This window comes from Delphinus delphis, chromosome 5 (genome assembly GCF_949987515.2).
Source record: "Delphinus delphis chromosome 5, mDelDel1.2, whole genome shotgun sequence".
Taxonomy (NCBI): domain Eukaryota; kingdom Metazoa; phylum Chordata; class Mammalia; order Artiodactyla; family Delphinidae; genus Delphinus; species Delphinus delphis.
Genome location: NC_082687.1, coordinates 72,215,023 through 73,368,455, shown reverse-complemented (window position 1 = coordinate 73,368,455; position 1,153,433 = coordinate 72,215,023). Strand labels below are relative to the sequence as shown.

Sequence of the window (1,153,433 nt, the reverse complement as noted above, 5' to 3'; positions counted from 1 at the left end):
CCCTGATGATTAGTGATGTTGAGCACTTTTTCATGTTCCCTGTTGACCATTTGTATGTCTTCTTTGGAAAAATGTCTATTTAGATCCTCTGCTCATTTTTTATCAAGATTTTTTTCTTTTGCTACTGAATTGTATGTGTTCTTTATATATATTCTGGATATAAACCCCTCATCAGATACGTGATTTGCAAATATTTCTCCCATTTGCTAGGTTGCCTTTCCATTTTGTTCATGGTTTCCTTTGTTATGCAGAAGACTTTTAGTTCGATGTAGTCTCACTTGCTTATTTTTGCTTTTGTTGTCTTTGCTTTTGGTGTCAAATCCAAAACAATCATTGCCAAGACTGAAGTCAAGGAGCTTACTGCCTATGTTTTCTTCTAGGAGATTTATGGTTTACTTACTTAATTTTTTGAAATTCGTCTGTGGTCCACTACATTCAGCTGAATTCCTCTTGAAGATTTACATTCCTAAAACTTAACTGTAGAATTAATTTTCTCCTTAATAAAGATAGTCATCACTGACTATTCTATCAGAAAAGAGCTTCCTTATCTTTATTAGTTATTTTCATTGGCATTGTAAATTCTCTTGTCTCTTCATAGGATCAGCTAGAGCTGTGTTTCTCAAATTTTAACCTGTACACAAATCACCTGGGATCTTGTTAAAATGCAGATTTTTTGATTCGGTAGGTATCAATTAATTCTAAAGTAATTAATGCTAAAGCTGCTGGCCCACGGACCACACTTTGACTATCAAAGGCTAAGATTATTTTCAGATGTTGTATATTAAGCCTGCTGGCACAGTAATATCTCATCTTTTACAATAAATGTATCTCTAAAGACATTTGATAGTTACTGTGGTTGTAAAATTGAAACACTTTTTAAAGGGAGAGCACTATGAATTCTCATAAAGAATGCATTCTTACATAATTAATTATTGGGAGTAAATCCTGAATTGTATCCAAAGTATGATCATAAAATAATGTCAACAGTATTTTTAATAAACATTAAAGCTCAACTATGTGTTCCTTTAAAAATAATCCCTTGTGTAAGCTATTGCCTTAGTCTAACAATGCTGCCATCTTTAGGATATGTTTGGAACACCTGCTTGGGAGCTAACTATAGTATTTGTAACTCATTTGTAAAAATAGGCCTGATGAAGTGATGGATATCTTCATCTTTTGAGGATAAATGGAATGTTTTGGGAAGCAGTCAAAGCTAGCTGGATCCAAGACTGATGAACATGGTGGATGGGTATATGCTGGTTATTATTATTTTGGGTTAAAAATAAGGAACACTGTAGTGAAATCTATTTTGTGTTTGCAGTTTATCATTTCATTCTGTAGGAGGAGCCCTAGAAACAACATGAATATTGTTTTAATGAGTTCATGTCCTTTCAAGGCAATTACTAATTTGAAGAATAATACATATCTGAGCATATAAATTCTGGTTTCTTTGTTAAAGAAATCAGTCTCATTATCAGAGTTTCAAAATATGTGAGGCAAAACTGATAGAACTGAGAGAGAAATAGATAAATCCACACAACGCCCCTCTCACAATAAAAGTAGACTGGAAAATCAGTAAGCATACAGAAGATGTGGACGACACTATCAACTAACTTGACCTATTTGATATTTATAGTACATTCCATATCAAAACAGAAACGAACATTCTTTTGAAGGTCACTTGGAATATTTACCAATAAAGACCATGTGCTTCGCCATAAAACATGTGTCAATAAAGTTAAAAGGATTTAAATCATACAAAGCATGTTCTTTGACCAAAATGGAATTGAGTTTAAAAACCCATAAAATACAGAATTAAAATATATGACAGCAATAGCGCAAAGGAAGTGCATTGTTGTAAGTTTCTTACACTGTTAATGAAGTGGTATGTCTTTATTTCAAGGCAGCCTGCGATGTTAAAGATGTATATTGTTAAGTCATGGAGCAACCGCTAAAACACACGCGCGCGCGCGCGCGCACACACACACACACACACACACCCCCACACACACACACAAAGAGGTATAGCTAATAAGCCAACAGTGGAGATAAAATGGAAACATAATAAATAATAAATCCAAACAAGTCAAGTAACAAAGAAAAGATGAGTCAAATAGAAAACAAATAGCAAGATGTTAGCTTCAATTCTTATGGTAACTCAAAGAGGCAGATATTTTACAGATAAGGAAACTGAGACCTGGAGAGATTTAAGTAATTTATGTATTGGGGCTGGGATTTCAATTCAGGTCCCCTGTCTTCCAAGGTCTCTGTACTCTATCTAATGCGAAGGTACTGTAGTAGTGCGTGTGTGTATGCATTCTAGCTACCTGTGTGTAGAATAATTTGGAGAACTAAACCCCTATGTCTTCTAAGAGCTGTGAATATGATTGACATTTACATTTCCGCGTGCCTGTATAACTAAAATAAATTCTTGCTTTTCGAATTACAGTGAAGCTATATGGAATTATTTCTTGAGGGTTTTCCCATCTGTCTTCACTCTCCATCACAGGTCAGGATGTGCACAGATTCTCTGCAGTTGAGGGAGTGGGATGAAATGGTGCCGGTGCTGCCACAGTGAGGACAACCTAAGTCATTTCCCACAATCCTCTTCAGATCTTTTAAAAGCTTCTTGCTGTGTTCATTATCTATGTATATACGCATACATGAGCACAGTACACTAACATGTTAAAATATTTTGACACTCCATACAATATGCCAGGTTCTGTGGTAGGCAAAAGATATAAAAAGGTGAAAGAATTAATTATGTCCCCTGATATCATAGAGTTAAAAGTCTCATGAGGCATACAAACGTTATACAAAGAATCATACAAATATATATAATACTGTCATAAGTGCTATGAGAGCAGCAGGATACCATGACAGTTTAACAGGATGACCTATTTGCAGGTCCTCAATGGAAAAAGTCATTTTCTTTTTTTTTTTAACATCTTTATTGGAGTATAATTGCTTTACGGTCATTTTCTTCTTATACAAACATATTAAAGACTTTGAAACTATTACAAAGCCACCAAGCTAGACGTTGACTGTAAGTAACGTAAGTTAGTAATAAAACAATTCTTTCAACTTTAGCATGCTTGCAGCCACGTGATATATTTCTAACAGAGTCTCTTCAGTATGAAGGGCTGTCACCGGCAATTATTTTGAAAGTTATTCATCCTTTTCTTTCCAATTTGCGAAAAGAATGATTTTTTAAAAAATATGATTTATTTATTTGGCTGCGCTGGGTCTTAGTTGCGGCATGTGAACTCCTAGTTGCAGCATGTGGGATCTTAGTTCCCCGACCAGGGATTGAACCCGGGCCCTCCGAGAGTGAAAGCCTGGAATTCTAACCACTGTAGTCCATAATATTTTTGTTAGATGAGAATAAAGATACACATCTTAAAGCTGTATTTCAAAACCATGTTTTAACCTCATTTATTAAAATTGGACAATGCGTAAATACAAGGTCCACAAGATATGCTATTTTGATGTAACTCATCCCACCTTATCTATCTATCATCTCTCTATCTATCTCTCCATTCATTCATAGAAGCAAGCATATTTCTTAAACATCAGGATCAATGAATACAGAGGACTACTGACAGGCATTGAGACTGTGTCTCTACGGATCTTTAGGACTGAATCAGAACCAAGACTCACCTGGGACCCAGAAACTGCACCAATATTAATCTGGGAATTTTTTCAGGATTTTGAGCATCACTCTTCTCGGGCCACATTGAGAAATGAATTATAGTTGGATCAGCCAAAGCTGGGTAGACTTAAGAAGTAGTTAGTATTTTATCAGCCTCATTGTTGCAACTTTTTCCCTCAGCCTTGCAAATCTTCAAAGATCAGTTTTATTGGAGTCAGTGAAACACGGGCTTCTCACCTGGAATGGGCCGCCTGGATCAGCACCTGGCCTTTAGCGCTTCACCACCACTAACTAGCTCTGTGACCTTGGGCACATGTCTCTAAGCATCAGTTTACTCATCTGCAGAGTGGGGATAATATTAGAGTTTACCTCGTAGGCTGTAAGAAGATTCACTGCGATAACGATAGTAAAGCATTCAACTACTGACTTAAAAAATGTTAACTATTCAAATTATTAAAAATTAAAAGGTCATTTATGTAAAGATGTCGACTCTCAAGATTTCAGTGAAGGGGAACCAAAGAGATCTTTGAACTAACTTAACTCATCCCCACGATCAATTGTGATTCACTTCTTCCCTTTACTGTGCCTCCGCCTTGCTCTACGTCCCAGGGGGCTGACCTGTGTGGACATCAAGGTGCTCTCCTGCCCTCTGGTTTCCAGTTGCTCGCAGCTAGAGGGGAGCATCGTGAGGAGACAGAAGTGAGTTGAGAAGTAAGGGTACTGATTCTCCTGGCTCCCTCCCTGCAGGCTCTGCAGAGTCTAACCATGTTTCCTCGCGGGGAGATCACATTTCCCAGCAGGGAGCCCTCATTCCAGTACACCCACAGGCTCACCTCACCTCTTCAGGCCGATGACAGTGCCCTGCCAGTGCAAGGTCTGGACACGACACTCCTCATTGTAGTTTCAGGCTACCCTGCTCACACCTTTGGACTAAGTGTTTCTATCCAGCTCTTCTCAAATCAACCGTGCCATCTGTTTCCTGACACACCGGTTGAAACATCAGGTGTGTATCACTAGGATGGTGTCTATGTGAGGCCTGAGCAACGGCTTTAAGGGGAGGGGGGAAAAAGGAAAAGAGAAAATAGAATGATTCAACCAGGATTTGGGAGCACACCAAATTATGTATGAATAATTCTTTCCCTGAATTGCCATGTACTTTGGCTGATATGGTCAAATTGAACTATTTTGGTATGATAGAGACAGACTCCGTGACCTTTATTTTCTCTCATTCTATTGCCTGATTCAGCTTTGTAAATACAGCTTTATTGGGGGAACAAGTTGCCTACTGGAACTTGGGATTTTCTCATAATTCATAATAGGTCTCGGTCATTTTTCTCCAACTCTTCAGCCGCTGGCTGTATTTATTTGGTTCTTGGGACACGGTACCTGATACAGGCAAGCACCTCAGGCTCTCAGTAAATATACTGCATGAATGTGTAATCAACTTTAAAGGGTCCATCCATGTTGCAGTATGTATTAGTATTTCATTCCTTTTTTATGACTGAACAACACTCCATTGTGTGGATATACCACATTTTGTTTGTCCATTCATCAAATAACGGACATTTGGATTGATTCCACTTTTTGGTATCATAGGGCTCCTGTGAACATTTGTGTACAAGTTTTTGTGTAGACATGTCTCCAATTCTCTGGGGTATATACCCATGAGTGGAATTGCTGGGTCAAAGGATAACCTATATTTAACTTTTTTTTTTTTTTTTTTTTTTGCGGTATGTGGGCCTCTCACTGTTGTGGCCTCTCCCGTTGCGGAGCACAGGCTCCGGACGCGCAGGCTCAGCGGCCATGGCTCACGGGCCCAGCCACTCCACGGCATGTGGGATCTTCCCGGACCGGAGCACGAACCTGTGTCCCCTGCACCGGCAGGCGGACTCTCAACCACTGCGCCACCAGGGAAGCCCTATATTTAACTTTTTAAGGAGTTGCCAAACTGTTTTTCAAAGTGACTGCACCATTTTACATTCCTTCCAGCAATGTATGAAGGTTTCAATCTGTCCATATCCTAGCTAGTATTTGTTACTGTGTATCTTTTTCATTGGTATTTCACTGTGGTTTAATCTGCATTTCCCTAATAACTGGTGATGTTGAGCATCTTTTCATGTGCCTATTGGCCATTTGTATCTTCCTTGGAGAATGTATATTCAGAACCCTCGCCCACTTTTAATTAGGCTATTTGTGTTTATTGTTGAATTGTAAGAGATCTATATACTCTGGCTACAAGTTTCTTATCAGATATATAATCTGCAAATATTTTCTCCCATTCTGTGGGTTATCGTTTTGTTCTTCATGTTGTTCTTGGAAGCACAAAAGTTTTTCATTTTGAAGTACAATTTATCTTTTCTTTTTGTTGTCACTTATGCTTTCCGGTGTCATATTGAAAAAAACATGGCTTAACCCAAGAAGATTCACTCCTGTGTTTTCTTCTAAGAGTTTTATAATTTTAGCTCTTCCATTTAGGTCTATGATCTATTTTCAATTATTTTTTGCACATGGTATAAAAGTAGGGGTCCAATTTCATTCTTTTGGATGTGGATATCCTGTTGTCTCAGGATCATTTGTTGAAATGACTATTCTTTCCCCAATAAGTTATCTTGGCACCCTTGTTAAAAATCAACTGACTGCAAATGTAAGGATTTTTGTTGGCTATCTGGATTCCTTGCAGTTCCATCAGAACTTTAGGGTAAGCTTGTCAATTTCTGCAGAGAAGTCACCTGAGATTTGGGTAGAAATTGCAATGGACCAGTAGATCAATTTGGGGAGTATTGCCATCTTAACAGTATCGATTCTTCCACTCCATTATCATGGGATGTCTTCCCGCTATTTAGATCTTTTAAAATTTCTTCCAATAATGTGTTGTAGTTTGCAGTGTACAAGTCTGGCATTTGTTTTTTAAAATTTATTCCTAAGTATTTTGTTCTTTCTGATGTTATTGAAAATAAAACTTTTCTAAGTTTCATTTTCAGAGTGTTTATTGTTAGTGTATAGAAATACAGTTGATTTTCCTATATCGATCTTGTATCCTGCAACCTTGCTGAATCTGTTCCTATACTTTTTTGATCTGTAGCTTTTACTCTGTGTGACCTGCTACAAAATATTAAAAAACCGAAGTTACTTAATAATCCTCTTTTAATGCTTTAGAATAATAAAATAATTTAAATTTCATTTTAATTGATATCCCAATTCAAACTCAAATTATTTGGACTAAATTATTATTTTTTCATCCAAAACTACTGTTCAGAACATTGCATCTTGTAGTGCAAAAATAAAACATCTCTTTTCCCTAAAATGAAAAATGTGTTTTGTCTTAGTTTTTACTTATGAATGACACTTAATTCAGTTTCGCTGTTCAGTAATGGTTGATACATCAGATTTATATTTTACGTAATAACTAAAAGTGGGAAGCCACCACTATGCCACCTTATTTAGCCATAGCTACTTTGCTTTTGTAGTCAGGTCACTGTTCAAAAACCATAAACAAGCAGCGTCTGTTTATTGTTAAAGGTCAAGAGTAGCAGCTGTGGGGTTTCCTCCTCTCCCTGATAGAATGGAACTATAGAAGCATGTATGTTTAAAATGTGAATGTACAAAATACTGTACAGAAATCTTGGATTACATGTCCCTGGATCATCGTTGGTTGTCCCATTCATTCACTAGATCAAATGAAATTTTGGGTGAGTTCTGGTCAGTTCCCTGACATAACCATCTTTTCTGTTTAAAAACAAACAAACGAACAAACCAAGCAGAAAAGCGTCTGGTTGAATTGGAGAAAGATGCAAAAAGCAAGTTAAAACACTTAACAGAGACTTGACATTTATTGTGCAATTTCATCTCCAACAGAACATGTGGCATTCTAGAGGTATATGAGGTAATAAAATCAATACTCCAGTTAGAACACCTGAAATAATTGGCTCTAGTAACAAATGTTTCTTATAATTAAAAATATTGAATGTTTAGAAAACTCTTATAACATTTTAAGTTCCTAAAAGGAAAGTGCTAACACTTAAAAAACAACTTACTCTTCTATATAAATTGTTCACAGAAAATCTTGCTATTCTATATTACACTATGCATTTATAGTTTTATTAACATACCTCTGGTGGGTTTTAACTCTACACAGTACAATCAAATAGAAATTATTCATAGAGAATCAACAAGACTTCAACAATAAAAATATTAGGATCAATGGATTTGTCACAGTTTCTCCACAAGTGTTCATCATAGAAAATAGAGTAAAGGCAAGTTGGCCCCAGTGTTAGGCTGCTACATGAAGTTCCAGAGAGGAGAGACACACAAGGGCAATGCTTAAATGGGGCAGGGTCGGACTAGACCAGGGACCTTGAAGGTTTCAGGACCCCTCTCATGGACTGGCATGCCCTATTCCTTAGAAGCCAGGCCCTGGTGGCCACAGCAAGCTCTTGAACTTAAACACAGCCAGAGATGTTAAAGCCACAACTACAGGAAAGAACAGATTGTTGTATTTTCCTACAAAAACTTCACGACAGTTCTCACAGTGACATCATAGATTGAAACCCTCCCTTCCAAACCAGACTCATCAATTCTAAGGCTATGAATACAACAAACGTGAAAAGTGAATGGACATTGGCTCTGATGTCCAGTGCCATTTCTACCATCTAGCCGTTCCCAAAGACCATCACGTCACTGAGTTCAAAGTTTTGCTTTTATATCCCTGCGTTTTTGTACTGGGAACCTATGACAGAAATGTGAACAAATTTTAATTTATTCATTACCTCAATTAAACAACAAATCCATTCCAAAGTTTTTAAGGGGTTTGAGAACCTTAACTACTAGGGAAAACTGAACTAGTCATTCTGCTTACTAAACCCAAAGATTTCCTCTTATTAGCTGAGTACCTTGGGCAGTGTCCTTATCAATAAAATGGGGTGGTAACAATAACACCCTAGAGGGTGGTTGTGAGGATTAATATGAGAGGATGCATTAAAGTGCTTACCAAAGTACCTGGCGCACAAGGGCTCAACGTATATAAGCTATAGCTATTGTTATTGTTGGGGGTTTTGAATGGGCCAATGTGCACAAGACCCATCTGGCTACTTGTAGTGGGGCAATTATTCTGAGAATGAACAGGCTTTTGAATAAGTCATCTTAGCAGATGAATTTTCACTGTAATTTGGGGAATTGTGATTCAGTGAAAACCTAGCCTGTATATTAGCCAGCTATGGATGGTCAGGAGGAAATTTAATCTGGTTATTTTTACCACAAAGATTTGGTAATTTAGTGCTTTCAAGAGCCAAGCTTACCGAGCTGGTCATTAGATGAGTGAAGTCCAGACCTCTCAATGTTTCTTGCAACTGAATACACTGTGGAGGGTAAAAGTGGTCTCTAACGTGTAAACATATCCGTTATAGTTTTGAATGTTAATTAGGAGGCAAGTTTTGGTGAGTTATTATTTTTGCACTCCATGCTGTCTGGTATCAATTCTTCACTCTCCTCTAAATAATAACACAAATAGAAGTGATGCCACTGGCTCATAAAATGTAAGTAACTGCGGAGGGCCATCAACTGGGTGACATTTTTCTACATTATTCAAGTGAAGTGGTTATTTTTATCCAGTACTTACACGACTGAAAGAAGCCATCACTATGTTTACAAAAATATATCATAATGATACATACTGCTGTTTAGACACATTTACACTAGAGTTCTGACTCAAGCATCCTATTTGACATGTTTTGCCAAGCAGTTTTGGCAAGTGTCACCACATTAAACACGCACCAGCAAGGCTTGCACCATATGTGCAAAATCACTTTCTATTACATTTCTAAAAACTGGTATATAAGAGCTGTCAAAAATTACAAACAGCTGTACTGTGAAATGAGACAAGTTTAAATCTTTTTTAAAACGAAGTTATCCAAGAATGAGACTTTTTAAAATGATAGAAATGGAAGAAAAACTAAGGAGGTAGTCAGTGGGTATCAGGTTTAGGTTCTAGAGTACACACTGAATGACAGAATTCACATGAGGGCAACGTACGTTTGCTTTCCGGAAAACTGCATGCTTCATCCTACTTCATGCTCCATCCGTTTTCTGATAGCAACAGGAGGTCAAGCCATTAAAGGTGGCGGGAAAATGTAGACATCACGAACTTGTAGATTCCCAAGTTTGTATTATTGTCTAGATTTTTGGAAAACATCTGATATTACAAGAATATACTGGACTTAACCATTCTTTCGATATCTGACACACGGAGGAGCTGGATCAAATAAGATATTGAGTAATTTATATCGCCTTATAATCCTGGTGAACAATTCTCTTGGGTCAATGTGTTTATGACTGATGAAGGGCTAAGGAAGATCCAGGATATAAAATGACCCACTTGCCCTACAGCTATGAAGTAGCCACATGTATAACATATCTTCCAATTCCCCTACCAAAGGAGATGATGGCTATTTCCAGCAAATGCTCTAATACTATCCTCTCCGTTCCTAGTGAAGCCTTATGAAACATAAATGGTGACAGTAGCCTCAGTGCTCTGGTGGAAATTCTCAACCAAGAGAGTGGAGCCTGGGTTCAGGGCTGAATATTTTCAATTGACAGTTTTTCTCCAAAGCATTTAATACTGAGGTTAAACCATGAGATTGTGAATGGTGGACCTTCAAAAGAGACCGTGAGAAGTGGGAGCTTAGTAACTGCTCGCAGAATATGACGCAACCCCCCACCCCAACTCCCGGTTCCTGGCCTACATCCCCCAAACAGATCACTGAAGGGTTATGCTGGGCCAAGCGGAACTGCACTTGGCGTTCCATTCACTGGGAAAGCAGGCATGCTCTTGGTGATATGACTTTAATTTGGGAAACCTCAGGACACATCAAGACACTGTCACTGAGAGTAGGTATGGTTCCCTTGATAGATGGGATTATGAACCATGCCCAGTCACTGACAAAATACCAAATTTGGTCTGTGGTGTCAGGCCAGACCTATGACCTTTTCTCTCACCAACGAGGTGGAGCAAAGCGGCATCCTGAGCTGTTTTAATTCAATCTATGTTATTCCAGTGCTAAAATGACTCAGGGAAGCTGCTAAAAGCTGACATGAGTATGAATGTCTCCTCAAGAGAGCAATTTGTCCAACTGCCAGACAAAGATGTAGAAGATCAAATCAAGAAAACATACAGGTCTCCAGGTCTCCAAAGAGATCAACGGAAAGGCTGACAGAGCAGTGACAGCATCCAATCTTCTCACTGGTGAGCTTTTAACCTTGCTACAGAGGCTGCGATGGCCTTACCAAAAAAATAAGTGAATGATCCTTGCAAACCCTGATGTGAAAATCAGGTGACCATGCAGGCAACCACCACAAGCCAGGTAATACACCAGTCTTAAAGGGGAAGTGCAAATAGCAGCATGTGACATGGACTAAGGAGAGGACAAAGCAGAACAGCCGAGCAGATACTGTGTCACAGCCCAAGGGCCATTGGTGCCCGGGTCAGGCGGTGGGTTCGGCTAAAGGAATACAGCAACGACATCAACGGTGAAGAGTGGAATGGAACGTCTGACTGGGGACAGGGGATCGTAGGTCCTAGACCCAGGAGAGGCGTTAGAACTGGCCGTGTGATGCTAAGTCAGTCATCTTTCTGGGCCTGGATCGCTCACGTGCGTAAGAGATGACCAGTGTGCAGCTCTGAACATTTTAGAATTTGTGAAGTATTGGAAAACAGCTGATAGAGAGATAATTCACCTGAAAATAGGGGTGGGAGGGAGAGACCAGGTGTACCTTCGAGCAAAGGCTGGTGCGACCACGGGCCTTGAGGGGCAGAGCCTCCTGACCCCAGGAGCCTTCTCAGGGGATGATAACAGGAGTGCAGCAAGCACTTGTCTTAAGGATGCCGACCTGTAAGGCTATGGAGACTGAATGCAGAAATGCTCCGTCACCAGCTTCCGTGAAGATCAGCCCAACACTCGGCTCCATGATGACGCGTAGATGTGAACATGTGTGGAATTTGCAAGCTTTCAGGGAAACGATAAGAATTGGAAGTTCTTTTGTTTTTTTTTAAGGCAGTGGTCAAATATTGCTGCTATAGAACAAAAAAGGACAGTGAACTCAGCAGTAAGGATAACTAAAGTCCAATGCAAAGAAAGGAAAAGTAAGATGGAAAGACAGGTGAGATTATGGTGGTATTTTTCTCCTGGCAAAGATTTCATGTCACCAAAGATTCTTATAAGATATTGACTTCTAGACCTTGAAAACGCCTCAGGGAGTATCTTTCTTCCTCGGATAGCCAAAGATACTAGTCTCATCGTTCCCAGAAGCACCGCATTTGCCCTTATCTTTTCCTTTACCTGCAAATTTTAGCTAAGTTGCTCCAAAACAGGATTGAAATATTAGTTCTCCCCATACCATTTAACAGATCTGACAAATGACCATCTCTATAAACAAGCTTTTCAGTGGGCGAAACTAATAATCGTAACAAAAGCTAAACAAGGACCTATTGCTAGGGTCATGCACAGAGTTGATGCTAATTATAGAAGATAAAGGGTAATTTATTATTTTACTTTGTCAAAAGGTGGCAAAAAACCCTCTTTATGCATGGATGCTCATAAACTTGAAATGAATTTCCAACCCATTCTCAAAACCCTTAGTCATGTTTGTAGATGACATTAGCAGCCTTCACTAACAGCTGCCCATTTAGCCCTCGACTCTAGAAAGAATGCAGACATCTGGATTAGGCTGATAAAGGAAGCCTCCCCTCCCACCCAAACCCGAAGCACTCAGAAAGATTCTAGCATCTCTAGAGCATCTGCGGATAAGAAATGGTTCCAAAGACATTACTACTAACTTCGCAGATGATGCTCAACATATTAAACCGGGGAAAGTGGGTGGGAGTGGTCACCGCTAACTCAGCCAGAGCCAGTAGTTCAGGGGGATACTGGCGGGAAGGAGGCACACAGCAGTTGGGATGAAACATTTCCATCGGTGACAACAAGAAACAAGATTTATACAAATTCTGAAGATCAACTCAGCACAAAAAGACCCTCAAATTTCTGAGAAATTACAGACAAGCCCATTGCATAGTTGTCAGAATGGCCTTGAAGCTGTGTGTATACAATTCCAGAACATCTGGTCAATTCAGTGAATCCCATCAGTCACATCACTTTGTCTGGTCCTCAGTGCACCAAACAACTAGCTGACTGAGATGCTCATTGTTCAACCCAGCGCTTTGGCATCGTGTCAACAAAGCCCGATTTAAGGCTATGGAAACTGTGAACTTACAAAATCGAGCATCTGAAAATGGTTTTGAATCTTTGGATGTTTCTTGACTGATACGGTGAAAACTATTACTGTTTGTTAACTTCAGAGATCATATAGTGCCTTCCTGATCAACACAGGAGAAATTCTTTTGTGTGGTAAACATAACAGCTGACTTCCAATTAATCACTGTCTAGAGGTGGCTTCTGATCTCTGGTTTCTTTTTAGTAACAGGCTCTGTCAATGTTAGACACAGCATGCAATGTCACCTATCTTATGTCTTTGCTGAGAAGTATAAATTCAAGTCTTTGGAAAACATAAAGACAACTTATTTGAATTAAATAAAGAGAATGCTTGTTCCTTGTCCCTTAGGATAACGCCATGTCTCTACCTTCCCCCATGGGCAGGGACACTAACCCAATCTCTGTGGGGACCAGCTCTGCTCAGGAAACAGAGCTCACTTGAAGATTTCGGACAGGTGACCAGGAGCTCACCTCTCTTTTTTCACCCTCACCGTCTAACTAGTCATCATTTAAAATCAATTGTCATTTTTTTCTTTGTATAATGTAATACTGTGAAAATCTCTGTAGGCTCCATAGACTTCCCAAACAACCCTAAAATGGGTTTGTACTAGGAACTGTGGCAGTAGGTCAAGAGTTAAGGTTCAGGATGTGTAAACCTTTAACTCCGTTAGGATGTGACAGAGTGACATGCTCTGGATTCTAAAGTGATGGTAACAGAACATTCACAACTGGAACTCTCAAGAGGACCGGCTGCTAGTGTGGAAACATTCTGTCCACTAATCACCAGACCCGTCCTGGGAATTTTTACTGAAGACTTCATCCTGGGAAGCCTGGTGATCGATCCCTTCATAAAAGGAGCCTCCGTTGTGCAGGAAAGTCCCCACTGCCCGCCCCTGCCGAGCGTGACCCACAGCGTCACTGAACACTTTGTTTATCTGCTCCTCCGAGGGCATCCACCAGTCGGGGTTGGAGGTACAGTGCATCCTAATGAATTCTGTAGGAATACACACAACAGTAAAAAAAAAAAAAGAGAGAAAAACAGCTGGTTTTTGCAGCGAATGATAGGAAGGCTGCTTAAACTTTAACAGAAGCTCTATAAGAAAAGCTTTATGGGACATCCGATGTAATGCCATGATGATGTCACTTATTAGACCCAACTTACGCCATACATATTTTCTACTCAGGTGCAAAAGTAAAAATTACATAAGTGAGAGTGATCCCTTTAAGGCACAATTGCTATGAAAGGTAAATTTGATTTGCGAGGCGTGGTATGCACCATGCTTGGTAAAAAAAAAGTTAAGAGTACATTTCAAAACCCTGTTGTTAACATGCTCGCATTTTTAGAATGTTAACTATCTCCAGAAGCACAGCAAATATCATCAGATGGTGTTCTTTAACCAGCTACTGATTTGTAGATTAAGTGCAAAAAAATAAAATCTCAATGAGTAAGAAATTGCCTAAGTTTTGGTTCAGGTTTTCACATTCTTAAAATGTTACTACAGGCTATACTTTATTTCTCTAATTGTGATGTCTATAAGTGTACTGACAAATATTTTTTAGATGACTTTTCCTCTAAATATTTAATATCACCAGAAAGCAATTAGCATGCCTGGAAGAAAGAATATACAAAAAGTAGCTCAGACTCCAATGAAACAAACTTGGCCTCCCTTGGGTTGAGCTCACATTAACCCTTCCTCTATTTTCTCAGGGAGTCAGGGGACATGGATAGTTCCTACACAGCTATTTTAATATGGACATCTGTAAACTGAAATGGAAAAAGTTCGACTGAAATGAGCATTCTGGGAAAAGTTCTAAGTCAAACTGTGCTTTTTTTCACAGCTGACTGAAAGTTCAAGGTGATTGCCATTTACACACCATTTCTTCGCCAGCACTGCTCCCTCTACAAGACAATGGTTCTGGTTCTGGGACTGGATTTGTCTGAAATTTATTTGTGAAATCCCGACCCTATATGCCCATGGAAGCTGATGCTTTTAAGTACCTGGACCCGAAAAATCCCATGAACTGAACTGTGCCCATCTTAGCAGAGACGCAGGGGCATCCCCTTCAACTCCATGCCTGAGGTGAGAGACTCGTTCACCTCGCCTAAGTCCCAGCCCTAGCGGCCCTCCTGGGGGACACAACTGTGTTTATTCAGCTCCTCGCCCTGCAAAACTGTCAGGAACCAGATGGCCTATGCTGGGCTACAGGCCTAGGAAACACCGAAGGATGCTTTTCAAACCTAGGTCGTGGTCATTATAATGCTGAGCAGAGAGAAAGGAGGTATTCTGGGACCACGAGTGCTCAAATATCTAGTCCTCTCCCTATTATTTTCCTTGCATTCAGGTCTATTCATTATGTCCTCAAATCATCTCCAGCCAGGCTATCAACTCCAGAATTCAGGCATTCTGTTTTCTCTTCCTCTGTCTTCCTCAGGTTCCCTACCTCATGTGTTCAGGAAGTATTCAATAACTGTTTAAGCAGTTTCTCTCTCTCCAGATTCCCCACTCTCATATGAACACAGAGAAATGAAAGATTCCAAGTATCCACGAGAGGAAGTCAAGGCTAACTGCTGAGGATCCTGCAGCCCCGCCCCTCTAAGAACTGCTGCTCTGTGACACCTCCCTCCCCCTCCCCCTCCTCAGTGCCCGCTGCTGCAACAGGACTTCCCCTAACGTTGTGCCAGACTACTACCGGCTAAAAGCAGAGCTCATTCTGTTACCCGGATAGGAAGCGTCCTCACATCCCTGACCCCCCCCTTCCTTCCGGGGTCAAACCACCCTGGGGACAGGCCAGCCTAGAATTTGATTTCATTCCCCGAAGCACCCTGCGTTCCATCCCTCAAGTGTCCAACTGTCTGAGGCTTCCTTGGCCATTCTAATCTTGCGGACCACAAGGGTGTCCACCCTGGGAGTCAGCAAGCATAAACCTGCAGGAGGGGAATCCCATTTAGGTCACAGGAAGGCCCCAGGATTTCAGCCTCTGGGACAGACATAAACGCTCTAACCGGCCGCCCCTGACACAATCAGCAGTTCTTGCCTATGCATTCTCCACCCATGGGCGGGTGGAAGCCTGTGGGTCCTGCCCAGCTCTCCCTGCTGGAGAGTGCATATTCTGGTCAGGCAGCCTGGGCTGCATCTGTGTCACAGTGGGTCCCGCAGCACTGACACTAGTGCTTTGAGACGTATATTAATCCCTCAGTTTCACTGACTTGCTTGTTAAAATATAAATCGTTTAACAAGGATTTCTGGAAAGGGATACCTTAGTGGGGCCCCTTATCCTGATTCCCTTGTAAGCCTCAGGGCAACTTCCAGAGTACTCGCGGAGCGGGCTCTCAGGACAGCCCCCACGCTCACCGCTGCCTCTGCTGCCTCCGTCTGCTCTGACGATGCTGGGGAATAAGGGAAACTATGGCTAGTTTGCTAAGACAGCCCCTGGAAATTTCCATTACCCAGTCACTCTGAGTAAGTAGAATTTTCAGACTGGCCAACAGGGGGTGCTCCAGCATACCTGTGCTGAGTTAATGCTGGTGTTTTCATTCTAGGTGGTTTTCTCAAGTCTAGGCCACCAGCCTCAATCACCTGGGGTGGTCGTGAGGTGCAGTAACGCGTGCCTCCCCTGTCTTCACGCCAGACCCGCTGAATCAGAAGTTCAGGGTGGGTCTGGGGATCTCCGCTACTAACAAATACTACACAGGCACCTTAGGCACGCTGACAGTCACTGTGGGCAGGCCCAGAGGGGTGCAGGAGTGAGTGTCCCTTCTGATGACTAAGGCCTTATCAGTGATAAGGTTTTTCAGTGTGATTTCTTCACCAGGAAATATTTTGATCCCTGTCCAGAGTAAATCTTTATTGTCTTTCCAACCAATAAGATCGCTCTTGAACTGTATAGGTTAACATTTGAGCTATTTGATATGGGTTTTTCAGGTGTGAATGCGCTTTTGTTGCCACTATAATGTTTCCACTTGTCTGTGTTTATTTATTTGCACCCACTGAATCAACCGTATACACCTCCTTACCCTCTGCCTGGCCTATCCGTAGTGTGGATCAGCTGCAAAGTAATCGGCTGTTAATGCTGAGGAAATGGTATTATCTGAGTAGTATTTTTTAATACAGAAACTTTAAAAAAACCGAACAGAATAAAATCTGAGTGGGCGAGAAATACTTTAGGCCTAAGGAAAACTGATTCTAAATAAATTTAAGGAGTTGGGCCAAGTATTCTTGAGAAGGTAGCTAGATTGGGGGAGGGCGTCATGGGCCGCAAATGAAATTGGGATAATTTTTGAGGTTCCTCGGCTTCCTTTCCTCTGTGCTTTCCCCAGTGCTCCAGCTTTGCTGGAGGTCGCCTTCCCGGGCGGCAAAGAAAATCTGAACTTAAAGCGTGAAACATGAAGTGCTATGCAGTGCTATGTGCCATTAAGTGCTAAAGCAAACGAAGAACTTTTAAAGGACTTCTTGATACCAAGGAGATGGGCCACATGAAGCCTATAACGTCTCAGCGGAAAGAAACCAAAATACAGTAAAGGCTGAACACTTGCACGGGGGAGCCACAGCCAATGCGGTGAAATGAGATCACAGATGGACACTGAGTGGAAGGATGCAGTACCTCGGAGGCATGTTACTTTAACTGGATCCAGAGGGCGTCTTTCAGGACCTGTCTCTCCTGACTGCACTGACCTTTTCCTTTTCCCAAGGCCGCATGAGTACTTAAGCTCATCGGTTGTGAAAACAAATCTGATGAGGTATCGAAGGAGCCGCCTCCCGTCCTTCTTTGAAGAATTTACAGCCTCGTCCCACTGTTTGCTCGTTATGTAGACAGGATAGTTGTTCAACAGCTGCTTGCTTCCCTGGAAAAGCGAAATATTTTCTCATTACCTACCTGGCCGGCCAGCCAGCCAGCAGCCCAGGCGATCTCCATTTCAAAGGCAAACATGCTTTTTAACCAAGTGGCTATACTGACAATGAACCAGGTACTGAAGAGCACAAGTAATTGCTCACACTCAGAACAGGGCACTTTTCAAATTACATTTGCATTTTCTATAACAAGAGCCAATGAGGTATAATGAACACCTTTGAAAGAGGAGCTATTTATAACTTGCATTTTAACAGGTAGGTTAAAATGTGTCAAGATCCAATGACAGGGAACACTGTTTAAATATAACCTGTAACTTTCCTTTTCAATCTATTAAAATATGCAAAAATGACTTTGAAGAGTGTGATCAAACAGGTCTCTTCATCCTTTGGTTGGCGGTTAGGTACTTTTAGAAATGATGCTGGTGGGCTACTTCCATAAGGTATTTTTTTGTGTTTCATGCACCTAATATCTGATAGCCATTGTATTTCAGTGGAAACATTAAACAGTGAATTTTAAAGAGGGGGCATTGTGGAAACAAACAAAAATCACTAATAATAATGCAAAACAAGTTTTCTCAAATTATAGCTTCTGCAAATGCCACTATGTCAACTCAAAATTTTTCTTACTTTGCACCTTCATAATTTATGTCTGCTATAAAATTCCCAGGCTAAATAGTTGCACTGGGACTAATTACAGGAATTTCTGTAACATTTATAAGCCATGTTTAAGTCAATTGCACCTACACGACCATTATTTTAGCTCTGGTTGTCCATAAAATTCTACAGTCCAGGGCAAATTAATTAACCCATGATCTCAGCTTTAATGTACTTCTTCCCCAGTAATTAAGGTGTACAAAATAAAGAAGGGAAACTCACTCAGTTTTACAACTCTGCAAATTTACTACAGGTTATAAATTTGGCACTATTTGGAACTGATAGGTTTTAATTTAAAAAAGTGCTCTGTTCAGTTAAGCTCTGAGAAGGGCAAATGGTTTAGGAGCCAACAGGAAAGAAAGAGGCAGCAGGTATGGCCATGAAACTGTGACTGAATTATACCCGTGGAAACTCATCACCGCAGCATTCATACTCCCTTGAAATAGCAGGAGTGTGACTTTGTGTCCTTTTTAAGGGAAGCAGCTGAGGGAGGTGGTTTGTGGTTTGAATTTAGAGTCAGCCTGGGTTTGAACTAAATCTCGGTTCTGGGTTTTATTTGTTGTTTCTTGAGCAAATTACTTTAACTTGTTGGACCAAAGTTTCCCCATCTATAACACGGGAAGAACTAAATTATCATGGGTTTAAAATACGAGTACTTGGGAGCGTAAACCAACCCTTGGCTCTGTGTACTACGTGTGATCAAAAGATGGGCAGGAGCCCAGAGGTTCCGAAGGGTCCTTCAGCCCAGGCTGCTGTTTCACGGCAGGAGGGGAGAGATGGAGGGACGACTGGAGTGACGGGCCGTGCCGATGGAGAAGTGAGGATGAGAGATGTAAAACCAAGGTGGTCAGGCAACCAATCCACTGAGCCAGGGTACGGGGGACTGAGGAGTGAAGATGATTCCCAGGTGCAACGGGGTTGTCCTCCACAAAGATAAGGAACAGAAGGTTATGGCTGGGGGGAGGAGGAGGCAGATAGCAAGGAAGAACAGTGCCTGACATATACTAGGTGCAATGAACATCCATCGGGTGGGTGACTGATGCAGTAAATACTACCGCGGCTGGCACGGAGCAGACACTCAACACCGGTGGCTACAATGAAGAGCTCTTAATTTTCTTTTTTTGCGGTATGCGGGCCTCCCACTGTTGTGGCCTCTCCCGTTGCAGAGCACAGGCTCCGGACGCGCAGCCTCAGCGGCCATGGCTCACAGGCCCAGTCGCTCTGCGGCATGCGGGATCTCCCCGGACCGGGGCACGAACCCGCATCCCCTGAATCGGCAGGCGGACTCTCAACCACTGCGTCACCAGGGAAGCCCCGCTGTATGTTTTAAAAACAGCTTTCCCTCGGGTGTGTGAGCTCATCTGGCAAGCCAGAATGCCCGCGGCTGTTTGGCCAAGAAGGTTAAATCCTCTCCCAAAGTCTCACAAGTCAAAAGGCACAGCTGGGAACCCTGTCCCCAAATTCAGAGTTGCCCCTAAAACCAGAGCTGAGGCTATTTCAAGATGGGAGGTGCTTGAGATGAGAGAGCTGGCAATCCAGGGAAGGTGCCCTCTCCAAGCTTGAAAGCATCCACTCCTGCAGAAGAGCTCAACAGCCCTTCCAAAATGTAGAAATACCATTTGGAGGCCATTTTCAAGAAATAAAGAAAGGGAAGGAGGCAGAGAGGAAGGAAGGGAGGAAGGAAGAAGGAGAAAGAGAGAAAGTCATTTATAGCCCCAAACAACTCAGACTGCTCTGTGCTGTGGATGAGGTTACCCATGCTGTTTCAGCACAGCTAAGAGAAATCAAATATGATTAAATAATACTACTGAGAAGATGCTCATTTGCCTGAAATGACAATAAAAATAATATAGTAATAACGATGATGATGGGTAATAAAGTTTTAAATAGTCCTATCTGGAGGAAATGTAGATATTTCCCTTATTTTTATATTTTTATAGAATTCTCTTCATATTAGCCACCAAAAGGGTATTGGTGACCTATACCAACTGACCTATTGTCAAGTCACTCTGAACAAACCAATTTAAACAGCACTTATTTAATGTCTTCATAGAGTCATATCCAGATGGAAGACGGAGGTGTATATTAACTTTTAAGTAAGTTCTGATTTAGTCTCATGAACAATGTGCTCTCTGAGCACAGAGGAGTGTGGCAATCAGGAAGAGCTTCTGGAAGAAGTGGGCTTTTCAGATGTGCTTTTTGTATAATAGAAATGTCAAGTTAAAAAATGTGGACCCGGGACTTCCCTGGTGGTGCAGTGGGTAGGACTCCAAGCTCCCAATGCAGGGGGCCTGGGTTTGATCCCTGGTCAGGGAACTAGATCCCACATGCATGCTGCAGCTAAGGAGCCCAAAAGCTACAACTAAGGAGCCCACCTGCTGCAGCTAAGACCCGGCACAACCAAATAAAATAAATAAATTAAAAAAAAAAAAAAAAGGAAAGAAAATGATTGGAAGGACTTTGGGTTTAAAAGAGGGGTCAGTTAAAAAAAAATAAAATGTGGACCCTATTTTAGGGAGCAAAGGATTTTAAGCATGTGACATTTATTTTGGATCTGTATTTTAGAAAAATAACTTTCCAGTGTGGAGCACGGAGAAGAAAGAATCTACTGCGACAGCCCAGGTGACATGTGACTGAGAATGAACTAGAGACAAGAGGCTGTTCAACGTGACCGTCAGGAATGAGGAAGAGGAAGAGTCTGTGATGCCTCGAAAGTTTCTGCCCAGGGTTGGTGCTGCTTTTATTGAAGAAGAAACAGGAGTAACGATGGGTATTCAGAGGAGGCGTCGTGAGTTCCACTGGTCAGGCAGTAGGACACAATGGTCTGGAGTCGAGTCCTGGGGACTGGGGTCTAGATCTAAATTTGGGACTCGTAAGTCCACACACGGTTGATGTTCAGAGAGAGCGTAACTGAGCAGAGAAAGGTAGTGGAGAGATGAAAGGTCAAAGTCCAGAGAACGGTGGTTGGAAAACTCCTTAAAGCTTAGTAAGAAATGGACGGGGAACCACAAGAGAGTCCTGACACAAAGCCCCAGAGAAAGGGAGCAGCTGGAGGAGGGGTGAGGCCCTGCGGATGACGAGGGCTGGAAAATGGGCCCCTGGACAGGACAACTGGGAGAGTAGCAGGCTGGGGGGGCTCTCGCAGACCATTCGCTGCGTCGTGGAGGTGGAGCCGGATTACGGAGGCAGGGGAGGGCAAAGGAGAACTGAGAGTGGAGCAATGAATATACACCAGTCTTTCAAGTGTTTAATTACGGAGAAGAATGAGGTCCCCACTCAGCAAATGCCTTCGATGACACGCACTGGGGATGCCAATGGGGACGAGACCTGGGCCCAACCTTCAAGGAGCGGGATGTGTCGTGGTGTAGGATGAAGGTGCCGATAGGATGCTTCGGGTGATGGAAGGAGAAAGAAAAGATAATCACTGAGGGATGGAGGGAGAATCAAAGGAGGGCTGATTTTCAGGGTGGGAAGACTTGGAACAAACACTGGCTCTGCCTGAGGGAACGACAGGTGGGTTCTCTGTGCCAAAAGAATGGGGGGAGACTTGCCCGCAGGATTTAAACTATTTCTTTTTCTCCCCCTCAGAGTACAGAGCTGAATCTTCACGATGCATGATCTTTCTCCACAGGATATATACTCACCCATAAACCTCAGAGTCAAACATATATTTTGCTAGCCAATCTGTTCTGGTATATATCTACATGGGTAAACCACCAGGGTGCTTCATCTTAAGGAAATTCCACACGGAATGAGACCTACCTCGGCCGGCTGGTCGGCTGGCTGTGGGATCACAAGCTGGTTGTAGTGCTGAAGCAACGTCTTCAGGTAGTCTAAAACCGTCTGGCAGGGCACTGGGTAGAAGAGATTGCAACAATTGCACTTTAGCTATTTTGTGCTGGGAAAATAAAAAGCTTTAAGGTTTAAAAAGATTTTTGATGCAAACTTCTAAAAAAAAAGACTCATTTTCTAAAGGAAATAGAATCTTCTCTCATTTGACATCTGTAGTTATTTCAGTTTGTAAATATAGAACAGATGCTATGATTCGGGGAGAATTTTTAGGCTCAGCACAGCTCACTGAAAACTTTTAAGTCAAACCTACTCTAAGATGAATTTGGGTTAATAATAATGATATCACACGGAACAACTCACAGAAGAGACGTGTCTTCTTTGACTCAAGTTGGAACATTAGCACCCGACGGTACTTTTTAAAATTAAAGTACTGAAAACTAATGTTTCACTGGTTTTGGATCAATGATATAATGTTCATTTGTAGTGCCATTCGTTCCTAGTTCTTCAGTAAAGCAGTAAGCCATGCACTTTAGACCTGCTTCCTGACACAGACACATGTAGTTTTTCTGGTAAGTGTCTCACTCCTCCCCTCTCCAGAAACTCACCTGATCTGGTCCAATTCAGATTCGGTTATTATGTATTTCATTAACTGTTGCACTATATTTTGTGAGGCACAGTCTTACAGAATCACTGAATAATCACAATAAAACAGAACAGATGTTAACCCAACACAGAGTCTGACATTTTTTTTGTACCATTGCATAAATAATTCTTATATTTTAAGATTTATATTAGAGCCCTTTCCAGAGTATTAACTGATTGCTTTTAAAGGTCTTGGTAACTTAGTAAATAACCTAACGGATACGAATTATTGCCATCATCTGTCTTGGCTGTGTGTTTTCTTAAGATGTTTTTGTCACATTGAAGAAAATAATAAATATTTAACCTAAACCCTAATTTTAAAGTATCACCACTGAGCCTTCTTCACTTCATTTTTCTCAGCACTTTTTTGAGAGCAAACTGAAATTATCTTTATCTCCTGCTAACAGCTCTGGGTTTTTCAGGTGACATCACATTGCAACATAAATCAAAAACTACATCACCATCCTTTTGAAGAATTTGAATGATAAGAAGTAGAAGTAGGTTAGGAAATTTTTCTTCTTGCCAAAAAATATTTTCTTAAATAACATCCTTATAGACTTGTGTCTTACAGACCTGTGTCATAGGTCACTCTTGTATAGTCATTTGAATATATTCTTCAAATTAAAGAAGCAGTTTCAGGACAACCGCAAGATTGTGCCTTCAACAAAAAGAAGGCACGTGTGTATCAGTTTGAAGTAGGACTTTTATTAAACCAAAGTTTAATAAAACCTGTCAAGTACCTCTAATTTCATCATCCTATTAAAAGACTAACCCACTTTAGAGCTCACCCTGATGTAACTAAACCCTTTGTTTTATTTATAATTCGGCCAGACCTTGCCCAAGTTCCTTTTAAGGGGCGCACTTACTGGCCAACAGTTCTATGTTCTGACAGACACTTTCACCCTGGGTATGGCTGAGTAGAGACTCTGAGTCACTGAGAGCTAGAAAATCCACTTTCTAAACCACACCACTTCTGCTAGGGTATGCAGTGTTCACCAAAAAGTCTGGGCAAGTTAACTGAATGACAAACAAGAATTTCCCACATTACTAGAGTTCCACAAACAAACAGTCTAACCCACTTTGCTCTCAGTGAGTGAGAATGTATCTTCTGGCAATGGGCACGGATTACAGGAAAAAAGCAGAAGCCGTGAGAAGCTAACGGAGACAGGAAACAAGTTTGCTGTTGAGTTCTGGCTTTTCATTAACTGTGTGGCCTCTGGGACTCCATTTAACTTCTGTGCGTGAGTCCCTTCTACACATTGCTGAAAAGAAGGATCTCGGTAGCAGCAATGCAACTGTGTATACGTCACTGCTTTTCCAAGTGACACGTGAGAGGTATTACTCTGAATTTAGTTTGGAAGTTTTAGTAAAATTTGTAAATACTCACTGACTAAGATTTGAACGAAACTTCTTCTGATACTTTATCCATACTTTACATTTGTTTAGGGAAAAAGTGTTTAAGTGAAGCACAAAAACGCTTACAAAACTGAATATTCAGTGTGACCTCAACCATGTTAAAAATAATTATGTGCGCAGAGAAGAGATTGGAAAGAAATAAACCAAAGTGTTAATAATTTAAAATGATTATATTTTGGTAACAGAATTAGGGCAGTTATTATTACCTTTATCCTTTATCATCCTTGTAAAAACCAGTTTAAAAAAAGTTCTACAGTGGGCATGGATTATAACTACTTAGAAGTTGTTTGAAGAATGTCTACATGACTGTTATCTCCCCTTCCTTTGCTATATATGACCTTCAGTGTTGCCTGTGTAGCCCTGGAAGGGCTTGGAGGACGACTCTCCCATCTCTACACCCCCAGTATTTAGGCAGCAGTGCTCAGCCCTGAGCGAGGCCGGCTGATGCACATGCGCTGGAAGAAAGTGGAATTTCATGTGACTTTACTGGCTGTAAGCCTCTCCTGAAGGCAAGTGGGTCCTGTGGGTGGTATCTGGGCACAAGGCCGAAGGCCAGGAAGACTTAGCTACTCAATTGACTCTGCACAGTTGGCGGCTGTACTGTCTGGGAGACTCTTAAGTAAGGGCCTTCCAAGGAGAACTGCTCTGATTCTGTTTTTACCTCTATTAAGGGTGCTTGGGTCTCGAGCACCTAGTTTTCCTGGCAGATCATTGCATTAACATCTTGATCAGTTTCTCTTCTTGTTCCTCAAGCATTATTTAATCTACTTTGTTATATAATTTTTTTTTTAAGATGATGTTGGGGGTAGGAGTTTATTAATTAATTTATTTTTGCTGTGTTGGGTCTTCGTTTCTGTGTGAGGGCTTTCTCTAGTTGTGGCAAGTGGGGGCCACTCTTCATCGCGGTGCGCGGGCCTCTCACTATTGCGGCGTCTCTTGTTGCGGGGCACAGGCTCCAGACGCGCAGGCTCAGCAGTTGTGGCTCACGGGCCTAGTTGCTCCGCGGCATGTGGGATCTTCCCAGACCAGGGCTCGAACCCTTGTCCCTTGCATTAGTAGGCAGATTCTCAACCACTGCGCCACCAGGGAAGCCCTATAATTGTTTTTTAAAGACTCAAAACATTTACCTCCAAGTATACCACATACAATTTTATAGGGAGACTGAAATTGTTTACTGTCCTCTGACGACCATGCCATCTGTGTGCTTATTTCAAGTGTCCTATTCATATCGTCCCCGTAAAGTATAAGTTCCGCAATTGTAAATGTCTAGAAATAAACAATGAGCTTTAAGTGTTACTCAGCCTACAGACGCATGGTAATTCTCTTGATTATCACAATGTCCTGTCTCTGTTTAATTTAATTGACGTGTGTAGCTGCTACAACAGAACGTGCCTGACACTGGGCTGGGAATCGGGGTTATGAGGATGACTGTGACTTAGTCTCTATCCTCAAGGACCTTACACAGCCTGCCTCTCCTCGTGTCAAGACCCCAGAAGAGACAGACACACAGAGAGTAAAAACTGGCCCTGATACAGACTCCAACAGAAGCAAGCACGATGTACGACAGCAAGTGGTTAATTCTGCCGGGAAACTGGGGGAGGGGCTTGTTATGGACGGGTGTCGCCTGACCTGGGTACTGATGGCTGAGGAGGAGTTTCTCAAGCGGGGAAAAGGAGGGTATGTTGGAAGGACAGCAGGAGTTAAGGGAAGACCAGAAGCAAGGGCACAGCGGCTCAGGAATCACAAATTGTCCAGAGGGGTTGGAACCCTCGGTGTATGGTGGGAACTGAGGGGTGAGTCTCCAAAAGTGAACAGGAAGACTCAGGCAGTGAAGGATGTCACGTGCCACACCGAGGGGGCTGGAATTTACTCCATGGGCCAACAGAGGCTTTTCAGCAGTGGGTGACGTGGGCCTTTTCAGTTGGCAGAGCCTGGCGTCTGGGGGAGTTGAGTGGCTATCGCAAGAGTCCATATGGTGAAACAGGCCTGGATGAAAGCAATGGGGAGAGCGGGGAGGACCCCATAACGGTGGGTGTGTACGAGGTGGAATCCAGAGGAGAGGAGGCTGACATCAAGGAGGGAGAGAGATGGTTATGGATGGAACTGCGGCTCCCAACCTGGGTAACTAACTGAATGCTGACCTTTTTACAAGGTAAGACTACCATCAACAATCTGAGAAAACCACTTAAGATTTCTGTATGATCAGGCACAGGACCATGTCCCTGTTTCTTTTTTTTTTTTTGCGGTACGCGGGCCTCTCACTGTTGTGACCTCTCCTGTCGCAGAGCGCAGACTCCGGACACGCAGGCTCAGTGGCCATGGCTCACGGGCCCAGCCGCTCCGTGGCATGTGGGATCTTCCTGGACCGGGGCACGAACCCGTGTCCCCTGCATCGGCAGGTGGACTCTCAACCACTGCGCCACCAGGGAAGCCCCCTGCCTCTCTGTTTCTTAAGGTTGCTCTCTGTTGAGTGCTTCCTGGAACACCTAGCAGGCACTCGGTTGCTACTTAATGAACTTAATACTTCCAGCATTCCAGTATTATTAACCTCACCTTACAGAAGGGGGAAACCGAGGCTCAGAATGGTTAAGTAAGTTGCCTAAAACCACAGATAGCAAGTGGCAGGAGCAGAAATCCAAACCCAGGTTTGACTCCAGGGCCATTTTCTTCAGCCCATGCTGTTCTGTGTCCCTCAGTCTCACAGCTACGCCAATAGTCGTGCTGACTTCTACCAAATTCTGAGTAAAAGAACTCAATCCTTTATTGCTCTCTGTTCCTGTCACTCGCTTTAGTTTTTTACTCAGAACATTCATTCTCCTTAGAACGCGCACGTTAAGCATGATCAATGTGTTTCTCGGGACCAGAAGTCGACCTGAGCCTTCTCCCACAGGCACTTCTGGGCACGTGGGCTGGAGGGTGGCACGAGCACGGGAGAGCACTGGCACTGCGACACCACTTACTCCAAGGGCTTTTTGTTCTTACAAAACTAGTTATCCAAAAACAGACACCGATTTATCTTTTTAAAATCTTCGTACGTAGAATATCCTTACCTAGGACCAGCACTTTGTACGTAATGCAAGGTTAATTCTCTAGTTTGTAGCCTCCTGAGTTAGTACAGTTGATCCTCATTATTTGCAGGTTCTGGACCTGCAAATTTGTCTACTCGCTAAAATGTATTTGTAACGGTCAAATCTGTATTTGGGGTGCTCTTGCGGTCACTGCGGACTTTGGCTGGTCACTGAGAATCTGAATTTCTGGAATCACACACCCCCAGCTGAGGTTGAACAAGGTAACACTTGGCTTGCTCGTTTCAGCCCTCATACGATAACAAGGGTTCTTTTCATGTTCTTGTTTAGTGCCATGGTTTTTGCATTTTTGTGCCTTTTCTGCTTGGTGATTTCGCTGTTTAAAAGGAGCCCCAAACGGAGAGTTGAAGTGGTGTCTAAGTGTTCCTGAGCGCAAGGCTGTGATGTGCTTCAAGGGGAAAATGCGTGTTAGATAAGCTTTGTTCAGGCTTGAGTCACAGCGTTGCTGGCTGTGAATTCAGTGTTAACCAACTAATACTATATATTAAATAAGGGCTCGTTAAACAAAAACATACTTAAAACGACGTTTTGTGATTAGCTGACGAAAATGTTGCAACCAGAGGCTCTCGGGAACCGAGGTCTGTATTTCCCCTCAGAGTAATGCCTTGCTGATTCAGTGCTCACAGCTTACAGAATAGAACGACTGTGAATAATGACAATCGACTACATTTTGAGGGTGGAAGAGGGTAATAAACTAGCTCTGGAGTCAAGAGGCTTCGATTCTAATTTGAGGTCTGCCACAGACTTTACCTGTCCAGGTTGCAACCTCTTTGTCTGTAAAATGGGAATATTAATTTTTGTTTGGAGTTATGAAGATAAATTGAGATGATCATAAATGTACTTTTTAGAAAGTAGAAAGTTCTTTACTAATATCAACAATAAGTGTATCTTCTCTATATTTGGCACTTAGAAAATTTCAAGGTTTTTTTTTTTTTTTTTTTTGCGATACGCGGGCCTCTCACTGTTGTGGCCTCTCCCGTTGCGGAGCACAGGCTCCGGATGCGCAGGCTCAGCGGCCATGGCTCACGGGCCTAGCTGCTCTGTGGCATGTGGGATCTTCCTGGATCGGGGCACGAACCCGTGTCCCCTGCATCAGCAGGCGGACTCTCAACCACTGTGCCACCAGGGAAGCCCAAGGTATTTTTAATGTGTCATAATTATTTTACTTTGGAAGTTATTATTTTTTAAATTTTATTGAAGTATAGTTGATTTACAATGTTGTCTTAGTTTCAGGTGTACAGCACAGTGATTCAGTTTACATATATATATATATATATATATATATACACACATATATATTCTTTTTCAGATTCTTTTCCCTTATAGCTTATTACAAAATACTGAGTACAGTTCCCTGTGCTATACAGTAGGTCCTCGCTGATTATCTATTTTGTATATAGTAGTGTGGAAGTGATTTTTTTTTTTTTGCGGTACATGGGCCTCTCACTGTTGTGGCCTCTCCCGTTGCGGAGCACAGGCTCCGGACACGCAGGCTTAGTGGCCATGGGCTCACAGGCCCAGCCGCTCTGCGGCATGTGCGATCTTCCCGGACCGGGGCACGAACCCATATTCCCTGCATCGGCAGGCGGACTCTCAACCACTGCGCCACCAGGGGAGCCCTGGAAGTGATTTTTTAATTACCATACAGTATTTTATATTTCTAACACCCACATTTTATCATATTTTTAAATCTCTGAACTTGGTGTTCAAAGATAATTATAATGTGCAATTACGATTTGCAGTGTTTTTTCTTCTTCCTTAGTGGAACATAAAGTATTGGTGTGTCTTACATTCAATGGGGGCTTAAATTAGATGAAATATGGTATTTTATACCCACCCTCCCTTATGAGTTCTCTTCACCCAGTGCTGACTGTAAGCTTTCTGAATAAATGTGACTACTCTAACCTGACATCTTCTCCATAGAGAAGTTTGCCCATCACCATTCTTCTTCTTCTTCTTTTTTTTTTTTTAATGGTATGCAGGCCTCTCACTGCTGTGGCCTCTCCCATTGCGGAGCACAGGCTCCAGACGCGCAGGCTCAGCGGCCATGGCTCACGGGGCCCAGCCGCTCCGCGGCATGTGGGATCTTCCCGGACCGGGGCACGAACCCATGTCCCCTGCATCGGCAGGCGGACTCTCAACCACTGCGCCACCAGGGAAGCCCTACCATTCTTCTTTTAATAACCTCTCAGCTCTTTGTATTCCTGATCCAAATGTCTTCCTTTTGTGACTTTTTCTTCTTTTAACCTATTTTCACTTTCTTTTAAAAAATTTAAACTTTTAAACAGACTTTCTATTTTCTAGTGTGATAATCTAATGCAAAAGAAAATGTGCTAATGCTATTTCCTGGGATAAAATATTTAATTGCCTATATCTGCAGATAACTCTGGAAAGTAAGTTAGACAGCACTTTCTAGAAGCCCCTTGTTTGCCTGTAGTTGATAATCAGTAAGACTTTGTTGAATGTTTCACAAATAATACAATAAACAAAGGCCCTCTCGGGTGGTGCCAGAAAGAATACCCCTCCCCGGTCCCTCCTTTCAGTGAGGGCTGTCACCTTCCTTTCCCCCTTTTACAGCTACCCAAGTGAAAGCATTTTTTCCTGTAGACTAATAGGCTCATTTCTTTTGAACTCTCAGTTCAAGAACTGCTCCCAGATATAAATGCTTTATTTAAGCGGGGGGGGGGGGGGGGGGGAAAGAAAGAAACTGGAATCTCAGAGTTGCTCAACAGCCTGACTCTGGAGAGAGAGGGAAGCGCCTGAGGAACACTGCCCCTGAACTGACCCACTGCAGGTGCTCCCATCATCTTGCTCACCTTATTTCCTCCGCTAACTGCTGCGCGCTCCTCTCCCCTTTGTACTCATCCACCCTGCTCGGCTGTAAGAAGAGTGATCGTACAACATACGGGCAGATTCTACAGGAAGAAAGCCCCAGGTCCTTCCAAGGAAATGTACGGCCTCTAGGATAACAGAGGCCTACTGGGATCATTGGGAAGCACGGATACTGCTTAGGGAAAATCGATCCCAAATCTCACAGGAAAGTTACGGCTTGCAAAATAATCCTGTTACGTACAAAACCAGAGTATTATTGCTGTACTTTTCTTCATATGGATAAAAGTAACAGATTCCGCCTCGGCCCTGCCCACACCAAAGGCACAGCTCGTAGAATGCCAGAGTGGATTCCTGGGTGATCACCCACAGGCTGGTTTGCTGTTTAGCCAAAGATGGAGGTTGGGAGGTGAGGAGGGCAAGAGGGCAGTTATGTCTCTCTTTGATTCAAGTCTTTCATCTCGAGGGGCACTTTCAACCTGACGCCCAATACTAAGGTATCCCTAGATAATGAACCCAGGAGTTAAGTAATCACAAATGGCTAATCTTTCCTGCATTTCACACTATTTTTTTTCTATTCATAATTGACAAACTGAGTCTCCTCTATATCGTTGAATTTCAGTATGGATTATTTAAAGCAATCATGGCTCTCCACATAGAACTGGTTCAAGTTCATGGAGGGAACTCTTTACAGTAACAGTGGTGGAATGTTTACAGTAACAGTGGTGATCATTAGCCTAATTTCAACAACTGTCATTCAATGTCTGACCATCAAGAGGACTCAAGAAATTGCAGCATTTTCGTCTTTCTGGGAAGCAGAGAAGGACAATGATTAGTGGCAGGCCAGCAATGAGTTATCCCTGAAACAGACATTTCATCTGTACGGATTTAGGAAACAAGAGGTAGAGTGAACCCCAAATTTGCTTGGTAAGTTTACCAAGGACAGACGGCTCACCAAATATTTACGGTTGGGAATTAGGCAATAACACTCTGGACATTTGTGTCACCTGTCCTTGCACTCTGAAACTCTTCCCCACAGCTCTGAATGGCTGATGCAAGGACCTGCAGCTGGCTGATCTCCAGGACACTATCTTCTCCCCTAACGAAAGAGGAGTGGGCAGTAAGATGCAACATACCCTTCTGGCGGTAAAACCAATAGTTCACATAATTTATGAAACTGTGCAAGTTGTAAAATCCCAGCGTGTCAGCTGCACCCGTATCTCTTTGACTCGGAGAAACCAGTAGCGCTCTGGTTCCACCGCATTCTTCTGGGTCCTGCCAGTCAGTCTCTCTGCTGCAGTCAGATCCGGCCTGGCAGGGACAACGCCAAGACTCTGCATCTAACCCCAGGGCTCAAATGTAACAACAGAGAATGGATTTCCTTCACCTCTTGCTTCTCTCCCACAACTGCACTCAATCTAATTCCAAAACGTTCTGAGCCAAACCTCAGCTCTATTTGGGCAATTCTCTTAAATGAAAGGACAGAAGGAAAATAAATTTCTGATTTGGCAATTCTAATAAGCAAATGGGTAACTTTCTTCAACACTTCCTTCTTTTTACCTCAGCCGCCAAACTGGGTGGTGCAAAGACACCGAGTTAGGAAAAGAACGTAATTTCTATTTCTATTTATGGATCAGCCTTAAAACTTTTAAATCTGTTATGTATGCTTTATTTTGAACATATTAGTATGCAAGTATATGTATGTAAATAACCAATGAATGTGTACATTGGTAGATACACGCTCAAAAATTTTTATCAATGGGCTGCATGATTAAAAAGGTCTTAATGTCTTTTATAAGCCACAGACATGCAGGAATGACCTCAAAGATATAGGCAAAATCAGGAGCTCTCCAAATAGGGAAAAAAATGGCTTTGCAACCCAGAGAAGATCTTGCCATAAAGATGACTTTACTACTCTGCAGATCTAGTGTCTCTGCGAGGCGGTACAATGCCTCGCGTTTAGCCAGGAGCACAACTAGTTTGCGACCAGCTTCATAACTGGTCTGTCTTTGAGATATTCCTTTTAGTTTACAGTTGCATATTAACTTTAAGGGGGAGTTTGCACGCTAAAAAGAGACCATGCCTATTGAAACTTAACAAGAAAGGGGAGAAGTTAGTGGAATAGAAGAGACCATTTGTCCTCTGAGCTCTGCCTCTGTAGTTATCATTTCATTTTAATTTCTCCCATGGACTAATAAAACACATATATCAAAGTCTTTAAAATACAAAAGCCATTTTAAAGGAACAGGGTCACTTTTTGAAGAAAATTCAAGCTCACAGAACCTGGCCTATTTCAATCTCATTGCACTACATCTGGGAATCACTTTTGTATCAGTGGAGACATCTTTTAATTGGACCATAGTCTTCAGGCCTACACCCCAGAAGACTGTGGCTTAAACACAGGACAAGGCTAGTGGCTCATCTTGAAATTTCCATTTGGCACTGGTAGGCTAAAACTGTGCATGCCGGTTTTTCTAACTCTTCTACATCGCCGGCCCAAACAACAACAAAAAGCCACACATACACGCACACGCGCATACATACATGCGGATGGGACACTGGAAAGGAATGAGCTGCAGGTGGCTTGCAAGGAACAGGGCAGGGTACCTGGGATGCTCTCTAACTTTCTTCTGAGCTCTTCATTTTCTTGTTGCAGTGACACCACCTCCTGCTCCAGCTCTTGGCACCGAGGACAGTAGCCCTCCTCTTCCTCCTCCTCTTCTTCCTCAGGCAGCGTAGAAGAGGATGGGTGACCGTGGGATTCGGATGTCGCTGGGGAGGTCCAGCCACCTAATGTGTGCACGGGGGACGTTGCTAGAGGATCTACGTCCGCCAGGTGGCCATACTCACTGACCGAGGAGGTGTTTGCAGTCGGAAAGCTCCCGGAGAGCAGGTAATTTTGTAGGGAGTCAGTGAAAACCCTCAAGAAGGCAGAAGTCTGTTGTTTCCTTTGCATATATTGCATCTCTATGTCTACACTGTCTGAGGTCTGACTGTGGACCCCTTTGCCAACAGGGCACTGCTCCTGTCTTTCAGTGTAACTTGAGCCTTCCTGCTTTACGCAAGAAATCAGGGACTGAGAATGGCTGGAGTCCAGAAGCTTTCCTCCACAATTTAAGAGGCTAAGGACTCGGCTGCATTGTTGAGCAAAGGCGTCCAAGATCATACGACTCTCTGAAATACAAGAGAAGACACGTCAGAGACTGCCAGCCAAGACAAGGGACAAGTAAGGTCCTCGATCTAGAGTTTAACATTAAAAAATGTCAAAAACGTGGACTTCTACTCCCTGCTACACACACAGGTGACATGGTGCATCCACTCCTAATAGGATGCATAGCTTCCGGCTGCTCTGTGACTGGTGGGGTGCCTGATGAGCCACCCCTAACTTGACTCTGGGAAATGGCTGGACTGCGAGACGGGGGCACCGGATAGACACTCCCTCTGCGTGGTTATTAACCGGCCTGCACAGGTCTGAACTCACACCTTTGGCTTCATTAATATCCTTACTCTAATGAATCGAGCCAGCCCTGCAGACTCAACTCCTCATTGACAGGAGGGCTTACAGCAATCATTACGTCTATTTCTGGAGTGCCCTCATGCCCTTGCTATTAATCAGCTGATACAATCCCTGCTGAGAGTACGTTGCTCCCAGATGCAAAATGGAGAAGAACGATGAGTCTTTCTGAAGAGCTCACTAAACGTCTAAGGTAAAATAAAGAGTGGGCCTACAAGGCAAATAGTGAGGAGCCCCGAAGCAAGCCTGTGTCATCCAACATCTGTGCTCACCATTCTTTTACTTTATCTGCTAACTTAGATTTCTTGTCAAGGCCAGCGTTTAGCTTGATCTATAGCAGCAGCATCTGAAAAGCAATAGTGCCTCTTCTCAGGGCTTCTCCCACCAAATCTCTTAAATGGTATGTGCTGAGGGTGCCAGTTAGTTTCCACAAGTGTATTCTAAAGCATATTAACTGTTAATCAGTGGAAAGCAAAAAGCGAACAGAAAACAATCAGTTCACTTCAAAAAGAAAGAAAGAAAAACCCAATGTCCTGAAAATGTGATTTAATGTTGCCAGTCTAAGGGGCTTGAAAATTCACCCTAAATGTAACCGTCACAAGAACACTGTCTTCTTTCTGGACCACCACCCAGAACGCGCTATTTATATCAATAAATACCCACAGAGAGACAGATAACTTTTTTAGGGCTTATATAGAGCTATCAGGGTACCTCTCATTTCCTCTCCCACCCTACGCGGAATAATGGTAACAAACAAAATATTGTAGGTTCTAGATGCCGAGATCCGTTGTTTATGATAGAAATGTAACGAGTCACTTGCTGTCTCTGGAAATGTTGACTAGCTGTATTTTTTTCTGAGGGGAAAAAAATAACCTTGAAAAGTGAAAAGTGGTGAGATGCTTGAGGGCTTCTATGGGGACAACAAACTAAATAGCTGTGATTAAGAAATTGATTTCTCTAGAAAACCCAGGACAATGACCAGCAAACCAACCTTCAGAAACCTCCAGGTGGTACTTCAGCCTCTACTTTGTTTTTTCTTACTATTCTTCCTGAAGTAACTAAGATATCAGGGGAAGGGGGTACAAGTCTCCTATTTCACTTATTTAATAAGAATATACATAAAGCCCAGAGCATAGAGCAAGCACCTCTCATATCTCCCAAATCCATAAAATGCTCCCATTCCTAAATCTCTCAGGAAAAATGACAAGTCAGAACACAGAGGCCAGTTCTTCTCAGTTCAGGAGAGATTTATAGACTGTATATTCCATGAGTGGACTGGGGTTTGAGGGCCAGCACAGAATCTCTAGAAATATTTACTGAATACATGTGGGGACTCTTATAAATAAATAGAGTATCTTAGTTTACAGCATTTGTACCCTACCCTGAATCTCACATATATTAGGCACAGGCCTATTTTTTACACGATTATTTTGAGTACTAAAGAAAGAACTAGATGCCAGGTATAGTTTTAGGCTAGAGCTGATAGATGGGCTGGGAACTTGGCTGAAGTAGCGGCCAAGATAAAGTCGGCTTGCTGCCTTGGAGAAAAAGGGATGTGGATATGGGAAGGGTATTTCGCACACCGAACACTGGAAGTGATGATGACTCTGCCCCCAGCCAGGTGGAAAGGAATAACTAAGCTCATGATTTGAACCAAAACTTAATGGAGAAAGACTTCAAAGAGCTGGGTGTTATATCTTACAATGACCAAAACCGAATAAACGAGAAAGTAAACAGTTGAACCATACAAGTGGGGAGGTTTAAGATGCTGCATTCTCATTTCTTCACTCCTGGCTTTTTGTTCTTTTATTAGTAAAATCAAAGGACAATATTGATTGGCGACTCTCAATTCTAGCACACCAGCAGTTTTCACTCATTTAATCCTATAATCCCATTCTAGATCTAAAGTTGTATTTACTGTTTGCATTTTCATCAGAATAGTCCCAAGTGATTTACAGCCTATACACCTATAACATAACCTTGATGAAAGGAACAAAATATGAAAGGAAAGGCTAAAACAGAATTGCCTAGAAAGAACTGCTCGAATGTATCTGTCCACTGTCCTAAGGAGCTCAGTTGTTTTAATCATGTTGATAAAACACGTTAGGGTATAGATTTTAAGGGAAAAAAAAAAATCTGATGTAGAGACAAGCATGATTTGTTTTCTTAACTGAAGGATAAACTCGTAATATGCTGAGAAAAAAATCATTATGTAATATACTACATTATGAAGATAATGTATTAAAGTGCACTCAGAATATCAGAGAATAGTTACAATCATAAAACGGTTCTTGCCTGCAGTTTTTTCAAATGCTTCATTCTGAATTTGTTCTCAGAACGAATATATGTAAAAATGCCAACTGTAGCCCTAAAGCTGTATTCTCTTCTTTTCACTACCTTATATTTGAATAGTATTTTATGTCAATACATTGAAGAGTATGATGAAAAATACTACTATTATACTTGGTGGGAAATGGCAAATCTTTACACTTAACACACATTGCAGCCAGCAGTGCTTCAGCTTTCCATACAGAATATAATTAGAACACAAGTACTGTGCGATGCCCATTATTGCTAAGAAATGGAGAAAAGTTCTGTTTTCATATGAACACGATTGAATGGCCACTGATCCACGATTCTTAACTGAGCAAAGTGTGAACATGTATTTTGAAATTTTAAACTCTTTTCCCCCACTAGGCACAGAATGTTCCAGTCAAGTGATGGCAAGGAAGTACAAAGTCAACAGTTTATAGAGAGGCTTTAAAACAACCTAGTTGATCCCTAACTTCTTTAAAATTAAACACCGTAAAATGTTAATAAATCACAATCACAAAGCACTCTAAAATGACCACATCTCTCTCATTTATTTTGCTTTATTGTGCAATGTGTCGGGATCTAATATCATGTTGCAAATTGTGCCCAGTCTGATTCCAGAATCCGAACCCGTGTTATTTTTGTAATTAAAAACTTCATTTCTAGAATTTCTTCAGAATTTAAGTGGTTTAATCCATCCTAAATCTGATAAGTGAAGAAGAGGGATGGGAATTCAGCAATGAAACACAGGCTCCCTACTTTAACATCCTTCTTTGTAAGTAAAGCCTTGAATGGAATTTGCCCATCACAGCAGATCCCCAAGAGTATTCTGTTTCTATGAAGGAGATCACAGTAGTCAAGATTAGTGGTAATTTTTTGATTTTAGCCCACAAAGGGTGAAATATATTAATACTAAAAATGCAGAGGCAGAAAAAAAATTTTTGTGACCTATACGATCCTGTATCCATATATTACATCTATCAAAAGGATTTGCAACTAGTTCAAAATAGATAATTTCCTTAAAACATTAATATAACTTCTTTTTATGAGAGGACTTCGTGGCACAGAAAACAGAAGTTAGAAAATGAAAGCATCTTTGGAAGCATCACCCCTGTCTTAAATCAATGAACTACTGTATGTCTTTCAAAAAAAATGCCATCCAATTTTTTTTCCCTAATGGCAAATATCAACACAGCAAAACAGGATGCAATTTTTCTAAATAAATAAATCAATGATGTGTCAAAAATTAACAGATGAGTTAATATACTCAGTGCTATCAAAACCAGATGGTGCTTCCTAATATCCATCCTGCTCAGTCAATCCCTGAATATTTTCTGGACCATCGGTATATAAAATAGGATGCTGCTATTCGTGATGGCAAACAAAAGCAATCATGCCTGCCAAGCACATACTATAACAGGCAGCATTTCAGCTCTGCTAGACAGAAAGTAATTAGAATGCTTTTAATGTCCAAAAGAATGATGCTGATAGGCTGCCGCAGATGTGTAGATTTATGAATATTTATATGGTGGTTTATAGCTGACACTTTTATCAGTTGAAGAAGATAAAATATCTGCCTGCCTCAAAAGCTTGACAGTCAGGTTAATAAAATCTCATTAAAGAGAATGACCTATGCAATTATATAGGATTTATTGTAATTCATTTTTGATTGTACTCTGCTTAAAGATGCAATTTCCCATTTCCTGATGCCAAATTTAGGCTGCATATCAAGATCTACGTGGGTTTTAACTCTAAGCCTCCCACAGAGGAAAAATAGGCTTTTAGAACCACGGCATATTACCGCTTTTAAGGAAAATTATACTCTTCAGGAGATTTTACAAGAATGTTGAAAAATCTATTTTAATCATGTATTTCTCCTCTCAATGGTTTATGGCCCTTAATGGCAAATAAGGTTCACTTCAACCCTTTCATCTTTTCACTGCATTTTCTCTGGACACTCAGTTAGTTATCTCTCTTCCATCCTTGACTCATTTCATCTCATCGACATTTTGACTATTTTCAGTTTACGAGGTAGCCTGAGACCCTGCAGTACCACTGTTGTGAGGGTGCAACAAGCAAATCACCACCCCTACCCCCACCCCACCCAGTGTGCTAGGATGGCTGTCTGTACACACATGCTTATTGGTTCAAAGTGGAACCACTAGTTCCTCAAAGAGCCAATCAGCTCTTCAGGTGACTGTCCCTCTGATGGCCACTCACATCACTGTGCCTGTTAAGAGATGGCTTTGTCCCCCAATGATTAATAGTATGACCACAATTCATGATGTCTAGTACTATGGTCTTTTTTTTTTTTTTTTTGCCCCTGACCATTTTCCTCACTGCATGGCAGAAAACTACCATTCAATTCCCATCTTTCCAACAAGTACATGGCATCCTGTCTTGGGGCTATCTAGCCTACCTCTCTATGACCTCTCTTAAAAAAAAAAAAGGCAGCAGCAGCACTGAAAATAAAAGGAAATAAGAAACACAGGGAGTTGGAGGGACATCAAAAAGCCCCTTTCCACTCCTTTAGATTCAGTGATATGATTTCCACCTGCGGACAGAGACAAACTAAACAGGACGTTAGAAGAAACACTGAAAAAGAGGACATTCAGAACAAGGTAAGAAGGAAACAACAACAGCAAAAACTCCTTATGGATAAAAGAGTGGGGCAACTGCCAGAGTAGAAGGCACCATGGAAAGGATAGCAAGTGACTGGCGCAGAAAAAAGAAATATAGGAAAAATAGCAGGGAAAGGCAAGGTTAAAACTATGGATGAAAATGGAAATGAGAAGGGGCAGATTTATACTGTATGAAAAAAAGTAGAAGACAGAAAGAAAGACAGTCCGCAAAGACTGAAAGGAGAAAGCAGGATGAGATTAAAGACTGAACTGGGCAGATAAAGAGGGGGGAAAACCCCAATGAACATGGTGGCACTGAGGTGTGCAAAGGAGTAAGCAAAATATAGAATGTGGAAAAAAGGACCCAAACTTCTGAACAATGTAAAGAGAAAGGAAGATAAAGCAGAGCCGGGAAATAAACAAGGAGTGAACAAGAAGTAGTATATAAGAAAACCAGACCCCAAGCCCAGAGAGCACACAAACCTCACTAAGAAGGGGGGAAAACAGAAGAAAAATGAGGAAAGTGAAAGTAGGCTAGCCTCACAGTGAACATAGAAGCACAGCGGAATTAAAATACAGGGAAAAAAACCACACCTCACAAACAATAAGGACATCCACATAAAAACCTCGCCAACATCTCCCAGCCAGTGAGGGATGTGACAGAGCAAGTCTTCACTATAACCTGTAATTAGGTTTTCTTTCTCAAAACCAATCCTTCCTGTGTCAAAATACTGACAAACAGCAGAACATGAGCTTAGGCATCTATAACGCATTTCAAGACAATGCTCCTATTTTCATTAGGAAAAAAGGAAGCCGTGGATTCACTGATATGCAGGATTTGGGGGTCTCCAAAGTGCCGTAAAAGGCCTGAGCAGGAACTTTTCGTTCTGAGCGGCGGGATACACGGGGCTGCGAGTCCAAGGGGAGCAGAGAGCACACTCGGGCGCAGGCCCCAGGCTGTGACCTCTCCACCAGCCCGTCGCCCTCCCTGCCGCTGGGCTGGAGAGCCGGCTTTTCTCAGGAGTCGCGTACCCTGGGGTGGATGCTCCCCGAAAGGCAGTCATTTCTAAGGGGCCTGGGACCCCACGGTGCAGCAGCGCCCACCCGGCGGGGCCCAGAGCGCCCGGGGTTCCCGGGGCTGGGGGGGAGGGGCGGGAGGTCTCCGTCCCTAAAGTCGCGGCCGCCGGGGCGAGCGCCAGTTCCAACCGCGCGGCTGCTGCAGAGGAGCCTCGCGTCCTGCACACACCGGCGGGGACTCTGGGGTGGCCGGGTAAAGGGGGCCAGGGAGAGGCAGAGACAGCGCGCGCTCGCCAGGAAAAAGCAGGAAAGCAGCCCTAGGGCCAGCCGCGTGACCGCGACAGAGTGAGCGAGAAAAAGAGAACCAGAGGGCAAATGAGAAGGGAAAAAGAGAAGGAAGAACAAATGGAGGAGAGAGGCAGATAAAGGGAAGAAGCAGAAGGAGAAAGTGAAGCAGCGGAGGGGAAAGGGAGGGCGTCCCCGAGAACCGCCAGAGTAACGCCCGCTTCTCCCCGCGCCGCCGCCGCTGTCACCCCACGGTGTCCCGCCCCCACTCCCCGCCTGCGCGCCGCCCCCGCCCCGCCGATCGCCCCTGCCCGGGCGCCGAGCGGGACGCTAGCGGCGGAGCCACCTGTTAAGAGGCGCGCGCGCCATCGGAAGCCCCGGACGCGGCGGCGGTGAACCTCCAGAAGTTGCTGCCGGCGCGTAGAGGCCTTGGGGGTGCGCTCGGACGCCCCGACGCTCCCTCAGCCGGCTCTGGGAGCCTCCCGCTCTCCCCTCCCACCCCCCACCCACCCCGCTGGGCAAGGCGCGCGGGAGGCTGTCCTCGGTCCCCGCTTTCTCTTTCCCGGGTCCTACACCTCCCCCAACCCGTGGCGGGACGGAAAGTTGCTCCCGAGAGTTGGTACCTGCGCTGAGCTCCAGGCTGGCGCCGTTGCCGCCCGCGCTGCTGCTGCCCGCGGCGGCTGCCGCCGGGCCCGAGCCGTACCTGACGACGGCGGCGAAAGATGAGGACGACGACGCGGCGGGGGCCGCGGGCGGCGGCGCTGGGGTCCTCAGGTGGCCCTGGGACGTGGCGGGCGTGCAGGACGGAGACGACGACGAGGCGGCGGCGGCGGCCCGGCCGGGCCCGGGTGGGTAAGAGCTCTGCGCCTGGAACTGCTGCGGTGGCGGCGGCGGCTCGCTGCTGCTGATGGAGACCGCGGCTTGCGGCGCGAAGGCCGGCGGGGGCGGCCGCACGTGCGGCAGCTCCACCAGGGTGGGTCGCTCGTACCGCTTGGCCAGCGTCGGTCTCTTGCTGGGGAATGTCTTGAGGACGCTGTAGGGGCTGCGCTGCTTGTAGATTTTGGGGACGCTGGGCCCCTCTTCCGCCGGCTGCATCTCCTCCTCCATTCTGCGCCTCTGGGCAGGTCCCGGGTCGCACGCCCCCTCCGCGCCCGTCGCCTGGCTCCGAGGGTGCCTCTGCCGCCCGCCCAACGGCTCTGCCCGAGTGCGCGCGCGTGGAAGGGTGGCTGTCTGTGCCGTGGCCGCCGTCGTCGCCGCCGCCGCCACCACTGCCGCCTGTCGCGAAGGCTGGCATCGCCGAGCCCCTGCGCGGGGGGCTGCCGCCCGAGCGCTGATTGACAGGCTGCCTCACCAATGCCTGGAGGGAGAAAGGAGGTAAAGAGCAAGTGTTTAGGGTTATATCTGCTAATGATAATGGGGGCGGGGGCGGGGCCTGGCGCCGCCGCTGCCGCCCGCGTGGTCGCCCAGCCGGGAGTGCGCCTCCGACGGGGGAAGGGAAGGAATGAGCCGGGACCAGGAGGGTCCCCTGGTAACAGCGCGAGGTTCCGGCCGGGACGAGACTTCGGAGCCCCAGACTTGCACTTGAGGCTCCTGCTGCTGTGGGCGGGGTTCAGTTTTAGGAAAGAGCTCTTGGCGCCGCCTGCTTGACCCCGAACTCTCGGGGTTGCCCTGAGGGGCTGGTAGTAGTAGGGGTGGGGCGGTAGCTAGAGTGCATGTGCGCCTTGGGAAGATATTACAACCCGTTCTTCTGCTGATGGGGAATTGCTCCCCCAGCCTTCTGAAAGGAACATCTTCAGAAGGTCTTGACCTAGGTCGCTGCGAGTTGTTTGCGCGCCCGGGGGTTTCTGTCTATACCCAGCTCCTGGCCTTCGAGCTTATGTTGTCCTAAGAGCACACAAAGCATCGGGCTTTCACGTTATTTCAGTTAGTTCCCTACAGGGCCCCTGAGAGGGCGTAACAGAATTGGTGTCCCCATTCCACAGATGAGAAAACCGAGGCTCTTGGAGGAAATTACCCAAAGTCAGACACTCAAGAGTGTGTGGCTGAGTTGCACAGATGTACTCAGATATTCAAATTCACATTTCTCGTATTACGTAGACTCTGTGCAATTGAGGGAAAAAACTATGACCTGATACCTCCTTTTGGGACGGTGACTAGATACTCGCAACAATGTCATTTGGTATATATTTATTTGTAAGTGCTTGTAGCATCAAGATGTGCCGAAAGCTCTTGCTCCCTGCGTTGCCCAGGCAGCTCCTCACTGCACCTGGGGTCACACGGCCAGGGTTTCTGGAGGACACACAATTTCAGTAGTTGTTTGAATGAGGGAAGAGCCTCTGTGGTTTGGAGGAGGATCCCATGAGCTAGAGATGTCTTCAGATCTAGAGGACTGTCGTCGCTTCTCCCAGGCACTTTTGGGAGCAAATCACCCCTCCCTAGGTCAGCTCCAATACCAGCATACCCCCTTCCCTGGTTTGCTTTTCAGCCTTCAATCTTCGCTCTCCAGGTTAGAATTCTGGGTACATCTCCTCCTGGATGTGTGACCGTCATCTCTCCACTCTGAAGTTAGGTTCCTTTTCAGAGCTTTCCTTTTAGACTTGGGAAGGTGACCTATTTTCTTCTTCTGAGGGTTCAGGACCTTGGCCTCTCATTTGCCAGACCTCCCTTCCTTTGGAAGCCATCTCTCTCTTTGCAGGATCAGCTTCTGTGTTTCTCCACCCTAGATAGTCTCCCTCTCTGCAGCCTCCTCAGATCATGCTGTGGTTTCTGCCCCCCCTCCATTTATTAGAGATGAAATAAATAATGCCATAAATAAAAGTATTTGGGAGTCCAGGAACTGTCAGGGCTGATTAGGGCATAGAGGACATTTTCTTTCTCATTATGCAAAAACATTTCATGGGGAAATAAAAGAGGTTTCATTGTAACTCATGCATGTCATATTTCAAGGAATTCAAGATATTAATCATATTTAACATTATTTGCAACGTTTCTCCCTGGCTTCTGAAAACTGCTAAATGAGGACACGTGGATCACTAAGAAAAAGGGAGACAAGCATGAGAGGGACAGTTAAGAAATAATGAAATGCTGGTGAGAGACAGGGAGAAAGAATGAGATGCCAGGGAGATGTTTCTTAGGCACATGAGTGAGAAATGGAGAAGCTTCTTCTGAGACGTGAGACAGCTGAAATTGAATGATATACTGGAGGAAACAAATGATAACAAACCTCCCCAAGCTTTTCTTTCTATAAAGCAGTTCTGAATTTTGCATTGAAATGTTTCCCTCCCACTTTACTCCCAGATAATTTGTCAATAAGTCCTGGCTTTTGAAAAGAAATTGGGTGGTGGCAGTGTGTGTGTGTGGTGAGGGGGAAGGGGTTAGAGGGGACAAATTCTTCAGTCCTTCTACTGAAGAAGTAATTTCCTATACCTGGGAGCTTTCTCTTCTGCTTATGTATTTTTCATTTGTATCATCCTCACCACTTAAGCACCTTAAGAGACTGGGAACAGTACTTCTGTTGTTATATTTTACCAATGAAAAGGACCTGGCCATCCTGTATGCCAAAAATGGATGTTTCTATAAAACAGAATGGTAAAATTAGTGATTTGGCTAAAAAAATAAAAAGAGGTCCTAGAGGAAAAATATTAGAATTTTTAAAATGACCAGCTTTTAGATCCTCAAGCTAGCAGTCACCTATGTCTGGGTCCATAGCAAAATGAAGTGCTTAATATTCACTCTTTAGAAAATAAAATGGGCATTTACTCCAAGTGTGGAATTGGACTCAATTTTAAAATTGTAACTGACCACTATACCCTGGCTGGGGTTGTACTTAGTTGAGTATCGTACATGAATGTAATGTATTGAAGTGTTTATAAAATCCTTGGCAGTACTTTGTAAGCATCTTGCTGTAAATAATACTCCAAATTACCAGATGATATTCTCTTTAGGGTCTCATAGGGGCTGACAGGATCGTAATTACACCCGTGCTTTAAATCTTTTTAGGTATTTACTCTTATTTCAAAAAAAAAAGATAGTGAACTTTTAAAAGCCAAGTGACTATTTATGGATAGGGTGATTTTTTGATTGGCAGCATGTCAATTCCTTGAAGCCATCCAGAATATAGCTTTTAAATAATAAGTCAGCCATGGGAAATGCTTTTTATTGCACCAATTTCAGTGATATTTAATGAGCTTCTGATTGACTGTTTGATCTCCCAATGTTTTGTGCTACTTTTAATTCATTTCGTATAATAGAAAAAAAAAAAAGTAATTGGAATAAAATTTTGTGACAAGATAATGACCTTCCACTTTGAAATTAAATGTCTGATTAGCTTCAACATTTTAATGCTGAGATGATATTGCAGCAGGAACAGGGGTGTGCATACTATCATTCGGTGGAAAATGACTGAGGAATACTCCTTTGCTTTTTCCATTTGCATAGCAGAAAGGGCATGGTGGCCACGGAATCATAAGCTCATAGTCCTAGAAAGGACCAAAATGGTCTTTTATTCTTGTGACTGAGCATACGCCCATGGCTTTTCTATGACCCTGTCAAGCGGTTGTACAAACCATGCTTAAATACCTCCAGTGGTGGGAACTTCACTACTTCTGCGAGCATCATTCACCCAGGGATTTCCTCAACAAATATATATTGAGTGCCTACTATGTCTGCTAGGGACCTTTCTAAGCACTGAGGATACAGCAGAGCCAAATTTCAAGATCCTACTATTATAGAATTGGGGTGGGCAGATAAATAAACTAGTAGCTAACTGAACAGTATTAATATATTTATATAATAAATATATTGGGAGATTGGGATTGACATATACACACTACTATATATAAAATAGGTAACTAATAAGGACCTACTGTATAGCACAGGGTATTCTACTCAATACTCTGTAATGGCCTATATGGGAAAAGAATCTAAAAAAAGAGTGGATATATGTCTATGTATAACTGATTCACTTTGCTGTACACCTGAAACTAACACAACATTGTAAATGAACTATACTCCCATGAACATTAAAAATAAAAAAAAAAGGGCTTCCCTGGTGGCGCAGTGGTTGAGAGTCCGCCTGCTGATGCAGGGGACACAGGTTCGTGCCCCGGTCTGGGAAGATCCCACATGCTGCAGAGCGGCTGGGCCCGTGAGCCATGGCCGCTGAGCCTGCGCGTCCGTAGTCTGTGCTCTGCAACGGGAGAGGCCACAACAGTGAGAGGCCCGCGTACCGCAAAAAAAAAAAATATATATATCTATATATATATATAATAAATACATTATGCTTATGTAATAATATTTAAAATATGTTAAATAATATATAATGCACAATAACACTGTTATTATTATATCAGATAGAAATAATTATGATGAAAAAACTAGGATGGGTATGTTACTTTTGAGAGAGTGCTTGAGAAGATCTCTCTGAGGGTGGAACAACTGAGCTGACAGTTTACCCTTAAAAAGAGCCATCCATGAGAAGAGCAGTCCAGGCCGAGGGACAACGGGTGTACGAGCCATAAGGTAGGAACAGACTTGATATTCTCAGGGAGTTGAAAGAAGGGCCAGTAGTCGGAGTGTCCTGGCAAGGGGCAGAGTGAGGAGATGAGGCCTGAGAGGCAGGCTGGGTCCTGGCTGGGCAGGGCCTTGTCCATCTGGGGAAATGTTTGGGATTCATTCTAAATGCAGTGGGAAGCTAGGAAGCAGTTAAGCTGGGGAGTGACGTCACCAGATTTATGTTCTTGAGAGAGAGTTTTCAGAAAAGGTAAAGTCACGACTCCCATACATAAAAATGAACAGATGTTAAAGATTGTATTTAACTTGCTCAATGCCCTCATAGTAGTCAAAGGACAATTTGATGTGGAATAAAGGAAGGTTGAATTGAATGTGTAAATGGTTTTTTCGTGTGTAAGCTGGTTTTCCCATGAGGAATATGGGTGAGGGCTGCAAGGGAACCTCTACCAGGCAGGACGGTTTGCACATCTCTCAGTTATCTAACCTTTCAAAGTTGTAAAAATAGTTCAAAGACAATGAAAGAGTAGAATCAGGCAACTGGGGACGGTGTGCTGTATGTAGACAATGCAGTTTTCCGATGAAACACAATTTCTTTACTACAGCGCTTTAAAAAATAAAACCTTTTAATTTTGACATAATTACAGATTCTAAACTTATTATTTTGAAATAATTACAGACTCACAGGAAGTTGCAAAGATAGTGCACAGAGGTGCCAGGTACCCTTCATCCATTTCCCCCAATGGGTACATTTTATGTACCTTTAGTTATGTAAGTGGAATAAGGCAATGCATGATCTTTTGAGAGTTTCCACCTACTTTAGTGCCCTTGAGATCCATCCACATTGTTTTATCAATAGCTTGATCCTTTTCATTGCTGAGTGGTATTCTACAGTGGTTATCCCACACTTTGTTTAACCATTCACCTGTTGTAGGATATTTTCGTTGCTTTCAGTTTGGGACTATTGCAGATAAAGCTGCTCTGAATAATGAGGTACAGGTTTTTGTGTGGATGTAAGTTTTATTTCTCTGGGAGTAAATGTCCAGGAGTGGATTGTTGGTCTTTCTACAGTATTTTAAAAGGTTCATTCTGCTTTGTGGACAATGGACTGTAGAGGATCAGACTGGCAGCTGGGTAACTATTTATTTTTCTAAAAAGTAACTGAGTAAACTTTTCAAAATATCATGTTTCTCCACCGCCCTCCATTATCCTCCTCCTCTGTAGAGTAAAATCCAAAGACATGCAATTGCCTACTGAAGGCCCCTCAGGATCTACAACCATCCCTTGCCTCTCAGGCCCCATTCCTTCGGTCGCCTCCCTCCCTCACTCCATTCCAGCCTCGATGGTCTTGAACAGGCTCCAAATGTCTTGTGTCAGGATTCTTACAATTTTTTTTTTTTTTTTTTTTGCGGTACACGGGCCTGTCACTGTTGTGGCCTCTCTCGTTGAGGAGCACAGGCTCCGGACGTGCAGGCTCAGCGGCCACGGCTCACGGGCCCAGCCGCTCCGCGGCATGTGGGATCCTCCCGGACCAGGGCATGAACCCGTGTCCCCTGCATCGGCAGGCGGACTCTCAACCACTGCGCCACCAGGGAAGCCCAGGATTCTTACTCTTAATGTTCCTTCTGCTTAAAATGTTCTTTCCCCAGATGTCTGCGTAACTTCCTACCTTATCTCCTTCCAGTCTTTGCTGTAGTGTCTTTCTCAGTGAGCCCTTCACTAATCACTGTATTCACAATTGCACCCCAGCTTCCCCTCCCCCATACTCCCCATCTCCCTATCCAGCACCTATCACCATCTGTCATGCTATACAGACTACATGCTATACAATGTCTTGTACATTGTACAGTCAGCCCTGCATATCCTTGGGTTGTGCATCTGTGGTTTCAACCAACCATGGATTGAATTTCAAAATTCGACCTGCTGATACCTAGGGCTGACTGTACCACTGCCATTTTATGTAGGGGACTTGAGCAGCCATTTTATGTAAGGACTTGAGTAGCCATTTTATGTAGGGTCTTGAGCAGCCATTTTGTGTAGGGACTTGAGCAGCCATTTTGTGTAGGGTCTTGAGCAGCCATTTTGTGTAGGGACTTGAGCAGCCATTTTGTATAGGGACTTGAGCAGCCATTTTACATAGGGTCATTAACAGCCATTTTATGTGAGGACTTGAGCAGCCATTTTGTGTAGGGACCTGAGCAGCCATTTTATATAGGGACCTGAGCAGCCATTTTATGTAGGGACTTGAGCAACCATTTTGCATAAGGGACTTGAGAGTCCGATGAGCTTGGTCTCTGCAGGGCGTCCTGGAACCAATGCTGAGAAATGACTCACTTATTTACTGTTTGCTTCTGGGGAGTAGAATGCAAACTCCTTGAGGGCAGGGATTTTTTTGTCTGTTCTGTTCCTTGAGTCTGCAGCTTCTAGAATAGCACCTAGCACAGAGTAGAGGCTCAGGAAACATTTGGTGGATGAATGGGTGACTTTAGGAGGCTCTGGCAGTAGTCCAGATCAAAGCTAAGACTGCTTGGACCAGTGCAGTGGTAGTTCCAATGGAAGGAAGTAGATAAATGCAGAATATATTCAAGAGGCAGTCTGCTCCATTTTATACAGCTTCAAACAGCAGAAAGTGTATCCTTATGTCAAGCCCAAATTTGCTTCTTCCAACTGTTGGCCCTTGGGGCTCTTCAGAAGAAGTGAATCCTCTCCTTAACCTGGCTTTAGAGTGAAATCTACAACATTTTTTCTTTCCTTCCTATGACGGTTTCTAGGACCTTTTTGAAATGGCTCCATCCTTTTAAACAGCAGAATAGGACAGTCATCTTTGCTCTAATTACTGTTTTTCTCACTAATAAGATTCTGTGTTCGTTAGAACTCTTTCAGTAGCGAGTGACAGAAACCCAACACAAATGGATTAAGCATAAAGAGCTTATAGCTGACATATCCCTGAAGACTAGAGGTAGGGCTGGTGTAGAGCAGGCATGGATGCTTATATGGTATTATTAGGAATCTACCTCCCTCCATTTCTCACCTGCAGTTTTCCTTCTGTTGATCCATTTTCTGGCAGGTTCTTCCTTTGTGGTGTTCATCTGGCCACCAGCAGTTGTCACTTGTGTGAAAAGAGGACACCTCTTTCCCATCAGCACCAGGAAAATAACAGAATTAACTATCATTGTTTAATTGTGTCTTGATAATGGATTAGTTTGTTTGTTTGTTGACCCTTCCAATATTGTGATGTTGAGGCTGTTTCTCTTAAGGTGAAGAGAACTAGAGAACAAGGAATTGAAGGAATTTCCCCAAAGTCACAAAGCAAGTCATTGAAGAATTTAACACAAGTCAAGATTCTTCTGTTTAATCAAAGTAGCACATATAACTTGTCAAGCTTAGTAAATTTAATCTTTTATTCTCTATTCCTCACTTCCCTCCAATTTCTGAAAGAACATTCCTCCCAAAGAGCTAAAATCACCCTGGACAGAAGTATGAACTTGAGAAATATAGGAGAATCAAGCTGGATATTAAAGCTGGGAGGGCAAAAGGAGGAGCAAGTCATTAAGAGAAAGTTGAGGAGATGTAGTAACAGCAAGTTGAACTGTGGGTGATTCATTTTCTAAAAAGAGTTTGCAGTCTCCACCAGCAACATCAATTTCCTTTCTACCCTCTCTTCATTTCTTTATATGAGTATGGTATTGCAACAGGACACGATCAGTTCCTAATGTTAATTAGTATTTAAGCCAGAATTTTACTCCATAGTACCACAGGAGGACCAACTTCCACGGAGAAGGTTCTGAAATGAGCCAGTGAAATACAATCTTAAGCACTGGCAGTTAAATGTTGAGGTTTTGTAACATCACACATGATACGCTTTATTGGAATTTTTACAAATTAATCCATACCATATGTCCCCAACCAAGAGAGCGACTGGATTTGTCTGCTGTCCTGGTTGCTTGGAGTATTTCATGGTTTGCTAACAGAGCTTCTTTATTTATTCTTAAAATTTTATTGACGTACAGCTGATTTACAAAGTTGTGTTCGTTTCTGGTGTACAGCAAAGTGATTCAGTTGTACATATATGTAAGAGTTTGCATTTGCTAAGCCCAAACTTCTAATCCATCCCTCCCTCCCCCTCCTCCCCCTTGGCAGCCACAGGTCTGTTCTCTATGTCTGTGAGTCTGTTTCTGTTTTGTAGATAAGTTCATTTGTGTCATATTTTAGATTCCACACATAAGTGATATCATAGGGTATTTGTCTTTCTCTTTCTGACTTACTTCACTTAATATGATAATCTCTAGGTCCATCCATGTTGCTGCAAGTGGCATTATTTCATTCTTTTTTATGGCTGAGTAGTACTCCATTGTATATATGTACCACATCTTCTTTATCCATTCATGTGTTGATGGACAATTTAGGTTACTTCCATGTCTTGGCTATTGTAAATAGTGCTGCTATGAACATAGGGGTGCATGTATCTTTTTTGAATTAGAGTTTTGTGTGGATATATGCCCAGGAGTGGGACTGCTGGATCATATAGTAATTCTATTTTTAGTTTTCTTTTTTTTTTTTTTTTGCGGTACACGGGCCTCTCACTGTTGTGGCCTCTCCCATTGTGGAGCACAGGCTCCGGACGCGCAGGCTCAGCAGCCATGGCTCACGGTCCCAGCCGCTCCACGGCACGTGGGATCTTCCCGGACCGGGGCACGAACCCGTGTCCCCTGCATCGGCAGGCGGACTCTCAGCCACTGCGCCACCAGGGAAGCCCTATTTTTAGTTGTTTTGAGGAAACTCCATACTGTTTTTCATATTGGCTGCACAAGTTCACATTCCTACCAACAGTGTAGGAGGGTTCCCTTTTCTCCACACCCTCTCCAGCATTTGTTATTTGTAGACTTTTTGATGATGGCCATTCTGACCATTGTGAGTTGGTACCTCATTGTAGTTTTGATTTGCATTTCTCTAATAATTAGCGATGTTGAGCATCTTTTCATATGCCTATTTGTCATCTGTATGTCTTCTTTGGAGAAATGCATACTTAAGTCTTCTGCCCATTTTTTTTTTTTCTGCCCATTTTTTGATTGAGTTGTTTGTTTTTTTCTCTTATTGAGTTGTATGAGCTGTTTGTATATTTTGGAAATTAAGCCCTTAGCAAAGCTTATTTAAGCACTCATTTTTGAAAACCAGTAGAAATATGTTTTTGCTGCAGAAACTGTGATAATTTTCTAGCTGACTTCTGTAATGTGCAGGCACCTGGGCTTTTTGCGGTACGCGGGCCTCTCACTGTCGTGGCCTCTCCTGTTGCGGAGCACAGGCTCCGGACGCGCAGGATCAGCGGCCATGGCTCACGGGCCCAGCCGCTCCGTGGCACGTGGGATCTTCCCGGACTGGGGCACGAACCCATGTACCCTGCATCGGCAGGCGGACTCTCAACCACTGCGCCACCAGGGAAGCCTGGGCTTTTTGTATCTGTTTTCTAGGCTAGGAAACAGGAAAGTTTAATTTTTTCCCCCCTCTTCTTTTGTCTTCAAAAAGCAGCTGGTAATAAACATTATGTGTTGTATGAAGATCAACAATAACCCTTTAACTTATTGTTTTCAGGTTAGTCAGACTTCTAGGTCTCCCCTCTCCCCAACAGCTTCAAAGGTGAATGATTACAGAATCATAGACTTTGCTTTTCTGTAAGGGACTATTTTAGTTTCCTAGGGCTGTCGTAACAAAGTAGCACAAATTAAGTGGCTTTAACCACAGAAATTCATTGTCTCACAATTTTGGAGAAGTCTGAGATCAAGCCAGATTGGTTTCCTTCTGAGGGCAGTGAGGAAGAATCTGGTCCATACTCTCACCTAACTTCTGGTGGTTGGCTTGCTGGCAATCTCTGGTGTTCCTTGGCTTGTAGAAACATCACCTCCATCTCTGCCTCCATCTTCCCATGGCATTCTCCCTGTGTGCCTGTCTCTGTGTTCAAATTTCTGTTTGTGGTACTTTCTTACCTCAACCCTAGCAAACTAATACATATACCACATAGGTAGATTATATGATAGTCTCTAGTAACAGAAATGAATTATGGCAGAAAGGTCAAATGTTTGATTTTTTTAAAAACAAGTCTACCAGAACTTGTATGATTTAATATACATTGATAGAAGACTGATTTGCACACAATAGATATGCACACTTGGGCACAAACAGTGGCTTCCCATGAGGTTGCAAATCACAGGGCCAATGTGTAAGTGACGTTCAGAGCAGGGACCTTTGATCATTCCTATCATGCTCTTTGAATTCAATGAATTCAAGCACAACCCCGGAAATGCTGAAGGAGAGTTACGCAGGGCTAATGCCTCCATGCCTTCTCCAACCCAACTCCCAAAAGTATGGTCAGAAAACAAGTTTAATTAAACATAAAAACTATTAAAAGCATGTATAAATATATTTTTAGTCAGCCGGTCTTAATGTTGGCTGACTAAACTTTGCTGGGAGAATTTTCAGATATACTGTTGCCCAGATCCTTCCCCAGACCAAATAAAACAGAACCTTGGTGGTTTAAGAATCTCTTTGGATGATTTGAATATACAGCTATACTGAGACCGACTGACTGAAGCAATGGCAGTGTCCCTAGAATAAACACATCATGGTATCAAGGTAGCCATGTGGAAGACCAGTATACATTGGGATGCTTGAGCATTTTGCTGTTAATGAGAAAACAGGGTATCTCCCTGTCTCCCCCAGCATAGATAAGTGGCTACAGTTAGAGAGCAATCCCATTGGCCTGGAGTTCGGGCTAAGCAGGGATTAAAAAAGGGAAGAGGGCTTCCCTGGTGGCTTGGTGGTTGGGAGTCCGCCTGCCAGTGCAGGGGACACGGGTTTGAGCCCTGGTTCGGGAGGATCCCACGTGCCGCGGAGCGGCTGAGCCCGTGCACCACAACTACTGAGCCTGCGCTCTAGAGCCCGCAAGCCACAACTGCCGAGCCCATGTGCCACAGCTGCTGGGGCTTGTGCGCCTGGAGCCCGTGCTCCGCAGCGGGGGAGGCCACAGCGGTGAGAGGCCTGCGCACGGCGGCGAAGGGTGGCCCCCCCTCGCTGCAACTGGAGAGGGCCCGCACAGCGGCGGGGACCCAATGCAGCTAAAAGTAAATAAAATAAATTTTTAAAAAAGGGAAGAAATGGATTGAGTGCAGAAGAGGATTGAGATTAGCAAGACAACAGGTTTATTGGGTATGAAAGAAACTCAGCCCTTTGTAAGAGGGGAAAATACATTCAGCTCAGACAGGCACCTTCTGTGAGAGGTCAAGGCGGCGATTTAAACTTTTAGTCTTTTATATTATGACTCTTTTGGTTGCAAGAGACAGAAATCCAACTCAAATCAGATTAAGCACAAAGGGAAGTTTGCTGGCTCATTCAACTCAAAAGCATGCTAAAATATCTTACAGGAAAGGTGAAAAGGACTGCAGGAATTAGAGTCTTTGAGATTAGAAAAAGGGGCTCACTGATTCTCGAATTTTCTCTCTCCATCTGACTCTTATCTCTCCATGTTGCATGATAGGTGGCCTCCAGCAGACACAAAGTGTCGTCATCTTCTCAGCTTAAAATCCACAACAGAAAGACAGCTGGTACATGCCGTCCTTGGACCCGTCTTCACTGTTTGGGAGAGAGGGTTCCAGTATGGGCTAGGCTTGGGTACTGCATGTGGGGAAGTGGTTCCCTGAGGAAGGGATGCAGGTAGACAAAAGCAACTGCTCTCTACTGCATCTTTGAGAGTGAATTAATAGCTCCTCTTTCAACCTTTCATAAAAGCCATTTCTGTGGGATAAGAATGCTCCCTAAATCAAGGAAAGAGCCTTCTTTGGAAATCCAAGGGAAAAATGAAATGACAAGGGAAGAAAATCATGAATGTCAAAAGGGAGAGTCAAATGGTTTTATGCCTAGCTGTCTCTCTTTTCTAGTTCGTGAAATTTAGGAGGATTGATCTGGACTTGTTTGTTCACGGACAGATACACCTGTGCAAACAATGACTTGGCTGGCTGTCGGCACACTCTGCTCTGTAAAGGAGGTAATGCATTTTCTGTAACATGCATGACAACAGCTGTTACTTAGGTTACTTTCTCTTTAAAGAAAGAACCTAGTGGTTTTGTTTTGCTTTTCTCTTTCATTGGGACCCCAGGCTTCCCAAGAAAGGTCATCCATGAATTTGGAAGATAAGAAACAGACCCATGGGTGTGACCCCCATCTCCATCTTGAACCTGGGGGGCATGTGTTTCAGCCTATTGAAACTATCATAGGTGTTTCAGATTTCCAAGAACACCGATATGGTTTCAAGTATATAGATTTGTTTTTCTATGGAATAACATTGAAAGAGATCCTATTTTTTTTCTAGAAACTTGTAAGCTTCTCCATGCCCCAGGTGTCTCATTTTTGCTAGTAGAAGGGTAGCATGAGTGTTGTTCTGAGTAAAAGTTTGGGTGGTACAATGCAGAATTTCAAAGTTGTGGGCTGTGCTAACCATCTATTATCTGTGTGTCTGAGAAGTAGAGAGCATAGAATAGAAGTTAGGGGTATGATGAGCTCTGGAGCCAGTGCCTTGGGTTTTATGTTGGCTCTTCCACTACCAGCTGTGAGTTCTTGCACCAGTTACTTAACCCTCAGTGCCTTGGTTTGTCCATCTATAAAATGGGGATAATAATAGTGCCCGCTTGGCAGCATTGTTCTGAGGATGAAAGGAATGAATATGTGGCACATAAACAGAGCCTGGCACACAGAAAACACTCGGTAAAGATTAGCTCTTACCATTGTCTGTATCATCGCTGGATATAGTCAAGTGAAGTCTTTTGGGTGTATCTTAATCCCAAAGGAACAACTGCCCCGGAGAGGGAGCTGTGAAGCTTACGCTCCTCTGCTGGCCTCTCCCCAAGCCCCGTGAAGAGCACAGACCTTGGAACCAGCAGCCCTGAACTCAAACTTAGGCTCCACCACTTACTGGCTCTGAGACATGGATAAGTTGTGTGACTGTGGGCAGATTTGGCATGTCTGTGGGTCCCATTGTCCTGGGTGGCGAAACCAGGACAGTCACACTACACTCACTGCTCTGCTGGGTGGGCAGGTCAGGGAGATGGTGTTTGCCAGCTGCCCCAGGCCTGAGGTCAGCAGTGGTGAGTGGCCAGCGGCTCAGATGCATCCGTTCTCTCCTCTTCTCCCCACCGGTAATGTTTCAGTAAACGGAAGCCACCTACAATGCACTGTGACTTGTTTTTAACAGTCTCCCGTTTTGTCTCTGTCTTGCTCTCAAGATTTTGCTATTCCGGATTTCAGAAAATAGTTCAGTTGCCAAAATTGGTTGAATGAGCTACTTTTAAAATTAGTCAAGTGATACGAAGTATCGCTTTGCAGAGTGGTTCTAGCAGTTTCCCTTCACAGAACCATCCTATTAGAGAGTGTTTTGACAAAAGGGGAGGCTTTACAAAATTCACTTTATGAGCATGCCTCTGACCGTCCACACCCGGGAAAGTTCGTGTTGTAGAAATCTCTTCCCTTCCCTAACCAGAGCATCACAGGAAATCAAGACATGGGTCATCTTCAAGTAATCTTAGTTAAATTTATTATCATTATTCACTTCAACGGTGAGGTCGTGCTTGGAATACTCGTTTGCTCCTATCTGGACAGCCTCAGGTTTCAACCTCAGCTATTTAATTTCAACTCAGTTCAGGAGCTCATGTTTATGGATAAATGAGCAAAACAGTAAAGATCAAAAGCAAAAAATAAAATTACTGTGGAATTCAATATTTCAGAAGCTAGAGCCGGGTAAATGTTAGTGAAGTGTGGCGTTCAGAACGAGAGGCCTGCACTTAGGATAATATGCCTAACAAGGAAATGAGATTGACACAGCAATTCTCTGTTTTTGTCGTCCCCTGAGGTTAGAGATTATGCAGTGCATGTTTCTGTTTTTAGCTTCTTTGGTAATTCCTATGGTGAGAGGCAACTCTCTGCGTATTTGTCAAGGTTGCACTCCTGCAAGGTGATGGGTCTTTGAGGTAGTGCAGGAAACACTGTTCTTATCTGAGCCTTGAATTCTATCCCTCCCCACCCTGGTTCCCCCGTGATCCAGGGCCCCCTTCCCATGGCTGATTTCTTTATTTATGCTCAGTTGCCAGGGAATTCCACAGAGGAAACATAAGTCTATCTTAACCACATTGTTACTGTGAGAAATGTTGAAATGGGTGTCCGGAAGACAACATGTTTATGTTCTTTATTTGATATCTCATTGTAATCCTGAGGCCTTTTAATACCAATTGAAGGTAGCCTAAGAACAGGAAGCTATGGAACATCAGCATGGATTTGAATGAAAAATAAACTAGTTAGGTTTCTTTCATGACAAAGAAACGTGGGTTTGGATCCAGTGCCTCTTTTTTTTTTTTTTGCTGTATGCGGGCCTCTCACCGCTGTGGCCTCCCCCGCTGCAGAGCACAGGCTCCGGACGCGCAGGCTCAGCGGCCATGGCTCACGGGCCCAGCCGCTCCCGGACCGGGGCACGAACCCATGTCCCCTGCATCGGCAGGCGGACCCCCAACCACTGCGCCACCAGGGAAGCCCCCAGTGCCTCTTTGATAATAGTTATTGTAGCTGAGTCCTTGGGTTGAAGTGGCATCAATAAATTCAACTCAGGCCAGCTGAAGGAGCGAAGGGCTGTATCAACTGACATAGCTGGTAAGGTTGCGGGGGTAACAGGTTCAATGCAGCAGTCAGGGCTGTAGTCACTGGCACCAAAGTGTCGGTGCTGGCAGAACTCCCTCCTCATCCACTCCTCAGCCCTGCTTGTCTTGGCTTCTTTGTGAGTCGCCCTTACTCTCTCCTACTGAAGATCTATCCTGTCCACATGTCAGAGCACACAGCCACCCTCAGCCTCAGCTTAGTACCCAGGCAAAGGGAGCTCCTTTCATCCAGTGCTTGTATGTAAATCCCAGGCAAGGAAGCAGATTCCCTCTACTTTGGGACATAGGCCCAGCCCTAGACCAGCCAATCTCTGTGGATGGATATTATGATTGGTTGACCTGGGTCTGTTGCTTACTACTGTAGCCAGGGCAGAGGGTGAGTTCCCAGGAGAAGACGGATGCAGTAGTTGTTGTTGGAGTCCAGGACAGTCCATCCCTTGGCTGTCTGACATGCATTTCTTACAATCACGAGAATGTATTCATTTATCATAACTACCCATGTTCAACCAAAGCACACTCACATACTCTCCTGAGAGAAACAACCTCTTGTCACACCCAGTTATTACATCTACCTCCAAGGGTAGCATTTCTGGGCAATGCCTTTTCCTCTAGGTCAAGTTCAAGCGTGGCTCTTTATGGTCTGGCCGCCTGTGACTAACCGTCTCCAAATATTCAGCGGAGGTAAAAGAAGATAAATGCAGTTAAAACTCCTGGTTAGAAAAAAGGGGAAAATGGAGAGCAAAATGCAGCAATCACTGGTCCTTAGCCTTTTCCATATCCTGCTAGGTTGACAAGGATAGCAAGCAGTCCTTTCCCTAGCAGCGAAGCCTCTCCAGAGATCCAGTCACTTGAACTGAAGTGGTTTTACTGGCAAGCTTGTAGTCAAACAATAGGATGGGTATGGTACATTAGCTCAGGGCGATGCCGAAAACATACTCTGATTCCCAACATCCATGCCATCCTCAAACCGCTCTGTTTATGGGTTGGGTGATGGGCTGGTCGCATATTCCAAAACCCGAACCGAGCTTCCTGGCCTGCGATTCAGGATTTGGATGACAAAACATTAGCTTTTCAGGTACTTTCTTTTTCACGTGAACCATCTGTATTGGAACCTCTCTACAATATAAAATATACTTCTCTGCCTCTTAAAAAAAAATACGAGCAATCTGTATTCATTGTGAAAAAGGAAAAAATACAGATGAACAACAGAAGTATCACCTGTAATCCCACTATCCGGAGAGCGACTGTAAACACTTGACTTACATTCTTCCAGATGGTCTTTGTTAGTACGTGCGTGGTGCTTGTGTGTATGCTTAGCAAAAATGGAAGCATGTCAGACAACTTGGCTAAAAGCCTGCTTTTCTCCTCCTGCTTTGCTAAAAGGTGATAGAATGACTCAGGAGAGAGGGAAGAGAATTGGTTTTTTTAAGTGCCTGGGTATATGCACATTATCTCATTTAATCAGGACTGTGAACCCAGGAACATAGGAATGTATAGTGGTCCCAGCCCAGGACTCAACCACTGTGCCCTGCCTGGACCTCCCTCTGTCCCCTTTTCCTCATCACTCCTGAGGGTTAGTTCTGCTTGGAAGAATCTCTCTTCCTCCAGCCTTCCCTTCTCTTTCTTCTCTCTGTGACAGAGACCCTTGATGCTTTCTGTTTGCAGCTTTGTGGGAAGCTCTTCAGGAACATTTTAATGATTTGTGGAGCCAGTGGGATACAATATGTGGAACCATGACTGTCCTGGAATTTCTAGGACCAAAGGTAACGCTCAAACATCAGAATAAGTGCTTAGGTCCTGGTAGATAGGGCATACTTCAGTCTGGGGCCGTAATCCCTGGTTCTTTCATCAAGACTGAATTTTAGGATTTGGGTCAGGTGCAGTCTTTTTGTTTTTTTTTCCTTTCTTCTCCCCTCAGGTTCCCCTTGGTCACTGTACCCCCAAACACTTGCCTGGACCAAAACTGAGTTCTGAGTATGGGCCAGAGGCTGTAGACTCAGACACATGTAGAACCTGACTTCCTGTGGAGACGCAACTCTATACTCCTTCCCGTACTACCCTGTGCTTCTCTGTAGTATGTTTAAAAAGACAGAATGGCTGTTTTCTGCATCTTTGCAAAATGGCCTCTCAACCCAGTTTCGAACATCTCAGTGGGAATGTTGAAGTTGAATTGGTGGACAGGTCGGACCTCTGGAAGTTTATCTTCATCTTTTTTTGGGAACTTCAGGTCAAATATACCCAGTGCCTGTACTGCTGCCGCCAGAGGGATGTTTTTTAAAGGGAAGTCGGGTCACATCACCGCTCTGCTCAGATCCAGAGTGGTTTCCTCTCTCACTCAGGCCAAAGCCCACACCATGCCTGCCAAGGCCCTTATTATCTACCCGTCTTGTGCCTCTTGTTCCCCTTCTCTGTCCCCACCCTCCTGTGCTCACCGCACTCCATCCACACCAGCCTTGCTGTTTCTGGGGCACTTGAGGAGCTGCCCCAGTCCAGCGCTGGCTGTTCCCTCTGCCAGCATTCTCTTCCCCGCACATCCACACGGCTTGCTTCTTCAGCTTTTTAAAGTCTTTGATCAAATTCTCCATGTGATGCCGCGGAGCGAATGGGCCCGTGAGCCATGGCCGCTGAGCCTGCGCATCCGGAGCCTGTGCTCCGCAACGGGAGAGGAGGCCACAACAGTGAGAGGCCCGCGTACCGCCAAAAAAAAAAAAAAAAAAAAAAAATTCTCCATGTGAGTAAGCGGGCCCCGAGTGAGAGCAAAACCTCACTTCTCACTGAGACCATCCCCACCCTGCCCGCGCACTCGCTGACCTTCTGCCTGCTTCCTCTCCAGACTTTATAACTACTTTTTTCTGTTTGCTACCTTCGTTTGTGGTGTACCTCCCCTCACTAGAAAGGAAGCTCTATGGAGACAGAGAGTGTTGTTCATTGCGGTATCTCCAGCACCTAGAACACTGCCTGGCTCGATAAATATTGGTTTGAATGAACGAATTGAAGGCAGCTTCCTCAGAGCCTAAATGATCATCACCTAGAAACCCTTCCCCCACTTTTAAAACTAAATACAGATGTCCACTCATTAATGGAATAGATATCTTTTTGTAAGTTGGCTATAAAATCAAATCTGCTTGCCTCTTGATTTTCGTTATGAATTTAAAGATGCATTTCTCTGAAAAAAAAAAATCTCCCTGGAGATTAAACAAGGATTAGGAAAGCTTCCAAGCCTATGACATTCTGGGCATCATTGTCATGCTGTGTTTACTTGCTGCCTTGGCATTCACCAATCCGTTCCTTCCACTTGCAGCCCATAGTGGCAATTCTAATTAATGCTGCCTCTCTCTCTCCAAGGAGGGTTTTTTTTTTTTTTTAATGCTAGGCTCTCCTCACTCTGTGTCAGACAATGTTCTGAGCCTTCCTTTCGTTTCCTTCTCCTAAAGCCTAATGTATAACGGTATTATCCAAGGTTATCAAGCATTCCATCTTACAGTTACAAATGAACAGTAGCACCAGCTTAGATTCCCTGTTCTTACCTTCACTTGCGCTGCAGAGACCACCTCACCTAACCGATATTTCTTGGAGTCCTCAAAGGGGAGCCCCACAACTTGAATGTCAGCTATAGACACCATTTGGTGTCCACCATATTCTTTTTCTCTTGCTTTGGCTCTTCTGAGTTGATATGCAATGCCAAAGACATCTCTTGGAGGACTCTCGGCATTATCATCAGTGCAGGTGGTGTCCACTGGGGGCTGCTGCTTCCTGATGCTCCCAAGGCTGCCAGGCCTCTAGAGTTCTCACCGCTGAGAAGTGGAGGAACGACCTGGTGCCAAAGGTATTGCTGCATTTGGTCCTCTGGGCATTGAAAAGCACTGCTTGGGTTTTTCTTTTTGGTTGCTGTTTGTTTATTGTCTGCTTGAAGCTTTGGAGTGATGGTTGACTTGACTTCTACCATTCCTACAAATGTTTCAGAAATCTTAAGGTCAACTTTTAATCAGAACTCAAGCCCAAGATTCCATGGGCTTCTTGATGCTGTGGGTGCTTGGAAGGATTTGAACTATCCCACTGGGGAGGTTTTGGGAATGAGAGCCTTGAGAAAATGATGCCCATCTTGCTCTAAGGATTGCTACTTTTTTCTTGTGTAGCAGAACATGTTACCCCAATGAAGCTGACTGTTGCAAATATCCATGGTAGTGTCAGCACATAGCTCACATTGTGTTCCATTCATTCCTTTATTCACCAGATCCACTGAGCACTTACTCCATGCTAGATGTTGGGGAGACAACAGTGATACAAACATGGCTCCTGCCCACCTGGAGCTCACCTGTGGTCCAGTGAGGGAGGCAGATAGATAGTACACGGGTAAGTGCACATTGATTACAGATGAGTTAAGACCATTACAGGAAAAGCCCAGGTTAACTGAGATTGTATGGGGAGGAGTTAGTGGGACAGCCTCCTGGGTTGTGGGAAAGGGGTTCTGGGACAGCCCCCCGAGGACTGACAGAGAGGGAATCTGAGACCTGAAACATGGGTCAGAGTTACATAGGAGTAAAGAGGAGAACAATTTTCCAGGCTGAGAAAACAAACAAACAAACAAAAAATTTCTTAAGATCAAGTTTTCAGGAATCTATAAAATATGTAAAACATTAAATCATCACTAGCAAAGTGGCTGACTGCAGCATATTAGCTTCAATTTAAACATGGGTTGTAGCAATGTCCAAAATAACCCATCTTATTCCCAGTGACTCGGGACACATTTTCTTTGCACCTGCTTCCTGCTCTGGCAAAACCTGTGTTAAGTAAATATTAATAAGAATTCCAGGACTCTTTGGTTGAGCAATTTTTTGGTCTAGTTTTGTTTATTTAAATCATTTCCGGGGAATTCCCTGGCAGTCCAGTGGTTAGGACTCTCACTGCCGAGGGCCCGAGTTCAATCCCTGGTCGGGGAAATAAAATCCCACAAGCTGTGCTGCACGCATTCCCCAGCCCCCCAGAGAAAATCATTTCCAGAATCTAGTCCTTTGCTTAAGCCATGGAATTCTGTGGTATGTTTCTTAAAGTGGTCATCAGCTTTGTGCTTTGGTTGGCTGGATCAGCCCATGGAAAGTCCCTAAATGTACATATAAGGGAATCTCTGGATCTGACACACAAATGAAGAAAAAAAAGATGTTGCATAAGGAAGGTGCAGCAAGAATTTCAGTATGGACACCTTGGATATCAGACCGCGGTGATGCGACTTGATGATAAGCACATTTAATGCTCTGTACACGGGTATAAACTGTTTCTGGGAACTGATATGGCCTTTTTGGAAGAGAGTGAGGTAGAAGCAAGAAGCCAGGGATCCCCCTTTGTGTGGAGCCTTTGGACCTGGTGGGTTTTTTATGAATCATGGACCACAACCTTGGTGGATGCCAGGAAGAAACATTCAGCAGTAGCCTTTGCTTTTTTAAATTTATTTTGCTTTATTTTTTTTATTTTTGGTTGCACTGGGTCTTCGCTGCTGCACGCAGCTTTCTCTAGTTGTGGCAAGCGGGGGCCACTCTTCGTTGTGGTGCGCGGGCTTCTCATTGTGGTGGCTTCTCTTGTTGCAGAGCACGGGCTCTAGGTACGCAGGCTTCAGTAGTTGTGGCACATGGGCTCTAGAGCGCAGGCTCAGTAGTTGTGGCACACGGGCTTACTTGGTCCGTGGCATGTGGGATCTTCCCAGACCAGGGCTCGAACCCTTGTCCCCTGCATTGGCAGGCGGATTCTTAACCACTGCGTCACCAGGGAAGCCCCAGCCTTTGCTTTTTGATAGTTTCTGAGGCTTGTGAGTAAAAAACAATAATCTGCATTCGTGAGATTCATTTCCACCATTCACAAGCCCATCTCTGTTTCTTCGGAATCTAAGCCTAAGACACAAAATATGGATGTCTAAGCAACTTGTACTCTTGGGTGTTATGTAAGTGATACCTTCAGTGTCGCTTTTTTATGCCAGTTTTGACAAAGTTCCCATATTTGTCTATAGAATAGTATTGACTTACACATCCCAGTTTAAAACTACCTCATGAACCATGCATAGGTGTCTCATTCATTCATTTAATCAGCACATGTTTATTGAGCACCTCCTATGTGTCAGGTGCTGTTTTATATGCTGGTGGTGAACAAAACAAATTTTTTATCCTGATGAGCTCACATTTAATTGAGAGGTGCAGTCATTGAATAAATATATACATAAATAGAGAAATATGTCAATCATATAAGTGCTAAGAAGAAAAAATGATAGGGGATAGAGAGTGACGGGGGCAGAGGTGTACTGCTTGGTACAGGGCAGCCAAGGAGATCTCTCTGAGACGATAACGTTTTAGCAGAGGCCTGAAAGAAATAAGGGAAGAAACCACGTGGTTTTGTGGGGGAAGAGCATTTTGCACAGAGGGAACAGCAAATGCAAAGGAGCTGAGGAACGAGTATGTTTCACCTGTTCAAGGAATAGTAAGCACAGTAGTGGGAGCGGAATGGGACACCAAGGCGGTGGTGGGTGGGAGGGAAGATGTGTTAGGACATAAAAGTCTGAGAGGTAGTCAGAGGTCAGAACAAATTGGGTGAGGTAAGGACTTCAGGTTTTAACCTCTGTGTGATGGGCAGCCGTTGGAGGGTCTTGAGCAAGGTCTGACATGATCCCACTTAGGTTCCATTCAAGGAATCCTGGGGGTGGCAGGCTGTCGGGCTGGGAGTGGTTGTTCCTAGAAGTGCTCCAGGTCACCCACCTCTCTCTAACCAGGGCAACCTCACTTTGATCTATTTCACGTATTTGGCTTCTGGGTAGATTTTTTTTTTTTTTTTTTAAAGAAAGGTTCTCATTGTTTCAAAAACTTCCAAAAATTATTGTTTTATATTGCTGGTGATATTTATAAAAATGGGTGGCAAGTAGAAAAATTAAAGTAGTAGGAAATGAGTATCTCATAAATTTTACTCTATTGAGAAGACAAAGATGGAACCTACTATGAAGACAGGGGTGGTCAATCTGAACCTCAGCTGGACCATCTACATTTAAAGCAGTTGAATTGTTCCTTTGTGTTAACTACAAAGGAAGAGAGCAAAATTAAAAGTGAGGATTATATAGGGTATTTATAATACTTTTTAGTAGGGTGGGAATAGAAGTCTGTTCAAAACGAGTGGCTTCTTCACATCCATCTTTAAGAACACATGTGTAGTCAAGACAGGTATCCCCTGTGCAGTGCAAAACTGAAGTTTAAAAACACGTACTGTCGGGCTTCCCTGGTGGCGCAGTGGTTGAGAGTCCGCCTGCCGATGCAGGGGACATGGGTTCGTGCCCCAGTCCGGGAGGATCCCACATGCCGCGGAGCGGCTGGGCCCGTGAGCCATGGCCGCTGACCCTGCGCGTCTGGAGCCTGTGCTCCGCAGCAGGAGAGGCCACAACAGTGAGAGGCCCGCGTACCACAACAAACAAACAAACCAACAACAAAAAACACATGCTGTATATTTACAACATTTTAAATAGAACTTGTCATTTTTGCTTCTTTCCCTTTGTATTACACTGATGAATGGAAAAAATCTAATGTTTGAATTTTTAAGAATTGATATTTTAAATTGATATTTATTTTCATGAATTTTAAAATTCATTATCTCAGAGAGGTGTTATTAAGTTGTTGCCTGACATTTATTGAGTGACAACAGTATGATAGGGTCCGTGTTTTTAACGCGATTGATTTAAAAAGACATACATTCTTTAAAACTCAAAACCTCAGTAAAAGTACATCATTATTTAAAGGAAGCCTGCTCTCTGCTAGCCTCTGTGTTGAACATTTTGCATGCATTAAATGTTTTAATCCCGATAACCACCCAGAACAGGGCATTATTTTACCCACTCCACAGATAAGGAAACTGAATCACAGAAAGTAAAGCGATTGACCCCGAGTCACGAAGCAAAGGGGTGGTACAGCTGAGCTTGGGAGGTGGATCTGTCAGCCTCACGGCCGGCCCTTCTGCTGCTGCAGGGAACCATTCTCCCAGGAAGGGAAAGGTGGTTTGTCTGGAATACTCTAGATGGGGTCTAGATGTAGGTGGCAGAGAAATTTCACATCCTCCGTGCCTTTGCAAAAACGTACCTTTACTTGAGCCCATGGTCCAGTGACCACATAAATGCTGTTTCTAATGCTCTGGGTTATGGAACCTTAACATATCAGCATTTTGGGGTTCTTTTGGGGATGGAAAATGAAATTTGAAATAGATTTTTTTTAAGTACATAATAAAACCTCAGAACTTCGATATCCATAAAATAATGCTAATGGTTCTTGCCAGCAAAGTGTGTCGCTGGATGTGAATCCCTGATATTGAGATACGTTTGTCAAAATCTTTCTCCTCAAGGAATCAAGACATGTAGGAATATCAGTCCTTAGGATGTTCATTGCTCTAATAAAGTTATTCCATGGTCCTGCAAACATAAATGCCTAGTCTACAGTCTTTGGATTTTAATGTGTAATAAAAATGGAAATAGATTAAAAGTTAGATATTAACACTAAAGGGGAAGGAACAGACATAATTGTATGAATGCACTTAGGTCACAATGTGTTCATTAAATGTTGATGGAAGCTGACCTTCTTCAGATGGAGGAATCAGTCTGAGAAGGGACTAACATAGCCCCAGGGTCAGTTGTCTTCAGTGTCCGCTCTCTGCCTTCTCTGTCTCTGCTGTCTCTCTGTCTCTTTCTCTCTCTCTTTGTGGCTTTCCCTTCATCTTAAAGAAAAAGAGTACTAGGGTAACCAACAAAATTACAAGAAGTAGGATAAAAAGTGGGGACTTAGCCCAGTAATTTGAAAACATATTATAAGGTTACAAATAATAAAACAGTGCTTGGCCAGGAATTAGGCAGCAGATAACACATCAAACTAGAAGGTCAAGAATCAGATTTACTTCCAGGTGGGTAAAGGGAATCAGAATCAATCAGGAAGTGACTGGATGGATTTTTCAAAAAATAATTTTTTCTATCATTTTCTAATTCCTTAGGGAAAAAAAGTGACAAAGTATTTTCTCATTGCTTACATCAAAATAAATTCCATTTGGAGGAGATTTTAATGTAAAAACAAAACTCCATAAAATATTAGAAAGAAAATAAATATCCTAAGCTGGTAAAGGGCTTTTAAAGCCTAACTCTGAAGTAGAAACAGGAACAGGTTGATCGATTTTATTAAATTTTAATTAAGAACTTGTATATGATTAAAAATATAATACCCAATTGAAAGACATGTAGACTTGGACCAAAATATGCAATTGTATAAAAGTTAGTATCTTTATTATATAGGGAGGCCTTATAAGTAGAAAAGATCATTACCCCAATATCATAGTTTAACAGAATGATGAACATAATGAACAGAAATTACTCTGAAAAAACAACTGTTTAGTAAGTGCTTAAGAAAATATTTTAATGTCACAAGTAATCAAATAGATGCATGTTGAAGATTTTTTTTTTTTTTTTTTGCTTATCAGACTCTCAGAGATTACAAAGCATAATATTTAGTCTTTTCTGGGGTATAGGAAAATTGACACCATGGATAAGAGCATTATATAATATTTCTGGTGAAAAATTTGGCAGTGTGCATCAAAAACTTTTAAAATGTTTATAGCTTTCAACCCATTAATTTCACTCAAAGTATTTATCCTAAGGAAATAATTAGAAATGTGGACAAAAATTTGTACAAAATATTTATTATGGCATTAAAGATCATAAATATTGAATGCTATAAGAAATTGCTCATGACAAAATTATATGTAAAAAAAGATGATCTCAATTTGATTAATTTTCTCCACAGGGATACTGGAAGAAAATATATCAAATTGTTAATAGTGATTATCTCTGGCATTTTAGGTGACTTTTGTTTCTATCTTTAAACTTTTGTGAGTTCTCTGACATGTCTACAATACTCATGTATTTTCTCCACACTTAAAGGAGAAAAGATTAAATGTTAAAAAAAAAAAGTTCCTTCTCTTTGGCTTCAGACAGATTTTGAGCACATCCTCCTTGGATGGCTACCAGTTAAATTATCAGTCTTTCGTGTTGCAGTGTGAATTAATTTAGGTATCTTTTCCTTTGTAGCTAAGAGAAGCGTCCTTGACAAAGTAGTCAGAGAGGGGAGGCAGACTTAGGCAGGCTGCTTTATCCCCTAAGTGCTTTTGCTTTTATGGACCACTTCTTCCATAAAAAAAATCAAAAATTGTATTTTAGAATTGGGTTGATACGTAGGGGAATATAATCCAGGGTAGATTATATTCATTTTTTTCTTCTGATTTTAAAAGATATTAAAACAATTTTGTGGGCTCCTGAAAGCATCATGGCCCTAAGTACTGTGCTAACTGGGCTTTAACAGAGGAGTCGGCCCTGGGCCCCGGTGTGAGGCTCAGGGGTGCAGGAGCCGGGGGTGGGGAGGGGTGCACAGAGGATTCTAAAAGGCACATTCTACTCCACTGAGTGGCCTTGAGCATTTCCAATTTACTTGTTGTCTTTGTGAGAAGAATCCAAATTTCAGGCTCCCAGGGAATGCTTTCTAAGCCCTGTAGTGAATTGTGCATGACATTTTCAAGGCCTTTAATGGGAAGGCGTGCTAGACTTCTATGTGAATTTCTGATTGGGGGGTGGGAGTGGTTCACAAAAGGCAGGACGACTCCCAGACTTCTGACCAGGACACCTGGCTCCGTGGTGGTGCCACTCTTCAGTGTAGAGGTCATGAAGGAGGAAGATTTCTATTTGGATATGTTGAATTTTAGGTGACTTGGGACACAAGAAAGAGGTGCAAAGTACAGTCGTTGGGATGTCCTAGAACTCAGAGGGGAGAGGTGTGCTGGATTCGTGGGCTTGAGACACCAAGGGACAGGGGGTGGATGATGACACGAGCATGGGTGAGTGACTGGGAGAGCAGTGAGAAGAGAGGTGACATAAGAACAGAGTTCCCAGAATGCTTCCAGAGGATTCGGTGGAGGGCACCTGGGGGCAGGAAAGAGGAAAAGCTCAGGCTAGTGATGCTGACACTGAGAAGGGATACAGTTCCCAAAGGAGGATGTGATTCACAGGTTTAAAAGCCACAAAGAGGTTTAGCAAGATAAGGATTAAAAAGTAAGACATTTAAAGGTTAGGCAGTGGTTGGCGACCTTCGCTCAAAACATTTGGTGCCAGGCCAGATTCAAGTGGGCTTAGGAATATACGGATGGAGAAATAGAAAGATGACTCTCTTGAGAAGCTGGCTGTGAAAGGGAAGAAAGAATTCAGGTCATAGTAGGGTTATTATTGTTCTTAAGCTTTATTTATAAGAAAGGAGATAGTAGAGCATGCTTATACTGAGGGAGTAGGAGAACGTTATGGGTTGAGTTGTTTTGCCTGAAATTCATATGTTGAAGTCCTAACCTCTAGTACATTAGAATGTGACTTATTTGGGTAAAGCGTCTTTGAAGATGTAATTAGTTCATATGAGGTTATACTGGTGTAGGATGGGCCCCTAATCCAATATGACTGGTGTCCTTATATGAAAGGAAAACTCAGACACAGGTCTGCAAACAGGGAGAACTCCATGTGAACACAAAGGCAGAGATTGGGGTGATGTGTCTACAGGCCTAGGACCACCAATGATTGTCGGCAAACCACCAGAAGTGAGGGGAGGGGCCTGGAACAGGTCTTTCTCTAGCGCTTTCAGTGGGACCATGGCCCTGGCAACAATTTGATTTCCAACTTCTAGCCTCCAAATCTGTGAGACCATAAATTTCTGTTGTTTCAACTAATCTGTTCATGGTACTTTGTTTTGGAAGCCCTGGGAAAGAGAGAGAGAAAAGAGGAGGAGAGGGGAGGGAAGGGGAGAGGAGACCTAAATAAATCCTAACTTGAATGCTCTGGCTAGGTGGTATTGTCAGAGCAGCATTCTGCTTAGGGACCACCATAGGAAATATGTCAAAGAATACGTGGAAATGCCTCCGAACCAACTAAGCGACACGAAGAGGGCTACATCCGGTGTTTTGGTTGTATCTCTTCAGTCAAATGACCTAGAAGTCATTTCTACACACTGTTGCTGGAGACAAAAATCCTTGTGAGTGTTTTTTCTAATTGATCATTTCTCTATTATATAAGTTCAATAAAATCTAACATCACAAAGCATAATTCATAGTGCTCTTAGAGATAATAGTTACAGGAACTTGGCAGTATAAATCTTGGTAGTATTGACAAAAAGTGTTTATGTAGATATTTCCAAATACCTCAACTTGAGCAGAAAAGTGGGAGTGAATAAGTAACAAATTGCACTCAAATTTTAACAAATTGATTTCCACTAAAATCAAAATGAAAAAAGATTTATATCTTGGCTGAATATTAATTCTTATGCTCTTTATAGAGGGCCAAATTAATCTTTAGGGTAAAATTCATAATTCAACCAAATAAGAATTACATACATCAAGAAAAAGAGCTAGAAATTTATTCAATGAAATGCAGCTGTTTCTCAACTCTAACTTGATCTTCATTTATTTACTTTTGGGGAACAAATGCATTATCAGACATTTGCTACCTTATTTACTTTGTAAATGACTTTTGATAATGTTGTTTGTGCTAAAAGGATATGAATACTATGTTGAGCAGGAGAAAGGCTGTTTCATGTTTATGGATTGCCCAGGAAAAGCTGCGTCTGAGAAGAGGGCATGTTCCATGCTGGAGTATGAGGTGAAGAGGGAGAGAAAGGAGCAGTAAACAGACACGGTACAACTTGCTAAGCTTTGTGGCCTTGGGCAAGTCACTTCACTTCTCTGGGCCTCGGTTTCCTTACCTCTAACACAGAGTTAATCAGACCTACTTCACTATTGTATGGGAAACATCTAGAGTGTCTGAGGCAGAATAAAAGTGCAGTTGATGTTAGTAGCATCTCTTTTATACCAGGATCTGTAATGGGAGACAGTGTGGTATTGTGGGAAACAGGTGAGTTTTGGAATAGGCTGGTCTAGATACAAATTTTAGCTCAGCTTCTTACTAGTGTGTGGTTGACTGTTACCAAGTTACCGAACTTCTCTGAGTCTCTTTTTCTTCATCTTACCACTCTTATTTTGTAAAGTTGTGTATTGATTAAATGAGACAACATAAAAGAAAGCATTTGGCATAGTGACTCTCAGGGTCACTGCTGGCCTGTATGACATCTTTATGTGAACTGCAAAAATCAACCCCTTCCCCAAGTGATTTGACTTCTGCCTATTAGAAAGTCTTCCTAATATACTGATAATTAGAACAAAACACTTTACGGCTTACAGTAATTTTCTAGAGCCGTAGCAGAATACCACAAGCTGGGTGACTTAAACAACAGAGGTTTATTTCTCACAGTTCTGGAGCCTGGAAGGTCACGATCAAGGTGCCGACAGGGTTGGTTTCTCCTGAGACCTCTCTTCTTGGCTTGCAGACTGCCGCCTTCTCACTCTGTCCTCACATGGCCTCTCTGTGTGCTCACATCATTGCTGTCTCTTCCTCCTCTTATAAGGACACTGGTCCTATTGCATCAGGGTTCCATCCTTATGACTTTATTTTACTTTAATTACCTTGCTAAAGGCCCTATCTCCAGATACAGTTACATCGGGGGGGTTAGGTCTTCAATATATGCATTTGCAGGGGACACAGTTCATGCCATAACACTATGGTCTAGCAGAAAATTGTCAGAATAAATATGCAAATCTATGGTATCTACACTTTGAATGTGGTGCCTTTGTGCAGAGTGCAACTTGGGGAGCGTCCCACAAGGCTGGCACACAGGTGCTGATTTAACGCATATTTCCTCTTCTTCCCTCTGTCTCCTGTCTCGGTCTTCCTTTCTTCCTCCCAGGCATCTGCAGATCTTGCAGCCTTACCTGAGTAGTTGTCATCCTGAATGGGGTTGTACGACCCCCTAACGAGGAGTCTCCGTTGGGAGCAAATGTCACTTGAGTTTTCCTGCCTCCGCACATACCCAGAGTCAGGGTTGATACTTCTGCCCTATGTTTCTCTTTATCCCACTGCCTCCTCATCTCCTCAAGCCAATCTGTGAGCGTGAAACTTGAGGAAATCAAAAAGGAGCCCCTTAGCAGGAAAAAGCAGGTGAGCTCTGGGGAGCAGTAGCTAAACAAGGAAGCAATGGGTGAAGAGGAAGTGATGCTGGACAGGTGCTAAAGAGTCTGCCCTTTCAGCTTAGTTCCACCATTCCTACTCACTCCTTGAAGACTTTTGTCCAACGGTCTTTCTAGTCACCCCTATGCTTGTCAGCACTGATGACTTCCACTTCTAAGAGTTGATCCATCCAACACCTGAGCCAGTGACTTTCATCTCCATTCCATTGCAGCTACCAGCCCAGAAACCTGGGAGTCATTCTTGATTTTTCTGTCTCCCTTACCTTCCATATCTAATCCATCACTAAGATTTTGGGCTTTATCTCCAAAGTATCTTTCCAGTTAGTCAACATCTCTCCATTTCTACTACCATCAGCTAAGTGCAACCACTTAGCTGCACCTGGACCACTGCTCTTAACCTATCTTCCCAATTATATTCTTGCAGCTCTCCAAACCACTTCCCACCCAGCAGCCACAGTGGATGTTACACAATGTGAATTTCATCCTTCCATTTCTCTGAGGAAGACTATTTAGAGACTTTCTGTTGCTTTTGGAATAAAAGCTGAATGCCATTCCATGTCCACACAAGCCTTCCCTGCATGGTTTAGCTCCTGCCATATTTATCACCCTCACTTCATGCCCCCTTTCCCCTCACTCACGTCACCTTTCACTTTTCTTCAACATGCGTCCTTTCTTTCTGAACCAGGAAGCAGGCTCTCACCTGCAGACACTGAATCTGCCAGTGCTTTGATCTTAGACTCCCCAGCCTCCAGCACCGTGAGAGAGAAATTTCTGTTGTTTATAAGCCACTGTGTTTATATGTTTCTGTTGTTTATAAACCATGATGGCATTCTGTTATAGCAACCCAAACAGACTAAGACAGAAATTGGTGCTGAGAGAGAGGTTGCTGTTGTAACAGAGGCCTAAAAGTGTGGAAGAAGCTTTGGAAGTGGGTAATGGAAAGAGGCTGGAAGAGTGTGGAGATGCACGCTAGAAATACATCTGATTCTGATGAGGATTCAGAAAGAAAAGAGGAGAGCTGTAGAGAAAGCATCAGTCCTCCTAGAGAATACCTAAGTAGTCATGAACAGAATGTTGATAGAAATATGGACAATAAAGGCCTTTTTGATGAGGCCTCAGATGGAAATGAGGAACATGTTATTGGAAACTGGAGGAAAGGCAATCCTTGTTGTAAAGTGGCAAAGAACTTGGCAGAATTGTGTTCCTGTTCTAGTGTTTTGTGGAAGGCTGAACTTGAAAGTGATGAAATTGGATATTTAGCTGAAGCAGTTTCTAAGCAATGTGTTGAAGGTGTGGCTCGACCCCTCCTGACTGCTGATAGTAAATGCCAGGAGAGAGAAATGAGTGGAAGATGGAATTGTTAAGCAAAAATGAACTAGACTTACAGATTTGGAAAATTCTCAGCCTCTCCATATCACAAGAAGTGAGAAAGCGTGTTCAGGAAAGAACACTGTGCGGCCAAGTGACCACCGGATTAGTAAGTGTTGGAACCACGGACCTAATCAGCCTTCTTGATAGAAGCCAGGTGTTATTCTTCAAGACGAGGGGGAAATGACCCCAAAGGCGACTAAGAGATCATTAGGACTGCTTCCTTGGTCTCAAAAGGGGGGACCATTGCCTTGCTTTCAACAGGCCAGGTGACCTCTTCCCAAAGCTATGGGGGCAGGGCCATCCTGAACCTGGGAGGCCCAACCCCTGCCTGACAAAGTTTCAGGGACAGGATCACTACTCCAGTGGGTCCAGGAAGTGGGACTCCTGCCCCAGTGGGTTTGAAAGGCGACACTTCTGTGCCAGTGGGCCTGGAGCACAGAGAACTGAGCTAAAGGGGATTATTCTTGAGCTCTAAGATCTCATGGAGTTTGCCTTGTAGTTTGGACGTATTTGGGACTCATTAACCCTTTCTTCTTTCCTATTTCACCCTTTTGGAATGAAAAGGTCTGTCCTATGCCTGTCCCACCATTATATGGTGGAAGCACACAACTTGCTTGGTTTCACAGGTTGGCACATGAAGAGTCATCTGCCTCAGGATGAGTCATACCTCCAATCTCACCCATATCTGACTTAGATGATATTTAGATTGAGACTTTGAACTTTAGACTTTAGAGGTGTTGCTGGAACGAGTTAAGACTTTTGGGGCTGTTGAGATGTAATGCATGTATTTTCATGTGAGAAGAACAAGAATTTTGGGGGGGCCAGAGGTGAACTGCTATAGTCTGAATATTTGTGTCCCTCCAAGTTCATATGTTGAAACTCTAACCCCCCACGGTGATGGTACTAGGAGATGGGGCCTTTGGGAGGTGATGAGGTCATGAGATTAAAACGGACCCTCGAGAGCTCCCTCACCCTTTCTGCCATGCGAGGACACAGGGAGAAGACAGTCATCTGTGAGCCAGGAAGCAGGCTCGCACTAGACACCAAACCTGTCAGTACCTTGCTCCTGGACTTCGGTCTCCAGAACTGTGAGAAATAAATTTCTGTTGTTTATAAGCTACCCAGATATGGTATTCTGTAATAACAGGCGGAATGGACGAAGACACCTTCCTTGGGGCTTTGATACATCCTGTTCCTCCGTCTGGAATTATCTTCCCTTCAATCTTTGTTAGGCTGATGCCTTCCCAACTTCGAAGTCTCTTCGTACATGTCCACCTGCTGGTGGGCAAGAAGGTCTTCTCCACTCTTTGTCAAGCGTGCCTCCACCTCTCTTACTCTCTCTCACAGCGAGCTCCTCTTTGCCTTCACAGCATTGATCATGATGGTAATTTCATATTTACGTCTTTGTTCTTGTCTATGTCTGGCTCTCCCACTAGACTGTCAGCCCTGTGAAGGCAGGAACCGTGTGGGGTCGTCCTCCATAGTGAGCCCAACACTTAGCATAATGCTTAGCACCTAGGAGACACATTTGTTGAAGTTTTGAATGAATCAGCCGTTAGATTTTGGTTAAGTCAGTTATCAGTTCTGAACTTAAGCTTCTTCACCTGCATTCCCTAAAGTATCACCCTAAGATTTATAAAATGATTATGAGAAACTTTATGAGTCATTATGTTTTTAAAACGACATGTTTCCATTTTAATTAGTACCTATTAATTCCCTTCTAGGAAAGGTGAGGAAATCAGCACTCCCACTTCTTTCCACTTTCCTCACCCACCTCCCGTTTTTGTTAGTTATATTATTTTATTATATATTGGCAAAGTTTGTAACATTTGCACCTGCTTTGTATCTCGAATTCCCTCAGTTACTTAATCTTAGCTTTCTATTTAAATGGATTAACTGCTCACCATCTGCATCAATTTACATTCTTGGTTTCAAACAACAAAGACCAACTTTTGTTAATTTAAGCCGAAAAGGAATTGATCAGAAGGATGTTGGGTGACTCACGGGTGGGAAGGCTGGGGAATCCTGCTCAGAGCTGGGCAGGAACTAAGGGAGGCTGAGCAGTGAGCAGACTCGGCTGAGGTCCTGCCATGTGAGCATCGGGTTAGGATGCACCGCAGAACCCCCTCCCTCACTGGACCATCCCTCCCTTCCTTCTTTCTTCCCTCTTCCTTCCTCCTTTTCTCCCTTCGTCCCTCGCATTTCTCCCTCCTCCTTTGCTGTAACGTGCGTCGAAGCTTTCTTGTCATCTCTTTTCATTTTACTTATGATTAATCTGAGAAGCTTTTCCAACCGGTATCTGCTCTCGTGTCATGTGGATGAATTCCCCTGGACCCTTCCCTTCTACTGTGTCTGAAACCTTATCATTTCCCATTCTGTGTTGTTTGAAGGCTGGGTGTTTTTCTTTCTTTCCACCTTTTTTTTTTTTTTTTTTTAAGCCTTGGGAGTGGACAAAAAAAAAAGAGGGCAGATGGGCTGAAGATGTGGGAAATCTCCACCAGAAAACCCATGCTTTGTTTTGTATTCTAATTTTGTCAAGTGTACTTTATGAGAATTCACCCCAACTAGTTGGGGTAGATCACATTCTCATGTGCTGTGGTCCCTGAGCTCCAGATTATTCCACCCGCACAGGTCCTAGATCCACTGAGTGGTCCTAAAGCCTTCATTTCTGGCAGAGAAAATGGCCCCTGGGTGTCTCTTCCTATTTCATTCATCCATCTATTTTCTATTCTCTCCCATTTCTATTGGGAGACATTTCTATTCCCTCCCGATAAGAAGAGGGAAGATATGAAGGTGTACCCTCAATTCACTTCTCTCCTGATTGAGAATAAAGGAGTTGCAGTTTACGATTTTTTTGATTCCCTGTTACTGCATCTGGTGGGCCAGGGGTGGGTGATGGTATGGCTGGAGGGGTTGGGGGCCAAAGGTCATATTTGGGAGCTATGCTAGGTCAGAAACTTCTGCTTCATTCATTAGCTGCCCTCCCCTTGTTTGGTTGATATCGGTGAAATTTCTGCTAATTGTTTGACTTTAAGGATTGAAGGGGGAAAGTCTGTCCATCTTCATTGGTTCCAGCACCCTGATAATATACCCCCTATTCGCTTAATCTGATTCCAGTTGGATTTCTGTCACTTGTGAGCCAAATTCTACTAACACATGGAGTGCCGTAGACGCAGGAGGCAGCCTTCTGGTCAACAATGGGAGACCCAACTTGTATCTTATCAACTCTCTACCCTTTTCTGCTCAGAGGTGGGTCATAGGGAGCCTATGACCAGGAGCATCTCTTTCTCCAGGGGCAACATTGGGTTCTTTGCTTAAATACCCAGTATGCAATCACATAAAACTATAATGTTAAGCATTAACAGACCCAGTTTAGACTGGATCATTTTAAGAGTAGCTTGACTGTTAATTTTATGTGTCAACTTGCTTAGGCCATGATAGCCCAATATTTGGTGAAGTTATCAGTCTTGATGTCTCTTTGAAGGTATTTTAGAAATGTGATTAAGATTTAAATCAGTAGGCTTTGAGTAAAGCAAATCCTCCTCCTTGATGTAGGTGGGCCTTATCTAATCAGTTGAAGGCCTTAAGAGAAAAAAGACTGAGGTCCCATGGGAAAGAGAGGACTCTGCCTCCAGACAGTCTTCAGACTCAAGCTTCAACATCAGCCATCCCCTATGTCTCCAGCCTGCTGTCCTGTCCTACAGATTTCACAGTTTTGGGTTTGCCAGTCCCCACTATTGCTTAAACCAATTTCTTAAAATTCCCCATATATATGTGTACACACACACACACACACACACACACACACACCCTAATTCAAGTAGCAATTACTGAACACCTCAGTCACCACAGATTTTCAATGTATCTCCTAAGGGGCAACTAATTTTGCCTGTTGCTGACTCCTGTAGGATTTGCCAAGATGAGTTTGCTGCAAAGGGAACAGGCAGGCTCTGGATTCAGACCACTTCAGGCAGGTTTCAGTCCCCAGACCCACCACTTACCTTGCTGTGTGACTTGACAGCTTCTGCACTCTCCCTGTGCCTCAATTTTCTCATCTGTAAAATGGGACAGATGTTTGGATGTACCTTGCAAGGTTCTGTGAGGATTAACTGAGATAATAGATGCAAAGCATTTATAACAGGTTCTGATACGTTGCAACTTCTTAATAAGTTTTGGCAATTATTACAGGTCCACTGTAGTCCCATATCTGAAGCCTACAGAATGTATACTGTGTGTTCCATAACACCACCAGCAGGGGCTGGGTGGCCCCTCATAATCAAATTCTCTCATATTTCTGCAGTGAAATCCACTAAGAGGAGTAAATAAAGACCACAACCTATTAGTTCAGGTCAGTTTTTGCCACCGTATGAGTTCAGGAAAAACTTGGTTTTCAGAGCTCTTTAGATTTTGGAATTGTGGCTAAGGAATTGCAGACCCACATCACACGATAATGTTTTCAAGATTCCCCCAAAACAAGTTGGCTGGCTGGGTGAGCTTGTTTAATATTTTCCACTTGAACACTGGAGCATGTCTATCATAAAAATAATTTTTGTTTAGGCATAATTGATAAAGAGCTATTTTTTTGGACTCAGCGCTGATATGAGTTGCTTCTGGAGACTGCTCCTGGTTTGCCAGATGAAAGCTATGCCCTCAGGGTAGAGAGGATGCTTGTCTCCATGCTGTGCTGTTTGTCACAGGGTGGAGGGTGTCCTTCCACTTCACACGGAGTCCTCCCTGTTCCTTACACAAGCCGCTAGACTGAGGGACCAGACCTGCCACGTGCTGGGAGGAAGCCAGGCTCTTGGCGGGATGTGGGAGAATTAGAATCATACTCCTTTATCCATTCAACATATATATTTTTGAGCACTTGCTCTGTGCCAAATATTAGAAGCTGTGTCTATATAGCATTTTATTATTGATCAAGCGCTTTCACATTCATTGCCTCTTTTAGTAATCTGATGAGGAAGATACAGTCAGTGGGGTTATCCTTGTTTTATTGGTGAAGAAGCAGAGTCTTAGAATGTTTGTGTCACTTTAAGGCACAGATGTAGCTGACCTGAGACATAAAACCCGGTTCTTCACTTTCTTCTTGCACTTTGTGAAAATAGGGGTGAATATCTATTTTTGAACCCATAAAGAGTAAAATGTCTGTCAGCCGTTGGTGCCCACAGTCAAAATAGGATTTGAAGAGCTTTGGCAAAACGTCTCATGGAACGTGTTTCAGCTTAAGGTGGATAATCAGGTATTTCATGTTATATGGGGTTACCTTGTGCTTTGGATGGTGTGCTGCAACACCCAGATCCCCTCTTCAGGACGGAAGGGCTTAGTCCCTTAGCTACTGGGAAGGTTGTTGGCTAATGTCTCTCTCTGGGAATTGCCATCAGGTGGGGAGAGAGCCCCATTCCCGCTTTGGGGGCAACCTGCATCCCATGATGCTGATATAAAAGCCCCGTCCCCTTCCCCTGACTGGGGACAGCTCTGAAGGGCCATTCCTGCTCTAGATTTCCTGTGGGGTTGGCTGAAACCTTGCTGTGAAAGGTCCTTATTGTATGAGAAAATACCCACTTCTGAGATTTCCTGTCTTTGTTCATTAAAAGCAAAAGCAAAAAAAAATGACCCCTCTTGAAAGTTACCAGGTCTTTTGGTTGAACTAGACACTGCCCTTTGTTGTCTCTTTTTATGTATGAACATTCACTCTAGTTTTAATTTAACTCAAAATACAAATAGCCAAGCCAACCTGAACCAATTTCACCACAGAAATTTTTGCAGAAGAGAGAATTACAAGAGGAACTTAAAGGACAAGGCATTAGTTGGAACAGGAAACACAGAACATAATAGCAGACTGGAATACTTTTGGTGATGATGCATGGGGTTGAAATGATGTGAAAGGGAAATCATTTAACCATGGAAATTGAACAAAGGAGAATTCCATGATCATGATTCCAGGCCTCAGTTTTCAGGAAAAGAAAATGGTAGGCATCAGAATAAGGTCACCCTGGCACATGTGGCATTTTGGATCCATTAGTCCATGTGCGTTTGGCAATCTGGTTTATTCTCTGCCAGAGCATGAGTTAGTTTTTATCTCAACAGTTCTTCTGCTCCTTTGAGGATAAAACACAGGCCCATTTTATAATATACTGCAAGATACCTCCGGGTAAGAGCTACCTTAGGGAAGGAGCATTTTCACAGACAAACTGGCGACTCAGTCTGAACTGGAGTTTCCAGGTTAAAACAGTTGCATTCGCTGGAGAAAAGGAAGAGGAGGCAGGGCTGTTCTTGTGACTGTTTTTTCTAATATTTCCTACCAAGCCACTGCTTTGGGATAATAACAAAATGATTTCACTATGGAAAAATGCAGAGAAAAGAAACTGGGGCTGTTTGATTGGCTAATAATGAACCTAAAGGACTTCATGCTTGTTGAATGGCAGATTGAAATCCAGTGTGTATTCATGCAGATCTTATGGGGGTGGTATTGGATTAGACCACAAATTAGTGCTGGCATTAATGAGATGAAAGCTATAAAATACCGAGAGTTCCACTAACCATGATCTCTGATAGGGCCCAAGTGAAAGCACCCAGACCTTTCAGACAAGTCTTGTGTGAAAGCAGAGACACCAACAACAAAGACACCTTCAAAACGGGGGAAAACTGGGGATTATATAACGGACTGAAGTGGTGTTAGAAATCTTGGTTAAAAGAACAGAGCACAGCTGAATGACAAACATAGCCTTGCCTAGAATAATGATTTTTAGAAACAGACCCTGTTTAGATGCTACTCAAATGATCAGGGAGAAAGATTAAGCCCCTTCCTTGTAGAGAAGTTAGTCTAAACAGGAACCTCTCTGTGATAATACCACTATTGCTACTGCTACTACCTATACACCTTATATGTGATATGTATTGTGATTTAGTGTTTAGTGCACCCTGTGTAATCCTCACGATATTTTCACATTGATAGTTGAATCCATGTCTGTGCACCCAGTTAGCGTTTGAATTCCACGACTGCAGAAACTGGGTCTTATTCATTTTATGAAAATTCTCCTCTTTCCGTTTAATTTTTCACGTCTAGGTAATTTGTTTCAAAGAACATGGCCAGGTGGAAAATCTCTCTTTCCCAGAATTTTTGGGATTACCTGGCATATAGAACAAACACTGTTATGACAAAATTATGTCATATGATTAAATTAAGTTGACAAATGAGCAGAAAATACCATGTCACATAAACACGGGTGGATTGAATTTGCACACGGAATTCCTGGATGACCTCAGTCTGCAAAACTCATCCACAGCAACTGTCACTGTATTCCCTTTCTCAGGTACTCTAGCAAGGTCTTGGTGAACATGTGTGCATCTCTGTTCAACCTCCTGGTGTCCTAGAACTCCATCAGTAAGTTTTCAGGAATTCTTCTCAGTTTTGTCTCAGGTGAACCAGATGGGACCTCTCCTGTTGGTGCTACCCATGCCTATTTGTTGCCCATCATCCAATGTTTTATATCCTGTCGCTCTAGGGAAGCCCTGGGTCATGAAGTAGCTATTGCCTGTCCAGCATGCTTTTTGTTCAAGGAACACATAGTGGTTGCTGTGTTGCTATGGGGGACAGGATTGGGTGGGAGAATTTATTTCATTTCCCTGATGGTCACCATCTTGGCTGCGTCCTTCCACATCATTTTCCCATATAGCTTGAGAGTTATTTCAGTGCCTGTAAGTCCTTCGAGGTCTTAACACCATCCTTTACCCTGCTTTTTGTAGTCTGTCCTTTCTACTAAAGTTTGATGTATTTGTGCCCAGCACAGGGCCTGACATACAATATATGTTTATTTAGTAAATGTTGAAATGAATGCAACTACTACCCTGTGAGAGAGAGGCCCTTCCATATTCATTGTACATATGAGGGACAATTAAACCAAGAGAAGTTATATCAACAATCTTAGATAAAAATTTACAGCTGGGAAAACCCTTAGAAATGAACCAAGCCTCCCAATCTCATCTCCACTGTTTGCGTTGGTAAGAAAATTAAATTAAGAGGGAGTTGACTTTCCCAGTATCCAGTAGTTAGGGGGTGGTTTAGTAAAGTCTAGAACCCTGAGCCATGATCACTGTCCGTCTCCCTACATGTCTTTCTCAAGGGTAAAGACAGGAGACGTAGAGATGCTTCTGTGCACATCATGTCAATCTTATTTCAACATCTTTCTGCCAAGTATGGCATGACGATGGATTTTTATTTACGCTCCTTGATGACTGCCTGTCTTTCCATACAGAGAACTTAAGAAATGCCAAGGAAGCAGAGGCTGGAAGGCTTCCTGAACTGGCTGGTACAGAATCATAGAATCTAAAGGTCAGAAGAGGCTTTACGTGTTCCTCAGGCCAGTCATGCTATGAAGTTTGAATCTCCATTTATGACTTTCTGCCAACTGGTGAGCCACATTCTGTTGGCGTATTCATGGCCTCTCTCTTTGGGCAGAGCTGACTCTTAAGATCTGACTGAAATTCATCTGCCTGGAGCCTTCACTTGAGGTGCAAGTCTACCCCCCTGGGGACACTCAGAACAACTGAATTTTTGGCCCCCAGGGCTGCTCTTCTGACCTGGTGTATCCGTGATGTGTCTCCTATATGAGCGACGCTTTTCTACCAATGTTTCCTAGGCTTTTGAATTCCAAGGCAGATGTCGAAAATGATATTTGCATGACACCCTGGGGTGAACCCGAAGCAAATTAGGGATGTCTGTCTGGGGATTAATGAAAAATTCATTACATTTTCTTTATAGCAGTACATAATTATGATACGAAAATAAAATATTAGGGAGGATGTTAAATATTGAATTTGTACCTAGCTTCCAAATAAAATCTTTTTGAAGGTTTGACAGCAAAACTTAGCTTAATTCCATGAATGCAACCTTCAATATCACGTTTTACGTTTGAAATGGCTACAGGTAATTCCTGATCAAGACTTTTTAATGACGGTTTCTTCAAATTTTTGGTAGTCATGATGGACAAGAAGCTGTGATTTAAAATTTAATACCCTTTTTACAACCTTCAAAAGTGTGTAATAGTTGAAGTTATAGTTAAAGACTCTCATAGCTTTTCCTTTACTTTCGTTGACAAATATAATGTTGAAGTTTCTAATGCTGGTGAGGAAGGACTTCTAATCGAATCGAACTTTTTAAGTATTTCAAAATACGCTGAAGCTCTGCTTTGCAGAATGCAGGCGCACTGTTAGAGCACCCAGCCAGCGCTACGGATGTCTCCTTCAGGGGTACTTAAGCTACCCAGGGAGGGAAGAAGTTGTTGTATGTGAAGAGAGGCTCTGAACAGCACCAGAACCACATCCACAGGGCCCCTGCCAGCCTCCCTCCCCCGCCTCCAGCTGGCAGCACCTAGGGTCACACACTGTGCTCTTTGGGCATCTGGAGTATGAACTACTTCAGCAGGAGGTCCTTGGTCCCTCTTTCAGGATGGGCAATAATGTGCTCTGCCTCTGTCTGCCGAGGTAGATGTCTCAGGTGGTACAGCACCTTCTTGTCTATGCTCAGTATATCCAGGCTGAGAGCCAGTGCCAAGAGTCACTTTTTGTGCTTTCCCCTGGGGGACCGTGAAAGGCATCCTCAGGCCCACTGTGCTTGAACAATACAGAGCCCTTACCAGGGCCGTCTTGACCACAGCTGGCTGGCATGGGGTTTTTTGCTGTCCCAAGTCCCGCTCAAGGGCTGAGTGATTCGTGTCCAGGTACAGCTTTAAACGATTCGGAGCACACTGGGATGCCAAGGCACGTGGATTGGGAAGATAGCCTTTCAGCCATTGATTCCATGATGCAGATTCAAGTTCTTTCGTCATCATGGCCTCTCTCTGATGGTTATGTCAGGCTGATTTCCATCCTTTTCACAGCATGATGCCCAGACCTGAGCTCCAGGTGCAGTCTAATCCACAAAGGAGACCCCCAGGAACCTTCACCTCTCTAGACAGAGATACTATTAAGGCAACACATCTGGTGTCTTCATCATGCCATTGACTCCTATGAAGCTTCTTGTAGCCTTTAAATGAAACCTAAGCTTATTTTAGCCTTTAAGTGGCTTAACTTGTTTCGAACAAAGCCTGCTCTCCTGGCTACAAACAACTGGGCCAGTGATTATTGTGTGAGTCAAAGGCAGAAACCATGGTTGAATACAGGGAGAGCAGCTGTTTCTGAGATGACAAAATTCTGCCACATGAATGGTAGCATCTGTCTCCTTACCTTGAGGGAGGGCACTGAGTACGAATGCTAGTTAGATGGAGAGAAGGCATGTTACTCCTTGCAAACTTAAAGGACCTTCTGATATTCCATGCTAAGGAGCTTAAACTTGATTCTATGGGCAATGGGGACCATTACAAGTGTTTGAGAAGGCAAGCAACGCAATCCAGTTGTGCACTTTTATTTCGCTTTGGGTTAAGATTCTTTCTTGCAGATTCTCTTCTTTCTCAATGAACCATTTATATTTGGAGTATGTATAAATAAAAGTGCACCGATAATAAATGTACACCTCAATGAATTATTACAAAATGAACATACAAGTCAATAAATAGACCATTACCAGGAATCTAGAAGATTTTTTTTTTTTTTTTTTTTTTTTTTTTTGCCGTACGCGGGCCTCTCACTGCTGTGGCCTCTCCCGTTGCGGAGCACAGGCTCCGGACGCGCAGGCTCAGCGGCCATGGCTCACGGGCCCAGCCGCTCCGCGGCATGTGGGATCTTCCCGGATCGGGGCACGAACCCGTGTCCCCTGCATCGGCAGGCAGACTCCCAACCACTGCACCACCAGGGAAGCCCTAGATTTCTTACTTCTCTTTCCCAATCACTTCCTCCTTCTTCCTGTCCAGAGGTAAACCACTCTCCTGACTTCTAATGCATAGATTAGTTTTGCCTCTTCTAGATTTATAAATGGAATCATATAATATATGATTGACCCTGACAATATATTAAAACTTTTAGAGCAACTCCAGATATTCCAAATTGGTTGCTCAGTGTTGACGATCCAGTTGAAGGATATAGTATCAGCATCCAGAAGCACAAAATGAGTTAAACTAATAAAACCACAGAGCTGGGCTTCCTTGGTGGCGCAGTGGTTGAGAGTCCGCCTGCCAATGCAGGGGACACGGGTTCGTGCCCCGGTCCGGGAAGATCCCACATGCCGCGGAGCGGCTGGGCCCGTGAGCCGTGGCCGCTGAGCCTGCGCGTCCAGAGCCTGTGCTCCGCAACGGGAGAGGCCACAACAGTGAGAGGCCCGCGTACCGCAAAAAACAAAACAAACAAAAAACCACATAGCTAATGCTAATTTAATTTTCTATTGGCCAGGCAATTCTATGTTTTTACGTTTAGTAATTCATCTAATCCTAATAACAATCTTGTAAGGTGTTATCATTTCCATTTTCAGGTGAGGAAATTAAGTCTCCAACAGGTTAAGTAACTTACCTAAAGTTAACCAACTAGAAGGGCAAAACCAGGATGGGAACCCCGGCAGCCTGGTTGCAGAGCTTGTATTAGAACCATTGCTTTACACTGTTTCTGCTGAGAAATTCAGCAGAGAAAGAAATACCTGTTGGTTATTTTCAGTGGGGATTATTCCCACCTTGTGTCCTGTTAAGGAAAATTTCCTAGGTAAATAGTTCTCTGGGTAAGTCCACACATATTCCTAATGGAAGCCTTGCATAGTAGTTGGGTGCAGAATCCTAACCCACGGTGGAGAGGTTGAGAGCATGGGTTCTGGAGCCAGAGGCCATGGATTTGAAGCCTTGCTCTGCATCTTATTTCTTGCAACTTTAACAAGTTACATAACATCTCTGAGCCCTGGTTTCCTTCTCTGTAAATTAGGGATAGTCATTTTTACTTTTACAACATTTTGAAAGTGAAAAAATGTAGAGCACAGGGAGATCAGCTCGGTGCTCTGTGACCACCTAGAGGGGTGGGATAGGGAGGGTGGGAGGGAGGGAGACGCAAGAGGGAAGAGATATGGGGATATATGTATATGTATAGCTGATTCACTTTGTTATACAGGAGAAACTAACACACCATTGTAAAGTAATTATACTCCAATAAAGATGTTACAAAACGTATATAAAATACTTAGCGTGGAAAAATAATAAATACTCAATAACTGGTAGTCATAGCAGTAGTGCTACTAGTGGTAGTATTAGCTGTGGCACCATGAAGTATCTTCTCTCTTTAGATATATTTCTTTTTTGAAAAACCGTTCATCTCTCGCCCTCTACAATCAGAACTTTTTCTCTTTTGAGCAGTCTTGAGAGAAAACAGACTCCTTTTTCTCCAATACGTACTTTTTTTTTATTATAGTAAAATGTACGAAACATAAAATTTACCATTTTAATCATTTTAAAGTCTACAGTTCACTGGCACTATATACATTCACACTGTTATGGAACTATCACCACCATCCATCTCCAGAACATTTTTCATCTTCCCAAACAGGAACTCTGTACCTATTAGACAATATCTCCCCAGTCCTCTTTGCTCCTGTTCCTGGCAACCACCGTTCTGCTTTCCGTTGTTATGAATTTGACTACTGTAGGTATCTTATATAATTGAAATCATACAATATTTGTCCTTTTGTGACTGACTTATTAGCATGATGCTTTCAAAATCTGTTCATGTAGTAGCATGTGTCAGAATTTTCTTCCTTTTTAAGGTTGAATAATATTCCATGGTGCGTATATACTACGTTGTGTGTACCCATTCATCCATCAATGGGTTGCTCCCACCTTTTAGCTGTTGTGAATAACGCTTGCTAAGAACATGAGTGTAAAGATATCTGTTCAAGTGCTTGCTTTCAGTTATTTTGGTATATACCCAGAGTGGAATTCTTGAATCACGTGTTAATCCTGTGTTTAATTTTTTTGAGGAACCACATACTGTTTTTCACAGTGGCCACACCCTTTTATATTCCCACCAGTTATGCACAAGGATTACCAATTTCTCCACACCGTTGTCAACACTTTTTAGTTTCTGGGTTTTTTTGTGTGTTGTTGTTGTGATTGTTTTTAAATAACAGTCATCCTAATGGGTGTGAAGTGGTATCTCACTGTGGTTTTGATTTCAGTTTCCCTAATTGTTGGTGACATTAAGCATCATTTCATATGCTTTTTAGCCATTTGTTCTCTAATACCCATTTTTTTATTATTTATGAAAAGCACATGCTCCTACTCAACTCTAACATTTCATAAATTCATACTAGGCAAGTCATAATATAATACACCAGTAATTTCCTTTATATTTTCATGATACGTCCGTATCTTCCTAATCAGCACATTTCTGGACTTGTTACCTGTGAGTTACGTGTGATAGATGTCCAATCTCAAATACTAGATGTTGATCTTTTCTACCTTCAGTTTCAGAGGGTGCTTTTTCTTCCATCATGTTGCCGTAGTCTGATGAGCAAGAAAGCTTTTGGTAGGGATTACAGTGTGAAAGTGGAACCCACGTGTTGAATGAACTCATGATGCCTTCTCAAAAGCAATTTAATGAGTATACCTCGAGCAGCCCTTGACAATGTTGACCACTTTGTTCTTTTTTTTTAAAAAAATATTTATTTATTTGGCTGCATAGGGTCTCAGTTGCAGCACACAGGATCTTAGTTGCAGCACGTGGGATCTTAGTTGTGGCGCATGGACTTCTCTCTAGTTGTGGCGTGAGGGCTCTAGAGTGCGCGGGCTTAGTTGTCCCATGGCACGTGGGATCTTAGTTCCCTGACCAGAGATCGAATCCCCTGCATTGGAAGGCGGATTCTTAACCACTGGACCACCAGGGAAGTCCTGACCACTTTGTCCTTTTTAAACCTTTCTTCTCCTTTGGCTGTCCTGACACCATTCTCCCTAGCTCTCATCCTACCTCTCCAACACACTTTCTGAGTCTCATTCTTTCCTCATCCTTTGTCCATCCATTACAAATGGTGTTTTCCATTTCTGCTCTGGTGCTCTTTTCATCTGCATCATCTTTCTCCCACACCCATCATTTTTTTTTTATTTTTTTATTTTTTATTTTTGATAAAAAATGTTGATCCTGTCTCCTGTATATCCTTCAGCTCTCCCCTCTGGTCTTGCCCTCTGTCTCTGAATTCAGTACGATAAGGCTTGCAGTGTGTTGGCTCCATTCCTGGCCGTCTGTAGCATGTCATACACGGTAGCTATTCCTGTTGGTAGGAGTTGCTTCAAACCCTTGTTACCATTTATGTGGACTGTGGCAATCATCTCCTGTTCTCTCGCATCCAGTCTGGTTCCCATCAAATCCATTCCTTAAATACTTTCAATCAGTATGGATTTTTCTCACAGCACGATCTTATCATCTCACTCCTCTGCCCAAAACACCTTAGTGGCTCCCTATTGCCCATTGATTACGTTTCTAAGCTCAGCACACAAGGTCCTCCAGGATCTGGCTCCTGGCTCAGTTGAATCCATCTTTGGCTGCTTCCTCACTGAGCCCCATGTTCCAGAGCAAATGCCTTTTTTTTTTTTTTTTTTTTTTTTTTTTTGCGGTACGCGGGCCTCTCACTGTTGTGGCCTCTCCCGCTGCGGAGCACAGGCTCCGGACGCACAGGCCCAGCGGCCATGGCTCACGCGCCCAGCCGCTGCGCGGCATGTGGAATCTTCCCAAACCGGGGCACGAACCCACGTCCCCTGCATCGGCAGGCGGACTCTCAACCACCGCACCACCAGGGAAGCCCAGAGCAAATGCCTTTGCTCCTCTGAACATACCACCCAGGTGCATGAGTCTGTGGCTTTGCACACACTCCTCCCTATATATAAAACATGTTCTTACCCCTTGTCTTATGACCACAGTCCATCCTTTGAGACTCACCAGGTGACTTCTACCTGTTGCCTTCCCTGACCTCAGGTTTTCCAGAATGGCTGATCATCCTCTCATTTGTGCTACTGTAACTTGCACATTATCACAGGCAATTCAGGTCTCCAATCAATAAGATAGTAACTGCTGACAGCATTTTAGATGGTCATTTTTCCAGCATTGAAAATAACATAAAATTGTAAGGTCCAGTCCTTACCGGCAATTCTGTCACAGTACCATTTTTTTTCCAGATTGCTTTATAATTATCTTTTTAAATGTCTGCCTCCTGACTAACGTGAAATATGGGGAAAGGCCTGGGTCAGAGTCTTCTCTGCCTTTGCAGTGCCTGGCATGGCACCTGATAGCAGGTATTTATTGAACACCATCTGTATGCCAAGCACTGCTCTAGGGGCTGGGGGTATCATAAGGAACAAAATTCCTGCCCTCCTTGAGGGGAGCCTGCACATTGCCCATCATTTTCCAGTCTCTTTCCTACCCAAAAGGTGATGCTATTCCCTGAGTTTTCTGTGATTAGTCATATAAAGGGGGAAAAAAATCACTCAGAGAGAAAATATGAACTGTCAGATGAGAATGAAATTATAAGTGGTAAGAGGAGAATTAAATTAAGAGCAGTAAACATCATGGATTTATAAAAACAAGTCATGTCAGACAAATTTAATTGCTTTTCCTGATGGAATTGCCAAATTAGGGGATGGCGGTGTGCAATATCCCGAGAGCAGTTTCCTTCAACGACCAGGTAATGAATATTATTTTTGAAGTTAGCAGAGCCCTTTGAAATAGTCTCTGTTGAAATTGTACAAAATGAATTCAAACTGACTTTGATGTGAGTCTGGTTCTCTGACTTGATGGCAGAGTAAAGAGGAGAAGAGCTAAGGCAACTACAAGCGATATAGCACTAAGCTTAAAGGTATCGCCTAGCAGGAGCTTGGGGGCCTTTATGCAGATGTGTTTATCATGATCATTGTCAGGGTCAAAGTATGATTTTATGGCATTTAAAAGACAACAAGAGAAAATGACAATACTTCGGGGAAACCTTCGCGTGAAGCACAGAAATGAGATGGTTCTATGTCATCATTATAATGGTATGGCCCTTGCAGTGATTATACCCAATATTTGGCGTAGTGCTTCAAAACCTTGCTACTCAAAGTGTGGTGTGCAGACAACAGGAGCCCGGGGAGCATCTGGGAGCTTGTGAGAAATGTAGAATCTCAGTCTCCACCCCAGTGAGTCTGAACCTGCATTTTAACAAAATCCCCACGTGATTCGTATGCACGTTAAGGTTTGAGAAGCGCTGCTGGGTTTATTTCATGTTATACTACATCTATGACTTGACTTTTAGACCCTTCTCAGAGGTACAAGACGTTAGGTTGTCCCCTTAACCAGGATTAAGCCCAAGTCTCAGTAATTCCACTATTTGCCCCTTTTAATTTCCTTACGATCAAGCACATGAAGCTGACGAAGTTGCACCCTCAGGGAAGTTATTTCAGCCTAGTGGGCCACCCTGTCAGAGGGACTGACAACCGCTCCCTCCTCATATAGCATTTTTATGTGCCACACATGCTCCTCTTCTGAGAAATATATTGCTGTTCCCATTTCATAGATGGGGACATTAATGTTTGGAATGTTAATGTAGTTGGCGTAAATTCATAGTTTTACTAAGTGGCAGAGCCGGGATTTAAACCTAGGTTCTGTGTGACTCCCCGAGCTATTTCATATCTAGATGTGACGAGGGCTCTAATACAATATGTGAAAGGAATTTCAGAAGCTGGGACCAAGAAGGGGATTCAGTTAAAAAATTTTTATTGAGCACCTATGATGTTTTAGGAACTACAGAGACTATTCATTAGGCAATAAAATAGACCTGAGACCTGCCTTTGTGAGGTTTATAGCAGGGATGGGAAAGCATGTGTGTGTGTGTGTGTGTATGTGTGTGTGTATGTGTGTTTTGAAGCGGGCAGAGTATGGGGACATTGCTGTGTGTGTGTGTTTGTTGAAGTGGGGAGAGTATGGAGACATTGCTTACAAACTTGTACCATTGGGATAATGCAGATATCAAAGATGTTGGAAAATTGCTCTAAATCTGAGGTCAACTGGATGACCGGAAGACATGAGAGTATGGAAACATATATTAAGATATGTAATATACTATTGAGCTATTAATGATAAACTTTTAGCCAAACGTTTTGCCTCTTTAGAATTTATTCCAACCTTGTAAAGAACCTGACTGGGCCCTTAAAGAATTCTGTTATTCAGTGTATGTCGATGAGAGCTTTGGAAAGGAAAGGTGAAAGAGGAGATTAAAATGCCGTCTCTGTTATCACTGACCTTGGCCTAGTGTCTAGGTCCCACTCTCTTTTGGTATTTGACACTGAACTAAGAGAAAGATACTTGTTTTCAGTGTGAATCTGGTCTCCAGAAAAATGCTGGGTGACAAGTATTACAGAAATCCAGAGCCCAAGGGTCCTTAGTGGGGAGATGGTACACTGAGAAATGTGGGATCAAGCATTCCTCACATGTTTTTCTCCTATGAACTCTCCTTCATTCCTCAAGTTTCCTTCCTCAGTCAGGAAAGGCTTTTCTGTTCCTGCAGTCCAGGTCAGGGGGATGGTGTCCGCCAAATGGTCCTGCACAGCTTTTCAGTTTTCCTTCAAAGTCCTCATCAAATTGTAATTTTTAAAAATATTCATCTCTCCCCACTAGCTCTCAGCTCCATGGGCACGGAGCATGTGTCTCTCACAGTAAATACCGTACCCCCAGGACCTAGCAGAGTACAAGGCATAGAGTAGGTGTTAAATCAATGATTCAATAGTTAGTTCTATTAGAATTTTGAAATATGATATTTTTAAAAGTTCTTTTTACTTTAAAAATGTGGCTCAATAAGTATCTTTTATTATTTTTTGTGGTAAAATACACATACCATAAAATATACCATCTTAACCATTTTAAGCGTACAGATCAGTGACATTAAGTACATTCACAGTCTTGTCCTACCACATGAAATCCATCCACAGAACTCCTATCTTGCAAAACTGAATCTCTGTACCTATTAAACAGTAACTCCTCATTTTCTCCTCCTCCCAGCTCCTGGCATCCACCATTGTACTTTTTGCCTCGAGGAATACAAGCTACTCTAGGTACCTCATACAAGTGGACTCTTCCAAGTATTTGTCCTTTGAAGACCTTTTTACTTTTATCATCCTGAGTTAGCAAAAGGGACACAAACTACGTGGTGGTGTTTGTGGGAGTGAGTCGTTTTCCATCTAATTTAAAGAGAAATATGCTTCTTCTTGGCCTGCTTATATTGCTAGAGTCAGAGAATAATAGAGAGGAAGAGCCTTCTTCAGGCTCCTGGCTTTGAAACCTCAGGCATAAGGTTTGTTGCTGGACTAAAATTCAAGTGGTGCAGGAATAGACCAAGTATTTCCTCCCTGAATGTCAACCTACTGAATGTGAAAATCCAAGGCAGTGTAATTAAAACAGTGTTTCCCCTACACTGCTTATTTTCACATCTTACTCAGACGTCCAGCATAATATTGGAGGGAGAGCACAGAGTCAGCCTAAGAAATGCAAATAAGAAATAAAGACAGGGGCTTCCCTGGTGGCGCAGCGGTTGAGAGTCCGCCTGCCGATGCAGGGGACACGGGTTCGTGCCCCGGTCCGGGAAGATCCCACATGCCGCGGAGTGGCTGGGCCCGTGAGCCATGGCCACTGAGCCTGCGCGTCTGGAGCCTGTGCTCCGCAATGGGAGAGGCCACAACGGTGAGAGGTCCGCGTACCGCAAAAAAAAAAAAAAGAAATAAAGACAGAATGAATGTGGCAGAGATCCTTGGGCGGTTGTTTAATACCTGAATCTGGGGGACAGTGAAGGTACGGGCTCTAGTCTCTTTGCTTGAACAAGGCTGGGCAAATTACACGATTCCAGTTTATGCTTTGACTGGAATATACTTACCGAAAAAATCTTGACGGTTTGGAGATGGCAGAAAGGGTTTGCCGAAGGTCAGATCTACACATGCAACATCTCTTGACAGGACAGTGAATTGAGACCCATGTTTAGGTTAGCTGTCTGTATTACTCAAATTGCCCTTTCTGTGGTGCTGGGAGGAGTGGGGGAGAGGGAGTGGTTGGTGGTCTCAGTGCTCCATGGGCTGGGGCTGGAAACAGGAGTCTCCTCTGCAGCCTTGAACATCATGAGATTCTCGGGGACACATGGAACAAAGAGCTGAGTAAGACACCAAAGTCCAGTAAGCCGGTTTAGGAGGTCTGAAGGGTTGCAAAATGCGAAGGGGGTCAGAGATCATTGTCAGAAGCAAGAACTTGAAAGGTGAGGGTTTATAAGCAACAGTTAAAGCACAAGTGAGCTGAGGTCTGGGGCAACATTGAGGGTGGGGTGATTCCTGTGACCATGGCCCATGATGAGGGTAATCCAGGCCAGCGTAAAGGGCTAGGAAAAGTACAGGCATATAAGTGCCCAAATTGCTAAACAGGTTGCGTTTATTTTACTTGTTATTTATTTGATTATTGTCCAAGGTGCCACGTCACCGTGTCCTTTCCCTGAAACCTGCCTCCTCCACATCTGAAACCTTAGCCACGGTTTTGCGGCCAGCCTCACACCCCTGTTATGGATCAACCACCTGGATGCCAAACAGTGTATTAGTTTAATGGGGGAGGGGTGTTCTAGCAAGATAGGTTCTCTACCTGCCACGATTCTGCCTGGAATTATAAATGTTTATCCCACTTTGAGAGCCCTGCAGTTGTCTGAGAAGCTTTGGGTCTTACACAAAACCATCTTCATGGGCTTCCCTGGTGGCGCAGTGGCTGAGAGTTCGCCTGTCGATGCAGAGGACGCGGGTTCGTGCCCTGGTCCGGGAAGATCCCACGTGCCGCGGAGCAGCTGGGCCCGTGAGCCATGGCCGCTGAGCCTGCGCGTCCGGAGCCTGTGCTCCGCAACGGGAGAGGCCACGGCAGTGAGAGGCCCGCGTACCACAAAAAACAAAAACAAAAACAAAACCGTCTTCATGTCTTTAACACACACGTTTAGCTCTTACTTGTGCAGAAGTGATGATGGGCTTCCATTTATTCTTTCAACTTCCTTTGACTATTGAAAGAAGTAGTTACAGAGTTTGCTGAGAATCTTTGCAGCCCAAGTGCAAGTAAAAATACCTATATCGTGAATAATATATATATATATATATATATATATATATTACATTTATGTTATCCATGATAAGATGGCTTCAGAAATCAGCAGACAAATGTATCTTATCTTTTGCAACCTCAGGTCCTACTTCTGGACCAGGCGATGCTTTTCTTCTTGGGTCATATGATATGTGCTTCAGTCTGAATAACATTAAAAATATTTCTCTTAGCAGGATGTGGTGGGTTGTTTTCTTTTTTAATTTCAAATAACACCACTCCTTGAACTGGGAACAAACAATTCACTTGCAGCTCAGCTCTGCATTTATTTGTAATTTTCACATAAATCAACTTATATGAAAATGTATTCATAATTTGAGCTTTCTCTATAGCCATAAAATGTTTCTGCTTCTGTGGTAGAAAATAGCTTATTATGCAAACAACATTGCCACTCTTACATTATGCATGGGATTTACCTGGAGAACATCACAAAAGCTTCAAAAACAAAAAAAAAGAAAAGAAAGACCAGGGAGGGTGAAGGATGCTTCATTTATGCACCATTTACCTATAATATTAGCTACAAATGAGCTAATATCTGTATTTAGCAACTTATTTAATATTGCTTTGGTTAATTCAGTGAAACAATGGAAGGAAAAGAAAAAAATACAAGGGAGGTCTCCTGACAAATGGTGCCTTTCAGGATGTCAGCCCAATGAAAAATGAGATCTGGTGGTCTCAAACTTAGGCCAGTGGTGGAGAGTAATTAATGGCCAACTCATTTGAACCTGGGTGCTTGATCTAATTTGGGATATTGCGAGTTCACACTGATTTGCCTTTAAAAGAATGTCACTGTCAAATAAGGTGATTGTATAAGATTGATATGGAGAGCTCTGACTTGGATGTATAGCACATTTTATATTTAGAAAGGCAGCAGCAAACAGTATTCTTCCTAACTGTGTGTGCAGTGGGACTACCATTTCTGGAGGGAAAGCTGGTGTCCTTTCTATGTAGGATCCAAGCAGGGATCACTCCGGGTATAAATGGTGTATGGAATTTATTTTTTCAATCACATAACAAACATATTTTGAATGTCTTTTCACTGTGTTCAGGCCTGTGGATAAAGCAATAATACAATATGGCCTCTTCTCTTATCTTACCTCCATTGTAATTGGGTAAGGCAGTGGGTAGGGAAAGAACTAGTAGCACAAATAAATAAAATAATTGCAATAAGAGTGATAAATGCTATGAAGGAAACATACAAAGAGCGTGATTTAAGGAGTATGGGGTGTTCCATCACCTTTAAGATATAGAGTATAATCTTTGACAAATGATTAACCTCTTTAAACTTACTCTTTGTAAATTATTGAAGAAGATGTGTACATGAATTATCATTACTTTACATAGTTATATACAACCCTACACAGTTACCCCTCATGGATCTGCCATCTTGAATCACTGTTCACGTGGTCCATTTGCTCCATCTGGATGATCCCATTTCAAAGGACCAAACACCAAGGAGATCATTCTGTGGTTGTGGCTTCCCAGCAATTCATAGCTCTTGTTTGTAAGGCTTGTGACTGTTCCATTGAGTGTTCTCCAAAGGGTGACTTTCTTTTGTTGGTCCTGCTGTAGGATTTCTGCTCTCTTTTGTTTAGGTCAGGATTTCAGGCTCATCCCTTGAGAGATGATGTGGTACATGGTAGACCAAGGTCCAGGCCTGGAATCAGAAGACTGGTGTTCCATTCCCAGCTTCGTACCATAATAGTTACTTGACTTTAGTCAACCTGTATACTTTTCTGAACATCTACTCCTTGCCATGTTTAAAAGTTGTATAACAATAATACCCTCCCTCCAAAAAGCAAACAAACAAAAAATACCCTCTATCATAATATCTAACAATACCTTTCTTAGTTTATAAAGTAAAATTATGAAGTAAAATGAAAATTCCTATGGTATTTAAATAATTTCAGGCCATAGGAAAAAAATGGGCAGTTCCTGAATTCATTTTATAAACTAATGTAATCTGATAATTATATATTGATTTCACTTATAAATATGGATGCAAAAAGTCTAACTAAAACATTGGTTTACCAAATCTAGCCCTGTATAAAATGAATAACACACCATGACTAAGTAGGGTTTATTTCTGTAATGTAAAGGTGTTTTAGTATCAGAAAATCTACCTGAAAGTTCTTTAAATCAACAAATTAAAAGAGGAAAAAAATCATAGGATTAAATCATTAGATACTATAATATAATTTTATAAAAGTAAATAATTATTCTTGACAAAACTATAAGCAACATGGGAATATAAGGATATTTACTTAAACATGAAAAAACTATCAAATCATTTTAGCAAATATAATAAGCAGTCCAATGTTGCAGTTATTTTGTTTCAAATCAGGAACAAAATAGGGCTCCCCTCTATGAACACAATTATTGACATCGATTTGGAGGTACTAGCTAATGTAATAAGATGAGAAAAGTAAATAATGGATACAAATATTAGGAGAGATAAAATTGTTGTATTTGGGGGTGATATGATTGGTTAACAAACCCAGGAAACTAAAAAAATACTAGATTTGATAAGAGCTTTTGATAAGGTGTTTGGATATTTGATAAATATACAAACTCTGTAATTTTTCTTTTTACTAGTGTCAGTCAGCCAGAAACAGACTTTGAAAAAAAACCCATTTATAAGAGCAACAAAATATAAAATACATATGGGTAATTTTATAAGATTTGGACCCTCCATTAAAAAAACCTAAAACAACTATTTAAATAAATGGAGGGATGTACAGTCATCCATATGGAATACTTAACGCTGTACAATTTTCTGTTCTTTCAAATTCAGTAAACATATATTTGCAATTTCATTCAGAACTTTAATGGGTTTTTTTGAATAAAATAATTTAACTTCAAATGGAAGAATAGGTATCTTAAAGTACAAAATGCAAAAGAATAGTAGGGCATACTTACCTCACTAGATATTCAAACTAACTTTAGAGCCGTTGTAATCAAAATGGCTTGTTATTGGCATCAAATCAGATAAATTGATTAGTGAAACAGAGTAGAAATTCCAGAAAAAGATCCAGGTGTTTATGAGAACTTCCCATATGTCAAAAGTGGCATTGCAACCTATGAAAAGGGTGGTTTATTTAATAAATGATGCTGGCAAAATTGGCTAAACATGTGGCAGAAAGCAGAATTTGTAATCCCTACCTCCTCATACAAAAGGTAAAATCCAGATAGATTAAAGAAAGTAATAAGTCAATATCTATTAAAATGAGTAATGTACCTAAGCTCTGACCTTGCAGAGTGAGTGGGATTCTAGCCAATAGAATTAAAGCACCAGTATGTAAGGACATGTGTACTAATATTTATTATAGCAGTGCTTTTATTGGCAAACAAACGAAAAACTGGAAACAACCTCACTTTCCATCACCAGAACTATTGAATAAGAAAATCCATACATTGGATTTTGACACAGTCATTTAAAAGAATGAGTTCCACTTCTAACTGTTGGCTTGGAGGGATGTCTACAATGTAATTAAAGGAGAAAAGCAAACTGCAAAATTATGTGAAGGGTATGATTCAATTTTTGTATCTATATATTATATACATACAAAAAGGTTTAAAAGTATATAGCTGGCTGTTAATATTGGTTTTCTCTAGGAAGAGAGTGAGAATGGAGGAGAATGTAAAGAGATGCATAATTTTTTCTTTATACATTGTTAGATTGTACCATTTGTTACAATGAGCACATGTTCATTTCAAAATTTAAAAACTGATTTAAAGTATTTAAATGACCAAATGAGATAGTGGATGCAAAGTGCCCTGTCTGACTGGCATTATTTCTTGCCTCTGCCTAATTTTTTTCCCCCAAGAATAGAAAATCAACCTATTGAGAGTGGGCCAATTCTCCTCTAATTAGGTTATATTTTTCCAAACACACTCTATGAAGTAAGACTTCCCAAAGAGTCCTAAAATCTCAGATCCTCAAATCCCGATTACTTCCCTTCAGACTCAAATTACTAATGTTAAAAAAAAGTACACTGGACAATAAGAACAATTTATAAAAGGTTTAAAAGCCCTTTGGTTGGAAAATGTTGTGGGGTCAGTCTCCAAAGGGATGAATCCTAGGGCCTGCGGAGTTCTGAAAGGACGCTGGTGTCCCAGGCCGTAATGCTGGCCCCCCTCACGCCTGACTTAGAATATGGTGTTCTTTCCACAGCTCCACGCTGCCTCTCAGTCTGCACAAAGGGCACCAAACCTATTCCAAATGGAAATGTTTTTATCTCCCACCAATTTGAGAAGACCTTTGAACCATAAGTATCACACAGCTCTGAGAAGGGTCAGCTTTTTTGAACTCTTTGGTTTTTGAGACACTGAGTAAACAGAAATTTTCACAGGCTGGCCCTGACCATTTCCTTCCAGACCTGGCATGACAGCTACAGTCAAATCGATGCCCACTTCTGCCTGTCTTGTTCGTTTTACTGCCGACCCAGGGAAGGTTAGAGACGGTTTGCAACCTGGTGAGAAGTGGGAGGCTCTTGGTCCAACACCACAATTCCCTAGGTTTCTGACGTGGGCCAAGTTAGCTAGGAGAGGCAAGCTGGTGGAATGGATGAAACACATGCCCGGGAATTAGAGAGCACGGCAGCCCAGGCTTGTGTGTGTGTGTGTGTGTGTGTGTGTGTGTGTGTGTGTGTGTGTGTGTTTGTGTGTTTGCAAGGCTTAGAATTGCGTCGATAATGATTACAAGCACTTCCTGATGTTTGCAACCTGTGGACAGATGCCAACAATTGACTGACTGGCTGGGCTAGATGAGTGTCCCAGAGGATGGGCCACTGGCAGCTGTTCTTGGTGTACCTTCCAGCATAGTTACTTGTGAGGAAAGAAATAAAATTGGATCAAGAGAACAGCTTGGCTTCGTTCCTTTAGCGGTGGGAAGGGGTTCTGACTCAAACTCATCTGCCTGTATCCTGATGTTAAGAGTAGCTCAGATGTAAATTTCAAATTAAATAAGAAAGTCTGAGAGAATGCCTTATGAGCTCAGTGCTCAATGAACAAAATAGAAAAACTCCCTTGGCCAAGGGAATTAATTTTATTCTGGGGATGAGTTTCTATTTCTCCTCTTTAAGCAGGCTTGGAATTCAGTCCTGAGGGTCAAATATTGGCATTTACAAGATGACTTCTTGTATTACGCAGCATTGGGAATGAATAACTGTAAGTACAGTCATCCCTCCGTATCCATGGGGGATTGGTTCCAGGAGCCCCCTGCCCTCGCCCCAGCTACATGCAATATTATGAACAAATCGCACAAACATAATGTCAGCCACAAGAAGCCAGACACAAACGAGTACACGCTATGATTCCATTTAAATAAAATTCAAAAACAGGCAAAACTCATCAGTGGTGTTGGAAGTCAGGAATGTGACTGTCCCTGGGGGCAGGAATGACAGGAAGGGGTGTGAGGGGCGTGCTGGTCCCAGTTTCTCGATAGGAGTGTGTTCAGTTTCTGAAAATTTCATCGACCTGTATACTTCTGATGAGTATATTTTTCTTATATGTATGTCAGTAAAGAGTAAAAAGAAAAATCAATCTCATGTGCCTTTCTTACCTGCCCTTCCTTTAGTTGGCCTACTTAGCGTCCTTGGTAGATGGCAACTGTTCTTTCCCCATGACGCCCCCATCCTATGGGTAAATCTTTAATAAGGGCTACGATTGACTAGTATTATGGTCGGCCTTCTGTATCCTCTGCATCCGAGGAGTCAACCAACGTCGGAGTAAATACATTTGGGAAAAAAATTCCAGGAAGTTCCAAAAAGCAAAACTTGAATTTGCCCCATACCAGCAACTATTTACATAGTATTTATATAATCAGCTATTTACATAGCATTTACATTGCAGTAGGTATTATAAGTAATCTAGAGATGATTTAAAGTATTCGGGGTTCGGGGGGACTTCCCTGGTGGCGCAGTGGTTAAGAATCCACCTGCCAATGCAGGGGACACGGGTTCCATCCCTGGTCCGGGAAGATCCCACATGCCGCGGAGCAGCTAAGCCTGTGCGCCACAACTACTGAGCCTGCACTCTAGAGCCCGTGAGCTACGGCTACTGAGCCCGCATGCCACAACTACTGAAGCCCGCTCACCTAGAGCCTGTGCTCCACAACAAGAGAAGCCACTTCAATGAGAAAACCGCGCACCGCAAGGAAGAGTAGCCTCTGCTCACCGCAACTAGAGAAAGCCTGCGAGCAGCAACGAAGACCCAACACAGCCAAAACATAAAATTAATTAATTAATTAAAAAAATAAAGTGTTCGGGATGTGCACAGGTTCTATGCAAATTCTACACCATTTTATGTACCAGGACTTGAGCATCCTTGGCTTTTGGTATCCGTAGGAGTCCTGGAACCAATCCCCTGCGGATACCGAGGGATGACTTATAAACTGTTTTGAGTCGTTGACTAAGAATGAGTTCATTTATTACAATCTTTTCCACCTTATATTTTACTGAGGGGGCAGCCTAATAATAGAGAGAACAGGTGCAGACAGCTTGAAATAAATGTTAGGCATGAGGAAAATAAGACCCATTAGCTTCACACAGTGAGGGGTGCTGGAATTGTAGGCAGAAAGGCAGCTTTCATCCTGTTCACAAATTGCCTAGGGCCTGGTCACCTAACGAAGCTCTTAATCTTTGCTCTGGGTAGTTTGTTCATTTATTCTCTGTAGAGGCACGGCATTGACTGGGAACCCTCTGAAGATCTTTTCTGCTTTTTCTTTCAGATAATTAGTCTATCAGGGGCAATAATCATGAATGGTAAAGCTGTAGAATCTTTCAAGCAAGGTCAGGAGGTGAGGATAACCCTCTCATAAAAGTAAGACCTCCAGGGCTTCCCTGGTGGCGCAGTGGTTGAAAGTCCGCCTGCCGATGCAGGGGACACGGGTTCGTGCCCCGGTCTGGTAAGATTCCACATGCCGCGGAGCGGCTGGGCCCCTGAGCCATGGCCGCTGAGCCTGTGCGTCCGGAGCCTGTGCTCCGCAACGGGAGAGGCCACAGCAGTGAGAGGCCCGCGAACTGCAAAAAAAAAAAAAAAAAAAAAAAGTAAGACCTCCAGTATCCCAGGGCCGTGAGTGGACCGCTTCTGCTGTGGGTGGTCCCAGGCAGGAACCACATAGGAGTGAATGAAGGCGGTGATGAAATCTGGTTGGCTGCTAGGTCAGGACATCTTGCCTTCAGCTCATAGCGTCGCTTCAGCGCCTACCCAAGCCCTTTCCTCCTGAGTCCACCCAAGCTGCCATGGCCACACTCGCCTTTGGTTTGTTTGCAGATCTTATTTAACCCCTACTTCTGTTGAGATCTCCTGGTACTCATTCTGCACGAATCCATCTCTCACCACTGAATTGTGTCCCAGGCATCATTTTGAGTGGCTCCTGTCTGTGAGGGATGGCCATCCACTTAGCACTTGACTTGCCTAACTTATGCTCACCTCTTTTCTCCAAGAGGACTCCACCCCAGCTTACCTTGGAATGTTTCTTCACTGGGGCTTGTACTGTCCCTTCCTCATCTATCAATGATCCTTAGCTGGCACTAAACAGACAAAAAGGAGAAGGAGGAGGGGGTGAGAAGAAGAAGGAGAAACTGATAAAGGGTGCTACTCTGTCTTGAGGGTGCTTTAGTTCAAATGTTACTTTCTTATTGAAACATTCTCTAACCTCCCTTTCTAAAGTGACACCATCATTTTCTATTATATTACTCTCTTCTGTTTTCTTTGTTACTACCAAAATTATCTTGTTCATTTGTTTACTTGTTTGCTGTCTAATTCTCTACTTCCCCATGACTGTGATCTCTGTAAAGAGATACTTACCTTTCTTATTCACTGTGATATTCTAATGTGAACAGGTAGGACGTAACTAATATTTTGGAATGAATAGATGAATCACCAAAAACACTCTAAAACATGAAGAAAGTTCTCACTTTGAGTATAATATATAAAAATTTAAATAGCCTCGATCAGTGAGGTAGTCAGTGATTTTGTCTTGCAATATCCAACTGGCCAAAGACTGTAGAACACTCACTTGGGTTAGTTACACTATGATGCTGATGTAGGATTTCTTGGGATAAATTGTAGATTATTGGAGAGGTTGCTTCTGACTTTGGAGAAGAGTATGGCTTTTAGTTACTGAGTTGGGAAGGCGTGCAAGGTGAATTCTGAGTTAACTTCAGGATTTGACTCCCTAGGGAGACCTAGAAATGGCTAAGGTCTTACATTCATATGTAACCAAAATTTAAACTCGTTATTTCAGCAAGAAGGAATAGTAAATAATGCATTGCTTCATGAAGATTTGCTTAGTTTATTTACTTACATTATTTATAGGTTATGTTGGGAACAGACTTGGCCTGCTCTGCTTCGCTCACAGTCATATTCCATAAATATAACAGCAAGCAATAAAACAGCATTGATTCAGAAGTGAGCTCATAACTTCGTACAACATCAAACATAAAAGTTGTGTTACAGTGATAAATACTAAATCTTTAAACTATCTTTAAATTATCATTGGCTTTTGACTGCCGTTACTTATGCAGAGTGTATTTCAGATTTCCATATTCAGTATTGTATATGAAATGTACAATGCTATGAGTTATATCCTGAGCTTTTGGTGCAGCGTGTACAAATTAGGCATTTTGAAATTGTGGATGGGTGGCAGAAGAACTTGATTCAGCTTCAAAAGGCCATCCTAAATCGTCCAGGAAAATCTCAGGAAGAGAACAAATGGCAAACAATATATTGGCTTTTTTTCCCCCTATGAGCGTGAAGTTTAGATTCAGGCAAAAAAAAGCGAGACTTAACAGAAGTCTTTCACTCTTCCTGTGGTAGGAGATGTCCTTGTTTTCCTATCTGGTGTCTCCTTGAGTTTTCTCAATATTCTGGAGTCTCTGCATGGGCTCATGTTGGTCTGAGGTAAGCCAAGATGGTGCTTTGCAGACCATGGGGGATGGAATTGTAGTAGTGCTAAGATCTGGACCTTGCAGTCAGGTAGATCTGGTGCTGGCTCTGCTATTAACAAGCTGTGTGTTCTTGGGCAAATGACCACGTGAGCCTCAATTTTCTTGCCTGTGAAATAGAGATAATACCATATTCCTAATAACGAGATTATCCAATAAGGTAATGTTTGTAGAGCACAGTGCCTGACACATAGTGAGGGTCTGTAAATACGGCACTGCCTTGCAGATGTGCTCCTGGAGAGGAGATGAAGGTATTGTGGCTGTGTAACCAAACTAGAATTTGCGAATTACCTGGTATTTATGACAGAAATGAATTATATGAAATGGTCATAATTATACACTGAAACCTCACCTTAACACTGTTTGACATAAGGCATGTCTGCCTTGGACCCTTTTTAAGGAAATTTTTAAAAACTGGTATAACAAAACGGCCTGTCATGCAGTGGATTTATGCATGTCTATTTCCGTGGCAAAGGCCTGAGGGCAGTGTGAATATATTTTAAAAACACAATCTGGGGGCTTCCCTGGTGGCGCGGTGGTTGAGAGTCCGCCTGCAGATGCAGGGGACACGGGTTCGTGCCCCGGTCCAGGAATATCCCACATGCCGCGGAGTGGCTGGGCCCGTGAGCCATGGCCGCTGAGCCTGCGCGTCCGGAGCCTGTGCTTCGCAACGGGAGAGAGGCCACAACAGTGAGAGGCCCGAGTACCGCAAAGGAAACGAAAAGGAAAAAACAAACAAAAAACCCCACAATCTGTGATATAGCTGAATCTGAGTGTTGCATAACATAATTTTGTGATTTTTTTCAAAGCCCTTATGAAGGTGCAGCTGTGTTTTTGATATAGTGAAAGACTGAAATAGGGATGGAGATGGAGTGGATCAAGCCCATGGAGGGACGAAAGGTGAGGAGGGCTGACAAATGGACCCCAAATGGAACCATTCAGAGCAAGCCTCAATATTTATGGGGCACCCCTTTCTACCCTGCAGTCGGATAGCTCTGTTTTTGACTTGCAGATCGGAGAACAGTGGCTCCGGTGGTTAGATCCCCTTGTGAGGTGATCTGAATTATAGCTTCCGTACACTGAGACACGGGGAATTTGTTACAAAATTATCTTCTGTCTCTTATGGAATCCTCAAGATTTACTTCATCCCCTCTCAAAGTTTGAAGAATACATACGAATTATTATATCTTGTTGGGAATATCTTTGTAAAAAAATTTCACCTTTTAATTTGCAAAGTTTCATCTACTGCAAAGTTCAGGAGTGATGCAGTGAACTGCCACATGTCTTCACCTGGGTCAACCTGTTGTTATTATTGTCCCACATTTGCTCTGTCTGTGCATATCTATATGATATATGATATGTAATTTATTTTATATATTTGTTTCTTGCTGAACCCTTTGAGAGTAATTTGCAGAGGTCATGATTGTGGCAGTGAATGTTTCCTAAGAACATTAAGTGCGTCAGTATTATGAACCCATCATCTAGGGGATTTCACATTGATCCACAGCTATTATCTATTACACTGTCCATATTCACATTTTTCTACATGTCCTAAAAGTGTCCTTTCTAGCAACTGTTTTTCTGCTCCAGGGTCACACATTTCATTTAGGCATCATGTTTTTTTAGCCTCTGTTAATGTGCAACTTTCCTTGGACTTTCTTTTTTATTTCCTGACATGGACATTTTTTTAAGTGTACTGGCTCCTCATTTTGTAAAATGTCCCCCAATGTGGGTTTGTCTGATTGTTTCTTTTTTTTAAAAAATATTTATTTATTTATTTGGTTGCGCTGGGTCTTAGTTGCGGCAGGCGGACTCCTTAGTTGTGGCTCATGGGCTCCTTCGTTGTGGCTCACCGGCTCCTTAGTTGTGGCATGCAAACTCTTAGTTGTGGCATGCATGTGGGATCTAGTTCCCTGACCAGGGATCAAAGCCGGGCCCCTTGCATAGGGAGCGCAGAGCCTTAACCACTGGAGCACCAGGGAAGTCCCCGTCTGATTGTTTCTATATGATCTGTTTCATTTTTGTCAGGAATACCCCTGAAGGGAGGCTGTGTCCTTGTCAGTGCCTCATCACAGGGGCTATGCAGTGTCAGTTTGAAAATTTTCATTGGCATTAAAAAATATTTTTAATAGTTTTACTTCTTATTCGTTCAAATGAAGACTCCGGAGTATTTCTTAGTTGGAAAAATCTCCTTGAAAATCTTAATACGTGAAACATTAGAGCCATAAGACTTGCCACCGTTTCTTGGAAAAATGGTTGTAGATTCATCCTTCTGGTCTTTATCACTAGAAATAATGCTGACGCGTTTGAATGCTTAAATATCTTAGGGACTTGGCCAAGATGCCTTGTTATCAGGAGAATTTCATTGTGCTGGAAGTCTGAGGGTGCTAATTAATCCCCCTCCCCCTCCTACAGGTCCTTAACACAAGGAGTAAAATGCTGATGAGCTTTTTTACTAGTAAAGCTGGAGGATACCTCCCTCTCCAAAGCAGAGTCTTTGATACTATCCCAGCCCTGAGCTATTCATACTCAGCTCATATTGGAAAGGTTGAGACCTGGCTAGGCTCAAGGTGTCCGCCGACTAGTTGGGAGAGGAAGGAGCTGCCCATCTTGCTGAGCACGTGCAGGTCTGAGAGGCCGAGTGCAAGTGAGAAGGGGAGGCCAAGGCTAGCCCCACTCCCGGGAATGGCCCCGGCTCCTGGACAGTGTGGCCCATGAGCGTTCTGAGGAGTCAGTAACAGAGGAGAGAATGATGAGATGTGCCTCAGTTCACACTGATGGGGCAGGAGGTCATGACTGGACTCCCTTTGGTAGGTCTGTGCCCTCTGCGTGCTGGGCAGTGCTGGGCAGCTGGGAGCCTGCCTCTTCCAACCCTGCTGCTGAAGCCCCGGTCGAGGTGCTGCCGTGCACTTACCTCCTCGACTTGGAGAGATACACCTCGATCGGGTGTGGGAGGGGATTGATTGGGGACTGAGGCCAGTCTCTGAGAGGAGAGGCTGGGGTCTCCAGGAAGGTGGGTACTTTAACAGGAATGTGCAAACCTGAGGGTGCGGGTCCCGGGAAGGACTTAACTCATCATATAATCCTCTGGAGGTGGCACCTGAAACCCCTTAGCTGCCTTTTGTGCAACCCTTCTTGCTTCAAGTCAGAAGAGAGAGTATCAACATGAAAACTCTTTTTCTTAAGAAGAGATGCCACGGATCACGGTGTATGCGCTTGTATTAAGGAAGAATAAATGACATAAGTGGATTTGTTATTAGGAATTCTCCTCTCTTGATGCCTCTTAATATCATTAGCGAAAGACTTATTCCTTTGTTTAAGATCTAATGGGATTTTACGTGGCCAAGCTTTGTCATGGGCAGAAGCCTAATGGGATTAGTCCTTGGGGAAAGAATGGTTCCCTGTGGGCCTCTCAGGTTTTGTATCAGGAGAGGTTGGGGGGTGGGAGGAAGAGAGAGAGAGACAGAGGGAGAGGGAGGAAGAGAGAGAGGGAGAGAGAGAGAGGGAGAGAGGGAGAGGGAGAAAGAGAGAGAGGGAGAGAGGGAGAAAGAGAGAGGCAGGGGGAGAGAGAGAGAGAGGGAGAGGGAGAAAGAGAGGGAGAGAGGGAGAGAGGGAGAAAGGGAGAGAGAGACGGGGAGAGAGAGGGGGAGAGAGGGAGAGAGAGAGGGGAGAGAGGGGGAGAGAGGGAGAGGGAGAAAGAGGGAGAGAGAGGGGGGAGAGAGGGGGAGAGAGGGAGAGGGAGAGAGGGAGAAAGAGAGAGAGGGAGAGGGAGAAAGAGAGAAGTAGAGGGAGAAAGACAGAGGGAGAGGGAGAAAGAGAGAGAGGGAGAGAGAGAGGGAGAGGGAGAAAGAGAGAAGTAGAGGGAGAAAGACAGAGGGAGAGGGAGAAAGAGAGAGAGAGGGAGACGGAGAAAGGGAGAGAGAGAGAGGGAGAGAGAGAGGGGGAGATTGGGAAAAGGAGAGGCAGTGGTAGATGTTAACAGCCTATTTTTTTATTGGAGTATACTTGATGTACAATATTATGTAAGTTACAGGTGTACAATAGAGTGACTCATAATTTTTAAGGGTTAGAGTTGTTATATAATATCGGCTCTATCCCCTCTGTTGTGGAACAGCCTTTTTAAGAAGGGGAGATACATTTTAATGTCTTCTTTGTGACATTTCACATATATGATCTTATTTATTCCTAATGACAATCTTATGATGTCAGCAGTATGATTGTTTCTTTTCTATAGAGAGATAAACAAATTAACCAAGAGAATAAGTAAATCTCCAAAGTCACATAGCTGGGCAGTTGTGGAAACAGTCCCCTGCCTTTAGTCTTGTACCTCCCAAGTCCGTTCTTCCTACTGCTAGAGAGAATTAGAATGGAAGGTTGCTGGGAACTCACTTGTGACATGGAGGAGTTCTCCTTTTCTTCCCATTTGTCTTGGCGTTTCTCTGACACAGAAGACTCTGTTCTGAATGAGCTACCGGTGAGAAGGAAGGATTGATGGGGCCACTGAGCCCAAAAGGGGTGGGAGGAAAGGAGTTGGTTCATTTGTGTTTCACGCTCTCATATGGTGAACACAAAATCTGTCTTGGTTTAAGAAAAAAATCTTCCTTAGGAAATAAGAGAGAGTGAGTTCGTGTGAAAAATATCTTCCTAACCTAATAATGTCAACAATGATTAGAAAGCAATATGGATAATGCAGGGGTGGGTAATCAAGAGTGAATATTGCACAAGTCAGTGTAATGATCATCATTTCTTTTTTTAAAATAAATTTATTTTTATTTGTTTATTTTTTGGCTGCGTTGGGTCTTCGTTGCTGAACGCAGACTTTCTCTAGTTGCAGCGAGCGGGGGCTACTCTTTGTTGCGGTGTGTGGGCTTCTCGCTGCGGTGGCTTCTCTTGTGGAGCACGGGCTCTAGGTGTGCGGGCTTCAGTAGCTGTGGCACATGGGCTCAGTAGTTGTGGCTCGCGGGCTTAGTTACTCTGTGGCATGTGGGATCTTCCCGGACCAGGGCTTGAACCCGTGTCCCCTGCATTGGCAGGCAGATTCTTAACCGCTGTGCCACCAGGGAAGCCTTGATCATCATTTCTGGAATTTCAAGGACAGAGTACTTTCTTAGAAAACATGGGAATATTGGCTCAAAGGGTTCTCCTTACTGCATGCTGTTTTTACACAGAGAATACCCTCTGTGTAAAGGAAATTTGGGGTTGGGGCAGGAGAGGACTAGGCTAACCCAAGATCTTTCTTTATTACTGGGTAAAAATAGGAAAGAGAGCATGAGAGGAATAATTGTTGACAGAAAAGTTTGTTCAGGAAGAAACACGAAGCCACCCCTAGCTCTATCTGGACCATATCATGCTGAAGATGTTTAACCTTCAGACTGACAGGACATGGGGCCAGACAAGCTAGCCCGTGTATAATAACACTCTTGTCCCATGCTCAATCACATTTTGAGGTCTTTGAGGTTTAGAGAAGATTCCACTGCCCTGGTAACAAACTAAAACAGCACTATACTTACTAGTAGACTTCACTAATGCCTACCGATATTTCCAGTTTCCTCCCCTCCTTGGACATAGGGAAGACTATGTTTCCCTGCCCCTCCATAAGCTGGGTGGAACGGTGTGACTAGTTCTAGCCAATAGGCTAGGAATAAAAATGACGTTTGTCCCTTCTGGGAAAAGCATTAAACCCTCATGTGTTATTTTCCATCTTCCTTCTCCTAGCATGGTGAACCAGGAAGCATCATGTGGAGATGGAGGTGCCCAAGATTGAAGTCTGAAAGGGTGAGCCACTACGTGGAGGACAAATGTGCTGAAGAGACACCTGGGTCTGCAGTGGATTTAGTGTGAACCAGAAGTAAACTTTTGTTTTGTTAATGCCTGGAGATTTGGGGTGATGCTTGTTACCACAGCCAAACCTAGCCTATCCTGACTAACATACACACACACAGAAGTCAAGAAGAATAAAATACACCATCGGTTCTGTGTCTAATTATATCTTCTAATTCATACAGATTGCACAGATGATGGGGTTTCAGGTGTGAATTCTCTCCTCTGCCTTTTGCTATCCACTACTCAGCTGGGCTACCTGTAACCTCAGCTCTTAGGGCCACCTCCTGTGCTTACTTCTCAGGTGATCATTGCTTGCACCCAAACCCTTTGTTCTAACTCTCCTCACCCAAGGTCTGGCAACTTCTCCTTCTCGCTGCTGGTGTGCATTTCAGTCATTCCATTTTGTCCTGAGGATAAAACAGAAGGTACTTAGGACTCTTGTGTAAGGACCATCTTTTTTTTTTTTTTAATAAATTTATTTATTTATTAATTATTTATTTTTGGCTGCATTGGGTCTTTGTTGCTGTGCACGGGCTTTCTCTAGTTGTGGAGAGGGGGCTACTCTTCGTTGTGGTGTGCGGGCTTCTCATTGCAGTGCCTTCTCTTGTTGAGGAGCACGGGCTGTAGGTGCACAGGCTTCAGGAGTTGTGGCACGCGGGATCAGTAGTTGTGGCTCGTGGGCTCAGTAGTTGTGGCTCATGGGTCTAGAGCACAGGCTTAGTAGTTGTGGTGCAGGGGCTTAGTTGCTCCACGGCATGTGGGATCTTCACGGACCGTGTACCCTGCATTGGCAGGTGGATTCTTAACCACTGCACCACCAGGGAAGCCCAGGATCATCTTTAGCACAGTCAGAATTTTCCCATCAGGATGTCGCCTCTTAGCAGGGATTCTAAGAGTTCTGAGGCTGAAAGAATCCAGTATCTGGATAGTCTGTACGTTGGTCTGTACTGTGTCTCAGGAAGAGGTGTTTATGTGTGTGAGGAGAGATGGCAAGAGCAGGGAAACAGACCACCTTTCCTGCCATGCTGAGAGACAAGAAAATGAGGCTCATCTCTGCTACGATTCTATGGACGCCCAGAAAGTGCTGATAATGATGACACCCGGCTTTTCATATATAAATGATTTTCATTCATTTTCTCTCTTTGTTTCTGCCCTAACCTGAATGTGGTGTCAAGGGAACTATTAATGACTGCTCTTCAGGGACATGTGACTTGGTATTTATATATTACCTGCCCACTTCATCAAGTGCTAATGAATGTTTGCAAAGCTCTTTGAAATCCTCTGGTGAAAGGTGCAATGTTAAGTGAAAAATATTATTATTATTAGAAGGTAATAGACAGCTTTGAATGATTGGTCATAAGAATAATTGACATAGCATTAGAAGAAGCGCCAGAAATCATCCAGACCGTTTCAGCTCCTCCAGCCCCATCAGCCTCCACATTACATATATTACACTGTTTCCCTGACACCCATCCTAATAACCATATAATTCACACATTAAATCACCACTTCCAGTGAAAGGTTGAGCTCACTCATAGCTCTATTGATAGTGACACTGAGAGGGTATTAAGTGCTGAAAGGTCTAAAATGGAGAAGTGCTTCTCAGATGGAGAGGCCAGATCTAGCCACTGAATGGCTACCGCATTTAAGAAGAGATGAGAACGGAATGAGTCAGAAATACCTTGGAAATGGAGAGGAAACTTTAAAATAGGTGTGAGATTGGAAAGCCATGAAAGCAATAAAAATCTAAAGTAAGATTGCCTATTCACAGCAATATTCTTTATTGTATGCCCTCTCTGGTTTGAAAAATACTGGCAGCACAAGCTGATTTTGGTTTTCTAATTTCTTTAACTTGGAGTTATTTAGAATTCCTGTCTTCTGAATAAAATGCGGTCTTGGTCAGAGTTGGCGAGTTGGGTCCAACTTACTTGCTAGCTCTGGTTGGATGGCAGTAGCTGCCTGAAGTACAGTGTTGAGAAGAATGATGGGGGTGCATGGCTGGAAAGCATGCTATGATCCATTAGCAATGTCTGCCACTGGAGAGGGAGGAGGTGGGGTGGCACATATGTGGGCCAGGCATGACCAGGTGTGAGGATGGCTAAAAAGGACAGCTTGGATGTAGTTCAAGGTTGCTTTTATTATGACCTTTAACCAAAGGTATTAAAGAGCAGTCTACCTGCGCGTCCGGAGCCTGTGCTCCGCAGCGGGAGAGGCCGCAACGGTGAGAAGCCCGCGTACCGCAAAAAAAAATAAAAAAATAAAAAGCAGTCTAAAGGCTTTACTCTTGGTCAGGGTATAAGTGGGAGGAAATGGCTTCTCTCTGCCACCCTTGTCTTTCTCACAGAGCACTACTTCAGTTTGGTGGCCTTGGCAGCCATGTGGAGGAAGACAACCCCAGGTCACTCAGAATAACCCGTTGTCTTTTATGCGCAGAAACAATTTATGCTGCCTCCTAAGGCTGTAATTCTGCCAGTCAGCAAGCTCGTCTCCCAGGCCTGGTGTCTGGGTTCTGGGGCCTCGGCTTGCAGGGTCTGGGCATTTTCCACTTACATCCACGACCTGTGGGGGGCAGGCTTGGCTGTGCCCCCCCCACCACCACTGTGCGCCACAGAGTGTCTGTGTCACAGAGTGGCTTCCAGCGTAGCCTCCGGGAGATCTGCGAGCCTCCTTTGGATGACAACCTGCTTCTTGAGGACTTATTATTCATCATGAAGGGGTTTATAGTGCAAACAACTTTGTTTTTAGAAGATTAGAATTCTCTGATTTCCATTTGATTTAGAAAAATGGATGGCTGCAACCATGTTTCATCAGTGGAGAAAGGAGCAGGGGAGCAGGTAGCCTTTGGGGATCATTTGCTCAATAACCTTTATAATAATAGTAACAGTTAACATTTATTGAGCACCTGACTGTGCATGAAGCATCATTTTTCTAAATTTTTGTTCTTATTACCTCACTTAATCCTCTCAACGGCCGGACTGTCCATTTTACAGACAGGAGCACTGAGGCTTGGACTTTCTCAAGCTGCATAAGCGGGGAGTTAAGGTTGGTTTTGAACTCAGGTCAAGTGAACTGTCACTCACTGCAGTGCACCCCTCCCGTGTGCTGACCTGAATCCTGTTGCAGCAGATAAGGCTACCTCCTTTGACCCACCCCCAGTGGTTATTAAACAGTCTCCATAGAGAATTAAAATAAACTATTTTAGTTGTCTGTTCTCTTCCTTTGAAAACTTCAGTCTCACATGTAACCTTCGGATAATGTGACCTACTGAAAATGTCACATTTACGGCTCGTCCCAAAGGGCTTTGGTTTAAAACAGTGGATAACATTTCCCTCTGTTTTCCATTATTTGGCTTAGAAAAAATCATAACAAGACAAAAACAAATTGGTAACCTCTATCATCAATAAACTTTTACTTGATGCCAGGCATCTCTTTTATTTAAGTTAATACGTAGAAGCAGTATAGATGTTAATTCTCTTCCTTCTTCAGGTGACATATTGCCATTTAAACCAGCATGTACTTCCATATCCTTTCTTATTAGCATTTGAGATTCTTGTCAACCAACTTGGTTGCTTCAGTGAGCAGACTCTGGGTTTGGGGGTTTTATAGCTAGAAAAGCACTGAGTACTTTTATAGTTTTACTATGCATTCTCCTCAAGGCAAAACTGTTATGCCTATATTGACATGCACTGACTGTGGGACATATCATTAAAAATCACTAGTCACAGAGGAGCTGAATCTCAGAATAGAGTTGCTAATTTATTAAGATTCTAGTGAGGATCATGGAATTGCCTTGAGGGATTTCGTAGGTGGGTTATGGATGCCTTTTGACTGTGCAAGGTTAAAATGTTGAAATGTTTTTTCTTTAATTTTATTTATTTTAGGCTGCATTGGGTCTTCGTTGCTGCACGCAGGCTTTCTCTAGTTGCGGCGAGCATGGGCTACTCTTCGTTGCAGTGTGCGGGCTTCTCAATGTGGTGGCTTCTCTTGTTGAGGAGCACGGGCTCTAGGCACGCGGGCTTCAGTAGTTGTGACACACGGGCTTAGTTGCTCCGCGGCACGTGGGATCTTCCCAGACCAGGGATCAAACCCATGTCCCCTGCATTGGCAGGCAGATTCGTAACCCCTGTGCCACCAGGGAAGTCCCAAAATGGTTGAAATTTGATAGCATGAAAAGTCATTGGCTGACTGAAAATAGGCCTTTTCTTGGATTCTCTCAGGTTCCCTTGAGCCAATTCCACTAGAAAATCATTAGCATGTTTACATGAATAATTTCAAACCGCCAGCAGGTAATGTGGAGATCTCAATCCAGTTTTTTTTTTTTTTTAAGTGGAACTTAAAATGTATGTCTAGATACATTCTTCTCTTATTTTCTCCCATCCTGATGCCTGCCCTGTTTGTCTCTACCGGACAGATAGCAGGAAGAGAAACAAAGACGGAGGAAAAGAAAGGGAGCCAGTTCGTTCTTAAAAACCTTGCGGGGCTGCAAAGAAGCTGTAAGTCACAACGCACAGAATATAGCTGGAAAGACTCTTTAACTGTCGTTACTGAAATCTGTGTGGCATTAAATAATTTAGAGCAGGAAGTGATCTTAGAATTCTAGAAAGATTCAAGTGATTAGACAGTTGGAGAGTGAGGGTTCACGCTGGACCATTCACTTCAGGTGAGGTCCGGGGAGTCACTTAAGTCCCTGCCAAGAGCTTTAACCGTCTCGTTTGGGCTCCTTGAAGACAGGAACCAGGTCCTAATCTTTTCTGCATCTACAGCGAATCGAGTACTACAGTAGTAGGTGCTTCATAAACATCTGTTGGATGATTGAACTGTTGGCTCCTAATGTCACCAAAGGATGGGCGTCACTGTTCCCACACAGCTGTGGTGCCCCTGGAATCAGTGATATCAGTTCAATTATTCAGTTCACTCTAAACCTGGAGCAGTTCAATTATTCAGTTCACTCTAAACCTGGCTCATTGGATGCTCTCAACTCTGTATTTGGAACCTCCTTTTCCTGTTCAGTAGTGTCTCCCATAGGACTTCTCGGCCTGATTCCATAACTTATGAGCCACGTTTGGTTACTAGAATAGTTCCTATTGTTTTATTCAAGACTCAGGGCTCTTCGTTTAAAAAGTCAGGCTCGCGTGTGATTCAGATCTTATGCCCTCCCCTCTCTCCAGCATAGCCTAGAGCTCTGGCTAGTGACTTGGAGTATAGGTAAGGGTGGACGTGTGCACGACTGTGTAAACTTGTGTAAGTTTGTATAAGTGTGTGAGTGTGTAAAGGCTTGGACATCTCTTCATCCAAGAACTCACTTCTCCAAGGTGCTGGGGGCAAGGGAAGGAAAAGGCCAAACATCTTCCTGCCATCCTGGGCAAGTTTCATCCTCTACTGACCACGGGCTCACTCCCAAGCCGTTCCCTAAGAATTAGCAAATCCTTTCAAGACACAGCTGCATCTTACAGCAGACCCCTGGCTCGTGGCATTCCATTGCATTTCCCCCATGTCTGCACCTCATTATCCTTCATGCTGTGACAGTCCCCAGGCTCTGCTACCAGAGCTAGAGCTCTTTAGCAGTGCAAGTTCTACCCTCTGTACCTTTCTCCTCCAGGGTCTCAAGGGGGTGGTCCTGGCTTCCTCTCTCCTGGCAGTCTCATGCCTTCCTCTCCCTCCCTGCCATGTGGCATTTCCATAATTCTCTTTCTCATGGTCACAAGCACTGGGGTCAAATCACAAGTCCCCTAGCTAAGCAGTCATCTAACTAGGAAATGAAAGCTTGGTCTCCGCTTCCTTCAGGAGCCCTTTTCTCGGCCAGTGAGTCTCTTGAGGCCCCTGTTAGGACGAATGGGGGGAACAGTGTCAAATACTTCCCTCTCCCTACTGCCACCTCCTCACTCTTAAAATCCTCCCTTTATATGGACTAGGGTGATGTGAAGGGAGGCAGTCGGGGGTGGAGCCAGTCTGAAGATACTTCTTGGCGATTCTTGTAAGCCCTGAAGAGAGGAGACCATCCCTAAATAACGGCATATGGACAATGTGGTGTATTGGGCCTTAGCTCCAGTTCTAGGACAGTTAAGAAAAGTTCTAGTGAATTTTTTTTTAATTAGTTAATTAATTAATTTTTGGCTGTGTTGGGTTTTTGTTGCGGTGCACGGGCTTCTCATTGAGGTGGCTTCTCTTGCTGTGGAGCATGGGCTCTAGGTGCGTGGGCTTCTGTAGTTGTAGCACGTGGGCTCAGTAGTTGTGTCTCGCGGGCTCTAGAGTGCAGGCTCAGTAGTTGTGGTGCACGGGCTTAGTTGCTCTGCGGCATGTGGGATATTCCCGGACCAGGGCTTGAACCCATGTCCCTTGCATTGGCTGGCAGATTCTTAACCACTGTGCCACCAGGGAAGCCCAAGAAAAGTTCTAGTGTATTTTTGCATAGGCTTCAGATGAGCATTCTAACTCTTTATTTACAGCCAAACTACACTTACCTTTAAACTTAACAAAGAGTACAAGCTAAGAACTAAAATAAGAGGCAAAAGGTAAATAAATAAAATGAAACAAATTCAAAGTATAAAGCAAAATGTTTAGTACAAATATAACTTTTTTTTTTTTTGCGGTACACGGGCCTCTCACTGTTGTGGCCTCTCCCGTTGCAGAGCACAGGCTCCAGACGCACAGGCTCAGAGCCCATGGCTCACGGGCCTAGCTGCTCCGCAGTATGTGGGATCTTCCTGGACCGGGGCACAAACCCGTGTCCCCTGCATCGGCAGGCAGACTCTCAACCACTGCGCCACCAGGGAAGCCCTATAACTTTTTAAAATCATCATCATCATCATCATCATGATAATGGCTTACTATGTGTCAAGCACTGTTCTAAATTGACATGTATCATCTCATTTAACCCTTGCAACAATGCTATAAGTTCTTTTATTATTAGCATTTTATAGATAAGAAAATGGAGGCACGGAGAGATGATCTGTACTTGGACACAAGTGAGTGCACCAGCAGCAAGTGTATTAAAAAGATATTGAGCTGGGGACTTCCCTGGTGGTGCAGTGGTTAAGACATCGCATTCCCAATGCAGGGGGCCCAGGTTTGATCCCTGGTCACGGAACTAGATCCCACATGCATGCCTCAACTAAGAGTTCGCATGCCATAACTAAGGAGCTGGCGAGCCACAACTAACGAGCCCGTGGGCTGCAACTAAGACCTGGTGCAACCAAATAAATAAATAATTAACTTAAAAAAAGATACTGAGCTGATTTTTGTAATTAGCGTTCTATGTGTGCCAATTACAAAAACAGTTTTTAGGGCACTGTCGCAAAATCTAGAAATTTAAGGTGTTTAGCATCATATCCTCCCAAGAGCAGCACACGTGTAGTGGTTAAGCACACAGATTCTAGAACCAGATTATATAAGTTCAAATCTTGGCTGTCCTTTTTACTAACTGGGTGGCCATTTACAGCTGGGGTCCCTGTGTCTCAGTTTCCAGTAAGTGGTATTTAGCCTAAAAGGTTACTGGCAGAGTTAAGAGAGTTGGTATGTCTACAGCAGCACTGTCACATAGAATAACATGTGAGCCATCTATTTAATTTAAAATTTTTTAGTAGCCTCATTAAAAAGGGGGGAGAAGGAACAGGTGAAGTTAACTGGAATAATATATTTTACTTAACCCGATATGTCCCAAACGTTATCATTTCAATGTGTAATTAAAATTATTAATGAGATATTTTACATTTGTTATTTTTTGTTCAGAGTCTTTGGAATCTGGTGTATATTTCACACCTGTAGCACGTTCAGTTTGGACCAGCCTCATTCCACGTGCTTAATGCCCACGCGTGACCAGTGGCTCTCGGAAGGGACAGTGCAGCTGCAGAGCACTTAGAACAGTGCCAGGCACATAGTAAGTGTTACTCAAAGGTTACTGATTATTTTACCTTCCAAGTATTTTTCAAGTCACTCACTTCTCTCCTTCTCCACTGACATGCCTTAGACCAACTTATCATCATCATCTTTGCCAAAAAAGGTGGATGAGCTTCCTAACCTGGCCTCCCCGTATTCACTAGCCACAGCCCTCGGCCGTCTATTCTTCATACTGAAGACCAAGAAATCCTTTCAAAATATGTATCTGATCATTTCCTCGCTCCATTGCCCCTGAGCCTTCCCTGTACCGTATTCCTGCCTCTCTGTGCTTCAGCCACTAACCTTTGTTCTGTTCCTTGGACTGGCCAGATACTTGCTGAGCCCTTCCCTCCGGAACCCCCATTGGTACTTCCTCTGGCATCCCTGTTTGTACTTCCTCCCTCTTTATATCTTCCTCAGGAAGCCTTTTCTGGTGGCTTCCAGTCTCTGTCAGATGAGTTTGTTAAAATGCCGTCATAGAATCATGTTGCTTTTTTTTTTTTTTCCAAAGCTCTTATCTCTGTAATTTTGCTTTCATAGTGCAATAAATTAATTAACCTGTCTACTGTCCCAACTAGACTTTAAATTCTTTCAGGGCAGACACTGCCTTTGTTTTTGTTCACCATTTTGTCCCCTATACCTAGCCCAATGCCTAGCACCTTGCTGACCGTCATGAAATATTTTTTAATAAATAACTGAAGTAAGTAAATATGCAGTTATTGTACGAGACCCTAAAGAATCAGAATGAAGGGAATTTAAAACCAGGAAGAAAGTGCCACAAGGCCAGCTTTTAGTTTAATTTAAATTCTTTTTTTTAAATGTCTTTATTGGAGTATAATTGCTTTACAATGGTGTGTTAGTTGCTGCTGTATAACAAAGTGAATCAGCTATACATATACGTATATCCCCATATATCCTCCCTCTTGCATCTCCCTCCCACCCTCCCTATCCCACCCCTCTAAGTGGACACAAAGCACCGAGCTGATCTCCCTGTGCTATGCAGCTGCTTCCCACTAGCTATCTGTTTCACATTTGGTAGTGTATATATGTCCATGCCACTCTCTCACTTCATCCCAGCTTACCCTTCCTCCTCCCCATGTCCTCAAGTCCATTCTCTACATCTGTGTCTTTATTCCTGCCCTGCCCTTAGGTTCTTCAGAACCACTTTTTTTTTTTTTTAGATTCCATATATATGTGTTAGCATACGGTATTTGTTTTTCTCTTTCTGACTTACTTCACTCTGTATGACAGTCTCCAGGTCCATCCACCTCACTACAAATAACTCAATTTTGTTTCTTTTTATGGCTGAGTAATATTCCATTGTATATATGTGCCACATCTTCTTTACCCATTCATCTGTCAGTGGACACTTAGGTTGCTTCCATGTCCTGGCTATTGTAAATAGTGCTGCAATAAACATTGTGGGACATGACTCTTTTTGAATTATGGTTTTCTCAGGTTATGTGCCCAGTAGTGGGATTGCTGGGTCGTATGGTAGTTCTATTTTTAGTTTTTTAAGGAACCTCCATACTGTTCTCCATAGTGGCTGTATCAATTTACATTCCCACCAACAGTGCAAGAGCGTTCCCTTTTCTCCACTAAATTCTTAAAGAATAAGAGCAGAGGAATTCTAGAGTAACTCCCCATGTAATAAGATTCAGAAAATTTCACAAATATGGAAATAACAACATTTAGACTGACATGAGACAAAGACAAGCATGGATTGTGCCCTTAACCACCCCAAGCATGGAAAACCAGCCTGAAAAACTGAAAAAAGGAGATGAGGAACAGGAAGGAGTATTGTGAGCCACGTTCTACTTCTCATGTGCCTGAAAAATTAAGTATGAGTTGAGCATGGGGAAGCATTGGTGGTAAAGGAGGCCTGGGAGCCAGCTTTTATGCTATGGTCCTGTACTATTTTCTTGCAAATAGTTGAAGTATCATGGAAATTCTACTATCTCAGCAAATAGCAATTAAATGAAGTTGGTCGATGAATCAACAAGTATTTGTCTTCCATATTATATGTGATGAGAATACAGAGGAAAACAAGGCAGCTGTGGTCTCTGTATTATAGATTTAGGGATGCCGTCAGTTCTTTCTTCCTTCCCTCTCAGTCTTATGTCAACTGAGCCCAGACCCGAGAACTAGATTAGGATTAAAGTACAGTGTCAGGACATGTAAAATAAGTGACAGTAATGGTGGTTCAGTGACTCTCACGAATAGGGTAGGTAACTCATTCTTCCCACTCACCTTCTAGGAGATGGTGGAGAAACCGAGTTGAAGAGTTCTCCAGCACTGCTCCCTCCTGGAGTGTACAGTGCATGACTCCTCCTCTCTAAGAAAACGTGAGAAATAGATGAGCATATCTACTCATTGCTAACACTGAGTTTCTAGCCTTATCAGTTGAGTGGAGAGAGAACGCTAGAAAGAGGAACATGTTGGAAATGGGAGGAGGAAGAGAGATCAGATGACTTCCATTCGGGATGAGCTAAGTTATTCTCCGATAATAAATTAGTCACAAAATTCTCAGCGGCTCACCTCAGCAAAGTTTTAGTTTGTGCTCACACCGTGTCTGCTGTGCATTTGGCAGCCTGCTAGAGCGACTCCCCTCCAAGCACTGAAAGAAAGCCGCTCTGTGGTCTCCCCATGACTTCCAGATTTCCAGGTGATTTCTAGATTGCAGGGGAAGACAGAGCAGGCGTTCACTGCCTCACCCCAGAAGTAACATTCACGTGTGTTCACAGTCCATTGTGCAGAGATAGTCACATGACTTTCCCTAACTGCAAAGAGGGCTGTAAGATGTTGTCTTCTATGTGCCCAGGAAGGAGGACAACTAAACGTTCACATACGTTAAGAATGTCCAGGGCTTCCCTGGTGGCGCAGTGGTTGAGAGTCCGCCTGCCGATGCAAGGGACACGCGTTCGTGCCCCGGTCCGGAAAGGTCCCACGTGCCGCGGAATGGTTGGGCCCATGAACCATGACCGCTGAGCCTGCGCGTCCGGAGCCTGTGCTCCACAACGGGAGAGGCCACAACAGTGAGAAGCCCGCGTACCGCAAAAAAAAAAAAAAAAAAAAGATATAAATGAACTTATTTACAAAACAGAAACAGACTCACAGATTTTGAAAACAAACTTATGGTTACCAAAGGGGAAGCATGAGAGTGAGGGATAAATTAGGAGCTTCTTTCAATTTTAATTTCTAACTTAATGCATATCTTCCTCACTGGACTGTAAGCATCTAGCAGCGGCCCCTCTGTCCTATTTCCTGCGGAACCCTCAGCTGGCAGGGAGCGAACATTCCATAATGTTTTCTGAACAGAAGCATCAGTCAGACCATAAGACGGCAGGAGAGGGCACAGGTAGAAGGAGCACTGTGGTGACTCGGGAAACTGTGCCCAGGTGGGCTCTGATTGTGTCTGGCCACGGCTGTGGGGGAGCTGTGTGGATGCTCCGTGTCTCTCGATGTAGCTAGAACTCACCCAAACAGCGTTAACGTGAAAGCCCGTGTAATTGTAGCTGCTGGGCAAAGTTGATTGCAGTATAAGGTGATAACAATATTGAGCATTTCTTATATAATCAAGCAGAGTTATTTTGTCTGTAGTTTAAAGTTGTTTGAGGTTCAAGATTACTTAATTAAAAATTCTGGTTTGTTTCCAGAGGAGTACAGGGACTAGAAAAAAGGAGCTGTTTCATGAGACTATTCGAAAGAATATAACTCCCTGAGGAAGCATCAGAATCCACATGTAAGTTTTTGTACCTAAATTGGTAAAGATAAACTGCTTATAGCAACACATCTGTTATTTCTGCAGCTTTCATCCAGCAGTGTGCCTCCACAGCCCCACCCCTTTTATCTAGTTGCAGGGTGGTTGGGACGTGGGATGCTGGGGCATCATTATATAACCCAGGGATTTGCAAATTTTATTTATAAATACTTAATGTTTTGTGGGCTATACAGTCTCTGTCGTAACTACTCAACTCCACTGCTGTAGCCCCAAAGCAGCCATGGACAATACTTAAAACATGAGCATGGCTGTGGCATTGCTTTTATTGCTGTGTAATAAATTACCACAAGCTTAGTGGCTTAAAGCGGTAGACATTTATTATCTTACAGTTTCCATAGGTCAGGATTCAGCTTAGCTGGGTCCTGTGCTCAGGGTCTCACAAGGTTACAATCAAGGTGTTGGTAAGGACTGCAGTCTCATCTGAGGCTTGGGATCCTCTTCCAAGTTCAAGTGTTTGTTGGCAGAATTCATTTACTTGCAGCTGTCTAATTCATGGCAGCTTACTGATGATAGACAAGCTATCTATCTCATCTAACTCATCTCAGCAGGAGGCTTAGGAAAGGCCTATACCATCTTTTAAGTGTTCACCTGATTAGGACAGGCCCACCCAGAGTGGTCTTTCCTTGGTTACCTTGAAATCAGCTGATTAAAGGCCTTAGTTACATCTGCAAAATCCTTTTATCTTTGCTATCTAAGGTAATATAATCATAGGAATGATACCTCATCATATCCACAGGTCCCACCCACACTTGAGGGGAGGAGAGATTTCTACAAGGCATGTATATGATAGGGGGTTGGGAATATTGGGGGCCATCCTAGAATTCTGTCTACCACATCTGTGGTCAAATAAAACAGCCTATGGGGGCTTCCCCGGTGGGGCAGTTGTTGGGAGTCCGCCTGCCAATGCAGGGGACGCGGGTTCATGCCCCGGTCTGGGAGGATCCCACGTGCCGCGGAGCGGCTGGGCCCGGGAGCCATGGCCGCAGAGGCTGCGCGTCAGGAGCCTGTGCTCCGCGGCGGGAGAGGCTACAGCAGTGAGAGGCCCGTGTACCGCAAACCAACAAACAAACAAACAAAAATAATGTAAAACAGCCTATGGACACTGAAATGTGCATATCAGAAAATAATATTTCTGATATTCTGTCACAAAAATAATATTTTTGATTATTTTTTTCGACCCTTAAAAACAGTAAAACCATTTTTGTGGGCTAGAAAAAATAAAAGCCAAGAAACAGGTAGCTGGCTGGATTTGGCCTGTGGGCTATAGTTGGCCATCCTCTGATATTAATCTGTAAAATGGAGTAAGATAGACCTGGTAGCTTGGTTAAGAAATGGTTTCTAGAACCAGATGCTGGATCTAGAGGGTATGGCTTTGCAATGTGTGGGAGCAGTGCTGGAGTTTAAGGGTGACCTGCTGGGTTATAAAATGCTAGATTCCTTCTCTCAGAGGTTGTTCTTCCTGTGACTTGGAAAGATCTACGCCTGAACAGACCAAAGACCAGAGCCACTGCCCTAAGTGCACATCCCATATGAGGACAGGGGGAAACCTGAGAAGCTGGGCTACCAAACAGCCCGAAGCCCCATATCGCCCAGTTGCCTTATGAAGGTGTCTCCTTTGTGCTTATCCATGCAAACTATAGCTTCTTTGCCTTTTTCTGTTCAAGTGCCCGATCGAATCCTCTGTGGGGCTACTACAGCTTCACACAGTCAATCAAAGAGCAGCACGCTTTTTAGTGTTACTGAAAATGTAATTCTGCTGAAATGGAATTTATGGCATAGGAAACAATCATTTGCTCTTCACATCACAAGGCACAATGATACTTTCAGATAGTTGGGTTGTACATCTAGGCTAATTTTCATATTGTTCAAATCTAAATTTTCGTCTGCACAAACCAAAAGATTAAGGATGTGAAAAACATTCTTGCTGCAGAAGCTCAAGAAAACTATAATAGTACTGTGGGAAACATTACATCTTAGAATCATGGTATCCTGGTGTAACCACAAATGTGCTTATCAAATGTTTATATGGTGCTTACTGTGTGCCAGGTGCTGTTCTAAGCATGGTACAGATATTACTTTATTTAACCCTCACACTAACCCTTTGAAGACAGTATTATTATTGTCATTATCCTTGATAAGGAAAGAGAGGCACAGAGCACAGTTAAGTAGTAACTTGACCAATATCTCCTGCTTAGTAAGTGGCTGCCCTGGGATTTGAACCCCAGCAATTTCATTCCAGAGTCTGTTCTCTCAACTACTATCCTGTGCTACTTCTCCAGCATATAATAATAATTTTAAAATGTTTCTGGAATATGCTGATGTAATTCGTGGCATACAAATAATTAATAAGATATTTTAATGAAAATACTGAAATTAGTGTGAAAGGTCTTGAAGGTGACATCCTGCCAGGTGACTGAAGTGGCCAATTAAATGACCATCTTCCCTCTTGTCTAAGCTTCAGCAGGCTTGTTGATTAGCTTGTCAGCATGTCATCCAATATTTCTAACGCCAGCTTTGAGATGCTTTTCCAATAATGCCAATATCAGAATCTCAATAAGGATCAGTTACATGGCACACATTTGCCATAATTGTATTAATAATTCATCAGATTTTTTCAATTGATGTAGAAGTTTTTATTGTAAAATTATTCAAAATTTGTTACATTTCTATAATACGAGTGAAGATACTGAAATAACCATGTGATTTTATCAAAGACAAATTTGGTTCTATTCAAACATAAGATTTCTGATAGAGATGCCTGTTCTCAGAAGAATACTAATAATGTTTCAACTACCAGAGGCTTAGTTTTTATCAGTTGAAAGAGTTCCATTGTCAAGACATTTTCCAAAGACCCTAAATCAAAACAATGCCATTGCAATTTTCCGTGACACTTTTTTCAAAATGAAGAGGCAGAATATTTCTCCATGTGAAGTTTTGCATTTTAATCAGAACTGAAGAGAAAGATAAAAAGTGAATGGTTGGGCTTCCCTGGTGGCGCAGTGGTTGAGAGTCCGCCTGCCGATGCAGGGGACACGGGTTCGTGCCCCGGTCCGGGAAGATCCCACATGCTGTGGAGCGGCTGGGCCCGTGAGCCATGGCCCCTGAGCCTGCACGTCCGGAGCCTGTACTCCACAACAGGAGAGGCCACAACGGTGAGAGGCCTGTGTACCACAAAAAAAAAAAAAAGTGAATGGTTTAATTCTAAAAATAAAAGAATTTTATAAGAAAATTACTAGTAATGTTAAATAATCATCGTGATGTGGATTTAGTGAGACTGATAAGGGAATAGGAATTAAATTACCTACCTTTAGAGGAGATATATTGAAAAGCCTTTAACAATTTTGTTTTATTTGGAGAAAACAACAAAAACTTGTAAAAAGAATGATCTGAAGAAAGCACGGAATAATTTCTAGAATATTTTATTTTCTATTATTATGAAGACTTTTCAAAATGAGATCCTTATCTTAAATTATTGCTTGAATACTTGTTTGCTGAGTAGAAGTAGAAGAAAACAAAATTCCTCAGAAATATTTTCATAGATAAACATATTAATACTTCAGGATTTCACACTACCTGGTATGACTCCAGTTCATCAGATCATTTTTGCTAACAACTTTTGGGAATTACTAAAGTAATTGATATAAAAATCTCTCTTGATAATCCAAGTGAATTACTCAGACTTTCCAAGAGATGTTTGAAAAGGTAAAGAATAAATTCTAACTTCACAAGTTGAATTCTACAAATGAGCGTAAAAATGGAAAACTCTGTCAATCAGCTTCAGCAGGGATGATGAAAATGACAAAAATTGTATTAACCCAACTGTAATTTTTGGCAGAATTTTGTATTCATTCTCATTTACTCTTGTCAGTAAAAGGTGACTGGTTAAATATATAGCTTACAAAATTTAATTTTTCTAATTTTTGAGACTTTCTAAAAATAAATTCACAAATAAAAAGCATGATTTGTCAGAACATGAATTCAAACTTGGGGCTTGTTGTAAATATGGTCACCATATGAGTGTTCTGGACCAGAAAGAATGAGGCCAAGAGGGAGTCACAGTGAATGGAAATGAAAGAAAAATGAAGTGTGGGTGATTTGAAGATTAATCGGGCCTTTTTTCTGTCCAGAAGAAAAACATTGCAGACATAAGACGATTCTTGATAAGGTAATAATCACTTACTATAATCAAACTCTATGTACTTCAGCTAGAAACTACTGAGCACTAGGAAAGAGCCATTAGGCATTGTTAAAGCAATTGATCACTTCCATCATTGTTTGTATGGCTGGAACTTCACAATCAGAACGTATCATACTGCATAATGAGGCCTGCTGAACTTCACAAATTTGGAAGGACAAATTGGCTGGATGTTTACAAAACTGTAAGGCTGACATTTCCGAATTGAATGTCGACAGAGAGTAAAAAAAATCATAATGTACGTACATTATCTAGGCCCCCCGTGTTGGGATAACGCATATAAATCTGACATTAGGCATGAAGAAAAGAAGCAAATAGTCTAAAAGATCTGGTAGTTAGTGTTTTGGAACAAGCAAAGGTTTCTGGCTGGAGCGGTGGAAAACACTCCTATTTCCTGAATAGAAAGTTATGAAATGGTTCATTCATTTGTCCAACAAATATTTATTGAGTGTGTGTATGTGCCAGGCACCATTCCAGGCGTGAGAAATATACTAGTGAAAAAGATGAATCATAGGGCTAAGGGTCCAGCAAAGCCACAGAGAGTGAGATAAAAATATCGTTGTGTGAAAGCTGGATTGACTTTGTAAAAAAACAACACAGACTTTATTTACCCTTTGTATTGCCACTGTTAAGTACTACTGGATGTCATGTAAATACAGTCAAACTTCTAATTAAAATTTCTTTTTCATGGAAGTTATATTTGACTAATACAGGTTATGCCACGGAATTGCACGTGCTTCTTTTAAAAAATGTAATATTTAACTATCACACAATCCCAGAATTCTGTTCATCTAGTTTTTCAAGAGAATTGTAGGCTGTTATACATGATCAACCAAATTAAAACTGATCTGCAAAAAAGCAGATTTAGCATATATGACCTAGGAAAATTCCAACTTTGAAGAAAACGCAAACTCCATACAGCTCCACTTTATACTTTCCTATAGTTAAAAGTGTTTCCAAGGAATCCACACATTTGAAAAATATTTCTAATGTACTAAGTTTAAGATGTTTGCATTATTTCTCACATGTACCAGGAAAATATTCTGATAGTTTTCTATAGACTAGTCCTGAAAAGCAAATAAAAATTTCCAAGTATTTCACACAGTGCTTGGCACATAATAAGAACTCATTTAATACTTATAGACAAGAGCAAGCAAATTGGGTATGACAAGTTAGCATCACAATAATTAAGTAGTGGTCAGATCCAGTTTTATGGAATCTGAAGCTTATCTAATTAGGGGGTCCCTCTTTAAAAGAAAGAATACAAAATCATACATATAAAATTAGCCATGAGAGTGAATGTCTATTTAGAATAAGAAAATAAATTACCTCAAATTATAATATTTAAAATGATAGACGATGACAATGAATTTCTAAAATATGTTTTTGGCTCCCACCAGAATGTTTCATTTCATCATATTTATCAATAATCTACGAAATATAAAAAATGAATCTGAAATGAAGGCACACAAAACCGGAACACAAATGCATTTTTTAGAAGGCTGCTATGTTTTTTGGGGTTTTTTTTGCGGTACACGGGCCTCTCATTGTTGTGGCCTCTCCCGTTGCGGAGCACAGGCTCCGGATGCGCAGGCTCAGCAGCCATGGCTCACGGGCCTAGCCGCTCCGCGGCATGTGGGATCTTCCCGGACCGGGGCACGAACCCGTGTCCCCTGCATCGGCAGGCGGACTCTCAACCACTGCGCCACCAGGGAAGCCCTGCTATGTTGTTTTGAGCTACATAATTGTGTGACCAAATTATTCTTATTACATGTAGTAATTTAAGAATTTTGTCACTGGAACACTTGTTCTGCCGTTTTGCTGTGCTAGAGGCAGATTTGTGTGCCACTTCATATGGAGCTGCCAGACCTCATGGGGACAGGATGTATCAGGTATGGTAAGATCTGATCCGGTAGACACTGGGGTACGTACAACATGTGACTTCACACACAGGTGTACTCACTGCTTATCGTACCACTATAAGCTTGTACCCTACGAACACGGGAATTCTATTAACTTCTGTTTAATGAGATCCCATCAAAAGATAGAACTATGTATGTTGTGTTTATAATTGCATATACTGCATTATTGAGCATATGTCTAACAGAATGGGACTCCCATTTTGACTAGGCACTGTTGAGAACTGAATGCCCCGCTTAAATTAGACATGTCTGACAATTAGAAAGCTTTTCCACAGACGAGCTATATTTTAAATCTTGTTTTTCCTGCACTAGCCACAATCTACCAGGTCTGGATGCTCTAGGACAGGTTTTTCTCTCTCTCTCTTTTTTTAATATTTATTTATTTATTTGGCTGTGCTGGATCTTAGTTGCCACACGCGGGCTCCTTAGTTGTGGCTCACAGGCTCCTTAGCTGTGGCATGTGAACTCTTCATTGCGGCATGCATGTGGGACCTAGTTCCCTGACCAGGGATCGAACCTGGGCCCCTGCACTGGGAGCACGGAGTCTTAACCACTGTGCCACCAGGGAAGTCCCGGACAGGTTTCTCTTAAAATTCTACCCCTGAACCTGGACTTTGTGTCTGACACTAAGTGAGCCAGCACAGTGCAGGTAGAGTTGGAAAAGGGTCAAGTGGCCTTCTAATTTTAGATGGACCTCTTTATCCATTTGTTTCCAGACTTGGGGCCAAGTACCAATGTTTGGGTTTCACAGCATTCACCTGGCTGCTTGTGAATGGTACCAACTGCTGTTAAGACTAGCTCCCTTCCCCAGACCTGCTCACTGGCCAAGAGAACTTTACCAATGGGTTGGCACCTAACGTTGACACCGATTTGCACAATGGTGCAGTAAAAGGCATCCTTCAAGTCCCTTTTCTTTGTAGCTTATCAATAAAGGGGAATCAGAGCTTGTGGCAACTTGGAGATGGAGACAGCCTATCAACAGGGATTGTACCTGGGACCTTGATGCAGACTCATGCAAGAGAGGGAAGCTGTCAGGAGGGCTCTCATGCTGAATCACCTCCCACCCCTGGTACTACTGTTATGCCCTGAACCCTTTGGCCCAGACCTGCCAATTCTCTCCCTGTCAGGGCTGGATCCTACTAACCATCTTCCAGTCCCTGACTGGGGTCCTGTTCCCTCCTGAATGCACAGCCTGGACTTTAGAAAACTATCACCCTCTTGTGCGGCAACTCTTTTAGCTCACCCTAACCTCCAGATCCTTCCAGAACAGATGGAGCCGAGAAGCAGTGTGATTCTTTCGGATCCTTGCTTCTTCTCCTGACAATGAGCAACAGGTGCCACTCACTTGAAACTTTCCCTATCACTCTGCCTGGATTCCAGGGGGAAAAGCGTGTCCTCATACTGCATACTAGCTTTCTCTCCTGTGTCTTTCTCCTCTGCCTGGGGTACGCTTTGTCCCCTTCTTCATCTAGCTAATTCTTCATCCTTCAAAATACTCCCCATCTATCACCTCTTCAAGAAAGCCTCTTCTGACACCCCTGAAGTCTGGATTTGGTCCCAGCCTGCATGCTTCTATGACAGCCCTGCCTACCTCTGCCGTGACGCTCAACCCACTGCCTTTCTAGGCTGACTGCCCACCCATCTGAGTTCCCAATAACTACGACATCTTGAAAAGAGGAATTACATCTTTTATCTTTATATTTCGATGCCTAGTGTCCAGTAAATATGCAGTAGGTGTTTGTTGAATGAATGAATGAGATTTATTGACTTTGGGGGGCATCAAACCATTCCAGACCCTAGTGATCTCAAATCCATCATATTCTGCAGAAACTGATTGAATATCGATCCCTTGCCATTGCTTCATATTTTAAGGAAAGGTCTTTTGAAAATATGATATGCAGCTGTAAAACAACAAAACTGATTCTACAAGCCACACATAAATATCAGTCTCATTATTTTATAATCATCCTTTGTAAGTGACTAAGAAAATTTGAAATGATTGAGTTGCACTCAGATTTGAACACATGCTTCAAGAATCATAACTTTGCTTAGTATAAAACTTAATAGTTTTAATTACAATTGTTGGGAAGAATCAGGCTGGCAGAGATTTTCAAATAGGATTTAATTTCATTTCTATCATAACTTTACCTGGTTTATTCCTATGTCCTAGCTTTCAAATTCTGTTTCTCAGTGAAATCTACACCCGTGTCCTTGGAGACTCTCGTCATTGACATAAACCTGCTGCACAGAGAAGACGCTATGCAACTTACTCAGTTCCACAAAGTGTATTGAATACTTGCTACTCACACTGTGCCATTACTGCGATAAGATCACAGAGACCGGATATTTGTATACAATATTTTTTGTTTTTGAAGCCTTCATTTCTCAATTCCACAAACATTGTCACACTTTCACATGAGTTCATCAGACACTGCTGTAAATGCCATGGTGATAGGGACAGGGGAGATCAATATGTTCCTGATTTCAGAAAAATTCCAGTTTAGCTTGGGAGATAAAATACACAGATGTAACATGTTTAACATCAACACTGAAGTTTAATAGCAACACGAACTGATAACATAACAAACATCCTACGATTAAGTCCCATCCCTCCTGGCTCTCCCTGGCTTTCGGGGTTCACCCTCACAGCAAGCCAGGCTGTGCTAGAGAGACAGGGGTTTCAGACGTAAGCTGGTGTTCGAAAACAGGGGCAAGTTACTGCCTTCAGTTGCTTCACTTGTATCTAGTGTGCATAGAATTATTGGGAAGAGTAAACGTGGAAAAGCAGGTAGAAGTGGTGGTAGAAAACTCTCAATTCCTGTTCTCTTTCTTCTTCTAGTTTCTAGACGAACTAAGTACAGCCTGTGCTAAAGCAAGTTCCCAACGATCCAGGTGCCTGCCACGCCTTCCCCAGGGTTACAGGTGACACCAGCGCCAGCCCCGACACAGTCAGCCGAAGGCAGCACTGGTTGGGGGTGAGAGAAAGAGTGGCCAGATTCTTCAGTCTATAGAGAGTGGTGTTGGCGACAAGAAGATTTCCTCTCTTCTCTGTGGAAGAAGGAAGAGGGGGCCTTCGCCCACCCCTAAGCCTAATTGGAGGGCAGGGGGCTTTGAGAAACTCTTGTTTAGATTGGGGGTGTCAGCACCACAGGTAGGAAGGCAACTCGCTGCCCAGCTGAGCTGTCATTGCCTGCCCTGGAGCTACTACTGGGGCAGAATGGGGTGTTTGGAGGATTCCTCAGGGGAACCTGAAGGTGAGGGATGTATTCAAACATGGAAATTAGTGCCACTCTCTTCACGAAGTAGGAAGAGTTGCGAGTAAACCTGGGAGGGAAAGGATGAATGCAAGCCCACTCGCATTCCCAGGGGCCTCTAGAGGGTTTGGAGGAGATGGAACAGGACCACGCTGTTGCCCACGGCCCCCAGGAAGGGGCGGGAAGTAGAGGAGGGGCGCTGGTGGCTTCTGGGGCCAGCCAGTCAGTGCCTTTACTTAGAGAACTGGCTGAAGGCATGGATTCCTGGTTGGGCCAGGTCACGACTGCCTCTTTGAGATAGTCCTGGGGACAGAGGAGCTGGGGTGAAACTGAGCAGCACCCCAAGAAATCTACTTCCATCGTCTATAAGGAAACCACCGTATAAAATCAAACCAAATCAGAATGAGGTCTGAGAGCCGCCCTACAGTGGTACCACTCTCCCATCAGAGAAGACAGCTTTGAGGGAGAGGAGGCTGGAAATGTTTCAGAATGACACCAGGCCAGCACGCTGATGCTCTCCCCCTGCCAGCGCTGGAAGAAAGGGCAAGAAGTGGGATTTAAAGCACCTTTCTGATAAGCCCGAAACTGAGCTGGGCTTTTATAATCAAAAAGGATTGCAAGTTATAAAAATCTGCCCAGGATGTCACTGGCAGAAGAAAAAGGAAGGTGATTTGACATAGCACAGCTGGAGTAATGATGGGAAGAAATGAAATGGGTTCATGTTTATCCCACTACTAAGAGTCCTTAACAAGCTCCAGGCCCACGCTGGGACACACACGAGCAGAGATGCTCGTCCCCAGGGAGTTAGACAGGAAGCTCATCTTCAGGGACGTGCTGGTGGCCTCCCTTCCCTCACCCCCTTTCCACGTCTGCTCAGAATATGACTTCCTACACCTCAAGCAGGAGGAACAGGAACCTCCAGCTTAGCAGGATGAGGGCTTAGATCAAATTAGATTGAGTTAAAAAGGGCTGCCTGCGTAGTGTCTGGAGCCAGAATCCTGTGTCCTCTTGGTTAATTTTTTCAACCTCAGCTTCTCCACCTATAAAACGAGGATGAATGAGAAACCTGCCTTTGAAGGTTGTTTGGGGTTCTTTTGAAAAGAAAATGAGTTTATGATTATAAGGCACTTAAAACAGTGTCCTGCATGTAGTAAGCATTAAATATATGGATATATATTTGGGGGATGTTTCTTGCCTGTGCAAATTTATGAAGTAAAAATTATGCCTCCAACTTCCAGTTTCCTGCTTGGCATGGAGGAGCTTAGAAGTTACCACTCCATCCTAACAAGTAAAAAACTAAACAAACTGGAAATTAACAACTCTTCTTAGGGCTGTCAGAGAAGTGAGGTCACAGGGCAAGCCACAGTCCCCAAAATTGGAGAGATAGGCAGATGCGGAGAATCACAACTTACCAGAGCAGGAACCCACAAACAGAAACTTCTGCAGGAAATTAAATAACATGAATTTAGTAAGCAGCACAGGTTCATTTTGAACCCAGACTATCTCTCCGCATAGCATGCTTTTTTCACGCAATGAACATTTATTATGTGCATAAGTGCCAAGCTCTGATACAAAACAGGTTAAGATGGTTATGCTCTTACCTTACCTGTGTGGTTGGTGACCTTGATGTCTATCTGGGGAGATCCTAGAGACGCTCTGTTTAGGAAGACAAATTCCCTGGAGAAACAAGAAAAGCAACTGGAGATACTGGCCATGTGCTCCCACTACTCTTACAGGTGAAATCTGTCTGATTCCCAGGGCTGCAAGTACACAAGCTGATGTCCTTGTATGAGAGGCTTCCTCCTTCCACTTGTGTCACCTAACCTAAAAGCATGGCTATAGTGGAGAAAATGAGCATCTGCTCTGAAGGACCTGAGATAACCTTGAAGGGAATAAATGATCGTGCATATCGATGGACCAATTTGAGTACTTATTGATTCCTGGTAGCTTGGATTCTTAGCTCATATAATAGGTGGGAAGGGTTACTTATAATTAAGGCTACAGAATACTTTTTTTCTAAACCCAATAAACCCTTGGGGGATCTTTTGATTTTTGTTTATAAATACTCAATTGATGGAGGATGCAGCGTGGCCTGTGGCTTTGTGGTTATTGATTTACAGGCCTAATTAACAGAGCCTCAAAACCGATAGGTGGCTACAGAGGCAATCCTGAGCAGAGAGCAAACATGATTCCCTTTTGGGAAATTGATAATGCAGAAAGGAATTCTCCTAATGGGAGTGCCTATTGGAAAGGAACCCTGTTGATTTTTTCTTCCTGAAGGAGGGGGATTCTTCCTGGAAGAATCTACCTCACTCTAAACTGGATCAAGTGCAAAAACCAGGATCAAGAGTGAATGTGATATGTCTGGGATTCTGCTTCTCTTTCTACTCAGTCACACACAATTGTTAAGTCACTTGCATTTACTTAATGTCTGGCACTCTCAAAATAGCCTTCCAAGATCTTCCTTCTTTTTTTTCCATCACCATCATGCCATGAGGCAGACAGAAAAATCATATTCTTGACTATGTAAGAGAGCAGAATGAGGCTGAGAGTCCCTCGATGGATTCCAAGGGAATGGACACTTAGTAATATTGCAGTTGGAACATCCATTTATCTGTCTGTCCATCCATCCATTCATCTATGCATCCATTATACATTTACCAGACATTGTGTTTATATCTGGAGATACATAGATAAACAAAACACAAAGCCCTGGCTTGGGAGCTCACACTCTCGTAGGGAAGAAGGGAAGACAACTGTGCAAGCAAATGTAGACATCCTCCTTATCCAAATTTAATTTTTTTAAAAAGTGTTGGATTGCATATTTTCACGTAAGGTATATTTCAATATATGCTATTGTTTTATGTTGGAAAAATGACGTGTCCCCATCCCATTGAAAAACCCCAATTAGGGCTTCCCTGGTGGCGCAGTGGTTGAGAGTCCGCCTGCCGATGCAGGGGACACGGGTTCGTGCCCCGATCTAGGAAGATCTCACATGCTGCGGAGTGGCTGGGCCCGTGAGCCATGGCTGCTGAGCCTGCGTGTCCGGAGCCTATGCTCCGCAACGGGAGAGGCCACAACAGTGAGAGGCCCGCGTACCGCAAAAAAAACAATTAATTTCTCCAAAAATCTCTTAAAACACTTGCAAACACCTATACAACTATCCACTAAAGATTTCTGGTTTAATATAAAACATCTAAACACCAATCATCTAATTTTTTAGTACTTAATGAACTCCCTATGGTTTTGTGTAGTATACAGTGACATGGAAGAGCACTGGGTATGAATCATGTTTTACTTCTATTGCAAAGGACAGATCCTCAGTGCATCCCATTCAGATTGTGGCCATCAGGCCATTGTATGTGGTCTTTCTCTAGATTTAAAAGAATCTTGCCATGTCCAGTGAAGCATTCCAGAAACAACAACACTTGCAAAATTTTTCTGCACTGGTCGGGATTATGATGGTGGAGTAGAAAGATTCTGAGCTCCCCTCTTCGCATGGACACACCAAAACTACAACTACATACAGAACAACTATCTGTGAGAACAACCTGAAGACTCGCAGAACAAATCTTCTGCAACTAAGGATATAAAGAAAAGGCCACACTGAGATGGGTAGGAGGGGCTGAGACTCAGTCTCATCAGAACCCACATTCCCAGTGCAGTGACCCATAAGCAGGAGGGCTATCACAACCTCGGAGGTGCCCCCGAGGTGTGAGTTGTCTGAGCCCCACGTTGGGGTCCCCATCCTGGGGGACCTGCACTGGGAAGATGAACCCCCATTATGTCTGGCTTTATAAAACCAGTAGGGCTTATATCTGGGAGAGCCGAGGGCTGTGGGCAACTGAGATTCTGCTCTTGAAGGACTCACACACAAACTCACTCACTCCAAGTCCCATCACAGAGGCAGTAGCTTGAAAAGTACCTGGGTCGTACAAAAAGGAAATTCATTAGTTAATCTTAGTGCATGTGCTGGAGGGGCAGGGATCTGGTGGAATTTTCTCCAGGGATAGAAGTGCTGGCAGTCACCATTTTCTTTTCACTCTCCTTCCACCTACTTGTCCTGGTGCTGGTGAATGCCATTTCTAACACTCTCCATCAACCTAGATAACACTGTGTGCCCCATCCCAGTGTCCCCCTGAGGACCCACCCTCTCCAACCTGCCCACCCTAGCTGGCCCCTACAAACACTCCTGCCCTACTCCACATGGTGGGCTGCCCTGGCTGACAATGTTGCCCCTCCAAAGTGGGCACTCTGGGAGCCTAGCCCCACATATGAGCACACCCACAACAGTTGCAGCTGGGCCTTGTAATTAGTCATGTTGAGGGCCAGTCCTGCACATCCACACACCTGCAGCAGTTGCAGCCCAACCACAACAGGAGGGTACACATAGCCCACACATAGCCCCCAGAGCACCTGGCTCTGGTGACCAGGGGGATTGTACCCTTGGGCCCCATGTGATGCCTCTACATAAGACCAGTTTTTCAAACCAAAGACATCACTGATATACCTAATACATAGAAACAAACCCAGAGGGGCAAAATGAGGAGACAAAGGAATACTTTCCAAACAAAACAACCAGACAAAACCTCAGGAAGAAAAGTAAATGAAATAGAGATAAGTAATGTACCAGATAAAGAGTTCAAAGTAATAGTCATAAAGATGCTAACTGAACTTGGGAGAAGAATGGATGAACTCAGTGAGAACTTCAACAAAAAGACAGAAAACATACAAAAGAACCAACCAGAAATGAAGAAACAATAACTGAAATGAAAAATACACTAGAGGGAATCAACAGCAGATTAGAGGATGCAGAAGAATGGATCAGTGATCTGGAAGTCAGGGTAGTAGAAATCACTTAACTGGAACAACAAAAAGAAGAATTTTAAAAAATGAGGATAGTTTAAGGGACCTCTGAGACAACATCAGGTGCTCTAATATTCATGTTATAGGGGTCCCAGAAGGAGAAGAGAAAGAGAAAGGGACGGAAAACCTATTTGAAGAAATAATGGCTGAAAACTTCCCTAACTTTGACCAAGGAAACAGATATTCAAGTCCAGGAAGCACAGAGAGTCCCAAACAAGATGAGCCCAAAGAGACCCACACCAACACACATTGTAATTAAAGTGTCAAAAGTTAAAGAGAAAACCTTAAAAGCAGTAAGAGAAAAACAACTATTTATGACAAGGGAATCCCCATAAGACTATCAGCTTATTTTTCAGCAGAAACTTTACAGACTGGAAGGGACTGGCATGATATATTCAAACTGCTGAAAAAGAAGAACTTACAGCCAAGAATATTCTACCTGGCAAGGTTAACATTCAGAATTGAAGGAGAGAGAAAGAGTTTAATAGATGAGCAAAAGTTAAAGGAGTCCATCATCACTAAACTGGCCTTACAAGAAATGTTAAAGGGACTTCTTTAAATGGAAAAGAAGAAGCCATCACTAGAAACAAGAAAATTATGAAAGAAAACATTCTCACTTTGTAAAGGCAAATATATAGTAAAGGTAGAGGACCAGCTGAGGTCAGGAAAATCCTGGGCTGAAAATCAGGGGACCCCACTTCAAGACCAGTCTGGCTTTGGGACTATAAGGGAATAGAGGCTGTAGGATCATGATACCCCTAAAGACTCCACCAAAAAACTATTAGAACTAATAAATGAATTCAGTAAAGTTACAGGATACAAAATCAACATACAGAAATCTTTGGCATTTCTGTATGCTAATAACAAACTACCAGAAAGAGAAGTTAAGAAAACAATCTCATTTACAGTTGTATCAACAGGAATAAAATAACTAGGCATAAATTTAACCAAGTAAGGAAAAGACCTATCCTCTGAAAACTATCAGATATTGATGAAAGAAATTGAAGACTACACAAATAAATGGAAAGATAGGCTGTGACCATGGATTGGAAAAATTAATATTGTTTAAATGTCCATACTACCCAAAGTAATCTACAGATTCAGTGCAATCCTTATCAAAATAACAATGGCACTTTTCACAGAACTGGAACAAATAATCTTAAAATTTGTATGGAACCACAAAAGACCCCATATAGCCAAAGCTTACGCAAATCTTAAGAAAGAGGAACAAACCTGGAGGTATCATGCACACTTATTTTAAACTATACTACAAAGCTATTGTAATCAAAACTGTATGGTACTGGCACAAATACAGACACATAGATCAGTGGAACAGAATAGAGAACACAGAAATAAACCCATGCTTATATGTTCAATTAATTTATGACAAAGGAGCCAAAAGTATACAGTGGAAAAAAGACAGTCTCTTCAATAAATTGTGTTGGGAAAACTGGACAACTACATGCAAAAGAATGAAACTGGACCACTTTCTTACACCATATACAAAAACAAGCTCAAAATAGGTTAAAGACTTAAATGTAAGACCTGAAACTATAAAACTTCTAGAAGAAAACATAGGCAGTATGCTCTTTGACATTGGTCTTAGGAATATTTTGGTGGGATCTGTCTCCTCAGGCCAGGGGAAAAAAAACCAAAAATAAATACATGGGACAACATAAAGATAAAAGCTTTGGCACAGTGAAGGAAACCATCAACAAAATGAAAAGGCCTCCTACCAAATGGGAGAAGATATTTGCAAATAATATGTGCAATAAGGGGTTAATATCCAAAATATATAAAGAACTAACAACAACAAAAAAGAACTCACACAAGTCAATATAAAAAGAATCTGATTAAAAAATGGGCAGAGGACATGAATAGACATTTTTCCAAAGAAGACATACAGATGGCCTACAGACACGTGAAAAGATGCTCAACATTACTCATCATCAGGGAAATGCAAATCAAAACCACAATGAGATATCACCTCACACCTGTCCGAATGGCTATTGTCAAAAAAACAACAAATAACAAGTGTTGGTGAGGATGTGGAATAAAGGGAACATTTGTGCACTGTTGATGAAAAAGTAAATTAGTGCAGTTACTATAGAAAATAGTATAGAGGTTCCTAAAAACATAAAAAATAGAATTGCCATAAGATCCAGCAATTCCACCTCTGGGTATGTGTCTGAAGAAAATGAAAACACTAATTGGAAAAGATATATGCACTGCTATGTTCACCACAACATTACTTACAATAGCTAACACATGGAAGCATTCTACATTTTCATCTATAGATAAATGGATAAAGAAGATGTTGTATATGTAGACAATGGAATATTACTCAGCCATAAAAAAAGAAATCTTGACATTTGCAACAACACAGATGGACCAAGAGGGTATTATGCTAAGTGAAATAAGTCAGAGAAAAACACAAATACCATATGGTTTCTGTCATATGTGGAATCTAAAAACAAAAAAAAAACCCAAGCAAACAAACAAGAAAACTAAAAACAAACAAACAAAATCCGAGCAAACAAAACAGAAACAGACTCATAAATACATACAAGCAGGTAGTTGCCAGAGGGGAGAAGGGTGAGGGGATTGGATGAAATAGGTGATGAGATGAAGATGTAAAAAATTCCAGCTATAGAATAAATAAGTCACCACGGGGATATAATGTACAGCATAAAGAATATAGTCAGTAATATTGTAATATCTTTGTGTGATATCATTGCACATCAAGTATACTTCAATAAAAAAATAAAAGGGAAAATTTTTTTCTGTATTTTTCATGCATAGAAAAAATAGTATGCATAGTAGATGGGGATGTATTCATGGCCAAACCTGGGTCCTCTGTGTGTTTACCCTCTCTCAATGTTCTTTGTCACTTCTAACGTATGGACTTTTCCAGACATCTTACATTTATCTACTCTCTCTGATACGTCTTTGGTGGCATTTTCACTTAAGGTTGGGGGATACCTGAGAACAACAATGCATAGTACAGAGCAATGGAAGGTCGTGATAAGGTTGTTTTGGGAGAACAGTGGACCTATGACCACAGGGCACTGTGTTCCCTTTTGCCTGCATTTCCATGCAAGCTAAATATGCAGATTTATTGTGATGGGTTTCTGATTTGGGTAGAGACCTATGGGTGAACATTTTTGCAAGTCGTTACAGCAAATGTGCATATGATGAGTCCTCAGATAACAAGGGATACCTGTAATTTCAAGAGGGGTGAGTATAAGGTAACATGGTCACATAGAGGAGAGTGATGGGCTCTGCCTGGGAGGGTCAGGGAGGGCTGCTCCAAAGGGAAACAGGGCCAAGGAAGAGCTGCAGGATGGCTGTTCAGCACACAGGCCAGGTGGAGAGGTCCAGTGCAAGGCATTTTAGACAGAGAGGAAGACATGAACAAAGTCAGAAAGGATAAAAAAAAAAAACCAAACCCCAAACCCATCATACTGTGTTCAGGGAACTGAAAATATTTCCATATTGCTGAAGGGTAAGGTAAAAGGAAAATGAGACTGGAAAAAGTGGCATCAATCTGAATGAAAAGGGCTTTGTTTGGACTTTATTCTGGAAGACACGGACCATAACTGAAGGCCTTTAAGCAAGAGAGTGTTGGCATCACTTTTGAAGTTTAGAAAAATACTCTAGAAACAAAACAGAAACAGAATCTGAGGACCGAGACCTGTAGCTAGAGATGACAAGGATCTGAGCAAGGGTCATTGCAGAGACGATGATAAAGAGGATGGGGTGGACCGCTGAGGAGGCCGGAGAGGCGGGGTTGATAGGAATTAGTGATCTCTGTGATGGAGAGGACAGCTCTTTTTATCTCAGTGTCATAGATTAAGAAATTAAGATCAGGGGGTTGTGTCTTTTACATTAAGTATCTCCCAAACCTAACACAGTTCCTGGCAGATACCCAATACATGGTAAATGGATAAATTCCATTGTTTAAACAACACATCCTCAGCAAGGTACTGAGAGGATGAGTCAAATAATGCATCAGTGAGTGAGTTACTAAATGAAAGTCTGCTTTCTTGGTAAGGTCTGATGGTCTCCCATAGCATTCTGGCTTCTCTTTTTAATTTCGATCACCATTCCCGTCACATGGGAGAACAGGAGTCTCAGTGGAATGTTGCAATATCCTCCTACAGACTCTATTCCCTTACACTCCCAAAGCCAGACTGGTCTTGAAGTGGGGTCCCCTGATTTTCAGCCCAGGATTTTCCTGACCTCAGGTGGTCCTCCCCCACTCAACTTTTTTCCTCATTTCTCTCTCCCTGATGGAAATAATGATCCTTATTCATCCATCTCAAACAAATATTGGACAGATTGATTAGTTAACGCGCAAAAATTGCTTTGAGGATGAAAAGTGCCGATTATTATTATGTTGTCTAAGAGAAATTCTCTGCCTTTTAAAGGGAGCTGCAGAATGGTCACTGACGTTTCATTTGAATGCTCTGCATCTCACATGTGGAATATTTATTTATCAATAGAGAAAAATATATCCACATAGAATAGCTCCCTGAAGCTTGTTCATCTGTTTTTAAAAGATGCGACCAAATTGCCATTGTGGAATGGAATTGGGGCGACTTGGTTAAGGTCAACGTCCAAGCTGTTGTCAGCAAGGGGTTTGCCATCTTATCCAGAGGCACTGATGCTTTGCCTTTTGTCAGCTACCTGCCACCTCAAATGCTACTGACATCAACCTAAATCATATATAGGGTCTCAGAGATGTATATATAATTTTTCTCCCTTCCAGAACACTTTGAACTTACAACCTTTCACCTTGGCCAGGAGTGAATAGTGGTTTCTCAGGGACATCTTTTTTCTTTTCTTTTTAAAAATTTTATTACATTTTATTTTTATTTACTTTATGTTTAAGAGCTATCATGTAAAAAACAAAGAGCTATCATGTGATAGTTTAGTTAGATGTAGAGGTGACTGTTTACAAATACTGAGATGATGAAAACAGAAATTGCAAACTTGAGTTTTAAAATTTTTTACCTCTCAAAGATAACATTATTTCTATGGACCACTAATTAATTAGCACTTTAAGGTTATATCCTTCTACTATATTTAACTTCTAATGCAGTTCTCATCTTGGTTACTTATTCTTTAAATTCTCACCAAACCACAAAACCAGTTAGATAAGAATCTCTGGGGTGGAACTCAGGCATCAGTATTTTTTAAACCTCCCTAGGTTACTACAGGACACTGGTTGAGAACCAGTGTTCTAATTCATTTTTCCATTTATCTCTATTCTGAGGTGATTTTTATGCATATACCTCAGAAAGTCCAGTATTGGATAACAGCAAAAAGAACAACAACAAAAAACAAGTGAATATGTTGTTTCCTTTTTTTTTTTTTTTTAAAGTTTGGGGCTTGATATAAAGTCAGGGAAAGTTTTAAGAAAACTTTAAATTATATTTAAACAACAGGGAAACAACCTTTAATTTGAGGTGTGTGAATATAGAATTGATAACTGATGCTGGTGGCTTGATATTCCAAGCTTGATTTGCTGCTACTTTTCTTCAGCAACTTGGGCTTTTAGCATGATTTATGCCTAAATTTTAAGAGTAAAATTTATGAACTGCATTAAGTGCTAAGGAAAAAACATAAAAATCAGTAATTTGAGAGTCCAGAGAAGTAGAATACTGTGTACAAATAAGCTAAATGGAAATAATAGGCTAATAGAGGCATCAGAGAAAAACCAATGGCTTTCTGACATCAAGGAACCAGAGTTTGGGGAAATTCTTTAATTACCATCTAATTGGCTGGATGAGATAGTGTGGCCAAAGGTACATGAAATCAAAGAGCTCTCATTTAAAAATGAAACAAGATTGGGTAGGGAAACTGTGAAATGTATGGCAGAGTTTCGTGAAGGTGGTCAATTGGACCAGAGTAGAATATCAGAGAATCCCCATCTTAGGACTCTGCCCAGCAGGTGGCAGAAGTGAGACTTCAGGACCAGGTGTGTGTGCTGCTGGGCCAGGATCTGTCTTCTGAACGTTGTCCCTGTGGCTGCAGATGCATTATCCAGGCGGTGGGGTCTGGCTGAGCAAGCCTCTGGAGCCATCTTCCTAAGATAATGAATGTCATGTCTCAGGCTGGAACAGCTCTTATCGGACCTGGTCATTCTGCACCTTTGTTCTTGCCTTTTCCCAAATGTGAGCCACGTTCCTCTTTCTCCCACTGTTCCATTTCCCAAGATTCCTCTGCCAGCCATGTGGTCCCCTGGGCATATCTATGTAGTTTCCCTCCAGCCTTTTCTCTTTACTGGAGAGCAGTTGCTCTGGACACTCGGACCTCTATTCTCTTTGCTGTCCAAAAGTGCTAATAGAATGAGCAGAGGATGGGGGAGTTAGCGTGTCCGGTGCTGAGCTAGGAGTTTCATGTCCACCCTTCTCACAACCCTATGTGATAGATCCCATTTTCCCTTTTGACTGATGAAACTGCGGCTCGGAGAGAATAAGGAGCTTGCCTATGGTCCGCAGAAAGTTTTGAAGCTGTAACGTGTTTTTTTTCCTCTCAATGTTTCTTGATCCTTACACCAATTCCTGCGGCACCTAGATTCCCCGGCATCATGAACATTCATGATCTCGGGAAAGGGTTTTACAGGAATTGCACAGGGTCTCAGAGCATCGAAAAACTTGATGACTCAGGGCAAGGTGAAACCCTTGCGCCAGTCCTCTCAGGCTACGTAGAGATTCTCTGGGTATATTAGCCAAGGTTGTCCAGAGAAACAGGATAGATAGATGATAGATAGATAGATAGGGATTGGGTGGTGCCCACCCATCCTCGTGAGGCTGATCTTCTTTACTCAGTCTACTGATTCAAATGCTAGTCTCTTTAGGAGACACTCGCAGACACACCCAGAAATAATGCTTCACTAGTTTTCTGGGCATCCCCTAGCCCAATCAGAGGGGCGGGGTCCAAGTGCAGAGCGATCTGCGTTTCCCTTTCCAGATAGGGGTGAGACCCCCAGGAGCATGGCTGTGGTGTGCCTTGGCATCTGGGCCTGGGGCAGCCTCGCTGGATTCCTCAGCAGCGGTGACCTCCCGGGCTCAGGACAGGCATGGGTCCTGCAGGGGAGGACCAGACAGGAAGGAGTCTCCGAGAACAGAGAGGATGTTCAGCAGTGACTGTGTAGTGATGCAACTGAACACTGGACGGGAAGGGGAAGGCTCAGTGGATGTGCCAGAGGGCAGAGGTATCGATCAAGACCAGCCACCAGCTTGCCATGCTGTGACACCACACAATCCCCTTTCCATCCCCATCAGGTGCCAACGTGGAGGAGCTGTAATTTACTCAGATCACGTTTCTGCCCCCTGGTGGAACAGGAGCTCATTACAGAAATTAAGCTAAATTAGAGCAACTAAAAAGTTCGTTTCCTGTTTGTGGACTGGGATCTGTACCCTCAAGCAGCATCGAACCCAGGGTTTTCTGGCTCCGAGAACGGGTCATTTCAAGCAGGAAGCAGCATTGACAGATCCAGGATTTGACATAATCAGAACCAACTGCTATCTCTGAATTATCTAGATGCCTAACATTATTTTTTAAATATTCCACAGTTCAAACTAAGTCAATCCAAGGTTCATTTTCCCCACATCATTTCCATTCAACTTAATTTTTGTTTATTTGCTTATTAATTTTTGGCCACACCGTGGGGCAAGTGGGATTTTATTTCCCCGACCAGGGATTGAACCCACATCCCTGGCAATGGAAGCTCAGAGTCTTAACCACTGGACTGCCAGGGAAGTCCACATTTCCATTCAACTTAATGAGATTTTACTCAGTATTTTATAGAGGCAAATCACCAGGAATCTCTCTTAAAATATTTTTAGTGTGTTATACAAAAATTATATACTTATAATTATATAATTTATAATTATATAATTATAATTTATATATATTTTATATATAATTTATATAATTTTTATATATTATATATAATTTATATATATTATATATATATAATTTATATAATTATATATATTATATAATTATATAATTTATATAATATATATTTATTTATATATTATTATTTATATATATTTAAAATATATATATATTAAAATATATATATTAAAATATATACATAAATATATATAAAATATATATATTAAAATATATATAAATAAAAAAATATATTTTATATTATTTTTATATATATATTTTATATAAATATATATTTATTTATTATTATTATTGTATATTATTATATTATTATATATTATTATTTATATATAATATATATAATTTTTATAATATATATTATAATTATATAATTATATAATTATAATTTATATATAATTTATATATAATTTATATAATTTATAATTATATAGTGTGTTATACAAAAATTATATACTCTCTATGAGTAAAAAATATTTTTTTTCCATGAAGACATGAATAACTTCAAGATAACACAGTTTCCAATCACACCATACATCAGGGCTTCTCACATAAGAATGATTCATCTATTTGAAGTGAATTTTCACACTTTAGTGTCATTCAATTGTTCTCAAAATTCAACATCATATTCAAGCGCAAGGAAGAGTTCAAAAGTCATTCATAACAGGATTTTATTGGCTTATGCCCCCCAACCCCCAAGCTGCTGGTGCAACATTTCCAGGATATCCTCAGCCTTCATTTTAAAAAGTTACCTGATTTGCCCAGGGTCCTGCGGGTTGCTGGTGGCATTGATCCTAAATGGCATTGATTGGTCCTCTGCCATGGTTTGTGCAACCTCGGAGTAAGGGGAGTGAGGTGGTCTTGTGGGGGTTACAGAGATTCACCTATTGGGCAATAATGGTTCTTACCAACACGGAAGTGAGGACCAGCCACACCGTGGGTTTGCAAGGCTTTTTCCTGGTTGAATTCCTCCGCAGGGGCTGAGCTGTACTCTGCTCTGGGGTCGTCCCAGGAGAGAGAAGCATCTTCACAATGGTTATTAATGCTCATTAAACTTCATACAGACCAGGTCTTACTATGATCAGCTGTACTGGATTCAGCTTTGAATTACAAAAAAAAAAAAAAAAAAAAAGAAGCCGAAAATGGACCTAAACTTTGCACACATATCCTGAGAAATTGATGCTCTCCGGAAATTAGGCCGGACAAGAGCGGCTCTAATGTACCCAGTTCTCCTGTGTGTAGCGGCAATGGAGACAAACTTCCTCTAGAGGGCACTCACAGCTTCTCCATGAATCGAGAGCTCTCGAAATCGCAGTTTTACAGAACGGGCACAGACTGCAAAACGAGATTCATATAAACAGATGAATGTGGTTGTGCAGATTTTTTTTTTTTTGATTAGCAAATAATACCTCTTTGTCTTTTTCAGATCGGCATCCGTGAAAATCATGCACGTGTGGGAATGTAAAATACGGACACTTTCTTTTGGTTTCCTTTGTGAAAGAATACCGAATCCTCACCTCTAAGGGAGTTTGCTGTAGTTCACTGCTGTGTCATATTTATAATTATCAGGAGAGGGAGGGAAATTGAAAGATTCAACTGCTTAACTCTTCAGCAGTTGAGCTGTCAGCCCTGGGGACACGCGGGGAACTTCAAGTTCTGGCAGAGCTCTGTGGAAAGCCTCAGGAATTGCCCTTTGACCTCTCCCTTGGCCACCTGAGGAAATCAGCTTTGGTTAGATTAGATGGACCGTAATTGGCTTTTGAGTTGTTGAAGCACATTCTGGGTGCGCATTTCTCCGTGTTTTGAAAGGCGTGTGTTTTCCTTGGATCAGATCAGTGTCGAGGGGAGTCAGTCACTGCTTGGGCGGGTGGATGGACAAGAATGTTGTTTCCCGAGACCTGCTCTGCCTCTCAGCTTCCCCAGGGATAGGGTGCCTGCTCAGCTCCTCCATCCCCTCTGCCCCCTGCCCTTCAGGGTCAGGGAGAGGGGTGAGTCACTGCGGGTCTGCAGTATAATTTGCAAGGGAAGTTTTGGTCTGGATGGTTTTGAAGGGTTCTTTTCAACCCTTAAGGTCTATGGCTCCATGAATTTGCAGACTCTGAACTGAGGAGAACATACAAATGCGTCAGGGTGACTTCAACATTATGAATGGTATGACTATTTTCCTAGCCTCTGGTCATGCCCCTCCCAAAACCATTCTCCAGCAACCAGGATGAGCCTTTAAAAATGTGTGCGGATCGTGCTTTTCTTTTCTGCCTAAAATTCTTCAGTGGCTCCATACTGCCTTCATGAAAAAGCCCAAACTCCCTAGCACACACCATTGTCAAGAATCTTCATGATCTACAACCTCAGCCCTTCCTCTCGAATGACGGGCAGCTCTCCAGTTCACTGTTCTCTCTCTCTCTTCCGGGTCCGTGCAGTCCCTTCCACCTGGAACTTAACCCTCCAGCCCCACAGCGCCCCCCCCCAACCACATACACGCTCCTTAGCTTGGCCGATGTTTTCCATGCTTTAGGTCTCAGCTTGGGTGCTTCTTCCTCTAAGAAGCCTTACTGTTGCAGGAAGGGGGACCCCTTCCAGGGTCCAAGAGTGGGCTCTTATCTAACACTCAGAAATGGATTGTCCAAGGAGACACACATACTGACAAAGCAAGAGACTTTATTGGGAAGGGGTACCCGGGCAGAGAGCAGCAGGGTAAGGGAACCCAGGAGACCTGCTCTGCCTCGAGGCTCGCAGTCTCAGGTTTTATGGTAATGGGGTTAGTTTCCGGATTGTCTCTGGCCAGTCATCTTGCTTGGCCCGTATTTGGTCTGACTCAGGGTCCTTCCTGGTGGCACGCACATCTCTCAGCCAAGATGGATTTCAGCATGAAGCATTCTGGGAGGTTGGCAGGACATATTATGGGCTGGCATATCCTTTCTCCTTTTGGTCCCTCCCGAATTCTCCCGGTTAGTTTTCAGTAGCAGCACCATCTTCCTTATCGGGACCTCCTGTTGTGAGACAACTCATGCAAGTGGCTATCATTGTGTCTGGCCAAGGCGGGCAGTTTTGGTCAACGGTTCCCTAACATTACTGACTCTCGAAGACTGGGTTGGATACCCCTTCCTTTGTTTATCTTTGCGTTCTGTTCTATCCTTAACCCTGTGGATATAGGGTTTGCCCTCAGAAGCTGAAAGGGCTTCTTCGAGGATGCCTCTTAATGCTCTCTGAATATTCAAACCCATCCAGAGCAAAGTTCAGACAGTCTTCTTAGCTACCTCCGAACCAAAGCTCTCTACCCCTGCACTCAGCCTGGACTCTGAGAACTGGAGCCACTCTTTCCTATCTCCATGAACCTGACTTTGTACTACTCCTCTGCCTTTCTTAGCATGACTTTATTTTTCCAGGAGTCTCCTGTCCAGGCAAATATATTGATTGTTCACCACAGGAACTTCCCCGAAAGGTCTTCCAACTCTTCAGTGGAAAACATCAACAGACAGGTAGTGCCCTGAGAGTCTTTGAATCCCTTGCCTCAAAACTCTTGCCTTGCTATTTCCACCAATTCTGGACTGTTGTGTCGTGATCCTTATCCAATCCTAACAAGCTCCCTGCTTTGGGAGACCCGCCTCCCAGTTCTACTTCTCAATAAATGATCACCGCGCCTTCCTCCCTCAGAAATACTGTCAAACGGTCGCAAGATGACATTCTCCCTTCGTGTGGAGATGACAAACTCAGCTCTGTCTTATTGACAGGTTGTGTTAGTAATGTCTGGGGAGCCAGCTTTGGGCAAACCTCTGTAATCGGGAGGGTTGGGCGCTTACCCCTTAAGAAAGGATAACGAGCCCTATTGAGCTTCTGAAAAGCAGTTTGGCTGGATTTGGGCATTTGAGTTCTGAACCTAGAGCTCCCAAGGGATGGCTCAGGAAATAACAATCTGGTAAAGCCAAGGGTGTATGGTCTCTGTCACCTTCAGAAGCGTGTTCTCTACTTACTCACTAGCTTACTATACCTGTAATTTTTTAAATGTTCCAGTTAGAGATCTTAGTAAGGGGCAATAATTCATCCACATAGGTTTATGGAAAGTATGGGGTAGGGGAACCTCTTGCAAACCAAGGACAGCCAACCTTCATGGACCTGGAAAGTTACGAAAGAGCCGTGCCAGCCATGTGTCACCCACCAGGAGCACGTGGTCTTTGGGCTTTGCTTTTCTTGCGGCATGTGTTCCATTCCTTCTTCACTTCCTGTGGTTCTGGGGCAAGTGCCTGAAGTTGCATCTTGCTAGGATGCTGACATTGGACCTGACTCTACCCGACGTCTGGGGACCAGTATCTACTGTGGTCTGGCTCTCATCTCCATGTCTTTGGTTCATATTCATGAGAAACTTTGATTAGTCAGTGACCAGCCAGTAGAAGCTGGCTGGAAAGGGATTTGGTCCAATCCTATCTTTCAGGGGTTTAGGGTCACCTGACCTTTACCCTCCCAGCAATGGTTGCAGAAGACAGCAGAATGTGAAGGTTTTATGACTTGAATAGTCAAATTTGCTGACATAACAGGGATTCTACTTGTTAGAATATATGAATGTCTTGTTTCCTCTTCACCCCCTTGAATAGGCCTTCCCCTGTATTTGGCCAGAAGCACCCTAGCGGAATCTACATATAAAGAAGGAATCAGTGTTCAGCTTTGACTTTAAAACAAGATCTTGAATTCCATAATCAAACAATAGTCTTGAAAGGCAGGCTTTGTTGAGAGAAAAAAGGGATTTGTCAATTACAAAAGCTTCTTTTACATATCAAGAGTAGAAAAGGGGATGCATTCGAACTGGTGATCTGAACAGAGAGTTTTATTTTATTTTTATTTATTTATTTTTCCAGTTCGCGGGCCTCTCACTGTTGTGGCCTCTCCCGTTGCGGAGCACAGGCTCCGGACGCGCAGGCTCAGCGGCCATGGCTCACGGGCCCAGCCGCTCCGCGGCATGTGGGATCTTCCCGGACCGGGGCACGAACCCGCGTCCCCCCTGCATCGGCAGGCGGACTCTCAACCACTGCACCACCAGGGAAGCCCCGGGATTGAGTTATTTTTAATTTGCAAGTTTCTTTTCTACAATCAATAGGAAAGGGGCTCAAGATCACGATATGAACAGTAAAAGAGACAAAACAGATTATTTTTCTCACTGAGTCACCCTGTAAACTTTGCTTTTATTAGTGTTGGGTATACTAAACCCAAATCCTTCTACCCATCATTATTTAAATATATATACTGGGATAGGCAAGGAGTGTGTACTCTGACTTCTTTTTTCAATCAATCTTTGTTGAACAAGTACTATGTGCTGCCTGTAGGAGCATAGCATGGAATGAGACAGGTGACAACTGAAAAAAAAAGTACAGTGTGAGAGCTGTGAGTTCAGTTTTATTTGGGGCTCACTGACTATAGCCCAGGAGACAGCCTCTCAGATAGCTCTGAGGAATTGCTCCAAAGAGATGGTCGGGGGTGGGGGGGGGGGGGTAGGTCAGTATATACGAAACCTTTACTTTGTAAAGGGACAAAGTAGGTGATTAAATAGTTAACCCCACTAGGGGATTGTAAGTAGGGAAAAACTATGGGAGACTCCTGTAAATTAATGATTACTCAAGAAAGCAGGCTTGCTTAACAACAAAACCAAGCAACAGAAGCATGAGACATGCCCCCAAAACAATAAAACAATGGTGGAATGAGACCCACATCCTGCCCAGTGAGGTCAGTAAGTTAATAATTCCTAGGACATGCTCCTCTGTGCACATTAAAAACAAAAACATAGAGAAGAGATGACATTATACTGAAACCTGAGATGATTTACCATTTTTTAGTGTATATTACCACCCTTCTGCTGATTTTAAGAGTGCCATGACAGTCCTAGTTTGACCCTATAGGGACAAGAAAACTCCCCTGCCTGACGATGTGGAGGAGGAACTGATAACGGAAGCTTGATGTCTACTCAAGAACGAGGAAGAAGGTGGTCTTCTCTCCCTCCCCACTTTTCCTTTGATTATAAAACTATAGCCCACTAAGTTCTTGGGGTGGTGGCACTCCCTTGCCCACCTGTTTGCATCTCTCGCAAGCATCCTATACTAGTAAACTCTTTCCTTACCTGTCACTCTGCCTCTCGCTGAATTCTTTCTGCACCCAGACAGAAGAACCTATGCTTTACTAAGTCCTGAGATGCGTTCCGCAATTTCAGAAGGCTACTGCTAGTCACAAGGAACAGATGTCTCTGTTAATGATTTTAACGCTTTTCTAGGTATGAGAATATGCAAGAATTTGGGCTCATAAAACTTTCTCCTGAAAATATCTAACTATCTGAAGGCCCATTCTGCCAATTTTTCCCCAGAGCACAGAGAGCCTCATTCCTGATCTTCCCCTTGAACTCCTTTCAGGGTGCATTGAAGATCGGTGACTGCAGTGGCTAATGACTTCATGCTTGTAGAACCAGATGGCGAGTGACATTCTTTCGTTGGCACAGGGATAGTCCTTTCCCTGAGTAACTGGTTTGGAATGGAGGGTGGGGCAGGTCATGCTTCTACCTGGGTAAAGATTTGTCATTGTCCTTTGCACACTGAGGCCACTTGGAGGTATTTTCTGACCACACTATATTAGAAAGTAGTACAATTTATATATTGGGCAATGTGGGAAGGCAGAGTTAAAACTCCAGTTTAAAATTCATTCCAACACGAATTTGTTGGAATTCATGCTTTCTGAATCATTCCAACATGTATTTGTTGATTGATCATTACTTGCCCAGCAAATATTTGTTCTGCTCCACTTTATAGGTGCTCAGTTGCCAGAGATACAGCTGTAGATGAGGCCCTTTCCACCTTCAGTCTTTGACTGTCTATTGGGGGACATGAATAAATCAATAAACATGGAAATGGGAATGCAGCTAACCCTGCCTGAGTTGTGTGGTGGGGAGAAGGCAGGTCTGCCATTTATGTTGTGCAGGATGTGCACTGCACAAGGGTGCCAAGCCAGGGGGACAGAAAGTCAGTCCGAGGACCCTGGTACGGGACTGCATACACCCAGCTAAGGGTTGTTTTTTTGTTTTGTTTTTTTTGTTTTGCTGTATGCGGGCCTCTCACTGTTGTGGCCTCTCCCGTTGTGGAGCACAGGCTCCGGACGCGCAGGCTCAGCGGCCATGGCTCACGGGCCCAGCCGCTCCGCGGCATGTGGGACCTTCCTGGACCGGGGCACGAACCCGTGTCCCCTGCATCGGCAGGCGGACTCTCAACCCCTGCGCCACCAGGGAAGCCCTAACGGTTGTATTTTTATGCAAACAAGGGGCTGCATACACCCAGAGGAAGTAACTCCTTTCTAATTTGCACAATCATGATTTCCACGCAATTCTGAGAGAAGAAAGGACGTTTGAACTGAGTTTAAAAGATTGAATAGAGTCACAGATGTAGAAAACAAACTTATGGTTACCAAGGGGGAAGGGGGGGAGGGATAAAGTGGGAGATTGGGATTGACATATACACACTACTATATATAAAACAGATAACTAATAAGGACATACTGTATAGAGCAGGGAGCTCTACTCAATATTCTGTAATGACCTATATGGGAAAAGAATCTGAAAAAGAGTAGATATATGTATATGTATAACTGTTTCACTTTGCTGTACACCTGAAACTAACACAACATTGTAAATCAACTATATTCCAATAAAGAAAATTTACCTTGAAAAAAAAAGATTGGATAGATATTGGCCAGAAGACAGATGTGCAGGAGACTTTTCCAGGCAGAGGGAGCAGTGAGTGCAGATGTAGTGGGGATGGAGAGAAGACGGTGTATCGGAGGAACAACAAACAGTTGGGAGAATTCTGGGACACTAGACCACAGGATGGACAGAGGCTCTCTCCAAAACTCTGGCTGGGCAGGGAGGAAGCAGAGGGCTAGATCATTCTATTGCTATCACGAAGGGGTGGGTGTGCTGAGGAGTTTGGCATTTGTCCTGCAGCTTTGGGGGCCTTTGGAGGATTTTAAATATCACCCCCAAGTCAATATATTCAGTGTGGCTTAATGCTTCCTCACCAGTCAGCCCCTCTCTCCCACCGGCTTCTCTGTTTCTCTGACCTGTCCATTTCTTCCCTGCCTTGGCCACATGCTTTGGGATTTAATTACAGTCTGCCTTGTTCACCATCTATCCGCTTCCTGTGAAATCTTCCTCTCCTTTTATCTCTCAGCAGATGGAAAGCTTTGTGACTGTGAGGGCTGTGCCTTGTACTCCTAAGGAGTACCTCCTTAGGTACTTAGGTACACCTCTCTTTTAGCAGCCTGTCTCCAAGTATGCTGTATGTCCCATCGCTGGTAAGTGCAGCGAGTTTAAGCAGGACGCTAACAAAGATTTTTCTTTTAATATATGTATTTTATGGTATAATGTTTTACAAATATTTTTATTTTAATGTCTAAGAAGAAAAAAAAATACCACAGGCACTCCACATCCGTGATTTCACTGTTTAGAATGAGGCTGAAACAAAGTTGAAGTTAAAGAATTAATGGATTTAAAGAAAAAAAAAATACTGATGATTCAGACATAGGAAAAATTGTAAAAATGGTGTGCAAATGACTGATATTTGAGATCCAGCTCAGCGTTGCCCCTGCCAAACAGCTGTTGGAAAATTGACTTGATTTTAGTTCGTTTAGTACTGCGTATTCAGGATGTGTGCGCCTAAAAGGTAACAGTCAGTATAAGAACTTGGAAAGAAGGAAGGAGAGAGGGAAAGAGAAGGAGGAACAGGATGGGAGAGAACAAGGGCTAGCAGGGGGCCTCACGGCCTGGAGGAGATTTGGGTCCCCACTGCTAGGCTCAGGGCTAGTGAGAAGGGCTCAGAGTCCTGGGGGTTTAGGGGGTCCCAGGTGGCCAGGAAGAGGTGGAGTTGCATTCCTCACGGGTGAGAAGGTTACCCAGGGCAGGGGGCAGAGTTGTGCTTGTCTTCCCCTCGTGCAGCTCTGCTTTGCTGTCTCTTTCATCCTCAGAGGTGATGCTGTTTCCTCTTCTCCCCTAACCGCCCCCCGACACACACACCCCTCCTTCTCAACGTCTCAGGGTGTAAGGGAGCTGACCCTCCGAGTCTGACCCCACCCGAAACCAAACTGGGATCATTTCAACAGGTTTCCTCTGTTTTTAATGTCTGATCACCTCATCGAACACTCTCTCTTTGGTGAAAGTAACTTCGGGTAATATCTCAGAGGTGGCAGAGAGTGTGGGTTTTAGGAGCGGACCTCACCCTTGGCTTTGAAATCATAGCTCATGTAAGATGACGACGGGGTAAATGCACTTTGGTAGGTCTAGGATGCCCAGCTACGGTGTCACACAGCCCTCTGATCCTCTCCCTTGGTTTCCGTGTCCACAAATGCAGGGGGTCCTAAACCCATTTTCACAAACCTCTTGTATTAGTCAGGATCAACAGGGGACACATGGCACACTCAGAAGGTCTAGTTAAGGAGGGTTTAGTGAAGGGGCTACTTACTGAGGTTACTTAAGGGAACCCACATGGATGGTGACGCTCCCCAGACCTGGCAATGGTGGGACCCATTACCGTCCCCAGGCTTGAAGAAGCTGGGGTGGGATGATGTTACTGAGCCCATGATACAGGAACTGTGGCCATAATGGAATGCAGTCACTGCCAAAACTCTGGCTGGGCAGGGAGGAAGCAGAGGGCTAGATCATTCTATTGCTTTTTCTTCCCATCCTTTGGGCAAACCCAACTGGAAGCCAGAGACCGGGGAGGCTGGGTGACACATCCATACAGGTCAACCTCCCGGGGCCCAGAGATGGTGAGGGGAAGAGCGGGGTGGGGAATGGATCTGATGGCAGAGAGAATAGCTGGCATCCCCCGGCCTGACTGGTTCTTAGAGACTCCCAGCCTCACCCACAGCTTGAAAATCATGATGCTCTGCAGGAGTAGATTTGCAGGATTAGGGGGGAAAAAGGAAGAAAGGAAATAGAGGACACCTTTATCTTTTCCGCCTTACAGAGCTCAGTGATTTTTTTGCACCTTTTGTTTATCTCACAACAACTTTGTAAAGTACATATTACAGAAGTTGATAAGTATTTCTTGCTCAAATCTTATGTACTGGAATCCGGCCTTGATTTGACCTTCTGTCTCTAAACTCTTCTCTTTGCTTTGGGCCAGTGTCTTTCAAGCTGTGGGTCTCAAGGCATTGGTGAGCCTTAAACCCATTCAGTGGGTTATGACCTGCATTGGAAAAATAACGAAATAGGATGGAAGAGAATAGATTAGAAGATTTCAGAGTTTATTACCTGTAATAGGGGTAGATATTGTTTCTTGAAACTCATTTCAGTTGTGTACACACACACACACACACACCCCTATATGCTTATGTGTACTAGGTTGTGATATCACATATGTTTCTTCCTGAGGTGTCTGTTTGAAGAAGTCTGAAAACACTGCACTGGACCATCCTACCGCTCTTCCCACTCTGTGATAAGTTTGTTTTTTCCTTTATTTACTTGTTAATTCAGTCCCGTTTATTAAACACCTTTTATGTGCCGGATTCTGAACTCTCTGTCACCCTCAGGTGCGCATCTCTTTCAGTGCAAATTCCGTCTCCATTCTCTCCTTACTCTTCCTTCTTCACTACTTTCACTTCCCTGAACAATCCACAGTCTTTCTTCTTAGGGGTCTTTGCCAAACTTCACTCATCCCTCTCTCCTCTCTCTTTGAGGGAAAGACTCCTGCTTCTGTCCTCAAAGACTGGCTTTGGTTCTTGAAGCAATTTTAAAAGAAGGCTACAAATTCTTTGATACTTGCTCCATAGAAGGGATGAGACGATGTCACCTCCCCTTGAGTCTGGGTGCGCTGGTGACTGATTCAGACAATAGAATAGGGTGCAAGTGACTTCTAAAGCTAGGTCATAAAAGGTGATGTAACTTCCACCATATTTGCTGGAAACACTCGCTTTTGGAGCCCTGAGCTGCCATGTGAGAAATCCAAGTATCCAAGGCCACCATGCTGGAGAGGTAACATGTGAGTGCTTCAGTGGACAGTTTCAGCAGCACCCAGCCTTCTGGCCATCTTTGCCAAGGGGCCAGGCATGTGACTGGACTGTCTTGTACCCTCCAGAGGAGCCCACCCACCAAATGTATACCAGTGAGTGGCCTCCACTGACGCCATGATGAACAGAATCACGCAACTGAGTGCATTTGTGACCACAAAACCATGAGCTATAATAAAACAGTGGTTGTTTTAATGCACTATGTTTAGGGGTGGTTTGTTACGTAGCAGTAGATAGCTGCAACAATTCTCTCTCTCTATGCTTCCACAGCCTTCTATCTTATCCCCGCTCTGGAGCTTACCGTACTGTAGCTTAATTTCCCAGTAGCTACCTACCTGTCTTTCCTAGTAGAAAATATGAGGCCAGAAATGATGTTTTGCTATTATATTTCTTTTTTTTAAACTATAAATTTTATTTACTTATTTTAACATCTTTATTGGAGTATAATTCCTTTACAATGTGTGTTAGTTTCTGCTTTATAACAAAGTGAATCAGCTGTACATATACATATATCCCCATATCTCCTCCCTCTAACATCTCCCTCCCACCCTCCCTATCCCAGCCCTCTAGGTGGTCACAGAGCACCGAGCTGATCTCCCTGTGCTATGCGACTGCTTCCCACTAGCTATCGATTTTACGTTTGGTAGTGTATATATGTCCATGCCAGTCTGCTATTATATTTCTAATATCTAGCATCATTCTGCAAAAAAATGGACTTAATAATTATTTTTAAACTTTAGGATGAGTTGAATTAAATAGAATGGACCAGCGCTGATTATAGGGAGGGTGTCCATATATCCATTTTGCCTGGAACCTATTGATATCTTGTAAATATCAATAAAGTCGTCGCTCACTCTCAAACTTAAAGTATAAATTATAGGGCGCCCTAATTAGAGGGATCTTTATGGGGTCAGGGCAGGGTCCCAAGCAGTACCCATTGGGTTTATTAGAGTTTGGGGCTGGCTCTAGTTGGAGAAGAATGTTGGATTTTTAGGTGAAAAACTTTGAAGAGTGACTTATTACTCCTGTTGCCATTATATTTTGATTCTGTGCTCTATGATTAAATGTTCAAAATACTAATGCATATGAATATGTAATTGATTTGATTACCCATCCTGACTACACTTTGATCACTTTTGATAAATATATTGATTCCTATTTTATTGACTTCACAGAATTCTTTGTATAACCATGCTTTGATAATATCTGATTACATCTTAATATGTGATGGCTTTGAGTAGCTCTTGTTTTAACCATTGGGAAGTTGGATCATATTAGCTATGATATATCTGACTAGTGGTTATGAGCATACATTCTGCAGTAAAACGTGCCTGGGGCTGATATTCCCTGCTACTTACCACTGTGTGACATTTGGTAAGTCACTTAACCTCTCTGACCTCATCTGTGAAGTGGAGATAATAATAAAATATACTCATAAGTGGATTAAATAAGATAACATATATTAATAGGGTAAACTGGCTGGGCCCTGGCATTCTAGATAATTCCAGTGTGTAAGTGATATTCCCTACTCCCGTCCAAATGTCTATTGGCGTGAGCTGATATGCATTGAAGCTTTTGTTGTTCATGTTGCTCAATGAGGGGGCTCAGAGAGAGGGGAGGGGTAGTTTAGGGTAGGGTGCTGGTGAGGGGAAGAAGGGAGAGGAGAAGAATGAAGTGGTTGGTGGCATGGACACCATCTTCCTATTCGGGCCACAAGGCACAGGTGTTCTCTGTAAAGTGGGCCTGGCTAAAGGGGCAGGTGGGGTGGAAATCCACGCCCTGACACAGGGCTGTGGCAGTTTTGGGAGGGGTGTCTTGTCTAATTCACACAGAGGGGCGCTGACAGCTGCTTGGGGGAGCCATATGAGAGAGGCCTCGTGCCACCGGCTTGAGATCCAGTAGCAAGAGATAGCAAATGGCTGAAGGACCTGAGTAAGTGAAAGATGGTGCAACTCTAGGCACAAGGGGGGCTGTTTTAAGGCCCCCGTCCCACCCCCCTTCTGCTGTGGCATTCTGCCCTGGATCCCGGCGTCCCCGATGGAAGAGGGCTGTGCCTGGAGATCAGCATTCTCAGGAAGTTTCAAGACCTGGGAGTGTGTGTGTTGGGGGGCGGGACATGGAGTGAGTGAGTGTTGTGGGGTGGAGGCTGTGCGTCCAGCTACTGTAACAGCTGGACATCACAGGCCCCCTCACTCTGCCGACACTTTACACACATGCTCACGTTTAGTGGTCACAGCAAGCCTGTGACAACAACCACTGGCACTTTTATCATCCGTGTTTTGCAGGTGGGAAACAGAGGCAAAGACGGATGAAACAACTTCCTCCAGTGCCACAGAGAGTAACTGTCAGGGCCAGTACAGAACTCCCCCGCATTTTGAAAGTGTGCTTTCAGCCAGGGGTCCCCAAGCCCCGGGTCACAGACCGTTGGTGGGCTGCAGCCTGTTAGGAATGGGGCGGCACAGCGGGAGGCGAGCGACGGGGAGAGCGAGCAAAGCTGCATCTGCTGCTCCCCATCGCTCCCCATCGCTCCCCACTGCTCCCCACCGCTCCCCATCGCTCCCCACTGCTCCCCATCGCTCCCCACCGCTCCCCATCGCTCCCCACCGCTCCCCATTGCTCCCCATTGCTCGCATCACCGCCTGAGCCATCCTCCCCGCCACCCGCCCCCTCCCTGGTCCATGGAAAAATTGTCTTCCACAAAACCAGTCCCTGGTGCCAGACACCTTGGGGATCGCTGCTTTACACCACTTTGCTTTCACCAAAAACCTACATCAGTACCCGTTTTCACTAACCGAAAGAAATCTGAAGAGGATTTTCGTTTATAAGAAAAAAGGCAAACAGTGAAAATAGCATCCAGTGCTTATTTTGCACTGAGCAGTTACAGAGACGGCAGGCACCCCCAGCGCTGTCAGCCGCCAGCCTCCTTCTCCGGGGAACTGCGCTCAGCATCTCAGCATCAGGCCACCATCGCTTTGGACTGTGTCTGTGAGCATCTGTGCTTTACCTTGATTGATTTTGTGCATCCATTAGCAAGACGTGTCCTAAGGTAACTGCTTCTTCGCTTTACACCATTTCAGCTGAAGAAAGAATTCATAGGAATGCTCTGCTTTCGGAGAGCAGGGGAAACCCGTATCTGAATCCAGGCCGTCAGATGCCAGAGTCGCTGCTCTTAGCTCTTACCCCAGATTGCCTCTTCATCAGGGAAACTGGCTCAGTTCCTGAGCCCTGGTGAGGGTCCCACCCCTACCCCTGGGGAGCCCTGGAGTGGGGAGGAGGTAAATTCCTGCATGAGCCGGTGATCAGGAAAATCGTTGAAATCTGGCCATCTGTGTTAAGGTGACCCCATCTCTTCCCTCAGCCTAGGGACCCTTTGTGTTTTTGGATTTACTGTACATTTGCCTGGGACCTGGCCCACACTTACAACTCAGGAGAGGGGTCTCTTTTCAGTGTTATGGGTGACTGGTGAGAACATGGAAACGCTCTTAACTAAACCAGTGCCCTCTGTGGCCTCTCGTTGAGGCTGTCCTCTCCTGTGACCTGGTTTGAGCTCCACAGGGCACTGGAAGGAGACCAGGGAGTGAGTAATTGTCCCCTGGCATCAGGCCATCAGAGAAGGCCGTTGACTGCCTATCGGCTGGGGTCTCTGGCTGCCTTCCAGAAGATCCCAAGGCCCTGGGAACATGTAAAGCAATGACCAGATACCGCCCATGTGCATGGAGCCCCAGAACCACCATCCTGAGCCTTAAAGGACAGTTTTACAGAATCCCGTAGGAATAACCACAAATTAGCGAGTACCTTGTATTCCTTCCTTCCCAGAAAACCATTTAACCCATGTCCCTGACACTGAGATGCTCTCTCTCTTTTCCGTTACTCTATTTTATAACTTTTTGAGTGTATACAGTATTATTTTTAATATGTTTGGGATTATCAAAATTAAAATGACATTTCTCCTTTATATATGATGTTAAAATGTTTTTTGTCACGCATGGATTAAAAAACACTTGGAGAAAATCATAGTAAAGTGCTAACAAGTCTGTGGGTGACGCGATTATGGGTTATTTTAATTTTCTTTTCTATTCTCAGTAAGCATGTTCTACTCTTGTAATATGAAAGGAAGAGGAATTGGTTTGTACGTGTGGGTGTTTTTTTAAATTTTAAAATTTTGAGATCCGTTGTCTCCTTCAGTAGGGTACGGACAACTTTTATTTCGAGTAGGTATGATGTTTTTGTTTGTACTTCATTTTACTCCTGGGAGAATTCCTCCATGGCAGATTTGTCCAGCTGGGATGGAGGTAGATTAATGACCAAAAGTACAGACCCAGCCAGCTTCTCATCTGAGAGTTGAATGGAAAGAGCTTTGGACTGGGAGTCTCAAGGGTGAGTTCAAGTTCTGATGCCACCAAACCCTGAGGCCTCAGCCTCCTTGTGTACAAGTAGTCTACTACCCCTTCCAGGACTAAGCTTCAGTGAATCTTTGGTGCCTTATGGGAGCCAATGGGGAAATAGAGCAACCATTAGCCTACAGCTGACTTTGTTAGCTTATAGCGATTGAATTACCTGGGAATTTGGTGGTTCAAATTAAGTATGAGAGTAGCTCTTCTTACTGCTGAGTAAAGGAAGTAAACTCCGGTGGTGGCCCTCTGGCAGGGTTTCCTGGAATTGGTATTTGAAGTGATATTTTTAAGGTCGTGAGCGACATGGATGGATATGGACGAGGGAGGACAGCCTAGGACTTGTGGGTAAAAGTGTAGTGGTGGCATCAAGCCCATCACGTGTGGATGAAGGATGGGAGACAGAAAGGCAAAACCCCAAGGAGGAAGCCTGAAATGTCGCTAGCTGGAGGGAAGCCCAAGGATTTGGGGGTCCATCTTCTCATTCATGGTGCCCTGTGGTAGCCACCCAATGGCAGTCTCCATATATCCTGTGACAGTTACCTAATAAATTCTGTTTTTCTTTAATTTAGCTGTAAGTTTAAAGTAAATATTGATATTTTCTAAGATATAAAACCAGTCACTCGTCACAATGCATTTCAACAAAACTAAACAGTTTGGTGCCCTAGACTTACAGAGGTTTCTCTAATTGGATAAAAAGATGAGGTCTGTGCTTTTTCATTTGTCTGATTAATTACTGCTCTGAAACCCTTGAAAACAGACATGGTCTGTAAGTGGTATCTGTTATTTAATCGAGGACAGATGTTTTCAGAAACCTTTTAAATAGGCCTGGAGAGTTACCGACTCTTAAGCGAAGTGAATCATTGAACTGTATGTTTTAAGACTGTAACATGCCAGCAAAAAGCAATTTTTACTAATTGTTCAAGTTATGGTCACTCTAACTGTGGTTTGTCCTAAATCCAACAGCATCAAGAAGCAGCACAAAGATAATGATAGAAAATGGCATCACCACCCACCCAGGGGTCTAGGCTAAAAATCTAGCCATTGCCCACAACTTTCTCCTACCTGCACTTCCCTCCCTGTCCCTGCTGTGTCCAAGTTCTCTTGTCAAGTTCATCCCCTAAGCATCTCTCCAGGGATTTCCTTTAGTCTATTCCTACCACTACTACCTAAGTTAAGGCAACAGTATCAATTGGGTTTGATAGGAAAATAAGCTCACCTCATATGGTCTGAATAAAGACTTTAATGGGGAGACCATCTCTGGGTGTGTGGTCAGGGCTAAGGACACAAACGAGGGAGAGAGGTACCGGGGAGCAGGAATGTTGGATGCCATTACCACTCTTAGGCCAAGGGGCCATGGGAGGACGCTGTGTTCCCAAAGCCCGGGGAGAGCCCCGAGGGAGCTGCTGTGGTTGAGGAGTGGGATAGCTGAGGTGATGCGGCACCGGACCCGGGGAGGCCGTAGATACACCCACCCTTTTCTCTTCCTCTTCTCCTGTCTCCTCTTGGCACCTCCTACTGGCCAAACCCAACTGCAACCCTGTGCTGAGGGAGCCCCTGAGATACAGTTTTCAGGGTCAGCCTCCTTGAGCACAAAATCAAGGCTAGGAATGCTTTTGCCAGTGATTCGCTCAAATTTTTTTTCTGAGTTTTACAGATAAACACGAACAAACAGAAAACAAAGAAGTGGCAGGGAAACCCATTTTTGTCATAGAAAGATGAGATACAGGAATGAATTTTCTTGATTGACTAAATGAAAGAAGACTGTTGAAGATATGGTCAGGAAGACCAACTAAGATTTTATTCTGTACGTATTTCCCCATGCATAGTTTTAGGGATGTAAGCAATTCAAGATTTGGACCAAAGTATATATTTAATAAAACAATTTATAGCAAATATCTTGGTGGCAGTGTATTGAAATGGATATGTTAATTTCCCCAAATCTTTCTAAGTGTGTCAGATTAAACAAGGTGTCCTTCATTGAAAGCATTTGTACGTTTAGTATAATTTGTATAATTAGTGGTTAACATGTAAGTCCTAAGAAAGTCTTTTTAGAGTACGTCATAACCACTGAGAAAGTGAACGACTAATGTTGGGGTCCAATCTTTATGCAAATCTGATGGTTTGTAATTCTTTGCATTTAAGAAAATTATAATAGAGTTTAATTGGGTTTTCAATTGATAGAACTTTTACATTTAGCTTTGATAGTGGCTTACTCTGTAAGCCATTAGCATTTACTTCAGAAGAAGTTCAAAGAATTGAATGACATGGGTCTAACCAAATTCCTTCCATTCACATTAATGTACATTTCAGGGCACCATTTCTCAGCACATATATCTGTTATAAACAAAGAAGAAAATAAAATGAATAAAATTGAGAAAAAACATTATGAATTTTTAAAAATGTATTTTATTCTAGTCCACCCATGTGTCAAAATTCATTTAGGACATCTTCTCTGTATCTGTCTGTCTCTCTCCATAGTTGCTGTCAATTTGGACATATCAGGCTGCGTGTGGGGCCGTGTCCTTAAGTTTTTTAGGAACCTGATTGTCCAGCCAAAAGGATCTCATCCTAGACCAGGGCTACTCAGAGATGCAGCATCAGCACCATCTGCAGCCTGTCCAAAATACAAGTTCTGTCTTTTTTTTTTTTTTTTTTTTTTTTTTTTTGCGGTACGCGGGCCTCTCACTGTTGTGGCCTCTCCCGTTGCGGAGCACAGGCTCCGGACGCGCAGGCTCAGCGGCCATGGCTCACGGGCCCAGCCGCTCCGCGGCATGTGGGATCCTCCCGGACGGGGACACGAACCCGCGTCCCCTGCATCGGCAGGCGGACTCTCAACCACTGCGCCACCAGGGAAGCCCCAGAATACAAGTTCTTAAGCTCCTCCCCAGATCTACTGACTCAGAGTCTCCGGCGGGGCGGGGGGGGCGGGGGGTGCCCAGGTGTCCGTGTTAACAGGCCTTCTAGGTGACTCTGGAGCCTGCTGAAGTTTGTGCGCACTCTACCATGTAAGGATGCCAGCTTCTTTCTTTTAGAGTTTGGTCATTACCCTGAGGACGTGCCTTAACTGGCAGTGCCCAGGATTGGTTTGTGTTTCCCAGATGTATCTTGATGACCCTATCCTTTTTTTTTTTAATTTAATTTTATTTCTTTTTTTATACAGCAGGTTCTTATTAGTCATCCATGTTATACACATCAGTGTATACATGTCAATCCCAATCGCCCAATTCATCCCACCACTCACCACCACCCCCTGCCGCTTTCCCCCCTTAGCGTCCATACGTTTGTTCTCTACATCTGTGTTGACGACCATATCCTCGACTTGATCTTTGTTTCCAGGCTGTATGGTACTTGAGAATCTTTAACTGGCTGGAAAGTCTGGCAATGAAAAACAGTTTTATTTTCCACCCAGGTAATTCTGAGCTCTCGACAAGCCCTCTAACTTCCGCTTGCAAGCTCACCAGTTCTTCTCTGAGCAGTACCGTGTCATATAGAGCTGAAAGCAACCAACTACTGGTTGTCATCTTCTGCCTGGCAGTCTCCTTGCTCAAGTCTCAAGTTCATTAGATACAATTTCTAAGTTAACTTAGGTGACAGTTTTACCAGATGTTTTGTCATTGCATAATATAGGTGACACTTTTCTAGCCTTTATAACTGTTTCCTTGCTATTTTTTTCAGCCTCTGTCTGTCTTCTAAGCCCAGAGCTAATACCATGTATTTTAGGATTTTACTGAGGCACCAGTGTCTGCAAGGGTTTGATATTACTGCATACCAAACCACTCCAAACTTAGTGCTAAAACAATAATATTTATTATTGCTCACATGTCCGTGGGTTGACTGGGCTTCAGCTGATAGGCTCGGCTCCACGTGTCTTACATCTTCCTTGGACCATTGACCCCTGGTCCCCGTTCTTTTCATCAAAATGATAGATGTGCAAGAAGGCAAGTGGGAATATGCGACACTTCTTAAGTCCTAGGCTCAGAACTAGCACACCATCACTTCTGCCCACCTGCTGACCAAAGCAGCAGGTCAAGCATGGTCAAGCATGGTCAAGCCTGAAGCCAAGGGACACCCATGATGAAACCATGACAAGAGTCTGGATACAGGGAGGGGTAAAGAATTAAGGACTTCCATCTGGCATTGCTTCCAGCATAAAAATAGGAATCTCTCCTATGTGCTGGCAAAACTCTTAAAATTTTCCTCCCAGAGCATTTGTCATTGTTTTCTGTTTCTTTCTCTCACCAATTAGACTGAATTTCAGAAGAGCAGGGTCACGTCACCATTGTGCCTCCAGAGCCCAGACAGTGCCGGCACACAGTAGATGCTCAATAAATATTTATGGACCAAGCAAACGGCTAGATACAGGAATGAGTGCTTTCTTAAAGGGCGGCTTGCCAAGCTAGAGCTATAGAGACTAGGAATTAAGTCCTGATTTGGAACATTGTCTAGACAGTTAATTTGAACCTTCGAGATTTTCATCGGTATGTCTTCTTAGGAAAATAAAAGCTTACCTTTGCATTTGGACTTCATAGGAGCAAAGTGATGCTTAGCCTTTGGAAGACACCATAAACTGAAAAAGAGTAATAAAAGAAAAAAAAATGGAACCAAAGAGAAATTGTTGAAAGGGAAGAGCTGATGAAATACCTGTGTGGATTTTCATGCTACTTTCTCCCTTTTTCTCAAACGTTTTCTTTCAAAAAGGATGAGTGAGGGAGTTCTAAGGAGCTGTCTTAGGGGTGCCCAGCCTGTCACTGCTTGTGTTTTGTAACCTGAGCCAAGAATCCATCGGGGAGGGGGATAGTGGTGTAGTAAAACCTTCCTGTGAAATCTTGTTGGCAAGCTGTGTAACAGCGTCGGTGGGCCACGTGGGACAGCGTGATGTCTGCCAAACCTGTCCACACCACCCTTCCCTCTGCGCTCACAGCTTGGCTGTCACCGCCAATAACAGCGGCAATATTTCTCCCCTTCGTAGCCCACTCTTGTCTGTTCTTCTCTTTCAGAATTGTATTGTTACAAACATATTGCAGCGCTTGGGGCTGAAAGGAGAGAGAAATATTTAAATTCCACTTGACTCTAAGATCCATGGAAATCAGATGACTCCTGCTAGCTGGACAGTCTTAAGCCTTCTCTGCTTTTCAATACAAGCCCTTTCCTTCGGTTAAGTGTCATGATTTTGCTCCTGCTGTGCCTGGCCTTTCCTCCGACGTTCAACAGAACTCACCCCATCCAGCCTTCACGTGGGGAAACATCACACAGAGCACAGGTGAAGGGATGGTCCTGGCGTGGATTCAGATGCCAGCTCTGCTGTTTACCAGCTGTGTTACTTGAGGAGAGTTATTTAACCTCTCTGAGCTCCATTTTTTTCACTTGCAAATGAGAAAAGCAGAGGATTGTTGTGGGCGTTAGATATCACATAATATCTAGCACAGAACGCGCTCAGTGAGCAACTTTTTTAAAAAGGGACTCGTTCAAGGGCTCTGTCTTCTCCTTCCTCAGACTCCTCAGGCAGAATTTGCCATCTTCGGAGACTTCCCTGGTGGTGCAGTGGTTAAGAATCCACCTGCCAATGTAGGGGACAGGGGTTTGAGCCCTGGTCCGGGAAGATCCCACATGCTGCGGAGCAACTAAGCCCGTGCGCCACAACTACTGAGCCTGCGCTCTAGAGCCCGTGAGCCACAACTACTGAGCCCATGAGCCACAACTACTGAAGCCCATGTGCTGCAACTACTGAAGCCTGAGTGCCTAGAGCCCGTGCTCTGCAACAAGAGAAGCCACTGCACCGCAACGAAGAGTAGCCCCCGCTCGCCGCAACTAGAGAAAGCCTGCGCGCAGCAACGAAGACCCAATGCAGCCAAAAATAAATAAATTAATAAAAAATAAATAAAAATGAAAAGAAGCCCTTGAGTGTGCTGTTGGTGGGGATGTGAAATTGTGCAAGCACTGTGGAGACCAGTACAGTGGTTCCTCCAAAATTAAACGTAGAATTGCCATATGGGGACTTCCCCGGCGGTCCAGGGGTTAAGACTCTGCGATTCCAATGCAGGGGGCGCAGGTTCAATCCCCGTTCTGGGAACTAAGATCCCACATGCCCTGCGGCGTGACCAAAAAAGAAATAAATTAAGTAAGTAAATAAATAAATAAATAAAAATAGCTGCAATATAAAAATCTACATTAAAAAAAAAGAAGAATTGCCATATGCTCCAGCAATTCCACTTCTGGATATACACCCAGAAGAATGGAAAGCAGGGACTCTAACAGATATTTGTACACTCATGTTCATAGCAGCATTATCCACAACAGCCAAAAGGCGGAAACAACCCACATATCTATCAGCCACTGAGTGGGTAAACATTATATGTTATGTACATACAATGGAATATTATTCAGCCTAAAAAAAATGAAATTCTGACACATGCTACAACATGGATGAACCCTGAGGATATTACGCTAAGTGAAATAAGCCAGTGACCAAAAGACAAACATCGTACGCTTCCACTTATAGGAGGTACTTAGAGCAGTTAAACTTGTGGAGACTGAAAGTAGGCTAGAGGTTGCCAGGGGCTGGGAGGAGGGGAAATATAGAGGGTTATTATTTAATGCCCAGAATTTCAGCTGCAGAAGATGAAAAGAGTTCTGGAGATGGAAGTGGTGGCTGTACAACAATATGAAGGTACTTAATGCCACAGAGCTGTCCACATAAAAATGGTTACAATGCTACATTATGTGCTATGTGTATTTGGCCACGTTTAACAACAACCAGAAAGAAAAGGAGAGCCCTGGGAGACGTCCCTTTAGACCTAGGGGTTACGGGTTAGTCCACCCTCCTCTTTCCCTGTCCTCAGAGGGCTGCTCACAGGGCAGGGATGAGCCTGGGGTCACACCTGAGAAGATTCAGTTAGTGCCCTCGTGGTTGGTGTGCTTGGTGTCAAACTCGGCCTCGGGGCCTAGGCTCATCCACAAGCAGGAATGGTTCTCTCTTCCGTCCGGATCTCAGTGCACGTGGAACCAGTACAGGACCTGCAGACGCCAGGTTCCACAGTGGAGTCAAGAGGGCTGGGGTGGGAGGGGGATGAGAAGCTGTTAATCCGAGGCAGTGACCTTTCCCTGCGCGAGTGTGGAAATGCTCACTTTCTACCCAAACGTGGAAGCAGAGCTCTCCCCCAGGTCGTCAGGACCCTGCTCTGGAGAAGGTCTGTCAGCGAGAAAACAGCAGATGTGCTGAGGAAGGAGGCCAGGCTCCTGGAGAAGGTTGGACCCTCACTCAGCCTTCCTAGGGGCTGCACGCGGGGGCCCAGAACCTACTGCATTTCTCAGGTGGGCCCTGAAACCAGGGCTTCAAAGGCTGCCGGGCTTTGAGTCTCCTCAATTTTCCCTCAAGATAAGATGGGTTTTGTGGGGCTTAGCATGAGCGGGTGCTTGGGGTGAACTGACCCCTTGGAAGAGACCAGCAGGGCTGAGATTTGCATCCACTGCTTGGTCCACAGCGAAGGTGGGCTTCACCTGGGCTGCATTTCAGGAGGCCTGAGAAAGTTGGCATACAGCCTCTGCTTCTGTGGGCGCCAAGTTCTAGACTTTCCCTTTAGGACTCTCTAGGACCAAAGAGAGTTCTTGACAATAGATTGACAGACTCTGGGAGGAAAAGATACACTGCTGCAGTGGCTTGCCCCGGGTTCATGCATATTTTATTTAACCAGCCCTTCCCTGGCACTCCCCAAGTGCTTTATGAATGTTAACTTTTATAATCCTCTTAACAACCTTATGACGGATCTGTCCCATTGTACAGGTGAGGAAGCTGAGGCACAGAGAGGTTAAGTAACTTGTTGAAGGTGACCCAGCTTGTAAGAAGTGTTGCCAGGAAAACCTGATGTCAAATTTATTCTCCTAGCCACCGTGCTCTACTGCCCTTCCCTTTGGACAACCAGCTATAATACGGGGGGAGGAAGACTTGGAAAGTCCGGCAGAAGTCCTTCTGTGGCTCTGTCTTTAAGAGCTGCAACATTTGGTTCCCTCTGACACGTCCACTGGGCTTTACAAAAGCAGCCACAGCTTCAGCACCGAAGGCTTACTTTTCTGAGGCTCGACACACTCTGAGTCCTCCTTCTGAGAAAAACGGAGCCAGCACATTCTGCTTTGGTCAGCCTCCGGTGGAGCCAACAGCCAAGCCTCTTGGGGATGGAGGACTGTATGGGGTTGAATGGTGCGGAGGCTAGCGCAAGCCTGACCCTCAACCCCCAGGTGGCAAATACCTGATTAATGCTCATTAGAGAGACTGACTGCTAAAGGGAGACTTCAGTTTCTTGCAGGAGCCGAATGATGTGATAAGAAGAACAAAGTTTGGAGATAGAGGCCCAGCTGTGTGACCTTGAGTAAGTCACCCTATCTCGGTAAGCCTTGTTTTCTTGTCACAGAATGGAGTCAGTAGGTGTGTCTGAACAGACTGAATGAGGTAATATACGGCTGATCTGCCAACAGATCTGCGACAGCCAACCGGGAGAGGTAATGTTCCCAGAGGATGTACCATAAGAAGACTGGGAATCTGGAGATGCGCTCTGGGACGGGAACGTTCCCTTAAGAGCAGAAGCTGAGTTCGCGGGCTGGGTGGTGCAGTTGAAGGAGAGAGGAGAGACCTGGGAGCCAGCCACTTCTGGGTTCAACTCCTAGCTCTCTGCTACTTGCTAACTGTGTGACCTTGGAAAAATTTCTAAACTTTCTAAATTCAGTTTTCTCATTAATAAAATTGGCATGTTAATACACACCTCTCAGGGCTGTCAACTTTTATGAAATAATGAATGTAGAGGGTGTTAAAAATGCTGATTTTCTCAGACCCTATGGTCTATAGCTTCATGTAAAATAACTAATAATATCATCTCTGAACGTTTAGAGCAGAAAAGCACCTATCCCAGTGTTCATTGTACCTATCGTGGCTATGACTTTTAGCCATAAACCTTGTTGAACCCCTTATAATTGCAGAAGGAGGGAGGGGCATCACACACAGTGACTGGACCTCATCAGAGGCCACTCTAGCAACCAAACATTGGGGGAATTTTTCCAGTTTCCCTCTTCTCAGAGTCATTCCTATGTGTTGATGGCATATGCTTAACCTTTGTATAAGGACTGGGAGACCCAGGTTTTGGGAAGGACAGAGGCAGGCATGTCTCTCTTTCCTTCTCTCCTATCTTTTCCTCTATAAAATCACTTCTTGACAACAAAGTGGGGCACTTCTGTTCCAATAATACAAGAATCTCTAGTGGGTCCATGAATGGGCTTGAAACGGGGTGCATGGACCCCTGAAACTGGTTTACATTTCTCCAGTTAGAGGATCCACAGCATTTGTGAGGCTCCATGACACCCCTTCCCTGACAAAGGCTAAAAACACTGTTCTGAAGGAAGACGGATGCAGAAATGCTACCCTATTTGGGACCTAAACACAATTTATTTCTGCAAATGGATGGGAGGCAGATTTCACTGGAACATTTCCCACTCCCTTTAACACAGAAGTTGTAGCAGTAAAAAAGATCTAAATCTTTTGTGCAGTTTCTTTCCCCCCTAGTATTTATTTTTGCCCTCAGGGGAGGAAGTCCTGTGTCTCTGGCCCAGAGTACCCCCATCTCAGGACCGGCCCACAGGCCAGGTAAACTTGCCTGTTCTAGGAGATCTTTGTCCTTGTAACCCTTAACTCAGGGATGAATGTTGTCATTAAAAGTCCACAGCCAAGGGCTTCCCTGGTGGCGCAGTGGTTGGGAGTCCGCCTGCCGATGCAGGGGACGTGGGTTCGTGCCCCGGTCCGGGAGGATCTCACGTGCCGTGGAGCGGCTGGGCCCGTGAGCCATGGCCGCTGAGCCTGCGCATCCGGAGCCTGTGCTCCGCAGCCGGAGAGGCCACAACGGTGAGAGGCCCGCGTACCGCAAAAAAAAAAAAAAAAAAAAAAAAAAAAAAATGTCCACAGCCGAGCAGAAGCCCTCCTGGACTCTGAGTTATTGAGTCTTTCTGCCTCTGTCAGATGGTTACTGGTTAGGTGGCTCTGGGCGACTCTGTGAACTTCTCGTACTACCGCAAACAGCCTTGCCCAACAACGCGTGAGCTCCAGATGCCAGAAATCTAGTTACATCATTTAAAGAGATTTCATCTTATTCAGCTTCCAAAGGGTCCTAATTTGTGGCTTTTTAAAGCAATTGGGTCCCGAACAAGCACTGCAGACTGATTGGCTCTCTTTGGCATTTGTTTCCCATAAATCCAGCCCAGCTTAGGTGAACCTCAACGTGGACTGGAAAGAGAAGTTGTTTAGTTATGCTGGGTTGTAGGCACTACATTGGGCCATATTGTCACTTTTCTTTGGTAATGTAAACAAGCCCAAAGACTGCTCAGCTTTTGTCGGTGACTGTAATCGGTCAAGTGTGCTTGCTGAGCTGTAACTCAGAAGGAAAAAGCCCGATAACTTAGTCAGAGCTTCACCTTTCATGAGCCATCAGTTCATACATCACCCATGACATAAAAAGGGCCTCATTCCCACGGAGTTAGCCCCAGAAGGTTTTGCCTGGTGTTAAGTTCTTAAAAATAGCATCTGTGCTTAGGACATTATTCTCCAAAATTTTACACAAGCGCCAATGATGCTACTAAATCAGCCTTGCAGGGTAATTCCTCAGGACTCCTTCTGTTTATTTAGGCCAGAGTGAATATTCAGGGAAGTAATATTTTGCAGGTCCATATTTTATTGTTCCATCCAGCCTACAATATGTACTACACCTTGAACACCAGTCAACAGGGGCTCTGAGGGTATAGGTTTGTCTGCCTGTCTTTTAGAACATTAGTCATTCAACACGTATTTATTGAACATCTACTCTGTGCCAGGCACAGTACCAGACCCTGTGCTAAGGCAGAGACAAGGGTGGGCAGGCTCTTGGTCTTGTATTTGTATGGAGAGGATGGACCAAGTAAACCAAACAATTATGGATAGGTAGTAGAACTATGGAGGAACCAACTAGGGTGATGTAATAAGGAATAGTGAAGATGGGGAACGTCAAGGAAAGTTTCTCTGTCACAAGACATCTCAGCTCACCCTGAAGGATGAGAAGGGGCCAGCTGCGGCAGAGGGGAGAAGTCAGCCAGTCAGGGACCCTTTCCTCTTCTTAGTATTCCTAGATAGTGATCACTCATGGTTTCTTTGTCCCCTGGATTATTGGAAACCTGAATTTTTGTCTCGCTTAAAATACTGCTTGAAACTTGCTAGTTGTGATATTTGGAGACTCAAAGCGTTATCCTGAGTAACTGAGCAGTTTTAGAGAAGAATCCCCTTCTGCAGACCCCCTGCTGGAGGCTGGCGGGTGCTCTGCCCCCAGGAAGGGTGCACCTAGGTCACCCCCTGCCTAGTTCACGGCAGCCCAGGGAGAACACCAAAAACGAACTTTGTTGATCCACAGGCTCCCGGTGGAGAGATTACTTCCTGGTTGTAAACTAGTCACCAGGGGGAGTTGGTTTTCCTTCCAGAGGTCAGGCTTGCTGTTGAGTACGGAGATTCCCAACTTGTGGAGATCTGGGACGTCCTAATGTCATTTGTTAGAGTTCACGGTTACCTCATGCTCTGCAAGTGCTCTGAGGCTTGTGCTTGTTTTAAATATTTAACTGGATATAAAATTCACTTCACTTTGAGGATTTTTGAGAAACTGATGAAACCCCAATTGTTGCAAAACCATTTCTAAGAACTGAATAATGCAATGATTCATTCGGGACCTTAAAAGCCAGAAAGAATAACTAGTTTCCTAAGATGCTTATGTATCTCAGGGAGGGAGGCAATCTAATTATCTGCAATAAGGGAAACTGAAGCAAAAAGAAATCTGAGGCTTACATTTGGATACAATATTTGGGTAAAGCGGTGGGGGATTTGCCTTACCTTTGAGAAGTACAGACAGTTCCTGGGTTTATCAACGCTACACATGGATAATTCCCAGAGCTGCTGTTCACAGCTGAAGACAATGGTGACACTGGGGCCCCCATTTCCCCTTCCATGGACCTAGAGATGCTGAGACTTCTCCCACTCCTTCGTGAAGCCAATCACAAGATTTCCCGGGAGAGGCTCAGTGAGTTTTTCACTTACTCACTGTTGTGGGTTGAACTGTGCCCCTTAAAAAAGATATTGAATTTCTAAGCCCCATTACCTGTGAACGTGACCTTATTTGGAAATTGGATCTTTGCAAATGATCAAGTTAAGATGACGTCATGGGCTTCCCTGGTGGCGCAGTGGTTGAGAGTCCGCCTGCCGATGCAGGGAACACGGGTTCGTGCCCCGGTCCGGGAAGATCCCACGTGCCACGGAGCGGCTGGGCCCGTGAGCCATGGCCGCTGAGCCTGCGTGTCCGGAGCCTGTGCTCCGCAACGGGAGAGGCCACAACACTGAGAGGCCCGCATACCGCAAAAAAAAAAAAAAAAAAAAGATGACGTCATTAAGTTAGGCCCTAATCCAATGTCTTTATAAAAAGGGGAAATTTGGGCAGAGGGACAGCCACGCATAGAGGGATGACAATGTGAAGTTACAGGGAGTCTACACGCCAAGCCATCTACAAGCCAAGGAACACCTGAGGCTACCAGAAGCTAAGAAAGAGGCATGAAACAGATTCTCCCTCACAGCCCTCAGAAGAATCAACCCTGCTGACACCTTAACTTTGGACTTGCAGCCTCCAGAACTCTGAAACAATAAATTGCTGTTGTTTAAGCCACCCAGTACTGTGTTACGGCAGTCCTAGGAAACTGACACACTTACCAAGCATTTTCTCAATAAATATAATGTAAACACATACTTGGGACAAGAAACTTCTTAGACCTGCCTTTACCTTAGGTTCAGAGGGTCCTAGAACTCAGAAGTCTTTGTCATCCCTGTCATCATAGTCATTATCACTATTTACTCTGTGCCAAGCTCTGCATTGAGTGCTTTACTTCTATTATTTCATTTATTTCTGAAAAGGTAGATAACAATATATCCGTTTTGCAAGATAGTAAACTGAGATCACCCATCTGATTAGTGATGGGACTTGAGTTTTAACTACTATACTAAGGGGGCCAGGACCTTGGCTTCTGGACCTCTGAAGGATTGAGAGCCATTTGTCATATTCCGTATGGTAAAGGAGGCTTAGGGGGTTGGTCCAAGAATCTATCCACCAAAAATAAGATCAGATGTTTGGGAAAGTATATTCTGAGTTTCATATAACTAATGAATCTTTAAAACATGTTCATTTGTTCATTGTGTTTTTTTTATAGGTTGCCTGACTCACTAAGTTGAAATGTCGCATTACCTATAACAATTATTCAGAATTCTGAAAGATATGCAAACGTATGCTCTATGTTTTTGCTAAATAATGGCAGAAGATTTAAAATAGATTTTTTTCTCCCTACTGGATGAAGCAAAGTGATAATGGGATTATCTGATTACAAATTAGCAGGATGGGAACTAAATTGAAGGGTGCAAGGTTTTAGTTCATACAGCACTGACATTTACAAATTAAAAATAGGAGCGGCAAGAAAGACTGTTCCCACGAAATCAAATAACCACACTTTTTGGATCGGTGAAGATGGCCCTCTTCACTCCCTTTTCTCCCCATAAACATTTTATACAGAATAAGAAGTATAATCATCATTAATTAATGTACAGAATATGTTTTTTTCTAAAAACTTAAGAAACCCCATAATGAGAATTACCTAAGAAAAATTTAATCATAAAGTTGGTATATACATTGATTAGTTATAAAAGATACCTGATAGGGCTTCCCTGGTGGCGCAGTGGTTGAGAGTCCGCCTGCCGATGCAGGGGACACGGGTTCGTGCCCCGGTCTTGGAAGATCCCACATGCCGCGGAGCGGCTAGGCCCGTGAGCCATGGCCGCTGAGCCTGCGCGTCCAGAGCCTGTGCTCTGCAACGGGAGAGGCCACAACAGTGAGAGGCCCGCGTACCGCCAAAAAAAAAAAAGAAGATACCTGATAGATAGTTAAGAAATGATTTGCTAATTTTCTTGGTCAACACATTTTGGGAGATACTGTATTAATCAGATCTTAATGGTATGCAAGTCTAAGAAGTTTAAGTCAAACTAACTTAAAAAAATGTGCATGGGGAGGAAGGAAGTGGGATTAATCAAGTTACCTAATTGAAAATTCTAGTGTAATCTCTGTTACTTAATAAAGACAGACATATGAACCTCCTAAATAACCAGTCTCACCTGTTGCTAATAAAAATGTGGTGTGAATGTAAACCTAAATTTCATAGTTCTCTGTACACTATCTTTGGATTTTATGAGTTTGAAACCACCCAATGTCAGTGGAAGAATGGCAGCTTAAAGATAGACTGTCAATTTCATGTAATTTTTTAATTACCATAAATATGTTGGTTGCTTTTGAATGCCTAGAGAGGCATTTTTAATTTTGAAAAAATTTAAATTTGATGGTAAGTGTTATTTTATCTTTAAATGTTAGGAAGAATGGGAAATGGGTATCAAGTTAACTGAATAACTCTAGCACTTCCAAATAAAATATCCAGTATATCCCCAGATAGTACTTGACCTTCATCATGTGCCTGAAAGTGTCCAGCTTTTAAGAGAATGCCTCTTCTCTGTCTTACCTTTAATGTCCCATTAATGTGATATGAGTTTTATACGCATATTCCTACATGCTGGGGCAAGACCTAACTTCCATGCTGTAGATTGAAAAATGGGGAGGCGTGAGTTAATAGGTAGATCTTGCTGTGTGAGGGGGGAAGAAATGCCTTTCTCAAGTAAAGATATTTTCTTTTTTTAGAATCATGGAACTTTAAAAAAAGCCACATTCTAAAGACTCCATTTTGCAAATATTTTGCTCAGAGTTGATAAAAACTTTACTAGTTAGTGGGAGACAGTGGCATGACATGGAAGAAGTGCAGGAATGGGAGCCAGGAAACACAACAGTCTTGGTTCTAATCTCCATTCTTCCATCACCTTGGAGGCTTTTTTAGAAGGATGGTGATGCCATTCACCAGGGCAGAAAGCATAGGAGGAGGTGCAAGAGGGAATCATGCAATTCCACATCCACAGCAGAGCTGCCCAAGGTTCCATCTCATCTCTGCTTGTGTTTGCTTGATCATCACGGCACTGAGGTGATTCGGCAGTCCTGTTAAGGGTAGTAGTGACAAGACTCTCTCACTCCTGTGTTACACTCAGCCAATGGGTAACCAGAGGAAAGCTGCCATTGTCGAAAGTCTGACCAGTCTTTCAAAAATTACACACCCACAGATAATCACTCCAGGGCAGATGCCCATGCCTGGGTGGCTGTTGTGGATTTCAGTATAGGCTATTCAGAGGCCTCCACTCACCTAGGCTTTGGTGGGAACTCTGACATTCTGAGTGAGGCTTTCTGAATAGAAACCACATGGTATCTTCCAATGGTCTGGTCTCGGTAGGGCTGAGACCAGTCTATTGCTTTGCATCTTCCTGGTAACAAGGACAGGGATTCAGAGTTTAAATTCCTTTTCTCCAGGAAGTTCAACCACGCTTAGGAAATCTGTGTAGGCACGTACATATATATTAAAAAATAATGTCACTCATCCTCATTCACCATCAAACATCTAAGTTCCCAGTGAAAAGGGTAAAGTTGTGAGAGGTGATTCCCAAATCCACCATTGGGGCCACCATTGGCCTAAAGTCCAGCAAAACTATCCTCTTACATTTGTCTTCTGCCTCAGAAATTCTTCACATTTGGCAAGTGTGATGCTGATGAGGAGGGAAATTAGACTCTTTCAGGAGAAATGGCACATTTCACTGCAATGTGGTTACTCCAGTTTTCTAATCTAGCTGCATACACACAGGCTCTGGCTTAAGCAAATCCTACAGCATTTTTTTTTTAAGATCTTGAGGGTGGGAGTTTATTAATTAATATATTTTTATTTTTTGCTGTGTTGGGTCTTCGTTTCTGTGTGAGGGCTTTCTCTAGTTGCGGCAAGTGGGGGCTGCTCTTCATCGCGGTGTGCGGGCCTCTCACTATCGTGGCCTCTCCCGTTGCAGAGCACAGGCTCCAGACGTGCAGGCTCAGTAGTTGTGGCTCATGGGCCTAGTTGCTCCGCAGCATGTGGGATCTTCCCAGACCAGGGCTCAAACCCGTGTCCCCTGCATTAGCAGGCAGATTCTCAACCACTGTGCCACCAGGGAAGCCCCTCCTACAGCATTTTTTAGAGTTAATAATGACCGTAACGTAAAAGCTCAAGCTGGATTGACAGAGCAAAGAAAGAAATGTCAAGGTCTTCAACAGGACACAGGGTAGATGATTACTCTCATGATAATCATGTAACGAGAGGCATATGCAAAGACCAAGAATGTAACTGCTCATTGAAAAGATTACACAACTCTCTCTTATTTCTTCTCTCCAGACCGTTGAATAAGATGGTGACCACAGCTGTATCTCGTGTGTGTGGGTTTTTTTGTGTGTTTTTCATTTTCCTTTTCTTGTTCGATGATCCTGTTCCATTTCTATAGAATTCTGAGGAAACAAAGTAGCAGGAGGAGATTATAGTTGGAATCACGTCCACAGGCAGAAGCCAGGAGTTTGAACACAGACTACCGCTCGTTAGCTGTGTGACTTTGAGCAAGTTATTTATCCCTGCAAAATGAGGATGATGGTATCAAACACCCCATGTGGTGGTTGTGAGTATCAAATGAGATTGTGTGTGAGAAAGTGCCGTGTCAAACAGAAAGCAGTGAGCAAATACTACCTGCTACTCCTGGTCAACTTGCAATGGAATATGATTCTATGCACTTAACTCCCACGGGCTTTCTCGGTCCCTCCTTTAGGATCACTATCTTCTAGTAGCCACTGACAGGTGTGCCCAAGCATAGACATTATCTTATCATCACCTACCATAGAAATGGTAGGGAAGCACCCAGGCTCTCAAGAACACATTTGTAGTAACTTTTCTGGGCTTCCTATCAAGGTGAGAACTCACATCAAAGACCTATGCTTGACAAAACTGTTTTTTCTCACTCTTTTCCAGTACCTAAAAAGGATCATATAGTCCTAATTAGGCCTAGAGAGGCCCACAAAAGAAACGTGTTTCCAAGAGCTTTGGATTTATGAACTGAAAACTGTAGCTACTGTGTATTTTAATATATTCAGAGAGACAATTAAGATAACTTTAGTTATGATTTTGGAAAACAGTCCGGGCAGCATTCAATGGAACATATAGCCTTTCTCTGTCAAAAACCAAACTGAAATGACATATCTGGAATCAACTCATTCTGTTAAAAGCAACCAACCATCTGAAAACACTCAATGAATTGGAATAAAGATGTACAAAGTTTTGTGATCCTCCAGAGAGGAACAAAAATTTGGAAGTAAGTTTAGCTGCCAAACTTCAGGAACAGACAATTCACAAAGAAGGGAGTTAAATGGCCTGCAGCATGTGAAAAAAATGTTCAACTTCACTGAAGAAAAAAATGCCAGTTAAAGCAACAAAAATGCCATTGACAGAGATAAACACAATTTCCAGTAGCCAGAGTCAGCCAGGTTGTATAAAAAACAGGCACTGGTACCCTATGGTTGGGAATGTAAATTAGTACAATCTCTTTGGATTATAATTCGGCAAGATCTAAAGTGAAACTTTAACTTCACAATTCTGCTTCAAGAACTTTGTTCTAAGGAATTTATCATAGATTTCTTAAAAATTATGAATAAAGGAGTTCACTGCAATCTTATTCATAATGAGGAAAACTGGAAAAACCTGAATGTTCAATAATAGGAGAACAGTTACATATGCTGGGGTATAGACATCTGCTATGACCTGCATGTTCGTGTCTCTCCATTCTTGTGTTGAAACCCTAACCCCCAGTAGGATGGTATTGGGAGGTGGGGCCTTTGGGAGGTAATTAGGTCATGAGGGTGGCGCCTCCATGATATTAGTGCCCTTACAAGGAGAGGTAGAGGGTTAGCTCTTGCCTTTCCACCATGTGAGGATGCAGGAGAAGACAGCAATCTGTGAACCAGGAGGGACTTCACCAGAACCCAACCATACCAGTATAGGTATCCTCTGCTTCTCAAAAGTTCACTTTAGGTCACTTCACTTTTACAAAAGACCTACATTAGTACCTGGTTTTTGTTAACCAAAAGAAATCCTAACAGGCTTTTCACTTTTATGAAAAATATGAAAAAAGGTGATTGCTTCTTCGCTTTACGCCATTTTGGCTTATGAAAAGTTTTCATAGGAATGGTCTACTTTCTGACAGAGGGGGGACCTATATCCTGACCTTGGACTTCCAGCCTCCAGAACTGTGAGAAATAAGTTTGTTGTTTCAGCCATTCAGTCTGTGGTATTCTATTACAGCAGCCCAAATGAACTAAAACACCATCCATATATCACGTGTTATTTTATTATTTTGAATTTTATTATTTTGAAAATATTTTAAATTTTATTATTTTGAAATTTGCTTAATGATGTGGGGAATATTGTTCTATAATGTTAATTATAATAAAGGAGGATGCAAAACTGCACCCAGTGTGTAATGCCTATCTGGGAAATCTGTGTATAGAAAAAAAGTGAAAGACAATATAAGAAAATGTTAACAATAGTTACCCCTGTTAGGTAAGGATATACAAGGCTTCTATTTTCTTTTCTTTTTTTCCTTTTTTAAATTTTTTTAATTTTTATTTTTTCGGCTTCTATTTTCTTTTAAAAATATTTTTGTACTTTCCAAAATATAAGTAAGTAATATATAGTAATATTTTAACAATAAATAAAAATGTAGTATTAAAAAGAGTAAATATTCGGTATCCTCTCAAAACTTACAGCTGAGACAGCTTGAGTTGACAGTGGAGCCTCCACCTGCCCAACAAGGAGGGTCAGCCTGACCTCTGGTCTTCCTGAGAAGGATTCCTGGAGCAGGAGATGTGTCATCAAAGGGAACACACGGGCCTTTTAGTTCCGTCAACCATCAAAATCCTATTGAGTAAGTACGACAAGAATTAAAGAGGAAGAGGGTGAAAAAAAATCCCCTGGTAATATTTCTGTTATTTTTCTGTTTTTTTCCTTTCCCTTCAGTATAAATTCTGTGAAGTTTTATTGTTACATTCTGCTCAACAGATAATCTGAAAATGGAAATAAAGGAACTGAGACGTTGGGAATTTTCCTGACAAGGTTAATTAAAGTGGCCTGGGAAAGGTATGACTGAGATTTCATTTAGGTTTGAGATGAGGTGGTATGTTTCTAGGGTATAGTGGCACACTTGTGAGTCTAGTTGTTTCTAGTTTTGCAGATTGAGAAAGAGGCTTTCTCCTTTAGACCAAGAAGAAAATGACTCAAACTTGTCTAGTACATCTGAGAAATAGGCTCCAAATCACAAAGCACAATCAAGAAGAAAAAAGCTAGTTGTTGGCTTCTGTGCTGGATGTCTTCCATGTGTCCCTCCAGACATTCTTCGCATCTCTCAGCACACTCCCCGTCTGAGAGGACTACCATGCAGGACTGCATCGATGGTCCGCACCCTCTGAATTCCACCTAGGTTTGGCCAATGGGAGTCAGAGGCAAGAGAAGGACAAAGGTCTTAAAGAACTTGCTCCCCTGGGGCAGCAGCTGCATCCCCCGCCCCCCACCTTCCCTTTCCCTACCCCTGGGACAGCTTATTCCAACAGCTACAGCTCTCTCTGGGTTCCAGTGGCTGATTGCTCACTCCTTCAAGAAGTAGGTAGTATCAACTTCCTGCTGGTGCTAGCCCCTGGGTGTGGTACCATCTTTGCTGGTTTCCCTTAAACCTGCCCAAGTCTTTTAAACAGTGTCTTCATCAAACTCTTTTAAATCTCCCTTTTTGAATTTGCCATCTCTTTCCTGCCAGGACCCTGAGCTTTAAAACATCTTAGGGGGGCTTCCCGGGTGGCGCAGTGGTTGAGAGTCCGCCTGCCAATGCAAGGGACACAGGTTCGTGCCCTGGTCTGGGAAGATCCCACATGCCGTGGAGCAGCTAGTCCCATGAGCCGTGGCCGCTGAGCCTGCGCGTCCAGAGCCTGTGCTCCGCAACGGGAGAGGCCACAACAGTGAGAGGCCCGCGTACCGCCAAAACAAAAACAAAAACAAACAAACAAACAAAAAACAAAAAACATCTTAGGGGACAGTGCAACTTCATTCTGTGTCATGACTATACATGAGAATATTCTGATGGTACACTGGACAGAGCCCACTTTTCATAATTACTATGATTTGTAGAAGAGTTTGCAAACATCTCACACTGTGACAGTGGTCAGCCTTAAGCCCTCAGGACCTATAATAATGGCCCTTAGCAACTGGGTTTCACAAAATTCTGGTGCGCCAAAACAGATGTATCCTGGAGTAATGTGTTAGTAATAATGAATAACTGAGTTTTGTGCATTAAAAATTAATGAGTGGATGCATTATTTTCATCATTATGCCATTTTATTCATAACATTCCAGTATGCTTTTTTGAGACACAGGGAAAGGAGATAGAGAGTTCCAGCAAATGTATCTGAAATGGCCTGTAATCTGCATGTATCCTTAACTGCATGCCAGTCCATAGGAATGACCCTGGGAATATGTCCCACATGTGATATCACTCAGCTTATGTGTAGTGGTAGAAAAAAAGGGGAGGCGGACTATTCTTGGGTCACATAGCCATTTATTATGGGAATTCCTTTGACCTAGCAGCTCTATTCCTTGTCCTATGATTTTTCTCATCAGTCTGCAGTATAAAAATTACTAATATTTTAATTAATATTTCACTAATAAGTATCGTAGATCTATTATCTTACTTAATCCTCATAACAATTCACATTTTGCCAACTAAAAATTCACCAGTAGGCTGAAAGTGAGCCAGGCTTTGGAGCCCATTGCATATATTCATCAAAGAGCTCTCTCTTGGGTCTCATGGTACAAATGAGAGCTGAGTTATACTCATAGCACTGTTTCCTGCTGAGACTGTAACTAATAGATCTCAAACAGTGAACAGAAAAAATCAGTTAAAATCTCTTCCTCTGGTCAATTTAATTCAATTCAATTGTTAGATCTTGGGGATACTGAGATGAATGAAACACAGTTCTGTCCTCCAGGAATCTAAAGCCTAGTTGGTAGACAGGAGTATAAATAAATAATGAAAGAATTGTAGTAAAATGTGATTAAAATGATAATAGAAGCATGTTTAAAATTTATTGGGGAAACAAATGAGGGAGCAATTACATCTTTGAGAGGTGGAGGGGTGTCATGAAAAATTATGTACCAAAGGTGATGGTTAAACTTGACCTTGAAAGGTGTTTAGGAGTTCAACATTTAAACTCATGGAGAAAGAGGTGTTACAGCAAAGGGCCCAGCAGGGGTCTTTCTTCTCATTCCTGCCAAGGCTTAGATTCTCCAGTTGCTTTTTCAACATTGCACTTCCTATGACCTGTCTAGATTTCTCACTTAGTCCTCTTTGGGTCTAAGTGATTAAAGTACCTTTGGAAGAGAGGCACTGGGAGAGAGGAGAACTGGCTGGCCTAGAGTAAAATTGTAAAATCCAACCATTGATCTCGGTCTCAGCAGGAGCATGTACCAACTACTTGAGAAAACAGCTAGAGACCCCTGAGTCTGAAATCTGACAAAAATGTCCAGTCTGAGATGCGTACCACGATTCATGGGGCCTAACTCTGACCTGCTTTTACAGATAGCCCTGGAGACAACGATCTATCAGAGATTCCTCTGGCCACATGGAGTTTGGATTATGAAAGTATTAGGGAAATATTAAGAAAGGAGAATTTATAGTAGGCATTTATCTACTCAATACTATTACTCATAAGTATACTGTATTATATCAGACCAAGAAGAGGAAAGAGGATTTAGAAGACTGTCTAAGACGTCACAAAGATTGATAGAGTTTACCTGACTGAGTAAAACAGACCAGTTAAATCCAATTTAAGATTTTTAAATATGTGCGAGTCCTGAAACTTCTTATCTTTGCCCCCAGACAGATGTGAATTCTTTCTTGCTAAGACCTGAAGACCTTATTCACCACTGTCTTATGTCGTCTTGTCTTAAACCTTAGACCTACTATTGTTTCTTATTCTCCCAACATGGTCGATAGAGAGACCCTAAAGTCATGAGACTAGGGAAAGGGAAAACAAAATGGGGGTGGAAAAGAATATATTATCCTTATTTAGAACCCAAGATCAAGTGCCTGGATCAGCTTGACTTCAAAAAGTAATGGGATGTAGCAACAAAAAAGATATAACACTTAGGAATAAACTAAGAATAAATGTGCAGATTTTATATGGAAAAAACCTTTAAAGCACTCTTGAAAGACATAAAAGTAGACTTGGACAAATGGGAAGAAATCCCTGTTCTTGGATAGGATGGTTCAGTATCACAAGTATCACAGAGGTATAAGCTCTTCTTAAGTTAATGTGATTCCCAACAAAAACACCAATAAGCTTTTTTTCTGGAACTAGGCAAGTTGATACTAAAGTCCATAAAGAAAAACAAAACAAGGTATGCAGGAATAATTGCGAAGAACACTGGGGGGAAGAGCTCTCTACCAGATATAATCACACACTACAAAGCCTCTGATTAAACCAGTGTGATGTCGGCACTTGGATAGACAGTCATACCAATGGAGTAGGATAGAAAGTCAAGAAATAGACCCAAATATATGTGGAAATTTAGTACTTTATAAAGATGGTACCTTGAACTTTTTAATAACTGTTGGGAGGGCCACTGGATAGCCATATACAAGAATAAACTCCAGATGGATCAAGAATTAATACCACCAGTGTTAGGGGAAAATGTGGGTAACTTTCTCTATAACGTAGGTGTGAGGAGATGCTTTGTAAATACAACTCAAAATCCAGATGTAACAACAAAAAGGACTGATAATTAGAACTCCTTAAAAATAAAATATATTTGCATGGGAAATAAAAAAAATCATGACAAAGTCCTAAGACAACTGGGAGAAAACATTTGAAACATATATCACAGTTAAGGAGCCAATCTTCCTAATACATGAAAAGTAACTGGATGTGGGAGGTGAGGATGCTTCTCAGGCTTTTCCCTGGCTTATCCTTCCGTCTTCACCCTAAGTTTTCTACAGAGGCCACAGAACTTAGCTTGCTATTGGGTTGGTCTGATTTAACATTTCATGTCCACTTTGTTGTTATTTTTTGCTAACTTGTACTTTCACTCCCTGGGACCTCTTTGATTTATAAGTGTTTTCCCAGATCACATTCTGTGCTGGACTCTGCACCTGGTGTTTTCCCTGGGCCAGCAGCGATGACTGGTTTGCTGGGCTCTCATTTCGCTGAGGGTTCCTAGTGAGATCTGCTCCTTTGTGGGGTGGGAAGAGGCTCAGGGAAGGGAGTGGATTGAGGGTATTCTTTATCAGAGATTTAATACATCCCAAAATACACTTAGTGTACCATCTTGGGGATTTTCAGGTGTTATAGACACAGAGGGTCCTTTATGCTATCCCAACAGGAATGGATTCATTTTCAAAGGAGGGGGGTAAAATAAATAAGTTTTAGGTTATGGATATCTAAACTTGGTCTTCATTTTCATCTTTGTTACTTGAGGAATCATAGTTGAATGCGCACAGACTAAATCTCATTGTCATCTAATACATTAAAGTGTCATGAATGGACAAGAAAAAGATAATGATGCTTTGGAATGTGAGAATGTTCTGGAAAATTAAAGGAATGATGCCCAAACTGCCCCACCTCCACCCCCTCGTGATGCTGGGGAGCAGCCTTAACCAGAAATTCATGTTCACATCAGGACAGACGAATGACTTTCCTAGAAGCGTATTTTTGGAGATCATTGGTCTGGGTTTTGAGCTAGATTGACCCACAATTGACGTGCTAATACCACTACAGCAGCACTTTGCTTTCTGCTTTTTGAAAGCATGTATTTCACATCATTGACCTCATTTGCTGTCCACACAGCCCTGTGAAACAGGCAGGGGCAGATATTACTGTCCTCATCTGCAGGTGAGATAACTGGGGCTGAGGAAAGCTAAGAGATGTGGGGAGAGCCAGTGGAGGAGGGCTCTGGATAAGGAATTAGGGCACCTGGGATAGATTCCCATCTGGCCATTTACCACATGTGGTGTCTTGAGTAAGTCAGTTATACAAAGGTCTCTGAGCCTCCACTCCAGCTTTAATTAAGAGAGGTTTGCACAAGATGGTCCTTGAGGGCCCTCCCAGGGTGAATGTTCCAGGATTTTATCACTTGCCAGACTTCACCAGGAATTAGTCAGTGGATGAGAAACAGTATACAAGCCCCCTGAGATGCAAAATTCTCCTCCTCCTTCTACCCCACACAGTGGAGAACCGAGGACTCACTTGGGATAGGGGGGAGAATTTTTCCTTCTGCAGACTACAGATGGATTTCCTGCCTAAATAGAGGAAGTTTTTTAAGTTTAGTTTATTTTCTTGTAATTTTTTCTATTTCTCCTATGTCTTCTTCTATTAACATTTTCCAGCTTTACTGAAGTTTACTTTGCATACCATAAAATTCACCCATTGCAAGTGTATAATTCATTGCTTTTTAGTAAATTTATAGAGTTTAGAACTTCTAATCCAGGATCACAATCCAGGTTTAGAACTTCTCCTTCACCTTAAAAAATTCCTTTGTGCCCACCTGCTTCAGTCTCCACTCTCCCCTGCAGCCCCAAGCAACCACTGCTTTCTGTCTCTATAAATTTGCCTTTTCTGGACATTTCCTGTAAAGAGAATCATATAGTATGTAGTATTTTCCATATGGCTTGTTTAACTTACCATAATGTTTTCCAGGTTCATCTACGTTGCATTATGTATGAGTACTTCATTCCTTTTTAGGGCCAAATAATATTCCATTGTATGGGTTTACCACATTTTGTTTCTCTGTTCATCTGCTGATGGATATTTGGGTTGTTTCCACATTTTAGCTACTATGAGCAATGTTGCTATGAGCATTCATGTACAAGTCTCCATGTAGACATATATTCTTTATTTCTTTTGTGTAAATTCCTGGGAGTAGAAATGCAGGGTTGTTTTCTTTAGTTTTTATATAGTATTTGAATCTCTACTTTTAACCTTTATATCTGAATAAAAGATTCATAGAAAATGTGTGGGAGAGTTAATGGGTAACTTGTTTTAATAAGCTTTCTTAATACCCGGTAACTTGTCTTGAAGTAATGTAATTATACAGAGTAGTGGTTTTTATGGACTGAATTGTGTCTTCCCAAAATACATGTGTTGAAGTCCTAACCCCCAATACTTCAGAATGTGACTGTATATGGATATAGGGCCTTTAAAGAGGTGATTAATGTTTAATGAGGTCATAAGAGTGTGGCCCTAATCGAATATGATTGGCGTCCTTATAAGAAGAGGAAGAGACACCAGGGGTGCCCGCACACAGAGAAAAGACTACCTGAGGGCACAGCAAGAAGGTGGCCAACTGCAAGGCAAAGAGAGAAGCCTCAGGAGAAACCAAGTCTGCCCACACCTTGATCTTGGACTTCCAGCCTCCAGAATTGTGAGAAAAGGAATTTCTGTTGTTTAAGCCACCCAGTCTGTAGTATTTTGTTATGGCAGCAACAAATGAATACATGGGTCTATATTTTAAGAAATTTGCTTTTCAATGACACTGGAAGAGTGTTTCTCTCATATTAATTGCCTTCACACATTGTATTCTCTGTTGCCCTTCATGTACCCTGTCACAGCAGGTCTCTCTTCTGTTCCTCCACGTGGTGGGCTCTTCCTTGCATCACTCCACTTCACGGTCACATCTCCAGTCACTCCCCATGGCAGCCCAAAAGCCACCTCCTCCATGAACACTTCCTCCCACGAGGAAGCAATTCTCTAAATCCCCCATCTATTTCTCTCTGCATCTCTTATGGCACAGGCTGTATCTACACTGTATGCTGGCTAGTGGGTATGTTTTCTCTCTCATGCTAGACTAAGAGCTCCCTGTGGACAGGGAAAGTGGTGTTTGCATTTATTGTCCCTCTAACCTAACCTCTGGCTCAATGTCTGACACAAAGTGGGAACTATTTTAATTAATTAAAACTGACAACTCCAGCTACCAAAATATTTATGAAGTTTCAGAACTTTGTGAAGACTCATAAAACACTGGTTAGTGAAGTGTGAGTAGAAAAAGGATGGCTACGAATTTGGGAATAGCTAAGTGCATATGTTGGAAAGTCACTGCTGGTGACCTCCAGCCAACTCACTTCCCTGCTTCAAACCTCAGCTTCTTTATCCCCGAAAGTGTTGATCTAGCAAAGGTCTGCTCAATGGTGAACATTTTACCTCCCTAAAGCTCTTGGTGAGTTCTGCAGGATTCCTCTTTTTGAAGTGCCTCCTTAGTTACGTGGCTGGCTGAGGAAGTTCAAGGTCTAAATTACACTGCAACTCAATTAAAATGAACTTAACATGCATTTTGAGTTTCTGTTTTCCGTGGAGAGCTTTTCCAAATACGTAGAATTTAGAAGTGCTAGTCACTGCCTTCTGGGGGCCTAAATCCCTAAGAGGAGGTGAAGGCATAGGAACCTACATCACCATCCTTTTGACAATGAACAATTTTAAAGAAATGCACACACACACAGCCAGCTTGGAACCATAGAGCATCATGTTCAAATCAGACCTCACTAGGAGAATGGTTTGTGTGGGAATTACACCATAAAATAAAACAAAACACAAAATTCCCCAAATGATAAGAAAAAAGAGCCTGTGTGGTAAACAGCCCCAGAAGGGGCTGTTGTACTTCTGTACAAGTGGCCTCTGACTTTCTTGGCCCAACTTTTCACTTCACCCTTGGATTTCTTTAACGTTTTCCTCCACTCTTCCTACCAGTCTCCAAGGATTTGTAGACCTTTATTTCTTTAGGCAGAGGCACAGACAAAAATTCTTTTTTCCTTCCTTCACTCAGCAAATTAAGAAAACAAACAGCTAAGAGAAATCAAGAGAGAGAAGGGAGGGCAGAGGAAGGAAGTACCACTGGGCTGAGAATGCAGTGTATGGGTCTCTGATCCCGGGGGGGTTAAATCCCTACCCCAAGCTGGCAGGCACTGCTGGCGAGGCCATAGACCCATGATCCTTTTCTCCCTACTCCCGTCAGCCGCTGTTCTACACTGCCATCTCCCTGCTTAAAATGAATCCACTTAATAAACCTGAACCATCCATAGCAAAGTAAGACCAGTTATATGACCTTTAGGAAGTTCCCTAGGCCTCAGGGACCTCGCACCAAATTATTTTTTAGCTTCTATTTATAGCTCTTGTTTCATTGGCTGAGCATTCATAATTGATGCCATTAAAATCCCATCCCTTTCAGTTTTTTCTCAGTTCCACACAACAGTTTAGATGTTCTGGTTTGCAAAAGGTGGGAAAGAGCAGATTTCCAGCCATGATCCTACGGCAAGACTTGACTTCCTTTTCCCCTTACCTATCTCGGATGGGAAGGCTCTCTTTGGTAAAGAGTCTGGGACATTGTTCGTAAAATAATGTCTTGAGGTTAAAATAAATAGATGCTCAATATTTGGAGAAAAAAAAAAAACGTTTGTCTTGCTTAGAAGAAAATGTTAGTAGTTTTTCAAGTTCCCCAAGTGTGTTCCCCAAACCAGCAGCTTTAGCGTCACCTGGGAGCTTGTTAGAAATGCAAATTCTCAGGATCCTCCTCAGGCCTTCTAAATCAGAAACTCCAGGGATACAATGGTCTGTATTTTAATAAGCCATCCAGATGATTCCGACACTTGCTCTGAGACACTGGGTTAGACAATATCCATTCTCTTCTTTTTTCCCCCATAATAATAGAACAATCAGGGCAGCAGTGTGTTCAGCTAAAAGGTAACATTCCTTATCATCCTTGCTGTTAAGGTCGCTCCATGTAATGTAAGCAGAAGTCCTTAGATGAGGCTTCTTGGAAATCTCATTAAAGGGGGCTGCCTCCATGGGCAGAAATAACCTCGCTGTTTTTGCTTCCTTCCTTCTACTTTCTGCCCGGAACTAGAAGTCCAGCAGCTGTCTTGGACGATGTGGTGACTTTGAAGATGGAAGTGACAAACTAAGGGAAGTGGAGAAGAGAGATTGAAGGACGCTGGCCCCTGATAAAGAGATGCTACCATATCAGCCTGAACTGCCTTCCTTCAACGTCTTTAGAAGAGAGAGAGAGAAATCTCTGTCTTGTTTAAGCCATGTGGTTTTCTGCTGTATGCAGTTGAATCCAATCCTGATACATTTTATATTACAGTTGACCTTTGAACAATGCAGAGGTTTAGGGGTACAGACACTCAGTAATCCAAAATCCGCATTTAATTTTCGTTGGCCCTCCTTCTCTGGGTTTCCTCATCCACACGTTCAAACCACCTCAGACCATGTAGTCCTGTAATACCTATTTATTGAAAGACATCCGCATGTACGCGGACTCATGCAATTCAAACCTGTGTTCAAGGATCAGCTGTATTTTGAATTCCTTTGGTAGTACTACCCTGAAAAATATTAAGAGCTAAAAGCCTTCTCCAGCAACACATGGTGAAGATGAGATGTTATTCTCTAGGGTGAGGCACAGACCTGGAGGAACGGATGAGGAGAAAAGATGGAAAGGACGGTGGGGGGATAAAGGAAGGTAAGACCAGAGAAACGGTCATTCTCAGATGCCCACCCAACAGGGGCTCTTCATGGACTGGAAGTTGACTTCATAAGTAAAAGGATTATTTCTCACCATCCTCTGGACTTTATATATGTCAGCTGTTGCCTTGAAACAAATCAGCTGCCAGAAACTTCTCCAGCAGAGATGGGTTTATTTGGGATAAGCAGATAGATGCAAGTTGGGGTCCTTTAATGATTTTTAATTTAAAAAGAGGAAGATAAAGGATGAACAGAAAATTGGAGGTGAGGAGAGAAGGCGGGAAAGAATAGTTGGAAACAGGAATATAGCTTCTTAGAAGAAATCACAAAGCACAGCCCTTTGAAGGAGACTCAAAGTTACAAATCTTTATCTTATTATTTTATTTTCTTAAAGCTAAGAAAATTAAGCAATTAAAATATTCATATTAAAAATCCAAAGTAAATCACAATCATGAGCTCTTAATCTATTGTTTTGTTTTGTCTTGTTTTTCTTCCCTCCACACGTAGAATTACGTTTCATGTCAACTTCCATTGAAATCCCAGCAACAAAATTGTTCTCCATGGAAGGGAGGCTGGGAGGGGGTCTTTTCATATAATGTCCCCTCAGACAGAGTCCTGAGAAGACCGTGTATGGGGCAGTCTGATTATTCACATGGGCATAAGTGTAGAGAGGAGTTTTCAAATGAAATACAACAATAGAAGAAAAGAAAAGCTATCAGGAAAAGGGTATCTCTTTACTCTGACCCGGGCAAGATGTCAATCATGTGGTATGTTGATTCTGTAAACAAACAGCAGGGTCTTCATTGGAGATTGTAATGAGGTAAGCTCAGGTTGCCAGAGCAGATGGGAGGCCCGAGCAGGGGAGGGGAGGATTTCACCAATGGTCAGGAGGAAAGGAGAATAGGGCTTTCTTCTCCAGTAATCCTCTCCCAGCTATTCATCAACCAGATGCATGTATAGGAAAGAAATTGCCACAGTCAGTTTCCACTGTGGTTGCAGACATTAGATGGTGGGGCTCAGGAAGGAGCAGTGTGATCAGGGTGAGAATCAGGGCTTCCCCAAGTCCTGTTTTATGTACCTTTTGCACCAGCAATAAACTGGAGTCTGTCTTGCCATCAGAGTCCAGTCACCCAGTACATTTGAAGACCACCTTGACAATTTCCAAATGCCCTTGAATCAAGCCAAATTCTCAAGAAGCTGCCAACGTAGACTTCATTGTCCTCCACTGTTTTAATTAAAGTGTTCTAATTAAATTTCTCACCACCTTAGAGCATGTGGTGTGGGAGTCAGATTTAATTTGATTTATTAAAGTAATGTGCTGCTGAGTGAAATTTATTTCTGTCTCTAGATTTGTGTGTAGATGGTTCACTCTGAAGCCTGACCAGGAGAGGGCTTTTCCCTCCAGTCTTTCCTCAGAAGCACAGGCTATGTAGCTCCCTGCTCCAGCTCCCTCAGGGAAACCAGAATGGAAGCCAAAGTAAGAACTGAAGCAGCAGCCATAACAGCAAAAGGCCAGGGATGCAGGAGGAGAGCCCCCAAATCCCAAGGGACTATGGAGAAGGGAGGCCAGAGGGAAACCAGAGAGGAGACACAAGGTTAGACTCAAGGGGAAGAGTTGAGAACTCTTCCACCATCTTCTGGATTTTGTGTTTAGCCTGAGTATCTCACAGTAAGATCTACTGTCTGCTAATGGACTAGATCTCCCCAGCCTTACAGCCATTAGGGTGACACCAGGTCACATGCCCACCCCTAGAGCCGGGCGAGTGGTCTATTGTCAGGCCAATTCATCGCTTCCTTCTACGGGTTGACCTTCTTCTCTCCTCCTTCATTTGGTCCTTTTAGCTCAGCACCTCCAGTGGGAGGAAACGTTACTCTTTTAATGCCCGTTTTACAGTCCCAGGAAAGCATTCTGTTTGGCATTCTTTGGGTAATCCAGCAACAATAGCTACCAAAGTTCGCTGACCAGTGAGGACAACAGCACTGTACAGCATGGTAATTATAGTTAACAAGACTGTATTACATACTTCCAAGTTGCTAAGCGAGTAGATCTTAAATGTTCTCACCCCAAAAAAGAAGTGGGCATTATGTGAGGGGATGGAGGTGCCAGCTAATACTGTGGTGGTAATCATTTCACAATATATAATTGTATCAAATCAACATGTTGTACACCTAAAACTTACACAGGTTATAGGTCAGTTATATCTCAATATAGGTGGGGGGAAAAGAGGTTTGGCAAGTTTCCACCCACCGTCCTGAAACGTCCATCCCTTGCCACCGGTAGAGCATGCCCCAGGTACCCGTTACTACTTCAGTCCCGTCAAAGAGTGAACAGCAGACCTCAGCCCAAAGTCCAGCCCAGTCCAGCTAAGCCCAGGGGAGATCAGCTGAGCTGCAACTCATTGGCAGACCTCTAATTATGAAATAAATGCTTGTAAGCTGCTGAAATTTGAGGATGTTTCTTACATCGATTATTACAGAAGAGATCTGACTAATGTTCAAAGGGTAGGGCAGAGAATTACAGCTTGAATGACTGGGAGAATGAGGGGCTGATTGTAAATAGAGACTTGGAAAAGAGAAACGGAGCAGATCTGGGTGACAGGAAGAGCAGCATGATTTTTGTTGTGTTTTGATTTGATTTATAAGTAATTGATAGTGTCCTTACCTGAAGTTCTACTGAACGATCATGTCTTGGAGAACAGAAGTGGTATTTTGATCGTCCCTGTGCTTCAGGGCCTAGCATCGTACTTGGCACATCACAGACACATGACATATATTGGTTAAACAAAGGAATAAGTGAAAAGTGGGATGATAACAGGATATCCAAGAGGAAATTCTCTAAACAGAAACGTGAATCAAAACTCAGCTGAGAGGACTGAATTTAATATAACGAATCAATTAGTGTAGAGGTGATAGTTAAGCTGTAAGAGGCTGCACATCCCGAGGAAGAAGTGTAGGGACAGAGAAGCAAACAGATAGTGACAGGTTCCTGGGGGCCCAGTATTAGAGGATGGGGGGGCTTAGTGGGGGTCTGTGATGAAGACAGAGAAAGAATGATTAAAGAGGGTGGAGGAGGGTGAGGGCCTTGTGGGGTCACTCACACCAAAGGAGGGAAGGGTTTCAAGGGTCAATCATATCTATCCCAGGAGAGAGGTCAAAAAGAATGAGACTGGGGAAGAAACGTAGAATTTCTCTGACCAATGACTGACCAAGGCAGTCATCGGTCAACTTAGAGAGAGATGCTTTCTATCGTGTGTGAAATTTCTATTAACGTCCAACAGAAAAGATATAAAGATAGCTGAAATCATATAGATATCAATAAACTGTAGAGGCAGAGGTCTATTGATTTAAGGCACAAAACATAACTGAGAGCAACTTTGGCTTCTAGGGTCATTATCAAGAAAATGTCGTATGAAACTAGATGCACAAAAATCATTTTAAAAATAGAAAATCAGACACCGTCACCTCCCTCAAATACACTGTATTTTTTCTTTTTTCATTCTTTTTCCCTTGGAAACGAAGAAAGCGGCTACAGAGAATTCCTGCAGAGAAAACATATATTTTCATCTAAGTCAAGTATTTGGAAAGCAGAGGACAGCTAGGCTCCGTTAACAATGTATTAATTCACGACAGCAACAGGCTTCATAAATAATAGCTAGATGTCAACGGGCCCCTGCCATGAACTAGAACTGAGACGAAAAGCTGAGAGTGCAGTGTGAAGCTCGTTAGTGAAAATGAACTTGGGGTTCCACTTTAAATGGGGATGACTTACTTGGTTAAATGTAGTAATTAACCAAAGCGTGATTATGGGGTCTAAGGGATCCGTTTATTGGGTAGAGAGTAAGTAGCCAATTTCACTGAGCTTTGTGATGGATGCTACAGAAGCATAAGGATGTCCAATGCCTGCAGGCAAACTGATACCAGACTTTCTTGTGAGCAGTTAACTTCAGATAGACTGCCAGGAGGCTCTGAAGAAATACTCTGTTGAAACAACAGTAAGAAACCCTACAGCCTAATAAATACCGTAGGGAGAAAGGAGTTAGAAATAATGATAGTTTAAAGATCAATTATAATGAAATTATTAGTAAGTTAATAGTAATAGAGAAGGAAAGAAAACAGTAACTCCTTAAAAAGGATTGACCAAAATATCCCAGAAGAGCAATATAACATGCTCATTTGTTTTTTGGTTTCTTATCGTTATAAATGATGGACTATCTCAGCAACAGCAAACCCATTAATCAAGACTGTAAACAATTAAAATCTCTTTCCAGATCCGGGAAAGCATCAGAATGATCAAGACAGTGCCAAAAAAAGGAACATAAATTTCAGCCAGCTCTTTGGATCTGGGAAGTGTTTAGGCTACCCAGCCAAAAAGTCAGAGAGCAAAAAGTCTAAACTAAGCTGATAACAACCGATCATTAATTAGAACTGAAGCCAACTATCTCAGTCTACAGAAATGTCTTGGCTACTCAGCTAAGAGCCAGAAAGCCAAAGGTCCAACTTGGTTCATGATGATTAATCACAGGCAAATCCACTGTCCAGAAAAGCCCCTATTAATGAAGGGCCTTTGAGAAGAAGCAGCCCCAAGAGAAGCTGGCAGGGACCCCGCCCCCAGGGAAAGGGAAGAAAAGATAGGGGATATTGTCCACTCTGCTTAGGAGCTCAAAGTAAGGCTGAAGCCCTGGAATTAATAATCATGTATAGCGAATTCCAGCATTAAAAAGCAAACTGAGCATTTGATAACTCATATTTACTGCAAGGATTTTTTTAAAAAATGAGATTCTGGTCTTTGAATACCATCGAAATAGGAGGAAGGTACAGGTAGGAGAGCAAGGGAGCAATAATGGTTATTTAAATAAAAAGTGTCCAAAAGGAAATTAACCACTGATGGCACCAAAAGTCAGATACCAAATGGAAATATGTAAAAATGACAGGATGTGACGGTGGGAAGTGACTTTGTAGCGGTAATTTAGAGGGGATTTAAGAATTGGATGTCATTTATCAGCTCATGCATACTGACATTTAACTTCATTTTGGCATCTATAAAAAAGCATTTCTCTATCTAATCAGAGAAGGCACAAGGACCTTCTTATGCACACATCCATTTTCCTTCTAATAGTTTCGTATTTCATGGATTCTAGGCTGCACATTATTTTTACACTTATTATCTCTGAAGTCAGTGCATATCTTACAATCATGACATGTCACGATTTAATTGGAGGTGTTTTTACTTTCTCATTGGTACCCAGACAGTGGCATTTCTTACAATTGATGCCATTTAGATATGATGTAGTCCAGATGGGTGATACGGCTACACAAACACCATTTGGTGCTGCAAAAGAGAACCCCAACCCTTGTCCCGTGAGGTCTGAAATATGGAAAGCTGGAGGCATATCTGAGGGCCACGGATGCATGCAGAGCTAAGCAGTCCAGAGAAGAGTTTGCCTGAGTGTAATATAGAGAGAACAGGGGTGTTCCAACTGTGCCCTGAGATCTTTGCATGCAGTGAGATCTTTGAGCTTGCCAGGTCGTCCTGTACAGAGCACAGGTTCTTCTTGGAAACACGGGGGAGGTGACGGGCTACAGTTGGATCCTTCCCTCACACTATGGGCTCAGGACTTATTCATGCCTCATAACAACGCAGTACATTTGGCACTAGAGTATCCTCCGCATTTCATAGATGAGGAAACCGAGGCTCAAACAAACACGGTGAATAATCTGCCAAGGGTCACACTGCTAATGAGTGTGGAGGTCAGTAACTAAGCATAGGTCCATGTGACCTCAGAGCCCACGCGCTTAACCATTACATCACCCTGACTCTACCAAGACAGTCTTTTGGACAATTCCTACTGTTGGTGATTCACAGGACTTAGTAGGAGAGGAGGAGATAGAAGAGAATGGAGAAAATTAATTTTAAGTAAGAGGAGAAAGTAAAGGTAAGGAAAATACTCACCCTCAAGTTTTTTGTTTTGTTTTGTTTTGTTTTGTTTTGCGATACGCGGGCTTCTCACTGTTGCGGCCTCTCCCGTTGCGGAGCACAGGCTCCGGATGCGCAGGCTCAGCGGCCATGGCTCACGGGCCCAGCCGCTCAGCGGCATGTGGGATCTTCCCGGACCGGGGCACGAACCCGTGTCCCCTGCATTGGCAGGCGGACTCTCAACCACTGCACCACCAGGGAAGCCCCACCCTCAAGTTTTGATACCATCTATAATTGTGGGGTTTTATTGCATGAAGGTGGCTTTGTGAATGGTAGCGCTGCTGACTCTGAGCACACGGCTTCTATATCCTTGTAGAAGGGTCACAGGAACCCGAAAGAGTAAGCTATTTAGTCCTGGGATTCAAGTGATATGTGATAAAACCTGTACCGCTTTTCTACCACCAAAAGATGCAAGTTTTATGCTTGGAAAAGTTGATTAAAATTCTCAGTGTCTTAATTATCCAAAGAAGGAACCAGAAAAACATTATATTCAAATCTGAACTCTGACCTGTGTGTGTGTGTGTGTGTGTGTGTGTGTGTGTGTTCGTTCAGAGATATATGCCATTTTAAAAGCTGTAAGACATAATTACTTGGGCAAGCACTGAACATGTGTGATATTTCAGAAATATCACTCTGATATATCTAGGTTATGTTTACACATTTTAAGACATATTAGGGTAATTTCCATGGGAAAAATGTGTGTTTTGCCCCAAATTCTATGTAAATGGTAATTTTGAATACATAAGTACATTTTTGGTTAAAGAGAACATCAGTGTCACTTAATATATTACTGGAGATATACACAGATGTTTATGTTTGCATTTTATGTAAATTGCCTTTCAGTGGAGAAGAAATGTATACATAAGATTTCAACTTGTTATGTTTTACATATTTAGTGTGTGTAGTTTATATTTCACAGAAAGCAAATATAAGAAAGCAATAGAAACCAGCACATTGCATCAAGCTTTCTGATAGTTTTAGTGCCCTGCATTTGTTAACCTTTACAAATGCCGAGGAATTATGAGACACTACAGGAAGGCTGTGTCTTCACTGTACTCCATGGACAGCAGTTTCAGCTGTCAACTGGTCTTTTCACTGTTCCCTGACAGCAGTCATTCCAACCATTATTTCTTTGCTCATGATATCTCTTCAGAACCTATTTCCATCTCACCATGTGCTTCCTGGGGTCTTGTCAAATCTAACCCATATTAGTGTCCTGAAGCTGCTGTGACAAATTACTACAAACATGGTGGCTCAAAACGACAGAAATTTATTCTCTCGAAGTTCTGGAGGCCAGAAATCTGAAATCAGTTTCTTTAGGCTGAATCAAGATGTCAGCACGGCTATGCTCCCTTGGGAGACTCTAGGGGAGAATTCATTCCTTGCTTTTTCAGCTTCTGGGAGCTGCTGGTCGCTTTTTTAAAAAACTTTTTATTGGAGTATAGTTGATTTACAATGTCGTGTTAATTTCTGCTGTACAGCAAAACGAATCAGTTATACATACACACATAGCCACTCTTTTTTAGATTCTTTTCCCATATAGGTCATTACAGAGTACTGAGAAGAGTTCCCTGTGCTACACAGTAAGTCCTTATTAGTTATCTATAGTTGTGTGTGTATGTCAATCCCAATCTCCCAATTTATCTCTCCCCTGCTGGCCATTCTCGACGTGTGGCCATGTCAGTCCCACCTCTGCCCCATGGTCATATTGCCTCTCTTCTGTGTGTTTCATCTCCTTCTGCCTTTCTCTTATAAGGACGCTTGTGAATGGATTCGGGCCTTTTTCCTCAGGTTGACCTTAAAAATAAAATAGCCAGTTTTATTACCAGTTATTTGACCAGCAAAATGGGTTTATTTGGGACTAGCAGAGAATTGCAGTTCCGGACAAGCATGCTATAGCAAAGACTATAGGCGAGTCTGGAGGAATAAAGGAGAGCAACCATTGGGAGGGGCTGTTATAAACAAAGTCCACTGGAAAAAACTGGGAGTTCAAAGCATAGTGGCTTTCCATTGGCTGAGTTGTGACAGTCTCTCATTGGCTGGGCTATTGCTGGGTGAGCAAATCATCTTCCTTCCTCCTGCTCAGGTAGTAAAGTAGGAACCTTCCTGCTGGGAATGACAGGTACCTCTCTTCCTGTTGGGGTCTGTAACTGACATTGAGAGGTAGTCTGTGAGAGCTCCCCTTCTGGCCTCCCAACTCCATTTTATTTTATTTATTTATGTTTTTTGCGGTACGCGGGCCTCTCACTGTTGTGGCCTCTCCGGCCGCGGAGCACAGGCTCCGGACGCGCAGGCCCAGCGGCCATGGCTCACGGGCCCAGCCGCTCCACGGCATGTGGGATCTTCCCGGACCGGGGCACGAACCCGCGTCCCCTGCATCGGCAGGCAGACTCCCAACCACTGCGCCACCAGGGAAGTCCCCAACTCCATTTTAAATGAGGTTTCCTTTATTCAGTTTTACGGTTATGACGTTTACAGGTTCCAGGGATTAGGACCTGATATCTTTGGGTGGCCATTATCCTGCCTACTGCACTACCCATTCTTCTAACTCATCTCAAATCCCACCTTTTCCATGAAGTAGGAAAGTGGAAAGAGCTCTGAACTGGGAACCAGAAGAGCTAGACTCTAATTTTGACTTAGAACTAACTTGCTGTGTTACCTTGGACACCTCACTTCTTTGGGCCTCAACATGCTTGATTGTAAAAATAGATGAGTTAGATGCAATTTTGTCAATAGGAATGCCTTGGCATTTGGGGTGGGATAATTCTTTGTTCCGAAGGACTTTAATATCCTGGCCCTAATGCCAATACGGATCCCAGTCAATGTGACAATCCCCACCCACATTTCCCAGAGTCCTAGGGTGGGGTGAGGGAACAATATTGTCCCAGTTGAGAGCCATTGTAATAGGATGTCCCTTTTAAAAAGAATAATATATTTATTGATCATATTTCTCCCTGATTTAGAAATCGTGTATGCCATGCCAATTTTTAAAAATACTTAAAAAAGAGTTTTAAGTATCAACAAGAAATAATTGCTATAAGCATTTCGACATTGTCCATCCAGTCTAATGTGCCCCTCCTCCCCAGGGACTGCCGCTTACTGCCCCTCACCGAGTTGGGAGTTGGTAGAGTTCTCTGCATATAGCTGCCAGCAATTCATCAATTGCAGTCCCAGTTTTCCTACCTTGGCCCTGGTTTCCATGGTGGTTTCCACTCCTGAGTCTCTGCTCCACTAAGCTGTGACTGACTCCCTGTATTCACCTGTTGGTCTTTCCAGTCTTGGGGACAGTGTTTTACCCTGGGTGCTCCCCTCTCTTATGGGTCCAAGAGGAGTTGTTGATTTTTAGTCTGTTCAGCTTTTTACTTGTTATGACACAATGGCAACTTCTAAGCTCCTTACATGTGGAACCAGAAATCTCCAGAGCAACGAAGGAAACATTTCAGGCTCTGCCCTCAAGGAGCTTGAGGGAAGCCCAGATAATAACCAAACCTAGGCTAGGCTCTCAGGTAGTGACGGCTATTGGGAAGAAAAATAAAGTGGCAGGAAGAGGACCAAGTGGGTTGGGGGTGAGGGATGCAGGAGGGTGGCTACTTGGGTAGGATGGCCAGGGGACAGGTGAGCAGAGCCTGGAATGACAGAGTAAGCCGCACAAACAGCAGAGGCAGAGAGTCCCAGGCTCTTGGAACCTCATATGAGCTTGACGTGATCAGGAAAGCCACTGGGACTGGAAAGTGATGGGCTAGGGGCAGAGGGGCCAGAGGTGAGATTGGAGACGGATTCAGGAGCTAGATCACACAGGACCTGAATATATTGTTAAAAGAGTGACAGGGAGACAGTGATGGATTTTGAATCAGGAAGAGATTATTTGATTTTCATTTTATACCTTCATTATAGTGCCATGTGGAGGATGGCTTGTAGGAGGACAAGGGTAGTAGAAGCTGGGAGACATTAGGAACGACTGCACTGGTCTAGGAGAGAGATGACATGGCTTGACTGGGGCCCAATGGAAGGAGTGAAAAATGGTCAGATTCTGAATATAATTTAGAAGTAGAATTGATGAACTGACTGCGGCAGTGTGAGAGAAAAAGAGAAATCAAAGATTTCCCCTGTCAGGGGTAGGTACAAGTGGGGAGGGATGCCAAAACAAAGTCAAATATTATATTTGGTTTGCCTGTTAGATATCTAAGTAAAATGTTGAATAAGCATTTGGACAGGGGAGAGTTCCATGCTGGAGATCTAATTTGGGGCACGTAGATGTGATTTAAATCCATAAAACAAATATCGTATCTAGAGCTGTGCTTTCCAGTATGCTAGCTACTAGTAGCCACAGTGGCAATTGAGCACTTAGAATGTAGCTAGGGAACCAAGGAACTGAATTTTTTTTTTGGCAGTACGCAGGCCTCTCACTGTTGTGGCCTCTCCCGTTGCGGAGCACAGGCTCCGGACGCGCAGGCTCAGCGGCCATGGCTCACGGGCCCAGCCGCTCTGCGGCACGTGGGATCTTCCCGGACCGGGGCATGAACCCGTGTCCCCTGCATCGGTAGGCGGACTCTCAACCACTGCACCACCAGGGAAGCCCAAGGAACTGAATTTTATTTAGTATTAATTAATTTAAATGTAAATGTAAAAATAAACACTTGATTCAGTTATTGGAAAACTTTTAAGTATGTTCAGAAAAACTTAGCAATAATTTTTAACTGTAAATTTTATAAAATCGGGCATTTCCTATGAAGTGGAGACCAGACATTTTTTATGAAAGTGTAGCATCTGAATTAAGATGTACTATAAATGTAAAATACATACCATATTTCAAAGACTTGGTACAAAAATATAAAATAACTGAACAGTTTTAATATTGATTACATGCTGAAATGATAATACTTTGATATACTGACATAATAAATGTCATGAAAATTAATTTCACCTGTTTCTTTTTGCATTTTTAACAATGTGGCTACTAGAAAATTAAAAATTACATATGTGCCTTGCATTTGCTTTCTATTGACTAGGAGAGAGTGTAATAAAAAAGAAATGTCCGGGGATTGAACCCTTGGAAATAGTTGATGACTTAGAGGTTCTGGAGAGAGGGATAATCCTTTGAAAAAGCCTCAAAAAGAAGTAGCCTCAAAGGGAGACCAACCAGGAGAGTGAAGTGTTCTACAAACCAAGTGAAAAAAAATGTGTTAGGAAAGAGAGAGCAAGCGACTGTATGAGAGGCTGCTGAGAGGTTGTTAGGTACAATGTAGACTGAGAATTGGCAGTTGGATTTAGCAACATGGAGACTGTTAGTGAACTTGATGGTTTCTGTGTGTGTGTGTGCGTGTGCGTGTGCGTGTGCGTGTGTGTGTGTGTGTGTGTGGGTGGGTGGGTGTAGGGGGGCACAAAAAGCTGACTGGAGTAGATTATTTAAAAATCAACTATAGACTACTCCTTCAAGAAATTTTGATTTGCAGAGAAGCAAAATAATTGAGATGTTGGGGAATGGGGGCTCAAGGAAGGATTTTTTTAATTTAATGGGAAATATATTTTTATAACAGCTATTTGTTTTTTATTCTCTATTGAGCTTTTGACCTAAATAAATCATCTTGTAAATATCTATTAGCTAGCAGGATAATTCTAATTTTATTTAATCAGAGTTGAGGAATGCTAAAAATTTTAAATGAGTACCTGTGTTTTGCTCGACCCACAGAATCATTGTGAACAAAAAGGTCTAGGGGTTACCAAAATCTGTGTTTAGGGTTACTAAAATGACTAACATAATGGACTGTACACAGTTCCCTAAAATATAATACGTGACATCATCTGTGTTGCAGTAGAAGTGTGTGGAATTCTCTAACTTTGGAATAGAACACAAATGCCGAACTTGTATTAAATTTTGGTCATCATGTCTTATCTTAATTTCCATAGTACTTAGTGTAGGTTCTGGCTCATAGTAAGTGTTAGTATAACTGAATGAATGAGTAAAGATAATCTCAATATCCTGAAATAGTAAAGGGACCAGCAATACCCGAGAATTCACCAACAGATGGCCCCATGCTGTTTCCTATATGAGTTTATGTAGAGACAGTGTTAATACGACATTCAATTCTTAATCTCAAGTGCTGGTTAAGGGGGAAAAATGAAGTCCCTGGGGAATGTATTTTGCTCTTTCAAATTTTATAATTGAATTATTAAAACATGTTCATATGTATTTATTTATTACAAATGTCTATGTTCCTACTCTAACTTAGACACTTTCCTTAGGTCAGACCTTGAAAGAAAAGGAAATAAGATTGATTTGTAGATAAGAGAAAGAAAACATCCACAGGTTATCACTATTAAAATGTTTGTGAATGCTAAGAAGTCAAGCTGCTAATTTATTCCCCCTCAGAGATGAATATCCTTCAATGGCAGTGAAACCCAGGATGTTTTGTAGACTTTGGGAGCACTGGCATGATGCTTCAGAGAGCAGATGTTGCATTTTGCAGTCCCAGTGTGTTCAGACTGAAAGTGACAAGGACTAAACACACAGTGTGCTTTAAAAACAAAACAAAATGAAACAACTCCTAACCCCATACGGTCTGCACATCCAAAGTGTAAAATATTCATCTGAGTGCCATATGGAAACAGCGCTCCCATCATGACCCACAATTATTTTGATTTTCTGTAGAATTGCTTGTAATTTTCATAATTCCCTATGCCTATTACTTCGCCTGCAGATCTGAGAAGTGAATGGATGTGTCCTAAGACAATAGTGTTGTGAAAAGCCAAGCCTGGAAGCTTGGAGTCCTGCTCACACACAAGACAGATGGGACAGCAGCACAGCACGGATGATCTCACAGTGTTAAGTCACTTGCTTAAAATTTGAGAAGAGTGACTACTTCCACAATTACTTTTTCGTCAAGAAATCTCTATCTCAGATGTGCATACATCCTTGCAGATAGATGCGATGGGTCAAAGGTAAGAAAGTGGGTACTTTCAGAGTGACTGGGTTCTGCTGTAAGTGGAGCAGGACAGCAGATGCCCGCAATGCCCAGCGCCGCCAGCCCCCTCTCCCCCGGGAGCCTGCTGGCTGAGGTTTCAGGAAGGGCCAAGCAGGGCTAGTCTGGGCCTCCCTGGAATATCAGTAAGAACCACCCAGGTGCTGGTATGTCTAAAATGGCCAATACTTTCCCAGGAGGGTTATCACTGTGTTTCTCGATAATAGCACCACTATGAACTTAAAAATATATGCAACATGATGGGCTTCCCTGGTGGTGCAGTGGTTGGGAGTCCGCCTGCCAATGCAGGGGACACGGGTTCGTGCCCCGGTCCGGGAAGATCCCACATGCCGCGGAGCGGCTGGGCCCGTGAGCCATGGCCGCTGAGCCTGCGCGTCTGAAGCCTGTGCTCCGCAACGGGAGAGGCCACAGCAGTGAGAGGCCGCTTACTGCAAAAAAAAAAAAAAAAAAAAAAAAAAAAAGAACATGAGTTATGTAAGTTATGAAGCGTAATTATAAAATACATATTCATGAAGCTTAACTTAGGAATTAACACATTAACCAATAGTGTTGCATCTGTGTAGGACTTCACGGTCCCAACTTCTTGACTCCTTCTTATAGCATATTCATTTCCTATTGCTGCCGTAACAAATTACCACAAATTTAGTAGCTCAAAACAACTTAAAAAAAGTCTTGCAGTTGTGAAGATCAGAAGTGTAAAATGGATCAGCAGGGCTGCATTCCTTTTGGGGGCTCTAGGGGGAAAGCTGTTCCCTTGCCTTTTCCAGCTTCCAGAGGCTGCCTGCATTCCTCGTCTCATTGCCCCTTCTTGCATCGGCAAAGCCAGCAGGGCAACACCTTCAAATCTTTCTCTCTCTCCCTTCTATATGGTGTCTGAGATCACACAAAGGATCAGATTCTCAAATCAGACTCATATGAATCCGAAATCTCATCCACTGTTAAGCTTTACTGATAATTTAAAGGATACAGGTAACTTTGAAGCATAGGTGAAGCAGCGGGAGGCCTGAGACCATTAACATCGTTCTTCACATCCTTTCTTACCACATTGGATGCACCCTGGGCCCAGATTAATATAAGAAGTCTCTAAGCAGTGTGTGAGATTCACATCACTCATACAGGGGGAGGTCATTTTGAAAATAAAATGCCTCCATCTATGCCCCACCAATCCACAGATCTCAAGTTTCTTTACCATGATCAATTCTAGACAACAGATATATCCTGCTAAAAAGCAGGATAAGGACCTTTCCATTCACAAATTCCATTAATTCATTTGCCAAGGTGTCTGTCATGAGTATGTTTACAAGGAGATTTAGACCCTGTTCCTTTTTTCCTGGAGTCATTTCTCCTCATTCCCCAACTGGAGAGACTGAATTACAGACCTGCTGCATAACCATTTATTTCCTGGTGTCTTTGATTAATACGTATGGTGTGAGGTAAAAAATCCAATGTAATTTTTTTCCTATATGGATAATCAGTTGTCCCAGTAACATTTATTGAATTTCATGAAAAAATTTTTATAGACTATAGTCTATATAATATTCAGTCTTTGAAATATGTAATGTTCGAAGATGAGTTTTGAATTAGTAGGTGGTCGAGTTTTGAAATATTTTATATGTATTGAGGAAGATGGTGTAATTTTTTTTTAATATTGTGTTTTCTTTAACTGTTAAAGATAGGTTTTTTTTAACTGCCTAGTAAATCAAACTGATCGTATATTTTTCAAGTTGTCACTTTCCAGATTTTCACAAAGATTTATTATATTTTTGACTTCTGAATAATTGAGATAGATGTGTTGAAATCTAATATGTTATATGTCAATATTCGTCTGTGGTCCTATTGATTTTTTTTCTAGGTACATGAAGGTTTCATTATTGAGTGCATACAAGTTTAGAATTATTCTATATCCTTGGTGAATTTATCAAAATAGAGTGACCATCCCATTCCCTATTAATGCCTTCATCTCTAAGTTTACTTTGTCTGCTATTACTATAACCTTACCAGCTTTATAAAGTTAATATTTGCCTCGCCTTTAAAAAAAAATCTTTTTACTTTCAACATTTGTAAGTCCTTGTTTTAAGTGCATCTCTTGTAAAGAGACTATAATTAGTTGTCTTTTCTTCCAGTCAAAAAAATCTTCAGTTGTTTTATTTAATTTACATTTATTGTGATTACTGACATATAGGAACTCATTTCTATCATTAATTTTTTTCTCCTTTTCTTTTAAAAGTTGATTGTGTTTGTGTTTATCATTGTTTCTTATTTCCTTTCTTCCACCTACTGGATTGAATGTATGGATGCTATTCCTATTCTTCCATCAGTACATTTGAAACATCATTATTCATATTTTAAAAGTATGAATAAGTAAGTAAGTTCATGTCTTGGACCCACCTCCTGAACAAAAAATTACTTTAGAACATTTTAATTTCAGTCACTCAATTTTTCTTTTTCTGGAGATGTTATTTTCCTCAGTTCTTGAAATATAGTTTGTTGGCTATACAACTTTAGACTGATAGTCATTTCTCTCAGTGTCTTTGAGATTTTATGTTACTGTCTTTTGACTTCTATTATTGCTATGAGATGTTGGCTATATTCTAATTGTCATTTCTTTGTAGGTAATTTGTCTTTTCTCACTGCCTGCTTTTAAGCTCATCTCTTTTTCTTTGGTGTTCTGCGGCACTATGACTATGTGAGTAGGTGTGAATTTCTTTTTATTATTCTGCTTGGTACAGGTTGTGCTTTCAATATATGTGGACTTGCATCTTTCATCATCTTTCTGGAAAATTCTCAGCCTTTATATCTTTAAATATTGCCTCTCCTTCATTATTTCTAGGTTTTTTTTTAATTCCAGAACTCAAAATAGGTGCATGTGAGACCTCTTGTTCTATTTTTAATATCTCTTAATCCTTTGTTCATATTATCATTTCATATCCCTCTTCTGCTGCATTCTGGAAAATGTTTTAAAATATATCTTCCAGTTTACCAGTTCTCTCTCTCCTTACCTGTGTCTAATCTATTGTTTCACCCATCTATTATGTTTTATATTATAATAATTTTTACTTTGAAAAAATTATATTTGGTTATTTAAGTTTACCTGTTAATTTTAATATGCTTGTCTCTTCTTGACTGCTTATTTTTAATTCCACCTTTCTTTTTTAAAATCCAACATATACATTTAAAAAATATTCTGTATCAGATAATTCCAAGTTCTGAAGTATTAGGGGGTCTAAATCTATATTTTGTTGTATCTGCTGACTCTCACTTACGGCATTTTCCCTCCTAAGTGTGTTTTTTGTCTTTATGGTGAGGTCATATTTGCTTGAAGATACATTTTTTTTTCTGAGAGGATATTCATTTGCCAGGGGATCTAAAATACCTGTGGCAATTTTAGCCTCCATCTAGTTTTTCCCAGCCTAATGTGAGGGCTTGCAGTTCAGCTCTCTAGCCTTGCTACTAGTCCAAGGCTTGGACTCACCAAGACAGGACTTGATGGCAAGATTTGCATGTGTTCCTGCTACAGTTTTCTTTCTTTTTTTCTCTCAAAATTTTTCCCTCATCTTGAGATCCCAGTAATGCTTTGAAAATTATGTTTTATGCATGATCTTCTTGGTTTATAGTGGAGACCTGCCAGAGCATCTAGACATGGACTTGTATTTGCTTTTTAGTGGAAATGCCACTAAAATAGACCTGGCTGTTACCCTAAATATACTTTCAAACATATCTCCCTCAGTTTTTCCAGGTCTGGCCTGAGTAATTTCTCTTGGATTACTCAGAACCTCCCACCCAGTCTCTGTTTCTCCAACTCCATACCTTCTACTGTAGCCCCTACAGAATCACTAGATTTAGTGCCTAGAGTGACCTGTTAAAAATGTGAATCTCATAGACGCCTTTTCCCTGATAAACATCATTTAATGGCTTCCCAGCATGTTCTGAATAAAATGAAAATTCCTTATCCTTGTACACCTGTCTCCATCTCTCTCTCCAGCTTCTCAGATGCCCCTTTACCCCTTGCTCCTCCATGACCAAGCTCATGGCCTTTCCACAGAATGTTCTCTGCCCTCTTTTGGGGAAAAATCATCTCTAGCTAGACATAAGTGATCAGATCCTTTTATTTGGAAGTCTATTTCTTCTTCTTCCTACATAACAACTCTCCTCTAGAGGCCAATAATTTTTCAACCCACAACATTTAGTGAGAGTTGAATATTACACAAGTGTGAATGAAAGAAGAAATTCCCAAAGTCAACTTTAATATACTATATAACCAATCTATTACTGAAAAAAAATTGTTTTTAACTGCAGAAAGAAATATCCAAGGATGAAAACTTAATTCAGTTCTGATCCTTGAAATCTGAGCTTTTTAATTAAAAAATGAAACTATGGAAAGACACCTCCTCCAACACTAATACGTTTTAGACTGTCAGCCAACCTAAGGTATGCATAATGTTCAGTGTGAAGGGGCTGTTTGACAAGTCTAATTTCTTAGCTTTCTGCAAATTTGCCCTGTGACTTAAGAACTATGCGGGGGCCTGGGTTCCCCAAGTAGAAGCTAATCAATATATTAACTCTCAAACTATGTTGGGTGAATTGAGTAAAAACAAAAGAGATATTCTATTTATTGGAAGAAAGGAATCAACTTGAATTTTTGTATCCCATAAATAGAACAGCCAATTAATTAAATTATTCCCTATTCTCATTGCAGCAGACTCATAGTGAGTAGACCACCCAGAGGATGAATTTAGACTCTGGAGTAGGTGAGAACATGGCACATTGGGCAACTTACTTAAATTCTGAATCTTCTCATAGGGTTGATGTGACCATTAAACAAGGTAGCACATGGCAAACAGGTACCACAGTACCTAACACAAAATAGGAACTTAAGCGTTATTCAGAAAGACCCTCCACACCAAAGAGTGTATTATAAAATTAACTGTCACTTTGTGACCTTTATATTCAAGGGAATTTTAAAAAATCTACAGCAAAAGCTTAATGCAAATAAGTTAATGTTTCATTGACAAAAAGGTGATCACAAAGTTACCCTGAGTGAATCAAAAACCCCAAATTCACTAGTTATCATCAATTTTATATAATCTCCTAAACAGAGCGTTTCTTGTGTGAATATTTTTCCTTATTTCTTTTCTTATTCCTTTTCTTATTTTTCCTTCTTATAATGAAGCCTCTGAGGTCTAGCTATGCCATCAAGATGTTCGAATATTTTCATTCAATTAAATTATGTAATGTGAAAATGAATGATGGCCAGGAGGCTGATGGCCAGTGTAATTCTGGTGAGGAATTATGTTTCACGCATTGGTTTATTTAGTTAGAATTTTCTTTGGGTAATAAAAATAGTGTTATATAAAAATTAGTTGTATCTAACCTCACACACACTGCCATAAATGACTCTGGCAAATCCTACACTCTGAGAGACAGTGACAAGTCTCCCAGAAGGCGATTTTACAGTAAAGTAGGGCTATCCCAGACCTGCTCAGGATGACTTCTTTTGGACAGCTGAATATTCCAGACAGCTGATTTAAAATAACAAAACAGTGAACATTTCAACTATTTGGATGTGAACATTTCAACTATTTGGATTGGAACATTTTTTAATTGTGTCATACACTTACTTTTTTTCTTAAACAGGTTGCATAAGGATTATGATACAAACTTTTCTTCATGACACATTGTGACGTGGATGTTAAGGAATCAGATCCAGATCTTGGCATTTGAATGATTCCTTCCATGTTACTCCTGGATTCACTTTTCTTCTTATGAATTGGCCAAAAGCACAAGATATAATAATTCCAGGGATTTCCCTAGTGGTGCAGTGGTTAAGAATCTGCCTGCTAAGGCAGGGGACGTGGGTTCAAGCCCAGGTCCGGGAAGATCCCACATGCCGTGGAGCAACTAAGCCCGTGCGCCACAACTACTGAGCCTGTGCTCTAGAGCCCGCATGACACAACTACTGAGCCTGTGTGCCACAACTACTGAAGCCCGCGTGCCTAGAGCCCCTGCTCCACAACAAGAGAAGCCACTGCTATGAGAAACCCGTGCACCGCAACAGAGAGTAGTCCCCGCTCCCGCAACTAGAGAAAAGCCCAGGCAGTAACGAAGACCCAATGCAGCCAAAAATAAATAAATAAATTAATTAATTAATTAAAAAAAATTCCAATGACCAGCCACAGGGACATTGTTTTTGGCAGGGATACTCTCCAGGTCAGCAAAGATGAAGTTCTCAGCAGACTCATCTTGCACACCTTCGCCTCTTGCAGTTTTGCAGAGTCCTCTGTGATCTGGCCTCTGTCATTCAGTGTGCAACCAGGAAAGGAACTCAGGGGACCCGTGAGGAGGCACTGAGAACCATGGCCCTTGTCTTTAGCAGTTTCTGTGGGTCAGTTGACTGTAGTTTGCAAATCCAGAAGGATGTCCCTCAAAATGTCCAGGTCACAAACTCATTGTTAGCGAAGGTGTGTGATAGCATTTCTCCTCTACATGCCAAAAGGTAAGGAGGGAGTGGTAAAGTTAGTAAAACTGGCCTTGGTTGTTGCCATTGCTGCATTAACTTGCATCCTAAATGGGAGGAGAGGTGAAATGAAAAAATCTAAATTTAAAAAGGGGATCTAAGGCAGGGGCTGGCAAACTATGGCTTGGAGGCCAAATCCAGCCTGCTACCTGTTGTATGTAACCCACAATTAAAGAATGATTTTTACGTTTTTCACGGTTGAAAAAAAGTCAAAAGAAGAATATTTTATAACAATTGAAAATTGCATGAAATTCAAATTCCAGTGTCCATAAATAAAGTTTTATTGGAACACAGCCATGTCCACTCAGTTACGTTCGTCTATGGCTGTTTTTCTGCTACAACATCAGAGTTGAATCGTTACGACAGAGACCATATGGCCCACAAAGCCTAAAATATTTACTATCAGGCATTTTTTACAGAAAAAGTTTGCTGACCACTGGTCTAGAAGAATAAATTTTCTTTGTCTTCTGCCTAGAAATTTCTTTTATTGGACAGAGAAGTAGGGCTATTTCCATACTCATAAAAGCCCACCCACTCTTGTAAATAATGATGAAGAATTATCCCAAAATCTCAGTGGGGAAATACCAAGAATGTATATGTGTGTTTATGTGTACAGAAACTAAGTATTTAAAATACCTACATGTATTTCAAGCTGACCACCACATGTGATGATAATTATGAACATAAATTGTTCTTGTAAAAGGATAATATTTATTAAATTATGTCAGTAATTTAAACAACATATCTCAATTTTTGTAGCCTTTCCTCTAACCAGACAAGGGCATCCATTTTCCTCAGGGTATTCAGAGTTTGTTAAAACAGGAAAAAAAGAGAAAGCAAAGGTCAATGTCCTGGTTTAGACTACCAATATGGCATTTTTCTTTTTAAGTCCATAGAGAGACAATGGTCTTGAGAATCCTGAGGATTTTAAAAATTCCTTAAGCTCTCCTTTACTCATTAAGAGCTATGTCTGTGTGACTTCAGGCTTATGGTAAGTCATTGGTAGAAATAACTCAGTAAATCATGTAAGGAAAGACCTTGACCCATGGGAAAAAGAGAAAGCATCCCCCATCGGGCCCCAGTGGAGTATGGGTAAGAGCAGGGTACACATTTAAGAAGCAACTGGTGAGACAGGTGTGTTCTGGTTGCTCCTTTCCAAACCCAAGTCCCAGAGAAAACGGAGAGATGGGAAGGTGTCAGAAAATTCAGAGTAAAGTCAAGAGCAGAGTAGGGTTTGCCCCTTTCTCTGTTTGGGACTCTTGGGAGAGACAGCCATGATGTGTGGTTTTGCTCCAATGGGAGGAAGCCAGTTAAAATGGCAGTGAGGGTGAACAGGCAAAGAGAGAGATTGCGCCAGCATCCCGGAAACTCTCTTGGGTGCCTGTGTATTGTGGAGGGATCTAAAAGGTCCCTCATACTGAATGGAGCAACATGGAAAACGGTTGATGATGCTGGCTGGCGGGCTTTCTGTGTTGAGGGTGATTTACCCTGTAGCCAAGGGCCAGGGGTGCACCACGGCCCAAGACAAGCTAGACCTGAGGCAGGGGGTAGCAGGGGTGGGGGCAGGGTGGGGATATTCATAGCCCCGGTGAGAGCCAAGGCCAGGAAAGGGAGAATACCTCATGCGCTTGCCAACTACACACTTCTTCAGTGGACCAGCGCCCCGGCGAAAGGTAACAGTGAAGATCTGGAGAACTATGTGCATTCCAGACTCTCTCTCCTGTCCTGGAGAGCTGAGGCAAGCTGCTTCTCTCCTCCACCCCTTACAGTAAGGGGGAGGACCAGGGGCCAAAACAACCCTGAGAAAGAGATGAACTGCAACTGAATAAATAACTCAGAGGAAGCAGTCTTAAACTGGAAGAGCCTGATACCTTTACTTAACTGCTTTAAATCCGTGCATGACTCCTACCCATCCTCCCCCCGCATGCATACCTAGGAAGGTCAGGACTGAAGGAGCAGTTATGGAAAATGGGCAGCCACCTTTACTTAGAACACAGGAATAATAATGTGCTAAATATTTTGATTCTTCTGTTTTATTCAGCGTTGTGATGCAGTTTTGTTCTAAGTGGTGACTTTCAAATGTTTTGATCATATCCCTCTGTGAAAAAAAAATTTATATCCCTGTCTAGAACATATATACTTACACAGATGCCTGAAATAAAATGGTGGGAAATCAAACTTACCTTTACTATGGTGACATACTCTCTACTTTGTATTCTATTCTGTCTTTTATTTATTTATTTATTTTTTTGCGGTACGCAGGCCTCTCACTGTTGTGGCCTCTCCCGTTGCGGAACACATGCTCCGGGTGCGCAGGCTCAGCGGCCATGGCTCACGGGCCCAGCCGCTCCACGGCATGTGGGATCTTCCCGGACGGGGGCACGAACCCATGTTCGCTGCATCCGCAGGCGGACTCTCAACCACTGCGCCACTAGGGAAGCCCCGTAAATTTTTATGTCTTCTTAGGAAGACAAGACTGCTGTGTAACAGGGTGGGAGCAGTGAAGATTATTTCCTGGATTTCCCCTGTCTTCAAGAGGGCTGAGGTTGCCAAATAGCTAAGTTCTAGATAGAAGACGCAGAATGGCACATAAACTAAAGAAATACTGAACCTTAGTTTTTTAAATACTAAACTGGAATAACCATGCAGACTGCTACAAATGTCGTCTCTACTTCAAGCCCAGTTCATGTGGAGAAGCCAAAAAAAGATGCCAAGGATGAGTTTTCTTCTTGTCCTTGATTACAAAAAATATGTTAAAGAAATATAAAGTGGAGGGATTGTACAGAATGAATGGTTGCATAAAATCAGATGGCGGGACAGACAAAGCAGAAAGAATTCCAAAGCACAGTTCTGAGGATAAGATGAAGGGCACATTACAGAGATGACACTGTTGACCCATTTGCTGTAGGAGCGTGTAACACTGAGTTCATTTCCCCTGCTGCATATGGATTGTGTCTGTTACATCCAATTTCTTTGGCTGGTGCCCTCAAACAACTCACAGCAGGTGTTTGCCAGCCAAGGTCAAGTGTGCATTCTGTATTCCTGAGACAGTGGAAACCTAGTTGACCCACAGGGGTGGAAATTAGGACCTTTGCCTCATTGACCCTTATGTTGCCCACAGAGCTAACAAACTACAGGCTATTTAAATAAAGGAGAAAACTTAAAAGATACCTTTGACAGCCATTGTATAGCAGCTCTCAAAAGAATTCCGTATGATTTACAAACTTTAAGGGTGACAAAATTTTTCAAAACATTCTGTGTGGCTGGTAAGGATAAGAAGAGGCGTAAGAAAAGAAGACAAGCACCCTCTGTGTTTTCTTTCTCCTCTGTAAACCTTCCCCCCACCCAAAGAACACATGGCTGCCAAGCAGCAACTCACCATTTTTTCCAGGATCAGTTCGCTTTCCGTGCTGCTTTAAACGCTGCTGAAAGCCAGCTCCTTGGGGAGCCCCAGGAATTGGGGCTAGCCTCTCTTCAGTCTGCAAGCACTGGGAAGGAAACGCCCCTTGCTGAGAAAGGGGTCGCGTTGGTGGGGGGAGGAATCCATTCACTGTCAAGTAAGTTTCGGTTAAATACGGACGCCAATTAATTTAATTTATATTTCTGCATGAAAAATATCATTCTATTATACATGCACTGAAAGGATGCCAGGAGCCCAGGTTAATAAATTACATCTCTACTGACATAATATAGAATCACAGACTAATCGGAGACTTATTAAATGCCCACCTGTGCTTGGGGCTACACCTTGTAGAAATCTAGCTGCAATAAGGTCTGTCCAGCAGGGCCTGTCCCTACCCTGTGATCATCTGACACCACCCTTATTCCCTCTTCTCCTAGCTTTAGTGCGTGTCTCAGGAGAACGACTCCAAAAATGAATAATCAATATTCAATTGCCGGTGGTTATGAATGGGCACATTGAATGAATAAGGGAATGGATGATGGAGAACTGTAAATTACCCACTCAAATTAATCAGGGCAGAGGCCTATACTCGTTAGCAGGAAACGTGCCATGATTATTTCACTATAGATTCAAACCAGCTGGTAGTAGGTAATATCTACTGGTTCTGAAGCCCTTACTCTGAGCCAGACTTGCTATATGTTTTATTTTGAATCCTTACAAAAATCCTGCAAGGTAGGGGTTACTCCCTCCCACTCCCCTCATTTTAGAGACAGGGAAGCTGAGGTTTCAGCAGTGGAAATGACCCTGCTGAAGGTCAGGTGATCAAAAAGAGGCACACGCAAGCCCAGACTTGTCTGACTCAAAACTGGAATGTTCTTTCTACTGTGCTGGCTGATTTTCTCTACATCACAGTTCTAGTCTCTTTGGACAAGTGTCACCACTGTCTCCATGAGGGACTGGCTGGCGACTGCCCTATTCTAGGCAGTGCTGATACTCTGGACCGTTCTTGATGAGCTATGTTTACAGTTAAATCACCAGGAGTTCACTCTACGAATATCCCCTGCCCTGGAAATTCACCCTGCTCGCCACTGACCCAGCTCCGAGATATTCAACTTGCTGCAGCTTTATACGGTAGTGAGGCGGGTGTCTCGATTGTCACAAGTCCTCAGCCAGTTGTCTATTGTCTACAGTCAGTTACACTCAACATTTACTGAGCACTCACCATGTATCAGGTGTTCCGCTAGGTCCCAGGATACAAGAATGAAAAAGGAGAAGGAGAAACCAATGGAGAAGAAGATAGATGCCCTATCACAGAATTACCATGAGGTATGGTAAGTGCTTAGAATTATTGAAGGAAATTAGTCATTTCATCATTTATGCAACCATTCACTATTCCCTTTATGACTATTTATTTTCTGAGTCCCTGGGATGTGCCAGGCAACGGGTCCACTCTCTCATGCGTGAGCCAGGGCTCTGGTGGAGGCCACCAGCCTGAATCTGCCCACCCCCTCCTTCATCCCATCCCAGACTCCATCTTGCACTGCAGGGGCCTCTCATGTCCATGTCTGGACATCCTAGCCTGCCTTTACAAGTTTTTAACCATCTCCCCCTAGAACCACTTATGACCTGGAACAAGCTTTTGTGAACCCTAGAAGCCAGCTTGGGTCTGTTTGGGTAGGGAGTGCTGGGGTCTTAAGGCCCAGAGAGTGGTAAAGAAAGGGAGGAAACGGGCTTTGGGTGGGCCAGTCCCGTTGGCTGTATTCATTCATTCCCCTGTGGGTAAGGGCAAGGGCAGAGAAGGCCCAGAGGGGTACAGAGGATGGGCCTCAGACCAGCAGCCTCTGCATCACCTGGAAACATGTTGGAAATGCAGAATCTCAGGCCCCTCCCCAGACGCTGGGAATCAAAATCTGCATCTTAACACGCCAGGTGATCCTTGCGCACTTGTGGTTTGAGAAACACTGCTCTAAGGGCCCTATGTCTAATCCCCTCTTCACAAACGAAGAGTCTGGGGCTAAGGAACAGGGCGGAGGGAGGGGCACAGCTTGGGGCTGGGCTGCTGGGGTCTGAGAGTACACATCTGGGCACCTTGTATTCTCTAGTGGTGAATAAGTGCCAACGCAAATTTGAGAAAAAATACCTTTTCAGTAACTCCGATTGACAGGTTCCTGGATTAAGAGATTTCTAGTGAGTGATCCAAGCAAGAGGATTCTATTACGTCACAGGCGAAGTAATTAAAGGAAGGTTAGTGATAATACTTCACTCCAGGAAGAAACTGGAGGGAGGGCTGAGAAACTTTTGTTTTCTATTTTATTTCTGGATCCAGTGCACTTAAGCTGGAGGAGATTTCCATAGCCAAAGTTAATTGTCCTTTTTTTACTTATTTATTCCCTACTGCATTCCATCGGCCTTTTCTCCCCCTTTCCCTAGGGCATTTTAGTTCCCCACCCTTTCTGATGCATCCATTTGGTCCTGTTTTTCTTTACTTCTCTGCATTTGCTTTTCTTAAGTCTTTCACTCTACTCCAAACAACGTAAAACAAAGAGAAGTGAATGGGACAAGGTTGAGAAATATGGTCCGGTGCCAGTTTTATCCTGCTACCGATTCCCATCTACTAAAAATGTTTTTAAAAATGTAATTTTTATTCCTGTATAAAAACAGAAAGAATTGCATTTCCATTTTGCCAGTACCCTTCACCCAGTGACAATTATCAACATATTGTCAGTTGTGCTTCAGATTCTCTATCCTATCTTCACATCTCCATTTCTCCCCTCCCTCCCTCCCTCTCTTTCTTCCTCCCTCCACTCTCCTTCTCTCTCTTTTCTTCTCCATATCCTCCTTCCCCCTCCTTCTTTCTCTCGCCCTCTCCCCTCCCCCCACTCTCTCTCTTTTTCTGGTGTTTATTAAAGCAAATCCCAGACATCATATCATTTAACTCATTTCCTATAGCATTTCCCGGAGGCCGTGAGGGCCACAAGAGAATGTAAGCTGAGGAAATGATCTCTTATGATTGCGTTCTTCACCAAAATATGGAATTTGTGTTACTGAGATAAGGGAAGATATAGAATTTCTTAAAACCTCGGCATAATACCCCAGATGGTGCAGATTGTATTTTCCATCTCCATGTCCTCTCCCTAGAGTCTTTGAGGGGGGTCTATAAGGACTTTTTAATCTTCCTTTACTATGAAAGTAGTAACACAGTAACAGCAACCTTGGATGTTTATAAACCTAAAAAGAAGGGTATGTTCTCTTCCTGTTTGCAAACAGCATTCTGAGAGCATCACTTTTGCAGTATAAATCTGTCAGTGTAGAACTTGAGGAGATCTTCTATGACAATGAACCAAACACACTCCCCGCCCCAACCCCGTGCAAGCCCCCAGAGCTGATTGTTGTGATGGTATAAAGTTGCTTCAGATCAGGACCTAGATAAGAAAGCACGGCGTACAGTTGCTTTAATGTTCCCACACATCAGATCTAAGGAGTATCAAGTACTTTGGAGGTTTGGTTATTTTCCATTAGTAAATATCCAACTAAATTTGAGTAAAATGTCTTCTAAATGAGTCAAACAGACAGGACTTTGAATGAGGGAATTAATTATAGCTCGTGTCCTAAGGAAAAGAATCCCACTGTGGCAGAGAGAATGTAATTAATGGGAGGTAAGGGCCAACAAATCATTCCCTAAAATATTAATGCTATCAAAGAACAGCTGGATAATGAGAGAAACTTGACCCTTGGGGGACTAGCAGAGGTTGCTGTAGAACTTTAGGTAGTTGTGATGTCATGGAATTCCTCTAAATTTAACAAGAATAATATTAAGAGGTGTGGTTCTGGGAAAGTTATTAGCAGTAAACATGTTTTTGTAGTTTTATCATCTTATTACGATCACTATATCTCATTGTTTCTGTGGCTCTGCATGACTTTCCTCCTTAATTGCTCAGGGTTTATACAATCCAAACAGCACTCCTTAAAAAAAAAAAACAAGAAAAACACACAAAAAAAACCCCTTTACGGTGCTTTGTGACCACCTAGAGGGGTGGGATGGGGAGGGTGGGAGGGAGACGCAAGAGGGAGGAGATATGGGGATATATGTGTATGTATAGCTGATTCACTTTGGTATAAAGCAGAAACTAACACACCGTTGTAAGACAATTATACTCCAATAAAGATGTTAAAAAAAAACCCAACAGCTTTTAGGGCTGGCAAGGATTTTTTTTTTTGTACGTAAAAACAGAGTACCTAAGAAATTTCTGCAAAAACAATTTCCCATATGCTTAAGTTCTTTAAGTCAAGAAAAACTGTCTCATTGTGGATAAAAGTCTGAACTTAATTTGGTTTTACTTAATAACATATTATTGTCCCAAGAAATATCTAAGGAAGCAATAAAATATTTACACAGTGCTATTTAACATCTGAAATGTTGGGCATTATTTTTGCATTCTCATAAATAAATGCTAATCCCAATATTTAAAATCAGAAATCAGAAGTGATTATTTACTTGGAATATCCTGGAGCATACATTTTAAAACAGAAACCGTTTCATTCAGAGTTAAAAAAAGAAAAAGAAATATGCTTCTGTGAACGAACTCGGACCCTCGGGAAGCCGCGGGCTTGGTGAACGCTTTTGACCGCACACTTTTATGGCTGGTGCGCGGCAGACTTTGTCTTCTTTCACTCAACTTGCCAACAGCTAAATCAGTGACACGGGCATTCAGCGTGTTTGACAAATAGGTGGAGATACGCGGGACATATTCACACGTACGAATAAACGATGACAGGAAGTTCAGGATGCCGTAAAAATAAATTCTTGAGTTGAGCCCAGGTTTCACATAACGCCAGTTTCATAAGGCACTTACGCCGCCAAAGGAGCAGTGCCCCTGAAAATAGCACACGGGGGACACATCATTTAAATAAATGTGTTTCTTTGCCCGAACAGAAGTTCAGATCTGCTCAATTATCATTAATTTTGTTCTTTTATTTCTTTTGCGGGCGCGAATGGAGAAGTCGTGCTCTTTGAGGTTTTGCGAGCTGCCCTCGGCAGGCGGAGGTGACCGGCGATTCTTCGCCCGGTGGCGTTCGGGTTAGGGGGGCGGGGGAGAGTGCGAGTGTGTGTACATTTGTGAAAATGTGCCGTCCCTTCTGGAAAAAGTGGAAACTTAGGTGGAAAACTCAGCGCAGATGTGGGCGGGCCCTAGAAAGTATGCTATCCGCCCAGAACCCTCAGAACAGGTGTCCCAGGAACGAGGCCAGATCTGTGCAACAGACGACAGAAGATTGTACAAACCCCAGTTACCGAGTTCGTTTTTGATTACATCCCTAAAAAGCAAAGCCCTGGTCTCCACCCGCGCGCTAACGCGCGTGGATAGATGCAGAGACCCGGCGGCCCTGGCCCTCTGCGGAGTTTGCTGGGCTGTGCGAGAGCTGGAAGGTGTGCGTGGAGAGGGCCTGATGCCCCAGGTTTAGGGTAGAGTCCTGGGGGAGCGTGCTGGGCGGGGGTGCCCCGGAAAGGCGGAGGGGGGCGCGCGAACCAGAGGGCGCACAGGACCGGCGGTCGCGCCGCGCCCGCTGTGATTAGCCCCGGCGGCGCGCCCCGGAGGCGGACTCTTTCTTAACCCTCGCTCTCTCCCCCTCCCTCTTCCTTTTTAAAGGACGCCGTGGAGGCAGAGCTGTCAGCAACCGGGAGGCCGTTTGTACTTGGCCGCGGCCAGGCGGACTCCAGCTCCCGTGACAGACAGGGGCGGGGGGCAGGGGGGGCCGCCTGTCCCGGGGCTCCGCACGAGGGCATCTCCCATCCTCCTGCCTTCGGGCTCCGCTCTGGACCCGGCAACGGACGCAAGTCGGGGTACTGCGCGGCCCGGGAGTTGCCAGACCCGGGCGCGATGGCTCCTTTGAGGAGTGGGGCGGTAGGTGGCCGAGGGCTGGGCGCGCCCCTCGCGCCGGGAGCGTTATGAGCCGGGCAAAGGGCCGCTGCAGCAGCCCCAGCCTCAGCCTCGGCCGGCGCCTTCCGCCGGCCCTTGCCCACTCGCCCCCGCGCACCATGCCGACCCCCGGCCTGTGGAGCCCGCCGTGCAGCCCCTTCCTTCTCTCTGGCCCCCGCTAAACCTCGCGGGAGTGGCCTTGGCCGCCGGGGCAGCTGCCCAGGCCGCGCCCCGGGGGGAGGCGGAACCGCGGGGCGCCCGGAGCCCCGGCTCAGCCCTTCGCTCTCCAGCCGCGTGCCCCTCTCGGCCGCCCAGCGCGTCCGCGGCGATGGGGGCGCTGCTGGCGCTCTGTCTCCTCTTGGGCTGGCTGCGCGGCGGTCCGGCGGACGCCCAGCAGTCCGGAGAGTACTGCCACGGCTGGGTGGACGTGCAGGGCAACTACCACGAGGGCTTCCAGTGCCCGGAGGATTTCGACACGCTGGACGCCACCATCTGCTGCGGATCGTGCGCGCTGCGCTACTGCTGCGCCGCGGCCGACGCCAGGCTGGAGCAGGGCGGCTGCACCAATGACCGCGGCGAGCTGGAGCACCCCGGCATCACGGCGCGTGAGTGCGGGCCCACGGGGGGCAGACCCCGCCCGGCCGCCCGGGCTGCCGTGTGTGCCGGCCGGTGTGCGCGCGGACAGGCGCGCCAGGCTTTCCCGGGTCTGAGCAAAGGGGAGGCTAGAGGTGGGAGGATCAAGGGAGGAGTGGGTGGTCGCGTTTCAGGTCGGGCCCTATTCCTTTGCAGTCCCGATTCCCGCCACAAGCGGTTTCCGCGGGTCTGCCCAAGAGAAAAATTTCAAGGGACAGTGAGGACCGCGGAGCTTGCATCCGGTGACCCCGGGGAAGAGAGCGGGAGCCTCGGGCGCTCGCGACATTGCAGACAAGGGCTGTAGGGGCAGCGCAAGGCTGGACTTGGGTTTTAAAGGACGATGAGGGTGCCTCAGCGCGCGCCCTGGGCGCTCCGGGAGCTTTGAGAAGTGGCCATGGCGCAGGGAACGCAACTCTTGGGGCGCGCTTATCTGTAGCCTCACGGGCGTAAGGAACTTCAGACACTTTTTTTTGGTGGCCTTTTGGTAGCGTTTCTAAGCCGCTGCCCTATTCTCCCGACTTCCTTTCATTTCTCTGCATCGAATTACCCTCTCCGGCCCACCCCCTATTGTCACGCTTTTCAGAAATGCCCAGGTCCTCCAGCTGGAGATTTAGAAACCGGGGTCGCAGGGGTTTCCCCGCCCCCTATTCTCACATCGGAAAACGCGGGTCAAATTTCCACTAACTTCAGAGCGGAATAAATCACGATCCCAGCAGAGGGATTTTACACCTTAAAAAAAAAAAAAGAAAAAAGTTTTCCACCTGAATCGGAACTTCAGGGCAACCCTTTAGAGCTAGGCGATGGTTTTATGGCCGGGAAACCGGAGGAGCGGGCGGAGCTAAGGGCCGCGACACCCCAGAACTCCGGAGCGGAGGTCTGAGGCCGGCAAAAGACGGTCCCTGGGAAAGACGGGGAGAGGCTGGAGAGGTAATTGATGGCGCTGGAGCCCCCGTCCCCCTGAGACTGACAACCCAGAGGAAAGGGGGGCCTGCCCTTCCTTAGAACCCCATTAGACTTCCAAGGAATTTAACTTTGGAGGGCAAAATACCAATCTGCAGGATTGGGGAAGAGGCTTCTGGGAAAAAGATGTTCAGTGGAAAGGAGAGAACTCTAGGCCGGCCTGGCCTGTTAGGAAAATACAAACTCTTTCCGTGGCTTTACTCCACTCACCCTGGGGGGCCCGGTTGCTCTCTGCAGAGCAATCGTGAGTGCCCGGCCTCCAGCAGGGACTCCATCCCGGCCTCCTCGGGCGAGCTCTGCAGCAGATGAGGCAGTCTCCTCTCTCACCAAGGCTGGGTGGGATCTGAGGAAGTCTCAGGACCCGTGGCTCTCTTGCTCGCCAGCTTGTAACCTTGGGCAAGTTACATAACTTCTCTGGGCCTCTTCTCAACTCTAAAATGGGCATATAGCTCTCAGAGGAGTTAGGTTGCGCATTAAAGGAGTGCATGAATGCTTAGCAAGGTGCTGAGTAAGTAGTTCGTCACTTTAGACTTGCCTTCCACAGGGCGCTGGGAAATGGGGCAGAGTGGGTGAGCTTACACCCAGGAGCCCACAGATCTCGGGGTGGATAGTTACCTGTCGCTCATTGCCTGGGTGTCTTTGGGAAAGTCAACAACTCTCCAATGTGCTTCCACATCTGGAAAACAGAGAGTATCACGCCCACCTCACCGGGTCTCCGTGAATCCGACAATAAATACGAAAGAGCCAGGCACACAGTAGGGCCTGTCAGTGCAGGCTTGCTGTCATCTACCTCTAAGCCAGAGGTTTGCATCCAAGTGTGGCTCTATCAGGCAGGGGACACACCTGGAGGATGGCCCCGGGGGTGCCTCCGGGGTAGGAAATTTTATGTCTGCCTTATGTAGAGAAGGAAACTGGGGTTAACTCTGACGGGTGCTCTCCCGGAAAGTCTGGGCCACTAACACCAAGAACTGCATCACGATCTATCCAAGGTTCGGCCTGACCTTCCCAGAATTGGGGTGGGAATTGGGAGGCAGAAGCATGGCAGCTGGAGGAGGCATCCCAAATTGTTTCTGGAAAGAAGTATCCAGAGGTGACAACTTGTGATGCAGTAGGAGACACAGTTAATTGGGGCCCACTCTGGATTTCTTTATCCTGTGCTTTCTGTAGTCTTGTACATTCCCGGGGGTTTCATTTCACAGGCCCAGCTCTCTTTGCTTAGATTGGAGATTCTTGGATAGGATTTTCAGCCTTAGAGCCCTTAAGAGCCCCACCGTGATAAAACTACTAAAACCCAGATTGAAAACCAGTGTTATAGTAACCCCCCAAACTCATCCTTTCCCTCTCTCCAGTGCGTGAACAGGAGGATAGAGTCTGTTCCGACTTCCAGATGTGCAGTGTGATGGCTAATTGCTAACAGAGTCTACAGTATCAGTTTGCTTCCTCCCTGCTAGGAACAAGAATATTCCATCATCACAGTTTGCACTTCAGACGTTGCCAGTCACAGGCTCTGAGAAGCTGGGCTGACAAGGGTGGTGATGTGGACCTCCCACCTCCCACCCCCAAGCAGCCCAGAGTTTGGGAGACTCTAGTCCCAGCATCTGTGCCTGTTTTTGCCTTTTAGAGCCTGTGTACGTTCCCTTCCTGATCGTTGGCTCCATCTTCATCGCCTTCATCGTTCTGGGCTCTTTAGTGGCTGTTTATTGCTGCACCTGCTTGAGACCCAAGGAGCCCTCGCAGCAGCCAATCCGCTTCTCGCTCCGCACCTATCAGACGGAGACCCTTCCCATGATCCTGACCTCCACGAACCTCAGGGCACCTTCCAGGCAGTCCAGCACAGCCACCAGCTCCAGCTCCACAGGGGGCTCCATCCGAAGGTTCTCCTTTGCCAGGGCAGAGCCAGGCTGCCTGGTGCCCTCACCACCCCCGCCTTATACCACAGGCCACCCAATCCACCTGACCCAACCGTCCGGTTTCCTGGTGTCACCCCAGTACTTTGCTTACCCACTCCAGCAGGAACCACCACTGCCTGGGAAGAGCTGTCCAGACTTCAGTTCCAGTTGACAGGCCATGCATGGCTACAGATCCACCGCGTAGTGCAACGGCAGACCCACGGACGCTGCTGCCACGGCCACCAGGATTTCTGAGGAAATTTCCCTTGAACCCAGCAATGTCATGGAGAAAAGCGCAAGGAAAATACAGCACCTTCTAATCTTGAGGTTCCTGGCTCCAGTCGCAGAATGGCTGTTAGAGAATCGCTTTCTGTCTTTGAAAACATGGTGACTATTACATTTCAATTTATGGTACTTTTATTCAAAATAGGCAGCAGTCCGACTTTAAAGTTACAAATTGGCTGAAGATGTTTTATTGGACAACTCAGCTATCCTGCTTAGAAAAGGCCTACGTTGTTCTTTTTTCATTATAAGTTGTGTAGTGAGTGATAATACAAATATATATATAAATAAACCAAGAAATATACCTGATTGTAATTATTGAAGGTTCACTTAAAAATTAATTGCTAAGTAAACTGAGGGGACAGTGAACAACCTATTTATAATTTGGGGAGCAACTTAACTGTGAATAATATTAGCATCATGGGAACAGTTACATTTTAAATTAATAGCTAAATTTTGTTTAAAATATAAGAGCGTCTTGAGAATACAAGATTTCAATAACCACGTGAGAAGTTTAACATTTTACATATTTACTTAGATATTCATTGTAACAGAGATCTTTTGTAAAAGCATTTCCCCCACCCACCCGAGGGAGTATTTATTGCAGACTTTTTGTTCAGCAACATTTAGTTTTTAAATGAAAGTTGGACAGTTGGTTCTTAAAACATTTATTTGTAAAATGACTTATGTACAAATGTAAAGATTTGTAATTTAATGTATTTACCACATTGACGGTACTAATTAGTAGTCGCACTGTAATTTTTTATGTTAATAATAAGTGTGGAGTTCAAAGTCCAGCTTTGGCTATAATCATCTGATATTATGTATCTTACGTGCCACTGAATTCCATGTCTGATGACTAAATATTTGGGCATATATCCTGCTGGATTAGAATAAATAAAATCTTTTATGTTTTCGTGAAATCTCTTTGAAAGTTTAGATCAAAGTGCTTCATTTTATCGTCTTAATGATACTCTTTGCTATTCAATAAAAGGAAATGTCTTTGCCTAACACTTCGTAACTTGAAATGAAAAAAATCCTACACTGATTTTGAATTACGTTAGAAAGCTATTTTCTGCAGCAGGACTCCTGAAAGCAGCCAAGGAAGTGAATTTTTATGGAGGTATCAGCCTGTGGGCTTCAGCCCTCGGATGTGTTATTTGCATAGATTTAAAACTTGGGACATTTCTCATAAGAATCTGAGTTTTGGCTTCTCGTGGCAGGAAAAGGTGCGGCACCAAGGGTCCTGCTCTGGCAGGGGGTCAGGAGGTCCTTTTCAGAGAGGACAGTTGCCCTTTGCCAGCCTCCTGCCCGGTCTCCCCGACCTGGCTCATCTCCTTCAGTTTTGTTGCCTCCTGTCCCTTACGGATGTCCTTTGAAAACCCAGGTTTATATGAATTCATACTATCATATGACATCCTCAACAGCTCTTGTCAAATACAGCTACTTAGAGGTGGAAGTCTGACCTAGGGAAAGTCATCTGGCCTTGCCCTTTGCTTTCTAGTTGAGGAAACAAGTTGGAAGATACTATGCCTTTGCCCACTCTGATGGCAGAGGAGCTCTGACTTCTAGTCCCCTGCTTTCAATTAACAGTGGCCTGACTTCCAGGTATCCCAGGATAGCCCCAATAATCCAGGAATAAAGGGAAGGCAGGAAGGGAGAGCGGGAGGGAGGGAGGGAGGAAGGAGGGAAGGAGGGAGGGAGGGAGTAAAGGCTGAATGTGAAAGGATAAACATTTGTGAGAAGTTCTGGAACTCACTCCTGTGTTATTAGGCTGGCTTTATTTATGTTTGTTACATTCTGCTCCTTTGATATTTGAAAGTTAATCTTTACTGGGCTTTTATGACCCAAACACTATTCTAAATATTTACATGTACTAACTCATTTTATCTGTAAGCAATGCAACAGGGAGGTATTATAATTCCTATTTTTATAGATTTGGAAACCGAGGCATGCAGGAGTGCAGTAACTAGCCCAAGGTCCCGCAGCTAGTCAGTCCTGGAGCTGTATGCATAACCATATTCAAACAGCAAGGGAACAGGTTTGCTACACTGGCAACTCACACCCCAGAGGCGCTCTGCTGTTAATGTGATGTTTTTTCCAAATGAAGCAAAGTTTGGTCTTCTTTTGATTTGCACGGTTGTTTCATATCTGGAAAATTCAGTGTATGTTAAGGCAGTGGGGAAAACACTCTTTCAGTACGATGGGATTAGGTTTTTCCACCGAAAGGAATGGAGGGACATTTCAAAGTCATGCCCCCTGGACGTCAAATCTTTGTTGGGTGGACTGTCCCATGCATTGTAGGATCTCTGAAAAACAGAAGTTCCATATTTTGAAAAGTAGTTATGCAAATAATGGGTAACATTTATTAAGAACCATGTGTGTGCTGTATGACGTGTATCGCTTAATCTTCACAAACCATAAGTCGGGACTATTATCACACCTATTTTGCAGCTAAAGAAAGCAAAGCAGAAAGGTTGAACACGGTGCCCAAGGTCAACAATAACAGAGCCAGGATCTGAACCCAGGCAGTCTGCTTTGAAACTCTACATTAACTTTATGGCATGTACCTAGAAGGCCTAATTTTCTCAGGAAAAAATTATCCAACCTACTTTTCAGAAAATCTATTTGGGGAGGAGTGATTGACTGTAATATGGTACATACCCTGCAGATAGAGGGGATTGTAACCATCAATAGGATTGGTGCTACATTATAAGAACATAGACTAATACAGAGCACAAGTAGAAACACTAGAGGACAAACATTTCTCCCTTTATACCTGAGACACTTGAGAGAGCAGAGGGTGATTTAGATGGATTTTGGAGTCAGAGTGTCTGGGTTAGTTTCCTGGGTCTGTTTCCCATAAGCTGAGTGACTTTGGGCAACTGACTTTACATCACTGTGTCTCAGTTTTCTCATTTGTGAAATGAAGATGTTGATGGTACCCTATTGCTGAGGGTTGTCTTGACGAATCAGAAGTCAGAAGCACTCTCAAATCACTTGCAATCTAGAGGGTAGGGAGCTGTGTAGTAAGTCCACGATACACAGTAGAAAGCAGATGAAATATCCCAGCATATAAATGCAGGACTGAGTTCTGTGGGAGGGCAGATCCAACGCTGATTGGAGTGCAGGGGACAGAGAAAATGGCCCGACGGTTTGATAGAGTTAGTCCCTGGTAATCCATGGGCTCCTTTGATACCTGGCCAACTTCTCCTTATTAACTGCGACGGAGCACCCTCCCACCCTGCACTCATGGCCTGTGGATTTATTTTATCATCTGCTTTAGAAAAATGTATTTAATAAATTTGCTTTAAAATGGTTATTCACTCCAAACCCAACACATTGTATTTTTAGTTGTCCAAATGCATAGGTGTTCCCTCTTATTTTCCCACCTGTTTCTTTTTCATTGATGTTATTCTTAGCTATTCCTCATGGTGGAGAATTTGCCAGATTGACTTAAATCTATAGGAAATTTTCTCTCTAAAACCAGATAACCAAAAAGTTTCCTGAAAATATATACAATCACAATTAGGAGTATGATACATTTCACTGGGTCCAGATCAGTTTACCTGTGCATAACCTAAAAAGCTTATTTAGGATATGTTCAGGAAAAATAAGGATTTACTTACTTAACTATTAAGGGAACAAACTGTCCCATATTTTTATGTATAACACTTTCAAAATTGCAATTAAACAGTTATTAATGAAATTATTCGGACAGAGAATTTTTTATTTGAATTGCTGGTTATATAGTTTGTACTTGAAATAAAGACTGAACAGTAAAAAAGATTTCATTCATCAAGAAATGATCCAGGTTCGGAAGATCTTTCTTCACTAAAATGAGTGGCTCTGTATTACTGAAATGGAAGGTTTAGGTCTGAGATGCCATAAGCACATAAAAACAAACTTTAAATGGGGATGACGCATTGAATTTATGGGAATGTATTTCAAGTTTGCTGTTTCCTTATGGTGGTATTAGATGACAGTGCTTATTTTAAGGGGGATGGAGTTGAATGTGAAAATATTTGACATAATTCACAGGTAACTTTTCTGAACACTGTTTTGCTGTGGTTTTGCATGGGGGGGGGGACCCACACTCAATCGTTGCCCTTGGAAAGGCGGTGGGAAAGGAAGTCGGGCCCCAGACAGCAAAGCACACACTGCCCCTCGCTCTTATGAAACCAGAGGCTGCTCACATTGCTTGCCCAGCGCTTGCCTGTGAACTAATCCTGTTCTAGCAGTTTTCCAAATTGCATTTCAGTTCCTTTTACCAAACAATGGTTATTTTTGATTAAGCTCTTGTCCACGTTTCCAATGTTTCCTGTATTTTTGTCTCACGTGGCAATTTTAGTATCTTCTGGTTTTACTTCCTTCAAATTTTATTAGCTAAATGCGGCCACTTTCTCATATACTTAAAAAATTTCGGTGGGTTTAGAAAACTGAAGACATTCATGCTATGTGAAAGGAAGGAGCCGTGAATTAGCTGTTGACTTAGAGGCCGATTTAAATCTGTAATGAGGACAATCCTGGGAGGCTTTTCTGACTGAAGAATCAAAATTAAAATAAAATTTTATTTTAAAAATTGTTTTTTTGATACTTAATTATCAACACTACCAGCTCATACAAAACTAGAGCTAATATACCCCACTTTATGTTGGGTTGAATGGGATTACAATGCAGGGATATTCTGTATATCACTGGGGTTGTAAACAAAACGTTAATATTGTTATTAAACAGATACACCTTCTCAGACTATAGTTAGAGCAGATTTGAGGGTTTTATAAAGCAATATAGTTTCTAAAACTAGCAATTAAATCTTGAACAATTTTCTTTATGTAATGGTAAAGTTTATTTCATTTTTAACAACAATCAGAGAACAAAATGTTTAAAATTTGCCGTTTAAAACATGCACATTCACAAAAGGCCAATGACACATAACACTGCATAGAATTGAATATTACTCGACTTTAATAACTATTTATAAAACAGTGCATTGAACATCGAGATAAACACACCTGAGAAAACTACTATAATCACAGATTCAATACTCTCCACTCATGCAGCTTCACAATTTCTACAGCAGTTTCAGCAGGAATGGTTTTTCATGGAGTTGAAAATACTATTTTATCTTTAATGCAAACTGCAATTTTCCATAGTAGCTGCCTTCCAAGGCTGCTTTTTTTAACCTAATAAACTTGAAAATGTGAAAAATGAAGCTTGAAGTAGTAAGACAAACAACAAACAGTAGTTACTGCATTTATGGCTTCTAGTCTAGAACCATGAAACATAAAAATATATACTTTTAAATATTCTGCTCACATCTTTGCAAGAGCAGATTTACCTATGGAAAGTTGCTGTTAATTCAAAGTAAGCAAGTATGAAATCTAGCTTTTTTTTTTTTTCCTACTTAAGGGAGATTTATTTGCTGAGAAGTTTTGTGAGCTTTATTAAGAAAAGTTCTTAGAGGCAAGCTAAACAAAAGTCTCAATTAAATTAGTTCAAATTTGTTTGTAAAATAATTTACTTATTAAAAAAAAGTTGTGTGGAGGACCAATTAATTTGTCCACTGAATATGAAATTCCAGGTAGGCCATGAGAGACTTTTATAAGGCAGAAATAAACATCAAGATTTACAGCAATAGCCATGCACTGGCCTAGGCCACTTTACATATTAATTCATGCAAACCATAAACCTATCAAAAACACAGCTGCTCTCATATAGAAAATAAATCAAGACGAAAAATGGAAAACATTTATTTCCTTTCCTTCAAAATTTAACTTACATTCCATTTTAATAGCTGTTGAAGGCTAATTAAAATGCAGCAAAGTAAAACAGTTTCACAAGTGACTTCAATTATTTTAACGTGAGAAAAATCAGACTATGGTCTCTTTAAGAGGCATTATAGAAATGCTGATCATTAAAAAGCATTTATTAGGCACCGAACTGCATGGTGTTACATTAAATAATTTACAAAAAAGAATTCCATAGGTCTGGTTCATATGATGTGAATAGGGTGGGAATTTTCTCAATGAATTTTGTACATAATTATAGACTTATTTGGTAATATAAGTTTTAGAACCAGGGAACATCAAAGGGCAAACTGCACAAAAATAAACACCAATGATTATTTAGCTTTGTAATAACGATGACATTTTTAGAAATAAAAAATTGTGAATATGCAATCTAGCACTTTCAGAATGGCATTCGTTTCCTGAAAGAATATTTAAATGACAGATTACAAGTGCTGTACCGTGCACAAAATGCAGAACTATCACGTGACTTTCATACGGGATATTTAGAATGCAGAATTGCAAAACTAAAATATAAAATGTTATGACCAGAATAAGTGTTGATTTCTTGAATTCATTTTTTCCCCTGGAAATTAAGAGGAATCGCTGAGTCCATTCAATGACCATACAATTCATGGAAATGGCTAAGACTGAATAGAATACACGTTCACCTGACTTCATTAGAAAAAGCTTTCAATTAACTTTGCCACGTTGCTGAAGCAGGCTCACGTCAGACAGAGTGGCGTGTGGGAGGGTAGGCAGCACATATGTCATTTAAAATTTACTACATTCCTGAGAGACACCATTTTCCTGCTAATAATTTCTACCATATAGCATCTTTCTGGGTGGGAGATACCAATATATTTTTATATGAGTATGTAAAACATTTAGAAAGTTCATGCTCAATATCACTGTGTACTAGTTAACACTAAAGAAGCAACCTCTAGCTTTTCAGGGGGAAATGAATGAGGATTTTCTGCAGTAAGTAGTATTTTCCGAATTGTAAACACTGTAAAGCAACGGTGTTAGCATTTGCCGGAGTTCCAACAAGGGACTTTTCAATCGAAGAGTGTCCCTTATTTCAGAAAATACATGTTAAAAGTCACCTTAACTGTTTATTTTAATCCTGGTAAAACTCTGTTACTTCCCCCACCCAAGGTTAAAGAATCAGAGGGCTTTTCTCTAATTAACACTACAAAGTCACTGCAATTGCAATGTTATCTTTTAAGTTGTACCAAGGTGGTCACTCAGTGCTGCCTCCTCCCAACTCCCACCCAAGAAGCTAAGAGACTGACTTAATGTTGATAATTCAAAAATAGATCCATGGGACCAAAAGGCATAAATTAGTCATGTTTCAGATCACGATCTTCCACATGATTAACCATGAGTCTTGCACTCATGTTGAAGGGCTCCACAGAAACGACCCATGTTTCAGGATAAAAATAAAGCGTTTCGTTTAAGTCATAAAATTCAGTTCTATGACACTCATCACATTTTGATATTAAAGTTTTGGGGAAGGATGTCACCTATGAGGTTAGGGGAAATGGAAGCAGCCCTTTTCTGGAACTGCTATGAAGTGTTCCTCCAGGGGGATGTACCTCATTCTGCTTCTTTTTAAAAAATCCTTATTCGTTGTACTTGATTTTTGTTTTTCATTTTTTGTGGTTTGACCTCAACTCTCATCATGGAGGCCCAGAAAAGCTGCTCCGAATAGTCATTCAGTAGACAAAGACTGTGAAATCTGAATTTTGAACATGATCTTAGACCCTTACGCCTGTGGTCTTGTTAGATGTTTGAATTTATGATTTTCTTAATCTGATCCCCAAATGGGAAGGGTCTGGGGAGTGAAGTATGTCAACTCCTTGTCCCCTTTAAGTTCAAATTATGTATGTTATAACCTCTCTTTTGTGTAGAAAATGTGGGAGGCATACAGGTAACTAAATAGCTAAAAATACAGAGAAGGAAATAATATATAGCTGAATTTTAAATCTAGATTGAGAAAAAGGACGAAAAAGATGGGAATTATTAAACTCAAGGAGTGATTTGAAAATCTCCTGTCTTCTCACTTGTAGTCGACTTATTTTTTTTTAAGAGGAAGTTGTACCAATTTTGCTGGTAAGTCCACTTAAAGGCAAACAGGCTTTTGAATACAAGGCAAAAAGTTTGCTTCAATCTCTGAGGTGTATCTGAAAGCTAGAATTCTTTTTATTTCCACATGAAAGCATTATGTTAAAAATAGTGTAGAAAACTGGTTGTGGTTTTTAAACAGCCCCTTCACCATTGATTGTTGGTGGCAAAATAGGCCTTTTCAGATGTCTTGGAAATGCTGAAAATAATTAAGCTGAACACACATTTTAAAGCATATTAACAAAAATCTACTTTTCTTTGTAAAGTTATAGGCTTGAGGACAATAGATGTGTTTAAAATGGGTAAAAGGTACTACTTATTTGTCCCAATTAGCAGTGTGTGACTAATTTTGGGAGCTGCTTGACTAGTGAACTGTGAAGTCATTCTCAGTCTTATGTACGGGGCAGTCACCATAACACTGGGCGTGCCATTGAGGACAGCAGGCATCTCGAGTGGGCAGTAATAGGGAAAACCAAAACACAGGACACAAGCTGAGTCTACGGACATTACAAAGGCCCATGCATTTATCCAACATGGTATTCCAAACACCTGGACAGAAGCATTGGGAATCTCACATAAATATGTAAGCGCATTTTTCTTAAAAGAGAAAACTCGAAGACAAAATGACATCAGTCTACAGCAGAAGCCAGGTTGTTAGAAAAATCTAAATGACAATGAAACCTCATTAGAAAGGATGGAGACATAAATACAGTTTTAAAAATCAGTATCATAAAGACAGTCACATACCACGTGTGCACTGCGACTTGAACAAATAGACAAGACGAACGAGAAAGAAGCATTTGTAAGGCTAAAGGTGCAACATCACAGATTTTAGTAGCAAATGCCTTGAAATACTCGTTTTTGCAAATCACTCTTAGATTTGTAAAGTCAGGCATGCAGATCTTACAGCAGAACTAGAGGTAAACCTTCTCTTAAATTTCTGGGCAAATGACTACTGAATGACAAAGACATTTATTAAACTTCTTTGGCAAACATTTATAGTGACAATTTTTGACACAAACACATTATTATTAATGTCTTGTTTAGAAATTTTGCTCAGTGAGTTGCTTCCTTAAGAAGGCTGGTTTTTCTCAGCATATTCTGAAATCTAAAATGGATATCAAGGAGTCCCTTTAACTTACTACCATTTTAGAGATTTGTAAAGGTCGGTCGCTTTGTGGTATATCCAAGACACTGATAGTTAGTGGCAGCCCCAGAGTAACAGCATAAGAATGCTGACCTATTCTCAGTTTAAGAAAACACTCTGGCAAGATACAAGGTCATTTTCCATTTCTGTTTACAAAGACTTAGTAAATACTTCAGAAAATCTGAAAGAGATGGTGTTACAGTGTAGTTGCACAGTGCTTATGTCTATAATATACATGAATCTGAATGTCAGTCAATGAGATGAGTTCAGATCCATTTCCCCTCCTTGGACCAGGCTGGAATTGGTCAGCAGATTCTGGTGAAGACCTGGGAGCTCCCCTTCGAGATGTGTCAGAGCTGGCCTCTCATCCCTCCCCCCGTCACCACTCATCGGGTCTCTGCTTTGTGGTATCATACGCTCTAATCACTTCAGACTGTGAGACGATTCCATTTTCATCTTGAGAGAAAGCATACCCGTCTGTAAGTTAAAGATAATATAGAAATGGTCATCTTGAAGTCGTTGGAAATCTCTGTTATTCTGAGTGTTGAGCGCTCATTTCCTAACTTGGGGAACTAATGCATCCCTCCCACCTTTAAAAGCATGAAGACACTAGTTTTTAATGTCTGTAAAAGGTATAGACTCAACTGCAAAATGAAGAGTGAGATGATGGTAGCTTAGATTCTAGGAGCTGTGTTCCCTAGACGAACAGATGCTCTCGGCCCCCCTCAATTCTCCCTTCAGCATCTCAAGTCCAGCCCCTCTAATGTCTGCTTCCTGACTAGCAGAGGGGTGGGGAGTGCAGTCAAGTGGGTGCGTGTATTCCATATAGATCAGGCGGATGAGAGGGAAGGAAGAATAAAAGCAAGGGCGAGGAGGAGATAAACACACACAACTTCGAATAGTGGAAGCGTGCTCTCCTTCCCACAGAAGACATTATTCTGGGCGTTCAGCATCTACAAATAAACTCACTCATGCCCCAGCCTGGTCCAAGGGGGCTTGGGGATAAGAAATGACCTCCAAGGGAATCACATCTTTAGAAAAGGCCTCTTGAAGTATAAAGAGCAAAAGCATTAAACATGAGCATATATAAATGAAAATAAATTACATGTGGAAATAACATGAAACAAATGATATATTACTAACACACATACATTTACCACAGGGCTTTATATATTATATTCTTTTTTAGATCCTTGAAATGTTAAGAGGGTGCGATACCTAATAATTTCTTACAACTCTAAATATTCATAAATATTTTTGAAGGGGAAAATACATGTTTCAATTGTGCGATGTTTCACATACATGTCATTGCGTATGAAAGCTGAAAAGGCTCTTGCAAAGTTATTCAAGTAGGAAAGATAACAATACAGAGTGAGCTTTTAAGAGTTAAGATTTATTTCACTGGTTCTTTTTAAGACTTAAGGAAACAAGGGGCATGCCGGAATATTTTTCTTGAAGTGAAAGCAGCAAGATTTTCAAATGCTCTATCTCTTTTGCTGAAAGTGAGATGGCTGTGGTCAAAGGATTCTTTAAACATTTGCTATTTACATAACATGTTGCAAATGTGCAAAACTTGTTTTAGGTGTTAACTGTAAATAGTTAAATATCTCTAAAGTTAAAATACTGCTCTCAGATCCTATGAGGTAATGGCAGAGGATGTGTTTAAAAAATAGAACTCAAATACTTACGGAGCAGGTTTTGTTGCAATGATTCTGATGGGTACAAGTTTACGTGGTTCTTCTTAAAGACATTCTTGAGCAGTTGCGCCCTCTCCGTGAGGCTGCAGAACAGGTGCAAACGTGTGAAATGAATTATCAACTCGGTGGAGAACCCAGAGAGCCCACAGGACCACCAGAGAGAGTCAGACTGACACAAAAGATTGCTTGAGAAATCCGGAGTCTAGTGATTATTTCAACCCCATTTTCTCAGACAGCAAATGAGGTTTCAAGTACTGGATACTTTTGAGGCCATTTTTTCCCCCCCTGACAGCTAAGGAGAGTTTTGTCCCCAGTAGTCCAGTCAAAAGATTTCCCCACCCCCAGTTATATTTAAGTCAAATACAGACACAGAACCTGCACAATATAATTAATAAAAAATACAAACTCTACCAGTTGTGTTAGTGGCTTCTAAAATCTTGGAATTTAGACTTACTACATATAGCAAGCATGGCATTTTAGAATTAAAAAAATCAACCATTACTATACCTTTTTCCTACTTTGCACATATTCTGGTGTAAAATAATTTTTTTTAGTTATACAGAGAAATCTGAAAAATTATGCAAAGAAGAAATTTCACAGACTTTTTAATTAGAAAAATTCCATTACCACTCTAATATGGTATGAAATGTGTTCCTTAATTTCATTTTAAAATAAAAAAGCTGTTTTCAGAAAATAATTTACTAGGTAAAGTGACAAGAAAAAACACATTTTCCAATAAACGTTTAGAAGAATCTTCTCTGCAGAAACAAACCCGTGTAATTATGTAACTTCTAAAAGCAGAATGTAAGAAATAATGCATCTGTTTTTCTCCCCTGCACACAGAACAGTGTTTCACCCAGTAGGGAGTCAAATACTTGTCGGATAGATGAATTTGAGTAATAATTCCAAAGTGCACTTTTAAACATCATCAATCCTCCCAATCATGCCGTTTCTCCATTGGCTGATTTATAAAACTTTGCTTTGATATCAAACACATAACAAGCATGAAGAGCTAATAAATAATCCACATGTGTTGCAGCAAATGTTTATGCAATTTTGTTTTAATCACTGGAATTGACGCAGTGGACAAACTTCCATCTTTTAGTTTCCCCACTTTAAAGCTTTAGTTAAACTGCTGTAAGTTATGTTAGTTCTGTATTTTGCCAATTTTTTTAGACCCCGAAAGGGAACAATGTTTATCATATGCAAAAAAAAGGATCATCTGCAAAATGAACTCATTGTAATTACACAGACATTTAGGCTTTTGCTGAAATAAAATATTTAGAAATGTTGACATCTGTAGTAGTCTTACACACATTTTTAAAAGTCTAGGGGTGTTAACTGCTATTTATTAGACATATTTTATTGTCACTGGGAATTAAGGCAAGAAAGCTAATTAATCTTAAAACTCCAGTGGTTTTGCAACAATTTGTAAAGCTTGTTTTTGCTAGTGAAATAAACAGATATGGGGAATGAGAAGGAGCCATTTTTACAGAGTGACTTTTCTTACTCTGCTCTTAAAATGATCTACCGTTACAGACCCGGGGACTCACAGGGACACTAAAATATGTAACCGCTTTGAGGAAGTCGGCAGCTTTAGCAGCAGGTGGTCTGATGTTGTTAGCAGAGCATCGTGGATGGGGTGCTTGGCAAGTCTCTGGTGTTTAAAACTGAAATGACTACAGAAGCCTAGAGGACGGCAATGTATCATGCTAGAGCTTCTTCTTCCCAAAATACGTTTTCCAGGTTTCGGGCTGGCCTTCCTGAATGCATGATACTTTAATACTACAACATGATACTTTAATATTACAATTATGGAAGCGATAAGAAGGCAGATGTGAGAATTGCCCCTTTCATATTATGGCAACCTAAATATATGAGATAATGTAATTTTGTTTTGTAACGGTTCATATAAGGCTAGTTTATCACTCAGCTGTTACATCAAGTTAATGTCTAGTGTTAAAAAAAAAAGTAGAAAAGTCTCTTTCTGGGGAAAGAAGTACACTACTGTGGAAAGAGCCTGGGCTTTGCAGTCTTACTTTGGTTTAATTCTGAGTCTGTTACTTATTAGCTGGGTCACCTTAGGCAACCTTTCTTGGACATCTCATGGAGAACAGGACAATTCCTAACCTCAGGCTGACAGGAGGATTCAGGGAGTTGTATAGCTTCAACCACAGTTACTGGTACTCAGGAACCACTCAACACTTAGAAGCACTAGTTCTTCCCACCCTTACCATCCCCCAGATCCCACGGAATTTATTATTTAAAAAACCCCAACTAGAACAGAGATCATCACGAAACAAAATATACTCTGTGAGGCTCATTTCTGATGCCTTGGTTTATATTCAACATTACCTCAACAAGAAGTCTATTGCTGAACATGAGTTTTAACTTATAATGCCCCTCACTCCACTTCCTTAGTAAAACTACTAGGTTTTTTTTGTGTGTGTTTTGCTTTTTGCCTTGGCTACGCTGGACCTCTTGATAGAACAAAAACTCCCTCCTCAGAATATAAATGCCGTTCATGGGAGGGTGCTTAATAAATAATAACTGATGATGATTTGTATCTCTCTAGTCCTATCCCACTTTTGGAGAACTACTCATCATTTCAAAGTTATGCAGTTTCTGTACCATCAATGTTTATGGGTACTGATATCACTATCAAGCCACATTATAAAATATACTGGTAACATGTTAACATTAATAGACATGTTAAAAGTTTAGTTTTTGTTGAACAGTTTAACACAGTGTGAGGAGAAAAAAAGACTCTAGGATGCCTTCTAACTAAAACCACATCTTATTCACAACTCTCGTTCAGTAGTTTTACTCAGTTTGTAGGGTCTTTCATGTACATACCAAGCTATGTAAATTTTTGATTTATTTAATGCAATCACACAATTACCACTTACGTTATTTCCAAGCCTGTTAAAACGCTGCAACTTAGATATTTGGTGAGGTGAGGTGGAAATATACCACGTTTTAAAATAAAATTTCATTTAGAAATACTAAAAAAAAAAAATGTAAAAACTCATTTACTGTCCTGGAACATGTTGTCTTAAGGTATTTTCAGTTACCTTTGAAGAGTGGTCAATTTGCATTTGTTGTTTTATTGGGTGGCCAGGCTGTTTTCATTCATTCATGAAATGTTTTAGTGCATAGCATACGACAGCTGTCCTGTAGTAGGTAGTGGTGGTGGGGAGATGAACGATGAATATAAGAAGCCTAAGTAATCTCTGCTCTGGAGGAGGTATTTCATCGTTCTGTCACGTTTCTTTACAAATGTTGGATGGAACCCTTATCACAGGGATGAGAGTAGGCTGGGGGAAAACATTTGATATGTTCTCCTATCCTAATCACCTCCCCCGCCACCCCGCGCCTCCGCCCCAGCCTCAAAGAAATTTATGTAATCCTGATATAAAACCCAGGTGAAAACTGAAAAATATAGTTTCTTTTCTATTAGTTCTGGGGCAATGTTAAAATTGCTTTTCATTAAGGTAAACAATACAGAAAAAAGCTGGGAGAGAACACCATCACCACCCCCATGACCAAATGATCTGACTGACATCCATACTTCCCTACTGTCTTTTTTAAAGCTAAGGCTGTGGGCCACACAGTGGTGATGGACAAATTAATAAGGACTGACCTGAAGATCCTGGGCTAAAATTCTATTTAGTAACGGCTGATGATGATATGCTGGCTAATGTCTAAAGTTAGATACAAAAAATTATGAGACTCATTATTCATACTGCCTTACCATAAGATGCATTGCTTCACACACACGTGAAAGGTATCCAGTAATAACTGCCCTGTCTCTAATGAGCCCATTGTCCACAACCCCTTACTTTAAATCTTTGGGATTCTGAATTCACATTTTGTTTTGTTTTGTTTTAGAAAAGGTAATATGTTACACACAATGTGTAGATGTAATACTCCCAAGTGGCATCTTAGAGGCCCATATTCCAAAAATTAATATTCCTGCTATAAAATACAGGAATATTACATTGTAGAAAAATAAACACGATCAATGTCCTTATATTTATAGTACAAATTGTTTTGGTTTTTCCAGCAAATTTTGCTAGAAACCTATGGAAAAAATTGAATTTCAAAGCTTTTTGGACTTTGGGAATGAAGATGCTTCAGCTCCCTAGTGTTGGAGCATGTCCACATAAAGTAAAAGCAAAGAACAGGATTTCACAGCTTAAAGTCATTTTCTTAACACACAAAAATAAGCCATGGCTACACAGTATTAGGAATAAGGTTTGGCTTTATTCTCCCAATTTTTTAGACTTAAACTGATTTCTACCATAACCCATGGCTCAAAAGCAATATACTTAAATGATGAAACATACCTTTTTCCTCAAAATTTCGATGTAAAATTAAAATATATCTAATTTGCTGGAAATTATGATAAGTGGCATACTATTTCTATAAAAAGGACTAATTCTTTTAACCAAGGTGTTCCAATTTTTGAAAATGAGTAGAGATGAGAAATAAATTCTTATAAATACTAATCTGGATACGGTGCTTACAAGCAAGTTATAGTTTCTCTGACACTCGTTCATTTTACATCTAGGTTGACTTCATAGTAGTGCTTAGCGAAGATTAAAAAAATTGGGATGATCAACCCGCCAGAACTTTCTTAAGAATTGCATCATTCTATGACAAAAAAAGTAAACAATCATTAACGCTAGGCGTTACTAGTTTGGGAAGTGTAACCTATATACTTCTATGTTCTTGTTATCACATTTTAATTTAATTACCCACAGGTCAACCCCACTACTCAACTATCCTTTCACCCACCCTTTCATTCGTTCGTTCATTCATTCCTTAGTTAACTCTCTTGGCCATACATTCATCCACTCAACAAATATTGACTGAGTGTTACTATGTTCCTGGCTCTGTGGCCGGTTCTGGGTTGCAGTTAAGACCAGGACAGAGGCCTCTCCTACAAGGAGCTCCATCTAGTAGGGGAGACGAACAAGCATAGGGCGAACAAATACACTATATCATAATGCAATAAACGTAAAAACAGAAGAACAAACAAGATACAGAGATAGCAGAATAAGAATTGATTTTTTCTGTGAAAAGCTGAGGGGATTGCATTTGGACTGGGTTTTGAAAGCTAGGAATTGGATTACCCAGTCTGTAAGGGGTATCAGCTCTAGACAAGGAACAGCATGTGTGGAGACCGGGAGGCGTAAAATAATGTGGTGTTTTGGCACTCAGGGAAGCCTGGTATCACTAGAATACACAGAAATCACTATTTCTTCCTCTTTGAAAAATGCAGATGAAATTAGCTAGTTTTTTGAAATTTGACATGAGTCTTATTCTCCAAGGTTTCTGAAAGAGTTCTATCAATAAAATCTATCTGACAATTTCTAAACTGCCTTAGAATGTAGTTTGGTGTTAAGACTTTTCCAACCAGTTGCTACTTTTCCCCTTTCACAGATCTTTTTCTCCCCCTTCCTCTAGCTACCGTTTAGCAGGGAGACACCATGCCGCACTGACCATCGCCATCCTTCTCTTCACCGATTGGCAGCAAAGGCAACACAGGGTCCCTACTGTACTAGGGGTTTTTGTCTGGGGTATTCAGCTAACATCTAACTTAGTCCTGAGTCCTTAAGAAAAGCTGAACAGCTGTTTTAGGCAAATGAGCTGAGCAGCAGCAGGAAATTTATCAGATGCATTTTCTTGGAGAAGCTGGTTGTCAGTTACGGCAGAATTCACTTCTTTCCTTCTAGGTTCTCTGACTTATTTAATGTAAGGGACTACACACATCACAGACTCAGGTCTTTAGGACCCAGAGGTCAGAGGTCATCACATGGAACCCTCAGCCTGACTTATGAATTGTTGAAGTCACCGATATACTACAAACGATGGAAAACCAGTATCACATGGAGGGGCTTAACGTAGGTTTTATTAACATACAAATAGGAGAAATTTACTAAGGGTAGTAACAATGTTATCAGTAGACTTTCCCTAATAATTGTGAATAAATATTTTGGTTCACAATTTTGTGAGCTAGAACTCTCACCACATCCTTTTTACAGCTAGAGTGAAAGAGGGAAAAAACATTTACTGAGGAACTAGTTATGAAAGGCAATAGAATAGATGTTGACTTGGAGGTGAAGGGAAGAGATGAGGAGAAGGTGGAGGGAGGAGTAGCTACACCTGTAACCGCAAAGGTAGCAGCCCATCAGGTACACAGGGACACCGACTCGGAGAGGCTACGAACTGTCCTGTTAGCGGCAGGCTAGTTTTGCTGCCATCCTACGTTCTTGAAAAGCAGCAGCAGGAGGCAGAATAGTGCATGGTTAGCAACAGGGTTTCTAGAATCAACTGACATGGGCTCAAGGCCCAGCGTGGTCACTTCTGACCTTGAGAACCTGGTCTGTCTAAGCCCCGGTTTCCTCATCTGGAAAAACTGGGGATGATGGATTTGTACAGGGTCGTTGCAGGAGTGTAACGCAATAGTACCTGTGAAGTGAGGAGTGCAGCACCCAGCACGTGGTGCACGCCGCACAGATGCCAGTGCTGTTATTTTTAAGAGAGGCACAGACTGGCATGTGACGTGCTCCTTCGGCCTAATGAGAGCACGAGAGGGCTGGAAGCCAAGGTCTCAGCCTGAGTTCCCAGTCTGACACTCCACTGTGTCAAACTGACTAACAACAGTGAACCACGATGAAGGTGACACAGACCAGGGCAAAACGTTTCCTACGGTTGAGACAAAACCTTGGCTCACTTTAGTGTGATGAAAGACAGAAAGAATAAATTCCTCGTATTTTCTTCATAATTGTGGTATATCACAGAGTGCTTTCATATAAGTTTAAATTCTTTTCTATAATGTTTTGTGAAATTTAGTCAATTCAGTTAGCTTTCTAACCTTGCTTTTTTGCGGGGCGGGGGGTGGTAAGGAGGACTTGGAAGACATAACTGACTTCATATATGACAGACATATGCCCAGGTCAGTTCCTAACAATGTACTGAACCACAAAGGTAACTGTGGGAGAGCTGACTTTATGTCAAGCTCTGATTTTGACTATATTCTACTGTGTTATTTTTTTTCTTTTTCAGTTTAATAATAAACACTATTTGTACCTACCATTTATTGAGTGCTCATTAAGCACCAGATGGCAAGCCACCTGCTTTATCCACAGTATTTTATCCAATTCTCACAACTGGCCATGAGGGAGGTATTATCACTCCCATTGTATAGATGAGAAAATTGAGGCTCAGCAGCACTAAGCAACTTGGCTAAGGTCACCTGCAGCTTAGCGAAGAAAGATGTGATCTGAATCTGCATCTCTCTGACTGCAAAATTTGTCAGTGACACTGCTAGCTCCATGTTAACAGATAAACACGTTTAACTGCTTATTTCCAACCACTAGCAAAAGACATTTAAAGTTCACTTGGAAAAGAACATATTCAGGGCATATTTTACCTTTTCCCAAGCACAACTGCTCCTGGGTCTTGAGATTTTGCCTCCAGCTCCTGAACTTCATCCACTAATGTTTTAAAAGCAGTCCTCTTGATACTGCAAAAAAAAAAAAAAGGGTAGAAGTATTCGTGTGAAGATTTAAGACTTTATGAAACTAGTTTTGATCATGCTGCTGCTAAGTACAACAGTAACCAGTGTACAAGCAATTTTTCCATAGAATCTAAAAAACTACAGTAGGGACTTCCCTGGTGGCGCAGTGGTTAAGGATCTGCCTGCCAATGCAGGGGACATGGGTTCGAGCCCTGGTCTGGGAAGATCCCACTTGCCGCGGAGCAACTAAGCCCGTGTGCCACAACTGAGCCTGCACACTAGAGCCCGTGAGCCACAACTACTGAGCCCGTGTGCCACAACTACTGAAGCCCGCGAACCTAAAGGCTGTGCTCCACAATAAGAGAAGCCAATGCAATGAGAAGCCTGCGCACTGCAACGAAGAGTAGCCCCCGCTCGCTGCAACTAGAGAAAGCCCGCGCGCAGCAACAAAGACCCAACACAGCCAAAAATAAATAAATAAATTTATTAAAAAAAAAAAAGACTACAGTAATTCTGGGCATTAATATAATTATAGAAACAATAGTCATAAAATAAATGGTTTACGTTTACAATATTAAAACTCTCAGTTATTAAATAAGCATCACATTAACTAACTTTAATGATATCTTTTTTGTGGGAAGAGAGGACACTTTAAAACTTATAATCCTTGAGAAAGATTAGTAAAGTTGTAGTTTCTTCTATTCTGTTTTATACATGTTTAGAATAAGACAAGCAAAAATTCCCTTTCACAACTACTGTTCACTAAAAATTTATATATATATGTATTTGGAGGTAAAAGAATTTTTTCTTCTACCTTGAACGGGTTTTTCAGGCTGATTAACAAAAATGTTAATTGAAGCTACCTGCTTTACTTCTGTTCGCTCTTTTAAACTAACTTAGTTTTCTAATTCTTCAATCACTCCTTTCTTCTTTATGTAGAATTAATATTACTAATTCCTATTCTGTAAGCTCTACACTAGAGTTAATGTTACAACGAGAGAAATCTGACGATTAATATGCATCTGTGTTGTTAATGACATAACTGAGCATTATACTTACACTTTGTACACCACGTCAAGAAGCAAAGAGGCCACAGGGATAAATAACAGGCCTGTCCAAAAGACTCCGGAACTGAACAACATGGCTGCCTGAGTAAAAGCATCAGAAACAGTATTACTTTAAAAACCAAGAAACACATCATTCATGTTTCGTTTTTATATGATTTCAAGTAAAATAATTTTAAGAATCTCATTCTGCAAGAGAGTATACAATAACTCTGAATTCACACTTGTGAAATATTTGGAATTAAAAGCCAAACATATTAAAACATGCATTTTCTACATTTCTTTTTTTCCTTCAAGTAGCCAATACAACAAAGTTTTATCATGTACCAAATCTTTTCATAGTTTTATGTGAAATTTTTATTACTGTGATCAAAACAGTGGAGTAATAAACTTTGACCTTCTTTTATAACTTAGAATATAAAAATTTATCTTTTTGAGCAAACTTCAAACATACACTGGATTAAATTCTCTTATAATACAACATGGAAAATCAATCCTAATTAAAAGCTACATTTACTATTGCTGGCACATAAAAATTTGCTTTTCTAAAATATTGCATGATACTAAAAGATCATCCAGATAGATCATGAATACAGTATAAACAAATTAATTAAGGAATCTATGAAAAATAACAATTTGATATTAGATAGGAATAATATTAATTTTTGTTCAAAGATTTACGTAACTTGTTTCGGTGTATCCTGTTATTGCTAAAGTCAAGCCAAATGTTTAGTATGTAAAACCCAAATAAAAATGTATTAAAATAACTTTAAGCATTCCTTTGTATTAAATCCCAAATTGCTATATCAGAGTCTTTGGGGTTGCAAAGAAAATGATTCTATAATAAAAATCAACAAATTCTATTAGTTATTTGCGATTATAATAAAAAAAATCCCTTTATAATGTAATTAGATTACTAGAGCTTAAAAGGGATAGTGTCATATAATAAAACCAAAAGGGATATTTTGCTTCACTTCGAGTCTATTTATCAAGAATAAATTTGCAGTACCTATTTAAATCCATAGACGTATTGTTATAACTCCATTCTGAAGTAGCCAACCAACGCACACACATTTACATCCCATTAAAACTCACGCAAGAAATTTTTTTCTTTAACCGGGTCAGGAATTAAAAATGATTCAGAGTTTAATTCGTATAGGCAGGTTCACAATTACACATAAACAGTCCTAATCAATCAATCCTTATCAAATACAAAGATTACAAATTTTAAGTTGTGTTTCAGATTACCTATTCATTTTGACTCTCAACTGGAGACCAGGAGCTGCTGTTTAAAATTTTTTCTACATGAACACAAGCTTATTGATACGGACTCTTGGTACAAGGATACTCAGGTTTCCCTCTATCTAGGCTGACACAGCTCTGAACACAACGTTAAAATAAGAACATGCTATTACCCAAAATTTCAGAAAGTAAATGTTGCCACGTGGATTCAATGGAATAGCACCCACATTGTAGATACCACCAAGACGAAAGATATTCACATAAAAGTCATTTTATTTTATAAGCAAAACATGATCTTCGACATGCTTGCTGACATCCTCAATAGTGAAAACCAACAATAACTGTGTAATAGGAAATGTCCATCAAGTCAGTGGGTTTTGTTTAGTTGGAAGGAAGCTTTTGAGTTAGGTAATGACTGCAAAACGGCACATTTCTTTTTCCTTCTACGGGAAAAAGGTAAGATGAGATTCTAAGTCATGTAACTGAAAATACCTCTTTTACTTGGCTTAATTTTATAATCTCTTTTAATTTGGGGGCAAGAGAAGAAAGATTTATTCTCGCCTTTGCCACCCCGTATTAAATGTCCACTGGTGGTGAAGGAGGCCGCTAATTCTGACCATTGTAATGTTAACTATGACGGGGAGACTGGCGCCCACTATTCAGTCCACCAGCCTTTGGCTTTGCAAATGAACGCCATGCATTGAAGGGAAAGAAGTTTTTCTGCGTCATATCTGAAAGCCTGTCAGATTTTTTTTTCTTTTGCAGAGTTAATCCAAACCTAAAAGATTTAAAGCCGACATTCGCATTAAAGACAGAGAGCCTCTTTGTATTTTTTGGATGAAGGGGGGGGGGAATAAAATCCCACAGAGGTATTTCCTTCCTTTCTGTACAAGAAAGCTCCCCCTCACTCTGTAGAGACCATTTTTGTCTCTAACTTTTCACATCTCTCCACTCGCAGGCAGGTCGGCTGGGAAAAGACGCCCGATCCCGCAGACAATGGGGGTGGGGGGTCAGGAGCAGCCTGTCCGGGGCCGGGCTCGCGCTCCCTCCGCCAGCGGCTGGCAAGTCGCTCCTAACATGGGAGATTGGGGGGCCACGCCAAGCAGCCCCGACGCCCCTCCTCGAGGCCCTTTGAAACCAAATGGAATCTGCCACAAAAGTGCCTCCCGGGGGACTTGAGAAAGGATCAGCCCAGGGAGCTGCAAAGCCAGTACACTTGAGGGCACAGGTCCTGCTCCGGGAACAAACAATTGCTTGTCTGCAGAGCGATGCTGTCTCAGCATCGGGCCACGCGGGCTTCAAAAATGAACCATCACTGCCTGAAAACGCAAGCTGCGGCAGAGGAATGAGGAATTGTTTTGAAATTTCCCTGTGAACTTGCAGAGAAAGAACGTTTGAGAAAATCCTAGCTCACGTGCAGTTAGCTAAGCCGAGGGGCCTGAGCAGATAAGAGGGCTTACCTTCTGACCCACAGTGAGGTGACCCCTTGGTACCCACGTTCCCACACAGAGAGGAACACTTACTTTTTCACCTGCAGTGTCTCCCATGTTCAGTCTTGGAGGAGAGAATTTCGATGTGCTACCTGCCTACAAACTTTCAGCAGTGCACTTTTTAAGTCTGTCCCTCCTTTTACCCTATAAATGTCCAAGTGGGGAACTAGGATGCTGATTCTTCGCTTAAGTACAGACACTATCTAAATAAGAAGGCTCCCTGGGGAGTCCTAAAACTATATCCGCGGACCCCAACTAGAGCAGGGCTGGTGATAAACAGCCCTGGAAGTGGTGGTGGCTCTGCCTGTCCCAGCTCTCAGAGATGGAGGGAGTAACTTCGGGGTCTCTGCTTCCTCAGCTGTAAAGTGGATTGTAAGAATTAAACCAATAATGTTTATAAAGTGGCTGCTTTTATTACTACCACTGATTATTAACAAACGTTCCTTTCTTCATTTTAATTTTCAAATTCCTTTAAACACTCGAGTCTTGTGTTCTTTTCAGTAATCTCTCCCATGAGCTTCAAGGAAGGACATTTTTATCACAACATCAAATTAAGTGTAAGTTTATAAATGTCATGGTTTTCATCACATTAACATCACAGTATATACTCATCTCAAGACTGAAACTGGCCGAGTAACTGAACCCTAATAAATTGCCATTCATCTCAATTTGCTAATGTAGGAAATGGAGATAAAATTGTTTTCATAAAAATTATTAAAGATTGCATGGGCACAATATATTAATTTGGAAGGGAAAATTCAGAAAACAGTGCCGTAAAACTTGGTTAGTTTCTTCTGTCAGGGGCGGGGAGGGCAGCAAGATAAATTAATATAAATAATATAAGTACCAGAGGAGTTACGAGTTAATGTTAATAACAACAACAAAAAAACAAGCAGTGATTATTAAGTGTCTAGATAAAACTTTATAAAAGGGCTTTCTAAGCTTAAAAACAGTGGGAAAAGAGCTATAAAAAGAAATGCTTTAAAGAACTGACCCATGAAAATGGAGAAGTTCCACGTGTTCAAAAAGAACTAAAAAATAAATGATACATAAGAACTTGGGAAAATGGCTGCCATAAGTATATGAAATTCTGCACTAAAACCTGATTATAAAAATAGACCACTTATCTTCATAAGAATAGCTAAGATTCCAACAGATAGGCAAAAGACCTGAGAAGGTATTCACAAAAGCAGCAGCAAGTAATCAACAACATGGAAAAATGCTGGGCCTCTCTGTAGTCACAGAAACATTACCAAATTAGATCAGATTTAAACAATTCATGATCACACTTGGGGGAGTGGGGAGGTATGGTGAAACAGGTATGTGGAGTAATTTACATTCCCATCAGCAATGTACTTGCCTTTGGGAAAGGTAATTGACATGTGCATCAAGAACACACACATGCATTCCTGTTAATTTGATAATTCAACTTCTGGGACTATGTGTTGAAATCTGGTACAGCTTTTACATACAGGTTAATATCCTATGAAACTGTTCTGTGGTCACTAGTCCTGAAAGCGCTCCCTCCAAAAGCCTGTCATGGCCCAAGGCTTAGTAAAGGTATAAACAAACGACAGCATACCCCTCCTGGAGAGTCACAGGGCAGAGTAGCGTGTTTAAGGCTTTGAGAAATCACAGTAAAGAACCTACTGAAGAGTTTTCAAAATCAAGGTTTCCAAAATACATTTATCGACCATGGAACACTTTTTCCTATATACTGCTTTCTAACATCCCAAGGAACTAATTTTGCGGAATGCAAATATTCATTGTGCGTTTTTTTTAAAAATAGTAAAACATCAGTGAAAACTAACAGGAAAAACTACGTGGCTGGTTAAGTAAATGTACGTCTATATGAGATAATACTGTCCAAGCTATTAAAGATGCTGTTCGAAGAGTGTAATTGTTAGGAAGCTGATTGTTTGGACAAGTCCTGAATAAAGGGAAAGGTAGACTATCCTGGCATTCTCTCAGGAGCCTTCTGTTATCATATACACACACTCCCTGGGAAGGTTGGAAGTTTCTATTATCTACATGGGGATCAGTCACGGTCTCTCCCTGTGGCTTAGATCTCTTGCCTGTGCTTCAAACACAGACCAGCCAGCTCTGAACTTGAATGTCAAAGAGGCACTTCAAACTTAATACATTCCCCAACTGAACACACACTGTCTTCCTCCCAGACCTGCTCTTTCTTCGTGCAATCTCTTCAGGGAATAGCTTCATCACCACCTGCCTGAGACGGAAGCTGGGCTCTATTCTTGAACTGCCTCTTGATACTATATCTGCTTTATCACCAGGTTCTGTTGTGCTTTAGTATCTTGAGACCCATCTACTTCTCGCTCACCCTGCTGCCATTACTCCAGTCCAAAACTTGCCTGTCCTCCTAATAGCCTCATGCGTGGACTTGGTGACTCCCGTCCTGCTCTGCTTCTAGCCAGTCCCCCCACTACAGCCAGAGCCACAGTGCAAATTAGCTTTGAGCAGTTCTTGGATTAAACCCTTTCAGTGGCTTTATACCACCCTCAGGATGGAGTACAAAAATCCGTAATATGATTTCATGACCTTTCCTACCTGACTTCTGATTACGTCCCCTACAACATCTCTCAAGCCAGCCCCCATCTCTAGCTTCACAAAGTGTTTCAGATTTTGGAATCTGCCCAAGCTTACTCTCGTCCTTGGACCCTGTATCTGTGACTCCTGCTTGCTCTTTAGTTTTCACATCAGATGTCACTGCTTTCCTTAGACTTGGGTTAGCTGACCCTACTTTGTGCTTCCACTTTGGTGGTAACTATTACCCATTTTCTAGTTACAGACTATAATCCCTGTAAGAGGAAGAAATATATCTTGATGAATTCTTACAGCCCAAGTGCTTAACCACCAGCCAGGTGTTCAATAAATAATTGTTGAATAAATAAGTTCTTACAACCTAGTGTTTAGAGCGATTAAAGGTCAAAAAACACCAGAGCCTTGGGACTATATTCCTGAGATGTTGTTTGGCTTTCTTGTGCTCTGGCATGGAGTTATTCTGGGAGCAGTTATAACTAGATATTTATGTGATTTGGGGAGAGAGGAGAAGGGCTTGATTCAGCTCCCTAACCATCCTTTTCCAATAGAGGTCATTTTATCTGTTACAAAGGCTGAGTGACATGCATTAAAAGCTAAGTATGTTAAATTACCTTCCCCATCTCCCTTTTGAATCAACAGAAATATTTTGGCAAATCCAGGGAAAGTATGATAACTAAAAGTAACAATTTTTTTGTGGGGGGGGGGCAAGGAAGGGATGTAGAATGGGCAGGAAGAGAAGGAAGGTCTCATACCGGCATTAATGAAGACTTTTCTTAACTACACAACGTGACTATTTTGCTACGTTAAATAAAAAGAATATAAAACCCCAGTCTTCCCTGTCTCGGCAAATATAAACTTTATCCTTCCAGCTGCTCTGGCCAAAAAACTTGCTTTTCCTCCTTTTTTCTCTCAGACCACACTTCCAATCCATTGGTAAATCTGATCTGCTCTATTTAAAAAAAAAATCCACATATCAATGTTTATAGCAGTATTATTCACAATAACCAAAAGGTGGAAACATCAACAGATGAATGGATAAACAAAATGTGGCTTATAAATATCATGTGCTGTCATTCAGCCTTAAAAAGGAATGAGGTTCTGGCGCAGGCTACAAATAGATGAACCCTGAAGACATTTCGCTAAGTGAAATAAGCCAGATACTAAAGGACAAATATTACAGGATTCCACTTACAAGGGGTACCTAGGGTAATCAAGTTCAGAGACAGAAAGTAGAATAGTGGCTGCCAGGGGTTGGGCGGAAGCAGTAACGGGGAGTTATTGTTTGATGGGTCTAGAGTATCAGGTGGGGAAGATGAAAAAGTTCTGGACGTGGATGGTGGTGACAGCTGCACAACACTGTGAATGAGCTTAATACCACTGAACAGTACCCCTGAAAATGGTTAAAATGATAAATAGTAAGTCATATATATTGTATCAAATAAATTTAAAAATTAAAGAGATTCTGGGGCTTCCCTGGTGGCGCAGTGGTTGAGAGTCTGCCTGCCGATGCAGGGGACACGGGTTAGTGCCCGGGTTTGGGAGGATCCCACATGCCGCGGAGCGGCTGGGCCCGTGAGCCATGGTCGCTGAGCCTGCGCGTCCGGAGCCTGTGCTCCGCAACGGGAGAGGCCACAACAGTGAGAGGCCCGCGTACCGCAAAAAATGCAAAAAAAAAAAAAAAAAAAAAAAAAAAAAAAAAATTAAAGAGATTCTAAGGGCAAAACTCCCTTCTCCTTAAATCCAGAGTCTACCCACTTCACAGCCCCTCCCCCGTGCCTCATGCTCCGCCACCTCTCTCCTCTGGATTACCCCCCCAACGGCCTTTTCATGTGTGCCTTTCCTTCTGTTCCCATAGCAATCTATCCTCAGCACAGCACCCAGAGCAATCATTTAATAAGCCAGACTGTGACTGCGCTCAACCCTCCAGGGACTCGCTCAACCCTCCAGGGACTCGGGAGTCTAAGCGCATCTTTACAATTGTCTCTTGGCCAGGGATGCTCTGCCCCATCCCTCTAGCTCCTTTACTACTCGCTCCCTCCTGCCCTCGTTCTGCTTCCGCACTCTGGCCTCCTCAGTGTCTCAGCACTTGGCCATCTCTCCTGCCTGCAATTCTTTCTGCAGGCGGCCTCAGGGCTTCCTCACCCCACTTCCGGTCTCTGCTCGAAGGTCATCTTTGCAGTGATCTCCCACGGCCACTGCACCTAAAGCAGCACCACACCGCCACGGCAGTAATTTCTAGCTTTTTTCCTGCACTACAGTGCTCCACAGCACTTACCATCCGCACGCTCTAGAATGTACTTTTGTTTCTCTCTTTATTCTCAAGAATATACGCTCCCGAGGGCAGGCCTTTTCTCTTTTGTTCACTGCTGTATCTCCAGAACCTAGACTAGTCCTTTGATATATATTTGTCAAAAGAATAAATTATCTAATCAAAGATAAGTACACAAATTAAGGATAGAAAAAGACTGGACTCATATGTTTACAGGGATTACCTCTGGGTTGTGAAGCTGTTGTTTTTTTCCTTCTTTTTTCAGAAGTTTATTTAATGACTGTAAGCTAACCATATAATTGAAAACTTTTTATTATGAATTTTATTTAAAAAGCAAAAACATTGGGGCTTCCCTGGTGGTGCAGTGGTTGGGAGTCCGCCTGACGATGCAGGGGACACGGATTTGTGCCCCGGTCCCGGAGGATCCCACATGCCGCAGAGCGGCTAGACCCGTGAGCCATGGCCGCTGAGCCTGCGTGTCCGGAGCCTGTGCTCCGCAGCGGGAGAGGCCACAGCAGTGAGAGGTCTGCGTACCGCAAAAAAAAAAAAAAAAAAAAAAAAAGCAAAAACATCAATTTTTACTGATTTGGGAGGTATTCAGAGGAAGAGGCCAAGGCTTCAGCTAGCCAGGTGAGGGAGGGTGCATTGTCTATGACCTGTTTCCTACTCCCGGTTCACCAGCTGATCAGAAAGTGAAGAATAAGAATTTAGGGAAATACTGTGTGGACACATTTGTCACCATGGACATTGCAGAGTCAGGAGGCATCTGAGGGGACATACACTCAATGGTATCTGTCTAAACGGTACAACTAAACAAGTTATAATAAAGCTGCCCTTTTCAGTCACACTCTAACCTTTTTCTGCACTTAGAATTATTTTCCTAGGTTAGATCACAATCACAAGGAGAAGATGTATTTTTTTTCTTTTCCCCCAAACAGTTCTCTAATGGAAAGAAGTGATGATTTAATAGTGATCCTCTTATTCAGAGACATGGTATGTTTATTTATTCAACTCGTTTAAAAAATATTCTCTCATTTTTGTCAAATTTTCCAGTTTTTTTTCCCATTAACCATACACACATCTGGCTAAAGTCTCTCCTTGCTGTTGTGAATGAGACCTTTCAAATTTTTGGGGTAGGAGGGCTATTTATCTTTGAGATTTAGGGCTTTTCCAAGGGAGTTAGCAAGTTTTGAAGAAAACTCCAAAAGCTTATATTACATATAGCTTGTATATCCTGTTATGTGCTTCTTAGGATTTGGTTGGGTGTGGTGTCCAAGAGTTTAATTGAATCTGAGTTTAATTGTTCTTTCTGGCTCTGGCTTCTTTGAAACATCCTGGTAGAGCAACTCTTCAGAGATGATCTGTACTGTGATGTGGTTTTGTGACCCTCAGAACCCACAACTCCCACTTTTCTTTTGTTTCAGAGCCATCTACCAAGTTATGAGATCATTTAACTTCTCTTGCTTCCTCCTATGTTTCAGTTAACCCTTCTGGTCTCCTCTGGAACCATCTTCTTCATGAAATCATTTTCATCAAAAGAAAAAAAAAAATCAGTGCTCAACTTCAGGTTATGCAGGTATTGTTTCTTTTCATACAAACTTTCTGGACCTTTCCCACCAAGTTGTGGCTCTTCCCTCCTTACTGCTCCTCAATGCTTCGTCTCTGCTGTTATCAGCTGAATGTTTCTTTGGAAAAGGTAGATTCTCTTGCTGTATTTCACTTTCAGTCCCATCTCATCCCACCGCAGTTACCCACATGGTATCTCCTCCTCCAGCTCCCTTTCTCAGGGGACTGGGGAGGCTGACTCACTGAGCCTGAGATACAGTGATACTCTTTAGTACCCTGAAAGCTGAAACCCACAAGGTTAACATCTATATTTTAATGGCAAAATATCAATGTTATATACACAGAATGCTTTTTTTTTTTTTTTTTTTTTTTTTGCGGTAAGCGGGCCTCTCACTTCTGTGGCCTCTTCCGTTGCGGAGCACAGGCTCCGGACGCGCAGGCTCATCGGCCATGGCTCACAGGCCCAGCCGCTGCGCGGCATGTGGCATCTTCCCGGACCGGGGCATGAACCCGTGTCCCCTGCATCAGCAGGCGGACTCTCAACCACTGCACCACCAGGGAATCCCCACAGAATGCTTTTAACTGCATCGAAATTGTGCCTTCTCCTGGCAACACTGCCACTGATGTATGGAAACGACATCAGATGATCAAAATCAACTCTGCTTTCAGATATTATTGTGTTATTTGAATGTAAACTTGCAAAGGTTTCTTAAAGCGTCTTTGTGACCAAAGCCTGGGAAACACCATGGCGTGACAGAGATTTCCAAGTTGTGGGAGCCTTTCTCAGAAATTTAACCCTTTCTGTCTGAATTCGTTATAGTACCTGGGCATGGAGTTGAACTGAGAGGTACATAAGCATAACTGGGTCAACACTAAGTGGTGAACTCTGCACTTTAACCAGAGAGAAATTTCAAGCTCATGCGAACTTTGGCTTGAAGAGGTGAACTTCCACTGAAAGTCTTCAGTGGCTACACATCTTGGGTGGTGAGGCTCAAAACATCCCTCGGATAAAACCCAAAGACAGAGGAATACCCATGCCAAGTTCTATGGTCTGGAGCTTATCGCTGAGAAAGGTCTTTGATGTCTTATTTTAGCTCAACAGAATTCTTGCAAATTTTCAATTATATTATGTGATACATATTCAGGCCAAAATATAAAAAATGTTCTTCATCACTCACTAGCTTATTACTAGCATTTATATAGCACGTCCTCTGACCTGAATCTGTGTTCTATGGCCTCAGGTACCTTCTGGAATACTATGTATTTCATAAGGAATTGCAATCTGCCACAGCTTACTGTAATGATGTAAATACATTCGGGTAACTTTCTGTGATCTGGTCTTGGCTACACTTCTCAGTTCCAGCTCCCTCAGGAACCCCAACTTCCCTCTTTGCTTGGGCTGCTCTCTAGCTGGAAGGCCCTTCTTTCTCTTGGCTTCCTGCACAGTGTGGGGAACAGCAGTACCAAGAAACCTTTCTAAACTCTCCGAACTGTAGCCTGGGGGGTTGACTGCCCTCTCCTCTGCTAGCCCCTGCGAATCCTGATCAAAATAACTAGCGTCTTACATTCTAATGATCTGTTGATCTGTTGGTTTGCTCATGACTCAAGCTCCTCAGGACTCTCTTTTTTCAACTTTTGATCCACTGACACCCAGTATAGGTCCTGACACAAGGCACTCCATAAATCTCAGTTGAATTGAGCTAAATTGGACTCTTATATGGGATGAATTATTACTTTCTCCATAAAAGTAGATAGAGCAGAACACCCAGAAAATAACTAAGGAGAAGGGTGTTTTGGATAAACCCCAATATGTTTGCAATTATACCAGAAGCTCTTGATTACTCAGAGACAAAGAAAACCCTTGGTTTGGATTATCCCAAACAAACAAACAAAAGTCTTAGAAAATATGCAAATTGTTCCAAACAAAGAAAATCTTAGAAAATATGCAAATCAGATGCCAGTTCACAGCGTTTATGTGCTCTTTTTCCCCTTGGACATTCCTGGGTGGTGGTGAGGAAATGAAGAAGGCGTGATCACCCTGCGGGACTAAGAACCAATATTCAATCTAGTTGAATGATGCAAAAAACAACATTTGCATCTCCACCCTCCGGAAATAAATGATTAAAAGAGATGTTCAGAGGAAAAGGAGGAAGAGCTAGTTGGGACCTAGATCAATCAGAAGCTAACTTTTTTTTTTAAAGTAAAATTTGACTGTGTATCAATATATACTGAGAATTGAACATGCAAAAATAGCCCTTCTAAAAAGGAATCAAGAGCACTAGAAAATGTATGGCTCTGAAACTTTATTTTCTAGGGATATAGTTCCCAGAATAGTAAAAGTAATTAAGAACAGAATTTGTTTTGCTTTGTTTTATTTTAATCTTCTTTATTGTGCTGTTTAAAAAACTTAAAAGTACCAGAAAAATGAGGACAAAATTAGTAACAAAATATTCTTTTTTATTATGAGAATTATAATTTTAAAATGTTCTGATGTTACTGGAGAAGTTGTATAAGATAGGGCACCTTATCTCAATGCTCAGTATGTTTACTTGTTATATCATTCTTAAAAGGTTTTATAATTTTGTGATGGCTCTGTATTTTATCTTCTTAAAAACCATCTCATAAAGCATCAATTCTCTGATTACTAGTAATTCAATCTGTGAAACATAATGGCCTATATTTCAGATTGTAGGAAGTTTTTTCTTTAAAAAATTTATTTTCCTGCTTTATTGAGATATAATTGACGTATAACATTACGTAAGTTTAAGGTGTGCAGTGTGTTGATTTGATATATTTATACATTGCAAAATGATTACCACCGTAATATTAACTAACACCTCCATTCCGTCATCTAATTACCATCTGTTTTAGGAAATTATATTTTAAAAACTCGAAACTTCAAAAACCATTTACCTATGGGCATATGAAAGCTAATATATGGCTGAGTAATATTCCATTGTATATATGTGCCACATAGAGCTGATTCACTTCGTTGTACGGCAGAAACTAACACAACATTGTAAAGGAATTATACTCCAATAAAGATGTTAAAAAAAACAAACTAACATATGGCTTATGTTGAAAATTTATTGACTTTCATGGCAGAGACTTCTAGTTGCCTCCCAGTATATCTCCTCTCCCCTTCTTAGATGCAACCACTTGAATCCTGGCTGAACACCTTCTCCTCTCGTTCAGACTATGTTCCTCTGGCTCTCTTACTGCAGCTAGGTATGGCCATGTGACTAGCTTTTGGCTAATGAGAGCTAAGAGGAAATGTGGTGGGCAATGTCTAGGAAAGAACTTCAGAGAGAAAGGGTTAATCCTTCTTTCCTTTCTTGTTGGCTGGAATGTTGATAAAATGGCTAGAGCTTAAGCAGCCATTCTGGACTACGAAGAAGGACACGAAAGTTGACAGTGCAGCAAGACAGAAGAAATCTGGTCCTGGATGACTGTGCAGCTGCCACACCAGTCTGGAACTACCTGACACCACTGGACATTTTTTCACATGAGAGAGAAATGTTTCTATCTTGTTTAATCCACAGTTACTTCTTTTTTTAACGTAAAAAAATATGCCATAAAATAACTTGCTTTGCATGATACATGCTAGGGAGCCTTAGTGATAACTTGGAACCAAGCAGCTTTTGACCTCATTGATGATCTCTTTTCCTTACCATCTCATGGAATGCAAGAATTGTGTCCAGTTGTGAGCTTTATTGAAGTAGATGGCACAGTGACATTCATGGTTTCTTTTATGAGCATTTTTGATTGCTCCCTGGCACACAACTCAAAAACAAGCTGTACTGGTCTTATGAGCCAGAGTGCTGCGCTTATAGGGGTGATATGCTTTCTGCCCATCTCACTGGCTCCATCTCATAGCACTCTTTCCCACTCTCTCTGCTCCAGCTACACTGACATTTTAGTCTTTGAATCTACCAGGCTCATTCCTGCCTCCGAGCTTGGGCACGGGCTGTTCCTTCAGCCCTAAAATACTCTTCTTCACATGGAGGCATCTCCACATCATTGGAATTTCCGCTTAATCATCTGTTCTCGAAAAACACCTTCCTGGAGCAGCCATTACATTCCTGTCCCTTACTATATCATCCTGTTTTCTTCCTATCACTTTGTGAAATTATCTTTAGTCGTTCAACATTTAGTCATTTGTTAACAGACTCAGTGACTGTTTCTCCCTCTCCTTGCTTCTCTCAACCTGAACGCTAATGGGTATCTTGTCTAATTAACCCATTACCTTGACATGGTGCCTAGAGCCGATTAAGCACTCGATAAATAATTACGGAATGAACGAACGCGAGAATGCACTGACTCTAGAGAACAGCCAAAGTTCTGCCGTACTAAGAGCAGCTTTGCTCAGCTTTCCACGCCTTGTTCACTGCCATGGCACTTGGGGTGCACCACATCATCCCTCACATTTATGACGTCAACAGCTCATCAATAAAAAAATGAGACCCTTAAGGGAAGTGACCAATTCTGTTCACCCTCTGCATCCTCCACTGCCTAACAAAGAGCCCGTAACACACATACACTAGAGACTCAATATATATTTGCTCTGTATGGTAGGAAAGGGTGCTGTGTCTACAAAAAGCAATGCCAGCTCTCACAGTGACTCTAAAGAGAGCTTTAACTTTAAAATGTGTGCCAATGTCCTGACTGGCCATTGCATTTGTCACATCCATGTCTCTCTTTGCTTCTCAGTGTTTCTACAAGGCTTCTCTTTACAAAATGGGCTTGGAAGTGGCCATGCAGCCAGCTTCTTTAAGACCCGTGATGGTGTGCCTGTCTCATTCACTGTCAGGGCCCTGACCAATGGCATGTTTTACTGGATGGAATCCCAACTGTTGGCTCATTGAAGAGCATCTGACAGAGTTTAGGGTTCTTGTTCCCTCCAGGCTACTTGGCTAAACCCAGTAATCTTGCATGAAACTCCTTCATATCGTAACACTGCTCCACCCTATCCGCAAGGCCTGGTCTTGTGACCAATAAATTATTACATGCTATCTAGGTAATTAAAAGCTGAGAGATGAATAAGGACTATTTTAAACCAGGAAATTCCTCATATGCAAAGTAATTCATTATGCTGGTAAAATGGGCAACAGCACAACTTAGGAAAATCGTATCACTAACGTGGTTTATTAATACCTTTCCTACAGGGGTGACACTAAAAGGGTTCAACAAAGATTTTTATTGTTTTTCAGAGAGACTTTACTAACCTCAATCAAGAGATCTGAAATTCTGTAAAACACATGCTCGTTCCCTAACTTCAATTTCCTTCAGTAGTTTTATAGATCCCTCAGGCCAGGGAGAGCAGAACCAGATGCGCTTGGGAAGACTTTACAGCGTGTGTCTGCAATGCCGCGATACATTGAAAAGCTCTGCCGATACTAAGCTTCTGGTATAAATCGTGATATGAAATGATCCTTGATGTAGCGTACTTTTTACTTTGTAATCTGGTCTACTAATCATAGTGCCTAAAATATTTTCTTCTGGAAATTCGAAAAATACCCAGTAACATCATCTAGACAAGTTGAAAAAGCAGGCCTGCATATGTTTATATAACATAGCACTTCTCCCCAGGGCCTACCTTGCCCCATAAATTGTGGTACTGGTGTGAAAAAATACAAGTCAGGTCTGAAGAAAAAAAAAAAAAAGGCCTCCTCTTAAATCACAACCATATTTGTGAGAGGAAAGGAAGACAGAGACAAATTTAAAGTTGCAGTCAAGCTTGCCACGCTATTTTCTTTTTATTTTCCTTTCCTAAATAATTTCTTATTGTCGCATTTTCCACCTTTGTAGAATCCACTCTCCCCCTACCCTGATGTCATAATTCTTTTTTAATTGTTAAATATTTCAGTCATTTGTGGTACTGGGATACTTGTTAATCACTATCATTTGAATCATTATTAGGGGCAGAGATGTAGAATTACTGTAGTGGAAACAACACTGTAGGAAGGAATGTTTCCCAAGTGGCAACACCCTGCCCACCAACTGAGAACAGCCCTCCCTAGCTGCGTCTGGAGAGACTGCAGTCTGCCCTAAACGCTCAGGTATCTGGGGGATGGATTTCTGGTAACTTCAGGCATGCAGAATGTGCTGAAGGAAGGGGGAAAGAAACGATGCCTGATCAGTGATACAGGCAGCTGGGCAGAGCTGAAGATGGAAATATTACATGCAGATAACGGATGGCTTAGTTTACCAACCAGATGGAAGTAAGTACTTAGATTGGGGCACTGACACTAAAAGGAATTTATACCTTCGAAGTTGATAAGGCTGGGAGAAAAATGCAGAGGAATGAAAAGGTGAGAGAAGAAATGTAAAAGCGACAGAGAACAGGGTGTATGGTGGTTAAGGGAAAAGACTGGCTGGGTTCCAACAGCAGCTCAGATACTTACAAGCTGACCTTGGGAAAATTATTTAACCACTCTGTGTCAGTGAAATGCGTAATAGGAACTACCTCACAGTGTTGTGTTAAATGCTCAATGTTAAACGACTGAAGACATGAAAAGTACTTATGACAGTGACTGACTCTCAGTAAATGGGGCCCTGCTACCATCTGAGTGGCAACTGTACATTCTCTGATGATGTGGTTTTCAATTTCATATATATATATATATATGTATATATATAGTCATCATCGCCAGATTTAAAATGAGATGTTAATTGTTCGATCCAATTTTCCTTCCCGGATAAGTTTTTCTTTCCTATCTCTGTCGGTTTTGAAAACATAATACCAGAAGAGGAGGGGCCCAATTCCAAACAGAGCTCTTAAAAGTGAGGAGCTCTCAGGAGTGGGTCTGAAATTTGGGATAGATATTTTCTCATCCTGCATAGGTCCAATGAGTCAAGGCAGAATCTTCAATGACCCCATGACAGCTGGGGTCATTGTACTGAAGCAGGTTCTCCCGTTTAAGCCGGGATCTTACGGCCAGCCACTTGGCTTGTGCCTTCCGGGTTTCCAGATATATATATATACATTTTTTTTTTTTCCGGACGCGCAGGCTCAGCGGCCGTGGCTCACGGGCCTAGATGCTCCGCGGCATGTGGGATCTTCCCGGACTGGGGGACGAACCCGTGTCCCCTGCATCGGCAGGCAGACTCTCAACCACTGCGCCACCAGGGAAGCCCTATATACACATTTAAAAAAAAAAAATGAGCTGGGTATTACATATGCTGATTTTGCTATTAAGAGGACATGAGAGGCCAGGATACAAAGTGAGGCAGAATTTCTATACGTGTGTTGAGGGAGTTAGGTGGGTGTTGAGAAGAGAGAATTAAAAATCTTGGCACTTTTAAAAAGAGACAGGAATGCTTTTATATCTGGCTAACTGAGGGAAATTGATCATGGCCCTGGGTATCCTGGGAAACAGCAGATAAATCAGGGAAATCAATGGAATGCAAGGAAAATGGCTGCAAGGAGAAAAGAAAGCATTCCCATCTGAGAGAAAGGAATAGGAATGGGCCCTGAAGAGAAGGTAGTTACTCAAGATCTGAGAGTAACCAATGGGATTTGAGGAGAAAACCTGGGATGAATTCTCTGGGTCACCTGCTATTGCTCTGCTTATCACAAAGGTTTGTGATATGGATTTAAAAGAAACAAAGAATGCCTGGTGCACAATAAATATTGGTTCCCTTCCCTCCCCCTCGTGGTGAGCAAGGATATTCTTTCAACATATTGAGAGAAATGGCTCTGTCTTCAGATGGGGGCTACAAAGACAAATCAAGGACATAAATTGGAAATGATTGTAAAATCCTGATCTACGTATGAATATGCGTCCAAGCTGAATATAGAAGCATGAGATCCGTACCTGTAAGTTGCCTAACTTGTGTATAATTTGCACTCTGAGTTCCAGTTGACATTAACTAGAGCAGAATAGTCTGTGCCCTTCAACATTTTAGATACTCCTCTGGAGAGAACACAGTGAAGAGAAGTCCACAGAAAATCTGAATCCTAGGAGTTGGAAGCAACTTCGCAGGTGCAGGTGAGCAAGGCTCCGCTGAGTAGCACTACTGTCCGATACTGGGGCTGGTTACATGAGACCAGCATTCTGTTCTGCTGCTGGAAAGCGCCACGTTGGGGAAATCTCTGGATGTTAGCAAGATGTTCTTATCTGAGCTGAACTCTGTCTCTATGTCACCTCTACTCTATCATTTCTCACGTGTTTGTGCAAAACAAGACGCAGACGTAGAGAATGGACTTGAGGACACGGGGAAGGGGAAGCTGGGATGAAGTGAGAGAGTGGCATGGACATATATACACTACCACATGTAAAATCCATAGCTAGTGGGAAGCAGCTGCAGAGCACAGGGAGATCAGCTCGGTGCTTTGTGACCACCTAGAGGGGTGGGATAGGGAGGGTGGGAGGGAGGGAGACGCAAGCGGGAAGAGGTATGGGGATATATGTATAGGTATAGCTGATTCACTTTGCTATACAGCAGAAACTAACACACCATTGTAAAGCAATTATACTCCAATAAAGATGTTAAAAAAAACCCCAATAACAACAAGCAAGGAAAACAAACTTACTTCACGATCCTTTACTTAACATTTATGGGGCACTAGGAGCCTGAGGCCATTATGTCAGAGCAACCAGTAAAGACACGAAGGGGCAGTGGACACGTGAGGAGGAGGGTGATCATTCTGGCACAGCGGCTAGGGTGTAGAGGATGGAGGGAGGAAGACCGGGACGACCGACATGTCCACACATGTGAGGGGGAAGAGGCGTGGGGGAACCAGTGCTGTCAGGAAAAAGAAAACAGAGATTCCCTCGTCCACACAAATCCTTGAAATACCTGCCACGAGGGGCAGTCCCTTCAGACTTCTAATTTCCAGATTATACACCGCAGAATCCTTTGAATAACTATGATCAGAGAAGCAGCACCGGGCAGTGTATAAGGTAGCTGACCCTGGGACCACACAGCTAAGTCAAAGCGTACCTCTGTCACTTAGTACCAGTGGGGTATCAGATGAGGTACTTAACTTCTCTACGCCTCTGTTTTCTCACCTGTAAAACAGGTATGGTAACAAGTTTGCTGGGAGGATCCAGTGAGCTGAGGACAAGCACGTCCTGAAGGTCACGGCCAAAACGACGGCATCCACCTTGACTTCTTTTCCTCTCACTCCTCACGTCCAATCTGTCAGCAAATCCTATTAACGCTACTTCAAACTAGATTCAGACTCTGACCACTTTCACCACTGCCACCCTCCTGGCCCAAGCCACCATTACCTCTGGCCTGGGTTACTGCAATGATCTCCTAAGTAGTTCATAACACAGCAGTCATAGTCCTGCTCTGAGAACATAAGTCAGATCATGACACGCCTCTCTCAAGCCCCTCCAATGGCTCTTTATTTGACCGTGAATAAAAGCCACAAGGCGCTATGGGAAGCAATGGAAATCATGGTTCTCGGTTTCTCTTGCCGGCTGTGTTCTCTACAGCACCTACATCGGTCTATATATTTCACTTAATTATTTCATTTGCCTGTCTCCTTTCAGTAGAAAGTTGAGGAGGTCATGGATTTTTGTTTATTTATTCACTAATGAATCCACAGCGCCTGACCCACAGAAGAATCTCAACAAATAATTGTTAAATCGATTGAATGAGTGCACATCAAGTACTTAAAGTGTTCAATATACCTTAGGTATTTTTGGTGTTACTTTTTCCCAGATCTTGGTTGTCTTTTTGAAGAACTTCTCTATTGTGTGAATGCTTTTTAAAACCACACAGTACCTCATCCTCCAAAATATCACCTGAACCAGGATGGGGGGAATGGGGCTGCTATTTTCGGTCTTGCCTACCCATCTCTATTAATGCTGTACTAAGCTGGGCGCCCTTATTACGCCTTTAGACAACCCAAACATACGGACATATTTAATTATTTAGTTTTGGAAGGAACTGATGCCAAACCAATACAGGGAAAAACTGGAGTCCTAGGGGTACGGTCCTTGGATTAGACACTCAGGGCCCTGGTGGTGGTGACAGAAAGTTGCCTTCCCCACACCAGGAATGCTTTGCGATAGCGTTATGTTCTGGGGGATACCTTGTGCTGTGTTTCATTACACGGATTACATAAAGCATGTCAGGTCCGGAAATGCTAATATTTGTACTTATCCTGGTGTTATTTACAACACTATATTACTACATGTAATATATAATAATATATATGTAAAATATATTATAATAGTATATTGCTATGAAAGTTAACAATTGAATAGGTAAGTTTTATTCAGGATGGTTGGCCAATTATATACGTACATATATATATACACACACACAAACAGATATAACTCTTGGCACATAAATGAATGTTTCACATATATGTATTTGGCTATATTCTTGACTGAAACATAGAATTTTAAGATTAAAAACTGTAAATCTAAGGGTAGTTACTCCTTTCTGAAATTAACTGGATTGTAATAGACCTAGTGACTATGCACAATAAAAATGTTCAAAAATTGAGTACTGACACAACATTTTTGGGTCCTAAAACCCTGGTGCCTAGGAAACAGTAAACGTAGGCTATCACTCCTTGGGAATGTGAGTGGCGTTCTTGTTGTCTTCCTTTTTTGCAGTTGTTGTGAGGCTCATTTACACACACATGCATACCAAGATGCTCTGCAAACAGTAAGTACTAAATAAATTTAAATTATTATTCTTTTCTTTAAATCCATTAAACAGATTTACATTTTGGACAACCAGCCAAGCCTACAGCTGAATTAATCCATTCTCCCTACTTCCGATGGAGCACCAGCTATTTAAACATTATATTCAAAGTATCAGTAGCAATAAAACAACAAGAAAAAGCAGCCCTGTTAGCACTTTGCACTGTATATGAAGTGAACAGAAATGTGATGGGGTACTGACATCCATTTCACTTTGAATTAAACACAGCATCACCGCAAATCTCAAGAGATGATATTAAGTTTTGTGTTTGGGTAATACCAGGAATTCTACAGGCAAGGGTAGAATTATATTTGGTTGGCTAAAAGCCAGTCAAACTTCACACTTGTCCTAGAAGTAGGTGGTCAAAAACTCTGTTCTTGTCTTCAAAGCGATTGGCTACAGCTGCTCAAACTATCTCGATTTCAAAATCTTTTGTGTCACTCATTTTGAAAATAAAATATTCGGACATGAGGTAAAATGAGGTCTATTGAAAAAGATATTAAGTTAGAATTGACCTTGGGGGAAAAGCAGGTCGAATCGGACAGTGCACATCAAATAAAAACAAAGAATAGAATTGGAATTTCCAAGTGGCATCAGCAGACATACACAGTCTTTGATTTTATGTCTTCAGGAGAAAAGGACTCAAACCAAGGGAAGGAGGTGATGCATTCACAGCTTTCTCTCTGTTCTCCTCAAAATACATGCTGTAAATTTTCTCAAGTTCACAGTACACGTTTCAGAAGAAGCCTTCCCTTTGGGTGGAAGGAAGTACATGCTCCTTGATGTGTCTGGTTTTGCTGTAATAGTATGTAATACCTCTCTCTAATAAATTTAACCACAAAATTGTTTTTTTAATGTGCCTGCATTCTGCTAATTTATAAAAAGCAGGATGCTGTCAGATAAAATTTCATGAACATGATCTATAAACCAGACTGTCAAGAGTGAAAGGTACTCAGGCAGTACTTAGGGAAACAAATAATGGAAACCCCTGGAAAGGTTTCCTGTGACTGCAGGAAAACAATGTACTGTAACGGAGCTCACATTACCTTGATTTGCAAGTTACTGTGAGGTCACAGGAAATCCTGAAATGTTTTCCACATTTTCTTTTATACATTTTATGTCAAATTTCCTGCAATTGAAATCATACACCCTCCTACTGCTGGAATCTCTTCTGAACGAAAGGCGATCTTGTGACACTCCCCCACGAACACCTAATAACTCAGTTCCTACCAGTGTAACAAGAAAGTGACAGATGGAATTGAGAGTGGACCATGATAAGGCTGAAATGTCAGCTATCCTAACTCTTTCAAAATGAAAACCGAACTGATGTCATTAAGACAACTCTAAAAGTGCATTTAATCTAGTGACAGTAGCCTTTTCTTTAGAATAAGAGATAACAAAAAAAAAAAGACAGACTGTCCCAAGACATAAGCTCACCATTTCTCCAAATCTCTTGTTCAAAAAGTATGCATGGATTGATGGTCTAATTTTAAAATGGCATCCTCTATATGGATATTCTTTTTTTGCGGTATGCGGGCCTCTCACTGCTGTGGCCTCTCCCGTTGCGGAGCACAGGCTCCGGACGCGCAGGCTCAGCGGCCATGGCTCACAGGCCCAGCCGCTCCGCGGCATGTGGGATCTTCCCGGACCGGGGCACGAACCCATATCCCCTACATCGGCAGTGGACTCCCAACCACTGTGCCACCAGGGAAGCCCTATATGGATATTCTTAACATGATTCAAGCTCCCGACAACCACATTGTATTAACTCAGCTATGCTTACGAAAGGGTAAGTCACATATAAGTAAAACGTCCAAGTTTAAAATATTCTCTCAATTTTTATACTCACAGCTGTGGAGTTTAAAAATAGCTTTTAAAATGGACGAATACTACTTTAATATAAACCCAAGCCAAGTAATTATGGCTCATTAATGAATACCAATTTCTAGGGTTTGTTAGATCATGAGTGATTAGGATACATTACCTCTCCTGACATATCAGGGGCCATGGGGACAGCAGGCCACAGAGATGAGTAGATTCCAAAAAACACCACCCAGAGTGCGATGCTGCCCCAGATCGCTATGTGGCTGAACTGTGAAGGAAGAGAATCTGAGTTAAAGGACTATCAGGTAGATGGAGGACTCCCACACTGATGACGCTTTCACAAATTTCCTTATTAATTTTTTTACTACATCCATAAGATATTACCCATGGCAATTATTAACTAAATAACTGCATGTTTTAATTGGATCTTTCATTAAACACTCATCTCTTCCACATCGGTTATAACGCTGGTGGTACTGGCATGTAGAACCGTTCCTTCTCTACCCCTTTGGCGGGTCTCACCTTTCACCCTTACCTTTTTTATCCGCTACCATCTTTAAGCCCCCTTAGTTTTTGCTCCAAATGCTCTTACTGAAAGATGCTAAGACACTTGTATGAATATTAATCTCTGTGTTGATGACTGTCAAATCCAAATGTCTTGTGCCCATCTTTCCCTTGAGCATCTAACTTTCTTTTTATTTATTGGGTCTCTCTACCTGGATGTGAATATACTTCGGTACTAACATATCTAAAATGGAACTTGTTTTATTCAGACTGGATATCTACAAATGTCTGAGGACAAATCTTTCTCTGATAGTTTTGGTCTTCAGAATCATTTTCCAATGAGTTTTCTGCCAGTCTTGGGATACGCTCTACTAAGAAAAGATTCCTAGTCAGTAAGTTTGAAGGCTTCCTCCCGTCCAGGGATATTTACAATGTACAGCAATATATTAAGGGCTCTTGAGAAGTCTTGTGGTAAATAAACTTATTTAAGTTTTACTAAGTGTTTCCACACTAGAGTCTCCAGTTGCCGCTAGTCCATTCCTGACTGCTCCCCCCCACTACAATTAACAACCTGTGGAACCAGGGTAAAGGGACACATGCAGTTAGAACGAAAAACAACAGCAAAAATTAGTGATGACACATAAGTAAATGGGATATTCCTTGGTTGTGACTACAGAGTCTCTTACCCAGGTCCAATACGATGTCTCCAATCCAGCTTTCAAACACACAGTTATCACCACAAACTAAAGCAGAAGGGAAATGTTATTTTATTTCATAAATATGATAGTTCATCAAATTGGACTGGTAGATTACTCACAGCTTGACTTGTACGTCCAACAAGCAAAGAAACAAGTGAGTTAGCTGGGTGGCTGAACATCATGACCACGACCGGCTGGAACTGCCATTTACAGCATCACGTTCCCGACTCCCTTCCCTGCCTTCCCCTCACCCTCAATGGCTGACAGTCCAGCCATGAGCTTCTGAGCATGGGCCTGGCTACTTCGTGTACAATTCAGGAACAGTGATGGAGAATCATCTATAGTAATCTTGGGTTTCCAAGCCTGCTTTAATTTTATTTTTTATCAACGGTAGTACTTAAAGCCTCCATTTTCTAAATTTTAAAGATAAATTGTAAAAGTAATATAACTGGATATTTAGAAATCTGAACACTTACTCTGTAACTTTACTTACCTGAAACCCTGCAGAGTAGAATGTAAGAGCCTGTTACATCTCCATGCTGTACACACCCACTGTCACTGGTGCCCATGCTACTAATTCTAAAGCAGGGGGACCCGGGTTTAACGAACTGCGCTGTGTTTTCCATAGGATAGCATAATGGCTAAATGGAGTCAGACTGTATTGCCCTGGAGTCAGACTATTTGTGCTCAAGACTCCATCATTTATTAACTGTTCTGATAAGGCACAAGGCAAATTACTTGACCTCTCTGTGTCTCAGCTCCTTCATCTGTAAACTGGGACTGATAAAGCTCACCTACTCTATAGGTAAAACACCAAGAACAGTGCTTAGCACTGCAGCATTATCTATTATTATCTATTTATAATCAAAAATATTAAATACTGTTAGTAGCCAAAGGAATTTGGGGCACTTTCAGTAGTTTGCCGGGATGGAAGTGTGACGCTTGCCTAGCACTGGTGATCAGTGGTGAGAGCTTCAAGGGCGCAGTCCTACTTTTGGGCACTGTTAAGGGTTTGTACACAGTATTAGATGCTTTCCAGTGGCGTCATAAAGTCAGGACAAAGTGAAGCATTTGAGCTTTCTCAGCGGGATATCTAATAGCAATTTAGGATAAATATCTGTAGAAATAAAACTCTTGTTAAAATTTAAGTGTTTAATTTAAGCTATATAAAAAATTCTAAAACAAGAGAGAGATTTTGACAGAAAGTTAAAGAAACACTCTCTCTTAAGCCTTGGATACTTTAAAGTCCCTCAGAGACATCTGTGACATCTACTTTATTTCTAAACTTAGTCCATCAAGTATTATTTCTGTTTTTTACTCGTGTTGTATGAGAACAAACCACTAGCCCTCAAAATGTGTTTTCCCTTTTTTTTTTTTTTTTTTTTTACTACTTCATTGAGGTCAATGGAAAGGAGAGCCTCGATTTGCCAAAACCTTAATCCCTCTGTTACTTAATGGTCTTAACTTCCTATTATTCAGTTATTTAAACATTGTATTATAGTTTTTCCACCGAGTCAGCCGTACCAATGGCCACTTAGTATTTAGGACAGCACACTGCCCCCACTTGGGGGCCATGGAGAGGAAAGGACACTGGCTGGAGAATTCAGAGTTCAAGGTTGGAGTAAACTTTCATTAGAGACTAATTGTGTGACCTTGAGCATTTGCATCCAAGTGGAGCTTTTGACCTTAGAGGGAAAAATGGTTTTAAAACCTTTTTTGGTTCTTTAATGGCAGGGTGCAGCTCACACTCAACTGTGCATCCTCCTTAAGTGTTTGACATAGTGACTTAACACAGCGGGGTCCATGCCTCGTGTGGGTTAAATGTCCCAAAAGAGTGGAGATTTCTCTCCCAACTTTCTTTTCATTAAGTTCTAGAATAATTATTGGTTAAACACCCAAGTAGAATGGTACTACTTGCCATAAATTTAGGAAAGCAAAAAAAATACGAACAAGGGCAGTAAAATAAAACTGAGGAAGAAGGGACAAGGAAGAGAAAAAGGGAAAGTGAGGCAATAAGTGTAAAGAAGGAATATTGAAAATAAGAGCAACCAAAGGCCTATAAAGTCAGTGAACCTAAATGACATTTTTATACCCTAATATAAAATAATCTCTTACTAGTCGAAACATCTCATTTCATTTTTAAGAGGAAGTGTAAACAACCCCTAAATCCAGAAATGCACACATTTAAATGTGAAAATGAGCTCGTATGAAAATTCAATTTTATATGCAAACGAGGCAAACGTTCCACACTCACAGTGTAAACGAAGTTTCCCAACAGCAGGTAATCAGAGGTCTTCCCATTTCCAAATACAGTACCTGCATGAAAAGAAGAGAGACTTGTTAGAACTGAAAATAACTGAGGTCCTTTCAGAATCCTTTCAAAGACAAGTCAATTTAGGAGTGCTGAACAAAAGAAGGGCAACCAAGAGCCACACAATGGAGCCAGAAATGAGGCTAATTTAACAAAACACTGTATGAAGTCTCATAAAGTTGCTTAACATGGGTCACAAATGAAAATCAAATTTCCAACAGTCAACATGAAGAAGGAAACTGTTAACCAATTCTCAGGGTTCGTGAGATTAAAAAAAAAAAAAATCATTCAAGTGGAGCTTAATGCTATGGGCAGTAAGACAGAAGGCATTCTGAACCCTTAGAAAAGAACTCTGTTAACAGTATAGATGAGGGCTTTAGGGAGCCTTCTTACTATCTCTCACAGTTGTTGGCATTGGACCGAAAGAGCAACTTACAGAGGGCTGGGGAGCACCAATATAACTCCAGGCACATGGCTCTTTGAGGATCTGGCTGAATTCAGGGGTACATCTAAAGGTATTCTGTTTTTCTAGCAATGACTAATAAACATGCCTTTAGATGAAGGGAGTGGTACTGACAAACCAAAATCACTATTACTGATTAAAAAAATCAAATAAAAAATTAAAAAAATAACAATAATTTAATCATTGGTACCATTGAAAAATGTAAAGCCCATGGTATGTGTCATACAGTAGTTTACTTATGCACATATTTGACAATAGCTATTCAAAGCCTAATATGGAAGTACAAAATATGTTAGAGTAAACTGAGAGGAGACACGGAGCATGGTGCTGGTATGAAGAAACAAGGAGAGCCAGGTGAGCTTTGGACATACAGACCAGGCGGGGTTCTGTTACAAGTTGTGTCATCTTGGTTTATTTATAATCAATCTCCACTGAATTCAGTTTCTTCACTTAAAAGACTGAGTGAAACTCCCTACTTTGGAGGAGCTTTGAGATTACAATAAGTTAAATATATAAAGCACCCAGCCATGCTCCACAGTGTGACCCCGCCTCCCCTCTAAGGTTTTCAGATAAAAGTAGCCACGAAGCGCTGCTTAAGGGGCAGCCCCGAAACCTAGGAGACTACCTTTCTCTATGGAGTATCCCATGATGAAGGACACAGGATCTGACACGCTAACATGTCCTGTGGTATGTGGTGGACAGAGATAAAGGCCTGCCATTAATCTGTGAACTTTCATAGAACCAAATTAACAAACTCAAATCTACAAAATAACTGAAAGCATCTTGTGATTACTTCTGGACTTCCATACTTCTGCTATGTGGCACGTTGGTTAGGTCCCTTAATCAATATAAGCAAGTTATCAAAAATAATCGTAGTTGGGTCCAACTAAACCTTCTAGTCATCACTGGTTTGTCATAAGCTGGAGATTCATTTCAAAATCGAATCGAGGAAAAAAGTTAAAAGCCTGTTGTTGCGTTTATCAGGTTTGGCATTTGGATGATTTAGGTAAATTATTCGTGCTAAAACTTTCCGGTCTCTGGACCCCTTTACACTCTTAAAAATTATTAAGAATCCCTCAAAGCTTTTGTTTATGTGGTTTATATCTACCAATATTTACCAAATTAGAAATTAAGAGAGAAATTAAAAAATTTGTATTGATTTACCTAACAGTAATATACCCTATATATGTAACATAAAAACAGATTTTATGAAACATATTTATTCTCCCAAACAAAAAAATTAGTGAGAAAATTGGCACTGTTTTACATTTTTACAATTTCTTTAATGTCTGGGTTAATAGAGCTGGATTCTCATATTGTTTTGGTTGCCATATATGAGGGAAATCCAAATTCACAGAGAGATGGCGTTATAAAGGAGAGAAGTATTTTAGTAATCTTTTCTAATAATTGTGGTTATTCCTTGATACTACTTTAAAACTCAAGAAGTTTCTTACAGTGGCGGAGATAGTTTCCTAAAGGCTAGTAGCAGTGTAGAATCTGAAACTGTTTTGGTGGGAAGCATGCTGTCGTGCATACTGAAGTAGAGATATACTGTTGTACACACAAAACTTACATAATGCTATAAACCCATGTTACAATAAAAAAAAAATACACCTAACCTTAAAAAAAATCCATTGGTCCATTTTGCATTTTGAATGGATCTTTTACTTATGCACGATTCTGTAACCTCATGGAAGTAGCTGGCTCAGCTCACAACTCAAACAAGCCCCAAGACACTCTACCTTGATAAAGCTGCTGCATGGTGGGTATGCAGCCGAAGTGCTTTACGCATACTTCCCATTTTGTCACACAGAATATTCCTAAGATGTGTATCGAGTTTCAGGATTTAATAAAAGTATTAGGTTTACAGCTTCTTCAAGGGCATTCTTAAGTGAAATAGCTTTTCGGGGTTGTTTTTTTAACGTGGGTGCATGGCAGTGAAGAATGACTCCTAATACAATTGTACCCCTGTTTGTGTCAAGGTACCAGCAATTTTACCCACTATTGCTCTTGCGTCAGCAATGAAAAAGACAAATAATGTCTTGATAATATAAAAAGTTTGAAACTATTTTCAATTTTGAAATTGAACTAATTTCAATTTCAAATTTTGACCTCATTCATGGACCTGAAAAGGTCTTGAGTCTTCTCAGGTGACCATATTTTGAGAAACGCTGAAGCAAGTCGATGAATGAATACTTAGCCATACATTACATAGTTATTTCTATTTCTTCTGTACCCCATTCTTTCAAACGCTAAAGAAAACAAAAAATCCTTATGTAAAAATAAAAAGAAGACCAAAAAAAGCAGAATGTTAAAACACAATTTGTGCTATATGTTATTATCTCTTAAGAAGAGAAAGCACATGTTCTCTGGACTTGGCTGGGTTTGGGTTCCTCAGACAGCACCCCTTGTGAACTGGTTCTGCTGAGGCTGGCTGGCTTTGGCAGTTCCCCAGACAAATGCAAAGGGAGACTCTTCTGGGGCTGGTCTTCTGGGGCTGGAATTACTTAGGAATTCCTTTCAAACCCTGTCATTGCTAAAGTGTTTTGGATTGGTAAGGTGATGTGGAGGCGGCTTGGTTTGAGCTACTTTTGATATTAAGTTTCTTTTTTTTCTGATTTAGAACACTGAAATAGCAGTTTCATAGATGGACATGCCTAGTTTTTCATACCTACATTGATTTTGTGTTATGAAAATAAACTACCTGGAGAACTTGTCTAAAGTCCTTTATCGTACCCTAGATTTCAACACCCTATGTCTCCCCTAAGTGAAAGCAATCCAAATGTCCATCAGCTGAGGAATGGATAAACAAAATGTGGTCTATATGTACAATGAAATATTATTCACCCATAAAAAGGAATGAAGTACTGATTCATGCTGCAACAATGATGAACTAAGGTCACGTATTATGATTCCATTTATAGGCAATGTCCAGAATAGGCAAACCACAGAGATAAAACTCAGTGGTTGCCAGGGGCTGGGGGAGGGGGAGGGGAAATGAGGAGTGACTGCTCATGGGAATGGGGTGATGAAAATGTTCTGGCATCAGAAAGTGGTGACATTGGCACAATTCTGTGAATATACTAGAAACCACTGAATTGTACAATTTAAAAGGGTGAATTTTATGGTATGTAAATTTTATCTAAAAAAAAAAAATGCCACTGTGATTCTCCTGGCCCACTGGGTCAATATTTTATATTTAATTAGATTTTCTTACCACACTTATTTCTATGGCCTAGAACATGAGAAGTATTCACTGTTGGACTGTCAGAGTAGTTAATAAAGGAATGAGATGAAAATCTCCGACTAGGACATGAAAGTACTGCCTTCTCTGCGACACTCACACCCTCCCACTCATGCTCTCATGAACTTCTCCACAACGGACTGGGTGCCGACGGTGAGCCTGGCGCTGTTCTAGGCACTACGAAAACAACAGTGAACTAAATGGACAGTTCCCTGCCCTTCTGGAGCTTTGATTCTAACAGAGGAGAATGATAGTTATAAAAAAAAAAAAAAAAAAAAGCAAATATATCACACCCGATAGGCAAGCACCATGAAGAGGATACAGGAGGATGGGGAGAGGGGGGCAGCAGGGGGGCGGGTTGGTGGGTCTCTGAGGCAGGGCGATCCGGGAGGGCCTCTCTGAGCACAGACCCGAGGGCGGGAGGAAGAGAGCAGCTGGAACATCTGGTGAAGATGAGGAAGAACACAACGGCCTGCGGTCTGGAGCACAGGGACAGGGAGAGCGGGCTGGGGAAGAAGGAAAGTCGGGTGTGGTTAGCCAAGGCTGGGGCTGTGGATTTCTTTCTAAATGTGATAGAGCCTGTGGGGTTTTGCGGAGGGAGGCACCTGGTCTGATTTACGTTTTACAAGGATCCCTCCGTAGGTGGGATAGAACATCTGGCACTGCATTTCATGGGCCAGCGTTAACTCACAGGCTGAGAGGACGGCCAGTACCTCTAAAGGACGCACAGATCCTTGGGTGGAGGTGTCATGTTTGAAGTACTGTAGTTTGAGAGCTGAATGGTCAGCCATCTTCCTCAGGATCTCAGGGCAAGTTCTGCTCCGGACACAGTAGCACCAGCTTAAGCATCCCAGCCACTTTTCTAAAGTGGCTACTTAATCATTTTTATGTGTAGAGGAAATTCACCATAAGCCTATCTCTCAAAACTGACAAAATAACATCACCCCCTCAAAGCAAGCAGAGAAAAGTTTACACCCCAAGATGAACTTAAAAACATATTAAAAATCTCATTTAAAGCTCCGGCTCAAGTACTTGAAAGTACTAGCATGTCTGATTAGGTTCAGTATAAAGAGTTGATACAAGCCTCACAGGTATAATAAATAGATCACATAAAATATTAGCACTATCGTCTTCAAACTGTACATCAACAGAGGAAAAGAAAGAGCCCTAAAATTTAACTCTCTGCAAGATTGGAAAACATGAGAAGTAGAGAAGAAAGGCTTTGCATATATTAAATCACTTTGCTCCCAAAGGAACAGTAAAAATCTTTAAAGTGTGTACAACGTTTAGATGCATGTATTTTAGGTTAAGGAAAAATACCATAACACGAAACACTGCTATAATTTTTAACGTATATTGACAATGAATTATTTTTCGAAACAAGTAAAAAGTCATCTCTTAGCATGCATGTCCTTTCTACTTACCATACTGAAGGGCTTTTAGTGGAAACCAAAACAGAATAACTGAGTGGAAGAGGCCATTTAAACAATGAACCCAGAAAACCTGAGGGAAAACAAAAATCCATGAGAACCATTTGCGATAAACTAGCTCTGTGAACTCTGACCTTTCTTTTTATCTGTGAGCTAGATTCACAAAACGTGTTTCTCTCGGGCCACCACTGTGAATTAATAGAACTGACAGACACTTTCTGCCTCTTAGACCTTCATGGGTCATTTATTTATTTTTATGTTTCTCAAAATGTTTTTTCAGCTTCACTGAAATTTTTTCTACTTCTTAAAAACCAAGTATTAAAAGTTTAAATTTCTGCCTGAAAAAGAAAATAAAATTTCAAATAACTGCAGACCTTGAAATTCTTTAAGTGGGACTATTTTCATAATTCCACTAGAATAGACTTTTGAAAAGATTGTAATTTAGTGAAATCCCTACTTTCTCTTTTCCATGTGCAATAAAAGTGTAAACTTTTTAATGGTAAGGATATAGTGCATTCTCTCTCTCTCCCCCTCCACACACACACACACACACACACACACACACACACACTAAATATAGCAAGTATAACACTTAAATTGTATAATTCCTTAAAGCAAAGCATTTTCACTAGGACCTAAGTAATAAAAGACTTTCATAATTTTTAAACACCTGTCAACATTAAACTTCATACAATTATAACGTAGTTTAACTGTTATTGCTTTCTCATCTATTGTATTTTAAGAACAAGAAAGCAAGTATCACTGATCTTTTCTTTGTAACATGGATGTGAAAGATTAAGTTATAGAAAAACTGTTTAGAACTCTTATGGCCCTTTGAATGGTTGCAGTTTTGTCATTCAAAATTGCTTCTTGCAAACAAAACTTATGCTAAATAAAATTGGCATGCATTAACAGTTTTAAGCTGTTCAAACAACAGAAATTAAGTTGCCTGCCTCCCAAAATTTTCCACTGTGATCTCAACCTCCTTTGTTAGTTCACCCAGCCACACCGGGTTGTATGATCCAATTTACGCTCCAATACATTACACATTTGAACTTGTGTTACTCATTAACCTTTGTCTCTTCTCCTCACTATGTCATTACTGCAAGTTTTTATTTGACAGAAAGCACAGGTGGGTGCAAGAAAAATTAGTTCTACTTTTCCATTTTCCTGACTGATACTTATTGTCACATGTTAATCCTTTAACCCCTGTCATGACCTCAGAACCTCCGACCCTTTTTACCATAACAAACGTAATCATCATCATTCAGGGCAACAATGCTTCTACACTGGGGACCCGCAGCACTAGCTGTGTATACACATATGCATTTTGTAACCATGTGTCCCTGAATTTTAAAATGTTCATATGGGATTTATTCAAATAATTTTCACTGAAATCATTAGAAAAAACCATAAACCCTATAAAAATTGTTGGCATCTTGTGTATCTATAAATATTTAAATGGATACTGGAGCTGTAGAATCTATTTGGGTTGATCTGGTGACTTTTCTAAACGCGTGGGCTTTGCAGACAGTGAAGTACTTTGTATACAACAAAAGAATAGCAAAAAGTACAAGGAAGGATGCTCACACATTAAAACTATATATGACCTGCTACACTTTTTCACTGGCCGCAAGGCTGTTTCCAAGTTGCCACATGCAAAGGGCATGAAAGGATGTGACTTTCTAGCAGAGTTTTTTTTTTTTTTTTTTTTTTTACTGAATTTATTTATTTATTTTTGGCTGCATTGGGTCTTCATTGCTGCACGCGGGCTTTCTCTAGTTGTGGTGAGCAGGGGCTACTCTTTGTTGCAGTGTGTGGGCTTCTCATTGTGGTGGCTTCTCTTGTTGCAGAGCACGGGCTCTAGGCACACAGGCTTCAGCAGTTGCAGCATGTGGACTCAGTAGATGTGGCTCGCAGGCTCTAGAGCACAGGCTCAGTAGTTGTGGTGCACAGGGCTTAGTTGCTCCGTGGCATGTGGGATCTTCCCAGACCAGGGCTCGAACCCGCGTCCCCTGCATTGGCAGGTGGATTCTTAACCACTGTGCTACCAGGGAAGTCCCTCTAGGGGTGGTTTTGGGTAATCCTGTGAGGATCAGTTTATGTTTATAAGCAACAGTACCATGGCCAAGGTAGTGGCTGGGAAGTTAACTCTCGAGAGAGCACCGTGAAGCCTGAGCTACGGGAGATGTGGAAGTGTGACTGAGGTTGATGTAACTGCCTGGGTCGGTGAGGATTACTGTTAGCATGCCAGTAGGCCTGGAACCTTCCTAGCTCTCAGATTACATTTCCAAGGAAACAAGAGCTCATGGTCCATTGTATCTGCCCTGATATGGCTTTCCGTCACTTGAAAATACTCACCGTAAGTAATGAAAAACATTACAGCAAGGCAGTGGAATTTAATACAAACTGGACATGAAAATTAAATTTTAAAGAATCAAAAAATAAAACATTTAAAAATAAAAGCATAGACCTTGCATATTATAAATAGTAAAGGTTTTAAAAGACCACTAAAAATACTTTTTAGAACAAATGGTGTAAGTCAAAGAATGCTTTAGTTTTTTTCTTTTTTTTAATTTAACCAAATTCAGTTGTTTAAAACCATGCCCTCAAATTGTATGCATCTGCACACCTGGACACACTGTGCACAGTGCATTCTTGAAGACCTCATCTCAGAAGACGAATAACATCCTGGTGGTAAACTTAACATTATCATTTACTGTATGAGGTTAGAGGCACTGACACACCTGTTTCACTCTATTCCCTTGATATACTGAGAACAAATGTCATTTGAGAATTTTATGAAATAATAAATATTTTAAAAATCCTACATTAATTTCCTAAATTCAAAACACTGAATTTAGCTTACAGGTAATTATTAGTAACATAACATGCATAACATAAAAAACATGCACTATATCGACTGGGAAAAAATTCTGTGAAGGTGTATTTGATACTTTTATTATCGTTTCAAAACGGCATCCACCTTGACTGTTATAAAATTAAAAAAATTTTTTCCTCCCTCACACTGGATAGAAACACGAATTACTAACATACTACTGGAAACATTTTAGAATAAATAATTGCAGGAAAAGTAAACTCTTCAGGAAATTAGATATTTTTGTTGCTGAGATGAAGAAATACCATGGATCACAAAGATGACAGGAGCCCATGGCTTGTTATGTAGGACATAAACCCGGAATATGATATTAGATAAAGTGTTGGTTATTTAATCTTGTATTAAATTTTATGTCTTGGAAATACTGAGTATTATGGCCGAGTTATCTACCAGAGACTATATTTTCAATGCCCAATACAAACAACCTAATATTCCAATAAGGACAAGGTTATTCCACAAAACAGAAAATTAGAAAAGAATGATATATTACCTCTCACCACTTTATATGTGTAAGGACAGTCCTTGTCAGTCCTGCAGTACTGACCCCTGTGAGGAGTGACCATTGCCCCAGAACACTGCAAAGACAGAAAGTCAGAGGGCCAAAGGGGCACCTCTTCTGCCTGCTAGACCCAGTTTACTGCTGCCTGGCAAACCCCAGTGAATTGTGGCTACAGTTTAAATTTATAGCAAAACAAAACAAAACAAAACAACTTCTCAGTCCATATCAGAACCCTAAGCAAATCTGACCTGCCATGGTCAGGACCCGGGAGTTGTTTCCTTGGCTTTAGAAGATCCAATGCCCCAAGCGATTGGAGCAGTAAAGCAAGTCCCACCAGGGCACTGGTTCCTACCTTGGTGTTGAAGTCCAGGGCATTCTGAGATGTTTTGTACAATTCAGGATACTTCAACATATTCTCTTTTCTGCATGATCTCTCAAATATTCCCAGAGTTAAGGGCGGCATTGCTGTAAACATCTAAAGTGCACAAACTCGTCATTATACCAGGCAGCCAAACTCAGGGTGAACGTCTATCTCAAAGCATTCAATAGAACAGGAATAATAAAAAGTCCTAAACTTACCACGTTATAAAGACCTATGCACCATCTCTCAAAGAGGATCTGTCCAGAAAAGCCATTAACAAAGGCAAACCAGATCTAGGAAGAAAACAATCCCAAACCCCCCAAATTAGAACACAAAAACCATAAATTCGTTGCTTAGAATCTGCTGTATACTCAACCACTGCATAAAAGCCTCACTGACATAGTATTTTCACGACTCTCTTGAAAATGGCATTTTTTTGGTTTGCTTTTTAATTCGAAGGGATTCTTTCGTAAGGTCTTTGCTATTTAAGTCAGAACTGGTTCCACTTGTTGAATCAAAAAAGAACTATATCAATGGGCAGTCACAGACTATAAAAAAAATTAGATATAACCTTGTTTCCTAAAAGGCACTTACGAGAATATATTTTATGCAATTAAAATTTTAGAGCTTTAATTCCCTTTTAAAATATCTACCTTCTGATAGCTATTTAAAGATTATTGTTGTTTTCATTATAATTAAAAATTTGTTTATTTAGAAAATAAAATAGTTTCCTATAATAATATCATCACCATTTATTTTCTTCCACTTTGGTTGTATTCATGTAGTAGCTCATTTATATATATTCATAGATTTATCTTACTGGGAAGCTGTATGTAGTGTCATGTCCTGCTCCTCTCCTTAACATTATATAATACACATTTTTCTTAAGTTGTTACATGTCCTTTTTTTTTAATTTTTTAATTTTTTTAACGTCTTTATTGGAGTATAATTGCTTTACAATGGTGTGTTAGTTTCTGCTTTATAACAAAGTGAATCAGTTATACATATACATATGTTCCCGTATCTCTTCCCTCTTGCGTCTCCCTCCCTCCCACCCTTACATGTCCTTTAAAATGATGTTAATGGACATATATCCCCTACAGTGTGGCTATAACTATTTCTGGATATTTAGCTTGCTTCCGGTTTTTGCTATTATACATAATTCTGAACTGAATATTCTTGTACAGAAATCTAAACATCTCTATTTCTTAGGATGAATTATTTTTTAATAAAAATAGCTTTACTGAGGCATAATTGACATACAAAAATGACACACATTTAATGTATACAATTTGGTGAGTTTGGACATATGCATGCATGCATGAAACCATCACCTAATCAAGGTAACAGACATATCTATTACCTCTAAAATTTCCTCATGTCCTTTTTTCTTTTTCCTTTTAGGATGAATTCTTAGAAGTAGAATTAATGGGTCAAAGAACATAACTTTTTCTTTTTTATGGTTCTTGATAATTATAGCCATCAGAATGCAAAATTTGAATACATTAAAATATATTTTTTAATATAATAAATGTGCTTCTTTATATAAAAATACTTTGTAGCTTAAATTTATGCTTTGATTAAAAACAAATCTTTAATAGAGCAACACGTTCTTATACATTTTGCAGTTCTCTTAAAAACTGAAAGCTTAACTTTGGCTACAAAATTAAGGGGCAATATAGGGAAACTTTCTCCAGCATGTTTAAGACAAATGGAAAATTAAAGTGAATATCAGTAAATCAATAATCCCTGAATTATTTTTTTTAAAAGCAGACATAAAATGTAATTAAAAATCACATTAATCTGGAAGAGTAAAATGTCTGGTCCAACAATGAGATTATATAAACACAAACACAAAGCCAAAACATAACAACCACCACCGAAAACCAGTTAGGGGACAGCAGTCTGGACATGCCGGTCAAGTGAATTTTTGAATTGGAGTTGCAGGGACTTTGCTACACTTCACGTTTCATTTAACCTCATTATGGAAGCATGAATTGCTACAAATTCACCATTTATCAATATGTACCCAGGCTGGCCTCCCTATGAACAGTTTCTGTACCCACATTGATCTTTTTCCTTTTTATAGCGGAAAGGAATGACTGAGCGTATATAAAAACCAATGTGGGCTTCATGAGATGGAAAAGAGAACAAAGTAGCAATAGCACATGAAAAATAAGTCCAAATTGTGTTAGGCTTGTAACACACATTAACAACAAAAAGAACAAAAGCACAGAAATCAGAGGTAAATCTGAAATTCTTACTTGCTTTGCTACATATATTTACAGAAAACATTTGAACATGTGCCCTCTGCTAGGAGCCAGATCATTCACTGCTACATGCAAACTTTAAAAGAACCTAGCATCCTCACATAAGTTAAACTTATTCCTTGGGGTGCTGCTGAGTTTTAAACTTTTTTTTTTTTTTTTAAAGCATTAAGTAGACACCAATGGACAAGACAGACTTCAACGCTATCTATTGTGTTTTCACACTTGGCCTTTTTGAGATGTGGATTATGTAAATACATATTTGTGATGCTCTGGGTGATGGTAATGTTCTCCCTGAAGGCGACTGTGATCTATTGTGGCATTCAGATTTCTTAGGGTATGATGGTAATATAAAGAATTTTTAAACACAAACTTTCAGTTATGGCCTTAGTAGTCTAAGAAGATACAGTCTAATCTTCATTGGTCTGAAGAAAGCCAAAGCTGCATGCATACCAAATTCCTCTAATGGGCATGATTTGGCTCAAAGCTTATAGTTATAAATGCATTGGTAATCATCAATACTGCATAATAGGAGAAATTTATGTTAATAAATGTGTGTGTTAATAAACATTTGTAAATGTGAATGGTCTCCTGGCCTCTTTGTACGTAACTTTTGGTGTTGATTAAAACACCACTATGAGCTTGAAATTCAGGAATCTCCCTCAAATCAATGGATATTTACATGAGATTTCCAGTTCAAAATAACTTGCAAATAAACCAGCATGCTCGCAGTCCAAGTTTATTTTAAAATGCACCACTTGAAGGTTTTATGAGAGAAATGCACACATTGTTAAGTGGAAAGCTATCAACACATTTTTACCATTTCATTTTTCCTACTGAAAGGTATGTGAACATGTTTCTAGAAATACTCTTCCTGCACTTTAGAAAGCTAATATTCTAATTTCTTTTTTTGAAAAAGGAGAAATGACTAGATAGGAATTGATCCTTCCAATATAGTACACATCTTCATACAAATATTTTGGCATTGAAGTTTACAAATCTTAAAGGAAAAGAGGTTTTTTTAACAGTGAAGAAGTCTACCAGAAGGCTGATTTCAAGTTAGTCTGAGATTTGTAGTTAAAAGATATATTAGAAACGCAGCCCATACTTAATAAAACAACACCTAAATTACTATAAACACATAAAAGTCCCTCCTTTGACTCAACAAAATCATGGATGCAAAAAGAAAACATCAGCCCCTCTGGGGAGGTATCTAAATTATTTAAAGTCACAGGAAATCCATATCCCAGCACAACTTGCTGGGAAAGTATCACCTCATTGACTTTAATCAAAGCTTCTGGAAATTAGAAACGCTACACTGCTTTGGGATCTTCCTGGAAAACCTGGATGTGACTGATTATTTGAAAGCAAAGGTCTTATTTTGCTAGGAAGGAGTCAGATGTTTCAGAGAAATTGAAAAAAACATCTCTTTAGAAAATGTCAGTAATTTCAATGAACACCTAGGGTTGCTGCTGGGCAGCCACCATAAGCAAGTGCTTTATACTGCCACCTGCCAAATCCGTATTTATTTGTTTGACTGTAATTTATGGCAATGGAGTAGCTAGATAGTGACATTCCCGGCAGTATGGCAATGGCAAAAGCAGTTTTTGCAGATAATCTATAAAACCCATAGCATTCCGTACCATTCCTTTCTTAGCAAGGAAACTTCAGACCTTCCTGTCCTGGTATTATTTTCTAACTTCCATGTCCTAGTAGAGGCGTGGCAGTTAAAACTTCACAGACATTTCCCCGATGGAGCATTTCTGCATATTAAACAGCAGCTTACAAATAGTCAGTGAGTATTCTGCTCCCACGCCTGAACAGCACAAAAAACTGAAAGGGGAGATTCGAGACTGGCAGTTGTCCTCACTAGAGACATTCAATGATGTGTTTTCTGTCTATTCATTCACAGTATTGACGTGAGCCATTAACATCTGCAGAACTTGTTTTAGCTGGCAAAAGTTGGGTATCTGGGAATTGATTTAAGAGGTCAATTCATTTCCAAGATAGTTGAATTATATTCAAAATACATTTCCATAAACTGTTAAAAGAAAAATAACTTAAGAATGAGATTTCCAGTAAAGTTTAGGACTCGCTTCCCTTTCAACATGTATAGAATCTGATCAGTGTTAAATATCTCTCAAAGAGGCTTTAAATTCAAAGCCTAGTAAAATTTAGGGCCAATCAACCACAAATCACATAACTCTGGACTTGAAACAGAGCATGCAGATTTAGTTTTTCATTTGAGTTTAATATATTTTATTTCTCCCATTAGACATAATTTTGACCACTTCATTGTTGATTGTCAAATAGATTTAAGAAGTGGCAAGTTGAGTACTCTTATTTCTTTTCACAAAATTAATACTTTGTAAGCAGATTTGTTGCTGCCAGTGGCTTTAAACTCCTCGTACCTTCAAGAGTATACGTAAATAAACTATAAATGGATATTCTTTTGAAGGTCAGTGTCTTGGGATGAGAAGAAAATATAACTAGAAAAGTTAGGACTGGGAATTACAAATAATTATATTAGAAAATAATCACAAATTTATATAAACAAAAAGAATATTTTGTATGATCTCATAAGCTATTTTGGAAGTGCAGTTTGCTTCAAAACACAGACTATTCCAGACCAAATTCAGCAGTAATGAACAATAAGTAAATTCATAGATTATCTTATTTATGTTTCCAAGTATTTAAAGTGTCTATTTTATCTAATGGGTTGCAACCTAATTATAGATTTTTAGTGACCAATAAATAAAACTGCCTGTACACTTCAAAACTAAGTTTTATTTTTATTAGTCTGACTCATAATAAGAACTATGCTCAATCAACATTTTGCTAAGGAGATAAACATTCAGACAGAGGCATAAAGAACAGCTGAAGCAAATATACAGCAGTTCCCAACTAATGTATCAATAAGGGAAATGTGGAGTCTACTGATTGTTTTGTTTATGGTATTACTTCTGTGGTGTGAAGTATGGGATATTATTTCCACATGGCATATGGTTAGGTTGTGTCTCTTCTGATAGATGTGTAGAAACAGTCAACAGAGTAGAGGGCAAGGTGGCATAAACAAACATCTGTAAGGGACCCCAGGGCAGATTTATGAGGGTGTAGGCAGTTCCTCTGACAGGACTGGAAGATGGAGGGTTTTCTTAACAAGCTATGGAGAGCTCATTGTCATGCTTTGTGAAGCTGCAAGAGGAGAAAGAAACTGGTAACACCTAGAGTTTAAGTATTACAAATATAGCTTCTGATGATAAAATGGTCATATGTTAAAAAAAAAAAAGATAAATAACTTATTTATCACATCCTGAGTGTTCAGTTTACTTATTCATCTGCTGGTGCTGTGCTATCCAGGGGGGTAGCCACTGGCCATACGGCTCTTGAACACTGGAAATGTGATTAGTCCAAACTGAGATATACTGCATGTGTAAAATACACAACAGATTGTGAACACTTAGTATGAAGAAAAGAATGTGAAATATTGCATTAATAATTTTTATAGTGATTCCATGTTGAAATAATACTATGGAGTATATCGAGTTAAATGAAATATAATTTAAAATTAATTTGGGCTTTAATTTTTACTTGTGGTTAATGTGGTTCCCAGAAAATGTAAAATTACACATGTGGCTTGTTCTACATTTCTATTGGCAAGCTTCTGGAGGATAGGGACCTTGCTTGATTTACTTTGTACTTGGTGAACTAAGCCTGGTGCCTGGCATCCAGTAGGTACTGCAAACATGTTTGCAGAACAAAATGCATCCTTTTAAAAGTGATATTCCTGACCCAGGTTAACTTTTCATGTTAAAAAATGATGTTATGTGTGTACATGAAGAGGAATATAGAAATTCCTTTGACACAGGAACTGAATTATTCTGATAATTTTTAGACAAATTCCTCATTATCTAGACTCTTGTTACCTACCAAACTCAGAAACCAAAACAGGCCCGAACAGCAAGAATACTTGTATATAATTATGTAAGTCTGAGACATAATAAGAACTACAAGATGACCAATATTAGCAAAACTACTTGTGTCTTTTTCCTGATTAGACCCCTTAGTAGAACTGATAGCCTGTTTTATGTCCACTATTCCCTTCCTTTTCTTTTTAAACACAGTTTTGCTTGTGTACATCCCTAAACAGTGTACTGTCTTCTCTTGTATGTTTTTGAACTTTATAAAAAAAAAATGCTACATAGTTTGTAGTCTTTTAAAAGCCAAACACATTACTTCATTAGCAATTATAATTCATCATTTCTTACCAAAGCAGTATGTTTTTAGCCACAATTTCAACATAATTTTCCATGGCTGATGAACTTTTTGTTTTAACATATTTAGAAGTTATAAAAAGTGGGCAAATGAAGGATTAATTAAAATGATAAGGAAATGCCTTCACACAAAAAAGTTTCAAATATATATGCAAATGACAAGGATTTTTAAACTGAACTTGGGATTACCTCAATAATATAGAGGACTATATTCTTGTAGAAGCAGTACAAAATGCACTTGGAGACTCTGTTATAGTTCCAGGCACCATGAACCATCAACAAATTCTTCAAATATTTGAACTAAAATAAGAATGGAAAAAAATTAGTATTTTCCTCTTCATAGTGTCAGTTGACAGAGACAAACAATGTGTTTTACAGAAATGGTGCTTTACTTGAGCTATGGAGTAGTCAGAAGAATTAGCTGCCTGAAGGCCTTCATTGCCACTTATTCCAACTCCAACATGTGCCGTCTGTATCATGCTGACGTCATTTGCTCCATCACCAATGGCAAGTGTTATGACTTTAACTTGTTTCTTAACCATCTCAACAACTTCAGATTTTTGAAGAGGAGAAACCCTTAAATTAGAACAAATTATTAATCAATTTTGTTTTTTGAAAAAAGGAATTTTAAGGTGTCATTGTCTTGAAGCATAAAAGCAGCAGAAGAGACAAATGAATAGGTCTCTAAAAAATCATCATGGGGGCCTCCCTGGTGGCGCAGTGGTGGAGAGTCCGCCTGCCGATGCAGGGGGACACAGGTTCGTGCCCCGGTCCGGGAGGATCCCACATGCCGCGGAGCGGCTGGGCCCGTGAGCCATGGCCGCTGGGCCTGCGCGTCCGGAGCCTGTGCTCCTCAATGGGAGAGGCCACAACAGTGAGAGGCCCGCGTACCGCAAAAAAAAAAAAAAAGAAAAAAAAAAAATCATCACGGATAAGTCTTAGGTTTACAAATGTTTAGTTCTCTGTGAGCCTGGTTTGCCACTTTAAAGGAAAAATAAAGGCTTGGAAGCAAAACTCTAGGTGACAGATAGACGCTACAATGCCTTGTTAAGTACTAGTTTACCAGAATGTGTGAATAAATTTGTTTTAAAAAACGACATTTGAGTTCAGAAATTCCATTACTTCCTAACAAATAATATCAGAACTTCTAATTCTTCACTTTTGAATGAAAAAGAAGGCCAGAAAGGCTGTTGAATGGTAGTCCAAACACTAACTCTTCTCCTATACCTTGAAAATAAAAGTTTTGAGCCTCCATAAGCTGATCTTAGATGATATACTATACATTTAAAACAACTTAAATTAACAGTAGGGAATTAGCTAACTTCTCAACTTGTTCTCAGCCACCGTGGTGAATCAACCAAAGTAAATACCAAGCGCTTGATTACACAGCTCACGTGCCTCAATTTTCTTCCGAAGCTACTAACCATGGCCAAGTAGAATCAAGTAACCTTTTATACAAAGGTGGACCAGGAACAGAGAACACCAGCATCCATACCAAAATCCTATTTGGTATTAACTTTGGAGCAACTTATCACAGACTTTTAAACGCAATTTGAGAAACAGTCACCATGACACTCACAGAAGAGTTCAATGACAGAATATGCATTGGCGTGATTAACTTAATCTAGTATCCATGCTACCTTGGCGATTAGAGAGAAAGAAAGAAAAACTGAACAGTGATCTGGCTCAGTAAACTATTAAGATAGTAATGAACTACTGAGAAACAACTAATATACACAATGTTAGTGGACAAGAGCAATAACCCAGAGCTAAATTCTTTATCAAGGTTAAGTACAGTAAGTATCCGCTGGAACATCTGGTAAATCATTTATTATTCAACTTAGAAATGAAGATCATGACTCTGGAAGACTCAATCCATCTTTGCACATTTCCCTGATTATCTCCTTAGGGAAAATTCCTAGCAGTGGATGTTCTGCACAAATATGTGCCTTTAGGAGGTCCAGCTGCCCTTCTCAAAGCCTTCAGCCAAGAACAGATCTGGTCTGAGTTTGAGAATCATTGTGTTAGACTGTGAGTTGCTTGCAGGCTGAACCAGGCTCCTCATCTTTGTATTCTTAGCGCTGATCCAGAGTAGGTACTCAATAAATGGCTGCTATATGAAAGAATCATTTTTAATTCTTCCCTTGGAAGAACAGCAACAGCACAAAATGACAACAGTACAAAATGACACAACTGTGAATACAGCAAAAAATGGATGAGTATCAGGCCATTAATGGGCTTTTTCACTGTCAGCCCTCATTTTTCTTCAAAGCAATTTTCATTTCATTTTCACATTTTATTTAATTTTTCTTAACAGGCTAATATAAATTGGTTAGCCCACTGGCTCTAGGCCAATGTTTTAAACATGGACTATAGCTGACATTTAGTAAATGTCAAAAAAGAATTCTCACCAAGAAATGATCTAAAAAGCAAATGGGAAATGGGCATGAAAAGAGAGAAGCATTTGAAAACATTTATCCAATTCCCTTTACAACTTAACAGGCTCACAATGTAAGTACACTGTGAAGTCAAACCGTGGGATCATGGGAAACACTGGTATTTATTTTGGTTTTTTTTCATAAGCTGAATGTGTAATAAAGGATAAAATCTCTGCACGGTGAGCTAATATTAATGATTTAAAGAAGCATCAGAAAAAAGCTGGATTAAATTTTGTTTTCTTTTTTCATGGCTATTACAACCAACTACTGCTTTCTCTGCTTGACACTGCAATTTTCAATGCCCCCAAATTAAAACTGGCTGAGGATTTTTACCAACTCTATGGATGTGGCTAACTCAGGTGTTAAAAGCAGAGCATGAATTCTCTAGGCGAGAACAATGCTTGCTTTTTTTTTTTTTAAAAAGACGATGATGTAGTGAGAAACTTCCCAAAATTACATTGCAACTGCCACGAGCAAGGGTTATCTGCTTCCATTATCAAGATACAAGTAGACAACTGGGTTGGAAGAAGATTCAAGAAACAGTAGAAGACTTGGTATCTGATGGGTTTGAAATAGTAGTTGGTTGCTAAACAAAGATGTCAGATTTAAGTGAGAATTCATAAAATATACGTACTTAAAACATTTAACTCAAAATATAAATGTATAAGCTTGTGATGTAGGGCAAAGAACCATATGTTGCAAAGGGGTTTGTGTTTGAAATTCTGCATATTTTTCTTACAGAAACCTCACTCACGAGGCACAATCCATGGTTTGTTTCAGTTAGTGGAAACTACAATATAATGATGCCCTCCACCCAGTTTACTGTTATCTTATCCCTAGATTCAACAGCAATTTTTTCAGCAACTCAAGAAGTCTTTCTATAGCATTATATCTGGTTCTCCTAGCAACAATTTTGGTTAGATTATTTTTTGGTGGCTTATGAAACATTTAATTCAGTGATGACTACTTTAAGAAGTACAACAGGAATAAACAGATTAAGGAACAAACACCCCCAGATTCCCAGTAAGCACCAAGTCGACTCGTTGAAGCAAAAGTGCAGGCATGCACTAAAGAATGTCCTTCCAGCCCAGTTTACTTTCTTGACTTTTGTAAACTTGCTTCTATATCTGTACAATTTCCAGAATAGTCTAGAACAACCTTACCACACAAGTTAATTCTTTCAAATGCCTATCAAGAACCACACATCCATGGTTGAGAGTGTCTAAAACCTAAATTTTTACAAATATCAATAGTGATCCAACGCATAACTCAGGGACATCATAAAAGTGCTCTGTTTTCTACCCTAGATTATTATTTTTTTTTAACCACCCATGGGTCTGCATCAGGACTTAAATTATTCACGGTTCTCTTCTCTTCCACTGTTGCTCTTTCTTCTTTGGAAGAAGTCAGAGCCTCTGCGGAAAAGGACTAAACATCCAGCATTTGCTATAAAGTCGTTTTCTTCCCTGTGGCTCCACAAACAGAGGGTGGTCCTTTGTGATACAACCTAGCGGCACACTGAGTGCAATATGCTTTTCAGATATTATCTTGGCTGCAGTTTCTGCACGTGTTATTCATTATTTTTCTTATTTGCTATGTAGTAACTCTCACTGCCCTGTGAACATTAGGTTGGAGTACTGGAAATTTTTACCATTTAAACTGGAAAGTATATAGGGTGGCCCATCTTATATGAGCCTCATTTTGCACCCTTTTAATGGGATTAGCTAAATGAATCACCTTTTTGAATGGAATATGGATAAGGATTATTTGTGTGTGTATATACACAGTCACATAATAAAGAATATTTTAAGGGACTTTTTATAGGTAGCTAAAAGAAGTACAATAATTTATCTTACTGTATTGTGTTTTTAGGTTAATAACCTAGAAAAATCTCACACATATATTAAAAATGAGGCTGATAATATGTTAACTTAAAAACATATTGCAAACTTAAAAGTTACTATAAAGTTGCTTTTGGAAAGTAAATCTAGAAAAAAAATTAAGAACATAGAAGAACACAGTATTTCTTAATTATCCTGAAGTGCTTTGTATAATGACCCTGTATTTACAGAGCCCCTGTATTTACGAAGCTTGAGGACTGCTCCTGCTAACTCTCTAGAGGTCAGGATCATTAGTGGGGCATCTGCTTTACTTTCCTTTGCAACAAACTTCCCAAGTTTTCTCTTTGTGAATACCAGTCTATTCCCCATTGAGTCATATTCTGCTGACTAATAAAGAAATTACAAAAAGAGAGAAAAACCTAAGAGAAAAATTTATGAGATCTTACTTAACTCTTTGAACTAAAATTTGTAGGCTCATTTATAAAGTTTTGAATTGAGGAGGAGTTAAATATAGCAAAAAAATCTGTGTTACATGCACCAAAATTTATGCAAATATTGTAACACTTCCAGAAACTCACCATCAATTTACTACTGGAATGAAAACAGCCACTTAAATAGCAAATCCTAAAAATGATTCTTAGCATAGGGTACATAATGAAACATTCACCCACTTCTAGGTAAGAGAGTTGTGTTATTCAAATGACTGATGAGTGAGTGCTTTCCTAGTCTCCAAAAGCAACATCTGTTGACACACTGTGAAGTCAGAGGCATCAAGGGGAATTTATAATACAGGGAAATTGAGTCTACAGAAACAAAATACAGATAGCCTTGCCACAGGGCAAAAAAAAGAAAGTATCTTTAAAAAAGATTTCCTTTTGCAATGCATTTTAGATGCAAAACTTCTCTTTTGTGGAATTTATGTTGTTATAGGTAAACTTCCGTTTCAATGGTTTAGATAATATTTTAAATAATGACTGATCACATTGACAGCGTATGTTGGAATATGCACGTATGTGTGTGTGCAAAGGCATCCTGAACTATTAATTGGCAAACAGACCTTTAGTGCGTTTAAGGCACTAAAAAGAAAACTCCTAGAAGAAATCTTTATTATAGTATTCACACCATAGAACAGTTTGCCACAGCGGTACTGTTCATTAAAAAAAAAAAAAATCCATCTACCCATCTATCCATCCATCTAATTATCTGGGACCCAGCACTGTACTCAACACATAGCAGACTACTCTAAGCAATAGGAACTAAAAAAGAATATAGTAGCAGTGCCTTAAAAATATTAATTTGGACTGTTCAAAAGATATATACCTACCTCAATTAAAAATACTTTATTGCTAAAAAATGCTAACCATCATTTGACAACACAGGGTTGTCACAAACCTTCAATTTGAGAAAGCCTGAAGAATCCAATAATCCTTTACATAGTTCCTCTATACTGTAGGTACACAGCAGACTGCCTTCTAACAGTGAACTGTCAAACATGAATAAGAGTTGTAATCTTAGCATCATGGATAATTAGATGAATTTCTCTTTCCTGCAAAATTTCCATTTATTCAATTCCTTTACTATGTGATGAAATTTCTATGGAAGAATATAAGGAGAAGAAAGGAAAAAAGAGTAGAAGATCTCAGAACCCTCCTTCTGCCCCTAAGAGTTATTACTTAAGGACTTTTATTGAGCCGCTGTCTCAGAAAATATTAAGAGCCTATATAACAGGGGTTTCTCTATGGACTCTCGCTTTAAGAAGACAGGAGTGGTAGAGAGAGACAGAAGTTTCTCCAACATGGGACAAGGCCCAGCCACCTCTTTTTGTCTAGGGAGCCTCACTTGATAGGACTGGTGGGCTTCCAACTAGGAAGCACATCCACTCAAGAAGGCTGAGTGCTTCTCCCTTTAAGCTCTGCCCTATGGTGACATGGCTCTCAGAGTGGTAAGACCTATGGCCACCATCTCTTCCCATTCACCATATCTGTTCGGGGACCATATGGGCACTGATTTTCTTCCCCTTTCCCATGACTCTGGGTAGGTAACGAAAGGCTGGAGCTTCTTTAGGCTTAAATAAAATCAACTTGCCCTTCTTTCCTTCCATCCTCCATCCCCCACTTGCCTTTTTTTTGAATTCTCTCCTACGTGGATAGGTTTCTCCAAGGAACCTTCTCTCAGAAATACCTAGTAGAAGATGGAAAAAGTGGCAGCACAGACTATTGACAGAAATTGGAATAAAACCCTGAAGATGTCATGAGTTGAAAAAGGAGTTCACTAGATTTCAGGGTCACAATTATCAGTTAACACAAAATCTGTGATAAACCTTTGGGGAAACAGGAAATGATGGATGACTATTAGAAGGTAAATGGCATAGAGAGAAAGAGTGGTGTGCCAGAGCCCATAGATGAACAATCAGGTGGGAGAAGCTTTCCAGCTGTACTTTTTGCTCTCCATGGTACCCTGTGCAACCCCAGGCTGACCAGTGTGAGGGGGCTGAGACCAGGCTGGATGGAGCGAAGGGGCTCCTCTCTCATTGCAACTGCGAACTTTGGCTTAGGCCTGGAACCTGTCGAAACTCAAAGTCCACAAAATAATGTGCTTGAAAAACAAAACACACCAATTCCAGGATTATCCTCAATGTCCTAAAGCTTAAAACCTCAGGAAAATTCTCACCTCATGCCTTGGAAGAGGAAAGTCAGAGCTTTCTGGTACACCTCAGGGCATGAAGCCAGGCAGGGACAGGTGCCAATAATATGGGTGTGCTGGGAACCCTTGAATGTTACCTCACTCAGGCAATTCGATCACAATGTGGCTGCCTCTAGCAAGAGCAGTGCTTGGCTAAAGGAACTGGGGGAAAACAGGGATTCACTAAGCTCAGACTGAACCCTGTCTCCAAATTTGCCTCAAGTTAGGACCCAGCTTTCACCTTTCCCCTAAAAGGAACATTACTGCCCACTAGAGCAAATGGGGAAAAATAGTCTCACAGGGAATATTTATAAGACAGAAGATCATGAGCACAAAAGAAATACAGTAACTTATAAGAAAGAAGAACTTGTAAAACCAGATATAACAAGAATTTAAAACAAGTATGGGAAAAAAAACCCTGGAAAGATATGGAAAGATACTGGAAACATGAAACCGGAACAAGCAGTTATAATGAAGAACCAATCAAAAATAAGTTATATAAAAAAAAACTACTAAAATAAAGAAGCCAATAGTAAACTGAGTAGTAAAAATGATAGAACCCGATAGTGCGAACAAAAAATTTTCCCAAAAGAAATCAGGAGATTAAAGGACAGATTATGAGAAAAATGAAATGAAGGAATAAAGTTGACTACACATATATATAATGGGAGTCCAAGAAGAGAATAAAAAAGAATAAAATGAAAAAGAATAGTTAATAATTTTCCAGAATTAAAGAAATATATCCTTAGATTGAAAGGGCTGTATTAATACACCACCAAAAAGAAATGTAAGAAAGAGGTATCTACCACTAGAAACTTTATGGTTAAACTAAGATTAAGAAACATTTCTGAAAGCTTCTAGAGAGAAAAAGCAGATCACTTACAAAGAAAGTAACCTGACTGCTCCTGAATGCATGCACAAAATTACTTTAATACATTCAGTACCTGTCTCTTTATGGGGGAGGGGGAGGGAAGGGAAGACATACTAATACATATAGACAATAAGCACAAATATGGTTATCAAAAATTAGAAATAATCAGACACAGCACAGTTATAGATTGTAAAGCTTTCAAATCAGATGAAGAAAATCTGATTCAGACAATGGAAGGAGGGGGAGAAAAAAGAAACAAAAAGCATAATAAATGGAAAACACAAAATAAGATTGAAGACATGAGGCCAAACATGGCAATAATAATAAATATAAATGGGTTAAATTCATTGATTAAAAGACACAGATTCTCACATTACTAAAACAAAAAGATCCAGCAATATGGTGTCTAAAAGAGACACACGGGCTTCCCTGGTGGCTCAGTGGTTGAGAGTCCGCCTGCTGATGCAGGGGACACTGGCTCGTGCCCCAGTCTGGGAGGATCCCACATGCCGTGGAGCGGCTGGGCCCGTGAGCCATGGCCGCTGAGCCTGCGTGTCCGGAGCCTGTGCTCCGCAACGGGACAGGCCACAACAGTGAGAGAGGCCCGTGTACAGCAAAAAAAAAAAAAAAAAAAAAAAAAAAAAATTAAAAGAGACACACTTCATAATAACAGCTAATATAACACTTATTTGTTCACTATGTTCTGAGCACTTTACTTGTTTTATTTCGTTCAATTCTCAGAAGAGCCCTATATGAGATAGATTACTAGTATTGCCATTTTATAAATGAGGACACTGAGGCACAGAAAAATTACATAACTTAAAGTAAAGCAGCAAGTAAGTGGTGAAGACAGAATTCAACACTAAGCAGTGTGGATTTAGAGACAGGACAGCATTCTTAGAGGCTATGTTATACAGAAGGATTGAACATAAGGGTTTAGTGGAGAAAAAAAAGACAAGGCCCGTACGAAACAAAGGAAAGCCAGGTTAGCAATTTTAATACCAGACAGAATAGAATTTAGGTCACAGAAAAGGCCACAGTGGTCAAAAAGAAATCTTTATAGTATTCCTCTCATCAGAAATGTTCAATTAGCTATATAAAAGAAAATTTGATAGCATTTCTAAGAGAAGCATAATTTAAATAATGCACTGAGTACATATATTAATCCATTTATTCCTCACAATTCCAGGAGGACAATTATTTTTATCTCTATTTCAAAGATGAAGAAAACTGAAGCTGGAGAAGTTAAGCAATGTGCTACTCAGCTAATAAGAGGTGGAGCCTGGACTTAGACTCTGGAAAGTCTGGCTCTGGAGCTTGAGTTCTGGATCATCTGGCATTACAAACAGAAGAAAAGGGTGGACTGTTTAATAAGCAGTGTTGGGAGAATTTGCTCACTATGTAAAAACGAATAACACTGGATCCCTTCTCATTCACAATACAGATATAAAAAAATAAGCTTAAAGACCTATCCAAAAAACAAAACGCCATAAAGTTAACAGTAGGAAATGTTGGAGAATACCTTTGTGAGTGAGAAGTTCTTACTATCTCCAAAGCACAAACCATAAAGGGAAAAATTAATGGAATTTGACTATCTCAAGGTCAATGACTTCTGTTCAAGGAAGAATACCACAGGCAGAATTAAGAAGGGAATCAGATGAGAAGATATCTGCCATGTCTATACTCAACAAAGAATTGATATCCAAAACACACAAAGAATTCTAGTACATAGGCAGAAAGAAATACAGGAAACACAAGAGAAAGCTCTGTATCCCTATCCTTTTTCAATGTGCTACTTTTCTTCATAGCAAGTGTTACCACTGACTTTATATGTCTGTCTGATATATAATAAATTGTTACTATCCACAGACACACAGCACTTATTGCCTTTTGAATATGCGTATGTGTATTTATTTTACTGAATAATAGCTACAATGTGAAGGCAGGGAGTATTTTTTTCTATTGTTCACTGCTCTATTTATAGCACATATACAGGTGCCTGGCACATAACGGGTTCTTGAAAAACACTGGAAGGAAGGGAGGGAGGGAGGGAGGGAGGGATGGAGGGAGGGAGGGAGGGGGAGGGAGGGAGGGAGGGAGGAAGGAAGGAAAGAAGGAAGGAAGGAAGAAAGAAAGAAAGGACTTCAAGAGCAGAAATCCAGAGAGGTAAATTGTTAAATAAAGAACTACTCAATCTCCCTAGTAATCACAGAAACAAAAATCAAAACAAGGTGCTACTTTTCAAACATCAAACTGGCAAAGTTATAAAATAAGGAATAAGGTGTTCAGGGAAACAGCAACCTTCCTACATGGATATGGGAGTACACACTAGTGCAGCTATTTTGGAGCAATGAGACAATTCTGACTGAACTGAAATATATATATATATTTCCCACAGCCAAGCACTCCCATTCCTAAGTATATATCCTAGAAGAACACTTGTGTGGGTGCATACATTGGATATTCATTTCAGCACTTTCTGTGGTAGTAAAGATTTAGGGTCAACTCATGTGGCTATCACTATAAGAGATAAATAAAATGGTGTATATTCATCAGGAAAATAGTAAGCGGTGGTGAGAAGAAATGAACTTGTCCTACATATGGTAACATGAAAAGGTCTCAGAAACATGCAGAAAAATAAACAAGTCAAAAAATTTATGATGGAATGTCATTATAAATACGTGTTTATTCCTCAAATCGAATCACATATAACAATATTATATATTTTTCATAGCTACACAGATATACAAATAAAGTATTGCAGATGGATGGGAACATATTAAATACTTGAGACTGTTTGTCTAAAGAGGAGTGAAAAGTGACTGGTGATGAAGGGCAAACACTAAAATAATATATAAAAATCCAAGAAGAATTTCCTTTAGTTCAAGATTCCACGATGCTTCCAGCTTAGGGAGAAGGTGAGCTGGCATATCTTCCACCTTGATTCCTTGGCTGCCCTTGTCTTCTAGCACCTTGCTGGCACCTCCCCCTAGAGGGAAGGCACTGGGGTGACAGAGCAGGATCCATGTTTGTGGTCCTGGGTTCCTCATATATCTCTTGCTATTGACACTTCATTTTAAAACAAATTGACTTCAGGAAATATCCACATTTTAAGGAATTTTCTTGAATCCAAGGGCACAGAAAGATTGAATGGAGATGCCAGACTGTGCAGCTGTCACCACAGAAAGAATATCAGTCATTTTTGAGGAATCATGAGGAATCATGGAGGAAGGGAAACATGCCAGGTGAGGAGAGATGGGCAAATGTCTCAGTTTTCAAGAAAATAAAAGAAAGAGCCTATAAATTACAGACTAGGGAGTCTGGGGTGAACTCCATCAATATTACAGAAAAGATGTGTCAAAATCGACTCCCTTTACTGTTCATTCATGAGCAATCGACATTCCATAATGGGTTGGCTAACTATGGCCTGAGGGTCAAATCCAGGCAGCATCCTATTTTTACATAAAGTCTTATGAGATCATAGCCACACCCATTCACTTACATATCGTCTAGAGCTGCTTTCAAACCACACTGTCAGAGTTAAGTAGTTGTGACAGAGACTGTATGGCTTGCAAAGCCTGAAATACTTACTATCTGGCTCTTTACAGAAAAAGTTTGCCCACCCTTGCTCCATTTTAATGTTCCCTCTTGGAAAATGCTACGTGGAATCATCTCTTCTTTCGTGCCTCAATATAAAGCCCATCAGGAGGAGCTTCAAGATGGCGGAAGAGTAAGATGCGGAGATTGCCTTCCTCCCCACAAATACATCAGAAATACATCTACATGTGGAACAACTCCTACAGAACACCTACTGAACGCTGGCAGAAGACCTCAGCCCTCCCAAAAGGCAAGAAAATCCCCACGTACCTGGGTAAGGCAAAAGAAAAAAGAACAAACAGAGACAAAAGAATAGGGATGGGACCTGCACCAGTGGGAGGGAGCTGTGAAGGAGGCAAGGTTTCCCCACACTAGGAAGCCCCTTCGCGGGCGGAGACTGTGGGTTGTGGAGGGGGTAAGCTTCGGAGACACGGCGGAGAGCGCAGCAACAGGGGTGCGGAGGGCAAAGCAGAGAGATTCCTGCACAGAGGATCGGTGCCGACCAGCACTCACCAGCCCGAGAGGCTTGTCTGCTCGGCTGGGAGCTGAGGCTCGGGCTTTGGTCGGATCCCAGGGAGAGGACTGGGGTTGGCGGCGTGAACATAGCCTGAAGGGGTTAGTGCGCCACAGCTAGCCGGGAGGGAGTCCGGGAAAAAATCTGGTGCTGCCGAAGAGACAAGAGACTTTTTCTTGCCTCTGTTTCCTGGTGCACGAGGAGAGGGGATGAAGAGCGCTGCTTAAAGGAGCTCCAGAAACGGGCGCAAGCCGCGGCTATCAGCGCGGACCCCAGAGACGGGTATGAGACGCTAAGGCTGCTGCTGCCGCCACCAAGAAGCCTGGAGCACAGGTCACTCTCCACACCTCCCTTCCTTCCGGGGAGCCTGTGCAGCCCACCACTGCCAGGGTCCCAGGATCCAGGGACAACCTCCCCGGGAGAATGCATGGCGTGCCTCTCAGGCTGGTGCAATGTCACGCCGGCCTCTGCCGCCGCAGGCTCGCCCCGCATCCGGACCCTTCCCTCCCCCTGGCCTGAGTGAGCCAGAGCCCCCAAATCAGCTGCTCCTTTAACCCCATCCTGTCTGAGCGAAGAACAGACGCCCTCTGGCGACCTACACGCAGAGGCGGGGCCAAATCCAAAGCTGAGCCCCGGGAGCTGTGAGAACAAAGAAGAGAAAGGGAAATCTCTCCCAGCAGCCTCAGAAGCAGTGGATTAAATCTCCTCAATCAACTTGATGTACCCTGCATCTGTGGAATACCTGAAGAGACAAAGAATCATCCCAAATTGAGAAGATGGACTTTGGGAGCAATTATATATATATATTTTTTCCCTTTTTCTCTTTTTGTGAGTATGTATGTGTATGCTTCTGTGTGTGATTTTCTCTGTATAGCTTTGCTTTCACCATTTGTCCTAGGGTTCTGTCTGTACATTTTTATTATTACATAAAAATTTTTTTAATACTTATTTTTTATTTTAATAAATTGATTTTTATTTTACTTTATTTTCTTTTCTTTCTTTTCTTTCTTTCTTTCTTTCTTTCTTTCTTTCTTTCTTTCTTTCTTTCTTTCTTTCCGTCTTTTTTTCTCCCTTTTATTCTAAGCCATATGGAGAACAGGCTCCTGGTGCTCCAGACAGGTGTCATGGCTGTGCCACTGATGTGGGAGAGCCAACTTCAGGACACTGGTCCACAAGAGACCTCCCAGCTCCACGTAACATCAAACGGTGAAAATCTCCCAAAGATCTCCATCTCAACACCAACACCCAGCTCCACTCAACGACCAGCAAGCTACAGTGCTGGACACCCTATGCCAAACAACTAGCAAGACAGGAACACAACCCCATCCATTAGCACAGAGGCTGCCTAAAATCATAATAAGGCCACAGACACCTCAAAACAAACCACCAGACATGGACCTGCCCACCAGAAAGACAAGATCCAGCCTCATACACCAGAACACAGGCACTAGTCCCCTCAACCAGGAAGCCTATACAACCCACTGAACCAACCTTAGCCACTGGGGACAGACACCAAAAACAACGGAAACTATGAACCTGCAGCCTGCGAAAACGGGACCCCAAACAGTAAGTTAAGCAAAATGAGAAGACAGAGAAACACACAACAGATGAAGGAGCAAGGCAAAAACCCACCAGACCTAACAAATGAAGAGGAAATAGGCAGTCTACCTGAAAAAGAATTCAGAATAACGATAGTAAAGATGATCCAAAATCTTGGAAACAGAATGGAGAAAATACAAGAAACGTTTAACAAGGACCTAGAAGAACTAAAGAGCAAACAAACGGAGATGAACAACACAATAAATGAAATTAAAAATTCTCTAGAAGGGATCAATAGCAGAATGACGGAGGCAGAAGAACAGATAAGTGACCTGGAAGATAAAATAGTGGAAATAAGTACTGCAGAGCAGAATAAAGAAAAAAGAATGAAAAGAATTGAGGACAGTCTCAGAGACCTCTGTGACAACATTAAATGCACCAATATTCGAATTATAGGAATCCCAGAAGGAGAGAAAAAGAAAGGGACTGGGAAAAAATTTGAAGAGATCATAGTTGAAAACTTCCCTAATACGGGAAAGGAAATAGTTAATCAAGTCCAGGAAGCACAGAGAGTCCCATACAGGAAAAATCCAAGGAGAAACACGCCAAGACACACATTAATCAAACTATCAAAAATGAAGTACAAAGAACAAATATTAAAAGCAGCAAGGGAAAAACAAGTAACACATAAGGGAATCCCCATAAGGTTAACAGCTGATCTTTCAGCAGAAACTCTGCAAGCCAGAAGGGAGTGGCAGGACATATTTAAAGTGATGAAAGACAAAAACCTACAACCAAGATTACTCTACCCAGCAAGGATCTCATTCAGATTTGACGGAGAAATTAAAAGCTTTACAGACAAGCAAAAGTAAGAGAATTCAGCACCACCAAGCCAGCTCTACAACAAATGCTAAAGGAACTTCTCTAGGCAGGAAACACAAGAGAAGGAAAAGACCTACAATAATAAACCCAAAACAATTAAGAAAATGGCAATAGGAACACACAATTTGATAATTACCTTAAAAGTAAATGGATTAAATGCTCCAACCAAAAGAGATAGACTGGCTGAATGGATACAAAAACAAGACCCATATATATGCTGTCTACAAAAGACCCATTTCAGACTTAGGGACACATACAGACTGAAAGTGAGGGGATGGAAAAAGATATTCCATGCAAATGGAAATCAAAAGAAAGCTGGAGTAGCAATTCTCATAACAGATGAAATAGACTTTAAAACAAAGGCTATTACAAGAGACCAAGAAGGATACTACATAATGATCAAGGGATCAATCCAAGAAGAAGATATAACAATTGCAAATATTTATGCAAACGACATAGGAGCACCTCAATAAATAAGGCAAATACTAATAGCCATAAAAGGGGAAATCGACAGTAACACAATCATAGTAGGGGACTTTAACACCCCACTTTCACCAATAGACAGATCATCAAAAATAAAAATAAATAAGGAAACACAAGCTTTAAATGTTACATTAAACAAGATGGACTTAATTGATATTTATAGGACATTCCATCCAAAAACAACAGAATACACATTTTTCTCAAGTGCTCATGGAACATTCTCCCAGATAGATCATATCTTGGGTCACAAATCAAGCCTTGGTAAATTTAAGAAAGTTGAAATCGTATCAAGTATCTTTTCTGACCAAAACGCTATGAGACTAGATATCAATTATAGGAGAAATCTGTAAGAAATACAAACACATGGAGGCTAAACAATACACTACTTAATAGTAAAGAGATCACTGAAGAAATCAAAAAATACCTATAAACAAATGACAATGAAAACACGACGACCCAAAATCTATGGTATGCAGCAAAAGCAGTTCTAAAAGGGAAATTCATAGCTATACAAGCCTACCTCAAGAAACAAGAAACATCTCAAATAAACAACCTAACCTAACACCTAAAGCAATGAGAGAAAGAAGAACAAAAAACCCCAAAGTTAGCAGAAGGAAAGAAATCATAGAGAACAGGTCAGAAATTAAATGAAGGAAACGATAGCAAAGATCAATAAAACTAAAAGCTGGTTCTTTGAGAAGATAAAATTGATAAACCATTAGCCAGACTCCTCAAGAAAAAAAGGGAGAAGACTCAAATCAATAGAATTAGAAATGAAAAAGGAGAAGTAACAACTGACACTGCAGAAATACAAAGGATCATGACAGATTACTACAAGCAACTATATGCCAATAAAATGGGCAACCAGGAAAAAATGGACAAATTCTTAGAAATGCATAACCTTCCGAGACTGAACCAGAAAGAAATAGAAAATATGAACAGATTAATCACAAGCACTGAAATTGAAACTGTGATTAAAAATCTTCCAACAAAAGCCCAGGACCAGATGGCTTCACAGGCGAATTCTATCAAACATTTAGAGAAGAGCTAACACCTATCCTCAAACTCTTCCAAAATATAGCAGAGGAGGAACACTCCCAAACTCATTCTGCGAGGCCACCATCACTCTGACACCGAAACAAAGATGTCACAAAGAGAGAAAACTACAGGCCAATATCACTGATGAACAGAGATGCAAAAATCCTCAACAAAATACTGGCAAACAGAATCCAACAGCACATTAAAAGGATCATACACTATGATCAAGTGGGGTTTATCCCAGGAATGCAAGGATTCTTCAGTATACGCAAATCAGTCAATGTGATAAACCATATTAACAAATTGAAGGAGAAAAACCATAGGATCATCTCAATAGATGCAGAGAAAGCTTTCGACAAAATTCAACACCCATTTATGATAAAAACCCTGTAGAAAGTAGGCATAGAGGGAACTTACCTCAACATAATAAAGGCCATATATGACAAACCCACAGCCAACATCATCCTCAATGGTGAAAAACTGAAACCATTTCCACTAAGATCAGGAACAAGACAAGGTTGCCCACTCTCACCACTAGTATTCAACATAGTTTTGGAAGTTTTAGCCACAGCAATCAGAGAAGAAAAAGAAATAAAAGGAATCCAAATCGGAAAAGAAGAAGTAAAGCTGTCACTGTTTGCAGATGACATGATACTATACATAGAGAATCCTAAAGATTGCTACCAGAAAACTACTAGAGCTAATCAATGAATTTGGTAAAGTAGTAGGATGCAAAATTAATGTACAGAAATCTCTTGCATTCCTATACACTAATGATGAAAAATCTGAAAGTGAAATTAAGAAAACACTCCCATTTACCATTGCAACAGAAAGAATAAAATATCTAGGAATAAACCTACCTAAGGAGACAAAAGACCTGTATGCAGAAAATTATAAGACACTGATGAAAGAAATTAAAGATGATACAAATAGATGGAGAGATATACCATGTTCTTGGATTGGAAGAATCAACATTGTGAAAATGACTCTACTACCCAAGGCAATCTACAGATTCAATGCAATCCCTATCAAATGACCACTGGCATTTTTCACAGAACGAGAACAAAAAATTTCACAATTTGTATGGAAACACAAAAGACCCCGAATAGCCAAAGCAATATTGAGAAAGAAAAACGGAGCTGGAGGAATCAGGCTCCCTGACTTCAGACTGTACTACAAAGCTACAGTAATCAAGACAGTATGGTACTGGCACAAAAACAGAAATGTAGATCAATGGAACAGGACAGAAAGCCCAGAGATAAACCCACACACATATGGTCACCTTATCTTTGATAAAGGAGGCAAGAATATACAGTGCAGAAAAGACATCCTCTTCAATAAGTGGTTCTGGGAACACTGGACAGCTATATGTAAAAGAATGAAATTAGAACACTCCCTAACACCATACACAAAAATAAACTCAAAATGGATTAAAGACCTAAATGTAAGGCCAGACACCATCAAACTCTTAGAGGAAAACATAGGCAGAACACTCTATGACATAAATCACAGCAAGATCCTTTTTGACCCATGTCCTAGACAAATGGAAATAAAAACAAAAATAAACAAGTGGGACCTAATGAAACTTAAAAGCTTTTGCACAGCAAAGGAGACCATAAACAAGATGAAAAGACAACCCTCAGAATGGGAGAAAATATTTGTAAATGAAGCAACTGACAAAGGATTAATCTCCAAAACATACAAGCAACTCATGCAGCTCAATATCAAAAAAACAAAGAACCCAATCCAAAAATGGGCAGAAGACCTAAATAGACATTTCTCCAAAGAAGATATATAGATTCCCAACAAACACATGAAAGAATGCTCAACATCATTAATCATTAGAGTAATGCAAATCAAAACTACAATGAGATACCATCTCACACCAGTCAGAATGGCCATCATCAAAAAATCTACAAACAATAAATGCTGAAGAGGGTGTGGAGAAAAGGGAACTCTCTTGCACTGTTGGTGGGAATGTAAATTGATACAGCCATTATGGAGAACAGTATGGAGGTTCCTTAAAAAACTAAAAATAGAATTACCATAGGACACAGCAATCCCACTACTGGGCATATACCCTGAGAAAACCTGGACATATATACACTACCAATAATTCAAAAAGAGTCATGTACCAAAATGTTCATTGCAGCTCTGTTTACAATAGCCAGGACATGGAAGCAACCTAAGTGTCTATCTACAGATGAATGGATAAAGATGATGTGGCACATATATACAATGGAATATTACTCAGTCATAAAAAGGAATGAAACTGAGTTATTTGTAGTGAGGTGGATGGCCTAGAGACTGTCATACAGTGAAGTAAGTCAGAAAGAGAAAAACAAATACCATATGCTAACACATATATATGGAATGTAAAAAAAAAAAAAAAAAAAAAGAGAAAATGGTCAGAAGAACCTAGGGGCAAGACAGGAATAAAGATGCAGACCTACTAGAGAATGGACTTGAGGATACAGGGAGAAGGAAGGGTAAGCTGGGACAAAGTGCGAGAGTGGCATGGACATATATACACTACCAAACGTAAAATAGATAGCTAGTGGGAAGCAGCCGCATAGCACAGGGAGATCAGCTCAGTGCTTTGTGACCACCAGAGGGGTGGGATAGGGAGGGTGGGAGGGAGAGAGATGCAAGAGGGAAGAGATATGTATATGTATAACTGATTCACCTTGTTATAAAGCAGAAACTGACACACCATTGTAAAGCAATTATACTCTAATAAAGATGTTAAAAAATTACATTAAAAAAATAAAGCCCATCATATTACATGCATTTGTTGTTTCTCTCACTGCTCTCTTGGCAATATGCCTTTTGTTTTCCAAGGATCATTTCTGCTAGGATTTTGTCTCTCTTTTCTCCACTCCATGTCACACAGCTTCTAGACAGCCATGACTTACTATTCTACATAATCTCAACTCCTGGAACTCTAGTCTGGATCAAGACACTAAGCCTTTAATTTTCCCTAAGTGGGGATCGCTCAGATAGGTTTATTAACAAGAAGATAATCAATAGAAACTATGAAGGGTTCAAGGAGAACCAGTTATACCAAACTAACTCTGCTTCCCTTTCCCACATGGTGCGATCAGTAGTTTGACAGATCAGATAATGCCGTGGATTCTATATACCATGTCTTTAGCAAATTGGAAAATTAAGTCCTTTCATTCTATCACTGTAGAACTGAAGGAGAAGTTTAAGTTATCTCTTAGGTGGATCTGTATTTGACTGAAGAACATATTAGAGTAGTACCGATTTACTGATTGATGTAAAGCTTTAGGGAGGCCTTTAGTGTGAGGCTGCAGAGCTCTGTACTTAAAACTGCTGAACAGAAAAGAATCATAAAGAATTTGAATGTAGCTATGGAAGACACATGTTTACTTCAAATGAGCAAGATACAAAACAGAAAAAGACTGAAATGAACAAGATATAACTTAAGAAAGATGGTGATGGAAATCAAGTTAGCAGTTATCCTTGGGAAGATAATAAAATACAGGAAGCATGAGGGGGCATCTGCGGTGCTGGTCACGTTTGGGTGATTGATACGGGAGTGTGTTCACTTTGTAAAAATTCACTGAGCTTTACACTTATGCTTGATGTACTTTCCAGTACAGTCTAACTCTGTTTTATCAGAATTATACAATCTGTGGTTCTAATTAGTGTGTGTCTGTGTGTTAGTGATGGTGGTTTATGTAAATTGAGTCACATCTAAAACTATATAACGAATTACAGTGGGATTCTATAGCATTTAGATTTCTCGTAAGTTTTTAGATATTTTACTGTCCAATACGGACTTCCCTGATGATGTACATCATCATAATTGGCTACCAGCCTATAATATGGCCATGTATTTCCTTTAACATTACTCAGTGGAGGTAGAAAAGCAAATGAGATGAACAGGGCTGAGCAACTTATTATTATGTTAACACAAAATATGGGCATTTTATGAAGTTATAAGATTTATTCAGTGTGTCCTCTTTTAGCCATACATGTATGAAAGAAATATTCTCTCAACATTGCCAACATTTATTCATATTTTCTTGGAAGCAAATATACGGTTGACATTCATTAAGCGTTTGTAAGTCTTCTCAAAGCCAAACATCTGCTTGGCATCCAACGTGTTCACAAACTTCTTTCTTTAAAGGAATGTCTGTTGAGCATTTATTAGCTTCATTTGTGCTTTATGACTACCCTTTAAGTAGAACATTTATTTAGACAAATCCTTAAAGTTTAAGACAATCCCAAAAGATTCAAGAAGCGGATCTGTCTTGACCCTTTACTTAACATTCTCAGGCTATGACAGAAAGTATTCAAGGTGTCCCTTTAGACTCCTTCTTGGAGGGCCCCTCGATCGGACTCAGGTGAAAGGTTTTGCCTGGAATGCCACTCCCGAGTGAGGACACTCACTGAAGTCAAGTGTTTTCTTATGCACTATGGGGAAAAGGGCCTAAAAGGGGGTTAAACTTTGATTAGAGATGTTGCAAGTAGGGAAAAATGCTTACTTCAATTTCACTTCTGCTTTTCAGAAGACATGAGTACATAAATTATGTAGAAGAACGGTGATTACTAGACAGTCTAAAAGCTTGGAGGCTCTAGGCCAATTTTCAACCAACTGTCACAGAACATAAGTTTCAAAATATGTTTAAGCTAAACTGACAACTACAGAAAAAATGTAAGATTCTTTGAAAGGCTGGCTTATGTGAACTGACGAGGATCTCTGAAACCACATGCTATTTAACACACAGCGATACTCCACTGCAACGTTCCCACTCTCTTCTGGAGGGAATATTAAAAGAGGTAGAACAGATGCTTCCCTGAATTAAGCAGATCCAAGCAGTAGACAGACTCTTCCCACAGAGTGGCCAAAAGAAGTAGGGTTCATCCAAAAACTGAAAGGGCTAGGAGAGGTCCCCTGGCCTAGTAGCTCTCAAGCTGGAAGAAGCTAACCCAGGAAGGGTGCCTGTGTGCATGGGTTTCCCACCTTTCTATGCCAGAGAAGCTCCAATCTTAACTGCTGTAGACATCCATTCTCCCTGGAATATCTGAATCACTGCTACATGCTAAGCTCTTCATTTTACAGGTCACAAAACCAAGGCCAGAGTGATTCCATTAGGTATCCAAAGTGCCAGGGCAGCAAAGCTAGAACAAGCATTCCATAAATCCCCGGCTAAGGTGCCCTTCTATCAGTTATACAACCTGTAAGACCTTAGGGCATAAAATATTGGCAGCTGAGATGAGAAAGTATTTATCTGGTACAGTTAGTTTGTAGAATAGCTCTTGATCTTAGCTGTGTGATCAAATCTCCATGAGTCCTGGAGCAAGCCTTTTCCCCCTCTACCTGTCCAAGGAGTTCCAGGGAGTCTGTGAAATCCCTGAAGCGGTACATTCAATTTAACATGTCTGTGTAAAATTCGTCCATAGCTTTCATTTGTTCTTCAAAAGTATCTGTGATCACACCAAATGGTAAAAATCAGTGTACCTGAAGAAGGGACTAGGAAAACTTGCCAGAAAGTCCTTTAACATAACATGCATGTTTACTATTAAAACTACTCAGGTTATACAGGTAAATTCACACAGTGGTGAAAACAAAACCTGCACAGTACCTATGAAAATACAGTACTTGGTAGACTGATAAAAACAGATTTTATTTTACTTCTTGGATTTTACATAATTGAAAAAATTATTTGATGTATAACATGCAACCTTCACTCTGTAAACCAAAACCAGCACTCCAAAGCCCTGAATAATTTGGGGGCTAGGGGATTATTTCTGTCTCTGAGTATTCCCTTTAGAAACTGATGGTGAGTAAGAGATGTCATGACAACTGACAGAGAACAACTGTTTCTTTCAATTCGACTGTAGACTCTTCAGGGAAAGCGCTCATCTTTATAACTCTGTCAATTAGGCAAACACTAAAAACTGCCTCCTGCCCTTCATGCTGATAATGTCAGGGAAGACAAGTGGCTGATGTAATCCTGAAGATGGAGCTAATGTCCAGAGCCTCATTATCCATTAAGGGAGGCTTTCCCCCTACTTCCACTCTAGCAAAGGAAGAGCAAGATGCTGAATTATCTTCATGTGTGGACTGACAAGAAATAAACTGTAAAGTCGTTTTGAGGGAAAAACCTAGAAAACCAGCATGAACATAAACTAATTTGAGAAACAGTGCCCTACTGTATTTTGAAATAATATTCAGTATTTATCCAGAGGGTTTCTTATAATGGAGTAAAATAGAGAATTTCCTGAGGCTAGGAGATTACAATCATCTGAGAAACCAGGAGTAAGAATGCGTGCATTTAACTGCAAAGAAGGATATGCAGAACTGCCCACCTATTCCTCACAGTGAGGACTCATCATGGAAATTATGCTTCAAGGTCAGTAAGCTAAATGACAAGAAGATGGTCTGTGCCAATAATTTAAATGTCAAGCGGCACCGGGCCAAGAAGGTGCACAGATATAAATCGGGCAGTGGCACTGATGTAATTATGGGCTTAGACGAATTCTCAAAGCCAGACCGGAAGCTGAACCACAGTCTTTGGGGAAAAGAGAGAATATGAGGGTAATTAGAGGAAAAAAGCAGAGGAAAGTTTTTTACTTCTTAAAAAAACCCCTAAAACTCTAAATAAAACTCAATGTCTGCAGAGGGACCTTCATGGTCCTCAAACATGCATAAAACAGGATGGAGGGAGGAAGGGGCCACCCACATCTTTATAAGCTCAGTGTCAGAGCAGAGCTGCACGTGCACGGCAGTGTGTGTCCCTCCCAGGGGCCTGGGACCTGGAGGGGCGCTGAGGTCCATGTGACTTGTGAGCATCCAGAACGAGGATCTCAGGAGGGAATTTCACAAGCACAGAACGTATTTTTTTCTCCCTGGACTCTGCTTTCTAGTTTTTCTCTCCCTCTGCTATTGTTTAATTTTGTGGTTCGACTTTTTGAAGAATGGTGGGAGGTACCATGTTAAGCAATGCTCTAGGAATGAGGCTCAGCGGCGATGAAATCGGCCTCCCACGTCTTTCAAAACAACTGTGAGTCTGCTTAAAACACAAGGCAGACACAAATACGAAGGAGAGCAGGCAGGACGTCCTGTTCATCCTTGTATGTGCAGCATCTCTCCCCAGCACACAGTCGGCACAGAACGGATGCAGGCTCAAGGGAACCCGTCATTTTATCTAAACAGCTCTGTGGTCCGTTCTGTTTCTGAATAGGAGCCAACAGCCATATCACTTAATGTGCTTTTGAGCAATCTTTTGTTGATCCTTGTGCCTCCGTTAATGAAAGTGATTAAACAACCAAGTCTGGCACAAAATTATCCTGATGGGAGAGCATCAGAGTTGAACATGGTCAAGAGATTTACAAAGGAGCCAAGAAACATCACTGGAAAAGCAGATATTAAAAAATCATGAGTATCCTCATGCTTTTAATTTTTATTTATTTATTTTTAACATCTTTGTTGGAGTATAATTGCTTTACAATGTTGTGTTAGTTTCTGCTGTATAACAAAGTGAATCAGCTATATGCGTACGTATATCCCCATATCCCCTCCCTCTTCTCATGCTTTTTAAAGAAGACAGTCAAGAAAATAATTTCCAATTTTTCTTCATGGTTAAGCAGAGTCTGATTATTACTAATACTAAATATCTGTACACTGTATTGCCTAAAAGCTTTATAGTAATAGTATTTATTAATACATGCCACAGAGAAGAAAAATTAAATGAAATAATTAGATTCCTAGGAATAATAAGCAACTCTTAATGCCCTGAGTATAATTTTATAGGCTGAAATGACACTTATCAAGGATATTTATTAAGTATGGTTTAAACTATATTTCACAAAAACAACCCACTGAAATTTAGGAAATACCTATAAGGCATGGCGTATAAGTTTGGAGACAATATCATATACAGGATATTTAAGTAAATAAAGCCTGGACCAAAAAAAGTTTTAAAAAGCAGAAGATTCTTTTATTCATAAATATATTTTAAGAGAAAAAATAAAGTTTTACAAATAAAGTTTGTAAAACAAATAAAGTTTGCCAATAGTACAGTTTTAAAGATAATGTTAAAAGCACAGATTCTGAGAAATTCTCCAGAAGCCCTGCTAGTATTTCATCTTGCATGAAGAGAAAGCAATTTGAGAACTGCTATCCAACGCCTAGTCTGACCAGCTGGTAAGATTCAGTAAGTGGGTGGCAAAGAGGAAAATCCTTGCATTTCATGGTGACCAGAGGGGAAGAGACTGGGCATAGTCATAAATATACTTTAAATTTTAGGAAGACTTTTTTAAAACAATTTAGTCAAAGACATGAGGAAGATTCTTTGACAAGAAGTTCAGGAAGGATTGGAGCTAAATAGTTCACAAAAATACAATTCTATGGAGTAGGGCTTGATACCTCAAAACAGATTTTAATTTAGGATATAGGCAATATTATAAATTAGAGGGCAGAAAATTATATGGTCAATAAACAGCCTTCAGAAAAATGCTCAGCTATTTGGAAAATGATTCAGTTAGTGTCTCCCATCATGCATTCCCCCAAATAAGTCCAAGCAACAGAATCAAAGATTTAAGTGTAGAAAACAGAACCTTTAGAGAAGCAACCCTGGATGGAAATGCAGGTAAATAAACACAGAATGGCAAGAAACCTGCCAATTCAAATTATGAACAATAATCATTAATGATTGTCAGGACTCACTTTCAAAACTCTGCTAATAAATGCTATCCCAGTTTGTGAACCCTGAGTGAATGAATTAATAAATAAATAACCTGACATTTATGGATTCTGGATAAAATAACTTCAAGGAACTTTAAAAATCAAGAACTTAGGATCCAGTTGCTCATTACTGAAATCTGACAATACCATGGAGAACTTACCTGCAGCAAATAACAGCTTTGCACGACAAAGCTAAGTCCAGAAAATACTGCCGTACTCCAAAAGTTAAGGCATACTTGAGAGTTTTCCCATCAATTATAAGAGCAAAGTCATTCTCCTTCCGAAGAGCATCACCAAGGGTAGTGCAGTGACGACTGAGAGTTTCCCTTGTTCCCTGTAAAATTAAACGAAAGATGCCCTCAGCATTTACTCCCATTTGTTCTACCAAGGTTGCTCAGCAACTACTTTTAGTTATTTTTAGTGCTTTTTATGTTTCAAATTGCTTTCACATACCTCTACTCATCTGATTCTCACGAAAGCCCCTCAGAGAAGACTGGACAAACATTGTCAGAAAAAGTGAGCGACTCCCTTAAAGCCATACCCTGTTCCTAGCACGGCTGGGACTTGACTACACATCACCCATTCCCCTGCCATGTTTGCTCATTATTCCAACCACACGGTCGCAATCTTCTTAAAATATTTTCAGTACATTATCTTGTTAAAGCATAACAACGCTGAACTAGTCAAAATTGCTTAGCTATGAATCAAGGGGAAAAGTTGGGGAACGTAATTTAAATAATTTATGGGTATTCTTTCAGAAGTTGTCAATGCGACTGAAACTTAATTCTCAAGAGGAGGAAATGTAGTATCTGTAATCTCTTGCCACTTCATGAATTGGCGTCTATAACTTTAATTGCGATTTCATGATGCGGTATTTCAGCTGGGGATGGTGACATGTGGCCTAGTAATCTTGACGGATTGAATAAAAGAACCCCTTCCATCAATGAAGAGTTCATTTTCAGGCACAATAAAAACCTTTAGTGTCAAGAAACGCTTTGTTCACCTCAGCTATATAGAGAGGTTGTATTTGTTTCCCTCTGTTAAGAACTATTGCTTTCCCAGCTCTTCAAAGGGAAAAAATTTCAAGATACTTAATTTTTCTCCCTAGATCCTGTAGACTTTTCCTATAACCTGACAGGGACAGCTTCTTATTTCAACGCAGCCCTAACATTATGAAGACACAGAACACGGGCTCTGCACAAGGAAATGTAAGGAACAATTACTTTCCTATTAGAGTTTTGTTCTGAGTGCTAGTATCTGAGCCCGCAGTTATTTATATAATAAATTTAACAAATCTATGTTTATATAATAAAATATATCTATAGTAAAAAATAATACATAATTTTTGTTATATTCAAAGGAGATATAATTATTGTTCCAATTTAAGACTGTGGTACAGTTATTTGAGTTATCTTCACAAAGAGGGAAGCAAAGACAGAGGTAATTAAAATTTTATATTGGGGATTTTTGAAGGTGTTTCTACATTCGTATTTCAAATGTGGTTCACGCTACGTTCTGGAATTTCAGGATCTGTTTATCGAAATAACAGAACAGTGTTGTACCGTAAAGTAAGCATGCCCAACCCTCCGAACGCTGGAACTTCATTTAACACTTCCCCTGTTCCTTGTTCCACACAGTGACATGAAGGACCGCCATATAGCAGCATTCTTTGCAAAATTTTCTGTTCACACTTTACGTCGGGGGGAAAGAGCTGTTTTAATTAACAGGCCTCACGCTCCTATGTCCTACTGGAAATTTTTGGCCCAAGAGAATTTTAAGAAAAGGAGGTAAAAAGTGTCAGCAAGACTCTGCAAGCAAATTTATCAATGACTATCCATAGCAGATTACCCTGGATTGTCTTAAAAGCAAATTCCCATAGATGAAATGAACAAGCAGATTAATACACAGATAAAAAATGAAAATAAAATAAAACAATATTTAGCATGTACCACACACCAGTCATGGTTCTAAGGGCTACACACACAGATACAGTACTTCAGTTAACACTTACTACAACCCTGTGCAGGAGGCACAACTATTGTCCCCATTCTGCAGATGATAAGCATGAGACTTAGAGTTTAATTTCCTTGCCCCCAAACACATGGCTACTAAGTAAAGAAACCAAACTCAGAATTAAATTTCTGTACTAGCTAGTCATTCTCTACATTATCCAGCAAAAACAAAACCAACAGTACCAGGCATAGCAAATCGTAAGTGAAATCCTCATACCATTTCCCCTGTTGTTTCCCTAGAGCCCTCATCATCTGTCTCTCATCTTGTCTTTACCACCAACAGAGCCTTCTCTTTACAAAACAAACTTGAAACACAAATGAGTCTCTTCTTGATCTAAAATTTTTCAATGGCTTCTACTGCTTACATGATAAAATCTAAAATCCAAGTCCAGCTAACTTTCGTTCGCTTTTCTCTTCGCAACCTTGACTCCTTTATTCCCTCTCTCTGGACCACCCTTTCCTCCTGACATATTCCACTATCTTTGAAACCAAGCTGTCCTCCCAAGCCCTCCCAGACTCACTCCATGCTATCATGTGTAATTCACTCTATGCTAGCAAGACCCTCAGTTCCTTGAGGGGAGAGACAATGTTTAATGTGGTTCCCAGCCACAAACAGTGCCTGTAATTACAGACGCTCGGGAAAGACATATTTATGGAATGAGAGCACTGATAAATTTTGATTTCACCCCACTGGAAGCACTCCATTTCCCCTCTATTATCACTTCTGATTTGAGAGAGAGACAGACAGACAGTCAGTCTTCTCCTTCGTGCTCTTTAATTTTCTAGAGAATAATAGGGATTATTACTTCAACAGTCTTTCAAACCAAGGCACTGTCCACTGAAATGCATGTGTGTGTACCTGTGTATTTATTTGCTTGCCTGCCTATCTACCTATCTACTTACCTACCCATCCATCCATCCATCCACCCATCCATCCATCCATCCATCCATCCATCCATCCATCCATCCATCCATCCATCCGCTACTCTGTTTTTTTAAGTTTTGCCCAAGTCACTCCTGATCTGAAAACCTAAATGAAACCTGAGATGTACCTCAAGAGGACTTCAAATTTCTTTATAGATCAGCTGCAAAGCAAGACTCAAAGTCAAGTAAACCCCTGGCTGTGCAAGCCCCTCGTGATCCAGCCTGTTTGACACAGTCCTGTGCGCCCCACTCTCCCTTCTTCTGAGGGCGTTCTCTAACATCTTAAAATGTACTGAGAACTTATTTGTGGCGTCAGCATCCCTGGGTTTCCTGGGTGATTATCACAGATCTGCAGCAAATCAAACAGTGTCAGGAGATGTAACAGAGATCACATTTCAGAAGGTGAGTCAAAATCTTCGCACAGTGAATTCTCCAGTCAGCCTACCTAGGGCGCAAGGTAACAGCAACAGAAAAGCTGCGAACACTTTCTTATTTTCGTTTACAGTTTTATTTTGTAAGCAGCTCTGTTGTTGGCTGTGTGCTGCCAGTTACATGTTATATTTCACCCTTATTTATACTGCCAGGAGTATTTTAAAATTCTTTTATTTATGAAAGTTTATTGCTTCTCCTGTAAGCCTGGGAGCCATACTTTATGGCCATATTGCATTGAAGCTTATCTCCTGTAGCTAGAAATAAATTTATTACTACATTAGCTGTTGCTTTGTTTTCTTTTTGGTTACAGAAGGGGGAAATGTTTAAACGTTTAAACTTAGTGACATGTGAAAGTGTAAATATATAAATGAGAAGCTAACTCAGAAAAAGGATAAAAGACCATAGAGTACAACAACATAAAAGTTCTGTATCTCCTTATGCTACAAAGTCTTATTTGTGGGCTGAAAGAAAAGGAGCATTTGTTGCTATAATCAGGGAGAGTCAGAAGTAAAGGCAGTTTGGGGAGACAGACAGGCATTCAGGCGTCTCACCGGGCGGGGACCCAGGTATGGGAAGGAGCCGCAGGGAAAGCGGGATTTGCCTGCACCTCTCACAGCCTGCATCCCATGTGGACACGACAGTTGAGCATTCAGCTCTCCTCTCCCTGTCCCTGGGCTGCACCTAGCCAAGTGCTCATCAGGGGCCCTTATGAGCTCCTCCAAGCTTTCCTGCTTTGCCAAGTCACAATTCAGTCTACAGCCAACACTTCTCTGTTCTTAGTCCTGACACAACAGGGACTAGAAAGGGAATAAAATCACCTCCCTCTGAGGACAGGCTCTACTCCAGCTCTCCTCTCTTATATGGGTGCTCATTACTGCTGATCTATACTTTCACCCAGGCCTAGCCAATTCCAATGTTCCCAGAGGTTACTCCAGACCTTTTCTTCCCTTCTTCAGACTCCAAATTTGGCTCCTGTTAGTGCAGCAAACATCTCCCTGCTTTACTGAGAACATTCGTAAATTATTCTCTCAACTTTCCTCTCTTAATCTCAAAACTTCCCTTTACCTAATCCTCCCTAATTCCTGAGCTGGGAGGAAGACCTGCCTTCTTTTCTCACCTCTGTTCCTCCCTCTTCTCCCCTGCATCTTTATTCTCCCCCACTGTCACTCTTTCTTTCCCTTAAGACTACATATGGAAAGCAATGAACAATAAATAAACCAAGAAACGTCCCCAACTCTATTTTTCCTGAGTCCTCCAGGTGACATGAATACCTCCACCTTCTGGATTCTCCAAATATGTGTTTATACTTACACAATGTAGCGTGATGTATAATTGCTTATCTGTTTATATCTCTACTTCCCTGCAGGACTGAGGTCCTTGATAAAGAGATGAAATAAAATCAATACAAGCTTGGTAATAAAAGAATAACCAAATTATTAATGATTGGAGAATACCTTGTGGGAAGTTACAATGATTTTGTTGTGTGACCATTGTTTTTTACTGCCTGTAAAACTCCTGTGTAATCTTGGACACTTTTAATTAGAGCAATAAATAAAATGTTAGTGTGCTTATTTTATTGCAGAGGAAATGGAGAACAAAGTGGTGGTTATGATCTAACATCTCCTTCTATCTCATATAACAGAAATTGTCTAATGAATAACGGAATCAACACCTAGACTAGCTACTTAGTGATCAAGCAGGTTATATAATAGTGGATTTATGAGAAGAAAACAATGTGTATTTGGTTTATAAGAAACACGCTTGGAAAAGAAAAAAGAAAGAAAGATGCTTGGCAGATAATGAGGTCAAGTACAATTCCTCACAAAGATTAACTCAGACCAAAGGGCCTTAATAAAGTTCTATTTGCATCTTTGTATTGCCTGGCAAAACAGATAACATGTTCATACAATACCTGTCGGGGAGGGGGAAATTTCCCACCCTCTGCTTCTTGAGTTTTTTTGGCTGGCCTAATAATTAAATTGGCACAAGACAGATTAACAGGAGGGAAAAAACCCCAAATTTAATTAGTACACATGGAGGTCTCATAGAAATGGGACCTAAGAAGTGACCAAAGCAGGCAGTTTTTATAATTTTTAGACAAAGAAACAACAAATTTGTAAAGAATTGACAAGACAGAGACGTTTAAGCTTGGGGTAGTAAATTAGTGAGGCAGTAACAAATTTTGTTTAAACAGCCTTCTTGGCCTGGAATTTCCTATCTCTAGTGATAAGGATGTCTATCTACCTCCTGGTGCAGGGCGGGTACTTTTCAAATGGGAGATTTATTTCTTGCTTTCTAAAGACAAAGGAGGGTCAGAATGTTCTTCTTGGATTGGCTGTTTCTTAAGTAAATTTAATTCAAAATATTCAATATGCCAGTCTGGCATATTTTAGGGTGGCCTGCCCTGACCCCCACCATACCCTCCAATAAAATAAAATAACAACAATTTTTAAGAAATCAAAGACTGGCAGCTTTATGATAATCTTTTTTTTTTTGCGGTACGCGGGCCTCTCACTGTTGTGGCCTCTCCTGTTGCGGAGCACAGGCTCCGGACGCGCAGGCTCAGCGGCCATGGCTCACGGGCCCAGCCGCTCTGCGGCATGTGGGATCTTTCCGGACCGGGGCACGAACCCGTGTCCCCTGTATTGGCAGGCGGACTCTCAACCACTGCGCCACCAGGGAAGCCCTATGATAATCTTTTAAAATTACTTTTACATGACGTTTGCCGAGGAAATCTTTGATAAAAATCACAGAGGGCACCCTAGACAATGAACACACTTTTATAGTGAAATAAATTGAAAGCCCTGACTTGTTTGGAAAGTATCATAGCGTGCAAGATGTCGTTTGCATTTTGGCAAAAACTCTGCTTGGAACACTCTAAAGAATCCAGGGGCCAGATGTGCAAAGAACATGTTAGGCCACCTAAGAACTATGATTTTGATGGCCCCAAATGTAATGTTGCAGAAAGCACTTGCATAAAAATGGCCCTTTTCAGCCTCTGGCCTTTGGTTTTTCTTCCTGATTCCTTTCAGGGGTTTACAGAACAGAGAGTCTTACTTAGGAACATATCCAGGAAACACCCCAGTAGAGAATGTGGAAATATCCCTAAGGAGAGGTAAATAAACGCCTCTTGCCTTTGACTAGAAGACTAGTCTATTCCAGTCTAACCAGCAGAAATGATGTGAAGGTTACAGACAGTGTAAAATGTTAACACCTAAATGTCGTGGTGTGGGTGTCGTATGGGTGTCGTAACACCCACATCCTGCTCCAGGGCCACAGTTACTTATAGTGACAGAAGAAGATGTGTGATAACTCATCTTATCCCAGAAGGAGTCATCAGCAAGGCTAAGCCCAAGAGCAAAAGTTAAAGGAAAAAAGTATACATATAATACTTATTTAGTTCAAACTATATGTTGGTATTTGGGTCAGAATACAAATAAGCCTTCAGCACCTGGATTTATTCCTGGGAATCTCTTAAATGTGTGCAGGTCAAATGATAAATTTATGTTTATCGTAAGTTTATCATGAGTTCACCACCAGTTAAGTGAAATAAGCATAGAATTTTGGCTAATGCTGAATCACTTTTGGAAGACACACAACTTTCACCCTTGTCAGAATGGACTTAAGTTTATGAAGCCTGTGCTTCTCACTTCAGTAGCAGCACAGCGGGTTTCTGTTTTCACTTACTTTCCACCAAAAGGACAAAATGCAACATAACGTTACAGGAGAACATCTTGTGGAACAAAGACGGTGACTGATGAAATAAGACAACTTGCTGGAGGTTGGGTCACTGTAAAATAACTCTTCAGAACTCATCAGCTGATGTGCACAAGTTACCAATCAGTGTAGAGAAGGCAGCCATCAACATATAACAAATATGTAACCATAAAAAAGAGGGGCTTTTTTAGTTAGAAAGCCGAGGATGGCCATGAGGGTTCACATGATGCTTCTGGGCACCAATAACATCTGAAGCAAAACGATGACGCCACATGGTAAAGGACTTAAGTTCCAGAAGCTGAAACATACCCCATGGCTCAGAACACAAGGCTTTCCTCACCTTTAGGTGGTTGTAGAATATAAGGTGAAAACAAGCTAATCAAGCATTTTTCACCTTTCTTGGAAAGGAAATATTAGGTGTTTTATTTTGAAAAAAAGTTCCTTATGAAAAAACTAAATGAGAAATAAGGAATGGCTTCAACCACTAACTTAAGACACCAAGAACCCCAAAATACTTTTGGATCAGGTGGCTACCTAGGCTCAGCGTTCTACAAAGGATTATATCCCACATCATAGGTGTCACAGGTAAGTTTACTTCATGGCCTATCGATAAACTTCTTCACCAGGAGTACATATGTATTCCAATCTACCTCGTCCTTATTTATTTTTTCACTTGACTAACTAGCAGTAATATGGTATCAGAATGACTTGGTTTGAATCGTTGTTCTCCCACTTCATGGCTGTCTTTCTTCAGGCAGGTTACTTAATTTCTCTCAATGAAATTTTTCTCATTCATAAGATTGGGTTAATATCTCTTTTGTAGGGTTATTGTGGTGACAAGATGTGCTAACTCAGGTGTCCTGCCCAGTGCTTGGCTCAGAGGTGATTTCCGGGAAAGACTAATTCTTTTCCTTCCTCTGACATCAGGTCTAAGAGAGATGTCAACACCCAAAGAAGAATGAATGTTCTGCAACCTGTCAATCACTGCACAACATCAGTGCAATCCAAGTGGTATATTACTGAGATGATTTTCAGTTTCCTTTTGAAATCTCCTAATGGCAATTTTATTTCAATCTACTTTTTCATTGCTAACACCCAACTCTACTAGCTACTACTTCTTCTACATAAAAACTATCTGGAAACCTGTCTTCCCTCAATTACAGAAAAGATGGCATTATCTCTTCTCATACGGCATGTAGCTCTTGCTAGGTGGTAGGAGGACAAATATTTATAAAGTTAACCTAGACTGTTTTTCTTTATCTCTTAATTTCTGTCTCTAACCTGATACAACTCTTCTTTAAAAAACTAAATTTATTTATTTATTTATTTTCAGCTGCACTGGGTGTTCGTTGCTGCTCTAGCTGCGGCGAGCGGGGGCTACTCTTCATTGCGGTGCGCGGGCTTCTCATTGCGGTGGCTCCTCTTGTTGTGGAGCATGGGCTCTAGGCGCGTGGGCTTCAGTAGTTGTGGCTCGCGGGCTCTAGAGCGCAGGCTCACGCAGTTGTGGCGCACGGGCTTAGTTGCTCCGCGGCATGTGGGATCTTCCTGGACGAGGGCTTGAACCCATGTCCCCTGCGTTGGCAGGTGGATTCTTAACCACTGCGCCACCAGGGAGGCCCTGATACAACTCTTGAGCAGAAAATAACTTGAAAGTTACAAAGTGATTTGGCATTTCTCTCATACTATGTTTTTTGCAGATGACCACATCAATATGTTAGACTTTAAGCTCCCATAAAAATATATATATATATATATATATATATGCAGTTACATAAAATAGCATTATATGCAAATGAGAGCTTCACAAATAGTAGGTTGAAAATAACTAATGATAAACAAAACACAGAGGACTTATTTCGCTGGCATGTTCTTCAGCTCTAACACCATCAACTTAACTTCTTAGGTATTGATGATTTTTAAAAGCAGATAAATAAATACTCTGTGTGTGTGTGTGTGTGTGTGTGTGTGTGTGTGAAAAAACCTTAGTTTACCTACTTGGTTTTAAAACCTACTATCAGTTAAGTTAAAATGTCAAATAAGAAAATATATATAAAAATCTTAAACTAACACCTATTTTATTAGCTGTTTTGGTGGTTTGTGGCCCCACCTCATCATCATTTAAGACATGAGGTATTTACAAATTTATGGCCAAATAATGTTTCATTCTTTCTCTATTTTTGCACTCTCCAAATGTTCATACCCTAAAATTACAAATCAATGGAACATTCCAATGACATTCTTAATAATACATTCTGATCATATCAAGTATGGACAATGTTAGCACGTTCTTAAAGAGTGAGTTATGATTTCCATGACAGCAACGTCGGTAAACCATTGGGTATTATCTTTTGACACTGTATTATTGATTCAGTGGAACACTGGTCATTCCATATAACCCTATGCAACACATATATCAACTACTTCTTTAGCTACTGCAGGCGGTAGTACGTGGTAAAGAACATATACCTGAGAATAAAGAGAAATTACGTTTATATACAATTGGTCCATTTAGTATTCATCCCCGTCAGGATCACTCTCTCTCTTGGACAGTTTCTGACCAGAAAAACTGTTGTTTCTAAACTCCTAGGCTATATTAGAACATAACCTTTAAAAACATACTTGTATAGAACCAAACCAACATAAAGTCATTTTTCTAAAATGGGTAAAGGCAGACAGAAGGGGAAGTCATCAAAAACATATGGCCAAAGAGGTCTTCTAAAACAGCTTAGTGGAAGGCAGCCAAGCAAATGCACTTAATCAATACATATTGCTAAATATAATGAAGAGGGAAACAGAGAAAAAAAATTTTTTCATGCTTTGCTGATACACGATATGAGCTTTCCAGGGCAGGCGTAGATATGAAACACTGTAATTGAGGAAATGGCCCAATCTCCCAGTAGGGTCATGCCATCTGAAACAGGTCAAAGAATGGAAGAAGCTAAGAAAAGGAAGTTGCAGCGCTGGGTAAATTGCTCTTGGCCCCTGGGCAGAGGTTTGGGATTTGGGGTTATGATAGGTTCCATCAGGCAAATAATTCGTTGTGAGGCATCTATTCTCGTTTTGGGTACCCTAGAGAGAAAGGCAGAAAGTGTCCAATCTGGGTCTAAGTCTATCTTTCAGTGTTGGGACGGCGGCACAGAGCAAAGACAGACAAATCCCGGGAAAGGAAGGAAGAGTGAGGTAGGGGATATAATTATATAATTTAAATAGTTTTGTGGATAAAGGCTTTTACCAAAGCTCTCATAGTAATTATTTGAAACCACCACTGAAAGTCTCCTAAACACTTATTTTGAGCTTGGCATTAAATATTCTCCAGCGGCGGCGGTGACTCAAGGGCAGGGGGAAGTGTCCTGGAGGAACTGGATGGGCAGACATCCAGTCTCTCGTATGGCCTTCAATTCAGCCAGAAGAGGCTGCGCAGAATATACAACCGGCTTTTTGAAAATAAGCAAATTACCAAATCAACGGTTTGGAGACAGTAACAACTGGGGTCTGTGAGAAATTCTTACCCAGAACCACAAAGAAAGCTGACGTTGGGCCCATTTCCCTAATGATTTGAATTAATTAATGTAGGAATACTGAAGAATCATTATCTGCTGTGTTTTCTCACTGCACATTCCAAATGCACACCATTTCCATTATTTCCCACATCCATTCAAATAAATCTATGTACAACTGTCCCAGTAAAACGAAATATAGGGTCGTTCCTGAATTTCGTAAATACAAGATGCCCAAATGCCACCATCTCCCAGAAGAGCATTCCTCTTTCAGCTGCTCTGCAGTCCTGGTGGTGAGCGGGAGAGGAGGAAGGGACAAGCTGGCAAACGTGGGGCGTGCCTTCCAGAATGCTTTTTTCTGAGACTGAGTCCCCTTTACCTCTGGAGAAGGAAGGGTTATTTAAGAACAAAAAGAAAAACAGTTTTGGACTTAGAGCAATCTAGGTCAAGATTCAGGATCCCACAGGCGTTAGCTTTGTGAACTCAAAGTCTCCATCTGTATTTGAGACAGACACCGTCATCCGTATAGGAGCAGAGGCTAACGCATGCAGATTTACCTGACACGTAGGTTTCCTGTAAACTGTCGATTTTATGGCTATGCTGATTCATCAAAAGATACACAAAAAAGAGATGCAAAAAAAGTCACAAGGCATGGTCTGCTCACCTCAAAAATGCCATCAAGCTGTTGGGAGGTGGCAAGAGGGCAGACTGATTAGAAGGCATTTAACGGTAATTCTAGGTCTCAGAGAGTCTTAGAAGAGCTCAGATGTTTAGCCAAAAAAAAAAGATAAAGAATATTCAGGCTTAGGGGGAGGAAGAATTTCTCAGAACAGCAACACTATGAATCTGTGAACAACTTCACTTAGGGATCTGAACACAACCCAAGATTACAGAATTTTGTTTGAGCAAAGGGGACACGTTTTGTTTTTATGAGACCAAACAATGGGTTTGATGGAACTTTTTCAACCACAGTCTTTGGCTTGTGGCAGACACCGTCTTAAATCAGAGGAACAGAGAACAGATTATTTGTTCTTCTGTTATTTTCTTTTTTTGTAATGTTTATATATAGTTTTTACTAACCCGTTTCTCTCAAACGGAACAAAGTTGGCTTTCTTCACTGAGAGCTACTTGAAGGAAGCCGTGTGCCAGACAGTATTTGAACAATCATCCTGCAATGGGACATTATAAAAACATATCTTTGCTTTTGATAGGGATACATTAACACCTTAAAAGTTAAACTGAGATCTTACACATTTTCAGGCCAAAAAAGCTGAAACAGCTTTGCTAATGGCAAAAGAGAATTCACAATACTAAAGTTCCCGAGCTGGCAGTGGAGGAAAACTCAGTGTGGTTTAAAACCTGCCTGAACTATTTTTCAAAGCAATACAAAACGTATTGCATTAGACTCATGGGACATATCAAGACAAAACTTGAAGTAGCCTCAATTCTCTCTTTTCCCCTCCTTTTCCGGAGTCAAGTCAATAACTTGCTTATTCTGGACTTCTTTCAGAAGCTGTTCCACAGTGACTGGTTCCCCAAGCAGTAAGGTTTGTCTGCATAATACATATAAGTCGAGCTTAAAAGGGTGCAGATGACAACTTCACCATTTAAGTCATGAATGCCTGTAAGTTACATTTGAAGCTTACATGGTGTTAGAAAATCAAATTCAGCTAGGAAAAAAAATGTGCAATCCCATAAAGGGCTTTCTTTTCCCGTGGTGTTGAAAAATATATATTATTATCCTTGTTAATATGAAATGTGGTTAACAATTCATTTTCTGTAAAATATATGAGGGAGGGAAAAGACTGGTATCCATAATCAAACCTAGGTTGGCTTAAGTTCATATTTGCAAATTAAGTAGAGAAATTTAAGTAGTGAGGAGGGCAGCTGTTTAAAATCACCTCTTACAGCAGCTGGCAAAACGCAACTCCCCCTACCCCCAGGAGTAATGATGCTAAAACAAATGATCACGATCAAGGTCCATACTTCTTAAGTGCTTACTAAATGCCAGACCTTGTACTTAAAAGGTACTGTTTTGTTTAATCCTCACAACAACATCCTAGAGATGGATATTATTATTATTATTTTATAAGAGTCACTGGCAGCTGAGGCCCAGAAAACTCTTATTTTCTTAGACTCTGGAATCCAGTGACTTAGATACATCCTCCAGGGCTGTTTAGCACTAGAGGGCAAGTTAACCTTTCAAGATTGGGCATAATAGTATCTGCCTACTAATGTTTTCAGGAGTAAATGTGATTGTCCTTGTAAAATCCTTAGTCCGGTACTTAGTACAAAATATAAGCACTTATAAACATAAGCTAGTGTTTTTCTTATGACTGTAATAGCCACGCATAGAACCCTGCAGGGGTAAGCAGTTCCCTTTTCACACAGTCAAAAAGCTGCATTTTCCCTTGGGATCCATACTCTGCTTCCTTATATTGGGTGCTGACTCCTAATCAGGCTAACTGTAAATGTCAACAGAAGCAGAAACTGAAAAAACTGTGCCCAGATGATCAGCAGGAGAGGTGGGCAGGGCTTCTCAGGAGTTCAACTTGGGAAAACTGGAAGCCTTTTGACTCTGAGTGGAAGAAATTTATTTCTCCAAGTTCCTCACATACATAGTTAATCATCATTTCTGTTGATTCAATAAATATATAGTAAGTAATTTTCCTCTCTGCCCCTTTTTGTTTCCTAGGGAAGCCAGACAGCAGAAAAGAGGAGAAAAAACAACAAGAACAAATTTAAGATCCAGCCCTACCTCTCAGGACAGATCCCACAACTCTCCACATAAAAAAGATGCTAAAAGGAGGAGAGGCCAAGGTTACAGGTATATCATGTGAGACTCAAGAAAGATGATTTGGGTACCTACAGAGTTAATGGCTTAAGAAATTATGGTTCCTCCCACCTACCCAGACTTGACAAATGAGGGTAGTGAAATCCTGAGCTATCTCAATGAATCAGTCTTCAATTTCTTTCTACCTTTTAGAAAAAGTTAGATCATATCCATCAAAAAAGATATTCTGGGTCACCTGAAAGTATTTCCAGAGATTCACAGAGTTAGTATGCTATGGGGGATGTGAATACTATAATAATCACACTCCTTAATATAACATCAACTCAGTCCTTCCAGAATTGTTTTACTACATTTTGAAAGATGCTGTAATCAGACACTGGGAGCTAAAGATAGGTCACATAGGAGGTTCCCTAGTTCTTAGCTCACATTTTCAGATGTTTCCAGTTTTAACAGACAGGATCTAGGTCATTAAGTGGAAGGGGTTTCTGTGAATTTAATGGGATACTTCCTGGGCATTTCTGTAGAGTTAGGGAAGAAGTACAAAATATCCTTCAAGTCAGTAGTTTAAAATTTGTGCTTTTGCAGACCCTTAAGAAAATGTCTCATACCAAGATCATAATCAGAACCCAAAACAAAGTGGTTCAAAGTCACATGATAGAAAATTCTGTTACCTAACAAATATCTAATAGATTCTGATCTACTTTAGATTATTAAAGGTGCTCCTCCATGAAATTCTTACTTTCTAAATTAAAACAAGTATGATCAAGCTTTTTAAGAAACTCTTTTGCTGACACTGTCAGGTAACTGGGTGAGAACACCTAGCTTTGCTCTCAGGCGTCATACTAGCTGGGCGTGCTGCTTTTGCTGGGAAAGGAACCGGGAATGTGCAGAGGCAGAAAAGCCCATCAGATTTCCATACTAGGTCTGTAGAGCAAGCCTTCAACATAGACTATTTTTCTACACAATTTTGTAACATATCCTTTTTATACGTGCCATGCCTTGTGCTAACCAGACCAATCCAAGGGTAACATTATCCTCACCTGACAGGCAGCACAAGTGGCTCAGAGAAGTTATCTAATTTCACTTTGCCCAGGGTGCCCCACTCAGGTGGGGCAGAACTGTACCTTAACCACTGTGCTACTGCACAGAATGATCTGAGTACATTAAAATTGTCACTTGACAAAACTCTGAACACCCACAATTTATTTCCTATTATATTAATATTATTTCCTAAGATGGCATGTTCCTAAGTTTATCACCTAAATGTTAATTATTCTTTGTGCTGATGGAGTGGTAACCCTATCTCTTACTATTATCAGTACAATTTGAACACATAGGATGCTTTTCTTTTCCATGGCAATGAAAAATAAATAATGATTTACCTAGACTCATTCTAATGACCTGCCTGAAATCTCAGCCATGGGTTGTATGACACAAGATCTGAAGGAGCTATGATGCAAAGTGCTGTTTCCTTTCCTGCTGAGAAGCGAATGAGTTTGCCACAGCAGGTCTCACCCCAGACAGCCAGATTTGTAAAGTCACCACTTAACTCCCTGGGAGAAAAACCTTCTCCAGACAGCAGTGCGAGAACCCAAGGTAGTCTGGAGCTGGATGCGTCTGTCAGTTCTTTCAGCCATAGTGTTTGCCTGTGATCTTCCACACTTAACTGGCATTTGAATTGCTAAGGACATTTCTAAACACTTGCTCTCTAAGTATCAGATATGATCGATTACTACCAAACTTAAAACTGATACACAACCTTTTTCTGTTTTTAAAGGAAGCCCTTAATTAAACCTTATTCAGTGACTCACTTCTCAAATATTTATGGAGTACGAACTATGGGCTAGGCAACTTGCTGGGGAATGAGAGAGAATGGCAAACCAAAACAAACAGAGGGGTGTCCCTGCTCTCACTGAAATTGAGTATTCCCCTGAGGCTCTATGTTTGGTCCTGCAGCAATAGGTAGTGCAAGTACCTTTGAGGTGTTTATTACTTTTCTTTAAAAAAAAAATTATTTATTTATTTGGCCCCATCAGGTCTTCGTTGAGGCATGCGGGCTCAGTAGCTGCAGCACTCAGGCTCTCTAGTTGTGGCACATGGGCTCCAGAGTGCGCAGGCTCAATAGTTGTGGCGCATGGGCTTAGTTGCCCCATGGCACGTGGGATCTCAGTTCCCTGACCAGGGATTGAACCTGCATCTCCTGCATTGGAAGGCGGATTGTTAGCCACTGGACCACCAGAGAAGTCCCAATGAGGTGTTTATTACTTTTGAGTTGCCATCTTGGAAACTTCAAAATGGAAATAAATAAACCTGTCTTAACAATACATGATTCAGTACATTGAATATTTTTGGTATTTCAGTTTTCTCTTTTTTTTTCTTGAGATTGCTATTTACATCACTTGATACTTAAAACACTTCAAGACTGTGTTTGTCTAAGAGTTGGAGAAAAATGATGAAACAGATGAAAACAAAAGAAGCAATGCTAGCACACTCTACATAAAGTGAAAGCCTAAATCCAGACAAGAAGGATGTCAAATCAAGCATGGTCATGCTTTTGCTTTGACCTCACAGGTCCCACTTCTGACTTCCTTCAAGTGTCAGAAAACCTGGGTACCACGTGTAACCCATGATGCTGACAAAGGCCTAATGGTCTACAGGGATTATGGGGATGTTTACACTGAGGGTCTTGTAATGTTGTGAACAACTGCAACCCAGTTCTGGAACCACCTTCGATGGCTCCTTCTCAGGGACCCCATGGGATAAGTTTCCCTGAATTTCACACCACATTGCTGGCTTTGGTGCCCCTATTTCCTCCTCCCTAACTCTTATCCTGGTCCCTTACCTGCACCCCATGCCTCCCACCCTTCCAATTTGCCTATGTAGAACTGCTTCTACACATCACACCTCTTTTAAGAGGCTGATGTAATTGCTTCCCTCGCCTATGAAGGCAAATTCTCAGAGCTGGCCCAGCTTTCCACAGCTGACCCGAGACTAGCTCTCCAGTTTTAACCCCCCCCTGTCATTTCTTTATGGCTGTCTTATAAATACTGTGCCACCATTAAAATGAATTAGGTAGCTTCACACAGACCATTATAAAATAATTGTTCAGATATATTAAGTGAGAAAAGCAAAGTGCAGTATCAAGCAGTGTGGACAGCGTGCTGCAATTTGTGTTTAACAACAAAGGATGCGTCCACAGACATGCACATCTGGGACATGCATATCCCTTAGGTAAGTCAGAACATCTCTGGACAAACACACAAGACTGGAACTAGTGACCGTCCCTAGGGAGGTAAACGAGTAGGCTGGGTGTAAAGGTGGACGATTCATTTTTTGCCACCTAGACTTTCCCTTTTTGTAACTTTTAAATTTTACATTCTGTGCCTACATTTATTCAAACAAAACATACTTAAAAAATTATAACCTTGTGCTCAAGTTTAATGTTCCTCTTTCATGCCCCAAATATGCCTTGAACTTGCTTCCAGTAACTTTCAGCTTTTTCTGCTTTTGTCCCCCCTACTCAGGTACTCACTTCTATGTAACTAAATGCCACTTACTTTGTAAATAGTTCCTTAAACCTCGTGATATTTTCACAGCAAGCTATCTACCTTATTTACATATCTGTTACTTGAATGCACTTTACCTCCCTTATTATTTATAAGCTTCTGGAGGGCTGGCTTTTTTTTTTTGCCTGTGTGTGTGTGTGTGTGTGTGTGTGTGTGTGTTTAGGATTAAAGCTTCATTCACAAAAAGCACTTCCCCAATAATGAAAGGCATAAACAACTCTCATAATTGCAAAATCATATATTATTCTTCAGGCTACAAGGTGCTTAAAGATTTCACAAGAAAGGGAAGAGTATCACAAGGATTGTTTTAAGGACAAATAATAAAGAGGTCATCATTTCAGTTTAAAAATCAGAAGCTAAATACTTCTTACATGTAATTTGTTTTATATCCAACTTCAAAACATCTGCCTCTTCATCATCCCTTCTACAGAGCTGGTCTCGGCTTCTCCAACATCCCTAATTATCAGGTTTGCTCTGCTCTGCTCTTTGCATCACAATGACTGTTTCAAGCGGTTGTATAATCACCTCTCCTGTTCTGTCTTCCACCTTAAATTGCAATCACCTTTCCTTTAAAATATTTACAGGTCATTTGACCTACTTTCTTTTTTTTTTTTTTTTTGTTAACTTTTATTTTACACTATATTCCTAAAAAATCTTTCCTTCTTTTCCAAATATAACTTCATGTGAACACAGCCATGAAAAAAGACATCCTAGGAATTCATATTTCAGCCCAGAAGTTAGGACATTAAAAAAAAAACTTGAGGGGCTTCCCTGGTGGCACAGTGGTTAAGAATCCGTCTGCCAATGCAGGGGACACGGGTTCCAGCTGTGGTCTGGGAAGATCCCACATGCCACAGAGCAACTAAGCCCGAGCACCACAACTACTGAAATCCGTGCGCCACAACTATTGAAACCCGTGCCTAGAGCCCGTGCTCTGCAACAAGTGAAGCCACCGCAATGAGAAGCCTGTACACTGCAATGAAGAGTAGCCCCCGCTCGCCGCAACTAGAGAAAGCCCTCGTGCAGCAACGAAGACCCAACGCAGCCAAAAAAATAAATGATAAAAAACAAAAAACAACTTGACTATTGGTTATTTGGTGTTGTTCAATAGCTTTCACATTTTTTTAAAAGAAGCAAAATATCAACACTGGAAGCTAAAGCAGACATTAAATGCTTAATATACAAAATACCCAGGCAGATACAAATAAGTTGCAGTCACTCAGCAACCTCCTGACATAATGCTTTTGTAAAGCAGCTTTCTTGTCTCACAACATTAAGCAAATCATTTAGCAATTTCTTTTAGCTGTCATAGATACAAAGCTAGCATCTTTTTACATCAATGGTTCAAAACAGTGTACGTTTGTTCTAGCAGAACAATAGTAGTAAGGTATCTTTTAACCTCAGGAAAATAAAATATTTCCACAGCTAGCTGAATATAAAATAAAATGCTACAAGATAGTTAAGTTATTAAAGGTTTTTTTTTAAAAAGATAATCTTACTTACATCAAGAGAGCCTTCATTTATAACAATCATTCCCATGTTCTTCCTCAAAAGTTTGCAGGAGTGTCCTATGTCCAAACAGAGTAAATAGATTGATATAATTAATTTCTCTAGAGAGAAGAGGTGAAGACGTTAACACGATAATACTACAAAATTCTAAATTTTATCTATTTTATTTGATAAAATTAAAATTTTGTCTATTTTAATAGCAGTGATGGCTGTTTTCTAGGTTTGCAGGAAGTTTAAAAAAGAAATGCTCTTGCTTGCTGTAAGAGGGATAAGATACAAGGACATTACCTGGAGTGTTAAGGCTGTCTTGATAAACAAATATGGAAGAGATTACAGTAAGGATTCTCAACGTCCTGAAAACTGATAAATGTGTATGAAATATCCTTCACGATGACCAACACGAAGAGCAGACGATGGGCCAGTGGTTGTTTTGGGAGAAGGGTTCAGGAGGGTTGTCTGGCTCTCTCTTTGACCATTGATCCCATCACAATCTTCCTGCCCTTGGATTGCATCACATCCTCTACTCTCCTGCCCTCTCTTGCTTTGCTATACTTGCTGCAGGGCAAAATCACCTGCTGATTAAACCAACTCGGCTCACTCTGCACCTGTCTGCCTACAGCTGAACGTGGCTGGAGAAAAATGGGCAACCTTGGTGGCGGGCCTCACATTTAAAACAATACCATCTACGCTCACTCCCTTTGTGATCTCATTCCTTCCCAAGGTTTTAAACACCATCTAAACGTTGACCACTCTAGAACTCATAAATCCCCTTCAGACCTCTTTCCTGAACTCTAGACTCTCACATGCCAGTGCCTACTTAATAGCAGACATTTAGGTGTAAAATAGGCATCTCAAACTGAACGTATCCAAAAACCAGGCTCTTAACCTCCCCCCAGAAAACCCGTTTCTCCTTGAGTCTTCCTCATTTGATTAATGGCAACTCCATCCTTCAGTTGCTGCGGCTAAAAGACCTTGAATTTACCCGATTCCTTTCTTTCTTCCATACCCTACATCTAATCTATCAATCAATCCTGTTGGCTCTACCTTCAAAATCCATCCAGAACCCACCCATTTCTCACCACCTCTACTGTTATTACCTGGGTCCAAGCCACCACCATATCTCATCTGGATTAATTCAATACCCTCTGGCCTTCCTGCTTCAACACTTGCTTTCCTTTGAGTCTACTCTGTCTAGCAGCCAGACAGAGATTATATATATATATATATAGTTTTGTTTTTTTTTTTTTACAGGCAAGTCAGATCAAGTGTTTCCTCTGCTCAGTTCAGTACCATCCAATGGTTTCCCATCTCACTCAGTATAAAAGCCAAGTCTGGACAACGGTCTGGGAGGCCCATCCAACCTGGGCTCTGCTACACTGCTCACCTCTTCTCCTCCTCTCACACTTTGCATTTCTGTTCTTTCTCTAGAACAGAAGACAGCTCTCCCGAATCATCCAAGTGACATCTTTTCCCCTCTTAGGTCATTCCTGAGATGTCGCCTTCTCAAGAATTCTTCTTGACTTCCTGATTTAAAACTGAATCCCTCTGTGCAATGCCCTATTCTCCCTTCCTTGTTTTATTTTTCTTTAGAGCAATTATTGCCATCGAATATACTACGTGTCCTCATTTACTTTATTGTCTGTTTCCCTGACTAGGATTTGAGCTCTGAGGGCAGAGACTCTGATACGTTTTGTTCCCTGTTCTTAACGGATGCCTGGCACCATAGGCACTATCATCATTTGCTGAATGAATGAATCTTACCTTCCCTTTTCTAGGAACAAGTATGGCCTAAGATTCTAAAGGTTAAATGTTGCTAGAAACCACCACCATACTCTCCTTTCCAGAGGAGCTTTCATAATGGCTACAAATCTGGAACCATCTTGAGGATTGCTTATTTTGCCCACATATTACTCTTTACCCACCATGCATTTTTCCGCTATCTGTAGTCATGTTGCTTTATCATATCTGTGTGTTCCAGGTCTCCTGATTCTAAAGCATTCTGTATTCTCACACATCTTCTTTCCGTTTTGTCTCTAACACCAGTGATAATTTTTATAATCAAAATTAACAACTTGTTTGGCCTGTAGGTTTAAACTTCTACTGCTCAGTTTTCTTTTAAAAGTTAAGTTTCCTCTATTAACAACATCAATTTACTATAAATTTATAGCATTTATACTATTTAATATAAATACTACATTTATAAATACAGTATTTATCACAGAATACTGTCATTACTCACACTTCTAAAAGGAGTATTAGTTATATGTTTTTAGATACATGATACTTGATGACTTTCTAAAAATGGTTTCATCTTGTGAATACCGCTGAAATGCTTTCTTTAGTTTTGGGAGAGTTTTACACGTAATTCATAAAATCAATATCATCCAGAGGTTACTGTCAGGGTTCACAGTGTTCAGGCAACAAACTATTACTGAATTGGGGGAAAAAAGCAGTATTTTTCTTGCATATTGTTGGTACTATAGGCCTCTAACAGCGAATATTAGCTTTCTCCTCTGTTACAGACTGAATTGTGTCCCCACCTCCCCATTCATATGTTGAAGCCCTAAATGCCACTGTGAATGCATTTGGAGGTAGGGTCTTTAAGGAGCTACCTACAGTTAACTAAGGTCATAAGGGTGATCCCTAATCCAACAGGACTAGTGTCCTTATAAGAAGAGGAAGAAACACCAGATGCTCTGTGAGAATCCAGAGAGGAAAGGCCAGGCGAGGACACAGAGAGAAGGCGGCCATCTGCAAGCCAGGAGGAGAGGTCTCAGGAGATACCGACCTGCTGCCATTTTGATTTGGACTTCCAGCCTCCACGACTGTGAGAAGATAACCTTCTGTTGCTTAAATCATCTAACCTGTGGTATTCTGTTATGGCAGCCTGAGCTGCCTAATACAACCTCCTTCTGCAAAATTGGAATTAACTGTAGGATGAGTGAAAACTAGCAAGAACCTTACTTCCTATCTCAGAAATAACCTTTGGTCACAGAAACAAGTGTCGGTATACAAGCCTGCCATAATCCCCACCTTCAGACTTTGGCAGACAGCAGCAGAATGGTTACCTACATGTGTCCATTATGGATGGGAGGTGGGGCTAGGCAGGGATACAAAGTTGAGAGAGGGTGTTACATAGTTGCAAGAGCTGAAGTTTGGCTGTACATACAATCATTGCAAATTTAAAGGGGCACTGGGGCCATAAGTAAATAGACAAGCCCAATGATATTAACAAATATGGAAATCTGAAAATACCAAATCTTTCAAATCTTGAAATATCTCAAATCTATCTTCTAAAATATATCAGAACATGTTAAAAAGCACCATGAATTAAAGTTTAAATTAGGTGAATTACCAATGTTAATGGCAGTTTCCTGCTTGTCTCCTGTAAGGATCCAGATTTTGATGTCTGCTTTCATTAGCGTTTCTATGGTTTCAGGCACTTGATCTTGTAATTTATCCTCGATGGCTGTGGCTCCAAGTAGCTGAAGATTCTGGAGAAAGAGAGTGGCAACATTTTTTAAGATTAAAAAAAAAAAGTTTAGATTCTTTAAGAATGAAACATTGAAGTGTATACATGTTTTAAAATCAGAGACTAAATGATAATTCACGAATTTGTTGTAAATTCCAAATACCCCATTGAGTTTTCTCTCTCAAGGATCCCTAACTTTCATCCAGTACTTTTGCAGGAGACTTAGGCTCCCTGAAGCTACCTGTCTTACCTTACTCCTCCCTAAGGTAAGGAACTGATTCTAAAAACACACACACAAATGTAGAAGGGGGGAATCAAAAACAGTTAAAAAGGAGCAGGCAGCTATTAAGAAAAAATAAAAACAAAAACTATGGAAGATCACCAGTGAAGAAGTAATCCAACTGATCTGTTTGAAAAAGAGTAAGGTTACAGGCGAACACTATTAAATTGTAATTTGATGCAGTGTCAGGAAATGTAGACACAAAATACAATGAGAAAGGATGAAGAAAGGAGCAATAAACAAAGTGATAGCATTAGTCTCTTAAAGAAAGAACAGGGCTGAGTGTTTTTCACATGGTTCCATGTTTGCATAGTGGAAGGTCAGAGACCATTAAAGATCTCTTGCTCCTTAGATGGTATCTTTCATACAAGACTGAACACAACCAAAACACTGTGGAAAGCTGTTCTCATCTCTGACAAAGAAGAAGAATGGTTGCTTCTCTCATCTTCCTAAATGGAGGGAAAAGTGAGAACAATCTCCTGGCTGTTAGGGAAAACCGGCCTGCTAAATGGAAACAGATAATGGTGTTCTCGGTCATAAATACATAGGAGAGGGCAATAATGGATTAAGATTTAAATCTTTCTTTCCATCATGTGACCAGGCATTGTCACTAGTTGGGTACCCTTCCCAACGGTGTTCTGCAAGCCACAACCGATTCTCAGTCTTACCCATTTTCCCCATAACCTAACCTCCAGAATGAACTACTTCAGCATTTATCTTTCTTCTTCAACTATTTTCTCCCTTCTTGACTTCACTTTTTAATTTACAGTATCAGAGAAGGACAGACTAGATATAAGGGAGATTACTGCAAAGGATAGTGTCTGGGTTGATAATAATAAAGAAAGCATTCCACTTTCTATTTTTCCCTTTAAGTCCTATTTACTTTGCATCACAATTCAAGTCTAAAAATAACCCCAAGTCTTGGTAGGCATGGAAAATAAAGTTAAATATATATACAAACACATAAGAGTGAGTGTGTGTAGTTGATGAGTATATTGCTTAGGAATGTTTTTGGCTATAAATAATAGAAAAAAATCTGACTGAAAGTGGCTTAAATAAAGACTTCTAACATCACTAGTACTGAAGTGGGTAGCTATGGGTATAAGTCGTTGGCTTGACTATATTTCCACGCATTCTCCAGATCTCTCTCAGTGTCTCAAGGTGGCTGTCGCAGCTATAATTATAACAGCCACACTGAAGACAAGAAAAAGGTGGTAAAACCAACGGTATCCAGCTCTTATTTGAAAAGCAAAAGGGTTTCTAAAAGTCCTCGGTGTATTTCCAAATACAGCAACTGGCCCGATGGTGCTCCATGGCCCTCCTGAACTGTTAGTATTTAGCTCTTCCAGCCTCAGTGGAGGGGCAAGGCAGAAGGGCAGTAGGAATAGCTGTTAAATTCGCTGGCCTGCAGTCTCTGCCACAGGGCTTAAATACAGATGGGCGAGCCTATGCATCAGTGTTAGCATATATACACATGCACGTGTTTACGTGCGTAGGTATGTGTACAGACACACACACATCCACCACGGCCCCGCGTGGTGAAACGTGGCTCATCCTGGAAGTCCAAAAGAAGTTTTCCTTTACTTCTTAAAACAAGTTTTCCCCTCTGCTGTGCTCTGATAGAACTTTGCTCATCTTTACATACTTAATTTATCATATTAAGATTACCTGCTTAAACGTACGACTCTGGTAGTTTTGTTCAAAATTAGGGGTCATGCCTCCAAGCTCCTTGTTTCTTCACAAATGAGGAGACGGGAGCCCAGAGGGGGGCAATGATTTGTCACAGTGACATAACTTGATAGATTACGGAAGGGCAGGCCTTGAACCAAGACCCTCTGTATTGCCCATCGCGTTCTTGTCCCTTTGTGTCTAGGATGGTGCCCAAGATAGTGGTCAACTCCCAGTCTCTGCCCCATAAATGTTGGCTGAAGTAAATTAAGTAGGCATCAGTCTGTGAGGGGCTAGCGTTGATTTCTTTAAGTTCTTTTCTACGTAAGTAATATTAGGTAGAGGAACAAATGCAGCTCCTCCTCTGGTTGTAGGCTGATGTCCCTATTCGGCATGAGGGAGTGAAGGGCCCTTAACCTGGGCATATTCCTCGTAAGAATGCTGGCCTGAGCACTAAGTGCTGACTCAAAGAAGGCCCTGTGAGCCCAGACGTACCACATCAGGTTCCGAGGAGATGCTGAAGAAGAGCTCTGGGGAGTCTTTGGTCCCTGGCTACCTATAAAAAGTGCAATTTTAAGTTGAAAAAAGGAAAAGTAGGGACCAGGTTCTGTTCACCTTTATACTGTATCTCCAGAACACTGATAGTCAGCATTTGGTATATTTGTAGATTGAGTGAATGACAAAACAAACAAACAAAAAACAAAAACAAAAAAAACCCCAATCCAAATGTTCTAAAGTATTGTTGCAATCTAGACTATTTTCTCTTCAATATATTCCAAATAACTTATGCAGCTATTAGATTCACTTGATGCATGACTTCCTAGTATATAATATATAAGACAGGAAGGCAAATTTCCTTCTTTAAAAAGATATCATTATTTTATTATCTTTAATGGGAAGCAGATTTGAAATCTATCAAAACCTGATGAATAATCATCATCAAGAAGTTCAAGAATGAAAAGGAAGACCAGTTCAGCATCAACTATGCCAACATCACAACTGCTGTAATTTCAACATTGAGACAATGATTCCATCAGTTCTTTCAGCTACTTTTAGGAAATCAGTAGCTAAATCATTCTGGCCCACATGCCAGGGAAGATCAGGATACAGTTGTGTTCAAATGTTAGATATTCCACAGAGAGCATGATAAGATTTTAAACCATCATGAAGATAGTTTAGTAATATAAGCTCTCAAAAATTTTAAACCAAAAAAGTATTTTTTTTTGTAGTATGTTTCACAAAACCCTGGGGTAACTAGATAATGTGAGAGCCAAGATGTGAATACACTAATTAGAAATATATAAACAAGTTTATTTGCCTATTTTCTAGTTCTACTTTAAGGGGATATATGAGCTCAGGAAGTACATGGGTATACACTACTCTGCACAAACCTGATAAAAATAAAATGACTGCATGGGGGAGATCACACTGAAAGCATATTTGAAAGAAGGAAAGCAGCTGGTTTTGCACAGGTAAAAAGGAAACATTTTCCAAACCAGGCAAAGATAATATAAAGTACCAAAAAGGTAGGGCCAGCAATAAATATGCTGAGAAGTGTTACAAGTAGGTTAACTTGGAGCATGTTGGTGGCTATGATAACAAGAATTTCTGATGAAACATTTCTGAATATTTAGCAAAATTGCAGTGGGTCTACTTTGATGCCTACGAAAGAAAAACTACATTTGAAAGCCTGTTAATTTTCCCTTTATCCTCAGGTACAGCATTTACTAATTTTAGTGGAAGGCTCTGCAGGCTCCTTTCCTTTGGCCCTGGTGTCATTTATTGTGAGATTAGATCTTGAGTGATAGGCTGTTCGGCCTCTGGAAATGAATATCTTTAGCTACACAATGATCATTAGGAAAAAAGATTTGAACTTTGCGTGCTTTTCCTGATCATAACACAAGAGCGTTTAGGCCATAATCAATTTCATCCCAAACATGTATTACCTTACACAGATGGCCACTAATGGTCACGATGGGAATTACATATTCAGCAAGTGTTGAAATGTGATAAAATTCCCATGGCATTTATGGAATTAAAAAAAAAACCTCCAAAGACTAATTTTACTTTCAAAATGTCACTGTGCCAAAAGTTATAAAGGTTTCAGTTGATGCCTCTTTGATATAATATAGATTTAGTTATCACTGAAAAATCATGAAATAATACTTATTTACCTAGAAAAGTCATCGATAATCTTATCTTCTCTTTTAGATGTTCATAATGTAATGCTTTTAAAAAGGGATATAAGTATAAAATTTCTACCCTAGTGAAGATACAAACGTCATGTAGAGTATTTTAAAACTATGGTAAAATGCATTATGACAGATTTGGAAACTGTGTTTTTTCCCCAATACATTTATATTACATATATTGGGAAATAACGGAACCTTAAAATGACCTATTTCCATATAAGCAAATATTGTGTCAGGGCTTAGATTATTTCGTATTTTTTAAAAGTTTAAGATATGTTCCTAAATGAGGAAAAGCATAGTTATCAAACTCATATCAACTTGGGCTTCAGACGATAACATGGACTATCGGGCAGAAGTTTCTTTGAAGACAAATAAAAGGAATAATACTGGTAAATAAAGTTTTATCACTGGAGTAAATATGAATAAAGAGTAGTAACATTTGGGAACCTTTGTTACAACATAAAATAAGATTGTGACTAGGCAGATGAAGAAACATTTCCTTAGCACAGAAATACCAGATACTGCTACGTGCTTTACACTGATTCATTCAGTTAATAGCTTCGGGGAGGTTGAATAAATTATGTCAGGTCAAACTGGGGTACAGCTGAGCTACGATGGTAGAAACAACACACCAAGAATCAATACACACCCCAAGGCAGCGAATGGAAAGTAAAACTGAGATTAAATGAAAGTTAGAATTTTATGTAAATCATCAGGTTTTTAAACATTTGTCTCTGTTGTTCAGTTTTTGGTAATACTCTGTTTCTGTGAATGGGTTTCAGCCTCAGTCCTGAGGCATTCCTGCCAGGGGTACCTGTTTCCTGTTTCCACCTGCAGGCCCCAGACTCACATTTTGGGACTGGTTTCCTTCCACACACACACGTGTGTCTGCATTCATTCCCTCACACACACACCGAGCAGGTAGTTCTGGGCAAGATGGTGGGACACAACCACAGTCCCTTCCTTCCTCGAATCTGTACTTCAGAATCCATTCTTTGGATTCTCCCTTCCTTGTTTTCTGACTGTACCCCCTTGCCTTGCGTTGGTACCTGTTTCTCCTAGACCCTGCTGCCTGGCTGCCATCAAGCCCCAAGTAATTAGCCACAGGAGCAGAAATGGAGAGCAGCGGTCTTCAGATTTACCGGAGGGGCTTATTACACACAGATCAGTGGGCCCTACCCGCAGAATTTCTCACTGAGTAGGTCTGAGATGAGGCCTGGAAATGTACATTGGTGACAATGCTGCTGGTTTGAGGACCTAATTGCTTGTCTCCAGCAAGGTTGACAAACTTTTTCTGTAAAGAGACAGATGGTAAATATTTTAGGGTTTGAGGGTCGTACATTCTGTGCTGCAACGACTCAATGCTGTCACCGTAGTGTGAAAATGGCCAAAGACAATTTGTAAACAAATGGATGGAGCTGTGTTCCAATAAAACTTTATTTACAAAAATAGGCAGTGGGTGAATGTGGTTCTTGAGCTGGAGTTTGCAGACCCTTGATGCATAATACTGGTGAGCAGCGCATCTCTGCACCGGCCTCCATCCTGACTGATTGCTCTTGATACTTCCTGGGTCAGCTCTGACCCTTCTTTCTTAGCCTGGCCTTAGGTCCTCTGGTCCCAGTTCTCTCTCCTCTCCTTGCAATCCCAAACTATAGACAGAGCCTCTCAACTGTAATATACGATTACCATCAGAGAAAAACAGTACTCTCCCTAAATAATCAATTTACTATATGCTATATACTACCTTAGAAGTAAACACAAAATGTTCTGTGAGTACAAACGATAAAAACAGGAAATAAGTATTTTCTTAGTTGGGGTGGCTCAAAAAAACCATCCAACACGAGTTAACATTTGACCTAAAATCCTAAACGAAGAATTAAGAATTAGCCAGGCACTTGGGAGAGGTGGGGAGGGATGCGGGAAGAAATCCCAAACAGAAGAAATCACATGATGCAAAGACAGAGGTATGCAAATGCACATTGTGTTTGAGAAGCTGCCATTTAGTCAATATGGAACCGATAAATGAAGCGAGGTGGGTGATTTAAATAATGCTAATTTAATAGGGTTGTTCTGAGGATGAAATTGGATCAGTCATCTCAAACTCTGAGTAGTAAGTTAGGAAAACGATAAGCCTGAAAAACCGGCAGGAATGGAAATCAAAGGGGCTATTTTTTATGTTTGGGATTCCAAAGGCAAAGGGCATCTGGGGAAGAACTGTAGAAGGGGAGGGACAGGATCAGATTTACACTCAGAGAGTTCACCGGTGGCCAACTGGGGATGGATGGGGAAGAATGGAGGTTGCCAGACCAGTTGGAAGACTGTGGCAGTCACCATACTCTTTAGCTTTAAGATACGGTACCTCTGGAATACAGAGGCCCTGGTGGCCATGGGATTCTCAGAACCATTCTACAACGCTGGCTCTCAAAGATCACCGGCTTCTCTCTGGTCTGCATTCCACTGGGCATCATTCACTCTTGTGCTTCTCTTCTCAACATCTCTTTGCACACAACAAAGGGGTTTTATTTAACAGAAGAGACTCTCATACCTCTGTCCTTTCAGTTTAAGCTGAGCTAGAGTACACTAAGACTAACAGCGTTAAATCATTGGCATGGCTCATTAGCCTGCTTCTGGAGAAATCAGGCAACCAAGGCCAAGAAGGAGGTTTTAACTTGGTGCTTTTTGAACCACAGAAATCATATTTGAATTGTCACAGAGCCAAGGCCTTGCCAAATAAGGTCAGAATTCACACACCCAGCTGAAAAGAATCAGGATTTGAGAGGCGACTGGGTGTAGCCTGCAAAAACAACACATCCATCTTATCGGAGTGAGAAGAGAGCAAAACCCAGTGTGGAAAGTCTACCTCAAAGCGTTCATAATTAGGGATCGATCAGCCAGAAAGGAGAAGCGTGAGATCAGAGATCTAAGGGAACATTAAGTACTTTCACTAAGAAGACTCTAAAGATGAGTTGAGGGAAAATCATGAAAAACATATTCCCACCTTCATTTTTTTTTTTTTTTTTTTTTTTCGGTATGCGGGCCTCTCACTGTTGTGGCCTCTCCCGCTGCGGAGCACAGGCTCCGGTCGCGCAGGCTCAGCGGCCATGGCTCACGGGCGCAGCCGCTCCGCGGCATGGGGGATCTTCCCAGACCGGGGCACGAACCTGCGTCCCCAGCATCGGCAGGCGGACTCCCAACCACTGCGCCACCAGGGAAGCCCCCCACCTTCATTTTTAAGGAGGATAGAGTACATTACATTACACAGAGTGCACACAGCCTGCCTCATTTCCTACGCAGACGGGTCCTGAATACCATGCCTCCCCACCCCAAGGGCTGATCTCATGATGACTCAACTACACACGTGGTTACATTTTACTTTTCAAGTCACCAACATTTTACATACATTCTTGCTTTCTTTTAAACCGTCCTGGCAGAATAACATACGGATTAGGAACTTGAGATCTGGAATTAAGACAGAACTGGGATTTGAATCCCTGCTCTGCCAACTACTGGCTATGTGTCCTTCAGCAAATAACTTAAGAATTTCTACATCAGCAAGATAAGGCTAATAATATGGCTGTACTAGAGTTGTTTTGAGGATGAAAACAGATTGTTTACCTTAACCTTTTTTTTTTTTTGAGTACAGGTAGGAAAAGATGTTGAGTACTTACCTAAGATATATATATACCTATATATATATATATACCTAAGATATATATATCTTATATATAAAGATATATATATATCTTTTGTATATCCGATTTGCTTTGTTAATGTTAATAAATTATATACATTGCAAAATGCAACAACAAATTGTAAAAAAAAAAGATGAGTAAAACATAAATAGAAACAGAAGTTATAACATTTTCTTGCTTACCCCAGTGGTTCATTTTGTGTACCCCACGTTAGAGGCCCCTGGAACTAACTAATCAAGTTAAGGAGCAGAGGACTTGAAGCTTAGTAGAGGCTCAAAAACTGGCAGGTCTTCTTAGTAGATAAGCTGACAGACTGCAAATGTTCTTAAGCAAACAGTAAAACAGGAAACTACTGGAATTTGAAACCACAAAATCACCAGTACATCATGTAAATTTTCATCTAGTACGTTTCAGTTTTTAGTACAAATGAAAGTGATATTGGCAGCTACTAAGAATAGAAACGGGTGGTTTTATCTGAAAAAGTATTCAGTTCAATACAGAAATGACTGTGAATTTGGCAGTCATAAATGTTCAGGAAAAGTTCTGTTTTTCATTAAGTTTTCTATTTCTCTAGGAATCCTCTACACCACTCCCCACCATATGTTGGGAAGGGTGCTGGACTGCTGTTAGTTACCCCCGAGTGTAGTGGTCAATCTGTATTATGCCACATCAAGGCAGTCTTCTCAAAAATCCCAGAAATGTCAACCATATTTTGGGGAGGAACCAAGGAGATAATATATAAAAAAAGATCACTAACTACCTCACTGTCCTATCTCGGTGCCTATCGCGGAGCCCAGGGTGCTAAGCCCTGTCTGCAATGACATTTTCCAGTGTTTAAGTTTACTGCCTATCTCCCTGCACTGAAATGAAGACAGGGATTTTTCCATCCTTTCCCCCTTCTGTGCCCCCAGAGTCCACAACAGAGCCTGACAAGTGCTGAGGCATTTGTTGTTGAATCTTTGCGACCAAGTGTCCCACATTCATCTGTTAAATAAGTAGGAAGACAGGTTTTTAAAAAAATGACTGAGTCTAAATTTCTAACGAATGCATCCTTTAAAATCCTTAGCTACCTTTTCTAACACATCCCTAAAGTATCCTTAGTGACAACGCATTTGAAACCAACATCCTCAAATGTGCAGAAAGCATGAACTATGTGGGTAACAGAAGGCAGGCTTTCGTTAAGCAAGCACTTACTAAGTAAATTTAGCCTTTGAATTAATTAGTTAATTGACTCATTCATTTATTCATAAAATACTTATTCAGTGATTAATACAGGCCAGACAGGCAGTTCCTGGAGACACAGAGATGAGTTCGATAAAAACGATCCCTGCTCTCATGAAGCTTCAGTCTAGTGGAAGATATATATTAACTATGAATTATAAAAATTTGTGCATATAAGACACAACACAGCTATCTGATTCAAAGGGGTGCTAAATGCTGCCAAAATTGTAGCTTTTTGATTACTCTTGAGCTCAAAAATGATCCTCTCTGACCCATAATTAATCTAAAAAACATTAACAGATAAAAGTATGGGGTAAGTTTTGATTTTTCAAAAAGCATATTTTGTAATTTATGCCTCATAATAAGAGAAGAAGACAAGAACAATTTTATCACCGGGGAAATACTAGACAAGTATTATATCTCACTGTTTTCTGTAATGCTCAAGATAAATAATTTGCTTTCTCAAACATCAGAAGTGATTAGAAGGTAATTTATGCAATTGCATTTCCCTATTGAAGCAAATAAATATAAAAATTTTTCAAAAACTCTATTTACCATGAAGGAGTACCTTCATATTTCGACCAATGGTTTAATTATAAAATATTCCCCAATAAGTAAGATCAAAGCCCTCTGTACCACTAATTTTCAAAGGAATCCAGCAGCATACTATAAGTATGAGGCAAATAAATTTGTGTCTTAGAAATAAATATAAAGTAGCAGATCAAAGAGGAAGGTGAGAAATTAGAGAAACCACTGCTAATGAAGTATAAGACTTGATAATTATTCTGTTATTTATTTGCAATTCTTTCCCGACCAAATAACAAATAAATTCTTAATTTAAAAAATAATCTAGGGCTTCCCTGGTGGCGCAGTGGTTGAGAGTCCGCCTGCCGATGCAGGGGACACGGGTTCGTGCCCCGGTCCGTGAAGATCCCACATGCCATGGAGCGGCTGGGCCCGTGAGCCACGGCCGCTGAGCCTGCGCGTCCGGAGCCTGTGCTCCGCAGCGGGAGAGGCCACAACAGTGAGAGGCCCGCGTACTGCAAAAAAAAAAAAAATCTAATACTTAAAAACATAGACCAACACTATAAGTGGTTTCATAATCTAAATTACAAGTCCAAATACATTGTCTTTCAAAAGAAATAGGCTAAAGAAGGTAAAACAGGTCAAGTGTGCTGTCTGAAAGAATGAGACAATTGTAAATTCTTTCAAGTGGTGATGAACAGAGACGAAAAGGTGTTTTCTGTCCACAAAACCCAAGTGATGCTACAATTCTCCTCAAACTGGGTAAAGACACCTCAATATCTGATGTGATTCTCATAATCCCTTTGGCATTTTAACTATGTGAGCCTTCTTGCTCCTGAATGTCTTGGGTTTCCTAGTAATAAATGTCACCTTCCTGACCTTTATTTAGTAAAAGAAAAAAGATGTTTCAGGAACATCCTGAAACAACTCATAGCATCAGAGAAATGATTTCTTTTTAATCCTGAAAAGTCTACCATCTGAATGCAAGTGTTGGAGACCAAACTGTACAACTGTGTAGCAGAGATGTTGATGATATTTAATAGATGGATGTAAAAGTCCTAAATCCTCTAAAAATGACTGTTACTAGGGAAAACCCTATCCAGAGAACTTTTTCAAACCTTTCACATCCTCTCTCCCTTACTGTGCCCTGAAGGTGAAGGGGGGCATTCTAGTGCTCAGATGAGCTGGGTAGAAAAGTGACAAAGCATTGCACCAGGGGACACATGGCATTATCTTCTTGGATGTTCTTGGCTTATTTTGATACATGTTTTTGGAATTATGCTAGGAGTTATAGCCCCCAAGGGAATAAGGCTTTTAACTAAATTTTGAAAACTGAATTACTTGTTTGAACAAACACTGGAGGGATAAGACAGACAGCAGGGTTTAAAAGTACAACCTTAACCATATTATAACATTTCCACTTATTTTGTAACTTATTAAAAATACATTCTTGATTTCAGGAAAAGCTCTACAAATCTTCCACATTTTAAATGCCTTTAATGTAATGCTACCATTAATGTGTCAATGGCATTTTGCATCATTAATTCAAATATGGCCAGAAACGTCTTGTGTATGACCACAAGGATGTTCTGATCTTTTGTTGAAAAGCGAGGGAAAATATCTATAGAAATTTTGAGAAGCACATTTCCTAAAAATTTCACACACATACGGAATATTATCTGGTTTCCAAACTGTGCTCCGTGGAGCCCCAGAGTCCTGAAAAGCCACTCGTGGACCATGATGAGGGCAAGGGTCTGAAGGGAGAGACAGTTAGGGGCTTCTCCCCACCTCTCCACTTGTTAACCAGAGAAGCTCTGCTTCTGTATATTACATATACACTGAAAATATATAAATATATTCAGGCAATATTTAGTTTGGAAAATGGGTCCTGCTCTTAGAAAAAAAGAGAGATTTGAAAACCACTCTCAGCTTAAAAGTCATTATCTTACAAGTCCAATATTATGGTCTATATAAAAAACAGATCCCAAGCATATGAAAAATAGATTACAATAAATGAGTCTCATTTAAAGTAGCCAAGGAAGAAGCCAAAACGGATGAGCCTAGGACTATGACAGCTAAATTTAAGTTAGAGTGACACACCAACAGAACCTGCGCTGACACACTGAAACCTGCCTCACTACGATGTGTGGTAACAGTCCCCCACAACTCCTCCTGAATACCAATCCCAGCTGATTTTAACAAAGAATGGAAGCTCAGACCAAGAGAGACCCGCTCTCACCCTACAGTCCCCAAACGATCAGGGGGGAGAATCATTTTTCAGAAAAGCAGCTTTTAGTTGCAGGAACCCCTCTGTGTCATTGTGCCTATTCTTTTTCTTTTAAGAAGACCTCTGCTCTCCTTTAACTGGTAAAATAATCTTTTGAGGCTCATTTCAAAAGTTACCACCTCTCTGAAAGCTTGCTATGGCCCAAGTTTGTGGGTCACTCCTCTGGCTTTCCTGAAGGAACTGGTTCAGACCATGACACTCAGAGGGCCACACTGAGTGTTCCTTAATTGGTTGTGCATCCCTGATACGTAGCAACTATTAACCGCTTAATGAAAGTTACTTAAGTTAATTACTGAAAGAAACGATGGTTTCAGGGGATACAGAAAATCAGTCCTTATATGGAACAAGCTGGCTGACCATGGGAACCAATCTCTTCACCTTTCTGATTTTTCAATAAAAGAGAGCATGGCTTATCATGAAGTAAAGAGGAATTAGCTATAAATTCCCTTTTTCATTTATTTTAGGTAAGAGACAGTCATAAGGGAGGCTTCTGTATCTGTAAACTAAAAATATATAAATACATGTAATGGAGTTCCCCAGGCAACTGAAATTTCAATGTGACTCGCGATCGCCATCTGCTGGAAGAAAGGCTGAACATCTGTTTTAGTTAAAAGAGCGAAGTCAAAATTTAATGACATATTAAACACACACACACACACAACTGTTAAACCTATAAAATCGAATCTATAAACTCTAGGATATTCACAGTAAAAATGTTAGGCACATTAAACATTGAACTCCAGAATCTGCTACAGTGCACTTCAAGTAGAAACAAAATTTAATGGTTAGAATCCACTTAAAATATTTTTATTCAGTTATTATATGTTAATTCTACCATTGCCACAGGGGAAAAGGCTACATTATATTCAGGCTGTGTAGGAAAGGAGACAGGAGAAAAAGAATCATTTCCAAACAGTTTTGTTTTTTTTTTTTAACTTCTCAAAAGAGTAAGAAAAGCCAAAGATTAAGAATCAATACCGTTAGTACTTTAAGACAATATGGGACTTTGGTTGGAGATATTGAAAGAGATTATAGTCATGGTCTCATAAATAAAAAATTACTTTATTTCACTAATATTCCAAACACATAACCATATATAAGGATATTAGAAAAAAAAGGGAGAGAGAAATTCAATAAATTAATAACAAGTCTCCTGCTGTGTGTGCACATCTAAAATTGGTGGCGGTGGTGGGATTTATCGAGTTGGAGGGTTCCATACATGCTATCACAAGCCTTCTGAGAAATAAGGAGGATACAAAATAGGTTCAAATATAAGGGAGAGATGAGACACAAACTAGCTTCTAAAGTGATCTCAATCCACTGAGAAGACAGGGGAACAGTATCTAGAGTCACAAGTGGCAACCGCATACCGGAGAAAACCACCTCCAGCTGTACCATGCCACTGCCGGTATTACACAGAGTGGGCGGCATGCGGGGAGAGGAAGGAGGGAAGGGTCCAGGGAGACATGCATGGTGCTGGCTACCATCCAAGACAGGAAGTACATTGAGAGAGACGAAGAAAAAACATGTCAGTCGTGACTCATCTGAAGGCAAGATCAACTTGAAGCAAGCTTGAGTCTATGCCTTATAAACATGAGTATAGTTGAAGGAATTATGTCATTAGGAAGTCAGAATGAAGATACTCGAGTGGCTAAGAGTATGAACTCTGGAGCCAGAGTCAGAATTCTGGTTCACCCTCTATGAGCCGAGTAATCTGTAAAATTACTTAACCTCTCTGTTACCCTGATTTCTTCATCTGCACAGTTGGGATAATTAACACTACCTACCTCAAAGGGATGCTATGAAGATTAAATAATTTAATACAGCGGTCCCCAACCCTCGGGCCATGGACCACTATAGGTCCGTGGCCTGTTAGGAACCTGGCCCACAGCAAGAGGTGAGCAGCGGGAGAGCGAGCGAAGCTTCATCTGTATTTACAGCCGCTCCCCATCAATCGCGTTACCGCCTGAGCTCCGCCTCCTGGCAGCATTATGGTGAGTCGTATAATTATTTCATTATATATCACAATGCAATAATAATAGAAATAAAGTGTACAATAAATGTAATGTGCTTGAATCATCCCGAAACCATCCTCCCTCCCTGGTCTGTGGAAAAATTGTCTTCTATGAAACTGGTCCCCGGTGCCAAAAAGGTTGGGGACCGCTGGGTTAATAGATTTAAGTGCTACAAACAGCACGTGGCACACGGTAAGTACAACATAAAAATGTCTGGGGCTTCCCTGGTGGCGCAGTGGTTGGGAGTCCGCCTGCCGATGCAGGGTACACGCGTTCGTGCCCCGGTCTGGGAGGATTCCACATGCCGCGGAGCGGCTGGGCCCGTGAGCCATGGCTGCTGAGCCTGCGCGTCCGGAGCCTGTGCTCCGCGGCGGGAGAGGCCACAACAGTGAGAGGCCCGCGTACAGCAAAAAAAAAAAAAAAAAAAAAAAAAATGTCTGCTATTTTTAATTTAGGAAGCAAGATTTCTTGCTATTTATGCAGCATCAATCATAGCGTATCCATCACTTTTTTGGCTGAAGAGCCTTGGTTTCTTTGTCGGTAAAATGAGGATATTTATAGTTGTGGCAGAAATGATGGATGTATCTAAGTGAACAATGACAGGTCAGGTATAAGCACTGGGTTGTTCACTTATACATTCTATATGATTGGCTATGGAGTCACACAAGCTGTATATTTATTATATTACTTTGTATTACACATTATATGCCTTCATTAACTATATACACACATGCATGTGTGTGCATGTCTGTGTGTGAGCAGGAGGCATGCACACCTTCAGCAATGCTGACGCAATGGAAGATTTTGGCAAAGGTATTGCTAGATGAGGCTAAATTTGATCCAAAATTGTGAAAAGAGCCCAGATCTATATAAAGCAATTCCAGAGACTTTTCAGCAAAAACTTTAAGAGCTGTCAGTGCTTAGACCGGAGGAGATTCAACAGTTTAGTGGTGTGTCAAGATATTTTGATTTTAATTTTATTGGCCCCTTGAATTAAGACAAGTTTTCTGGAAACCAAACTTGCCTTACGGGCAAAACAGTCTTCCACGTACCTTTTCAATTAACTCGTAGCTCTCTTCCAGTTTGAGCAGCCTGTTCTGCACGGACGTGGACGCCCGGTGATAGACCGTTCGCCACTCCTGAAAGTCGCTCTCTGAAATCTCAGCCACGGCAAAACACAAAGTTCTTAACCCTGAAAAAAGGGAGCATACACCCCCAACCACAACATCAAATAAGATTTTGTTCAGAAGTCTGACACTTCCTTATTTTTTTTTCCCCATAGCACAGTGATATTTATCTGGTGCTCAGGAAATTTATAGTTAGGTAGAATGATGCTGCAGCCACTCTGCAAAGCAGTTTGGTACTTTCTAGAAATGTTAAACATAAATATATGACCCAGCAATTTCACTCCCAGCTATCTACCTAAGAGAAATGAAATCATACATCCACACAAGGACTTGCAGGTAAATGTTCATTAGCAGCACCATTCATACCAGCCCCCAAAAGGAAACAGTCCAAATGTCCATCAACTGGTGAACAGATAAACAAAAACTGGTGTATCCATACAACAGAATACTCTTGGACAATGAAAAGGAATGGAGTAGTGATGCACACTGCAGCATAGACGACCTCCAAAACCATTATGTTAAGTGGAAGAAGCCAGACACAGAAGATCACATGTTGTAGAATTTCATTAAAAGAGAAGTCCAGAAAAGGTAAATTTATAGTGACAAATAGTAGGTTAATTTTCCTGGGGGGTTGGAGTGTGGGTAAGGGGTGTCTGCAAACAGCATGAAGTTTCATTTTGGGGTGAAAGAAGTGGTTTAAATTTGGATTGACACTTCCATTTTTATTTAACGAAGTCTCATTTCGAAAACACTGATTCAGTTCAAACAATATGTTGAAATCTGATTCAAGTTCAATGGAACCTTAGTGTCCAATTCCCCAGCTCTTTCAATCCACCCTCCATGCCTCGAGTAACTTTTCTAAAATCTGAATGAATCTCATCAGGTTATTCCTTTGCTTGAAGTCTTTTAATCGTTCCCCAGGATGAAGTCCAAACCTCAGAGTCTGGCTCAGTCACCACATATCAATTGCCTTCCACCTCATTCTCTGCCATTCACTTCCCATGGTAGGGTCTTTGCACAAACTGGTCATTTTTTTCTCCATTCCCCCCTCTCTCAATCCCCCTCTGCTGCCTGCCTTGCATCTACTTTAAGACTCAGTTCTTAAAACCATCTCTTTGAAGCATCCTCCTCTCACCCAGACCCCAAAGGCAGAAATCCCCAACACTCCTGTGGTATGAATGGCAATGTTTCATATTGTTTTTCTTGTGATCTCCTACATTAGCTTGAAGCTCCTGAAGGGCAGGGTCCCGGAGTTCTTCATACCTGTAACTCCAGTGCTGAACACAGTGGCTTCACAGACGCTTATGAAGTAAGGAAGAGAGGGACCCCAGTGGGGTCTACTGGGAGAGCCACCTTCCTCTAGCTGGGATATATGGTTGTATTTACTACTGCTCTTTTACCACTGTGAATCTGTAGTATAAAGAGTCTAAAAAACTGAGGGACAGTGACTCTCTCCCGTTGCGGAGCACAGGCTCCGGACGCGCAGGCTCAGCGGCCATGGCTCACGGGCCCAGCCACTCCGCGGCATGTGGGATCTTCCCAGACCGGGGCACGAACCCGTGTCGCCTGCATCGGCAGGCGAACTCTCAACCACTGCGCCACCAGGGAAGCCCCCCAGCTGATGTTTGAAGTGACCTACTTCTAGTGCTCAATGCCTGTCAATTTTATAATTCACTTGGAGGCTACCCTCAGCCAGAAAAAAGTTGATGAGCTGGAACAAGGAAGAGGGAGAAGCATTTGCCAGCCAAGATAAATGCAGTTAACTAGGTTCCCAAGAAGACAATGTCCTCGCTCAAGGTCATTTAGCTCTCAGACAATTAGGTGCTAGTGATCTCAAGTCAAAGAAAATATGGCTGGGACCATGTCAGAAAAAGAAGCAAAGAAGGGGGGCTTCCCTGGTGGCACAGTGGTTAAGAATCTGCCTGCCATCAAAAAGAGTCATGTACCACAATGTTCACTGCAGCTCTATTTACAATAGCCAGGACATGGAAGCAACCTAAGTGTCCATCGACAGATGAATGGATAAAGAAGATGTGGCACGTATATACAACGGAATATTACTCAGCCATAAAAAGAAACGAAATTGAGTTATTTGTAGTGAGGTGGATGGACCTAGACTCTGTCATACAGAGTGAAGTAAGTCAGAAAGAGAAAAACAAATATTGTATGCTAACACATATATATGGAATCTAAAAAAAAAAAATTGTTCTGAAGAACCTAGGGGCAGGACAGGAATAAAGACGCAGACAAAGAAAATGGACTTGAGGACATGGGGAGGGGGAAGGGTAAGCTTGGACGAAGTGAGAGAGTGGCATGGACATATATACACTACCAAATGTAAAATAGATAGCTAGTGGGAAGCAGCTGCATAGCACAGGAAGATCAGCTCAGTGCTTTGTGACCACCTAGAGGGGTGGGATAGGGAGGGTGGGAGGGAGATGCAAGAGGGAGGAGATATGGGGATATATGTATATGTATAGCTGATTCACTTTGTTATAAAACAGAAACTAACACACCATTGTAAAGCAGTTATACTCCAATAAAAGATGTTAAAAAAAAAATCCACCTGCCAATGCAGGGGACACGGGTTCGAGCCCTGGTCTGGGAGGATCCCACATGCCGTGGAGCAGCTGGGCCCATGTGCCACAACTACTGAGCTTGTGCTCTAGAGCCCGTGTGCCACAACTACTGAAGCCCGCATGCCTAGAGCCCGTGCTTGGCAACAAGAGAACCCACCACAATGAGAAGCCTGCTCACCGCAGTGAAGGGTGGCCCCTGCTCACCAGAACTAGAGAGGGCCACGCATAGCAGTGAAGACCCAACACAGCCAAAAAAAAAAAAAAGAAGCAAAGAAGATAGGACATAAAGTGGCCAGAGGACACCATCTTCCAAGAAAGGAGTAGGCTTGTCCACTGCCAGATCATTTCGAGTAGAACTTAAATCTTTGGGCCATATTAGGACATGTTTTTCTCTTCTGGAAACCTGGCTGGAAACTTACTCTGGGGTAGCCATGGTGCACAAGTGCTGCTCACCTAGGGCCAGAGACAAAGGGGTGGAGGTGGAGGCCAAGCCAATTGGAATGTGTCTAGGAGCTGGAATATCTTTAACATCACAACCAGAGAGGAGAAAGATGCTCCCCTAACCCTCCTCAAAAAAGGAACCTGTGCTGTGTGCTGGGTAGGTTGTACCTGCCAAGCCCCTCTGAAGCTGCGCCTCATGGAATCTGAACTCTACAGACTTGTGGGTCTTCATGCTCTTCCATCTTTGGAGGAGAAATAGGAGAAGGTTCTTCATGTTCCTGCTTTTCAAAGCCTAGTGCTTTTAAAAACATTCCTATCTTTCTGTAGCTTGGATTAAGAGGAAAAGGATTGGATCAGAGGTCAGGCTCGGTGCCACTGGCAACAGTTCCAGCAGACGCAGACAAGAGTGAAAACTTTGATGGGAGATTCAGATACGGCGCTGGCCACTTTTGTTAAGTTTAGAGATAAGATTCTATAAATTCCTGTAGGAACTGACCCTAATGTGTACCAACTCTCACTTCCTTTCATCTCATCTAGATCATCTCCCTAGACTACATTTCAGTAGAACAGAGACAGAACTAAGCATGTTTGCCACGGATTCTCAGGTCTCACACAGAGCCTGGCAGGTGGTAGGGGCTTAATAAGTTCTGAGTTGACCCTAAGTTGAATAACTATTTTAAGAGTTACAGAGATTTATTTATTTCTTCTCCTCTTTCTTAGATTAGAATACCCAGTTCTTCGACTCTTGTTTCTTTCCTTCTGCATTGCTTGAGCTATAAAGCATTTAAACTGTAAACAGAGAGAGGTCTGGTCATTGGCTTTGGGGTATCACATGACCAGTGACCCACACTCTCTAGCTGCCCAGGGCTGCCATGTTGGGAGTGTCTCCTTGCTTCCTTCTCTGCCCAGGTCCAAGGCTGTGGGTGACACAGGCCAGACCAGGGAGCAGCCTGGCATCTCCTGAGTGGTGACCCAGTAGCCCGCTTCCATCTTTTCCTCAGAACCTGCTCCTCTTTCTTGCCACCGAGGCAGGGCCCAACTTCCTCTACAGTAACTTAGTTTCTGTGCACTTTTTTTTTTTTTTTTTTTTTGCGGTACACGGGCCTCTCACTGTTGTGGCCTCTCTCATTGCGGAGCACGGGCTCCGGACGCGCAGGCTCAGTGGCCATGGCTCACGGGCCCAGCCGCTCCGCAGCATGTGGGATCTTCCCAGACCGGGGCACGAACCCGTGTCCCCGCATCGGCAGGCGGACTCTCAACCACTGTGCCACCAGGGAAGCCCTCTGCGCACTTTTAACTGATCTCAGAGGTGCCTGTGAGGTGTAGAGTAGGAAGGGACAGAGCTGCTGAGGGAGTAGGGCTGAGAAGTCCCTCACACCCTCCAGCATGGCCTTTGAGCCAGGCATTAGGGACCATGTCTGTCACTTGTGGGTGCCCTTTGTTACCATTTGTGTGTTTGAAGAAAGTCTGAAATGCTGGAAAAAAAAAAACCTGTAAACAGTATTTATTCTAAAAAGCAAACAGATTTATAGGCCCTACATCCCCTAAAACGTGGGGGCAAAGTCTCTCAAAATTTTAATAAATACAGGAGAGCAAAATAAAAATAATGGGTGGGAACAGCATAGAGTATAATCTACATTATCAACATTTATTTTCATCTTACTTTAGGAATCTCTAAGTAAAATAATAAGAATGATACTGTAATATATTGGTAGTATAGGATTTCATTTTATTTTAATCATGCTTTATTGCCATATTACACTCACCTTCTGTAGCAAACTGCTCTAAATGTTTTAGGGTAATTTCTTTGTATTTTGAAGTCTCTGCTAGTCGGTCATAAATTACAGTGTCCTGGAAAACGAACAGAAGGTATACACACTTAAACTAAGAATTCTGAGTTTAATAAAGTTGATGTTGGCAACATTATTAGCAGCAAATGAGTATTAAAAAAATCGCTTTTAGCATTAGTGTTGAAGTACAAAATATTTTTCCCTAATAACACTGTTTCCCTTATGACACTAAGAAATAAGGTTCTGGTCCTGTATTTTCATCTTTCTCCTTTCTGAATAAATCCATAATTACTGCAATGTTCAAAACCTCATATTCTATCAATACTTCGCCTACCTGTGATGTGCTGCAATATCTCCCCCAACTCCTGAAGATTTTGCAGAACAATGCAGTGTTCACAGGTGCTATAAGGAAGAATGGTCCAGGACTCAAAGAGTTTGGGAAATGCTGGACTAAACAAAGCGAAAGAGCTTGCCCTGCGGCAATACTTCTTAGAGCCTTTAAAACGCTAATGCGCATGGTGGTTCCAAGGGGGCGGTATGGTATATGCCCCAAACTTACTACTGAACCTCTTAGAGGTTAGGGCATCTTCATGGGATTGGTGCTCACAAAAGAACAAACTCTGAGAACCACAGGTCTAAATTCATGGAGTGGGCTGGTGGGTAGAGCAGGGAGGATCTTGGACAAGCCTAGCATTACCTTACAGATGAATATTTCTCATTGTGTTACTTTAGCTTTAAGGCTCAATTTATTTAGTCTGTAAAATTAAATTACCGGATTATCTTTAAAGTCCCTTTCAGCTTTAACTTTAAGCATCAGTACGCTTCTCTAATTCTTGTCCCTTTATAAATTGCCTATTGTTCCTTTAGTTGTTCTTCAGCTTGGGTTTAATGTTTTAGGAATTTTAGTATTTGGCCTTCATGGTTTTATTAGACCAGGAAAAAATAAATCATTTACCTGCAATTACTTTCTCAGTGGCATTACTCATTTTGGGGTCTCCAGTCTCAGGGCTGAGATTTGGAAGCAGACTAATGGAGTATGATTTAGAACCCTTGAGAGAAACAGAACTTAGTGACCTCAGAACAGATGGAATATTCCAGGCTCCGATTATGAATTTCTCTTCATTTTTCAGTGGTGGAATGGGAAGAGGGGCAAAGCAAAAGGAAATGATAATTTCCCCTCATGGCTCCTTTCTGAGAACGAAAGGTATAACTTACAAACTATTTTTTTGAGAGGCTAATGAAATTTTCCATGAAATTAAAATAGGCCATTTTTAAATTAAGAAAATCTTAAAAAAAATTAAAGTCACGAAAACAAAAGTGATACGTAAGAAAGCTAGGGAGATTAAATTCTGCAATGTAGTTAAGCATTCTAGTGGAAGAAACTGATGATCACCCTAAATGGATTTACGTATCTGGTGTCTTAGCCCTTGGCAAGGTAGAAGTGGAAAATCATGGTGGGGTGATGCTGCTGGAGTGGTATGCACTGTCAGATTACAGTCACTTATGTGAAGGGCCTAGGCTTCACGGCCAAGAATTTGTCTTCGGTAAATTTTCATACAAAGCGTTGTTTTCCTGTTCATCTTTTAGTCTGAAGTTCCAGTGCTGCTCTGTCTCTCACCTACAGTGCCTTGCACACGCCAAGTATTCAAAAAATATGTGTGAAATGAACAAAGCACTGATGTAATTCTCAGTTATCCCCAAATTTCAGTTATATGGAATACCACATTATACAGTAAAGCCAAATAAAGGAGAGCTACACAACGAAATTTAAGCATCAATAATAATAAAGTATCAAGTAGGAAAAAAAAAGGTCTTATATAATTACTTAGCTAAGCACTGTAATTTATACTGATGTCATGCAGATAATCTTGCTATAAATTAGCCAGTTACTAATCATCAAGGAATCTGCCCTTGTTGTCCAGCTAAACACCAAGTTGAGATTGATCTGCTGCATGAAGCTGGGGCTGGAATATTTGCTAAAGACATTATACACATCTATATTTAAATACAGACAAACATTTACTGTGTTTATGTGTGCCTTTCAGAATTATCTGCACTTTGCCTCTGCCGTGGTGGTGAATGGCTAGAAATAACTAATTTCAGATGTGGTCTTTTTTGCATATGGCACAGAATTTTATTTCGGGGGCACTTAATTTGAAAATTTGCACTCACTTTAAGGTCCCTAAAGCATTAAGTGTATTACTCAAGTTTCTAATTTCTCTCTTGAATATAAATATTGGAGTAGGATTATTTTCTTGAATAAATTAAATTTTTATTTGTGTAAATGTAACTTTCCCTAAATTGGCTACTACTGCAGACACAACTTGTGTATTGTGTACTTTTCCTTCTTTTTCACTTAAAAATTAACAAAGCAAGACAACCCAATTACTGAAAATCTGGAAAAAAGCAAGAAAAATAAGTCATCCACACACACACACACACACACACACACACACACCCCATTTCTTTGTGTGATATTTTAAATGAACTCTTCAAATACTATCTTCCAATTCACTAACTCCATCCTCACCCCTCCAACTCTATCTAGAGCTTATTTCATTTGTTGATGTTTTTTTCTTAAATTTATGATTTCTAATTTATCTTACATGTAACCTATTCTCCCCTCTCTCCCAAATTTCTTTTTGATTAAAAATAACTGTAATTTCTTTATCATGTTGAGCTCTAAACATCCTCTGTCAGAACAGTTTACACAAATGATTTCATCTGGGGTGAGTTTATGATCCAGTTGTTTACATGTTTGTTCTCTCTTCGACATGAGATTTCCTCATGTGTCTCCAAGTTTTGCTCTTGCTCTTTCCTTCTTCACGTGCATTTCAATCTAGTGGTTTTCTGTACTCTCCAGTAGGGGCTTGAATGAGCTTTCCTCAGCTCTTCTCCTGGTTAGGAAGTTTACCAGCATCTTAGGTTTTAAAGAGGGGAGGCTGGCTCCTATCTGCATTTTACAGAAAGTACTATTTGTGCCCATTGTCCCACAGAAACCAAACTCTAGACATTGCTCCCTGATTCCCAACCCAGGGCCTGGGACTCCTACCCATCTCAGCTCAAGACTTCAGTTCAGTGTACCACCTTGATTTTCTATACCTATTTTGGTCTACCTCTGTTTTCTCTTTATACTATATCCATCACTGCTATGATTTTGGAATAAAGGAGGTGCATCAAACTATGAACAGATAATACCATGTTGACTGGAAAATATTCTTGAAGACTTCTTTTTTTAAATTTTTATTTATTTATATTTATTTTTGGCTGTGCTGGGTCTTCATTTCTGTGCGAGGGCTTTCTCTAGTTGCGGCGAGCAGGGGCCACTCTTCATCGTGGTGTGCAGGGCTCTCACTGTCGCGGCCTCTCTTGTTGTGGAGCACAAGCTCCAGACGCGCAGGCTCAGTAGTTGTGGCTCGCGGGCCTAGTTGCTCCGCGGCATGTGGGATCTTCCCAGACCAGGGCTCGAACCCGTGTCCCCTGCATTGGCAGGCAGATTCTCAACCACTGCGCCACCAGGGAGGCCCTTGAAGACTTCTTAATTGCCTTTCATTACTAAGGTATTCTGTTGCACTTGTCACTGTTGATTATTCACTCTGCCAAGGAATCAACGGACTCCTCAGGCTTTCCTCCAAATTTCAATGTCCTTCCTGAATCCTCTACTTTTCACATTTAGCCCTCCTCTCTTTTCATGCATTATTTTCTCCATATGAGATCTCATCAATCCCCTGCTTTTAGTTTCCAGCTACACTTTTAACTCCTATATCAGCACCCCATATATCTTCCCCTGTGAAATGCAGGTATCTTTGCTCTTATGGCCCAGATGTAGCTCCCAACTCTTTATCTTAGTAAGTGGTATCACTTAGTCTATTTAGTTAGCTAAACAGAAATCTGATAATCCTAGATCATCTTTTCCCTCATCACCCACATGTAATCAATTACTAAGTCCTAACTCTCTGTCCTCTTAATCCTCTCTGCAATTGTCTGTTATAAGGTTTTGATCCTTATCAACTTTTTCTTGGACTGTAGTCAACAGCTTCAACTGCTAACTCTCTATACATCTCTTTTCTGCTTTAAGTCACCTTCTAAATGGCATCAGAATGATCCAGAAAGAAAGGACAAGTTCTCGAGCATGAAAAACCCATGCTCACCTTTCTAACCTCACATTCTGCTATTCCCTGCCAAACTGCACATAGTTCTCAAATGCACCTTGCTGTTTTACATGTTTATGCTTTTTTAGTATTCAACCACATATCATAACTAATTTGGGAGCGGCAATAAGCAAGTTAATGTATGCAAACTATCTTCATGATTATTCAAAAAAGAAGTCCAATGTTTGTATTTTTTATTCAGCGCTTTAATGCCCCAAACAAAGTTTCTAGCTGGATTACTCAAAACTAAGAAAAGAGGATGTGGACTGGGTGTAGTTAAACTGGACACATACAAACCGTTTAAAGTGGGAGGTCTTAAGGGCTCTCTTTATTACTTTATCACTTAATGTATTACCACTGGGAGGTGGAAGATCTTTACAATATATTTCAATATTGTATCCTAATCTTCTCTTTATATATATTTCCCTGAGTAGTCTTAAGCTCCTGACAAGTTTTGAGTCTTATCTTCCTAACCCCCAAATCCAGCTGAAAGTCTAGTAGATAAAATGCACGCAGCAAACAAATGTTAGATGTTTGAATCAACAACCAAAGGAATTCTAAAACTACATTCACGAGACACCACGAAATAATTCTACCAAAATTCTTTAAAACCAAGGCATTCAAAAATTACATTTCAATGCTTTAAAACCAAGGCACTGAAAAACATTCTCAACAGGAATTCAAATAATAAGCTTGGGTTTCTTGGTAAGTTCAGTTTCCAAGTTCTATGTAATAAAGCAAGATTGGTGATTATAGTTGAAATTGGAAAGTTCCAAGTTGGTAAGTTACCTGACTACTCCAACTATACTAGGTACCTGGAAAGGATAATTCAAAAGGGAAATATTAACTAATTTTAAGAATTAGAAAGAAAAGGCCCTGGGCAGTAGATTTCTTATATTTCCATGAGTGTAGACATATTTCAACTAGAAAAATTCAGTTAGAATAACTATTTTGTCAATATAACCTACCGCTATACCATAGCCAACCAATAGTTAGAAATTCTGTTATAATTAAACCAATGCAAATACAATACAAGTAGTAATCTCCACATGAAGAAATTATAGCAGTAATTGTGATCCATTTTTCCCCCATTTCTACGGCCTTTAAAAAATTAAATTCAAACTGGTATAGGTCACTACATCTCTAATTCAATTTTAAAATATTTTCCGTATTTAACTGGCTTCTAACATATTTCTAAACAACAAACCTCAAATATTATGTACCAAACATTGAATTATATAAATAACCCAGGCCAAACTTTTTCAAAGCACCAAATTTACCCAGAAGGAATTCCATATTTCACCAGAAGAGGCTGAACACTATTACTATAAAACACTACCCAAAGTGGACGTCAGCAGCTTCAGGCTAAACATCTGTGTTACATTTCCGTAGCAGAATGCTTAACGTATCCATTATAAACCATCGTAAATCAAAACTGTAAAGGACAAAAATAAAAACTTACGGCTCCTTTGCAGTAAAGTCGTAACTTCCCGGATGGAGTGCGAACAATCACTGACATTCTTTTTCTAGCACTGAAAGAAAGAGGTTTTCCACAATGTGTCAGCGTAGTGAGAAGATACACCTATTTGTTTGTCACGTCTCACATATTTTAATACTCCCAGTGAAAAACTAAATTTGACCAAATTATGAGGCCGATCTTTCCACATACACAAACTATCCCCTGGGTGTATAGCTGAGTCCTTTGAAAGTTACATTATGTTTTTTAAGGCACCAGGGTACCATCTGCTTCCCTAGAGGAATAATTTACAAAATAGCTCCCTAGAAACCTGCAAGAGTTAGTATCCACCAGGATAAAGGAGAGCTCTAGTTCAATGTTTTCAGATTTAAAAAATATTTAAGCCAGTATCTTTTTCGATGAATTATTAAAAAGAGAAATGATAATCAATTTTTTTGATATTCAAACATGGCTGATTTACCGTACTTCAAAGAAATTATCTTTTTTTGTCTATATGAACTTTTATAACTTTCACACACACACTGTATTTTATTTTTACAAGAGATAAATAAACTGAGACCAAGCATTATAAGTGGATGACCACAACAAAAGCAACAATGATTGCAATTACCAAACACGAAACACTCTCATACTATGTCATAATATTGACATTCAGTCCAGGAATCCTCCACTGTAACAGCTCCTTTACTTTGCAATGAAAATTGATTTGTGTATTTTTTGCCTCTGAGTCCTTGTGGGATTTTTTTGTTTTATTCAAACAGAAAGTCAATTTTAAGTACACATCCAATCACACATAAAGGCAAACACTAGAACTTTAAAAACCCACTTAAGCCTTCATGACTATCATTTTTCAATGATTACTAGCAAACCACTGGCATCATGTAAAAAACCTAATTTATCTTGCAAATTCTAGTTAATGAGCACAAACAATTTAACATTACGTTGGCAGTACAGACAGATAAAAATTGTTAGTCAAACACACAACATCTTTTAATGCATTAGCAAAGAGATTGCAAGTAACAGTGAACAGAGTAAACAGGTATGGCATTGCACAGGATAAGCCTCACTTGGAACTAATTGTGTATAAGCATATTCTCTCCAGAAACCAGGGGTAAAAAAGACTTCTCAAGTGTCTGCGTCTACTTGTGTTACCTTATAACGTTCTGTGGCTAAAAAACTGAGATGAGTGCAATATAGCAGTTAGATTTGGTGTCAGCATACAGCTGGAGTTTCCTTCGGAAATGTCTAGGAGTATTTAGTTCTCTCTTTCTCCATCTCTAATCCCCACTGTATTAATATCTCTGATCTTCATTCCTGTGCTTTAGGACTACCTTTAATTGGGCCCCTTTTTGTAATCACATCCAGGTATTCTATCTCAGCCCTTCATGATTCATGTCTCTCTTAATGCAGCTTTGATGGCATGGTCCCAAACTCATCAACTTTCTTGCTCTTTTCTTCTCCTGGCAAAACTCCCAAATCTTGGGTGAATAGGAACCCTTTCTGTGGTCCATCAGGGTAAGTGGACATTGCTGGAGCAAAGTCACCCAGCCAGAGATTAGTAAACACATGGTCCCAACGTCACTGGGTGCTCCATGCTGCCTCGTCATCTACATTTCTCTAATAAGCTTGCTTGCTCTCTGTCTCCCCACAGGACTATAAGCACCTCTCCATTCCTCAAGTCTCCAATGTGCCCTTGTCATTCCTGCCCCTCAGAATTTTTGCAGTCACCTTGACGGAAGCCTCCAACAAGAAATCCCTATTCTTTCTGCCATTAAAACCTGCACATTTATCCACTGTGGACCATCCTCTGTCTTGTTTCTTGTTACCATGGAAGGAACACTTCCTTTCATATCAGAGACCTTCCTTTCACATGCGCTGTGAATCTTCTCTCACCCTGCGTTCCTGGTCATCTCACTCCTAAAGCTGTGCTGCTCTCCCCTGAACTTGCATCTTCTCCTCCTGCAATGGATCCTTCTCATCAGTACTGAAACAGTTCTAGTCTCTCTCCTGAGAAACTCATCCCAAACAACCCTCCCCGCTGAGCCACACACATCCCTTTTCAACGCTCTACTCCCCTTCACAGCTCAACTTCTCAAAACAGTTGCCATCCACAGTTCCCACTCATTCCCCAGTCACTCCCATCTTGCTTCTCTTTCCAGCAGCTGTTGAACCTCTAAGTCCAACAACTACTTTCAGCTTTGTCTTACCTAACCTTGCAGCAGTCTCTGACACAGATGACCACACCCTCCTGGAAATTATCCTCTTCCCTTGGCTTTATGTTCTTACACTCTCTTTCTCTAATCACAGAGCAGTCTCTTTTGCTAATTCCTCTTTGCTAATCAACCCTTAGAGTTACTCGTAGTTCAGTCTTCAGCCTTTTTTGTTTCCCTTACTCTATTATTATTTTATATCCAGGAGATCCAACTCACGTTCATGGCCTTTAAATACCATTTACAGGCCAATGACTACCAAATTTATATTTCAGCCATAGGTTTCTATGTGTCAGGCCTCTATAACCAGTTGCCTACCTGACATCTCTATGTATATATATATATCACTGGCATCTAAAACTTAACGATTCAAACATCTCAGCCTCAGCATCTATCCTGTATCCACCATTTGTGTAAACAGTACCTCCATCTACCCAGTCACTCATGCCAGGAACCCTAGCCCCTCCCCCTCTTTTCTCCTGCCGCATCCAATTCATACCAATGGCCCCCTGACATCCCTGCAAAAGGGTATCTGCATTCTATCAACTCCACTTTATTTTCTCTACCATCATCCTAGTGTAAACCACTCATGTCTTTCAGAGATTATTTTAATACCCTTAAGCCTCCCCCATCACAGCATCCTGAAAGAGCTGCTAACTTTGCTTTATTTTTCTTCACACACTTACCACTTACATAGTGTTTCTAAGTGTGTGTTCGTAAACAAACATATCCAAATGCTAATTGATACACTGTTTATAATATATTACAGACATAATACAAGTAGGCTTAGGAAAAACAGTCACTTTGATGTGGAAAAAAAAAAGATGGGGGATACACTTTGAGAATATTCTATGACAGTTAATCATCCAACTTCTTCTTATGCATTTTCCTTTGAGCCTTTCAGTGCATACAAGTGAAAAAAACCACAATGTTTAAATAATAAATTAGATCCCATTACTTTTGATATTAACCACTGGCATGTGGTCACTCCTAACCAAGACAGCAACAAATGTTGGCACGGAAAAGAAAATGCCTCTTAGTGTACAGACTTGCCTTATGTAGGAAAAAGTTCAAGAAAAAAAGTGGACACTTATTTCCTTGAACAGCAGCATTACGTCCTGAAGATATTTTTAAGTGTCCCCTGAATGATGACACAATCTTTATAAAGACCCTCTTGTCTGTAGCTGAGGTCATTTTGCCCCAAGAATGTAGGTTAGTTGGGAAACTACATAGTCACGTGGGAATAAAGAGCCCAAAACTCATAGAGATATCACTGACCATAATGGAAGGCCTCTCTTATTTGACCTTAGGAAATAAAGTAAGTAAAATAATCCTTTTGCTTTCTGCCCTTGCCTACTACATGGGAACTGGTTTTATACCTAACAGAGAGATGGGTATCCAATTAGATGTTATAATGAACACTTAATTAGAATGGTGGGTTCCTGACTCTGATTCATTTTCATGCTAAATAAATCTTGGCACCTCTAAGTATAACGATATTTCCAGATCACTGTCTTGGTCCTATACCCCCTACAGTTGTAATGCAGACAGTTATGTTCAAAAATATTTTTATATTGCCTCTAGGAGTAATGCCTTACAAGACTCTGAAGAGTGCTGTTTATGATTTACTTACAGATATGACAATTAAAAATTGCATTGAAGATTTTAATTTAATATTTGGTATAAATAAATGTAGTTAAATAAAAATGGAAGGAAATTTATGTCATACATACAAACCACAGAGCAGATGTTTTACCTGGTGAACTCCAAGACATTGAGCAATTCGTATCTTTCTTCCTGCCCCAGCTATGAAGAAAAGGAAAACTTGATTACATAGAGTTGGCATCTTTGGCTTCTTGGAAATAAACCCTAGTCATGAAATTTTAATGTAAAAAATGTCAACACAAACAAATTGTCCCTTCTGAAATACATCATCTTTAATTGAACTTACTAACTTTTCAAGTTAAGATGGAAGATTGAACATACACATTTAATTTTCATCCTTCCCAAAGCCCCATCAAAACTACAGGAAAAACAAACAAAAAACACTTCAGAAAGAAACTTGCAATGGCAGGAAAATAAGAGAAGAGAAAATTGCACGAAAAATATGGAAACCAGAAAAGAGATCAGTGAGAAACGCATCCTTAGCAGATACAAGAAGTTTCAAAGCCTGCAGTAGCCATGGAAAAAGCTGAGAACCAACCCGATTTGTACCACATAATCCCTAAGAGGCTGAAGGAAGTGGAATAGCAGGTAGCTCTAGAACTGGGAGGAAAGAGAGGGGCCTAAAATGGGAGGACTGGGAAAGAGCTACTAGAAAAGCAGCTCTGGGCACTGGCTCTTCCTGCATACTGGCAGAAGACCGACGCTTTGCTCTATAGAGGGTAGAACAGAGGCTCTTTCATCTAGAAGTCGACTGGCACACTTGAAGATACAGCACTGTTATCACATTTGTACTAGAGGCTAGGCCCCAGTGACCCCAACCCACTTGGCCCCCTACCTTCTGGCAGTCAGACCTTTCCAGGTGGAAATCAGAAAATGAATCTCTGGGGAATTCACAAGACCAAGAGAAGCCCTAAAGGTCCAGACAACCACGACTTCCCAAAGGAATCCCACCAGACCACCCCACAGTGAAGCCCAATGTTGACAAACACCCTCATGCTCAGAACGGCCATACCAGCTTTCAAGGTCTTCACTCTTAACCATGAGAAAACCAAAGATTAATAGATATTCAAGGACAGCTATTAACATGGATCATAGATACCCAAAACAAACAGAGCAATTTGGAGGAAAGAGAATTCAAAAAGAAAACATCCATGTCGGCCTGTGGAGTGTCAGGCTCTGGGTTTCTTGATGGACATGAGGGGCTGGTGGACAGGTCCTGGATGCCTCTTCCCTCCATTTCAACACCAGCATGAAGTGGTGTGTCATATGCTTTCTATGGGCATTTTCTGTTGTCTCATTGGAACTGGATTACTGTGGCTTCCTGGTGGCATAAAACTTTTTGCAGTGTTTTATACCTTTGCCAATATTGCTGTACTCTCCAGTATATGCTTTTTAATGGCATTCATGAAGCAAATGAAGAAAATGTTTGAAACAAAAAGATGGCTTGTACAATTGTTATGTGTTTGTGATTATTATTTAGGTCCTGTATACTGCTCTTTGGTGGCATAGGAGGAGACTGGCCTTATGATTCTGCATTTTGAAGCTCTTGTCAAAGATCTGGCATAGTCTATTATACATCCCATATGCAAGTGTTGCAGTAATTAAATGCTGTTCTTTTCTCCTTAGTGGAGAATGGGAAACTCTGGAAAAGAACATTGAAAGTTGATATTTAATTTTTGGTGAAGTATCATTTTCCCATTGCAATAATCAAAACAACTATAATGACAGCTTAAGACCACTTTATATTCCAGTAAAAACCATGTGCTTATTTAAACTGTTAAATGCTTATAATTGTTTAAAAAAGAAAACGTCAAAAAACTATCATTATTCCTCCCAGAGAAGAAACATAAGTACAACACCTGTGAAACAAGAACAGGGTACTATTAAAAAAAAAGAAATATTGAAAAAACAATAAAAGCTTCTAGAAACTCAAAACATGATAGCAGAAATGAAAAGAAAATCAACAGAAGTCTGAGAAGATAACACGGAGGAAAACTTCCAAAAAGTAGAACAAAAAGGCAAAGACATGAAGAGCAGGACAGAAAAGTTAAAAGATGCGTTCAAGAATTCTAAAAAGAGAGAGAAGAGGAAAAAGAGGGAAGGAAAATGAATAGAATCACTCAAGAAAATTTTCCATAATGGAAGGATATTGATTTCCAAATGGAAAAGTGTCCCCTCAGTGCCCAGTACAATGGGTTAAAATATTCTCACTAAGGACACTGTCATGAAATTTCAGAACTTTTGGGACAAGGAACATCCCACAACCTTCCAGAGAGAGAGGGGTGGGCAAGTCACAAAGACTGGAGCCACAGTGGCTTATGACTTCTCAATTAGGTGTACTGGAAGCCAGGAGACAGAAGAACAGTCAAAATTCTTCAGGAAACTGATTTTCCACCCTGGAGTTCTACATTCAGCCAGACTACCAATTAAGTAGAAAAATAGGATAAAAAATGTTTAGACTTGAAAGAACTAAACAAAACAAAACAAAAAACCAAATAACTTTCCATGCACCTTTTCTCAAGAAGCCAATAAAGAATGTGTTCCACAATAACAAGAGTAAGCCAAGAACAAAGAAAATATGGGATCCAGGAAACAGAAAATCTAACACAGAAGAGAGGTGAAGAAAGTCCCCAGGGAGACAGGAGAGCAATTCCTCCTGACAACCACGAGTAAGACTGAACTGTCCACCAGGGCAGCTTGGAGCCCTGAGTCAGGAGCTAAGTTTACTGAAGGCTGTCACTACTGTGACTTCCGCTTCTCTAATAACACCTTTTCAATAGGATGAAATTGACAGAAAATGTGTTCTATCAACACCAGCGAGTTTACTAAGAAAGAAGTTTTGACTTACAGGAAATAGAAAGTCCAAAACAGGAGACAATCAAAAGGAATTCCAAGTGCCAGAGAAGCAGGCAAAACGGGCCCAGACCAAGGAGAATGGAGGACTTCTGGAGGGATGTCTCAGGGAAACAACTACCCACTGGCAGATTATCTGGTGTAATTGTACCCATAAAAGTGCACTAAGAAGGTATGGAACAATTAGTAGTAGGTAGAAAATCAAGCAGTTGGAAAAAAGACAAGAGATTCATGTTTAGAAAATAAAGAAAAAAATTTATTTTCAGGAGATAATTTTGTATCTGGAAATACAATATTAAAAAAAAGAAAATAGGGACTTCCCTGGTGGTGCAGTGGTTAAGAAATCGCCTGCCAATGTAGGGGACACGGGTTTGAGCCCTGGTTCAGGAGGATCCCACATGCCGCGGAGCAACTAAGCCCGTGCACCACAACTACTGAGCCTGCGCTCTAGAGCCCATGAGCCACAACTACTGAGCCTATGTGCCACAACTACTGAAGCCCACTGGCCACAACTACTGAAGCCCAGGTGCCTAGAGCTCATGCTCCACAAGAGAAGTCACCGCAATGGGAAGCCCGCGCACCACAACAAAGAGCAGCCCCCGCTCGCCGCAACTAGAGAAAGCCTGCACGCAACAACGAAGACCTGACGCAACCAAAAATTAAAAAAAAGTATGCATTCCTCTGTGTCTGATTTTTTTTCCCCAGTATAATGTTTCTGAGATTTATTAAGGCTCTTGATGAACAGATATTTTACTCTTTTCTATTGTTTAGCTATTCCATTGTATATTACAATTTGTTCATCCATTCGCCTAGTAATGGAGATTTGATTTGTTTCTAGTTTTTGGCTACTCTAAATACAGCTACTATGAACATTCCATGACACATCTCTCTGTGGACATATGCTTTCACTTCTCCTGGTTAAGTATGAGTAAAACTGCTGGGCTGGGTACATGTTTGCCTGTGTTGGAAAACTCTAAAAGGATTTCCAAAGGGATTGTACCATCTTACACGTCTACTAGCAAAAACAGGTGATCTACTTGCTCTGCGTTTTCGTTCACATTCGGTGCTGCCAATGTTTTTAATTTTACCTTTTGTGTGGGTATGCAGTAGTATCTCATTGAGACTTTAATTTGCATTTCCCTGATGACTGATGATGTGTTCTCACGTGCTTGGCCATCTGTATATCTTCTTTCGTGAGATGTTTGTTCAAGTCTTTTGACCATTTAAAAATCTGGGTCCAAATACTTGTTTAACCAAATACTGTAATATAATTATAATACTATTGGGAAGGGATGGTGAGTCAAGAGAAATAACTCCTCATTTAATATAACTGAATAGAAAGTCAGTAGATATGTCTAAAATTGAAGAATCAACACATATATCATTAATCAAACATTAAAAATTATATATAAGATGTGTAAATGTCCGAAGAAATAGCTAAAAGAATAGAAAGTTTTTGCTTCTGGGGAGGAGAACTAGAGTTGGGAACCTCTATTCTATTTTGAGCTTCTTTGGTATTATTTTATCTTTGAAGCTAAGCATATGTATTACTTTGATAAAAAACAGACTTAAAAATAAATAACTTACTGAATCTATAATCACTGAGTCAGGTGTTCTTCCAGTGAAAACAAAATTCAGTTGCTTGGCTGCCCTGACCAAGGCTCCTTCATCTGTTTTAGGAAAACAGGACAAAGCAAATATACAGTGAAAAAAAAATTACCCCCAATACGAGAGAAAGACACTATTGCAATCCAATTTTCTGCTTAATTTTAAAAAGAATTAAAATTCTTTTTATTCTGGCTCCTTTTACTGAAATCCACTTCTTTTAAAATTATATGACAATGCCAAAGGAATGAGTAGAATGATCTTAAGAATCTGAGACACATATAGACCCCAGAGTCATATTTCTGAAGATTAAGTTTCACTGTTAGCCAAACATACCTAAGAAGGATAATTAAATATACCCCTTGGTCCAGCATATTCTCTGGAAAACTTTTCTCAAAATGAATGATGCATAAAAAAATGAGGAAATCCTACATTTGCCAACAACATGGATAGACATGAAGGCATCATGCTAAGTGAAGCAAGCCAGACAGAGAGAGAAAAATACTGTATGATCTCACTTATATGTAAGATCTAAAGGGAAAAAAAAGAAAACAAACCCCAAACTCATAGAAAAAGAGATCAGATGTGGTTAGCAGAGGTGGAGGGTGGGAGAAGGGGCAACTGGAGAAAGGTGATCAAAATGTACAAATTTCCAGTTATAAGATAAGTAAGTACTAGAGATACAGTGATATATGTAAATTATTTCTTAATAAAACTGGAAAAAATGAATGGCATGAAATTGCCTTAAGTTTTATCCTTTTCTTCCTAAAATGTTTAATGTAGAAAAACTAATACTATTAATGTTGAGGGGTCAATTTAAATGGATATAAATGAACTGATGCTTTGTTGTATTATATATTATTTACTTACATCACCCTGTTACATCAGACCTTCTTGTTTCTTAGGGAAGGGTGTGGGATAAAACATTCACATAGTTTCTATCTTAATGATATGAGATGTATCTTTTGGTTTTTAGGAATTTGGTACATTCTACAAGGGAGCAGGTGCTGGTTGATAATACAGTTTAAAACACTTATTAAAAAAGTTCCCCAAAGTGTCTTCATTCTTTCCTGAAATCTTACAATCATCAAATTGACTATTTACCCAATTTTTCATTGAAAATAAGCCTAAGTATTAAATAATGATAACTGTGCTAATACATATTTTATGGAATCCCTTCAAATGTGTAAAACTTTTCTCATCCAAATAAATACACAACGAACTCCCTGATTATCATTTCCAAGAGAAGACAGCAAAATTGGTATTCTAAAGTGCGCACTATTTAAGCAAACAGATCTTCCTTTTCCTGTCTGCTTATGTGCAAAAACAGTTTATGACTAACAGTTTATTCTTAGTTATTTATAAAGAAGGGAGAATTTACTATGTGTATATATAAAGTACCATTTTTTTTACTTGTATGAATTTTGTTATTCAAATTTACATGTAATTTATGCCATATAACAAATGTTACACAAAGTTATATATTTTAAAATATATATATTTAATTTTGAAAGCCAAGGTTTATCTAATTAGTAAATAAAATTTGTAATCTGAAAAACATAACTTGTTTATTTTACTTCCTCAAATTAAATTTTTCTGAACAATCTCAAATTTCAGAACAATTTTCCAGCAAGCAATACCTCACAATTGCTTCATTTGTACCTGGAGATGCTGCCTGGTAAATAATCTTATCACCTTCCCGCTCTGGTACTGCTGTGTGACAAACTGCCATCATTGTAAGAAATTCACATATTATAGGTGCAGTTGGCTGTAAGAAATAAACACATAATTTAGCCACTTTCGTTTAAACATTTGACACTAATGATAGTAATACTACTTCATGCATATTTACTAAGAGTGCAGCTGTTAAATATTGAAGGTGTGGAAGTCAAGAAGCCAACAACTATTATGAAGAAAAAATATTTTTAACTAAAATCATTCATTCGTGCACCCTCTCATTCCTTTTCTAAACATTTATATAAGACCACTTTTTCTTGTTAAATAGAAACCGTATAGCGAAAAAGGCAGATATGGTTGAATCTTGTTATTAAGGACGGGAGAGAAATTCTAAAATGTTCATTTACCCGGTTCTAATTCCTGATCAGATCTAAATTTTAGGCATCTACTCTTACTGTGGTTCCACTACTTTGGGTTGAGGTGACGATGGCAGGGGATTCCTCTGTAAGGTTTGTCCTCTCTTTTTGCAAAAATGGCAACCTTAACCTGATACACGTTTTACTAAATAAAAAAGGATTGATTGAGAAGTCCTTTATACAATGGACTCTCATGGCCTGAGGAAGACAAGATCCTTTCTGCAAGAAAGCAGTCAGATTTTTAAAATTAAACATCTTCTTGTCTGGTACCTGATGAAGAAAAATGTCATTCGAATTAATAAAGGAAAAATATTCCTCTAGGCTCTTGGACCAAAAAAGTGAAATGACTGGAAAGGTAAATCAGAACATTATTTGAAAAAAAACTGTGTTAAGCCTCGAAGAGCAGACAAAACAGACAAGGTCCCTGATATGTGAAGCTTTGACTAGTGGGGAAAACAGAACATAAATAGTATGCAAGCATTATTTATTTATAGTGTGAAAAGAGTTTCAAAGGATAAATGTGCAAATATCATATAATATGATATAGGCCAGTCTGTGGTTGTTCTCATGACAATGTGATTTTTAAGCTGCTGAAGTTTTAGCCTCATGAAGAACTAAGCACAGTTTTCCAACAAGCAGGAATCACACATGACTGAAAAGGTCCTAAAGGAAGAAAGAATGAAGTGTGTTTGAGAAAATAAAAGAAAGCCAGTGTAGCCTGAGGAGAAAGAAAGGAAGGGTAGCTCCACGTGAGGCCGGAGACTTAGGCAGGGGCTGGACCATGTAACTTTGTAAGTTGAGAGGGAAGCCCTCTGGCATGGTTTTAAACAGGAGAGTGATGGGACTTGATTTACATTTGCATCATTCCAGCTGCCACGTGCAACAAGAACTGGAGGGGGTAAAAAACGGAAACAAGGAGAATGGTTAGGAGGCTGCTGTAATCCACCTGGAGGATACCAGTAGTCTGGACTGGGGTAGAGAAAGTGAGAATGAAGTGAAGAAGACATTTAGGATATATTACAGAAAGTCATATTGACAAGGGCTTAGTGACTCATTACAGATCTGGAGATGGAGGGGAAGGAGGTATCAAAAGCAACCCTAAGTTCCTAGAATGAGTAATAAGACAGTTAGTTGATGGTGCAATTTACTGAACCTGAGAACACAAGAGGGAAGAGGTGGGCCTAGGTCTAGATTTTGTGCATCTGGAAGCTCATGCTTTGTTGAAGGCAAAAATAACCACATGAACACATTGCTAGGGCCCTGCCCAGGGGCAGAGGTGGTAAGTCCATCAGTGCTAGGAAGGGACTAGGTTTTGGGGTGATGAGCATGAGTTCAAGTTCTGACACATTGAGCTTGAAGCGACTGTGAGAAAAAATTGAGGGTTTAAACTTAGGAGACCATATCATTTGATTGGATGGAATTTTAGTTAAGTATCAGTAACTTTCATAAGTGGAATGTTCACATTGGGTGGCAGATGTCCGAAGTTCTTATTGTATAGATTTAGCACTGGCCAGTAATTCTGAGCAGGAAATTCATTTCTATAGATGTTTTGAAATTGTTAACAATGAGTTGTTTCATACAAATAGAGTTCTAGAATACACAATATTTTTAAAAAACAGAATGTTGATTAATGACTATTGTTAAAACTAAATTTCTAACAACCATGAATTCATGTTGGCCAAGTAAAGAGAATTTAGAGATAATAGATTTTGCTAATTATTAGAAATGATCATGAAACTAAAAAAAGTATTTAAACATGGAAGATAATTCAGAGAAACACTCATTAGTTTTCATTTATTAATGAAAAGATAATAGTATTATGTTGCTTACATGATTATTTTGGAGGTTTTCCAGCAATGATGAATCACTAAATGTTTTTTCATCTCCAAACTGTGAGCTCTGCCTAAAGGGGAAAAAAATTGGAGCAAACTTGGTTCATTTATACAAGCCCACTGATCTGTTTGTAAGTTACTTTTTTAAAAAAAAATTTGAATTTTATTTTATTTATTTTTTTATACAGCAGGTTCTTATTAGTCATCCATTTTATACACATCAGTGTATACATGTCAATCCCAATCTCCCAATTCATTCCACCCCTACCCCCACCAGCCGCTTCCCCGCTTGGTGTCCATGTAAGTTACTTTTAAAATAAATCATTATGCCTGCAAACTCTTAATAGATTAAATATAATTTAGTCTGCACTTCTAAATAAGACATCACAGACTTCATGACTGAATCATAAAATATTTTCAAACATTCTAAAATGTGAAAGTTTTTGCAGTGTAATGAGTCTTTTACAGTTCATTTTCCTGGGGTAAAATTATGTTGTAGTCACATGAAATTTAAAAAAATTAATTTAAAAAAAGTAACAAAACTGCTGAAATACCTGGAATTGAAATTTTCTACTTCCAAAATTTTTCCAAGTTTAAAAATTTTTGAGAATGGAGGTATTATAAAAAATAATATCCTTTTACTTTAGCCATGAGAAATTATTTGAAGTGACTAATACCACATGATTATCATATGAAACTAACATATGAATAAACTGTTTACATATTTCATCAACATCTATCTATCACTAACAAATACCTGATATATTTATGTACATATCACATTTACTCTGTATATAAGGAGAACAAACCATAAAAGTGCATGGGATTTTGTGTTGTGGTTGTCTTCAGATCAGCAAACATGGACTCCATATGAAACAAATCAAATCAGAATTGCCTCTATAACCTAGCTATTACTAGTCTCATAGCCATGCGATTGAATATCAAAATGCTGAGATTCGAAGGAAGGACAAGAAACATTTACGTGAAAGTGTCAAACCCCAAGGGTATACTTTTCAATGTTCAGTGAAAATATATAGATCTAAAGCTTTTGTGCACAGATGGAAATATCAGAAATCGCTGAGGAAAAAATAACATGTTCAATACTAAATAATTGTAATCCAGAAAGCTTTTAATCACAGTTTTTACAGGTTACAAAGAGTATTATCAGTGTCAGTGTCCCAAATATCAAGAGTTTCATATTTTAAAGCCAGCTGCTTGAAAGGAAGGAGAAATCATTAAAAAAAAAAGAGTGTGAAATCATTGAACATAAACCATATTGTCAATATATGTATTTTACCCATAAACCAAAGAAGGAAGTTAGAGTGTTTATAGTAAAATATGTCTTTATTTACATGTAATAGTCTGGTCTATTAATTCTCAAAATTGTAATATAATTCAGCTTTATTAGCATGTAGTAGATCAGAATTTTCAAAAACATCAGTGGGAGACAGAATAAACACATTATGTTTTATTATTATTACTACTACTATTATTTCTCCTCCTCCTCTAGTTTTAAAGATGAAAGGAAAAAAATCCAAGAACTTTTAAACAACTTATCAATGGGTGGACAGAAAAAAATTAACATACATTTCTCCTCCAAGTAATTCTCATTACTTAAAAATAGTTAATTATTCAAGTCTCTATAAAATTTCCCTATTATTTATAAAATGTATTATTAATAGTTCTTAGCTATACTTCCCCACTTTTTATTAGATAATAATTATTGAAATGTCAAGGAATATTCACAGTAACAACTTTCATGTGGAATCTATTTTCCCTCTAAAGAATTCCAGGCTAAAAGCCTTTATAAATCTGAAGATATGTCTTATTAATCTCACCAGTAATTCTTTCATTTCATAAATCACAGTTAACACAATTGATAAAACTTTCAAATGTTTTATAACAAATAACACTAGATATGCAATTGAAATATTTATTAATACATGGACACATCCTGCCCTCTATTCATCAGTGAAGGCTTCTGACAAGGATAATGCTAAATAACTCTTCTCCCAGGAAGCAGCTTCCTTTCCAGGATCATAAAAACCACCAGCAATTCATCTGCTAATCACATAGCCTGGGTTGGATACCTCAGGCATGGAGCTCTCACTACCCCTCTCCAAAATCTCACAAAATGTTCACTTTTAGTAAAAGTAAACAGATAAAATTAGGAAGCTCAAGTCATTGCAAAATAAGGACCAACTGCATTAAATGTAAAATAGTTTTAACTGTTAGTTGACAAAGCTATATGAATCTGGAAACTGCTCACAAATAAAAGTGCAAGGCAACACCTACATTTTGTTAAAATTTTCCATAGAAGTTTTCAGGTGACACTTTGCCTCAAAAGGAGACAAAGAAATTATGGTGTTTTGCAAAAAGTAATAAGGCAGGGGTTGTAACGTTAAGGTAAAGAGAAAACTGAGCAGTTAACCCACAATGTCATATAATTTGCAGCTTCTTGTAGGCTGATTTAAAAGCTGTGATACATTGTAAATAATTATTTCCTGATCATCCTAATATGAAGAATCTATTTTTTATAGCAATAAAAATTGAGAAGATTCAGAATTTTATGAATAAATATAAATTAGAATAAATATGGCCTAATCAGCATTAGTTAATTTCTTTTTTTTTTTTTTTTCCTTTGGCTGTGCTGAGGGGAATGTGGGATCTTAGTTGCCTGACCAGGGACTGAACCCTTGCCCACTGCATTGAAGTGCGGAGTCTTAACCACTGGACCGCCAGGGAAGTCCAGTATTAGTTAATTTCATACACGACAGTGTGGACTATGAAATCATGTCAACAAGAGAGTCATCAGAAAAAAAGGAAAAAAGTTCAAGCCATACCTTTTACCTTAAACCAATGGGTGAATGACTTAATAAAAGTACTAAAGTGAAAAATAATTATTTTTAACTAAGTTAAAAAATAACTTAGGAGTAGAAAAGGCCTAAGTATTATACATGATTCAGAAAACAAAACAAATAAAAAAATCTGACTGTATAAAGCTAAAACATTTCTGCATAGCAAAAACTATTGCAAGCAAAGTCAAAAGTCAAATGACAAACTGGGAAAAAAAAATATTTCCAACACATATAATGAAGGTTATTTCACTTAAAATAAAAAGGATTTGTAGAAACCAATAATAAAACAATCAACGATGCAGTAGAACAATGAGCAGAGGATATAAACACACAGTTCACAAAGAAGGAAATCCAAGTGGCTTTAAATGTACATGCAATTTTACCTCATAATGAGAGAAATGAGATTTAAATTTATGAATTTGGCAGAAATAAAGTTTGACAGCTCTACTGCTATGATTATGGGAAAACAGTTAAACCATCTATCATTGGTGAGAATGAAAATTGGTGCAATTTCTAAAAAGGGATATTGGCAATTTCTATCAAAATTTAAAATGCATGTAATCCTTTGATCCAGAAATTCCAGTTCTAAGAATTTACACTACCTGGTGCAAAATGCTGTACGACCAAATTCATTCTTTGCAGCGCATTTTTAATAGCAAAAGATTAGAACTAACCCAAAGTTTATTAGGATTGTTGCTTAAAAACACTGTGGTACATCCACATAACAGAACGCTATACAAAAAATGGGAAGCTCTCCATGGACTATGGACAAATCTCGAAGATGCACTATCAAAGGAAAAGCTGGTACAAAACAGTATGTATAGTATGCTTCACTTTCTATAAAAATATGAGAGAAAAAAATACATGCATGTATATGAGTAGAGTAGATGTGGAAGGATACACCTGAAATTGGTTACATTGGCTGCCTTCAGGAGGGGAAATGGAGGTTAGAAGACAGGTAAGGGAGGGAAACCTTTCCCTCTTTACATCCTTTGAACTTGTAACATGTTAATGCATTACGAACTTAAAAAAAAATCAAATTTAAATTAAAAATAAAAAACCACAACAAAATCCATGTCAGAACAAAATCCAATCCTGTCAGCTGAAATATATACACATCCTACATACAAACTAAATGTATACCTTATATACATATACACGCTACACACATGCACACATGGGAAGACAAAGGCAGTCTGACTGCAAAGCACTGTTTTTTGAAAGGATCTACACCTTCTGCTTTTGAATGGTGCTACTGTTCCAAGTCAAAATTCCTTAGAGGGAGATTTTCAGAAATGAATTTGTTATTCAGTATCAGGTCCAGTCAAGTCCAAGAATATGAACAAGCGATTGAATTCAATTATAATATTTTTGTTAGACACCGGTTTTGACCAAAGTAATGAGATCTGCTTTTCTGTGTGGTTCAAAGTATTTCTGAAGACAATTATAAAAGAGGAGTTCCAAAAACGTTTTGTGAAATGGTTGCTTCATTGGAATAAATAAATTACCTGTCAAAGTGACTACTTTGAAGACCAACACTAATTTGGATGTGTCAGATCTCATTATTATACAGTCACACCTGGAAGAATGTTTTAGTGAGCCTAACGATTGCAGCAGAATAAATAAATACCACTCATTCCATACATAATTACAGACCAAAACGAAATGAGAAAATAAGACCAGAAAATGGTACTATCCACTGATACCGTGATAATACTAAAAACCACAGTGAAATGACTAAGCACAGAACACTTTAAGGTAATCCTCCTGGAGAATCACCCTCGCTAGCACTTACTTAAGGAAAAACAACAACTATCAGAAAGAATAATGAGAAACCATACCAAATAGTTAAGAGAAAGTGAAATAATATGTTATTTGGGATTTGCCTCAAAGTAATAGTGAGGGGAAATATAGACGAATTGAAATTGGATTTGAGTACGTATTATTGAAGCGAGTGAATGAGTACATCTGTCTCCTTCTGTTTATGCTTGATATTTTCCACCAAAAAATTAGAAAAAGAAAAAAATGTAATGAAATATACAGTTTTGGAAAATAAGCGCATCTTAGGGCTGCATGGATGTTGATAATAAGCAGATGTTTTTGTGCATTCCTCTAAATATTGATACTATCTGTCTAGAGAATGGTAGTTTTTTAATAGAAATGAACTAATCTATAAGGTCATATGTTAGCTGATGGTACTTGGCAATAATAAGAAACCCATACCAATTCTGGAGTAAGTGGCTACTGGCTGGGAAATGATTTCATCTCTGTAAACTATTTATACTAATAGATTTAAGTGAGTAGAGCTACAGCCATCATCCAATTATTTTTAATGTCAAGAAAGTGTTTTTGAAACATTATAGATTTGCCTTCAAATTTGACTAAATGTAAATATGTTAAATAATCTACACACACTTAAGTGTTAACTGTTATGTGTTTTTTGTTTTTTGTTTTTTTTTTTTCTTGCGGCACGCGAGCCTCTCACTGTTGTGGCCTCTCCCACTGCGGAGCACAGGCTCTGGATGCGCAGGCTCAGCGGCCATGGCTCACGGGCCCAGCCGCTCCGCGGCATGTGGGATCCTCCCGGACCGGGGCACGAACCCGTGTCCCCTGCATTGGCAGGCGGACTCTCAACCACTGCGCCACCAGGGAAGCCCTGTTATGTGTTTTTTAACTTGGTATTTTTGTGGCAAATATGGTTCACGTAGGGTAGTAAAATATATAGTACAGGCCGCAGGTTTTATATGTGGAATCAATGAACTTCACATTGAAAGGGGAAGCTGCTGACTGTCAGACAAAAATAAACTTTCAAATTTTGGATTAATATAGTCAGCTACACTCTCCAGTTTATCCCTGAAGACGAGCAGCATGAAGATATGGCCAGGTACCTGGAGCGTAGGATTCAACCAGGATAACACTTTCAATCTTGGTTTCACTGGCAACATGAAACCAAGTGTATCAGATTAGGCAGATGCCAGATTTAGGATTGTGCAAAGTTGTGTCCCCCCATGCTAACTTTTCTCAAGTCGGTCAGTTAAACTTTACTTGCTCTTGCTACCTTAACAAAACAAGAAAGAAAGAAAAAATAAAATAACAAATAGTAAGGATATCTTTTGCTCTAAAAGCAGATATTTTTGAAGCCTGTCGGATGTAATATAACCAGCACGTACTTCATAACCAGGCTGAGAGAGGTTTTAATTCTTTCTCCCATGTTTACTGGTTGTATACTTTGGGGCAAGTTACTTAGTAGCTTCTTTGCCTAAATTTCACCAACTTTAGAATGGTCATGTCAATTTTAACTCCTCAAATATGTCTTGAAGATTGAGCGAGAGACACCAGAGCTAACACTTTCTGTGAGCTTACTATGTCCAGACACTATTCTAAGCACTTTAAAAACGTAATTCACTTAATCTTCACAGCCTCCTTATGATGTCTACATTCTACCAGATGAGGAATCACAGGCATAGAGGTTTGGTAATTGGTTCAAGGGCACCAGTAGGATCAGGATGTGAACTCTGGTAGTCAAAATCCGAAGTCTGTATCCTTGACAACGGTATAGGACCAAGGACACAACTAAAGTTCAAGTAGTATCTATTCCTTCATCTTTGCTGCCTACAGGTAACTACTGGATAGATCAGGAATCCAAGAATATATTTAAAATAAAGCTTACTTTATTAGAAAGTTGGCAAAGCCTTCCCTTTTATTTTAAAAAAGTATCATGAATATCTAAGTTTATATGTAACTGCAAGTGGAATGGTACAAAAATTTATGAAAGAGCTGGCATTTTTTAATTTGGAGTTACCTAGTTTAGAATATCAAATTTCCCAAAAGGGGGGGGGGTGTTTTACAAAAAGAACTTGTTAAACAGATAAAATAACATCTTCTCTTTCCAATAGTGATAAAATCATGAAACAACCTCTATTGAAAGTAGGATATTTTAAATGACCTGAATAAACAACAATTTTTAACATTTCCATCCAATCTTAAGAAAAATATGATGAAGGTAATTTCCTTCTCTTAATATGTGAGTTACCTTAGAAAAATATATATTAATCCTACACTCATGAACAGTGTTTAAAATTAATAGACTTATGCTAATTCTACAGAAAAGCAACAAGATATAGTCAAAATTTTAACTACGTTCTCAAAAGATTAAATAAAAGGGAATATCTACATCATTAAACTTGAGTTACCCACCAACAGTAAGATGCTTTGGCACATTTAAAAAATACTAAAAATTATTTGGTTGTGGGTAGGTGTCAAAATGTATGATACTCCAAGCAATGAGCTTAAATATAATGATTCATCAGTTATCACATGAACCAAACAGCTGCCTCTGTCATTAACCCTAGGTAGTATGAGGTTTACTGCAAATTGTTACTAAATTTCCACTTTACTGAAATAAAATCCAAGTTGAAAAATACGGCTTAATCATAAAATACATGTGTAATCTGAAAATAGAAATGTAGCCACATATAAAGCCATGTTTTCTAGAGTTACCAGCATTAAAGGAACCTGTTTTCTGAAATTTCACTTGCCACCAAATCATGATGAATTATCAAAATAAACTTACACCATTCTAAATAAAAATGTAAATCCATGGGGGGATTTTAAGGTAAGACCAAAAAAACCCAATACATACTGAAATTAACGCTATAAAATGCTGTATTTAACAATTCTAAAAGTAATTCTATTCCCGTTAACTCTAGTCCTTGGCAGCATGGTTTTCCAACATTTGTTCCAGACATTTAATTTTAAAAAATGTTTATTTTCCAGCCTCTAAACAGCTTTAGTAAATTAACAAAAATAAATGTAAAGGAAATTTTCCACTCTGTGGGTATGTTTCAGTAGCAGCTTTTTGTAGCTCTGTAGAGTATGTAAATAGTGGCAGAAGGTGGCAGTGCTGAGCTAAAAAGAAAAAGAAAATTTCTCGAGCTGTAGCTGAATCTTAGGTAGTCCACAGCCCAGGGACTCTGCGTTGATCATCACATATTTTATTACAGATACATAGCTCTATAAAACTCTAGCAAGCCTAAACTTTGAAAGAAATGTTTATAAAATGACTAAAGGTTATTTGATAGGAAATCAGGGATATTCAACAGATTTTAAGGAATACTTTACAACGTTGTCACCCTGCCTGGTCAGTAATTTTTTCAAAAGTAGTGAAATGTGTCTAACAAAACAATAAAATGCAAACCTTTTAAGGGGATCTATGAGACAGAAAGGTCCATGCAGCTTACCATTCATCAGGAGAGCAGCCATAATCCTCAGGTTCAGGGACATGGCTTCAGAAAGCAAGAGGAGGGACAGAAAGAAAGGACAAAATAATCACAGAAAGGCTGGAAACATAAAAGCATGAATAAGGGAAGCACTGAGAGACAGATCTTGAAAAACTTAAGAAAATAAACTTTTAGTTAATTTTGAAAGAATGGCAATTAGTACAGTAAGTATGATTTATGGTAACTAAGCAGATTTACAAAGTTATTCTTTAACTGGATAGTCAACTTGCTCCTTCACCATGAAATTTCTTGATTTTATGCAGAGAATTCAGTATTCAGTAGGAAATATTGAACTTAATAGTTTAAATATATGCTAAAGCCAATGGAAAATTAATCACATATTGCATAATCAGAATAAATGGTTTAATGAAACAAACATGTTAATACCTAAGAACACAAACTATCACACTGATAAAATCTGCCAAGTATTGAAAACATTTCAGAAGTAAATCTGACTACCATGAGGGGATGGTTCTTTTTTTTTTTTTTTGGCGGTACGTGGGCCTCTCACTGTTGTGGCCTCTCCCGTTGCGGAGCACAGGCTCCGGACGCGCAGGCCCAGCGGCTATGGTTCACGGGCCCAGCCGTTCCGCGGCATGTGGGATCTTCCCGGACCAGGGCACGAACCCACGTTTCCTGCATCGGCAGGCGAACTCTCAACCACTGCGCCACCAGGGAAGCCCGAGGGTATGGTTCTTTAAAGAGTTATATTAAAGTAAAAATCAACTGTATTGCTATAACTAAAGGGGACCAAGCAAAAACACTGTGTCAAAGTTCTGCCAAGTCGTACTGCTGTTGTACAGCAGCCCTGGATCTCATATCTGGAGAGGGGCTTGTACTACTCAACTCAGGCAGCTTTTTTTTTTTTTTTTTTTTTTTTTTTTTCAGGCAGCTTTTAAAAAGCCTCAGAGCTCAAGGGTTAGGTTCGCTCTCCCTGGGTGTGGTCCAGCCCTGGCAGATGCTGAGAGCTATTCAGAATGTGATGAGGTGAGCAGCAGGCGACCCACATACCTGTTACTTATTCTGTCTGCATGAGTTTCCCCAAGATCATTGCTCCAGCGGCTCTGGTGTGTATGTTCTGTCTGGTTATCTGCCTTTGTGGGTCAGTGCTGTTATATCTGCTTGGTAAGTCCTTTACTTAAGCCAACTCATTCTTGATCTCAGCCTTAAGCATCACAGTCCCTGATCTCCCTGATTAGATCACCCTCCTCCCTCACTCCCAATCACAGGCTTACACAGACCTTTGTACTGTGCTATGATTTTATATTTGTCTGTATGATTTCTTAACTATATCCATTAACCTCCAAATAGACTATAAACTTTAGGAGGGCAGAAGCCATGTCAACTTTTGCTGATCATTAAATCTCCATCAGCTAGCAAAGTGCTACATACATCTAAAGCACTTTGTTGAGGCATGTGAATGAACAAATGGTGTTTACCCAACTTTACCCACCAGTCATGGTGAGCAGTAAGATACATTTACTGGTTATAATATAGACCTTGGGACTATTTTGATAATTGTGAGGTTTCTCATGGTGAACCTCCTCTCAGTGTTAAAGAAGTTGCTGATTCTTTCAGTAAACATTGCTAAACAAAATACTGTGAAATGAAACTACTCACATACTGTTTTCATACATAAATAAAGATTGCTTTTAGGAACATTTGGTTTTTACTTAAAGGGAAAATGTCAATGAAATGTTTTTAATACTGATTAAAATGACTTGCCCATACAAAAAATATTGTTTAGTTTGCTTCACAGAATCTTTTTTTTTTAACCTTAGAGATTGTACTCAGTTCATCAGCTCATTCTAATAGTAAGATCTAAATCATCAACAAAGATAGTACTTAGGATTGTAGTCTAGAACAGTCACTGTATTGCAAATTCTAGCCACTAAACATAAAAGCCTCCTTACCTTTTCTGGCATTCAAGTAACTGTGATAAAACGGAATTATTCCCTATAGGAGGCAATTTGCTGAAATGATGCCTTAATAAATGTTTAACAGCAGAATTTCTAGTTTGTAATAAGTTAAATTACAAATATGACACCACTATTTACATTTAACTAAAAAAATCTAATGAAAAATTCTAATAAGTTTAAGCATGGTGGCATTTCTGACAAAGTTGATCTCTACAAAATAATCATCATTGCTAAATATGTACAAATCTAATGTTATTGCCCATCATGAATCCAATTTAGGGCCAAGGTTATATGAAATGAGAGAAAACTTACTAAGACTAAATTTTGGAGCATTGTTTTACGTGTTAAATATTTTCTTCCTACAAGCCTATGGAATACACTGAACTAGGCAAAGACTGTACTGTCAAGAGGCTTCAAGTCTTGCCCTTCAGACTGCTAAAAGCCAACAGAAATCATCTTTGACTCTATCGGGTAAAAGGAGGCTTTATTTTCTTAAAAAATGCTTAAGAAGCATCAGCTCTGAAATCATTACCCCAAAGGCATTTGTTAATACATGAAAGTTTCTGTTATTTTCCTTTGTTTTGCTGTACTCTGAGGAGATAACCACCATACTTTCTTCTGCTGGAGCTGGAAGTGTACGCATGTAATATCTCCCCATGTTAAACAAGTGTTAAACACTCCTACAGGGCAGGCTGCACAGTATAACCATGTTATGGTTCCTATAACCAAAGAGTGCCCAGAGGAAATGCCAACAGAAAGGTAAGTTTTCAGTAATCACTTTTTCCTGTGGAGTTTGGCGGAATTAAGTAACAGCCACATGTCTCTCCTACTGTAACCACCTGAGTAGTCTGATGTCTCACCGTTTCTCCAAAGCTTTCATATATCAACAACTCTCTACAATGCTGACATTCCAGTTGTCCATTGGGAATGTTTAGGGGAGGGGATGTTGATAAAAACTCGGTCGGGGTTAAGGATCCTAAGAGCACATACACAACTTACTGGAAGTAGTTTAACAACTGGCTTCACTCAACAAGGCTCTTGGTATTCTTGAAAACATGACACATTATCCAAAGAAGAAACGTATTTCTGTTTTCACAGTTAAAAATTGCAAATAAAGGAATTCCTATTTTTAAATTTCTAAACATGTTAGAATTTTATACCTGAAAAAGAATCTTGGAGATCATCTGGTCTCACCACCCTCATTTTAAAGTGTTTGGAATATTTGAAAAGAATTGTCTAGGGTCACATGGTGAATTAATGACAAAGCTAGGACTATGACTCATGTCTTACAACTGCACATCAGTGTTAAGAGATGTGATTTTCCCAGGAGAGGAAATTTGTTTCGGTGCAAACTTAATCTAAATGATGACAATATTCAACTCTGAATACTACTTTAACATTTGCCAGTCTCAAACCCACCCTATCATAATACATAATACATAACTGTTAATGACCATATCACCAACAGATACAGGAAGAACAATATTCTTTTACGGTAGTTATTCTTTACAACTACTGCTTGAAAGTGTTTAAGGACTTGTTCCAAGAGTAAGAAAAAATCTTATAAAATGCAAAAGAAAAGAACACCTAGATATCATCCTAGTTTTCTGTTCTGATAAGTTCACAATCAATAATTACTAATTTGAAGAACTTGCTTATTCAACTGGACATTTGACAAATTAAAAAAGGATGTCAATTACCAAACAGAACCCTCTAAAAGTAATATTTATGAATGAATGCAGAATTTGTGTAAAAACAAACATCACCATAAATCTGTTAGCAAGTATAATACAACAAACTCTAGAATCACAGTAGGCCTTTCCTTCTCTCAGCTGGGATAACTGTGGGTCGAACATATAAATGCAAAATGTCAAAGATTATGGTTGAACCTCTCCTGCCCCGGCAGCAAAACGAAGAGGCCTGTAGCAACTGGGAGGAGGAGAGAAGAAGGCCTCTTTTGTCTAAGGGAACTGGGAGATCTTCAGATAAAAAAGGGAAGATGCAAAATGGCATTCAGCCCTGGAAATAGTAAACAGGCTTCTTAAGTTAGCAGCCTGCCCTTACAGCGTAAAAAAGCCATTACGTCAAATGCCTTTTTAGCTTCATTTACCCACATAGTTTGAAGTCAATTTTGGTCATACTCTCTACTGACCCAAAGAACATCTGTCTCCATCTATTTCTCTTTGTAGACCCTGCATATGGGAGTAATCACATGCTTTTAGAATTTTTTACCAAGTGGTCGTTTATTTGGTTTTAAATAAAGGCATTTTCATAATTCAATACCCTATTTTTATACTGGCTTACTGCTTAGAGACAGAGCATGAGTGGGGAAGGGGTGGGCACAAGCCAGAAAACCCAAAAGCAAGTGCCCTTGCTTGCATGGTTAAGACACCAACATTTACCAGTCTTACTTGTAGATAAAGATAGTTGGAAAACCTGATAGTAGGCCAAGGTCAGTCAGCCAGGATGATATTTCATCTTTTGAGCATGCCTTTTTAGGAAATGTAGAAATTAATTTTCTCACATTACCCTATAAAGTGTTTCAAAAAGAAGGCTTTTGAGCAGTTTAGGCAAGAATACCTGGAAGTAAGAAAAAAAATGGGTGCTCAACAAGCACATTCTAAAGGAGCCTGATAAGAGTATTTGATGATATTTATTATCTTCCGGATTTAAGAGTTTTGTGTCCCTACCTCCTTCCCGTCATGAGAAATTTAGATTGCTCTGTGACTGCAAAGAGGAGAGATGATAAAAAGAAATCAAAGGGCTAACTATCAGAGAAACAACAATATTTTAACTTGAAAACTTCCCAAGGACAGAATGAACGTTTTAACACATGCAGGCTGTACTCTGACTTCACGACATTGGAGAGGGAAGTGTATTTGTACCTTACTACCAGAGCCAGATAGAGACCTTCAGCAGCTCTAAACACTGAAATATTACTGGGCAGAGCCCCTGCCTCATAGGTAATTCCAAATGAAAAACAATACCAAACTATAAAACACAAAACGTACATGCATGCTAAAATTAAAATAGCTGCCTTCTAGATTAAAAAAACTCCCCTAATAAGAACTCCCCAAATTATACCAAAATGTTAGCATTAATTAAATCTGTATACCATACTCTAATTAAAGGGAAAAAACTCACCCATAAGCAACTCCAGCTATGGTGCACTTCTTAAACTGCATTACATTGCATGTCAAAGTACCAGTTTTGTCAGAAAATATGTATTTTACCTAAAAAAAAGTTTAAAAATTCTCATTAAAATTTCAGAGGTCTTTTTAAGCCAGGTTTTAATGAAGGGAAAAAGCCTTACATTATTCTTTCTATCAATTTTGTTACATTGTAGGGGCACAATGAATGCTATTAACTGACTACTTTCTGCACATCATTAAGGAATATTTTCAACTATTTCTTTTCGTATTTTAGCAATGAATCATATATGAAAGCTAGTCTCTCAAGCTAGCAGAAAAACTACAGTCATATAGAAATCTGTCTTAGTATGCTTAATATGGTCTGAATTTCCACTAGTAAGTGCCTCCATAGCTACTTAACATGTATAGAGCACTAAAACATCGGCATTTCTCAACATAACAAACAATTATGGGATTGGCGATGGGTTGCAATTAAAATGAACTTCATAGAACATCTGAATTGGTAAGAAAAAGGATAATTCTGGCTTAAATGCTATTTGAAGAGTAGGAGTTAGCAAATGGCAATGGTACAAAAAAGAAGAATCCTTTCTTAACTAATACGTATAAATGAATTACAAATATACACATATATGTGAATATAGTATGAACTATAAATCTCAAATTCCTGCTTGACTTATACAACTTCATTGATAAACTAACTTTTCCTTCCTTTCTGGTCAAAAACTATACACAATTTTAATACTGGGAGTTTATAACTCAAAAGCACTCAATACTTTACATACTAATCAGATTATATACTGAAGGACATCTTTCTGTGTAATATCTTATCCTGAGAACAGAATATGCATTAAACAATCTTCTTTCACTAAAAATGAAAATTGAAAGTTAGGTACTAACATGTATTTATGCCAATCATTCAAAAAATGAAAAATTAGGAGCTGTCAATTCATCTGAAGTTGCGCATATGGCAGAAATTACACCAAATCTGACTTCCAATTCAACATATCAATAAGAAATTTAGTTTACCTGGCCAAGTTCCTCATTCAGATTAGATGTTCGAGCCATAGCAGCAGTGTCTGTGGGTTCATAGTGCATGTCAAGATCCTTTTTAAAAAAAAAAAAAAAAAAAAAGAAATCCTTGAATACAACTCATAATAAGAGGTCTAGTACAATTTTATTTAACTGGTGAGCAATGTATGTAACACTCTCATCTCTTGTCATCACTAACCATTTCAGTTGATTTCCTAAAAAATACTCAATACAGAATACCATATTTCACAGTAAGGGCAGAACAGTATGGTAGGTAGAGCATGTCTCTGGAAGCAGGCAATCCTGGTTTACTATCATTCCACCATTTCCTAGGTATGTGACCTACTACAATATAAGGATTAAATAAGATAATGCATGTGAAGTGATTCCTACTGTGTCTGGCACAATGCTTTACGTGAGCTAAAATAACAGCAACGAAACATTGCTCAAATAATTTAGACTTTAAATCCCTGGAAACATTACTTAAGGGATTCCATCTTGTACTTCTTGGTCAAGTTTCTTACACTGTATATACTTGAAAGTAAAGAACATTTTATGGACAAGCCAGGGTTTACTGATTTTCACATGTCAAATGAAAAGGCCAGATCTGATCTCTCCTACATCTGTATTTCAGACTGATCAATATCGGTTCTGGAACAGGTACCTTGTTTTAAGAGGGATAGTAAACAAATGGGCAATGTTTAGGCAGTAGTAATTGCAATAGGGATTAAGTTGGAAATCATGTCAAATGAAGAACGGAAGGAGATGGAGGATACTTAGTCAGGGGGCGGGGATGACAGAAGAATAGGCATGATAGCCAAGTTCAAATATTTTGCAAGGCTGTCATTTGGAAACAAGATTAGACATGTTCATAAAGATCTATTGGGAAGAACTAGAAGAAAAGGAAGGCAGTTACTAATTTCATTTCCACACAAGGAAGAAACTGCCTGGTAGGGGAAGACCTGTCAGGAATGTTGGAAAATCTCTGCATATTAGAAAGGCAGTTGAAAAGCATAAGCCTGCTGGGTTCATCCAATACTAAAATTATATAATTATTTGAAGCAAATATTACTTTTGAAAATCCAAATGAAAAATAAAGTGATTGACTAGTTATTTGATTTTCATAATGAGCTACCTTATTATTTCTTTAAGTGGAAAACCTTCAGTAAGTTTTAATTGTACTTATACAAATTTTATTACACCATTTTTTAAGCAACAAATCTCCTGCATGAAATTAGCTATGCCTGCAACTCATTTCAGATTTCTAAATTACACTGATCTTTCAGCAATGAATTTAGAGATTAAGCGTTGAAGTGGATCACTTACTATGGAAAGATAATGAACAGTTGCGAAAGTAGCATATTTTAAAAAATCCTAATATTGTTCATATTGAAAGACTTTCAAGTGATTTAAAAAAATCAAAAGATAATAAAAAAATCAAAATAAAAGAGAAAATTAAACTTTCTGGCAGATTAGGTTTAAAGACTTAATTTACATAAATTCATTACTTTTAACTTTGGTAAAAATTACTGAAATTTAATTGAAGAAGAGTAAAATTTTATAAACAAAACATTTAGGAAACAGATGTCTAGTACACTTTTCTAAGATTAAAAAAAAATTGAGAAAATTAAAAATAAAAATTCAAGCCCAGCTAAAATTGTTTACAGTGTGGAAAAATAAACTACAAAGATTTATAAAACATGATAGAAAGCCTGGTTGCTACAAGTAGCGAATACGGTATTATTTCTATAGTGCTCAACTGTCTATGAAGTTGTTTGCTGTGTCGCAAGCGTCCTTTGATCTATATAACCGCTGTGAGATGCAGGTAAAGCATGTTTTATTTATTCCCGTGGGATTGGCCAAGAAGATAAGTCTCAAAAAAGTCAAGTGGCTGGCAAAGTTCACACAGCTAGTAATTAGAACCAAAATCCATTATTTTAACTCTAAACCCTATGATTCTCGTTTTCCCCAAGACCACTATGTAACCAAAAACAGGCTTCCTCAACTACAGACCTATTTTCCCCAGCGTGTCTGGTCTGTAAACTTGTGTGATTCTGAGATGAGAGACTTTGGTACGATTTTCACATGTCAAATGAATTTATTATTATTATATTATATTAGGCTCAAAAATATTTTGAAATGTTGTCTTATAGTCAAAAAAAAAAGTAAGGCATAATTAAGATTTTTTTCCTGAAAGATCGAAAGACACTATCAGGAAAAAGGACAAAATGTATGTTTCATGTAATAAAAAACAATAATAATTCATATTTACCCAATTTATGAAGTATGCCTGGGTAAATTTCACCACTTCTAATGTAACCAACAAGCTGATAGGAATGAGATTATTGAAAAGGATGATGAAGGTCAGGAAATTCAGTCCAAAATTATTAGCACCACCATCTGTTGGGGGAGGTAGGAAAAAAGTCATTTACAGTTTTATATTTTATTTGCATTAACCAGAATTTTAGCATAACAAGAATTTTCTGTATTATATAGTATATCTAAAAGTGTGGGAGGAACACTGTGCTGATAACATGTTCTTATTCTCAAACACGGTCTTCAAGATAGAATGGCATTATTTGTGTTCAAGATGTTGTGAACCCTTTTAAGAACTGCATAATGGTACTAAAAAGAGAAAGTACTACCACGTATTTCAAACCCATTCCAAACATGAAGTTTAGAGATATTAGGGATAGGACTGAGGTAGAATCTCAACCAGGTAGAATCACTTTCACATGATTTTTTTTTTTTTTTTTTTTTTTTTAGCGGTACGCGGGCCTCTCACTGCCGTGGCCCCTCCCGTTGCGGAGCACAGGCTCCGGACGCGCAGGCCCAGTGGCCATGGCTCACGGGCCCAGCCACTCCGCAGCATGTGGGATCTTCCCGGACCGGGGCACGAACCCGTGTCTCCTGCATCGGCAGGCGGACTCTCAACCACTGCGCCACCAGGGAAGCCCTCACGTGAATTTTTAAAAAGCATTTCCAGTTTGAAGGATGTCTTAAAAGCAAACAAACAACTGCAGCAAAACCAACCCAGGTAGCTAAAACAATGTAGGGCTGAACCCTAGGTAAGTTCAGCTCTAGGTAAATTATATTCTTCCTCTTCAATAATGTAAGTAGAACAGTTATCCCAGATAATCTGTAAAGTATATGAAGAAACAAAATGATGGTAGTCTTAACAATTCTAATGTTGAAATAGCAAACCAACAACTGTTAAAAAAATAAGAACCTTGGAATAGCTACAAAGCTAAATCAGTATAATAAGAAACAACTGAGAAAATCAGTTGTGATATAAAGTTTTACTAGAACTTGTTTTCACACACTTGGAAATTAAGTATTTATTGGTTAAGTGCTCATCAAAAGGAAATGTAAACTTACTTCCCAGAAATACTCAGTAAAAAGATAAATGATCCAAAAAGGAAATTACTTAATAGTACTTTCCCTCAGAAAAGATGACTATTGAAACAGAATTCACTGCAATCATGAGTTGAAATGAAAGTACATTCAATTTAAACACTTTAAAAACATGTAAAATATTTTTTGGTGCTTTAAATATACTCAATCTGCTTTCTTTACCAGATAGCTATGTAACCACTTGTGTTAAAATATTTAAAAGAATAAATTAATAAAATTAAAATAAAATTAATAAAATAACATTTTATACTATTTTAGAGTACTCACTATATTTTTAAGGATCCTGAAATTTTAGAGATTGTAACATTTTACTTACTTTTACTGGAAATTGCATTGAAAAATAAGGATTAAATGCCCGGTTATCTTGGCAACAAGGTTTTCTTTTTAGAAATTGGAAATTCCAAGATCAGTTGTGAAACAAATACATGTTTTATTGAAAGAAAAAATAAGTACAATAAGTACTTTAATGCTCACAGTTTAGATTGAGATACCAGTCCTTTCCAGAATGCCTTCGATTCCAAATGGCTGAGCCCACAGAACAGACAAGAGACATGGCAATCAAGATACAAAATAAAATCAAAATTTGTACATTTGTAATCCGTTCTACATTTGAGAGTTTAAGTGGTGGACTTGTTGAATTCTGTAAAAAGAAACAGAAGATGAGTAATAAGAAATGTGTACAAATGATCTAGTAATGTGTATCTAGTATTTTGGTGAGGATGATAACGTCAGTCACAATTCAAAATCTACACGTGGTTCAACACATGAGAATTATATGGAAAACAATCAGATGTAATAAGCTGTCAAAGGTTAACCACCTCTTTTCCTTCACTGTATCCTTTTTATCCAATCCTTTTTCTACAATGTAAAGTAGTAAGAAAGAAGGAAATAACATTCCTTTTGTAGACATGGCTTTTGCATTGTGGCAGGTGAGATGAATAATGCATTACCTGACTACCTAAGCAAACAGGGTCGACTAAGGCATCTAGCATCTCAGCTCCTGAAGAGAGGCAGAGAAGGTGACCTATGTACCCATAGAGCCAGAGACCTGGAAATTCCAGACTATGAAGACAACATTTAAAGGATCTCTGGTTTCCAGATTTTTTGGTGGCATTTAGTAATTGTTTTACTAAACACAGCAGCAATCTAAGTAGTGCTATCAAGAATAACAGAGGCAAGTTTCCTGAGCTGTATTTAATGATAAAAAATGATCTGTGCTAACCACGGCATCCACATGACAGAAACTTAAATGTCAAAAATCAACATAAAATGATGATTTATAGAATTTATAGAATAGTTAGGGGTGGAATCATTAACAGCAGTCCTGCTTGCCTGATGATAACACCTTTGTGCCTTTACAATGTACAAAGTTATCAGCCCTCAAAGCAGATTTTCATTTAGTACCTTAAAACTGAGTTTTCCACACCTACCTCACCACTGAACACTCGTGATATTATAATGTAGAGAAGGAGCAGCCAAAGGCATGTGTAAATGTTGCAAGTGGTAGGATTAAAGCTGATTAAAAATGGCTCAACATAAAAATGCTGTGAAAAACAGTCAACATAATAGTTGACTATTAACAAACAGTTACAAGTTTTTCTTTCAATTTTATAAAAAATAAAAACAAGTTCTAGAATGTGATCCTTGTAATAAAATAAAATTATAAGATAAATAATGCAGAGCACTCATCGTTACACAGACAACTTTTGTCAATCATTGCAATAGTCAGTAAATGCTGCCAATGGACTGGTATGCAAAATCACTGGGTGTTCACGCTTTGGTGATCTCTGGTGGAACGTTCTAGTGTTCTTGCATGGAGTGAGCCATGTCACAGCCCCACGCACTGAAGAATGAGATCTGGATACAGAGTGTGGGGCTCAGGTATCTATGACAGATGATCTGCTAGGTTTAGGACTACAGCACCGAGACCTACAAATAGCATATTTTCAAAAGACTTGGATCCAAAAGGTTTTCATAGATAAAAATCCCACCTGCATCAGCTTGGTGTCATGTCCAGTGTAGACAACTATTCCATGAACCCACTGTGTATTTCTCAATTGAGCGCCTCGAAGAAGAATCTGATCTGCTCCCAGGGGAACAGTGCTATGACAGATTATGTTGACATTAGAAACAACATTTTCCAAAATGCTTAAGAATTCTACAGCCACTATATAGTTCCAAGAAAGGTCCTGTTATGAAAATAACCCTTCTTACATTTTACTTTATTTCTAGAAAAGAAGTAATTTTCCTACCAATAAGAATAATCTTCTTACGCAAGGACAGCTGGAGGGAAGCATTTCAGTTGCTTCTTCTTACCACCAAAGCAGCCATTTCCTACAACTTCATTATCCAAGACAGTAGGCAACAGTATGGAATTCAGAGGCTCATTCTCAAACCTGTTGAAGACTTTTCCTGATTTAGCAAGTCCACTTAGGTTTCTGAGATATTTGAAAGTAGTGAGATTAGGGGATCTGTTCCCCCTCCTCCACCTTCCTTTAAATTAAAAATAGCTTTGTGCACAATGAAGGTTCAAAAAAACACACAAGGTAAGATAAATACACAGATCTCATCATATACTTGCACTGCCATCCCTGCCCTCCAGAGATTACGTCTCTGTATTAAAATCTCTAGGACATTCATTTACTGTATTTGAAGATCAGTCTTCCAAGAACTGTGAATAAAATCGTAAGCATCTAAAAGTCTTAAACACTCCTCTGAAATGACAGCAAATTGAGGCTCTCCATTCCATATGATTTAAACTACATCTTTCATGAATAAGGGTCAAGCGGGGTTTTTGGGGGTTTTTTGCAAGGCTACCCACTATGGTAGGCTGTGGGTTGATACAACCTCTCATAGAGCTATCAGAAGGCTACAAGCTATCGCAAATATAGTGGGATTCTTAATGGAAACGTACTACATAAAATCTAATGGCTCAAAGATTCCTATCACTACTGCTTCGTTTTACTGATTAAAAAAAGCAAAAAAAAAAAAAAAAGTCAAATATAAATAAAAATTCATAAAATAAAAATTCCAGAAAAAGGAAGAGGCAATTCCCCCAAGAAAACTCTCCAGAAACACAGAATTTATTTGTCAGAGGACACAAATAGAGACTGAAGCTTTCATTTCTGGTGGATTTTTATAATCCAGTAAGTGTCTAAGGCTAGTAGTAGCTTGGGCCTGGGACCTTCTTTTAGGAACGACACAAATGTCACTGGCTCAGATGAAATCAATCGAGATAGATGGGTAATGACAGCACCTGAAGCCTTCTACTTAAGTAAGTAAATTCTTAGGAATTAGTGTATTCCAATTTAGTCAAAGAACACAGCAACTATACCTCTCATTCTTCATGTACAACAACATGCCTTTCAGACCCATCTTAAGATCTGGGGTGCACTTCAGGGGTGGGAGGAGTCCTCAGGCCTAAAGCAGGTTTCCAAGAAGTTCTTGGGAAGCTGCTGGATTATGCTCTGGGGCACATATGTGCCAACTGTTTCTCACATATCCGATGGGGTATAACATGGCAACTGGCACCTCGGCACTTGTGGTGTGCATTGATCGGAATTAGCTACAAACTCTTCAAAAGAAAAAAAAAATGCTTTTCAATTACAAGGACTCAACAAGAATGAGTTATTAATTTTTCATCAGAGCTGGAATTCCAAAGTCTCTGGCATTAGACAATGACCCTCATCCTTAATGGCATCAAACTACATTAATTCTAAACTAAGCGGCTCTAAGACCGCTGGGTAATCACTGTAGAAGTCAAATGTGCTACAGGCACAAAGATACTGAAAATCTGTTTCCACCTTTCATGTAAATTGAAGCATATTATATAAATGCTATCTGTACCCCAAATCTTGGCACCATCATACAAAGTTTCTCCTTCACTGTGTGGATTTGCTTGGCATCGATCTGCTGGGGAACTGATAAGAAATGGAAGCTGGCCAGTTAGGAACGTCAGGCTACAGAAACACATTACTTGTATAAATGTCCAAATCTATCATTAGTCTATGTTCATGGAAAGATCACGCTGTGAAAAATTTAGAACAATATATAATTACTTCAAAAATTACAGGAAAACTTTTGGTGGATCTGAATGAGGATGACAGTTCAGGGTACTCAAGTGTCCTTTAGAATTCAAATACTGTAATAATGGAATTACAAAATACTGAAAGCACCGATAATCTCTCAAGCTGGTGGCGTGAGCTAGTAAGCTTAGTTGCATTTAGTTGGCCACTACAAATGCCTAGTAGGAAAGGAGAAGGGAAGCAGAGGAGACCCCACCCTTCCTGCCAAGTTCTGCCCCATTTCTCTGCTCCCCTTTGTAACAGAACTCCTTGAAAAAGTTGTCTATTTTTCAACTCTTCTTCTGTTATCTCAAACCCACTCTCATGAGGCTCTGCCTGTCCTAATAGAGTTCAAGGATCTCCACTTGCTAGATCCAACTGTTAATTCTCAGACTCACTGTATTTGACTTCATGGTACTTGACCATAAGCAACATGTGACCCACTTTAGTCACTCCCTCTGCCTTGGTACGGTTTCTTCACTCTCTCGGTTTCCATGCTACCAACTTGATCTCAGTCTGTTTTGCTGGTAACTCCTCTCTTCCCAACCTTAATGCTGGCGAGTCTTAGGACAGCCCTTTCCACTTTTCTAACTATACCCTTTCACCCTTGGTGATGGCTTTAAATATCTATACCAACTACTTCCAAATTTATCTCATGAACCCGGACCTCTAGCACAAATTCCAGGCTTATATGTTTAACTGCCTCCTGACGTCTCTGTTTGGACGTCACAAACTTATTAAGTCCCAAACTGAACCGCTGACATTGCCCCTTGAAACACTTCAGTGGATCCCCATTTCACTCAGAATAACACCCTTACAATGGCCTACAAAGCCTTGCATGGTCTGGCCCACTATTCTCTCTTAGCCCTTCTTCTACTACCCTCTTCCTTGGTCATTCCACTCCACACACACTGGCAACTCTGCTGTTCCATAAATACTCCAGGCACTTCCCCACTTTCAGATGATGTAACCATACAGCTAATAATTTGCACTGTCTATTCCTTCTGTCTAGAATCTTCTCCCTCCAGATATTCAAATGGCTGACTTCCTCATCTCCTACTCACCTTTGCTCAAATATTACCTTCTCAATGAAGCAACATTTACCTTCTGCAACCTCACTAACTAAAAGTGATTCCCTCCCAAGAACTCCCAATCTATTTTATCCTGGGCCATTTTTTCCAAAGCATTTATCACTTTCTAACATGGTATAAAATTTTTTATTTGTCATTTTATTGTTTGTCTGTTTGCCCTTCCCTTACTGCAAGAAAGTTAGCTCTCAAGGTCAGGCAGATTTGTCTGCTTTGTCCATTGCTGTCTCCTTAACATCTGCAACTGGCCTGGCCTGCTGGGTACAGGTTGAATGGATGACGGAAGAGGCAGGAAACAGGCGGGGAGGGGAGGGGAGGGAAGGGAGAGGGGTAGGAAGCAGGTATAAAAGATGACTACAGATAACATGGCCTAGAAAAGAGCATATGCAATTACACAGAGAAGACAAGAAATTATCCAGCAAATTAACCCCTGTGGGTAGAGTCTGAACTCCTTGAGGCATCTAGAGATTACAAGAAAGCACCTGGGCCATGGAGACCGACAGTTAAGCCCATAAGGTAAGTATTCTGGCCAAAGAGGAAACCACTAAACAACGCGCCAGAAGCTTGGCATATCCGTGAAAATTTCCAGCTCCTAGGCTGGCAGGAACCCTGGGGAAGTCTTCAGCTATACCATGTGTACAGGGTTAAGAGCATTTTCACAAAAGAACTCTGGGTAGAATACAGAAATGCTTAAGAAAAAGGGTTTGGGTTATCAAACTTAGAGTACAAGAAAATGTGTACCTAGGTCAACAATACCCTGCAACACAGTGACTTCTGTGTTTTTATGAAAACCGATTTTACATACCTGTGTCCATCGAGCCTTATGTTTCCAACAAAATCGTAGAGATGTCTGTTTGGACTTTCACACTCAATTCTGCCAGAAATTCTCATCAAACTGTCAATGTCTTTTATATCTGATGTTGCTGGTAAGCCCTGTTTAGAAATTTTTAAATAAGCAAAGAAAATATTAAATAAGTTGTATGTGGGAGGGAGCAAGGAATTCTGAATTCATCCACACCTTAAGATCTAAGAGAGCCCACGGTTTTATGAGCAATTATCCCCCCCACCACTTTGTCAAATCGAAATTAGGGGATAACCTCCTCTCTACTTGAACATATATGTTTTTAGCAGAACAGGGCAGCTTTTGTGAAAACTCTAAAATATCTTAAAGAGATTATAAACTAGCCTCCGAAGATATTTTGAAATAAGTCCTCAAAGAACTGTTTGCTTCCAAAAATAAAACTAATATTTAGCATTATACAGTCTAAATCTGTCTGCTGAAGCTCCAAAAGGGAATGCAAAATAACTAGACTCTATACCCAAAGACAGTAGTTATGTTTTTGTTCTTTTAGTTCACTGAGAAGGAAAACTCCAAAACAGTTCCTCCCTCTGGCCACCTACAACTGGCTGGAATTGAGCAGCCCTCACTTCCTGTGGCAGGTTGAGTTCAGGTGCTGTGAGGACGACCTGCTTCTACCACAACCCAACCTTCCCACACGTCATTTTCACTATTTGTCTAGAACCCAAGAGAATACATTTTTTTTAGTGTCCCTTTTAAAACTTTAAAAACCGTACAGTGACTTTCTATTAGGAGTGGTATGAGAAATAAATAGAGAAATCTAACCGATTCCCTGAGATTAGTGAGAATTTTAGAACAGCAATGGAAACTGTGTCTTTTCCATATGTCAAAGCCAAATAATATGGGCCAGGAGAACAGAAAAATAAATAAGCTAACACACATGAAAGCACTTAGAGCTACTAATGCTACCATCAGAGTGTTGGCTATAACAGAAAGTGTTAAAAATATTACAGAATAGTATCTATATGATGGACCACATTTAATTAGGCAAGTAAAACTGAATTTTCCATAATATTTAACTATTTCAGTTTATAAAACCACTTCATTGTGGCTCAATGAGGAAATATTTGCAAGTAGACAGAACTGCCTCAACTCAAGACAATAATACTAAGAAATAAAGCTATAGGGGTTCAGAAGGAGCCTCCTCAAAATGTGTCACTTTTGGAGCTTCCCTGGTGGTGCAGTGGTTGAGAATCTGCCTGCTAATGCAGGGGACACGGGTTCGAGCCCTGGTCTGGGAGGATCCCACATGCCGCGGAGCAACTAGGCCCGTGAGCCACAACTACTGGGCCTGCGCGCCTGGAGCCTGTGCTCCGCAACAAGAGAGGCCGCGACAGTGAGAGGCCCGCGCGCCGCGATGAAGAGTGGCCCCCGCTTGCCACAACTGGAGAAAGGCCTCGCACAGAAACGAAGACCCAACATAGCCAAAAATAAATTAATAAATTACTAAACTCCTACCCCCAACATCTTAAAAAAAAAAAAAGTGTCACTTTTGCATGAGGATTATTTTGAGCTACAGGCAATGGAGATCCTGAGGGTTCAAGAGAAACTACTGTCCTTCCCTTAACTACCTAGAAGAATTTAAATTGGGGATTTTTCCCAGAGAAAAGTTATTACCAGAGATAAATTTTATTTAAGTGGACCCATCCATCTGGCAGGGCAAACACCTAATTACCAAACATCTGCTCTTCTTATCATCCTATGAATGACCCTCCTGTCCTTGGAAGCCCCAGGACGCTTATCCCATTCCTTACCTCAGAATGGCATGTATACCTCATTCTACCTTTCTGTTTCTGAGCCTCTCATGCATGTGGGGTTCCTATACGTATGAAATTAAATTTGATTTTCTCCTGTTAATATGTCTCATGTCAATTTAATTCTTAGACCAGCCAGAAGAATGTAGAAGGGTAGAGGGAAGTTTTCTTCCTCCCCAGCAAAGCTCTCAATTCCATGTTAAGAGAACAGCAATAATTATATAAACCTATATTAGATCTTACCTGTCTAATTTTCAAGTTTGTTTCACCATCTAAGTTGGACGTTTCAATGTAGCACATGGCCTGCGGCTCACTGTTTTTTAAAATTGAAAAGCACAAAGATTTAGTGGGGGAAAGAAAGCATACTAATAACTTACTTAAATGCTCAGACTCACTGAAGCCTTTCATTCTAAACAAAGGTTTAGTCGCCTAGTTTCTTGATATCTTTCATTCTAACCACAAAATGCTGTGAGGCAGACCCCATGCATGAAAACTCATGGATCAGATGTGCAGCCAGCAGGACCCCAAAGCAACTTCCTGACAATTAGTACTGATCTTTAAGATAATGTAAATAATTAGATTTGTCACATTTTACTTAAATTGCTCATCATATAGACACAACACAGCCTGTATCTGAAACGTAGAGCAGTTTTGTGTCCATATATATCTTTAGCTCAAAAATATCAAGTGAGATTTCATGCTCATAGCCCACATGTAAATTGATTAAGTGGTGGATTAGAAAATTCCAGATTATTGCTTCTATAAACTTGCATTTACATGTTCAGATTGTATTGTACTGCATCTTTAGAAACGATGAACAGGATCATATGAACCATAATATTTACATTTCAAGGCTACTTTAAAAAAACTGTATGAACAGATTTTACAATGAAAGTGGATATACACTTTCTTCCCCCTATTTTTTCTGTTTTATTTCTTAAAGTTGCTTCAGAGATTTGCATGGCAGCTAAAAGCTGAAACTAAAATTAGCCAACTTGGCTATGTTGCTCCTTGACCTGAAACTAGGAGATACATTCTATGGGTCCCCACCAGAGTGTTTTAGTCAAGTTTGGTACACAATGACTGGTATAAGGGGCCCGTGCTCTCCAGTTTTATCACAGGTACACACCCGTGACTGTCGTATAACCTGACCACCCTTCACGTGCTGACTTTGCTTGCTCAGCAATTACAGACAGGTGAGTTTGCAGCCCAACTGTATAACTGATCCTCAGCTATAAGGAAAAGCATTTTGAAGTTAAATTAATCTTATCAGCACTTGCTTATATAAAAAGCCCAATTAATTAACATCCTATAAGTAATTATGAATGTAATTTCTGATAAGCATGGGTACTCACAGTTAGAGATTTCTAAGTCACTAACACCTGGAATTTTCTAATCAACTTCCAATTTGTACATGTGTAAAGCAGACGATTCTGAGTTTCAGAAATGAGCACACAGCTTAGTTTTATGGCTTGAAGACTTGTGAAAAGTACTGAAACACATGGTCATTAATCAAATATTTTACAGATTCATTTTAAAGTAACTTTGTAAGTTCTTTAATTTTTTTCTGTGGGCTTTTTTTTTTTCCTTCCATAAAGGCTGATACTTTTTCCCAACCAAGTTTTGGGAAAACAAGTTTTTCAGTATTTATATCTTCACTCTATCAATTAAATAAGGTTTAATTTTTTATTACTGTCATGATAGTAATTTGGTTTTGGCAATTGCTCCCAATTTGTAATTTACTTACATATACATTTGAAATAAAAATGGTTTATAAAACCATTATAAAACACATCTGATAATACAGAAGCATGATGACAAACAAATGTTAAATGAACAATGCCAATTCCATATTTTGACAGTGAAATGCATTAAATTTCTACTGCTCAATATAACCAAGGCCATTCTCATATCAAAATAAGACTAACGTTCTAATTATCTTTTTTTCCCCCACAAAATTAAGGTCCTTTTCTAGGACCTTAAATGGCTAGGAAGTTAGAAAGTTAAATAGCTGGCTTCTATTTGAAGTGGTGCAAATAAAATATACATCCAAATTCAGAACTTTCTTAATCTCTTAAGACAACTGTTAACTGAATAAGTTCTTGACAATACCATGAAAAGGCAGCAAGAAGTCTCAGACAAGGAATCATGCCAGATAATAATTATTTCAGCAAATTATGACATTCAAAACACAAACTAAAGAAGGGCAAAGCAGGCGTTTTGATTAGTACGTGGAAAAATGAAACAAGATGCATATCACAATACAGACACTAGTAGACAGCTGAAATATATCGAGTAACGTGCATTTTGTCACTAGTTACAAGTGGGATAAAAACTGATCCCAAAGCATGCGGTACCAAATGTACAACATCCAGCTTTGTGCAGGGGGTCCTCTGTAAACCCTATACAAGCCCAAATTATAGCATAACTGCTGAAGGGATTCTATTGAACTTAGAGAAAATTTCAAATTTAAGACATGTTTAAAATGGTAAAAAATTCTCGATAACTGTCTTTCATGTAAATCTTAACATTGTGCAAAACAATATCCTGGAGAGGTAATAAATTAAGCCTTGGCATTTAGCCAAGTTGTTAAATATGAATATAGCGTAATGATGCACAGGCAATTACAATCTATCTTTACTGGCGCGCCTCAAGGACTCTGACTCCTATTGATAACAACAGGAGCTGCATTTGCCCACTTGAGGGAGGAACGTCAATCAACAATGTATTCAAAAAAGGCCTTTGAAACATCTGTGAAACATCCATCACCAAGAAGTGTAAAATGTTTGTGTTTTAACGGAAGAGATACAGAGCTCAACCACCTCTGGGTGCAAACTGTTTTCTGGTGTAGGGTGAGGATCCACATACACACATCCTGTACAACTCAGTATTTCTAACCTTGAGGACAAGCTGATGAGATCTGCTGGGAGGTGTTCCCCATTGGTCACTTTCACTATTTCCCCTACTGCCACCTACAGGTCCCAGTTCAAAATAATTAAAACGGAAAAAAATGAATAACAGAGAAAAACAAACAAACAAATGGACAAAAGAGACAGAAGGTTTGAAATTATTATAGAAAATAATACATGTTAATAACAATGTCTAATGCCAATTTTTTCAAAACTCATTTTGATCAGGTCTAAAGGCACAAGAAAACAGAATATTTAAGGATCATTTATTTGCTTTTAAGCCCAATTTTCAATTTTTAATGCAGAAGCTTTTGAGTTCTAAAGTTTTACTCACAAGCATATCTTAGCAAATTAAATAAAAACATATTTTTTTACAGAGAGCTACTTTATCTTATAGATTTTCCTTTCTCCAATTCCTCACTCTCTTGCCATCTCTTACGTGTCCACTCCTACCCAAGAAGAAAAGAAATAATGGTGGAAACTATTCTTAGGCTTTTGAGAAACAAAGTATACTATATTATTTCTCCCCCTACACCCACTCTAAAAAAAAACTTTGTTAAAGTTTCCTGATTCCAAAACATTTTCAAAGTTAACTGCATAAATATCTTAATAAATTTAATGTAAAGCTGCAAGGGCATGGATCTTGGGAAGTTAGAAGTTATAATTGCAGCCTTTTGAATTATTTAATAATAAAGTCTTGGTAATGAATTGTCTTGGGAGGGTAAGCCTTTGAATTCAGTAGAAAATTTTCAGAGAAGGTATGAAACAGACATGCCAGGAACCTGTTTGGAATTGAATTAGTAGCTTGAGTTATTTTACTGTATTTTATACTTTCTAAACCCATATATGTATTTTTTGTTATATGGTAAAATTTCAGTTTCTTCATTTCAAAATGAAAATCAATGAAACACAGTAACTTTCAACCATGTTCATGCTTCAATTTCAAACTACTTCAAAGAACAAGCAATATTAGCAATTAATAATTTTTTAAAAATCAGAAATTAAAATATCATAAATTGTTGTTTATGCTTTTTGCATTTAGCATGGTGCTCACTTGCCGGTGAAAATCACCATGTCATTATTTTGATAGTGGACAGTGTAGTATACTGAAGATACTAGATTAGTATCTAGTTGGAATTAGTATCTAGTTGGAATTCCAATTAGTTGGAAGTTAGGTATTCCAACCCTGACCTAGTCACTGGCTAAAGTGAAATGACCGAAAATAAGAAAAGTCAAAATTCCTCTTTCTGTTAAATGATGGCAAAAGCTTCTACCTACTTCTTAAGGCTAATGTAAGTTCAAAAGGGCCAAGTAATGCAAAAGCCTTTTGAGAAAAAAAAATTTTTAAAAAACCAACAAAAAACCCCCTGAAAGGTGGTATTTTTGCCACTTGGATAGAACTATTTAACAGCACAAGCTTCATACTTTACTTTGATTCTATTATAACAAAAAACAATGAATCAGATAATATTTTTAATTTTTAAATGATTATTTGAATCATCTTTGAAGAAGTTAATCATGGTGGATGCTATATTAAGATACAGAAACTATTCTCATCTACCATTATTGATAGTCACCACTAAATGTTTTTAATGCTGAGAAAATAAATCCTGTAAAAATGTTTTAGAGTTTAAGAAATACAAGCACAGAGCTTATTGGGAGTCTGGATTGGATAGAGGCAGACAAAAAATATTTTGAAAACTTTCAACTTAGAATTAAATATCAAGTCAAGGCAGTATAGTCAATTATCTTCATATTTTTGAGCATAAAAAATGAAAATTATAATTAATGTTTCAGCATATGATGGTCTTTATGGTAAGTTATGTCTCTATGAAAAGTTTAATCAGAAAAATATCAATAGTTTCTGAAATTGCTGGAATGCTTTACTATCCTTTTGAACTTTGTTATATGACATTCAGATGGTCCATCATCCATTAAATTTATCAAACTTTTACTTAGTATCACCAAGTGTACATCGTTCTGTTGGTTAGCCATTCTTAAAACTTAAATGAAAGATTATCAATTTAAAGAGAAAGGAGAATCAGGGAGTTACTTCAACTACCTGTAGACTTACTTCTATAAACATCTGGCGAACTCTTACTTGCTCAATTAAGTTTCACTAACTTGTCATAAATTCAATCAGTTTAAATAATGACCTGATTAAACAGATTTTGAAAAAAGGACACGTTCATATTTATATGTGGATTTTACAAATAAAACTGTCCAAGGAAATGGTGATAAACAACCTCTAAAATAGTAAAAACATTTTTCTTAATTTATATTAGGACTAGTTTTACAGTTTTTAAACCTAAAACCATTTGAAAGTCACATTCTTTAGAGTGTAACAGTGCCATATGTTCTGAATACTAATTCATGACTATCTTAAATATCAGCAAAACAAAAATTATCTAAATTCAGTAATGGAAAGAACTTAAAAGAAAGAGCAAAGTGCTTTAATTTTTTGGTTGGAAGAGTATAATATTTCAAAAGATATGATGATAAAAAAGAAATCATTTATCCATTTTCTTGTACCAATGCACCATAAAGATTGAGAAACGTGGAGGGATACACGAATGCATCATAAAGGAATTTATCATGAACAAGGATTACAAGATAAAATCAACAGAACCCAATTCATGTATTATATAAAATAAATGATAGGAAATCTTACAAGAGTTAGTAGTCTACACAAACAGATATGGATACATCCATAGGGAGAGTAGACTATTAACTGTAATTATAATTTCTGAATTATAAAGTATAGTACCTATCACTCATTCTATATGGCAAACATGAAAGAGTCCTTTAAATCCAATCAATTTTTAACATTTAATTCAAAATCATTAGAGAGGTTTAAAATTCTTCGTTTATTCCTTATTTCCTTGGATAAATCACAAGGTCAATGCAGGGTAGAGAAACCATCCTCTACACTGTTTGAGCATCAGTAGGTATCTCTACCTTGATGAGAGAAGTACAGTGTCAGCAGGTATATACTCTTTGCCTTTTATTATAACTATATCTCCAACATTTACCTGAAAGAAAACTGGGAATCGGTTAATTATCTGCATTGAAAATAGTTACAAATATACAACCCATTGTATTTAAGCATAGAATACAGTAAAAATGGTTATTGGTAAACAAGAACCACTTATCTTCACAAAATGGCATAAAATTATTTAGGAGTGAGGCCAAGGATGGGGCAATCCTTTAAAAAACAAACATTGTATCTTTATTGTACCGGCTATATAACCTAGCTTAATAGAAATAAATTTTATCCATTCTGTCCACTTAATTGGCATCTCATCTTCTCATTATTCTCTCCCTATGACATAAAAATAAAAAGGAGGAATTTACCAAATGAAATCTTCACTCTGTTTAAGGAAATCTCAAAACTACTGGAAAGACTATCATATGTATATATATGATACTACTCCTCAGATGACCTTAGTTATAATTCATAATTTAGAGAGGAAGAAAATGACTCTTCGATTCTAAGTTATTTCCCAAGATCACAGAGGACGAGCTTAGACTCAAACCCACATCTGTCTGCAAAGCCTGATTTTGCATAAGCAAATATAATGAAACAATCACTGTATTTTAAATTAAAAAAAAAAAACAGCTTAGTCTCTTTCTCATTTTACTACCTGTTAGCATTTTTGTGAGCATGGTCTGAAGACAAATTAAAGATAAACTATGTCCAGAAACTTAGAAGTAATTTAAGGGATAGGTTTGTCACAGAGCTTTTGGCAAACTAATTAACAAGTTGGCTTGCTGACCAAATTCAGCAAGTTACACTGATGGCCACACTCCCATTATATTATGAAAGCTGCCCTCACTTTTAGTAGCCAAATGATCCTAAAAGCACGTTTTAATAATTAATCAGGAAAAGAAAAGCCCTTTTTTTGGGGGGGGGGAGCTTAAAGCCTTTTTGTTCTCTCCCCTCCCTAATTTTCCTTGAACCCCCAAATAACACTTTACTTGGAGGGGAGGGGTGGGAGAGAATGATGTCTTCAGTGGGAATCACAGTATGAGACAGCCCCCTGTGGTTTACTTATATACTGGGGGAGGAACAGGTTAGGCAAGGTTGGAGCGGACTGTCTCATCTATGGTATGTATGCTGGTTATCCAGGTAGGGAAACTCTGAATGCCTTGATTTGAAAGAGGTTTATTTCAGATGAAATCTGGATTATCTCAAATTGACAAATTGTCAGGGATCTTGGAATCGAACACCCCCTTCCTCAAAAAAGGGCAAACTGGGAAAATAAAAAAACAGCGAGTATAGGTATAAACTAGCCCTTAAAATAATGTGTTGTGATAGTATTCTGATAGCACCCACTGAAAGCAAGATAAAAAGAACAAAGTTCTCTGCAGCCAGAGCACTTAGAGAGAATGCTACCCAGGTTACCATTTAATTGCTCCTTAATCACCTTCTGTGTATTAAGGTTTGCTCCCCAATCAGACTGTATGCTTATAAAATCAGGATATTTGTCTATATTACAGTGTTAGGGATTTTCATAAGTCAGTTAGAGTCTAATTGTACAGTTTTCCAACACTTTATTCACTGTAAGACAAAAGAAAGCCTTACGGTTATTAAACTGAAGACTAAAAGAAAATATTAGCCTCTTATATGGTCTAACGGGTTCCCCCAGTGGCTTCAGAAAACCAAGGGCTCACTGAATGCTAAAGTCGTTCTCACGGCACTGTGAGGAGAGCAGGGAACTTACCGCCTCCTTCTGATGCCTATGTTTTAGCTCACTTTCTCAAACACCTCTTTCTTTTTGGGTTCTAAGCTCCTAATGTGGCATTCATTCCCATTTCCAGCCCGGTGTGTGCATGGGAACTGACAAGAGAAAGTCAAGACGGCAAAAATTCTTTGACCACGTGTTCTAGTTGGAGGAACATCATATGACAAAGCAGTTTTAGTCCCCAAAATACTGAAGTTAAAAAAACATTTAGGGCTTCAGGTCACTACCTTGAGCTTTCTGAAGTCATTGACATTAGTAATTACAATTGAGGATTATGAAAAAGGGTAAGCTTATTAAACTGTAACAGACTGACTGAAAATCTGATTTGTCCAATTGCAGGCCCCAGCATATTTATTTATATTTTACTGAGGAATTTTTGTAGATGTGAATTCTTAATCCAGAGAAATATATTTCATGGTGGAAACTTCATGCATTAAAGCAGCTATATAGAGTGACTTTTACACATGCAGGAAGCCCACCACTCCATGTTTTTCTACAGAACCAGAAAAACGTGTCGATTCTAAGATTCTTCACCTAAATTCTATCCTAAGCAACTATCTCAAAAACATATGAACAGTCTCAGCTGCATCTCAAGCTTAAGAACTGATCTTTGTGGTAATGAAGATAGCTGTTTACTTTCAAGAGTGGAGATGCAATGCCTTTTTTTTTCATTTTTATTGGAGTAGAGTTGATTTACAATATTGTGTTAGTTTCAGGTGTACAGCAAAGTGAATCAGTTATCCATATACATATATCCACTCTTTCTTAGATTCTTTTCCCATATAGGCCATTACAGAGTATTAAGTAGTTTCCTGTGCTATACAGTAGGTCCTTCTTAGTTATCTATTTTATATATAGGGCTTTGTAATTGTAACACTTTCTCAGAAAACCAGATACTGGCAACTTAATCTCATGCAACAGATCAGTAACTGGAGGGATGAACTGTTAGTGTCTGGGAGCTGAAGTCTGCCCATCTGTGAATGGCTGGATGGACACTGCAAATTTGTAGGTCCTCTGAGAAACATTAAAAAGCAACCTCAGTAGCCACACACTCAGAAAGACCAAGAAAGAAAGAACCCTGAACTAAAGCCCATTTGCACTAAGGTTTACCATATTACATTGGCATGTGAATCAGACTGTTGGTTTTGGTTTATTGATTTTATTTTTAAATGCACAAAATATTACATAAGCTAAAGAAAAGACTTGCCTTATAATCTGGCTAACACAACAAGCCAGCCTGCTTTCACACCTGTCCACATAGTGTTCAATAAACCATTTCTACATAGCCAGCATCTTAGGGTACACCGTCCCGTTCTTTTCACCTCTGATTATTCTATGACACAGGAATCCTCATATGTCCTGCTTGCTATTGTGAGCTCACTGCTTGGCACATACACTCAATAAGTATTTGTTGAATGATGGTATAAAATTTTTCTGTGTTGCTACAGTATTTGAAATGACAGCTTTTACTTGTCACAATGTAGAATGTCATTATTTATAAATGCTCTTTCTATTGTTGGATATCCTCATATTCTAACTTTTCACTGTTACAAATAATGTTAATTGATAATTATTATACATGTACAGGTATCTCCCTACTTTATGATTATTTTCTTGGGATAAATTCCCAGAATCTTCTTCTTTTTTTTTTTTTTTTGGTGGTTGTCAATATGAAGACCTAAATTGCTAATCCACAATAGTATGTGAATAAAATACTTCATAAAAATTCTGAAATACAAGTTTTTTTCCTTGACTAGATAGCAAACGAGGCCTCAATAACGTTTAAATTTGCAACTTTTATTATTAGGTTGAATATTATACTGAGTCTGGTTGCTTATTATATTTCTTCTTACTTTTTGCCAGCTTATATTTCCTATCTAGATAACGATTTCAATCTTTTGTCACATTTGGTGCAAATATTTCTATATTCTCTCTGCTTATTTGCGTGATGTGTACTAGTTTTAAATTTTATATAATCAAATTCCATAGATTCTTGAGATTTTGATCTTGTTCTCCTCCAAATATTTATTAAGGTCTTTATTCTATTTGTATGTTTTTCAAAAACAATGTTTCAACATTTTCTTCTAGCCAGTTGAAATTTATTTTAGCACAGGCTGTGTCTTAGATACGAAACTGTATTATTCCTGAAACTGCTAATCTGTGGTCCCAACATGATTTACTAAATAATCCTTTAATCCATGATTTTTGCCTCCTTTATCAAATATTAAATAGGCTTTATTTCAGGGCATCCTATTCTATTTTATGCTTTTCATCAATGTATATTTTTGCAACAGATTCACGCATTTTAATAAATTTTGCTTACCATTTTACTTATATTTAATCCTCACACTGTTAATTTTCCAAAACATTCTTCTATTTTCTCAACTGTTTATTTTTGAAATTACAATGAATAATTTAGTCAACTCTTGAGGAAAAAAAAAAAGATAATTTCCCTGATTATACTACATCATTACTTTTGAACAAGTGGTACTGTTTTTCTAGGAATATTACACATTTGTCTTTTTGTGAAACTTTAACACCTAAATATTTTATGTTTTCTTTGCAATGGTCATATATATATTTCAAGTTTACCTGTAAGCATCCCACATGCCACCAGGAATGAGATCTCTTTTTCACTGTGTTTTTCTAAATTGCTATTGCTGAAAAGAGTGAAGTCAATTTCTGAATATTTATCTTGAATTCATCACTGAACCAACTTTTATTAATTCTAAGTAATTAAGTATCTACCTCTAGTTATTAAGTAACATCAGCTCATTTTGGCTGGATGATTTTTGGCAACACCTTAAATTCTACCCCTCTGTATTTCGAAGTGGGATGCTCAGCGAAAATGTGGCACTCATCTCCAAGACAACTGAGAATGCCACCTCTATGGAAAATCATGGGCTGGTAATTTAATTTTTTTCTCTGTGGAAAATTGCAAAAGTAAGTTAAAATAATCCAATCAATCTTGGAATAATGATTATCTATTAGGAAAATAAAACATCTTAACAGGTTAATTTTAGGGGGAACTAGTAGATGGTTATCTCCTGACTTTACAACTGTTTATTTTCTAAGCAAGCACTCTAGGTAAGAAGAAACTGATATCAATTTATTAGGATATGCACTTATGTTAATTACCCTGACAAACCTAGTAAATGAAACACATTTATAATAAAATTCAATTTATCATACTTGATTATACTCTACTTGTCTTGGCTCTAAAGTGTTTAAATCCACAAGTACTATACAAGAACATAAAAGAAACTTCTTTTGAAACAGTCAATTGAGCTTTTTTGTTATTTTTATCTTGCTCTGAAAAAGAGGTGACTATCACAGAAATAAGGAAAGCACAAAGTATTTTCCTCTATGTTACTTTCATGTCAAAGACCAGAGGGAGAGACTAGTGAGTTTTCAAATATCCAGAAAAGGAGATGTCAATCTCTATTCTGGCTACTGATTTAAAATAAACAAAGATGTAATTAATTCAGGATGAATCCTGTTCCCTGTGGGAATACAAGGTGACTATGAACATCACAAGGTAGAATCAGGGCATGGCCTTTACCTGGGAAATACTGGAGTGCAAATAAACTGAGTGTGGGTTACACCTCCATTGTACTAGAAATCTCAGAAAACAAAGTCCCCTGGGTAGAATGGCCTTGCCTCCAAAAGTCTCTCACCAAGTTACTAAGGTTATTCACTTGTGGATGACTGGCGATTAAATTGTCTTCCAGAACTAAGGGAGAACTAACAATCATTGCTTACCTTTTGAAATTGAGGTCTGAAAGAATGCTTGGATAACACTTGCTAAATTATGACTCAACTCACTAACTACCATGTTAGAGCTCCTATAAGCAAATTAATTTCTCGATGGAACTGATTTCCAGCTCATTAGAAGATGATATTTAGTTAGTAAGACATTAAAAAAAAATGAATTAGTAGTGTGTAAATGCGATTAGTCATGATATATGAATGTGAAGTAAAGTATACAAATGTGAACTCTCAGAATCTAATTTTTGTTTTACTTGGACAGTAGATGATTAAAGCAAAAAATTACAAGACAAAACAGTCCATGGATAAGTGAAATCTATGAAAACAGTACTCAAAATATACTATGAAAGGAACAAAAAGTTCTAAATATTACTTTAAGGTAATAGTCTTTCTAATATATTGCAAATTATTAAATGGAAGTGACTAACTGAAGATTCCATGTATGTTTACAACATTAATTACTAAATAGCTTTCGTATCAGTGGAATCCTTGACATTTGCTTATATTATATACAAAAATTACATCTACTAGAGTTACCTCTATGCATTTCTTCTCCTGTAACAAAATAAAAATCAATGCATACCTTTTCCCAGTGCACAATTTCCCAAGCACCACTTCTCAAAACTGGAAAGAGAAAAGGTGACAGTTTTAAGAATATTTCTACTACTTATCAAAAGCCAACCTCTGATGAAATGATCATTTTAAATGAATAGCTTCAAATAAATTAACTGGTAACAATTTTTATAGGTTTAAAAACCAATTATGACAGCAAAGATACATAAAATTACACAAAGAAACAACGAATGAACATCTTAGATCTCAAAATAAAATACTATTCTATCTCACTGCCATTGCCAAGGGCTTTCATCAGCACACAAAGGAATTACAGGGGTTGGCTGGAAGTGAAAGCCATAAAAATGCTTGGCAAAGGGAGTGACAAGCTTAAAATTTCAGAAGCCATAACAGTAGCAATGTTAAAAAAGAAAAAAAAAAAGATTTACAAGCATAGCAGGAATGGATTTCAAACTCGGTAGTAAAAATTTAATACATAAACCAGTAGATTAAAAAAATCTGTACCTTTAGCTTTAAAATAATGCAAAATAGCAAATGTTTCTATATTTGGTTTACTGCCAAGAAATAAAAGAAGAGCTACAATTAAATTATGATTGAGGGGTTGATATTTCTCAGTGTTTTATTACTGCTTTGCAACAGTAAAGTTACTCAGTATACCTTTCTTTTATTCCTGCAGTGTGTCTGTGGCATAATACTGAATATGCCAATAGACACTAGCAGATAAAACAAAACAAAAAAGAATAATGTGAAGTAGATAGCACAGCACGTAGTACTTAAAAGGATTAAGTCAAGGTCGGTCAACAAATTATCCTCACAGTAAATTCCATGAGGGCAAGCTAATATTTACTTTGTTTAACACAATATTCTCTGGAAACAGTACAGTACCTGGCACAAAGCAGCTATTGGGTAATATTTGCAAGATGAATAATTTACAGGCACAAAAACATTAGATTCAGTTTCTTTTGATGTTAGAAGAGATGAAGGCTGAACCCTCTTAAGTAAATCACGATGATGATAATCCCCAAAATGTGCAATAGCAAATCTAACACTAATTACATACCAACAGGTCTGGAAACCAGTGTTACAATATAAATTATTTTAATCTAAATATAATCTCTTTGTGTTCCAAAATTCCCTGAAGCCAGGGGCTGTGTCTTATTCATTTCTTTATCTTTAGCACTTCACAGCACTCCTGGCCCATAAGACGCTCCAGCACTAGTTAAACAGATGAATAAATGCAATAAGGAATATCTTGCAGTGAATTTTGGTGAATCAACCTCATTAATTTAAATAATAATTCCAAGACGAAGAGCTAACACTAAAGTATTTCCAGTAACTATATGACTAAGTTAAAATTCCAATTTTGACAGTATTCATACAGTTAGGGGTGAAGGATCTGAGCACCAGGCATCTAAAACTGATCCCTATATTCTAATACACAAAACTCTAATGCCTGTAGAGTTCACCCAAACTGATGCCAGGAGTAAAACTGCTTGTGGATGTTGCTCCGGGAGTACAAGGGGTTCAGAGCGTCACACTTAAGAGTAAAAAAGCCCTTGGGGAAGTGACTTCCCTGGTGGCGCAATGGTTAAGAATACACTTGCCGGGGCTTCCCTGGTGGCGCAGTGGTTGAGAGTCTGCCTGCCGATGCAGGGGACACAGGTTCGAGCCCTGGTCTGGGAGGATCCCACATGCCGCAGAGCAACTGGGCCCGTGAGCCACAACTACTGAGCCTGTGCGCCTGGAACCTGTGCTCCACAACGAGAGGCCGTGATAGTGAGAGGCCCGCACACAGCGATGAAGAGTGGACCCCGCTTGCCGCAACTGGAGAAAGCCCTCACACAGAAACGAAGACCCAACACAGCCAAAAATCAATCAATCAATCAATAAATTTAAAGAATATGCTTGCCGATGCTGGGGACACAGGTTTGAGCCTTGGTGCAGGAAGATCTCACATGCCCCAGGGCAATTAAGCCCGTGCGCCACAACTACTGAGCCCGTGTGCCACAACTACTGAAGCCCGCATGCCACAACTATGGAAGCCTGTGTGCCACAACTACTGAAGCCCGCGTGCCTAGAGCCCATGCTCCTCAACAAGAAAAGCCACTGCAATGAGAAACCCGTGCACCGCAACGAAGAGTAGCCCCCGCTCGCCGCAACTAGAGAAAGCCCGCGTGCAGCAACGAAGACCCAACTCGGCCAAAAATTAAAAAAAAAAGAACAAATGAGAGCACTTTGCCCTTTAATCACTTAACCCAGTGACTGCGATATTAAGTACTCAGCAAGGAGTGTTGGCAAAGTGCTGTTCAAATCTGTATAACTGACTGACTGGGGCTAAAATCTGCATAAATTTAAATTAGAAAAAAAATCCTGTTTAATAGTATCTGGAGCTCTTCATTGCCGTTTATTTTCTTCTAATTCCACCTCATACAAGTAAACATTCCCACATTGCAATACTTGGGTTTTTAAAAATCAGTTTCCAATATTTGTAAAATCAAGAGGTTTGACATGAAAATGAAGACTTCAGGCTTATCAGCGGAGCTCAGTCAGTTACCGCACTGTGACGTGCGGCATGGACAGCAGTGGCCACCTCTTTCGATGGTGCTCACCACTCCATCGCCATGCTTGTTTGTGGTTTCCTGCTGCTTTATAGGCAGCCTACTTCCCTGTCCTGTATGTAGGACACCTGCCTGGCTCACACTCATGAGGTTTTCCTTTATTAATTGAAGTATAACTTACAACAAAGTGTATAGACCTTACGTATTCCGTTCAATGAGTTTTTTAAAAACTGTAAACACCTGTGAATTCACCACTCAGGACAAGATGCAGAACTCCAAAAAGACTCCTCATACCACTTTACAGTCCATTATCCCATCCCCAGATATAAATTATTTACCGTAAGTTAGTTTTGCATGTCATATGCACTGAATCATATAGTATTTTTGCATTAAGGTTTCAATCAACATATCTGAGATTCTGTTTAAAAAAATCTTTCTTTCCCCGGTTAAACTGACATGGTACTATGGTGGATCAATTTCTGGACTCTGTATTTATTCCACTGATCAATTTACACATTTTCACACCAATACATACCACCTTGATCATTTTAACTTTATGTTAAGCCTTGAACTTAGGTAGTCTTCCCACATTGTTCTCTTTCAGTACTGTTTGGGCTATTTTGAATTCTTTGCATTTCCATATAAATTTTAGAATTGAACTGTCAATTCTAAAAAAACTCCAAACCCTCCTGGGACTTTGATTTGCGGCTCAAGTGTTTCAAGTTATGGACAAGCTACACCTTTCCATTTATTTATGTCTTCATAAATTTTCTCCAATAGGTTTTGGAGTTTACGATGTATGGGTCTTTCATTAGATTTATTTCTTGACATTTGATGACTTTTTTCTTATATTATAAATTGTATTTTTTACTCCATTTTCCAATTAGTCACCGGTAGTATATAGAAATGCGTTAAACTTTCGTACACTGACCTTGTCATCATGTAATTTTGTAAAATTCACTTAGTAGTTCCAGTAGGGTTTTTTTTGGGGGGGGTAGCAATACTTTCTAAGAAACAATTTTGGCTTGTTAACAATGCTGTATTACGGTTTTTGGCAGTTTTATTATGCTCATATGCCTCACTGTTTATCTCTCTATTTTTAAGCTCTTCTGCAAAAAAAAAAAAGAAATCTTTGGAAATCATGAATAATTTTTACTACTAAAAATATCCTGTTGATTTTGTGCTCTAAACATATCCAATTACACCTTGTTTTATCTCTTCCACCATGACCAACACTGGCATCCCTACTTCAAGCAACCGTCATCTCCCAACTGGAGGTCTGAATTAGCCTCACCACTAGCTTCCTACATTCACTCTTGATCTCTTTCAAATTTAGTTTCTACAGTATAGCTATAATGACAAAGTACAATGATTTTACATACAATTATGGATTATTATGTATCAATTCATATATCCTTATACACATACATACATATACAACATTAAGTGACTCCTTGCTTAAAACTCTTCGACTGGCTCCCCTTGGCTCATAAAATAAGTCCAAACACCTTGAAGCCCTCTGATGAAGCAGCACCTGCCTAATCTCCATCACCACTTCTGACCACTCCCTCTGCCCCTTCCCCAGGCCCATCGTGCTGAAAGCAACACTCTTTTTCCTGCCTCAAACCCTTTGCACATGTTTCCATGACTGCAACACACTTTCCCTCCGTCCTCACCTAGATCTCAGCTTTAACACTACTTTCTCAGGGGACATTTTTTTGACACCTACACCTTTACCACTACCCTCAAGTCTAAATCAGCTTCCTGCACTTCTCCTTCAGAGCACTTATGACAGTTTTACTATATACTTAGTTGAGAGAGGATTTATGTAAGGCTTTCTCCTTCCCCAGACTCCAAAATCTTTGACCACAGGAATATTCTCTATTCTGTTCTCTGCTGTATTTCCAGTGTTTCCGTGCAGCAACACGAAGATGCTCAGTCAATACTTGCTGGACGGAAAGTGAATCCACTGATGTTCCCATGTGTTTGGGCCCATATGAAGCCATAGTAGTAGTTACACAGATTTACTAAAGATACAACCCTGTTCCTTAATAGATCTCATGCGAAAAACAATATATACGCAATGTTTAAAAAATAGCTATACAGGAAAACACTCTGGCATTTCCTCAAAAAGTTAAGCACAGAACTATCATGGTACAGAAATTCCACACCTAAGTATATTTCCAAGGGAACTGAAAACATAATGTTCACACAAAAACCTGTGCACAAATGTTCACTGTATCATTGTTCATAATAGGCAGAAAGTGGAAACAACCCAAATGTCCATCCACCAATGAATGGTTAAACAATACGGGTAAAGCCATACAAAGAAAATATTACTCAGTCATAAAAAAGGAATGAAATGCTGATACATGTGACAACATGGATGACTCTTGAAGTTAATCCAGTCACAAAAGGCTCATGTTGTATGATCTCCTTTATATAAAATGCCCAGAACAGACAAATCCATAGAAATAGAATGTAGATTAGTGGTCATCAGGGGCTCATGAAAGAGGGCAATGGGGATTGACTGCTTATACGTCTGGGGTTTCTCGTGGGGGTGATGAAAGGATTCTAGAATCAGATAGTTGTGTTGGGTGCATAACGCTGTGAATATCCTAAAAAACACTGAACTGTATACTTGAAAATAATGAGTTTTATGGTTTGTGAATTGTAACTCCAAAAAAAAAAAAAAACCAGCTACATAAAATGATGCCAATGAACTATTTAAACATTTGCTTAAAATAGCCTTCTCAGTTTCATAAGTTCCTGAAATGTTTCCAATGTGAGCAGCTGGAAATGGTTACACAACCATTAGATACACTAATGTTCCTGTGTGTTTGGGACATGAATGTCCTCCGATGTCAGCTCTGGGCCACCCCTTCCAGCTCTGTAATCCAAACTAGCCCTCCTTGAAATGCTGCCACTTGGAAGAGACTGGTCAGTTCACATCTGAAAATAGCCCTGAACCACTCTACTGGGTTCCCCTTACAGGATGGAAGTGTCACAGCAGGCTTCCCAAACTCAGCTGACCAGACCATACCAGGGTGTCTGCTCCACCAGGGAGGTTGGAAGCCTGGCCACTTTCACTGAAACCTGGAAAACCATCTGAATCTGCTTCACTTGTCCATCCTCCCCACCTGCTCATTCCCCTCGCTCGGATGGTTTCTCCATGCACATTTGAACCTACCTACGTCCCTCCCCTACCTGACCCTTCTGCACCACCCTCCCTCTGTAAACTAGCCTGTCCTCCTACCATCTCTTAGGGGATGCCTGCCTCCACCCAAACAGTACATCCTCCTACTCTCTTCTCCCCTACGCTCCATCCAAAGGTTTCCTCCATTCATCCCTGAAGACACGTACTGGAAACTACGGCTTACTGCAAAAACTGATATGCCTAAGAAACTTTTAAATACATTTTCAGTCAACAATGTTTTCTAACAAACTGCAGAATCAATGTATTATTGGCCAAGTCAACTGGAGTTATATAAAGGAAGAGCTGAGATTCTTTCCTCCTCTCATGCCACTTTCTCAAGGTAAGGAATGCTGATGCATCCTCACATACTTTTCTCTAGACAAGCATGCACATATGCATGTTTGTTCTCTTTCTTTTTAAAAATTTATTTCTCTGCAACTTGGTTTTCCACTTAACATGTACTTTCAGGACAAAGCACAGAGACAACCCATTTTTTGAGAAGTAACCCCTTGTATGGAGGTATCCATTACAAATGGGTCAGATAACTGAACAGACTCACAAGACTCCACAGGGTGTATTCAAGAAAAGTTTTAATCAAGCTAGAGGATATGGTACAGAGGGAAAATGAAAGCCCAGGCAAGCATCAGGGGCCTGAGAAACTCCTAGGCACAGCCCTCCAGGGTCCCTTCTCGTTCACCTCTGACATGGATTTTGAACCTCCATGATATGTATGATAAATCTTAATTTCAGGAAAGCCTGGGAAAATGTTTCCAGGGGATCTTTTATACCCCCCAGTCAATTAGACAAGCCAGATTATGTTACAAATTAAACCAGGTAAGCCATCAATCTATATACATCCTTAAACTAAGCAGAGGAAATTTTGGGTGCTTCAGGGGAGTTTCAAACCCTGCAGAGAGCATTAATTCAACAGCTAGTCCATCTCGTCCTTCTTTTTTTTTTTTTTTGCGGTACACAGGCCTCTCACTGCCGTGGCCTCTCCCGTTGCGGAGCACAGGCTCCGGATGCGCAGGCTCAGCGGCCATGGCTCAAGGGCCCAGCCGCTCCGCGGCATGTGGGATCTTCCCGGACCGGGGCGCGAACCCGTGTCCCCTGCATCGGCAGGCGGACTCTCAACCACTGCGCCACCAGGGAAGCCCCAAGCCACTTCTTGAAATAGGTTAACAAAAGGCAAATTATCCAAAAGCATAATGGGCACTACCCTTGTCACAGGACACAGAGAAACCACAGCAAAGGCAGCATGCTGCAACCCCTAAGTGGCAGGAAGCACTGAAGAGGCACTTTAGTGCATTGAGAAGGCTAAGAGAACCGCTGAGACTACAGTTCTGAACCGGGCAGAGAAGGAAAACCAGCATACCCATATTAAAGCATCAATTCATTCACCATGGAGACCCTTACAAAGACAACCCGAAGGCAAAAAACCTCTTGTGGTACAAACTGACACTGCACAAAAGTCTCCTTCGTGAGCTTGCCTATGAAGGTCAAATTAAGCAACAATCTGCTTGGGATCTGACACAAAAGACCAAGGGAACCTCCTGAGTTCCACTCTCGTCCGTATTCTCTACAGAGATTTGTCAATGAATTGATACCACTTCTTCCAGCTTTAAAACTTTTAACAAGGGTCCTCACTAGCAGCATCAGCATCACTGAGAACTTCTTTAGAATGAAATTCTGGGGTCCCCTCCGAGGCCTACAGAAACTCTAGGGGTGAGTTTCAGCAAGCTGTTTGAGAACCAGTGACTTATCTTAAAAAAATATGGGTGAGATGATGTGATCAGTGCACAAGGGGCAGGAACCTCCTTCGCTCAGAATGTTCCCCCCCGCCCAATGCTGCACAGAGTCATGAATCATTTGCTTTTTCCTTTATGTAACTGAGAAATTCCTTGAAAGAAAAATCTCCTTGCATCGCCTCACCAGTCATTCCACCCTTCCTTGCAGCTAGGCTTCAGTTCTTCCAGCCCCACATCCGCTCTCCAGTTTAGAACTGGAACTCCAGTTAAGAACTGTGACTTTTTTTTTTTAATTGAAGATGTGATTTACAATATTGCATTAGTTTCAGGTGTACAGCATAGTGATTCAGATTTTTTGCAGATTTTATTCCATTACACATTATTACAAGATACTGACTATAATTCCCTGTGCTATACGCTAAATTCTTGTTGTTTATCTGTTTTATGACTTCTTAAATGCTGGATTTAGTGGGTGTCACAGCCTCGGTCCTCTATTAATTCAGCATTTGGTGTTTGATGGGTTTTCCCCTCCTTTGCCAAGTCCAGTTGGATCTGTCCACTGTGTATTTTCCTTTGCCTTCTCATTGCTACCACCCTATTCCCCTTCCCTAATTAATCAAAAGTCAGTCTCCCTTTGTGCCTCACCCCACCCCTCCCCATACAGCTGTCACATTCCTTGTTAAAAAGTATGACTGGGAACCTAGCCACACCCTTCAGTAATTCTCTCCAAGTTCTTCACCTTGGTTTTCAAAGCCTCCAAATTATGACCCTAACTTGCCTTCCCGTCCCTGTCCCCACTGCTCTCTGCCACGTACCCTGTGCTGTAGCCAAAACGGACTGCATTCAGCCCTCTGTATCCACGGGTTCTGCAGCCACCACTCATATGCCATTTTGTATAAAGGAATCAGATTTTGGTATCGGTGGGGGTCCTGGAACCAATTCCCCATGGATACCAAGGGACACCTGTATTTGCTCTTCCCAGAATATACCTCACGCCTTCCCATTTCCTCCTGGATCATCCCTGCACCCACCCCGACAGCTCTGCTTACTCAAAGTCCACTCGTTTTTGTGATCCTCGCATGTGACATCTCTGAATCCCCACCCCTCTCATTTGGTCTTTATTAGTCTTTCTATCTTGTATCATAGTATCTGTGAGCATCTTATTTTCCCTACCAGATTCTAATTTCCTACAGGGCAAGCATGAAGCCTGGTTTCTTTCTGCATTTTCTGCATTGGGTCTTACACAAGGCAGATGTTCAGCAAGACTTACTGAAGTGAAACAATAAACGTTCTAACTTGGAGTCACACCTGTTTTTCTCCTTTCACTTTATCTATGGCCCTCAATTTCCTCAGTGCATTTTGTTTCTTGGTGTGCTTTTATTTATGGGACAAATGAAAGATCATCTGCAGTTGTACTTCCCCACAAATAAATACTTCCTCTTCATCCAGAGCTGTTGCTAAAAATATCTAACCAGTTCAGTTCATAAAATTGTACGATTTTAAAATTTTAATTTGAAGATATTAACAATCTTAGAGGTGTCTGAAAACATTCTTTAGCACATATGTGCTCAATTTTCAATTGCTCATGGAAACAATACTTTCTAAGAACTATTTATAGGTAACTGATGTACACGTGGCAGAGTACAGGTCCAGGCTTATGGATGGATCAGATGTGCCACATACCTCCAGGGAAACAAAAAAGCTGCACACTGGCTTTTTCAGTAAGCCACGAAAGTGGTGCTATTCTAAGTCCCTTAGCATGAAATGAACTCAACCAGATGGATTCAGCCTTGTTAGTAGGTCATTTCAGGCTTAACAACCTAAAACAAATTCAACCCACACCAACTCAACATCTTTTTCATAAAGGACTTTAAAGGTGAAATGGCTTGCAGTCAGAGATAAGCAACTATGTGCCCTGCAGGGAAGTAGCCTTGTCAGGGGTTATCAGTGGCCACCAACTCAACTCCACTTCTGAAATGGCTGATGTAGCTCCGGGAAAAGACGAATCAGGTGGAGATGAGATCTATTATTTTCAGCTATGTGCCTAGTTAAAAAGAAGTTCATGTTATCTTTTTCTAAATTAAATTAAAACAGAGCAAAACTGCTTTATTAAAGACTTATTCTACTGCTTTATTAAAGACTTATTCTAATCTAATACCTACTAACAAAACAAGGTATGAAACAATCTAATGTCAGGTGACTGATGGGCTGCCAGATGTCACAGGTGTCTCCCAGACATTCTCACCTGCAGAATGTATGGACACCATCCTTCAGGGAATATATCCAAACCTGGGATTTTAAAACAGCAAATCTACTTCATTAAGAGGCATCTTTAATTTTAATTTTTTAGATCTGAAATATCTTTCTTAGTCTGCACCTGAACCCCATCCTTCCCCAGGCCTCCATATTGTGATTTTATCTGAAACTATCATTCCACTTGAAATACTAGCCATAGCAGTTTTCCACAAAAAGTAAAAGCACAAGTTGACAATTTAAAAAGAGAACTAGCTCAATCACAACAAATTCTTATGGGGACTGGCTTCAATATACATATTATAATGATAATTACAAATGCATAATTAACAAATTTCTGCAGAGCTAAGTTTGGCCAAGAAAACCCAATTTAGGACACAGAGTGAGAGACTGCCTCCTGTGTGTATGTAGACACGTGGAGGGAGGGTATGTCAGATATTGTGAGCTCAAATATTGAGGAAGAAATCAGAGAAAATAAGGTAAATTTCGATGCCAGGAAAACCTGGGGGTCCTGAATACGGCAGTGCTCTGGGCTTTTGGGCAGTGGAAGTGATAAGTGGACACAGTGCTGTGTTCACAGGATGCAGAGCAGAGTAAAATGATGATATGATGACTTCAACAGAGACAGTAAAGAGGAGGCAAGAACTTCTACCATGTTAGTTTTTTTTTTTTTTTTTTTTTTTTTATCTTATCAGCGCCTGTGAAACAGTCTGGGACACAGTGTTTTGGAAATACTGCTTTTCATCTTGCTCACACCCTAGATAATGAATTTTCAAGGAGGCTCCTTTCATTTCTAGTCTCTTCCTGCTTCCTATCTGTACTGAAGTATCTATACAGAGAGTGGTTCCTTCACTCACATAGAGCACCTGCTGAGGACGGTCCCCTGGGCTAGAGCTGTGAGGACACAAAGATGAGGAAGACTTGCCCTCTGCAGAATGCAGAATTTAACCCCTGATCAAGTTCATTAATTGGTGAAAATGAGGCATCAGACAGGTACCAGTCCACTGAAAATGTTGTAAGTGAAATCATGAATTTGTATTTCTGAAGTCACTAGGGAATGACAGAGAAGAAAGTCACTCTTTAGTGCCTCAATGCAAAATAAGGAGAGAAAATATTCATTTTTCTAAGAATATAGAAGGATTAATATTTGAATCTGAGGGAAAGACATCCTCATATATTACATGGTCTTGATAAACATTTAGAAAATGAAATTTAAGTAAAATACTAAAAATATCTGTCATGATTAATTGCCTGTCAAAAATAACAACCCCCTTCCCACTCCTACACCACTTCCTCCCTCAACTCAGGAAAGCAAATTGAATTTCAGTCTGGCCTATGGACAGATGGCTTTCATTTAAAGTATCAGTAATTCGAGTTATCTGACAGCAAATAGTATCCTACTCAAACATTTGTTATCACCTATCAACTGGAAAATCAAAAAGATGACCAAATACTCAAACTAGGCAAAGAAAAAAAAAAGAACGATTCGATTCTCTTAGAAAACAATCAAGTAGCAAACTAAAGACCATAATTTCTTGAACATGGGCTTTCCAACTATTCTGACTTAAAATGATTTTTATATGTAAGCCTTAATATTTTATTTTTGACATGAGTTTTCTATACTATAGAAGACTTTCCTCTCACTTTTTAACCACAGAGCTAATCCTGTTAATCCAGAATGAATTGGTGAACCAAGAATGATAACCAAGAAAGAACCTTTTCTCTGAATAGTGGGCAAAAAGGGAGTATTTTTGGAAGTAGGCAAGTACCTGGAAAATCAGAGAACCCACCCATACAGGGTGTGGTAGCTTAAATCAACACGGCTATGACGGCTACTCTTCAACTATACAATGTTGACTTCTTGTGCCAAGGCTTGAAAATAAGTAACTGCTAGTCCCTGAGGATAGGAGCCCTCTGCCAGAAGACACATTATGTACTGGAAAAAACAGTTACATATTTTTGGTTCAAAAGCTCTTACTGAACATTCTGAGCAACATGGCAACAAATGCAAAAACTGCACCACTTGCCAAAAATGCCAGTACCTGAAACATTTTTGCTTTTTTTCCCCCCCCTTTCAATACCTATGGCTGTCCCTTCCTACCTAAACCCCTAGAGTAGCTTAGTCCTCAAGCTTCTATGAGCCCCCTATTCCGTGTCACTCTGCTCTCCGACTTTAATCTGCATATGTACCTTATCTCTTTTTGGCTTGTAAACCTTCAACAGCTACTCAGCATACGTAAGAAAAGTTGGAATCTCCTGGCTTGGCATTCAAGGCCCTGTAAAATTTGACCCCGGCCTACCGTTCTGATCATGTCTTTGCTTCCCTTTGCCAGGAATCTCCTTTCCCCATCTGGCACTCTAGTGGTTCCACAAAGCAATCCAACAGCCGTCTTCATCTCTGCTCAGGAAAAGCTCTCTTCACCCTTCCTCACTTGGCACACAGGCAATGTCTTGCCCAGGTGCCTCTGCTCATCCGAACTTTTCCCGAAATTCAAGATCTAGCTCAAGTTACGCCACAATTCTCTCTCCTGCTTTTGAATCCGTAAAGCATTTGACACAGGAACCAGCATTTGCCACAAAAATCTAGAGGCACTGAGATCACGTAATCCAAATCCTTCATTTTCCACACAAGATCATTTTTCACCTTTATAGAGTTCCCATCTTATACTTTTTCATATGTCCCGTAATAAGTATAATCTCAGTAAATATTTAATTTATTAGGTGATACTTTAATAAATGTACCTTTTTCAAATGCATCAAAGATCAGCAGATAATCCCTTTGGTAGAAGGTGGTAAGAAGAGAAGCCCTAGGGCATTCTGACAGAGTCCCATAAAAGTCAGAGCCTTTAATTAAAAAATACTGTTTTTAATTACCAGCTAATTTTGGCAGACATGGCTGAGCCTCGTCACATCAGGGAACTTCAGAGAGATGAGATTCTCAGAGTGGGAAAGCTCACGGATGGGGTAAGATGTCTGTTTCACGTGTTCCTGGGTACTTTTTTTTTAAATTGAGAGCACAACAGTCTATTTGCTTGTGTTGAAGGTCATCTGGGTTTCAACTCCATCAAAATGAGACCCACAACAAAAGAGCCACATCAACATGCCATGTGCTTTCCAGAAGCTGGCCTGGTTTTAACCGTTTTATTTATTTATGGAGTATATAGCTTCTGCAAGTACAGGATAATTCAAAGTGCTTCCAATATGCCTTTTACTCAAGTAACATCACATCTGATTATTTTCTATAAATCATACCTAGAGTACATCTATAGATCATACACACACACCCAAAGACATTTTGTAGCACTTAACACTGTCAAAACAACTGCAGATTTTATGGACAGTACTTGTGAGTATATTGCTATGAGGCACTTAAAATGTATTAAAAATGTTACTTTTCAAAACTATCAATATTACCCCTGTAAATCACTCTAATGTGAATTTAGTGTCATGTTAATAAATGCTACAAAGGAAGAATCTATCCTGGAACAAAAACTTAAGAGATACACAGCGTTCTCAGTTGAATTATATTTAATTGAAGTGATTTGTATATATTACTATGAGTGTATTTGACAGATACGAGAAACAAAATGTATAATTCTTACCTTGGGTCTGTTTCTTGTTCACTGCATTATCAGCTTTATGTCGTTTCTAAAATTTAAAAGCAAAAACAAAAACTGTGAAAAAGTGGATGAGATTAACAAAACACGATAGCACCTATTACAAAAGAGAGATTTTTAAAACTTATGTTTCTCAAAGCTTCCGTCCTTTCACACCCATATCAATTATTTTTGTGTGTGTGGCATGCGGGCCTCTCACCACTGTGGCCTCTCCCGTCGCAGAGCACAGGCTCCAGATGGGCCGCTCTGCGGCATGTGGGACCCTCCTGGACCAGGGCACGAACCCGCATCCCCTGCATCGGCAGGCGGACCCTCAACCACTGTGCCACCAGGGAAGCCCCTACCCATATCAATTTTATAAGTACGCCCAGGGTGTGGTAATGGGAATAATCAGGGTATGCAGGAATTTTAAAATTGAAAGTGCAATCCATAGCATCTTTATATGCTACTCCTGTTCTGGGAGTACAGGGGCGTGGTCCTCAGAGGGATCTTACATTATTATACAGGTACGATTAAAATTTTAATGTACTAGAAAAGATGGAGCTGAAAGGCTGATTTAGACTTTTGTTTAAATAACTTACTTAAAAAAGAAGATCGCCCATGAGAATTACCTATAATAACTACCATTTAAATAATGGTACTGAAATATTTTCAGTTTCTTATGAAATTCATTATCTAATTAGCTGAGTACCTCCTCTATAATTTAATGACGCGCCGATGTCTGTCAATGACGGGAACCAAATATGTCTACCGTTTGCACAAAGCTGCTTCTCCCCACTGTTCCCCTACAGCCCCCTCTCCCACTACCACAAGTCACTGAGTCTCATTTTCCCTCCTCCCAAAGCAAAATTAAACGGTAAACGAATGAGTTAGTCTAAGTCTAGGTGGGTGAGTTTGAAAAGCTACAGAAGCCAAGATTTTATAGCAGTAAGAAAGAGAAAGGGAACGTCAGAGGAAAGGTGAGAATTTGAGTGGCCAGGGGAGGCTATCTTCTCTACGGTTCAACTAGAGGTTTTCCACGGCTTCTGTCTAATCTTACAGCATCGAGCATAACACATCAGCCTCTGCTGACGCTGAAGAAACGTGTTGAGTGCAACTGACTCTGAGCTCAAAGATTCTATCATATAAAGCCCAGGGTCAGGTTTAGCTGCGTATACCTGACCACAAGGTGGGTTGGCATGAGTGTAGTAAAATGAGTTCCTAAGTTCCCCGTTTGAGAAGAAACATGGTTTTTAGAATCACAGGCACAAATGAAAACACTTTTCCAGAGAAAAGCCTGGGCTTGTAGATGAGCACTCCAAGACACAGCAGCACTGACGAGCAGTGGCATAATAGCTGGCACTGGGAGCTCAGTTCATCCAAACAATCAGTCACTGAACTGCACAAAATGCAAATAAGGCATTCAGAAAGCCTCTGTGGAAGGCTTGTTGAAAATGATTCCTGCCACGCCCATAGGCAGGAACACACCACAATTCTTTCTCAATAAAACACTCACTAATAAAAATGTAACAATGCAGACTTTTAATAGTCAAATTATTGCTTCCAAAAGTAAGCACACGATTTGCCAGCAAATGTTCTTAAATAAATTTTTAAAGTTCTGTTAAATTTGTAGCATCAGTGGAGAATATTTTATGATGGATAAAACTCTAAAATACTTACTCTTTCTTTGTTGTGAATAAAGATCTTAAGAAAATTAGGAAGTAACCCAAAATAAATTTTGGTCCAAAATAAACTTGGTCCAAGGCAAATTTAGATATCTGAAGGCAGTGCAAATATTTCCGAAACAACGCACATCTATGACAGACAATGGTTGGACTTCCAACTGAAGGAGACAAATAAAAGCTAATTAATGAAACCCTCCACTTAAACTGGAAATTTAATCTTAGTGAAACTTAAGGAGATCCTGAACATTTCTTTCCATCTGCAGAAAATTCTTATATAGGAGTCTCTCCTTCCTCAACCTTCCCACCACAGAATAAATTAGGTTACTTGTCAAGAAACAATTTTCTGAATATACATGAGGATCCAACCCAGATAGGTACATTCTAATCTTATCATTACATTGTATCTGAAAGAGATCCTATTTCTTCTAAAACTAATAGTTCAGAAGAAATTAATATAGCTATTCTCTGAGTTCAAACACTTCTACTGTCCTGTAATCAGAGTTCACTTAATATCACTGAGAGCTAGTGAATTATTTAATATTATCAATAGTTGATTGACAGTGGTCCAATAAGCTCTACTGTATAAATAGTGCCATGAACTTTATGGTTCTTAAGCATGTGGTACTGACCACCCCTTCCTTCTGGAAACCCTTCCCTCCCTAGACATATCTTAAGACTTCATTACCCAGGTGTTCTACCTGCACCATGGCCCCTTCTTTAGCTCTCTGAGATGGATTTCCTCAAGGCTTACTCCCTGCCCTCTCCACTTCTTACTCTCCACTCTCTTAGTTCATTCATAACTGTAATTTCAATGATAACTATTATCTTAATATATACCAGCCAAGACTCTCATCTGAGCTCCAGACTATTATATCCAGTTGCCTCCCTGACAGCTCCCTCTGGCAGTCTCAAAGGCATCTTACACTATGTCCAAAAGGCAATCTCTGACTTTAACCCCCAAGACTAAGTACTTGTCTCAGAATGGAACCATATACCATCCACTTGCACAAACCAGCAACTTGAGAGTCGTAAGTACCTTCTTTCCCTTTCACTCCCACCCAGTGTATTTCTTCATTCAATAAATGTTAACAAAATACTGTGTCAGGCCCTGTTACTACTGCTGATACAGCAATGAACAAGAGACAAAAACTCTTCCTCTCATGGAACTTACATTCTAGTTGTTAGAGATAAAACATTAATAAAATGAGTAGGATATACAGCATTTCAGATGGTGATAAGTCTTGTCAATTTTACTCCTAAATATATATCGAATTCATTTTTCCATATTTCTTTATCTTTACAATACCACTTAGTTTAAGACATCTTTATGTTTTCATACCAACTATTACCAAAATCCTCTCTTCTTTCCTTGCAATCCATTTTCTATATTTTAGTCAAAAAAGATCTTTGAATGATGACCACACAGTTAACATTTATTCAGCACTAATTATATACTAAGCACCACTCTAAGGACTTTAGTGCATCATTTAATTCTCATAATAGCTGGTGTGGTTACCCGAGTAACGTCTGTCCCCTGTACTAGACTGCAAGCTAGATCATAACTACTTTCGCTCACTGGCGTATTCCCAGGATTTGGTCTCTGAACACTGTAGACTTTAAATAAGTATTTGTTTTATAATGAATAAAGTTTATCAGTGTTTAACTGAACAAGTGTATAGCAAAGAAGGCATGTTTTTAAAGATGAATATTAACAATTTAACAAACAACCTTGACTCTTACCATAAGAATTAACATTTGACATTATGCAGCTTTTTTTAAAACTAAGAGTTCTCCAATGATTCTATATTTTCAAGTAAGTGTATATGTAATTTGTTACTTACACACAAAAATAGGAAATCATATTATGTTAAGGTGTCCAAAGCATTGAGAGTTAAAATGTAAACTCGGTAGTTGAGTCTTAGGTAATTCTTACTGTTTATTGTAAAAATTTTTTTAAAAAGGTTGTTTAACAGAACATAAAGGAAAGCTTACTAGAATGCAAGCTTTGTTTCATTCACTGATGTAAGAGTGGTAGATTCACCAATATCTAATTCTCCTCTACTGCTATGGACACTGAGATTATAGCTCCCTTTTGTCATGTCACTAGTTCTAATATTGTGCTGTAAGCAGATGTGATATGCACCATTTCTATGTACCTCCATTCTCTCCCTTCCTCTGTTCTGGTGACCACTGACATCCCACACAGCAGAGCCCTGATTCAGCTGTATCCCTGAATGACTACATGAACAATGGTGCCTCCTGCCCTCCCTTCCTCCTGGACAAAAACCTGCAGCGTCTCTGAGTACGTGAAAAATCAACTTATGTTTAAGCCCCTGACATTTGGGACTTGATTACTGCAGCAAAAGTTTAACACATCCTAAAACATACCCTAATGAATGCTGGGTACCTAAGTACTGCTTCACATATCTTTGTTCAATGAATGAAAAGTTATATGTACTAATTATAATTACTGATAAAGATACTCTCTGTCCAACTATCTAAACGATTATCTGATTGTTTTTCCTTTTCTAGGGAGTAACATTTCAAACTTTCTATCACCTTACACATTGACATAAACTTCTTATTAAACCATTCTTACAGAACATTTTTAGTCAACTTCTTAACAGTGTTTTTCTTTATTGGAAAACTACTTCACATGATATCTTATTACCCACAATACTATTACTACATCCTTCAGGAACTGCCTGATTAGCTGCTTTCCAATAGTATCCAGTTATTACATATGCCAATAAGAGTTCTGTTAAAAACAAGCAAACTTCTTGGATACTATTTTATTTACCATGTATTTTCATAGAGAGAGATACTAGAAACCACAGCTAGAGAGTTTATAGTTTTGCTAGGGAAAAGGGAAAAAAAAAGAAAGGCAGTTTCGAGCAGTGATTATAAGGCAGAGGCTCTGGAACCAAACAGCCTTATTTGAATTCTGACAGCCCCAGTTATTAGCTCTGTGACCTTGGGCAAGTTAACTTACCCCTCTATGCCTCCTCTCCCTCATTTTTAAAATGGGGATAATATCAATAATCTTTAAAGTTGTTATAAGATTTAATAAATTAAAAGGACATAGAGCAAGTACATGGAACCCAGAAGCTCTATAAATGTTATTAATATTATCATTGGTAACTCGCTACAATAATACAGAGGAAGAACACTGGATGGGATGGAATTCTGATTCCACTGATTTCTTGCACAAGTTACACAACCTCTCTAAGCCTCAGCGTTCTTACCTTTAAAATGAGGCTAAAAATCTAACTTGCCAAGTCACTGAATGAATTAAATTTTTAAAAATTTGCAAAAATGACAGCACAATGTCTAGCAAATAAGAGATGTTCAATGAAAATTAGGTTAAACAAAGAAAGAAAGGGGAATATACATAAGGCAAAGAAAGAGACAAAACTGTAGTAAAGACCAATCCTTAAGGACTGCCAAGTGCAAGTACAATTTAAAGGATGGTAACTCTGTGTGGAGTGATACAGGTGAGAAGAGAGTCCCTTAAATTTTCATCTAGCGGTCCCCGGCAAGTATGCCATTTCCAGCTAGAGGACTATGATGTTTTACACACACACACACACACACACACACACACCCTCTGTTTGTACCCCTAGACACTTGGATGTTTTTGAGGCTGATGATCTAAATGGTCAGTTGACCCATTTCTAATATGCCTAGTGATGTTACAGCTCATGTTTCTTCATGAGATCCCAATTTGATTCTTTACAAAAATAATATCAATGTTTGTACAACTTTAAATTGGAGCTTTCTAAAGAATGTCTCAGCCTTTCCTTGTCTTACCATCTGACTTGCCTAAGGCTTGACAGATGATCATTTCAGACAGGCAATGTATTTAAAGGGCACAGAAAAAAAAATATTAGCTTCCTCAACTAAAGTTGTGGTTTCTCAACCACTGCACCACCAGGGAACCCCGGGAGCATATTTTATGTTTAAATTTTTATTGAAGTATAGTTAGTTTACAATGTGTTAGTCTCAAGTGTACATCAAAGTGATTCAGTTATACATATATATCTATTTTTTTTTTATTTAACATCTTTATTGGAGTATAATTGCTTTACAGTGGCGTGTTCTAACACATATATATGGAATCTAAGAAAAAAAAAAAGGTCATGAAGAACCTAGGGGTAAGACGGGAATAAAGACACAGACCTACTAGAGGAAGGACTTGAGGATACGGGGGGGGGAAGGGTAAGCTGTGACAAAGTGAGAGAGTGGCATGGACATATATACACTACCAAACGTAGAATAGATAGCTAGTGGGAAGCAGCCACATAGCACAGGGAAATCAGCTAGGTGGTTTGTGACCACCTAGAGGGGTGGGATAGGGAGGGTGGGAGGGAAGAGATATGCGAACATATGTATATGTATAACTGATTCACTTTGTTATAAAGCAGAAACTAACACGCCATTGGGAGCATATTTTAAATACTTTTAAGTTGAATGGGGATTTTAAACAGTCTGTGTCCAGAATTAAACAACTTAGGAAGAAACTAATTTTTTAAAATATGTATATAAAAATAACAGAGTTACATTTATTTATGAAAAAACAAATACTTACAATATCTTCTATTATCTCTTTGACAGCTGCCACAGCTAAAATAAATAAGAGAGGAACCAGTGTTGTGTAGCGACCTGTTGGTGATACATCAGGTATTTGCTATCGGAAGAGAAAAAAAGGATGAGAAATTCAGTAAGAACTAAAAGGTTTATAATAGATTTAAAAACAACAAAGGCTTGGAGCTTCTTAAAATATGCTTCATTGATTTTACCATCTTGGTAGACTAAACACTACATGAGGTAATTTGCTTGTACCTAGTATGTAGCTGGGAGAGAGGGTTAATTAGCTTCACAGCAAGCAGTTGTGTGTAGGACTAACACCTACAAAGGGGGATTGGTTAACTAAATTACAGCATGTCCATACACTAAAATTTCACACAACCATTAAGGACGTTATTTTAGAAACACAATGAATCACACGGGAAAATATCCACACATTATTATATGGATAAAGCAGATGATAAGACATATATACTCTAAGATCCCCTTTTTGTAAAGTAAGTCAATTAACAATGCTTGGGATGAAAAAAAAAAAAAAAGACCAGAAGGATAAACACCCAAATTTTAAGACAGTAATTTCCTCTTGGTGGTGGTAGAATAGTAAGAGTTATAAAATTTTTTCTTTGTTGTGTTTTCTTATTCTTTTTGCATGAACATAGACTACTTTTTAATAAAATGAAACTTTTTTCCTAATTACAAATAACCCAAATACAAAATGAAAGAATTTTTAAATGGTAACTTACATTCTAAGGTTCAGAATTGACAAGGTTACTGTTACTAAAATCACTTACTAGTTTAAGAAAAAGTCCCATCCCCCTTTACCACCCAAAATGAATAGTCCCCGCCACATTAAATTTACAGAATGTTTAAAAGAAGTTGATAAAAATGAATCAAAAAAAAATGAATCAAAAGGCTTGATAAGGTAGCAGCAGTATTCTAACTCGGCTTGCAGCAGGAGCTGGAAATGCCCACCAAACCAGCTTATCTCTGTGCTTAGATAAGCTTCAGAAGATTGGTCATGGGCTTAAGAAAAACATTTATTAATATCTGAACACATGATTTTGAGCTAAGGTTTTACAACATGACTTTACCTGAAGCAGTGCAATAAAGAGAAAAAATGAATTAGCGGCTCTTCTGAACTGAGAGTAGAGAAATCTTGGAAGGAATGTGATTACGTTATATTTTGCAGTGCTAGAAAACAAAAATGAAAAGCAGCATAAAAGTCAATTACTCCACAATTAGCACCCATGTTTACAAAATTCTATCATCACCATATAAAAAATTAAATGAACAAATGTCCTCTGTTCTAAATTGGGTGAATACTGCAAATGGTCATTAACCTCAAAGAAAAGGAGTGAAAGGAACTGTCTAAATAGTAAGAGTTTAATTTTCTGCACAATATCTTTTGTTATCTTTGGCCGATCATCCTGTTATCATTACTAGCAACGGCTTACAAAGAAGAGCACCTTTAGTTAAGATAGTGTATAATATGTTAATAGAAAATAAAATCTTGCAAAAAGAAAAATCAGCAATTTGAGCAAGACCAGAAACATCAAATAGAGGGACTTCCCTGGATAACGTCAGAGAAATGGGGAGTTTTGGGGGGTTCTGTCTGAATTTTCTTCATGGCTCCTCTAGAAACTTGGCTAGGACTCCACACCAAACATCAGATATGTCCACAATCAGGAAGATATCACCATTTAGGTCTCAGAAATATCCAACCTTCCTCTTGTTAATTAAATAGAAAGGAGATTAAAGGGACACATGCCACACTCCTTAAGCTCAGAAAAGTTACTGTATAATTTGAAGGTGTAAATATTAATTTTAAACGGTCATTTCACAAATCTAGGAGTTTTGTCACCAGAAAACTACTGGGCTGACGTGTGGCGGGAAGGGGCTGGTGTTCACTTGGTTCCGGAGGCCACTTAGTGAATAGTGCTTATAACAGCAATAGTTTTACATTATTGTTGGAATGAAAATAGAACAGTGAAGTAATTCTCACACCTTCCATTCCTCGACACCATACGAAATTTTGCAAGTATCGAAAGCCAATATTTAAAGACTATTTAACAAAAAGGAGTTCTAAGTGAAGAACTGCAAAGACTTCTTTTAAAAGGTGAAAACTTGTTAATCAAAAACAACGGTTCATGCATCTATTAACAGGTTTAAGACAAAGGCACATACCCATGAACAGTTTTCATTATTCAGATACTGAAACTAGAATTGGTAGCATACATATGGCTGCTTAGCCCTTCTCCTTCCTGCTTCTAGATTCTTTTGTTTGTTTTTTTGCGGTACGCGGGCCTCTCACTGTTGTGGCCTCTCCCGTTGCGGAGCACAGGCTCTGGACGCGCAGGCTCAGTGGCCATGGCTCACGGGCCCAGCCGCTCCGTAGTATGTGGGATCTTCCCGGACTGGGGCACAAACCCATGTCCCCTGCATCAGCAGGCAGACCCTCAACCAGTGCGCCACCAGGGAAGCCCTCTAGATTCTTATTAACATCTCCTTCTTGGCTAGAAGATGGAGAAACGGCTGATACACACTGCCTCCAGTAAGCTCTTAAATATTAAACTGATTTCACTGAAAACTCCTTGCAAGCATTTTCATTTTGGTCCGGCAGGGGAGATGTCCTCCCAAGTTCTGCTGTAATAGCTAGTCCCAAGCATTCTTTGGTTTCTTACCTGACATGGTTATTGCAGAATTTTGTCAGCTGGGGCTGGTTGATGAATATAGTCCTTACTTCCTCCTGGTCAGCCAGTGAAGTCTTCTCCGAAACATCATCAGTCTTCTCATAACCTTAAAGAGAGAGAGTCTTATTTGATAAGAAATGTTTCATTTTATTATCCAGACCAAAAACACATTTCATAACTATCCTAGAGCCTAAAATCTGTTAAAAGCTATCTACTTCCCTGTTATTGGTGTTGCTTCTATTCTAATAAAAGGAAAAATCCCCACATTTAACGTTTCTACTAAATTTGAAAGGCAGCACTTAACAGTCATGTGAAAGCTGACCCATTTCAAAAAGAGTAACATCAGTTTTTAATTTGTACCCATCTTTTCCCCAGAAATGTTCAACTTATTTCCTTTCATTACACAAAGATATGTCCAAAAGTAACACAAAATTGTAAAATGGTTTACACTTTTAGATAAGACTAACAAGACAGAGGTAATGACAATACATTCTGAAATTTTAAGCATACACATTTAATGCTTTTCTGGTTTTGCTCTTTCTTTGTGAATAAAAACAGAGAAAAAGATCAACATAAAGGTTTAAATAGGCAACCACCACAATGATCTAACTCACTATGATCATCTTAATCTTTCCAGTAATTAGAATTTATGTTTATGAATGATCTTAAGTTTCTTAAGATCAAGTCACCTCACCATCACTGAAACAACGTAAACAGATACGGGCAATTTCTGCTGGGTAACACCTTGCTGCAATGTTGACAACACTTTAAAAAATACATGCAGCTTCTAGAAGAACAGAAAAAATTTTAAACTGCTTATTTTACTTTCCAGTGAGAATTAAATGAGACTGAATTAAATCAGTCCCTTACCCCTTTCCTCGAGTCACCAACAGTACTTTATCTCAAATACCCACTTTTCTTCTCTTTTCTGCCTAGTCAGTGCCAACTCCTCCCAAAAGACCTGCCGACAGCGGTCTCTTCTGAAGTATTCTCTGGTGCTAAAGTCAGTGCATCTTCACTATGTTCCCACAGGCCTCTGTACCTCCCCTGTCCCTTGAGTCTGTCCCCTACCAGAATGGAATTCCCTGGGGCCATAGCTGGGGTGCTACTTATCTTCCAATACCAGTACTAACAAACAGCAAGTACTCAATAAATGTTTGCCAAATAAATAAAAACTAAATGACAAAGGACTTGTTAAGTGCCCATTTCTTTGAGAGCAAGCAAGTGATTCTCCACCCACTGATAAAGAAACTGATGACAGCCATGTGCTGGTAACAAACTGTACAATAAAAGCTTGCCTGTGGGGTTCCGTTACCCTATGAAACCAGAAAATCATAGGAGCTTCCTACAAAGGTGGGGAACATGAGCATAGGGACCCGGAAGGTGAGAAACAGTGTAACCGTGTGCAGGGCAGTGCAAACAGGACAAGACTGCTGAAGAATACACAAAAGGCAAGGTAAAGACAGGTGAGATACCGTGCTGAAAAAGCACACAGGCCAGGTTTAAAAGGACCTCTCACGCTTGTGAAGAAGTCTGGGTCACATCCTCTCGTTGGTAGTGAGCCAACGAAAGCTTGCCAAGGAGAGAGGCACAGGGTGAGAGCCACACTTTATACTCATCACGTTGGAGGTCACAGGGATCCAAACTAGGTACTGTCACACTCATTTTGCAGTCTTAGACACATCAGCAGCTTTGCCCATGGTCACATGGTTAATAATTATCTGTCACTCCACCATGTTTTAGACGCAACACAAACTTTCCTCCCTACTGTATACAATCAAAATTCCATATAGGGATTGCTAAAGACTGAATGTTTATGTCTCCTCCAAAATCCATGTGTTGAAATCCTAACCCTGGATGTGATGGTATTAGGAGGAGAAATTTTTTCGAGGTGATTAGGTCATGATGGTGGAATCCTCATAAGAGGGATTAGTGCCCCTTTTAAAAGAGGTCCCAGAGAGATCCCTCCCCACCCCCACCATGTGAGGACACAGCAAGAAGACGGTCTTCTATGAACCAGAAGGCAGGCCCTCACCAGACACCTAATCTGCCAGGGCCTTGATCTTGGACTTCCCAGGCTCCAGAATTGTGAGAAGTAAATTTGTTATTCATAAACCGGCCAGTCTATAGTATTTTATTAAAGCAGCCTGAACAGACTAAGTCATGGATTATCAGAGGCACAGCAATATTAAAATTCTTAGAAATCTTTTATTAGATTTTCCCTGATGACAGCACAAAGACCGTAGTGTACTGTTTACAGTACCTTAACTGGACAAAGTGCCTCAAGAAAACCAGCTCTCCACTCGGCTTTGAACTGATATCCTCAAGTTGTACTTACTTTACGTAACGTTCTCAGTTGAGGTGTTAGGTATCACTCCTTACCTGACACATCCATTTATACTGGGGTTTCAAATGCTGCCAGGTAAACTTGGACATCACCTCTCCCCATCACGTATGAATCTGTATTCAAAAATTTCTTGGGGCAAAGGACCCTCCTAGGAAAAAGGGATTGGAATCACCTCTTTCCTTAAATTTTGGTCTCATACTTCTGGGTTACAGGTGAACACATCCCCTATAACCGATCAATATGCACCAGACAACTCTGTTTTTATGTTTTTTTTTCTTTTAAAAATGTTCTCTGCAGGAGATTGGTTCAAGGTGGCGGAGTAGAAGGACGTGCTCTCGCTCCCCCTTGCAAGAGCACCAGAATCACAACTAACTGCTGAACAATGATTGACAAGAAGATGCTGGAACTCACCAAAAAAGATACCCCACATACAAAGACAAAGGAGAAGCCACAATGAGATGGGAGGAGGGGCGCAATCACAATAAAATCAAATCGCATAACTGCTGGGTGGGTGACTCACAAACTGGAGAACACTTAATACCACACAAGTCCACCCACTGGAGTGAAGGTTCTGAGCCCCACGTCAGGCTTCCCAACCTGGGGTTCCGGCAATGGGAAGAGGAATTCCTAGAGAATCAGACTTTGAAGGCTAGCGGGATTTGATTACAAGACTTCGACAGGACTGGGGGAAACAGAGACTCCACTCTGGGAGGGCACATACAAAGTAGTGTGTGCACGGGGACCCAGGGTAAGGAGCAGTGACCCCACAGGAGACTGATCCAGACCTACCTGCTAGTGTTGGAGGGTCTCCTGCAGAGGTGGGGGGTGGCTGTGTCTCACCTTGGGACAAGAACACTGGCAGCAGAAGTTCTGGGAAGTACTCCTTGGCGTGAGCCCTCCCAGAGTCCGCCATGAGCCCCACCAAAGGGCCCAGGTAGGCTACAGTGTTGGGTCACCTCAGGCCAAATAACCAACAGGGAGGGAACCCAGCCCCACCCATCAGCAGACAAGCGGATTAAAGTTCTACTGAACTCTGCCGACCAGAGCAACAGCCAGCTCTACCCACCACCAGTCCCTCCCATCAGGAAACTTGCACGAGCCTCTTAGATAGCCTCATCCACCAGAGGGCAGACAGCAGAAGCAAGGAGAACTACAATCCTGCAGCCTGTGGAGCAAAAACCACATTCACAGAAAGATAGACAAGATGAAAAGACAGAGGGCTATGTACCAGATGAAGGAACAAGATAAAACCCCAGAAAAACAACTAAATGAAGTGGAGATAGGCAACCTTCCAGAAAAGGAAATCAGAATAACAATAGTGAGGATTATCCAGGACCTCAGAAAAAGCATGGAGGCAAAGATGGAGAAGATGCAAGAAAAGTTTATAAAGACCTAGAAAAATTAAAGAACAAACAAACAGAGATGAACAATACAATAGCTGAAATGAAAAATACACTACAAGGAATCAATAGCAGAATAACTGAGGCATAAGTGACCTGGAAGACAGAATGGTGGAGTTCACTGTTGTGGAACAGAATAAAGAAAAAGAATGAAAAGAAATGAAGACAGACTAAGAGACCTCTGGGACAACATTAAACGCAACAACATTCGCATTATAGGGGTCCCAGAAGGAGAAGAGAGAGAGAAAGGACCAGAGAAAATATTTCAAGAGATTATAGTCGAAAACTTCCCTAACATGGAAAAGGAAATAGCTACCCAAGTCCAGGAAGCGCAGAGAGTCCCATATAGGATAAACCCAAGGAGAAACATGCTGAGACACATAGTAATCAAATTGGCAAAAAATAAAGACAAAGAAAAATTATTGAAAGCAACAAGGGAAAAAAGACAAATAACATACAAAGGAACTCCCATAAGGTTAACAGCTGATTTCTCAGCAGAAATTCTACAAGCCAGAAAGGAGTGGCATGACATATTTAAAGTGATGAAAGGGAAGAACCTACAGCCAAGATTACTCTACCCGGCAAGGATCTCATTCAGATTCGAAGGAGAAATGAAAAGGTTTACAGACAAGCAAAAGCTAAGAGAATTCAGCACCACCAAACCAGCTCTACAACAAATGCTAAAGGAACTTCTCTAAGTGGGACACACAAGAGAAGTAAAGGACCTACAAAAACAAACCTAAAACAATCAAGAAAATAGTAATAGGAACATACATATCGATAATTACCTTAGACGTGAATGGACTAAATGCTCCAACCAAAAGACACAGGCTCGCTGAATGGATAAAAACAAGACCCATATATATGCTGTCTACAAGAGACCCACTTCAGACCTAGGGACACATACAGACTGAAAGTGAGGGTATGGAAAAAGATATTCCATGCAAATGGAAATCAAAAGAAAGCCGGAGTAGCAATACTCATATCAGATAAAATAGACTTTAAAATAAAGAATGTTACAAGAGACAAGGAAGGACACTACATAATGATCAAGGGATCAATCCAAGAAGAAGATATAACAATTATAAATATATGTGCACCCAACATAGGAGCACCTCAATACAAAAGGCAACTGCTAACAGCTATAAAAGAGGAAACTGACAGGAACACAATAATAGTGGGGGACTTTAACACCTCACTTACACCAATGGACAGATCATCCAAAACGAAAATACATAAGGAAACAGAGGCTTTAAACGAAACAATAGACCAGATAGATTTAATTGATATTTATAGGACATTCCATCCAAAAACAGCAGATTACACTTTCTTCTCAAGTGTGCATGGAACATTCTCCAGGACTGATCACACCTTGGGTCACAAATCAAGCCTCAGCAAATTTAAATCATACCAAGCATCTTTTCTGACCACAACGCTATGAGATTAGAAAACAGTTACAGGGAAAAAAATGTAAAAACACAAACACATGGAGGCTAAAGAATACTTTACTAAATAACCAAGAGATCACTGAAGAAATCACAGAGGAAATCAAAAAATACCTAGAGACAAATGATAATGAAAACATGATGATGCAAAACCTAAGGGATGCAGCAAAAGCAGTTCTAAGGGGGAAGTTCATAGCAATACAATCCTACCTCAAGAAACAACATCTCAAATAAACAACCTAATCTTACACCTAAAAGAACTAGAGAAAGAAGAGCAAACAAAACCGAAAGTTAGTAGAAGAAAAGAAATCATAAGGATCAGAGCAGAAATAAGTGAAACAGAAACAAAGAAAACAATAGCAAAGATCAATAAAACTAAAAGATGGTTCTTTGAGAAGATAAACAAAATTGATAAACCATTAATGAGACTCATCAGGAAAAAGAGAGGACTCAAATCATTAAAATTAGAAATGAAAAGGGGAAGTTACAACAGACACCGCAGCAATACAAAGCATCCTAAGAAACTACTACAAGCAACTCTATGGCAATAAAATGGACAACCAGGAAAAAATGGACGAATTCTTAGAAAGGTATAACCTTCCAAGACTGAACCAGGAAGAAACAGAAAATATGAACAGACCAATCACAAGTAATGAAATTGAAATTGGGATTAAAAATCTTCCAACAAACAAAAGTCCACCACCAGATGGCTTCACAGGTGAATTCTATCAAACATTTAGAGAAGAGCAAAAACCCATCCTTCTCAAATTCTTCCAAAAATTGCAGAGGAAGGAACAGTCCCAAACTCATTCTATGAGGCCACCATCACCCTGATACCAAAACCAGACAAACATACGACAAAAAAAAGAAAATTACAGACCAATATCACTCATGAATATAGATGCAAAAATCCTCAACAAAATACTACTAAACAGAATCCAACAACACATTAAAAGGATCATACACCATGATCGAGTGGGATTTATCCCAGGAATGCAAGGATTCTTCAATATATGCAAATCAATCAATGTGATTCACCATATTAAAAAACTGAAGAAGAAAAACCATATGATCATCTCAATAGATGCAGAAAAAGCTTTTGACAAAATTCAACACCCATTTATGATAAAAACTCTCCAGAAAGTGGGCATAGAGGGAACCTACCTCAAAATAATAAAGGCCATATATGACAAACCCACAGCAAACATCATTCTCAATGGTGAAAAACTGAAAGCATTTCCTCTAAGATTAGAAACAAGACAAGGATGTCCATTCTCACCACTATTATTCAACACAGTTTTGGAATCCCAGTCATGGCAATCAGAGAACAAAACGAAATAAAAGGAATACAAATTGGAAAAGAAGAAGTAAAACTGTCACTGTTAGCAGATGATGTGATACTACACCTACAGAATCCTAAAGATGCCACCAGAAAACTACTAGAGCTAATCAATGAATTTGGTAAAGTTGCAGTATACAAAATTAATGCAGAGAAATCTCTTTCATTCCTATATACTAATGATGAAAAATCTGAAAGTGAAATTAAGGAAACACTCCCATTTATCATTGCAACAAAAAGAATAAAATACCTAGGAATAAACCTACCTAGGGAGACAAAAGACCTGTATGCCAAAAACTATACGACACTGATGAAAGAAATTAAAGATGATACAAATAGATGGAGAGATGTACCATGTTCTTGGATTGGAAGAATCAAGATTGTGAAAATGACTATACTACCCAAGGCAATCTACAGATTCAATGCAATCCCTAACAAATTACCAATGGTATTTTTTACAGATCTACAACCAAAAATCTTGACATTTGTATGGAGATACAAAAGGCCCCGAAGATCCAAAGCAGTCTTGAGGGAAAAAAACGGAGCTGGAGGAATCAGACTCCCTGACTTCAGACTATACTACAGAGCTACAGTAATCGAGACAATATGGTACTGGCACAAAAACAGAAATATAGATCAATGGAACAGGATAGAAAGCCCAGAAATAAACCCATGCACCTAGGGTCAACTCATCTATGACAAAGGAGGCAAGGATATACAATGGAGAAAAGACAGTCTATTCAGTAAGTGGTGCTGGGAGAACTGGACAGCTACATGTAGAAGAATGAAATTAGAACATTCCTTAACACCATACACAAAAATAAACTCAAAATGGATTAGAGACCTAAATATAAGACTGGACACTATAAAGCCCTTAGAGGAAAACATAGGAAGAACACTGTTTGACATAAATCACAGCAAGATATTTTTTGACCCACCTCCTAGAGTAATGGAAATGAAAACAAAAATAAGCAAATGGGACCTAATGAAACTTAAAAGCTTTTAGAAAGCAAAGAAAACTACAACAAGAGGAACAGACAACCCTCAGGATTGGAGAAAATATTTGCAAACGAATCAACGGACAAAGGATTAATCTCCAAAATATATAAACAGCTCATGCAGCTCAATATTAAAAAAACAAACAACCCAATTCAAAAATGGGCAGAAGACCTAAATAGACATTTCTCCAAAGAAGACATACAGATGGCCAAGAAGCACATGAAATCTGCTCAACATCACTAATTATTAGAGAAATGCAAATCAAAACTATCACCTCACACCAGTTAGAATGGACATCATCAGAAAATCTACAAATAACAAATGCTGGAGAGGGTGTGGAGAAAAGGGAACCCTCTTGCACTGTTGGTGGGAATGTAAATTGATACAGCCACTATGAAGATCAGTATGGAGGTTCCTTAAAAAACTAACAATAGAATTACCATATGACCCAGCAATCCCACTACCGGGCATATACCCAGAGAAAACCAGAATTCAAAAAGACACATGCACCCCAATGTTCATTGCAGCACTATTTACAATAGCCAGGTCATGGAAGCAACCCAAATGCCCATTGACAGATGAATGGAATAAGAAGATGTGGTACATATATACAATGGAATATTACTCAGCCATAAAAAGGAACGAAATTGGGTCATTTGTAGAGACGTGGATGTATCTAGAGACTGTCATACAGAGTGAAGTAAGTCAGAAAGAGAAAAACAAATATTGTATATTAACGCATATATGTGGAACCTAGAAAAATGGTACGGCTGAACTGGTTTGCAGTGCAGAAATTGAGACACAGATGTAGAGAACAAATGTATGGACACCAAGGGGGGAAAGTGGCAGGGGGAGGGGTGGTGGTGTGATGAACTGGGAGATTGGGATTGACATATATACACCAATATGTATAAAATGGATAACTAATAAGAACCTGCTGTATAAAAAAATAAAATTCAAAAATAAATAAATAAAATCCCCCCCCCCCAAAAAAATGTTCTCTGCAAACTGCCCCCTTCGACAGTTATGATGACCAGATGAAGACCTCTGTGTTCACACCTGGGCAATGCCTTCAGTGAGAGATTGATGTACAGTGGTGGCGAAGGTAACCGAAGGAAGGATCCCCCCCACCGACTCTGCCCCAAAGCGGGTAAAACTTAGATGGTACCCTTGTTATTCCTTCCCATACTTGGTCTGCCTTTTGTTTTAAGGAGGGAGGCTGTGTCCCTCGGGATTTGTTTAGTAATTTAGAGGCTTTGGTTACGTAAGTCATTAAAATTCACTAGTAGCTTTTAATCCACTTGTCCTGCCTTCTAAGGTCTACTGAGAACCAAGCCAGCTCATGTGTCATCCCCTCACGGAACGCAGTGGAGGAGAGTGAGGCCATGTATCCATTAACAGGTCTCATGGAGTATTCCCTGAAGGTCAGGTGAGGCTTCTTTGTCCTGAAGTCATGCAAAAGGTGAAGAGTGCCAACAGAAAGAAACAGATCTTAATCAGGCTCTTGACCATCTCTCGCAGCTTTTCTTAGCACAAGAGTTGCACAAAGAAGGCACAGGATACTCCCACATTTAATGGAAATGGACTTCAAGGGGTCTGGGTGACTGCTTCTGGGATCCCCTCAGGGACCCATCCTCCCTGGGTTAGTACTGAGATGGTCCAGAGTGAACTCTGATGCCCATCTTGGAACACGTTCAAACCCCTTATCAAGTATAGTCAAACGGACAGCATCTGGCAAACAGCAAAGCCAAGAATAAAACGTGACTTTAAGTAGTTACTTACTCTCATTAGGCTTCAGTTTCCCAGTCTATAAAATTTTATAGAAATTTTATATGGAATAGTTGCTATTACATGGAAGAATTTATGCAAAGTACTTAACAAAATGACTAATATTTGTTAGGTACATAACAATCTATTATACCTAAATAGTTAATAGAAGTAAATAATGATAAATTGGTATGTGGAAGCTTACAGAAATGGGAGGCTGGCACGCTGCCTCCAAAGTAATGTCCAGAGTGGTCATTCCCTACCTTGTAATTGTTAATTAATCTGCTTCCCCTGTTACCCTGAGAGTTATCTGAATAGTGCACCTCTGGCTCACAGTAAGCACTCAGTGTCTAATGAATTAACAAATGAGCGAAAACATATTTAACAATATATCAAGAACAGATCCTTCTCTTAGAAGTAGACACAGGTTATCCAAGCCTGTAAGACTGATGCATAAATCCAAAATGACAGTTAGTAAGTTTATTACTAGAGAAATAATTGCCACAGGAACTAGAGTAACTGAGGTCCCATAATTAATTGAATTCTCCCCTGGTGGCCTATGTAGAAAGTCCAGAGACCAAGTGATGGTGTCTGGTGAGCACTGAGGTAACCCACTAGTCGTTACATGATATGAGTCTAACGGCATCGGGCCAGCACAGCCTGATGCACCCAATTCCACAACAGGGGTTGAGGCACTGTCAGACCAAAAAATCCAAAGTCTGTTGGAATACCCTGGCAATGGGGCCATGATACCAGATCTGTCCACCAACACTTCTCTTCCCCTCCACAGAGCTGAGAAGAGTGCTGCCAATGTTGACCTCCCGGACTCACCCTTTTCCAGAACATTTCCATCTCGAAATTCAAATTGACATTTTATCTGCCAGTGGGATTACAATCAAAACCTGCAGGCCTAGGAACAAATTTGCCCCTCATGCAGGTGGCTCTGGTCCTATCATGTGTTGACCTTACACAGAAGTAAAAAGGTAAACTCATTTTCCCCCTTTCCAAGTTCTTGGGGGCATCTCAACATTGCCCCCAAGTACAGACACACAAGCTCATGATGATCATGCTACCAGATATACAGTCTTTCCCCATGTTCTGGATTCTCCAGGAGAATCACTCAGGCATTCACCCCAGTGTCCTCAGTGCTCAGTCAGGTATTTGACATCCACTAAAGAATCATTACTCTTCTGACACTAACAGTTCTACAGAGGAAACCTCTGCAGCCACCTTCACACAGCCATTCCTTTAAGGATTAGAAATGAGCAAGGGCTCAACAGTGCCTTCTGAAATACCTTAGCTTCTTCTGATGTTATACTCTCCAAGTTCTATAATGTCTTTTTTTAAAATAAATTTATTTATTTATTTTTGGCTGCGTTGGGTCTTTGTTGCTGTGCACGGGCTTTCTCTAGTTGTGGTGAGTGGGGGCTACTCTTTGTTGCGGTGCGCAGGCTTCTCATTGCGGTGGCTTCTCGTTGCGGAGCACGGGCTTCAGTAGTTGTGGCATGTGGACTTCAGTAGTTGTGGCTTGTAGGCTCTAGAGTGCAGGCTCGGTAGTTGTGGCGCATGGGCTTAGTTGCTCCACGGCATGTGGGATCTTCCTGGACCAGGAATCGAACCTATGTCCCCTGCATTGGCAGGCAGACTCTCAACCACTGCACCACCAGGGAAGTCCCTATAAGGTCTTTTTTTTTTTTTTTTTTTTAGTTTTACCTGTTTCCTTTTACCATTTAAAAAATTTTTTATTTTATATTGGAGCATAGTTGATGAAGAATGTTGTGTTAGTTTCAGCTGTACAGCAAAATGATTCAGTTACACATATACATGTATCTATTCTTTTTCAAATTCTTTTCCCATTTAAGACCAGCCAGAATCAAACCAGTCTCCCAAAATAAACTACTCTGGACTAGCTTTTATTGAAATAAATAAGGAAAAGGCCAAATAGTATAGACAATGATTCTGTAATTCAGAATTCCAGGTATACTGAAAATTCTGTATTTTGTGTTTGTAATATCCCACTTGACTATTATTTCCCCCAGCAGAAAAGCAGTTGTTTTCTGAATTGTGGTTTGTTTTAATTAATGATGAAATTACTTAGTATTTCCTAAGCACACACCAACCTGGGGATTTTACCAGACCAAATTCTGCATTCTTGGTTATAAAATGACCAAATGCTACTTCTAGACTTCTGAAGGATCAGTGATTTCAGTATAGGGAAATAAAGAGTCACACATCGCTTTTAGCTACTGAATGTACTACAAGATATTACTTTGTATTACTAAATAAGGATATAGAAGCACCATCCTCCTGCTGTGCATTTCAACTTCCAACAATAATTTTCACTATCAAGAAAGCATAAGATGCTGATGGGACAGCACCTCGATCATGGCCCTGAAGTGAACACTTGGTTCATCCTCCCCTAACAGCATCTGATTATTAAACCCACTTAGTGGTTGTGAGGCGAGCTCTGGTTCTTCCACTAATTACTTATGTGATCCTGTGCACATAATCCCTGGGAGTTATTCCCTTCCCTTGTAAAATGGGAAAGGTAGGCGAATACGTAATCTGAAATTCTCTTTCAGCTTTAAAATCCTGTGAAATTAGTATCCACTGGGCACCTGGATGAAAACAGTCAATACCTTATTTGTTCAGAAGAACAGGGAAATTAAAAAAGAAATTTCCTTACTTGAGCCAGATGTTTCAGAGTAACAGCTGCTTTACCTAATCAGCAGCCAGACACAGGCACAAAGTCAAATGGTGCTTTGTGCTCATGGCTGAATCTCCATATGTGAAAAGATAAGTAGTGACTATAATCTGTTGCCAGCAACCACCTGGCACCCACCCACTGACCAGTGTCTACTGGGTTACCGAGTATGTTGACACCTAGTTTTCCTTTCTTCCTCTGTCCAGATTCAGTCACGTGCTTAAATGCACACAGTATAATGCAGTAGAGAAGAAAAATGCTCAATAGCTAAGGCGAAAGGCTTTGTGCCCTCTCCTACAATTATAGCAGAAGCATCATCTCAGAAATTTTCCATTTCTCGTCATAATTTATCACGACCCAATCAGTAAGACCTGTTGTTCATTAGCTCATTCATTTGTTCATTCATTCATTCAACATATTTAAGTGCCTACTATGTGCCAGGCTTTTTTTTTTTTTAAAGCTGCAGAAACAGCTTAAAATAAGATAAGGTTCCCTTCTCTCGGGAACTTATTTTCCAGAAGAAAGCAAGATAATTACAGATCATGGTGAGTATGATGACGTAAAACAGGTGATTGATAAAATGATTGGCAGAATTCTCTGTGCCTCAGTTTCAGCATCTATATAATGGAGTCGATAATAATACCTACCTCAAAGGGGGCTTGTGAAGGACCTGGTAGTTAATACATGTAGAGAGCAATGGCTGGCATTCAGTAAGAGCTCAGTAAATGTCAGCTGTTCTCACTGTTGTTGCTGTTATCATTACTGCTATTGCAGCTTTCTATTGAGTGGTAAGAGAGGTACTGAGAAGCTGAGCTGAGCCCTCAATGAGAAGAGATAAAGGACAGTGTAAACACAACCGGGGAACAGCAGGAGCAAAGCCAAGGTGGCAGGAATGAGCTTGGCATTTCCAGGAACATGAAGACCCGTGACAGTGAACAGGGGACGCCATCAAACAAGAAGGGGCATGGCCAGATTGGCAGAGACAAAAAGAAACCCGAATTTATATCCTTCATGTGGTAGGAATCCACGGAAAACTTTTAGGCAGGAAGATCATTTTGCGGCTACTGTGACAATTCAGGTAAAAGACAACGGGGCCTGGGTGAGACAGTGGTGACAGAGATGAAGTAGATGATACAGGATATTTTTTTGGAGGTGGAGCTGGTCTGACCCTCATAGCCTCTCCATGTCTCTCATCATTTCATCCTGTATGATGCCACATATACCCACTGTCTGATGCTACTCCAACCAAAGCCCAAGACTTGAAAGAAATCTAGGACTTTAAATAATGATTAATGACTTCACAGAATTCTCTTTACAACCAAACAACCCTAGCCTTAGATATCACACAGCTTTTTCTCATTATAACATGGTAATCAATAATATTGAAAACACAGGGTCTAATCAAGGAAGGCACTACAGAATCGTGACTGGTGGTACAGACCATGGAGTGAGAGAGAGAAAGTTTAGGTCCCTTAGTTGTGAGGTATGGTTATCTTAGATTACTTAACTCTAGCTGCTTACCTTCTTTCACAGGATTGTGTACAGACTAAATGAGATAATGCACGTGTAAAAAGCACTCAGGACACCGCCTGGCTCTTCATGCACACACAAACATTCTAGTTACTATTTTTATTGCTGAAATCAAAAAGGTAGACTGTGGGGAGAAGGAACATGTTTTGTAGTCAGATCTGTGTTCTAATTCAGATTATGACACTTCTACATAACACTGGGCAAATTGTTTTATGTCTGAGCCTCAGCTTCCTCACGTAAAATAGGGTTCATAGGAGGATTAAATGATTATGTTAGCAATGTAGCACAATACTATCACTCAAACGGTTCCTGTCAGTGTATCCTCTATCCAGAGATTATATAAAGTTAATCTTTCCTTCAAAACACTTGAGATGGGTAAAACAAAAGTCTTAGGGATACACTGAGGTAGGTACTAACATTTAAAAAATTTTTGGCATAATATTTAAAGTTGTGACCAGTGAATACATCTAGAGAGTAAAATAAATTTTACCCTACAATTTTATAAATTAATATTTAGCAAGTACATGTTTTCCTAAAATTGTCATCTGTATGGGGTTATGTAACAGAAGCAGGGGTGGGTAGGTAGGAGGGAGAAGAGAACAAGACACAAAATCATTCTGTTGCATGGTAATATGGTTTTGAACCATTATGCTTTTGCAGACTCGACTTTATCACGATTATAAGTAAGGCTGTAATTGGAATCATAATATCTACATTATATCCTAAACATATTCAGGAGAATCCAACTATATATCCTTTTACTCAACGGCTTCTAATATTAGACACTAAAGAGACCATATTAATTGCTCGCATTTCTTGAGCTAGAATGAAGTCTTTAGACAACAGTGTAATGAAAGAATATTAACTGGAAAACTAGCCAGAGACTTCAGGGGTACAACTGCAGAACTTAGGTGTGATTAAAGTTAGGTGCTAGTTAGTAGGAAATTATGAGCATTACCCATGATCTTTTCCAAGGTTTAATAGGTTTTAATTTTGTTCCCTGCAAAAAATAATAATAAATTAAAAGTCCTCAACTTACATATATATTTTTTTGGTTCAAGTTTCTGGAGCAAAGCAATCTTTGGCTGAATAATTTAGACATTTGTATTTTATTTATTTTGCTTTTAGTGGTTACCATATATATTGTTTATTTAATTAGAAATACAGAAGCAGATACTAGAGCTACAAAAGAGATTTGAAATCCCATGTTCTGCATTGTTGGAGCAGAACGGTCATTTCAAACGTTCAGTTGTGAGCCTGACAGCAGCTGTTCAGACAGAGAGGGAACAAAAGGAAGGAACCACCACTCTGGAAACAATGAACTCGGTCCTTTAAAGGTTAAGACTTACATACTACAGTTTCAAATATGGCACTGAAGAAATAAACACCTTTAAAAGCACGGAAATTAAATAGAAACTATTCAGCAATGCATCTCAAATTTCTAGACCATGACTGCAATAGCCAGAGGGGAAATGAAATTTTCAATTGCATCAATACACCTTCCCTGTACCGAATATTGATTCAAGCTCTACGCAGTGAACATCTGTTGTTCATTCCAGCTCAGTGTCTGCCTCTCCTGAAAAGAGTCTTTGGTTTTCCTTGGAGAACTCCCCTCCCTCAACCGTAGGCAGTCTTGAGGGACTGGTCCATAAAAATACCATTCCCCTTTTTTTTTTTTTTTTGCAGTATGCGGGCCCCTCACTGCTGCGGCCTCTCTCATTGCGGAGCATAGGCCCCGGATGCGCAGGCTCAGCGGCCATGGTTCACGGGCCCAGCTGCTCCGCGGCACGTGGGATCTTCCCGGACCGGGGCACAAACCCATGTCCCCTGCATCAGCAGGCGGACTCTCAACCACCGCACCACCAGGGAAGCCCCCATTCCCCTTTTTGATTTAAAGGTGGGCACATGAGCCATGCTAAGCTAATCACAGACAACTTCCAGTCTAGACATATGAAAAGGCTAACAAGCATAGATAAGACAGATTCTGTGGCATCCGAAAGTAACTGTCCGTTAGTCCAGCTGCCGTGCATGCTCCTTGACCTTCCTGTAAAAGCTTTTCATTTGATTCTGGGAACTACTCTACCTACTTATAAAGATTATGCTCAGCTTCCATAGTGTGGAATTTAAGCAGAGGCATTTCAGTCCTCTGCTGAAAGCCAAGTCCTGTCCCACCACGCATCTAACGTAGGTAGGCATTGACACTGGACCCGGACCGGGCCTTTCTTCTTCTTCAAGGAGCCGAATCCTGTTCTCTGTCCCCCAGTCACTAGCTGGCTTTTCTGCTCTGCATGGAACAATGACCTGGAACCACCTGGAATGCAATTACCCTGCCCCCCAAAAATATCATGAGGCTGCCTGGAACCCTCCCCAACAGGCCCTACTTGCTAAGATCTCCTCTGATGTTAACAGCTGCCTTATCCAAGCCCTGAGTCCAGCATGTTCTGGGATATCTAGGGGTCTCCATCCTAAGGAACTTGTACAACAGCCAAAAAGCTTCCCACATTCCCAGCTTCTTCTCCTTTACCTTCTTGTTTACGCAACTGTGACGCCAGCTCATTACCCTCAAGCCCATTTAAGTTATAACAAAAAATATCCACTTACCCTGATGATGTAAAACATGGTTATCTGCTTCAAAAAAAATTGTTCTTCATCTTACAAAAGAGTTCACTCCACCCCACCCCAGGAATTCTTCTCAAAATGATGAAGATGAGGAAACTTGCTTCTCGTGTGGAGAACTGCTGATGGTCAAAGGGCCAGTGAGTACCAGCGCCAGGATAATATTTGGAAATCGATAAAGTCTAACTCAGTTCTAAAGCTTTAACACTACTGGATGCATTTATTCATTCAACAGCTAAGCTTGACCTGGCCTCTCCCTCTGACCCCATTTCTCCTCTACTGGCCCTATTCCACCTCAATGCAGTTTTTCCAGCCACGACTTTCCCCTACTTCATGGCATTGTAGATGCTATTACATGTCTAAGCAGTCTCCCTGACCATTCATTCTTGCGGTGTCACCTACAAAAGTTTTGAATATACAGTGGTCTTTTGAACACTCCAATATTAATCTTCTGATCTATATACTTAGGTATATAGCAACTGACTTATGCACAGAGAACAGGACAGGCATAAGGGCACATGTGTGTATCTATCAGGTACTATTCTAATATGGAGGAGTAACATAAATAACACTTCAGGGAAGTCCCTTGAATGCAATAAATGTTTACTAAATTTTCTACTTTAATATAAGGTATCCAAAAATTCCTAGAACTTTACAATCTTGTCCCAATCCTGATACCCACTAATATATCTTCCTATCAGGACCTGTCTAATATTACCATACATGGTAAGTGATATTTTTCTGTGTCTTTGTGGGAACCGATCTAAAAATAAACAAGTGTAAAAACATATCACCATTATTCCTTGTCTAAAAGAGGAAAAAAAATAATGGCTTAACACTTCCTGCACTCATGCTGAACTGCAACAAGCTCCAAAAGTAGCACTACAAATTCTAAGTGGTAGAAACTGAAAAAAGTATTCCTGACATTCAGAGGAAAGGCTAGCCTTAAGCAGTATTACATGGAAACCTATGCATGCCTAGTGTTGGGCCTCACACACAGTAAGCACTCAATTTCTTCTGCTGCCAGCTTTGGATACTAACCTAGAAAAATAATCATCTCGGGCATGCTGAGTTACTGCAAATAATAAAGAAAACACTTATGAATGCCAAATCATGCTTAACAGGAAAAGGAAGCAGAACAATGAAAGATAAAAGGAATCTAATGATATCCCCTTGGGGATAACCCATAGATTCTTTAGTCAGTCAGCAGAAGTAAGTGGTATGTTCCCAATATAGATAAAACATTGGCATAGAAACAGACTGCACTAGCAGCGAGGGGTTTCGACCACCAGACATCCATCAGGCATCTCCTAGAAGGCTCAATTAGCTAAAAGCATCATTTACTTGTCTTGGCAGCAAATTCATCTCTTGAGAAGGTACAGGAAACAAGATGAGGAATTGCTAACTATGGACTGGATTCTAATCAACGCAGAAGTGATAAAGCTAGTAGAAAACATAACTGTACCAAAGAGCTTTTGGCAGTCAAAGAGGGAAATACCAGGCTAAGCCAGACATGTGTTCTAGATTTCAAGAGGATGTATTTCAAGTTAGCATCAAGACCCAAAAGGGGCAGAAAGAAGTCCGGAAGGCTGTCTGAAGTAACATGGTGACTAATCGTGAAAGGTCCTGTCTAGGGGGAAAACGGAAGTGTGGTCAAAGAGACCATTGTTGCAGCACAAGAAGTCCTTGAACAAGGAAAAGCAGATAAAAAGATCATGGGAAGGAAAGGTTGGAAATAGGCTTACATGTTTAATAGCCAATAATAACAGATGTACAGACATCTGAAAATGGAGGAAAGGTGTTTTAAAAAATGTTAGAGATTACAGAGGTGTTTTCTTCCTTCCATTTGGAATACAAGGAATTGATGGGGTAAGTCTGCTGCCTGCAATAGATGGTGTAATGTTAACGGACAATAAAAAGCAGAACTCCTCAACCCCTACTTCTCCGGCTTCACTTCATTCTCCATCAAGGATAATCATCCTAAAACTAGGAAGGTTGGAACAAATGGCTGGAGGAACTAAAGCAAAAGAGAAGGTAGGGAATTATTTTAAAAAGAAAAAAGACAAGGTAGCACCTAGATGTTCTCAATAGATTCATATCTTGTAGCATGTGTGTGTATACACACATGTATAGCATTTAAAAATCTATAGAACCATGAGAACTTGCAGAAGAATTAAGTGAACTGTCACTAACCACAGAAGAACCATGGTGAATGAGAAAGGTCCCAATGTTCTAAAAAGGAAAGTAGATGGATCCTGTACATTATAAACTACTGTTCATGAAAAGGGCAGTCTAGAGACATGCTTTCAGAGTTCACATATTTATATAATGAGATCTACAGCTTCTAAAGGATTTAAGGTTAATTTCTGAAAATAATTCAAAAGTTAAAAGAAACATTTCCCTTTTGTGTTGAGAATTCAGTTAACATTGAGTAGGGGTTCGTTGTTTTTAAAGTGGTGTTTCTCATACCCAAGAGAGTAAAAGGAATTTTTCCCCTATAAAAAAGGTCCTTTACATTAACCTAAACCTGAACAATAAATGTTATTGGCCAAATCCTTAGCATTCTGAGCTTCAACAAGGTTAGACTCACCCTGTTCTTAAAAACCTGAGACACTGGATCCCATGATTAGGTAACAGTGTGGATTCACAACTGGTTGGCAAACATCCACGAGGGGACGCATACTGGAGCTTTCCTTTGGTTCCCCCTTCCCACAAGCCCTTCTGAAGCAGTCTAGTCTGGGTCACCCCTGGCTCCTGCCCCTCCTCCCCTCTCCTGGCCTAGTCCCCTGGCCCTGGGAGTCATGATCAACAGGTGCACCTGACCAGCAGGGCCAACTGGACTTCTTTCTGAGAAAGTGGACTTGTGGTCCAGGGACGCAAGCAGGCAGACTCGGCACTGAGCAGGGACCAGACTGAGCCTGGAGAGTTCGGCTGGAGGCAGGTCGCAGCACCCCCCAATGAAGCCACGTGTATGGTGAAGGTATGAAGAGAATGGAGTAGATATACAGAGAACAAACCAGGGTAATACCAGGCAGAGTGAGAGACTCCGGAGACTGAGTCTCATGAGGCTCTGTTATGATCCAAGGGACCCCTGGATAGTTAAAGTAGGCGCATAACTTCCTGAGCCATCTGGAGCCAGACGGCCTGGGTCCCAATGATAGAATAAGATAAGGACATACATGGCACGATTGATAAATGTGCAGATGACATAAACGAATCAATTCAGGAAGGTTTTGAGAGGTTCAATAAATTGAAGATCCTATACTAAGACCTATAAAAATCAACTGTGCAAATATAATATGGGGACATTTGGCACAGCAAGATGTGTAGAAAACAAATGATTTTATCACCTTTATTGCTTTCTTTCTTTCTTTCTTTTTTTTTGCGGTACGCGGGCCTCTCACTGTTGTGGCCTCTCCCGTCGCGGAGCGCAGGCTCCGCGGCCATGGCTCACGGGCCCAGCCGCTCCGCGGCATGTGGGATCTTCCCAGACCGGGGCACGAACCCATGTCCCCTGCATCGGCAGGCGGACTCTCAACCACTGACGCCACCAGGGAAGCCCCCACCTTTATTGCTTTCTTAGCAAGAAAGAACTTGCTAAGAATTAGATCCGTGTGAGAATGGAAAGGTCTGTTTTACAAGGGGGCGGGATTCCCGTCACAGAGTTCGATCAGGAGCTGGATAACCAATTGGAGAGGGCTGTACCGGGGACTGCGTACACAGTTCCCTCCAAGTCTAGAGTTCCATGATGCCATCTTCCTAAAAAGACTTTTTTTTAAAGACAGTTATGAGGTCATCAGAGAACCACTAATATAGTGCCAAGGCACAAGCAAGCTTTAGTCACTTTGTATATGGAAAGAAAAGAATTATTGAATTAGCGGATAAAAATGCGTGCAGGGTAGGTAACTCCATTAAGTTTACTAGCAACGCATTCATAGGAAGATATAACTGAATTATAGTTCTGAATAAGCCACCTCTTGAAACATACTGGAAAAAAAAATAATAAACAACTGTGCCGTTACCTGAATTATTACAACTTTTATTTTTAGAGCTATTGATGCATTTTATAACGTAAAAATGACTGGTTCCAAGGCAAGTCCTCCTTTTCTCAAAAGAAGCAGAAGCATCCAAGTAAAATCATTTTGCTGCTGTATTGTTCTCAGAATGAGTCAGTGGAGTTTGATGGGCCACCTGCTTATCTCCATGGTGATTTTGCGAGAGAGAAAAAAAAAAATTCACGTTTTTAAAACCGTTGTCTCAAGTGTCAAAAACACTCAGGGAAGAAACTAAAGCCTACCTGCTAGCTTGTGGTTTTGGAGAAGCCAGTGCAGCACACACAGCAACATGAATCACTCAGGAGCCAGCAAGAACAGCTTTTTACTCTATAGAACCAGACACTACCCAGGATCAGGAAAGAGGTGACACTTTCCTCTGCCTACTGATGACAAGCAGTGTCACAATCTGGCATGTGAAGTAGCCAACAAGTCCAGGAACCCGGCTAGAAAAATAGGACACCCCTAAAGGAGCACTGGAGAACTCCACCATGCCCCAACATGACCCTGAGAGCAGGCATGGCTCTGGGATGGCTCGTGTGTCATAAGCACCGTGGGGCAGTATTAAAGAATCCACCAAGACGGGTTAGGCAAGACAGGCTCAGAGAAACAGGAGTCACCGGCACAAAAGCAAGGAAGGCACAGCTACCTTCAGTTTGTCAGGATGTGGCTCAAAAAGGAGACCGAAGCCTCCACTCAGCAGATTATACCAGGATGTGTGAATGACAGCGGGTGGGCTGCAAAGACTTCAAAGACCCAGCACAGCGCTGGCTGACATTAAAGCAATGACACCTACACATGCGTGCAACTGCCATCAGCCCTACCCAATTCACAGGTAGAACAAGAACGATGAGAGGACGGATTGCACAGCTGCTTCAAGAACCTTCTGACACCATAAATAAAAACCACCCAGTGCAGGAAGAGCCTCGCAATGCAATGCTTGTGCCACCACATGCTACCACCACTAACCACAAACATGAAATCAGACCCTTAGATCTGCTGGGGTATCTGTGGCCACTGCTGAGCAACGTGCAATGGGCCTGGACATGATAATAAGAAAACTCCAGAGATTTCAAGACCACGCCAGCATGTTAAAAGCTCAGCTTCCAAAATCTGAACAGCTTGATCTTATTCCCAGTCACACACCAGATGCAAATTCAAGTAACATTTTCTTAGCATCTACTTTAGAGCAAGTGCTTTAATTTTCCCCTCTGAAAGATGTCCCTGCAGTGTGGAGCACCTCAAGAGTCAAAAGAACACAATGATGACATAAAGACTGTTATCATCAACTCTGATTATGGAGTGAAAAGTCCCAGCAATAGAATGATCAATCCCAAACTTTAATCCATACAGTTCTTAGCTGTCTAAAACCCATAGAAATGAGGAACAGGTTAAGACACTAATAGTTATGTTTACTGAATTTCTAAAGAATACTAAGAGAAAAGAAGATGGAAGAAGTAGATGGAATTTAGGATAAACTCCTAATACTCTTTCCAAAAGAATAAAAAAAGTGTACGCAAACCTACATATTTTGACACATATGGATCTGCTCACTCTTTTCTAAGATGCAAGGAGGTTTTCAGTCCTTTGTCCCAGAGTTCCCTATCTTAGTAAATGGTGCCATTGTTTTGGGCTCAGGGCCCAAAACTTTAGTCATTCTCCACTTCTTTAACACTCCACATCCTATCCATCAGTAAATCTATTAGATCTACCTTCAAACTACTGATATATCCTGAATCTGACCACATCTAATCACCTCCATTGATACCCAGTAGTCCAAGTCACTATCATCTTTCTTTGTTTCAACTTCTACCCCCAAGATGAAATCAGAATCTCTAGGGGCGGAACCCAAGGATCAGCTAGTTTAAAGCCCCTCAGAAGATTCCAGGCTTGGTCTACTCTCTAGTCAACAGGCAGATGATTTATGGGTAGATATTACTACTATTTTGGAAAAGAAAAACAGGAGTCTTAGAGAGGTTATGTGACTTGCCGAAGGCCACACAGCTCAGAAGACCCAAAAGTCAGGTATCACTCCAGGCCTATTGGTAGTCCCAAGTGCCTTATTTCATTTTCTCTCTGGTCAATTATTTACAGAGCAGTAGCTTAAGATACTGAGGAAAGTGGGACAGCATTAAGTGAGTTATAGTCTCAAGTTTTGTTACTGTGTCACACAACAAATGGACTCTACTCTTTAAGTGGCTACTATATCATGTAGTCTGGTACCAAATAGACTAAAGACACATGAAGTATAAACAGTAAAGATGGTGATTCTATTAGCTTGTGTCAGTAGAATTTAAAAAGAAAGACAATTCCAGCTGAGTATATGGAAGCATGTCTGAAATCTTACAAAGAAAACTATTAATTCAGACTGAAGACCTTGGTACATATTCAGACTTAGTTAAAATTAAACCATAGAAAAATAGTTCACTCATCAACCATAAGGATAAATTCCACAGAGAAAGTCACTTAATAAGATCAAGGGGGATTCAGCTGGGTACCTGGGGCCTTCTTCCTTCTTTGCTAATTATATTCACTTGGAAGTCAACAAAAGGCCAATTCATGTAATGATTCTTTCATTGAACTTTAAACAAAAACACACGAATAAGCCGCCATCTGGGGCTAAACTAAGCCAGTGATTCAGAACTCCAACGCCCTCCCCCCAATCAAATCCTGGCTTTCTAAAACAGATGTCCATCTGTAGAGTACAAGTAACATTGTCACCTAAAAAAGTAAAGTCTAAATGCAGAAATGATAAAGATAGAAAAGAATATAAAATAAACAATCCCACAAAGTTTGGACACAATACACTTGATCTAAAGGACCGTGGAGCTTGTTTTCTACTCCTCAAAGTTTGAAATAATCATCACAACCTGAAGCAGACCCAGCACCTATCCATGAGGACACAGAGAAATCACACTGGCTGATTTGGGGCTCATGGTAAGTTTTTGTTTTCTGTACATTAACCTGTAAAAGACCTATCAACATCATGATGAGATAAATTAATAATTGTAAACTAAAGAAAATAAACCCCTTGAAAATAACATAGCCACTTTTTTTTTTTCAGAGACTTTTACCAAGTTGTTAAGGTATTTCTTCCAGGTGCAAATAACTATACATATGTAGATTACAAACATAGGATGTGTAAAGAGATTAATTACAAAAGTAAGTAGGTTAGCAAAAACTAGAAAAGACACTGCAGAGAGGCTCATATTCATCAAACTCCCAGAGTAGATATAGCACCAGCTAAAATTAAACTCAATGTGTTTACTCTTCATTTGGTTGTACTGAACTGAATGTTTAATTCAGAATTTTAAAGTCTTCAAAACTGAATAACTGAGTGTCAACGTATGAACTTTATCATTTCTGAGGGGAAATTTAGAGAAGTGTAATTAGACCCATTAAGTAACTGGGCAATAGACAAAAAATCTACCAAAAAAATATCCATACGCTCTTGGTTTCTTGGCTGGCAATCTACATGACTTTATACAATCTATTCCTCCTCCTCTCTGCAAACAAGGAAATTCAAGGATCTACACCAGTGTTTTTCCACACTACTGCACATCAGAATTACCTGGAAGATACAATATCAGTGCTTGGTCCATATGCCCAATGGACCAGACTGACTGATTCCATTGTTCTGGGATGGGTCCAGGCATCAGTACTGTTTAGACAATTCTCATTTGATTCACTGTGTAGCCAGGGTTGAACACCACTGATGTACACATGACTATAAAACTATCCACATCACACAAGCCTTCCACTGCCCTGACCACAGTGGACATACTCTGCATTAAAGATGGCAGAGTCATTCTTCCTCACGTCATTTCTCTAACCCTGACTCACAAAGGTAGGGGAAAAAAGTTATGAAAGTCGAGTGAGTCCACTTGAGAACATTCATCACACCATTCTGGCATTAATGGTGGACTGAATCCCACTTAAGCTTAAGGTATAAAACGGCACATCAAATTTGGGTAAAATCTGTAGAGAGAGATCTGTTTCATTTCTTTGGTCAGGGATAGGAGGACATGGTCTGATTTTAAAAGTAGAGTGAGATAGACGAGAAGGGGCTGGAAAGGGTCAACTAGTCACAGCCATCAGGATGACAATATGGCAGCAGAGCAAGGGATCCAGGAAAATGGTCATGGAATCAGAACCAAAGAACTCCAACATGGGGCAACGAGCGTGTCCAGAGGAGCTGGCCAAGGGCAACAACGGGGAAAGTGAAAGCAAATGATATTCAGAGCCCTCGGCAGCCTGGTTTGGCAGTGAAACTCCTCACAAGTGCAGAGCCCTGGAGTCCAAGCTAGCATCAGGGACCCGGGTCTCTTCTCTCAGAGCAAGGCAGGGCCCCCAGTTCCGGAGCTCTAAGTTGCTATAACAAGCATTCAGAGTCACGGAAATGGTGACAGGGTGGTTCAAGTCACAATCCTTAAACTGCTAAGTCATAGTTCCTTAAGGGTCTCCTACTGCTAAGGTTTTCAGGGCTGGGGCAGGGCTACCTCTACATGGGGGTGAGGGAGGGAAAAGGGGAAAAGATGGGCTGCAGATGCTAGAAGGAGATTTCCTCTAAACCAAGTTAGCTTTACTTTAAGACCAGAGTTAGCCACAGTGACCTACACCAATTACAGAAGCTCAACTATTCTAAACTGGTATCAGAACAAACGATCTTTCTGATTCACCCCTGCAAACCAGTTTGCTTGCTTTACTCATGAAGGCCAATATTGTATTATAATTAGGTCTGACCCACTGAACTGCTTTCCTGGTCCAGAGCCTAGATTGCCTTTGGCTTTCTTAGCAACAGTCTCCGCCTAAATTGTCACCTGACTAACCCAGTCCCATGAAGTACAACCTCAAATGGATCAAGATAAGTCATTTTCAAAGATGGCTTAAGCAAAACAACAGAGGCTCAATTCAAAACAACTACTTCCCTTTGCTCATTCAATGTGTCAATGACCCATGAAGCCAAGTTCTTCAGTCCTCTTAGATTAACAAGATTGATGGCAATGATGTATATAAAAGCATAGTACCCGAAGTTACTATCCTATGTACACACATCTTATGTTAACATTTAAATGAAAACTAATAGGAAGGTAGGGCAGAATGGTTTTATCAAATCTATTTAAAAAGAATTGGACCAAAACAACAGGCTTCAAAAGATGCCACAATGAACTTACATAAAACCTCTAAATTGCCATGAGGGCTGGGTCAAAAGCAGTATTATCTAAACACTAACACATTTTGTGCGGTTTTATGAGGACACTGGAGAAGGTCTTCTGTTGGAAAGAAGTAAGTTAAAGGCTTAAATCTCTACTTAAGAGAGAAGTATATCTACACATGTACTTTTAATAAGGTTACTTTGAGCCTCATTTCCATTATAAAATGTTATATTCTAAAAAACTCTAGTAAATCCTTACATGTAAGCCCAAGCTAGAAGTATAACCTACAGCTGTGCTGTCCAGTAAGCAGCCGCTAGCCACATGTGTCAAGTGAGCATGTGAAATGGGACTAGTGTAAAGTGAGATGTATTGTAAATATAAAATATACAGCAGATTTAGAAAACAGTACAAAAAGAGAAGAATGCAAACTATTTCATTATTAATTTTTATATCAGTAACATGATGAAATTGTATTCTGGATATATGAAGTTAAAGAAAATATATTATTAAAATTAATTTCACCTATTTATTTTTACAACGTAGCTAGAGAATATTTAAAAGTACATATGTGTCTAGTGCTTATGGCTCACATTTTATTTCTCTCAGTGCTGATCTAAGACATGAATACCAATTTGATAAGAAGTAGATTTTACAGAACAATTCATTAATCCCAGCTGGTCTAAATTCTGACCCCTAACCCTAGCAAAAAGGATAAAAAAAGAGCAATATCTTGACTATTATGTAAGGGCTACGTGAAACCTTAGAAGTAGTAAGTTGGAACCCGAGTCCACAAAACTTCAGCACATAAAAATAAACAAACCTCGCTGAAAAAAGTAGTGTAACCAAAATATACCTGGTAAGTCTAATTAATTGAAAATCTTGTTTAAAAATACTTTGCTTTATGATATATAATTTTAAAACCTACAGAGATGAAAATTAACTGAAAAACTATTTAAAATAAAAGAATTCAGACTGATGGTCAGTTTCAAAATCAACAGCTTCTACCTTACATGTGCTAACAGTCACAAGTAAGAACATATAATTTTAGAAAGGACCCCATTCACAATATCTTCATAAAATATAAATCATCTAGGAATAAATCATTAAAATGCACAGGATTTATTTTAAAAAACTCTCCCCAGCACATAAAAGAAAAACCAATAAATGGAGAAAAAAACTAAGCTTAAACAAGTTAGTATACGAAAGATGTCAATTCTCTCAATATAAATTTATAAAATTAATGTGATACCAATAAATATCCCAACACATTTACTTTATTCAATGATGCACTCATTGGTTTAAATGGAAAAATAAGCATGAAAATAGCCCCCCAAAATTAGAGGAAAGAGCAGTGATAGGACAGTTATGAGGACAATTTTTATTAATTGCAATAAAGGAATTTGATACTAGGGGCCAAAACAGACCAAAATAGAGAGGAAAGGTAAAGAAAAGGGGAGGGAGTTACTGACTCCAGTCCAGAGACTGACTCAACTATATATGTAAATTTAGCACATAAAAGAAACACCTCAAACCAGTGAGGGGCGAACAGATTATAAAATATATGGTTATCATGTCAGATAATTGAGAAAAAATAAAATTAGACCCCTACCTTACATCCATAACAAGATAAATCCCACAGGAATTACACATGTAACTGTTTAAAGTGAAACCTAAAAGTACTAGAAGAAGAAAATATAAGTGAAAAATTATCATTATCTTGACACGAGAAATATGACACTAAACCAGAAATTTTAAGAAAGAAACTGAAAGACTATACTTTATAAAAAGTAACTATGGGGCTTCCCTAGTGTGCAGTGGTTGAGAGTCCGCCTGCCGATGCAGGGGACACGGGTTCGTGCCCCGGTCTGGGAAGATCCCATAAGCCGCGGAGCGGCTGGGCCCATGAGCCATGGCCGCTGAGCCTGCGCGTCCGGAGCCTGTGCTCCGCAACGGGAGAGGCCACAACAGTGAGAGGCCCGCGTACCACAAAAAAAAAAAAAAAAAAAAAGTAACTATATACATGAGAAAATACCAAAAAAAAGTTAAAAGATAAACTATGAACAGTGAAAAGTGTTAATGTCTTTAACATATGATAAGCTCTTAAAATTCAATACAAGATAATCTTCATAAAGGAATGTACAATGAATAAACATTCAGAAAAAAATAGAAATAATTATTAAACTAATCAAAATGCATTCAACCTTATAAGTACAGCAATGTAAACTTAAAGAGTTTTTTTTTTTCTTTTTTTTTGCATTGCATATTCATAAGGATAAAGAAGACTATCCGGTGGTGGAGAAGGGGTAAAGGAATAGGCACTCTTGTTCATTTTTAGTGAGGCTGTAAACTTGAATAATCTTTCTTGCATTTTTTTTGCCCTCATTATAAAAAAAAGGTACATACTTTTGCCCCAGAAATCCCTTTTCTCAAAGATTTTCACAAAGAAATAATCAGAAAAGTGTACAACGATGTATAAAGGTGCTTATTCAAGAGTGTTTTTTTTTTAAAACAACTTTAAAGGACCTAAATACCCACCCACAGAGGATTCCTTAGTAAATTATTATACAATAACATGTATAATGCTAAGCTGCCATAAAATTCATGATCCATGCATTCAACAAATAACTACTGAGGCCCTACTAAGTGCCAGGCAGTGCTCTAGGCACTGAGGCTATGAGTAGTGACGGTAGACAAAAAAATTCCTTCCCATGGAGAAGGTGGTCAAAAGTACAATACAAACTTCCAGTTATAAGATAAATAAGTTCTGAAGATGTAATGCACAGCATGGTGACTACAGTTAACAAGACTGTATTATATATTTGAAGTTGCTAAGAGAGTAGATTTTAAAAGTTCTTATCACTAGGAAAGACAGCTGTAACTATGTGAGGTGATGAATATTAACTAATCTTATTGTGGTAATCATTTTGAAATACTATATATACAAATATCAAATCATGTTGTACACCTTAAACTAATATGATTATGTATCAATTATATCTCAATAAAATTAGAAAAAATAAAATTAAAAATCCCATCCTTTGTGGAGTTTACATAAACTATATTTGACAGGCAAGGATGTGGGGAAAAAGTTTAAAAGTAATGTGGAGTCTGATCTGATTTTTCTTAACAAATAAATATATTTCTCCTCTCCTGGAAAATAGTTGGAATGGATTAAATGTTAACATATATATTAAATGACTGTATTTGGATGGCATAGTTTGGGGTGATTTTCACTGTCCTCTTGACACCTTTTTGCCACATGAGTTTTCTTCAATGAGCAGGTGTTACTTCTACAATCAAGAGAACAAATTTAAGCTCTTCTATTAAAAACAAAGAGTTACCTGTTCATCTGACAAACATGGAGGGCGACTATATGGCAAGCAAAGCCTTAAGTGCAGAGAATACAGCAGTGAACAGATCACAAGAAAATCGCTCCCTTTGTGGTACTCAGGTTCCGGTAGGAAGATATCAAGTAGGTCTGATTATAACGCATCTGTAGGACATCTCATCTCTAGGTCATAAAATTCATTTAAGTCAACCAATATCTGAGCTCCTACTATGCCCCAGGCAATGTCCTCAGTATATCAGTAAACAAAACAGACAAAAATCTCTGCCTTTAGGGAGCTTACTACCCAGAGGATAAGAGAACTGAAAGATGTGGGTTCCAGTGAGGAGTAAAGAATGAAACTGTTGGGCTTCCCTGGTGGCGCAGTGGTTGAGAGTCCGCCTGCCGATGCAGGGGATGCTGGTTCGTGCCCGGTCTGGGAAGATCCCACATACCGCAGAGCGGCTGGGCCCGTGAGCCATGGCCGCTGAGCCTGCGCGCCTGGAGCCTGTGCTCCGCAACAAGAGAGGCCGCGACAGTGAGAGGCTCGCGTACCGCAAAGAAGAAAAATGAAACTGTTGCCTTTACTCACATTCTAGTGAAACTATGTGAATAGAGACCTAGGTGGCAAATATTTCATGAACTTCAAAAGTACGCTCTGATCTCTGCAAACTTTCCTATGGCTGTAAGGTACGCAAATGATTCAGTTCTCACTGTTTTTGAAATGATATAATGAAAAAAAAAAGAATGATGCACTATAGACTAGAAAACCTAAAATAATTTAGTTCTGCCACACTTATTATCTCCAGGATTACACTAAGCAAAATTACATGTATTGGGAATTCTCAAATATTGATCACATGAAGCATCACTATGTTCACACACCCTCTCTGGGAAAGAGTGTCATGTCAGTTGTAAATCTTTTAACTCATTTCCATGGTTACTTTGGGGCATCCTTCATTTACCACACCTTTTTGTCCCACCGTTCAATTAGCTGGCACGCAGCAGATGCATAATACGTGCTTGCTAAAGGAACAAAGGATCTTAGTCATCTTTTACTTGGACAAGTGAAACAGCCTTCTAAAGGTTTCCTTTTAACAATTCTTGCAGAAATCATCTCCATGCTCCTTTTGTTATCTTTTAAGTAAAGGAAATGTAGTATTCTTTATAATTACAAACATTTTAAAGGTGCCGTTTACACAGACCAGGCTAGGAAAACAGTCCCTAGGACGATTCCTAGATTTATCACTTAGCACATGTTTTACATAATCAAATGAATGTCTTACATTTTAGCATAATATTCAACAGAAGAAAATGCAAACCATTGGATAGGTATGTGTTTTTTTTGTGTGCATTTCCTTAGTTTCAAATAATGGTCCTAATTTTGTAAATTATGAGCTGTAGAACACCTCTTTTATTCAAGCAAGAGCCTTTGACAATCTGATGGTGACGGTACCTGTCAGTTGCCAACCCAATAACCATTTTCCCTTTTTCTTTTAGGAATAAAACACTGAGTAATGTGCCAGATAGAAAACTCCATTTCCCAGCTTCCCTTGCAGAAGGGAGCCAATGCAAAATAAGCATTAGCCTTTGTGCGGTACCTTGAAGAAAACCCTTTGGTCTCACACCCTTCCTTTCTCTTCCTTCCTGGGACTCCTACACAATGGCTGGAACCCGGTAACCAGGTTATGACTTTATGGAAGTTATATACTCAGGATGATGAGGCAGAAAGACGTAAGGAGCCCATGTCCCTTATGACTTTATGTAGTAGACATAGCTCACCTGGACTGCCTTCATGTTAGTTTTACAAGACTGAGAAAAATTCTGTTTTGCGTAAACTGTTATTTCAGTCCCTGTTTCTAGGATTCCTAATGCTGAATTCAGAGACTTAGTTGATTTAGCTGGAGTAGAAAGTGAAGAGACCTGTAATTCTTAGCCTTCTGCTTTATCTAGTCTTGCGTTCTGGCAAATTTATCTACTATCAGGGTTTCAATGATTATCTCTGAACTTGAGATTCCCATTTGATTTTACCCATATCTAACCTCTGAATTTCAAAGTATCCTCAAAACATGTCCATTTGGATGTCCCCCAATCACTTCAAAATTTGAATGTATATCTTCTCGTACTGTACTGACCCTCTTTCTCAATTTCCTTATCTTTTAATAGATCTTCCCAATCAATCAGGTTCAAGACTATAAAGCACAGTTCCTGAAAATGTTTCACCTGCACCAGAATATTCTGGGCAGCTCATTAAGAATGCAGTCCCATGGCAGATCTACTCAACAGAATCGTCATGAGGCAGCCCAAGAAACCGCAGTTTTTTTTTTTGTTTTTTTTTTTTGCGGTACGCGGAGCACTGGCTCCGAACGCACAGGCTCAGCGGTCACGGCCCACGGGGCCAGCCGCTCCGCGGCATGTGGGATCCTCCCGGACCGGGGCACGAACCCACGTTCCCTGCATCGGGAGGCAGACTCCCAACCACTACGCCACCAGGGAAGCCCCAGAAACCGCAGTTTTAATGGGATACCTGGGATCTTGTAAACATTAAAATTTGAAATTACTGCTTCAGAATCTCCTGCGGTATATTCACTATATCACTATGTCCTATGATGTGACCTTTGTCACCTCATTTCCTACTCTTCTCCCCCTCCCTGTTCCTTTAACACTCCTCTCTCCTGTCTTGGGGTCTGTCTGGAACATTCTTTCCCCAGATTCCCACCAAGCTTCTTTCACCTCCTCCACCTCAACTTTTCAATGAAGGCTAGCCTAACCAACCTATTTAAACTTGCAATTCATCCACCAACCTTATGTATCTTACCTTTTCTTTATTTTTCCCACAGCACTTACCACATAACAAAATCTATAATTTGCTAATTTTTTGTGTTTTCTTTGTCTCTTGCCTCACTAGAATGATAGCACTTCCAGGGCAGGGCTTTTTCTATTGTTCGTTCACTGATGTATCTCAAGTACCTGGAACGGTACTTGCAGGAGTTCAACAGATATCTGTTGAACACGTTAATGATTTACTGAGAAATATCTCTAATTCCTCCCTTCCCAGTGTCACTGCTCCACTCCAATACTAATCCTGGCCTTTGTCATTTTTAGACTTTTTTTTAAAAAACAACAGAGTGTATTTACAGTGTCATTTCCTCCAAACCATCCAACATACTTCCAGGCTTATCTCTCTAAGACACTGTTTGGGGATGTCACTCCCCTATAATGATTTGGCTCCTAACTGGCCCTGTTAGAAGTATTATACATTGGCCTCATGCTTGCATGAGAATTGAATTAGATGAACTCTAAGATCCTTTTCAGATACTTGATTCAAAATCCGAATGACTCATATTGGCATTTAAAATGCTCTGTAATCTAGAAGTATTTACTTATCCAAATTTACATCCTATTCCTTCCAAGTTTTCCTTTGTTCCTGGCCAGTTTCTTTAAGAACTCTCAAATAAGCCACGGTCATGTTCACTTGCTTTTTCAATTGGTTACTCTCTACCCTCAATGCCCTCCTGACTACTGAAATAGATGGCATTATCTTGGAAGCTTGGTACTCAGACTGTGACCTGCAGGCCAGCAACACCCAGCGTTACCCGTGAGCTTGTCAGAAATGCAACTCCAGCCCTACCCATTTAGAAGCTGCATCTAACAAGATCCCCAGGTGATTTGTGGGCATCTTAAAGTTTGAAAAGCACTGCGTGAGCACTCATTTCAAATCATTTCTCAATGGAATGTTTGCTCGGCAGACCTCGTGTTCTTATGTCTGATCTGCCACAGCTCTTTGTTACCCACAGCAGGCACGCTGTTTAATTAATAACATCCCCTGTTAGACTATTTATTTCTTTTTTTAAAAAAATAAATGTATTTATTTATTTATTTTTGGCTGCATTGGGTCTTCGTTGCTGTGCACAGGCTTTCTCTAGTTGTGGTGAGTGGGGGCTACTCTTCATTGTGGTGCGCGGGCTTCTCATTGCGGTGGCTTCTCTCATTGTGGAGCACAGGCTCTACAGTGCAGGTTCAGTAGTTGTGGCGCACAGGCTCAGTAGTTGTGGTGCACGGGCTTAGTTGCTCCACAGCATGTGGGATCTTCCCGGACCAGGGCTCAAACCCATGTCCCCTGCATTGGCAGGCAGATTCTTAATCACTGCACCACCAGGGAAGTCCCAGACTGTTTATTTCTTATTTCATGGAAGTTCTTTCCCCTCAATTTGGTTATAAATAGCTTGCACACAGAACAGCCATGCATCTGGCCAATCTGAATGCAGGGAACAGAAGCCCATTCAAGTCACTTCAAGGAAAAAAAAGAGCCTGTTCTAAGGCTACTTGGGAACTGGGACTAAAAGAGTCAGGAGGGAGGTGCTCCAGGGACTGGCCACCCTCTCTCAGCATGTGTCTCTCTGCCTCATTCTCTCCATCCAGTTCATTTTCTCTCCTATCTTCCTCTCTTCACGCAGTTTCTGTTTCCTCATACTAGCAGCATTCGCACAACCTATTACAGCCAGCCATTCTCTCCTCTACCAGCCTATTCTCCTCTGCCCCTTTCTGCTTCAACCTTCACTCTAAGCCTCTAAGCTTAACTCTTCCCGTGGGAGAGCTGATCACCACAAAGCATCTTTCTGAGCCAAAACACAAGCTTACAAGTGTTTGAGCCACCTATGGATTCTCTGCACTTGGGTCAGGAGCCTGCCGCGGTCCAACCAACTGAAGCCAAGGACGCTGCTGTTCAGAACAAGGCCTTTAGGCAGCAGGAGCTGTCAAAAGAGACTATTCCTTAGGAAAGAAAAGTGTGGGCAAGGCAGGCAATGAGCCACATCGCCAGCCCACAGGGTCATTATTGATTCTGTCCTCACCACAGTCCAGAGCAAAATGCTGGGCACATAATAAACTGAACCAACCAACACGGGGGGTAAGGGTCATTCACTAAGTGCCACTATGCCCCTGACACTGTCCTGGATGCACAGGGAATACAAAGATTAAATAAGAACCAGTCACTGTTTTCCAACGCTGTTAATTCAAATGTGTCACTGAACTAGCTACTTGACCTTTGACATGTACCTCAACCACTTGGGCCACAGTTTCCTCAACTATCAGATGGGATCATCTTCACCAATCTCCAGGAGCACTTTAAGGTCCTATAAGGTAATCTTTGTAAAAATGCTTTGAAAAATATACATGCCAATCAAAAACAATACTGTAGCCTCTCGGTACTTAATGAAATCCTCTCATACGGCATAGGTTTTACATTATTTTCTGGTCCTTTCTCTTTTCCCATTTCCCATGATATAGAATCCATCAACTGCTATTATTTGAAAGAACAATCCCAGTATTACCACTATACTTTCATTACCTGAATGGCTCACTCAAATGATGATTAAGAAAATTCATTCACGATTGTCAAAAAGACAACAAACAACAAGTGCTAGTGAGGATGCAGAGAAAAGGGAACCCTCATGAATTGCTGGTGGAAATGTAAATTGGTGCAGCCACTATGATAAACAGTGTGGAGGTTCCTCAAAAAATTAAATATAGAGCTATCATATGATCCAGCAATTTCACTCCTGGGTATTTATCCAAAGAAAACAAAAACACTAATTAGAAAAATATATGTATCACTATGTTCATTGCAGCATTATTTATAATAGCCAAGATTAGGAAGCAACCTAAATGCCATCAGTAGATGAATGAATAAAGAAGATGCAGTGTGTGTGTGTATGTATACATATAATGGAATATTACTCAGCCATAAAAAAGAATGAAATCTTGCCATTTGCGACAACATGGATGGACCTAGACAGTATTATGCCAAGTGAAATAAGTCAGAAAAAGACAAATGATGAATGATTTCATTTCCATGTGGAATCTATAAAACAAGTGAACAAACATAACAGAAACAGCATCATAAATACACAGAACAAACAGGTGGTTGCCAGTGGGAATTGGAGTAGGGGGTAGAGACACAGGTGAGGAAGATTAAAAGGTACAAACTTTCAGGTGCAAAATATGAGTCATGCTTATGAGATGTACAGTGTGGGGAATATAGTCAATAATTATGCAATATCTTTGCATGGTGACAGATGGTAACTAGACATTGTGGTGATCATCTTGAAATGCATAGAAATATCGAATCACTATGTTGTGTAACATAAATTAACATACTATTGTAGGTCAATTATACTTCAAAAACAAACAAACCAACCAACTCAGAAAAAGAGATCAGATTGGGGGTTATCAGAGGTGGGGTATGGGGGGAGGGGAAATCAGAGGAAGGCAGTCAAAAGGTACAAACTTCCAGTTATAAGATAAATAAGTACTAGGGATGTAATGTACAACATGATAAATATAATTCTTTATACATGAAAGTTGTATGTTATATATAAAATTTGTTAAGAAAGTAAATCCCAAGAGTTCTCATCACAAGGAAATTTTTTTCTGTTTCTTTAATTTTGTATCTATATGAGTTGATGAATGTTCACTAAATTCATCGTGGTAATCATTTCATGATGTATGTAAGTCAAATCATTATGCTGTACACCTTAAACTTATACAGTGCCATATGTCAAATATAGCTCCATAAAACTGGAAGAAATAAATAAGAAAAAAAAGAAAATGCACTTCACTCAGAAGTGTAAAAAAACGAATGTACACATTTTTACTGTGTACATTTAAAGACAGCACTATCATTTATTCAATGTGCATCTATAAGGTGCCCTGTATATTTTTTCATTATATTACAAATGACAATAAGAATGTACTAAATCCCTAAGTAGGACACAGGTTAGTTTTGACTCTTGTGTGGCCTTCTCCCCAGAGCAGTTTCACTGAGTACTTCCTAAGTGCTGTAATCCGAAAATCATAGCTACTAGAGCTCAGAGCCCCCATTTTTAACATGGGGGCTCTGAAGAGGAAAAATAATAAAATGGCCTGTCTCAAACCCCTATAATCCAATTCTCTAAAATCTGTATCTTTTTTCCTAACATCACTTTACCACTTGCCAAACATTAAAGGGGGGAGGGGGCGGGGGTAAAGGATGGACACCAGTGAGTGATGTTGTGAGAACATGAGCCACCCTTTATAGGATTCAAGTATGGGTTTATGTGACACAAAAACAAAACAAAGCTCCAGATATGCACTGTTTTGGCTTCGCTATGAACAAAATGAAAACATATTTACCAACTGACTGCCACATGCTAGGCCGGATGCTGAGGGCTCATCAGAGGATGAAGACAGCGTAGGCCCTCCAAAAGCTTACTGGCCTTTACCCTCGGGCATCTGTTGCTCATTGCTCACAAGTGTAGCCATTCAACATCTGGCCCCGGGTGGAGCAAAGAAAACAGCTTCCACCTTGCTAAAAAGTCCGCTCAGCTGGCCAAAAGGCAGGTATCAGGTAAAGGGAAAAACAAAACCTCAGACGGGAGCTGGGTGAGACTCCGCTGCAGGAGGCGGAACTGCAGAGACTGTAATGCACAGCACCGGCTGAGCGCCCAAGCCCAATTAAGGCTCCTCCCGCTCGGAGAGGCGAGGGGCTGTGGATCAAAGGATCCTGCAACCTGGGAAAGGCAGATTCAGTTCCCGGGAAGCCGTGATATGGGGGCTGCAAAAAGGTGGGCGGCTGGCTGGCGCTGTGCTCCCTAGAATGGAGAAGCAGACTGGAGACAGAGTGGTTTGTGCACTAGTGGGGAGGGAGGTGGGCAGGGCGAGAGCGCAGAGACCCAACAGTCACGCTGCAGTGTAAAGCGAGCCTTGGGGATCCCTCCGAGGACACCAATTTCGGGGCTCTGCAGCTGGAAAGGGGTCTGCACTGATGGCGGCGCAGGGAGAAGGGTTCGCAAGCACACACACACACTCACACTCTCTCTCTCACACCGCCTGACCCTCGGCTGGCCCCGAGCCGCCCCCGCGCGCGCTCCGCACCCAGCTTCGTGCTGCGGCAGCTACTCACCCTCCGCGCGGGAGCGGATCTCCGACACGGTCCTCCGCATGGTGGACATCGCGGCGGCCGCCGCAGGTGGCTCTTCGGACCAGACTCTGCACCTGTCACGGCGCCGCGCAGGCGGAGGATCTGGCTTCCCCGCGCCGAGCGCTCAGCAGCCGCGCGGGCCCAGCCGCCCACCCAGGGCAGTGCCGCTGCCGGGCGAGGCCCTCGCACACCGGCGGGAGAAGGAGGAGGTAATGAAGGCAGCGGCGTCCGCAGAGCTGAGCGAGCTCTGCCTGCAGCCACGGAGGGAGCGGCGAGGCAAGGGGCGGAGCTTCGGCGTCTGCGTCCGGGCAGGGATCCTCAGGACGCCCACTCACTCGCACAACCGCAGCGCTGCGGGGAAGGCGGGAGAGGGGCGGGGAGAGACTCCGGAGAGCCTCCTGCGCCCCGCCCTGCTTTGGACCGTACCATCCCTGAGTGGGGAGAGGCAGATGCCGGCCTCTTCCACCACAGGCGCCCTCGTCCCTCCCCGTGGCTTCGGCTCTTCCTGTCTTTTCTCAATGCTTTTCTGCTTCTTCCAAGGCTTGGCCAGAGAGGAAGGGGTACTGTGGCTCCTGCATTCTTGCAAATCCTCTCCCGCCACCCTCTAGTTTTAATAACAATGGAGTCGCCCGTGGCGCGGAAGTGGGGTTGGGTCTGAGTGGGCTGGAGAGCGGCGAAAGGGCCTGGGGCGTCAAGGGCTAGGAGCTGTGGAAGGGCACTGCGTGTTGGCCACCCCCGGATGCAATTCTAGGCTCCATGCACCGCCAACAGCCCTCGCGACCTGAGTCGCACCTGCTCACTCGCCTGGTCCACGAGCAACAGGTTCTGAGGCCGGGGTCCTCGGGCGCTGGTGGCTCCTCCTGCCCCTGGTGCTCATGTGCGTCTGGGGCCGGCCTGCGAGTGGCCGGGTGCATCCAGCTAGTGCGTGTTCTGCAGACTGACAAACCTCTGGACTTGCAGTAAAGTCAACTGTTGGGCCAGGTGCTTCAAATTTTGCTTTTAGTCAAACATGCAGGAAGTTGGGAGCAGTAGTTTTACCTGAAAAGGGGAGAGGGAGCCTAGTATAAAGTCCGTAAATACATTAAATTTTCGTTTGCCCCATATCCTACAAATAAGGGTAACTTCGTTACCTTTTATTTTGTATAAGGAGATCTATGCTAACAAGTTGTCAGAACAAGTACGGTAGTTTTTATTTATCGTTGATTTCATCTTTAAGTTAGGCTGTAAGGTTTTATATATTGAATAGATCGTGGCGAGCCGCTGAAATGGCGAGAAAGGAATAAATTGAGTTGGAAACAATTTGCTGCTTCTCTCATCTTGTGCTCTTCCTCCAGCACTCGGTGGAAGAGGGCTTTACGTGGAGGCGTTTATTGTGAACTTCTTTCAGGTCCTGAAGGGAGAGATCTGGAAAGGTTTGAACAGAGAGATAAGTGATTATTCCCAAGCCTCATGAAAAAATAAAACCTGCTGATAGCATCTTATCTCCATTTGTGGTGTTTCCTCTGTCTCCTGCAGGTAGCGTTTGCTAATCAGAGCCCTGCCCTACATTAATTCTGAGTCAGGTGCTCAGTACATATTTATGAAGAACCCACTCTACTTGGCTCTGATTCGGAGGCTGGGATTAGAACAAAGAAAATGTATTTCCAGCATTCATGAAACATTGCAGGGTAGAGCAGGACTCAAAGGTGTTTATTGCAGTGATGGTCTTGATTTACAAGTATGGTCTTCTAAAAGTAAGAAATGAACACACAGCCTTTTCAGGACAGTCCTCACTGGCCCTTTTTATTCCTTTCCAGGTCCAGGATCTCCTTGTATAAAGCAGACTCCCTCTGGCTTGATGAACATGCATCTGAAAAAAATTAAAAGGGTAAGTACAACAAGGAAATAGTTTTTAAAAATCAGCTCTAAAAGTGAGTGAACAGAAACCAGAGAAAAATGCAGTGCTTTTGTGATTAACATTTTAGATAGAATTTTATATAAAGCCAGAACCAGCTTCTATTCAAAATCAGTGCACAGCAGCATACCAGTATTTGATTAATGAGCAATCACCTTTGTAATTCCTATGGACCCTGAAATGAAGGTCAGTTCTGCTTATTTACAGATAGTAATTAACTGGAGTTCCAGAGATTACCTCTGTTTTCTATAGACCAATCTATTTTATATATGTCTGTGTGTTTCCCATTAACAACCCATCGGCAAAGTTGACAACATACATCATTCATACAGGAAATGAGAAGAGTCTTTCATACAGAGAAGAACATTTCATGATATAGTCCATAGCTCACTGTGTGTCCTTTCCCAAGTTATGCTGTCACTTTATCCATAATGGCAAGAGTATCCTACCTAACTCATTTCTGTTTTGTTTGTTTGTTTTGTTTTCCCCAGTTTTATTTTTTAACATCTTTATTGGAGTATAAGTACTTTACAATGTTGTGTTAGTTTCTGCTGTATAACAAAGTGAATCAGCTATACGTATACATATATCCCCATAATCCCTCCCTCTTGCATCTCCCTCCCACCCTCCCTATCTCACGCCCCCCAACTCATTTCTGAAAAACCATTCATTTCTGATTGTTAGAAAGCACACATGTTTTTATTGGTTCAGAACCCTGATTGAAGTTGAATGTTGTACTAATCTGCATGTGCTTGATTTCAAAGTCCTCTCAGATCTCCTCATCTTCCATTGCACAGTGCGCTAGCCCCTGGCAGGGAGCTCTGGTGCCAGCAACATGACCTTGTCACAGAACCTGTAATACAACTCAAATGTCAGCAAGATCTTTTAAAAACATTCAGGTCCTGCGACTGCACTGTTGATGGACTTAGAAGGAAGCGGGTTATTCAAGAATAACTTTTCCAAGGGCCAGGTTTTATCCTCCACAAAGTATCCATTGAATGCATAACATGTGTGAAGTGCCCAGCCAGAATGCTAAGTTACAAAGACAATGCATTTGTTAAAGTAACCAGCAGTGTAACAAGATGGCTGACACTTAATGCCAAATAGGCCAGCAGCAACACTAGAAGCATTGAGAGAAGGGGAGATTCCAAGAGCTGAGTGATCAACATACTTGAGCTAGGTTTTGAAGTAGGGGTTAAGTCGGTAGAAGTGAAAAGGAAACATCATTCCAGGTAGGAATGCTTAGCATATAGTTAAGTGCTCAATTATGATTTTTTAATGAATGGTTAAGGAAATGGAATGATAGAAGACTATATATGGTTGGGGAGAACCAAGAGACCAATTGGACTACAGGGATCTCACTGAGAATCTGTACACTTTATTTTTATTTTTTATAATTTTATTGAAGTATATTTGATTTACAATGTTGTGTTAATTTCTGCTGTACAACAAAGTGACTCAGTTATACATATATATATTTTTCATATTCTTTTCCATTATGGTTTATCACAGGGTATTGAATATAGTTCCCTGTGCTATACAGTAGGACTTCGCTGTTTATCCATTCTATATATAATAGCTTACATCTGCTAACCCTAAACTCCCAATCCATCTCTCCCCCTGACCCCCTCCCACTTGGCAACCACACCTCTGTCTGTTCTCTATATCTGTGAGTACGTTTCGTAGATCTGTTCATCTGTACACTTAAAATGTGGGAATTGTATGTTATGTGAATTATATCTTAATAAAGCTGTTTAAAAAATTGTCTCTAGAGGTGTGAGCCACAAAAATTATCAAGTCCAGCAAGTCAAAGAGATGTTGAGCATATTCCTGTCTTGGTGGTTTTTCACTTACTAATTACATGATGATGCCTTGAGTTTGTTGTTGTTGTTGGGGACACCGAGAATTAAGAATTGGTCCTTTTTGGGAGGAGCTCATAGTTAACTAGGTGACAGAGGCATGCTCACTAATTTACTAATTTATGATATACCCAGGAGTGCTTTGGGAACTTACATCCTGAAGGTAGTTGGAGATGTACTTGAGAACCCTGCTTCTGATTGAGAAGGAGGAATGCAAAGTTGAATACTATATGACTATAGAATACAGATGCTGGATAATGCTGGCAACTGCATTCTAAATTCTTTTGCAAAAGCACAAAATAATGGGGTAAATTAATCTTAAAGTTTAGATAATTATATCTTTTAGTTTAAAATTGAGGTTAAGATATAACATAAATTCTATCTAGTCGCAAAGCTACCTGGTTATTGTAAGAAAAGATGCTTATTACCTTTGGTGTGTGGTTGGTATATTGATTCAATGGATGGTGAAGATACTGTTATGGTTAAGAGATTATTATGACATCATTATGGTATGGTTAAGATATTATTATGCTGTTGGGCTTGTAAGGCATTTTCCCCAAGTCTTCCCATCTTGATTGCTCTTTTTCTATCACCATCATTTACATGCACACCGCTCCGGTGCACCAGCAAGTTCTTTAGGCTCAGTTTTAAAAATATGTCTTACTTCTATCCACATTTCATCTCCACCTCTACCTTGTACAGGCCCCCATCATCGTTCACCTGCAGTAGCCTCCTAACTGATCTCCCTGCTTTTACTTTTGTCGCCCATTCATGGTTATTATTATTTAAAAACACAAATGAGTTTATTATTTTAGGATGAGTCAATGTCATTATTATTATTTTAAAAAACAAATGAATTTTAATTTCTTTAAAACACAAATGAGTTTATGTCATTTCTTAGGACTTCAGTGGCTTCCGGCGGCACCTGGATTGAAGCCCAAACCCTTTCTGATCTTGCCCTTGCCTGCCTCTCAGGCTCATCTCCTTTTACCCCTTATTTGGTCATTGGGCTCAGATTAGCCCAGCCCACCCCAGCTGATATTGACCCACTTCCCCAATGCTAGCCACCACCACATTGCCTTAGTCTGTTTTTCTCATAGGACTTATCTCTGAAGTTTTCTTGTTTGTTGGTTTACCTGTTTATGATAAATAGGTCTTGGTCTGTTGTCTTACTTATTACAATTTGTCTAACGTTAAGAACAGTGTGTGTCAAATGGCACAGGATCAATAAATATTTGTTGAATGAATGAATGAACTGGAAAATGAGTGTACTGTGAATGATCTGGTTCCTTAAGATTGGAGACTGGAAATAAGTCAAAGAATAGATAGTATTTTATTTGAATAGATAATAAGTTTTACCCTTCATAAGCATGTATACTGGAATATATTACTTTGTCATGAAATAATAGAACATATTTGCTGTGAAGTACTTGATACCAGAAGAAGCTTCTGAATACCATATTGGCTTTTGTTAAAATCAAATGATCGAATTTTTAAAACAATAGACTGATTGGAGTAGCTTGTTCTTGCTGGACTAACTGTAACAAAACCCATATAACACAGAGATGTGTGTGCAAAGATATTCACTGAAGCATTGTGTAGGGGCAAAAAGAATGTAGTCATCACCATGTGCTGATATGGAAAGAGTATCAAAATATATTAAGTTAAAAAATGCCTGTAATAAAACAGGGTGTATAATATGATTCACTTTGGTAAATAAATGAATTATATATATATATATAATTTTATAGAAAAGCATAAAACAGTAATTTACCTTTGGGTGGAAGGACTGGGGTAGTGAGGTTCCTATTTTTCCTATTTTATACTTTTCTGCATTGTTTGCATTTTCTAACTATAAGATTTTTTTTTTTTAAGTGTCAATAGGGGTTATTTGGATTTTGCTTTTTTTTGTGTGTATCAATAAGTGTCATGTCTTTAAAGCACTCATGTTTTTAAAAGTGCACTCAGAAACCATCAGAATATTCAAGAGAATTTAATCAGAATAAGAAATGCCAGATGAAAAAACAAAACAAAACAAAAGAAAAACTGATTTCAACCAAAAGCTCTAAATCCACTGTCACTGAATAATCCAGTCACTTATTCTTACTCATAATGTTAAAATCAATACTTTTCTTTCATGCCTGTGATTCATTTCTCATGAGTTTACCATTCTCTTTCCAAACACGTTAGCAAAGTTCTAAGTCAAAGTTATAATGTCTTTAAACATTATTATCTTCTTCATATAGTGGGAATTTCCAACAAAAAATAGTACAATGATTTTTTTCTTCACTATAATTGAAAATATTTTGCTCCTGTTTAAATGAAATGAGATTTAAAATGTTGATTTGTTTTATATGAAAAGACTCAATGGAAAAAAATTTTAAAATATACTCCAGTACATTTAAAATAGTGTTTGATTCACACACAAGTTTTCAGAAAAAATATTTACTGAATTTTTTACTCAAAAAGTAAATGAACGTTCAAGGCAAATTAATCCTGGTATTGAGATCTTGAATTCAGACTTATCATTTCAAACTGATAAGAGACTAACTAAATGGCATGATTTTTACTTTAAAAACTTCCATTCTACCAGAGCCAGGAAGTGAAAATTAATTCTTAATTTAAAAGTGCTGTTTCTTTTCCAAAACTTAACAAAACAACATTCCAGTAATGCTGAGTCTCTGTAAAATATTATTGTAAAATATACTTCATGGATAATACATTTACTGTAGTATTTTCATGAATTCTGATATTTTAAAAAGCAGCTTTATCGAGGTATAATTGACACACAATAAACTTAATATGTTTAAAGTGTAGAAGTTAATAAGTTTGGACATACATATAAACACCTACGAAGCCATCACCACATTCAAGATAATAAACATATCCATCATTTCCAGAAATTTCCTCTTGCCCCTTGGTATGGTTGTTATGTATAACTAAAGATGCTTTTTCTTCACGCATTCAGTGCAATTTATTAAGTGCCCACCACGTTCTAGATACTGAGCTGAGTATTTAAGATTGAATGGTCAGCTAAACCAATAGGTTCTGGACCAAAGAAAAATTATGATCAGATGATTATGTAAGTAAATAAATATAAAATCACAACTGTATATTATATTCTAATGGAAAGATAGTCTACATCTGTATATATTGATTGTACTTCAAAGTATTTCTGGGCTTTCACACTTATATCTGGAACTCTTCAAAAATGTGTATATGTACCTTTATAATATATCTGAAAATAGACATTAACATTTTATTTCTACTGGATGTTATGGCATTTATCTTGAAAATGGTGTCATGTTTCTTATATGAAAAGGATAACCAGCAAAGACAAGAAATTTTATTATAATTTATTTCTTTGATGTTTACCAGAAAGCCAATATTGGAAATAAAAAAACTCCTAAGAAAATTTCACTTCTTTTTCTTGCCATGTCATATTAGGTGTTATTTCAAAGGAGGAGAGGTGATAATAATGAGGTAAAAGTATTGAAAGAAAGGAATGTTTATTAAAAATTGAATATAGTGGTAAATGACATAAATATGATTATGAAATACAATTTTGTAGTTCCATCACTTTTAATTTGGAAAGAATGCCAGACTTAAGATGGTTTCTTGATGAATTGAAATAAGCCATAGCTATCAAAAGTGAAATATTTGCCGATTGCTTTTGTGCCTCTTGGATGATATATCCACTGCTCAGGTTCATAACTCACTGCAGTGTTTAGCAGATATATTGGAAAATCACAATGTTGTTTTTTTCCCTCTGACCCCAGAAATTCTCAGGAACAACATTTGCTGGAAAGAGGAATCATTTATCACTGTAGATTCTTTCCAACTTTGAACTCTGAGGAAATCTACCAAATGGAGAAAGAGAATCAATACTTAACTCAGGATTACATTTTAGTATTCACTCTAAAGAAAGAAGCCAGGGGGAAAACACTATAAAGAAAAGGCGTAAAGAAGGTAAACCAGCTATAGATTCAGGGCTTGTGGAAGCTGGATATTCCGGAGGCAAGAGTGAAGTGAGCTAGTGCCAAGGACGGGAGCAGAGGCTTGGACCTCTTGGATAGATCTGCTTCTGGACCTAGGCCTGAAATGTCAGCTCCTCTTCCCTGCCTGTGTTCTCTTGTCTGTTTTTCATTTAGTCTAACCTCTTAAAAGCTGACCTTTGCCTGTTAAATTGGAACCTCTTTCCTCCTGTTCCTGAATCCATGCTATTCTGATTCCAGCTTGCCTCCCAGGCTTTCAGCAGCCATATAGCCTCTAATTGAAGTGGGTGCAGTCTGTTGCCTGCATAGCCCCTCAAGGTTTCCAGTGCCCCTTGGTTTGATCCTGTGCCTAGTGTTGGCCCCCATTGGCTTCTTCTGACTTCCTCTTTTGTGTGTGTGTGTGCGTGTGTGTGTGCGTGTGTGTATGTTAATTTCTGTTGTACAGCAAAGTGATTCACATACATATATATGCTTTTTTAAATATTCTTTTCCATTATGGTTTATCACAGGATATTGAATATAGTTCTCTGTGCTATACAGTAGGACCTTGTTGTTTATCCATTCTATATATAATAGCTTACATCTGCTAACCCCGACCTCTCACTCCATCCCTCCCGCAACCCCCTCCCCCTTGGCAACCACTAATCTGTTCTCTGTGTCTGTGAGTCTCCTGACTTGCTCTTGATCTAAAATGACAGTGAAGGAGGAAAAGGGAGACCTGTAGGTTGAGAAATACTGAGAAGATTTGAATAAGTACATGGGAACCAAATTATGGAGGACCATGCAAATCAACAGAGGTGTTAGAATGAATGCACAAGGTGAAAGGGAGTTACAGTAGGCCCTAGGTAGCACAGGATAAAATTGTGTTTTAAAAAGATTTTTGTGGTGGTAACAATACGGAGCATGAATTACAGTAGAAGTAAAGACATCAAGATGGAGACGTCAAAGATCTGTTCAATTAACAGAGGAAGTGATGATTTTTAAAAAATTAAGCTTGAATGTAACATGAGGCATTTTTCATAATACTTATGGGACTATGGAGAGTAAAGGACAATAGTCTGTTTATCTGAAAAGAAAAGATAATCTTCTCTGTGTAGTTACAGATATAAGTATAGATATAGATATGATTATGTTTGAACTTTTTACATGTTGGGTCGATTTTTTATTGAACCAGAAGTTCTGACATTCACGGAGGGGAGATTACCTTCATTACTTTCTTTGAAAGGTGCTAAGTGTATGTTATATTTTAGCATATGCTTAATTGACAGAAGTGTTTTGTTTATCTTTTAATGTTACCATAGCTTTCAGTAGTCTGAAAAAAATGTATGATTAATCTAAAAACCTCATTGGTATCAATCCTGACTTAATGAAAAGAACTGGAATCAGAAGACCGGTTTGCACCTCAGTTCTGGTTCTTTCTAGTGGTTGGATTTTGAGAATATCATTAAAAAACCTTTCAGAACCTCAGATTGGCTAATGGGTTAACATACAGGCTTTACAATCAAACAACTAGATTCATATATAGGTTCTACCACTTACCAGTAGTATGACTTTGGCCAAGTTACCTAACTTCTCTGTGCCTCAGTTTCTTCATACGTAAATGGGGACTAATTATAATACCTATTTTATCAGAATATTGTGAGAAGTACATGAGATAATTTATTATAATGTACTGTACAAATTTTAGCTATTATCATCTGGTGCATCCAAACTGTTTTTATACTCTGAGTGACGTAAAATTAAATGATTTTAGGTACTAGAGGCATTTCCCTCAATATTGCCTTTCTTTGTATAGTCAAATAACATACGTTTACTTAATCTGTCATTTGTATGACAGATGGCAGGAATGTTGAATATGTAATTTTAATGCAGGATTCTATTTATGGGTTTCAAGAGACTTGCTGCAAGAATGTTGATTAGTAATATTTATTAAAATGTTAAAACAAATATGTCTTCTTATGTCATTTAGAATAAGATTCAACTGTATATAATAGAAAACCCAAAATAACGGTGATCTATATGAAGTGGGAGTTTATTTCTCTGTCATATAAAAGAAGTCTGAAGATAGACTCCACACTGGCATCAAAGAATCAGGGTCTTCCCTTTCTGCTCTGCATGCTAACATATGGCTTCCATCCTCAAGGTCACCTCATGGTCCTAGCTGTCTTCTGGTATGCCAGCTATAACATCCGCATTGGAAGATGGGAAAAGGAATAAAGATAAAAAGAGATCCCAGCAGGCTTAGATAGATCTCTTTAAGCATCCATTCCTGAAGTCTCCAAAGAAATTATGCTTAAATCTTATTAGCCAGAACTTAGTCTCATGGCCACACCTAGCTGAAAGGGAGGCTGGTAAATTTAGTTTCTTATTCAGCTGGCAGTGTACCTAGATAAAATTTGAGGTTCTGATACCAATGAGGAAGGAGAGGATGCCTTTGAGGGTAGGCAGCCAGCATTCTCTGGCTTCCTCATAAATCTCAGAAATCATTCTCAGGGTTGCATTATTAAAATCTTGGAGTTCTTCATGGACATCATAATGAAACTATGTTTTATTCAAATTGTGTTTTTAAATATTTATAAGAAAAAAGGAAAAGAGTTTGCTTTATTTTAGAAACAGTCTTGATGAAGTAGGTTTTAAATTGATGGAGTTTAGCAAATAATTTATTAAATGCTAATTGAATATAATATTGAATTGAGTACAGTAGAAAATGGATAAATTGTTGATAAGTTATTAGTTATTAAGGTGACTTCCTGTTTTAAAGACAAATAAAATTTAAACATTTATACACCAACAAATTGGACAACCTAGAAGAAATGGATAAATTCCTAGAAACATACAACTTACTAAGACTGAATCATGATGAAATAGAAAATCTGAACAGACAGATTACTAGCAAGGAGATTGAATCAGTAATCAAAAACCTTTCAACCAACAAAAGTCCAGGACCAAACAGCTTCATGGTAAGTTCTACCGAACATTCAATGAAGAATTGTTACTAATTCTTCTCAAACTCTTCCAAAAAATAGAAGAGGGGGAACTCTTACACACACATTTTATGAGGCCAAATTTACCCTGATACCAAAACCAGACAAGGATACCACAAAAAGGAAAATAATAGGCCAATATCCTTGATGAACATCGATGCAGAAATCCTCAACAAAATGTTAGCACACAGAATTCAACAATACATTAAAAGGATCATACATCATGATCAAATGGAATTTATTCCATTCATTTAAATGGTTCAGCGTCTGCAAATCAATCAGTGTGATACACCATATTAACAAAATGAAGGATAAAAATCATATGATCATCTCATAGGTGCAGAAAAAACATTCGACAGAATTTAACATCCATTTATGATAAAAACTTTAAACAAACTGGGTATAGAGGGAACATACCTCAACATAATAAAAACCATGTATGACAATCCCACAGCTAACGTCATACTCAACAGTGAAAAGCTGAAACCTTTTCCCTTAAGATCTGGAACAAGACAATGCTGTCCACTCTTACCACTTTTATTCAAGATAGTATAGGAAGTCTTAGCCAGAACAATTAGACAAGAAAAAGAAATAAAAGGCATCCAAATTGAAAGGAAGAAGTAAAACTGTCAACATTTGCAGGTGACATGATATTATATGTAGAAAACCATGAAGACTCCATCAAAAAGTGTTAGAACTAATACATGAATTCAATAGTTGTGGGATGCAAAGTAAATACACAAAAATCGATTGCATTTTACACTAATAACAATGTATTAGGAAGAGAAATTAAGAAAATAATTCCATTTACAATTGCACCAAAGAGAATAAAATACCTAGGAATAAATTTCACCAAGGAGGTAAATGACCTGTGTATTGAAAACTACAGGATATTAATGAAAGAAATTGAAGAAGACACAAATAAATGGAAAGACATTGCATGCTCATGGATTGGAAGAATTAATATTGTTAAATTGTCCATACTACCCAAAGTAAAATATGGATTTTACTGCAGTCTCTATCAAAATTCCAATTGCATTTTTCACAGAAATAGAACAAATGATCCTAACAATTGTATGGGACCACAAAAGAGCCTGCATAGCCAAAGCAATCTTGAGAAAGAAGAGCAAAGCTGGAGGCATCACATTCCCTGATTTCAAACTAAACTATACTAATTAAAACAGTATGGTACTGGCATAAAAACAGACACGTAGATCAATAGAACAAGATAGAGAATCCAGAAATAAACCCACACATATATGGTCAATTAATTTATGACAAATGAGCCAAGAATATACATGGGGAAAGGACAGTGTCTTCAATAAATGATGTTGGGAAAATTGGATAGCCACTTGTGAAAGAATGAAATCAAATTACTATCTTACATCATACACAAAAATTAACTCAAGATGAATTAAAGATTTGAGCATAAGACCTGAAACCATAAAACTCATAGAAGAAAACATAGGCAGTAAGCTCCTTGACATAGGTCTTGGTGCTGATTTTTTGAATCTGACACCAAAAGCAAAAGAAATAAAAGCAAAAATAAACAAGTAAGACTATATCAAACTACAGAGCTTCTGTACAGCAAAGGAAACCATCAACAAAATGAAAAGGTAACCTATTGAATGGGAGAAAATAATTGCAAATCATATATCTGATAAGGGGCTGATATCCAAAATATAAAAAGAATTCATACAACTCAATAGCAAGAAAACAAACAACCCAGTTAAAGATAGGCAGAGGATCTGAATAGACATTTTTCCAAAAAAATACAACAGGTACATGAAAAGATGCTCAACATCATTAATCATCAGGGAAATGCGAGTCAAAACCACAATGAGATAACGACCTCACAGCTGTTAGAATGGCTATTATAAAAAAAGACAAGAAATAAGTTTTGCGAGGATGTGGAGAAAGAGGAACCCTCATAAACTGTTGGTGAGAATGTAAATTGGTGCAACCACTATGGGAAACAATATGGAGGTTCCTCAAAAAATTAAAAATAGAACTGCCATATGATCCAGCAATTCTGCTTCTGGGTATTTATCTGAAGAAAACAAAAACACTAATTTGAAGATATATATGCACTCCTATGGTCATTGTAACATTATTAGCAATAGCTAAGATACGGAAACAATCTTAAGTGTCCATCAATGGATGAATGTATAAAGAAATTGCATATATATAGAGAGAGACATAATGGAATATTATTTAGCCATAAAAATAATGAAATCTTGCCATGTGTGACAACACAAATGGAATTCCAGGGCATTATGCTAAGTGAAATAAGTCAGAGAAAGACAAATATCATTTGATCTCTCTTATATGTGGAATCTAAAAATAAACAAATGAACAAAAAATAAAAACACAATAAGCTCATAGATACAGAGATCAGACTGGTGGCTGCAAGAGACAAGGGTTGTTGGGGGGTGGGAAAAATGGGTGAACTTTTTTTTAAAATTTAAACAAATTTAATAAAAATTAAAAAAGAAAAAATCTTAGGGGTGAAAACAAGACTCACAAAAGCAATGGATGAAATAAACACATAGAAAGGTCTTCTATTTCCATTTTGTCTCTCTTTAAAATCAGAAAAGGGAAAAATTAAAGAATTAGAGGTCTCTGAAGAGAGATGGTACTTAATAGCATTATGGAAGCATCAGTCTTTGAGTTGTGTACAGACTGCACTGTGAGGGAAGGGTGGCATACCATATTACGAAGCTGCTGTGGCCGTCTTGTCGATGTTAGTTTTCCGTGTTCTTGAGGACGGCTTTTGGATCCCGAAAAAGTTATCCAAAGCAAACTTTATTTTTAAAATTTAATATTAAATGTATTAAATTTATATATTAAAAACATAGTTCTTTCTTAAGCTTTGAAATTCAACTTAATCATTTTATTCTACTTAAAAATGTAGCAAATTTTAAGAATTTCTTTAAGGAGGTGTTAATGTTTGATTCTTTTCATAAACGAAAACTCCCTTAAATGTTTTAAACTACACTTAATAAGTCGGTACATTTTGTTTTCTTTTCAAGTCCTTTACTCACCTGAAAGAGCCTTCCAAGTACTTAAGTAACCATTAAAATAGGATAAATTTAACTTATAAAAATAAGTCTTAGGCTTTCTTGAATTTTCTAATACTGGTGGATCTCAAAATAATTTCTTTGACTAAATCAATTATTCAGTCCTGTCAGTTTAGTTTGGAATCACAAGGATGAACCATTTTTGTAATAGGTAGAATTCTCTTAAATACATTGATTATTTCTAAACTTTACTAAAAAATATTAGTACTATAAGTTTGATTTACTTAACCATATGAATGCATCATTCTCCAGGTTTAAAGCTAATAATTCTCTTGAAAACAATTATGTCATCCACACAATTTTAGGGTTAGCATTCCAAGCACTTTTGGAGATTACACTCTCAGTTGGCTGAGGTTGAATATTAACCAGAGATGTCATTTAGGACATCTGAGCTCTAGAACTACAGATACCCTTGAAATTTTTCTAGCATCTGTGTCTGTCAACAGGGCTCATTCTCTAGATTCAAGTAATCCAAATACTTCTCTCCATGTACAGAAGTCCATATTTGGTCCATTTGATTCATTTCAACTAATCCATTACTGTGTTGTTCTATTTTACATTCTCTTCATATTTTTTCCTGTCCACATTAATGTGTACAGTTCTTTCAATGACATTGGATTGGAGTTTGTTTATTTTCCAGGGCTTTTTCTAATTGGTTACTTTTAGTTTTAAGATCTAGGTACCCTGAATGATGATGGTGAATTGAATAGAAACAAACAAATGGAGAAATGGAGAGTTGTCCTGAAGGGAGCATAGAGAGTAGATGTTAGGGTTGGTGATGGATTCTTAGAAAAGGAAACACTGAGTAAAGACCTCAGAGAGAAGGTGGAGCCCTCAATCCCATTACTCCCCCATCTCTTCAATCCCCAGAACACAGCTGTCAAAACTACGTGAAAAGTACTTTGTTGAGAGTTTTGGAGTTACTGAAAGGGATTATATAAAATGGAAAATTAGAGGATGTTTCTTTTTAAATTTATGGCACTTAAGAGAGACTTTTATGCTAAGTAATTGACCTAATGCCTTTCTTATGAAAGACATTGAGGCAATTTGTTCCATAGACCTTACGGAGTCCTTCCCTTCTGTTATGTGGGAAGCTTAGTTCCTGAAGGAGATCAAAGTCACTAAACTTAAAAAAATACCATTATCACACCTATAAATTAATATTAATTTCTCAATATTATTACACATCTAGCAAAAGCTGAAAGTTCTTTAACTTTTAGGAATTCTTTGCAGATAAGTTGAGTGGAAGATGAGGGGAAATATTCTCATAGAAAAACTCTCGCTGTTAGAACAAATGAACAGTCATAGTGAAAGGAAACATTTTACTCAACATATAAGAAATCTTACTGCTTCTAGTATTTCTTTGTAGATTAGATAGTGGAAAAATGTATAGAGTAAACCATAGGTATTTCTTTTTCAATGTCTGCTTCCATAACAGATGTTTAGGGAATGTGTGTGTTGGCAATGAGATACCACTTTCAGCAAGAGAGAACAGGAGTAGCACACTTACTGAAATTTCCATTCTGCCAAAAACCTGGTCCAATGCATGTTTCACCCTAAATATTAAGGGGGAAAGCTCATCTCACATTCTCTCAATTTCATTGCAGTTTGTTTTCTGGCATTGGGAACGAAATACGGACTTTTGCTTTTCTGTTTTTTTCTTATCACAATGCAGTAAGACTCGGAACAACTGACAACTGAGAATGTTGAAACAGTGAGTGAATTATTTGGATTGGTCACCTTGAAGAAGCCTAAAGAATTTGGCAGGCATTCAAAAGCCAGAGATTGAACGAGTTAAGGGTAAAATTGACCTGTCTTGCAGCTTTCTGTCCAAAGGACTGCCTCCTTCTATTGCAGCTTTGGAGTCTGAATTCTCTTGTTTAGAACACTGAGAAGTTTTGAAAGCCCTGACATATATCCATAAAACTCTATCAAGCAAGGTCGAGGAAACTGCTTCCTTCCACGCATACACAGGTATCCAGGCAGCTTGCTCAGGCATACAGAGAGCAACTCAGAGCAAAGCAGCCTGTTCCCCTTGAGCTCTGTTCTCTTATTTCCTCGGAGTACATTCAGCCATCTGAGCATCTGACTCAGACATAGCGGAGATACTGTTGCTGCCAGAGGGTAATAGTTTGTTCTGTTTTCCTGGAATGCCCTTGCACTGAGAACATTAGAGGCTGGGGAACTCAATGAATTTTCCCACTAAGTGCATTTCTCACTAGCTCTTCCTGCCTCTTATTTCTTCCTATGTCTCTTATTTCTTCCTACCATTTTAGAGGGAACAGCCATCCCACTTTTTAGGCCACCAGCTTGTCTGTGGAATCGGTTGAGTGCATTTAATGCGTACAGAAGAGATGCTTACAGAGCAGGTAGCAGAACTAAGAATAGGAAGTTTCATTTTTCCAGTCCCTTGGAGAACGAGATATTTCATGTAAGTGTATTTTTCTAGACAGCTGAAACTTCTGCCCTAAACATCAAAATTTGTTTTTAACTTAGGGAAGTGGTATAGCATAGTGGTTAAGCACACAGACAGATTGTCTGTATTTAAATGCTGACTCTGCCACTTTCTAGCTTTGTAACTTTGGGCACTGTACTTAACCCCTCTTGCCTCAGTTTCCTTATCTGTAAAATGGGGATAATAATAGGCTCTATCTTATAGAGTTTTTGTGAGGATTAAACAGGATTCAGCGGGTTAATGTATGTAAAGCCCTTAGAACAATGCCAAATATGTTAAAGCATAGAAGAGTTGTTACTATTACTAGTAATTCAACTATTTGTATACAAATATTGCTACAAAATGGTACTCATTGTTTTACAGAATATATTGAACATGAGTATCTCAGTGCCTTTGCACACAGAGAAGTAGTATATTCATGCCTTCAGACAGTGCTGTGAAGATGTTGATGATGAAATAATAGTTAATATTGTTTACTGAGCAGGTTTCATGAATGTTACTGGTAATTCCTACAATGAACCTCTAAGATAGGTGTATTTGTAAATAGGTTTGGAGGATTTAAGTACTTGCCGAACTTCATGCATCTAGAAGCAGACGATGTGAGATCCAGACTCAGGGCTGTGTGACTCCAGAGCTGGTGCTCTTGGTCACCTCACCACACCGACTGGCGGCTAGGACTTCTTGTCCTCACACCAGCGTTTCTTAAACTTGGGTGTGTGTTAGAATCACCCTGACACTGGCTAGACTGCCAGCTTCCACCTCAGAGGCTGAGAATTGGTGTATTAAGTTGCTAGGTGACGTTGATGCTGCTGGTACAGAAATCATTCGTACTTTGGGAACTGCTAGCCTACAGTAAATCACCCCAGGCTATTTTCAATACCATTCTTTAAAAAACTGTCTTTTTACCATCAGTTGCCCCTTGAAGCTATCAGTGTGTGCTTTTGCTTTCAAATTCCATCACACACACATTCACCTGTTTTAAAATCCTCTGTGACTCACATCTTATGGTATTGAATTTGTGGATTTTATGAGCAGCAGCTGCCCTTTGGAGGTTTCTTTCACTTGCTGCTCGGTTCCCTGGTGCACTTGGTTCTTTAACTCTGCTAGGAGCTTGACTTACTTCCTTGCATGTTGCTTCTTTATGTTTTAATGAAGGAAAAGTTTTGAGTGACTAAGCTTAATGGATTTAAAATCTCCATCACATGCCACTTGCTCTCCTTTTCGATGTTGAGGGCTTCACAGCATCAGAGATGATTCTATAATAGAGCATAGCAAAATCTAACACACCCTGGCTTGGCTTTTTAGACTCCTTAACACAGGAATCTCATTCCAAGAATCTGGTGTTTTGCATCTGTTTCTCCATAGCTAGTCCTGTCTTTTATCAATATAGTTCTAAAATCCTGTGTCAGCCATGGAATCATCACAGAATTAGGTCTAGCAAGATTTTTTTCTTGGTAGAATGGTTTTTTTTTTTTTCCTCTTAAAATAACAGAATATGTAGATTCTTGATTCCTGAGCTGTTCCTCTATAGCTTAACAGTATAAGAGACAGAAAGCTCACAATTGTGGCTTCCTCCAATGTGATTCCTCACTCTATTAAAGCATAGATAACTTTGGGTGTACTTCTGTGAGAAACCAGGGCATGAGGAGCTATGTTGGCTCACTTGTTCCCTCGATCTCATATTTATCTTTTGCATTGCTTTTTTGGCTGTTCGTGGTAGATTGAAGTAAACATAACCTTAAACATAGCTCAAGTCATCGTTCTAGACCAAACTTTGTGGTCTGGCTAATTCATATTCCCTCCCGGTTTCCTATTATAAACCCATACTTTTATTTCTGTATTGCTCAATACTTTAAACATACATCCTTTCTGTATTGCTGTATGTCACTCATCTTCTATCCCTACTCTGTACCTACCTCTGGACTTAATGTTGAAAGAGAAAAATAAAAATTTATTAGTTTAAACCCCTGTATTGGGGTTTCTATTACTTTTAACTGAATACATTCCTTAGCTGATCCTCTTATATTATCAGAATTCTGTAAAGTAGGACTATTCTAGGATTAGTTATTTCAGTGGCTCAACAAAGTCATCAGAAACTGCAATTCTTGCCCTCTTTCTATTTTTCCATTCCCTGCGCTACAGCAGATTACCTCATTGTTGCTTGATGACTGCAACAGTGCCAGACATCACATATGCTCATATTAATGTCTATGTTGGGTCTCTCTCTCTCTGTTTTTTTTTTTTTGGCTGTGTTGGGTCTTCGTTGCTGTGCATGGGCTTTCTCTAGTTGCGGCGAGTGGGGGCTACTCTTCATTGTAGTGCATGGGCTTCTCATTGCGGTGGCTTCTCTTGTTGCAGAGCATGGGCTCTAGGCGCGCAGGCTTCAATAGTTACAGCACATGGGCTCAGTCATTGTGGCTGACGGGCTCTAGAGCACAGGCTCAGTAGTTGTGGTGCACGGGCCCAGCCGCTCCACGGCATGTGGGATCTTCTTGGACCGGGGCACGAACCGGTGTCCCCTGCATCGGCAGGCAGACTCTCAACCACTGTGCCACCAGGGAAGCCCTGTGTTTAGTTTTTTAAGGAACCTCCATATTGTTCTCCATAGTGGCTGTATCAATTTACATTCCCACCAACAGTGCAAGAGGGTCCCCTTTTCTCCACACCCTCTCCAGCATTTGTTATTTGTAGATTTTCTGATGATGTCCATTCTAACTGGTGTGAGGTGATAACTCATTGTAGTTTTGATTTGCATTTCTCTAGTAATTAGTGATGTTGAGCAGCTTTTCATGTGCTTCGTGGCCATCTGTATGTCTTCTTTGGAGAAATGTCTACTTACGTCTTCTGCCCATTTTTTGGATTGGGTTGTTTGTCTTTTTAATATTGAGCTGCATGAGCTGTTTATATATTTTGGAGATTAATTCTTTGTTGATTCGTTTCCAAATATTTTCTCCAATCCTGAGGGTTGTCTTTTCATCTTGTTTGCAGTTTCCTTTGCTTTGTAAAAGCTTTTAAGTTTCATTAAGTCCCATTTGCTTATTTTTGTTTTCATTTCCATTACTCTAGGAGGAGGGTCAAAAAAGATCTTGCTGTGATTTATGTTAAAGAGTGTTCTTCCTATGTTTTCCTCTAAGAGTTTTATAGTGTCCAGTCTTATATTTAGGTCTCTAATCCATTTTGAGTTTATTTTTGTGTATGGTGTTAGGGAGTGTTCTAATTTCATTTTTCTACATGTAGCTGTCCCGTTTTCCCAGCACCACTTATTGAAGAGACTGTCTTTTCTCCATTGTATATCCTTGCCTCCTTTGTCATACATTAGTTGACCCTAGGTGTGTGAGTTTATCTCTGGGCTTTCTATCCAGTTCCATTGATCTGTATCTCTGTTTTTGTGCCAGTACCATACTATCTTTATTACTGTAGCTTTGTAGTATAGCCTGAAGTCAGGGAGTCTGATTACTCCAGCTCCGATTTTTTCCCTCAAGACTGCTTTGGCTATTCGGGGATCTTGTATCTCCATACAAATTTTAAGATTTTTTGTTCTAGTTCTGTAAAAAATGCCATTGATAATTTGATAGGAATTGCATTGAATCTGTAGATTGATTTGGGTAGTATAGTCATTTTTACAATATTGATTCTTCCATTCCAGGAACATGGTATATCTCTCCATCTGTTGTTATCATCTTTAATTTCTTTCATCAGTGTCTTATAGTTTTCTGCATACAGGTCTTTTGTCTCCCTAGGTAGGTTTATTCCTAGATATTTTATTCTTTATGTTGCAGTGGCAAATGGGAGTGTTTCCTTGATTTCTCTTTCAGATTTTTCATCATTAGTGTATAGGAATGCAAGAGATTTCTGTGCATTAATTTTGTACCCTGCAGCTTTACCAAATTCATTGATTAGCTCTGGTAGTTTTCTGGTGGCATCTTTAGGATTCTCTATGTATAGTATCATGTCATCTACAAACAGTCACAGTTTTACTTCTTCTTTTCCGATTTGGATTCCTTTTATTTCTTTTTGTTCTCTGATTGCCATGGCTAGGACTTCCAAAGCTATGTTGAATAATAGTGGTGAGAGTGGACATCCTTGTCTTGTTCCTGATCTTAGAGGAATGCTTTCACCATTGAGAATGATGTTTGCTGTGGGTTTGTCATATATGGCCTTTATTATGTTGAGGTAGGTTCCCACTATGCCCACTTTCTGGAGAGTTTTTATCATAAATGGGTGTTGAATTTTGTCAAAAGCTTTTTCTGCATCTCTTGAGATGATCATATGGTTTTTCTTCTTCAGTCTTTTAATATGATGAATCACATTGATTGACTTGCGTATATTGAAGAATCCTTGCATTCCTGGGATAAACCTCACTTGATCATGGTGTATGATCCTTTTAATGTGTTGTTGAATTCTGTTTGCTAGTATTTTGTTGAGGATTTTTGCATCTATATTCATGAGTGACATTGGTCTGTAGTTTTCTTTTTTTGTAGTATCTTTGTCTGGTTTTGGTATCAGGGTGATGGTGGCCTCATAGAATGAGTTTGGGAGTGTTCCTTCTTCTGCAATTTTTTGGAAGAGTTTGAGAAGGATGGGTGTTAGCTCTTCTCTAAATGTTTGATAGAATTCACCTGTGAAGCCGTCTGGTCCTGGACTTTTTGTTTGTTGGAAGATTTTTAATCATAGTTTCAATTTCATTACTTGTGATTGATCTGTTCATATTTTCTGTTTCTTCCTCGTTCAGTCTTGGAAGGTTATACCTTTCTGTGAATTTGTCCATTTCTTCCAGGTTGTCCATTTTATTGGCATAGAGTTGCTTGTAGTAGTCTCTTAGGATGCTTTGTATTTCTGTGGTGTCTGTTGTAACTTCTTTTGTATCTCCGTTGGATACAGTTTTCTTTAGGTATCTAAAATATCTAAAGTCGCTGCATTGTTTTGTTAATAATATGCATATTTTGGCTTGTTAAAAATCATTTCTTAGTAAATGATTACACTTACAAATATAAATTTAGTTGAATCATTGCCTCTATTGAATATCCAGTGATCAAGCATTGTCAATTTCAAAAGGTCTTTATATCAAAGCAGTCTTTCTCCTACTCCCTCTTAGAAATAAGTCATGAAAATGAAAGGGCATGCAATATATTTTTATCTAATATGAAATTAACATTAACACTAGGAAATTATTTTAAATATTTTACAGAGAGTCTTGTTGAGATCCAGATCAAAGCACCTTTATGGCTGCCTTAGAATGTAATGTGCCAGTACCAAGCATCAGCTTTATTTTCTTTTGGATCTGTATAGATATTATTTCTAGGTGTTTGAATGTTTTCTTATGTAAGATTACTTAGAATACATCCCAATGATTAGACCATAATGAAAGACAGTTTACATAGCTGAGTATTATCATCTTTCAATGGTAGGCAGTATAAATGGGAATAGAATAACAAAAGCAAACAAAAATGACAGAAGCAACAACTAAAATTTTTTTTAAATCTTAAAAATTACATTTACCAAGGCGAGGATTATTCTTCATAATTTTATCTGGAAATGGGTACAATATTGGTAGGTAGGAATGTGTAGTAGATTATTGTGTTTAATATTACTTTGTATAAAAATATTGGCATTCGTGTTCATAGGACCACTGTGGTTTTTATTTTTATGAAGACCCAGTAGCAAGCACATTTGTAACATGAAAGACTTGGATACAATTCCGTTTACATAAACGCAACCTCATACACAGAGCTCATTAGTTTATCCTCAACTGATATATAAATTATTGAACCAGTCTTGATCTGCCAGCTAAGTGGAATATGAGATCTCACAGCAATATTTATTAATTTCTATGAGGACTTTATTTCTGCCCTGCTTCTGAAAGATACAAAGGAAATTGCAGCTTTTGTGGTTTCTTAAGGAATGAATACAATCTAAATGACCCTAAATTTCAGAGCAGGAGTTGAACTTTAGGATTTCTTTTGTTGGCTTACCTCCAGCTGCCTTATAAGAAGAACATGATTTTTGGTTCATATTTATATTTTCAGATGTTGACTCATCCCCTTCACTGATTTTGTCTTTTTATTTAAGAAAATATCCTTCATGAATGATTGAATTGTTAGACTCATGCATCCATTTGCTCTGTCTCCTGATATTACAAAGACTTTTTTCAGAAAATGACGTTACAAGATTCCTGGCAGATGATTGGATTGGCAAATAATTCATGCAGATGTGAAAATAATACCAATGACAAATAAGAAAAATTCAATACATGTAACAGTACCAAGCATTCATGAGGATGTGGGGGAAGATGAAACCACATACATGTTGGTTGGAGTGTAAATTGGTTTGCTGACTTTGGAGAGCAATTTGTGAGTACTTTGTAGAGGTGAATTTGCACCTGGTGTCCATCCTACTATTTTATTACTTCTTTACCCTAGAAAACCCCAGGCATTTGTGCACAGGGAGGGTCTTTGAGCAGGTTTGTAACAATGGAAATAATCCGTTTAACAGTGAATAAATGTATAAACCATTGTTTATTCAAACAATTACTATGCAAAGATTTGTAATGAATGTTCCAGATCTACAAGAGTAAGTATGGTTTATTTCAAAAATGCAATGCTGAATAAAAAAGAGTAAGTTGCAAATTATACTTTAAGTATAATTCATTTATGTAGAATTTAAAAATAGTACTATTTATGGATGCTACATATGTAATGAAGTAGAAGAATGTCATGAATCTAATACACATCAGCATTAGGATAGTGGTTACTGCTGGGGAGGAAGATGGCAGATTGAGTGCAGAGATGTAGGTGTAACATTTCATTTTTTAGAAAAGAAAGTGAGAGAATTGAAGTAAAGAAAGCAAAATATTAGTGTATGCTTAATCTTGGTATTTTAGCATTGTTACACTTACAGGTATCTGTCACATTGTATTTTGTACTCATATTTTTAAATGGTTTTATAGTTAAGGGGAAAAAAAGTCCTAATTAATGGTTGTGAAGGGCTGAGTTCAACCAGGTGAATGTCAACTTCATGGGGTAAAATCACCCCATGAAGTAGGGAATTGAAGAGGTTTTCTCCTAAGCTGGCCCAAGGGAGTAACAAGAGGAATTAATTTATCAAGGAATGAACTTTGAAGATAGACCAGGACATATTGCTGTTCTCATGGGAACTTAATCTCTTTCAAATAGTCTTCTTTAAAGAAACCTTAAGAAGTTAACTTCTCCAATGCTCATATTTTCTCAGTAATAAAAAATAGTGATAATAATATTGCATAAAATTTAATAAGCACTTATATTCAGATTCTGCTAATGATTTATACATTTGTCTCATCTAATCCTCACAATGTCTCTATGAAGCAGGTATTATTATAAACCACACTTAAAGATGGGCCGAGTACTTTCCCTACTCACATGGCAGAGCTGGTCCATTGCAATAGCAAGATTAACCATTAGAGGCCTTTACAAGAACAACAGATTAATAAGTAAATCAGTGAAACATGAAAGGTAATGGGGATGGTCCTTTCAACATCCCTCTGCTTTCATTTTATAGTAGACTGCCCCACTGAGTTGCTACCAAAAAAGTTTGATAATTAATTTAAGAAAGATTAAGTTTATGTACTAACAGACACTGTACCATCCCTTTTGAATATAACATTTAACAGAGTTTCTTTTTGTTTTAGTGCTAGGAACTTAAAAGCTAGTGAGTGTGAATATGTGAATATTCAAAATATTTTTTAAACTTATATAAACATAAGTTTGTATTAATGGGCATCTATCTGAATAGAAAAGATACTGCTACTTCTGAATTTCCTTCCACCTCAAAAAATTCTGTTTGTGTAGTTAGATGGATTAGATATTAATTCTACTTCTGAGAAATAAGAAATAATAATCTTTTTATTAAGAAATAGCTCATTTGAGCATTAAAAGATTTTAAAATTGAGAAATTGTATAGGTAGAGTTTTGATATAATAAAATCGAAGCAAAAAAATTACCTAAAATATACTTGAAGTATATTTTTTCCTCTCAAATAGGAGAAAACTGATGAGGATGGGGTGGGATTTTGTACTGGACCAAAAAAGCTAAGTTTCTGAAGTTATTTGGGAGGAGGCTTAAGTTTTATTTTAGAATTAATTATAGTTAAATTTATTAAGCCATTCAATGCTCCAATAAGTAATTACTATTTTCCATGCACTGGACTGTGCCTTTTTACGAGTAGGATCTCACGCAGTCCTGACAACGTTGTGTACTCATTTTGCAGATGAGAAAACTGAGGCTGTGAGAGGGGAAGTAAAGGGCTCAAGGTCACACAACTTGAGGATAGCAGAGTCATGACTCAACCTAGAGTAGGATTCAGATCCAGGTAGGCAACTCTGCTTTTGTGCCTCTTTCAGTCTGTTAAGGTGTCCCAGTGTGAAAACCTCTATAGCTGGTTGGGGGAAGAGCAGGTGAATCTGAGCTCTGAAACCTGCAACCTTGTGTGTGTGTGTGTGTGTGTGTGTGTGTGTGTGTGTGTGTGTGTGTGTGTGTGTGTGTGTGTGTGTGTGTGTGTGTGTGTGTGTGTGTGTCAGGCTAAGCACTTTTTGCTTCTTTATGAGAAACAGTCATAATTAAGGGCAATAGTTTAAGGATACCTCAATAAGAGAGTTCTTAAAGATGGGATAGAGTTTAATGGAAAAAAATGTTCTGCTTGGAAAACATGCTAGGGAGTTATGAATGGTTTTTTTCTCCTTTTCATCCATAAAAAGATTAGAAGTGTAGTACTCTGAATTACTTTTCAGGCAGAGAAACTATAAAACACTGTGAAATAGAGAAGCAGGATTCAGAATGTTGCATTTTGTTTTTTATTACAAAAGAAATACATGCACATGGTAGAAGATTAGAAAATACTGATAATAAGAAAAGAAAAAAATTTACAAAATCTGTAACTATCGTTGAGTGATAAACACCACCATTACCTTGATGTGCATAACTCTATGTATGTTCTTTAAAAATCAAATCATGTTGTGGAAGCTGTTTTGTTACCTGATTGTAGCTTTTTTAAAGGTTAAAGGCATTCATTTTTGTACTTTAGGGCATAAATGGAGCTACAGAAATGTCGATACAATAAGTGTATATCCATGAGATTTTGGACTACCTTTCCATAAGTCTTACTTGAATGCAGTGTTATTTTCTTCTGTTTTTTATTCAAGGTGGTGCATCACAATTATGATGTAGTTCTTTTTTTTCTAAAGATTTTCTTTTTTTTTTTTTTTGATGTGGACCATTTTTTAAAGTCTTTATTGAATTTCTTACAATATTGCTTCTGTTTTTTTATGGTTTGGTTTTTTGGCCGCGAGGCATGTGGGATCTTAGAACCTGCACCCCATGCATTGGAAGGTGAAGTCGTAACCACTGGACCACCAGGGAAGTTCCTATGATGTAGTTCTTGATGCTAGCTACTGGGTGACTGTCAGGACTTTCATGAAATGAACTGTGAAATTGACAAACCTATATGTCAATTATGATTCTTCCAGGATGGAAGACTAATCCAGGGCCAAAATTAAAACAGAGATAATCATAATTTTTGAAAGGTAGAAGAGATCCTACAGAGTGAGTATATATGTTACACACAAGGGAAGAGAGAAAATATTCCGAAACAGTGTCCAGGGCCATACAACTAGTTATTGGTGAGAGATTGCAACTGAAATCCAGCTGTTCCGACTTCTAGTCCATTGCTTTTTCATCTATTGCATGTGTCTCTCACTAAGGAGCCCATTTCATGAGATTGCAGAATAGAGCACTGTGTGGTCCGGCTTTCTTAGGGGCAACGTTTCCAACCTCCAGACTCACAGCCCTACATAAAGAGAGGGCTCCTGGGAACCTCTCCACCGTTAAGAAATTCCGCGAAGCAGAGTAATTGTTCCTATTAACTCTTTAAGTCCTGTCTATCATGGGAAGAACAGAATGACCATTCCTGGATCTTAGGATTTAGGACAGCCATTGGAAAGATTTTTTAATTTATTTTTGAAGTCCTATGCAGTATAAGGCATGGTGGGAGTTTAAGGTGGAGGGATAAATGTGGGACAGAAGCTGGCCAGAAAATAGCCAAAGATTTAACTTCACCAATAGGAATGTTTTTCTTTTTTGTCCTCCCTCTGTCAGTTGTCATCATCCTCTTCATCATCACTATGATTTTTTTTAAAAAATCTAACATATCTCATACTTACTATAGTCAGACACTGAATTCAGTGTTTTCATATGCATTATCTCATTTAATCTTATGAATCAAATTGTTATTCCCATCGTACAAATAAGCAAACCGAGGCTCAAGTGACCTTAAGTAATTTGGTCAAGGGCTTCCTAAGCTGGTAATCAAGCTAGGATTCTAACTTAAGTCTTTGGGTCTCCAGAACCCATGCTCTTTACAATTTATTACACTGCTCCTCTTATAAGCATCCGTGAGGGGTTGAGGTTCAAAAACCCAAGTCAGATTGCAGAGTAATCTTGAACTTGATATGGACAGTGGCATGAAAAGGAGGTCTAAGCTGGGGCACATGAGGTCTATGGCAGTGAGCTTTCTAGTTCACACAGTCCGATACTAGAAATTTGATTTCTCTGTCTATCCTTGAGGTCATACTGGGAGTGGGGGTGTGAGAAGGATCCAACATGATCAGGCTGAAGGTCACAGCTATGCTGTTTTTCTAGCAGGAAACATAGATGAAAATTAGGAATCAGGGCAGACATCCAGCTGGGTAGAATGGCTCTGAGATTTATGCCAGATGCTCATGAAGGTACCACGGGGACACAGTTCACTCTGAACACCCGACACACAGGCATTGATGTAGCAGACTAATTCCAGAAGAAATATGTGTAGTTTTTACATATGACCCCTGTTTCCAAAAAAGAAACTGTAGTGGAACTAAGTGCAGCTTACATGTTATGCTCAGTTCTTGGCTAATGAGACACTTATGTGTGTTCAGGCTCAAGACACAGATGGGAATGGTGAGGATCTCCAGCTAAAGAAAAAAATGCAAGTGACCATGGGATGGTGAAGGAGCCTACTCAAGGTAATAGATGTCACCCTGGGAGGCAGAGGGACAGATTTCTCTCTCTATTGCTGCTGGTAAGGGGTGCACATTTTTCAATTTGAATATCTATAGCGGTAATTCTCAAAGTGTGGTCCCCAGGCCAACAGCACCAGAATCACATGGGAACTTATTGGAAATGCACACTCTCAGGCTCCATCCCAAACCTAATTAATTAGACACTCTGGGGGTGGCGACAAACCTTCCAGGTGACTGGGATGCAACTGAAGTCTGAGACCCACTGACCTGCAGCATTACAGCATTTATTTATCAAAGCAACCATATGAGTTATGTATTGTCATCTTTGTTTTGCAGAAGGGAAATCCAAGAAATGTCAAGTTAGTGTTAAGTATCATGCCCAAGATTACACAACTAGTAGATAGTAAAATTGAGATTAAACTTCACTGTTATATGGCTGTAGTTATGTATGCTTCCAGATATTTTTAACTTAACTGAATTTAATCTTTTAGTTAATGTGTTTGGATATTTTCTTCAGAGGTGATTACCATATCATGTATATCATATGTCATATCATGACATGTCATATATCATGCCATATATCATATATAATATTATACTATATATTTATCTTGCCTCTAACATAGCATTTAAATGATATAATAGGAGCCACCTTCTACATGGAATTATCTTGAAGAGCTTCCATATTAACCACCTTTCCCTCCTTTTCCCTTTAGCTCTTTTTTTTCCACAATTTATTTTGAATTTCAATGCTATGAAAGTTGAGAATAGTCCAATAAGCAACACTATATTCTTTATTTAGAATTACCAGTTAACATCTTGCCACGTATGCTTTCTCTTTCTCTTTCTGTGTGTATATAATCATGTGTATCAAACACACGTTTCCCTGAATTATTAGAAATAAGTTGCAGATGTTATAACAGTTCACCTTTAAATAATTTAACGTGTATCTCCAAGGACAGGAACTTTCTCTTATATAACTGCAATACTACTAGACAGCAAATAAGTTTAACATTTGTTCAGTAATATAATCAAATATTTGGTCCATATTCAAATTTCTCCAATTACTAAAGAAATATCGCATATGTTTTTTTAAATTCAAAATGCAACATAAATCATGCAATGCATTTTGCTGTCATCTTTTATTTATTTATTTGTTTTTATTTAATTTATTTTTTTTCTGAAGTGAAAAAATAAATTGTAGTTTATTGCAAAAGAATTTACATTAAAATTAAGGGCTTCCTACAACTACTGATCTAGATGTTTGCATAACATCTGAGATATCTTTATTCAAGTATTTATTTTTTTTTGAATTTTATTTTATTTTTTTATACAGCAGGTTCTTATTTGTTATCCATTTTATACATATTAGTGTATATAAGTCAATCCCAATCCCATGTCTTTTTCATCTTGTTTATCTAGCGCCATCCCTCTGTCTTTTTGTTTGCTTTCATGCCATTGACATTTCTGGAGTGTGGGTTAGTTATTTAGAAAAACGTCCCACTTCCCACTTGTGTACTTCCTGTTGCATCCCATTAGGTAGCACGTGATGTCTGTTTGTGCCATTCTTGATGAACAGCTTGGTTATTTAGTTAGGTGATGTCTGCTATAGCTCTGCAACATAAGGTACCCCTTCCTCTTGTAAATAAAAAGTGGTATGTGGGATGATACTTCGAGATCATAGGATGTATTATCCTGCTTTTTTAACAACTGTTCACTGAATGGTATTAGCATCCCTTTGGATCCTTGTCTGAATATCACAGGTATCACACAGGGTTGCAAAATGGTGATTTTTTGAATTCTATTACTTCTACATTTATTTTCTGGCATTTTTCTAGAAGGAAGAACCCCGTCCTCCATCATTTTCCCCTTTTCCTCTCTTATTTTTTTATGTACTAGGTATTACGTATATATGTATGCATGTGTTATCACTATTTACTTTGATTACATTTTCTTAAGAATGTCATTTAATTTCATGTTTTAGGTTAGTAAATCTATTATTATCTTTCGAAGAGAAATACATCATAATTTTTGATGAATGATGCTAACTATATGGTCACTGGACTTATACCTAGATAGAAAATATAGAAAAAAGATTAGATGACCTGTGTATCAAATGGGAGGGTTCAGCCCTTTACTCTTCTAGTTTTTATTACTCATTAGGACTTCTTCGATGTACTTTGGGCAGAATGGAGGAGGGATGGCCAGAAAGAATCTTTTAGATTTGATTTTTTTTCAAATTCCTGTAATTATACTCTACTTTTAAGAGAAATCTGTTTTGAATTTGGGTTGTAGACTTGATCTATGGTGGATTTTTACATCTCTGTGAGTTCAGTAGTCTTCTAGAAGTATTTTATATGCATGTGAATATGACATATTCACATGTATATAAATGAATATAAAAATGAATATAGTTCCCTGTGGTATACAGTAGGACCTTGTTTTTCATCCATTCTAAATATAATGGTTGGCATATGCTAACCCCAATCTCCCACTTCATCCCTCCCCCACCCTCCTCCCCCTTGGCAACCACAAGTCTGTTCTCTATGTTTGTGAGTCTGTTTCTCTTTCATAGACCTTAAAAGAGGCATTAATTGCTATTTTTTTCTCATTCTATTGTTAACTCTTCTTAATGTGGCTGATTCTCACTGTTACTTCATAATTTTTTCCTGAGAGTTTTTGAAAACTGTTCCCTTTGGAAGGAAGCAAGGCAAGACACCAGTAAACTAGTCTCTTTTGTTATCAGACTTTAATGTCTTAATAATTAAGCAATTTTAATATAAATTTATATTGCGATTATTGTTCTGCTTGAGTGATTGTTGATATGTTTAGCAATTTAATATTGCACTGAAGTTAATTGTCTTTATGTCACTTATGGAGGAATCTGAGAAATGATGGTGATGATTCATTGAAAATAGTCATTCCCTTCTGATACTTTTGGGAACATAGAACAATGTTATGGTTTTGATGTTTGTAACATTTAAGCTTGACAGGAGGCCCAAAGTAAGAGTGGCTTAAAGAAGGTAGGGATCTATTTCTCTTTCTCATAAACAGGAAAAAGAAGTAGGCAATCTATTACTAATAAGGAGACTCCACAGTCGTGAGGGACTCAGTCTCCTTCTATCAGGTCCCTCTGCTATCTTTTTTTTTTTTTTGTGGGTATTCCTATTTAAAAAAAAAAAATTATTGAAATATAGTTGATTTACAATGTTGCGTTAGTTTCCACCAACAGTGTAGAAGTGATCCTCTTTCTCCATACCCTCACCAGCATTTATTATTTGTAGACTTTTTGATTTGACCATTCTGACTGGTGTTAGGTGATACCTCATTGTACTTTTGATTTGCATTTCTCCTATAGTTAGAAATGTTGTCCCTCTGCTATCTTAACACATAGCTTCCCATGGAAGGTCCAATATGGCTGCTCCAGATAAAAAGCTCATATGTGCTCTCAACCAGCATGAAAGAGGAAGGGTGCACCCCTCCCTTTAAAGAAGAACGCTTCCTGGAGTTCGCACATTCCTCTTCTGCTTATATCTTATTGGCCAGAATCTAGTCACATGGCCATGTCTAGCTATAAGAGAGACTGTGAAATGTAAATTTTATTCTGGGCAACCCTATTCTGAGCTAAAAATGGGTGGTTATGTTACTAAAGAAGTAGGGGAAGATGCATATTGGGGCAAATTAGCAATCTCTGTCATAACCTTGTAATAATCTGGGCTTTATTTGTCAATATTTTCCAGGGGCAATTATCAACTTGTCCACTTTTTAACAGTTGACAAATTCTCCTTGAGAACTTTATCTGTTTTCTGGAATAGTTCAATGCATTTTTCAATAGTTCAATGACATTATTTTAAAGCATAAGAAAAGGAGACTCTGATCTCTCTTAAATGGTAAAGGAGAATGGCAGGGGGCACATGGATCTATGTGCTATTTCTCATCCATCTGCTCTGACACACAGATGTACCCAAACCTCCACAGATCTGTTGCCAAATTTTGATCAATGAGCAAAACATTAATTTCTGTAGCTGATTGTGCATATAGTTATACAGTGTTGCCACTTAGAACATTGAATGTATACAGCATGTACATGGCAGGTATACCTGCATTAGATGAGGCAAGGGCATTATGAGGGGGTCTTTGTTGGGGATCCAGGCTCTATCTGTGGATTGGCTATCATCAACATAGGGCTTCCATCGTCCACCATTACTCCCAAATTCCAGCAAGCAGGAATGGGAGGAGAGGAAGAGAGGAACACACTCCTTCCCTTTCCGGGCAGTGTCTAGAATTTGCACACATTATGCGTGTGGATCTTTTTTCTTTTTATTGAACCATCTCTTACACTCACACTTTTATACTGATTACATCTAAGATGATTATATCTAAATCAGTCCCTTAGACTTTTACATTATTTGCTATTTTTTCATGATTATAAACATCAGTATAGACATTTTGAAATATGTAAATCTTTAAATGTGTTTAAAGATAAGCATTTAAATGTTTAACAATATAAATTATTGTCTGCATTTTGAATGGTATCAGAATTGGGACAAGCACAAATTTGATAAATATTGTCAGTTTTCTTTTTAAAAAATTAAAACAGCACTCTCATCGGCTATATTTGAGAGGGTCTGTTTATTGCAAACTTACTAGTGTTTTGTTTTCTCATACAGTTTTTAAAAATATATAAAGTTTCTTCATTCTAAGTGAGGTGAACATTTATTGTCTATCTGTAACTTTTTCTCTCTTCCTTTCTTATTAAGGAATCTTATTAGATATTTATATATAAATAATACTAATTTTTCTTCTCTTATATTTGTTACTTATAAATTTCCATATATTATGTCCTTTTAATTTAGCTAATGTTTCTCATTGAAGGAGAGAAATATAAAGTGCTCACAAAGTCAAATTTATTAAGTATAAATGATGTGACTTTTTCCATTGTTTTTAAGTATACAAGATATTTCTCATCCTGAGATCCAGAGATTGCAGAAATATATACCTTCATTATCTTCTATTTTAATTTTTCTGTAATTTAACTTGGTTTATGATATGAGGTAAGTCTCTAATCCATATATTTTTTCCAAATAGCCAACTGTGAATCCCTGCTATTTATTAGGTAATCTTTTTCATTTGCATCAATTTGTAGTGTATCATTCTATAAATACACCAACAAAAAATAATATGTATTTTCAACCTGTCTATTCTGTCTTATAGGTGCCAGAAATGTTTTTGTAGCAGAATATTGGTATGTGATGAGAAATTTTGTTGTAGGGAGTGTTTTTTATGTCCTTACAGCACAGTTATTACCATTTTGAGCCTAGAGACAAATAAAAGCATTTCCTTTTTTTTTTTTATAATGTGAATTTAGAAAGTGCTTTTCCACATGAATGTCCTGTGGGCACATCAAACTCAGTGTGTCCAAAAGAATGCCATTATTTGTGGCCCCATTACAACTCTCCTCTTCTAATGTTTCCTAGTGCGGCTAATGGCATAGCTTTCATCCAGTCTCCCTAGCCACAAACCTCAGCATCATTTCTGACTTTTCCCTCTGCATTTCACCCTACATAGAGCTATTCCCTAGTATTTTCTAACTCTATCCTGAAATACTACTGGAATCAGTTCTTTCCCTTTGGTTATCACTGCCTCTGCTCTCAGGGCCGTGCCATCTCTGCTGGACAGCTTCAGGTTCTCGCCTCCAGCCTGTCCACCTTCAGCATAGGTACCAGTTATCTCTCTAAATTACAGATCCAAGCACATTACTTCTTCTGCTCTTAATCCTTGAGTGGCTTCACACTGTCTTGAGAATAGACTTCAAACTCATTAACATGATATTCAAAGCCTAACAAAGGGTGGCTCTTCATCTTACTTTCCTTTTTCAACTCCCTTCATTCCTGGCCACCCATGAACCCTGTGTTCCTGTCACCTTTTACTTTCAAATATTTCAGCATTCTTTTCCCTTGGGCTGTTTTGCCCATAACTGCCTTTCTCACTTTGTTTTCACAATCCACACTCTTAAGTCTCAGATCAAATATCATTGGCTCTGGAAAGCTCTCTTTATATTCAGTCAAACTTAATTGCCCTGTACTCTGTGTTCCTATTGAATTTGTGTACACATTTATCATAGTCCAGATTATTTTCTAAATTGTTTAAGATGCAGTATATCTGGTGAGACTCTATACATTTTAAGGGGACCAAAGTGGCCGTCTGTCTTTGTAGACACAGAATATGTAGCAGATTTTCTTAGTTTGGCGTGATGGGCTTGTGACTGCAAACTAAAGGAGATAAAATTTTGAAAGCCAAAGCACAAAGTATCACTGCAGCCTCTGCAGAGATCTGACCCAGCAAGGATGACTTAGCAGCCAAAGGCAAGGACCCATATTCAACAGTGACACCAGATGGTAGCAACAGAAGTGATGAAAATTGTAAACTGAGGCTCACAGTGCCCTGATCAAACTCTCTAATTTTGTCTTGTGGATTTCAAATGGTCCTCTTTGAACTGAATAAGCAACTCTGCCCCCAGATTTCTGCTGGAGAAAGAGCTTAGATAATTCAGGCATGGGGCAACTGGATTATTAAAAGTGTGACCATATTTGTACTGCAAGCTGGTTAGGCAGGTTATCCAGGTTACACTTGGTTGTGTCTCCTCGACCACCCTGTACATATCTGCAAAGTGGGGCCCTTGTGGAATAATCTTTATATCTCCCTGCTGATGAGAACCGTGATTTGAACATTGTAAATATTTGAATTGAATTGCTTCTGCCCTATGTTTATTTTAATATTTATAACGACAGTCATAAAACAAGTAACGTTTTAAAGTTTTTTGTCAAAAATATTTTGCATTTGTAAATATTCCTGTAGAAGGTATGGGCTGCCTGGGAGCGCTGCCTGTGCTCTTTGGGATCTCAAGCTGCAGTTACTACTGTAGTAAATTCAGTTAACTACTGCAGCACAATGCCATTAGCATTAATATAAAACCCCGAGAGATAGAGTATCATTACATTAAAAAAAACTATTTTGTCTACTTAGGTTGGCACTGGAGAAGATTGCCCCACAAAAGCAGTTCGCAGTTCTCTAGTTGCCAAGTTTTGCAAATTTGCTTGGCCTTGCTCTCTTATATAGAAATTGGTTACCGTCCATTGCAGTTTAAAATATCATTTTTCTTGTTTAGAGAAGAGGTTTCTAAGTGCACCCTACTACTGGAGAATGTTTATGCTGACATCCTATAATTTAGAATGTGTAGCTGTGCTCCCAGGGACTTGTGCTGGCTCAGCCTTTCCCCTCAACTCTTCAAAGAGACTTTTGTACCAGATCCACATGGTTTCTATTGTTAGTTCCCTTTCCCTATTACTGTTGTCTGTTTATGTGAAAGGAGGGTCAGTGAATTGCTTGAGCTTTAATTTTCATGCCCTGTATGAAACCATGTGCTCTAATTCTAATGGGAAATACACATAGGGTGTAGTCCTGTAGCTGAAATTTACAAGAAGTTTTGTTAAAGAAAATACAGAGGTATTTTGTAAGGAAAGTAGTGTTGATCTATCTACATTATCTATGTATATATGTAAGTATGTACATTCACATCTATCTATTTATCTATCAATCATCTGTTAACTATCTACTGGTGTGTTAGTAAATAAGCTGGTAAATAGACTCTCCAGGAAAAAAGAAAGCTCTAGTTTGTAACATTTGCACATTTCCACGGCATAAATACTCCCACCATGGCTCATTTTAAGCTATCAATATGACATCGTTGAATACAGAGCTGGGAAGTGATACACAGAAACCTTTGTATAGTATTTTTACCATACAGTTACAACAAATGTAAATAACTTTAAAAGCATAGATAAATGCAAAATATAGTAAAAGAAGTAGGAAGTAGTCAGTTCTGAGTATTTATTATATTTGGTTTTTTTCAGATTTACAAATTTTGATAATATATTTTATTTATTTTTTGTTTTATTTTTTAAAATTTTTATTGGAGTATAGTTGATTTACAGTGTTGTGTTAGATTATCTTCATTTTAAATGCCATTTGTTTACTGTAAGTTCATGTAATTTAGTTTTTTCACAAGGCTCTCTTTAAGAACTGCTTGCAGAATTCCTGAAAATATAGCAACTGGCTCTTGCAAGCTGGTATAAAGTGGTTCCAACATAATACTGTATTAATCTATTTCTATCCACTTCTTCCTTTTTCTAAGAAGGGTAAACCCCTGTGGCTGGGAGATCTTTGTTGAACTTCGTGGTGGGGGGTTAGGTAAACAGGTCTGGAGGAAGAAGCAGAAGTAAATTGCAGAGTGTAATAAAGGATGGAAGCTTTTGTGTATGGCGTGGGTAGGTGCTAGAATTATGGGGGATCAGAGGAAAGGTTTACATTTATTTCTGTGATGATTATCTTTCAAGTTGTCAGAGTAGAATGATTGAAGTCTTCAGGAATGTGTCCGTTATACAGCATAACACACTGTAGTTTGCCATGGGGTATTTGATGCAAGTCCCTTTTTCCATTTCTTATATGAAATACTTAGTAAAATCTACATTGCTTAGTAATGTCTTTCTTGGGAATGGATTCTTCTTGGAGAGGGAAGTAATATAGAGTTCTATATCAAAGTTGAAGTGGGGCAAAAGCTGAGACTGCTTTCTGGGTTACAAGAGATATTTGAAAATGGTGTATCTAAGACTGAAAATTAAATCACATTAGCTGAAGTACAGAATCATTTGTTAAAATCTAAAATATAAGCAGCATAGCATGGTGCTTCAGAGTCCAGATTTTATAGCCTACTTTTGGAGTTTGATTATAGATTCTACCACTTATTATCTGTGTGACTTTGGGCAAGTTATATAATACCTCTGTGTTTTGGTTCTCTTGGCTCTAAAACAGGAATTTTAATAATAGACGTTGTATTGGTTTGAGGATTAAATGAGTTATACGTAAAGCACTTAGAATAGTTCCTGGCACACTGTAAATTATAGGATTAGCTATTATTTATAATTGGTCTAGGGACTTAGGAATATGATTAATTAGAATATAATATATATGAATATTATGTATGCTGGGTTTCTGAGGGGTCCCAGTAAGGACCCTCTTCCCTGTTTGAGTTCTGAACTAATTGAGGTATAGGAAACAAAAGTGATAACCATGGAGGAATCCACGGAATTACCCTTATTACTGATAACGGTGATAAAGCACACTGTACTTGCATCTGTAGAAGAGTGGGCTTCCTAATCCAGAAACTTAAAATTAGGCAGACTTGCCCAGCCATTGGCAGCCCTAGAACTCTGCAAGCATCCTCTTTGGGGCCAGACCCTTTCACCATGTGGCTGAGGGCAGAGCAGAGCACACACTGCCTGGGGGTATGCTGACTTCCAGAGGAAAGGGGAAGGGAAGAGACTGGGCTCTGCGTGCCTGACTTCTACTTCCACACTCATCAGTCAAATGATTTTACTCTTTTGTCAGTGGCTCCATGGTCACATGGCAGAGGGAAGCCAGGATTATTCCATAACTGGAGCTCCTTCCCCTCTATATCAATGTTCAACCAGCAACACAGAAACTACTTCTGGTGGTTTTTTTTTATATTTATATATAAATTATATATATTATATAAAATATATATTTTATATATATATTTTTATATTTTATAAAAATATTAAGTATTTTTACTTAATAGAGCACATTTAATTTGGTTATTCAGGCCACAAAGGGGTTGAGAGACTCAGCTGGGGATGGTGAGATAACTCAGGAATTTATAGCAGCAGGAAGACATTGCCTCCCTTCACCAAAGGGAGGAGGTGCTGTTTGGCAGAGACCAGGGGCTGGAGTTACCCCCAAAGAAGCTGGAACCCTGGTGGGTCTGTCCAGGAGGAGCTGGAACCACAGAGGTACTGCCTGAGGTGGAGAGACAGTGGGAGAAATACCCTGGTCTCTCCTTTCCCAGCCTCCCATCCGTCTCCAGCACCTGGGAAACACAGCCTGCAGCGGTGAGCCCCACTGCTATATAGAGCAGAGAGGGGAAGGGACGGAATAGATCCGGGGACAAACGGGGACTGGCATGTGCGCATGCACACACACACGCACACCCCTTCTATTTCGTGCTACTTTGCTTTTGGACTCTTTGGACTGTGTAGATCAAAATACTCATTCAGAAGGTATGATTTTTTTGACATTACTTAAAAACACTGTCTATGGAAGTCAATTGAAGAAAGCTGAAAATCAATATGCAATTTGGCCCTAAATTCTCAAAATTCTGGTGAACCTCCTCTGCAATATTCGTAGGTGATGCACTTCCCGACTACTCCCTGATAATGTCAGATTATTGCCTAAATTCTTTATTGTTTGTGGTCCTTTTAAAGATAGGCTCAGATAATATTCTATACTGTACTCGGAGTCCGACTTGATACAAGTGGAACAACGCCAGCGCTCCACCTCTTCACCTCCTCTGCATCAGCTAATGGGCACCGTCCAGCCTTGCTGCCTCCATGAAGTCTTCATGCACTGTGGCCCTCATGGAGAGGCATTGCTGAACCTATTACACTTTTTTTCGGTATTTGCCTTGTGCAATTATGTGTTTATTTGTCGTAACCTCTGTATCATTCTCCTTAAGAATTGGCTTGTCATAAAAGCCTGTCATGGACTCCCCATGGAGCTAGCTGCTTAAAGCCAAATTGTGTGCATCTAGTTTAAAAGTCCATCATTATGCTGTTGCTGAACAAAGTTTTCTTGAAAGCAGTTCATTTTCAGACTATTTAGTACTCATAGGCCATTTCTGAAGATTTTGAACCAAAACAATGAAAGAAATGGAAGCCTTGGATTGCATTTACTCTCCAGAGAATTGTGAGGACTCTGGAACAGAGCTGTCCACTGTCAAGGTTGGGTATGAGAATCAGTCTATAGTAGAGAGGTTAAGAGCCAGAAGGCCCGGGATTAGATCCTGATGTAAAAAAGATGAGCAAATGACAGGACCACTATATGCCTTGATTTCTTATGTGGAAAGTGGGGCTAAAAACAGTACCTTCCTCATTATTGTATTCTATGAGATTACCCATGCTTATTACTTGCCTCACTGCCTAGGGCTCAGTGTTAGTTATTATAATTCAGTATGCCTGTTGTTTTTTGAAGTTCGTTTTTAGGTAAAATTCTCAGAAATATAAAAGGTTGAGGTCCTACTTTCTGGAGAACAATATAGCTCATATGCTTAACTGCAGAACTGCGTCAGGGAGCAGAGAAACTGAGCAGCTGCCTAGGGCATCAAACCCTAAGGGATGGTAAAACATCACTGTAATTGTGGCAAGAGGGAGAGAGAGAGAAGTGTGAAGACTGGAGCTCCTTTAGTGGGGCTATGGCATTTTAATGGAAGGGGTGCCTGAATAAGGCCCTTGAGTTAGAAGAGTGGGAAAACCCCAAGGTCTATGTTTACATGCTGATAGGTAGCTCCTCCGTCACCTTCTCAGGAAGAGGCCCAGGTTAACTGCAGGGATTTCACTTTGCTGACGCAACTTCGGGCCAGTTCAGAGCAGCAGTGAAAAGACTGAGAGCGCCCCTAGATGGTCTTTCTCCTCTCTTCCCCCCAGTGCCACTAAGCTCCAGAATTCCTCAAAAAATGGTATCAAGCAATAGTTTCCCAGAATGGGGCACCGATATATTAGCTCATTTGGTGTATGTGTGTAACGCCATGGATTATTTCAGTGGGGGAATGTGTAAATCAGTCAAGGACCAAGGGCTTTGAACGGGGTCCATATAAAGAATTGCTAACAAGATATAAAAGTTGTTAACTAGGTAACAGAAAGGGCCACAAGAGAATTCTGAGGTGTTCGGGAGGTAGCAATTGCAGGAAGCAGCTAAGGCTGAGGGGACAAAGGACAGAGGCTGGAGTTACTAAAATTCAGAGTGTTTGAAGACACAACCTGGAGAGCTGAAACTCAGACCTCTGAGGAAGCGTTGCTGCTAAGCTGGTTCTGATATTTCTGAGCTTGGAGAGGGGCCTGAGGAAGCGGTGCTGCCTGGCTGAAGAGTCTCAGGGATGGGGTGAGAGTCTCGGGACGGGGTGGGATTTGATCAAGCTGGCCCTTCAAGTGTTGGAAAAAAATGCCAACTGGGCTCAGCTGCTACTTCAAGAAAGAACTGCCCTCAGGGTGAAGAAACACTGGGGTGATGCTCATAGGAATAGGAAGCAGGTAGGAAAGAGCGAGCCTCTTCTTCCTCCTCCAGCCTTGCTGCCTCCCTCTGGTTTTCCTCTTGGCGGGGCCCAGTCCAGGTGGCAGAGCAAGGTATAAGGAAGGGAAGGTTTGGAGCCCAGAGAGAGTTACTTCATAACTGGGACAGAAATATTGTTAAACACAGAACAAGCCACTTAGTAGATATTGGTGACTGGGTGTTGGGCAAATACTTTACAGGGTATCTACTCCATGCTCCTGGGAGTACAGAACTGAATAGGACCTGTCTCTGCCCTAAGAAAGGAGGGAAGGAGGCTGATTTATAGGATAAATGATGGTGTAATGTGAAACAGTTATGATCATGGGAGCATAGAGATGGGAGTCAACTGAATAGGTAGTGAACCTGGTCATCTTTTCTTCGTTAACTAGATGCTATTTAGGTAACTTAATTATATGAAAATAGAAAAGCAGCATCCATTACTGGTGCCATTTTAAAGGTAATCGGTAAAGATCATGTGGCACAATTTTGAGTGTTTCCTTATAAACGTTTCCTCCAACTTAATCTCCTCCAATTTGTCAAACCAGTACAATTTACTAGTATTTATTTATTCATTTTAATTTCAAAGTATTCTGATGTTGTCAAATTTAAGGTATTTCTTCATTCAAGGAAATAACTATACATTAATTTTGTTGAGTATTCTTTTACTATTCTACTAAAACAGGATATTTCATAATTCTTGAGTCATCTTGGTACAGGTAATGTTCTTGTGATATTTTATAAAGGTATTCCAATTTACTTGCGTTTATTAACTTAGCTACAAATATTTGCTTTGTATTTCACTAGATTCTGGGGAAACATAGATTGAATAAGATGGGCTGTGGCAGATTCTTGGTTGCTAACACGTGAACCATTCTGCCACCACTTCCTTCCCTACAGAGCCCAGATTTTGTCTAGGTGTTGGGGATTATAAATCCAGTCCGGGGCAAATCATGGTTGGTTTAAGACAATTTTACTAATCCTGTTCCCCTTTGCTAATGGTTGAGGTTGGGGTTTGTGACCAATTCTGACCAATCCATTTTAAGGTAAATTCCGCTGCGGGTTTCTGGGAAATATTTCCTTCCCTGGTCAAATGTCTTATTGGACATTTTTGTTTGAAGACATGATATTTGGGGTCATGGCAGTTATCTGAAAACCCTAAGAAAACAGCTCCAAAAATCACAGAAATTCCAACTGGAGTCCAGTCATTGTTGACCCACTGAATTAATCACCCTGGACCAACCTAATTTTCTACTTATCTTTATTTGAGATAAGAATACCCTTATTGTTTAAGCCATTTTTAGTGGGGTTCTGTTTTAGATGAAACCAAAGTAACCTAAAATAATATACATGGTCTCTATCTGACACAAATTTTTACATTTTTAAAGGGTTCTAAAAAAAGCAGTGTTTCGCTGCACATATATCATTCTAAGTTGCCAAGTGGAGGTCTCAGGGAGTAGATACCATGTAAAACTACCAATAGGGTATCTTGCTCAATAAGGGACCCTCTCTCCTTTTTCGTGATATACATTTTTTTTTCTTTTAATTCTCAAGTGGATGAGATTTTGACCTGAAAATCCACCCAGAACTCTCCACACCCCTCCCCCATCCCTGCCTTCCTGAAGCTATAATTCCATGTTGAGTTTTATTTTTATGAAGCCATCTATTTTATTTTATTTATTTAGCTATTCCCAAGCAAAAAACCCACCAAAACCAAAACCACAACAACCAAACAAAAAAAACCCCAAAATAAACAAACCAAAACTCCCTCAAACCCAGGTGCTTGTTACATTGTTCTTAAACCAAACAAAGCTGTTAACAGGGTGAAGAGTCAATATACAAAGTATTCATGAAAATTATATGAAGCCACTCTAAAAATATCATTAGGGCAAATCCATTTGTAATTCATATTCTTGACAACAAATAACTGATGAAACTCATTGATTGACTCTTCATTCTATGGCGGTAGCTCTTAGGGACCGCCCCCCCCCCCCCCCCCGTCTTTTTTAAAGGGAGTCCTCCCCATGGCCATGCAATAGACTGGGGAGCCTTCTCGTTCCTATAGGGTGTTCTTGGCCCTGCTCTGCCTACCTCCTTTTCCTTCTATTAGAGATCTCTTAGATAAGGTATGTCTGGACTTCCTTGGAACCACCAACTTGCTCCTGAAAGTAAGAATTTTTAGGAAAGTTCAGACAGGTAATTTATGGCTTGCCATTCAGTAGGCATTTTTTATGAGTACAGACATCCAGTGTTGGGGTGGTGTTTGGAAGGGCATCCCTGGAGGCAGAGAGCAGGGTTGTGACAGCATTTATGTGGTTACCGTTTCTTGCTGTCAGAGAGGATGCTCCCTGGGTGTATCTGATCTGAAACTAACCCCACAATAAACTATTTGATTTTGTCATTTGCTCAGTATCTCTGGCCCACTGCTGTAAACTCTTCTAAATAAATTAACCCTAAAAAACAAATTGACGAATGATGTGACTAGAAAATTTACAAAAGAAGACATACAAATAAAAAGTGAGGAAAGTGTTTAACCTAACTAAAAAATAAATTAAAATAAATATAGGGAAATATTATTTTCTGTTTATCAAAGTTACAAAGATTTAAAAGTAATAATACTCAGCTGGTGGGAGTTGGTGATACAGTCTCAAGTACTGCTTGAAGATCAACATATACATCTTTAGGAAGAATTTTAGCAATGCATATTAAATTTTCAAAAATATTCTTACATTTCAAATTAGCTGTTCCAATCCTAAGCTATTTTATTCCATTTCTGTTGATCCTAAAGAAACAATTTTTAATGTAGAAAAATCTACATGTAAAGCTGTTGATTACAGCATTATTTGTCAAGATGTACAGTTATAATCAACCTAATTATTCAACTTTAGGGGAGGTGTAAATATATTTTGGTACATCTGCAAATATGAAAATTATGCAATATAAAAATCATGGTGATACTACAATTTTGTATTCAGTATTAAAGGCTATTGTTATAATGTTAACAAAAAATCAAAATCAAAATTGTGTATACTTTATATTATAGCTTTACTATGAAAAATCCTATAAAATTGGAGAAAATATGACAAAGATTTTAGCAATGATTTCCTTTGAATATGAATGATTAGTATTTTTTCCTATGTATTTTTCTATATTCTATAAATTTTCTACCATAAGTATATATTACTTTCATAATCAGGAAGGAAATAAACAGTTTAAGAAAAAGTTTAACACTTCTCTTATAAGAACTGCTTCCCTCTGTTCTCTAAAGAAGATTTTCCAACTGCTTTTACTTTTAACCTTTAAAAAAATCATACTGTATAGCACAGGGAACTACATTCAATATCCTGTGATAAACCTAATAGAAAAGAATATGAAGAAGAATGTATGATATGTATAACTGAATCACTTTGCTGTTCAGCAGAAATTAACATAACATTATAAATTAACTATGCTTCAATAAAATAAATTAAAAAAAAAACATCAAGCTACTACAGTGTAAAGCTTTTTTAGGTCTCTAGGTTTGAAAGGTACAATGAAAAACAAAGGAATTTGCTGCAATTTTGTTCTTTTTCCAATTGTCATGACAATGCATTTATAACGGGCAATTTTCTATTCTCTGGAAAACTAAGTATATCACATTAAAAACAGATTTGTATCTGGTGTCTTAGAACATTTCCTATTGTTCAAACAATGATGTTGTGTCGGCAGTCTTTTCAATATGTCTTTCCTTTTTACAGTTTGATTTTCCTGTTTTTTGTAAAATCTGCACTTCTGTTGAAGACTAGGTAGATACAGCACGTCTGCTGGCTGTGGAGCAGTCGATGAAGGAGTAGGGAATGGGTAGAATGAAAGCTATCAATAGCGGGCATGTGAGAGCACATTCTTGGCCTCTTTGTGCCTTTTGAGGATTGCGTGGGTGCCTTAGGGCCATGTCTCTGAGCAATTACAAGCTAATGGTGTGTGTCATCCCATGTATACATTAAGGAAATGTTATTTAGTCCTCTGGTCCCCTTTCCAGTTTGTATGTGTATGTAAAATCTTTAAATTTTATTTATTTCTGATTTTTAAAATGATACATTCTCATTTAAACACTGGGGACATATATACTAGATTCCTATTGCTGCTGTAACAAATGACCGTAAACTTAGTGGCTTAGTACAAACTTACTACCTTAAATTCTGGAGATATGAGATCCAAAATGAGCCTCACCGGGCTAAAATCCAGGAAATGGAAGGGCTGCGTTCCTTTCTGGAGGTTCTTGGGCAGAATCCATTTTCTTGCCTTTCCTGGTTTCTGTAGGCTGCCTGGACTCCTTTGTTCATTGTCCCCTGCCACTTTCCCCACCAGCAATGGCCAGTTGAGTCTTTCTCAAATGGCATCGAAACCACAGAAATGTGTCTCAGGGGGCTCCAAGGAGCCCTGGTTCTTTATGTCTAAGTGCAGAAAGAATTCGGTGAGAGGCAAAGTGATAGAAAAGAAGTGATTTACTAGAATAGGATGCTTGTGAGGTTTACAAGCGGGTGGGCAAGAGGGTGCCGCCCTGTGAACTTGGTGAGCTACAGTTTTATAATCAAAGGCAAAGTGGGGAGGGGGGAGAAGATCACCTTCTTCCTTATTCTTGAGCAGATGTCAAGCTTCCATCATCAGTTCCTCCTCCTTGTTGGGTAGGGGAGTTTTCTTGTCCCTACATGGTCAAACTGGGACGGTCATAGTGCAATGGAAATGAGCAAAAAGGCAGTAACATATGCTAAAAATGGTAAATCATCTCAGGTTTCAGTGTAATGTCACCTTTTCCTTATATTTTTATTTTTAGTGTGCACAGAAGAGCATGTCCTAGGGATCATTAACTTACTGACCTCACTGGGCAGGATGCGGATCCCATTTCACCACTGTTTTATTATTTTGGGGCATGTTTCATGCTTCTGTTGCATGGTTTTGTTGGTAGGCAGGCCTGCTTTCTTGAGTGATCATTAACTTACAGGGGTCTCCCATACTTTTTTCTTTACTTATGATCCCTTAGTGGGATTAACTATTTAATCACTTACTTGGTCCCTTTACTCTGTCCCTATCAGCATCACACTGGCTCTGAGTTTTCAGCTTCCCCCTTCCACATTTAAGGAGTCTTGTGTTATTGAGTCCACTGATAATTCAGGAGAATCTCCTTACTTAATATCAAATACAAGCCACCTTAATTCTATCTGCAACCTTAATTCTTTTTTTGTCATGTAACCTAACATATTCATGGATTCCAGCATTTCAGACACAGACATCTTTCAGTTGGGGGGCAGGGGGCATTATGCTGCCTTCCACAGAAGAGTTCCAGAAATGTAAAGATATGTAAATAAAATCCTTAACTCACGTCACCAAAGGTAACTACTGTTAACATCTGGGAAAATGTTTCGTCTTATGATTTCGTGAAATCATGACCTAATTGATTTAAATACATAATGGGGACTTGAAATCATTTTTTGAGTAGATATATATTCTCATAATTGGAATATATAAAAGTATTCACTAAAAAGTCTCTGTCTCCCTACCAAAGGTAATGACTTTTAGTAGTTTCCTGTGTGTTCTTGTAGGTTTTTAATGTAAATATATGTACACTAACATCATTGTTCCTTGTTTCATATCTGGTCCTTACCTTATCCTAGAGTTGGAGTGGACATAGGGATAATAGTAATGACTAATATTTGTTGAATATTTACTATGTGCCAGACATTGTAACAAGTGTAATACATTTAATCTTTGCAACCCTAAGTGTAGGTTCTACTATTATTTTTATTTTTAAGATGCAGAGCCTAAGACAGAGAAGTTAAGTCATTTACCCATGGTCACTTACCTGGTAAATTAAAAGCTGGGGTTTGAGCCCAGATAGTCTGACTTTAGAGCCCTCATGCTTAATTCCTATTCTCTATTCCCTATCCTATATGATGAGTACATTACTTGCTAATTTAAAGAGTTGGTGAAAATTTTTGTGATCTCTAAAAATCCCTTCCATAAGAGTGACCACATTCATATGCCTGCTTCAAAATGTCATGTGTTTCTGAGGAGGTGTGTCGGACACTCTTGGTTGGCTGCCCAAGAACTATACCCAACAGCCATTCCCAATGGCTTTCTCCCTTACTGGTGCCCCCAGTAGAGCTGACAAAGCAGGAACTTGCTCTCAAAACCTCTATGGAGCAAGGACTAGCTATATGGCTCAGTTCTAGCCAGAGAGACTGGGAAAATTTTCTGAGAGACTTCCGAGAAATATTTCATTCCTGGCGACATGACAAAGGCAAGTCAGGAAACTTCTCTCTCATTCCTCCATCCACTCCTTTGCCCCACTTGGGACATGACCACCTGGAAATATGATATTCAGAGCTAAGGCAGACCTCTTGCAGCCACTCAGGGGAGATTAAGAGAATTTCAGAGATTTTGACATAACCCCTGATGTTCTGGATTTACCAAACTTGGCACCAGCTCTCTGCAGACTTCTTGTTAAGCCAAACAATAAGGAGTATTATATTTCAAGCCCCTGTTAGTCAGATTTTTCTATTACTTGCAGCCAGACACAGCCTAACTAATATGGAACTCAGTAGTGCTGCTCAAGAGAAAACATCCGGAGTGTACAGTAAAATCACTGCCCTACCTTTTAAGAGGGATATGGACAAATTTGTAATAAAACAGGAAAGCAGCCTACATGGAAGGGGTTTTGAGACCTTGTTGTAGGAACTGGGTGGAATTATCCTGGAAAGGATGTCAAAGAAGGGGATATAAGTGTCGTGTGCTTGAAGGGCTTTCTGGTAAATTGAAGATGTGGCTGCAGATTCTTCCCATCCCTGTGCGTGTCACCTTGCAAAGTGGCGTTTTTCTTCTTCTTTTTAGTAGAAGTAGTGGTGATGTTTTTTTCTCTGTTCCTTGAATCTCCGCTTGGCCATGTGTATTCGTTTCCTAGGGCTGCCATAACAAACTACCACAAACTGGGTGGCTTAAAATAACAGAAACTTTTTCTCTCATGGTTTTGGAGGCTAGAAGTCTGAAATCAAGGTGTTGGCAGGGCCATGCTCTCTCTGAAGGCTCCAGGGCAGAATCTGGTCCATGCCTTTCTCTTAGCTTCTGATGTTGATGGTAATCCTTGGTCCCCTTCGGTCATCACACAGCATTCTCCCTGTGTGTTTCTATGTTTCTTCTTTTCTTCTTATGAAGATACAAGTCCTGTTGGTCAGAGCCCCACCCTATTCCAGTGTGACCTCACTTTAACTTAATTACAACCGCAGTAATCCTGTTTCCGAATAAGTTCACGTTATGAGGTTCAGGGAAGGACATGAACTTAGCTCTCTAGCCCAGTACACTCATGTGATTTGCTTTGGCCAGAAGGATATTAGCAAACATCGTGCATCAGAGGCTGAAAAAGTATTGCTCTTTGGAACCCTGAGATAATGATGTGAAGAAGCCCAGAGTGGCTACTAAAGGATGAAATACCATGTGGAGCAAAGACAAACTGGCCCAGCTGAGGTCACCTCTAGAACCAAGAGCCTGACAACTGCCAGACCTGTGAATCAGGCCACTCTAGACCATCCGGCCACATCTGAGCCAGCCAGTGGAAGAATTGCTCAGATGAGAGATAATAACTATTTGTTGTTCAGGATGTTGGAGATGATTGGTTATCCAGAAAAAGCTAACTAATATGGGTTGTAATGTGATAAGGAGATTTAATTTGATTGTGGACATTCTAGAGAGCAGAACAGCCTTGAGATTCTTGCCAACGTGTTTTTTTTTTCCTTTTTTTCCTTTTTTTTTTTTTTTTTGGCCTCACTGCGCAGCTTGCAGAATCTTAGTTCCCTGACCAGGTATTGAAACTGGGCCCATGGCAGTGAAAGCGCTGAGCGCTAACCATTGGACTGCCAGGGAATTCCCGCTTGCCGACTTTGAAATGCTGTGGTCTTAGGATTGGTTTTCTGACCAGCACCTGAAAGTAATAGAAAGGCAGATTTTATTGAATCAAAGTAAGGACTTTCTAATAACTGGATCTGTCAAACAATGTAGCTGGCTGCCACCTGAGGGGAGTGTTATAAAAGGTTGATGTTGTTTGGGAGACTGTATTAAAACCTCTAATATCCATTTCAAATCTAAGACTTTAAGGAAAAATAGTTTGGATTTTAGAGTTTTAGAAATGGGAAAATAATCATTGATGATTTAGTATTCTTTTTTTTTTTTTTGCGGTGTGCGGGCCTCTCACTGTTGTGGCCTCTCCCGTTGCGGAGCACAGGCTCCGGACGCGCAGGCTCAGCGGCCATGGCTCACGGGCCCAGCCGCTCCGCGGCATGTGGGATCTTCCCGGAGCGGGACACGAACCCGTGTCCCCTGCATCGGCAGGCGGACTCTCAACCACTGCGCCACCAGGGAAGCCCGATTTAGTATTCTTTTAATGCATTGTTCATGCCAGAAATTATGGAAAGGCCAGAAATTACTCAGCATACTCTGTAAAATTCCCAGTGTCTACTGGCATGATTGCACATATTCCTTCTAAATTGAATCTTGGGCTAAGAGTTGGAAGGGAGCCTTTGACTTTGGGTTTCTATACTGCCATCCCCATTTCATTTTGCCTCTTGTAGTCCCCAGGGCTAGAAACACTTTGGTTTCCTGCCAGCTGGTGCATCAGTATAGAAGTAACCTAGCATTGGGCCAGGACTGAAAGTGGTGGACTAAAGCCAGAGATAGAGCCACAAGACAACCCTCTAGAATGATGTCATGTATCTCCTGACATAACACCAAAAGGAGGATAATGAAAATAGCCAGAGAGAAATGAACAAGCTGCTATAGTAAGATGCTTTGGATGGCTTCTAAGAAACACAGGTATGGGGGATAGAACATTCTTGGGATGTCGTACATTGAGTATAGTTATGCTAGATAAAACATAAAGAGGATATAATTCATAAATGTGCTAGTCCTGTTTTATCAGCCAATATTAGACCCTTGTCAGGCTTTAGCTATAGTAAGATTTTCTGTGCTATCTCAGGAAAGTAAAAAACTTCTTTAAGCTTCTTTCTTGGAGGAATTGGTCTTAAATGATTTCTAAACTTTTGTATAAGAGTAAAATTCTATTATTGCCTAGAGGCAATACTCTCAGATATTAAAGTGAGGGCTCAAAAAATTCATTTGTATTTCATTTAGAATGTTGAAATTGTAATTCATTGAATGCTTCCTGAATGCCTGGCACTGAGAAAAGAAGTTTGCATCTCTTATCATTTGTATTTATCACAATGACCATATGATACAAATGAAAAATCTAAGGCTTAGAATGGTCACAAAATTGGTAAATAGATTTCCGTGCTTCAGTTTTCTCATCTTTAAAATAGATATTTATCCTAGTTATAACTTACCAGTTTTGTATATATTAACAATTATTGGCAAAGAATACACAGAAAACAACACCCTAATATTTTATAGTCTGTAATTTAAAATTATTTCAGTATAAACAGTGTTATCTGAGTGCATGTATAAGTAACCTCTGTACCTTAGGGATGGCATCTGAAAGACCCTAGGAAGAACCAACAGCCATCCAGAGGGAGTTACCTAGTATCTTATTCAGCTTGGGCTGTTATAGTAAAATGCATAGCCTGGGTGGATTAAACAACAAACATTTATTTCTCAGAGCTCTGGAGGCTGTAAAGTTGAAGATCAAGGTGCCAGCGGCTTTGCTGTCTGGTGAGAGCCCTTGTTTGCAGAGGCTTGCTTTCTTGATGTGTCCTCACCTAGCAAAGGGAAGGAGGGCTCTGGTCTCTTCCCCTTTTTATAAGGGCATTAATCCCATCGTGGAGAGTCTATAACCTCATCTAAACCGAATTATCTCCCAAAGGCCCCCACCTCCAAATACCATCACATTGGGGATTAAGGCTTCCACACATAATTTGGGGTGGGAGGGACACACAATCATTTAGTCTATAGCACTTAGCTTAAATATCATTCTCAAAATCTCAGAATGATATAGTCATTATGGAAAACAGTGTAGTGGTTCCTCAAAAAATTAAAAATAAAACTACCATATGATCCAGCAATCCCATTTCTGGGTATATATCCAAAAGAAATGAAAACAGGATGTCTTCATTTCCATGTTCATGGCAGCATTATTCACAATAGCCAAGATATGGAAACAACCTATGTCTTTTGACAGATGAATGGATAAAGAAAATCTAGTGTGTGTGTATATATATGTATATACACACACACACAAAATGGAATATTATGAAGCCCCCAAAAAGAAGGAAATACTGACATTTGTGACAACATAGATGAACCTGGAGGTCATTATGCTAAGGGAAATGAGCCAGTTAGAGAAAGACAAATACTGTATGGTATCATGTATATGTGGAATTAAAAAAAGAAAAGAAAAAAGCATCAATCTCACAGAAACAGAGAGTAGAATGGTGATTGCCAGGGTCTAGGGGGTAGGAGAAATGAGGAGAAATGAGGCAATATAGGTCAAAGGGTGCAAACTTTCAGTTATAAGTTCTGAGGAGCTGATGTACAGCATGGTGACTAGTATATACTTGAAATTTGCTGAGATTAGATCCTAAGCATTTCCATCACACACATACACACACACACGAGTTAACCATGTGACGTGATGGATATATTAAATAACTTGATTGTGATAATCATTTCACAAAGTATATCAAATCACCATGTTGTATACTTTTAATATATACAATTTTATTTGTCAGTTATTCCTCAATAAATCTGGGAAAATATTTATAGCAGAGAGTTTGTCAATGGCATAAGGATGGTTGAAATAATTTTCCCTTGATAGATGAGCGGCATTCAGCATACATGGCTGGATACAAGTTTGCATAGGCCCCGTTACTCTTGCACTGACTCAGCCGTCTGATACAACACCTTCAGTACCGGAGGCTAGATTCCGGCCCCTCACCCACTCTGCATCGCTCGTTCCTGGAGGAGTATGTCCACCTAACTTCAAGGCTGATCAGTTCTGCTTTCAGAATGTGTGTGGGGTACACTGAAGTTTTCATGCAAAGTGTGAGTCAGTGTGGCTGGGGGCAGAGAGTGGCACTCTCCTTGGAAATACAAAAAGTGTTTTGGTGTTTGCTAACTAACTGTTTAAACATTCAAGAGAGTTGGGTTAAGTCTTGTTTTCATAGTCACATGGCACTTTATAATTAAGTTGTAGTAATTAAGGTATCTCCCACCTGCCACTTACTATCAAAACCTTCTGATATATACTAAAGAACTTGGCCATTGCTGTACAGCAGAATTGACTGAGGACAGTCAGACAGGGGACTGACGAACCATAAAGATGTACAGGATGACATCAGAGGAGGAAACTGAGAGATTCATACCAATTTCATTCCTGCCACTTTCCTTCTACTGAGCCTACCAGTGCTTTTCATTTATCTTTGAGTAATAGCATCTTCAGCATAATGACACACCCAGTAACCTTTGCCTTGCTATCTAATTTGGCTATGTGGCGATTTACATATCACAGACTGTACCATAGAAATGGGAAACATTTTGTATTCAAGATGAAGAGAGGAATCTACTTTAAAAGAATAAGAGAAACCAAATAGAACAAAGTTATGAATGTGCTTCGTTGCCCTCAGGTGTGACAAATCTCGTATTTCTTAATTTTTTAAAATCAGCTTTAATAGGTTTAGCCCCCACCCAACAGAATTTGTGGGGAAAACCATCTTCAATCATTTTAAGGAACCCTCCCTATTTGAAGAAGCGCAGGAACTCTGAAGACTACTTCTGGTCTTAGTTTTTCATGGTCATCGCTGACCTGCTCTGTGGCCCCTTGAAGGTCAGGGGATCCATTACCCACAGTCCCGAAGTCTTTTCTTGCTCTGTTCCATCGGGCCTTTTGCTCAGTATTCGAGGTACCTATGCACACCCACCTCTGAGAGGCCCTGCCATAACCTGGGACACTGGTGAGACATGGGAAGAGGGCCCAGACCTCTGCTGTTCATGAAGTGAAAGCTCTTCTCAAGAAGCATTTCACTCTTCCGGGAACCAACCCTCCCTAGGCTTTACCCTCTCTTTCTATGTAAGGTTCAGAACAATAGCTGACCTTGTCACAGGAGAAGGGGCATGGGTTGGAACTTAAAGAATGCGTATTATTTAGGTAAAAAAGGAAAAAATAAATATGCGGATGGAGAGGAGAGAATACAATTGAGGAGCGGTCAGGAGAGTTGTCTCTACAAATTAGGAGATAAAGATAAGGGTCTGATCAGATTATTGGATGGGTTTAAAAGCCAAGCTCAGGAATTTGGGACTCTTCCTGTAGTCAAGAAAGAGTTGTTGATACCTTCTAAGAATATGGAGAATTTTGTTTGCTTTCATTTGGTTTCATTTTAGGGAGACTTCCCTGGTCTCGTGGAAGGGAACACAGACAATACCAAATATCAAATAAACTGAAAGCCATGTACATTTGCCTTGGGATGGATGGCGTTACATGTGTGGCTGGATCCTGTCTTGAGAGAGTTAGTTCCTATGACATAAGCTGTAAGGAACTTGAAAATGAGAAGAGGAAAAAAAAGTTTCCGGGCTTCCCTGGTGGTGCAGTGGTTGAGAGTCCGCTTGCGGATGCAGGGGACACGGGTTCGTGCCCTGGTCCCTGAGGTTCCCACGTGCCACGGAGCGGCTGGGCCCGTGAGCCATGGCCGCTGAGCCTGTGTGTCCGGAGCCTGTGCTCCGCAACAGGAGAGGCCACGACAGTGAGAGGCCCGCGTACTGCAAAAAAAAAAAAAAAAAAAAAGTTTCCTTCCTGCTCCATCGCCCTACCTTTTCTGCAAGACCCACCTAGTTCAGGAATTCTACAGGACTAGACATTTCCTGTACCTGAGAAAAATGAACAACACTTTGTTTTGAAAGCTTAGGCTATCCTACATTTGAATATTTTCACAATATAAATTTTCATCTTTTATTCCTAGCCACGCAGCTTGTAATTCTGTGCTCATGTCCAATCAGATAATCGTGTATCTGTGCCTTTTCGATAGTCTGTTTTCCTTGCATTAGTGATTCTGTATATGATGAGTATGTAGGGATTAGTGAGTGAGTGAGTGGATGAATTTGTTTTCAAGCCATTAATGCCACTCTCTTCCTAGTAAACCTGGTGCTATTGTAGTCACCGTTACAGTGACAGCTATTTTTAATGTTGGAAATGGGTCTATTCCTCACCTCTCTTAGGGCAGATAAGAAGCTGCAAATCATTGTTGCACATTCTTCAAGACACAGGTCAAATGCTTCCTCTGTAGAATCTTTCTAAACCTTAGTCCCTTTCCTCTCCCTTGTTTACTCCCTCTAGTAATTACATGGTAATTTCCCTCTTCTACCCTTGCATGAACTTCGGTTCATTTTATGGAATTTATAACTTGTGACTCTTTATTATGGTTTTCCAAAGTTATTTTCCTGTTTTACAGCTCCTGATATAAGCATTTGTTGAGTGATCAGACCAGGTCTGTCTTAGGGTGGCTGAGGGCTCTGAGGTTTCAGACCTCGTTGCAAATGTGTCTCAGGTTCTTGTAACTTTTGGTTGTGTCTAATGTCAAGAAACCCATTCTTTCAGGTTAAACAGCATGCTTTCAGGTTAAACAGCAACAACACAACGATGAAACTGATCCTTATCCTCCCTCCATCAGCAGGGGTTAGAGGGAAGATCCCTAATCGATGTCTGGTAGAATAACTGAGAAGAAGTAAGAACCTGGCTCAGTAAGCTGAGTGTGCTCCAGGACGCTGGGTGGTTCTCTTCTGTTTAGCAAAGTGCTTTTTGAAACCTGTTGGACAGGATCAGCATGGTCAGAGAGCATCTTCCTGGTGGGTGGAGCTACCCTGGAGAGAGAGCGCAGTGTTTCCCTTTTAGGAAGCTTATTGAGTAGAATGTATGCCCAGCTGCTTCACTGCCCACTCCATGCCTGCTAAGAAATACGCTTGTTTGAAGTTCAAATCAACATGTAGCATCACAACAAAATAGTTCACTGTTCAATTACAAACTTCTAATAATAGCTAGCATTTGTGCTTGGTATGTGCTGGGCATTGTTCTAAACAGTCTACAGGTGTTAATATATTTGATCTGTACAAGACTCCACAAAGCAGTCACCGATGTTATTACCATTTTGTACAAGAGGCAAAAGAGAGACAGAAAGGTCAGATGATTTGACCAAGGTCACATAGTTAATGCCAGAATTGGGATTTGTGCTCAGACATCGATTCCAGAGTCTGTGCACCACTCAACAGTTGATTCTCCAACTGCATAAACCTGGGGAAAGACAGACCCCAGGGATGTTCTGGATTTTTCCTTCACCTAGAAGGTGTGTCCAGTCTTGAGATTCCCTGATTTATGTGGTCATGTCCTCTACTAGTTTGCAAAACTAATTAATGTGCACATCAAAAACTTCCTGGGGCTCCAATTCAAAAGGAAATACTAAAATCTCACCGGAATGAATGGGAAGTATGATGTTCATCATGTAACAGTTCCATAAATAATTTCTTACACAACCAGAAAAATGCATACTGTTGCTGCTCTCTACCTCTAACTACACGGGGCCAACAACTGGAAATTTTGAACAAGTTCCTCCCAGGTGCTCTTTATTCCCATGTAATATCTTTGGGATACACAGGTACACTGGGTTGTGCCGCCCACTCTGAAACCGGCCAGTGACAGTTCCCTGCAGTTGGCACACACAGACATCTAAAATTCTGGAATTGGGCAGTGCTATTTGATGAGAATAAGTACTTTTTTGTATTATCTAAAGCTTGAATCTTTAAGTATGCCTCCCAAGACTTCATCTACTTTGAAACTTGCAAAAGAAAACTGAAAAGAGATCAGGAACTACAAGAAAGGAGGAACTATTTTGCCAACATGATAGCCAGAGGAAATAGATCTTTCAAAGAGATATTTGTTGAACAATTAGCTGTAACTAGAGCCTTGTGATCTACCTTGATCCTTAATGAGTATGACTTATGAACAGTATTTAATTATGAATGACGGAAAACTGTGAACAGGAAGACTTTTCCAAATAAAAGCAAATTTTTTATTTTTTGGCTGTGTTGGGTCTTAGTTGCCATACACAGGATCTTCGTTGCGGCATGTCGGATCTTTTGTTGCGGCATGTGGGCTTCTATCTAGTTGTGGCGTGTGGGCTCCAGAGTGCATGGGCTCTGTAGTTTGCGGCATGTGGGCTCTCTAGGTGAGGCGCATGAGCTTGATAGTTGTAGCGCGTGGGCTTGGTTGCCCCGCGGCATGTGGGATCTTAATTCTCCAATCCGGGATTGAACCCATGTCCCCTGCATTGGAAGGAGGATTCTTTACCACTGGACCACCAGGGAAGTCCCAAAAGCAAATGTTAATTATAGTTTTAATGAATGATTTTGGAATAAAGAAAATATATAATTTTATTAATAGGATATGTTTCTTTCCACTGCCACTAAATAAATATTGAATAAACATTTAAAATATTATTTGTCTGTGCAGGGCATCTGTGTCAGGTTGTCCCTAATAGCATGTGAGCTCCTTTATCCCTGATTGTGTCTTTACGTCATTGGTATTATTCAACAAGTTTTCTTGAATGTGTGCATAAATGAATTATTGAAATAGATCTGTACAACTTTGATATGTAGAGGTCCTCTCTAATATGAATGTTTTTTTTTCTTCTTTTTGTATGTCCTGGATAATTGAGTTTGTATACCATCTGAGCAAATAAATTATCTTAATTCCTGTTATATGTTGAGTTGTTTATCCCTAAAATTCATATGTTGAAGTCCTAACCTCTCACACCACGGAATGTGACCTTATTTAGAATAGGGCTGTTGCAGATGTAATTTGTTAAAAGGAGGTCATATTGAAGTAGGGAGGGCCCTGAACCAGTATGACTGGTGTCCTTATAAAAAGGGAAAATTTGGACACAGCCATGTACACAAGGAGAATGCCATGTGAAGACAAAGGCAGAGATCAAAGTGATGCTTCTACAAGCCAATGAATGCTATAGATTGCTAGCAAATCACCAGAAGCTGGGGGAGAGGCATGGGACAGTTTCTTCTTCCAGGCAACAGAAAGAAACAACCCTGCCGACACCGACACGGTGATGTTGGGCATTGAGCCTCCAGAACTGTGTGGCAACACATTTCTTTTGTTTAGGTCACTGAGTTTATGGTACTTTGTTTCTGCAGCTCTAGCAAACTAACATGATTCCCATCCTTTAATAAAAGGAGGCTAGAGTCATGTGGCTGAGATGGAATGACTCTGAGATTTTCTTATCATTTTGTCTGGATCATTGATTACAGAATTACTTTTAACCTGCTGTGGGCTTTAAGAATTGAAGCCAAAGGTGTTTGTTTACTTAGGAGGACTATGTGTTATTGAGGACTTCAGAAGCTGAGTGTTTATTTTCCATGTAAAAGGTTGTTCCAAAAATTTCTAGTATTATATATATACTTCTAGGAAATGTGTGTAAGGGCTGGATGCTTTGAAGTCTTAGTAATTATATTATGATTATTTAATCTGCTAAAAGTAGAAATATTGGCTGGTAATTTGCCTTCATTTTTCTTCCTGGAAATCTAGCATTTCAAATTTTTTAGCAGCATGAATATTTTTTGGACTCTAACAGTGCAAATAATTTGCAGCTGCAGTGTGTTCATATCATGCATGGTCAAGGGTCTGGGAACCTGAGGAACAAATAGAGCGCCACAAACCAGTTTTTAAAAAATATCCTGAGAACACTTTGTCTTTTGAGGGTTATGGCTAGTGAGCATAAATCTCACAAGAACTCCCAAGATTTCCTTCATGATTGAAAAGATAAAGCCCATCCTTCCAGTTACATTTTGAAAAAAATGGAAGAAAGTACAAATTAAAAGGCTTTGGTATCCCTGAAACGGTTTAGTCTGCAGTGGAGATAAACAGACACTCCTCTCATTGATGCATATTTAAAACCTCAAAATTTAGTGTTAAAAGTAATAATGTTTCCATGTTTTACGGTTTTCGACTCCTAAGCACTTGTTAGAACTTGTGATAGTGTAAATTATGACTGTGATAGCGGAGTATTAATTTACTCCCCGGGGAGCATGGCATGTTCAAGATTTCCTAAAAGCAGATTTTTACTGTATACCTTATATACTATACTTATAATTTCCTTATTTTAATTTGTTGTCTGGGTATGTTCACTAGGAGGTTCATGTCTGTCCCCACCCACTTCTATTTGCCCCGCACCTTCTGGTTATTTGAGGAGACTCCCAGATATTACATCATTTCATCCATGAATATTTGTTTGTCTCTTTAAAAGATAACGAATTGCTTAAAAACATAACCGCAATACCACTTTCACACCTAAAGAACTGACAACAGTTCCTTAATATCAACAAATATCCAGTGTTCAGATTTCCCTGATTGTCTCCAAAATGGTTTTTTAATCTTGGTTTGTTTGAATCAATTTCCAAACAATGTTCACACATTCACTTGGTTCTCACATGTCTCTTAAGTTTCTTTTAATCTATAAACTCCCCCAATCTTTTTTCCCTTAGCAGATTGTTGAAAAAACAAAGCAGTTTCTCGTAGAGTTTCTTGAATTTTGGATTTTGATGATTGCTTCTTTGTGATGTCATTTAACATGTATTGTTGCCGCCTGTATATCCTGAATACAGGCAATTTGATCTAGAGGTTTGGCTTGATGGTTTGATCTGATTTAGGTCTTTTTTTCAGGAATACATGAATAATGTCTGTTTGTTTCTCTTTTTGTGTGTGTGATCTTAGTAATCATTGATGAGCATTGCCTAGACTCATTATTTAGGGGTTTGAAAAAAATGATGACTAACATTTCTTCATCATTTAACAGCTGGAATATTACACTTTCCATTTTATACCAAGTGTTATATTTCTAGAGCTACACAAGGTTCCTTGATACACCTTAGGCTTTTTGAGTGTTTATGTGATCTCAGTTGATCCTTAAAATAATCCTGAGAAGTGTTTGTGGTGAAGTATCACTATCCTCATTTTACAGAGAAGTTAAATCACTTGTCTAAAGTTCAGTGGCAGCTGGAGTATTTGGAACCTGGTCTCCTGGTTCCTAGTCCATGCTCATTCAAAGCTGGCTCACTCGTGAGGCACAGAGACCATAAAGTTCCATTTGGAAAGGAAGAAATAATTCCATGGTTATAAAATGCTCAGAGTGTGCAGAGTGTACTCAACTTTGCTCATCATTCAGCACACAAGAAGATAGAATGTGTATCTTGAGAAAGCTTAAAGAATACAAGACAGGCTGATCCCAGAGTCCCTAGCTGCCTTCCTTTCTGCTGCCCTCCTGTTAGGGAATAACATCCTTTTCTTTTATGAGCTTGGCTATCAGTAGAGCATTGGATCTGGTTATCTATCATATGCACAGGTAATAAAACTATGGCCCCTCTCTAAAATGCGTTAATAAGAATATTAAGTTGATCTCTCATTGTAGTTTTGATTTATATTTCCCCAATTAGTGATGTTGAGTACCTTTTCATATACATGTTGGCCATTTGTATGTCTTCTTTGGAGAAACTTCTGTTAAGGTATTTTGCCCATTTTTAAATAAGGCTGTTGTTGCTGTTTGTTTGTTTTTGCTAGTATTGAATTATAGGAAGGAGTTTTAAAATGTATTTTGGATATTAACTTTTCATCAGATATATGGTTTGCAGATATTTTCTCTCATTCCACAGGTTGCCTTTTTGACTTTGTTGTTTCCTTTGCTTTGCAGAAGCTTTATAGTTTGATGTAATCCCATTTGCCTATTTTTGTTTTTGTTGTCTGTCCTTTTGTTGTCAGGCCCAAGAGATCATTGCCAAAGTCAATGTCAAGAAATTTATTCCCAATGTTTTCTCCTAGGAATTTTGTGCATTCAGGTCTTACATTTAAGTCTTTAATCCATTTTGGGTTGTTTTTTGTGTACAGTGTAAGGAAAGGGTCCAGGTTTATTCTTTTGCATGTGGATATCCAGTTTTCTCAGCACTATTTACTGAAGAGACTATCCTTTCCCCATTGAGTATTCTTAGCACTTTTGTTACAGATCAGTTTGCTTTATATGTATGGGTTTATTTCTGGGCTCTCTATTCTGTTCCTTTGGTCTATGTCTGTTTTGATGCCAGTACCATACTATTTTGATTATTGTAGCTTTGTAAAAAAACGATATATGGTATACTTAAAATTTTTCTAAGAGGGTAGATCTTACGTTAGGATCTTGATAGATAGATAGATAAATGAATAAGGTGGGAGGAAACTTATGGAGGGGATGGATATGCTTCTGGCATTGATTATGGTAATGGTTTCATGGATGTATATATTTCTAAATAACTAGAATTATATATATTAAATATATATAGCTTTTTGTAATATGCCATAATATTTCAATGAAGTGGTTTAGAAAAAGTATATTGAGCCAGCATGTGTACTACAAATACTTATAGCACAAATTATATTTGGTGGTGAGAGATAAAGGAAGGAGGACATGAAGGAAATCTTAGATAATTTATATATATATATATATATATATATATATATATATAAAATATATTTTTCTCCTTTTTTTTCACTTTCTTTTTATTGGTGTATAGTGAATGTACAATATCATATAATAAGTTACAGGTGTACAATATAGTGATTTACAGTTTTTGTTTTTGTTTTTGTCAATCCCAAACTTGCTGCTTTATCTCTTTGAGGATATTGTTTTTCTTTTATATTCTGGACCCAGTGGTTCCAATAGTTCTAATTCATGCGTATGTATCGTTTGGCTCATTGTCTTTCTTTAGTAATTCTTGGGGGTCTCATTATTTAGGCTTCTGAACGAGTGTGTGTGTAATTATGCTTTTTAATTTTGTAGAGCTGGAGTAATAAATACCAAACTGGAAGTAATTTGTTTAAAGAAAAAAAGATTCCATTCAATTCCTCTTTAATTGTATAAGAAGCATTCACTAGGTTAAACTGTCTGAAGAAAAGCTTGGTAGACATCAATTCAAATTGCTTTTCCTCTCAGAACTCTTCTTTTATGAGGAATTTTTCATTTTTACTCCTCCTTATGGGTAGGTTGAATCCCTAAAGTGATTTGGATATAGTAGTACTCACAGAATACAAACAAGAGAATCAAAAGAAAAGGTGTTTTAAAGGTTTTAATTACATTTTCAATCTCCTTTTTTCTCTCTTCTCCTCTTGGGACCCCTATAATGTGAACGTCAGTACGCTTGATGTTAGCCTAAACATCCCTTAAGCTATTCTCATTTTTTTAATTTGTTTTTCTTTTTGCTCTTCTTATTGGGTGGTTTCCATTACTTTATCTTCCAGATCTCTTATGTGCTCTTCTGTATCACCTAGTCTACTGTTTATTTTTCTGTAGTGTGTTTTTCATTTCAGTTTTTGTATTCTTCAGTTCTGACAGGTTCTTTTTTATTTTCTAGCTCCTAGTTAAAATATTCACTGTGTTCATCTGTTTTTTTCCCTAGTTCAGTTAGCATTCTTATTACTAATGATTTGAATTCTTTACCTGGTAAATTGTTTGCTTTTTTCATTAGTTGTTTTTTTTCACGGGTTTTCTCTTGCTCTTTCAATTGAGGCAAATTCCTCCATCTTCTCATTTTGCTTAACTTTCTCTCTCTCAGTGAAATTAGGTGCAACAGTTACCTATGCAGGTCTTAAAGGGGTGTGCTTAGGTGAGAACATCCTTATACAGTGTGTGTGTGCCCAGGGTCTTTGGTGGGAGAGCTGGATTTGGTGTGAACACAAGTCACATCTTTCCTCAGGATGTGCTGGCAGCTATCACCTTGGTAGGAGCTGGGGCTGGAGAAGGAGTGGCTAGGGCCAGATCCAGGTGTGAGGTGGGTCTTCCCCTTGGTTAGTGGCTGTCATCACTCTATAGAGGCAGGGGCAGGTCCCATGTTGCTGGAGCAGAAGCGCTGAGGGTCGGCCTCAGCTGGCTCAGTTCCCTTTAAGTGTGTGCTCTTTCCCCTCCCAGCATCAGCACCCTTGCCACAGAGGGGAGCAGTGCTGGAGCAAGAGGGGCTGGCGGGGTGTTTGGTGAAGGTCAGCATGTGAACTGTGTTGGACTGGCTGCCGTTAGAGATCCAGACTGCCTCTGATGTGCTACCTGTGCCGTCGCCAGTAATGGCTGCCCCCTCCCTGATCAGATGCCACTTAGGGTCAGTTTATGAGGGGAGCACGTGAAAGAAAATAATACAGCAAGGAGGTATCGTCAGCATTTATATAGATGCTTTAACAATATAGCCTCAAAATATACAAAGTAACAGTGGCATAATGGTGGGGATAAATAGATATATCAACATATGTTGCAAGAGATTTTAACGTGCTTCCCTCATAAATTGACAAATAAATCAGACAAACACAAACTAGAGACATAGAAGAACTGAGTAATGTAATAAAAAAGCTTGAACTATTTTATATACGTAGATTATGTATGTATGTACTTATGTGTGTGTTTGTGTCTATGTGTGTCTGTGTGATTATACTGGGCACCTGGATAATCCAGGACAATATCCCCATGTCAAGATTTTTAAGTTAATCACATCTGCAAAGCCCCTTTTGCCATATGTACTGGGTTGAATTGTGTCTCCCAAAAGATACACACATACACAGACACACATAAGCACAGAACACAACTCAACACGGAAGCAACTGAGAATACAAATGATCACACAGATTTATTTACAAAATGTTCTCTCATGGAAAATTTACTAGACCATAAAGGAAGCCTCAGTAAATTCCAGGGAATCGATATCATGTGGGCTACATTCACTGACCATAATTGATTGACGTTAGAAGTTTTAACAAAGGAAATAAGTGTGGTTTACATAATCTTAAATGTCAGGTTTTATATTAATAAACAGTCATGGGGCTAAAAAGGAGATCATGAAGGGAATTATGAAGTTTTACAACTCAAACAACAATAAAGCCTCATATGTCATATTTGCTAAGGTATGGTTAACACAGTCCTTTGACAGAAATGTATAGTTTCAAGTAAATTTAACAGGACACAGAGAGTTTGAAAATGATTAAGCTAAACATTCAATTCAGGAAGTTGAAAATGTAACGGAGAAAATCCAAAAAAATAAACGGAAAGAAACAAGGAAGGAGGAATTAATAACAATAAAAGAGAAATTAATAAAATAAAGAATTAAAAACAAGAAAAACATCAACAAAACTAAAAGTCTGAGCAAGGAAAAGAAAAAACAAAATGAAAACAGAAACATACAATGAAAAAGAATAATAACTACAAATATAACATTTTAAATCAAAAGCAATGTTATGAGCAACTATATAAGAATTTACCTGATAACTTATAAGAAGTCATTAACTATTTGGAAAAATATAAAGTGTCCAAATTAGAAGAATTGAATAGGTCAATAAGCAGTAGAGATGTTAAAATGGTGGCAGAGGACCTCCCTCCCACCAAAACTTTGTAGCCCCCGTCTGTTTGAAGGGAATTTCTACTAAATTTTCAAGGAAAAACTCTTAGAAATTTTATTCCAGAAAAGAAGCACTATCAGCTTATTTGATGAGATTGGTGCAATCTTGATTCCAATATCAGATAATGGCAATAAAAGAAAATTATAAGCCAATTTCACTTGTTAATGCATGTTTCAATATTATAAATTAAATATTAGCCAATCGAACATTTGATTATTAAACAATTCATTATTCAGATCAGGTTTATCCCAGTAATCCCAGATCTCAACATAAGAAAATATAACCAGAGAATTTACCATAATAACAGACAATAAAGAAAATAATATGACTTTTTAACTTGATGCAGAAAAAGTATTTGATAAATGTAAACACCTATTTGTTAGATAAATTAAATAATATGCATAGAAATATGTTAAAAGCTAGAGGGGCTATACTAGAACTATATGTTCTAGGATCTAGGACAAGCTTAGAGTTTTGTTAATGGCTTGGTCCCATCACTTAATTCACAGTACTTTTATTGAAGTTGCTCTTCCATCCCCAGAAGGCCATTAAAGAGGACAGCAAGAATTTTGCTGAAGTATAAAATGACTGGGCAGAAAATAGTCAAAGCAGGGGATGAGTTTTAGCTGCAGCTTTTCAAATAGCCTAGGGCAGAGTGGAATGAGCACTAGGAAAATCAATACGAAAATGTTTATAAGCCAAGACGTAGACCATTAGTTGCCTGGACAAGTTTACTCATTCATTCCCTAAACAGTAAATCCCTATAACTTAACTTTTGCTCTTATAAAAATAGTGGAACTTCTGGAGAAAAGATAAAACTATTTCAGTAGGAAAAAGATCCTACTTCTCAGCCACGAGCACAGTTAACACTTTGGTCTATGGCCAAGTATATATACCATGGAAGAGAAAAAAATAATCCGTAACTATAATGGACTACCAGTCTGTTTTGTTAACCGAAGACTTAACATGACTTAATATGGCTTTGAACTTTCTGAGTTCAGCAGGTGTTTAAAGAAGAATTTTTCTCTCATGAGGTTTTCAGAGCCTCCCATCACATGTTTAGGAGCTTCTTCCTTGTAGTTCTCTTGTGGTAAGTGACGCACTCTCCTCTTACTCTCTCCTCAGTTGCTAGCAGTCTGGCAGGCCATATATGCAAAGTGGGTTCTGTTGGATAGGACATAATATAAACCTCCACAAGGTCTCTCTTTCGTCATGACCCATGTCTGGTACACTGGAATCCTTGATGTACCCTTGGACTTGATAAGCTGTACAGTGGAGGTAGACCCCACAGTCCTTGGGTTCATTCATCAACAGCTAATCACCTTACCTTTAGCTCTTTATATTTGTCAGGTGGGAGTCAGATTCCAGTCTACTGGGTTTCCCATACTGCATACATACTAAGCTCTTTCAGTAGTACCCGTGAAGGTCCTCTAACTAGCTTTCAGGTGAGAATGAGCACAGCAAACCTCTCCGTTAGGGGCAATTTATTAACAGAGTTCTTACCTGAGAAATCATCTTCAAGAATTTTCTTCCCATTGAAAGAATCAAGCATTTAATCACCTTCTCCTATATGAACTATACCTCAGGGTAGTCAAACAGTTCATGAGGGTGTTTCTCTCTATAAAATTATCATAGCCAATAGACAAAGAAGGAATAATAGGATGCAAATATCACCTTTTTGTGAACCCTCAGTGATATAGTTGATCTAGGAAATGATCATTTACAGCTGTTACCCCCACAAAAAGAGAAACTACTAAACATTTTACGCTTCTTAATAGAAGTATATACCACCATCTCTAAAGCATTCTTGCCAAAATTTTTCTTTGAAACAGATCAAGCCTCTAGATTTAACTAGCAGCTTACAGGAATTACAGGGGACAGACAAACATGTTAAAAGACACCATGGGGAAGCAGTCATTAAAATCCAGAGTGTGGAAAGCTTTATTGGATAAGTGATCTTATTTTTTTTAAATAAATAAATTTCAAAGGGGGAAATGTGGGCATGGAAAAATCTTAAGAAATTTAAGAAACACGGTCAAATGCAATATGTGATTCTTATTTGAGTCCTGATTTAAACTAAACACTTTAAAATGTACAAGACAGTCATGGACATTTGAATACCAACTGCTTATTTGACGATTATTAAGGAATTATGGTTCATATTTTAGATGTGGCAGTGAATGACACCATGGCTGTGTTTGAAAAAAAAAATGGCCCTTATATTTAAAGGTATACAATGAAGTAATTATGTATAAATTGATACTGAGGTTTGCTTCAAAATAATGCTGAGAAACTTGAGCCCAAGCAGTTTCTTGCAGAGCCTAATGATGAAGTTATTCTATAAAGAAATAAATGTGAAAAAATAAGGGATTTGTCAGGGAAGAGTAACTGCCCAGTTTTGTTGGTCTCTAGGGGCATGTAGGGATAGTCAGAGATAAACTTAGAAAGGCAGGTTAGGGTCAAAGCTTGGAGGCCTTGGAAATAGGCTAAGGAACTTTAAAGGAAATCATTATTTCAATATGTAGGGCACCATAATGTTCTGTACCAAAATTTGTTTTAAGATTTAGTGCTAATTTGGACTCTCCTGGTGGTGCAGTGGTTAAGAATCCGTCTGCCAATGCAGGGGACACCAGTTTGAGCCCTGGTCTGGGGAAGATCCCACATGTTGCAGAGCAGCTAAGCCCATGCGCCACCATTACTGAGCCTGTGCTCTAGAGCCTGCGAGCCACAGCTACTGAGCCTGTGTGCCACAACTACTGAAGCCCGCGAGCCTAGAGCCCATGCTCCGCAACAAGAGAAGCCACCACAATGAGAAGCCCATGCACCACATCGAAGAGTAGCCCTGGCTCGTCAAAACTAGAGAAAGCCCGTGCTCAGCAACAAAGACCCAATGCAGCCAAAAATAAATAAATAAATAAATTTATATATATATAAAAAAGATTTAGTGTTAATTTAAGTGCTGGTCACCATGGTTTGTCAAAATATTGGAAGCTCCCTTTGATGGAAGATGAGTTTTGAAAACATTAGATCTATGGAAGTTGAACAATGGATTTTGATGACATATTCTTTTCTTAATGGTGATAGGAGCTCTTTTTAAAATAATTTAATTTTATAACCTAGATTATAAATTTTTAGTCTTGAAGGCCTAGGAGAACCAGAGTTAAAAGAATACACTTGTTCTGTGTCCTCTAGAGAAGGATTGAACCCACCAAGTTTCCTAGTGTTATGATTATAATTAAGATTTAAATTCTCTGTGGTCTTTTTTATTTTGTTTTTACCTCAATTTAGTGTTTTTTGAATCCATAATATTATATATTATTTCTAGAAATATTTCCCTCTATAGTACAATGCTGATTTGTGACTTTGTTTTGCAATATGTTTTTTTAAATTGGACTTTTGTGGGAAATCACCTGAATGATAATTTATTATAAGCAGAATAAATTTTATGGCATGTGAAAATTATTTTAAAAGTCATTTCTTCTTGTTGTAGATGGCCTCTGTTTCAGTTTTCTTGGCCCATACAAAACAACTAATGTGAAAGATAGGCTCTCTGTGATTGCATGCTTCCTGCCTTTAGAGTAATGAAGATTTTGGAAAGACATCATCAAAGCAGAAATAGAAAGCTTGTTGCCTCTTTTGAATTAACAATATTTTATTATATTTATCATAAACTCTAGTTTCCTAACTCAAGTAATATGAAATGCATACAGAGTTTGTGTTATCTACAGATTTAATTTTAATCATTTGGTTTCAAGTTTCAGATTTGATGGAATCTGTCAAGTTTTACAAGGCATGTCTAGCAGAGCACAGTTTTATGATTCACAAGTGTCTTAGCTGGGGTTTCTACAAGGAGAGTATGGGATAGGAATTCTTGTTCCAGTGGTTTTTTTGTTCGTTTGTTTTTTTAGGAAAGCACTTTCAGGGGAAGGAAATTGAGGAAAATAGGATAGGACAGGAAAAAAAAAAAGCAAAAAACTGAGCCAGAATATGGATCTGATTCCACAGGAAACCGTGGAGGACAAATTGTACAACCAAGTCATTTCCTCCTGATGAGAGTCAGTCAGGGCAGTGGTCTTCTTCCCTTGGGAGGGGTGGGCGGTCATAGCCTTCTAGGTGAGGCTGCTCCTGTTTGTGTGAGGGCAAGTCACTAGAAATGGGAGTAGCTGTGAGCTGTTATCAACCAATGCTCACAGTAGCTGGGGAAAAGGGGGACGCCCCTGTTTACATGACGTGGATGGGTACCAACAACATCCTTTACAGTTTACCCTTCAAACTCAGATACACTTACATTCAGGCACAGCCTCTCGAGAATTCTGATTGGAAAACCTTACAAGAAGGTTACTGGGATAAAATCCAGCTGCTGCTGCCGCAGTTTGTCCTGAGGCCATGTGTAATATTCATTACCTCCTGCCTCCACTACCAGTTCTAAATTCCTCTCCCCATTGATGAGCATTTCTGCCAACGTGTGGTTTGCCTGGTGGGGGTGACCCAGGCCCCATCCTTAATTTGTGAGTTGTGAGCCTCTTGGTCACTCTGTCTTTATCAGGTCATGGTTGCTATACTTTCCCATTTACAGTAATGACTGGGAGTGAAAGTCACCTGGCTATCCAGAGTGAGTCCTTGGTGATGCTGGATGGGAAGTGTGGCCAGGAAAGGAAAGGCAAAGTGCTATCTGGAATACAGGGTCAAGCATGGGTAGCATGGGTAGCCCTTTCCAGAGTGTAAAAGTCTGGTTTGTCTCACTAAAAGATTGTTCCATATTGGGGGCACACTGTAGTTCTCTGCTACTGGCAAGTTAGACGTTCAGCAGTGGCAGTAGCTAGACTAGCATTGGTGAGAAGGATTCCAGGCCCATGTGAAGGTCCATTTCTTCCACCATGGCCATTCTAGTTCATAGCTATACTATTCAATTGCCAGAGAAGCTAAAGACCGAGGCTGGGCGACTGAGTCATCCTGTCCACTTGAGTGCTGGATGCCTCTTCTGAAGTCTGTTCTCCTAGCAGACATGAACATGTGATACAAAGGTCCTCCTTTGTCTTCCTTGAACAGGTTTTTAGATGTACTGTTTTCTTAGTGGTTGCTTTAGGTATTACAGTGAACGTGTGTAACTGCAATAACAATCTACTGAAAAAATACTTTACTACTTCAAGTGGAGTATAGGAACCTTATTTCCATTTAAATCCCTTAACTCTCCCATTTAAAAATTTATTTCCTTTACACACATCAAGCACCCCCTGGGGTGGTGTTATAGTTGCTGCTTCAACCACCAGACATGATTAAAAATCCATGAGAAGAAGGATAGTCTATTATGTTTACCCCCTTCCTGCTTTTTTTCTTTTAACCTACTGCATTGTTATTTCTACCTTTCTGAAGTCATTTTCTTTCTGTTTGAAGGATTTCTTTAAGGCATTCTTTAAGGGTAAGTCTGCTGGGAACAGATTCTCTTAGTTTTCCTTCATCTGAGAATGTCTTTTTTTCCCTTCATACCTGAAGGATATTTTTGTGAAGTATAGAATTTAGGGCTGACAGTTTTTTTTCTTTCAACACTAGAAAAATATGCTAAATTTAATATAATATAAACCAATATTTCTAGGGCTAAAGTTGCTAAAGTTTAATTATATGATTGCCACCTAAATAGCCTGTTTTGATTGGAAAAAGAAAAGGGAGGGTATAATTTCACTCTTGTTATATTATTAGAAATATTTCTTTTTGACTGAGGGAAAATACACATGAAAGCTTTTTTTTGTTTGTTTGTTTGCCTGCTTTCTAGGTAGTTGCTTCTTTCTTTTTCTTATGAAGCATGCAGAAAGAAGAAGCATCTGTTCTGAGAGCAAAGAAGATGAAAACATAAATTAAAAATTCAGTCCCAGTGAGCCGCCTTCTGTATCTGAGTCAGAGAGAAGAGAGCCAGTTACACAAAAAATCATCTGTGGGGAAGCATAAGGAGTTTGGAATCAGCCACATCTGCCTTTGAATCCTCTCTGCCATTTACTAGGTGCATGATCTTGGTGAGTTATTTAACCTCTCTTGGTCTTAGTTCCTTGACTAAAATTGAAATAATAACACTTACTCTTTGGGTCATTGTGGGATTAAGACAGACGAGGTGTATAGACCTGTAGGCTTCTCAGTAAGATTCTTTCAGTTGTCTTCCTCTTTCCTCCTTTAATATTGAGGAAATTTAAGGTTAAGGAAAGACCACCAGAAAAGGTGTTTGACTTCCTCTTGGGAAACATGGTGAACTGGCAAAGTTAATATTTCATGGGAAAGGTATTATTTGAATTATTTATTTCTTTAAAAGTTGTGATGTTAAATTCTCATCTTTGAAATTTATAGAGTTACTATTATTTTAATTTCTTTGGTTATTTTAATTTCTTTAGTTATTTTAATAAAGGTAAGTGTAACTGGATTTTATCAGTATGCATATTATCAGGAGAGAAAAATCATGAAGTAACTTGAACAGGGAAAATTTAATATAAAGAATCACCAACTCTAATAAGAGATTGGAGCAATGCCTCTTTCACTGGTGAGAAGTAAACAGAACTCTAAAGAATACAGTATAACGGGTATAAGGAGCAGTCCTTATCCATAGGGCTGAGAAGATCACCCAAGGAAGAGTTCCCACTCCTCCGCCCCTCTCTACACTCCAGGATTGAGATCTGGAACCTACTGCAGAAGGCACAGTCCTCACTGGATGTCAGAAAAGTCCCTGTGACGCTACCCTGGGGGAGTTTGTTGGAAATCTGCTCTCAGGAAGCTGCCTTTCTCTAGTGCTCCAGGGAAAGTTGTTCGTGAGGAGGTATCTCACTGGAAGCAATGCTACAAAACTGCCCAAAGGTGGTATCACTCTTCTCCTGACCACTCTGCAGGAACCTGGCTCTGTAGAAGCTGGGCACACCGTAGGAACCTGGTGCTGGAAGCTGCCTGAGCTGTAGGACCTGGGCACTAGGCACATGCTGCAGAAGTCTGCGCAGAAGGGAGCACATGAGAAGCAGGTGGCAAAACCCTTTCCCCCTGTAATGTCCCTACAGCAATCTCTACTGATAAAGTGTGACATGGTACAGTTGACAGTGGAAAATATTTAAAGGGCCCATTTTCACAGAGCAGGGAAATAGAAAGAATTTGGACCTGAGAAGCAATAATTTATGACAGGCATATAAGGGGTAAAGAATTCATGATTGGAAATCTCTGTTAGGTCTTGATAAAAGTGATTGTCTTAAACTTATACAATGTATTGGCTTAATTATTCAAACCCTGATATCAATGTATCAGTGCCTCCTGGTGATAGCATATTGAAATTGCATTTCAAATCTTTGTGCCTATTAGAAGCAGCTTTTATAATCGAAATTTTAGAACAGGCTATAAGATTGTAGCAAACATTTCTCTACATCCATAGTTCCTAAATTACAAATTACACTTTAAAAAACTTTCTAGTTAGAGGAACTTATCCTGCATAAGAGATATTATATAAATTTGAATGTGGTTTGATTTGATCCTGAAAGATTCATTTAAGTACCAGGGTCAGGAGTTCAAATGCTAGCTAATCCAACTGCTCAGGTAATCCAGATTAAGACCCTTACAATGGGCCAGTACCAAAAAAGTGTCCAGGTTGGTTTCCGACTTGTAAAAGTGGTTAGATACATGGTTGTAGAGTAAGTTCCTAATTCTAGTAACTGAGTGACTGCTGAGCACGTGAAAGGGTCAGCAGGACTGATGAGTATTACTAACAGGGTATTAAAAGAAAATGCAGTGTATAATTTTTTCACTTCAATTTGTATAAATATAGATTTTTATGCATATTTAATTTATATTTACCTTCTCCATGATATTTGGAATTTTTTTTTTTTTTTTTTTTGCGGTACACAGGCCTCTCACTGTTATGGCCTCTCCCGTTGCGGAGCACAGGCTCAGCGGCCACGGCTCACGGGCCTAGCCGCTCCGCGGCATGTGGGATCTTCCCGGACTGGGGCACGAACCCGGGTCCCCTGCATCGGCAGGCGGACTCTTAACCACTGCGCCACCAGGGAAGCCTGATATTTGGAATTTTTGACAACACATTTCTTTTGTAAATTTTCCTCTCCTTTGTTTCATATGACGCTATTTATTTTCCTTTCCTAGGCTCTTTTCTTTTGGAGCATCATCTTAAGTGTCAGTATTCCTTAGAGTTCCATCCTTGATGCCCTGTCTCATTCTATATATTCTTTCCAGGGTAGCAGTTTAACATCACACTTAAAAATAGAGAACTTCAAGTTAGAGAAATCTTGGCTATTAGCTCTGCCACTTTCTGCTTTGTGATCTTGGGCAACTTAATATCTTCAGTCTCAATTTCTTCATCTGTAAAAATGAACTACCCTCTCTTACCTTTCAGAATTGTTGAGATTTTGAAATGAGAAATTATGTAAAGCCCTTACATTAGTGCTTGACTCATAGAAGATGGTGAATAAATAGTACTTATGATTATCTATTTTGTCAATTTCAAATACTATGCTTATGATTCTAGATCTTCCACTAACGCTTCTCTATTGGACCCCAAATCTCTATATGTACAAACTATTTCATTGGTTTTAGTGCCAATTTGTGGTCTGTTGTAAGTCAGTGATGAGGATTATGTTGGAAAAAGAGGAATGGAAAAAAAATAAGGACATTTTGGGACTTCCCTGGGGGTCCAGTGGTTAAGAATCCACCTTCCAGTGCAGGGGATGCAGTTCTATCCCTGGTCAGGAAACTAAGATCCCACATGCCACAGGGCAACTAAGCCTGCGTGCCACAACTACTGAGCCTGTGCACTCTGGAGCCTGTGCGCCACGACTAGAGAGAAGCCTGTGCGCTGCAACCAGAGAAGCTTATGCACCGCAACTAGAGAAGCCCGTGTGCCACAATGAAGATCCCGTGTGCCGCAGCTAAGACCTGTCTCAGCCAAATAAATTAATTAATCAATTTAAAAGAAGGACATTTCAGTGCAGTTTTAAAATGAAGTCAAGTTTACTTAATTTAATAAATTGCCTTTTATATTAAGATTCACTCAGTTTTTGGTGTTGAAATATCCTTTTATAAAAATGAAATATTGATATCAGTGGATAGATTTTTTTTAAAACGTATCCTGACTTAGCAAAATGAAAAATTGGCAGTCTTAAATTGGTCCCTCATGTTTATTTGGAAATTTTGCTGGTATGTGAAATCTGGAAGCTTAGGAACCTCTGATCTGTTGGACAGTTTTACTTGAATAAACCATAAGCTCCTCAGACTCGACACTGTGAAAAGTATATTTGTTGCTTCCTTCTTCCCCTAAACACAAAACTCATTTTTATTATGTATCATAAAGTACGTCATAACTGTCCATCCCAGTTGGTTGTCAGAATATGTGAGTTCTCCTCAACCCCCCCATGGAGCTGTTACCCTTACATTCAGTTGATCACCAAATCTTTTAGACTCTCTCTTGAAATTTCTTGATTCATACCCAATGCCACTGTTGTAATTTCTTGTTGGAATTATTTTCTTTCTACCTCCAGACTCTCTTCATTTTAATTCATTCTATCCTAAGCCGCCAGAATGATCTTTTACTTCCTTGCCTAAAATCCCCCAAGGTCTTCCTGTCTCCTTTGGGGTTAAACTTTCATATAGCCAAAAATTCCCTCCCTTCCCATCTGCTCCTTCTCCCGCACATGGATCCCTCAGTGAGCCTGCCATAATTAGCTGCTTGCTTCTCTGTTGCCTTGCAGTCTTTGAACATCCAGTTCCAACTGCTGGTAAATATCCTTCTCTCCTCATCTAGAAAGTTCCACCTAGTCCTTCAAGATTCAGTGTGAGTTTCTACCATCCTAAGCCTTCCCAACCACCCCCATCTGAGTCTTGCAGCTCTTTTCTTTGTCCCCAAATCTTTGTTACAGCACTCTACCACAGTGGGATGCAATTTGGGGGGTACATAACTCGGTTTTATTCCCATCTGTGAGAAACTGATGGTGGTAATCATGCCTTCCACCTCAGGACTTAATACAAACCCTGATACGTTATAGGTGCTCAACAACTACTAGCTGCATGACTATAAGCTTAACATCATCCAGTTAATGATTCTGATAGACCATCTTTCTGTTCCTAGGAACTCTGCAGATCAAAGTGTTAAGAGAAAAATGATAGAAGGCCATAGTCATTGTATTTCTATTATAAATTCCCCACTCAGGAAATCAAGACAGATGTATAAAAACTGTGTTTAATGTGTTGGCAGTTTTTTTATACTATTTATTTTCATTATTGAATAAAAGTGTGTGGCTGAGGTATGAGTGGGAGATGGGCAAAGGGAATAGGATGCATTTTATTTAGCATGGCTACACATTCCTAGGCTCCTTCTCTGCTCTGCAACCAGGATTTGTTTGTAAATATGAAATGTGCCCTCTCCTTTTAGGTACTTAGGTATGTCTTCTATGCTGTGTGTAGTGATAACCAGAAGTATAAATTTTTTTTTTTTTTTTTTTGTGGTACGCGGGCCTCTCACTGTTGTGGCATCTCCCATTGCGGTGCACAGGCTCTGGACGCACAGGCTCAGCGGCCACGGCTCATGGGCCCAGCCGCTCCGTGGCATGTGGGATCCTCCCGGACCAGGGCACGAACCCATGTCCCCTGCATCGGCAGGCGGACTCTCAACCACTGCGCCACCAGGGAAGCCCCAGAAGTATAAATTTAAAAAAAAGATTATCAAGTAAGATCATCTCATCAAACAGCTTGTCTCCTTGAGGAAAATTCCTAAAATCTGAAGAGTCATCCATTATTTTCTTAAATGATGATCCTTGTTGTGAATTACAACTCAAAATTCAGAGAGGACCCAGAGCGGTATGGTATCCATTGCTTATCCATAACTATGCCTTTCACCTCAGTCATGCCATCCAGAAGGGCATATCAGAGAAAATAAACTCCCTCACCCACTCGGAGAGGGCAGCTGAGCTCGATGAAATGCTTCTATTATTTAAGCCTGATCAAAAGCTTAACTTTCTTTATAATCTTGAGCATCATATATGTTCTTGATGGTATGAAAACGCTCTGATACTGTTTCAGTTAGGATGCGTAGGTCTGCAATTAATAAACACCCAATGATCATTTGAGACATTTTTCTTCTCTTATATTAAAAAGAGTCTGGAGGAGGCAGGACATCTAGTTCATCAGTGCAGTGATGTCATCAAAAACCCAATTTCTTTGACCCTTTCTGTTATTAAGCACATTTAATTTTTGTCCTCCTTTATTGCATCCTGGTGGCAAGATGGCTGCTGAAGTTCTAAGCATCATTATGACATACGATTATCCCAAATAGGAAGGAATCAAAAGGAGACATTAAAGTAATTATTGGTAAGACTAACCCGTGATTCAGTCCTTGGGGCTGAGCACACTGTCAACCCAAACACAGTGAGCTTCTGTTAGCAAGAAAGAAGGGAGAAGATGGGTAGGCAACTAACATTGTCTACTTCCTACTCCTTCCCTTTTAACGTCGTGAAATATGACAGTGTCACAAAGGCTTCACTTTGGGGTGTTACTTCTACTATGTCTGTAACCAGAGCAATCTTCTGTCTTCTCCTTTCTTTCCTCTTCCCTCCACAACTTATAACAAGTTGTACTATATATTTACTGCTATGTGTTAGGTTAAAAGACACGAACTTAACAATATTAACATTTTTCCCAAGAAAGTTGAGCGATTCCCCCAAATAACTCAGGATTAATGGAAAATGAATAACCGTGGACAGTAAGTGAATAAAAGCTGCTTAAAGCCACCAGAGAATGTTTTTAAAAATGAGGGAAAAAATGTAATTTACAATTTAAACCAGTGAAAGATTCACATTGGACATTTTCATTTGGAAAAAAATCACCTGTTAATCACGTTTAATGACATTTCTAGAGATTGACAATAATGGACGAGGAAATGTCCATTTTTATTTCTTAAATTTGAGGAATCTATCGAGTCATGTACTGCAGAGAGAAAATGTATTACCTTGTGGCTTTCTTTAATAGTGTAAACTACCATTTACCTTATGCCTTCTCTCTGACCCAGTTGGAATTATCACAATGGCTGCACATATATTCAAAAAGACATGGAACTCAATGGAGAAGAATTAATCTTCCTACAGTAGAACACTTTAAAAAAGATGAGTGGAAAAAGCCAGCACAGAGGGGAAAGACAAGTGTCTCAAACACCCAAACATGGAGCAGATCCAGCACTTTGCAGGGGCCATAGCCAGACTTTGTAACAGGAGAGGAAGTCATCTGGAAAATGGCATTTCTCACACACCAGATGTAAGTCAATCTCCTGGGTAAGAGTATCAAATTAAACTACCTTTGCAAGTCTCTCATTTCTATGAATGTAATAAGATTCCAGCAACAGAATCATTCTTTTGTTCAGTGGTTTCCCACCTGCAGCTCACATCCTGCTAAAGTCATCTTCTTCTCAAAAGTCTTGCCCATCAAGTTTCATATGCTTAGTCCCAAATGTCTCTTTTGTGGAAGAATTAGATTAATATTATCAGAAGTCACCCTGATGTGCAGCCATAAGAAATAAAACTGAGTCGTGATCATTAAAATGTAGGTCATTTAACAGCTGGGAAGGACAGTGTGAGAGCTCTTGAGGAAGTTAAGAAATGGGAGGAAAGAAAGAACTAAATAAAAATACAAAAATGGCAAAAAAGCAATGAAGATTTTCAGAAAATAAGGGAGTAAAAAGTAACTGTGTTACACACAAGACAACAGCAAGGTAAGAAAAAAGAATTGTACTGGTTGGGAAAGTGTGGATTACAGTTCTGACTTCACTAATTATTCCTGCAATTTTGAACAAGACACTTAATTTTTACTTTTTAAAAATAGGTTTATTAAAACATGATTTATGGGCTTCCCTGGTGGCGCAGTGGTTGAGAGTCCGCCTGCCGACGCAGGGGACACGGGTTCGTGCCCTGGTCTGGGAAGATCCCACATGCCGTGGAGCGGCTGGGCCCATGAACCATGGCCGCTGAGCCTGCGCGTCCGGAGCCTGTTCTCCACAATGGGAGAGGCCACAACAGTGAGAGGCCCGCGTGCCGCAAAAACAAACAAACAAAAAACCACATCATTTACATTTCATACTATTCACTCATTTAAGGTATACAATTCAATGCTTTATAGTATATTCACAGAATTATACAGTTGTCACAATCTAACTTGAGAACATTTCATTATCCCCAAAGAAACCTAATACCCATTAGCAGTCACTGTTTATTCACTCTGCCCCCAAACCTGGCAACCACTAAGCTACTTTCTGTCTCTATAGATTTGCCTATTCTGGACATTTCATATAAATTTCACTTAATGTAATGTTTTCAAGGTTCATCCCTGGAACGGCATGTATCAGTACTTCATTCCTTTTTATTGCCAAATAATATTCCATTATGTGGATATACCACATTTTATTCATCCATTTAGCAGTTGGTAAATATTTGAGCTTTTCTCTCTTTTTAGCTATTATGGATAATGCTGCTATTAGCATTTGTATAAAAGCTTTTGTAAACCACTTAATCTTTCTATGACCTCATCTGTAAAGCAAAACTAAGAGTTTATGCTTTATGTTTCCACATTTGAAGAAATCTCCATTTTAGGTTTCTAATTGATTTATGACATAGGTATTGAAGAATAGAACATAGATACCACATAGATGCAGCTGATATTCCTAGTAAAACAATTAGCAATAGCATATACTACTTCCCCCTTTCAGTTGATAAATAGATGAGAGTTCTTCAAATATTTGTTAATTAACAGACCATTTAATTTTCGTTTGTATTCATTTAGCCATCCATCCACTTATTCATCAGATATTTATCAAATGCTTATGAGTGCCCATAATGTTCTATTTCCACAAGATACATAGTGGTGGATAAGAGAGAACTTACACGTAAGGAATTTATATTCTGGTAGAGAAGAGAGGACATGTATGCACATCCATAAAATACACGGTGAAAATGAAAATGACATTTATTGAGACTCAGATATAGCCTCAGTGGGTTCAGAGTACAATCCTTTGCCTACCATGATATTTCAACAAATTCTTTGTTGTTGAAATGAAACTCTTTGTTGAAATTATCTAGGAAAGACTTACGTATATATAGAAAATGGAAAGCGTTCAAGGAGGAGGTACTTACTGTTGAAAGATACTGTTGTTGTATATGTTACAACAGTGTATAATAATTGCCAAAGAGATCTGGAAGTGGTGTTAGAAGCACGTTACAGAAGCTCAAAACTTGTGCCTTATGCAGCCGTGTGACTATACTTTGGCACAAAACAAATCACCCTATATTGCTGTCCAGTTTGTTTGAATATACCCTGCATTTCAACATCTTTTTGAAATAACCGTTGGCCTTTCCTTTTACATCATTCTGGATTTCTGATAAAAAGCCTTATAAAGGATGTAACATCTAAAATTGTAACATAATAAAGGAAATTCATTTTGTTAACTCATTAGGTATCATAATCCAGTCAGTATTTATGAATACTCCCAGTAGTCAGTGTCATGAAATATTGCTGGTTACCATATTTCCTCTTCTCAGAACTCATGACAACATTTGATACACTGAGAAAGTTTTGCTAATTTGGTTAATGTATGAAAAAATTATATAAGTATGAATACAAAGTTTATTGATTTCACATTGACCTGAAATAATCTTGGACATCATAGCTTACAAATGGATTCATTCCAATCATAACCATTTGCCATCTGTTTCCTTTCCTGAGAAGCAATAAAAGAATGTATTAATTTGTAATCAGAATGTGATGAGACACTACATCCATGAATATTAGAATCTATCAAGAGGTTCCTTTTGGTATAGTACCAGTTAATCAGTCATTGCTTTATGTCCCAGGAGAGTGAGCTATAGGACCTACGTAAAGGCTCCTTTGCCCTCTGGCATCAGGTTGGATTTCGCCAATGGAAGTCACCAGAGATTGGAGAGCAGGAAAATGATGAGGGATATTCTTTCCTTTATTATCTTCCTCAGGCTGAGGGATTGCCACTGGATGTGTTCCTCTATCAAAGTCCACAGTTGGCGTCTACAGCTTTAGGTCTCAAAGGGTCATGGTAACCATTTGCTCCGTTATCAGACCTAGTGGAGCTACTGTTGCTGATCCCAGGGTCCCTTCACCATTTTTGGTTTCTCTTTCTTGACTCTGTCCATAATTTCATAAATGGATTGTTCATTAACTCACTTCACTCACTTTTTTTTTTTTTGAGTGTTTCTGATACTTGCCAAGACCTTGAAGATAAACTTCCTTTCTATTTCCTTAGCAACTACTCTCTCTTGAGAAAAATTGTTCAGAACTTGTAAATAACGCCAAAAGGTGAACAGAATGTCCTTTTATTATCATATGGGGTCATTGTTTTACAGGTCCACGTAAGGATTATCTAAGGAAATGTACTCTGTTCAGCTCACAATTTATTAGGACTTAGTGAAGTTACATGCATAGTTAAGTTATGCATTTTGCCCTATAGTGATGTAAATAAGGTCTGTCCACATTTTCTCTTCTGTAAAAAGATAACTCCAAAGGCTTCAGTTTTTTGCTTTCCAGGATATTAATCATTTTGCACTTACTGAGCAATCTTATCCTTACATTTCCATATTAAATTACTTATAAATAAATAAGCTATTCAAATCACTTTGAGCTGGTCTTACTATCTTATGAGTTACCTCTTTGTTTAGTGAGTTGAAGGCCATCTTTGATTCATGTTCATTTTATATCTGCATGAGGGTCCTGATTTTATCTTCTTGAAAATTCTACTTTAGCATCTCTTTGGACTATCTCTCCTGTCTTATCCCCACATCATCAGTCTGCCCTTACCTATTGGTTCTTTCCTATGTTCACTTAAAGCATATTCAAATCTCTTCTTTCATTAAAAAACAAAACAAACCCTGGAAGTTTCCTCTGTTTGCATTTTTACTTTACACTTCTTGAAACAGTTGCCTATGTACACACTCATTTGTCATTTCTTCAACTCACTTCGACTTCTCTTTCTATCGACATGATTTCTTCCTCCGATTCTAATGAAACTGCTCATATCAATGTAAATAAAGACCTCCTTATTCAATCGAATAAACACTTTAAGTTCTGAAGTTATTCGAGTTCACCATAGCACTTGACGATGATGTCTCTTTTCTTGAAATATTCTTTTAGCTCCCATGGTATCTGCATTCTTGATTTTCTTCTTTCTAGTTGTAATTCTAAGTCTTTTGACTGTCTTTGAGTGGTTGTGCTTCAAGGGTTCTCAGCTGAACCTTTTTTTTCTTCTTGTTCTTCATATACTCCGACATGATCTTGTTCTCTTTCATGACTTCAATTACCATTTAGTTCCATGGCACAAGCCTAGCTTTATCTCCAAAGCACCAGATCTGCCTATCCAACTTCTGTTGAACATCCCAGATGTCCCAGTACATCTCAGACTCCCTATAGTATCAAAAGAAAAAAATGCTTTCACTGTCTCATTTGCTGCATGCTCTATGCTCTCTACATTAGGGAAGAGTGCCACCGTGACATGGTTGCTCAAGGCAGAAACAGACAATTTTCTTAAATTCTTCTTCCTCACCTCTTGTATACAATTAAACTCTAAATTGAGACAATTCTACCTTTTAAACATTTCTCAAGTCTATTCTTATCTGCATTCTAACTCCTACTTTTTGGGTCAGGCTGCAATCATTCAACTGCCTCCAAATTAGCCTTCTTGCCTCTATATTTGCCTGTTCCATGCCATTTATATAAAATGCAAATCGAATCTCTCTCACTTTGAACCCTCAAATAGCTCCTGTTTTCTTTGGATAAGTCCAGTGTCTTTATCATGGTATATAAAACCCTTCAACCTCTGACCCCGACTTCTGCCGCAGCCTCATTTCTTGTATTGCATTCACCAACTCTTTGCTCTAGTCGTGGGATAGTAGGTGGGGATAAAAGCCAAGTGGAGCCCAAGCATTGAACTACATCGAAATAGGCTTGCTCTGTGTTCTCTGCAGAATAAATAAAAATTTGCAAATTTTGGTCGATGATTTATTTGTGCTTATATAATAATAGTTTTGTGGGAGAGAGAGTCCTTTGTAGGCTACTTGGCTGTCCTTTATGTCTTGCTGAGTGTGCTAAGATTGTAAGGCCCTAACTGCTGTTTACTGGGGCCATTTTTCAGGGCTGTTTATGCAGTTGGTAATCTTGAGACATGAGGTGATATCTCCTTCTACACCCACACAAAGAGTAAGCTAGTTCACTCCTGTCTATAAATGTGGTGGATTCCCCAATCTCATCGTTTCTCAGCTGCATACTCTGCATGTATAGCATCCATCTGGCCCCCTCCCCATCTCCTTGTGAGATCTGGGGGCAAGAAGAACCATTGTAAATATACTGATGCTCCAGCTGTTTGCGGTGCCATGAGTAACAAAACCCTTTTTCTCTGACTCAGGAGTTTTGTCTCTTCTACCAGCATCCAGGAAAGAACAACAGACTAATTTATTAGCTTGTAAATCAAATCAAATCTTAGACCTGACCATTTTATGTTTTAAAGTAGTTCTTTTACTTCCAAGTAATTTTAAGAAATGTTGATAAAAATGCTGCTTTTTTTCTGAATAAGAAAATAAAATAGTGAATGGTCCAGGTCAATATTGGCATCTGGCAACAGTACTTGAAGGCAGTTTTAGATGGGATTCTCAATAGTGATAGGTCAGCATTTGGTATCAACTTCTATATGATCATGGGACCTAAGACAATGTTAGGAATGTGAAGTCATGTTATTCTCAGGGGCATCTGAAGGATATTAAGTGATTATTTGTTTTCTTTTAAAAATGTTAGCACTTAAAAAAAAAAAAAGCACAACATGACAGTTGTGAGTTAAGTTTTCTTTGTGGTCAAATGAGGACTATAGCCCAGAGACAGCCATTCAGATAGCTCCGAGGAACTGCTCCGAAGAGGTGGGGGGAAGGTCAGTATATACGTGATTTTAGTGAAGGTGGATACATGCGGTCAGGCACACATTTTGGCAAAAGGTTGCTGCTAGTCATGAGGAGCCAGATGTCTCCATTAATGATTTTAGTGCTTTTCTAGGTATGAGAAGATGCAAGAAATTGGGCTCATAAAATCTTCTCCTGAAAATATCTATCTGACGGCCTGTTCTGCCAGTTTTTCCCAGAGCACGGAGAGCCTCATTCCTGATCTTCCCCTTGAACTCCTTTCAGGGTATGTTGAAGGTCAGCGACTACAGTGGCTAGTGACTTCATGCTTGTAGAACCAGATGGCGAGTGACAATTTTTAGTTGGAAGCACCTCTAACATATCAGCACAATCACAGGAACGTGGATCATCAAATCCTGGTTAGAGTACTTGAACGAATGGACGGACACTGACCTGAATGAGAAAGTCCAAAATCAAACTCATTCTTTCATTAATTTATTCTGAGGATAACAAGCACTTACTAATTTCCAGGTACTATTCTAGAAAGTATGGATATAGAAATAAGTGACAAGACCCTTGAATCCTTATAGAGATTACAGCTAATGGGAGAGACTGACATGCAAACATTTCTAATATAACGTGATAAGAATTTTGTTAATAATAATCATATAGCCATAGTAAAGTGCCACTGTGCATGCTGCACGTGCCCCAAACACAAAATACCTTTATCCCACCATCCAGAAAAGAGCACTACTGTTAGCACTACTGTTAATAGCTTGGTAAATTTGGTAGATATCCTTATAGTCTAATATTTTACACCCCCTGAGAATACATAAATACTATATATATATATACTCTTTCTATATAATTATTAAAATACATGATAAATGCTATTAAAACACATACTGTGCTATGAATTTATGAAACTATCTCCCAGAAACCTTTATCTATGAGAGTTTATATATATAACTATATATACTAATATATATACTAGTTTATATATACTTTATATCCATATATACTTATTTATATTGCTTATAAACTAGTATACTCATTTATGTATATAAATCATCATATAAGTTTATATAGTTTAGTGTATATAAACTAATATTATATATTTTTGTATACAGTAATATATTAGAATATACAGTGGAGAAAAGACAGCCTCTTCAATAAGTGGTGCTGGGAAAACTGGACAGCTACATGTAAAAGAATGAAATTAGAACACTCCCTAACACCATACACAAAAATAAACTCTAAATGGATTAGAGACCTAAATGTAAGACCAGACACTATAAAACTCTTAGAAGAAAACATAGGCAGAACACTCTATGACATAAAGCAAGATCCTTTTTGACCCACCTCCTAGAGAAATGGAAATAAAAACAAAAATAAACAAATGGGACCTAATGAAACTTCAAAGCTTTTGCACAGCAAAGGAAACCATAAACAAGACCAAAAGACAACCCTCAGAATGGGAGAAAATATTTGCAAATGAAGCAACTGACAAAGGATTAATCTCCAAAATTTACAAGCAGCTCAATAACAAAAAAACGAACAACCCAATCCAAAAATGGACAGAAGACCTAAATAGACATTTCTCCAAAGAAGATATACAGATTGCCAACCAGCACGTGAAAGAATGCTCAACATCATTAATCATTAGAGAAATGCAAATCAAAACTACAATGAGATATCATCTCACACTGGTCAGAATGGCCATCATTAAAAAATCTAGAAACAATAAATGCTGGAGAGGGTGTGGAGAAAAGGGAACACTCTTGCACTGTTGGTGGGAATGTAAATTGATACAGCCACTATGGAGAACAGTATGGAGGTTCCTTAAAAAACTACAAATAGAGCTACCATATGACCCAGCAATTCCACTACTGGGCATATACCCTGAGAAAACCATAATTCAAAAAGAGTCATGCGGGGCTTCCCTGGTGGCGCAGTGGTTGGGCATCTGCCTGCCGATGCAGGGGACACGGGTTCGTGCCCCGGTCCGGGAAGATCCCACATGCTGCACAGCGGCTGAGCCCGTGAGCCATGGCTGCTGAGTCTGCACGTCTGGAGCCTGTGCTCCGCAACGGGAGAGGCCACAACAGTGAGAGGCCCGCGTACTGCAAAAAAAAAGAGTCATGTACCGAAATGTTCATTGCAGCTCTATTTACAATAGCCAGGACATGGAAGCAACCTAAGTGTCCATCAACAGATGAATGGATAAGGAAGATGTGGCACATACATACAATGGAATATTACTCAGCCATAAAAAGAACCTAAGTTGAGTTATCTGTAGTGAGGTGGATTGACCTAGAGTCTGTCATACAGAGTGAAGTAAGTCAGAAAGAGAAAAACAAATACCATATGCTAACACATATATATGGAATCTAAAAAAAAAAAAAAAGCCATGAAGTACTTAGGGGTAAGACAGGAATAAAGACACAGACCTACTAGAGCATGGGCTTGAGGATATGGGGAGGGGGAAGGGTAAGCTGTGACAAAGTGAGAGAGTGGCATGGACATATATACACCACCAAACATAAAATAGATAGCTAGTGGGAAGCAGCCACATAGCACAGGGAGATCAGCTAGGTGGTTTGTGACCACCTAGAGGGGTGGGATAGGGAGGGTGGGAGGGAGGGAGACGCAAGAGGGAAGAGATATGGGAACATATGTATATGTATAACTGATTCACTTTGTTATAAAGCAGAAACTAACACACCATTGTAAAGCAATTATACTCCAATAAAGATGTTAAAAAAAGACTATACTAATCATCATAATGTATTAGTATATATATACTTACATGTTTATATATACAAATATATATACTAATCATGTTTACTAGTTTATATATATGATAATATATATAGTTTATATATATAAAATATATATATACACTAAAATATATATATATGTGTGTGTGTGTATATATATATGCTAATCATCAGGGATACTAAATTTGAATTATATTTATTGTCCAGAGAGCCTGGAAAGAGTACATAATTTGCCTAACAAACCTGTGTTTTCCTGAGTCTTCATAAGAGAAAATGAGGATATTCATCTTCAGTTGTATTCACTGAGTATACACAGGGGCAAATATTTCTGTTGCTAGACTTAGATGACGGATTAAATTTAGGAAGAGTCAAGTTTGCTTGCAGCAAACAGCTTAGTATTTTACATTTTAAACTGTAAGGACCTGGCAGAATCGGAACATTTTCATGTGTTGTGCTTGCATTTTGGAATTTCAAGGGCCTGCCCTGCATTTGATTATGATATCCACCTCATGTAAATTAGAATGTATCTTTGAATGAATTGAGTACAATAGCAAGACTAAATATATTTGCCCATGAACAAAATTTCTTGTATAGGAAAATCTTTCTTCTGCTTGCTGCCAGACCACTGGAATATGACTGCCAAGGGAAAAATAGCTGTTGTCCTCTTCATTAAAGTGTGACCCCAGGCAAAGTAAATTGATCTCTTGAAAATGTGACTGTGGTGAACATGGTGGTTTACCACGCCATCCCCATACACAAGCCCTTCTCCCTAGGGAACGTGGTACTGGCCTATGAGATGTAAGCACAAGCGGGCTGAGCGAGGTGTCCCAGATGCCATGGCTTCTCTGATAAGGAGGGAGAGGCACGCAGGAAGGCCCCTTTGGTCTTGTTCTTTATTATTTTTCTCCAGTCGCACTCTTCTTTCCTTGATATCAGGCCTGCTGGTTCAGGAGCTATCTAGAGACCTGGAGGCCACAATGGTGAGAGGAAGGTCTTTTATTGTGGCCAGGGCACTGGAACAAAGAGAAAAAAGTTCCTGAATCCTCAGTAACGTCATTGAGCAGTCAGTGAACACCAGATACTGCCTTGCCCTGAACTTCTTGTTCTGTGAGGAAAAAAAGAAACTTTTTTTTTTTTTTGCAGTACGCGGGCCTCTCACTGTTGTGGCCTCTCCCGCCGCGGAGCACAGGCTCCGGACGCGCAGGCTCAGCGGCCATGGCTCACGGGCTCAGCCGCTCCGCGGCATGTGGGATCTTCCTGAACCGGGGCACGAAGCCGTGTCCCCTGAATCGGCAGGCAGATGCTCAACCACTGCGCCACCAGGGAAGCTCTAAGCTACTCTTAATCATGGTTTCTTTACTTGCAGCTAAACTTATTTATAACTGATAGAGTAGGAAATACGTATTTCTCTCCCTAAATGAATATTAAATTTTTATTGCAGTCTTTAAATTATGGGAAACTTACAGCTCATAGCTTATTGTCCTTTGACTCTTTAGGAAAATTCAAAATTTGACATTACTGTTTAATCCTATTGGGGGAACACCATAGCCCAACTTTAACAGCCTATAGCAGTAATTGTTTAAAAAGCTTTTAATAGGGAACACTTCTCTCTTTCAATTCTTGCTGCTTTCGATCTATGTTTCTATCTTTCTTTTTCCTCCGTTTTCCCTCTCCCTCCACCTTCTTGATCTCTGTTGCTTTCATCTATATTTCCACCTATATCCCTTTCATTGTATTCCTAACCTAGATAAAGATTATACTTATATTGACTGAATATATTTTTTCTGTTTCCTATTGTAATTAAAAATGGATGAGTAAAATATTTTAATTTATAGATTTATAATGCTGCCTTATTCCAAAAAGGATTTGTATTGCCATGGTTTGTAAATTTCTTTAAAAAAAAACCAGCTACTTTCCTAATACCTTAGGTTGCCTCTGTGAACTTTAATTGTTTTTGAGCTAATTATTCTTGAAAGAAAAATAGTCATCCCTTTTCTGAGAATGATGACTAAGATCATTATTATTTACTTTCATAAATTAGAAGAAAAAACAGAAACGGATAAAACCCTGTATTTCTTAAAATGTAGAGGAAACTTACTTGGACCTTTTGATTCCAAGGATCCAATGCCATCTTTAACTTGTTTGTCATTAGTTCATTCATTCAACAGATGTTTATTGAGACACTGCCCTGTGCAAAGAACTATTGTCTCCTCTATTGCCCCCGCCCCCGCAAAGGGATAAGTGGGTAATTAAGATATAATTAACTTTTATCATCAGAATCACCAGTCCTAGAAACAAAACATATTTATCTCATGCCTGCTGAGATAAAATATATTTATTTCATGTTCTCTCCAGAACCAAAGAGAGAATGAAGAGAGAGAGCCAAAGGGTTGGAGGCATAGTTTTCTTCCCAGGTCTTAGAGGTGTTGGTGTCATTTTGCTCAGTGGCTTATTGAAAATATAAAATCCTTATGATTAGTTAAGGTTATCTTAGCCAGTTTCCTTGTTTTTGCAATGCAAACCCCTAGGAAACCTGGAAAAACTGTGAGAAAGCTCTGAGTTATTTAGGGTCATGGAAAACTCTATTTGGAGGAAGTACGTGGTAGCACACAAGAAAACAGAGGGCACAGTCTCTGAGGTCTTAATAAAAGAGGTGATGAGGAAGTGTGTCTGTGGTCAAGATTTCCTCTCTGCAGGAGGCCTCCACTCTCCCACTTTGCATAATCCCCTTATTCAAGGCTTCTCAAGCAGTATTAACGAAGACAACATATTGAATGTTTGGGTTCCTAAGATCATTTTTTTATTTTATATACCATTGGTCAGGTAGTTCTAGGGTTTAATATTAAGTTCTCTGTTTCAAAATTTAAAAGATACGGAGAGACCCTAGACAGAGTTCAAAGGAATGAATCAAAGAGAAATATAGGACTTGTGAATAAAGATTTAAGAAGAAAGGCTCTAGAAAGGAAACATTATTTATTATTGGCAGTGAAAAAGAGATGAAAATTTATTTCATCAAAATGAAAGAATGGCTGCTTTTCATGGGTGCTGAACATAGAATAATTACAAATATACTTTAATAACGGAGAAGCTTAATATTAAAAGAATGGATTACCAAGAAAAGGCTTACCACTTCTTGGCAATTTTATGCCTTTTGGTATGAAGCCAAAATAATTGGCCAAATTGATTTTAATTGTTAAAAAAAAAAAGGTAATTCAGTGTTAATTGATATACCCTGGTGAAATTTATCAAGGGACAGGGAGAGAAAAAACATCTAACATACAAAATAAAATTGCACATACATGAACATTGTACAGTCTTATGTAAAAAATTTACATTGTAATGGACAATTTCACACAGAAAATTACTTAGCAATACTGAATCAAGTAGAAATAAAAGAAAATCTTAGTAGACCTGTAACCTTTAAAGAAACTAGATCAGTGTTTAAAAATCTTTCCCTCTTCTATATAAAAAGCCAAAATGAAAACCCAAACAGAACAAACAACAGATCTAGATCAATTAAAAGGCAAGTTATGACACATCATCAAGAAACAATTAATTCCAAAACCATATAATCCTTCCAGAAAATAGAACAAAATAAAACAGGTGACATCTTACAAATAACTTAATGAGGCTAAATTATCATGATGCCAAAATCAAATAAGGATTTTATTGATAATGGATGATTAAAAGTCATTCTTCCTTGCGAAAATAGATGCAAAATTCCTGAACAAAATATTAGCAAACCAAATCTCACAATGTGTTGAAAAAGTACATCATGAACGAATTGGCTTTTCCAAAGAATTCAAGGAAGGTTAATGTTTAAAAATACATTGCAAAGCATGATACAACCATTCATTTAGATTATTATTATTATTTTTTATTGAAGTATAATTGAATTACAGTCTTGTGTTAGTTTCAGGTGTACAGCACAGTGATTCGTAGGGTTTTTTTTGAAGATTATAGTCTATTTTAGATTATTACAAAATATTGGGTATAATTCCCTGTGCTATAGGGAATTGTTGCTTCTCTATTTTAAGTATAGTAGTTTTTATCTGTTAATCCTGTACTCTAATTTGTCTCTCCCCCTTCCCTTTCACCTTTGGTAACCATAAGTTTGTTTTCTGTCTGTGAGTCTTTTTCTGTTCTGTATATAGGTTCATTTGTATTATTTTTTAGATTCCACATATAAGTGGTAGCATATAGTATTTGTCTTTGTCTGATTTATTTCACTAATCATAATATTCTCTAGGTCCATCCATGTTGATACAGATGGCAGTATTTAATTCTTTTTTTGGCTGAGTAATATTCCATTGTAGATATGAGCCACATCTTCTTTATCCAATCGTCTGTTGATGGGCACTTGGGTTGCTTCCTTGTCTTGGCTATTGTAAATAGTGCTGCTATGAATGTTGGGGGTGCATGTATCTTTTCAAATTAATATTTTCTTTTTTTTTTCCAGGTATATATACAGGAGTGGAATTGCTGGATCATATGTTAGTTCTATTTTTAGTTTTCTAAGGAACCTTCATACTGTTTTTGCATAGTGTCTGCACCAATTTACATTCCCACCAACAGTGTACAAGGGTTCCCTTTTCTCCACATCCTCTCCAGCATTTATTATTTGTACACTTTATGATGATAGCCATTCTGACCTGTGTGAGGTGATATCTCATTGTGGTTTTGATTCACATTTCTCCAGTAATTAGCAATGCTGAGCATCTTTTCATGTTCCAGTTGGCCATCTTTATGTCTTCTTTGGAAAAATGTCTATTTAGGTCTTCTGCCCATTTTTTAATTGGGTTGTCTGTTTTTTAAATATTGAGTTGTATGAGCTATTTTGTATATTTTGGATATTAACCACTTGTCAGTTGCATCATTTGCAAATATTTTCTCTCATTCCATAGGTTGTCTTTTTATTTTGTTGATGGTTTCCTTTGCTGTGCAAAAGCTTTTAAATTTGATTAGGTCTCATTTGTTTATTTTTGCTTTTACTTCTTTTGCTTTGGGAGACTGATCTAAGATAATATTGCTATGATTTATGTCAAAGAATGGTTTGCCTATGTTCTCTTCTAGGAGCTTTATGGTGTCATGTCTTACATCTAGGTCTTTAAACCATTTTGAGTTTATTTTTGTATATGGTGTAAGGGGATGTTCTAATTTCATTGTTTTATATGTAGCTGTCCAGCTTTCCCAACACCACTTACTGAAGAGACTGTCTTTTCTCCATTATATATTCTTGCCTCTTTTATCATAGATTAATTGACTGTAAATGCATGGGTTTATTTCTGGGCTCTCTGTCCTATTCCATTGATCTATGTGTCTGTTTTCATGCCAATATCATGCTGTTTTGATTACTGTAGCTTTGTAGTATAGTCTGAAGTCTGGAAGGGTTATACTTCCTGCTTTTTTTTTCCCCCCCCCTCAGGATTGTTTTGGCAATTCTGGGTCTTTTATGGTTCCATATAAATTTTAGAGTTATTTGTTCTAGTTCTGTGAAAAATGTCATGGGCATGTTGATAGGGATTGCATTAAATCTGTAGATTACTTTGAGTAGTATGGCCATTTTAACAATATTAATTCTCTCAGTCCAAGGACATGGGATATCTTTCCATTTCTTTGAATCATCTTCAATTTCCTTATCAATGTTTTATAGTTTTCAGCATATAGATCTTTCACCTCCTTGGTTAAGTTTATTCCTAGGTATATTTTTTATATGACTTTAAATGGGATTTTTCTTTTTACTGTCTCTGATATTTCATTATTAGTGTGTAGAAATGCAATGGATTTCTATATCTTAATCTTGTATCCTCCTACCTTGCTGAAATCATTTATTAATTCTAATAGTTTTTGTGTGGAGACTTAGGGTTCTCTATATAGAGTATCATGTCATCTTCAAGTAGTGATGGTTTTACCTCTTCTCTTCCAATTTGGATACTTTTATTTCTTTTTCTTATCTGATTGCTGTGGCTAGGACTTCTAATACTGTGTTATATAGAAGTGATGAGAGTGGGCGTCCTTGTCTTGCTCCTGAATTTAGTGGGAAGGCTTTCAGCTTTTCACCATTGGGTATTATGTTGGCTGTGGGTTCGTCATAAATGGCCTTTATTATGTTGAGATATATTCCCTCTGATGAGACTTTTTATTCTGAATGTATGTTGAATTTTGTCAAATGCTTTTTCTGCATCTACTGAGATGATTATATGGTTTTTATCTTTCCTTGTGTTGATGTGTTGTATCACACTGATTGATTTGTGTACGTTAAATCATCCTTATTACCCTGGAATGAATCCAACTTGATCATGGTGTATGATCCTCTTTATATATTGTTGGATTTGGTTTGCTAATATTTTGTTGAGGATTTTTGCCTATATAGACAATTATTATCAAAATTATTACCTTCCTGTTAATTTGAGAGCCCAGAGAGGGCAAAATTGTGTCTATTTTGTACACTGTTTTATTCCCAGTTCCAGGCATAAGGGCTTTTGGTGGGCACTCAGTGAAATTTTTTTTCCTATTAAATTAAGTTACATGTAGTTGGATAATAAAAATTTAGTTTCAGAGGTATTTATAGAAATCAAAATGTGTTAGATGTCTTAATTCAAAGTAGAAAAGAATATTCGTTAATATTTTGAAAGGTAGAGGTAATGTCCTAAGGAATTCTTTTCAGTTCTTTTGGAGTCAGGATGGCCAAAAATATGTATCCAGTCCTCCACTCCTGGCTAATATTGGACTCTGAGCCACAGATTCTTTCTCAGAATCCTCAACACGGTCCTGGAGTTACTCAGTATCAGATAATTGGAATTGGTGCATGCAACACAACCTATTTGGTATTTCTGTTTTGTCTCAGGAAAAAAAAAAATCACATTTTGTACTCTATCAAAATATTTAATTATGTATTGACTGATGATACTAGCATAGAAACAACCATAGGAAAGCCTACCTTTTAATATAGATTCAATCTCTTCACTTTGCTTTCCTATTGTACTTACTATATGACCTTAAGGCAATGGTTTGGGACAAATTATTTATCATTTCAGATTCAGCAAAAATTACTTTGGGTTTTTAAACTGTAAAAATCTGTATGATTTGGTGAAAACTTGGATTCTAATTGCAGCTTTGTTTTGGCAAAGCTAAACCTAGATTATAAATATTAATGTGTCTAGATGATATATCTCAAGTTATCGTCCAAAACTTTTAAATAAATTCCAGCTAGAAAAAGAAACACATTTCTCAATTACTTTTTTTTTTTACATTTTTTTTATTGGAGTAAAATTGCTTTACAATGTTGTGTTAATTTCTGCTGTACAATGAAGTGAATCAGCTATATGTATACCTATATCCCCTCCCTCTTTGACCTCCCTCCCACCTTCCCCCATCCCACCCATCTAGATACAATGGAATATTCTCAATTACTTTTGAAAAGCCATATGTTAAGTGGCCAGAGAGGTTCAAGGTAGTTCTAATAAATCACATAATAGAGGCAGTCTTAAATTGTAGAGAATTATCTTGCATAATTAATTTGAGGTTCAGAGGCAAGGTAATCAGTATCATTTTCTCTAACAATCAGACATCTTTAATTGAGTATTGCTCCTCTATCCTTAGGGGACCTTTTTCCAATTTGAGCATGAAGTTGAAAGTGTCAGTTTCAATCAGTCTTGCACCAGAGGGTACCATTTGCCCACATAAGTATCATCAAAGAGATCTGAAGATGCTTTTTCTGTGAGGGCTTAGATATTGAACTTCCATGTTGAATTATGTCTTTCAGCATGCACCAGAATCTCAGTTTCTCTCCAAGTGAAAACTGAAATTTTTTCCAATTTTAATTTGCCTTATTGTTTACAGATATAATGCTTTTCTTATTTTAATTAAAATAGTGAACAACCAAAGATTTTCATTTTTTGTCTCGTGTACGGATGGATAAAGTATATATCTTGGCATTTGTTAAGTAGTTGATTTAAAATTTTTGTCTCATGTTAAAAGTAATTACAACTTACTAAAGACAATGACAGCTTTAGAAATACACTGCTCTATAAAAATTAGAAAAGTTATGAAACTTCCTGGAAATAATTAGAAATATTGGGCTGAAATGGGGTTTGAGTACATAAAATCATAGCAGAATAAAAATATTGAAAATCACTCAAAATGTTAGCACTGTCTTTTAGACAGTTTTTATTGACAGAGTTTAAAAAATCAAGTGATTATATAAATTTTAATAAAAATGGTAAAGATTATTTAGTTCATCACATTATAAAAGTAAGGAGGTTTAGTTACAGTTTCGTGAGGAGTTAAAATTTCAAGTAGGGATATCATAGAGAAATGGTAAAAATCAACTAAAAATATCAATGCTTCTAGGAGGAGCTAATTCTATGCCTTGGGGAAGAGAGTTTTCAAGATTAGGCTAGAAATGTTTGTTTCCAGCAGGCAAGTGTGCTTTGAAATGTTCTAATGTGGTGTTGACAGGACTCAGAAGCTAGCTTAAAAAGAGTTCCCACTGGGCTTCCTTGGTGGCGCAGTGGTTGAGTCTGCCTGCTAATGCAGGGGGCACGGGTTCGTGCCCCGGTCCAGGAGGGTCCCACATGCCGCGGAGCGGCTGGGCCTGTGAGCCATGGCCGCTGAGCCTGTGCGTCCGGAGCCTGTGCTCTGCAACGGGAGAGGCCACAGCAGTGAGAGGACCGCGTACCGCAAAAAAAAAAAAAGAGTTCCCACTGGCTAATTTGTGACAATTTGAGCATTAAAAAAAGGTAATAAAAATCACAATTGATTAAAACAGCAGAGCCTAGAAGAAGCCATTATTCATAATTATGCTTAAAAGAAAATGGAACTTTATTTTCTCTTCATATAAATGGTTCTACATTCAGGTTAATTTTTTTTATTTTTTCAGGTTAATTTTTGAGAGGAAAATTTCCTCATAATAATATATACATAATATATATATAATATATAACATAATAATAATAAAATATTGATGTATGTTTGTAGATATTATTTTTAAGGTGAGTAAGGTCATATCCATACACAAATAATAATATGACCAGCACCATTGTTATTGGTATTTTGTGGAATCTGCTTTGTTCATCCTTCTTGTATGCTTTTCTGACCTCCCTTTATGGCTAATTTGTCCTCTTCTAGAAGTATATTTTAAGTGCTTTTATTTAGAATCTATTAATAGAAGAAACAGTTTGTTTTCATCTAATGATTTACATGTTTTGCCCGCATTATTGGATGATAATTTTGTTGGACATACATTTCTAGATTGATTTTCGAATGTATTTTTTGAATACATTTTCTCAGAATTTTCTGTCTTCCATTGTAACTGCTGATTTGTTTTCAATCAAATTGTCATACTTTAAAGATACTCTTTCATCTGTGGATGCTTTTTCTCTCTATTTTTGTTAGTTTTTTGAGAACAGTGGCTTTGTGTTTTTTGTTTACTCTGATATCATCAAAGCCCAGAATAATGTCTCACAGTAGTTGTTCAATAAATACTTCTTAAATGAATATTGTAAAGGTTTTCACCATTTTAATATGACTTTGTCATAGAGTTCTTATATGAGCCTAAAGAGCTTAGTATGGCACTGAGCACATAATAACTACTGAATAAATGATAGCTTCTGTGTTTATTGAGAGAAAGGGATTGTTAATCTCTGTAATAGGAGGAGAAGGAGCTATCTGTAAGTATATGTATCATAAGCTTACATTCTAGAAAGTAGGCAAAACAAAAGAACAACACACGCACACATACACACACCATATCTTCTCATCATACTTCCAAGTTTAAATACAAACATTGATTTTTGTTTCTTATTCTTTTCCCTTTGGCAGCCACAAAAAAAGTTTGAAGTAGTAAAATTTACAACAAAAACGTACAAAAAAAGTTACCTCTCCAGTTCTATTTAATGGTGCTACAAATGTAAAACCAGAATTGCTTGCTTAAGAATAGAATATCGTCTTTGCAAACTGAAGAGAAATGTATTCTGTAGAAAGGCCGTTTTGATGAAAGTTTGTTCATGCAGTAAAAAATATTAGACCAACTTTTGAAATAAATTGTAAATGAAAATATTAAAAGTAGCAACTCAGGGTAAAGGTGATATTCTTGGGCCACGTCGTTATTGATATTTCTTCTTTCAGTGTTTTCATAGAAGGCTCCTGTTCCATTATACCAAGACATCTAAACTTCTCCCTAAAGATCTTCAAAGAAGTGAATAGAAATTTCTCTAATGGTGTTCCAGATCCATCAGATAATTCCATTTGAGATTTCTGAGGAGATTCTATGCCAGTATTTTTCATTCTTCTAATTTTTTAGGATACGGTTTTTTAAAACTTCTAATTAGACAGAATTCATTACATTAGACCATGTCATTTATAATATTTATATGATTCCAAACAGTCACATATTCAATAAAAATGAGTCATCAAATTATGTGATCAATTTGTCTTTATTTACTCTGCTAAAACTTAAATTTATAAAACCTGCATGCTGATAGCATCTTACATTCGATGAAATTCAGTGTTCTGTGGTTTCCACTTGTGCACATTCAACAAGATTGGGTCCTATTACTAGAAGGACCCTATTGTGTTTTATGTGATGATCCTGCAGCTTGGAACTTCACAGTAAGTGAGGTATTGATTTGAGCTCAATACCTGCTGAACATAGTTCCTCAAAGTGCCAAAAAAAAGTACCTGCTAAATGCAAGAATCTTTCAACCCTGGAGTGGGGAGAATGATTTTTAATAAATGTGAGTGGTTTTTGCATGTTGCAGGGAATTTTGAAAATATCATTTATCCTAAATATACAATCCAATGTGATTTATTTGTTTTGCATGTGGAAATGTCACCTGCCATATCAGTAAACAAAGGATATTGCAGTCATCAAGCCATCAGCCACTGTAGCCGCCCACGACTGTGCACCTTGAGGGGATTCAGGATGGAGAAAAACAGGATACTTGCCTTTGATATCAAGGCCAGATATATCATATCAAAGGATTGATTTCAATGAGGCCAGACTCTTGCATCTTCCTATATATAGAAAAGCGCTAAATTCATTAACTTGAGATGTCTGGTTTTCTTTAGCAGTAATCTTCTGATGTTCCGACTACCTGGTTTTTTTTGCAAAAACTCCTATATATATCCTGGCTCCTCTCATACTTCTTAGGAGCAGTCCCTCAGAGCAAGCTGAGAGGCTGTCTTCCAGGCTTATGTCCTCAGCAAGTCCACCGAATAAAACATGATTCTCAACTTTCGGGTTGTGCATTTTTTTCAGTCGACATGCCTTTTTTCTCTTTCATGGAAAACTGGCCATACGTTGGGGTGAGTGGTAACAGGTCCAGACACATGCAGGAACCCATTGCTCTGGTTCCCTCCACTCCTCTCACACGCAGCACATGCCCATTCCTGCAAGCCCTTCTTCAGAAAATTGTGAATCTAAGGGCCCACGTCAATTTGTTGTGTCTCTTTTTCATCTAGTACCAACAGAAAAGTGTTGAGAGAGTGGAAGAAAGTTCCTTTCCCAAGGAGCTCAGTGAATATATTCCTTGGCAATTAGAGAGGAAATTAAACTGTGGCTGAACCTTTTTTCCTTTTTTCTTTCCAAAAGCTTCCTGCTGTTTGATGTCCAGGATGATTGCTTAGACTACTCAAGGGGCCACTGGAGTAATAGGCTTGCTCACTTAGCAGAGCCTGGATATTTCTTAAATTTGAAACAAAGCTGAGAAAGATAAATTTTGTCTTTGTAGTCTGTGTTTACAGTTTGTACTTGGTGAGACTTGTCTGTAATACATTGCATCTAAGCAGTGGGGTAGTTGCTTCTATACCAATTGAAAGAAGAATGTTTAAGTCTGCCAGATGCTGTTTTCATGAAATTGTTATGATACTTCTGTTTATACAAAGTTAGGTGAAAATGATCTCATAGGTTCCTATCAGCTCTACAGTTCAGTTTCTCAAATGACTCAATGATTCCCCTTAAATCCATGGCACGTAAGATAATTTCTGAATTATCACATAAGAAATAATTTTCACATTTGCTTTTAGAAGTCAGAACTTACCATATGAACTAATGGGTGGATCATAGATTAATACAGCTGCAGGTTGGATAAGAGAAGCACTGTACATTTTAATACTTAATGTGACTTTTTAAGAGACAGTATAATTTATTGGTTTAGTGCATGGGCTTTGGATTTTGGGCTGTCCTGGGTTGAGATCCTGGCTTGGTATATCAGTTAGCTAAGTTTTTTTTTGATTGCAAAGAAACAAACATTGGTAAGCTTAGGCAAAAAAGGAAATTTACTGGCAAACTGAAAGATTGGAGAACCACATCTTGAAATAGGAGGAAATCAGTGGTTTCGAGTGGAGCAAGGAAACAAGAACTAAAGGAAATTTCTCAAGACAGGAACAGTCAGATGAGAATGCTGCTTCTAAATGAATGGGACCTCACCATTTTTTAAAGCCTTGCACCAATTCTTCAAGGGTAGAAGTCCCAGGAAAGAGTGTTTGGCTAAATTTTTTCCCCCTTGCAGTTCCAGTCTAGTGGAAAGAAGGATCTGGGCCTTCAACTTTTATAATGGAAATCAACTGTTTTACTACTTATTAAGACAATTGCTTATGAGCTATGATGCTATTACATTATTATTTTGTAGTTTCTACAGTTCTTTCACGTACATTTGCTTCCTTAAATTCTCACAATATGCTGTTAGGTAACTAGTAGATTTTATTATCCTTGTTTTATGGATGAGAACCCTGAACTTAGGGACACTAACTAAAGCCTAAAGCCTGATGTTCTTCCAAACCACGTGTGTTTCGTTCTACAGAACGCAGCCCGTTACCACACTATCATCGGTTTGGGACAAAAGATGAGTGAACAACACTGAGACAGAATGTTCTTTCTGAGAAATAGTCGGATCTCGATGAAATTCGGAGCAGACTCCTTAGCAAGAGGATTGTTTGTTCGCTGCTTGGCTACAGGTTGGTTGGGCTACTGTGTGTTTCCTAGAAGTCGATGTTCTGAGAGTGAAACCCTGATACACACTCACAGGATGGGATCCACATTGCAGTTCAACACTGTGATCTTGTGATTTCATTGCAAAGATACCCAAGCCTGTAAAACTGAGTTTTGAAAGTTTAGCTTTGATACTGTTAACCTGTTAAAACGTGACAGTATAGAAAAGCAACGTGTCACACACCACAGAGTTTTCCAAAGCAGTTCTTGGCTGTGTGTGGGGGGCAAAGCTGCATTTGTCTTCCTTTCAGCTTGACACCTGGACACCTACACTTAAGAGTGGGCTAGTCTGTTTGATAACAGGCTCAGTTTTTGTCTCTGCAAGGTGACATCTCTGCTGGGATAAATACTTACCTAATCTAGGAGGCTGTTTTTGGAAACCATGAGGAAGCTAGCATTGTCTGGGGTCCATCTTCCTTTACTGCTCTCTGCAACAAGAAAGCAGAAGTATGTTGGTAGTAAACAAAGTCAGCATTCTCCCACTTCACTAAGAAAACTAGCAAGAAAGGGATCAGAAAAGGGAGAACATATTTAATTTCTTTTGGGACCTCCCGACTGGGTCCTCATTTCTTTTATGTTACTTTCTTTAAGCACTTGACATGAGATTCTGAGAACAGCCCATGTTGCATGTGTTCTGCTAAAACCTCAAGGCTGCCTGGTGTTCAGCATCCTTTTCAGTACTCACCCTTTGCTGCTTCTTATTTGAGTTCTTACAGTTACGGTCTGTACCTCCTATGAGACTGTGAACTCCGTGAGAATTAGAGACTATTTCTCATCCATTTTTTGGCATCCTTTAGTGCCTCTCAAAGCGCAATCTGTGGACCAGCAGAATTGGCATCACCTGGGAGCTTGTTAGACTCTCCTATTTTGCTCCTGACTTACTGAGTCGGAACCTTTGTTTTAACAAGATCCCAGGTGCTTCCCATGCACATTAAAAATTGAGCAATGCTGCTCTGTAGCACTTTTCATACAATATATGTTAAATAATAATAAAGATAATGAAGCATAATAAAGCATGTGAGGCAGGTAATTATATATCACTGATAGAACGCCCTCCACTGCCATTTTTTTTCTTTCCACCTCTTTAACGTTCTCGAGTCACCCCAGAATCCTAGAAGCAATGGAAACTTGATCCTTCTGAATACAGATGAAGTTGGTAGTTTCAGAATCTACTTGCCCAACTCAAAAAAAAAAAAAGAGAATTAAAATAAGTGATCATGCAGTGAGGAGGGATGAAGGAAGAGAGGCAGTGCACAGCAAGCTTAGTTCTTTTGTGCTTCACTCAAAGACTGCTTGCTGCCTACACGTGGTTGTCACCGTGAGCTCCAAGGAGCAGTAGGGATCCTAAGGCTCTGTCTCAGTTTCCCTCATCCCTCCATCCATCCTCAGCTACCTCACTCACTTTTATCTGTTTCATTTATCGATTTTTATGCTCATGCTTTATTTGGAGGAAAAAAAAATCACAACTTAAAATGTGCACCAAAAAATAAGCACAAAATGATCCCCACCCCAACTCAAAGAGCTAAGTTAAAAACCACTTTGCTAAGCCATGCATTATAATATTGTATTATCAAGGAGTGAGTTAATAGTTACTAATGTGCTCCATGCTCAGTATACTAATTGGCATTTAAAAATTTTTAATTAAAAGGGTAAGGAGGGAATTTAACCAAAGTTCACCAGTGATTATTTGCCTTCCCTGCTCTTCAAGTTTCTTATGTTGGAAGCTGGCTATTTTGTTTACCCACAGGGTTCATTCTGGGGGTAATTATGATTGCATAAGCTCAAAGCGCTGTTCCAAAAAGTTATTGATATTTTAGTTGAGTTGGGCTCTGTTCAGTATTTGTTGACTGCATGCTGTATGGCAAGGACTGGGGTAGTAGCTGGGTCTATAAAGGGGAGAATGACACAGTCCTGTGCTCTTGAGAAACTTGTAGGCTGGACAGGCATGTAAATAGATCATTTCAAAAGACTAATTTAAGTGTTACGATACTGGAATACTCAGGGTATGCGGGTCTCAGGAGAGAGGAGCATTATGTGATTGGAGAAGAGACACTTCTGGGACTGTGTTTTGCATGAGGGGTGGAGGCAGGTGAAGAAATAATTGCTGGAAACACATTCCAGGTAGAAGTCACAGTGAAACTAAAAATGCTGATGTATGAAACAGCATGTTCTATTTCGGGAACTTTGCCAAGTGCAAATTACAGTGCAGGAGAGGCCGACAATGAGGCTAGAGAGATAAGCTAGTCTCTGGAAAGAATCTGCCAAACTTGACATGCTTGAATTTATCTGTAAGTAAGTGATGTCATGAATTCTACATTAGGAAAACAACCACTCCCACCGCCACCGCCACTGGTTCAAAAGAAAAATGCACTCATTTTCCACCTTACTGTGAAAATATGCTCTTTTTTCCTTAGGGTACGCTGATCTTCCTCAGTAGGAGAATGGCTTATGAAATTATGTCTCTTCCCAGTGTCCTGAGGGAAACAGGCATGAACAGTGGGAAAGAACTGTAGTCCAATAAGATAGTATCTAAGTCAGCACTGCATTTATTGAGGGCATTGAAAAGAACACTCAACATTTTGCATGACTTTGATATACACTGTATATACGGCTGTAGTGGTATAGAGCGGTGAGCTGACCTATGGAAAAGGGAACAAAGTCTTTGTTTTTGCAGAAACCACCGCTGATGCATTGCAGTGTCTAGAAATTTACAGTCGTGGATATCAGAAAGAGGCATATTATTATTAATAACTTTATTGAATACACTGTAAGAGGAAGGAAGAAACTACTTATGTATCCCCCATATACTCTCTATTTTCTTCTTGGTAAAGGAAGTGATTTATGGTAAAAATTAAACTCCATGAGGGTTAACGTATGCTTTTTGTTGTTGTTGAATTCATAACATTTAAACATATTGTAGGCACTTAAGAACTAGTTACTGAATAAATGGATGCATGAGTTAATTCATTAATCTGAAAGGGGATAGACTGAGTGTTTCTGAGCAATGTCTTATTAGCTAGATACTACCATTGATAAAAAATAATGAAAACTACAGGGAATAATATCCCTAGGAACATGGAGATGAGTGACATATTCTAAAGGTGGGAACTCCTGTTGGTCAGAGGATTCCGTTAGGCAGTGAGGGGGTAGGTGGTGGGTGATGGGGGTAGATACAATTTGAATAAAAAATAAAATATGGAAATGTTATCTGGGATTCTAAGAAATTTTCAGTGATATTTTAAAAACATAAAATAAATTAATACTTGCTTATTGATAAAATTCTAGCAAACAAAGACATAGTTATAAACCTAGTGTTGCCCTAGTGTGGTGCAAGAACAGACCAGTAAATCAGTAGAAGCAAATAGAGGGCTCAGATTGGACCCATGTATACATGGGACCCCAGGTGGATTTATTGTGAAGCAAACAAAGCTTAGGCTTCAGGGCTCCTTACTTGCTTTGGGAGGGGCCCTCCCAAGATACTCACACTGTTGTATGTTTTAGTGAAATTTGCAAGACTAAGTTATTTTTATTGCAATTAGTGAGGACCACTAGCTCTTGCCACTCTGACTGCCCCTTCATTACACTTCCCTTTTGTGTCATATTCGAGTGTCCATGGACAGTTTGAATCCAGTTGAGAGGAAATGAGTTGGGAATGTGCCATTTTAACTACAATTTGCAAGATGCATAAGGGGTATGAATACACAATTTAGAGAAGAGGAAATTCCAAAAGGTAACAAGTATGGTCAAGGTAACAGTGTATGTCAAAATACTCCTCATAGCTGGTAATTAGAGGATCCCAAACAAAATGCGTCATCTTATTACCCCCAGTCAGTTGGATAATGGCATATGTTGGCAGGAATGTGGGGATATAGGGATCTTCATGCCCTGGTGGGAGTATAGTCTGAGTGTATTTACTTTGGAGGTGGCGGTATTTAATAAACTAAGTATATTTGTTCCACATGGCCCAAGAGTAATGTGCTGGATTAAATATCCTAATGAGGTTCTCATATCTAAAAATATTGACTGCAGCATTATTTCTGCCACTAAGGAAGTGAGACAAGCTGGCTGTCCATCATTAGGAGAGGGGATAAACCAAATGGAATAGTATGCAGCAGTTAGAAGCAATGGATTAGGTGTTCACGTAGCAATGTGGATGGATCCTAAGACACAGGACTAAAAGAAACCAGTAAGAAACAGAATTTTGATGTAAATATGCAACACAAATAAATATTGAATACAAACGTATATACGTTTGTACATGCTCACAAAACAATACACATGCTTCGAAAATGCATCAAAATAAGAGATAAACTGTAAACACCAGTAAAGGATTAATAAACAGGTCTAAAACTTGGTTCCTCTCTCCTTGCCTGAGGTAGCTCTGACCTTACCCAGACCCCTTTGTTAGCAAATTGATGGAATTTACTAATTGGAAGGTAACTGAAAATCTTCCAGGAGGTGCCATGTTCTGATTTCTTACCTAAGGAATTTTTATAGCAGGATGTACCTCGTCTGTCTGGATTATTTATTATAAACTAGTCTTCAGTTCATGGCTTTATGAGCCATAGCTGGGCTGGATAATGGAAGTTAATCACATAGACCTTCTTACTACATAACCAGAAAGTATAAAGGTTGAGAGAAGCACAGAAGTAAAGGGCTTCCTTGTGCCATTTTGTATTGCCCATTGTGCTTCTTGCTCTGAACCCAAAATGCATCCTAATGTGAAAAAGGGATTTATGATGCGGCTCCTTTGTGTAAACTTGACTAAACATTAGTAAAGCTTGGTGCTTGGTAAGACATGGGTTTTGTGAGCCTGATTGATGATTCAGCTCATTGTGTTAGTATAAGCACATTGTAAGAGTTGCCTGGGAGCACAGGTAGAGTACTAAGAGGGGGATAAAAATAAATAAGTAAATAAATTAGTAAGTAATATAAATAAGAGAAAGCCTCACTAGGACAAATGATGGTGATATGCTATGAACTGAGGATGTGATTTAACTTTCATCAGCTCTCATCAAAGAAGGTCCACTGTTTTAGGGTGAGTTGTTACGAAATGATAGGTAACAAGAACACATTTGGGTATTTGGAAACGGGACACTGCCATAAAAAACAGTGAAACGTGGACTTGATGGTGGGTAAACTTGGGGAGATGTTAATAAAATCTTAAGAGCCATGAGGACCACGTTAGCAGTAGCTAAAAGGGCCTCAAATAGCCTGGTGGTGAGAGATTAGAGAGAAAATGTTATTGGAAGTTGCAAGAAAAGAGACACTTGTCATATAATAGAAGAAAGTTTATTAGCACTGTACCCTGCAGTAATATGGAAAATAGCAAATATAACTGATGAACCCCGTGATCTAGCTAAGATTTCCAGGCAGAACTGTGACAATGCCAACTTCCGTCATCTCATTGCCTTTCATAAAATACAAATAGAGGGAGATGATTTAAAAAAAGAAGCAGTTCATTTTTCAAGCATAATTTAGAGGAAACAAAAGATTAAGGACTTGCTGGATTCGAAATAAAATTTTTCATTCCTGGTCTCTCCACATGATGATAGATTCTCAAAGTAAGAAAGATCATCAGGCAAGTGATTAAATCCAGAGAACAGTGGGAGAAAAATGGTATAAAAGTAAAGCAAATAGTGTGTGTTTTAAGATCCTTTCCTAAGATAAGATGTTTCCTATCTTCAGAAAGTGTGGATTCTGTTGTAGATTCTGGTGGAGGAGACAGACAAGTAAGCAAATAGGTACAATTTAGTGTAATAAGAGCCCCAATAAAAGAAACATGGGATGCTATGAAAGCAGGTATTAGGGACACTTTACCCTGACTTGGGAAGGAGGAAAACATAAGATCAGGCTTTCCAAGAGGGCCATGCCTAAACTAAGCCTTGAGGAATAAAAAGGAGTTAGGGAAGGTGGTTGGGGCAGCGAGGGGGAGAGGTGATGATTTCAAGTAGAGAGAGTGGAGTCATGTTAAAGGAAACCTCAGAAAAATCTCGCAAAGGAGCCCTGAACCACTCTTGGCACTCCTTGTAATCGTTTTCTCCTTTTATAGGAACAAGTAGGATCAACTGGCTCTAAAAATTCATTTGTTTAGAAAGATTTTTGTTATAATTTTAAAAAACGTATGCAGAAGAAGAGACTATTATAATTAACTGTCGTGTTTTAATCACTTAGCTTAAAAATAATCAAGCTTATGGCCAATCTTATTTTGTTTATGTTTGCCCCCTCCCCCATTGCATTATTTTAAAGCAAACCCCAGGCATATATAATTTCATCTGTAAACACTGTAGTTATCTTTAATGCATAAAAACTTTCTGATTAATAATATAATACTTTTATCACATACACAAAAATTAACATGAGTTCTTAATATTGATGCTTCCTTTTGCACAAGCTAAGCCAGTGGGTTCCTTCTGGGAAATTGATCACTTAAGTCACTCTAGTGCAGAAAGTGAGTTATTCAGTATTTGAGGTCATTTGTTAAAAATTCCTTTTCTTGGGGAAAATTATGCTAGCTTCCTCTTTTACGGGTATTTATGAGTAATAGGCTAGGGAAAAATCTGTCCTTAATTGCCCCAAGGAGTTATAAAAATGTAAGAAATGAAAGTCACTATGGGATCTTAATTTTGTTCCTGAGTGAAGTAATAGAAAGTATTGGGCATTTCCTTTAGGACAATGGTCCATTTATTTTTAGGGAGGCCTACCTGCTGATTTCAGAAAATCCCTATCTGGTTTACTCTTAGTGCTAAGTCATCTCATCTTATACTAGCTTGGGTTCTGGGCTGATCTGGGTGGGTGAATCTCCCTTACCTTTATTCAGAGGAACAAAATTCATTGTTGTGAATAGCTAGCACTGTAGACAACAGGAAATTAGGAGATGGGGTAAACAAGACCAGCCCTGGTACCATAGTATCTCGGGACTTCTGTTTAAGTATGAATTACAATCAAATGCTATCTAGCCTTGAAGTAGTAGCTACAGGGAAGAAATATTCAATTTGACTGAACCCAGGATATATGCGTATAGATTCAGAGATGAGAGCATGACATGTTCTAAGCTCTGCAAGAATTGAGTCAACTATAGGGTTGGTAAGGCAAGTGCTGGAAAAGTTAGTAGTCACCAAATGTAAGCAAAGAAATTAGGAATAATTGAAATACTTTAAGTAATAGATTGCTGTGATCAGACTTGTGTTGGAGCGGGGCACATAGGAGGGCACAAAAGCCAACAGGAGACTATTTTATTACAACTAAGAGGTGATTAGTGCATGAATGAAAGTAGTGCCGATGACAGCCGTGACTGTGGAGAGCATGGAAAGATGTTTGTAGATCGAATACATAGTACAGGCAGGCCAGTTGGACAGGAAGTTTAGAGGAAGGAGTCAAAGATGGCTCCCGGGTTCGTGTCCTGACGGTCTTGAAGATTGGTGGGATGCAGATGTTCAACTGCAGTGTTTCTTGGCTGATGTGCAAACTGCTGGATTACTTGTCAGTGGTCATTGCCACTCTAAACCCCATTCAGTATTACAGCAGTGGCATTTCTGAGGTCAGGGCTATGGCCAGAGGGTTAATTAGGGGATGGGTCAGGCAGTTTGTATTGGAGCAAAATGGTTATTCATCTGACCTGTCCTCTGCTCAGCACAGAAAACAGTCCCCAAGTTCCCATGTTCCAATGAACTTCATCATATTCCCTAAGGCTATTAGTTACTCTTACACTAAAATAAGGCTTTATTTGGTCTTTCCAAATTCTGGAGTCTACTTGACGATCTATAATCTTATAGATTATAAGAAAAAAAATTGAAACACACTTTGATTTAAAGGGTATGGCATCCTAAAATTAAAACTTTCATAAGTTAGATAGGCCTTCATGTGTTATGTATCCCTGCATCTTAATATTGATCACTTATTAAAATCTTTAAATTGATCTTTATCTCTCGTCCGAAAAATGATTCTACCTCTTGGGCTTTTTTCCTTCTGGGTAAACCAGAAGAAGAAGCAGAATATTTAATAATAGATTGTTCTGAATCCCAGGGTCTTAACAGGCTTTATAAACTGGATGTGGAGACAGAATCTTTTGTTCTTTTTCAGAATAATTTATACCAGCATATGTATATATTATACAGTTATTATCCAGTATATATTATTATTATTATCCAGTATATATTATACTGGAATAGTTGGTTTCAGCCCCCTGTTTTCTCCATGGACTGTTTCTTCCCTGTATAATATATATTTCTACACTTAATTCCAAAGTTTAGTCACCTGGAATAGCCAGAAGGAAAGCAATACAATGGTAACATTTATTATCTGGAAGAGAGGCACATTTTCCTCTCATATCTTTAATATCTAATACTTCTTTCTAGTTTTCAAATTATGCAGCAGCAAAGTGTTTCACATACGTGGGCAATACCTACTAACTGGCAAACATGCAAAGTCCAGGAAAAATTTTTGGTGATTTTTTTAGTAATGGAACAAATTTTTAATTTATTATCTTGTACAGAAGTTAGTTTTACTGGTGACTTACTAGGCTCTGGCACTGATGGTTGATTTGCTGTTATATCAGTTACTTAATTAAAATGAATTATTCATAGTTTTTCCTGATGAACGACCTAATTATTATGCTAATCATAATAATCTAAGTCTTCAATGTTTTCTGACGCATCCTGCCTAATGGGGTTATTAACTATGTGTATAATTATAGTCTTATAAAAATTCAGAAACATGGTTTGACAGACATTTTTATTTCTATTTAGACCTTCAAAAACATCAGATATAAGATATCTTTTGCCCTGAACTCAATTAATCTCTTAAATGTCATTTTCTCTTTCTAATATAAAACTGAATGAGTATAATAAATAAAATGACAACCAACTTCATTAGTAATATTAAGAAGTGGAAGAGATTTTATACCCAGTCCTGCTTTTGAGAACTTTAGCATTAGCAAGAAAATGTTCCTCCATGATGTGGGGATTCTAATGAAAGCAAAAGCAGTGAACTGACCTGATATTTATTGTTATGTTGTGAAATCTTACTTGTTCATAGGAGAAGCAACTATGCCATCCATGGGTTCATTAACAATTGACTGTATCAGGGACATCTTTCCTTTACTTCTCTATTACTTTGTTTAATTTCTCAGCCCCAAATCATCATACTTGCATATGCTTATCTTATTTCAGGGCAAAACTTAATATTTAAAGATATTAAGATATTCTTTTGCATTCAGTAATAACAACCACATTAATAACCAACTCCCAAGGGCATCTAAAGCTGGAACATCTGGCACACAATCAAAGTAATAGGAAGTGATATTTTGATATCAGGTCCCAAATCAAGCAGTTTGACAACCCATAGCTGGGTATATATAACCAAGAACTAATTAGGGTTCAAAAACACATGCTCAATTTTGTTGCAGTCTAGGTGTTAAAGAGATTTTTTGAGACTTGAAAACAGTAACTCATGGCTTTTGTGAAACATGAAGCCTATTCTGAAGAAATAAGACTGACTCTTTTTGGTTGCAACTCATTTTGTCTTTGAGCACACAGGTATAGATGATGAAAATGAACATTTTCCATTACTTAATGGCTTATAATTTTTACAAGATTTTTTTCCTTATTTTAATTCCCTTATTTTCTCTAGCATTTAAAAACCATCGATTTCCATTTCAAGCTCTGAGATCAATAATTGTGTCCTCTAGGACCTGCAAGTGGAAGACATTTGAGGAACTTACAGTCTGGCTTGTCATTCTCCTCTTCATCCTAGTCCTTTTAGAGAGCCGAGGTCCAGCCACGATAGGAGGCAAACTTGTGTGCTGTGGTCTGATAAAATGCTTTCATTCCCATCTTTTGGGAGCCACTGTGATTGAACACGTTATTGGACGGGCCAGCTCAGGTTGTTGGCCTGAGTGTACCCTCTATACAATGATACTGATTCTCCAGTTGCAGGATGGGGGGTGTCATTTGAAATGTTGGGCAGCAGAACAAAGTTAAATAGTTTCGGTTCTGCTTAAATGATTTTTGTAATTATGTAGGATATAAATAAAGAAAAATTAAACTAATTCCTATTTCTAGCATCTTGTTGAGGCAGCTTCAGCTATATTTTGGCCCTGACTTCCCTTTTCCTTTGGGGTCTGTCTTAGTCTGTTTGGGCTGCTATAACAAAACACTACAGATTAGGTGGTAGCTTATAAACAACAGAAATTTTTTCCTGGTAATTCTGGAGGCTGGAAGTCTGGGATCAGGGTGCCCAAATGGTTGGGTGAAGGCCAGACTTCTTGTAACCTCACGTGATGGAAGGGACAAGCAAGCTCTCTGGGGACTCTTTTCTAAAGGCACTAAACCTATTTATGAGGTCTCTGCCCTTGTGACCTATTTATGAGTGCTCTGCCCTCAAGACCTAATCACCTCCCAAAGATCCCACCTCTTAATACCATTGCCTGTGGTGTTCGGATTTCAACATATTAATTTTTGGGGAGCGGTGAGAAACAATGTTCAGACCATAGGGTCTGTAGAGAAAGGACACTGTAAAGCTGAAAAGCATTATAAAGACTCTCTTTCAACTGCCTCATTTTCTCCCCTCCCTAAGGGGGACTTTATCTTGGCCCTGGTTGCTTCAAGGATGGTGGGTATGATATAGCTCTGAGATACCTCCTCTCCAAACTCTCCTTAAAGTTCAGTTTCTCCATTTCATTAAAGGAGGAGGAGGAAGAGGAAGAGGAGGTAGTTACCTTAATTGGTCAGCAGTGATGTCCTTCTTTTGCTGCTTTTCTGACTAACAGTAATTTACAATCAATGTCCTTTCCATGGTGGGTGACCAAACACTGACTCCTCATGGGACACACATATAGGTTTGGGGGGGGAGGCTTTGGAGAATGACACTGCACATTTCCCTGCACTGTAAGCTCCAGTCTGGCCCTTCTCTTTCCACTCCCCCTTGACTCTGGCCAAAAGAAGCCATCTTTTAGCCTCTTTTTGGTGGGATTCTGTCACAGGTGAACTGAGCTCTTGAGTGGGGTCCTGCCAAGATAGCTCAAGCCCAGCTGCCTTCTCTGTTGGTCACACGGCCTGTGGGAAAGTCTGGCATCATTTCTAGGGTTGTCATGAACAACTCTGTCTGTGTCTTCAGGGACTTTGTGAGAATGTCTTTTGGACATACACCCAGGTACAGTATTTCTGGGTCATACGGGACATGCATTTATTTTGACTAGTGCCCAGTTGCTCTCCAGGAAGTTTGCACTGGTCCGTATTTTCACCAGCAGTGGACAAAGATTCATATTTAACAACATCTCTGCCGATAGTTAGCATTATTCAGCTTTCCAATTTTTGCCAGCCTACAATCACTTAACTTGTATTTCTGTAATTGCCAGTTGTTTTGATTTGTCATCTGTTTGTCAGCATCTTGAGTTTCTTCTATATTGGATATTCATATTTCCGACTGATTTTTCTATTTGGGTTGTTGCCTTTCACTATACATTTGTAGGTGTTTCTTGTATATTCTAAACATTAATCCCTGGTTGGTTTTACACTTTGCAAATATCTTCTTCCATTCTGTCAGCTATATATTAACTTTATCCATAGTATCTTTTATTGACCAGAAATTCTTCACTTTGACGTAAACAACTTAATTACTCCTTTTTCTTTGTTTGTGCTTTCAAAGTTTTGTTTAAACAATCCTTCCTTCGCCTCAGATCTGTAGCTATTCCACATTTTATTCTATCAGCTTTCTAGTTTTATTCTTCACCTTTAGATATTTACTCCTTCGTAGATACCTTTGGTGTGTAGGGTTAAGCTGGGATTCACTTTTTGCAAACCATTTTACTTAATAATTCATTGTTTGCCCATGAATTTGTGATGCTATCCTTATCTTATATAAAAGTGTCCCCTCTACATGGTTTATCCCTGAGCTTTCTATTGTGTTTTTTTGGTCCATATGATTGTTCTTACGACAATATTTTTTTTTATTATTAGGAGTTAAAAGTATGTATTTATATCTGGCAGCTTGCCCTTCTTTTTTTCATCTTTTTAAAGTTTGGCTTCCTATTAAATAATAAAATTAATTTATTTAATTCTTTAAAAATCCAACTGGAAATGTGATTGGTATTACATTGAATTTATAGAATAATTAGGAATAGTGAATATCTTTGTAATGTTAAGTCATCTTACCTAAGAGAATAAAATGTCTATTTAATTTTGTAAATCAACTAGTATACCCTTTATTAGGGTTTTTACGTTTTCTCCATACCATGTGTTCTTATGTGTTCATGTTGTGTGTCCTTGGTTAAATTCATTACTAGATATTTTATAGCTTTTTTCCTTTTCTTTTTTTTGCTATTGTAATGTTTTCTAGTTGGTTATTGCTGGGGTAAGTTAGTGCTATTGATTTTTTAAGTTGTTATTTTCAGGTAAATTTCTGAACTTTCTTATTTCTAATTGCTTCATTTGGTGATCATTCTGTGGTTTTATTAGGAGATGGTAACATCTAGTGCAAATAGTGATCATTTTTCTCTTTTTCTTAATTATTTTTCTTTCCTTTTAGTATTGGTAGGACTTCTAGTACTGTATCAATCAGTTGTCATTTATTGGGTATGGTTCTATAATTTGGAGGGTATGCTATCTGTGTTTTTCCACTAACTGTAGTGTTTGCTATAAGATTTTGGTATATAAGGTTTACCAGTGAGAGGGAGTTCTCTTCTAGCCTTAGTTTGCTAAGATTTTTGAAAAAGATAAATAGGTCCTGAACTTTATTAAAATCTCTTTGCCTCATTTAAATAATGATATAACTTTTTTCCACTCTACTAATAAGATAAATGGCATTGATGAGTTTCATGGAGTGTAACTAATTTTGCGCTTCTGGGATTAACCTCATTTGAGCATGATGTCAATTTTGGGGTCCTTTTTTTCCAAATGAACTGTTGGATTCAATTAGCTGGCGGTATGACCTTGGGGAAGCCATATGACCCTTCTATGCCTGAATTCCTTATCAGTAACATGGAGATAATAGTCAAGGAGTTGTCTTTGAATTACATATGTTCAGGGCTTAGGCAAGTTCCTGACATAATAAAACCTATGTAAATGCTTATAATATAAATTTTTTTTGCGATCACTTAAATGAGCTTCTAATTTTCTTTTCTTCTGTACTATCTGATTTTGATAGCAAAATGATACTAACCCCCAAATGAGTTGGGCACCTTTGGACTTTTTCTTTTAATTAATTTTTATAGGAGTATAGTTGCTTTACAATGTTGTGTTAGTTTCTGCTGTATAGCAAAGTGAATCAGCTATATGTATACATATATCCCCCTCTTTTTTGGATTTTCTTCCCATTTAGGTCACTACAGAGCATTGAGTAGAGTTCCTTGTGCTATACAGTAGGTTCTCATTGATTATCGCTTTATACATAGTAGTGTATATATGTTCATCCCGATCTCCCAATTCATCCCACCCCCCTTTTCCCCCCTTGGTATCCAAAGCAAGCACATTTAAATAGTACTTAGTTACCCTCCTGGTTTGAGAGGGTTTTTTTGCCCCTCTTTTTCAAAAAGACAATAATGACTATTGAATATGATGTTAGCTGTGGGTTTGTCATGTATGGCCTTTATTATGTTGAGGTGTGTTTCCTCTGTGCCTACTTTCTGAAGAGTTTTTACCATAAATGGATGCTGAATTTTATCAAAAGCTTTTTCTGCATCTATTGAGATGATAAGTATGGTTTTTATTCTTCAGTTTGTTAATGTGGTATATTACACCGATTGATTTGCGTATATTGAAAAATCCTTGCATTCCTGGGATAAATCCTACTTGATCATGGTGTATGATCCTTTTAATGTACTGTTGGAGTCAGTTTGTTAGCATTTTGTTGAGGAGTTTTGCATCTATATTCATGAGTGATATTGGTCTGTAATTTTCTTTTTTTGTAGTATCTTTGTCTGGTTTTGCTATCAGGGTGATGGTGGCCTCATAGAATGAGTTTGGAAGTGTCCCTTCCTCTGCAATTTTTTGGAATAGTTTCAGAGGGATAGGTGTTAACCCTTCTCTAAATGTTTGGTAGAATTCACCTGTGAAGTCATCTGATCCTGGCCTTTTGCTGGTTGAGTGTTTTTAAATTACTGATTCAATTTCAGTCCTGGTAATTGGTATGTTCATATTTTCTATTTCTTCCTGGTTCAGTCTAGGGAGATTGTACCTTTCTAAGAATTTGTCCATTTCTTCTAGGTTGTCCATTTTATTGGCATATAGTTGCTCGTAGTAGTCTCTTATGTTCCTTGTATTTCTGTAGTGTCAGTTGTAACTTCTTCTTTTTCATTTCTGATTTTATTGATTTGGGCCCTTCCCTTTTTTCTTGATGAGTCTAGCTAAAGATTTATCGATTTTATCTTTTCAAAGAACCAGGCTTTAATTTCATTGATCTTTCCTATTGTTTTCTTAGTCTCTATTTCATTTATTAGAGACAATAATAAATGGGATAGGACAGATGTTTAAACAACATAAACAACCCTTAAACAGGGTACTGACCTATGAGTAGTAAATCTAGAGATCTAGTGCACAGTACAGTGAATATAACCAACACTGTTACATTATAATCCTCAAACTTACTAAGAGACTAGGTCTTAAGTATTCCAGCCACTAAAAGGAAATGATAATGTTATGTTATAGAAGTGTCATGTTATAGTATAGCTAATTATTGCTACAATGGCAGTCACATTACAATATATAAATGTGTCAAATTATTGTGCTGTACACCTTAAATTTACACAATCTTGTATGCCAAATATATTTCAATAAAAATATTAGATCAAAAAAAAATAAAATAAATACAATAAAAATTATTAAAAAACAACAAAGAGAAGAACTAGCTTTGGAAAAACATGGTATCTTTTTAGGTTGGAAGCTAGCAGTCTAGGAGTTTGAGGGAAGAGGGGTTGGAGGAGTAGATTTTCCAGTTCGTCCAGGTAGCTCACATATTTTCATCTACTCTTCACCCAGCAGAGATTTTGCAATGCTTTCACCAGGGCGACTGGAACTCATGTTGCTGATTTCTATAGTGGAAGGGCAGGCTTTGATCATCCCAGACTACTGTGGAGACATGCGAGAACTGGCCTGGAAGGGTTTCTTCTCTTGCGAGTGGTTTTGGCTCTCATTGTCCCCAGGCTGCAGTTTTCTACGTCTCACACCCACCCAGTAAGAAAAGCATTTTGTCCCCAGGGTTTCATGAGCCTATGCATTTTGTTTGTGCATTAGCTCCTGTAACCCATACTTCTATATTCCTCTCAGACTGTGTAGAGGAACCCAATAGCCCTTGCTCTTTGCCATCTGTTCTGGACTAGGACACCATGATTGTACTTTCACTTTGGTAATGTGCTGATTTGACTTAGTAGTCCTGACATGCTCAGGGAGCATTGAGACTCAGAGAAAAACTTTTCATCTTTGGCACATTCTCAATGCTGTGACAAAGGACACAGTCTCAGGTGATTGCTCTGCTGGACTTTGACTGGGGGCCTTGTTATTAACTAACTTCAAATGAAATTTTTAAAAAAGGATATTTTTCACATTGGCATTTGAGAAGTTGTGCTACAGGAAGCAGTACATACTTGTCCTTTCACTTGACAGAGAACACAAAGTACTTCGGATTGTTCATGGCTCCCTCAACGCATTTCAGCAAAAGAAAAGCTGACATTTTAAATTTATTGCCAATCCTAGAGAAGAGCTTACTAAATTCTTCACTCAGCTGAAATGTAGCCACGAAGCTACCATTAATTATACTAGTTATATAAGTAGGCTCTAATCAGTCACTAAATTAAATTAAAACATCCTTCTGAATTTCTTTCATTCTGTTATATTTGGTTTAGACCTGATGGGTATATGTAAAATATTGGTCATCGTTGCCACTAGCAGTTATCAAATGAAAACAATACATTATTTCACAGAGGGTCTTAGACCTTGTGTTGGGGTATGTATGGAAGTGTAAAGCAAGTAGTATAATGCAGCTGCATTTCACGTCGGCCTAATCTCTCTCAAGTATAGATATTAGAGTTTTATCTCTCATATAATCACCATTACTTTTGACATCAAGGACTCCATTTCCTATTTGGGGTGCTTTATGGTTCTGTTCATCACTGCACAGGGGAATCTGTCCGTCTGAGGCAGTTGAGATTAAGTTTAGCAAAGTCCCAGCTACAAATGAACATCACTTCTGCCTGCAATTGTTAAATGTGAAATTCAATCATTAAATGACTTATTCGCACCAGTGAATACCCTCAGCAGATGACAAGAAGAACAGCTAACCTGCATCCTCAACAAAGATGACATTAAAATATTCTCTTAAACTTACTAACTTAATAGCACAACACGTGTTTATTGAGCATCTTCTAGGTGTCAGGCACTTTTCTACACTCAAGGAAGATACTGCAGGGAACAAGTTAAGTCAAGTTCTTCCCCCATTATTAACAAGGAGACAAAAATTAACAAAGTATGAAGCAAAAATAAGTTCTATAAACATACTAACAGTGTGAGATGTCACTGACTGGGGACCTACTTCTGCTTGGGTGGTAAAGGAAAGGCTTATGCAAAATGACATCTGAGCCAACGCCAGAGTGATATGCAAAGCTTTGGAGACAGAGCTTCCCAGGCGGAAAGAAGAGCAAATACAGAGGCTCAGAGGCTTGCATTTTCATGAAGAGAGCTAGGGTCAGTGTGGATTGAACTGGGTGATGGAGGGAGAGAGCAGTGTGGAATAAGATTGAAGAGGTGGATAGAAGCCAGTTCATTCAGGGATTTTGAACCCTGACCAAGAGCTTGGATATTATTCTAAGGGTAATGGGAAGCACTTCCCATCCAATAGCAGTCCTGCCATCTATGCCTTTAAAATGTATTCAGAATGTGACCACTGCTCACCATTACACCAACACTTTCACTTATTTCAATCAGGAAAATGGCAGGATCAAATTCAAGTAAAAAAACAAACAGAACTCTGCTGTTTACAGAATGGTACAGAATGGATTGTGGAGAGGAAATTATTTTATGGTCCAGATGGAAGATAAGATTGGCTTGGACTAAGGTGGCAGCAATGAAGATGGTAAAAAATGGACACATTTGGGGTAGATTTTGAAGGGGTAGTTTGACAGGGCTGCTGTTGGATTGGATATGGGACATGAGTGAAAGAAAGGAATAAAAGATAGCTTCTAGGTTTATGGAATGAGCAGTTAGGTGAATGGTGGAACAATTTACTGAGGTGGGAAGATTGGAGGAAGAACACATTTGGGGTGGAGAGAGCCAGAGTTTTGGGTTTTTTAAAAAAATTTTGATTGGGGTATAGTTGATTTACAATGTGTTAATTTCGGGTGTACAGCAAAGTGAAGCAGTTATACATATACATATATCCACTCTTTTTCAGATTTTTTTCCCCATATAAATCATTACAGAGTATTGAGTAGAGTTCCCTGTGCTATACAGTAGGTCCTTATTAGTTATCTATTTTATATATAGTAGTGTGTATATGTCAGTCCCAATCTTCCAGTTTATCCCCCACCCCCCGTAACTGTAAGTTTATTTTCTACATCTGTAAAAGAGTTTTGTTCTGAGATACAAATTAAACATTCTGATGGTGTTGTCAAGAAAGCAGTTGGATATACAAGTCTGGACTCCACTGAGTTGAGAGCATATATGTGGTATTTAAAGCCATCTGAATAAATGATATAACCTATGGAGAGACTGCAGATAGGCTGGAGAGGACAGCCTGGATACCAAACCCTCCCTTGGGAACTCCAATATTTAAAAGTTGAGCAGAAAAAGAGAATCTTGCAGAATAAACTGAAAAGGAGCATCCAGTGAGGTAAAAGAGAACAAGAAGAATATTATGATCCAGACCCTAAGAGAGGAAAGTGCTTTAAGAATAAGAGAATAGGCAACTATGCCAAATACTCCTGAGAAGTCATACAAGTGATGACCCAGAAGTCCATTAGGTTTGGTAAGATGGAGAATGTTACTGACTTTGATAATAGTAAGTGGAGGAGAGAATGAAAGGTGAGAAAGAGGTGTTAGCAACTGTAGAGAAATCTCGTGAGTTTGCTGCAAATGGAACATACATTTAAGTGAGGGTTTCTTGTGTGTGCTTGTGCGCACGCGTGTGTGTTTTCCTTTTAAAGGAAGGGAATAGCAGAGCATGTTTGAGAATGATCCAGCAGAAAGAGGTCATGGTTACCAGGGTCTTTGAGAAGGCAGTCAGGAATAGGACTCAGAAGAGCTGGCCTTGGCATTGGCAGGAAGAGTTTGTTCACTGTAACAATAGAGAAGGCAGGGTAGGTAGAGATGCAGGTAGATTTGTTGGAAAACGAATGGAATTTCATTGTGGTCATTTCTTCGTTCTCAATGAAATATGGGACAAGCTGAGAATGAGGAGGGGGAGAAATAGTTTTTGAGTGTTTGTACAAGCCATCACGCTACTGCTTTAAAGATGCCCATCACTGTGGTAGGAGAGAGGAGTTGAGGATACTTCAATTAGAGATGGAAAGATGTGGGTGAGGTTAGGTACATTCCATATGAACCTCCACTGTCAGAAGTCACTGGGAGATGTGCTGTTCTCCCATAATAAAGCTTACAAACTCACTGAAAATAGCATGAGACCTAAACAGAAGTGTGAAGGAAGAAAGTGAAGATTGCTTTAATTCCTCTATCCTTGTGTCTAAACTGCTCAGACCACATATCCCAGGATCCCAGAGTTTTTACAGTTCCTCTCATTCTTTTGTTCCTTGACCTTAAAGCACTTATAGTCTATACAGGGAGACAGACACTAAATAATAAACACACAAAAATATAATTATAACAGCCTGGATAGGAGGGGAGTTTGGGGGAGAATGGATACATGTATATATATGGCCGAGTCACATTGCTGTGCACCTGAAACTATCATAATATTGTTAATCGGCTATACTCCAATATAAGATAAAAAGTTTAAAAAAATGCAAAAAAATATAAGTTGTTCCAAGCATCATGAATGGAAAGAAGGCGTGCCATCAGAGAATCATGGAGCTTTAGAGGAGAGGCTTAATGTGAAGTGATGTTTATATGAGCATGAGAACATTGAGTGGGGCTTGGACAGGCAAAGAGTGAGAGGAAGAAAACTGTAGGCAAAGGTCTTGAAGAAGCAGAGGGCCTGGTGTGTTAAGGAAGAGAAAGAAGCATGGTTTGCTTTAGGCAGATTGAGTGATGGGAGAGTGATGTGCTTGGTGAAGTTGGAAAGGTGAGCAAGGACCCAGGGCTTGATTAGAAGTTGGGCTGTTATTCTAGGTGCAGCGGAGAAACCATTGAAGGGTGTTATGGTGGTGGTAGGGTTCTGACAGGTTCAGATTTATATTTTATAAAGATTAGTCTGAAAAGTAATCTTTTCCGAGAAAAGATTGAGGGGGTAGGGGGCCAGAGTGAAGGAGGTGAGAGACTACTTAGGAGATCACGGAAGGAAGAAAGCCAGAGAGGGTCATGCATTGGACCATGGTACTGGCAATAGAGATTGAGAGAATTGGACACATTCATGACATAATTAAGGGCAGAGTTTTAAACCTGAACCCTATTGACATTTTGAGCTACGTGATTCTTTGTTGGAGCTTCTTGTTCATTGTAGGATATTTAGCAGGATCCCTGGCCTATTCATCTGCCAGTAGCACTCTCTGATCCCCACCCTCCCTCCACCCCTATTGTGAAAACCAAAAATGTCTACAGACAAAGCAGGTATCCCTTTGCCAAATATCCCTTGGAGGGCAAAATCTCCCTGATTGAGAACCAGTATTTTAGAGGGACAATTCATAGGAAAGGATAATGGATTAGATAAGGGATGAGAAGTTCACGAATGACATTCTTTTGAACGAGCAAGTAGATGGATGTGTAGCTTATGGAACTGCAATGACTTGAGGAGGAGAATATTTGGGGTGTGTATATAAATGTCAGGAGTTCATTTTAGGCATATGGTAAATCTAGGTGCTTGGAAGACTTCAAGGGAAGTCAAGGGGAGAGATTTTGGCTGGAGATATGAAGAGCAATGGGGTTGGATGTGATCACTGATGGGGAGAATGCAAATGAGAACCAAAGAGGCTGGGTTCTGAACAGAGAGGAAATCTAATACTTACAAAGAATAGGGGACCATGTTACAGAAGGGGGAAAAAACCTCAGCGTGTTTCGAGAAGTGGGTAGTAAACTGTATTGAATAGTTCTAGTTATACGAGGTTAATAGTTCTAGTTATATCAGGTTTGAAAAGTGTCCATTGGTGTTGTCAAAACTGAAGGTACGGGGCTTCCCTGGTGGCGTAGTGGTTGGGAGTCCGCCTGCCGATGCAGGGGACGCGGGTTCGTGCCCCGGTCCGGGAGGATCCCGCCTGCCGCGGAGCAGCTGGGCCCGTGAGCCATGGCCGCTGAACCTGTGCGTCCGGAGCCTGTGCTCTGCAACGGGAGAGGCCACAACAGTGAGAGGCCCGCGTACCGCAAAAAAAAAAAAAAAAAGAATCAATACATGCAAGGCTCCTAGAACAGACCTTGTATACAGGAAGCAATAGATAGATGCTGGTTATATTAGTATTTATTTGGTAGTGATGGGGTTCAGAACATACTGCCCCAAAATATGGCATACTTAATATTTTAACTTGAAAGAATATAAGAAAACTGCACGTCCTGGAAGGACTCTCTGACCTTCCCCTTCTCCCCTGAGCAGGCCATAAAACCCTCTTGTGAGTGGTGCCCTCCCTATACTGGAGGAAACGAATACCCGTATCTCCAAAGATGAGGTACACCAATAGGAATGTGAACACACAGCCTTGCTAAGTTTCTCCCAGTTTATTACCTTAGCTCATCACCCTTTGTCCTATCATATCTTTCCATGACTTCCTTCATCAGACCTCGTATTAAAACGCTCAGGTTTAACCATTTCTTTGGATTTTCATTTCCTTATGAAGGTTCCCATGTCAGGTAAAATTTATATTAAATAAACTTTTATGCTTTTCTCCTATTAATCTGTCTTTGTTCGGCCAATTATAGAGCCCCAGCTGGAGAACCTAGGAGGCTAGTAGGAAAAGGAATCTTTCCTCCCCTACCACAGTAAAGGTGAACGTTGTTTCTTGTGTTTCTTGGACACTTGTGTTTTTCTTTTGCAAATATCCTATTCATGTACTTATTTTCAGAAAGCTCATAGAAAAAGGATTCCCTACAATATTCCTTTAAGATAGTATTGCCATATTTTATTTTTATTAAGGAAGGAAAAGAGACAGAGTATTGATTGAATCAGACTTAACATTTGAATGAAACTCTTAAAATCTAGAGTGCATTTAAGAAAAACAATAGTGGGAGAGAACACCTTCTTTGGCTTCAGCAATCGATGTGTAGACCAGAGCATGTATTGCTTTTGTAATTTATCAGTAAAAAGAAAGATAATGGAAAAAGCCAAGTTTCGGTGTAATAAGAAACACTACAAACACATTTCATTACAGAGCTCAGAGGACCATGCAATAATTCATATCTTTGAATTACAGAATACATTTTGAGTTTGACATTTTGTGATGAGAACACTGAAATGTTGCAGCTAGTGTGGGGAGAAATGGGCTTAGTGTATAATTAATGGAGACAAGCCATTGCAGAGAACAAAAAAATAAAATTAAATCAAATAAGCATACGTGTCAACTGCTGGGGAGAGGTGGAGTAAAGTGTGAATCATCATATTTTGGATTAAAATAGCATGCTTTGATAATTGTAGCGTGGGGCTTTATATCCATTCTCCTGCGGTGCTAAGCGTCCTCACTGAGTTAAGTAACATTAGCTGTGACATTAAAGCAGTCAACAGAATTAGCATGAACCTAGAGCCAGAACATTTAAAGCAGAAAAAAAAAGAGCACAGATCTGTAGGTCTGCAGAATGCTCATGAAAGCTAGCAGGCTCACCAAATTCTTGTTCTAGTTGGCACAAGTCCACTGGACTCCCAGTGAGCAGGAAAGCCAAGGAATGGGAGAGGGTGCACTAACCCAGATTATTAACGACATTAACAGCAACAGTCAGTGTTGAAGTGTATACTCTGTGTGTGCCCAGTGCAGGGCCCTTCGCATACAGCTCTTCATTTCATCACCACAACCCGTTAGGGAGGGTTTATGATCCCCACAAAAGCCTGTAGCTGTTAAGAGGCATCGCTGATGTTCAAAGCCAGGTCTCTTTCCAAAGCCCATGTTCTTATTCACCTGGAGGTGCTGCCACAGTATCTGTTCCCTAACCCCATTAGTTTTTGCTGTTGTCTACTACTGTCCCAATTTTTCGTTCCTTCATGCATTATATATCAAATAGCAATGAGATTCTTAATAGGCGCCCTGCCCTGTGCTGGATGCTCTCGATACAGCAGGGAAATCAATGCCTGTTTCTTCCATTCATGGAACTTAGAGTTGATCAGAGGACACTGAGAATTACTAATCATCATCATCAAACAGCATTTATTAAGTACCTAGAAAGTGCAGTCTCTGTCATTTTTGCAGCAGTACTTTGGTGTTATCACCTCCACTTTACATATAAGGAAAGGGGCTCAGATACATTTGGCAGTTGGTTCAGTTCAGATTTCAGCCAGCTGTGAAGTGTCTGGTCTGGGATGCCAGCCTTGGCCTTTAGGATGTTCTGTTGCTTCCTCACGACATCACCCTGCCTCATTACTATGCCTCTTGATTCTTCAACGAATTTCTCATCAGGAACATAAGTCCCTGTGCCACCATCTTTTGCATTTTTTGCCTCTACCATCTTGTCACTTTCCCTCTAAGTTACTTCCCTTGTCAGAACCTCCCACAGATAGGATCATTTCTGTACAAAGTAATGTGTTCAAAGTAATGTGCTAATACTGTCTCTAATAGTCTCACCTCCCATGAGAAACACACATGCACATGAACACACACACACACACACACACACACACACACACACACACTTTAGCCATAGGGGCATATATTAAATGAACTAATATTCAACATGATAATTAAACATTTTCTGGAAAAGTCAGATTATAGTAGCTTTTTGCTTTTCAAGGCACACGTAGTGCAAATTCAAAGCAAGTTTCAGCAGCAACCGCATTAGCTGTATTGCCTCTAAATCAGTCTTCTTTTAGGATGCTTCATAATCTTTGGTAATGTGACACGACTTAGACACATCATCCCAAATCATTTCAATCACTCCTGTAAATGTGTCATAACCATATCCTAGCTCTGGCAAAGTGATAAATTTTCCCTCTACTGTAAACTATCTTCTCTGACTTGTGGGAGTATCTGTCTAAGGAATACATGGGCTATAGGAAGCAGCTCTCTCTTTATATACTGGAAGTTCTTTGAAGAGCATTAAAAGATTTCAACATAGAGTATCTTAATTAAATAAGTAATACAGGTGCCTTCAGTGCTCCTACCTTGGACTGTGATTGATGGATACCCTGTCCAGGTGTCACTACAGTTGCCCTGCTGCTTGCTGTATGGCAAGTTTTCAATCCCTCTGTTAGTCTAAGTTTACTCCTTTTTAGAGTTGGGATAATATCTGTAGTGGCTTTAAAACTGGCCCCAAATTCTATGACATACCTCCCATCAACAGGTTGGGTCTGTGTCCCCTCTCCTTGAAATGCGTGGGCTTGTGACTGCTTGACCAATAGAGTACACTGAGGTGATGCCATGTGACTTCCAAGCCTAGGTCATAAAGGTCCTGCAGCTGCCATCTTGCTCAGGGAACACTTGCTCTTGGAACCTTATGCCTCCATGCCGTAGTCTTATTACCCAGAGTGCACCAAGCACTGCAGTTGACAGTCTCAGATGAGCCCAGCCTTCTAGCCATCTCCACTGAGGCACTAGACATGAAAGCAAGGTCATCTTGGGTCCTCTAGATCAGTCCATCTGGCAGCCAGATAACACCAAGTGACTGTCATCAACATGATGTAGAAATTTCACCTCTCCAAGTCATGACTAAATTTCTTACACACAAAATCATGAAACATAATAAAATTGTCGTTGCTTTAACCCACTATGTTTGGGGTAGTTTGCTGTGCAGCAATAGGTAAGTAAAACACTTATCTCATTCATCGTGAAGGATGTAGCAAGACTCTTAGCTTAGGGCCTGACCTCTGGTAAGCACTCAGTGAATGCTATTTTTATTTCTTGAGCATCTACTATGGTCACAAACACACATAAAGTGTTTTGAGGCATAGGAAAGAAGTGTAAGATATACCTTTTTCTCTTACAATTTTGGGAGTGGCAGTAAGGATGAATACACATGAAAAGATAATGTACATTTTGTTAGAGTAATAAATGCTATAATTGCTGTAAGTGTTTAAAGAAAGGACAGGTAAGTCACTGTGAAGAAAGTGGTTCTTGAAATCTGAGGCCCCCATCTTCAGGAAGAGTAAGGGAATATTTGTTCCAGAGACTTTGCAAGATAATTGATCTGATTTTAATTCACGTTGCATAGATTAAAAGACAAGAGAGGTGATGCATATGTTTTGGTCACCTCCTATTCACCCTGTTGGTGAGGGAGGGATTCCTGCACTAGGGTTATGGGGATGGGAATGGCTGAATACAAGTCACTTGATAGTGGACAGATGAGATTGATAGCAGTTCAATAGTTGCATATATCCACAGTGAGGGGAGGAAGACATTGTATATGGCTATGCAGGGTCATGCAGGTTTGTGCTCAGGAACAGAATGAACAACCAGGGGCTGTGGGGGGCAGGCTTTATAGAATCAGGAGGGTGGAGTGACCCATGGTTTCCAGGAGGGGATGTGACTTGGCTTGAATATTTCTTAGGACTTGGAACTGAAACTCGATACTCAGGGATAAGTATCCTCTGCCTAGGTCCTTTGATGAAAAGTGTTGTCTGGGTAGGCAACCTTACTCACAGAAATAGACTGGAAAGGGAGACTTGCTGTCGGGCCATTGGAGACCCTCCTGGTTTTATCAGTTACATACATAAAAAAGCAACACGTGATATTGAGCATTCATTTTTGGCCTTAAACTACATTATAATCTGCTCAAGATGGCAAAGCCAATGAAAAGTGCAGCTTGGTTTTGAATCTGAGTGTGTCTGGCCCAAAGTCCTTCATGAGCTCAAAGTTTGTGCACTGGATACAAAGGAAGGAGTGGACAAGTTTATGAATACCACTGAGTGTGTGCTGCCTCTTTCTATGTCATCCTCCTCTATTTCACTGAATTTAGTCTAATCGCGAGGCACCCAATACCCTAAGAATGTTCATGAGTATCTTATTACAGTTATAAAAGATGTCACCATTGGCAGAAGTGAGGTAAAGTGTACACAGGGGTGTTTTTGCAACTTCCTGGGAGTCAATAATTATTTCAGAACAAAATAAAATTTAAAAATGCTCAGGGGCCTAAGGTTCCTGGCTTTGGAGATGGTCACTGTAGTCACTATAGGGCAGCAGAGTCATAGTCAAGCTTGCCATCTACATGGGCACTTTTCACTGTTTCTCACCCCGCCTCATGTCCTTAGTCTCTCCATATCAAGCCTAATTCTAGGTAATTATTAAAATCACTCTCTTGCACCCACTTCCAATTGCTTGTCTCTCTTGTTTCGGCTTCCTTGTGTTCATTGGCTAAACTGCAGCCCTGGTTAAATCCAACTCTGCCTCCACTGTGTCTTTACCAGGAAACCTGGATCCTGTGGGAGAAGCGCACACAGCCAGGCTGACTGGTGTTTTTTTCTTACATCTTGTATCTTCAGTGCCAAAAATAGTGCCTGACACATAGTAAGCATTTAATATATATGTGTTTAATGAGTGAGTGAATAAAGGGTCATCTCTTGAGGGCTTCAGGCATCTAGGCAGCCATAAAGATGACTGTATTAAGGACAGTAGACACATTCTCCCCTTCTCTTTATCTTTTATTCTGTTTACAGTGTCTCCCAAATTCAGTCTGAGTAGAGCCAGCATTCAACAGGAAACTCTAAAGAGGGCTCTGATATTTATTAGTTCCTGAATGAAGTCTTCTTATATGTCACTCCAAAAAGTGGCATATAAGAAGGAGGAGACATTCATTATAGACATTATCTGATTTGAGGATACCTTCCGCTTAGGTAGAGAATCCAGTTGTGTAAGGGAAATGACAGAAAGCAATGAAGATGCCTCTGTCCAAATATCTTGATTACTTTCTTAAAGCTGAAATCCGAGAGACCTTCAAGGTGGCGGAGGAGTAAGACATGGAGATCACCTTCTTCCCCACAAATACATCAGAAATACATCTGCTGTGGAACAACTCCTACAGAACACCTACCTAACACTGGCAGAAGACCTCAGACTTCCCTAAAGGCAAGAAACGCCCCACGTACCTGGGTAGGGCAAAAGAAAAAACAGAGACAAAAGAATAGGGACGGGACCTGCACCTCTGGGGGGGAGCTGTGAAGGAGGAAAAGTTTCCACACACTAGGAAGCCCCTTCACTGGCAGAGATGAGGGGTAGCTGGTGGGAAGCTTTGGAGCCATGGAGAGAGCAGCAACAAGGGTGCAGAGGGCAAAGCGGAGAGATTCCCGCACAGAGGATCGGTGCCGACCAGCACTCACCAGCCCGAGAGGCTTGTCTGCTCACCCACCAGGGTGGGTGGGGGCTGAGAGCTGAGGCTTGGGCTTCGGAGGTCAGATCCCAGGGAGAGGACTGGGGTTGGCTGCGTGAACACAGCCTGAAGGGGGCTAGTGCACCACAGCTAGCCAGGAGGGAGTCCAGGAAAAGGTCTAAAACTGCCTAAGAGGCAAGAGACAATTGCTTTGGGGTGAGCGAGGAGAGGGGATTCAAAGTGCCGTCTAAACGAGCTCCAGAAACGGGCGTGAGCCGCGGCTATCAGCGTGGACACAAGAGACGGGCATGAGATGCTAAGGCTGCTGCTACAGCCACCAAGAAGCCTGTGTGCAAGCACAGGTCACTATCAACACCTCCCCTCCCGGGAGCCTGTGCAGCCCACCACTGCCAGGGCACCGTGATCCAAGGACAACTTCCCCAGGAGAACACACGACACGCTTCAGGCTGGTGCAACGTCACAGTGACCTCTGCTACTGCAGGCTTGCCCCGCATCCATACCCCTCCCTCCCCCCCGCCTGAGTGAGCCAGAGTCCCCGAAGCAGCTGCTCCTTTAACCCCGTCCTGTCTGAGCAAAGAACAGACAACCTCAGGCGACCTGCACGCAGAGGCAGGGCCAAATCCAAAGCTGAACCCAGGGAGCTGTGCAAACAAAGAAGAAAAAGGAAAGTCTCTCCCAGCAGCCTCAGGAGCAGCGGATTAAATCTCCACAATCTACTTGATGTACCCTGCATCTGTGGAATACCTGAATAGACAACAAATCATCCCAAAATTGAGGCGGTGGACTTTGGGAGCAACTGTAGACTTGGGGTTTGCTTTCTGCATCTAATTTGTTTCTAGTTTTATGTTTATTTTATTTTAGTTTAGTATTTAGAGTTTATTTATCATTGGTAGTTTTGTTTATTGATTTGGTTACTGTCTTCCTTTTTTTAAAAAAAAAATATATATATTTTTTCTTTTTCTCTTTTTGTGACTGTGTATGTGTATGCTTCTTTGTGTGATTTTGTCCATATAGCTTTGCTTTTACCATTTGTCCTAGCATTCTGACTGTCTGTTTTTTTTTTGTTGTTGTTTGTTTTATTATAGTTTTTAGCATTTATTATCATTGGTGGCTTTGTTTTTTGGCTTGGTTGCTCTCTTCTTTCTTTTTTTTAAAATTACTTTTAAATTATTTTTATTTTTAATAATTTTTAATTTTAGTAACTATTTTATTTTATTTATTTATTTTTTCGTTCTGTCTTTTTTTTTCTCCCTTTTCTTCTGAGCCGTGTGGCTGACAGGGTCTTGGTGCTCATCCGGGTGTCAGGCCTGAGCCTCTGAGGTGGGAGAGCCAAGTTCAGGACATTGGTCCACCAGAGACCACCCAGCTCCACTTAATAACAAACAGCAAATGGGGATATATGTATATATATAGCAGATTCACTTTGTTTTAAGGCAGAAACTAACAAACCATTGTAAAGCAATTATACTCCAATAAAGATGTTAAAAAAAAAAAAAGGGCGAAAGTTCTCCCAGAGATCTCCATCTAAATGCTAACACCCACCTCCACTCAACGACCAGCAAGCTACAGTGCTGGACACCCTATGATAAAGAACTAGCAAGACAGGAACACAACCCCACCCATTAGTAGAGACCCTGCCTAAAATCATAAAAAGGTCACAGACACCCCAAAATACACTACTGGATGTGGTCCTGCCCATCAGAAAGACAATACCCAGTCTCATCCACCAGAACACAGGCACCAGTCCGCTGCACCAGGAAGCCTACACAACCCACTGAACGAGCCTTAACCACTGCAGGCAGACACCAAAAACAATGGGAACTACGAACCTGCAGCCTATGAAAAGGAGACCCCAAACACAGTAAGTTAAGCAAAATGAGAACACAGAGAAACACACAGCAGATGAAGGAGCAAGGTGAAAACCCACCAGACCAAACAAATGAAGAGGAAATAGGCAGTCTACCTGAAAAAGAATTCAGAGTAATGATAGTAAAGATGATCCAAAGTCTTTGAAATAGAATGGAGAAAATACAAGAACCATTTAACAAGGACCTAGAAGAACTAAAGAGCAAACAAACAATGATGAGAAACACAATAAATGAAATTAAAAATTCTCTAGAAGGAATCAATAGCAGAATAACTGAGGCAGAAGAAAGGATAAGTGACCTGAAAGATAAAATAGTGGAAATAACTACTGCAGAGCAGAATAACGAAAAAAGAATGAAAATAATTGAGGACAGTCTCAGAGACCTCTGGGACAAGATTAAACTCACCAACATTTGAATTATAGGGGTCCCAGAAGAAGTAGAGAAAAATAAGAGGACTGAGAAAATATTTGAAGAGATTATAGTTGAAAACTTCCCTAATATGGGAAAGGAAGTCCAGGAAGCACAGGGAGTCCCATACAGGATAAATCCAAGGACAAACATGCCAAGACACATATATTAATCAAACTGTCAAAAATGAAATACAAAGAAAACATATTAAAAGCAGCAAGGGAAAAACAAAAAATAACATACAAAGGAATCCCCATAAGGTTAACAGCTGATCTTTCAGCAGAAACTCTGCAGGCCAGAAGGGAGTGGCAGGACACATTTAAAGTGATGAAAGGGGAAAAACTACAACCAAGATTACTCTGCCCAGCAAGGATCTCATTCAGATTCGACGGAGAAATTAAAACCTTTACAGACAAGCAAAAGCTAAGAGAATTCAGCATCACCAACCAGCTTTATAACAAATGCAAAAGGAACTTCTCTAGGCAGGAGACACAAGAGAAGGAAAAGACGTACAATAACAAACCCAAAACAATTAAGAAAATGGTAATAGGAACATACATATCTATAACTACCTTAAATGTAAATGGATTAAATGCTCCAACCAAAAGACATAGACTGGCTGAATGGATACAAAAACAAGACCCATATATATGCTGTCTACAAGAGACCCACTTCAGACCTAGGGACACATACAGACTGAAAGTGAGGGGATGGAAAAAGATATTCCATGCAAATGGAAATCAAAAGAGAGCTGGAGTAGCAATTCTCATATCAGACAAAATAGACTTTAAAATAAAGACTGTTACAAGAGACAAAGAAGGACACTACATAATGATCAAGGGATCAATCCAAGAAGAAGATATAACAATTGTAAATATTTATGCACCCAACATAGGAGCACCTCAATACATAAGGCAAATGCTAACAGCCCTAAAAGGGGAAGTTGACTAACACAATCATAGTAGCGGACTTTAACACCCCACTTTCACCAATGGACAGATTATCCAAAATGAAAATAAATAAGGACACACAGCTTTAACTGATACATTAAACAAGATAGACTTAATTGATATTTATAGGACATTCCATCCAAAAACAGGATATTACGCTTTCTTCTCAAGTGTTCATGGAACATTTTCCAGGATAGATCATATCTTGGGTCACAAATCAAGCCTTGGTAAATTTAAGAAAATTGAAATCGTATCAAGTATCTTTTCCGAACACAAGGCTATGATACTAGATATCAATTACAGGAAAAAATCTGTAAAAAACACAAGCACATGGAGGCTAAACAATACACTATTAAATAACCAAGAGACCACTGAAGAAATCAAAGAGGAAATTTAAAAATACCTAGAAACAAATGACAATGAAAACATGATGACCCAAAACCTATGGCATGCAGCAAAAGCAGTTCTCAGAGGGAAGTTTATAGCAATACAATCCTACCTCAAGTAACAAGAACATCTCAAATAAACGACCTAACCTTACACTTAAAGCAATTAGAGAAAGAAGAACAAAAAACCTCAAAGTTAGCAGAAGGAAAGAAATCATAAAGATCAGATCACAAATAAATGAAAAGGAAATGAAGGAAATGATAGCAAAGATGAATAAAACAAAGCTGGTTCTTTGAGAAGATAGACAAAATTGATAAACCATTAGCCAGACTCCTCAAGAAAAAAAGGGAGAAGACTCAAATCAATAGAAATGAAAAAGGAGAAGTAACAACTGACACTGCAGAAATACAAAGGATCATGACAGATTACTACAAGCAACTATATGCCAATAAAATGGACAACCTGGAAGAAGTGGACACATTCTTAGAAAAGCACAACCTTCTGAGACTGAACCAGGAAGAAACAGAAAATATAAACAGACCAATCACAAGGACTGAAATTGAGACTGTGATTAAAAATCTTCCAACAAACAAAAGCCCAGGACCAGATGGCTTCACAGGCAAATTCTGTCAAACATTTAGAGAAGATCTAATACCTATCCTTCTCAAACTCTTCCAAAATATAGCAGAGAGAGTAACACTCACAGCTCATTCTGCGAGGCCACCTTCACCCTGATACCAAAACCAGACAAAGATGTCACAAAGAAAGAAAACTACAGGCCAATATCACTGATGAACATAGATGCAAAAATCATTAACAAAAAGTACCAAACAGAATCCAACAGCACATTAAAAGGATCAGACACCATGATAAAGTGGGGTTTATCCCAGGAATGCAAGGATTCTTCAATTATACTCAAATGTAATAAACCACAATCAGTGTGATACACCATATTAACAAATTGAAGGTTAAAAACCATATGATCACCTCAATAGATGCAGTTAAAGTTTTTGACAAAATTCAACACCTATTTATGATAAAAAACCCTCCAGAAAGAAGGCATAGAGGGAACTTACCTCAACCTAATAAAGGCCATATATGACAAACCCACAGCCAACATCGTTCTCAATGGTGAAAAACTGACACCATTTCCTCCAAGATCAGGAATAAGAGAAGGTTGTCCACTCTCACCACTATTATTCAACCTAGTTTTGGAAGTTTTAGCCACAGCAATCAGACAAGAAAAAGAAATAAAAGGAATCCAAGTTGGAAAAGAAGAAATAAAGCTGTCACTGCAGATGACATGATACTATACCTACAGAATCGTAAAAATGCTACCAGAAAATTACGAGAGCTAATCAATGAATTTGGTAAAGTAGCAGGATACAAAATTAATGCACAGAAATATCTTGCATTCCTATACCCTAATGATGAAAAATCTGAAAGAGAAATTAAGGAAACACTCCCATTTACCATTGCAACAAAAAGAATAAAATACCTAGGAATAAACCTACCTAAGGAGACAAAAGACCTGTTTGCAGAAAGTTATAAGACACTGATGAAAGAAATTAAAGATGATGCAAACAGATGGAGAGATATACAATGTTCTTGGATTGGAAGAATCAACATTGTGAAAATGACTCTACTACACAAAGCAATCTACAGATTCAATGCAATCCCTATCAAACTACCAGTGTCATTTTTCACAGAACTAGAACAAAAAATTTCACAATTTGTATGGAAACACAAAAGACCCCGAATAGCTGAAGCGATGTTGAGAAAGAAAAACGGAGCTGGAGGAATCAGGCTCCCTGACTTCAGACTGTACTACAAAGCTACAGTAATCAAGACAGTATGGTACTGGCACAAAAACAGAAATATAGATCAATGGAACAGGATAGAAAGCCCAGAGATAAACCCACGCACATATGGTCACCTTATTTTTGATAAAGGAGGCAAGAATATACAATAGAGAAAAGACAGCCTCTTCAATAAGGTGTGCTGGGAAAACTGGACAGCTACATGTAAAAGAATGAAATTAGAACACTCCCTAACACCATACACAAAAATAAACTCAAAATGGATTAAAGACCTAAATGTAAGGCCAGAAACTATCAAACTCTTAGAGGAAAACATAGGCAGAACACTCTATGACATAAATCACAGCAAGTTCCTTTTTGACCCACCTCCTAGAGAAATGGAAATAAAAACAAAAATAAACAAATGGCACTCAATGAAACTTCAAAGGTTTTGCACATGGAAGGAAACCATAAACAAGACAAAAAGACAGCCCTTAGAATGGGAGAAAATATTTGCAAATGAAGCAACTGACAAAGGATTAATCTCCAAAATTTACAAGCAGCTCATGCAGCTCAATACCAAAAAAAAGAAACAACCCATTCCAAAAATGGGCAGAATACCTAGACATAGACATATCTCCAAAGAAGATATACAGATTGCCAACAAACACATGAAATGATGCTCAACATCACTAATCATTAGAGAAATGCAAATCAAAACTACAATGAGATATAATCTCACACCAGTCAGAATGGCCATCATCAAAAATTCTACAAACAATAAGTGCTGGAGAGGGTGTGGAGAAAAGGGAGCCCTCTTGCACTGTTGGTGGGAATGTAAATTGATACAGCTCCTATGAGAACAGTATGGAGGTTCCTTAAAAAATAAAAATAGAACTACCATATGACCCAGCAATCCCACTACTGGGCATATACCCTGAGAAAACCATAATTCAAAAAGAGTCATGTACCACAACATTCATTGCAGCTCTATTTACAATAGCCAGGTCATGAAAGCAACCTAAGTGTCCATTGACTGATGAATGGATAAAGAAGATGTGTCACATATATACAATGGAATATTACTCAGCTGTGAAAAGAAAGGAAATTATTTGTAGTGAGGTGGATGGACCTAGAGTCTGTCATACAGGGTGAAGTTAAGTCAGAAAGAGAAAAACAAATAGTGTATGCTAATGCATATATATGGAATCTCCAAAAAAGAAAATTAGTTCTGAAGAACCTAGGAGCAGGACAGGAATAAAGATGCAGACGTAGAGAATGGACTTGAGGAGGGGGACACGGGGAGGGGGAAGGGTAAGCTGTGACGAAGTGAGAGAGTGGCATGGACATACATACACTACCAAGTGTAAAGTAGATAGCTAGTGGGAAGCAGCTGCACAGGGAGATCAGCATAGATCAGCTCAGTGCTTTGTGACCACCTGGAAGGGTGGGATGGGGAGATGCAAGAGGGAGGAGATATGGGGATATATGTATATGTGTAGCTGATTCACTTTGTTATAAAGCAGAAAGTAACACAACATTGTAAAGCAATTATACTCCAATAAAGATGTTAAAAAAATAAATAAAAAGAAAATAAAAAAATAAATCTTCAGGAAAAAACCCTGAAATCCACTAGCAATGATACATAAGCGTTGCATTTTATGCTATAATTTAGTATCTGAAAATAAAACGAGCAATTAACAGTTATTTCCATACCTTTTTTTATGAGTTAATTTGAGTAATATTTCTACCCTTGTTTTTGCTACATTTATTTTATTTTAACAACTTTAACACAGCGGTCTCTCTTAACAGATTGCCTTTTCTTCAAGGGGAGTGAACACAGACTATTGCTTTGTACTTTCCTAGTGCTTAACACGGTGCCTTTGGGACTTCCCTGGCGGTCCAGTGGTTAAGATTTCACCTTCCAATGCAGGGGGTGCAGGTTCAAACCCTGGTCAGGGAGTTAAGATCCCACATGCCTCCTGGCCAACAAAACCAACACATAAAGCAGAAGCAATATTGTAACAAATTCAATAATGACTTTAAAAATGGTCTGCATCAAAAAAAAAAAAACTTAAAAAAAATACAAACCACCACAGTGCCTGGAACATACGAAGCAGTTCCTAAATGTTTCCTGGAAAAAATAAAGATGTGAATGAATTTGTACACAATCATATTTATCCCACAATACTCTCAGCAATCCTCCTACATAGGCACATAGTAAACTTTGAGATGGGAGGAAGTTATGCCTTTTTTTGTATGGTGGGAGAAAGATGATTATGAAATAGGAAGTGGGAGAAGATCCATCATGATAACTGGACCACAGTCATGTTCTCAGCACAATTTTGGTAGAATGTATATGGAAGTGGAGAATCTAGAAATCGATATTTTGTATTGTTGTTTAAACGTTTTATTGTGATAAGAAAAGAACATGAAATCTGTCCTCCCAACAAACTTTGGATACATTATTGTTGATTGTAGGTGCACTGTTGTACAACAGATCTCTAGAGTTTATTCATCTTACTTAACTGAAACTTTATATCTGATGATTAATAACTCCACATTTCCACCTTCTCTGCAGTCACTGGTAACTACCAGTCTGGTCTTAGATTTTATGAATTTGACTATTTTAGATACCTCTTATAAGTGGAATTATATAATGTGTTTATTTCTGTGCCTAGCTTTATTTCACTTAGCATCATGTCCTCAAGGTTCATCCATGTTGAACGTTAAAGTAAATTTCTAGGCCCAAGATGGAGGCACTCCTGTTCAGGGTGCCATGTTAGCAAACCAAAACTTAGATAACGTCTGTGTACCTGTAAATGTTCCACTTGACGGGAAGTGTATTATATCCTGTCAGCCAGTCGCCAAACACCAAGCCAACTCTGGGCTCTATACTTACTTCCTTGTTCCTTGATCATTCTAAATGAGGTCATATGTGCAACCACAGCCAATCAACTTAAGCCCAATACTTCTTGTTTCCTGCTTGCCTTTTTCTATAAAGGCTTGCAGCCCTTTTCCCTTACTTTGCTGTTCTCGGCACTCTTGAAGGTGGAGCCTGCCTGCTTCAAGAAGTGTTAAATAAAGTTTGTTTGTATTACCTATATTATCTTATTTAATCATTTGACATGTTGCATATTGCAGAATTTTCTTCTTTTTTAAAAGCTGAATAGTATTTCATTGTATGTATATACCACATTTATTAATTTTTAACTTTTTTAATATAATTTTTATTGAGTTATATTTGATGCACAATTATATGATTACAGGTGTACAATATGGCAATTCACAATTTTTAAAGGTTATACTCCATTTATAGTTATAATAAAATATTGGCTATATCCTCTGTGTTACACAACATATCTTTTACCTTATTTTATACATAATAGTTTGTACCTTTTAATCCCCTACTCCAGCTTGCTCCTACTCCATCTTGCCCCTCCCCCCTTCCCTCACCCACCTAGTAACCACTAGTTTGTTCTCTATATCTGTGAGTCTGTTTCTTTTTTGTTATATTCACTAGTTCGTTGTATTTTTTAGATTCTACATGTAAATGATGTCATAAGTATTTGTCTTTCTTTGTCTGACTTATTTCACTTAACATAATACCCTCCAAGTCTATCCATATTGTTGCAAATGGCAAAATTTCCTTCTTTTTTATGGCTAAGTAGTATCCCATTGTATGTATATACCACTTTCTTTTATCCATTTATCTGTCGATGGACACTTAGTTTGCTTCCATATCTTGGCAATTGTAAATAATGCTGCTATGAACACTGGGGTGCTTGTATCTTTTTGAGTTAGTGTTTTTGTTTTTTCTGGATAAATACCCAGGAATGGAATTGCTGGTCCTAGGGTAGTTCTATTTTTAGTTTTTTGAGAAATCTCCGTATTGTTTTTCACGGTGGCTGCACAAAGGTACATTCCTACCAACAGTGTGCAAAGGTCCCCTTTTCTCCACATCCTTGCCAACATTTGTTATTTGTGGTCTTTTTGATGATAGCCATTCTGACAGGTGTGAGGTGATATCTCATTGTGGTTTTGATTTGCATTTCCCTGATGATTAACGATGTTGAGTATGTTTTCATTTGCCTGTTGGCCATTTGCATTTCCTCTCTAGAAAAAATATCTATTCAGATCTTCTGCCCATTTTTTAATTGGGCTATTAGGTTTTTTGATGTTGAGTTGTATGAGCTGTCTATATATTTTGAATATTAACTCCTTTGATCAGATAATTTGTAAATATTTTATCCCATTCAGTAGGCTTTTTGTTTTGTCAGTGGTTTCCTTTGCTGTGCAAAAGCTTTTAAGTTTAATTAGCTCCCATTAGTTTATTTTTGCTTTTATTTCCTTTGCTTTAGGAGACAGATCCAAAAAAAATATTGCTATGATTTATGTCAGAATGTTCTGCCTGTTTTCCTCTAGGGTTTTATAGTTTCTGGTCTTACATTTAAGTCTTTAATCCATTTTGAGTTTCTTTTTCTGTAAATGGTGTTAGAGAATGTTGTATGATGCCAGCATCACCCTGATACTAAAACCAGACAAACATATCCCCAAAAAAGAATATTACAGGTCAATATCACTGATGAACATAGATGCAGAAACCCCCAACAAAATATTAGCAAACAGAATCCAACAATACATTAAAAAAGATTATATACCATAATCAAGTGGGATTTATCCCAGGGATACAAGAATTTTTCAATATCCACAAATCAATCAGTGTGATAACGTCACATTAACAAATTGAAGAATAAAAATCATATGATCATCTTAAAAGATGCAGAAAAAGCTTTTGACAAAATTCAACATCCATTTATGGTAAACACTCTCCAGAAATTGAGCATAGAGGGACCTTACCTCAACATAATAAAGGCCATATATGACAAACCCACAGCTAACTTCATACGCAGTGGTGAGAAGCTGAAAGCATTTCCTCTAAGATCAGGAACAAGACAAGGATGCCCACTCTCATCACTTTTATTCAACATAGTTTTGGAAGTCCTAACCACAACAATCAGACAAGAAAAAGAAATAAAAGGAATCCAAATTGGAAAGAAGAGGTAAAACTGTCACTATTTTCAGATGACATGATACTATACATGTAAAATCCTAAAGATGCCACCAAAAAACTACTAGAGCTCATCAATGAATTTGGTGAAGTTGCAGGATACAAAATTAATATATAGAATTCTGTTGCATTTCTATACACGAACAATGAACTATCAGAATGGAAACAATCCCATTTACCATCACATCAAAAAGAATAAAGTACCTAGGAAAAAACCTACCTAAGAGGTAAAAGACCTGTACTCCAAATACTACAAGACGCTGATGAAAGAAATCGAAGATGACACATACAGATGGAAAGATATACTATGTTCTTGGATTGGAAGAATTAACATTGTTAAAATGACCATACTACCCAAGGCAATCTACAGATTCAGTGCAATCCCTATCAAAATACCAATACCAAAATACCATTTTTCACTAAACTAGAACAAATAATTTTAAAATCTGTATAGAAACTTAAAAGACCCCGAATAGCCAAAACAATCCTGAGGAAGAGGAACAGAGCTGGAAGAGTTATGCTTCCTGACTTCAGACTATACTACACAGCTATAGTCATCAAAAAGTATGGTACTGGCACAAAAACAGGCACACAGATCAACAGAACAGAATAGAGAGCCCAGTAATAACCCCCTGCACTTATGGTCAGTTAATCTATGACAGAGGAGACAAGAATATACAATGGATAAAAGACAGTCTCTTCAATAAGTGGTGATAGGAAAACTAGACAACTACATGTAAAAGAATGAAATTAGAACATTCTCAAATACCATATGTATATACCACATTTAGAAATTAATATTCTTAAAACCAACCATGCCCAAGTACCCACTGAAAAATGATCCTGCATTCTCAGGGCTATGATACACTAGGCCGAAGACTGCTCTCTAGAGGGTAAGCTCTGTAAGAGCTATCTTGGACACCACTAAATCCTCTGAACTTATCATGGTGCTGGACACATAATAAGTACTCAAAAAACATTCATTGAATAAATAAATGAATGAGATAGGCCCATCACTGTTGTTGCTGTTTCTTCAAATCTTGCTTCTTAACTAAATCTGATGCCTGATTAAAAGCCACCTTCACTAACTCATCTTAATCCTGTTTATTAAAAAAAATTTTTCTTTTACCAAATCCCATTGTACGGGGCACAATAGAGACTCTTTATTGGTCTTAATGATCTAAATGTACTTAGGTTAAGGCCATGTAAGTAGACTACCCACTAAAACATCCAGGACTTGGTTTTGCTGTTCTATATTTACTTGGATGACATGCTAGGAATTATTTTTCAGTTCAAATGATCTTTTCTGTCTGCTTATAAATTCTTATTGTTTCAATGCCATCCATGGCTAATTCAAATAACCATTGAAAAAGAAAGTTCATACCATTTTTCCCCTTGAAAGGTTACTCTTTTTAGTTTAATTGCTATTGTTGTATTTTAGCAAGGTATTGCTGCAAACAAAGCTAAGATTTTTTATAGTGTAACTTCTTTTAAAGCTACAGCAACCTTATAATCTCAATTGGATTGTCACAAAATCATTTGTATTTATAATTAAGTTCGAACATTAGAGCCAGTACTTTGAGTCCGACTGATTCGAGATATATTTATTTAAGCTGACAAAATGAAATAATATTTAAGGCAGGACAAGAAATATTTAACATAAAATTTTCTCTGCTGTTTGAGCCACTGTCTCCTCCTCTTTAGTGTGCATTGCGCATCTACATTGTACCTTAACTAGATCCCCTTAGAAAACACAGGAATGCCTGCTCACCAAAGAAAGCAATTAACTCCTGGTGCCAGCAAGATAACTCCTTAGGAGATAACATTCCTCCTCAATCCTGTAAGGGGTCATGATGACCTACTACTCACCTTGTTGGACTGTGCAAACTGTCATTATGTTACTTTGATGTATAACCCTTTGATGTGTAACCCTTTGTCTCAAAAACTTATATAACTGTGCTTTGACTTCTAGTGGGGAAATAGTCCTCGGTAGTTCCTGAAAGACTGTGTCCTGCGTTATAATCCTCAGGTTAGCCCGAATAAAATTCTCTATTTCTTTCTTAGATTGGCTGTTGACTAAGATTTTTTCATTGACAAAGCCTTCATACTATCTGGGGCATATTCAATTTTTCATTTAAAATAACTCTCTCAACATCATTTACCATTGACTGGGAACTTCTGAATTTGACTTGTTTCACTAATCCTGGCCTACTTTGCAATGCATTCCAAGTAACTTTATTTTATACAGGTTACATGTAGTGAATGAAAAGCAAGTATGATTTAATGCTTTTGGGGTAGAGAATATTTCAGAACATAAATATGTTTTCTTAATATGTGATTATAATGATGTCTTAAGATATAAAGACAGTTGGTCTAACAAATGCTAATTTTTCTTAATGGAGGTAGCATGTAAAAGCAACATCATAAAAATACCTTAGACATGTGTGTATCCCATAATTCTACAGATTATGTTAATCTTAGAATTTCCACATAAAAATACTAATAGTGTTCATTTAGACTCAGGTCTCACTCACTATTTAGCAGGGCACTCATACCCAGATCTTTCCATTCAGACTGGAGTTTATGTGAGTTTTTCACATGTGCTCCGAACACTCTCTTTCTAGACAGAGAATAGTATAAGAATACCCCCATTGAGAGGAAGGCAGAAAGGGAGGAACACATTCCTAGAAGTGGGAGCATTCCCTGATCACTGCTGACACACCTATTCACTAATAAACATGCAGTGTCTTAGTAATACAATTGCTATTACTATTACCACCACGTATCTTACTTCTCTTCTGCTTCCCAATGACCCGCGGTTCACTCTTCAACTTTATTTTAAAGGGACATCATCCTATCCTGTATTTGGGGTCAGGCAGTGGTGGCGGCAGCTAGTGAAAGGTAGGGTTAGAAACTAGGAGCAGGCAGCAGGGGGAGCCAGGTTGCAAGAAGCCAGGTGAAAACTGGTGGAGAATGGTCAGTAACATGAAGGCCATAGAGCCAAAAAGGTTCAAACCAGCAACAGGTTGTCCTGAAAACACAAAGCCTGAACGTGCCAAGGCAACACTTGGGAAGTAGGCAGAGATAGTGATATCCATGTTCTTCTGACCCTGTCGCCTACCCTTTTTGGGACCATCCTCTTGAAGCTCTTCTTTTGGGCATCCGTGTCCTTTCCCAGCCTGCAGTGTTCACGCCACCTCAGAGCGGCTTGTACTGTTCTGGTCCCTTTTTCTAGTATAGACTTTTCCTACTCAGGGCTCTAAACCTTGAGGAATTTGTTCTAGGTGATCTGGTGACCAATATATGCCAAGGGGGTAGTAGGTGCTACAGTGTAACGCCACCTTTTCCAAATGAAGTTCGTGCAACTTACATTGATGCATCTAGGAGAAATAGGAATTTCAGGCAGATCAGAAAGGAAACAATTTGGCAGAATAATTTGCTCTTTGATGCCTCCAAAATTTTGTCTCCTAAGAGGTCTTTCCAAAGTGTTCAGCATTCATAGAAGAGATTTGCCTCAGAATCATAGGATTTTATAGCTAAGGAGGGATTATCTCTGCCGTTATTTTCTAATGGCTCCCAGGACAGGTCTCCACAGTGGGTGCTCACACAGTGCTTGTTAATAAACAACATTAACAGAGAAATAAAAAACTTCTGTCCTATAATGACATCTGCTGTCACTGTTTGTGACATGCACAAAATACAGTGGATGAAATCCATAATCGAAGTATGAAAGCAGCTTTTTACAGATGTCCTGGTACTGAATTGTTACAAAATAACGGCACTTCGATTGGTCTGTTTCATTCTAATGTGGTTGCTATAGGTGAAAGCAATTTTAGAGCAGTCTCTGTCTATGAATGGGAGAAGTAAATTGACTACTTCAGGGATTTTAAGGCTGCTGAAAAAACCCTCTGCCATCTGCTCCCTAAAATATCTCCCTTGCTTTCTGTTGCCTGAAATTCTGCAAATGGTGCTCCAGATTTTCCCTTCTGTTTCCTTTCTCCATGAAAATAAAATGACAAAACAGATTCACCTGGGGAGATAATAGAAAATTCCCCATGCTTGGACCTGACCCCCAGAGTGCCTGATTTTATTAGTCTGGATCAGGGCCCAGGTATTGGAATTGTTTTTAAAAGTCCCTGGTAATTTTAATATGCAGCCAGTGTCCATAAACACCGTTAGTGAAACACTAAAATGTACTCATTTGCACCCTAGTGTGGGCATTTTGTTCTTGTTTTCTTTTCAATCATATCTTCCTCAAAAACAGGTTACTAGAAGGGAGAAGGACAGTAAAGAAAACTGTGAATTCTAAAGGAAATTGACGGTCAAACTGGAGAGACTGGAGTGGAAGACCTGGAGATTCCAAAAACCTGCATTGTCCATTTCACAATGCTTGAAGGTTAGCCTTGCTAGGATTAACGACAAACAATGGGGAAAAGACAAGCTGTAGCCTCCCCTGCCTTCCCCCGGGCATTTAAGGAGACCTCCACAAGTAGGTCGGGGGAAATAACATGCACACTGATCTGTAGGCCGCAGGAGAAGTTTTAAGATGTTGCTGTCACAGTTGCTTCTGCCCTGCCAACCCATCAGGGAACTGCATCGTCTCTCCTTTGAGTTGAAATTCCAGATTAATGGGCCTGAAAATTGGATTAGCTCAGTGACTGCTCAGAGATCCATGGTGAAATGAAAACAAGTCAGGATAGAAACAATCTATGGCTAGGTGCTACAGAGTCTTTTCAGCTTGGCGTTTTCAGGGTTAAAGTGAATCTGAATTGGTAATACAACATGGGCAAATCAAAGTTAGGGTTAGAGCTAAAATGTCCTAAAATGTTCTCAGGTGTCAAAATGTCATAGGATGAACAACCAATACATAGACATGTTTTCTTTCCGGCTGTGAATCCTTTGCTTTTCTTTGCCTAGATGTTCCTCAGGTTTTTCAAAGCAGCAAGACTGGTCCAAGAGAATAAATAAATTAGAAGGGGCATAAAGGTAGCCTTTGTAAGGAGTTAACTTATCTTTTTAAACTGCTTGAGAATCCTAGAAGTATTTTGCCTCTTATGAACAAAAATGGAGGCATCTGATTGAGTTGGCTCCCTGGCATTGCTTTGGGGATGGATCTGTGCAGAGTTGGATTTCCTTTGAAGCTGAAGCCCCAGGGCCCCTCACTTGCACTAGCCCCATCTCAAGCCCTGCAAGGAGGGGCCCTAGCAGTGGGTTCTAATGGTCATATGTTCTGTAAATTTGAAAAAATATGTAATATTTTAATAGCAATCAGTTAAGACTATTTTCTCTACTCCAAATTTTCCTCTGACATGCTTTCTCTCATGGTATGTGGCCTTGGAGGGACTGTATGCATTTTGGGGATCTGGCTAAGGGATTTATGAGATAAGTTGTGTAGTTTGAAGTCACTTTAGTATATACCTAAGTTATTGCTAGGTGTTCTAGTGTTCACATAGTTTACAGGGACACTCCTCTGCTCCCTATCTATATGCTCATCTGGCTTCCTCACCTAAAGCTACAGTATCATGATATAAACTAGCTCCAGAAGTACATTGGTAGGAAAAGGGGTGAAACAAAGCTTGGAATGTATGGAGCCAGAAACTGGTCCATGGAAAATTCTCTCAACTATCAGACATGTAAAATTGTAAATGGAGGATTCAGTTCGTATTGATACCTAATTAAAGCAGAAGTTCTTTCTAGTCAGTAACACTCCATCTTTTTTTGTGTGTGTGTGGGATATACATGAAATAGAATTGATCAGAATTACTGTGTTTATAGGACACAAATCTATAGCAGTAGGGCCAACTGAAGTTGTGTATTTTATGTACTCCAGCACATCAGATGGCACCTTAGAATATCTGATATATCTTGCCTAAGTTGTCAGTTTCAGACCAAACTGCAGGTAAAATTGTCTGCAATAAAATGAAGCAACCAACTGTGCTAGAAGAAAACAATGACTTATTCTGCTAGTCTCTGTATTGGAAAATGTGTCAAAATGATTATATGAAGAAGTGGTCAGAGTATGCAAAAAATGGAGGAAAAAGGTATTATAGAGGTGTTTTTGTTAGTTGATAGATATGTTATCTTTTTGGTTTTGTAATGTTTTCATTTTTAGGCTTTTTTAAAAAAATAGATCTTTATTGGAGTATAATTGCTTCACAATACTGTGTTAGTTTCTGTTGTAGAACAAAGTGAATGAGCCATATGCATATGTATATCCCCATATCCCCTCCCTCTTGAGCCTCCCTCCCACCCTCCTTATCCTACTCCTCTAGGTGGTCACAAAGCACCGAGCTGATCTCCCTGTGCTATGCGGCTGCTTCCCACTAGCTAACTATTCTACGTTCAGTAGTGTATATATGTCGATGCTATTCTCACTTCTCCCCAGCTTCCCCTTCCCCAGCTGTGTCCTCAAGTCCATTCTCTATGTCTACATCTTTGTTCCTGCCCTGCCACTATGTTTATCAGTACCATTTTTTTCTTTTTTTAGATTCCATATATATATGTTAAAATGCAGTATTTGTTTTTCTCTTTCTGACTTACTTCACTCTGTATGACAGACTGTAGGTCCATCCACTTCACTACAAATAACTCAGTTTCGTTTCTTTTTATGGCTGAGTAATATTCCATTGTATATATGTGCCACATCTTCTTTATCCATTCACCTGTCGATGGACATTTAGGTTGGTTCCATGTCCTGGCTATTGGAAATAGTGCTGCAATGAACATTGTGGTACATGTCTCTTTTTGAATTATGGTTTTCTCAGGGTATATGCCTAGTAGTGGGAATGCTGGGTCATATGGTAGTTCTATTTTCAGGTTTTTAAGTAAACTCTATACTGTTCTTCATGTTGGTTGTATCAATTTACTTTCCCACCAACAGCACAGGAGGGTTCCTGTTTCAGCACACCCTTTCCAGCATTTATTGTTTCTAGATTTTTTGATAATGGCCATTCTGACCAATGTGAGGTGATACCTCACTGTAGTTTTGATTTTCATTTCTCTAACAATAGCAATGTTGAGCATCTTTTCACGTGCCTCTTGGCCATCTGTATGTCTTCTTTGGTGAAATATCTATTTAGGTCTTCTGCCCATTTTTTAATTGAATTGTTTGTTTTTTTTGATATTGAGCTCCATGAGCTGTTTGTATATTTTGGAGATTAATCCTTTGTCCATTGTTTCATTTGCAAATATTTTCTCCCATTCTGAGGGTTGTCTTTTCGTCTTGTTTATGGTTTCCTTTGATGTGCAAAAGCTTTGAAGTTTCGTTAGGTCCCATGTGTTTATTTTTGTTTTTATTTCCATTACTCTTGGAGGTGGGTCAAAAAAGATCTTGCTGTGGTTTATGTCAAAGAGTGTTTTTCCTGTGTTTTCCTCTAAGAGTTTTATAGTGTCTGGTCTTACATTTAGGTCTTTAATCCATTTTAAGTTTATTTTTGTGTACGGTGTTAGGGAATGTTCTAATTTCATTCTTTTACATGTAGCTGTCCAGTTCTCCCAGCACCACTTAATGAAGAGGCTGTCTTTTCTCCATTGTATGTTCTAGCCTCCTTTGTCATAAATTAGGTGACCATATGTGTGTGGGTTTATCTCTGGGCTTTCTATCCTGTACTGTTGATCTGTATTTCTGTTACTGTGCCAGTACCAACCATACTGTCTTGATTACTGTAGCTTTGCAGTATAGTTTGAAGCTGGGGAGCCTGATTCCTCCAGCTCCGTTTTTTTTTTTTTTTTTTTTCTCAAGATTGCTTTGGCTATTCGGGGTCTTTTGTGTTTCCATATGAATTGTAAAATTTTTGGTTCTAATTCTGTGAAAAATGCCATTGGTAGTTTGATAGGGATTGCACTGAATCTGTAGATTGCTTTGGGCAGTATAGTCATTTAAACAATATTGATTCTTCCAATCCAAGAACATGTTATATTTCTCCATCTGTTTATGTCGTCTTTGATTTCTTTTATCAGTGTTTTATTGTTTTCTGAATACAAGTCTTTTGCCTCCTTAGGTAGGTTTATTCCTAGATATTTTATTCTTTTTGTTGCAGTGGTAAATGGGATTGGGGTATTTATCCCAGGGATGCAAGGGTTCTTCAATATATGCAAATCAATCAATGTGATACACCATATTAACAAATTAAGGAATAAAAACCATAAGATCATCTCAACAGATGCAGAATATAGGCATAAAGGGAACCTCCGTCAACATAATAAAGACCATATATGACAAACCCACAGCAAACATCATACTTAGTGGTGAGAAACTGAAAGCATTTCCACTAAGATCAGTAACAAGACAAGTATGTCCACTCTCGCCACTTGTATTCAACATAGTTTTGGAAGTCCTAGCCACGGCAATCAGAGAAGAAAAAGAAATAAAAAAATTGGAAAAGAAGAAGTAAAACGGTCACTGTTTGCAGATGACATGATACTAAACATAGAAAATCCTAAAGATGCCACCAGAAAACTACTAGAACTAATCAATGAATTTGGTAAGGTTGCAGGATACAAAATTAATGCACAGAAATCTCTGGCATTCCTATACACTAACAACAAAAATCAGAGAAATTTAGGCTTTTTAAAACTTATAATTTGTTGTGACTTCTTTTCTCCTTCTAAATAAATACCACTTTTATACCCTAATCTGATATTCTCAGTTTTGTATTCTTAAAGAGCTTCCAAATTAAGTGACAGGCTGCACAAAACTTGGATCTGGAGAGAAATTTTCACATTATGGACAAGTCATAAAGCATCATTGTCCAAGGGACTTGTGGGCCCTGAGCTGCTATTTTTCTACTTGCTCAGGAGTCAGAAAGTTGGATTCTGTTCTGAATTTTGCCATTTATTGGCTGAGTGGTCAGACCCAGATCTCTGAGGAGTAGTAAAATGCCATTAGCATACCAGTGCTTTTCATCCCTGATCCCATTTAATCCTCACAACTGGTTTAAGAGATTGGAGGAAACTAAGATGAATGGATGAAGAGCTCACACCAAGTGAATGCACTGGAATTAGAATCTGACTTTAGGGGCTATGATTTTTGCCATCACTTACAGATTTAAGACTCTCATATTCCTCAGTTATAAAATTGTAATAATTATGTCTTATTTACCTGTTTCCCAGGGTTGTGTCAGCCATCAAATGAGGGAGGCTGTGAGAAAGGACTTTAAATATTATTCTATAAACATGAAACAGTGCTTGAGGTGTGCAGCTCTGTATGCAGCCCATGTGATTTGGGGTATTAAATTATTCAACAATAACAGCTTTGAGATATTGCAGCAAGTGGAACTCCTCAAATGTGTTTCAAAAGTAGTGACACTGCAGGTTTTCTGTGCCCTCTGGGTTGGTTGTTTTCTGCTTGGACCCCAATAGAGATATGTCTCTTTTTACCATAGGAGCTCTTGGCTCCACCCAGAGCAGAGAACAGAAGCCTAGAAGGATAATCACGATGGTAACAAGAAACAAAGAGCTTAGAGCTAAGTTTGCAGAAAGAAATGACCATTAATACAAAGCATATTAGAGAAAGTTGTCATCCACCAAAAGCAGTTATTAAAGTTTTGTTCATTTCAGTGAACCTTGTGCTTTTGCAGAGTCTCAGAATAATATGTTAAATGTATTACAGGCTTAAATTACAAGGTTACTAGTAGAATTTGGAAGATGATAAATCCAGACGAGACCAACACAGAGTCTGTTCTCCTGGCCAGGCTGGGTAAGGGAGATTAATTTCTTATTGAGAAGGAACTTTTCGTTAATATCAGGATAAAATTGTAGATTTATTTAGAGAAAGTTGTATATGTCAATTCAGGGTAAAATTGTAGAATTATTTAGAGAAAGTTCAAGTTAACTGTATTTTAATAAGTACAGTTTCTTCATTTCGAAGAATATGATTAGTAGTTCTCAATTAAGCCATTTTTTCCTTCAAATGATATGAATTTAAAAATAATTCTAGGTATTTTTATAGATAGGTACTTGAATGAGGTAGATCATACATTATTATTATAGTCAAGATTCTCTTTTCTGGAAAAAGGTAAAACTGGGTTAGAAGAACTGCTTTAAAAAGGTTTATTAGTGGGGCTTCCCTGGTGGCGCAGTGGTTGGGAGTCTGCCTGCCGATGCAGGGGACACGGGTTCATGCCCCGGTCCGGGAAGATCTCACATGCTGCGGAGTGGCTAGGCCCGTGAGCCATGGCCGCTGAGCCTGCGTGTCTGGAGCCTGTGCTCCACAACGGGAGAGGCTGCAGCAGTGAGAGGCCCGCGTAATGCGAAAAAAAAAAAAAAGGTTTATTAGTGAATGGGCTACATGTAAGGCCACACTGAGATGTAGAATTTGATAGGCAGTTAAAAACTTGATCTTTTTCAGAGAGAAATTTTTAAAATATATTTTAAACTTTTATACAGTGGAGGTGAGGAGAAACTTTTTTCTAAGAAGTTATGACGGGCAGAATCATATACAGACATCCCATGGAAATATTGCAGGTTCAGTTCCAGACCACCGCAATGAAGTGAATATTGCAATAAAGCCAGTCAGATGAGTTTTTTCATTTCCTGGTGAATATAAAAATTATGTTTACACTATACGGTAGCCTCCTAAGTGTACAGTAGCATTATGACTAAAAAACAACTACATACCTTAATTAAAAAATACTTTATCGCTAAAAGATGCTAACCATCATCTGTGACTGTGCAGAGTTGCCATAAACCTTCAATTTGTAAAACATGCAGTATCTTCAAAGCCCAATATAGGAGGTAGGCATTAATACTATCCAAAATATTTGTCAAACTATTTTCTATTTATCTAGTTCTTATCTTTGCATTTTTCTGTTATCATATTTTTAACTTGTAGATGCTATAGAGTTCCAAGACAACTTCTTAGAAGTACAGTTTTTTACTTTAGTAAACTGAACTCACCCTCATAAGCAGACCTATGTCTGGCTTTAGTTGTTTTTAGAACCTTAGCTCACTTTGCTGACATCTAACTCACTAAAATTATATATGGGTAGGGGGAAAATATTCAAAAGATAAAGTAGTAAAGAGATCATATTTGTGGTTACCAGACGTGAGGGGTTGGAGGAAGGGAAATTGGATATAAGCAGTCAAAAGGTATAAGTACTAGGGATATAACGTATAGCATGATAAATATAACTAACATTGCTGTGTGTTATACATGAAAGTTGTTAAGAGAGTAAATCCCAAGAGTTCTCATCACAAGAAAAATTTTTTTTTCTTTTTCTTTCGTTTTGTATCTATATGAGATGATGGATGTTTGCTAAACTTATTGTGGAATAATTTCATGATGTATGTAAGTCCAATTATTATGCTGTATACCTTACAGTGCTGTATGTCAATTAGATCTCAGTAAACTGGAAGGAAAAAAAGAGATAAAGTAGTACAGTAAGGGGTGTTTTGAATTTTAATTTCATTCTGTCTACTTTAATGGGAGTGGGGCCAATTTACGTTGTGTGACTTTTTCCCAGTGATGTTTTATTATTCATTAGACATCAGTGTCCCAAGCAACCTCCTGGCTTATCTGTCCATTAATCCAGCTCAAGGTCAAAGTTACTTATTTTGTTTTTCCTTGTCTAGATCTCTTCTAAGTTATGTTTTGCTTGGTTCTTATTTTTAATCTCTATTTACATTTTGCTGTTTTATTTCATACTCTGCCATTAAGTCATATTAAATCTTTTGTGGAGAGTGATAAGGCATAAATCAAATATTATTGGCTGTTTCCATCTATCTTTTTTTTTTTTTTTTTTTTTGCGGTACGTGGATCTCTCACTGCTGTGGCCTCTCCCGTTGCGGAGCACAGGCTCTGGACACGCAGGCTCAGCGGCCATGGCTCACGGGCCCAGCCACTCCGTGGCATGTGGGATCTTCCTGGACCCGGGGCACAAACCCGTGTCCCCTGCATCGGCAGGCGGACTCTCAACCACTGCGCCACCAGGGAAGCCCTGTTTCCATCTCTTACCTGTCTCCTTTGTTTTCATCTCTTCCATCTGCCTCAGAGTGATCAGAATTCTGATGATATGGTGGCCTGACACATCCACTCTCAACTCTAATCCAACTATCAACTCTGTCTCCATAGAGAAACAGGTGCTTAGACTGCAGGGTGTGTGGGAACACTCTGACCTTTCCAGGGGCTGCATGTTTAGGATGGTTCTTGATTCTGGGCCTGGCAGTTGGCCTGGGAGGAAAATCTGAATTCTTTTGTTCCTGAAGAAAGATTGTACCTCTGAGTTCTGTGGATCCCTCAGAGGAAGAGCCCTGCCATTCCATTCATTGTCATTCTAGGAAGACCTGCTCATTGTCAAATCCTTGGAGAGGCCTTGATCCTCCTTATGTCAGAGATCAGCAATCAAGCTTTTTCCTGTGTTTGCAGAAAGAACTGAAGAGTTTCCAGTTTCATGTCCCTGTCTGTGAAGAGCAGTACTTCCTACCACTTGTGGGTTTCCATCACTCCCAGGTACCCTAGTAGCTTGTTATGTAAATAAACTCATGGGTATGCTAAGGAAATCATCACAATCTAAGGGGACCCAGCAGCAGTGTCTTTGAGATAGAGCAAGGAGAGAGAGAGAGACAGTGAGAGAGAGAGAGAGAGAGAGAGGTAGAGAGAGAGAGAGAAAGAGACAGAATGGATAAAAAGAATAGGAAAGCTTCTAGTATAGTAATAAAACTGTTAGAGGAGACAGATGATGATTAGAATAACCACAACAAAATGTTTTAAAAGAAGGCTTGAAGAGATTCTATTATAGCTTTATAAGACTTTCTGAAACTTAAAAATCTGATAATTTTTAAATTTAAAAACTGAGTGTATGGGGCTTCCCTGGTGGCGCAGTGGTTGAGAGTCCACCTGCCGATGCAGGGGACACAGGTTCGTGCCCCGGTCCGGGAAGATCCCACATGCCGCGGAGCGGCTGGGCCCATGAGCCATGGCCGCTGAGCCTGCGCGTCCGGAGCCTGTGTTCCGCAACGGGAGAGGCCACAGCAGTGAGAGGCCCGCATACCGCAAAAAAAACCCCAAAAAACTGAGTGTATGAATTGAGGAAAGATTAGTCACTATAGAGACCATCCTGGAGGGTCAAGTAGAAGACACATTGTAAAACAGCAAAAATACAAAGAGAATGAAATCATGGGGAAGAAGCTGCAAGATTTGGAGGCAGCATCAGGAGTTCTGAAATATGGAGAATAGAGATTCTAGAATGGCGAAAAAGGAACAGATAGAAAGAAACATAACCGTTGAAATAACCACTGGGAAAAACAACATTGGATTGAAAAAAAGACTTGTATATTCATATTGGAAGTGCCCAGGCAGGGTCGATTTCCATAGCTGAGGGCTGGAGATGAGAGGGAGAGAGAGCAAACAGGCTGTTGGATACTGACTTGGCTTTTCATTCTGCTCCCAGTGGTACCGCTTTGGGAAGAACATAATGCTATTGTCATGTCATGTGATGGAGGAACCTTGATATTCTCTGATAACACCATATGGTCACACCTTAAACTTCTCATGTGACATATCAGCTCTTGTTCCATTGGCTTCCATATCAACTACTGTTATCTAATGAATGAAAAAGTTGTGTATAAGCACCACTGCCATGTAAGAGAGTGGTTCCTGTTACAGAAATTATTTTGAGTTGCTGTGCATGCTGGTCGGTTTGGATATACCAAATGGGCCTGAGAACTAGGTTTGGGTTGGGAAATGAGGAGAGTGAATTTCTCTGCAATTAGGGAGAATTTGGAAAGTCAGAAACAATCTAGAAAGGAGGGGTGAGATTGCATGTGGCTGGGATTTTATCTGGTGTAACGTATCCAATGAAAAATCCCACAAGGAATTAATCCAAAGAAAATAATAAAGATGTCCAAAGTCTAATGCCTAATGCTCAGTTTGAAATTGCCATAAGCTTTTCATGACTCTGCCCCATCCCTCATATTCCTTTAAATCTACTGTAATTATGAATAACCCTCTATGTGTCTGAGGCAGAAAGAAGTTTACTTCCCCAAATTGGTGCTTTAAATATAATTAGGCTTAAGGAAGCGTGCTAGGTTGGGTTTCCAGAAACATCTTTAGGAAGACTGCATCACTGTCCCACTAGGCAAGCCACCGAGTCTGAGGCCTTTAATGCAGCCTTGCTGGAAGCAAGAAGCCCCCGCTCTCATCAAACCCACCTCTCAATTCATGGAACCAGAGAATGGACACTGGAATGCTGGTGTAGGAAGAACGATCTTATATTTCCATGACTTTTCTTGACAGCGGCTACAGCTGAGAGTTTCAGGAATATGGAGCTCACTGTATTTCTGCCTTTGGAATCTTAAGAAAAGGGCTTTGACGCACAGAACCTAATTTGCTTCCAGACTATAGCACCTGGAAGATAGTTGGTGCAAAAGTCGAGAGAGACAAACCAAAGAATGATTTTCAAACAATGCTGATTTTCAAGAGCCAACCAAGTGGGGACAGAGATTGTTAGTAGGACATTAGATAGTATGGGGGCAGGAAGATAATTCATGAACAAGAAATTGGGGGGAAGCAGGATCTGAGGCACAGAATAATTGTAACACCTCAATCTAGGTTACAGTTGTCTTTGGGGGACTTGGATTATCTTGGGTGCTTTATCGTGACTTAGAGCCAGGGGGATGGATCATGTGATGACTGAACTACCTCTTATATCCCAGCTAATAGCAAACATTAAGAATCTACCGTAACCTGCTATTTCCTGGGCATTAGAATCTTCAATTAAGCTGGTTAGTAATTCAATTTACCAATTGACTAGAGTTGGCGCTAAGAGAGAAATGAAACCTATTTGCTACCCTGATTGTCAATACTTGTGAAACAGGTTTAAGTAGTCCCACTTGCTGCATATCACAGAGCTGTTATTGTTTAAAACTTGATAACCGAAACCAGTGAGCTGTACACAGAGCTAGAGGCCGTACATGTTATTTCATTTTTATAAACTTTATCAGGGGGCAGTGTCTATCTATGTATGTCTACTGTTAGAAAACAGCAACCAAAAACCAAAAGATGCTAGGTAAGGGTGGCTGAGCATAAACTAGAGGGTCTGTAATTGAACCATTGGTTGAAGTGATTTAACCTTAGTATTTCTATCTAACTATTATATTGTTCCATATTGTTGATGGTCTTAAGAAACTTGTTTTCATCTTATGAAAACAGACATGAAGAAAGCAAATGTAAGTATACTAATGAAATGCTAAAAACTTTCATATGTAGCAAGGTATATATATATGTCTGCTAGGGGTTTAATTGTGTCTTCCCAAAATTCATATGTCCTGACCCCAGTAGCTGAGAATGTGACCTTATTTGGAAATAGGTCATTACAGATGTAATTAGATAAGATGAAGTCATTAGGGTGGGCCCTAATCTAATGTGACTGGTATCCTTATAAAAAGGGGAAGTATAGGCACAGATACCCCCACAGGGAGAACATCATGTGACAATGAAGGCAAAGATTGGGGTGGTGCTTATACAAGTCAAGGAATGCCAAAAATTACTGCAAACCACCAGAAGCTAGAGGAGAGGCATGGAACAGATGCTCCTTGACAGCCCCTAGAAAGAATAAACGCTGCTGACACCTTGATCTCAGACTTCTAGCCTCCAGAACTATGAGACAGAAACTATCTGTTGTGGGAATTCCCTGGTGGTCCAGTGGTTAGGACTCCATGCTTCCACTGCAGGGGCCATGGGTTCGATCCCTAGTCAGGGAACTAAGATCCCACAAGCCACGCGGCATGGCCAAAAACAACAAAAAAAAAGCCTACAAAAACTATCTGTTGTTTGTGCCACCCAGGTTGTAGTACTTTGGTTGTTATGGCAGCCTTAGCAAACAAAGACAAATTATAAGAATTTTAAAAAACATATAAAGAATATTGAATTGATAAAGTAAAAATTAAGAAAATTGAACATAATGACATTATGTAAACTGTTGCATACACTCAGGGCCCGATCAACACCTGTCCAGATGGTGGAAACTTTGGCCACAAATCTCAGCATGACTGAACCAGCTATAAGAAAATTCTATGCTGTTATAAATCAATGAATTAAAAAAAGATATTTAGCCTCTTAGTAGTGATATGAAAAATTTTGGTTACAAATGGAACCTTTGGAAGCATTCTTTACCAAAACAACATGAGGCAGTAAAGGAAGGTGAATCAGAAATAGAAGGTTAGTGTCATTTCATAAACTGTATGTGGGTATATTGCTTCATTTCTGACCTAAAGTGTCCTCTGTGGTATTATAATAAAAAAGATAATCAACTTTAGAAGAGTGTCGAGAATGAAAATTACCTAGACTTTTGACATTTAGATTTTCATGTGAAATGGGGCCTGCTTCCAAGTTGATATAAAAAATAGGCTTGTAAATAGATCTACTGGTGCATATAATTCAGTGGTGTCTGCCCTAGAGAAGGTATAAAGTGGCCATATCACTAATTCCTCCTCCAGGAGAACACACGTTCAGTCTTCTCTCTTTCTATCCATAACCAAGTCTTATACCCAAAGCCTATAGTGTTTTGTAGCAAGTCTAAATACAGGGGAAAGCATTTTTATTAATGTGTAAACCTCTAACAGTTATAACTAAAAAGGTTGTTTTTTTTAAAAAATTTTGTCCTTCTGGAGTCCGCACATTTCTGAATGTTTTCTGTGTGTATTTTTTCTACTAGTGTTCATACTTAGTAAGAATCTGGCAATTTCAGAAATGAGAAGGCATTTTAACTTTCCCTATCACACAGGAAAATCAAGATTATATCTCAACCCCTTGGGAGAGTTTACATACTGCTGAAAATGACCACTTCAGTGCAGTCAATAAAGGTTTATGTCTAAGGAGGAAATTATTATCTACAGGACAATATGAGGATGATTTTGCTATAAGGCCAAGAAAGAAACCAAGAACTCTTGGTGTTAATTTGAACTAGGACTCAAAAATCTTTTGAAAAGTTAAGTATTTGTATGAAAATAGCTACTAGTAGCTATTATTTGTGGCATGTTTACTCACCTTCATACATACAGGATTTTTGTGAGGACCAAAATTCTGTATGTGAAAAACTTTGGAAACTTGAAAGTTGCTGAGCTGGGTGAAGCTCAAACACAGGACTAGAGTCTGCTGTTCACCAAAACACATATCACAGGCTGTGCTCACATATTTGAATGTCCTAACTCACCAATAAATACTATTATAAAGAAACCCTAAAAGGGTTTTTATCTATTAAAATTAATTCATAATGGCAAACAATGAGAATTGCAATGTTCTGCTTTGGAATGTAAAAACGTTTAGTTTAGTTATTACTGAAATTGGGGCAGGTGGGGTGCCCTGTTCAGTTTAATTTAGGACTTAAATTTAGATGCGTTGTTTCAAAACCACAGGAGCTTCCCTGGTGAAATGTGAAACTGCCTCCACCCCCAGCCCCGGAGGGCAAGGAGAGACTGAAGAAAGGGGCAGGCTACTCCAGACTGGTAGGTGGCAATTTTTTGCTTTTGTTTTTAATTAACATATATATTTATTTTTTAAATTGAAGTTTAGTTAACTTACAGTGTTGTGTTGGTTTCAGGTGTATAGCAAAGTGATTCAGTTACACACACACACACACACACACACACACACACACACACATATTATTTTTCAGATTCTTTTCCATTATAGGTTATTATAAGATATTGAGTATAGTTCCCTGTGCTATACAGTAGGTCCTTGTTGTTTACCTATTTTATATATAGTAGTATGTATATGTTAGTCCCAAACTCCTAATTTCTCTCTCTCCCTGCCCTTGCTGTCCCCTTTGGTAACAAAAATTTTGTTTTCTATGTCTTTGGGTCTATTTCTATTTTGTAAATAAGTTCTTTGGTATCATTTTTTTTTAGATTCCACATATAAGTGATATCATATATTATTTGTCTTTCTCTGTGTGACTTACTTCACCTAGTATGATCCATCCATCTAGGTCCATCCATGTTGCTGCTAATGGCATTATTTAGTTTTTTTTTATGGCTGAGTAATATTCCATTGTGTATATATACCACGTCTTCTTTATTCATTCATGTGTCGTTGCTTCCATGCCTAGAAAAAATTTTTTTTAAATTTGTATGGAAACACAAAAGACCCTGAATAGCCAAAACAGTCTTGAGAAAGAAAAGTGGAGCTGGAGGAATCAGGCTCCCTGACTTCAGACTATACTACAAAGCTACAGTAATCAAAAAAATATGGACTTCTTAATTTTTGCCAATCTAATGAGAATAAAATGATATATCATTTTGCTCTAAAAAAGCCCCAATATGGCACTGGCACAAAAACAGACACATAGATCAATGGAACAAAATAGAAAGCCCAGAAGTAAACCCACATACTTATGGGCAATTAATCTACAACAAAGGAGGCAAGAATATACAGTGGAGAAAGGCAGTCTCTTTAATGAGTGGTGCTGGGAAAACTGAACAGCTACATGCAAAAGAATGAAATTAGAACATTTTCTAACACCATATACAAAAATAAACTCAAAATGGATTAAAGACCTAAGTGTAAGACCTAAATGTAAGACTAGCTATAGAGGAAAACATAGACAGAACAGTCTCTGACATAAATCACAGCAATATATTTTTGGACCCATTTCCTAAAGCAATGGAAATAAAAGCAAAAATAAACCAGTGGGACCTAATTAAACTTAAAAGCTTCTGCACAGCAAAGAAAATCATAAACAAAGTGAAAAGACAACCTACGGACTGGGAGAAAATATTTGCAAACAATGCTACAGACAAGGGATTAATTTCCAAAGTATACAAGCAGCTCATATAGCTTAATATCAAAAAACCCAAAAACCTAATCAAAAAATGGGCAGAAGACCTACATAGACATTTCTGCAAGGCAGGTGGCAGTCTTAATAAGCAAGGGAACTTACATATGAAACTTGTCTTGGGCTGCCCCAAGTTGAGTAGATCGCCATACGCACCCACCAGAATCTTAAAGATTTATATAAAGGTTTTAATTGGGTTCAGTCAAGTATACCATCCAGATGGTCTCAACAACATATTACTGTCTCAAGGCTGCATTTGAAATGACTCCAGCAGGGGAGGGGGTGAGGAGCCTCCAGTTGCCTGGGTCTAGCTCATGGGTCAGCTGACAGTCATGTTCTCTTGATGACCTCCTCCAAGATGATAAGTAGATAATCACAATGCATAAATGTGTGCAGATTATAAGAATATTAAATCATTATTTATTCCGTTAGGTTTATATACATGTTTACTAAAAAAAAAAGAGGTGGCAGCGTAATCATTTTGAAATTCATTCCAAGTTGTTGATGTCTCGATAGTTCATTCTTTTGCTACTGCTGAGTGGTTTTTCCATTGTCTAGATAGATGAACCACAGCTTTTATATCCATGAGCTCAGCGATGGACATTTGGATTATTTCCAGTTTTTGGCTATTACAAATAAAGCTGCTGTAAACATCCATCTATAAGTATTTTTCTGTACATATACTTTTATTTCTTTTGGGTAAATACCCAGGATTGGAATGGCTGGGTTATCTAGTAAGTGTATGTTTAACTTAAGAAACTATCAAATGGCTTTTCAGAATAGTGTCAGTTTACATTCCCATCAGTGGCATGTATGCTCATAGCCCCCCAGTGCTTGGTATGACGAGTCTTTTTATTTTAGCCGTTCTAGTGGCTGTGGTAGTATCACATTATGGGTTTTGTTTGCGTTTCCTTAATGATGGATAATGCTGAGCATCGTTCATGTGCTTATCTGCCATTAGTAAACCCTTTTTGGCAAAATGTTCAAATCATTTACTTTTTTTTTTTTTTTTTTGCGGTACGCCTCTCACTGTTGTGGCCTCTCCCGTTGCGGAGCACAGGCTCCGGATGAGCAGGCTCAGCGGCCACGACTCACGGGCCTAGCCGCTACGCGGCGTGTGGGATCTTCCCGGACCGGGGCACGAACCCGTGTCCCTGCATCAGCAGGCGGACTCTCAACCACTGCGCCACCAGGGAAACCCCATTTACTCTTTTTGTTTTTTACCTGTTATGTTCTAATAGTTCTCTTTGTATTTGGATAAAAGTCCTTTATCAGATATGAGATTTTCAAATATTTTCTCCCATTCTGTGGTTTGGTCTTTTTTTTTCTTTTAATGGTGTCTTTTGGAGAACAGAAGTTTTTCATTTTGTTGAAGCCCAAATTATTAATATTTTATTTTATGGATTGTGCTTTTGATATTTTATCTAAGAAATCTTGACCTAACATAAAGCACAGAAGTTTTTTCTTATGCTTTGCTTTATAAATTTTATAGCGTTATATTTTACATTTATATCTGTAATCCATTTCTGAGTTAATATTTGTATATGGTGCAAAATTCAATTGAAATATATATATGTATATGTATATGAATATCTGTTTGTTAAAAAGACTGTCCACTGAATTGTGTTTGAAGCTTTGTGGAAAATCAATTAACTCTATATCTATTGGTATATTTCTGTACTATCTATTCTATTCCGTAGATCAATCTACCTATTTTGGAGCCAATACTTGTATCTAGATTACTATAGTTTTATGCTAAATTTTTAAATAAGGCAGAAGAAATTTGTTCTTTTTCAAAGTTATTTTGGCTATTTTAGTTCCTTTGCATTTCCAAGTGAATTTTATAATTGTCAACTTCTACAAAAAAACTTCTGGGATTTTGATAGGAATTATTTGAATCTATACATCCATTTTAGAATAATGCCACCTTAATTAAGTCTCCTGATCCACAGACATGGTGTTTTTCCCCATCTAGTTAGATCTTCTTAATTTCTCTTTTCAATATTTTGTAGTTTTCAGTGTCCATATTTTAACAGATTTATCCTTAAGTAGTTCATAGTTTTACCCTATTATAAAAATATATTTTAATTGCAATTTCCAATGGTTGCTAATAGAAATACAGTTGATTTTCAAACATTGATCTTTTATCCTGAAACCTTGAAAACTCACTTGTTAGTCTTAGTAGCTACATAGATTTTCTGCATAGATAGATTATCAGGGCATCTGTGAATGACTAGTCATATGTATGGGTGGTAGGATTATGGAGGAAATTTGGGATGGCCATCATGTTTGATATCCCTATCATTAATAAGGATTAGAAATGTAGAATTAATAATATGTTTTGCAAGAAGAAAAATGATTAAATTTAATGCTAGATATGTTGAATTCTAGGGTCCCATGCGAATTCCAATGGAAACATTTATCTATTCTTAGGGGAGCAATCAGGAATGAAGAAATGTATTTGGCAGTCATCACTATAGATGATGGTCTGCTTTGTAGAAATATATAAAATAAAAATAAAAAGAAGAATATCAAGGATAGAACCATGGGGAGCATCATGTTTAGTTTAAGATGGAGAGACTTGGATATTTTCATGTGCTGAGATAAGAGAAAGGAAATTACTTTAGAAGGAGACTCTTTAATTTCCTTTTCCTTAGTGCTTTGTTCAGAATCACTAATATCTTTTTAAATCCAAGAGAAAGTATGTTGATTCCCATAAGGGGTCATATCTCTATCTCTGGCTTCTGTCTGGATTCAGGGTCCATGAAAATAAATTTGTTTCTCAGTCTGACATTGCATTTCTGAAATTGTAAATCTGAGAGACAGTTTCTATGTGATTGTGAGCCCGCCAGTATGTCATAATTTTTTTAAAGGTTTTTAGTAGAATAACTTTTTTATAGTTACAGAAATAATGCAGATGCATTATAGAAAATTAGAACACAAAACGAGCAAAATAAAATAAAAACAAACATTACATTCCCACTCCCTTACGGATCATCACCATTAATACCTTAGTACATATTAATATTGTACATCCTGTTTCATAAGCTGCTTTTCTTAGTCAATGATCCTCATCTTTCCTGTTGAGTAAATTTTTATCTCATCTAATACCCAGATCATATTCAAATTTCCACAATTGGCTAAAAAGTGTCCTTTACAGTTGATTTATCTAAGTCAAGACCACACATTGCATTTGGTTATTATGTCTCTTAGTTTATTTTAATTTGGCACAATTGCGTTTTCTAATGATCCTGACTTATCAAAGAGGCTGCCGTATATCAAACTCCTAACGATTTTGTTTCTACAAAGCAGATAGCCTGTTTTCATAGAGCTGTTCATGGAAAAATACTGTCATAACAAAAATCAGTAATCTACTCATCAATTTACTAGTGTACCAGTCAGTAGTTTGTCAAATCAGCCATAGTTATATAAGATGCAGGCAACAAGAGCCAATATGTATGATGGAATGATTAGGACTGTTTCTGTGGGATCACTGGGCCTGGAATGGCAAGACCTAGATTCCCCTTCCATCTCTCCTTGTGATTCCAGCACATACCTCCAGCACTGGTCTTTATGGCTCTGACTCCACAGTCCTTGATCCTTGTAATATTAACTCTTTCTGTTCTCCCCGACAGAGGGATGGTAGCTCCTTCCTCTGCCTGGTGGTTTTTAAACATGTTCACAGATTCTCTGACATTCCTCCCACTAAGAGATGGGACCTATGTCTTCTTCCCTTATACCTAGACCAAACTTACTGACTAATCAACCAACAGAATATGGCAGAAGTGACACTAAGTGATGTTTGAGCGTCAGTCATAAGGGGATGGATTTTTTAACCTTTCTCTTGGATTACTTGCCATTGATGTCTGAGCCATCAGTAAGAAGTCTGAGACTGTTATGTTGTAAGGAAGGCCAGGCCACGTGGAGAAGCTCTATGTGGGTGTTCTAGCCAACAGCCCTTGCTGAGGTCCCAGCCAACAGCCAGCATCAACTATCACATGTATGAGCAAGTAAGATTTCAAAATGCCTCTAACCTCCACCACCATCTGACGATAACTGCATGAAGGAATCCAAGTGAGAGCCACCTAACCGAGTGCCCCCCTGCCCCCAGATCCTAGAACTCTGAAAGATAATGATTAAAAAAAAAATGATTGTTTTGAGCTACTGAAGTTTGAGGTACTTTGATATGCAAAAACAGAGAAATGGAATACTCAGTTACTCATTTCTGAGTTACCTCATCACCCCTGGTTTTCTCTCTTACCTCATCTATCATCAGTGTATCCAATCCCCTCAATTAAATTTCCTCTCTTTGAAAAACCTAGAATTGTTTCCATTCTCCTCACAAGAACCTTACTGATAACCCTCCCAGGCAGGGCCTGCACAAAACAGCCAGGAAAGATTGAAAAAAAAAAATCCAGATCACATGTTGATCTTTTTTAGTTACAAGGCTTATGATGTTTATTATCAACTGGTTTGTAAAACCAGCATCCTAAAATGATTCTGTTCTCTCAGAGACTATAAATTTAATTTAATTTTTATTTTAATGTCTTTTCCTTAGGAAAGTTATAATCTTTCTTTGTAATATGAGGAAGTATAGTGAGGATGATCCTGGCATAAAATAGCTTTCACTACTTAAAAGCTGGCTTTGCTTGTGAACTGCAGCACATGTAGTAAGAAGCCTGCTGCTCCCCAAGCATTGTAGGGTGCTTAAGACTAGGGACTTAGATTTATGTAGATGGAGGCGATAACTCCAAAACTTCATGGGAATATTCCTCTCAGGGTGTCAGGCTCTGCTGGATACTCCAGGGAGTAATTCCAAAGTGAATCACAGGGAGTTACATTTTACAGCCTTGGAGTATGTGGGTCCTGAGCTGGTCAGAGTCCAGGAAGCTAGTCTTCGGTGCCTGTTTCATGGAGAAGGAAACTTCCCAGAGCAGGCTTTGCCACAGTTTCAAAGATGTTTTTTAATGGACAGCAAGTCTGCTTCCATAGTTAGTACTGCAGTATTAGTTCTGCTCTCATGTTTCCCTTTACCATCAATTTCTTTGTCTCCTCTGACGTCATTCTGCGTGCTACACATGGCCTGGGTCAGCTTCAGTTTTCTCTAGCTCGGCTTTGGGAACTGAGGTCTCACTCATTTTCTGACACAGTAGAGACTAAAGTAGGAGACTCCAATCTGTCAAGCAGTAGAAGAGAAGACAAGTTTTGCTGCCAAAAGCCACGAAACCAATGCTAGCCCCATGAGGCACTGAGCTGCAGCCTTTCCTTAGGATCTGCACTGTTGGTCCCCTCCACATGGCTGGGTTTCTACCTGCCGCTGTCTCGTTGCATCAGGTCCTGCTGGCACTCTCCCTTAGTCCTGAACCCTTACATACTCTGATGGTTCTCTGACAACCTGTCCAGTTCTGACCTGCTCTTTCGCTAGCTCTCTCTTTACCATCCATGGCTGAAAACTGTCTCACGTTTACTTGGGCAGGTGATGGCGTCTGTCCCCAGAGAATGATAACTCACAGCCCTGACCCAGTCCCCTCACCCACCTCACCTTAGCCTTGCACCGAAAGTGACCCCTACCTGGACTCTGCTGCTGCCGTGCCCCAGCTTCCCTACCACCCAATGAATTCAGGCACTCATCCGAATGGAAGGTGAGTTTGCCATACTCTTCTGGTTATGGACTACTCCTCTTGCTCTGTTTTCTTGTCCCTTGTTTGAGCCTGCCTGAATTATGACACTGTTCTTTGGTCTTAACCTTTCCCCTGGCCTCTATCAGCCTTCACTTTCCTTCTTGTCATTCCAAATAAAAGCACATAAAAGGCTTCGCGTTGAAATTTGAGAGGGGAAGAAGATAAATGCCAAAGTAAATTTGTAAAGCCAGAGGCTGTGGAGCCCAACAGGTGTGGAATAGCGGGGAAAATAATGGAGAAGCAGGTGATCAGCACTTATCAGGAGAAACTCATAGGAAGGAGGATCCAAAACAATACTTACAGCCTCAGGTGGCTGTATGTTTAACAATGTACAGAGCATAACAATAAAGAAAGTGAACTTAAAACTCAACCCAAGAGTGCGAATATGATCTCTTAGGCATTATTGAGACTTGGTAGCATGGAACAGTGGTAATGGAACATTGTCTCCACTGGAAGCCCGTCTTCATTTGGGTGACGTCCCTAACTATCCATGTGACCACCCTGATTCTCTCCTTTGAAAACTGGTGAAATGGATGAAACTCAACTTGATCTCCAAGTTTCTTTCTTAGTTCTGACAGTCTGTGAGCATGGCCCACGGCCCATTCTCACAGTTGAGTCTATACATGATGGGTTCCGCCAAATGCTGTTTTCAGGTTCTTTAAATAGTTACCCATGTCCCAGAAACAAAAAAAAAAAATTATAGTTGTTGGGAGATGATGGCATATGAAACCAGCTACAACGATTGTAACACATGAGTCATTGCTGTGCAGTATTTAATTTTTGGTTTTATAACATTTTGACATCCAGCTCATGAAAGATCGATCACTGGTTACATGAGTTTATACTACCCTCTGGGGACCTTTTCTTTTTTTTCCTCCCACTTGTTGCTTCTAAAAGGTTCTTAAGAGATATTTGAGTGAAACCTGTCTACTGTGCAGAGCCTGTGGGGATTACAGTCATAGAATGATGAAACTTTAAGGGTAAGGAGGTTTTTGCATTTTCTGGACATGGAAGCAGGAACCCAATTGCAGCCAGAAGTGTGAATGAAAGGAACATCAGTGAGTTGGTCTTTCCGTTCTGATACCATGATGTCTATAATATGGAATGCAAGGTTCAACCAGATTTGCATTTGAATCCCAGCTCTGCCTTAATGAGTAAGGTATTTAGTGTCTCCAAACCTCAGTCTTCTCAGTAAAATGGGGACAATATTACATATTTCATACGCTTATTTTAAAGACTAAAAGAGGTAACGTATGGAGCATTTTTTTGGCACATAGGAAATACTTAGTAAGTGTTACTTTTATCATTGTTATCTATTATTTATGAAGCATCCAAAATGGAGACTATCCAGTAGGAAGTACACCAATATAAGCTAAAATGAGTTTCTCACCCCAAATTACACTTTCTAAGTATCTGAATTCTTATTTTCAGTTAGACTTCACAATTTAAAATGACAAAATTTCGTTTCTGAGAAATTAAGAAAAATGTAGTTCACAGATGAAAAAGCAAGAATATTTTGGCATTCAAGGCAGTAAACAATCTCAACCAACTAGATTGACCGTGACAATGGAATATGCTTTTGTACTTTCCAAGTATGAAAAGCAACTTCTCAGTTTCATGTTACAATTATGATATTATTTGCAAAATAGCAAAAGAATTTGCAGAAACATTTCTATTTAAAGAATTAATTCTATTTTTTGAACAGCAAGTTACCACCACTGAGCTTTCTGTTTGCCCTCTCACTTTGTTTTAAAACTGAGTAGACAGTCAAAAGAAGTGTTGAAATCATGCCTTCAGATAAATAGTGTTTCTGAAAAAAAATTTTTTTTATAAATTTATTTTATTTAATTAATTAATTAATTTAATTTTGGCTGCGTTGGGTCTTCGTTGCTGCGCGCAGGCTTTTCTCTGGTTGCAACAAGCGGGTACTACTCTTCGTTGCTGTGCACGGGCTTCTCATTGCAGTGGCTTCTCTTGTTGAAGAGCATGGGCTCTAGGCACGAGGGCTTCAGTAGTTGTGCGGCACGTGGGCTTAGTTGCTCTGAGGCATGTGGAATCTTCCCGGACCAGGGCTTGAACCCGTGTCCCCTGCATTGGCAGGTGGATTCTTAACCACTGTGCCACCAGGGAAGCACCCAGGTAGTGCTTTTGGATACCCATGCTCTGAACTGTAGCTATTATACATATATATATGTATATATGTATATATATACATATATATATCCTTTTTATAAACAAAGTGAGGAAAACCCAGGAAGCATCTGTGGATTGTTAAGAACTCTTGAAAAGGAAATATTTGGGTAGATTTTCTAATCTAAAGCCTAGTTTTGGAAAAAAATAATAAAAATAATGACTTTAGAATTATATGATATTTTATAGGTATTCAATAAACCTGTATTTACAGGTGTTCTAAAAAACCATGTTTTTAAATGAAGGGACTGCTATCCATTTTTCTTTCCACTGAGGATGAAACTAACAAAAGGAGTAAATTTTTTTTCTTTAAATGTGCAAGCAATTATTTCTATTTCTATTTGACTTTACTGCATAAAGGCTTTTCTTGAACATTCTTGGGAATTGTAACAGCAGTAACTATTACTAATTTTTTTTGCAGAACCTCCCTCTGACCTTCTACATTGGAGACTAAGCATCCCTTCTCTCCATATTCCTCTGTACTTCATTTATCTCTGTTGTACTGCTTGTCAGACTGTACTGGAAATTCTTTGAGGGCAGGAGTTAAGAAACTTTGAATCCCTGCTGTTTGACATGACATTTGCTCAATCACATGGGTTGAATGAACAGTTGAAAAATTAACGGTACAAGTGTCTCGGGGAAGGAGCGGGGTAATATGCAGGCCCACAGACAGAATTAACATCCATGAGATTAGGATTCCTATTTAGATGGGACTAGCTGGGAAGGGAGGTATCTGAGAATTCTAGAGTATTAGAAGGGCCTGGGTTAGGATTCAGTCCCTATTCCATCTATTTTCCAAATCCCCATAATACTAGTGTGGTTTGGGAGAAACTGAAGATGAATTAGTTCAGTGGTTCTTAGGAAAGGAAGTACTCCCCCATGGGAGGCATTCTGGAAATTGTGAAGGAGTGTTTTGGGGTTGTTAAATATTTGGGGGTGGCTCTCTACTGTCATTTAATAAAGTTGGATCCAGGGATTCTAGTTGCCTTGCCATGTGTGGGAGAGCCCTGTGCAACAAATGTATACACATCCTGTGCACATTTCAAATTACCTTAGCCTGGAAATGAACTCCAGCTGACATGTGAACACAGGTGCTTTTTATGCAGTTTTAATATGCAGTTTATCTTCCAGGAAGTGCAACTGATGTGTAAATTGAGAAGAGTAGGGTATTTTGCTTTGTTTGGAAATTTCTCAAAAGTTATTCATTGTTTCAGAAAATTATGAAACTGTGTTGGTTGTGCATTTGAGTGGTTGACAGGACCCCCTGCCAGTTTGCATGTGTGTCTGTCATACCAGTGACGGATGCTTCTATGTCCTGGTGCAGGCACCAGACCACTTCAACACATCTTCCACTATGTCAGGTCTAAGGGCTTACATAATGAAGTATGTGTGGTTTCTTATCAGTTAACATCCTTTTATTTCTTCTTCATGCCAGAGTTAGAGTGTTATATTGAGTTTTTGTGTGAAGGTAGGTTACCTATAGTTCCAAAAGTCATTTTCTGAATCTCTTAGCCAGAAGTGTTTTCAGTCTTTTTCAGATTTTAGGAAGCCAATGAAGTACATACACCTGATAGCATATGACACTCTTGGTGGATATGGGAGAACCCCTGTAACCAAACACATTGATTTTGCTGTAGCAAATATTCATAATAGGTGGGATAAATAGAAATTTACTCTCATTAGTTCAGGTCAGGTGATGCAGGCATATGAGGTTAGGTGCCAAAATTTGGTAAAAGTTTTCAGATTTCAGAGCTTGTTGGTCTTTAGAGTTATGGAGAAGAAACTGTGGAATGAATGCATTATTTCTGTATAGATGGATTATAGTGACTGTGTATTTTATTCCAGGACAATAAAAGGGGTATTAAAATATTAGGTGCAAAAGGAGATTTGGGGTGTGATGCAGTTAGGGATCATTGATGGAGTTGAAGAAACTCAGACTTCTAAATAACCATATGCAGTGAATCACTGACTGAGTTACGGCCTAGACTTGATTCTGAAATAGTTCCCTGAGGCTAGAGTCCATTCATAAAATACTGAAATGTACAAGCCAGGTTATTTATCTTTACCTGCTTTTACAACAAGGGATTGCACTCAGGACCACTGGTGCTTTGTTGATATGAGAATGTTATGTACTCCCGTGAAAACTGAAACATAAAGCAACAGTCAAAAAAGCCAGATGGGCTCTCCAGGTTGTTAAAAAGGAGTTTTGTCCTTTTCCATTTCCCATAAAAGCACAGCTGTGCCTTCTAAAATTGGAACTTATTCATGTGCTCACCAGGTGCCAGCACATAAAAATCAAAAGTGGAGAAAGCTGAAACAAGATATTTTAAAAATAGAAGTAGGAGGTGAGAATAGGGAAAGAGGTAAATGAAAAGAAAGTAAACGAAAAGGTAGAAAGGAAAGAAAAAGTAGCTGTATGGCAACACGTTGATGGGGTAAAGTGCACATAGAATTTTATTAAACAGAGTGAATTTATTGGATAAGAAGTGATCATTCGTCCACCTAATTGTTTTAGTTGGGGTGGGTGCTCGGGCTCATCCATTCAAGTTCTTTGGCTTAGATTTTTTCCATTTAAAAACACAGGATCCAAAGGCAGTTAGTAGAGAGGTTTGGAAAAAACCCAGACCTGCCAATTCTGAGTGCAGTTTTCTTTTCACACTAGAACTTGGGCTTAAGTGAAGACTCTTGAGAATGAGGAGAAAGGACAGACCTGGGGTATGTTTCGAAGGGAGCACAAGCAGTACTTATGGATTTGGAGACCATGTAGAGAGAGACAAAGGAAGGAATTCCTTTTAAAAGGAATCTTTTAAAAAGAGGAGTGCGATCGTCAGAAGTGGAGATGATTAGAAGGAGGAGGATAGGAATAATGAAGTTCTATTTTAGATATTTTACACTTAAGGAACAGAATCACATTTTATTGAAAATGCCTAGTGGGCATTTGGAAATAAAGAAAAGTCATCAAGTGGCTTTGAACCATCAATATATTTTCATTCAGATGCTCCATTTTCCTAAAGCCCAACTGTATACACATCAGCTCCAGAGAGTTAAAGATGTTTGGAATTTTGGGTTCCAGGGAAGTGAGCACCTGGGAGTTTTGGCCTGGGTGGTATTTCGTAGTAATGAGAAGAGACAATTTTGGTGAATTCCCCCAGTGACTCGGGGTTGTTGGTTATAAGCAACATGAAGTAAACAGGTGGCTTAACTAAAGGTATACATGGCAGGACATTATGCCAGGCCTCTTGAGGAGACAAGAGCTGGAAACCCCAGGAATCCAGGGGGCTGCTTCCTCCACCTTCTCTGCTGGAAGCTCCTAGAACTGTTGTGTTCTAATTCCAGGTAATGTGACTGGGCCAGCCAACGGACAGGGTCGTATGACCTTCTGCCCACTTGGTAGAGCTGCTGGAACAGACACTCTGTATAGGGGCATGGCCACAGCAAACAATTTGAAAATATGCCTGCTGAATACCGTTGGCCAAGCCCTTCACTGAGTATGTGGAGGGTGGTTCAGGAAGAGGGAATGCTTGACCATTCCGAAGACTTGGGTCATGGGCATTTATAATTTTAGAATTTTTAAAACTAGGAGAGGAGTGCACCATGGCATTGCCTACTCTAGGAATGACACCTCAAAGACCAACAGTGTGAGGACTGGCTGACCTGTCCCGTCGGAGTCTGATCCCTGATACAGGTGACTGTCAGTGTCGGAGCAGAAGCACTGCTTGTGCGTTGGGAGCCCTTTCCACACTATGGTCACAGGAAGATGGTGTTATGGCGAGGCTGCTTTGTAGAAGGCTGGGCTCAATTTGTGGCTCTATTTTGAGAAGTCCTTTCTGTCTGGAGACTTGGTGTAACCAAAGCCAGATGGCTGCTGTAGGATAAACCGCTGCCTCTCTTTTCTGGCTGCACCCTTCGCCTCACACAGGGGCCTCTGCTTCTAGTGTCCTCATAGAGCTTGGGCGCTCACCCTGCTTCTGTGGACTGTCACAGTTCAGTTCCTTGAGCACCCTGCAGCTGTCTCCTTATTGCCGCCTGTTCTCCATGTGCCCTGCTCAGCTCAGTAAGGTCATATTCTGTCAAAAAACTACACTCTGGGGTTAGTAAGCCAGGGAGCCTAGCAGCTTGGGGAGGTTGGACCACTTATGCTGTATTAGCTTTTCCTTTCCCTCTTCATAAAGTACCTATGGAAAGAAAGATACTGTGCTGGATAACAGCAGCGACAGCACATTGAGATTAAAAGCTGTTACTCATTGAGGCCAGATACTTTAAAAAACTGTTTTAAAATTTCAAATCTTGGGACTTCCCTGGTGGCACGGTGGTTTAGAATCCACCTGCCAATGCAGCCGGCACGGGTTCGAGCCCTGGTCCGGGAAGATCCCACATGCCGCGGAGCAACTAAGCCCGTGTGTCACAACTACTGAACCTGCGCTCTAGAGCCTGCGAGCCACAACTACTGAAGGCCATGTGCCTAGAGCCCATGCTCTGCAATAAGAGAAGCCACCGCAATGAGAAGTCCGTGCATTGCAACGAAGAGTAGCCCCCGCTTGCCACAACTAGAGAAAGCCCGCAGACAGCAACGAAGACCCAATGCAACCAAAAAAAAAACCCCCCAAAAAACCCCCCAAAACTCAAATCTTTACTCAACTGTGAGACAAATATTTCTTTCAAATACTTCAAATCTGAAGGCAAATAGGCTGGTAAACTGCATTCTCCTGCAACTGAACCAGAAGCAGTAGTAGGAGTGAGACGAGGAAGCAAAGCTTATCTCTCTGTCTCTGTCATGCTGCCACCCCGATCCCAAAACTCTGATTTTGTTTTCCTCTGGGTATCTATATTTACTCTTTCCCTATCTTTATTAACAGCTCTCTCAAGTTTCTTCACGCATATGGTGAAAAATGACCACCCCAAGAATGCCCCTCAATTCCAGTGGCTACAAACACTGGTGAAAAGCGCTGCATACTAGTTAGAAGTTCCCCAGAGGGATATGCCTATCTATCAGGCTTGGGTCAGAGGTCCTCTGAGGCCAGGGGTAGGTTCAATGCACACTCTCTAAGGAGGAGACCTGGTACAATAGGCAAATTGACAGGCTTGTTATGGCTGGTATTAAGCCAAATTGAGAAGCTAGCTAGAAGTTTATTTTTATGCTTTTTTTTCCTCTTCTGGTGTGTCTGTGCTCACTCCCGAATCTTCACAGCTTACCCCAATGTTGTAGTCTGCCTTCCCTCGTCCCAAGCTTCCATGCCATAGGAGGCTGTGTTGGCCTGTTTCCATGCTCCCCTGGAACTCCTTTGAAAATTTCCAGAAGAAAACTAAGTCCAACAAATGGGGGTATTGGTTCAAGTATAAAATCTGTTCTGATCTTAGGTAATGTGAGAAGGAGTGGTTATAATCTGTAATTTTTTTAAGGTATGGGCTTATAAATTTAAAGAATAATCCCTTAAGATTTGTAAGAAAACAAACATTTGGAGAGATATCATCAAGTCAGCCATCCCTTTTAGTCTAGGACTGTACCTGTTTTAGCACTGAAAGTCCCTGGCCCCAGGGAACCCCTCTTTCTTCCAGGCACCCTGGGACTATTTGCCACCCTAGAAGTCCAATGAATGCCTTTTTTACCTTTCTAGAGTAGTTATCAAGGGTGAAGAAGCCTGTATTTCTTCTCCTCCTCATAAAGTGATTGGGTTAATCCACACTGTTTATCTATACTAGCTAAAAAATTGTGTATTTCTTTGAGCTAAGGTTCAAGAAGCATCCAAATTTGACAGATGTGGATTTATTCCATAAGGTATGGGTGTAAGAAATATTCTCTATAAATATTCTGTTTTACTTGTTCCAAAGCAGCACTTCTCAAACTTGGATGTGCTTTGGAATCCCCTGGGGATCTTGTTAAAAGGCAGATTCTGAGTCAGTAGCTCTGGGTGGGGTCTGAGGGACTGCATTTCTAACAAGTTCTCAAGCCATGTGATACTAATGCTTTGAGGACGATCCATTGACTAGAAAGTTTCTAAATCATAAAATCTATTGCTCAGAACCCCCAGTTTGGGGTAGACAAAACTTCAGTTGGACTCTTATTTTGGGGTATGCCCCTCTTGAATTATATAAGAATTGTGAGGACTCATTTGGTGATTGGAAAATGGAGAGGTGAGCTTTGCTTACAGCTTCCCAAAGCAGTGACAACAAAAGAGAAACTGATGTCTTTATACATTTTCCTGCATCACAAATATACCTTTCAGGCGTTCGATTTTAAACTTGTGTATTTTTTTTTTTTTTTTTTTTTTTGCGGTACGCGGGCCTCTCACTGCCGTGGCCTCTCCCGTTGCGGAGCACAGGCTCCGGACGCGCAGGCTCAGCGGCCATGGCTCACGGGCCCAGCCGCTCCGCGGCATGTGGGATCTTCCCGGACGGAGACACGAACCCGTGTCCCCTGAATCGGTAGGCAGACTCTCAACCACTGCGCCACCAGGGAAACCCTAAACTTGTGTATTTTTAAAGCTCGAATGGGATGTACTATGCATATAGAACTTGCTGTGCTTCCGGTAATAGATGTCTGAGTTTGCAAATAATTACTGGTGGAGTAGCTGACCTCTTTGGCTGCCAACATTAAAATCTTCTCTCACTAAGAAGCTATGTGGGTGATCATTTTGCAAAATCAGCTTCTTCAGGTGCTATTTCTTTGATCTGATGTGTAAGACACAGCATGTGAGAGCCACTGGAAACTAAAGCACTAAACGAATGCAAAATCTTATTCTCATAGATTTTATGATGGGTTGAGTGCCAGCTTAGTAGAAATGCTTCTCAAGGTGTCAGCTTAGTAGAAATGCTTCTCAAGGTGTCCTTGGTCATCTTTTAGATTATAGATCATCACTTGAGGATCTTTGCATATTTCTGATAGGAATAAGAAACCTGAGGCAGGAATAAACATAGAAGTGCTAGTGCATTTTCTGTGCCCCCTAATTGATACTCCTTTGGAGTGTGTGTGCAGTGCTGGCCGAGCCTGGGCAGACTTTGATCTATCTTAAGCAGATGCCTGTAACAAAAAGTTAGCTGGGCTTTAGGGACGGCTAATGTCTCACAGGCTGCAGAGTGTTATTAAGGCTTGATTGCAATCTCTTGACATGATAAAACTGAATTGTAAGAACAGGAACTAGCTGCTTGGCAGCTCTGATGGCAGTTGGAAAGCTCAGAGAAGACACAAGCATTAAGGAAGAAAGAACGCTGACAGAAGCTGGGCAGGCAGACAGGGCTATTTAATTCAGAGGGGTGGGTGTTAATTAATTTATTTGAGTTGAAGGAGATCTGATTTCTAAGCCAGACGACAAGCTGTTGCCCGTCTAGCTGGGGACAATGTCCTCACAGCTATAGGAATATCATCCGTCATCTGGGTGGCTGATCTCATACCATATCCATCTTCCTGGGTCCAGACTCACCATACTGTGTCAGCTGGACGCCAGCAGCTCGTTTTTCTTACGCTTCAATGTTACTCTTACTGTGCGTGCCTGTCTAGCTGCTCGTCTCTGCTTCTCATTTCTCCCAGAACTCCCTTAGAGCCCCAAAATGATCCATGGCAGGTGGACAGAAGGAAACCAGGAGTGAGTTGGAAGTTATCACTCCTAAAATGGCATTATTTTAAATGTATGAAGTTTTGGCTTCCTGTACTTTTAAGATGGGTCAAATGTTATCCAGAAAAAAAGGTTAATCATTAAAATTCACTAAGCAGATGTCAGGTTCATGGTGTCTTGATTTCCTGTCTGGTCTCTGCTTTCTCACTACCCAAAATTATTTTCTCTCAATTCCACTGTTTCACATAACAAAGGGCCTGTCTGATGATGTCCTCCCACATGCAGTTCTATGGAGGCGTTTATTATAGTAATTAATTTTTCAAGGCAAAAAAATGGTATGATATATTATAAAGGGCAAACAGAAATGAGTGAAAGTTTGGGGGTAATTTTTAAAAGTATTTTAATGTAGTGGAAAGAGCACTGGATTTGGGTCAGAGGGTCTGATTCAAGCAAGTCAATTAAAAATACAAGGAGCCCTGTACATGTTTGTCAAAATTCCTCAATCTGTGGCATTAAAAGGGTGAAATTTATTGTATGTAAATTAAACCTGTATAAATTATAACTTGAAAAAATCTGAGGAATAACTATGCTTTATTTATTAAGTATGAAGGTAACACATGCTCATCTGAAAATATAGAAAAGCAAACACACAAACACTAGCCATAATATTTCAACCATGAGATGATCACATATCTATCTTCTGGTGACAGTGGGGTGAATTAATCATATCCTGCCATTCAGGGTGCCTCTGTCACCACTGGCCCATGCAAAGCCTGTCCTTCCCCCTTCATCCCCTCCTCCCATTTCGTTCCTCTATCTTGTGTGACTTACAGAATATACCTCATTTTATATCACCCTTATAAAATATGCAGTGTTGTTTGTGCATACATTTGTTTTTATTCTATTTACATGATATGTTATTGTCTGTAGAACCCATTCTATTTCTGAATTATTTTACTCAATACTTATGTATTAAAAATACATCGGGATTATGTGTAAATTTAGCTCATTGATCCCAATTTCTACAGAGCATTTACCGGGCTATTGTTTCCAGTGTCCCACAACCCCACACAATATTGAAATGAACCTCCTTAGACACGTCCCCTCATGGATCTGTGAGGTCACGTCTCTAGGTTATATGCCTGTGAGTAGGTTTGCTGGATCATGGGATCCAGAATGTTTGTATCAGTGTATTCACCCAGTAGTTATTTTAGTTATTTTTTCCACACATCCTCCAGCATTTATGTATTTAATTAGCTTTCTGAATATATTTTTTAAAAATGAAATTTTTTTGTCATATAATTTACTTTTTTTTTTTTTTTTTTTTTTCTTTTTTGCTGTACGCGGGCCTCTCACTGTCGTGGCCTCTCCCATTGCGGAGCACAGGCTCCGGACGCGCAGGCCCAGCGGCCATGGCTCACGGGCCCAGCCACTCCGCGGCACGTGGGATCTTCCCGGACTGGGACACGAACCCGTGTCCCCTGCATCGGCAGGCGGACTCCCAACCACTGCGCCACCAGGGAAGCCCATAATTTACTTTTAAAAGTGTTCTACGGTGGACATTTTTTTTTCAGATTTAAAATAATATTCTAATGTTATATTCAAAGGTAGGCCTTAATTATTGGACTGTCATCATTTGTTTAACTGATACCCTATTTTGTGATATTCAGGAAAAATATGCTTCCAAGATAGGACATAAACAAGTCTACAGTTGAGGAAACATGATTATCAAATTAATAAATTGAATCACTGATCTTTGGACATGGGTAGGGACCTACTTCTTATCAATCTTGGAGTGTTGCTAAATGTAACATTTTGTTTAGAGGAAACTAATGAAATTTCGAAGGTATTAAGAGAAGTAATTCAATAACTAAAAGGATAAACTGAAAAGAGGTGAAAACCTGACTTCCAGAGCAATACTATCCATCATACACTCTTGATAATCAGGTTGCTGTGCATGCAGTTAGTTAATGGAAATAAAAAACAACTATGGGGTATACCATATCCCTTATGTAGAGGGATACCAAATCTAAGTGCCTAAACTCATTGGTGGGAATTACCTTAGGATAGAATGTAATTAAAAATAATAAAATTCCCCAGTTTTAACAATATACTGACTTTTCATATGCAAGTTTCCTTATGAAGTTGAGTAAAATTAAGCCAACATTTACGCTGCATGGTTCAGTGATGCAATATTTCGGGTGTTTGATGTACGTATTGATTATTCCTTCACCACCCCGACACCTACCATCTCTGATACAAATCTTCAAGTGTGTATTGAATGTTAGGATGATACTATGATACTTTCAGATCATCAATGATTTGCCATAAACTGGTTTTGTAGAATTCAATATTGATATGTCAAGCAAGATATCTGAGAATAGAAGGGATTTATTTCAGCACACAAAAATTAAGTTAGATCCACAGCCTTTGATTAAGAAGCGTTCTTTGAGAGCTTCCCTTGTGGCACAGTAGTTGAGAGTCCGCCTGCCGATGCAGGGGACACGGGTTCGTAACCCGGTCCGGGAACATCCCACATGCCGCGGAGCAGCTGGGCCCGTGAGCCATGGCCGCTGAGCCTGCGCGTCCGGAGCCTGTGCTCCGCGACGGGAGAGGCCACGGCAGTGAGAGGCCCGCATACCGCAAAAAAAAAAAAAAAAAGAAGTCTTCTTTGAAAGAGAGTCGTCAGCCTTTTCGACCAAGGATTTTTAGGCATAGAGTGTACAACATGATATATGTAAAAGGAATTTCAGAATCCCTAGTGTAAGAAAAAGATGAGTGCTGATTGTAATTCTTTTCTAAAATGTAACATTCTGCATCTGTCTGACATTTAGTTAGACTTTTATGTAGGGGGTGAGGAAAACTGCTGAAAAAAATGAAATAACCTTGCATGAAAATGTTCTTTTTTGATGATAGGATGTTATTTACTATGCACTGTGCTTTATATCAGGACAGCATAATTTAAGTTACTTATTTATGAAGGGTAAATATATCCATACTAAGAGAGCTCAAAGCAGACTTTATACTAGGAAATTCCTCACTCTTTTTCTTGTTACTTACTTGGAGCAAAGAGAATTATTTTCTATGAAGAACACTATTTTTAGAATACTACCATTTTAAACACAAATAATTGCAGGTACCTTGGGAACTTTTGGAGGTTAAAATGTTCATATTCAAATTGCTCTGTGTTGGTATTTGAACTGGATGACAACTTGAAGAGGAAGAAGTAAAGCAAGTCACTTTCTGTATGAATGAAGATTAGCCTTGTTCATATTTGCATGGGCAGGGCCAAAGCCAACGCTGGGTACATGAAACATGCTAAAAAGTATTTGATGAATAAATTAATGAGTTGGGAAATAAAGCAATTGGATTTGTAAGGGAAAAAAGTGAAAATATAAAGATGGAGATTGACTTTCTGAAAGGTTACTGGCATTCAACTTCAATTCACATGTTTCATTTACACAGGACACACAATTGTGGGATAAACAATGAACTAGGAATAATTTCATCTTGTGCCTCACTTTCTTCAGTCTGGAAAGTGGATACATTAATATTTTCCTCCAATCTTTATTTTTCCTATGCTTCCCTTTTCAGAGTTATTTTAAATTTATTTTATGTTGCTATATTGCATGCATTTCTGGAGGCTTCTTTTAGTCTCTATAAGAATTGGGTAGACATAAGTTGAAGTGATGACAGGTCTTTTGTGTAAAATCAAGTTAGAGGGCCCCTAAGGAAGGATTCAAACTTTCTTCATAAACAAGCATTTGTAAACGTATATGAAGGGTCATTTTAACACACACACTCTGCTTATCACTCTTTTAAGCAAAATATAAGATTATTTTCCCCCAGTGTCAGTCACCGCTAATGGGCTGCTCTAGCTCCAGAATCTATTGGCCCATGTTCGAGTTAGTGCCTGACTTACTATCCATAAAATGGATATTTCATAATCCCCTGTTCTCAGGAATGTTATGAGATTAAGTAAGGTAACAGGCAGTGTTCTCTGTCTATTTAACCCAGTTCATTTCTCCCCATCCTCACCCTGCTGGCAGGAACATCCCCTCCAGCAATAACAAGTTACATTTATGCCGTAAGATGCGATCAATATGGGCAAGAGAAATCTTGGTGGTTCCAGAGATGCTCTATTCTGAAATATCTTAAAGACCCGAGGCTGTCCCCTTAGAGGAATAAGAGGGGCCAGAGTCAGTGGCTTTTTTTTTTTTTTTTTTTTTTTTGCGGTATGCGGGCCTCTCACTGTTGTGGCCTCTCCCATTGCGGAGCACAGACTCCAGATGCGCAGGCTCAGCGGCCATGGCTTACGGGCCCAGCCGCTCCGCAGCATGTGGGATCTTCCCGGACCAGGGCTCGAACCTTCATCCCCTGCATCGGCAGGCGGATACTTAACCACTGTGCCACCAAGGAAGCCTGAGTCAGTGGCTTTGACCACATAGAGCAACAATCAAATGGAGGTGGGATCCTGGGAGGAGAGCAGAGAGGTGGAGGAGGAAGAGGGAAGGGAGGAGATGGGAATGGGGAGAAAGAAGTCTCAGATGCTCCTCTGAGGCTGACTTTATTGGTTAGAAAGGTGACCCTATGGAGATAGCAAATAAATTTATGGCCCATTTTCTGGATCCCAGTGTGTTCCTGACAGACCTCTAGTATTTTCTGATAATGAATTTCTTTGTTGCCTGTTCCTCTGGAAGTTAAATAAAAGTTATACGTATGTGAATATTGTGGCATATGCTCATATTTCATTGACTCTAAGATGATATCAGCTGGAAGACGCATCTTTATTTTATGAGCCACTGGGAAAGGAAAAAAAAAGACCTGCTAAGTTAACAACGGCACAATATTTTCTCACTTGAAATTTTTAGTTTAAACGTGGGAAAAGCTTTTTAAGATGTATTTACACATAGATTGCTCATATATATCACTCTTGAGCATACATATAAAGGCAAATAAATACAAAATAAATTGATTTGGGTGTTCCTAAATGCGTTCATACACAGAGTTTAATTCTCATGAATCACCTTTCCACTCAGAGCCGTTGATATGTGTGCTTTTTCACACAGGGCAGTTCGTCCTTCCTGGAGTCAAGAGCACCGATGATGCAGTGTTTCTTAAAAGTGTGCTTTGCTATTGTCTTGGATTTTCTTCCAAGCTGGTGACACCAGTCAGCAAGTTTAATATGCAGGCAATGCCGGCTATGTCATGACTGTCAGGGAGTGATCCGATGGTCAGATGCCCAACAATTTCAGAGATGTTAACACATGTGAAAAGTACATGTCTTAGAATGAATGAAATACTCTAATGTCCTAGGACCCTCAGATCCCTCTATAACTACCTGGAGGTTGAGCCTTTCACATTTAGTGTACTGGCAAATATGTGTTGCAGCTTCCACAGCCTGAGGGAACAAATGTTTCCTAAGTTACAGTGGCTCTAGGGTTCAACGGATGGATGGCTGGACCTTGAGGTCCCCAACTCCACAGCCCCCAGAATTATTTCAGAGAAGGGGGTTCAGTGAGTCTCACATGAAAAACTACACAACTGACTGTGAGCCCAGCCCTGTGTGGCATGTTTTCTCCCTTTGTCTCCTGCTGATCAATACCCACCACACCTGAAGCTGCCTAAATATGCCTTACAGATGTCAGCTGCTGCCCCACCCTTTGTGAAGCCACAATGTCTGTGCCCAAGGGTATTGTCTTCTAATGCTCCCAGTGATTTTTATCTCCAGGATGTCAGAGATGTAGTTTTGATGCATAGTGGTCCTTGTCTCATTTTATCCCCTGGGTGCCAAAGGAGCAAGGGTTATCCCTAGAGGCCATTGAGTGTTCCAAGAGACTCCCAGCTTCTGGTTGTCATCCTTGCAATATTAGGGCTTCAAACCATTCCAAGATTCCAAGAGGGAGACAGATACCAAGATATCATTTCCATTATTCCCTCGTATCCCTCACCTATACTCTCTGTTGGCTTCCCTGCCAAGACAAAATACAGCAAATAATTATCACCCACCCATACTTCTTTCAGCCACAAATCAGGAGTGATTTGCAATTGTGCATTGCACACTTGTGCAAAATGAAGAGACAGTGGAGGTATGATGATCCATATTCTATCACACTAGTTTTAGCCCAGGAGGAATGATGTTTTACTGTTTGCACACATATTCCCTTCTTTGTAACGAATTTAATTTTAATCATAGTTCGTTCCTCTCAAGAAGATGATAAACTCCTTGAGAGCAAGGATTATCTCAAATTTCCTTTGTGAATATCTTCTAGTGGTGGGCAGTAAATAGAAATGATTAATTTTTTTTTCTGTTTCTAATATGACATATATTCATACTGGAAAAAGATTCTATTTGCAAACCAAGCAGAACAAAGCCCAAGTTAGCTAGATTACCTTAGAGTTTCAAGTTTATATATGCAAAACTCAAAAGCTTTGGAAACTGCATTAACTCATTTTACAAAAGATGCTGCAAATATACGTCTGCAAATGCCGTCTCTTCAATGCGTAATTGGTACTTTGGGAGAGTTGACTGAACTCTGTGCTTTCTGGGGTGATGTGATTTTTCAACCACAGACCTCACAATCCATATCCCATCATGCCTTCTTTTCAGGGAAACTTTCTTGGTCTTTCCAGGGCACCACTGAGTGCTCTTAAAAACTTTCTATTAGTTTACTTTTGGACTCAAAATTACAGTCTCACCAGAAACACAGAAACATCTCTAGATCTCTATATGAACACAGATTTTTGTTCTGTCTTGCTGGTTCCTTGTTTTTCCTCTCCCTGTCAGTTTTAACCTTCATCTCAGACAGTAGAATCAACAGGCACCTGTTACCTTGGCAACGATGATAGGATAATAGAATTAGAATGTCCCAGTGCTTCATTCTAGCATCATGCTCTTGGAAGAAAAAGACAACACAATTATGAAATATAATTTGTGGTACTTCAAAGTGACAGTGTCCATGCATTTTAAGTACATGCCATGTATTGATGAAAGATAATATATGTTGAAATTTCAGTGATTTAAAAACAATTCAACCACAAGAATAAGACAGGCAGTCTGTCTCAGGATAAGGATATCTTTTATATACTTTTTTCAGTCAGTCTTGCATGTTTCTTTTGGCAATTCTACTTTTTCATCAATTTAAAAATAATGACCAAGAAAAATTTATCAGCAGGGTAGACTTTGAGAGAGTTGCTATTTTATCTGAATAGATTTGAAAATTCTTTAGGCTCTTGATACTTCCTACAAGCACATTCTCACTATAGAAAAATAAATTGACACTCTCGGGATTTACACTACCAAGCTACCACATTCAGCACTGATATTCTGTTGAAACATGCTGCTGATTTGGAAAAGTAGCTTTTGCTGATGTTTCTAATACTGTGACTCTACTTCCCTGTTCTCCTGTTTGGTCCTGATTCTGGAAAATCTCAAGCATAAACCTTGGTCTTTATGATACCAAGAATACCTTGAGTATTTCTGGGTCTGATTCAGTATTTTTTTTATACTGATATATAGTTGATTTACAATGTTGTGTTAGTTTCAGATGTAGAGCAGAGTGATTCAGAACAATACATTATATATATTATTTTTCAGATTCTTTTCCGTTAGAGGTTATTACACAATATTGAATATAGTTCCCTGTGCTATGGAGTAGGTTCTTGTTGTTAATCTATTTTATATGTAATAGCATGTATCTATTAATCCCAAACTTCTCAAAACTCCTAATTTATCCCTTCCTCCCCTCCTTTCCCCTTTGGTAGCCATAAGTTTGTTTTCTACATCTGTGAGTCTATTTCTGTTTTGTAAATAAGTTCATTTGTATTACTTTTGTAAGATTCTACGTATAAGTGATGTCATATATTTGTCTTTCTCTGATTTACTTCACTTAGCATGATAATCTCTAGGTCCATCCATGTTGCTGCAAATAACATTATTTCATTCTTTTTTATAGCTGAGTAATATTCCATTGTATGTATATACCAAAATTTCTCTACCCATTCATCTGTCCATGGGCATTTAGGTTGCTTCCATGTCTTGGTTATTGTAAACAGTGCTGCTCTGAGCATTGGGGTGCATGTATCTTTTTGAATTAGAGTTTTCATCTTTTTCAGATATATGCCCGGGAGTGGGATTGCTGGGTCATATGAAAACTCTATTTTCAATTTTTTAAGGAACCTCCATACTGTTCTCCATTGTGGCTGCACCAATTTACATTCCCACCAACGTGTAGGAGGGTTCCTTTTTCTCCACACCCTCTCTAACATTTATTATTTGCAGACTTTTTGACGATGACCATTCTGATTGGTGTGAGGTGGTACCTCATTGCGATTTTGATTTGCATTTCTCTAGTAATTAGTGATGTTGAGCTTTTCATGTGCCTGTTGGCCATCTGTGTGTCCTCTTTGGAGAGATGTCTATTTAGGTCTTCTGTGCATTTTTTGTTTGGATTGTTTGCTTTTTTGATATTGAGCTGTGTGAGCTGTTTGTATATTTTGGAAATTAATCCCTTGTCAGTTGCATCATTTGCAAATATTTTCTCCCATTCTGTAGGTCATCTTTTCGTTTTGTTTATGGTTTCCTTTGCTGCACAAAAGTTTTTAAGTTTAATTAGGTCCCATTTGTTTATTTTTGCTTTTATTTTCATTACTCTAGGAGACAGAACCAGAAAAATATTGCTACGATTTAGGCCAAAGAGTGTTCTGCCTATGTTTTCCTCTAGGAATTTTAATAGTATCTGGTCTTATATTTAGGTCTTTAATCCATTTTGAGTTTATTTTTGTATATGGTGTTAGAGAAGGTTCTGCTTTCATTCTTTTACAAGTGGCTGTCCAGTTTTCTCAGCATCACTTATGGAAGAGACTGTCTTTTCTCCATTGTATAGTCTTGCCTCCTTTGTCATAGATTAATTGACCATAAGTATGTGGGTTTATTTCTGGGCTTTCTATCCTATTCTTTTGATTTATATGTCTGTTTTTGTGCCACTACCATAATGTTTTGTTGACTGGAGCTTTGTAATATAGTCTGAAGTCAGGGGGCCTGATTCCTCCAGCTCTGTTCTTCTTTCTCAAGATTGTTTTGGCTATTTAGGGTCTTTTAAGTTTTCATACAAATTTTTAAATTCTTTGTTCTAGTTCTGTGAAAAATGCCATTGGTAACTTAATAGGGATTGCATTGAATCTGCAGATTGCCTTGGGCAGTATGGTCATTTTAACAATACTGAGTCTTCCAGTCCAAGAACATAATATATCTTTCCATTTGTTTGTGGCATCTTCAATTTCTTTCATCAGTGTCTTATAGTTTTCAGAGTGCAGGCCTTTTGCTTCCTTAGGTAGGCTTATTCCTAGGTATTTTATTCTTTTAGATGCAATGGTAAATGGGGTTGTTTTCCTAATTTCTCTTTCTGATATTTCATTGTTAGTGTATATAAATGCAACAGATTTCTGTATATTAATTTTGTATTCTGCAAATGTACAAAATTCATGGATGAGCTCTTTAATAGTTTTCTGGTAGCATCTTTAGAATTTTCTATGTATAGTATCATGTCATCTGCAAACAATGACGGTTTTGCTTCTTCCTTTCCAATTTGGATTTCTTTTACTTGTCTGATAGCTGTGACTAGGACTTCCAAAACAATGTGGAATAAAAGTGGTGAGAGTAGGCAACCTTGTCTTGTTCCTGATCTTAGAGGAAATGCTTTCAGCTTTTCAGCACTGAATATGAAGTTAGCTGTAGGTTCGTTATATATGTTTATTACGTTGAGGTAAGTTCCCTCTATGCCAACTTTCTGGAGAGTGATTATCATAAATGGATATTGATTTTATCAAAACCTTTTTCTGCATCCCATATGGTTTTTATTTTTCAATTTGTTAATGTGGTATGTCACATTGATTTGTGGACATTGAAAAATCATTGCATCCCTGGGATGAATCCCACTTGATTATGGTTATGATCCTTTTAATGTATTGTTAGTGTCAGTTTGCTAGTATTTTGTTGAGGATTTTTGCATCTATGTTCATCAGTGATATTGACCTGTAATTTTCTTTTTTTTGTTGTATCTTTGTCTGCTTTTGGTATCAGGGTGATGGTGGCCTCACAGAATGAGTTTGGAAGTGTCCCTTCCTCTGCAATTTTTGGAATAGTTTCAGAAGGATAAATGTTAACTCTTCTCTAAAAGTTTGGTTGATTTCACCTATGAAGCCATCTGATCCTGGACTTTTGCTTGTTGGGAGTTTTTAAATTACTAATTCAATTTCAGTCCTGGTAATTGATCTGTTCATATTTTCTGTTTCTTCCTGGTTTGGGATTGTACCTTTCTAAGGATTTGTCCATTTCTTCTAGGTTGTCCATTTTATTGGCATATAGTTGCTCATAGTAGGCTCTTATGATCCTTTGTGTCTCTGTGGTGTCAGTTGTAACTTCTTTTTCATTTCTGATTTTATCTGCGTCTGTTACCTTTTTTTTCTTGATGAGTCTGACTAAAGTTTTATCAATTTTGTTTACCTTTTCAAAGAACCAGCTTTCAGTGTCATTGATCTTTTTAATATTTTTTTTAGTCTCTATTTCATTTATTTCTGTTCTGATTTTTATTTCTTTCCTTCTACTAACTTTGGGTTTTGTTTGTTCTTCTTTCTCTAGTTCCTTTAGGTGTAAGGTTAAGTTGTTTATTTGAGATTTTTCTTGTTTCTTAAGGAAAGCTTGTATTGCTATAAACTTCCCTCTTAGAACTGGTTTTGCTGCATCCCATAGGTTTTGGATTGTCATGTTTTCATTTTCGTTTGTCTCTATGTATTTTTTGATTCCTTCTTTGATTTCTTCAGTGATCCATTGGTTGTTTAGTAGCATATTGTTTAGCCTTCATGTGTTTGTGTTTTTTGAAGTTTTTTTCTTTAGTTGATTTCTAATCTCATAGCATTATGGTCAGAAAAGATAATCTATATGATTTCAGTTTTCTTAAATTTACTGAGGCTTAGTTTGTGACCTAGCCTGTGATCTATCCTGGAGAATGTCCCATGAGCAGTTGAAAAGGATATGTATTCTGCTGCCTTCAGATTGAATGCTCTATATATGTCAATTAAGTCCATTTGGTCCAATGTGTTACTTAAGGCCTGTGTTTCCTTACTGACTTTCTGTCTGGATGATCTGTCCATTGATGTAAGTGGGGAGTTAAAGTTTCCTACTATTATTGTGTTACTGTTGATTTCTCCTTTTATGTCTGTTAATATTTGCCTTATATATTGAGGTGCTTCTATGTTGGGTGCATATATATTTAAAATTGTTATATTTTCTTCTTGGATTGATCCCTTGATCATTATGTAGTGTCCTTCATTGTCTCTTGTAAGAGTCTTTATTTTAGAGTCTGTTTTGTCTGATATGAATATTCCTACTTTAGCTTTCTTTAGATTTCCATTTGCATGGAATACCTTTTTCCATCACTTCACATAAGTCTGAATGTGTCTCTAGATATGAAATGAATCTCTTGTAGGCAGCATATATACAGGTCCTTTTTTTTGTATCCATTCAGCTACTCTATATCTTTTGCTTGGAGCATTTAATCCATTTACATTTAAGGTAATTATTGATATGTTTTTTCTCATTGCAATTTTGTTAAATATTTTGGATTTGTTTTTGTAGATCTTTTTCTTCTCTTTCTTCTTTCTCTTCTCTTGTGATTTGATGACTATCTTCAGTGTTATGTTTGGATTCCTTTTTCTCTTTTTTTTTTTTTGCAGTACGCGGGCCTCTCACTGTTGTGGCCTCTCCCGTTGCAGAGCACAGGCTCCGGACGTGCCAGCTCAGTGGCCATGGCTCACAGGCCCAGCCACTCCATGGCATGTGGGATCTTCCCGGACTGGGGCACGAACCCGTGTCCCCTGCATCGGCAGGCGGACTCTCAACCACTGCGCCACCAGGGAAGCCCTCCTTTTTCTTTTTGTGTGCATATCTATTACAGATTTTTGGTTTGTGGTCACAGTGAGATTTTTGTATAGCAGTCTATATAAATTCATGATTGTTTTAAGTTGCTGCGTCTCTTAAATTCAAATGCATTTTAAAAACCCTGCATTTGTACTCTCCTCCCCTCATGATTACTATTTTTGATATCATATTTTACATCTAACTGTATTCTGTATCCCTTAACTCTATACAAATGATTTTACTACTTTTGTCTTTTAACCTCCCTATAGCTTTGTGTGAAAAATCAGCTGATAGTTTTTGTGGGAGTTCCTTTGTATGTTATTTGTTGCTTTTCCCTTGTTGCTTTTAATATTCTCTCTTTATCTTTAATTTTTGTCATTTTTATTACAACGTGTCTCGGTGTGTTCCTTTTTTGGGTTAATCCATATGGGACTCTCTGTGATTACTGGAGTTGGGTGACTGTTTCCTTTCCAGATTAAGGAAGTTTCCAGCTATTATCTCTTCAAATATTTTCGCAGGCCCTTTTCCTCTCTCTTCTCCTTCTGGGATTCTGGGACCCCTATAATGCAAATATTAGTGCCCTTGATGTTGTCCCAGAGGTCTCTTAAACTGTCCTCATTTCTTTTCTTTTTTCTGTTCAGTGGCAGTGTTTTCCACTACTCTGTCTTCTAGCGCATTGATCCGTTCTTCTGTATCATTTAGTCTACTATTGATTACTTCTAGTGTATTTTTCATTTTAGTTATTGTATTCTTTATCTCTTTGCTTGTTCTTTATATTTTCTAACTCTGTTAAAATCTTCTAACTTCTCACTCTGTGCATCTATTCTCCCAAATTCTTTGATCATCTTTATGATCATTACTCTGAACTCTTTAATTGGGTAGGTTGCCTATCTCTACTTCACTTAGTTCTTCTGGCGTTTTATCTTGTTCCTTCTTCTGAAACATATTTCTCTGCTGCCTCGTTTTGTCTAAGCTGATACTTGTATTTTTATGTATGTGGTAGGTTAGTTATGTTTTTCGACCTTGGAGAAGTGACCCTCTGTAACAGATGTCCTATGCATCCCAGCTGTGAACTCCCCTCTTGTCACCCAAACTCTATGCTCCAGTGGTTCCCCCTAAATGGGTTTCTTGTGTCCCTCTGTTGTGGCAGGCTATCATATGGGCAGTCTGGTAGACTTGGTTGGTCCCTGGTCCGGTTGGCTGCCAGGCTCTGCCTTATGAGGATGTGCCTGCTGCTATTTAGTGTGGCCTGGTTATGAGGCAGCTGGTTGCAGAACCAGTGGGTCCTGGGGCCCTGGGTCCACGGGTGGGTGGAGTCATGGTCCCAAATACTCTAGGGACGTTGCCCACCCACTGGCAGGTGAAGCCAGGTCCTGGAGTTAGTACCAGTTACTGTCAGGCACAGCTGGTTCCTGGAGTCTGACTGCAGGGCCCAGAGATCCCAGAGCTCATTTCAGATCATTAATGGAAGGGGGCAGTTCCTGACACTGTTGGTTATGGGGCCCAGTGTGTCCTGAAGGTTACTGTGGTCTGCTAGTGGACAGCACTGAGGCCCACCTGGTCTCAGGGTAGGGTCTGGGTTGCTGTTGGTGGGCTTAGTCCACAGGCTGCAGGATCATAGTTTTCTTGCTTCTAGTGTCTGCCCCCTGGTGGGTGAAGCTGGTCTAGAGCCTAGTGCAGGCTTCCTGTTGGGAAGGGCCAGTGTCTTCCCAGTGGTGGGTGCAGCTGGGTCTTGGCCTTCTGGTAGGTAGGGCCATGTCTGGGGGCATGTCTAGAGGTGGCTGTGGGCTCAGGAAGTCTTTCAGCTGCCTGTCTGCTGTTGGGTGGGGCTGGGTCCCTGAATGCTTAATTTTTTGGCCTGAGGCATTCCAGCACTTGTGCCTATAGATTGTTGGGTGTTGGCGCTAATGAGCCAAGATGGCAGTTGCCAGCAGCAGCGTTCATGTGTATGACTGGTCTACAATATTTTTGCCACCAGTGTCTATGTCCCTAGGGTGAGCCTCAGCCTCCTCCCAACTCTCCATGAGACTCTCCAAGACCAGGAGGGAGGTCTGGCCCAGGATCATATCAAATTACTGCTTTTTCCCTGAGTCCTGGTGCATGTGGAATTTTGTGTCTGCCCTTTAAGAGTGAAGTCTCTCTTCCCCCAAGTCCTGCGGGGCTCCTGCCATTAAGCTCAACTGGCCTTTAAAGCCAAATGCTCTGGGGGCTCATCTTCCTGGTGCCAGACCCCTGGGCTGGAGCCTGACGTGGGGCTTAGAACTCTCACTCCTGTGGGAGAACCTCTGCAATATAATTATTCCTCAGTTTATGGGTTGCGCACCCATGGGGTATGAGATTTGATTATATTGTGAGTCTGCCCCTCCTACCTATCTTGTTGTGGTTCCTTCTTTATGTCTTTAGTTGTTGAAGAGCTTTTCTGATAGTTTCCAGTCTTTTTTGTTGATGGTTGTTCTGCAGGTCATTGTGATTTTGGTGTCCTCATGAGAGGAGGTGAGCTCAGGGTCTTTCTACTCTGCCATCTTGGCCACTCTCCCCCAGTTCAGTATTTTTGATGCTTTATTCATTAATATTTATTCTTGAGTACCATATTCATTCATCCTATCTGACCTTTTCTCCATCCTGGGGCAGTTGGATTTGTTTTTGTTATGGTTCCATGCAGAATTTTGAAAAGTATATGTCCCATGTGTAGGATAAATGTATGCTTAATTTTATTCATTCATTCTTCTCTTTATTGGTAATTAAGAGATGTCAGATCCATACGCCAATATCCTGAAGTAATAATGAAGGTAGTTCAAAATCTTTTTATTGATACTATAAGACATATTTATAAATATTCTACATAGTGACAATCTGAATGAACAAGGACATAAAAGTGAACTTTCTTCCTTCCAATTTGAAGAAACTTACTACAAAATACACAAGAAACTCCTTATTCAAGAGAAAATAGCAAAATCCTTGTTTCATGCTCGAGAATGAAGCTTGAGCTTATAGCTACTTGCTGCTAAGTGGACTGGACGTTTGAATCTCTTGGCTTTTATAAGTTGAAGACAGCCAAGTCAAGGTTTCAACACCTAAATAGGTAGACTTGATTCATTGCTCTTTAATTTCTTCTGGGACTTGGATTCTACAGGTAGAGTATACCATTTACTCTGTAGCATTCAACAATTTCTAATGTAGTGTAGATGTTGCCTTTAATGACACCAATAGCATTATATGACTTAGATTTTTGCCTGGAAAGTAAATAGACATTATATCCCACCTTGCATATAGACTGGAAGCAGGATAGAAAGAGATGAAAGCAATCACGTTAGTTGTAATTTACCTGTCTCCTAAATGTGAGGTCAGTTTGTTCTGACATTAAAATCTAATTTAGCTAATTTTAAGTCAGCAAACATTTCTCTGGGTGCCATTTGTATGCAAAACACTCTACAAAATACAGTAGTGAAATCAAAGATGAGAATTGAACTGTGAAAGTCTATTTTGGGAAGCTGCTCCTCTGGGACCTCTTTATTGGTCCTCCTTCATTGGTGGCTATGTTAATTTTATAGTTGAGGTAATTATGTAACAGAAATGCTGGGTGCATGTTGAGTCCACAGTTGAGCAGCCCCGGGACTCTGAGACAACCATGTCCTCTCAGGATCCAAGGTGACAGGTATAAGCCAGCACTGAAACCCCCTGCTCCCAGTACAGCACTTAGTATATAGTCAACAGTCCATAATGGTATAGAGCAGACAAGCTTGTGCAAACTGGAGCCCTTCTCCTAGGATCTAAGTGATGACAGACTGATTCAGCCTCCAAGCCCTCGAATCAGACCACAAACAAATTGCCTTGATTCTCTGTCACTTAATTATGCTCACCTGGCTCCATTCTTCTCACTGTCCTCCAAACGGTACAGTCGGCACTCCATATCCATGAGGTTCCACATCCATGGTTTCAAACAACCATGGATGGAAATATTTGAAAAAATTCTGTAAAGTTCCAAAGAACAAAACTTAAATTTGGCACACACTGGCAACGATTTAATAGCATTTACATTGTGTTAGGTACTATAAGAATCTAGAGATGATTTGAAGTATATGGGAGGATGTGTGTACCTTATATGCAAATACTATGACATTTTACTTTATTTCTTTAATAGATCTTTATTGGAGTATAATTGCTTCACAAAACTGTGTTAGTTTCTGTTGTACAACAAATTGAATCAGTCATATGCAAACATATATCCCCATATACTCTCCCTCTTGGGCCTCCCTCCCACCCTCCCTATCCCATGTCTCTAGGTCATTGCAAAGCACTGAGCTGATCTCCCTGTGCTATGCTGCTGCTTCCCACTAGCGAACTGTTTTACATTCAGTAGTGTATATGTGTTGATGCTACTCTCACTTCGCCCCAGCTTCCCCTTCCCCCACTGTGTCCTCAGGTCCATTCTCTACGTCTATGTCTTTATTCCTGCCCTGCCGCTAGGTTCATCAGTACCATATATATATTTTTTTAGATTCCATATAAATGTGTTAGCATATAGTATTCGTTTTTCTCTTTCTGACTTAATTCACTCTGTATTATAGACTCTAGGTCCATCCACCTCACTGCAAATAACTCAATTTCGTTTCTTTTTATGGCTGAGTAATATTCCATTGTATATATGTGCCACATCTTCTTTATCCATTCATCTGTCGATGGACACTTAGGTTGCTTCCATGTCCTGGCTACTGTAAATAGAGCTACAATGAATATTGTGGTACATGACTCTTTTTGAATTATGGTTTTCTCAGGGTATATGCCCAGTAGTGGGATTGCTGGGTTATATGGTAGTTCTAATTTTAGTTTTTTAAGGAACCTCCATACTGTTCTCCATAGTGGCTGTATCAATTTACATTCCCACCAACAGTGCAGGAAGGTTCCTTTTTCAGCACACCTTTTTCAGCATTTATTGTTTCTAGATTTTTTGATAATGGCCATTCTGACTGGGGTGAGACCATATCTCATAGTTTTGATTTGCATTTCTCTAATAATTAGTGATGTTGAGCATCTTTTCATGTGCCTCTTGACCATCTGTATGTCTTCTTTGGTGAAATGTCTATTTAGGTCTTCTACCGATTTTTTAATTGAATTGTTTGTTTTTTTGATATTGAGCTCCATGAGCTGTTTGTATATTTTGGAGATTAATCCTTTGTCCATTGTTTCATTTGCAAATATTTTCTCCCATTCTGAGGGTTATCTTCTCGTCCTGTTTATGGTTTCCTTTGCTGTGCAAAACCTTTGAAGCTTAATTAGGTCCTATTTGTTTATTTTTGTTTTTATTTCCATTACTCTTGGAGGTGGGTCAAAAAAGATCTTGCTGTGGTTTATGTCAGAGTGTTTTTCCTATGTTTTCCTCTAAGAGTTTTATAGTGTCTGGTCTTACATTTAGGTCCTTAATCCATTTTGAGTTTATTTTTATGTATGCTGTTAGGGAGTGTTCTAATTTCATTCTTTTACATGTAGCTGTCCAGTTTTCCCAGCACCACTTATTGAAGAGGCTGTCTTTTCTCCATTGTATGTTCTTGCCTCCTTTGTCGTAAGTTAGGTGACCATATGTGCATGGGTTTATCTCTGGGCTTTCTATCCTGTTCCATTGATCTATATTTCTGTTTTTGTGCCAGTACCATACTATCTTGATTACTGTAGCTTTGTAGTATACTTTGAAGTCAGGGAGCCTGATTCCTCCAGCTCCATTTTTCTTTCTCAAGATTGCTTTGGCTATTTGGGGTCTTTTGTGTTTCCATACGAATTGTAAAATTTTTGGTTCTAATTCTGTGAAGAATGCCATTGGTAGTTTGATAGGGATCACATTGAATCTGTAGATTGCTTTGGGTAGTATAGTCATTTTCACAATGTTGATTCTTCCAATCCAAAAACATGGTATATTCCTCCATCTGTTTATGTCATCTTTGATATCTTTCATCAGTGTTTTATAGTTTTCTGAGTACAAGTCTTTCACCTCCTTAGGTAGGTTTATTCCTAGGTATTTTATTCTTTTTGCTGTGATGGTAAATGGGATTGTTTCCTTAATTTCTCTTTCTGATTTTTTGTTATTAGTGTATAGGAATGCCAGAGATTTCTGTGCATTAATTTTGTATCCTGCAACCTTACTAAATTCATTGATTAGTTCTAGTAGTTTTCTGGTGGCATCTTTAGGATTTTCTATGTATAGTATCATCTCATCTGCAAACAGTGACAGTTTTACTTCTTCTTTTCCAATTTGTATTCCTTTTATTTCTTTTCCTTCTCTGATTGCTGTGGCTAGGACTTCGAAAACTATGTTGAATAAGAGTAGCAAGAGTGGACATCCTTGTCTTGTTCCTGATCTTAGTGGAAATGCTTTCAGTTTTTCACCATTGAGTGTGATGTTTTCTGTGGGTTTGTCATATGTGGCCTTTATTCTGTTGAAATAGGTTCCCTCTATGCCCATTTTCTGGAGAGTTTTTATCATAAATCGGTGTTGAATTTTGTCAAAAGCTTTTTCTCCATCTATTGAGATGATCATATGGTTTTTATTCCTTAATTTGTTGATATGGTGTATACAATTGATTGATTTGCATAGATTTGCATATATTGTAGAATCCTTGCATCCCTGGGATAAATCCCCCTTGATCAGGGTGTCTGATCCTTTTACTATGTTGTTGGATTCTGTTTCCTAGCATTTTGTTCAGGATTTTTGCATCTATATTCATCAGTGATATTGTTCTATAATTTTCTTTTCTTGTGATATCTTTTTCTGGTTTTGGTGTCAGGGTGATGGTGGCTTTGTAGAATGAATTTGGAAGTGTTTCTCCCTCTGCAATTTTTTGGAAGAGTTGGAGAAGGATCTGTGTTAGCTATTCTTTAAATGTTTGATAGAATTCACCTGTGAAGCCATCTGGTCTTGGACTTTTGTTTGTTGGAAGATTTTTAATTACAGTTTCAATTTCACTTGTGATAGGTCTGTTTATATTTTCTAATTCCTCCTGGTTCAGTCTTGGAAAATATACCTTTCCAAGAATTTGTCCATTTCTTCGTGGTGTCCATTTTATTGGCATATAGTTGTTTGTAGTAGTCTCTTATAATCCTTTGTATTTCTGTGGTGTCAGTTGTGATTTCTCCATTTTCATTTCTAATTTTATTGATCTGCATCCTCTCCCTTTTTTTCTTGATGAGTCTGGCTAAGGGTTTATCAATTTTGTTTATCTTCTCAAAGAACCAGGTTTTAGTTTTATTGATCTTTGCTAGTTTTTTCTTCATTTCTATTTCATTTATTTCTGCTCTGATCTTTATGATTTCTTTCCTTCTACTGACTTCGGGTTTTCTTTGTTCTTCTTTCTCTAGTTGCTTCAGGTGTAGGGTTAGATTGTTTATTTGAGATTTTTCTTTTTTCTTGAGGTGAGATTGAATTGATATAAACTTCCCTCTTAGAACTGCTTTTGCTGTGTCGAATAGCTTTTGGGTCATTGTGTTTTCATTGTCATTTGTTTCTATGTATTTTTTATTTCTTCTTTGATTTCTTCAGTGATCTCATGGTTATTTAGTAGCACACTGTTTAGCCTCCATGTATTTATGGTTTTTACAGTTTTTTCCTGTAATTGATTTCCAATCTCATAGCGTTGTGGTCAGAAAAGGTCCTTGATACAATTTAAATTTTCTTAACTTTATTGAGGCTTGATTTGTGACCCAAGATGTGATCTATCCTGGAGAATGTTCCATGTGCACTTGAGAAGAAAGTGTATTCTGCCACTTTCGGGTGGAATATTCTATAAATATCAATTAAATCTATCTGGCCTGTTGTGTCATTTAAAGCTTGTGTTTCCTTATTTATTTTCTGTTCGGATGTTCTGTCCATTGGTGTAAGTGGGGTGGTAATGTCCCCTACTATTATTGTGTTACTGTAGATTTCCCCTTTCATGGTTGTTAGCATTTGCCTTATGTATCGAGGTACTCCTATGTTGGGTGCATAAACATGTATAATTGTTATATCTTCTTCTTGGATTGATCCCTTGATCATTATGTAGTGTCCTTTCTTATGTGTTATAACAGTCTTTATTTCAAAGTCTATTTTATCGGATATGAGTATTGCTATTCCAGCTTTCTTTTGATTTCCATTTGCATAGAATACCTTTTTCCATCCCTTCACTTTCAGTCTGTATGTGTCCCTGGGTCTGAAGTGGGTCTCTTGTAGACAGCATATATATGGGTCTTGTTTTTGTATCCATTCAGCCAGTCTGTGTCTTTTGGTTGGCGCATTTCATCCATTTACATTCAAGGTAATTATCAATATGTATGTTCCTATTACCATTTTCTTAATTGTTTTGGGTTTGTTTTTGTGGGTCTTTTTCTTCTACTGTGTTTCCCGCCTAGAGAAGTTTCTTTAGCATTTGTTGTAAAGCTGGTTTGGTGCTGAATTGTCTTAGCTCTTGCTGGTCTGAAATGCTTTTGATTTCTCCGTCATCTGAATGAGATCCTTGCCAGGTAGAGTAATCTTGGTTGTAGGTTTTTCTCTTTCTTTACTTTATGTGTATTCTGACACTCCCTTCTGGCCTGCAGAGTTTCTGCTGAAAAATCAGCTGATAACCTTATGGGGATTCCTTTGTATGTTATTTTTTGTTTTTCCCTTGCTGCTTTTAATATTTTTTCTTTGAATTTAATTTTTGTTAGTTAGATTAATATGTGTCTTGGTGTGTTTCTCCTAGGATTTATCCTGTATGGGACTTTCTGCGCTTCCTGGACATGGGTGACTATTTCCTTTCCCATGTTAGGGAAGTTTTCCACTATAATCTCTTCAAATATTTTCTCAGACCCTTTCTTTTTCTCTTCTTCTTCTGGGACCCCAATAATTTGAATATTGGCGCATTTAGTATTGTCCCAGAGGTCTCTGAGATTGTCTTCAGTTCTTTTCATTCTTTTTTCTTTATTCTGCTCCTTGGCAGATATTTCCACCATTTTGTCTTCCAGCTCACTTATTCATTCTTTTGCCTAATTTATTCACTTTTTGATTCCTTCTAGTGTAGTTTTCATTTCATTTATTGTGTTGTTCATCTCTGTTTGTTTGTTCTTTAGCTCTTGTAGTTCTTTTTTAAACATTTCTGGTATTTTCTCAATCTGTGCCTCCATTCTATTTCTGAGATTCTGGATCCTCTTTCTTATCATTACTCTGAATTCTTTTTCAGGTAGATTGCCTATTTCCTCTTCATTTATTTGCTCTTTTAGGTTTTTACCTTGCTCCTTCATCTGTGACATATTTTTTTGCCATCTCATTTTTTTTTCTTTTTTTTTGAGTGGCATTGTGTTCCTGTCTTAGGTTGTTTGGCCTAAGGCTTCCAGCACTGCAGATTGTAGGCTATTGGGTAGAGCTGGGTCTTGGTGCTGAAGTGAGGACCTCCAGGAGACCTCACTCTGATGAATATTCCCTGGGGTCTGAGGGTTATCTGTTAGTCCAGTGGTTCGGACTTGGTGCTCCCACTGCAGGAGCTTTGGTCCTACTCCTGACTTGTGAACCAAGATCCTGCCAAACACACTGGGCGGCAAAAAAAAAAAAAAAAAAAAAAAAAGGTGGATAAGGCCTTGGTAGTGGAGGGCATGGCCTATGCATGGGTGAGGTTTGGGTGGTGGGCAGGGCCTATGCTTAGTACTCACAGGGCTGGAAAAGGTGGGGGAGTGGGGGGGTGGGGCTTAGGCTCAACAGAACAGAAGTGACCCCATGCCCAGACCAGAAGTGGCCTCTGGCCTCAGAGGGTGGGCAACCCCACCTGGGAGCCCAGCGGGCTTCCTGGGCTCGAGTGGGCGGGGCAAACGCCCTCCATTCATCTCCTGCTCCTCCTGTCCTGGAGAGCCCCTCCTGCAAGCCTCCTGGCCTCCCTCCTATGTCCCCAGGACCCACTCAGCCTGTAGTGGGCTTTGGAGGGTGGGGATCTGCTTGGGAACTTAGCAGGCTCCCTGGGCCTTAGTGGGTGGGGCAAACGCCCTCCCTCCGCTCCTCTCCTGCTCCTTCCATCCTGGAGTGTCCCACCTACCTGCCTCTCCTGATCTCCCTGGCCTCCCTCCTATGCCCCCAGGGCCCACGCAGCCTGGAGTGAGCTTTGGAGAGTGGGAGATCGACCTGGGAGCTTAGGGCCCCAGTGGGTGGACCAAACGCCCTCCACTCTTCTCCCACTCCTCCAGAACGCCCTCCACTCTTCTCCCACTCCTCCGGTCCTGGAGGGCCCCTCCTGCCTGCCTCTCTTGTTCTCCTGGATTCCCTTCTATGCCTCCAGGACTAACCCAGCCCGGAGGGGACCTCTGAGGGTGTAGGACCCGGCCTGAGAGCTGGCCGACTTCCCCGGTGGATTGGGCAGGGGAAATGCTGGGCCTGCTCCCTGCTGATCCAAGCCCCTGAGGGCCCCCCCAGGTATGGAAACCCCTCCCCTGCTCTCAGCCACCCTTCAGGCATCGGTCCTGTCCAGCCTCCACTTCTCCTCCCCGCTCAGTTCCCCCACGCTCTACTGGTTCGCTTGGGGGTTCTTCCCGTCTTCTTAGGCATTGGGGTCCCCCATCAGTGTCCAGCAGACACCCTAGTTATGGGGAGATGTGAACTCTGCATCTTCCCACACCGCCATCTTGACTCCTCCCCCCATGCCTTTTTTTTTTTTTTTTTTTTTTTTTGCGATAGCGGGCCTCTCACTGTTGTGGCCTCTCCCGTTGCGGAGCACAGGCTCCGGACGCGCAGGCTCAGCGGCCCTGGCTCACGGGCCCAGCCGCTCCACGGCATGTGGGATCTTCCCGGACCGGGGCACGAACCCATGTCCCCTGCATCGGCAGGCGGACACTCAACCACTGCGCCACCAGGGAAGCCCCCCCCCCCCATGCCATTTAATAAGGGACTTGAGCATCCATGGATTTTAGTAACCATGGGGGTCCCGGAACCAATCCCCCAGGATACCTAGGGATGACTATATGTATGTTTAGCTATTTTAAGTAACTTGGGATTTATAGCTACCCTCTGTTGATCAGCATTCAAAGCACTTCATATATATCATTCTAGTCAATCTTGCCAAACATTCTATGCAATAAAAACTACTGTTTGACTGATGAGGAAACTGAGGCTCAAGGTCACTTAGGGGTGGCATATCCAAGGTTTAAACCCAGCATTGTGTACACCCACAGCCCCCGTTCTTAACCGCTAATCTATAAACTAAGAAATCATCCATCTTTCTCGTTATATAATAAAATAATAGTCCTGTTTTCAAAGAATATTTTCTTTATTGCACTGAGTTTCTTTTCTGATTAGAAGTTCTCTGCCCTTCAAATGAATAATTGAGCTGTGAATTTTGATTTGCAAATTCATGTGTGTTAAGAAAAGTTCAATATTCTATAAGCTGAAAAGTTTCAGGGGTAGCTTGTTTTTCCTATTTTACTGATGGTTAGTAAATCTTTTTTTTCTCCTTCTAATCACCAATGTAGTTAGAAAATAAAAATTGATTGGTTCTTTCCATCCAAACAGAAGTTCTGAGAACAGCACTTGGGGAGTGAGTCATGATTTATTGCTTCTCTAGGGACAAGTGTTGCTGGAGAAAAGACCATTACCTTGCCAACGACTGGCAGTATTTCTGCAAGACCAAAAAATAAAGTAGTGAATATGATAGCTGTAAAGTAGCAGCAAATGGAGACATTTTGCACATATTTACTGTGATCCAAGGGATTAAAAACTTATGCTCCAAATGCTAGAAATATGGTTAAAATTACTTCTCACCATGCAGTGATGATCACACACAGAATAGTATGTGGGGCAATATTTGGAGACAAGATGAGTAAAAGAATAATTATATTTTGATGTCATACTTTCTCTGCAAATAAGGAAATAATTAGATATTCTGATTAAAAAACTAATGCCAACAAGAAATATCCAGGCCTAGGTATAGCTGCTAGGTTATTGTTTCTACTGGGAATTGAACAAGGAGTATTTTTTTCTGTGAATACATCATTCATGGTAATTTCCAAAGTAGTTCTAGTTTGGTTAATGAAACATTTGACGCTCTATAGCTTCTGGAATTTTTAACTTTCTATTTTAAATAAATAGATGCCCATTGGTAACAAACTTGAAATATTTCTGTATTGGTAATATGGTTTATCATGTTAATGGGGGTTTTGTTCATGTTTTGAGGGGTAGCATAAATCAAGGGTTAGGTTAGGAAGGAAAGGTCTCGCTAGTCTTGCCCTCTTTTGAGAAGAGCTTTGTAGAATGGGAGTTATACTTGTCTTTGGCCACTCTGTCTTTTTTTAGTTCTTTCAACGAACCTATTGTTTTCTGCCTCAGGGCCTTTTCACTTGCCACTGAAGTTTAGGAACTATCTCCAGCTACTCCTTCCCACCTCAATCAATCTCTTCTAATTTTGCTAGACCCTAGTTTAATGTCTTCTCTTCAGAGAGGCTTACTGTGACTTTTCTAAAGTAGGCTCCCTTATATCATTTCTGATTATATCCACTTTTTTTCACTTGGTCATGCTTGTTACAGTTTTCATTATTATCTTTATTTGTTTATTGAATGTTACCTAACTCTCAAGGCAGGGATCATGCCTATTACATTCACCTGCATAGATCCAGCAACTTTTGGACATTTAGTAGGTGCCCAATAAATATTGTTAAATGAATAAATGATGGTAAGAATACCTCTGAAGGAAAAGAAGGAAATTCTTGCTCAAGGGGGGGATGCTAGACTGGCAAAGCAATTATAATGTAGGGAATAATAAACTGATACTGGGAAAAGGTGGCAAGTGGAATAGTTAGAAAGTGCTACGTTCACATTGAGCAGCTGGGAACAAATTGTAAACAAAATGAGAGTGGAGAGTGTTGAGAATAGCATTGATAATGTTTTATTGGCGATGACTAGAAATTTTGTTATTTCAAGAAAGAGAGATTCTGTATATGCTTAAAATACACTGTGTTGAACTATAGCTATTTTGTCTAAGCATTATGTTACCAATGGAAGGTATGGGACATAATTTTATATATCTTTATATTTGCTATAGTCGCCAGCTATGTCTTACTCTTGGGTGGCACTCAGTAGATGATTGTGGGATACTCATTGCCTGAATGAAAAATGAATTACAAAGATTTATCCACTGAAGAGAAAAGCTTAATTTTTTATTTTAGCTTAAGACAGGTGTGTGAATTATAAATATCTAGGGCATATTATACATCAGGGCACATATCTTCTTACACTAGCATATACTTCCTTTTATTTGTAGCCCAATGCAGTGGTCGTGGCTGTGAGTTTCTCTGTGATTCTGACAAGCTCAGCATATGACAAGATTGCTGGCGCCGTCCAGGTAGCAGGTGGGAAGAGAAATAGCATGGACAGGACACTGTCTGTCAACTGCCTTGGCCCACAAATGACACGTCACTTTCGCTCACGTCCCCTCGGCAAAAGCTAAGCATTTGCTTCCTCTCCCTTAAATGCAGGAGGCTGAGCAATGTAGTTATGTGTGCATCAGAGCATCTCACCTTCATACACACTGGAAGACATTTCACAAAATTACTAACATCTCTGGTGACGTTAGTTGTGACTTTTATTTTCAACTTTAAGCTGTTTTTTCTGAAGTAAGTATAAATTGAGTTTATAATCAGGTAAAGACTTACAAAGATAAAAAAAGCTTGAAACTCAGTATGAGAGCCAGCTGAGTATCCTCCCTCTGGAGTTTCAGACAGGTTGGGGCACTTACTATGGTATAAGTTCCAATATGTCCTTGTATCTTAGGAGCTTCTTCAGGTGCTTGCCAAAGTGACAGAAAATCCACTGAGCACAGCGTAAGGCGGACCCTTCGCTATGCATGGGTGATTTGGATATGATATTTATCAATGTTGATCACCTGGATTACTTTGGCTGATCTGGCTGGCTTGGAGGATTTTCCATTCTTCCCTCGCTGTTCCATGTTTCCTTTCCAAAACCTTTCCCTTTGTCAAAGAGAGGAGTGTTTTCTGCTAGCAAAAGTGGGAAAGCAACAAAAGAAAAGATATTCCTTGTTATAACCTGTTAAAAAGCTATTCTTCAGTAAAACTGCTTGTGCATGAAGATGAAGGTGTAGATTGAAAATTCATCGTATACAATATGGATGAAGTCTAACTGATGATTTAATAAGAGCTAATATTGATAGCTCTATGCAGGCATGTAATATGTTCACTGCCCTTTTTAAAGAGCATGAAAGACAGAAGGAATAAGCACTGTGAGAAGACTATGACACCTCCCCTCCTACACATTTGATTCCATATTTTATCCCTGGTCTCCATTCTGAGCTGTTAGAGGTATTTCTGCTGCTAAGATCCTTTTCAACACTCACCACTGGCTTCAAAGTCCAAGTCTTTCATCTCCTTGCCCCAGACTTATTTTCTGTTTCATTGCATGCTACTTTCTTGCACTTGTCTTGCTAAAGCCTCCACCATGGCTATTTAATATTTAAAGGCTGGGATCACTTTGCAGGTTTTAGTTTAAAGGTAACCATAGCACACACACACACATTCATTATTAATAGCAGAGATGCACTGTAAGTTCTTGGGAATCTTCTTTCGTTTTGATGTTAGTTTCATATGAGTGCTGCTGTCACTAGAATTAAGCTCTGGTATTGCTATATGGAAAGTGGACTAATGCAGTAACCAGGGAACCAGAATTATGTGAACAGCTTATTATGTGGATGGGACCATGCTGAAAAGGGAGATGAAGCCAGAAAATGACAGGTCACGGAAAGTCCGGTTTCGGATCGCGTCATCTCACAGTGGGCGAGTTCTGAAGGAGGTATATGAAGATGGGCGACCGGCAGGCTCTCTGGATTCTGAATATGCCAGTATCTGTGGCATAGATGGACTCAGTGAGTCTGATGGACAGCAGAATGGCCACATAGGATCAGAAGGGGACGAGCAGGAGAATGACCAGGATAACTTGCTGGTGTTAGCAAGGGCTGCCAGCGAGAAGGGGTTTGGTACAAGAAGAGTCAACATTTTAAGCAAAAATGGCACAGTCAGAGGTGTTAAATATAAAGTCAGTGCTGGACAAGCTCTATTTAACAATTTGACCAAAGTATTAGAGGTAAGTCACTGTACTTTGTCCTTCCTGATCTTTGTTTCTAATTCACCATCTCAACACCTCTCTGTTCTCCAGTTTAAAGCAAACCTCTCTTATTCATGATTCCTACATACTTCATGAGTCACTTCTACATCTAGGATATTGTCTCAACAGCCATTGATTAAAAATAAGGTCATATGCTTAGCAAACTAGATTGACCTCTCAAAGCCAAATTCCTAACATTTAAGTAGTCGTCTTCTAGGGTGTAATGACTAAAACAGTATATCTGTTTCTTAGCCAAGGAAGGGAAGAAGACAAACTGTAGTCTTCAAAGCATTTGAGCAAAGCTTAGGAGTTAATTTCTGGTTGATCATCCTTAAGACACCAGTTTAGCATTTATCATCACTTGTATAGATATTTAAACCAGAAAAGGCTGAGTACTGCATTCAGTGGAGTTGGATTCAGCTGGAATGTTATGTAGATATAAAGACTTCCTCCCGTTCCTGGGGAGGTTGCAGATTTCATCTGAGGTGCATTTCTCCATTAATTTGCTTAAGAACTCTAGAGCAGCACTTGAAAAAGTTATTCTATAAATGTACAGATTGAGATCCAGATTTTATAGTAAAAAATTAGCCCTTAAGATATGATAGATTCTGCGCAGTAATGTAGGAATGTATTATTCAGGTCCTGGGCCTTTGACAGTGATCTTATGTTAAGTTTTTGAAATTGCCTGGAAGCATTGGTGAAATGATTTTCTGTTAAAAACAGGCATCATTATTTCAGGAATGGAATTCATAATCACTACCATTAAGATAGCAAGCCAGTATTTTTCATTGTAATACAATTTTATATTATTCTCAATATTTAAATAAAATGATCTCTTGTGATGAATTATTCAATGCCTTGACATTATATAACAACACGGGAGTGGTGGGGATTTTAACCAAAGACACTTATTTTTCACTTAAAGGAAGTATTTGGAAAAGTCACATCATGAGGATTTAGAAAAGAAATCAAAGGATAAAAGCAGTTAAAAGCAAAGGTTTTTTTCATTTATAGAATTTACCCGTGAAGGATTTCACAGATTAGGGGAGGGGGTTGAGAACCAAAAATCAGAAACTGATGACTATGTTTTACTAGGTTGGAAGCAATCCTGTGTGGATTTCTAGTCATTAGGTTGAGTTCATCTTAGTGGCCTCTGTGTTTCACCCAATGCAGAAATTGTTATTGCTAAAGTGTAGACCAAGACTCTGTAACAATTGTTTAAAAATGTTTGCATTCTTGTGATTAATTTAGCTTGTCATGATTTCAATTGCTGTATGATTTGGAGGATTATTTACAAAACTGCTGTACCAATTTTAGTACTTAGATTTGAATTTGTTGTTCAAATCTCTCAAGAAACCTATCACTTATGAGTAAATATCTTAAATCTTCAAAACCTATGAGAGAAGAGCTTTTCCTCCGTATGGCTTTATCCTGGTACTGCTATAAATTCACAAGGAGGAAATAGAAGAACTTCCAAAGTCCAAATTTAGTACTAGATTAGGTTACAATATTTACTTATATTTTTATGCATAATTCCATCCCACCCTTTTTTGGCGAAAAAAATCTGTCATTTTCTAGTAATTTAACCTCATTCCATTTACCCCATGCTTTAAGAAAACAATAATGGTTCCTAGCAGAGGTCCCTCAAAGTCTGATATTTAATCAGTTTCTTTTGGTCATTCTTTTTTTAAATAATTATAGAGTAATCAGCACATTGTAGGTATTCACAGATTTGGGCCATCATCGTTAGTGTTCATCATCATTATCATTGCCATCATTGTCATGGGAATATTCTCCCATCTCTCCAGGATAAAATGTTAAAGGAGCTCCTACCTTGAATCAGGCTGCCAGCTGCACTATTCTAAGGGGCTCCATTCACATCACTGTGTGAGCAGCACCGCTTGGAGTTGTGCAGTGCAGTCTACACAGCGTTATGTTGAGAGCTGACTTGGATACTTGCTGCTTGCTAAGAGATGTGTATGTCATAACGGATGACAAATATCTTAGGCATATGTCTTAGGATGACTGAGTAGGGCACACCAACAGGCATCCCACAGTACAGTAGCAGAGAATCCCCAGGGGGGTAAAAGCAGAAGTTACCATTCAATTACTCCCCTAAGTGTGATATAGGGGCCAGATGTGACTCTTCCCTGGATCTCTGTATATTTTCCGAATTCCTTGGAAAGTAAGCAGCAAACTTAACTAGATGTAACTGTAATGTAGCAATTTCTCTCAGTGAGGAAAAGTGAGGAGTCAGGAGTCATATCTTGGATATTTGATTAAGGTTCCAATGCACAGCCCATCTTATTGAAGAAAGGAACTGAGATTGAAGAAACAAGTTTTTCTTCCCTTTTAGGTTATACAATCTTAAAGCACTCAATCTGAAACTTGAGAGGGAGCCCTAAATACAAATAATATCTTTCAAAGACCCTGTAAATCACTTTGCTTCCTCTCTATTAGTTTTCCATTATGTTATTGCTGTCTCATAAAACATTGGCATGTGCTTTGCAAAAATTTCAACTGTGCAGAGAATAGTCATTGAAATTATTTGCTCCAAACGTTTACACTTCTTAGCAGCACTTATTTAGAAAGTTGTCTGTAAAAGGGACATCAGAACAAATTTTCATTTCGTTTGTCAATTAATTTACCCTATAGAATTCTGGGTAATTGAGAATGTGCAGTATTAATCAAGGTTTTGAAGGGTACTGATGGGCCAGGAGAGAAAAGGTCACCTGGATGATCAGGTGGCCCTTATAGACTGTGGTTCGTTGGTGAATCACTCAAGAGCCTGGAGCTGGTCTAAGTTATGGCTTTTCAGATGCCTGACTTTTTCATTTTTCTCAGAGATGACAAGAATGTAATGCTTAAGAGAGGCCAGTTTGGAAATCTGAAAACCTAGAATCTAGTCATGGCCTGGAAATGGGCATGTATTAGAAACTGTTTAGGTTGTTCTTACATACAGTAAAGAGAATTATTGACCTAGATGTAAAAGGAAATTTTAATAAAAAATATTCCTTAGTGTTCAATGTTTAATGAGGAAAATGAAGAAGATATGTATTGATCTATGATTTTTTTTTCTGTTCAGGGTAGATCACCAGGAGGGTATTTCCTGAGCCAAAGATAAATACAGGTATACTGATAGGCATGTTTCCTATTGGTATCCTAATTTATCCATCACTAGTTTGTTTAGAAACAGGGCCAGAAATCTTACCATTATTCTCTGATATAGGTGTTCTTTTTTAGTTCTCTTTAAGAAATTGTGCTGTAATGATGTTTCTATCTGATAATAATTTTACCCATTATTTGAAAATTTTAGAGATTTTTTTATTTTAAAAAATTATTCCTTTTTATCTCATGCAAGACAAGTTGCAAAACGACTGCATAGCTCATAGCTCTCCACCCAGTTCACATGATTGAATTTGAGATACACCTTGCTCTTAGCAGCAACATTATTTCCAAAGTCTCTTAGGGTGGGTCAATGATACAGACAATTAAGGTCATTAATTTTTTCTAATTTATTTTTACGAGATTACATTTCAGATGGTAATCTTTTCTTGACCTTATCCTCAAACTTTGTAAGCATACTCTGTTAGAATCACGTACTATAATTTCCATAATTTTAGTTCCCTCTCTTTCTGCAAATTTAACATTACTGTATTAGGGAAAAATAGATGCAAAGAAGGAAGGTAATTACAGCACATACCATAATTTGCTGGCTCCTTTCTAAGAACTCGAATTAGACATTAACCTCCATCTGTGTATGTACATGCATACCTCTGGCCATGTGCTCATACTTATGAACATTCTAACATTTCAAGACAAATAAACTAAAAATAATAATGCACTTGCAGAACAATTTACATCATGCAAATGGTTTTACAGACATTATTTTACTTAATTGTACCCCAAATTTTGTGAAATAAACAGGATATTATTATGATGATGATGTCTGTTTTAAAATAACTGAATATCAGGGAAATTAATTGTTTGGCCCAAAGCTAGAATTCTGCCTTTTGCTGTTTTGGCTTTGTTTGTTTTAAAAGTATAATGCTCTATGCTCTATAAAATTCCCAACTTTCCCTTTTGAAATGTTACAATAATAACAAACATGAAGATTTACAAGACTAAATATATCATGTTATGATATCATCTGGTCTTTTGAAACTTCAACATTTGGTTAGCAGCTTTTAAAATTTATCATTTATTGAATGTTCAGTCTTCACCTAGGGGAGGTTTTTCTGCAGTTAAATAGCTTCTATCCAGTTTTAAATTATACTTTTAAAATTTATCAAAACATCATTTCTATAACATCATTTGATTGAATTGTCATGAGATTGGAGGAGTTGAGACTGCAGGGGGATGGCTAGGTTCACTCAAGGAGGACAGCTGCTCAGCTTTGCTCACTGACCTTAGCATGCAGCCATTAATCTGTATTAACAGAAGTTTCAGGTCATACTTCTTATCCATCTCTGGTTCACTGAATCTAGCTTTGGTAATAAGATAATATTCCAGAAAAAAGGAGGCGATACTCTTGACTCTTTAGTCCCAGTGGTTTATGTGGACCACTCTGGAAAAACAACAGCAAGAATGATAGTAAACACTGCTTAAGGACTTCCTGAATGCCAGGCACTGTTCTCATTATTTATGTGCATTGACATATTTATTCCTCATAGCAACTCTATAAGGTAGTATCATTATTAATCAATTAATTACAATTTGAGCTCTTTTCTGTATATGAAACATTAGGTTGTAGGATTTAAAATCACATTTATCCAGGGAAACTCTTATGCAATAGTCTATCAAAGCAAGCATCTACTAATGGAATATTGCCTTCTTAGCTTAGTAGGCAAGAAATTCTAGGATTTTTTGATACAATTTCAAACAATGCAGAAAGCTACATTAAGAAATTAGGTGACGTCATCCAAGAAGCAGAAAAAAGCACCAAAAAATAAGTTGGTACTACTGCTATATTATTTGTGTACAATTAAAGAATTGTAAACTACAGAGTACTGTGACCACCTTCCACATACCATCACTTTGCTACTCTTTATCACAGCATTTGACGTTGATACTAATTAGGACCTCAATAAATATTCTTACTTTGAGTTAATGAATTCAGTGACATTCTCTTAGTGGTTATTTCCTTCTTTTCCATCTCTTTATCTTTGGAGATTTCCTGTATTGAATAGGAATAGAGTTTGCATGGTGAAGTATTGGTAGCTTGTTCCAATCAATTATTTCTGATGTGAGTTATCTTTAATATTCATTCAATCATTTATTTAATAACCATTTACTGCATATCTATTATGGAGCAGGCACTATGCTAGATAAGGTGAGGAATAAAACCCAATTCCAGCCTTCATGGAATATTCAGTAGTGTATAATGAATGGTTGTGTAAAGTGATTCCTGGAAGAATTCAGATACCACACTTGACTTTGTTTCCCATCTCTAGAGAATTCCCCTCCTCTGTTTTCTTGTTGGCCTATCATAGCCTCTGCCACCCATTTTTCACTTCTCCAATGCTTATATTTTTCTCGATTTTAGTCTTTCTCTTGTTAGACCATCATTATATTAGATTCCTTTCTTCAGCCTCTTCTTGCTTTCTTTCTAATGTTATTCTGATCTGGGCCCAAGAACTGAAAGGTAATCTGTTCCCAAGATTACCTGCAAGTCCCCTAAAGTCAGGAATGGTGACTCTGACCATTAGCACTCACTTATCCAAGTCTTGTGAATCTTATTAAAATTTTCTCTCCTTATTGCAAGAAATATCTAAATTGGAATATATCTCATTTTCGTCAACTTATCAGAATTCTTGTATCATCATGACATTTAAATTTGTGGAAGCTTTGTTTTAATTGCTTGAAGATAAATCCCATGAATCTATCTTAATTCTGACTTTAGAACAACATGCTGAGCAAACCCACAGATTCCACAAGCTGACGTGAAACAACTTAATGAACTCTACTGGCAGACCATGATTACCACATAATTAGGGAATTAGCACCCAAAGTTTCCAAACTTCGTAAAAACAGTATAAGAGTAGGACTAAACAAATATCCTCTGGCTGGCCTATTCATGCTTGTAGATTTCTGATCATTCTCCTAAATCCAGTATTCTGAATATTGTATAAAGCAATATAAACATTTAATAGTCTATAAATTGACACACTATAAAAAAATATATCAATCCCTCAATCATTATTGCCTGGAAGGAATTTTCAAAATGATACACAGAATAAAATACCATCCAAAAATTCTTGGTTAAGGAAATTTTATTTATGTGTACAAATCTATTCAACTAAGAATTTGGATCTCTTTGCTTAATTTTATTTTTCTAATAATTCATTATCTCACCTAACTGCTGACAAACTTTTTTAAACATCTTTATGGGAGTATAGTTGCTTTAAAATGTTGTGTTAGTTGCTGCTGTATAACAAAGTGAATCAGGTATATGTATACATATATATCCCCATATCTCCTCCCTCTTGCGTCTCCCTCCCACCCTCTCTATCTCACCCCTCTAGGTGGTCACAAAGCACAGAGCTGATCTCCCCGTGCTATGCAGTTGCTTCCCACTAGCTATCTATTTTACATTTGGTAGTGTATATATGTCCATGCCACTCTCTCACTTCATCCCAGCTTACACTTCCCCCTCCCCATGTCCTCAAGTCCGTTCTGTACGTCTGCATCATTATTCCTGTCCTGACCCTAGGTTCTTCAGAACCTTTTTTTTTTTTTCTTTTTTAGATTCCACATCAATGGGTTAGTATATGGTCTTTGTTTTTCTCTTTCTGACTTACTTCACTCTGTATGGCAGTCTCTAGGTCCATCCACCTCACTACAAATAACTCAATTTCGTTTCTTTTTATGGCTGAGTAATATTCCATTGTATATATGTGCCACTTCTTCTTTATCCATTCATCTGTTGATGGACACTTAGGTTGCTTCCATGTCCTGACTATTATAAATAGGGTTTCAGTGAACATTGTGGTAGATGACTCTTTTTGAATTATGGTTTTCTCAGGGTATATGCCCAGTAGTGGGATTGCTGGGTCATATGGTAGTTCTATTTTTAGTTTTTTTTTTTTTTTTTAACATCTTTATTGGGGTATAATTGCTTTACAATGGTGTGTTAGTTTCTGCTTTATAACAAAGTGAATCAGTTATACATATACATATGTTCCCATATGTCTTCCCTCTTGCATCTCCCTCCCTCCCACCCTCCCTATCCCACCCCTCCAGGCTGTCACAAAGCACCGAGCCAATATCCCTGTGCCATGCAGCTGCTTCCCACTAGCTATCTACCTTACTGCGTTTGTTAGTGTGTATATGTCCATGACTCTCTCTCGCCCTGTCACAGCTCACCCTTCCCCCTCCCCATAACCTCAAGTCCGTTCTCTAGTAGGTCTGCGTCTGTATTCCTGCCTTACCCCTAGGTTCTTCATGACATTTTTTTTTCTTAAATTCCATATATATGTGTTAGCATATGGTATTTGTCTTTTTCTTTCTGACTTACTTCACTCTGTATGACAGACTCTGGGTTATTTTTAGTTTTTGAAGCAACCTCCATATTGTTCTTCATAGTGGCTGTATCAATTTACATTCCTACCAACAGTGCAAGAGGGTTCCTTTCCTCCACACCCTCTCCAGCATTTATTGTTTGTAGACTTTTTGATGATGGCCATTCTGACCAGTGTGAGGTGGCACGTCATTGTAGTTTTGATTTACATTTCTCTAATGATTAGTGATGTTGAGCATCCTTTTGTGTGTTTGTTGGCAACCTGTATATTTTCTTTGGAGAAATGTCTATTTAGGTCTTCTGCCCATTTTTGGATTGGGTTGTTTGTTTTTTTGATATTGAGCTGCATGAGCTGCTTGTATATTTTAGAGATTAATCCTTTATCAGTTGCTTCGTTTGCAAATATATTCTCCCATTCTGAGGCTTGTCTTTTCATCTTTTTTATGTTTTCCTTTGCTGTGCAAAAGCTTTTAAGTTTCATTGGGTCCCATTTGTTTATGTTTGTTTTTATTTCCATTTCTCTAGAAGGTGGGTCAAAAGGGATCTTGCTGTGATTTATGTCATAGAGTGTTCTGCCTGTTTTCCTCTAAGAGTTTTATAGTGTCTGGCCTTACATTTAGGTCTTTAATCCATTTTGAGTTTATTTTTGTGTATGGTGTTAGAGAGTGTTCTAATTTCATTCTTTTCCATGTAGCTGTCCAGTTTTCCCAGCACCACTTACTGAAGACGCTATCTTTTTTCTCCGTTGTATACTTTTGCCTCCTTTATCAAAGATAAGGTGACCATATGTGTGTGGGTTTATCTCTGCACTTTCTATCCTGTTCCATTGGTCTGTATTTCTGTTTTTGTGCCAGTAACATACTGTCTTGATTACTGTAGCTTTGTAGTACAGTCTGAAGACTGGGAGCCTGATTCCTCCAGCTCCGTTTTTCTTTCTGAAGATTGCTTTGGCTATTCAGGGTCTTTTGTGTTTCCATACAAATTGTGAAATTTTTTGTTCTAGTTGTGTGAAAAATGCCATTGGTAGTTTGATAGAGATTGCATTGAATCTGTAGATTGCTTTGGGTAGTATAGTCATTTTCACAATATTGATTCTTCCAATCGAAGAACATGGTATATCTGTCCTGCTGTTTGTGTCATCTTTAATTTCTTTCAATAGTGTGTTATCGTATTCTGCATACAGGTCTTTTGTCTCCTTAAGTAGGTTTATTCCTAGGTATTTTATTCTTTTTCTTGCAGTAGTAAATGGGAGTGTTTCCTTAACTTCTCTATCAGATTTTTCATCATTAGTGTATAGGAATGCAAGAGTTTTCTGTGCATTGATTTTATATCCTGCTACTTTGCCAAATTCATTGACTAGCTCTAGGAGTTTTCTGATAGTGTCTTTAGGATTCTCTATGTATAGTGTAATGTCATCTGCAAGCAACGACAGCTTTACTTCTTCTTTTCCAATTTGTATTCCTTTTATTTATTTTTCATCTCTGATTGCTGTGGCTAACACTTCCAAAACTATGATGAATAACAGTGGTGAGATTGGGCAACCTTGTCTTGTTCCTGATCTTAGTGGAAATGGTTTCAGTTATTCACCATTGAGAATGATGTTGGCTGTGGGTTTGTCATATATGGCCTTTATTATGTTGAGGTAAGTTCCCTCTATGCCTACTTTCTGGAGGGCTTTTTTCATAAATGGTGTTGAATTTTGCTGAAAGCTTTTTCTGCATCTATTGAGGTGATCATATAGTTTTTCTCCTTCAGTTTGTTAATATGGTGTATCACATTGATTGATTTGCATGTATTGAAGAATCCTTGCATTCCTGGGATAAACCCCACTTGATCATGGTGTATGATCCCGTTAATGTGCTGTTGGATTCTATTTGCTAGTATTTTGTTGAGGATTTTTGCATCTATGTTCATCAGTGATATTGGGCTGTAGGGTTCTTTCTTTGTGACATGTCTGGTTTTGGTATCAGGGTGATGGTGGCCTCGTAGGATGAGTTTGGGAGTGTTCCTCCCTCTGCTATATTTTGGAAGAGTTTGAGAAGGATAGGTGTTAGCTCTTCTCTAAATGTTTGATAGAATTTGCCTGTGAAGCCATCTGGTCCTGGGCTTTTGTTTGTTGGAAGATTTTTAATCACAGTTTCAATTTCAGTGCTTGTGACTGGTCTGTTTATATTTTCTATTCCTTCCTGTTTCAGTCATGGAAGGATGTGCTTTTCTAAGAATTTGTCCATTTCTTCCAGGTTGTCCATTTTTTTGACATATAGTTGCTTGTAGTAATCTCTCATGATCCTTTGTATTTCTGCAGTGTCAGTTGTTACTTCTCCTTTTTCATTTCTAATTCTATTGATTTGAGTCTTCTTACTTTTTTTCTTGATGAATGTGGCCAGTGGTTTGTGAATTTTGTTTATCTTCTCAAAGAACCAGGCTTTAGTTTCATTGATCTTTGCTATCGTTTCCTTCCTTTGTTTTTCATTTATTTCTGATCTGATCTTTATGATTTCTTTCCTTTTCCTAACTTTGAGGTTTTCTTATTCTTCTTTCTCTGATTGCTTTATGTGTAAGGTTAGGTTGTTTATTTGAGATGTTTCTTGTTTCTTGAGGTAAGATTGTATTGCTATGAACTTACCTCTTAGAATTGCTTTTGCTGCATCCCGTAGGTTTTGGGTCATTGTGTTTTCATTGCCATTTGTTTCTAGGTATTTTTTGATTCCCTCTTTAATTTCTTCAGTGATCTCTTGGTTATTTAATAGCAAAATGTTTAGCTTCAATGTGTTTGTATTTTTTACAGATTTTTTTTCCTGTAATTGATATCTAGTCTCATAGCGTTGTGGTCAGAAAAGATACTTGATATGGTTCCAATTTTCTTAAATTTACCAAGGCTTGATTTGTGACCCAAGATATGATCTATCCTGGAGAATGTTCCATGAGCACTTGAAAAGAATGTGCATTCTGTTGTTTTCGGGTGGAGTGTCCAATAATATCAATTAAGTCCATCTCATTTAACGCATCATTTAAAGCTTGTTTCCTTATTTATTTTCATTTGGGATGTCTGTCCATTGGTGAGAGTGGGGTGTTAAAGTCCTCTACTATGATTGTGTTACTGTCAATTTCCTCTTTTATGGCTGTTAGCATTTGCCTGTGTATTGAGGTGCTCCTATGTTGGGTGCATAAATATTTACAATTGTTATATCTTCTTGTTGGATTAATCCCTTAATCATTATATACTGTCCTTCTTTGTCTCATGTAATAGTCTTTATTTTAAAGTCTATTTTGTCTGATATGAGAATTGCTACTCCAGCTTTCTTTTGATTTCCATTTGCATGGAATATCTTTTTCCATCCCCTCACTTTCACTCTGTATGTGTCCCTAGGTCTGAATTGTGTCTCTTGTAGACAGCATATATACGGGTCTTGTTTTTGTGTCCATTCAGCCAGTCTGTCTTTTTTTTGGAGCATTTAATCCATTTACATTTAAGGTAGTTATCGATATGTATGTTCCTCTTACCATTTTCTTTGTTGTTTTGGGTTTGTTATTGTAGGTCTTTTCCTTCTCTTGTGTTTCCTGCCTGGAGAAGTTCCTTAAGCATTTGTTGTAATGCTGGTTTGGTGGTGCTGGATTCTCTTAGGTGTTGCTTGTCTGTAAAGATTTTAATTTCTCTGTTGAATCTGAATGAGATCCTTGCTGGGTAGAGTAATCTTGGTTGTAGGTTTGTGCCTTTCATCATGTTAAATATGTCCTGCCACTCCCTTCTGGCTTGCAGAGTTTCTGCTGAAAGATCAGCTGTTAACCTTATGGGGATTCCCTTGTATGTTATTTGTTGCTTTTTCCCTTGCTGCTTTTAATATTTTTTCTTTGTATTTAATTTTTGATAGTTTGATTAATATGTGTTTTGGCGTGTTTCTCCTTGGATGGGACTTTCTGTGCTTCCTGTAGTTGACTGACTATTTCCTTTCCCATATTAGGGAAGTTTTCAATTATAATCTCTTCAAATATTTTTTCAGTCCCTTTTTTTCTCTTCTTTTCTGAGACCCTTAGAATTCGAATGTTGGTGTGCTTAATGTGTCCCAGAGGTCTCTGAGACTGTCCTCAGTTCTTTTCATTCTTTTTTCTTTATTCTGCTCTGCAGTAGTTATTTCCACTATTTTATCTTCCAGGTCACTTATGCGTTCTTCTGCCTCAGTTATTCTGCTATTGATTCCTTCTAGAGAGTTTTAAATTTCATTTATTGTGTTGTTCATCATTGTTTGTTTGCTCTTTAGTTCCTCTAGGTCCTTGTTAAATGTTTCTTGTATTTTCTCCATTCTATTTCCAAGATTTTGGATCATGTTTACTATCAGTACTCTGAATTCTTTTTCAGGTAGACTGCGTATTACCTCTTCATTTGTTTGGTCTAGTCGGTTTTTACCTTCTTCCTTCATCTACTGTGTATTTCTCTGTCTTCTCATTTTGCTTAACTTACTGTGTTTGGGGTCTCCTTTTCGCAGGCTGCAGGTTTGTAGTTCCCAGTGTGTTTGGTGTCTGTCCCCAGTGGCTAAGGTTGGTTCAGTGGGTTGTGTAGGCTTCCTGGTGCAGGGGACTGGTGCCTGTGTTCTGGTGGATGAGGCTGGATCTTGTCTTTCTGGTGAGCAGGACTATGTCCGGTGGTGTGTTTTGGGGTGTCTGTGAACTTATTATGATTTTAAAGAGCCTCTCTGCTAATGGGTGGGGTTGTGTTCCTGTGTTGCTAGCTGTTTGGCATAGGGTGTCCAGCACTGTAGCTTGCTGGTCGTTGAGTGGAGCTGGGTCTTAGCACTGAGATGAAGATCTCTGGGAGACCATTTGCCATTTGATATTACATGGGGCTGGGAGGTCTCTGGCAGACCAATGTCCTGAACTCAGCTCTCCCACCTCAGAGACTCAGGCCTGACACCCAGACAGAGCACCAAGACCCTGTCAGCCACATGGCTCAGAAGAAAAGGAAGAAAAAAAAAGAAAGAAAGAAAAAAGTAAAATAAAGTTATTAAAATGAAAAAAAAATTATTAAAATAAAAAAGTAATAAGAAAAAGCAAGAAGAGAGCAACCAAACCAAAAAACAAATCCACCAATGATAAAAAGCACTAAAAACTATACAAAAAACCCAAGAAAATACCCCCAAACAAACAAACAGAGAAAGAACGGACAGACAGAACCCTAGGACAAATGATAATGTCAAAGACAAAATCACACAAAGAAGCATACACATACACACTCACAAAAAGAGAAAATGGAAAGAAAATTATATATATATATATATATATATATATATATATATATATATATATAAAATTTAAAAAGGAATAGAGCAGCCAAATCAATAAACAAATCTACCAGTGATAATAAGCTCTAAATACTAAACTAAGATAAACATAAAACCAGAAACAAATTAGATGCAGAAAGCAAACCCTAAATCTACAGTTGCTTCCAAAGTCCACCACCTCAATTTTGGGATTTTTCGTTGTCTATTCAGGTATTCCAGAGATGCAGGGTACATTAAATTGATTGTGGAGATTTAATCCGCTGCTTCTGAGGCTGCTTGGAGAGATTTCCCTTTCTCTTCTCACAGCTCCTGGGGTTCAGCTTTGGATTTGGACCCGCCTCTGCATGTAGGTCGCCTGAGGGCATCTGTTCTCTCCTCAAACAGGATGGAGTTAAAGTAGCAGCTGATTAGGGGGCTCTGCCTCACTCAGGCTGGGGAGAGGGACGGGTATGGAATGCTGGGGCGAGCCTGCTGCGGCAGAGGCCGTCGTGACGTTGGTACAGCCTGAGATGCGCCATTTGTCCTCCCAGGAAGTTGGCCCTGGATCACAGGACCCTGTCAGTGGCGGGCTGCACAGTCTCCCGGGAGGGGAGGTGTGGGTAGTGACCTGTGCTTGCACACAGGCTTCTGGTGGCTGCAGCAGCAACCTTAGTGTCTCCTGCCTGTCTCTGGCGTCTGCTCTGATTGCCACAGCTCACGTGCATCTCTGGAAGTCAGTTAGGCAGTGCTCTGAATCCCCTCTCCTTGCGTACCCCAAAACAATGATCTCTTTCCTCTTAGGCAGGTCCAGAGTTTTTTCTGTACTCCCTCCCAGCTAGCTGTGGTGCACCAGCTTCCTTCAGGCTGTGTTCACGTAGCCAACCCCAGTCCTCTCCCTGGGATCCGATGGAAGCCCGAGCCTCAGCTACCAGCCCCCACCCACCCCAGTGGGTGAGCAGACAAGCCTCTCGGGCTGAGTGCTGGTTGGCACCGACCCTCTGTGCGGGAGTCTCTCTGCTTTGCCCTCTACACCCCTGTTGCTGCGCTCTCCTCCGTGGCTCCGAAGCTTCCCCCCTCTGCCACCTGCAGTCTCCGCCTGCGAAGGGGCTTCCTAGTGTGTGGAAACTTCTCCTCCTTCACAGCTCCCTCCCAGAGGTGCAGGTCCTGTCCCTATTCTTTTGTCTTTGTTTTTTCTTTTTTTGTGTGTGCCCTACCCAGGTACTTGGGGAGTTTCTTGCCCTTGGGAAGTCTGAGGTCTTCTGCCAGCCTTTAGTAGGTGTTCTGTAGGAGCTGTTCCACATGTAGATGTATTTTTGATGTATTTGTCGGGAGGAAGGTGATCTCCACGTCTTACTCCTCTGCCATCTTGAAGGTTCCCCCTGACAAATTATTTATGTCTTAGAACCTTTCATTAGGAGGGAAGAAGTAGATGTAATTTTTGTCCATGTAACTCTCCCCTATAGTTAATAGACCAAATTAGAGAAGTATTCCTTATTTTATTGATTCTTAAACAATAAAATTAGGCCATGAAAGAATTAAGTTGCTCCTTTATGTATCTTTTATGTAACTAATGATATGGAAATTAAATATCTTTATTATATGAAAACTCTGAAAGCTTGACTAGTCCACAGGTGGATAGAGGAACGAAAGCCAAGGTATTGATTTGCAAGAGACAGTCTGTGTTAGAAGAGTAGGCGCTGGGGAATTATGCTCTAACAGGTCCGTGGAAACAGAATAGGGAGAAGTCACAGTCCCAAACCAGTGGAGACTAAATGAGGGTCATCTTAGGAAGGGGAGAAGAGGTGGATGGGTCTAGAGGTTGGGGGATGGGGCTTCATGGATTCGAACTGGGTCAGCATGGAGAAGCTGCAGGCACCCCTGCTTACGGGGGCCCTAGAAGCAGCCCATGCTGGCAGAGCAGCTCTTTTCACCTGCATGGTGCCTTTGGTGTAGAGCCAGGTTCACATGTCCCCTTATGGCTGTCTCCTGAGCACTTTCCTTTGACAGCTATCAGCACATTGCTTATGGAGCATCTGGCAAAAGTGATGTCCTCTCATGTCCCAAGATTCTGGGTGCAGTCCCCTGCACCAAACGGTCCCAAGTAAATACTCCCCTTTTCCATAATACGGGACTCATAATTTTCCTCTGAAATGAAAAGCGGGGCTTTTGGCATCCAGATTAGTCATGCTGGTTATGTGAAAAATACAGCCTGCAGTATCCATATTTAGGAAGGACTGAACAATGATAATTACCTAGTGTATTAGTTTCCTGTTGCTGTTGAAACAAATTGCTACAAACTTAGTGGCTTAAAACAACACAAGTTTATTGCTTTGCAGTTCTAGAGGTCAGAAGTCTGAAATGAGTCTTAGGGAGCTAAAATCAAGGTTTCAAGTGGGCTATGTTCCTTCTGGAGGCTTTAGGGGAGAATCCATTCCTTACCTTTTCCAGCTTCTGGAGGCTCACATTCCTTGGCTCGTGTGATGTCTGCTTCCACTGTTACCTCTCTTTTCTAGCTCTTCCACTTCCCTTTTTCTCTTATAAAGATATTTATGATTACATTGTGCTCTCCTGAGTAATCCAGGCTAATCTTTTTATCTTAAGATCCTTAACATAGTCACTCTGCAAAATCTCTTTTGCCATTTAAGGTAATGTATTCACAGATTGTGGGGATTAGGGCATGTCCATTTTGGGGTGGCTATTGGTCTGCCTAGCACACCTCGTAGCTGTGGTAAGTTTATTTTGTCTATGAGAAAACTAGGGCTTTGATTAAATTAATCAAAGATTAAATTATTGGCTGTTTTTTCCCTTTCCCTGTAGTACACTGACACACTTCTGCCATGGCTACCTGAGGACAGGAGTGACTTTAGTCTGGCCACATGACTCCCATTGGACAATGGGATGGTAACAGATGTAGCACATGCAGAGGCTTGAAATATGCTTGCATTTGGGGGTTTGCCTCTTGCACTCCTTCCATCACCAAAAGAAGGACATGCTACAGAAGTCTGGCTGGTCCTAGAAGAGTGAGAGACACAAAGAACAGACCTGGACCCAACAACAACTTGCCAAGCCCTGCAGAGCTTAGCCTAGATCCTAGATTGTTAGTCCCCACTCAGACTCATGAGCAAGCAATAAGTGCTTATGGTTGTATTCCACTCAGTTTGGGGTGGTCTGTTAAGCTGCAGAAGCAAACTGGTCCAAGCTCACGGATATTGAGTACCTTCATCAAAGTCACAGGATGGTAAGTGATATAACTACCAGAACGTTTGACTCCAGAGATTGAGCTCTTATCCACTGAGCAACTAGTGTCCAGCCTTTAATCAGATGCCTGAATTTTCTCTATAATATTTCTGCCAAGAAGACCTTATCTTTTTGACTCACTTAATCATCTTTTCTCAATGAAAAGATTCATGAAGTTTAAGCTTTCGGTCCCATAAAACATGTATTTTTCATTTAATGTGATACTGTTTTGTTAGTTTCCTTTCTGTATATATGTACAAGACTCTACATTCAACAGAATATGATTTTATTGTGTTAGTCCAGGCTGTTGAAACCCTTTTGGACTCTGGTGTTATACCACGCCCCCATACTTCCGTACCTCACTGAGTCAGCAGAACACAGTTTTGAGCATGGCACATTATCAGCATGGAGTAATATCAAGTGAGTGAAGAAATAAATTTAAAGAACATTAAGAATCCTTAATGAAGTGGCGAGTGTATTTTAGTAAGTATTAGGAACCAATAAAATTAAACTAGTAGTCAATCTAATATGAAAAGAAGAGAGAGACAAATGATGTATAAGTGTTTGTGACATAGACTATGTCAGCCTTGGAGGACTCCATGGGTTTCCTCTTACTACGTTCTTTAAAAATGATCCTTGTACATAACTCGTATAGTGCCAGAAACTTTTTATCAGTAGGGGAGTCATGTGTCCTGAAGAGGTCATGCATCCTAATTCCTACAATCTGAGGGCAGTAACTATGATCTCTGGGAAGGAGATAGCTTGTAGTCATGGCACAACATTGCGTGTTGAATCAATTGAATTAATACTCAGCAGTACTGGGCTTCTAGAGTCCTGAAGCTTCCAGCACAATTCAGATGGAGCAGTAGGAGCCTGCAGGCTGGAGTTTGCCTCTCTGAGTGTCTGGTGCTTTTACCTGTAGGTTTAGTGCATACAGTTATGCATATTTTTCAGTTAAAAAAGTATTAGGAAATCTGAGAGTTCCCTGGTGGTACAGTGATTAAGACTGTGCCTTCTGATGCAGGGCATGCGGGTTTGATCCCTCCATTAATGGGTAAGAGCACTATTCTCTGGAGGGAGATGGCCTGGTTCCTGATGCAAAGTCTGAATATCCTAGGTGGATATTCTAGGGAAATTTACTTAACTTTTGTAAACCCTAGTTTCCTCATCAGTTAAGTGGGGGTAATGATAGTGACTAGTTCTTGTGAAATAAATGAACTATTGTGTATAAAGCATCTTATACAATGCCTGGCACATTGTAAGAGTTCAATAAAACTGTTATTATCTTTATTATCCATCCAACAAACTGTGAGTCAATCGTTGTTAAGTACTCTGCTTGGCAATGAGGGCACAGATATGAATAAAGCATGATTTCTATCCTCAGAGGAACTAAATTCCTTCTCATGAGGAAGACAAACTCAGTTACTGTAAAGTATGGTGAGTACTCAGGAGCTTACAAAGGGATAGAGGCAGGGCATCTGACCCAATTCTGTAAGTCTCATAGCGATCCTGTTCCCCTCACATAATATCTTTTAAAAGACGCATAGGACTTCCTGGGCCACTCCTGAAAAGATGTCGTGGTACTGCAGGCTTTATTGGCTGCACTCACTTCCCTTCAGAGAATCTCAACTGCTGCCTCTAAATTTGGCTTAGCCTCTGCTACATAAACCTGTTTTCCTGAGGCCAGTGCCTCTGTTGCAGCTCCTGTCCTGGCTCTGGCGCCTACCTGGGCCTTTTGTCTTTGACTCTCTAGTTTTAACCTCCCGTGGCTGCTAGGCCACATGGTTACCAGCCTGGCTGCATACCTGTGAGCTCAGCCAGCCGCCCACGTGCTTTGTGTCTGAGCATTCCTCTACAACACCTGTCATCCTGAAAGCTTGGCCTGCTCCTTCCGGGTAGAGGTGGACTCCATCTCTTCCTTAGTAGTAGCCTGGATTGACTTGTCATGCCTTTCAACACTAATCCAGGGAATTATTTGTATTTTTATGGGATGCACTCAGCTATAAACCAGAGAGTAGACTACTAGACATGGCTTAAAATACGGACGTTTATTATTATCAGTTCAGAAGAAGTTTAGAAAAGGCTGTTTGTTGCTGAGGTTGTTGGTTGGTTGGTAAGGTGATAAACAACCCAGTTCCTGTTGTTCTGCTCTATCATCCTTGGCTTATTTGTGAAGTTCCCTCATGGATCCAAGATGGCTGCCAGGCCAGAGCCAAAAACGGAAAGGGAGGGGTGGCAAACGAGAACGTTCTTTGTAGGTTTGCCTCTCCCATCAGAAAAGAAAAGAGAATTCCAGAAACTTCTCAGAAGCATTCTCTGACATTTAATGGCCAGAATAGGGTCTTATGGCCACTGTTTGCTTAATAGAAGGCTGGGAATGTGAGGTCATGGCATTGCCTCTGTGGCAGAGGAGAGCTTGGAGCCTGGGGTTGGAAACAGCTGCTGGGTAAGCAAGCCACTGTGCCTGCCACACCATTATCCAAGAGCTCTGATGTGACTTAATTTTTATTTTATGCAATTTGACTCACATTGAACCATACAAAAGCACTTCAATAGTGATCTTATAGTATAATCTGTGTACATTTTTTTTTTTTTGGCCTGTCTTTGTTTTTTCCTGTCTTTCCAGGTTTACTTCTTTCTAATTTTTTTTTTTTCAGTATTCATTCCTTTGGATTTCTGGATGCCATCCTTGTTTTCTCAGGCCTAGAGCTTTTTACCGGATGGCTTTCATTATTCTAACACTAGAACTTCAGAAACCTCAAATGACATGAGGGATGGTAAACAATTTATTATTAACTAATAGCAGTAAACGTGTAATTATATTAGTTATCTCTTATATCTAGAGTAGGGTCTAATTGTGTAATTTTAAAAAGGTGTGTGCCACACTTGACCTAGGCTGAGCCATCTAAAACAGAAAAGAACTTCCCCCAAACAGTGCATATTGCTTTATTTTTTTCCCTCCTGCTTGCCTACATTAAATCAAAAACAAAATAAAATACAAAACACAGTGACTACAGAGTCACAGGGCTCCTTCCCACAGCTTCTTCCTCCACACTTGCCTCGGAAGCTGTCCCCTCCGGGCTCCGCAGGTAGTGAGGTGGAACTCATTTTCCATTTGAGGAGAACGATGATAAAGCAGCTCTCTGCGTGCAGAGCAGGGCAGACCCTCTCTCAGCAAGCCTCCTAACTATGCTGTTCCAGCTTTCCTGATTCTGCTAGTCATAAACAAGGTTTAAAAAATTATTTAAAGGAACAGTATTAGGAATAAGAGCAACGCTTTTTGAATGCCTACACTGACAGAAATTAACTTAGGTACCTTGCTTATAAATACTGTTTCTTCGATCCTCACAGCAAATTTGCAAGGCGGATATTAATTTATTTTATATGATATAAACTGACAACATCCCAGTTCGATGAAAGAACAATGAAAAAACATTTGTCCCCCAATATTTTGACCTTCATTTTGATCTGCCATCTGAAATTTTTTTCCATTATTTTTCTTTCTCCAGAGAGCTCCTTTGTCCTTTTTTTTTAAACATTGTCTCTCCATTTATTTAGATCTCTTAAAATTCCTCTCATCAGCAAACTGTAGTTTTCAAAATATAAGTCCTGTATATGTTTTGTTAGATTTATAAGTATTTCATGTCCTTTGGAGTCATTATAAGGGGTATTTTTTTTTTATTGAAGTATAGTTAATTTACAATGTTGTGTTAATTTCTGCCATACAGTAAAGTGATTCAGTTATACATATGTATAGATTCTTGTTTTTCGTATTCTTTTCCATTATGGTTTATCATAGGATACTTAGTGTAGTTCTCTGTGCTATACAGTAGGACCTTGTGGTTCATCCCTTCTATATAGAATAGCTTACATCTGCTCACCCCAGGCTCCCACTCCATCCCTCTCACAACCCTCTCCTCCTTGGCAACCACAAGTCTGTTCTCTATGTCCATGAGTCTGTTTCTGTTTCATAGATAGGTTCATTTGTGTCATATTTTAGATTCCACATAAAAGTGATATCATATGGTATTGATATTTGTCCTTCTCTTTCTGACTTACTTCATTTAATGTGATAATCTCTAGGTCTATCCATGTTGCTGCAAATGACATTATTTCATTCTTTTTTATGGTTGAGTAGTATTCCATTGTATATATGTACCACATTCTCTAACAGAGATACAGATGTAGAGAACAAACATATGGATACCAAGGGGGAAAGGGAGGGGTGGGATGAATTGGGAGATTGGGATTGATATGTATACACTATTGATACTGTGTATAAAATGGATAACTAATGAGAACCTACTATATAGCACAGGGAACTCTACTCACTGCTCTGTGGTGACCTAAGTGGGAAGGAAATCCAAAAAAGAGGGGATATATGTGTACATATAGCTGATTCATTTTGCTGTACAGCAGAAACTAACACAACATTGTAAAACAACTATACTCCAATAAAATTTTTTTAAAAAAAGAAACATACACCCCTATGTTCATAGTACCAGTATTCACATCAGCCAAGATGTGGAAACAAATGTCCATTAACAAATGAATGGATAAAGAGCTCTTTTGTCTTAAGTCAAGTTCCCTAGAAGGAGAACCTGAGATTGGATTCTTGTGACAAGTGATTTATTGAGGGAGTACTCTCAGCAGAAAAGGGATGGAGGAAACAGGTTAGGATGGCAAGAAAGCTAAGCAAAGAAGTGACCTTGGCTAGAGACCAGCTTCAGCCTGGATACTCGGAGTACAAATTGTACCATGGATTTGTTCCCATCTTGCAGGAAGGGGCTGGCATTTGTCATGCCTGTGTTAGTCTGTCTTTGGCCATTGGCAGTCTATGTGTGTGTGTTTATGTCTGTGTGTAACAAGGTATCATCCATCCTGCTGAGACATTTATCCAGAGAAGGGGGAAGCTGTGAGTTTTTAGCAGCCAATATTCACAATGGCTGGGGGGTGGGTGAACCAACATTGTGGAGGGAGTGTGGAGCATACACAACAGTCTACCTCTTGCACTGTTCAGGTTTACTTCTTCTCCCATAGAGTTTATTTCATCCAGGCACAGCCATGCCCCAGTTAGTGGGAGAGTTAGTGGGATAAATTATAGCCCGCACACTGCAGTTGGTCTCAAAGTGATTTTTGTTTTATCTGTCTCTTACTTTCCATTGTAGACCTCCTCCTCCTAGCTAACCCTTCTGCTTGTCGAGGTGTCTTGCATGGTTGGGTGACCCGTATTCTCAGTCCCTGTGGATTCTGAGCCTCTGGTCACTATGCGCTTATCAGGCAGTGATTGGTATACTTGCCCATTTACATTTAAAATCAAGTAAGTACCAAGAGCGGCCTCTGAATACCAGACATATTTTTATCTGCCCCTAATATATAGTGGAAGTTTACCTCCTTGAGACAATCTGTGTTAGTTACCCCTGCCAGTGTGGTAGCTCCTTTTTATGCCACTTGGATCACTGTCATGACGAACCCAAGGGGACTACATGTCAACTATAGCTTTAATTTTTAGTGGGCCTCTTCCTGTGTTGCTTAGTGGAAGTATTCCCTTCTGGGAACACAAGAATTAGATTAATGATGTCTCAAATTGCAGGAATGGAAAACCCAATTCCCCAGGTGGGTCACTGGGAGTGATGGGGAATGGGATCATTCTTGCATCTCCCCATTGGTTCCTGGACCCATGAATTCTAGATATTGGCAGTATAGCACCGTATGATGACTATTGGGTAAAGGTATAATTGGCATCCCGAAGAACGACACCCTTTCCCACAAGGTGCCGTCAGCAAACTGATTCATCATCTCTGCCTTCAAGCTGCTGTTCTACGGCTGTGTCAGGTGGCAGGTTCTGGACGGTGTGGGACATGGTAGGGCCAGTGCTCCTTCTTATTCAAGTAGCTTCCTTGAGCCCTCTGAAGTCACTTGAGCCTGATCTTAGGTAAATCACTTTCATTTTAAGATGAATTATTGCTAGATATACTTGACCTTATGACTTTGTGGATGTGACAGTATATATTTACAAACTATACATCCAGAGTAGTTCTGATGGCCTGCAAGGGTGAATACTCAGTCTCTACCGGGGCCCTGGCCATGCCAGAACCTGCTTTTCAAATATTGTAGTTTCTCCTGCATACAGCATGGTCTTGAGCCCGAACCCTAGGGGTTGCTGCTATGTCTTTCCTACTGAGGCTGGCCAGAGATTTGACACAGTGCACTTCTCCACTACAGGTAACTCTAGTAACATGGGATCTGCTGGGTTGCATGAATCACACTTCAGGGCTGCTTGTACCTCGGCCTGCAGCTGTTGCAAAGCCCTTCTTTTTGTGAGCCCTACTCTAAGACTGGCAACCTTCTGTGCCACTGGATACATGGATGTGTGTCCTCTAACACCTGAATGGGTCCATCCAGCACTGTGCTTTTTACTTTGAGATAGAAGGTGCAAAATAGGATAATTTGTCATTTCCCTTTGAGGGGAAGTTCCAGCATGCCCCAGACCACCAGACTCATACATGATTAACCAGGAGTTGCAAATTCTTGGGTCTTTGTGGCGTTTGTCTCCCACACTCTGGAGCAGATATGTCTTACCTCCAGGCATTTAGTATTCCTTGCTCATCAGGTCTTACTAAGATGAGTTATTAATACTAATGGACCACTATGTGGTTCTGGGTAATGTCCATAATTGCCCTTCCTCCCTCCAGTCTCCTGGATGAAGGGGGTAATTCACTTCTGAATGAAGTCTGGATGAAGGGGCAGCTGAGAATGGTTAGCAGCCACCACCCATGGCAACGGAGATACTGTACCAACCTGGTGAAGGGAAGGGAGGGGTGGGGACACACACCACAGCATCCACTACACCCTGGAAACATACAGTGATGTTATCTGGAGATAAGGGAGGAATGGTGCTGAGTGGGGAAGGGATCAAAATTCAGGATACTGGGATCTCTCACTAAAGCATTGCATTGAAAAGCAGTCCCGTTTTGATAGAAAGGAGATTTGTTGCGAGAGCTCTGAGTGGCCCGGGACCTTTTGCTGTGGGAGGTGGCAGTGGTGTGATGGGGAGAGGATTGTTAAGTATTCATAAAATCTGCAAGTCAGTTGTCAAATCTCGGCAGTTTGAAATTGGCCATGGTGGGAGTATTCCTAGCACGGAGATCAACAAATACTACACATTAGAGCTTTTTTCTCTCCCCTGAAAGTAGTTTCCCAGCAGATCATGGCTACTGAAAAGTTTTTTGAAAAGAATAGCAAAACAGGAGAAGGTGAAGAGCATGAGAGCCCCGAAAATCAAACTCTAACTAATATTTTTTCCTGGAGCCAGAGCTAGTCCCTGCACAATTTCCTTTTCCTAAAATGCAGTCAGAAAGTGCCATCTAGTTAGCCATTTTTTTAAGGTCATTACTGTTATTTTCTCATTAAAAAACTCATTTGCTTCTTGGGATTGCTTAGTGAGCTTATGCTGCAGTAGACGTGAAGAAACTCTTCCTAGTTCATTTTCCAGCCTCCAGGCTTGCCTTTGGCCGATCCTTTCCTCATACAGCTGAAAATCTTATGTTACTCCCCTGCTAAAAGCAAGCCGGTTGTTCTCTGTAGCATATACATATAAAATCACACTTCTTAGTCTGGTATATAAGCCTGAGTTTCTCTCAAAATCAGAGTGTAAAATAAGGATCTGTGTGCAGGTGGTTTACTGGGGAGGTAACCTCAGGGCACGAGGAAAAGAGGGAGGAATGTGGAAGAGGGAAGGAGCATTTCTCTTCTTGAAATGCTGCCACTTTTTTCTCTCAGTTAACTCAATCTTTTGCACTAATCTCAGATGTGACTCTTCCCTGGAAGCTTCCATGGTTCCCCCTATTAGTGTTAAATGCCCCTATAGCTCTTGAAACATCCTTATTATAGCCCTTATTACAACACATACTAGTTCTAACACACAAATCTGTTTACTCCTAACACACAAATCTACCACATAGGTTTATAAGGGGCTATATTTTAGATTTCTGTATCCTGAGTACCTAGCATAGTACTTGGCTGTATAAAAAAATGTTCTGTAAATACTTGGGGATGAAAAGAATGAGTGCATTTTGATTCTGCAATGGCTTGCTTTTACCAAAAAAGAAAATCTAATCTGAGCCCATTCCAAAGAAATGGAAACATGAATATATTTTGAAAGAAGTGTGCTAGGTATCCAAATAGGTCTCTGATTATATATATATATTTGTGTGTGTATATACGTACACATATATATGTACATATTTAATCAACAAAGCAGTAACAATGAAATGTAAGGAAATCAAGCAATATATCAATAATAATGACCATGTGGCTCCTGCTCTCAAGAATTAGATAGGTAAGACATGAGCACATAATGAATAATAATAAACACATAATGAACGTAATAATAATAAAAAAGGGGAAAACAACACACTGAGATATGAAATATTATAAGATATTATGGGTGAATGGGGTAAATAACTAGTAGAAAATATATTGCTATGATATCAGAGGATTCTGACATCTTCTGGGGACAGAAAGACAAGGGAGTTTCTAGGCAGCAGATAAGATTTGAATTAGGCAGTATGTGTGGGGGTTTATAGCAGTGACTCTGGGAAAGAACTCCTAGGCTCAAACTCCTAAGTCACATATACCTATTCCTGTGTAACTGTGGGCAAATTTTGTTGGTTCATCTATAAATCAGTAATTCATGTGGTTACTGGTAGGATTAAAGAATACTTAATACACATATAGAGATTAGAACAGTGCTTGGCATATAACTCTTCTGTTACATATGATATACTTCCCTTAAAAAAATGAGGAGGTTAGTTCTTAGCAGAAACATAAGATACATTTGGGAACCAGAGAAAGCACTAGTTTACTTGTAGCAGAGTATTTATGTGGGAAATGGTGGGAGATAAAACTGGAAAACTGTTTTGAATTCCTACTGAGGACCCAAAAAGTCAGCTATAGCCAGTAATGAGAACAAAGAAAGATAAGATGATTGTATGTTTTGGTTTCTCCTGGATAACTGTGGGTTAAGTATTGTCTTGAAATAATTATAAGATCACCTTTCACTCTCAAAAGTGTCTTGTTTGGATTAAAGATACCCCAAAATGATATTTCAACAAGGATCATGGGGATTTCTGGAGATTATCTGACATAAATGTGTAAAATGCACTGGAGAAAAGCAGTTTTATAGGTTGGTGGCCACCCATGGTGTGTTTATATAAAATCATATTAGTTTCCATAAATTATAAAACTCAGTACTGAAAGGGACCTGGAGATAATCTGGTAGACTTCATTCTTTAATTTTTACATTGGCACATTGCGATTAGCTTTCAGTGTATTTGGAAATGTTCAAAGAAGCATGTAAAACTGAAATCTTTTTAACAAAAACAAAAATAAACAAAATACAAAAAAGAATAGGGAAGGTCAAAATTCATTGCAAATAAACTACATACATACATGTGTTTAGGATGTCCTTCACTTAATTTTGAAATAACAGCCCTGAACTATTTTCATATGCTAGATTTGGAGTTGCATACATTAGTCAATAGTTTAGTTTGAACAGCAATGACACCATTATACAGCATGTTCGTGCAGTGAGTCCTTCTGCATTTTGCCCTTGTTATCTAATAAATGTAACTGGGAAATTGGGAAACAAAAGTACTGATACTAGTGATAATGAAACATAGATCTCATCACTTTAATAAAACAAAATTTGAAACCATTAGTTGTGCTCATAAAAGCATCTCAATCTAGTGTTAAGTGGACCTAAGTCCACTCCCTGGGCAGGGGTAAGAGGTGTGGGGAAGGCCTTTGGTGAACGCTGTTAGATTGCACCCTCTTGAAGTTGGTTAGAATTCATGCAAAGCTGGTATCCCAGCAGGGAATGGGGTATGAGAGATGTGAGGCCACTAGGATCTGAAGTGGTATGTGGGAGGTGTCTGAGGCAAAGTCTTTTTCAGATTGCATTAGCAATTTCATTTCACCTGTACTATTCTTCTTAGAGTTAATTTTTTTCATACATTTGGAATTAGGGTATGCAGGATCATCTTGAATGGAAGCATATTTTTTTCTTTTATTTTCTCCTCTTCCCTGTTTAATAGTTTTTTGTGCTGTCACTCAGTCTAAAACCACCTCTTAAATGGTGTCTTACAACCTGTTCTCCGGTGATACTGGGTATATCTTAGATCCAATTTCAAAGCCAAGGGGGTAGTTTGGCTCGGGTATTGTTTGCAAGGCTTGTTTGTTTCTTGCCATGTTTCCTATAAGCTGTATTTCCAGGCAAAGAGGTTATTATTATTATTTTCCATGTACGTGTCATAAGATGGGAGCCCTAGCCTAGCCTTATTTCAAGCAGTGAGTCTGGCTTCAGTCTATTGCTGTGGGAGGTCTATGACTTCATCCCTGCCTACTACTTTGTTTCTGTTCTGTTTCTGTTCCTTGACATGAATATCTTGTTTTGATTTTTTTTTAAAAATCTACTCTTTTTTGTTTTAATCCCCATACTCCTAGGAACATTGAGTTGGGGCACATGTAAAACTAAAGTTACAATGCCATCTTGACTGGACATCTCTTGGAAAAAAATGATTTTGAACAGATAATTCTACTCCCAGCCAAATCAAGTGTAATTGTAGAACTAATCAAGTATAAGTGTAGAACAAAAATGTTTCCTTATGTGTAAAGTTTCAAGAGCGTTTACCTTGCTCGCATCATTTCAGAAGAATAAAATTGCTTAAGCATGCACTTTTGTAAAAAAGAAAGGTACAAACCAAGAGATTTGGAATTTAGGAAACACTGAATCCAACTTAAGAGAGCAGTAAAGGAAGATTCCAGGATAAAAGTCTTTTTAGCAGACCTGGAAAGCAATTGGTCCAGATTGGATTAACAGAGTAAATGATAGTAAGAGGAAAGTCCTCCTGCTTAAAGAGGGCTACCTGAGATACACAGGTATATTAATCCAGAGAAAAGAAAGTAAACTATGAACACCAGGGAAGACCACAGAAGCTGAAAAATAGTCGTGATACAAATATGTAGCAAAAAATTTGTCATTTTTGATATGACAGTTTCTCAGGCCTTTTTGGTCTTTCGTGCCACTGACATTTTGAACAATATTGGCCAGTTACTTAAGAGAATACCCCTTAATCTGGGTTTCTTTGATGTTTCCTCAGGATTAGAACCAAGTTATGCATCTTTGGCTGTGATAATGTATCATTCTGGGGGTATCATAGCTGAAGGTACTTGGTATTCATTTGCTCCCTATTAGTGATATTAATTTTGATCACTTTATTATGGTGTTTTCTAATTTCTCCACTATTTAGTCATTTTCCCCACTTTAATTAATAAATAATTTGTTGGGAGATACTTGAGGCTGTGATTATCTTGTTTCTCATCAAACTTCCACACCCAAGATTAAGCACCCATTGATGATATTTGCCTGCATAAGTTTTTAGAATTATGTCTGCAAAATTATCATTTTTTTCCCTGTAGTAATTAGTCAGCATTTTCCTGTAAGGAAGATTCTTTGTTTCTCCTTTGTTTATGAATTTATTTATCCATCTATTTATATCAGTATGTAGACTCATAGATTCTTATCACTGAGTTATAATCCGTCACTGTTTTTATTTATTTTAAAATTTTAAATATTCCAGTTTGGGCCAGTGGGAGCCCCTTACAGCTGGTGCTGGTGTCTTTTGACATAGCTCCATCAATTTTCTGAGCATTTCCTTACTTTGTGGCATAAGGTGTTCCAGGATCATCATACAGTTTTCCTGCACATCCCAGGAATCAACCATTTCTCCAAAGAGCTTTGGTACCTTTTGGCGCAGAATGGTACTAGGAAACCAAAATCTGGGTGGTGGGTTTGCTCACCGCTGCCGGCATGTTGGTCCTTTCAGTGAACAAAGCTGATGATAGTGGTAGAGGGAGGGAGAAACGTTGTAATTTGCATTTATTTTAAGCTCATGCTATTCTCTCCCTCCTAGTAATGCTCAAGACATGGGACATGTGTGGTTTTATTTTTGCTTCTTGTTGGTCTTCTTTTGGTGGGGAGGAGGTGTAGAGTGATTCGGATTCAGGAAACCACCATTATCTGAGCGCTGACAAGAACCTTTGAGATCCAAGATCTTCTGGTGTTTCGCATATCCAGGGCACTCTCAGTCTCCATGGTAATTAAAGTAAAGATTTTCAATGAACTGATGTATGTGCTGATGAAAACTGGGAGAATAGAAATTTCTGCTCTATCTCCCTATGATCTTTCACTTTAATAGTGTGTGGTTGCTTTAGGGTCAAAGAAGGCAGCTTGAGAGGAAACCGAGCCAAGAATACTCCCTTAAAATGAACACTGATAGGAGGATGTCTTTTGTAATTTGCTTTTATGCCTTGCCTTCAGAAGCTGTTGATACATTTGCCAATTTCTCTTACATATTATATATATCACATATAATATATATAGCCATGTTATATATATCATAGATACATATATGTATAGCCAAAAGTGGAACCCTTGGCATTTATAAAAGTCTAATCTGATTTTATTGCTGAAAGCAGAAGTATATGGAGAAGAAAAAAAGTATCCTGTTTCCTTCAGTATTGATAGAACAAATGAGAGCTTAGTGTTTCATTCCAATGAGCTTGTGGCTTTCATTAATCTCATGCTCACAGCTGATGAATGAAAATTGTTTTGTCGTCCTAGGCAGACTGCTCCTGCAGAGTAATTAATCCCAGATGAAGGGGTGGAACAACTTGCCAGTGAAAATGCTGTGTGCCTTCAGCTCAGCTGGGACTCACCAGCGAGGACTTCACTGGCAGAGACTCATGACTTTCTGATTCCTCTCACTTACATAGGGAGTGACAAATGGAGCCACTGACACTTGCTTTAATCGAACAGTCTCTGAGACAGGTGGCCAGTCAGGATGAAGGAGGTACAGAGGGCTTCTTAGATAAGAGCTTCTTAGGGTGAAGGAATCTCACAGTGAAAGAAGCTGTCCTGAGCAGAAAAGCTACCTTAGTATTTCTGGGTAGAACAGGATCAACTGGGATTATGAAGCATAAACCACAGTCCTCTAATAGGGAAACAAAATGAGAATTAGACATAATGATAGGAAGAAAGGAAACGCATGAAATATTCACCTTAATCTTTAGTTTGTCAATATTCTGAGATCTAATATGGAACCTAACAGGTGAATAGGCATTTTAAGACTCCAGCACAGCCAGCACTTACTTATATCTGAGTGCGCAGTGGTTTGAAATCAGTTTTCTATGCATAAAGTATTTCTCAAAACTCCTCTGGTGGGTGTCCCCTTTACCACACCAGCCTCACTTTCATGAAGGGGTGAACCTAGAATCACAATCATGTATTTCTTGAGCAGCTCTATTTCTAAAAAAGTTTTCTTTTTATCCCCTGGGGCACTAAAATTCCCAGAAGGAGTCAAAAGCCTCCTTGCTTCTCAACATGCCATCTAAGAAACAGCAGCATCAGCGTCACCTGGAAGTTTGTTAGAAACAGAGGATTTGGGGCCCAGCCCAGACCTACTGAATCGGAATTGCATCTTAACAAGATGCCCAGGTGATTCCTTTGCAAATTACAGTTTGAGAAGCCATGCTGGTGAGGACTAGACCTCGCCACTGACCTTATGGTGTCCCTCCATTCTCCTCTACATTCCAGCTCCATTTTCTGCCTCCCACTGTTGCTGAGGCTCCTGAACACCCCCTGCCTCTGCCCCCGCAGGTGCCCATGGGGTCTGTGCTGATGCGCTCTGTGCTTTGAGGGAGTGGGTGACAACCCAAAGGGTGCTCGCTTGTTCCCATCTCTGCGGCCTCGCATTGATTTTGTAACAAGTTCTTGTGCTTTGACCATCCCTCTTCTGATACATGAGTTCTTTTCCAATAGGTACCTCAGTTTACTCACGTGAATAAAGTGCTAGAGGACTCTCCCCTTTGGTCTACATACTAAATCCTAGGGTGACTCTATCTTAGGTTCAAGCTGGGAGCTCCACCGGTCATTATTTTAATAATAGCTAGCGGGCTTCCCTGGTGGCGCAGTGGTTGAGAGTCCGCCTGCCGATGCAGGGGACACGGGTTCGTGCCCTGGTCTGGGAAGATCCCACATGCCGCGGAGCGGCTGGGCCCGTGAGCCATGGCCGCTGAGCCTGCGCGTCCGGAGCCTGTGCTCCGCAACGGGAGAGGCCACAACAGTGAGAGGCCTGTGTACCGCAAAAAAAAATAATAATAAAAATAAAAATAGCTAGCATAAGGATTTAATAATACTCTGGGTTAAAGAGAGCCTATATTAGCTTCTAGTATTTTAAAATGAGGAGATTTTGCATAAATCTGTATCAGGGGCATCTCTTGACAAACCTGGGTCTACATTTCCTCTTGTGATATCAGCTAGAGCTGTGATGGAGGGTAGTGGGTAAATTTCTTTTGAGCATTTGGGGCAGGGAGTGTGGTGCCCAGAGAATCCTGTAGCTGTACACACATATACACACTCAGTCATCTCCAAACAGTCCATTGAATAGTCTGAATTTGACGAGATTCAAACAATCAATTGTTCTGCTTTTTTCAAATCACTGTCTTAAACATGTTTCATCCAATCTCGTTTTTATTTCATCAACATGTCAGACAAATCCCATAATGATTCCAGGTTTTTCTATTCTTAAAACATTCTTTCTCTTACTCCATTCTAGGATTTTCTTTCCCCCATTGCTGTTGTGACTTAGGGCTGGAAAGACTTGGAGAGATGAGAGGTATGGTCTGCTTTTAAAACATACCACCTGCCTTCCTTTCCTTCGCCCCACTTCCTTTCTTAGGTCCCCATGCCTATTTTGCAGGAAGGAGAAAAGTGATTGAAGGTGACAAATGTTTCTCGTTTATCTCGTGGTTGACACTGGTTGGCTGCCCCAGGTAGTGCTCTGTTGCCAGGTACCCCTAATATTTTTGGGGCCTGGGGCATGAGTATGGATGGAAGCCCAGACATCCTATGTCTAAATATTAAGAAGTTATATATCAAGCTAACAGAGTATTGAATAAATATACTACTCCATGTACTTATCTTGATAGATACATTTCATAATGACCTTCAAGGCCAGGTTGGAATTTAGAGTCCTTGAACTCCTTGTAATTTTCTATGTTAACATGGTGGCATGGGATCAACCGTCCTTGCCCCCCTCCCCACCCATGGCCCAAGGCATACTCTCCTTATCTTTCCTGGATCTCACACTGATAGTGGCCTTGTACACCTGTGTGTAGTCACTGCAGTCAACAAATTCAAGCTCTGTTTTACCTCCTGTCACCTGCTGCAAACAGCCACCCCATGGCTACTTCTTGGGCACAGGGGTTTTGTTCCTCAGGAGAATGGGCCCAGGAAAGAAGTCTGTGTAAGATCTGAAAACAGGCTTAGGACCATTTGGAGAAAGAATTCTAGATTACTCGGAGCATGATCTAGAAGAGGGTTCAGGCTTCAGACAGGCAGTTCCCTTTGCACCTCACCTTGCAGAAGTGGGCATGGCTGTAGGAGGGTGAGAATGGGGTTCTCTAGAGAGCAGGCTAACAGCTACCTCCTCCAACGATTCTCTGCTCCCTTTTATCTTCTGCTGATATAAGGTAGAGGGGTGAAAGTGGGGTGGGGAGGTAGTTGGAGGATAGCAGAGTTTATTTGTTTCTTAATAAGTCCATGGAGAACTGTCGATCCCCCATTATTAGGTAATTTATGCTCTATGTTCTCAGCTTACAATCTGAGTAGCCCATTCCAGAGGCAATAAGAATTGGCTCAGTCCTCTCAATATCCTAATATACATGCAAACAAAATATCTCTCCTAATAGAGTAGGTAACTTTGTCAATTAAAAAGAAAGAGGACTATTTAGCCAAATATTTACCTTGATCTTCGCTTTTTGTGTATAGAAATTTTCTTTTACTCGCAGCTATACAAATAGCATACTTGTGATTTGGCTTAAAAATGTGTTTGGGCAACATGCAAATTACCAATTTAATACCTTCTCTTTCTAGCTTCTCCCCACGCTTCTACGCCTCCACCTGTCACGAGTCTAGGCAATGCACATACACAGTATTCCCACAAATACCAATTCCATCAAAATCTCCAAAGGTGCTCCAACATTTTTTTTTTCTTCTGAGACATAAATAATAGATATTGCTCACTTACCAAGCGTTGTTCCATGTGCAACAGGGAAGGTGATGTACAGCCTCTGATATGGTACCTTTATTCACTCACACATCCTCTCTCACTAAGGAGAACATTTCAGAATGCTAGTATGTGAGCATGAAGTTATTATGAGGATAACCTTGAACTCACTCTATTCTATATTAAAAGGTAAATCACTTATAAATAACAAAGCTATTATCAGTAATAAATTACCTGCCACAAATTGCACAACTGACTGTGATGCTAAAGTTGACAAGCAATTCCCTAGATGATCGAAAATACAAAAAGCAATAGAGAGCAGGATGTTATAACAAAGGGAGAGGATCTGATTCCTGAGAGGGACCCTAATTTATGGAAGGCCTTAGATACATGGACCAGGTCCTATAACTCACTTTCAGATTCATCAAGCACTCATTAGATACTGACGTCTTCTACGTAGTTGTCATGCTTTTAGAAATATTTATGTGAAGGTAAGAGTTGTATATTAAACATGTGTGTGTGTATGTGTGTGTGTGTGTGCAGATACACATGTAATGAACCAGGAATAATAATTGATGGATTGATGATTTTACCTATATTATCACATTTAATCCTTAAAACAACTCTGTGGGAGAGGTAAAGTCAATTCCATTTTATATATAAGGAAACAGATGCTCAGAGAACTTACATAATCTGCCCAAGTTCGTACATGTAAGCATCAATGAACTGGTACAGGCACTATGGAGAACAGAATATTTTCCTCAAGAATTTAAAAATAGAACTACCATATGATACAGCAATTCCACTTCTGAGAACATATCCAAAGGAAACAAAATCAGTATCTCAAAGAGATATCTGTACTCCCATGTTCAATGCAGCATTATTCTCAATAGCCATGGTATAGAAACAATCTAAGTGTCCATCCATGGATGAACGGATACATAAACTTAAGTGTTCTCACTAAAAAAAAGGTAAATATGTGAGGTGATGGAATGTGTTAATTAACTCAATGAGGGACATTCTTTCACAGTGTATACACAGATCAAATCATCATGTTGTACACCTTAGATATCATACAGTTTTGTTTTTCGTCAATTATACCTTAATAAAGCTGGAATAAAAAGACAACCAATACAACAAAAACAGCAACAAAGGAAGCAATGAAGCTGTGTTGCAATTCAGGACCTTCTAACTCCAAGACCAAGGTTCCTAACCACTATTTCCTTCCGTCCTTTTGAGTTTTCCTTCTTTCTTTTACTTAACAGAAATAAATGGAACACCTGATATGTGCCAGGTATGTTTCTAGGAGCTGGGTGTACAGCAGGGACAATACAAATTCCTGCCTTCCTGGAACTTACAATCTACTTGGAAAGGCAGGTTATGATCAAGCAAATACATAACTATATAAATACACAATGCACCTTCAGGTAGTGACAAATGCTATAAAAAGAAATCTCCAGAAGGTGAGGAGATGGAGAACGAGGGATGGGGTAACAGGTGGGAGCAGAGGCAGGGTGCTTTTTCAGGTATGGAGGTCAGGAAAGTCTAACAATTGACATGCTTCACAAGATACTGCCTGTTTTATTGAAGGATCTAAGTTCCACTGTGGCCCTGTAAAAAATATGCATTTGTTAGCAGAAACCCTTTGGTGCTTTCTACACTTTGTTTGTAGTTTATGGTTTCTTATGTAGTATTGGATGCATTTGCTCTGACTATCCCCAGTGAAAGAGAAAACTTTGTGAGCTCTTTCTAAAAGCAAGTTAAGATGTCTGAGTATATTTACAAACACTAAGTTTTTATATGGCAAGCAGATAGAAATCCTGTATTTAGGTTGGATGCCCCTTTAACTAGGACCAATATTACATGTTTTGGAAGGAGGAAGAAAATTAGACAGGTGTGAAAGGGTGAGTGAGGAATTTGGGAGGGCGTTAGTAAGGGCAAATTGCTAATGGAAGCAGAATGTGAAAACTATAGATCCATAAATGAAGCCTCACTTTTGTTTTACTCAAAGAATGGAAAAACCTTGGAATAATTCAATCCTAGAAGCAAATAAAAAGTCATTTTACAAAGTGTATCAGCACCCTAATTAGAGGTTCATTTTAAGGATAAATCTCCAGACACTATAAAACTCTTAGAGGAAAACATAGGCAGAACACTCTATGACATAAATCACAGCAAGATCCTTTCTGACCCACCTCCTAGAGAAATGGAAATAAAAACAAAAATAAACAAATGGGACCTAATGAAACTTCAAAGCTTTTGCACAGCAAAGGAAACCATAAACAAGATGAAAAGACAACCCTCAGAAGGGGAGAAAATATTTGCAAATGAAGCAACTGACAAAGGATTAATTTTCAAAATTTACAAGCAGCTCATGCAGCTCAATATGAAAAAAACAACCCAATCCAAAAATGGCAAAAGACCTAAATAGACATTTCTCCTTAGAAGATATACAGATTGCCAACAAACACATTAAAGGATGCTCAGCATCACTAACCATTAGAGAAATGCAAATCAGAACTACAATGAGGTATCACCTCACACCAATCAGAATGGCCATCATCAAAACATCTACAAACAATAAATGCTGGAGAGGGTGTGGAGAAAAGGGAACCCTCTTGCATTGTTGGTGGGAATGTAAATTGATAGCAACCACTATGGAGAACAATATGGAGGTTCCTTAAAAAACTAAAAATAGAATTACCATATGACCCAGCAATCCCACTACTGGGCATATACCCTAAGAAAACCATAATTTAAAAAGAGTCATGTACCACAAGGTTCATTGCAGCTCTATTTACAATAGCCAGGACATGGAAGCAACCTAAGTGTCCAAAGGCAGATGAATGGATAAAAAATATGTGGCACATATATACAATGGAATATTACTCAGCCATAAAAAGAAATGAAATTGAGTTATTTGTACTGAGGTGGATGGACCTAGAGTCTGTCATACAGAGTGAGGTGAGTCAGAAAGAGAAAAACAGATACCATATGCTAACACATATATATGGAATCTAAAAAAAAAAAAGTGGTTCTGAAGAACGTAGGGGCAGAACCAGAGTAGAGATGCAGACGTAGAGAATGGACTTGAGGACATGGGGAGGGGGAAAGGTAAGCTGGGACAAAGTGAGAGAGTGGCATGGACATATATACACTACCAAGTGTAAAGTAGATAGCTAGTGGGAAGCAGCTGCACAGGGGGATCAGCATGGAGAGATCAGCTCAGTGCTTTGTGACCACCTGGAAGGGTGGGATGGGAAGGGTGGGAGAGAGACGCAAGAGGGAGGAGATATGGGGATATATGGATATGTATAGCTGATTCACTTTGTTATAAAGCAGAAACTAACACACCCTTGTAAAGCAATTATACTCCAATAAAGATGTTAAAGAAAAGAATCTCAGCAGACCAATTAACCAAATTTTGCCAATTTCAATCCCCTATTATTTTTTTCCAGCAATTTGCTTATTGTTGTAATTTATTTCAGCAATTTCCATAATAACATTCTCAGGATGGCACTCTCAGATATAACTGTCTGCAAAAAAATATGCTGAATCCATTCACGTAAAAAATTTACAGTCAATTTCCTTCTTCACAGTTACAAATGAAATGGAATCATCTGGACTTGTGCCCTTCCACCATCTTTGAAGGGGGTTTAATGAGGTGGAGAAGAAGGGCAAGATGGAGAGAAGAGAAAGCACTTGCTTTGATAGAGGCAAAAAGTGGAGGAGGAAGGGTTGTACTAAGAGACCTCTGATTCATTTGATCCCCTCATTTTCATCACCTCCAAAGATCAGACGCTGAAGCTGAGTTACACACTTCTGAAAGTAGACAAGCAAGAACTTCTATATAGAATACCTCTGGGTGGGAGTTCAGCTCACTCTGACTCATTAATTTCTTCATTCAATACTGCCATAGGATAAACTGCTTTCATCTAACATTTCAAATCTCCTTGAGAGAAAAGGTTTCTTTTAAATGGGTTCCAACTTTCTCTCTTTCCACCTGAAGATACACTTTTTTAACATTTAATTTATTTATTTTATTGAAGTATAGTTGATTTACAGTGTTGTGTTAATTTCTGCTGTACAGCAAAGTGATTCAGTTATACATATATATATGTATATATGTAATTTTTCATATTCTTTTCTGTTACGGTTTATCACAGGGTATTGAATATAGTTCCCTGTGCTATACAATAGGACCTTGTTGTTTATCCATTCTCCATATAATAGTTTGCATCTGCTAATCCCAAACTCCCACTCCATCTCTCCCCCAACTCCCTCCCCCTTGGCAACCACAAGTCTGTTCTCTATGTCTGTGAGTCTGTTTCTGCTTCCTAGATAGGTTCATTTGTGTCATATTTTAGATTACACATATAAGTAGTATCATGTGAAATTTGTCTTTCTCTTTCTGACTTACTTCACTTAGTATGATAATCTCCAGTTGCATCCATGTTGCTGCAAATGGCATTATTTCCTTCCTTTTTATGGCTGAGTAGTATTCCGTTGTATATATGTACCACGTCTTCTTGAAGATACATTCTTGATATTTTTTAATTCTTCTAGCTGCCGTACTGCTGCTCCTGAGGAAAGAGCAATTCAGCATGGCAGCACTCTATTCTAGGTTTTCATAAGTTCAAAAAAAGTGCAATTAGTTCTAGTAGGGAGTTAAACTTATGTTGATGTTCCCCTTGTTCTGAGTTTTTTTGAGCCCAACTTTGGGTAATTATGGGTTAAAATGCTCAAAGTGTCCACTAGAATGTTATCTCCCTGGGGACAGAAATTATTTTTTGGTCTGTTTTATTCACCACTGCATCACCAGTTCCCAGAACAGTGCTTGGCATATAGCAGATGCACTTTAAGTACTTTTAAATAAATGGACAATTGAGCTGGTATCACCCAATGTATGCTTTTGAAAGTCACCATTCCCAGATTTTGTGATTCTGCTTTGTTTTTGTTTAACTTTTGGGGAACAGTTGCTTGACTAAGAGATAATATAAATTTTTCTGTTACATCCTAATGCTTCAGTGTATTGTGCTGGGCAATTTTAGTATTCAAAATCAATGTTAGACATAGTTCATTTGTATTGTTTTGTAAAATTGCATATTATTTCTGATGCTTTGTTAGTTGAAGATCATTTTTGGCGCTGAAACTTCTAGCCAATTGTTCTTTAATTGGGGTTATAGCTAAAATTGTGGTTAAAGATTTTTTTCCAGCTTTACTGAACTATAATTAAGAAATGAAGTTGTATGTATTTGAAGTGTAAAGTGTGACGATTTGATATTTGTATACATTGTGAAACCATTACCACAATCAAGTTAATTAGCACATCCATCACCTCACATAGTTACTTTGTTGTTGTTGCTGTTGTTAAGAATGCTTAAGACCCACTCTCTTAGCAAATTTCAAGCATACAATGCAATATTATTAACTATAGCCACCAGGCTGTGCATTAGAGCCTCAGAACTTATTCATCTTATAAATGAAAGTTTGTACCTTTTGATAAATATCTCCCCATTTTCTCCACCCCCCCAGCCCCTGCCAACCACCATGTGATTTTCTGTTTCTATGAGTTTGAGATTTTTTTTAGATTCCACGTGTAAGTGATACCATACAGTATTTGTCTTTCTCTGTCTTTCACTTAGCATAATACCCTTCATTTTCATCCATATTGTCACAATTGGCATAGTTTCCTTCTTTTTCACTGGATGAATTATATATATATATATCATATATATATATATATAATCGCATTATCTTTATCCGTTTGTCAATGACACTTGATTGTTTCCATAACTTAGCTATTTTGAATAATGCTGCAGTGAACATGGAACTGCATATATCTCTTTGAGATAGTGGCTTCACTTCTTTTGGATTTATAGCCAGAAGTGGGATTGCTGGATCATACGGTAGTATTATATTTTGTTTTTTGGAGGAATCTCCATACTGTTTTCCATAGTGGCTGTACCAATTACATTCCCACCAACAGTGTGCAAGGTTGTACAAGGGTTCCTTTTTCTCTACATACATGCCAATACTTGTTATCCCTTATCTCTTTGGTCATTGATATCCTAACAGATGTGAGGTGGTACCTTATTGTGGTTTTGATTTGTATTTCTTGATGATTAGTGACGTTGAGCATCTTTTCATATACTTGTTGGCTAATGTTAGGAAAAATATCTATTCAGGTTCTCTGCCCATTTTAAAGTTGGATTATTTGTTTTTTGTTATTGAGTTATAAGATTTCCTTAAGTATTTTGGATATTAACCCTTTATTGGACATATGGTTTGCAAATATTTTCCCCCATTCTATAGGTTGCCTTTTGATTTGCTGACTGTTTCCTTTTCTCTGCAGATTCTTTTTGGTTTGATGTAGTCCTACTTATTTATTTTTGCTTTTGTTGCCTGTACTTTTGGTGTCAGATCCAAAAAATGACTGCCAAGACCAATGTTAAGGAACTTTTCCCTTATGGTTTCTTCTAGAAGTTTTATGATTTCCAGTCTTCCAATTAAATATTTAATCAATTTTGAGTTGATTTTTGTGCATTGTGTAAGATAAGGGTAGTATGGATATTTTAACAATATTAATTCTTCCAATCCATGAACATGGGATATCTTTCCATTTATTTGTGTCTTTTAAAATTTCTTTCATCTATGTTTTATAATTTTTAGTGTACAGATCGTTCCCCTCCTTGGTTAAAGTTATTTATTTTATTCTTTTTGATGCTATTATAAATGGGATTTTTTTTCTTAATTTCTTTTGTGGATAGTTGTTATTGTATAGAAACACAGCTGATTTTTGTATGTTTATTTTGTATGCTGCAGCTTTACTGAATTTATGTATCAGTTCTAACAATTCTGATGGAGTCTTTGGGCTTTCTATATGTAAGATCATGTCACCTGCAAACAGAGACAATTTTGCTATTTCCTTTTGGATTCAAATGCCTTGATTTTTTTTGGGGGGGGGAGGGGAGGCCAAATTGCTCTGGCTAGGACTTCCAGTACTGTCTTGAATAGAAGTTGTGAGAGTGGGCATCCTTGTCTTTTTCCTGATCTAAGCTGAAAGCCTTTCATCATTGGGTGTGGTGTTAGCTGTGGATTTGTCATATATGATCTTCATTATTTTGAGGTCTATTTTAAATATTCCATCAGAAAAACCAATCTCAAAATAACACATTTGTTTTCAATGATTTTCTTCTCTCCATTTCTCCTGGAGTTATTCTCCATTCATTAATTAATTCAACTCATGCTTATTGAGCATCTACTATGTTTTTCAGTACAGCTCTCATTTCTGCATGCAAAACTGATCCCTATATATATAGGCATTTGGGGGGAAACAGAAGATGTTTAATATTCAATTCCTTCCCTCAGATTCTTTACCTGTTACTTGGGAGTGACAGATAAATATAGGTGAAACAATAGTAATAGCAAAAGATGGTTTAAATGCCTGGATTCAGGATAGAAGAAAGGGCTGCAAGTAAACAGAAAAAGAACGATTTTACTAAGACCTTTGGAAAGCTTGGAGACCTAAGATAACATTGCTTTGAAATCTAGGAGATGAAAATAGAATAAAAATGCATTTGGGGAGAGGGGAATTTTCCCATCAAGGGTAACTATTTGTTTTAGATTGGGTTCCCCAGGCAAGGATTTGAATGTACGTAATGTATTTGGGAAATGATCTCAGGAAGCCCCAGTAGGAGAGACAGAGATGGCAGGAAGAAAATACAGGGTGATATTGAGGAGTTACTGCTATAGACAACTAGAGCTCAATCCTACAATACTGAACACACTTCAGAGGGGCAGGGAATCTGGGATATTCATCCTCCAACTCCCATTAATCACTGGCTGAGAGCTGCACCCAGGTGATGGTGAATGCCTTAGAACTTCCAGCCAAAAGAAAACTAGCAGTTAGAGAGTCACAGGTGTGTGTTGTAGGGTCTGTGGACCCAAACACTGTGGGGATATAGGTGGGTCTCCTATTCTTGGAGCTTGTAAACAGAAATAGTCCTGAAGAGGCTTGCAGGCTGGGCATTAAAAGCATTCTGATACTTCAGTCTATCAGAAGTTGAATTTGCTGCAATAAATGGAAAAGGTACACACTTGGTAAATGGCCCAACAGAAACTGGTTTATGTTTGGATCTGATCAATAGAAAGGAAGGATGGAGACTTCAGGACCCATTAGAAGATGGACAGACAAAAGCCAGAGAGGGAAGATCAGAGAGAGCATGGATTTGGGGAAAAGTCAGATTTTAGACTTGCTGAGCTTAAGGTTATGTCAGGATTTAAAAAAGGAAATGTTCATTAGTCTAGCTCAGATGAGTGGAAAGGAAAAAAAGTATTGACTTGGGAGCCAGGGGCAGGAAGGTGGTAGTGAAGGCAAATAGGTTAGTCCTTCAAGGGAAGGAGTTTATAGAAAAGATATCAAAGGTTCAAGACTTAGCCTTGGGAAATATCAGTAATTAAGAGCAGTTACTTATGTGCATTGTGTAAGATAAGGGTAGTATGGATATTTTAACAATATTAATTCTTCCAATCCATGAACATGGGATATCTTTCCATTTATTTGTGTCTTTTAAAATTTCTTTCATCTATGTTTTATAATTTTTAGTGTACAGATCGTTCCCCTCCTTGGTTAAAGTTATTTATTTTATTCTTTTTGATGCTATTATAAATGGGATTTATAGAGCAGTTTAAGAGCAGTTACTTATGTATAGTTGTAAAAAGTATAGTAATGCTGTGCATTTTTTTTGATCCTCACAAGAGCTGGGTGACGTAGATGCAAGAGGGTTTTACCTGTTTTACAAATGCGGGACTCAATCTGTTATAGGTCATTTTAACACAGACTAGCACAGATGGGAGTCACAACTTAGGTGTTGTATCTCCAAATTCGGAATTCTTGAAACCATGAAGTCAAGAGGAAGGAGATGGGCCAAGCATTCCTGAGGTCTTCAGTCCCTCATTCTGTTCAAGCCTAGGTGATATATGAGTGTAGAAATGGGCTATGTCCCACGCATGTGGAAACTGCTAAAAAGGCTGATTTTCTCTACAAAAGATTGTTTCTGGAAGGGCTTTTATTTCTGGAGAGCAAGAATGTAATCACTAAAGTTTATGGAATCTGCTGAAATCTGGGGTGCTATAACAGTATCTCTGATCACAGCAGAAACATGACCAACTCAAACAAAAAACTCAGAAAGAGGAATTTATTTGTTGACTCATGTCATAATCCATGGCCATTTCAGGGACGGAGATGGAAAGAAAGGTGGAAATACTGTCAAGAATCTTTCTTTCATCTCTGCTTCTTTCTTCCTTTCTTCTCCACATTTGGGGGCGATGGGAACCATGTTTGTCACCTTCTCTACTTAGATTCTTAGAGCTTGGGAACCAGAGAGAAAGATGCTCTCTCTCTCCCAGGGCTGGCTGAGGATGTGACAGTGGAATGCAGGTTGGGGACTGTAAATTGGTCTCTTCAAAGGGTGGTTGTTTCTTAGATTACCATTTCAGTAGGTGCTACCAGGTAGACGTGGATGTTGATGAAAGACCAACAGGCTAGGCTTTCCTCAGGCACGACGGCTAACATCTGCACAGGCATTTAACCACATCTTACTGGAGCATAATGATGCTCTCTATTTTCTTTTAAAGATGGTTATTGCTTCACAAATATATATTTTGGAGTACCACTTCACAGAATCATCATTAACTTGAATAAAACTACATTATTTCATTTTAATTGTAAGTGCTAGTCTTTTGGTCTTTTTCTCTTCCATATGTCGTTAAAAACAATAAAATGAGGACAAGTGAAAGAGGCCTTTGGTGATTTCTTTGAATGCATCCTGTTGGCTGCTGTGCAACTCTCAGCTTGCAGCTCTTGGCCTGGCAATGTAGTTTCAATTTAATCAGAGATAACCATTATTAAATCATTCTAGCCAGACTTATCTACACCTACTGAATGGCCAAGCAACAGCAACAACCTGCATTTTAGCTTTGGGCATTTTGCTAAGAACAAATTAGTCATTATTATTCAAAAATTTGTTAATGAGATAGAAAAAATATACACTGTAAGTGTTCCCCTAAGTTGCAATCAGTTTGATGATATTCTAGTGAGGTTTTATTGATTTGCCTATTTTAGATGAAAAGCATCCGTTTTCTTTTCTTAATTTTCCCCTGTATTATGCTGTATTGTGTTATTATAGCAGGAAGTGCATAAGCTTTAGGATCTGACGGCCTTAAGTTCAAATTTTGGTTTGTTCTTCATTCAACAAACATGTGCTTAGTGCCTCTTAATAGACACTCTATTAAGTGTAAAGGATGTAAAATAACAGAAACACTGATCCCAGCAACTTCATAGTCTCATGGTAAAGGAGGAAGGGGTGGTGCAGAGTGCATGATGGGATGCAGAAGTTGGGCAGCACCATGCCCGTTGGAGGGAGGAGTGGGAGAGGCTCCCTAGAGAGATGCGGCTTGACCTGACTTGTGTTGGTTGAGAAGGAAGGGGAAACAATGGAGGAAAGTGTTCCAGGCACAAGGACCACATAAGAGAACGAACGTCATGGGTACTAAAGAACATGGCGTGTTTTGGTGTGTTGGAGAATTTGGCACATCATTGAAACTTATAAACATTAGTCAGATAATCGGTACAGGGCAAGGTGTGCCATGGGAAAGAATGCTAGGGGGGAAGATAAGAGCCACATCACAGAGGGCTTTATAGGTGAGTATTTTGACCTTATCCTGAAAGCTATGGGAAGCAGTCGTTTATTATTATTTTATGTCAAGAAATGACATGATCAGATTCTTCTATGCATTCTGGAGAATGGATAGAAAGGGCCTACTTTAGAGGCACGGAGACAAGTTAAGAGGCTGTTGTAATCCAGGCGAGAATAGTGGGGTCCTGAGTTAAAACTGTAGGAGTGGGAACAGAGGGAAGGAGACAGGCTTGAAACATAAAAAGAATTGATACTTGATTTATAGAACACAGGGGGTGGTGAGGGAAAGCGCTGGAGAAATCAGGACCTCCCCAGATTTTCAGCAGCTGGTTGAATACGTTTAGTGGCAATGATGAAGTTAGCTTCAGGCATCCTCAATGCAAGGTAGAGAGGGTGTGTTTCTCCAGGTGGAGATGTTACATTGATAACCGGACCTTCAATCTGGAACGCTGGAGTGCAATCTGAGCTGAGGATATACCCTTGGGAGTTCACAGCCTTCGGTTAACTATTGAAATTTTGGATGAGCTCATCCAGAGAGAAGGAGGTAGACCAAGCTGAGAGCCCATGAGAGCCAGAATTCTTAGGGAAAGAGAGACCCTAGCTGAACATGGAGATGGGATAACCAGACATATAAGAGGAAGTCTAGGAGAGAAGGATGTTATATATGTCAGTGGGAGAAGATTTTTGTGATTTTGTGCTTTGAACAAGTTTGCAATCTCCCTGTGACTCACTTACTTTGTCAGTGAAAATGGAATAATAATATCTATTGCATTGCATATTGTGAGGATTATAGTGATAATAAATGCATTCATCTGCTATAAAGCCTGCAGCATGAAAATCATCAATGAATATTTTTTCTGCTTCCAGTGTTGATTGAATTATGAATAAAATTGTTGATGATAAAATCTTCCACCTAATGAGACTTATTATTTCCTTCAGTAATTTAAGCAGATCTCTTTCCTAATGACTGAATCTCCAAAATCTAGTCATCAGCTCCAGTAAGGAGTTCTGGTGTCAAAGCCAGCAGTGTCTGGTGAAGAACATTTCCAGAAATATTTTTGTTTTCTTCCTTCTGATAATACTGTGATCAGTCTTGTTTAAAAACACCTGCATTGGGCTTCCCTGGTGGCGCAGTGGTTGAGAGTCCGCCTGCCGTTGCAGGGGACACGGGTTCGTGCCCCGGTCCGGGAGGATCCCACATGCCGCGAAGCGGCTGGGCCCGTGAGCCATGGCCGCTGAGCCTGCGCGTCCGGAGCCTGTGCTCCGTAACGCGAGAGGCCACAGCAGTGAGAGGCCCGCGTACCGCAAAACAAAACAAAACAAAACAAAACACCTGCATTTATTTCGTATTTGAATATGCAATCAATATGAAGTGTTAAACTTCCTTTACAAAATTACATTGATCATCCCAAACAGTACAGTATGTACTTGAAAAAATACGTTTTTTATGGTTTTAAGTATTATTCTTCACATCTGCTTCTGTAGGTTTCATGTGCCTCACAACTTAGTTCCTTTTATTAAAGCAACCTAATCTGGGGAAATCTGAGGAGAGATGGGAAGGCAACGTTTTCTTGCTTTTGAAATCTTACCGTTATTCGTTTGTGCGCTTTGAAGTGGAACTGAAAGACTTAGCTAGATTCCTTTGTGGAGCACACAGACAAATTCAACCTCTGACTTTATGCAGAAATTTCAAGCATTTTCATTTCTGTTTTCCTTTTCATGTAACACAAAGTACCTCCCTCATTTGATCATGCTTCGTGTCTGGTTTTCAGAGCAATTTCTTAGGCTTGTTTGACATATGCAAGGCATATTGCAAGGAGAGTGGTAGGAAGGAGTAGAAAAGAGAGATGAGACACACTAGATTGATTAAAGATCAGGCAAATCTTTCTTTAATGCACTTACTCCTTTTTATAATCTTTCCATTTCTTCAGCAGCAACTTGGAGAAGAGTGCTGCTCACAAGTGACTGTATCGAGGTCTTGAAAGAACAATGTGTTTCATGCCTGCCTTACCCTCAGTGTGTGTTTATAGGAAGTCAATAAGCGCACTAGTCCAATTACCAGAGGTTTGAGTGTACTCTTGACACTGTCATACATTTGTTCAAGTTGGGCTAGATGATCTCCAAGTTTCTTGTCTGTTTTAAGATTGTGTAACCTGAAGTCCTTTAGCTCCTAAACCTGTGATCCATGACCTTAAAATTAATCTATCTCTATTTGTCTGTCTATCTATCTGTGTATCGCTCTGTCTCTCTATAGGCTTGTCACCTACTCCTCTGTTTCCTCATCTGAAAAGCTAAGATAATGATAGTACCTATTTCCTTCAGAATTAAAGGACTTGATGCTCATAAAATACATGTATCAGCTTCATGTGCCAACTTCCAAGCTACCCATCAGTGCTGTCCGGCAGTTTCTTCCCCTAAATACTGTGTTTAGAATCTGGAGTGGAGCATACTTAGCAGAGGTTGAGACTGACATTCAGAAGAGTCAGAGGGACATCAAGGCTTAAACCTGGAAACCTGAGGAGGAGGCAGGAATGAGGGATTTGCCTGGGGCTGGGTCCACTTTTCTCAACCTCTGAGTGTCCTCTGCCTTTGAAATAGACTCTCAGTCTACTCTGGGAGTTCCACAGAGACTGAGATCACTTCTCTTCATAACACCGGAATTTGTGAAAGCACCAAGCTGAGACGAGATGCAGGTATTTCAAAATCCAAAGTAGACTCTTATCACTTCCTAACCCACTAAAAGGGATTGACTACATTTAGCTAATTATTCAGGCATTTTCTTTGATGTAGAAAATCCGGAAAGATTTTAATCTTTTATTGTTTGATTTTTATTCATCATATGTGTATATTTGGGAGAGTGGAAGATAAAGGGCACCTTTCCCTTTAAGAAAGCACAAGGGTTTGTATAAAGTAAAAAGATGAAAGGTGTTATGAAAATGATCAAGGCAGAACTAAGCACTTATTATTCTGATATTGTTGTTCAACACTTTAGTCCAGTTTCTTCTGGTTTTGCAACTTGAATCTTTCATAGGATGAGAGGGAAAATATGTTTTTTCAATGCCTCCATTTGTAGGATGTTTCTGATTCATTTGCTGCCTGGTTTTTCGCTGTGGCAAGCACATCACTTTGGGATTGGATGCTCCTGAAATGATGAGTTTGTTGTTCACCTCAATATTAGTGTTATCTGCAGAGATGAGTAGAATTGCAAATGCCAATAAATCGTGTTTGTGACAATTTCTATAGAAACCAAATTATTCATATTGGAAGAGAGATGCTTTTGTTTGGGAGGAAGGTGGTTTCCATGAGATCCTAGTTCCTCTTCTCCCAGCTGTGTGACTTTGGGGGATAATGATGGCTGGTGTGTTTGTAAAGTTTTATAATTTACAATGTCTTCAGGTGCATTTTACCTGTGATCCTACAACTCCCTTATGGGCTAGATTATAGCTACACTCATAAGAGAGAGAGAAAAAGTAGTCCCAGAAAAGTAAACTGATTTTTCCAAATTTATGCAACTCCTAAGTGCCAAAGTCATGGCTCCAGATGGATTTTCTTTCCACTGCAACATGTTGCTTCCTAAAAAAGTTTGATTCAAATACTGAGACTGTGAGTCTCAATTTCTTCCCATATAAAGTGTGCATATGGACTAGATATGACATCACTAACTCAGATCTAAAGGGGCAATGCAGACAATGTTAATGAGAGATGTTGTCTAGATATAAAGGAATGATATTAAATGTGGCAACAGGAGACATGTGTCATCTAAAGGGAGTTGTTGCTGTCAAGCTCCAGGTATTACTTTTGCAGAGGAATGCAATAAAACTAGTGTTGTCAAGTTTTCTGCTTTTTAAAGAGAAGACAAAAATTTCGATGTTCAAGTGAAACCTCCCTGTGCTTGAATAACGCAGAATTGAGAGAACTGCGACCCCTTTCTAAGGTCTTCACGAGGTGGGGAACACCTTCATTTCCAATTAAGTCTGATGTGCTGTAAAGTCAGTATTGCTTCAGTTTAACTTTCTGGAAAAATGTATTTCTTTGGTCTGGAGGATTCATTAGGTTCATTGACTTTTCAATTCATGTCTAGGCCAACTCAGTAATTGATTTGGACAAATAGATAATTTCTGAAGCATGAAAGGAAATGAACTATAATGAATGATATAAAATGAACTCCATAATCTTGGAGCATTGTGAAAACAGAATGCTCTCTACAGAAATCTTTGCGTGCAGAGATTGTTACTCACGTGTTTCTTTCATGCCACCCAGGGGGCAGCTGAACTTAGACAAAGAGGGATTTTTATTACATCTTATATGCATGGTCTCCTCTATTGTTTTCACTCTCAGAATTGATGGCGCATCCAAACAAATGTAAGTGGTAAGTTAAGTCATTAAAGAGATTTATTTTTTCATCATCGTGTAATTCTGAAGTTAAACTTTGCCACATTCAGACTTCTGAGGTGTGAATTTGGACTTGTTGGTTATAATCATAGTGGTGATAGTGCTGCTGGTGTGTGTCCAAAACATTTTGTACTAATGATATTAATAATAAAGAAATGGCATTTGTTGAGGGTTTATTATGCATCAGGCTTCATGTTAAGGGTTTTTCTATTCATTAAATTATTTAATCCTCACAAATTCCCATGAAATAGGCATTGATGTCTAGTTTACAAATTAGAAAATTGCAACTGAAAGAGGTTAAGTAACTGGTCCAAGATTACTCTGTTACTAAGAGGCAGATTCAAACCAAGTTTTAATTAAATGTATGGAGAAGAGGTCAGGAGGTATTTCCTGAGCATCTACTATGTATCAGGTAATATTCTAGGTTCTTGTGTACAAAACGAATTCCTGCTTTATTTAGGTTATATTTTATTTTTGGAGATAGACAGTAAACCAATCAACGTACACAATAATGTCCAGCAGTACTAGGTATCCTAAAGAAAAGAACTGGGTTGGAGGATAGAGGGTCTGTTTTACATGGGGTGATGAGGGAAGGTCTGTCTGAGGGGTGACATGTAACCAGAGATATTAGAATAAAGTGGAGGGATGAGCAATGGGAATTTCTAGGACAGTCCTTTTGACAGTCCCTCTGTGGTATACAGTTCACACTCAGGTCTGGAATAGTATGACCCATCGGTTTGTTGTATTTAAGAGGGTTATGTAGTATCTTCCTAAGGCACGAGCAAGGACATAGGAGGCAGACCCAGGTTAAAATTCTGGTTCTGCTCCTTTTTCCTCTGAGGTATTTAGACACCTTAAGTTTATCTTCAAGCTTTAGTTTCCTCCTCTATAAAATTTGGATAATAATCCTTATCTCTTATGATAAGTGAACATTGCACACATAATGTTCCCCTTTGCAGTCCCGGAACTACATATGTATATGCAGGAGTCCTGCAACAAATAGTAGGTATCGTAATTATTTTTATAACCTGTGTCTTACAGCGGGACATGGAGAAGTTCCCCGTGGTGTTTTGTGGTCAACGTGTAGGAGGGAATACGGCATAGAACAGGGGTCCCCAACCCCCAGACCACCGACCAGTACCGGGCCGTGGCCTGTTAGGAACCAGGCCGCACAGCCGGAGGTGAGCGGCAGCCCAGCGAGCGAAGCTGCATCTGCCGCTCCCCATTGCTCGCATCACCGCCCGAACCATCACGCCCCCGGCCCCCGTCCGTGGAAAAATTGTCTTCCACGAAACCAGTCCTTGGTGCCAAAAAGCTTGGGGACCGCTGGCCTAGAAAATCACCATGTACCCTCAGAACTGAATAGGAAGTGTGGTCAGAATGGAATTAGATTCAGGAAATAAGCTAAGAGAGGAGCCTGGTGTGGATAAAGTGGGTTTTCACATCACAGTAGTTAAGCGCAAGAATGAGAATTCAAAAGGCGATTTGAAAGCAAGGGTGGGCGGGGGGTTATTTATTTATTTAAATTTAATATTAAGAAGCATCCCAGAATATGCATACGGCTACAGAAGTTTACAGAGTAGCATGGAGAGGGAGAGAGAGAAAAAAAAACTCCCGTCCTTTACAAAGCCCCACGACCCTGCTTCCAAAGGCATGTGTCTTCTATTTAAAATGGTGGTCTCTGGAGCCAGTGGGTTGGCCCAATGCCTGATAATCAAGAAATAGGTCTAGTCCCGGTTTGCCTTCTGATATGCTGTATGGCTCTGAGCTAATCACTTCACCTCTTTGCCTTCAGACAGCAGAGAAGAGCTCTCTCTACTTTGTCCATTTCAAAGGTATCCTTTTAGACAGGAAACATTTACAGTGTCCCTCCTGTGATGCTACTTACTGTTAAATGTGGGCGCATAATTTAGTAAAGAGGCAAATCTCTTTAGATCGCCAATATTATCTCATGGGCACTGAATTAGGTCTACATCAGTCTGTTTTGGCAACAACCTGATTCTGGGGCAGCGGTAGCAAACCAAGAGTGTGGTTCAAGGGTCCTGCTTGACTCAGTAGAAACCCACAGACTTTGAAGGGTGTGCATCTGGGCTCCAATTTTCTAACTTTGCTGTAACTTTAACTCTGTCACCTTGTCTAGGACACTTATCCCGTCTGAGCCTAGATTTCTAGATCTATAAATAAAGACCATTACAGCATGTAAGTTATTGGGAGGATTAAGTGAATGTAAAGTTATTAGCATGATGTCTGCCATCGCCATTTAAAAATGTCACTTTTTATTATATTTTAAAGTTTTGTTTAAGACCTGAGTTCCTGGAATTGTCTGGAGGCCCAGATTTCGGGAGGCCTTGTCAAACCGGCACCAGGCTGTACAGTCAAAGGGGTCAAGTGGAAATAGCCCACTGGATCTGGATCTGCTCCAGCCCGGGGAGCTGGGTCTGCGCAGAGCTGATCCTCTGTCGGGGAGCCGTAGGGACTAATCCTTGGCCTGAATCAGTGACAGTTCCAGTGGATGTGAGGCCTCCAGAAGTGTCCCTGGATGCCTAGGTGACTACAGAACTTACTGTTGACAGTGGCTATTGCCGGACAAGGTGCAAGCTGAGGACATACGTTGGCTACAAAGTAACCCCTTAGTCTTTTTTTTTTTAACATCTTTATTGGAGTATAATTGCTTTACAATGGTGTGTTAGTTTCTGCTTTACAACAAAGTGAATCAGCTATACATATCCATATAGCCCCAGATCTCTTCCCTCCTTAGTCTTGTTCACAGCAATTTCCGTCCCTTACCAACACATCTACGTTTGCTGCAGGTTGTTGTGAGGCTTCGGGGCACCCCAAAGAGTCATCTTTTTTAATCAATGGACAGGAAGAAACGGCTTGCCTTTATTAACATCTAGGTCGGCTTTCTCAGAACAAGCGGGCTGCAAATCCCAGTGGCTTCTTAGCGCTGTCTCAGATGCCTCCATCCTTCATTACGCTATTCCCATGGTAACTCTCAGGAAGGGAGAAGAGGGACAGCTAACCACTGAGGGGCTATTTTTAGCTTTCTGGCCAAATGCTCTGACAAATCTGTTGAGGGAAAGAAAATGAGGCAAGTGTAGAAGAGGATTTCTTTTTCTAAAGACAATATCATTTAAAACTGATATTATGAAACTGGAAACAACCTTGAGGAATCATTTAACCCACTTCTACCTCTAGAAAGATCCACTTTCAAATCATATCAAAAAATTGTTCAGTGAGATTATTTTTAGAAAATTTTACTTAATAGCCTATTCTACTAGATAAACTGTATTTCCTACCTTGAATTTACCCTGGATTCAATCTCAGTTTTCAGACCAAGGGAGTTGGGAATGAGACTGAGTACGATTGCTCAAGTTGTGGAATCACACAACCCTGGGGGCATCCTTCCTTTATTCTTTGCTAATAATGACAGTCTCTAGGTTTGTGCAGTGCACATCCTGTGCAACTATCTGCACTGGCCCTGCTTCACTTATTTATTTATTTATTTTGCGATATGTGGGCCTCTCACTGTTGTGGCCTCTTCCGTTGCGGAGCACAGGCTCCGAACGCGCAGACTCAGTGGCCATGGCTCACGGGCCCAGCCGCTTCGCGGCATGTGGGATCTTCCCGGACCGGGGCACGAACCCGCGATCCCTGCATCGGCAGGCGGACTCTCAACCACTGCGCCACCAGGGTTATTTTTAAAATATGTAAACCCCTCCCATCCTCCTTAAAAGCCTTCAGGAACTTCTCATTGCTCTTAGGTTAAAGGCCATAGAGTGGCTATAAAATACAACATGATATTGATCCTACATGCGTGTCCAGAATCATTCAGTATTATTATAATTCTCCTTTGTGTTTCAGCAAATACCTTCTTTCAGAGTCTCAAACATGCCATCTTCCTCCATCTCAACATCTTTGCACTTATCTGTGACTTTTTCCCCATGCGCTCTGCCTAGTTAATGCCTGTAACTCTTTCTTATCCTTTAAATCAGAGCTCAAATATCAGATAACGCTTTTTCGACCTCTAAAACAGAAAAGGCCCTTCTGCCACAGCCTCTTCTAACAACTTGTGCATTTCCTTTGCATCACTTAACAGTTTGTAATTCTATATTGATTTATGTAACATTTTAGTTTTTTTATTACTTTAAACTATGAGCTCCAAGTCGTTAGGAATTATAATTTTTGCTCCCCATTATATATATAGTGCCTAGCATATGTTTGGCAAATTATTCTAATGACTGTATAAATGACTAGCAGTTATTTTAAAGGGACATAAACCCAGTTTCTCTAACAAGTCAAGCTGCCTATATGTGACTTCACCGGGGCTCCTCAAAAATATAATGTGCACCCAGATTTCCCAGAGAACTTGTTGAAGTGCAGATTCGGATTCAGTAGATCTGGGGTGAAGCTCATGATTCTGCATTTCCAACTGGTATCCAACTAGCTCTAGAACTTGGTTGCACAGTGGAATTGCCAGAGGAGATTTCAAAAAAAATCACTCTGGTGATTCTGATATAACTGGTATGTGCTTGGCCTGGGCTTTGGGGATTTTTAAAGCTCCCTAGTTTATTCTAATATCCAATCACTGATTCCAGGCAAAGCTCATCCTCAACAGTAGGCAAAGGGATATTTTTTGTTACCCTTTGCACTGAACAGCATCTAACGTGGCCACTTGATAAGGGTTCATGTTATTACTGTTTTTTAAATGTCTGTCTCTTAGAGATACACAGAAAAGTGGTACCAAGCATATGTTGTACGAGCAGAGAGAATCCTGTGTGAGAACAGAATGGCCCAATCTTAAATTTTCCCACTTCTTCACATGGGGAAATGTATTTCTTATAAAATATTTCAAAAGTAAGTGTACTATTGAAAAAAGTGGAACATTTTGGTAGAAACAAATGCAGTTATAGCAGTCTTTGCAGCCAGAGGAACAATGCATAATTACTCAGATGATATCAGGAAAAAGAGAAGTTTGGTGCCATTCCGAAAGCTGCAGCATTTACAGTGAGTTCCTTGATTCCCAGCTTGTTCATAATTGTGAATATGAAGAGGAACCAGAGGCTCTTGGGCATTTGGTTACTCTTTTTGAAGATCAATGCTTCTTAATCTAAAGCCTAGTAATAATCCTCTTTTCTTGTCATTAATTACATTGATATTTTCCATTGATTTATTTTTGCTTGTGGTCTTAATCTTAAAAATTCCACAATGTGGAGTGTAATATCTTTGCAGTGTATAACTCAGCACACAGTACTATGTTTTAAGCCCTACACTAGTTGTTTTCTTAATCTTCTCAGCAAACCTATTAGGTACCTACCACCACTATTATCACATTTTACAGATGAGAAAACTGAGGCTAAACAGCTCATTAGCTTCCCAAAGACAGAGATGGCCAGAGACAGAGTCCAGGTATATCTGATATACCTCCCTGGGACTCTCTCCTTTCCAGTGTTATAAATTAGCAGTATATAGGCCAAATTCAGCCTTCAGATATTTTGTCCAGGGGTCTCAATACATTTTTAAATGGGGTGCCACTATTTAGAATGCAGAAAATTTCCTATAAAAATCCAGATTTCAAGTTTATATTTACAATAATCATATCTGACAACACTGAGTGACATTCCTGAAACCTGCCTGAAGCTGAGTTATGTTTTTCCCTTTCAAATGACACTCTCCCTGCTTCTCACTAATATCTTATTTACTCCTGGTCTGCTCCAGCATTTATGACACCTGCTTGGCCCCTCCAGGCCTCTGGTTTTCAACTTAGCTTCTAACCTCTATTGAGGAAAGAAAAGATTCTTATGTCTTTAATACATTTTACCATTAGGAAAAAAAAAAATGTCCAGTCTCTCGGTGAAGTGGAGACCACTGCATAGCCATTTCCATCACTTCATATCTTTCTAGAACTATCTGTATTTGCATCTGGCAGAGTGGTCTGATTTCTTTGAGTACAAAGTGGTGAAGCTTAGTATCTTACCTTCTGGTTCTAGTATTTAGCCATCTGGAGCGGTTTCAAATCAAAGTTTTGATTTCACAGGAGTTTATAAGTTGTGTGGTTGTCTTTCAACAACTGTAGCACTGTGGAGACTCACGGATCCCTTGATCTCACGGTATATAGTTGGGTTCTGTTCAGTCTCTTTCAAATAAGGCTATAATAAAGAGGAAGAGGGTGATGTCACCCTGGTGATGTCAGGACCTAGCTGATAAGGCCCTCGCAGTGCTGGCAGGGTTTGAATGCAGTCACTGATTTCTGATGCAGCAGGAAACATAGACAAAAAGAGATTCTCTCTTTAGGAGTCTTCACCTTGGTTTTGAGAGTTGCTTGCCTCCATTTTGAGAGTGTAAGCTAAGCCTCCAATTGCTTACACTCCATTGCAGTGTACTGTTTCCTTGTTTCCTTTTTATGCCTGGCTTTGACCTGCTGCCCACCTTGATATTGGTTTCTATGCACTCTCTCTGAGCCACTATATCTTCTGTTCCTCACGGCAGAACCTTCTCACTGCACACGGGAGCCTGTCATTCAACAGAGCTCATGCACACATTTTATGCCTCTTAAATCTCAGAACAATCCTATGATATAGATCTTGTTATTCCCAGTAAATTTTGGCTCAAAAAAGCTGTCAAATTTGGTAAGTTGATGAGTAGAAGAATTTTCAAATGGTTAAATGCTAACTTTGTCTATTCTGTTCCATGTTTTGCTTTGGGTATAAGAGGCAGCTATTGTAGTTGAATGATGTCTACAAAACATGAGAAAAATAATTCAACCATTCCTTATTTCACCACATGGCATGCCATGTGAGGCATCATCAATTTTAAGATATGCCAGTTACAATGGTATATTACTCAGCCATAAAAAGAAATGAAATCGAGTTATTTGTAGTGAGGTGGATGGACCTAGAGTCTGTCATACAGAATGAAGTAAGTCAGAAAGAGAAAAACAAATACCGTATGCTAACACGTATATATGGACTCTAAAAAAAGAAAATGGTTCTGAAGAACCTAGGGGCAGGACAGGAATAAAGATGCAGACGTAGAGAATAGACTTGAGGACACGGGGAGGCGGAAGGGTAAGCTGGGACGAAGTGAGAGAGTGGCATGGACATATATACACTACCAAATGTAAAATAGATAGCTCGTGGGAAGCAGCCGCGTAGCACAGGGAGATCAGCTCAGTGCTTTGTGACCACCTAGAGGGGTGGGATAGGGAGGGTGGGAGGGAGATGCAAGACGGAGGGGATATGGGGATATATGTATATGTATAGCTGATTCACTTTGTTATACAGCAGCAACTAACACAAAAATGTAAAGCAGTTGTACCCCAATAAAGATGTTAAAAAAAAAAAAGATATGCCATTATCTTATACGCCATTGGGAACAGAAAAAATACTGTCAATTAAATTATGTCATTTAAATTATGTTGATTGTCATCCTTATTGCAATTACAGATGTTCTAAAGTATAAAGACATGTCTTAGAATTGACAAATATGGTGCTTATTCAACTTTTATTGCAGGCCTTTAATGTGTAAGACGTTGGCTGAAATGTTAATTGTCTTAAAATAAAGAGATGTAAGAAAGCAAATGCCAAAATATTTACACTATAATATTTTCCTACAGCAACCATCAATTGAACTAGAATTTGACCGCGTAGTGATTTATACGACTTGCCTTCGTGTGGTACGGACAACCTTTGAAAGGTGTGAACTGGTAAGAAAGATCTTCCAAAACCATCGGGTAAAATTTGAAGAGAAAAACATAGCTCTGAATGGTGACTATGGAAAAGAATTAGATGAACGATGCCGACGGGTTTCTGAAGCTCCTTCGCTTCCTGTCGTGTTCATCGATGGCCATTACCTTGGGGTGAGTATCTGCTAAGGAAAATCTTCTTTTTTATTGAACCCAACCAGTGTTGATAGAAAGCTATAAGGCTATGACAAGGCAACTTGCATCATAGCTACCAGCATACTAGCTATTTTTTTAAGTTCAATCCAAAGGGTTTGAAGCACTTATTTCTATCCTAAATGATGTGTTGCTACAGTGTTCATCCCTGCAGGGTCATGGTGAAATGAAATCAGCATGAAATTGCCTTTTTGAATAGAAATACAGTTTTTAAATGTTTAGTTGACCTGAGTTTTGCATTGTGACGCTTGACATGTGGGATAAAAACTTTTTTTTTTTTTTAGTGCAGGCAAGAAAAATGGGATATATGAGATATCCATTTGTGAATTCTCCTATACCCCATTATCAAACACTCAGTTTCCTACTTAATGAAACTAAGATGACAGTCGTGAAATGAAATCAATAAGAAATGGGGCCCGGAGCCAGAATTTTAATCTGCTTGTTTAAAATGATTCTTGATTTTGGTAATGCGAGAACGTGAGACACAAATGCAGGCTTACGGGCGAGCAGAGCACTCCCAGAGCAGCAACAAAACATGACTGCTTCCTTGCTCTTTGAATAGCACGGTTAGCATCTTTAACCCCCACTGATCTATGAACAAGCTTCATCAGTACGAAGCCCAAGAAGGGGGGCTTTGGAGAGTGCAGTTTGGAAAGAGAGAGAGCAAAGGGACACCAGCAGTTGAGGGGGGTGGGACTGACTACAAGGTCACTGATCAGAGAACAGAAAGCGGCTGTCAACCAGAGATGCATCCTTGCATCTTGGTTTCATTTCAAATCTGGTCTTAACCTTCAGCTTCCAGGGAAGTTTAGAAAAAGCCAGAGCAGGAAATGCTCCTGTTTGTTACAGGGAGCTTGTGTCCTGATATCCTGTCTAGAGCCATGGCTATTAGAGGCCGCCTGTCATCTTACGGAAAGGTTAATGCAGAGAAGCCATGATTCAGTAGCTATGATGTTATGCAATCTTACTTTTAACCAGAGCTGGACACAGATAGATTCTGAACTAGAAGTATTTTGATTCAAGTATTGAGCCTCTTATCTTATACTTCAACATATACCCTGAGGTCCCAGAAACCCATAACAATGGCAGTGATAAAAATGACAGAATGAATGAATGAATGAATGAATGAATAAATAAATTTTAAAAAGTACTATACTATACTCTCAGCTTATATGTGTCATCTCATCTAGTCCTCAGGACCTAGAAATCAGCTCTCTGGCGCACTGGTTAAGAGGCAAGACAGCTTTGAAGTCGGGCAGCATTGTTTCAAATTCCTGCTCTGCTACTTCTGATTCTGGGAAATTTATAAATCACTCTGTGCCTGATTTCCTCATTTGTAAAATGAAAATGATAATCATAATAGAACTTTTCTTAGGCTAATTTTGAGGATTTTACTGATATATACACTGTATATAGTGTGTGTGTGTACATATATATATATATATATATATATATATATATATATATATATGTACACACACACACACACATAGCTGGGTAATTGGCAGGACCAGGACTCAAAGTTAGGTCTGTCCGATTTCCCAGACCCTTGCACTCTGACACATCACCTCAAGGAAAGTGATCTTTGCTAGTTTGTTTCCTGGTGGGTTCTTAGCACCTACAACAGGGTTTGGCATAAAGTGCTCAAAAACATATGCTGAATGGATGTAGGAATGATGCTATATTGTCTCCTCATATTCTCTCCTTCTCTCCTGAGACATTCTTCCACAAGGAAAGAAAATCTCATAAACTCATCTACACTGCGGAGAAAATCACTGATAAGGGTTGTGGGTATTTGCATTGTAACCTGGGGGAAATTCTTCTGACAATGTAAGATATTTTTCATTGTGGAATTTTAAGTTCTGTGAAGCTACACAGTTAATCTTAGTGGGCGACTGCTTACTTACACAGGTACAAGGTGGGCCCCACCTGCTACTCTGCTCTCGACCAGGCTCATCTTCTTCCTACTTTTCAGTGTAACAGGCAAAATGCCTCTCTTGCTATTTGTCTTTAGGTTTCAGGGATAGGGGAGAGTGCAGCAGAGGAGGTAGGGTGCAGAGTTCTTTCTCGATTGCTTTGTCTCTGTGATCACTTTATTTACACACATGCCTAGAGGCAGAGGGATCACAGAGGTGCTACCTGCTGCTTCTGAAATTTGAAGCTAATTCCCCAGATCTGGAGAGAGGCCAGAGACGAGATTTTTTTCCTTTTTTTTTTTCTTATGAAAGGGGAATTGCTTCTAAATTTACAATTCAAAATGGAGATAAACACTCCAGAACAACTTATGTAACAAATTTCCCTACTACTACAGTAGCCCCTTTATTTAGATTCCAGTGCACAGTTGCAAATGGAGTACATTGCCAGAATTGTTAGAGCCTTTTCCCTGCAGTGTTTGCACATCTGAAATGGAAGGATGCCCTCTGCTGGGTTTTGGCATGTGGTGAAGCATAATTTTGGGGGAGGAAAAGGAACTGATGTTGGTAGTTTCCTTAACATCTGTGATGTTTTAAACAGTTACATGAAACCATTTGATTTAGTTTAAATTTAAATAAATGAGAAAATTCAAGATGTGTGAATCATCTGCACAAATACAACTGTCTTTAAGGATGGAGAGAAAGAAATAGACAAACAGAGCCAGAGAACGAAATAGACAGAGACACAGACAGAGGCATATGGAGGCAGAGTGCGGGAGACAGTGAGATGGGATGGAGAGAGGATGAGGACATTTCACAGCTCCCTAGTTTTACTGCCATCACTGCCATCAGACCCAGGGTGGGTGGTGCCAAGGGAATTCAGTTATTTTCACTGAACGGAAGCTAATAGGACTCCTTCTATGGACAAGAATGGAAGAACTGACAAGGATGCTCTTTTTGTCTGATGACTGTCTTCCCCAGCCAAACTAAAAACTCAAGATGGAAGCAATGGAATAGTCAAGGGAAAGAAATGACTTTAGAAAACAAATCTACACTGCCCTGGGATGCTCAGTGGTGGAGGGAGAGAGATGGGGGGAGGAGCAAGTTCAGCTTGGAACTTACTTGGGGCAAGTGCCCTATTGTTTTGGCATCAGAAAAGCTTTACACAAAAAGATTGTGTTCCAACAGTTTGGACATAAATAATCTTAGAAATACCCGTAGGAAATGAGTTAGAAATAGTATCTTGATTATGGACCAACCATAAAACTCTACAGTAAGAGTTCACAAAATCCACGTTGGAACTGAGCTATGAAACGTGTAGAATGAATCCAAGTGTGGACTTCAGTAACAGAGAGAAGAATGGAAAGGCTGGTGATCTAGAGGGGTCTCTTAAATTAGCTGATACTGAGTTGTGACTGCTTGATAATTCTATATCTATTTAAAGTACTGTTTTATTCAATTTAAGAATGAAGGAATTATTATTGAGCATAGCTAGTAGGCACACTAGAATTACAGACTCTAGGCATGTTTCTAGGGACTACTTCCAAAATTTCTCCAATTTTCCAATTACGTCCAATTTTCCCAGAAATGGGCCACCAAGAAAGCCTCTGCCACAGTCTGGAGGTGGTCAGCTCCAGTAACTTGCTGTCTTTGCCATGGTCCACACCAGCAAAATGGATGACTTGTTCTCTGCCCTTCTTTCTACAAAATTTTCTTCCTAATAAAGTTTTGAGTGAGTGTATCTGTTTGTGGTTACTAAATAAGTCACATGTGAAAGCAGTGAGGGAAAATGGGAAATATGCTTTTTAGGTTTCTAGCCTCTATACACTGCTGTACACTCTATAGCACAGGAAGACATTCTAGAGACATGAGTCTGGATAGGTTACTGAGTGAGACAAACCACAGTATCTGCCAGATATGCTGTTTTCATTTATTTTGTTTTGTTTTAACCAGCTTTATTGGGGTATAATTTACATATAATAAACTACACGTTTAAATTATACAATTTGATGAGTTTTGACAGATGTGTACACCCATGAATCTACCAATACACAAAATATAGAGCATTTCCATAAGCCCCCAAATATTCTTCATGTCATTTAGCAGTTAATCCCTTCCTCCAACCCCAGTCCCCTGGCAAACATTGATCTTTCTGTCAATATAGTTTTCTGTTCTTCTAATGTCTTTGTCTGGTTTTGGTATTAGGATAGTGATGACCTCATCAAGTGTGTTTGGAAGTACTCTACCCTCTGCAGTTTTAAGGTCTGGTTCTGTTTAATCCTTGGTGTAGAGCATCATATCCATTTGACATCAGTTTTCTTTTATGTGAAGGACTTCTTACATACTACTATTGTAGTGTGGGTCTGCTGTGGATGAATTCTTTCACGTCTGAAAAGTTTTTCTTTCATTTTTATTTTTAAAAGATATTTTTGCTGGGTATAGAATTCTAGGTTGAAAGTTTTTTTTTCTTTCAGTACTTTAGAGATGTTGCTCCTCTATCTTCTCATTCACATTACTTCTGATAAAAAATATGACCCCTCCCTTATCTTTGTTTCTCTGTTTGTGACATGTCTTCTCTGCCACCCCCAACCCCACTACTTTTAAGATTTTCTCTTTAGCACCAGATTTGGGAACTTCAATTATGATATGCCTTGGCATACTTTTCTTCATGTTTCTTTTGCTAAGGGTTCATTGAGATTCTTGGTTCAGTAGGTATATAGTTTTTTATCAAATTCAAAAAACTTTCAGCCTTTACTTTTAAAATATTATTTATATCTTCCTTTCTTTCTCTTCTTTTCAGAGGCTTTAATTACCTGCATATCAGGCTGTTTGAAATAATTCCATAGCTCACTTTATTTCATTTGGGATAGTTTCTATTGCTGTGTCTCCTGGACGCCTAATCTTTTCTTATATAATATCTAATCTTCTGTTAATCCCATCTCTGTATTTTTTATCTCAGATATTGTAATTTTTATCTTTAGACATTTGATTTCTTTAAAAAATGTATTTTCCATGTCTCACTTAATATGTTCAATATTTCTTCTAGCTTTTTGATCATATAATAACTTTTAATCTCCTTGCATGACACTTTCATTATCTGTGTCAGTTCTGGGTTGGCTTCAATTAATTGAAATTCTGAGTACTATTTTCCACTTCTTTGCCTTCCTGGTAATTTTGATTGAATTCCACATATCTGGTTGGATAAAAGTATTTTTTATTGGGATATTTTTGTATTCATATAAATATTCTTGGGCTTTTTGCTGAGATGCAGTCAAGTTACTTGGAAATCATTTGCTATTTTGGGTTTGTTATTAAGATTTTCTAGGCAGGGCCAGAATAGTGTTTAGTCCAAAGCTAAATATTCCTCAGAATGGGGACATAATCTTTTGATAACTTTACTGAATGCCCCATGAATTTTAAGGTTTTCCAGTCTGGCTGATGGGAACAGGCAGTATTCCCAACCGTGCCCCAGACACTGTCCCTTTTCATCCTTTCAGGTGGTTCTTTTGCTGGCCTTGAGTAGTTTCCTCACATGCATGTAATGATCATTTACTCTGTTGAACACAAGCTGGGCCCTCTGTCTATCTCCAGAATTCTCTGTAAAGCTGTTTACTTTCTGTCCTGTGAACTCTAGCTATCTTAGTTTCCTAGGCTCTCAGGTCTATTTCCTTAACTCAGGGAATCTACCAGGTTCTGCTTTAAATTCCCCTTTCCTGTATATAGCTTGGAAAAGCTATCATGATAGTAAGCCTGGGAAACTGTAGAACTCACCTCATTTGCTTCCTTCCTCTCAGAGGTCACAGTTCTTTGTGGTCTAATGTTCACTATCATGTAGACTATCCATTAAAATCATTACTGTTTATCAAAGTGAATCATCAAGTGGTCCACTTTTAGGCAGTATAACAAAGTAAAGTGACATTTTTCAGGCTGGGTGTGTACAGCATTTGTGAATTACATTTTTTTCTGAACAACAATGATTTATTTCTAAAAAAAAAAATCCCTAAACAAACCACAACAAACCTTGAAGCCTTAAAAATTAAGGATTTTATCTTTTCTCACATAAAAAATGTACAGGAAGATGCTCCTGGGAGGGTATAAAGTTCCATGATGTCACCTAGGACCACTTTCTATTTTATAGTACTTAGCACATGTCTTCTACCTTGAAGGTCTCCTGATGGACCTTATGGTCCTAATAGTTGCTGAAAGTATTGACATCATGCCTGCATTCCAGGCAGGATGGGAATGAGAAAGAAAAGAAAAAAGAGAAGGGCATCCTAGCTAAAGGAGTGCCCTTGTAAAGAGTTCTTCCAGAAATCTTACCCATCTTTGCATTTTATTGTTCACGTTTTGTTGCAAAGTAGACTGGGAATTGTGCTCTTCCAGAGGGACACATTGATATGTTGAAAAAAAAAGGTTTTTCTTAGAATAAATGAGGGATCATGGATATTGGGTAGGAAGTTAGTGTCTGCCACGCTGAACAAAACTCTTTTTGAGTAGTTGACTAGAATAAGCTCCTTCATGCTGTGTGTTTTACACTAATTGTTTCCTTGCACCAAGCAACTCCGTAGTATTCACTCTGTTAATGAGGGCTGCAGAGATGGTGGGAGGACTAATGGGAGGGAATCTTTGGTAAATTTGGTGTTTCTTTATGGGAATGTGTTATATGAAATTATAACTATTGTCATAAACCATCAACATAAAGTTAAGTGTTTTGTTAGGTCTTGAAACTCTTCTGTCTTAAACCTCTTGAAAATATTTACCATACACTTGTGAGAAGTGGTTTTTAAGTGTTGGAGTCATATGCTTCTTTGAAAATCTGTTGAAAGTTATAGACCTTCTCAGTGTACATAGACACAATCTTCTTTAACTATCAGGGCTTTCTGAGAATGTATCCCTAGATAATTAACTTTTCATTAAAAGGAGTACTTTGGAGATGGTGCCTACTGAAGTGTACCCCACTTCTTGGTCGCCTTTGAGTATTTTATCTAGTAAGCGACCCACTTCACTACAGGTAATTACCATCGTATCTAATTTTGATTTTTTAGCATTTAATTGTGGAATAGGTGAATTTTAGATCTTTATCTTCTCTTCCTTGTTCTTTGCAAGTCATATTTTTGGTCATTTCCTTGATCATTAACAATTTCAACAGAGATCTGGATGAGAGAAGAATCCCCTGAGCTTTCAAATTTACCCCTTTTCCTTGGATCTTATTTGGTAGTAGACACAGCACATATTCAATCTTCAAGCCTCCTTATTCAGGGTCATGAAATATTTGTTTCTGGCCTGTTCACTCTACTTCAGAAGGTATGGGATGGGGAAGTTTGGAACCTAAGCTTTAAGTCAGGTTCTTGGAATTTAAATGAAGCAGTACTACTCTGTCATGTGATTGCTTCCTTGTCCTTTTTTCCTGAATATCTGAGGATAGTTTTTAATAGCAACAACAATGACAATGATAGTAAAAGCTAACTTGAATGATACACTCTGCTAAGCTTTCTACATGTATTATTTCTTTGAATAATATATTAAAATAAAAATGTCAATAACACCCCTCTCATCTCTCTCACCCCAAATTTTGTTAGAGAAATTAAGAAACTTAGAGAGGTTAAGAAAATCTTTAAATACCTTCAGATCATAAGGCAGGATTCAAATTTAGGAGTGCCCAACTCTAGAGCTCAAACTCTTTAAATTTGAGTCATAAAGTTCCTTAACCCTTATCTCCAATAGCTTTCAACTCCACTCTTTAGCAGCATATTTACATCCTGAATTACTTCATCACTTAAAAACACTCCACATTCAAGATCTTGAACTTAGAAATGTCTTGCTCTGACCATAATTTTCTGTCCTTCAATCTCTCCCCTTTGTCTCTCTATTGAACTTGCTCCGTCATCATTGGTATTGTTTATACTTTCTCCCTTTCCATTTCTCTGAGCTTATAAGCACACTTTTGGCTTCACTTGTTTCCCTACCATTCTGTATTCAGGAATATAATAATATCCAGTCTGTTAAGACTTGGCGGACCAGCTCTCTTAACTTTCCACATTTATCAGTTCCTAGTCCTATGCAACTCCCTCTGTTTTTCTTCTCTCATTCCAGCACGTCAAGGGCATTATTGGAGAAAATCTCAAAATTATAGTGAAGAAGTCTACAACAAAATTGTATCAGCGTTATCTAGGCCCATTATCTAATACGCCTGGTAAGATCTTGTTGGCTTTCTGTTGTGGTCCACATAACCAACTGCTTTAAATGTTTTCTAATTTCCCCCAAACAGAAGTCTCACTGCCATCTCCTGTTCGCTCTTTTTCACATCCGTTATTATCTTTCACTTTTTCCAGTCTTCAAGTCTATTTATAGCTACAATCTTGTAGGGTATGTTATTTTTTTAAAAAAGATATTTTACTTCAACATTGAAAAAAAACACAGAAAATTTCTTCAGTATTAATTTCTTATTCCAATTCTCTGGTTTTGATAAATGACCCCACAATTCTCCCAGTCACTCAGACTCCACATCTCAGTTTTCTTTGACTCCACATCTCTCTCTTTCACTTGCCAAGATTTACATTGTATCCTATGGGATCTCAGTTTTCACATTTTGGGAGCTCCTCCTAGAAAGTAGTGACAAAGCAAAGTAGAAGCAGACATCTGGATATAAGAGTAAGCTCTTTGTCTTACTGGTATGGATGTTAGTCAAGTTGTTTAATCTCTCTAAGATGAAAATAATAAAATACTGATGACTGGGTATTTTGAGAATTAAATGAGATGAAGCATAAAAACAGTGCCTGGAACATGGCACACATTAAATAATTCTTTGCTAATATTATTATGGCAAGAGCTTTAAAGAAAGCTTACATTTAAGGTCTAGAGGTGGAAAGAGATGGAGAGAATAAAGAGAATTAAGATAGGATTGGATCAATAAGTCATGAAAGGAGAAAAGGTACAGAGTCTTATTGAGTCCACCCTCACATTTTAATTGTCCAAGTAGTCTGATTTGTGGTGGCAGGATGCCGCACAGCATTTGAACTTCTGGATAGTGGTAATGTTTTTAATATGAAACAAGCATCAAGGTCATGTTTCAGATACTAGTTTCATGTGAGCTGTTACGTGGGCTATTAGAGATATTCCATCACCATTCATGATACTTTTCTATGAATATTAAACATAATTATTGAAATAGTGTTATATTTTTCATTTTTAATACCAGGTAATTAACAATGCTATTTAAAATATATTAATAATAGTTTATAACATATGAGATTTAAAAATTATTAACAACATACTTATTTCCTCTTAAAATGAAACAGAAGACTTACATATAAGACAACATACCGTCATTGTAAGACACTATACTGTCATCAATTTTTCCTTACAATATGAAACTTTGATTTTTTCCCCCTCTCTCTTTTTAATAGTAAATCTAATTTTACCTTTATTCAACTCACAGTGAATTTCATTATATTAAAGCATGAATAGGTGACATCTGATTTGCTCTTTATTTCTAGAACAAAACTAATAAATTTAACATGTGTGCCCAACTAAGAAGTAGAGGGGGTGAAAGAGTTAATGCTTTACATTCTTCTGTTAGCACCTCCCCTCTCATATTCTCTCAGATTAAGACCAAGTTGGGAAACTGGTGGGACAACTATTAAGATGAAGTTGCAGAAGATCTACTTAATTATTAGGCTTTGTAAAGACAAATGTGATAGATAGATGCACGCAGGAGTTTCATACAGAAGCATAGAATCTTGGATTTGGAAGGAACCTTAAATGTCATCTTGTGTAATGTTCCTCCTCTCAGTGCAAAATTCTTCCTACCATATCCCTGGGCAAAGATGAACAATCTTTGAACACACCCAGAGACAACAACCTCATGAGAGTTCAAGCCAACCTATCATACTGTAGTACTCCTGTAAATATTAGAAAGTTCTTTCTCATGTTGAGAACAAACCTGCATCTAACTTCCTTCACCCATTGGTCTTAGTTCTTCTACCTAGAGTAATTCGAATGGAAACTATTCCCTCATCCTCTTAACTAAAACTTCAGGTGCAAAAATGTTGGCAAGTTTTCTCCATGGGTTCTTTAAAACTTACTCTTGTCGCATGATTATCTGAGCTTCGACATCATAATTATTCTCCTTAAGACATATTCTAGTCTTCAAGTGCAGCACCCAAAACTAGGAGCAATCTTCTAGATGATTATCTCCCCGAATAGGATCTCTATCCCTCTATTAATGGAGCCTAGATTTACTTTAAGCATCTATATCATACAATTAATTATACTGAGTCTGAGGCCAGTTAAAAGACTCGTGTAACTTTCATGTGAACTATTTCTCAAGTGAACTCCTAATACCCTTGGTTTTTGGATGCATTTTACTAGGTCCCAAGACCTGTTTTCCATGGATGTGTGGTTAATAGGCAATAATTAATATCACAAGAAATAACATTTTTTTCTGTGAAACATAGCCAATGATTATTTTATTTTCTTTTTGTATACAGCAGTTTCCTATTAGTTATCTATTTTATACATATTAGTGTATATATGTCAATCCCACTCTCCCAATCCATCCCACCACCACCGCCGCCCCCTCCGTCTGCTTTCTCCCCTTGGTGTCTATACGTTTATCCTCTACATCTGTGTCTCTATTTCTGCCTTGAAAACCGAATCATCTGTACCATTTTTCTAGTTTCCACGTATATGCGTTAATATAAGATATTTGTTTTTCTCTTTCTGACTTAATTCACTCTGTACGACAGTCTCTAGGTCCATCCATGTCTCTACAAATGACCCAATTTCATTCCTTTTTATGGTTGAGTAATATTCCATTGTATATGTGTACCACATCTTCTTTATCCATTCATCTGTTGATGGGCATTTAGGTTGCTTCCATGACCTGACTATTGTAAATAGTGCTGCAATGAACACTGGGGTGCATGTGTCTTTTTTTTTTTTTTAACATCTTTATTGGAGTATAATTGCTTTACAATGGTGTGTTAGTTTCTGCTTTATAACAAAGTGAATCAGTTATACATATACATATGTTCCCATATCTCTTCCCTCTTGTGTCTCCCTCCCTCCCACCGTCCCTATCCCACCCCTCTAGGTGGTCACAAAGCACTGAGCTGATCTCCCTGTGCTATGCGGCTGCTTCCCACTAGCTTTCTATTTTACGTTTGGTAGTGTATATATGTCCATGCCACTCTCTCACTTTGTCACAGCTTAGCCTTCCCCCTCCCCATATCCTCAAGTCCATTCTCTAGAGGGTCTGTGTCTTTATTCCCATCTTGCCCCTAGGTTCTTCATGACATTTTTTTTTTTAGATGCCATATATATGTGTTAGCATTCGGTATTTGTTTTTCTCTTTCTGACTTAATTCACTCTGTATTACAGACTCTAGGTCCAACCACCTCACTACAAATAAATCAATTCTGTTTCTTATTATGGCTGAGTAATATTCCATTGTATATATGTGCCACATCTTCTTTATCCATTCGTCTGTTGATGGATACTTAGGATGCTTCCATGTCCTGGTTATTGTAAATAGAGCTGCAATGAACATTTTGGTACATGACTCCTTTTGAATTATGGTTTTCTCAGGGTATATGCCCAGTAGTGGGATTGCTGGGTCGTATGGTAGTTCTATTTTTAGTTTTTTAAGGAATAGCATATGATTTTTAATGACTGTCACTCTCTTTCTGTAAGCAATTCATCTGGTGCTAGTACCATTCCTTAGATCAGGAAGCAATGAAGTTACCAGATATCTCAAACTTCCATCTCCAGAGAAATATGGTCATGGGACTGGAACAAACCATAGCCAAAGTTTGGGCACTATGATGGAATTAATTGTATCAGTTAGCTTTTGCTATGTAAGGAACCAACCCAAAACTTAGTGGCTTTAAAGAACTGTTTTGTAGACTGCAGTGTTGCCTGGACTTGGCTGTCTTTTGTGGTCTTCTGGTGGCTTGGCTAGTACTGGGTGGTCTAGGATGACTTCTGTTACATATCTGGCTTCTCAGATTTTCTCTTTTCTAGAAGACTAGCTGGGGAATGTTAAATGGTGGCAGTTGGGTTTCTAGCAATGAAAGAAGGCAAGCCCTAATGCTCAAGCACATTTCAAGCCTTGGCTTGAATCATGTTTGCTTTTGTTCTGTTGACTAGTGCAGGTGACGTGGTCAGGTTCAGATTTAAGACTGTGAGAACAGACTCCACCTATTGATGGGAGGACCACCCACATCACATTGTAAAGGGTATGCGTAGAATGAGGCATGAACAAACTGGTGGCAGTTACCTCAGCAATCTACCAAAGTGCAGAACTTCAACATCATCTAACCCTGGCTTTTTGCCTAAGTCATGTGTGCTCACTGATATTTTCATGTTGGAGTATTGCATACTTTTGATATCCTAAAGCTAGTTAATTATGCTTTAGCACTCCATGTGCCCACAAAATATTTGTAGAGCAGTTTGGCGTTCACTCACAGCTGTGTGGAACTAAATCAACATACCAAATCCCCTTCAAATTTCCAGAGTCACACACCATCATCTTGTTCCTTTAATAATCCTGTAGCCTCACCAGTAACATCTTGAGATATCCTTGGTCCATTGACCGAATCTTTGCCTTTTGCCTCACTGATTTGTCTGTCACTTATTCTCACAGAAGAAATGCAGAAGTGCTATGATTATAATTTCTTCATCTCATATTTTGGTGCTGAAATTAATTCAATGACATGAAAAGTCATATAGTAGTAAGTACTTTGAAATATGTTTATGCACAATTCAACTTTCACTCCAACACTTAGAATCAATTAAAGAGAGGGAACTTTTGAGGCATACTGGCACTAAGTGTTCCTAAATTATAGGCCCAACAGCTTCATCCATACAGTCTTTTCTAAATATGTATCCTGGCTTTGATACTCAACCAAACTTGGATCCACTCATCTGTGTTCAGTAAAGTCAATCTATTGACACTGTTGTGGTGAAGGAAAGTGCAGCATTTATTGCAAGACCAAGCAAGGAGTATGGGCAGCTAATTCTCAGAAGACCTTGCCTCCCTGATGGCTTTCAGGGAAATGTTTTTAAAGACAAAGTGAGGGAGAAGGTCATAGGATGCCTGATCAGCTTGTGGACATCCTTCTTTTGGTTGGTGGTGAGGTAACCAGGTGGTATTTCAAGAGTCAATATCACCAATCTTCTGGTTCCAGTCGATCTACGTGCTTGTGGCCCACAGGCAGTTGACTTCTTCCTGCCTGGTGCAGGTTTCAGTATCTGCAAAACAACTCAGAGATATGGCTCAGAATATAAATCTATAGTCCTGGAGGAGGAACTAAAGATCCTTGACTTTGTATTATGGCTAAACAACTATTATTTGTCTTGCTTGACTGTTTGCCTTTGTTTCTTCATTTTCATACTTCTCTGGTTAAATTTGCCCTTTGGAACTCAGGGAAGGCCTAATTGAGGAAGTTTTTCTACAAACGAGAGGTAGGCGGAGGACATGGTAGGGTCTGTCCCGTGAAAGCTCCACAGCATCCTGCTCAGTTACAGCTTTATCATTTTACAAATTTAAATCCATTGTCACATTTGTCTAAGACTTTGCCACTTCTAGTTTTTCCTGCTGTAATTCTCTGTGTGGCAGGATACTTATAAAGTGTCTGGTAGGTTCATCATTTAATTATTTGCATATGTCAGATGCTGAGTCTTAAATTTGGTTCTTTGGACCATGGCAGTATAAAAGCACAAAATAGTTGTGTCTATTTTCAACTTGGCCACAAGTTAAAAGAGGACACAGAACATGCCACAAAAGGGCTCCAGGAGTCAATTTACCTACATCTCAATTTAGATACAAATTGCTAACTATTCTCAACCTGATTGAAAAGAAAATGTATTTGTGCATAATCAGTGTTTTCTTATTTGGATTTAAAGATATAATATTTTTATAAGATTAAAATTTAAGATTTAAAAAATTTTTTTTTTAATTTAAGATTTTTTTTAATTCTAGAAAATGCATAAAAATAAATTAATGTACCATTGTATGAGTAGCTGAAAGTTAATAGAAACTGTAATAAGTAACCATTTCTAATAGAACTTGAAATCAGTATCTCAGTAAGGAAGACTGGTTGATAATGAACTCTATTTCTACTCTTACGCACTTAGAGACTTAGTATCTTCTCAACCACCAGAGGGCTCTCACGATATAAGAAAATATATCAAATATATAAGAAAATAAATGAAAATAGAAGTCATTTTTGAAATACCTTTTTTTTTAGTGTTTAGTTAAAGTTAAATATCTTAAATATATGGATTAGATACAATATTTCTAATCCAGATTTTCTGTCAGGAAAAGAACGAAATTAGGAGGAACAGTTTAAACTTGACAATTCAAAAACTTAAAACAAACCTAATAACTATTTTACTATTTGGGGGCCTAAATCCTGAATCAAACGTTTATACCATTCATTTATGTTTTCACTGGAAAAAAAAGAAAGTGCATATATTTTCTCTGAGAGTTTCTGGCCTTTAGGGCCTATTTTTCTGTAAACATCTAGTTTGTGACCTTGATATCATATATGATTACAGCTGAGCAAACATCTCACAAGGGATTCGACAAGGAAAATAGCTCCTGTGCCAAGTGTCAGGCTTCCTTTGGCTCAGGTAGGATTATGATACACTGTGTTGTGGTTTTATTTTGCTTTTAATCACTCCTTGGACTCCCGGTTTGGTCGAGCTCAGCCCAAGATGCCTCTATCTCCCCAAACAAAAATTAAGCTAAAGATCTGACCATATGTTTGGTTCTGATGGTGTTTATTCTCTGGATTAGATTCAAAGAATGAATAGAGTGAATCAAGTGAAGCAAACCACTTGTCCAGCAATGAGCCCTGAAATACTGAAGCGAGGGGCTCATCACAGGCTTCCTCTCTGGATTGCAATCAAGGTCAGCCTTGCAGGAAACCAGCAAGGGTCAGTGGCCCCAGGGGCCAGTGCTCATCCATTTGTTGCGAATTTTTGCACCTCTCTTAGATTCGTGTAGCCTGTCTGAGGGGCTGAGGAGACTGAACCAGAATTAGTGGTTATCAGATTGGTCTCTGTGGTTCCCTAGAGGTTCCTTTGACCTTTTCTTAGGGGACACCTGATGGGTGGTGTGAGTGGGAGGCATTTCAAGCTCTCTTCCAAACGCTAAACTAAACCCTCAGATGCACACATGTTACTGTATTCCACTTACGGTTTCCCTTGAAAGATTTGAATAAACAAAAAGTTTAGCTGAAGGACTTGGGAGAACAAAGAAACAAATGTCTCAAGTTTTTTTCAGTAGTTTTATAATATTTCAATTTCTCTGGAACTTGGGGCCATATTGCTAAAACACAGAGTGGAAGTGGTGATCTACAATCAGGTGGGGCAGGTTTGGATATGTCTCTTTACACAGCCTCCAGTCTATAGTGAAAGTCATCACCCTGAAAAGCCTGGAAGGAACAAGGGGAACAGTCATGAAGCAAACATTGAGCACCCTCTGGGTTCAAAGCATGGTGCAACATTTAGGATTCAGAGATTTTACATACACAGCCTCTGCCTTCTAGGCTCAAAATTTAAGGGGCATGTGTTGGGGGGAGGGGGAGTATGGATACATATCACTCTAAGCTAGTTGTGCTAAGTGCTAAGTTAATGGTAAAACAATATTTATTTAGAAGGAGGAGGAGAGAGACACATTTCCATCAGGGCAATAAGGGAAGGTTCTAAGAAGGAGGCAGCATTCGTGCTGTGCTTTGCAAAGTGAGTAGGATTTCAATAAGAAGTGGTGACAATGTGCTCCTAATTCAATGCCACATGTGTGCCTAAAATAAGAGATTTCTAGAGAGAAATCTAGTGCTATGCCTAACTTGTGAACATCTTTGATTCCTTCTAATAAGTTGTGATTCAACTGAGTTCTGGGAAAGATGTAGGTGATGAAATGCAGGGCAAAAGAACTCTAGGGACTCACTGAGGTTTCCTTGAAGAAATAACAGATCAACTTAGGTCTCTGTAAAATGTTAGTACCTGAGGAAAAAGTTATGAGCCTTCTCTGACATATAGCTTTGCTCCATACTGATTGCATCCAGTTTCCTTGTGATCTGTCTTTGAGGTTGCCAGATAGAAAACCCCAAAGGCAGTGGAGTCCACCGAGGGCAGGAGAGTTCTTCCTTGTTCTTATTGGGGGCCTCAGATGTCACACATTTTTCGGAGTGTGCTGTGCTCTGGAGCTTGAAAGACCTTCGTCTGAGCTTCAGTCTTTTAGTTTTCCCTTGAATCAGTCAAAAGAGTTTAAACATATAGCCAAGGGTGTGAGAAGGTGGTTTGAAGGACCTGGGTGTAGGAGAATGCCATCTCTGCAATGGGTATGTTTGCTGAGAATCCTGGCTCCACTCTGTCTATTGTGTTTTGTCCCTGGGGTAAAAAGGGTAAGATCTACATTCTCAGATTTTTTACAAGTAAAAAGGAGAAATAAATCAATTCCACTCTGTCATTGACTGAGAGCACTGATGCAGAATGACACCAAATCGTAGTCCTTCCTTAGACAAATGATACAATAAAAATAACAGTATGTTTTTTTCTTGAAGACTGTTAATCCAGTCTACTCTTTCACTTTGGGTAGTGCAGAACTCAGGTTATTCACAATAAATATTCTTTCAACGTCACTTTTTTCCGAGGTTCAAAAACATATATTTAAAATGCATTACAATTCATAGTATAATAAATTATTATAATATTAGGATTGAAAATATAAGTGAATGCTCAGTTATATTTTTATTTTGTAGAAAAAGACTTGATACATTTTTCTGAACTTCCCATCATTGACTAGTTGAATACATTTGAAGTGGACAATTAATAAATGAGTGAGAACCTGTTATGTGCTGTGCTGGACCTTTTGGGGGATTTAGTAGCAATGTAAGCTGTAATGTTTGCAAACCAGAAACTTGTAGTAAGACTATGAAGACAAGAGTATATATAGATAGCGACAGAGAGCATATACATAGTTATTTTTTTTTCTTTCAGATTATAAATGCTATAGGACATCAGAGGAGGAGAAGATTAATGAAAGGTGGAGTTATCTGGAAAGACTTCTTGTGCTCATAGAATTCCATTCTTTCGTAATCCACCTTTCTATAGATCTAACTCAGCTTTCCGATAGAGTGACCTTGAGCCTATTGATTTAGCACTCTTTCCAGGGGAACAATTGTATCTTCTTCACAGGATTGTTTTTTAGGTATTCTTTTAAACAGTGGAAATATAAAAATAATACCATCACAATTTCTGCCCACAAGGAACTCAACAGTTAGTGTGAAGGTAGACACGGAAATGAATATGTGTCTCACAGGATGAAAGCACAGTAAAGAAGTATGTACTAAGTCAGTACATTATGATATAAGAGGACCTCAAGAGTGACTGTGCCTGAGATACTCAGGGTAGGTTTCACAGAAGAGGAAATGCTTAGGTTTCACAGAAGGGGAAATGAGATACTCAGGGTAGGTTGCACAGGAGAGGAAATCTTGCTTGATTAGAAGTTTATAAAGTGGGCAGAGGCAGTAGCAAGGACAAAAAGAATGTGCAAACTTGCAGGGATAGCCATCTCTGAGTAGCTTAGAGTAACTAGGGTATCAACCGTGTTTCAGTTATCAAATTCCTTGTAACAAGTCATCCCAATATTTAGTGATTTAAAACAATAATTTATTACTTCTCATAATCTCCTTTCATCATCAAATACTTATGGTGAACTATTATATTTTAGTTTTTATTAATTTGGATTCATATATTTAAATATATCGAGATATATTCATGACTTTTCTAATAATCATCTTTGACAAATTAATGCTTTTTGGCTTGAATTCTTCTCTGTGTTATGTTACTATTTACACAACCCGCTCCATATCTCCCATGTTTCATTTATGTATTTTCTTTTAGTTTGCCTATATTTCTTTGCTTGTAATTTTGCTTTAGGTATCTCTTTGGTAAACAAAAACATAATTGGATTTATTTGACATAATCTGTGAATCTTTATGTTTCAGTAAGAGAATTCAACCTACTTAAATTTATTGTGCTTACTAGATTTGTTTTTCCTTAGTGTTATCATTTGATATTTTGTGTATTTTGTTTTTTTAAAAAACCTCCATCTTTTAAAAATGTACTGTGCTTTCTTTGCAGTCTAAGGAAAACAAAGAGGGAGATTGCATGTGAGCTATTTGCAGCAATACATTGACTCTTTAATGAGGCAGCTACTGGCCTTAATTGTGAGGCAGCTCTCACTTATAGCTTGTGAGCCAAGTGTGCATGCCACCATCCCTGCTCAGTGTTTGTGTCAGAAGCCCTTCGCTGTGTAGCTGATACTGTATAACAGTGTTTCTCAATCTTTTAATTTTTCATTATTGATCCCTATCTGCTTGAGTACTATATGTACATCTGTGATTTATATACAAAAAGAGTAAGTTTTTGTTACTCTTTCTCACCCTTAAGAATCAATTTTCACCCACTTGGAGACAATACTGTGCTTACTGAGAATACATGTGGTACAGGGAGTTCCCCTGTCTGCCACTCACCTGTGAATGGGCAAGTGTCAGTCATGTGTTTGAAGTTATTTCCCACTTTCCCCCCAGGTAGACGATTCCTCTTTATGGCAGAGTCCGTGGAACATTCAGTCCTGTCTGCCCTCCCTTTTGCAGCATTTTCTTTAAGCACCTGACACGTGGATGTTACCTTGTTCTAGTTTTTAAGCACCAAACCAAATGCCTCCCCCCGCCAGCTCTTATATTCCTTTTTCTTTTCAGGGGGAATTTGCTAGTGGAGGATAGAGGAGTTAGACTCATGGGCTTATGTCACCAGCTTACCCAGAAATCCATTTCGCTGTTTCCTAACAAAATTCTGGAATACAACCATAAGCTTGGTATTAAAATGAAACTGAACAAATGTCCTTCTTCAGAGAGCTAAATAATTTATTATGATTGATATTTAATAGTCAGGAGAAAGGGGAGTGCTATAAGTCAAGGCTGGGATAATCATTTTATTGGAATGTCAATTTCTCTGCACACCACAAGTCACTCTTCAAATTGATTACAACACAGATGACTAACAAGGTGATTTTGTGCTTCACGTGTTATAATGTAAGCCGTATTATGCTGACTGCTATTTTTTCTACCTTGAAATTTGTCAACACTTTATTATCTAGATTCATAATTTTCATTTTTTTTCTCTTGTCACAATTTCCCTGCTTAGATTCCACTATTAGTGTGGAAAAGAGTTGAAAATCAGATTTGTTGACATTATTTTCAGTCCATTCGTAGTGGATCGTGCTGTTGCTTCAGTAACCTCAAAGCCCTTGTTTTTGTTTTCCTATTGGGATTCAGAAGCTCATAATGTTTGGTAGCTTGATTCAGGCAAATAACGTGCTGAGAAAATGACTTTGCATCATTTATAGCTGTCAGTACAATCAGGATATTGAAGTGAGGTGATTGTGGGTGGGGGTAAAATTCACATGTTTTAGTATAAGTACTTAAATTAATGAAATATAATTAAAATGAGTTTCTTAAAAAGATTTTAAAACATTTTTATAAAGGTGTTAAGATTTTTGTAGTTCTTTTTATCTGTTTACAAAATGTCTTACATTTCTTCATTATACTCCCAATTTGGAGAGAAAAATAAGAAAAATGTATTTGCTCTTAAAAGTTGTTTTTTTTAATCCTTTCCTTTCTGAGCAAACATTACACATACTACACTTTATTTCAGTTTTAAAAATGGCAAATGCTGCTTTAATCAATGGTGGGATTTCCCCTCCCTCCCTCCCTCCCTTCCTTCCTCCTTCCCTTCCTTCCATCCTTCCTTCCTTCGAACTAAAGAGTGATTTTCCTTTCACAGGCAAAACATACATGAAATTCAAGGAACAGCTGAAAATGTACTCCTGGTCAGATAGGAGCAATTCACTTCCATAACATCTCAGAAACACTCCCTTTATCTTCTTCTGTCTCCTTCTTGCTTTTTCTGGACTCTGGGTTATTAATTCCTTGATGTACCTCTGCTTGAGCTGAAAAAGTGGGAAAATATAGTGAGGGTATAGACTTTTACCTTAGCCTATGGCGTCAACTTCTGAACCATAAGTTCTAGTTTTCAGTGACTTATTTTCAACTGAGAAACATTATTAAGATCCAAGTAAGTATCAGTGATTGTGATGAATGCTGTGTATATTCCGAAGAGTAGAACAGACATGTTGTCTCTCGTTTATCTCTTTCATAAAGAAACAAGTGCAGGAGGAAATCAACCAGAGCTCTGTGAGCATAAGTCTTTATTTGGTAATGCTGACCACGAGAAGGCTTGGAAGGAGTTCTCTTACTTGGGAAAGGAGGACAAAATGTTTTACAGGGCTGTAGCAAGAGTAGGTCAGTAGAAGTTCACCAAGTCCAAGGAGTAACTGGCCAAGGATTGTTCTTTAAAGAGGCGCATTGTTCTTGTAGATTAGCAACAAGTGTTGGTCAATTTGGATTGTATCAAGAAGGATGGAGAGAACTAGTTAGGGGCTGGAGTCCTGTGCAAGAGAGTATGGGCAGAATCAGCTGCAGGAGACAAGGACAAAGGAGGCCCAAGGGCAAAATCTTCATTCCTTCAATGTCTCTTATTCAAGATAATCTGAGGGGTTGATAAACAAGAGGAAATGAAAAGACAGAGATTCCTATGAACCACAGAGTACTAGGTAATTCTAAGATCATCAAAATTCTTATGTGTATTGGTGAAAATTGCCAAAATGAATGAAGGACCACAGCTACACCTTGCTGTGGTCCAGCTCCTACTGCAGTGGGAACAGGAAGTTGTGCAAGTTAAATATCTTGTTGAGTATGTGCTGCTATTCAATATTCCATAAATTTTCTTGTGTGTGTCCTATATATACAGTCTTGCTCTCATACTCTAGTGGAAGACACAAACTAGCCATCACCCTAATGGGTGTATAATCACGAAGGGAGAGCTTTGTTCTGAGGAAAAGGAATAGGGTCTTTGAGAACACCTAATAAGATACGTTTACTCAGTCTAGGGGCTTAGGGAGGAGGAGATGAGTAGAAGTTGGAAAGACCTGATTAGATGTGAGTTTTGAAAAGTTCATTATAGCTCATCCTTACATGTTACTCTGAAATAAATTTGCAATATAGACATTATCTTTAACATTTTTTCTTGGGAAGATGAATGATTTTTAAACATTAAAATACCTAATAACAGTGAAGATTTTTAGGGACAATACTCTGTATGATACTATGATAGATACATATCATTATACATTTATCTAAACTCATAGAATATACAACACCAAAAGTAAACCCTCATGTAAACTATGGACTTTGGGTGATAATGATGCATCAGTGTAAGTTCATCAATTGTAACAAATGTACCACTCTGGTGGAGGATGTTGATAACAGGGTAGGCTATGCATGTAAAGGTGTAGGGAGTATGTGGGAAATCTCTGTACTTTCAGTTTTGTTGTGAAACTAAAACTGCTCTAGAAAAATTGTGTTTAATAAAAGAAACATATAAAATTACTGCCTTAATACAATCATGTTCATTTTTTTATATTGCCTTCCAGTTTGTATATACATGCATATATGTACTTCTATGGTGGCATTCACAATAAATGGACCATTTTTACAGTATTTGTTAAGCATAATATTTTATCAAGAACATTTTTCATTTTTTCCCCTAGTACTTATAATTAAACTTGAGAATGATTTTATTATAAGTCATAGTGGTGACATATTTGAATTTGTTAAAACATTTACCTCTTGTTGGAAATTAAGGTTTCCAGTCTGGGGGTTTGTTTTATAGATTATGTTGGATATAGACCTTTGTTCCTGTTGAAATATATTTTTAAGACAAAATTCCAGAGATGGGAGTATTGAGTTATTGTTACAGTTTAGCAATATCCATCAATAAATTTTAGTTTTCCTTCTTTGCCTACTTTGCCATGTGCTTTTTATTATAAGGAATTTTTAAAATGTTTATTTATAAATGTATTTTGTTAGCATGTGCAGAAATGATCCACTTAAAAATATTTCTGATGGCAATAATCTTTTTATTTTGGAAGGGAAAGATTTTTGATTTTTTCCATTCTTTTTGACTTTGCTGGAAATACATATTTGCACAGTTATGTACCACCACTAGAAGTCACTAGTTTACCACATCCTCATTGTAAAGAGTATACGTACAATTCTACGTACACAACTGAATTGAGTGGCATTGAGGAAAGCCACATATGGTGCTAATCTTACTAAAATGCCAGCACATTTACTGCCTTAAAAAGAACATGAAGGGGCTTCCCTGGTGGCGCAGTGGTTGAGAATCTGCCTGCTAATGCAGGGGACACAGGTTCGAGCCCTGGTCTGGGAGGATCCCACATGCCGCGGAGCAGCTAGACCCGTGAGCCACAACTACTGAGCCTGCGCGTCTGGAGCCTGTGCTCCGCAACAAGAGAGGCCACGATAGTGAGAGGACTGCGCACCGCGATGAAGAGTGGCCCCCGCTTGCCACAACTAGAGAAAGCCCTCGCACAGAATCGAAGACCCAACACAGCAAAAATAAATAAATAAAATTAATAAAAGGCAGAATAGGTGATAGTGTGCCCCGAGCACACTATAAAGAAAACAAAAAAAAGAACATGAAGTATATGCATGCCACACTTTAGATCAATAAAATGAATTGGTAAATTAGGGAATGCTATTTTAAATTTTTAGTGGCTCTCTTCTAAGGTGATGTGCAGAGTAAACAGTTTTATCTTTGAAAAATTGGAGGGTCCATTCAGCTCAGGATAAGGTCTTCTTTAGTCTGAGAGCTTAGAAGTTGTTTAAAGCAAAACTATGATGTACTTGCTCAGGACAGATGTCAGACAATACCAGGCTTTACCTGCCACTGTTTAATTGTACCAGAGAACTCCTCAGATATACACATCCTGAAGCTTTCAGATTTCTTCACCATTCTGCTTTATCATAGGCAGCATTTAATCAATAAAGAGTGTATGTTATTTTTTTAGACTATTGATATTACTTTAGAAACCTGCAGAAAAATGTATGTATTTTTTAAATGTTCTTAAATTTGAAATTTAGGGTCAAAATAATTTCATTAGAAGCAAAATTATTATGGAAGTGAAGTAGAAATTTAATTTGATTTTTAAATCCTGCTTTATATGCAATGTCACAGAACTCTATCTCTGACATAAATAAGAGTTATAGTCATCTGTCCTTGTGACTTGTGGTTTGCTCTGCTGTGGCCAATACTGTCTGATTAAAAATACACATGATGGCAGAGTAGAAATAGCTTTGGTTACAAAAGGACAGGGAACAAAGCAAAGACATAAATTTACTACATCCAGTGCTATTTTATTACCCTAATAAGTCATCTTTAACTTTGACGTAAAGTTACTTGGAGAATAAATCGTCTTAGTTTTCCCAACTTGTACTTTTTGATATGTGGGCCCTTTGGTTTGCACAATGAAGAAATCTTGACTAATAATCTATGTATTTAGAAAATGTATTTTTATAACCCTAGCAAAATAACAGATTTGCCTGTGACCAAGCCTTTTTTCTTTAAAAATTGTCAAGCATTCTCTTCGTTGTGAATTTAGACAGCAAAACCATAAATCGTACTCGTTTAGATTTACTGTGGAGAGCTGTCGTCTTTAATTATTAGTGTTTTGAGGATGACTCTGTAATGTGCCCTCAAAATTGAAATTATAAAAGATGGTAAAATAACATACTGACTGTATAAACAATAAACTCCAATAAATACTATAAATTTTATAAATTAATATTTTATATTAATAAAGCAGACATATTAATAAAATATAAATATCTTACAATATGCATGTGTATTCCCCTCTTTATCTCTTTCCTCGCAATGGGATGGTCGCCCCTGGTTACAGTCTCTTGGCCACCAAGTAGTTTTGGTTCTTCTTCCTGAATATTATTAAGTTCTGTTTCTTTTGCTTAATTCCCACTACGTTAGTTCAGTCTCTTCTCATGCTTAGTCTGTAGCCATTTTGACAATTTGTTGAGCACATGAATGACATACAAACTTCTCTGTATGTCTCTGGATATTTTAATTGATATATGTAGACATAGTCTATATTAGTAGGAGATTATGACCCATAGGTATGATACCTCAGATATTTGGTGGTTATTTATTTATTTATATTTTATAAACAGTTTTATTGGAGTATAATTGCTTTACAATGTTGTGTTAGTTTCTGCTGTATAACAAGGTGAATCAGCTGTATGGGTTATTTATTTTTTAATTAAAAAAATTGAAATATATTTGATGTATAACATTGTGTAAATTTAAGAGGTACAACATACTGTCTTGATACTTTTATGATAATGGTTATTATTGATCACAGAGTAGATCTGGAAATTGCCATTTTAATGAGCAGAAACATTGTGTGTCTGTTTACACAGGCCATAACCTGTCAAATGTTCAAACTCCTACTAAAATTTGTGGCAGAAGAGAATCATAAACGTGTGTAGCTGACACTGGAGGGAGTGCCCTTCCCAGGGATAACTAATTCCTAGAGATGGCAAACACTTTGCCCTGGAGTGATTCTTTGATATGCAAATCAACCGATCCAGAGCCACACCCTCAGCTGTCTTCTCTGTCACACTCAGGGCCACTATCCCTCTTTCCTAGTCATCCTAGGGCTGGGTACCCAGCCACTAGAGACAGTCCCTTTACCCCAAAGCCCCCTAAAATTATTCAAATTAGCCAGTTCTAAACTTGCTCATCCTGCCTTCCATTTCCTGTGGAAACCACAAGACAGTCTCTTGCCCACATTCTTTGGCCAAAGCCTGTGTTCCACGTTTGGCCCATGCATGGTGTGGTGTGCCCCTTCTTTGTGGGAACTGTGAGTGTTAATAGCTATTAACAGCTATTTTTCAAGGGCAGTCATCTCCTGATCGGTTGGTCTCACCATATATGAATATAAAACTTATATTTTAAAATAGGAAAGAGTTTAATACTTTTTAAAAATCTTACATTTATTGAGTCCTTTGTGACAGGCAAAGGGGTAAATGCTTTACATGCAGGATCTCACTACATCCTGCAAGCTTTATGAGGTAGATGCTATTATTACCCTCCTTTTAAAAATAAAAGGACTGAGGTTGTGAGAGATTAAGAAACCTACCCAAAGTTCCACATGGAAGTGGTAGCGCATAGTCTAGAGCAGGACTTTCTGAATACAGGGTCTGTATTCTCAGCCACCAACCTTGGATTATGCTTCCTTTTACTTGACTGTACTTTGTCTAAAAAATTACCAAATTCCTCCCCTCCCTTTCTATTCATACTTTTATTGATTCATGGATTCCTTTATTTTCTTTTCCTTTTTAAAAAAATAAATTTATTGATTGATTGATTGATTTTTGGCTGCGTTGGGTCTTCGTTGCTGCACGTGGGCTTTCTCTAGTTGTGGCGAGCGGGGGCTACTCTTCGTTGTGGTGCGTGGGCTTCTCATTGTGGTGGCTTCTCTTGTTGCGGCGCACAGGCTCTAGGCATGTGGGCTTCAGTAGTTATGGTGCATGGGCTTAGTGGCTCCGCGGCATGTGGGATCCTCCCGGACTAGGGCTCGGACCCATGTCCCCTGCACTGGCAGGCGGATTCTTAACCACTGTGCCACCAGGGAAGCCCCCTTTCTTTTCTTAACATAGAAATAAACTTGAAAGGAATATATACTGAAACTTCAACCTCATCAACAGAGAACTCCATACTTGTATTTACATAATCAATGTGCTCCACGTACATGTGACTAAGTAAAGCGCAAAGACTATTTCAACATATCTCAAAAAATGGAAAATATGAAAATCACAATTTCTGAAGACAATATTACAGAACTACAAGTTAATGATAAATTGTAAAAATATAAATGACTGAATAAAAAGTCATCAGAGTAGCCAGGTTTTATAAGGACAAGAAGAATCTATCCATGCTCTTAAAAAGAAGCAAATACAACAGGTTCTGCATTAGAGCAGGCAAACCTTACTCCCACGTTTATGGCATTTCCCCACAGGAAATCATTTGTTCTAAACATTACGTATTTCTTCTTTGTATAGGTTCTTTCCTGCACCAGAGTCAGCCTTGATGTGAAATTCAGGCCTTTTCTGGTTTCTCTGTACACGATACCTACAGAGCACCTGGGAGCAGAATTTACTGGAGACTCAGAGGAGTGCTGAGCAGAGAGGAGGAACTTGCTTTGCACTGAACAAACTTGTTTTGACAAAGCAGCTTCCGATTAAGCAGGAACTTCTTCAAAGTCCTTTTGGCTGCACGACCCCTTCAGGTTTCTTCACCACGGGGCCTTAGATCACCCTCCCATCCTTGCCCTCTCTTCTGCCCTCTCCCCTTTCTTTGAAAGCAAAGAGATTCTGTGTCTCCTGCAGAGCACTGAGGCCATTCTCCTTTGCTCTTTCTGAGCTGCTATCCCTGTCCTACCCTTAGGCCCACTTTTTCCCTCAAGATACCTGCAAATCAGGACTTGTCCCCCAAACAGCTTTAACCCTTAAAAGGTATCTTGCTTGGAGCAACTTTTAGAAATTTTTAAAAACGTGTATAAAACTCATCATACACAGAATCAAGAAAACAGCTTTAATTCACTAACTCCTAAGAAGTAGACAAGCTCTTAAACTCATCCAAAGTATATGGTTGGCTCCTTAGTTTATAGGCATCGGTTAGTAAACAATAAGCCCACTAAATCCCTAAGATGGTTTGATATCAGATGGTTGCTGGAGATTAACTTCTACTTAATGAACATTTTGTTACCTGTTGTGATATGTCAGCCTATGCTGATTGTGTTATTACCAAAACATATCAGGGGAAGTGGACTATAAACCAATTCATATTTTTTTCAGCCATATACTAGGGACAATGTGTACAGCGGTAGGCATTTTTTTCCTCCTTCAATTCAACTCTTACATCTTTCTCAGAGATTATTGGATGCCTTTGCACTAGCATCAAATTTTCCTTCGTTGGTCATCAATCAACTGTGTTTGCAGTGAGCCTCTACTTTGTTTCTTTTGTTTTCCCCAAATACAATTGTCTCATTTATTTATTTAGTTTTTGAATTCACCTTGAGCAAGGGCCCAGGCCCATCATGACTTAGTGGACGATAGTTTGGCATGGGGCTTGATGCTAGACGTTGTGAAGGGTCCAGCTTATTCTCTTAATTGAGTTTTTGACTCTTGGAAGGTATCCAATTTAAAACACTGAAGTCAGGAATCAGTGACAGTTACTTATTCTGCACTGTAAGGAAAGGTATCTGGATTTATGTGGAGTTTTTCTGGAGGAGAAATCTATTTATTTGTACTCTTCAAAATGTAGGTTCTTAGCAGTATATGCACCTCACTGAAAGCTTCCGAATGGTTTGCTGGTAATTGTTTGGGCTTGTGTTGGACATCCTCCTTATATTTGAGCTGATTTCATCCCTAAATGCAGGGCTACAGGAACCAACGCTGTCTTTTCCCTGCTTCCTGTCCTCTTTTATCCTGCTTGCAAATACTGGGAGCAAAGAGATGATAATTTATTTTGGTCTCACAGGAAAAGGAGGTACTGATACTCATGGTCTGATAAAGACGAGACCTGTATTGAGTGAGAGTTTAGTTTCTGAGGTTTTTTTCTTTAATTTACTTCAATTTTAAAATTTAATCTTAATTTAATTAAAATCTTTCATTTAAAAATATACCTGTGTGTTGCAGCAGCCTTTGAGAGGCTGATTGGGTACATTTTATTATTTGTAGCACATTCTTTAGCTCTAATTCTGTGCTCCCTTTTATTTTGTGGACCGGTGTGTATTTATTACGTTGAACCATAATAAGTTCACATAATAATTGCACTGATAGCAATGCCATGCTGTTCAACGTTATATTGTTCAAGAACAAAGAGCCACTGCAGGAAGGGAGACTGTGACCAGATTGCAAATTATAGGCATCAAGGAGCCAGGCTGCAGCATCTCCTCTTTCTGTACTGAGTTATCCTAACACTAATATCTGCGGGAGGCAGTACATATGGGGCGTGAGATGCCGGACATGGGCGAAGGGCATGGAGACCAATCATTCAGCTTTCTGTTCCTTGGTTCTGATCTGGAGGATTTTTATCTATTAGGGAGGCCAAAGCTTTGAAAAAGAAGCCCACAGCGTGGTCTTTCATTCAGCAAATATTTGTGAGACACTGATGAGTCTGGCTCCATGCTAGGTGCCAGTTATATAAAGCGTTGAATTAAATAGCTGTTGTCTCTGCTCTCATGGAGCTTACATTCTACTGGAGGAGAGGAACAGGTAAATAAACAGGTACTAAATTACAGACTGAAGATTGCTATGAAGTTAACAGGATCTGAGATCTAGAGTAATTAGGAAAAGAGGTTAATTAATATGGGGGATCAGAGAAGGTCTGTTTTAGGCTCTGAGACTTGAAGCTAAGACTTGGGACATTACAATGAGGGCACCATAAAGGGACCCTGGGAGCTGTGAATTCTGACTGTAGAGCTTCTGTACATTCAAGCAGGTGCTGATGCTCTAAGGCAGGAAAGAGCTGGCGTATTCTAGGAGCTGTAAGAAAATGGAAAGAAAGCCCAATGGGAAGATCATGAGCTTGAGACAGAGGTGAGGCTGTAAAGTAGGTTAGAGAATTAGACGGGGCCATGCTGCGCAGGATCCTATAGATCGTGGAAAGAGGTCTGGCTTCTGGTATAAATGGAAGGCAAAAGTGTTCAACGTTTGTAACGAGGGGAATGGCAAACGAGGTGACCATTTTGACTTTGTAAAAGATTATTCTGATCTCTGCATGGAGTAGAGGTTGGCGGTGAGCAGGAATAAAGCCAGGGAAATAATCTATCCAAGTAACTGGCCTTATAAGCCTGGAGAGTTTCCACTTTAGGTCTTAGAGACAGCCACATTTATATATTCTAATAAAATTCCTTGGCTTTTATTTTCACACTTTATAATGCCTTAACTGGTCAATTTTATATTTTCAAATAGTTTTTGTTTTATTTCTAGAATGTTCCTGGGCTCTCTTTATCTTAATTTTCTTAGCCTGCTGTGACTTTGGTTATTATAGTATTTTATTGCACTAGTATTTTTTCCCGTTTTTATTTGCTAAGTTTTATCTAGCTTTCATTGATTATATTAAACTTATTCTTGGAATCTACTTTTATATTTTACCTTTTAATGCTTTAGGTATGCTTTCATTTCTTAGTTTTTAAAATCTTTTTAGTATTTAGTATATTACCTTTTATCTGTGACTGTACTTTGCCTTATTAAGTGGATCTAAGATAAATGGTCATTTCATTGATTAGCCCACCCTTTAAACAAGAGACTATATATTTATTCTCTGGAGTCCCTAAAACAGACCTGCCTATGTCCTTTAACAAACGACCTCTATTTCCATCTATTTGCTTTTGTTCTGCACAGGAAGGAAAATAGAGATACACAAGTCAGAACTTTACAGCATAAGTTTGCCTACCCTGAGGGCATAAATGAAATGCCGAAACACTCTGTGAGACATAAGAAATGACAAGGTCTAAAATCTATGTTCTTTATTATCTACCATCACTTAACATTAGACAAAATGTATATTACTATCATAGTGTTTTAGTATAATAATAATAGTAATGGTAAGTATATCATTAATATTAACTGATACTATTGTTATGCACTTTCTATGTTCTATATATAACAGTGACTTAACGTGTGTTAGTATCATGCTATATTCTCATAGTGTCCCTTAAAAGTAGATATTACTTTAAAAACATATATATATTTATAAGTGACAAAAAGTGAAGTTCGGTGAAGAAAAGCATAGACTTTAGAGCCAGGTAGACTTAGACTGCAATCTTGACCTTGCCAGCTGTTAGCTGTGGGGTGATCTTGAACAAGTACTCTTAAAATACTTCTACAATTTCTTTGAGTCTTAGTTTCCCTATTTTTAAAACTAAGGATTTTACAAGACAACTTGCAGGGAAGCAGTGAAAAGTAAAAGAGTGATGCTTGGGCTTCCCTGGTGGTGCAGTGGTTGAGAATCTGCCTGCCAATGCAGGGGACATGGGTTCGAGCCCTGGTCTGGGAAGATCCCACATGCTGGGGAGCAACTGGGCCCGTGAGCCACAGCTCCTGAGCCTGCGCGTCTGGAGCCTGTGCTCTGCAACAAGACAGGCCGCGATAGTGAGAGGCCTGTGCACTGCAATGAAGAGTGGCACCCGCTTGCCGCAACTGGAGAAAGCCCTTGCACAGAAATGAAGACCCAACAACACAGCCAAAAATAAATATAAATAAATTAAAAAAGAAAAAGAGTGCTGCTTGCAGAGCACGTGGTTAATGGTAGGTGCTCATTAAGCTTCTCTGTAGAGAAGAGGCTTCTCCTAGGGTCTACTACTGTGTCACTGCTCTCACTCCTTCCTCCACAACCCTTAAGAACTGTCCTCCTGGTATTGTCCTACCCACTGAAACAGCCAAGAGAGGAATCACAGAAGCCTTGTACTCTGAGAAAATGCCAAGCTCGCTTTCTTTGGAGGCCACAGATGCCAGGACAAAAGGAGATGATAAAGGAGTACCAAGCTTTATTCTCAATCCGGATTTAGAGACCTGAGTTTATTCATCCTTCTTGAACCTGCCTACAAAATTAGTGCCTTGATTTGCTTTTCTGGAACAGGAGATAGCTCTGTCAAGGAGAGTCCCTGGAGAAATGGAGGAAAGAGTCCAAAAATAGCTAAAGGAAATCTCTCTGGACCAGGTTATTATTGTCACTCTGATTTACTTTTTTCCTAAATCTTGTAGCTAAAAAAAAATCTTAAATTTTGGGCAGTACCCAAGAGTTTGGGTTGGCCTCCAACTCACTCTCTCTGATGTCATCCTCATCCTGTCTCTTCATCTCTACCTCTGTCTCATCTCCACATAAATCTCTCTCTCTCTCTCTCTCTCTCTCTCTCTCTCTATATATATATATATATGTATATCTATGCACATATATACCTATACGAATATATATTTATACCTATACATCTGTATAAGTCTGTGTATCTATCTATTTTTCTATCCTCTATGTGAATCATGCATAGGTTATTGGTTTAAACAAGGTAGATATTTATTTGTCTCTCAAAGAAGTCTGAGTTGGAGGTGGTGCAGGGGTACAGATTGTCTCTTCTCTAAGAGTGATTCTTCTAACTTATTGCACCTCCCTTCAGTGTGAGTCCTCACTTCATGGTTCAGAAAAGCTCCATCACATTTTTTTCCAGCTTATGAAAAGGTAAAAAAAGACAGTAAGTATAGGATGATCTACCTGCTTTTAGGAGTATGGCTTGGAAGCTGAATGCGTTACTTCTGCTCACGTCTCACTGGCAAGGACTCAGTCTTTTGGCTGCACCTAACCACACAGAGGCTGAGAAAAATAGGATTTCACTATATGATCTGCCCAAAGAATTCTCAGGGGATTTTCTAACTAAAAAGGAGAACGGAGCATGGATGGTGATAGTGGAGCAGAGGTAATTAGTATTCTATCTACACTATTAATATAGAAGAAGGATAGTCCCCCTATGAGAAGGTCACTGCAGTTCATTTCAAAAAAGAAAGCAATTGACAATGAGTCTTTCCAAACACATCTTTGGAATTAAACTAAATGGAAAATACATTTCTTCTGCTAGTGTGCTGAAAACAACAACAAGAAGAAACAAATATTCTCATTTCCAAGGCCTGGCACAATGCTAAGCACGTAACAGGCATTATCTCATTTATTTCTTACAACCTACATGATAGAGATATTTTTCTCTTCATTGTATAGCTGAGAAAGCTGAGGTTTGGAGGGGTTAACTGCCCAAACTCACACACCAGAAAAGTAGCAGAGACAGATTTTAATCAGTGGCTGAGCCCACTATTTTTTTTTTTTTTTTTTTTTTTTGTGGTATGCGGGCCTCTCACTGTTGTGGCCTCTCCCGTTGTGGAGCACAGGCTCCGGACGCGCAGGCTCAGCGGCCATGGCTCATGGGCCCAGCCGCTCCACGGCATGTGGGATCTTCCCGGACCGGGTCACGAACCCCGGACTCTCCCACCAGGGAAGCCCGAGCCCACTATTTTAACCCCAAAGCTACATCCTTCCCAACATATTCTGTTACCCATATGATTTCCTTCCCCTTAGAATTAAAGGAAGATGATCATCATCCTTATTCTCTTGTTCTGAAGACACATAATAAATGGACTCTAATAGGGATCAACCCCAGTAGAATGAAAGAAGGAATCATCTGATTCATTGCTGGATGGGTTCATTACTTTCGATTTTCTTTTCCAGATTCATTCTCTCCCCTTCTCTAGCCTGCTCTGGGAAAACGTTACAGACTGCACCACTCAAATGCCTTTGTCCTCTGACATCAGTCAGAGGGAGGCTAGAGCAGGATATCTGAGTGAGGCAGGATACAGAGGTATTTATTTTCTTTGGTCCCTTCATTCTGAGGTGCAGTTTGAGCAGACCCTGAGTTCCTCTTGGCTTCTTTCCCACGGCTACATCTTTTGTTGGGTTCTGTAATAACAACACCTTCCTCATGAACATTAGACTCCAGTGTAGTAACAGCTTCCTGTTTTTGCCAGCACCTGGGTGCTTCATCAAACCTGTTGGTTTACTTAATGCTGTCCATGCTTCTGTAGTTGAGCCCTTCATTAAATGCCCTTCAGTTAAACTCTTTGGACACCCCAGTTTCCTTCTGGGATCCTGAAATATGCATTGGGTTATTCTTATGAATTGAACAAACAAAATTATTAGACAACCCCATGACTCTTTTGCATTGTAGAACTTTATAAAAATGGGATATCTACTTTACTTCATGAACATGAACTTCACTACAGAGAAGTCTTTATAGGTAGCAACTAGGTAGGGGTGGTGCCTCAATCTTCTGATAATTTTACTGAGATAGTAATATTTAAAATAAAGTAATTTGTATTGAATGTATAAGCTTCAGTGATGAGTCTTTAGTAACCTATCTGTGTCTAAACATCCTTGGATCCCATCTGGGATTAAGTCCCATTCAAGTAGGAGCTCCCTCCTATTTATGAAATTTTAATTGACATTTTGATCAACTAATTATGTTTCTCAATAACTCTCACCATATGAATCTTTCTCAAACATTTTTCCTGCTGAGTGATTAAATATCCATGTTGTCCCAGAAAAATAATCAACTCAATTTTCTTCAGCAGTGTTTTTCACTAACTCTGCTTCCTTTTTGACTCTTTAGAGTCCTAGTGGAAAGCTAGTTAAATCCCCCATAATAAAGAATACTTTAGCCATTCTACAACTTAACTGAGAACCTTTATGGTCTGGAAAGTCCTCAAATGTTGTATCACCTTTTCTTTTTAATAAGTTACACAATTCAGTCTTTCATCCCAATGTTTTACATGAGCCCCCCCCCCACCCTTATTACATTCTCTTTCACTTTATGGTGACATTACCCCAAAATAAAGTAGGACTCTTGTTGATTTGCATTTACCTTTTATTATTTATTGACTCTAGATGGAAAATGTTTGTGGACCAAATTTTGAGAGCTTGAAGTTGATTCTAAGTTATAAATGTTCTCAGGGAGTTGAATAATAATAATAATAAATAAATAAACAACTACTATTTATTGAACTCCTATCATGTATCATACAATGTTCTAGACTCACATCATCTCGTGTCATCTTTCTAACAACGCTGTACGCATTTTTATACCCAATTTACAAATAAGGAAACTGAGTCTTAAAGCGTCTTTGTCCAAGTTAAATTAATTTGTAAGGGAGGCACTAGGATTTAATCCGGAGTCTTATTCAAAAAACCTTTGGTTGCAAAAATAGGCAAGTGGGACTACATCAGACTAAAAAGCTTCTGCACAGCAAAGGAAACCTGAATATCAACATGGAGATAGCTAATATCTGTATGTGCAATTTTACATAATTTTGTATTTGAGAGAAAAATACTTAGATGTTTGTATTTTGATTTTTTGATAATGGTGTTTGGAAACTCTTGACCTAGCAATTCTTTCCAGAGATCTAGAAGAGTGCTAAATCCAAGCTGGTTTATACCAATCTATTGTTTTCTTCAGCTTATAAAATATATTGCTTATGCTGTGGCCTTGTGTCTTACCTATATTTCCTCCAGGGCACCAAATCAAAATACAGTACAGAATCTCATAGAAAGTTTCATTGAATATAGCTTTTCTTATCTTGAACTGGAGAAAATGGTGACCCCAAAGGGACATGCATGTATAATGTTTGGTAACCTTATTGCCCTGGAAATTAATATCCTTCCTCCTTTCTATCTCTGTGCTCAGTTAACTATCATTAAAGACAACAACTTAATCATTACTTTATGGAGAGAACTTTCCCTAACCTTCTTGAGTAGGTTAAAATCACCGTATTATATGCTTTCACAGCATCTTGTGTCAATGTCTCTTTTGTAGTATTTATGACAGATAAATTTACATTTATTTGTGTGATCTTTTGTGTAATACCATCTCCTCCAAAGCTGTGAGTCTCTTCTTTGGTAATACATATATGAGGAAAGGTTATATAAACAGTCTTATCTTCGAGAAGCTTGTCACACGTAAAATAAAGTGGCTTGTTCACATGTCATAGCTCACTGCTCAGAATTTTAAGGTGGGAAGTGGTGACTGAGAATAGAGCTAATTTCATGTTTGGAAGGTTAATGAAATAGGTCCTTTCTTGGCATATTGAAATAACTGAATAATGCGTGGTGCTGAGATAAAAAAAAAAAAAAACTGGGATGTGCTATAGCTTCTCTTTCTGTTTGGAGTCATTGCTGTGAAATCTCTCATTCGCTTGACCTTCTTGGGCACCTAGTCAGCAGAGAGGTGTACCCACAGATTGTCATGCTCCCCAGACGAGAAGTTATCATTTTCCCACTAATACAATTATGTTGTATCAGTGAGCAGGAAGTATGCTGGCACAATGGAAAAAGTGTGGGTTTTGGAGTCAGCGTGACCTGAATTCAAGATCTGTCCAGGCCTTGTATTGATTAACTGAAAGGCCTGGGGTACCTTCCTTATTCTCTTCAAATTTTAGTTTTTTCTTTTCTTTTTAAATTTTTATTGGACATAGTTGCTTTACAATATTGTGTTAGTTTATACTGCCAGCAAAGGGAATCAGCTGTACATATACATATATCCCCTCTTTTTTGGATTTCCTTCTCATTTAGGTCACCACACAGCACTGAGTAGAGTTCCCTGTGCTATACAGTAGGTTCTCATTAGTTATCTATTGTATACATAGTATCAACAGTATATATGTCAATCCCAATCTCCCATTTCATCCCACCCCCTGACCTTCCCCCTTGGTATCCATATGTTTATTCTCTACATTGGTGTCTCTATTTCTGCTTTGTAAGCAAGATCCTCTGTACCAACTTTTTTCAGATTCCACATATATGCGTTAATATACGATATTGGTTTTTCTCTTTCTGATTTACTTCACTCTGTTTGACAGTCTCTAGGTCCATCCATGTCGCTACAAGTGACCCAGTTTCGTTCCTTTTTATGTCCAAGTAATATTCCATTGTATATATAGAATATATATATTCCACATCATATATATATATATACCACATCTTCTTTATCCATTCCTCTCTTGATGGACATTTAGGGTTGCTTCCATGGCCTGGCTATTGTAAATAGTGCTGCAGTGAACACTGTGGTGCATGTGTCTTTTTGATTTATGGTTTTCTCTGGGTATATGCCCAGTAGTGGGATTTCTGGGTCATATGGCAGTTTTATTTTTAGGTTTTTTTTTGTGTGTGTGTGTGTGTGTGCTACGCAGGCCTCTCACTGTTGTGGCCTCTCCCGTTGCAGACCACAGGCTCCGGACGCGCAGGCTCAGCGGCCATGGCTCATGGGCCCAGCTGCTCCACGGCATGTGGGATTTTCCTGGACCAGGGCACGAACCTGTGTCCGCTGCATCGGCAGGCAGACTCTCAACCACTGCACCACCAGGGAAGCCCTATTTTTATTTTTTTAAGGAATCTCCATACAGTTCTCCATAGTGGCTGTATCAATTTACATTCCTACCAGCAGTGCATGGGGGTTCCCTTTTCTCCACACCCTCTCCAGCATTTATCGTTTGTAGATTTTTTGATATTGGCCATTTGACCAGTTTGAGGTGATACCTCGTTGTAGTTTTGGTTTGCATTTCTTTAATAATTCGTGATGTTCAGCATCTTTTCATGTGTTTGTTGGCCATCTGTATGTCTTCTTCGGAGAAATGTAGTTTTTTCATTTCAAAAATTGTAATTATAATACTTAATTCTCACTGACGTTTAAAAGAGCCAGTGTCTGTAAACCACTTAACACATCACTATTATTCATTATTTTCAGGAAGGTATTAATTTTCAGAAAAAAATGATTCTAAATTAATTGAAAAATATACTAGAAATATTTCCATAGATATCTTGTCAGTCTTGGTAAACTGTGCCAAGTAATAGAATGATTAATTAATTTCCACTTGCATGGAATTGGATGTGGGGTTATATTTTAAAAGTAACAAACTCATATGTGACATTCTTAGCCAAATACCAGCCAGGAAAATATTATTTCCTAAGAATGTTGATACTTAAGGAAATATACTCCCTTTTGTGGACACAAGAGTTTCATTATAGGCCAAGTAATCATTGGAAAGCTTTTGATAGAAAACTGCAGGGAATAAGATCTTTGGAATATGTAAATGCAGTGCAGACAGGTCAGGTTGGGAGTTACCCTGGTAAACGTCTCAAGTCTCAGGATGGGAGGGATCTAAGTTTTCCCTAAAACTTGCCGACTAGGCTGAGATCCCCATCCTGCTGCTGCTCCCCAAGAGCAGAGAGGACACCATCTGATTTCCTTGTCCTGTAGGATCTCACACTTAGGTTCAGCAAGGACAAGATCAGGTGGAGGGTGGGGATGTGGAACCCCATGGAGAAGCAAGGGGTTTTGGCTATTGTATCTGCTCAGTCGGTAGCACAGGAACCAGAGGGTTCCTCCCCAGGAAACCAGCTGAGGGCTGGCCACGCGGACCTGTGGGTGGAAGCCACAGTGAGAGGTTGGAGATACTCAGCTCCCAGTTCTTTGTTAGAGAGCAGAGTTTTTTCCCATCTTAAGCACTTGGTCCACCACCTGTGCACTCGGCACCCAGGTGTCTCCAAGAGCATCGACTCTCAGGCCTTTAGTTACATTGCTTGATGTGAGCAGAGCCTGAGTTTCTCCTGAAATGTGGAATCTGCTGGATGGTGCTGATGGTACTGATGGTGCTGGAATGATTTGGCTGAGGTGCTGGAATGGTGCTGATGGTGCTGGTGGTATACTGATGGTGCTGGAATGATTTGGCTGAGGAGAGCAAATTTCACATATCTAGGGGTAGTGTGATAGTCCTTTCCTGGCCTGTGCATGGTATTCTAAACAGTGAACTAAGGCACCCTGCTAAGGTAAGAAAAGATCTGGGAAGCAGATGTATGATAGCTGTGCTGGTACATTTATATTCTTTGGAGTCACTGGGGTACATTTTCTTTGAAGAAAAATGAGCCACATATTCTCCTTACTGCTTAGTTCACGTACCAAATTCCCTGAGGCTTCTCGCATTTTAGCTTAGCTAACTCATAAAAGAAATAGAATGTAGCGAAAGTAAAATATTACCAGTTATTGTGCTTTAGGCTTTAATGTTTTGTTTTGGTGCACTCCTTACTTTGTTCTCATGTCTGTATTCCTGGCAAAACCACCGACAAATGAAAGAATATAACTTGCCTCATAGGGCTACATGTGTTCCCTGTAACCCTGTGTATTCATTCATTGTACTTTGTTAATTTATCAAGTTGACATTCCTGATGGTGATTAAGATGATCTGAGTTATGTAAAATAAACTGAAGTAAATGAAACCCAGAACTAAAGACTCCTGTACATCTCTGCCTGACTTGCCTACCCTTAGAAACCTCACTTAATCTTCAAGGTCCACATCAAATGCTACCAACATCAGAAAGTCTTTTCCATAAGCAGATCTTTTTTCCTCCCTGCTAGGATCTCCTGGCTCATCTTTTCTGCATCATTAACATTTGGCAGTTATTTCCCATTCTACATTGTGGGTTACTTGGTTGTGTGTTTACATAAAAAAAATTGTAATCTCCTAACACTAGGGCCTTTTTATTTTTTAAATTAGTCTTTGTGTTTTCCACCCTACCCAGCACAAAGAGAAATCCAAGAAGTATTTTTTATGTGATGGTATTTCTGTTTGTCTTGTTGATGGATCAAAAATGGATTCCACACCTATTTGCCAGGGATATGATGTGAAAAAGGCAGATGTGGTCTCTGCCTTTGATTAGAAATAATAACTTTGGGGAAATGAGCTGCTGACTGGAGTGGTGAGCAGCCTTGCTGAGCATCAGAAGAGTGACCTAATACAGCTAGTCTGCAAGGACTGGAAAGTGAATTACAACAGGAGAAAATCAGACTTCCATGCAGTGGATGCTTGATGCATTTTTATAAGCCTAAGCCGTGTGGCTGACAGTGTCTTGGTGCTTCGGCCAGATGTCAGACCTGAGACTCTGAGGTGGGAGAGCTGGGTTTAGGACATTGGCCCACCAGAGACCTCCCAGCCCCATGCAATATCAAATGGTGAAAGCTCACCCACAGATCTCCATCTCAGTGCTAAGACCCAGCTCCACTCAACGACCAGCAAGCTACAGTGCTGAACACCCTATGCCAAAGAACTAGCAAGACAGGAACACAACCCCATCCATTAGCAGAGAGGCTGCCTAAAATCATATTAAGTTCACAGACACCCCAAAACACACCACCAGACGCAGTCCTGCCTACCAGAAAGACAAGATCCAGCCTCATCCACCAGAACACAGGCATTCGTCCTCTCACCAGGAAGCCTACAAAACCCACTGAATCAACCTTACCCACTGCGGACAGACACCAAAAACAATGAGAACTACAAACCTGCAGCCTGTGAAAAGGAGACCCCAAACACAGTAAGGTAAGCAAAATGAGAAAACAGAGAAATATACAGCAGATGAAGCAGCAAGGTAAAAATGCACCAGACCAAACAAATGAAGAGAAAATAGGCAGTCTACCAGAAAAAGAATTCAGAGTAACAACAGTAAAGAGGATCCAAAATCTTGGAAATAGAATGGAGAAAATACAAGAAACGTTTAACAAGGACCTAGAAGAACTAAAGAGCAAACAAACAATGATGATGAAATTAAAAATCCTCTAGAAGGAGTCAATAGCAGAATAACTGAGGCAGAAGAAAGGATAAGTGACCTGGAAGATTAAAATAGTGGAAATAACTACCACAGAGTAGAATAAAAACAAAAAATGAAAAGAATTGAGGACACTCTCAGAGACCTTTGGGACAACGTTAAATGCACCAACATTTGAATTATAGGGGTCCCAGAAGAAGAAGAGAAAAACAAAGGGACTGAGAAAATATTTGAAGAGATTATAGTTGAGAACTTCCCTAATATGGGAAAGGAAATAGTCAATCAAGTCCAGGAAGCACAGAGAGTCCCATACAGGATAAATCCAAGGAGAAACATGCCAAGACACATATTAATCAAACTATCAAAAATTAAATACAAAGAAAAAATATTAAAAGCAGCAAGGGAAAAGCAACAAATGACATACAAGGGAACCCCCACAAGGTTAACAGCTGATCTTCCAGCAGAAACTTGGCAAGCCTAAAAGGAGTGGCAGGACATATTTAAAGTGATGAAAGACAAAAACCTACAAACAAGATTACTCTACCCAGCAAAGATCTCATTGAGATTCAATGGAGAAATTAAAACCTTTACAAACAAGCAGAAGCTAAGAGAATTCAGCACCACCAAACCAGGTTTACAACAAATGCTAAAGGAACTTCTCTAGGCAGGAAACATAAGAGAAGGAAAAGACCTACAGTAACAAACCCAAAACAATTAAGAAAATGGTAATAGGAACATACATATCAATAATTACCTTAAATGTAAATGGAATAAATGCTCCAACGAACAGACATAGACTGGCTGAATGGATACAAAAACAAGACCCGTATATATGTTGTCTACAAGAGACCCACATCAGACCCAGGGACACATACAGACTGAAAGTGAGGGAATGAAAAAAGATATTCCATGTGAATGGAATTCAAAAGTAAGCTGGAGTAGCAATTCTCATATCAGACAAAATAGACTTTAAAATAAAGACTAATACAAGAGACAAAGAAGGACACTACATAATGATCAAGGGATCAATCCAAGAAGAAGATATAACAATTGTAAATAATTATGCACCCAACATAGGAGCACCTCAATACATAAGGCAAATGCTAACAGCCATAAAAGGGGAAATTGACAGTAACACAGTAATAGTAGGGGACTTTAACATTCCCACTTTCATCACTGGACAGATCATCCAAAACGAAAATAAATAAGGAAACACAAGGTTTAAATGACACATTAAACAAGATGAACTTAATTGATATTTATAGGACATTCCATCCAAAAACAACAGAATACACTTTCTTCTCAAGTGTTCATGGAACATTCTCCAGGATAGATCATATCTGGGGCACAAATCAAGCCTTGGTATATTTAAGAAAATTGAAATCGTATCCAGTATCTTTTCTGTCCACAATACTATAAGACTAGATATCAATTACAGAAAAAAATCTGTAAAGAATAGAAACACATGGAGGCTAAACAATACACTACTAAAGAACAAAGAGGTCACTGAAGAAATCAAAGAGGAAATCAGAAAATACCTGGAAACAAATGACAATGAAGACACGATGACCCAAAACCTATGGGATGCAGCAAAAACAGTTCTAAGAGGGAAGTTCATAGCAATACAATCCTACATCAAGAAACAAGAAAAATCTCAAATAAGTCACCTAACCTTAAACCTAAAGCAATTAGAGAAAGAAGAATTAAAAAAACCCTAAGTTAGCAGAAGGAAAGAAATCATAAATATCAGATCAGAAATAAATGAAAAAGAAATGAAGGAAACAATAGCAAAGATCAATAAAACTAAAAGCTGGTTCTTTGAGAAGATAAACAAAATTTATAAACCATTAGCCAGACTCATCAAGAAAAAAAGGGAGAAGACTCAAATCAATAGAATTAGAAATGAAAAAGGAGAAGTAACAACTGATACTGCAGAAATACAAAGGATCATGAGAGATTACTACAAGCAACTATATGCTAATGAAATGGACAAATTCTTAGACAAGCACAACCTTCCGAGGCTGAACCAGGAAGAAATAGAAAATATAAACAGACCAATCACAAGCACTGAAATTGAAACTGTGATTAAAAATCTTCCAACAAACAAAAGCCCTGGACCAGATGGCTTCACAGGAAAATTCTATCAAACATTTAGAGAATATCTAACACCTAACCTTCTCAAACTCTTCCAAAATATAGTAGAGGGAGGAACACTCCCAAATTCATTCTACGAGGCCACCATCACCCTGATACCCAAACCAGACAAAGATGACAGAAAGAAAGAATACTAGAGCCCAATGTCACTGATGAACATAGATGCAAAAATCCTCAACAGAATACTAGGAAACAGTTTCCAACAGCACATTTAAAGGATTATACACCATGATTAAGTGAGGTTTATCCCAGGAATGCAAGGATTCTTCAATATATGCAAATCAATCAATGTGATACACCATATTAACAAATTGAAGGAGAAAAACCATATGATCATCTCAATAGATGCAGAAAAAGCTTTCAACAAAATTCAACACCCATTTATAATAAAAACCCTCCAGAAAGTAGGCATAGAGGGAACTTACCTCAATGTAATAAAGGCCATATATGACAAACCCACAGCCAACATCGTTCTCAATGGTGAAAAACTGAAACCATTTCCACTAAGATCAGGAAAAAGACAAGGTTGTCCACTCTCACCACTATTATTCAACGTAGTTTTGGAACTTTTAGCCACAGCAATCAGAGAAGAAAAAGAAATAGAAGGAATCCATATCAGAAAAGAAGTAAAACTGTCACTGTTTGCAGGCGACATGATACTATACATAGAGTATCCTAAAGATGCTACCAGAAAACTACTAGAGCTAATCAATGAATTTAGTAAAGTAGTAGGATACATAATTAATGCAGAGAAATCTCTTGCATTCCTATACACTAATGATGAAAAATATGAACGAGAAATTAAGGAAACACTCCCATTTACCATTTCAACAAAAAGAATAAAATACCTAGGAATAAACCTACCTAAGGAGACAAAAATCCTGTATACAGAAAATCATGAGACACTGATGAAAGACATTAAAGATGATACAACAGATGGAGAAATGTACCATGTTCTTGGAGTGGAAGAAGCAACATTGTGAAAATGACTATGCTACCCAAAGCAATCTACAGATTCAATGCAATCCCTATTAGACTACCAGTGGCATTTTTCACAGAACAATAACAAAAAATTTCACAATTTGTATGGAAACATAAAAGACCCCGAATAGCCAAAGCAATTCTTGAGAAAGAAAAACAGAGCTGGAGTAATCAGGCTCCCGGACTTCAGACTATACTACCAAGCTACAGTAATCAAGACAGTATGGTACTGGCAGAAAAACAGAAATATAGATCAATGGAACAGGATAGAAAGTCCAGAGATAAACCCATGCGCCTATAGTCCACCTACTTTACAACAAAGGAGGCAAGAACGTACAATGGAAAAAAGACACCCTCTTCATTAAGTGGTGCTGGGAAAACTGGAGAGCTACACGTAAAAGAATAAAATTAGAACACTCCCTAACACCATACACAAAAATAAACTCAAAATGGATTAAAGACCTAAATGTAAGGCCAGACACTATAAAACTCTTAGAGGAAAACTTAGGAAGAACACTCTATGACATAAATCACAGCAAGATCCTTTTTTACCCGCCTCCTAGAGTGATGCAAATAAAAACAAAAATAAACAAATGGGACCTAATGAAACTTAAAAGTTTGCACAGCAAAGGAAAGCACAAATAAGACGAAAAGACAACCCTCAGAATGGGAGAAAATGTTTGCAAACAGAGCAACTGACAAAGGATTAATCTCCAAAATATACAAGCAGCTTATGCCGCTCAATATCAGAAAAACAAACAATCCAATCCAAAAATGGGCAGAAGACCTAAATAGACATTTCTCCAAAGAAGATACACAGATTGCCAACAAACACATGAAAGGATGCTCAACATCACTAATCATTAGAGAAATGCAAATCAAAACTACAATGAGATATCACCTCACACCAGTCAGAATGGCCATCATCAAAAAATCTAGAAACAATAAATGCTGCAGAGGGTGTGGAGAAAAGGGAACCCTCCTTCACTGTTGGTGGGAATGTAAATTGATACAGCCACTATGGAGAACAGTATGGAGGTTCCTTAAAAAACTGAAAATAGAACTACCATACGACCCAGCGTTACCACTCATGGGCATATACCCTGAGAAAACCATAATTCAAAGAGTCATGTACCACAATGTTCATTGCAGCTCTATTTACAATAGCCAGCACATGGAATCAACCTAAGTGTTCATCGACAGATGAATGGATAAAGAAGATGTGGCACATATACACAATGGAATATTACTCAGCCATAATAAGAAACGGAATTGATTTATTTGTAGTGAGGTGGTTGGACCTAGAGTCTGTAATACAGAGTGAATTAAGTCAGAAAGAGAAAAACAAATACCTAATGCTAACACATATATATGGCATCTAAAAAAAAAAAGTTTCTGAAGGACCTAGGGGCAGGACAGGAGTAAAGACATGGACGTAGAGAATGGACTTCAGCACATGGGGAGGGGGAAGGGCAAGCTGGGATGAAGTGAGAGAGTGGCATGGACATATATACACTACCAAATGTAACATAGATAGCTAGTGGGAAGCAGCCACATAACACAGAGAGATTAGCTTGGTGCTTTGTGACCACCTAGAGGGGGTGAGATAGGGAGGGTGAGAGGGAGATGCAAGAGGGAGGAGATATGGGGATACATGTATACCTATAGCTGATCCACTTTGTTATACAGTAGAAACTTACATACCACTGTAAAGCAATTATACCTCAATAAAGATGTTATAGAAAAAAAAAAAAAAGAACCAGACCATGCTGGCACCCTAATCTTGGACTTCCCACCTCTAGAACTGTGAAAAATAAATGTCTGTTTTCTTTAAAAGAAAAAAAAAAGAGAAAGAATAGCTTCTTCCTTCTATGGCCTCTATGACTGCATGTTGAGAAGTAGAGTGGGAGAAGGTAAGAAGAGGCTGGAAAGGAAAGGAAAATGGGGTAGTTCAAAGAAACATGATTAGTTTGTTGGAAAGTGCGTACATCATCCCAGTTCTCATTTTCACAGTAAAGTTGTTTTTTTTTTAAAAACATCTTTATTGAAGTATAATTGCATTAGAATGGTGTGTTAGTTTCTGCTTTATAACAAAGTGAATCAGCTATACATATACATATATCCCCATATCTCCTCCCTCTTGCATTTTTAGGTAAAGTTCACTTTTTTTCTTTTTTTTTTTGCGGTACGTGGGCCTCTCACTGTTGTGGCCTCTCCCGCTGTGGAGCACAGGCTCCGGACGAACAGGCTCAGCGGCCATGGCTCACGGGCCCAGCCGCTCCGTGGTATGCGGGATCTTCCCGGACCGGGGCACGAACCCGCGTCCCCTGCATCGGCAGGCAGACTCTCAACCACTGCACCACCAGGGAAGCCCAGGTTCTCATTTTTAAGTAGAGTCTTACTCCATTGACTCTGGAGTAATTCCCCTGCCTGTGTTCAAATTCCCACTCTGCTTTCTCTCTGGGTGACCTTGCAATTGTTATTTAATCTCACAGAGGCTCAATTTCTACCATTAAGTGAGCCTAGCACATCAGATTAGATGATGTTGGATGCCTGGCTCCTAATATGTGCTTAATTACTGTGGGTGGTTATTACTTTTATTATCATTATCATTATTATTAGCTGCTGTTATCTTAATAGCATTAAGGAGGGCATGTCCTTAAGGACATGGATTCTAAGGATTCTGAGTGGGGCATGTCCAGGACTGCCTGGAACAGGGCAGAGGCAGCCCAGGCTGGGGATTTGCTCAGAGGCTTCCTTTCCCAGGTGGCTGGCTTAGGGTCCCTGAACAGCTCTGAAGGGTGTGCTGGAACCTTCCATCTCGGGACTTCGTCTGACAGGCATGGATGGACTTCCCAGTACTCACCTTCTGCTGGCAGTCCTCCTTTTGCCCACAATTAGCCTTACTAGATGGGAGAGTATGTGAAAGGAGAGAGAAATTTCCTCTCCTCTTTGGCCTCCTGGTTCTGAGTTTACTTAGATCTGAAGGGAAAAATCCTGTTCAGTATTTTGTGAGTTAAACTTTCCTGGCTAGAACTTTGTTTTCTCAAATACTAACAAAATGGATTTTCTTTCTCCCCCACCCTCTCTTGTTAATAGGGTGCTGAGAAAATTTTGTCAATGAATGAATCAGGAGAACTGCAAGACCTCTTAACCAAAATTGAGGTAATTGTCCTTTTAGCAACTTATTTTTAGTAATCAAAACATTCAACACACTCTGATTGTAATTGAGTTTTCCTAATTGAATTTTCCTCTGTGTTCTTACAAATATATAACAGGATACATGTGGCGGTTTTAATTTGCTACCACCTATGGTGAGGTTTCCTCCAGCTAGAGTGACTTTAGTGTTAGTGTCTAACAACCTCGTAGTATTAGGTGAAAATTCCAGTAGGCTTTATTAGAGCCTAATTCTCTGTTATAGAGATGTTGATGAGGTGTTTCATGTCAGGCCATTATCTTGAAGCACATATAAAATTTTTTATTTAAATTATTTTATTTTTCCTACAGACCAGCTCATCATTTCTAAAGATTAGAGAAAAAGTTATTTCTCCAAAAGTGCACCTTTTAATTTTGTTCCTATATTTATGATGACAACATCTGAGAAATACTTATTCAAATATATGATGTATCAAATGAATATGCAACCAGGAAACCCTTAATACCTCTCTGCTCCAGTATTTTCTCAGCCTACTTCTCTCTATATGTAGGATAAAATATATATATATTTTATAGTCTAAACTGGGACACCTTGAGAGTGAAAAGGGTGCATTAATAATTATTCTGTGGCAGTGAACCTGAACCCAGACTTTCCCAGGGGAACTATGCAATATGGTTACATGGTATCTATTGTGCCACGCCAGCTCTTTTTGGTCCAATCTCCTTTGCTGACCTCATTTCTGATTCTCTACCATTCCTTCCACTTCGTGGTTTTTTACCACCATTCCTTTGTGCAAGCCTGCTATTGTTCCATTTCCTCATTCCCCTTCACCATCTTCAAGGCCCATCTGCAGTATCACCTCTTCCCCACATCATTCCTGATCTCTCACACCTTTGCATTCCTGTATCCCTCTTTTTCTTAGGTGCTTATCAAAGTCTTTTAATTTTTGTATTACTTGTCTTTGGGCATTTAATTCATGTCCCAAATGAACTATATACTACTTGGTGTTAGGAATCATGTTTTATTCATATAGTAATTTTACCGAGAAAGACAAACACAATGAGGGTGTGTACTTGATAATCTAAAATTCCTCTCAGCTCTAAAATCTGTATGGGTGGGTTCATTTCTTTCCTTTTGTCCCTGTACTCTACTCCAACTCCATGAAACCATCAATTTGGGTTAATATGTATGTTTTATTTAAGTGATTAAACTTGGTTAATATGTATTATTATTTTCTCTGCACATTTTTACTCTTACAAATGATGTCATGTAATGTGCCTAATTGTGTTTCAAATTATTTTCTTAGGCACTATGCTTTTAAGAACCATCGATATTGCTATGCGAACCTTTAATCCATTTCTTCTAACTGCTGTGTACTTTCCCACAACATCACTGTTGAATAGAACTTCCTTTGATGATGGAACTCTTTTATATCTGTACTATCCAAAACAGTAGTCACTGGCTGCATGTGGCTGTTGAGCGCTTAGAATGTAGCTAATGCGACTGAAGAACTGAATTTTTAATTTTATTTAACTTTACTTGATTTAAGTTTAAATTCAAGTCAAGTAAAATTAAATACAAATTTTAAAATAAATAAACTAATTAACCATATCTGACCGAGGGCTCCTACTTTGGACAATGCAGCTGCATGGAGCCCACCCAATATTTTTTATCTACTCATTTTTTCCACTGATGTCCTCTAACTTCTCCCTCAAACAGACAGTGCTGCAAGGAGCAACCTTGACCATGTTCGCTTGTGGATTTCTCTGAGAGTAGGAATCGCTGGGTAATAGCTTATGCATATCCCCAGTTTTTCAGGTAGTGCCAGATGGCTCTCCATGATGCTTGCAGCATCCAACACTCCCTCCTGTGGAGAAAGCGGTTTCGTATGTTCCCACATTCCTGGCAATGTTTTACATCGTTCTCCAATTTTCTGTTGTCTGATTTTTGCCAGGGTAGTAGGTATAGAGAGATATTGCCTTATCATTTTAATTAATGTTTTTCTGATAACCATTGAGTTTGGGCATTTCCTTGTATGCTTGTTAAATTTTTAAATTTCTTCTTCTGTAAGTTGTGTATTCTTATCCTTGCCCATGAAAAGTGTTGGAATTGTCTTTTTTTGTTGTTGTTGTTGATTCTCAGAAGATCCTTCTATATTCTAGATATTAGCTCTTTTTGGGGGGGGGGTACGCAGGCCCCTCACTGTTGCGGCCTCTCCCACTGCGGAGCACAGGCTCCGGACGCGCAGGCTCAGCGGCCATGGCTCACGGGTCCAGCCACTCCACGGCATGTGGGATCTTCCCGGACCGGGGTACGAACCCGTGTCCCCTGCATCGGCAGGCAGACTCTCAACCACTGCGCCACCAGGGAAGCCCCCTGTGCCAATTTTTTATTATAGGAAATCCCCATATGTACCTGGGTCTTTGTCTGAGCTTTCTAATCCGTTCCATTGTTCCTATTGTATCAATATCCTACTGTTGTTATTTCTGTGATTTAAAAGCATCTTTTAGAGTCTTATAAAGTCAATGTCCCTCATTACTCTTCTTTTTAAAGGTTGACGATTGACTTAGTTATTCATAGACTTTATTCTTTTGAGTCTATAATTTCTTAATTCTGCAACTTGATTAACACCGCCATGCTATATATTAACATAACCTCTCTCTTTCTCTCAGCTCAAAGAATTTTGAAAGAGGATTTTATGCTCTTCATTAAGTCTGTCTCAATTCTACAGATGACATAAATAAGCCAGAAACATTTAAAACTATTCTTAATGTTGAAATATATACAATAGTACGGTACTGGCTTCTACCGTTCATAGGATTTATAAGGTGTTATAACTCTGTTGGGCTGCTTTGTCCATATAACAAAACTGGTAGAGAATTTGCAGCCATCCAGAAAGCCCTGAACTCTGCCTGTGAGGAGCCTGGGGTTTAAGGCAAACTCACCCAGGCAAAGAGACTGGCCTTGGGGAAGCAGTCGGAAGAACCAGGAAAAGTGGATAAAGGACAAGATTCAGATCCAAACCCATTCCATTCTTCTGGTTGGCTTTTGGCAATGAAACAGGAGTTTAATATTCCTGAGGTAGGAAACATTGGAGTCCTTACTAAGTAGCAAGTAATATTCTTGGTATTATACGTATTAAGTTATTGAAATGTTACAATAACTCTGCAAGGTGGGTTCTATTATTATCCTTGTTTTACAGACAAGAGAATGGAGGCACAGAGGATTAAATCACTTGCTCCAGACCTTACAAATAGTGTTTGATTCATGATTTTAATGAGCCTGACTCCATAATCTTAACTATGAATCTATGCGGCCATCACTCTCAAATTAAGTGTCATGTAGGTATCTGGGAAATCTGATCAAACGTGGCAGGACCCAAGGCCCAGCTGAGAAGTTTACTGGGCGGTAGGCAGAGTACTAGGTCCAGGAAACAGACTGAATTTTAACACTTGGATCTTATGCTAGTGTGGCATTGTGGAAGAGGGGAAAATTGGCAATAACTTCGGAGAGAAACCAGACAGCTCCTACTAAGTTCTAATTTGCTGTTACTTGGGTGCTGCATAATTCATCACCCTGGTCTTTGTAATTCAGGCCCCAGTTTTCAGCAGTTACCCCAGTAATGAGGAGGAAAGAGGCTTAGCATCTGCAGCTGGGTCATCAGAAACGGTGTCAGCAAATCAAATTTCAAGTTTTCTGGCCCAAGAATTCTAGCATACTTCCCATCTAAGTGAAAATTGCTCGGGGAACCTGAGGGGGCCTGATTCGCTGATGAAGACTTGTCAGTGGCCTCAAACATGAGGAGCTGGCCAAAAGCAGCAGAAGCAAGTGAAATATGGCGATAGCTGGTATGAGACTTGGATTTAATAAGGCTACCTGTACCAGTGCAGGTTCTGCTCCTGGGACAGTTTGCAGGGGATCTTCCCAGTAACATATGAGCTCCGCGTGGACACAGATTCTTGCCTATTTTGTTCTGTTCTTTACATCTAGCGCCTAGAACAGGAATTGGAAAATAATGGGCACTCAATAATTATTTGTTGAGTGAATAGATGAATGAATCCTCTTTCATCCAAGGTTTTTTTTTTTGTCTGTTTTGTTTTTTGTTTGTTTGTTTTTGAGAAGGCAAAGCAGTTAATCAATGAAAAAGAAGAGAAAAAGAATTATTTTATGTAAGAGAACACTTGGGTGAAAAAGATGAATAAAATCACCATTGGGGGGTAAAATTTATTTATATATTTATGTATTTACTTATATAAATAAACAGGCTAAAGATCAAAAGCGAAGAGATGTCTAAGGATTTCCCCCAAACAATAACCGAGATGGATAGCTGATCCTGATGTTCCCCACACAGAGGAAGTCAGGGCATCCCTGAGATGATTAGCAATCACCTTGTTATGGCAGGTACTGGATTAAAGATCTCAGATGGTAGAGAAGCTCTAAGTAAGCTTCTGCCTTGCTGTTTCTTTTAAAGATATGAGCAAACATTTTGTTGTCATTGCTGGTGAGATTGCCAACATAGTGTCCACTTTTGTACATTTTTCCTTGTAAAGCCTGATTTGTTATTTATGAAGAACAGAGGTAAGATTCCCAGCTATACACTGAGGATGCTGTAAATGGCACAGGCTGCCTGTACAAGGCATTGGAGCTATCAAAGACTGGCCTGACCCTCCCTGGAGAAGCACCATTCCGGGTGATGTTGCTTCTCTGTGGGGTGGGTGGCTGCAGCATGTTCAGAGACTACAGCAGCAGAGTACCACCTACTCACCTGGGAAATCAGGCCAAGTGCTCTGGCTGCCTCTCTCTGGAATTGGAACATCTTTTTAAGTAGGGTTGTGGCAGTACATCCCATTGGGTCAAGAATCAGACTCGTACATCTGGCTTATGCATTCGGGAATATAAGCAACAAATTTCCTCTGTGTCAGCATTTTGTTCAGGGGCTTCTTTCCCAGCTCTGCAAATTGAGAATGCTAGGAACTCTAATCAGGAACGATTCTGTTTATTAAGAGCTAGGTCAGACAGAGAGTCGTTTATTAGGCACTTAACAAGAATTTGCTGAATTAAATTATTGAATATAGTTTAAAACAAAATACATAGAAAAAGGTGAGTCATCCAGAGATGATTATATGCCAAGTGTTCACTCTTTGATAATCTGTTACATGGAGTGAGTCTGCTTCATAGACAAGCTGGATGATGGGGTCGTGGAGACTCAGATAAGTTGCTTCCTCTTTGGTAAAATACTTAAGAGATTTTCTAGCTCTCCTAAAATAAGGTTAGATGATCTGAGTTCAGAAATAAGAAGTGCATTCATTTCCTGATCTTGAAGAAAACACAGAAGACCCTTGATCTTAGCATCCTGTTCCTATGTTATATAACAGCAAAAACTCTTTATATTTATGAAATTTGAGTTTGTGCTACAAAGGAAACCCATTTGACAATCATTCATGAACTCCCCCCTTGTCCCCTTGGTCCTTTGTTAGAGACTAGGGAATGCTTGGGGGCTTCAGTTCAGATGACTGCAGTATGGAGTGGACGTATTCGAAGACCACAAATAAATTTCCTAAAATAAAATTAATATATGAATACAAAAAGCTACATCATCATTTTTAAATGGAATCACAAATAGACCAAGGCCATCCTCAAATAATGTCGTCAGAATCTCTGCAACACTATGATGAGATCTGCCTTTTACTCAAAGGGTTGTTGAGAAGATTTAATGAGTGAATCATGTAAAGTGAATAGAACATTGCCTGGTATGTAGTAACCACTCAATAAGATTAGTCATTATTCATCATTATTTCACTAATAAATCCTTATTTGTAGCTGAGAGCTACTACTAAGAGAACAGGGAGGTCTCTGGTTCACTGCTATATCCCCTACACCTTGCACAGTTCCTGGCAATGTGGACTAATTTGTGGAATGAGACCACTGAGTTTTATTTTTTTAAATTCCCTTGCCAAGAATATATGAACAGAAAGAGGTAAAAGGGAGGATGATTTTGCACTCCTTTTTTCTTGAATTCCACCCCCAGGGACATGCCTCTACCGAAACCACTATTCAGAAAAGGGACACTCCGTAGATTTAGTTCTCTTACTGGGTGCTATTCTCAGCCAGGTCTGCATGGTTTCAAGCTTTGCTGGGCTCCAGGACACTGAAGAGCTACCCTAGATTTCTTAATTGCTTGAAGGTCAAAGTGTCTCTTGTTAACCTCTTCATTGAAAGTGGAAGTCTGTTTTGTTACTACCAATAATGACTATTGTTAACTTCAGTTATTCCTGCTTCCTCCAACCTGGAACACTGTTCAAATTCGGGGAATTTTTTAGCTCTTTTTCCATCTTGCACTGAGGGCAAAGCTGTCTACTGAGGTATTGGACTTAGGACACAGGAACATGTAGTGTAAGCCAGCTCTTTCTCATTGTTGGAGCTCTTTTAAGTTGGAACCGGAGTTCCAATATAACAAAAGCGCTCTTTGAAGGAGATGGCTAGGAATGACTGAATTATTTACTATTATTAGAAGAACAAGTGGAATAGCTTATACTGGGTGATGTAACAGGAATAGGATTTCTGGAGGCTAGTGGAACACTGGGGGAGCCTTAGTGGGTCCCCTCAAGACCCACTCCCACCCCCACCCCACTTCTGCTTCATTTGCAGCATTTATCCTTTTAACGGTTTTATGTTTTGGGAATCCCATGTAATATATTATTTGGGAAAAAATGGATGTAAGTAAAGGTTGAAAACTACTCTTAAAGAGGAAAGGGCATGCATATAGTTCTTGAAGAGAGTTCTCTAATTTCTAATTTTCAAATTCCACTGTGACCTGAACATTTTTTTTAACTCATTAAGAGACTTTGTTTCATCATTTGTGAAATGAGATAGTCTCTATTACGTCAGGTTCGTGTGAGAATTGGATAGAGACACTACATCCTGTGTAAGCTATCCCTTTCCTCTCCCAAGTTTATGGCTGAAACAGCTAATTTTTCCTGAGTGGAAGTGGCCTCAGAATCTTTCCAATACTGTGCTCCAAGACATCAGAATTTGCACGTGAATTGAAACACATTTACTCTCCCTTTCTTACAGTGGTAACACTTTAGACCAGAAGACTAAATATAGAAGTGTTTAAATAAAATGACTCTATGAATGGTAGAAAATGGTTGTGTCATGTGACCACAAGCAATTTAACTTGAGGCAGCAGTTAGTAAAAATCTCTTCAAATAAGGATTTATTAGTGAAATAATAACTAATCATGTCTTGTTAAGTAGCTACAATGTGCCAGGCAATATTCTATTCACTTTACATGAATTAACTCATTAAATTGTTGAGACAATTTAATGAGTGAATTAAAGTAAAAGACATATCTTTTAAGTAAAAGACATATCTCATCATGGCATTGCACAGATTCTGACATTGTTTTATTTTATTTATTTATTTTTTTCTTATTATTATTCTATTACTTCCTGTTCTTGATCAGTTGAATCAACTGATTTTACCATCTTACAAATATAAAATTAACAGATGTTTTAGAATACAAAGAAATAACCATCGTAACTGAAGTGACCATCTGTAATGGTTAATGACTCTTCCATGGGCTTTTCCCATTTGGAAAGCTTGAAGGCAAAGAAAGATATACTAGATCCAGTTTGTTTAAAGTATGGACTACAGCACTGAGTAATCTAATGAAAAGTTCTGTCTCTAAATTTCAAATTGACAGCCAAATTTAAACTGAGTTTGAGACAACAGAGCTTGACAATTTCTGGTATGTTCATTGTGCTGGTAAACACATGGCTGGAGATTCCTGGGGAGAAACTCTGTGACCACCAGTTTGCAAGTGATGATGTTATTTTAGAATGACCTTGGTCTATTTGTGATTCTCTCTAGAAAGAACAATGTGGCTTTTAGTATTTATATATTAACTTCATTTTAGAAAATTTATTTTTTCTGAATTGTGGAGAAACTTTAAGAAAGAGCAGACTCATTATATATTTAACATTTGATATTTTGCCCCTTTGAAAGTAATTTTTGTAAATCATGTTCCAGGCCCATGATATAAGATAATGTTACCAAACCAAACTTGGGTCCACTCACCCATGCAGTAAAGCCAATCTACTGATACTGGCGTGTGGTAAAGGAAAGTACAACGTTTATCGTAAGGTGCCCAACATGGGGCCAAGCAAGGAGTATGGGCAGCTCATGCTCAAAAGATCCAAACTCCCCAGTGGCCTTCAGGGAAGGGTTTTTAAAGACAAAGTGAGGGAGAGGGTCACAGAGTGCCTGATCAGCTCGTGAACATCCTCCTGATTGGTTGGTGGTGAGGTAACAGGGTGGTATTTTGGGAGTTAACATCATCGACCTTCTGGTTCCAACCTGTCTGGAGTCTACATACTGGAGGTCAGCATGCAGTTAACGTCTTCCACCTCGTTGGCAGTGAGGGGTCTTAGTATCTGCAAAACAACTCCAGGATATGGCTCAGGATATTATCTTTAGCCCTTGAGGAGGAACTAAGGGTCGTTGACTTTGTTTTATGGCTAGACTATTATTATTTTGTCTTGCCTAACTGTTTTCATTTGTTTCCGCATTTTCTCACTTCTCTGATTAAATACGCTCTTTGGAACTCAGGGAAGGCCTAGGAGGCTAAAGCTTTTCTATAAACAAGAGCCAGGGGATGGGGTGGGGAGGTGTCTGTCCCCAGGAAGGTTCTGCAGGGTCCTGCTCAGTTTCAATAATTTTTAATTGTGTTGCATTGTGTTATCATTTTGGATTCTCTGTGTTTAGAGCCTGGTGTTTGGAGTGAATGACATCGCTGGTGAATGAACCTAAGAAGCTTCCTAGTGCTCACATGTATTCTAGCTTTGTTGTTCTTTGCTTGCCATTGCAAATATATTTTATGGGAAAACCATAGGCTATTCAAGAATTTGAAAATATTGAAACATGTTTATACTGGTTGTTAAGATATTAAAATAATTTATACTGGTTGGTAAATAGCTGCTACCCCAAGACTCCCAAGAAGCTCTCCTCTTCCCTGTCATCAACTCCCCTGTGAGGATTGCCAGGTACAATATAGGATGTCCACTTACATTTAAACCTGTTGTAAATTATGAATAATTTTTTTAGTTTAAGCATGTCCCATAAAATATTTGGCACATACTTATATAAAAATTTATCTGTGGTCTGTCAGAAATTCAAATTAACTGGGCGTCCCAATTTTTTAAATTGCAAAATCTGATGATCCCACTCTACTTGGAATCCAGTCCTATTTACAATCCAGCACTAATGGGTGAAGTCCTGGATTCAGGGCCCTATTAGTCCTTTCTGACTAGTTGGTGTTCTTTCGTACAAGTCATTAAATATTTTTAACATAATCTCTGGCATGGCTTTAATGCATGTCAATGGCCTATCTACTGTATCATATTCTTTCTAAAATTTGATAAGAATAGCATTACTTACTAATTCTCTATGTTTTGCTTTTAGACTACACTCTTTCTTCACTGTTTTTGTTTTTACTGAAAGTTTTTTTTTCTAAAGACATTTTTATATCATGCAAAATTGTAAGTCTGGTACACCATTTTTTGGTCAACCTTGCACAAAGAAATGACAAAAACCCAGTTACAAAGAAACTAAATTACTACATACAATCTAACTTTTTAGAAGAGCTTTGGGTATCTACAAACTTGACAACATTCCTTGTTTGTGTCATTCAGACTGGCAATCACTACTTTCCATCAAGGTAATTCTGTGTTACTAAAAATAAGATATTCCATGGATTTTGCCATCTTGATATAATAGCAAAGTCAAATGGTAACTAAACAAATCTTACTATATACAGAATATGCATCTCTGAAGAGTAGTCTGGGAATATATAAATTTTAAAGCAATCATATCCTTAATGTTTGTTTCCCAAAGTACATTCCACAGAGTACTGATTATGAGAAAATTATAGTTGTTTTCTGGGAAAAGGTTTCTTGCCAGGGACATGGTAGATTAAACCTAGTTAATCGGTTACCTTTTCAGTTGGATTTTTTGGAGACTTTATTAAGTACAGTTGTGAACTTCCAGGGAAAATCTGTATGTATGTCTAAGTATGTAAGGTATGTTTGAGTGTGCTTGTGTGTGTGCGTGTGTGTGTCTGTGTCTACATTTCCCAAGCTTACTTTAGCAATTACTCTTGTCACAAAGGTGGGCTTTCAAACATTGCTGCAAATTCCTATTTTGCAAGTCAGAAGCTTGGTATTAACTCACGTTCTCTTTGTATTCATTCTGTAATCGATCCTAATCTCCCCCCAGCAAGTGGATGCCGCTAGTAGACTCCAGTAAAGGTCACATGCTCAAAAAAGCAAATAGAAATACGTATGGATAATTTTCAAAATATCCTTAACATCCTTGCTAGTTAATTTCATTATACTTTCATGTGTACTTTACTTTTACTTGAGGTAGAAAGGCTGATAGCTACTGTGGGTAATTTTACAGACTTGGATAAATGTCTTAAGATTTCTATGCCTGTTTCTTTAAATATAAAATGAGGATAATGTTGCTTGAATTAGCTGCTTTACAGAAGAAGGTGTCAGTGTGTGTGAAGGGTGGGATGAGGGAAGACTCTATATAGTCATGCATTTGAAAGTGCTTTTAAAAATACAAAGCATTATTCACACGTGCAGTATGATGATGGATCTTCGGTTGACAGTGGCTCATCCACTCCAGCTTTTAGTTTTCCGATTTTCCATACTCACTATTAGTCCTACTATTCTATAAACAAAGATATAAAACTGTGACGTGATACTAAAGGGAAAGTTACAGTATTTTCCTTTAATGCAAATGACCATTTCCTGAACTACTTGATTTGTAAATATGTGCTTTCATAGGATGGATTTCTGGAAGTGTGTGCCCTTTAACCTGAAAGGTACCAGCCCTTACACACCAAGGTTATGCTATTGATGGCCGTCAATGAGATAATGAAGGAAACTTCAGTTAGTGTATTCCCTGCGTCTATTGTATATCAATGGTAGGTGATTTCAGGTCCCCAGCCATATTATGCCGATATTGTTTTATGACCATCCACAGTACAGAAAGACAGGAGGGCTGATGGAGTTGTCATGCTAACACATGTTCTATCCTCTCTTGTCCCCCCGCCACCTATCCAGAGAGTGCAGCATCCACATGAGTGTCCCTCCTGTGGAGGCTTCGGCTTTCTTCCGTGCTCCATCTGCCACGGGAGCAAAATGTCAGTGTTTCGAAACTGCTTTACGGACTCTTTCAAGGCCCTGAAGTGCACAGCTTGCAACGAGAATGGCCTTCAGCGCTGTAAGAGCTGTGTTGGTTAAACAGAGCTCCCACCCATGGGGCGCCTGGTTTCATTGACTGAAAGCAATAATTTGGTTTATACTTTTTTTAAAAAAATGGCTATGTTTCTGGATTAATCAATAAACTTTGTTTATTAGAATTTCCCTTGTTTGGAGCTTTTGCTGTGACCACTTTCACTGATGTTTTAAATAAATGTTTATTCAACCGCTTCTATGTGCCAAGCCCTGTGCTAGACCCTGGTTTCTAATTGGAATTAATGGAGGGCCTGATAAAATTCCAAGATATCCAAAGTCTGGTTCCTTATGTGTGTTTGATTTTCTAAAGAAAATATACAATGTATCCAATGGTGTCTATTGCAATGCCACCCTATTGTTTAGGATGAGTTAATTCAACTCTCCAGATGCATACATTTTATGTGAGCCTCAGCTGTAGGGAAGAAGAGAGCTCTGGGTAGTGGGAAAGAATATGATCTTACTTATACTTAAGGAGTAAATTATTTTTAAAGCTGTAAAGTAGTCTTGGAGCTGATGATATTAATGATAAATTATTAATGTTATCCGATGAATTTCTTAGTGATGATACAAAAGCTGCCAGAAGACTTATCTGGATTTATTGTTTTAAACATCTGCTTTGTGCTGTTGTCCCTGAAAACCCTCCAGAAAGATGCTGTTATGGTTCTCTTGAGCTGGACACAAAATATTACATAGTTTGAAAACATAGTAGACGATATCAGCAAAGTGGACAAAAGGAATTTCTGCTATAATTATTAGCTGATGCCTACCTGTACATGTGTCTGTACTCTGATGGATTCCCTTATGAATGGTTTTAACAAATCACCTTCACTATATCTGTGATAAGGTAATTAAAAGATTTTACATCTTGGTTTTACAAAAAGCTGTAAATATTTACCGAGTACTTTCTAATCATCCAGGCATAGTAGAAGGCATGGTTTCTGCTTTCATGGAGCTCACACTCTAAGAAAGAAGGAAGTATTAAACAAATAATCATAAGCAAGGTGAGTCTTAGAAATACTACACAAATGGTACAGTGTGCTCTGGGAATGTGTAGCAGGAGGGCCAACCTAGATGGGTTAGAAAACGGTAAGAATAGACTTTGTTGAGCAACTGATATTTAAGCGGAGACATCATGGGTAACTGGTCAACTAATTAGTCACAGAACAAGGGGGATAATACTTCAGGTAGAGGAATAGCATGTTTGGGGACTCTAAGATCAGATAAAAGTTGTTTGTTTGAGTGTTGGTGTGGATATGCATAACTTAAACTCATACATTGCTAATGAGAATGTTAAATGGTACAACCACTTAGGAAAGCCATCTGATTGTTTCTAATAAAGGTAAAGATATGCTAATTGTATGCTCAGCAATTTTACTGCTACTTATTTATTCAAGAGAAATAAAAACATATGTCCATACTTTATAAGAGTTTCATGGAAGCTGTATTCATGATAGCCAAAAAGATTTCAGATACCAATGACAGGAGAAATGATAAGCAAACTGTAGAATATTAATACAGGTACACACTTCCTAGGAGTAAAAAGGAACAAGCTATTGATTCTAGCAATAATATGGATGAATCTCAAAAACATTTTATGAATAAACTTAGCCAGATACAAAGGGTATGTACTATGTGATTCCATTTATATGAAGCTATAGAATAGGCAAAATTAATCTATAGAATGGCTGCCTCACAGTGGGGAGGGGACCGGAGGAGGAAATTAAATATGAACAGAACTAAGACAGTGGTAGAGTTATGGCTAGGTGAGAGTAGATTTCCCCTCTGTCAGGAAAAATGAGTTTCTTGCATCAATGAACAGTTTCTCATCACAATTCCAATACGGTCCTGAGATTCTAGAATTAAGTAGTAAGGCCTATCCAAAAGTTCCTGACTACTCAGGCCTTGGCTATGTTTTTGCAAATCCAACCATAGTCCCAGTGTCCTCTTGTCTGGGGGTACATTCAGGATGGAGAAATACAACAGTCCAAGAAGTTCTAATTTTCAGGCCCCATCTTGGACTATGGGTTCAGAGGACAAAAACTCGCTGACTTTCAACTGTGTTCATGAGGCATTTGTTTTGCTTTCTATCTTTATTCTGTTTTTCATGTACTGGCATTGAACTAAAGTGTTATGTTCTCTGCTAGTTATTGGTGAGCCTCTAAAGAAGAGCATTATGAAAGAGTGATGAAATCTAAAAGAAAATCTTAGACATCTTGTAGAATTGCAGAAGTTAATGAGAGAAAGAGGCTCAGAAAATAAGCTCGTAATAGGCTTATTTAAACATAAATTTGTGTTAACTTTCAGAGAGAACTTGGTTTAGACGCTTCACATCTATCTGCTTCAGTCTTATAAAATGTAACTGCGAAGTAATTAAACCTGATATATTTATTCTGCACCGTTGTTGTGTGGGATTAATTAGAATATATAGGAAAGTACTTTAAAAACACAAAGCATTATACAGAGGCATAGAATAATTTCCTAATCACCATGAAAATTATGCATCTTCAATATATCCTTTTACCGACCAGATAAGGAAATGAACTCACATTCATTGGACCCTTCTGTATGCTTGGCTTTTTAGAAGGAATCTCACTTATTCTTCACAATACTGTGAAGAAACTGAGATTCGGAATGTTAATTCACTTTTCTAAAGTCTTGAAATGTATCCTAATTTGTTGTATCTTAAGTGTCCATGTGAGCTGCCTTTATCTCTGGTATAAAATGGGAAATCAGTCGAGAGCAAACAACAGAGCTGCTCAAAGATAAACACCTACATAACCAGTAGAGTCGAAATGAAGAGAAAGGTCTGTCCTGTGCTTCTGTGCTCTTATAACTTCTTCTCTGGAAGTATTCATTGATTTCAAAAGCCAGGAAGTGCTGGCTGTTGGCAAAGGACACAGAGTAATGCAATCAGGCCGTGGATAATTTTTTTAAAAAGATTAAGAAGAGGAAATCAGGAGATGATGCATACCTAATAATATAAATATATAGTAATTTTTTAATCTTCTTGTTGTCCCAGGGTCTTTTTTAAAGATAAATTATTGGTAGATTGATTGCAGTTTTGTCTGGTCTTTCATGCACAAACCTCACACATCGCAGAGAAGCTAGTCTGTAGTTCCTCAAAGCAGAGTGAAAAATTTAAACTTTTTTTGGCAAGCAATATGCATATAATATCCTTTTAGATTTCAGGTATTGTTTCTCCAGATCTTTTGTAGTTTCCTCACCTATAATAATTTGACAGTAATTTTTTTGGTTTTTTACTTGACTTCATAGAGTTATTTCTAAGGCATTAAACTTAGTTTCCATAGAATAAAATATATTTCTCTTTGTTCTCGAATTTAACCAGTCTGTGTAATATTTCGTTGTAATAAACTATTATACTCAATAAAAATTAATGTGTTATTTACTTATATAATTATACACATAATTGTAAACCCAATTACAAGGCAATGATTTGGGAAGAAACGAAACTGACTCTTGATAGATTCTGTTTGCTGGTAGCAGAAATATGCAGGCGGAGAGAGTGTTTCTCCTGGTGGTAAGCATTCAGCAGGCAGGAGACATCCGAAGGAATGGGGAGCGTCTGCCAACCTTGGAAGTCTGCAAAGTGGAAATGGACAATGAAAGCTTGAGCTAACTGATATGACAGTAACAGTAACCAGGGACATTTAATAATATGCTCAAGGTCATTCATCCTCACCTTCTGCCTTTCAGGTTCATCAGCAGCTGGTATTGCTTAGCTACCAGCATTTCAAAATGCAGCCTGTGTTTGACTTGCAGTGTTTGACTGGAGACTCAGTTACTTTGGAAGATATGTTGTTCTCTGCAAGGGTGAAACACTTCCACACCTGCTTCACTTAGAAAGAGACAGTTTCTCTCTGTGTCTGGCTTATTTCCACTTCACACAATGTCCAAGGCATGATCTCACTTATATATATGGAATTTAAAAAGTTGAATACATAGTAGCAAAGAGTAGAATAGTGGTTACAAGGGGTGGGGAGCAGACAAACAGGGAGATATTAGTCAATGGGTACAACGATGTAGTTCTATTGGATGAATAAGTTTTAGAAATCTAATGTACAGCATGATGACTAGAGTTACTAATGCTGTATTGAATACTGGAGATTTGCTAAGTGAGTAGATTTCTGGTGCTCTCACCACACAGTCTTGCATACACACGCACACACACATGCACAGGAAAGGTAATGGTGAGGAGATGTGTAAATTAACTTGGCTGTAGTAATCATTTCACTATGTATATGCATATAAATCATCATGTTTTACCTCTCAAATATATACAATTTATATTAAAAATAAAATAAAATTTAAAAATTAAAAAAATAGACTGTCTTACTGAACATACTGACCCTTTTTTGCTTTACTGGAAGCCATTACAGGGTTCTTATCAGGAAGCACTCCTCTTTAGAGAACGATTGGAAATTCTTTGATGGGAGAAAAATTTTTTTCAAGTAGGGGGGAGTATCCATGTTTCAAAGCATAATTCCTCTAAGAAAAGAAAGAAGACCCATTCTGATGGAAACTTTTGTTCTGTCCCTATTTGGAACTTTTTGAACTTTTTCATTGAACCTAGCATAGAACACACTGGAAAACTCAAAATGCATGATTCAGTAGCAAGGTAACTTTGAAGAGAATATAACTTTCATAGAAGAATATAAGATAGCCTAAAAGCTTTGCTTATATGTAGCAAAACTGAAGCCGACTCTTAATACATACCTAGAAAACCCATATTGATTCTCTGCATTGTACATGGCTCAGTTAGCAATCTCTGCTCTTAAGTAGTTACTTTTTTTCCCTCTGTTTTCTGTGATCTTAACCCTTTTCTTTCCATCCCCTTGTTAGAAGAATATCAATATAAATGTTATCTGAGTACCCAAAAGAGAGGTAGATAGATCAGCTACAAAGCAAAATATTTGCATCATCTAGAAAATGGTGCTAGATGTGGTCCCTATTTTATACAATAAAAGAAAAATGTTAATACAAATGGAAAATAGTGATCTTTTAAATGTTTTTCTTATAAATTGCTAGTTGCTTTGGTCCATGTTTTGCATATTGTATATTTTTGTATACTGCTTTGCATTTGACAGATGAAGGCATTGTGAAGCCCGAAAAACCCCCAGGAGAAGCATGAGTACCAAATCTAAGGTGCTGTTTCCTGGAAGACCAGATGCCACTCATTGCTGTGAAGTTTACATATTTGCTTTGACCTTTGGAGGTCTGTTTTGAGTGGTTTCCTGTTTGCTGTAGATTTTGCCTGGAAACAGAATTGTCAATATATTTTCTGTCACATTTTTTTTTCTGACTAGGAAATATTATAGCATGTTTAATCCTAGGAAAGAGAAATATATCTGTTTTTCAGAACATTCTTCCCTAAGGTAAAATTGTACTCTGTATTTTTTCAGTAGTTGCTGTGAATCCTTTGCTGTTATAAATATGTGAACAGCTGTAGTAGTGTGTTACCCCCACTATGTCCTCTTCCCATTTTCTTCTCCTTCCATGTTTGTAGAAATGGGAATTGGGGAACCTCTTTGAGCCTATTTATAAAGTAGAAGTCTCTGAATAAAATATATGTTTGTTAACAATGTTATTGTGATAAGTAATTGTGTGTAGTAATTCCCTGAGTTTCTGGAATCAAAACTAAGCATGGGATTCTCAGTTAAGAAATGTACCAGGTATTGTGAGGGCTACAAAGATGAATATAATATGACTTTGTCCTAGCGTGATTGGAGAGATAAGACAGGTTATAGGTAAATATAACACAAACTCTGTCATGTAGATTATTGGTTCTCAGATGTCTGGTAAAGACGCTGAATAACGTGTTGCTCAAAAGGGCAGAATATGTGAACATGGGAGCCTTCTTTGAGGGTTTAGCTTGAAGCAATGCCTTTAATAATATCTAGAATTTCTATAGGCAAAGATATGGATGGAAAGTCATGCCCAGCTCTGAACTCAGGCAGGTGGAAAACAAGGTGCTTAGCACAACGTCTGGCAGATGGCAAACATCCATTACAGGTTCCAAATGATCCCAGAGATGATGATGATTCCAATGTGTCATTGTGATTAGGAGCACAAGCTCTGGATTTGAATTATTTGGTTTTGAATCCCAGTTCTGCCGTTTGCCAGCTCTGTGACTTTAGGCAAGTTTCTTATACTTTCTGTGCGTCAATTTTCTTATTTGTAAAATGGGAGTAACACTGATACCTAACTTATAGAGTTGTTGAGAGTATTAAATTAATACACTAAAGTACCTGTATGCTTCAGTACCTGCCACACCGGATTAGAGATAGTTTGGGACTAAACTGTAAAAAGTTTGAAAGCACAGGGCTTTGTATTCATCCTGTAAGCAATGAATGCCTTTTCAGTCAGGTTATGTATTCCATGAATGATTGTTTTGGTAAATGAAAGTAATGATATGTGTCTATATAATTTTTGCCTGCACTGAGCATCACGCGGACCTTAGTTTACCGACCAGGGATGGAACCCGTGCACCCTGCAGTGGAAGTGCTGAGTCCTAACCACTGGAGCCCCAGGGAAGTCCTGAAGTAATTATGTATTAAAAGAAGTGAGGTACATATATGTATATGCATAACTGATTCACTTTGCTGTACACCTGAAACTATCACAACATTGTAAATCAACCATACACCAATAAATATTAAAAAAAAAAAAGGGATTCCATACTTTCATCCCTAGAGTCTTATTCAGAGAGAAAAAAAAGAAGAGAGGGACTCGGGAAGTAAAAACTTAAGCATTTAGAATGCAGTAGGCACTCTTCACCAATGATATATATAAGGCTGGTTTTTGCATAATCAGAATATATGAATCTGGAAACCAAGAGGAGTGAATCCTCTAAATATTACTCATATTTTGGCTCAAAATATTTTTGTTTCTTATTCCCATGATGTTAGGCTATTGATATCTTAGTATTCAAAGCAGGAATGCTTCCACAGGGAACCAAAACAATGGTTTATTGAAATGAAAGTCGTGACATTTATAAGGCCATTTTTAGCTTCTGATGACACCAGACCTACAGAAAACAAGGTTACAGTTCGGCTGATTTATCCTGTTTGTCAATGGAAAATAATATTGGTGCTACACAATGTGTGCAGGCAGGAGGCTATCTAGAACCAGGCAGTTTCTCAGACATCTCCTAGTACTGCCACAGCCAGTGACGGAGGTTAATGGAGGATAATAGTCTCACAATAAAAGCAGGGCAATCATAAGGTGAGGTAACCTGGAGAAAAAGATTTGGATCACCCTAGAGGAAGAAATTTGTAAATACAAACCATGTTTTATGACCAGCTGTAGAAACACAGATGAGAGTTGTGATCCACATATTATAACTTTCCCCATTATCTCTCCCCATCGTTTTTCTTTACGTGTATCAGTTAACCTCTGTACTTTCTCCCCCCTTACCTTCCCCTACTATTTTTCAGAGTATGGAGTTGGTAATTAACTTTATAAGTGAGTCTATATTTAACTTGAAATTCATATCAAAACTTCAACCATGTCAGTCATTGTCTCTATCTTTGGGTCAGCTTCATTCTTTCTCCAGTTCAGTCAGATATGTAGGGGTAACCTGGGTTAGAACCAAAGACTTATAGGTTCTTGTTGGTGGGGTAGATATTTTTCCAACATATCATGTAGCTGATGAGAATAGTGTTTGTTTTTGTTTGTTTTTTTAACATTAAGCTAGTTTATCATTGTGCTTTGGAGAACAGTGCCTGGGAATGAGAGTGTGAACTAAAAACAAGTATAGATCTGATTCCTTTCCTGTGGCCTGGATGGGAATCTGGACTAGTAAGTGCATCCCAGTAAGAAGTGACAAGCAGCAGTTGTCAAACTGTGTAGGACGTGTCTTTGACAATGACCTGTGACTGTGAAAATCATGCCACTATTGGAATAATCAGATAATCAAAATGAATTAAAGACTTAAATGATCAGCTAATGCTCAGGAAAGCAGGGTCCCCCCAGAATTTTGGAAAATCCAAGGGCTTAGAAAACTCTCACCTGAGAGATATTTACTCCCTACTAACTCCCTGCTAATAAGGAAGAGGTTGATCTGGACAATTGTTGGAAAAATTAAAGTAATGTACAGTAGGTTTATGCCAGCACATTTTCTTCAAGTATCTGAGTAGTAGGAGTGATCTTTGATGTCTACAATAACTTACTTCTGAATATTATATTTATACATGATTGCTATAGCTTTTTGTAAAATAAAGGGAAAAAAAGGAAAAAACCTACCACAATACACACTTTGATGTTGTTTCCTTCAGAACTTTTCACCTATGACCTTTGTAAATTTCGACCAGCCTCTTTTTTTCCAGCTTTACTGAAGTATAACAGACAATAAAAATTGGACACAACTACATTTTAAAATGTGATGTTTTGATATTTGTATGCATTGTGAAATGATTACCACAGTCATGCTAATTAACTGGTTTGAATCACCTCACATAGTTATCTTTGTGTGTGTGTATGGCAAAAACATTTAAGATCCAGCCTCCTGGCAAATTTCAAATATACAATATAATATTATTAACTATAGTCAGCATCCTGTACGTTAGATCTCTAGAATTTGATTATTCCACATAACTGAAATTTTGTACCCTCTGACCGACATCTTCCCTACCCCTCCTCTCCTAGCAGACCACCATTTTACTCTCTGCTTTTATATGTATTCTAAATATAAATATAAATGTAAACTTTTTAGAGTCTAAATATAAATGAGATCATGCAGTATTTGTCTTTCTGTGCCTGACATTTCACTGAGCATAATGTCCTCTAGGTCCACTCAGGTTGTCACAAGTGACAGGATTCCCTTCTTTTTTAAGGCTAAATAATATTTCATTATATATATATGTACCACATTTCCTTATCCATTCATCCATCAATGGACACCTGTTTATGCTCCACTGAGGGGCTGTAATCTCACCTGAAATCCTTCGCTCCTGTGAAGGTATTTTTGTGCATGGATAGTTGTTCAAATTGATGTTTCTGTGAATAGAGGAGCACTTGAAACTCCTATTCTGCCATCTTGCTGACATCACTTTCTCTCTGTCTCTCTCTGTCTCTCTCTGTCTCTCTCTGTCTCTCTCTCTCTCTCTCTCTCTATATATATATATATATACATATATATATATATATATATATATATATATATATATATATATATGTAAAAGTGGTGATTCACTCCTAAATTTTCCTTCATGGTTGCAAACATTATTACTTTTCCAGATAGAGGTGGGACAATCACATTTCAGATTATAAATTAAAGTTTTCCTGACACTAGTTAGAATTTCCTGTGCATGGGCATCAGTCTACAGTAAACCTGTTTTTGTTCCTCAGAGAGAGTTAATTCTCCCTCTTGTTTGTCAACAAAGATATCTTGTGTGGAGAAAATGAAGTGTGCATCCTAAATGCCACAAAGATGCTAAAAGGGACCAAATGGATGAAACTCATTGGAATACTCATCTTGGAAGATTATTGAAAACTTAGGACAGAATTAGAGACTGTTGGATTACAAAACAAGAGAAACTACCTCCAAAGCCTTGGTGTATATGTTTTAAGTAGCACCAGAAGTACAGTTATGACCTATGTATTTAGCAGTTTCTGATGCTCTGGGTTACTATCCTTATACTAAAGCATATTCACTAATATCCCAGCTCCTCCATTTTTCTCTCCAGGTGCTGGAAATTTTGGTGCTGCTCAATAGAGGTCTTACCTCTAGAATACACAGAAGACACAAATCTTAAAAATGAAGAACTGGAATGCCATTAATTTTTGCTTCTTTTAATATCTAGTTGTATTTATTTAAAAAAAGTAACACAGGATTTAGGTATTACCTGGCAGAATGTATTAGTGTTGACGTTCCATCTGACGACTTTAAAAGAGGTTTTAAATTGAATTATTCAGTGATGTTTATGGGCTTAAATAATGATCCAATGAACAAATATGAACAAAAATTCATGACATGTATAAATATGACTTTCCCTCATACAATTTCCCTGACTGCCTTTTCGCAGTATTGTTCCAAAAAATTCTATCAATTCTTCCTTGCCCAGGCAGTCTTAACACAAAAGCTACTAGTATTTCTAGACTTTTTTGTGTGTACTTGTATGGGTGGCAGTATAGATTATGAGCTCAAACATAGAATGGAAGATTTGACATTCTGAGACCTGAAAAAAGCTCACATGATTCAATGTTTTGGACAAGGAAACTGATGGTAAATTTTTAGTAAAATGTCCTCTGAGATCTAAGGTAGGCATGGGCTCTCTTCTGAAATTTTTGCTGCCTCTTATATTTAGAGCTTGTATACAGCTTGAGGGGGAGACACTCTAACTCTTCTTTAAAGGAAGTTTTATTTAACTTTCTCAGAGCAGATGACAGCCTCCTGCCATCTTCCTCCATTGCTCTTTTTTCTGCTCTTTCCTCTCCTTTGAAGATTAGTTCAGCATGTGGGAGTAGAAAGCTCTTATTTTCTTTCGTATTTTCTTCTTCCTCAAACTGCTGTCTTAAGAAAATCCAAGTGATGAACTAGAATGTTTGCTAAAAATGTGCTGCTTAATGATATATAGAAAATATACTAAATATTTCCCTAGTCGTTTGAAAAGTAAAGTCTCTAAAAAGTCAAAATCTGGATTTTCACTAGGTGAACATGCTTTAGAATTTGAGGTACATCTGCCCACGATATAGGAAAAATTGATTAAAAATCAAAATATGTAATTAGGTTCGTACCTTTTTTTTCCTACATAGTGAAGTTAATCAACACATGAAAATTAAATGTAATTGAAATAAAATGGTCAGCTTTTGTTTTTCAGTCTTACAGACATTTTTCAAACTCTGGCCAAAATTGCAGACCTAGGTGAAATGTAGTGACAGTTTTCATGGTCTGAAAGAGGGTTGCAGATGTTGGTGAAATATGTGCTACCACTTTTCACTGCTTGACATACCACATCCTGGAAGTCTGTTTCGTTTTAATGTAGACATTGTTCTGAAATAAGGAAACAAGTTAAGGAAATTACTGCCATATGAAAAACAAATTTCCACTTGAAACTCTAACAAGGGCTGTAACAATATAATACCACCAACTGCTGGGTGTCAAATTCTGCTGAAAGACTTTCAGAAAAACTTTGATAATTATGAATCTATCTTCACCAACGCCTTCCAATTAACTATAAACTTTATCTCATCACCTTCACAAATTCTAGCCCAGGAGAATAATCAACTATCCATAGACATGTTTATTTTAATGTGTGAAATTCATTGTAGAATTTCACAGTAGAATCCAGTGCCTTTTGTTTCAAAGTGAAAAAGTGGGTTTCACCAGCTGGGTTTCAAAGACCATACAAATTGGAGCTGGATGGGCCACTGGAGTGTGAATGAAAGACTTATTGCCTTTGGCCTGCTCATTTGGAGCCCTTTTCTAGCTGTGCACATGTTTTCCCAAACCATTCATCTTGTATTGAATTTCCTGCAAACATACAGATACTTCAGCCCCATTGCACAGCCTACCTAATGCTTTATTCATTGGATTTGATTTATTTATACTGTGCTTATTTCTCCCAGTGCTCTGATGTGAACTTAATACAAATTTTATCCAAGGCAAAGACAGCAGCCAAAACTAGTTTTAATAAAAACAAATACCAGAAAAGTATGGAAAGATGAGTCATGTGTTCTATGCTAGGGATCCTATCAGTAGGGAGCAGTGAGCAATGAGGTTCCAAAGGAGTTCCAAATGTGTTTCAAAAATAAAGATACTTGGCCTCTGAAAATTTTTAGGGAACACAATTGGGTTGGCAGTCACATCCAAAGTAGTACATGAAAGAGAAAGGTAGAAGTTTTGAAGGCAACTTTTTGATGATAACTGAACCATCAGTCTTTAAGACTAATTTATGACTCTTGCCAAATTTTGTTCCCCCAGGCCTTCAGATATGTTCAGGGAAAATGATATTTTTGAAAGAAATGACATTATACTCTTCTAAAAAGAAATACAAGCCATGTTTTGTGGGACTTCTGCATTTGAGAACTTTTGAAAAGTTTGGTCACCCTGTGTGAAAGCGATTAGACTCTGGATCATATAAGCAGAAGTATTATTTAAGATGAACACGGTGAACTGAGGACCTCGAATTTAATTTTAGAGTAACTGAGAACATAGACTCTGGAGGATTGTACATTTTATAGCCTATGAAAAACATAGCTGATAGCAGAGTTCAATAATATTTTTGTCAGACCTGTGCAGTCAAGAACACAGAGGCCACTCATGTATTCTAGGTATAAAAGATTTAATATATTAATGAAAGAGGTACCCAATTGTTGGAAGAGTTGGGGGTCCAGGGAGCCACTGTTGAAGATCTCAGCCTGAAACCTCAAATAGATGGTTGTCAAGTCCTTATCTGGAATCTGCTGCAATTCTTAAGCATCTCCAGGAAGCTCCCAACAACATGCTAAGGTTTCAGTAGTGAGGCTGGTGGTTCTTGGGCTCCCTAGGAAGACTCTAGGTCTCATGTTTGTCCACACATCTGACGGCAATTGCTTCTGGAAAATAATGGCTTCATACAAATCTCATGCATATGCTTCTCATTGGCACGTCCTAACCCAGAACCATGCAAAGGAGAAGGATGGTGGGAATTATAGTCCTTACCTTTACCGTCCTTACCTGAAGTCTTAGAATTGACCTCAGAAGAGAATAGAAGTCATGATAAACTGACAGTGAACTCTCCAGCCTAGTTTTTGAAGGCAATTTCAGGGAAGTACAGGAAATTGTGCTTCAGATATAAAACCTGAAAAATAGGGCTTCCCTGGTGGCGCAGTGGTTGGGAGTCCGCCTGCCGATGCAGGGGACACGGGTTCGTGCCCCGGTCCGGGATGATCCCACATGCCGCGGAGCGGCTGGGCCTGTGAGCCATGGCCGCTGAGCCTGCGCGTCCGGAGCCTGTGCTCCACAACGGGAGGGGCCACAACAGTGAGAAGCCCGCGTACAGCAAAAAAAAAAAAAACCTGAAAAATACCAGTAAAGTAGACACTGGAGGGGGAAAATTAAACTCTCAACTTATAAAGTATCTTCTACTCATGTAGACAAAACATAGAATTCCGGAAGTCTAACTTCTTACTGTTTGGTAAATTACTTTAAGAATGCCACTTCTTAAAGAACATGACCTAAAAGACAATGGTGAATATATAGTAAGTATCTGCGCAGCTTATGAACCAGTAAACTCTCCTTTGCTAAGGAAACATATGACAACCCTAGTTCCCAAAGCCACATAATGGAATCCTTGTTCACAAGTTGCTTTGACCATGGGAAGGCATTTGGCTCAACAAGGCTGGTAAGATTTTTCCTCCAGGGAATCTTAGGTGAGTCTGGGCTTTTCCTGAGCATACCAGATCTAACCTTGGGACATCGGGTTAGCCAAGGTCTGCAGGCCATGTGGACTGGGAAGCTGAGCTATAGAGAGAGAAACAAAGAGAAAGTTGAGAGCAGCAAGATGAGGGGTGAAGTGAGAGCTCTACAACTTTCCAGTTCCTTCTTGCAGTCTCTTTTGGAGACCTGGAGTTGCCGCCCCTGGATTCTGCAAAATATCCCTGTGTCTATCTAGTAAAGTCTACCCCCTCAGTCTGTCTCAGCTATATTTTTGTTTTTCCTTAATATGTCTTGAGTTGGTTTCTGTTACTTGTGATTATGATCACCACTAAAAAGGATGTTCATTGTATTTAAAGTACTATTCAATTCAGGAATATCTCAATTTAAGAGCGTCTCTAATGAACAAAATAATGCCACTATTGCCTTCCTATTCCCTTTTTGATTCATTTATTCATTTCCACATTCTTATTTTTCCTACAGTCCTGTGATTCTGGAACTTTTAACTGACCCTCCCCCTCCTTTCTCCCATCTCCCTAACTGATAAGGAGATGAGAAGAGAAATAAAATCTGAAACTCAAACCACGTGGTTTAGACTTGCTAAAATTAGCAGTAAATGAGAGACAATTAAATTTAATGACCTAAATGAGGCTCTAACAAGCCTTCAAGGTAACCTCTTCCTAATCCTGTGGAGCAAGTAAAGCACAACTTTATTTCTTAGCAATATAATCAAAGCTACACTCTCCAGAGAATGCACTGGATTTCACATCAAATGACAGATCACCAACTTCTCTTTAGCAAGGTAATTGGCCATGCTGGTAAGTATATTATTGTTAATATAAAATATTGTAATAGGTAATAGGAAACCTGAATCAGCAATGGCAGATTTAGAAATGAGTTAAAAATTGGGCAGAGGAACGTTTATTGCAATTGACTTTCATATAAGGTAAAAGAGAGACAGAGAGAGGGGGGAAGGGAGGGGGCAGCATTTCTCTTGGGCACAAGGCTTTACTGAAAAAACAAAAGTAAGAAATATATATTATTGGCTGTATCTACTTCATCATTTTCATAAGAAAAAAACATTGACAGTTACTTCATGTATTATTTCTAACCATTGCTTTCGTATTATTGCATTAAAAGCTAATTTTATTCACTTAGGCCAAGACACAAAATGTGACCACAAAAGCATTCAACAGGAAACATTTATGCCCTAAATAATTCAGGCAGCAGAAGAATTTAGATAACTTAGTTTCCTTTAAATAATTTAGGTGTGGCACTTAAAAGACACTGAATAATCCGCCCATGAATTGAGAGGCAAAATTATGGTGCATAATTTTTGATATTTAAATCTTAGATGTCTTTTCTCTTTTATTCCAGCATAATCAATCTGAAAAGAATTGTTTTAAAAGGAACGGGTTATGATAGACTTTCAAAATATCAGCTCTTAGCAGCTCATCAGCACTTTTTTGAATGTTTTGCAAGGAGCTGGAAGATTATAGCCTAATCTAAGGCCCATCTAGTATAAAGCCTTGCTATGTTTCCCTTGAATGACTTAACTTTACACAAATCATTTTCCCTTTTATATATATTTCACACTATATGTTCCTTTTATAAAGAAGGACCACAGTCCCCTTGAATGTTTGGTGTATTGCTCTCAAAAGACATTAGTCCTGTAGCAATTAAAAATATTCAGTTTTAGAATAGAATAAGGCGTGTTCAGGTACACCAGAGTCATGACAAAGGTTTTGGTACAAAACATTTCAAATACTTTATAGGAGATGTGGATAATGAAGTCACAGAGTTCCTTTCCTTGACCAAGCCAATCAAGCTATCTGCTTGCATCGTTACACGAATTGAATTGTTTGGTGTTAAAACACGACAACATTGTTTTAACAAAGCATAATTAAAGTTAAGCTATTAGGATAAGAAAAACTTTCAATAAATTTACATATTGAAGTGGTATGGTTTAGAAATTTTGTTTCTATAATGGGATTTTATTAAATATGTAACATTAAAATTAAGAGAGATAAGCAAATTAAATACTTATAAGCTTATTACATTTGCTAGCTGATTAAATTTAAATAAATAGGTAATTTACCTCTCATGACTGCTTATTAAAAATGTTTCCAAAGAGAAGAGTTGCAACTGGCTTTTTAAAATATATTGCTTTTATTGATATTTTACTTGTTTTTCTTTTGTTACCATTATTTTTTTATACTGGCAATATTTTATTTTATTTTAAAATCAACTAAAATGGGGTATAATTGCATACAATAAAATTCAACTTTAGATTTTTGACAGCAGTGTACGCCTGCCTAACTACCATCCCAATCAACAATGCACATTTCCATCCTTCCAGAAAGTTCTTCTGTGCCCATTTGCTGTCACTCTCTCCTGATATCCCATCCTCCAAAATCAGGTAGACCTGAATTCTATTATTATGGGCAGTTTTTTGTGTTCTAGAATTTCTTATACACAAAATCATGCTATAATTATTTTTGTGTGTCTGCCTTACTTCACTTAGCATAATGCCCGTGAGATTCATCCCTGTTATTGCATGCATCAGTATTTCTTTGCATTTACTTACCTAGCAGTATCATGTTGTAGGAATGCATTACAACTTGTTTATCCGTTTACCTTTGGACGGACATTTCGGTTGTCTCTAGCTTTTGGCTTTTGTGATATTACATTAAATTAAATTATTTATTAGAATAATTTAAATTCTGAAATAATTTCAAACTTAGAAGAACACAAAGAATTTAGTTTTCCTCTAGTCATTTAAGAAGTACTTGATGATAACGATGTTCCATCAGCCCGAATACTTTGGTGTATACTTCCTATGAACAAGGACATTCTCCTACATAATCACAATGCAACCATCAAAATTAATATTGATATATTATCATCATTGAATCTATAGACCCTGTTTAAATTTCACCAGTTTTCCCAAGAGTTTAAGCCAAGACTGCATGTTACAATCTCTTTAATGCCCTTCAATCAGAAACAGTTCCTCAGTCTGTCCTTGCCTTTCCTGATCTGAATAATTTTTTAAGATTATTTTTTACAGTTACCTTGTAAAATGTTCCTCAGTTGGGATCTTACCTGATGATTTTCCATGATTAGATTCAGGTTATGCACTTTTTTGGCAAGACTATCAGAGAAAGAGTGCTGTGTTCTTTTCATTGTATCTGATTAGGTGTTACACAATTTTAATTTATCTGGTTATTGGTGATGTTAACATTGATCATTTGATTAAGGTGGCATCTGCTATGTTTCTCCATGTAAAATTACTCATGTGCCCTTTTGTGATTAATAAGTATTTTGTAGAGAGTTACTCTGAGACTATGTAAATTCCCATTGCTCATCAAACTTTCATCTGTTCATGTTAGCATCCACTGATATTTCTTGGGTAAATTAATATTACTATGCCAAATTGTGATTTTCTAATTCTATCATTTATTTTACATTTATTAGTTGAAATTATGCCAAAAGAAAATGCTTTCTCTTATCAGCACTTATTTATTCATTTATATCAGTATGGATTCATGGATTCCTATTTTTTAAATGGCTTTTAATCTGCTACAGTCATTATTTTGTTATTCAAATTGTTCTAAATATGGCTATATAGTCTTTTTCAGCTAAGTTTTTTGTTCTTTTAACATGTCTCCATCATTCTTTGAGCACTTTCTTCTTTCTAATACAAGATTTTCCAGGCTAATTTTTAAATTTTCCCTGCTTCATCTTTTTTTTTTTTTTTTTTTTTTTTGGCGGTACGCTGGCCTCTCACCGTTGTGGCCTCTCCCGTTGTGGAGCACAGGCTCTGGACGCACAGGCTCAGCGGCCATGGCTCACGGGCCCAGCTGCTCCGCGGCATGTGGGATCTTCCCGGACCGGGGCACGAACCCGCGTCCCCTGCATCGGCAGGCAGACTCTCAACCGCTACGCCACCAGGGAAGACCTGGATTAGACTTTGACTTAAGGGAATGTTATGACTGGTTTGATCTTCTATCCAGACCACTACAACTTTCTCCATATCAGCAATAAGCCTGTTTTGCTTTCTTATCATTTTTGTGTTCACAGGAGTAGTACTTTTAATTTCCTTCAAGAACTTTTCCTTTGCATCCACAATGTGGATGTTTGATACAAGAGACCTATAGCTTTTGTCCGGTCTTGGCTTTTGACATGCCTTCCTCCCTAAGCTTAATTATTCTAGCTCGTGATTTAAAGTGAGAGATGTGTGACTATTCCTTTCACTTGGACATTAGAGGTCACTTTAGGGTTACTAACTGCCCTAATTTCAGTATCTTTGTGTCTCAGAGACTGGGGAGACCCACAGAGAGGGAGAGATGGGGAATGGCTGGTCCATGGAGCAAGCAGAAGACATACAACATTTATCCATTAAGTTCACTTTCTTATATGAATGCGGTTTATGGTGCCTCAGAACAACTGCAATGGTAACGTCAAAGATCACTGATCACAGATCAGTATAACATATATAATAATAATGAAAGAGTTTGAAATATTGCAAGAACTACCAAATGTGACAAAGAGACACGAAGTGAGCAAATGTTGTTGGAAAAATAGCACCAATAGACTTGCTCAGTGCAGGGGAAACAGATGGAGTCTTTCCCTTCAGGAGTCCTAACAAAAGCTCCATCGTGTTTCACTGTGTTTCAGTATGTCATATGTCCATCCCTTGAGTAATTACTGTGGCTAATTAGAGCTGTCTGCTGAAGCCAAATCTCCCAAATCCCCTGGCATGCCTGTAAAGTAGGTGGAAAGTAGCTTTCCCCAGGAACTTTGGAGTATTGTTTTATAAGAAGAAAACTAAAGGGATGTTAGTGGCAAAAGCAAAGGATTTTACTAAATGGCATCATAAAGAATTATTATCCAGCAAAGCTCTGATTCTATTGTAGCTAACTGCCGTTTACACTGCCACAAAGGGCCAATGTACCTCACGCAGGAGAGTTTTGAATGTGCCTGAGGTTTTATGGTCACATCATGACCAAGAACACGGGCTTCCTGGGATTGAAAAAGGGGTCAGAGCACTAGGCTACATGTTCGCCAGCCTCTCTAAAGCCTCTGCCAGTGTCTGGGCTGCAGATTTTTCTCATCCCCCCTCCCCCCAGCCCTGATCTTTCTTCATTCCCACAGTGTACTTTTAGCTTACTTCTTCACTTCTTCTGTTTGGTATCTGCCGTCACTTAGTTTCTGATTTTTACCATATTTCTAATTTTCCCTTTCCTAAGCAGAGAATGAAATTTCAGAAATGAAAAAAAAGTCAAGTCCTACATTTCTCATGTTCTTCCAATATGACCATTGAGAAGGACAAATTCATACATTAAACTTTATATGTCACATTTCTCCTCTTTGGGACTTCAGTAGCTACATGGTTTATTGTCTAGGAATAATCAGGTATATTTATCTTCTCATTAAGCGAAAATCTGACACATTGTCCCAAAGCAGGTTTTGTCCTGTGAACTCCTGAATAGTTATCAAGCTGGGTGATTTTGTTCTAACGAAAATTATGAAAGATAGAAATTTTAAAGTGTAAATTTGTGTGATTTCTTTTTAAATTCCATATTGAACGTCAGAAAAACATTAAATTAAGAATAAGTTAAGGAAAACTAAATAGAATTATTTGTTAATTCACCTCATGCCAGGTTTTGGAGCCAGTGTTTCCAGCATATTGTTGTTAATTGAATAACTTCTTTCCTGGGTGTAATTCAGTCTTGTGACTTCTCCCTTTCAGTTAAAACATTTTTTTTTCTTAACTGGTTACATCTTTAATGGTTAAAATTTGCCGAATTTGACCATACAAGAAGATCAGACATAGACTTATTTTTGGATCTCAGAAGTGTAGTGGATCTTTGAGAAGTTGGGAGTCACCCATGGGTCATTGTAGCTCACCTGTCCCAGAATGTGGCTGTCAGAATCTTAGCTAAATTTTCTTCTACCTAATTTGCATGTGTGAACCACTAGTCTAGGAGTTCCTGAGCACCAACTCATGAGTACTTTTTGGTCATAGTAACAGCAGATCAGTAAGTTACTCTAAGTGAAGAAGAATATATAGTTACATATTTATGCTATTTACTTGATTTTTTCAAAGCTTAAAACATGATCTTAAAGCATTAGGAGAGATTATAATGTCTACAATATCCATTAGCACTTGACTGGTAATTTGTTTCCACTCAATGCAAAAATACCCAGGGTGAATCCCTTCAAATCACCATTAATAATAATAAACTTTTATGTACCAAGACACATCAGGATTCAGAATCGTGTGTTATGCTAGTTAGTTAAAATAATAGAAATCTTTTTTTAGGGGAAATTGCTTAACCTCCAAATTCTGAAATGGATGCCACAGGTAACTAAGAGGGTGTGACGAACTAAAGAAACGACCTGAAGAATTACTTGGAGAATGCATTGAAAAAGCATTTTATTTCTCCTTCATAGAGCTTGCTAGCTGGGGTCAGACCATCTGCCACTTCACATTCTGAAGTAAAACAATGTGGAAGCTCTTTTGAAAAAACAAAGAAACAAATAAGAGAAAGCAAACTTTATGCAGCCTTCAGTCAGTAAAAAGTCATAAGCTGTAAGTAGCAACAGTTCTTTCGAATGATGACCATGTTAGTAAAGTAAATTGAATTTGTGTTTAGTCATGATATGAGAAAGTTTTTACAAGCCTTAGAAAAGCATTGATAATAATTATTGTTGAGAAATACTTCGCGATATGCACTTCACAAACACCACCTTTCATTAGGTGCCCTTATTTTTGAAGAGCAGTTGTCAGTTATCTGTGACTACAGATCTAAGAGCTAACTCTGTAGGTGTCTGTCTATACCCCAGGACGTACTTTGCATTATGAATAAACAGGGCCACATATTGGCACTAGATTATAACCTGGTTTATTTTTGTTTCCTTATCAGTATCTAACATATTACTTGGCACAAAGAAAGTGCTGAATAAAAGTTTGCTGATCACCCCACACTGAAGTTCTTACTGCACTACAATGGGATGGCTTGTTTACTTTTTTTTTAAACAAATGAAATAAAGATTTTACTTATTTATTTATTTATTATTTATTTATTTTTAACATCTTTATTGGAGTATAATTGCCTTACAATGGTGTGTTAGTTTCTGCTTTATAACAAAGTGAATCAGTTATACATATACATATGTCTCCATATCTCTTCCCTCTTGTGTCTCCCTCCCTCCCACCCTCCCTATCCCACCCCTCTAAGTTGTCACAAAGCACCGAGCTGAACTCCCTGTGCTATGCAGCTGCTTCCCACTAGCTATCTATTTTACATTTGGTAGTGTATACATGTCCATGCCACTCTCTCACTTTGTCCCAGCTTACCCTTCCCCCTCTCCGAATGATTTTATTTATATATTTTACAATGTAAAAAATGTTTTGCTTTGTTTTTATGATATCTCATTTGATGATTCTTCTTTTTGCTTGTACCTTATTTTATTAAAAAAACTTTTTTACTGAAGTATAGTTGATTTACAATATTGTGTTAGTTCCTGCTGTACAGCAAAGTGATCCAGTTATACATATGTATACATTCTTTTTTATATTCTTTTCCATTATGGTTTATCACAGGATGTTGAATATTGTTCCTTGTGCTCTACAGTAGGACCCTTTTTGATTATTTGACTCATTCAAAGTAGATCCATGTCTTTTCAACACTGAATCCTCATAGTTAAGTGTCAGGCTTAGCTCCTACCAAGAGTTCAGTAAATATTTGTTCCACAGACAAATGGAAGTTGAATTAATTATGATACCCTTGAATAGGACTAGGTGAGAAATGACCCAAATGTGAGAGCTGAAACCAGAAGTTTATGGTGGATTTTCCCAAAGACAGACAACAGATTATGGAGACTTGAATTTAAGTACTTGATTTCCTATTAGCATGGCTTATGAGCCCCACACATAAACCTGTTATGCCTGTCACTGTAAAATCAGAAGTGCTTAATCCCTCACCAGCAGCTATTGTTGAACAATAAGCCATTAGCTTCCACTGCTGATCGCACTGGAATATTTTCTACTTGGAGAATATTTTCTACAAACCAACTCCCCCTCCCTCCCATTAATATCTCCCAATAAAATAGAAAATGTTTGAGAGATTTCAGTACCAAGATAATTTCTGTCTTGCTATTTACATCCTTATTTTCTCTTACTTGATCTAGCTGTCCTTTTGAGATTTTGGTAGTTTCTTGTCACAAAATATTTCTCAAGCCTGTAAAATGTCCTTCATAGTCTCCTGAGTGTGAATAAAATTTGCAGCTTTTAATCCTTCACCTATAAATCGTCTGTTTAGGTCTTTGACAGTGTGGAGCTGATGCAGCACAGTTGTGCCTGTCCGTATACTTTTCCTTAACTGAAACCACAGACATTTTCCTGCTCTCTGAAGATTCCCAGCGTCTCAAAGGGAGGCTTGTGATGTACCATGCCATGTGATGACACAAGCTTGTGGCATAGATATGGAAAAGACAGGGCTTAGTATATATGTATTACATGCTGTCGAGTTTTTCCATGTACAGAATTACATGTAGGGATAATGAGGAGATAAAGAGGAGATAATCGAAATAAAAGTATTTAAATTTATGAAGTGCTTTAAAATATGTAATAATGGGAAAATAAAATTACAAGTTTTCTAAAATAAATGCTCTAAGAAAAAGAAGGGGAGGGGAATTTTTCCCCTTATTTTCAACAGGGAATTTTTAGTGTTAATTTGTCCTTGCAATACCACTTTCTAATGTATACTATTCTCATTGTTAACATATCTATCATTGCAGATACTGTCAGCGCCTCTTCCGTAGCCCCCCAAGCCTAATCTGGTTTCCACACACAGAACGTTGTTAACTGAACACCTTTGACTCTTGATCTGAGCACTTTGGCTCCAGAGCAGGGTGAGCTGTGTGCTAGAGACTTAATGCCCACAGAGCAGCCTACAACCAGTGATGGATGGGAAGTTCAGGCATGGATACTCTAGCCTCTCTGCCCATTGATACAAATACCTCTGAAGTTCTTGTCTCTCTGTTTGCCAGTGGAATAAGGCTTTCTCAAAAGGTAAATTCCTTGATAATGCAACTTTCTGGCTCCCTTCACTTCCCTGTTTTGTTCCCCACTCCCTGTGGGTGTTTCCTGGGATTGCTTCCCGAATGAACTGCTTATGTTTAAATCCTTGCCTCAGGGCATCCTTCTGGTGGAAGCCATAGCTCATTCATACTGCAATGAACTGAGAGCGGAGATTCTAACTGCTTTATCCATTCATCTCACATCATAGTGACAACAGACTTGCACAGAGCTGGCATTCAATGCTGATTGTGACTTTCTGAGTTTTCATAGTAATAAATTTTGCTATGAACACAGATTGGTTTGTAATATTAGACAGTTCCCATGAATCTTCAAGACATGCTATTAAGAACTAGGTAATAATTATCATGTATTGAGTATCTATAGTGGTTGCTAGATTCTGAGGTAGACATTTAGAAGGGACATCTTATTTTACCTTTTTTTTTTTTTTTAGATGTTGGGGGTAGGAGTTTATTAATTTATTTTATTTAGTTTTGCTGTGTTGGGTCTTCGTTTCTGTGTGAGGGCTTTCTCTAGTTGCAGCAAGCGGGGGCCACTCTTCATCACGGTGCGCTGGCCTCTCACTATCGCGGCCTCTCTTGTTGCGGAGCACAGGCTCCAGACGCGCAGGCTCAGTAGCTGTGGCTCACGGGCCTAGTTGCTCCGCGGCATGTGGGATCCTCCCAGACCAGGGCTCGAACCCGTGTCTCCCGCACTAGCAGGCAGACTCTCAACCACTGCGCCACCAGGGAAGCCCTCTTATTTTATCTTCATGGAAGGATCAAGAACTGGTTAAGAAGGACATTGTTTCTGGGGTCAGGCTGACTGGTTTCATGGTCCATTGCAACTTTGGAAACCCCAGGAAAAGAATTTTCTTATCTATGCCCATTTCCTCTCCTATAAAATGGGATGAAATTACCCGCCGTTTAGGTAGGTACAATGATATATGTAAAGAGTTTAAGCAATGCCTCACATACTTAATAAATATTAGCTATAAAAATGGTTAATGAGATATACCATTATGAGAAGAAATGACTCATTAAAGTTGTAGTAAGTGTGATGCAGGGGGTTCAAGGGAACTGCCCAAGGTTGTACAGTTAGAGTGTCTGTCTGGATTTGACACCTTATCCTTCTGACCTTGAACTCCTCAATCCATCCTCCTCTTCCCATACATACTACCACTACCTTTGTCCCAGCCACTATCATCCTTTACTTAGGTTTCTGCAAAATTCCCTTTTGTTCACTCTGTAGCCAGAGTGATCTTTCTGAAACATTTACAAATCTGAATGTATCACTTTCCTTGAAGGACTACTATTTTTTCTCAGGTTATAATCCAAACTTTTAAATATCCCCTACAGAATCTTTTTTGAATGAATCACTATTTCTGTAGTCAGTACCACTGCCCTATCCCTTCTTTCCCCACTGCATCTCTATCCACCTTCTGCTCAAACTTTGAGCAGTCTCGCCCTGAGACTTTGCATGTCCTGATCTCTGAAATTTGAAACTTCTCCCCTACTCCAACCCTCCAGTTCTTCACCCAAAATCACACTTCTTTTAAGCTTTAGCAGAGATTTCATGCCCTCCACATAGTCTCTGTTGACCTCACACCCCCGAGTATGGTGCTACTGTTGGATTGTAGATGGCCACGAAATGTTTGACACCACTTTCTTTCAGGATATGTGATGGGCATTTAACATATGCATCTCATTCAGTGCTACTTTGACCAAGACGTAGGTCTTAAGAGACTGGTAGTGTCCACTCCTTGTGTCTTGGAACACTCCCTCTTAAAGCACTGAACCTCCATATAAGAAGTCTTATTGCTGTGAGGAAACCAAAGCTAACAATATGGAGAGGGTGGAGATAGAGAGAGAGACAGACAGACAGAGGCAGAGAGAAGTGTTTGGGGAGCCTCTGGCTGTTCCAGTCCCCAGCAATTTTAATTATTCTAGCTGAGATGCCAGGCATCATGGTGTAGGGATGAGCCATCCTCTCTGTGCTCTGCTCAAATTGCTGATCCATGGAATTATGAGATACAAAAATAACAAAACATTTTGAATTATGAGATATAAAACAACTAATTGTTTTAGCCACTGTGTTTTGGGATAACTTGTAACATAGAAATAGATATCTGAAATTAGTACCTCTCATACATACTTCCATAGCACCCTGTCCTTACCCTACTATAACACTTATCATAGCATCTCATAATTGTTTCTTATTGTATGTTTCTCCCATGGGCTTGCAAATACCTCACCTGCAGAGATAGTGTCTGGTTCACCATCATTTAATACATTCCCTAACATAGGTGCTCCATAAATATTAGTTGAATTGAAACAGAGCCCCCCTAAAACTGAGTTTCTCTGCTGACTTTATGATTAATCTCTCTATCCAAAATTTTATTCCCTTTCCTGTCCTGCATCTGTTCCCCTCAAGACCTAGGAGTATCAAAGAAAACAGGGCATTATAACTGAGCAGCACTTTATGGGACCTTCCCAGGACAGAACCACCCCCTACCCCCACCACCAATATCCTCTGCCTGTCTTTTATTTGTAGAAAAACTTTATCCTTCTAGGCTTTCCCTAATTTCCAAAGAACAAACTTAATCAGAGAAGTGAGAAAATGCAGAAGCAAAGGAAAACAATCAAGCAAGACAAAATAATAATAGTTCAGCCATTAAACAAAGTCAAGAACATTTAATTCCTCCTCAAGGGCTGTAGATGATATTCTGAGCCATATCCTTGAGCTGTTTTTCAGATACTGAACCCCAGTTATTGAAAGTTAACTGCATGCTGACAGCAGGCACAAAGACCCCAGACCAGTTGGAACCAGAATGTTGACTCCTAATTACCTCACCACCAAGCAATCAGAAGAATGTCCACTAGATGATCAGGCACCCTGCGACCCTTTCCCTCATCTTGTCTTTAAAAACCCTTCCCTGAAATCCATGGGGGAGTTAAGGTCTTTTGAACATCAGTTGCCTATACACCTTACTTCGCGTCCTGCAATAAATGCCGCACTTTCTTTCACCACAACTCGGCATCAGTAGATTAGCTTTACTTGGTGAGGATGAGCAGACCAAGTTTGGTTATGTAACAGAAAGAATGAATTAGATATTATTTATTGATACAAAATTATGGGAAATAAAATCGTTTTCATTATTGCATTATTGATGATAATCTTTTTTATTTTTTTCTCGCAAGGTTCCTGTTATCTCTATCACTTTTTCATCAAGTACTTATGGTATATATAATATATTCCAGACATCATGGTGAGTGTTGGGAATATAGCAGGGAACAAGGGAAACACGGCTCTTGCCTTCATGGAATAGATTTTACAAGTTTGTAAGGGTGACAAACAAAAATTTGCATGACTAAAGATATAATCATAAACTATGTAAGTGTATGATTATATCAGCATTTACCAGGGAGTCATAAGATTGCTTGAGAGGTCTGGAAAGCTTTCCTGAGGAAGTGACTTGAAGAATAAGTAGAAATTAGGCAAAGAATTGGGGGTGACCTGGGGTAGGGTAAGCATTCTAGGAAGAGGAAGCAGCTTATGGGAATTCTCCAAATAGCAAAAATCTTTGTGTGTTTAAGGAACTGGAATAAGCCCAGTGGAGCTGGATCTTAGTTTTTTTTAATTCTCAACATTCTAGAAAGGCTTACCTTCATTTTTTCAGCAACAGAGTTTCCCTGTCGTATCTTGTAGGGTTGTTTTCAATTTCAGAGCCCTTTTATTCACCTTCAGAAATCCAAGATTTAAAAAAAAATTAAATCTTAATAAAATAAAGTTAGTTCTTACTGACTCAGAGGTAATTTTTCAAAAGTTCTTGGGTTTAAATATTCTTTTGTCAGCTTAAATTTAATTTCAGGGGTTTTAGAAAAAGAATAATTATATGCTAATTCTGATCTCAAAATGTCACTGAGAATAATTAACCAGAAAAGAGTATTGTATTTAAATATTTTCCACCAGGATAATTTTTTTTAAAAAATGGTCTTATTCTTCTGGATTTTGAGCACTATCTGGGTATACCTCTGTTTATGTTATTTAATGTTTCTAAATATTTAAATAAAAATTTGAGGAGATTCTGGTGTTAACAGCTTTATGTGCAATAAAATTCATACCAATTTCATTGATGTGGAGTATTATTAAAATGTTTACTGGTTTACAATGTAAATATTTACAAAATAATAAGGTTGGCCTAATAACAATAGTTTGATGTCTGAATGAAAAACATTGCCTGCCATATCAGTAAACAAAGGATGTGGCAGCCATCAAGCCATCACATTACAGCCGCCCCCAGAGGGCGAGCCCTAAGGAGACTCAGGATGAGAAAGCACAGGATTCTGGCCCCAGATAGCTGAGGTGCATATCAAAGGAATGATTTCAGTGAGCCCAGACTCTTGCATCTTCCCGTACATAGAAAAGTGCTAAATTCCTTAACTTGAGATATTTGATTTTTTTAATTAACAGTAATCTTTTGATATTCTGACTATCTGGTCTTTGTTGCAAAAACTCCTATATATCTGGCTTCCCTCCTTCCTCTTCGGAGCAGTCCTGCAGAGTTATCTGAGATGTTGTGTCCCAGGCACAAGTCCTCTGTTTTGTCAACAAATAAAACATAATTCTTAACTTTTAAGTTGTGCTTTTTTTTCAGTAGACAGATGTTACCTATAAATAAAAAGGATGAGTTTAAAATCTTCTTGTTTTTAACTTATAATTTTGTGTTAACAGTTTTATCAGTTAAATTAAATGAGATAATCTGTATAAAATACTTAGAAGACTACTTAGCACATAGTAGCATTAATTTTTTTTTTATTGCTGCTTTGCTACATACCATCTCTATGTTTCTTTCCAAATACTTCCCTCCTATTCACCTACAAGAACCTTAACAGCCTCTGAAAAGCAAATAAGTTTTTGTTTACTATTAATCACAAAGTAAGATTGACCCTAAAATATAATGGACCTGAAATCTCTCTTCTCCATAAGCAGAGCTCAGCATCAATGATGACAAAATAGAAATCATTGGACCCCTTGTATCTGAGTAATTCAAGTCCAAAAATACTCTAGCTATTTCTTTCTCTTCCTTGCCATTATTTCTAAAAATCAGCCAATCCTACCATTATGAACACTTTAATGATAGAATAATAAATGATAGAACAATAAATAGACAACTCATCCACCTTGGAGCAGGAAGTGCTTCTCACCTCCAGACCTATAAGAGAGAAGTGCATTTCCTCATTCATTTTACCCTCCTTGCTACAATCTGGGGTCTCAGTGCCTATGACGCCATGATTCTTTCACTGGCGGGGGCGGGGGTGGGGTGGGGGCGTGGCGGTGGAGAGGCAGTCTGTGAATTACTTCTGTCAGAGCTCTCAGTTATAATCTTGTAGAGGTTGTGGTTGAACCCACAATCCAGGAAGATCATTAGTGATCTTATAAAAAAAGCAGGTTCAGGAAAGCTAGATACAAAAAAACAAAGTTACAATTTACTCCTTCATGGAGGGTGGGTAGAGAGTTAAGAGCTGTACATATAACACTGCTTTAGAGAGAGTGTTTGCAGACATTTTGCTAACAGTGAAGTCATGGAGAAAAGGATTGACGAGGGCTAGAGCCAGGTAAGACTCTTTGCTCATAAACTAACATGAAAGAGCACATCTCTTGGCCTGTTTGAATCAGTTTACTTTATATATATTTATTTATTTTTTAACATCTTTATTGGAGTATAATTGCTTTACAATGGTGTGTTAGTTTCTGCTTTATAACAAAGTGAATCAGCTATACATATACATATATCCCCATATCTCCTCCCTCTTGCGTCTCGCTCCCACCGTCCCTATCCCACCCCTCTAGGTGGTCACAAAGCACTGAGCTGATCTCCCTGTGCTATGCAGGTTCTTCCCACTAGCTATCTATTTTACATTTGGTAGTGTATATATGTCCATGACATTCTCTCACTTTGTCCCAGCTTACCCTTCCCCCTCCCCGTGTCCTCAAGTCCATTCTCTATGTCTCTGTGTCTTTATTCCTGTCCTGCTCTTAGGTTCTTCAGAACCTTTTTTTTTTTTTTTAGATTCCATATATAATGTGCTAGCATACAGTATTTGTTTTCTCTTTCTGATTTACTTCACTCTGTATGACAGACTCTAGGTCCATCCACCTCACTACAAATAACTCAATTTCGTTTCTTTTTATGGCTGAGTAATATTCCATTGTATATATGTGCCACATCTTCTTTATCCATTCATCTGTCGATGGACACTTAGGTTGCTTCCATGTGTTGGCTATTGTAAATAGAGCTGCAATGAACATTGTGGTACATGACTCTTTTTGAGTTATGGTTTTCTCAGGGTATAAGCCCAGTAGTGGGATTGAATCAGCTTACTTTTAAGCTCTCTTTGCCTTTTCTTGTGGGGCAGGAGATCCAACTCCATCATTGCTGTGTCCTGCTTTCTCCACAGAAGTGCAATGCACTGTGAATTTTATGACTAGTGTCTAGGTCCTGAGGACGCCTCCTTGTTATCTGTAAACTGTGGCACAATCACTAATGAGGCATTCAGGGATCCCACTAGTTCTGCCACTTCTAAAGCATACCTAAAGCATGAGAGGCTTTGCAGAGCCTGGGGACCCCGTGGTGGCTGAAATCCCTAAGCACGCTGTGCACCAATTCCTTTTTGCAATCTGCCTCCTTCTTGAGGTCTGGCACCTTTGAGGGCTATTTTCCCTCTCTCTATGTGTTCCTCATATGGACTCCTCTAGGTCCATCTGAGGAAATTCTCTCTTTCTAGGAGACATACCTCAGTCTCTTTAGTGTGTTTGGTTTTGGTAAACAGCAGCAAGGAAGGAGATTCTTTCAAGTAACTTTTGCTTTCAGTGATGTTACAGTATCTCCATTAAGCAAAGATGTATAGCACAAATTAATACAGTTTAAATGAAGAGACAGCAGAATGTACAAGGACAAAAGAATACTTCCAAAGTCTACCTGAAACATGGAAACAAAAGAAACAGTAGTTAAGTGAATGCTTTGATAGTTGCTTTGATCATATAAGTGATAGAAGAAAATTAAATTGCATACAGGAATTAAAACAGTATCGTATTTTATATATCTATATCTATCTATATCTAACTATCTAGGCTTTAAAGTTTTCTGACTGAGGAGTTTTTGAAGTGGAATTAGCTGTTTGGGACCAAATTTTAGCTGTAGCTCTTATCACCTGAACAATGGATTTAACATCTCCCACAATGCTGACCTCAATTATTTCTCCAAAGAAGTACATCCCTTATGCCGACAAAGTAGTGAGCATAAGTGCTTCCGTCATCTTTTCTCCCCCTATATTGACTCACTTGGCCCTTGAAGTTTCCTGAGAGAGCCTTACTGATGCCCTGTGAGATTGCCAGAACCCAAAGAGAGTTGTCTTTCCAAGTTGTTCCAGAGCAATAATCCTTGTGCCTGGAGATCTACAAAGGCTTTCATAAAAACAGCTATTTCATCTGCTCTCTTCTAACCCTTCTCTCTTATAAATACTAACATTTTACTGCCATCTCCATCCCCTTCCATCCCACTTTTACAAGAACACAAAGTAATTTGGGCGAGTGCCTTATAAGTCTTAATTCATATACAGCCAAAATCAATCTCTCCGTTTCAGTACCTCTCCTAAACCGATAATTTTAGGCAGAATAATGGTCCCCGAAAAGTCCATGCCCGAATCGTTGGAACTTGTAAATGTGTTGTCTTACACAGTAAAGGGGAATTAAGTTGCTGATCGGATGACCTGAAAATAGAGATATTATCCTGGATTATCCATTGAACGCAACATAATCATGAGGATCCTTATAGTTGGAAGAAGGATGTAGAAGAAGAGGGTCAGCGGGAGATGTGATTACATAAGAATGGTTGGAGCACAGAAAATAAACCTTGAGATATAGACATGTGTTGTAAGGAATAATTACGTTATTTTAACAAAGGGTTTTTTGATGATCGGTCTGGTGCAGACTTGGAATAACACCATGGCAAGGCATATGAAAGTGGAATAGGTTTATTACACACACAGGTCTTAGAAGAGGGAACACTCCATGTAGGGGGCCATAACAGGAGAAGCTCCAAGAGGGTGGGCTCACTAAGCAGGTGGGGAGCTGAGAGAGAGGGAGGGCCTGTGGGCGAGCACCCTGCGGGTCATGTAGAGTAGGCAAGCAAAAGGCATGCGGGAACTTTATTGGTGTGTTTGAATGGCACGAAGTCACAGTCAAGGGAGGGCATAAAAGGGAACTGGCGACAAAGACCAGCCTTATCACACTGGTGCACCTGGCTACCCAGACAGGACCCTCACAGCCTGTTTGTGGGGATGTTGAGATATCGAGAAAACAGGAAGTTTTTAAAATTTACAATATAATGTACCTGCTCCAACTGGATTGCCAGCTTTTGCAAAGCTCCTATGTCTCATTTCTCAGTGGTGAGTTAGAATATGCAGTGAAAAAGCAAAGCAGACAATGAGATACTTTTCATTCGAACTGGGATTTTGACCTAACGGAAGTTGACCCACAGATTGATAGTGGACTGAGGCTGCTCTTTGTTCTTCCGTGTGTTTAATTCACTCCTTACTAGGAACTAGCATTTACCCAATCATTGGTCTCATATGGCCCAGAGAATAATTCAGGTTGAAAAAAAAATTATAACCTCGCAATAAAAGCACTGACTCTGTGGACAGAATGAGTGGGTTCAAATCCTAGCCCCTTCATGAACTAGGTATGTATAATAGGTGAAGTTATTTAATCACTCTGCATCTTGATTTATTCATCAGTAAAATGTGGAGTATTTCACATTTCAATTCACAGGGCTGTTGTAAGGATTAAAAGCGTTGATATACATCAAGCACTTGGAAGAGTGGTGGCATATACAAGGTACTTAATGAATATGAGTGATCATAATTTTATGGTTGTTTATTATTACCAAGGGGGAAATTCTAGTGTAGTGAAGATCACTGGAATATGGGTCCAAAGACCTGAATTCTTGCCTATATTAGCCATGTGAAAGTGACAGATACAAAAGTCAGGCTAGATTAAACAAAATAAAGAAGGAATTTACTGGCTTATGAAACTCTTAAATTTCAAGAGTAAGTCTGGTTTTGGGCACAGTTAGATGCTACATTCAGGAATTCAGGAATGATGTTACATTCAGGAATGATGCTAATCTCAAATATCTCCTCTTCTCTGTCTTATTTTCTCTCTCTCTCTCTTTCTTGGCATTGCTCTCCTTTAATTGGGATTGTTAGGCAGACATTTTCCATATGACATGTGATGACCTTTGGTAGACCTATATGTTTCCAGCTAAGCATCTTATACAGACCCAGAAGAAAAGGAGATCACCTTTTCCTTGATAAATCTAATAGGAGTTAAAAAACACACTCCGCACATATGAGTGGTGTTAGTCACTTTAAAACTACATGATCAGAGAGCGAGAGTGGTGGTTTCCCCCAAACTAAATCAAGGTATTATTTTTAGAATAGTTAACAGATGCTGAGCAGACAAAAATACAACAGATGCTCACTATAGACTCAGCTCTGAAATTTACTAGCTATATGACCTTGGACAAGTGACCCAAGCTTTCTGAATTTTGTTTCTTCAACTATATAATGGGAGTTAATGCCAGATTTGCCTAATTCATTATGTCAATAAGAGGGTTAAATGAAAGAATGTGAGAGCCCTTTGTAAACAATTAGCCCTATAAGAGCATAAGGAAGCGATATTATCCTCTCCTTGACTTTTCTCGGGTTTGAAGCATCTATCACTCCCACTATTTCCTATTTATTTAAATTGATGTGCTTTAAAAAATCTCCTTCTTGAATCCATCCAGTAAAATATTAAGTCAAATAAAAGGCAGCCTGGACTTCTATAGATTATATTAATCACATCAGCCCAACTCAGCACACTGTCATTTATCATTACTCTTTGTTGATTACATGTCAGCCAGTCTTGAATCCATTTCATGGGAGCGCTACCAATACTAATTCATTCTAATTAGTGAGACTCTGCATCTCTGTGACAGAGCAGTAGACATTTTGCTCAAGAGCACTTTTTCCCAGCAGTGTAGTGACTGCATTCCTTCTTTTTCCCCCGTTTTGCTGGTTGTACTTAAAATGGCTCTGAAGTTTACATGTTGCAATGTGCTTTACTACTCAGAGTACACTCTCAGGTAAAAGTGACCTAATCTTTTTTTTCTTTAAACAGTATTTCATTTCATTATTTTGTCAGAAATGGAAATGATATGAGCACCGCTAGCTCTCAGGACTGTCCTCTTCGACATGTAAAGGATGTATTACGATACAAACACCAGTAGCTTCTTCAGACCATCGCATCTTACTGCAACCGTAATCAAAGACGAATAGTGCTTTTTGCGAAAAACTGATTCTGCAAACCTCACTCACTGACTCCTCATCTAACAATCTTTGTGGGGTATTATAATTCCCATTCTACAGATTAGGTGCATGAGGTTCTGAGAACAAACATGTTTAGCACAGCGTTACACAGTTTGGAAGTGGTCATAGCGGGACTCAGACACACATCTAACAGTAGAGATCCACAGCCTCACCCTGCATCCCAGATGAGAAGGGGTTAGGAAGTAAGTCATGCTGTCTACAGAACAGCCACCTCTGACTGGCATTTCTACTCATGGCATGTTGTTGTGCTCAACAACTGGAGTATATGGAGGTTTCAGCGGCAAGTGCAGAAAAGGGCATTTGTCGTGCTCTGGGAGCTTTGAATCAAGTCATGGCGAGTCAAGAGGGCTACCCTGACACCTGATGCACACTGCAGGTTGCTAAGTCTAGAACAGGTGGTTTTTAATTCTTTCTGTCATTTTGTCTTAAAAATATTTTTAGCAATTTTATGGAGGTACAATTGACATAATCAGCTGCAATATTTAAATTATACAATTTTGTAACTCTTGCCATATTTAGACACATAGGAAACCATCACCAAAATCAAGATAAGGAAAATGTTCTTCACTCCCTGTGTCCTTCTGTCTCTTGATAATTTCTTCCATTCTCCCCTCCTACACCACTCCCCCTACCTCCAGGCAACCAATGATACACTTTCTGTCACTATAGATTAGTTTTCAATTTTCAGAACTTTTTGTAAATTAAATCCTATAATACATACTTCTTATTTTTTCCTCTGGCTTTTTTCACTCAGCATAATAATTTTGAAATACATCTAGGTTGTGGGATGTATATATAATTCTTTGTATGGATATATCACAGTATTCATTCACTTCTTTTTTAAAAATTTTATTAAAGTATAGTTGACTTACCGTACTTGTGTATATTAACACAACTATATGTTGTGTTAATTTCTGCTGTACAGCAAAGTGATTCAGTTATACATATTCTTTTTCATATTCTTTTCCATAATGATTTATCACAGGATATTGAATATAGTTCCATGTGCTGTACAGTAGGACCTTGTTGTTTATCCATCCTGTATATAATAGTTTGCATCTGCTAATCCCAAACTCCCAGACCTTTCCTCTCCCACCACCCGCCCCCCTCCCCCTTGGCAACCACAAGTCTGTTCTCTATGTCTGCGAGTCTGTTTCTGTTTCATAGATATGTTCATTTGTGTTGTATTTTAGATTCCACCTATAAGTGATATCATATTGTATTTGTCTTTCTCTTTCTAACTTACTTGCTTAGTATAACGTCTAGGTTCATCCATGTTGCTGCAAATGGCATTGTTTCATTATATTTTACAGCTGAGTAATATTCCATTGTATATATATATATATATATATATATATATATATATATACAGACCACATCTTTATCCATTCATCTGTTGATGGACATTTAAGTTGTTTCCATGTCTTGGCTATTGTAAATAGTGCTTCTATGAACAGAGGGGTGCATGTATCTTTTTTTTTTTTTAACATCTTTATTGGAGTATAATTGCTTTACAATGGTATGTTAGTTTCAGCTTCACAACAAAATGAATCAGTTATATATATACATATATTCCCATATCTCTTACCGCTTGCGTCTCCCTCCCTCCCACCCTCCCTATCCCACCCCTCCAGGCGGTCACAAAGCACCGAGCTGATCTCCCTGTGCTATGCGGCTGCTTCCCACTAGCTATCTACCTTACGTTTGGTAGTGTATATATGTCCATGCCTCTTTATCGCTTTGTCACCGTTTACCCTTCCCCCTCCCCATAGCCTCAAGTCCATTCTCTAGTCTGTGTCTTTATTCCTGTTTCACCCCTAGGTTTTTCATGACATTTTTTTTTTTAAATTCCATATATATGTGTTAGCATACGGTATTTGTCTCTCTCTTTCTGACTTACTTCACTCTGTATGACAGACTCTAGGTCTATCCACCTCATTACAAATAGCTCAATTTCGTCTCTTTTTATGGCTGAGTAATATTCCATTGTATATATGTGCCACATCTTCTTTATCCATTCATCCGATGATGGACACTTAGGTTGTTTCCATCTCTGGGCTATTGTAAATAGAGCTGCAATGAACATTTTGGTACATGACTCTTTTTGAATTACTGTTTTGTCTGGATATATGCCCAGGAGTGGGCTTGCTAGATCATATGGCAACTCTATTTTTGTTTGTTTGAGGAACTTCCATACTGTTTTCCATAGTGGCTGCACCAATTTACATTTCCACCAACAGTGTTCCATCCATTTCTTGATGGGCATTTGGCTTGTTTCCAGTTTCTGTCTGTTACAAATAAAACTGCTATGGACACTCATATACAAGTCTTTGTGTGGTCTTAAACTTTCAGTTCTCTTGAGTAAACACCTGGGAGTAGAATGGCTGGGTCATAGAATAAGTGCATATTTAAGTTTTTAAGAATCTTCCAGTTTTCAAAAGAGATTACAACACTTACATTTCACCCATAGTGTATGAAAGTTCCAGTTGCTCTACATCTTTGTCATTATTCAGTAAAGTCAATAAAAGTTATTTAAAATAATTTTTAATGAAAAGATGTCTGTTTTAGCCAATCTAATAAGTGTAGAGTGTTATCTAGTGTCTCTAATTTGCATTTTCCTAAAGACTAGTGATGTTCAGCATCTTTTCTTGTTCTTATTTGGCATCTGTATATCTTCATTTGTGAAGTGTCTGACCAAATATTTGTTTAATTTTTAATATGGTTGTTTTCTTATAATTGACTTTTTAGAGTTCTATATACTGATACATTCTGGATTTAAGTCTTTTTTTAGATATGTGATTTGCAAATATTTTCTCCCATTCTTCAACTTGTCTTTTTATTATCTTAACAGTGTCTTTCAAAGAGCAGAAGTTTTGAATTTAATGAAATCCAATTTATTATTGTTTTCTTTTATACATTATGCTTTTGGCTTCGTAGCTAAGAAAGTTTTGCCTGATGCATGGACCCAAAGGTTTTCTTTCACTTTCTTCTAGAAGTTTTATAATTTTATGTTTTAAGTTTGCATTTATGATTCATTTTGAGTTAATTTTTATATGATTCAAGCTATGAAATAAAGTTAAATTATTTTTTTGCATATGGATAACCACTGTTCAAGCATCTCTTGTTGAAAAGACTACCTTTTCTTCACTAAATTGCCTTTGCATATTTTTAAATATCAATTGGCCATATATGTATAGATCTACTTCTGTACTCTGTTCTGTTCCAATGATTCACCTGTATTTATGCCAATGCTACATATCTTGAATACTGTAGTATTAGTTCCCCAACTTTATTCTTTTTCAAATATATTTTTAGCTATTTTAGGTCCTTATGAATTTTCTTTTTGAATATGAGTCAACTAGTTAATTCTACAAAGATAAACGATATTATGGGTAATACTTTCATTGCTCATGAGCGAATACCAAGAGTGGAATTGTGGTACCATATGGAAAGTATGTGTTTAACATTTTAAGAAACTGCTAAACATATTTCCAAAGTTGTTATAACCATGTTAAATTTTTCCAGCAGTGTGTGAAAGTCTACAATCTCTGCAATACTTGGTATGGTCAGTCTTTTTAAGTTTAGTCATTTGAATATATGTGTAGTGGCATCTCTTTGTGGTTTGAGCATCCTCCTTAATAACGAATGATGTTGAGCAACTCTTCATGTGCTTATTTGCTATCCATATATCATCTTTGGTGAAGTATCTGTCTAAATATTTTGCCAATTTTTAATTTACTTGTTTTCTTATTATTGAGTTTTGATATTTAAAATATTATATTCTTTATATCAGTCCTTCATCATAATATGATTTGCAGATACTTTCTCTTCATGTTTGGCTGTTATTTTACATTCTCTTAACAGTAATTTTCAAGAGCAGAAGTTTAAAATTCATTCTTTTATGGATTGTGTGTTTAATTTTGTATATGAGAAATCTTTGCCTAACCCAAAGCTACAAAAAATATGTACATTAAAAAGTCTTGTACATGTATGTTCATAGTAGCTTTATGTGTAACAGTGAAAAACTAAAAACAACAATGTTCATCAACATGTGACTGGATTTGCAAATGTATTTTATCCATGCCATGGAATACTACTCAGCCATAAAAAAGAATGAACTACTGAAACATGTTACAACATGGATGAATCTCAAAATAATTATGCTGAGTGAAAGACACAAGACTTAAAAGATTACATGCTGTATGAGTCCATTTATATAATATCCTAGAAAATTCAAACTAATTTAAAGTCAGAAGCAAATCAGTAGTTGCTTGTAGATGAAAATTAAGGGTAGAAAGGGAGAGTGGGAAGGAATAAAATGGGATGTGATGAAACTTTGGGGAGTGATTTACTAACTTGATTTGAGAACGGGTTTGAAAGAACATACTTACATTTCCCATAGTGCAACTAATCAAATTGTTCACTTTAAATATATTCAGTTTACTGTATGTCAACTATTCCTCAATAAAGCTGTTAAAACAATTTTGTGGAATCTGACTGAGATTTCCTCCAGACTCAGAAGAAGAACGTGCCAAGTCGAAATGGACGATTAGGGATAAAGAGGAGCATTGTTTTCTGAATGGATTCCAAGTATCTTGCTTATTCACTACATTGGTTACATAATTTAAAAACTGAAAATCTACATAAGACTCAGCAGAAAAGTAAAAACAAAAGAATATGGTTTATACATACTCTTTCAGCTTTTTACCTCTTATGGTTCCGCCAAGAAGAACTACTGGGCCACCTGGATGACACAGTCACAACACTGATCAGATGGGAAGGAATCGAGTCAAATTAAAGCATAACTGCAAATTGTACAGCCACAATGAAAGCAAATATGGTATGGTAATTTGGTCGCGCACCTGAAACAGTTATGCAGAATTTTGTAAATGGAGTGGAAAAAGAGCTGAGATACCTTATACAGAGAAGAAAGCGGGGTAATTTGGCAAGAGTCTCTTGGGTGGTAATTCAAATTCACCATCCCTCCCAAATAACTATGCAATTTGACAGTACAAGTGATATTATAGATGAAAAGAGGTTTTAATGTACTGTTCTGGTGAAAGCTGGACAAAGCTTACTAATGGCCATTGAGATTGATTAATATCAACAGGGACACAGTATTCCACAGTAGCCAGGGTATTAGTTATGGCCCTGTTTATTTTCACAGTAAGCTAGAATCAAGTCTATGTCTTTACTTGTTTGCTTGGCAAAAACCTAGTATCACACCCTTGGTGTGTGGAACTCCCTTGAGTTCCTAATCATTCTGGAATGATTAGGAACTCAAGGGACCTGTATAATCCAAAGGAAGCTGCATATGGTTTCCCTTTCCATCAGGAAAAAGCCCTCATGTTCCCAAGTTCGTCACTGCCATGGGTGTCCTTGATTCTAGCTGCCCCAAGACCAGCTAATCAGACATTCCCAGTCTCTCCCTCACTGGGGCTTCAGGATGCAACAAAGTCTCTTTCCTGGACTCCATGTCCAAAGAGGGAAATGTCATAAGTTACAGTTTTCCCTCTGGAGTGTCTAACCTTGGCCCTAATGGCTGCAGCTTTAGAGTCTGTCCTGGCAGGAGCCTCCATTGCTCTTTTCCTTCAATCCTCACCCCTCAGAGGCACTGGCCCTGGAGTAGATTCAGGTATTCACCTGGTGAAACCAGCAGATACTGAAGCCTTGCCAATCCTAGGGGGTAGGAAGTGGATCAGTTTTATGCCAGGGGTTTAGATAATTTGCTTTCAATTTCCCAAAACCTTCTGGTTTATTCTCTGTTTTCTAGCACTACCACCAACTTTTTTTTTTTTTTAAAGCCACAAAGTTGAATGGCTTATCAGGAAAAGCCTATATTATAAAAACCTCAAGGCCTGTTATCCTTCCTGGAAGTGAGAGCACAGAATACTTTCCCTAACTTTGCCCCTCAATTCCCTCCCCTTTTCTCCAACCCTGACCTTTCTTTCCTTAACATTACAATATATATAATTTAAAAAGTGCTTGATTTGATAGCCAATTAAAGAATATGGTAGAAAATTTAAAATGTGGGTTGAAAAATACACTACTACATCTAAGTGGTAGAAAAAGTGGGACTATACATTACACTTCTGCAACAAAAATAAGAGATGCATGGCCATTGTATCAGCAGAAAATGCTAACCCTTCTTCCTCTGACTTGTAAACTTACAGCTTTGGGTCAGTGCAAGCGTGTCAAAAAGTATCCTGACTGTGCTTCGTTGAAGTTTAGGGACTTCCATGAATAATCAGTCTAGAGTAGGATATTTCTGTCACAACTGAAAAAAGTCAGTGAAATGAATGTATGCCTTTTAAATATTGACATTCACTCCTGAAGAATAAATATACCTTGTCTTCACAGCTGAAAATTCCCAATTTGCCTTTTGTTTTTAGGCTTTGGTATCTCCAGGGATAGTCATACTATCACCTATGACAACTTGGTTACTTGCTCTGGTTAAATGGCCTTCCTGGCCAGTGGTCCATCCTACAGGTCTTCAGGAGCAGAAGCCATCAGGATGCTTTGAAGCCATGTTTGGAAATTCCCTACCTACATCTCTTTCTTTCTTTTCCCACATCTGGCCATGCATTTCCTCCTGCGTTGTGTGGTCTTGGGGCAGGGTGGGGAGGGCAGGGGTTAAGAGACTTTCCCATAGATTGGAGGAGAGAAAAGTAAATGAGAGAGAGTTCTGCAGCCCTTTGGAATGGTTGTTTAAGGTAAAATTAGCTGGACAGAGACACATAGTTATTCCCAGAATAAACTCAAATCAAGCAGAAATGCAACTTTGCATATTGCTTTGTATTTTCCTTTATTCTTCAGGTGGATGCATTTTGAAAGAGGTAATCCAAACTTAAAAGAGGGAAAGTGAATGCAGTTAATGGCATATATGACATTTATTGGCTCTTATGTAAAGTAATGGGGTTAGCAGGGAAGAAAAAGTTAAGAGGAGGGAACTCAGCATATCTGAAAAATATACTAATATACAAAAATATACTAATGGGACCTAATGAAAGTTCAAAGCTTTGGCACAGCAAAGGAAACCATAAACAAGACCAAAAGACAACCCTCAGAATGGGAGAAAATATTTGCAAATGAAGCAACTGACAAAGGATTAATCTCCAAAATTTACAAGCAGCTCAATAACAAAAAATCAATCAACCCAATCCAAAAATGGGTAGAAGACCTAAATAGACATTTCTCCAAAGAAGATATACAGATTGCCAACAAACACATGAAAGGATGCTCAACATCACTAATCATTAGAGAAATGCAAATCAAAACTACAATGAGGTATCACCTCACACTGGTCAGAATGGCCATCATCAAAAAGTCTACACTGCAATGTTGGTGGGAATGTAAATCGATACAGCCACTATGGAGAACAGTATGGAGATTCCTTAAAAAACTAAAAATAGAACTACCATACAACACAGCAATCTCACTACTGGGCATATACCCTGAGAAAACCATAATTCAAAAAGAGTCATGTACCACAATGTTCACTGAAGCACTATTTGCAATAGCCAGGACATGGAAGCAATGTAAATGTCCATTGACAGTGAATGGATAAAGAAGATGTGGCACATATATACAATGGAATATTACTCAGCCATAAAAAGAAATGAAATTGAATTATTTGTAGTGAGGTGGGTGGACCTAGAGTCTGTCATACAGAGTGAAGTAAGTCAGAAAGAGAAAAGCAAATACTGTATGCTAACACATGTATATGGAATCTAAAAAAAAACAAAAATAGTTCTGATGAACCTAGAGGCAGGACAGAAATTAAGACACAGATGTAGAGAATGGCGAGGGGGACATGGCGAAGGGGAAGTAGGTGAGTTGGGATGAAGTGAGAGAGTAGCATTGACATATATGCACTACAAAATGTAAAATAGCTAGTGGGAAGCAGCCGCATTGCACAGGGAGATCAGCTCGGTGTTTTGTGACCACCTACAGGGGTGGGATAGGGAAGGTGGGAGGGAGAGGCAAGAGGGAGGTGATCTGGGGATATATGTGTATGTATAGCTGATTCACTTTGTTATACAGCAGAAACTAACACGACACTGTAAAGCAATTATACTCCAATAAAGATGCTAAATTAAAAAAATACCTCCTTCAACAACCCCAGTTTAGGGGTAAGACTGAGACCCAGCGAATGCCCAATGACACAAAGCCAGGTAGTGAGAGAGCCAGAACTGGGACTCTACTCCTCTAACAACCAGATTCCCTAATTCACATTTCAGTTTACTTTTCATGCCAATATTGAATCTCTCTATACTCTCTCAAATGTTCAATTTTCCAGATATGTTGATTTTATTTTTTCTCATATCTCAAGTAGGGATTTCATCCATGTCAATTTAGCCAAACTGTTTGATATATTTTACCCAAGAGTCCATGTTTACTCCTTGATAACTTATAGCTACGGAAAGACAATGATGCTCTATATACCTGGTCTGTATATTGTACATGACACTGGGGGCCTAAAGCATCGCAATGACCATGGGGCTCATAGCAGAATCATCAACCAGCTGACCTTTAATGAGGTGTTTATACCCCAAAATAACACATCAGCACATTCTTAAGTGAAACGATGCATAATTAAACCCAGCGCACGTAAAAGTTTTATGTATGCTCAGTCAGTGGTCCTACCCAAACAGCATTTTCTCTTCTCTGTTTGATTGAATAAATTCAGTCAGGATGACAGAGGTTTTCTGAACTACATTGCTGGAGGGAAAGGTGTTGAAATAAATTCAATTATGCATTTCTGAATAAAACTAGAAGAATATAATAAGTACCCACTATCTTCATTCAAGGACACAAAATAACAGCTTTTATGGACTTCTAATTTTTAAAAAGTTTGTTTCTAGTGCCAAGAAAAAAGAGCGCCTGCTGCTACTTAGACCTATTTAAAGGATTCATTGTGAAATAAACCCTTTCATATAGCATATGGCCAAAACAAGGTATACAGTAAATGTTATTATTTTGTTGCCTTTTATAATTTAGTCTTTTGAAATTCTCATCCTTTTGAAGCCAGTGGTATTATGTAGTTTCTACAAGTAAGTCTCTTGGATATAAAACAAAAAATAACTTGTCCCAATTATGAAAACAAATTGAGTCAAGTCACTATTAGGTTTAGGAATCCCTAAATCTCTGTTGATAGGCTTAACATAGTCTACTAAAAACTGTTGAAAAAAAAAACAAAACCTCAGAAAACTTAGAACCGGGAGGAACCCACTGAACTATCTAATCTATCACTCATTTAAGGAAGAATTTCTCCCTAAAATATTGCTTACGACAAGTGTGACTGTTAGATTTTAAATGATATTTCATTCTCATTTCTAGGCAGGACTCCATGGTCCTTATTTCCCATCTCTCTCTGGAGCTTACTCCAGTAAGCCATATTTCAACACATTAAATAAGGAATCGTCTAATGTAAACTGTGCTACTATAATTCCCATTGAAACTCTATTAAGCAAAGAAAAGCTGTCAAGTATAAAATCTGCTGATCCTTAGGGATGAATTGGAGGACATTTTTGGTTTAACGGCTTCATGCTTTGCCAAGTCATAATTCACTTATATGTCTATCAACAGCTTCATCAGTGTGTGTGTTTGACTTTCCTGAGAATGACATTATAGCAACTTTCCTTACTATGCAAAGTTATTGCCTTGAAACCTCCAAGTGGGAAAATGAAAGCTTTTAGTTAACTCTGCAGTGACGGAATACATTATAGAACTTGGCTCTATTGTTTATATCACAATAAACATTTTTGCTTCTTAAGAAACCTTAGGGATGAACTAGGCAGCACAAACTGAGTGATTTTAACCACAAGAAACTGTAGTAATTCTCCTAAAGTGTTTTTCTTGGATTACTTTGTAGCATTAAGGAATTGAATTTAGTAATAAAATTCCAGCAGATTTTCAGAGTTAACAAAGTAATGAAATTATTGATATAGGAAGAGAATAAAAGGGACTAGTTTTGTTCTTATTTATTTTTAACCTTTTAAAATAATGCAGGAAATATTGAAGTTATATTTTACATGTTGTCTACCTATAAAATTAAAAGAAATACATCCTACTTCACCTGGGAGTGGATTTAAGTAAATTAACAGTGTAATGGAACTTTGATATTTATATGAAAAACCTTATAGAATGAACATATATATTTGCATGTATATATATATATGTGTGTGTGTGTGTGTGTGTATATATATATACCTATATGTGTGTGTATATATGCATATAAACCACACATGCATACACACACACACATACACAAACACACATATGTTTGTGTGCTTATCTGAGAGGAAAAGCCAGCTACCTGCGCTGCTGCTGCTGGGCCATATTAAGAAGAATCTAGGGCTTATGCCAACATTTAGTCGCCTGTGTCAGGACCAGGTGAGAAGAAATGCTGTTCAAGTTGCAATTTGGAAATCTGTGCCATGACTCTCTTACTCAGAGATGAATATCTAGGAGTGAGTTAAAAAACACTGTTTTTCCTGCCTCTTATGCTTCTTGCTGCCCAGTTTCAGAATCTTCATACTTTTTCTCCTCTGAAGAGTTATTCCCAGAAAGAGCTCAGTGCCTGCATTAGAAGACTCTAAGGGTAGTTGAAGCACTATTTGGACTAAAAGCAGAGAGTAGTTGAGGAGCAGAGGTTGAGAGAGACAATGTTTGCTTGTCCACAGTTTACAGGAATAGCAATGACCCTGTGAGACCCGAGGGAGAAAGGACACACCTACGACCTCAGAAGCTGCTACTACCGACCTGCACTACAAACAACAAACTATGAGGAAACCATGATGGAACATTTTTCTATAGAAGGTGGCCTCTGTGGTCCTCACTAGCCTACAAGGTTATAACACTTCCACAGGTGAAAAGGGTTGCCCCACTTTTGTGGCACGTGGGGTTCTCAAGCCACAGAGACTGAGTCAATATTCAAGTGTATGTATCTTACTGAGGAAGGAATGAAGGACTGAGGAAGGAATGAAGGACTGAGGAAGGGACAGCACACGCAGCCTGGGAAAGATGTGGTGTCAGCAGGAAGCTAGCTCCTGCCTGACCCCACGGAGAGCTCTGGAGTATAATCATGGAGTTGATCCAGCTCTGAAGCAAGGGGCAGTCTTTTCCATCCCGGTGTCATCAGCTGCTGGCTGCTTCACTGGTGCAGGAAGCAGCAGAGAGGAAGGAGGCACAATCTCTCCAGCCAGGTTTCTTCCACCTGCGGAGAAGAATTCTCTAAGGGAGGGTGCATTTATGGACTCAGCAGCCAACGCTCAAAAGGGGAGTAGGGCAGGGGACTAAAATGTCTACTACAGTTCTCTATTAATGATGCACCCAGATATTTCTGGTGGAGTGAAATTTCATTGTCAGTTCTTTTCCATTTTAATTTTTTCTGCAAAATTATGTAACAGTGTCCTGTGGATCAGGAAATAGACTAACCGTCTTATCTCACACTTTCAAAAGGCCATGGTAATTTTTATTTTAATACCAGAAATGTATCAACTTATCCTTTTGAGGTTTTTTCCCCCAATTTCAATTTTTTATCCTAATCATTTTTCCATTGTGAAATACCCTTCAGGCCATAGAGGAAAAATTAAATCTTTTTCCACCATGTTCTTCTCATGCTAGTCTTACATCTGAGTAATTGTTTTTTCTCAGTATCACTGAGCTTTAGTGATATGTCATCATTAGTTTTAGAAAGTGAACAGCAGAGGATTTTCTAAACAAACATAAAGCATCTGGATACTTATTGATTTGTCTGTGGATGAATTAGGGAAATCTGACATCATGCCATTTGCGGTCTACTATTATTCAAGTATTTGGTGCAGAGGGCTCTGAATAAAGACTGAAATTATATTCAGGATCCTAGTTTCCTCAGAATTTATGGAGGAACAAGCAGTATATTTCTTCCTCTTATAGATTGTAAGTCCTGGCTAATGAAAAATCAATGACGGGAACTCACTGTTCGTTGCCCACCAAATGTTTATCTCCTACTACTTTGCTAAAAGTACTCTGATTTTGTTTGAGGTAGCAATATAGCAGGCCCTAGGTCATAGGTCTCAATTTGTGTAAACCAACAATGACAATCATTTTCCCAATGTTCTCAGTTTCCTTTGTAGCTTGGGGTGGCCATGTCACTCCCTTATGGGACTAAAACCCAAGCATAATTCTCCTGGGAGACAGGCGTGGGCAGTTTTGAAAAATATATGTTGTGACTCCTTCCCCTTTGTTCTTAAGTTACAAGTGCTACACCTGAAGCTATAGAAGGCATTTGTGATCATGGAAGAAAGGCCTAATGAATCATAAGGACACTGTTCTGTATAGCTTGGCTAAATAAATAAATAAATATTTTAAAATTTGTGATTTGTGAGAAACATAAAGTCCAAATTGTTTAAGTTCACTGTGTCAGATTTTTCTGTGACGTGCAACTGAACACATTCTTGACAGGTATTTAACAGTTTAAGGGCCAGGCACCTTGTCACCCTTGGGTGAACCATGGTGTAAAATGCACAAAGGAAGGATTAGTTAGCTTATATAGATACTCCATCATTTCACCGAATCTTTATTCATTGCATATCATCATCACATTTGACATTTTTTCTTGCTTCTTTATTTGGCATTTTTATTATCTGTCTACAACACTAGAATATATGTCCCTCACAGCGTGGGCTTCGTGGGTCTCATTCACTATTTCATCTCCACTCCCCGGCAGAGTGCCTAGCATGGAGTATGCATTAGCCTATGATATCTTGTTGATTCAACAAATGAATACCCAGCCTGCGCTGAAGCAGAAACTAAGACTCAGAGTGTAAGACAGAAATATTTGGCCGTGGGCCTGCAAAATCAGAAGTTCCCTTTCCAGAATAGATGAAATGGGGTCCATGGGGGAAAGTGGGGTGAGGGTAAGAAGAGGAATGTGGTAGAAGGACAACTGGGAATGGAGAAAAAGTTGTATAAATAGTGGAATCTGCTAACTGAGAAGGAGAAGTGTTTTCCATTCCCAAACCAAATGGGATGGACTCCCAGATGAGCTGTCCTCAATTTTAGTCACTATCTTTAGACATTTGCTCTTTATCAGACAGGAATCATTGTAAAAATTTAGAACATAAAGAGGCTGTGTGTAAAGAGTTAACAAAATCATTTATTCCTTCTGTATGAAAATTTGAACTTCAGTTAACTTCCTAGTTTTTTCTCTGAAAACCTGATAAAAATGAAAATTCAACTACGTTACTAGACAACATTGCTTATGGTATAAACACACTTTATCGGTAAATTTCATTTGGAATTGGAGAAATTATAAATAAATTAAAATACCTGATGGCAATGCCATTATTTTGGGCTTTTCTGAACGTGATCTTTTTTTTTTTTATTAATTAATTTATTCATTTATTTATTTAGGGCTGTGTTGGGTCTTCGTTTCTGTGCGTGGGCTTTCTCCAGTTGTGGCGAGCCGGGGCCACTCTTCATCGCGGTGCGCGGGCTTCTCACTATCGCGGCCTCTCTTGTTGCGGAGCACAAGCTCCAGACGCACAAGCTCAGCAGTTGTGGCACACAGGCCTAGTTGCTCCACAGCATGTGGGATCTTCCCAGACCAGGGCTCGAACCCGTGTCCCCTGCATCGGCAGGCAGACTCTCAACCACTGCGCCACCAGGGAAGCCCTGAACGTGATCATTCTTAATGGTGAATATCCCTTGCAGGAATCCTGGAAAATATGTCTATGGAATTGGTATAAGAGATAAAAGTCTCTCCCACTTGCCCATCATTCCCTTGCACTTGGATGAAGCAACAATGTTTAAAACTGGAAGTCTCTGAGTTACATTTAAAATTTATGGCCTTAGCCTGCATTGAGGATCTCTGAAAGAAATTCACATTCTGGAATGTTGTTTTCCATATTATCTACTGCTAATTTATTTGGTAAATATCTATTGAACCACTCCATATGCATAGCACAGTTCTAGGTGCAAAATATCTGCAATAGATAAGTCCTGCTTCCAACACCTTACAATTAATAGAGGGAAATGGATATGAAACAGATAAGTAAGTATACAATTAAACCAATAAAACAGATAAGTAAGTATACAGATAATTAAGTATACAATTAAACCACATTAATAAAAATTAATGTGCAGGCAGTAAATTGTACAGGTGATAAGGAGAAGGGTAGATAAATGAAATGTCTAAGATTATATGGAAAATATGACACTGGATTTTGATCTCTTTTCCTGCCAATAGCAATAAATGGTAAATATGTACGCTTGCTTAACTTTTTAATCCTGTTGATACAGTTTTCAGCTTTACTGTGTGTGGTTTTCATTTTCAAATACTGCAAGTAATTTTTGATTTGGTTGAATAATAAAAATAATATTAGATTTTTAAAGCTTATTGTAGAGTGTTGTTTCATAGTTCTCAGTCATTCAAAAGCAATGCCATTGTTTCTATTGTATGCGTGTACCCCATTAATATTTATTAAATAATAATTTTTAAAATCAGCTTATTTTTTACTCAAAAATATTTTTTAAAAAAGAAACTTTATTATACTACTGTTGAGGGAAACTATAGTTATAAAAAGTAGAATATAGTTGTTAAAATATAAAATAAAAAACAATGTTTTAAAAATTAAAGTAACTATGATATACAAGTAATATTGAGTCTGATAAATTTTACCAATTCTTTCCCTTGAAAATTTTTCAGTGAGGGCTCTTTATGTTAGGCTTATAATGAAGGGATATTCAGGTTGATTAGTCTGAGATGAAGATAAAATTTTAAAGCAAAAAATGATTCGTGTTAGTTTTGATGAAATTGCAACCCAATGGTACAGACAATTGGAAAGAATTGAAAATATTTAACTGTCTTCTCTCTTTAAGATCTAATATTGGAAATAATTTTCCAAAGAAAATGGTGGGAAGGACTTTCCAAAACAAAGTTTTTTGATGAAGTCATCTGTAGTAACTCTTATCTGTTTAATTTCTGAATAGGTCAAGTTTTGCAAAATAAATGAGTGCAATGGCAAATTTTTCCTCATTCATGAATTACTGTCATCTGGTTTGGAAAATATTAATATAGACCATTTATAACACTTCTCAAATGCCTCTGCATAATGATCATAATACATTTAGTGAATTATTCAGATGCGTTCACTAACAAGCCATTTAGACACCAAAGATCCAAGCTGGCTCAATAAAGCGGTGTACTCCTTAGCTCAGTTTCTCAATTATTCCGCTTATTAGTTCCTGCACATGAAATGCTGGTGGAAGCCTCTCTTGTGAGAATAACTGTAAGTTGTTCAAATGGGCATATATATCTACACTGCATGTACATGAGCAAAGCACCTTGTAGCTGATGGTTTTCTCCAGAAAGACTTAATGTTCTTCCTACAATTCAAACAGGTGAATGAATATGCCTCTTCATAAAAGCCAATGAGCCTCAGTGTGATGTGGGTTATCCTGACTGTCCTTCTCTTCATAAAGCTGAGAAACTGTTAGGAATTCAGTGCCCCATCCTTAATATGACTGGTGATTTTAGTAGATTCATTCAGTCTGGTCTCTGGAGGCTGTACAAGTTTGAATCCTGGCTCTATTACCTGATTTATCTGTAAAATAGTGATAATAATAGTATCTAGCCCAAAGAGTTGTTGTGAGGAATAAATATATTGGTAAATATTAAACTATTGGAATAGTATTTGGCATATAATGTGTTGTTTAAGTGTTTGTGGTTGTTTTCATTTGTTCTTAAAATGTCACGTGCTATGGACTAAATTGTGCCACCCCCAAATTCATATTTTGAAATAATAATTCCCACTGTGATTGTATTTGCAGATAGGGCCTTTAGAAGGTTAAGGTTAAATGAGGTTATAAGGGTGGGGCCCTAATCCAATAAGATTGGTATCTTTATAAGAAGAGGAAGAGACATCAGATCTTTTTCTCTCTCTCAATCCTTGCAAGCACAGAGAAAAGGCCATGTGAGGACACAATGAGAAGGAGACTGTCTACAAGCCAGGAAGAGAGCCTTCAACAGAAATCAAATTTGCCAACATCTGTTCATGGACTGTTAGGATCCAGAACTTTGAGAAAATGAAATTCTGTTGTTTAAGCCACCCAGTCTGCATTATCTTGTTATGGTAGCCCTAGAAGACTAATACACCATGACTGTTTTGAAAGCCAGTGCTTCCTTGTATTTAACAGTAAGTATATTTATTTTTGGAAATGACATTTCAATGTATCAAAAAAATGAAATAAAACATATGTTCCTTGCTCTCCAGCAAGTTGGCACCAACTTTGAGCACTTTCAGGGGCACATAGATAGCCATGCAGGACCCAGTCTCATCCTCCAGTGGGCTGGCACCAGCCCTGAGCCTCCCTGGGCTGCACAGACAGCCATGTATGGAACTGGCCCTGCCCTCCAGCAGACCAGCAGCCACTGCACAAGGCATGGCCTTGCAGCTAACCGGGCTGGAGGTCAGCCTAGTCTACAAGTGCAACCACAGTAGTCAACTTCACTATAACAGAAGGGTACAGTCAACACCCCTAGGGGCTCCCCTAGAGCATAGAGCTCTGGTGAACAGAGGGAAGTGTGCTGCTGGGTCCCCTAGAACCTCTCCTATATAAGGCCACTTCTCCAAGATCAGGAAACATACCTGACTTACCTAACACATAGAAATAAACACAAAGGACTGGGCAAAATGAGGAGACAGAGGAATATGTTCCAGATGAAAGGACAAGACATAACCTCAGAAAAAGAACTAAACAAAAGAGTTCAAGGTAATGATCATAAAGATGTTTACTGAATTTGGGAGAAGAATGAATAAAAACAGTGAGAAATTTAACAAGGAGTTATAAAATATAAAGAGGAACCAAATAAGCTTAAGAATACAATAACTGCAACAAAAATATACTAGAAGGAAACAACAGATTAGATGATATAGAGGAACAGACCAGACATCTGGAAGATGGAGTGGTGAAAATCACCCAATCTGAACAGAAAAAAGAAAAAAAGAATTTAAAAAAATGAGGATAGTTTAAAAGACATTTGGGACAACATCAAGTGTACTAACATTCACATGACAGGGGTCTCAGAAGACGAAGAGAGAGAAAGGGGCAGAGAACTTATCTGAAGAAGTTCTAACCGGGGGAAGGACACAGACATCCAGGTCCAGGAAGCACAGAGAGTCCCAAACAAGATAAAATCAAAGAGGTCTACACTAAGACACATAATAATTAAAATGGCAAAAATTAAAGATTAAGGGAGAATCTTAAAAGCAGCAAGAGAAAAGCAGCTAGTTACATACAAGGAAACTCCCACTGGACTGTAAGCTGACTTCTTGGCAGAAACTTTGCAGGCCAGAAGGGAGTCACATGATATATTCAAAAAGATGAAAGGGAAAAATTGTACTAAAAACTCATCAGTTTCTATGTGTAAGATTATATCTATTGTATCTGTGTGGTAGAAATACTATATAATAGTATGCTACTGTGATTATAACACGAAAGCATATAGTGGGACATTTTATACAACAGAAATTGGCAAACTCTACAATTCAGGATTTGGTTTATTGTTTTGATTATTTGCCGTGTCTTTAGAAGTGATGGAGAAAATGTTAATAAAGTAAATTAAATTTAAAATGGTGTCATTTCTGTTACCTGTTATATTATGAATGGCATACACACAAAAAAAATTGAGGAGACATCTTTCCATTATTCAAAACTTTTGTCTGATTTAGGAAAGGTGTCACTCACGTTATCGATGGATGAGTAAAATTCCAGTATTCATCTTCATTGTTTACTTTTATCTTACTTGCTACAAAAACAAAAACATCAACAAACATTCATGTTAAAACTGCACTTGTTCATCAGTTGCAACCATAAATTTGCTGTAGTTATAAGAGTTTGACAAAAATTAATAAAAAAATCTATGACTGCCTATTGGTTATAAAGAATTTATAATAAAGAATAATGTATATTTTATTATGTTTTGTAAATTGTGTGCTACATATCTTTTATATCAGTAAAATTTATAAAAAACAAATATATATATATTTATACACAGACAAATGCACACACACACATACACAAACACACACATACACACACGTCTCCTTTGTTGGAAAGATGGTTGTTGAACATTTACCACCATCAGTAGGCATACCTAACCAGTTCAGATAACTGATATATATATCAGTTATGTATACTATTTATATATGCCATATTATTTATGCTACTATATGCACTATTAATATAAAATACATTAATATTTAAAGCATTTTAGAAAAATAAAATAGTTGCCAATTTTAGACCCTTTAGATTCTTACATCAAAGTTTGCACTGACAAGGCCACTCCTTTTCCAGGAGGAGAAAGCAGCAAGGTTTATTCCTGGTGTTCCTGATTAATATTTCCGTCAGCTATGTGTGGGAATCCCTCAAATCTTGTTTTTCCATGGTCTACTCTTGATTCTGGTTTCATCTCAATGAATCTCAGTGCTTCTTTTACTTCATTTGGCCCAAGAACCTTGACCACAAATCTATTTGCCTTCACTTCCCTCCAAACCTCAGACAACACAGAAGAATTAGTGTTTCTTGAAGCAGGTGTCAATGACTTAGAATTTCTTAGGATGCCTCATTGAGTTTTCCTGGAAATGGTGTAATTGCAGGTGAACAGATTTATTCATAAATCATTGGACCATGACTCATGGAAGAAAGTCTTCATAACTTTTTTCAGGTGAGGATGAAAGCCCTCTAGAAAGACATTAATAAATATGTTTCATTGGTTGCATATTTTAGCAAGTTTTTAGTTTTGCCAGGATGCATAAGGAGGTTGGATGGATGCAGAAATCTGTGGCTATTATGAAATAAGGTTAGTAGTGAATTATTTTAAACAGGATTTGTGGAGAATCCTGCAACAACGAGATGGATTACAAAATTAGTGGCAATTGCACAGCCATAGATTGTTGAATTTTTAATTATATATAAAATATACACTGTTGGCATTTTGCTATAAAAAGGATTACTCAGTTGAAGCTCAGATTTAATAAAATACTTCACTTGTTAAAAATCAATTGTATACATTATATTTAATGAATTATAATAGTATTTCATGTAATAATAAACATGTCTTACTGAATAAACTGACAGCTTCCTTTTTTAAAAAATTAATTAATTTATGGCTATATTGGGTCTTCATTGTTGTGCGTGGGCTTTCTCTAGTTCAAGTGAGTGGGGGCTTCTCTTATTGTGGAGCACGAGCTCTAGGCACAGAGGCTTCAGTCGTTGTGGCACGCAGGCTCAGTAGTTGTGGCTCATGGGCTTAGCTGCTCCGTGGCATGCGGCATCTTCCCGGACCAGGGCTCGAACCCGTGTCCCCTGCACTGGCAGGCGGATTCTTAACCACTGCACCACCAGGGAAGCCCCTAAACTGGCAACTTTCAATTTAGAAATATGAGTGTGTGAAATATGGCCTTCAGTGTTATAGAGACAGTGAAGAAATGTGTTTGTTCTCACAAAAGTAGCAGAGCTCAGGAGTTAGTAGAGCCAGGAGCATATGAAGATATCTATTGATAGATGCCAAATTAGTACTGTAGATAATAACACTACTGGTAGATAACTGTTAATGCATACATGGTGTTTGAAAGACATCAGGTGATGTTTTTAGTGCTTTATGTATAAATTTGAATTTAAATTTCAAAACAAGCCTAGAGTTAGGGGATATTATTATACCTTTTTAAATATGAGGAAACATAGTCCCATGTAATATAAATGACTGTATCAGGTAGGTGCTAGAGCTGGACTTGAACCCAGGTGTTCTGGCACCAAAACCTGTGCTCTTAATTCTCATTCTATACCGTCCAGCCAGGAGTTCTGATCACTGCTATAAAAAAGGGGGGAGACCACTGGTCTTCATGGAACAGCTGGAGCATGCACTGGAACTCAAGGAGAGAGAAGATTAAAATAAGGTGGAAAAGATTTATTCATTCAAAATATATTTATTGAGCCTCATTTATGTCCCAGAATCTAGGGTACGTGATCTAGATGTAGCTCTGAATGAGACTGGCAGTGTTTCTGATCACATGAAACTTATATTCTAGCATTAAAAGGATTTCAGGTACAGAGATAGTATAAACTGATTTTAAGAATGGAATATGCATGTACCACATCCAGAAGAAAATGAAAATGAAAAATAAGGTTATATAGCTCATGATTCTTCAGATCAATGATTTGAGCTGGGCTCAGCTGGGCCATCATTCTGGTCTGAACTGGGATTATCTGATATCAACCGGCCTTGACTCGAGAAATTGTCAGGTTAGCTGGCTGTTGCCTGATATCTGATGGCCTCACTAACACGTCTAGTGGTTGGCTAACTATGAGCTACAGTGATGGAGGTCACGTGTCTTTTATCTTCTAGTATAGGCTAGCCTGGGCTTATTCACTTAACAATGGCGTTATAAGAGCAGTGGGGAAGAAAACTCCAATGCACAAGCAATTTTGAAGTGTTTGCTGGAGTTACATTTGCTAATTATCCCCGCCTTGTCCAAAACAAGTCACATGGCCAAGCCCAGAGTCAGAGGATGGGAGAGTCTCAGATTTACACGGCTGGAGCATGGGCACAAGGAAGAGATGAAATTGCTGTAGTTTTGAAATGTATGACAGGATTGAAAGGAGTTTGTTATAGCAGTACTACATATTACTTTGCCTTCTTTTTGAGTAATATAGCAAAACCCATACAGTGATCTATCCTTAAAAACTATTTAAAATAACTGATTCAATTAAGTGTTGCTTCAATATAGTTAAGAGGATAAATTTAGAAACTTACTAACTTACAAAAATGTTAGTTACTTAGTCATTAGTTTTTCACATTGTCAATTGTTGATTAATATATAAAAAATGTTTACCAAATTATAAAATGATAACTAGCTCTGTTCTCCTTTCACTTAGAGGCAACTCTGACCAAATATAGTCAGAGAGGCCTGAGAAAAATAATACATAGTTAACTGTATTACACATCTTCCAATACAATTTTTTTTGGCAAAACGCTTTTATCTCATAATGTGTGTCACCAAATTCTTGGAACTGCAGTACTAACTGATCCAACATATGGAAAAATATTTATCATAAAACTGAATTGGCAAAGCTATCCTCACGGTCAAACAAACTGTTTGATACAACTGTTTTGTATCAAAACAGTTTTGTCAGATGAAGTCTGATTTCATTTTCAATTAAAATAAATTTATCAATATGTGCTTGAGAGAAAGTTATTTACAAACCCTGAGAAATAGATTTTTGGATATAATTCATAATAAACCATTAAAATCTGTCCAATTAAGATTGAAATGCCTAAATATAATTAATTCATCTATTTTATAATGTAATTCAAAATCAATCAATATGCTTTTTCTTATTATGTGTAATGCTGCTATGCACTGTATTCTGGAAATTATGTTGTTTATGAAATGTCATTTGATAAAAGGCATTGTATTAGTTTCCTGGGATGGTCATAATAAGGTACCACAAGCTGGGTGGCCTTGACAGGGGAAATTTAAGTCTTCAGTTCTGGAGGCTAGAGTTCTGAAATCAAGGTTTCAGTGGGGTTGATTCTTCTGGGCACTTTGAGGAAGAATCCACTCCATGTCTCTCTCCTAGCTTCTGGTAGCCTCAGGCATCCCTTGGCTTGCAGATGCATTCTCACCGTGTCTTCATATCATCTTCCCTCTGTATGTTTCTTTGTACCTGAATTTCTCCTTTTTGTAAGGACAATAATCAGATTAGGCCCATCCTAATGTCCTCATCTTAACTTGATCGCTAAATCAATAGGCTAAACCCTATTTCCAACTAAGGTCATGTTCATAGTTACTGGAGGTTAGAATTTCAAAATCTTTGGGGGGAGACAAAATTCAACTTATAACAGGTATGAGGCTCCTTTAAAAGATAAGCACATATATCTAATTCAGTTGTTTGGGTTTGGAAATAAATGAGAATTAAATGAAAGTAATTCTATTAATTTTGTTAGACATTAGAATCTGTTTTAAACTAGTCAATGATGAATTCTAGAGATGAGTATTGAGAATACATAAAACAAATTGTTGAAAAAAGCCACCTTTAGTGTTCAATATTTATTTTCAATGCTCTCTTTGCTCTATGGGACTTTGCTTCAAAATTTATGCCTTCTTTAACAATAGTCTGGAATGGAAAAGGCAAGTTTGTCAAACAAAACAATATCATTACTCACCTCATCTACCCATACCCAGTATTTGCACTCAGAAATGTGCAATTCAAGCCAAAATACTCCATTACCAACATTGTGATCCCACTTTAACAGAAATACGTATAAATAAGAAAAAAAAAAGAGAAGTCCTCTGTGTTTACGGCATTTTGATTTAGCAAGAAAAAAAGGGATCTCTAAAATGAATAATTTGAACTATATATTTGTTTGACATTTTACCCTGCAGGGTAGTATACCTTACTAGGATTTGTGATGGGTAAGGTTGTTCTTTTCTTGTAGAATTGGAAAAGGGATATTGTGAATGCAAGCTTATTCCCAGTAAGATCAGTTTTTAGAAAAAAAATTATGAAAGTTGAGGATCTGGAAAATAATTTACTTAAAACCATCTGTGCCTACATAACCCTTGGAAAGTCACACAAGTCTTAGTTTGAAGAGCATCGATGTACTGGGCCCACCACTTGGAATCTGTGATTCTGGCATTTGACCTTAAGCTTGAAGTCTCAGTTGAGGCAGTCCCTGCTCTAAACCAGACTCTCCTGGTCCAAGCATTCTCTTGCCAGTCACTCTAAGAGCATGTTGTGAAGAGCCGGGCCCCCAGCTCTGACTCACTTCTCTATCTGCCTCCTGTTGCTACTTCCCCAATTCACTCTCATGCCGGATCGGATGTGGTACTGAGCCAAGGCTGGGGTTCTTTTAATGGCCTGAACATTTCTCCTTTCACTGCACCCCAGAAAACAGGGCTCTAGATCTGATCTTCTTGGCTGGTAGCCTCATACACATCTGTATGTTAAAACGGTGTCCTCAAGAGACAGTGTGAAATGTGTAGTGAAGGGTGGGAAGAGGAGAGCACTGGGGGTCTGAACATTTCTATCTCCCCTTTTCCACAATTTCTGGGATAGAGAAAGTGGACTTAGTGTTTCTCTTTCCACTGCATGACCTCCTTTCTACTTTGAGCTTTGGGCAGCAAAACTCATAGTCTAGCTTTTACCAAACTAAACAGACCCGGCCCATAGGAGGTACTGAATACATATTTGTTGAGTGATTGAATCAGTGAAAAGATGATTTCACCTATATGCTGAAGTGCTTGGCAGAATCTGATTCTCACGCTTAATTATAGATAACACTATTATAGTAGCTCTCCAGACTAGTGCTTCAATTAAAAATCATAGGGCTTCCCTGGTGGCGCAATGGTTGAGAGTCCGCCTGCCGATGCAGGGGACACGGGTTCGTGCCCCGGTCCGGGAAGATCCCACATGCCGCGGAGCGGCTGGGCCCGTGAGCCATGGCCGCTGAGCCTGCGCGTCCGGAGCCTGTGCTCCGCAACGGGAGAGGCCACAGCAGTGAGGGGCCCACGTACCGCAAAAAAAAAAAAAAAAAAAAAAAAAAAAAAAAAAAAAATCATACCTCATTAGTCAAAAGGTGAAGGGCATTTCAGTAATAATGGATCCTAACATAGAGCCCCCTCTTACCCCTCATCTGCACCACTATCTTACCTCATCATTAAGAAGGAGTGTTTTTGCTGAATAGCAAGATTATGTGTATAGAAATGCAAAAGAGGCAAGCGCATTAATATATATTTTCTAAAGTTTCCACTACAATTTATGTATTTAATTTATTTAATGTATATTACATTTTCATAGTTCATTAATTAATTCATTCATCTAATTTCTGCACTATGAAGCAGTTATTTCATGTTTACTATCAGCAGCTCAAATGAAACATGGTAAAATTAGAAATCATGACTGTGCCATTGTCAACTGCTATTTCCCCAGGATTCCCCATCTCAGCCAATGGCACCAGTGTTCACCCAGTTGTTCTGTCCAAACACACAGATACCATCCTTGATTCTTCTTTCCTTCGTCTCTCACACCCAACCCATAATTCAGACCTGTCAGTTCTACCTCAAAACTTCAAAATGTACCTTGGATCTCAACACATCTTTCATCAACTCTTCACTGTTCCCAGCCTAAATCTGTCACCATCATCTCTTAGCAGCATGATTTTCCTAATTGGACTCCAAAATAGACACTTCACACCTGGTTACTCTTTGTTCATTACCCACTATCCTTCATTACATTCTTCATAGTGCCTGTCATTCTCTTAAAATACATCACTTTGTATGTACCTTTTTTTTCTACATGTTTTATTATTTTTGCCCCTCTAGAATGTCAGTTCTGTGAGAGCAGAGGTCTTGCCTGTGTTGTTCACTGCTGTGTCTCTACTGCCTGGAGAGGGCCTGATACCAAAGAGAGCCTCAGCTCTACTTGTGGAATAAACAAATGATCAAATAAGAGAATCCTGGCTATAGGACTGTGCCTTTGTGTTTTCTTGAGCAGAGGAATCATTCCAATCAAATAATTCAGTTTTGATAGGTCATTCTGGCATTGAAAGGATTGTAGATGTGAGGCAAGTTTGGAGAATATTATAAAATTGCAGGTATGATACATCAATGTGGAAATGGAAAGAAGCGGGTAGACTTACGACATTTATTTTTATAAATTTATTTTATTTTTATCTATTTTTGACTGTGTTGGGTCTTTGTTGCTGCACGTGGGTTTTCTCTAGTTGTGGTGAGTGGGGGCTATTCTTCGTTGCAGTGCATGGGCTTCTCATTGCGGTGGCTTCTCTTGTTGCAGAGCATGGGCTCTAGGTGCACAGGCTTCAGTAGCTGTGGCACGCGGGCTCAGTAGTTGTGGCTCATGGGTTTAGTTGCTCCGTGGCATGTGGGATCTCCCCAGACCAGGGCTCGAACCCATGTCCCCTGCGTTGGCAGATGGATTCCCAACCACTGCACCACCAGGGAAACCCAGACTTATGGCATTTTTATGGGGCAGAATTGATGTGACTTGAATGGTTAGACATGGCCAAATTAGGAAAAGGGATGAAGTTAGGAAGTCACCTAGGATTTTAGCTAAGGGGACCTGCTAGTGCTGATTACTGAGATGAGGAATACAGAAGGCAAAATGTGTTGGAGTGGGGGAAACTTAGTTATAAACATCATCTTTGAAATATTTCTAGGGTATTCAGTTACAGATATTTAGAAAACAGTTGGAAATAGAGACTCTGAATATAAGGAGAATGGTGATGACTGGAAGTTCCTTTGTGAGTCATTTATTTAAATTTAGGTGCTGAAACTGGGTCAATCAAGGAGAGTATAGAGAAAGAAAGAAAGACAGCTCCTAAGGGCTATTTATATTTGAAGAGTGGGACAGGGGTGATGATCTAGTGAAGGATACTGAATCAACATTTTCTCTCAACAACATTTCAAATGATTCCTTTTCATGTACTCATTATTCTTTCCAACTGGATCCTTTCTGAATATGCTCTGCATTTCCCCACTGGCATTCTGTTTACAATGTTTCCTCTTCCGGGAATGCTTTTTCTCCATTTCCACTCAATTAAATGGTGTTTTTTCTTTAATGCTAGTTGTATTTCTTTTAGGCTTTGATCTTATCAGATTTCTTTGAGAGAAAAAAAGAAGGTTTCTTCAACATTATTCTGTGCAAATAGCAAGTTTTCAATGAATATTTAATGATGACATCTGTCATGCATATGTATTGCGTTGGCCAGAAAGTTCGTTCGGGTTTTTCTGTAAGATGTTACGAGCAAACCCAAACGAACTTTTTGGCCAAACCAATAGATTGCATTAATTTCCCTAATTCTTCACCGGTCGCTGTGTCTGTGCCCTTTGCCTTGTAACTTGGCAGTGCTTTTCCTCTCTGATGCTGGCCTCACCCATGTGACTTTCTTTGGCCAATGTTAAGCAGAAGTAATGATATACCTAGTCTTTAAGAGACCTCGTATGTTTCTGCTTGCTCTGGTGCTTCTACCATCCTCCCGAGAAGGATATGCCTGGGCTCGCATGCTCATCTTGGGAAAAGGATGTGGACAAACTTTAAATCACTGCAGCCAGCCCTACATAGAACAGCTGAACCTGCAGAAGCATGAGAAATCAATATTTATTGTATGTCACTGACGTGTCATTGTTCGCAATGATTTCATGGCTGTGATTTTCAGGTAATAACTAACAAACACAATTTTAAGGAGGATTTTTTAAATAAAGGAAGAAAATGAAGTCTCTGCACTTTAAGATAAAAAAATGAGAATTACCCAATGAAAAAGGATAGAATTATCTATAGCACTAGGTGAACAGACTTTTTAAACAAACTTGCAAAAACTAACATGTTTAAATTAGCATGGCCCTCAGAGCCTTCTTATTGCTAAACTATTCAATTTTAATAATTCTGCTATAGGTTAAGAATTTCTCTTTGCAAATTACTTTCAGAGCCAGTTTATGGATCAGTAAAGAAAATCTAGGTTATTTACCTCATACTCACATCTTCTGAATGCAGAAAACATTTTTTTAAAGCTCATTAGCACACTTCTGACATAATTGGTTGCTGAACTAGATGGCTTTAACCCCTTTAGCTTGATTAAACCTTAGGCAGATTTCTTCCGTACTATAAGCTCCTGACCTCCCTCTTCTTAGAACATTTACTTTAGAAAACTTGCAATTGTATATTCTTTCTTTGCCTTTTAGCATGTAAATTTCTCAGCCTCTTGCCAGTTTTACAACCCAGGAATGTCTTTCTCAAAGACCTGAGAACCATCCTTTTGAATGTAATTATCAAGAAAGATAGCACCTCTATCGTTCAGTCCCTGTGGGAGGATAGGAACCTAACTTAGATAAGCACTGATTAGCAAATACAGATGACCTAATCCCACTGACCAACCTCCACCTGGAAGTCCTCCACTAGTTTGCCACAGCTCACCGCTCACTTAAAAACCCTACAACCTTGTGTTCCGGTAGAGTTGAGTTCAATCTCTCTCCCCTGTTGCAATAGTCTTGGGTAAAATCTTCCTTGCTTGTTTAACTCTGTCTGATGCAAATTTTCTTTGACAATGCCAAACCATCTGAACTGGTTTTCTCAAAACAAATCAAACCCAGCCTATATACCTTTTAAAAATTATTATTATTGTAACCAAACTAAATATAAAGAAGAAAATGGGAGTAATTTCATATAACTTCTTATCTGAGAAGCTCCTAAATGTCAATTTCCTTTTGCTCTCACTCTTTTTGAGAGTTTTATGTTTAGTCATTTCTTAACACACTGAATTGGCACTTTAAGATTTGAAGGTACACACGTCTTCAGGAATTAACTTTCTTCTCCTTTGAATTCATCCCCTTAAATTTTACTAATAATGAAGTAATACTCTCTCTCCATAGAGACTTCAGTGTTTAAAAGTGAAATGCAGGGATTTTCTTCAATGTAACTCTGACATAAAGGATATTTTGTATTTCCTTTTAATAGGGTATCATACACTGTTCAGTGGTGAAATATTTGGAGTAGGCAATTATGTTCCCTTAATGGGATCTCTTTTAAAGATGCCATAATCAATCATCATAATCAAAACCAACAAAACAACTGTGATAAAAATTATCTTCACTAACCAGTGGAATTTCTGAGGTTCCTTGGAGAAAATTTTGAGATTCTCAATGTTCTTTCTACTGATTATATTAATTCTGATTAATCATTTAAAGCTAGTTTTTAAAAAATTTTTTATTTATACACATAGGTGTATACATGTCAATCCCAATCTCCCAATTCATCCCACCACCCCCATCCCCCACCGCTTTCCCCCCTTGGTGTCCATATATTTGTTCTCTACATCTGTGTCTTAATTTCTGCACTGCAAACCGGTTCATCTGTACCATTTTTCTAGGTTCCACATATATGTGTTAATATACAAATATAAAACAAATATAATATTTGTTTTTCTCTTTCTGACTTACTTCACTCTGTATGACAGTCTCTAGATCCATCCATGTCTCTACAAATGACCCAATTTCCTTCCTTTTTATGGCTGAGTAATATTCCACTGTATATATGTACCACATCTTCTTTATCCATTCGTCTGTCAATGGGCATTTAGGTTGCTTCCATGACCTGGCTATTGTACATAGTGCTGCAATGAACATTTGGGTGCATGTGTCTTTTTGAATTATGGTTTTCTCTGTGTATATGCCCAGTAGTGGGATTGCTGGATCATATGGTAATTCTATTTTTAGTTTTTTAAGGAAACTCCATACTATTCTCCATAGTGGCTGTATCATTTTGCATTCCCACCAACAGTGCAAGAGGGTTTCCTTTTCTCAACACCCTCTCTAGCATTTGTTGTTTGTAGATTTTCTGATGATGCCCATTCTAATGGGTGTGAAGTGATACCTCACTGTAATTTTGATTTGCATTTCTCTAATAATTAGTGTCGTTGAGCAACTTTTCATGTGCTTCTTGGCTATCTGTATGTCTTCTTTGAAGAAATGTCTATTTAGGTCTTCTGCCCATTTTAGGATTGGGTTTTTTTTTTTTTAATATTGAGATACATGAGCTGTATATGTATTTTGGAGATTAATCCTTTGTCCGTTGATTTGTTTGCAAATATTTTCTCCCATTCTGAGGGCTGTCTTTTCGTCTTGCTTATGGTTTCCTTTGCTGTGCAAAAGCTTTGAAGTTTCATTAGGTCCCATTTGTTTATTTTGGGTTTTATTTCCATTTCTCTAGGAGGTGGATCAAAAAAGATCTTACTGTGATTTATGTCAAAGAGTGTTCTTCCTGTGTTTTCCTCTAAGAGTTTTATAGTGTCTGGTCTTACATGAAGGTCTCTAATCCATTTTGAGTTTATTTTTGTGTATGGTGTTATGGAGTGTACTAATTTCATTCTTTAAATGTAGCTGTCCAGTTTTCCCAGCACCAATTATTGAAGAAGCTGTCTTTTCTCCATTGTATACCCTTGCTTCCTTTGTCATAGATTAATTGACCATAGGTGCGTGGGTTTACCTCTGGGCTTTCTATCTTGTTCCATTGATCTATGTTTCTGTTTTTGTGCCAGTACCATATTGTCTTGATTACTGTAGCTTTGTAGTATAGTCTGTAGTCATGGAGTCTGACTCCGTTTTTTTCCCTCAAGACTGCTTTGGCTATTCAGGGTCTTTTGTGTCTCCATACAAATTTTAAGATTTTTTGTTCTAGTTCTGTAAAAAATGCCATTGGTAATTTGATAGGGATTGCATTGAATCTGTAGATTGCTTTGGGTAGTATAGTCATTTTCACAATATTGATTCTTCCAATCTAAAAACATGGTATATCTCTACATCTGTTGGTATCATCTTTAATTTCTTTCATCAATGTCTTATAGTTTTCTGCATACAGGTCTTTTGTCTCCCTAGGTAGGTTTATTCCTAGGTATTTTATTCTTTCTGTTGCAGTGGTTAATGAGAGTGTTTCCTTAATTTCTCTTTCAGATTTTGCTTCATTAGTGCATAGGGATGCAAGAGATTTCTGTGCATTAATTTTGTATCCTGCAACTTTACCAAACTCATTGATTAGCTCTAGTAGTTTTCTGGTGGCATCTTTAGGATTCTCTATAAATAGTATCATGTCATCTGCAAACAGTGACAGTTTTATTTCTAATTATTTGAAGCTAGTTTTAAAATGTTTCTAGGGGTTTCCCTGGTGGCGCAGTGGTTGAGAGTCCGCCTGCCAATGCAGGGGACATGGGTTCGTGCCCCAGTCAGGGAAGATCCCACATGCCGTGGAGCAGCTGGGCTCGTGAGCCATGGCCGTTGAGCCTTCTTGTCCAGAGCCTGTGCTCCGCAATGGGAGAGGCCACAACAGTGAGAGGCCCACATACCGCAAAAAAAATGTTTCTAGAACTGTCTAAATAGTTACCTTCTTTTAAGGTCAGGTTTTTTATAATGTGGGGAGGAGAACAGAGATTTTTCTGGGTATAAATTAATCAAAGCTGAGGAAAGAAATAAAATAGAGGTTAAAGAAAATTTACCTTTGCAAGATAGAAAGATATTCAAGTATGGTGATATTAACTTATTTTAGACTACATATAGGAGAAAGAAAGCACCCATTTTATAGAAACATATACAGACAAGGAACAAGGGAGGATGAAGGGAAGAATTTCTCACAACTAATGGTTCTTAAATACCTGTTCATTTAAGGTATGAGACTTTCTGCTCAGTCACTAGTCTGTACCTGGTACATTGATTTTACTTTTTGAATCATAAATTGGGGCACTTGTCTTGTTAATCATGAGTCTATGCAAAGAGGACAGTAAGGTAAACTGCTCTCTGTATATGCTGAAGTTGGACTTAAAATCTTTTTTGTGTGATTGTAGTGAGCTGAAGTTATCTACTTTATTAGGGCCTCATAGAGAAAATATGCTGGCTGGAGTGGTCATAGAGTTGGAGAGAAATCAGAGATTAAGAAAAAATGTGAATGCTAAACAGTAGAATTATGAAATTATCTTGTTAGAGGAAAACTGTTAAACACTTTGCTAGCTTTTCTATGGCAGTGTCAGCAGGTGGCGATAGTGTGCTACTAATAGGCGAAGGTCTGATGTGTAAAAGCTGGGTTAATGGGCTAGGCAGATGTACTGCTCTCCTGTGTAGAATGTCTAGGGATGAAGAAATGTGAATTCCAGTAAAAATATGAGATACATAACTCCTTTAGTGTATATATATTAAACATATACAGATAACAATTTGTATTTGTACTTACAAACATAATCATGAGTTATTTCTTTTAAAAAGTGCCTAATAATAAAAACATGCATTTGAAATTACTCAACATAAATTTTAAAAAATTTCCATATGTCAATTTTTCTAAATTTCTTTTAAGTTCTAGGCTAATTCATCTGCCAAGGGCCACAATATTTTGTAGGTAGGAAAATTGGCAGTGTGCTAGAGAGCAGAGCTCCTCAAACTATAATGTGATGCACACCACCTAAGAATTTTGTAAAATATGGATTTTGATTCAATATATCTGGTGGGCCCTGAGATTCTGCATTCCTATCAAGCTCCCTGGTGCTGCTGACATTGGGGGTCCTCACGGTACACGTTGAATAGCAAGGCTATTGAGGAATCCACGTCAGACCTATGCCTAGCCCTGGTAACCTTTAACTAGATGTGTGACCTTGGTGAGATCATTTCATCACTTTGATTCCCTAATGATGAAACAAACAGAATAGTAAAGTAATATCTCTTCTGGTTTGTTTGTTTGTTTATAGCAACTATCTCAGAATCCTGTAAAATCCTGCATCATCTACCAAAGAAAATATTCAGTTATATTTTGTATATATTCAGACAATAAGTTGAGCATGCTGACCTGAAAATATTAGACAATGCTTGACACGTGAAGATAAACTTAATGGCTAAATGTGAAAAGTTTATTTAATTCAGATTTTCATTTTCTGGATGGACTTTTACCCCAAAGGATCATTAAAATACAGAATGAGTGTAATGAAAGCTATCTAAAATGAAAGCATTGACAGCAAATCTAAATATTGGGTGAAATACTTCAATGAAAAAAAGAATGAAGAAACAACAGCTCCAAATAATTTCATTACATAGTTATGATTTTAAGTGGGGCCCAAAGAAGAAATGAGAAAGCATGTTAGTCATTTAATTATGTGATTATCATAGTAAGTGAATATTCCAATGGGGGTATTGAGATCAGTAAAGACAGCTTAGTTGGTGCCTATGGTTCAGGGAGGTGGAGCTAGCCTGGACCGACACAGGCTCTGCTCCTTAAGTCTTCCTGCTAGTTCGATACCTGGTTCCTTGCTTGCCTGAGTAAAATTTCCCTGACACATACCGCTTGTCTACATATGTGTCTTAGCAGTACGACTGTGACTAACAGCAGTTTTATTTGATGGGGCATTTGTTACCTTTGTAATTCATTCTTGATATTTAGCAAGTGAGTAGTTGCAGTAAATGGCTTCTCAGGCTGGCAGGGGAAATGAAGCAGGATGCAGCCATAGGATTGTATCCAGAAGTGTTGTCTTCAATTGTTCAGTCATTCAAATAATGTTTTCTCTTTTCTTAGTGATGATTTTTGGAATCTCATTGCCTAAAGTCTTATTCCAGCTCCCAAGGTTAGTGACTTGGGTTTGCACAAGTTACTCAACTTCTCCAAGCCTCAGTTTCCTCATCTATAAAATGTGAGTATTAGCAGAACCGAGCTTTACAGAACTGTAGAGGAAATTCATTGAGACATGATACATGGAAACATAGTTCTGACATAGTAAGCCATCAGTGCCTGTTGGCTGCTATTATTGCAAATGCTATTATTGTTATTAGCAGTTATTATTGCTGGATTGCAGAAATGGATACTATTTTTGAATTCTTAGTTGTTGTTACTCTGGGCCATATTAATAGCCAGAATTCAACTTTCAACAATGAACTATTACATAGTTTTATTGTTTCAGCCTTGTTTTAAAAAATATATTTTTCTTGTAGGTATTGTTTTAATCTTTGGTAAGAATTTTATCCTCTCTTAACATGGAGTCATGCTAACTGATTAAATACTCTAACACTCAGGTAATTCTGTAAATATTTTTAACATTTTGGATAATGGTCATTACTAATGACTTCTGTAATTTTTCGTACAAAAGCAGTAACCATCTTTTGCATTTTTCACATTGACCTTAAAGAACATGACAAGCTGAATTTTCCTAATGATGAATTCTCCTAAAGGTGAATCGAAATGTTCAAATTAAGTGCAGTTAGTGAATTTTATATGTGCTGTATGCTTTAGTGGAGCTATCTTCGTTGAGACTCACAGCAGTTCTATAAAGCACGTACGTAGATGTTGTCATCTGACTTCCACAGGTGAGGACTTAGGTTTAAAATGTTAGTTCAGTTCTTCTTCCACAGCCCCACAGTTTATAAGCAGCAGAGAAGGATTTCAAGCCCAGGTCTCATTACAGAACATCTAGTACTCTTTTTCAAAACCATGAAGAATCTTTGAACTTAACTATGAGGTCTGGGTGTGTGCTGCACAGGGATGTTGAGGTCAGCTTTGGGAAGGAGTATTCATCTGCTCCATGAAGTGATCAAAAGTTGGGAAAATTATAAATATGAGCAGTGCTATCAAGGGGAGGAGCAGACTGTTGGTACAGACAGCGAGTTGGAGGTGGAGACAAAGTGGTCAGAGAAGGACTCTGCTCGCTTTACAAATGAGAAAACCGGGCTCGTGACAGATGGAAGGACTGGCTGAGGTCACTGAGGCAGGTGATAGGCTCACACCTGGACCTATATCTCCCCCCATCAAGACCCAGGCTTTTTCACTTGGTGTCTTTTTGTAAATTTGTATTTTCAGATAGCCTAGTAGGTTTTAAAATTCAGTAACTATTTTCTCAGATATATGTAGCACATGTTTTAACATGTGTGTTAAAAAAAAGAAAAGGAAGTCCTTCTCCCCAAGAAAAGGCATTAAGATTAAGTACAATATTTAAGAATGCTATACCAAAGTGAATTTTTGCATAAAATCATTAATTAGATTTTTGATTACCTTAAGATAACTAGTAGGACCACACTGAGTTGTCATCACTTTAGCCAAAGGCAAAACTAAACTAAACTAAAACAAAACTTGCTGTTTTGATTAATCTGTGGAGTTGAATCTAAGACTAGCTTCAGTGTTTTTTAAAAATGGTAAATTGAGTAACTCATTGTTAATTGGAACTTCTCTGGTTGGAAATCACTGGGTTAAGTTTTATGGATCTTCCTTTCTCGCCTGCCCCCTTCTTTCTTTCTTCCTTCCTTCCTCCCTCCCTCTTTCTTCTTCCTTTCTTTCTTCCTTTCTTTCTTTCTCTCTTCCTTTCTTTCTTTTTCTTCCTTCCTTCCTTCCTTTCTTCCTTCCTTCCTTCCTTCCTTCCTTTCTTTCTTTCTTTCTTTCTTTCTTTCTTTCTTTCTTTCTTTCTTTCTTTCTTTCTTTCTTTCTTTCTTTCTTTCTTTCTTTCTTTCCCTTCTAGACTTTCGAGTTAGACATGGAAACATTTAATAAGTACATATTTGCTTAATATATATTGCATATGACCTCACTGTAGCAGTCAGAGTCCCAGCAGAAAATAGAATTCCACTCATATTTGTGTGGCAAAGAAATTTTAACAAAGGGGCACCTTACAGAGATATGGGCATGGTTAATGGAATCAACAAGGAATGTCGAGGCACACAGAGGATAGCGATGGTAGGAAGCCATTATCGCTTTTATGCATGAAGGTAGAAGAGGAAGAAATAGTAACTTGGAGCTCTGTAAAACTTGGAACCTTAGAGGAAGGCCTCTTGACAGGAACTTTAATCCTGGAGGGATACTGATACTTCAGGAAATGTGGTGTCAAAGTAGGGAAGTTGTGAAGAAAAGATTCTTATCTCTCTTTCCTCCAGCTGTCCAATTCCACTTATTTTGGTGGGTTTTCCATACCCTAACTTAAAGATTGTAGAATTATGCAAAAATATTGTTTAGTTTTTGCATAATTTAATTTAGCATATAAGCATGCCATGGTAAAACGTTACTAAACATATACAAAAATTTAGTTCCTGACTTGGTTGTGGGTAATAAAATCAACTCAATTCTAAGGGCTGTGCAATGAAGAATGCCCTTTTGGAGTTGCTGTTATCATCAGTGGAGAAACATTTTCCTGCATTAGCAGTTTCACTAGAATTGGATCAAACATTCTGTTCCCTAGAAGAGCAAGGTTTACTTATACCACTTTTGTTTTAGAGGAAAAACAGCAGAATGATTCCCAAAAATATTTCCACAGAGGACATCAACTCTAGACTTGTATTCTTCTTCCCTGGAAATATGAAAGATTCAATCATATGTAAGTAATCATGGGTCATTTACATTCTAGAATCTGCCCTGTGGGCCCTATAAGAAATGAGAGATGATTTTCATTATCCTCAGCAAAAAGATAAGTTTCATTTCTGTCTAATCAATGGTCCTTAGGGTCTGGCACATGTCTCACACACTAGGTAATAATCCAAGAGCTAAAAGGATATTTATTAATTATTATAGGGTGTAATGATATTATTATGATCCACCCTTGTCAGTGCACATAAAAAATGTGTATTATTTGCAATTTCTCATTACATTAGCTTGATTCTACTCGATTTTAGAGGCACATAGATAATGTAAAATAACACAGCTCTCTAATTATTCTACCAAGGAGCCAACTCTGAACCTGATAGTCATCAGGTTTAAGGGCAAACATTTCTTCTTTAAAGTTAGCATAGAATGAATCAAGTCTTCGTTTTCACCTCACTGTCAAAGTGAGAAGCTTGGTGGAGTAGGGGTCGCTGAGGGGCTGATAAGGAGAAGGATGTAGCAAAAAAGACTCAAGGATACAAATGACTTCTTGGTTAAAATATACTTCTAAAAAAACCTTTATGTGTTCTCCAAGTATTTTCATAAAAATATGTAAAAACAAGAACTTCATGGGCTCACTCTTTGAATATAGCTCTGTTAGACTCTTTACTGGGTTCTCTACTGAAACAGGGAAATATTTTTCCTATCTTTATGCTTAGTGATTAGTTCAGTTTCACCAATCACCCAAATCTACTCTAACCTGAAGGATGTATATTATAATTATGCATAATAACTTAGCACTTCCTTGGGTACGTGGTTAGACTTCAAGTTTAAAAAAAGGAAAATGTCTGTAAGAGGCAAAATGATCACCTTTATTAATATTTATCTTATTAATTACTACTTCTGTGACAAGCTATTTAATCTCTAGGGGCATCAGTGGCCTCATATGTAAGTAAGGGATAAAATAGTTACCTGTTTTGTGAGAATTAAATGTCTAAATTGCCCAGCACAGTGACTGGTGCATAATGGGTTCCTAATTTTTGTTAGTTCTTATTATTTCTTATTTTCTTCTTCATCTAAGGTAATAGCCAATAGCTCTGTAAACTTAAAAGCAGTGCATTAATGCAGGTGTATATTAGAAGCCACTGAGAGCAATAATCTGTAAAAGCTTGAAACTAGAATATATTCAGCAGTAGCTTGTCCTAGACTGGCAATAGAAGCAGGGAACAGGAAGATGATAGTGCCCAGATCACCAAGAAAGAGAAAAGTACTGGCTAATGTGTCTGATCAAAAACACTAGAACTAGAAATGAGAGATGGTGTAATTTGCCCTGGAGACAAGCCTGCTATGTGTGGATGGAGACCAGTGTTCCAATGTGAGAAGAATCGGGAGGTACAAAACTGGAAACTTCCTTATTTTTGAATATTGGATCGCAGACTTATAAATATTCTTGTCTACCTTAATTCCCACCCCCTGACCTTCAGAAAGTTACTTTGTGGCATCCAAGAATAAAGAATATTGACTGACAAATGTGCTGTTCTTCTAACTGGAAATCATCCAAACGCCTTTAATAAAGGATTCTCGATTGTGAAGGAGCTGCTGAGTTTGCATTATTTCCCACTCACCAGTATCTCTATAACAATAGCAAATATTCATCATTTTATACATTTGTTCAACAAATATTTATTGAAGAGCTACTAAATGTTAGGCACAGCATTAAGTGTTGGAGATACAGGGATTTATCATAGTGTAAAATCTTTCCTAAAAGACCTCATAATCCAGTAATGAAGACAGCCTAGTACAATAAAAATGGAAACTTACTGCTTAATCAGACCTACATAATTCTGCACATGTACATATAACTAAAGGTTATTGAGCATTTATCATTTTCATTATATATCATTATCATTATATAGTATTCATAACTGCTAAGTCATATAACTACTGTTCCTATTTTACAGGTGGGGAAAATGAGGCAAAGAGAAGCTAACTGACTTACTCGAGATCATATAGTTACAAAGAGGCCAAGCCCAGATTTGAATTTTACCCTTTTATGATGTTTGACTCCAACAGTGTCTGACTCTAACAGTTCATATTTCTGGGATGATGGAAATTAGACTACATAGGAGGGAGAACTAATAGTTTGGAATTTAAAAGATAGATAGATGGTTTTCAGGTGGATAAGCAGCGTAAGCGTCATCCACCTGAAAGAGAAGGCTATTCACAAGAACATGAGATGGCATAGCATGTTTCTGAAATAGGAGGTTGGATTTGCTGCGTCTGAGTTCAGGAGATGGATTGGCAGAAGGTGCGTCTGTGAAGGCAGTCAGGGGACAAGAAATTAAAAAGCCCTATACGCTGTGCTAAGCATCTTCCTGAGGGTGATTGGAGGCTGATGAAGGGTTTATTTCCTGTAGTGGCAAATACATGCTGTATTTTGCCTAAATGTTACTTTCTTGTTTTTTTGGCAAGGTAGACTCTGGACTGTGAGGTGAAGCCTAAATGGCCAGTAGAAGGCTGTCGTTGCAGTTCAGGATTAGATGACGGGAACCTGAACTAGATAGGGTCAGTTAGAGAGGAGAGTGGGTTCTGCATGCTGAGTAGGTAGACTCTGTCAAGTGTGGTGGGCAGTTGGGTGTGGAGAAAATGGGGCCAGTGCAGAGTGGGTGTGATCCAGGAGAGAAAGGAATTCAAATGATGTATGTTTCAGATTCGGGAGACAAGTCGCCTTCAACTAAAAATAGGGATATGCAAGCAAGAGCAACAGACCATTTTGGCGGGGGGCGGGGTGTGGGAAGAGGAGGTAAGAAAGTGAGAAAGGGAATGACAATTTAATTTTGAATATGTCTTGGATGTCTTCATTGGATATAGAGATGCAGTGCATAGTCATATATTTAAGGTAACATTCATCAAGGAGTTCTGTGATGGCATCTTATTTGGCAACTACCAAATAACCCAATACAGAGAGTTGAAAATTCTCTGAGATGAAATAATGACCACAATTTGTGCAGTCTTTCCTATATGCCAAGCATGGTATTAAACATTTTATGTGCCTGTTTCTATTTAGTCCTCATAATAAATGAGTGTAGTAGGTAGATTTCCACACTTAAGAAAATGTCTCTGGTATAGGTACAGATAAAATTTAACTGTTTAAGAGTGGATATGCCTGACTAGAGAGACTGAGCATGGTGAAAGGAAAAGAGATACATAATTAACCCTGAAAAACACTAAAGACCTAGTGTCAAGCGAAAGAGGCTGAGATGGAGTGATGAGAGAGAGGAAAAAGCATGAAAGCAGGTGTTACGTAAGTCAAGAAGTAGAGAGCATCAGAGTTAAGAGTGTCCAACATTACAGAAAAGCTAAGTAACACAAGCACTATGTGGGGTGTTTGCATTTGGAGACTGGCAGGTGGGTGGAGACACTGCCAACATGGTGGGGGGCAGACATCAGGCTGTAGTAGATAAGGAGCAAACAAAAGTAGAGCCACTATACTCAACTTGTTTAAGAAAAGTTTGGTTGAGAAAATGAGAATGAGAAGAGCCAATGGGGTAAAAAGGTCAAGGGAGAATTTTTCAAGCGTGGGGAGGATTGAGCCTGTATATAGTGTATGAGACTGGAGCCAGTGGGAGAGGAAACGTTGATAACTGGTGAAGAAATGTTGGAGGAGAGAGGAGAAGGTAGAAGATAGAAGGGATTTGCTGTGAGGAGCCCAGTGATCTAAACTTAAAAGATGGAATTTTGCCTGAGGATGAAAATGTGGCTTTTTAAAAAAAATGTTATTGGAGTATAGTTAATTTACAATGTTGTGTTAGTTTCGGATATACGGCAGAGTGATTCATTTATACATATACATATATTCATTTTTTTTCAGATTCTTTTCCCATATAGGTTACATACAGAATACTGAGTAGACTTCCCTGTGCTACACAGTAGGTCTTTGTTGGTTATCTATTTTATATATAGTAGTGTGTGAATGTCAGTCCCAAGCTCCCAGTTTATCTGCCCCACCCCCGCATTTCCCTTTGGTAATCACAATTTATTTTGAAATCTGTGAGTCTGTTTTGTAAATAAGTTCTTTTGTATCATTTTTAAAAAATTAGATTCCACATATGAGTGATATCATATGATGTTTGTCTTTCTCTGTCTGACTTACTTCACAGTATGATAATCTCTAGGTCCACCCATGTTGCTGCAAATGGCATTATTTCCTTCTTTTTATGGCTGAGTAGTATTCTATCGTGTATATGTACCACATCTTCTTTATCCATTCCTCTGTCGGAAATGTGGCTCTGAAGTGGAATTGGGAATTGAACATTCTGACAGTGCCTCGCAAATCTGTGCCTTGCAAGGAGTGAGAGAAAGTGTCCTGTTTAAGAGTTTCAAGGAAGTGGGGTCTTAGGGAGGGAAAAAGTTTCTTTGGGGATAAGAAAGTGGTTGGAGTATCTTCAAAGACCTAAAACTGTGGGGGGCATGAGTTTCTAAAGGAGCTGAGATCCCAGAGGACACAGTTGGGGGGGGGAATGGGGGGAATTTATGAGGTGATAATAATGGCTGTGCAGCTCTGCTCCATGTAGAACTAACTCAGTGTGCAGAAGTGACAGCTGGAATCTCACCTCGAAACAAATTTGTGCTGTTTTGAGTTGATATGAAACAAGGAACCATCTGGCCCCAGGCTTCCCCAGTACAGAGGAGGTAAGTGCAGCCTTGGGAAGGGAGCTTCAGTCAGGCTTGATTTTCCAACTCCCATCCTTCCCTGTTCTCTGTTTTCTTCCTTTTCCTCCTTCTTCCCCTTCTTTTCCTCCTCCCTCCCTCCCTCCCTCCCTTCTTCCTTTATGTATTTCTAACAATATACTAATGAACATTTTTGAGGTGCTTCACAACATTAAAGACCTTCCTCTATCTCTATTTAAACAATATGTTGAATAATGTTTTCTCCTGTTAAAAAAAAATTCAAGTAAATTTGAAGATCTAATTGCCTTTATTCAATGATTCATGGTTTGGCAGCGTTGCATCTAGCAACTAGAAAGGTGCTAAGGAGTTGTACAAAATGGAAGGTTTTTATAGGAAGGAGGGTGGAGCAAGGGAATTACTAACAAGAAAAAAGAAAGGATTAATTCAGTCCAGGCTATCTTCTTTGGGAAAAGAGAACAGAGGGTCTTTGTCATGCAGATTGCCTCCCTGGAGTTAATTAGAAAACTTCGGATTGGCTGTTTTAAAGGTCACATTTCTGGGAGGGGTTGAACTTGAAATCAAGTCTTGGTTTGCTCTTGTGGGGGACAATGTTGCCATTTTGGGCTTGTTATTTCTTCCTAACACTACCGAAAATATGGTCATATTTTCTCCAGGGCAAAGGAGAACATGGCTTCACATCCTATGTGGCTTTGATCCCTTTTTTTAATGGTGAATTTGACTCAGGCTACATCTCTGAGCAGATACTGAAGAAAGAGATGGTGCATATTTGAGCTTATGAATATTGCGGATATTCACACCACCTTGATTTTTTTTTTTTTTTTTGCTTATTGAAAAAAAAAATCTTACTTTCATTGAGAGACTACTAAGAGGAAAACATACATGATGATAATGTCCAAGACATCTTGGTGACTTGGTGTCCACTATAGCAAGTACCATGATTTTATTTAACCTTCCCTTCTATCACCCAGACTTTCTGATGAATATACATATAATCAACTTATTACCTTTTCCTTCTGATTCCTTCTCCCTACGCCGCCCTCACCCCCACTCAATAAAGAGCTTTGTGATCTTTGGGTGACAACAACATCCAGTGAAATAATAGAATACATGGAATCAAGGTATCTTATTTTCTTGTTGCAAAATCAGCAGTAGCCTTGTTGGTATAATCCAGCTATCTTATTCCCCATGGACTTTTAAGAAGAAACGTTAATTTACTTTCTGACCGAATAGACTGAAAATTTCTTCTTTTATTTTGTGTCTTGAGTTGATTGCTTTTATTGAACTGACTCACCCATCAACTGAGACTGTGTTTGTAAAACAAGAATTGGTTATATACATGTTAAACTAATTTATTTAGGGAACAGATTAACTTTTTTGAGAAAAAAAGATATTCTTGTTAAATAACAGTTTCAAAAGCCTCTTCCAAAAGAGAGACACCCCCTTAGGGGGAAAAAATTGCTAAAATAGAATTTTCATCTCTCTATATTGGGTTATAAAAATGAAAAAAGATCATATAGCTTGTGTTGCATAATAAATGAGGCTTATGTAACCCAAATGTTCTCTGGCTTGACCACTTATGACCATCCCACATCATCATAAGTAACTCTAAATATACGAGTTTCCAAGGCATCATCCCTATGTTGTTGAATGACAGAAATTAGCATCTCTCAACATGTCCTCTAGCTATTTTGAAGAGTTCCACAGATAGCTGTCACATGGGTGCCCAGAAATAAGTCTCCCGATTATTCTGCTTCAGCCCCCAGACATGCTGCCACGATGCTGGCTCTGCCCATGGTGGCTGTTGTGGGATCACCACTCTCTGGGCACAGCGGTCCTTCACTGATGACTGCTCTTGTCACTACCATTATAACCTTAAGAAAGGGACCCAGCTTTCCCTTTGTGGTGACTAATCAGAAACCTGGGAGAGATGGATTATAATTCTACCCAGAAACGCAAAGTCTAAGCACTAACTTTTAACTTGACCTCACTAAGTGTTCAGTATCATAGAAATGATGTAAAATTTACAATGTATACCACTGTATGTTGATACCCTGAGAAAGCATCAGGACACTATTTTCCCTAGGGAAACCTCACTCAATCTGCTGCTATCTGGTTTTGTTCTTTGGCACTCCCATAAACTTTAGACTAAACATAATATTATTCTTAACATCTGGGTAATGCACTCTCTCTCAATATAGCATGGGAGGGCCATTGGAAGTCCAGACTTGGTCATGCTGTGCCAGGCTCAGGTCCATGGTCAGCACAGTCTCTCCCACAGTGAAAGTGAAGGAAAGATATACACTTCCCCGTGGCACCTTCCCCATCTCTTTCCTCCGTGTACCTCAAGCAACTTTAAACAGACAATATGGAATTCTGCAAGAACATGCACTAATAGGCAGGCATAGAGAACTCAAACCATATGTAACAAAGAAGCTATAAAGGAAATGATCAACAGACAATCAGATCTGGCTACCCATTACAGAGCATGACAGTGTTGGAATGAAATTGTCTCAGGTTGCTCCATTTCTGGAAAGAGACTTTGTTTGGTGTTTAACTAAACAGACCGATGGGAAGGTTTTTCCAGGAAAAAGTAATATTCTGAGGCTTGTGAAAGGAAACTCAAAATGGAGTTGATATTGCTCGGAGAGTTTTCTAAAATGGCGCCAGGACGCCTTTAAGGAAGTATGATTTATGCATATCTCAGCTGGGACGGAAGCTGACCTTTTCACTCAGTGAAGTGATCCAGAACACCTGCCAGTAACTCAGGATACTTATAGGACACTTACCTTAAAATAACTCATGACAGTCTATCATTTTTCAGACCACGAGGCTAAAACAACTTGTGATTCCTTAAGGACAAATATTTTCTGACTTGCATCAGAGTCAATCACAGTTCTCACCAGGCAACTTTTAACAACCTTGTGGCTTTTTGTCTTTATAAGCCCCGGGCTCTTTCTCTTTCTCAGAACACTCTTTTGGGGTTCTGCGTCTCCAGAACTGCAATTCTTAAGACCACAAATAAACTCTTTTCTTATCTGTAGCCTGTGAGATCGGATGCTATCTCCAGGGAGATAGTGACAGAATTGAATTGAACTGTAGGACGCCCTGCTGTTGTCTGGAGCATTGTTTCGTTGGTGATGTTGGGGAAACCCCCTCTCTCCACACACTGGAATTGGAACCAGATCCCCCCAATACACACATAATACATTTCCAACGTAAATTGAATCAAGAAACAGTTAAGCAAAAATTGATTTTAAAATATCAGCACTACAACTATTCAGCATTTATAAATTAGATTATATCCTTCTAAATATTTAATATAACAAAAATAATACCCTATTATTATCTAGATAAGTATATCATTAGAGGCAATATACATCTTTTTTCTGCTCTTGATTCAATGAAGAGAGCTTTTCTCTAAGTGCCTCTCTTTTCTCCTTTACTTACTACATCTCCATAATACCATAATCAAGGTCTAAAATTTTAGTTATGTTAAATGTGAGGTCATGTTGTTGTGAGGTTAATGAATGATCAGGGTGGGCTGGATGGATTTCTGAAGATCTGATTTCACATTTCAAGTTAATCCAAATTTTGACTACGTTTGACACAACCTTGTAGATGTTTATTGATCAAAGTTAAATATTGATGAAGATCATTCTGGAACTTAAGATTGGCAGGGACTATTAAACAGAGGCAGCAATTCCAAAAATCTTCTGGTTTGTTGGTGCTAATTTCAGCACTCTGACACAGGCAGATTTGGTCAGGAGAATGAATGGTGTTAGCAGAGGATGTACCACCCACCTCCCAACTTCCTAAAATGGGATTAGCTACCATTTCACTGACTTGTCTCAAGCCTCTTCCTCTATGACCTCCTTTCTCCTGAGGTTCGGGAGTATTATGTATTCCCACTTGATAATTAGGAGTCTGGAATCAGGAGAAAAGACAATCACAGTACATGTTACACATGAATTCACATTACTATAGAGTGTGTATGGCGGCAACACTTACTACATCTGATTCATAAATTGGAGAAGAATAACTCGTTCTTGCTTAGTGCTGTCTTTTTTTCTCTTGAGGTCAATTTGCCTGAAGCAGCAAGAGTGTGTGCACCACACAGGACTGTCCCAGTTGAGATTGCCACGAATATATGAGTAAAGTCTTTCAGTTTTAAGACTCACTATTTGCAAACCATCTAGGAACAGAGACTTAAAATCACATTTCTCAATCTAGCCTCTCTCAGCAAGAAAAGGGATAGTGTAACCGAGCAGGACCCTGTGGGGCTCCTGGGCATGCAAACCTTTCTGTCTCCCCTTTTCTTGTTTGTAGGGAGCAGACCCCAGCCTCGGTGACCTTCCCTGAGTTCCAAAGGGCAGATTCTAACAGTTGCTAATCAAGGAAGAAGCAGCCAAGAAACAACCTGAGGCTACATTAAAGGAACAAGAGAAACTCATCAAGAAGATTACAGGAGACCAGATTAGAGGATTGCAGGCCCTGCACACACCCCAATTTTATCAGCAACGCCACCCTTGAACTGCTGTCATAAAACTCCTCACCAAACTCCCCTGGGTTGGGACACATAGTTTTTGAGGGCAGGAGCCTGCTGTGCCTCCCTTTGCCTGGCAAAGCAATAAAGCTATTCTTTTCTACTTCACCCAAAACTCTGTCTCTGAGATTTCCATTCGGCACCAGTGCACAGAGGCCAAGCTTTCGACATCAATAGTTTGATTTCCCAATTTTCTTACTAAAATGTAAATTCTATTTCTCAGTTTACTCATAACCTGGGCAGAGAGGAAGGATCATATAGTTACTTTTTGGGCTGTCCTTCAAGATAATATTATGCATAACATATAAAGTTAACACATATGTAATGTTGGATGTCTCCCTTTGCTCCTTAGACCCACTCCCCAACCTTCTCCATGTGGATCATCATTGGAGCACTAATATCTGTGGTTACATCAAGAGGCTCCAAGGCTTCTAGGCTTCCAGGTGATGTCTACCAATAAGGACTACTGACAGAAACTCAAAGGAAGAAATAGGATAGATCCAGGTTTTTATTCCATAATTAACTTCCTTGATGTGGTCTCCAACAGTCTATATCCCTTGATTGAAAGTCACTGTTTCTCTCAGGTTATTTAACTCCACATGTCTCTCTGTTCTTGTTTCCGGTAACTATCCCCACTCCTTGTCTGTTGAGTCTAGCGTTGGTTAGAACTTGGTTACTGTCTAGGATTATTTCAGTATGCCCTGTGGTTGTTCCACAATGGCATCTTGGTAAATGTTCCCTTTGTTAATAAACTCCTGTGGGGTTATTGTGTTTCGCATGAACTGCATTTCCTCCTGGAACACACACACACACACACACACACACACACACACACACACACGCACACAAATATGAATAATCCAGTCATTCATCCATTCATTCATTCATGTATTTAATCAAAAAATGCTTTCTGAGTATCTTCCATGTGTTTGCTGCTAGAAGTGCAGAAGGAAGTATTATCTCTGCCTTTGAGGAGCACATAGTCTAAAGATAAGAAAAAACAACAAGTAATTCAAGCATAAGAAGATAGTGCTCTAATAGTTGATGAAAGAATCCTGGGAACATAAGAAAGTGCTACTGATCTGCCTGGAAATGTCACCAAATGCTTCACAAAGGAGCCACTATTTGAGATGTGTCTTGAGGAAAGAAGAGGAGAAGGAGATGAAGGCTAAATAAATAACCTTTATAAGAATATACTATAATTGAAAAAGGCTAAGAAAATTTAATATGTAGGAGCCTTAGCTATTAGGGAGTAAAGTGGAATAGGGATTAGGTTTGAAAGGTAAACTGGAGGTGTATCTGAAGACCCTTAGATCCATGGTAAGGGATTTCAGTTTTGTTCTCTTGGTAATAGAAAGTTATCAAGGATTTTTAAACAAGAAGGATGTGATAAAGTTTGATTTTTAGATCCCTACTATAGTGGTATCCAATTCTGAGCTGGCTTTGGAAGACTAGTGTTAAGAAATTAAAGAATTGTATATTAATGGTCCAGGGATGAGATGAGCTAAGCCTTAACAAAAGTGGTCTGGCTGTATGTGGCTTAAGATTTCACTTAACTCAACATCAGGTAAGGTTTCCAAACAATCGCTTTATAATTGTTCTCTTTAGGTCAGCCTCATTTCTCTTTCATTTTTCATACAGGTTAAAAATCTGTTCAGAGAGTTAGACTGCATTTAAAAACAAACATTGGCGCTTCCCTGGTGGCGCAGTGGTTGAGAGTCTGCCTGCCGATGCAGGGGACACGGGTTCGTGTCCCAGTCCGGGAAGATCCCACTTGCCGCGGAGCGGCTGGGCCCGTGAGCCATGGCCGCTGAGCCTGCGCGTCCGGAGCCTGTGCTCCGCAATGGGAGAGGCCACAACAGTGAGAGGCCCGCGTATCGCAAAAAAAAAAATAAAATAAAAAAAAAATAAACATTGAAAGTTGAGTATTAGCTTACAAAGAAGTAAACTATCAATATAATCATTAGGTAACTATTAAAGAAAAAGACTGGTACATTTTGGCCATTCAAGTAAAGGTCACACTCATTTTATTTACATGCGAAATGTTTATTTCCATATAAAGATTAATGGCAATTTTATGTGATATGTTAGCTATATTATTTTCTTATTCTCATTGAATTCTCCATTTTTGTGCTTTTACTCTAGCTCATTATACATTTTTACGTTCTATACCTATTTTGAGCATCAACAAAGGCAATTGTTACCCAAAATATTAAAACTAATTAATGTATAGCTGTATATCTTTGATAAATGAGAGTTATTTATCAGCATTTACCATATAGTGCAATGTGAAATTGATTAGTATAAATTTTCAAAAGCAATTAGTTGTCTAAGTTGAAGACAAAGGATTAAGTATAAAATGTTTCTAAAGCCAACTAAGGTAAATTAAATCCTACATATTTAAACGTTTAAACATGACAATTTCAAGCTAACATTACCTTGCAACATGATGATAAATGTCATTGTGCTTCTTCTGGGTAAACAAAGGAAGTTCAATATTACAGTGACAGCTACAAGTCTTAAATAATTACCTTGAAACATTAGATGATAAGGTATGCCGGTTATTCAGTGTTTCTTTGCTGCATGGAAAAGAAAGTAGGGTAAACCATGCCATTCAAGGTCTATTTAAACTACACCAAGATAACTAGAAAATATCAAACAATCAAGAGAATGTGAAGTTTCTTCCCTGAAATCACACCTTTTTTCAACTAAAGTGAAATCGCAATTTTATCATGACAAACCAATTGAATAAAGATACTAGGTATGAACTGATTGCTTTCATTCTTCATGCCCTTAATTAACTTGAATTATAACTTTCATTGATTTGATGGACAACCAGACTTTATAGCACCATAAAGATACATCTTCTGCTTCATATTTGCAAGAACTGATGAGATTTCACTGTTGAACTACAGTTCAAAAACATTTTTTGAACATCGTTATGTGCTCTACATTGAGCTATGTACTACTGTTTTATGAAGTAAGTAAAAGGAACAGAAATATAAACTAATAACCACAATCACTATACCACAAAGATTGTTAATATCATAATACCTGATACAGAAGTACTAAATAGAAGTGCACTGCTCTCAGAGAAGGGGTGATATCTATTTTGTATTAGTAGGTGTTTCCCATACAGATACAAGTTTGAAAGGCAGCCTGAACAGAATGGGCAGAAAGTGTAAAGGCACATGTAATCACAAGAGAATTGGTATTTGGGGGCATGGAATATAGAAGTCATGAAACTAGAGAGATGGTCAAATACTACCTCGTAAATGCTTCTATTTGCTAAGTTGGGACTACATCTTATAGGTAACAGGAAACCGGTGACTGTTTTCAACAGAGAAGTAGCTTGACCAGTTTTGTTTTAGAATGATTTGCTTTGAAGTCAGTTTATAGAATGGATTTTAATGGTGATAAGCGAAATATATGCCAAAATATGCATAGGTGAGTGAAGATTTTAAGTAGCTCCATGTTGACGCATGATAGACACAACACAAATGCTGATTTTTTTTTTCTTTTTCTTCCTTTCCTTTACCCATAGGTAGATATTAGACAGTGGCCACGTACTGTCATCAGTGTTAAAATACCCTTGTGTTTTACCTTTAGTACAGTAAAAATAGTCCATGTTTTTTTGGATCAAAGTCTTATAGTTTTCATTGTACAAACCTTTCACTTCCTTGGTTAAATTTATTCCTAAGTATGTATTGTTTTGATGCTATTGTGAATCTTATAGTTTTATTTTTCTTTCTTTTTTCTCTTCAAGTGTAGTTGATTTACAGTATCGTATGTTTCATGTGTACAACATAGTGATTCAATATTTTTGTAGATTATACTTTATTTAATGTTATAAAATATTGTCTATATTCCCTCTACTGTATAATATATCATTGGATCTTATTTATTTTACACATAGTAGTTTGTACCTCTTACTCCTCTACTCCTATCTTGCCCCTCCCCCCATGCAAATCAAAACCACAATGAAGTATCACCTCACACCTGTCAGAACAGCTATTGTCAAAAAGACTACAGATTAAAAATGCTGGCAAGGATGTGCACCAAAACATGATTGTATTGTTATTTATAATAATGAAACATTGGCAACACTCTTAATGTTCAATAATAAGAAACAAATTCAGGAAATTATGCTATGTTAATATTGCCTGTTCACTAAAATATGCCCACAAATCATTTTTCATACAATAGAAAAATGTATATTATAATCATGACAGGGTACCCCACCTTAGCTTTCCACTACTCCTTCTTGGGATGAGAGTTTGCAAGCCCAGTTCTCAGATTTTATTTTTCCTCTTTCTTTCTTTCAACCTTCCCTCCCTCCTCCCTTCCTTCCTTCCCTCCTTCCTTCTTTCCTTCCTTCCTTCCTTTCTTTCTTTCTTTCTTTCTTTCTTTTTTCACAATATGATAATATATGAGTCAGGGAAAAAAGGGATAATTTAGGTGGGGTGACTAATTTGAAACAAACAAATGACAAGTTGTAGGATAAGAGAAAGCAATGGGGGCTGGAGTTTTACAAAATTGTAGGTTTAACGTGAGAGTGGCCCAAGACAGCAGACTTAGTGAATGGTAGGTCTTCCAAGAAACTTGGTTGGAATGTTCTTCAAGACATGAAAGAAAGATTTGATTTCCTTTATGATTACCGTTTGGCTGAAATTACCTTCTCCAAGTGTGATTGTAACAAACTTGACTCTGCATTGGATCTATTCCTTTAGCTCTAAACTTAGTGCTCTGTTGCCTGTGCTTAGTCATGCTGGCTCTGCATCTTTGTAAAAGAATGTTGCCTATAGCCTGAAATATACATGACAGCCCATTCCCAAGTCTCTGCATCCCAGGCCTGACCTTTAAAGGTATAATAGTTTTCATTCATATAGACATAAAAAGTTGCAGAACAGAGAATAACATTTGTCTTGCTAGAGGTTTGCAGTAACATCCTGACTAGATCCACGGGGACAGCGACAAGGACAGCAACAAGAACAAAGGATAATCACATCCCTTCTGGGTCTGGCTGACACCAAGAAGTTTGCAACAACCAGCCACTCCACACCCCACTCCTTCATCCCCCTTTTAGTATAAAAGAAGCCTGAATTCTAACTTGGGTAAGATGGTTCTCTGGGACATTACTCCACTATTTTCTCGATCTGCTGGCTTTCCTAATAAAGTCACTATTCTTTTCCCCAGTGCCTCATCCTGATTTATTGTCCTGTATGCAGAGAATGGTACGAGCTTGGACTTGATAACATGATTTCATGCAGGTCTCAGACAGATGTGGTCTCTGATTTTAAGATATAAGTACAAAAATATATTTTAATTAGAAAAATTCTCTATTGCCAGTTAGTGGAAGAGAAAGAAATTAAAAGAGAAGGAAGAATAAGTGGAGGAGAAGAAAAAGAAGTAAGGAAGGCAAAAGGGAAAGAACAAAAGAAGGAAAAAAGAAAATATACATATAGAATATATTTTAATAATTATATGATAAGAGACTGGTTAGAAAAGTCTACCAGATTCATAAGAGCTGCAACCTTTTCAGGGATTGTGTTTGCCTGACTGGGCATTTGTTTTTTTCACTCTTAATTTTTTAGTACTCTTTTGGGTGATTTCCATAGTTAGACCATATATATTCTTAATTTGGAAATCTTTCATTAAAAATGTCATATATGGTATATTTTCTCTGTCTCCTAGGTTGGATGCATGTTTTTTCTTTTTTTAATCACATCAAATAGTGTAAGTTGGGTCATTTTAAACTTTTTGGTTTTTTATTAATTAATTAATTTATTTTTGGCTGTGTTGGGTCTTCGTTTCTGTGCGAGGGCTTTCTCTACTTGTGGCAAGCGGGGGCCACTCTTCATCACGGTGCGCGGGCCTCTCACTGTCGCGGCCTCTCGTTGCGGAACACAGGCTCAGTAGTTGTGGCTCACGGGTCCAGCCGCTCCGCGGAATGTGGGATCTTCCCGGACCAGGGCTCGAACCCGTGTCCCCTGCATTGGCAGGCAGATTCTCAGCCACTGCGCCACCAGGGAAGCCCCTGGATGCATGTTTTAAACAGCTTATTGTTATAGTAGTTTTGAACAAGGCAATTTATGGTCACTCAAAGAAGGCATCTCATGAAAGTCAATTTCATAGTACCATTTGTAAGACACATATTGGCTTTATACAAGGGGTATAAATTTTTGAATGTCTTTACTTATTATATGACACAGCAGAAATCTACCTAGGGTTTTATCTAGTCTGATTTTAAATCATTTCATGCTGTTGATACTTTTTCAACTTACTGTGTAAGATCTTACACTTTTGTGCTCAATTTTATCATGAATCACTTCCTGCTTCAACAATTCTGCCATATAATACAATGATATCCCTGGCTAAATGTTCAGGAAGTCAAAATCCATGATTCCTCATTTCAGAGGCTAAGATGTGAGTAATTTCTTATATCAGAAACAATAATGCAGAATGAACTTGTCCCTTGGAAAATGTGATGAAAAATTGAAATCAGTATTTATTTAGCAACTTCCATTTGTTAGGTATTGTCTGAGGTAATTAATATGTTACACGTAATCCTCTCAAAGTAGATTATGGATAAAGAGACAGAGCTTTAAGGAGTTTAAAGAACCTGAACATGTTTCTACAATCAATGATGGGGTTGGTACAGCCAATAAAGAATTTCTGCTTTTTTATTCCTATCACATTGCTATGCTTTCCTCATTAATTAAACCATATAAATGAAAGTAAATGTCATTTATAAAAATCAAACAGAAAAGAATAAAAAAGCAAACGCATCTCTTTTATTAAGTCAAAGGGGCACCAAATCCTATGGAAGTTCAACTTAAATTCATGATTCAATCTGTTCTACTACACCCACTTCATCCAGCCTTCATTTTTTTCCCCCTAAAGGCTCATACACAAAAACAGAATTGGGCTATACCCTTCTCATTGTTTTTCCAGATACGTTCAATTCTGTCTGAATTACATGTGGAAAACAGTATAAACTCTCAAGTTGGAATCTCTGATATACTTCACATGTCTTTTAAACTAGAAGCTAATCATTGTGTTCTATGGGAGTCTTCTGAAATAAATTATAAAATAAACCCATATTGTCATTTTTTTCTGTTCATTCAGGTTAAAATAACTGGTTTATGTTCAATCACATCTGTGTAAGATTTCAGTGGAAAGAAGCCAGTTTGTTAATAAATTATTTTTGCTTCCCTTTTGAGAAATTGATGAAGAAGACAGCAAAGCAGTCTTTTTTCAATGGTTTATTTTAAAAGTAAGCATTTTCCAAAGATGTCCTGGTGTCAGTAGTCTTTCAGCATAAATTTATTTTCTATTTTATTCTATTCTACAACAATAATGAATGTACAAAGGGGATCCTGATTACTAAACCAGAGAATAATTATTTCACACTTATTTTATAGGGCTCAGACAAATACCATTTTCCAACATTTTCAACAAGGATTAAACAAAGTTTTCTACTAGAAACATAATTAACCAGAAAATAGTCTTAATAAAATACCCCATTTCCAAATGCCTCTTACTGAATAAGTCTTTGTGGAATTTTCTCATCTATCTTTCTCCCTTATTTCTATGTAGTGACAGCTCTGTACCCTTTGAATTTTCACTAAACTGTCATAAAGATACAACTTAAGATCATTTTTAAGCATGGTAATTATTTTTAATATGTACAAAATATGTTTAATTATGATTAAGTAGGCAGCTAATTTTAAAACATTCCTCAGGGGGCTTCCCTGGTGGCGCAGTGGTTGAGAGTCCGCCTGCCGATGCAGGGGACACGGGTTCGTGCCCCGGTCCGGGAAGATCCCACATGCCGCAGAGTGGCTGGGCCCGTGAGCCATGGCTGCTGAGCCTGCGCGTCCGGAGCCTGTGCTCCACAACGGGAGAGGTCACAACAGTGAGAGGCCCGTGTACTGCAAAAAAAACAAAAAACAAAAAATAAAAAAAAAATTCCTCAGATTTATTTTAAGAGCTGCTTGTTGATATAGTTGAATAAAGTTTTCCTTCACACTCAGAGAGTATGCCAAAATGTGAAGGACAATATATAAACACATGGTTCAATAAGACTCATAAGAACAGAGAAAATATTCAAGGAAGAACTTTAGCTTGAAAATTCTAACTCAGGAGAAAAAGGAATAGAAACAGACTTTAACTTTGTTTGACTGTTCATATAGTTTATTAATCTAATTTACATTTTCAAAAGTTTAAAAATTGCCCCCAAAGAAATTGATCTCTAAATGATATATGATATAGCTGTTTAATAATATTTTAGAGACAGAGAAAAACAATTTCACTACAAAGATAAAATTAAGTTGAACACTGTTTATATTCAAAGAATGTGGGAGTTCATATTCCTAAAAAATAGATTGATGTTGCACTAAAGCAAGCTTTATAAAGGGACCAGTTTTTCAGGTGGCAGAATGACACAGATGTTACTATACTCTGTGAAGATGGATTAATGAACTCTGAACTCTCGAGGTTTGTTTTATAACTCCTTACGTTAATCATGAAAAATGGACATAAATGGTATTATTATGACTGTGAATACTGATTTGATATCTCCAGGTGATGTTATTTTTAATTTGAAACTCTACAATGAGGAATAGGGACTATAAGGAAAACACAGACATAAAAATTATTGTAGTGATGGCATTATTAGTCTCATTTTTTGTGCCACCTTGAACCTACCCCCTTTATTATGGACTGGCCCAGTGCCTTCACAATGTGGGCAGTGTTTATTTCTCTGCTTCCTGATTTTGTCTTTGTGTATGTGATTTCTTTTTACCGATAGAATGAGGTGGACGTGTTAGTGAGCCAGTTCTAATCCTAGGCACCAAAAGATCTTTATGCTTCTATTTGTTTTCTTTCACTTTTGCCATCACCATTGGAAGAACATGCCTTTGCAAACTCACTGGTTCCAAGAGGAAGATGAAATACAAGTGGAACAGAGCCAGCCCCGGTTGAGCCAAGCCCAGATCAGCAATCTCCTAGCTGGCCATAAATTCATACATGAGTCCATCTGAGACCAGTAAAACCCATCTCAACCCAGTTTAGGTCAGCCAGATCTTCAGAAGGTTTTCAGACTTGTGTGCTAGATAAATGCCTACATTTTAAATCTGTGAATATATTATGATATTTTTATGCAGCATTATTGTGACCATAGCTAAATTTTAGGAGTAAGATTTCTTTCTTCAAGAAGTTTATAATGAGTTGGGAATGGACATGAGTGACGGAGATCGTGTTGGAGGCTGTGGCAGTGTTCATGTGTCCAGTGATCTGAATCAGTTATTAGAAATTCGAATGGTAAGTAAAGGAGAGATGTAGATGGTATTTCAAGCAAAGTATGGACAAAGTTAGAAGACTGATACACAAAGAAAAGAAAAATTAATTTAAAAATGAATATATAATTTCTAGATCTTCATTGTCTGATAGGGGAGCCACCAATCACATATGACAATTTAAATATAAATCAATTAAAATTAAATAATATAAAAATTAGCTCCTCAGTCTCTCTAGCCACATTTCAAATGTTCAACAGCCATATGTCTTTAGAGGCTACCATATTGGATAGTTCAGATCATGAAACGTTTGATCATGGCAGAAAGTTTCTCTAGAGAGTGAGTAGCACTGTCTAGATGGTACCAAAGACTTTCTGAGCCCATCTTTCTTTATCTGCATTATGAACATAATAATTAATGCTGTAAATATCTCCTAACACAGTACTGAGGATCCAATTTAATGCATGAAATCACTTTGCAAACTGAAAAATGCTGTGTAAGCGTAAGGTATTAGAGTTTAGTAGAATGACCATTATGTCTTTGACTATCAAGAAGAATCCTTATGTCACAATATCTACAGGAATTGGATTCATTCATAACCAGTAACCTTGGTTATGCTCTGTTAGGAAGCAAACTATGACAGCATAAAAATATTGAAAGGTAAATTTTCCATAAATGAGAATTCAGATTATTGCTGAAGTTTATTCATTATTTTAGGGAATATATATATAAAACTTTATTTATCTTAACTAGATATAAGCAAGTAAACTCCTTAGCTCAAATTGTTAGATATTTATTCCTTGACTTTTTCATAAGTTCAGCTACTTATACCATTTTGGTAAATGTAATAAAAACTAGAAGCAACATTTCCATCAAATTTCAAATAATTTAACTCAGAAGATCATGCCTCCTGATGTTATATAAAAAAGTGGTTAATTTGGGAGAAGGAAAGAGAGTTAGAAGAAATTTTTTTCAATACCTACTATGTGCCAAGAAATGTGTTAAGCATTTAATTTTCCATAGCTCATTGGAGTCTCACAAATTTTTTAGCTTGATGTTATTATTATATCCATATTAGAGTTTGGAAAAGTAAATGTTTTGCTGTGAATAAGTAGAACAACTCTTGATAGAAGTAAAGAACCAGTAAAACAATGCTCCACTTATAGAATAAAGATACAAGTAGAATAGAATAATGATCACAGACTATGCCATAGAATAGAGATCAGGACTGACTACATAACATGTGGAGCCCAGTATAAAGTGAATATGTGGAGCCTATTGGTAAATCATTACAAATTTCAAATCAATAGCAACAGAACATTAAACCAAGCATGGGGGCCTTGTCAGAATGGGGCCCTGCGTGACTGCACGGGTTGCATGATCATAAAGCTTGCCCCATAAGCAAATTTCAAAAATTCTTGTGGATGAGAAGTTGAATAATGTGATCTTTAATTTTTCTTCCTGATCTTGCTTAAATATTGAAGCTTTTGAAAGGAAGCTTAGAATACATGTCATTGAATCTACCAAGTGTTTAGATAGAGGCCCTACGGTTCATGGTCCTATGTCTAGGATCTAGCAGGTAATTTACTAATCAGGGACAGTGCCAACACAGGAACTGGGGTCTCTAGAGTTCCTTCCTGCCTTTATAAAGGAGGGAAGAATTTTTCAATTTTAGTCCTTTCAAGCAGAGATCACAAAGAAGGGGGAGTGGATGATACCCTGGTGGAATAAGATGTGTTGAAGTGCTTTGTTTAAACATAGTTTTACAATCATTAAACATGTAAAATGCAGAATATTTTACATTAAAAATGAGGATAGCCACTTTCCTTTGAAAAGTCAGGCTATACTGGACAGGCATTCCTTCCCACATGTGTGATGATAATAGCTTAACACTGAGAAGCTGTCGAATCCCCGCACCCATCACCAGCTAGAGGACTGATGTCCTCCTGCGTATCTGTTTCCATACTCCTCAATTTTTTATATCAAGCCTGTTCTCTCCTATATATTATCTTCCTGGACCTTGTACCCAGTTAAAGATTTTGATTTCCGCCTTCAAGATTACATCTTCAGTGGTCCCTAACCTGAGATCATGTCCCTTCTTCAGAAATAGTGAAGAGTCCCATGGACTGGAAAATGAAATGTTGCTCCTGATGGAATGGTTATATGTAGTGAGATGCAGAGATGTTAAGATAATTTCATAATGTCTGGCTTATTATACTTTTAGTAAGTCAGGATGCTACCTTTACTTATTTAAATTGGAATATGCATGATGGCCATGCTATTTTTATGTATATAATAACTTAGCTGGTTTTTCTTTTAGTGGGGATTACCTGAATAGTTGTTCTCTGGGTAATAACTTTTACTGGAAACTTAGGCCTTAATTTTAAAATTCTTGAGGGACTTCCGTGGTGGTCCAGTGGTTAAGACTCCACACTTCCAATGCAGGGGGCTCGTGCTCAATCCCTGGTCAGGGAACTAAGATCCCACATGCCATGAGGCACCACCAAAAAAAAAAAATTCTTGAAAGTCCCCTTGGCCTCTGTCTTTATACCCATTCCTCGTTGAGAATGAAAATGTGGAGATACCTAATTGAATGTCTGAGTGTATTCTTGTTTATATTGATGCACAAGTCCCCAAGGTCTGTCTCTGACATTGTCCTGCAAACAACACACATTTAGTAGAGGCATATCCTGACTCCCTGCTGTAATCAACCCTCCAGAGAAATTTAATTTTTAATTAAGTTCTTTTTCTCTAAAGCTGATTAATCAGAACTTTGTTATTTGTGTTGCAAAAAGGGGGATAAATTAACTATACCTTTAATTAGACAAGGGGGAATTTACTTTCACTCTCTTACATCTAGCCAAAGAAAAAGCAGACTCTCTGAAACCAAGAAACAGGGTGCTTTGAATATTCCATAACAAGTGGTGCAGGGGTTAGGCCTTTTGATAATAAACTTGTTAAATGGTGAGTTCTAGACTGTGTGTTCACTAAATTACTTATTAGGATAGATTACTCTATTATTTGTTTTAACCCTCATGAATTTTTTTCTCCTATTGCTCCCACTGAACTTTTGGGATAAATATCAAGTCAAATACTTCCCCCATTGTATTAGTTAGGGTTGGTATAACAAAATATCACAGACTGATGGCTTAAACAACAGAAACTTATTTTCTCAAAGTTCTGGAGGTGAGAAGTCCTAGACAAAGGTCTGGCAGAGTCGGTTTCTGGTGAGGATGCTCTTCTTGGCTTGTGGATCACTGTCTTCTGGCTGTGTCCTTGCATGGCAGTGAGAGAGTGAGAGTGAGCTCTCTGGTGTCTCTTATTAAGAACACAATACCAGTTCCATAGAATCAGGGTCCCACCCTTATAACCTCACTTAACCTTAATTATCTCTTAAAGACCCTATCTCCAAATATAGTCCCATTGAGGGTTAAGGCTTCAACATATGAATTTGGTGGCAGTTGTGGGGGGGAGTTTAGTCTGCAGCACTCGTGTAAGACTTCTATGCCCTCTAACTCATTATCTTTATCTTCTTTTAAGTAAAGACTTTGAGGCCAATGGGAATTCCTAGGTTGAATATTCTTTGCTCTTGTCAGCAGAAAAGGTTAAACTTTAGGAATGGAGACCCAGAGCTTATTTTATCCTGGCCCAGATATCACAGCTTTCTGTCATCTACTCCTTTTAATATATGTCATATTTCAGTTTTCCTATCCCAGGAAGCAGAATTGTCAGAATCCCAATAAATATATCTTATCTGATATTATAGAGAAGCCCTGAGCACTGGGTAATAAATTGAATGTGTGGCCATCACTTGGTCCTTCTTCCTCTGGCCAGAGAGGTTAAAATCCTGAATGCAAAGCTTGAAGCAGAAGGTAATCTTAAATATAAACTCCACTTTTCACAGTAACTTTCAAAAATCACTTTTCTCTGCCGTAAAATATATCTCTTCAATTAGATTTTTTGGAAATGTGAAGCTTTTAAGGGAAGGAAACAGGCACAGTGGGGTGTATACACGACATACACGGACCTCCATGTACTAAGTGTGCACATGTGATTACTTTGAATCCTTACGAAACCCTCTATAGTAAGTTCTTTTAGCCACTCTATTTTAGCTGAGAAAACTAAGGTTCATACAGAAGTGATTTTTTTTTCAAATTTATAAACTTTGTCAGTTAACAGAGATAGGATTTAAATCCAGCGTTGCTTCGTTTGCAAATATTTTCTCCCATTCTGTGGGTTGTCTTTTTGTTTTGTTTATGGTTTCCTTTGCTGTGCAAAAGTTTTTATGTTTAATTACATCCCATTTGTTTATTTTTGTTTTTATTTTCATTACTCTAAGAGGTGGATAATCTCCAAAATATACAAACAGCTCATGCAGCTCAATATCAAAAAAACAAGCAACCCAATCAAAAAATGGTCAGAAGATCTAAATGGATGTTTCTCCAAAGAAGACATACAGATAGCCAAAAGGCACATGAAAAGATGCTCAACATCACTAATCATTAGAGAAATGCAAATCAAAACTACAATGAGGTATCATCACCTCATACCAGTCAGAATGGCCATCATCAAAAAACCTATATACAATAAATGCTGGAGAGGGTATGGAGAGAAGGGAACCCTCCTACACTCTTCATGGGAATGTAAACTGCTGCAGCCACTGTGGAGAACGGTATGGAAGTTCCTTAAAATCTAAAAGTAGAGCTACCATACGATCCTGCAATCCCACTTCTGGGTGTATATCTTGACAAAACCATAATTCAAAAAGACACATGCACCCGAATGTTCATTGCAGCACTATTTACAATAGCCAGGACATGGAAGCAACCTAAATGTCCATTGACAGAGAAATGGATAAAGAAGTTGCGGTACATATATACAATGGAATATTACTTAGCCATAAAAAAGAACAAAATAGTGCCATCTGCAGCAATATGGATGGACCTCAAGATTGTCATACTGAGTGAAGTAAGTCAGACAGAGGAAGTCAAATACCATATGATAATGCTTATATTTGGAATCTAAAAAATATGGTACAAATGAACTTATTTACAAAACAGAAATAGAGTCACAGATGTAGAAAAAAAACTTATGGTTACCAGGGGGCAAGGTGAGGGGAGGGATAAATTGAGAGATTGGGATTGACATATACACACTACTATATATATAATAAATAACTAATAAGGACCTACTGTATAGCACGGGGAACTCTACTCAATTCTCTGTAATGGCCTATATGGGAAAAGAATCTTAAAAATGAGTGGATATATGTATATGTATGACTGATTCACTTTGTTGTACACCTGAAACTAACTCATTTTAAATCAACTATACTCCAATAGAAATTAAAAAAATAAAAAACGAGAAACATGAAAAAAAATCCAGCTTTGCTGGACACCAAGCTGAGGAAGACTTGTAAGAGAACCTGAACCCATTGTTGCTTTACCATTTTTTCATATAAAAGCTAACTCTATAGTGCCAAGAATAAGGAAATATAGACCTTTCTAAATAAATGGTATGATTCCTTCTTTGTGTGAATTGATTTTCCCCTTTGCCTCTGCTGTCTTGAAGCGCTAAACTAAAAGGGAATCACAACAAGTATGTTGATCTTTCTATTGATACATTTATACTTTTATTTCCGACATTTGATTTCTACTTATATTTTTCTACTTATGAATATCTAATTTTGAAATATTCTACAAAAATTCCTTTGGAAGAGAGTGAAGCTGTTAAGTTTAAACTGCCAATAGTCTGCCTTAATTATTTCAGGAAAAAACTATTTTAGACAACTCCAAAAATCTATGTCAGATACAGAAAATGTGTTTATAGCAAGAAGGGCTAAAGAAGTTAATATCTTTTAAATTACATGATTATTTGGTGAAATATTTAAAAGTGATTTTTAAAAATTTTATATATCAATTTTAGGAAAGTATATTTCAGTTTTTTGGAAGAGTCATCTATAGATACTTTCATATATGGCTTATTTATTTCATTTATCCAACAGATATTTATTGAATACTATACTTTGGGCTACATGCTGTAGATCCAATGTTGATTAAATTCTCATGGAGTATACAGTGCAGTAGGAATGGCAAACATTAATCAAATAACCACACAAGCATGTAAAATTATAACTGACAGATGGTAAAAAGGCTAGAACCATACGTTATGATGTCTGTAATAGAGGTGTTTGATCAAGTCAAGAATATCAGGGAAGGCTTAAGCTGGTGTTTAAAAAATTAGAATTAATGAGGCAAAGAAGAGAAGGAACCATGGTAGAAGGGACCTTCATTGTGAAGACGCTCTTACTCGAGGGCATATTGTCATCTTGACCCTTAGAGGAACTTGAAGTCAAGTGATATGATCATATTTAAGCTTTTAAAAGATCATTCTGGCTGTAATATAAAGAGTGGACTGGAGATTGTCATTGTTAGGAGACCATTATAGTAGTCTAAGCAAGAGTTGAAGGTAGAAAATTGTAGCTAGAGACTCTAGCATAAGTTGAAGTCACCTAAGCTACAGCTTTCATGGTTGGACTCCTGAAAAATAGAAAGATAAAAACATTTTAGGGGTCAGAAATTTGTTTTATAATTTTTTTAACATTTTCCTATTTTTTTAAATTTTCAAATAGTTTCAGATTTGCAAGAAACCAGAGAATTCCCATATACTCTTCCCCTAGATTTCCACATGTTCTCATCTTACATAAAGGCAGTATAATGATCAAACCCAGGAAATTAATACTGATGCAATACCATTAACTAGTCTGCATATCTTATCCAAATCTGGTCAATTGTCTTAAGAATGTCCTCTATCTGACCTAGAGTCACAAATTTTGTGCAGTGGGTCAAAGAATTTCTAATACATTGATCCTCAGAAGAGTCTTTAATTATAAGGTAATTTAAACTCCCACACTAGTCATATACTGACCTAAACATAGCAGTTATTCTTTATTTTTTTTAAAACTTCTTTATTGAGGTATAATTGCTTTACATTGTTGTGTTAGTTGCTGCTGTATAACAAAGCAAATTAGCTATACATATATCCCCATATCCCCTCCCTCTTGTGTCTCCCTCCCACCCTCCCTATCTCACCCCTCTCACAAAACACCGAGCTGATCTCCCTGTGCTATGCGGCTGCTTCCCACTAGCTATCTATTTTACATGTGGTAGTATATATATGTCAATGCCACTCTCTCACTTCATCTCTAGGTTCTTCAGAACCTTTTTTTTTTTTAGATTCCATATATGTGTGTTAGCCTATGGTATTTGTCTTTCTCTTTCTGACTTACTTCACTTTGTATGACAGACTCTAGCTCCATCCACCTCACTACAAATAACTCAATTTCATTTATTTTTATCACTGAGTAATATTCTATTGTATATATGTGCCACATCTTCTTTATCCATTCATCTGTCAATGGACACTTAGGTCGCTAAATGCTGGAGTGGAAAAGGAGTCATTCTTAATGAGCAGACCATCCAAGATTAGTTACAGAAAAGCTAAACTCCTAAGAAAGCCAAACAAATTTTATAACCACTGTATAAAATAAATGCCTATGATAAAGGACTAATTAAAATCCAATTCAATTCAGACAGTAGAGGTGAGATGGGGAGCCAGACAGAACATAAGTGAGGGTAGCTTATTCCTAAAGCTCAAGCCCCCAAACTCAAATATCTAAGTGTCTGGAGAGATTCCTTAACACTATTTTCCCATAAATTAACCCTGTCCAGGAAAACTCTGCTCAGACTGTAGGGTCTATCTTCTGCGAGGTTCAGGTCTGGGAATTAGTTGCAAAACATTACATAGTTGGAGAACAAAAGGAGTCAGTTAAAAAAAGAACAACAAAAGACCCAACTTTCTGAAGCTAGGGTGGAAGGTTGTGGAGTGCAGGGAGTGATTGTTGGCCATAGCATTGTACTGGATTTAGCAGCATTTGAACAATTTCAATATCTGATTTGGCATGCAGTAGAAGACCCCTGTGACACTGCAACTTCTCTCTGGGACTTGGCATGCAGTTAAGCACTCAGGCAGGTGTGGACTTGGAGAAAATTGCTGAAATGTGTGGTTGTAAGAGCAGGAGGAAAACAGGGCCACGGAGCTTGAGGATATAACAGATACAGATAGATATAGACACACATTCCTAAACGTTCATATCAAATATTTTTTAACAAACTTGTGAGTCAGGAGAGAGTTAACAAGGAAAGTGATGGTTAAACTCAACTAGCTATCTTCTAAAATAAAAAGATGGCATTTGTGATTATTTTGGTGATTTTTTTTTTCTGTAGAAAGTGGTTTTCTTACCTGCTTTAAGATGTGATTCATTTGTAGGGAATATAAAAGAATGAGAAAAGCTGTGAGGTAGCACAGAGCTATCATCAGTTTTCTTTAGATGCTGTAAGCTCACCTTCTATTCTTGACACATTAGTGTGGAGACATAAGAAGACTAAGCAAGATTGTTAATGTGAAGTCTCCAGTCTCCTACACAAAAGAGCTGATCCTTTAGTTTTCAGGGGCAATTTATGACAGAATTTGTTCAGTTAATGACACATCAGTCTTACTTTAAGACACAGCTATAATTCTTTGTGTGCTCAGTATGCTGCTTCAGATCTTACAGACACTTGACTAAATCAACAATAGCAGGTATATTTCTTTTCTTTAATATGTTTTAATTTTTTGAATTTTATTTTATTTATGTTTTTATACAGCAGGTTCTTATTAGTTATCTATTTTATACATATTAGTGTATACATGTCAATCCCAATCTCCCAATTCATCCCATCACCACCACTAACCCCCCTCCCCCTGCTTTCCTCCCTTGGTGTCCATACGTTTGTCCTCTACATCTGTGTCTCAATTTCTGCCTTGCAAACTGGTTCATCTGTACCATTTTTCTAGATTCCACATATATGCGTTAATATATGATATTTGTTTTCCTCTTTCTGACTTACCTCATTATGTATAACAGTCTCTAAGTCCATCCACATCTCTACAAATGACCCAGTTTCATTCCTTTTTATGGCTGAGTAATATTCCATTGTATATATGTACCACATCTTCTTATCCATTTTTCTGTCGATGGGCATTTAAGTTGCTTCCATGACCTGGCTATTGTAAATAGTGCTGCAATGAACATTATGGTACATGACTCTTTTTGAATTATGGGTTTCCCTGGGTTTATGCCTGGTAGTGGGATTACTTGGTCATATGGTAGTTCTGTTTTTAGTTTTTTAAGGAACCTCCATACTGTTCTCCATAATAGCTGTATCAATTTACATTCCAACAGTGCAAGAGGGTTCCCTTTTCTCAACACCCTTTCCAACATTTGTAGTTTGTAGATTTTCTGATGATGCCCATTCTAATGGGTGTGAGGTGATACCTCATGGTAGTTTTGATTTGCTTTTCTCTAATAATTAGTGATGTTGAGCAGCTTTTCATGTGCCTCTTGGCCATCTGTATGTCTTCTTTGGAGAAATGTCTATTTAGGTCTTCTGCCCATTTTTGGATTGGGTTGTTTGTTTTTTTAATATTGAGCTGCATGAGCTGTTTATATATTTTGGAGATTAATCCTTTGTCCGTTGATTCATTTATAAATATTTTCTCCCATGCTAAGGGTTGTCTTTTCTTTTTGTTTATAGTTGCCTTTGCAGTTCAAAAGCTTTTAAGTTTCATTAGGTCTCATTTGCTTATTTTTGTTTTTATTTCTATTACTCTAAGAGGTGGGTCAAAAAAGTTCTTGCTGTGATTTATGTCAAAGAGTGTTCTTCCTATGTTTTCCTCTAGGAATATTATAGTGTTTGGCCTTATATTTATGTCGTTAATCCATTTTGAGTTTATTTTTGTGTATGGTGTTAGGGAGTGTTCTAATTTCATTCTTTTACATGTAGCTGTCATGTTTTCCCAGCACCACTTATTAAAGAGACTGTCTTTTCTCCATTGTATATCCTTGCCTCTTTTGTCATAGATTAGCTGACCATAGGTGCATGAGTTTATATCTGGGCTTTCTATCCTGTTCTATTGATCTATATTTTTGTTTTTATACCAGTACCATACTGTCTTGATTACTGTAGCTTTGTAGTATAGTCTGAAGTCAGGGAGTCTGATTCCTTCAGCTCCATTTTTTTCTCTCAACATTGCTTTGGCTATCTGGGGTCTTTTGTGTCTCCATACAAATTTTAAGGTTTTTTGTTCTAGTTCTGTAAAAAATGCCATTGGTAATTTGATAGGGATTGCATTAATCTGTAGATTGCTTTGGGCAGTATAGTCATTTTCACAATGTGGATTCTTCCACTCTAAGAACATGATATATCTCTACATCTGTTTGTGTCATCTTGGATTTCTTTCATCAGTGTCTTATAGTTTTCTGAGTACAGGTCTTTTACCTCCTTAGATAGGTTTATTCCTAGGTATTTTATTCTTTTTGTTGCAATGGTGAATGGTATTGTTTCCTTAATTTCTCTTTCTGATCGTTTTCTGTTAGTGTATAGGGATGCAAGAGATTTCTGTGCATTAATATTGTATCCTGCAACTTCACCAAATTCATTGATTGGCTCTAGTAGTTTTCTGGTGGCATCTTTAGGATTCTCTATGTATAGTATCATCTCATCTGCAAACAGTGACAGTTTTACATCTTCTTTTCCAATTTGTATTCCTTTTATTTCTTTTTCTTCTCTGACTGCCGTGGCTAGGACTTCCTAAATTATGTTGAATAGTGGTGAAAGTGGACATCCTTGTCTTGATCCTGATCTTAGAGGAAATGCTTTCTACTTTTCACCATTGAGAATGATGTTTGCTGTGGGCTAGTCATATATGGCATTTATTATGTTGAGATAGGTTCCCTCTATGCTGACTTTCTGGAGAGATTTTATCATAAATCGGTGTTGAATTTTGTCCAAAGCTTTTTCTGCATCTACTGAGATTATCACATGGTTTTTACTCTTCAGTTTGTTAATATGGTGTATCACAGGGATTGATTTTCGTATACTGAAGAATCCTTGCATTCCTGGGATAAATTCCACTTGATCATGGTGTATGATCCTTTTAATATGTTGTTGGATTCTCTTTGATAGTATTATGTTGAGGATTTTTGCATCTATATTCATCAGTGATATTGTTCTGTAATTTTCTTTTTGTGTAGTACCTCTGTCTGGTTTTGGTATCAGAGAGATGGTGGACTCGTAGAATGAGTTTGGGAGTGTTCTTTCCTCTGCAATTTTTTGGAAGAGTTTGAGAAGGATGGGTGTTAGCTCTCCTCTAATGTTTGATAGAATTCACCTGTGAAGCCATTTGGTCCTGGACTTTTGTTCGTTGGAAGATTTTTTTTTTTAACATCTTTATTGGAGTATAATGGCTTTACAATAGTGTGTTAGTTTCTGCTTTATAACAAAGTGAATCAGTTATACATACACATATATCCCCATATCTCTTCCCTCTTGCATCTCCCTCCCTCCCACCCTCACTATCCCACCCCTCTAGGTGGTCACAAAGCACCGAGCTGATCTCCCTGTGCTATGCATCTGCTTCCCACTAGCTATCTATTTTACATTTGGTAGTGTATATATGTCCATGCCACTTTCTCACTTTGTCACAGCTTACCCTTCCCCCTCCCCACATCTTCAAGTCAATTCTCTAGTAAGTCTGTGTCTTTATTCCCATCTTCTGACTAGGTTCTTCATGACCATTTTTTGTTTGTTTGTTTTTTAGATTCCATATATATATGTTAGCATATGGTATTTGTTTTTCTCTTTCTGACTTACTTCACTCTGTATGACAGACTCTAGGTCCATCCACCTCACTACAAATATCTCAATTTCGTTTCATTTTATGGCTGAGTAATATTCCATTGTATATATGTGCCACATGTTCTTTATCCATTTATCTGTTGATGGACACTTAGGTTGCTTCCATGTTCTGGCTATTGTAAATGGAGTTGCAATCAACATTGTGGTACATGACTCTTTGAATTATGGTTTTCTCAGGGTATATGCCCAGTAGTGGGATAGATGGGTCGTATGGTAGTTCTATTTTTAATTTTTTAGGGAACCTCTATACTGTTCTCCACAGTGACTGTATCAATTTACATTCCCACCAATAGTGCAGGAGGGTTCCCTTTGCTCCACACCCTGTCCAGCATTTATTGTTTGTAGATTTTTTGATGATAGCCATTCTGACCGGTGTGAGATGATATCTCATTGTACTTTTGATCTGAATTTCTCTAATGATTAATGATATTGAACATTCTTTCATGAGTTTGTTGGCAATCTGTATATCTTCTCTGGAGAAATACCTATTTAGGTCTTCTGCCCATTTTTGGATTGGGTTGTTTGTTTTTTTCATATTGAGCTGCATGTGCTGCTTGTAAATTTTGGACATAAATCCTTTGTCAGTTGCTTCATTTGCCAATATTTTCTCTCATTCTGAGGGTTGTCTTTTTGTCTTGTTTATGGTTTCCTTTGCTGTGCAAAAGCTTTTAAGTTTCATTAGGTCCCATTTGTTTATTTTTGTTTTTATTTCCATTTCTCTAGGAGGTGGGTCAAAAAGGATCTTGCTGTGATTTATATCATAGAGTGTTCTGCCTATGTTTTCCTCTAAGAGTTTGATAGTGTCTGACTTTACATTTAGGTCTTTAATCCATTTTCAGTTTATTTTTGTATATGGTGTTAGGGAGTGTTCTAATTTCATTCTTTTACATGTAGCTGTCCAGTTTTCCCAGCAGCACTTATTGAAGAGGCTGTCTTTTCTCCACTGAATATTCTTGCCTCCTTTATCAAAGATAAGGTGACCATATGTGTGTGGATTTATCTCTGGGCTTTCTATCCTGTTCCATTGATCTATATTTCTGTTTTTCTGCCAGTACCATATAGTCTGAAGTCAGGGAGCCTGATTCCTCCAGCTCCGTTTTTCTTTCTCAAGATTGCTTTGGCTACTCTGGTTCTTTTGTGTTTCCATACATATTGTGAAATTTTTGGCTCTAGTATGTGAAAAATGCCAGTGATAATTTGATAGGGATTTTATTGAATCTGTAGATTGCTTTGGGTATTATAGTCATTTTCACAGTGTTGATTCTTCCAATACAAGAACATGGTATATTTCTCCATCTGTTTGTATCATCTTTAATTTCTTTCATCAGTGCCTTGTAATTTTCTGTATACAGGTCTTTTGTCTCCTTACATAGGTTCATTTCTAGATATTTTATTCTTTTTTTGCAATGGTAAATTGGAGTGTTTTCTTAATTTCAGTTTCAGATTTTTCATCATTAGTGTATAGGAATGCAAGAGATTTCTGCACATTAATTTTGTATCCTGCTACTTTACCAATTTCATTGATTAGCTCTAGTAGTTTTCTGGTAGCATATTTAGGATTCTTTATGTATAGTATCATGTCATCTGTGAACAGTGACAACTTTACTTCTTCTTTTCCAATTTGGATTCTTTTAATTTCTTTTTCTTCTCTGATTGCTGTGGCTAAAACTTCCAAAACTATGCTGAATAATAGTGGTGAGAGTGGGCAACCTTGTCTTTTCCCTGATATTAGTAGAAATGGTTTTAATTGTTCACCATTGAGGACAATGTTGGCTGTGGGTTTGTCATATATGGTCTTTGTTATGTTGAGGGAAGTTCCCTCTATGCTTACTTTCTGGAGGGTTTTTATCATAAATGGGTGTTGAATTTTTTGAAAGGTTTCTCTGCATCTATTGAGATGATCGTATGGTTTTTCTCCTTCAATTTGTTAATATGGTTATCACATGGACTGATTTGCATATATTGAAGAATCCTTGCATTCCTGGAACAAACCCCACTTGATCATGGTGTATGATCCTTTTAATGTGCTCTTGGATTCTGTTTGCTAGTATTTTGTTGAGGACTTTTGCATCTATGTTCATCAGTGTTATTGGCCTGTAGTTTTCTTTTTTTGTGACACTTTTGTCTGGTTTTGGTATCAGAGTGATGGTGGCCTTGTAGAATGAGTTTGGGAGTGTTTCTCTCTCTGCTACATTTGGAAGAGTTTGAGAAAGATAGGTGTTAGCTCTTCTCTAAATGTTTGATATAATTCGCCTGTGAAGCAACCTGGTCCTGGGCTTTTGTTTGTTGGGAGATTTTTAATCACAGTTTCAATTTCAGTGCTTGTGATTGGTCTGTTCATATTTTCTATTTCTTCTTGGTTCAGTCTCAGAAGGTTGTACATTTCTAAGAATTTGTCCATTTCTTCCAGGTTGTCCATTTTATTGGCATAGAGTTGCTTGTAGTAATCTCTCATGACCCTTTGTATTCCTGCAGTGTCACTTGGTACTTTTTCTTTTTCATTTCTAATTCTATTGAATTCAGTCTTCTCCCTGTTTTTCTTGATGAGTCTGGCTAATAGTTTATCAATTTTGTTTATCTTCTCAAAGAACCAACTTTTAGTTTTATTGATCTTTGCTATTGTTTCCTTCCTTTATTTTTTATTTATTTCTGATCTGATGTTTATGATTTCTTTCCTTCTGCTACCTTTGGGGTTTTTTTGTTCTTCTTTCTCTAATTGCTTTAGGTGCAAGGTTAGGTTGTTTATTTGAGATGTTTCCTGTTTCTTAAGGTAGGATTGTATTTCTATAAACTTCCCTCTTAGAACTGCTGTTGTTGCACCCCATAGGTTTTGAGTCATCATGTCTCCATTGTCATTTGTTTCTAGGTATTTTTTGATTTCGTCTTTGATTTCTTCAGTGATCACTTGGTAATTAAGTAGTGTATTGTTTAGCCTGTGTTTGTATTTTTTACAGATCTTTTCCTGTAATTTATATATAGTCTCATAGAGTTGTGGTCGGAAAAGATACTTGATACCATTTCAATTTTCTTAAATTTACCAAGGTTTGATTTGTGACCCAAGATATGATCTATCCTGGAGAATGTTTCATGAGCACTTGAGAAGAAAGTGTGTTCTGTTGCTTTTGGATGGAATGTCCTATAAATATCAATTAAGTCCATCTTGTTTAATTTATCATTGGAATCTTATGTTTCCTTATTTATTTTCATTTTGGATATCTGTCCATTGGTGAAAATGGGGTGTTAAAGTCCCCTACTATGATTGTGGGGACGATTTCTCCTTTTATGGCTGTTAGTTGATTTCCCCTTTTATGGCTATTAGTATTTACCTTATGTATTGAGGTGCTCCTATGTTGGGTGCAGAAATATTTACAATTGTTATATCTTTTACTTGGATTGATCTCTTGATCACTATGTAGTGTTATTCTTTGTCTCTTATAATAGTCTTTGTGTTAAAGTCTATTTTGTGTGATATGAGAATTGTTACTCCAGCTTTCTTTTGATTTACATTTGCATGGAATATCTTTTTCCATCCCCTCACTTTCAGTCTGTATGTGTCCCTATGTCTGAAGTGGGTCTCTTGTAGACAGCATATATATGGGTCTTGTTTTTGTATCCATTCAGCCAATCTATGTCTTTTGATTGGAGCATTTAATCTTTTTACACTTAAGGTAATGATCAATATATATGTTCCTATTACCATTTTCTTAATTGTTTTGGGTGTGTTTTTGTAGGTCTTTTATTCTCTTGTGTTTCCCACTTAGACAAGTTCCTTTAACATTTGTTGTAGAGCTGGTTTGGTGATGCTGAATTCTTTTAGCTTTTGTTGCCTGTATAGCTTTTGATTTCTCTGTTTAATCTGAATGAGATCCTTACTGTGTAGATTAATCTTGGTGGTAGATTCTTCCTTTTCATCACTTTAAATATATCATGCCACTCTCTTCTGGCTTGTAGAGTTTCTGCTGAGAAATTGGCTGTTAACCTTATGGGAGTTCCCTTGTATATTATTTGTCATTTTCCCCTTGTTGCTTTTAGTCATTTTCCTTTGTCTTTAATTCTTGTCAATTTGATTACTATGTGTCTTGGTGTATTTCTCCTTGGGTTTATCCTGCCTGGGACTCTCTGTGCTTCCTGAATTGGGTGGCTATTTCCTTTCCAATGTTAGGAAAATTTTCAACTATAACTTCTTTAAATATTTTCTTGGGTTTTTTCTCTTTCTTTTCTCCTTCTGGGACCCCCATAATGTGAATGTTGGTGCGTTTAATATTGTCCCAGAGGTCTCTTAGGCTGTCTTCATTTCTTTTCATTCTTTTTTCTTCATTCTGTCCTGTGGCAGTGAATTCCACCATTCTGTCTTTTGGGTCACTTATCCGTTCTTCTGCCTCAATTATTCTGCTATTGATTCCTTCTAGTGTATTTTCCATGTCAGTTATTGTATTGTTCATCTCTGTTTGTTTGTTCTTTAATTCTTCTAGGTGTTTGTTCCTTAATTCTTCTGCATCTTTGTTAAACATTTCTTGCATCTTCTAGATCTTTGCCTCCATTCTTTTTCTGAGATCCTGGATCATCTTCACTATCATTATTCTGAATTGTTTTTCTGGAAGGTTGCCTATTTCCACTTCATTTAATTGTTTTCCTGGGATTTACCTTGTTCCATCATCTGGTACATAGTCCTCTGCCTTTTCATTTTGTCTATCTTTCTGTGAATGTGGTTTTCATTCAACAGGCTGCAAGATTGTAGTTCTTCTTGCTTCTGGTGGATGAGGCTATCTGAGAGGCTTGTGCAAACTTGCTGTTGGGAGGGAATGGTGGTGGGTAGAATTGGGTGTTGCTCTGGTGGGCAGAGCTCAGTAAAACTTTAATCCACTTGTCAGCTTATGAGTGGGGCTGGGTTTCCTCCCTGTTGGTTTTTTGGCCTGAGATGACCCAACACTGGAGGCTACAGGCTCTTTTGTGGGGCTAATGGTGGACTCCAGGAGGGCTCATGCCAAGGAGTACTTCCCAGAACTTCTGCTGCCATTGTCCTTGTCCCTGCGGTGAGACTCAGCCACCCCCACCTCTGCAGGAGATCCTCCAACACTAGCAGGTAGGTATGGTTCAGTCTCCTATGGGGTCACTGCTCCTGCCCCTGTGTCCTGATTCACACACAACTTTGTGTGTGCCCTCCAAGAGTGGAGTCTCTGTTTCCCCCAGTCCTGTCAAAGTCCTGTAATCAAATCCCACTAGCCTTCAATGTCTGATTCTTTAGGAATTCCTCCTCCCATTGCTGGACCCCCAGGTTTGGAAGCCTGACATGGGGCTCAGAACCTTCACTCCACTGGGTAGACTTCTGTGGTATAAGTGTTGTCCAGTTTGTGAGTCACCTACCCAGCAGTTATGGGATTTGATTTTATTGTGATTGCACCCCACCTACCATCTCATTGTGGCTTTTCCTTTCTCTTTGGATGTGGGGTATCTTTTTTGGTGAGTTCCAGTGTCTTCCTGTCAATGATTGTTCAGCAGCTAGTTGTCAACAATAGTAGATATATTTCTTAAAATAGAAAAAGAAATAATTACAACTACGTTTGAAACCATTTGCAGAAGAAGACAAGATTTACCACTGAAAACAATATTTAAAGGATAAAAGAACTACTTATAATGAGTTACTATGAGATAATGGTACAAGTCGTTTGTGTTTATCTCAGATATTTTTTATTGAATATTTGGTTTATTTTTCATTAATTATATCCAAGTCTCTGTTATATTCAAGTCTCTATCATTCATGTGTATGTTATAAAAATTGATCTATCTTATATGTACTATTTTGTTTCAATGTCTACCTTATTATTCAGCTAATGAGTGGAGAATAAAATGTACCTTAAAAAATAATCCCCAGTAACGGGTAATAGAGAACAAAAACTGTAGAAGTTATATATGAAACTGATATAGTAGGCTCCTTCTATTTTGAATGATTCTTATCTTTGTTTTCGATTATTAATGCCTTGATGGAGACCATAGACATAACATCATGAGGTGAGTATAAGGCATGCTATTATGCTTTATTTTCATAACATTTTACCCTTTTAAGGACATTAATATTGTGATTAAATCTGTGAAATGACATCAGTAATAATTGTATGGTGGGGTGAAAGAGGAAATAATTTTTTTGGAAGTAGTTTAGGTATACAAAGGTTGAAATTTTAAAATCACAAAAAATCCACTCTATCTCTTTTTAATTTTTTCCCTTTTTTCCTCCTTTATTCAAAGTATGACCTGAGTTTAGTAAAAATAATATTAATAATTCATTTTGAATGCTAGTTAAGGTAAAAGTTATATCAACTTCTCATTTGAGGACTTTTGAATGACAGATGCAGTTCAGTTGCCTGAGCATCTGAATTGAGTCTGTAATATAATTGCTAGAAGATCACAACTGAGAAAAATGATTTATGTCTCTACCCAGTTTTTTCTAGCCCATGTCCATCATTTCAATGAGATGGAAACATCTGAAAAGTTGGCATCTGTAGACCAAGCTTCAAACAGTTATTGGCACTTTTCTATTGTATATATGACTTAAATGTCTTTGGTAGGCATATTTTGTGTTATAACTCTTCTTTCTAATAAAGTAGGGAGAGCCAACTTTTCTGACACTCATATTACTGGGAAAATAGAGATATTGATAAATTCATAATCATAAATAAAAATGAAAATTTCCAATCATAATCCACTTACAAACATGAATATTTATGTTCTTAGTTAATAAATACTCTTCCTATAAATTAATAAGTTGGCATCTGATTTAGAAATCAGTATTCTAAAATTTTGTTGGCGTGAATCTGTCCTCTGAGTGAACTAACTAAATCAGATTTCAGTTCTGCAAAATAGAGAATCAGCTTGGAATAGTTTCCCTCGGTGACATCTGGAAGAAATGTGTGAGTAGAACCTTTATACATTACTCAAGGAAAGGTAATACAAATTTAAAGTACCAGAAAGCTAGGATGTTCTGATAATGAAATAGAAATAAAAGACAATGAGAAAATGTAACTTCTCCTAATTCATATGTGAATCCAGATGCTTACTTCTCAATTGTTACAATGTATCCTTGAGAAATTCTCAAGAGGTTACTACTTGATAAAAACAGATTGGCTCAAGTGCTGTTTATTGGCACAGAACACCTTTGTGGTTTCAGCACATTAAGAGCTACAAAAAAACTCATTGCTATTTTAACAGCTGCAGAAAAATATATCAGTGAATGCACATGAGATACCTTCTGGGTGCTTCCAGAACTAATTCCCAACATAGATGAAGTTTAAATTCCAAAGAAATGTAGAGAGCCACTGGAACCAGATTATTGTTAGCTGTAGTTAGCTGGACTTACTATATCCATTCAACAAATGATGATGTTCTCTTTATGCACAACTTCTCTGAACATTTCTCCTCCTGTGTCTTCCCCTACAAGGGGAGCCTTTGCCACATCATCCAAGATGAGGAATAAATGTGATGTCTCATGTGACCATGCTGGCATATGACATTACTCAGTAAATACTAGTCTTTTCTCTTAACATTTTCCTTGCTTCTATTTGAAGAATCTGTGTGTAGTGAGGAGTATACTTTTGGGGTTGTGCTTTTCTCATTACACTGGAAAGGAAACACTGTGAAATATACTGGAACCCATAGCATAATAAAACATATCAAGTGTCCTTTTCACCTAGGAAAGGACATGAGTGAGAATCATTTCCTTTCCTCTGTGTAGCTATTTCCCCATGGGATGTGAAGAAAAATGGAAAAGGGGTCTCCATTTAGATTTGATGAAACTACTATTCAGAGTAGCCTTATTGCTATGACTAGTTATAATATAAAGTAGCCATATATATGTAACAAACTATCAGACTCATTGATTAAGGAGTTGGGGTGGAATCCCCAAGCTCATGTATTCCATGCAGCTGTCTGACATTCTTTGTTATGTTAGTTTGGCAATATTCGGAAGGTCAGTAAACCATCATTCCTCTATTTGTAAAATGGGAATAATAACCACTTTACTCAGGTGAGGAGTAAAAATGATACTTCATGTGACCATACTGGTATATGATATTTCTCAGCAAATAGTAGCCATTAGTTATTATAGTAAGTAATCTCTCACTGCAAACTCAGAAAATATGTAGTAGGTAGCCATATATCTCAAACTAAGTTTATTCTTTGTTACAAAAAAATAAAAAATAAAAGCCCAGATCTCTCCAATGTAAAATCTTTACATGCTTCTATACCATGTGTCATTTCAGAGAGAATAAAAGATTGGAGGTATTAATACATGTTGTGTGAAATAGCTCTATGTGTGACATCGTAAAGCTTTTTCACACAATATGTATTAATACCTTCAAAGCTTTAAGGTGACATACTATTTGTCCTTAAAAAGTGCTCAAGGTTGTGTTTCTAAAGGGAGTGTTTAAAATATAATTCCTAGTGGTATAAAAATGAATGCATACAGAAACTTGGCAACAGATTTATCAGTTCCATAAATAATTATTTGTGGATTTATATTGTGATTTAGGAAAATATGCATATGATTACAGTTTACCTAGAAAGAGAATGCAGTAAAATTTTCTGTAGTTCTGTTTTTCAAAATATCATAAATACCTGGAGAAACTTGATTATTAGTCATATACTCACAATTTTCAGAATATTAGCATCTAAATGAACATGTTCGGGTCTTATTAAAATATTCAATTTTAAGACCAAAACCTTTATATAAAAATTCATTCTTGGTACCATCCATTCATTCCACATGAGTATTTATTGGGTGCCTGAACTCTTTTTCTCTTTTTGTTATCAGTTTATTTATTGATTTAAAATTTTATTTTATTTATTTATTTTTGGCTGTGTTTGGTCTTCGTTGCTGAGCCTGGGCTGTCTCTAGTTGCGGCTAGTGGGGGCTAATTGCAGCGTGTGTGCTTCTCATTGTGGTGGCTTCTTGTTGCGGAGCATGAGCTCTAGGCACATGGGCTTCAGTAGTTGCGGCTCGCAAGCTCTAGAGCACAGGCTCAGTAGTTGTGGCGCACAGGTTTAGTTGCTCCACGGTATGTGGGATCTTCCAGGACCTGGGCTCAAACCTGTGGCTCCGCATTGGCAGGCAGATTCTTAACCACCGCGCCACCAGGGAAGCCCTGAACTCTTTACAATGCAGAGAAAATGACTTTTCAAGTTCAAAGTTGTGGTTTACATAGACTCCAAATTATCTCCATACTGACAGTCAGAATAGAGGGTAGCTAGACAGTGATGAAGTTTAAAGGACAACACATGGTGATGTCCTGCATGATGTGGTCCTGTCTAGCTGGCAACATCATCCCGTGTCACTTTTAACCTCTCTGATCCAGATATAGCATCTCTTTAGCATAGACCTATTATATCTCTAACTAGATCCTAGTATAACATTTTTCTAGTTCTTTAAGCAGTAACTTGCTGAAATAACTTCCCCAAAGCCTTCATATACTCTTCTAATGGCATCTGTCCTATTATGGCTGCCTCTCTGCATTTATGGGAATCTCTACATAATGAGTTTCACCTGTCCAACATAAACATTGTAACTCAAAATCCCGGGTTCCTTTATGTTAGGAAGCAGATAGATGACCAAGACCCACAAATCTGACACACTCTCAATAAGCTCACCAAGGCTTGGAGTGGTGATTCTCTTTTTGTTGTCACTGAAGGCAATAGAGGTGTCTTTCACGGTGGAAACTGTGGTAGTGTTCCAGTGGTTAGAAAGTCAAATTCTTCATACCAAAGTGGTATTGGTAAGCAGTGGAAATGATTTGGAGAGAGAATCAATTTGAGGATGTGCTATTGAGTTGACTCCCACTGTGTGAGCCTGTGCTGTTGGATTATTTAATAAGAAGCCATATACTGGTGTCTCAGAACAGTCCACTGGGAGGGTAAAAGGGGCAAGAATTTATTCACTAACTCTTAACTTCTCCTCCATAAATGTATACTTTATGGGATGTTAAATTCCCCCTTTTCTGTTCATTGATAGGTGTTCAGAAGCATTCAACACCCTCAACAGGGGAGCACCAGGACAGGACACAAGGAGCACACAGCACTGGCAAGAAGAAAGGTGTGGTCAGGTTATACCTGCTTGAAGTGGAATGCAGCTCACACAGAGCTCCTGACTGAAGGGACAGCTCAAATTGTTACTGAGTCCAAACTCATTCTGCTTGCTGCACAGCAGGCCAATAAATGGGGAGCTGAGGTGCTGGCACAAGGAATAACGACTTTATTCAGAAAGCCCACAGACCGAGAAGATGGTGGACTAACGTCCTAGAGAACCATCTTACCCAAGTCAGAATTCAGGCTTCTTTTACACTAAAAGGGGAGGGGTTGTTGCACACTTCTTTGTGTCGGAATCCTTTGATCTTGCAGCTGTCCACCCAGGTCAGGTCTTGATGTTCCTGTAAACCTCCAACAAGACAAATGATATTCGCTGTTCTGCAACTTTTTACCTCTATGTGAATGGAAAAGTGTTATACCCTTAAAGGTCAGAGTCTTGAGAATGGCCTATCTGGCATATTTCAGGCTATAGGCAACGTTCTTAACTTGAAGCAAAAGCAATAAAATACAGAGGTTAAAGTGAAAAAAGAAATAGATCTAATATGGAGTCAGATTTGTTACTCCCTATCATAAAATGAGGAAAAGATAAAATCTGAGAGGATGCCTTTAAGAGGAGTCTAACACACCTTAATTCTCAGACTGTACCCTGGAAAAAGAGTTGGACTGAAACCTTGCTCTGAGTATGTGTGAAGGACATCCATTACATTTTCTTAGATGTTTTTCTGTGAGAATTGACTCCCCATTCAAATTGCTGTAGAAAAGGCTGCTGACAATTTGTACTGTAGCCCTAGACCCATGGCCACTTCTAATTAGTTCAGGAGTGAGCACTTAAACTTTCAGTCTGGGGCAATTAGGGTCTCATTTTGGTGATCTGGAATTGGGATGGGGGGAGAGAGAATTCAGTCTATTCCTAAATGCTACATCTGTAACATTTAAAGACAAAAGCTTACAAATAAAGTATGCCTATTAAATTAAATCCTCTGCAGGGGCATTTTGGTTTACAAAGTTAAGATAACAGCTTAGTGAGAGCACTGTACTATATAAATGGAAAGCAAATGCAGTAAGAGCAACAATAAACATGTTAGCATTCCATTAAGTTAATATCCTTGCACCTTTCTTCCCTGGAGACTTAAGGCTTCAGAGCTTAAATGGCTTTCATATCCTCTTCCTTATGTCCTCCTAGTAGTCTATATCTTTAGAGTTGCTCTCCTTCTAAATGCTCCTTATTTCAGCATCATTTGTACTCTGGATGCTACATTTTTATTGACCTGAGGTAAGGCGGACATAACACCTTCTCCTTCCTTGCTGGTAAATACTATTCCTGGTATCTAACTGCATACTTCTTTCCCCGCCTCCTGTGGACAAGGAAACAAAACAGAATGTAAGACAAGGACACATGAAAAAGGTGTGCAGGGGTGACATTTCTCCTAATTCATGCGTTTTCCTATTGTCACAAAATTTACCTTAAATTGTGTTTGTTAAATACAATTTGTGGATAGAGATATTTTTGTCCTATAAGTCTAAAATCACAGGCAGCTTAGTGGGAATGCTTGTGATTCTATAAGTTCACAATTAAAGTGTAAGCAATAATCAACATACTAGCATTCCATTAAGTTAATAATCTTTCAGTTTTTCTTTTAAAGAATTTTTAATGCATTCCCACTATTAACAGCTAAATTCAGAGACAATGTAGATTGTTAGAGATGGTAGTATTTTTCCTGCATCACTTTTTCACTTGATCTAGGAATGTGATAAGGTATCCACACTGGGGTCAGAAATATGTAACCTTACTTCTTCTACTTTTACTTTTCCCATTTCATTTTCTAACTGCATTTATTAAGCCTGAATTCAAATATTCAAACCTGTTTCTGAAGATATAGTTTAACATCCTTGACACTTTTTCAAAGAACTCTCTGAGCACTTGCAAAAGATTCTTTCTCAGGTGGAATGGAAAAAAATATAACAATGGTAGTAATAATTATACCTACAGCTCTCCAAAATATGTTACCAATTATTAGGGCAATGTTAGTCTGAATGAGGATATATGTAGAATAAAACAATGATTTTTTTTTTTCAGGCAGGTATGACAATGCAACAGGATGTCCTGCCGATTACAAGCATGGCTTTGGATTTAGACAAACCTAAATTTAGATCCTGGTTTTGCAATTAACACACTTAACTTACTAACATTGTGACCTTGAGCTCTGTTTTATCGTCGTTAAAATGGGTAGATACCTACCCCTGCATGGTAGTTGTACAGGCAAATAAGAAGATAGAGGGCTTAGCACGTGCTGAGTACTCAACAGAAAGCTGCCCAGGAGGCAAGATAGCTTAGCTATTAGATCTGCCACCTACTAGTCATGTGACCTCGCATGAGTCAATCGTCTCTCTGAGACTTGCTTTCTCAATTGTGAAATGGTGGCTCTCATATATTTCACAGTGTTTTTTCTTCAGTAAAAATTATATGATGTATATAAGCACTTAGCATAGTACCTGGCACATGACAAGTACTTAATAAATACTTGCTATAAGAGACTCAAGTTCGTCAGAAAAGATGTCACTAGTTATATTGAGGCTTCTTGAAAATTTTATTAGGGTACTATTCAGATCTTATAATTCAATTTTACCATCTAAATGTAATTAAGAGGCATTTTCAATATGCATCACCAGATGTAAACGATAAAAGAGACTTTAAAAAATAGTACCCATATTTAAAATGTTAACGACTGATCTATTAGGTAATAGTATCTACAGGACTTTGCATTTTTTTTCCATTAACTATTTGCATGTAGACATCGTAATATAATTTGCTTTTTGAGGAGTACTTTTTTTTTTTTGTGGTACACGGACCTCTCACTGTTGTGGCCTCTCCCGTTGTGGAGCACAGGCTCTGGACACGCAGGCTCAGCGGCCATGGCTCACGGGCCCAGCCGCTCCGCAACATGTGGGATCTTTCTAGACTGGGGCACGAACCCGTATCCCCTGCATCGGCAGGCGGACTCTCAACCACTGCGCCACCAGGGAAGCCCGAGGAGTACTTTTTAAAAGAAAAAAAGCCAAACTAATCCTAGCATTTTTTAAATAATTTTTTTATTTCAAACCGCATTCATAGTCATAATTAAGAGTATCCTTCCTTTTTGATCTTTATCCCTATTTTCACATATCTGCCTGGTGTTTATTATTTCTGCTGAAGGCAAACCAATACTCATGGTACTTTGAATAACAAAGGAAAAATCTTCTAAAAACCAACATAAATATAGAAGTGATAATATATTTTAGAAAGTGCAATATCTACTATTACTCTCTTTTAGCATTTAATGTATCTCAATATTTTATCTGGATGATTTATTTTGGCAACTTGTTTATTCCTATGTTGTGGAAGCAACTTTCTGGAAGAAAAAACACTGATTGAGTGATTATAGCCTCTATTTGAGGCTATAAAGTCTACTTTTTCACTGTTCCTGGGACCTAGAGTAGTATATATTCATCCTTAATCGCAAAAGACCCATTTTTACACTAGGGAAGAAAATGTGGCATTTATAGAAAATATGTCTACTTCTTGAATGACCCCAGGCTGACTGTGATATTACTTTTATTTAGAATCTTCCATTTCAAATGCTTAAGCAGCAGTGTAAACCTACGTAGAAAAACTAAGCCTGTGAATACCTATTCTTCGGTAAAATAACTCTCTAATATCAAAGATATGGGCTTTTATCTTTGTATTCCAGAATCTAACACAGATTACGAGTTTAAGAAATGAACAGATGAGAGGATATCTGTGTTTGTAAATTGAGGGAAATTTGTGACTATTCATATTTGTTCCATAGGATGAGCTCATTCTTTTATTGTTTTTATATTTTCACTAAAAGTGATCAAATTCTTTATTAGGCAGTTTGTTTTATGTTAGAACAGTGTGTGTGTGTGTGTGTGTGTGTGTTTTGTTTGTGTGCGTGTTTGTGTTTTGTGTGCATATTATTGAGTTCTTATTAAGCCCCTGATAAATTCCTTATGCACATTTTCTCCTCTAACCTTTACAGTAACCCTATGAGAAAATGCTGTTCTTCTCTCCATTTTATAGATAAAGCAACTACGGCAAAGAGTGATTAAGTAACCCAACCAGTCACAAAACTTGTAAGTGGAAGACTTGATGTTTTAATTCAGTTAGCTCAACTTGAGAACACCTGTTTGTAACAATGATGCTAGAATCCACAGATATATGTTCTCTGTAAGAGTGCTAGTTTGGGTCCTTGAGTGGTGTGCTTAGTTGACTGTCAGATAAGTGATCCCTGCTCATTAGTTTTCCCTTAGATATTCAAGCTGTGCTTAAAGCATCTTCATAAGAGTAAAATAAAATAAAATAATTTTAATCGATTAAACAAGAAAGCCTCAAATTACTTCAGCCAAGGTTGATATTTGATAGAGTTGCAAAGAAAATATCATGGAATCATAATCACAGCCATTCCATTAGGGACGCTACCCCTGGTATATTCTGAATCTTGGAAGTTGTTTTCAAACTGGAAGACACATTTTTTCCTAGAAAAAATTAAGGGATATAAAGCCCATTTTCCCCCACCATGGAGAAGCTCGGTCAGATGTTGCACTGAACACAGAGAGAAAGAGAGAGAAATGAGTGGATAGATAGGCTAGAGCTGGCAATTATGGTAGAACAATTTTGGGGTATTGCAAAATTGCAAAGAGCTGTGCAAATAAGAACAAGCTTTAGAGATTTAGAAATATAGTGGAAGAAGATGCTGCACTTGATGTTTGAACTTTAGCACAGTTTAGGGACTGACATTTTTGTTACTAGAATTACATTCTTTGACACAGAAAAATGCCCACCATTGCACTGATGTTGTAGGACAAGGTAAGCGTGGGTTACAGAGAACATCAGCTGTAAACACACAGAGTCCGGATGACAACACAAGATAAACCAGGGTGAACTAGAGCAGATAAAGTGTCACTGATCCAATAATGAGTAGGGATTGAGGATAAGGTCAGATCACTTTTTTTCTTATAATGAGAAAGAGAAAAGCATCACTTGACATTATGAGCTGGGTCTTGGTGTTTTCTTGTTGAACATAAGTTATAGAATATCACTATCAGACGAGGCCACTCTATGATCACCACGGATCAAAATGAAAACAAGACCACTCAATAACCATGTTTGAACCTGTAAAAAACATGAACATCGTCCACACCGCAATGACGTGACCCAAACTGGCTAAAAGGAGTGACTGCTGCTTCTCTACCAATTAATTACATTCTTAGGCTCAATCAATCTTCTCTCCTAGGTAAGGTGTAATAAGTTACCCAATCAAGGAATTACTCACACTTCCTGACAGCAGACAAATCCAGAGCACCACTCAACTTCCTTAAAGCCTCCCTTCAAACTGTAAGTCCAAATCCGTGAGTCTGTTCTAACACCCTGTACTGCCCCATAGTTCCCTGGTGAGTGTTCTCCTTTGCTGCCATGTGCAATTAAATGGAACTTATTCAACCACAGGTGTATTCCTTCCCAGAAGTCTTTGACTGGAGGGCATTGGCAATAACTTGCTGTAGAGATGATTATTCTGAAGCTAATTTTAGGAAGGCATAATTTAAAACTTTGCTATGGCAAGTAACATAAACTCACTTGAACGGGCTTAAACAAAATGAAAAAAATTTTTTTTAAATTAGAATACAAGAGTGGCTCAAAATATGCAAAAATTGAAATGTAGATGGGCTTGAGAAATACCTGGAAAGAGAGTTTTTTTAAAATAATTTTATTTTATATTGGAGCATATTTGATTAACAATGTTGTGTTAGCTTCAGGTGTACAGCAAAGTGATTCAGTTTTATGTATACATGTATCTATTTTTTTTCAAATTCTTTTCCCATTTAGGTTATTACAGAATATTGAGCAGCGTTCCCTGTGCTATATAGTATGTTCTTGTATAGCAGTGTGTACATGTCAATCCCAAACTCCCAATCTATCCCTTCCTCCCACCCTTTCCCCTTGGTAACCATAAATTCTTTCTCTAAGTCTGTGAGTCTGTTTCTGTTTTGTAAATAAGTTCATTTGTATCATTTTTTTTTAAGATTCCACACATAAGTGATATCACATGATATTTGTCTTTCTCTGACTTACTTCAAGTAGTATTAAAGTCATCAGAAACATAGGAAGTTTTATTTGCTCTCTATTTTTTTCTCTATTTCTTGTTTAGTATATATTTTACCTCACCTCACTGTTTCCTTTTCCCTGCAGAATAGCTTTCTCTGGAATAGTATGGCTTCCTTCAGCTGCTAAGAGTACGTGTTACACTTCAGTTATACACACAGGCTGATTCCAGGGTTTACAAACTACATAGTCACTAATGGGTACTTAATGGCTATCTTTCAGTGTTCTGTCCCTGTCCCATATAAAAAGAGTATGACTAGCTCAGCTTGGATCACATATCTTACGGTTGAATCAGCTTAAAAACTTGACTCAACTCTGAATACGACTAGTGATGGCTCATGGGCTAGGAAGATACAGTAAAAATATTTATTATGTGTCATTTTTATTCCATAAGCTGGTTTTAGTCTCAATTAATCATTTTGTTGTCTTTATGATGCCTAAGCAATAAACCAAATAAGTGCATACTTTTAGAGATTAATTTGAGTATTGAGAGAAGAGTAAATTATAACCATAGCCAATGTTCCAGTGTCTCCAATTAGCAGAACTTTTTAAAGTATTCCAGACTAATATAACTTTTTTCCAGTGTGCACTATGCATTACATATTCATAAGATCACATCAGTTTGTAGTAAAACAATAGTAAGACAATGTTTAAATCATTATTATGATCAAATCAAACAATTTTAGTTTTTTCCCATAAATATTTAGATTAGTGATGATTAACCGTCTCTTAATCCCTAATCCTTGGTCAAGAATCTTATGTTTACCACGTGACTGACTTTAGGATATAGCTGAGTCGTGAAAAATAAAAATATGAAAACTTCATCAACACAAATGTATAAAAACAGACTTGACGTCTATGTAAAGCAAAGGATGTTTACTGGATAAAGTTAAATGCTTAAAAATTAAATGACTTCACATTGTTCAACAACTTTCTCAGTCCCTAAGTGCTAGGTTCCATGAAGTCAAAATGGCATGCACAAAACCCATACATTAATGAAAATTGTTTAGTTGTTGTTTTGTGCTGAATAAATGTATGTGTGTTATTTTAGTCAAACATTTAATGATTTTGACCCATATAGATACAACTTCATTAATATTATAATGAATTGTTAGCATGGCTTACATTGGTAAATATCAATACTATTTTGATTGGATCCTTAAGTTTCAAAGATATATTTCAATATGCTTACATATTTAGGTTTGTTAGTAATTAAGTTTTCTATCTTTTCTTGCAAAAATGATGCAGTCTCTACAGTAGATTTATACTCATGTTAATAGATTTACACTCATGAATAGTGTTTCCAAAAGTACTCCACTAAACACCACCATCAAATATGCACTACGCTTTGGGATAAAAGGTTTTTGTGCAACAACATGCTTTAGGGAATTCTATTTACTGTGTCTCTCTGTTTGATATTCACAGTGCATTAAAAATGTGTTGAAATCCTGTGGCAAAGAGATTGGTTCAACCTTGTTTAACTTGGTGTTTCAAAAACTCCTATATTCATGGAATTCTTTGTTTGTGAAATATCTCTTAGAATATATTTGAAAAATGTTGCTATAAGGAAAAATTAGTTTATTACTTGTTGATTCTTCTAATAATCACAAAATTCCTTGTTTGAAGGTAGGCAATGTCTACACTCAAATTTGAAGGAAGAAATTAAGGTGACTAATGAGGTAATGCATAGAACAACATTTATTGACTTTTAGTTCCATTTTAGGTGGACATAACTAATTAGTTCTGACACTAAAGTCCTAAAGACTTTTCTTCTTTCTGTTCAAGAAACACTCAATTCAGTAGCATTTACTGATTACTCGCTTTGGGCAAGGCATAGTTCTAAGCTCTATTAAGGATGGAAAAGAATCCGACATTAATTTTTGTCAAACGGAATTTCACCATCTAGCAGAAAATCACACACACACGCACACATTTATTACTCTAAGATAAATTATGATAATGCAAGAATGAGGAATGGAAAAATGTTTAGAAGTCTGGAAAGCACAGGGAACAGGAGATACAGACTTCCTGGAAGGCGTTACAAGAAAGCTTAACAGATTTGAGATTTGAACTGTATTTAGAATGATGGAGATACAACTATCATCCACTGACAAACATTTTGAATAAAAAGAGCTTGAATGTGGCCAGAGAGACAGGGAATACTGCTTGCTTTTCAGAGAGCTGTAAATCCAGCCGACATAATGTTTAAGGGATGTGATATGATACATGATTAGGACTGGAAAAATAGTTATTGAAATATTGTAGGGGATCTGTAATTCCAGGCAAAAGTATTTGGGCCTGGGCTTCATGCTGTCAGCAATTGGATATTGAATAATCAATTGAATATTTAGATCAAGAGATTATATTTCTGAGTAAAAAAATAACTATTTTATGAAGATAATTCAGGTGGCAAGAGATAGGATAAATTAAAGGAGATATAACCTGGAGTCAGAGAGTCCCATCTGGAGGCTATTTCAATAATTCAGAAGGGAATTGATGAAAGCCTGACTTAGCAGTGCAAGAGAATATGCCAGTGGGACACATACAGGAAACATTTCAAAGACAGAACAGTGTAAATGGTTGAGGGACCGTGTGGGAGGGTGAAAGGTTTGAGGAAACACAAACCCCGGGTCATCTGGGAGGATGTGGTGGATTTGGTGTTCTAGGCAGGTGTACTCTCCTTCCCCACTTCTAAATCTGCACTCTCTGACAATCAAACCTTCAGACAGATAGGAATCATACTCACTCTAGAGTCCCCAAGAATTTGTATTTATCTTTGGAAATTCTGAAGTTTTAAGTCTAAATGGCTGGAGGGATGAGAATGCTGTCAACTAACAGACGGAGAAGCAAGAGTGAAAAGGAAAAGACTGCTGTTTATCTTTGACTAAGTTCCTACTGTGAGCAGGAAATGATACCAGGGCTGAAAAACAATAAAGTAGAAGACTTATCCCATAACATTTAACATTCTACAGTCTAGGGAGCTTGGGAATAATCTAAAGAATTAATTAATTAGCCAGGTATTGTAAGTTCAGTTCAAAATGAGTGCATAGAGAATAAATTCTCTAAAAATTCAGAGAAAATATCAAAGAGAACTAGATTGTTAAAAAATCACTTAATGAAATGAAAGTTGATCTTCTATAGACGGGCAGAACTTAGCTAAGCGAAGAAGGGTGGGGGAGGACATTTTACATAAGGAAAACCGTGTGAGTAAAGACAAGGATGCCTTGCGTATATGTAAGTTCATTTATTTACCTATCCATTCATTTATTTAATAACTTTTAAGTGCCTACTAATGCCAGGCAAATCTATAGAGAATATTCAGAAATAATAAAGTGAATATATATGCTGTTAAGACCTAAAAAGTTCAATATTGTGTGTTGCCTTGACATCTGTGGAACCCAGAGGACCTTGAATGGCTTACCATAAGTTCTCCTCCCCGCTCCGCTCCCACAGTTAAGGTCTGCTAGCCAAACAATCCTCTTTATCAAAGGGACCAGGCACAATTCCTGCTCATCCCTGAACAGTGGATTTCAGTTCCCAGCCAGTCTGTGGAATTATTCAAGCCAGCCAATCACATCCTCCAGTGGGAACCAGGGGACACTTCATCCTTTTATTTCTATGGAATTGGCTTCCCACAGCTGCTGGGGGTTCACTCTGTTCTGAGTGCCACCTCTGAGTGGCCCTGCGTGGGCAGCATTCTCTTCACCTAGGCTTGCAGTGTATGTGACTGATAAACTGCTGTCCATCTATCTGGCCATAGCCACAATCCCAGGTAAGGAATCCCTCCCTTACCGATGTGATGACTAGGAAGACGATCCAGACAACATGTTAATATTATATATTAAACCATTTCTCTGACCTAGTTCATTTTCTAAATTCTGATTTTAAAAAGAATAAAACATTTTCATGGCCCTCCAAAAGTAATGTGAGGCCTGGCCACTGTCTTTTTTGCCTAATGGAGAAGTTAGCCCTAGTCCAATATCAAACTCGATTATAGTAGTATTTCCTATTGTCCTTTTATTCAGTATAAGCCCTTTGCCTCTCACATGTTGTCTAAGAATGATGGCATTAGAAATGCTTCCCACAATTTTTATAAAGAAAAAAACCTATTCTAAATTACTTTTTCTTTCCTTGTTATATTTAATATAACTAGACTTATGCTCACCCTTAAAAATTCACTCCTAGATGCTTTTGAAGGATTTTCTTAAATATAACTGAATGCTGAAGCAGGAAAGGCACAGATGATATGCTTTAAATCATTTTGTGAGCTATAAAGCACTCCAAAAGTGCAATATGTCACTCTTATCTAGATCTGTAATTTTAAAACTACACTCAAAAAGCCATAGGGGTTCCTTCAGTGTGTCTGGAGGGTTGTTGGAAAGGCAGTCGGCGGTGTGTGTGTGTGTGTGTGTGTGTGTGTGTGTGATCAATAGGAATCTGCCTCACCCTCTGCGCCTTCCTCTTCTCTCACTCCCAGGTAACCAGAGCATATCTATCTTGGCCAATCACAAAATGTATTGGAAGCAAAGGTCCTGCTGCCCCAAATGTTTTAAAAACCACTAACCTTATTTATCTCCCACTTGCTATATTCAACAGGCATTTTCTTCCTATATCTAACAGGCACATTGAGAAACTATAAGATTATGGCAAAGTTGAATTCAATAAAACAAATTCATGTGAAAAAGAACCAGTTAATAACAACTTGGTAACAGTGACATACTATTAAGCCAAAGGCATGATGAAGTAGAAATACCAATTTTCGTTTTCCCTGTTGGAAGATAAACATAAGGACTTTGAGAAACCTCTAGACAACTTTTTGAATTTAAAATTTTGCTGCCCATTATTTACATCAAATACATATGTTGGACAGTGTCTGTCAGCATGTGTTGGACAGTGTCTGTCAGCAATGTGTTCCAGGGTTCCCATCTCTTGTTAACAGTAAATCTTTTCTAACAGCTAGCCTAACTTCCCTATACTCTCCCTTGAGCTTTTTCCTTATATCTTGCTCTGAGTGGAGATGGAAAACAACTGGTTATCATTCTGCTCATAACAGCCCTTCTTATTTTGAAAAATGAATTCCCCTTATATTTGTCTCTTGTCCAAATGAAATTCCAGTTTTCTAAGCCTTTCTGCATTGTTGTTAATTTCCAATTCTTTAAGGATCTCTTGATCCTCTGAACCCTCTCCATGGTCTCTACTGTGCTTAAGAAGTGAATTGATATAGCCTCTACCAAAAACATTGGTATTTTCTAAGGAAAACTTCACTACACAAAGCAATATTTTCCTTGTCATAGCCATCAAGAATAGTTTGTTTTGTATTTTCTAATGACTAATATTATGAATATTCTACTTATTAAAAACTTTCTGAATGCTGGAATTATATCCTAAATAGAGATCATCACCAAAACTCCTTCCTTGACTATATTTATAATCAAAATGATACAAAAGGAATAAAAAGTATAACAACAAAATGCTCAGAGTCAATGTGGAACAAAAGAAGAGAGCAGAGCCAACAAAACCAAACTCACCTGTTTCTGGATGTATGGTTCATAAAATAATTTATATTCCAAGGGCTCTAAAGATTCTAGTGTGGTTTGTGGGTTAGAATTACCCATGGCATTATGTGTAACTCCCATTACCTGAGGTAGGCTCTTAAAAAAAGTTATGCGCTGGTTGGTTTTTTTAATTATTTATTTGAATTATGTTTCCAATGCACCTGTGAGTGCATTGAGTACATAGAGTTAGTGATTCCTGACTCTAATCTTGCCATACTTTAAAATGTCTGCAAATACCAGAAAGGCTCCTGTAAATTCTAATTGCAAACTGGATTTCTCCACGCCACACCAAGGGTCATAGAGCAGTTGAAGGAAAAGTTATTTTGCTTTCCCTCTCCTCAAATTGTGTGAACTGCACTAAAAGTGTTCTCAAATATACCTCCACACTGTTGTATAATTTCCTAAGGCTTGGCCTAAGTATGATTCTACTTTACCTAGTGAGATTTGATGTCTTCCTCTGCTTTTCCCATTTCTGGGAGCAATTTTTTTTTTTTTTTTTTTTTTTTTGCGGTACGCGGGCCTCTCACCGTTGTGGCCTCTCCCGTTGCGGAGCACAGGCTCCGGACGCGCAGGCTCAGCGGCCATGGCTCACGGGCCCAGCCGCTCCGCGGCATATGGGATCTTCCCGGACCGGGGCACGAACCCGTGGCCCCCGCATCGGCAGGCGGACTCCCAACCACTGCGCCACCAGGGAAGCCCTCTGGGAGCAATTTTTATGTGAGGTAGGTCATTCTTCTAATGACTAGCAAAGCAGCTAGGGACACTCAAGGTTATGTGTGCTGATCTAGGTGTGAATCCACTGCAAATTCACCCATGCTGACTCCGTCACTGCCAAAGTTGCCATTGTCTGAAGTAACTAGTGCCATTGGAACCAAACTGGACATTTCTACCTTTTTCTGCAGTCAGTGTCCATTTGGGAGTTTACGGTATTAGTTCTTTTACCCTCTCCTTTTCTGTACACTGCTTTGACTAGGGTTCAGAAGAACGCCTATGAAAGCTGGACCAGCAGATAATCTGCTTGACAGACATTTGACTGTACTAAGGACAAAACGTTATTATGTACCCTGACTCCTTTCTCCTGGATGAAAGCTGCCCCAGAAGCAGAGTGAGTTATTTATACAAATAGAGCCCTGGTGACCCAATCCCTCCAGTCTTTTCTAGATAGCTCTCAATCCGAGGGTAAACACACTTGAAGCTCAAGTTGGAATTCCCACTATAATCTTCTAATTAGATAGATATTAATGTAATTAGCCCCTGCAAATGTCTACTCTAGTTACAAAGAATCCTCTCTTAAGTGACATTTTAATACTTTTAGGAAAATAGTTGCCTGAAATTTCTGGTATCAAAGGAGCCGCGTGAGTCAAGGCTGGAGTTCAGTCATATTATTCTATCTTTTCTGTGGAAACTAAATAGTATGAACCCTGCCATTTTCTACAACTACAGGGATCTTCCAACACTATATATGTTCCTGCCAGCACTCTGCAACAAATGCTGTTGGACTCATGTGTTTTCCTCTTGGACTGCCTGCAGGAACACAAACTAGTATGTGGTCCTTTTCAAGCATTATATGCTCAGATGCTCGGTAACTGTTTCATTTCATTTCATTTTATAATAATAATCTGATACTAAGAACACAATTATTTTTATTTCTCTTTAATTTGAAGAATCTATCTATCCATCTATTTGTTTGTCTCCTGTCTACCTACTCCAGTCACCATACTAATCTATTTTTAGTATTTTCTTGATATCCATCTTATGCCAAGTGGGTACTGAAATGACAGTAATGACTCCTGCCCTGATAAGTGAGATGAACATTACATGAATACTTACACAAATAGTTACTCATGGTCATAAAAATACTACAAAGGAACAGTACAAATCACATTAAAAGCACATTTTTTTCAACTTGATTAACCATTTTTTTATATATTTAATAGTCCTAATGTATTTACTTTTTGCTTTGGCAAAATAGTGAAAATTATGGGAATGCTGACTGAGTCTTCTTTTGTACAGTTACATAGAGTTAAGGTTTCTCCTTTACATACAAAGAAAAATATTAATAACAAAGCGCTTCATTGATCAAAAAAAGGCTAAGAGCTGCAACCATTTATTCGCATGTATATCCGACCCAAGAAACTTGTGTCAAGGCACATAAACATGTGGGATGCGGTGGAGGTTAGGAAAACTTCTACCAGAAGTGGTCGTTATGCTACTTTCTGAAACAGGAAGAGTCTGCAGCAGAGGGCAGTGTGCCTCACAGACTCTCTCCCTCTTACCCTGTTAGGATCTTAGATGGTACCTGAATTAGATGAAATATAGTGATTATATTCTCTGTCTTTCTTAAAAATAATTTTAGATTTTTCTAGGGCAGCGTTTAAATGACCTAATTGAATCGTGGTGCAGAGACAGTTTCAATTGCATTAATTTTAATTACAGTGCATTTAAATTGCATGGTAAGAAATTGGGTTATTCCTCATGCTAATATTTTTTTGTGCAGCAGTTCCAGGATGGGTTTCTATTTCTGTGTGTAAGTGTTATAGTTCTTGCTTGTTTCAAGTGTAATTCCATTTCCATTTGCTTTTAAGGCAAACAAATTGAGTTAAATTATTTTCCCTTGCTTGAAATTTCATTGGCTCATTAAATTTCAACCACGGCATAAAATTTTTCAAAATGACACTATGTCATGTCTGAATAAGATAGGTCCAAAGGAGGGCCAATTTCCAAGAAGAAACAAATAATAAAAATACAGCTGAAAAGTTGTAATAACGACCTATTTAAATGTTTGAAGAACATTTTTCCCTACAAGATATGTTAATAATTAGGGCCAGTTTCCTAGTGAAAAAATTAAAGTGAGGATTATAGTAAGTCCTAAGTATTTCTTTTTTTCCTCCATTTGCCTTTAAGAAATTTACAGAGTCAGAAGAAGAGAAAAACAATTTCAAATACTATCTTTTGAGTGAGGACATAGGCATATAGTTGATGAAATAATTCTTGACATTTGGTTGTATTTTCAGGTCTTTCACTGAACTCTTCACTAGTAACTTTCTCCCTGACCAAAGAATAGGCTACAAATTCCTATAATATAACTTTTTTTGGTCTATCACTCCTGAAAGGGTTTTTCTTGTTTATTTATCCCAAGCTGTTTATTTTCATTTGCTTCATACCTAGTGCCCTTTGCCCATCTTCTTTGGACTTGCTAATTCATGCTCTGCCTTTGCTTTCCTTTTTTTCCTTGGGACTTTCAGATCCATCTCCCTTTTCCTCAGGCCTGCAGTGGGTCACTTTTTCTTTTTTTCTTTTCTTTTTTTTTTTAAAATAATTTTTATTGGAGTGTAGTTGATTTACAATGTTGTGTTAGTTTCAGGTGTACAGCAAAGTGAATCAGTTATACATATACATACATCCACTCTTTTTTGGATTCTTTTCCCATATAGGTCATTACAGAGTACTGAGTAGAGTTTTAGCTTAGGTCAGAGCCACAGCTATCTGCTTAGTTAAAAGGAAATCTGGGATAGTTCTTGCCCTAGAATAAAAATCTACCCAGAGGAGTGAGCAAATCTTTGTTTATGTTGTGAGAAAGGCAAAATCATAATAAATGGTACAAGATAAAATAATAAGGATTAAAAACAAACAAACTTTCATCAAGTGTATTCCTGAAATCAAGGTCAGTGGAGGGGTCATCACACACATATTTATACTTTCACAAAAGATAATGAAGCTTACAGAATTTCCAAACAACAATTGAAACTTTTGGTTTGACAGTGTGAAAATCAGTTCTCATTCTTTTTAGACTTAAATGCTATTCATACATAGTTTTTATTTTTGAGTCAAGTGAAAAAAAATGGTGCTGGAACACCCCTACTTTCCTCTTTTCCCCTTGATTTGATTTTATTTTTAAATACATTTTCCTCAGGTAGCTATTGGCTTTGCATGCATTGTAGATTATAAGTTAAAACTGAGGCCAGGAATAACTGCTTATCTTATAGTTTGAAGACTTTTAAGAGTAATTTTAATATTTGCTTAAAACATGTCTAAGACTGATAACCTAGATTAGTATCATTATTCAAAAAAAAATTATAATGGTTCTACAGTAATCAATTAAGTAAGAAGAATTGTGGTAATACCACAGTCTTTACTTTATATCTGATAAATAGATCAGAATGTCAAATTTTGAGGTGATGATTAGATATCTGACCATTTTGATCAACAGATAGAAACATAGATCTTCAAAAAGAAGTGACGATCAAGAGAATCAGAAGAGAAACCACAGACTGGGAGAAAAATATTTGTAAAATAAATATCTGATAAAGGACAGTTATCCAAAATAAATAACTCTTAAAACTCAACAATAAGGAAACAAACAACCCAATTGAAAAATGGACAAAAGATCTGAACAGATATCTTATCAGAGAAGACATACAGATGGCAAATAAGCATATGAAAAGATTCTCAACATCATATGTCATTACGGAATTGCAAAACACCAATGAGATACCACCACATTCTTATAAGAATGGCGAAAATCCGAAACACAGACAACACCACATTCAAGATGTGCTGCAAAAAGAACTTATTCTTTGCTGATGGGAATGCAAAATGGTAGAGCCACCTGGGAAGAGAGCTTGACAGTTTGTTACAAAACTAAACATACTCTCACCAACTCTAACCAGCAATCCTGCTCTTTGGTATTTACCCAAAAAGTTGAAAGGTTTTATTTACACTAAATCTTGTATGAGGATGTTTATAGCAGCTTTATTCATAATTGCCAAAATTTGAAAGGAACCAAGGTGTCCTTTAGCAGGTGAATGGATAAATAAACTGTGGTATATACAGAAAATGGAATATTTTTCAGAACTAAAAAGAAATGGGCTAAAAGACATGGAGAAAACTAAGATGCATATTACTAGGTAAAAGAAGCCAATCTAAAAAGCCTAGATACTATATGGTTTCAACTATATGACTTTCTGGAAAAGGCAAAACTATGGAGACAGTAAAAATATCAGTAGTTGCTTGGGGTTAGGGGGAAAGGAGAGATGAGCAGGCAGAACACAGGACTGTTAGGGCAGTGAAACTATTCTGTATGATACTATAATGGTGCATACGTGTCTTTAGGTGCATACGTGTCTTTAGGTGTTTGCCCAAACTCATAGAATATGTACCACCAAGAGTAAACCCTAATGTGAACCAAGGACTTTGGGTGATAATGTTGTGTCAATGTAGGCTCATCAATTTTAACAAATGTACCATTCTGGTGGAGGATGTTGATAGTGTGGAAGTCTGTGTGTGTGTGCTGAGGGGGGAGGAGGGTTTATGGGAACTCTGTAATTTCTGCTTGATTTTACTGTGAACCTAAAACTGATCTAAAAAACATAGTTAAAAAAAGGAAATTTGGAGCTCCATAAATAGTAAAAATAAACATACATAGATATACTTTTTAAGTTCTCTAAAAGCTAAGTAATTGGTTAAAGCAAACACAGTAGCATATATATGTCCAATATATGTAAGGTTTTTAATCCATATAAAAATAAAATGCATAGCTGATGACAGCCCAACAGTTGAGAGGAAGGAAGTGGGTGTAAAGACTCTCCCAACTCCCTCCCATTAACTTGCACGGACAATCCATCCACTAGTCTCGATCCACAAGCCACAATCCATGGATGGTGAATAAGCAGAATTGGTTCAGCTTCTGTTTGATTGATCTGCCTGGTGTTGGTTCACACAGCATTTAAAAAATTGAGTCAGTTGCCAATATTTAAAAATCTGGTTATTTTGCATAAATTCCTGACTCGATTTTGCTTGAAAAAGATTTGGCTTCAATTGGCTTGCGTTTCTGCACGGCAGCAGTCAGCTTGAGCTGAGTAACCACTGCTCCCTTGAACTGAGTCAGGAGCTCTCCAGTTTTCCTTCACCTTCACCATTTCTGATTTTATCCTGATACTAAAGTCAGTTGCCATTTCTCATCATATTCCAGTGCTGCTTGACTTGTTTCCTTGAGTTTCCTTGAGTTATCTGAAGCCAGCAGTCTTTTTTTTTTTTTTTTTTTCGGTACGCGGGCCTCTCACTGTTGTGGCCTCTCCCGTTGCAGAGCACAGGCTCCGGACGCGCAGGCTCAGCGACCATGGCTCACGGGCCCAGCCGCTCCGCGGCACGTGGGATCCTCCTCCCGGACCCGGGCACGAGCCCGCGTCCTCTGCATTGGCAGGGGCAGGCGGACTCTCAACCACTGCGCCACCAGGGAAGCCCCGAGCAGTCTTTTGATTTGTGATCATTGACCTGAATGCTTAAGGAGAAAGAGAAAGAACTTAATAACTATTCAAGAAATGTATACCACCTCAAGTCAAATATCATATAATAATTGTTGCTATACTTGGACAAAGATTCAGCAGATTACCTCTAGCAATTTTTTTTTTTTCCCCAATTTAGGATTTCTTTTTCCTTCCTTTAGTCATGGCACCTTGATTTTCCTTTGGGGAGCCCTACCCACTGCTCCTGCTTTGCCCAATTCCTTGTCTTCTTAGTGCATCTGTTCATCAGATGGTCTGCCTCCCCACCCCACCCCACCCCAACCTTAAACAGTCAGACTGGTCATTTGAAGCCTGAGAGAAGATGGAGAATCATTCATTCTGGTTGTATGGCCCTAAAGAAACTGGCTCTTTGTTCTCAGCCTGGTTCCTATCTTTCCTGATAGCAGATATTTTAGCTCTTATATTTTTTATCTGTAAGTTGCACCATACTGTTCCAATAAAATGTGATTTTCTTTAAATTACTGAGAGGCAGCAAATATGGTTTGCAATCAAACAACTCTAAGACAGGACTGGATGAAATGTTAGGTAAGGTGCCACCTTCTATCCCAAATTCTATCTGAGATATGTGTATGGGGGTAGGGGTGGATTGTTGTTAAAATTTATATCCTCAAAAAACTTATATATCCAGAATTAAGGCTTGTTTTTCCCATCAAGCTGAGTTTTTCTAATTTCTCTTTTTGTTTGCGTATATTTTCCCCTCTATTTCCTTATGCCTTTTCTATTATTCAAGTTTTCCTTATTCTGATTTTTCCCTTCTGCTGATTTGGCTGTCATAATTCTCCCTATACTGTTTAACTGATTTACTCTAACATTTTAATAGGGCATGTTTGATTGAAACAGTTTAAACAATCTAGAGATGATCAGTATCTTTACTCTGCTGTAGAACGATCCAAAGACCTTAGAATGCTTAACACAGGTTACTATCTTCCATCTTATATGCTTGGTTGTTCAGTAATTTAGTACCACAATTTGCTTCCTTCTTCTAGGTTAATATTTCTTCTTCCCCCAAATTTACACCCTTTGTAAACAAGAAGCTGTTAGCAGTAAACTCAGTGTTTGACCCTGTGAATTTATTTTGTCCTCACTCCTGATGATATTTTAGAGTAACAGTTTGCTGCTCTTTTCTTTCAGGTACTGTTCCATTTTTAAAATCTGCTGTTTTATTATTGCCCTTTTATAATAATCTGAATTCTTACTTTTAAAATCTTTTCTGTAATTTAAAATTCTGTAGTTATTTTACAATGTGTATAGGTGTGGATTAATTTTTATTTAGTCCCTTTTTGAGAATCTAGAATAAGAAAAATGTCTTTCATCAATTCTAGAAATTTCTCAGGCATTATTTCTAAAAATATTGTCTTTTCTCCATTCTCTCTGTTTTTGTCCTTTAAAGTACCTATTAGGTTTATGTGAGACTCCTTAATTCCTTTCTTATTTTCTCTCATTTTATATTGTGGTGGTACATTCTGAATACTCTCTTCCAGGTCATTAATTCTCTCGCTGGCTGTGACTAATCTAATTTTTAAACTCATCCAGTGAAGCTTCTCTTATATTTCAAAAACTGTATTTTTAATTTTTAGATACTCTATTTGTTCTTTTTCTTACCTACTTATTCTTTTTCATTGTGACTTATTTTCCTTTTTTATTTGTCTCTCATCATTTTAAACATACTTGTTTTATCATCTGTATCTGGTATTTCTGCTTTTGTGTTTGCTGACGGTAGTGTCATCAGAGGGCTTTATTTGTGGGAGTTTTGTATGGCCTGTGTTGAGGGATAATTTATTGAGAGAGGATATTAGTTTGCTTTGGCCAGAAACTCTAGGGGCATCATTACCCTAAGAACATTGTATTTAATTTCTAATCTCTCAGAAGACATCGGTGGTTGAAACTGAACTCTGATAGCACGTGACATAAATTCTTACAGGAGACTAATTTTTCTACTCAGAGCCCAGGTGCCCAAGTATGAACTTCATCATTTCCTCCTTATGCTGGTGTGTGTATTTTTTAAGTTGATCCTTTCACTGAGGGTGTAGTCTTTTGCATGTCTTGACTTTGGGTGAGATATCAGTTCAAAACTTCCTTTTGCACAGGTGTCACTATCCTAGGTGCATTAAAACCCAACACTCGAGGTTATCAATACAAACAATTTCCCCAAGGCTGCTGAGTGTCAGCTCTTGTACTCACCACTCTGGTTTTCAATGACCTCTTTGCTTTAGCATCTTGGGGATTTCATTTAAAATTTGCTAGTACAGCTTTGAATTCAAAAGAACATATGTTATATTTTACTCAGCATTTCTATTTGCTTTGTGGAGAAGGGTTTTCAGAATACCTAATCTGTAATATTACAGGAAATGGAAGTTTCCATACTCAAAAGACATTTGCATTTATTTCAAAAGCTTTTACTGTCTACAATTTGACAGGCAATGTTATTTTACATTTTTAAAATATGGTGGTGCATAAATCAATAGAAAAAAATAAATAAGTGAAATGACAGTGTCCATCACTATTGCTAAGGCAACCTTGTTTTATATTTTATTCCAATGTATTTTATACTTTGAATACACTCAGAAAATAGCACTCTTGGTATGTGAATTTTTTTTCCATTTCATAGCCCAATAATCCTTATTTCACTCTGACCACATTTCATTTCACCCTGCCTTTTACTTCCTGACTTTTCATTTAAATGTGAATAAATAAATGTTTATACAAACAACATACTTCATGTGTGGTATATCTTTTAACAGCCACTTTCAATGCAAGGGTCAAAACCCATAGAGGATCATGCTATTTTCTATCTGACTATGAATAGAGATATATACTCAGATTTGTGATCTCTGTTGACCTTACCTGCTCTGAGGTGATTTCAAATAAAGGAAATGATTGAAGCCATGACCCCTAGAAAGGTAATATGGAGATGAATCAAATGCTTTAGCCCTTCTAATCCTTATTAAGTCTTCTCTGCCTCCACCTTTCTAGGCTTTCCATAAATATATGATCAGAATAAAAATAAAATACTTGTTTCTGGAGCAGTGCTTTTTTTTTTTTTTTTTTTTTGCAGTAGGCGGGCCTCTTACTGCTGTGGCCTCTCCCACTGCGGAGCACAGGCTCCGGACGCGCAGGCTCAGCGGCCATGGCTCACGGGCCCAGCCGCGCCACAGCATGTGGGATCCTCCCAGACCAGGACACGAACCCGCGTCCCCCGCCTCAGCAGGCGGACTCTCAACCACTGCGCCACCAGGGAAGCCCTGGAGCAGTGCTTTTTAATCTTTAATGTGAATGTGAATCCCTTGGGAATTTTGTTAAAATGCAGATTCTGATTCAGTTGATCTGGGGTGGGGCATGAGATTTCGCATTTCTATCAAACTCTCAGTTGCTGCTGCTCCTTGGCAAAACCATTAGCTGCAAGACCTAGATACAACCAGATTGTCTACTCTTAAATCCTTCTAAGTAGTACATTTGAAGTGGCAAATTCAAGGACTTATAAATGTTGCATATTGGACACATAAATGACAATAACAGAGAGGAGAATTATAATTTAGTCAATAATTATAACAAAGTGTATATTTACTGTTTTTATATGGAAATCACCAAAGTATAAAAATAGATTATTTTGTATTCAATAAATTTTCTTTTTATTAAAAATTTGTATTGCTTTTGTTTAATAACAAATCTAATTAATTATTTCTGCAAAAACTTCAAACAATGTAGATATCTATGCAATAAAATATTTATATGATAATATATATAATAAATATAATATCTATCTAATAAAAAGTGAGTTTTTTAACATCCCCATTCTACTTCCAGAAGTACCCACTGTTGAGTTTATTTGTTGTGTACACTCCAAAGTATTTTTGTCCCCTCTTTAAATATGTAGGCATATATTCAACTATTGTTGGGTTATGAGAACAAGATTTTATTCTGTGTCCTGTTCTGCAACTTGTTTTTTAAACTTAATATTTTGTGATCATTTCCGTTTCAATATATACAGACCTTTCACATTTTTACTAGTTGCATGCATATACAGTTGCATAATATTTAACTATTAAAAAAATGACAGACATTTAGGCTCATTCCAATTTTTGTCTTTAATTAAATATTCTGTACACTTAAGAAAAATGATCTACCAGAACAATTATAACTCAGTAAAAGTAATCTGCATGGAATGTGTATACCTCTCCCATTCACTACAACTTCACTTTCTACAGAGATCGAATCCAAGGAAGTTCTGAGTCCTTTAACCATGGCACCTCCTTCCAAGCCCCAGATAACCTCCAGACTCTTTACTTTTGGATCTATAAGGGGAAGATGATATACCTATTGATTTTCAGTCCGATTGCTAATGATAATATTCCTCAAAAATATATTGAAAAAAGCAAGTGAACTGGAGGTGTTCAAATGGAGTATGGTGTCCAAGGCAGGTTCTATGTGCATAGCCCAGTCCTGTATTTTAAAACCGCACTGAAATTAACATGTTCAGATATCTTTGTTTGGTCTGGATAAATAGCCTATGGTTTGCAGAAAAGAGATTATATGTTTATTCTAATTTATTAAAAAAAGCATTTTAGAGATAGGAATTGGATATGGGCCTTGAGAGTTATGAGACTTTCTCAGTCATAAAATTAACATAGCTAGTTTTCATATATTTAAAGAAATCAGTCTACAGCGCTTTAAGTCTAAACTCTAAAGGGAGAAATATCATTTCCTCTAATGTATATTTAATAATTAAAACTGTCTACACAGAATTGCTAATAGAAATTTCTTGGTCTACCAAATATTCTCTGACCTAAAAGGCGGCCATTGGAGAATGTTTCTGTAATATTTTGAAAGAAAAATCAGTTGTCTATATCTTTTACTTATTGACAGACTACTGGTAGTGACAGGTATAATGAAAAATCTGTTTCCTATTGTGTTCTCCCCAATGGCAACTGCACCCTTTTTCTATGGACCCTGAAACAATAAGACCACTTTCCAAAGCCATTTCCAGATAACTTCATTTACAGCATTTGTAAAAGTCTTCTGAAATGCACTATCTCCACTCTCTTCTCTGACCCTTAAAATGTGTCTGGAGCTTTACCAATCATCTTTCCCTTGAGTTTACAGAAAGATGTCTCCTTGCCCCTTTCCAGAAACAAGCTCTTACCTCTGCCCTCAGTTTTATGGTATAATTTTACTGTTTCTTTGTATATTTTTTCCTCACTGGATTAAGCTCCTGGAAGACAGAATACTATTTTTCTTACACTTATATTTCCTCAACACCTATCTCGTCCTCTTATATGCCAATCCTAAATTTTAAGATATTAAGAGTAAATTTTCAAGCATGACAGTAGTGATTTCATCTTAGGATTGCATATCTCTCTTAAATCTTTTTTGGTTTTATAATCATTTAAAAGTTTTTTCTCACCATTTTGTTCAATAGCTCTTTAAATCATTTTGGAGGTAGTTTTGAAATAAACACTAATAAAATGAGTGGTTAATAAATATTGGATACATCAGAAATCTTACTGGTTTATATTTTGTGAAGTAAAAAAAAACAGCCAGAATAATTACTACTCTCTTTAGCACACACACTTTATTATATTGAAGTTTAGACTCAAATTAAATTCCACTCTTCCCTTTCATTACCTTTTATTGTCTTTAGTGTTTAAAAGTTACAAAATATATTTATTTACTTCATTTATGGTCTTTACAATTGTGTGGTTATCTAGGCTTCTGATATAGTACTTCGTTTAAAAGATGGGCACTTTGTATTGTCTTAGGTTATTCTTCAGGAACTGAAAAATTAATCTCCTAAAATGCCAAGAAGACTATATTATACCCCGCCTTTCTCCCCAGCTCCTGCAACACAAATAGCACCACACAAAAATGTGTGGCTATAATTGATATGGTCATCTCACCTATAAAGATATAGTTTGGAAAGAAGCCTGAACTCAATGGCTGGGTCATGGCATGCTTTGGTATTACTGTTCCAAAACCTCCAAAACCTCTAGATAAGCCTCTGGTTCCTAACTCTGACATAGGGTTGGGATAAGAGGTAAATTTATTGGTCTCATTATGGTGACATCTCACCAATGTAGAGAAAACATACTTAAATAGAAGTAAATAGAGTACTATACATACTTATGCACCTTGTTTAAATAAATGCAAAAATTTATTTGTTCAGTATCTGCTTTAGATGAAGAAAATGGCCAGAGAGAGTCTTTATGGAGATAAGAGAAATTTACACGAACATTCACCAGGTTGAAGCTCCAGAGAGTGATGTTTTCCGTGATGTACACAGTCATTGACCCTTTCAAAGAAAAAAAGCCTACCATCTTTTCAGGGAAATCCTGAGTCAAAGTGTAGTGCCAAAGACCTTGTCAGTTTTTGCAGCAGTTGGAACGTAGGACCAGAAACAATAGAACGTAGGACCGGAAACAATAGGTTTGGTCCTTAATCGTTCATCAGTGAAAGCCTCAAGCTAAACTTTTTCAAGGCGAGGCAACACAGCAGGAAAAGGAGAGTAAAGATTCATTTAGTGATACACTTATAAGACTTTGGGATGTGAAAGCAGGGAAGATCGCACCTGAGGGGAAGGCAGTTTGAAAGGCAGGGGAATGTGGAGAACCAGCAGTGGCATTGATGCTGTTCTTGAGGAAGAGCAAAGCCTAACAGCTGAATCCAGGAGAGAAGGGAGCTGTGAAATGGAGAGCAGGGGAGGCACACCTCAGGAAACTGCAGGAAGCCAAGAGAACGGTCGAGGAGCAAGACTTGCTTTCGTGGAAAAGGAAAAGAATGGGCAGGAGGAAGTCACCAGTTGACAGGGAAAGGAAGTAGTAATAATACTGGTCATTGAGGTAGGAGAATACTTAGCGTTTGAGGGTTGACTTACACTATGAACGTGCTGGTTTGTTAGAGCGTTCTCTCAATCTTATTCACAATATTACTTGGCACTCTCATAAATCTTGACTCCCAGTCCACTGATGTTGTTGTTACACTATGTTAAATCGCCTATGAAGAAGGAGGAATGCGTTAGATTTGGGTAGATGAACGGTTGCTGTGGACAAGATATTTTTGAGATAAATGAAGGAGGACTGGAAAAAGGATCCTTTGTCTATGCTTTTAGTAATTTTGGAGAGGTCAACTCAAACAGCTGAGAAATGGAAATCTTGGGACCATTTATTCTAGATTTTTTTTTTCTTTTCCCTTAAAGTAGATAAACCCAGACTTTTGGAAAAAATGGTGGCAGTTATTAAGAGGAGAGATTCAGTAATGGGAGTACATGTTGAAATGCCATCTTCTTCAGAATTCAAAAGCTGACCAGAACTATATGTAAATTTACATAAAACATAGCTCATTGAACACGAATCCATGCCTCCTGTTCTCCCTAATTGGTTTTTGTGTATCAGTATGAATTAAATCAATCAGTATCTGTATCAATTAAATGCGTATTTTGTGGTGAAATGTTGAGATCAGTGATTCACAATGAGTGTTGCCATTCAGTGGAGTTTTGAAGTACTAGTGCAAAGATGGCCTGGGTAGCTGCCACCAACTTTGATTTTGCCTGTAAAACATTACAAACAACACAAAAACAAACAAAAAGGAACCATTACCTAATGACCTCACGATTTCCAAAAAAAAAAAGGATATTTTAAAGCCAAAAATTTAAGAGGAGAAAGGAACTGATTCAAAAGTAAAACAGGGGCATCCCTGGTGGCGCACTGGTTGAGAGTCCGCCTGCCGATGCAGGGGACACGGGTTCGTGCCCGGTCTGGGAAGATCCCACGTGCCGCGGAGCGGCTGGGCCCGTGAGCCATGGCCGCTGAGCCTGCGCGTCCAGAGCCTGTGCCCCGCAACGGGAGAGGCCACAACAGTGAGAGGCCCGCGTACCACAAAAAAAAAAAAAAAAAACCCAAAAAACAAATCGAGTACATTTAACTCTTTGAAAAATTCACTACTTTACCCTATCTTTCTCATTTTTCCACAGGTTGCTGAAAGCTATAATGGATGTCCTGAGATCACAGAAAGGCACTTGGGAACTACTGGGTTAGTTTATAGTGTGGCGGCTCTGGAAGCGGCAGTGAGATTATCAGCCTGCCTGATTTCCATTTCCAATTCCAATCCAGTGTTCTCTTTGCCATGTTTTTACAATACCATCTCTGATATACCAGATTTGACTAAGTTCTGCTTTTTTTCCCCTCACGCATTAAAGGAGATGTCACAGCTCTAGCTCTCTAGAAGCAGATGCTGAGATGGTGTTTGCAATACAAGGTATTTTGTAAAGATCAATGCCTTTGAAAACGGGTGAAGAAGCAGGATTGAAGAGGGAGAAATCAAACTATGACCCAGGTCTGGAGGTCTGAAGCCTCAGCTAACTCATTGTGGACATCTGGAACATGAAGTATTCATCAGACTTGTCCTTTTCTCTTTCCAAATGGCTCAAGCTTTGGATACCCCTTATGTGAAGTGACTGAATGTGGGGCTGCCCCAGGATGGCATGGTTTGTGGCGAGGTGGGTCTCTGCAGCTGAGGTAGACCTTGAAGGAGCCGAGAGGTGGAAACTGTCCACTGACTCCTTCTCTAAAGGGGAAACTGAGCAGCATTTCTCTGTGTCTCCCTCTGGTCACTTGTGACTAGTATTTAAATGGGTGGAGCAAAACTCTCAGATGAGTTATTGGGTTGTTTTAATCAATTTTTCTAGTCTAATTCTTTCACTTCAAATTATTATTTCACAATCATTTCATCCCTTCTTTTATCTTTGAATAATGATTTTGATTCTATAATTTACCTTTAAAATACAAACATAAAGGACACATAAATCTAATAGTTAATCGGCCATGTAGAAATTCATCAATAAATACTTGAATGAATGAATAAAGATTTGCTTGCATATATTGTATATTTCATTATGTCAAAAACTGAAAAATGGAGTGTTGTTGGAAACTTTCCTGAATTGAAAACTGATGTAGGGCTCATCATATCTTAAATTTTTTGAGAAAATATCTTGTGATTGGCTTTAAAAAAGAAAAAAGTCATTTTGTCAGAAAGTATATGCCTTCAACATGCAAATACCATGTTGGAAATGAATCAGAGTGAGATAATTCTTCTTTTTTTTTTTTTTTTTTGGTATGCGGGCCTCTCACTGTTGTGGCCTCTCCCGTTGCGGAGCACAGGCTCTGGACGCACAGGCTCAGCGGCCATGGCTCACGGGCCCAGCTGCTCCGCGGCATGTGGGATCTTCCCGGACCGGGGCACGAACCCGCGTCCCCTGCATCGGCAGGCAGACTCTCAACCGCTGCGCCACCAGGGAAGCCCGAGATAATTCTTATATTCAATTTAATTAGTATATAAACTATAAAAAAAATTGAAATGTAAGCCTATATGCCTATTTGGTTTTTTACATGATGATCACTTTTAGAATGATCTGATTAAATAAGTCAAGTAGACAGGATGATTCTATTAAAAAGAGAAAATATCAATAGATCATTAAAATCTATAACAATACCATAATTGTAAACTCTCTGTTCTGTAGCTCTTTCATGCCAAACACAATGAAAAATGAGTTTATATTTAATCATTTATTTTTTCATTCACTGACATATGGTAAATTTACATGATACATTATAGTATGCAAAAATATGTGACCCATTAAATACTTGATCATTTTGAAAAATGTTTTGAATAAAATTTATGACTTATTATGATTCAAGACACTTCCATTTTCTGATGTGTAAAATAAAAACTGAAAATCTGAACTTATCTTTCAAAACATTATGAAGTTATAGATGAGGGTGTGCCAATCTCCTAAAATTAATCATAAATATTTAGACTTTTAGTTTCATCTACATAGGATAGACTTATATCTATTTTATCTCAGAGAACAATTTTATTGAAGCATTAATTTTGCCAAACAAAATCAACAAAAGGATGGTTTTTCAGGATACTTTTAAATCTCTTAGTAAAACCAAGAGAAATACAAACCCAAACACGAACTACAGTAAACCACTGCACTAGAAGAACTAACTGTACCTAAGAGATATTTCAGGTCGAAACATTCAAAAAGTATATTTCACAACAAAACAAAACCTTATATCAATAATGCCACTCGTCTTGGATGGTTTTGCTGATTCTACTCCTGTGGCTGGGGCAGAATTGATTCTCATCTTTTTAGATGACAAAGTGAACATTGTGTAATGGAAGGCTGTTAAAAATCTATTGTGTTATTTTATGATGGTATTTCAGGCTTTGAAACCAGAATCTCAGAATGAATAAGATTAACATTCTAGATACAGGTTACATTGTCTTTTTTTTTTTTTTTTGGATGAGATACTCATGTTCAGGTACTGAGTGGTCTGGGAAAATATAAGGAACTGATAGTAGTTGTTTAGGGTAAGAGATCCTCACCTAAAATGTCTAAACATTGTTGTATAAATGTTCTGGATCAAAAAGGATCTTGCTGTGATTTATGTCATAGAGTGTTCTGCCTTTGTTTTCCTCTAAGAGTTTTATATTGTCTGACCTTACATTTAGGTCTTTAATCCATTTTGAGTCTATTTTTGTGTATGGTGTTAGGGAGTGTTCTAATTTCATTCTTTTAAACGTACCTGTCCAGTTTTCCCAGCACCACTTACTGAAGAGGCTGTCTTTTCTTCACTGTATATTCTTGCCTCCTTTACCAAAGATAAGGTGACCATATGTGCGTGGGTTTATCTCTGGGCTTTCTATCCTGTTCCATTGATCTATCTTTCTGTTTTTGTGCCAGTACCATACTGTTTTGATTACTGTAGCTTTGTAGTATAGTCTGAAGTCACAGAGCCTGATTCCTCTAGCTCCACTTTTCTTTCTCAACATTGCTTTCACTATTCAGGGTCTTTTATGTTTCCACACAAATTGTGAAATTTTTTTTTCTAGTTCTGTGAAAAATGTCATTGGTAGTTTGATAGGGATTGCATTGAATCTGTAGATTGCTTTGGATGGTACAGTCATTTTCACAATGTTGATTCTTCCAATCTAAGAACATGGCATATTTCTCCATCTGTTTGTATCATCTTTAATTTCTTTCATCAGTGTCTTATAGTTTTCTGCATACAGGTCTTTTGTCTCCTTAGGTAGGTTTATTCCTAGGTATTTTATTCTTTTTGTTGCATTGGTAAACGGGAATGTTTCCTTAATTTCTCTTGCAGATTTTTCATCATTAGTGTATAGTGTATTTTGTATCCTGCTACTTTACCAAATTCATTGATTAGCTTTGGTTGTTTTCTGGTAGCATCTTTAGGATTTTCTATGTATAGTATCATGTCATCTGCAAACAGTGACAGTTTTACTTCTTCTTTTCTGATTTTGATTCCTTTTATTTCTTCTTCTTCTCTGACTGCCATGGCTAAAACTTCCAAAACTATGTTGAATAATAGTCGTAAGAGTGGGCAACCTTGTCTTTTTCCTGATCTTAGTAGAAATGGTTTCAGTTTTTCACCATTGAGAATGATGTTGGCTGTGGGTTTGTCAAATATGGCCTTTATTATGTTGAGGTAAGTTCCCTCTATGCCTACTTTCTAGAGGGTTTTTATTGTAAATGGATGTTGAATATTGTCCAAAGATTTTTCTTCATCTATTGAGATTATCACGTGGATTTTATCCTTCAATTTTTTAATATGGTGTATCACATTGATTGATTTGCGTATATTGAAGAATCCTTGCATTCCTGGGATAAACCCCACTTGATCATGGTGTATGATCCTTTTAATGTGCTGTCGGATTCTGTTTCCTAATATTTTGTTGAGGATTTTTACATCTATGTTTATCAGTGATATTGGCCTGTAGGTTTTTTTTTGTGACACCTTTGTCTGGTTTTGGTATCAGAGTGATGGTGGCCTTGTAGAATGAGTTTGGGAGTGTTCCTCTCTCTGCTATATTTTAGAAGAGTTTGAGAAGGATAAGTGTTAGCTCTTCTCTAAATGTTTGATAGAATTCGCCTGTGAAGCCATCTGGTCCTGGGCTTTTGTTTGTTGGAAGATTTTTAATCACAGTTTCAATTTCAGTGCTTGTAATTTGTCTGTTTATATTTTCTATTTCTTCCTGGTTCAGTCTCAGAAGGTTGTGCTTTTCTAAGAATTTGTCCATTTCTGCCAGAATGTCCATTTTATTGGCCTATAGTTGCTTGTAGTAATCTCTCATGATCCTTTGTATTTCTGCAGTGTCAGTTGTTACTTCTCCTTTTTCATTTCTAATTCTGTTGATTTGAGTCTTCTCCCTTTTTTTCTTGATGAGTCTGGCTAATGGTTTATAAATTTTGTTTATCTTCTCAAAGAACCAGCTTTTAGTTTTATTGATCTTTTGACCCACCTCCTAGAGAAATGGAAATAAGAACAAAAATAAACAAATGTGATCGAATGAAACAAATGCTTTTGCACAGCAAAGGAAATCATAAACAAGATGAAAAGACAACCCTCAAAATGGAAGAAAATATTTGCAAATGAAGCAACTGACAAAGGATTAATCTCCAAAATATACAAGCAGCTCATGCAGCTCAATATCAAAAAAACAAACAACCCAATCCAAAAATGGGCAGAGGACCTAAATAGGCATTTCTCCAAAGAAGATATACAGATTGCCAACAAACACAGGAAAGGATGCTCAACATCACTAATCATTAGAGAAATGCAAATCAAAACTACAATGAGGTATCACCTCACACTGGTCAGAATGGCCATCATCCAAAAATCTACAAATAAATGCTGAAGAGGGTGTGGAGAAAAGGAACCCTCTTACACTGTTGGTGGGAATATAAATTGATACAGCCACTATGGAGAACAGTATGGAGGTTCCTTAAAAAACTAAAATTAGAACTACCATATGACCCAGCAATCCCACTACTGGATATATAACCCAAGAAAACCATAATTCAAAAAGAGTCATGTACCACAATGTTCACTGCAGCACTATTTACAATAGCCAGGACATGAAAGCAACCTAAGTGTCCATCGACAGATGAATGGATAAAGAAGATGTGTCACTTGTATATGATGGAATATTACTCAGCCATAAAAAGAAACGAAATTGAGTTATTTGGAGTGAAGTGGATGGGCCTAGAGTCTGTCATACAGAGTGAAGTAAGAAGTAAGTCAGAAAGAGAAAAATAAATACCATATGCTAACACATATATATGGAATCTAAAAAAGAAAATGGTTCTGAAGAACCTAGGACCAGGACAGGAATAAAGACGCAGATGTAGAGAATAGACTTAAGGACACGGGGAGGGGGAAGTGTAAGCTGGGACGAAGTGAGAGAGTGGCATTGACATATATACATTATCAAATGTAAAATAGATAGCTAGTGGGAAGCAGCTGCATAGCACAGGGAGATCAGGTCGGTGCTTTGTGATCACTTAGAGGGGTGGGATAGGGAGTGTGGGAGGGAGACACAAGAGGGAGGGGATATGGGGATATATATACATATATATGTATAGCTGATTCACTTTGTTGTACAGCAGATACTAACACAACACTGTAAAGCAATTATACTCCAATAAAGATGTTAAAAAAAAAAAGTGTCTGGATCCATTTCCGGTCACACACCATTTTGTGCGTTTGGGTTACTTGGTAAAACTCAAACTTTTGATTGCTCTAAGTTGTTTTTGAATTTTTAGGAGGATGGTGGAATATTAAAAGCTTTTAATCTGGGGAAGGATAGACATTTTAGAGCATTAATTCAGACAGTGGTCTAGAGAATTGACAAAGTCAGAATGGATCCAGAAAAACCAGTTAAAAACTTCTGCAGTATTCAGGCAAGTAAGGTGAAAAAGAACAAGTTGTTGGTTATGGATTTGGAGAAGAGGAGTATAGTTTAAGAAACAGTAAGGAGGGCTATCTACAAAAGTTAACAGGCTTGTTTAAAGGGTCAAAGTCATAAAATTCAAGGAAATACTGAGGGTGGTCCCAGACTAAAGGAAACTAAAGAGACATGACAAATAAATGTAACATGTGATCCTAAACAAGTGTGTTTTTCTATAAAGGACATGATTGGGGTATTGGTCATATTTGAAAGGCTCTGAGGACTAGATGGTAGGAATGTACCAATATTAATGTCCTGAGTCAGATGATTGTGTTATGGTCATGTAGAAGAATGTCCTTTTTTAGAAGTACAAACTAAAGTACTAGGAAGTGTTGAGCGTTAACTTAGCAACTTAATCTCAAATAATTCAGGGAAAAAAATGTACTGTTTTACAATTCTATGTAAGCTTAAAATTGTTTAAAACTTATTAAAATTTTTTGTCTTTGTAATGACAATGTAAATATATATGTAATAAATATATATAATAAATATAATGGTGTGGTACAACATCATTATAAAAACAATGTTCTTACTTAAGAAGTCCATGGCACAGAAATGTACTTGATACTAGTTGTACATACATAATTCATAATTAGGCTTTTAAAAAGTCTGCTTTAGTCAATCAGTTGAAATTTAAGCTGAGACTGTTAAAATTTACATGCACTTTTATGTTTATGGAACATAAAATGCTGAACAACCCTGTGGGATCAGTCTTGGGGCTTAAACTCCTGAAATCGCACCATTTTCTCTCCTGCTTCTCCTACTTCATGACTGGTTTCTCTGGAGCAAACCTCTTTGTAAAGCACTTTCTTCCAAATACTTAGCTTGGTCACTGCTCTGGGAGAACTCAAGCTAAAAGAGAAGGTAATTAGAATTGGAAGTCAACTTGAAACCGCCAGTACAGCAAGAACTTGGAATTGAATTCTCACAGTGATCTAACTCAGTTTCAACTTTTTTGGGGGACTTTATCCCTTCTGTCTTACATTAAGACTCTAAATATCAGATGTGGTATTGGGGAGCTGCCTTAGAAAGTGAGGGAGAAGACTGCTGTCTAATAGACGATTGTTTTCTTTCCTCAAGAGGGTAGCTGTTCTGCTTGATCTAAGACTCAGCGGCATTGCTGGAGCAAACAAACTAGGGAATATTAGTGGGAAAACACCTGTTCCATGCCTGGTGTTTCCTTCTATACAGGAAAGGTCTCTATTGTTTTTTTAAAATTTTTTATTTTATTATTTATTTATTTATTTTTGGCTGTGTTGGGTCTTTGTTGCTGCACATGGGCTTTCTCTAGTTGCGGTGAGCGGGGGCTACTCTTCATTGCGGTTAAGTGGGCTTCTCATTGCAGTGGCTTCTCTTGTTGCACAGCACGGGTTCAAAGCACGTGGGCTTCAGTAGTTGTGGCACGTGGGCTCTAGAGCGTAGGATCAGTAGTTGTGGCGCACGGGCTTAGTTGCTCTGCGGCATGTGGGATGTGCCCAGGCCAGGGCTCGAACCCATGTCCCCTGCACTGGCAGGCGGATTCTTAACCACTGCGCCACTAGGGAAATCCCAAAAGGTCTCCTTTAGAATAACTTTTGGTTACATGGAAACCATCATTCAGTCTTCCCCAGGGGAGGAAAGACTTAATCTCAACAGTGAGTTTTTAAAGATGTTAGGGATATGTTTCTCTTCTTGGGAGCAAGCTGTTTGCAGGGAGCGTTCCTTCTTCTCTGACTCTATCATCCATAAATTAAAAACAAGCTTCAGGAAGGCTGCTGCTACCTTCTCAAGCCCTCATGTTTTCGTTTTCTGTTTTGGTCTAGTGCTGTTAAGACTACCATCACTCACAACCACTCATTCCAATGCCCATACTGTTGATCTCTTGTTATTCCTTCTTTTAAGTCATCTCCTTGTCCATTCTGCCTGGCCTGAGTATAGCTGACATATCACTCACAACTTCTCTAATTCCCACCTCTCAGTGAATGCCTTCTCTCTCTCCTGGTCTTTGCTACAATTATCTCTCTTGTTTTCATTTATTCACTCAACAAACATTGAGTACCTTCTCAACAGGCCTTCCTCTAATAGTCAGTACTTTACAGAAGCTATGTACAAGTTGTCCCTCTGTATCCATGGTTCCACATTTGCAGATTCAACTAAGTATCAAAAATATTAAGAAAATTCCAGAGAGTTCCCAGAAGCAAAACTTTAATTAGCTGGACCCTGGAAACTATTTACATAGTATTTATACTACATTACATTGTATTAATACAGTGTAATTACATTACATTGTGTTAGGCATTATAAGTAATCTAGAAATGATTGATTTAAAGTATATGAGAGGATGTGCTTGCATAGGTTATATGCAAATACTATGCCATTTAATGTAAAGGACTTGCGTATCCATAGATTTTGGTATCCTCAGGGTTTAGGGGGTGGTGGTGTGGGTCCCTGGAACCAGTGCCCCTCTGATACCAAAGGATGACTGTATTCTGTCCCATAAACTTAGGAAGGAATGAATTGATTACCAGGATAACAGATTTCTTTATTTTATCTCACCCTTAACTATACCTTTTTTTAAAAAGCCTCAAACTTCTAGGTATGAACAAATGATACAACTGGAAAACAGCAGATAATATTCAGTTTGCCATAGTTCAAGCAACAAGTGCTTTTTTCTTTTTTTTTTTTTTTTGTGGTATGCGGGCCTCTCACTGTTGTGGCCTCTCCCGTTGCGGAGCACAGGCTCCGGACACGCAGCCTCAGCGGCCATGGCTCACGGCACCAGCTGCTCCGCGGTATGTGGGATCCTCCCGGACCGGGGCACGAACCCATGTCCCCTGCATCGGCAGGCGGAGTCTCAACCACTGCGCCACCAGGGAAGCCCAACAAGTGCTTTTTATATAGTTTGAAATCAATTAACTCTTTTCTTCTCATTTTGTAAGTGGAGGATAGTATATTTGTACATTTATACTGATATGGATTAGGGTGAAATATAAAGGTAAAATATACAAGTGAAGGAACAGTCATACCAAGTGAGAGCAGATGTAGCCTTAGAGTGGCAAAATTTTATCTAATGATCCAGTACTAACATGAAATACAAAGGTCCAGGGTGTACCTGTGATTCATGATTCTGACTTTAAAATCTTTTCAGATAATAAGCTGTTGAAGATCAGCAGTGATATGTCTATGATTCCTTCTAGAGAGATTCTAACATCACAAAAGAGGACATAGCAGTGTTCAATAGTGCAGTTAGTGAATAGAGAATGACTACAATCTACACTCTGTTAGAGTGGAGGGAATTCTTCTCTGCTTACAAAAAAGGAAACATTGATTTGGCTAAAGATCTTATACAGTTGAGGGCTGGAGCCCAATATGTTCAAGAGGAGGTACTCTTAGCTTCTTTCCTTTTCACAGTCTTCATCACTTACATTCTATGTTTATGCTGATGACTTTCAAATTTTTTCATTCATTCATTTCTCCATTCTCCATTTATGAACAAGGAACTGGTCTAGATGTGCCTGAGATACAGAGAAAGGCTCTTAATTTTTTTTTTTTTCTGACAAACTCCTACTTCCCTTCCAGTATTTTGTTCAGTTATCATCTCTTCTGGAAGTCTTCCTGATCTCACTATGTGACTTGGGCTAGGGTGTCCATTCGTTCTTCAGTTGTGCTGTGTTAACAACTCTTTCGTGGCACTCCTGTTCTTCTAGTTTAATTGTGAGTTTATTAGTCCACCTCTTATCCTGGAGTTGAAGTGCCTTGAGGATCAGTATCCTGGCATTATCATTTCTGTCAGGTGTACCAACAAGTATTTATTAAACGTATAATATTTACTGGTGTTTTGCTTATCTAGTTGCTGTGTAAAAACTACCCAAAAGTTATTGGCTTTAAACAATAACCATTTTATTTGCTTACCCATCTGTAATCTGGGCTTACCTGTGTTGCATTTAGTTGGTGGACCAGCTAGAGACGGGCCCCCCCTGAAAAGCCTCTCTCTTCTCTCTGTCTCTGTCTCTCTGTCTCTCTCCCTCCCACTCACTGTAATCTTAGGACCTCTTCCTCCTTCCTCTGAACTAACTTCTCTGTTATGATAGCTGGATTTCTTTTTTTTTTTCTTTCTTTTTTTTTCACGGTACGCGGGCCTCTCACTGCCGTGGCCTCTCCCGTTGCGGAGCACAGGCTCCGGACGCGCAGGCCCAGCGGCCATGGCTCACGGGCCCAGCCGCTCCGTGGCATGTGGGATCTTCCCAGACCGGGGCACGAACCCGTGTCCCCTGCATCGGCAGGCGGACTCTCAACCACTGCGCCACCAGGGAAGCCCGATAGCTGGATTTCTTACCTGGCAACTCAGGGATCCCAAGAATACAAAACAATCTTCCTGGCTTTCTTAAAACAAAGGGATGGAACTGGCAGAGTGTCACTTCCAGCACATTTGAATGAATGAAGAGAGGGCCCTGCCAATATGTGAGCAGAGAGGAATAAGACAGAGAGGGAACACCAGAGCCACGAACAGAGTAGACCACCATATGCCATTTTTTTGCTACTAGAAAGCCACATTTCTCTCTCACTGAAGTTACACTCCTTCCTTGCAGACCGCCCAGGGGCCTCATCCCTTTATGGCACCTGACTCAGTCTCAAGTCCCATATCCAGGTCTTTAAATCAGGTCACAGCACAGATGAGGCCCCTGGAGTACGTTTGCTGAGGCACAGCTCCTCGAGGCCAGGTCTTCTGAAGATGAACACTAGGGAATTGATGGGACAGTTCTCTTCCTCACACTTACCCGACATACAATGACTGGAGAGGAACAGATAAGCACAGTAAACTCCACCTTGTAGGAGTGAGGGTGGAAGCAAGAGGTGAGAAGCAGCAGGGCTGTGGCACAGACAGGGAGGGTGATGCGACTGTCTACCCAGTGTGGGTAATAAGGCATTGGGTTGTCTGTAAGAATTTAAAAACTAAAATATACCTGCCTAAATCCCTGAGTGTCACCATGTACAGGTGTGTGGATATAGTGTCAGTGATAAATACTCCTCCCAATAGAGGCAGCTCTTTCCACTCCTCTGCTTGGAACACATGGCCAGCAGACACGCATCCACAGCAATTCTGAGATCCAGCGGGCATGGACCACCAGTCCCTCAATTGGGTCCAGTCTGTCCCTGGGGAGTAGCTCTTCATGCCTTCTCTCCATTGTAAGTAGTTCATCTCAATAGTTAGGATGAAAAGCTCCACAACTCGCCAACTGTGTGACCTTGACCAGGTGACTTTATCTTTTTGAACCTCCATGTCTTCATCTGTAAAATGGGGATGTTTTTGAATAGTACTTACTGTGAGACTTAAGTGTCGTGAGGCTGTTATAAGACTTAAATGCGATATTACACATAAATCAGTAATAGTTTATACATATACATGAGATATTATATATAAAAATGAGATGTTTAAATATATTACATATAAAAATCTTAAACAGTGACTGGTGTGTAATAAATCCTCAATAGGTATCACTATCATTATTATTTTACATGTGTCTCGGCTCTATAAAATGTAACATGAAGACTAGAACGCTATTGGGCCCAGCAAAGCACTGTATGCTGTTCAAATAATATATGAATATATATATTTTTTCCCTATGTGTTCATTTATATAAGAAGACAATTTGAAATTGTCAGTATATTTTTGCAGCTGGGAAGAAATACTTGGAGATGAGAGGTGAAATAATTCTGAAGATCAGAGCCAAGTATAAACCTTAAAATAAAACTGAAACATGGATTGATTTAGATCACGTAGAGCACAAAATCAGTGTAAAAAGCTGCAATGAAGTTAAGTTTTCCAACATATTTAAAACATGCCCAGGGCAGCATGAGGGATTTTGTAATGGTCTCTTTTGTTATGAAAAGGGCACAGAATATAAAATCAGATGTCATGGTTCTCGGAGGATGGTATCCAATTATCCTTATCCATTACTAGGAGGCTGCAGTGAAACTTTACGTGGTGGCTGCTTGCAGAGTCCAAAGTGACAGTCCTGTCAGTCATAGCCTACTTACCCTTCCAGTGGTCACTGAAATATTGAAAGAAATCAAGAAGAGTTGAATCTTTTGGGAAGACTTGATGTGATGATGTATTGGAAAGAGACAACGGGTGCATTAGATGTCAGGACTATTCTTTGTGTTACAACTTTCTTTAAGCCATGCTATCTGCCACTGCCTCCTTTGCTTGGAATCTGTCTTTTCATAGCGTCTCTTGAATCTTTTCTCCAATTTGGACAGATTCAGACCTTTCCAGGTTTTTAAACCAATTTTCAAAGGAGCAAGGTGCAAATCACTGTAAAAATAATCTTTTCTAAATAATAGATGAGGACTTTAAATCATGTGCTCAGCTCTAGAAGCCTATGGCCCAATACTTGCTCTTGGGTTACTGGGTTACCCTGAATCTCCTGCTTTGTGTGTTTGACCCAGGATTTCACAAATTCAATGTCTGACTGCCACTGCCCACTTCCTCAATTAGTAGAATCTGACTTTTTCCTAGGTGCTTGCTATTTTAGGCTAGTTGCTTCTCCTAACACAAATGTACCATCTTTACTAAATGATAAAATATACCCAGTATTTTTTATGGAGACCCACGTACACCTGGCTGACAGTTGCTGGTCACCCTTTGAGACATGAGGTCTTGCCTTTACGGTTTAGTATTTTGGTGCCTGCTGCATTACTGATATTATCTACAATGACTGTCACAATTCTATGATCTGAATTCCTTGCTTCCCTATCCCAGCAGCTTACTACTTCTGTCAATTTCTAAAACAAATCAATAGACTGTTGGTGTCCCTTGGGTACTTACTCTATCTAGATGACCCTTTTTGGAATCAAGACAGTTGCCCTTGGTAGTTCTTTGTCTTCACTCCACATCCCAACTTGGTCCACTCAAATACCAAATAGACCATAGCTACTCAATTTAGGACATGTGTGATTTCTGTTTTCACATTTAATGTGCTTCTTATTGCTGTTGAGGGAAAAGCCATAGGGGTAAATCAGCAGATTTGTTTTTGTTTGTTTTCTAATTATACTATCCCTGTAGGTTTCAGCCAAAGAAAATGTTGCATTTATTAATTAGCTTAACTGAGCAGGACACAGTCCATATGAAATAATTGAGTCTTTATACAAAATTCTTTTTAAAATTGAAACCCAGAGATAATCCACATACTCTGCCTTTGGTAAAAAGCATCTTTTTCTTTTTTGTTTAACTGAGCACCAACCATGCCAGAGTGACTGATACATAATCAAGTGAGCTGATAGGATTTTTTCATTTTGTCTTCCCCATTATTTGATAAAAAGAATAATAAATACAAAATCCACCAGCAGAAGGTGGGGGAAAGGAAAGAAATGTCCCTAGATAAGTAGGAATTGAACACTTCTTGTTTCTACCAGTATTAACCTGAGGTGGTTGATGAAGGAGACGGTAACTTCATTAACCAGACTCACTCACTGGAAGTGGTGTAAGAACATACCCTAGAGCTTCATGCAGGGATAATTCTTTAGCTGTTGCAACAAGAAAGCCAGACACGATCCTCTGATCCAAAGGGTCCTACAGGTGGGTCCAGCCTGTAGACTGAGACCAATGTCTTCTTTGGACTGAAGATCTGCAGGACAGATTCCTGAACAAGTATGACAGACTGTGTTTTTCAGAAAGGTCAAAGCAATATTTCAGTCACACATGCTCTTCCAGAACCTTGTTGTGCCCTATCAAGAGGTTGAGTCTATTTTCTCTCCCTTTGAACCTGGGCAGGCATATGACTGCTCTGACCAACAGAGTACAGCAGAAGTGACGTTTCATGTCTTATGATACAGCTTTAGTCTGGCTTGCCTTTTCTGTGACACTTACTCTTGGGACCCAGACCTCACATTGTGAAGAAGCCCAAGCAACATGAGTGTTCAGTATAAAGAGATTTTCAGGCAACAACCCCAGCTAATGTGTTTGACTGAGTTTTTGTAATACGATTTCGGTATCCAGCTTTGAGACTGCAGCAGGCCTCAGGTATCCTAGAGCAGAGATAATCCCTTTCTGCTATGTCCTGTCTGAATTCCTGATTCACGGAAGCCAAGAACATAATAAATGGTTGTTTTGTGCATTGAGTTTGGGGATAATTTGTTTTGCAGCCTTAGTAACTGGAACAACAAGTCTTAGCTGGCTCCTTCTTAAAGTAGCCTGATTAATCTCAGCATATATCCCTGTGTTATATGTCATGTGACTATAGAAATGAAACAAACAAAAAACAAGTCGTAATTTCTCTCCTCTCCTCTAACTGGAAAGCCAGGTATACTTTCAGAAGTTTAATTAAGGTTTCTGTGTTTTGTGTCACAATCTGAAAGTTCTCACCCATTCTGAAATTGATAAATTTAGTTTTAAAAGCCCCCCAATTTCTACAAGACAAACTCAAAAGAGAACTTATTTACTGAGGGTAAAAACATATGCAACTCACTTCACGTAAGGTTAATGTCCTTGACTTATAGTGTTCCTTCAAATCAATAAGAAACAACAACCTGATAGAAAAATTTGGAACAAATATATACAGGAAATTCAGGGGAAAAAATTGAAATGTCTGTTAAACATGAAAAAGACTTCATCTCACTCATAATCAGAGAAATGCAAATTAAATTGAGATACTAGGATATTTTTTCACATATAAGATTGGAAAAGATCAAAAGTTCAGTAACAAGTTGGTAAGGGTGTGAGGAAATAGACATTCTCATACTTTCCAAGACAGTTCAGATAAGAACAATTACACACACACACACACACACACGATGTATGTATAAGGTTATTATTTGCTGTAACATTGTTAATAATGGCAAATGATTGAGAACCACCAAAATACGCTTCAACGGAGCTTTATATATATAAATTATGGTATATCTGTATGATAGAATAGTACATATCCAAATTTCAAGGCAAATGAGAAAGTTCGTTATGATCAAGTGATATACAAAGTGTCAGAATTAAGTGAAAAAAACAAGCTGCAATATCTTTTTTATTTTTACAACACTGTCGTAAATTTTAAAAAATTATATATATATATATATATATATGCATATATACTTGTTTAAATACTCATGGAATATCCCTGGGAGGGTATATAACAACTGTTAGCATTGTTTACCTCTGGAGAGGGGAGCTGAATAACTAGGAAGAAAGGTAGAAGGCAGAAGTTTCACTGTCTTACATTTTTGTAACTTTTGCAACATATAAATATACGATCTATTTTTAAATACATAAAATATTTTAAAAATTCTGATTCAACCCTATTATAATAAATTTCTTTATGTATTTGTATCTCTTGCCCGACCAGGAGCATCTAGGGTTACCCCTCTATATGCCTAGTGCCTGCTGAGATCTTAGCAGAGAGCTGGCATTCCTGTGTTTATGGAAGGACTGCAAGGTGGCCTCTGGTGACCAGGATAACATAGCCATAGTCTGCCGAGTTAAAGGGATGCGGGTGATTTGAATGTGAAATATCTCACATTTCATTCCTTTGGGAAGGCTTCTGGGAAGACCTGATGCTTAAGCTGGTCCTCCACTCAAAGAAAGGAAAGATACATATAGGATATGGGATAGGGCAGGAGGGCTTTACAGGCACAAAAGGAAAAAATGGCTTCTGGAAGATGTGAGTAAACTGAGGTGACTGAGCAGTCTTGCAAGAAGGGGAGAGAGTAGGCAGTTGAGAGAAAAGATCAAGGGTGATTTTTATTTTGTGAGCCTAAACAGGGAACATCTGTTGTTTATCTAGTTAATGCAGAGGCCCTAGCAGTCAAAACAAAACCTGGTGCATTTTAAATGATTGATGACTAATTGATTCAGGCGGTTGCTTCCTGCTATAATTCTTTAGCACTTCACTAACCAAGCCACCTTATGTGGCTCCCGAGACAGATGCTAGCTGCTTGGAGTAGGGAAACATAACTCAAAGAAACAATTTTTAATGCTATAGTGCAGATTTAAAAGTCATTCTGTTGGCCTCTGAAGATAAAAAATGGACAGAGTCATCTGATATTTCTAAATAGATGAATTCAGTTTATATTTACATTTTACATCTCTCTCTCCACACATAAATTAGCAGTTATAGTATTAACATCTGGTGTTTATACAGACAATCCCCAACCTTGCAGTTGTCACCCAGAAGTTCATTTGTGGGTTTGTTATTTTCCCATAGAAATAAGGTTGTAAATGATACCCAGATAATCAGGCCAGTCTGCAGAAATTAAATTAAGTATTATGTTCCTGAAGTTTTATAAGGAGAGTATTCTTTTAACTCTATATCAATATTATTCACTCCTCTGCATGTGTGTCTGAGAAAATACATTGCAACAACAGGAACTTATTTCTTTCTGTATCTCAATAGAGAGAGAGAAAAGTACCAGCTTCTCAGCATGAGCAAGTTATTCATTCTCTGTTGTTTCTACCTCTCTACTGTGCACAGTGAAGATGCTAGTCTGGGGACATTATACTCTAGGTGTTCACAGATAAGTGACAAAGGACAACTGCCCGTGGCTTTGACACCAGAAAGTCTTGGGTGCAAATCCAACCTCTGCCTCTGATTTGCAATCTCGCTTGATAAGTTAGTCAACTTTCTACCTCAGGTGCTTCATCTGTAAAATAGGGATAAATCTGCCTATTTTACTGGTCTTTGTAAGTATAAAATGCCATAATATACACACAAATAGAAGCAGAATAGTGGAATGTTAACATGTGGGCACCCTAGTCATGCTGCCTGGGTTCATGTATTTGACCTATTTGGTGCTAAATGATTGGCCTTGGGCTAGTAATTGAACCTAGTGGCTCTCAAACTCTGTTGTATATTAGAATCACCTGGGAAGGTTAAAAAATTCCTGCTGCCTAAGCCCCACCCCATATCAGTTAAATTGAAAAATAGTCCTGTGGGTAAGACTCAGAGGTCAGTATTTTTTTTTTTTTTTTTGCGGTACGCGGGCCTCTCACTGTTGTGGCCTCTCCCGTTGTGGAGCACAGGCTCCGGACGCGCAGGCTCAGCAGCCATGGCTCACGGGCCCAGCCACTCCGCGGCATGTGGGATCCTCCCGGATCAGGGCACGAACCCGTGTCCCCTGCATCGGCAGGTGGACTCTCAACCACTGTGCCACCAGGTAAGCCCAGAGATCAGTATTTTTAACCCCTTTTTCCCCAGGTGATTCCAACCTGCAGCCAAGCTAAGCTTCTGTTCATCATGTGTACAATGGAGGAATTTACCGTTTCTCTCAGTGGAGTTAGAGAATTGAAAGAAATAATCCAGGTGAAACATTTAGCACAGTGCCTGGCCCCTATTAAATACTTGATACAGCTTTGGTCTTATTCTATAAAGTGACTGTGACAGTGAAATTGATCAACACATCTGTGCTTTTCAGAAAATTGATTATTTCCTGTTCCAGTTCTCTCCTGCACTCTGCATTCTCTATGCCCTGGATCACCTGTCATAGTTTTCCTGTTTAATAAAATTGTAGTGTGTGGGAAAAGGATGAACACCTGGAGTGCAAAACTAGATTTACCCTTAAATGGCCTTGTATTTAGGGGTAAAATTTTAAATCTGGGCAAAGTTTTAAATCTGTCTGTGCCAGGTTTCTCTGTATTTCCCATAGAATCTATCTTACAAAATACTTGCATACTTGAAAGGAAAGAAAGGCATTGAGAGGCTCAGGGAGACAGGACAATAAATATCCAGGACCCTGTGCCCCTCTTGGTTTTTCCTGGCAATAATTGCTGCTGTTCTCTGGGGGGAGGATGGGTAGAAGATAGGAAAATGTACTTTTGTTATAGCAACCCAAACTAAGTTAGAAATTGGTGCGGAGCAATGAGGTGCTGCTATTACAAATACCTAAAAATGTGAAGCAGCTTTGGAACTGGGTAATAGGTAAAGGCTAAAAGAGTTTTGAGGTGTACGGTAGAAACCAAGATTGATGTGAAGGAACTTTTAAAAGCAATTCTGGTGAGAATTCAGAAAGGAAAGAGGGGAGCTGTAGAGAAAGCCTCTGTGTTCTTAGAGGGTATGCCTAATCATGAACACAATGTTGATAGAAATACATAGGGACAGTAAAGGCCATTATGTTGAGGTCTCAGATGAAAATAAGAAACATGTATTTAGAAACTGAAGGGAAGGTGATCCTTGTTATAAGGTGGCAAAGAATGTGGCTGAATTGTGTTCATGTTCTAGTGTTCTGTGGAAGGCAGAACTTGTAAGCTATGAAACGGACACTTAGCTGAGGAGATTTCTAAGCAAAGTGTTGAAGAAGGGGCTCGGTTCCTCCCGACGGCTGATAGCAAAATGCGGGAAGAGAGAAATGAATTGAAGAAGGAATTGTTAGACAACAAGGAATCAGAACTTAAAGATTTGGAAAAATTTCAGCCTATCCATACTGCAAAAAAAAAGAAAAAAGAAAAAAAAGGCAAGAGAGAGAGAGAGAAATTGTGGTTGGAAGAGAACACGAAGGGTGTGTCCAAGCTACCATTTGATAAGGAGATTAGGATAGATATGAGCCACAGGTTTAATCAGCCATCTCAACAGAAGCCAGGAGCTATTCTTCAAGACATGGAAGAATGACTCTAAAGGTGATTCAGGGATTATTAGGGTTTCAGAAGGTGGGGAGGCCATCACACTGCTTTCAACAGTTCAGATTGTCTCTATCCGCAGACGAGTAAGCAAGGCTTCCCAGAGCCCTGGGGGCATGAGCCCTGCCAGGCCGAGCTGAGGGGCAGGACTGCTGCCCCAGTGGGGAAGAAGGTAGGACTACCTTCACAGTTTGCATTATTAGATTTTGGACTTGCTTGAGGCTACCATCATTCCTTCTTATTTCTTCCTTTTGGAATGGGAATATGTATCTTACGCTTGCCTGTCGCACCATTGTATTTTGAAGAAATACAATGGTTTGGTTTCACTGGTTCACAGCTGGAGATGAATTTAACCTCAGGGTGAATTGTCTCTCAAGTCTCAGCGTGTCTGATTTAGGTGATATTTTGATGGGACTTTGGGTTTTAGACTTTAAAGTTGATGATGGAATGAATAAAGGCTTTTGGAGTTGTTGGGATAGAATGGATATGTTTTATCAGTGATAAAGGCATGGATTTGGGGGGGGCCGGGGTGGAACGTTACAGACTGAATGTTTGTGTCTTCCTCAATTCATGTTGACATCTTAACCCTCAAGATGGTAGTATTAGAGGGTGAGGTCTTCAGGAGGTAATTAGGTCATGCGTGTGTAGCCCTCATGAACGGAATTAGTAAGAGATATGAAAACTTTCTCTCTCTCCTCTCTCATCTGTGTGAGGACATAGGGAGAAGATGCCATTTCTGAACCCAGAAGCAGGCCTTTACTAAATATTAAATGTGCTGGTCACTTGATCTTTAACTTCTCAACCTCCAGACAGTGAGACATAAATTTCTGTTGCTTATAAGTTACCCGGTCTTATGGTACTATGAAATAAAATTCATATTTTGTGGCAAGACAAAAATTTAAACATAAAAATTCTTCTCTGCCCTTTGGCCTTCTCTCTCGCCCACACTGTGCATGGTGTATCTGCATGATGCATCCATCAGACCTCCCCCATCGGCAGGAATACCTGCTCAACAATAAACAGCAACATTCTCCTAGCGGCAAAAAGACAACTCCTTCAAAGATAGTATTCCTTCTTGATCTTCTAAGGGGTCACACGACCCACCAGAATGACGCTTAGATCTGCATTGTGTAAACTGTCATTTGATGTAAAGCCCTCTGTCTCAAAAAAACTTTTGTAATTGTGCCTTGATTTCCAACTGGGGGAACAGTTCTCAGAGCTTTCTGATATGCTTTTCCTGGGTTATAATCCTCAAAGTTGGCTGAAGAAAATTTTCCATTTCTTTTTTAGACCAACTAGCTAATTGTTCATCAACAGTACTTTGTTATAGCAGTCCAAACTGACTAAGACAAACTTTCATCTCTTTCCTAATTATTTTTAATCAGATACCTCCCCCAGCCTTTTTTATATCCACTCTACTATAAAATATTTCTACTAAAGAGAAATCACTGAGACAGTCTTTCTAAGAGCCTTTTCCCTGAAGGCATGTTTGGAATAAAACTCTGATGTGTGTTCATAACCCATTTGTCTGAGAAGTTGCTCTAACATATTTTTTATCACTGTAACCAGGTCGTTCCGCCAGTGGCCAATTTGTCCCATTCCACAAGACTGACAGCAAAATCGGAGAGTTAACATGGGTATTGGTCCAGCCTCTCATCAGCACTTACTCTAGGAGAGGTTTAATGGGGTTTTCCAAGTCATGTGCTTTCCAGTTAATTAACTTTGTTGAAGCCCGATTTATTAGACAGACGTTACTGAGAATTAAGTGTTTTCAGGCTTCAGCTGCAGGAGGGGCACTGAGACTTCTGTCACAAAAACCCTCAGTTAGTAATAATTACAAAAGTCACAGTTATCCCTTTGTGAATATTTCCCCTGACACTTTCATTTAGAATCTCTGCACAGGCAAAAGGTGAGGAAATTAAATGTGCAGAGTGGTAGGAAATAGGAAGCCAAAAGCTCAGAGATGTTGGCTGGTTCATAGACACTCTGGAAAATCATAATTATTTTCCCACTCTATTATTGCTTCCTTCCCTCCTTCATTCAACAAATACTTGTTTCATACATATCATATGCTTGGCGATGGGCAAGGCACTGTAATGCAGCAATGACTAAGATGGAGCTGGTCCATCTTAGGAGGAGGAGTGGAGGCTGACACAGAATTTAATCCTTGATGTCCTATTAGGAATCTCTGATTGAGATGAGAGTGAGTTGGGCTTCCATGGTGGCGCAGTGGTTGAGAGTCCGCCTGCGGATGCAGGGGACATGGGTTCGTGCCCCGGTCCGGGAAGATCCCACGTGCCGCGGAGTGGCTGGGCCCGTGAGCCATGGCCGCTGAGCCTGCACGTCCGGAGCCTGTGCTCCGCAACGGGAGAGGCCACAGCAGTGAGAGGCCCGCGTACCGCAAAAAAAAAAAAAAAAAAAGATGAGAGTGAGTGGAGAGGGAAAAGGTAGGGGCAAGAGAAGCTGCCAGGCAGGGTGCTACATTCATGGTCAATTCATGGCCAAGGCTGAGTCTCTCTGAAGCCTTATCTGAAATTAAAGTTTAGAAAAATCTGAGCTAACGTCAGACAATGGCGTCTTGGTGGGTGAATCGTTCAGGTCACTGACCAGTGCTACTTCAGCCTGCTGAGAACTGAGACTTCCAGGAATGAGTCAACAGAACAATTAAACTTTGAAAGCCAAGAAAGAGGTTCAGAGTCCAGAATATCACCAAAGAAGGGAGATCTGAACAGTTTCTCACTGAGAGCATTCAGGATAACCTGTGGCATTGGCCTACTGGGCACCTGGGAAAGCGTACTTCCCAGGAAGGAGATGGAGGGAGAGAGGGAGAGGATAGAGGGACAGGAGAGGTGAGAGAATAAGCTAACACAAAAGGGAAAGGGATCCCAAGGCAAAGCTCATCTCTTTAAGGTAACCTAAAATAAGGGACTTCTCAAAGAAAGATCACTGTACATTTTGCCAAAATGAGTGGTTTGGTATTTGGGCCCTGTTACTACCTTGCTGTGTGTTCTTGGGCTAGTTATTAAACTTTCTGAGCCTCCGTCTTCTTATGCCTAACATGGCATAATAAACCTCTCAATGGACTTATGAAAATTCATTAAGATCATGTGTATGAAATAGCTCTGTAAACCTTAAAGTGCTATAAAAGAATGCAGTATCATCACACTCTACTACATCATCTCAACATATATAGTCTTGAGGACTGGGCACATAAGCTGCTCAGTCAGAGAGAAGACTCTGATTTTTTTTTTTTTGCGCTACGCGGGCCTCTCACTGCTGGACTCCAGGCCCATGCTCAATGAATCAGAATTTCTGGAAATGGAATCTAGGATCCTGCATATTTTAGCAAGTACCTCAAGATTAGTCTTAACTATGCTAAAGTTTGAAAGCACTAGACTCCAGATTAGGAACCTAGTTAGAGAAATATTGCATAGGAGAAAGAACATATGAGCAAAAAGGATGGAAAGATGTAGAGAGATTTTAAAGATACTTAGGGTGTAGGATCTAGAAGAGGGCAAAATGGTCCAGCTATTGACCCTATGATACATCGTTGATTGCCAAATAATTTAATGTACATAATGAACAAATTCACACTCAGGTTTTTACAATTTATAGGTCCTTGATATATTACTCTCCTTCATTTGAAAAAAATTTTTACATTCTAACTGAAGATTCCTGAGGAATAAATCTGCAAATGTAAAAGTTTAGGCTCCCTGACAGGTGGAGAAAAAGATATTTTAGGTTGGCACAAATGATTGTGATGAGAGTGGAGCATAATGCAGAAGCACCCAGATGACAGAGCAGGCAGACAATTTAATTCTAGGGGAAAAGGATTGCAACTGTCATACTTCAGTCTGAATGCTACTCTAACAGCATGGGTAATTTTTTATACTAAAAACTTGAGTTCTTCTGGGAATTAATGTAATTGCAAACGTTGAAGAAGAATTTATGATCAACACAGGCCCCTAGCAGAGTCTTCATTAATCTCAACATTCAGTTTTTAAATTCTAAGCCACAGAGGGTCTGAATATATAGCCTTGTGTTGATCGTACACATATTTTTTGCTATGGTTATGAAAGATGTCCTTGGAAAGACAACCCTGGAAGTGTTTGTTGTTTATGTACCCAGAAATTTGCATTGTAATGAGGTTCCCAGGTGATTCTGATGCTGGTGGTTCAGGGATCATATCCTGAGAAACACTTTCCTTGATTACCTAATCTAAAGGAGCACCTCCTTCTACCCACCCCTGCTGGAGTTATCTTTATTACATCACCCAGTTTATCTCCCACAGAGCATTCGTGAGGTCTCCTTTCTCCCTTTATCTCTAACTCCTAGCCTGGGGCCTGGCTCGTAATGGTACTCAATAGCTATTTTATGAATAAATTTTATGAATAAGCATTTTATGATTGAATAACTTGTTCTAGGCATCGTTACTCCTGATCTTCGGTACACTCTTCCCGTTGTTTTCAGAGTTAATTTTCAGAATAACATTTTTGATCTTATTGTTTTCTGCCTTTAAACTTCTATTGTCTCTGGACCACTTACAGAGGACATGCAAATGCCTTAAAACAACATAAAAGAACTTTCACAATCTTACCCCAAACTACCTTATAACCTAATTTAGCATGGCTATCCCCAATATACTTTCTTCTTTAGCTGTATCATTTTTCAAAAGTTCCCAGCTTTTATTTCACATGTCCGTGGTTGTGCTCATGTCATTTTCTTAACTGTAATGCTCTTCCTCCTTTTTTATTTTGCTTTCTCCAAACCCCTGTTCGAATTCCTGTTCTTCTAAATTTTACATAAAACGTCACTTCCTCTATGAAGTCTGCCATATTTTGCCCTATTTCTTTTAGGGAGAGAGAGAGAGAGTTATTTATTGGTTTGTTTGTTTCTGGTGGTCCTACCCCACTCTTTCCATGCCATTATTCAGGCATTTCCTATATTTTTTGGTGTCTCTCATCTTTGTATCCTGAGAGTTTAGGTCAATGTCTCTCACGTGATAAATATTTAATAAATGATCCTTCAAGATGATCTATAAAATATACTTTTTCCAGAACTGAGAATGATACTTGGAAAACTCAGGTAACTTGAGTGCTCAGATGTGAAGCCTCCTCATCAATCTTGGCTCTAGTGGAACCAGAAAGAAAGAGGAACGGGGAGGACCATATTTGATCCAGTGCCTGAAATTTTCAGCATTCAATATTTTGTTTTTAATGACCTTAAAAATATTGTATCAGTAAGCATATTACTGGGGGTTTTGTTCTGTTATTTGACCAGTTGAGGGCTGAGAGATATAAAGTTTGAGTGGAGAAGGGAAGATTGTCCCTAGGATTTATTAGGGTACTGAAAGGGTAGATCCAGCTCAGTTCATGTGATATGAGGGGACTAGGTGAAGGGACTAGATTTTTAAGGTGTCAACAGATTTCCAGTAGTGACTTTTATCATATATTATCCATTCTAATCCATTCAACCGTCCTTTCATCCATCCACTTATTAATTTTTTCCATTCTTTAACTGTCCACCAGACTAAGAGAGGACTCAACAGAAGAAGGTGATAAGTAGAAATAGAGGCATCAAACACCTCTGCTGATGGGGTGTGAAGAGTTTGTGTATCAAAGTTTTTACATCTAAGTTTCTAATGAAACACAATGATATGGTAAATGTGAAATTTCATAGTTAGGTCCAAGATCACAAAGGACATTATTTATAAAAGCAATGGGGAGGACTATGTCCCTTGATCTCCTCACTTATTTGTAGCACACACAATTGTTTGGAGAGTGGGGAATAAAGTTTTCTCAACCAGTTTCTTTGGGGAGAGTTTTTGCATGCCGTTATTATTCTTCTTTCCTTCAAGCTTAGTGAAGAGGGCTTCTGGACCACTTAAAGATACTCAAGTGGAACAAAAATGGCTGATGTCTGATTCTTGCTTGAGGAAGATAAAATGACTCAAGGCAGCAGAATATAGATTACTGGGCACTTTGTGGATTTGTAAGGGCAAAGTGAGAGAGCTAGATGGGTGCTGTTTAATTCTACCCCAAGGGGTCTTCTTCTTAAGGGCAAGTGGATCTCAAGAGTAATGCCCCTGTGGGGTAGAAACTCTGGGAAACCAGAGTTTGAGGGCTAGTGCCTAGGCCATTTAAAGGAAAACACGCATTTCCCACATTAAGGAGCTGCACTGGAAGTTCCCAACGCGTGAGAATTTCCCAGAATCCCACAGAGGTGTCCCGGAGAGGGTGAGTCTTAAACATCTGTAATCTAGAGCACCCCAATTCAGACAGTAAAGACATCCTTTATGAAAATGTGTCTTTTCCTCAATCTTTAACATGAGAGGATAGAAACTTACCTAAGCAAGCTGGAGAGAGAATGAAAAGGTAGGCATGGATAAAAGGAAATCTGACTGCATACCTATTCCTGGATTAGAAGTTTCTGTTTGCTGAAGATCCCAGGTTGGGGGGAGAGGAGAAGATTTTCTGCTAAATTAAGTATGGGGCTTGAAGACTGCTTAGGATCAAGCATACTAATTACAATCTGAGTCTGTGTTTATGAGTAAAAGGGGACTGTGAGCTACAAAGTAATCCCAGTGTGTATTCAGGTCAACTAGAAATTATCATCTCAGGGCGGGGGAAGTAACACTGAACAAAATTTAAAGTGGCAGCGAGAGATCAAATAACTAAGTCAATAAGTAAAACGGGAAGTAACTAAACAGAGAAACCAGTAAATGCAAAATGCTTTGATTCTGTCATGGGTTTTGCTCGTGTAACGTCAATTGTACAAGAGCTGTGAGACGTCCACATGTCTGTCCTCCTTACCCTGAAGGAGAGGGGAATGTTAGTCTCTAAAGAGTAAATTCTGGTCATCTCTGGGTTCCAGGTACTGAGAAGAGTTGAAAGCAGGGGGGAGTTGCCGTAGTGATGACAGCAGGATTATGTGAAAGTCTGAATACTGAAAGGGAAGAGCTCTGCCCCTCTACCTATTTGGTTCAGAGAATTCCGGCATCAGTCCTGGGATGATATTGTAAGATTTCTCTCTGGAAAAAATGGGCAGGCCAAGAGAAAAGACTGGCGTACAGATAATAGCACTGAGGTATGATTTTTAACAAAGCCCAGCATTTAGCTCTCTGATTTCCCCTCTCTATGTGCACAAACGTCCAGTGAGCAATTTCCTGGTTTACTCTTAAATGGGAACAGAAATTCACAGATCATCCAAGAAAATCTCTGTCATGAAAGACAAGGACCAGAGTGAATAAGAGGAAGTATAGACAATGCAGGGGAAAGACAGAGAAAACTAAAGGAAGAAGAAAAGAAAACCATAATTAATATCCTTAGAAAAATAAAATAAGATATTACAAAAGTGAAACCAGAAAAGGAGAGTGTAATAAAGACTCAGAAAGCAAGAAAAAGATTTTGGAAGTTTAAAAGTCCTTATGATTTCAGAAATGAGAATTTAATAGAGGGCTGCAAAAATTAAGTTGAGAAAATCACCTGGAAGAAAAATAAAAAAGAAAAGGAAAAGAAGAGAGAAAGGAGTTCCCAGAGCAAAGTAAGAGAAGTTCCAGAAAGAAGGAAGAGTTAAACTGAAAGGGAGAAAACTATCAAAGAAATAATTCAAGAAAATTCCTCAGGGTTGAAAGGAGCTATGAAAATTCAAGTTGAAAAGACCCACTGATTGCTGAGCGCAATGGAGACCAAACTCACACAAAAAGGAAGATTATTGTGAAGTTTCAGAGAGTATTGGATAAGGAGGAAATTTTAAAAGCTTCTCCAAAGAAAAAAATACATTGAAATGTTTTCTTTTCTCAGGAAGCAACAAGAGTGTACTCTCCAGTAAAATAGAAGAGAAAACTAAGATGGGGATAGGATTAGGGGAGCGATGAAAGGAATTCCCAGGCTGGTGGTGAACAGAATTCCCAGTAGTCACTCTCAATGCATGGCCCATCTTTTCCCCACCCTGGCAACAGAATCTTGACTGCAGTGGTCAAAAGTGTCTACTTAGTCCTGTGATCTGTCTACAAATATCTAGAGGATAACTTTTCATTGGAATTTTACAAAAATTCTCCAAAAAATCACAAATTTTTCACTTCTACATGAGAACTCTTCTATTTACAATATAGTTAAACATAACTGTATACAATTGTGAAAACATAATTTATTCTTGGTCAAGAATAGATTTTCTCTCTTGCCCTATTCATTCATTCATTTATTTATTTATTTATTTTTTCTGCTCTGAGAACTGCATAGACTACATCTTAAGTAATCAATTCTGCCATGATTTTCTCTGCTTCATTAGGGCAGTGAGTTACTTACATTCTACTCTCTTAGCTGTCGAATTCAATTTCCTTATAGGGGATCTCAGTTTACATGTCTCCTATTAAATAAAAGAGAGAGAGAAAGAGAGAGAGAGAGAGAGAGATGGCCTGGAAGTTTCTATATTTATCATCTCCTACCTCCCAGACCCTGTGACAGCACTGACAACATCTTACATCCACCTTTCTCTGGGATATACGCACTTTAACTTGTGACATGGATAAGCTGTCATTACTTTCTACTTAGGCTTCCCAAAGACTTAATACCCTGAAGAAGGTTAAGGTTGTGCAATCCATAAATATTCATATTCTATAATGGGTTTCCCATTAAATTATAGAAACCAAATGTAAAACACATTTAGTAATTAGTATCTATATAAAGTTCTCAATTCAACAGTTAGTAAGCACTTACCAATGTATCTAATACTGTTGTAAAACTATGAAACATTCAAAAATATGTAAAAGGTAGTTCCTGACAGTGAATTCCTTGGCAAGACCAAATATACAAACATGCAACAGAATATAAGATACTGTTTTTTGATTAAGTATCTACATGTGTGGTACAGACCATGGATGACTTCGGAAGCAGGAGACAAATGTCTGCTTCTACAAAAAGAATAATGGCTGTGTCCCTATTACAAAATGATATTGATTCTAGCTGGCAGTAAGCTCACAGATTGGGAGTCAGCCAGCAGCTGAACTCATGCAAAGAACCATATGTCAAACTAGACCTTTTGTGAATAATGCAGTCTGTCCGCAGAAAAGCCTTTGTAACAGACAAATATTTTAAGGTTAATCCCAGGGTTCAAAAGTTATCTTAACTCTTAGTGGACATAAACAGAAAGTAGACAAAAATAAATTTAGAGGGTCCAACAATATTGCTTCACCCATCTGCCATGAGAAATATAATTGGAAACTCCAAGTTTCCACAAAACGACAAACCTTTCTATATGAAGGGATTGCTTTACTGTCCTCCCACCCCCAGCAGTACGTGTTTTTTTTTTTTTTTTTTTTTTGCGCTACGCGGGCCTCTCACTGTTGTGGCCTCTCCCGCTGAGGAGCACAGGCTCCAGACGAGCAGGCTCAGCGGCCATGGCCCACGGGGGCAGCCGTTCCGCGGCATGTGGGATCTTCCCAGACGGGGCACAAACCCGCGTCTCCTGCATCGGCAGGCGGACTCTCAACCACTGCGCCACCAGGGAAGCCCAGCAGTACGTGTTTTGATGTGAAGAATGATCCTTAAGATAATAAGGAGATCTTATTTTCTTTAGGGGCACTTGCTAAATGTCAGCTTATGCCTAGGGCAGAAAAATTATAAAGAAGTGGAAGAATTTATTCCATGAGATGGAAGTGTTCATTGTAAGAGACTTGAGGCTTTAAAAATGTACCTGAAAGGAATTCAAACAGCATTAACAACCATTAAGACTTTTGTCTGTCTTCAGGGGAAATATTGTAGATTTTCATTCATGTTTAGAAATAAATGGAGACACTTAACAGACACTGCCTAAAGTTAACTTTGGTTTCAGGACTTCGCTTGAATGAGGTAAGTTGTGCAACTGTTGAGTTTCCTAAATTCTCCAAAGTGTGCTCCAAGAATATACTTATTACAAGCTTGGGCATCTCACCAATGGCAGGTAGTTTATATTAGATTCTGCTTGCTCTTGTTGGGCTGCCTAGTGATTCCTCTTACATACTGTCTTTAGTCTGCTTCTTCCTAAACTAGGAATATGCATAAGAGAAAAATGTCTAATATCAGGAAATGCTCAACAAATACCAAGTTGCATAAATGAAGCAAGTTCTAATTTTCCTTTGGTTTCTTTCTGCAGATTTCTTGACACATTTCTTAAAGTAGAAGTAAAATCTCAACTTTTTTCTTATACTATTTTTGTGAGACCCAAATATGAACCATAAGAATTTTGCATTTTTGAAGTCAAATTTCAGCCCAGCCTACAAAGTGACTTAAATATGGCTTAAATGTCATCCATCGTAGGCATGAGGACCATTTGGTATTAAGTCAGATGACCTCAGAGGTCTTCTTGGAGGAGGTATAATAATCCATTTGGAAGTGTCTTCAAAAAGTGTTTAAGGGACTTCCCTGGTGGTGCAGTGGTTAAGAATCTGCCTGCCAATGCAGGGGACACGGGTTCAAGCCCTGGTCCAGGAAGACCCCACATGCTGCAGAGCAACAAAGCCCGTGTGCCACAATTACTGAGCCTGCACTCTAGAGCCCATGAGGCACAACTATGGAGCCTGCGTGCCACAACTACTGAAGCCCGTGTGCCTAGAGCCTGCGCTCCCCAACGAAGAGTAGCCCCTGCTCGTCACAACTAGAGAAAGCCCGCGCGCAGCAACAAAGACCCAATGCAGCCAAATATAAATAAGTAAATAAATAAATCTATTTAAAAAAAAGTGTTTAAGACAACGACACCTTATCTTCACTTTTCAATTCACATCTTTGATTTCCATGTTTAAAATCAGTCTCATTTAAGAAATCCCCAATGACGTATTTAATTATTTAAAGGAAAATGACGATGTAGGCTATAACATAGAAGCAGACCCTGGAAGGCAATTACTAAGATGAATTTGAACTTCTTTGGATTGTAATGAAGACCACATTCCAATATCTTTATGGGAATAGATTCCCGTGCAATTGCTAAAGGTAACTTGAATAAAAATGCATTGCTTGGGCTTCCCTGGTGGCGCAGTGGTTGAGTGTCCGCCTGCCGATGCAGGGGACACGGGTTCGTGCCCCGGTCCGGGAAGATCCCACATGCTGCGGAGCGGCCGGGCCCGTGAGCCATGGCCGCTGAGCCTGTGCGTCCGGAGCCTGTACTCTGCAACGGGAGAGGCCACAACAGTGAGAGGCCCGCGTACCGCAAAAAAAAAAAAAAAAAAAAAAAAAATGCATTGCTTGGGGACCCTGTATGATTTTCTTGATCTGTGCAATCAGTGCAACTGCACTAGCCAACTCAAGAGTGTTTCCTCCTGTGCAGAGCTTGTGGGAGGTACTCTCAAAGCATATGGTCAAGAAGTATGGTGTCCAGAGCAGAGCAGTGACCCAGATAGCGACAGGCTTCTGAGAGCTCAAAACAAATTTACCACGAGATAACCAGGCTCATGGAAATGGTTTAAAAAACACTTCAAAAAAAATCACAAGCTGTTTCCTGAAAGAGCCCTAAGCAGTTTGGTTTCTGCCAGCATTTATGGAAAGTGACAAATGTGAGTTTGAAATGAAGAAGTGTCTGAATGCATGCTGTTCAGTTAGAAAAAAAATTTCTTCTTTATATAAAGTACTTAAATAGAACTTTTTCACGCATCCCATTGTACAACTTCATAAATGTTGCTTTCCATAGAAAGAAGCTGTCTTTCATAATGATAATTAATGGGGAGAAGTGACGTTTTCCACCTCACATTCTATGCTGATGAGCCTATTTAAGAAAGAAGAGGAAGAACTTGATTTTCAATATGCAACTGACAATTACTAATATGTCAATTAACTGTTTAGGTTAGGATTGATTAATGTCGGGATGTTTGCATCTAAGACTTACCATGCTCCCTACTGAGTCTCTAAGACATCAGGCCTTACAATTTCCCATATGGTCAGATCTGTCACATAATTTATGCTTATCTCTGAAAAAATAATCTTTCTGGGAACCCTCCAACTTCCTATTCATTCTGAAGTGTTTTACTCTATAGAATACTTTGCTAGGGGATTCCGTCTAACACTTTGCTTTGAAGAGTCTTTCCTATTTTAGTTTACTTACCTCATTTTTGCTGGAAAATATCCTCTGGCAACTGCTTAAGAAAACGTATATGGGAAGTACATTTTTAAGAGACTGAAACTTCGAAGATGCCATAATTCTACCCGCAACTTTGATTAATGATGTATGTTTGTATAAAACTTTATAAGGAAGATTATTTCCCGAAAGAATTTCTTTTTTGTTTTCTTGCTTCAAGAGTTGCCTTTAAGAAGTCTATTCCAGTGCTGATATCCCATTCTTGTATGTGACCTGTTTATTTACTCTGAAAATTTTTATAATGTTTTCTTTGTCTTTGATGTTTTAAGATTTCATAACGATGTGCCTCAGTATGAAGCTTTTTGATTTAGTGGGTTGCATTCTGGAGAGTCATATCCATCTAGATCGGAGAAATGGTCTTTATTTCTTCTCCACAAGTATTTTCTGTTTTTTCTTTCTGAAACTGGGCTGGTGAACCTCATGGATTGCTCCTCTAATTATCTCTTCTCTTCTATCTTATGTATAAATATCAAAAAAATAAATTGTTAGCTTTTCCCATCCTCTTTTGTCCATTCTATTGAAATTTCTATTTTTTATATCTTTTTTTTTTTTTTTTTTTTTTTTTTTTTGCGGCATGTGGGCCTCTAACTGTTGTGGCCTCTTTCGCCACAACAGCGTATTCAAGATGTGAATTGAGGGTATATGCTCCCCCTACAGATTATATTTCTTCTGTGATTTCAAATAGAATCACAGTGTTTTCTTTTCCATATTTATATGGTTGTTATTATGATTATTGCAATTTAGTAAGATTTACTGAGTTTGGGTCGATCCTAAAGACTTTAGACAAATTTAAAAAATTTTAAAATTAAAATTAAATTTACCACTTTTCCTTACAAAATATAACTCAGGATAACTTGTTAAATGCATCCATTATCATTCATCTTTTAGTTATGCATTGGCTGTTTTCTGGTGAATTAGTAAATTTGTTAAAAATAGAAATAAAGAAGTCCATAGCCAAGAATTCTCTGATCATGTGTTTAAATTATTGAACAGAGCTTGGGCATCTGTCACCCTGTTGTGCATTGGTAAAGACCAGCCTGTCTGTCGCTTGGCTTCTGGAAAGCAGAAACATGGCTTTAGGGAGCTCTAAGCTTGGTCTTACTGCATGGACAATCTCTTGGTTGAAAGGGAGACTTTGAATTGCTTCTACTCAAGCCTTTGGACCAGACTTTGGTCTTAGCTCACAAGACCTTTAAGTGCCATCTCTTCTGAGCTTTTGATTCCTCTGAGCCGATTAAGCAAGGAGTTGGCGTGTGACAGCAGCACCAGTGGGGGTGGCTATAGGGTAGAAGTTAAGTGTGTGTGTGTGTGTGTGTGCGCACTCGTGTGTGTGTGTACAGAATCAACATCCATTAATGCATAGTTCTAAGACTAAAATGAATCAGTTTCAGTCTATAATAAATTATTCTGTAGATAAAACCAAAGTTGATTCAAAATGGAAAATTGTCCTTTTGAACTAGTGTAGAAAACATGACTATATTTATACAGAAAGCGGAATGTACACATGCCCACATTTACCATTTTCTTGTAGACAGAAACCTTAGTATTGTGAAAATTTCCAATTTGTAAACATGTTTCTAACAGGTATTAAATCACATCTTTAATATTTTGACAGGACTGCTAACATTTGATAGAATGAATCTTACAGATTAGTATCCTGATTTACAACTCCCTATGCTCTTGGAGCTTTTAGGAGAGTATCTTGAGCTAAATGAGATGAAATAGGTAAGTAGAACACTGGTTAAAAGAAAATCTCTTCTTGTTCAGAAGTAAGGGTGGAATACATAGCAATGAAAAGATACTCTAATTCAGAAATTTTAAAATTAAGTCAGAAGAACACCAAAGTGAATAATTCCTAAAACAATACAATCTTATGAATAAACTCTTATAATGGTAGTCAAGAATTCTGGATTCAGTTCCTTGCTCTGATGCTGAAGCTGTATCTATCATACCTGTAGACATTTAATCATTCAGTGCACTCTAACTGAACAGCACCTACTGGAAGCAATAACACAATAGAAAAGATGATGAACTCTGGAGCCCAACTGTGTTTGAATTCTGGCTCTGCCCCTGTTGCTGTGTGGCCTTGAGAAAGTCACTTAACCCCTGGATGGCTTAGGTTCCTTAGCTGTAAAATAGGGATAATAGAGGTACCTTATACATTTACTTTATTTATTAAATGAGTTAATATGTGTAAAGAACAGTGCTTGACACACATTACATACTATACGCATCTTTGCTCTTTTTAATATAGAACAAATTGAAGAAATGTTTATTTAGCAGTCAAAGTAGGAGAGTTAACACATGTACAAATGTGAAATAGAAATAATTCTGTATTAAATAGGATGTATATAACTACTGGTCTGCTTCTGTGCTTCATCTATTACCCTTTATCTAAACACCACCTCAATTTTAGCACAGTCCACGTGGCCCAAGTAGAGTTTAGTCTTTTGCCCAATCTATACCCTCAGTTCCTAAGGTGAGCACTTCTCCAGTTATGACTGGTAAGTATATTCTATTCCACTAGCCATTGCATTTCATTCAGGAGGAACATGTGAAATAATGTATTTCTAATGAGATAAAACACTAAAAATGTTGCTGATCTATTTTACTGGAGAAGCTCTAAGTCTGTAGGTAACCCTACTTTTAATTATGATGTAAGTCTAGAGGTGCCAGGAACGACGATAGAGACAGAGTTTAAAAGAGAAGGAAGTAAACCAGAAGAAAATAGTGCCAAGGTATGGAAAAGAGAGAGAGAGAGAGAGAGAGAGAGAGTCGTCATGAAATCAGTTATGTTCCTGGATGCAGCTGTTTTTGCAGTAAGCGTGTGTCTGGGATTTTTAACGTGCATGGGTCAATATGTTCTCATATTTCTTAAAAAAGTGTGAGTTGTGTGTCTTCTGTCTGTTAACAAGAATCTTTCTTAATACACAGGAGTTAATAATTGCCATAAGAGATGTGCAAATAGCATGTTATTGATATTCTAAACATTAAAGAATTCCTTCGTTAAGGGGTAGCCGGCTTGAGTAATATTAGAGCTTTAAAATCCCTAGGCTTTAACAATTTTATTATATATAAAATCTTTACATATGACACCTGAAAAATGATGTTTTAATCCATGCTTTTCAATCTACCTTTTGAGGACACTTTAACCAGAGAGTTTCTCTATCAGGCTGTGTCATATGGTTTTCCCCAGCTACAAAGGCTGGGCAGTCATCCCTCTTTGGTTCTCCCACACACTCTGTTCATAAAGCCCTGACCAGTTTCCACCTAAATTTATGTTTTACATCTATGTCTCCCCAGTGAGAATGTAGACATCAGGAGAGCACAGGCAACGTCACCGTCATCCTTGCAAACTTTGCACCTGTCGCAATGCCTGAAACTTTGAATTGCTTTATATTTGTTAAATTCCAGGCTCAGGAATTAAAAGCTGAACAATTGGGTGGTAACATTCATCAATAAATGGTATTAACTTAGACAAAAACATACAGAGACCAAATATATTTCTTTCCTAGGTTGGCTGTAACAAAGTACCAGCATCTGGATGGCTTAAACAAATTTGTTTTCTCAGAGTTCTGGAGGCAAGAAGTCCAAGATCAAGGTGTCGGCAGAGTAGTTTTCCTCTGAAGGCTCTCCCCTTGTCTTGTAGATGGCTCTCCATCCTCTCCTCTGTCTTCATATGGCCTTTCCTCTGTGTGCACACGTGCCTGTGTCCAAATCTCCAGTCATTGAATTAGGGCCCACCCTAGAGACCTCATTTAACTTAATTAGCCCTTTAAAGACTTATCTTCAAATACAGTTACATTTGGAGGTACTGGAGGCTAGGGCTTCAACATTTAAATTTTGGAGGGACACAAAAAATGTACAAAATGATCTTTTACTTTGGATGGAGTCCTAATTATACATTAGATAGAGTGAAAGTGATAATATTTTAGTGGATTGTCCTCTCTCTATTTAGCTCATCCTTGGTTGGGAGGTGTTCATTCCAGCCCAGACTACCCCATATTGATACTTTCTTCAGGTCTGTCCCACATTCTAGCTTTTCGTATTTCCGCTCCACTTCAGCAATTCCCTAGCCCTTTGCAATCTCCTCTCCTTTCCCTCATCACCTTTCCCTCTGCACCTCCCTGCAAGGAGCTGCCTCACCTTTCCTTCTGTGCCTCAGGTAGAATGGTCTACCATTCATTTTCACCTAGTCTTAATTTTAGAGAGCACTGTTTTGAGATGGGTTAGGGGAGGAGATGATAAGCTTTCAATCTGCAAATGAGAGAAGGGAAGGGGGAATCTATTCATCAAGGTCTGACCCTAGAAAGTGCTGTCTACAAGAGTATTAGTGGATTGACTATCTTTTTTTTTTTTTTTTTTTTTTGCGGTACGCGGGCCTCTCACTGTTGTGGCCTCTCCCGTTGCGGAGCACAGGCTCCGGACGCGCAGGCTCAGCAGCCATGGCTCACGGGCCCAGCCGCTCCGCAGCATGTGGGATCTTCCCGGACCGGGGCACGAACCCGTGTCCCCTGCATCGGCAGGCGGACTCTCAACCACTGCGCCACTAGGGAAGCCCAGATTGAATATCTTTAATATACCCCCTGCAAATAAGTAAAGTAAAAGTTTACAGCAGTTCCCATCACAAGCATATAAAATAAATTTGGGGTTTTCACTTAGTGACCTGCACTGAGGAAAAACAAATATTATGTCCCAGACAAGAACTATCATTGGCCTATTTATGGACAATTGATGCTGTCAGTTCTCTGGTGGCAAATGCCCTCATCTGGTATCTTAAGCTCCTGGCCTAAGCAACACAGGAAGGAGCACCATTAAATGACAGGATTCCCTAGCATTGAAGAAAATTACACAACATGTATGGTCTAGTTTTGCAGTAAGACTGTACTTATGAATAATTGAGAAGACAAAAATTCAGACCACAAAAAGTTAAATACTCTTGCTTTGAAAGTGCCTTGCTAATGATAGTTAATATTTTATGATGATATTAGCATGCAAAATGTACTGGCTCCATTCTAATAAAAACATGCGAAAACGTATATTATAAGGAAGCTACAGTATCATGGTTTTATTGAGAAGTTTACTATTATGTTTGCCATTCAACTATTATGACCTATCACGTACACGGTCGCTGTTTGGAAAAATGCACACCATTAGTTACCATGATAAAAGTTGTACACATCTCAGTGAATGACCATAACCATGACAGAAAGCTTATTCAGACTGGAGGACAATTGAACCAGCAGTGTAAAATTTATAGACAAGGGACAGCACATTTTCTTTAGAATTCTTGAGATGAATGAGGATGTTGGTGTATTTCAGTACTGAGAAATTCATAAATGGAGTTTGGTACATGTGTCATTATTTTTAAAAATTTCTGTTTGGTTTCAGATTCCTTTTAAGTTATTCCATTTTATTTTCATCCTACTGGGAGAGTAACAGAAATAATGATAATATTAGCATAATAATAATTGCTGACACTCTCTGAATGTTTACTATATGGTAGGCACCATGCTTAGCCCTTTCCATGGACTCCTGTAGTTCAGGTTCACAACAACCCTAAAGATTAAGAACTTTGATTATCCTCATTTCGTGGATAAAGAAACTGAACTGAGGTATGTTAAGGTGAAATAATTGGCCCAGGATCATACAGGTAAAAATTTGTAAAACCTAGTTTCTTATTCAGGCATTCTGACTCCAGAACTGGTACTCTTAATACTTAACTGGAAATTGTCAGATCAATTAAAGAAAACAGCTAGTTTATACAATGTTAAGTTTGATATGCGGCGAGCAGTAAGGAGGTGTTAGAAGAGCCCATTAACTTTCCCATGTGCTTTTAAATCCAGATTTGCTTAGAGTGGAAATCGTCATGCACTCCTTAGTATGTAGGGCATGACCCCATTTAAAAACTGGTTTCCTCATTATGCTGGAGGGTTTGAAGTACCTGTACTCCATTCAAACCAATAATAGTCTCCAACTATAATAGACCCTGGTGAGTTCTGATTAACCTTTTCATTACAGGTTCACATATAGGATAAAACAGCAACTGCAGGAAAGCCATTAAGTGCAGTAATAAGTTATGCCAGCAGGAAAGATTCAGCAACTTTCAGAATAAATTATTTCTCAAGTAAGAGTGTTTCTGGAATAGGCTATGGCTTCCCTTTCTTTACAGTAGCACATCCATTTTCAGTAAGGATTCTTTCTGGAATTAATGTTCCTGCCAGTGCTTTAGTAAACGGATAGATGTATGTATTGATATCTGTCTGTTTGGGGGCAGGAAACTACAAGACCAGTTCTTCTTCAGGAAAATAAGCAATATCTGTGTGTGTGCTTCGTATTTACCTATTTACTTATCTCTCTGGAAAAACACATGTTTATATAAAATCATTTTGAAGAATTATTTTCAAATCTTTAAAAGACTTTCAAATTCAATATAAAGAGAGAGAGGAAGAGTAAGTGAGCATATGAATGACTGAACAATAGTTTGTTCCTGATACAATATTTAGACCTGAAATAAAACAGTGAAAAAAATCATGGACTAAAAGTCAAGAACTTATGGTTTCCTGACAACTCTACTTGGATTCTTTCTCTTGATTTCTCCTTAGATAAGGTTTTTAAGGTTTTTCTTCCTTTGGTCTCTAGCTGCTCTCTGTTTTTCAATGGTGCATGGGATTAAATGTGCACACCGTGCCCCTCCCCCCAGTTCATATGTTGAAATTCTAACTCTTAATGTAATATTATTTGGAGGTTGGGGCTCTCAGAGGTTATTAGGTCATAAAGGTGGAGTCCTCATGAATGGGATTAGTGCCCTTTATGAAAGAGACCCCACAGAGCTCTGCTGTGTCTTCTGCCTTATGAGGACACAGCAAGAACCATGGAGAAAGGTCCTCAGAAGATATTGAATTTGCTGGCTCTTTGATCTTGGACTTCCCCGGACTAAAAGTGTGAGAAATAAATGTTATTTATAAGCCACCCAGCCTATGGTATTCCGTTATAGCAGCCTGAACAAATGAAGACAAAAGGAAATGAAGGAAAACATAAGAAAAAGTGATTCCTTTTACTGCTGAACCCAATCCCACTCCCAAGGCTTTGTCTTGTGAAGTGTGTGGCATTGCCCTGTGATCCATGATGCCTTTTCGATTCACTTTCAGTCAACCGTAAATAGCTTATTTCCTGTTTTCCTGAATTGCCTTTTGGTTTTAGGATTTCAACACTGGGGCCAATGCTAAGGAAGTTACCCAAAGAGATCAAACTATCTTGTTTTAATGTTAATGACTGAACTAACACTTTTGGAAAAAGCCAAACAGTAGAAATCAGATTTTGTGTTTATTTGAGATGTATGTTATTTACAGCAAGTTATTCAGAAGCCTAAATACTGAATAACTTTTTGTTTATGTGTTTAAGCAGCCCATTGGTAAAGAGTTCTTTATCAAAATCTATAATCTCTTCCCTTTAATTAACCAATTCTGTGGCTATTTACTGCTGATCCTGGGATGGTCAGACCTGTGGATTTTGCTGGCCCTTTATGTTGAACTGCTCAAGGCAAATGCCACTTCTTGGAGTTTGTATGGTCTTCAACTGAGCAACTGGGGAGTGACAATAGAGAGTGAGAGTTCAACCTGCTTTATCAGTAGAAAGAAGTTTGTGGAGGTCTGAGCTAAGTGTCTATGATTTACGGGGAACTGCCTAGGAGCTCAAGCCACTGTGTTCCTTTTTATAGCATAAGATAGTTCTGCCGGCACATTTCCCCCCCAGCTCATGCATTGGCAGATAATATGTTTTTCATATGGGTCTGTAGACACATGAACTTGAAGCCTCAGCAGCAGTAAGGGCATATGTAAAAGCGCCACACAAACTCCAGGAAAGTCAGTAGAAACTGGGTGAAGAAAATTTTCCCATATTCAAGGAATGTTCTCAATAAAATACCTCCCGGTGAATCTTAGCGTTAACCCAGAAAGCTGGCTCTTTTGATTTCTCCTCTTTTGCAAGAGATCTGATTTGATTCTGTGATGCAGAAAAAGTCTGATCTTAAGCTTATGTCTCAAGGGCACTTCCACGGTGCTTGAATGCACTCGTACTGCTATCTAGGCACTCAAGGGCTCATAAAAAAATTCTGTGCAACAAAACCCCAAAGTGAAAATGTGAAAAGAAATCATACAACATTTTAAGAAGCAATTCATCATTCACAGTGGCATGTAACCAGATATTAATTGTCCTGCGAGAAAGAACAGAGCTGTTCCTCAGTCAAAATATTGAGTCTCATGCTGGGTTACAATGTTATGCATTATTTATCTAAGTGGTGTCTAGAAATGAAATAATTGTTTGTAGGATTCTATCACCACATACAGCCTCACGGGTCTGACTCATTCCTCCGACTCATCAGCCCCACACTGTTCCCTTTGGGTAAGTTAGGCAGAATAGCAGGATATTGACCACTGAAACAATTTTATGGGGTTAACTTTCCAATTAGTGCTAGATGAAATTTCTGATTTTTGAAATGAGTCTCTTGTGATCTCACCAATGAACTACTCTGCTTTAACGAATTCACCACAAATATATTTAAAAAGAATTCTACAAAATAATTTGCAACACTGAATAGTAAGGCATTATGGAAACTTTTGGTGTGACACTTTTGATTTTAAGTTTAAAGGTATAATTAAATGCTATTGTTTCTGCAGTAGCACATACGAGCTAAGTAGATTTTAGCACCACATTTGATACATTAATAAAAGATTCATAATGGAGTTGTTGTCAATATTTTTCTGGAGTTAGAGAGAAGAAAGTGTGTCCCTTAAGGGAAGATGAATATCTTCTTATTTTTTCAATCTTTTTTAGTTAAGTGCTATGCTTGCTTAATTATACCAATGTGGCTTCCACTTTAAGATAGACGCTAGTGTTGTACACGCTTACAAGGATGTAATTGTCCTCATTTTAAAAATGTAAGGTTTTATTATATGATGCTGTAAGTATATATTATATGCAGAAAGACTCATATAGAATGGCAGCCTTGACTTTTAAAACAAAATTTAAAGCATAATGAGAAAAATGAAAAAGGATGTCAATTACTCATCCATTCTCAAGCTGCTGTTATTAAAATGATTCTAATGATACTGAAAATGACTCCATTTCACCACTAAGAAAGATGCACTCTGCTATCAACCTACCTCATAATCTTTCCAGATGAAATAAAATAAGCCAGTTAAACCTTTATCTAGAAGGAGGAAAAAGCTCACAAATTTAAATGCTTTTTCATTTCAAGGCAAGATGTGTTGCTAACACCTAACATATTTTCTTCCTATTCTCAGTTTGCATATATAGAGAAACAGTCAAAATTTAGGCCATTTATTTATTACATTTATTCTGCATATGTTTACTGTGTCCCAGGCATTACTCCAACACTTCTGATCAGATAAAATAGACAAAAATCTTTTTCCAATGGAGCTTGCATTCTTTTGCTTTGTCTTAAATCGGACCAAGTTGGAGAATAAGACAAGGCAAATTTTTACCTGTCATCAAATGGCCTTTAGATGAGCAAAAGGGCACTTGACAGTCACCCCAGTCAGTATTTGGGGAAATCATGGGAATTTAACAGCACACACACCCACACACACACATACACACATAACACACACAAATGTGTATATGTAAAGATGTGTGTACATTAATTACCATATATGCATATCTATATGCTTATTATTTACTTTAAGGCTACAGTAGCCTTTTAATCATTATATAAACCCTTTAAAAATACATATTTTATAATAAAAAGCACCCTGTAGAATAAAAAGTATTATCAGAATATTTACACCCTATTAAACATGTTTCTGTTGCTAGTTAATATTTATTTAAGAGCTGTGATGTATTTAGTGAAAGATTGAAAAAATCAATACCATCCCTGCTTCTGGCATCTGATAAAGTGTAATGCAATCTTTCTCAATGATTTACACATTCAAATCCTGTTTTCTCATAAATTGTTGTAAGCTCTTTGCCTACCGGAGCAAATGTTGTGAAACACTGTTCATTTTTCCCAGAGAATTATAAATCTAGAAATAGAAAATATAGGATATTAAAAAAGAATCTTTTTTTTTTAGAATTATGAATACAATCATTATATGCTGAGGGTAATTAAGCCCTGGGCATGTGTTAGCAGTTATCCTTGGCTGCAGAAGCCATTTGTAATTTTTTTTTGCAAAGCCCGTACAATTTGTCTTTATATCTGGAAAGTTAAAGCTTCATGGAATTAGGTGAGCACGGAGATACTCAGAAGAAATCTATTTTTAGGTAGAGAAATTTGCCACTCTCTGGCCTTCCACATGTTTATTGTATCACGTACCTGTGGTGGATACACAGGCTACTTGCAAAAAAATCTATTTCATGGGTAAAATTCATTGGTAGCCTAGATTACAGGATTAATGTTAATACTGGGTCCAGTTATAAATCACTGAATGGTGTGTGGGTGGATCACAGATGGGGGCTTGAGATGGAGAGGACTATGTTTTAAGGAGAAGGCTTGTTTCCCAATAGTGAGAACATAGATTTTGTTGAAAGACCATACTAGCTTCTCATCCCAACTCTACGATGTACTATCCTGTGATCTTCAGCAAGTCATTTAATCCCTCCGAGTCCTGTTTTCTAATTAGTAAAATGTGGATGATAATCCCAGCCTTGCAGAGTTGTTCTGAGGACTTGCTAAGAATTTAGTAAGCTTCTTATTTCTTGTGTAGTCAAGTTTTGTTGACAGCAATAATCTTCCTTCTCTAAAGGAAACCAAGAAGGTACAGGGGCAAGGAGGAATTTCCGGTGCAGTCAGTCGTCAGAGCAGCTAAAGAATGGTGGTATTTGCTTTATTCTACACTATCTTTAGGATTTGTGGCATGAGGTTCTCACCCTCAAGAAACACAAGAACTTGGACTGAGGTTAGACCTATCCCAATCTTGTAGAATAAGAGTGTCCTTTTAACCTAGAAAATGGCAGAGTCAATCTCAGATTCAAAACGCAAGTTCTTGATTTCTAAATTCACTAAGAAATCTGAGCTAACACTCTATTAGTTTTCTATTGTCACAGAACAAATCACTACCAGCTTAGTGGCTTAAAACAATATATATTTAATATCTCACAATTTCCAGGGGTTAGGAGTCTGGGTACCACTTAGTTGATTCCTCTGCTCCAGGTCTCACAAGGCTAAAATCAAGATGTCAGTCAGGCCTATAGTCTCATGTGAAGCTTAAGTTCTCTTTCAAGTTCATGTGGTTGTTGGTAGAAATCAGTTCCTTGCCAAAGTATGACTGAACTCCTCAGGCACTAGAGGCTGGCCCTACCATACGATGTTGACAGCACGGGTGTTTGCTTCTCCCTGGAGAATCTCCTACTGCACCTTCTTTATAAGTCCCTCCTGATTAAGTGAGGCTCACTCAGGGTAATCTCCCTTTGATTTACTCAAAGTCAGCTGATTAGAAACCTTAATTATATTTGCAAATTCCTTTTAGCTTTGCTATATAACTAGAGTTGCCAGATAAAATACAGAACACCCAGTGAAATCTGCATTTCAGATAAACAACAAAATATGTGTATATATATAAAATATATGTATACATGTATTTATGTATTTGTTTATTTACTTTTCTGAATACACCTTGTCCTTCCAAGCTTTCAGTCTACATCTTTTTAATAAACATACTGCTTACTTTCTGGATAACTTCCAATCCCTCAATGTCTGCCTATTTTTCCAGTCCATAGATCAAAAATTCTAAGTCAGACCAAATCTAGGTGTTTTGTTTAGTAGACAAGCTCTATTTTTCTTCCGTCCGTCCCTCCCTCCCTTCCTCCCTCCCTTCCTTCCTCCCTTCCATCCTTCCTCCCTTCCTTCCTTCTTTCCTTCCTCCCTCAATCCCTCCCTCTCTCCCTTCTTTATTTCTTTCCTCCTTTCTTCCTTTCCTTCCTCATTTAGCCAGAGCCTACTCCCTCTAGTTGTCATTGGCCCTGTCTGTTCCTGTTTCATATTCATTCCTAACTGCTCATTTATTTCATCTCTCCGACCCAGAAGGCATTCAAGTCTTTATCCCTGTTCCAGTTCATCGGTGTGTCTTGCTTTCACTTGCCTCCCTACACAGATAGGAGAACCTTATTAGCCATGTTGACATCAACAGTCCTTCAGACCTTGAGCCCCTTCTTTCTTTGATGTTCTCTGGTGCTCTTCTCACTTCCCAGTACCCCATCTCTATCATCTATGGATAAAATTACTCAATTCTTAACATTGTTTCAATGACTTGTGTATCTCTAGCCAATGCATTGCTGTCAGTGATGAGATGTGTCTTTCCTGGCTAGCATATACACCACAGGGGTCTAACCTAACCATTTTTATCTCACCTATTTCTCTCTCCTGAGAATGGTCCAACCACAATAACCTTGACTTCCCAATTTGCAGCCTTAAAAGTAGTTCTCCTTCTTTACCTATCTTCTCTCTTTCCTTTTTGTGAGTGAGGAAGATTGTCCATCCTCATCTCCATGGCTAATCCTTGGCCTGGACTCTCTTATTGCTCTAATGTGATTTGAGAATTAGAAGAAATGTTTTTTAAATCCTGCTTTTCAAATATCTGTCTCAAATCAAAAATTCTATTTTTTTTTTTTTTTTTGCTGCACAGCTTGTGGGATCTTAGGTCTCTGACCAGGGATTGAACCTGGGCCCTCGGCAGTGAAAGCACGGAGTCCTAACCACTAAACAACCAGGGAATTCCCTAAAATCCTATTAATGGAGTTTGATTGGTCCTAATTTCAGGTTTTGATCTGAAAATGCATATATTTGTCTAGGAGAAGACATTCTTTGTGGCTTACGTGTCCACAGTGTTCCTTTTTAAACCTCCAGTTGGGCAGTTGTCACTGTCACATCTAGTTATCCTGTGTCTTTATATATCAACTCCACTCCTGGTCTGTAATCAATTCCAAGACCAAAGACATGAACTTATTAATGTTAGCCCCAGTATATGATGCTTAACGCATACTTGGATTTAATGAGCGATTGTAGAAGAAATAAGTGTCAAGTTGTTTTAAATACTTACACTAAAATGCATCATTCCTTACACGTTTTGTATGTTTGGTTCAGAGTTTTGGTGATAGTGTCCAAATGAATATGTGTGCTGTTCCCCTTGACTTGACAGATCAGGAGAATATACAAGTGTAATAATAATCTTTTATTAACCAGTTTAAAATAATGAATTATTAAATAATGATAATTAGTAACATTTGCTGGTAATTTTTCATGAGTCAGGATATGCTCTAAGTGAAAAGTTGGCCAACTATAGCACAGGTGCCAAATCCAGCCCACCAGCTGTGTTTGTACATCCCATGAGATAAGAATGGTTTTCAAATTGCTGAAAAAAAAATCTAAAGAATAGTAATATTTTGTGACTAATATTTAGATTTTGGTATCCATAATTAGTTTTAGTTTTATGAATAAAATACCTGTGATTTTTCTCTCTCTCTCTTTTTTGCAATAATTGTTTACATAATATCCTCAGGTTTTCCTCTTGGTCCACAAACCCTAAAACATTTACTACTAGCTCTTGAGAGAAAAAGTTTACTGACTCCTATGCTACATGATTGACATTCTGAAAGAGGCAAAGTCAGTGGTCCACACTGATGCAGTTAGTATGTAAAATTCTGGCTGGACCAGAATTTTAATTCAAGTTAAGTGATTCGAAATTCTTTTAACCTCAGTACTCACTAGGAGGGATAGTTTTTTATTGTCCTCATACATAATAATGCATAATCTATTGAGAAAACATGGTCACTGGTCTCCCCATGTATGTGCAAAGACTTTCTCCAAAGGAGTTGATGCCATTTTTCGGTGGCCTTTGTCTTTTTTTTTTTTTTTTTAGTACTTATATTTTTATTTTGTTTACTTATTTTCTATATTTGCCACTAGACTATAATATGCATGACAATAGGAACCATATGCATTGTTTTCACACTATATTCAGAAACTAGAGCAATACCTGCATGTGGTAATGCTCAATAAAAATCTGCTGAGAGAATAAATATATAAATGAAAAGAGGAGTTTTAAATTTTTAAGTGGTTAAATCTGTCAGTCTTTTCCTTGATAACTTTTGTTTTTCTTTCTTTTTTTTTAACATCTTTATTGGGGTATAATTGCTTTACAATGGTGTGTTAGTTTCTGCTTTATAACAAAGTGAATCAGTTATACATATACATATGTTCCCATGTCTCTTCCCTCTTGCATCTCCCTCCTTCACACACCCCCCATCCCACCCCTCCAGGTGGTCACAAAGCACAGAGCTGATCTCCCTGTGCTATGCAGCTGCTTCCCACTAGCTATCTACCTTACGTTTGGTAGTGTATATATGTCCATGCCTCTCTCTCGCTTTGTCACAGCTTACCCTTCCCTCTCCCCATATCCTCAAGTCCGTTCTCTAGTAGGTCTGTGTCTTTATTCCTGTCTTACCCCTAGGTTCTTCATGACATTCTTTTTTCTTAAATTCCATATATATGTGTTAACATACAGTATTTGTCTTTCTCTTTCTGACTTACTTCACTCTGTATGACAGACTCTAGGTCTATCCACCTCATTACAAATAGCTCAATTTCGTTTCTTTTTATGGCTGAGTAATATTCCATTGTATATATGTGCCACATCTTCTTTATTCATTCATCCGATGATGGGCACTTAGGTTGTTTCCATCTCCGGGCTATTGTAAATAGAGCTGCAATGAACATTTTGGTACATGACTCTTTTTGAATTATGGTTTTCTCAGGGTATACGCCCCGTAGTGGGATTGCTGGGTCATATGGTAGTTCTATTTGTGGTTTTTTAAGGAACCTCCATACTGTTCTCCATAGTGGCTGTACCAATTCACATTCCCACCAGCAGTGCAAGAGTGTTCCCTTTTCTCCACACCCTCTCCAGCATTTATTGTTTGTAGATTTTTTGATGATGGCCATTCTGACTGGTGTGAGATGATATCTCATTGTAGTTTTGATTTGCATTTCTCTAATGATTAATGATGTTGAGCATTCTTTCACGTGTTTGTTGGCAGTCTGTATATCTTCTTTGGAGAAATGTCTATTTAGGTCTTCTGCCCATTTTTGGATTGGGTTGTTTGGTTTTTTGTTATGGCCTTTGTCTTTTGAATGAAAGCCAGATCCGCTGCTTCACCCTTGCCAGCTCCTGCCCTGGGCTTATGCTCACGGCTTGGGAGTGGCTGGGAGGGAAAGTGCTGAGCTGTGGGATTGGGACAGCTGCTTTTGCAGCTTCAGATCCTAAATGCTGTAGTTTCACACCAGTGTGCCTCAGCACTTCTTAATTGTGAGCTATAAAGTTCTACAGCTGTCTCTGTCAAATGTGTCTAGATTCTCACAAATTCCTGGGGAGGATGATTGGTGTGACGCTAAGACACATTTTTTACTCACCCCCTAAACTCGGTTTCTTTTTAGCTAAAGGCAGGCAAAGTGTTCTTATTCTTTGTGAGTTCCAAGAGCTCCTGATTCTCTTCAAAGACATGATCTCAGAGTTTGACATCGATGGTAACCCCTCTCTCCTTGTGTTTACCTATGGAAATGGAAGATTACTGAAGACTAGATTTAAAGATTCCAAATCTCTCCCACAGAGCCTGGGATATTTCCAAATTAGTCACAGTTGCTAATGACATCATAAGAATTACTCAAAATATATGTATGGACTGAACATCAGTGATGGTCCTGGCTTTAACAATGGCTTGGTAAGTAATCCACTCAACAGACGATCTTTAATGAATGAGCGAACACACGTATTAAAGAAAATATCAAACTATGATAAAGTCAAAGTTATTACCAAAGATTCCTGATTTTCAGTTACTTAAAATATGGGTTAGCCTTTTGGGATTCCCAAAGAAAGTAGATTTGAAGCTTTATGTTTAAATAATATATACTTTCAGTTACTGATTGATATAACACATAAGTTCATATGTAACAAGAAAATACCATGATTCATATCATGTTCTCACGAATGTTACTGAAATGTAATGTGATTTGTCAAGACTAAATATTAGACTTTCAATTTTAAGTATTTTCCACTAGAAATCAACAGTTTTTATTTTTGTTTTTGTTTTCTTCTACGAAGAGGTATAGGTCATATTGTGCCCCCCTTCTTTCATAGTTATTGCCTCTAATGGTTCAGGATGATAGCCGACTGTCTTCCCACAAGGAAGCGCCTCACAAAACTGTTGGGTCACATAGAATGTCTTCAGCAATGGCATATTTCTCCAGTACACTCCCTTCCTTATAGATTTCAATTTTGTTACAGATTTATAGATTAAAATCTCAAATTGATTTAGGAAAAGTTGTTAGGATACTTGATATTTTTTAAAGGAATGCATCTGAAAGGCCTCTTCTCTCTTCCATTTATTTGGCAATGTGATCTCACTTTTGGTATCTGGTGCAGTTTTCTGAGTGCAGCCATCTTTGCTTCTCTTGTGCACAAGCTCCTTTATCCTGCTTTTTCCCTGTCACTAGAGCTACTTCTACTGACCACTGACCCCTCCGCCTCAGGCCTGCCTTCAAGCCCTCCTCAAAAACTATTATGGTTTAATTTTTGGCTATTGTAAGTTTGAGAAATAAGACCTATACTTATTTTAATTCTAATTTTTAAACTAACAGTTAGGTTAAACATTTTTATTTTATGAGTTTGGCCCATATATTTTGGAATGATTAACATTTGTGTACTTCACATGTGTCTCTCTCTCCATGATGCATATTTCATACATTAACTTGTTTAATCCTTTGAACTTTTGTTGTAGGCTCACACGAAATGGTAAATTTTGAATAATATACATTTTTATGTTTATGTTCATGTGAGTATTATTTGTATTTGTTTTGTTCGCTGCATTATAAATTCACTGAGAACTTTATGGTAACATTTGAGTTGGAAATAGGGCAACAATTAGATCTAATTTGCCAAAAGTTAATTTTGAACTACAAACTGCTGCCCATTTTTCGTCCTGAGTCCAAGGTCGAAAAAGGAAACACCATGCCGTGTTTTCACTGTATTCTAGCATTTTGTATAACCAGAGCCTTTGGGAATCTTGCTGCCTTTATTCACTTTTGCAGATGGAGACATTAATCTCATCTGAGCACATGACCAGCTCACTTTCCACATTCTGAATATTTTACAATTTGTGACACAGTTGATGAGGGAGCAGGGAATGGGCATGAGATAGAAGGGAAGCGTTCAGGGTGCTACTCATCATAGTCTTTATATTTCCTAACTATTAAACATGACGAAACCATTTAAACCCCAGTTTCAAAGATAGTACTAAGGAGAACTAACATGAATCAAAAGAGTCCATTTTCCTTAGAAAGAGTTGTGCTTTCACATAAATTGTTAATGTTCTGTGATGTTTTCATGTATAATTTCGACCTTTCCATTTCACCTCCCCAGTTTGGCTGTCACTCACTGCCAAGAAGAATCGTTAGTTTAAAGTTTGCTTGTTCAGTGTTTGTTCCTTCCTGCTGTTTGGTTTTTATGAACTGAAAAGTTTTAAAATAAAATTCATATTTGATTTTATTAAGCCCTCATTTCTCATAAAACCTGTTTTGCCTCTTTCATATTTTCACAGATTAGAGTATTAATGGCTAAGCATAAAACTTCAGAGTGTAATTTCTCATTGTATTTTTAAAGGTGACTTTTTTTCAGGTAATGAATTATTTCAAATGACTAGACAGAGTCTTTGTTCCTCTTATTTTAGGAGATCCATTTATAATGCCTATTCTTAAATGTTTATTGGATCTGACCTAATCAATCCATTAAGATAGGAGGATATTCACTATTTTTCTTTTTCTTATTATTACCTTTTGATATTAATTTCACTTAGGACTGGTATCTAATTCTGCCACCTCATCTTCGAGTAGTCATTCTTCAAATCCAGAGGTTATCAAAGTGATAACTATCTAATGAGAGATATAACATCAGTTTTTTTCAGCTGTTCATTCCCAAGCAATGAAATATGAAGGCACTTAAATCATGTTGGTTATTAATGAGGAATGAGAGAGAAAAAAAAAGGTAGGAAGGAAGGGAGGGAGGAAGGAAGGAATAACAGTAGAAGATGGAACATTCTAAGGATAGAGTCTCTGGCTTATGGAATAGTGAACGTTTTTTCTTCTTGTCCAGTCTGGTAGCAATATGAACATTGGCTGTGTAGAACTCCATAGCATGCTAGAGCAGAACACTTATAGTGTGATGATTTGGAGTTTTCATCTTGAACAGTTAAGTTCAAAGGGAAATGGATAAATTGCTGACATTGTTATGGTTATTTGCTCATTTCTGGCCTAGAGATACTCTATTTTAGCTGATAACATGCATGATGTTTTTTCTTTTTGCATTTCTGTGTATTTCTACTCATCTTTTTTTTTTGCGGTATGCAGGCCACTCACTGTTGTGGCCTCTCCCGTTGCGGAGCACAGGCTCCGGATGCGCAGGCTCAGCGGCCATGGCTCATGGGCCCAGCCGCTCCGCAGCACGTGGCACCCTCCAGGACCGGGGCACAAACCCGCGTCCCCCGCATCGGCAGGCGGACTCTCAACCACTGCGCCACCAGGGAAGCCCTCTACTCATATTTTTGATATGACTCTTCATGAATCAATATGAAAATGTTAATACCAGAAATATAGGTGATGATCTGCAATCCCACATATAACCAAACACACACACACGTACATATCCCACCCACCTTGGCTTTGTGATTGAATTACAGAATTTATTAAGGGACCTTACATATTATCTAGTGTAGACTGTTCACCACACAAACTTAAGAAAAAGATGTTAAAGAAATTAGATGATTTGAGCAGTTATGGATTAATCATGATCATTTGTGTATTTAAATGTATACCAGTCAGTATACCAGATTGTGATGTATGAGTTTTCTTTTTTATTAATAAAAAATCATCAAACAAATATTTCCAATTATAATGGTTCTTATGGGGAAAAAGAAGTTAAAGGATTAAAATAGAGGAAGAGGGCTTCCCTGGTGGCGCAGTGGTTGAGAGTCCGCCTGCTGATGCAGGGGACACGGCTTCGTGCCCCGGTCCGGGAGGATCCCACATGCCACGGAGCGTCTGGGCCCGTGAGTCATGGCCGCTGGGCCTGCACGTCCGGAGCCTGTGCTCTGCAACGGGAGAGGCCACAACAGTGAGAGGCCCGCATACCGCAAAAAAAAAAAAAAAATAGAGGAAGAATACAAGAAGGCAGTTAGCATTATTTCAGCAACTTCTGGACCAATAATTTTATATGTGCATTTTATTCAGGACTCATGATAATTCTATATGGTAGATATTTTTCTCAATTAATAAACGACAGAATTATTGTTCTGAGGGATTAAAAATCTTGCCAAACTAAAAAAAACATTGTTTAAATTCAAGTCTGTCTCAGTTGAGAGTTCATTTTATTTAATAAAATCTTTAGAATTTAAAACATAGGAAATAATAATTACATTGGTATATACTTTTTATATTTTCCCATAATTCTGTATTACCCACCAGTCATTTATTTAAAACATATTTTTTTTGGAATTTACTACTGGTAGCCTCTATACGATGTGCAGAGGATAGAAAAAGATCTTCTGTTCCTTGGAGCTTACCATATGGTATTGATACTCATGGAAGTATGGCAATATGTCATAGGAGAGGTATAAGTAATACAATAATTCAAAGGTGATTCAAATAATCACTCTATGTTCTTAAATCATCAGTGGTTTTCATGGAAGAGATGGCTTCTTTTTTCTGACTGCAAGCTAGTGGGCAAATGACACTCCGTGAGAGGGGATGGCATGAGTCAATTATCAGGGGTTTGAAAGCAGAGAACATATTTAAGAAGCCCTGAGTACAATCTGACCAAAGTGTTCCTACTGTGAAAAAGTACATTACAAAACTATTCTGGTTAGATAAGTTGAGATCATATTCCAGGGGTCTTTGATGCCATGGCAAGAGTTTTAAGTCTTTTTCAGTAAGCAATGCAAAGGCACAGAAAGTTGACAAGAAGTTGTAGTTTAATCTGATCAGAATTGGTTTGAAGCCTTTCTCTAACACTTAACAGTTGTACAATACTGATCCAATTACTCCGTGTTTTTGGGTCAGTCTTGGTTTCCTCATCTGTAAACTGTAGAATAAAATGCCTTGTATTAGTCACCCCTTGCCACAATAATGCTAAGTAACAAACTACCCCAAACCTGGTAGCTTACAATCATAAGTATTTGTTCTCATGCTCACAATATGTAAATGGACTGTATATCATCTGATCCAGCGTGGGCTTCATGAAGCAACTCTACTTTGGTTGCTGGCTGGATTCAGCTCCACTCCATCTGTGTTTGTTCTGGAGCCCAAACTGAAGGGCGACAGTCGTCAGCAATGCGTAAGGATCTCTTGGAAAAAGATTTGAGATAGATATATGCAGGCAGGAAGTATATTGGGGAGGCTCTTGGGACCAATATCTGTGCAATTAGTGGGAAAGAAGATTGGGCAGGAGAAAGAGAAGGACTCAATGATGTCACAACCAAGGTCTTAGCTAATTTCACTGGATGTCTGGAGCTAAGATCATGCATCAGAGTAGTACAACTTGCATGGATATCAATGTCAATTCAGACGCCATGTCCAATAAGTCCTTGAATTATCTGGGTATTATTCTGCATTTCCAAATGTGTAATTACCATTACAAATCTTTTAAGAAAAGACTGAGGAAATTATTACAATATTCTCTTGCTGTGTGGTTGCAGTGTCCTTCCTCCCTGGGGCCTGGTGAGTTCAGTATTTGCGTATTAGGACCAAAATCTGGCTCAGGTCTGGAACCAGAGAAAGTATTATGACATTCTTTGGGGGCAACTGCTCCCTGACTCCTAATATTTCCTCCTTGATTGCTTATAATTTGCATAGATTCAGCAGTTCCAATAATGGCTCCCTATTTATTTCACTCTGATGAAAATTTTGCTCTATGAACTATCTCCATAATTCTCAGTGGGTCAAGCCCCCTTGATGATTTTTACCATCTTGCTACTCATTTTGATAATTGAGCTCATCTTACTTCTGACAAGCAAGCCCTGCTACCTGCCCTGTACTCTTTGGGGGTCCTTTTATATCCATTGTTCCTAGTAGTCTGGTTGAGTAATGGCATCGTTTACCATGAGACCTGGCCTACAGGGGTGATATCACTGAACTGAGAGACAGTGACCCTCTCACCAGCACATCCCTTACTGCTTTTGCAAATTATATATCCTCTGGGCCCTACCATTAAATATTGTCCTCTGGTCTTAGATGCTTACCCACTTTAACATCCCACATTTCTGAGCCTTTTATTTCTTTATTCCACTATTAGCCATGACAATTTAGATTACTACTTCACTTAGTGTGGCCCAGGGCTTTTTCCACACTTCCAAGAGCCATCTTTCAGCATGCCTATACCATCTCCAAAAGACTTTACAGGGTTTTTAACTTATATCATGAGACAGTGCTCCCAAATCAGTGTACTTTTATTCCCAATATTCCTTGGTCCAGCACCCTGAGAATCCAGTCCATGTGTATTTTTGTATCTTTTATGAAACATGTTGGATAAATCTATAGTTCCCTCTGGATGTAGTCTCTTTCCTTTATTTGCAGGCCCAGTTTCTCCAGCTGGGTTATCTTTTGACTTAACATAAATGACTGGCTTAGTGGCCAAGAGCAGAGGTGGAGGGGAGCAGATCCTGAGTAGGGGGTGATACATTTTGTCTTGTAGGGAAGAGGTCTCTGAATTGTCTTCAGTCAGTGGAGGGAGAGAGAGAGGAAAGGAATGTGGTAGCCCTTAATAAGGAGGAGTGGGCTGCTTTTGCAAGCTCATGTGGGGTTCATAGGAATCTAAAGTTTCAACATTTTTAGCTGAAAAAACCCAGATGTCCCTATCCCATGTGTCAGGGTTCCATTCTTTCCCAGTTATCATCTTGACTTTGATATAACAGATCTGCCTTGGTTGGAATTTCAGTTTTCCCTACTGCATGCCTACTCTTACCATTAATTTCTGTATTTCATCAACATTCTCTGACAACCCTCTGCAGGAGATAAGAATTTTGTTGACTTTCACACTTTAGGTTAATAGCCCAGTAATAACTATCAGCTTTTTAATTATCTTCTTTCCAGAGCATGAATCTAGCTTAGTGATAGCCCCGGGATTCCATTTTCTTTAGAGTTACTATTTCCCCCAATAGTCCTCAAATACCTACCTAATACACTGTATCAGTTAATGTATTATCTTCCACTGTTGTATCATCTCAGTTCATCACCAAAGAAAGTTTTAACAATTGTCCTGCTACCATGCTCCAAGGGCATTTTATGCTCTACCTACCACCATTTATAAGGTACTCAGCTCCAAAATCCCATTTTATTTCTTGGACCACCCCTGCTTCCAGCTGTCACAGGTTAGGTTCTTGGGGGCACTCTCTGAGCTGGGGGCTAAAAGGTGAGAAGCAAGACTAGACAGAAAGAGAAGTTGAGTTGTGATGTATCCCCAACAGAGGCTTCTGGTGATCTTATGGGAAACTCCCGAGCTCTCAAGCTGGGAAGGCCCATGTTGGGGTGATGGAACTAGGCCTTTTTACCCCTGCATTGATCAATCATTACATAAGCACAGCCCCAGGAAGGAAACAAAACCTTGGGAAAAATAATTTTCTTCAGCTGAGGCAATTCTGAAAGAGGGCTGACAGCTAAGGCACATCTCCTGGCAGGAATCCTAGCACCTGGGGGGAAAAATACCTCTGATGTTATTTCTGATGGGATTCGTATCATGGCATGCACCACCATCACTGTCTCCACTACTTTCATTCTAGCTCAGAAATCACCCCACGGCTCTCGGACTTTCCTAATCCTCACTCCACCAAACAGCTCTAGCAAAGGTCACCAATGCCCTCCTTATGACTGTTCTGGCCAAAAACACTGTGGCTGAATTATTTCCTTGGTCTGACCCATCCCAGTGTTATTCTGTCTACTTGGTAGCAGAAAATATGAGTTGGGGAGAAAACAGCCTGGCTCCAAGTAGAGAAAGGAGTCTGTCTTTATTGTAGGTGATTCCCTCATAGCCCATTATGCACATTTGGTCTTAGACTAACCACATTTTATTGCATTCTTTTGCATATGTGTGTTTCCTACTAAAGACTAAAATTCTTAAAGACAGACATTCATATTTCTATTCTCGTCAACTATTACAATTGCTAATACACATTATGCTAGTTTCCTTTTCCCTTGCCTCCATGGTAATAGTACCCAGAATGAGAACCTCCAGATGGACACCAATGAAGATGCTACCACAGTAGATCAAGTGACAAAAATTAAGGATAAACTAGGATGTGACAATGGAGACAGGAAAAGCAATAGGTAAGAAAGATAAAACAATTGATTTGACAGGATTTTTAATTTTATTTTATTTTTGGCTGCGCCTTGCGGTATGTCGGATCTTAGTTCCCTGACCAGGGATCGAACTCATCCCTCCCGCATTGGGAGCAGGAAGTCTTAACCACTGGACTGCTAGGGAAGTCCCCTTGATGGGATTTTATAGTGGATTCTCTATCATGGTTTAGGGAAAGGTAGTGGGAACAATAACGATGTTAAGGATGCAGAGAGTGAAGGAAGACTGGTTTGGTAGCAAAGGAAAATGATGAGCTCACTTTTGGCCATTTGACTTGAAGGAACTTGAAGGCCTCAATTTGAAAATATCTAGAAATCTATTGGAAATGTGAGACTGGGCATTGGCAGGTAGAGAAATCAGCACCAGAAACATACATCCAGAAATTATATGAATAATGCATATAATGGAAACCATTGGTGTCAGTTGCCTAAAAGAGCCTTTGGAGAATACAGAGGAGAAAATCATGAGCTGAACTTGGGTAACATCTATATGTGAGGACATAGAAAAAAGAGGACACCAAGAAGGAAAGGATGAAGAGGTGAGAATAAAACAAATGTGGTGTAGTATCACAGGTGCTATTAATGAGGAGCACTTCAAGAAGGATGAATCAGCAGAAGCAGCAAGGTTACAAGGACATCAAAGAGAATGAGGAAGATGAATAAGGGCACACTGAACTCAGCAATTATTTATCCTAATTCCATTAACAAATATTTTGGAGCATCTGTTTTGTTTCAGACCTTGTGACAGACATCTGTAGATACAGCAAAAAACAAGGTTGATACAGTTTTAGTTCCTCTGGAAATATTATACAAGCATCCTTGAGAAAGTAGTTTCATTAAAGGGCTGGGAGCTAAAAGGACATAATTAGTCTCACAGACAAAGCTTTAAACTAGAGAGGTTGGATGTCTTTCCTAGATTCTCTCATCTGAATTCCACTACTTCTTTCCCCATTATGGATGATGTCAGGCAGTGTTTACTTATTTTACGAATGAAGAAATCAGCACTGAGAAATTGACCATCTTGCCAAAATTGTAAAGCTAGGTAGTGACAAAGCTAGGAAAAGAATTCTCATTCTGTCTTTTCTTTTATGTTGTGTTTTCACTGTGCAAGTCTGAATATTATTGGAATTCGAAGCAATTGCTTAGAACTTAGAGGTTTAGTATTTCTTATCAGGATATCATTTAAGTTATTTCCATATTTTGGTTACAAATAAACATAAGAAAATAACATCCACTTACCCTGCTAGGCACTGAGATTTATTGGTGAGGAAAGAAAAACAGTCCCTGAATTCACAGATAATAGTGAAATGGGGGAGAAAAGAAAAAAAATAATTTCACAAGAAAAAAAGAAAGGCTGTTGAGATCTTTGAAGAAAGAATACAGATTAATATTTGTACTTTATTATTATTATTATTTAATCATTTTATACAAATGTCTGCTAATCCATGCTTACCTCTATTCAGGCAAGCAGTTTATAGAAAAGTTTACTTTTTGGACCCGTTAGCACATTAATTTTAAAGCAGCAGATTCACTTAATGACCATTTACCCTGATGGTAGTATAGAATTCTTTGTCCTTATACAGACTATATATGATGTGAGTTCAAACTAAAAACAGAACTCATTTCCCACACCCCTCCATTGGTCCAGAATAACATAACTTTGCATTCCAAGAATTAATAATATAATATAATTGTAATAATGTATTTATATATTATGGATGATATAAATTTGTATATAATGTGTTTACTTTTATATAATATATACTTATATATAATTTATATAATGTTATATAATAATAGTTGATTAATTATAACTATTAATTATAAGCCCAGGGTTTTAATCCATGCATGCAAACACTACCTATCTTCTGCTTACCAGTAACTTGCTGGGTGCTCTGAGATACAAAGAAGCCTAAGTCCCAGGCTCTACTCTGGAAGAAGGCTCAGCTTCAAGAATATCAGGATATGAGGAATTCCATAACAGGGCATTTTGCAGAGAAGTGAAATCTACTCTACAGGGGATCAAATTAACACAAACAAAAGAAAATCATTTTAAGGAGATCTGTTTCTTAAAGGCATTACTTCTCACTGAGTACATCCTGAATATACTTAGTCATATCTGACCTATTCAGGGTCATCTTTACCCACACCGCCCAGTGCACATGGTGTTAAGCACTGTCTGAGGGCTTAAGAGGCAAAGTATAGAAGTTGCTTATACCTTCCACAAATAACTCCAGTCTGTTGGATCTTTAGTTTGTTTTTTTTTAAACTGTCTATTTATTCAGTCTTCTTTTATTCCCTAAAGTAGGAAATAAACACAAAGAAGTGACGTTACCCAAAATCAAGTACCTTAGTGACTATATCAGAATTAAATTCCAGTTCTATTTTTTTCTGCCCTGTTTTCATTATATAAGTCTAGTTATTTATTTCATGAACTACTATTGGACTGCTGTAGTAGGGAATCTCTTCACTTAGGTAAGTATGCTTATCTATACACCAAGTTAGTGAATGTTTGAGGGTTTTATTGGTAAGGGTCACAAAGAGTTAACAAGATTTTTTGATGATGGCAGACGTAGAGAATGGACTTGAGGACACGGGGAGGGGGAAGGGTAAGCTGTGACAAAGGGAGAGAGTGGCATGGACATATATACACTACCAAATGTAAAATAGATAGCTAGTGGGAAGCAGCTGCATAGCACAGGGAGATCAACTCGGTGCTTTGTGACCACCTAGAGGGGTGGGATAGGGAGGGTTGAGAGGGAGATGCAAGAGGGAGGGGATATGGGGACACATGTATACATACAGCTGATTCACTTTGTTATATGGCAGAAACTAACACACCATTGTAAAACAATTATACTCCAATAAAGATGTTAACGAAAAAGAGAGAGTTAATAAGTATTTAAAGGCAGTCTAGTAGAGGGTCTCCCAGCATACCATAACTAACAAGTTAGTTTCAGTAAAGGCAAATCCCCAGGAAAGGTACTTCTTAGTTATTGGCTGAAGCTATTAGCAGCCAGAAGGTGGCAGTAGGGGTGATGAATGTTGTTATTTAAAGCAGTAAGACAGGCTATTCCCTGAAATCCATTCTACGTGGTCAGATGCTTATAGAGTTCAGACCATGATCTGTTCCAGTGGGAGCAGCTCTGCTTTCTCTGGACAGATGAAGAGAACAAATTAGAATATAAAATACTCAACTTTTGGGACCCAAGCTTCCAGCCTCCCACTTTGGTTCAATAGTTGACTTGTAATAAGGACACTTCCCGGGCTATGGTTGTTGAAGGAATAAATGTGCTATTTCTAGAGTAACATTTTCTACCTGACCACTTATTCTTGGCAGTAGATGCTAACATATATTATCTTGTGAATGATAAATAATTCCTATGATGTGTCATATTATTCAGGGTTTTTCTATGAGACACTGACACTATTCCATTCACTGAAATCTTAATAATTGTTGCTCTTAATACACTTGCATCAACACAACCAGGCTGAATATTTCTGTAAAAATTATTTTTCCCCCAATTTAGATAGATAGCTACAGTTAAGTCATTTAAGAAGTATTCTATTATGAATTTCCTGCTTAAAACATTATACCATGAAAAATTTTTAATAATGGTACAAATATCTGGAAACCCACAGTGAGAACTGACATGGTAGTTCAGGATTTTCTTATGATAACAGTCGTTTTAGGAAATCAGAGAGGGAGGTGATTCTATCACTAGAATGAGGGCATAGGCTTACAGGGTGACCTGACACATTTTGGAGGGAGTAGACTAAATGAGTATTTGTAGAAACAGAACAGAGGCCAAAGGAATTTAGTGACCTAGATTGCACTGCACTGTTTTGAATATCTGATAATTGTATTAGATATAATAGACTGCATTAAGATGATATTTAAGAGAACCTACTTTGAGATACTAAATTAAACAGATACAGGGATGTTCTCCAAAGCTCCCCAACTCCCACACACAATGATTAGACACCATCAAAACACTGCCTTTTTTTTCTTAATTAATCTCTACTGCAACTCATTTTCAACATTATAGAGGGAAACTTTCATTTTGACTTTATAGATGCGGTAGTACAATTACTCATTGATTTTTCTGGCAAAATAAATCTCGTACAGATTTCAAATTCAGAAAGTCTTCAAACTTCACACATTTTAGGGTTAATTTAGTTTGGAGATCTGCAATTGGGAAGGAGAAATTATTGCGTTTTAATTTTTCTTTTAACTTTACCTCTGTCATAGGTATATTGACACCAGTAATATATGATTAAGATATTCCATAAATATTTATTCAGTGCCAAGTCTGGTCTGATACTGTAGATCTAGAAATGAGCAAAACAGATAACAATCTTTGCCTTTTTGGAGCACACTTTTCAGTAGAATCTCTTGTTTGCCTTGTCCTTTTGAGATTTGAAAAGCTTTCCCACTGTTTCTTTCCATCTATTTAAATTTCCTTAAAGGATAATTGGGCAGGAATTATGGGTAACAGTTTTTACAAATTATGAGAACAAAGCCTAAGTGAATTCCCCCAAAGCACACACATGGCAGACAACACAGTATTTTTCCCTAACCTTAAATAATACTAAATAATAAACTAATTCTGAGCGATACAATCTTTTTCTTTTTGCCTTAAATTCTTAGTATGCAGTGCTTTTATTTGCATGTTGAAAATAGAATGCGATACTTGGAAGCAGATATCTAGTGAATGATTCTTCTACTTACATAATGTTAAGTGTGGGCTGTAGCTCAGAAATGGCTATACCTCAAATAAATAAATGATGAGCTACTGCCCTTAGATATAAGAGAGTGATTCTTGTCTAATAATGACCATGATTTATTCTACTAATAAACATAATTCAGTGGCTCTTCCTAGGCACTTCAGACTCCACATGTGTCCATCTGAATGTAGCAGATTGTGGTGGACTGAGTATCAGTTGGAAAACATGATGGAACTGAGCAGAACCCTGCACCCCCCCCCCTCCCCCGTCTCAAGAACAAAGGCTCATCCATGTCTGCTGCCTCCTGTGTGTAGAAAAGCTGCAGTCTCCCAGGCCCCCCTGAGTCACAAAAGAGCAGGCTCAAGCAGCTAAAGATTAGGACAATAGAGTCACAGACTTAGTGTCAGATGCGCATTCCTGAGTTGTGTTACAGATGCTGTAACTGCCACCAGAGGGAACAGTCTGACTGCGTGAAGACCAGACCACAGCCATGACATAAACTGCTCTATCTTGAGCAGTACTGAATCTGGGGCTAGCACAATTCCAAGATCTGGCCTTAAGAGAATGGGATTAACACTATTGTCCATAATAATCTATATCTTTGTGGGCATCAAAATAATTGTAGCTTGCTCTGCTTGTATATGTAAATGGGCAACTACGACTGTCAGCAGAGATGCTACAGACCCGTGTCGACATCTTCCACTCTACGAACACAGTGCCCCATGTCAGCATGAAGAAGATGGACCTTTGCCCATGATCCCATAGTAATGAAATGATGTTCTGACAAGTGGGGATTTGTAAGCAGCTTTTGGCAGAAAAGAGCTCTCTGCAGGAGGCCCTTCGTCTTGTCACTAACCTCAAACCAGTCACCCCCATGCTCTACTCATCTTTGGTCCTAGCCCACCTTTCAAATCTTGTGATCACACAACTAATAGAAAAGATTCTGCAACTATCCATTGCAACAACACAATTTGTGATTGTTTACTAACAAAAACTTGAGAGCAGAGACTCCGTATGTTTGTGATTGTATTCTTAGTGCCTAAAAGAATGCCAGAAACAAAATAGTTGCTTAGTAATTATTTATTAAATAAACAATGGATGCAACACAGGCTGTAACAGAGGTACGCACAAGGTTTATTCTCAGGATTGTTTGGAAACTCAGCCAATAGGGGAAAAACTTTGACTGAGGCTGTAACATTTGTTAGGAGTGTACCAGGTATGTGATATATGAGAACAGGGGAAAAGATGGAATTTGCAAAAACGGTACATATGAAATAGCATTTCGTAGTGTGTCAATATGGCAAGTGTAAAGCTCTTGGGAGGATCAATGGATAGAAAAAGGTTTATAAATTTAAATTTTTTTTTTTTTTTTTTTTTTTGCGGTATGCGGGCCTCTCACTGTTGTGGCCTCTCCCGTTGCGGAGCACAGGCTCCGGACGCATAGGCTCAGCGGCCATGGCTCACGGGCCCAGCCGCTCCGCAGCATGTGGGATCTTCCCAGACCGGGGCACGAACCGGCGTCCTCTGCATCGGCAGGCGGACTCTCAACCACTGCACCACCAGGGAAGACCTTAAATTTAAATTTTAAATTAAAAAAAATTTTGAGACATTAGAGCACCAGATCTCCTGCTTTCATTCTGAAGTTCATCCTTTAGAAATCTTACGGTGAGGTCTGTTGGTAGTAAATTCTCTTAGTTTTTATTGCTTTGCTTTTGTTAACAAACACAATTGCTTCAACCTAGTTTTTGAATGCTAATCCAGTCATATATGAAATTCCAAAATAGCAGTTGTTTTCGCTATTTAGATAATATGATTCTATTGAATTCTGGCTTTCATTATTATTATTGAGAAAGCATTGTCAGGCTAAATTTTATTCCTTTTAAGGTAATATGTCTTTTCTCTCTGATAATTCCAAATATCTTTTCCAGCTTTGTAATATTCTCTTTAGCTGGATTTCAAATATATGGTTGATGACATTTCTATTTCAGACCTTCACCTTCTTTTATCTTTATTCTGTGTTCTTCCTTGCTATATTCATTTCTGATTCTTTCTGGAAGGATCTTCACTCACTAATTTGTTCTCTGAATCTATTTGGCTGCTTAGCACACACACTGAATTCTTAATTCAACAACAATATTTTTTCACATTTAATATTTCTGCCTAGTTCTTCTTTCAAACTGTTTATTCTCTTATGGTTACCAAAGCGGAAAGGGCTTGGGGGAAGGAATAACTAGGAGGTTGGGATTAACATATACACACTACTATGTATAAAATAGATAAGAGTGTACACGAATCACTGTGCTGTACACCCGAAACTAATACAACATTGTAAATAAACTATACTTCAATTAAAAAAGAGCATACTTGAAAGTTATAAAAAAAACCTGTTTATTTCTTTGTATCAAAAATAGCCTCTCTTACTCTTTTGAAGCTATTCATTATACTTGCTCTAATTTCTTGATTTATCTGTTCACGTAATTTTGCTTCTTCTAGTATAGTTTATTCAATTCTTTTTAGGAACTGAACTCCTCAGAGCACTTTTGTTATTTTTGCTGCAGGGTCATTTTCCTATGAGGATATTAGCTAAATTTCAGTTTGCTCTTCCTTTGCATCTTCAAAATATTCTCTTTACTTTATTCTAGTCTTCAAATGAGGTACTCTAGGCTCACTTGGATTCTGTCAGTAAATGATGTATGAGGATTGCCATTGATCCCACATTCTTCACTGGAAACTGGTTGACTCCCCTTCTCAGACAATAGATGATTATCACAGAACAGTGGGAGTAGATATCCATAAAGAGATATAATCCATAAATAATATATACCAGTATATATTTCTTAGCTATACAGTTATCAAATAGAATTGAAATGTGCTCCGATGTAGTACACAAAATAAATTGTGGGCCTCAAGGCGACTACATTTTGAATTACTATACTTGTGTTAACTGATCTATGGATTATTCTCTAAGATGAAAAGCTACTCTCTGAAAATATCACATACTGTTGGACTCTAGGTTAGCTAGTATTTGAAATATTCCTTTATAAACTCGCCTATTGGAGCAATCATACTTTTTTTGTAGGCCCTTACATTGCTCTCTAGATTATACAATAAAAATGATGGAAATATACATCAAAAATATTATAACACAGACTTAAATATATGGAAGTAAAAAAACTTTTAGATGACATATTAATAACATAATAAAATGTTAATAATAGTGCAAGCTCTATTGTATGGGTTCAAACCCGGCATCACCTTTCATCAACTGTGAGACAACAGACAGGTTAATTAACTTCTTTGAGCCTCAATTTTCCCATATGTAAAATGGAGGTAGAGTTTTATGATTATAAAGCAAAGTAAAACATAAAAAGTGCTCAGAACAGTGCCTGACTCCTAGTAAGTTCTCAATTAATGTTAAGTTGTTAGTAGTATCGCCACATATAAGGCTTCAGCAGTATGTTTTTCTTCTCTTTCCTAGAGGTAATTTTTTTTTTTTTTTTTTTTTTTGGCGGTACGCGGGCCTCTCCCTGCTGTGACCTCTCCCGTTGCGTTGCGGAGCACAGGCTCCGGACGCACAGGCTCAGTGGCCGTGGCTCACGGGCCCAGCCGCTCCGCGGCACGTGGGATCCTCCCGGAAGGGGGCACGAACCCGTGTCCCCTGCATCGGCAGGCGGACTCCCAACCACTGCGCCACCAGGGAAGCCCTCCTAGAGGTAATTTTAATTAATGAACATGCAAATGAACTTTTAGAAGATTTGGAAATTATATAAGCATAGAGCTTTAGAGCTTGAAAAAGTTATATGTTTTATCAGATCTAATCAAATATTTTGTATATTTGGAAACTGAAACTTAGCAAAGTGACAAATTTTACCCAAGATTACGTAGTTAACACCAGATCTTGTACTAGAACCTCTGTCTTTAGACCAATTTTTCATTCAAAGCAATCTCTGTTATCTAAGATGCTGGTAACCATAAGCATTGATAGAGGAATGTAAGAAAGATTTGGAAGAATTAAATGTGACACTTTCTAAATGTAAGTGTGGCAAGATATTAATGTGAATATGAACTAGTAAATTCTTTTCTTCTCCATCTTGACTTCCATTTAGGCTTCGATCTAAAAATGACTTTGCTAAGTTTTTACCTCCATTAGAATGGAGCCTAAATGTATATAAAGTAGAACTACTTAAAAAATTAAATTGCAACTTTTTGCATACCTGATTCTGTATGCCTGTGAAAATACAAGGGACAACGCTTATAGAGAACAGAATCTGATGAAGGAGATGGATTTATCTGGCAAGGAAAAAAGTTATCATAAATAAGATGAGATTTCAAAATGCCTGAGGCTTAGAAGTGCTAAATTTAAATGTTTGGGGTGACTAGATTATGAAAGAAAAAAAGAGTGGATCAATGCTTAATATTTAGGACTTCATGTAAGTTGTTTTAACTAATGTGGAGGGTAATGTAGTTTAAGCTTTGAGGTGTGACCTCTCTCCAACCTCTGAGAATTGGATGGCTCCTACTCATGCTTTACTCAGAAACTTTCTACCAGTTTTCCCTAGCTTTAGAGTTCTGCATTATTCATGATGGTGCTCTTTCTGTTATGCAGGAAAATAGGACATTTTAGGTGTCAGTTCTCACAGCCTAACACATCTCCCATCTGTAACATGATGGGACTCGCTAAAGCGGAAAAATATTAGAAAAGTATATCCTTTTATACTGTATGGTATTTAGGTAGTTGGCCCAGGAAAGAGGATGCATGTGTTTTCCAAATGCTACTGTTTTCTCAAGGATGGAAATGAAACGGATGTTTTCCCACCACCACCTACTGCTGCTTTGATAAGATTCCCTGATGCACCAGATGGTGGAAAACAAAGTTGCTCTTCCACAGCTCTTTTGGTGGAACGGTTATTTATGGGCCAGTAGGATCCATTTATCCACCTTTATTACAGTGTTTCATCCTTACAGACAATAAATCCAGGTAACATGATCCTGGTAAGTCGATAAAATTTACACAAGTGATGAGCTGAAGTGTATGGGGGTATTTATTGGACTTGCTGTTCACCCAGCAGTTTATTACTTTCTCCAAAGAGCAGAGGAATATAGAAACTTTATTACAAGGAAAATCATGTCTGATGTCTTAATAACTGTACTTGTATAAACAGCAAGGTGTACCTGCTGAATGAAATCAAATTCAATATGTTCAACCACCCTGTGAGGCACTGTTTTCTGGTACTTTCTCTTAACTTTTTTTTGATATGTTATTATGACAACATTTACCTATAACATGTTGTTTAAACTTGTTTATTTATGACAGTCCATAGTAATAATAGTAATAATAATAATAATGTGTATTTATTGACAAGTATTTTCCTGCAGACTTTTGCTTTTCCCAGTTGCTCATCAGCTTACCCTTCCATTACACTGCTCTTTGCCAACCTTTGAACAACAGCCACAAAAGAGAATTATTGTTCAAACTTCAGTTGCTCCTAAATTCTTAGTAACCCAGCAAGCCCTGAGGGGACCTGTATTCATTTATATCTTGCTGGACAAACAGACTCACAAAGTCTTCATTTTCAGTTTCAAAGTACAAGCTCACAGTGAAAATGTGAAGCTGAAATGCTTATTCTCAATTTCTCCCCCCCTTTTCACCCCACACTCATTTAAAGCTAAGCATAATTTGAGTTGTGGGAAATTCTACGTAAAAAAATGTACACAAATGTGTTTTCTTTTTCACACGTTATGAGGATGCTTGATGTTAGCCTCATGGTTTAGAACAGTGTTTCTCAAACATGAATGTGTATATGAATGACAGATCACTTTATTAAAATGCAGATGCCTTTATAGTTCTAAACAAGACATGATGCTGCCTGTCTTGGATGACTCATGTGTGGCAAGACTTTAGAATTTGCAGTCATTACCATAATAATTCAACTCATTGGATACTTGTAAACTTTTGTGGTAGAGTAATCTGCAACTTTTATGATTTGCCCTTATACTATGAATAAAAATTCAGATCAGGACTCTCATCCAGATTTGCCGACATTACACTCAAAATTCTTCCCACCACAAATTATGCTGCTGTTGATGAGTGGTTCTCAATTCTCTCTGGTTATCAGATCCACCTGGGAGATGTTGGCTCACTATGTCTGGCACAGGTCTGAGCATCAGTATCCTTTAAAAGGACTGGCAGATTATTCTAATATTCAGCCAGATTAAGACCCACTGTTAAAGATAAAGGCTGGGATAAAATATATATTTATTTAACAATAACCATGGATTAGGCCATTGTTTGTCAAACTTGAGTAGTGTCAGCATTTGCTGGAGGTCTTGTTAAAACACAGATTGTAGGGCCCTGTTCCCAAGGGTTTCTGCTGGTGTGGATGGGTGCCCAAGATTTTTGCATTTCTAGCAGATTCCCAATTGCTGCTGATGTTAGTGCAGAACCAGTGAGTTCAGCTGAAGTTCAGATGATGACTTACACAGACTGAAACGTTAATAAATTTACCTCTATATTTTGATTATTATAGGTCCTTAATATCCAGCCAACATGATTTATTCAGGTTGGATTTTAGAACCTATCATAATCAAACGTAGAGACTTTCTAATAAATCATTTTTCAACAAAAATAACATGACAAGAAGGATGCTATGTAAGGAAAATATTTGCTGCAGGCTAAGTGTCTTTGCCATTGCAATGGCACTAGATTTCACATGGGATATTTCAAGGTACTACACTTTTTTCTCTCCATGTATTTAAAGAATTAAATCCATGCACCATAGGAGAGAAAAAGAAAATTATATGCCTCACAATGACTTGCTCTTTCAAATACTTCATTCAATCATTTAAATGATTTCAACAGTGCCTTCATTATTATCTGCAAGTAGTTAATCTCATTCTAGAGACACTGGTGATGAAATTTCAAATCACTCAAATTCACAGGGAGCAGTAGAACTTTTGTTACCTGTTTTTTCCTTCAGGTTATAAAAGAAAATTATTATTGTACCTTGTACAAATATAAAAAGTCTTGTTAATTTCTTTTTTTTTCCTAAGAAAAGTCTTTAAAATACAAACCACACAAAATAAATCTTATTTATGTAAGAAATTTTGGGTCTTGGTCTTTTGTTTTAGATGCAGTATAGGATACCTAACCATAAGAACAAGGAATGGTCTTGTACAGTAACATGAATGTGGTCAAAGAAACAGGGAGTCATATTGATGTTAATGACTAAAATAGACATTCAACCCAAACTTCCTCTTTCTGAAATGAGAACACATGTTCTGGTGTCATCCATATTGGAGTTGAATCCAGGCTTAGCCCCTTACTAGTTATTTGAGATTGGACAATTTATATAACCTTCCATAGCAGTGGAATTAATTATATCTACTCATGAAAAATTGCAGTGAACATCAATAAAATGGCACCAGTAAAACACCCAGTATATTACCTAGCACATAATTGGTGTTCAATCAATGATAGTATTTCTCCTCATAAAAGGCCATCAAACTTCAGCATGAACAGATTTAGCACTGAGCTACTCATTCTCTTGTAATATACTTCCATTTATAGGGCAGTTTACAAATTGAGAAAGTTCTTTCTTGTGTCTTCACATACTTCATTTTCATCCACGATAAACTGCAGCAACCACAATATGTTAAGGAGTTAAAAAGATGAAATCTTTCAGCAATAATTGAAAGTATTTTACAATCTAATCTGAGCCTACCCAACCTTAAAGAAGTAATATAATGCAATGAAGGTTATAAATCCCAAAGAAAGGTAAGAACCATATGGACCTTGATATAAACGTTTGTCCTAATTTTGATAACTAATGGGAAGCCATTAAAAAATGTTGGCATATGGGCTTCCCTGGTGGCGCGGTGGTTGAGAGTCCTCCTGCCGATGCAGGGGACGTGGGTTCGTGCCCTGGTCCGGGAAGATGCCACATGCCGCGGAGCGGCTGGGCCCGTGAGCCGTGGCCGCTGAGCCTGCGCGTCTGGAGCCTGTGCTCCGCAATGGGAGAGACCACAGCAGTGAGAGGCCCGCGTACTGCAAAAAAAAAAAAAAAAAAAAAAAATGTTGGCATAGATTTCAAATTCTAGGGTTCTTTTTTTTTGCTCCTATCCTCCTTGATCCCTTGCTTGCATTTTTCATTTTTTTACAACTAGGATAGGTTAGCTTATGTTGCATAATAAACAACACAAATTCTCACTTGCTTACAAAAACAAAGAGATGATTGTCACACTACATGTCCAGTGAGGTCAGCTGGAAGATCTGATCTGTGTTATCTTCACTCCTGGAGTCCTAAGTGGTAGAGCAGAACTTTCTGGAATGTTGCTGGTGACTGTAGGTGCTCTGTCATTTAAAGGTTCCAGCTGGAAGTGACAAGGTTACTTCTGTTCATATTTTATTGGCCAAGTAAGTCACTTGACCATCCCTGAATTAAGTGGGGAAGAGTGAGACATGCGCAAGAAGAACAGTCTTATGTGACCAGGAGAGAACCAAACATTTGTGAAAAGCCCAAATAACTTCCACAGTTAACTCCACCCCTAAAAATACACCTTCTTGTGCTCTCCTTTTGTAATACTGAATTATGTTGGTTCCCTTCCCATCTCTATAAATTCTCCTCTGTGTGTTCCTTTTATTCTATTCCTTCTTCCGCTATATGTGGTCATTACCTAAGAGTATGCCCTTGGTTGGATTTTGTGTGTGTGTGTGCATGTGCACGAGTGTGTAATTCTCTCCCTTAACTTTATCTACCAATATATTTTTCTTTTGGAAAATCTCCTTGGACCCTTCTGTTTTCCTAATATTCCAGGAGTCAAAATATTCAGTAATTTTATTCATTTTCTTCCAATCTATCCGTTCCCTTTTGTTTTCCTTTTTTTAATATTGTTTTGCTATCTAGCCTTCCTTCTGCTATCTATTCAAACAAGAAGTGAGTTCTAAGCAAAGTCTCTCTATGTATCATATTTCCTACATATAATTTGTTGATATATTTCAAGTTGGCTTATCTACACATTCCTTTGAATGAATATGACATTTTGTTTTTTCTCACTTCTAAATCTACTTCATATTTTTACTATTAGTGTACTGACACTTCACTCAACTTCCCTATACCCCACCACAATGATTATTATTTCTTCAAGGGAATGTAAGTTTTTCCTTGCTTTGCATTCTCTGTAGTATGTAGCAAAGATTTTGCCATAGAGGTGATACTCATTTTTTAAATGTAATATGTAGATCTCAAAGCTCAACTCCAGCATTAATACCCCAATGGTAATTAATTAGGTTAAATACATTATATTTAGCAGACCTTTTTGTCTTACCTTGAACTTATTGCTTAAATTCTTAGTTCTTTTCAAATGAACTACTACTGAGTTGTGTGACTCAGCTCACACCTTTCTGTAGTTAATTTTTGCTTTATGCATGTGTAATTTTCACTTAATTCTGTTAAATTCGCTTTGTTGATTTTAACTCATTTTCCAAAATTTAAAGTGCTAATTTCAGAATAAGGCTCACAGAGGTGAGGTAAACACCCTATATACTAACACTGAAGACATACCTATTAATTCGCTAAAAGAATCAAGCATTTCCATTTGGCACATTCAAATGTATGGAGTATTTATCATTCTTTTATTATCTTTTGCTTTCAGTTAAAAATAAATATGCTCTTTGTAGGCAATTTGTGTTGTGTTGAATTTTGTCCCTCCAAAAATGATACATTGAAGTTCTAACTCCCAGTATCTCAGAATGCTATCTTGCTTGAAAATAGGGTCTTTACAGAGATAATTCAATTAAAATGAGGTCATTAGAGAAGACCGTCGTCCAAAATGACTGGTGTCTTTATAAAAAGGGAAAATTTGGACACAGAGACAGACATGCACAGGGGAAAATGAAGACACAGGGAGAAGATGGCCATGTGACTGGAGTGATGTACCTATAAGCCAACAAATTCCAAAGATTGCCAGCAAACACTAGACCCTGCAAGAGTTAATGAGGGATTCTCCTCTAGAGCCATCAGAGACCATGGCCCTGATTTCTCACTACTAGCTTCCAGACTGTGGGACAATAAATTTCTATTTTTTAAGCCACCCAGTTTTGGGTTTTTTATTATTTGGGTATTTATTATTATGGTACTTGATTATGGTACTCATAAACTAATACAGTTTGTATGCAAGCATTTAAATGGTGTTCTTTTCCTTCCTCTGAATTTCATGCTAGTATAATTCATTTTCCTCAGTTTATAACCACAAAAATCTCAAGAGGAAAGTTTCCACAAATCAGCACCAATAAACTTATAGTGACAAAATAGTAGAATAATGAGAGTTCTAGACCAATGGAGTTTTGTAAAGACATTCATTGCATCGACACTCAGGTATTTAGATACTCATCTGTGTGCCTGTAACAGGCATTTTAGCTTGTAAAAATTGCTCTAGAGATAAAGGCAAGACTTTTCTTTTAAGGCAGTATAAATTCTAAATAATTCACTTTTAAAGAGCAATACTAATTTCTGAAAATTAATTATATAAAATAAATTACCTTTGCTTATATATACTTGTTTTGCAGAGGAGAAACAATTAGGAGGTCTTTTGTGTCCCTTTGTGAAGCATTTGAATCTGTACAAATAATATCATCAGTAATTGCCTCTGTTTAATTCTATTCACAGTCCTTGTTCTTTTTTTCACAGTGAGATTGCAGTTTTGAACATTTTCCCTGATATTTGGACTTTATAGTTTCTGCAAAAATAGTTTAACTGAAGTTTTTCATTCACAAAGTGTAGCACTCTGCTGTAAGTCAAGGCTGATATGTTCATTCTTGTTGATAATTGTGAGAACTTACTCAGGCAAGGGATGACCCTTAGCATTGAACTTTTCTGGGTGCATGCAGTGCATTCTTAACCCACAGCTGATTGATTGGCCTCAAAGTTGTAGATTTTGTAATGGATTTGTATCATGGCAGTTTAGTACCTAACATGGTTGATGTTTCAAATTATGTCTCCTTGGGACTTCCCTGGTGGTCCAGGGGTTAAGACTCTGCACTTCCACTGCAGGGGGCTCGGGTTTGATCCCTGGTTGGGAAACTAAGATCCTGCATGCCATGTGGTATGGCCCAAAAAACAAAAAAAACAAATTATGTCTCCTTGGAGAGTGATATTCCAAACAGCCTCTAATGAAAGCAGTTCTCCTTGACCCAGTTTTGAGTAAAGAGTTTTCCTAGGAGTACTTGTTCAAAGAGATGTTCCATATCCATAGGAAGTCAGCAGGAACAGACTTTATTCTCTAGGACTGTGACTTGGTTTCAACATCTCTGTCAATGCTTTTAATTAAAAAATATGGAAGCACCAAGGGTAGATTACTGGCATTTTGCTTGGAATGAGTAGAATGAGTGCTGGCAAGACCAACCAAGCTAAACCAACCCTATTTCCTTTTAAATGGTCTCTCTTGGGGAAACAAACTCAGGAAAATAGTTATGGAAAATTTTAAGGTCATAAGAAGAGATTAAAAAATTTTTATTTTTACTCTATTTCCATGGACAAGATGCTTTTGATCAATTAAAGTTAATATCCTTGAGTCTGTTTTAAGACTATCTTTTCCAATGATATGTCTATTTACCAGTATTACCCTGTTTGAATTATTATTATTTTGTATTACATGTCAGTTACTATATAATTTAAAATAGGATAAGAATGAAAACAGTATGAAGGTTCCTCAAAAAGCTAAAAATAGAACTACCATATGATCCAGCACTTCCACTCCTGGGTATTTATCCAAAGAAAATGAAAACATTAATTCGAAAAGATATATGTACCCCTATGTTCATTGCAGCATTATTTACAATAGGCAAGATATGGAAGCAACTTAAGTGCCCATCAATAAATAAGATGTGGTACATACACACACACACACGTACGTATGCACACACACACACAAGAATATTATTCAGCCATAAAAAGAATGAAATCTTGCCATTTGTGACAACATAGTTGGATCTACCAGATATGATGCTAAGTGAAATAAGTCAGACAAAGAAAGAAAAATACTGTGAATTTGATTATATGTGGAATCTAAAAAACAAAACAAATGAACAAACATAACAAAGCAGAAACAAAGTAATAGATACAGAGAACACGTGGTTGCCATTGGGGAGGGGGTTGGGGAGATGAGAGAAATAGGTAAGGGAGATTAAGAGATAAAAACTTTCAGTTACAAAATAAATGAGTCAGGAGTGTGAAATGTACAGTGTGGGGAATATAGCCAATAATAATGTCATATATTTACATGGTAACAAATGATAACTAGAATTATCATGGTGAGCATTTTGAAATGTATAGAAATAAAGAATCACTATGTTGTGTGCCAGGAATTAACACAGTGATGTAGGTCAATTATACTTCACAAACAAACAAACATGAACTTACTGAGATTTTATGACTTTAACCTAAATTCACCTCAAATTTTGAGCCTGTGTTCTACCCCTGAAGGCTGTGGGTCTGATGATAAAAGCAAGATACTGTTAAATAAAATGCTGTCTCTTACTGGCCAATATTTTTCTTTCCCAAGACCTGAGAAACAAGGCATGCTGAAGACAGCATCAACTTAGTATCCATTATGTCTTCTCCTAATGCAATACTCTTGACTCAACCCACTTGGGTGGGAGTTTTAGAACATTTTCTGATGAAGACAATGAATTAGTGCTGATCTAGTCTCACTTTCCTGTTATTATTATTTTTTCATATATTTTAATTTATTTATTATTAATTGATTTTGGTTGCTTTAAAATGTTGTGTTAGTTTCTGCTGTATAGCAAAGTGAATCAGTTATACATGTACATATATCCACTCTTTTTTAGATTTCTGAGTTCTCAGTGTGGATACCAACAAGAGTTTGACTCTTCTAGACTTTAATTTTTTTTAACTTTAAAAAATAAAATGTTTGTGAAAACAAAAACAAACAAGCAAACTCATAGAAAAAGAGATCAGATTTGTCGTTACCAGAGGCAGGGTGTGAGGGGGACAGGGAACTGGATGAAGGTAATTGAAATGTACAAACTTCCGGTTATAAGATAAATAAGTACTAGGGATGTAACGTACAACATGATAAAGATAATGAACACTGCTGTATGTCATATATGAAAGTTGGTAAGAGATGAAATCCTAAGAGTTCTCATAACAAAGAAAAAATCTTTTTCTTTTATTTTGTATCCATATGAGATGATGGATGTTCACTAAACTTATTGTGGTAATTATTTCATGATAAATGAAAGTCAAATCATATGCTGTGCACCTTAAACTTACACAGTTCTGTATGTCAATCATATCTCAATAAAACTGGAAGGAAAATTTCCTTCTTAATTTTTTTTAGCTCTTTTATTTTACTAATGTTTTAGATAAGTTTAGAAATAATTTCTCAAGTTAAAGATATTTTCTATTTTGACTGAGATTTTGCTTCATTTATAAATTATTTGGGGGAATAATGGAAAGTTTTACAGTCATCAGTTCACTTTCATTAAGAAAAATAGCATATTTTCTTATTTATTTAATTATTTTCTGCCTTTCTGAATAGTTTCAGACATAATTTTCACATCAAGCATAATAGTTTCAAATCATATTTTTGTGATGAATATCTTCAGATAAAAGTGGCTATTATCAGTTAGTAATTATATTTGTTTGACATGTAAAAAGAGCCTGAATATCATTAGTTTAAATAAGATAGAGGTTTGTTTTATTACTTGTAAATAAGTCTGGGTTTTGGTTGTCCAGCACTACCATTGGGCTTTATGGCATAATCAATGTTCCAGGCTTCTACTTTCCATTTGCATTGCTATTCTTAGGAAGCACCTTCCCTCTTAAAATTGCCTCATGGTTGAAAAATTGTGGCTGCAAAAGTAGCCATCGTTATCTACAAAACCAGCGTCACATCTACAATTCAGGAAGGAGTGAGAAGGAGAGGGGAAAGCCTAGTGAGTAAGCCCCCATAAAAACTTTATTTGAAGTCCCATCCAATGATTTCTGTTTATATATCAGCCAGCACCCTTGTCTTCAAGTGTATTTGGGAATGTAGATTTATTTTTGATAGGCATAGTTGTACCCTAAAATATAGTGGATCTTTTCATGAATAGATATTGGATAGTATCAATCTATCTATCTATCTATCCATTTACCTTTCTATCTAGATTTCTAACTCCCATTCCAGTTTCTCTGCATTTTAGAGATCAGTAAAATTCAATATTGGAATTTGTTTTTAAAAATACCAGTATGAGGGGATTCCCTGGTGGCGCGGTGGTTGAGAGTCTGCCTGCTGATGCGGGGGACGTGGGTTCGTGCCCTGGTCCGGGAGGATCCCACATGCCGCAGAGTGACTGGGCCCGTGGGCCATGGCCACTGGGCCTGCACGTCCAGAGTCTGTGCTCCACAGCGGGGGAGGCCACGGCAGTGAGAGGCCCGCGTACCGCAAAAAATTAAAAAAAAAATTCCAGTATGAGAAACTGAAGGACAATAAAACTGCATTATTAACCTAGTAATGTGTCATCAGTTCTCTTTGCTGCCCAGAGTTTTCCATCACTGATCTTTTTATCACTATCCTTACTTTTAATATACAATGGACATCTTGTATGACAAAAGTGAGCTCTAAATAATATATCTGTTCAAATATGAATATGAAACTGACTGCTAAATCACAGATTCTTTCACTGTACTTTATGCCTCGACTATCATTCATGCCAAGGAATGACTCAATTTCCCCACCATTTTATCTATACAAGCCTGTTAAAGTTTTCTTCATATAATATGCTATGACTTCATTTGTATGTGACATAAATGTTTGATTCATTTATTAAATTCTGTTTCTATTCTTTTCTCATTAGCTTGAGATAAAGTAACAATACTGTTATTTGCCATATTCTTTTTTGTGATGTCAAATCACACTTTCAATTTATTAAATAACTTTGGAAGTAAAAGTCTAAGCCTGTGAAAATGTCTTTCAATTATAAATTAACCAAGGATTTTATCTGAGTTCTGTCAGAAACAGAAATGACTCTTCGTATTGAACATAGAGGAGATTTAAAACTGGTAATTGGATATATGGGTGATGGAAGACCTGAGAATTTATACAGAGAAACATGAAACAGTAGAAGCAGCACAAAGAGGCAACCATCCCCAGGCTGAAAGGACATAGGAGGTAGTATTACCTCAGTCCAAAAGCCTGGACTTGTCTTACCCTGTAAGAGTTGGGACCATGGTGACAATGGCTCTCCAATGGTAGCTGGATCATAAAGGATACACAAACACTTTGGAGATAATGTCTAAGGTAGAGAGAGATGGAGAAAGATAGTGTGACTTTTGATTTCTTTCATTCCTCCAATCTCTTCCCACCACCTTCCAATGACCAGATATGGTTAGAAACAAGATAGTAAGACAGTCTGGGAAATGCAGTTCCCTGTGCCAATGTCAGGTCAAGGAAAGGACAAGTAATGGGTCTGAGGGCAAACAGACAAATAAATAATAAGCACACCGCTCTGCTTTCCCCTACAAACTCATTCTCTGCTCTTTTCTGCCCAAATCTGGGGCCCTGAAAAATGACCCCCATGGACTATATCACTTGTCTTTTTGCTTTTTGGCTTCCATTTGTGTTTAGAACTGGTTGAAGATTGAGGAACTGGGAAAATTCAGTTGTAGGTATTTATTCTCCTGATTCCTCTGTGCCAGCCACAGTCTGAGTTTGATGGCTGGCTCTGGATTTTCCTTGCTTTTGGTAACACTGTCCCCTCACTTACCCTCCTGGGTTTAGGTGTGGTAGCAGTTCCTTGTTCCTTCCAGTCCAGTGTACTTCATCATTCCTTACAGGTTCCCTTTTTTTTAATTTAAATTTTTTACTTTTTTTAATTGGAGTATAATTTCTTTATAATATTGTGTTAGTTTCTGCTGTACAATTAAGTGGATCAGCTCTATGTATACATATATCCCCGCCCTTTTGGGCCTCTCCCATCCCACCCATCTAGGTCATCACAGAGCACCGAGCTGAGTTCCCTGTGTTTTACAGCAGGTTCCCACTAGCTATTTTACACATGATAGTGTTATTTAGGTCAAATCTAATCTCCCAGTTCATCCCACCCTCCCCTTCCCCCTCTGTGTCCACATGTCCATTCTGTACATCTGCATCTCTATTCCTGCCCTGCAAATAGGTTCATCTGTACCATTTTTCTAGATTCCACATACATGCGTTAATATACTATATTTGTTTTTCTCTTTCTGACTTACTTCACTCTGTATGACAGACTCTAACTTCATCCACATCTTTACAAATGACCCAATTTTGTCCCTTTTTATGGCTGAGTAATATTCCAATATATATATGTACCACATCTTCTTTATCCATTCATCTGTTGATGGACATTTAGGTTGTTTCCATGTCCTGGCTATTGTGAATAGTGCTGCAATGAACATGGGGTACATGTGACTGTTTGAATTATGGTTTTCTCAGGTATATGCCCAGTAGTGGGACTGCTGGGTCATATGGTAGTTCTATTTTTAGTTTTTTAAGGAACCCCCATGCTGTTCTCCATAGCGGCTGTATCAATTTATATTCCCCCCAACAGTGCAAGAGAGTTCCCTTTTCTCCACGCCCTCTCCAGCGTTTATTGTTCATAGATATTTTGATGATGTAAGCGACTTTTTCTTTCTGTAATCTTTTCCTTTATCACCATGTGTTTTGCGGCAGAAACTTTGTTTTCTAAAAATGGTTCTTAAAATCTTCATCAAAATCACCATCAACTTGGGTTGTTTTGCAGATTATGAAAAAACAGAAACAGAGAGTAGGTAAGTGTTTTCCAGGGGTTAAGGAGTGGGAGAAATAGGGAGAGAGTGGTGAAAGGGTACAAACTTCAGGTATAACATGAATAAGTTCAGAGGATCAAATGTAAAACATGGTGACTACAGTTAAGAACACTGTATTGTGCAATTGAAATTTGCTAAGAGGGTAGAACTTGAATGTTCTCACCAAAAAACCGAAAAAAGAAAGAAAAGAAAAGATAAATGTTTGAGATGATTGATGCATTGATTATCTAAATGAGGGGAATCTTTCACAATGCATATGTATATCAAATCACTATGATGTACACTTTAAATATCTTACTATTTTATATGTCAATTATACCTGAATAAAGCTGAAATTAAAACAAAAAAAAAAGAAAACAAAGTAGTCTTCTTTCTTGAAAGACATGTTTCTTAGAATTGATTTCTAAGTAAAATTACAAGTAGAGAAATGTTGGCTTTAAATCTTACTTCTGACCAATCCTTGCCCTCCCCCCGTCTGAAAACATTCAGAGTTTCGATAGCCTTTTGGCACTGTTAGTGGATGTTATTAGAGGCCCCTCTGGCTAGGTCTAGAGTTCTTTCTTAATCCACATATAAAACATGAGCTTTGTGACACATCCAGATACATCTACACTCCTTGAAATTTTTATTGAGAATTCTAGTAACCTCAGGAATCATTTTAGACCTTGCAGTCTCTTGAACTTAATTATTTTCCAAAAGATTTTTTACATGTAGTGGATGAAATTGAGTTTGACGAGCTGAAGCAAACAAGGTTTAGTACCTTTGTCTTTTTGACATTTTTCAGCTTCATTTTCACTTTGCATCCTGCAGTTCACTCTTTTCTGGTATCTTAAAATGTCATTTCACCACAAACACAGTTCATATCCCTCACTCACCACTACCAGTTAGGAGATAGAGACAACAAAATTGAATCAAGGTTTTTAGCTGCTCGTTCTTTGTGTTTCATCTGAATTTTTATTAAAAAATATAAAGAATTTTAAGATTAACTATTGCATCTATAATGCAAGCTACTATTTACTACTTCAATAAAATGGATTTTTGCCAAAATGTTATAATATACAAAATATATATATGTATAGTAAACATCCTATCTTAAAACTTTAAATATCTGATTTTAAAATTTCAGTATTGAAGCAGCTCTTCAATATTGACTTCTACTTTACGTGCTTTAAACATTTCATGTGTGGATGCAAAAAATAATTGCCATCATTCTATGACCTTCTAAAATATACGGGTTCCCTCTGAAACCATGTTCATGGAAACTAATATAAAACTTTCCAATTGAAACAACACTGGTGTTTACATTATTTTTTCATTTTTTTGTTTTCTTACTTCAAAAACTCTATTTTCTTATAGATTATGCTCTTTTAGACACACGTTTTTATTAGTTGTTTTCTATCCTTTTTTCTATCCTTTCTATCCTTTTGATATTTCTATCAAAATATCCTTCACATTTTGATTGACATGTTTGTTTTCATTTATGAACTAACTTAATCTTCTTTTTTTTCCTTCCATGCTTTTTTTCCTTCTCTGCTTCCTTTTACCCCCAGCTTTATTTAGATATAGTTGACGTGTAACATTGTGCAATTTAAGGTGTACAGCAGGTTGATTTCATACACTTATTGTGAAATGATTACCACCATAGTAGTAGTTAACACCTCCACCCTATCACATGTATACCATTTCTTTTTTCATAAGAACATTTAAGATCTTCTTTCTTAACAACTTTGAAGTATAAAATACAGTATTATTTATTATAATCACCATGCTGTACATTAGAGCATTCCCTGGTGGCGCAGTGGTTGGGAGTCCGCCTGCCAATGCAGGGGACACGGGTTCGTGCCCCGGTCCGGGAGGATCCCACATGCCGCGGAGCGGCTGGGCCTGTGAGCCATGGCCGCTGAGCCTGCGCATCCAGAGCCTGTGCTCCGCGGCGGGAGAGGCCACAGCAGTGAGAGGCCCGCGTACCGCAAAAAAAAAAAAATATATATATATATATATATATATATATATATATATATATATATATTTATTTATTTATTTATTTATTTATTTATTTTTAACACAAATGAGTTTGTGGACTATAATATGTGTTATGTTATTATTGTGATTACCATTTTATTTTCATTATCCTTGTTCTTGTTACTGTCACTCTGTGAGTGAAAGGACTTATAGAAAAAAAATATCCCAAGATCCACAATGCCAATGGTCTGAGGATAGAAGCACATTGCCCAAATCAACTTGGATAAAAATTTAGCTACTCATAACTTATAACCAGTGTAAAAAGTTCATCTTTCACTTACGTATTCCCATCACACGCACACATAATAATGCATTCAGCTTATCTCACTGCCCACCTGAAGCCCACTGTCCCCTTATCAGCAAATATAATTATATTTTCATGGGCTTGCTTCACATTTACATTTTTGTCGCCTCTCTCCTGCCCCAGTGCATTCCCTCATGATTTGTGTAAATTCTCTTTTGCCTCTCACACCACTCAGCCTTGAGAGATTGTGTGAATTTCCTTGTCCCTGCTTTTCACTCTTGGGAGCTTTCACAGAGAAGTTTTATCTTATTTACTTATTTATTTATTTATTTTCAGGCTCACACTTTTCCTTTTCTCTAGGCTTCTTTATTTTACTTCTTTTTTGGCTGTGCTGTTGTTGGTTATTTTTTCTTTCTTTTTTTCTCTTTAGGTCATTCTTATAATACTCTTTAAAATGAAGGTAACTTATAATTTTAACTATATTTAAATCACCCTTCATATGAGGTAAATTAAGACTTTCAACCATATTATTACTAGAGATGTTCCTTTCACGGTATTTAAATGGAAGGGCTGCAACAGTTATTACCATAAATGTCCCTTTAAAACTGTTTCTTCATTCACTCAGCGAAGGTGTATTGAGTACCCACTGTGCAGCAGGCTCATGCCAACCCATGTAGTTGAAAAGATGCTGTCCCTGTCCACAAAAATTGGGGGAAGTTAGATACGCCAAAATTACAAAACAAGATGATCCTTGCTGTAATGTATAATGTTCAGAGAAAACCTAGGGGACTAGGGACTTAAAACTTCTTAATTTGAAGAAACAAGTATACCAAGGCCAACAAGAGCAGTTGTATCTAGGGAGGGGTGGGAGCAGGGCACTTCAGACAGAGACACCATGCAAAGCCATAGAGGAGTGCAACATAAGGGTCATGTGTCACAAAAACATGGAGTGATCGTTGTGTGTGGTTTGGAGAGGCAGACCGAGATGACAGGACCTAAGGGTGGATTTGATTCAAGATACTGAAGGGTCTCTTACATTAAATAGAAGCCTTTATATTCTACTGTGTAAGGTTATGCTTCTCAAACTCAAGTATACATGCCCTAAGGGTATGCTTGGTTAAGCTCTGAAAGGTGTAGGATCAATGTGGGGACTCCTCCAGGAAGTTGTAAGGGTACTATAAAATTTTAGTCTATTTTAAAGTGGTATGTGGGAGATTATTTTTATGTATTAAAACTCACCTGACTATTTGTAGTAGAAGACAAAATCTATATGATATTTAAAATAAAACAGTAACTTTCAAAAATATTTGTCTTCTAGTGAACCACTTCGAATATTCTTCTGTCCCCAGGATTCCATCCCCTAATTCTTAATGAAAACATTTAAGAATTACTGCTTCGAGATGCAGAACCATTGAGGAATTTTGAACAGCATCATGGCATCACCAGATTTGCAAGTGTACAAAGTTGGCATGATGGTGAAAGATGGATTGGCAGATGGTGTAGATTAGAGGTAAGGGGTCTATTTGGAAGGCTATGACAACAGTGTAAATGAGACATGATGATTGTATTCCATAATGGAATAAGGAGTTTGACTCCAGTTTTTGTGTTTGATTGATGATAACTTTTACACCTCACTTCTCCCTAATGCCTCCTGTTTGGAAAAGCTGTTAAGAAAGTCTGGTACTGTCTTTTTTAGCTCCGGTGGCTAATGCATACCACACAACCCTCTGACCACACACTGGAATCCTCATTCTGACCTTAGATCCTAACCACAATAGAAAACCCCAACCAGTCTTCTTTCCTTTCTGTCTCAAGCCATTTTCTTGAAAAGCCTGTCCTTAAATCCCCAGAAAACTTTATTATGTAAGTAATAATACTTTTCATGCCCTCTTGGTATACGTGTGGAGTCACTAGTTTTGACATCTGAACCAAGCAGTAGGGGTCCAGCCTGCTTCTGTAGGGTGATCACAACACATAAGGTAAATGTGTAAAATATAAGAAGGGAAAGATGTTGATTAACTGGATGAGGGAATATGGAAGAGGATGGACTCTCTCAATATGGTAGAGAACAAGGCCAAGTCACACATATGAAATCCAATTTTCTACACATTTTCCAATAAATAAGTTTTCAAAAACTTTAAAAACTAAATTGAATGAGAAGAGAAGCAAAATGAAAAAGCAAAGTAGTCAAAGAAGGGCCTTTTCAACTGAATTTCTTTGGCCTTTCTATACTTTTTAGAGTTAATTTTAAAGGCTGACCATAACTATGTCAACTAAAACAAGCTTACATGATAAAGGAAAATAATTTTTTTTTTTTTTTGCGGTACGCGGGCCTCTCACTGTTGTGGCCTCTCCCATTGCGGAGCACAGGCTCCGGACGCGCAGGCTCAGTGGGCATGGCTCACGGGCCCAGCAACTCCACGGCATGTGGAATCCTCCCGGACCGGGGTATGAACCCGTGTCTCCTGCATCGGCAGGCGGACTCTCAACCACTGCACCACCAGGGAAGCCCCGGAAAATAATTTTTGATGTAAAGTTTTAAAACTGAAAATAATTTAACTGCAGTATACACACACACACACACACACACACACACACACACACACACACACACATATGTATGTACCTTTACTCTGATTATCATGGTGGGTCTAGATGTCTAAGACTGGGAAAAACAAGTGAGAGGAAGGACTAAGAGAACAATTGTTCTTTCCTCTCTCTCTATCCCAAGCTTGATATTCTTCTGATTCATTTGGTAGTTCGCTGCCAGTTTATTTTTTCTTCTAAAATACTATTTTTATATTACAACTTTCCTTAAAAACTTTCAATAGCTCTCTCTGTCTGTACAATGATATAAAGCAAATTAACTCCTCCCCCAACCCCAAACCATTAATTTCTTCAATAGTCCAGTTCTAGACTTTCATTCTGTCTATTGCATTTTCATCCCAATGAGACCTTTTCCCTCCAGCCTGTAAGGTCTACCCATTTTCTCAAAATACACTGATTATTTTTAATACACCCTGTGGTTTTACTCATACCACTTTCCCTATGTGAAAAACCTTAACCCTTCTTTCTTCACTCTTCACATACCACTCTGTTTTCAAATTCCAAATAAGCCCTCCATGTTCTGGGCCCTGAACATCAACCAAGCAGTGACCTCTAACTTCTCCAAACCATTTGTTGTCCGTGCCTTCTCATTTTATTTTACTCATTATTTTCTAAAATATGCTTAGAATTTGAGGATGTATATGTCAGTCTCTGCCATGAAAGAATCTTCAGTGTGGGGAGGAAACAAGCATTTTAGTCAATTAATGGAGTATGATTTGATCTTCTTCACTTGAATCACTACCTAGATCTCATAGAGTGGTTAAATCTTACAGGTTTTTGATCATGCATAAGGGCCCAGGACAATATGTTTGAAAGGGACCATTTTTGCCTTTCTTCATGTTTCCATGTGACTCAGTCTTCCATTTGAGCAACACATAGTTTTTCTCTCCCCCTTACTCACTCCTCTAATTAGGGAGAAAGCACTAATTTGCTTCATTGGCACTTACTCTGACTCATATTTTCCAGTACTGGTATTATCAGTAATAAAAGTTATATTTTCCCCTTCATATGCCTAGCCCACACCTCTCTCTTAGTTCTGAACTTGACTTGGAGAAAAAGGGTAATAATTATTAGGTCCACTTACACCCCAACACACTTCTTTGTACATGAAGTTATCTAAGAGATATTTGACCTACTCACTCTCTAAAATAATGATTTCCAAAATAATTTATGGTGACAAAAACAAGTTTAATTTAGATTGTTGAGTATATATCTGTTGTCCTTATCGAGAGTGGCTAAAATGAGGAAAGTTATTTCATTAAACTTCAAGCAGGTACAGTTTAACTTCTCAAGGTAGTCCGATTGTGATACATAGAAGATTCTTTAGAAAAATACCTCTTTTTCGTCAAATCCATGTATAATTTTGAAGGGGAGACGATGACAGGCGAAGGATTACTCAGGCTTATAGCTCAGTATATTTTCTAAATTCATCCTAGCTCTTGTATTTTTCATCTCCTCAGTGAACATAATGAGTTATTTTTATGAAGGAGGCCCTCTATCCAGAGACTGCAAAACCACCCATTTTATTTTCCTTTTTTGTATATAAAGTATACTTAGACACATTATAAAAAGTGAAAAGAGAAGACTCAAAAGTTAGCAATGGAACTGATAAATGACAAAAGTTGTTAAACACAATGATTCAGAGTTATTAGATTAAGGAGTGAAAATGACATACTTGCTTGAAATTGTATGGACAATTAAGACCGAGAACACAATTTCCTGGCATGAAATTTAACCAAGTCTCTTTAAAGTGGAAACAGAGGATCTTGAATGACAATTGTTCTGTATTGCTGTTTCACTTGAAAACTCAGTGAAAATGTATTGAACAACTACTGAGTTCATTTTTTTTTCTTATTTACAAACTTATTTTCACTATAACATCAGCATAACCATAGTTCAGAAAGTTTGTAAAATAGAGGTAAAAAAAAATCAAACTACTTTTCTGGTTTGGAGTATGGCTAATACTCTTGTGTTATTTTGAACAAGTTATTTAACCTCCCAGAGATACTGATTATACTCTGAAACAAGCAAAAATAAAATTAATTCCTGTGTTGCTGAGTTGGAGTAAAAATTGGAAATTATACATAAAAGATTTTATAGTGAGTTGAGTTTACCAAATTCTCTTAAGGACAATACAAAGCATAAATTCACAAAATAATTAGAAAAAACATGTAGAGAATTGTTTTGATATATTTCTTGCCAAGATTTACCTAATAGACGTGGTTCCATTCATTTTTATAGTATATGTAATACATACATACCCCCCCACCCCGGCACACACAATAGATTTTTCCCATAATATTTTAGTAAGAAGTTTCTTCTGGAAGATTCTGGAATGACATCTCTTTAGGATGGGTGCACAATGGTCATTTTGGATTTTTCTTAACTATCAGTTCTGGGGATTCACTTCTTTTATCTCTTTTGTTGGAGCCTGTGATCACTCAACCCTATCAGTTTCTCTTTCTTGGTTTAATTTTTTGTTTTGTGGAACACATTTAACAACGTCATGAGTGTCCTAGTTCAGGTTCCCTGGAGGCTGGCTGATGCTCCAAAAGAAAGAAGAGCATATACATATCTAGAATATGTGTTGATTCCAGTCGAGATGAATAGCTGCCCCCTTCAGAGTGGAAGTTCCTAAGAATCAACTTGCCACCAAGTATATGTTTGCCACCGAGTATATGGTTGAAGAGATGTTTCCATACTGTGACTCAGAATTGGTCTTTGTTTCAGCAGTAGGTAAATCAGTGTTGGCGGGTGAGACCTTGTGCTATTAGGCTCATGAATAGGCTTCAGTGCTGCCATCTTGAGTACTTTGGTCAAGAATCCATTGTTACAAGATAGGAATGTCCAAAGACAGAGGCTGGCTTACGTCAACTGGCTAAGGCATTCTGTCTACTTGGTTGTTTAGTGCCTCTCCCATAGTGGGTTATCTCTGATAGCCATTGGCATGTGATGCAAAGACCCTTACACTTCGCAACCACTCAGATAGGTCCACTCACATGCTTCTCCTAGAACTTCTTGTCTCTTATCTACCAATCTTTATCTTTTCAGGCCTCTGAACAAGAAATCAAGTAATTGGTATCATGAATTCATGTATATTTTGCCTTGGACAACGTCTCTTTCTAAATGACATGGAACAGCAGGTGCAGTGCCAAAAGCTTTTCCCACTAGAATGATTTCCCTCACTGCAGTTTTCAGGGCCATCCTGAGTGGGACTGTTCTGTATCAGCAATATATAGTTCCGCTTGTATACATGTAATGAAGTGACCCATTTATAAACCAAGCTTGGCCTTTCTCCTCCTAACACAGTTTTTCATAAGGGGGAGAGTGTCCCTATATCAGTAAGTTCTCTATATCCGTGTTATACTTAATCCACCTTGATCCAGCTCTTCAGATTCTACAACCATACATATTATTGTGGGTCTTACTAATATATGTTGGCTCTATTCTACAGCTAACTTTTTCAAGTACTTTTCCTTTTTTAATGGGTCAGCATATCTCTGGATTATATTGTGATTCGGCCCTAATTTTTTGTCTGTTTACTAGGAGGATCAGTGTTCTAGATTCTGAGTCATGTGTGTTGTCCTAAAGGGCAAAGGCCTCTGCATCATCTTAAAAAATGGGAGGGTTCTGGTCTTTAATGAGGAGGAGTGGGCCACTTTTGAAGGCCTAGAGATTTGGGTAAGCTCAGCTCTCAGGGTTCTTGACTGCTTCATACAGGTGTCTCCAGCAGTTTTGCAGTCCCACCCCTTCCTCATCTGAGCCCGGATTTTTGCATAGCACAATTGCTAGAGTTGACAAATCGACCTTCTTTGGAACCCTACTTTGCTTATAATTAAGTCCTAGATCTGATATTTAGCTTTTTTGGCTTCTGGCATCAGCAGATGTAAACCTCATTTTCTTTCATCAATGCATCAATAGCATGAGCAACTTCTATCCTAGCCCATTGTCCTTATAATAACAACCTCTTCAGAACCTATCAAGTGCCTGAGATAGTGCACCTGCTGTTACATTTTCTTTAATTGTTTCCCATCCCACTTCACAATCAACGTACATTTTAAAAATTTCACTGCTATAATATGCCAGTTGCTATCATCACTCCAATTACCACCCATGATGCCCTTCTTATTGCCAGCCAGCTGGTGATGATCTAACTCCAAACTCTCATTTTTAGACTCTGCTTCCTCAACCACTTCTGATAAGAATTGTTTTAGTTGGGTTCCTCAGGAAATAGTCTCAAGAAGGAAATTTGTATTCAAGACGTTTATTCAGGGATGATCTCAAGAACACTTGTGAAGGAGTGAGAGAGTTTGGCAGAATTAAAGTTGAACTACAAGACACAACATAGTTCTCAGAAGATCCAAAAGGGAGCTCTGGAGCTGAGATAGCTCTTCAGAGTTATTGCAGACTGAGGATAAATGGCTTAGCATTTATACCCTCCCCCACTGGCCTGTCACTGGATGCAGCCTGTTGTGGTAAAACAGATATAACTTTAGGTAAGAATGCATCCTTCAGTCAAGAGCAATTCCAAAAGAAGGACTTAGCTGTGAATGGTTAGCAGTCAGTATTCCCAGCAGTTAGGAAGTCAGTGCCTCCATCTGTGTGGCAGATGTCAGTGGGATTCCACACCATCCACTACCCAGGGAAAAGATGTGTGCAAGGTAAAATTTGAGAACTTCAAAGTCCGAAAATGCTTTTTAGTCTATGTTCATGCATAATTCTTAGTTTGGGCATAGAATGCTAGCTTGAAGGAATTTATCTCCTCTGAATTTTAAAGCATAGTTCAATTATATTCTAACTCCCAGTGGGTGTCAGGCAGCCTCTAAAATGGCACCAAGTGGTCCCCACCTCCTGGTATTCACATCATTTTGTAGTCCACTCCTTTTGGATGTAGGTAGTTCTCTTGACTATAGATTCACTTATAATGAATAGAGTATGGCAGAAGTTGTGGGGTATCATTGACACTGGATAAAAAGACTGGCTTCTGCTTGGAGCATTCATTCTTTCATTCTCTCACTTTTTTGCTCTCTTGCAGAGGGAAGCAAGCTTCCATGTTTTAAATGGCTCTGTGGTGAGGCCCACTTGGCAAGGAACTAGTGTGTGTAGTCAACAGCCAACAAAAACCTGAGGCCAGCCAACAATCACATGAGTGAATGTGGAAGCAGATCCTCCTCTAATTGAGCCTTGAGATGACTCCAGCCCCAGCCACAATTTGATTGAGCCAGAAGCACCCAGCTAATTCACTCCCAGACTCCTGACTCATAGAAATTGTGACATAATAAATGTTTGTCATTTTAAGCTGCTAACTTGAGTATGATTTGTTATGCAGCAATAGTTAGCTAATACACAGTGTTCCCATTGAGAAGTTCACTGCTATTTTGATCTGAATCTTTTATATAAATCTGTGTTTTGTTTATCTTGCTCTGTATTTCTCTATCTTGGTCACAAAATTTAAAAAAAATCATTTTTTTTTATTTCCAGTGATCTTAATTTTCATAGTGACAAGCCTTAGTTGGATCTGTTTGTGTCTATTGGGCTGACTATTCTTTGCAATGTTCTTTTTTATAACATGTATTCAGTTTGGGTAGTTTTCTTGGATTGATTCTGTTTTAATTTTTTCTCATTCATTTCTAGAACTTTATAATCTTTTTATTGTGGACCAACAATAGTATTAAAAAATGTTTTTTCTCCCTCTAACTTTCCACTGATATTCTTTTGCCTATTCTTGTGAGAGATTTCCTAAACCTTATTTTCAAACCCTTCTATTGAATTGTTTATTTCTGCTATCATATTTCTGAGTTTAAACATTTTCATAATGTTATTTTTATAGCATTCTGTCTATTTCATGAATGCATCATCTTCTCTTATTTCTGGATATTAATGGTTATGAGGTTTTCATTTATTTACTAAGTTTTATCTCCCTAGATAGTTACTATTTTGTTAACTTATTTTCCCCCTGATTATTTGTTTTGCTTTGCTCAGATAATCACTGGCTAACTTCTTATGTAACAGAGATGTAACAAAAAATGTTTGGAGACTTTGTGCTTGTCAGTAAGTTTTGCTGATTGAGTCTTCATTGTACCATATCCTCTGGAACCACCTGATGTTAGTATGTTTAAGTCTTTTCTCTTGGTTTAATCAGATTTCCAAGATGAGACACTTCTAAGATAGAGCCTTGGAAGGTTCACCTTAGCTGTCAGATATGTGAGTGTGTCGAGTGAAGTTAGAATGTTGGAAATCTTAAGATTTATTATGTACATTTTCATGCATTCTCTATTTTTAGTGTAATATTTTTGTGTGCAACTATATCTGATATCATCTCTGATATTCAGGAAATTCTGTTTTACCTTCCAGTAAACTGCTGGGGTTTGGGAAAGGGAGCTCCCCAGGCATCAGCACAAAAAAGAAATCTCTGCCTAATGTGGAACTGTATTCCAGTTATCTATTGTTGCCTAACTATCCCATTCTTTCCTCAAAGCTTAGCAATATATAACTACTTTACTATGCTCACAGATTTTGTGGAAATTAAGAAAGGGCACAACATGGATGGCTCTTCTTCCTCCATGATACTTAGGGCTTCAGTTGGGATGACATAAATGACAAGTGATTGGAAGACAGAAGAGCTGTGGCTGGACAATCCACATCCAAGCTACTTTCTTCAATCAAGGCCCCAGTGGGGTTGCCTGAAGCGTGGCTTAGCTGAAACTGTCATTGACAATGCCTACTGTGGTCTTTCCACCACGGCAGTCTCAGCGTTGTTGACCCTCTTACATGGCTCCAAGAGTATATGTTCTGATGAACAAGGCTGAAGCTGCAGGGCTTTCTATAACCTAATTCCAGAATTTACATGGTGTTGCCCTTGCTGAACTCTATTGGTGGAAGCAGTCCCAAGCCTGCCCCAATTCAAGGGGAGGACTCACACAGCTCATCTCCTGATGGAGGATTTTCAAAGAATTTTTGCCTATATTATAGAAACATCATAAGTTCTAATTGTACCTTTAAGGTTTTTTCAACAAATCTTCCTGTTTTTAGACCAACTTAATGCCCCTTTTCAGATGTATAATTCAAAAGCCTTTGTGGTTCTGTGATGCAGATTTGAATGTTTCTTGGATTTATCACTGCCAGCTAATGATTCAGCCTTCTTTGATCTGCTAAGTCAGTTATCATACATCCATTTCCTTTCCATCTTCTAAAATATATAAATAAAAATTCTAAATTATTTTCTATTCTACTTTTTTGCCTTTGGAAATTTGTACCTCTTTTTTTTTTTTCTTTTCTAAGAAGGACTTACTATTAATTTTCATTTAAGTGAGGCTAAGAGGGAAAGAATAGCTAAATATGTATTCTCAATCTGCCACTTTAATTGGACATCTCTGCTCTTTCTTTTACAAAATATCTCTTATTTACCAACAAACATTTATTGAGGAACCACTGCATGTTTACTATGTGTTGGGGTCTGTGCTATCTATTTTATACTTATTATCTGATAATAATCTCATTTAATATCTGTATCTTGTTTAATATTGATAATCCTTTGATATACTGCTATTAACTCTGTTTTACAGATGAGGAAACTGAAGCTAAAGAAGTTATGTAAATTTACCAAAGTCACTCAACTAGAAAGTAACAAGGCTTGGGACTGAAACTCAAGTTTGTTAACTCCAGAGCAAATGTAGCGTGCCTTCAAATATTATAAGTGTCTACCACTCTGTTTTCTGGATGGTTTGCTGTACAAATTTTGCCTGACCTTGCAGTTAACTATGATAATGAGAATTTTATCAAAAGTAGATAATATGGGCCACCAGCTAAGTTGGTCATGATGAACTCTCAGTCTCAATTACCTTCTGGACTGACAATTTACACAATATCCGTGTTCCAGAAAAGAGCTATATAAATCTACTTTTTGTAAAGCAACACACTTTTTAAAAGCCTTGAGGCACTTGTTACTCAAAGAACTCTTTTGATGAATTATTTTATAAAGCAAATGATTATTTGTTACAGCTCTAATGACATTCAAATTTACCAATAGTGTATATTGAGATTTTTGGTATTCGTATTGAACATATTTGTATTGATGTGTTATATCACTAACTCTCTTCTAAAATATTCACCATGAAGGGGTAAATTAGAATGGTGAAAGAAAGAAGAGAGCATTAAAATCCTCCAGTCTCTCATTGTGCTTTTGCCTTGAAGATGGTAGATTGAATGTCTCTACGGAGAAATTCAAAGGCATAATGCCAGGTCACCAATAATATGAGCAGCGTAACAATAGAACTAAATGATGATGATAACAGTCTCAGCATTTTATTAAGAGGTTACGCTATTCCAAGTAATGGGCCAAGCACCTTCCATGAATTACCGACTTTAAGGCACGTAGACAAGCACTATGGTTATGTCCATTTTTAAATCAGGTAATTGAGGTACAAATTAAAGACAATTATTTTTCCCCAGTTAGTGAAACTGTTATTTAAAAGCAACACATCTGTCTGACTCTTGAACCCATGCTCTATTCCAGTGATTACCAGACATGCCAAATTATAAGACTTACTTAGTCATCTATTGAAAATACTGGACCCCTGATTCAATCTTACTGAATCAGCATCTCCAGGGAATAAGCCTGAGATCCTCATTTGTAAAACTAGCAGATGATTTTTTTCGACCACTCTAGCTTGGGGAAATATTGTACTACTCTATTGCCTCACTTGATTTGATAAGAAATGATCATATAAAGTTATGGAGAAATTGCTGAGTCTTTCATGATTACTTCTAGTATAGTTAGCAGTCATCACATCATATTAGTTCTCTAATAGCTGCACGCTGTAATATCCATAGCATCTGCTAATACCACATTTCGCCAAAACAGCTCCGTCAAAGGTAGTCAGGCATCCAGATACTTTAACTACATGATCATGCATCCTGATGATGACTGCCTCATTTCTTCTTCTCTTTGGAAGATTGAAATTGAGGAGACCTAACTCCTTTGATTAATTAGTTAAGATGCACAGGGCAACAGTGTTCTGTTTATTTGAAGAGTTTGCTTCTTGTTAATTGGGGCACACATCCTGCCTCACATTCTTCTTTTTTTTTGCGGTACGCGGGCCTCTCACTGTTGTGACCTCTCCCGTTGCAGAGCACAGGCTCCGGACGCGCAGGCTCAGCGGCCATGGCCCACGGGCCCAGCCGCTCCGCGGCATGTGGGATCTTCCCAGACCGGGGCACGAACCCGTGTCCCCTGCATCGGCAGGCGGATTCTCAACCACTGCGCCACCAGGGAAGTCCCTGCCTCACATTCTTGACAGCTCTTCCCCATCATATCCGGTTCTGCAGTGTTCTTGGAGGTATATGCTGGAGCTGTTGTTTACCCATGTTCCCCATGTCTCCCTGCCCTTTTCCCAACTTCAGATCTTCCTTACAGCCAACCCCCCATTATACAAGACTTTTTTTTAGACTTCTCATCTCTGTGATAACATGGGTCCATTTTTTTTCTATTCTCCTATTTTCTGTAGGTCTTATAATGGGGCAAATACACTTTGGGAACTATTCCCTTAGAGGAAAAACTTTAAACCTGCTTTATTTTGTGACGCTTTATTGTGCTTCCAGTTAATTTTTGGGAAGATGCAATATAATTTTAAATATTTCCTCCATAAAAGAATATCTTATTATAAGGTACTTGGCAGTGGGAGGTACTGATGTGAAATCAAATAAATAATACTGTGAAAACTCTAAAAGAGCAATTTTACAGATCTCTTTGCTTGAAATGGTTAATATCCCTTCCAATATACGTACCTGAATTTCAAGCAGAGATTTAAGCTCCTCATAGAATTTAGCCTACAGGCTATTATTTATAATCTCTGAAGGAAAAAGTCTAAAATCTACCTTTTTATGTCTTTTATGAATATGCTATGTGCAATTTTAAAATATAATTATTGCATCAATAAGAGATATAAAAATTGAAGGAAAGTTTCTCAAACTCCACTTTTTAGAAAAGTTGTAGCAAGGAGCTAAAATGGCCTTTAGGTAGTTATTCATAAGTGGTGGCAGAATGTTTAAAAATATGATCTTCCCCTTTGCTGAGACTGTAAAAGATAATTTTAAAGAGGCACTCACAAAACATAAGCTCCTTCTCTGGGAAAAAGAATCATCACCCTTGTATCCTGTGAAAATTCACCTTCTTCTCTTCAGCTGAGGTGGAGACTCACTCTGTCCTTCCCTGTAGGTATCATCTGTGTCCCAATGAGGCTGTTACTCTAACTCAAAGCAGACTTGCAAGAATAAGATAATCAATCTTCATCATACTGCTGCACTTTCGACAGTTAATTTTCTAGAGTAATTTGTCAGCACACGGTTTGTCTGAATTTGTGTCAAAGGTTATTGACTGAATTGCCACCTTGTCTTTTCAGTCAATCTATAAATATGGGCAAGTTTGGGCAGAGGCTAATGGCCTCTTGCTGAGTGGATGAGTGGATGCGATTGTCCAAGTTAGGCAGCTGGTAAGAGATAGAAATATCTATTGTTCCACTCATTCTTTGTGGTAGCCTTGATTTAGTGTTAATCTTAGAAACTTCTAGTGTTTTATTCATTTTTTTTCTGTAAAATGGGGCTAAAAGTAGTTGTGACCATATCCCAGGTTCCAAAAAAGCTAATCTATGTGTTAAAATTTATAACTTTATGAGTGACCCTATATTTTCCACAAAACTAAGGGTAAAATATTTTTATTTAACTTCCATTGCATTTTTATGGATAGCGTTTGGTTTTGGGGAAAACCATGTCATCTTTACACTGAGAGTGATTATCAACCTTAAGTCAGATTCGTGTTCCTTGTTTGTATTTAGAGTCTGATACTGAGAATGTCTAGTGGCTATATGAGGGATTTTATCATGCTTGCTGACCTGTTACTTTTTTTGCTCACATTAACAGTCTAATAAGAAGAGTAAGGTTATAAATTTTTATTAGGAAATACCCATTCTCAATTCCTGCCAGTGGTATGTTTCTTCCTTAAGACTGGCAGGGAGGGGGCAAGGGGGAGCAGAGAGAAAAACCAGTTCACATATTATGGTTAAACCCTAATAAAACATTTGGCTGGGTATCTTAAGTGGGTAATTGTAGAATAGATTAGTTTAAAATACATCTAGCCCTGAAATACATAGTTGGATTATTTTTCATAGATGTTGATTCCTTTTGCTATTTCATTATATTTTTTTCATGCCCGTGTTTGAACTCCTGGAGGAAGTTACCATAGTAATGGTAGCAACAACTGCAGTAGAGAACTAGGAGCTGGTGTACCCTCCATGTCTGCCACACAGCGCTCTTAGTGCTTGATATGAATAATCACACATCACACTTACAATAAACATAGGAGGATGAAGAAGGCTAAATAATGGATTTCCAAAGGTGTCTACATCTCTTAATCACTGCAACCAGTGAATTATCACACTAAATGGCAGAAGGGACTTTGTAGATGGAGGTAGGGAAAAGGATCTTATAATAGGCAGATTGGCCTGGATTATCTGGATGGGTTTTAGAAGTGGAAGAGTGGATCACAGAGATGTGACTACAGGAGAAGAAGCAGGAGAGACTCAACCTGCATTGCTGACTTTGAAGACAGAGGAAGAAGGCCATGAGCTGCAAGGAATGCAGCTACTTTTAGAAGCTGGGAATAACCCTTAGCTGGCAGCCACCTAGGAAACTGAGACCTCAGTCCTATATTGCAAGGAACTGAATTCTTTCAGGAAACCTGAGAGAACAAGGAAGCAGATTCTCCCCAGAGCCTCCAGAAAGGAATACATTCTAGCTGACACCTTGGTTGTAGTCTGTGGAGAGACCCATGTTAAACTTCTGACCTGTGGAACTATAAGATAAATGTGTGTTTTTTTAAGCTGTTAAATTTGTGGTAATTTGTTAAGGCCACAATAGAAAACTAATGGAGAGGTAAAAACCATCTGCATTTTATAAATGAGGAGACCGAGCTGGGATACACCGTTAAACACTAATTTTTATCTCAGTTCTTAGTAGTGCCTAGCATAGGATAAGCCTTTAATGTGTTTGCAGAATGAATGAATGAATAAATAAATGAATAAATGGATTTTTTAATGTTTTCTTCCCAAACCAATACATATTGAATTCTTTCTTGAACTAGGTTTTTTCCTAATGGAAATATTTTAACTAGTCAGTGATTCTACACACCTATTCTGTTCATATCACTGCTTTCTGAGGGAATACCAGATTTAACTCCTCAATAAAGTACAATATATTTGAAAAGCAAAATAGAGAGCCATCAGAAATTCAATGTGTATACATTAATTATTCAATAAAATAGAAGCAATATTTTACTATAGTACCTGTGTAATTGGAAAATATATAAATTGCTATTGACCTCCTCAGTTTCAACCAAAATCAAGTAAATAATTCCCTCTGTTTCTCACACTGGAGAGTGCCAGATAGTGCTTTCTATGTGAGGAACAGCTCAATTACTACTCTCTTCCTGTCATTCAGAACATCTATATTTATGACTTATGATCTGAAAATTTTCAACCATTTTTGCCACCATTATATATTTTCTCTGTCCATGGTATCTTAACAGCAATGACATCCCTATAGATAAGAACGTTTTATACTTCCATTCTAACTGTCCAGGGGAGTGACTGCATAACTGCATAGCTCTTTAAAGTACCCCTGTTACCAAAAGTGGGGTCCAGCTGTTCACTGCTCTAAAGCCAATAAAGAGGCAAGGTTGGTGGAAAGAAAAGTTCGCTTTATTTCAGAGGCCGGCAACTGGCGGGGGGCAGGGTGGGGAGTGGTGGTGGGGCTCACGTCCAAAGGTGGGCAAGAGCTTTTATAGGCAGAGGGAGGGGCTACATGCAGAGACAGCACAGTCAGCTCTGGCAGTCGTCTTGAAATTGGTCCTGCGGTGGTCTGATCAGCATCATCTTGATTGTTGTAAGTACAGTTAATCTTCACTTCCAGGGTCGGTTTGTTCCCATTTCTTTGAGGTCAGTTCTCGGAATTGTGGCAGCTTATGTCATGGCTACAGTCTGGTCATCATGCAGTTAACTTCTTCCACCTGGTGGGAGTTTCAGTATCTACAGGCCAGCTCACAGGATACGGCTCAGAATATCATCTATAGCTTTTGAGGAGGAACTAAAGGTCCTTGACTTTGCTTAATGACTAAACTCATTATTCTGTCTTGTTTGAGCACTTACCTTTGTTTCTGCATTTTCTCGCTTCTCTAATTAAATCTATACTTTGGCTAAAGTTTTCTACAGACAAGAGGCAGGCAGAGGAAATGGGGGGGAAGCACCATAGAGTGCTGCTCTGTTTCACCCCTACCTTTTCCTTTTCCCCATAGTTAACTTGTGTATGTCACATAGCCTGGAAACTAGACCAAATTTCACGTACTCTCCAGTACTGGTGCAAATCAATACTCCAGTTTCAGCTGCTCTGGAGCATCACAGCCTATTTCTTCGGGAAGGTTTCCATGAAGTCCTAAACTTTGTGTAGGATATGTAGCCTTATTACAAGTGGCCCATCATAGACAAAACACCTAAATTTGGTGACAATCTTTCCATTTCATTTTGAATAACATAGTAACAAACAAATACAATGTTTTATTTATTTATATAATATTTAGATGGTTTCAGAAAAAGTTGAGATAACCTCACTTTGGATAATAAAAAAAGGACAACCCAAAACTGTGGAAATAGACTTAGGTCTTGAAATATGTGTGAAACAGAAAGGAGGAAAGTAAATTACTCAGATGGAAGGAGAGCCTGGATAAAAGCAGGTGACGGGCAACGGCAAGGTGTTTCAGGGGAACATAAGCAGTTTAAATAGAATTGATTGTAAATTAATGAGAATTATAGGAAATAAGCCTGAAAAGTTATGTTGGAGACAGAGTGTAAAAAGTGTTGAAAGTTAAATAAGGAATTTGAACCCAATCTCAAGTCTTTCAGTTTAGCTGAAAGTCTTTTAAGATGAACAGTGTTACCATGAAAGTATGTTTCATATGTTCAAAAAGTGTGCCTACTATGTATTTTAAAATGAGTGGTAGCTTAATTCATAATGAATGATTTCTAAAGATATTATAAATCCATCCAAATGACTTGAGAGCTAAAACATATGTATGTTTACAAGTACGAATGTTATGGATAAGCACACTTCTTTATATTAAGACATGACTTCTGAGATTGCACATGAATGAGACTATGTGTTGAATAAGAAATTGTGGGTGGGAGACTATGCGTTCAGCAGTAAATTGTATTTTAGATGGACATTTATGGATGGGGTGAGTTTCAATATCTGCCTATTGAAACATTTTGCTTTTACTGTTTTGGTTGAATATAGTGTTGAGATGAGAGCCTCATGTTCAGCCTGGCACTTCAGGTCTCAAAGGATTAACCTGGTGACCAAAAGAATCCCACTCTAGGAGAACTGATGACATGTTGTGTCCAACTGACTGAGATGAAATAAATTGACTTTTTCAAAAATGCATGTGTTGAAAATTCAAGTGTATTGCAAAAAAAAAAAGGAGGGGGGTAAACAGAGTGAAGCTTTTTCATCAAAACAAGCCAAGTAAAAAAATTCTTGGAGACAAATGTAAATCTCATTCTTCAAGGAAAAATCTAATAAATATTTAACATGTTATTTCATGAGACAGACTAGTGTATGCTGTTGACAGAAGGCTTAAGATGGAATAGACATTGCAAGTTAACATAATATTTTAACTTTTTAGAAGACAAAAAAATGCGATTTCAAAATATTTCTTTTTCTATTAGTTTTGAAAAGAATTCTCACAGAGACAAGTGAAACAAAATGTAACTTTCAAGCTGGTTTAAGAAAGACACCCAAATTAACTCAAATGAATTCTTATCATGAGTTAAAATTCCTGTTACTTCAGTGAATATTGGACAGAGTGTTAAATTTTTATTTTGGTGATCAAAGGTTACATGTCACAATAATTTCAATGTACTTATTCTTGGTTAAGGTGCTGTTTAACTAGTTGGAGTGGCTATCATAACACACCGTGTGAGTTACAGGTGCAGAGGACATCAGTCACTGGAACAAGTCTAGTCCAGCCCCAGGAACTTGAAATGTTCCTATCTGAAGGACTGTCCAGAAGTCAAGTTGTTCTAAGACAAAGGTCAAACAGATTAGGCTTCTGTAACAAAGAGAAAGCTAAGAATTCTCTGGACCTCAGGTCCCAGCATGGACACACACGTTATGTGTCTGCTGTACCCTTATTTCTTTATAACAATATTGCTCTCACAATGAATTCTTACCATGCATTCTCTCCTCTTCTTTCTTCCTTCCTTCCTCCCTCCCTCCCTCCCCCTTTCCTTCTTTCTTCCTTCCTTTGTTTTTCTTTCTTTCTGCTTAAATTTTTCTGTACTTTTACAATCAAACCAAAACCAACGATTTAGCCATTTCACTTGATATTGAATCTTTCCTACTTTTTTTGTTCGTTTCAGTTTATCTTCCAACCCCTCCCCAACTTTTATTCCTGATGTCTTTAATACTCCAAAATGCATGCCATTTTTTGATATTTGGCTTCCAGACTCATTGTTAGTGGGGAAGAAAGTATTTATTGACATCTATCAATAAAAGTATTTATTGACATTAATCATTTCCCTTAGCAAGGGACCTGTCTTTGATCATCTGCCAAGAGGAAGGTAGCCACTGTGGGAAGGAAGATAAGGTCATGGGATCACGGAGTCATCAGGGACCTGGGAAAATGAGAGAAGTGGCTAAGCTCATCCCTCAGGCATGAATGGAAATCTGAGGGAAATCTGGGGTGCCAGTAGGGGTGAGGGAAACAGAAATGAGAGGATGGGAGAGAGGAGAAGGATGGTCTATTGTCAGACAAGACAGGAGGCAGGGGTGAAATAAAATTCATATCTTATGATAATACAAGAAAAATTTAAACATAAAAATTCTTCTCTGCCCTTTGGCCGCCTCTCTCCCCCTGCTGTGTATTGTGTATCTGCATTATGCATCCACTAAACCTCCCCCATTGGGAGAAATACCTGCTCCACCATAAAGAGCAACATTCTCCTAGCATCAGCAAGACAACTCCTTAAAAGATAACATTCTTTCTTATCTCATAAGGGGTCACATGGCAAATGGCACATGGTCATTCTGGATTGTGTAAACTGTCAATAATACATCATTTGATGTACAGCCCTCTGTCTAAAAAAACTTATAAAACCGTGCTTTGTCTTCTTAATGGGCAGGACAGTTCTCAGAGTTTTCTGAGATGCTGTTCCTCGATTAAAATCCTCAAATTCTGCTCGAATAAAATTTTCCGTTTCTTTCTTAGATGAACTGATTGATTTTTCGTTGACACAGGGAATTGACTTGAGGATGTCAAAGGGGCTTTTAGTAACTGGAATCACTGCCACAGGATTTGTAATTGCCTGAGTTGTTGCAATGTAAATTCCTACAATTTTTCATCACTTTTAATACCAAAGTCTTCCACATACACATATGGAATTTATAAGTAAGTGGCTGATCTAATATAAATTAATGTTTAAAAATGGGAGCTAATTCCATATCTGGTAGAATCAAAGACATTACAAAGCTAAATCAGAGGTCATAAATTCTGGCTCCCTGTGAAGTTAGGGAAATTTTGATAGATGATTTTTTTTCTTCTGTGTGGCAAATAACAGGGGTTGGATCAATTTAAAGTTGCTCTGAAGGGGCAGTGAAATCCCTAGGTTACACATGTTTTTATTGAAGTTTTTTTTCTTGAGAATTTCTGGAGATCTCTGTGCATTTGGGGTCTTTGGATGTGTGATGGTTAATCTCATGTGTCAAATTGACAGATCACAATGTGCCCAGATTAAACATTATTTCTGAGTATGTCTGTGAGGGTGTTTCTGGATGAGATTAGCACTTGAAATGATGGACTCAGTAAAGTAGATTGCCCTTCCCAATGTGGGTGGACATCCAATCGTTTGAGGGCTTGAAGAGAGCAAAAAGCAGAGGGAGGAACTTGTTCCCTTTTTCCTGCCTCATAGTTGAACTGGGACATTTCATCTTATCTTTTGTGGACGTTGGGTTGGGATTTACACCATCAATTCTCCTGGTTCTCAGGCCTTCAGTCTTTTTGTTTGTTTGTTTGTTTTTTGCGGTACGCGGGCCTCTCACTGTTGTGACCTCTCCCATTGCGGGGCACAGGCTCCGGACGCGCAGGCTCAGCTGCCATGGCTTACGGGCCCAGCCACTCCGCGGTATGTGGGATCTTCCCGGACTGGGCCACAAACCTGTGTCCCCTGCATTGGCAGGCGGACTCTCAACCACTGCGCCACCAGGGAAGCCCAAGCCTTCAGTCTTGAACTGAATTACACCACTGGCTTTTCTAGGTCTCCATTTTGCAGATGGCAGATCGTGGGACTTCTCAGACTCCATAATCACATAAGCCAAGTTCTCATAATAAATCTCTTTACATATATAAAATTCTGTCCCTCTATAACCACTTTCACTACCAAAATCTGTACTAGTAAGGGTTCTCCAGAGAAACAGAACCAATAGTTTCTGTTTATAGAGGATTAAATATTCCAGAGGTGTATTTGTTTTATTTTTTTCCAAAGGGATAAAGCTAGCTTGATAAGTTATGCCATTCTCTTCTAATTCATCCATTTCTGCTTTTTGTCTTATTCACTTCTTTCTTCTGATTGTCTTAGTTTTAATTATTGCTCTTTTATTTTTAATTTTTTTGAGAGATTGCTTTAAAAGTAAAAACAATTAAGGATATGATTTTATTTTCATTACAAAAACATTTTATTTTAAAAGAACTTTAGATTTACAAAAGTGTTGCAAAGAAAGTACAGAGAGCTCTGATCTATCCTTTCCAACTTGCCTTAATGTTAATATTTTACATAATCATGCAACATTAATCAAACTAAGAAATTAACATTAGTACAATTCAATTAACTAAAATACAAACTTCATTTCACCAATTTTCCCAATGTGTCCTTTTTCTACTTCAGGATCTAATACATAGCATTTAGTCATCATGTTTGCTTAATCTTCTCAGTCTGTAACAACTTTTGAATCTTTCCTTATGTTTCATGACTTTGAAAATTTTGAAAGGTACTGGTCATATATTTTGTAGAATGTGCCTAAATTTGGGTTTGTCTGGTATTTTTTCATGATTAGCCTAGGGGTATGAACTTTTGTGAAGAAGACCACAGATGTGAAATGCCCTTTCCATCACATAGTATTGGGGTGTGTGTGTGATAACACTATAACGTTATTAAAGATGTTAACTTTGATCACTCATTTAAAGTGGCATCTATAAAGTTAATATTCTTCCCTTTCCATACTCCATTAATTAGAAGCAATAGTAGTCTCCTATAAAATGTAAACAACCCCAAAAATCCATCAACTGCTGAATGGCTAAACACATTGTCGTACATCAAATGATGGAATAATTTTCAGCAATAAAAAGAATCAGACTACTGGTACTTGCAAAAACACAAATGAATCTTGAAAGCATTACGTTATGTGCAAGGAGAAAGACTCATAAGACTGCATACTGTATGATCCCTTTTATATTAAATTCTGGAAAAACCAGAAATCAGATCAATGGTTTCTAGGGCCTAGATGTGAGAGTAGGAAATCAAGTATAAAGAATCATGCATTTTGGAATGATGGAAATATTCTAATCCTAATTTCATAGTGGTTACATGATTGTTTAGGGTTGCCAAAATTTGTAGTAATTGCATGTATTAAAATAAAAGTGAATTTTTCTGTGTATAAAATATATCTCGATAAACTTATCTTAATACAAATGTAACGCCGAAATAGGCTATTAAAGACAAGGTTGACAGTTGCCATTAAATGCCCACGAGGAAATACTGAGTTCCCACTATAAACAAGTGGATCTCAGGGTGAAGTATATAAAAGGAAAGCAAAGTTTCATAAATATAGACTCTGTCAGTGCCCCATCATATAACCCTGGCCACTCAATATTTTCCTAAAACTGATGGCTTCCTACTCAGAGCAGAAGTGAGTCTTAGTCTCAAGGTTTTCTTTGACTACTGCAGCCCATTATATTCACGGACATGGAAGAACTAACCATTCCACTAGAACAGTCCTCAACCAATGACTTATCAGAGTTAGTGGGAAACCTCCTTGTCCCCCTGTTAGGACTGAGCTCCAGCACCCACATGGTATCCTGTTTGATAAAGCACTCTTCACTCTCTTTCTTCCCTTGCCTCCACTTCCCCGCTGCCCTACTCGTGTTTCCAGGATCACAGGCTCAATAAACCACTTTTACTCACATCTTATCTTGAGGCCTACCTCTGGGGGAACCAATCTATGGAGACATATGGAACAAATTTTTGTTAATAAGTAACATGATCCCTGAGGTTTCATGATAGGATAGCACTCCCTCAAAGGGGAACTAAAAATACCAAAGCCAAGTTGTCTTATCACTAATATAAGGCCCGTACTTTATACTAGTAACAGGCCCTGTGGGGTTTATGGAGTGGTGACAAAGACTCTCTCCTTGACCAAATTTCAGTCAGGTTCCTTTGAACCTGATTCAAAGGAACCTAATTCACTTTAGCAAGAATCCTCTACTCTCAAAATCTGATCACTCTGGCCTGCCTTCAGTAAGAATCCTGTTAAGTTCATCTAGTCAGAATCCCCCCAACCCCTCACGTTTCCATCTCCCAGCCCCTCAACTTGAGCCTTGGCTATAAATCCCCACTTGTCTTTGGACGATTTGGAATTCAGCTCAGTTCTATACTGAGCCCTCTTTTCCTTTACTGCAATCATTCCTCAATAACACCTGTTTTTACCAGTTTAATTACTGTCCAGCTCTGGTTTTCTTTGACAGTAGTTACAATTGGCAGATCCCAGATCAACAGACTCACGGGGCTAGAGCTACTTCAAATTTTCTGCCTTTGGTTCAGAGTAATCCCAGGCATAAAAGCAGTGCCAAGCAAATCATGTGGTTCCCATGATCCCAGCTGTGAAAGAGGAGAACTAGAGATACTGGAATCCTAGCCAAGTCTCAAGTAGATAGATTTTTAAATATTTGATGTTCAATTAGTGAACTCTACTGGTACAGACTACAGAAAGTATTTTTAGCCCAATTTGAAATGCCACATACATTGTATAAGCTGGTATTTATTCTCTTTCATTATTTTAACTCAAAAGTATTCATACTTTCATGAGTGATGAGAAAGTAAATTGAGTGACAATGGTCTGGGACGAGAAATATTACAAAGTTCAAGATCTCTTAATAAATAATACCTGCAGTATCAGGGGGATATTTTTGAAGGACATTACAGCTGCATATAAATGTGAAGAATTATTACTGTATCTGGAGACCTTCTACTTGAATTAGTTTACTATATATTATTTTGGTTTGGGTACATGTAAAAAATGAAGCAATGAAAAATCATAAACAGGGATTATACAAAAATTAAAGATGCAACGAATGCTAATGGAATTGTTACACTGGCTGGTAAATATTTCTGAAAGGACTTCAAAACGAAGAGTTATTTAAGTGAAAAAAATTCAGTCATTAACATATTGATCAACATTCACAGCATGTTTCCAGTTTTTGTTATTCTTTTTCATGCCACCAAATATAACTATTATAATAGTAATAAGAGAAAATATAGTTTTTTTGCATTATCCAAGCAATTATTTTTATATTGTATATATGAAGTATATATATATGTATATTTGTGTGATATCTCTATGGATAATAAGGTAATATTTGGTATCATTTCTATGAGTTACTGACCACTAGTCAGCTGATTAAAATGAGTTTGGGTGAATTACCATGTAAAATATGGCAGAAATATGAATAACTACCTGTATAATGAAGATTATTAGTAGTCAAGATAGTAAGAACAAGAGAGATACTGTTAATAACCTAAACAAATAATACTTTCTCAGAGTCATTTTTGTCAGAAGAAAAATGCATGAATGTAATATTACAGGATTATTTCTGTAAATTACTTTATTCCTAACAACCATTATCAATTATTCCTTAAAATAATTTTCAGTTATCAATAGAAATTTTTTTTCTTTTTCTGCTGTTAAAAATTTCTAAATAATACAAGAATTTCTTCATATGCCTTTTGTTTATAGCTTACAGATTTTAAAGATTTAATTCTGCTTGTTTGTTATCTAAAACTCGTATAAATAGGGCATAAGCATGCTTGATACAGTTAGCTTCTGACAATGCAGTCTGGACACAAACCCAGCAGCGTGAGCAAGTACAAAGAAATAGATGATCATTCTTGCACGAATGTTTCAGGTCTTCTGTGATTCAGGAAAGCCTGTGACAAGATTTTCAGCTGGTGACTGCTGAGGCCAGTCACAGTATGGCTGCCAGGGGAGTTAAGTAAGGAACTCTGGAACATGCAAAACAAAACGCAGTGGTGATTGTTTGGCTCTGTGTGATCTAAGGGGAGAAAGTCAGTCATCACTGGGAACACTGCACTGTTCAGATAAGATATGTTCAGGTTCTCAAGGGAACGTAAGGCACCCACTCTCACCAAATAAGCAGTAGAGTAGCATTCATGTAGCAGAAAGAGCACTGGCTTGGGAGTTGAGAGACGTGGTTCACAGTTTTGTCTCTAATAAATGTAACGTGACTTTTGAACTTAGATAAACTAGTACTTATAAGCATTAATTTTCTCATCAGTAAAACAAGAATAATAATACCTCTGACTACAAAAGGATCATTATAAAGATCACATGAAATAATATATGTAAAATGTTCTGAGTTCCCAATATACATTCATAGGTATCGGTGTATATAAACAAAGGGATCTGTTTTGTGATCAAACATCTGGACTCAATCCTAATTCTACTACATACTCCCTTATTTTGTGTGTCTTCTGATTATCAACTTCTTTATCTTTAGAATATTTGTAATTATATGTCATCATACTTTTCTGGAAATTATATCAAGTAACACTTGTAAAACACTTAGTACAGTGTCTGGCACATATCAGAGCTTCACACAGAAACTGTTACTTTGTTTAGTAATTTCTAACACTTATAGAACATTTACTTTGTGCTAGACACCATGTATATATCAACTCATTTTATTCCCATAACAACCTTCAGAGGACTCTATGATTATCATATCCCTTTTATAGATGAGGAAATCTAGTTGCATGGCAATTAAGTAATTTATCCAAAGTCACACAGTGAGTTAATAGTGGTGCCAGATTTCAAAATTAAGCAATAGAATTTCAGAGCTCTGCTGTTAACCATCATACAACACTGTCTCAAAGTGGAATTGTTGAAAAAATATTGTTCATAGTCATCTACTGTGTGTAGGACTCTGTTCTGAGTACTGTGCATATAAAGTAGAATAAGATTGAGTTTAATATGTATTTAGGGAAAGAAGAGGTCTGTAAAAACCACGAATAATATAAGGGAGAATAAGTGTCCCTAAGTGTTTGGAAATAGAACCATCTCTCAGAAAGGTTATAGTTTCACTGCAAGGATGGAACTGTTCTTATGCTTTGAAGTCCAGGTGGACATTGGTGAGAAGAAGGCATTCTGGAGGAGGGAAGGTAGAAAATCAAGGGTGTCTCCAATGTGATTTTTTGGGAGAGCGACAATGAGAGAAAATTCTATTTCAATTCCTTGAGGGGTTGACTGCGATAAAATTTCTACTCTCAACAAGCTCATTATGAGTTTCTTCTCAGTGACTCTATCAGGCTGAATTTCTGGATACAAAAAGACAAAGAGTCCTAACAGTTTGGAGAGTCTGATCAGAGGGTCAGAACTATTTTTGTTTGGTGATAATTCCTGCTACCATGGTGAAGATAGTTTGGTTTACCTTATTTATTACATGTGGATCTTTGGGAAGCAGTTTCTACAATGAGAATGTGATTAAATTCATTTCTAAGCTAGACTCAAGTCTGAATATACTCTGAGATTTCTTATCAAAAGGAAAAATTGCTACTTTATACCTGATAAAATACATTATTTTTGGATAATTTTAGATGGTAAGGCAGAACGATTAATAACCTGTAAAGATGGATCTCCCCTGCTTATCAGAAGACCTTGAAACTGGGCCTCAAAGAAGCAGGTTGCTTGTAGTCTGTTACTCAAGGAGAAAGTCCAGATTACTCTTTTATTTGCTAGGTTCAGTATAAAATTCTGAAATGAATAGAGTTTGAGGAAAGACTGATCAAAATCTGTCATGCAAAACTATTTTCACCATAAGCGGTTAAAAAGATAAATAATTTAGTTCTCTTACTCCCATATGTGTATATTTCACTGAAATTAAAGGGACGCTGTCCTGATACCTGAGAGTTGGAACAATTATTCTTCCCCTTATCTAGGTTGTCTAGTCAAAATGATGTGCCATATGTCTCCAAGCCATATGTCCACTGATTTTTTTTTTTTTTTTAATTCTAGTTTCTGCCAGAAAATTGACTCTGGCTGTTAATTTCTTCATGTTATGAATCCTGTCTGGCTTGTTCTACTATTTCCTTTGAACTTTTTCAGTTCCCTGGAATGAGGGAATTATGACCTGGATTTTCTCTATTCAGTTCCAGTGACATATTAGAAAGGAAAACACCGTATCTGCAACATACCTGGTTATTTAAAAATGCATGGAGATGTGCTCCCTGGAATAGAAAATCCTGTAATTCCATCAGAGTCCTCAAGGGAACTTGATTAAATGATTTTATCTTAAAATAAGAATTAGCAAATATTTACTCTTGTTTATCGTAACCTTGCAAGCTGTTACCTATTTAGTTAACACTCTACCGTTTAGTAATTTGTTCCTCTGATGTTATCAAAAATAAATCTAAGTGATGAACTTGGGATAGTTGAGTAAATGTAGTGCATAGGAAAAAATGCAATCTCTTTTTAGGTTGTTGTTACACGACACTGCTAAATGTGCAAAGAAACAACTATTGAAAAAAATGATCAAGAGACAAACTGGCTTGTCTGGAATTGCCCAGTCAGTGGCTTTCTAAAGCTGTGTGTGTGGAGCAACAAAGTGCAACTGGAATAGAAAGTACCACTGAGACAGCTGCTCCTGTCTTAAATGAGCTTAGTAGGAAGAGAAGTGCGTGTTGAATAAATGAATACATGAATGAATGGATGAAGCTATTTTAACTCCAACCAAACTTTCTGACTGCAGTGAAGGAAGGGTGTGATTCATGCCTTTTGAGTTAAAGGGAAGTTCATATTGAGGTTGACTTGGCCTTGTGCACAGTACTGGCTGGCACAGGGCAGACACCCAGAAACCAACAGGTAGGATTTTAGCATTAACCAAGTCAGCACAGTGAAGTTGAGGAAGCTTTCCAGATTTCAATTATAAACACATGGCGTTTCCTTCTCAATCCATTTACGTCTTGGTTCTATAGGCATTAATGAGGGCCTACTATGTGTCAAGTAGTATGCTGGACACTAGGCATATAAACAGAAGCGGTCTTTACTCTGAAAATCCTTTGGTCCAATGAAAGAGACAAACTAGCAGTTTGTTCCAATTCAATGTGATTCATACTATAACCGAGATTTGTTCCAGGCTTTATGGGAGCAGCATAGAAAACAAGCACAGAGGCTTTCAGAGTTGGAATAAGTTTTACCCAGGAGGTAGGATGTAGAAATACCCAGATTCAGCATCGTGAATAGAGGACCAGACTCTGTAAAAACACAGACAAGAGAAGAGTCTGGTGTGGTTGGAAAATAGGAGGTGCTCTCCATGGATGTAAAGAACATATTTGGGTGGTAGCCAGAAGTGAAGATGAAGCTGGTAGAATCACTTGGAGATAATCTGTGAAGCCCTTTGTATGACATGTAAGAGGGGTTGAACTAATGCAGGCAACATGTATGATCTAGATCAATTGACAGGTAAGCCACACAGGTAAAGTTCAAGTGGACACAGACATTCTCTGAGAAGGTACATATGGAAGGATACTCCCACGGAAGATACAGGATTATCTGTTGTCATCTTAACAAAGGATTGTTGTCATTTGTTTAGCTTTTGGTAATAACGAAGCATTACCAATGAGTAACGAGTAATGGTTGCTATGAATAATGGTTGCTATGGCCTTGTTAGAGACACCTGGAGAGACCTCAGGAAAAGAAAGGTGACATAACTTAGCTCTTTATGTGGTGAAGAGATTCTAAAATATTTATGATGTGTGTGTGCAAGTGCACACATGTGTGCATATATATTTATTTCTTGAGTTTAGAAGAAGGGGATTGTGCAGAAGATAACATAAAATCACAGCTTTGGTAAGCCTCCAGGACCAATTGGAGCAGCTAGTTTTAACATGATAATTTTATGTACAGATAGACCAAATAACATTCTTCACTCAGTGCTGGTTTCCTTTGCATTTTAAAAAGGTAGCTAATTAGGTTCTGTCTGAGGATTTTATTAGAAAGTTAGAATTGGAATTTATGTTTCCATGTTGAATTAGTCAATGATGACAGAAAAAGCATCATCCTGACATTTTCCTTTGTGTGCTTTTCAAGGTGAAGAAGAGAGAAGAGATTTTTTTTTTTCTTTCATGTTTCTCTCCTGTTTATGAAAGCAGACACTGACTGGACATAAAGCATTAAGTGATGTTTGTACAAGCACACTTAGGGTGATTTATAAACTTCTTGAGCAAGTTGCCTTATTTTGGGTAAACATTTTATATATACATATGTTCAACACATTTACTCACTCAGATTCCAGGAAAAAACAAATGCCTGTAGATCTTAGTTGTTACCTCTGTGATGTTAAAAAAAAGAAAAGAAAAGAAAAAAAGATCATTACCTGAGTATTTAAATCCAAATGAAATGCATTAAAACAACTCTATATTGGATTTTTAAACCTGAAGAACCAGAACTCCATGTATTTCTGAAGTTGATTTAAACCCTCATACTTGGAGTTCTTTTCTATTATAGTAAGAAACAATTTTTATTGAAGTATAGTTGATTTACAATGTTGTGTTAGTTTCAGGTGTACAGCAAAGAGTTATACATATACATACATTCATTCTTTTTCAGATTCTTTTCCCTTATAGGTTATTACAAAATATTGAGTATAGTTTGCTGTGCTATACAGAAAGTCCTTGTTGGTTATCTATTTTATACACAGTAGTGTGTATATGTTAATCCCAAATTCCTAATTTATCCCTCCCACCCCTCCTTTTCCCTTTGGTCACCATAAATTTGTTTTCTATGTCTGTGGGTCTATTTCTGTTTTGTATAAAAGTACATTTGTATCTTTTTTTTTAGATTTGGAGCTCTTTTTAGAACCAGTGGAGGCTTCAGTTTAAGAAAGGCTTCATGGTAATAGAGGCAAGATGAGAAGTTCATTTTATATTGTAGAGCATGATTTCCATACACCAGTAATTATATATGCAAGAGAAGAAGCAAATGAAAATTCTCACTTTATAATAAAGCTCTAATTGAAATTTACTTTAAACTCATGTAATGACTTCCTTGTGTGCAATTAAAAAGATTTCTTTATTTATAAAAAGGTTTTTGATGTTCCTTGCAATTTATATAATTATGTGCATAGCAGAATCCATCAGTACATGTGGATTTGTCTGTACTTTTGCAGAACAATATGGTAACTCAGTTTCCAAATTGACAGGAGTGATCTTGAGTGGCTTGCTAATTTCATAGACATTTTTCTTATCCACAGAATGTGGCTTAACAGTGCTCTATTACTTTTGTCATAGAGTTGTTATGAGGTTGACATGAGGCAAAATATGTTAAAGCATTTTGTAAACTACAAAAATACATAGGATTTTTAGAATATGATATCGAAAGTCTTGTTCAAAAAGTGATAATTAGCCATTTTATACTACAAATTTGCTTAAATTCTTATTTTAAAATCTTTCCCCACTGTATATAAGATGTCCACTAACTCCTTCCCATTAAATAGAAAGATCTAATGGAGAGACTGACCTTTTTCTCTAGTCACAGCTTTAAAATACAGCTCGATACACATCAAAGTTCAGAGCTATTAAGTCCATTGGCTTACAGATGAAAGTAGATGAAACCTAGGCACACCTATTCCACGTTATTATATAGTGTACCATTTTTGTAAATACCTTTAATGAAATGAAAACTAAGAAATAGAATATTTATTTAGGCCTCTAAAGAAAACCTTCAATTTAATTTTTAATAATGTTTATAAATGTAATTTAAACATCTTTCTGTCTCCTCTACTCATATTACAGCTGTCAGTCCTAAGAAAACTCAGAGAGACGACTGGATACAATTTCCTGCCCTGACTTTTTGGTCAGGATCAATCTGTTTATCATGTCCCAGTATAAACAAATCGGGGTGAAAAAGAGGGGCCAAGCTTTATTGGAAGTAACAGAAAGAAAACTCCATCAAGCTGGACGTTGTTAAAAAGGGTATATTTTAATAAGTGAGTTTTTCTGGGATGTGCTCGAAATTGCTTTCATGCTAAATAGAATTTGATCGAAAATGAAGTGTGTGGACAGCCAGTTATGTATTTGAGGGCTTTTTGGCTTGGCTTTCTTGGACTCACTGAACAGACAAAGTTTGCTTCTAAGTACATTTCTTGATGTATCAGTATGGTTTTGGCGGCACCGCTAAAGATAATCAGATGAAGTATCTAAGGGTAACTGAAGCAAAACAGACATCAACTTCATAAATTAAAGCCGTGAGTTCCTTGTTTTATGTGCACCTCTGCATGCTGGGTTCTATCACAGTTACTCAAATTATCACTTCCAAAAGAGCACTTGAGAAAAAAGCCTAACAACTGTTAGATACGACGTCTGTTCGTTAACGTTAAGTAAAACAAAGTAAAGAGACTTATTAGTTAGCCATTTAGATCTTCAGAATAAAGTGAGACAGACTACCCACCTGTTAACACCTGTGTTCCGAAAAGTTCACGTGCTTACTAACAGGTGGCATTTATGAGTAATTTATGATGGAATAAGTGGTCATAAAAATCAGTAAGTACCTTTTGGCTTCCAAAAAAATAAATATATAGTTGTGATGCCTAATAATAACTTGTAAACATTGGGATTTAAGCAAGAACTGAAACTGTACATTAATTGTACCAGAGGAAGTTTAGCTGGTGGAATAGAGTTTTGAGTTGGACCATGAATATTGTAGAGTAGTCTAAAGGATATTTGTACTCATGTTTGAAAGGGTATGATGAAACTGTAAAAGAAAATAAAAATAATTAATTTTATAAACTTATGAATTAGAGTATAATAATCTCTGTTTATGAAAATGCAGTCACTTGATGCATACTGGGTACATCCACAGGCAAAGAATGGTGTCTTAAAACTAAGTCTTGTGCTTTAAAATCATGATCAATTCGGGAGAAAATTGATTGCTTTATTGATAGGTTTTTTTACATATTAAGTTAGCATTTACTTGAAGTAAATGGTTGTTTTCCTTTGGAAAACATCTACATCATTTAAGGAGTGTTACCAGTGTGTCTAAATTGAAGTTTCTCATATGCTTACATAAAAAGGGAATTATTTCACATGTAAAAATGGATACTAACAAAAGTTATTATCACGCATGTATCCTTTCGACTGTTGAAAACAATGAATTTAATTTATTGCTGAGAATATATGAAATACACATTAATGTATATACACTGATTAAGCCATATAGACTTAAAAAATAAATACATTGAAATATATGCTATCAGTTGGTATATTGGATGAGTACCAAGAAAACGTCTTAGTGACGTTTTCTTTTTGTCTCAAGATTTATTTTGTTCATTCCACAGTTAATTTATTTGGATTGTATATAGACTCTGGTCAGGAAAATAGGGTGTCTCCAAGTTGTCAGTGAATATGATGCTTAATATAGGAATTTCAGTGCTATATTTTTACCAAAGGGAAGAGCTACAGGAGTTAATACCTGAAAATCTGCCTGTACAATTGGAGAAAGAGTCCCCCTGACACTCGCCCATAAGCAGCTCTGAAGCAGAATGGGAAAGCTGAGGACTGTAAGAAATGCCTGTACCATCATGATGCTGTAAAACCCTGTGAACCACTTTGACGGCAGAGTGGGAGCTAGTGAGGCAGCTGGAAGCTTGCTGAGTCTGTTCGCCTTGGCCCCTGCTTTGCTGAGCTTGATGATAATGGCTTCTGCTTTGCTGAGCTTCCTATTCTCATGAAAGTTCTTTGCAGTGACAAACTCAACCTCAAACATAAACAAGGAAGGAGATGCCGGGAAACAAAGTTCCTGATCTTAGAAGAGACAGGTGGTGATGATGCCAAGTTGACAAGCACTCCTGCACAGGTGGCTACTCATAAAATATTTTTTTTCATTTTTTGTTTTTGTTATCGTTTTTGAATCAAATTTAGATATGCTGTTCTTATTTCAGGAATAAACCACCCGCTATGTATCACTATTCCAACTATACCAAAATGAACTAAAGGACCGTGAAAAATGTCTCTACAAAAAAACAAAACAAAACAGAAACCAACACCTATTATCTGAGCCTTATTTGAGTCAAAAGGAAGTTAACACTAAGGTTGGGATTCCTAGTTAGGAAGTTGAGGGGTAGAAATCTAATGGAGGTTTGGAGCATAGGCAATTCTACCATCTAACTATTATTCTTTACAAATTCATAGCTGCAAAAACCCAATGTACTTTTTCTAGTCCTTCAACTTTTATGTGGCTGCAAGTTTCTGGATCAAAAATCCATAATTGATGCATCTTACAACATTCACATTATCCAGCAAATTTTATTGCTAATAGATGGCCTTTAAAAATTGTGTCTAGGAGGGCAATAAGCACTTAACAATGTTTTTACTTGGATCAGAAAACAAAAAACAAGCAAACAAACAAAAACCTTGATTTGAGTCTTATCTCTCCATTTCATGACCCAAACATACTGCTAAATATCTTTAAGACAGGATTTCTTCATTTTTAGATGGGGATAATAATATATTGTTTACTTCTGGGGGGAATGCTTACTCGTTACCTTTAAGATTCCCTTTCTGTGCTTTGAACTCATTATTGCAAAACACATGGGCTTTCCTTCCTATAGTCATTGTCTCCTGTGAGAACAAAAGTGAATTATTAGATTGATAAGAATTGGGGAAAATAAAATGTCATGGTGAACATCACTCTTCCCTTCTTCCTCTTGGAAACACTGGTCCTGATGTGGAGGAGGTCCTGCCCAAGTTCAGCCCTGCTTGGAGCTATGAGGATATTTCCAGTTGATGCCAGTGTTCCATAAGCACACTTGCTTATCAGGCCTCAATCCACATAGTCCAAGCTGATTTCTTTTCACGGTGATACTTTAGTTTTTCAACTTTCATTCCTTCTTTTTATGTCTCAGTATGTTCAGAATGTGGGAAACTGGATGTAAGTTATTGGACCTTTTCAGAGGTCCAACATCCACCTTGTAGGACTGTATTGGTATTAAATAAAGTAATTCAGTTACAGTGCATTCAATAAACTTCATTAAACATGCTGGTTACTATTACCATAGGTCAGTCTGAAATTAAATATCTGTAAACCAGTCGTTGCTTGTGCCTTAGTGCATATATCATTTGCAATTAACATTATTTTTCCAAATGCTGCTCTCCTGGCATAATTTCAAATTTTGAAGCATTTCATTGCTAATGGTAGTGGGAATATGTACTAAAAGCCAACTATTTTGCTTCAGTGATTAGTTAAAAAGTAATATAGAGAAAACATATTGGCTTGACTTATAAACACCTTAGAATCTCCTACCTTTCCACCCAAAACTGTTATATTTGATATACCAAACATACTAAGAGCCTTGAGTTTTTCCCTGAAAAATTGAAATATCTGTATTCTCTGTCTTATGAAGATGCTTACATGATTGGCAATATCCACCAGTCCCGGTTCAATGAAATACAATAGAATAGAATTTACCTTAGACTTTAATTAATCTTTATTTACCTTTTGAGTTATTATATTTTACTAAGAGAGCTCAAGGACATTCTCTGGGTGATAAATCATTTTATTTTTTACAATAACCTATTTTGCCCAAATTATACTCTCAAACGTTCCATGTAATTACATTTTTCACATAGCTTTATTCTCAATAAACATTTCAAATTACGTTTGCATCTTTTCTTCTGACTCATGAAGCATTTTTTCTACCTTGGTTGTGAAAAAATTGCTTGAATTATGATACTGATGATAATAAAGGATAGCAACATTGTTGAGTACTTACTATGTGCCAGGTAGCCTTATTAACATTCCCATTTTACAGATAAGAAAATGGTGATACAGAGTGGTTAAGTGATTTAGCTAAGATTACAAAGCTGTAAACTATGGAGCTGGGATTATTATAGTTTAGAGACTCTGGCTCCAATGCACATACGTTTTTATTTTTATTTTTTTAATTTATTGAAAAAATTTTTAACATCTTTATTGGAGTATAATTGCTTTACAATGGTGTGTTAGTTTCTGCTTTATAACAAAGTGAATCAGCTATACGTATACATTTATCCCCATATCTCCTCCCTCTTGCATCTTCCTCCCACCCTCTCCATCCCACCCCTCTAAGTGGTCACAAGGCACCGAGCTCATCTCCCGTGCTATGCGGCTGCTTCCCACTAGCTATCTATTTTACATTTGGTAGTATATATAAGTCCACGTTACTCTCTCACATATGTTTTTAAAAATTACACCATTTTGTCTCTTGTGATCTATGTCTCCATACAACAGTGATGAAAAAGCTTAATTGTGTGTTATCTCGTACACTTTAGTTCTAAAAGAACTCACATAATGCTTCTTTATCTCTTTTGAATGAGATGGGCTAGAATATGGTGATAGATTGATTGTACACTACCAATACACAAAAAAGTTATCTTTAACCTCAAGCTCTGTTCTGAGGCAAAATTAAGTAGGATATGTGAAGTGCATTTTAGAATAAGGATAGTAAACAATGTATTCTTATGCAAACCTCTTTAATAAATCATTTTGTTAGCAAGGTGAGATTTTAGTGTGAAAAGAGAAGTTGGCTAATCACAGACTGACTCTAAGAAAAGAATTATTCATTGAATCTGTCTGCAAGCTAAATAAAACAAAAATGGAGAACTTCTTTACAAATTCATTAAAGAACTTCGACTTAATTCAAATTTGAGTAAATATCAAACCTGTTATCTATTTGCTTCCAAAATTGTGTTCTGTTGTGTCCTTGGAATGTGTATTTAACATTGGTTAGATAAGAAAATTATAAAAGTTAATGCAGATCTGAACCATTTTAGTTTCTGTTAGGTTTTATATAAATTGTAAACTTGGCCCTAGAATACTCTTCCCAGAATTGACCTAGAATAATTTTGTCCAAGAAGAACAGGTATATTTCTAAAAACATCACTTTACACTAATACAGCAGAAAATAAGTATGTAGTTTCCCTCTATCCTGGTGAAAGGAAGTTATTATTTCCTTCTTTGTCATAGTAGAAATGTAATTTATTGCTTTTATGGAACTTCAAGGGTAAATCTAGGTTTAAACTTTACCATACATACATTATCTTGTTCATTTTCAAGCAGAATCATATAATGAAAATTGTTTTAATATTCTAAAATGGAAACTGGAAACACTTTAAAGGATAGAACTTCCCTAAGGGAAATAAAAGTGTTGGCTCACTTTGAACATTTGCTCAGGTATTAAAACACAGAAACTAAATGTCCTCCAAACGGCAAGGTGCCCTAATAACTGCAGGCTCAGAAATATGTGTGTCTGGTAAATGAGGCAGAGGAAAAATCTGGACCAGTGTCAGAAAAAAACCTATAAGATTAGTTCACCACCCATTGTTCCTGTTGTTGTATGTCATTTCTAAGACTTCAGGGAAACTAGTTCAGTATGTTCAGGCCACATTGCAATGTCATAATGGCCACAGATCTCAGAGGAACAAACTTGTCAAGTTCAGAACATTCTCATGTTACTGAGACAACATTGCAGCAACATTGCATTATGTTTGAGTTTGAGTGTCAGAGGAGGAATTCACGTAAGAAAAGAGAAAAGCATTTTCTGATAGATACAGCACCCTGGGGAAGCTGTGCATGGGAGTGGCATAGAGGCAGTACTTCACTGGATGGCAAAAGCACCTCAGCTAACACCTGGCCCACTGTGTTGTAATTGACATCCTAAGAACACCCCAGGGAATGATGTCAGCTTGGTGTCATCTTTCCTGTTAGAAGAGGATTTCTTAGATGTGATTTGTATATTCATTTTTTAAATTAATTAATTAATTAAATTTTGGGCCATGTTGGGTCTTTGTTGCTACACGCGGGCTTTCTCTAGTTGCAGCGAGCAGGGGCCACCCCTCGTTGCAGTGCACAGGCTTCTCATTCCGGTGGCTTCTCTTGTTGTAGAGCACAGGCTCTAGGCGCATGGGCTTCAGTAGTTGTGGCACACGGGCTTCAGTAGTTGTGGCACACAGGCTTAGTTGCTCCGTGGCATGTGGAATCTTCCCGGACCAGGGCTCGAACCCGTGTCGCCTGCATTGGTAGGAGGATTCTTAACCACTGTGCCACAAAGGAAGTCCTTATATTCATTTTAGAACTGCCCTTCGTAGTAGCTTCCTAAATCAATTGAAATGCATTCAGAATGTGTTGATGTTTTCACATAGAAGTCAGAGTTTGGAGTTATAGATACATGGAATTTTAAAAAATCTGTGACCTTCTGATAAAACCCGCTAAATTTTGAGCTGAATTTTGTCCCAAAGTTAGTTCTTTGTAAAGGCTCTGTCCAATTTATATCTTCCTGTTGGTCACAAAAATTTTGAAAGATAAATATTTTATGCAAAAGCAGAAGTAATGTGCTCTAGATCAGGGGTTCATGGATTTATAATTGGAGATAAGTAGCTTCAAGTTAGGAAAGTGAGGTAAAAATTAAAGTCAGTTGGAAAGCGATCCCCTTTTGATTTGTGTCATGAAAGGAAAATGGAGAAAGGAGATGTTCCAAACTCTCTTTGATGAGTGAAGCACTATAGCATAATTTGCTTATTGTTTTTTGTTTGTTTGTTTTGTTCATGCAGAAGAAATCTTAGAGAAGTAACTTATTCTGATGAACTGGGAGATTAGGAATTGGGTAAGAATGTTGCTCATGGAAGAACACTGTTAAAGGAAGATACCCCATGGAGCCAAAGCAGACTTAGGCAATTTAGAATACATTGAACTATGGTAAAAGGGTTAATTAATATCAAGATATCAGACAGTAACTGGTATAATAGATAGATAGATGATAGACAGATAGATAGGTAAAGACATATATGCATTTCAAAACAGCAAAATGAGTCCCCAAATTGGAGAATGCACAATGGATAGAAAAGAATATCAAGAATAATTGAAGTGTAAAGTTTTAGATCTAAGGTGGTAAAAATTGAGCAAAAATTCCTGCAGGAAAGGGATGGCTCATACTGGATTAATTCAGAATAAAACAAGCAGACAGAAAAATGACAATACATAATGGAAAATCCAGGGTTAAAAATATAATAATTAATAAAATTAAATTAAAAAATTATTTATCTTTCTCTTCCCTCGATTGCCCCAGTATATTTGTTGATAGCCAAGAGAGAGAAAAAGAGTGAAATAGTCGTTATGCCACTTAGGTAAGAGAAGGTAAGTCGTTACCGTTAGGACTTTACCTGGAACTCTGGAGAGACACATACAGCTGCTAGGATTTCGAAACTATTAGAAAGCAAGTAGATAAGAGTCCATGTACTTTTTTCTTTGAAGTTCTAAAGAAGAGAAAGACTCAGAGCAATAGGAGCTAATATTAATTAGACTATAGAATCACAATTCAGGCTTTCTTAGCTTTAAAATTTGGTCTAAAGCCCTACATTAAAAATGTAGAAACTATTTACATGTAGAAATAGGGGTTGAAGTTCAAAATTTGCTGAGCTACAGGTTATGGAGGAGGTAAATCAATCATTTTAACAGTGTTTATCAAATTCTTTATAATAAAGTATCTAGAAATACAGAGATGGATAAGTATTTAATAAGCATCATATTAATAGCAGGGACATAACACTGGAAAAACATAGGGAAAGAAGGAAAATTCTCATGGGATGTGCAGGGGTAGCACAGGAGTGGATGATTCAATTAGAAGGCAAAATTTGTACCATGTTTTGTAGCTTGAATAGGATTTTGCCTGATAGAGAACAAATGAAAATTGTTTTAATATTTACCAGTGTGTGTGTGTGTGTGTGTGTGTGTGTGTGTGTCTGTGTCCTGAGGTGAGAGGCCAGAGATTTCTTCTTTTCTTCCTTCAGAAGAAATATAACTGGAACAGAGGAAAGCGAGAGAACACAACTTGCTTAGGGCTCATAAGACACCCATCTGATGGGATTCTTGGGTAAAGAAGGGCAGAACTTTATGCTGGGAGAAGCTGTAATATGAGAAAAAGAACGTTATGCATAAAATTCTAGGATAGCTGGGGAAGGCAAACTGCAAAGGTGACTAGGTGACTTCCCAAGGAATATGGAGGTTTTCCTGTGACTAGTGCATGGCTTAGGAGAAAACAGAGCTTATAGCACTGAGCCAGAGAAACTAGTGGTCATGTGAGATGGAGCCCAAAAAATAGGTGGAGGGCTGTGTGGGAATGAGATCCCTCTGTGTGTGTGTGTGTGTGTGTGTGTGTGTGTGTGTGTGTGTGTGTACACTGTAGCTAATCTTGCAAATTTTCTGAGTGTGATTTGGTCTCTTGTGAAGCAAAGAGAATGGGTGGTATATTGAGACCCAGGACTCATCGGGGGTAGAATCAAGGCAGCCTGCATGGTATTAAAAGATTAATCCCACAAAAACAGACTTACGTGGTTATCACACCCAACATTCATCTTACCTGCAGAGATTAAAATGTGCTAACATCCAGAAAGGGAAGCCAGAGGCACCATGGGTCATGGAAATTAGGGCTGGGTAGGACAGAGAGTTAAGTGTATTTTTGAGTCTTGTTAAGAAAGTTTAGCTTTATTCTGATGGCTTAAGTCAGTACAGGCAAGCATATCAAAATGTTTCTTCATTCTTGATTTCTTCTCGTTCCCACAGGAAAGCATGTAGCCAGCAACATCATTTACATAACTCTGTTGCTTTGTATCCTTTTTTCTTTTGGTAGTTAAAAAAAATTTTCTTGTCCACCACACCACGCACACACCCACATGCACAGACACTTACATGCACACACGCTCACACGCTCATGTCTTGTGCTCTGCTTTAGTTAATCCATCTCTTTGCATACTCCCTCTTTGATAGCAAAGCGAGATGTTATACATGCATGCAGGGCTACCACTTTGAGTCCCATCAATAGTACAGTGCATTGCCCTTGGTGACACAATAGTGATTCTCTTTGTATGTGGCAAGTCCAAAGTAGTGGTGAATGTCACATTCCATCTCAGGTAGAAAGTTAAAATTAAAATCAAGATAGAGCTGATAAATGTATCATCTCGCCCCATAAAATCTCTGTACAAGAAAACAATGGGCCACCTTTATTATAGATTTGATTAAGCATTAACTATAGCTTACAGAGAAAAGGTGAAAGCAAGGCTTCTTCCTAAACTATATAATTCATAAAATAAAGTAAAAATATCTACTGCAAAACTCAGACTTCCTAACTTTTCTGTACCAACTGCTTTATTAAAATCATTGCCAAAGCAGTGAGATGGTGAAGCACAGAACATCTTCAGTTTAGACCGTCTGTTAGGGGAGCTTTTGAATGTTTCTGTCATGTTAAAAAAAACACTGTTGTAACTTATGCTGTACAAAAGGTTGTGATTTTACAAACTCTATATAAAGACAACATTCTGTTATTGAATTTGCCTCAATGCACTGATTCCTGCAAATAACTACAGGCAATCTCCTAAGGATTTAAAATTTTAAGTATTTAAAAATCTATTTTCATTAACCAACACCAATATAAGATTAAATGGATTTTACCCTGATATTTCTTTGAGTTAAATCACTGTCATGTATGCAATGTTCCATTTCTAAATAGTCATTCTTTGGAAATGAACAAGTGTTCAGTAGTATGGATGAGCTAAAAGAAGAAATGAAATGAACATCAGGAAAATCAGGTAGTGCCTGTAATTTTAAAGTGTTAAGTTGTAGATGGATATTTTATACTTATAAAACCCTTGGGGGCAAATGAATGCTTAAGTTGAATTAATACTTAAGAGAAATGACTTCAAGAAGATATGCCAAACAGATGTTTTAGATAGTATTAAAGTCTATTTATTTCCACTTATTTAAACAAAGATAAAGGGGGATTTACCAAAAAATTCCAATTCCTTGTAGTGCTGCCAACAAGTAAAATTTTCCACAGTTTGTCTCAATGATTAAGCAAAATAGGATAAGCTAGGTGGTGCACTGTCCGGCACGTCCATGTTCTGCTGGGGCCTGACACATCACATTCACAGAGGAAATAGCTTGGTTCTACAATTCCTCTCATTAGCCTGTACTTGTGGATTGGTAAGAAGTGGCCATTAGCACACATCCAGACCTAAGTAAAAATTCAGATTCACTCACTGCCCTCTAAGAAATCTAGAGTAGAGCTATAAGGAGTGGACCCTCAAACTGTAGGGTCTTAAGTGGTTACGTTTGTATTGGGTATACATTTGGGAGATAGGAAATGAAAACAACAGATAATTAGGTGCATTCCTTTGGCAATTTGGGTATGAGCTTGGGGAGAGGTGGCGGCAACATATATTTACTGCCCACACAGCCTAGTAAAACAAACAAACACTGAACTGGCAGAGTGCTGAAGTTTTGGTTCAAATGTTGATGTTTATCTTCTGAATGATTTTAAACAATACCCTGACATTTTCTGGTATAAATTTCTTCATCTGTAAAATGACATATTTAAATTAGGTAAGTCTCCTTCAGTTTGAAAATATAAAGGCAATATACAAAGTAGGCAGAAATGGTACCAGAATTCTAGTGAACAAATATTGGCAATATTGTTTCCAATGGAAAATGTTGTTAAATTCAATTGGAAAACATTAAGTTCAAATGGAAGCTATTGTTAAATAAAAACAAAATGTAAACTTTGGAAAAGGGGGGAGATTGCCAGTTTTTGAGCGCTCCTTATGTACTGGCACTCTACCAAATTCTTTACTTACATAATCTTGTTTGATTCTACCAACATCTCTACGGGATGTAAAGAGGTTGTAGTTGCAATTTGCCCATTTTATATAAGTGGGTAAACTGATACACATTCTCAAGATAATAACAAATATAATTAAGGAAAAAACACTTTACAGGCATAGAAACGGTTATTGGAGAACACTGAAATGAGAAAAAACAAACAAACAAACAAAAAACTGGGACCACTTTGTTCAGTAGACAATTACTTAGCCTGAAGATTAAACTTGGAAGCTTTAACCTAATGTTCCATTCTTAGTTGTTTTAAGAATTCACCAATCCATTTATTTTTCTATTAAATTTGTTTCTCAGATGCATTCAACAAAACGGGTTTAACCCCTAATTTTTGAGAGGGTTAGAGAAGGTTGGAACTGAGTGCTTACGATGATCTTGATTTCAAAAGTTTAGAGTAGACATAGGACACATAAGCCATATCAAAAATAATAAAATTTGAAACTAATTATTCTACTATTGATTGGATAATACTCTTCTTCTGTGTGTTGGAATTAGGCATCCACACTATTGGCCATGTAACTTCACAGTGCCTTTTACTATGGGTGGGGCATATATTCCTGCTCCTTTGATTTTGGGATGGGTGAAATGACTTGCTTTGGTCAATGGGATGTGGATGGAGATAGCATGCAAGTTGCCCTCAGAAGTCTTAAGAAGGCAGTATCCCGAGCTTCCATATAAACTCCTGTGCTCCTGCGATCCATGAATAGAAGAGCATTCAGCAATAGCTGTTTCAGCCTGGGTTCCAGAATGAAGACAGACGAGGAGACCTGTCCCCGAGAAGAAGCCTGAAGTCGTGCCTGACCCAGCCATGCCCAGCTTAGATCAATGGCCCTGCAGCCACACTGCATGCCTGGGAGCATGAGAATATGTTTGTTGTAAGCCACTGAGATTTTGATATTATTTGTTACCCAGCAGAACATAACTGATACAGTTCTCAAACTATTTTTATGAGGAGTCATTTTTCATTTTTTAAAATTGCAGAATCTTGTAGGGCTGAGTCAGGAGAATTAACGCACTGCTCTAACAAACTTCTTAGACTAAGCTTGTACAAATTAAATATTGTATGATACAGTAGACTAGATCCTCATTCACCAAATGTTTCACAGGTTAACTCACTAACTCTGTTTCTCAGCTTTGAAGAATCTATTTTCTAATATTTAATTACAGGAATATGAAATTTCTAAAGGGAGAGTTAAACTTACCCAGTGATGTTAATTTCAAATTTTATTTCAAAGGGAAAAGTCCACAAAGGGATTTTTTTTAGGAATTTGTACTCAATATAGTGTTAAAATGGAGTAATGCAATTTCTTATATTAAAGCTTATACAATAATAACTGAACTATTACATTATAATCGAACAGTCAATCATTAACATTACAATTTTAGATGGCATAAAATCTTACTAAATCAATGTTGAGAGGCCTATAGAAAGCTCTGCTGGCTTTCCTTCTAGTTTTGCAGTACAGTGAGGGTACTGTATTGCCCTAAATAATGATGTTTTATTTTGGATCAGTGCTTTTCATCTTTAAGGGGTATATGGCATATAAGCCACCTAGAGATCTTATTACAATGCAGGTTCTGAATCAATAGCTCTGGAGTGGAGACTGAGGTTCTGAATTTTCCATTTCTAATACTCAGACTGCTTTCCTCTGAAGGTAAGCTTTATCACAAACTCATTTCAAAAATATTTTCAGTTACTATTGCATATTGTCTGAGATATGTATTCTCTATAATTTCTACTTCTGCGGTATTCTACTTACTTACTGAAACTCACCTAGTAAGCCAATACTGGAACTAGAACCTAGTTGTTTTGATATGCAGTGCTAAAGGCAGTAATCTGCTTTTCTCTTATTTTTAAATGAAGAAAAATAAATGTAATCAAATCTTTTTTAGATGATTGAGAATATGATAGCCGTTTTTTTCTAATTTCCATTCATATAATTTTCATCAAACAGTATTAGCGTTACATGAAATATAGTGGATTGGATTTTGTTTCCCCAAAAGATATGATTGAGTTCTAACCTCCAGTACCTGTGAATGTGACTTTATTTGGAATTAGGGTCTTTTCAGATGTAATCAAGTAAAGATGAGATAATATGGAATTAGAATGAGCCCTAAGTCCAATGACTGATGTCCTTATGAGAGGAGAGAACACACAGAGACGCACACAGTGGGGAAGAACATGTGAAGATGGAAACAGAGATTGAAGTGATGCAGATACAACTGCAAGAATACCAAGAATTTCTGGCAACCACCAAAGGCTGGGGGACAGGCATGGAAGAGATACTCTCTCAGAGCTTCCAGAAAGAACCCACCCTTTATTCTGATAGCCTAAGTCAGTGTTGATTAGGCTATGCTGACGTAAGCACTCCAGGCATAATATTTTACTACATGTCCATTCAGAGTTGACTGGGGGTTCTGTACTACTTCATTTTCAATCCAAGATCTGGGATAAGGGAGCAGACAATTATTTAAAATTACTCATTATCATGGTAGATAGAAAGAAAGAGGTGAAGCAAGCAGTGGCACTTATAACTTCTGCCCAAGAATGAAACATGTTGCTTCTACTCACCTTTCTTCAGCCAGATCATGTCACATGGGCTCTCCCCACTTCAAGTGGGAGGTGGAATCCGAACCTGCCAGGAAGAAGAGAGCACCAGCGTTAATGATACTACATAAAGGGTCTATTATTTTGTCCATATTATACAGAAAAAGAAAACACAGAGTTCTTATGTGAATTGTCTGAGGTCATGCAGCTAAGTTTTGAGGTTAGGATACAAATATAAATAGCTTATGTCCAAAGCCTTTGAAGATGATGGGTATACCATTTCATGCACAATTTTTACATATAATACCAAGAACTTCCTGAATGTCCACCCATCAACTTTATATGAGGCAAGCCAGGCTAGATTATACTGTAGTAATAAACCATCATCTAGTTGCATTGACCTAAAACAACCAACTCGTATTCCTATACACTCAATTTGTCCACAATACATTGGAAAGAGGTTCTGCTTATTATCTTCATTTAGGATTTCAGACTGAAGGAGCAGCCTTGATATCAAATACTTCTGGATTGATATGTGAGTCATGAAATACGAGCTTTGGGATGTTTCACACTGACAATTTAGGTTCCGTCTAGAAGAGCTATCTGCCACTTTCATTTACGGTTTATTGGCTAGAACTAGTTTACGTGTCCTGAGTCAATTGACTGCAGCCTAATGTAATTCTACTAGATGCTCGGAAGAGATAAGAACCAAAAATAATGGACAAAGAGTATCAGTGATAACTACAGACTCCATCCAAGTTACTAACTACATATATTACATTGAATTACAAAAGTATCATACGATGTGGCTCCTCCCTCCCAGGGGCAGCATGCCTTTCTATAGAAATACCACAAACTAATGTATTTACTAAATATAGAAATTTTTTTTCAGTTAACGTAACAAAATATCCCTTCTATGTACATAGGTTTCATCAGTTCCCTGAGACACAAAGTTTGAAAGAAGAGTTTATGCTTTTATTTATAAAGTTGTTTTAAAATAAATCATCACCTTAAAACCAATATTTATGATATCAATCACTCTCTTTAACACCCAATACCAGTTACCCATCCCACTATAACTTTTCTGTTTCAATCAATAATTTGATTATTTCCCAAAAGTTCCATGACATTTTTTGCTGTGTTTTGATTACTTACTCTTCAGCATGATACCCACCGCAAATACTGAATGCTAATCATAAAGGAAAGGAATTGGTTGTGGTCATGTTTAAGCAGAAAATTGCTCTGGTCCACGGGATGCCTTTAGGACACATTTATTCATACACCATGCTGTGGTATCTCAGGTGTAGCAGATGGTATGCAATGGCTGTCCATCACTAAAATGGCATGGTTTGACTATTACGGTGGCAGGAGTGTGGGGAGTCAGTATCCATTAGCTTTTATTAAGTATCACCCAACATGACATTAGCTAATCCCCTCCATCTCCTATGTTCACTCCATTACTTTAATTAAAGGCCCAATATTTAAAGGTGAGAAACCCAATAATAAATGAAAAAAATACCTAAAAATGTAGTTGTTACTCTAAAATTGGCAGCCATCAAAATAAGGCAATGGTGATTTGCTACTTCCAAAAAATAAAAATAAAAAAGAGAGACAAAATGAAACACAAATATATAAAACTTCTCTTTCTCTCTTCTTCATTCTTCACATCCAATCAACCATCAATTTCTGTTGAGTCTCCCTTTATGTTTTCTTGTACTTTTGTCTTCTCTTTCATGTTCCTACTGTCATTTTCATAGTTCAAGTCTATGCTCTATTTCAACATGACTATTGCAATAAACTGATAGCTTCTTTTCCTACTACCAGGAACACGTGCTTTTAATTCAGCACCACCAGGTTTAGTAGCTTCTTTCCTCTTCTAACATTTTCACAATTCTTTATTTTCTATGCCAGTGTTTTTCATTGGGGGGTGATACTGAACCTTAGGGAGAGTTTTGGAATTTCATAGGCAAGGATTGGTTTTTTCACCGTAACTGAGGGGATCCTACAGCATAAACGAGGGTGCTGGATGCAGGCTTGCTAGGTTGCAAATGTGGGGTAACCTCATACAAAAAGAGTTCCCTGGCATCTTGCATGATTTCTATCATGTGGTCAAAAATCTACTTAAAATTAAATGAATCTAGAAACTAACCCTATTTTTATAAAAATATAAAATATTTTGTACATTTTAATATAAAATGAATTTTCCAAGATGCCACTATCATTTGTATTGAAAGAAGACATTTTTATAACTTGATAAAAAGTTACTTATTATTTCTGAAAATTACATCACTAACACCCATTGTATTTGTGGTTTCTCAGACACAAATAATCAACACTAACTTTGTTACCCTCTTAAAACATTCATTCATGGTGATTCTGAATATAGATGCCATTGAAATTTGTTATGTGTTCTACTGTAGTCATGTCAAAGCATCTGCAGACCAAAAATACATATTATTTCATTATAAATAACTTTCTATATATATTTTCCTTTATATTACAGTTAAGACATTGTGTTTATATTTTTTAAATGTTTCTAATTTATTTCAGGATATTAATAAATTTGTCATGACAAAATATTTACCATAAAAATAGAGTTCTCTATCTAACACTGGTGAGAATCTGCTCAAATAAATGGAGACAAATTTTTTACTTGCCTTCTCAGGCCCTCCAAAATTTCCCTTTCTGTCTTACACTCTACAGCTTCTCAACATGCATCCTTTGCTTCTGCCAAATTGGTTGAGTTCCTCTTCACTGAGTGATCTTTATTCCTGCCAGCAACGCCTCCTCTTCCTCTTTCCTCTTTATCAAAAGACTCACTATTCTTCAAAGCCAATCTTTCCTGATTGCCCTGACTTTTAGCGGGGAATCTATATCTTTAATCTTCAGCACCATGCATTCATCACTTAAATCACGCTGTGTATATGTTTTTTGTCTGTGTCTTCTAAGTCAATTTTCAGCTTCTTGAGGATGAAGAGGTAGGAACTCTCTCTTATACTCCTTCATCTTCCCTATCGTGCCCAGCAGACTCTTTATAAATAATAAGTACTGAAGAATATTTGTTGATTGATTCATTTGTCTTTAATGTACATCTCAGGGCTTTTCAAAACAGGGTATATGAGGATCACATGAGAGGTTATGAACAGTGAAAATAGTGAGGCTGTACCCAGATCTCTTAGGTCTACTTTATTTATCTAGAAACTCAGAATCTATGTAGAGCTTCCGATGCATTTGACTGGTAACTCCTGTATCTTCCTGGAATGTGAATCTAGCTGCCCTTTACCTGATGTCACACGGCATTTGTGATGAGGGGTAGTTAAATGTTATTACATTTTATCAAGAATGCTGGTGCTATCAAGTACCATATTGACCCACTGGACTTTGTTGTAGATGTTACTCAGCTGAGTTTCTGTAAAGTAACAGCTTTTTGTACCTGCATAGAAACAGTCAAAATGACAAATAATTCCATCTCTTATCATCACTTCTATTCCACTATCCAATTTTAGTTGCCAAAAGATTGGAGACTCCTGAAAAATGATGGGAAAAATAAATCATGGGCTGCATTTCTTTTGCAGCATTCATAAAATTTCCATATCCATCAAAACTTTGTACTTTCCTTGTTTATTTCCATGAATACATTATTGGTTGAGAATTTAATCATTGGACTACACAATAAAACACAAAAGAAGCAAGCAAGAAAACAAACCAAAAACCACCTTTTTTTTTTTTTTCCTTTGGTATTATCATTCCAATTTTAGGCAAAAAGATATAGTAATTTTTCTCTTCATTTTAATAAGCATCATTAATGTTGTCATACAAATATAATACCCAAATATACATCTTCCAATATTCTGCTTTCTTTAGGAAAACACATAAAGTGAATAACTCTATTCAAGATAAAAGTTGGTTGAGTAGCCTGTCAAAGTCAGTTGTATTATCGATGTTTTCTTCTCCAGTGAAAGAAACTGTCAAATGCTCTCTTGTACAGACTCAAGATCACCTTGAAGCAATTTTTAGGAGGGTATCTCAAATTATATAAATGTGTTAGATGCTGGCTCCCTAACCAGCAGAAAAAAGTATAGATCATTCAATCATTCATTTAGTAAATAATTTTTGAGTCATTCCATGTGCCAGACACTGTTTCAGGCATTGGGAATACAGCAGGGGTCACAATAGACAAAGTCCTTACAATGGTATAATTTACAAGGGAGAAAGAGAAAAAAAATCATGTAGATATTTGATGAAAATATCAGGTTGTGTGAAGTGCCATGAAGAGTAATGCACTGGATTAAGGTTGTAAAGAGTTATGGTGGCTACTGTTTTAGATGGGGTTGTCAGGAAAAGCCTCTCTGAGGAGGTGGCACTTGGACAAGGCAAAGGGAGGCTCAGGAGGAGAGAAAGCAAGTATCATGTGGAGCAGGGAGCTCATGCCATGCTGGGAGAGCAGCAGGGAGCACACGACATGTTGGGAGAGCAGCAGGGAGCATATGGCATTTTGGGAGATCAGCAGGGAGTGCACTGCATGCTGGGAGAACAGCAGAACATCTTGCTGTGAAGGGGTCTTTGTGAGGGTGTCTGAAATAATTTTACATGGGAGTACAGTGAAACAAGGCATTGAGCTTGTTGGGACACCGTGTTGAGAAGTGGGTGAGTGTGGGGTTGCTTTCAGAGCACATAAACTTCTGATTCAGACCCGACCCCCCTCAAAGATCTCAGCCTGGGAACTAGAACGTGCAGATGTGGGTCTCCAACCTGCTTGGATTCTTTCAGCATCACGGAAGCTGGAGTGTTTTCCCTCTTTCAATATAAATGCATTTGGAAGAGGTTCTCTGGGGTCAGTTGGGGAACTGCAGAAAAAGGCAACTTTGCCTTCAAAGACAGCTTAGACTCCCTGATATCACCTCTGAGCAGCTTGGTCTCACAGGCTGTCGGCTCCACCTTGTAGGCTCAGCTTACCACCAGGGGTAGCTCAGCAGCAACTGGGTCCCTGAGCTGTGCTGCACACATGAAGTAGTTTAGTCCCAGAGGACGTTTTCTCCGAGGTCAGAAGTTTCCCTGCCTATGAAGGCAGTGCACATAAGAGCCCACACTGACCTGACTACCTGGGGTGCCTCAGGACCCATGGCAGAGACATTGGCTTTGAGCTGCTTGATGAATTTGCAGAGGCATATCTAGGTGAAGAGGGTCTTCCATAAGAAAAGGAATAAACAATTACAGATTTGAAATTAAGTTTGAAAGTGAATGTTTACTTTAAGTGAGAAAATAAAAACACAATGAATTATGAATGCTTACAGATACATGAACTTTATGACATTTGAAACAAATAGCATTTTTTAAAATGAAGTGATTTCTTTACACATTTGCAATACTTTCCCCCTACATTTTCTGGTTGTATACACTTTTTCTTTTCCTTTTTTTCTTTCTTTATTCTCCCTCCCCTAACCCCCTCCTCTGATAACCACAAATCTGATCTCTTTTTCAATTAGTTTAGTGTTTTTTGGGTTTGGGCTTTTGTTTTTTTAGGTTCCACATATAAATGAGATCATGGTGTTTGTCTTTCTCTGACTTATTTCCCTTAACATAATGCCTTTAAGGTTCATCCATGTTATCACAAATGGTAGGATTTCTTTGCACTCTTTTTATGGCTGAATAATATTCCATTGTATATATATATATATATATATATATATATATATATTACAACTTCTTTATCCATTCATCCATCAGTGGACACTTGGGTTGTTTCCATGTATTGGCTATTGTAAATAATGCTGCTAGTATCATGGGGGTGGTTGTATATTCTTTAATCATCTCCACACACAGGAAAAAATTTTTGTATAATCATTTTCTATAGAGAGAATAAAGAATTCCATTCTTCCTCTAAGATGACTACTCAAAATTTGCTTTTATTATTGACAGTTTAGAACAGTGGTAGGCAAACTTTCTCTTAAAAGGCCAAGTACTAGAGATTTTAGCCTTTGTGTGCCAATAGGAAAAATTGACAATATTGTGTAGGTGCTTGTATAACCATTTAAAATGTATCTGTGTAAAATGTAAAACACATTCTTAGCTCATGGGCAGTAATACAAACAAAGGCGGTGGGCCAGATTTGATCCATGGATATAGTTGGCTGACTCCTGGTTTAGAAAATTTTCTTTTAGCTTCAAAACTCCTTATTTGTAATATTCATGTAAGTTTGAAAACTGTTAAATTTGGAAAGCCTGACAATATAGTTTATTAACCAAACCTTTGAGAATAAAAAGAGTGTTACTGCTAATTAAATTGAAACTACAGGTGTAGACAGGAATAGCTTGAACAGCTTTGACATATGGCCACATTAAATTACTTTGGTATCTGACTTCTAGAATCTACGGACCTAAATTTTCTAGCTAATCAAATATTCTTCTAATTCACCGTACTCATTAATATGATCGTAGTGGCACTGCATTAGTTTCTATTGCTGCTATAGCAAATTGCCACAAACTCGGTGGCAAAAATCACAAATTTATTATCTTGCAGTTCTGTATGTCACAAGCCTGACACAGATCTCACTGAGCTAAAATAAGGAGTGTCAGCAAGGCTGCATTCCTTTCTGGAAGCTCTAGAGAAGAATCTAATTCCTCATCTTTATTAGCTTCTAGAAGCCACCCACATACCATGGCTCATGACTCCTTCCTTCCATCTTCAAAGTCAGCAGTGTTGCATCTCTCTGACCCTTCTTCCTTAGTCGCATCTCCCTCTGACAAGGACTGGGAAAATTTACCTACTTTTATGGAAACATGGAATTAAATTGGGCCCAGAGGGAAAATACAGGATAATCTAGAATAGCCTCACCACCTCTAGGTCTTTAACTTAATAGCATCTGCAAAGTTCCTTTTGTCAAGTAAGGTAACATATCAACAGGTTCTGGGGATTAGGTTGTAGACATCTCTGGTGGCCGTTATTGTGCCTGCCACAGGAACATATTAATTTTATTTTCTTTATTGATTTTAGTGTTTCTTGTCAAGTCAGCAACCAATTTGATATTTTCCACAAGTGTTCATATGATATAGTCATCTTCATTAACTGGATTATCAAATAATCTAGGATACTATTTATTACTTTGGTTTAATAGTCCTCTCATCCCCTTACTGCTTTTATTGTGAGCTGCATATAGTTTCCTCTGCATTTGTCCCACTTCATTAAGACCAGTTACATTAGATGTGCTAAAATGACCCTATATGCTGGAATGAATTAAACATGTGACTTAGGAGTGATTAGTATGTGTAGCCCTGGCTCCAAATTTGCTCCCTATAAATTCTATTTAGCATGATTTCATCAAAAAAATTATGGCACATTTATGATTACACGTGCTATTTTATTAGGTGTATTTATGATTGGAAAAAATTTCCATTTTGACTAGGCATTGATAAGAACCAAATCATCTGCTTAAAATTTTATATATGATGACTGGACAAACTTTCTGCAGACCAGCTTTGGTCTCCAGAACCTGTTTCTTTTCTTCATCTACTTTCCTTGATAGACCCTCTAGGGCATATTCTTATGTTCAAGAACTTCTGGCTTTGCATCTTCACGTCATGGTAATGTGTAGTTAGGAGGGATACTCCTGGAAGCTAGCACCAACTTAACTATACTCAGAACTAACAGCAAACCAAGGAAATATAATCCAGCCAATTGTATTCCTAATTCAACTTCTCCTCACCAGAATCCCCAGCTGAAATGATAATTCATTCCAATGCCACATGACATGAGGGGAAATGCAGCTCACGGGACAGCAGAGGAAAGAGACAGCAGTCTAAATTGCGTGTAGTTAAAATGTCTTACTTTGCATGTTAATAAAGCACCTGCCCATGTGAATGCATGTCTGGGAGCTCTCCCATGGTCTTTGAATAGACTTGTTCCAAGCAAAGCACAAAAGCATATGTTTCACTAGCTTCAAGATATCTCCACCTCAGTCAATTTGAAAAAGAGGCCTCTTCACTGAATGTGACACTGGAGAGTGGGTTTGCTTATCTTTAAAGTTTCTCTACATGAGAGAAAGATACAGTCTTGGTATCTGAATGGTACCTGCCACTGATTGGAAGACTTTATCCAGCTGCATGCTTTACACAGTAGCTGCTTTTACCCAGAAGTCAGGGACCAATCCTTTATGGTACTTGATTCACCAATACAGGTAAAAACATGTTGAATTCTCCCCTTTTACAAAACACAAGTGAGTCAGCAGATCCTTGGGGGGCAGGAGGGGATTTGCCTGTATTTTTGAAGAATTCTCATTTACTGTTGGCAGTGAGGACTCAATTTCTGAACGTTGATGTTGGACTTCTGTTTATCCCAAAATATGAAAAAAAGAAAATATATCATTACAAAGAGATTAGAATTGTGGAGTCTTCTTTAAAAATGCTATATGAGAATGATATATATTCTGAGCCTTGGAATTCAAGCAGAAAATCAAAGCAATCATTAAAAAAAAGTTAGAGTCTGTTTCTGCCTTAGAAAGCTCTTTCTAAAATCTGGGTACTTTAGAGAGGTATTATATTCTAAGACAATGTCCAATAAGAGCAACTGGTACATATGAAGCAAATTGTGAAAGTGGTTATACTTTTTTGAGCACCCATGGTGATTCTCACAGCAGCCCTGAAAGGCAGGTATCTATTTTGCAAGTGAGAAAACTAAGTTCGGTTAGTTTTAATGAGCTACATACCCAACCCAGCCCAACTACCCAAGACCATATAGTAGCAAAACTGGGATTACAAACTAGGACTGTTTTTATCACTGTGTTTCTATTCTTTCCTAAATAGCATACTGCAAAAACCTATTCTGGATCTCTGTGGAAAATTTTCAAGTATAAAACAATTTTTTGTGCTCAAAACTCTTACAGTATACATTTAGGATAAGTTGCAAAACATAAAATTACAAGAGATGTTATAAATCAGATATTATAAATGCTACATGGTTAATCACAGGCTAATTTGTCCAAGCAATCTGAACTTATTTACCTCAAACCCAACAGGAAATTTCTAACAGATATCTTCATAATGATTTTTACATTTAAACATAATTTCTAGAATATTAGAGATAATGTGGTTTGTATGTAAACAACTAGGTCAACTTGGTATCTTCCTATACAACTTTTAGATACATCCTTTGCTTCTTTATTTTTTTCATAAGGAAGAATAACCTCAGAAAAATGGCTGACAACATTATGGTTCCTGGAGATGAGCAGAGATGTGCTTGGCTTTCTCCATATTAATGAAAAGGTGACATAAAAAATGACTTGAATGCAAAAAACTGATACACACTCCATCACACATCAAGTAGGGTTATAGGACATTGCCTCGAGTTTTTCAAACAGGTCTGGGTTAAATAAAAGATATGGTCTTTTACAAAACAGCCTTACCTTTTTCAATTTCATCCTGATAATTCAATGATTTAAATATTTTAATAGCTTCAAGGTATAATATTTTCTGAGTGTTGAGTGAGTTTGCTGAAACATTAGCATGATAGATTCTGGACAATCCCTTCGAAGCAATTTAGCTGATGATACTTGTGGGAATGGTCCTGACAACCAATGAAAGACACATTTATCAGCTCTTGAAAGTTGTCTATTTCTCTGTCAGTTAGCTGAAGACATCACTGAAAGCCACTACCTTAACTGATAGCAGATTCCAAATAGAAAATAAGATCCAACAAATATCTTATTCTACCCACATATTTCTCCCCAACATGTTATTTTATTAAGTGCCCAGGCAGATATTTATTTTATAAATGCCAAATCACAAGCCACCATGAATCTCCTGAAACATGGGAACTTAGTCACGTTTTAAAGTGTACTTGCCATAAAAGGCAAAAGAAAAAAATGCCATAACAACCACATGAATTTTATGTTTTGGCAGTTCACAATATTTTGAAAAGATAACTTTATTCATCCAACAAACTCAGAAGACGTGTAGAAATTGTGATCATATAAGTACATATCAGTATCCCATTTGTCTTTGCTTTTTTCAGAGTTATTTTAGAAGATGGATTAAATGTTAGTTCTACTAACTTTTCATAGCTATGATCATTGTTTTAGAATGACCCAATATTTCTTTACCTGTATTGTTCTCAAGCCCTTGACATTTTTGTTTCAAACAGATTATGTAGCCTTTATAAGACATTGAAAATGGAACTCTTTTCAGACATATTTCTTTTAGCCTTGTGTATTCCATTTTTAACTTAAAAAATTGATGTAATTTTAACTTTAGGACAAATCTTGCACCAAAACGTGCCAAAAATTTTAATCTAAATTTGATTACCATATACAGTGCGCCTATTAGATATTAGATAATGCTAGATTGACAATGCTTCCATACAGTCGGCATTTTAATACCCACAGTCTTTTAAGTTATGTTGTCCTATGTTGTAGGGGAAATAAATGAAATCCGTATAAGTTAGGTGATATCTTCAGGTTTATGTAAATGGTAAGTGTAAGAGATAGGACTCACTTCTTTTTTATCTTGAAGCTCTTTCTTTTAATGACCAATGTCATATATATATATATCATAAGTATATAATTTATGTCACATATAAAAGTCATACCATGGAGTTGCAATTAAGAGTAAATCTGGAGTCAAGCTGCTTTTGTGAAAATATCAGCCTTGTCACTTGGTGACCTTAGGAATGTTTCTCATGCTCCCAATGCCTCAGTTTTCTTCATAGAACTGCTCCTTCTGACGAACAGCATCCAACTCAGAGCAAATCTCGGCTTCCTTTCATCGTCCCCAAATCGCTTAACACATGCCCAATTTTTTTTTTTTTTTTTTGCGGTACGCGGGCCTCTCACTGCTGTGGCCTCTCCCGTTGCGGAGCACAGGCTCTGGACGCGCAGGCTCAGCGGCCATGGCTCATGGGCCCAGCCGCTGCGCGGCACGTGGAATCCTCCCGGACCGGGGCACGAACCCGTGACCCCTGCATCGGCAGGTGGACTCCCAACCACTGCGCCACCAGGGAAGCCCCCCAAATTTTTAAATAGGTCCTTTCTCACATGCTCTTACTGAGATGGGGTATAGTTCTCCATGGTACGTATTCTCCCCCTCACTGCAATAAGTCAACAAACCCAACTTTATTCAACTACAAGTGTGCTCTTGGTGATCTATGGCTGCAAGGTATAGATGATAAAAAAAAAAAATGCCCTCAGCATGATCAACCCCAGACCTGACCTACTGCCTTTTATTTAGTTTGAGCATGTTAGAAGTCTATATAATTTACCTTCAACCCGGTTCTTTCATTTCTAATCTGTGACTGAATCATTTTATTTTCACTGCAACTATCTTTGCCTAAGTTAATAGTATCTCTTACTTAAACAACTCTATAGCCCTTTAACAGTCTGCTCATCCTCCATTTTTATGTCAACTTGGGAGAGATTTTTCTAAAGAAGCAATATGATGACATCTCTTCTGTGCTTATGACTTTACAATTAGTTCCCATTGCTCTTATGATAAAGACCAAAATCCTTAACATGGCCTACATGCAGAAATATTACATTTTGTTTGCCTTGGAAAGTCCAGATTTGTGCCTGGTGTCCTGGAAAAATAATAGCGCCACACTTTAATCTCAGAAGTGTAATAGCTTTATGATCACCATATTCATAGGGAACTGAATTATGTGGTGTGTAACCACATCTCCATTCTCATCTTATGCTACCCTCGCCCCCTCTCTCTGCTTCGTCTACACTTACTTTTTTTTTTTTAACATCTTTATTGGAGTATAATTGCTTTACAATGGTGTGTTACTTTCTGCTGTATAACAAAGTGAATCAGCTATACATATACATATATCCCCATATCCCCTCCCTCTTGCGTCTCCCTCCCTCCCGCCCTCCCTATCCCACCCCTCTAGGTGGTCACAAAGCACCGAGCTGATCTCCCTGTGCTATGCGGCTGCTTCCCACTAGCTATCTATTTTACGTTTGGTAGTGTATATATGTCCATGCCACTCTCTCACTTTGTCCCAGCTTACCCTTCCCCCTCCCCATATCCTCAAGTCCATTCTCTATACACTTACTTTTTATTTCCCTTTCATTTTACGACTATGACATAATCCCTCTATTACTAGCTATCTTTCTTCATATCCCTTTCTCATCATCTTTCCTCTTAACTAAAAAGTCAAGCCCTTTACTAAGCTCAAAAGTGAGTTCCTAAATTAAAAAAAACAAATGAACAAATAAAACTGCTCCTGACCCTCCAGACAAGGTCAGAATCTGCCATATGCTTCCACAGAGTTCTGTATTTATCACAGGACCTATCACAATCAGACTATTGCATGTTTATTTTGTTGTGCCTTTTTCTTCAGTTGGACTTAAGCTACCTGGTAGGCCATATCTTTTGGTTTGTTTGTTTGCTCTCCATTTTATCATGAGGCTTGATACTTAATTATAAGCACTGAATAAATACAAATGTATTTTTCTTATGCAGAAACGGATCTGAACCATAACTAACCCTGTTAAGTGTGACACTGAGGTAACCAATAAAGAGGCACCTTTAATCTCAATCAAAACATTTGTTTATCTCTTTCACCTCCAGGAAGCTATGACTCAACGATCACCCTTGAATGATAGTAAAAAGCATCAGCTCTGTCTAGACAAGGATTGTTCTGCATGTCTGATCACAGAATAAGAGGAATGAAGGACAGGATGGAATAATTTACTCCAATCTTCCCTAACTTAACCAAGTAGAGTGATAAAATTGAGGTTTTCTTTTTAATATCAGGTGCTTAAAAATATGTTATCAACAAAGAAAGAAAGAGTGACAATTACCCAATCAACAATTGCCTCCTGTAGTTCCAAGGAGTGATAGTTTTCCAGTTGCAGTGATCTCGTTTAGGACAGATACAGCTACTAACAGATGTCATGTGGGTGATCCTCCTGGGAACAAGCACCTGAATGTCTAGTTTCCCAGCAATGCTACTATCTCAGGAAACTTCATTTTCTTAAGGTTATGGTATAAATAAATAAGGAGAATTTGTGATATGCCTACTGACAGGAATATTCCCTCAGTTCTCCAGTATTGTCACAAACACACCCACACACCCACACACCTTTCATCATTAGAAGAATTTGTCTGATTCTCATTGTTCCAAATATTCAAGGGTGCAAGAATATATTTCTCAAGGACATATTACTTGTGCAATTCATTCACTGTATGTTTAGTAACATTAAAAATTACAATATATCTGGATATCAGATAAGGAAACCACTAAGTACAACTTAAATAAACTTTCTGTATCAATGTAAAACAGGACACAATATGGTCCATATATTTGTGACATATGCAAAAAAGAGTGGGGGAGCAAATCCTTTCAGGAAATCTGGGTTTAGGTATTTTTGTTTTATTTGAAACACTAATTTCTTATTTTCCAAATTTACTTTTTATATAAAATTACTTTCATGACACACACCTCCTCAAATAAATTTACTTTCATAACTAACTGACTCATTTGACAGGCATAAAGAAGGAATTTACTCTTTAAAAAAGGGTGAGAGGTCACAGAAAAAGAGGAGGAAATATGAGGCATTTTATAACGTAGTGGGATGTAAGTATCAAAACTTACTTTTTAAACTCATATTCAAATAGAATTCTTGTCTTAGATTCTCCATTGCTCAAGGTCAGCCAAATCATAACTTTTCTAGAACAATGTGCATACTAAGAGTTGGATGTCACATGCTTTCCTTTCTCTCCAGAGAACCATCCGAATATGAGTTTCTGTTATGAATAAAGTCAAGGGCAGCAGGTCCATACAGGTGAGGGAGTGACAAATATACCTTGTCCACAGTCAGGACTCTGGTTTACTAAAGTAGGAATTATAGATGGTTTACCAGATACCCGTTCATTTATTGCAGAGGTTTTCTGGAGGGGGCAGGATAGAAGTCACTGAATACTAATCCCTAAGAGAAGATTGTGTTTGCTGTTATTGTATATGGCAATATGGCATTAATTAATTGTCTTCATATGAAGTTGGTGGAGGGTTTTTGTAGTAACCCGTGTTCAAGGGTTTGGCCCCATGTTGGAGTTTTGTGATAACAGACCAATGAAAGTTTGTGGGAACTAAGAAAGAAGTTGAGTTTTACATTAGAGATGGAAAGGTACAGTGAGTCAGGGCTTATACAGTTGAAATCCAGATTAGCTAAAGAAAATAAGAGCCAGGAGTTACTTTACGTTCAAAGAAGCAAAGAGTTGAATCTAGGAAATTAGCTAAGACAAAGATAAGAAATCTAGGTTAAGAGACTAGGGAGCCAAATATCAGGAATTAAATATTTGGACAGTCTGAGATTAACTCATGGCAAGGCTCTGGAACCAGAAGCAAGAAGGAAAGTTGGTATTAAACACAGCTCGCACCTCTCTTCTTAGGCTATGATTCTTTATAGATGTAGAAGCCAGCCTCCAAGATGGGTTTCAGTGATTTCTACCTCCTGGATTTCTCATTTTTGTGAAGTCTTCTCTTGCTTTGCACCAGGGTTTGTCTGTATATAACCATTTTTCTATTGCAGAAGCAATGAAATATCAATTATGAGATTAGGTTATAAAAGATCATAACTTCCATCTTGGATGCTGTCATATAATGGGCCAAAGGTGTCCCTGCATGTTGCCCCCTATGTTATTTTTTTTCTTCACAGCAGGACAGGATCATTAGCTCAAACCCCACTGGTGCCAAGCTCAAATTCTTGCACATGCAATTGCTTTAAATATAAAAAAAAAAGCATATTTTTAGCTGTTTTGAGACTGTTTGCCTTGCATACCCCATGAAAATGTACTCAATTAGACATAGATAAGGCAAACCCTATAGCTATAAGAAACCTCAAATTGCTGCTGCATTTTAGAGTTCACTGATCCAGAGACTCCCACGTTGGCTGAATGACACCACCCAGACAGGTAAACCGCGCCACCCCCCCCCCCCCAAACTCTCTTCCAAGAGTTCCCTTGCTTTCTTCTTCTTCTGAGTGGTGGCCTTCTGCTATTTCCAGAAAGTCTCCTGCTGTGAGGGACATCCCATCCCATGCAATCCATCCAGGTGCCACACTATGAAGCTTGTTGTGAAATATCACCATCTCGTGATCTTGATTTTTCCTTGATCAGCCTCAAAAACTTTGAACTCATTTCCAGTGCCCATGTTGCTTGCCCTTCTTTTGGAGCTTTTTTTTTTTCTTTTTGCAGTACGCGGGCCTCTCACTGTTGTGGCCTCTCCCGTTGCGGAGCACAGGCTCTGGACGCTCACGGGCCCAGCCGCTCCGCGGCATGTGGGATCTTCCCGGACCGGGGCACGAACCCACGTTCCCTGCATTGGCAGGCGGACCCTCAACCACTGCGCCACCAGGGAAGCCCTGTTTTGGAGTTTTTGCCTTGGAGGAAGGAAGCTGCCACATTGTGAAGTGCCCAGTGGGAAAGTCCAAACAATGAGGGAATGAAGCCTCAAGCAAGTGGCCAGCAAGGAGTAAAAACCTGTCAACAGCCACACAGATGAGCTTGGAAGCAGGTTTGTCAGCTCCAGTGAAACCAACCAACAGCCCGACCAGCTGATCAGAGACCAAGTCAGAACCATAGGGCAAAGCCACTCCAAGGTTCCTGACCCTCAAGAATTTTGTGAACTGTTTGTTGTCTTAAGCCGCCAAATATGAGGGGATTTGTTACAGAGCAAGAAATAACTAATACAAGAACCCTCCTACCTGGAGTGCAGACACCCCAGAAAGCAAGAAAGCGCATGTGATAGGAAGAGTGACCAGTAATCTCCTCTCACTCTTACTTTATATCTAACTATGAAATCAAAGTTTAGAATCTGATGATTAATATTGACCTGCCTTCCCAATGAATGTGAACAAATATGGGGAATTCAACAGTGAAAATCTGGAAGGAAATGACTTTTAAAAGTTTGTCATACAGAGGGGGCTTCAGGATGGCAGAGGAGTAAGATGTGGAGATCACCTTCCTCCCCACAAATACATCAAAACTACATCTACATGTGGAACAGCTCCTACACAACACCTACTGAATGCTGGCAGAAGACCTCAGACCTCCCAAAAGGAAAGAAACTCCCCATGTACCTGGGTAGGGCAAAAGAAAAAAGAAAAAAACAGAGACAAAAGAATAGGGACAGGACCTGCACCTCTGGGAGGGAGCTGTGAAGGAGGAAAAGCTTCCACACACTAGGAAGCTCCTTCACTGGTGGAAAAGGGGGGTGGGGGTGGGGGAGCTTCGGAGCCACGGAGGAGAGCGCAGCAACAGGGGTGCAGAGGGCAAAGCGGAGAGATCCCCGCACAGAGGATCGGTGCCGACCAGCACTCACCAGCCTGAGAGGCTTCTCTGCTCACCCACAAGGGTGGGTGGGGGCTGGGAGCTAAGGCTTCGGCTTCGGAGGTCAGATCCCAGGGAGAGGACTGGAGTTGGCTACGTGAACAGAGCCTGAAGGGGACTAGTGTGACACAGCTACCCAGGAGGGAGTTGGGTTAAAAGTCTGGAATTGCCTAAGAGTCAAGGGACCATTGTTTCAGGGTACACGAGGAGAGGGGATTCAGCGCACCGCCTAAATGAGCTTCAGAGACAGGAGTGAGCTGCTGCTATTAGCGCAGACAGCAGAGACGGGCATGAAATGCTAACGTTGCTGCTGCAGCCACCAAGAATCCTGTATGCAAGCACAGGTCACTATTCACACTACCCCTCCTGGGATCCTGTGCAGCCCGCCACTGCCAAGGTCCCGTGATCCAGTGATCCAGGGACAATTTCCTCGGGAGAACACAGGGCATGCCTCAGGCTGTTGCAATGTCATGCTGGCCTCTGCTGCCGCAGGCTGGCCCCGCATTCCATACCCCTTCCTTCCCCCAGCCTGAGTGAGCTAGAGCCCCATAATCAGCCGCTCCTTTAACCCCCTCCTCTCTGGGCAAAGAACAGATGGCAGCGGAAGACCGACACACAGAGGCGGGGCCAAATCCAAAGCTGAACCCCAGGAGACGTGCAAACAAAGAAGAGAAAGGGAAATTTCTCTGTGCAGCCTCAGGAGCAGAAGATTAAATCTCCACAATCAACTTGATGTACGCTGCAACGGTGGAATACTTGAATACACAACGAATCATCCAAAAATTGAGGCAGTGGAATTTGGGAGCAACTGTAGACTTGGGGTTTGCTGTATGTGACTGAATAATTCCTGATTTATATGTTTATCCTAGTTCAGTTTTTAACGCTTGTTATCATTGGTGGATTTGTTTACTGGTTTTGTTGCTCTTTTCTTTTTTAAAAAATACTTTTTATATTTTAATAACTTTTTCTTAAATTTCTTATTTTAATAACTTTATCTTTTTTTTTCTTTTTTTTCTCCCTTTTCTTCTGAGCTGTGTGGCTGACAGGGTTTTGGTGCTCTGTCTGGGTGTCAGGCCTGAGCCTTTGAGGTGGGAGAGCTGAGTGCAGGACATTAGACCATGAGAGACCTCCCAGCCCCATGTAATATCAATCAGCAAGAGCTCTCCCAGAGATCTCCATCTCAATGCTAAGACCCAGCTCCACTCAATGACCGGCAAACTCCAGTGCTGGACACCACATGCCAAAAAACTAGCAAGACAGGAACACAACCCCACCCATTAGCAGAGAGTTTGCTTAAACTCATACTAAGCTCACAGACCCCTAAAACACACCACTGGATGAGGTCCTGCTCACCGAAAGAAAAGACCCAGACTCATCCAGCAGAACACAGGCACCAGTCCCCTCCACCAGGATGCCTACACAACCCACTGAACCAACCTTACCCACTGGGGGCAGACACCAAAAATAATGGGAACTACGAACCTGCAGCCTACGAAATGGAGACCACAAACACAGTAAGTTTAAAAAAAAAAATGAGAAGATAGAGAAATACACAGCAGATGAAGGAGCAAGATAAAAACCCACCAGACCAAACAAATGAAGAGGAAATATGCAGCCTACCTGAAAAATAATTCAGAGTAATCATAATAAAGATGATCCAAAATCTTGGAAATAGAATGGAGAAAATGCAAGAAACATTTAACAAGGACCTAGAAGAACTAAAGAGCAAACAAACAATGATGAGAAACACAATAAATGAAATTAAAAATTCTCTATAAGGAATCAATACCAGGCAGAGTAACTGAGGCAGAAGAACGGATAAGTGACCTGGAAGACAAAATAGTGGAAATAACTGCTGCAGAGCAGAATAAAGAAAAAATTATGAAAAGAATTGAGGACAGTCTCAGAGACCTCTGGGACAGCATTAAACACACCAACATTTGCATTATATGGTTCTCAGAATAAGAAGAGAAAAAGAAAGGGACTGAGAAAATACTGAAGAGATTATAGTTGAAAACTTCCCTAATATGGGAAAGGAAATAGTCAATCAAGTCCAGGAAGTGCAGAGAGTCCCATACAGGATAAATCCAAGGAGAAACACGCCAAGACACATATTAATCAAACTATCAAAAATTAAATAAAAAGAAAAAATATTAAAAGCAGCAAGGGAAAGCAACAAATAACATACAAGGGAATCTCCATAAGGTTAACTGTTGAACTTTCAGCAGAAACTCTGCGAGCCAGAAGGGAGTGGCAAGACATATCAAAAGTGATGAAAGGGAAAAACCTACAACCAAGATTATTCTACCAAGCAAGGACCTCATTCAGATTCAACAGAGAAATTATAACCTACACAGACAAGCAAAAGCTAAGAGAATTCAACACCACCAAACCAGCTTTACAACAAATGCTAAAGGAACTTCTCTAGGCAGGAAACACAAGAGAAGGAAAAGACCTACTATAACAAACCCAAAACAATTAAGACAATGGTAATAAGAACACACATATCGATAATTACCTTAAATGTAAATGGATTAAATGCTCCATCCAAAAGACATAGACTGGCTGAATGGATAGAAAAACAAGACCCGTATATATGCTGTCTACAAGAGACCCACTTCAGACCTAGGGACACACACAGACTGAAAGTGAGGAAATGGAAAAAGATATTCCATGCAAATGGAAATCAAAAGAAAGCTGGAGTAGCAATTCTCATATCAGACAAAATAGACTTTAAAATAAAGACTGTTACAAAAGGCAAAGAAGGACACTACATAACAATCAAGGGATCGATCCCAGAAGAAGATATAACAATTGTAAATATTTATGCACCCAACGTAGGAGCACCTCAATATATAAGGCAAATGCTAACAGCCAAAAATGGGAAATCAACAGTAACACAATCATAGTAGGGGACCCTAACACCTTACTTTCACCAATGGACAGATCATCCACAATGAAAATAAATAAGAAAACACAAGCTTTAAATGACACATTAGACAAGATGGACTTAATTGATATTTATAGGACATTCCATCCAAAAACAACAGAATACCCTTTCTTCTCAAGTGTTCATGGAACAGTCTCCAGGATAGATCATATCTTGGGTCACAGATAAAGCCTTGGTAAATTTAAAAAAATTGAAATTGTATCAAGTATCTTTTCTGACCACAATGCTATGAGACTAGATATCAATTACAGGAAAAAATAAAAACACATGGAGGTTAATTAATATGCTGCTAAATAACCAAGAGATCACTGAAGAAATCAAAGAGGAAATTAAAAAATACCTAGAAACAAATGACAATGAAAACACGATGACCCAAAACCTATGGGATGCAGCAAAAGCAGTTCTAAGAGGGAAGTTTATAGCAATACAATCCTACCTCAAGGAACAAGAAATATCTCAAATAAACAATCTAATCTTACCCCTAAAGCAATTAGAGAAAGAACAAAAATACCCCAAATTTAGCAGATGGAAATAAATCATACAGATCAGCTGACAAATAAATGAAAAAGAAATGAAGAAAACAGTAGCAAAAATCGATAAAACTAAAAGCTGGTTCTTTGGTAAGATAAATATAATTGATAAACCATTAGCCTGACTCATCAAGAAAAAAAGGGAGAAGACTCAAATCCACAGAATTAGAAATGAAAAAGGAGAAATCACAACTGACACTGAAGAAATACATGGCATCACGAGAGATTACTACAAGGAACTATATGCCAATAAAATGGACAACCTGGAAGAAAAGGACAAAATCTTAGAAAAACACAAGCTTCTGAACCAGGAAAAAATAGAAAATATAAACTGACCAATCACAAGCAGTAAGATTGAAACTGTGATTTGAAACCTTCCAACAAACAAAAACCCAGGACCAGATGGCTTCACAGGCAAATTCTATCAAACATTTAGAGGAGAGCTAACACCTATCCTTCTCAAACTCTTCCAAAATATAGCAGAGGAAGAAACACTCCCAAACTCATTCTACGAGGCCACCATCACCTGATACCAAAATCAGACAAAGATGTCACAAAAAAAGAAAACTACAAGCCAATATCACTGATGAATATAGATGCAAAAATCCTCAACAAAGTACTAGCAAACAGAATCCAACAGCACATTAAAAGGATCATTCACCATGGTCAAATGGGGTTTATCCCAGGAATGCAAGGATTCTTCAATATATGCAAATCAATCAATGCTATATACCACATTAACAAATTGAAGAATAAAAATCATATGATCATCTCAATGGATGCAGAAAAAGCTTCTGACAAAATTCAACACCGATTTATAATAAAAAAATATCCAGAAAGTAGGCATAGGGGGAACTTAACTCAACATTATCTAGGCCATATATGACAAACCCACAGCCAGCATCATTCTTAATGATGAAAAACTGAAACATTTCCTCTAAGATCAGGAACAAGAAAAGAATGCCCACTCTCACCACTATTATTCAACATAGTTTTGGAAATTTTAGCCACAGCAATCAGAGATGAAAAAGAAATAAATGGAATCCAAACTGGAAAAGAAGAAGTAAAGCTGTCACTGTTTGCTGATGACATGATACTATATATAAAGAATCCTAAAGATGCTACCGGAAAACTACTAGAGCTAATCAATGAATTTGGTAAAGTAGCAGGATACAAAATTAATGCACAGAAATCTCTTGCATTCCTATACACTAATGATGAAAAATCTGAAAGGGAAATTAAGGAAACACTCCCACTCACCATTGCAACAAAAAGAATAAAATACCTAGGAATAAAGCTACCTAAAGAGACAAAAGACCTGTATAGAGAAAACTATAATATGCTGATGAAAGAAATTAAAATGATACAAACAGATGGAGATATATACCCTGTTCTTGGATTGGAAGAATCAACATTGTGAAAATGACTATGCTACCCAAAGCAATCTACAGATTCAATGCAATCCCTATCAAACTACCAATGGCATTCTTCACAGAACTAGAACAAAAAATTTCACAATTTGTATGGAAACAAAAAAGACCCTAAACAGCAAAAGCAGTCTTGAGAAAGAAAAATGGAGCTGGAGATTCAGGCTCCCTGACTTCAGGCTATACTACAAAGCTACAGTAATCAAGACAGTATGGTACTGGCACAAAAACAGAAATATAGATCAATGGAACAGGATAGAAAGCCCAGAGATAAACCCACGCATATATGGTCACCTTATGTTTGATAAAGGAGGCAAGAATATACAATGGAGAAAAGATAGCCTCTTCAATAAGTGGTGCTGGGAAAACTGGACAGCTGTATGTTAAAGAATGAAATTAGAACAACCTAACACCATACACAAAAATAAATTCAAAATGGATTAAAGACCTCAATGTATGGCCAGACACTATCAAACTCTTAGAGGAAAACATAGGCAGAATGCTCTACGACATAAATCACAGCAAGATCCTTTTTGACCCACCTCCTAGCGAAATGGAAATCAAAAGAAAAATAAACAAATGGGACCTAATGAAACTTAAAAGCTTTTGCACAGCAAAGGAACCATAAGCAAGACGAAAAGACAACGCTCAGAATGGGAGAAAATATTTGCCAAAGGAGCAACTGACAAAGGATTAACTTCCAAAATTTACAAGCAGCTCATGCAACTCATTATCAATGAAACAAACAACCCAATCCAAAAATGGGCAGAAGACCTAAATAGACATTTCTTCCAAAGAAGATATACAGGGCTTCCCTGGTGGCACGGTGGTTGAGAGTCCGCCTGCCAATGCAGGGGACACGGGTTCGTGCCCCAGTCCGGGAAGATCCCACATGCCGCAGAGCAGCTAGGCCCGTGAGCCGTGGCCACTAAGCCTGCGCGTCCAGAGCCTGTGCTCCGCAACGGGAGAGGCCACAACAGTGAGAGGCCCGCGTACTGCAAAAAAAAAAAAAAGAAGATATACAGATTGTCAACAAACACATGAAAGGATGCTCAACATCACTAATCATTAGAGAAATGCAAGTCAAAACTACAATGAGGTACACCTCACATAGGTCAGAATGGCCATCATCAAAATATCTATAAACAATAAATGCTGGAGAAGGGTGTGGAGAAAAGGGAACCCTCTCGCACTCTTGGTGGGAATGTAAATTGATAGAGCCACTATGGAGAACAGTATGGAGTTTCCTTAAAAACTAGAACTACCATATGACCCAGTAATCCCATTACTGGGCATATACTCTGAGGAAAACCATAATTCAAAAAGAGTCATGTACCACAATATTCATTGCAGCACTATTTAGAATAGCCAGGACATGGAAGCAACCTAAGTGTCCATTGACATATGAATGGATAAAGAAGATGTGGCACATATATACAATGGAATATTAGTCAGCCATAAAAAGAAATGAAATTGAGTTAGTTGTAGTGAGGTTTGGACCTAGAGTCTGTCATACAGAGTGAAGTAAGTCAGAAAGAGAAAAACAAATGCCATATGTTAACACATATATGTGGAATCCAAAAAAAAAAAAAAAATGGTACTGATGAACCTAGGAGTAGGACAGGAAGAAAGATGCAGATGTAGAGAATGGACTTGAAGACATGGGTACGGGGAAAGGTAAGCTGGGATGAAGTGAGACAGTGGCATGGACATATATAAACTACCAAATGTAAAATAGATAGCTAGTGGGAAGCAGCCACATAGCACAGGGAGATTAGCTTGGTTCTTTGTGACCACCTAGAGGGGTGGGATAGGGAGGGTGGGAGGGAAATGCAAGAGGGAGGGGATATGGGGATATATGTGTACATATAGCTGATTCACTTTGTTATACAGCAGAAACTAACACCACTATGTAAAGCAATTATACTCCAATAAAGATTCTAAAAAACAGAAGAAAAGGTTTGTCATACATATCTCTATTTATATCTGTGTCCCAGGTAAGGAGACAATGAAGATGCTCAATAGGTCAGGAGAGATTTTATTTTAATTTATATATTATTTTACTTAAATTTTTAATTTAATCTTATCTATTCTATTTTATTATTTTATTGTATATTATTTTATTTTTAGTGTAGGGGATACATAACAACAAAACTCTTTAGTAAAATAGAACTTCATGCATCATGTCAGATAGATGAATCACTTTTCTTCCCTCCCACTGTCCCTGGAACATCCTCCTGCTATTGAGTGCATTGCTGAGCTGTGCTTCCTTTTGTTTATTTGTATGCATTTGTCTTTGTACCCTCAGCAGCTAGGTCAGACAACAACGCAGATCTAAATTTAATTGAACTAAAAATTAGACATTTAAAATTTTGCAAGGATACTCTACTTCCTCTTGATTTTTTGGATATAGATGAAGAATGGGATGAAAATTAACAATGCCACTGAAAAATCATGGGAAATGTGAATTTAAAGTAAAACGTATCCTATTCAAGTTTGACTCACTTCACTTTATGCAGGGATTACTATGTGGACGTCATTGGCTTACATTTGAGAGTGAGAAGACAAGGTAAATCATAGTGGCCACTTGCAAAGGAAGAAACACATATATATGTTTGAATGATACTTTTCCTGATGCCCCACAATTCACTCCTGAGGCCCAAACTTCTAAGGAGGGTGGCCCTAAGTACCCTACATTTAAAAGAGACTTGCTTTCTTTAAAGCTGACAACATTTGGAACCATGACATCTTTTCCAGAATGTACTAAAAGGGAGTGTAACCAGGCAGGTTATAACAAGTGCCATTACAAATGTAGGAAATTCTATGGGATCATAGAGAATGGAACCATCTGTTCTTACTGGGGTGATCATTCACTCATTCATTCATTTACTCATATACTCATTCATTCCATAAATATTTATTGAACACATTTAATGCCTCAGGCACTATGAAAAATGCAAGGATAAAGAGGTGAATAAGAGATCTTTGGTCTTTGCCCTCAGAAAACTTACATTGTGTGTGACCATGAAGAACAACTAGTATTGTAAAATGCAGAGATACAAGTAGCAGATTCCAGGTGAAGCAAAGGGAACAGTATGAGAAAGGGCATTGTAGATCAGAATGTCTGATAAGGTGAATAAAGAAGGCTGGCAAAGGTAGGTTTGATGTAAGGTTGATTTTTGTAGAGGAAGAGTATAAGAAAATCATGTTCCTATTTTAATATAGAATAAAAACTTTACCTCTCTCTCAACTATTAAATTAAACTTATCACTACACGTACATTTTTGGGTATACATATTGAAGTTTATTGTTCAGTGACTACTCTTAGTATCAGCTTTCTCATCTGTGAAGAGAAAGGCTAGCTGCATAGCTCGGAATTCACATACTAGCTATCTGTGGTATATTACTAGTCAAAGACATACTCCAAAAATTTCTATATGAGTTGACATTATTAAAAATATGAGAGACTATACATAAATATACATAAATATATAACCATTTACCTTGAAAAAATATGAACATATGACAACACTGGGTCTAATTTATCGCATGGCAATAATTGGATGAAGCTGATAAAAGCTGCCTCTTTTAGAGTGGTTGTGATTTTTCTCATTTGCCTTAGCTTTCATCTTCCCTGTTACCTGATGTACTCATTTGCATAACCTGCCTGCCCACTGTTAGTATTTGAATTAGAAACATTGACAAAGGATTCTGGATGTGCCTTTCAATGTTAAGTGTCGGTGGTTCTGTGCCTTATTTTATTTCATACTTTACAATGTACTCTTCCAGAAATAACCAGGAAAGTCTTGTTAAGCCTGGCAATATTCTAAAAAATCCTTGGGGAACAAAAATATTTCCATTGAAATACTGATGTGGAGAAAAATGAACTCTTGTACACTCTTCCTGGAAATATAAATTGGTTCAGCCACTATGGAAAACAGTGTAGAAGTTCCTCAAAAAATCAAAAATAGAGCTACCATATGATCCAGAAATTCCACTTCTGGATATATATACCCAAAGGATATGAAAACAGGATCTTGAAAAGATAGCTGCACTCCCATGTTTACTGCAACATTATTCACAATAGCCAAGATATGGAAATAACCTAAGTGTCTGTTAGTGAATGACTGGATAAAGAAGATGTGGTATATATATTATTTCTCATATTTTATATCTATGAGAAAGAAGGAAATTCGCGACAATATGGATGAACTTTGAGGGCATTATGCTAAGTAAGATAAATCAGACAGAGAAAGACAAGCCCTGTATGTTCTCATTTATATGTGGATCTTAAAAAGCCAAACTCATAAAAACAGAGTAGAATGATGGTTACCAGAGGCTGGGGTGTGGGGGGAACTGTGAAGATGTTGTTTAAGGGTACAAACTTGTAACTAGTAGATAAATAAGTTCTGGAGATCTAATGCACAATGTAGAAATTACAGACAACACTGTATTATAACTTCAAAACTGCTTAAGAAATGAAATTTCTTCACAAAAAAGAAATGATAATTATGTGATGTGATAGAGGTGTTATCTAATGCTATGGTGGCAATCCTACTGCACTACATAAATATATTAAATCAATACATTGTACACCTGAAAGTTACACCATGTCATATGTCAGTTCTATCTCAATAAAATAAAATTTTTATGAAAAATATTTTATGGATGCTGTTTTTACCACTGGAAGTCCTTTGTTAAACTAATATTTTTGGTTAAGTAGGTCGAATGTCTTCCTTTCCAGTATTCATTAATTGTAAACTGTGTTGGGAGAATAACAATTGCTCTAACTGAGGTAACAAGACAGAAAACAAAGCTGACTCCTGAAAGGAGCTGAAGAAGGAAATAATCCCTTCATACTTTTTACCATATCCATTCTTCACACTATTAGTAAAAGAATATATATAAATCAAAAGCCAGGAATTACTAACATTATTGAATAATACTCCCACCAAGCACTTTACATCGATGATTTCATTGCTAATTCCCACTTGTCAGATGAGATTGAAAATATTATTATCTCTATTTTATGGATAAGAAAATTCAAACTTAGAGCTGTTAATAACTTTATACAAGACAATGTGGTTGGGTGTAGTCAGATTCCACAGTGTACTGACATAGCTCATCCATTGAGCTATTAAATGGAGCTATTAAAACCATCCATTGGCTGGTAAGCCCAATCATTGGTATTCAAAAGATTTTCTATTTACTATATTCACTATTTTCCTCCCCCAAGCTGGCATTATTTAAGCCCTGAAATAAGTTTATATCTGTTCTTCATCAAGTCCTTTCTGTATCTTATAGAATATACATGTAAAAGAATGAAAATTATACTGTAGAATCAATCAACTGCTATGAGAGGTGTCTACTTGAGTTGTCTTCAATCATATTTTAATCAGCATCTGAGAAACCCTAATTGCAGAGTGGATAGAGAGAGCTGGACACTGAATCGAATTATTTTGGCAACAAAAATGGCACAGAAATAGGATAGAAAAGAGAGTAAAACTCCATGTCACATATTCTTTAGTAGTTAACCTGTTAGTTGAGTGGTGATATAATGTCCAATTCAGGTTGAATTTAAGGTTATCAGTGTCTAGTTGTATTAATACATTATCTAGATATGAACTGATTGGTTTTTGATTGGTTTTTGAATAGTTTGGCTTGTATCAGCTGCACACACCAGGCAACATTAAATTGCAGGACATGTTTTTACTCATGAATTTATTTTTATAAATATGTTCCTTGCAAGAAAGTTATTGAGGCATACTCCTAGAAAGAATGTATATCAGTTACTTAGTAGACAATTTCTTTATAATATGTGCTGTACATGCTTGGGAAATCTTAACTTTTGCATTTTAAAAATTATATCTCCAGATATTTTTGCAAACAATATTACTTAAAAGGGCATATTTTGCAGCACAAGGTATTCCTAAGAGCCTCTGAAGATAAGAATGCTTGTTAAATTAGCATATTTTTGTTTCTACCAGGGTGTGCCAATTAGGTGGATTCTATCATATTATCATCTTATTGATATTCTATATCATATATTCATCATCAACTCATCAGCATTCTTGATTCCCTAACTTTCAGATGAATCTTATTTGGATAAGGATAATAACTCATTGAAACAAGTTTGCTCCTAGTGGAATTTTTCTCTCCATGATAGTTTTTCTAATGGAGTTTCTTTGTTTGTTAAATAAATTTAGGTGATAGAATGGAGCCTCCAATATAATTTTGGGCTCTATTATCTTCTTAAGTTTCCACACAAATTGTAATATAAAAATTGAAGAAAACCTTTGTAATAAATAGGAGAAAATATTTTATTAGGATCTAAGTGTTTTCTACTTGTAGCCTCTGGTCTATAATTGACTTACTCTGGTATTTAACTTCTTCTTACTTGTCTTATTGGGCAATTCCTCAATCGTCCATTACCTCTTTGGAGGGAATTTTTGATTTTCTCTACCCTGTGTCTAATACTCTTACAACCTTGACAGGAATGCCTATTTCTTTTAATAAAGTCTTAATTTTATAATGTTGACATTAGCAATTTAAGTGGTACCTTCATTAAGAAGAAAAATAACTAAGATTTACTGAATACCTACTACATGTGAAAAACTGGACCACTCAAATTTGAGTTTATTAATTCATTAGTAACTGGATAAAAGACTTTGATTTATTTTGTTACCTAATCTGTAAGCTATTTTTTATCAGTTCAGAATGGTCTTTTCTGTGATTATTTACATTGTTGACATAATCTATTTAACTCTAGTCAACTTTGATGGGGCAAAGACCAAAAGTGGGGTTAAAGTGATAATGTCAAAATGACAATTGGTTCAAAATGGCTGGGGAACATTGAAGTTTTAAAAGTACCTACTGTCACTGAACTTAGGAGCCATTCTCTTACAGAAGTGGTGGTGTGTATCTGGGTTGGATGGGAGTGTTCCATTAACATAGGAACGAGGAGGAGGGACATGACACCCTTATGTGAGTAAACTTTTGGAGCACGTGGGACTTTTTAAGTCTTCTAAATACCTTTCAAGTTCAGACTCATTGCTTAGGCTCGGTGACTTCATGTTGAGAGAAGAGATGTCTTCATTCTTGGTTAAGTGATAACTACCATAGATTCAGTGAGGTAGCATGCCCTAAAGAAAAGAGAGAAAACAAGGTGTTAATCTTGGCTCATGGAAAAAGAAAAAAGAGAGTTCATAAATCATCATTTTAAGTTCTTGGCTGAGACCCTCACTCCACCTCGTATTAAAGGACAGATTAATTAGGAGAAAAAGAAACAGAATTTTAAATACATGTATTCTTTCTGTATACAAGGAAGAGACCCAGAAAAAGTGAATGACTCCCCAAAATGGCTCAAGGCACCACCTTAAATACCATCTCCAGCTAAAGAAAAAAAAAATGTTGGGTAGGAAAGGTCAGTATAAAGGTTACCAGGAAAAAGCACAGTATATAAAGTTATGGTAATTATATAGATTTAAATAGTTGCCTTCACCATTGATAAGTTTCTAGAGATTTTTTTTCTCATCCTCCACTTCCTGGTATAGAGAGGAAGGCACCCTTACAAATTTCTTCCTTAAAAATGTAAATGTTTCTTACAGAAGGGTAAGTTTTACTAGGTTTTCAGAGTTTCTCCTGGGTCTGCAATGTCTTAAAAATAACCAGCTTAAAATAATCCTTATGCCAAAGAGACATATCTGGGAATGGAAAATTCTGCTCCCCTTCAATATGAATAAAAGACACAGTTTTGTGGGAGATAGTGACTGTTCTTCCATAAAATATGGAAGAAACAGATTTGCTTCACATATTCAATTCTCCCATATGTCCTGCTGAGCCTTTGGTAAGATTAGGTCAGCAATAACGCAAATACAACAAGCTGTTAGACAAGTGCAGTATCATTTTGTTTCAGTTATTCTTTATGCAGAAAGATTCGTATAGTTGATTTTTCCAAGATCAATGAATCGTAAGCAAATGTCACAAACCTTTACATTTTGAACTAAATGATGTTGTAACTGTGAAAGCAAATACACACGGAAAAGATTTTTAAAGAGAATTTTCCCTGGTATAAATAGGGAAAGAGATCTTTCTTTCCCTTCCCTTTTCTTAGAGCATTTTTCTTTAGAAAACTTGTCATTTATTTCTCTTTGAGATGTATGTAAATATTTTTAAAAGCTAAATAAGACTTTTTGCCAGTTTTAAAACCTTTCTCAAAGATCTTGGAGTCATCTCTGAAATATAATCATCAAGGAAGATAGCCTCGTAGCCCCCTACTTCCCAGTTTCTGTGGGGAGGTAAGAGCGTAAATTTAGCTAGTGCTTGGCTACATGATACAAACCCCTTGTCAAAAAGGTATGAGAAATTTATTTTTCCTTTGGATAAAGTCAATTAGCTTTAGAAGGCCACCCCAATGACCAGGTGTTAGGATGAACTGTGTGGACAAACGGTGCTGTCAAGCCCTTTTATTGAGGACTAGTTATTGTTTATCTTAAGAATATCAATCTAGCAGGCTGTATCTGCTTGGCTATATAAAAGGGTGAGGTTATTGTTTTTTCAGTCTTTGGAATCCCTTTGGCAGATTGCCTAAGAAACCCATCACATTTTGCTTTAATGCTTATTCAATAATAAAAATATTTTCTTTCTTTTTTGGAGAGGTTTTGGGTTGACTGGGGATTTTGTTTTTAATTGTATTTCCCCAACATCACACACATTTGATTATGTCACTATTTTATTTAAGCTTTTTGGATGGCTTTCTCTTATTCATGAGACTAAGTCCAAATCCCTGGTATGGGTTCTACCATGTAGCACTAACATATCTTTTAGCTTCATCTCCTAGTGCTGCCTACATACAAGCCACCACAAAATGCTCAACATTGTCCTGTCTCCTGAGCATGTTATGCAAATTCAAATATTCATTCAAAAGCAGAATGGCAGAGTAAAAAGCTGGATGGAACATTTTCCTAGCAAAATAACAATTTAACTGGTGAAAATTATAAAAATAAATTATTTAAAGCCTCTGGAAATTGTCCTAATGGCCGGAATGGATACATGATATAGAAATACAAGATATAGGAAACACAGGAAATAGAAAAATATTAATTCAAGAACAGCTGCTAAATCTTGGTAAGAACATGAGTCTTTGACATTCAAACTGTGAATTGTTCTCTTACATCCTTTCCTACAGCTCCCTGTTATGGGAAATTTAACCCAATGCTCTTCTCTGGGCAAGTGCGGTCAACAATACTGGGCTGCTTTTCCCACTAGATCCCAGTCTAGGGCTGGGAAATCAAGCTTAAAGAATCCAAGGAAGATATGATGAAAATGTGTCATCAAATAAATAATATCAGTAAAGGGACAGAGACAATTAAAAATAGAAATTCTGGAGTTGAAAAGAACAACTGATAATTAAAGATTCACTAGAGGCACTCAACAGTAAATTTTAGCTGCTCTCAAAAGGAAAATCAACAAAGGCGGTAAAGAAATGAATAGATTATTTAATTTAAAGAACAGAAAGAAAAAAGAATGAAGGACAATAAAGAGTGTTTCTGAAAAGTGTGGGACACATGTATAACTTTGAAACAACCAGAAGACAAGTCAATCTACCCAATGGACTCATAAATGGAGAAAAAAAAATGAGCAGAAAGTATAATTAATGAAAAGCACACATGAGTTCTAACATAACAGTACTTTCAAAGAAGTGTTTATTGGCTTAATTTATCAATTAGAAAGAGACTTTTAGATTGAATTAAAAATAAGGCCCAGCAATTTTTTTCAAGATCTTTTTCTTAAAAGTATACTAAAGGTTAAAAATAAAAGTGTTAAAAAAGGATACCACGCAAATAGGAATCATCATAAAAATGGAGGTAATGACCTTAATAATTGTCAAAATAGAATTTAATGTGAAAAAGAAAATGGGTCAAAGAAAAGAGATCTTATAAAAGGTACAATAGATGAAGAAGTTATATTCATCATAAACATGAAGTATAAACTACTTCAAGTATATATTAATAACTTTTGACGGAACCACAGGGTAAATGTAAATCAGGAATTGTAACTGGAAATTTTAACATACTTCTTTCAGAAACATTGCGATAAAGCAGTCAAAAATAGACTTGATTGAATATTAAAAACTTTCAACAAATAAAGGAAGCCTTGAATTAGCTTCCTGTTTAATTATTTTGAGGTAGGCTTTCTTGTTTATTCAAAAAATAGTTAAACATCTGCCTGAAGTTCATTCAAACATTTAGGAATTATTTATTGAAAGGTGAAAAATTCTGCCACAAGAATGCAACCTCGGAGGAGCTTCAAGATGGTGGAAGGGTAAGACGCGGAGATCACCTTCCTCCCCACAGATACATCAGAAATACATCTACACATTGAACAACTCCTACAGAACACCTACTGAACGCTGGCAGAAGATCTCAGACCTCCCAAAAGGCAAGAAACTCCCCCCGTACCTGGGTAGGGCAAAAGAAAAAAGAAAAAACAGAGACAAAGAATAGGGACATGACCTGCACCAGTGGGAGGGAGCTGTGAAGGAGGAAAGGTTTCCACACACTAGGAAGCCCCTTCACTGGTGGAGACTGGGGGTGGCGGAGGGGGGGAAGCTTCGGAGCCGTGGAGGAGAGCGCAGCAACAGGGGTGCGGAGGGCAAAGCGGAGAGATTCCCGCACGGAGGATCGGTGCCGACTGGCACTCACCAGCCCGAGAGGCTTGTCTGCTCACCCACCGGGGCGGGCGGGGCTGGGAGCTGAGGCTCGGGCTTCCGTTGGAGAGGGCGGGTTGGCGGTGTGAACACAGCCTGAAGGGGTTAGTGCACCACGGCTAGCCGGGAGGGAGTCCGAGAAAAAGTCTGGAACTGCCGAAGAGGCAAGAGACTTTTTCTTGCCTCTTTGTTTCCTGGTGCGTGAGGAGAGGGGATTAAGGGCGCTGCTTAAAGGAGCTCCAGAAACAGGCGCGAGCCGCGGCTATCAGCACAGACCCCAGAGACGGGCATGAGACGCTAAGGCTGCTGCTGCCGCCGCCAAGAAGCCTGTGGGCGAGCACAGGTCACTCTCCACACCTCCCCTCCCGGGAGCCTGTGCAGCCCGCTACTGCCAGGGTCCTGTGATCCAGGGACAACTTCCCCGGGAGAACGCATGGTGCGCCTCAGCCAACGTCACGCTGGCCTCTGCCGCTGCAGGCTCGCCCTGCACTCCGTACCCCTCCCTCGCCCCGGCCTGAGTGAGCCAGAGCCCCTGCAGCAGCTGCTCCTTTAACCCCGTCCTGTCTGAGCAAAGAACAGACGCCCTCTGGCGACCTACACGCAGAGATGAGTCCAAATCCAAAGCTGAACCCCGGGAGCTGTGCGAACAAAGAAGAGAAAGGGGAATTTCTCCCAGCAGCCTCAGGAGCAGTGGATTAAAGCTCCACAATCAACTTGATGTACCCTGCATCTGTGGAATACCTGAATAGACAATGAATCATCCCAAATTGGGGAGGTGGACTTTGGGAGCAAGATATATTATTTTTTCCCCTTTTTGTGAGTGTGTATGTGTATGCGTCTATGTGTGATTTTGTCTGTATAGCTTTGCTTTCACCATTTGTCCTAGGGTTCTGTCTGTCCGTTGTTTGTTTTTTTTACTTTTTAAAATTTTCTTCTTAATAATTATTTTTTATTTTAATAACTTTTAAATTTAATTTTACTTTATTTTATTTTATCCTCTTTCTTTCTTTCTTATTCTGAGGCGTGTGGATGAAAGGCTCTTGGTGCTCCAGCCAGGAGTCAGTGCTGTGCCTCTGAGGTGGGAGAGCCAACTTCAGGACACTAGTCCACCAGAGACCTCCCAGCACCACGTAATATCAAACGGCGAAAATCTCCCAGAGATCTCAATCTCAGCACTAAGACCCAGCTACACTCAATGACCAGCAAGCTACAGTGCTGGACACCCTTTGCCAAACAACTAGCAAGACAGGAACACAGCCCCGTCCAGTAGCAGAGAGGCTGCCTAAAATCATAACAAGGCCACAGACATCCCAAAACACACCACCAGACGTAGACCTTCCCATCAGAAAGACAAGATCCAGCCTCATCCACCAGAACACAGGCACTAGTCCCCTCCACCAGGAAGCCTACACAACCCACTGAACCAGCCTTAGCCACTGGGGACAGACACCAAAAACAAGGGGAACTATGAACCTTCAGCCTGCGAAAAGGAGACCCCAAACAATAAGATAAGCAAAATGAGAAGACACAAAAACACACAGCAGATGAAGGAGCAAGTTAAAAACCCACGAGACCTAACAAATAAAGAGGAAATAGGCAGTCTACCTGAAAAAGAATTCAGAATAATGGTAGTAAAGATGAGCCAAAATCTTGGAAATAGAATAGAGAAAATACAAGAAACGTTGAACAAGGACCTAGAAGAACTAAAGAGCAAACAAACAATGATGAACAACACAATAAATGAAATTAAAAATTCTCTAGAAGGGATCAATAGTAGAATAACTGAGGCAGAAGAATAGATAAGTGACCTGGAAGATAAAATAGTGGAAATTACTACTGCAGAGCAGAATAAAGAAAAAAGAATGAAAAGAACTGAGGACAGTCTCAGAATTATAGGGGTCCCAGAAGAAGAAGAGAAAAAGAATGGGACTGAGAAAATATTTGAAGAGATTATAGTTGAAAACTTCCCTAATATGGGAAAGGAAATAGTTAATCAAGTCCAGGAAGTGCAGAGAGTGCCATACAGGATAAATCCAAGGAGAAACACAACAAGACACATATTAATCAAACTGTCAAAAATTAAACACAAAGAAAACATATTAAAAGCAGCAAGGGAAAAACAACAAATAACACATAAGGGAATCCCCATAAGGTTAATAGCTGATCTTTCAGCAGAAACTGTGCAAGCCAGAAGGGAGTGGCAGGACATATTTAAAGTGATGAAGGAGAAAAACCTGCAACCAAGATTACTCTACCCAGCAAGGATCTCATTCCGATTTGATGAAGAAATTAAAACCTTTACAGGCAAGCAAAAGCTGAGAGAGTTCAACACCACCAAACCAGCTTTACAACAAATGCTAAAGGAACTTCTCTAGGCAGGAAACACAAGAGAAGGAAAAGACCTACAATAAACAAACCCAAAACAATTAAGAAAATGGGAATAGGAACATATCGATAATTACCTTAAATGTAAATGGATTAAATGCTCCCACCAAAAGACACAGACTGGCTGAATGGATACAAAAACAAGACCCGTATATATGCTGTCTACAAGAGACCCACTTCAGACCTAGGGACACATACAGACTGAAAGTGAGGAGATGGAAAAAGATATTCCATGCAAATGGAAATCAAAAGAAAGCTGGAGTAGCAATTCTCATATCAGACAAAATAGACTTTAAAATAAAGACTATTACAAGAGACAAAGAAGGACACTACATAATGATCAAGGGATCGATCCCAGAAGAAGATATAACAATTGTAAATATTTATGCACCCAACACAGGAGCACTGCAATACATAAGGCAAATACTAACAGCCATAAAAGGGGAAATCAACAGTAACACAATCATAGTAGGGGACATTAACACCCCACTTTCACCAATGGACAGATCATCCAAAATGAAAATAATTAAGGAAACATAAGCTTTAAATGATACATTAAACAAGATGGACTTAATTGATATTTATAGGACATTCCATCCAAAAACAACAGAATACACATTCTTCTCAAGTGCTCATGGAACATTCTCCAGGATAGATCATATCTTGGGTCACAAATCAAACCTTGGCAAATTTAAGAAAATTGAAATCGTATCAAGTATCTTTTCTGGCCACAACGCTATGAGACTAGATATCAATTACAGGAAAAGATCTGTAAAAAATACAAACACAGGCTAAACAATACACTACTTAATTACCAAGTGATCACTGAAGAAATCAAAGAGGAAATTAAAAAAAATACCTAGAAACAAATGACAGTGGAGACATGATGACTCAAAACCTATGGGTTGCAGCAACAGTAGTTCTAAGAGGGAAGTTTATAGCAATACAATCCTACCTTAAGAAACAGGAAACATCTCAAATAAACAACCTAACCTTACACCAAAAGCAATTAGAGAAAGAAGGACAAAAAAACCCCAAAGTTAGCAGAAGGATAGAAATCATAAAGATCAGATCAGAAATAAATGAAAAAGAAATGAAGGAAACAATAGCAAAGATCAATAAAACTAAAAGCTGGTTCTTTGAGAAGATAAACAAAATCGATAAACCATTAGACAGACTCATCAAGGAAAAAAGGGAGAAGATTTAAATCAATAGAATTAGAAATGAAAAAGGACAAGTAACAACTGACACTGCAGAAATACAAAGGATCATGAGAGATTACTACAAGCAACTCTATGCCAAAAAAATGGACAACCTGGAAGAAATGGACAAATTCTTAGAAATGCACAACCTGCCGAGACTGAACCAGGAAGAAATAGAGAATATGAACAGACCAATCAGAAGCACTGAAATTGAAACTGTGATTAAAATTCTTCCAACAAACAAAAGCCCAGGTCCAGATGGCTTCACAGGCTAATTCTATCAAACATTTAGAGAAGAGCTAACACCTATCCTTCTCAAACTCTTCCAAACTATAGCAGAGAGAGGAACACTTCCAAACTCATTCTACAAGGCCACCATCACTCTGATACCAAAACCAGACAAAGGTTTCACAAAAAAAAAAAGATAACTACAGGCCAATATCACTGATAAACATAGATGCAAAAATCCTCAACAAAATACTAGGAAAAAGGATCCAAGAGCACATTAAAAGGATCATACACCATGTTCGAGTGGGGTTTATCCCAGGAATGCAAAGATTCTTGAATATAGGCAAATCAATCAATGTGATATGCCATATTAACAAATTGAAGGATAAAATCCATGTGATAATCTCAATAGATGAGGAAAAATCTTTGGACAATATTCAACATCCATTTATGATAAAAACCCTCCAGAAAGTAGGCATAGAGGGAACTTTCCTCAACTTAATAAAGGCCGTATATGACAAATCCACAGCCAACATTGTCCTCAATGGTGAAAAACTGAAACCATTTCCACTAAGATCAGGAAAAAGACAAGGTTGCCCACTCTCACCACTATTATTCAACATAGTTTTGGAAGTTTTAGCCACAGCAATCAGAGAAGAGAAAGAAATAAAACGAATCCAAACTGGAAAAGAAGAAGTAAAGCTGTCACTGTTCGCAGATGACATGATACTATACATAGAGAATCCTAAAGATGCTACCAGACAACTATTAGAGCTAATCATTGAATTTGGTAAAGTAGCAGGATACAAAATTAATGTGCAGAAATCCCTTGCATTCCTATACACTAATGATGAAAAAATCTGAAAGTGAGATTAACACTCCCATTTACCATTGCAACATAAAGAATAAAATATCTAAGAATAAACCTACCTAAAGAGACAAAAGACCTGTGTCCAGAAAACTATAAGACACTGATGAAAGAAATTAAAGATGATACAAATAGATGGAGAGATATATCATGTTCTTGGATTGGAAGAATCAACATTGTGAAAATGACTCTACTACCCAAAGCAATCTACAGATTTAATGCAATCCCTATCAAACTACCTTTGGCATTTTTCACAGAACTAGAACAAAAATTTCACAATTTGTATGGAAACACAAAAGACCCCGAATAGCCAAAGCAATCTTGAGAAAAATGGAGCTGGAGGAATCAGGCTCCCTGACTTCAGACTCTACTACGAAGCTACAGTAATCAAGACAGTATGGTACTGGCACAAAAACAGAAATATAGATCAATGGAACAGGATAGAAAGCCCAGAGATAAACCCACGCACATATGGTCACCTTATCTTTGATAAAGGAGGCAGGAATGTACAGTGGAGAACGGACAGCCTCTTCAATATGTGGTGCTGGGAAAACTGGACAGGTATATGTATAAGTGTGAAATTAGAACACTCCCTAACATCATACACAAAAATAAACTCAAAATGGATTAAAGACCTAAATGTAAGGCCAGACACTATCAAACTCTTAGAGGAAAATATAGGCAGAACACTGTACGACATAAGTCACAGCAAGATCCTTTTTGACCCACCTCCTAGAGAAATGGAAATAAAAACAAAAATAAATAAATGGGACCTAATGAAACTTCAAAGCTTTTGAACAGCAAAGGAAACCATAAACAAGACAAAAAGACAACCCTCAGAATGGGAGAAAATATTTGCAAATGAAGCAACTGACAAAGGATTAATCTCTAAAATTTACAAGCAGCTCATGCAGCTCAATATCAAAAAAACGAAAAACCCAATCCAAAAATGGGCAGAAGACTTAAATAGGCATTTCTCCAAAGAAGATATACAGATTGGCAACAAACACATGAAAGAATGCTCAACATCTTTAATCATTAGAGAAATGCAAATCAAAACTACAATGAGATATCATCTTACATCGGTCAGAATGGCCATCATCAAATAATCTAGAAACAATATATGCTGGAGAGGATGTGGAGAAAAGGGAACACTCTTGCACTGTTGGTGGGAATGTAAATTGATACAGCCACTATGGAGAACAATATGTAGGTTCTTTAAAAAACTAAAAATAGAACTACCATACGACCAGCAGTCCCACTCCTGGGCATATACCCTGAGAAAACCATAATTCAAAAAGAGTCATGTACCAAAATATTCATTGCAGGTCTATTTACAATAGCCAGGACATGGAAGCAACCTAAGTGTCCATCAACAGATGAATGGATAAAGAAGATGTGGCACAAATATACAATGGAATATTACTCAGCCCCAAAAAGAAACGAAATTGAGTTATTTGTAGTGAGGTTGATGGACCTAGAGTCTGTCATACACAGTGAAGTAAGTCAGAAAGAGAAAAACAAATACCGTATGCTAACACATATATATGGAATCTAAGAAAAAAAAAGGTTATGAAGAACCTAGGGGTAAGATGGGAATAAAGACACAGACCTACTAGAGAAGGGACTTAAGGATATGGGGAGGAGGAAGGGTTAGCTGTGACAAAGTGAGAGAGTGTCATGGACATATATACACTGCCAAACGTAAAATAGATAGCTAGTGGGAAGCAGCCACATAGCACAGGGAGATCAGCTCGGTACTTTGTGACCACCTAGAGGGGTGGGATAAGGAGGTTGAGAGGGAGGGAGACGCAAGAGGGAAGAGATATGGGGACATATGTATATGTATAACTGATTCACTTTGTTATAAAGCAGAAACTAACACACCATTGTAAAGCAATTATACTCCAATAAAGATGTTTAAAAAAAAATGCAACCTCGATCTTCTGCTTTCAATTCTTGTCCAAAGCATTTAAGAGTGGAGATCAGTAGCTCCATTGAAGTTAATGTCTCACAGTAAAAGTACAATCTTTCTTCCAGAATCTTTGGCTGCAATTTGACGACTTTTATGAATCATGATTTGTTTATATATTTTTCTTTGCCCAAACAGCAAAAACAGTATTACCAACCATTGCAGATATTCCATTTCTGAACAGAGGATCAAGCGTTTATTTTCAGTTAAAGATTTTAATAGCAGAGAAAATTTGGGGGATTTTGAAGATTCTAAATGGTGCTCTCCAAATAGGAATTATTTTTTGATGTCATCCAAGTACATATAAGCTGAAATCTAGGAGTTGACTGCACAACGAGATTTTAATAGTTTCATATAGCTGCATGCTGATGAGAAAAGATAGCATCCCTAATGCTTCATGACCTTCTCTAACATTAGAAACAAGTGTTTCTAGAGTGGGTGATATCGTTTATCACAGATACTGCTTCACTTTTTTTCCTGAATAAGCTACAAACCAGCTTACTCATTGCCAGGAAATATGGTTGTATCAAGGTCTCTCCAACTGTGAGCAGCTCTGTTTGACAATTGGAAATAGAGTATGTGATATTGTAGGATGCTTTGTAGGAAGGGTTTGATTAGGATAGCTTGAATTCCCATGCTCTTTAAACGAAGCCATCTTCTCATGAGAAATACAAATACTGCGACATATTCTCAGGTTCTACACAGCTGAGCAGCTTTTGCAGGCTTAAGCACTTTAGGTGACCATTGGCAAAAAATTTTTCCCTCTATAAATACTATGGTTTTATGGCCAATCACATTTTTCAGTGAAATGAAAATCAAAAGTAATTTCAATTTTATTTAACCTTCTTTACTTCGATGGTTTCCAACTTAAGTTATACCCAATATAAACAATGGCAAAAAGATGTGTTTTAATTAATTTACATCAACCAGAAACTATTCTAAATGAAATATGTTGTGAGTAATGACTATAGTCACATATGTATGCACAGTGGCATTTTAGGCCATTTAAAGAAAGGACATAAAAACATTGATGTAACATTTTCTTCATTTCTCAACGTGACAGAAAGATAAATCAAAGAAATTGGGGTGTGTGTGTGTGTGTGTGTGTGTGCGTGCGTGCGCGTGCGTGTGTGATTGTATGTGATGTGTTTTCTGGGCTATGCCCTGTTCAGGGAATTCCTAATGACCATTCATAGATAAAAGATTAAAGCTCTTGATCCAGAGGAATTTTAAAGAGTCTACTTTTACCAAAATTGGGTACAAGATCAGAGATATGATTTGTAACTCAGATGTGAGGCTAGTCCTGCACCTCGTTGGCCTGGACTGGAGAGTGAGGGGTACTTAAAGAAATGTCACTGCGGGGCTTCCCTGGTGGCACAGTGGTTCAGAGTCCGCCTGCCGATGCAGGGGACGCGGGTTCATGCCCCGGTCCGGGAGGATCCCACGTGTCCCGGAGCGGCTGGGCCCGTGAGCCATGGCCGCTGAGCCTGCGCGTCCGGAGTCTGTGCTCCGCAACGGGAGAGGCCACAACAGTGAGAGGCCCGCGTACCGCAAAAAAAAAAAAAAAATAATAATAATAATAATGTCACTGCTTTCATTGAGTAATGCCCCCTTGCTCAAAAATCTGTAATTAATCTCTATTTTAGTCAGAATAAATCAAACTCCTTAATTTTGGCATTCAAGACACTCATGATTTCTAAGCTTATTTTTGACTGTTTTCTAGCAGAAAATCTACATTATAGCTAAATGGAACTACTGAGTTATTGTATATATGTGTAGCACTTCCTCACCTCCATTAAAAACATATTTTGTTCCATCCACACTCCTGTTTTTTTAAGGACTAAATATTTCTTATCTTTCACAATACAGTTTAAATAGTATGCCTTCTATATTGTTGGCCTTAATCAAGTCAGTTTACAAAAAAATCTCTTCAACCTAGAGACTCTATTGAGATTTTTCTATGCAATTCTATTGATAGTATGAAAATTTTCACATTTTATCCTGTGTTCATCATATTTATGTATTTTTATTAACACTGTCTTTCTTGATTTATCCTTGTAAATTCTGCGTCATTTCAGTGCTTTGCAAGCATTAGGCATTCATTAGCTATTTATTGAGTGAATGAATCAACAAGTGAAATAATAATGAAGAGCAATTTTTTTTTCTTGATAATTCTTTAGTTTGGCTTATGTTGCTTGTCAACTCAAGTTAGCAACTACTCTTGCTGTCAGTAATTTCACAGTGGATTATCTGTTTAGCAGCACCTAATGAAAAAGCAATTCTTAGCTGAGAATACTGATTCAAAGAATATTTGTTTTGCTGTAGTTGATGTTATGCAAATAACAAGTTTTTAATTGTCAAGATTTAGCAATATTAGATTTTTTTTTAAAGAGCCTTGAAGTTCTAGTTAGACAGAATCACACAAATATGAAGTCTTAGGGCTAAAAATTTTATGTTAAAGGCTATTTATGATTAATGCATAAGGATCTGTTGTAAACGAGGCACTGTGTACAGACTTTACATCAAACCACAGAAGAGCCCTTGTATTAGATGTAACTCCATTCCTCAGATGAAGGTCTAAGGTCCACAGAGGTTAGGGAGGTTCACGTCATACAAGGACTGACTGTTAGTTTCAAGATTCATATCCAAGTCTGTTCTCTTTCCACTATAGTAAACTTGCTGTTAAATTTAATGCAATTTTAACATTGGGGATGTTAGATATAGACTATTTGGTATAGTGAACAAAATCCTGAATCAGAAGTCCAACAATGAGGGCTCCAGGAAAGAAAAGAAGTTAAGCTGGAGTGGGTAGGGTTATAAAGAATTCATACTGGGAAGATAGAATATTATGGTGTGTAAGAGCAAAATTCAAACGGTGCAACTAGTGTTAACAAACAACATAATTTGGGGCAAAGTCATAACATCTTTAAAATGAGATATTAAAAAAGAGCCTCTTCCTTTAATATAATGAGCCTCTTCCTTTAATATAAATTCATTTTTCCAATCATTCATTGTTTCAGAGCAGCAAAATCTCTCTTCCAGGCTACCGAATTGTTACCTTCTCATCCTCCTTCTTCCTTCCTCCTCTCTCTCCTCTTTTATCCGGTTTTGTTTTTATGTGTGAAAAATACTCTCAGGGTTTTTTCTAACTAAAATAATACATATGTTTGACACTTAGGAAATGTTCAATAAATATTCAATAAAGAATAGATTTGGGGGGAAAATTTTTTATCAACTTTAACTAAGATTGGGTATATTACTTGCTAGGGCTTCCATAACAATATGTCATAGACCGGGTGGCTTAAACAACAGAAATTTATTTATTTTTTCACAATTCTGGAGGCTAGAGTTCCAAGATCAAGGTGTCTGCAGGGATGGTTTCTTCTGAGGCTTCTCTCCTTTGCTTGCAGATGGCAGACTTCCCACTGTGTCCTCACATGTCTTCCTTTTGTCTACGTTGTTTGTGTCCTAATTTCCTGCTCTTTTAAGGACACTAATCATATTGGATTAGGATGCACCTTAATGACTCCATTTTAACTTAATCACCTCTTTAAAGACTTCAGCATATCAATTTGGGGGACACAGTTGAGCCCATAACACTCAGGGACTGAGAATATAATCCCAGGAAATAATATTTTAAGAACAAGATTAAGGATATGTGATAGAAATACTGGAATGCCATGTTATGGAGAATGACTCCATACTATATATACAACTGAGGCATTAGCATCTTTGATCTGGTGAATTGTGAAAAGAGTGTTTTCCTCCCAGATATTTTTGGTTGTGATCAACCATTTAATAAGTACTTAAAAATTATACAGTTAACAAAATGTAGAGTAATGTGGATTACTTTTACTTCATGAGAAAGTTATAGGCATAAATATGCCATTATATGCATGATCTAAACTCAGTTCAGCACCAGAAATTGTGTGATATTTTGTTCATACTGACTGGAATTCATCTCTTTTAACTTACTTCTACTTTTTTTTATCAACTCCTCAAGAAAACCACTAATCCTTAGAAAACCCTGAGACAGCCAAGAAGTTGCTTGTCTTTTCAAAGTGAGCCTGCGGATTCTTCCTAGTCACTTCCCTTTCACAGAGTTAACTAAGCCATTCCCATTTTAAATACCTGTCAAGAATCCAGACTTAGTGAAACATGAATCTTTTTAGCTTCTGTGATGGCATGTAGATGCTTTATTTCTATCTCATCTTTCTCAAGGGTGAATGGCTTCTTGCTTTGTTTTCTTCCCATGACTCAACAGAAGAACTATCTTCACTCTAAGGAAAAACACTAATATATCACTATCAAAAGGAGGTTACAGAGCCCTGTTTCACTTTTTTCCCTGCTTGCTTTCATCATCAGCTTTAAATCTTTCTTACTGAAGGTATTTCTGAAAGGAATTTGAACTTTCTCCTGTTGAAATATCTAAAATACGTTTTGAATATAATACTTTTCCTTTTATCCCTGATTCAACTATATTATTTGCCACTGCACAGCAAGTATTGATTACTTGATTATTTATAGTCTAACAGGCAACACTTTTATTAAGAAGAATTTTTTCCCCTTATTATTAAAAGCTCATATGTTAGGGTCTTGAATTAACTTCCTTTAAGAAAATCATTTGGAAGCCCACATTTCTTATTTTCTTTTTCATTTTGAAGATGAACTGTTCACTCTTTTCACATAGTGCAGACATGTCCCTTATGCTTTTTTTTTTTTTTCAGTACGCGGGCCTCTCACTGTTGTGGCCTCTTCCGTTGCGGAGCACCGGCTCCGGACGCTCAGGCTCAGCGGCCATGACTCACGGGCCTAGCCGCTCCGCGGCATGTGGGATCTTCCCGGACCGGGGCACGAACCCGTGTCTCCTGCATCGGCAGGCGGACTCTCAACCACTGCGCCACCAGGGAAGCCCGTCCCTTATGCTTTGCTGACACAGCAAACTTCTTTTTCGTGGTGAAAATTTGTTCACTTTGTTTTCTCTCCAACTGATCATTTTAGTTATGTTGCTAACAGCTAATATATACACACATAAAAACAAGACCAGATGAAAGAGGAGAGAGAAGAGGAAGAGGAGAAGGAGGATGAGAAGGTAACAATTTGGTAGGCTGGAAGAGAGTTTTTGCTGCTCTGAAACAATGAATGATTGGAAAAATGAGTTTATATTACAGGAAGAGGCTTGTTTATTCCTCCCCAAATCATTTATTGACTAACAAAACCTGAAACCAGTATAAGTCAACCACACACACACAGAATCTGCCTGTTCTCTTTATATCCCTGATAACCCATAGTAAACTTGGAATGACACATTTCTTCTGCATATAATTGCATTTCCCTGTGAAGCTTTGCAGATTGTTATACTGTGTATGAAATATGAAATGCTATAGGAGGCCAGGTACCTGAGAAAATCATGTTATAAAGCTATGCTGTGATTCATGTGCTTTGCCTGTTCCTGAAGATATAGGGCCTTACTACACCAAATCCAGATATAAATATTTTTAAAAATGTATTTTAAATTGAGATTCGGTGACCTTTTTCTTAGATAGGCCAATATCAATTGCAATAAGTTTTAGGATGGGTTTCTTTTCCTTACGCAGTCAGCCCTCTGAGTCTGTGGGTTCCACATCTGCAGAGTCAAACAAATGTGGATATTTGGTTATTTTTTTTTAAATTCCATAACGTTCTAGAAAGCAAAATTTGCCATGCTGACAACTATTTACATAGCATTTACACTGTATTAGGTATTGTAAGTAACCCAGAGATGGTTTAAAGTATACATAAAGGTGTTCATATGTTATGTGCAAACACTATGCCATTTTATTTAAGGGACTTGAGCATCAGCAGATTTTGGTATCTGTGGGGGGTCCTGGAACCAGTCCCCATGGGTACTGATGGAAACTGTATATCGAGTGACTCTTAAGAAGGAAACATATAAGGTATTTAAGGAGAAATATTAACCCTGGGTTTATGGATATAATATTGTCTTTCTGTTTGTTTGTTTCTGTTTTTTGGTATCCATTAACATGGGTGACTTAGCAAAGCAATTGTGTAATGCATGCCCTGGTAAATGTGCAGACACCTCTTCTGCAGTCTGGCTCTAATAAAGTATGAAATAGTAAAGACAAAAATAAGTTGTTCCAGAAGACTAGTACCAAGTGTTTCCTTCTTTTCTACATTAATTTCTGGTGTATTTAAAATGAGGAAATTGTCCTCTAAAGGGATGTAACAGAAATATATCTGTTGTATACATAATGATATACCTTAGGAGCATGAGGCAGTCTCACCCTTGCTGTTGATGTCAAAAATTTTTCAGAAACATGATCTTTGGGGTTATTTTCTTTTTCTTTTTCAAAATGAAGATAGCCTACTGTTATCAACTGAATAGTGTACCTCCCAGATTCATACATTGAGGCCCTAACCCTTAATGCAACTGTATTTGGAGATAAGGCCTTTAAGGAGGTAATTAATAGATTACCTAATAGATAATCTAATATTAATAATCTAGTATTACCAATCTAATAGAACTTGGATGCATGAACATAGAGAAAAGGCCATGTGAGGACACAGCAAGAAGGTGTCCATTTTCAAGGCAAAGAGAAAGGCCTCAAGAGTAACCAAACCTGCCCACACCCTGATTTTGGACTTCTGGCCTCCAGAACTGTGAGAATATAAATTTCCATTGTTTACACCACCCAATCTGTGATATTTTGTTATGGCAGCTCTAGTTGACTAATACAGTCAGACTTTTGGTAATGTGGAACTTGCATCTTCTGAAGTCAAAGTACCATGGGGAAAATGTGCAAAGTGACATGTAAAGCTGCTCTTAAAGAAACGTTGCAAAATCCTGTCCTCTAGTCTTTCTTGGTCAACTTCACAATTTTTATTGTCTTTCCCCATGTAAGACAATAATTACCTAGGAATGTGTGTGTGTGGGGGTGCCTTGTATCAGGAGAGGTAGGCTAGGTCTGTGTGCCACCATGAACAAAAATAAGAAATATATTATTTTGTTTATGAGCATGAGACAGCAGAAGGCTTCAATACGTAAAAGTGAAAATTAATACTTAGGAGAAAATAATCCAAAATACACTTAGAGGATGCTGGAATCTACATGATTAATATTCAAAGAAATACATGGAAGAGAATTTTTGACCACTCTTTTAGGCTGTTAATGCTTTGTGCTTCTGTGTAGAAAGAATAATTTGGGTTATCAAAAGAAACGTGCAGTTCAGGGTAAAAAAGTAATCATCATGTGATTTTTGCACAAGATCATTGTATGTTTACAAACGGAAAATTTTACATAATTCAAAGGATGATTTGAGGAGCTTGAGAAACCACGGATAAGGGTAACTAAAGTAATCAAAGTAATTTGGAAACAGGAAGACTGCATTATGAGCATAATATAAAGGATTGGTACCTATCAATCTTCGAAGGTAAAGAGAAAGAAAATGGTTAGAATCTACATTGTTATTAAGGGTAGAAGGTGGAGAGTAGACTTGTTCATAAGATCAAATCCAATAGATATAATGGATATTCCGTGAAGCTTGAAAAATTTTAATAACATAATAACACTTACTTAAAGAACTTCAAAGAGAAATTTCTTTTTTATATGGTAAATATGAACTTTTTTTCTTGCTAAAGTTAGACTAATTACATCTAATTTAATGTCATAGTGTATCAGTAGTTATATTATTTCCCAATAATTGATTGACCTTGGTAGAAAATACAGCAATTGTGAAGGAAAAACCCAAATGTTTCTCTTCTTTCCATATATCTAATAATTGAACAGTGACTCATATCTCTGATAGACCCTGTGTATTTATACAGTAGTGCTTAAGTTAAAAAAAACTTTGTTAGGGTTTAAGTATTTTTTTAAAAACTGTGCAATATACCATCATTGTTGGGGTAAATTCTCAGGATATTTGTTCTAATGTAGTTGGACAAGATGATCCATTGAAAAAAACAGTGCACAAGTTAGGACCTGATGTCAATGATGGAATCTCATGGAAAATAGTTCTTTATGATTCTTGGTTAATAAACACACCAAGATGAGGCATTTTAATTAAGACCCGTGGTAGAGATATGAAGCTACATTTTCAAGCCTGAAGAAAGACTGGGAATATATCCAAGAGGCATAATGAAGAGATACTACTACTTCTGTGATGTTTTAATCACAAATGCTTCTGTTGTTTTATCTATCCCATACTGAGATACAATAAAAACTGATTTTTCCATACACTGGTAGTCAATTATATGACTAAAGGAACTGTTGGTTAGACCATTCTAAAATGAGTGTATTATTTAAAATATCAAAATTAATTTATATTTAAAGATCCTTTTCTTCATTCGAGGGACAAATATTTTTAAACAGTACTAATAAAATCTTTCAAACCACTGTATGTTTAAAATATATATAAGATTATTTCCATTATGGCTTGTACTCTAGCTTTCAATTTAAAACTACTTTCAACACACTGTGATTTAATTTAAAACTCCAGTGACAAAGGATATTCTTTAGAGGAAATCAATGAGTTTTCCATATTTTAAAATAAATAAGTAGTAGGAGCATTGTGAATAAGTGCTTTATTTGTCAGCACAATAGGTTTACAACTGTATTTTACTGTGTTTTTTCTTCTTCTTCCCTTAATGTAGAATGCCTTTAGTCACCTTTAATATCCCAGATTAACAAAGATTCATATTTTTAATATAATGTCATATATAGTTCACATAATTCGTAACGTAAGAATTGTTTTTGTTGCTTAAGATCCCTCAACTTTCTTAGTTTCATTATTTCAAAATAATAAAATATTTTTAAAGTACTTTATAAATGCTACAAAGGAGAGAAAATTAAAATGTATCTTGGCCATGTGTTCAAATAACAATTGAGGAGGACCAATTTTAGTGGCTGAAGCAGTTGGGGAAATATGAGACTTTAGGACACAAAATTCTTCTTCAAAGCCGGAATATGTGACATTTTCACAAGTATGGATCAACCTTTTATCTACCTTACTTTGCTTCCAGAGGCACTTAATCCTAGGATACAATCATAAAGAAAGAGGATAAAGCAAATTTCAGAATTCTAGACTAGGCACCCATGACTTTATGACGTTTCGTGATAGTATAGTTCTTTGAAATTCGAAGATTGTAAAAGCATAAAAATATGGAAGGCTCTCATCACATGAACAAGTTAGGGGAATCAGAAACACACTCTAGAATACTGAGTATTTTTTTAGGCCACATTTTACACCTACCCATGGGTCAAAACCAATTTGAAATGAAGAGCACACCATTTTTACATTCATAAACATTTTCAAGTGAATACCATCTCATTTTAGTATTTTATAGAAAAGCAATTGGAAAGAAGATAAAAATATTGTCTTACATATTTGCCTTGCATAACCCTCAGTTTTTTTAAGAGTTTCCAATCTTCTGGAGATATTTCAGAGTTAACAGTTATTTTTTAGAAAAAAAAAAATAGCATGCAGTTACATAATCTTCTGCAGAGGCAATGACAGATCTTTTGCAAATAAATCTTTTCTTATTAGTGTGTCAGCAACTTGTACTTTTGCCAGGTTAATCATTTAGCCAGCTGAAATCTAGCATATTTGTTTTGCTGGTTTTGACCTTGGCAGCAGCAATGCAAGTAAAAGTGGTTTTCTTAATACATCCATTTTTTCTCCCTTTTACCTTAGTTATTAGAAATAAACTCCTGTTCAGAGGTTTTTTTATTCCTCCTTGGGGAAATTACTTTTTTAAGAAACAAGTGTGTGATTTAGAGGATGTTTAATTTATTAAGACTTCTTATCCTATAAACTGGATGAGTTCTCAGCAAATCTTCAAAATAGGTATGGTTCCTATTTCCTCAAATTCTTTTATAAACTTTTTGTCAGGCCCTCCGCAATCCTCTCCAGCTGTCAATCAAAGGGCATCCTTGAAGGGCGTAAAGTAGTTCAGGACCGCCTCCTAACTTCTCTCTGCCATATTCACCAATGTAATTAATTAATTAATATGTGTAGTAGTGCTCACATGCCAAAAGAAAATAATTTGGATAAATTAATCACACTGAAATTAAATACACGAACTGTTATACACTGCTGGTGATGGTACAAATTGGTAGATACTTTCTGGAATATATATATCTGGCAATATATTTTCAAACCTTTAAATATTATGTAAATTTTGATCCAGTAATTACATTTTGTAGAGCTCTATCCCAAGGAAATAATCAGAGATCAATTTTAAGTTATGCAAAAAAGAAAAATGTGTATCACAGTGTTATCATACAAGCGAAAAAGAAAAGAAACAACTTGTGTTGAGCTATGGGGTATTGTTCTATAAATTAAATAAGCAAAATTACATGATGGAATAATATGAAATAGGTACACACGAAAACATCTGCTTTCAGCAATTTGGTGGGCTGTATACTGTGAGGTCCTTCCACTACAAAACAACTAGATTTTCAATGAACCATTCCTTTTCATTGATTTATGAACTTCAAAGAAGTATGGGAAATCTATAAAAATCACCCATCCTCATTCACACCTAAACATAAACTATATGGCAGCATCTCAAAAGGCAGCAGGACCATCTGCCACTTGGCAGAAGTAAATCTTAACATTAGGTCTACAGTTTTCAAAGGAGGCTAAACTGATCCCAGATAGGCACTACCATTGATTTCCATCACAAGCAAAAACCTTTCCTGGAGTAAAAGATCCTCAACTCAGGCTTTTAAAATTCCTGAGACTATGGTAAAGAAAATATGAGATGGCAGGCAAAGGTCCCTAACACACAAGGAAATAAATAGACATGTTTGAGAGACAACAGTAATAACCACTAGATGCAATGCCCACTTATTTCATATATTTTAAAATCAAATACAAGACATTAATTAAATATGTATGTATATATGTATATGACATGAAAAAAATCTGAAATTTAGATAATACAATTATTTTTAAAAGACAAAAATAATTAGAAAATATATCAAATATTAATATTTAAAAATACATCCTTTTTGAAATTAAAAAAAAAGACTTAATGGGTGGGTAGACAAAGTTGAAGAGTAAACAGGAAAACAAATCTGAAGAAATTAACCAAACAGATGAGGAGATGAAAAATACAAAAAATGAAAAGTGACATGTAGGGTACATTGAAAAAAAATATAACACACGTCTAAGATCATTATTCCAATAGAAGATTGCATTAGATATTTATTACTGTGTTGGGCCGAACCCTGCAGGCCTGCAAGGCCTGTACTTGCCCAGCTTCAAGACCAAAGAAAGAGCCCAAAGTCAGCAACAGAGACATCAATGGTTTAATGGACAGGGGGAGCTTACACATCTGAAGCAAGGTCTTGGAATGACACCCCATCGTGTGTGGCAGATGGTGGGCAGGACATGGCGGCAGTCTTTGCTCCTGGGGATAGGGGGAGGTTAGCAGCTATAGGGGGAATTGACGTCAGGTTGGCTCACTGGCTGTGAGGGAATCCAGCAGAGGGGCACACCCCTCACCACCCCTTCGATAAGAACAATCACTAGCTGGGGTGGGGGCAACTATGTAGGAAGGTCGGTCAGGTGGGTAGGGTGCAGGTGAAGCAGGCACTGGTCCAGCAGGGTATGTACAGAGTGCAAGAGAATAGCCATCTTGGGTGGCCTGATCATACATACTACATCACAAATTCTCCCCAAATATAGCAACTTAAAACAACAATTATTAGCTTGTTTGTCTCCCTCAGGGCCCCTTACAAGTCTGCAAATTGTTGACCTGTTGGCCAGGACTGCAGTCTCTGAAGAACTGACTGTGCAGTAAGCTCATTCACCATTCTTTTGGCAGGAGGCTTTTCACCATTTGGGTCTTTGGAGAGAGAGAGAGAGGAGGAGAGGGGCTGCAACAAATCATCACAAACGAAGTGGCATAAAACAGCACACATATATTGCTGTACAGTTCTGGAGGTCAGAAGTCCTAAAATCACTGTGTTGACAGGGCTGTGTCCCTTCTGGAGGCTAAGGTGTAATCCATTTCCTTGCTTGTTTCCAGCTTTCAGAAGCCTCCTGCATTTCTTGCATACGACCCCTTCTTATCGCTCCAGCCTCTGCTTTGTTCATCACATCTCTTTTTCTGAGTCTTTCACCCTCCCGCCTTCCTCTTTCAAGGACCCTTGTGGTCAGTCACACCTGCATCATTCAGGATAATCTCCCCATCTCAAGATCCTTAACTTAATCAGAACTGTAAAGTCCCTTTTGCCATGTGAGGCAATATATTTACAAATTTCAGGCATTAAAATGTAAACATCTTCTGGGGCATTATGTCTACCACAGCCCCTTGTCTGTAAAATGAGGGCGTATGATATCTACTTCCTAGGGTTGATATAAGGATTAAATGAGTTTTGTTTTTTGTATTATTTTTAGCACTTCAGGGTATGGGTTAGCACATATGAAGTGCTATAAGAATGTTTGATGAATAAAGTAAAGCACTGCATGATCTGGCTTTCTTATTGTTTAATTATTTTGGGTTTGTGATCACTTCTGTTTTTACCAACTAGCATGCCTGGTTATTTTTGATTGAGTACCAAACAGTGCACACGAGATCTATAGAGATAAACTGAAGTGCTAGCTTTCTATTCTATTTTATTCCTTCAGAGAAGATGTGCATGTGCTACTGGCTGGTGGCTAGCGAAAATCACTAGCCAACCTGAATTAATTTAATCAAATAAAGGATTGAGACCATGGTAATCTGGGCCTCAGACCTCTTGAAGATTCTCAGGGTATTTGCCAGGCGTCCTCTACTTGTGAGTTTAAACTCCAATCTTTGTCTTTCCCATCTGTCTGTGAAAAGCACAGCTCAGTTACCCAGCCTCTGAGTCTTCTCCAGAATTTTGATGAATTCAAAAGATGAAAAGCAACTATAGACACTAGCCTCACCTCTCTTAATTTTCTTCTAAATCTTTCTCTTATAATTCTTTACTACTTTGGCAATTTTCTGATGCTTTCTAATAAATATACATTATATTCTCTCATTTTTAGTCAGCCATTAACAATAGTCAGAACTGAGTGACTGGATTTTGTTTCTAGATCACATGCTCTTTAGAAAATAAAAATACTTCTCTTAAGAAATAGTTCTCACACTGCCAGCACCCTGATAGAATCTCAATGCTGGATTATGGAAAACTAGGTGATGATGTGACCTGAGGCACTGAGTCATAGGTCAAGGAGGCTAGCAGCACACTTTCATCAAGTGAAATTGTATATACTTGGCCATGCTGAGTAGATCCTGAAGCCACAAAGAGAGTGTCACAATTATGTCAATTATAGCATAGTTTCCAATTGTTAAAAATCGACAACTTCTTATGGAAGGAAATTTTCATATCGAAGACAATGGAATACGATAAAGCTTAAATGCATGAACTAGAATTTTTTCTATCTACCTGAATGCTTTAAATTAAAGAGTTATGAGACAAGTGAGTCTGTAAAAATATATACTGTTTAACACAACTTATTTGAAGACTAAGCCATATTAAACAACACTGTACACATTTATTATATATGTATACATTTTATATAATTATATATATTTATATATTATTTATATACATGAAGTAAAATTCTAAATACACTTGTGGAATTATCAATTATAAAATTCCCTAGAAATGAACAGAGAACAGGTTTAGAATTATATAGAGGGCTTCAACTATATATACATTATATATATAATATATATGTGTGTGTGTATATATATATATATATATATATATATATATACACATTTTAATAAATGAAGCAAATATGGCCAATTTTTAAGATTAGAAAAAAACAGGTTGTTACACAGTGGTACTTAGTAGAACATTCTCTAGACTTGAATTATTATGTGTACTTGAATTATTTTATAATACAAAATACAATTTTTATAATAAAAAGCTTTCTTAGAAAAACTTATTTTCACACAGTGCCATTTATATACCTTTATATTACTAATTGTGTAAGTTTTGTGTTTGCCTCATTCCAATCCACTTTCTGCCCTTCTCTGCCATATTCTGCCCTAGGAGGCCAAGCCTTTAAATTTCCTTTGATGACTGTCTTCTGGTTGGGTCAAGCCAACGGGAGTCACTGTCAGATTGTACTGGAATGGAGTAAAAGACCACAGTGTTTCTTCCATGCTCCTTTCTTTCTTCTTTATAGGGTTTCTGGCAGTACCTTTATGCCATCTGACCACTCCTCCAAAGCCCTGCTTCTTAGTGAGCTCTGATAATGCACTTCTTGTCTTTTCAACCCTAGGAATGTTAATGGCTTTGCATTGATTCTATTGGTGTCTCACCATTCCTTACTTACTTCCTTACCCTGCTCATTCCTCTGTAAGTGGAGTTCTTTATACGTCTGCTCATTGAAATATTTGTGTTTCCTGATGGTACCTTGGCTTATGCATTTATGAAATGAGAAAGCAAAATAATACAATAGTACAAGTGGTAAAATCTATTAAATATATCAGTTTATGCAATGTAAAATAATTAAAAAGTGTATACAACTATTTTAATTAGTTGCTGAATTGACAAGTCTGATTTGTTCACCCCAAACTGTGAAATATTTTATGGTCTATTTGGAGTGTCCTAAGCCATAACACAAACTGGTTTAGTGATAGTTGTCAGTTGTATTTAGGACAATTAAAATAGTACTATTTGCAAATGTAACTTTCAATATACATCCATAATTTTGAAAGAGCCTATAGTAATATCTGTTGTGATCATCAATCCAGTGGTCAGGTTTTAATGTGGTTACAGTGATGTGAAAATTTAAAATGTAGCAGTAATATTATTATTCACTTTCCAAAGATTATTCACTAAAAATAATATATCTCATTAAAAGCCCAAGGGTTTTTGAAATGGAAAGTAACCAGGCTCCTTTAGCAAAACTGATTAGTCTGTCTTCCCACTTCAGTGTGTCTATCTATTAAAGCCAGACTAATTAGCAAAGTCACTAATGAGGTTCCCACGTCTGCTGTAAAGAAAAAGCCTTTTCTTAGCAACCTTGTTATTAAAATAGTAGGTCAGACTAGAGCTCAGCTTGGCAAAATTCTGCAATCCATACTTGAGAGATGTAAGCATATTTTCCTTTACTGCCTGCCATGTTGCCTGGTGATAACAGCATCTTAGTTCAAACAAATAATTAGAGTTGATGATAACCCTAATTAATGACTTTGCTAATGGCTTTGCTTGTTTAGGGCATTAAGCCAAGTTCATTGTTTAGCATCTTCATACCTACTAACCTATATGAAATAATTAGCAATTCATTGACTCAGTCTTAAGGCATTACATGATGAAGAGTGACTGTATCCTTGAGGTGCTAACTAATGAGTTTGCTTGTCTATTCTACATTCTGGCCAGATCTTCTGCTGTGATTTTTTATCTTGGGCTAGGCATTCCACTCCCATGAACTCATTTTGAAGGAAGTGACTGACTGCAGGTACTTCTGGAAACACTGATCCCCTGGGGTCACAGTGAAAAGAAGGGCACCTGGATGAAAGACCACCTGCTTTCTTATTGTCCATGAGCAGAGCTTCTGCACAGTACTGGCTGGTGACAGCTAGACAAACAGATCCTCCCACTTTCTCTTTGAATTCAAAACATGCAACATGTTTTAAGGGCTTAGAGACAAGAGATCCTGGCCTCTCTTAAGAGCTGAAATAAGTTTAGATGCACAGCAGGAATGGCTAGAAATGAGGTTATAAAGTCATAGCTTATATACTGGAAGGTTTCTAAACTACATTAAGGGTTCTGGTCTTTATTGGAATCCTTGACAGATATAAAACCAGGGATCAGACTTACATTTTTCTTCTTCTCTAGATTATTACATTAAACGTTGATTTACTGAGGTAGCCTAAGCATGTTTCTCTCATAACCTGGAAGATGAAAGCTAACTCTCTTCTCATTTGACTGATCATAAGCTTAGATGATAGTTTTGTGCTCTGGGTGGACTCATTCTGTACTAGACTTGAGCTTTTTACTTTTTCCCAAGAGTAGATGTTTTAACCTCAATTTCTGCCCCTATTAGGGAGCTTACTTTAAAACAAAAACAAAAACAAACAAAAAAAAACTACCCTTACACAACTTCTCATTTCTGGTAGACCATGTTTTACCACCGCTTACAGCCTTACAGCTACAGGCTGTTAATTCCTGAATAAGATTCAGGGTCAGAAGCTTGTGTCTTGGCTCTGCCCCTTGCTAACTAGAAGACTTGGCACCATCTCATCTAAATCCCATAGTCTGAATTTCTTTTTCTGTAAAGGAATATCTTGTATATTATACTTTAGAGATTTATTGTGAAGGAAAATTAGAAAGTCTAGATGAGGGTATTAAGAATATAAGACGATGCATGAATAAATTATTATGGTAAAGTGAATTTGACTCATATATATTATTGAGGCCATGAGAGGCAGATCACAACCCTGGGCTTTAGAGTCAGATAAGTTTCAATCAAACTTTGCTATTTAGCATCTGTGTAAGCTTGGGCAAATTAATGAACTTCCCTAAACTTTATCTATAAACAGAGATGACAATCTACTCCACAAAGTTACGATAAAGCTTTAATGAGGTAACATACATGAAGATTTTAGGGAAAAAAAGTAACTGGGACAGAGTAAGTGTTCAATAAAAGGTTGCGATTACTCCATTAAGTACTAAAACCACTTGGCATTTTAACATTTATTTTGAATTATAGGAACCTCTTATAATTGACTTTTTTTCAGGGCCTAGGTACATTTATTTGTTTGTTTTCAAAATTTACTGAGCCCAACCTGGTCCCAGGCCTGGGTTCCAGCAGGGCATCAGCTGGGTCAGGGCACCTCACATAATGCCAGCAGCCCAGTAAGCAGGCAAATGGGAGCCGGGACAGAGGTAGAAGAGGCCGCCGCGGTCAGGGGTGAGTCACGCGGGAGCTAAAGCAGCGCCGCGGATAAAAGGTGGTAGGCAGAGGGGCTGGGGGCGGAACCGGAAGTAGTGCCACCAGCTGGCAGCCCTTTCAGCCAATGGCCGCGTGGTGGGATGTCTGACGTCACCTGAGGAGAAAGGCGGGAGGCTCAAAAGGCGCGGGTTACCAGAGCGTCCTTCTGCGTTACTAGGCGAGTTACCAGAGCAGTGCAGTCGGGGAGAAGCGTCTCTTCCAGCTTCTCTAACACGGGTTAACCAAGCTCAGGTACACCACACCTTCAGCCTGAGGACCGCCTCGCACCCGCAGCTGCCCTCAGTTCTTATAATTGATTTAGAGGTCATAGCACGCGGAAAACTGATTTGGATAGAGTGACCATCCTGTAGCAAAATAGCCTTTGGTAAGTAAAGCTACACACTAAAAAAGGAGTTAATAGGAAGTTAGCAGCTATTCAGGAAAGTGGGAACAGAGTTTTTCTTTCTGTCTTCCACATTCAGCTTTAACCTTAGTGTTGAACTCACAGTATGCTGTTTACTAGGTGCTGTTGAATAGCTAAGTGAAGGAAAGAATGAATAAATTAAGATCGTGTTTTGCAAAAGAGTCCTAGGATATTCAGGTCACTTTATGCATTGGGGAGTAACGTTAGAACCTGCAGGGGTATAAGGTGAGATTGCTGCTCTAGCAGTAGCTCTAAGGAGTGGACTCAGAAGTCTTTGGGGCAATAATAAATCAGTAAACAAGATGATAATGATGATGATGATGATGATATCTAACATTTATTGAGTGCACATTTTCGAATGGTTTACTTATGTTATCTATTTACTTCTTTAAAACCCCTGTGAGCAAGTACTATCCCTATTTTTGTAGGAACAAACTAAAGCAAAGAGAGAGTAAAAGACTTGCCTAAATTTACATGCTACTAAATAAGCACTAGAGGAAAATAGGATGAGAGAAAATGGCCTGATTTTACCTGCACCCCAGGTTCCAGCCAGGTGGCACAGGAATCCAAAGAACCTCCCTGCTCTCCATAGGTGCTTGTAGGTGCCCTGTAAAAAGCTGGCACAATCCAGGTGTTTAACAGCCCCCCTCCCTAGAGAGTGCAGCCAAGGGAGTTGTGTGCCTGCTCCTTGGAGAAGGGTTTGTCTAAGTCAGTTGCCAACGTGCCTGTCATTGCCTTCTCAGACCTGGAGCAAGGAGAGTATGTTCTATGCCCTGATATTTCTAAGGACTGAGGTTGTTGGATACTCTCAGAAAGAGAAACAAAACAGCTATACATTCCTAGGTTTTTAAGGAGAAGAACTAGGATTGGCTTAGGACACGGGTAAGTGCTACGAGAAAGGAATCATAAAGATTTTAGGTGCTAAAGATTTTACATCTTCCTTTCCATACTTTTCCAGTTTCTGCTTCTCAATGAGTAGTATCTTTTTGTGTGTTTATGTGCTCAATTGCTGTGGATGTATATAAGCTAAGGCCATCACCAGGAAATACACCATCTATGTTATAACCAATGAGAACCCAAGAGAAAGAAGAAACATCAGTATTTTCTATCCACACATATGCACAGGCACATGTACACATTTAAATTTTCTACATTTTTAGTTTGTGCCAAATCTCCTTTTCATAATTACTTGAAAGTTTCCTTTCTCTTCTTGTCTTTCCTTTGTTATCCTTCCCCCAGGGTCTGGTTGGCTGTGCTTCTATTTATCATTTCTGCTCTCTCATTTCTTTTTACCAAGTCCTATCTGTCCTGGATTTTCACATTTTTTTCCCCTAGCCATGAAAGAATATATAAGGTAAACAAGTGTCTCTCTTGTAAATACTGATCACATTTCACAGCGTAAACTTTAAAGTACTATTACCCAGCATTTAACACAGCATCTGACACATAATAAGTATTCAATAAATAGTTCATGTACAAGTGTCGAATGATGGCTCTCTTTGCTCCCGTGTACTGCAGAGAGGGACAAAGAGCTTGAAGGACACAGACTACTTTATCCTGCCCTATAAATTACTATTGTACCAACTAATAGATGTTTCATTATTAGTACAAATTAAAATATAAACATCTGGCAATAAGGAAATTAAACTTATTCTCATAGAAACTTAAAATAATCACCTTAGGACAGTTTGGGGCTGCTTAAATCCCAAAACAAGTTATATTGTTAAGTATGGAGACTCATCATCATATAAAATTCCGTATAAGGAGAGTTTGTCCTGGAACTTCTTTTAAGGTTTTTACCATTGACAGTTATATGTAGATCAGATAAAATTGTCATTCTGACTACACACTTTAGAACGTGGTTCCATAAGGACAAAAAAGTGGCAAAGATCCTAAAATTATAGTGCAATTTCAATAATAGTACTTTCTATTCTAAATACTAGATAACAAGAATGAAGTATATTTGCATTTGGAAGCTTATAAACAGAATTTGGAGTCTTGGTCTATTATCTTCAAATCTCAAGTGTTTCTTGTATATTTAATTTTTTAATATTATTAGCACTATTCCTATAATATTGTCATCTTGAGTGCTCTATTTAACTTGGACAGAAATAACTTTCATTATGCCCTGCTTTTTCTTGCTGCTGATTTTATCCTGTTTTCCGATTTTGTATGTGGGACCTCAAATCTCTAACCTGGCTCTTCTTTCTTACAAGGTACCTTTATATTCACTTCCAAAGGTGTCCATTTCTTCTTAAAGGTTAAACTATTTTTTTCCATTGTCACTATTTCTCCTAGAATTTGATGATTTTGGTCACTAACTTGTGTCTAATCTTAGGACAATGTCTTAGTTCTTGGAAGTAGGGACTTTTATTCCAACTCTGGGAGAAAAAGAAATCCATTTTCCTGAAAGTCTCTGAAACTAACTGTAAATACCCAGAGCATGCAGAAGTTATTAACCTAGTAGTTTCACTCAGTTTAGAGTCTGAATTGCTCACCAATGATTGTGCCTCATTCTCTTCCTCAATGTTTCTATCTAGTCCTTCTCTTCAAGCAACCGTTTCTTATTTACTGCTCTCTCTCAGTCACAATCTTTTCATTCTTCAAAGTTTCCATGCCCCCCTCCCTTACCACTTACCTCAACAGAGAGGAATTGTCCTTACCAGTTGGCATTCTCTGCTCTCTTTAGACTCTTCCTGAGACTCTTGTATAACTACCCTTGGGAGTAAATGGCATTGGGGCATAGCTAAGTGGTAAAGTGATTATAAAGCTAAGTAGTCAGTCATGACTTTCTGTAAATGAAAATCAAAGCTTTTACTATAGTATATCAAGTTAGTGTAAAGGTCAGTATAATTTTCATTAATCCTGTAAACCTGAGATGGAAAGAGTTACACCCTGGAGAAACAATCTGTTACAATAACTGCTTTAACTTTTGATCAGAAACTCAGGCTTTCTCCATCTGATTGGATCATATTTCCTGTTTACACACACACTAACTTCCCATTACCAAGCACTACTTTTTACTCTCAACAGATTCTTTTTCTGCTCTTTGTTCCCATTTCTCAACAACCTCATGTCATACATATAAGAACACACACACACCATGCTACTTTTCCAGTTTGCCCCAAACCTACCCATTTTCCAACTTAGTCCATATTGCACCTCCTTAGTGAAGCGTGGCTGACCGTCCCAAAACCCCAGCACACCACCTCTGGTGTGAAAAGCCAACCCTCCCACACGCTTCACACAGTATGATTAAGTACACGTTAAGGACCTAGTAGGTTTAAGCAAATAGTTTAATCTTATTTAGGCAGGATTTTTTTTTTCCCCCGGACATCAACCAGAAGGAAAAATTGGGGTAGTCAGTATGGATATTTGCCATGATGGCCAATTTTGGAATAAACATCCAATGCCCATGGAATTTCCTATAGTGTGAACTTTGCCTTCTCAACTTAGAAGCCAGAAACTCACTCACTATCCCAGTCCTTCCTCGTCATGTGATTTAGCCTTCAACTACCAAACTGAAAATACAAGAACTACATGGCATCTATTTTCTCACAGAAGTGTCTGTCTTTCTGGAGAAGGAGAAGTGAGGCTCTGGCATGTGTCCTGCCTCAGTGTTGGAAGCTGCAGCATCTGCGCTCAGGCATAGGAGTTAAGTCTCACTAGAGCAACCTGAAGGTATGGATTGGGCTTTGTTTTGGCTATTTTATGTACAAGAATAACTATGTGATCCACTGGGAAGTTATTTTATGCTCAAATTGGCTAGAGTGGATAATGTTATTTGTGAGTTAAAACTGATATCTAGCCACAGAGCCATATAACTTAAAATAGCAACATAATCAAAATAATTAGTCCATTCTGACATGGAATTATCACTAGTTCTTTCTTTTCCTTAACAAACTTCTAATCCTGTCATTTTTTTTCAACATCATATAATTCCTCTTCTTTTAGCATTTGTCCTTAGCTGACTAGATTTTTTAAAAGTCACTCAACTCCTCTTGAAAGTTGCGTTTTGTGTGTGTGTGTGTGTGTGTGTGTGTGTGTGTTTGTTTTGTAGTTATGGAATGGTGATGTAAAGGATGCAGATTCTTGCATCTTTGTATCTTGTAGCAGGGACTAAAGACACAGATGTATTAAGATCAACTGGAAGTTTTATAAAGTGATTTCAAATTAACCAAAAGTGAAATCATGTTTATAAATAAAGTCATTGTTTTTCTCTTTTTAAATGAAAGTCTGATATATAAATATACTGCTTCTCATTTTTATTAATCTAAAATGTTTAAGTATTCACTACAGGCTACTCGGTTCCTAGAAATGGATTAATTTTCTTGAGAAATTACATTTAGCTTTGAGTTGTGTCACAGTCAGTTATCAAGTTTTTTTATTTTTTTTCCTGAGATTATTCAGACATCATTCTATGAGAACTAGTCAAAAGACCTAATTTGACGTCTGGCTCAAACGTGAACTTGTGTTGCAATGTTGACAAATTTATTTAATCTCTCTAAATCCTACTCTCTTTTACTGGATGTTGTCGGTGAGATTCTTCCACAAGCAGGTTATGAAGTCAACATCTGTGGAAAGCAGAGGAAGGAAGCAGGATAGGGCAGAGGTAGATCTCGAACTGTGATGCAGGCCTGACAAGTCTTAGCCAACCCTACAGGGAACTTTGGAGCTAAAATGGCCGGTCAGAGTTGTCTGGCATTGGGCCAAAACTAGATGTGGGCTAAACGAGAAAAGATCTTGCCCTTGGTGAGAGTGGCTCTCTGCAGTTGAGGCAACTCCTGAAGGGGCTGAGCTCTAATAGGCATCTGCCAACAGCACGCCTAGTAGCTGGGGCAACAGGTCCTTCCTTAAAGGGATAACTTGGGCAGCTCAGTGTCCACAGCACTATGTAAATAGTGACAGTAGTTATCACACCTCCGTCAATTACCACAAGGATAACACTTTTGAAAACAGTTTGAACAATATAAATTACTATGTAAATATTATATATCAATATCTGTACATTTTGTTTAATTCTTAACGTAGTAAAATTCTAAACTACAGCAATTTTCACTTTAAAAAATACATACAAAATAAAATTGAAGAATCAGATTATTTTCAAATAATTTTAACAAAAAAGTCTGTAACATTAAAAAAAAAAGGATTCTGATTTCTTCTCAATTTATTGAAAGTCATCTTCTAACCATTCAGGACATGAAAGGAAGTGAAGCTCAGGTATTGAGGTACATGTGAGGGTGAAGCGGGAATTGGAGGTTGGACCAGCTATTGCACGTGCACCCACTGTGGTCAGTTTCATCTTCCGGTACCTGAGCTGTTACAGGAGAACTGGGGGGAAGACTGAGAATAGATCCTGGTTTGCTCTATGGAGTGCTGCAGAAACTCACAATGAAAATATCCAATGATGTATTTCAATTAAAGACTCTATATTTCATTAACCTTTTGCTAAAGTGTAGAGAGTTGTACTTTACAACATCTTATAATATTTACTCAGTCTCATATCTCTGGTTACATTAAATTTTTTTATTTTTATATTTGCTTTGGCTTTCTTGCCTTTTTCCTTGGTTAGAGTTTCCTGAGCTTTATTTATTTTCTCGGGGTTTTCAAAGAAAAAAAATCTTTGATATGTTATATCTTTTTTACATTTTTCTTGTTTTTTATTCCTGTCTTTATACATTCCTTTTTCCTGATTTCTTTCTCCTAGGCTCATTATTACTATTTAAAAGTCATTATGACTGCTTTAAAATAACGTTAATGACCATTATTTATTGGAAAGTTGGTCTCTGCAGTGCTAAATATCTTGTAGACTTAGCACATTTACTTTATTCTTTTTTTGTTTAATGTAAGCAGTCCCTTTAATTTTCCTATAAATTGGTCACATCCCTTTAAAAATGTAAAGTTCTTATTACTTACACTTATTCTTTAAATAGTCTGTGAAGGAAATTCTTATTTCCTTTTCAATTAAAATTTATTTAGAAGAGAGTATGTTTTAGTTTCAAAATTGTCTTACAAAATTTAACTCGAGGCATCTGGATCAACTGGGGCCCTGACATTCAGGGAGTCACACCAGGATTAAGTAGGCCACACAAGGTAAAGTCCTTTATGCTAAAGTTGAGATGTCATGCCCTGGGCCCTCTTTTGAGCTTCTTGCAGTTGTGTGGTAAGAAGATATAGGACATGTCTGTTAACCTTTTCTCCTTCTCTTTGAATTCATGCAGCTGGATGGTAAAAATACCAGTGTCTTTTGCCCCAAGGTGCTATTTCCTCTCTGTTTTCTTTTATCCGCAGTAGATTTTGGACCAAGGCAACTACCCTAGCTGTGATCTAGGCAGCCTGACGAGCTCCGTATGGGCGCATTGGCAGTGGGGACAAAGATGGTTAATTTCTCCCATTCCTTTGATACTCAAAGATATATTTTAGATGATTCTTTCCTTTCACTCCAAGGGTAAAATCTTGCTTCACACTTTGGAGTCTTCAACAATTCCTGTCATGGTCGTGCCAGGCCTTCTGAGGCAAAAAGCAATATGGGAAAAATCAGGGCTGGGGTGAGTAACATTACTCAGCATGTCGAAGGCCTCAAACTGAAATGTTAGGGAGTGAATCTTGATTTGGGACGTGCTGAGGCAGGTCTGGGGTGCGGGGGTGAGGGCTTTCCTTAGTGACCTGGGATTCGAAAGACTGCTTTTCTTCCCATTGGTAGAGCCCCACTTGAGAGAACCATTCATTTGTTGCTGGGTTCAGAAAAGCAACAGGCAGGTGGTACAGGCACTATTAGGTAGAATAGCTTTCTATAGCAGTGTATGTGTGTTTAATTATCTTCCCTTTCCCTCCCATTTTTTAATCATTTGAGATATTTCTCCAGGGAAAATAGATTCTACCATGATAGGAAAAATTTGAGGAAATAAAGATTTTTTTTTTCTTTTATTGGAATAGTGAAACTAGTAATAACTAATGAAACAAGTAATCTTGCTTGGTATTTTGAAATAATTCTCTGAGCATCCTATTTTTGAGAATTGTATATACTTTCTGAGTTATTGAAGATCAGAGAATTTGTTTTTTAGTTTTTTCTAATTCATACAAATCTTATTTTGCCATAAAATTTGAGGTCCAAAGTATTTGTGTTTGGAATTCAGGACACATATTTCATTATTCTCTTACATTTTGTGGTTCAGAAATGTTTAATGAAAATTTGATTTTATTTTTCTACATAAATCTCTGTATATAGTCCTTCATACACACACACACACACACACACACACACACACACTCTCTCTCTCTCTCTCTCTCTCTCCAGAGCTTTAACTTATCCATAAAAATCGAGAAAAATTTCCAACTTCTAGATTTTTTTCTTTTTTCTACCTCTTTTCTTTTTTGTTAAGCAATATTTTTTTGTCCTAGATCAGGGAAAGTAATTTAAGGTGTTTTAAAAGATAATTGATCAATTTTTGCTGTATCTAAGCTTTTTTGTTGTATTAATTGAAGTACACATTTTGGCAACTAAGTTTTCCATTTGAAAGCAATATTTGAGACCTTAGATTCTTCCTGTGTTAGAATATAATGACTTTTTGAATTTCGTTGATTATACAAATTGTAGCTGTTTGACATTTTTAACTTTCCTGTAGTCATTTTGTTCCTAGGGAAACAAAAAGTTTTATTTCATTCTGAAAAGAGTCTCTTTTTAAATTACTGTATAGTTTCATATGCTAGCAATATTTGTATATTGTTTTTCCATTATATAAGAATATCTATTTTCAATTTTGGTAGTTGAGAAGGCCTCTTTAATAATTAGGGTAGATTTTCATTAAAATATTAAAAACTTATTTAAAGAAAGATATTTAATATTGCTCTACATCCCCAGATGGGAAATTTTACCATGAAAAATCAGAGGTGTATTTTCAAAAAGATTTTGCCTATGAGATAAACAAACTGACAATCATTTTAACCTATTGACATTTTTTAACCAAAGATTGTTATAAGATTGCCTTTGAAATGAATTCATATGAAGAGATAAAGAAAATGCAAATTTGCTCTTAAAGAATATATGTAATATCTATATCATTAATATATATATCAAAGAATATATACATATATGCATACATGCACATGTATGCATATATGTATAGTAACTAAAAGCAAAATAATATTATAGACTTTGAAATTAGGGATATAATTTTTTCTGAGCCACTGTGCTTTAAAAATCCCTAATAGAAGCTCCACAGTCACTTCTCTTTGCTTTTGGGCATATGTGGGCTTAACATTAATCAGACTGAATTTTACAACTGACTGGCATAAAGAGCCTAAATAAATGAAGCTAAAATAAACCTTGTTTAATCTCACAGGCTCAAATTGATGGTATACTCCCAAATCATGTGGTATCTCTCAAAATGTCATTATATTACTATTTTTTTTTCTTTTTAAAAAATTTTTATTGGAGTATAGTTGCTTTACATATATTACTATTTTTGTTAAGATCATATTTTCCTCCTTAATGCAAGTGCTTGGACACTGATCTTTGGAGGCAAGCGATCTGGCAGTCTTTTAAAACTATTTGTCTAGTAATGAAATAGATCTAAGTACTAGGAAATAAACTCAACAATAATTCCTATTCTGATGTTGGCAATACATGTATCATTTATGATTAATATTTCTTCTACTAATTAGAAGAAATCAGAAATAGAGTTAACAGATTTTTAGTGAGTTTCATCTATCAGGAACCCAGTAAAGATTTATTGAGTAAATAAAAGTGACATTCTAGTCAGTTGATTCTCTACCTCCTTTTTCCTTAAGGAAAAGTCACCCATAGTGGATAACATTTATATGCATGACAGTACTCTGGAAGTATTTATATTTTGATGAAACCAAAATTATTTTTTAAGGAGGTAAAGCTCCTCCATAATTTATATTCAGCACAACCATCAAGTCCTGAAAAGAGTTCCTCTGTGTGGGCTGAGGCTGAACAGATACAGAGTGTGTTCATTTCCAAGGACACTGTCCATTGTTCCACATCCTTTTCACTCACACAGGAATAAAGAAATAGCAATGCAAATGACAGATAGTCATTATGGGGATAATATCAAATTCCTCTAACTCATTCAAAATAAATTAATTATGGTAAAATGTTTATGCTTTGATATATCACAAACTAGTTTTAACTAATCTTAATATATCAGTGGGTTTTGATGCCACTATGGAGAAAGCTTCACGGCTTTAATCCTGCCATGGAAGAGAGGGACACGTGAGCTGTTTTGAATAGTTTGACAATTTAAAAGGCAGAAACTATCCTTATATATTATTAGGAGCATTATCTTTAAGAATAAGCAAAAATTAAGATCATGCATGAAAACAAATCATTTGTAAAACCCCATTTACTTAAAAGGTAAATGGATAGTAAACCATTCTTTTAAAAGCACAGAAAAGTACTTTCTCCACTCTTTCTTATAAGAGACCTCTTTTGTTGTTGTTCTATTGGGTCTTCCTTTTTCAGTTAATAAAAAGTAGGGTGGTAATTTTTTTTTTTTTTTTTTTTTTTTTGCGGTACGCGGCCCTCTCACTGTTGCGGCCATGGCTCACGGGCCCAGCCGCTCCTCGGCATGTGGGATCCTCCCGGACCAGGGCACGAACCCGTGTCCCCTGCATCGGCAGGCGGACTCTCAACCACTGCACCACCAGGGAAGCCCTAGGGTGGTAATTTTTGACCTCTTCCTCTAGCGAAGAGATATAAAGCGTTTATTGATTTATGCGACTTAACGAAAATGATTCAACTTGTTGTCTGACAAGTTTTAGGTAAGAACAAGAAGAAATGAACAATCTGAGAGATTCTTGTTCTGTTAATGACCAAAGACTAACACTGGCACATATCCAAAAATTTACCTTGCAGGGATTTTATTTTTTATGAGAATATAAGAAAAAGTTGGGGTTTTTGAACTACACAAAATTCTATAAATACGTTTCTATATATCTCTTGCACCTAAAGGAATTTGTCATTGAAGGAGAGAGATGGGTGAATGGTCATAAATCATCACTAAAAGAGACCTGATTTAGAATCAATGGGGATTTGAAATCGTTATTCTGTCCACTAGGAGGAAAGAGATGAGATGGGGGGTCAGGGAATTGGGGAGCAATCTTAGGAATGGGCTGGAGAGTCATAATAGGAGGTGCTGTTGGACTTCATTCTTGTGTTATTCAGAGAAGCTTAAGTTCTCTATCCTGGTATAATCAAATGGGACATTTATTGCTCGTATTTACAGATCTTGGTCAGGACAGATATATAGCTGCTGGTTTTAGGGAAGACTAAGAAAAAAAGAAACTAAATGTTATTAGGATTGCGTGTGTTTCTGTTTCTCTCTGTGTTGGCTTCATTCTCTACTAATACAAACGGGCTGTCTCAATGCCTTCTGCTCAAATACTTCCAACCCAGTAATCAGAGGTGAAAGGGAAGCTGATTGGCCTAGTTTGGAACATTTACCACTTGTGTGACTAGGGGAGTAGGACTTTTTATAATAAGAAGAATGGTCAGCACAGGACTGTGGGCCCTGTAAGCCAGATAGTAGCATATCAGCTAAGAGGAGGTTTTCTTTCTACAGGATCCAAGTTAGAGACTACACGATGTTTCCCGGTCAAAAGCACTGAGTGTACTATGAGTGACAAAGGTCATTTGAAGTACATCATTTGTATTTGTTTATCATTATTTTAAAATAATGTGCTTAATATATATATTTAAAATTTTATGGAAACTAGTTTAATTTTAATGTTGGCAATCACTGAGATAATATTTCTGAATAATGGAATTGACATTAGAAGGTCAGTGAAATAATAAACATTTATCAAATATATATGTATGTATAATCATTTAAGAAGTTGCTCATGATGTTTTTAAAATCTAGTCAGAAAAGCTTTATATACACTTAGGCTAAAATTTAGAAAAACTACTTCAAAATATGGATTTTGTTCAAGTTCAGTTATTTTACTATTTACTGTACCATTAAGAAAATTACTGAATTTAATTTATTTAGTTCATTTATTTATTTGGAATTTTCTGAAAGCAGTTAGCCCTCATTATGATTTCTCAGGCATAATTAGTTGCATACTAACACTTCTAGCTGAGATACAGAAGTATATGAAAGGCCTTTGCTAGTTTGCTAACAACCAGAAAAACATGGACAGAAAAGTCTCCTTTTCTTTAGGCTTAGTGAAGAATAATGGATGCAAATACAAAATAATAAATAAATAGATTAGTACACAAACAAATTTTAGAAATGCAAATACAATATCTGAAAATTTTTAAAAATCTTATGTAAAGATTTTTTAAAATTAGAAGACATGCATATATACATGTGCTCCAACAAACAAGCTGAGCAAAATAGTGTAGCATCATGTATTTGTCAAACGACTCATTTAATTAAGTATTGCAGAGCAGATGTAATATTTTTGGAAAACATTTATTTGGCATATATGATGATGTTCTGTATGGATAAAATTTTAAAAGGCCTTAATGGAATATAAATAAGTAGAATGTCAAAGACTGAAAAAAATATTTATGGAGCAATTTGGAAAAACAAATATCAAAATTCAATTCCTGGTGGACCTGGATGACTGGCTGCTGGGTGGAGGCTGTGGAAATCAAAACAGAAATTGGTGGACCACTAGGAGGGAAGGGCAATAATTCAGGAGAATAAGACTAATGCCTTGCACTAAGAGATTAGCGACAAAAGATCCATTATCTTGTAAACCTCTATTAATGTGTAGCCTGTTGAATCACCACCACTGGTTTTAACTTCTGTCTTGTAGCCTGGTTAAAAGCTGTGCTGTCTTAATTAACATATTCATGGTTTCCTTCAACTGTGTGTAATCCTGAATAGACTATACTTAGGTTGTAGGAGTTTTTGTCTTAAAATAAGTGATTTTAGACCTTGTGATGATAATAACGTCCGTACCCTAAATTCAGCTTTTAAGCAAGTTTGTAAAGTTTTTGTCTAATTTAAGCTTTTCTATGTCAGGATGTATAGAGGGAACTGGGAATTCATAGTATTTTATGGGCAATAAATTCAGTTGCTTTCTGAGTAGGGAGGAAGTTATGGTTAAATGAGATAATGCACTAGAGAGCAGTTTGATCTCTTTAGAGGAAAGTTATACAAATTATTACTTTTTTGTTGTTTATGCATATAACCACTCCATTTAACATGCTTTTATAAGATTTTTTTTTTAGTACAAGCAGAATTATTTCCTCACTGTCAAACAATCTGAGACTGGCTTTCACCCAATATTTTAATTTTGGTATATATTTTCTCTCTGTAGATATGTGTAATATGTGCCATGGAAGACATTTGGATGTACATGATTTTCTTCTCTTAAGAAAACTCAATACACATATAGTAAATTGAGTTGATTATTCACTTTCCAAGGAATTCACAGAAGGAAGTTAATCATCTTACAAGTTCCTTAATAACTTTATTAAATTATCCAATTATGAAAATATTCCATTGAAAAACATATTTACAAATATTTCAGAGATATAGTTATTGGATAAAGAATATATTTTTGAATTACTCTGGGACCTTTACTAAAGTCTTCTTTATAGGACTGCTTTAGTCTCTGCTTCCTGTTTTTACTGCCCAAAAAAACACCATATAACACACTTCAGGGATAGAATTATGGCAAGGCAAAGCAGCCTTTTATACACTGTCATGTGAGAGCGCTACTGACATGATACACTCTGTCAGCTGCCATTCTGCATAACTGTCAGGGATTCCCCTGGGTTCATCTGCAAAGCTTGATTTCTCACTGATTACCACTGAAAATTTAGCTTCCTTTAATTCAACTTAAATATCTCCAAATACAATTTCATGATACTATTTTAAGACTGTATTTTAAAACCCAACTGCATTACTATGTTATATAATTTCTGGCCATGAGTCCGTCCATTCAATTATTCATTCACCTACAAGTATAGTATAAGAGACACTATACTAGATCTATGAAATCATGTAAAATGAAGTCCCTTGTATTGAGAATCTCACAATCTCACAGTCCAATGAGGGATAAAAGATACATATATATATAGTATTTTCATGGTGTATGTACACAATATATACACACACGTATATACACATATGTATGTGTGAATGTTTATGTGTGTATAGGTGTATGTAAATAGACGCATAACAAAAAATGCTGGGATGAAACTATGAACAAAGAACAATATTATGTATATATATTGAGGAAACTGAGACAGAATTAGGCCTACTTAACTTAGAATTTTATACAGGGACTATTTACTAGATTTTACCCAAATTAAGGAACAGAATTTTGGACCTGAAAGGATACTATAGAATGACATGAACAGTGCTAGTTTGTATTCTCTGGCTAAGGACTTTTGAGGAAAGAGAAAAGGAGAACATTTGCTCTGAATACACTTGTGCTAGATGCAAACTCTCTAATTAGAAAAAATATATATGTATATATAAATTATTTTACAATTTTACATAGAACAAATAATAAATAACATGCTATGAAATCACTAGTTGCCCACTTGTTGAACAGTTATGAATCCTTAACAAGTGTGGATAAAAAATGTCCTCACCCAAAATATATTTCATTTGTAATACCAAGGTTTTGCATGCTTTTGTTTATGGATATCAAGATGCATGCATTGATACTACCTTCTGTTTCTGGAACCAATTTGACAAATCACAGAAGAACTTTGTCCTTGTTTATGCAAACAATAATCTTCATGTAATAACTTTTAAGAATGGATATATTTTCCTTCAGTAAGTACTGCTTGATGTTGCCAGCTGCTTTAATTGGCTCATGTAAATTGCATTTAGCTGCTGCTGCAGCTTCTGCCTCTCCAACTTGAGCATTCTCTGTCTGGTTCTGAGGGACCAGTGGTCTTTCACTCACTCCAGTGTTGGTTTTAAGCCCCCTTTGATGAAAGAATCACTTTCTGCTGAGAGCCTGAGATGACACTGGATCTACCCTTTGTGTAACCCAATGCATCAGCATTAAGAACTGCACTTTAGCAAGAGGTCATGGATGTAACTGTTTAGTCATTTCATGCTACAATGTTATCCTTCCAAATACAGTGGAGGAAATGATTAAACTTGAGGGGGGACTTCAGGAAAGTCTTCATAGAGGAGGTGACGGGAGTCACAGCTTCAAGGCTGAGGAAGCATTTTCCTGCAAAGGAGGTGCAGAAGACTACGTGATCATTCTACAGAGCAATGCACAATAAGGGCCAGTTCAGGAAAGGGATGGACTGTTTACTATCTAACTGTGCATAACGTTTCTTTCCTTTTATCCCACAAGACTTTTAGAGAAATCTCCAATACAGGAAAAAGAGGGGAGTGGAACAAATTCTTTCTGACCAATAGGCTTTCATATACGCTACTTCTCTGCTTGGAGTGGTTTACTCCTTTCCCTACACAATACACCTATGCCTCTCCTGCATTCATATCCTTCAGTTCTCAATTTGATGGTTATTTCCTATAACAAACCATCCATGGCTCAGATTCCCCTTAGCTGCATTAGGGCGTATGTCGTATATGTTCCCCCAGCATGCTGTGCTTTCTGTTCAACAGCACTGACCTCACTATAGGTACTTATCCTTTTACTTGCTTGAAATCTCCACCATGCCGTGAAGGAAGGAACTGTGTTTAAACTGTGTTTCTTTTATTACTGTACGGCCGTTTCCTCGAACTCCAACTTGATTTACACTGAGTTGTATTTTTAAAACCTTCTAGAAGGGTTCAGGGTCAACAATAACTACTCCATATAATAGTCATCCAGAAATACTTTATACATAGATAAATGCATGCCTATACTCAGGAAAAGTAAAAGAAGACATGCTTTCAGGTATATATCAATTTCATTTTCAATGACACCCAGGTCTTTGTCAGAAACATGTCACCATTACAGAACCATTACTGAACCAGACCTAGTCTGGAGTATTTAGTTTTACTGTAACTCAAATTGTAGCCAGAGGTTCCCTCCATCTCAAGGGATGTGCAATGAAATGCATGTCCTCCCGACCACCACATTCTGTTCCTGAAACCTTTCTGTTTTTGTGACTGTTACCAAGATTTATATTCCAACTACTCTGAATGCAAATACCAAGCTTTTCCTGTGCAAATACCAAGCTTCTCTTGCAAAGAAAGAAAGGAGGTGGCTACCTGTAGAATGAGGATGCGCTCCAAACTGGGAGAACCAAAACCCATCAAATAAAAGGAATTGGCGCTCTTTCCTCCAGTGTACACCCTACTGAGGGAACTGAGGAGACAGAAAACACAAAGAATGTTGAGAAGAGTGATGAACAGCTGAGGAACAAGCCATGACTTTCACTGCACAGGAATGTTAATGTGAAAATTTGACAGGTCACTCTGATTGTTCAAGTTGGATCAGATGTATATTCTGGAGACCCCAGTATTACTGTGTTCAGCACGTAAGTAATGCAAGATCAGTAGTGGGAAATGATTGGTGATCAGTAATACATGAAGATATAAATTAAGCATGCAAATGACCAAAGCTGGTGAAGTTCCACTGGTGTTGAGGGGACAAAATTGAAGTGGTACTCAAGTAGTTTTTAGGTTAGGTGCTATGGTAAGCATATTGTTTTAGGAAATATTACTTCACTTATCAAATATGATAGGGTAGCTGGCAAAACATTTGGGTTCAATTCCTAAGCTGATTGCATTCTCTGGGAGGTAGAAGCTAAGAATTAGTTAGCAATGCAGAAGATCTACAGGGCAGTGCTATCTGTCATGGAAAAGGAGAAAAGATATGGTTGGGCAGAGGGAGCCGTCAGACCAAGATGCAATCAGACAAGTGGATTTCAGCACAACCAAGTTATAGAGCAAAGACTGCTCAGTAGAAAAGCCCCCACCTTCTGTGGATACCACGAGACCCTTCAACCACTACCGTGTTCAGTCTTTGGGGATTGCCTCAAGAGCAGCGTGACCTTGAAAGCTGAGGTGGACTCTGAAGAACTGACAGCTGCAGGTTTCCAGATGACCCACATTCTTTGCAGCTAGACAGCAAGTCTTCATTTTTGAAGGGAATCAAGTGGCTCATATCTGTGTCTTTCACATTTCTACGTTTTTTTTTCCTGATTTATGTTTCCATGGCTACTTTATTCCAACACAAATGTCGGAATGCAGTGCATATATGAGAAAGTTTGATAAATATTAATCTTGAAGCTTTAAAAAAAAGACATCAAGGGATTTTGTAATACAGTCCACTTATAAAATATTGACTAGAAAATTTTGTGAGTTTGACAAACATATAAGACAATAAATTATTTAATTACATTGATTTCAGATGATAATTTTTTAGAATCTAATATATTTAATTTACCTACACAATTAATTTTTATGAGATTCACTAATTACAAATTCTATTTATTTAATTTTTATACCCCATGTAACATTCTGTCAGCATCTGATCAATCATATTTTATGCTTCAAATGCAGTAGCAAATTATATCTGAATAATTTACTAAAAATGTATCTCAATTTTCTAGTTAGATGACACGAAATATGTGTAGAGAGAATGCACAAATGAATGAATAGCTGTGGCAGAGAGGGTTTTTTGAGACAAATATTTAAAACTAAATGAAATTTGGACTATATATGTATGCAATAACACTGGGCCATTAAGCATTGAAAGAAAAAGGATGGCTTGTGTATTTCATTTGCTAGAGTTTTGTGGTTTGGGATATTTCTAAGCAATAGTAAATGCATTAGACATCTAGGTAATAAAAAATAAAACTTCAATATATTGTTGAGTAGAAATCCCCACAAGTCCCATAATTTGCCATTGCTTTATTCCACAACTCTGAACTCTGATTTTGGAATACTCTTGATTTTTAATTCTCTTTCTTCTTGTTTTATAATTTTGGCTATTGCTTTAAGTTGGAACTGGTAAAATAATAGTCATAGCAAAATATTGTTTTCCTCAGAATGTTTTCAGCTTTTAAATAGAGACATATTTCCAAAAAAAAAAAAAAAGATCTAACACACCAGTAAATATTTCTATTCATTTTATGACTAGATGTATTGAAAACATATTATCTTAGTTACATGTACTCTTCCAGATATTGTAACCTGGCACTTATCACAGCTGCTCTTATGTAATCATTCCAACACTGCTATGATATAAATATTATTATTTCCTTTTTTACCATTGAAGAGACTCTGGCACAGTGAAGTTAGGCAATTTACACTAATGTATTTAGTAAGCATTAGCGTCAGTATGTGAAACAAGATTTGGCTAACCTGCAACCTAAGCTCACTCAGCAACGTTATCTAAATATACTTGCAAACAAATAAATCTGTGTTCTATACATGAAATCACATTTGCTACCTGAAAACAAAGAAAGAAGTAAACAGGTAGCAGCTCTAATGTTTAAAAGGGAAGAATTAAATTACCAAGGAATGTAAAGATAATTGACTAATACCTAATGCCAACCTCATCAGGTTTTTGTGAGGGTTAAATGAGAGTAACAGGTAAAATAAAGTACATATCAGTATTCCTGATACAAAGTACTCATTAAAAATATCAGTTTCTTCCTAGCAAAGGTTTCTCGGTGTAGGCAAAGCTGAAAAAGACAGATCATTAAGAGTAGCCTAAAAGATACCAAATTGGACTTCGGCCCCCAAAAAAAGAAAAATGGGGAGTTTAAAGGGCAGGTAAATCTTTCTTTGTTACCTTAATTATTCCTAAGAGGATAGTTATTCCTTTGTGGATTAGGTCAAAGTTTGTGGAGTCAGCCAAAAAAAATAAGATTCTAATGGGGATTGTGGATTTGTTCTTTGAGATAAAGTTTCAAAATCAAACTGCAAACTTTGAAACCTGATGCTATTAATAAACTTTATTTTTTTCTCATAACACTTGAAATTTTGAGATGATTTCTAAGTACTTCCCTATTTGTAACAAACTCAGAGAGTGTTCACAAACAAATACACCCTTTCTGAACTATTGGAATATTGGAAAAAGTTGATTGAAACTTCTAGTAGAAAAGAAACCCACAAATACCAGCCTACGCAGAAAGGAAAGAGAAAAAATAGAAGTGTTAGAAATATAAATCAAAATCACAAATATTTGCAAAAGAAATAATTGTCTACTTACAAATTATGAACCTCGAATGAAAAATTACTAGAATTTAGACAACAGCCTAGTGTTGAGTTAAGACTATGGAAACTTGAGTTTCATTTGTATCTTCCTTCACTATTCATTGTCAGACAATAATCACTTCAGCTTCAGTTTGCCATTCTCTAAAATAGGAATAATAATATTACAGGTTTCTTTTTAAGAGTGAAGTAAGAGAATGCAAGCAAAGTACATGACATGGTATATGACAGATAATAGGAGCTCAGTAAATGCATATATTCACAAAGTACATATGTGATCAATGGTCCAAAGTTTATTATTTTATTATATAGCATTATTATTCTATGAGAAATGTAGTACAAAGTTGTAACATGTTTACTTAATAAGAAAAGTTTGAAACATATATGAATAAAACTTTGCAACTTTTCCACAGGCTACAAAAGAAAACTTGAACAACCCTGAATAAAAGATGTATATCATGTTAGTCACATGATACTTCTCATCAAGATAGTCTAAAAACTCTTTGCAATGACAAGCAAAACCCCACTTTACAATTTCACAAATTGATTGTAAAATGTACTTGATGAATGTATGCATGAATATGTCTAAGTCATTTTTTAAAAAAGAATGCCAATAATACTACATCTTGGATACATCTTGCCTAATGACAACATAACGTAAGACCTTTTATATCAGCATGGTTCTGACAGAGATATAGACAAATAGATACATGAACAAAATATAATTAAGAATATGGCATTTCAAATGAGGAGGGAAGGGATAGATTTAGGATAAGCAAAGCCCATTTGAATAAAGATATATCTTTTATATGCAGAAATTATATCTTATACAGAAATTAATTTTTAGATAAATTAAGAACTAGTTACAAGAATTAAAACAAAAAATGAACTAGAAGACATATGGAACACCACTTTTTATAATCTTGAAGTGTGGAAAGCTTTCTTAAGCTTAACAGAACCCAGAACACATGAGAAGAAAATACTGACAGATACGAACACATAAAAATTAAATTTTACAAAATAAGTAAGTGAAGGAATGTGTGGATAACAAAAAATATTAACAACATATTGAAAATGGCAAATATTTATTTATTCACTTATACAAACACTGAAAACAAGTATGCTGCAATCCAATGGAAAAATGTCAATGTATGAAGTCAATTTTCAAAATAGATTTTAAATAACCAATGCATATCTATTTAACCTCACAAGTAATGAAATGAATGCAAATTTAAATTTAAAAAAATATATAATTTTTTCCCAACTAGATTAGTTAAAATTAAGATCAAAAATATCCAGAGTAGAGGCATCTCTCCATTCCATGGAGCTGGAATAAGTGTTGGTGGAAAGAGATTGATACGGTAATTTTCAGATGGTCATGTGACCAAATCTACAGGTTTAAGTTGTGCTTGTACCTTGACTCAGTAAATCCACTTGTAAAATCCAATCAAACACAAATGCATATGCATTTCACAAATATATTTACAAGTATACTCATTACAGCATTGTCATTATAGAAAAATAGAAACAACCTAATTATCCATCAGTGGGGAATTATTTCATAAACTTTCTTATATGCATAATACAGAATTATATGCAGACATTTAAGAATATATTGTTGGATACAAATTCATACACTTCCATAACAGAAAAATAGAAGCTACTTAATGCCCATTAATAATAAAATTATTACATTTACTTTTATATACCTACATTATAGAATTATATATGTCATGACATGGTAAAGTTTAATATATGCTGTTTTGTGAGATAAGAAAGTTCCATAATAATATGCATGGGTTTACTCCTTTTTTTATAATTGCACACTCACACACAACACACACACACACACACACACACACACATGCAGGTATGTGCTTCCTTATTTGATTGACTAAACAAAGATCTCCCAAGGAGTCACATAACTATTTCCATGTTAGATGAGTAGGAGAGAAGTCAACTTATTGTATAAAATGGATGCTTTAGGACATTAGGGCTTAGTTGTCTGGAGAATCCCCTTTCCCGATGTGAAAGGCTGAAATGTGTGAAGACACAGATGGAAATGATGTGGGCCCTTGAATCACCACATAGATGAAAGATGCTCATAACCAACCCAGGACATCTGTGTTAGATGTCTTGTGGTTTGGGATATTTCTATCCAAAAAATACATTTCTAGTTTGGTAAACCACTGGAAAGCTGGTGTGTATTTTTTTATGCCAACTAGCATTATCTAAATTAATACAAATAACATAGGTCTTTACCACAGTGCTGTATAATTGCTTACAAAATCAACAAACAGCTATTGAGCACATGTAATATGCCAGCTATTGAAATATAAATGAGACAATTTATATCCTAAATTAAACTAGAGGTGGTTTATCAGAGGATGAGCAGAAGCATATGCATTAAAATGATTGTTAAATAGATTACTATTTATCAAGAAATGATATAATAAATATTAACTGTTTAATAATTATCATTAACTGAAAATATGCTAAGAATCATATGTAGCAATTATAGAGCATAATAAAACTATAATAGGAATAAATGCATACGTGTCTTACAAACTTAAAGAGATTAAAGAAATTCTCAATAAGGGGAAGCTACTGTTCCATTAAACTTCAAGGTGATTTAATAGAATGTAGATTATTTCTTGCAAACTTCCATGGCCATTACTGAACAGCATAATCACTATTGTGTGCTCAGGGACAATTCTACCTTTGTATTGGGGGGATACTGCATTTACTCATTCATTGAAAACACTTAAAAACCTTATCCCCTTCATTCTTTTAACAGAGTAATTATTTTTTTACTGGATTATTCGTTCATTTTTATTGAAGAACATTACAAGCTTGTTGTATAAAATCAATGTGGTAATGATTAAGAACAGTTCTATTACCTGTCACAGGCATGTGTTACATGAGAATGTGTGAAGAATATTATTTCCTGTATCTGTGATAGAATGGTCATGCACTTTCCTCAGCTAAAAACAAGCAAGGCAAAAACCCTTTAAATTGAACATGCTGACTTTATTTTGATTTCCTAGATTTTTCAGGTTCTTTAAAGCAAGGATCGCCAATTGCTACCCTCATCCCCCAGCCAAATTCATTCTTCCTCTCTCCTTATAGTAATAAGAACCTCATATTTCAGAACGTATATTTTAATTAGTGTATTGATTATAACATAAACAATTTACTAAACTTGTCATCAAATAGGTTCCATTTATGGACAAAACTGAACTATGAGATATGGTGAGCAAATGTGTACACTAGCATGATATCTAGGATAGGTGGACATCTCCAAACTACTCTGTAAAATTCACTTTTCTCCTTCCCCACAAACCTTTCTACTGTGCCCTCTGATATTTTTAAGCTGGAATCAAAGATGAAGCCACTAAATACCTATTAGACTGGCCAAAATCTGGAACACTGATAATAACAAAATGCTGGTAGGATGTTGAGCAACATCAATGAAATCTCATTCATTGCTCGTGGAAATGTAAAATGGCTCTGCCACTTTGGAAGACGGTTTATCACTTTCTTGTAAAACTAAATATGCTCATCACTTGATCCAGGCATTCCTTGGTATTTACCGAAAGAGTTGAAAACATATCCACACAAAAACCTGCATGTAGATGTGTATAGCAGCTTTACTCATAACTGCCAAAACTTATAAGCAAACAAGATATCTTTCAGTCCATGAATGGATAAACTGTGGTATTTCTATACAATGAAATATTATTCAGCGCTAAAAAGAAGTGAACTATCAAACAATGAAAAGACATGAAGGAACCTTAGATGCATATTACTAAGTGAAAGAAGCCAATCTGAAAAGACTACATACTGTATGATTCCAACTATATGACATTCTGGAAAAGACAAAACCACAGAGACAGTAAAAAGATCAATGTTTGTCAGGGGTTGGGGTAGGAGGAAAGAAGAATAGGCAGACATTTTCAGGACAGTGAAAATACTCTGTATGATACCATAATGATGGGTATGACATTATACGATTGTCCAAACCCACAGAATTCACAACATCAGGAGAGAACCCTAATTTATACTGTGGCTTTTGGGTGATTATGATGTGTCAATGAATGTTCATCAGTTGTAGCAAATACACCACACGGGTAGGGGTTGTTGATGGTGGGGAGGCTGAGCATGTGGTGGGCAGGGAGTGTACGAGAAATCTCCGTACCATCCCCTCAATTTTTCTGTGAACCTAAAACTGCTCTAAAAAATAAAGTCTTAACACAAAAAACAAACAAAATGAAACATAAACATCTATCCTATTGTTTTACTCTCAGAACTATCTGGTCATTCCTCCTGGCTTATCATCTTCCCCAGCGTTCTGCACTCTAGCAGCATTCTCGGTAACTTATCATTTGAACTGATGATCCGTGTTACACCTTGATCCCTAGTTCATTGACTTCCTCATCTCCAGTGCTTTTTTTTTTTCCTTTCCTCATTCTGATCCATGACAATGAAGGACCTTGTCACTTCCAGCAACTTCACCATTCCTGAAAATCAGCCCTGTAAATTTCCACTTTTCAAACATTGACTCCTTACTTCCACCTTGATTCCTGAATTACTGCCCTTACTACACTTCTTTGATTTTATCCAAATCCTCAAACATTCAATCCCACCACTTTCTCACCTAGTTTCCCTTTACTAGATTTAATGATGCATTAATTCACTTTACTAGATTTAATGATGCATTATTAAAATAATTTCCTTTACCTTGAATATCTTCCTTTCTTTTGCCTCTCTCTCTCTCTCTCTTCCTTTGTTGAACTTGCTTTCAAAACTCCAGCACAAATAGAGCCTAATAGCTGCATTTTCAATGTCTATGTAAAACCAGCAAGACACTGATGAAGAAAGTCATATGACCAAATTAAATAATTCCAGTTAATATTAATAATACTTATCAAAGTAGACCACAAACTGGTACTTAATACTATCAGGCAAGTCTATTATGTTTCTCTTTCTCACTTCCTTGAGAAATCTATACATGCTGCCTCCACTTTTTCACTCCTATTTCCTACTCAACCCTCTCTCTGGCTTCCGTATTCACCCACTAACACTATTGCTATCACAGTAAATAAATCTCTGCATGTTACCAAGTTCACAGGGTAATTTTTCTGTACTCATCTTACTAAAATTCTCTATAGAAGGTGATATTGTTGAATAATCCCTCTTCGTGACATTTTCTCTTTTGTTGGTTTTCATGATGCCATTCTCTTCTGATTGTTATCCTACCTTAATAATCACTCTTTTCTAAACCTCTTTACTCCACACTCTTCCATGTTCAATCTCTTACTGAGGGTGTATATCCATCAGGATTCCATTTTCGATCCACTTCATTTCTCTTACTAGGCAAATTTACCTATTGCGCGTCTTTAAGTAATATACAGCCATGACCTCCTGATGTGGACTCTTTGCCCACATTAGGGAGAAGCAAAGACTCTCACCTTTGCACCAGATTTAAATTTTCAGCTACCCAACAGATAGTTTCAAGCAGATGTCTCACAGATATCGCAACTTAAAAAATAAAAAGGTAAGTCTTCATTATTACTCAATCTTATTTTAGAGCTATCCTCTCTCCCTGTTACAGTCATTAACACTGTTACCCATCTTTGAATCGTCTTTGTTTTCTCATTTCCACACATCCTTCAGACACAATTCATCAACAAATCTTGTCAGTTCAATTTCAAATGTCTACTTAGTTTCATTTCCACTGTCACTGTTCATGCTTGGACTTTTCTTTTTAAATTGAGATATCTTTGCTATATAAAAATTTTGTATATTTAAGGTGTACAACTTGATGTTTAAGTTATTCTTGTCTGAATTGTTGCCCCAACCCTTTGTAACTGGTACAGTATTCATAATCCAGTTTCATCCTTTTTCAGAATGACATATCATCCAAATTATCTGCTGAAATGTAAATAGAGTCATGTAACTTCCCTGTCTAAAACTCCTTATTGGGTTCTTATTCCACTTAAAAGCCAAACCCTTACCCAACCCAAAAGGGCCTGTAGGATCGAATTCATCTCTACTCAAGGTCACCTCTCTACTCAAGGTCATCTCCTTCACTTTATCTTCACTTACATATCAGACAGACTGGTCTTCCTACAGGATCATTCCAATCGTCTCACATCTAAAACATAATATTTCTTAATATATGACTCTGTAAAAAAAATCTTATTTTTTTAAAAAATTCTTTACCTCCACATAACTGAATCCTTAATTTATTATAGATTTTAGCTCAATTTTTTCTTTATAAAAATTCTTTCCAATATTAGCCTTTAAATTTAGACCCTTCTTCCTCCAACCTTATAATGATCTATTTCAGACTCATATTTTTCCTTAATTACAATAATTTATATATACACACACACATATATACCTTACAGTGTTTTTGAGTGTTTCTCCCACTAGAGTGCAAAATACATAAGGGCAAAACTATATCTCTCTGTTCACATGACTACCTCCTGATTTAGCTGATCTAGGAGGGAGGAGGCAATTACTTTGTATTTTCTGAATGAAAATAAAATTCTTGCTAAAACAGAATTCCTGAGAGTTTCTTCTTGCTAATTATTAAACCATTAATAGCAAAATAGAGCCCACCCAATTCATATAAAAACTTCTGGTGAGGTTATACACCTTGGATCCTTAAGGAGCCCACAAAATATTGTGCTAAAAAGTGACTCACATTTTCTGATAATAAAACATGTAGATATTGATTTTATATACTATATATAACAAATTAAAGAAAGTACCAAGGTTTCTGTTAAAAACCTTAAAGATACACTTTTTCTTAGGCACTAATGAGAACCCCTAAACAACTAGACTGGATCTATTCAGGTAGAGCCAGGATCCTCTTCTAAATCATTTGCCATTGTCCGTTTGCCATTGTTGCCATTGTTCCATTCTAAGATACCTATGTGGGGATATACACTTTTTGCTTCCAGGAACTCGTTACTAAGTAAGCAAATCCTATATCATTGTCTGACTCCTGTGTTTATATATCTTCTGCTTAAAACTAGCTACTTGTTTTACATTTGAAAGAAAGTGGCTGTGTGATACTGAATTGTTTTCTCTAACCTGAGGGGGGTGTGTGTGTGTGTGTGTGTGTGTGTGTGTGTGTGTGTGTGTGTGTGCATTTCCTACTGTAATCAGCAGCCTCTGCTACTGGGTGGTAAGAAAGGTGTTTTAAATCTCTTTGATGAAATGAGCCATTATCTGCTTGGTCTCAAGCTTAAAATGGAACCCACATTGTGCAGCCGCAAAAGCACATTATACATCTTCCATAACACTGCTAAATTTCCCTCTAAGAAATGTAAGAGGGACTTCCCTGGTGTCGCAGTGGTTAAGAATCCAGCTGCCAATGAAGGGGACACGGGTTCAAGCCCTGGTCTGGGAAGATCCCACGTGCCGCGGAGCAGCTAAGCCCGTGCGCCACAACTACTGAGCCTGTGCGCCTAGAGCCCGTGCTCCACAACAAGAGAAGCTACTGCAATGAGAAGCCCTTGTACCGCAAGGAAGAGTAGCCCCTGTTCACAACTAGAGAAAGTCCGTGCCCAGCAACGAAGACCCAATGCAGCCAAAAATAAATAAATAAATTTATTTATTTATTTATATACAAAAAGAAATGTGGGAGAAATGTTAGAGCAATGTGTTTAATCACTACATGGCAAATATTGTGCTGGTATCCCGATATTTACTTACTTTAAGAAATACATTTTAAGTGAAAAACACTCAAATTACAAGAGCAATTTGAGAATGCACTAGTGCTAGGCAAAACATTTTTATTTGTACTTTCACCTCTTATACCTGTGATTTTAGACATAAACAATGTTAAATATCTTTATAAACAAATGATTGATTATCATATTATGCTCACCAACATATAATTGAAGAAGCGTACAAATCAAGAGCATGCAAAATCTCTACGTAACTATCCAAGAAAAGTTTCTAAGAGGAGAAGAAATTAGTTATTTAGTCACGTAATAAAGAACAAGATATTAAAGCCCACAGGGAAAAATGTGAAAAACAACTGGACAGCTTTTGTCATCATGACAATATAATTAAGGATGTAAGCAAGGGCTAATCTCAGAATTTATTCTAGCTATTTTGGGTATTAAATAGGCTGCAGCAAATTCCAAATTTATTTCTTGAAAAAACTAATGTTAATTAAGCAAATAGATTAATACTTATACAGTGACTACTTTCTGGACAAACAGCAGGAACATAGGCTAATAGGAACACAGGAGGTTAGGAACTAGGTAGATGGGCTGGTTATGAACACAGAAGGAGAGGAAATGTCATACTCTCATTCAGTGGTTCTAAAACCTAATGGTATCAGTAACCTGGAGGGGTTGTTACAGTTCGGGTTGCTGGGCTCCATCCCCAGAGTTTCTCATTTAGTAGGTCTGGGATGGGATACCCGCAATTGCCTTTCTAACAAATTCCCAGGTGATGCTGTTGCTGCCTATCTGGGGACCACACTTGTAGATCTGCAAGTCTAGTTAAAGAAAGAAGGTCAACTGGGCATGAGCTAATATTAACACAGGGTCATCAGCACTATATTCAGTGTGTGATGAGAGAGAGACAATAAGGTCAGAAGCCAGGAGATAAGGAAAAGCTAAAGGAACAGAACTAAATATGAGGTAAGGCAAAATTTTCCAGGATTTGGGATGTTGAACAAAGTAGAGGTTCAGAACTCTCAGAGAGTGTCAGCCCAGTTTAGAAGTTGAGTTAGACACTTAATTTGGCTAGAACCATAGGCTTTTCATGAAACATCTTAATTAGAAATCAGACCATTGCAGTAGCAGAATTTAAAGTTGCCTCTCCTGTTGTATTTATTTAATAGGAAAGAGTTTGTGGTTCATGAGATTCACAGGTTTATATAGGCATCTAATATGCAATTGTAATTTGAAAGGTGTGTCAGGGATTGGCTAGATGCTCACTGAACCTATTTTTATTTCTTCTTGAGCATATAGGTAGTTCAGACTCCCTACTCTCCCTTTCAGTTAGCCATGAGTTTTAGCCAATGAGATGTGATTTATGTCAACTTTTAGACTGGCATTTTTTAAAACTTCTCTCACCATCCTGCATGCTTAGTCTCTCTCTTTCCCCATATACTGGATGATGGCAGAAGAGGATAAAGCCCAAGAATATGTCATAATTACATGGTAGAAGGAACCTGTGTTTATGTTTGATATTCTGGAGCAAAGCCCTTCCCCTGACTCTCACTAATGGCATTGTACTGTGACATGTGCAAGAAATAAACTTTAGTGTGCTAACACACTGAGATTTGTTTCTGTTTTTTTGGTGTGTGTGTGTATTTGTTTACTTATTTATGTATTTTTACAAGTAAAAGATCTTCCCACATGTCTGGGTAAGTTTGTGATGATTAAAAATAACTGCAAATACTTCTATATTTCTTCCATAAAGAGGTGAAGTTTCTGTTCCTTCCCTTTGAATTTGGTCAGATCTGTGTCTGCGTGACCAATAGGATATAGTGAAAGTGATGTGCCAGTTTCTAGGCCAAGTCCTTAAGGAACTAACAGCTTTCACTTTGTGTCTCTTGGAATACTCAGTCTTGAAATTCAGCCACTCTGCGATGAGGAAGCTTAAGCAGTCCCATGGAGAGTTCTAGCAATTTGCCAGCCACTGGGTAAACCATTTTGGAAATGGATCCTCTTGCCTAGTTTGAGTTAAAACTGGTGTTCTGTACAGCAGAGGAGAGCACTTGATGATGTTTAGATTTATTACAGAGTAACAGGTGTCTGGAATAGAGCTTTTTCCTACCTAAATAGAAATTTCTAGTGTTGGAATCATTCTTTTCTCTGATGAATACATTTGAAGCACATTCTGATTGCATATGTTAAGGATTCTTCTGCAAAAATACCCCAAAATTCTGCACAAAAGTAGGTAGTCTATTCCACCCTACTCACGTTAGCTTCCTCAGAGTAGATATTGGAAAATATAGTAGAGAATACAGATGATGGGAAACCACCTAGGGAATTATTGGGATGGTGATAAAAAGAAATAAAGAAGTAAGCACAGAAAATTAATGGAAGTAGGAAAAATGCAACATCTATTTTGGGGCAGAGAGGTGGCAAACACTATTTGTCATTTCTTTCTGTTTTACTTTGTATGTCATGTTGTAGTGTTTTTGTCCATTTTTGCCATTGAAATGCAGGGTTTTTGACAAAAAGACACTGTCTTTTATCTCATTATTCCCAGATAATGAGGTTATGTAGGTATTTTTTTTCCATTAAAGAAACTAATGCTCTTCTATCTTCTATTCCATCTAATTCCCCCAAGATTTATAAAATTGAGATAAATGTATTAAATAATTTTAACACTGAATACTAAGGAAAGATAATGCATTACATTCAGGTTGCTTTTGATTTTTAGGGATTACTTTTTATATTTTCATTTAATTATCTTTTATAATTCCATAAATATTTACATAACTTTAAGATGAAATTGACAAAACAAGGTACTTTCAGAGGAGACTAACTTCCACCTCTGTCTTCTGTCTCTTCTTTCCTCTCACAACAGGAACCTTCTTTCATAACTTTTAAATTTGTATGACAGTTTTTTATTTTCTAAAATATAATTGTATGCATACACACAGATATGTACTTCTTTTTTTTAAATCAAAAGCACGATTCTATAGATAGTTTTTTGTAACCTGATTAATTTACTTAATGCTGTACTATAAACAAGATCACTCATTGTGGTATATAGTGATTTTCTTCCCTTTTTTTTTCTCCCCAATTTTGTGATAATCCATTGGGATGATTTACCATCATTTAAAATTTTTGTCTTTAACCAGTTTTCTCTCTTCTGCCTCCTCTGTTACCTCATCTCTTATTAATTTTCCTTTCTTCTTACTTTCTCTATTCCAACCACAATAATCGCCCTGTTTCTTAACATTGTCATCCTTTTGTTTTCCCTCATAACCTTCACACATGCTTTTCCCTCATCCTAGAAAGATCTTTACCAATATATGTGGATGGTTAATCTCTTTATCACCTTACATCATTGAATAAGACCCAGTCAAGTGAGATATTTCCTGGAATTTATTTAAAACAAAATGCTACCATACGCTATGCCCCTTCCTTGCTTTTTTTAAAACCTCTTAAGTTTGTTACCTTCTCAGATACAGCACATTTTACTTGCTTGTTTACTTTCTGTCTTCATTCATGAGAAATAGGCTCTGTTAATACAAGGACTTTTGTCTATTTTGTTCACTTTTCTATCTCCAGTGATGAGAAATCTGCACAAGGCAGGCACTCAGAAATCATTGTAGAATAAAAGGGTTTGAATAACAAAGAGCCAATTACCTTGCTGAAGAGAAGTTGGCGATCTGTCATTAGATGTGAAATCCAGTGCATTCTCTCTGTAGTGTAGCTTTGATTATGTTGCTAAGAAATAAGTTGCGCTTTACTTGCCCCACAGACTTAGGAAAAGGTTACCTTGATGCCTTGTTAGGCATCATTTTTGTCATTAAACGTAATTGTCTCTCATTTACCGGCACTTTTAGCAAGTCTAAACCCACATGGTTTGAGTTTCAGATTTTATTTCTCTCATCTTCTTATCAGTTAGAGATAGGAGAAGGAGGGGGAAGGTCAGTTAAAAGTTCCAGAATCACAGGACAGTAGGAAAAATAAGAATGTGAAAATGAATAAATCAGTCAAAGAGGGAATATGAAGGCAATAATGGCATTATTTTGTTCATTAGATACTCTCTTGAATTAAATTGAGATATTCTTGAATTGAATAGCATTTTAAATGCAATGAACATCCTTTGTTAGTGGTTTATGGTTGCAAGTAACCGAAGCCAATTCAAGACACTATAAGGAAAAAGAAAAATGTAGCTGAGACAGAATGAGGAGGTAGAATTTACTAAATGGACACAGGGATATTTCATAGAATCCAGTTAATGTAGATCAGGAAACTCTATTAGGCTCAATACCCCCTCATAACGACAATTTTATACTACTACCTTTATTAAATAGTAATGAACTTAATATATTATATAATTTTAAAAATCAATAAAATGACTAATTTTAATATAAAGGAGAATCAAAATATATTTTATTTATAATAAAACAATATGTATTTTGATATTAAATTGCTTGGACATAATTATACATGAAGATATAATGATGAAGTTAAATGCTTGGATCTATAAATAGAATTACTATGGATCACCATGGAGTGCTATAATAGCATATTACACAACTGTGCTGCACATATGATTTAAATATTGCAAGCCCTGTTGCCAATGATGATATGATTTTCAGAATAAGGTAAGTATTTTTTGCAAAACTTGCATATAATCTTCTGTTGACTAACATGGTGGTTTCATCCTGTAACACTGGAATATTTAAAATCACACAAAAGTCTTTGTGATGGCGTCTGAAATGGATTCTAGCTTTGGATAATCATAAACAGATTTTTAAACCCAGAGTAATGTTGAATAGGAATTCAAGTTTTACAGATAATGGGCAATACTTTATGGCACAAGACAGTCCAATGAATTTCAAGATATCAAGTATCACTGGATCCTTCCCAGTAATTGCCCATTGAATCATTGTGAAATACAAAATATTCTTAAATATTTTTTATTGCTGTCTAGGGTATGGAATCTTTCTCATTGGAAGCCACTAATGTAACATGTTGCAGGAAATAAGGATATTATCTTTTACTCTGAAACAGGGAGCTATTAGATTTTAAGCAAAGTAGTCTTATAAGGTGACATGTGTTTGAAAATGTTTACTCTTAATACAGGGTTAAAAATAGACACTAGGTGTGACGGCAGAAGTAAAAAGACTAGTTAGGAAGTTGTTGGTAATAATTTAGGTGAAAGATGATGTTAGTTTAAATCAGGGAGTTCAGTGGATATGGTCTAATTCTATAGATATTTTGAGGGGATAACCAATAAAATGTGGTGATGAATTAATTTAGGACTGTGAGAGGAGGGAATGAAGGATCACACCAATATATTAGATGGACTGAAGTTACCACTTAGAGAGATAGTGAAGATTTGGGGAGGGCATGTATTACGTGATACAGTCAATCATTGAGCATTTATTGAACATTGTCCATTTTGAGCTTGTGATGTATAGCAGATGTCAAGCAAAAGTCTCTAGCATGCAGTTGGATATAAGAAAGAATATGGAGTTCATGGAGAGAAGTCTTGGTGGAATGTCACCAACGAGTCAATGTGAGAAGTCCAACCCACCTAGCTGCTGAAGCAAGACCACAAGTGGGGACTTCATGGAGAGTTACACAGAAATCTTTGCCTCTGTGTAACACTGTCTCTGTGGCTTCACAGCCAAGTATGTGGTGGGGAGCCTAGGGTCATTATCAGCAGGGCTAGCATTTAGGAAGAAGGGCAGGCATGAAGGTGAGAGCATAGTGATTCAGTGATATATCTCTGAATCTGTTAGTCATCACATCTGGATTTGACAAATATCTTCAAAGGCTTATGGCTGCTGCTGCTATTATGCATTCCAAACCTTCCATGAGTTTCACTTTTGGCCATTTTGAATTTGGAATCATACAGGAAAGGGGGTTCTTAAAAATTTAGTTTTCAGCATAACCAAGTCACAGAAAAAAGTCCACCACAATCTACACTTTGTCAATTTGCTATCCAAACATATCATTTTAGCTATATTAAACTTCCAAATAAACACAATAAGTTTCAGTCTAACAAGTTGCAGTCAATGGTCCCTCATAAAACCCCCAAACATGCTAGCCCACTCCCCTAAGATACTCAGAGTCTTATTCTAGTCATCTTGAGGTGATGTTCATTCTTCTGAGTCATACTTTCCCTTTGATATCCTTGAAGTTAAATATTGAAATATACAGTTAACCACTATTAATACATCAATACAACTTCTCCTTAATGACACAGGAATAGGAGTGGAAAAATGAAAAGAATGACAATTGGCATATACACATATGTATAAATGCTTTCATTCGTATACATACATACACAGATATAAACAAGAGAGAAATAGCTATAACTACTAGTCCTCCCTGCTGCACATGATCATGTTGTTGTAGCTTGTATTGATAAATTCCATTTTCCACTACCAATTTCATATTTCCTTTGGCCTCAGAAAGCACCTCAGATGACTATGGTTTCTTGACTGGTATGGTGATCCCAAACTTTATTCCTTCAGGATCTGTACCATTAAAAATCCTGCCTATTTGAGTTGTAGTCTAACATTAATCGTCATCACAATACAAAGAGGTGCCTCAGCAAGACTCCTGCATTTCATATACTCCTCCCTACTTTCATTGTGTAGTAGTAGCCAGTTTCCCTTTAATAGTTGGGGATGATGTAGAGAAAGGAGATGGTGGATGAAGAAAAAAGTAATAAATTAACAAGGAGTCTTACAGTGACCAGTGATTATTAAGTACCATGAACTAAGTCATATGATTAAGTCAATTTGTTTTGAATGTTTGAAGTTTAGAAAGGTTATAGGACAGAGTTTAACATGAAATAAGTGCTCAGTAAAGATAGATTTCAAGGGAGGGACTGTGTGAGATATTAAACATGGCAATGACATAAGACCATGAAGTGAGAAACTGACTTGATTTTATAGTCTCCGTGAGGGTTGCACTGCTGTATTTCTTGGCTTAATCAGAATTGGCTCAGGAACTGGGTCAGTACAAGGCACTGAGGGAGTTGTATCAATAAAGCAAGTGTAAAAAGCTAAAAACAGAAGGACCAGAAATGGTAGAACACATTTAGACTGACAGTTATCTTGTTTCTTCTTGGATTACGTATTTAACTCTCACAGGTCCTAGTGAAAAACTAAAATGAAAAAATCCTTTAGCGTAAATTATAGCTATATTCTTCTGATAGTCTAGCAAAGCCTAAATAACTAAATTTCAATCCATTTTATAGTGCCATAGTGTTCTTAGCTTGAGGCCCTCGCTATTTAATTTTGCATATTTTAATAATGAATAAAGTCCTACAGTGTTTACTGCATTCTTCTCTGGCTTTTGCAAAACTTAGATCTTTGTCTTTTTCGTGAATTATAGCTGCTCTGGTGTCATTATCCTTTTTCAGTTTTGAACACCTGGAACATTCAAGTTGTCCTTTGTAGTATGGTATCTTCGGCTCATATGATTATGCATTAGCCCCAACTTTTATATCTTCCAAATGCTTTACAACCTATGTTTTATTAGTTGCTACTAAAAAACAAATCTGTAAGTCACATTAGGAATATTATCTTTTATTCCCTTGTTTGTAGAGGGAATAAAGCAACATGGAAACCAAGCAGTTTGCAATCATGGCAGGAATATCAGGGACAGAAATTTGTATTTCTTTGAAACAGGGATGCACTTAATGTTCCATCCACATTCTACCCCAAATTTGAGCTATTTATAGAGCAGTGGAAAGTTGAACAAGAATCCACTGAAAATAACCAACTCAGTATTATAGAGAAATTATCATTCTAGATAATACAGTCATTTTCTCTACTCATTTTTCCCAGAAACTCATGGTTTCACTCTATGATATATATTAATTATTTTCCAGCTCTTTAGTTTTAGCTTTGTACATATAGTTCTTAGCTGGAGAAAAATTTATACAATCTGATGTATTACTTTTTTTTCCAGCAAATAACTATGGCAAAACCTATGACTGTTTTTAGGTTAGTGTTTCTTTCAAATGCATGCTAATTTATTTTACTCTCAGCCTGATCTCAACTTCCCTACATTTCTATTGTACAGTTCTACCAAATACAAGTCTAATATTTCCCGTTAATATATTGTTCTATTCTGTAGCTCTCGGGTGTACAGGGAAGCATGATATGTTTAAACAGGATCTTTACTGAACTGTGAACTACAAACCAACTGGAAAGGCACAGATTTACAAAACTCCAAAACTAAGTATAACTCAGGTAGTAATTTTTTTGCTGAACAATGAACTGGACTGCTATTATTATAAAATTTAGAATGTCAGTTTCAAGTAGAACTAAGCCGATATATTTTGTCATTCTATTGAAGTAGAGAATCAATTATTTTCTTCTGGTCTTTGAAATATTTCTCAAGCCAGTTTTTTAATTCCTGTTTCTGTGCTCAACACCCTAACACAGACCCTAATCTCCACAATTAATTACTATTAGGGCTTCTAGCTTCTTATCCTGAAGCTTCTTATCCTGAAGTTATTTAAGTAAAATGGTGTTCAAATAAATATACTAGCTGTACAGTCGTCAACCTCTAGCAAAGTCATTCTTTTGAACCAACAGTTTTAGGTCCATTGGAACAGACTTAATCAAATCTGAGTTCCTCAAGTGCACATTCATTCTTACCAACATCTAATCTCACCCTGTTAATTCTGCCTGTGCTAAATGATCTATAACTTGGTTATTTCTATTTTGCAATGAGTCAACTGAAACTCAGGGAGTAGTTAAATATCTTGAAACTGTCACTCATCTAGAGAATGGGGGAACCATAATTTGACACACAATGTGTTTGTTTTTCATTTATGCTTTTCCTGCTACCTGCTTCACATGTTATTATCTGTATTCATCATTATGCTTTCAGTTATAATGAAAAACTCTAATCAAACTGGATTTAAAAAATAAAGAACTGTATTCTTTGTAACAAAAATATAGTCTCTAAGCTGTACTGGTATCGAGACTCAGGATGTCCAGGCTCTCATTTCTTATTGTCCATTACAGAGCTTCCCTTCTTCATTGTTGACTCCATTCTTGGGAGAATACTCTACTTATGGACCCACAATGGGTTCTGGACTTATTTATTTACATGTATATATGAATGACTGTGTTTGAAAGAATTATGATAGGACCAAAAGAGGTCAGATGTCCAGCATCTAATAAAGCAATGTGGACAATACTGATTTAAGCTTGAATCACAGTTCTTACACCTAGCTCCCATAGTGGAATCAAATTATGAAATGTATGAACTGGGAAAGTAAGTGTGGACACTTGAATGAAAATTGAGGTGCTCCTGTCTGTAGAAGAGGAAATGGATGCTGGTCAAGTAAACCCAGCAAATGCCTTTTCTTGGACAGTACATGAACTTTGCCATTCCAGGCCAGTCCACACCAGTTGCAAAAGCCGTTTATGATTATTCCCACTTCCATCACTTTGCTCATATACCTCTGTACTAGAAAATCCTCATCTTTTCTTATAACCTGCTAAATTTACTTATGCTTCCAGACCTAAATTTAAAACATTTATAAAATTGTTCTTAATCACCGCAGTTCTACTGACTTTGTGCCCACTGAACTGCTATAGGATTTATAGTTTTCATAGGTCTTTAAAATATAGTCTTTTAAGAAATATTTCACATTTGTAATTTGTGTGACCCTACCTAGACCGTAGGAGCCTATTGAATATAGCTCCATTTTCACTTTGTTAGCTTAGACAAGTTACTTAACTTTCTGAGTCTTAATTTTCTCATCTCTAAGATATACATAATAATAATATTTACCCTTTAGTGGTGTTGTCAGGAGGAATAATTTATATAATACATATAAAATTCTGAGAGCTATTCCAGGCATAAGTGAAATGCACAGAAAACATTGGCTATTTTATTTTTTAGCCTCATTATAACCACAATGATGCAAAGTGAAGTGCTAGTTACATGCATAGTAGATGCTCACTGGACGTATCTTGGATTTCCTGAAGCCAAACTACTGCTCAATATGGTAAAGTTGTCAGATAGTTCAGTCCTCCAATATTGTTCTTTTTCAATACTGTATTGGTTATTCTGGGTCTGCTTCTTCATATACATTTTAGAATCAGTTTGTTTGTCTAGCCCACAAAATAACTTTCTGAGATTTCAATCGTGATTTCTTTGAATCTGTCAATATAGTTGGACAGAACTGACATCTTGACAATATAATCTTCCTATCCATTAACCTGGACCATCCCTCCATTTATTTACTTCTTTGGTTTCATTCATCAGAATTGTATTGTTTTCTTCATTTAGATCTTATACAGATTTTGTTAGATTTATACCTATGTATATCACTTTTGGGTGCTATGTAAATGGTACTGTGTTTTTAATTTAAAATTCCACCTATTTATAATTGGTATATAAGAAAGTGATTGACTTTTATATATTGACTTTGTATCCTGCAACTTTGCTATATGGCTTCTTAGTTCTGGGAGTTTATTTGTCAATTCTTTTGGATATTCTATATTAGATAATCATGTCATCTACAAACAAAGACAGTTTTATTTTTTCCTTTCCAGTTTATATACATTTTCTTTTCTCTTCTCTTCCCTTCCCTTCTCTTCTCTTCTCTTCTTTTCTTTTCTTTTCTCTTCTTGTCTTCTACTGTCTTATGTAATTGCATTAGTTATTACTTCCAGTAAAATGAAAAGGAGTGGTGAGAGGTAAGTATTCTATTTTAAAATTTAGTTACAGCTAACGTAAAAGTTACATTCCACCAAGAAGGTCAAACATTCTTTTTTTTTTTTAACATGTTTGTTGGAGTATAATTGCTTTACAATGGTCCGTTAGTTTCTGCTTTATAACAAAGTGAATCAGCTATACATATACATATATTCCCATATCTCTTTCCTCTTGCGTCTCACTCCCTCCCACCCTCCCTATCCCACCCCTCTAGGTGGTCACAAAGCAAGAGCTGATCTCCCTGTGCTATGTGGCTCCTTTCCACTAGCCATCGGTTTTACATTTGGTAGTGGCAACCTAAGAAAATAGCTTGAATATTTAGTAAGCAAAAGCAATTAGAATTGCAATGAATGATTATAGAAATTTCTATTTAAACATTACAGTGAAGACATTACTTATTTTCTATCCTTTAAAATTTACTGATAAGTATAACACCAAAATTAGCTTCTGAAATGTTTTTAAAGCAAACATATTAATAGAAGCCAAAGACAAAACACATGCCATGAGAATCTCAGAAAAAATCATAGAGAAGTTCAATAAGTGTATAGAAGAATGTTCATCCTAAATAATACATACAATTTGAAACAATAACCAATACATATATCTCATAGGTACTAATAGATAAATTATTAATGTATTCTGTAAGAGAATGGAGAAATATGCACTCCCATCGACTTTTAGTGGAAGTATAAATTTGTGTAGATTCTTGGAGCACAAAGGCAGTGTTTACCATGATTCTTTTGAAATATACATAGCCTTTGTCCCCCTAAAATTCCCCTTCTAGATTTCTGCCTTACCGAAATTTCAATGTGAAAAATATGTAAGTTGAAAATATAATTAGTAGCATTGTGTGTGATAGCAAAAATAGTCTGTCAAAAGGGAAATAGTTAACAAAATTACAATTGAGATGGAATCTTAGGTAACTATGAAAAGATCACTGGTACAAAAAGATCAGCAAAACCTGTAATGTCTACTTTATTGCATGATACCAGAGGATAATCATTCCTATTTTTTAAATAGAGAAAAACACGTTAACCCACCTTTTTATGTGAAAGAAATCCAACTCAAGTAAATATTTTTGTGTACATTTAAGTATAAAATGGTAACTCTCATTATTTAGACTAGCAAAATCTTATACAGCACTTCAGCTATTACTGTAACTTTTGGGGGTCAGAAGTTCATTTTATTGCTAATTTGATCTTTTTATTACTTTCAGAGCAGGCATGGTAATTGCCAACCAGAGGCAATTTCAGCCAACAGTAGATGTAGGCATGTCAACACTAGATACTAAAAACTGGACGGAGATCAAGGCCCTTCTATTTTCCCTGTAAGTAGGTTTCACTCTATGTGTTAACACATTTTGTCCATAAAGAGCTCTAATGTCTCTTGGCTTACAAGTACAATGCATTAAAAATGTGGCCAACTTTTTTTTTTCAATAAGTAAACAGTGTTTCCCACTGTCACATAAAATGATCCCTTAGAAACTTGCAAACCAACAAGAGCAGAGAGATTCTTGTTTAGAAAAAAAACAGTTTAGACAAATACACATTTCTCAAGCTATCTGAAATATTTTAAGCTAGAAAATAGAGGGGGATAGGTGTTAACAGTGTCTATAAAAAAAAGATAAACATAACAGTGTAGAAAGCATTGTAGGTGAAAAGGTTTTAAATGTATTTTATTATACACATCTCTGTTGCCAGCTTTGAAAAAATTAGAATGTTTTTCGTTTTGGCTACAAGCTTCAATTAAGGTAAAGCATAATGTCCTCCCATATATGGTTTACAGGTGCAATGAACTAACTCAAAAGCTTGTATATGAACAAAGACTAAATCTTGATTATTGGAGAGGGTATTATTCTTTACTTTTTTCAGTTTTATTGGGATATCATTGACATATAACATTATATATGCTTAAGGTAGACAGCATAGTGATTTGATATACAGTTGACCCTTGAACAACATGGATTTAAACTGCATGGGTCCACTTATATGCAAATTTTATTCAATAAATATAGTAGCTGTATTTTCATTTTACAGATCTTTAAATGAACTAACTGTGGGGAAAAGTTTATGTTTGGTTAGAGATCACAATATGTGGAATAAAAATTACTAGGGTTTGAATCCCAATTCTAACCAAACTGCTTCAGCTTCCTGTCCTTGGGTGAGTCGTTTATCAATTCTTTTGTTTTTGAGACAGAGCAGTCTGCAGATTTTTGACTGCTTGGGAGGTCAGTGCCCCTAACCCCCTTGTTTTGTATGTATGTATTGTGAAATGATTACCGCAAATGTTTCGTTAACATCCATCATTTCACATAGTCACGCTTTTTGTTTCTTGCAATGAAAACTTTTAAGATCTTCTCTCAGCAACTTTCAAATACAAAATACAGTATTTTTAACTATAGTCACCATGCTGCACATTATATCCCCAGGACTTATTTATTTTATAACTGGAAGTTGTACCGTTTGACCACCTTCATTCATTTCCCCCACCCACTGTCTCCAGCCTCTGATAACCACCAATCTGTTTTTTCTTTTTTAATTCCACATATAAGTGAGATCATAATTTACCTTTCTCTGTTTGACTTATTTCACTTAGCATAATGCCCTCAAAATTCATCCGTGTTGTCACAAATGTCAGGATTTTCTTCTTTGTTATCATTGAATAATAGTCCATTGTATATAATACAACATTTTCTTGATCCATTTAGCTGTCATGGACACTTAGATTATTTCCATGTCTTGGTCTTGGATATTGTAAATAATGCTGCAATGAACGTGGGAAAGGAGGGTGGGCAGATATCTCTTTGAGATTGTAGTTTCATTTCCTTCAGATATATACCCAGAAGTGGAATTGCTGGTTTTATGCCACAATAGATTTAAATATTTCATATGTACACTTCTAAGTTATCATTTTTTAAATAATACCTAATCATGACCACTAGTGGGTATTGTGTATAAATTATTTTATTGTGCATTATTTTAATATTATTTTTAAAATATTTATTTAAATTAATTTGCTTTGAAGGATAATTTTAACTTCTCCATCAGAATTTTTTTTATGTTTACATGAAAAATCTTCATACCGATTCATAAAAATCAATTCTAATTATTTGTTGATTGTTATCATTTGTTCAAGATTTGCTGAATGAAGTAAACTTTAGCTAAATCATCTGTTACATGTCAAGACAGCTAACTAATAGTCATGAAGCTGGGGTTGCCATTAACCAAACTTTTCTTATTGATCCTTCTATTTCTCCCTGTCCTGAGTACTGTCCTGATGTACACCTGTGCATCTAGCAACTTTGTCTATTTCTTTCCAGTTTTATTGCTCATGTATTAACCACTGACTTTTATGTTCTTAGATGCCATCCATTGTCTTTTTCTAATTGTGTATCTAAATACAGTATAATTTTTAAATTTTATACATCTCTCTACACTTACCCCCTTGATTCAGACACCTTTAAAAGTTAGTTCAGTTTATTATCCATCACACATATTATCACAATATTTTATGTAAAATTACTTCATTTGGGCTTCTAAGAATAATTCTGATTTTTGTAACCATTTCTTCAGAATTCATGACATTCTTCTTTGGGTAATTTCTTAAGTTATATTTGTTGTTTGACATTTTTGAAGCATTCACAGATTTAGGCATATTTCTTTTTTAAAATAAAAAGCAACATACATAGTACTATATATGCTAAGTCTAAGTCTATAAAATGCTCACTGTGACACTGTATAGAGGAACTTTGATAAGGTTGTTATGCAAAATAGATATAGATAAGGATGTAGGTTTAAAATTAGCTGTAAAGATTAGTAATATCATTTTCTTTCTTCCAGTTCTCCTTTAGCTTATTAAGTTTCGTATGTTTACAAATGTATTTACACATATGACTGACATGTTATGAAGTGTCCTGGAAATAGTCTGGCCACTCTCAATTTCATAGTAGAAAAGTTGATAGAATCAATAACGCTCAAGGAAATATTACCGATGCTGGGAACAACATTATGACATAGATAATCTGGCTTCTTTTAATATTCTCCATTGCTTAAATAATAATGTCTAGAGAACCATACAAGGTCTTCCATGAACTAATCCTTGACTTTCTACTTTGTCTACTCACTGAAGAAAGGAGTGTGGATTTGGAATCTTTTTTTTTTAAACTTTATTATTTTTTTTTAATACACCAGGTTCTTATTAGTTATCTATTTTATACATATTAGTGTATATATGTCAATCCCAATCTCCCAATTCATCCCACCACCACCACCACCATCCCCCGCCCTGCTTTTGGATTTGGAATCTTGAGGAAAGAAATGAAATAGGAAGATATTTCAGTAGTCAATATGAAAGTTTGTAAAGCTCAAACTAAGGTCATAGGGATGGAAAAGTACAGTTGGATTCAAGAGTCCCTATTGAGATAGAATTGAGATACTTTGATTATCAGTTGGAAGTAAGGAGAATGATTGTAAAAAGATTCATAGAACAAAGAAAAACTTTGTATTTCTTCTTTGAGATGAAGATCTGCTTAGTATTGAGATAGTAAAGCAAATTAGAAAGATGGCAGATCTCTCTGGAGGTGCTGCATTTGGGATCAGGGTAGTGGTCGAGCCCAGCTTACACACTGTCAGGGGTTTCTGCTCAGGAATGAGAAAGTTCAATGCCACAGAAGAAAAAAAATAAAAACCTAGGATGTCAAACAATATTTCTAACATTTAGCTAATATATTGTTCATTAAATGGATTGCAATTTGAAAAGTGGGGTCTAGAGTCCACAGTCATGTTTCAGAAATTGGAAAATATTTCAATGTAGGAGGACTTCGTGACAAATCAAGGTGTTATAGAATCATACCATTGGATCTTAAGTATCTGTGGAGTATTGAGTAGCATACTTACGCAAAAGTCAAACAATGTCAAGTTTTCCCAATTCACAGTACATAAAAAATGAAAACAACTAATAATAAAATTTTTCAATTTTTAGCTTTCAGGCTCAATATTTTTCAACTTTTCACACCTAGCAAGAAGTAAAATAAATAACAAAAACCAAAAACCAAATAATATTGATGGAAATGTCAGAAATACGATTATGAGAAAATCTTATATGTATTAGTTTTGGTTGTAGGAACTTGCTTATATAAACCCATGTACTTTGTTAGTAAATTTGTTGCTATTTCACAAAAATGATTAAATATATCAATTCTCTTGAAATTCTTTAAATAGCACCATGACTTCTGCACTCACTCCCTGACCCATAACAAGCCTGAATTACATCTGAAAAGAACAAGTGGGGTTTGAAATGAACAAGAGGCAAAAACATGCGAGAAAGGCAGGGGAGAGGTGGTACAAAAGGTAAATAACTTTGTTTTCTACCTTCCTACTCTGTTCCAGTTTCTGTGTTAGGATTGATTCTTTCATCATTGTATCTACAATCTTCAACTCCACCATGAGGTGGCATAAATAATTTCAATTAACAGGTAAGAGCTTGAAGTCCAGAGAAGTTGTTTCTTTCTTTAAGTCAGAAGCATTTGACACAGCATAAAGTATTCATAGAAAAAATGTTCAATAATCAGGTAATTAGTTAAGAAGAAATATCGGCATCAGTCAGGGTTCTTAGAACTAAGCAAATGAAATTGTCTCTGGATGATTCAAACAGCAAAGGGATAGACTGAAAGATTTGCTGAAGATGTTAGGACATGAGACTTATAAAGTGGGTAGGAGCACAGGAAGCTAAGTGGAAGTGAGGACCACAGAATTTCTCCAGAGAATGAGTTTGGTGAAAACAACACAATCACTATTCTGAATCAAAGATACCATAGCTTGCCCCATCATCATGACCCATGTTGGACACCTTACTATACCTCTAGTTTTGCTGTCAGCATTGTCCCTAGAAGCTGGATGTGACGGCCATCATTTGGCCACCTCCAGTATTACGTGCTTGTCTGACCATTTCTCAACTGTTCCATTTAATTTGAATACTGTATTCTATATTAAAAAAAAATAGCACAAAGGTAGAGGCCCAGGTGGTTAAAGGAGATCTGGTTGGAATATTTAGCTTGAAAAGATGGATGAAAGCTGTTTTAATATTTAAAAGACGTACATATGGACTACTTTCAAGTTTTTCAGAGGATGAGGCAAAGACTAATGAGTACAAATTGTGAGAAGACAAGATTTCTTCTTCATATAGAAGTCCAAAATTGGAATGGGCAAGATCCCTGCTCCTAGGAGTAGTTATAAAAGAACAAGATGGTCACTCCTTAGGGATATCATGGAACAAATTACTGTTTGATTATGAGAATGGGCTACACAACTGGTAAAATTAGAACAACTCTACTTTTAAGTCTCCACAATTCTTTGATCTCTACCTTTGAATTTCATGCAAAATATTTTATAAGTTTACATTGCTAATTGGTCTTCAAGTAGAAAGAAATCTTCCATTTGTACAAAAGAACAAAATTTGCCTCCAGCCTCTTGAGCATTATTATGTGTAATACTACACTCTAATTATCTCTCAGTGCTTTTCTTAGCAATTTATGGTGTTGACAGACACACCTCAACTTGGTGTGGCTGTTGGATTGCTTTAGATATGGGTATTAAAAGCATGTACCCTGTGTGCTTTTGGAATTGAGTATGTAGATTTTCATTTAAATTGTTTGTTAGATATTATAGAACATATCATGTACATTTTTGCATGATAATTTAACTTTTTATTTTGAAGTAATTCCAAAAGCATAGAGAAGTTGCAAAGTAGTACAAAGAACTCTTGTTTGCCCTTTGCTCATTTTCCCCCAAAGTTAATGTCATTATATTTGCTTAATCATCCTTTTCACTTTGTGTGAGTAGAAATGTGTGTGTCCATGTCTGTGTCTGTGTTGTCAATGAAAAATCGTACTGATGGAGTTAAACAGGCAAAGAGGACCTTATTTAAGACTATTGGAATAGAGGAGAGAGATTGAACTCAATTCCTCTGAAACAAAAGGTGGGAGTATTTTTAAACACTGGGGTGGTCTAATAGATAAGTACTAGAGGACCCTTACAGAGGAGGCTGGTCAATGAGATTAGGTCATTTATCTTTGCTAATTCATGCTTATCTGAGTTAGGCTCCTGCCTTCCACAGAGATGGGGGGGCAGATAGGGAGATTATCTTTCTTGATGATTATATTTTAAAAGGATGACTCCTAGGTCCTGAGAAAGACAGTACTGGGTTGTAAAATTGGCAAAAGGCCATGAGAAGATTTACATTTTTAAAGGACAAATAAGAATTTTATTGCAAGTTTTCAAAAGTAAAACCCCTAAGAAAATTGAAGCCAGGAGCCTATAGCTGGGAAGAAATCTGCCTAAAGGTGAGGGGAATGGTAAAGCTATGTTAGTCAATGTGTATATATGGGTCATGACAATTGGTAGAAACTATGGCATCTAAGGTTCAAAATAGTGGATGAATACACACACACACAAATATGTATACACATGTACCTGTGTATGTGAATGTATGCATAATTATATTTTTTTCTGAAATGCTTGAAAGTAAGCTGCAGACATAATACCTCCTTACCTCTAAACATTTCATTATATACTCATAAAAACAATATTCTTTCTTACATACATTCTCATATATAAATTTTCTTCCATTATTTAACCATAGTCTAATTATTAAAATTGGGAAGTTAATCTCACTTTTTTTTTTAATTGGGGTATAGTTGCTTTACAATGTTGTGTTAGTTTCTGCTGTACAATGAAGTGAATCAGCTATATGTATACATATATCCCTTCCCTCTTGATTCTCCCTCCCCCCACATCCCACCCATCTAGGTCACCACAGAGCACTGAGCTGAGCTCCCTGTGCTATATAGCAGGTTACCCTTAGAAAACCATAATTCAAAAAGACACATATACCCCAATGTTCATTGCAGCACTATTTACAATAGCCAGGACATGGAAGCAACCTAAATATCCATCGATAGATGAATGGATAAAGAAAATGGGGTACATATATACAATGGAATATTACTCAGCCATAAGAAGGAACAAAATTGGGTCATTTATAGAGATGTGAATGGACCTAGAGTCTGTCATACAGAGTGAAGTAAATCTCACATGTTTTTCACAATAACCCCAGATTGGACAGTTACTGTTAGGCTACTTTTTAAAAATAAAGGAAACACATACATTGACATTTGGCCTCAATATTGGGAGCCAGAGATATTCTACAGATTCTATTAACTTTAGTTAGGAATGATTTTTTAATATTTACTACACTGTTTTTTTTCAGCTCTCAGAATGCTGAACAGTAATTGATTTTGATTAGGCCTGTTTGTAACAAATGTAAAGATTACTGGTTTAGTAATCTTAAGAGGATATGTTTTCCATCAAGGTCTCTGCAGTGTTGGAGTTCCCTACTACTTCTGGCTGTGTCAGAAAACTGAGTATGTTGAATTTAAATGTCTGTGGTGACACCCATATGTTGCATTATGCTTTTGCCAGGTTGACGTAGGACACTCAACAAAGGCAAGGGATTTCCTTCTATTATTAATGATTCTCTAGGCCCTTAACCACATTCTGTGAGCCATAGAAATAAATAGATGAAATATTCCTTAAGACATTTAAACTATCAATATTGTATGAACAAAAATGAAAGGAATGACATAGTATAAATAGACTCTCATTGGACTGAGTTATCATGTTAAAATTTTCCAAGAAAAACTGACAGTTCTGAAATCCTTCAATAACTTAGAACATGTATTATTTTCTTAAAGTGCCTATACATATTCAGTTTGGCTAGATACAAAAGATGCACAGATGTCAGAGTGAGCATTTTTATATACTAAAAATATCAATAAGGAAGACAAGGGAATTATTGTCCACTTTACTATTTCTAATAAATTTGCATTTGTAAACTTCTATATGCAAACTAAGATTTCTAATTTAGATTTTGACAACATCCTATTAACATTTGGATGCACAAGATACCTACATTGTTGAGTAAGAATCTTGATTCAAAGTCCCTATCAGGAGTTGGCACACTTTTTCTTTAAAGAGTCAGATAGTAAATATTTTAGGTTTTGCAGACCAGGTATGGTCATAGTCACATCCTTTTTTGAATTCTTTTATAACCTTATAAAACTATAGAAATGATTTTTAGCTCAAGGGCCATACTAAAGCACACCAAGGGTAATATTTGGCCTACAGGTTTGACCTGTCTACTGATTCCTGGTCTAGGGATCTATCTATCTATCATCTATCTATCTATCTATCTATCTATCTATCATCTATCACAGAAGATTTATAATAGACATAATTTCTTTACATGGACTAGTAGAGGTTCTTAAATTTTTGCTTAAGGAATTTATTGTCTTAATGTAACCAAATACATTCAGTGGCAAAAATCTGATATGCATACTATTGCTAATCCCATTGCCAAAATGACCACCAAACTAATGATTCTATTACTATATTAGGTCTGAATAAAATGAAAGCCTGAATTCAATTTTAGGAAATATATAATTAATATTTTTCAACCTATTGACATGCTTGTATAGGTGAACCTCACCTGATCAAGGTTACTGTAATGCAATATCTAACTGAATATGGAAGTGGTGGTGCAGGGGTTTCCTAATTATTGTATATGTGCTTTTTGTACATGTGTGCATGTGTGTGTGTATGTGTGTGGTTATATCATGGAACTGCTATTACAATTGCTAGTTAACCTACAATAATAATTATTGGTATAACCAATCTTGGTTGCAAAAGGAATATGCCTGACTTGAGATGGGTGAATATATTATGGTTTATTTTACTCACCACTGTATAATTAGTGTTTAGTGGAGTGTCTGGCACTGAAGATACTAAATAAATATTAAATAAATGGACAGAAAGAAATTATGATAATCAAACTGTTGATATCAGTGAAGCCTTAATGGTGGAGAGAAAATCAGGCCTGAAGCAATAAAGGTACCACAAAGAAAATCAGGACAAGATTCAGACTCAGGGGAGAAGACAGGGACTACTTTTGGAACAGAGATACATGGCAGGGATTGGCTAAGGGTAAAAAAAGTCCTAGTACTGCAATTTGAACATGAGAACAAAGGAGAGTCATACTGAGTCCCTGATCTGCTGGCTTACAAACCCTTGTTTCTGTTGACTGAGCAGCATTGGCTTCAGAATATACCTTAAGTTGAACCTACAAGTGAGGATCTCATGGTTTCTCTGAAAAAGGACATCTTTGATTCCCAGAGGCAGCCCAGAGTCTAACATCTAGCAGTTGTTTATTACCTAACTAATTAAAGAAATAACTATGGTTGAGAGAGAGCAAAGAAGATCATTAAAGTTGTATTTTATTTACATTTATAAAGTATCACATAGTTTTTATGAAACGATTCCTGAATAATTGGTACTTACGATGACTAATGGTTTAGTACTAAATATCATTTCCTTTCCTTTCCATGATGATTTCTAGTTGTTAATTTAATTACTCATTAATTACTCATCATGATTTTGATATTAATTATTTGGGTTTTAGGGAAAAATCAGTACAAACCATGAAATGTTCCCCCCTTTTTCATAAATGTATAGGAAGTATGTGATAAGAAAATACCATTTAAAGACAATATCACATATTATGGACACTAGTAAAATATGTGATTTCTGCAATAATAAATCAGTACAAAGACAAAAGTATTTAATAATTTTATTTCACAGACAAGACTGAGTTTAGATGACTTCTTATTTTTTCAAAACTAGGAATCAGGAAATTGATCATAAAGAAAATGAAGTAGTAAGTTTAGTAGAAAATTTCTAAACAACTCTGTACTGCTGTTATCAATGAACAGTGGATAACAGAAAACAGCTGAGCTGTTCCTTTACATCTCCTAATTTTCCTAAATTCCCATTCAGCCTAATAGTTGCAATATTTCACTGTTTTTAGCATATCATAGTGATACTGGAAAAGCTTTATCAAAAGTCGAGGCTCTTGTTCAACTTGTCCAAAAAGAATTTGGGCAAGGAACACAAAGCTAAAAAAAAAGAAAAGAAAAAGACACACAGGCTGAAGAGTAAAGAGAACAAAGAAGCAGTTTATTGAGGTAAAAGGGAAAGGACGCACAGAGAAAAGTACCGGCATCCTTGTGAATGAGGAGCGCCCTGCAGAGTTTTTTGATCCCCCTTTAAATCTTATTTTTAGCACTTTGAACGAATGGGGGTCTTTTTGATTAAGGGTGAGATATTCATTGACGGAAAGGTTGATGTGTGGCCTGGCTTGCAACAGATTGCATCAGCTCTCGGTCCTGTGCATTTGTCTCCAGAGGCCACTGTACATGCGCTCTAAGAGCTGTTTTCCCTTAAATTTTCCCCTACTAGTGGAGCACCACACATGGAAGGTCACACAGTGGTCATCAGTAACGTGCATTTTTTTATTACGCATGTTCCATGGTTGGTTGGTTTTCGTGGTCAGAGTTTCTTGTTCAGATGCTACAAAAGTTTCTGTTTTAGATACCATTCCTCCATGTGTCATGGCCTCATTAGCTGCAAAACAAGGAGATGGCTTTGCTTTCTGCCTAATGCCTGCATATGAGGAGGCTGTCCCTGGGCCTGGCTGTGTCTTTCTTTCCTCAATAGTAATCCAGCAAATAAGTTTGAATTGATTTGTTGCATAACAAAGATCTCATGTGACGTTTCAAATAACTGTAATACAATGGTCCACTGAAACTAGCCCCAACCAGTTCAAACAGTGAATTGTTAAATTTTCAGTAAAGTGTGAGAACTTATTGAATATAGTTAATTTGTATGAACTTAAAATTAATATGTATGAACTTAAAATTACTCAAGTAAGTACATTACTCAAGGAAATACTATGTGAAGCATATTACTTCACATCTCTTCCTATTTCTGCATTCAGTGATGTCATTTTATAGCATGAAATATGCCACTGGGGAAGTATTTCCACCAAAGCAACTAGCAAATGCTATAAACCAGAGCTATTTTCTCCTATAGGACCAATAGTTAAACATTTACTAGCATATCAATCTTTACCAAAAAAATTTTTTTTCTATTTGTAGGATGACCATAAAAACTAGACAAGGGTTGGAAAGAGAGAACTTGGCCCAAAATATTATAAGGTGAAAACATGTGACATGTTCATGCAGATTTACTCATTAAAATAGGTCTTCTAAATTAGGTAAAAACACAGAAGCAAACATCTCGTTTGAAAGGGCAGTAAGAATTTTCCTTTAAGAAGCCTTGCTATGGTGGATCAATCAAGATGTAATTGTCTCTAAATAGAGGGCAGACAAGGATAGTATCTATATATGGATTAGTGATATTCATAAATGTTCAGCTTTTTCTCAGCCTTAAAAATATCAAATATGTGTTTTTAATTTTGACCCCTACATTAACCACCATATTAGGAAAGATGTAACATGTTATCCATGACCTGAGCAAGCTTCTAGAATGCCAACTTGGAGTCAAGCATTCATTACGTTCAATAGAAGCAAAGGCTGGGGATTCCTGCCCTCTCTGATGAGCCTCTTTGCTGATTTTACTTCATATAAAAAGAAACAAGTTTGGAAGAGTGACTGGCACTCATCAAGAGGAAAACAAAAACTTGAGGGAAAATCGATTCAATATTAGTTTCCAGATTAGTTTCTAAATTTTTTCCTTTTTAACTAGTGGACTTGTATGTATATAACAAAGAAAGAGAAATTAAATAAATAAATTTTTCTTTCACAAAATCCAGAAATACAGATGTTTATATGACTGCGTCTATATGAATCTATTTGCATACATGCACAATAAAGATACTGGGGGCATTTCCCACAAAATAGTGACAGTAGTTGTCTCTGGGTGAGGGCATGCTTGACGATCTTACTTTCTTCTTTTTTATTTAAAAATTTATCACTTAAAGTTCTTATAATTAGTGTGCATCATTTTATTTTAAATGAAAATAAATCAAGAATTAATAGAAATTTTAAAGACTCAAACATTTAAGCTTATAGTTTCTTCAAATGCAATATGAAGAAGTTAGGTTGCTCCTAATTTCCTGAAAATATATAATTTAAAGCAAGATGTCAATTTTTCTCTCTTTTAACTGCAGTAACATTTCTTTCTTTATTTTATTTTTTTTAAAAAAAGCAACTAAGTAGGAAACAATTCTGCACAGTATATATATTGATATGATACTGTTCCTTTTACAAGGCAGAAGAGAGAAGTGGCCAAGATGGCAGAGTAGGAAGACCCTGAGCTCACGTCCCACCATAGGTACAAATCAAGGCAGAGTAAAATAATGCTTAAAAGCCTGAGCTTTGAATGCTGGCAGATGCAGCTTCCCATCTCCACTACACCATTTGCTATGTGGTTTTGAGGCAACTTATCTGATTTTCTCCTTCTTTTCTCAACCATAAAATAGAGATAATAAAATCTATGTTGTAGAAATTTCATGAAGATTACATGTGAAAATATGTCCAGCATATAATTAGCAATAAATAACTAATAGCTTGAAATATTACTCAAAGAGGGAAAGACATCTCAGAAATATGTCTGAGCAGACTGAAATGGAACTCAGTTATTCTGTCTTGAAATTCTGTTGTAACATTAGAACAAATTACTTTCACATTAGAAAATTAAATGTTCAGACCGCTGATATTTAGAACGATAGCCATGTTACAAGTGTTCATTATAAAATAAAGTGAATTATGCTCCCAGGATATTTGTATAATCTTTGTTGCTCTCATTTCTGTTTCTAAATTGTTTCTCTCCTGAAATGGCAGGGAGTAAAGTCACATATGTTGTTCCAACTGCTGTTGCTTCAGGCTCTACACGTTGGCATTAACTTGTGAGACTCTGATCTATGGAGCCAAGAATCTGTTTGAGTTTTTTCATAATGGGATTACATGACCAACTTTTATTTTGTGATATATGAGTCTGGATATTAACTAGATTTATTTTAACTTGATGCTTTCTCCAAGTGTGGTAGAAGTCCAGTTCAATGTGATACATATAGTCATCAAATATTTATTGAGTGACTACTATGTGCTGAGTATTATTTCTGGAACTAGTAGTCAGTGAACAAGGCAAAGATGTATATTTTATGAAGCATTTAGTAGTAGTGGGGGAGATAGTCATAATAAATAATTCGAGTGTGTGTGTAAGAAAGTGTGAAGTACAGTGGAAAAGCAGTGTAAGGTAAGAGGAATTCTGCAAGTTAAAATTTACGTGTACTTCAAGTCCTTGCACAAATATCACCTCAATGACACTTCTCCTGACCACAATATATAAAATAGTAATTTCTTCCAAAACCCAACTGTAATTCCCCTAAACTTGCTCTATGTTCTCCATAGCAATTATTATTATTGTTGTTGTTGTTGCTGTTTTTGTTATTATTATTAATACTTCTTTTCCTCCCATTTGAATGTAAACTCTGTGGGTGCAGAGATTTTTCTTCATTTTGTTCCTTATTTTATTCTCACTTTAGGCAAAACCACTAGTAATTGGTTCCATGATGTGGCAGAAAATTTTGAAAATTGATCAAGGAGCAGGTGATGAAAGACCATGTTAAGGAATTTTACATTTATCCTACTGAGCATTGTGAGCTCTGAGCACATAGCATAATCTGTTTTGCACTTTAGAATAATCATTTCACTCTGTGAAAGTATGAGGGATAAATGAAAGGGAGGAGAAATGGGAGTCTCTGGAAAAGGATGATTGTCTCCTCTAGGCAGTGGCAAGGAGGCTATAAAAGAGGTGATGGAAATAAGAGATGGATAGTACTTAACTGGAAATTGAGAGAGAAAAAAGGAGATTTAGAAGGACTTTCTAGCTTTGAGTTTGGACTAAATGGATAGTGGTGCCTTTTAATGGACAGTGAGATAAGAAACCAGGAGGAGGGACACACATGTGAGCCTATATATTCAGTTGAGACATTCTGAATAAATACAAGGGATACTCGGGTAGAATAAAGAAACATTCTTAAATTCAGGACTGGAATTATAGCTTTGTGAGTCCTGAGTGTATTGGTAAGAGTTGAAGTTAAAAGTGTGGCTAAAAAAATTTACAACGTTTTATATGCTAGGGGAAAAGCAAATAAAAAGGTGGGATTCATTTTTGCAAAAGTGTATGTGTGAGTGTGTGTGTGTGTTTTAAGGCAGGATGAAATCCCATTGACAGAACAATGCACAGCACAGGTGAAAGAACAACTACCTCGAAATAGGCCAGGAGGATACAATGATGCTTCCTCCTATTCCTGCTAGAGTAGCTATAGTATAGGGAACTTTCTTTACCTCATCTCCACTTAACCGAGGTACATGTCTTAATAATTATTCAAAATAAGCTAACCTTCCTTCTTTCATTTGCCTTTCATGTCTATTGCACTAAAGGATTTTGATGCTGCTGCATTCTGCTACAAATCAACTAAGAACCTGAGCTAAAGGCACACTTGGTCAACACCAGGGTATTCTACCTTTCACCATTTATCAAATACTTGAAACTCTGTCTCTTGAGGGCCCAGATCACTGCTGCTCTTTTCCAAAGACTCCTAATCCTATGCCTTCTAGGTAGAAATTACTTCATACCAGGTTGAAGTCAATGATTTGCATTCTTTCTCCTAAATTCTAAATCCCTTGGGAGTAAAAACATGTATGACAAGAGAGAGTATTCCATTGCTTCTTTGTCCTTCTTTTGTGTTCATCTGGAAAATTCACCTGTATAACTCTTAGTTTCTATAACTGAGCTACTGAGCTCATCTTGAGGAAATCACACAAATATCCTCCTAAGTATCATTGAATCATATATGTATTGTTAGAAATTTTTACTGGAAACTTACTACTGATGGGAATTTTGTCCATTCCATTCTGTGACTTTAATATCTCTTTGTCTTCTCCCGATCAAAAATTCTAAAGCTTTATCCTATATCTTCATTAATAATTCTCCCAGTTATGGTACTAGCCTTCTAACTGGATCCCTGTTTTCAGTTTCACCCTTTAAAACTCTACATGTTGCTTCCAGAGCAAGTTTTTAAAAATGATATTCATACCATGTCAGCTTGCTATGAAGTATATATAAATATTTCTTTGTTTTCCTCAGTATTAAAACCTATTTTAATATATTATTGAAGTCTTGCTGAAGATTATTCATAATCTGTCTTCTGATCTTCAATTTGACCTGATATTATCCCCTGCCTTGTTTTCTCTTCTCAGACACACCATAATCTTTGCTTTCATTAAACTTTTTCATGATTTTGTTTGTTTGAACATATTTCTTCACATGTTTGGAAAGGTCTTTCTTTCTTTGTGCCTTCGAAAAATTGTATCTCTTCTTATTAACAAAGCTCACATCTTACTCCTTCACAAAGCATCTCCAAATCTTAGTGATAACAATAAACACACTCATGTTATTGTACTTTGTGAATGATTTTTTTTACATTTATAACATTTTATTGTGACAGAATTATGCTTTTATCTGCATCCATTCTTGAACTGTGAGCTTTCTGAGTGAGGGAACTGTATCATCTTTCTCTTTGTCTCAATTCCTTCAATAGTGAATGAAACATTAAAAGTTCAATAGTTGCTTATTCAACTGAATTACATAAAAAGCTAATATTAAATACTAAAGAACTATCATATCATTATATTTAAATATAACCTTTTCATCTTTATAATTTCACTGTTCAGGAAATTGAGAATAAATCATCTTCATCTCATTATAATTATATACTAAAAACTTGGAAAAATGAGAAGTCTGCCTTCTTAGTACCTTCAATCATTTTGAAATTGATACATTTCCAGTTTTCATATTCTTGCCAATTAAATTTTGATGAATTTTTCTCAATTCTCTTCTTATTTTGCATCTTCTGAAAATTTTTAGCTGGTTTAGTGGAGGATGTAAGGTAGTAACCTAGTAGCTGGATATGTATTCCATTTTCAGCTTATAGATTTAAAATAATCAATTTTGCTATCTCTTTAGCATACAAAAAACCATTAGCATTGTGATAAATTTCTTATGCTCTTTGCTTTAAAAATTATATTTATTCAGTAACTGGTTTATTTTACTTTGCTACTAGCATGCTAGCTTATTGTATAAATATGTTAGCATGTTACTCCTTTGCTCACCATTTTTTGTCCTTTAAGAAATTATGAAATTGCTTTTGCTTCTGTTTTTAGCTTAGTCATGAATTATCCTTTATTATCATACTTTCTGTTTGACCTTCATAATTTTAATTTGTTATAGACATAGTGAAAGAAAGGAGAAGAAAAATAAAGAAATAATGGCTGAAACCTTCCCAAATTTGAGAAAACAATTTTTGTTTTATACATTCTAGTTGCTTAATAAGGTGCAAGTAGGACAAAAGCAAAGAAATCTACACACAGATGTATCATAGTGAAAATGTTAAAACCAGAAAAAGAAAATCTTAAAAGCAGCAAGAGAAAAATGACTTGTCATGTACAAAGGAACCCCAATAAATTAGCTGTTAAATTCTCTTCTGTTTGAAATCTAGTGATCTTACACAGTAACTAAAAAACAATAGGAATACAACAAAAGACAAAGTATACTGGTAAAGATAATTATGTAATTATAGAAACCATTACAAATACGTATTACATCTTCTTTCTATTCTTAATTGATTTAAAAAACAATTGCATATATATGTCTATATTTATATACCTATAAATTGTGTTGTTGGAGCTATAAAAGAAAGAAATGCAATATATTTGACAAAAATATCATCAAGGAGGTAAGTGGGGATGAAATAAACTCAATGCATACCTACTCTCCTTTCTTCTCTCCACTTCTTTAAGAGACAAAAAATTAAAGTAATAATTATAACAATGTACTGTTGGGTGAGTAACATATATGTATAACTGTAATAGCACACAAAGGACAAGGAAAGAAAGCTATATAGGAGCAAAATTTCTATATCTTATTGAAGTTAACTAAGTATAAATCTGAATTAGATTCTGATGAGTTGAGATATATATATGGTAAGCTCTAGAACAATTACTAAGAAAATAACTAAAACAATATATAGTGAAAAAAATTAAAGGAGTTAAAATATTACACTAAAAAATATTCCGTTAATGCAAAAAAGAGCCATACATGAGAAATATAGGAACAAAAATCACATGAGACATATAAAAAACAAAAAGTAAAATGGAAGATGTAAATACAACTATATTAATAATAACACTGAGGATGGATTAAACAATGTGATCAAAAGGCAAAGTTTGTGAGACTGGATAAAAAAAAATCTAACTATATACAATTTAGAGGTGACACGCTTTGGAATCAAACATCCAAATAGGTTAAAAGTAAGAGGTTGGAAAACAGCAATCATAAGAAAATTGTTGTGGTTTTATCAATATCAGATAAATAGACTTTAAAACAAAAATTAAAAAAATAGAGATATACAGGGACATTTCATAGTAATAAGTCTCAATCCATTAGGAAGAGATAAAAGTTATAAATGCATATGAACATAACAATAGACCCCCCAAATACACAAAACAAAAACTGAGAGAATTGAAGGGGAAAATAGACAATTCAATGAGTAGATGGATATTTTAATATCCTATTTTCAATAATAGAGTAGAGAAAACAATCATACAAAAGAAGAACAATTTTGGAGAACTTGCACATCCAAATTTCACAATTTACCATAAATCTACATTAATTGAGAGAGTGTGATATTGGCATCAGGTTAGAAATGCAGATCAATTAATAGAATTGAGAGACAAAAAATAAACTCTCACAGTTACATTCACTTGATTTTTGACAAGGATGCCAAGACAAATCAGTGGGGGAAAGAATAGTCTTTTTAACAAATGGTGCTTGACATTGGGTATATACATGAAAAAAATGAAGTTGGAACACTTCCTCACACTATACAGAAAAACTAACTCAAATAAAATCTAGATCTAAATGTGATAGCTAAAATTATAATATTCTTTAGAAAACTTATAAAGTTCTAAGTCTTCAGGAGCTTGAGTTAGGTCACAAAAGTTAAAATAGAAAATTGGACTTCATCAAAATTCAAAACTTTTGTGCTTCAAAAGACACCATCAAGAAAATTTAAAAAAAAAGGAATGGAAAATATTTGTGCCAATTTTATACCTTATAAAGTAATCATATCTAGAATATATAAACTCTTCAATCCAATAATAAAAGATAGATAACCCAAATATTTTAAAATGCATGAAGGACCTAAATAGACATTTCTCAAAAAAAAAAACAACAAACATACAAATGACAAATAAACACATAAAAAGTTGATCAAAGTCATTAGGGAAATAAAAACCAAAACCACAATGATATAGTACTTTATACCCACTTTGATGACTATAATTAATATAGTATAATAATGAAATAACAAGTGTTGGTGAGGTTGTCAAGAAAATGGAACCTATACATGGCTAGTAAGAATGGTGCTTGTCACTTTGGAAAAGAGGCTGGCAGTTTCTCAAAAAGTGAAGCACAAATTTACTGTATGACTCAGCAATTACACTCCTAGGTATATATCCAAGAGAAATGAAAACCTATGTCAACATAAAAACTACATAATGTTCAAAGCAGCATTATTAATAGTAAGCCAAAGAATAGAAACAATTTACGATTAAATAAAATTGGCATATCAGTGCGGTGAAATATTATTTGGCAATGAAAAGAAATAAAATCTAGATACATTCTATACCATTGATAAATCTTGAAAACACTATGCTAAGTGATAGAAGCCAGTCACAGAAGTGTGTAATTCCATTTATATGAAATATCCAGAATAATCAAATCTATAGTGGTTGCCTAGGGTAGGGAGGATTAGGGGAGATGGGGAGTGACTGTCAATGGATGTGGGATTTCTTTTGGGGTAGATAAAAATGCTCTAAAATTGATTGGTTGAACAATTTTGTGAATATAAACATTGAATTCAACAACCACAACACAAAACAGCCTTTCAAAATGTCAACTATTGACATTTTGTTCCAAATAATTATTTGTGGTGAGGTTTGTCTTGTGCATTGTAGTTTAGCAGAGTCCCTGACCTCTACCCACTAGATGCCGATAACAACCGTCTGTAGTCATGACAAAACAGAAATGTCCTCAGATGTTGTTAAAAGTCCCCTGGGAGACAGAATCACCCTAGTTTAGAACCACAGATATAATTGTATAGGAAAAAGCAAAAAGTCTTAAAGGATATATGTTAAAAATTTAACTATGGTTCCTCTGGAGAGGTAAAGGGATAGGCAGGGTGAGAGAAGGTGACTTCCATATTGTCTCAATATACTTTTGTACTGCTTGAGCAACCTAAAAATTATAATGGGCTCATGTACTATGTTTTTTTTTAAGAGAATCAAAATCAATTAACTTCCTGCCCTCCAAAATACATAAAACAAAACAGGCCAATTCTCACTAATATAGAACGCTGGTGTAGCAGACCATTCAAAAGATGATTATGGCTTATGGAGATGGAGATAGTGACAAGTAATTTGAATTTTAATATATTTTTAATATACTCCCTACAAGACTTACTTACAGATTGGATGTGAAGTCTGAAGAAAACAGGTAAAGTATTTTTTTTTGTTTTGCCTAAGCGACTGACTGAATGACAGTGCCATTATTGAGAGTTGGGGATGAAGAAATTGGGGGCTTTTGTGGGGAGAAGTGGAATCAATAGTTTCGTTTTGGCAATTAATATTGAGATCCATATTAGACTTCCACATGGTGGTTTGAGTAGACAGTCTGGAGTTCAGAGCCGAGCAGAATAACAATTCTCGTAACAGTCTGTGACAAACAATGGGTAAAATCCCTTTACTGCTAGAAAGTGGAAAATTAATAAATACGTATTAAATAGCTTATTATTCGTGTGTTTAATTGCCTTATGAAAAAATTAATACCTGAATGTAGAAACAACCAAAGAATAGAATGAATTTAACACGCATTTTCTAATTTCCCACACCAAAGATATAAAGTGTTCACTTGAGAAAAGCAAGAAAATACATGCACTACAAAATAAAGAAAAACAACTGTTTAAAAATAAAAATTTCCATTAAATCCAAAACAAAAAAACAATAGTGCATTAGAAAGTATCAATATAAACATTGATTTTATGCTCTGCTGGACAAAATTAGCTTTGTTGCAATAATGAATTTAGGAGGAAACACTGTAATTCTAAAAACATCAATGTTAAGAATAAGATTTTATTCTTTTCATTTCCTCAAATGAAAAACAAAGAGATTAATTCAAAAGATGGATAAAGGAAAGTCTCCTTTCTTGAAGATGAGAATCACAATAATCCAGAAAAAAAGAACATCTCATTATTTCTGTAACACTTATATTAGCTTACTCTGGATCCTTACAATGGGATAGGAACAGTTAATCTTTATAACAACTCTATGAGTTAGGTGTGTCATATTTTAAGTGAAGAAACTGAGATTTAGACACATTGAATAATTAGCTCAAGGTCACACATAAAATGGTAATCATGCTTTAGAGTTCAGCAGTTTGACTCCAGAGCTTGCATTTTCATCAAACATGAGAGAATAGGTTGCAAATTTTTTTAAAAAAAGAGAAGAAAAGAAAAGGAAGAAAAAAATCTTATTATCTTCATGGCTGGAGATTCAGACCAGGTGTGAAGGTGTGAAGAAGTAGCAAAGGAAGGTATGACTACTTCCACACTCATTGGTGTCCACTGCTATTTCCCAACCAAGAGCAGTGGAGCATGGAGAAATAGATCTTGCAGCCCTTATAAAAATTGCAACCCCTTGCTGTTCTCTAGTGAAAATAAAATATTGGTCACAAGTTTAAATTCAAACTCAGAAATGCAATCAGTATATTTTATTTTTCAACATATTTACATATTATCCTTACTTTCTTTTGATAGAATAAGCATCATATTTTTTCTATGCTACCTATAAAAATTTTCTATCTGACCCACAGGTTGTGAAGACCTCCAAGTTCAGCTAGTTTTTAAAGTAAAACTACCCTCAAAATGCAAAATCTCCCATAACCAAAGGGATTTAAATTACATTGTGGATAAGATGTTGTAAGCAGACCAGTAAAACAGTGTTTTATTTCTGATGTAAATTGACTAAAACAGATGGAAGGGGGAGAAGAGAGCTTTCCTAGAGGCACTGTGTGTGTGTCACCAGCTGTTGCTGGGAGATAATGTGCAATAGCAAGTGATGGATAGGAGGAAATCCTAATGCCCGCGTCCTCTGCTTTGGACTGTTAAGTGTAAAGAGCCTCTTCTTGAATTCTTTTAATTGAAGGTGAAGCCTGGAATTTGCAATGCCCACTTAAAATCACACTGTCTTATTTGATTGAAACATCAAACTGGAATCAAAAATTGCCTACTTTTTTTCACAGTGGGATTCAGCTAAAGTTGAATTCATGGAAGAAGCCATGTGGGGTGGGGGTGTGGAACACAAATGTGTAAAATATAAAAATAGAGCATATTCTTAATCATGCTGTATAGCCTGTAAACATTTTTGTTTTTAAATTAAATTTTATTATTTTTGCAGTGATTTAAAATTTTTTATTGAAATTTAGTTAACTTACCATATTGAATTAGTTTCAGGTGTACAACATAGTGATTCAGCATTTTTTTTTAACATCTTTATTGGAGTATAATTGCTTTACAATGGTATGTTAGTTTCAGCTTCACAACAAAATGAATCAGTTATATATATACATATGTTCCCATATCTCTTCCCGCTTGCGTCTCCCTCCCTCCCACCCTCCCTATCCCACCCCTCCAGGCGGTCACAAAGCACCGAGCTAGTGATTCAGCATTTTTATAGGTTACACTCCATTTAATGTTATTACAAAATAATAGCTATATTTCCCTGTGTTTCCCTGTGCTGTACCTATGCTGTATCCTTGTTGCTTCTTTATTTTATACATAGTGGTTTGTGTCTCTTAATCCCATACCCCTATCTCACCCTCCCCACTCCCCTCTTCCCACTGATAACCACTAGTTTGTTCTCTATATCTGTGAGTCTGTTTCTGTTTTGTTATATACATTTTTTTGTTTTATTTTTTAGACTCCACATATAAGTGATAACATAGTCTCTCTCTGACTTATTTCACTAAGCATAATGCTCTCTAGATCCATCCATGTTGTTGCAAAAGGCAGAATTTCATTCATTCAAACTGGAAGAGAAGTAAAATTCTATCACTATTTGCAGATGACATGATTCTATATATAGAAAACTCTAAAGAGTCCACCAAAAATCTATTAGAACTAATAAATGATTTCAGTAAAGTTACAGGATGCAAGAATAATATACAGAAATCTGTTGCTTTTCTATACACTAATAATGAACTATCAGAAAGAGAAATTAAGGACACAATGCCATTTACACTAACATCAAAAAGAATAAAATACCTAGAAATAAACTTAACCAAAGAGGTGAAAGACCTATACACTGAAAACTATAAAACACTGGTGAAGGGATTTGAAAATGATATAGAAAGAAATCCTGTATTCTTGGATTGGAAGAACTAATATTGTTAAATTTTGTTATTTCTAATTTTGTTATATAAATATACAGAGGGAAAAATGACATTTTAAACCACAATTACCTGAACTTGTATTTTAGGAGAAGTCTAACTTTTACATTAATTGATTCCTTTAGTATTAGAGGCAAAGTGCCAAGGCATGCTGTGGATGGCCTAGAATATAATAAATAAGGATTAATTTATCTGGGAGTTTTATTTTTTCCACAAAGCCTTTTCAAAAGGGGGTCTGGGACCAAGGAGAGAAGAAAAGATGTAATTTGGGCTTGAAGAAAGTGGCTTGGGTGATAAAGAATACAAAATAATAGACAGAGCCTGAGAAAAAAGTAAAAGAGCAATTGTGCACTTGAGTAATTATTTGGTGTTTTATTGAGGTAGTGAATACAGGTCACCTCTGGAAAATGGGTATATTAAGCATGATGGAAGCAGACTATGGCACAGTCTGCAGCAATTATGAGCAAGGTATTAGGTTTACACATGGACACATGGGTAAGGCTTAAGAACAGTGTGCTTGTAGCTATCCCGTTTTCCCAGCACCACTTACTGAAGAGCCTGTCTTTTCTCCATTGTATATTCTTGCCTCTTTGTCATAGATTAGGTGACCATAGGAGCGTGGGTTTATCTCTGGGCTTTCTATATTGTTCCATCGATCTATTCTGTCTTTGTACCAGTACCATGCTACCTTGTTTACTGTAGCTTTGTAGAATAGTTTGAAGTCAGGGAGCCTGATTCCTCCAGCTCCATTTTTCTTTCTCAAGATTGCTTTGACTATTCAGGTTCTTTTGTGTTTCCATACAAATTGTAAAATTTTTTGTTCTAATTCTGTGAAAAATGCCATTGGTAATTTGATAGGGATTGCATTGAATCTGTATATTGTTTTGGGCACTATAGTCATTTTCACAATATTGATTCTTCCCATCTGAGAACATGCTATATCTTTCCATCTGTTTGTGTCATCTTTGATTTCTTTAATCAGTATTTTATAGTTTTCTGAGTACAGATCCTTTGCCACCTTAGGTAGGTTTATTCCTAGGTACTTTATTCTTTTTGTTGCAATGGTAAATGGGATTGTTTCCTTAATTTCTCTTTCTGATCTTTCATTGTTAACATATAGGAATGCAAGAGATTTACTAGAACACTATATAACACCATACACAAAAATAAACTCAAAATGGATTAAAGACCTAAATGTAAGGCTGGACACTATAAAACTCTTAGAGGAAAACATAGGCAGAACACTCTTTGACATAAATTGCAGCAAGATCTTTTTTGACCCACCTCCTAGAGTAATAAAAATAAAAACAAAAATAAACAAATGGGACCTAATTAAACTCAAAAGATTTGCACAGCAAAGGAAACCATAAACAAGATGAAAAGACCACCCTCAGAATGGGGGAAAATATTTACAGATAAAGCAACTGACAAGGGATTAATCTCCAAAATATACAAACAGCTCATGCAGCTCAGTATCAAAAAACAACCCAATCAAAAAATGGGCAGAAGACCTAAATAGACATTTCCCCAAAGAAGACATACAGATAGCCAACAAACACATGAAAAGATGCTCAACATCACTAATTATTAGAGAAATGCAAATCAGAACTACAATGGGTATCACCTCACACTGGTCAGAATGGCCATCATCAAAAAATCTACAAACAATAAATTCTGGAGAGGGTGTGGAGAAAAGGGAACCCTCTTCCACCATTGGTAGGAAAGTAAATTGATATATCCACTATGGAGAACAGTATGGAGATTCCTTAAAAACCTAAAAATAGACCTACCATATGACCCAGTAATCCCACTCCTGGGCATATACCCGGAGAAAACCATAATTCCAAAAGATACATGCACCCCAATGTACATTGCAGCACTATTTACAATAGCCAGGACATGGAATCATTCTAAATGTCCATCAGCAGAGGAATGGATAAAGAAGATGTGGTACATATATAGAATGGAATATAACTCAGCCATTAAAAGGAAAAAAATTGTGCCATTTGTAGAGATGTGGATGGACCTAGAGACTGTCATACAGAGTGAAGTAAATCAGAAAGAGAAAAACAAATATCGTATAATATCACTTATATGTGGAATCTAGAAAAATGATGCAGATGACCTTATTTGCAAAGCAGGAATAGAGACACAGATGTAGAGAACAAATGTATGGATATCAAGGGGGGAAGGGGAGTATGGGATGAATTGGGAGATTGGGATTGACATATATACACTACTATGTATAAAATAGATAACTAATGAAACCTACTGTATAGCACAGGGAATTCTACTCAGTGCTCTGTGGTGACCTAAATGGGAAGGAAATCAAAAAAAGGGGGGGTATATGTATACGTATAGCTGATTCACTTTGCTGTACAGCAGAAAGTAACACAACATTGAAAGCAACTGTACTCCAATAGAAATTAATTTAAAAAAAACAAGTGTGCCAAGTAAAAAAACATATGCAATGTGTAATAAGATGTAACAATAAAAACATTGCTGTAAATTGTGATATATGCATGCAAAATGATATTTTTCAAGTTTACAGTGAAATAAAAGATACATTTAACACACTGAAGTGATTGGATAATGAAGGGATAGGAAGTTGTTTTGTGGAGACAAAGTGTAAGGGGAATGAGTTACCAAACTTGAAACAACTCTAAACGTAAGAGAGAGGCTGCATTAGTCTGCTTGGGCTGACATAACAAAATATTACAGACTGGGTAGCTTTAACAATGGACATTCATTTTCTCACAGTTCTGGAAGCTAGACGTCCATGATCAAATTCAGTTTCTGGTGAAGACTATTTTCATATCTTGTAGATAGCCACTTTCTCATTGTGTCTTCATATGGCCTTTCTTCTGTGCTCCTTCAGAGACAAAACTTTGGTGACTCTTCCTCTTTTAGGACACCAGTTTTAACAGATTAGACTCACCAATATGACCACATTTAACCTTAATTACTTCCCTAGAGGCCCCATCTCCAAATATAGTGACAATGGGAACTACAGTGTCAACATGAACTTTAGAGGGACACAATTCAATCTTTAACAGGAGCCTTCTGTGGACCAATAATGATAGAATGCAATTTGAACTAAGGGGTATAGTATAGAGGTAAAAATATACATAACACTTTAAAAATATACATAAGTATACATTAAAAAAGTAAATATACATAATATACATAAATATATCAAAAATAAACATGATCTTATATATAATAAATATACACAAGAAAAGTTTGAAAAGTACACATAAACATAAGTCCTGCCCTCATACCTTGAGATAGTAGAGGTAAGACTTGCTTTCCCAACTTACACTGAAATAGTGCTCGTTAGATATATTTAAATATTAAGCAAAGATAGCACTGTGTAACTGGAACACTTTGGGATACCTTGTCAGCTAACACTTACATTTCTCCTAACAATAGCATGATAAAATTTAAGCAGTATATATTTTATGGTAAACACTTCTCCTTGGCTCAATACTACTTTAAGATTTATTAATAAGTATTCTGGAAATTGTCTGTTGATTTTCAGCACCATCTTCAAAGTTCTAAGCTCTTTACTCTATTGCAGGCCATTTGAATGAGATTTGGAAGACAGGATAGGGGAATGCATCATTCTCTTCTGGCAGTGGTAGGTAAATATTTGGGAAGACAGCAGGCCTAGGTTTTTCAGCAGCTTCATGTCATGTGTTTTAGTGCTAGTGGCAGTTGGGTTCATCAGTGTTGGATTCCTGTGATTTTGACCTTTCCTAATTCCTCTTCAATTAACAGTCACCGTTTCATAAGTTTTATAAACATGTAATTTCCTATATTAAATCCCTTTTTGTTAAAATACCTTGAGTCATTTCTGTTTCCTGGATGATTAGTAAGTCAGTCAATGATTATTAGGAACATTCTAAATCTTCTGTGCTCCGTTTATAAATTAAAAATCTGATTGCTCAGCATTTTATTAAATAAAACTTCTATTTATATTTGAGTTTTTGTGAGCCATAATACTTTCAGTGAAATCTCATCTTGTTAATTTTAACTTATGTAAAGATTCTATTGAAATTCTGTCCAAATTATAGAAGAATTAAGTATTTTAAAACTTTATGATTAACACATGTCAAACTTGAACTCACTTCTATAATAAATTTATTCAAATATGAATGAATTTATTCTAAGTATGAAAGAACAAACAGAAAATTTGGAAAATATTGAGCAATGGGATTTAAACTGATATTCTTAACTCCCAAAGACAATTTATTTTTTAAAATAATTTATATATTAATTATTTCTTGTGAGTTTTTCATTATATTGTCCTTTTAGACAATAAGTAAAAATACAGAAGTATTTTTAAGTGGTAAGAGCAAAACTGAGATGCCTTGCTTTATTACCATTTTATTTGGATCACTTGTTTATTCAAAAAACATCTTTAAGAACATTTTTCGTGTATGCAAATTTTTAAATAATCCCTTTTAAGGATACTTTTTCTCCCTCTGGACCGTTTTTCAGTAGGGTTCCAACTTTTCTGAGGTATTTACTTTTCACTCCTTTGACCCAGATATAACTATGATCTTCTAAGCCATTTGACGAGTAGACCTGATTTTGTTAAAGTCCTAGGATCCCATTAGGATCCTTTAACTTCTCGCTTTTTCAGATCTGCAATTGTCTATTATGCTGTGCATTACTATCTTGTTTTAATGGGTGATTGGCCCGACAGATTTTCCATCAACTAATTCCAGTAAATACATTTAAATACAGAGACTTTTTTCTCCACCTTCCCATTTGTTTTAGTTTGCCAGGGCTACCATAGCAATGTATCATAGACTGGTGGTTTAAACAATAGAAATTCATTTTCTCACAGTTTTAGAGGCTAGAAGTTGAGATCAAGGGGTTTGCAGAGTTGTTTTTCAGATGTCTCTCCCTCAGTTTGTAGATGGCCATCTCCTGTTGTCTTCATATGGTGCCTCTGTTTTTGTCTGTCCTAATCTCCTCTTATTATAAGGATACCATATTGGATAATAGTCTACCTAACAACTGCATTTTAGTTGAATTACCTCTTTAAAGGCCCTATCTCCAACTCATCACATTCTGAAGTACTAGGGGTGAGGCCTCCAACATATGAATTTTGGGAAGACGTAGTTCAGGCCATAGCACATACTTACTTATTGCCGAAACGTCAGTGAACACCATCCTAATCCCTCTAAAGACTGAAAATAATAAATGGGGTGCAATAATATCCTCTACCAAACTGCAACCAAAGGTAAAAAATCCACTCTCATGTCAGTAAGTGACCATTTATAGATACAATTTCTAATTGGTAGAGAAAAAAGTGTTTTGCCTTACCTAACAAATATAAACTTTATCATGCAAGACAACAATAATGAGAACAAAATTCTAGAAAATGTAAAAAGCTTTAGCATGATAATTCAAACACATTTGAAGATGAAAAAAAAAAACTTTAATGTACAAATGTGATTCCCTAAAGATGTACCATGAATAATCATTTCTATTTTCCCAGTGTGTAGAGAGAAAAGGAATGTTTGAAATGACCCTAACACTTCAATTTATCATAAGATGAGACACAGCTTATTTTCAAATTTAAAAAGTACACTTTCAGGTTTTCAAAATTATAATTTAGAATGTGGATATATAGTTACTAAGCATAACAGCTTGAATTTTGTTTGTTTTTCTAAAAAGGTACTTCTGTTTCAATCAGACATACAATTCTTAGAATGATTCAAATATAACAAAGCTTTTTCAGAGTTGTATGGTTATAAGAGGTCTTTGACATTGCTGGAAAAAGCATGAGGTTTTAAGCAATGATGTCCTATAATGCCAAGTGGGTGTAAAAAAATTTTTTTAAAGTGTGGAAGAAGCTGACAGACAAGAGGGCATGCATCTCTTAATTAATACACATTGGCAAGCTTTGTAAAATTATTTTACATTTATCAATGTCAAATTTCATTTAAAATTTCTTTTTAAATTGTTAATTATTTTGTTATTATTGCCCACCTACATTTTACTTTTCTCTTTATCCTTTCTTGCACATCCTAACTCATATTCTGAGAGGATGGGAGTAAATGAATTGGCAATGTTTGTCAGAATATTGTCTTAGATTTTTTTGATATAAAGTCATTATCAGTTATCTGTGATGCTTTCAGTTATGTGTTTAAAAACAGTAATTAAAATTTTATTAGTGCTTACTATATCCAAGAAAGGGAAAATATTTTTCTTTAAAAAAATTTGTTTTCATTAAAATTAATAATTTCATAACATAATTTTGTATCATATATCTCTGCTGCACTTATCATCTGATGATTCCTAAGATGCATACACTTAAATGAATTAACATGATATCTAAATGTATTTTGTAGTTTTATTAGCACAATTTCTGTATTTTGCATTTTAAGCAAATTACTTTTCTTAAAATGTAACTTACCTACTGGTTTATAGTAGGTTGCAGACATACCCTATTGCACTGCATAATTTATGTTAATCAAGAGTGTTGATATTATGTAAATATAAGTAGTTTATATCTGTTGGTGACAGAAGCCTGGGAAATACAAGAACACTGAGATGACTAAAGAAAAAAAAAACAGAGAAATCTATTTAATTAAGTCATTTTAAAATAAAGTGTAAAAGAATGTAGTAAATTTCCTAAGCTTTGCAATATCTTGAACTCTAGCTCTCTCTTCAGTATTGTCATTTCTATGACTCTTTTGGGTTCATCTGGTTACACATGATTTAACTACCAATGAAGCTTCTTTAAATTATTGGCGGTCCTTCCGTCCAGGGGAAGGATGACACAGACAGGACAAGTAGGATCTCCTTTATCCAGGACCTCTCCATCACAACTACCACCTAGTAAACCTCCTACATATGCCCCCAGCATATACTGTTCCATGATCATATCATGTTATACTTAGTGGTTTGCACATCTGTTTCCAATAGTGGGATCATATGGCAGTGTTTCTGGATTTAAATGACTTTGAAAATTTATGCTTTCTACAATGTTCTTGAAATGTCATCATCTGAACCACTGCTGGGGGAAATAAATACATATATGTGTGTATATATATATATATATATATATATATATATATATATATAGGCTCAAAATCATGATGATGAATAAAAGAAAATGATCCATTTAATAAGCAAGGGGCCAAAACAGTAGATATATATATATATATATATATATATATATATATATATATATATGTGTATAACTGATTCACTTTTGCTGTACACCTGAAACTAACATAACATTATAAATCAACTATACTCCAATAAAAATTTTAAAAAAACCTTATATAAATTGTATGATTCTTTAGGTATCAATAAAAGGTGTTGATCTAATGAAAAAGTAATAATAAGCCAGGGGCCATGTACTATGGCAAACTTAGAGGAGGAGAAACTGGTTTTGGTACTAGAACAGGGAATACTTCATGCAAGAGGCTGCATTTGACTTAGACCTTAAAATACAGACTATACGGAAATCCAATTGAAATAAATAAATAATGAAAATAGCTGTATTCTATCCCATAAATATTTATGAAGCCAGTTACTCCTTTTTTTTTTTTTGGCCATGCCGTGTGACATGCTGGGATCTTAGTTCCCTGACCAGGGATTGAACCCGTGCTCTCTGCATTGGGAGTGTGCCGTCTTAACCACTGGACTGCCGGGGAAGTCCCACCAGTTATTCCTCTTTAAATGGAATGTGAAGGCAATGGTATATCTGGAAAGATATTATGTACATTCACCAAGATACATTCAGGTCCTGATACTGATTGTGCAGCTAAACAATATTCAGTGGGCGGATAATAAAGTGCATTTTTATTATGTGTGACAAATGTATGTATGAAAACTCATTCATTTTCAAGGTGGAATTTAATATGTATTGCTTGTTTTAGTTACCATTTATCATGATCATATTCTATTCTCATAGAAAGAAATATTGACATATGCCAGATAGCTTCATTAAAATAGGGTTTTACAAGGGCAAGAAGGTGGAAATTTTCTTTCCTATTGTTTACTCTTGTTGAATTATTGTAATGAAGTAATTTCAGAAGCAATTTCCAGTGAAATTATTCAATGTTATTTTATAGATTTATAATAACGAGGCATAATTCCCATTAAACTAAATTACTAGATCAATAATATTACTTGAATATTCTGTAAATACAGGTTCAGAATGACACGGGGAGCCAGAAAATTCATGCCTGATGTTCAGCTATAAGGTAAAAATGGAATGAAATTGAAATTATTATTATTTTCCTAATCTCTTTAGTAACAGCTGTTCATTCTGAAGCACATTGTGGGAATAGCTCATGTCTATAAATAAAAAGGACATGTTGACGTTTCTAACCTTTTTATATTACAAATAGTACACGAAAAGTAGATGTTCCTTAGAAATGAGTTATATATTTTATTATCACATTTACATGATGTTGCTGAGTTACTACTTCTTCAGAAGTAATCTTTTTTTTTGCCTATATATTTGGTTATTTTAGTACAGAAAAGATTACTGTAATGAAAGCAACTTTGTTAAGAATTATGCAACAAAACACTTCATTCTGTGAACTTGCAAGAATTCTTTTTACATGATGTCTTTACGCAGTGGGTTTCAAAGTGGGTAAAATTTACTGATGTACCTTGATACCTCTACAGATATGCCAACACTTCTAAACTGTTTCAAAAAATTTTTGGATACAATCACAGTTCTGGATACATATTATTATTATTTTTAAAAAAAATTTTTTTTAATTTATTTAATTTTTGTCTGTGTTGGGTCTTCTTCGCTTCTGCACAACGGCTTTCTCTAGTTGTGGCGAGCGGGGGCCACTCTTCATCGTGGTGCGCGGGCCTCTCACTGTCATGGCCTCTCCCGTTGCGGAGCACAGGCTCCAGACGCGCAGGCTCAGTAGTTGTGGCTCACGGGCCCAGTTGCTCCGCGGCATGTGGGATCTTCCCAGACCAGGGCTCGAACCCGTGTCCCCCGCATTAGCAGGCAGACTCTCAACCACTGCGCCACCAGGGAAGCCCTGGATACATATTATTATAATGTCCATTAGCAGTCAGAATGTTGAATTAAGTGTGGGATAATTCAGTGGTACACCGAAAGATGAAAAAGCAGGTGTTGTGCAAAATAACTACTATTCTTAAGTTCTTATAACTAAAAATTCTTAAATTTACAGAGTAAATTTAAGGCAATATGCTCCATTCCATATCCATAAATGTTTACTGGACCATGCAAAACCTTTTCTTAATGAGTCTATAAATAAGCATAGTCAGGAAAATAAACTCTTCTCCTCAGAATGGACATGTATAGAGTACAATGAAATAGAATCCAATTTAATTTCTTCAGTTGATCTGCAAGGAAATATGTTTTCAAAGAATATGCCTCAAAACAGGAGGCCCAGCATCCTATTCTTCAGTTGACTATGTTTAGTGCATAATACCTGTAGCTTTCCTCATTTTATATCTAGCGTCCCAAACTGTATTTAAAATCTCCCAAGGAGGTTGTACTTCTTTTGTTTATCCGGTGTACCGTACACTGAGGAGATGTTCTATACATATCTGTTGATTTTGTGTAGAGTAAGGAAAATGTATTTCTACTTTATCTGAATCGAGTATTGTCCTATGATAAAGAAACAGTATCATATTTGAAAAAAGAATGATAAATTATATGTGAACACTAAGTGAACTGTTTTTTAAAGATCCAAGTGTATTCTCTATGCCCTGCTTAATTCTCTATTTATGTGATTTGGCTAAGAAATAATTACCCAAGGCTGTCTATCTTTTATTCCTATAGTATTGTTTGATTCGGAAGTCTGTTTTCTTAAATTAGATATTCAATACATGCTCTAACTCGTGGAAATGATGGGTCGAATTTTTGGCAAGCTTTTAGTTTTAAAAATGAATCCAGCCATCGACTGGTGTGTTTTAATTGCTGTAATTTGAATAATTAATTCTATTTTTAGAAAATGAGTTCAAGGTGGTGTGTGATTAACCATGCTTAATGAAGTCATTACCTTATTAAAAAGCATTTCATGCCCATGACTGATTATATCCAGATGCTAATCAATTTGATTTAAATTGTCTATATATATTTGAATTTGTTACAGTTTTGTGTTGTACCTATTATGATCAAAATTACATTGTATTCTATTATGGGTTATTGCTTATACTTTTATACTTATCTTTCCAAGTACAGTATAGGTAATAGTGTTTCAACTCCAATAGAAAAAAACATCTGAAGTGAATGTTCTTGGCTTAGGAAATGATTTTATTTTGGAAAGCAGAGCTTTTAATAAAAGGGACTAGTTCAATTAAGAAGATGGTTATTTAGTGATAAATCAGATGGCTGAATTTCTGAAGGACTTTCTTATATATCAATTCTAGCTCAAATCTTTACAGGTATAGCATATCAAACTTCCCATGTGGCCTTGAGAAAATGAATAATTCTAAAGAAAAGAAGTTTTTGAAGTATTTTTAATAATAAAACTCAAGAGTGAGATGAGATTTTTTTCAAAGGACAGGCACCAACTATTTTTCTTCTACACTGAACACAGAACAAGAGAAAAAATAATTAAACTAAGGAATGAGGTATTTTGGGTCTTAGGGTTGGTTTGAAAGTATAAACTAACTCTATTTGCTAAATGCATTACGAAGGTAAGAATATGATACTTTCTGTAGAGAATGTTAAATGCCACGTCATTTCTCATGTGGTTTAGTTATGTTACATGGCTTTCTACTTGAAGCAGTCAATAACTTTTCAAGGTTGCTTCTTCAGCATACAACCTTATAGTTCTATGGGACAACATTTTCATATTTTTAGTGCAAAAGGCAGGATTCAAACTAAAACAGGCCGTGGTTTATACTGTGGATGCAGCCCTGATGACTATGATCTTTGACATCTACAAAAAATAAATACCTACATACACAAACATGCACACATGTATGAATCAGTTATCTTCAACTATACTTTTAAAAAAAATATGTTCCATATGGCAGATTTTAACATCTGAGGATAACAGGTTTTTCAACTGTTCCTAGTAAATTGCTGCCACTGGTTGATGAACAAAAACCATACATATATGTCTACAAGAAACATGCTTAGATTTGTTGTATAATGCATGTGAACATTTTGAAAATGTATAGGTAGATCAGGGTTCTCAACCTTGGCACTATTGACATTTTGGGCTGGATAATTCTTTGTTGTGGGGAGCTGTGCTGTGAATTCTAGGCTGTTTAGAAACATCCCTGGCCTCTCCCCACTAGATTCCAGTAGCATCCCCCCACCACCTAAGTCAAAAACCAGTGTATACACTGTCAAATGTTCCTTGGAGGGGAGAGAGTGGTGGTGGTGTTGGTCATGGTGGCAAACCACTGAGGAAGATAATGACTAATACATATCAGCACAGGTTTTTGTTCACGTTGATAAACATAAACTTATTATACACAGTTATTGTATCATAATTAATAGAGAGGAGTAAAACTAACATAGTCTCTGGCATATAAGATCCCCTGAGAAATACTTTTATAAAAGTGAATAAACGGATACATGAATTAATTATCATTAAAATTCATAAATGAATAGAAGGAAAATAGAAATTACAGTGAATACCACTAATTTTGTCTTAATTTGTTAGAGCATTGATAGACAACTTACACACCCTACTGTGTCTTAAAAAATCAGAATAAAACTCTTGGAATTATTAATGTTATATTTCATAAAAACACAAGATGTTGATTTGTTTTTGATATTACACAGCAGAAGATTTTTATTAAAAACATTTTAAAGTAGTACATGTGTGTTTAAAAATATAGACAGAAACTCTGGACTCAGTAACTGATACATAAATGTATGATATTGGCTCATCTTTAGATTACAACAGGAAAATACATATTATGTCTTACTTCATAATACTATTTATCTGACACACTAATTTAAACTAAATACATTCTAAAATAAGTTTTTCTAAGAAATAGGTGGTAAATTTTATATCCTAGAAATCATGCTTTTAACACTTAGTATGTAATCCCTTGGTTCCTCACTTACTGACTATAAAAATTAAATGATTGTAAGTTAACATAATACAGTGTATAATCATTAATATTCAATGATGACCTTAGTACAGATTAAATTATGTTCGCTCTACTTTTTTTTTTAATGAAGTATAGCTGATGTGTACAATATAGTGATTCACAATCTGTAAATGTTATACTTCATTTATAGTTATTATAAAATATTGGTTATATTCCCTATGTGGTAAAATATACCCTTGCAGCTTATTTTTTGTGTAATACCTTGTACCTCTTAATTCCCTACCCCTAAATTACCCCTCCTCCTTTCCTCTCCCCACTGCTAACCACTAGTTTGTTCTCTGTATCTGTGAGTCTGTTTCTGTTTTTTTATATTCACTAGTTTGTATTTTTTAAATTCCACATATAAGAGATATCATATAGTATTTGTCTTTGTCTGACTTATTTCACTTAGCACAATAATCTCCAAGTCCATCCATATTGCTGCAAATGGCAATATTTCATTCTTTTTAATGGCTAAGTAGTATTCCATTGTATATGCATACCACATCCTTTTTATCCATTCATCTGTTGAGGGACATTTAGGTTGCTTCCATATCTCGTCAATTGTAAATAATGCTGCTATTAACATTGGGGTGAAAGTATCTTTTCAAATTAGTGCTTTTGGGTTTTTTGGATATTTACCCAGTAATGGAATTGCTGGGTCATTTGGGAGTTTTATTTTTAGTTTTTTGAGAAAACTCCATACAGTTTTCCACTGTGGCTACATCAGTTTACATTCTTACCAACAGTGTTGGAGGGTTCCCTTTTCTCCACATCCTCATCAACATTTGTTGTTTGTGTTACACTCTACTCTTTTTAAGAAAAAAGAAAAATGTATAAAATATGGGAAAAATATCTTTTTTTCCAAAGGACCTGAGAAAGAAGGAAAATGGGGCTTTTTAGAAAATGTAAGATTCCAGCAAGTACATATTTATACAATTATCTATTCAATCCGTAATACTTATTCATTCATCAACCTATCATCCAACAGCAACAACAAACAAATAGAAACAAGTGAAGTAATCACATTTAACAATTAATTAATACTTCTTATGTGCCATGCACCGATCCACTCATTTTATGTGTATTTATTTATGTAATAATCACAAAAAATGTATGAAGAAAATATTATTATCATCTCCATTTTACAGACAAAGCATCCAAAGGACAGAGTTTAATTAACTTGCACAAGACCACATAGCCATTGAATGGTGATTCATCCAACTGTTTCTGCCTTCATCTATCTATCTATCTATCTATCTATCTATCTATCTATCTATCTTCATCTAACTAGATAATCTATGTATCCATCTTCCACCATCTCTTAGTCAATATATCATTCTAAAATTATTTGAAGTATCTACGTAAATTCAACTAGTGTGGTATCCTTTCCAGAAATGGTGGACAAATGCATTGTGTTATGTTTTTCACACTGAATGATACAAAATACATGAGCCCATAGATGTGAGTATATTGATTGTATTTATATTTTTAATCAGTATAATCTTTATCACATAATCATTTAACAATGTGTCTTTTTTAATATATCATTTTAAGGAATTTTAATTGACAGCTTAAATGATATTGAAAAGATTTCTTTATAATATCAGACAAAAAATATTTGCATATTATGTTTAAGATGATAGTAATGTCTTTAAAAATTCTGACTGTCCTCTAGTAGTATGCAAATTAAATATGGGGAAGTAAGTTGATATTTGTTAGCCAATAGGATACTGTTTGATTCATTTGTGTGTACTTAATAACCTATTTAGAAATCCAGGTTAATATCTGTGTTACATTACAAAAATGGTGATAATTCATTGCTGCTCAGTCACCAAGATGTGGAATCTATTTCCTGTTAAATTTTGGAAGTGGTTTTATTATAATTCTAAGCCAAACTTCAAGAAGGCTTGTGAAATTATTTTCCTGCTCAGGGAACCCTACAACATCCTCTTGGACAAACGTGAGCTAGAGTGAAGTAAGATGATAGGCCACAACAAGAGAGGTGCTAGTCATCCTGGCTGTCACCACTGTCCCATTCGAGGCCATCCTCCGTAGACTCACCCTCATGATAAGATCAGTCAAGCCTAGGTGACCTTGCACAGATTTCCAGTACAGATTCATGAGCTAAATAAATATTATTTTAAGACACTACATTTTAGAATAGAATAGAATTCAGAAGCTGAGAATAGAATAGAATAGAATAGAATTCAGAAGCTGAGAATACAGTGTTCTAAATATCAAATCATAACAAAATTAAAAGTATGTATTATTTCCTTGACCAATGATTATTGTATTTTTAGTTGACTGAAACCCTTAGATAAAAAATAATTGAACTTCTCAGGAATGTGTCACTTATTTATAGCTAAGCAATCTCAGTAGGGTTCAACACCAATCATTACTTTCACAGAATTACAATTCTCAACAAACCACATAACTCTACTACAACTAAAAAATAAGTGCCTACCAAAACAGAAGTACATTAATTCCTTTAGAATTAATAAATACAAATAGATATGGACACACATCACTATGAAATATAGTCTTAGTTATTAACCATTATTTTCAAATATAGCAGGGATCTATGAGTATTAAAATGTTTTGATTGTTATCAGTGTTGTTTTGCAAACCTCTACAATCTTATTTTCTAGATAGAATGACTATTGAGTGATGTAGCTCTGTAGCCCAAATATTTTCTGCTCCATTTAAAATAATCAAACCATTTCTCTATGTATCCATTAACAAGTATTTAAAAAGCTTAGTAAATAGTATATTGGTAAGTATATTTAGCAAGTAAAATAGGCTGAAGATCATTTGGAAATTATGTGTCTACACATCAGTGAAAGGTATATTATTCTTCATGCATATAAATTCATTCTTGAGACTTTAGCAATATATTGTTATAATCAAGACATTTTAAAATCCAAGAATATAATTTCTCTATAAAATTTGAAATAGACTTGTTACTAATATATTAGCACAGTATAAGTTATTTTCTTTTATCACTGATTCCTCATATAATGCATTGAGTCTCAAACTCTGGTGAAAGTATAACAGAAACTAACTTCATAAGATATTTAAAAGGCATGAAAAAACAAGACTTTGATTTATTCAGCTTAAGAAGAAACAATAAATTAAAGCAATGAAAAGCACTACGTATTTAAAGTACATGCTTGCTAAAGTGTAGCAAGGAAAAATATTATTAAATAATGTCCACACAATAATAAGTAATGAAAGAAAGAATAAAGTCCTAAGAATTAAATTGAAAACCTATATACTTGTGAAGTAAAAAATATTCTGTTTTTTTAATTAATAAACTTTAGTTTTAAGAGTAGTTTTAGGTTCACAGTAACAATGAGCAGAAAATACAAAGAGTTACAACCTTCTGTCCCCACATTTGCAAATCCTTCCCCGTTATCAACATGCCCCACCAGAGTGGTCTATTTGTTACAACTGATGAACCTACACTGACACATCGTTAGCCCCCAAAGTTCATAGTTTACATTAGGGTTCACTCGTTGTATTATACACTCTATGGGTTTTGACAAATGTATAATGACATATAGCCACAACTCTAGAATCATAAAGAATGGTTTTACTGCCCTAAAATTCCTTTGTGCTCTGCCCATTCACCCTCTCCTCCCTCCCAATCCATGGCAACAGCTGAGGCTTTTAATGTCTCCACAGTTGTACTTTTTTCAGAATATCATATAGCTGGAATCATCAGTACACAGCCTTTTCAGGTTGGTTCCTTTCACTTAGTAATGTGCATCTAAGTTTCCTCCATGTTTTTTAATGGCTTGATAGTTCATTTCTTTCTGGAGTAAATAATATTCCATTGGTTGGATGTACCACAGTTTATTTATCGTCTCATGGACTGCAGAACATCTTAGTTGCTTCCAAGTTATGGCAATTATGAAAAAAACTGCTGTAGACTTCCCTGTGCAGCTTTTTGTGTGAACGTAACTTTTCAGTTTATTTAGGTAAATATTAAGGAGCATGGCTGATGTATCCTATGGTAAGACTATGCTTAGTTTTGTAAGAAACTTCCAGTCTTTCAAAGTGACTGTACTATGTTGCGTTTCCACCAGCAATGAATGAGAGTTCCTGTTATTCTATACCCTCACCAGCATTTGATGTTGTTTGTTTTAAATATTGGCCATTGTAATAGGTATATAGTCAGAAAATATTCTTTAACTAACTGACTATCAATAATTTAATCAGTGCTTGATCATTAAAATTATAGTAAGAGTAGTCCTCTAGATAATTTTTACAATATATGTGAAAAAGAAAATATTGGCTTGGCCAAAAAGTTCGTTTGGGTTTTGCCTGTAATATCTTACTGAAAACCTGAACGAACTTTTTGGCCAGCCCAGTATAAGTATTGTGACCCAAATTCTGTTCTTTTAAATACTAAAATCAAAATCTCTTAAGTTGTAACTATCAGATACAAGCCCAGAATCGCTGTGTGATATTCATTGCATCTCTAATTCTGATGTGTTTTTGCTTCTATATTCTGCATTTTTAGAACAACTTTGTAAAATTAACTACCAATAGTATGTTCTGTCTACACTTGAAGAAAAGGGAAAGGAAAACTAAATAATCTAACTAGAGATTTTTAAAAATATTTAGTTGCCACAAGGCAGTAAATGTGGGTATAAGACAGGAGACTATAGGTGTTTATTACTTTCCTCTTCTAATCACTATTTTTATGTTTCTCTGCCCTCAACAGATAGGGATTTCAACTTACAGATGAGGTAAAACTTCATTCCCAAGAGATCTGAGCCCTTGGTAAACCTTTTAGTATATTGCTGTAGTGGTCTTTTATTATTATTTTTATTTATTTATTTTTTTGCGGTACACAGGCCTCCCACCACTGTGACCTCTCCCACCGCGGAGCACAGGCTAAATTTTAACGCTTGTTATTATAGTAGAAGATGACACTAAAAGAGAATCCTCTTTTTATCATTCATATTCCTCTTCTTTCCCCTTCAGTTTCAACCCTTATCATCTATTTACCAACACGCCAGGTAACAGTCTTGGGCATCCATGATATTGTCTTCCATATAGCACCTTATGGGAAACACCCCAGCTATAATGAGTTTGGTACCATTCCTCTAATTGCATTCCTTACAGCCTCTTGGCTATCTGGCTAGACCTTAACGTCTACCACACATTGATGCTGAGGTTCACCATAAGCCACTTCTCAGAGAAACAGGACGAGATATACCACTTGAAGTTCTGTCTTTTGAAAGAAAGTTTTGAATTGATTATACAATCTTCCAATGCAACCTCTTTGTAGACATTTTAAATCAGAGTAGACCATTTGATTAAATTTTTCATTTTATTTCTGTCATCCATAAGACTCAGATTTCTTTCTTCTCAGTCATATGATCTTGGAGAACTCTCCATGTGGCCAGAGGCATATGTTATGGGAGAAAGCTTAGGTGTTAGTATGGCCAGAAAGGGCATGCTAAGAGTGAATGCAATTTGTTTACTAAATGAGTGTGGTTTCAGAACTAGCTCATGTCTGGTCTCATACATTTCTCTTTATTTTAATTATGGATTACTGCTGGGCATGCTCAATATTTGGGCTGGATAGATATCATCATGTACATTATGGGCAGCTTACTTTATATAGTCACTTGGAGTCCCTGGTCCAGAAATCTGCCTCTGCCCATGCCCAATATGTAGCCAAGAGCCATTTCTCAAAAGACAATAGTTGCTGAAGAATCATCACTTTGCTGCAAGAGCCAAGGGTCCTGTGCTGTGATTCCTATTGTCTCTTACAGCACAAGATCTGCTATAGATTCTTGGATCATCATTGTATCAGTTGAATTGTAAGGATGTAAAGGTAGAGCTGCTTTTACTGCAGTCAGATGACATAGAAATTCTTCTCTTTTTCCAAACCCGACTATAAACTGGAAGTAAATCAGATGTATATATATATATATATATATATATATATATATATATATATATATAAAACATTATCTCCAAAGTTTAAAAAAAGCCCAAAGAGTCAATTCTTTTCTCCTTTACTAGTAGTGGGTATGCAAAGTGTAATGGATATTCTGACATGTTCCAGACCACTGGATCCCCAGAGACTTAACTGAGGTAATAGGCTCCTATCATATGACTTATCTACCACCTTTTGATTGCAGGTATCTCAGGATATCTGCTACTTCCTTTTCTCTCAGTTATGTTAGGATGATGTCATTGGTTTAAAGGATTGAGTAACAGTCAAGGGTTCTCTGGACTAAATTGTAGCACAGATCAAGACTTGCTGTAGCCTTGGTACAAAATGATGAAGGTCTAATTCTCTTTCATAAAAGAAGGTGAAATAAAGACTTTCTCACACGAGACATAGAAGAGAGAATTCATTACCAGCAGCTGACCTACAAGAAGTAACAAAGAAAGTTTATCAAATAGAAGAAATACACATGAGAGAAACTTGTACAGATGCGCAAAACAAAGATGACAAACTCTAGAAATGATTAAAGTGAAGTAAATGTAAAAGACTTTTCAAAATTATTTTTCTTCTATTTGAAATATAATAGACTGTCTAAAGCAAAAATTGTAGCAAGTTACTGTGAGTGCAAATAATATATAATAACAAAACACGACAGCAATAGCACAGGAGATAGGAGGAAGCAATAAGTGAAGCAATAATCAGAGATAAGTGATAAGTGCATAAGTGCAGCATAATCAGAGATAAGTGATAAGTGATAAGTGCAGCATAATCAGAGAATTCAATTCAATATAAAACTGCATTCTTTTCTTTTTGTTCATATACTTTCAGAATTTTTTCCTGGAGAGAATGCATAAATTATAATCCTTTTATAAATTAACAAATCCCTGAAATTGTTTTACAGTATATCTCTCTTTCTGGGTTGACTTTGTTAGTACCATCTGGGAGTGTGCTGGCATCTGGCTTAAGTTATTATTATAGGAAGCATTTCACAGTAACTCCTTCAGGTGAGAGAGCCTCAGTCTGGCCAGAGAAGTGAGGACAGGTTGCTTTGGTCACCAAAAGGGACTCAGTGGGTATCGTGCTTCTGGTACTTAGAGTTTCCAAATCCTCCTCTAAATCTCTATTCTAGTTCTCAGAATTCTCTTTCCTGAAAGGTACTGAATTTTACATAAAAAGCTTAGTAACTCTGAATTCAATTAACACTGTAAATCCACAGAATAAAAATTTACATGAATTCTTACTTCCCTTAGTCTTGAGGCTCCGTCAGTTTATTTTAGCACAGTAATAAGGAGCCTTCACACTGTATTCCAGATATCCATTACTTCCTAACAAACACCTCC

General features: G+C 38.7%; 4 protein-coding genes and 1 long non-coding RNA gene across 18 annotated transcripts; 3 read left to right on the top strand and 2 right to left on the bottom strand.

The window, feature by feature from the left end:
* Nucleotides 1-7,430: 7,430 nt before the first annotated feature.
* On the bottom strand, nt 7,431-41,151 carry BEND4 (BEN domain containing 4). Of its 3 annotated transcripts, none has more exons than XM_060012632.1 (5): nt 40,555-41,151; nt 32,789-33,355; nt 22,179-22,270; nt 17,586-17,755; nt 7,431-9,820 (listed from the first exon to the last, which is right to left on the bottom strand). In XM_060012632.1, the coding sequence occupies exons 1-5, from the start codon at nt 41,036-41,038 to the stop codon at nt 9,814-9,816; spliced, it is 1,320 nt and encodes a 439-aa protein (XP_059868615.1). In that variant the 5' UTR covers nt 41,039-41,151; the 3' UTR covers nt 7,431-9,813. The 3 variants fall into 3 exon arrangements, with proteins under 3 accessions (XP_059868615.1, XP_059868612.1, XP_059868614.1); XM_060012629.1 differs by lacking the exon at nt 7,431-9,820 and adding an exon at nt 11,682-13,906 and having other exon boundaries at nt 17,515-17,755; XM_060012631.1 differs by lacking the exon at nt 7,431-9,820 and adding an exon at nt 13,769-13,906.
* On the top strand, nt 40,646-123,761 carry LOC138414085 (uncharacterized). Its single transcript, XR_011246487.1, has 4 exons — nt 40,646-40,783; nt 106,305-106,437; nt 114,141-114,288; nt 117,944-123,761. It is a non-coding gene; the product is annotated as an uncharacterized lncRNA (long non-coding RNA).
* Nucleotides 123,762-213,332: 89,571 nt separating this feature from the next.
* Nucleotides 213,333-216,658, top strand: SHISA3 (shisa family member 3). The gene is made up of 2 exons (XM_060011758.1): nt 213,333-213,609; nt 216,219-216,658. The coding sequence occupies exons 1-2, from the start codon at nt 213,333-213,335 to the stop codon at nt 216,656-216,658; spliced, it is 717 nt and encodes a 238-aa protein (XP_059867741.1).
* Nucleotides 216,659-221,519: 4,861 nt separating this feature from the next.
* Nucleotides 221,520-457,556, bottom strand: ATP8A1 (ATPase phospholipid transporting 8A1). Of its 6 annotated transcripts, XM_060012628.1 has the most exons (37): nt 457,271-457,556; nt 420,640-420,754; nt 419,050-419,149; nt 417,960-418,058; nt 411,693-411,738; nt 398,346-398,386; nt 389,239-389,312; nt 386,584-386,653; nt 384,533-384,660; nt 380,567-380,678; nt 379,050-379,215; nt 377,434-377,561; nt 375,159-375,236; nt 374,125-374,213; nt 369,023-369,067; nt 360,923-360,995; nt 358,662-358,767; nt 356,982-357,064; nt 352,633-352,682; nt 348,652-348,721; nt 343,015-343,099; nt 338,154-338,293; nt 323,105-323,243; nt 319,744-319,808; nt 301,460-301,632; nt 277,087-277,270; nt 276,884-276,994; nt 270,372-270,446; nt 270,145-270,267; nt 266,389-266,467; nt 261,201-261,262; nt 258,935-258,991; nt 257,905-258,012; nt 236,116-236,204; nt 234,970-235,062; nt 227,520-227,611; nt 221,520-226,308 (listed from the first exon to the last, which is right to left on the bottom strand). In XM_060012628.1, the coding sequence occupies exons 1-37, from the start codon at nt 457,317-457,319 to the stop codon at nt 226,211-226,213; spliced, it is 3,495 nt and encodes a 1,164-aa protein (XP_059868611.1). In that variant the 5' UTR covers nt 457,320-457,556; the 3' UTR covers nt 221,520-226,210. The 6 variants fall into 6 exon arrangements, with proteins under 6 accessions (XP_059868611.1, XP_059868607.1, XP_059868609.1 ...); XM_060012624.1 differs by lacking the exons at nt 369,023-369,067; nt 389,239-389,312 and adding an exon at nt 392,208-392,281; XM_060012626.1 differs by lacking the exons at nt 369,023-369,067; nt 389,239-389,312 and adding an exon at nt 392,208-392,281 and having other exon boundaries at nt 221,520-226,287.
* A 412-nt stretch (nt 457,557-457,968) lies between these two features.
* On the top strand, nt 457,969-763,158 carry GRXCR1 (glutaredoxin and cysteine rich domain containing 1). Of its 7 annotated transcripts, XR_009519567.1 has the most exons (8): nt 457,969-458,269; nt 459,085-459,155; nt 484,498-484,584; nt 524,955-525,192; nt 552,680-552,833; nt 607,249-607,338; nt 705,944-706,186; nt 762,763-762,866. XR_009519567.1 is itself a non-coding variant. In XM_060012623.1 (4 exons), exons 1-4 carry the CDS (start codon nt 650,691-650,693, stop codon nt 762,940-762,942), a joined length of 873 nt encoding a protein of 290 aa, XP_059868606.1. In that variant the 5' UTR covers nt 650,682-650,690; the 3' UTR covers nt 762,943-763,158. The 7 variants fall into 7 exon arrangements, 1 of the variants encoding a protein (XP_059868606.1); XR_009519572.1 differs by lacking the exon at nt 484,498-484,584; XR_009519569.1 differs by lacking the exon at nt 552,680-552,833.
* Nucleotides 763,159-1,153,433: the final 390,275 nt, after the last annotated feature.

Bases quoted from the DNA above. Each gene is read 5' to 3' on its own strand.
- BEND4 (XM_060012629.1), bottom strand. From the start codon at position 41,038: ATGGAGGAGGAGATGCAGCCGGCGGAAGAGGGGCCCAGCGTCCCCAAA. The intron at 17,756-22,178 runs GTAGGTCTCATT...TCGCTTTTCCAG, and splicing joins CAGCCGACCAGCCGGCCGAG to GGAAGCAAGCAGCTGTTGAA. The intron at 13,907-17,514 runs GTACTGCATCCT...GTATTCCTACAG, and splicing joins TAAAGTAACATGCCTCCGAG to AATTCATTAGGATGCACTGT.
- SHISA3 (XM_060011758.1), top strand. From the start codon at position 213,333: ATGGGGGCGCTGCTGGCGCTCTGTCTCCTCTTGGGCTGGCTGCGCGGC. The intron at 213,610-216,218 runs GTGAGTGCGGGC...TTTGCCTTTTAG, and splicing joins GCACCCCGGCATCACGGCGC to AGCCTGTGTACGTTCCCTTC.
- ATP8A1 (XM_060012628.1), bottom strand. From the start codon at position 457,319: ATGTCCACCATGCGGAGGACCGTGTCGGAGATCCGCTCCCGCGCGGAG. The intron at 235,063-236,115 runs GTAAGTATAATG...TTTTTTTTGCAG, and splicing joins CTTGACGTGGTGTACAAAGT to TATCAAGAGGACTGCTTTTA. The intron at 227,612-234,969 runs GTAAAATATGCC...CCTGTTCTGCAG, and splicing joins GCAGTTGTGCTTGGGAAAAG to CCTCACGGAGAGGGCGCAAC.
- GRXCR1 (XM_060012623.1), top strand. From the start codon at position 650,691: ATGCTGAAAAGGGAGATGAAGCCAGAAAATGACAGGTCACGGAAAGTC. The intron at 706,187-751,575 runs GTGAGTATCTGC...TCTTGTTAATAG, and splicing joins TCGATGGCCATTACCTTGGG to GGTGCTGAGAAAATTTTGTC. The intron at 751,642-762,762 runs GTAATTGTCCTT...CCACCTATCCAG, and splicing joins ACCTCTTAACCAAAATTGAG to AGAGTGCAGCATCCACATGA.